At 43.8% G+C, this 1,153,433-nt stretch overlaps 7 protein-coding genes, 1 long non-coding RNA gene and 2 other non-coding genes across 20 annotated transcripts; 2 read left to right on the forward strand and 8 right to left on the reverse strand.

Annotated features, from left to right (window-relative positions):
- Window positions 1-91,249: 91,249 nt before the first annotated feature.
- On the reverse strand, window positions 91,250-94,953 carry LLPH (LLP homolog, long-term synaptic facilitation factor). Its single transcript, XM_090042467.1, has 3 exons — window positions 94,803-94,953; window positions 94,364-94,544; window positions 91,250-92,743 (listed from the first exon to the last, which is right to left on the reverse strand). Exons 2-3 carry the CDS (start codon window positions 94,536-94,538, stop codon window positions 92,580-92,582), a joined length of 339 nt encoding a protein of 112 aa, XP_089898593.1. The 5' UTR covers window positions 94,539-94,544; window positions 94,803-94,953; the 3' UTR covers window positions 91,250-92,579.
- A 732-nt stretch (window positions 94,954-95,685) lies between these two features.
- Window positions 95,686-106,415, reverse strand: TMBIM4 (transmembrane BAX inhibitor motif containing 4). The gene is made up of 7 exons (XM_090042466.1): window positions 106,258-106,415; window positions 102,685-102,793; window positions 101,198-101,303; window positions 99,567-99,600; window positions 98,846-98,963; window positions 98,260-98,305; window positions 95,686-96,133 (listed from the first exon to the last, which is right to left on the reverse strand). Exons 1-7 carry the CDS (start codon window positions 106,355-106,357, stop codon window positions 95,927-95,929), a joined length of 720 nt encoding a protein of 239 aa, XP_089898592.1. The 5' UTR covers window positions 106,358-106,415; the 3' UTR covers window positions 95,686-95,926.
- Window positions 106,416-191,259: 84,844 nt separating this feature from the next.
- TRNAM-CAU (transfer RNA methionine (anticodon CAU)) lies at window positions 191,260-191,332 on the reverse strand. The gene has a single exon. It is a non-coding gene; the product is annotated as a tRNA-Met (tRNA).
- Window positions 191,333-195,750: 4,418 nt separating this feature from the next.
- On the reverse strand, window positions 195,751-198,445 carry LOC149865804 (endogenous retrovirus group 3 member 1 Env polyprotein-like). The gene has a single exon (XM_090042481.1). It carries the CDS (start codon window positions 198,437-198,439, stop codon window positions 196,814-196,816), a length of 1,626 nt encoding a protein of 541 aa, XP_089898607.1. The 5' UTR covers window positions 198,440-198,445; the 3' UTR covers window positions 195,751-196,813.
- Window positions 198,445-224,350, reverse strand: LOC149865805 (endogenous retrovirus group 3 member 1 Env polyprotein-like). Of its 3 annotated transcripts, none has more exons than XR_016441784.1 (2): window positions 201,517-204,634; window positions 198,445-198,513 (listed from the first exon to the last, which is right to left on the reverse strand). XR_016441784.1 is itself a non-coding variant. In XM_090042480.1 (2 exons), exon 2 carries the CDS (start codon window positions 204,069-204,071, stop codon window positions 202,446-202,448), a length of 1,626 nt encoding a protein of 541 aa, XP_089898606.1. In that variant the 5' UTR covers window positions 204,072-204,145; window positions 224,094-224,350; the 3' UTR covers window positions 201,376-202,445. The 3 variants fall into 3 exon arrangements, 2 of the variants coding, with proteins under 2 accessions (XP_089898606.1, XP_089898604.1); XM_090042480.1 differs by lacking the exon at window positions 198,445-198,513 and adding an exon at window positions 224,094-224,350 and having other exon boundaries at window positions 201,376-204,145; XM_090042478.1 differs by lacking the exon at window positions 198,445-198,513 and adding an exon at window positions 207,149-207,296 and having other exon boundaries at window positions 201,376-204,145.
- On the forward strand, window positions 223,568-252,821 carry HELB (DNA helicase B). Its single transcript, XM_090042477.1, has 13 exons — window positions 223,568-223,861; window positions 229,743-230,117; window positions 233,140-233,363; window positions 235,079-235,966; window positions 237,622-237,793; window positions 239,969-240,110; window positions 242,348-242,478; window positions 244,429-244,513; window positions 246,013-246,072; window positions 246,579-246,837; window positions 248,178-248,312; window positions 249,036-249,545; window positions 250,032-252,821. Exons 1-13 carry the CDS (start codon window positions 223,639-223,641, stop codon window positions 250,119-250,121), a joined length of 3,294 nt encoding a protein of 1,097 aa, XP_089898603.1. The 5' UTR covers window positions 223,568-223,638; the 3' UTR covers window positions 250,122-252,821.
- On the reverse strand, window positions 251,095-844,018 carry GRIP1 (glutamate receptor interacting protein 1). Of its 9 annotated transcripts, XM_090042476.1 has the most exons (25): window positions 646,346-646,820; window positions 440,874-440,954; window positions 387,166-387,301; window positions 386,047-386,192; window positions 382,095-382,178; window positions 381,095-381,170; window positions 377,096-377,241; window positions 328,619-328,766; window positions 326,810-326,979; window positions 323,970-324,125; window positions 323,132-323,287; window positions 311,548-311,734; window positions 310,790-310,935; window positions 308,771-308,851; window positions 293,409-293,478; window positions 292,968-293,113; window positions 285,790-285,934; window positions 283,775-283,914; window positions 283,447-283,632; window positions 275,463-275,619; window positions 269,081-269,192; window positions 268,888-268,932; window positions 264,955-265,188; window positions 253,312-253,458; window positions 251,095-253,127 (listed from the first exon to the last, which is right to left on the reverse strand). In XM_090042476.1, exons 1-25 carry the CDS (start codon window positions 646,476-646,478, stop codon window positions 252,894-252,896), a joined length of 3,462 nt encoding a protein of 1,153 aa, XP_089898602.1. In that variant the 5' UTR covers window positions 646,479-646,820; the 3' UTR covers window positions 251,095-252,893. The 9 variants fall into 9 exon arrangements, with proteins under 9 accessions (XP_089898602.1, XP_089898598.1, XP_089898595.1 ...); XM_090042472.1 differs by lacking the exons at window positions 268,888-268,932; window positions 646,346-646,820 and adding an exon at window positions 843,820-844,018 and having other exon boundaries at window positions 285,790-285,967; XM_090042469.1 differs by lacking the exon at window positions 268,888-268,932 and having other exon boundaries at window positions 285,790-285,967; window positions 323,132-323,284; window positions 646,346-646,813.
- Window positions 844,019-857,973: 13,955 nt separating this feature from the next.
- On the reverse strand, window positions 857,974-858,045 carry TRNAP-CGG (transfer RNA proline (anticodon CGG)). Its single transcript has one exon. It is a non-coding gene; the product is annotated as a tRNA-Pro (tRNA).
- An 8,734-nt stretch (window positions 858,046-866,779) lies between these two features.
- LOC149865809 (uncharacterized) lies at window positions 866,780-904,655 on the reverse strand. Its single transcript, XR_016441785.1, has 3 exons — window positions 904,310-904,655; window positions 874,772-874,945; window positions 866,780-867,633 (listed from the first exon to the last, which is right to left on the reverse strand). It is a non-coding gene; the product is annotated as an uncharacterized LOC149865809 (long non-coding RNA).
- Window positions 904,656-943,853: 39,198 nt separating this feature from the next.
- Window positions 943,854-994,688, forward strand: CAND1 (cullin associated and neddylation dissociated 1). Its single transcript, XM_090042482.1, has 15 exons — window positions 943,854-944,233; window positions 948,046-948,189; window positions 974,134-974,288; window positions 977,736-977,859; window positions 978,326-978,582; window positions 978,663-978,768; window positions 979,741-979,886; window positions 980,794-981,086; window positions 981,795-981,936; window positions 983,587-985,080; window positions 986,954-987,049; window positions 990,540-990,709; window positions 990,793-990,957; window positions 991,181-991,288; window positions 992,619-994,688. Exons 1-15 carry the CDS (start codon window positions 944,166-944,168, stop codon window positions 992,841-992,843), a joined length of 3,693 nt encoding a protein of 1,230 aa, XP_089898608.1. The 5' UTR covers window positions 943,854-944,165; the 3' UTR covers window positions 992,844-994,688.
- Window positions 994,689-1,153,433: the final 158,745 nt, after the last annotated feature.

Genomic DNA, 1,153,433 nt, shown 5'->3' on the forward strand with positions numbered 1-1,153,433 from the left:
CGTTGCCTTTCTTGCAATGTGGAAAACCAGATTTCAAAAGCATTTCCCTTCAACTTTTACTTAATTTTCTTCTCCATCCTGATAATCTTTTCCCCTCATCTTCTGCATTTCTTTAATCTCTCCTGTTTCTGCTTTTTTTTACATCTGTATAATAGACTCTTTTCTTCAGCCTTTATTTGCACGTAAGAAAGGAGGGCTGGAAGGGTCTTCACACTGTCATCCACTATAGCCCCTTGCTCAAGGCATGATCGTCCCTGACTCAACCATCCCAGCCAAGTGGCAATCTAACCTCCTAAAAACTTCCAAGGATGGAGATTCCACAGCTTCTCTAGGCAGTCTGTTGCAATGCTTGACCATTCTTATAATTAGAAAGTTCTTCCTAATCTTCAGTCTAAATTTCCTTTGATGCAGCTTGAGGCTATTGCTCCTAGTCCTATCCCCTGAAGCCACAGAGAATAGCCTTTCTCCATCCTCTCTATAATTTCCTTTCAAGTACTTGAAGACTTTTATCAAATCTCCCTTGAGTTTTCTCTTCTCCAACCTAAATAATTCTAGATATTTCAGCCTTTTTTCATAAATCTTGCCTCCCAGGCCCCCAATCATTTTTGTTCCCCTGTGTTGTGGACTCTTTACAAATGGTCTATATCTTTGTTGAAGCGTGGGGTCCAAAACTGGACACAGTATTCCAGGTACTCCGGTACTGAAGAAAGGACACGTCTATACAAGATGCATTAATGCACATTACAGGCATGAAGCTACATCTGTGCACCCTTAATTCACGTTAAAAATGGTGAAATGAGGCTAATCATGCCTAAATTTCATACCACAAATGCAGGCATCAAATTTAGACACAATTAGTTAAAGTACTTTAATGCATTAGGGGCATATGGCAGGACTGCAGGGACACCTGCCATAAATTGCTTAATGCAAATTAAATTTAGGCATGTTTAAATGTACATGTAGATTTAGAGTAGAATAATCACTGTCCCTGATTAGTATGTGACACTCCTGTTAATACAACAGTTTATGACTGTTAGCTTTTTTTGCAATATATTTTTGACTCATATACAGTTGGTGGTCCACCAAAGCCCCCAGGTCCTTCTTTCATAGATTCATAGATTGTTAGGGGCTGGAAGAGACCTTGCAGATCATTGCGTCCTCAGACTCCTTCTCTAGGCAGGAAGACAACTGGAGTTAGGTTACCCCAGCGAGGTGACTGTCTAGTCTGCTCTTGAAAACCTCCAGGGTAGGTGACTGCACCAAGTCTGGAGGGAGTTTATTCCAGTCAGGACACCCTGATTGTGAAGGAGTTTTTCTTGGAATTGAGCCTGAAGCAGCCTTACAGGAGTTAGTATCCTGGTCTTCCCCAGGGGTTCCCTGGTGAACAGTTGTTCACAGAGCTCCTGATGCACTCCTCTGATATAGTGGTAAGCTGCTATCAAGTCCCTTCTCAACCTTCTCTTCTTTAGGCTAAAGAGGCCCAGGTTCTTCAGCTTTTCCTCATAGGCTTGCCTTGCAGGCCACCAACTTGAAAGTATCTAGCTTCTCAAGTAATCCTAACATGTTCTGCCCTTACTCTGAGATGTTTGTCTTCTTCCCTATCTCTGCTCCCAACTACACTCATCAGCTAGTATCTGCCCCTATTTGTGAAAACTGCGGTAAAAAAGGCATTAAATACATCCACCTTCTCTGTTCTTCCTCTTACTTTTAACGTACCTAAAAAATCACTTTTTATGGCCTTTCATGTCCCTTGCCAGCTGCATCTCAAATTGTGCCTCGGTCTTCCCCATTTTCTCCCTGCATGCCCATGGAATAGCCCTACACTGTTTCCCAGTACTATGACCACTTTTTATATGATTCCTTTTTGAGTTTCAATTCGTTGAAGAGATTGCGTTTAGCCAGGCTGATCTTCTGTTCTCTTTCCCTTCTTCCTGCATCTTTGAGAGAGCCACTTTAAAGTACATCCAGCTGTCATGGACTCCCTTTTGCCTTAGACTTGCCTCCCAAGTGATCCTATCCTCCAGGCCCCTGAGTTTGTTAAAGTTTGCTTTTCTGAAGTCCAGTGTCATTATGGTGTTCTCCTTCCTTCCCCCCTTAGGATCTTGAACTCTTATCATTTTATGGTCGTTGTCACCTAAGTTACCTTTCACCTTCATGTTCTCAACCAATTCCTCCCTGTTTGTGAGCAGGAAGTCAAGACGAGATCTCCGTCCCTGCCTGCCATTAGCCTCTCTACCATGAGAATCAAAAAGTTATCCCTAACTCCAGGAACTTGCTGGACTGCTTGTACACTGCTGTGTTTGAATTCCAGCAAATGTTCCAATATTTGAAGTCCCCCATGAGAAAGAAGTCCTGCAATTTAGAAGCTTCTGAACCTTGTGTAAAGAAGGCCTTGTCCACCTTCTTCTCTTGGTTTGGAGTCCTGTAGCAGATCCCCACAATGACATCCCCCAAGCTGCTCTCCCCTCTGACCTTTACCTAGAGGTTTTCAGGAGGCCACTTTGTACTGCAACTCCAAACAGATGTACATCACCTTAGATAGGAAATGCCTCCTCTCTTTTTCCCCTGCCTATCTTTCCTGAACAAGCTACACCCATCTATACCATTTTTCAGTCTTGTGAACTATCCCATTACATCTCCATAATCCCAATTACATCATAATTCTGACGTACTAGGTCCTCTGATTCTTCCTAGTTGTTCCCCATACTTCTTGCATTATGAGCTTTTGTCTCCCATCCCCAGTGAACCTCGCTGAAAGCCCTCCTCACTTGGTTAGGAAGCCTGTACATGACACTCTTTCCTCTCTTCATCAAGTAGAGCCTATCCATCCATTCATCTTTCCAGCCAGCCATCTTTCTGCAACACTACCCCATGGTCAAAGAACCCAAAGTCCTGCTGGTGACACCTTCTACACTCATGTGTTGATTTCTAGGATGCATCTGCCTCTCTTTGGGCCTTTACCCTTGACTGCAAGGATCAATGAGAACACCATCTGGCCCCCCCGCACCCCCTCCATCCTTGCACCCAGAACCCTGTAGTCACTTTTGATCTGCTCAAGGTTGTCCCTGGTACTATCATTAATGCCCACATGGATGAGCAGCATGGATAGTAGTCAGAAGGCCGGAGAAGTCTGGGCAACCTTTCCACCATGTCTCTGACGTGGGCTTCTGGCAGGCAGCTGACTTCTCAAGCCAACAGGTTAAGCCAGCAGATGGATACCTCCATGCCCCACAGGAGGTAGTCACCAAAGACCATCAGCAACCATTGCTGCTTCTTGGTATCGATGGCCTTGATCCTCCCTCCCTTAGGGGTGTATGGCTTAGCCTCCCCTGCCACTGGACTGGGTTCCTTCAAAGATATTCACCTTTTTTTAAAGCAGAGATATAGCTAAAATACAGAGCTGTCATATAAAGTTATAGCTTTCCATTATCAGCACCTGGAAAGAATCAGAAGTGATTTTATTGTACACTATATTAAAGCATAATATTATAATAATCAGAGAAAAATAACATAACTAAGGTATGGTTGGGGGGTCAAAAATGGCTAGCAAAAAACTAATAATGAGTACAAAAAGACTACTTTGAAAGCAGAAGTCCTGGCATTAGAAAGGTTGTATCCAGTTGTGTGTGACTGTCAGCTACATCTTATTACATTGGACCATCAAAGATTATGACTTTTATCATAGGGGTCTTTTAATTCAGAAACATTATTAAATGTATATTGTCCCTCAAATGTATATTGATCCCAAAAGCTTGCAGAAAAGGACAGTTTTATTGCATTTTCCAGTTGGTCTAATAAAAGGAATCATTTTGGAACCAAGAGTTCTAGTTTTTTGCATGTCTTATTGTCCCTCAAGGCACTTTATTCTTAGTACAGGGAGTGAACCAAAAATAAGTAAACGTTTATTACACTGGAGAACAATTACCATAAAACTATAGTTTAAGACTATTAAATTATAAAATCTGAAATTTAAATCAACATTTGCAAACAAATAAACTCTGTAGATACGTGGAGAAGGCATCTATCCCTGCCAAGACTGCAGAGTGCCATCTTTAAAGCTATTGTAATCAGGTAAGATAAGGGTTTTATGGGGCATGGTTAAAAGAATGTTCTAAAAGGTGTTTACAATGAGTGGGACTATAATAATATAATAGTAGAGCTGGAGGCTGCAGGGCATCAGTCTCTTGTGCAAAATTTGCAAAGTTTCAAAATGTATTCATCTCAGATTGCTTCCGTTCATTCATCTCAGGCACAAACACCAGTGAAATTCCAGAGTCATATGCCATCATAAGCCAATTTTCCTTCAAGTGCCTCCATTTTTGTTCTGCCAGAGGAAACCATCTCTCACTTCTCTACAGTTTAGAAGCCTGGAATTTCATCTGGGCCTCAACCCATCTCTCTGGGAATTTTGCTGCAGAACCTGCAACTGTTACATGCATCAGTTTTTGAAATTCAGCTAACATACATGAGTCCACTAGTCTCATTCTTTTGCTCTGTCAGGGAGAAGGCAGGGCAGAGTGGAACCCTAGGGCACTTTTACACCTGTCCAAGGGATTGGGGGCAGGGGGTGTTGTTTTAATTAGTGCAGCTCTGAGAGCTAATCTAATTAAAGCACTGCCGTATCTTGTGTATCAGCGTCCCCGCGCTTAAAAATGGCAGCTGGGGTGCTTGAAATAAAACTCATTTGACATGCTTTAATTCAAGCAAGCCCACCGCCATTTTTAAGTGCAAGAACACTGATACACAAGACACAGAAAGCTGCTGGAACAGAGTAATTGCCACAGTCCAGCAGACACGGTTAATCAGGTCTGCTCTGACATGCTGGAATTCCAGCACACCGAGTAGCCTCATGCTCATGCATAGGCACCCTTAGAGACTAAGTCATCTGAGAGCCCGGAGCTTTCTTAGGCTGCCCCTTGTCAGATGCTGTGAATGGACCTGCAGAAAGCAAAGCTCTAAACAGAAGGGAATTCAAATACAAAGGATGAGAAGTGGGGGGGGGGACACTGCTGAGAGGTCAAGAGGGTTAAACAAGGCATCTAACACATTGAGGGACATGGGGCTTGAAAAAAGCAGGTCCAGGTATTAACGTAAGAACTCAGAGTCTTTGGTGAGTCCATACTTACCACAATCCGGCTACGGTTTTGTGGGTTTTAAGGTGGATTTTAAGGTTTTGCTGCTTAAGATGAGCCACTCTGAAGTCAGCTTCTCTCTTACCCCTGTCACCTGGTTTGTTCTCTGTCCTGGCCACAGCATTCACAACCCACTGCAATAAATAAATTTATAAAGATCTGTAAATGAAGATAAAAGATTCTGCATTTTGCAACCTTTCTCTCTTCCACTTACAGTTTCTGCCTGTCAAAGTTAGGCTACTTCCCCACCCCATGCCCCCTGTTCACTCTGGTCCCACACAGTGTTTGCTTAATGATGCTCTAGACCAGGGGTTGGCAACCTACAGCCGGCAGAGTCTTGGGATCTGTAGAACCACGGCTTTGGCAGTAGCCAGCTCTTCCTGCAGTGCTGTCAGACATCTCAGAGAAGGCATGAGCGCCAGTATAAGCTGGGGGGGGAGGGGCAAGGCTTTTGTCATGCTGTACTATGCTACAGCTGAGCCACAGGAAGAAGCAGCAGTGGCAGTGAGTCTTAATGCCCTCCTGGCACCAGCCTATACCCCCAGGCTGGAAAACACTGGCAATTTCTGCTCTAGGGGATGCAGTCCAGATCCTCTCCAAGTCTTCTCAATAAAGGTGCACAATCTGCCCCTAAAAATGGTAAATTGCCACAAGCACATAGATCAAGTTGGTTCAGTAAAACTTTTGGTTCAGTAACACCTTCTTTTTCCTATTGGTGGCAATGCCTCACCTCAGGATCTCATTATACACAGTGCCTGAAAGTAACCCTGATGCCTGTCTCACGCTGGACCTTAAACGTCATCCTTCCCTAGCCTATATGGAGAGAGAGGAGGTTCTTAGCTGGAAGCCCTGGACAATATCAAGGGAACCAAAGCCCAGGGTATAGAACCAAGACTCCTGAAAGCCATAATGAAAATCCCATCCTCAAACTATAATGGCAGTTGAATTTAACACCAATGAGTAGCTATCTGGTTTGTGTAGAATCAGCTGGGAAAAATGCAATAGAAGAAATGAATGTCATTTTTAGATACTAGAGGTCACTGCTGCTACAGAATTTGGTTCCTTTGGGCCGTAAAGCAAAGCCAGGACCAGAGCTCCTTGCTTCCTCATGTAATGGCACTCCCCAGTTTTCTGACTAGATCGCCAATTAGCCTCACAAATCCTTTGGTTCTCATTTTTTTGTGGTCTTGGCAGTGCTACACTGGCTAGCACTATGGAAGAAAGAGACTTGGGGGTCATCATTGACCACAAGATGAACATGAGCCTGCAATGTGATGCTGTGGCTAGTAAAGCGACCAAAACTCTGGCTTGCATCCATAGATGCTTCTCAAGCAAATCCCGGGACATCATTCTCCCTTTGTACTCAGCCTTGGTGATGCTGCAGCTGGAGTACTGCATACAGTTTTGGGCTGCACAATTCAAAAAGGATGTGGAGGAGCTTGAGAGAGTGCAGAGAAGAGCCACGCGCATGATCAGAGGTCAGGAAAACAGACTTTACGATGACAGGCTGAGAGCCATGGGGCTCTTTAGCCTGGAAAAGTGCAGGCTCAGGGGTGATCTGATAAGTTTATCAGGGGTGACCATCAGGATCTGGGGGAACATTTGTTCAACAGAGCGCCCCAAGGGATGACGAGGTTGAATGGTCATAAACTCCTGCAAGACCGTTTCAGGCTGGACATAAGGAAGAATTTCTTTATTGTCCGAGCCCCCAAGGTCTGGAACAGCCTGCCATTGGAGGTGGCTCAAGCACCTACATTGAACACCTTCAAGAGCAAATTGGATGCTTATCTTGCTGGGATCCTATGACCCCAGCTGACTTCCTGCCCTTCGGGCAGGGGGCTGGACTCGATGATCTCCTGAGGTCCCTTCCAGCCCTGATGTCTATGAAATCTATGAAATCTGATGATGTCTTTATTGCATCCCAGTGTATTTAGGCCTTGTTTACATCTCACAAACTTCTATTCCAAGTACAAAGAAACAGCCTGGCAATAAAGGCCTGTCATTAATTCTAGGCAAAGACACATGAATGAATTTCAGAGACATTTGTATCATTGTTTGTATAATGGGAAGTTGTAGCATTCCAAGGCACCATACTGCATCTGCAGTCAATGCTGCGTGTGGAAGAAGGAACAGAAAAGGTAGCATTACTGCAGCTAGTAGGTGAACACATTCAGGATCAAATTATACCAATCAGATACCCACACACAGCTCCCATTGACTAGAAGAGAGATTGGTCAGGTTTGTTTCAGTACGGTGTTTGTCTCTAAAAAACTCAACTTAGCTACATGGCACAAGCTAACTAAACTAACTGACATGAAGACAGTTCCTCTATTCCTTAGCAGCAGCATAAAATTAGATAGTGCCTTTCTCTAATTTCCAGAGGAAATAGGGTTAGGCCAGAAATATAGGAAATTTTCATTTCCTGTGGAACACAGGAAGCATTCACAATTCTCTATCTCCTTTCCCTTAACAACTTCAGGGTTCTTTCCATGCAATCCAATAATTAGCCTTGACCTGGAAAAGCTGACCTTGAGTATTACATTTTCCTCATGCAGAAAAAAATCAAGTATCAGCAGATGTCAGCTTGTACTGTGCATACACGCACACATATTTCTATAAACACTAAATTAGGAGGAAGCTCAAGGTTCTATAGATGCCTTTGGGATGTTCAGTCCTGGAAGTAACTAGTTGTGAATAAGTAATCACTGACTTCTACTTAAGCAAATTGACAATAAAGCTCCAACATGATGAACATACACAAGTTCCCTGTGAGAGATGTTTTTATGGCATTCTTTATAAAACTGTTAAAAAGAATTTCTGTATGTGTGTGTGAATGCTTGTGTGCATGACAGAGAGAGAGAGAGAGAGAGAGAGAGAAAGAAAGAGTATTTGTTTTGGGTTGGGTTAAGCCTCGTTGAAGCTAGTGGCATTAACAGCCACTGTGGATCATTAATAAATGTAAGAAACCAAGCTCCTTTATGAAACCGGAGGACTGAAACAGAAGCAAGCCCTATCCAAAACAGGCAAAGTCAAGACCAATACGAGTGACAGGTTGGAACAGGGTACTGTTTCGAAGGACTGCTGCATGGGAGAAGCAGGAGAAATAGAGAAGCTAAAAGAGAAGCAAGCAGAAACACCAAGGCTACAGTCAGAATAGGCAATGGCAATGGTGCCCATGGAAAACCTAGAGAGAGCTTTTGGCTTAAGTGCTGATTGGAAGTGGGGCTGGGACTGTGGGCAAAAAAAGCTATTTCCAATTGTTTGACCCTTCCTATACTCAGAAAAATAGGACTTTGTACATTCTTTGTAAATAAACAGGATTGCATCATTATCTATCTCCATTATCAGGTTCTCCTGAATGAAAAATCCACAGGACTCTGAATTTTAGCTAACTATTTGGATCAAAAATGGGTAATAATAAATATGATCACCCCCTCCAACACACAAACACTCAGAACTGGGGACTATCAATGTTTTAGAGTAAAATTGGCTGCATTACTCATAAGACTTGTTTTTATTGATAGGAACACAAGAGTTTGCATAGTACTAATGTTTAAGGTTTAGCACTTCTACACTAGTTTGCTAGGTCTTCAATGCACTGTGTAAATTAAGTGCTTAATATGCAGTTCCCAACAAATTTGTCATTTCGTTAATTTATAGTGTTTTTGCCTGAACTACAAGCTTCTCCAGTAAAATGAGAAGTAAAGAGCAAGCAGATCAATAAAACATTCAGAAGTAAATGCTCTGCCTGTTTCACATTATTAGATCTAGCACACTAATTCCATTATGCTCCAAGTTGTATTCACTTTGAAATAACCCTACTGGCAAGACTGAGGGTTGTTTTTTTTTAAGTCTATTTGAAAGCTCACCAGTTGCAGTGCATTCTATGGGCCCGGTCACCTCCCACAAAAGTCAATGCGAACTGAGGGTACTCAGCACTTTACAGGACCTGGCCCTGAGATTGGCTTCACATCAGCTCTCTCCCTAATGCTACAATGTGCAAGTAGAGCACGCTGTGCTCCATTGTTTTATGTGGCTTTTCCCTTTCAGAATTCTATTATTTGGCGGAGGTAAACGCTGATTGTAACAAACGTTGAATAAGCAGAGAAAAAAATAATCTTTTATCTGAGAAGCTGCCAAAATCCTTCTTTTTGGAGTTTGGCATGTGTTGTAAGTGCAACAATTTTACAATGGATGATTAAAAATAAGAGTGGAAGAGATGATGCTCTTAAGTAATTTATGCTGCATGAGGGACTCTACATGTTGCGCCATAACCAGTGTCTTCTGATGTATCTGCAGTGGGGATTTGAGCTGTGAGTGAGCAGCCCCAGGGACAACTTCATGTCCAGACCTCTAGTACAGACAGGGTAACCTACCCTCTGCCATTATTTGCAACAGTGCAGTTTACCAAGGCTTGATACTCAGATAAAGTGCGCTGATACAAACCATGTCTTGCACTAGCTTTGATCATCTACACTAGGGAACTGTACTCATGCAGCTACCCTGGTGGCCACAATGGATGCAAATCCCCAGTGTAAACAAGACCTTAATTTGGAATATAGTGGCACTCATTTTTGTATAGTGTCTGTTGTACAAAGCCAGCGGGGATTGAAGCCTGTAGGTCTAAATGATGCAGATTATCTAGTTTATCTGTATGAACCTAGATACTTCCGTTCAGACAAGACACGCAGGGATAAAATCCTATTAAGGATCTAATGCACCTCCGATCTAGCTTGTCATCTCTGACTGAGGCATCTCCTTCAAGGTCTAATCCTATTATACCGCCAAAGCACTGAAGGTTCCTATTGTTCCATGGTCCTGAAAACCAGTCCTATTGAATCCTGCAGAAGCACCTCAGCCTCCTGTTTTGGAGACTGGAAGGATGCAGTCTGGGCACCTCCAAAGGGAAATTCTATCTTGCAGGCCAGATCTATCCTTCAGACAGCAGTGTAGAGGCACAGTCGGGTGCCTGGCACAGCAACTTCTAGCTTATGAGCACAAATGTGCATCTGCCCCCTCTCCTCTCCCCCAAGTTGGTGACTGGGACAGCTGCTCTTGTTGACCCTCCCCAGTTATGCCACTGCCCAGGTCAATCCTATCCTACCCATAGGAAAAACACATGAACAATTCAGGGAGTAAAGCAAAAGGGTGCTAAGCTCAGTAGAGTCAATAGTCTAGCAGTTAGAGCAGGCAATTGGGAATGCGGGAGGAAGTGGTGTTATGGTCCTTGCTTATCAGACAAAATGGATAACTAACATGGAGAACAGCAGCCAGAACCCAGGGCTCCTTCCCTATTGATGCCATAACCCCTAATAGCTCTCATTCTGGGCTTCTCAGTGAGCCAGCTTCAACAGGAAGGGCCTAAAAGATATGCTTGGCCCTACCTGACCCACAGCCAGGTACGTAGCATGCTGTACTGGAAAGTGGGTGTCACACTTCTCCACAAAGACGGAGGCCTAGAACCCGAGTGATTCCATTTTCTGGGCAAATGCCTTAACTTTCTGGGTGGTCCCTGATTCCACTAGTAAAAAGGTGGGAAGTACCTCCATGCTGCATGCATGCATGAGTCACTGTGTATGGATCTCTCATTCAGAGATCCAGGAGCATGTGCAGAATTTGTGGCCTCCATGGAGCACAAGGATCAGAAAACAACCTTCTCAGCCTAGACCTGCTGCTTTGTGAATACACTCATCTCACTGGAGGAAGAGAGACAGGTATTTATGAGATACCAGCTTGTTAGCTATTGAACGCTCACCAGCATTCTCATTCTACACTTCCAATAAGAAAATAGCATCAAAAAATTAAAGCTTGCATGCCCAAACGTGATCAGATTCAGCCAACTACAAGTAACATCTCAATCAGACATATCAAAATAGTCCCACTTCCTGTGATTCATACTCTTTTTTTGCACCTGATATTTACTTCTAGCAGAAATGGCTTCAGGCTTGACTCCTCTGGGTTGTACCTAATTCTGTAAATAGTCTCACGTTTCAGTAACGCATTGGTAAAATCAGGCACTTAGCTAAACCTATATAACAACCACTTTATCCGGGGTCATAAAGAACAGTTTCAATGATTATTGTTCAAAATGTGATGTCACAATAAAAAAAAAAATCAAGAAATAATAAAAATACGATGTGCCATTTTGTTGCAGTTCTTCATGCCAGATCCCTTCTCCGGTGATACTCTGCATAACATCATCAAATGAAGTTAGATTTATACACACTTCAGCCTGTCACGTTCATGGGAAAAGGGCTGCAGAAGAAGATAGGCAGTCTAAGAGCTGAAACAATTTGAGATCAAGGGAAGATTACCAAAACTAAATTAGAGGACTCACCTACCTGCTATGCCTGTGTATATCAGGAACAATCCCCTTGAAACCAATGAAGTTATAAAAAAATGACAGAAATATGAGCTGACTCAAACCCTTTAAGATTTTTTTAAAACCATGTATTCTAATGTCACTTTAGATATCTCATGGTGAAGGTTTCCTGGTGAATGTTTTAAGTGCATTGGGCCTCTGGATATCTCAGCAATAAGTCTGTATCACACATGTCGTAGTATTTTACTACACTGAATAAAATGCTTATTTCACGACCAGGACTCAGTTGTAATACATAGCTCCCACAGAACTCAAATGCCCTACTTCCCATAAGCCATGAGACTGTCAGTATAGAAGGGATAGTTCCCCCAAACCAATGTACTGGTTCTTTCTCTGTGCCATCTAGACAGCAATTATATAACACTAATCATTAACCACAGACTCCTAGAACTGATACATTGCAATGCGTGCTAACTGACTCTAATGGTCCCACAATGGACACCAGTTGTGACTCCTGTTACATACAGGGCACATCTACATGAAACACTTTACTGAGCAGTAGAGCTAATTACTGCATAGTAAGCATCACCGTCTATATGCTGGCCCTTGCTGTACGATTATTTCCCCTACTGGGCAGTTAATTTGCTACCTGCAAAAACAAGTATCAAATTAACTGCTGAGTAATTACTGCACACTACAGCAAATGTAGATGGCTTACTGGTAGCAAATTTGCTGCCAGGAGCTGGGCAGCAGGGGGCAGGAGATTGCTCCCTGCCCCCAGGAGTTGCTTGCTGTCAGGGCAGGCTCCGCCACTGAAGCCAAAGCAGGGACAGCAGCAGAGATCTGTCAGTCCCCACTCCACAATCACAGAGTGGGGGCTAGGAACAAGCTCCCAGCCCCGGCTCCATGATCGTGGAGCAGGGACTGAGAGCTCCCTGTGAGTTCCCCGCCCAGCCTGGAGCTGGCTGGAATCTGCCTCTGAGCAATACAGTTCCCAGCCAGCCCTGGGCTGTGCGAGGAAGTCTGCACATGCAGCCTGGAGGTGGCTGGGGACTGTCCTGTTTTGGTAATGGAGGCACAGGGCTTGGAAAGAGTGGCAGGGGAGGGGCAGGTCCTAGCCCCTGCTTTGATTCACCGGTGGGACAGCTAGCAATGAGCCCCCAAACTGGGCAGGGAATCCCTCACTGGAATCCTCACCCAGCCAGGGGCTCACTGCTGGCTGTCCCACTGGCAGATTGGGGCAGGGGGCTGGGACCTGCCCTGCCCGACCTGCCCCTCTCCTGCAGCTCTTTCTAAGCCTCCTGCTCCCAGTTGGGGAGCCAGGCCAGGATCTCCTTGCTGCCTGGGCAGGGGGACATTGTCCTTGCCTGTGCTCTGCTACTGGAGCCTGCCTGGACAGCAGGAAGCTCCTGGGGTCAGGAAGCAATCTCCCAGTCCCCACCAGTTGACAGCTAGAGCTCTCCCTGGCTGCTGCAGGGGCCAGCGCAGGGCCGGAGTGCTTGGGAGCAGACTGCTGCCAGGAGCAACAAATCTTCTCCTGAATCCCTGCATGTGTAGACACCTGCCTGGGATGAATTTATGCTGGAGTAATTTACTCTAGAGTTGACCCACCCCACATCATTTGCATGTGTAGATGCGCCCACAATAAGTAGTTGTAATCTGCTGCCTACCTCCTCTATGTTGGTTACTTTCACCATTGCTAGAAGCAATCAGGGAAGGGGTAGAGAGGAAGGGCCCCTGCAGGCCCACTTATCCCTCACTTCTGAATGAGGGAGGGGTGCAGAAGGCGGCTCAAGGGAATCCAGGCTTCACCTTTCCAGACTGTTAGCCAGAAACACAGAGCAAGCATGGAAGAGGAAGCAGGCTGTGCCAGGCATTAGACATGACTGCCCTCTGAGTCACCACCTGCTCAGTTATGTGCTCTCTCTTATTCCGGCTTGTGGCAAAGCCAGCATTAAGCACTCGGGCTGAAATCCCTGCCCTGAGGGAGTTAGTGACTTGAGTAAGGGCCAAGAATTCACCCTTAGTGCTTCACTGAATCATAGCTTTACATGCTGCAATATCATGGGGGTAAGTCCATAAGGAAAAAAAGAGAAGAAAAATATGACTAGGAACACTAGCAGTAGTATCTAACAACCAGCTATCACTTTCCAAATATTTTTCTTTTATTAATTTTAAGGAGGAAATCACTTGGTGGTAAATGGTGGATAAACTCAAAACATCTGCAGCATGCTAGGCAGCTGTCAGGAAGCCAAACAAGTTATTTGGGTATAGAGGAGGTCTGATGCTTAAATCAAGTGAAGCTATTCCAGCAGTGTCAATGACACTGGTGAGAACACATTTTGAACATGATTTGTGTTTTTAGTCAAATTATTATAGGAAGATTATTGCTAAGATACAAAACACCAAAATGATTTGGGGTTGGAAGGAATGAATTGGACAGAAGATTAGTTGCAGTTGGTATGTATCTATTATAGAATAAAAGGAAACTGGTAGGGCAGAGAGGACGTCTCCTGGAGGTATATATGATGGGAGTAGCAGATTGATGGGATAAGATAGTTAACACAGTGTCTAATTTAAAAAACAGAGGTTATGGGCTGAAGTGGAGGAGAGGGCTTACCTGATAACAACTGAGAGGAATCCCTCTCTACCAGAGGTAATTAGATGTCAATGTGATTGCTGACTTTGGCAGTTCGTTCTAAGCAGTGAACGACACCAGCTCTGGACGGGGGAGACATTTTTGAAAAAGGAGTAAATGTAAGAGTATATCCCATCGACTAGATGTTTGAGATTACCTTAATGAGAAATAGGTTGATTTGTATTTCCTGAGTTTAAAAGGGCAGGTCTCAATAGATCACAGTGTCTCTGATTATTAATGTTCACGTGGGTGTGGGTGTGTTAAATAAGCACGACCATTCATCTGAATTTAAAAAAAAAAGTAAAAGGGTTTTTCAACAAAGTTCTAAGAGATATAGATGTATATCTATCTATCTATCTATCTTTCTATATATATATCTGTTTAGTGGAAGGAATCACAATTTATATTTCAAAGTTAGAACAGTTGCAGGAAACTGTTCCTGTGCCCCAAATTCCTTCATTTTTCATATGGTATCACTACTTTCCAAACATCATATAGAGTAAACAATTAAGAATTAACAAGCCCAGTGATCCATGCTGCCCATTAGTCATTCTTCAACAATGTTCATTCCTACATATTTAAGAGGAAGTGCTACTCCCCCATCGTATGCCTAATTACACAACACTATGTCATGTGGAAAAGCTTTGTTCTCATCCCAACTAGCAACTTATATTTTCACACTAAATAATATAACTGCATCTACTATCATTATTCACATGTCTAATACTTTTGTTCTACTGTATTATTTCCTGCCCAAGAAATGCCAGCATTTGTTATGTTGTGTAAAAGATAATACTTTTAAACTAACTTAGATTTAATTTCATTCAGTGTCCACTTGTTCATATAGTATAAGAAGAAGTAAAAGTCCAGTCATGACTCTCATATGTGAGAGTCATATTTTTGCCTCGTGCAGTATTGTAAATATTGTGTGAATATCTCTGTCAGCTCATCTGTACTCTCCAAAGGAAACACTGCTGGGCTGGAAGCCCTTTGTTTTCACTGGATTTTGAATCACCTCTCCTGAGTGAATTATACCACCCAGATAACAATTTTTTGTTTCCTTTTCAGTTCCTTATCATACATTTACACAATGACACTATAATGTTATAATATTATAATATCTGGCACACAAGGAGCCAGACTTGTCCCTCAGCTGATATCACTGGTATTATACCAGGAATCAGTATTGCCCATCCTCTATTGAAATATTGTATGTATTTTTCATTACCCTTCCCTTAATATAGCCAATAGTTTATTGGCTGTTTTGACAGAGCAGCCCCTTGCCCCTATTTCATGTTTTCACTGAACTGTCCCCAAAGACGATTACAATATTGTTCGCAAATCACATAACAGAATGTATTAGCAATACAGCAGGTTGTCCCAAAAATACAGTATGAAATAATGTCTTAGAAACCATGCAAATCCCTCTTAAACCTTTACCTCATTCAAATTTATATTTCATGTTTTCTAACCATTAATTAGGCAGGGAATGTTGAAAATATGGCCTGCAGAGCCATATCATCTGGCCCGCAGTGGTGCCTGCCACACGTGCTGGTTCTGACCCCATGAACTACATTGAAGAGCATGGAGCCCATCTGACATGGGCTAGATACAGCACAGGACTGGTCAAGGGTGCATACTGCATGCTGGATCCAATGGCCAGTCTGGATGGGGTGTATAGCCTGGTCCAGTGTGCTAGATCCAGTGTGCAAGGCTGGGCCGACATGAGCACCACATTCAACACATGCTCCAGGCCAGTCCTGTGTGCTGCATTTAGTGCACATCTCAGACCAGCCCCACAATCACATGTTACACATGGAACTGGGCCATTGCATAAAGTATGTGGAGCTGAAGCTGGTGCTTGCCCTTCAAGGAAAATACTCAGCTGGTCCAGGGAGCACGATGCATGCAGCACCTGTACCAGACCAGTCCTGCAGGCTGGATCTCACACATGAGGCTGGTCTATGGGCCTGATTTGGCCCACAGGACTGGATGAGTTTGGGACTCCTGGTTTAGGCGAACAGATCACTGTCCTCTTCCATTTTTGTCTTTCATAATTTAATGCCAAAGATGAGAATAGATAATCTAGGCCAATATGATACTATAATGCTGCATAATGTACTTAATACCAGCAACAGAGGATCATTAAAGTATAGTGACAGTTTTGAACTTGCGCAGGTGATAAATAAATTGTAAAGCAATTCTTCTGCAAACTGGCTGGAAGCAATGACCTGCTAAGACCACACATTGATTGATCTGTTGGGCCAATTTATTTATTTATTTTCTATATTCTATTTTTATGCCACCCTTGCAAACAAGGGCTCAAGGTAGCTTACAATAAATAACTGAAAAACAGGAGAATAGCAAGAAAACAAAAACAACAGGAGAGTAGCAACAAAACAAAAACAACTTAAGAGGGAACTAAAATGTCAATATAAAACAGAGGACCCCCCCCCCCCCCCAAACACCATCCCATCCTACCTTTGCTAAGGATCTGCCCAAATAGGAAGGTCTTGTAGCACCTCTAAAAGAAGTCTAGTGATATGACTGTGTGAAGCAGCAAGTATTTGCTTTGGATTCGGATTCAGCCAATTTGGAAGAACAGTGATTTGATTCAGTGATTCAAATCGCTGTCCCGATTCGATTCGGCTAATTTGGATATGAAGATTCGGCACCAATTTGGAGATTCAGCCATAAACTAAACAGGCAGCAGTCCTCAAGGATGCTGGACACAGCTGCCTCCAGCTGGTAAGTCTGTTGTGGTGGGTGAAGGGAGGAGGGAAGGGGTGTGGGTGCAGGCAGATCAACGCCTCCACAGTGAGGGAGGGATTGGGGCTGGGACAAGGTGCCTAGTGAGGGGTGGGGGGGCTGGCAGCAGAGCCGTCCCTAGGGGTGTGCAGGGCCCAGGGCGTATCAGTCTGTGCAGGGTCCGTGGAGGGTGGTGAGTGGCTGGAACCGGCGCAGCGGTGGTGTTTCGGGGGTGAGTGGCTGGAGCTGGCAGTGCACAGCAGCAGCACAGCCGGTGACGCTCAGCAGCAGTGGCGCATGGTGGCCACGGTGGGGCCTGTACAGGACTGTCCCCAAAGCGTGGGCCCAGGTGAGTTGCTCTGATTCTCCCCACTAGGGATGGCCCTGGGCACAGGACTCAAGGAGGAGGGCTCCTGCCACTGCATGCCGCAGCGTGCTGCCAGTCTGGGAGGTCATGGGAGTGGGCGTGTACCCCTGGACCTGCACGGAGTGGGCTGGGCCGGGCTGCACGCCAGATGGGCAATGGAAGGTCCTGGGAGTGAGAGCTGTGCCCTCCCGCCACTCACCCAGCCCCCCTACGCCTCCCAGACAAGCTGGCTGGGCTTCACCCCTGGTGGGCGGGGAGCGGCAGGGCATAGGGGCAGGAGTCTGCACCTGGATTGGGCCTGGCCCAGCAGCAGGAGCTATGGGTAATTTTAGAGTGGCTGCAGCCCCCGCATTTCCCCCACTCCACTGTGCTCTGCAGGGCGGATGGAGCCAGGGCTGTGCTCCAGGCTGCAGCTGTGGCTGGGGCTAGCCACCTGAAGCACAGCCCTGGCTCCACCCACCCCATGCCAATCCAGGGGCACACGTGTGCTCCCATGCCCTCCCAGGCCGGCAGTGAGTGATGGTGCACAGTGGCGGGATCCCCCATCCCTGAGTCCCATGCCCCTCCACCCCAGCTGGGCAGCTTGTTCCAGCCCCAATCCCTCCCTCACTGTGGAGGTGTTGATCTGCCTGCACCTGCTCCCTTCCCTCCCCCTCTGCCCACCACAACAGACTTACCAGCTGGAGGCAGCTGTGTCCAGCGGCCTCGAAGACTGCTGCCTGTTTAGTCTATGGCTGAATCTCCAAAACAGGCCGAATCTTTTCTGAATCAATTTGGAGGCTTCTGATTTGATTTGGAGCTTTAATTGGTCTCCCAGTTCAATTCAGATTCGTAGATTTGGCCAATGAATCGAGCCAAATCTCCTCTGAATGGAATTGGCTACTGAAGCTTTGCACAGCCCTGTCTAGTGAGCCTCAAGAGAGAGGGAATCCCAGAGCTAAGGAGCAACTGAGGAGAATGACCTCCCATGTGTTTTTGCCAAGCAAACTTGGCATACTGATGGTACTTGTAGGAGGTTGCTTTTTGATTATGTCATAGCAGTACAATGACTAAATCTCTATGCTCATTGTGAGATATAAGTGGCTGTGGTAATAGAAAGACAAAAATAAAAAAGTGATTGTAAAAACAGGGAGGGAAAGGAGATGAGAAAAGATAGCTGTCGAATAAGAGAAGAGTGAGGTGCTACCAGATTATTATTCATTACTCTTTTAGTAGCAGTTTATAGCCCATGCAGAGAATTTAAACTTTTTATTGTAAAGCTGCAAAAGGAGTGACGAGGAGGCTTAATTCCAAATGTAGCGTATGATCCTGCAATACCTTCATGCACATTAATTTTTTTTTAGATGAACAGTTAATTTGCAGAAAACGGTCAGCTTTGCATTGATCAAAACCAGCTGGGAATCAGGGCCAAATCTGGGGAACAATGTCAGGAAAAAAGGAAAAAAGGAAAAATGAAAAAGTTGCAGCTTTTCCTTTCAACATTTTTGAAAACAAAAGCTGATTTTTTCTCATGTCAAGCCAACATTTCTTTAAAATGCTGCAAAAAAATTGATTAATTGTTTTAAAATGGTTAAGAAAAAGAAAGAAAGCATTCTCTTTCAACTAGACTGAAACATTTCTGTTGACTCAAAATGGAAATTCTTTTGGTTGATCACTTTGCTGAGAGCACTGAAACAGATCCCTTTCCATTTTGGGTCCCATCTTACATGATGTGTTGTTGCTTTGCTTTCTGACAGCAATCAACTATTGACTTCACCCCACTCACAAGAAGCGCTAGCACAAGGCCTATGATTTTTAATAAATAAAAATGAGCTGGAAGTGGCTCCTGGGCCCTGAAATGCTGCTGACAGACCACCTGGGCTTCCAGAGAACAGAAAGGGAAGAGCAGAAAGGTGTCCAACCAAAATTAAAAGCTAATCAGCATGAGCAAGCTATTGACCAATCATTTGGCCTCATGCCTCTCACACATGAAAGGTGTATGTCAGCAGGATAACCCATTTGTGGCTTAAATATAGATATCTCACACCACTCCTCATTCAGCAACTGCTATGCAGAGTGGGGGACAGTTTAGGTGGGACAGTCCTGGATTTCAGAGGCTGGTCCCAGCCAGCTGTTAAGAATTATAATGGACATCCTGGAAATTCAGGAGCATGGGAGGCACTCTGGCCAGAAGTGGTGCAGAGGACCTTGCAGGCAAGCAGGCAGTCACCATCACCTGCCAGCATGCAGCCCTGCCCCCACCGACTTGTGAGAACATAGCAGGGGGCAGCATCCCAGATTTCCCAGATGCTCTCCTGGATTTGCAGGATTTTTGTATGGTCAGCCTAGCTATGCAGGGAAATTAAAACATGTTTATGTACTTAGCCCTGTATCAGTATATTGCATAAGGAGCACTTATGCAATATACTAATAAAAATCGCCCTGCCTCTGTCATCCTTCATATAATTTCATAGCTCCTAGCTCAACATCCTTACATGTGCACAGGGAACCAGATTTGTCCCTCAGCTAAAGCCACTGGCATTATACCAGGAATCAATATTTCCCATCCTCTATTGAAAAAAAATCAGTGGTGAATCAATTAATCCAAGTACTTTAAAAACCTATAGGCTTTTATGCCAATTTACATAATTCCTTCAGCCATTACAGCAGGTTTTGGTTGGTTGGGTGGCTGGTTTTCTAGGATTAAGGGACTGTTACAGAGCACACCCAGCAGCAATAGTTCCTAACCCTTATACCCATCTCATGCAGCAGCTGTTGTCAAACAAGAGTCTCTTGGGCTGCCTATACACATGCTCAGAGGTGGGGCAGGGCAGGGGGAGGTATTTTAATTAGAATGGCTCCCAGAGAGCTGTTCTAATTAAAACAGCTCACTGTCATGTGTATTAATATGCGCCTTTCCTCTCCCCTCCCTTTTTCAAAATGGCTGTGGGATGCTTTAACTAAAGCTCATTCAACAAGCTTTAGTTAAAACATCCCCATGGCCATTTTGAAACATGGGGTGAAGCTTAATACTTGTCATGCTGAGGCACTGCAGGAGCATTAGAATTGGGATGCGGAGCTGACTCAATTATTCGAAACTGCTCTGATGCTAGCTAATTAGAACACAAACCTGCACATGTATAGGCAGCCTTAGGCAGCCTATGGTCATTGTGAATGAGGTCAGACTGATTTCAGTGGAGTTCTACACGGAGTCACCAGCCTGCTTGCATGGATCTGTCTGTCTGTCTTAGAATCAGTGTACTTTTATTTTTGTAGGGACTTTGCTTAAACTTCAATTTAAAATATTTTGGTGTGGGGTAGAAGGGAACAAAACTCATCCGTGCTTGCCTGTTGAATCATACCCCGCTTAATTTTTTTTCCTTCTCCCATCTGCAAATAATGTAATTTGTAAAGTGTAAACATTAAGACAAAAAACAGCAACAGATCTCCAGCTCTGCTTTGAAACCTATATGTTTTATGTTACCTTTCCCACATGTTATCAGGAAAGGGTATTTTTTTTTAAATGGAGGAAGGGTAAACACATAACATGATTAGGACAGTCCAATATAAAGCATGGTAATGTAGCCACAGTGAACTGAACTCTCCTTCCTGGATTTTATTGTTAAACTACAGTGTTAGTAGCATAAATGCTAAATGTAAAGGAGCGATCTTCCTGTTTTTAATTCTGTACATTTGACCAGGATACATATCAACACTTTGAAAAGCCATTAATTCCACATACATCTGTAATTTGTGGAGTCACTCCAATAAAACTGTAGTAATCTTGGATTAGGGCAAATTGCTTACTCTCATCCTAATGTCCTGTGGTCTGTTCTTATCCTGGAATTACAACAGGCAGTAACTTGTTTATAGCCATCATTTTTGTGTTTTTCTGTGTTAGGAAAGTACTCTAGAAGACTTGCATAGACTTGCCATAGCATGCTTGAAGACTCTTTAGAATTAGTACAGATATAGCTTTATTTGTACTTTATCATGCATTAAAGAAACTGCCCATTTAGAGCCTGCAATCAAATTCAGAAAAAACTTCAACATGCTTAAAAGTTTCTTTCTAAATCTTCATGGGAGGGACAAGTCCTTTTTCTGGTGGTGAGCAAATAAATTAGCATTCTGTTCCTAAGTGCTCTTAAAATAGTTTTGCTATAGATCCATCAATTGTTTATATTTCTTGAATAAAGCTAGAAGTAAAGAAAGCCTTTCTGTGAAGGTTTATGAGCATTTTTCCATGAAGCAGAAGTCAAACAAAAGATCAAAGCAATCCACCAAAAAAAGGTTGAAAAAAAAAAATCAAGCAGCATATTTTAGGTGGGAAAAATCTATTTGGGGCAATTTAGAAAATACTTTTATGGCTTTTTAATAAAAAATGAATTACTCAAACCCAACAGACATAGTATACACATATTAGGATTTCAGCTTTATACAAAATGCTGATCTTGTAATATTTTAGCAGTCACATCATAGACTGGTTTGAAAGGAGGTATGGTAGTAGTAATAGAGAAACCCGTCTGCTATTAGAATATGTTCATTCCTGTGGGTTTTGCCATTGACTTCAAGGCCATTTTTTGCAATTGATTTCATCCTGACCTGCAATATGCAGATTTGTATTAGGCCAGACTGTAGCCTTTCTTCAAAAAGAACAATGCTTTGGGCATTAATGAAATTGCAACTGCTTTAATGTAAAGCACCACTGACATTAGAGGCATTTCATGTAGATCCAGCTTTCTGTCTGTGTGGAGGTATCTATACAATCAAGGGCTCAGCTGAGATTCTCAAACTCATTTCATCTGGCAGCTTAAGCCAAAGGGTATGTACAAGCGTTACATTTAGATAGCCCTAACTGAGCTTGGGGCATACTAAATGGCTGAGCATGCAAGCGTTCACAGGGCTTAAATCACCCTAACAATGGTGTTCCTGATCCAAAATTATATCTTGTCCGATGAGAACCAATTTTAGATCAGTAGTTGTTAACCTGATTTAAAATGGGTTAACCCAGCTTAACAAATGCCTGCACATGTTCACAGCACAGACCCAGGCCTGGGAAAGCCCAGCCACTCTCCACAGCCCCAGGGCTGTGCTGTTTTTAAACCTTGAACGTTGACTGAGCTATTTTTAACCCCTTCTTCCTCCCTGACCAGCACTCTCCCTGGACCTGCCAGACTCCCCATGGACCCTGGAATAGTTATCATGAAAGTACAGCTGTAAACATAATGGCCTTGATGTTGATCTGAAACCAGCATAACTATATATTGCAACAAAGCTCCTCCTGTTCATGATGATATGAGCACAGAGCAGAATTTAGCCAATATTCTCTAGTATGAACTTGATGTAACATCTGTTGAAGAAACACAGTAGTTCCCATATGATGGCTACAGGTCAAAATTGCAAAAAAACCTCTCTGTCATTTAGGAGTCTAAGCCTTATTTAAAGGCAATGGGACTTAGCATCCTAAATCATTAAAAATCTAACCCAAACTCTTAATAAATAAGTTCAGATAATCAAGTGCTAAACACTGTGCAACTGGCCTATCAAATCCAAGTCTCTTAATAGATTGGGGCTGCTATCTTATATTAATACTGGAAACAAAATAATAATTGTATAATTTTAAAAATATGCAGTTCAAATGGGCAGGGAAGCCCCATTGGGCATGGGCCTCACTGGCAGCCAACGTGCACGGGGCTGGGAGACCTCTGCCAGCTGCAGTGGCAGCTGTCCCCCAGCCCCATGCACATCAGGACCCCTTCTGATGTGTATGGGGCCAGGAAACAGCTGCCACTGTAGCCAGCAGAGCTCTCCTGGCCCTGTGTGCATCAGGACTGCCCCCCATGCCACCTGCCAGCCCCTGGGCTAGCACCCCAAGGAGAATGTGGAGCTCCTGCTGGCTGGGGGCAGAGTAGGAGTGGAGCATCCCTGGACCAGGATGTTCCCACTGGGAGCGAAGTTGCTCCCAACAGGGAGCACATGTAGACATGTTTCCAGGGAAGGCTTATAGTAAGCCTGTATCCTATTAATAGCATTTGTAGAGATGCTTATCATGTAATTAACTGCCCCATGTTGTACTGCGAAAAAGAAGCCCTATGCTGAAAATGGATATTATGTTATCACATCATTTTGGTTTTAATAACAGAAATAAGTGTTTTAATAAAAGAAAGACAGGGCAGAGCTGCACCCTACAGACCAAGGGTGAGTAAAATGGCTGATACGGCCAGCAGCCAGACTCCATTTCCCAGCAGCCCTAGCCTGTATGGCTGGGGCCAGTCTCCATGGAGACCCCAATCTCAGCTGCATGAGAGAGCACAAGGTTGGGCTTGCCATGGAGACCAGCAACAGTGGTCCTGGCAGGGCATGCGGCAGAGCAGGGCAGGGGCTGTTCTGGAGCTGCTGGGATCTCGAGATGGGGGCAGTTTGCTCCAGAGCCAAGACAGAGCCATGAGCTGTAGCCTGCACACTGTGGGCAGGTGCACACAAGCAGGGGCTCATGGCTCTGTCCCAGCTCCTTGCAGAGGTGACAGCCTGGTCTGGAGCAGGAGCAGAGCCACAATCCCCTGCTTGTGTGCCCCTGCCCAGAACACGCAGCCTACAGACTAAGGCTCTGCCATTGCTCCGGAGCAAGCTGCCTCCATTGCAAGACCCCAGCAGCTCCGGAGCAGCCTCCTGCCCTGCTCTGCCATGTGAGATGCCAGCTTGGCTGGGGCTGGTCCCCATGGTAATGCCAGGATTGAACTTTCCTGTGCAGCTGTGGCTGGGGTCTTCATGGAGACCGGCCCCATTCCATGTGCAGGGGCAGCTGGGAAATGGCGTCCATTGGCGACTGGCTCCTGCCTGCAGGCCAGACTTTGCCCATCTGTGCTATAAACTGACTGGTTCAGAAAGGCATGAGCTATAAGGTAGGCTATAAGGTAATTCATGAGATGCTATGATGAAGCAGGTTGTAGCCTACAAAAGCTCATGCCTCCCTGAATGAGTTGCTCTATAGGTGCTAATCAACCCCAATAAACAGGGATAAACCCTAACAATACAAATCAGCGCAAAGCTCTTCATGTCCATGTCAACTGTAAGAATCTGATCTTGCAATTGATAGCAAACGGGTAAACTGTTGCTCTCATGTGCTATCCAGTAGAGGAAGAGAAGCTGAGGGATTAACACCTGTAGAATTATATTGTTTATGGTACAGGCGTCCTCGTCTTACAACATTTTGAGTTACAACAAATGGCACTTACAATGTTAATAAATTGACACCCTGGGCACATCAAGATGAGCCTGCATGTGCCTCTTGCAGCATCTCAGACCCCTTTGAGATGCTGCAAGAGGCACATGCAGGAAAAGGTTCCCTTAGCTGCAAGTTTGCAGCATGGGGGCAAAATGGGACCCCTGGATATCCAGGGGGCTAAAAAAAACGGAGTTAAAAAAAGCAGGGTAGGGCATGGTCCTGGACTGTGCCCTGAGGCAACCCGAGGCTGGGTCCTCCACAGGGACACTCTGGCTGCTAGAGCATCACTGTGGTTGGCCCTTGCCCTGGTGCTGAAGCATGCTGCCTGCCCATGTAGGGCAGGCAGCGTGCCAGCAGCAGGGCTCCAGTGCCGGTAAGTAAGGGGCTGTAACCCAAGGGGAGGCTGTAGCCCCTGTGTGGGGGCTATAGCCCATGTGGGGGACTATAACCCCTGAGGGGGAGCCATAGTCCCTGTGGGGGGCAGCAGAATATATATTCATGAATTCATTAAACATGCATTTAGAGTTCAGTTTATTATTATGATAGAGACACTGGTAGTCTTCCAAATTGCTTTAACACTGTAGATATATCAATAAAACATTGCCCAACTGATCACTGTCTCTTTGTCTCACTCAGTCTCTCTCTCTTTATAGTGGTCTTTTGTTTTAATTGTGGAGGAACATGGATTTTGGGGTATTTTACAGAGTGACTTTGGGATTTTTTTATCAGGAATTTTTCACTTTTCCAATAGGGAACACCAGAATTCCTGCTAGGAAGGCCAGTGGCAGGACCCCGCCTACTCAGAGCTGGCACCTTAGGCCGAGCTGGCTGTGGCTGACCTCCTGGCCAAATGGAGAACATGCTTTGACAGTTCAAAGCAAGCCACCACACCCGGAACATCTTCCAGGTGATAGCTGTCCAGATGGCCGGGCAGGGGCACACGTGGCAGTAGTGCCACACAGAGGCCAACTGCAGCCACAGCCCACTGGCAGATGACCCATGATGCCTCTACTGGCTCTGCAGTCCCCATCTGAGTCTGGCAGGTGTGCAGCAGGTCACAGCCAGGCAGTAGCCCCCACTGCCAGACTGCTGCAGTGGGTAGAGGGCGCAGGGAACTCTCAGGGCTGCTTCAGCAGTCCAGCTGGCATAAGAGGTAGTGTCCCAAGGTACCAAATAGGCTAGGCCCTAGAAGCTACTGAGAGCGAGTAGCTCTGAGCTACTTGCAAAGGCAGCTTTTTGTATGGATGGGGCCTAGACAGGGCAGCTTTTTATACTGCTGGGGACAGCACAGGTGCTGGCCCTGGGCTCTAGCTTCCCCTGGATACAGATCCAGGAGGAGCCATGCAGGGTTATTTTGCCCCAAGTGGCATGATTTGCTCCACAGTAAAGTGTATGTCTGAGCACGTGCACTGAGGCAAAAAGCCCTGACTCAAATTTGCACCACTTCTATTTGAGCTGCTGCAAGCGCACATGCTTGCATGTGTGGATGCATCCTCTGTTTCTGTCTGACGTCAGTTTCAACTTTACGATGCTTGATCTGACACTGCCATGCCAGCGAACAAGTTTTCTGTGTTGCCCATCTCCCTGGAGAACATTTGTTCAAACTTCCTTGGACGCTTTCTTCAAGAAAGCTGGTGAGACTCCAAAAAAACCTGAAGCCAAGACTCCTGAGCAGACTCGAACGAAGAAGCTTTCAAAAAGTCCAACCAAGAGCCCTTCAAAAAGTCCAGCAAAGTCACCTCAATGAAGTCCTTCCAAATCAATATGATTACTATTTACAATATAAATACATTACTCATCTATAATTGATTGAGTACAAAATTCTGGGTTATTTTTAGTGATTTATAACATTGTTTCCTATGGGAAAATCAGTTCTGAGTTGCAACGTTTTGACTTAAGATGTGTTTTTCAAGAACAAAAGGACTGCATATACTCCTAGCTGAGTCAGGGCTATTGCACAGTGTCACCTAGCCTTAATGGGTGAGTGCTATATTTTCTTAAATATACTGGAATAGTTTATTGGGGGGCACAGAAGGGAATTGGTGAGTATTTATTCACCAAGGCCCCCCCGGGGGTTACAAGAAATAATGGCCACAGGCTAGAAGAGAGCAGATTTAGATTGGATATTAGGAGGAACTTCTTCACAGTTCGAGTGGCCAAGGTCTGGAACGGGCTCCCAAGGGAGGTGGTGCTCTCCCCTACCCTGGGGGTCTTCAAGCGAAGGCTAGATGTGTATCTAGCTGGGGTAATGTAGGCCCAGCACTCTTTCCTGCTTATGCAGGGGGTCGGACTCGATGATCTATTGAGGTCCCTTCCGACCCTAGCATCTATGAATCTATGAAAGTACTTCATATCAATCTTTTTGGTAGTTAAGACAGGCACCGCACATTCCCTCTTTTCTCGCAGCATAACAATATATTTTTTAAATAAACATTATCCATTTATACTTCCATTAAATCTCTTTTACTTCCCCCAGGCTTTCTCTGGGATCATAATTGTAAGCAGTTTGTGACGTAAGAATTCCAACCTATAAAGCTAATTCATAGACACTTTATAGCATATGCCATTTGTTAGGGTTTCCATTAAAGTTATTATGTTGCTGTACTTTACAGCCATAAAAAAGTAAATAATTTCAAAGGATTATTTGATAGGAGACTTCTGTTTTAAATGGAGCTTAGAAATATGTGGGAAATCACTGTCAGAAATGTACCTGACCCATGTCTGTGTGTGTCACGTTTACTCTGATTTCAAGTACCTAAAAAGATACCATTCTGGGGGTTTTTTGGTTTTTCTTTATCTAGTATGGTGATTCTCAGCCAGGCTGTTCTGGCACTGCAATGTTAGCACTATTAGGTGTGCAAAGATGATTCATAATTTAACTGAGTGATTTCAAATAGCATCAAGTAAACCATAGTGTTCAAAATATTCTGACTCTTTCTGAGTTCTTTACTGAGTTCTTTCTGAGTAGAAAAACTGTTTTATTACTCTTCTGCGGTCAAAAATGAGTGAAAAGTAAGAGGTAGTATTCTTAAAGGGGTGCCTCAAGCCTAAAAAGGTTGAGAACCACTGAACTAGTGAATGCTTAACATAACTAAACATAACTAAGTTGTCTCTTTTGTTTCTCAAATTATTGGCCAGAGTCCTACATTGAGCTGGTTGCAGAAACACACTGTGCTTGTGAAAACCTCTCTCTCCAAGACACCCCCTGTAGGTCTCTGTATGGCCAAGGTCTGAAATCCATGAAGGTCTGCTGCTAGTGCTTATACACTTGATGGTCATGCAGGATGTAAAGCTTTAAAACAAGTATGTAACCTTAATATCTTTATGGAGAAAACACTTTAAACCATTTTAGAGGTCTTTATTTTCTATTAAAAACTTCCCCAGTGTCACTAACAATTTCCACTGTTTTGTTTTTTACTAGGGAACTAACTATGCTAAAAGTTGCTAAATTTAGATGTAGTTGATAGAATATGAATTTAGAAATAAGTTCTGGTTCTCAGTTTGCTATAGTCCTGCTGACTTGGAGTTAGCCGTAATTTACTCAGAGAAGAGAATATGATTCCAAGTCTGAATCAGATATCCAGAAAATAACAGACAGGAAAAGAGAGTGGGGGCAATAATATATGGCTGAAAATATTCCCATTGTAACTTGCCTCAATACACTGAAAATGAACATTTTCATGAAAAAAAATCCAACCCTGTATTTCCAACTAGCTATAAAGTTCCTCAAAGAAGTTTTAATTTTTTTTTAATAAAAAAGGAGATAGATTGTTGTGAACATATTATATATTTTTCCCAACTAGAAGAGAGTCAAATTATTATAACACTGATGTATTACTCAGCCATTGTGATTTGTTTTTACCCTTGGTTATGTCATTATCACACATGTCATTTCTTACTTCACTGGTGTAAAACATGGTGAAGTACAGATAAATAAACAGACTGACCTCTGTCTAAATATCAAATTATAGCCTTGAGCATAAATAATTTGGGCACACGATTCACCATAACTTCTATGTTTATACTTTTTCAGAATCAGAATTTGGCCCTATTCTTTAAATTATAAAGCAACTGTTTTATCTCAGCTGTTTGCATCGTACTGAATAAAGTCCAAAACTGCAAACACTCACATGAATAACTTTATATACATGAACGGTCCCAATGAATTCAATGAGACTACTTACATACTTAAAGTTGCTCATATAGTAAATGCTTGTAGGACTGGAATCTGTGCTAACCTTTTTGTGATTTTGCTCAACTAATCAAAATGCTCTTTTGATCCACAAAGTATACAGTATTTGGTTCAGTGTGATACATAATTATATAATTGCATTCCCTTCATTATTTGATGGTAAAAGTGAAGATAGTAGGAAAATTATATCATTATTATTTTACTATATGGCATGATTGCTTTCGTGGAAGCTGATATTTTTCACTCACAATTGTTATCAGATATAACAGTTAAATTCTGTAGCTCTAACATTTAAAGAAAAACAAACATTTTTTGAATTAGAAACCCGCAGCTTACAACTGGCACGGAAACCAACATTTCAGCAGATAATTAACACATCAGATGTTTATAAACCTAGCTGTACTTTCATAAGAAGCAAACTCCAAAACAGCACGGTCCTACAACAAAGAAAAGTTAAATACAGAGAGGGCTGGATCCTGCTCTCCTTGTAATCCACCGCCTTTCCTAGTCAGCCGGATTGGGTCCAACATGCAGACTTTAGCTATCCCATGAAAGGCTGCCTGTCTGGAATGTATTATGAAGCAGATATGCCACCAAACTAGAAACTTCACATAGGAAAAAAAAATCACATTGTGCTTTTGCCCTGATAGGTTGGAAATGATGTAATAGAAGCATTATGATTTATAACAAATTTATAAGCTATGCAGGCAAGCTATTCTCAAGGGATATGTGTGGTAAATGGAGAATACCAGTGGCAAATAGAATTTACATCAAAGCAATCCTGCAAACCTCAAACACTTATTACTCTATTCATGACCTTTGTTAGTGCACAGAAGGAGAATGCAGCTTAACATCATGTTAACATTTACCGAAAACTAAACATTTCTGTTTAAATTGCTGAATATGGGACAAAAACTTTGTATAACCTAGACAAAGTGCATTTTTAATGCTATGTGGTGTGCACCATTGTTTAGGGGAAAAATACCTTTAAATCCTGCAGAAAGATTAAATCAATGTATTTCAAAGTAGTGGGCTGCTTATCTGATAAAATATCCATTGCACACCTGAGTGATGATGATCAGAATCCACCCAGGTTCTAAGCATAATACTATTGTGGGCAAAGTTTAGGTTTTTTGTTAACATCAGTCCTGAAGGCAAAAAAGCAGCACACAATTCATTACAAATGGTGGCCTCCCTATGTAGGGAGACCCAGCATAACAGAGCTAGTGCTGAGGCTAAAAGCATGTCAATGCCACGTTTGTGCCACACCTGAAAGTGCAGACATGAAGCTTACCCCGCCTCTGTGTCCCCACTCCACATGAGCAAAGTCCAAAATATGAGACCACATAGGTATTTTGGTGTAGCCCTGAGTGTGTGTCCAGCACTGCTTTCAGGCTCTCATTTCTAGGATTTGGTGTGAGTTGTGCAGAAGCATGTGGCAGAGCTGGGCATACCAGGGGAGGGATGGGGCAAGGTTACAAAAAGCCTAAATAACTTCACTCCCTCAAAAGTGTACTGTAAAGTGTTCAGCACAACCCACACAATCATAATAGAGTTTGGGGGGAAACTTGCCTATTATTGTATGCATAGTTATGTTTCACCAGACCTGGTTTCTGCAGACATGATAAATAATGACATAGACCCCGTCCAGTCACTCCTCTCCCGGCCATACCAAGCGTAGAACTGTGCTAGCTAAAGAAAGCTTTTTGATGCCTCTTTTATTCCTTTTAGCAGTACAAAACCACATAACATTATGAATACTGAAATCTCCAAAAATCACTTTGGACCACTTCCCTAGTTGCTAGGTTTTAAAGGTCTTGGATTAATTTCAGAGATTGTCTTGACTTAACATCTAAGGCTTCTTATTTATTTTCATGGAACTTTAAACAGGGACAAATGTGGAGCTTACACTGCATGTTGTATAGGCTCTAAAGATTACATTTTTCTCCCCATTTAATCCTACGTAGAGTTAAAGATCTGTCTTTAAACAATAATGGGCTTCAGAGAAGTCATCACGTTGAGGGCATGGATACACATGGATTTGGACCCCTTTCAAAAGGGGAACATTTCAAAAGGGCAGCAGCTGTTACGCTGTAATTGTTATTTATGAATGAGCTGGGAGTGATTCAAAAGTATCAAAAACTACTTCAAATTTAACACTACTTTATCCCTTTTGAAAGGGCTCATATGTGTGTCTACACAGAAGAGGTCTGGAAAGCAACCTTTTCTTCAGCTTGACCAAGGAGTGTCTCTGATAAGTAGCAGCCTAGGACAGTGAGAACACAGAAAAACATCCAGATACTTAATAAACATTAAAGTGGATTGACAGGAACAAATTAAGGGGCAGATATAGAACGGTCCTCACACTGAATTGTATCATGGGGAAAGATTTTTTAAAGTTTTTGAAGTCTGAGGAACACAAGTCCCATTGAAAATCAGACTTGTATTCCTAAATCACCAAGGACAAGTGTGTCACAGCAAGAATGTTCCTGTTCGCCTGCTCCCAACCCAGAAATATTTCAGTGAGGCTGCTCCAGGGTTGTTGCCAGTGGCTGCTTTAAAGCATGCCAGAAATCAAGGTCTCAGAATAAACTGCTGAGTGTACATCGGCTAGATGTACACCTTGCCAGGGTCATTTGACCCCAGTACTCTTTCCTGCCATGGCAGGGGGTCGGACTAGATGATCTACTCAGGTCCCTTCCAACGCTAGAAACTATGAAACTATGAGTGATGTTCCAGAGCATCTTCACCAGCATATTTCCAGGTTTGGAGCGGGAAGGAAGTAGTGGGTCAGTGGAGCATGCCTCAGGAATGTCCTTGCGAAAACTTGCTACAACCTAAGATGTATTAGAAAATCCCATTCATGAGTAGGTCTGTTGAATTCAGTGGCCTGCTTATGGAATACACTCTAAGTCAGCGTGAGTAAGGATGTCATTATCTGGCCCTAAAAGTGGGTTATTTATCTATTTGTGATTTACAACAATATATGAAAGGCACAATCAGCTACTTTGTGTGAGATTGCAATGAGAATTCATATCAGATGGTCAAAGACCTCCCAGCATGTTATTAAAGTCGGCAAAATTAGGAATAAAAGTTAGGGGTCAGATCATCAGCTCTAGCTTCATTGACTTCAGTGGAGTTTTGCAAATTTAGAGCAGCTAAAAATCTGTCCCAAGATGCTTTTGGCTAGCCCATTCCATGCAGTTGAGAGCATATGAGACCCACACATGTATTGGTATGCATTTTACATGGAATAGGCTGACTTTGCTGGGTAGTCGGTTAGAAAATGGGAAGTATTTTCAGTCAAAAACCTCAGAAGAAATTAATTCCTGTGCTTATTGGTTATCTAGACCTGTTATGATTTTTCACTGAAAAACAGAAAAAAAGGTTTTGTTGTGGGGGTGGGGTGGGGGGAGAGTTAACAAAAAAGAAACAAAAAGAACATTTTTGCTTTGTTATGTTTTCAGGTTTTGAAATCCTGGAAAATTTCAAGCCAAATTAACTTTTTCTGCAAAAACTTTTTGTAAGAAAATTTTAGACCAGTACTACTCCACAGAGCTTGAAGTCTTGGCTTTGCCCCCTCTCCATTAAAGCAAGGAAGTAAATTGAACTTAAAGCATTAGAGAACTTTAACTTTTCCCAAATCTATAGCCCCAAGGCTGAATCTCAGCCAGTGGTCTGAGAATTCACTCCTCAATGGAGCAGTGCAGAGCCAAGAGTACCAGTGTAACCCTTTATCTCCAGAAGCTGAGTGAACTGTCATCCACAGAGACATCTTGGAACTGGGGATGTGCAAGATACTAAAACTAACAGTCAAAATCATATCTCCTGCTTGGATGTGTAATGCACTAATCTGAACCCACCAAAATAGCTCCTGCCATTTTTAAAAAATATTCAGGAACACTGCAGGAGTTAGAATCACTTTTAAAAACTCATGAAAACAATAGTGCATTTATCTGAAATTGAACTGACAAAGAAAAAGAAGGATGCTACAAGGATAAGCTGTTCAAACATAAGTGTAATGTTGGATGTCAAACAATAGCATATTGTAAATGATACCCAGAAAGGTTTACTTCTATAGCAACATTTGGAGAAAACATATGATAACAATAAAAATGATTTCCACAACCTTTTCACCACTTGTTCCATGTGGGAACGATAACTGATACTCCCGCTCTACATTTTTTAAGAAATATTCCTCACAAATAATACATTACAAGCTGCATGTACTGAGCCTCTATTGTGTGTCTAAAGTTATTGCCTTTCTGGAACATGAATTGTATTATAAGCATCACCTAAGATGGCTGTTTTGGAACCATTCTGAAGGTGCTGTTTCTAGCATTGAGCTCTACAAGAATTAAGAAAACAAGTTTAGATTTCTTTCATCTCCTATTGTCCACAAAAAGTCCTGCTTGCTCTGTTTAAATCAACTCTGGCTTAGCCCATTAACTCCTTTAAATCTCATCAGATCTTGATCTGGGAGGAAGTATTGCCAGGTACCTATTTCTTTATTTATCTCTTGTATTTTATTTTACAATTCTGCAGTCATCTCTGCATTTTAAGTATGGTTTGATTCATAACAGTACCCTAAATAGCCCTTACATGCAACAGGCTTTTGGAAACAATTCTTTGTGCTGCAGCCTTGCACCCTCTTTTTGATGGAATCACTGAGTAGTAATTATATAATATATCTCACTTGAAAGTCTTTTCTCAGAGGATCTCAAAGCATCTTTCAAACATGAGTAAATTAAGTCTCACTAAACCTTGAGAAGATAGATAAACATTGATGCAGAAACCATTAAAACATCTACATGAGTTGCAGTCCCATCTTTGACTGCAGTACATACCTATCCTAAGCACCAAAGCCAATAAAGGTGGGATAGATTCAGAGGCAGGGCAGTAGTATGGACACCTCCCCCCCCCACCGCTCCCTTTTTCTAATCACATTGCAGGAGCAGCAGCCAGGGACTTTTTTAGCCCTTGAAGAAGGTAGCAATTTCCTTCTCCCATCCCCTCTGTGTTCAAAGGTATGTCCTCTCCTCCCCACTTCCCTCCTCTCCCAGCTGCTGCTATCCCCAGTGTCCTAAGGGCAAGGGGAACACCTATCCTGCTCCACCTGGGCTGCACAGGGGCTGGGCTCAGCCTGGGACAGCAGCAGAGGTGGCAGCAATGACAGCGTGGATAACCTCTGCCTGCCTTGTCCCTGGAGATGCTCCCTGCCAGTTTGGAAACATGCTGGAAGGAGAAACCAACTCACTGCTGCCACCATAGCTGCTGTCCTGGACTGAGCCCAGCCTTCACACAGCCTGGCTGGGCCAAGATAGGAGCGTCCATTGCCTGGGGACAGCAGCAGCCACAGGTAGGGGAGGTGGGGAAGGGGAAGGGAGGGAACATGCCTCTGAGTAGGGAAGGGAATGGTGGGGGAGAGTCCAACTGTATTTGGGGACTTAAAATAGTCCCTGACTGAAGTTACTGCAACACAGTCTGCCCTTCGCAGTGGAGTGGGAGAGGGGAAAGCTGGGAGGGGTGGGCTGCAACCTCTGCAGTAACCAGCCACTGCTCCCCCTTTGTGAAATCCTGAACCCAGTTCTGGATGAAGGCTTCAGGAAGACTATAGGTGCCTAAGTTCAAAATTGCAATCTAAAAATCCACGATTCAGTTGCCACTAAACCTAGAGATACCTCATTTCTGACCGGATAATTTCTCAGTCACTTGTCTTTCTGCCTTCCATAAAGGTCTAGAATCACCCCCTTGTGAACAGTCTAAAGTTTTCTTTTAAATAAAACTTTTGGTCATCTAAGCTTCAGCCAAAGACCTGTAGGAAGCCAGTGTAGTGGCCCTTACATTCCTGGAGCGGTCCTATCTGATAGGCACAGTCTAAACATATCCACAGCATAGACTTCAGTATAAACACAGCCACTTCATTCAGCAGAGCCAATGGTAATGGTGAGGCCTGTTTCCACTTTTTATATCATAGCAGAGAGGTTGATATATGCCCATCCAGAAGTGGGAGACTTGGGTTCAAGGCTGTCCTTGGCCTGAGGGAACTCTGAGCCATATTTCCTGCAACCCAGACTAGAGAGTACGCTGGGTTGGAGTCATTCTCCACCCATCTTTTGGGAGTTGGGGTCCACCATATAACAAAGAATGGAAGATTCATGGGGCCAGAGAAGAGCAAGCAAGAAAGAGCATGACTCTGTGACCTAGTGGTTAAGGCTCTCAGCCAGGAGAGAGAGACCTGGAGTATGTTCTTTGGATTGTTTCTGAATTTTACATCAGATGGCCATAGAATAAGAAATGGAAATAAATCTGAGAACAGGGAACAAAATCCGATAACTCTGCCACACCTCTGAGGTGAGTGCCCTATTACGAGGCTCCCAAACTATGTTTTCACCTTCCTTACTCTTCCTCTGTCCCCTTGAGTCTGTTTGGGCTCCCTGACTACATATCTACATTGCCTCTGTGCCACTCTTGGAAGCACAGCACACCTTACACTTTTGCTCCCACTCTGTGTACTGCGACTTCTGGAAATGAGGCTGTATCACCACCTCAGAAAGGTGCTGACTACAACTCTTGGGCTTTCTTTTGAGGGTGTGCTTATTCGCATACCCTCAGCACCATGCCGAGATGGCTACATTGTCCCGTTTCTGGGATCTGTGGTCCCAGAGGCAGTATAAGTTGAATTATCTTCCTGTATTCTGGCCCTGCTTCACTAGGAGAGAGAGTACATTTATTCAGCTTGTTGTTTAGTCCGCAAGAGAGGGCCCTCTCCTGCGGGGTGGTAGATGTGGTTTGAATCCCATCTACTTGAAAATGTCTGGCAGTCCTGGTCTCCCACACCGTGAACAGGAGCTCTAACATTAGGCTTAAAACAGACAGGCAGCAGTACAGAGCCTCCTCCTGCTCAGTTCTTTTTTAAAGAAAGCTGTTGGGCATCTAACCCCAAGAGAAGACTGGTTTCTGGATCCCAGGTGATGGAGTCATCTTCCTTGTAGCCCTGACCCAGGCACTTATGCTCCAGAGCAGTGCAAGATTTCAGGCCCCTCTGCTCAGCATTTCCTACTGGCTAGCTCTCGCTGGCTTCTCGCTCATCTTGTGTATTTCTGGATCACCTTTCTGAGGTGCCTAACTACCTCTGTGCATTGTGTAGGGAGCCCAGGTACCTGACTGGGGTTTGGATTCTATTTCATGAACTAAGTTTCTAAAAGTTAGGTGCTATGGAACCTAACTTAGAAGTGCCCAAGTCTTTCTTTATATCTGGTCTTAAGTGACTCAGCTCAAGATCACCAATGAACCAGTGGCAGAGCTTGAAACAAAATCAGGAACTCCTTTATTCTAACCACTAGATTATTCTGGCCTCCTAATTCCTTGGGCTGGGTTTAATTATGTCTGCTTCCCCACTATCCCTTTCCTTTAATGAAAGGACTATATCTGACTATGAGGTTTTTATGGAATTGAAAACAAACCCTATGAAATCTAAATTTTTTTAAAAGAGAAATGATTCAGTGCCTCTATCTTGTGTACTATACCATCCGCCTTCCGTTGAATTATAGATACTCCCATTTCTTTCTGCATTTACATTTATCTGTATCTACCATTGCTAAAAAGGCCTCATTTAAAATTAGATAAGTTCCTTTTTTTCTCTCCAAGAAATGAAGTTTGTTTCCAAAAGCTGTATTTTTGGTAAAGTGAGGGAGCACAAAGAAATAGGCAATCATTGCTTTCTCTCCCTGATTTTTCTTTCTTCTTCATCTCTAGCTTTCACTCCTACACAGGTTATCTGAGGCTGGGTAAAGAATTCAGTACTGCAACACTTCTTACTAGTCTTGTTTTTTTTTTTTAGTTTAAGCTTTTGAGCTTTAGGTCAAACACAGACCTTCCAATGACCAGTTTTAAGTATCTTCCTTTCTAAACTGTAGCCTGGGTAAGGAATCTTAGTCAAACTTGCCTTTTTCACCATTTTATTCTTAAATTCACTAAAGATAAAGTGTAATTTCTAGTTGCAGTATAAATCAAGAGACCCCAGAATTAACTCCAAATAGTTGGTCCGGACATGAACTTCACAATGAGTCCCTCCTCCATCCTGGCTGACATTTTCCTATTAATTTCTCTTTCCCTTTCATCCATTCATTGGCTGATGAGCCTATAAATACACTTCATCTGCTTTTACTTTGCTTTTTAAGGAAAAACCAATACCGAACATATTGACTTGATTATGTCCAAAGGCAAAAGCCTTGCATACTCCCAAGCTGCAGCAATAGCTTGAAACTTGACTTTTTTGCTCATTATGTCAGAAAGGCTATTTTCAGTGAGTTGTTTCCTCATGTGTCTGTGGCTTTCAACAGACATTATATTTGTCATGGGACCAGTTGGGCTGTGACTTTTCCCAGGATGGACAAATCAGGGGGATTGGCCCGTCCACATCCTTCTAATTGGGTTTAAAGAGTGGCTGAATGCCCTGCTGCTCTTCTATTAGCAGGTGACCTGAGCAAGCACAGTGTGCAGTGTGCTTTGTGCTTGTCAAATGTCCATAGGTTCCTCTGATTCTATCAGTGCCAAGTAAAGCAGCCACTGGGTGTTTTAATTGTGGGTGGCAACATTTCTGAGAGAGGGATTTTTGGTGTGGCAAATTTTTTGAGAGAGGGATTTTCACAGTGCTGTTTGTCCCTGACTTCCCACCTCTATTTCCATTACATTTTTGCTGCCATCACTGACTATGACTTGGAGCTTCCACCACCATCAGCCACTGTAGATCTGTTTGTGGTCCTCGCCTTCCAGACCTTGCTGGACCAGTGTTGTGGACTCATAAGCAAAGCTGAGTGGAAAAAGCAATGTCAGAGGTCCCAGATGGCCAGTTAGTACGTCCATTCACATCAAGAATTAGGGAGCAGTATTTGCAGGGGAGAAACTCGTGTGTACTTGCCACCAAACAATAGCCAGTCCGCGACTGTCTGTTTCATAATCTGCAGCAGCTAGTGCCACCCTAAAAAGGTTTTGGCTGCAGGTGAGCTCATGTGGCTGGACAGGTGTGGGAGCACCTCCAAATTGTGGCACGGCATTTCTGGCCCAGAGAGATGAGAAGCAACTGGTGGGAGCAGATTGACATGGCCACCTGGGATGATGAGCAGTGGCATGCAAACTTCTGTGTCCAGGGGCCATGTAAACCTACACTGAAGCAACTCTGTAAAAGTGAGAATACTGGGTCCTGCTACTGCATGCATACACAGTGTGTCCTCAGGTGGCGGCAGCCCCCACTGGAGGATTGTTCAGGCCATGGGGTACACCTGCCTGAGGGCTGGAGCAGGAGGGACATGCTTGTTTCCAGGCCCACCACTGGGGACAGTGAAGCCCGGTGGCAGCATGTACCCCCAGGCAGCAGTGGACAGTTCCATTTGTCTGTCAAATACTCGGGTGCTGCAGACAGCATCAAGAATGGCTTTGGCTGCAGTTTCAAGGCAGACAAAAGGTAATCCACAGACTCTTGCTCCACCTTCACAGATTCCCTTAGCATCTCATTTGTCCACTCAGCAATGGCTGCATAGCTCTCCTCATTCTCTGCATGGTGCCTGCCAAGCCACATAGTTCACCACAATTCCTTGAACCCATGCCTGACCATGACCAAGTACTGAAGTCTGCAGCCTGCACCTCTGATGCGGAGTGCAAGTAAAAATAAACTTGTTTGAAACCATACAAGTGAGTTCCCTGCCTGCCTTTATAAGTCCAGATACCTGACGAGCGCACATCCCTTTGCGACCCGATCGGGGAGCAACTGTGTGTAGCCATCTTTCCTTTTTGAGAGTACTTTTTGCTTCAATCACAGTCCATCCCTGGGCTGAGTCATCCTATCCGAAGAACGTCCCCTTCATTCCCATGGTATGCTCAACACAGTAAAGCAAGATCCCTTTTGGAACAGAGGTGCCTTCCTGAATCAGCCTGAAGTTAGCAACCCCTGCAAGGATTTCTGCAGGGTTTTCACATTTACTCCTTCCGCCAGCGGTTTTAATTTGATATTCACCTCACCAATTCAATACAGTGAAGTTTTCAACCATTGGTGGCACAGTACAAGTTGCTATGCCAACTTCCTTTCTCTTCAAAACTAATGCCATGGGCTTGAATGACTGCAAGCTGCTGAACTTGAATGATGTTTCAGAACAAAGAAGATCTATCATGTTACATGCATTCTGGGTGAAGGGCGAGGAAAGAGTGGGAGAAGGATATTTTCAAGGCCACGCAGTAAAAACCATCTCCTATTGTATTGCTTATATTGCACAATGGCTCAGGATCCCATTGTGTTTGGTGCTGTATAGATACAGAGCGCAAGGTGGTCCCAGCCACAAAGACCTTCCAATTTAAGATAAACTGCCAGTGGAGACAAACAGACAGACATGCTATGATGGTCAGCACGATAAGCAGTGCTCTCAGCACCATTGCAAACCAGTCAGGTATTTTTCGGTGCTGGGAGGGAGGACATTTGGCAACATGGCAAAGAAGAGTTTTAAGTAGGGGCTTGGAGGAGGAGGAGGATGCAGCTCTGTGGATGTGAGAGGACTAACAGAAAGAGAAATTCCATTGAGAGTTAGGAACATGTCCTACCAGTCTCCTTGGAAAATCCGCCACATTTCACTGCAAGAAGATTTGCTCCTTGTTAGCTCACTCACCCCAAGTCATACCAGCTGGGACTTGAACTCAGATCCCCCACGTGGAAGGCAAGAATGCTGCCACATATGGGCACACACCAAAAACAGAATAGCTGAGCCCTCCTGGCACAGGAACGTTCGTGCACAAGGAATTACCACAGGATTATTGTTCTTTTTTTTCCCCTGAAGTCTTTTTAAAGGAAGAGATAGTTTGGAAATAACTGTTTTGAAACAAGAAACATAAACACCATTTTATGTTGTTTGTAAGAACTCAGCAAATATGTAATTTAAGGAACTGCCTTGCTTATGGTGCTGAGGAAAACAGCCATAACCAAAAATGCTTTCTTAAAAGACAACATTTTAACCTAATCAACCATTTTTAAAACATTTTTGAACACATAAAAGAAAAAATGTGCTTTGTTTATAAACTTCCTTTTCTGTACAGCATTGGCAGCCCCTCAGTACAAGGATGGCAGTCTTCCAGTAGATCGGGAAGCCACTGGTCAGTCCGTAGATGCCCGAGGAGGCTGAACCAAAATCCACACGTTCAATTGCAGATGTGACCAATAGTCCTGAAAGGAAAGAACATATCTTGACAATGATGAGTCTCAGTTCTTTTCCTTTGTCCCTCTTGGACCTGCCTCCATAGTGAGGCAAGTTTGCTTAAAATGATGAATGCCTTGTAGTACATCACAGAACCATGGGGGGCTGAGTCAGTGCTTTAGTCTCCCAGATATTGATGTTAATATTGTTCTTCAGATTGTCCCTCAAGGTGTCCTTGAATCTCCTCTTTTGGTCACCTCTAGAATAGTAACCCTCAATGAGTTGGGAGTACAGGACATGTTTTGGGAGCTGGTTATCAGGCAAACTGGTGCTGTATAAACATGGCTTCAGTGAGCCAATATGGTGGCATTCATTCTTTTGTCCTTCCAATTGTTGGGAGGACTTTCCGAAGACACCGTTGATGGTAATGTTCCAAAGCTTTCAGGCATTTCCAACACATAGGCCAAGTTTCACACTCATACAACAGGATAGAGATGACAACAGCCCGGTAGATGAGAAGTTTGGTTTGGGTCCTGACGTCATGATCAAAGACTTGGTTTCAGAAACATCCAAAGGCAGAACTGGCAGATTTTATCTGGTCTTGAATACTGTTGTCTACATTTACTTTTTGGGAAATGTGGCTACTCAGATAGGGGAAATGATCAACATTCTCCAAAGATTGCTCTCTAATTGTAATATATGAAGGAGCATCTGGTTGGCTTGGGGTGAATTGGTAAAGTATCTTATTTTTTTATGAAGCTGACAGTGATTCCAAGCATTTCATATGTTTCACAAAAGCAGTCAAGAGTGACCTGGAGCTCTTCAATTGAGTGGGCATATGTGACACAGTCATCAGCGTACTGAAGATTGGTAGTGGAGGTGTTGGTTATCTTGCATTTGGAACATAACAGGTTGATGTTAAAGAGATTCCTGTTCGTGTGATACTGGGTGTTGACTCCAGATGGAAGTCTATCAGCAATGAGATGTAAAATAGCTGTGATATAAATGGAAAAGGGGGTATTACAATCACACATCCTTGCATGCCTCCAGTTTGAATAGTGAAAGGGTATGTCTCCGATCCATTGCTTAGGATGGTTGCCATCATGTCATCATAAAGAAGTCTGACAATGAGAACAAATTTTGGCAGGCATCCAAATCTCATTAGGAATTTGCACAGGGCCTCTCTGTTGATTGAATCAAAGGCCTTAGTCAGGTCATGAAGGCCATGTACAGATCTCTGTGTTGCTTGCAGCATTTCTCAAGCAGCTGTCTAGCAACAAAGATCATAACCATTTGTACCTCTGAGTGGTCGGGAACCACATTGGGACTCGGATAGAATTTTCTCAGTGAGGAAAGTGAGCCCAGTAAAAAGAATGCAGGCGAGGATTTTCTCAGCTATGGACAGGCGTGCAATACCACAGTAATTTCTATAATCCGATCCATTTCCTTTCTTGAATATGGTAACAATTCCGGCATCTCTCAAGTCACTAAAAATCTGCCCATGTTTCCATATAGTCATAATAATGATGTGTAGTTGGTGAGAGCTTTTTTCCACCCTGTTTATAAATTTCAGCTGGTATTCTATCAGGACCACATGATTTGTTGTTCTTCCTATGCTCAATGGCTTTCAAGGCCTTGTGATAAGTTAATGGATCTGCAAGGTAGGGGTTTGTGGAATGAATTTGATGGTATTATCTTCAACATTAGAATCTTGTTCAGTAGCTTTTGAAGGTGTTCCTTCCACTGTGCGTTAACGGTGGAGCTGTCTTTAAAGAGTGTTTTTCTATTCTTGGACTTCAGAGAGGACCTTGTGTGCTTGGCCCAGAGATAGGTTTGGTTGTGCCGAAGAAACTATGTATGTTGTGGCTGTTGTGGATGTCAGCAAACATTTGAATTTCTTTTGCTTTGTTCTCCCACTTGTTCTCTTGCTCCCAAATTTTCCTCTGGGTCTCAGCCTTAATGTGGTGATAAGTAGCTGTACAAGATGGTCTAACAAGCTTGAAAGCCTTATAACAGTCTCTGCATCTCCAGCTAGCAAACGTGTTGCAGAGATACAGATGTCACAAAGACTTGATAATGAGATGGGATCAGATCTTGCTCAAGCAAGTAATAGCCAATACATTTGGACTCCCCATGAGAAGTGCATCGCTCATAGGTCAATATTTGCAGCCTGAGGAGTTAATCCAAAACTCACTGTAGTCAATGAAAAGAATGACATTCATTTCAATGGGCTTTGTATCAAACCCTTAATTTATGTTAAGACCCAGCTCAGTGAAACACATTTATTAGTTAAGATAAGAAGGCAGAATTATTACAAGCCATCCCAAGTTATAATAGAAACAGCAAGTTATCCTTCACTTCAGCAGCGATGCTGGGTGCTGTTGTAATAACAGGATACAAAACATCCTCTTACCAATGCAAGTGCTGCTGCTCTGATGTGTACTTAACAGTGTGTATCCAAGGCACTACTGAGATCTTGCTGGCAGGGTTCATCAGATTTGAAGTTGGCTTTTAAGTGTTAGTTGAAGGAAGTACTTACCTTATGCCTTTTCAGTATATAAGATTTCACTAGTTTTCTATATGATATTTGTAGTTTTTATATTATAATGATTAGTTTCTACAATCAGATTACAGATGAACCAGGAGTATATTAAAAAAAAAACCCTGTGAATAACAAGAAAAACAAAATGGTGGAAAAATGAGGATGAGATATTATTAGCAGAATTCAAACATAAAACTATAGATAATTCTGAGTCCTTCCTATCCCACCTATTTGCTGCTTTCAGTACAAAAGATGCACGGATTTTCTCCCTGTATTTTGCCAGGAAGGTTGGCCTCCATTTCTGTTTGCCTCCACACCAATGGAAGGCTGTTTATTTCCAGCTGTACCCTAATGTCTGTAATGCAGCAGCTATTTTCATAGGAATCTTCCAAAAGAGAAAAAATACCAGATTCGCATTCTTCATTCCTCCTTTAGGATGAATGAAGATGACCTAAAAAGGTTTTTGAAGGGTTTCCCCAATTTTCATATATTCACTAAATTAACTAACAAATTAAAGCACAGAAAATGAAAGAGAAACTAACAAATTATGTTGCTAAAAAGCCAGGCCAGATGTCTGCTATATCAAATTTCCACTTTAGGGACCATAAGGGAATTAGTGAGAATTCCTGAATTCTCAAGGTAAACCTGCACCAAGCATGGCTCCTGAGCTACCCTCACATGTAGCTGTTTGCTTCAACTATCCCTATTTATCTCATAGCTACAGCTTTACTTCAGACCTGCCTCTCCGAACCTCTTCTCCTCAGCCCAGCTCCCTTAACTTCTTTCCATTTAGCTCTTCTTCACCCCCATAATACATCCTCACAAATAATATTGTGGAACTCATCTGCCACCATCTCATTGTTCACTCTTCTTATGGGATCTATGGCTTCTCTCAACCTGTGCGTCACATCTGTTCAAGCTGGGGCTAGGACTGCCTGTGTTTGCATCTAGTACATGGGGTCCCTAGATATGGTTGTGCCTTAAGCTGTACCCTAATAAATATGATTACCAATAACTAGCAAAATGACAACTGACAATACTATCCAAGAGACTTCATGCCCTGTAGGGGCAGCTGGAGCACAGTATGCACAGACCCTGTTGCCACTCTACAGCCAGGGTGGATGGTTGTGTAGGAAGTAGGTACACAAGAGCTGCGTCAACCAAAAGTTTCCTAAACAAAGGGGACTCTCACCTGGTCCAATCCAATTGCTTGGCCCCAATTTTCAGCAAGAGGGTAGCACAAAGGGGCCAAACTGCAAAAGAAAATCTAGCCCAATAAGCTTACCTAATGATTTTTCATAGTGTAACCTTTGCCAAACATATCCCCTGTCCACATCCTTTTTAGTACCTTCTCCTGTTTTGCATCTAATGTAGACTGAAAAATCTTCAGGGAAAGAACCCATCTTTCATTTCCCTGAAATTGCCGTGCATAGCTATGACACTGCATAAAAGTAATAGTGCTCTCTAGTACAACGCCCACCTGCCACACCAGGGTCTAGTTGTGAGGCTACAGAAGAGGCTGGGTGAGGGAATACACTTCAGCACTCTTGCTAAAGCTGGGAGCCACGTTGCAGCCAGAATGCAAGAATCATGAAGCTAGAAGGAGAACAAGGAAAAGGGAGCCTGGCTCTGTAGCCCAGGGGGAGAGACCTGGCCATGGTTCTGGTCTCTTCTCTGAGGACTGTTTATGTATTTTACACTAGGCAATCTTTGAATAAAATTGGAGTCATCCTGAGGACAGGGACAAAACTTCAGACATTCCCCTCCTGGATGTATGTCCCAACCACCTAGGCTGCAGATTCATACCTTTTTTTGCTTACCCCATAACAGTTGCACTCTTGACTACACAATGGCTCAGCTTCGCTCGGAGGCGTTCAGGTTCCCAGGCTACAGCTAGCCTGGAACACAAGTCTCTGCTTTACCAGTGGGTGCTCTGATTGCTATGTTGGCAGCAACATCTTCCAGTCTTTTGGCATATTTTTGAATGAAAGTGACCTTGCCTTGCGTGCTTCATGCCGGATTTGATGCTGCTGCTGGTGGTACATGTGTTCTGGCACACCTAACCAGATTGGGTGCATCTGGGGGCATCAATACAGCTCCACTTTGTATTTGGGTTGCAACAGAACTTAGGCACGAGGTAGGTATCTAGCTGCTCAACTTAGAGTTTTCTATGAGGAAATGAAAGCCTAAATTTAAGCACCTACAAAACTTTGTGGTCCAAAACATAGGCATTAATCAAATGGTGGTCCTCTGGACCGAGTCTTTAGACTGCTGTGGCTAAATTCTACCTAGGTACCAGTTTGGCCTTTTCCCCACATACTACACTGCAATGAACAGTATGTCATGCAGCTATACTACCCTGTTATAAATTACTATTTATGTGCTTTGTGCTTCTAACATCCTTATTACCTAATTACCATGTCCTTATTTGAATGGAATGCAGTGCCCCACTCCCCCATCGGATTCTGCCTGACTTTCCCATGTCTCAGTTATTAATTCATTCAGTGCCAAGAATAGCACAGTGATGTAATAAGTAAATGCACTTTGAAATCAACATGATATAAAGGACTTCTTCAAGGCAAAACACTTAAACACATGCGTGACTTTAAGCATGGGAGTAGCAGTCCCATTGATTTCAACAAAGTTCTTAAAGATACATATGTGTATAAGTGCTTTGCTGGATCGGGGCCCAGTTCTGACAAAGAATGTAGGTTATTTCTACTAAGCATAGAAAATCACTTCTACATAATGTTCAGAGAAGAACATCAAGTTTCACGTAATCTTACAAAATGAAGTTGCGGGTTTGTCCAGATGCCATTGAAATCAATGGCAAAACTCTTATTGATTTCATTGGGACCAGGCTTCAGTTTTAGGAAGTAATTGTTACAAGCACAAATACTTGACTTAAATTACTTACAGGCAGTATGTGGAATAGCTAGGAGCATTAGACTGATTTTAATCGTGTTACTCTCACAGAAAAATCTTAACTTTTAAAGAAGCAATTCATTCCTGTCAACAGAAAAGAGTTGTGCAAGATGTCATGGTAAAGGAAGCTGACATTTTATTTGCTGATTTGTACCACTGTACTGTCACCTGAGCAATGACTACAACTGTTGTTGCAATCAATAACTAGTGTAAAAATACCAACCTGCTGCCAATCTGAGTTGTCTGATTGAATGTCACAGTCTGATTACAGCTTTGCTTGTGTATTATGGTGGTTTTATGGGTCATTCTTGAAAATGTTTCTGCTGTAATTAATATGCTTGAATATAATCCTCTGGAGGCAAACAATATAATTAACAAATAAAAGCCACTCATCCATCACCACTCAGGAGGAAATCTCCTGGAACTGGTTGTGAGTTACAGCTGGCCTATGATTTTGACCAGAACACTTTTTGTGCTGTGAAGTTATTGTCAAGGACTTGAAAATCCTTGAAAGGAAGAGATTAATAAAATTTTATTCTTGTGAAGATGACCATGAGGGAAAAGATGAAATACCGCACAAAGAAAATGTTTCAGCAATTTTTACGTAAATATAGTGAATGATAATTCAGAGGCTGTTTGAATAGAACTTATTAGGGCTCCTTCAGACTGCATATAAAAGTGGGGGTGGGGAGAAAAACAAGGAGACAATTCAAAAGGGGTTTAAAATTTATTCCCAAACCTCAGAGCTAAGCCTGGGTTAGTCTGCTACATTTTATTGCTTTGTTCACATGCACAAATTAGCACTGGAGATCCTAAAAGCCAGTTTAAAAAAATAATTTGCTCTTGGTGCCAATGAAAGAAAACATTTTTTCTTAGGCGATGTGATTATTTGGTTCCACAAAAGTTCAAGATGTGTGAAAAAATGGTGATACGTCCCTTACTGAGAATTTCCTATTAAACTATTTGAAAAGCCTAGTTCTGAAAGTGGTGCCCACGGAGCTCCTGCAAAAAGGAATAAAATTTACACTAGTTTTACTTTAATTAACTGGCAATATACCTACTGTATGACTAATTTTAAACTACTGTCACGACTGTTTCTGTCATCAAATACCAACTCCAGTGCCCCAAAGGAACCAACCCAAGGAACAAAAGGCAAAACCGAATGTTTTACTGAAGAAAGAATCCATGCTAACAATTGTACGTTTTATTAGCAATAATTTAGATGATTAGTTATCAAAATAATCCAGTAAGTCTATAACCATCAGCAGAATCATCTAAAAGCATTTAACATTTAAACTTTATCTCAAGGAAATCACTTAGATTTAATCTGCAATATGGTAAAGAGTCTAACTCCTACAGGTGAACACCTCAGGAGTTGCTGCATTGAACGCAATGGGGGGCTCACATAGGAAGAGGTAGGTTTATAAGCACTTTGCTGAATCAGCACCTCCCAAGCATACTTGTTTCCAGAGTCTATTACTTCAGCACTAACTCTATGTTGGGAATGGTCAAAATAGATCTTGTAAACATCACTGAACTGAAGATGTTCACAGGCTTGTTCTGAACATGTGATAGAGACGATTCGTATATCTTAGCATAAGCATAGTGTAACTATGTCATGTATATTCAGCGTCAAAACTTTATTTAAAAACCTTTCAACACTCCAGAGGCTGGCTATTACATTTACTAGAAAACTATATCTTAAGGATTTTCATCAGGTAAAAAATATTTGCAGTTTTCATTTGCCACACTCATAAGGTATAAGGTCATAATAGATTAAAAAACTGCATTTGCATCTTAAAATGTAGATGTTCCTTTTATAGATAGATTCAGCTAGACAGCCATGAAAAAATGACTACATAAAGGCATAACAGTGGTTTCCAAGTCAGCATGCAGATATTTTATAAGCAGAGCTGGACAAAAAGTTACCATCAAAACTGTTTTCAATGGAAAATTTCAACTGAATGCAAGTTTTTGCAAAAGTATTTTTCTTTCTCTGAAACAATTTCAACATTTTTGTTGAAAATTTTTAATGTTTTTGTTCAAATTTTCCACAAGGAAAGGGGAAAACAATTTTGAATCTGCTCTAATGATAATACTTTAATAATAGTGCAAACTCATGTTGGCTTTCTACACATTAATAGCATCCTGGAGATGAACAGATATACATCCATTTTTTCCTCTGACCTAGCTGAAATTTACATTGCATTTCCTTTTGAATAAAAAATGCATCAGGGAATATTTAAAATGAATTCTCTTATAGATGTTCCTCACCCTCACTCTCTTCCCCCCCCCACCCCAAACCCAACCTCACACACACTTCACTGTCTTTCTATACAAGGATTTTATATTGCTGCCCATTATCATAGTATCTGTGCACTTCCATGCAAAATTGATTAGCAATAGCCAAGTTCCTAGTAGACTTCCTGGAGTCTCTAGCTCCTCTCCCTCTCTTTTGTGTGGGGATTAAAACTATGCTGTATTCTCCTCAGAGAGGGAATTCAATAGGAATTTTGCCTTGTAATGTAAGTATTTAGGAGATACAAATATATCAATCAAACATATAGTTTTCAGCCAAAAACACTGATCCTACAACTAGTTCCACCCCTGCAGAGCCTCAGTAAGGCCCAAGTTATTTCTCAGAAGTCTGGAAATCGGTGGTGAGCTATCCATACTAAATGCAAACATTTTTCTATGGTATAATATTCACTCCCTTAGAAACAGTGAGAAATTATTTAGCTTAAAATGCTTTATAGGGCACATTCAGCATTACCTCAGGTGACCACCTACTCAGTGGGTGTGTAATAAAGCTAAAGGATTGAGGGGAGGCAACATCTGGCAAGGGCTTGTGAATTACATTTTCTTTTGCAAGTAAAAAACTATCTCCTGCATCAGGTCTCAGTGGGGTTTAATGCTGTCAGAGCACACAAAGTTTGTTTTGATCTGTTATGGAGTAACACACATAGCTTTTAGTTCGCACTGATAACATCTCCATGTCTGGGGTATACACCAATCCAGAAGCTACTAATTAAAGGTTAGAATTAACCAAACACAGTTGCACTACAACACATATGAAACTTATTAAAACTTAAAAGTGATTGCTGGTTCTCAATACAAGCAAAGTTAAAAATGCAAGAGTATTGTGGAAGGTTATTTAAGCACATTTTATTTCAGCATATTAAAAATTTCCTGTGTCTGCCAGTTAAATACATAACATTTTAAAGTCTCACGTGAAAACACAGGCCATGTACAGACATTCAGTTTCTCCTGGGAGAGTCACTATTCTCCCAGGAGAAACTACAAGTATACAGATGCTCAGGCTTTTTCTCCCAGAGTAAAAAGTAGATACTCCAAGAGAGAAATAACTTGGGAACAACCAGGGTTAAATCACTCCCAGGAAAGTTTTTCCTGAGAGTGCAAATAGCTGCAAAACTTACCCTTCTTAGAGGAGTTACAGAATAGTCCTCCCCCATCCCAGGGTGCTTTGCCCCTGTTCTCTTCCCCTTCCTAAGAGACAGTGTGTAACTCAGCCTATACCATGGGTGACTGGTGCCTCCTGAGTTGGGGGGGCACTTGCACCCCCTGACTGGACAGTCAGTGACCAGGGAGGGTCCCCCCACAGTTGATCCCACTGGGACCAATCCTGCTGACCTGCAACTGGCAGCAGCATGCCTCTGGCACTTCTAAGTCAGCAGGATCGCCTGCAGGGGGATCACTTCTCCTGGTGCACTCCCCTGCCAGTGCTCTCGGGGGGGGCACCAGCGCTTTCACCTGCCCCCCCACTGCCCAGGAATGCTGGCTGACAGGGAGTACACCAGCACTCTCAGGGGGTGCATGTGCACCCCCGTGTACCCCATATGCATCACTACTGAGTTGTACTCTACTACTCTAGCCAAGCAGGGAGTAGAATATACCCCACTTTACAATCTTATATTGCTCTGCAGGGAAACGCAAGCTGATCATGAGCAGTCTAGGTCAGCCAATCAGGACTACCCTGTGCACTGCTGCTATTCTGTCACCAGACAAACTGAGGGAGCCTACAAAGCACATTGACTTGTGTGCACAAGCGACCCGCACTTTGGGTGTGCAGCATCAGCACTGCAAACTCTTAGCTCTTCTAAGGCTCAGCATTCAAATATCTGTTCATGTGTTTCCAGATAAGATTTTCTAGCAGGAGAACCCTCACCCCTCCCAGAGAATTCTCCCAGGTTATTTGAACATGTGTACACAGGCACAAGGGCCAGCCCCTGAAAACCTTACATGTTGCTAAATGAATTCAGTGTGATTATTCAGTTGAATAAGCATAGTCCAGCACTTTTATAGAAACAGTACTTCACCTACAACCAGAAATATCCTCTAAAGTAGGGTAAGCAACAAAAACCTGTTAGTTTTTTCTTTTCTTTAATTCAACATATAAAACCAATACTGAGTGTGTAATGTAAATGCAATATAATTTATGTGATCAGTAGATATTCTTATTTACATTTTAAAAGCATGCCTGTATTAAGTTCCTCTAATGTTATCTCTGATCTTTGAAATAAATGCTCTTGGTACAGATACAGTATCTCAGTTGGCAGAGCCTCTTTTCCTCAGTTATGAGTGTTTTAAACATGCTACAGCCTGTTTATAGGGAGCTTGATAATGTCTTCATATAGCACTTAATAAACTCATTAGTCCTAATGCTGCTGTAACCAGATAACTTGTAAATTTACTCGCTTTTTAATTAGGTGTAGTCATCTGTGTGTATTGAATCAAATAATAAGACTAATTAATTAAAATAACAGACAAGGAGGATTAGGGCCTCTCAAATGGGCAAGAGCTAGACTTGTCAAATGATCTCATTTGCAGAATTAATTAACGGGGTACTGGAAATGAAACTTCAGAGTTAAGAGAATTTTAAAGAGTGGCAGGATTTTTTGTGGGTGATATCTTTTATTGGATCAACTGCATGGTTGGGATAAAGACAGTCAAGCTTCTGAAAGCAAGGAGTTGTAATAAATCATTATAGTCATGAGGGCTTTCCTTTAAAACAGTTTATACCATTGCTTGTCCTCCAGAATTCAGTGAGAAAAGACAATTAATAGAGGCACTGAAAAACATGGACTTGCGATAAACCTATGAGTTGTTTAAACTTGGGTCAGTGTCCTCTAGCTCCAAATTAAATGATGATAAAGGCTGAACTAACTGACCATAGATGTGGGTGTTTTTAAGCTAAGTATGCTCTGGTCCTCAGCCAAAACAAACTTCTCCCCCCCACACACTTCTTTTTTTCTATCAAGTTGTAACCTCATAAAGATGACATTACAGCATGCTTGAGAAGTGCCTAGCACAATGGGATTCTGATCTATGACTAGGATTACTAGGCAGTACGGTAATACAAATGATAAATAATTATAGTATTGTTAAACATGGTGTTGTGCATCAGATCTGTATTACCAGAGCTGGCTTCTGGCATCAGGTTATGAATGCCTGTGATACAGAAATCTTAGCCATGCCAGAGAGAAAACAACTTGCTTGCTAAAACCCAATCAGAAATGCATCCCTAGACACAACCCTAGGACATCAGGAGAGGGGACTAAGAGTGTATTGTGCTGCAAGTGCTGAGACTGACACCACTGGGGCTGCTACAAGTTCCCTCCCACCTGGTTGCTTGTATGGGATTAAGAGTAAAGGCCATTTGCCTTATGATCCTGCCTTCACCAAGGAGTATTATGGCTTTTTCATTATGTATTATTTGTAGTGGAAGTTTAGTAGTGAAAGAGAAATGAGTGAAGTCATCTAAACGAAGAACTGAGCACTGAAAGTTATATGACTGCCTCTGTAACATAGATACTAAATAGCACATAGGTAACAGATAAACCATTTATCTATTTGGCATATGCTCTGAATGCCCAGTTCCATTTCATCCTTTCAAATGATCTCTAAATTACCTCTGATCAGTAAATTAGCAAAAAAATATGACCAATTCCACATTCTGACAGCAATGGGAACTTTTTTAGTATCTGCTCCTGCAGGTTTCCTCTACAGTTTGTTTTCAGTTTTTATAGATAAGCATATTTTAATAAGATTTAGCATAGAAATAAATATTTTCCCCTCTTCCCTTTATCAGCCAGGAAAACAGCTGTTTACAGCTGCAATACCAATTACTTTGCTGTTCCATTTTCCTTCACTAAGTTCAAGAAACTGATTCCCCAGAGGTCCAATACTGTAACAGATAATGCATCATGAGATCTGTCAACATCTTTATAGTAAGGAAACAGTTATCTTTACTTGTAGTGGACTTCATGCAATTCACTCCATTTAAGATGTCTTTTACATACTGGGAAATTACCTAAAAGCATTGTGTCTGAGATGACTGTTCATGCTGAGGACAAATTCCTAGATGAATACTATGCTAAAGTGACTGACTAGTAACCAACAGGAAATACAATAAAGAATTTTTTATACAACTGAATTTCAATCCACTATAACACTAGGCAAAATCCAAGGTAAGCTAACTGTGCATTAGTACCTTTCATTCAACACTTCTATCTCCATCAAATATTTCTAAATGTTACATGAATTATGCTTCACAGGTTGTGAACAACTTTTTCCCAAACCTTTGACCCACTGTACAAAGCAGCACCAAAGTACAACGTCATTTTAATTCAAACAAAGCATCTGCAGTTCCTCTTGGATTACAGGTGTGACATCAACATGTTCACAAATTGGAGTGTAAGTGATCCCTATGGAGTCACAGAATTTTAATATAATAAAAGGCTTAGTCTGTCTGTGTGTCTGTCTGTCCATAATGCTTTTGGGCAACTGCGCATGTGCTGCCAAAAGGGCGGGTGACAATTGGCTGCACACCTGGGCTGCTCATGCCCAAGTTGCTGGGGAAGTTTGTGGTGGCGGCAAACATGTCCTGGAAGCCCAAGCAGTGGGGCTTCCACCCACTTCCCTGCCTGAGGGCAAAGTGGGGAACCACAGTGGTGACACCTCCCTGCCACCTTGCTCCAATGCCCCCCCAGAACAGCCGGCGGGGTGGGGGAGGCAGATGTGGGCCAGGTGGATGCAGAGCGGTGGGATAGAGCAGGGCCAGACCCAGAGCAGCGGGGGGGCATGGAACATGGCCGGACCTGGAGTGGCGGGGATGTGGGGTGGAGTGGGGCTGGACCTGGAGTGACGGGAAGGGGTGTGGAGTGGGGCTAGACCCAGAGCAGTGAGGTGGGGGGTGGAACAGGGCTGGACCTGTAGCGGTGGGAGGGTGTGGGGCTGGATGTGGGATTCTGTCCCTGTCAGCCTCCATCATTCTTGATGGGCAATTTGCTAGTAGTAATAATAGAAAGCCTATCCAATTTTCAAATGCATTAAAAGTAAAAGTGCTAATCCTCAAATGGAACTTACACAACACCTTTTGTAGATGAGCCTACGAACTTCACTTCATAAATCTACTGGATACAAAAAATCATGGACTCAATATAGATATTGGATTTATGACACATTACAACCTGCCTGACATCTGACTCACCAGGTACCTGCCAGACCTGACCTTTTATGATTTGTTTTCCCCCCACCCCCTCTCCTTTTTTGCCCTCTGTCTTCCTAATTTCCAGCCATTTCCTTTTTCACTTACAGCCTTTTTTCTACCGTGTATTACCAGGTCTATAGAGTCTCCCTTACTCATCTTTGGCTTTTTTTCCCTTGCTTTTCCCCTCCCCACTTCCTTGCTTTAACTTTTCTTTTCTTAATTTCCACCTATTTATATTTCACACTTTTAGCTTCTCTTGAGTCTCCCTAGGCTTGAAGAAGGGTGACTGCACCCAAAAGCTTGCTAAGAACTTTTTTCCAACTACTCAGTTGGTCTAATAAAAGATATCGCATCTAAAAGCAAAAGTACTTCTAGTTAGGCCTGCAATACAATTATGTGAGAAAAAACACAGGCATAAATTTATGCCTGCAAATTGCAACCACAAAAAAAGAGAAACAGTTCAGCTGCAATTCTGCTTTACACAATACACTCCAGTTTATATCGCCTCCAAAAATGGTACAAGATAATCTACTTCTCCAAGCACCTAAAAAAGGTAAACTTTTCAAGGCAGAAACACTTACTGTATGGCCCTGATCTTGTGAAAGCATATGCACTTGCTTAACCTTATTATTATGAGTAGTTCAGTTGATTTTGGTGCTATTGTTCGTAATGGTAAAGTCATGTCTCTGTGTAAAATAATATCAAGACAACAGTCACTGAAATGAAACTCTGTACGTCCACACTAAAGGCTTTCTCTTAGAAGAATATTGTATTTATGAAGCCCTCGATAAACACTGTTCATTGTAATTAGTAAATTTCTAGAACATGCATAATTCCAGGCTTTTAGAACCTGATCCAAAGCCCACTGACATTAATGAAAAGATCCCCAATGACTTCAGCAGACTTTGATCAGGCCCTTAGGGTAGAAAAATCAACTCATCCATGATTTTAGTCCTGGCATTTGATTTTTAGATTGTCAAATTGTATTACACAGCTACATGACAAACTAATGGGATAGGACATCCTTTAGATTTAGAGAATAATGCTTAGCTAAAAATAAAGATGGGAAAATTAAGCTAAGTTAATTTCTGAATCTCTCACTTCTAACATGAATGCAGTGTTGCTGAGTTTTCAAAGGACTGTACTTTGAACCAAAGTCTGCACTGCAAAGATATAAAATTGTTTTGCCATAAAGCATTTCCCTAGATGTGTTTGGGGTTTACTTTATAACCTGCTGCTCTCCTCTGTTATGCACGTTAAAATCTCTTTCAATAGCTCAGGAGAGAACCCCAGAAAGAGACCGTGTAATACTCATGTGATTAAAAGAGAAAGTAAAGACAAAGAACAAGATGGCCAATTCCAACAATGAGTTCTAAAACTGGCTTCAGTGCAACTTTTACATCTCTCTCTTTGAAACTGCATTACAAAAGGAGCTACTGTGAACTTCTCTAACATTTCTAAATATGAAAAAAAAATTAAATGAAAACTATTTCCTTTTTCTTCTGTATTTTTAATGAAAATATTTACCATTTTCTGACCAATTGCACAGCAGAGATAGCCTATACCAGGTAAAAGACCCACCATGTTATATGCAGGTTTCATATGAGTCTAATTACCTGTACTGGTCTAGATAAAGATGGCTCCAGCCAAATTATTAGATACTGTAAATCAGCATAACATCATTAAACCAATGGAGCGACACTGATTTACTCCAGCTGAAGATCTGGCTTCTGATTTTTCTTCCTTATTTTGTCTACTTTTAATATATTTGGGAGAGCTTTAGCCATCTGATCACACTTCTGTGGTATTCCCATGCAGAGTTGCTTATGTCATCATATATCATATAAATCACAAATAAAAGCACAAAATTAATCTGCATTTTGGGATCAGATTATGAAACTTTTATATATTTATGGTCTTACTCCACATGTCATCCCTTCTCTCTCTAGAGGAAATACTCCTACATTAACAAACTTCTCAATAGGAGTAAGGTAGGAAGAATCTGGTTCTAGTGAAAAAAGTCCTGTCGTGTTTCTGCATGAGAAAATAGATTACCTTACTGAAAGGTGCACAAATAGGCTCTTCTGCATTACTCTACACTCGCTGAAATTCTAGATTAAGATGACCCAAACTGCTATAATCCACAACATTCAGCCAGTTATTCAGGGTTTCCACCAAGGCCCTACTGGGTGGTGATCCACCACAATTTAATTTTTTACCCCTACACATTTCCTTCCTAGGAAGCCTCCACCCACTATTAACTTCATCTAAGATGAATGCCAACAGAAACAAAGTTGTCCTTAGAAAAAAAATGTTCAAGCTTCTACCGCAGAAACCACCTGATAGCTCAATTTTTTCTTTTCCATAAAAATCCTGTGGGTAACTCCTGATAAATAAGACAAAAAATAGTTTTAATTACAACATACAGAGAATGTGAACCTTACAGAGTTGCTCTAAACTTGCTGATTTCTATCATGATAGTTTCTCTCAAAAAACTGTACACACTGTAAATAGTTCTTTCATGGCTATACAAACTGTGGGGTCAGAGACATGAGTAACACTTCATTGTCCCTAACTAGTAAAAGTTAGTTACAACTGATTGGATTTGGTGTTGTGTGGGTATGAGTGTAGGTGTAGGATGAGGGGATGAGTGGTGTAGCAGGAGAGTGGGTGTACTAATATGTACTTAGAAATCATAATACAGCTGAGTCACAGGTTATTCAGCACTTTCCTCTTTTCTGATCTCTAGAGATTGCTATGACTAACACAATAGTCATTGCCCTGGCACAGCAAACAAACCTTTGAACAAACAGACATTTTAGGTCCAGCTCCAAAAATAGATTTAGACACCACAGTGAGGGCTACAATGCCTCTCACTCTCACAGACCTGGCCCCTGTAGTGGAATCCACAGCTCTGGGTTAAATGCATGGGCTTCTGATGTGTGGGGAGAGTTAGATGCCTCACATAAAATCTAGCATGCTGAGCAGAAGAGCTGCCTAAGCTAGCAGATAGGAAATGCCAAGGACAAAGGTGTGTCTGAAATCCTTCCCCTTCGAGCACTTACTCAGTGCCACCAGGGCGTTCTTCCTCTGGTAGGAATTCCCAGTCTGGAAGACTCTCCCAAAGGGAGGCACTTGCAAAACACAACTGAAGGAACAACTCAGTGGTTAAAGTACTCAGCCAGGGGGTGGAGGAGTAGGGTTCCATTCCCTATTTCGCCCAAAGGCCCATGATTTTTTTATATACATGAAACCAATGGTCAGGAGTGTTTTGTGATGGCATGCTGGAATGGCCCAGCTCAGGTCCTAGCAAGGCCAGCACTAAAACCCAGCTGTCACTTCTTCCTGTCCTGCCACCCAGCTGTGCTGAGGCATGAGAAACCTCCCTTCTGCCCAGCCACAGTGCAGTGTTGTGTGGTGCAGCACATGCAAAGCTCCCGCCACTGAATAACACCAAAGCCCCAGCTCTGTTGGCTGGATTTAGTCACTCTGCAGTCTGGATCCAGTGCGCAGACCAAGGCCTATAGGTCATTGACTTCAACATTAAAAACAATCTTTGGATAAAATATATGAGCAGGCTTCAGAGCAGGAATGTGAATCTAGGGCTTCTTCTCCAGAAAAATGCTGTAATTAATAGGATACAGCCATGCCCATTCATGTTTGTGCTCTTGGCCCAATACATATTGGCTTTCTTTATACAAGTTGAACTGTTTTGACAGGAGGGTTTGAGAGTACATTCAACCCTGTACACACCCTTACTCCAGTTTGACACTGTCCTCTGATGTAGAAGATGTGTGTTTGAATCCCTCAGATAGTCAAGGGGATTAAACTGAGGTCTCCCATATCATGGGCAAGTAATTACTGGGCTGATGTATACAAGGAGGCTTGTCTTTGTCTCCTCCTTCAGTTGTGCTTTAGAAGTAAGTGGTGGCTGCCATGGCATTTTGGGAGGAACTTGATCTTGCTGGTGTGCTCTGCCAGGCCCTACAATATTGGGCCCCTGAAGCAGGAGATGCAGAGGGAGGCCTAGTTTATGGGACCTGAGGAGGCTAAGATATGTGAGATGCATTAAACTATTCAGCCTAAATGAAGGTACTACTGGGCATGTGCAAATGTAGGACTTCAGGCACATGTGGAACCTTAGTGTTGAAAATTGAGGCACCTGTGGAATTTCAGGTCACCTATACACATGCCAGACATTTTCTCCAATGCATACTAACTAGCGCGTGTTGGAGCTGACTTGATTAACTGAGTCTGCTGGAGTGGACTAATTAGCATGCTCCAGCAACCTCTGCATCTCATTTATTCAGTGCCCCCATGCTTCAAAATGGTGGTGGGGGCTCTTTAATTAAAGCATCCCTGTGGCCATTTTGAAGCACAGAATGCCAAAAATTCGTGACACCCAGGTGTTTTAATTACAGTGGCTCTAAGAGTAATTAGAGCACCCCCCCACACACACACCAGAGAACATGTAAAGACCCTTTCTGCTCCTCCAGGAATAAGACTAGGCAATGGCTGAATGGAATTAGTCAAAGTGGATAGCATCTTTGAATTTAAGACATCTAAATACCATCTAATATTCACTGTAGGTGCCTAAATCCAATTTTGGAATATAGATGCTTGCCTCTTCACCCCAAATCACTCACAGTTTATGACAGATACTTCATATACTGACACACTTGTTTAACTTTACACATGTAACTAGCCCCGTTAGCTTCAAAAAACATTCTCCTGTGTTTCTACAAAAGTGAAAAGAAAGCCTACATGAATAATTCATCTATTTGTCCAATGATATATATTGTCCTCATTACTATAGTATCTGAGTGCTTCACAATCCTTAATGTTTTCGTCCTTAGTTCACAGGAAAATTAAATATATGTCTACACCATACCAGCAAGGAGGCTCCCAGCACACCTTGCCTATCTGCTTTACTCATGTGCTCCAAATTTGGAAACCCAAGAGAGAAGCTGACCTTAGAACATCCTTCTATAGTTACTCCTGAGACCTGTTTCCCACGTGCTTGAGAGCTTGGACCATTCCTGAAGTAGCTTCACTGGCCCATTTCTGGGTTTAGAGAGGGTGAAAAGGGCTTCTTCAGGGGTGTCCTTCCTGAAATAAACTGGAGATATGGCAAAGACACATACTGGGTGACTCACCTTAACCACTAAATTATCTATTTTCTCTACTTCATATGTTTTACACTCTTATTCAAATTGAATAGCACCTCATTTCTCAGATATTACCACTAGAGTTAATAGGATCATCTGTTGAACACAGTGGGTAATTCTACATGTTCAATTACCCTGACACAATAAATTCCAGTGCAGCTCAGGTCAGAATCAGCTGCTCCCAGGTGTAGTGTTTACACGTGCACCAGCAACTGCAGCACATTGAGCCGGAGTAGCTTTGGACTGGTAGGGGACCCATGGGGTTAGCTCTGGGCTCCTGGTGGAGGCATTGCGCAGTGGGGGAGCTGGCTGGGGCATGAGGGTTCTACAGTATGGGGCTAGGCAGCAGGCAGCCTTGGTCACCATCTACACATGCATTGCAGCAGCATAAATTACTCTGCGGTAGGATAGTACTTGTCCTGAACAGTGCTATCCTTATAGCAGAGTTATTTAATTTACTGCACCCTAATATGGGTGCATGTGTAGACAGTGATGCTCTACTGCTGATTTAGTCAACATTCCAGTAAAACACACATGTAGATGCACCCAGTTATGCCAACCCCCCCTCAAAAAGATACCAAAATCTAGTCCTAAGAAGCCACAGCAAAAGCAGCATTCAAGAAATTCTGAAAAGCTAACCTTAAATTAGTGTAATTTAAAATTTAAATAATTTATTTAAAATAAGTAAGAAGCCAGCTATTTCATTATTTTCTTCAGATACATAATCTTAGCCCTTTTAGGTACTACTATGTTTTCATAAATACCAGTACCTAGAAAACACAGTAGAACTTTCAATATCCATTTTGCCCTTCATAATTTGCCCACCCAAAAATGCAATCCCATGTTACTTCTCTAGCAGAAATAACATATCAGAGAAATATATGGAAGTGACATATATTACTAAGATTTGATATTACTTTTATCTAATATAGTTTAGAACGTTATTAGACCATAACGTGTCATAGTCATTGCCATCCTATGCATGTCAAGTGAACAAAGCACATTGTTTTTGGTGATTGTAAATTAAGCAAATGAATGCAGCACTCTGTAATGGGTTATTACAAAATATAAAATGTTATATATATTTTTGAGTTTCTTAATGACACTGTAGTTTGCCAGGATTAGAATAACATAACTTGCCAAACGGAATGGAAAGGCTTTAAAAAGGTTGTAAGTATTTACTTGATTGACTCAGCCACAGTATTTACATAGAAGTGTCATATTTTGACAGCAATCATACAGCATCACATCTGGTACTTCTAATTAAACTGTGGAAAGGGTGGCACTTCTGTTTTCATTATGTAGTCACAATAACATTGCTTGTGAGGACTACAAAAGTTTTCTTCAAGCTTACCGCTGAACGTGAATGGTTATGACAAGTACTTATAAAAATTAGTCTGTGATTAAAGCTTTTCCTTTTTTATTTATGGCTAAGTTGCAACTGAAATTTAATAATCATAATACCATGATTCAGTAAAGCCTAGGCATGAGCTTTGTTGTACTGAATCATCGTTATCCTCAATAGAGAACAACAGTCTTCTAGTAAATAGGGAAGTCGTTGGTGAGTCCAGAGATGGCTGAGGAGGCCAATTCAAGATCTGCATCAACTGCAGAGATGGCAAATAGTTCTGGGAAGGAGGAGTGGGTCCTGGTAATGCTGGGTCACAGCTCTTCCCCTTCGTCTTTCTTGTCTATCCACCTCCACAGTGAGGTGAGTTTGCTCAAAGTGCTCAATATCCACTGAATAGGAATAGATTAAAGCACATGCTTAAGTGCTTTACTGAATCAGGGTCAGTGAATATAATGAAATGGATGCTTTCAATCTTGCTGAAGGTGGGTTATCTGCAGATTGACTTCCCTTTTATATGTTTTGTATCCCGACTTACCTGATGGAAGGGAGAGGAGAATCAGGCCTATAAAAGGAAATTAACTCCAGTAGCGCTACACAAACAGTTAACAGCACTGGCCGTCTGTAGATGACACTTTTTAGTGGGTTTAAAGCAGGTCAAATACCGTTTGCATTGCTTTAATGGCATTGCTGTTTGCACATTCAGTGGCGTATTACGTGTTAATTCCAGCCGCTGTAGCACATTCAGTGGCGTAATACACCTTAAATGACTTTGGGACGCAGCAAATGACTTTGGGGTGCTGCAGAATAAAATACCTCTAAGTTTTCTACCCTACAGCCGTGGAGGGAAGCACCCGATGCAGCTCGGGGGCTGTGCAGGTAGCCCGTGCAGGCAGCCCAGCAGCGGCCCTGGAAGGCAGGCTCCACAGAAGAAGAAAAACAAAGGCAGCGAGCCTGATTTTTTTTATCCCTCTGGAGCCTGCCTGCCTGCCTGAGCTGTGTGGGGGTCCAGTGCTTCCCCCTCCGGCTGTGGTTCCCCCCAAGACTGCCCAAGCCGGGTGCCTGCGGGTGGCTGCCACGTGTGGGGAGCTGCCACTGCCATGGAGGGAAATGCCAGCCCCCCCGCAGCTCAGGGTCTGCTCTGCCCACCAGCAGCTTGCTCTCCCTTCCCCACTGCTGGAGAGGCAGGTAAGGATTGGGCTCCAAAATGGGTGTACATGACGCAATTATTTACTTTGCCTTAAATTGAAGCAGTGGTTTTTAAAAAACCACCGCTGCAATTTAGGGAGAATTAAACCCCTGTGTCGCCCATTGTCCCTAATTTAAGAAAGCACTTATGTGTGTGGTATGCTTGATCCTATATAGGAAAAGTTCAGCCACCTAGGTTCTACAGTGACTACCAGCCTCTCACTGGATGACAAACTTAATGTTTGCATTGGAAAGGCTGCCACCACCTTTAGCAGGCTAACTAAAAGAGCATGGAACAACTGAAAGCTTACCATCAGGACCAAAAGGCTAGTGTACAAAGCTTGCATACTCAGCACTCTCACGTGTGGTGGGGAAACATAGACAGCTCATCCACATCGAGAGAAAAGCTTCCACCTGCGCTGTTTACGCCACATACTCAGCAGCAAATGACAAGATAAAGTGTACTAATAAAGAGGTTCTTCATAGGGTAAATTTACCAAGTGTGACACCCCTGCTCAAACACAGATAACTGCGCTGGCTAAGCCATCTGAGCAGATCGGAAGATGGATGCATACCCAAGGGCATGCTATACAAGGAACTATCAGAAGGAACAAAAACAACAAGACGTCCCAAGCTTTGCTACAAAGGCATATGCAAGCAAGAGATGAAATAATTTCGAATCGATCCTGACCAACGGGAAACTTCGGCAAGTGATCGTAACAAGTGGTGGCATTGTCTCCACCAGGGCATCAAAGTCCACAACAGAAATTGGCTCCAAAAGCTTGAAGAGAAAAGAGCCCATAGGAAGCAATCAGCTCTCAAACAACCCAACCATGACAGACATTTGTAACGATTGCCACAGGTCATGCAAATCTCAGTTTTGGACTCTTCAGTCACATGAGACATTGCAAACCATCTATGTCATAGGCTGCAATATCCACCATTTCCCATAGATGAAAAGATGCCAAAGATATAGGAAAACACTTGGACATTCTAAAAACTTTAAGCATGTGCTTAAAAATAAATATGTGCTTAAATGTTTCCCTGAATCAGGACCATTGTTTAAAGAAATGTTCTTCTGGTGTAAAGCAATTATTCTACAATTATCCTGAAATAGTTTTCTCATTAGTTAAGTTCTCTGAGCAAACACCCAATTCTGTAGAGAGCTGTAACATATTAAAATAGCCACTGAAAGAATCAGTCAGAACTTGCTACAACATATTTACCCTTAATGCAAACAAATAATACTTTAAAACACTCTGTTTGTTTTCAAGTTGGAACTGGCTCCACTCTATTGCATGCGATGATTCAGTTATAAGTCATAAAACATACCAGAAGATTCAGATTTTGTTTTTCAAATAAACTTGGTCTCTAACTCAGGCAGTTTGAATGGCTTGTTTATAACCTTTTTCTTCCCTTTCTCTTTGTAACTCGCTTAGAGTGAGTTTAAAAATAGCTATTGAAAAGCTTTCCTGTGAATTGCTACTTTCCTATTTTTGTTAAAAAAGAATCGGTTATATCTTTAAAATCAGGAAATGCATGTAGTAAGAACATAATAAGTAATAAAGTCAGTGTTGATAGAAAAATAAATATAGCACTTTTGCCTGGGTTAAATGTCAGATGTTAGGAAGTGCAGAGCATCCTTACTTCCTATAGAATCACTCATCCTTCCTTTAATGAGGCTGCTTCCAAAAAGCTGCTATTAAGTCTGGGAAAGGATGTGACAGTAAAAAGATGGTAAAGTACTTGAACACATATGGGTTATAGACTTTTCGACCAGGACTCATTGCATTTAACAAAAGAGCGAAGGCATACACCATAAAGAAATGTAACACACAGATCTCCATATTTGTAGTGGGGCTTAGGTAATGCTCTACCATATTTGATTTAAAATGTTAAAATATTAACACAAGTTTTCTATAGCATAGTGTTCCTATCAAAGTGAAATGACTCATAAGAATGTTAAATTCAAACCAGATGGGCATAAACACTAACTGAAAAAAATCAGATATTTAGAGGTCAGCATGGGTCTTCATAAAAATGAAGACCTTGTCTGAGTTACTGAAAAATGAACTTCAGTGATAAAAAAGAAAACAAGAGAAAATATTAGCAATTTTATTTTAATTATACAAGCCACTGTCAATTAGAAGAACTAACATTTACAAAACTTTACATTGCCATTTTAATTTGAAAAAGATGACTCTGGTAATCTTTAGACTTCAGACAAACAACATGTCAGTGTCTCCCATAGAGTAAGGGAGTAAGGGATATATTAGTTGAATATGCTACACTAATATTCTGCTAGAGTCTCCGTACTTCCCACCAAGGAGTAACCCTGATTATAGATTTGTATAGTACAGAAATCTCCGACCACAGCTCTGCGGCATGATGCCAACCTTAGCTTCTCTTTGAACCAGACCACAGAAGGGAAAAAAACTCTCATTCCTGTTGTCAGACCAAAAAGTTCATACCACCCAATTTTTCTGCTGCTCTGTTGTTAAAAATGTTTTGTTTTCTTTTTCTTTCCTTATTTTATTCGCTGCTATCTACCATTTACAGATTGTCTGGAGTGTGTACTTATTTTAAGTACCAAAAGAACTTATTTTAACTACCAAAAGAAAAATATGTGGGCTCAAAATTAATATTGTTTTTGACTTATGGTGAAATTCCAGTAATGTTTAACTTGGACCACTAGACTTGTGCATTTTACAGAGTATAGAAAGAATATTTTTCAGCTGAAATGTGTAATGGGAGTTCCCTACTGTTTTGTTGCTGGAATCTTGGACAACAAGAAAAACGATAAGTATATAATTTATTCCTTTTAAAACACACAGCCTAAGTGGAGAAAATGAGAGCCCTACCAGTGCCATAACTATAAAGGAATCTGTTAGTATCCCTGTCCCCTGATTAATTTGTTAACCACTACCAGTCAACCATTCTTAATAAAAAATGATTGTTCAATATATATTACTGTCAACAATTTTACATTCCAAACCATAATCTCTTGGGGTACGTGTCAGCAAAAGATGTGTGTGGCTTCCATTGCACAGAATCCCACACAATGCTATGGAAGCCAATTTTTCTAGGCTTCTGGGACATCATGCAAAAGGGACATATTTATTCTTCATGCCTTTTACTACCAGTGGTGGGGATTATGAGACTAAAGATAATGGTGGAAATCTTAGCCCTGTTGAAGTTAATGGAAACTTTGCTACTGACTTTAGCAGGGCCATAGTTCCAGTATGGGGGGTCAAATGGATACTCTAAAATCTGTAGAGTTGTCTTCATAATATCCTCAAAATAACAAAAATGCAAATTTTATTGGCAGTGCCTTATGAATTGTCATTTTTATTGCAGTAGTACTTAGAAACTCCAGACGGTGATCAGGAGCCATTGATATAAGTTCTGTGCAAATACCTAAAGAAGAGACTTGTCCTGAAGAGTTTACAGCCTAAGCAGAACTAAAATAATTCAAAGTTACTTCAGAGCTGTACTACAAGCAGCACCAGACACAGGTGGTGGAGAAAGAAATAAAACTGGGGAAAACTTTTAACACCTAATGCTGGAAATGAATGGGTGAACACTTGAGAGAGCATAAATCTTTTAAGCAGCCCCGTGGAGGTCCCCTCTGCCACGTAAAGCACTGTATGTATATGCTGATATATTATTTCTAGAAAGAGGCCAAGAAGTGTCACTATAGATTATTTGAATTATTTTGAATTGTTCTTCCTTTCAAAATAGAAAAAGATTTTCCTTTCTGTGGCAACAGATATTGTTTGAATTCATATTCTGCAGAATCAAGGAAGACAATCTGGTCCACCAAGCCACAAGCCTATTATTATCAAATCAAGTCTTAAGACTTGCTTCTTCCATAATGTTCACATAGAGTCAATAATAATTATTATGCTCCATTTCCTATTATTATTATTATCTAGTTTGTATTATTTGTATCAATTTCCTATTATTATCATTATTTTATCATCATTATTATTATCCCTACCCTTAAAAAAAGACATTACAAAATGCCTTTGCAACCCCACCCCCTCCTGCCCATCTAAACTCTCCTCTTGATACTGGTGCTTTTACACACACAGACCCAAATGAACAAAAATTACCTCTATGTCTGGTTGCACAATTTTAGAATCCAAAATCCTTAATTCCAGAGGCACTCAGCCCCTACAATTCCAGTTAAAGAAAAGTAGCCACTTTACAAATCAAGCCCATTGCTCCCCAAGGTCCATTAGAAAGCTTGGCTGTTGACCAGATAGGAAGGAGTGAGTGCCACTGAAAGTTGTCCCTGGCTGCCACTGAAAGTTGTCCCTGCTGTAAGGGATAAACTGTGTGCGGAAGATGTGATTTGGAACAAAAGGAAGCTGAGTAGTAAGCCCAGAAGACTGAAGAGCCTTCATCATGAAACCATTATACTTTTCACACCTGGAAGAGAATCACGTTTGGACAAGCTAGGAAAGAATGCCCAACTGAAGGCAAATTTGGAACAGAGAGACATATACAAAAAGTACAGTAATTAACACCAGAAGTAATTCTGCAGCTTTTAAGAAACCAAACCCAACCATGGGAAAAAGTGGAAATAAACTGGATTACTTTCAATAATGAGAACTACACAGTCACAGTAGACAGAGCTCAAATTTCTCGGAGGTGGGCTGCAAAGACAGCCAAGAGACTGGTAGCAAAGACAAAACAGACAGGAAAGGATCTCTATCTGGCAATGGTGGACCATCCCTACTAGGAATTGGAAATTTCTTCATAACTAGGACACTTAAATCAATGTCTGTTGACCAGCTACCAACTTTCCCCCATGTAACACCACCTAAAATTAAGAAAGATCATGCTTCATTAATATTTCAATCATGGCTATCTCTAATACACTATTAGAGATCCAGAACTCATTAAAATCTTGTGTGAAGTCTAAAAAAAAATTCTGGGATTGAATGTGTGTCCTCAAAGTAAGGTCCCATGACACAATGGAGGATATTATGGGATACCACTAATGTCACCAATAAGCATTATGTCTTTCCAGAAAAACTTCCTCAGATTTGATTTACACAAAATCTGGTCTTCACTGGACCAAATAGGAACATTTCAGAACAGAAGCCATCATGATATATCAAAATAGCCCAAGATCTGATTGCAAGCATGAATTGCAGACCATAGACCACCAGTGCCAGCTTTGATCATTCACTGGGGAAAACTTTTAGCATGGTAATGTTTCTGACACCTATCTGGCTGCCGTGCAAAAGAAGTAGTGGTCACAACATGGCCTAACACAAGGCCTGATGAGCCAGAAAAAACAAGACTCTGCTTCCTATGCAGAGTCTATGGCACACCAGAAAAGATAGTCAGTATGCAGAATCTGCTAAGAAAATGCAAATCTAGGCAGCTGGCTTGCTATGACAGAAGAGCCATTATATGCTGGTGACCTGATCTGGGTCCAGCAACCAAAAAGCCACACAAAGCAATAACAAAAGCAACAGTCCAAGCTGCAGTGAGACACAAGTCATATGAGGTAGTTACAGAGTCAGCACAATGGTAGAGACAAAACCAAAGACAACTGCAGAATAATGGCAGCGCTCCCCCTAACACCCTTGCTCTCCAGTATGCTAAGCCATCATTAAACTCTGGTCTCAGCTGAGTGGAGTGTAGAGCAAGGGAGAGAGCTAGGAGGTGGGCAGATCACAGCAGGATACAAGAAGGCCCCTTATCCTACCTTCTGGCTGGAGTGTGGAGGTTTCTGAAAATGAGACAAAAGTGCTCATTTGAAAAAAAATGACAGGATGCCTGGGACAAATGTTTAAAATGGGTCAGTCTAGTCCAAAACAGGAAAATAGGATGCATAGTCATCCAAACAACTCTGTAAATAACTATTTTTTCCTATAAGCATGGAGTGCTCTTATGTGATGACCCAACATGTATTAAATAATCAGACATTTTGGGCACCTATACATGATGGACCTCTGCTCTTATGCATGATAATTAGTATGTGTTCATAAATTCATAGATGCTAGGGTCAGAAGGGACCTCAACAGATCATCGAGTCCAACCCCCTGCCTAGGCAGGAAAGAGTGCTGGGGTCAGATGACCCCAGCCAGATGCCTATCCAGCCTTCTCTTAAAAACCCCCAGGGTAGGGGAGAGCACCACCTCCCTTGGAAGCCCATTCCAAATTTTGGCCACCCTTACCATGAAGAAGTTTTTCCTGATATCTAGCCTAAATCTGCTCCCTGTCAGTTTGTGACCTTTGTTCCTTGTTACCCCAAGAGGTGCCCTGGTGAACAGAGCATCTCTGATCCCTTGCTGTGTCCCCCAAATGAATTTGTAGGCACCCACAAGATTACTTCTCAGCCTTCTCTTGCAGAGGCTGAAGAGGTCCAGGTCCCTCAGTCTCTCCTCATAGGGCTTGTCGTGGAAGCCCCTAACCATGTGGGTGGCCCTCCTCTGAACCCTCTCAAGTCTATCAATAGCCTTCTTAAAGTACAGCACCCGAAACTGGATGCAGTACTCCAACAGTGGTCTGACCAATGCTACACAGAGGGGAAGTATCGCCTCTTTGGTTCTATTTGTCGTGCATCTACTGATGCTTGATAAAGTGCGGTTAGCTTTGCTGATGATTTCTTCATGCTGACGACTCGTGTTCATCTTGGAGTTGACTGTGACTCTGAGATCCCTTTCTACTTCTGTGCTGCTGAGAGGGTCACTTCCCAGTCAGTAGGTATACTGAATATGTTTGTGCTCTAGGTGCAGCACTCTGCACTTGTCCTTATTGTACTGCATCCTATTGTGTACTGCCCACTTTTCTAACCTGTCCAGGTCTGCCTGTAATCATTCCCTACCCTCCAGAGTGTGTACTTCACCCCACAATTTAGTATATCATCTGCAAACTTGGACAGAGTACACTTCACACCCACATCCAAGTCACTGCTGAAGATACTGAAGAGTACAGGTTCAAGGACTGAACCCTGTGGGACCCCACTACCCACATCCTTCCAGGTCGATACTGACCCATCTACTACCACTCTCTGGGTGCGACCATTAAGCCAATTTGCCACCCACTGGGCTGTGTTAACATCTGTGTCACAGCCTCTTAATTTATTTATAAGAATGGGATGAGATACTGTATCAAAGGCCTTGCTAAAATCCAAGAAAATGACATCCACCTCTACTCCTGCGTCTAAGCATCTTGTGACCCTGTCATTAAATGAAACCAGATTGGTCAGGCCTGCTACGAATCCATGCTGGTTGCCCTGCTGCATTACTTTTCCCTCTGGGCTCCCACAGATATGGTCCTTCATAATCTTTTCAAAGACCTTTCCAAGGATGAAGGTGAGACTGACTGGCCTATAATTACTTGGAGACTTTTTGTTGTCTTTAATTTGTGTTGCTAGCCTCAGCTCTGTAGTTGCTTTGGCCATTCTAACTGCCTCACTGCAAGTGCAGGCCAAGCAGGTATACTCCTCCTTGGTAGCTTCCACTGCCTGTATGCCTTCTTTTTTGCTCTTAGGCTCCCTTGGATTTCCCTGTTTAGAAAGGAAGTTTTTTGGCTCCCTTCCCCCTTTACCTTGTACTGGGATCGTCTTCTTCTGTGCCCGAAGGATCGCTTCCTTTACAAATGACCACCCTTCCTGGACTCCCATCTCACCAGTAATTCTATCCTGCAGTGCATCATTGACTAGACCCATAAGCACACTGAAGTTAGCCTTCCTAAAGTCAAGCACTTCCATCCTACTAGCTATCTTACTCACCCTGCGCCGTATGGTGAATTCGATTGATTGGTGGTCACTATCCCCAAGGTGACCATGAATCTGTAGCTCCTCTACCAGGTCATCTCCCGTAGCCAACACCAAGTCCAGTAAGGTACCCCCCGTAGTGGGACTGTATACCTCCTGCATTAGGTGAAGGTCCTGCATGCAGGTTAAGAACCTACGTGAATGGTTGGATTTAGCTGACTGCTCCTCCCAGCAGATGTTAGGGTAGTTTAGGTCCCCCATGACAACCACGTCCTTACATTGTATGGTATCTGAGGGTTGCCTCAAGAATCCCAAGTCTAGCTTTTCCTCTTGGTGTGGTAGTCTGTAGCAGACCCCACCACACCAAATCCCTTTCCCCTCGACCTCCATGTATCCTAACCCACAATGCCTCAACTTTCTTCTCCTCTGATCCCACTTTGTTTAGGGTAGATGTATAATGCTCCTTTACATAGAAAGCCACCCCCTCCCCCTTTCCTCCCTACTCTGTTCCTTCTGTACAACCTGTAGCCCTCAATGTGTACTGTCCAGTCATGGGTAGGGTCCTACCAGGTTTCTGTTAGCCCCACTAAATCAAAGTTATTGTCTGCAAGTGGGAGTGGGAGTTCTTTTTTGCTTGTTCCCCATGCTCCTAACATTAGTATAGAGGCATTTGAGTCCTCCGAATGGTGCCTTTGGTGCATCCCTGTTCTGATGCCCGATGGTCCCCTTAGTACTTACCTAGGATATACTGTTGCATGTCTCACAGTTTGTAGGTTCTAGACTCTCTCCATCTCCTGACTCCCCATCCCCCATCAAACTGCAGCAGACTCAATTAATTGCTGCATTGGAGCAGACCCAATTAATTGGGTTTGCTCTGAGTCTGCCGGAGCACTCCATTCCAGGAGGGTGGGGCTGGGGGGGCATTCTAATCCCCTACATCAAGGGTCCTCTCTAGTCCTCATGTCACCGGCACCATCTATACACATCTTTAGTGCTCTGCAGGTGTCCAGGTGACCATCCTGGACCCAATATTTTGGGTTCCATGACCAGGCCTCCCATGAATAAATGAGGAGCTTGCAGACAAGGAAGACACTGAGGGATCTCTGGTGAGTCCCTTAGTTTCATAGTTTCGTTGTTGGTAGGGTTGGAAGGGACCGGAGCAGATCATCAAGTCCAACCCCCTGCCATGGCAGAAAAAGGTACCAGGGTCAAACGACCCCAGCAAGGTGTTCATCCAGCCTTCTCTTAAAGACCCCCAGGGTAGAAGCCAGCCTTGGAAGCTGGTTCCAGATCCTAGCCGCCCTGATCATGAAGTAACGCCTCCTGATGTCTAATCTGAATTTACGCACTGCCAGCTTGTGTCCTGGCACTGACTACAGCATGAAATGCCCACATTCTCCCTTCCACATGGAAGCCTGGGTTCCATCTTCTTGCTGTGGGAGTCGGGAGGGCTGGGACTCCCACAGCAAGCATCAGGGCCCAGAGGGATGAGCCTTCTCTAGCTCTCCAGGAGAATAGGGAAGGAGAGAATAGGGGACATTCTGCTAGGGAGAATTCCAATTTTCTGCTGTCCCTTATCTGCAGTGGTACTCCGGGCACAGTTGCTCTGCCAAACAGTGCCCAGAGGATTAACAGTGAAAACACACAGTTTCACCTGTTGGTTACACCTCAGATGTGGGGCGTGAAAAAAGCTTTCAGTGTATACTGAGATCAACTTGGGTTAGGGCTTGTGTCAGGTGGATCTGAATAAACACACTAGCCTCTCTCAGGAAAGCAACCCAAGTTTGAGGGATGGGGCAATCTGTTGACAATTACCCAGATTTATGGCCCCACTCAATGTAACACAGACTCATAAGGCCCGAACAACAGTAAGGGAGACCAAGCCTGGCACTGTACCTTCGCTCCAGGCCAGTGGTACAGGGGTTGGGGGGTTGTTTGAAAGGCATGAGGTCAGTGGGGTGCATCAATAAATTAGTATCATTAATCTTCCACATGGACAATTGTCAAGCCAAGAGCAAGCTGAAAGTCAGAATAAGCAACCACATCCTTCCCTATGAGTATATCTCAAGCTACCAAGGAGTTGCATTAAACTGTTCCCTCACCTATAAACATCACATTCAGAAGTCAAAAGTAAAGTCAACGCACAGGTAGCTGCCTTAAAATGTTTAGCCAGCACAACATAGTGTGTCAACTTCAAAGTGCTCAGAACCATTGCAAGTACAATGGTATATGCCCCGGCAGATTTCTGTGCTCCTGTGTGGTCCAGAAGTTGTCACAATAAAAAACTCGACACTGTACTTAACAGTATGCAGACACTCAAAACAGATGCATTCCCAGCACTCTTAAGGCTGTGTGTAGATAAAATGAGAGGCACGTGTGCATGGCACTTTAAAGCGAGCTAAATGGTTTTGCACCGCTTTAATGGTATCAGTGTTTGCATGCCTCAGCAGTGTATTGCGCATTAATTCCAGCCGCTGTAGGAAATTTGGTGCCATAATGCACTTTAAATGACTTGGTGTCATTCAACTCCTTGAAGGAGTTTTAGTTTGCTGCCCGTACTGCCACGGAGCAAAGCACTGGGTTCTGTGCAACTCCACAGCTCTGCAGGAAGCCCTGCAGGCAGCCTGGCAGCAGCCCAGGAAAGCAGCTCTGCCCAAGAAAAGCAGTGAGTCTGATCTCCCCTCCCCAACCCCTGAGCCTGCCTGCCTGAGCTGCACAGGGACCCGGTGCTTCCCTCCATGGCTGCAGTGCCCCCCGGGACCACCCGAGCCAGATGCCTGCAGGCAGGAGCCACCTGGGGGGCAGGGCTGCCACTGCTGCAGAGGGAAGCACCAGCCCCCCCCACAGCTCAGGGACCACTTTACCCACCGGCAGCTCACCCTGCCCTCCCTGCCGGAGAGGCAGGTTAGTCAGCAGGGTGTGTGTACAACACCGGGGTTTAATCAGCCCTAAACTAAAGCAGTGTTTTCTAAAATGTACTCCTTCAATTTAGGGCCCCTGTTTCGTCTATACATGCCCTAAGGCATTAGGCATAAGAAAGTTGTAGACATAAAATCTGATCCCCTCATTGTATGAGGTATCAGATAAAGATGTTACAAAATGTAGTATCTTTTGTAACTTGTGTCTGCAGAGCTCCCAGACTGTAGCTGTTTTCAGAATGGGAGGGTGGGAAAGGGATCAGAGGGAGTTCAGTCTGGGGGTTTTTTGGCACCCTCCCCCCAGAGGGTGGGGCAGGTGTCTTGCAGCCCTTCAAGGTAGGGGGCTCCAATTCACCCACTCCATCCTTCAGCAACACTTTGAAAAAATCGTATAGAGTTACAGCTGGGAGCTGCACTAAGAAAGAACGTAATCGCCCCCTTGGTGCCAGGTTTCTGGGCCCGTGGAGAGCCCAGCAGGCTGGGTACTGTGGCCTTGTGTGTTGCACTAAATTTAGATAGGAGTGGGGCAAATGGAAATGAAATGATCATTAGGAGTAATCCAGTCTGAAATCTATTCCTACAGCATTTTTTCACAGCACAAAATCAGTCCTCCATTGGTCACAACCTTGACAGAGAAGCATGGATCAAGTTGAACAGACTGAGATCTGGATACAAACACTTCAAAACAACACTGTTCAACATGAACATCTTGGACAGCCCCCTGTGTGAATGCCGTGCCCAGCAAACAGTACAGCACTTAATCAGAAGCTGCAATCTTTACAAATGCCCAGACAGGGTAGATGGAATCTGCACACTGAGGAATACTACCGGACAGTGGTTCATAACTGGCTGGAGGGAACAAGGAGGGGAGAGAGGTGGTTGGAAGCAGGAGCTTTTCTGCCTTGGGTCACTGAGAGCTGGGGGAGGTGCTGGCCGGGCACTCAGGCAGGCCACATGAGCTCTGGCTGAGGCTAGAGAGTTGCCCTGGGAGTGGGGGGTGGGCAGCATGTTGCAATGCTCCATGGGAGGTAAGCAGAATGCAACCTACCATGAGTTGCAATTGGATGTGGTATATATGGGCAATTTTACACTTGCTCCAATGTGTGCTAATTAGAAAACGTAGGAGCAGGCTTGATTAATCTAAATAATTAATCAATCAGTGGATTAATCAGAATGCTCCAGTGTGCTTCAGCATCTGATGTATTAAGAGTCCCCACGTTTCAAAATGGCAGTGGGTTTGCTTTAACTAAAGCTCGTTGAATGAGCTCCTGAGATCCACTTTAATTAAAACACCTCCTTTCCCCCACCCTGGAGCATGTGTATAGGTGGCCTATGTCCATTACAGTGCTTTAACCTACAGTACGGAAGTCTGATATCACATTCACCCAGGGTTATCTTAGAGCGGGATCCACCATTTTTTGGTTATAGCTGTCGAGTGTTTTCTGTGCACCTACCACACAATAAGCGTAACTTCTGTATTTGGCCTAAAACTTCAGTTCGAATGGAGTGCTGTCATGAAGAAGTAGGAAAAAAGTTGGGGTGAAGACTGTTGATTCTCAGTCAATCAGAAGAAAGAAGAAAGCGCGTCTAACTCTAGTTGGAGTAGACAAACAATAAAAATAGCCCTGATGTTTTCACTTCCCTTATTTACTGTAGTTTCCCTGCCACAAAATCTGACCTGCAACCACCACATAGGATTTTTAAAATCCTAACAAAACAAGCCTTTAGTAGGACAACAAGTCTTACGAATGAATAGCACAGGCAGAAAGAGGCAGGTTTGTGAAAAAGAACCAGCCAAACTGAAAGTGCTAACTAAACACTTGAACATTTTTTCACTTGCTTGATGGTGGAAGGTGCTATCAGGGATCATCCCAGTAGTTCAGGAAATTGACTGTACTGATGCAACTGTCAGCTCTTGTATGAAGAACTCATACGAACAAACACCTGGAGTGAAATACTGACCCCACTGAAGTCAATAACAAAACTTCCACTGGCATCACTAAGGAGAGGATTTTGTCTCTGGAGAACTCTCAGGTGATCCAACACTATATGAACAAGGAAAATTCCATTGACTTTCACCAGGATTTCACCCACTGGCCTTAGGTAAGGTTCAATATGTGCCTCTGTATAATGGCATATCTAACCTGCATCGTACTATGTTAGCAAATACTGTTGTAAGAACACAATCCACCCACGTATTCCTGTTCCAAAAGTGCCAAATGCAGGAAAAGTGGCACATGGCATCTCTGAGCACACCCAAGACCGAAAACCTGAAAACAGCTCTGGGCATATCTTGGGCATATTCCAAACATGGCTACATGACATTGTTTCCACATTCAACACATGCAGAATGGGAGCGAACGGGCAGGGCATGTGTTTTCATGGCAGCATTCCCCAGCACCATCCGACATAGTGCAGACACGACCTGAGGGCTATTTCAGATTGCTTTTCCTGAATATGAAAGTGCTTTTCCTTCTGAAAAATGTGTGTATAAAAGTCTCACACCTCTTTTTGTTGTTATTTATAGAATTTACAGATGGAAAAGCCCTAGTAGGTCATCTAGCTCTCCCTGCCAGCACAGGATTGTTCTCTATCAAACTTTTATTATGATCTTGTTTAGACTAGTTTTACATGTTCCAAGCAAAAAGGCTTTTGATACTTCCCTCGGGAGCTAATTCTACAAGTTAACGCAGCTCACTAAGAGGAAGTTTTTTGTCCAGACTATCCCGTCTCTTTTAATTTCATTCTCTCAGTTTTACACCCAAAAACCTATTTCTTGTGGGCTGTTTACAATCTCTGTCATTGCAGGATCCTGTCCATCCTTGATACGTACATCTTTAAGATCTGTGTGAATTGTTTTCATGCCCCCTGCCAAGCCCACTATACTAATTTGACTTTAAAAAATAAATTAACCCCTTTAAACTCTTGAGCATCCTTTCTCTAAATTCTCTCCAATTTATTAATCTTTCTCCAGTAATATGTTGTTCAGAATAAAAATAGATATTCCAGGTGTGATCACACCAGGGTAGAACTATGACCTCATCTGTCAAATGTGGTGATGTTTTATTATGTGTCGTGCATCCTGCAATGGCCTTTTGCTGCTATAATTCACATTCACTCCTATCTGACTTGCTATCACTGTCTTCAGTAAGCCCCCGTGTTGTCCCCGCTTTCTATATTTTTCCATCTTATTAAACATTTCACATTGAGATAAGCAAGGCACAGGCTGTCAGTTGGATCTGGCCCACAGAGCCATTTCATCTGGCTCATGGACTCCCCATGGCTCCAGAAATTTGGTGGAGAGGGACCGGTGGCAGTGTTAATTGCTGTAGCCCTTGGAGCTGCAGCAATTAATGCTTCCACCAAATTTCTGGACCCAAGGGGAGTCCCATGGGCCAGATAACAGGACTCTGCGGGCCAGACTCTTTGTGCCAGATCCAGCCTGCAGACTGGATCCAGCTCAGAAACTGACCTTGTGTGCTGGATCTGGCCAACGGGGCTGGATGGGTTTGATCAGATTATTTCTACTATATATGTTAACTTACATTTCACCATTTCATATAGTCAAACTGGGAAGCAGTCTTACCTGACTAACCTCATAACTTGACAGTCGCTGATATCCTGCAGACTGACGCACAGAACCAAAGACCTGAACTGAAAAGTTAACTTTTCCAAGCTGTGCCTGTGATATATTTAGATTATTGATGGGCTGAGCACAGAAAAGGGAAGAGTTCATACTCATTGGCAAGTTACACTGGGACATCTACACGAGACTTTTACTGCAGTTGCTTAATTAGCTTCACAGTAAATGTCTTGGCGTCTACTAGGCTAGAGTAAACTAATAAACTCTGCAGCAGGGTAGTACTTGTAAATACAAGTACTGTCCTGCTGAGAATTTTTTTACTCTGCAGCACTGCATGTGTAGACACTGACACGACTGCCGGGAAACAAGGGTGCTTCAGTGCAAGGGCTGCCTGCCAACTAGCCCTGCACCATAGCAGTTTTTTATGACCCAGCCAGCCCCTCCGCAGCATGTTGAACTGGGTCAGAGCAGCCCGGAGCTAGCAGACTGAACCCTGGACCTCTGCCAGCCAGGGCTGCTCCAACATGGCTCAATGTGCTGCAGTCCTGAGCACACATGTAAATGCAGTGCCCAGAAGCAATAAACTCTGGAATGATATGTGCCAGAGTTTATGGTGTCGCATTAATATGCATTTGTAGATGTGCCCAGTGCCTACTAAACAATAGCTGCCATGCTCTAGATGTAGCAGCAATTTTAAAATCTAGTCCTGTTGTCCTTAGTCATGAATAATGTAACTGAAATAATTTTTAATTCCTGCATAAGTAAGAAATATACACACTTACACTTAGGTTACATGTTAGGATCTTTAGTAGCCAAAGGAAACAGGGAGGCAGTCCTGAACACAGAGTTGAAAAACAAGGGGTGTAAGCTTTTCAAATAAACAATTTTGAGCCTCTGAAAAATAAATTGCTTTCTTGTCATAGCTGATTGTTTTTTTTCCAGGAGCCAGATAAAATAGGTCCTATAAACTGCACCCAAAAAACAAAAACAAAAAAACCCGGCATGTTTTGCAGCTATAAGTAGAAAGAAATGCCAATTAGTCTTAAGTAAAAATGAAACATGAAATAAAAGTGGTAGGAAAATAAAGTATATCTGTATCAAATTAAATTACAATTATTGAGTAACTTTAAACAGTACTTCATAACAGTATGCTGTATGAAACCCCTTGGATATTTTCACCCAAGAAAAATAAATTGAAGAAAGATGTCAAGAACCTATTTTCTTCATCAATGAATTATTCACTATCTTCAAATTCACTATAACTGTTTATAATAGAAAGCAATGCAAAGCCAAAGCTGGCAAATTAAAAATACTGGAAAATCAAGACAACAGTTAGACCAAGAACCACAAATGGAAGGGGATCATCTTGTCAATGGAAAAGAAAGATGAGGAATGTGAACACCAGATTTTTTCCCTAAACCCTGAACGTTGATGGTTCCATCATGCTTTAATTTTCTACCCCTGTACATGCCCTGCTCAGAAAACTTCCCACATACTTTCACTTAAGTTTAAAGTGTGGTCCTTCTCTAAAATCTGACTCTAAACATTTTATCGTAGGGCTCCATATTTAACGTCTGTCAGTGATTTTCAAATCAAAACTGTTCACTATACAAGTAAAAAGCAGATATTTTTTATTTATTTCTCAGAGATCTAGAGCAACAAATCCAATCTGCGATCTGAAAAGCAAACCAGGTTCTTTCTGGTTCACATATCACAAACAACTCAGAATCTTCAGTTGGAATTTGGTTAAAAATTCAGCTGATAAAGAAAAAGATCGAACTGAATCCAGCTTGCTATTCTATACCAGTTCAAAACCAACACAACAAAGAGGAATAAAATGCAGCAAAAACTTATTGTCCAAATTGTGAAGCCATACACTTTTAGCTCACCTGTCTGTCTGTCTCCATCCAATAGATTCCAAAATTCAGGGCAAGTTGTAGGTATCAATGATCAGAACCCCATTAACTGTAGGGAAAATAAGTCTGACACACTGGATGATTCATTTCAAGACAAATAGTAACCGTAGGGGACTACGGCCAAATGGTGCACATGGGGGCCAGGGGTGGGGGAAGGGCAGAACAGAATCCATGGTAGTGAACGGGATGGGAGTTGCACAAAGCCCATAGAAAGAGAGGGCTGCAATATGAAGAATCCTGATATTTGTTAAAGATGATTAAAAACAAAAAAGTACTAACTTTTGCACCAATGTAGCAAATCATTTAAGGATTTCCTCCCATTCATTTAATTTAAGTGTGTATTTAATTACTTCTCTGAATAAGGTATCAGTTCTATGGCCACTTAGGGGACTACTCAGGGTTGTGTGTTTTGCATGTGCAGGAAGGAATGTGGTGGTGCAGATTGCCCTAACAAGGGGAAGGAAGGAGCATGCAGGTGTGGGTGGAAGAGTGGAAAAGCTCGTTCTGGAGAGGATGGGACATAGAGAAAGGAAGCTACAGGAGGGAAGTTGGTGGACTTGGGCATGAAAGAAATAGAGGAACAGGGATACATACAGAGGGATACATACAAAGCAGTGGTGGGGTATGTTGAAACTCTGATGTGGAATGGGGGAAATGAAAACCCTGGGGGGAGTTGCAGGGAATCTCTCAGATAGAGAGGTTTGGAAGGCTGAGGTGTAGTGGTAAGGTGAACGGAGGAATGCAAGGAGCCTCTGGTGTGTGCCTGAGCTTGGACTATGAAAGCTCTAGGAACAGTCCTCTAGTTTGAGTCAGAAACTAAACTGATTATATCTCTTAATGCACACAGTTGAGTAAGGAAGTGCCAATTTTACTAGATACTCACTTTTCAGAGACCTTCCCACTGCTCTCAGCCAGAAAAGCATTTAAGAAAGTGCTAAGTTTAAGCACCCACTTACATCCTGTTGAAGCCAGCTTTGATTTTTCTTGAATAAGGGTGGTCTTAAGTGTATGCCTCCATACTTCCCTCAATGTATACATATAAAATGTACATAAACAGATGCATTAAAATGATTCCATGGCTTTTCAACTTCACTGTTTCCTAAAGGAAAACCTAACCACAACAATTAGTACAAGATTGATACTTGTTAAAGGTGTTTAAAAGAGAAAAAAATTACCCTTTTTGCCACAGCTCAGCAAAGCACTTAAGCATGTATTTAAATACATTGTTGAATGAGGTCCCAGTTCTGTATATCTACATAAGACTACTCCTGAGAGTAAAATTAAGTATGCATATGAGTGCTTGAAAGACGGGTGCCTATGGAGGAACTAGATCATGTGCCTAAGTGTCTTGCTGAATCAGAACAACCACAGGATTACATTTAATAATATGTTGGGACTAAGTTATTAACTTTGTGAAGCAGAAATGAAAAATAAGTCAGGGACAGAAAAGTCTTACCTCACCAATGAGGAGTTATGCTACTATTGTTAAGGTATAATGCTTCCACCTAGTGACCTATAGCAGTAGCTTATAGATTTTTCCTTTTAGAAGGCTGGACTGCAGAAGAAGAAATATCTTGAAAAAAATGTTGTCCATTGATGAGCGGTAGAATGTAATCACATTTTGTTATTGCTACCTGTACCTACATTGAAAATGCACAAGGAAAATTAATGCTTTTAAAATATAGGCAAATATTCATAGGATCCATCCTATAGATGCTTACAATGATATCAGCACTCAGCATTGGTACTGCAGGAACACAAAGGTCTGTGTGACCTCCTTACATAAATTACTGCCCCACTAGCCTTTACTTGCTAATCTAGCTCCAACTGTATATCTAACATGTGACAGCAAAATCTGATACTGGAACCGCATTGAGGCTGCTGGGGTAACAAATACCATAAAAGGCACTGCCAAAGGTATCAGATGCACCTTCCTTTTGTTTTAAAAGGTGAGAGTTTTTATTTAGTGTATTTTTATTTTCATTATTTTTAATTTTTATTTTATATATTCAGTAATGCAACAACGTGTTTGAGGTTAAGCCTCGCTGCTTAACAGCTGCAGCTGTCTCTGAAGTGCGAGCCCTGAATTCCAGTCCCTGCTCTCAAGACAATTCCCACACTGCACACAGTGACAATGACTAAGGGGCCAGGAATCCTTCCACACAGATGAGCTCCCTCTTGTGCTCTTCCGCTGGCTCAATTATTTTTTTTTCTGTACCATGTACTAGATTAAAACTGAGAGTTAGAGTATGCCCCAGTTCAACCTTCTCTCTACCCTGGTGGTTATCCTGGAGGTGGGAGATATGAGCTTGAACCTGCTGAGATTGGAAAAAGCATTTAAACTAGGTCTCACTTCCTTTTTGAGATGCCTAAGTCCTTCATTAGAACTAGTCCTAAATCCTTTTATGGATTTGGCCCTTACTCCCTGGGGCAATTAAGGGCTGATCCTGAAAGATGCTGAGCGTGTTGCCTTGATTCAGCACATACTTACCTTTATGCATAGGATTGGTGGCACTGAAAATAAAGAATTTAAAGTCAACTTAAATGCTTTTCTAAATTGTAACCTACAACAACTAAAGCCATTTCTACTCAAAAAATGTACTGTATCAGGCACCGACACTAAAGAACATTACACTGCTCAGGGCAGGCTGCTGCTTGGTGCTTCAGGTAGCCCTGTCAGCCTGTCCCTTTGCTAACTGGGTGCTCACAACACTGTCTAAATACAGCTATGCTGCTTCCAATTTGGGAGGCAGCACACACAGGATGGTGCAGCATGCTACCTGCCACAGTGAGTTTAGTGTGTAGACTGGTCCTGAGAGACAAGTTGCTAATACTGAGTGCTAAGTGGCTAGCACTCAGTAGCCTCATCACATAGACAAGATTTTTTTTTAAAGCTTGCTCAAATGTTTTTTTTTAAATCCCACAACCCTGAAAACTCACAAGGAAGTGGTGTAATCAGATACGTAACAGTTGGAAAATGGGAATACATTTACTTGCCATGGTAGCTGATATATAATCTACTCAAGGCTCCAGCTGATATAGACTTGTATGGTGGAGTTGATACCTTTGTGAAAGGTTGAATATCAGCATACTACCCTTTACTGTGCAGCTACAGCAATTACAATTTGAATAGCTTTGTTTCTATTGCATTCTCTCACGCTTGCGGTTAACTGATCCTACATTAAACTCCCCAGATTGTTAAGTCAGTGATCTAAAACTAGCCAAGGTTTGAAGTGAGTAAAAAGCCATTATCATTTAGCAGCTTTTTAGTGTTTCATGTACAGGGCTTGGTGCTCTCTTCCCCATACTGGTAGCTAGTCCTCAAAAAAGTGAAAAAAATACCAACTGTTGGTAGCACTGTTAGAAATCCAGGAGAGCCCAAGGAAACAAAAACAATTTCAAAATGGACTATGCTATCTTCCCTATAGTTGACCTCTCCAGCTACAGCATGGAACAGTGTGAGGAAACATTGCATCACTGACTCAATGGATAACCAGAGAGCTTCAAACTTCAGGGCTAACCATCCAGTATCTTTTATGATCACAAGGGAGATAGGGGGACCGAGCTATTCAACAGCAGCAAAATAAAGTCTGAATCTATGACCCTGGCCTACAGAAACAAACTATTCATATTGATTAGTTAACTAACTCTTGCTGAAAATATTAAATACTTTTCTGAGCTCCTGTTTGGTTTATTTTGATCTCTTTTTTTTTTTCCCTAATTTAGCCTATTTTGTTAAAATGTAGTTTTGTTTAAAGAAACCTGTGTATGGTAAAGTATTTAATTTTATGCTGTATTATGTACATATAAAAATCACATGCACAGTCTATGTTATGTTGCGTACAATAATAAGTTTAAAAACATTCAAATCTTTAACCTGACATACACACAAAAAATAGAAAGCGTATTTGTCCTTTTGCTATCCTGATAGTTTCTCTCCTTCTGCTGCTATATATAATTTTTTATGATTTGCTTCAATAATTACATTCATCAGAGATCTATTTTGTTCTTTCAGAGGATCTTTTACTGAAGGTACTGCTGCTTCTTTTCCACCATGGAAGAAACTGATAGTACTCAGAAAAGCCTAAAAAATTAGATTGGGCTTTTCAGATTTTTCTTTGCCTCCTTTCCTTCTGACTGGAAGTTCTAAAAATTCTGCAATAGCTGTTGATAGGAGATGAAGAGAGCTTACAGGCACTTGATTAATTCTCTTTTAATAAATAAAATATAGCTCACCAAAAACAATACTCTTGTCAAAAATACATGCAGTAAAATATATATGTTTAACTGTAGAAAAACATTAATCCTTCATCAAGTGTGTAATGAATACTGCATAAAATTGACACCCACTGCACATAAATATTAGGCAACCTATTTTTTTAAATGCATGATTGTATTTTCCCCAAATTTTCAAGGCTTTTAAAAACTTTAGACAAAAATTCCTATTAGTTAAAACTTTGAACATCCAGTCCTATTCCTGTTAGAATTTTCCGTTAAAATTGTATTTTAAAACGAAATCACTTGCCTGGGGGCATGGAATAGTAAATGGAATTCAGAGTCTCACCCTTTTGGGGATTATAGATGTTCTGGCACTGATTTAATGATCAAAGTTGTCCCCTTAGGACAGCTGTTAAGTATCTGAAGTCAAATATAAAATAGGTATTTAATGGTTTCTTTTGCTTTTAAATTCTTTATTAATAACTTCAGAATACTGTCCATAAATTTTTGACAGCTAAGATTTTAAAAACACAATTTTAATAGAACCAGGAAATTAATTAAAATAGTTAATTCATAGAGTTATTTCATACTTTGCAAGATTACTTCATACTTTATAATTAAAACGGTTACTTCATCAAGTTTTAAGGAAGTCAAGATTCAACTTTGCTAAAGTTAATGAATGAATCTTAAAGAAATTGCACTCCCATTGATTTACACTGGAATCCAATACAACCCTTTTTTCAGAATCTATCTAGATTTATTAGCAATCACCAGATGGGATTCTAGTATAACCTCAGGGAAGAAAACTAATGGGTTTCCCATCAAGTTATATTTGGATCTGATCCAATCGCTGTTAACATATCCAAATTCATTAAAAGCCACTGAATCCAAGCCCAGTTTAACTGGGAAAGGTACTTGGGAAAATAATTTTGTAAATTATTTAATTTCCTTCCCCTAGCAAATTCATATTATATTTAAAGGGGAATTAACTCTTCAAATGAGGACTGCAGGGTTCTGTGTTTCTCATGCAACAATTATGTTAACAGGGTAAGCCAGTAACTATATTCTTCACATTGTTTTCTGTGTTGATGAGGTCTTCAATAAAAGTAAGAAATAGTCAAAATTTAGCTGATGCTTTTACTTACACTGTCAACAAATAACTATCTGCAAATATTTTGTTTGAAATGTTCTCAAATTTCAAATCCTCCCATGTACTCAATTCAATACAAGCTTTTAGTCTCAAAGAACTTTTTACATTTATTTTATTTAGAACTGTTTTCTTTTTTTCATGAAAATCTTGCTCTATTTTAGGGTTTAATCGTTTCACCTACAGAAGTCCAAAGCAACATTCTGTTGGTTCAAACAGCACAGGATTAAATCCTGAGATGGATGCATGTCTCCAGTGTCCATGTCCAGTTTATTTTTAATTGCACAAATGAGTGCAAATGAATTCTGCATCTATTATCTTAGAAATTATATTTTTCTAAGTATAAATCCAGTTGCTCATGTTAACTAAATCTGATTTTTTGAATTCAAGTTAGTAGAGCCTCTTGGTTTTAAACATTAATCTGTAAATTAGTTGAGCTATATTACATTGTTCTCATTTTTTCAATAATTACCATTTTGAAAGGAAAAGTCTTGTTTTTTAAGATTCTATAAAGGACACATTTTGTACTTTTAAAATGGTTTCATCTTTATTTTATATTTGTATTTGTAACATACTCTTGAAAATTAAAAATGAAATAACTTTTCTGAATTAGCATCAATTACAGTTGAACAAATACATGTAGTTATGGGAATAGTTTTTGCTGGACAACTGCTTCTTCAGAGCAAAAATGAAAATAAAAATTATTTTCTCTGAGTTCTTAAAAATTATGTTTTTACTTTAATGGGGGGGGATGGGGAGGTTGTCAAGATATAATTCATTTTTAAATAACAAATGTTTTTTTCCTGCACTGTTAATAATACTTTAAGACTTTAAAAAATCTAATTTGCTTGTCATCATGTAAACTGCTGGTTTAATTTGTTGCACATCACTACATTTGGACAATGAAAACAGCCTAGACATTTCCCTTATGTTTTTGGGCAGTTTTACTTTCTGGTTTTTATGCCCCAATATTTGAGCAGCAGTTGACACACAAAGATTTTTAAAACCCAAATAAAAGAAGCAAACTACAGAAAATAACTCTACTTTCTCTGATTATTTTTAAAATCTCATGTAAATATTTAAAAGTTTACCAAAACCTTTACTTAAAGAAATAGAACAATATATTGGGAAAATAAATTTCCTAATATTGTTTCCTTTATATAACAAAATGACATGCTTTAAAACCGTAAGAGTGGAAGGGCATGCCTATCAAACAAACATTTTCAGGTTAAAATATGAGTATTAAATATTAATGATTTGATACTGAATTCTGTTCTCTTACAGCAACAAATATCAAAACAGTAACAAAAAGGGTAAAAAACCCGAAATCTGGCAGCAGCCTAAAACATTGTGAGAGTTCCTTTTTTTTTTTTTTGAGAACTCACATTTAGTGTTTTCATAAAATTGGCTTTAATGTTGACCAAACAGTAGAGGCAAAAGTAAACTAAGCAGGTTTTCCTTAACATTGGAGTGTTGGAAGTGAGTTTTAAAATAGTAATCAAAATTGTTTTGAAATACTTGATTAGTTCATTTTTTGCTGAATAACGTTTAGAAAGCAGCAGCAGGCTTCCTCTCTTCCTGTACCTGATGCACATGGTGCCATCTACTGGACAATATCTTTAAAGCAAATGTATTGTTTGCCAAAATAAGGAGATTTTATTTCCTCACAGCACAAATACAAAACAAGCTCTAGCAGCCCAGATTTTCCCACAGTGGCTTGTCTACACCATGGCAGTGGTGCATGGCAGCTTGGACAGATTCAAATATGCCTTGCCCATGTTCTGCCCACTTGCACCCTCAGGCAAACTCTGAACTTAGAAATTCACTAATGAAGACACACACTGTCATCTTGCTGCAGCTGCTCCTGAGAGCAGAAGAGATGCTCAGAGCTGTCTCATCAACATATTTTGGGGTTGTGCCTGCATGCAGGGCACCTTTGAAGCCATCTTGGCTTCACTGAACAGCTACCAAATGGTAACAGCTTTAAGTTACTGGGTGAAATCTGAAACAGTGGCATATAGGAGAAAAATGACATCACTCACTACCCTGTCCTGTTTGGCGGCCAGCCTACTATTTTTTTCTGCAAGAACACATGTATCTCTAGGTGAGCTGTAGCAAATACACTCAGCTCAGCTGCTTGCAGATGTTTCATAGACATTAGGGCTGAAAGGAACCTCGGCAGATTGAGTCCAGCCGCCTGCCCAAAGGGCAGGAAGTCAGCTGGGGTCATAGGATCCCAGCAAGATAAGCATCCAATTTACTCTTGAAGGTGTTCAGAGTAGGTGCTTGAACCACCTCCGCTGGCAGACTGTTCCAAACCTTGGGGGCTTGGACAGTAAAGAAATTCTTCCTTATGTCCAGCCTGAAACGGTCTTGCAGGAGTTTGTGACCGTTCCACCTCATCATCCCTTGGGGCGCTCTGGTGAACAAATGTTCCCCCAGATCCTGGTGGTCACCCCGATAAATTTACAGGTGGCCATCAGATCACCCCTGAGCTTGTGCTTTTCCAGGCTAAAGAGCCCCATGGCTCAGTCTGTCGTTGTAAGGTCTGTTTTCCTGACCTCTGATCATGTGTGTGGCTCTTCGCTGGACTCTCTTAAGCTTATCCACATCCTTTTTGAATTGTGGAGCCCAAAACTGGACGCAGTACTCCAGCTGCGGCATCACCAAGGGGAGAAGGACATTCTGGGATTTGCTTGAGAAGCATCTATGGATGCAAGCCAGCATGGTCACTTTACTAGCCGCAGCACCGCATTGCAGGCTCATGTTCATATTGTCATGTCAAGTCTCTTTCTTCCGTAGTCCTAGCCAGCGTAGCACTGCTGAGCCTATAAGGAAGCTGCAGGTTTTTCCTCCCAAGGTGGAGAACCTTGCATTTTTGAGTGTTAAACACCATCAGGTTCTCGTCCGCCCATTTGCTGAGCTTGTCCAGGTCAGCCTGGATCACCCTCCTGTCTTCAGGTGTGGATGCTTTGCCCCAAAGTTTGGTGTCATCAGCGAACTTGGCCAGTCCACTCCAAACTCCAATGTCCACATCATTAATGAAGATGTTGAACAATATGTTAAAAATAAATAAATAAATAAAGCACGTTACTGGAAAAAGCAGCACGTTACTACAATTCAGTTCTGCAGCGTCTGTAAAGATCAAAACCTTCAGCAGGACTTTTTGGCCCCTTTTAGCTAAAGCTGATTCAATCAGCTATTAGATAAAAATCACCCAAAAAGCCCCACTGAAGTGCCCGATCTTTATAAACATCAGGTAAGTCGGGTTGAAGTAACATGCTACCTCTTCTGGGCATATGCAGGGCTCAGCCCAGGAACATGCCAAATTTAAAGTAAAGCAGTTTTTTTTTTCCTTCTTTTTTTTAATGTCTAGAAAAAACCACAGTAGATGAGTTAATGTTTGGACAGTCCAACTGAGGAAAATATTTTACAAGCAGAAAGTCTCTTGAAAGTTTACTAAACTTTCATACAACTAAAAATAAATGGCCAAATACCATGACTGAGAGAAGGTATGCATCTGTAACATCATTCATGATTTCAGGAAGGACAAACTACATTGTATAAAAAAAACCCCAAACCAAGGTTCTTGGCCTGGTTCAGTTCCTAGCTCTGCCCCAAGCTTGTGTGGGACTGTGATCATTTTGACTTTCAATTCCCCTCTATGTCCTTGATTTTTAGGATTCTTTAATACTATTTCTCTACCTCACCAGATCATGGTCATAGAGAAGTAGGGCTGGAAGATACCTCTTCAGAGGTCATCTAGTCCAACCCCTTGCCTAAGGATAGATTACATTAATTGCTTCCTGGTTAAAAGTTTTATGTTCATAAGCTCTCTAAAATCTGTAAATTTGTAAAGCTGACTAGAAACATGCACTGTTTCTTGGGAGTGCAGATAGTTTTAGTGCAATTTTGGGAAGTCTCATGAGCAAGGGCTCTCAAGATAGTGTCCTCTTAACCCCCTCCCCCCCAGCATTTTAGCAAATGCATGTTCCTCCTGCTGTTTACTTACGCCACCCAGAGTTGCTATGGCTCTGATCCTCCCCAAGCTGTTCTCAATCATTCAGGATTGAGGAAAGCAAAACTGTAACATGTATTATGAGAAAGTCTGTAACTCTAAGCCATTTGCAACAAAACTAGATCTCCACTGAAGAGAACATTTGTAGACAGTCCACTGTCACAATAACAGGGAGACTCCAGGTGACATGCTGTGGTGATTGAACATACACTGCAAATCCAGCAGCTTTCAGGTAACTGTAGGTATAGCTGTACAGAACGTTGGAGTGAGCAGCCGGTTAGAAGAGGTGCTTTACTATCATGAGAGCGGTATGTGTACCATGGGACATGAAAAATGCCTTTTTTTGGTGAAAAGATGTTTGCATTTTTCAGTAAAGATGCATAAGGAATCTGGTTAGTGGCACTTTCAGGAGGTCCAGGTGCTCCGTGTAGAGAGAATGCAAGGTTTAATTCAGATGTAGGTAACTCCTATCTTTTGCCCTTGAAAGAGAGGCATACATGAAGAGATCAGATAAAAACCATTGTCACTGACATTTTCTTAATAAGAATTTACAAATTCCCTTATTAACAAATAGCCACTAGGCTTTATAAAGTTAATAACTTTCAAATGTTTCTAACATAAAAGCTAGTAACTAGGATCATAAGAATGAGAAATGTGTTTGACTAAAATAAGCCCCCACACCCTTGTGGTCTCTTAAAGTACTGCCTCCAACACAGGTGCTTAAACATCAAATGGCAGATAAAGTTCTTTGGGTGAATCCGATATCTTTTATTAGACCAACTTAAATAGTTGGAAAACAATTTTTAAGCAAGCTTTCAAGTTCAAAAACCCTTTGTCATGCTGAGGAAGTTTCAGCAGTTGGTGTGTGCTCTTCCTGGACGGAATGAGAAGTAAAGAAGCCAGAGGCTGGGCTGGTGTGCATACAAGATAGGCAGTCTGTGAATGCCTCTCACCCATTGAGGAATCAATGGGTGAGAGACAAGCTGGGTGTGGGAGGAAAGAAGGGGGATGAATAGTGAAGTACCTGGGGAGTGAGATGTCAGGCAGCTTATAATGCATCATAAATCCAATGTCTATATTTAGTCCATGATTTTTAGTATCTAGGAGGTTGATGAAGTGAAGTTCATAGGCTCATGCCTGGGAAGTGTTTTGTAAGCTTCCTTTGAGGATCAGGACTAAGAGATTGGAGAGAGAGTGATTTTCTTGTGAGAAATGTGCCCCCACAGGTAATTGGGTATTCCTGTCTTTGATAGGTTTCCAGTGTGCATTCATTCTGATGTGCAGTTGCTGTTTGGTATCTCCTACATATTTTCCATCAGGTCATATGGCACATTAGACAAGATATATTACATTTCTGGAATTTCTTGGCAAAAGAGGCAGGAGATAAGGTCTCCAAAGTTTCTTTTATATTAAGAAAGTTATACAAGCAGAACAGAAAGCTCTTACCTTACACTTCCAGAAGTTCCTAGAAAACTCCCTTGGTTCTAAAGACACTAACCTGCAGAAAGGATTTGAAAGAACTGGCATCATACATGCAATGTTTTCACATGTGCATGTACAGACACACAAAAGACCAGACAAAACCTTTGTGAAATACAGCCTGAAAAAACAGGGCCAAATTCTCATAACAGACATGACCTGAACTACAGGTTTCCCTCGATTTATGCAGTACATGCGTTCCCAGAGAATGGTGCATAAGTCCGATTTGCAAAAAGCGAATGCACTTTACAGTGTAACTAATAGGGATAAGTTCCCATGGTGGTGAGGGAGGGAAGGAGGGAGGGAGGGAGGTTGGGACTAGGGAAGGGGTGCTGCTCCTGGGGCCACACAAGGCAGCAGAGGGAACGGAGAGGCACTCGCCCCTGGCCCCGGCTGTAGCAGCCCCAGGAACAGCTGACTCCAGCTGCCTGTAGTTGTGCCCTGGTGCAGTCAGCTGGTGTCAGCTGCTTCCGGGGCCCCTCCAGCATGGGCTGGGGTGAGTGCAGACAAGTGGAGCCCCTAGCAACGCGGGGCACAGCACTCACCCCAGCCCCAGGAACAGCTGACACCAGCTGCTTGTAGCTGGGCTGCCCCATGCCTCAACCTCACCCAGGGCTCTGCTGGTCCCCACTCATGCCTTCCCATGCTGGAGCAGCTCTGGGAGTGGCCGACACCAGCTGCCTGCAGCCGCTGGACTGCACCATGGCCTGGTACAGGCATGGTGTGAGCTGCTCTCAGGGCCACTCCAGCATGGGCTGGCGTGAGTACAGACAAGCAGAACCCCAGGCAGCGCAGGACACAGCACTCACCCTGGCCCTGGCTGCAACGACCACCCCAGCTGCACCAGAGCCCCAAGAAGTTTAAGGCACAATGCAGCCCAGCTGCTCCCAGGGCAAGTGCTGTGCTCTGCACTACCCAGGGCTCTGCTTGTCTGCACTCACCCCAGCCTGTGCTAGAGCAGCCCTGGGAGCAGCTGACACCAGCTGCCTGCACTAGGGCACAGTGCAGCCCACCTGCTACGGGCAGCTGGAGTTCATAGATTTCATAGACATCAGGGCTGGAAGGGACCTCGGGAGATCATCAAGTCCAGCCCCCTGCCCAAAGGGCAGGAAGTCAGCTGGGGTCATAGGATCCCAGCAAGATAAGCATCCAATTTACTCTTGAAGGTGTTCAATGTAGGTGCTTGAACCACCTCCGATGGCAGACTGTTCCAGACCTCGGGGGCTCGGACAGTAAAGAAATTCTTCCTTATGTCCAGCCTAAAATGGTCTCGCAGGAGTTTGTGACCGTTCCACCTTGTCATCCCTTGGGGCGCTCTGGTGAACAAACGTTCCCACAGATTCTGGTGGTCACCTTTGATAAACTTATAGGTGGCCATCAGATCACCCCTGAGCCTATGCTTTTCCAGGCTAAAGAGTCCCATGGCTCTCAGCCTGTCATCGTAAGATCTGTTTTCCTGACCTCTGATCATGCGCGTGGCTCTCCTCTGGACTCTCTCAAGCTTCTCCACATCCTTTATGAATTGTGGAGCCCAAAACTGGACGCAGTACTCCAGCTGCGGCCTCACCAAGGCCGAGTACAAGGGGAGAATGACGTCCCAGGATTTGCTCGAGAAGCATCTATGGATGCAAGCCAGCGTTTTGGTCGCTTTATTAGCCGCAGCATCGCATTGCAGGCTCATGTTCATCTTGTGGTCAATGATGACCCCCAAGTCTCTTTCTTCTGTAGTGCTAACCAACGTAGCACTGCCGAGCCTGTAAGTGTGCTGCAGGTTTTTCCTCCCAAGGTAGAGAACCTTGCATTTATCGGTGTTAAACACCATGAGGTTCTCGTCTGCCCATTTGCTGAGCTTGTCCAGGTCAGCCTGGATCACCCGCCTATCTTCTGGCGTGGATGCTTTGCCCCAAAGTTTGGTGTCGGCCACTCCTGGAGCCACTCCAGAAGCAGAAGGGGTGAGTGGAGTGGAGACCAGCAGAGCCCCGGTGGGGTTGGGTTGGGCCACGGTGCAGCCCAGCTGCTACAGGCACTTGGTGACAACTGTTCCCAGCTCTGCTTGCCTGGACTCACCGCAGCCCATGCTGGAGCAGCTGACACCAGCTGCCTGCACCAGGGCACAGAGCACCCTATGAGCAGAGGTGAGTGTGGACAAATGGAACCCTGGGCAGCCCAGGACATGGCACTCACCCAGAGCCTAGGCGTGGAGGGAGAGGGGTAGCACAGTGCAGCCCAGTGGTTGCAGACACCTGGTACCGGCCACTCCTGGGGCTGCTGCAGCCAGGGCTGGGGCAAGTGGGGCCATAGCCCTTTCCCTTCCCCCTCACAGACTTACCTGCTCGGGCAGAGGGGATTGTCTATGTTGATCGCATAAAAGCAAATTTACCTTGCATATAGTGAATTATGGGTCTAAATATGCTCATCACATAAGAGCAAATTTGCAAATAAAGAACCTGCATAAATGGAGGGAAACCTGTATACACTTAAAATTTGTTTAATCTCTTTGCTCCTCCTAGGTGATTTAAATGTTTTCAAAAGCTCGGAATCTCTCTCCTCTCAGTATTCATAGTGAAACCCTTAATGGACAATACTTGTTTTTACAGAAATATAGGGTACTTGCAGGGAAATTTAGGTGTGTAAAAAAGCAGCTATACACTTTAGTCCGGGGTGGGCAATTATTTCAGGTGGAGGGCCACTTCCCGAGTTTTGGCAAGCCATCAAGGGTCATACGGGCAGCCCCACCCCTTGACAGGTGCCCCACCCCCTGGTTGCCATCTGGGGACCAGAAGTCCAGCCCTCTAACCCCTGACATTTGCCACCAGAAGTCCCTCCCTTTGCCCCCTGGAAGTACTCCTTTAAGCAATGGGGTTTGTCATCTATGAACCTGCACTCCTGCAAGCCCAGGCCCCATGCTCCCACTCACTGCCACTTGGCCCCATCTGCCACTGCTGCCCTTCTCCTGCCACTTCCCCATTCCAGCCTGCCGCTCTGGCACCATGTCCCAGCTGCTCTTGTGGTCCCCGGTGCTGCAGCTGGGAGCCACATGGTGCTGGAGTGGCCAGCTGGTTGGTGGGAGGGGGGAAAATCAGGGAAATGGCTGCGCCAGATTGGGGAAGGGGCAGTGAGCAGGCACACAAAGCGCAGGGCCTGTGCCAGTGCACCAGGGCCAGTGCTGGCAGGGACCAGAGTGGGGCAACAGAAGCCCAGGGCACAGGCTGCCACCACCATACCATGCATCCTCTTGATGTATCATGTACCCTGTTGCCTCTGCACTGCACTGTGTGCCTCCATGGTCCCTCCCTTGCTATACAGTACACCTGGATGCTCCATGTTACCCTTAGCTCTCCACCACAGGGTCCTCCACTGCATGGTGCTTCTTGGGTGACCCACTCCACATGCTACCCTAGCATGGCAAACTGTGCCAGACTGCACTGCCTCAACCTCTGTGGCTGGGAAGGGGAAGCCAGACGGACAGAGAGCTCAAAAACCCCAGCTGCTTTTAAGAGAGCTCAAATCTTGATGCCAACATTTCACATCTAATTTTGAACTGCAAAGTCTGCAACTCTTAACAATAAAAGCTGAATTAAAAGTACCATTTTCTATTTTACTGTACTATGGGAGTGATCGCATCCACTACATACATTACCGCAGTATAGATGTTGAGATGGATATACTAATGCTGCTACATAACACAGAAGTAAACGTCAAGTTAGTGAACTGACCTGATAAAATTTCCATTAACCAAAAGTCAATAATCAAACCGTACACAGGTTTCATCTCCCATATTCTAATAACTTCATTTTTATAATTGTCAGTTGGTTTTACTTGCATAATAGAAGAGAAAAACATCATTCTTTCATAATTCATAAAATATATCTCCCTTAGAAAATCTGAAATCCACACCAAGTCATCCACCTTTTTTGGTTTTAGCACAAAGTGCCTCAAGCTAGTAGAACTTTGTTTTCAAAAAGCATAAGGCCTATTTCCTATTTTATCACATCAGAATTGTACAGCAGCTGCAGACTGTTATCAGTAGGCAATCAGAGCACTTCAGTTCAAGCGTTGGAACAGACCTGCCTGCAAATCAGGTTCCGCATGGATGAAGGGTTCTTCAGAGAGCAACATACTGTTAGTCTAGTGCTTTAAAACTTCTTCAAAGATGGGAATGGTTATTGTAAAAAGGTAATGTTACAGGGTAACTAAGTTCTTGAATCTGTCATCACATATTATTCCCCAATAATATGCATAAGCAAATATAATTAAATGGTATTTACTACACAGTCATACAACATTTAAAATCTTGCTTACTATGTTGTAACAAGTAGACGCAAATGCCACTATGAGGGAACACTGACCTACTAAAAACACACGGGTACTGCAACACACACGTACCTTGACTTAGGCCACCATTGTTCACAATGTTTAAACTTTAACTTACTTCTTATTACTCATGGTTTTGCATTCTTTCAGATGGACAATGAATGTCAACCACATCAGTTTTGACTTCAATTCCTCACTGCTGCAGTACTTGGGTTGCAAAAACTAATGGAAAATGTCTTTATTGTAAGCAACCATTTCTTCTGGCCTTTTTTTTTTGTTTAAATCCAGGTAAAACAATTTTTTTTGTCTCAAGTTGTGACCTAAATTTCTGTTTACAGCATCCCTTTAAAAGTCGCATTGTTTCACTGATGTATTGGTTTTCCATAAAACATGTTCTATAGGAAAATTAAACAGGCTTTTGAAGTACTAAACACTTCTAAAAATGTACCTGCTATTAGTGCTATGGCTCACTTATTAATTTCTATCCAGTTTGTTCCCTCCCTCCATTTTCTGCATATTAAGTTTTATAGAGTTCTGCAAAGCAGAGGAAAAAATACAAAATCGGTAAGGCAATTCAAAAGCACTATTTTAGTACATTTTATTTTTAAATGAAGCAGTTTTCAATGGGATATTCTTTTCAGCTGCTTCTGATCTAATAAAACCCAACCTGTAATGATAATTATATCTGGCAGCTGAGCCCAGTCAGATTGTACACTCAGTCTTTAACAGTCTCTGTTTTCTACATCAAATCTCTTGCCCACTTTTCCACCTGTGTGAGAATCTACCATGCCAGTCCCTTGGCCACCTTGGACTTGTTTTTTCCTTTAACACGTTTTGCCTTAAGTTTCTTCTGCTGTCTAGGATTTAGCCAAACTGGGTACTGTCCATGTTCATCTAGGAGAGTCTTTTTGCTTCTTTTACTATCTGTGTCCATCTTGCTTTGATCTGGGGGACAGAAAGAAAAAAGGATTTAAAAGGGCATAAAATTGGTTAACCAGTTTCACATAGGAATAAAAACTCTCCTTTCATACATTCAAGAAAAAATCTCTTGTTGCACACACAGTTTAGCCCTCATACAGAGCCATGAGTTTCAATAAAGTGAAAGGAGTTGTATTCCCACATAACAAAGGCCTTATGTTTCTTCTACATAACACCATTTGCCTTAAGTGTAGTCTGGAAAATGACCATCCCACTTAAATGTGCCAGCTGCTGCAGGCAGAAGATGCCCGATGGCAGAACAGTGGGTGCCTGTACAGATTTTTGGAATTTAGGCATCAGCAACGTGAGCAGCTGTTAGGAGGGAGAAACAATACAGCGTGTGATATCAGTGACTTAGAATGACAAGATTACAGACACCAACTCTCCCCCCCCCACAAATACTGATAACTGAAATGAGAAACTGAGTATCAACTACAGCAAAGTTGCCAAGTTTCCATGCACAGAATAAATGAGTGTACATCAAAGCAAGGACCAATCTAAGTAAGAGCCTAATGGCCTAGGAAGACGCTATCCATCCTGTTATAATTAACTAGATGCACTTGTATATTCCTCTGTCTCCTCACAGAGTGGGCAAAACATTGCCCTTACACTTACTTGACAGCATTTCCCTATCTGGCTGCAACAGAACAATTAAGCAGTTTCCAGGAACCTTCCAGACCATCAACTGATTTAAATGAAAATCAGAAAGGACCAATAAGAAATGGCACACAGTACCATTGGTGGCTAGAAAACCTGCAGAGGCCAAAGAACTGCCACCATGAGGAAAGGGAAGGCTGGAAATATCCAAATAGAGAGGGATAACAGAGCAGCTTAAGAAAAGTTGGAGACATGCCAGGAAACCCATTATATACACTATTAATTTATAGAAATAATGAAGCATGTAGAACCCTGTAGCATAGATCAGTGGTGCTTTAAGATAATCTCTAAGTGGGATCAGAGTGGTGTGGATCAGAGCCTGCAGGCTGGATGCCTCATGGGGCTGGTGTACAGGGTTGGGCCCTGTGTGCCCAGATCAGGCCCTGCACCATTCTGGCTCAGCACTGTGCACTCGGATTTGGCCCAAACCATCCCAGCCTTGTCCGCCTGACTGAGCACGCAGGACTGACTTATCCAGCCCTATAGCCTTTCCATGGGTACAGAAATTTGGCAGTGGGGCAGCAGCAATTAACACTACCCCCAGTGCCAAATCTCTGCAGCTGTAGGGAGCCCAGCAGAGTAGGTGCCACTGGTTCAGCCCACAGCTGGGGACTGAGCACTCCAGTATAGCTCCCAAACACTGAAGCCCGACAGGTTGGGGAACCACAAGTGACTTGCACTAAGCAGTAACTCGCAACAGCTGATGCACCACCCTCGCAGCAGCACAGCTAGCCCGTACCTGTACAAGGGAAAAGTAGCACCTACGTCAATTCACAGCTACAGCAAGAGGGTGAGGGCCCAGGGCACTTATCACAGCAGCAGGGGGAGCATAACCAGCACCAGCAGAGACTGGTCTGGGAGAGTGCGTCCCACATAGGCATGCTGGAAGCCCAGGCACAGAGCCCTCATGCTCAAGATGAACGGACTCACCCTCAGGAGCCTGGACCTTCTGCGGCGGGACCAGGGTGGCCACATCCTGCACCTCACTCAGGAGGGCACCGGCTTTCAGGATGTCCCTCAGACGCGCCAACTCTTTGGGGCCGTTCTTCTGCCGCTTCTGCGCCCGCATCTTCCGTTTCCACTTGCTCCTCAGGCTCTTCGCCATCTCCAGCTGGGAAAGCAAAAGAAACCCCCAGCCCTTCCCTTCAAACCTCGGAGGCCGGTCTCCTCCCGGCCGCTGCGCCAGCAGCCAGGGCAGACGGCAGCGGCAAGGGGCGGGGAACTGGTGTGCGGAGGGGTGGGGGGGAGGGGCGCATGCGTGCGGCGGTGGGCTGAAGCCTCCAGCTGCCCCTGAGCAACGCCCCGGCAGGGGAGTGGGGGGAAGAGGCCCCGGGGAGTAGTCGCGGCAGGAACACGAACCCCAACTCACCCACAGCACCCACGAGCTCCGCACGCGTCCACCACTACCTTCACTTCCGGCGCCAGCGCGTCCGCTGGGCGCAGCTTCCGTACGCGCGTAGCAAGTCCCGCCCCGCGCCGTGCCGGTAGCGCGGAAGGGCGGGAGGGGGCGGAGCTAGCGCGAAAGGGAGCATTGCTCGAGCAAGGCGCTGCGGGCAGGCGCCTCCGCTACCTACGCCCTGAATCAGTGCTTCTCCCCGCTTTGTAGCAGGACCCGTTCGTGAACACCCATAGCCAGTCCCTCCCCCCCGCCAAGATGGGTGTGTGGGGTCATGGGGAGCCCCCAGCCGCCCCTCACAAGTAGCAACTCTGCCAGCCGGCCAGGGAGAACCCTCCATTTCCCCACTTTAAAGGAGACTCACGGGACCTTTTCATATGTTGCTTCAGGTCCCGTGTGGGTCGCGACCAACAGGCTGAGAAACACTGCTCCGAAGTGCTCCAGACTACACAGCCAGATTTTAGGACAGCCAGCCTCTTCTGCTTTTTAACAGGCTTGTTAATTGAGTGCAGACTGATCTGTACCACAGCACGTGCCACTTTTTGTCAACATGCTTATTACATTAATCAAAAATAAAGACAAAAGACAAGTGATTTTTTTAAGTGATATTTTGTCCTTAGTTATGCAATCATCCCATTTCTCTAAATAGGAATAAAATCTTTTAAAGGAAGGTACACACCTGACTGGTGGAATTAAAGGATTGTTACAGGGTGACAAGGTTAAGTGCAATTTTCTGTTTTGATTCCAAAAGAACCATCTCTGGTAGTTGCAGAATAGTTGAAATAGAAAACTCCACTGTTTAACTGCTGGCAGCAGAGCAAATTTGACTGGTGTTTTGATCATGAATCTTAGCTGCAAATTAAATGGAGCCTTTGCAACGGTAACTGAAACGGATACAGCATGTAATGAAATACATTTTAGAATAGACTGGTGTCAGCTACAAGAAAGCCCATTCATTTCTAAAGAGTCAATAACCATGGAATGAAAGATGCTAAGATTTAGTTTAAAAAATATACTGCATGGTTTGTAGATAGTAACCAACACTATTCAGTTGTTTAACCCTATGCACATCATATTTCCATTTAGACTGCCTTCAGTTACTTTTTATTGAATGCCTCCAGTAAACGCAGCAGGTGTAGGAATAGATTGATGATATCCAAATAGAGGTTGATTGAAGCCAGTATATACTCTTCAGGGGACAGCTTGTGCATCACCAAATGAGTGTCATAAATGATAAATCCACAGAACAGAAGAGCTCCACCAGCTGCAAATACCAGTTCCACTGTCTCACTATAGAAAAACAGCTAAAGCAAGACAAAAGTGTGAAAAGGAAAAACAGTGGTAAGTTCTATTTCATTAAGCAGATACACTTCAGTATTAAAAACTATTACTAAGCAATTTAAATTATCTTGGCCTTCTACTGGAGTATACTTACTGCACCACAACAGTATTAGTGGCAGGATGTTCCAAAATTTTGTAAAAATCTTGGGATTGGAACAGAAGAAAACAGTCATCACCTTCCAGCAGATAATTAGATGAGATTTTTCCAAACTCATTATATTTTTTAGACCCTAGTAGTGCAGATACTCGTATACTACTTTCAGTATGATTATTCCCTGTAGGGAATCACATGCAAGGGTGTTTGTAGTATCAAGGCCAAAGAGGTTTGCTTGGTATTAAGTCCTCTCCACACGGGGCTAAGCAAACTACTTTTGTAGAGCTACGAAGTCAAAGAGTAAGATCCTAACAGAAACTATACAAACATCCTCTGCACCAAAACTGACTTTTTTCCCCAGCTCCTCAGTTTGTCTATTTTCACTGAGCTCATTACACTGGAAGCAGTGCCTCCTCTTAGTGGAAGAAAGGATGCTCTGCCTCCATGATAGTAATGGTAGAAGAGAATTTAAGAGAGGAAAAAAATACTACTGAAAAAGTTAATCTCTTCTCCATACTAATTTGGATAAACCCAACCATTTAAATCCCTACCATCAATTCACAGCAGCAAGAGTATTCTAGTTAAGTTAATTTGAAAAGTACAACTGAGAGGTTATAACAGAACTTTTTCCAATAATAGCTCTAATCAGTATTTTTTTGCTGATGAAAAAAATCTAACTTGTCAAAACTAAACCTGTTTGTGAGAAAGGCCAGACTTGACCATGTTTTGGTACATACAGTACCATATCCACATTCCCTCTTTTGTTGACGTGACATCTAAGTTAATCAAAATAGTCTAAAGGCAGAAAGAGAGTGAGTGATTTTTTAACGTGCCTTTTCATACTTTTTTCTTTGTAAAACAATGATCTAATAGCTCTAAGAGTAAAAGCTTTTAAAAGCAGTGTCACATTTTACAGATGGAATTTTGGAAGTTTCATCAATCTAAGATGGAAAAGCAGAGAAACAGCTTGGAGATTCACTTGAAAGATGAAGACTTATGTTCAGTCCCAGCTCAGCTGTTCTCCTATATCCCATACATGTGTCTTAAGCCCCAGGACAGTTATTTTTACATGGGTCTCCCTCAATCCCTTCCACTTGAGCAATTTCACTTTAATATTATTTTGTTCTGGTGAACATTATTTATACAAATTACACAACTGCCACCTCCACATTTAGGACAAGCACTCTAACCACTGGGCTCCAGTAAATCCTTCTTTCTGGCCCAATGAATATTTATTTACACAAAATGAAACAGATTCAACAAGAAAGAGAGACAGGGAACACCTCCCCTTCCTCTGCTGGAGCAGTTGAGCTTTGTATAAATAAACATTCACTTGGCTAGAGACTGGCTCCATAGCAGTCCCCTGGTTATAATGCTCACTTTAAAGGTCAGAGACCCACATCTGAGTGCCATAACCATTAGCTGTTGGCAATTCTGCAATGTACTGTTTTTCTGTGGAAAAAAAAACAAACTTCAAAAAAGTCTGATTCCTCCCAGTGTGGAACAGGGAAAACCCCTGAAATCTAGACATGTTTCATAGCACCAAGAAATAATTTTTTACCTAGCAACTTGTTCATACGTTGCATCAGCAATTACCCTTAATTTTTAAGCATACACTACACAGATTTAAATTAGATTGTGACTGAGCAGTCTATAGTAATAGTTTGTTTATAGATATTGTATATTGTAATGTTAATGCTTAGTCTTATATTACCATTTTCTTATTTAGATCAACAGTGAAATAAAGGGGTGTCTGAGTGATTTGGAAGTCTCAGTCATATTGATTTTCTCTAAAATTGCAGAGAGGGCTTTAAATCTGATTTAAGGCATTAAAGTTTTACAGCTGAAATTTTTACTCCAAGATCCATGAGTCCCCAAAGTATCTGAAGCAAGTTCTGATCTAAAAATGTCTTAATTTTAGGAGGACAGGGGAAGGAAATTCTGAACTCAGCAACTTAAATAATAATTTTTAGTTCTAGACACAAGACATCTTACCCGCAAGAAACCTGAGAGGATTAAAATCCACAAGCAGGCAAAGAGCCTGGAATAAAAAAGACATTAGTGTATTAGTTTTATTACTGGTTGTTTAGATGTTTTTTTCAAGCTTTTTCCTCCCCACATTAAATAACCAGATAGCTAGGTAGTATATATAAAGTGTACACATATATTATGCACAATCTGAAAGAAAAATGTTAAGATTACACTGCCAATCATTCATTGTTATCAACACTAAAATCTTCCCATTATAGGAAGCAGTGACAACTGAAGTTCAGAATTTATTACATTTGATTTAGCTACCTGATAGTCCAATGAAGACACAAATACATAATTTGTTCGTGTAGTGCTATATTTTTAAAAGTTATAATAGTAATAAAATAAACAATGCTTCCACAAGAACAAGTACTTCCTAAAGGAGTAAAGCACAGAAAAGCCTTATTTTAAGAAGTAGTACAAATCAAGGCACCCTTTAGTGACATAAAACTGAACAACTCAGCTTCCACAGACCTGATTCATGTACTGTATATATAAGACTTGTGCATTTTGTGGTTTTGTTGTTACTGTCTCTGATAAGGAAACTTACCCAGCTCCAAATTTGCTGAAATCTCTCTTCGACTGCAGAGTATATGCAGTTAGCCCAAGAAACACAGCAGTAGTAAGAATAAAAGCTTGTAGGACAATGGATACATCATAGAAACTCACTGTAAACAGAAAAAGTAAACTGTCCTTTAAAAACAGCATGTTATGCATTTGCTATAATTGTTATTTAATCAAAGCTTAAACACGATATATATTTATTTTTATTTTTTTAATGTATAGTTTGTCAGACACAGGTTTGCATTTGGTCTAAAGTCCTCAAGGCTGATCCATACTTTAACATGTACCCCGTGTTTCTGCATTAGCAGGTTCTTGACCTTTTTTCTGATAAATATAGTTTTCTTAAATAGAGCTGCTAGATCTTTTATACTCATACTAAAGGCATTTTTGGACTTGGTGTGCAAGATTGGCCTAATCCAAGGCTTGAGAGGCTTCTAACCTCACTCACACAGTCTCTCTCTTGCTCATTAACAGTCCACCCACTGTGGTAGAGTAGAAGTGTGTAACTTCTTTTGTAATTAATAGTAGAAAGAGGTGCCTTAAAACCTGTTCTCTTCCTTCTGTTTTTATGTCTTTGCTACATTCATGGTGGAATCAAAGGATTCCTCATCATCCACACTGTATTTGGCAGTAAGCAAGCATGTTGGATTTCATTTCCATATTTTCATGGGAAACTGATGGGCAGTATTAGAATGACTATTGTTTACCTGCAACAGCAACAGTCAGTGCTTCCAAAAAGGTCTATGAGAAGTTAAAGAAATAGAATTTAAAACAAAAAGAAAAAAGCGTAAGCTCAAAGCGTTCACATGGAGACAACATTCAAAAACACCAGTTTGGAATTAAGGCATTTTGCTACATAAGTTTACCACATGTAAAATGTAATGTTTATTATAGAAACATGTTCATTTATTAAAATGTTTTCTGTTCTAAAGTAAAACTGTCAAGGTAGCAAGAAAATGGCAACTTCAATTGCTGTCGTTCCTGGACAGCAAGTTATATAACTGCTATATGCAATTTTTATTTTATAGCTGTGGGAAAGTGGCATCTCCCCAAAGTATTAGGTATTATATGGCTGGTTTTCTTCTTTCAAGCACTACATGTAGTAACATTAAGTTCAAATCTCCCACAGATAATAATAAATGATTAGGTAGGTTTCTTAGAACTGCTGTAACTGAACTCTTTTCAGCTTCCCTCCCCCATGTCTTTTTCAGTGGGAATTTCAGAAACAAACTGAAGTAAGCACTTATATTCTTAAGTCTTTGACTTTTTCCTAAAACTATAGTTTGAAATTCATATATATATATAGTTTAATTTACACATTTGTTTTTATATTTTATTTAAAGAAAGAACACATTTATATGCTTAAGACATTAATCCTTGGCTGTGTTTATCACATTGGTTCAAGTTTATTATAATAGGTCTTTTCTTAAACCAATTTATCACATACCATATTTAAGAGTTTTATCCTACTCCTCCCTGCTCACCACACTACACTGCAACATTTTATTAAAATGATTTAATCATTTCACTTGAAATTGGAATAAATATTGAAAACATTTCACATCATGACTTCAGAAGCATATACCTCTGCCTTCTACTGTATGGCTTCTGAAGAAATTATTATGTCTTATAAGCCAAGACAACTTTGTGGCAGTCTTTAAAATATTTGAAGAACATAATTTATACAAGTTCAGGTGTTAAAGCAAGAAATTCAGCAAGAAAAATGCAGCTCCTTTCTTTGGCAGATTGAATTGAATTATATGCTGGGTCAAAACTCCTTCAGCTATGCTAAGTAACGATGAAATAACGGCCCAATTACACATGGGTTGACTACTGGGCACAGTGTCCTTGGGTTGGAGACACACTCAGAACTCTTAGCACCGAAGGAAAAAAAAACATTCAAAGTATTTTATTTTTCTGTAGAAGTGCCTCTGTTTGTGTCGGGGACTGCTTCATCTCCACTAAAGACTCTGCTAAGTTAACTCCTGAACGTGTATTGTGACATAGAAGCTTCCTCAAGGCCCGTTTCTGACTCACCATCTAAAAGATAACTTAAGTTGAGGGACAAGGCAAAAACAAAGTGAAGGAGCTTTATAGAGATCTTTTTAAAGCCTTGATGCTATGTACTGTTTCCAAAGGAAATTACCAGGCTGAGTTGGAGGATTCCAAGAAAAAAAACCCAGACAAATATCTTGAAGGACTTCAGGAAGTTTATACTAGACCTTTAAAAGGAGTACAGTAAACATGGGTTAGGTGTCATTAGCTTATTTTAAAACGCTGTTTGCAAATTAAAAATGTTCTAAGGATTATTCTTAACGAATGAAGTTGGAATACTTACAAATCCAAACAGTAGGTATAAATTAACAGGATGCTGATGTCTGTACAGGGTTAGGGCTAAAATCATGCCCAAAGATCCAAGCACAGATAGCAGAAGCAAAGCAGGCCTGTAAAGTTTCAGACAAAAGTAACCATGGTTAAAAAAACACTACTTGACCCAAGATAAAAAACAACCACCCACAACAAATCCTGAACATCACACATTTTCTGGAATATCTGGGAAAGGAAACTGTAACTGAAGGGCAAGGGACCTGCTTATACCAGAAGTTATAGGCTGTCTAAAGATCTCACAAAAGCACCTCCAGAGAACAGAAAAGAAAATGTCCTCACCAAGCATGCAAAATATAAGAAACCTTTTGTAAAAAAAGCAAACTCACAATATTTACACACAGTTTCCAAGTCTATCAAAACTTGGGCATGTCTAACTTGTCCCAGTTTACAAGAAAACCATTAATTCACCATTGCAATGAAACTATTAAGGCAATTCTGCAAGAAAAACAAAGATGGTTCTGAACCAGGAGCAGGATTTCAGCTATAAATATAATTAATTGTATTTTATATGGTATCCTTTATGTAGCATTTTATCATAGTCATAAAGTACAAGAAAGTTAAAGCAAAATGTAAAGCATATCTGTTACAGAGTGAATGAGATGGAAAGCTGTAGAAAGAAAAATGAGGGGAAGAAAACTACAGGTACATGAAGAATTTAGGATACTAGTCTTCAGTCAGAGTCAGAAATGATTGGATAGAAAGGAAAGGTTATAGGGGAAGGCTATGGTACAGCTTCCTGGAACAAGACAGTGACTAACTGAAAAACATTCCAAATGCCAGAATCCTGAAAGGATACTTAGGTAGCACAAGAGTGATGCTGTAGCTGTGATGGTCCAGAAATTATGTGCGGCAAGGATTCCTTAGAACAGTATCTTTTATTGGACCAACTAAGTAGTTGGGATAAAGTTAGACAAGCTTTTAAATGCAAAACATTCTTCCATGCTGGCTGGGTCCTTGTGATAGACCTAAGGAAGAGTGTCTCGCATTCAAAAGCTTGGTTGACTTTATCCCAGCTTTATCCCAACTACCTAGCTGGCCAAATAAAAGATATCATCCTAAGAAATCCTTGCCTCTCAAAAGGATATGTAAGACTATAGAACAGAAACAGCACTAGTTAAGATACCATGTAATTAAGACATGGGTTTTAGTAGAACAGAATGAAGGTAAATATAAATTCTGGTATTGAAAGCAATGGGAAACAGAAAGAAAAAGTAAACTTCAAAATCTAGTCAGATTTCAAGACTTATTTCAGAGGAACAAAGTTAAGAGATCTGTTCAGACACAAAGTGTGGTTTTATTCAGAACTCAGTTTTCTCTTTCTGTCTCCTCAGCTCTCTCCCTTTCCCCACCAAAATTTGTACATGATTATCACACATTTTACATTACAGTACATTTTAGATATTGGAAAGGGTTCCCATTTCATTTTTAAAATTTTACCTTTCATGCACAAAGGTCTGAATGGTACTGGAGTAGAGGAAAACAGCGGATGTCACTGTGGTCAGAAGAACTTGAACTGAAAGAATGCTGTAAACTTTTCGTAGAAAAGCTAGGGTAAAAGAAACAAAAAATACCTCAACTTGGTCTGGTCATTACTGGATTACATTTTAGACTAAAATTAGACATATGTTTGCAATGGGATACGGAAATGCCAAAAAAGGTTCTTACTACACACTTACAGATACAACATAGATCAGTGATTCTCAACCAGGGTGTTGCAAGATCCTTTTTAAGGGTACCACGAGGAGTTGCACAACTGTTAAGTGTGCAAACACCTACAAGAGAAACCCAAAGATTTCAACTAGGAATCCATAGTACCTAAACATTCTGACCTGTTGTAGTTCAAGTTCTTTGGAATAGAAGAACTGTTCTATTATTTTCCTATAGTGAAAAAAATGAGTGAAAGCTAAGAGCCAGCATTTTCCAACGGATGCCTGTAATCTAACAAGGTTGAGAACCACCAGCATCAGGCAAAGTTCTAACAATCCCTTTTCCTTACAACTGATGCAACTGTTGCCAAATTACTGTGGTCATCATATTATTTGATAAATATGAGAGATTGTTCACGGAAGAAATTTACAGTAAGGAAAGATTTTAAAAGCTGTATCCTGAAAGGGGACATCCAGTACCAATTTACAAATATTTGAAAGGTATCAACACCAGAGGATGGAGAGCGATTACCTGGGTGGTATGTGGGGCTATATCAAAGTATAACAGGATAAAAGAAACAAAGGAAAAAATATTAGTGGTAATGTCTTTTACATTGTAGCTAGTTTCCTGAAATGGAAGACTTAACACTTGGGATTTTTATATTAGACTGGACAAATTTTTGGAAACCATTCTACTGAATAATTCTGCAGTGGTAAGACTTTTATGTTAGGAGAGTACTTTGAGCAGGACTTTAGGCAGTTCAATAACTACAGTATCTCCTAAACAGACTCTAAATCTCAGTTTAGAGTCAAAGGAGATTTTTTTTTTAATGTGTAGAAGGGATGGAGGATGGACTGTCTAAAGCTTTGCTTTCACAAAGCAGAAGATCATTCAGGTTGTTATTCCCACCCAGATCACCATTCAAGGGAGCCAGAACTCTCTGCTTATATTCCTGGGCAGTAATAGTAAGCACTGGAGGGTTTGTGCACAATCATCTGTGCCATGGGCTGGATAAGTCCTGCAGGGCCAGTTCATGTGCTATACTGGACCCCTGTACTTCCAAGATAGGCCCTAAACCACCAGATGGCGTCCCCTGTGTGTCCAAATCAGGCCCTGGGCCAACTGCTGGTGCTGATCTAATGTGCTCTCTGGCACAGTTCCCCACAAGTCTGGAAATCTGCCAGCAGGGGAGTGGCAACCCTTGTCACTGCTCCCCCAGTGCCAAATTTTCAGACATGCAGGGCTCCTGCAGATTGGAAGGCATGGCTGCACAGGCAGGATTTGGCCCATAGGCCAGGGTAGAGCATCCCACTCTAGAGAATCTCACTGCCAACAGCTTCAGGAGGAGGAATGCACTAACTTGTTTTAAAGCACAGATATGGAGAAAGAGAAGATTTGAGGGGCATGAGAAAGACTGAACTCATCTTTACTTCAAGTCTAATCAAGCTATGATCATAACCACATCTATCAGAAACCATAGAAGTCTCAATTCTGCAAATGCTTACACATACATAATTAAACACAAACAGAGCTAGTAACACTCTGTCCAAATTAGCACATGCTTCACTATTTGCCAGACTGGGGCCTAGTGTCACAATAACACAAAGAAGTGTACATGAGTCACTTGTTAAGTGGAAATGTTCCATGCTCTGAATTATTAAAAGCAGCATTGTGCTGTCTTTAACATCTCTGATGGCCATTTTCCTTCTTCAGAGCCCCGCAGAAACGAGACTGTAGGCTTGCTGGGAAAATCTAGCTACAAACTTAGGACAAGAATGTATGGTTAAGAGTGTCTGACAGAAGGAAGAGCAGATATACACCTTCACAGACTAACTAATTCAAGTTATATATACAGAGAGTGAGAAAGAGCAAAAGCTTTTGTCAGTCCAAGTTCACATCAGATGCTGTGAAAGAATGTGCAGAAAGCAGATCACACAGGCACCAGGTCTGCATTTGTGATGGTCCCAAAGACACATATAGTTTTTAAATTCACATGTTTGAGCTCATATTTCATTTAAAGAAAACATGGGTTTATGTGCGTACAAGAACCTCTCACTGTATTTACTGTGTTGGTTCAAGTCTATTATAATAGTTCTTTCCTTAAACCAATTTATCACGACATGTTTATAAGTTTTGTCCCCTCCTTCCTCCTCAATGCAATCCCTCTTCCACATCTTTCAGAACCTCCTGCTGATGTTCCAGCTGCACTTCTGCTCACACCTTTTCTGCTATGCGCTCCCTATCCATGACCCTACCAAGCTCTGGGACCTCCTAATCAACATCCTCCTGGCTCTGGATAAGCTGGCCATCTAGGAGACCGGCCTGGAGGCTCTGGCTGGGGGGAACCCAGGCAAGTACAGGGCTGTCTTCCTCTCATTTCTTTGTTTGTATCTCCAGGAAGAGATCCCCTGGTCAGCTTGACTCATTCAGGGGGTAGCAGGCACTGCTCAGTCCCCCTTCTGGATCCCTTGTTTTGAGCCTGTGACCCTCACTCCCATTCCTGTTTTCTTTTTATTTGTCCCAAGCAATCATAGAAAATTAGGGTTGAAAGGGACCTCAGGACATCATCTAGTCCAACCCCCTGCTCAAAGCAGGACCATCCCCAGCTAGATCATCCCAGCCAAAGCTCTGTCTGGCCTGGTCAGCCCAGCAATCAGCTGATGTGTCCTCACCGGTTTCCCTTACTAAGTGAGGATTATAATAATCTCTGATGGCCTAAACCCAAATTTATGACACAACAAATAGGCCTGCTCAGGACTACACTGAAACAGCCATAAAGAGAGAGCCCACAAGACATGACACTACAATATTTTACGAAAATGATGTAATCATTTCCCTTGACACTAGGATCAACGTTGGTAGCTTTCCATATTGCAAATCCATAAGAAACGACTTCTGCCTTCCAAGCCCAATTCACGTAAAACAAATTTTTCCAGCCAGGAGACCTTATGCCACCCTCCAGCTCCTCTGTGCAATACAAATTTTTCATTTCCACCTGGGGGAAACTGTACAGCTGTTGCGCTCTGCTTCGCCCAAGGAAAGGCACGTGCCCAAAAGCTTACAAAGAAATAAAACTTTTTTTTTTGCAATGGTCTAGTTGCTCTAATAAAAGGTAACTGCCTCTCCCACACGGACCGCTGGGCTGCCAGGCCCCCCTGGGGGGCTTTTGAAGAACTCGCCCTTACACCTTGCCAGTCTCGTTCAGCGCGCAGACCCCAGAGTAAGGACAAACCTATCCTCCCCGCCAGCACCGCCTCCCGGCGCCGGGCCATCGGTATGTCCTGGCAGGACGGGGGCACCTGAGTCCACTGGCCCGCAAGCGGGAGCGCCCCGCCGGGCCCACGCTGCGCCCCGCAGACCCACCCATGCGGACGTGGACGCTGGCCGAGGCCACGCTGCTGCCGTAGTTGAAGTCATCCTCGATGGAGGTGCGCGGGTAGCTCGGATCCGCCGCCATCGCCATCGCAGCGTCCTCACTTCCGGGTGGCGGCGTCGAGCGCCGAGCAATCGAGCCGCCACCGGGAGGGCAGCCGAGCAATCGAGCCGCTTGTTCCGCAAGTGTGCCCTGGCGCGTGCGCAGGCACGGTCCCGTCTGCCTGTGGCGCTGGGCCTGGACCTGCAGAGCGACTGCCGGGCTAGGCTGCGTTGCCGCTCGGGGCCAGGGGTGTAGGTGCCCCTGCTCCGCTGCCCGGTCCTCGCCCCTGAGCTGCAGTGCCCCAGGCTGCCGCTGCCCCGCTATAGCCCAGCCGCACAGCAGCAGGTCTGGTGTGTGCGTCTGGCCGTAGGTAGCCACAAGCACCGCGGGGCTGAGTCTTGTCACAGCGGCAGCCCAGTGTGCTCGCCCCTGCCGCCGTCGCGCCCCCGCCCGGCTCTCCCACTGCCAAGGGCTGCTGGGGGCTTTGAACAGGTCTTTTAGCCCCTCTGCCCCTCAGGTTCTTCCCCCCGAGAAGGGGAGTGATGAAGTTGGCCTGTGGCGATCTACTGAAGAAAACCTCTGCCTGAAAAATGATTGTTCTCCATCTTTTTAGGCTCGAGGCACCCCTTGGACAATGCCAGTTCTTAGTTTTCACTCATTTTTTGACTATGGGAAAATGCTAGAGCTGAAAGCAATTTTTCTTTTGGAAGGACCACAACAGGTCCGAAGGATTTTAACAGTACAGCTTCCCATTTGAAATCAAGGGGCATGGCCAGACAAGCAAGGAAGTGCGCTTCTTCAGGGGCAAGTAGCAGCGGCACAACTTGTGCCACTGCTACTTGTCCCCAGGAGAATTCCCATGCCACATGCATTTTGGTGGCTGGTTACCCTGGGTGGGATAGGGGAGGCTGGCCCAGCAGGTATGCTGGTCCCAGCAGCCATGCCTGGGGGGCTTCCTGGGTCTGCAGCTGCAGCAGAACACCTGGCCAGCAGATGGAGCGTGGCTGTGGCTGTGGCTGTGGCTGTGGCTGTGGCTGTGGCTGGCCAGGCTTGTTTTGGGCGGTGTGCGCTGCCGTCACATGAACCACGTCACTTTCTTTCCACCTTGGGTTGTTTTGAGCTCAGGATCTCCCGGGGTCAAAACACTGTGCTGCAAGGTAGCAGTGCGGAGAACGCCTGCATGTGCAGCACCACATATTGCACATCCACGCTCGTTCGGACACAGCCCCTGGGTTTATCTTGTGAGTCACGTTTGCGCACCTAACAGCGCAAAGTGCGGCATCCTATGATATCCTTGAAAGAATCTCAAGGCACTCCAGGATGCTATGGCACCCTGGTTGAGAATCACCAGCTGTGGGTTATTAATTACTGCTCAGCCTGATTGACTCTAAATTACCCTTTTAAGATAAAGCTTTCTTTGTAATGTAATAAGATCAAATTTGATAAAACATGCTTTCTTTGGCAGGCAGTTATGTACTATTGGAATATGGAGTGTCTGAAATTATAATGTACTTCACATTTACCAGTGAATAAATAGTAAACATCTAAAAAAGAGAGAAAAGGGATTCTTTGCTGTTTATGTGATATTTCTCCATAAATACATGAAAGGTTATTTTTTGTAGGGTAAGCTTCTTCACTACATTGACACAGGCCTGCTCCACTCACTGTTTATGGTGCTTTTATGCGGCATTTTATTTGTCTTATCTCCAGAAAGTCAGTTTTTCCTTTTTCAATTTTTTTTTAGTCTGAAGTGTCTGAGGGGTAATGCCTGTGGCTGAAAAAGCAGCTTCTCCAAAGTGGTCTTCCTCTTAACTGTTATGTGGAAATACTTCTCTTTCTTCATTCTGTCCAAAGAAAATGACTATTATATATCAGAGTAAAACTGCTATAAATGCCCACCTACAACTAAGTTTCGCCACTTTAAAGGTGCAGTAAACAGTAGACTTATTCAGACTTTCTTCTTACTGCAGGGCTGAGCCAGAAAGGTAATGCCTGTTGAATATCCTCAGTCTAATTAAGTGGGAAGTGAGGGAGCTCACCATCTTTGTAGAACAATGATTCTTAAATGGGGTGCCATGAGATCCTTTCAAGGGTGCCACACAATGTAAGCATTGTTGGGGGGTGCAAACATGAATCGCAAGATAAACCCGAAGATTTCCAATAGGAATCTATAGCGATAAAAATACTCTGATTTTTTGTGGTCTCTCAGTTCTTTGCAACAAAAGCATTGGTGATGCATAGGGAGTGCATGGAGGTGCATATGCACATGCACCCCCTGAGAGCGCTGGTGCACCCTGTCAGGCCACGCTCCCTATTTAGGCGATGTGCAGCAGGGCAGGTGGAAGTGCAGGTCCCACCCCTGCGAGCACTGACTGGAGAGCAGGGCTGCCAGCAAAAGTGGCCGTAAGACTTCTGGCAGCAGTGCAGACGGTCAGTGTAATCAGCTGTGGGGGACCCCACACCCTGGTTGCTGATTGATGTCTAGGGCAGGCATATGCCCTTCCCCGACTCAAAAGGCACCAGTTGCCCATGCACAGAAGAATCACTATACTGCAGCCAAAAGAAAGTGAAAACTAAGAGCTGACATTTTCCGAAGGGTGCCTTGAGTCTATTGAGGTGTGCCTTGAGTTTAAAAAAGGTTGAGAATCACTGCTCTAGGGGCACTAACCACATTGCACTTTCAGGTCTTTTGTATGAAGATTGTCCCTTGAACCATCACTTGGGTTGGTTATCATAAGCATCTTCTTTAGACAGAATGACAAATGCAAGACCACATGGAGACACCTTCACTCTAAGCACTGGCATCTCCTCGACTATGTTATTATTAGAGCCCATGATCAAATGGATGTCCATATCATGCAAGCCATGCAAGGAACTGATGACTGCTGGACAGATTGCTGTCTTATTAGAGCCATTATGAACATGCAGCTTGCTCCAAAACACTAAAAAGAGCCAAAAGCAATGCAAAGGACCCTCAACACCAAATTTCTTCAAGACATGAAGGTCTGTAAGGATCTCCATCAGTGTCTCCATGAAAATCTCTCTGCCTTGTCTGTAAATGAAGGCAACATTAAGGAACTCTGGAAGGGGTTTAAAACTGCTGTCTGTATGGCCTATGCTGAATCCTTTGGCTATACCACCCATCAGTACCAAGACTGGTGTGATGGGAGTGACACCGAGATCCAGGACTTCACTAAGGCTTTTGGTTCCATCAATCATGAATCTTTGTGGAAAGTACTTGTCAGATTTGGATGTCCTGAAAAGTACATCAAGGTCCTGAGGCTTCTCTATGACCTCCAATAGAACTGTGATTGTTCTGTTTAGTGAATCAGAAACCGATCCATTTCTCATCTGAATTGAGGTTAAGCAAGGATGCACCACTGCCCCAGCTCTGTTTTGCAGGGCTCTTTAACCTGGGATGTTTTTACTTGAAGACCCAAATACTCAAAACAACCATCCTTGACCTTCGATACACTGGCGACTGCACCAGCCTTGCACACACTGAGGAAAACCTCCAGACAGCATTGGATCTTTTTGGAGAAGCCTGTTAAACTTTGGGCCTCTCTCTCAACATAGAGCACTTAAGTTTTCTCAACCAGCCTGCCATCAGTATGATTCCCCCGTCCCACATTACCACCAAGGGAAAGACCCTGGAGGTAATTAAGCACTTCCCCTACCTCAGTAGCCACCTCTCTCAGAGAGTGAACATTGATGAGGAAATACAGCACAGGATCCAGTGCACAAGTGTCTCCTTTGGGAAATTGTTTCAGCATGTCTTTATTCATTGTGATCTCGGAAAAAGACACCAACATCTATGCAGTCATCATCCCCACCCTCCTCTGCAGATGTCCAAGGGTGGGCAAAATGGTTGATCGGGCTGGTGGCCAGACTCCATTTCCTAGCAGCCACTGTCTTTGTGGCTGGAGCCAGTTTCCATGGAGACCCCAGCAGCAGCTCCACTGTGATAGGGTGAGGCCAGAGTTTGTGGAGACTGGCCCCAGCGATGCTGGCAGGGCATGCGGCAGGGCGCAGAGCTGCTCCAGAGCCCAGCTGGGATCTTGTGGCTGTGACAGCACGATCCAGAGCCAGGGCAGAGCCAAGATCTGCAGCTTGCATGCTCCAGGCAGGGGTGTGCAGGCAGTGGATTGTGGCTGTGCCCCAGCTCCTTGCAGCGGTGACAGCGTGGTCCAAAGCCAGGGCAGAGTCGCGATCCATTGCCCAGAGCATGCAGGTTGCTCTGCCCTTATTCTGGATCATGCTGTTACTGCTGCAAGATCCCAGCCAGGATCCATGGAAACCTTGGTCTCACACTCTTACTGCGTGGATGCTACTGGGGTTTCCATGGAAACTGGTTCCAGTTATGTGGTCAGGGGCTGCTGAGAAATGGAGTCCACTGCTGGTGGGATCCAGCCCATGGGCCAGACTTTGCCCACCCCTGTTCTAGTCAGATGTATTGCATGAACCTGCTGTCTGCAAGATTCTCTGCTTCTACCCCAGCTCCAGAAGCTATTTCTGCATGTCCCTGTTTATAATGCTGTTTTCTGTTAATTCTCTGTCCTCTCTCCTTGTTTAAGGAACCTCTTGTCCCTTTCCTGTCTAGTCCTCTGTTTCTCTCAGTAAAGAACATCTCTCTGCTCCTTTTTGTTCTCTTCTATAATGCTGTCAAAAACTTAGTAAAACTGTCAGTTTTTCCTTTTCTTTCCCTGGAAATTTGCCAAAAATTCTGTAGGGGATAATATTTGTCTTCAGGGCCACAAGGCATTAAGTGCAGCAGCTGGAGAAGCTGAGAAACAGAACAAGTAGTTCCCCTAAATTAATGTAACAGTATAATGTATTAAGATGCATTAATATTATATAGTAGCTATGGTTAGTTGAAATAGGTATGGTTCCAGTTTCTGTGGTAGCAATGATATAATGTTGTTTTTTCCTTTGATTTGGAATTCCATTTTAATAGTAATTTTCCTAGTTTTGGGCAATCTCAGAGATGGTAGATTTTTTTTAAAATCTAACCTCCCCTGTGCAGAGAACCACTATTGTAATCTAAGGTTAAGTGATGGACTAGGAGCCTCAAGGGGGATACATAACCAGGCATAGGGTTTGGGCTGGAATGTGTGTGGGCAAAGTACTTGGAAATAGAGTTTTGGAGAGGAGAGGCTTTTAACTGCATGTGCATCTTTATAGGTAGTCTTCACATTGAAGAAATTACCCTAATACTAGTCACTAAGAGGCAATGAACTTGTTCAAATCAGCAGAGCAATCAGCAGAGCACCAAACCATGAGGGGCTGTTATTCACCAGAACAGTCCTTACAGAGATGCTGCAGAACTGGAAGGGATGGTTATGTATATAGGCATTAACAAAACTGCATTTCTTGGGAAGCTTCATGCCAAATAAAGTATTACCTTTGCCATAAACTCTTTTATATCAGCTGCAGTCATGCCCAAAGTGCACTGTTAAATAAATGTGGTTATGCAGTGATTGTACTGAACTAAGTGGCTTAATGATGTTGAGAGTCTGGTTATGGCATGCTGAGTGCATCTAATCTCTATGTGATTTTATGCGTCTCACTTTGGGAAATATACCTTATAAAATGCTAAGTATGTCTCATAAAAAGCAAAGCACTTGTTATGTTGCTTTACTTTTTCTGCATCTGATGTTTTTATAAACATGCCTGCAACACACTAGTTTTATTTAAAATTACCACTGCACTGCAAGCTTCACTGGACAGGGACTGCTGGGTAGGCACTGTTCATTCTGATTACCTCTCCTTTGTTGCAACATTGAGCACAGTGCCCAAGGACCCTCTTTGTCATTTGCTGTCATAGATGGTTGTAAGTCTTCACATTACATCAACTTCTTCTCCTAAGGCAGGATAAAATAGACTCCTTTCCCCAGATTTCAAGGAAATCCATGACTTGGCTTCATGTGGTTTCATGTGGATGCAGGAGGTATAGCTGCTACAGGATCAGGAAAATAGGGCTGGAAGGAACCTTATATGGTCATCTAGTCCAGCCCCCTGCTCAAGGCAGGATCACCTCTGCCTAAGTATTCCCAGCCATGTGCCTGCGTAACCAGCTCTTGAAAGTTTTCAGGCATTGAGATTCCACAGCTTCTCCAGGTAGACTGCTCCAATGCTTGATTACCCTCATAGTCATCCTAATCTCCAGTCTAACTTCTCCCAGATGCAACCTGAGGCTATTGCTCCTTGTCCTGTCTCCTACAGTCATGTTGTTTAACATTCAGCATGCACAGACATTCACTCTCTCAGTAGTGACTCTTCTGGGAGTGATTTAATCCTCGTTGTTCCCAGATTTTCTCCTGGAGCAGCCATTTTTACCCTGGGAGAAAAAGCCAGAACACCTGTTTACTCATAGTTTCTCCTGGGACAACAGTAACCTCCTAGAAGAAACTGAATGTCTGTATAAGGGAATGCTAACTAAGATGTGTCATTCCAGGAGTGTTTTAAGCACAGGTGGGATGCTCCTGACTCCATAGCAGCATAGAAAGAGAAAAGGTGACATTTGGTCAATTTGACCCCAGTGGAGAATATTAACAGACTGGTCAGTTCTGGCACAAACAAGACAGTGAGGGATACAGTCGAAGGTGTCTGGTTAGTTTGATCAATGGATGCATTCACATAAGTCTTATTCTGAACTAATTCATCCTAAAATGTACTTAATCTGCTTTCAAAGTAGATTATAGAATTTTCAGTAACTGTCCAGTTAATTCAAAGAGGAATGGTGCCATGTGGACACAAGACATTTTAATTAATTGTTTGCATTAAATAATTCCTCTCCCTACCAGTGTAAACAATCCCTCAGCAAGGGCTGGAGACAATTTCACTACAAAGCATTTCTAAAGTACACTTATAAACATATACAATACACTATAGCTGCAAAATGTAATGAAGTTCTTATGAGTCAGGAAGACAGCATAAAGAAATTCAAAGACAGATGTGCCATCTGCTGCTCTAATAACCCCGATGGTGGATTTGAAAATCCACAAATCAGGGGAGCACAGTTTTATCTTCATTAATACCTAGGGTTTCATGAGACAGCTGAACTGTTACTCTGGCCTTCAGCAATCAGATGACCAGGCTGACCTTTCATTCTTCTAGGATAAGGTACTTCTATGAATGTTCCTTCAATTTGGCATACTCTTTGGCTTTACTTAATGAGACACTACATTGCTATTCGTCCCAAGTCCTGTCTACACAACAATGTTTTTCAGTCACATATTCCACAGTGTGTTCATGAACACATATTGTGAACATGTATTTTGTACTATTTATACTTTATTGGCATAAGGCTGTAATTCAAAGCCAGACTAATTTAGCAATGGCCTGCAGGTCTATAGGCCACTGGAAACATCTTGTGTGTGTAGATGTGGAAAAAATTTCAGCTATGCTAAAGGAACTATTGGGTTGCTTATATACAACTTTGGTGTATACCAGATTATTTGAATGTGGAGTTTTCTCCTTCTGAGATATCACTTAAAATTGGCCTATTTTCTAGAAGTTTTTCTGGGATGTTTAGGTTCTCAGTGACTAAGTGTCTGAAGGAAAAAACCTTCGAATATGCAGCACCTGAACCATCAGGAAGGTTTTAAAAGATGCTCACTCTGACAAAAACCACCTGACATGGCAAATGGATTCTGGTATATCACCATAATCACCAGGGATCTGGATTTCTGTTTGCAACTGGAAAATGCAGAAAAACCTGGATTTTTTCCTTTAAAGGTGAAAAACACTGGAAACCATGGGTTTCCCCTTGCAGGCTGGCAGAGTTCTAGCTTGCAAGGAGCTGCTTGGGGCTGGGAGGAATGGGAGGAAGATGATCACAGGCAGGGGGTACCATATGCATGTGCATGCATACACATCCATGTGGCATCCAGGCAGTGTGGTGGAGAGCAGCTCCTGCAGATCCCTGCAAGTCTGTGGGAAAGGAGGGTATAGCTGACACAAGGTGTGGGGCATAGGTGATGCATTAGGGAGGTTTGGGGGGGGGGCATGTGCTCCCCCCCAGATTTTTGCACCCACAGTGGTCACAGGGCTGTAGCCTGGCCAGACTCGCACAGGTAGGAGCCACCTCCACAGCCCAGCACATGGGACCTGGCATGAGAGGGTGGAGCAGAGTGATGGCACTTACTACTGCTGCCACAAGGGCCCCTGTGCCAGCCTCACCACCAGCAGTGAGAGGAGTAACAGACTAGGAGGGCAGAGCTGCCCTCACCTCGTCTCATCCTGCTGCTCACACGCTGGGCTGTGGCTCTACTCTGCCACTATAGCCCAGCTGTTGCTGCTTCCCTCAGACCACAGCTCTACTCTAGAGGGGAGGTGAGGTGAGGTGAGGTGGGAGCAGCATGGGTGGCTTGAGGGTTGCAGTGGCAGCTGGGTCATGGTGGCAGGGTAAAGCTGCAGCCTGATATGCAAACAGCTGGCAGTGGGAGGCGAGGGCTACTCAGCCCCCCTGATCCATTACTCAATCTGCTGTCAGTGTGGCTGGTATGGGGGTCCCAGCAGAGGCAGGCAGCAGCAGTAATGAGTCTTGCCATCTGGCTATGCCCTCCCATCCCATGTCCTGCCTGCTGGACAGCGGAGGCAACTCTTGCCCATGCTGGTCTGGCTAGGCTGCAGCCCTGTGCCTACTGTGGGTGCAAAAATGTGGGGGGGGGCCACATGCCCCCGCATTCCCCCCAGGGCATCACTTATCATTGGTCACCTTCATGCCCCAACCCCCACCTCACACACTGGGGAGCTGGGGGCCGAAGCCAGCAGGTCGGGAGTGAGGGGCAACAGCAGGACTTCGAGGGTTGGGGGCCGTGGGTTGGGAGTGAGGGGCACCAGCTTATCAGCACCACAAAGTAGTGGGGAGAGGGTGCTGCAGCTGGACCCACATCCTGGTGAGCAAAGGGGCAGGGAGAGCTCTGATTTTCTATGATTTAAAAAAAACACAAAATCAAATACTAAAATATATTATTTTATAATGATTGAGGCACTGATAGGCTTCCAAACTGCTTGACAATTGTAAGTCTATATATATATATATATATATATATATATATATATATATATATATATATATATGTATAAAAGGAAGTGTATGTCTGTATGGCTGAATGTATGTTCACTTATAACTCAAGAATGGCTGGTCCTATTTACTCTAAACCTTCAAAAAAAAAAAAAATCACTGAATACCATGTAAAGAAAGGTATAGGTGGGTTATTTTTCACTTGACCCTTTCTGAATCTTCCAGTGACTTTTTAAGGGAACAGTGCTTTTCACACAGTTATATGTGGCTTGCTCCAGAGTTGGTAATCAAAGAGGGTTGTATATACTGGTGCCAACAGCAAACACCGCGAACATTGTTTACAAAGTTCTACAATAAAGATCATTCGTTTGGATGTCATTTGACATGTCGCTCCATGTTAAATATTATATGTTACATATGTTGTACTATGTTTTTTAAAAATTTATAATATTTTTGACCTAAATATATATAAACAAAGATTGCAATTACAAAAATGATGACCTGTGCAAAGAACAGGTCCTTCTGCTAGTATATCAATAAAACATTGTGTTCAACTGATTGATATATATACCTATACATCTATCTATCGATATCTACCTATATAAATACATAAATAAAATCATGGTGTTTCATTTTAATTATGGAAAATGTGGATTTGGGGGGGACTTTTAATCAGAGAATTTTGGATTTCTTTAACAGAGAAAACCAGAATCCATGAACCAGGGATCTTTGCAAGCAGTGAGAGGTCAGCTGCATGCACTTTGAATAAATAAACAACAACAAAAATAGTCCTCTAGGTTGGCATCAGGAGCTGAGGCAAAATGAGACAGCAGTCCAGAATTTCCTAAAAAAAAAAAAAAAAAAAAAAAAAAAAAAATCACTGAGCAAACAGGGTTGTACAGTGCAGTGTAAATGAGCACATATTGTGGGCTGATGAGACAGAAAAGAATCGGTTTTTGGACACACTGAACTGTTTGATGTACCAAACAAGCATGTTGAAACATGATTACCAGAGCACAGTTCCAGTTGTAAATAAGGATTTTACTGCTTCCCTGCAATGCAAGTGGTTTCGTCTCACCACCTATTGCTGCGCATTATTTATATGAACAATGATGAATCAAAGTTGTATGTTAAATAAATGAATGTTAGCATTTAAAGCCTTTCTTTAAGGTCTCGGGGTCACTCCTTTTCAGACCTTTCAAACATCAGTACTCCTCATCTGAGAACTGAGATACATGTTTAATTGTTGGGCTCTAGGGCAAGCTAAGACCTGTCGATTGATTTTAATTTATCCTTTGTTATAATAGTAGTAGAGTAGTTAAAACCACACAAATTGAAAGAGGAGCACTATTTTATTCCATGTACAAGACTGAATCCTGTGGGAACTCTAGAGTGCTATAGTGACAAGCTCAGTTGAAGAAAGTAATGTGTTTTCTTTTTTTATGTTTTTGCTTGAAGGTAACATTACAATCCAAACATCAGCTTAACTGCACTGCTTGTGAAATAGAAGTATAAATGTTCTTGAATTTGTTTCTCTCAGTGAAGCATCTAAACGTACCACAAATGGAGTCTAATATTTTATTTTTCTTCAAACCTATTTAGCAATAAAAGTTTGCTTGAATTTTGGAAGTGCATATAATGAAGGCTTATGCATTTTTGTTTTACACCACATTTACAAACATCTGGCAATTAACTTCACTAGGCAGCATGCACCTATTATTCTGTCAATTAATTTATAAGTTTGCATATAGTTTTTAAGTGTCTGAACAGCAGATCTTAATCTTTGGTCGTTATGTTTGTATCAGTCTGTTCAATTTTTTTTCTGTTTTGTAAAGGTGTTTTAGGAAAGACATGGCAGTGAAAGCAGATGAAGGTAAGCTGAAAAAAGCCTCAGTGGGGTTGAAAGAATGGTCCTAATCTGCCACAGGGATGCAGAGGGGCCTGAATATCTAGTGAAAACAGAGATAAAAAGCACAAAGCACAGGTAGGATTTGGATAATGTGGAGGCACTATTACTAGACTACTATACTTTCCACCTTATTACTGTAGCTTATGTGTATTTTAAATACTATGGGATATTTAAGTACAATACCTGGGGAGACTCATTTTACAGAAACCTTTATATGATTCAGAATAATAAAGCTGTACATACATCTGGAAATCTTGCCTTTCTGCCATTAATTCCTTTATTCTTCATTCTCTTTGTGTTTATTACTCTCATTTGTGTCAGTCTGAATCAGTTCACTCTTCAGGGCAGGGGTTGAATCTCTCTGTTTACACTGGCAGCCTAATCATCGGCACAATAGTAATAAGGAGGATGGTAAGAATAGCAATAATGACTATCTTGTAGAAGGAAAAAACTGAGTTTAAAACACCCCAGGGCCTCAAAGCCTTGGCTATGTCTCAGGGTGAGAGTGAGGTATAAATTGATTGACTTGTAGCAGGACAACTGTAGTGCACAGCATAGTGCAGGCTGCAACACCCAGGGCTCCCCACGAGAAGCTGGGTGAGTGTCCAAGCTGTGCTGAGCTTTGCTCACAGCACCTAAGGCAGGACTGCAAAGCAGTAACTGAGTTATAGGCCCCAGGCATTGGCTACTTAGGCAAAAATGTAATTCAATGTATATAGTCACTGCCTCTCTCACGGCAACACAAAAAGGTGTAGCAGAACTAGGACCCAGGAGTGACTGTGCTGTGCCCTGGTGGTCAAAAAGCCACTGCCTTAACCTGACTCTACATAGCCTCCCCTCTTTCATGCCATGCCTTGATGTAATTATTAAATTGTGAAGGGGAAGTTCTTGGGCTTTTTTTAGCCCTAGAACAAGTCCTCATCCTTCCTTTGCCAATGGATCTCCTCTCAGACCCCACTAGCCTGCACTGAGTCTGTCCATAGTTGGGTCTTCCTGGCCCATATGTTCCTTGAAGCACCTGTTGCCTTAGGAGCCTCTTACGTGGCTCCAAACTGCCCCTTACACCATGCCCATGCCCATGCCTTGCAGGTGTTGTTTGTCCAGTTAGTCCCTCATAGGGGTCTGAGCCCACTTCGTCTTCACCCCTTTTCTCTTGCTGGCCCACTTAGCTCAGGATCCACTAGGTCAGACCCGGCTTCTGTGCTCCAGCCTTAGCTTTGCCCTATCAGGTTCTGGCTTAGCCCTCCTTGGGCTTTGGGCCACTGGCCCTTGTCTTCGTTCCTTTTAGGGGCCAAGAACCTAATGCCCAGATGTCTGTCTTCACCCTTCCTGGGCACTCAGCCCTCTGGCCCCAGACTATACCTGTCTTTGGGCTTGCTGCCTTCTTGGGCACCTGACTATGCCTTGAGCCTTACCCCAGCAGGGCTCAAGGCAATCATGTGCCTCTTGGGCACTAATGGGACCTCCAAACCTCCCCTTCATTCCCTTCCACAATGACCAGAGAAAACAGCGAGTTACATCCTGCCGCCTTGCAGTAGGGCTTCCCTTACCTGAGTGTAGCAGGGCTAGCATCTTGGTGGCAGTCCTGAGAGCAGCTCCGGAGTCAGTCTAGCATCCCCTTGCAGCCCACCTGGCCAGGAGCTCCTCATCCTGAGGCCTGTGCAGCTATACTCCTTGACTTAGTTTAAACCTAGGTTTCTATGTCATCTCCAGAAATAGCATGATTACAGTCTGCTTTCAGCAGGCAGCTCCCCTACAGGACTCCTTTCCCTCCTGCTTCCCAAAACATAGTGTGGGCTTGGGTTCTGGCCAAGGCTTATATGTCCAGAGTCCTGCCCCTTTCTGGTCATGTGCCCTATCAGCTGACCTGAGGCAAGGCTGCATATTAACCCTAGGCTGGCTGGCTGCTTTTGTCCAGTTCACAAAAACCCTTTAAATGGACCATTCCACTTTTCTGTAACAGGGTCAGGTTTCCTTGTTACAGAAGGTAGAAAACAAATCAGCGAGCTAATCCTTTATTCCATTAAACTACCCTTACCAAGTAAACACTTGTAGAAAGAGTTGCACTGAGCCTAAATGTCCACTTTGGGTCCAGTGTGGTTATATCAAAAAGGAAGAGAGCAGAAATGCTCTTCATTACAAAATCCCTATTACCCCAACAGATCTAAATAGAAAGATCATTAGCTAAAGCAGGGGTGGCCAACCTGCGACAGAAGTGTGAGAAGTGGCACAGGGAGCTTCTGAATATGGCACACAGCATATCAGGGAAGGGATAGGCAGCATAGTGGCTGACAGGCCAAGGAGCAGAAAGCAGAGTAGCAGATCATGCAGGGAGCAGAAAGCACAGAAGGGGATTGGGCAGGAGAAGGGGATTGGAGTGGCACTCTGGGGTGGGTACAGGGTACAGAACTAGAGCTTCTAAATCAGGGGTCACCAATTATTTTGGCTGGAGGGCCACTTAATGACTTTTGGTGAGCTATCAAGGGCTGCAAGACCCACCCCTTGACAGGTACCCTGATTGCCATCTTGGGACTGGAAGTCCAACCCTAACCCCTGAACTTTGACCCCCGAAGTACTCCTTTTGCCAGGCAGGAACCAGAAAAAAAAATCATATACTAAACATGAAACATCTACTATAACATATTTTAATTCTAGTTAAAAAAATCATTGTCTTCATTTACATTGTGTTTGCATACTGTATATAAAGGTGATTACATAATAGTTCAAAATAAAGTCTTACTTTTGTATATTGTGTGTGGGGGATGTGGCAGAAGGATGTGTGACGGAAGTGTGTGTGTGGGAATTATAGGGGTGGGGGGGGCTTGGAGGGGTGTGGGGGTGTGAGGTTTGTGGGGACAGTGTGGGTGTGGATGTGTGTGGGGTTTGTGGGCAGATGGTGGCCCCCCCCACCACACAATGGCACATAGCCCCCATTGCCATTGGCAACAGCAGCAGCCAGCGGCAGGCCTTCAGGGCACTCCTGGCCCACGGCAAGGAGAACCCTCCCCCCCCCCGCATGGCATGCAGCCCCAGCTGAATCCCAGGAACTGCATGTAGCAGCACAGAGCTGGCCCGGCCCAGCCCAACCTACTAGCACAAGCCTTCGAGCTGGACTAGGCTGGCTCTGTGCCAGCACTTGGGGCTCCCAGCACTACAGACAGGAACCGCGCACTGTCAGGCCAGATCGGCTGCCTGCCTCCATGTGGGGCTTCCAGCACTCCAACAGGGACCTGCACAAGGAGGCACAGAACCCACCCAACCCCATGGATCACAGACTGGGAGCCATGGGGACTCATGTGCCATCAGGCCAGGCAGGCTCTGTGCCTTCACATGTGGCTCCCCGCTATAGTGCTAGAAGCCCCACATGGAGGCATGAGGTTGTCCCGGCTCAGCTTGATGTTGTGTGGCTCCCACCTGTAGTTCCAGGAGCCCTACATACTAGCATGAAGCCATCCCAGCCCAGTCCAGTTTGAAGGTGCATGCCAGCATGCTGGGCTGGGCTGCCACGTGCAGCTCCTGGGATTCAGCCTGAGCCATGTGCTGCCTGCTGAGGGTCAGGAGTGCCGTAAGGGTCCACTGCCTGCTGCTGCCACCACCACCAGGGGCTGTGTGCCATGGCAGGGGTCTCACACCCACCCACCCTCTTGCAGGCAGGAGCTCCCCTTCCCCACTCACCAGCTGTCTAGCCACGTGCCATCGTGCTCAGTGCCTGCACATGGGGCTCCCAGATGGAGTTCCAGGAGCCCCACATAAGTGGAAGCACAGGGCCCACCCAATTCAATGGCATGTGACCTCTGAATGCCCGCCTCCCTCTGGCTTTCGGAGGGGCAGTTATGGGCTGGATAGAATGACCTGGTGGGCAAAATCCGGCCTGTGAGCCATAGTTTGCCCACCCCTGGCTTAATTAATCTTATCTGTCTCAGCAGCTAACTGGAAGAAAGGTGGACAGAGGATAGCCAAGATCCTTGACATACATGATTTCACAGTCTTAACAAAACAGCTTGAAATTTTACTATCAACTACATGCACCCAAACCATTTGTGTATGCAGCTGATGTTCTAATAGCAACACTGACATTAGACAAGTTTCTCTATGGCATAATAACTAAATTCTTGCCTGCAACATCTCTACTTTTTCAGATGTTCATATAACTCAATATGAACAACTGTTGCCTATTGTGAAAAATTCCTAGCTGCTTTGTGAACTGTACATGTATGTAAGATTTACAAATATATTTACACTTGTGGCCTGGGATTTACCAACATTAAGTACTGTGACACAAAACCAGAGCTTTTTTTGCTGGGGGCAGAAACATCACTCACTTCTCTGGCAGGCAGAGACAGGTTTAGGCCTCAAGATACTCAGCAGTAGATGAGCAAAGCATTGTGCCTCAAGAGACTCAACAGATGCAGCACCTTTAAAGAGACTGAAGCCTGTTTTTCCCTCCACAGGTAAATCTGCTGGCCATTTCTGAGAGGCAGATATGGCCCTGCCTCTTATTTCTAGAAGTAGGTACCATACATTATCCCTAAAAAGTATTTGCTGCCCTTTAGCATAAGGACTCCTATTGTACACTCTCTCTGTATCCTCTCTGCTGCCCTGGCACATGCTCTGGGGAGTTCACTACAGTGATATCAGTTTGGTAACTTTGGTATACATCATTCAGTTAAGAAAAGCAGTTTTTTGCAAGTGTCATTTTTAAAGCTCCCTTTTGAAAAACATGATGATGAGGACACAGGAAAACTGTCAGAATGATGGACAGGCTAGTAGTAAGAGGTTCAGTGGGCCAAACAAAATCCACTGAAGGGATTCCTGAATTTGGCCAAGTGAGAATAATAATGCTTAATCCTCTTTTGACATGTTATATGCCATCCTGAATGTGTGTCACTCAGTGCATACACATTATACAGTATCTTTACACTCTTATCCAAATAATGTTCCTAGCCTTCAGTAATCCTTTAAAATGTATTCTTAAATTATTTTAAAACTGTGTTACTTATATAACTTATATTTTTAATGACTCAGTAAGTAAAATCTAATACAGGGAGCTAAACATTAAACTTGTTCATTAATGCCTGCCAACAAAATCATTGTAATGATAAATGAGCCCTTTTCAATTTGGCTTTCTTAATTCTTGCCTGAAATAAATAATACCACAAAATTGTTCAGCAATTATTTTTAATCACTAGGCCATGTCATGAGTTAGCAGTAAGTCTGTGGATAATTTTACTTTTTGCCTAGCAAAAAATTACTGCTGTGACAGAATTTTAGTTAACCATCCCTAAGGGGCCTCTAAAGGGAGTGACAAAAATGACAGCCAAGGCATTAACATAATTGCAGTTATTTATTAGTCTTCTAATAATTTTAAGTGGAGGAAAAAATTATTGTTTTATGTCAAATATTCTTTTTTTTCAGGACAAACCTTGAATATTTTACAGGCAGAGAGTCACCCAATGGATGGATTCCAGGGTACCAATTTTAAGGTATGCCTAAGTAATAGAGTCTAGAGTAGGGGTGGACAAAATACAACTCGCAGGCCGTATCCAGTCTGTGAGGCCATTCTAAAATGACAGAAACCGGGGGCAGTAGGACCCAGGGGAAGCCCTGTGGGCTCCTACAACAGCAAGCCACCCTCCTCCCCCCAGGCTGGCCCCCCCAGCCAGAAGCCCCCAGGGGCTTTTGGCCTGGGACCATGTGACTGCACCAGGCCAGAACCTCAGGTAAGTGGGGGAGGAGTGGGGGAGAGGATCTTGGGGGGAAGGAACCCAGGGAAAAGTGGCCCAGGGAAAAGCTGAGCCTGGGGAAAAGTGGCTCCTCGCCTGCCCCGTGGCTGGTGCTCCCTGCTGCAGCCACTCACAGGACGTACAGGGCTGTCCTGAGCAGGTGCAGGTAGCCCCACACGGGCTGTGAGCAGCTGTAGCAGGGAGTGCTGGCCACGGGGCAGGTGAGGGGCCACTTTTTGCCCATGCTCAGCACCAGCTTGTAACCCACCCTCACTGCCAGCCTGGACCCCGTGCTAGCTCTGGGCTTGCCCACTGGGGCTCTGCGTGGCACCAGCAGCTTCGCCCACCCCTCTCTGCTTGCCACGCCGGGCAGTGTTTGCTGCTGCTGCCCACCCGGAGCTCACAGGCTGGGCAGCACAGAGGTGGCAGTGGCAAACACTGCCTGCTGCAGCAGGCGGTGGGGGGGCACAGCTGCTGCCACCGTGTGCAGCCCCAACAGGCGAGCCCAGAGCTGGCACAGGGCCCAGGCTGGCAGCGAGGTAGGTTACAAGCTGGTGCTGAGCACAGGACAAGAAGCCCCTCACCCACCCTGTGGCTGGCACCTCGCACTGCATCCACTCGCAGCCCACCTGGGGCTGCCTGTGCCTACTCAGAACAGCCCCACACGGGCTGTGAGTGGCTACAGCAGTGCATGCTGGCCACGGGGCAGGGGAGGAGCCACTTTTCCCCACAGTCAGCACCAGCTCAACCCCTGCCAGCGAGCCGGAGGTTGAGGCTGCATGCTGCCTCCCACCTGTACCATGGGGCTGGGGGGCCACTGGGAGTGAGCAGGTGCACAAGGCCCACACCAGTGTCCCGGGGCCAGCACTGGCGAGGCCCAGAGCAGGGCAGCAGGAGTACAGGGTCCTGGCTGGCAGGGACTCTATGGAGCCAGGCCAGCTCCCTCCTCTCCCTGCTGGTGCAGCCCAACCTGGCTCCACAGACCCCTGCCAGCCTGCACCCTGCTCTGGGCCCCACAGGTGCTGGTCCTGGGACACTGGTCTCAAGACATTGTAACATTGGTCCCAAGATGGTGATGGGGGGGTGGGTCACCTGTAAAGGTGCAGGGCTACCCATGCTGGCCTCGACAGCTTGCCAAAACTGGGTAAGTGGCCCTCCACCTGAAATAACTGCCCACCCCTGGTCTAGAGCCTAGAGTCCCCCTATACTCTAACATAAGAAAGGATTAAAATTTCTCACTTCATCTGGCTAAGTGCCCATACAGATATCAGCAGCTCGCTGTATCAACTCACGTTCATGCTCTGTCCCACAGCAGATGAAAGCTAAGATGCTGTAAGTCAGCCCTCATCCATTTGTGCAGCTTCTGTTAACTGCAGATAAGGGTGTGCTTATGGGCAATTACCAAAGAGCAGCTAGTGCACAGTAACTTTTTATTCCCTTTGCTTCACGGCAATTAATTTGTCTATACATTCCCTCAGAAATAGTTATTTTGGAGAAAATATTCCATACTGTGTGTGGATATGTGTGTTCCAGAATAAGAGCACATTCTTCTGGTTTAGTGTAATCCATAGGTGCTCAGCTCCCAGCCCGTGGGCCATATCTGGCCTGTGAAGTCAGGTCACATGGCCCAGCATGTTCCCACAAGTTTGCAAATTTCGTGGCGGGGAGCAGTGGCAACATTAATTGCTGCTTCCCTCTGCCAGATTTCCAGATCCATGGGGAGCCCATCAGGCCCTGCATGTTAGATCAGGCATGTCGAGCTGGGGTGGCGCAAGGCAGAATCTGGGGCAGTGCAGAGCCCACAAAGGATCCAGCCCATGAAATGACCCTGCACCACTCACACAGCCCATGGGGCTGAAACACTGAGCACTGCTACTTTAATCCAATCCTTTCTGAAACTGGAATGTAAGCAAGAAGCCTGACAGGCAGGCTGGAAGCTGAGAACCCCTAGTCTAGTCTGCTTTTGAAAGCTTCCAAGTATGGAGGTTCCGCAACTTTTCTAAGTAGCCTATTCCAATGCTTGACTAACCTCATAGCTAGAAAGCTTTTCCTAATGTCCAATCTAAATTTCCCCTGCTGCATCTTAAGGTCATTGCTCCTACTCCTGTCCCATTTGACCATAGGGAAAAACCCACCTCCATCCTCTCTGTAATCATCCTTCTGGTATTTGAAACCAGTTATCAAACCCCTCAGTCTTCTCATCTCCAGACTAAATAATCCTAGTTCTTTCATCCTTTCTTCATAAGTATTGCTTCCCACACCCCTAATAATTTTTGTTGCACTGCGGTGGACTCATTCCAGTCCACATCCTTCTTGAAGTGTGGCTCAGAATAGCATTTAGTGTCCAGCAAACCCAGTCATACCATTGTACTCTACAGGACACATGTACACAGGCATTAATGCACCATAATTACAGCACCTTAAGCTTAGTACCTGTAATAACAGGTACAAATTTAATGTGGGGTAATTGGCACTACTGTGCAGTAGCGCTGGCGTACGTCTTTTAAGTGACACTAAGCACAGTAGATTAATTCTACTGTGCATTAGCACATTAGCATGGCTTTTACCGTGACACACTAATGTGCAGCAGAATTAGTTTACTACACTTTTAGCTTCTTGTGTAGACACACCCACTGTGAATCAGAGTACTTCCTCAGCAGCTTTGAGATTATATGTTGTTCACATTCATTACTCTGGGCTGGTATTTTGCTTCAACTGAAAGATTGCAAGGGCCTTTTTGAAGTTCTACCCAGATATCAAAGGTAGTTTAAAAGGCTATATTTCAAAGTGTGTTAAAATCTATATTGATACTCAAAATGTTTTGAAAATTGCTAGGTTTTATCAGTGTTGTAGGTGGAGGTAGTGATATGCAGTGTTCAGCCATCTCACTTAGGTCCTGCCTTTATGTCCACTCTCTCCTAGCAAGAGACTATTTTACTGTTCAGGTTGTGTTAAAACCAACCTGCATAGGAAAATTGCCTTTAAATTTGCATGCCACAGCAGAGGCTGGTGTATAGTTTTTAGTGGTAGTTTCAGGTCATATAGCGAAGGGCTCCCGTGATACATGCGTCCTCAATGAGCCCATTTTAACATTTGCCAATTCTTACAACATTTTCAGTGCAGAGCTATGAAAAATTGAAGTTCTGGCTCTCTTGAAAATAATAGCACAGGCTGCTTCTGAGATGAGTTAGAGAACAGAATCAAGGACCAGTTTAGAACTATTTTCAAAAGTTGTTGCACACAAAAAGTGGTACCAGCTATGGTTGCAGGCTGTTCGCATCTGTGAATTCTGTTGTTTCTTTAGAAAAGGGTGAGTGACACAGTTAGTATTCTGCTTAGGCAATGGCTTGAAAAAAATAATTAGTATGCCTTGAGCAAAAGAGTCATGAGTTCAGCTCCCCTTGACCTGCCTTTTGATCGCTGTCAAGAGCTGGGAGAAAAAAATTATGAGGATTTGGCCTGAGGTGAATTAAGTACTTATTAAAGTTACTGTGTCAACAGTACAGGTAACTGAAGTTCTAGTTATGAGAAGAATGGCTATATGTATAGAAATTCAGTACTTGTGTAAACTACACCAAACCAATGTGCCTTAACCCTTTCGGCAGGAAACATCTACAGCAGTGGTACCCAACTCATTCGGTCCCGCAGGCCAGACGAGTAGTTTATGTATTGGATAACTGGGATGAGGCAGGTCTGCAGGCCACATCTGGATCCTGGAACCATACGGCTCTGGAAGAACTGCAATTTGGTGGTGGCAGCATTAATTGCTGCAGCTCTTGGAGGCATGGCAGCTACTGCCATTCATGCTGCTGCCAAACTTCTGGCTCTATAGACAGCCCCACACATCACATGAAATGGCTCCATGCTCCAGATCTGGCCTGTGGGCTCCTCTGGCTCTGGAAATTTGGCAGTAGGACAAGCAGCAGCATTACAGCTTCAGCTCAAGAACCTGCAAGAATTAATGTTGCCACCACTTACCATGCTGCCAGATTTTCAGACCCACAAGGGGCTCTACAGGCTGGATGACATGGCTCCTTGGGCCATATCCAGCCAATGGACCATATCTTGGTCACCTCTAATTTAAGGGTAAAGAGGTTAGTGCAAACATTAGTTCTTAGCCTCTTGCCTGGGACTACCAGCTAGTGTGCTAACTGGGGCCACCTGTGATTAACTGTTTTGATGTTTTGTCCATTTGAGGATAAATCATGCTAGTAAAGGTGTATTTTTTTTTTAACTAATACTGTTTTAAAGCAGTGTGCCATTTTTTGTAGAAGACTGCTACCTTAAAGTGAGCTGTCAAGTTTCAGAAATGCACTGGGAAGGATTATTTAACTGAATTGCCTTTTTCTCTGTCAAAATGCAGCTAATATAATACCTACTCCTAAATCTTGGCATTGAGGTAAGCATACTTAACTGTGTTTTGATTTAACAAATTTTAGTAGCACTGATATGAGAAAAAGTGGTCTTCCTAAACTCCAGAAACATCTGAGATTTATATTCATATGCAAATTGTAAATAGATTGCTGCTGGGAATATTGTTTGAGACACTTGCATGCTTTATTATCCCGTGATGATGATAAATTACAAAACTCACTATAAGTGCCTCCTAGCTTTCTCAGAAAAGAAATGGAAATTATTCCTTCAGAGAGATTTGCCAAGAGGCTTATTGTCATCTTGCATTTCTGAGAGTTGTTCTTTCCATATAGAATGGAAAACAAATATGAAATGGTGTTAGAACCTCACTTTTTCTTATCCTTAAAGCTGTATTCACCAGCAACATAGAAAAACAGCATCTAAATCAGAAATCATAGGGCTATCGTAGGGCAGGTCCACACATGCAGGCACGTGCACCTGCAGCAGCACAAATAGCAGTGGCCCAAATTTGTGCCAGAGACTTGTGACTCAGAGGATGTATCTGAACATGAATTTTGATGCGGGGCAATTTGTGCCACTTTAGGCAAACTGACTCTGCTCAACTCCTTCTGGATCTTCAGTCAGGGTGAGCTGGAGACTGGAGCCAGCACCTGTGCTTGCCCCAATGGTATCAGAAAGTGCCCTGGCGAACAGCCTAGCATGGGCAACTGGTGCCACCTTAGTTGGGGGGGGCATATGCCCCCCCCCCCCCCGAGACCCTGGTGGTCACTTTCCTTTCACTTGTCCATTCACATTTCCAGGCAGAGCACCAGTGGGCAGCGTCCACTGGCTCCTTGGGTGCCTTTGAGGACCAGTGGGTACAGCCCAGGGGGCTCAGCTTGGTGTCCCCCTCTGGAGAACTTCTTTTCAAATTTTGACCCTTTGACCACCATGTCACTCCTATCCTGTTTTTGCTTTTGTTGTCCAAAGAAATTAGTTGTATCTTTCATCTTTTGCTCCCCCCAGAGGGGCTATTAGTTAGCTGGGTGAACCTTAAGACCCACTTAATATGGACGATACAAATAGCGGACTTCTCAGGCGCAGGAAGTTGGTGTCTGGAGACATTAGCCTCCTGTGCCAGCTGGACTGTCACAACAGCCCTCACCTAGATCTAGACTGGCCCCTGCATGCTGTACCCACTGTAGTACTGTTATCCGCTGTACCCACTGTACTGTTATCTGCTTCTCTGTTCACTGGGATTCACCAGGAACCCCACAGATTAATCCCAAAGGTTACTGACATGTACTGTTCCAGTTCTCACAGAAAAGTCTGCAGTCTTGCATCAGCTTTAAAAACAGAAAGTTTCAGTAAAATGTTTCTAGTTGGAGAGGGAGCATTTGAGTTATGCATGGAATAAAAAAGATACTTTTGGACTAAGTAATGATGGCAAAGGACCGAGTCAAGACATGCGTGGACATTTGTTTCCCTGAGGAAAACTAGTGGTGGCGCACCTTGTGCTGCCACGAGTTGCCTCAGATAACACCTCTATGCGCGCATCCAGGGGTCGAAAAAACCGCTCTGTGCTGCTCTGTTGCAGCATGGAGAACAGCGGAATAACACATCTGTGGCACCACATACCATATGGCTATGTTTGTCTGGACATGGCAAAGGAGTACTTCAAGTCAGTAGAATTATGTCATTGTATTTAAGTGTGAATACATAAGTATTTGGTTGTGTATTCTGAATATTCCACCAATATATGAATGCTATAGAAGGCCATGCACATTAGCAGATTCTAACAATGTCTGCTTTAAAGACATCATGAATAATGTGAGATTTTTGTAAGCTAAATTTATTCATGCTTTGGTGTTATATTTGAAGGCTATTTTATCATTTTTAACTAGAAAAAACACAATTAAAAGTTCATTAAAATGCTACCTGGTGGCAGAAATGGAGAAAATAAAGAGAGAAGGGACTATTAAAATAATTTAACATGCATTTTCACATCAACACCATTATGAATGATTGTTTTTGTCATGTTATTGAGACATCAGACTTGATGGAGGCAATTGTAAACTTGTTAGTTTTCTTTGAACCATACAATTCTTCACAACTTTTGAAGTCATGGCTAAGAGACAAAGCTCTCTTCCATAAGATAGGCTCTCGGGGTTTTTTTTGCTTGCTGGTAATGGGATTTTTGCTATAGGATAGCACAGTTAGCCATGATTCTATGTATTATTCAGTATATAATTGCATACATCATAGAATGAATTATTATACGTATACTTGCACTAAGAGGAGTTTTATAGCAGACTGAAAGCTGCTGAATACTACAGTCCCTAGACTTTCATGTGCATTCATTATAGATGAAATCCAAATTACCTCTATTAGATAACTGACTAATTAAACTTTATGCACTGGGAAGTGCAAGACATGAGAAGATGACATGCTGGGCCCCATTATGTCCTGTAATCACCTTTTTCTATTGCTATTCACTGCTCAAGTTGAAGTGTAAAAATAGGTTGGATGCCTGTATGGCTTATTATCAGGGATCTGGGTTTTCTGTTTCCCACAGAAAAACAGAGTAAAATACGAATTTCCCCCCTTACCAGAGTACAACGTGAATTTCTCATTTTCACAGAGAAATCCATGAATTTAACTGTTTTGCAATGGCCTCTTCCCTACAGGGGGCTGGGAGGGAGCAAGAGGGTGGTCAGGCAGGGGATGCCATGTGCATGTAGATGCACATGGCCCCAGACAGCTTGGAGAGCAGCTCCAGGAGGGTAGGGGGAAGACTGAGGCCCCCATAGGGAGGGAACAGGGGAGTTGGAGATGCATGGGGCTTGGGGCCTGGGGCTGCAATGCACAGCTGCAGGGCCCCATCAGGAAGCAGGATGAGGCCAGGGGCAGCTTGTTCAGGGGAAGGGGTGGGGCAAGCTCCCCACTTTCCCATGAACTCCTGGGGGGCAAGGGGGATCCATGTCCCCTAGATCTGTGAGCAGAGCAGGGTTGGGCGCAAGCTGTCCGTTGTGAGTTTAGGCTCCTGCCCTGCTGTCCTCTAACGGGGCCTCCGCAGCTCAGTGTGTGCAACCCGGAGTGGCAGGGAAGAATGGGACCATGTAAGGATCTCCTTGCCCCTGCGCACTGCCCTGCCCATGTGTCCTCCATGCATGGGGGCAGCAAGACAAGTGGCACAGGGTTGTGCCACTCACTGCAGGGCCACTTAGAGTTCACAGGAGCGAGCAGCTTTCCTGTACAGCCTCGCTGTGCCCTGCAGTGCCAGATCATACATGCCAGGCTGCAGAGGCCCAGGGGGAGGACAGCAGGGCAGGAGCCCACAGTGGGCAGCGTGCAGTCCCTGCACTGTGCACCAATCTGGGAGGCATGAGTTCCGTGTGCCCTGGCACTGTCCTGGCAATGCATCCTCCACACACGGGACTGCGGTGAGTGGCACAATCCCACACTACTTTCCCCGCTCCCCTGTAGGTGGAGAATGTGTGGCCAGGGCAGTGCGGAGCTCACAGCACCAAGGAGATCCCTGTGTGGCTCCACTGATCCCTGCCGCTTGGGGTCCCACTCGCCGGACTTCGGAGGTCCCGGGGGAGGGCAGCAGGGTGGGAGCCCGAATCTGCAGCAGGCAGCCTGCACCCACCCATGCCCTGCACACAGATATGGGGGGCGTGGGTCTCCCCTGCCTCACAGCAGTGTGGGCAGTGGTGGGAAGCCAGCCCTGCCCAAGCCCCTGCAGTGGGCAGGCAGCAAGGGGGAGGATCCAGTCTTTGCTTTGCTGCAGCAGCCGCAGCCTCCTGCCAGGGACAGGGCTGTGGACCCAGGTCCCTGGCCCCATAGCCCTGTGGGCCCCCTCCAGCAGGGCTGGGGGGAGCAGGGGGCTGGGGAGTGAGGGGCACCAGCAGGGCTGTGGGGGCCCTTTTATTTTAATCAAGGATTTGGGGTTTTTTATCAGAGTATTTGCAATTTTTTATCAGGGAAAACCATCCCTGCTTATTATGGATACTGGATCTATACAAAGGCAGATCTGTTGCATCAGAAATAGTGGGAATGTCTTCTTTTGGAACTTGAAACCATATAATCATGAGAAGATATTTTGAGTTTGATTTTTTCATTGTTTATTTTTTTGTTGTCAAGCCATATGGAAAATTTCTGTTCCTGGTTGACTCAGTCTCTTAAAAGAGTCAGATTGGTTTAGAAAGATTTTAACCAGATTCCCCTGGTTCCATATCTAAGAGGCTGGTTAATGGTTGAATTTTAGGCTGCCAAATATAATTTATAAGAAGAAACTGGATTCAGCTGCAGCATATTTTTATCCTCTTCCTATCTTTATATTTTGTGAAGAGATGTTTATATTTCTTCAGTCTTATCAGGAAGAGAATGGTAAAAGCTTCAAGTGCTGTTCTGAGTTATTTTTTTGAGAACAGCTTTATGCACCCCCCTAACCTCTGGATTGAATTTGAATGATCTGATTGTCACGTATAGAGTCATAGAGAAGTAGGGCTGGACGGGACCTCCTGAGGTCCTCCAGTCTAACCCCCACCCAAGTTAGGCTCAGTCCTGTCCAAACTATCCCATACAAAACATAGTCTAAACTCTACATAAGACTGCTATCAACTCTGACACAACACAGGCCTAACACCCCAACCTGCCACAGGTAAAGCAGGGGAATCATGGCAATCAATGTCCTCCTTCTATAAAATGTTGTCAGTATACTATGTTCAAGAGGTCCTGGGTAAAGAGCCATGTCCCCTGCTACAGAGAAAGGCAAAAGCCCTGCAGTCTATACAAATCTGACCATGGGGTAAAATTCCATCCTGACCCCCAAATATGGCAATCAGCCTGACTCTGAACAGAGGGGCAAGACCCTCTAGCCAGGAACCTTTGGCTTTGTCTCAGCAGGAGCATTGGCATACCCCATTCAAATTCCTCAGCCTCAGCTGTACAGCAGGCTCCTCTTCCCGCAGGGAATGTTGGGAATACCCTGACATATAGAAGGAAAGGGGTTGGGAGGAAGCAAGGCTCAACCAGCAAAGCCCAGAAGCAGGGGAAATATCCACAGTAGAGCATAGGCATAACTATGCCTAGATCATCCCTGACCAGTAGCTATCCATGACTTCCCTAGGCAATTTATTCTACTACCTCACTATCCTAACAGTGAAGAAGTATTTCTGGATATCCAGTTTAAAATTACTTTGCTGCAATGTCAAGCCATTAAATTACATCCTCCTCTCTGCCTTCTTTATGGCAGTCCTTTGAGTATTTGAAGACTGCTATTATGTACCCTGTTAAGTGTCTTTTCTGCAAGTTGAACATGCCTAACTCCTTCAGCCTCTCTTTGTATGGTTTGCTTTCCAATTCATTTATCATCTTTTTGGGCAGTTGCAGTATCTGCACATCCTTTTTAAAATGTGGATCCTAGAACTGCATACAGTACTTCAGATGAGGTCTAACCAGTGCTGAGTAGAGAGATACTATCACCTCCTGTATCTTGTACCTAATGCTTCTATCGATGCATTTCCCAAAACCACATTTGCCTTTTGTGTGGTTTCATCATGCTGCAGACTCATATTGAGTCTGTGGTCAACCAAAATTTCCAAGTCCTTTTCCATACAACTGACATTCAGCCAGGTGTCACCTATTTTACGTTTGTGCTTTTGATTATTCCTCCCAAGGTGTAGCAACTTGCATCAGTGGGCCTGGGCTGAGGTGCAGCAGCACTTTCACAGAGCAGGTACCCCCATGCTGACACCTGCCCCAGGTCCCTGGCCAGACACCCCCCACCTGGGTCCTTCTGCACCACTCGCCTTAGCTCCATGCAGCCTTGAAGAAGGAGCTGCCTGCAATGGGGCCAACATTCCCTGCGGGAAGAGGAGCCTGCTGTACTAGCAAAATGTCAGCCACCCTCACCCCTGGGCAAGCCCCCCACCTGCCAGCCTTACCACGGTGTGCACACCCATGGGGGTACAGCCAGAGGATGGGGTGCAGGGCACCTGTCCCCCCGCCACTACCCTCCGCCTTGGGAGGGCACATACAGTACTGTACATAGTCTGCACAGGGAAGAGGGTGCTTTATTTGTGGTGGGTGGTGGAGGGACTCTGTGGGGAGGGAGTTAGGGGCTCTGTGGTTTTGGAGGGGACATTGGCGACATGTAGGGGGTGCACGTGGGTGAGATTGGTTGTGCACCCCCTGGAAGCACCAGCCGCAAAACCGGAAGTGCCAGCAGAAGTGCACTTCTGGTTTTGCCAGTTTCACCGCTGGTGGTGCCGCGCTCAGATGCTGGGGAACTCCCCCCGCACCCATTGGCAATGAGCTGCTAGGGGACTCCCTCCACCCGCTGGCAATCTGGTGCCCCCCAGACCACGAGGCACCAGCTGCCCATGGTGGGGGGTTCTGTTGTGGGTGAAGGAGGAGGGAAGGGCTCTGTTGTGGGGGAGGGACAGGATTTTTTCCTGGGGAGGGAGGGGGTGCCAGGGTTGGTGTTTGTGAAGGGGAATGAAGTGCTTTTCTGAAAATTAGCTGCAGCAAGCATGGTGTTGGAGGCACATGGTGGGGCCCCTGCAGCAGCCAACTTTAAAAGCTAGCACCACATGCTACTTCCAGGCCAGGAATGTAGGTGGCTAGGAACAGCCTGCAGCATGCTGGCACAGCCCTCTGTGACTGTCATGGGAGCCTGCTCCCACTGCACAACGGCTGCTCCACCCCAGGCTCTGGGAGTGACTCCTGATGGACACTCTGGTTGCCCTGCATTGCCACAGAGACTGCTACCTGGCCCAAGTCAGTTTCAGCCCTGCCTGCCCCCCTGTGTGGTGTGGCCATCTGGCCAGGCTCATTGTGGTATCTCAAGCCTCCTGCCACCATGCTGTTGCAGATCAGACCCTGCAGGGATGCCAAGGATGTGCATCGGATGCCATCACCAGTGCCGTCCATGTGCTCCTGGGGCTCAAGCCCCTAATGCCTGCACAAATAAGTGCCTGCCCAGAGCAGGTTTACTCTGCAGTGAATTACTGTGGAGTAACCCCATATTACAGTAATTGCATGTGTAGATGCACCCAGTGTTGACCAGGTTTTAGACCAATCTGGAGACTTTCATACACACTCAACTTAGTACAGTGTTAGGGCATAGGCACATGCACAAAACTATTGAGGTGAAGGTACATGGCGATTTACAGTGTGTGAGGTACTCTGGAATTACTTTTCCTCAGTCAAAGAGGGCTAACCTGATTTGGATTAACTTTCATATATTGCAGATAGGAATGTGTACATGGACAGTTATTAAAGAGTAGTGAATGCATTGCAACTGTGACAGGGGTGCCCCTCTCCCGGCCCAAGGTGCTCAGCTCACCCCCATTTAGAGAAGTCCACCCTGGTCTTTGCTGCCATTCCTTAATGTTAAATAGAATGAAGTCTAATGCAGGAGGCCACCCTTTTTTGTTGCCCTTGTGCCAAATGCCGTTCCACCCTTACACTGTGTTCCAAGCCCCACAGATGGCATCCAAAATTATCTAACTACCCTGGCCTTTCACCCTGCTGTCTCAGTCCCTCACTAGACCGCTGTCTCTCAAACCACAGGTTCCTCACTGAGCCCCTATCTATGGCCTCAGGCTCTTCACTGAGCCACTCACTCTTAGACCATAGGCTCCTCACCACCCCTTGCCCTTTTCTAGACTTCTGGCCCTTCCCTGAGACTGCTCGTCTCTCTTCTCTGGGCCACTCATTCACCCTCAACCCTTCTGGACTTCAGGCCATGCTCAATAGACCTTAGCCCGTGTTCTTTCTCTGGGCCTTGAAGGTCACCACCAGTCCCATAGTTCAACCCCCTAACCTAGCTAAATAGGTCAGGTAAGTCCCTTGAACATCCCAAAGTCAAGTCTGAAGCAAGTCCTCTCTCTAGGTCTGGCTTTGTCTCACTCAAACCTCCTTAAGGCCTGGTCTTGGCTTCCTCAGCCCTTCAGCTTGGCTCACTGGCATAGACCCATTTTCTTTGGCCTAGCTCCCCCGCTCAGGCTCCACTCTATGCCTTGAGTACCTGAACCCTCCTGGCCCTATAGTTGTACCCAGGCCCTTGCTTTCTCCTCTAGCCTTTCCCTTCCATGGGGTAACCCACAAGGCAGTGGGGGCTAAGACTTTCCAGCTCCCCATTCTCACCTTTAACTGGGGAGGCAGAGTTATGACATTTCCTGGGGGCTGCCCTACCATCAGCAGTCCCACCACACCATCCAATCCCAGCAATGTGCAGTTTCAGCTTTTACCAGGGACCCTTAAACCATTTCCTGGAGCCCTGCTCTCCTCCTCCATGGTGCCCCTAAACACAACCAAGGTTACTTCTCTTACTCTGGCAACTGTTCCATCACCAGCCTGGCCTCTTCCATTCTGGCTTCCAGGTGGTCCCCAAGGACCTCCCTTCATACGGGTACACGCGAGTCAGACCTCCATACCTCATCCATGATTCCCTGTCACCAGGTAAATTTATGACCTCTGAGGTCCTGGCCCCAGGTGGGGCCAGTTGAGCTGCCAGGCTCTCCACAGCTCTGGCTTACCCCTTTCCATAGGCCATAGCCCTTCGGGTCCCTCTGACCCTTGGCCTTGATCAGACCAACCAAGGTGGATTTCTGGCCCCTATGGTCACCAGCCCTCTCTCACACGATCCAAGCCATCCCTGCTAATGCTCTGCTCTTAGGCTAGGCCCTGGCCTAATTTTCTGGGGCTTGGTCACCTTTCTTCTCTCAAGCACAGTCCCAATTCTGACCCCATCTCTGGGCTCTCAGGGTTGTTCTCTTCCTTTCTCTTGTGGCCTACCTTCCTGGCCAGGCAGGCCTGCCCTCTCTCAGATGGTTAGTTTTTCTCCCCACCCTCATTCTGACTCCATTTCTGGGCTCTCAGGGTTGTTCTCTTTCCTTTCTCTTGTGGCCTACCACCCAAGTGCATGCAGCTTCCATACTCTCCCAGGGAACCACTTCCTGGTAGCCAAGGGTCTGAGCAGTCCTGGGCTCCCTAACAATCCCCCCACAGTCCCAAACAATGGGTTCTTTCTGCCCCTTCCTCCAGACAGTCTCAGGACCAACTCCAAACCCTGGTCCTAGCCTCCCAGGGCTGTGGATCCAGCTGATGTTCCCTGTCCACTCTGCCCTTTTTGTACAGCTCTGCCTGGGCTGGGGACCCTCTCAGGGTCCCTTGAAGCCTCCCCCATCTTCATGAGCTCCAACCCTTACCCTCCTAGGCTTTCTGTTCTTACTTAGCCATTAAGATGCTCTCCAAGGGCTAGCTTGCCCTCCTTTCCATTGATAAAGAACACCCACAGCAGCATGACTCCTAAGCTACAAACCTTTGACTGAATAAGCAGTCTCTAAAGGCACTAATATCTACCACCTGGTGGTCTGCTAAGTGTATTTTGCTCAATAAAGCTAGTCTTCTCTGGGGTCACTTCCCCAGGCAGGCAAGCTGACTTACTTTCTTGGAGTAGGCACCAGCAATGCCCTGCTCCTGAATGTTCTGGGATGCAGTCTCCTACCTGGGAGATGTCTCTGCTTCAACTTCCCAGAGACAACTACCAGCCTAATTCCTTAGGCCTGTACTTATATTTAGCCTGGGTTCAGCCCTTCTCCAATCAGGCTCCCCTTTGGTCAGGTGACCACATGATTGGGCCTGCACCCACCTGCTGGCTGCTCTGCAGCCCCACTGCTCCACCTAAATTGGCAGGCACCTCAAGTGCCTACCACAGTAAACTCCCTTCCACTTGTACCCCATATAACTTTGCTTGTGTGTTCATGCTCTTAGCTCTCGTATTAACCTTAAGAGAACTATTAAGACTAGTAATGTTAAGTGCTTATATAGGTCTTTGCAGAAACAGGTTCATAGTGTGCAAAGGAACTACATAAAAAATGGGATGAAGTCCTTCTGCTACCTTTTACCTCAAATATAATGCAAATGCACAGAGCCCTATGCAACCCCTTCAGCAGCTGCTACCGCAGGCTCAGTCCTGGAAATTACAGACTTGCTGGATTTGTTGTTTCTGTCTTATTCCACATGAAAATTCACTGTGTTGCAGAGGCAGCTGGGGAGCAGCATTAGGCAGCAGACGGTTCATATTTCTCATATATGAACCCCAGACCAGCTTGCACAATGGAACTGGGTTACGCCTACTGCATTTGTGGTTTACATTTATATTTACATAACTTACCTGCAATCTTTAAAAAATGAAGGCAATTCTGAATTGTGAGATTAAAAAAAATGCATCTAAAATAAGAAATCCTTGCCTCACATACTTTCTGAACCATCACAACTACAACATCATTCTTACACTACTGCAAAGTAATTATGATTTATGCTGCATAAATGGCTTCCTTTTGATTTTCTTTTCTTTTTTTTAATTTATAAAATGAAATTCACTCCTCAGAGAGGTTTTACTTAGCAAATGTATTGGCTTTTATACCCCCAAAAAACCTTTTACATCAGCAGTTTATAATGGAATTTGTGACAAGAGCATAAGTACAGCAATGCTGACAGCTGCAATACCCAGTAAATCTTACTTTAGAATATGCCACAGCATCACTTAATTTGGCAAATGTGCCCTTGTTAGGATTCATAGGATTTTTTGAATCTGCAAAAGAAAATACTGCTCACTGTACTCTGACAATTATGGGCTTGCCATGAGCTCTGAGGGCAGAGAGCTAGCACTACAGGGCACTTCTACACATGATGTTATTTGCAAAAAAGGGCAAATTTCAGCATTTAGTTTGCATGTGTGTTTTTTTCTGGCAATTTAAAAGTATTTTTGGAGATTTAAAGTAAAACACATCCCAATGTATTTTAGTTTGGATCACCAGAAATGAAACCAGTGTGTCCATGGATTTCTCACATGAAAACAAAAATGCATTCCGGTGTAATGAGCCCCTTTGTCCACCAGATGGTGCTGCAACTTTTATGTAGTTCATGCAGATGTCCCTTTGAATTGCAGATAGGTGGGGAAGAGGTTACCTTCCCTGTTTTGGTAACTGGGTTTAATGCTTTTCTTTGGACACCCACACTGTACTCTCCCTCCCCCCCCCCCGCCCCAGCCTCACCAGGGGCTACTATCCCTGCAGTTTTCACCCCTCTGTGGTGTAAGACATACATGTGACATGAGTTTTGCTATCAAGAATTTGGGGTGCAGTTCCTTCCAAACTCCTGCACTTATCTTCTTGAAGCTTGCAGGCTTCATGCTCTCAGCAGAGGCTACCTCCCCTGCAAGTTTCATCTAAATCATCCTTGAGGACTGTCTGTAGCTTCCACTGCCTGTATGCCTCTTTTTTCTTTTTCAAGAGGACTGCAATGTCCCTATTGAGGGCTTGCCAGGAGGGTTCCCAGGAAGGCTTGCAAGCCCTTCTGCTACCTTTCCTCTTCATGGGAACAATTTTCTTTTGTGCTTCGAGGATAGTGTCCTTGAGGAATGACGACTCTTTGTGCACCTCATTCACCTTCTATCCCTGGTCCCACATCACCCTTCCTATGAATGCTCTGTTGAAGTCCTGCCCTGAGTGCCTGTTGAAGTCAGCATTTTTGAAGTCCAGGACTTCAATCCTGACAGTTGCTTTGTCAACCTTGCGGTGGACAGTTAACCTGATGAGGTCATGGTTGCTGTTACCCAGGCTACTCTCAATGTTCAAGCCACACACCAGATCATCTCCTTTGGGCAAGACCAAGTCTAGGAGAGTGGTATCTCTGGTTGGCCCTTGCACTTCCTGGATCAGAAAGATTTCCTCAATTACAGTTAAGAAGCTACATGACCAATCCGACCTAGCCAAGCATTCTTCCCAATCTATATCCAGGTAATTGAAGTCACCCATGACAACCAAGTTCCTTGCACATGTGGCCTCTGTCAGTTCTTGGTTTGGTGGCCCGTAGTAAATACCTATAGTTAGGTCTCTCTCACCTCACCCTCCCTGAAGCTTATCCCAAATAGTTTCAAGCTGTTTATCTTTGGAGCCAGTGTCAGCCTCCAGAGTGGTGTACTGCTCCCTCACACAGAGAGCTATCCCTCTGCCTTTTCTCCCTGCTTGGTCCCTTCTGTCCAGGGTGTAGCCCTACACTTCAATCATGCAAGAAGTCCCACCAGAACTCCATGATCCCTACCAGGTCATATTGCCCACTAGAGGGCAGGAGGGCTAGCTATGCTTGTTTGTTCCCCATGCTCCTAGCATTGGTGTACAGGCAGTTGAGGCCCTCAACTGACACCCTCAATTTCCTGAGACTGTGGGAGAACCGTTCCATTAGCATTTTCAAAAACAGTTATCTTAGTGGCCTCCACATGGGAGCATTCCTGTTTGCCAGTCCCTAGGCATGCTCCTCTTGGAGTTTTCCTATCCCCCAACAAAGTCAGTTTAAAGCCCTGTCTAGTAGATCAGCCATCCTGGCTGAGAACAGGGACTTACCTCTCCATGTGACGTGGATGCCATCTCGTTCCAGTAGTCCTCTCTCCCAGTAGTCCTCTCTCCCTGAAGTGTGTGCTGGCGTCAAAGAAACCAAAGTCCGTGTGGTAGCGCTATTGTAGGAGGTGTCTGTTTACTTCTTCCACACAGCCTTTCCTCTTGGATCTGTGGCCTGTGACAGGGAGCACAGAAGAAAAAGCTACTTGATCCCCAGTCCCTTGAACCCAGCACCCAGAACCCTGTAGTCACTTATGACCAGGTCCAGATTACTCCTGGCCATGTCGTTCATGCCCATGTGGATGGTAGTAGTATGGGGGTAGCATGGGAGAGTAGTCAGAGGGGTGGATGAGCCTGGGGGTTTTTCTGCAACATCTCAGATGCAGGCACCAGGAAGGCAGCAGACCTCTTGGGCCAAGGAGTCTGAACAGCAGATAGGTCCCTCCATGCCCCTCGGAGAGAGTCTCCCACCACCACCACCTGGCATCCCCTCCTAGGGGTGGGAGTACTTACCTCCTCCTCTGGTGTCTCTGTTGGAGTTTCCTCATGCATGATGAGGGGAGTGTACCTGTTATGCAGTGTCAGGGGAGGAGTAGCCCTAGCTCTGCATGCTCTGGAGCTGGAGACTACTGTCTTCTAGGTAGCTCCGGGAGGGTCTCTGTGGCCAGTCTTCTTCGTATCCACTTTCTCCTCCTCCATCTTCTTCTTCTCCACTTCTTTTTCCTGGACTAGGTCCTGGCAGTAGCTGTTGATGTAATCTTCATGGGCCCTGACGTACCTCCTCCTCAAGCTCCTTTACAGGCTCTGTCTGGGTGGCGGTCTCAGCAATGCCAAGATGCCTGCAGATACGATGAGTTGCTGCCATGCCTGAGAGTGATTGGGTGGTAATAGGTTATGCTACTACCCACAAACTGGTCAGTGAACTGTCAGCAAACTGCTTCCTCTGTTGGCAGTTCCTGTTTGCTGGCTCCCCGCAATCAGCTATTTGATAAAAGTGCCAAAAAGCCCTGCTGAAGTGCCCAATCTATACAGACATTGGGTAAGCCAGGTCAAAGTAATGCAATACCTCTTCTGGGCATGTGTCGTGCTCAGTGTGCCGAGTTTAAAGTAAAGCATCATTTTGGGGTTTTTTTGGACATCTCTAAGCAGCCTTAGTTTTTATGCTGTTTTTCCCTACAGAAAAAGAATAGATTTTTCTATTGCTAAGAACTCAGAAATCCACTGCTGTGTTTTTTCTATTTGAAATATAAGGTTGACAAACAGGATTCACAAGATAAACCCAATAGATACTGAACACTTCTGCTAGTCTATGTTAGTTAAGTGTGTGTTTAACTTAAGTGTTTAAAATTACTTAAGTAGTCCACTATTCATTGAGTTTAGTGATACTATTCAGCTTGTTACAGGTAACTGGTTTGCTGGACTGAGGCCTAAATACACAATAAAATATGCCTGGTGAAAAGGAAGGCTCCTATGTATTTGAATTTAATTTGCCTCAATTAAGAATAAATATAGATAAAGTCCCAATACAAACATACTTTTAGATGGGCATCTTCAACCAAGTTTATCAGATTTTTGCCATGCCACATCCAAAATCCTATGTGATATCTCAAAGCAAAACTATAAGTATAGATAGCAACATCATGAAATTCTGGAGATACATGCCAGAGGAGTTCCTAAGGCAGGGTAGACTGTCTTTGAAAACTGATGTGTATATATGACAGTAGGTATTGCATGTATCAATTTCTATAAAATAAACAACAAATCCTTCATTAGCAGATATTTCTGGGGGGAAAATGTATTAGCTTTTAACTTGTAGGCTTATTTTGTTTCATGTTAAATGGAATATTGTACAATGGTTTTAATGCAATGCAGAGAAAACATAATAAAGCATAAAACCATTTGGTAAAAAAATGAACTCATTATTATAGGTAATAGAAGCAGTTACTTATTCATGGTTGATTAATATTTTATCTTTAAAAAATAGTCTAACTTTAATCTGCACTTTTTCTAGGTAATAATGGAAGTTTTGACAGGCCATAAAGCAGTAATAGAGTCCAAAACCCTTTCTGCTAGTGTGACCCATATTCCAAATATGCATCTGTTTGCTTTACAAATATTCATTGGAATGTTACAAATATTTAACCTGTATCATTTTCCCAAAATAGAGAGACCTGGTTATAATGATGATAGGTGAAGGATAGTCTTGATGCTTGTTTTCCGTTGCTAGACAAGAACATGGTTCTGTGTCCACACATTTTCTCCCATAAAATGCTCACATAATAGCTTAATGGCACTGCATCAAGTGTAAATTGAGACCCACAATGGGAGAAGTATGTAATAGGGCCGTGCAAAGCTTTGGTAGCTGATTGAATTTGGAGGCGATTCAGCCCAGTTCCGGGACTGAATCTCCAAATCCAGACTGAATCAGGAGACAAATTAAAAGCTCTAAATTGATTTGAAGCCTCCGAATTGATTCGGAAAAGATTTTGCCACTTTGGGGATTTGGCCCCCTGCTGGCTGGGAAGTGGTGGCAGGGCAGAGCCCCCACTCCCAGTGCAGATGAGGAAGGAGCAGTGCTGGGACCCTGCCTTGACTGGGGACTTCAAGCAGATGGTTCCTTCTTCCCAGGACTGCGTTGAAAAAAGCATGCTAATCGTCTCCTCATCACTGCTAGCTAGCTTCTCTTATCTGAGCAGTTCAGTAGAATGCAGTTGTTCATCAGAAGCCTGTAGGTGCAGCATGGCTTGGCAAGGCACCATGTGCTGTCTAGGAGCTGGGGTGGCTCCACATGTCAGCTAGAGCCCAGCATCGCTCAGCCCTAACAGCCTCAGCTCCCAGGCAGCGCGCGGCGCCCTGCCAAATCGCACTGCACCTGCGCCATGGGGCAGCTATCAGGCCGGGGGGGGAAGAGGGGACAATCCCCACTGCCCACCACTGTCCTGCTGCACAGGAGGCTCTGAGGTAGGATCATCTGTCTCCAAACCATCCTATACAAGCCCTTATCTAACCTCTTCCTAAACTACACAATCAACCCTGCTGCACAAGTCGAAGGCATATGTGATACACTTACAATACATGTTGCTTTTAATGAATTTCTGTTTATTTTATAATGTACTTTTTAGGGTAGACTGCAGTAGTTCCTTTGAAGCTGCAATACAGATTTGCAATAAGATGCCTCATGATGAACCCTTTACAGCCATTATGAGGTATTATTATTATCAGCCTGTTGTAGGAAACTGTTATGAGATTAACAATTATACCCAGGAATACATGCTATGAATAAACTTAAGATGATGAATGCACAATAACTAATATTCAAATACAAATACCTTCGGGTCTGATTCTGCCAGCATATACAGTGTAACTAAGTCTTATAATATCAGCATAAAGTCTGACTATCTTTAGTGCAATGATGTTTTACTTTCTCAGACCTGAGGCACTCCTTTGGTAGATTCAAAGCACCATTCAGAAAACTTCAGCTCTTAGTTTTCACTTTCCTTTTTTTTTTTTTTGACTACAGAAAAACAAAGGAATTCTTCTGTTGCAAAAAACTCAGAAAGATCACAACAGGTCAGAATGTTTTTAACATAATAGATTCCTACTTAAACGCTGAATTTATCATGTTTGTACACCTAATAATGTCAACATTGTATAGCACACTATGGCACCCTTGAAATGCTCTCAAAAGGCCCCATGGTGTCATGGCACCCTGGTTGAGAATCACTGCTTTAGTAAAACTCTACTTTGTATGACCTGACCCTTGACTAGCAAAGTACTACTCAGTAGGTGTGTCTACATGTGCATTTGATGCAGGACCAGTTTACTTGCAAGTAAACTACTGACAAGTAAAGGCTCCTGGGTAGGTGTCTACACATGCAGAGACGTGGGAGCAGATTTGTGGCTCCTAGCAGCAAACTGACTCCGTTTCCTGCAACAGGCCCCTACCACAAGGGGGAACGGGAGGCTCCAGACTCAGCTGTTTGTGGTTGGAGGCCATCTTTAAAAGGCAGCCCCACTCTCTGCTCCTTGGCTAGCTGTGTTTTTGGCCAGGAGCGGCATGCTAAGCATAGGGGCCAAATGTGTCAGCTCCAAAAGAGAAGGCTGAGGGGGGATCTTGTGGCCTGTTATAAACTAGTCAGGGGGGATCAGCAGGCATTGGGGAAGTCACTGTTTCCCCGAGCACGGCCAGGAGTGACCAGGAATAATGGTCACAAGCTGGCAGAGGGTAGATTTAGGTTAGATATCAGGAGGCGCTACTTCACAGTCAGGGTGGCTAGGGTCTGGAACCAACTTCCAAGAGAAATGGTGCAGGCTCCTACCCTGGGAGTTTTTAAGAGGAGGTTAGATGAACATCTTACTAGGGTCGTTTGACCCCAGTACTCTTTCCTGCCATGGCAGGGGGTCGGACTAGATGATCTGCTCAGGTCCCTTCTGACCCTACAAACTATGAAACTATCATTACATTCCCCTTGGCAGAGATATTTGAAAAATCGTGGTGCTTGACTCAGGTCCCAGATGACTGGAAAAAAAGCCAACATGGTCCCTATCTACAAGAAAGGGATGACCCGGGGAACTATAGACCAATCAGTTTTATGTCCATCCCTGGAATAATTCTGGAGAAAATTGTCAAGGGATCCACCAACATCAGACTAATGGAAGGTAATCTTCTGAATGACAGCCAACATGGCTCTGTGACTGGCAGGTCTTGCCTGACCAACCTCATCTTCTTCTATGACCAGGTAACATGTGCCCTGGACAAGGGAGAGGACGTGGACATCATATATCTAGACTTCCAGAAGACCTCTGACCTAGTTCCCCATGATGTCCTCATGGTTAAGCTAGGGAACTGTGGCCTTGATCATCATACGGTCCGATGGCTAGGCAACTGGCTACGGGGTCGGACCCAAAGAGTTGATGGGAGCAAATCAATGTGGTGCATGGTGACCAGTGGAGTCCCTCAGGGCTCGGTACTTTGGCTGGTGTTCTTTAACATCTTCATCAATGATCTGGACTTGGGAGTCAGATGTGAACTGGCCAAGTTTGCAGACAATACCAAATTATGGGGGAGGGTGGTCACACCGCAGGACAGGCTAGGGATACAGGCCAACTTGGACACACTGTCAAGGTGGGCTGACCAAAACCTGATGGCCTTCAATTCAGAGAATTGTAAGGTGCTGCACCTTGGTAGGAAAACCCCCCCAACATACTTACAGGTTGAGCAGTGCTATGCTCATTAGCACCATGACTGAAAGGGACTTGCGGGATCTTGATTGACCACAAGATGAATATGAGCTACCAATGTGGTGCTGTGGCTGGCAAAGCTAACCAAATTCTGGCATGCATCCACCGATGCATCTCAAGCAAAACCAGGGAAGTTATCCTCCTGCTTGATTTGGGCCTGGTAAGACCACAGCTGGAATACTGCAACTAGTACTGGGCCCCCCACTTCAGGAAGGATGTGGAGAAGCTTGAGAGAGTCCAGAGGAGAGCCACTTATATGATCCAAGGCCTGGAGGGAAGGCCATATGAGGAGTCGCTGAGGGACTTGGGACTCCTTAGTCTAGAGAAGAGAAGGCTCAGAGGGGACTTGGTGTCAATCAGGACCTGGGAGAACAGCTGTTCACCAGAGCTCCCCAAGGGATAACAAGGTCTAAGGGCCATAAACTCCAGGAAGGCCGATTTAGACTCAACATAAGAAAAAAGTTCTTTACAGTGTGATGTCCAGGGTCTGGAAAAAACTCCCTCCAGAGGTGGTAAAAGCACCTACTCTGAACTCCTTCAAAAAACAGGTGGATGTATTTCTTGCTGGGGTCACTTGATCCCAGCCAACTTCCTGCCTATGGTGGGGGGGCTGGACCCAATGATCTCACGAGGTCCCTTCCAGCCCCCAGTGTTTCTGAAATCTGATGCCTGGCAGTGACAGCACCAGTTGCTGTGGTAGTGACAGCAGCAGCCCTCCTGTCTCCCACCTCCAAGGCCCCTGGCAAGCTGCATACACACCACTGGTGGCCAAAGCACTGGGTGTGAGAGGCACTGAGGAACCACCACTTTCTGCACTCCTCACTGTAGCCCACCTGGGCAGCTGCCCACAGACCCCCGCCCCACCACCCACACCTAGCACCATGCTTATTGCAGACAGCTCTCAGAAAAACACTTTATCACCCTCACAACAAACAGACCCCCTCCTCCTTCCCTCCCTAATACTAGAGCCCCTCCCCACCAGCAACAAAACACCTTCTTCCCTGTGCAAACTATTTACAATATGGTTTGTGTGCATGTCCTCCTGGGGTGTGCAGCAGTGGGGTGGGGGTGTCTCAGGGTGGATAGAGTTTGAATACAGGTGGCCAGCACCTCAGCCTCTTATCATGCCCCCATGGGTGCACATGCCACGGTGAGTCTAGATGGCAGGGGGCTCACCCAGGGGTTCCACCCAGGGGTGACAATGGTTATTGGTCCCCCAGCATGGGTAGCTCCCCCTCCAGTGGCCAGGGCTGGTGCGTAGTCCTGGCCCTGCTGCAGGCAGCTTCAGCTCCACACACATGTGGATCTGGGGCAAGTGGCAGCACTGGGCCCAGAAAGAGGGCAGGGTGGTGGGAGACCTGGGTTTGGGGCAGGGCAGGGGCTCCTGGCTGATGGAGGTGGCACTGGACTTCCACCCAGGCCCACCAGGGGGACTCCTACTGGGTGGTGGGTGGCTGTCAAGGAGCAGGTGGGTCTAAGGTAAGGGGCAGGGCAGTGGGTGGCACAAAGGTGACTGCCAGGGCCAGGATGGTGTCCAGCACCCAGCGGTCCCCCTCCATGGCCTGCACTACCCTGGCCACAACTGCACCCTGCTCCCATAGGGCCTCCATGTACTTATACCCCATGGCCGGGAGCTGTGCCCTGAACTCCTGGTCTGCCCATTCCCACGTGTCCTCATGGGTGACATTTTTTACCCACCACCTGTCCTGCGAGACAACATCCTTTGCCCTCCATGTTCACCAGCCAGTCCTCCGCAGTCATCACCAGCTGGTCCAGGAGGAGGTCTGATCCTGGGTCACCCTCTTGCAGAGCTGACACATCTCCATAGTTTCATAGTTTCTAGGGTTGGAATGGACCTGAGCAGATCATCTAGTCTGACCCCCTGCTATGGCAGGAAAGAATACTGGGGTCAAATGACCCCAGTAAGATGTTCATCTAACCTCCTCTTAAACACCCCCAGGGTAGGAGCCTGCACCACTTCTCTTGGAAGCTGGTTCCAGACCCTAGCCGCCCTGACTGTGAAGTAGCACCTCCTGATATCTAACCTAAACCTACCCACTGGCAGCTTGTGACCGTTATTCCTGGTCACTCCTGGCCGTGCTCGGGGAAACAGTGACTCCCCCATTGCCTGCTGATCCCCCCTGACTAGTTTACAACAGGTCACAAGATCCCCCCTCAGCCTTCTCTTTTGGAGGCTGAACAGGTTCAGGTCCCATAGCCTGTCCTCATAGGGCCTGCCCCGTTGTCCCCTGATCATACGAGTGGCCCTACTTTGGACCCTCTCCATGCTGTCGACATCCCTCTTGAAGTGAGGCTCCCAGAACTGGACGCAATACTCCAGCTGCGGCCTGACCAGTGCTGCATAGAGGGGGAGGATCACCTCTTTGGATCTGCTCGAGATGCATCTGTGGATGCATGCCAAGGTGTGGTTGGCCTTCCTAACTGCCTCTCCACCCTGCCGGCCCATGTTCATCTTGGAGTCAATGATGACCCCCAGATCCCTTTCCGCCTCCGTGCTGACAAGAGGAGTTCCCTAACCTGTAGGTATGGTGCCTGTTGTTCCTCCTGAGGTGCATCACCTTGCACTTGTCTGTGTTGAACCCCATCCTATTCTTGTCCGCCCACCCTTGTAACCTGTCGAGGTCTGATTGTAGCCTGTTGCATCCTTCCAGTGTGCCCACATCCCCCCACATCTTAGTGTCATCAGCAAATTTGAACAGGGTGCTTTTTCTCCCCTCATCCAAATCACTGATGAAGATGTTGAACAGTGTGAGCCAGAGGACTGAGCCCTGCGGAACCCCACTGCCCACGTCCAGGTTGAGAAGGACCCATCCATTACCACCCTCTGGGTGCGGCCCACCAGCCAGTTGGCGACCCATTTGACTGTGTGGGTGTCTACACCACAGCCCCCCAGTTTCTTAATGAGAACAGGGTGAGAGACAATGTCGAAAGCCTTCCGGAAGTCCAGGAAGACTATGTCCACTGCTACCCCTGCATCTAATGATCTGGTGATCTGATCGTAAAAGGCCACCAGGTTGGTCTGACAGGACCTGCCACTGATGAACCCACGTTGGTTGCCCCTAAGCATGCAGTCCCCTGCTGGCCCCTCCTGGATGTGTGCCAGCATAATTTTCTCAAACAGCTTGCCTAGGATCGAGGTAAGACTAACCAGCCTATAGTTTCCCGGGTCCTCCTTCCTCCCTTTTTTGAAGATGGGAACCACGTTGGCCCTCTTCCAGTCCTCCGGTACCTCACCAGAGCACCACGAGTGCTCGTAAAGTTGTGCCAGGGGACTTGCAATGACCTCGGCCAGTTCCTTTAGAACTCTAGGGTGGAGATCATCCAGGCTGGCTGACTTGAATACGTCCAACCCCTCCAGAACCTCCCTAACTAAATCCTCGCTAACCCGTGGTCCAGGTGTGCCTCCCCCGGGGCCCGAGGGGGGCCCAGCAGGGAGGTGGCTGTTCTGGTCCCTACTTAGGAAGACAGAGGCAAAGAAATCGTTAAGCATGTTAGCTTTGCCGTCTGGTGTGACGACCAAGTTTCCCATCGCATCCTGCAAGGGCCCCACATTACCCGGGACCTTCTTTTTACCCCCTACTCCAGGGCCCTGGCTATGGGTGGCAGTGACTCTGAGGCCTAATCCCAGCTGCCACCTGCTGTCTCTCCCCCGTGTGCAGCTGCAGAGCCATGAGAAAGCAGCTGTTTGTGAGAGTTTGCAACATTTCTTAAATTAGATACTCTTTACCAGGGGTTGTGCAGTGCTTGGCCTCAGATCAGGGGTTAAGTATACACGAGTGCCTAGGGACCATAGTAAATTAGGCAGGCAGGCCTGGACTCAGGCCAGGCACCATCCTTTCTCGCTCCCTAGGGCCTGGGTGCTGGCCGCAGGCAGCCTGCCTCCCCTAATTTGTTCCCAGGCTGGGACAGTCCAGGTTCCTAGCAGCACTTGCTGGCATGGCTCCAGACCTTGTTGCCCACTCCACCTGCAGGTCTGCCAGTCTCCTGTGCTGCCACCAAGCCCATGGTGCTCAGGCTCAGGATGCACAGGGCTCCCAGATGACTGGGATGAGAAGCTGCTCATGCAGCTCCTGGCAGACTCATCAGGCAGTGGGGCACAGCATGTGGGCTCCTGGACAGGGCCCCCCCTGCAGGGGAGATGGCACTATTCGTGGCCAGCAGTGATACAGATAGCCATGCCCCGTGTCTGCAGCTGAGGCTGTGGAGCTGTCAGGGCAGACACTGACCTGGGCTCCCTCAGCTGCTGGTGATGGAATCAAGGTATGACTTTGTTGCAATCTTGTTCATTTACAAAGCCCTGCTTCCCTGAACACAGGAAGGATCAAGCCACAGGATCTTTCTTTATATAAGATGTAAAGCTCTTTCAGCCAACCTCTGACCCACAAACCCTCTCTTTAGGCTTCTCTCAAAGCCACTAACATGAGTGGTACAGGCTATAACTGGAGGTTTCTTCCCTGCCTGTTCCTGTTTTCTTCTCACACTCTCCCCGTTTCACACCACACCCACACAAACAATACTCAGCAAAATTATCTACTCAAGTAATTCCAATTCCGAGTAGATTCACATTGCCCTTTGTTTTAGGCAATGCCCATATGAAGAGTGGTTGTTATACTCACCACTTTCAGTGAGGTTTAATCAGACCTGTCAGTATCTGGCTGCCTTCAGTGGGATTGTTCAGACTGCGAAAAATTAAACCCATACAGTTTTTCACAAAAATCAGAATCTCAGCTTTTAAACTTGCCAAGAAAAAAAATGAAGCTTTTACTTTTAAGAGATTGATTTTCTGCAACAGAAAATGAATAGCCTCATATTTACACTGCCCCATTTTCATCTGTCTTGCTTACACATATATGCTGACTGCATGCTGAGGCACTTCATGGCTTCACTGCATGCAATTTTTTCTGAAGAAAATGTGTCCCAGAGAAATTAAGTAAATTTAGACACACAGAAACACCCACATAACAGGAAGTCTCCTGTTTCTAAAGAGAGACTGGTTTCTTGCTTCCCCCCAGTCCAGCTCTGTTCCTAAGAAAGAGCCAAACACACTAAGATCTAGGAGAGCTATCTTTACAGATGAGTGCCGTAACACCAGCTCCATACCAGCTCAGAACAAAGGGAAACCCCGGTTACGCTACCACTTCTATATGAAAAACACTTTACGAATTCATTAGCACAGATAGCACGGCATTATTAACTCAACCTTGCTCAGAGACAGTGAAATCTAGTTCCTCCTGTAGCCTTACTGTATTTCCCATTCACCGGGACCTTTCTCTGCTTTGTCCCTCTGTACTGGTATTGTTCAGTTACTCGACCTCCTAACATCGGTCCTTTGTACCCGTCACCCCTCCCCCCTTGTTTACATTGAATTCCCTGCCTCTACCCACCAGCTGCTATACTGCCAAAATATTATGTGTCCCCTGAGTATGAAAATTATTGTGTTTCACCTATAGATATATGCATGTACACATGTGTAGATGTCTGTATGGGGTGGGGTAGGGTAAGCTGAGGCCAGTACTTGTGCACCCAGCAGCCTTACCTGGGGTCCTGGGGGCTTCCTGGGTCAGCAGTGGCATCAAGTTGGCCGCTTGGAGCCTGGCCAGCAACCAGAATGTTGCTCTGACTGGCCAGGCTCCCTTTCTGGTCGTGCATGCTGCTGCCACATGCACCATGCCACCTTTTTTTTCCCCTCCACGGTGGTTTTTTTGACACTGGGATCTCCTGGTGTCAAAAAACCCCACCGCACTGCAAATTGGCAGCGTGGTAAATGGGTATGGTTTGTGGCACCTCTGTGTGAGGTTTGTAGCACCTCAAATGGGTTTAAGGCGCTGCAAACTACATGTGTATGCTCGTTGGGATGCTCCCAGAGATTCTAGCATTCCTACAGTTATCTGCAGATCACTCAGTGGCATCCATTAATGCAGGGCTGTCTGAATTTAATGCATGGGTGGGGACTATATGCAGTGCCGGCATGCAGCAGGATGCATACATGCTGTGCAGCAGGCCGCCAGGATCCCCCCTTGCACCGTCCCCTTGGGTCCCTACTCCCTGCCACATGGGCACATCTCCCCTACTCCCTCCACTGCATGGGCAGCGCCAGTGTCATATGGCTCACTTTTAGGCCCTCCCCCATTGTGCAGTATTGGGATTGGCAGCTGCAAGGGCCTGGAGGCTTCATATTGGGCCCTCCCAGACTGCATGCATCCCACAAACCCCCAGTTTCATACTTGGTAGGGTTGGAAGGGACCTGAATAGATCATCAAGACTGACCCCCTGCAAAGAATGCTGGGGTCAAATGACTCTGGCAAGGTGTTCATCCAGCCTCCCTTTAAAGACCCCCAGGGTAGGAGCGAGCACCACTTTCCTTGGAAGCTAGTTCCAGATCCTAGCCGCCCTGACTGTGAAGTAGTGTCGCTTAATGTCTAGTCTGAATCTACTCTCAGTCAACTTATGGCCATTATTCCTTGTTACTCCCAGTAGTGCTCGGGGGAACAGGGACTCTCCCACTGCCTGCTGGTCTGCCTTGGCCAGTTTAACAGCCCTGGATTAACGTGTTTCCATATAACAATAGCACATTTCATTTAGTCTCATCTCTGCCCATTTTCCCAATAGTTTGTCACATTGACACTCTGAAAGATTTATCTCCCAATCAAATGATAAAGATGGGTGAAAGGGGAGGAGGATAAGACTGGGGGAACACAAAGACTCTGCCACAGGGAAGTGAATAGATTAAGAAAACTCTGGATGTGAGAGAAAGATGGAATGGGCTGTCATGGGGGAAGAGAGGGAAATGGGGTATACAAAAGCATGGAGGGGAAAGGGGCATAGGACTGTAAAAATAGCCAGTGGAAGGGAAGAATAGGGAACATACATAAACTTTAGCGGGGAGGGGGACAGAGAGGGGGGAGCATTCCTTAAAAGGAATTGCAGTGAGTCCCTGAAATAAAGAGGGATAATAGAAAATTAGGGTTGGAAGGGATCTTAGGAGGTCATTTTGTCCAAACCCCTGCTCAATCCCCAACTAGATCATTCCAGCCAGGGCTTTGTCAAGCCAGGCCTTAAAAACCTTCAAGGATGTTGATTTACCACCTCATATATAACGAAACAAATATAATGAATACCATGGCATAGCACTATATTAAGAGTGTTTGTATTGTTATTGTTCAACATACATTTTATGTTGCAGGTGAAACTCATACAGATACCAGCTGTCTCAGTGTTGGATAGAATGTGGCAAGGGAACTGATAAGGAATAAAATCTACCTCTATAATAAAAGTTTTCGTATAACATCAGAGTTATTTTCAAGTCAGACTTCAGACATAATAGTCTTTTTAAAGCAAGATTATTCATTAGAGATGATTTCTATGCCATTCTGTAAGTGCACAGACTAATTAAAATACAATTGCTGGTCCATTAAGCACCCAATTGACCCATATTTCTTTTTGTTTTATTATCTTAAGCATAATTTTTAAAGGTGTAAATTGACTTCAGCTAAGGGTCTATATTAATTTGTGACCATTGTTTTTACTTCTTGTGCCTGCGAGAACTATCCAGTGATTCTCAGCCTTAGTGCTGGGCACGCTGGGGTGTGGCGTGATCCTTTTAAGGATGTGTGCAGTATTGGTATTCTTAGGTGTGCAAGCACAATAATTCATAAAATAAGCCCAATAATTTCAAATAGGAATCCAGATAGTCAAAAACATTCTGATCTGTTGTGGTCTTTCTGAGTTCTTTGCAACAGAAGAATTGCTGTAGTATTCTCCTGCAGTCAAAATATGAATGAAAGGTAAGAGTTGGCATTTTTCATGGGGTTTCTCAAGTCAAAAAAAGGCTGAAAACCACTGACATAAACCCACTCTTTCCACCTTTAGGCTTGTGAAATTCTTGCTACAGTGAGCACTATACAAGCTGGATGCAAGCATAGGCAGATCCAGAGGGCAATGCTTGGGTGGGTGTGGTCATACCCTGCATCCATTGTGCAGTGCATGCTCAGGTAGCTTTCTGTGCTCACCAGGGGTGGATTCAGGATTTCCCAAAATCAGGTGTGCGAGCAGCAATCTGCACTTCAGGGGTGCTTATGCTTTCTGCACCCAGCTTCCTCCAGTGTGTGAAGACTTTAAGTCTCTAAATACCCCCTGCCCCTTCCTGCTCAGAGGCATGTCCCTAAATTCCCTCCTCTTCCCTCTCCCCACCTCTCAATTCCACTGCCTATTGCAGCTGCTCTCTTCACTGGTTGGAACCAGGGATGCTCCAGAGCCAGCCGGGCTGAGGAAGAGCTGTACTCAGCTTGGGAAGAGACAGCAGCAATAGCATGGTGGTAAAGTAGTTCCTCCTACCCTGCCCAGAGCAGGAACAGGAAATGGGAACCCATCACTGCTGCTATTGTCCCAGACTTCAGCTGAGCCCAGCCCCTGCACAGAGGGCAGAAATGGTTTTGGTATTTCCACACCCCTGGGACAGCAAGGAAAATTGAGTGGGGGAGGATGAAGAAAAGTGGGTGGAGAGGGGATGTACCTTCGAGTAAGAAGGAAAAGAAGGGGAGGATTTTGACATGCTTGAGGGACTTTAAAGAGTCCATGGAGGTTCCCATGCTGAAGGGCAACCCAAAAGAGGTGTGCAGCCGCACCAATGCACCCCTCTCTGCATCTTTCCCTTGAGCTCACTGACTTATCAGCACACCTCTGGAACCCAGAGGGTGAACTCTGCTGCTCACTCCTCCTCCTCACTTTCCTTGCTGTCAAATGTGGAGAGCTCACTGCACAGTTGAAAGAGGGGGGTGCACCTTGCACCCCTGAACACCCTTACACCTTGCACCCCTGTCCCCGAGTGCAGGTTAGTTGTAAAGTTGTCATGGCTCTGTTTCAGTTTTCAAGTTCTCATGGCCCTGTATTCAGACCATTCTATAAGAAGTTAAGATGTTTGGTGGGCTGACAGTTTGTTATTTATCGTTCATATTTGTTTCTTGGGATGTACTCCAACCCTCTCACCCCCATTCCCCAGCATATAAAAACTGATCTAAATTTCCGGTTCCAGATATTACAGGACAGTATAACATGCTCCAATATGCACTGAAATAACCAAAAATAGGAACAGCTGTAAATGCACTTTGTCAAGCCGGTGAATGTAAAGGAGACTGATCTTCCAGTAAGGAAACTAAAATAAAGAAGAGACAGAGAAATTCACAGAATCATTAGGGTCGGAAGGGACCTCAGGAGATCATCTAGTCCAACTCCCTGCTCAAAGTAGGACCATCCCCAGCTAGATCATCCCAGCCACAGCTTTGTCTAGCTGGGTCTTAAAAGTCTCCAAGGATGGAGATTCCACAACCTCTCTGTGTAACCTGTTCCAGTGTTTTACTATCCTCCTAGTAAGACATTTTTTCCTAATATCTAACCTAAAACGTACCTTGCTGCAACTTGAGACCATTGCTCCTGGTTCTGTCAAATTGCTCATAGCCACTTTTAGTCTCATCTCCAAGGAATGCAAGAAATGTACGACATGGATAGTAGAACTAAAACTAGCTTCTGGCCATATTTATTCCTGCACAATGAGAAGACTTCAGTGGAGCTTGCGTGCATGGGCTGCTTGCACAGCCCCTGAGCTGCATGGGGACCAGCGCTTCCCTCCATGGCTGTGTTTTACTTTGGAGGTGTTTTATTTTGCTACTGTCCCAGAGTCATTTAATGCGCAATACACCACTATAAACAGCAGCGCCATTAAAGCAGTGCAAAAAAGCACGTAAGCCACTTTAAAGGCCAATTTTGTGGCGTGTACAAAGGCCCCTTACATTCAGAGATAGGAAAGGCTGCTAAAGCACTTCAGCCTCTCAGGTCCTGGATGCAGCAAGAAATACTGTAACTTTTCTCAATAATAGGGTACCACCTACAGGGCTGCTAAAAAATAGAGAAGCACTATAGACACAGTTCAGGAGGTTTTACTGTGCATCATAGAAACCTGCCTAGATCAGCCCGTCACATACTTAAAAATGCTTGTCTGGTCCATATGAGCAAATGAGCTGCAACAGAGGGAGCTTAAAAGAGCAGTTAGAACAGACAAGGTTTTATACTGTCTGGTGCAGAAAAAGACAATTTATTGGAGAAGCTTCCTAGAACATTATATATGAATAACTTGCTTAAAGCAGCAGACTGAGCAGAGTCTGAGCCCAGAAATCAAGACAGCCCTAATCCAGCACTCCATGTGGACAATTTTACCATATTTACTCAAGTCCAAGATGAAGTTTTTCCCCCCAGTCAGCATAGGGGAGCGTGACAGGTGTACATCTAAAGGCCAGTGTCAACTTCAACCTCCACCCCTGCCTAGGGCAGTCTGCCCACCTAACTCCTGCCATACCTTGATGTTATTAATAGATGCTTTTCTAGGCAAGAGAACCTCTTGCCCTGTCTAATCCCTCTTAATGCCCTGTCTACTCAGGGTGTATTACACAGCTCCAACTGCTCCCTATCATGTCCCATGCCCTGCAGGGACATTACTTTGCTGTCTCCTGGTACCAGACTGGCATCTGTCCCTCTCTTTCCTGCTCTCTGACGCTCATCTCTCTGGCACCTCTCTCTGTCTCCTTCACTCTGGGCTTTCAGCACCTTGTCACTATGCCCCTCTGTCATTAGGATGGCTGGCCCTGTTGATGCACCCCTTTGGAGCTGGACTTTCTACATCCCATAGCTATGCCTCTCTGGCATTGGGCTCTCTGGCCCTGTTGCTATGCTACTCTGGCTCTGGGTTTTCTGCACCCTGTTGCTAATCCCCTCTGGCATTAGGCCCTCTGCCCAATCACTATGCCACCCTGACTCTGGGCTTTCTACCCCTGCCACTATGCCTTTCTGGTATTAGGCCTAGCTCTCTGCACCTCTTTCTCTGGCACCTGGCTCTCCATGCCAATCACTGAGTTCAGCCCAGATCATGTGCCCCTTTCTCCAAGCATTGAGGCCTCCAAACCTCCCCTTATAGCCTCATCCCAGTCCTCCAGTGGAACAATAACACAAGTACAAGCCCCTAGGCTATAACAAACACTAATGATAAACATAACACTCTGTCCCTTTACAAGCACAAGATTCCAAATTTCAGCTAGCATGCTCCCTTTCCCGGGTTACCTGAGAAGCTCTGGGAGTCTTACTGTCTTTATGTAGCCAAACAGGCAGCACCAGGTTTCAGGTAACTTCCCCCATGCAGCAGCTCCTTCCCCTAGCCATTGGTAGAGGGAGCCTGCTCAGGTACCTCCAGCCTGTGCTTATATATCCACAGGCCCCTGCCACTTTCTGGACATCTAACTGCCTGCAGGTGCAACCCAATCACTTCATTAGGCTGTGCCCTGGTAACCCACAGCTGTAGATCTTTGCTTAGCCCTTAAAGCTCCTGGGTCAAGCTGCTTCAGCTTTAAAGGAGCAGGCACACATTAGGGCTCTGCTACAGGGGGAAAAAGGCTCATTTTGGATTCATGTAGCAGCTGGGGCAGGCAATGGCTCAGCTCTGGCTTTGGTCCTGGGCTTTGGGCACAAGCTGGAGCTAAGCCACCCCCTGGCCTGGGCTGACCTCATTTAGTGGTGGAGGGGGCATGTGGCCAGGAGGAGTGCAGGGAGGCCTGCAAGGTGTTAGGAGGGAAGCTGTAACCTCTCCCACAACATTTCCCATGTCCTCTACTCCCTATTCCCCTGCCCCCAGCTGCCCCTTCCTCTCCTTACCTTGTGTACCAGCTCTATTTCCTCCAGCCCTGACCTACCTAGGCTGAAAGCTGATGCCACTTCTCCCTGACCTGGCTGGGCTGGGGCTGTGCAGCAACTGTGCTACTGCTGACTGCCCTTGAGAAGCAGAGCTACAGCAGAAAATAAGGGCAGGGTGGGCAGGGAGTTTTGGGGGTTAAGCACATGGGGCAGGGATGGGGTGGAGCAAGTCAGGGAGTGGGAAGTGCAGGCTGCAGGGGAGAACAGGAAGTGGAGGGGGCAAGAGACAGGGGGAATGGGGGCAGCCACAAGCATGGAGGCATAGGGACAGGCATAGGCACAGGGGATCTGGATCCCTGCCCTTGCAACTGCTTTCCCTGCCACAGCAATAAGGGGAAGAATTTAAGGCAACCTTCCACTAATTAGATTCTATACATGAAAATTATAACAAATTCATCATTTTCCATGTATAGAATTTAATTATTGGGGGTGAGGTCATCTTCAGTTCAGTCATCTTGGATTCAGGTAAATACAATCAATATGTGATTAATCTCTTTGACCTCAGCAAGGCAGCCTAGGTGCTTAAATTTATAAATGTGTTCAAATGCTTTGCTGGATCAGGTCCTGTGTTACAAAGCAGAGGCAATTTGAAGTCTGCTTCATAACTGATACTTAACACAAGTGACAGGGTTTGTCCATGTAGTGCAAGGTAGTGCTGTGCTGACGGGCCATTCTCACTCTGAGTATGCTAACTTCTGAACAGAAAGAAGTGGGGCTGAACTACTGTCAAAGATGACAGGAACCAGGGGCAGTAGGACCCAGAGGAAGGCATGGCAGGCTCCTGCAACAGCAGGGCCTACCTGGCCCTGCCCACTCCCAGCTGAAAGTCCCTGCCTAGCAGGAGCTTCTGGCCTGGGACCATGGGTCTGTTCGTGGATGCACCAGTGCAGGAAATTCAGGTAAGAAAGGGGAGGGAGGGATGGGAGGCAAGGGACAACCATGGGGATCACCCAAGTCCTTGGGGCTGGGCCAGATCCTGATGAGCCCTGTGGTCTGGGCATGCAGCTGGGAGCCAGCAGGCAGAGGGGAAAGTGGCAGCAAGGAGGCGGGGGGAGGGGAAAGGAAGTGAGTGGCATGCAGGAGTGCGAGGCCTGTGCTGGTGTCCCTGTGCTGGGGTCAGCACCAGTGGGGCCCAGGGTGGGGTGGTAGGAACACGAGGTGTGGGCTGGCAGGGTCTGTGGAGCTGAGCTGGGCTGCACCAGCAAGGAGAACAGGGAGCTGACCCAGCTTCATAGAACCCCTGCTGACTGGGATCCCATGCTCCTGTTGTCCCCAGGACACTGGTGCAGGCCCCACGTTCTCACCTGGCTGCCACTAGCACCCGCTCACTCCCAGTCCCCCCACTCCCCAGCCCCGCAGTACAGGTGGGGAGCAGTATGCAGCTCTGACCCTGCGTGCCCTGCGCTGCCTGTCTGGACTAAGGAGTGGTGGCAGGGAAGGAACTGGTGTTTATTGTGGTGGAAAAGTGTCCCCGCCCCCCTGCCACCAGTGCTTCCTGCTGCAGCCACTTTTAGCCTGTGTAGGGCTGTCCTGCCTCTCTGCCGCATCACCACTGCCATGTGGGGAGAGCAGGCACAGGCAGCCCCACACGGGCTCCAAGCGGTTGCAGCACAGGGATGGGGAGCATCCAGTTTTCCCCCGCACTGAGCACCAGGTCATTCACCACTGCTGCTGCTAGCTTGGGCTCTGCACCAGGTCTGGGCTCGCCCATTGGGGCTGAGCTGCAACAGCAGCAGCTGGGCAGAAGTGTTGTTCCCATACCCACATACACACATCCCCACAAACCCCCATATGCAATCACTTTTGCATACACAGCACAAATGCACACAAATCAGGACAAAAATATTTTTTAAATTCAGATATATTGTTATGAGTGTTTGATTTTTTTTTTTTTTTTTTTCCAGTATGTAATTTGTTTTTTCCCTCTAAGATGGCAAACACTCTTCTCCAAAGGAGTAATTCCAGGGGCAAGTGGAGGGACTTCCAGTGGCAACAGTCAGAGGTTAGGGGTGGGATTTCCAGTCCCAAGATGGCAGCCAGGGGGTGGGGCACGTATCAAGGGGTAGGGCTATCCATACGGTCCTCAACAGCTTGCCAAACTCAGTAAGTGGCTCTCTGCCTTAAATAATTGCTCACCCCTGCTCTAGTGTGACCACACTTCCCCATAGTTTGGTGTCATCAGAGAACTTAGCCAGTCCACTTCTGACATCAGTGTCCAAGTCATTTGTAAATATATTCAAGAGTATAAGTCCAAGAATGGAGCCCTGGGAGATGCCACTGGTCACCCTGTGCCATATTGATTCAGTTCCATCAACTCTCACTCTCTGGGTCCAACCACGGAGCCAGATCCCCAGCCATCAGACTGTAAGGTTGTCATGGCCACAGTTCCCTAATTTTGCCATGAGGACATCATGGGACACCAGGTCAAAGGCTTTTGAATATGATATCAACCTCTTCTCCTTTGTCCAGATGATGTGCCACCTGGTCATAGAAGGAAATGAGATTGGTCAGGCAAGACCTACCCACAATGAAGCCATGTTGGCTCTCTCTCAGAATGTTGCCTTCCGTTAGCTTGTTGTTAATGGTTTCTTTGATCATTTTTTCCAAGATCTTTCCAGGGATTGAAGTCAAATCGATTGGCCTGTAGTTCCTCGGATCTTTCTTCCTCCCTTTCTTGAAGATAGGCACCACATTGGCCCTCTTCCAATCTCCAGGTACTTCACCCAAGAACCACAAGTTCTTGAATATCCTCACCAATCTCCAGATGCTATCTGGGTAGCCCAACACCTCAGGCTCCTGACCTTGCGCACTGGATCCAGCTGCAGAGCAACCCCCACAGCAGGGCCACTACACTCTGGGACAATCTAGCATGCAAGACTATGTCATCCATCCTGCAAGATCCCCATGGATTTGGAAATTTGGCAGCAGGGAAGCTTCAATTAATGCTGCCACTGATCCCCCACTGCCATATTTTTGTGGCTGGAAAGGGGCAGCCAGCTCGTCACACAACTTTTCTACTCCTTCTTAATTCCACCCTGTTAAGGGTCATAAGAGCTTTTTTGGTCCCATCATGTTAATAAGGGTTCAAGTTCAGCTACTAGGGCATCTGATCAAGCATGCCCTGAACTACCACACCTGCCCCATATCCCTTGCTAATGCAACTGCCCCAGTTCTCTGCAGCTGGATTTGCTACTGAAAGTGCCAGTCACCCCTTACAAGTACTCCTGCAGCCTCAGGCTGCAGGCACACCTTGATGCAGCTTCAGCCTGTTCCAGCAAGCCTTGTGCTCACAGCAATCTGGTTCCCATGACTTTTGACCCCAGCTTTAGCTTTCCTGACCCTGATCTTGGATCTCCCCTGAAACTCAGCTTTGGCTCTTCCCTCTCTGGTTTCTCTGGAATTCTGGCTTGGCTTGGTGTCCTTGACCCTGATCTTAGATTCTCCCTGGAACATGGCACCAGTTCTCTGACCCTTGGCTTTTGACCTCAGCTTAAGTCTCAGATTACATCTCTTGGATCTCCCTTCTTGGTTCCCTTGGAACTGGATCTGACACTCCCTGTTCCACTGATTCAGTCCCTGACCTGACCACTGGTAATCTGTGCCCCACATCCTGCTAACCCTTGGTTGTCCTTGAGGTCCTATCTGTAGGCCTGGCTGCCTACATCCTAGCCAACCCCTGGCATCAGCTGCTGGGTCACCATGACCTCCATTGGAGATACATAGGGGGTGCACATACATGTCCTGAGATTAGCCATGCACCTCCCGGAAGCACTAGCCATCAACCGGAAGTGCACTTCCAGTTTTGCTGCTGGCTTAGCGATTGGCCACTTGGGGACTCCCCTGGTCAGTGATTGGCTGCTGGGGGATCCCCCTCCACCATCAGTGATCTGGTGTCCCTCCCCCCAGACTCAGGAGGCACCAGTTGCCCATGATGACCTCCAAGTCTTTTTTCAGAGCCACTGCTCCCCAGCATCTTCCATTCTTGTTTTTAGACAGAGGACTGATTTAATCATCTTGTTTGCTTACTCCCAGATTGCTAAGCAATATTATTCTGTCTTTATCAGCAATCTTTCCTCTTTATTACACCTCATTTTCCCACACTTTGTCATCTGCCCTCTATCAGTAATGATTTAGGTTTTCTTGTAGTTCGCTAACAGTACTGAATATCATAGGGTCAGAAAGTGGTCCTTCCAGGACTTACCTAGAATTAGGCCCACTTGATGAGTTATTGGTTATATTTTGAGATCTATCAATGAGCCAGGTTTTAATCCATTTAATGTGAGTTATGTTACTTTTATACCAACTCAGTTTCTTAATCAAAACTCTAAGCCAAGTGCCATACCGAAGTCTAATTATATTGCATGCTTACCTTTATTAACCAAACTTAAATCTTGTCAAAAAAGATAACCAGTTAATTCTAATAATATCCAATTTGTCATAAATCCATGCTGTTTGCATTAATGATATTATCTTTTAAGTCAGTGAGCCAACAAACTGGATCAGCAGAGTCTTATGACAGAAAGCCAGGAAAACTAAAGATCTACACAAGTCCTACAGACCTCAAAAGCCCAGTCAAGCGTGTAAAGTATCTTCTGCCAAATGTGAAAGAAATATGACTAAATCCTAGCAAAGAACTTTAAGTTCTGGATGTCAAAAATAGTTTTTGGCAAATTAAAGTAGATAAAGAAAGTGTTTATTTGACAACTTATTGGACCAAGCTTGTGCAACTGTAGTGGCTCAGAATGCCCTTTGGAACTTCAGTCACTCTAGTAGAGTATCAGCCGTGACAGGCTGAAGCCCTGAAAGGACTGCCTGAAGTGTAGTTCGCTCCAGATGACATTACAGTGCTCAAAGGGTCAAAACAGGAATAGCTGTCAGTGATTTCACATCATCTCTACTGCCTGAGAGCAAGAATGAATAACCTCAAGTTGAACCAAGACATGGCTTTAACTATGTATTTCAAGGCATTCATAGTTAATATTCTGAATATGCCTTAGCCACACAAGATGTAAGCAGTACAATGCTTTTATACATTTGCAAAAGCTCTATCCCATCCAGTCTGATGTCTATAAAGCTCCTATAACTGATGAAGATGCTGTCTGGAATGGGCATCTTGGCAAAGCAATTGAACAGACACTAGCACTTATCACTGAGGATCCTACTACAAAGATAATGAGAATGCTGCAGTTTAATATCATCAACTGGGGGGGGAAAGAGATACAACCCTGCTAGAGGAAAGGCTATCTGCAGTTTTTCAGCTGAGGTCACTTTTGCCTGCTGAACACTCCTTTTTCTGTGCAGCTGGAAAACAAGTACCTTGCTTTAGTATCCACAAATTAAGAATTTGATCAGGACCTGCCCAGTGGAGATGTGGCCAATGTTAATTCACACCATAAACTTCAAGAAAACCTGCTTTGTAAATCTTTACTGCAAAAAGGATAGTATATCATATTACAAAACCATCATTTTATTGAGAGCTGCTCTCCCTCAGATTTAGTCAGTGCAGACACCTCTGAGATGTTCAACATAATTTTCAATCCCCTTCCATTCTTCCCATTTCTTTTTTTTTCCACCCTAAAACAAGACTAAAGGAAATTTGCCCCAAATAGCTGCTAAGGTTTGAATCTTTCAGAAACTAATTTTATTGAAAAATGTTCTTTCCTTTTCCAAGTACCAACTGAACAGTATCAAATCTTATCTAGTCTTAGTCAGAATAACATCATAGATAGAGTAGGTAGGAATGTATAGACACAAGTCAATTCATACAATAAAATAACCATGTTTTCTGTGCTGCTTCTGCTATCAGTCATAACACTGCAACATCCCACAGGGTCATCTCTGACTCAGTTTGACACTTACAGTACCATATTAGCCATGAAGTCAAATGTTGCATTTGAAAAGCTCCAATAACTATTGTATAGACAACGTATCTTGGGAAGGAAATTAATTTCTGTCCATCACTAGTAGGAGAATAGTCATTGGACTCTGTAATTAGACAGAATGGAGGGGAAAAAAATCTCAAACTTGAATTATTTCTCCTTTCTTTTATTGTGTACAGTAGGAGTCCAAAAATATCTTTCATCTTGCTGCACATAATTTTATCTTTTCTTTACGATCACCTTCATCAAAAGAACGTCCATTCACATGTTAATGTTTTCTTCCTGAGGGGTCTTTTCATTCTCTTTACTGGTATTGAGACCAGTGGTTCTCAACCTTTGCAAAGTCACAGCACCATGAAGCAGCTTCACCATGAAGCAGGCCACCCCTTCCCCACTTTTTAAATGTGGCAACACCCTCAGCTGGGAATCACTCTTTTGCTCAACTTCAGTGCTTCCCTCCTGGGTGCCGCTGCTGCTGCAGCCAGGTAAAACTGTCCTGGGAGCCTGCTGTACAGCCAGACCAGGAAGGGCTGTAGCATGCACAGGTTCAGTTTGCTGAACGTGTGGGTCCCATCCTGGGGCGCAAGTCTGATCTGGCTCATGGGCCAGCCCTGCACCACTCATTTGGCCTTCAGGGCCAAAAGGTTGTGCACCACTGACCTAGACCAGGGGTTATTAACTGGGAGTACACATACCCCCAGGGGTACTTAGAAAGGTCATAGGGGGTATGCATGGGTGGGGATGGAGCACGCCTCAGGTGGGACACAAAGGCGGCATCTCCCTGGTGCATTCCAACACTTCGCTACTTACTTGGGGGAGAGGGAGAAAGAGGGGGAGGGACACACTGAGTGCTGCCAGCCCCACATGGCACACCATGACACCTCCCTGGCCCCTACCCCAGCTCGCTCTCCTGATCGTCGGGGAGGCAGAGTCCGCCCGAGAGCAGCAGCCTGCCTTCCTCACCCCCCGTCCATACAGTAAGCCCCAGCCCCCTGCACTGAGGGTACAGAACGGCCCAATGAGGGGAACAGGTGGGGAGAGGGGCTGGGCTGCAGCGCTGTGTGGACCCATGGCCAGCCGAGAGACGGTGCAGCTATGCGAGCTGGCAGTTGCACTGGACACTCTGCTGTCACCCCCCCCCCCAACCCTTATTAAAAGGAAGCATTTCACATGGCAGTGGGAGAGTGGGCAGCTCCTGCTGGCCTCCACCCTTGCTACGTTGTAGTTTGATAGTCTGTCTCCTGCCAGGGCTGTGTGGGGTTCCCCCCAGCTGCACTGGACACTGCCTGCACTGATACCTAGCCCTGGCAGTGGGGCCCCTGACTGTGCTTGTCTCTCTCCAAACCTGCAAGCCAGTGCCTGCATCTGGCAGGAAGCCAGGATGTGCCTTAACCCTGTGAGGGTTGTCCCTGGCAGCGCAGCTCTGTGCTGGCCAGGCCCTGAAGTGCTGGCCCCAGGGGGGCCAGGCAGGTGGTGGTGGAGGCGCGATTCCCCAGCGGGGCTCCAGCTCAGCTGTGGCAGCCCCTCAGGGAGCCCCGGAGAAGCCCAAGCTGGAGCACAGTGTTAGAGACCAGCAGTGCCTGCACCCGCAACCAGGCCCTGCCACACTGTGGGCGTGGGGCACAGCCCAGAGCAGGGTGGATCCACACTGTCTCACAGGGGCTGAGGCACTCACTGACTTTCTTCCTTCCGCATTTGAGTGATTTCTTCCTTTGCCCCCAAGCCCTGCTCATCCCTCACTCCTGGGCCCGCAAAGTCTCTGCCAGAGGCTATGGGGCTCCTCCTAAGGCCACCTGGTCAGGACCTCATCAGGGCTACAGGCCACTTGTAGGCTGCTACCGCCGCATGCAAGCCCCACCCTCCCCTCCAGATCTGGATGAAATTTTGAGCAGAAGGCATACATTTGTGAAAAACAGGTTGAAAACCCCTAATTGTGCTCCAGTTGTGCACCTCCTGATGATTTATACCACACTTTCTTCTTACACCTGGTCTATCACACGGTATGGAGCCGCACCAATTAAAAGACAGAGGGGAAAAAACCCCTCAATGAATAGAATGCATCTCTCATATTACTTTTGCTTGCAGGGAGAGAAGAGTAGACCCATACCTACAGGATAAGATATTGTGTAGTTGGGTGGAAATAAAGGCCACAGTAATAACAAATGAAGTAAACAAATATCTACAGTTGCCACAGGGATGTTATATAGTCATGGATAGGGTCACTGTTGGGCTGGCCATCCATAAGTTCAAAATCCAGAGACATGGCTCTCAGATATTATGGTAATACAGGTTTTGAATGCTCAGACAGCAAAACACGCAATGTGCGTGAGAATAATCAATCAAGAAGCGACAAAAATGTATCATACCAAATTGGTATAGATTAGCAAAAGCGACCAGAAGAGATGTGCTGGTACAGCACAGTGAAGTGCTCTGAACCAGGGATATTGAACCAGAAGTGTCACCAACTCCTTCAGTGCCTGGGGAAGGAGGAAGGGAATTATGTTGACCATTGGAGAGTGGATGGTGGGGCAGAGGAAGGAGACAAGGAGAAAAGTCATCTGTTGGAGCTCCTCTCACTTGAGCAGGAGCTGCTACTACTGCTGCCACAGCAGCATGGGCTCAGGTTGCTGCTGAGGAACAGGCAGCACAGGTTCCCCAGGGAGCTACTCCTGGTGCCCAATTTGCCCCCCTCACCCCCAGGGGCAGGGCTGCATCTCCTATGGGAAAGCCTCTGGGGGACTTCATTCTAGCCTCTTCTTTCCCCGGATACATTGCTGGGGTATGGGACTAGGTCTGTGCAAAGTGACTAGTACGCGCTTTGAATTTGGATTTGGCCAATTCAGGGGACAGCGATTCAAATCACTGTCCCAAACTGATTTGGCCAAATCTGATTTGGAGATTCGGCCACAGCCGAATTAGCCGAATTGTCCCCATTCCCTGCCCGCTCTCAATGGTTGCCCTGCTTGCTCCCCCAGTCCTTGGCTCTTTGAAAAAAAGCCAGGGACTCACTGGCTGCTGCCAGGTGGTGGGGAGAGGGGGAGAGAATCCCCACTGCTCCCCATTGCCCCATGCTACAGGGGGGGCTGTCATGATTCCTCTGACCCCTGCCTGCTATCCCAGCCCACACGTGGCTGCCCCACCTGCCCCAGCTCAGAGCCCTTAAAAAAAAAAAAAAAAAAAAGCCCCAACTCACTGACTCCTGCCGGGGGGGATAACCACTACCCCCTGCTCTGTGTGGGGCTCTGCCACATGCCCCAGAAGCCTCAAAGCTGCTACAGCAGCCAGTGAATGGGGGCTTTTTAATTTTTTTTTTTTTTTTTTATAAAGGGCTGGGAGCTGGGGCAGGTGGGGCAGCCATGTAGGGGCTGGGAGATCAGGCAGGGGTCAGGGGGCTCCTGGCAGAGCCCCCCATGCAGTGCAGGGCAGTGGGGGGCAGCAGGAATCACTCCCTGACCTGGCAGCAGCTAGTGAGTGCAGGCTTTTTCTTTTAAGAGCTGGGAGCTGGGGTTGAGCAGGGCAGCCATGGGGGACAGTGGGCAGGGGTTGGGAGGCGCTCAAGGGCACCACTGAATCAGGCCAAATCTCTCCCAAATTGAATCTGCACCTAAAGCTTCACACAGCCCTATATGGATCTGTGCCTGCCTAGCGACCTGCACCCCCTCTAAGTTGGCGCCCACTTGTCCCACCCTAGTTACACTAATATATGGCTTGTGGGCTGGATCTGTCCCATGGAGGTGGCTCATTTGGCCCATGGGGCTTCTCACAGGCTGCGCAACCCACCTCTGGATCCAGCTTACAGTCCTTCTTGGCATGGCTGCCAGAGCTGCTGTGTCAACATGTTTAGTACCAAGGGGCTTAATGCTGCCCTACATTTACTTGTTGGCAAATTTCCAGTTTTTGATGGCTCCCGGAGCTGCAGACAGCAGCAGAGTTAACTCCTGTGTGTTGGCTGTGCTAATACAGTGACTTTAAACAGCCACTGTGAGCAGGTGAGTCATCTGGCTCACAGGAAGCCCAATGGCCTAGATCTGTCTCACCACTCATCTGAGTTTGACACTCCCACTCTAAATGAACTAGTGTAGCACTTGACCTTGGCTTTCATACCCCTCCTTGTCATTTAGGGAGAACTATCTGCATGATGCCCTTAGTGTAAATGGGTTTCTGATGAGCTGTTCCAGTGCCATTCTGTGGTATTCCCAAAAGGGTAATAACTAATAACTGTCTAATATTTATCAGTGATTATTTTGTAGTTTCAAAAGCTTGAGATTCTGAGCAAACGTTCTCCCCAACATAGTGCAGTGCATCTAATGGAATATTAATCAACAGACAAACAGCTAGCAGATTTGGGGAAAAATAAGCCCCAAAGCAAAGTTACAGATCAATGGAGAGAGCTTCCTAATGGGTAGAGTTCTCCAATGAATGCAAGGCACAGACAGGTGCTTCGTTTAGCATGTCATGCTCAAGTGAATGAAACACGACTCCAGACTGCTGAAGTCAAAGATTATGAAAGGAATGCTAGAGCACTATTTTGGGCATTCTTCGTAGTGAAAATTTTTTTTTTTTTTGAAGTCCAGGGATCACTGAACTATCTTTTCAGACAGTTCAGGATAGAGGTGAGCTTATCTCTAAATGAAAAAGCAAAGAAAGGAGTAGGCACCTCTCTCAAGTAACAGTAAGTTCAGAGAGCGTGAAGGTAGATGAGCAGATATAATGGCCTAATTGGATGGTTCTTAGAGATACTAAAGGAATGAGAGCCATAATCATGGTAAATGAAAAAAAACTAAACTAGGCTCACTGCTGCAGAATCTGCAGCTTTCCCTGCTCCTGAGCCAAAGAAAAAACTGAATAGCCACCCTCAGCTGGCAAGAATCTCTTAGATGTGTTAAATTTAATTTTTATTAGTAGCATTAAATATATGAGGTCTGGCTGGTACTCATTTTATTTCAGGTAACTGATAGATGCAGCCATTTTGTATTTTTTTGAGTTCTTCACCTTTTCCCCACATGCTTAAAATGGCAAGGGAGGAGGAACTAGTTCAACTAAGAATTTAAAAGTTCTGTGACCTGGGCCAGAGATGGTGCCTTCTGCTGCTCCTCACCCCATTCCCTTTCTAACACTGCAGAGTCAAACAATAAAACCTCAGAATATAAATGTGTGAGGAGATTACTGTTAAAACTAGGCACCATTCAGAGTAGCTTGCCTCAATTTGATCAATACCCTGTTTGAGGTTATACATGTCAAAGTATTTTATGATGTGCATTTCATAGAATTGTATGAAAGCACAGTAGAAGATATAGTCCAGAGTATTTATCATGAGCTACATTTCATAACAGTTTATCAGGTTAAATGCATAGAATTTTAGCAGTAAACTTTTTCTGGGAACATTTTGCAGCATAAACTTGTTTACACGTGAGAAAAACCCGTTCCTGCCTGGGGCAGGGGGGTTGGACCTGATGATCTATTTATTATGCCTGTGTGAGTAGGCAGCTATTTGATCCGGCTTTAGATCCAGCCACTTTGGATCCAGAACTCCAGACTGGATTTCTGCTTTGATCCAGCCAAAGCGGCTCCAAAACTTCAGAGCCGCCTCGGAGATCCAGCCATAGGGTATAATGGGGAATCAAGGAAGTAGCTATAACTTGCTTGTTTTTTTGTCTGATTTGATGAAACTTGCAGTGGTGGTTGCCTCTGCTGAGAGCATGAAGCCTGCCAAACTTCAAGTAGATAGGTGCAGGGGTTTGGAGTGGGGGGGTGGGAACTGCACCTCAAGCTGTGGACAAGCAAAAAACTCATGACATGGGTAACACTGTGTGTGTTAAGGCGCAGAAGGGTGAAAGCTGCAGGGATAGTGGCCCCTGCAGAGCCCACGAAGCCTGCCAGCTGTTGAGGAGATAGGTGTGGGGGGCGTTCTGCACCTCTAGCTGCTGACAGACAAAACTCGCGACATGGGTGTTTGTACAACTGACTGTCTGTCTTGAGGTAGTTGATTGTCTGTATTGATTATTTCCTCTCCTTAGTCTCTGGTTTTTTAGGTGTTAATTGTTGCTAATTAACTGGTTACATTAGCTAGCAACTGTGTATTGAGCTGGTCCCTGAGTGAATCATGATCAATTGGTAACTGGTAACACAGTAGCTTAGCAGCCAGGCCTGCAGTAGTTCCACCCCCCCAAAACAGACACAGTTCCACAAGCATCCATGTCACGAGTTTTGCTTGTCAGCAGCTAGGGGCGCAGGGCTCCAGAACCCAGAAGCCCTGCACCTATCTCCTTGACATCTGGCAGCCTTCGTGGCTGTAGCACGGGCCACCATCCCTGCAGCTTTCACCCTGCTATGCCTTAACACACACAGTGTCACCCATGTCATGAGTTTTGCTTGTCCGCAGCTTGAGGTGCAGTTTCCCCCAAACCCCTGCACTTATCTCTTTGAAACTCAGCAGGCTTTGTGGCCTGAGCAGGGACCACCACCCCGGCAGTTTTCAGGCCACTGCGCCTTAACACACACAGGGTCACCTATGTCACGAGTTTTACCTGTCAGCAGCTTGAGGTACAGTTGCCCCCAAACCCCTGCACCAATCTTCGAGAAACCTGGCAGGCTTTGTGGCCTCACCAGGGGCTACTACCCCAGCAGTTTTTACCCCCATGTTGTAACACATAGACATGACATGAGTTTGCTTTCAAGAAGTTAGGGTACAGTTCCCCCTGAACCCCTATACCTATCTTTTTGAAACTTGGCAGGCTTTATCCTCTCAGCAGAAGCTACCACCACTGCAAGTTTCATCCAATTCAGACAGAAAACAAAAGTTACAGGTATTTCATTGATTCCCCATTATACCCTATGGCTGGATCTCTGAAGTGGCTCCGAAGCATTTCCGAACAGCTTTGGAAAGCCTAATAAAGCCAGTGCTTTGATTCGGACATGCTGCTTCAGATGCTGAAGTGTCCAAAGCCTCTCCAGATCCAAAGCATGTTCCGAAGCCTCACACAGTCCTACTGTTTAGGACCCTTCCAACCCTAAGCACTACAATACTATGAATACATAGAGACAGCAAGGCACTAATGAGGCAAGAGGCCAGAAACATTTACCCTGTTTTACTAAGGCATAAACTCTATCATGGGATAACTGTGGGCACAGGGAGCACCTGAAGGACTCTAAAGCCCCTCCCCCCCATTCACTGTGGACACACAATTATTGCTATTCTGGTAAAACCCTGCCTCCTATGTCCCTAAGTAACAGTAGAGCTAGGGGCAGAAATCACACATAAGCTAGTATAAATGATTGGAAACTGGTTTAACTCTGTAACACAGCAGAAGTTTAGTGCACATACACCACTTTCAGAGACTAAGTACAGACATTTGGGTGCATTAGAGGGAAGTTAAATCAATACAAAATGGCTGCCTCAGAGCAGGTAAGTCAGGATGGGACAGGCTAGCCAGCAGGTTGGGGGTCCAGCAAGCTGGAGGGGATTGAGGTTCCTCTGGAGTATGGGGGGGAAGGCATGACTTGTGGGTGGGGTGGGAGGGGCAAGCATAAAACCACAAGGAATAGGGGGAGCAGGTGCAACTGTGGGTGGGGGTGGCGGCAAGTGTGACCTGTGGGTGGGGTGGGAGAGGCAGGCAAAACCCATGGGTGGGGTTGTGGGTCCCCCCCCACAAGCAAAACTACACCCCCATCCCTCCTGCTCCTCTCCCCACTGGGACTTACTTGCTTAGCTCTGGCAGCAGCGAACACTTATAAAAACAGCTGCACCCAGACCAGCTTGTGGGATAGATGTTGCGAGTGCTGGCTGGGGGGAAGCAAAGGGCCGGAGGGCAAAAAATAGACCAGCGTAGGAAGAAAAAGGTGTGAAAAGAGCAGCCCCTAGGCTGGGGCCAGTGGCTGAGTTTTCCCAGTCCCAGAGCTGGCCAGGGGAAGTAGGCAAAAGTTCCATGCATTGTTTTGACCTAAATCAAATTAAGCTAATACTACATAGATCCTGGTTTATTTTAAACCAGGTTCTGCAATTTTTAATCCAGTTTGTGCACATCAACCTTCTGTTCTGTTACAGGTTTAGACTGATGGCTGGTCACAAGACCAAACCTGTAAGTATAAGTTTGGCACTGGGACGAGCTAAGTTTAAATCGGGCAGCTGTTTTGAACGTGGTTTAACCTCCTGAATGTCTGTACTTTGCCAAAATGGCTGAAACTAGTTTAAAATAAACCTGGATGGCTGTATTATCAGATTTAAGTGATTTAAGTTAAGTTTGGTTTATTGAACTTCTGTCCCAGATCCCCTCCAGATTCAAGTGAACTCACATTCCCCCGGCATCCTAGGATGCTGTGCACCTCCCCTGCAAACCCCACTCCTCACAGGGTGGGTGAGCTAGCCTCGGCCCAAACTGTCTGCTCCAGCCAAGCAGGGAGGCATGTTTTAGCACCCCCCCCCCAGCTTCTGGTCTGGGCCACTGCAGGCATGTGGATGCATTTCTGGAATCAAAAGTGAATGTCTGTTTACTTCTAATTGGTTCAATCTATACAATTTAGACTAACCTGAGAAGATTGAATCCATTCAGCCTTGGGCTTTTGACTGCCTGTACTTAGCCTAGGTACACTTCAGCTGTTCCATAGTAGCCATCTCTGTACTGGCTAGTACCTGACAATGAGACCTAAACCAGCTTACCCTTGGATGAAACAGAGTTAGTTGCCATCATTTCGTTTTCACTTTCAGTAGGGTGGCATGTGGGGCATTTTGTGCCTAGATAAGAATTTTCCTCAGTGCTCAAAGGCTAGGTTGATTACCGGCAGTTTTTGTAAGTATAAGTTATCTATCTACCTTGAATTTGTATATATATATTACATGCACATATATACACACACACACACTCTTATTTTTCATTTACACTTTAAAAAAATAAATTTATAAACACTTTATCAAAGTTCTATAAAACCATACTTCCAAACATGAAAGAACACTTCCAATACAAAAAAAATATGGCCCCATGAAATATTACACAAAAGCATAAAGAAAACATCACAACCGTAAGTTCCAGAACATAAAAGTTCAAAATCACCAAAGAGAAAAAATAAGTCAGCCTTATCTGGAAAGTAGGAACTCAAGGCATCTTCTACCATCTGTTGGTGGGCAAGTGCCATTTTGGAGGGGGCACCATGCCACAAATATTGTGCAAAATGCAGCATTAAGTTATAGTACACTGCAGGTATTGCTAAGGACATGAGCCTTGTCAGGAGATGCTACCATCTTCCTTCCAGTCTCCCAAGCGTTCCAATGTCAGCCTGTAACTGCATAGGTGAGAATGAAAAAGTTCTTCTCTATAATCCTGTTTGGTAAATGATGAGTCAGGCCTCCTAGAATGGCAATGGGAATACAAACACCATTCAGTAACAAACCTATATTTTTAAGGAGGAGAGCAGAAGTGGAAGTTCTTAAAAGATCCTAGCAACAGCCTTTTCAGACTACTACAGGTTACTACATGAATCTCTCCTGGAAGCTGGTAATCAACCTAGCCTTTGAGCACCGAGGAAAATCCTTTTCTACTTACGAGCTGTTATGGGGGTCACAGAAATAAATATCAGCTGCTCCAGGGCTCACTATAACTTTAGGTGTCCAAAGCCATCACTAACATCTAAATCTCATGTCCCACGCCATGCATACACCCATCAGAATAGCACCTCTACTCAATCTGCTTCTCCCCACCCCACCACTGCTACTGGACAACAACTCACCGCTTGAGACTAGCAAACTTTCAGATGGTAAGGACCTCAGGCTTCTAGAGCCCCTGCTGATGTGCTGCTGTTGCTGTGGGTTCAGCTTGGCAAAGATCTCCAGAAAAGTGGCCTTTATCATCTCCAAGTTCCTCAACAACTCCTGGTCACATTAGGCTTGTAGCATAAGCCTCTCTTACCAGTTGACACTTATTTCACAAGACCAATAATAGTACTGAGGGAAGCTGGTGCAAGAGAAGGTGACATACGAGATTCTGATCAGTTTCCTTCTCTTTCCACTGCTGGGATAGCTGCTTGTACTTCTGCCAAAAAATAGATGCAACTACTATTAAATATATGAAGTACAGCTAGTATTTGTTTTGTTCCAGGTACCCGAGTCGTGTGGCCACTTTGAATGAACGTAAGCTAGAAGTTATATCTGAGTCATCCCTCCCATCTCCCCTTTTTCATGGATCAACTTCCCTCAAAATGACAACCTTGCGGGATGGGGTGGAGGAGGAGGGACAGAGGGAACCAGTCAAAAAAATGCATTGCTGCTATGAGAATTGAAAAATTCTCCGGTCCCATTTGGTAGCAAAGAGGTTGACTTACATAGCTGAAGCCAACAAGTGGTAAGATGTTAAGTACACCTTGCTTAACCTCTGTAGGTTTGCAATGACCAACACTGTGGTAACAATATTTTGAAGATGGCTGCCATAAAGAGAGAGATCATGGAACAGCAGGATGGCAAACATGGGAATCTGTGAGTTTGGTCCTTTCCAAGTGTCTTCTGCTATGCATCCTGCAGTGAAGCATGGGAAAAACCCATGATGTATAAAGCCAGAGAGCAGGACAAGACACATTTGCCTATGTGCCTGGAATGCTGAGGTCTTAATATGGAAAAGACCTTGGCTGTATAGAAACAATGACTGGGACTACAGTGGAAATCAGCTGATTGAAAACCACCTAATTTATAGCTGGTTAGTGCAACCACAACTCAGTGCAAAAGAACCTCTCCAAATAGACAAGCTAAGTTATGTAACCCTTCTGCCAGATACCAGTCAGCAGCAACAAGGGCCAGGTTCAGATTTGGGGGTGCTCAAGAAGCTTGAGCTTTCACTATGGCTCAAGCCTCCACCCAAAAATCTGGGATCAGTGAATTTGGCTGGGGTGTGCTGCATAAACACCCCCCCCCAACAGTGTAAAAAGAAGATAAACTTACTACAGAAAACAAAAGGCAAAAAAAGCCCAAAGGAAACATGAAAAACAATTCAAACACTCTTAACTGCATGGTATAGTCTCTAATTTGCACTCATTTTGGGAAGACTCTACCTATGCCTAGGAAGTCCCAGGTGGGGGGTGGGGAGGGTTCATCTAAAAGGTTCATTCCAGGGGCCTGTACCCTGCTATTCAGCAAGCCAGCTGGACAAGGGGGGAGCACACCAAAGAGTCCTATGAGTTGCTCCTCAGGTTCACTGCACTCTGGGAGGCTGATAGAGATTGTAGGTCCTTCTGCAGTGCAAGGGGCCCCTCATTGCTCCCTGGGAAGCTGTAGACTAGTGTGACAATCTCCACTTCAATGTGGTGGCTTTGGGTTGGGGGGTGACTTGCAACTCCAGTCAACATATTGCACCCCCAAAATTCCTAGTCTCCCAAATCCCACAACAACTCCAGCTGGGACAGAAAATTGCAGAACTCAAAAGAAAAGGAACCAGGTGTGGGCCCCAACTGCAGATGGGTTTCCCTACTCAGTTAGGCTGAGATGCAAGAAAGTGCTACAGCAAAAAGGACCAGGCTCCCATCCTGACCCACACTTTTATCCGGATCTAATCCTGGTGGTTTGTTCCAGGGATTGCTACAACCCATAATATTATCTCATCCAAAAACCCAGGGAAGCAAAGGGAGAGTAGAAGAGTCCCAGATACAGAGGCTTTCTTCCTCCCATGTACCTGATAGTTCCCCTTCATATTGGCTCTACCCTACCTAGCTCCCTCTTCCTACGTACCTGGCACAACATCACCCTATCTTTCCCAGTCAGGGCTTGCTTGGCTTCTAGCCTTTCTCTCAACCAATTAATTTAAAAGAACACTGCCAAGCTTAGCTAATCATGCTACAGGGTCTGATTCCCCTGCTTAGGTGACTGAACCCAGTGCTTCTTGTTTGCAGTACACAGCAGGGTGTATTTACAAAGGGCCTCAACAAAAGGAAGCCTTTTCTGCCTACATGCAGAAAGCATGCTTCCCCTCAAATTAACAAGCAGCCAAGATACAGCAAATATGATTTAAATACAGCACATATAAAAACATGTTTAAATTAAATACATACTTTACTGTACAAAATGGCTTGTACATTTTGTGTGTGTTACATACGTTTTCAATACTTATAGCTGATTCACTACTGGATTACTCTGGTTTTACCCTGGTATGTGTATGGGGGTGGGAAATCAAGCCCTGATCAAATAGTTTACAGGCAGGTAGAGTAGGCAGTGCCCTCTTGACAGCAATCTCATCTAACTGATACATCTGTGAAGCCAATGGAGCCACAAGTATGCAAAGCTGGAATAACCGAGAGGCAAATTAGGCATGTTGTTTTTAATCCATAGTTTCACTACTTGAAAAGCAATTATGTGTGGCACCAGTCAAGCCCATGGTATAACATGGTAGCATTGGACAAGAAACATTTCCAAGGTATCAACAATATGAAACTGGTTAGCAATCCAAATCACAACAAACAACAAAATAAAATAAAAGCTCCATTGCAATCTACATTAATAGTATACAGGAGAGCTGTCAGCCAGTTGATATTATTTCCTCTAAATGTAACTGTTCAGAGTAGGCTGATGCTACTGAGAAATGAGATACACAGGATTAGAGTGAAATGCTGGTTTCAAATCCATTCATTACAGATAGGACACTGGAAGTGTAAGGCAGTAATTTCTGTGGCAATGATCATTTCATGGATCACAGTCTCATGTCCTCTCCGATGCATTCTGTTAGCTTTGGTGGTGCAGGATACCAACCATTACCTGAGAACCACTGCTATGTGACACTCATTCTAACTAATAAAAGAACTTCTGAAAGACTAATATACCTCCTCCTGCCACGAGGGGTCACTTTCTCTACATGCTAAGGAAAGAGAACACATTTAGCAAACGGAGTCACCATTAAAAAAAATAAGCAAAAAGTTAAATTTAAGTTGTTTGGTTAATGGAAGCTGAAACTGTGCCATGACTTACAAGCCTTGAAGTGGTGTTGTGTTGCCATATTTTTCTGACTTTGTGGATAATGGCAATATTCATATTTGCATTCAAGAAGTAGAAAATAAAATTGAACATGGCATTTAGTTCTCTGGGGTGAGAATTAAAATCACTGGACTCATGTGAAAGATATCCAAGATCCTGATCCCCTATAGCCATAAATATCCCATACTTGTGTTTTGGCAATTTTAAAGTTCCTGCACTTTTCAGTATTTCTAACTGACAACAGTAAGAAAATGTGATAAGAGAAGATTAGCATACTCCAGAAGAAACTCTGACTCTTTATAGCTGGCTTATTATATTTTCTTCCTAAATTATTCTCTGTCTAATCCTACCTAATTGTCCTTCTTCTAAGTGTTTCTGCTGCTTACAGTTCTGTTGACTGGAAACTGCTGTTCCTGTAACTTTAACTTAGCCACAGCTGGGCTCTTGTAGTTCTAATGGTTGATAGTAGCTAGGAGGTAACTAATAGAGTAGTACTCCCTGGAGCCAGTTATAGTAAGTAAAATTCTACATCCACTATTTCTCCACTTTACTAAAGAGAACAAAATCCCCCTCAATTAGGACCTTCTAATGGGAGAAAGTAACAAAACAAAACTTCATCTTCTAAAAATAACAAAAGATCACAAAATATATTGGAAAACTTTTAAAAGGAAAACCTCACTTAATTAAATGTATTTTAGCAAGTCATGCTCTTTATAACTGAAGTCTATTTTGAGGTCCGCTGTATTTGTTTTGAGCAATAGAGTAAAATCATAAAGGCAAATGCTATATGAAGGATGTGTGTGGAACCACCTGTCTTAGCATCCAAAAATACTGTGGAAGGAAAAAAAATACATGAAGAGCTTTCTTTGCATTGGTTTTTCATTTGTCATGTAGTCAATTTTGAATCATGATTATAGATTATCAAATAATAAGTTATTTACGTGAACATAATATAATGTACCACAAAAATTGTCTGTAGAAAATGACCCTGTTAATCAAGTTTAAAAAGGAATCTCTATAAAAATATTTTTTAATTGCTGTGTTTCATCTGATGTACCCTGAGCTACTTGTGAATTATAGAAATTAGATTCCATGGAGTGAACCTGTAGGACAGATCTGGATAAAACAATACTTATACATAACTTTCTTCTCTTCTGCTACTCACATGAATAGAGATGGCGGTTAAACAATTATTATGAGCTTGTTCTTTTTAATAGCCTTCAGAATTTTCAAGAGAAATAGTTAGGTCATTGATACAATCAAAAATTTGGAGAGAATGTTTTGAAGAGCCTGACAACTGTTTTTCTTTTATTAAGGTAACAGAGGAAACTGATAATCTAAGTAAAATGTTGATTTTAGCAGTTGCTGAGCACTCAAAACTGCCATTTAAAATTAAACAGAGAAAAAGCCACAGCTAAAACCAAAAGGCCTATGTAAAGTCAAATATGACGAGGAAACAAAGGTCAAGTCTAAAGCTGAAGAGAAGAAAATGCAGAATCAGTGAAGGAAGCCAGGAAGAAAGTTATTATTGTCATCAATGGGAATGAGTCTGTAATAAATGATGGCACAGTTCAGAGCTCATCAACAGGGAACCAGTTACCAAGTAGGCGAAATAATCCTTCTAGCAAGCTTGAAGTAGTTAAGTTGTCTACACAGGCTACTACTGAAATGTTATCGTTAGTTAGACCTCATCAGGCTTTTTGATAGTGTCAGTGTCAAGCGGTCAAGAACATAAGAAAGCACTTGTTTCTATCACCTTCACTTAGATCTTCCTAGTGTCCTTCTTATTTTCCTGCCTGCAACACAGTATTATATTTCTTGAACTTCACGGCTGTCACTGGTTCCTTATATGTACTCAGGAAGCAAAGAATAGTAGTAGCAATAATAATAATGATAATAAAAATATATCAAGAGGGTTATACATAACTCTCCTCATACTGATGCTGAGGAATATTTTAAAGCATGTAAAAATTCATATAAAATATTTAAAACATGTTTTGAGTAAAAGACATGGTATGACAAAGTCCAAATATTGCCTTCAGTGACAGAATAAACAAATCACAATAACTGTAGCCTTAGTAGTTTTCATATAAGAAATAAATGACCATCTCAAACATGCACACATAAGATAGCTCTATTTTAAATTGCTTGGAAGATATCTGTTAATATATGTTTTTCTGGTCAAACTTCACTTTCCATATCAGTATGTCTCAAGAGCAAATTACTGGAAGAAACAAGAGCTCTTTTGAGCCCTTTGACCCTTCTTCTACCTCCTAATATTAGTTCACTAATGGCCAGATCAGGGCTTGGCAACATTTTTGGGCTGAGTGCCATAAATTCTTATAAATAATAAAGTGTTGCTTCCAGACCACAAGCCTCATCAAGATACTACAGACTGCATGCAGTAGCTCACTTACCCTTTGTCAAGTAAGGGGGTTCTTTGGCCAAAAGCCAATGCCTCACTGTGGAGCCCCTGCACCGAGGCACCCTCTGCCCCCGCCACCACTCCCTGGCTGGCTGGGGCGCAGCGTGTCTCGAGATGGGGGAGCAGGCAGCTCTAGGCAGATAGCTGGCTGGGGTGCAGTGTGCCTCAGAGCAGGGGCTCCATAGCACAACCACTGCACTGAGGCACGCAGAGACAGGAGAGCAGCTGGCCCAGGGCTGCTTGCTCCCTCATCTCAAGACACATGGCGCCCCATGTTTCGCTGTGGGGAGGGTCACAGAGAAAACTGCCAGAGTGGTTCCAATTACTGCAACCTCCTCACCCTGTTGATAAGACATTCCAACCCAGAAATACATGTTAGCATAATCAATTCAAGCTCCCAACTTCCTCCGGATCCGTGACCCCTAAATGCTGCCGCAGCTGTCAGCTAACATCTTCCCAAACTTACATAAACAATGAGAAGTACCTAGTAAAAAGTTTAATTCCCGGATAATGGGAACTTGGGATAGTTTACCATTATACCCTTCTAAAGTGAAAAAAAAAAGCTTCCATTCTCCCTTGGGTCTGTGTGAATGATGGAACTGAATGCCCCTGTATTAATTAGCTGCTGGTAACCCTCAGTGGTGATGTATATCTGAAGGTGCCCCCGAGCTTCCAGGCTGAACTTAACTAGGACATTTGGTTCAAGGATCTGGCAACCCTATGTAGTGACATTGTATTCCCTTTCCTCTAGCAGAGGGGGGACAGAAGAGGCTGCAGCTGCTGTTTTTAACATTTCATTCTGGAGTTCTGCTGCAATAGTTTCACATTTGTTTAGCCACACAGTTAATTGCCAGTCTCACAGCCCTTCTGGTACTTTTTCATATTTGCTGAATTTTCTGAATAAATTCTCTATAGAGTAGCCTAACACACAAATGCACAGATTAGGAGCAAAATAACAGATCAGGTGATTGCCTGATTTGTTATTTCACTCCTTATCTGTGCCTTTACATTGTGCATGAGTTCTCCCTTTGTTTCCAAAGGTTATACCAGCTATTTTCCCCCACTGCTGTGATGAATTGAGGTTTCCCTTTCCATGTGTTTTTTTCTTTTTTGCAGAGGACCATGCTGCTTTACATCACTCCAAAATGGTTGTGTAAGCAGTCCCTGAGGTTACTGTAATGGCCATATATTTGACAATGCCAGAGTATAATCCTGAAATTATAATACTTTTATATAGATTATCATCTCAGTTGGAGTCTTGCGTTGTAATTTATACAGGAGAAAAACTTAGGTTGAAAAAACAGTCTTGGTGATTCCCCTGTTCTTTGGGTCATTTTTGAAAGGTAAGAGAACAATGTATCTTTTCCAAGGACTGCATATACCACTTTTCTATACACATTGTTTACATCTTGTGGTTGCCCCTCTGCAAACCCCTATTACCAGCTTCCTTCCTTGAGGCAGGCAGACCATGGCAGGGAAACAGCAGCTGGGAAATTTGTAAAGCCTCTGAATCAGATGAGAATCCCCTCCCCCTTGCTCATAACACTGCTCTCTTCCCTGTCTGTGTTCAGCAGCACCTCCTTTCCAACCCCACTGCCCCCCTTGCCCTCTCTACTTATGCCTCTGGGTGCAGGAAAAAGTCAGGGAAACCCACCCACGCTGTACTGTCCACTCCTACTCTTCTATAGCCAGGGCTGTGGAGAGCGGCTGTCCGGAGACCTGGTCTTGGCTGGGTACAGGGGCAGCGGCAGGTGGGTTCCCAGGCCTGTACCTGCTCCTTGGCTGACAGGGAGGGAGAACTCACTTGCCACTTGGATAGTTGCTGTACCTGGCTGAGCCCAGCTCCCCCCACAGCCCAGCAGGGACAGGACAGGAGCAGATCTGCACCTCCCCCCACTACAGGTCAGCCAAGGGCAGTGGCAGTAGTGGGCGGCAGGAGTATAATGGGAGTGGGGTGTGATGTGCAGTTTACCGTGGGAGAGAGAAGGATGGGGTTCCAAGAGCAGAGGGAGGAGGGGATTATTACCTGCTTCAGGGATTTAAAGTTCCTGGCCATTGCTCCTGCAGCATGGTCTGGAAGGGGTGTATGACCATGACACTGTACTACCTCTGGATCTGCCCTTAAATATGGCTGTGGAGTTCAGACACTTTCAGAACTACACAGCATCTGAGTCAGGGCTTTCTGAATTTCAGTTTCATACTGAAGTACCTAAATTCTGCCTGAGTCCCATTTTAAATGCCTAAAAGTAGATATAGTTGTCAGTTTTAAATGTACTGTTACAAGCTCTTTCCTTACTGTCAGCTAAAATGCAACAGTTCTGGCATGTTACCTGGGAAAGAGTAAATCTTCTACTGTACAGAGCAATTGGAAATGCTAAATTGAATGAGATAGCTTTTAAGGATCCAAGTCAGCTCAGAAAAAGTGATTACCTGGATTTATGAACTGGTATCTAATAAAATTAAATAATGACTTGCCATTCTTCTCTTACCAGATAGTTTAGTACTGAATGTGAAGATCTGATAGAGTGATGGTAAGAAGGGGCTGTGAGATTTGATATTTTATTTCCTGAAGCTATTTCAGTCCTCTGATCTGAAAATGACAGAAAATAGTGTCTGTGTAACAGAAGGTATAATTAGGATACAGTGAAAAACTTTAAAAGTAATAATCTCTGGGGTGTTTCAAGTAAATCTATCTTTCTCCAAAACTGTTCAAAGAGGTAGGGAAGCAGGCCTGGTGTGAAGCTTATTCTCTAGCATCCTATACCATAGTAGGGGGAAAGATTTGGGCCTTGGGTTTGTGAGAGCAGGATAAGGGGAGTAATAATTAACTTACTGAAATTGATATGACTGAATATTTTTAGAGATAATTATGGAAATAATCATGCTTTCTGATCTCTGTGCTCTGGCTAGTACTCTCTTAGAGAAGAAATATTCAGAATCCCAATCCCAAAGCAATCTTTTATTGAAAGACTAACTGTTATCCTTTTATTGAGGGACTACTTCTCCCACCACCAAAGCTTTTAGCATAAAGCAACTCATTCTGGAAACTTAACAGCACTGACATATGTTGGCACACTAGGATAGCTCAAATGTAGTCACGTGCCTGACTGAAGGTTGGGTAGCTTTGCTTCATGCATCTGGATCACTTTAGCCGAAGACGTCTACTAATAAACAGAGAAAACATGGTATATTAATTGATTTACATGCAGTGGTATTGCCAGTTTCTATGCACAGTGTATTGGAGGATGTAGCAAAATGGAAATTGTTCACAGAGAAAAGTATCTGGTGTTGTTAATACTTTACGTACCTAAGATCCTGTCAGGGGGAATCCAGGAGGTGCAACGGTGCAGTTGCACCCCTCTATGATTCTTGCTCCACCCAAACTTTAAAACCAATTGTCTGGCAGTGGCAGCTGCATTTCTATGCAGGCAGCAGTGAGGGAGTCAGGTAACTTCATGTCTCATTATAATCTACATGAACACTGCTAATCTCTGTCCACTCCACAGGTGTTAAGGACCCTCTCTCTTTTTAATGGTCTTGATGTTACACAGTTCATAGATTCATAAACATTTGGGCTGGAAGGGACCCCAAAGGATCATCAAGTCCAGCCCCCTGCCCCAGGGGCAGGAAATCAGCAGGGATCATAGGATCCCAGCAAAATAAACATCCAAATGTGTCTTGAAGGCGTTCAAAGTGGGTGCTTGAACCGCCTCCGGTGGCAGTCTATTCCAAAACTTGCAGGCTTAGACAGTAAAGTTCTTCCTTATGTCCAGCCTGAATTGGTCTTGGCAGAGTTTGTGACCATTTGATCTTTTCCCCCAGAAACTGGTGGTCACCCCTGATAAACTTATAGGTGGCCATCAGATCGCCCCTGAGCCTGCCCTTTTCCAGGCTGAAGAGTCCCATGGCTCTCAGCCTGTCGTTGTAAGGTCTGTTTTCCTGACCTTTGATCATGCACGTGGCTCTTCTCTGGACTCTCTCAAGCATCTTCACATCCTTTTTGAATTGTGAGGCCCAAAACTGGACGCAGTACTCCAGCTGTGGCCTCACCAAGGCCAAGTACAATGAGAGAATGACGTCCCGGGATTTGTTTGAGAATTATCTATGGATGCAAGACAGCGTTTTAGTCGCTTTACTAGCCACAGCATTACATTACAGGCTCATGTTCATCTTGTGGTCAATCATGACCCCCAAGTCCCTTTCGTCTGTAGTGCTAGCCAGTGTAGCACTGCTGAGCCTATAAGAATGCTGCAGGTTTTTCCTCCCAAGGTGAAGAACCTTGCATTTTTCAGTGTTAAACACCATCAGGTTCTTGTCTGCTCATTTCATGAGCCTGTCAAGATCTGCTTGGATCACCCTCCTGTCTTCAGATGTGGATGCTTTACCCCAGAGTTTGGTGTCATCGGCGAACTTGGCCAGACTGCTTCTGACACCAATGTCTACATCATTGATGAAGATGTTAAAAAGTATAGGCCCTAGGACAGAGCCTTGAGGGATACCACTCGTCACAGCGCACCACGATGATTGACTTCCATCAGCCACTACCCTCTGGGTCCTACCGTGGAGCCAATTCCCCAGCCAGCAGATTGGGGTGTGGTCGAGGCTGCAGTTAGCCAGTTTTGCCAAGAGGTGATGATGGGATACCAGATCGAAGGCTTTTTTAAAGTCAAGATATACAACATCAATCTCTTCTCCCTTGTCCAGGTGATAGGTCACCTGATCATAAAATGAAATGAGATTGGTCAAGCAAGACCTACCCGCAACAAACCTGTGCTGGGTATCCCTCAGGATATTGCCGTGAGCTAGTCTGTTAAGGATGGCCTCTTTGACAATCTTTTCCAAGACCTTCCCCAGGATAGAGGTCAGGCTGATGGGCCTGTAGTTTAGCGGATCTACTTTCCTCCCTTTCTTAAAGATAGGCACCACATTGGCCTTCTTCCAGTCCTTGGGCACTACACCAGAGCACCAGGAGTTCTCGAAGATCCATGCCAGCTGCTTGAGTACCCTTGGGTGTAAACCATCAGGGCCGGCTGACTTGAAGGTCAAGGTGTTCCTTCATGAGGTCAGCTTCGATGGAGGGTAAGGAGTCTTCCTCCCCCAGGCCTCCCACCCACAGTAGGAGGCCTCCCTGACCCCCATGGGATTGGTGAAAAATTGATGCAAAGTACCCATTAAGCAGGTTTGCTTTTTCAAGGGCATCAGTTGTCCCATCTGGTTTAGCAGGGGTCCAATGTTGCCCTTGCTTTTCTTCTGGCTCCCCACATATCTAAAAAAGAACTTTTTATTGTTCTTGATATTTGTAGCTAGCTGCAATTCCATCACAGCCTTGGCTTTCCTGGTTTGCTCTCTGGAGGTCCGGACCAGAGCAGAGTATTCTTCCTTGGTTCCAGTCCTTCATCCTTTGTAGGCCTTTCTTTTTAGCTGCTGGAGGTCCGATAGTTCCCTGGAGAGCCAAGGGGGCTGCTGTGCCCTTTTGCTGCCTTTCCTCTGAGATGAGATAGACTTTGATTGCGCGTCCAGGATTGCTCCCTTGAGGAGCAACTGCTTGTTTTGAACTCCCCTCCCCTTTGGGTTGTGGGCCTTTAGGGACTCACCGACAAGCCTCCTTATCTTGTCAAAGTCAGCTTTCCTGAAGTCAAGGACTTCTGTATTACTGACTGATTTGCCAGCTTTACAGTGTATGGTGAAGGTGATCAACTCATGGTCACTATCATCCAGCTTCCCTTCAATCGATAGGTTGCTGATTAGGTTATCCCCAGTTGCCAGTACTAGGCCGAGCAGCACTTTACCTCTCATTGGCCCGTTGACTTCCTGCGTCAAATAGGTCATCCACGCGAGAAAAAGCTTTGTGACCACTCGGATTTGGCCAGGCGCTTCTTCCATGAGATGTCTGGGTAGTTAAAGTTTCCCATGACAATCATACACAGGGAGCGCGTGGCCTCAGCCAATTACCTGGCAAACTCCTGGTCAAGGTCTTGACCCTGAGTAGGGGGTCTGTAGTAGTTACCCACCATAGTATCCCCTATGCTGTGTTCCCCATGGATTTTAACCCAGAGGGTGTCAAGTCATCCACCATGGGTGCCAATGTTGGCTTGCAGGGATGCGTAGCTTTCCTTGACATAGAGAGCTACACCCCTGCCCCTTTGGTCCACTTGATCCCTTCTGTACAGGGTATAGCTATCTATACCTGTGGCCCAGTCCCACCAGGTCTCTGTTATCCCTATGACATCATAGTTATTAGCATTTAGCAGGAGGACAAATTCCTGGCATTTATGTATGGGCCCTTGGGGGCCCTAGCATCACCTACAGTTTGTTCCAGGGCTGGGGCAGGGGCGGGTTCCCTTAAGTGCCTTGGGCGTCTGGCTTTGCAAGGGTTGCTCAGCAGGCCAGCAGTGGCAGTAGTCCCCCCATCCTCTGGTGGGCTTAGTTTAAAGCCCAGTGGAGCAGGTCAGCCGGTCTGGCTGAGAAGAGCCTCCTCCACAGTGGAAAAAGGTGGAGGCTGTTCCTTCCCAGAAGCTTGCTGCCTCTCTCACCAAAGAGCGGGATGTGGTCATGGAAGCCTAAGTCTTCCCGATGACACCAACACCCTAGTCTCTGGTTAACTACTTGGATCCTCCTCTCCCTCTTCAGCCCATAGCCCAAGACTGGGAGGATTGACGATGACACCACCTACACCCCTCTTTAGCAGTTCAAACTATACTTTTTTCTGCCATTTTGCTGTTTGTTGGCAATTCCTGGTAATGTCCTTCTTCTATTTCACAGCCCTGCAGACTGTTTTTAGCTTTAGCTAAAAATCTTAACTTGGGTGTGGTCATAGGCACTGACCCTCATAGGAGGCTCAAGGCCCACCCCCCACCCCTTGGGAAAAGGCCAGGGTGACTACCCAACCCTAACTGAAGACTGAAAAACCCAGGTTGCTGTGGACCCCTGCAAGGAACTGCGGGGAGTGGGATGTAGGGGATGCCAGATGCATATGTGTACACACACACATGCGTATGGCCAAGAATCCCAGCTGCCTGCAGGTAAGTCTATGGATGTATCGGGGTGGGGAGCAGATTGAGGGAGAGAGTGGGGCAGGGGCTGGGCCTGGGGGTATTGCCAGGCCATGACAGTGCATGGTGCCTGGGGCCAGGGCAGGAATGGAACAGAGCCACAGGTGGTTTGTCCAGGGAGCAGGGGGAGCCAGCCGCCACTGCATGCAGTCCTGGGGAGAGGGGTGGGGAAGGCGTGTACCCTACAAATTTGTACCATACAGAAAATGCACCATTCCATCTGCACCCCTCTTTTCAAAATCCTGGATCTGCCCATAGATCCTTTGTAGCTTCTATGGTTTTTGCTACCTGTCCAGATCAACCAGCAAAATGTAACTGTCTTTTGAAATGTTATGTTATTCATGTAACCTTGGGTCTTGCGAAGGGCTTGGAGGGTGGAGGGATAAACTGGGTACTTTGCTGTTGTCCAGTGTTATCTCTTCAGTTCCATTCCATGGTAGAGATTCATAGATTCATAGATATTAGGGCTGGAAGGGATCTCGGAAGATCATCGAGTCCAGCCCCTTGCCTGAAGGGCAGGAAGTCGGCTGGGGTCATAGGATCCCAGCAAGATAAACATACAATTTTTTCTTGAAGGTGTTCAATGTAGGTGCTTGAACCACCTCCAATGGCAGGCTATTCCAGACCTTAGGGGCTCAGACAATAAAGGAATTCTTCCTTATCTGCAGCCTGAAATGGTCTTGTAGGAGTTTATAACCATTCGACCTCGTCATCCCTTGGGGCACTCTGGTGAGCAAAAGTTCCCCCAGAAACTAGTGGTTACCCCTGATAAACTTATAGGTGGCCATCAGATCATCCCTGAGCCTCCACTTTTCCAAACCAAAGAGCCCCATAGCTCTCAGCCTGTCATTGCAAGGTCTGTTTTCCTGACCTCTGATCATGCACGTGGCTCTTCTCTGGACTCTCTCAAGCTTCTCCACATCCTTTTTGAATTGTGAGGCCCAAAACTGGACGCAGTACACCAAGGCCAAGTACAATGAGAGAATGACGTCCCGGGATTTGCTTGAGAAGCATCTATGGATGCAAGCCAGTGTTTTAGTTGCTTTACTAGCCTCAGCATTGCATTGCAGACTTATGTTCATCTTGTGGTCAATCATGACCCCCAAGTCTCCTTCTTCCTTAGTGCTATCAAACGTAGCACTGCCGAGCCTATAAGGATGCTGCGGGTTTTTCCTCTCAAGATGGAGAACGTTGCATTTTTCAGTGTTAAATACCATCAGGTTCTCCTCTGCCCACTTGCTGAGCCTGTCCAGGTCAGCCTGGATCACCTTCCTGTCATCAGGTGTGGATGCTTTGCCCCAAAGTTCAGTGTCATCGGCAAACTTGGCCAGTCTGCTTCTGACTCCAATGTCCACATCATTAATCAAGATGTTGAACAATATGGGTCCAAGGACAGATGGACCTCTTGGGGGACCTCACTGATCACAGGGCACCATGATGATTGACTTCCATCAATTACAACCCTCTGGGTCTGACCACAGAGCCAATTTCCCAGCCAGCAGATTGTGGTGGACCCAAGGCCAGAATTCGCCATTTTCGCCAAGAGGTGATCATGGGATACCAGATCGAAGGCCTTTTTGAAGTCAAGATATATGACATCAATCTATTCTCCCTTGTCCAGGTGATAGGTCGCCTGGTTGTAAAAGGAAATGAGATTGGTCAAGCAAGACCTACCCGCAAACAAACACTAGATGGCTAGTGGCACTAGTGTTAGAAGAAAGAGAAGGAAAATAATTCAAAGAGGAGATAAGTTACATTTTAATTAACACTGTTATAATGAAACATAGGAGAAGTTGAATTTAAGATGTAGCTTATCTGAAATCCAACAGATTTTTTTCTATTATGTTAGTGAGACCACAGCATGAATGCTGCATTTAAACTCAGTGCCAGAAAGGTACAGAAAAAATTGGATGCACAGCAACAAAGATGGTTAGTGGACAACAGGGATTTATTTATGAGGAAAGATTAATAACTAAGATCAAGTGGCCAATCTGAATGAAATAATTGGAAAGACCATCATGATCCTCTGGCGGGCTTTGCATCAGACTCCATCAAATTGAAAATCAAGGAGGAGGAAATTAACAACTGTTTAGAAACATTTAAATGATCTAAATATCAAGAATTCAGAAAAATTATGTAATTAGATAGGTGGATGCATAACTAGTAGTAAAAAAATGAAAATAAGCAAGGTAAATCTTCTGAATACTAGTACATGCTGCTTCCTAGCTGTGAACTTTGTCCACATTGTGATATTCATATCAAAGGGAAGTGGTGGATGTTCAAAACTCATAAAAGTGCTGGAAGAAATATAGTACAAACATCTTGCAGCTGGTAAGGGCAATAAAGGAAACTGAATATGGTGTTTTGGGACTATAGTAGGAAAAAAATTATTTGCTTTTATATAGTAACATAATTCTTCAAGGCAAGAGGTTTAAGGCAAGTAAAAAACTGTTTCTTTATAAACATTATCTTTGTTGAAAAATATTCAACTGTGAATGTCAGCAGTGTTTTTGAACCTTAATGTGATTTGACATAATGGAGCAAATTTGAGGATCTCAAGGACAAAGAGTAATGATTAAGGCAAGTATAAGCTACTGCTCAGATGTTAAAACCCGAGGACATAAAATACAGTGAATATTGTAAACAACTCCATGTAATCCTCCAAGGTGACCTTCTTTCTTAAAACTGAGAACATTGATTAGAACAAAAACATCAAGCTTGCTCCCCAAAAGCCCATATCCAGTGATTCTAAGGTGTAAGTGTTTTATTAGATTGCTTTGTGATGTGCATCTTTGATATTTACATGATGTTTATTCACTTTTTTGTCAATTCATACTTATATAATTTGCAAGTGGTGTTCTAGTGAGGCAAATAAAATTAGGTTCCGTATTATAACAAAATACTTTTGAGCATACATAACGTTAGATATTATTTACAATTAAATCTCTTCAGTTTCTGCTAGTACCATTTCCGCCTTTCATTATTAAGAGTTGAACTAGGGTAGGTACAGACATTCAAAAAGCCCAAGGTGGAACTGATCTCAGTAACTTGGTTTTCTGTAAGCAGCGTAGTTTAGATTGGTAGCAAACAGAACATACGGCTGACCTTTGTCGGGGCAGGGAACAAATATTAAACTGGGTTCCACCATTTTTAAACAAGTCTGTGTCTGTCAAAATTCTGTTCTGTTATGGGTATAGACCAGTTTTGTGTGCTGAACTCCATTTCTATTACAAATATAGATCAGTTTCACATCACGAATACAGGGTAAAAGTGTAATGTCTATACATGGCCTTAATGCTTGTATACTAGATCTCATATTAAATATGGAGAAAAGTTTCTTGGTAAACTTAGTTCTTCATTAAAGTTAAATATTATACTTATCTTCCACAATGAGAAACTGAAGTACGTAGTTGTAAAAAGACTAACCCAACTAACACAGCAGGGTGGTGACTGAATCCAAGTTGGAATGCAGAACTGGACAAAATGAGACTAGATAAAATTCGCAAATAGTTTAAAAGTGAGTCTAGTTAACAGTTGGGATCACTAAAAGCCTTTACATTAAGATTTGGAATCAGAGGGACATGCTTACCTTCCATCAGAACTTCTGGCCTTGATGCAGAATTTCAGGGGGGGTTGGTAAAACATTGTCGACTGTATTGTTTAAGTTTACGACCCAAAGATTTATTAAACTAAGATTCTACTAAACCATGAATCTCAACCAAGAAATTCACCTACCACCAAGTCTATCTTTAAAGACCCACTACTAGAACCTCCTACTAATCCCCATCCATTGAAGGAAGCATGACATGCCATCACTCAGCCCAACAACAAAAAGGCTAACCAGAGGGGCCCGGGCAGAAGATAGGAAGGGGTGCCCTTCCACTTGGGCTCCTCAGCAATGTGTGTCCAGGGCGTGCATGGCCACCAGGAAGAGCGCAAGGGCTTTAGCCTAAGCCGGGAGCATGCGGAGCCTGCAGGAAGGCGGGGGCTGGGAGGAGGAGGAGAAAGGAAGCTCTGGTCCTCACTGCGTGAGGTGCTGGCTTCCGGTCTGAGAGGAAAGCGGGTGGCAGGGCACAAAGCAAGCAAGCAAGTAACACCTAGCAGAGTGGCGCAGCGGGAGCCTGCTGGGCCCATAACCCAGAGGTCAATGGATTGTAAGCCATCCTCTGCTATGTCCCCTGTCTGCCTTTTGCTCCCCTACCTGACTGCCGCTTCTCCATCTGGCTTTGCCCTTGGCATGCCTGAGAGGGGCCGAAAGTTTCCTTAGATGCAGCTCTCTGGCCTCCTTCCCCAAAGGCCTCGGGGAGCATGCTCCCGGGACTGCCTTGGGGAAGGGTGGGGGCGGGTCTCTCCCAGGGGCAGCCCTGCCCACGGCGGGCAGGCAAGGGAGCTGTGGCCTTGGAGGGAAGGGAGAAGGTGCTCAGAAACAGAGAAGAGCCCGCTGGGAGTGGGACCTGTGACCTGGGCACCAGGCACTGCAGTGCACGTGACTGAAGCCAACATGGTTGCCAGGCCGCCGACCCATTTTCCTCCCGCCCCTGCCTCCAAGGTTGGGGACTAAAGAAAGGCGGGGTTGAGCACCTGTGCCTGTGTTGGAGGCGGGAGGGAGAGGGCAGGATGGCAGGAGGATTTGGGGGACTGGCTCTAGAAGGAGCCGGAGAACCTGGCGGCAGACAGTCCACAGAGCAGAGCAGGCAGGCTGGCTGTAAAGGAAGGGCCTGGGAGAAGGAGGCCTGCCGACAGCTGTGACTGCAGCCCCGAGGGCGTACTCCTCCCTGGGCAAGATGTCCGGGAATGCAGCTCCAGGCCCGAAACTGGAGCGTAGGGGCTGAAGAGGTGGCAGTGCGGGCTTTGGCCCAGGCTGCCAAAGAGGCTGGAGCCAGAACCTGGCCCTCAGCCTGGTCAGGCCCCATGACCTCCGGAGCTGTGTGCCGCCCGCCGTCTCCTGCCGGGCCCGGGGAGGTGGGGGCAGCTCGATCTCAGCACGGGCCCTGGACTTGGAGTGCGTTTCCGGCCCTTGCTCACTATGGGCCGACAGGGTGTTTAGCCAGAAATGGAGGGAGGGAGGGGAGAGAGCTGCTAGGTCCAGTGACCTCACACACCCTGGCTTTTGACAACTGCTCCGCCTCCCAGGAGCCAAGCGCCATTTCCCTCCTTGCCATGTCAGACTGCTTCTCTTCATCCTGCCTCCTGCAGGCTCCCAGGTCGCCCTCGTCCTGCTCACAACTGTGTATGGGACCAGGGGCAAGAAGGGCAGGCTGGAGCCCCCAGAACGTGGCGGCAAGGCCTCCAGAAAGCAGGGGGAGAGCGAGCAGAGTTTCCGCTCCAGCAGCCTAGGGGGTGCCCACTCACAGGGGTCCCGCCTGCAGGAACCTCTGGGGAGACAGCTAGCTGTGAGGGGCAAGGCCTCAGCAAGGGGACCTTCCCCATGTCCAAGTGCCACCTTGATGCTGCAAAATCTGTAGCAGCAGTAGGATTCAAACCCACACCCCTGCAGAGACTGGAGCCTTAATCCAGCACCTTGGACTGCTCAGCAGGGCAGGGTTGCTCACCAGCCTTGGCCTTGCTGCTTTCCCTTCCCCTGATGCCGCACCAGCCCAGCAGCAATGAAGCAGGGACTGGGGCTGTCCCTAGGGACCACCACTTTCCCTAAGGTCTGCCCTCAGCCTCTCCTTTCAGCAAGGGCTCCACACCTTCCAGCATCCTCTCCAGCCCCCACAACTGCTCTCAGTCAGCCACACGGCCATCTTCTGCTCCCCACACAGCTCTCCACTCCAGCTTGGCATTTTCCTCCTTCTCTGCTGCCAAGTAGCCCATGCCTTGCAAAGGCAAAGCCGCCAGCTTAGCCCCGTCATCCAGGGCACAAGGCACCTTCCTGCTCCCCAAGGGTCCAGGACAGGATTGTGGCATCCCAACCCAGTCACCTACCTGCTGCTTCAAGTCCTCCCCACTCTCTGCTTTGCCATTTCGGCTCCCTGCTCACTTCTTTACCCCATGAGCCTACCACACACCAAACAAAGCCTTTCTCTCAGCCCTAGCCATGGCCCTCAGCATTAATGGTGTGCACTCCCTTGGGCACAGGCAGCCCAGAAAGTGCCACCCGCACAGGCACACCAGCCACCTCCCTCCTAGGCAGCACGGGGGTGAAAAGCCAGCGGAGGCCAAGCTCATGCAGCTGCAGCCAGCCCTCACTCCCACGCAAGGGGCCAGGATCCAGCAGCAAGAGGCAACCTTGCCTTCTCTAAGGCTCAAACTCAGGACCTCCAGATTATGAGACTGGCGCGCTGCTGGCTGCGCTAAGAAGGCCCCCACACCCCTGCCCCCTGGTCGTCCACCACCACCTGAAGCTGTCAGCTCAGGGCACAGGGCTCTGTCCGCCACCTCTAGGACAAGAGACCAGGAGGGGGAAAAAATAGCACTTCTCCAGCTTGGAATGTGATGCTCAATCCCTCCATCGGGGCAGTCCCCTTCTCCACAACACCCCAACCGGATTCTTCTGCGGCAATTAGCTCTGCGAGCAAGCCCTCTGAGCTCTTGACACAAGCTGCTGGCCTTTTGCAACAAACAGCTCTGTTCAGGTCATGGGTCTGAAAAGACAGGAAGCAAAAGCACTCCACCTCCATTTGACTTCTCCCTGGCACCTGGGAAAGAGTGGCAGGGCTTAACATGAAGAGAGAAGACACGCCCCCAGCCGCACACAACATGGAGGGCACGAAGGACTGCTCAGGGCTGGGCTGGCCCTATTCAGGATGCAGCCTCGGGCATTTGTCCCCTTGGGCACAATACCTGGGGGCACCAATGGACCGGCGTGCTGGGGTGCTGCACAGTCCTGCCCCTTGGTCCCAGATCCTGAAAACGTTCTGCCTGGAGGCGGAAGCCCCTGACCTGCTACCACAGTGCACGTGACTGAAGCCAATGTGGTTGCCGGGCTGCCGAATGGACCACTGGTGAGAGGCTTTCATGGAATCAGCCTCCAGGCAATGAGCTTAGGCTGCTTCAGAGAGGAAGCGTGCGTTGCTGGGGACGTGGGCCCACAGGTGAGCCTGGCATCGGAGGGGAGGTTCTGACCCCTCCACCCTTCACTGCAGGAGGGACATGTTCACATCGATAGGGACCTGAAGGGGTGATGCTCCAAGGAAACCCCTCAGTAAGGTACTGAGTGCATGCCGTATTTTTGAAAATCATTTTTGTGTCAAGGTCTATATAGCTATTGGAATTCTTTAAGGAAGTTTATATGGTTTATATGTTCTTAATGTGTTAATATTCATATCTGTATTGTTACCTGCTAGTTCTAAGAAATATTGTAAACTTATTTGGGTTATATAAATTGATTACCTATAAGTGTTTATCATGTTGTATTCTTAACTATCTTGTTCATGCATTAATTTTTTTATACGTTGTAAGTTATATGGTTTATGTGAATTGTGGGATATTATATGTTGTGTTGTATGCTAAGCTTTATTGTAAATATTTCATGCTTTAGCTTAAGTATTTATTATAATAATAAATTGTATATAGTTAAGCAGTCAGTCTCGGCCTGACTCTATATAGAGGAGATGGAACTGCTCTAGTAGCCGGCCCCTCCATCAACACACTGCCTGTGCCCCACCACTGTCATTGAAGGACAGGGCACACCCACACAAGCATCGATTTTACCACAGTGTTTTGTGTCCAGCCCACAGGGAATTTTGCACACCATTCATCAGCTTGTGCTGTTGTAAGGGCTGCAATAGATTTTTCATTCATTTTTGTTATAATTGTATGCACATCTGCTTGCCAAGATCATAAGGGAAGTGTTTCTAACCTCCAAAGTATGCTTCTAGGCATATCAATAATAATTTGATAATTAATTTCAAATAGCCAGTCAGTTCCCAGAATCATATTTTTTGTCATGTTGGGAGTATGGATCAGGTTACCCACTGTCTTAAAGCCTTGAATTGACAGGGGAACCTGAATCCATTCTCAACCTAGCTTTTGTTTTCCTTGGAATGACTGCAGTGTAGTGGAGTGCATTCTAATCCCTTTAGTTGGAGCAAGTTTAATTAAAGACACTGTAGTGCCAGTGTCTACTAATGCCAAAGTAGGAGCATTGCTTCCCTGCTGGACATAAATGTAAGGTCTCCCTCCCGGATCCCATTTGATTTTCCACTTTTGAGCTCCTACATCATATAGCAGCAGGTGTGTCTATTCCAGACAAGGAGGAGGCAGAGGAAAAGGTGCACTTCAGGTTACACCTGCAGTCATAGTGCTTTGCTCCCCCTGCTTCTGTTCCCTTTGCTGTAACTCCAGAGCCTTCAGAATTATATCAGCCATGGGGGCTCCATCCCATTGTTCCTTATCAAGTCTGCGTTTCATTAAAATCTTCCAAGCCAAGCTGCAGTTTTCTGTGAGAGGTCCTGAAGAATCTTTAAAGGATGCATTCTGCCCACCGTATCTACAAGAATGTCCCCTAGCAAAGTCTCCTCTCTGTGAGCTCCATCCACTCTTTCACCACTTTAATTCAAGTATGTAACATGGTCTAAGGCTGCCACAAAAGGAGTACGCTCCTCTTTAACCTGAATTGGGGCTGAATGGATCATGATTTGTTGAACCTTTTGTCATAGAGCTGTTAAGGTAGCCGAGTGCCCAGGTTCCCAGACCCCAAATTTATTACCATAATATGGAAGCAATGAGGCTTCACAGTCCCTGAGGGAATCAGTTGAATACGGTATGTCATCAAGGCCTGCAGCACCAGGCCCCGGGACGACAATTCCAGCTGTAATTAGCATTAAACCTCATGTTAAGTATGGTGCAGGGTCATCATTTGGGTCTTGTGCAATAGTGGAAGCCTGTGTGACTAAATGTCTCCGACCCATATTATTTCCCAATTGAGCAAACAATGAACTATATGGGATGCCAGCTGATGATCCAAAGTACTCAATCTCCAGATAACCCCTTGTAACTTGGGGGCTGCACGTGCTGCCACCAAATTCTGCATTTCTTCTACCGTCATATCTTCCTTTTCAGCTAACTGAATTGCATGTACTGTCCATTTAGAGAAGGTGGTTCTCAATAAAGGTCCTAACATACTGGCCATAGCCTTCAAATCTGTGGCAGACAAAGGGATTATTGTGGTAGTGGCCTGGATCACAGGGGCTTCCCCACCACCATCAGGGGTTGGTCCTCTAGACTCCATTGTCGTGACCCTTTGCATTGTGGCCATGGGAGGAACTGAATCAATCCAAATGTCCCCATCCCAGGTCTCTTTGGGATTTGCTGCAGTATCTGTGGTATCAAAGGGTTCAATGCTTCTCGTAGTTATTGCTGCCACTTGTTGGCTGGCAAACCCCAGCTTCTGCCTTAAATGTTTAATCACAGTGGGAGTGACTGATAGGTCAGATGATTTAAAGCGTATTGGTTACACAGAAAATTTATTTTACTTATGCTACTGATGTGATGCAGCGTAGGCAGAGGAGTTGATTTATTCAGTTACAGCATGCAGATATCATGTTATCCAGCATTTACAGGGTGGGTAAGAGAGTTGCTTGTTACAGATTCCGAGCGATTCACACAAGCCGTTGCAGTCTGCAGGTTACTGAGAGCTCTTGATAAGAAAGATAACGAGGGAGATAATCGAGCCGGCAAGGCCGGAGTTACGCCGAGATAAAGATTGGAGGCGGGGAGATGTTTGTAAGAGGCTACTTTACAAACTGTATCTCCTGGGTGTGTGTGTGGAGAGTTCTCCGCTTTGGGCGGAAGTTCTTTCAGAGTTATACTTCACAAGGTGACCAATTACTACACGCCAGGCATGAATAATTAATGAGTTGGCACTTGTGCTCTCTTTGTTTGCTCAGGTTTCAGAAAAAAGGGGGGTTATTTTTTGCTTGGGTGGTACTGGTCCTGTTTGGTCACAGGAGGGCGAGCATAGTACATTATTTAATTTTACAACTTCACTAAAGTCAGCTAATTTGGAGTTTCATTTTTATCTGGTCACCATGAGTACCAATATCTTTCGTGCTAAGTTGTCAAGGTCAGTTTCTCTCTCTCGTATGGGAGCTCAAGTGTTTTGAAATGAGGCACAAACAGGGGTGTGTATATGCAACACTGTTACAAACTAAAGAATAATAGTGTGAGACTACAATTACAGAGTTTATTGTGTTAGCCTCTAACCTTTTGCCATCTGACCTTTTGCAATCGGCATCTGAAATCAAAGACTTTGATCTTTGACATTTACCATCCCCTGTAATACATGAGTCTCTTGTTCTAACTTAGCTTTTTCCCCTGCTTGTTCCTCTGAATTCTTGTTTTCTAACTTTAGTTCTCTTAGGGCATCTTGCAACGGTTCTGTATGCATTTGTGCCCCCGCTGCAGTCACTCTCAAGTTCTCTAAATCCCTTGTCATTTGAGTAAGTTGCTTATTCAACAGAGCCACTTCTTCCTGACTATTTGCCAGGTGAACAAAAAGATTTTTAGCAGCCTCCCACAAAAGCCAAATTGCTGGAGCTGCCTATTTCATGGAATGCGGAGGCTTCTCATACAATTCTACATATTTTTCCAAAGTTTTCTTCCAAATCAGTAGTACAGGCATCTGCTACTGCCTGTTCAGTCCAAGAGCTATGCCCACATTTCTGCAAAATTTGTTTGAAGGGGCTAACTTCCTGTATAAAGGGCAAAGCGTCCTGAACTTCTTCACCATCCTCCTTTGTTAGGTTTCTCTTAAACATTGTATCAAGTGTCGGGGAAAACCGAAGGATCGGGCCCCAAGGTCACGGTGGGCCGGGGTGGCAATTAGATACGGACAGGTGGGATTAGCGGCGTAGAGTCTGGAGTTAGGGACTCGGAGCGGATTGAGGAAAACAGGTGAATTTATTTGACTTACGCTTCAGGCGTAGGCAGAAAGGTCTTCAGTTACAGTTGGAACACAAACAAACAATTAACAACAAAGGGGTCTGTTGGCCCACGAGGTTCAGTCCGAAGACCTAGTCCCAGGGCTGGTCAACAGCTCATAAATGGGGATTACAAACAACGAAACAAACAATAAAACGAACTGTAACACGGTGATGTTGAACCGCGTGACGCCAGTCCACAGCAATGGACGAATCGGGTGGTCGAATGAGAAAAGCCGAGGTCAGTAGCCAGAAGGTGATGCAGCGGAGACGTCAGTTGGAGGGATGAGCAGAGTCGTAGGTTGTGAAGAAAAGCCGAGGTCGGTGATCCGGAACCGAGTTAAACAAAGTCCATAGGGTGATCCGAAATCGTAAGCCGTTAATCAGTTCGAAAGGTAAGTCAGGAAGCCAGATGAACGTAGTCAAAACCGCAATACAACGAGTACTAAGCCACCGAAGGAGGAGATCAATAGGCCCTGAAGCCTGACTCAGAGAACAGTCCCTGCAGCAGCAGCCTCTGTCTCTGGTCCGCGCGATCTCCCCCCACACACCACCACACACACCACACCACACACCACCCCCAGGGAGGGGCTCACAGAACTTTTATATCAATTTAGTAGCCAATCAACGTGCTCTCCGCAGAGAAATTTCTAGTCCGATTACCTCATGTCAGGTTCTGACTGAGCATGCTCTCAGTCAGGAGCTGACACAATCTGAGCATGCGTCTGTGGGGAAAGTAGGTCAACACTGATTGACAGCTCCGCAGGTCACCCAGGGGGCAAGGACTGGGTGAGCCTTGGAAATTTCCACTCACAGCTTCAAACCGCGCATGTCAGTTTAACCTCTTCTGTACTGGCAGCACATACTCAAAAATTTCCATGACATGCCCCCTTGCTGTCAGCACAGAAGCTAGAAGACCGAATTATACCTCCTCCCCAAAGGAACCATCGTTCCCGAATCTTTCATGCGTGGGAACGGTAGTATATACATAGGCTGACAGATTGGCGACTCTACGTGTTAGTATTTTAAAGATACAACTGATGCAACATACAATGATTATAAATATAAACAGAAATGACAATACGGGTGTAAGTAGATTCATTAACCATGACGACGGATTCCAACCTAACCACTTGAAAATGCGTGATAGCCATCCTTGTCCAATCCCCGAGATGGTATTTACCTCGTCTGCGATCTTTCTAATGGTATTTATTTGGTGTTGCAACGGGACCGACACGTTAGGGATAGAAATGCAACACATTTCCTTGGACAGGTTTAAATATTGGCATAGGCCGCCTTGTTGTAACAATAATGCATCTAGTGCCAAACGATTTTGCATCGTCATTCGAGACGTGGCCTGTACCTGTTCATTAATTAACGTAAAACCTGCAGCGGTATGGTTTGCCAAAAGCTCAACCCTTTCTGAAAGCTCTGCCAGTGCGATCCGAGCCTTGGCAATTGCATATCCCCATAGGAAGAAGCCCTCAACGGTCCAACTGAGGCCCTGCGTGGTCTTTTCCCCATGAGTCAGCGAGCTCCAAATCGGTGTAGCTGACCGTGTTTGGAGACGCGTGATCGTGGGACTAGGCGGATGTGCCGTTGAAGCCTGTAACGGGGGGCAGAATAAAATGGAGCTCAAAAAACATTTTATGCCTGTTAGTGTGGCCGGCAAAGTCGTGTATATCCGTCCATCTGAGCATGCCCAAGCTAGGCCAAATGGTGCTGGGGTGCTCAACTCATCACATCGGCCTGGGATTGGATAGGAAAGTGCTGGTCGTTCAGGGGGCCCCGATTGTCGAATTGGCTGTTCTAAGCCGTGACAGGCTGCATGGAGCAGTATGGCTCGGAGGGTCGGATGATAAAACCCAAATACAGAATTTTTCCCATGAGAGCCAGATTTCGTAAGGTCTACAGCTTGTGATTCATTCCAACTAGTTAAAGGAATGGCTTCGATCAGAGGTGTTAAAACAAATTCAGATGGTCCCCTTTTTTCACCCCGGGGGCTTAGGTCGATGTACCAAGGGGGGCTCATCACATGTGGATCCCATCTTAACGACATATCTGGTCTAGACCATTCGTCCCCCTGGGGGTGTATCCCCCATGGGACGGCGGAGCAGGCATACTGGGCTTCTCTATTAAAACAATCCAATTTTGGAGGGATCGTGACTTGAGCAATATCGTTTACCGAAAAATTTCTGGGCCAAGAATAGCTGGTTGTAACATGGCCCCCACCTTCTAAAGGGACAGAGACGTTGATAGTGGTCTCTTCCCCCTGGGAAACCTTTGTAAACCATTCGTTTACATCGAAAGGCACAGGGTACGGGGTAAGAACAGAATCTTCTACGGACATGGGAATTTTAAGGCATGCCGTTAGTCCCTGGCCTGTTTCATCCCCTGTGGCATTCGCCCAGAGGGATAATAGATAAAGAACTGAATTCGATGAGTGGTCAAATTCGGTAACCGGTTCTGCTGGCAATTTTACAATCACAAATCCGAAATATATACAATATACAATAATTAGTCCAAAATCCTTGGGTCTGGTCGCCATGGTGTCCGTCAGCTCTGATGGTGTCTGGTGATCTCGTCTCCGATGAAATATGCGGGTTGCAAATGGTCACGAATCTGAAACAATAATAAACAAATCGGCAGAACAGGTTCTTTCAAAAGGAACTATATACACTCAATACTACGGGCCTAATCTGCGCTATTAGTGACTGCCCTTCTGGTTAGCCAATTGTGATGGGCCAACACTTTCTTCCCGCTGTCTTCCAGTTCTATTAGGTAAGTATTTGGATACTCTTTGGCTTCTTGTACTCCTTCAGTCAAAATAGTTTCCGTTACGGTAAGTTTCATGTTCGATACGCTTGGGTCTTCTTGGTTTTGTTTCGATTCGTTTTGTGTGGTTTCGTTACGCTTCAGACTTTGTTTCGTTTTGGTACGCTTTGGTTCAGTTATCACGGTTTCTTCAAGTTCGGTTTGTGTTCTTCGCTTTACTTCGGTTTTTTCATTTCGTTGTTTGGATTCGCTTCGTTGAGTTTCGCTTCGTGTAGATTCGTTACGCTTTGATTCGTTTCGTTCTGGGTTACGCCGTTTCAGTTCGGTTTGTCCGCTTAGTTTTGCTTCATCACGTTTAAGTTTGCTTCGTTTCAATTCGTTAATCGTTTCCTCGTTTGAGTTCAGTTTAGGTTCGTCTCGCTTACGTTCGCTTTGTGTTACTTCGATTGCTGAGTCCGTTTGTCGCTTTTCTGAGCTGGTCAAGCCATCGATCGCCGGACTTACGCCGATGGCAATCACTCGTTTTTTGGCTTGGTCTTCTCAACAAACCCTAGAGCTCTGGCGAGAGCTCGCTGTCCTTCATCTCTTAGAGCCCTTAGTTGTTCTTTATTTAGGCCAGATTTTTCCAGAAGGAACCCAAACATTGCTCTTTCTAGAGGGGTCCTCTGGGGCGGTGAGTAACTTGTACGGGCTGGCGGCGGAGAAGATCGAGAGTAATATTTTCTTGTTTCCTGTGGTGACACTCGAGGTGGTTTCCGTTGGTTTTTATCAGTAGTTTTTTGATTGTGCTCAATCATGTATACATATCTTGATTCCCATTTCTCATCCCTGTCGAAGCTTACACTCTTTTGATGTCGTTGCTTCTCCATGGCTCCTCTTAACTGGTCGAGCTGTCCCAGAGTGTGTATCACCGGTCCATTTACTGATGTGCTTAGCAAGAGTCTTGCTGTTATACTTTGACTTCCTCCGTATATTTCCGTGGCTGCATCAACTGCTTCTTGCAGACAGGGTACGTCTCCAGATGATAATACATATCTGTGAGGCCATGCCCCCTGCACCTGAGCAGGTGTCAGATTTAGAGCTTGGTGGGCTGGGTTCCACATGGCGTATGAGGCTCCGATAACTGTATACACCAACGCGGTAGCACTCATATGGCCTGCATGTCCCTCATGCCATGTGTGAATCTTTCTCTGAAGTGCCTCAGTAACCAGAGCTGGAATGGGTATTGGCCAATAATAGTTTGCCAGCACTGGCACCGGGTCCACTACTTTCGCTCGGCTCCAAGCTGAATTGCGCACGAGCTGCAAGGCTTCATCTTGGTTGATTGTCTCACTCCCTGCTTCTGCTACTAGACGCCCCAACCAGGCAATCGGTGTTTCATCATTTCTTATGCCGGTTTCCTTTTTCAATTCATTCATTTCAGAGCGTGTTCTAGTTCGTGTCGTGATGGTCTGTCTTGTCTGACCCTGAGGATCAGTTACCCATTTTTGAACTGCAATGGGAAAAGCAGACACTAATTCTTCGGTGTAATTGTTGTGTTGTTGGCTTGGTTTATTTCGTGTTACTCTTATGAAGTCGTTCTCAGTTTCATCAGCACTTATAGTTTCGTTTGTATAATTCATCTTGGTTACTGGTTTAGTCATTTCGATTAATCCGTTGCTTGTGTTTGTTCCGATGGTACTCGTCTTAATTGTTAAGCTTCTTGTTACATCATTCGTATCGGTTCCAATAGTATTCGTGCTTACTCTTGATTTCCTTATGGTTACGTTGTTAGTCTTATCTTCGCTTGTTGTTTCAGTTGTTTCCGTTCCTATGCTGTGCTTAATTACTTTGTTGCAGTCTTCGTTGTCCGTTTGGGTGCAATTCTCCCGTACGTCCTCCTGGTGGCGCTGGCTGACGTACGGAGGCGGTGGCTTGCGTACAGCAGGTGGCGCTGTTGCGGGAGGCCGGCTCTCGGTGGGCGGAACCATAGACGGCGTTTTTCCGGAAGGCGGGCTCGGGATGGGTGGAGCTGGGCGTCGTGACGTCAGCATCGGTTTTGGCGCGCTGACAGTTTGGTCGGCGCCATCTTGTAATGGCCGCTCGGCCAATTTTTGTGTCACAGCTCTGGTTGCTGCCATGAGCTGGGCCCTAGTGTCAGTTAGCTCCCTCAGTAAGACAACATACTCCCGGAAAAGCACATTTATTATACGGCCTTTCTTCCAACGGGGTCCCGACCATTTTATTTTTCTGCCGTCCTTCTCCAGGCACTCTCGTAGCTGGACCAAGAGCTCATGCCCCCTAGACCCGATGGCAAGGGTCGGGCAGTTAAACCCGTCAGGAGGGGTATCCTCACCACCCTCCTTCACATACTTTATGCACCGGGCGAATTCTCGATCCGGGCCTGAGGTTGCCATGCCCGAAGGTTTCTTACGGGCCAGGGCTACGGTCCCGGTCTCCCCCCTTGGGTGGTAAACGGCCCGAGGGTCCTGGATAATGCAACCCAGCGCACTTGGGGTGAGCCGAACGGCCCATTCTTCCCCACTTTCTCCCCGGAGGGACAGGTACCCGCTCACAGTTCCTTCAGCCGGTGCGGCCTGATGGAATGCTATGTGGTCCCATAAGTCCTCGGCACCGATGGTCTGCCGGACTCGGTTGCTCCATGGGCAACTCCTTATAATCTCCGACTCCAATACGCCTCCCATTGATCCTGTTCGTGACGCCATGTCGGGGAAAACCGAAGGATCGGGCCCCAAGGTCACGGTGGGCCGGGGTGGCAATTAGATACGGACAGGTGGGATTAGCGGCGTAGAGTCTGGAGTTAGGGACTCGGAGCGGATTGAGGAAAACAGGTGAATTTATTTGACTTACGCTTCAGGCGTAGGCAGAAAGGTCTTCAGTTACAGTTGGAACACAAACAAACAATTAACAACAAAGGGGTCTGTTGGCCCACGAGGTTCAGTCCGAAGACCTAGTCCCAGGGCTGGTCAACAGCTCATAAATGGGGATTACAAACAACGAAACAAACAATAAAACGAACTGTAACACGGTGATGTTGAACCGCGTGACGCCAGTCCACAGCAATGGACGAATCGGGTGGTCGAATGAGAAAAGCCGAGGTCAGTAGCCAGAAGGTGATGCAGCGGAGACGTCAGTTGGAGGGATGAGCAGAGTCGTAGGTTGTGAAGAAAAGCCGAGGTCGGTGATCCGGAACCGAGTTAAACAAAGTCCATAGGGTGATCCGAAATCGTAAGCCGTTAATCAGTTCGAAAGGTAAGTCAGGAAGCCAGATGAACGTAGTCAAAACCGCAATACAACGAGTACTAAGCCACCGAAGGAGGAGATCAATAGGCCCTGAAGCCTGACTCAGAGAACAGTCCCTGCAGCAGCAGCCTCTGTCTCTGGTCCGCGCGATCTCCCCCCACACACCACCACACACACCACACCACACACCACCCCCAGGGAGGGGCTCACAGAACTTTTATATCAATTTAGTAGCCAATCAACGTGCTCTCCGCAGAGAAATTTCTAGTCCGATTACCTCATGTCAGGTTCTGACTGAGCATGCTCTCAGTCAGGAGCTGACACAATCTGAGCATGCGTCTGTGGGGAAAGTAGGTCAACACTGATTGACAGCTCCGCAGGTCACCCAGGGGGCAAGGACTGGGTGAGCCTTGGAAATTTCCACTCACAGCTTCAAACCGCGCATGTCAGTTTAACCTCTTCTGTACTGGCAGCACATACTCAAAAATTTCCATGACATGCCCCCTTGCTGTCAGCACAGAAGCTAGAAGACCGAATTATACCTCCTCCCCAAAGGAACCATCGTTCCCGAATCTTTCATGCGTGGGAACGGTAGTATATACATAGGCTGACAGATTGGCGACTCTACGTGTTAGTATTTTAAAGATACAACTGATGCAACATACAATGATTATAAATATAAACAGAAATGACAATACGGGTGTAAGTAGATTCATTAACCATGACGACGGATTCCAACCTAACCACTTGAAAATGCGTGATAGCCATCCTTGTCCAATCCCCGAGATGGTATTTACCTCGTCTGCGATCTTTCTAATGGTATTTATTTGGTGTTGCAACGGGACCGACACGTTAGGGATAGAAATGCAACACATTTCCTTGGACAGGTTTAAATATTGGCATAGGCCGCCTTGTTGTAACAATAATGCATCTAGTGCCAAACGATTTTGCATCGTCATTCGAGACGTGGCCTGTACCTGTTCATTAATTAACGTAAAACCTGCAGCGGTATGGTTTGCCAAAAGCTCAACCCTTTCTGAAAGCTCTGCCAGTGCGATCCGAGCCTTGGCAATTGCATATCCCCATAGGAAGAAGCCCTCAACGGTCCAACTGAGGCCCTGCGTGGTCTTTTCCCCATGAGTCAGCGAGCTCCAAATCGGTGTAGCTGACCGTGTTTGGAGACGCGTGATCGTGGGACTAGGCGGATGTGCCGTTGAAGCCTGTAACGGGGGGCAGAATAAAATGGAGCTCAAAAAACATTTTATGCCTGTTAGTGTGGCCGGCAAAGTCGTGTATATCCGTCCATCTGAGCATGCCCAAGCTAGGCCAAATGGTGCTGGGGTGCTCAACTCATCACATCGGCCTGGGATTGGATAGGAAAGTGCTGGTCGTTCAGGGGGCCCCGATTGTCGAATTGGCTGTTCTAAGCCGTGACAGGCTGCATGGAGCAGTATGGCTCGGAGGGTCGGATGATAAAACCCAAATACAGAATTTTTCCCATGAGAGCCAGATTTCGTAAGGTCTACAGCTTGTGATTCATTCCAACTAGTTAAAGGAATGGCTTCGATCAGAGGTGTTAAAACAAATTCAGATGGTCCCCTTTTTTCACCCCGGGGGCTTAGGTCGATGTACCAAGGGGGGCTCATCACATGTGGATCCCATCTTAACGACATATCTGGTCTAGACCATTCGTCCCCCTGGGGGTGTATCCCCCATGGGACGGCGGAGCAGGCATACTGGGCTTCTCTATTAAAACAATCCAATTTTGGAGGGATCGTGACTTGAGCAATATCGTTTACCGAAAAATTTCTGGGCCAAGAATAGCTGGTTGTAACATGGCCCCCACCTTCTAAAGGGACAGAGACGTTGATAGTGGTCTCTTCCCCCTGGGAAACCTTTGTAAACCATTCGTTTACATCGAAAGGCACAGGGTACGGGGTAAGAACAGAATCTTCTACGGACATGGGAATTTTAAGGCATGCCGTTAGTCCCTGGCCTGTTTCATCCCCTGTGGCATTCGCCCAGAGGGATAATAGATAAAGAACTGAATTCGATGAGTGGTCAAATTCGGTAACCGGTTCTGCTGGCAATTTTACAATCACAAATCCGAAATATATACAATATACAATAATTAGTCCAAAATCCTTGGGTCTGGTCGCCATGGTGTCCGTCAGCTCTGATGGTGTCTGGTGATCTCGTCTCCGATGAAATATGCGGGTTGCAAATGGTCACGAATCTGAAACAATAATAAACAAATCGGCAGAACAGGTTCTTTCAAAAGGAACTATATACACTCAATACTACGGGCCTAATCTGCGCTATTAGTGACTGCCCTTCTGGTTAGCCAATTGTGATGGGCCAACACTTTCTTCCCGCTGTCTTCCAGTTCTATTAGGTAAGTATTTGGATACTCTTTGGCTTCTTGTACTCCTTCAGTCAAAATAGTTTCCGTTACGGTAAGTTTCATGTTCGATACGCTTGGGTCTTCTTGGTTTTGTTTCGATTCGTTTTGTGTGGTTTCGTTACGCTTCAGACTTTGTTTCGTTTTGGTACGCTTTGGTTCAGTTATCACGGTTTCTTCAAGTTCGGTTTGTGTTCTTCGCTTTACTTCGGTTTTTTCATTTCGTTGTTTGGATTCGCTTCGTTGAGTTTCGCTTCGTGTAGATTCGTTACGCTTTGATTCGTTTCGTTCTGGGTTACGCCGTTTCAGTTCGGTTTGTCCGCTTAGTTTTGCTTCATCACGTTTAAGTTTGCTTCGTTTCAATTCGTTAATCGTTTCCTCGTTTGAGTTCAGTTTAGGTTCGTCTCGCTTACGTTCGCTTTGTGTTACTTCGATTGCTGAGTCCGTTTGTCGCTTTTCTGAGCTGGTCAAGCCATCGATCGCCGGACTTACGCCGATGGCAATCACTCGTTTTTTGGCTTGGTCTTCTCAACAAACCCTAGAGCTCTGGCGAGAGCTCGCTGTCCTTCATCTCTTAGAGCCCTTAGTTGTTCTTTATTTAGGCCAGATTTTTCCAGAAGGAACCCAAACATTGCTCTTTCTAGAGGGGTCCTCTGGGGCGGTGAGTAACTTGTACGGGCTGGCGGCGGAGAAGATCGAGAGTAATATTTTCTTGTTTCCTGTGGTGACACTCGAGGTGGTTTCCGTTGGTTTTTATCAGTAGTTTTTTGATTGTGCTCAATCATGTATACATATCTTGATTCCCATTTCTCATCCCTGTCGAAGCTTACACTCTTTTGATGTCGTTGCTTCTCCATGGCTCCTCTTAACTGGTCGAGCTGTCCCAGAGTGTGTATCACCGGTCCATTTACTGATGTGCTTAGCAAGAGTCTTGCTGTTATACTTTGACTTCCTCCGTATATTTCCGTGGCTGCATCAACTGCTTCTTGCAGACAGGGTACGTCTCCAGATGATAATACATATCTGTGAGGCCATGCCCCCTGCACCTGAGCAGGTGTCAGATTTAGAGCTTGGTGGGCTGGGTTCCACATGGCGTATGAGGCTCCGATAACTGTATACACCAACGCGGTAGCACTCATATGGCCTGCATGTCCCTCATGCCATGTGTGAATCTTTCTCTGAAGTGCCTCAGTAACCAGAGCTGGAATGGGTATTGGCCAATAATAGTTTGCCAGCACTGGCACCGGGTCCACTACTTTCGCTCGGCTCCAAGCTGAATTGCGCACGAGCTGCAAGGCTTCATCTTGGTTGATTGTCTCACTCCCTGCTTCTGCTACTAGACGCCCCAACCAGGCAATCGGTGTTTCATCATTTCTTATGCCGGTTTCCTTTTTCAATTCATTCATTTCAGAGCGTGTTCTAGTTCGTGTCGTGATGGTCTGTCTTGTCTGACCCTGAGGATCAGTTACCCATTTTTGAACTGCAATGGGAAAAGCAGACACTAATTCTTCGGTGTAATTGTTGTGTTGTTGGCTTGGTTTATTTCGTGTTACTCTTATGAAGTCGTTCTCAGTTTCATCAGCACTTATAGTTTCGTTTGTATAATTCATCTTGGTTACTGGTTTAGTCATTTCGATTAATCCGTTGCTTGTGTTTGTTCCGATGGTACTCGTCTTAATTGTTAAGCTTCTTGTTACATCATTCGTATCGGTTCCAATAGTATTCGTGCTTACTCTTGATTTCCTTATGGTTACGTTGTTAGTCTTATCTTCGCTTGTTGTTTCAGTTGTTTCCGTTCCTATGCTGTGCTTAATTACTTTGTTGCAGTCTTCGTTGTCCGTTTGGGTGCAATTCTCCCGTACGTCCTCCTGGTGGCGCTGGCTGACGTACGGAGGCGGTGGCTTGCGTACAGCAGGTGGCGCTGTTGCGGGAGGCCGGCTCTCGGTGGGCGGAACCATAGACGGCGTTTTTCCGGAAGGCGGGCTCGGGATGGGTGGAGCTGGGCGTCGTGACGTCAGCATCGGTTTTGGCGCGCTGACAGTTTGGTCGGCGCCATCTTGTAATGGCCGCTCGGCCAATTTTTGTGTCACAGCTCTGGTTGCTGCCATGAGCTGGGCCCTAGTGTCAGTTAGCTCCCTCAGTAAGACAACATACTCCCGGAAAAGCACATTTATTATACGGCCTTTCTTCCAACGGGGTCCCGACCATTTTATTTTTCTGCCGTCCTTCTCCAGGCACTCTCGTAGCTGGACCAAGAGCTCATGCCCCCTAGACCCGATGGCAAGGGTCGGGCAGTTAAACCCGTCAGGAGGGGTATCCTCACCACCCTCCTTCACATACTTTATGCACCGGGCGAATTCTCGATCCGGGCCTGAGGTTGCCATGCCCGAAGGTTTCTTACGGGCCAGGGCTACGGTCCCGGTCTCCCCCCTTGGGTGGTAAACGGCCCGAGGGTCCTGGATAATGCAACCCAGCGCACTTGGGGTGAGCCGAACGGCCCATTCTTCCCCACTTTCTCCCCGGAGGGACAGGTACCCGCTCACAGTTCCTTCAGCCGGTGCGGCCTGATGGAATGCTATGTGGTCCCATAAGTCCTCGGCACCGATGGTCTGCCGGACTCGGTTGCTCCATGGGCAACTCCTTATAATCTCCGACTCCAATACGCCTCCCATTGATCCTGTTCGTGACGCCATGTCGGGGAAAACCGAAGGATCGGGCCCCAAGGTCACGGTGGGCCGGGGTGGCAATTAGATACGGACAGGTGGGATTAGCGGCGTAGAGTCTGGAGTTAGGGACTCGGAGCGGATTGAGGAAAACAGGTGAATTTATTTGACTTACGCTTCAGGCGTAGGCAGAAAGGTCTTCAGTTACAGTTGGAACACAAACAAACAATTAACAACAAAGGGGTCTGTTGGCCCACGAGGTTCAGTCCGAAGACCTAGTCCCAGGGCTGGTCAACAGCTCATAAATGGGGATTACAAACAATGAAACAAACAATAAAACGAACTGTAACACGGTGATGTTGAACCGCGTGACGCCAGTCCACAGCAATGGACGAATCGGGTGGTCGAATGAGAAAAGCCGAGGTCAGTAGCCAGAAGGTGATGCAGCGGAGACGTCAGTTGGAGGGATGAGCAGAGTCGTAGGTTGTGAAGAAAAGCCGAGGTCGGTGATCCGGAACCGAGTTAAACAAAGTCCATAGGGTGATCCGAAATCGTAAGCCGTTAATCAGTTCGAAAGGTAAGTCAGGAAGCCAGATGAACGTAGTCAAAACCGCAATACAACGAGTACTAAGCCACCGAAGGAGGAGATCAATAGGCCCTGAAGCCTGACTCAGAGAACAGTCCCTGCAGCAGCAGCCTCTGTCTCTGGTCCGCGCGATCTCCCCCCACACACCACCACACACACCACACCACACACCACCCCCAGGGAGGGGCTCACAGAACTTTTATATCAATTTAGTAGCCAATCAACGTGCTCTCCGCAGAGAAATTTCTAGTCCGATTACCTCATGTCAGGTTCTGACTGAGCATGCTCTCAGTCAGGAGCTGACACAATCTGAGCATGCGTCTGTGGGGAAAGTAGGTCAACACTGATTGACAGCTCCGCAGGTCACCCAGGGGGCAAGGACTGGGTGAGCCTTGGAAATTTCCACTCACAGCTTCAAACCGCACATGTCAGTTTAACCTCTTCTGTACTGGCAGCACATACTCAAAAATTTCCATGACATCAAGCTCTAAAACCACAATCTTGAATGATAAACAAACTGTAACTTCTAAATGCCATAAAACCAATTATTCACAGAGCAAAAGCTCCCAAACTCCCCTGGTACAGAATACCTGGCACCTTAGCCCCTGGTATAACAGAGCAAACAGAATGAATACCTGGTACTTGGCCCAGAACAAACAGAATACCTGGCACTTGGCCCACCAGGCTGTGTGCACACCTTTAAAAAGACAAACAGTTCAATAAGCACAACATCAAGCCATATATCACCTCTCAATGCATTCTCCCCCAATTACATGTTATTAAATTGCCAATTGCTCAAAAGATGAGTGAGACCTTATAAGGTGGGGATAAGGCAAGATGCTGCATTTATTGATTACATAAAACAAAAGACATAAAATACAAAAACTTCACAGGGACAATCACAAAGACAAACACACTCATCATTCACACAGACAAGCATACTCTATGGAGATGTTACAGTTACCAGCTTGCTTTCTCAATGTTGGCACTGGGTGGCCAGCCCAGGCTCACTGAGGGTGATGGGAGCAGGGGTGAACAGACACATCTGTGCTCCAGCGAAGGTTACAGAATGTGAATTCCCCCCTGTAGCATTGTTGAATCCCACTTTTATAGGGATTTTAAGCCTTTGTTCACAGTTGAGAAGTTGAGGTACTTTTCCATCCACACATCCTTATCCAGTTGTTGTTCTTCATAATTCTTTGGTTATCTCAGCTCAAAGTCACTCCTACTGTAAAAGTCAGTCTTCCATTCTTGAAACTTGTAGGCTAAATTGCAGGATGTGCAAAATTCCACTTTTACCCTGTTGCTTAGATTATCTCCTCTGCACTTGGTCACAAACTGGTTCTTCAGCCATCCATTAATCAGTTCATTGTCTGTTAACTTTCATTCAGCGCCTTAGCAAACCTTCTCTTGCTTCCTCAGGCATAATAAACTTTCCCTACACTCCTCATTCATTCAATCAATCATACTATCATCAACGTACTATATAAAAAGTTCGTAGCTTGATTACATATATAAATAATTACACATTATATATATATATATATATATGTAATAACAGTATTATATTGACAATAATATGTTTGGTAGATAGATAGATATATACCAAACGTATTATTGTCACTATAATGCTGTTATTGCATAATCTAAACATAACCTATTCTAATATCAAGCCATCTAAGCTAACATGCTCTGACCTTGCATTACATATTGGTAAAACCTAATTTAATCACATACTCCATAGCCCCATGACTTGTGGTGGTGAGCTGCCTGGAACATGGGTGAGGCATTGGAAGGGGAGAAGGGTCTCTTGCCACTCCCCTCCAGTGCAACCTATTATGGGCCAGTAGGGGGTGCTCCTGCATTGACCCACCCACCTCACTGCGCCCAACCACCTTCCAGGCTCCAAGTGCCTCGCTGTGGGCACCTCATGTCTGGCCAACCCCCTTCCTGGAGCACACCTGCTAGCCTGGGGACAATGATGCCACCACCCAGGGTCTGGACTGATCCTGGCCCTGTACCCCCTGGGAAACACAGGCCTAGGAGTTCTTGAGGGTACTTGAACCACTGCAAGAACTTGGGGTGCTTCCCTCAGTCTGAAGCATACAGTGGTCTCCCTTAGTCAGCCAAAGCAACGGGACCCCAAGGCATAATCTAGATCTGCTCCCATGCTAGGTACAAAGGAGAACCTTATTAGTTACAAGGAATAGGTTTGGATAGGGCACAGGGTAGAGCAATATCAGAGAAATCTCATAGAGTAAACAGGGTGCGTGGGTAGCCTTTGATCACACATTTGACTTACTGCAAGCTATATATCTAGTTAGACCTCAGGTAGCTTACTCATGAATATCATCCAGAGGCAGATAGAGTTTCCCTCTGGGGGCAAGCAGTTCAATGAACATGAGTTTCGAGAGACAGAGCAAATTTCGCATGGTCCAGCTTTTCTCTGAGTTTTCATCATGGCTACTGCCCCTCCTCCTGAGCAGTTCTTAACTTATATAAACCTTATGACCTCATTTACCTGATCCAATGAAGGCCAGCAACTGATGACTGCCAGCCAACTAATTTGAAATCCATTACTGTTTTCTGGGTCGGCTGGCAGGGTCTTTAGCCCCCTTCAAGTCAGGCTGGCATTGCTTAGAACAATAGGGAGCTTAAGCCCCCCACTCAGGTATGTGATGCCAGTTACATAGGCAGAGGGAGCAGGTTTCCACCCTCCCTCAGGAATGTGTCCAGCTCAGGTTACAACTCAGGGTTACCTGGAGCCCATGGGATGTCTGCCGTCTGCAGTGACCATGGTAACCGAATTGTCACATTGCAGAGTTTGGGGAGAGACAGAGATGGTATTCTGCCACACAACCACCACAGCCTGCAGGGGCTGAAGCTCTGTGATAGAGCTTCAGCCCCTGCACTCCCCCAGCCTGGCCTCACAGCACATCTCTCCTGGCCCCTGACATTTTTCCTGACTTGAACTGCACCATTCAGTGCGCATGATTTGGCTTTCCACCCAAGTGGGAGCCCACTTCTTGAGACCTTGTTGTCATAGACAAGCTCCAAAGGAAAGACAGATGGCACCCAAGGCTTGGAGGCTTGGGTGCTGGCAGCAGAAGAGGGGTCCATGTCACAGGGTTCTACAATCCAATGGGGCAGTAAAGATGCCATCTGGGGTGGGCCAGGCTCATTGGTCTAGGCTGTAGGGCTGGGAAATCCATCAGTAAGGTACAAATTCTTGACATAGAAAAGCTGACTTCAATAAGCTAAGGATTTTCATAAGTAATGCCCTATGGGATCATGAACTGCAGGGAGAGAGTGTGGATGAAGAGTGCTCATTCCTCAAGGACATGATCCTCGGTGCACAGAAGTTGTCCATACCTATATGCAAAAAAGGTGGAACGGGGCTGGGAGGCCATCTTGTCTCAATAGGGAAGTTGCAGTTGTTCTGAAAAAAAAAGGGAGGCTTACCAACAATGAAAGCTAGGAATAGGCCTCAAGGACAACTGCATACGATTGGCCCACAATTGTAGGGGGCAGATTAGAAAAGCAACGGCAATGACCAAATTCAGGCTAGCAACCAAAATCAAGGACAATAAGAAGTCCTTCTATAGGTACATAGGTAATAGGAGGAAAACCAGCTGAAACATGGGACCACTGTTCAATGCATCTGGACATCTGATCACCAACACCAAAGAGAAAACTGAACTCCTGAACAAGTACTTTGTATCTGTATTCCACCAGTCTAAGAGTGATAGGCTGCCAAATGCAAATATGACACAGAATAGTCACAGTAGGGATGATCACTAGGCCCTGATCACTGATTCGATTCAGTGAAGATTCAGCCTGATTCGGAGGCCAAATCACTGAATCCAAGTTGAATTGGGAGAAAAATAAAAACCTCTGAATCAATTTGTAAAAGATCTGAAAAAAGATTTGGAGATTCATAAGGCAGCCTTTCAGGGGAACAGAAACTGAGAAAGGGAAGGGGGAACAGGGGATGGAAGACTGACATCTGTAGCTGGCCAGTGACTGTGATCTTTCCCTGATTGCCCTTCCAATCACAGTGGTCTGGGGGAGGGATGTAGAAACAGCATATAATTCTCTGTCTGCAGCCTTTCTGTGCCTTTTGTGAGCTGTTTCTGTCTGAGCAACAGCATCTGAAAGGTACTGAATTAGCTTGGGTTCCTACCTAGTCAGTCTCCTTCTAGTTTGTGTTCTTGGAAAGGATTGGATACAGCTTACTAACAAGAATCCCTCTACTTATCCCTATCCAATCAATTTCTTTCAACTTATTCTTCCCCAAAAAACCTCTTACTTGTTCTTGGGGGTGGATGGGGTGGGTTCCCCACACTTTTTAAAAGGAAAGCTGTATTTTCCCTTGCAGTGTGATCCATCACTGTGCAGGAAAGCACATACATTACACACACTCATACACATACATAGAGAAGAAGAGATATGATATAGTTACACACATAACAGTAAACACAACACAGAAAAACTCAGACACAGTTATTAATCAGAGAAGAAGAAGAAAAGATATTACAGCTGTACATACACAGAGACATTTTCCAGCACAGGAAAGACTAATATGAAGTGTACTCAAAAGGCAGATGCCAGGTCTTCTGACAGGGGATAAAGAGGGGCTAGAGGGGGTAGGGAGAGAGCTAGAGCTGCAGCCCCCCCCAACATAGTCACATCCTCTTTCCTGGCAGCCATGAATCTTCTGCTACCAGTGGGAGCAAGGAGGTGGGAGCAGTATCTGTCCCTACACCTGCACCACATCCCCTAACACCAGAAATAGGCACCAGCAGCAGAATGATAATCTCCACTACCCTAATTTCATCTCCCAGCATAAGCCTCCCAGTGCCAGAGGAGGAGCTGGATCTGGAATCAGGGGACCTGAGCACCCTAGCTAAAGAAATTCTGGGGACTGAGGGCGAATCTGAATTTGTGCTCCACATCTCCCAAATTTTCCCTAGAGCCAGGTCTCCTTCTCCAGAAAGCACCTCAGAGGAGGTTAAGGTTGTGGAGGCAAAGGTTGTGGAGTCAAGTAGTTCAGCTGAGTCAGCTCCTCCTGTTGTTGTGCCTCACCCTGCTGAGGAGGGGGTTAAGGCAGGATCCCCACCCTCAACCCAGATGCAAGGGGGTTGTGTAGTATGGGATCATTTTGAGGTGGCAGATGATCCCAAGTATGCTATAAAAAAAGCTCAGTTAGGCTCTGGAGTGGTGAGAGATGCGCGGGTGAAGCCTGCTGTGCCCCCGCTCCCCCGAAGCCCCACAGACACCCCCTCAGCAGCCACAGAGCCCCCTGCTGATCCCCAGCACAGCCGGAGGTAAGCGGGCTCGTGGTGGGAAGGGGTTAACTCCTCGCTCCCTGGGAGGAGGCCGCTGCCTGGTGCCGGGCCAGGTCAAGCCCCCGCCCAGGACCCTACTTGGCCCAGCCCCCCAGGGAGCCACTCGACTGGAGCCGCGCGAACAGGCTGCGTAAACAGGCGCTCGAGTTAGCGTGGAGTTCGTGCAGGAGAGGGCGTGGGAAGGCACGAGACCCTGCCTGCGACCCCCCCCCAGAGTAGTCAGCCCCAGTCATAGCCAGCCTACCAGAGGCATGACATGGATGGGCATGCGCCGCACCCCGAGGGTCCCCTCGGGCTCTGTGGCCCCCCCCCATTGGGCACCTCAGAGACGGCCACCCAGACGGAGCCCATGGTTCCGGGCTCCACGCAGACGGAGCCCCTGGCTCTTGGCTGCAGGGGCTGCCTGTCCCTTTTTCAGGCTCTGGGGCCCGGGAGCATGGCCACCTCCCCTTGCGGGGTCTGCTCCCTACTGGGGTCTCTGGTGCGCCAGCTGGAGGAGCTCCAGGCCACAGTCCAGAGACTGTGTGCCATCAGGGACTGCGAGCAGGAGATAGACTCCTACTGCCAGGCCCTTCTCCCCTGGGAGCCGCAGGGAAGAGCACCGTCTCCCTCCATGACTGAGGAGGACTCTGGGACCTCCCACTCTGCCCAGTCGGGGGCATGGACCAAGGTGGTTAAGGGCCCGAAGGCCCGCCGCACCAAGGCCCCTCCCTCGCCGGAGCTTAGCAACAGGTTTGCACCTCTTGCAGCCCCAGCAGAGCCTGCTCAGTTGCCAGCTCCCGCAGGCAACCCAGGCTCAACCGCAGCTACTGCCCCCTCTCTCCCCAAGTCAAAGCGAAAGGTGTTTGTTGTGGGAGACTCCATCCTGTGGGACACTGAGGGGGCAATCTGCCGCCCTGACCCCTTAGCCCGGGAAGTCTGTTGCTTCCCGGGGGCCCGCATCCGAGACATTGCGGAGGGGATCCCACAGCTCCTCCGGCCTACAGACCACTACCCCATGCTCCTTATTCACGTGGGCAGCAATGACACGGCTCGGAGCACCCCCAGCCAGGTCATGAGGCGCTACAGGGAGTTGGGAGCGGGGCTTAGGGGTCTGGGAGCTCAGGTGGTGTTTTTGTCGATCCTCCCAGTCTCAGGCTATGGGCTGAGGAGGGAGAGGAGGATCCATGCAGTGAACCAAAGACTGCGGAGCTGGTGTCATCGGGAAGGCTTTGGCTTCCATGACCACAGCCCGCTCTTTGGCGAGAGAGGCAGAGAGCTGCTGGGAAGAGATGGCCTCCACCTCTCTGCCCTGGGGAGGAGGCTCTTCTCAGCCAGGCTGGCTGACCTGCTCCACCGGGCTTTAAACTAAGCCTGCTGGGGGACTACTGCCACTGCTGGCCTGCTGAGCGACCCTTGCAAAGCCAGCAGACCAAGGGAGCACTTAACGGAGCCCACCCCTGCTCCAGCCCTGGCACAATCTGTAGGCAAGGCAAGAGCCCCCAAGGGCACACTTGACTGCCTGTACACTAATGCCAGGAGCCTGGGTAACAAGCAGGACGAGCTCGTCCTCCTGCTCAGTGCAAAGAATTATGACGTCATTGAGATAACGGAGACTTGGTGGGACTCTACCCATGACTGGACCACGGGTATAGAGGGCTATACCCTGTACAGGAGGGATTGTGTTGACAAAAGGGGCGGGGGTGTAGCTCTCTATATGAAGGAAAGCTACATGTCCCTGCAAGCTGATGTTGGCGACCAGCATGGACAGCTAGAGACCCTCTGGGTAACAATTCCTGGGGAATACAGCACAGGGGACACAATGGTGGGAGTCTACTACAGACCTCCCACTCAAAGTCCTGAGCTTGACCAGGAGTTCGCCCAGGAACTGACTGAGGCCACTTGCTCCAGGACCTTGGTTGTCATGGGTGACTTCAATTACCCGGACATCTCGTGGGAAGATCACTCAGCAAAATCCGAGCGGTCGCAAAGCTTTCTCTCGTGTGTGGATGACCTCTACCTGACTCAAGAAGTCTATGGGCCAATGAGAGGCAAAGTGCTGCTCGACCTGGTACTGGCTACAGGGGACGACCTAATCGGCGACCTAGTGATCGATGGGAAGCTGGGTGACAGCGACCACAAGCTGATCACCTTCACCATCCGCTGTAAAGCTGGCAAGTCAGTCAGCAACACAGAAGTCCTTGACTTCAGAAAAGCCGACTTTCACAAGCTAAAGAGGATTGTCGGTCAGGCCCTTAGGGACCATGACCCCAGGGAGATGGGAGTTCAAGAAGAGTGGTTGCTTCTCAAGGAAGCGATCCTCAATGCACAAGCTAAATCTATTCCAACACAGAGGAAAGGCAGCAAGAAGGCACAGCAGCCTTCCTGGCTCTCCAGGGACCTAGCGGACCTCCTGCAGCTAAAAAGGAAAGGCTACAAAGGATGGAGGACGGGATTCACCACCAAGGAGGATTATTCTGCGCTGGTCCGGTCCTGCAGGGAGCAAACCAGGAAAGCCAAGGCTGCAACTGAACTCCAACTAGCTTCAGGCATCAAGGACAACAAAAAGTCCTTTTTCAGATATGTGGGGAGCCGGAGGAAAAGCAAGGGCAATGTTGGACCCCTGCTAAACCAGATGGGGCAACTGACAACTGACGCCCAGGAAAAAGCCAACCTATTAAATAGGTACTTTGCGTCAGTCTTTCATCAGTCCCATGGGATGCCCATGCCTGCTATGAGACAGGGAGATCCGGGTGATGGGGATCCCCTACCCTCCATAAATGCTGACCTCGTGAAGGAACACCTTGAGAAGCTGGATACCTTCAAGTCAGCCGGCCCTGACAATCTGCACCCCAGGGTACTTAAAGAGCTGGCGAGCGTCATAGCCCAGCCCCTGGCACGGATCTTTGAAAACTCCTGGTGCTCTGGTGTAGTGCCTGAAGACTGGAAGAAGGCCAATGTGGTGCCAATCTTCAAGAGAGGGAGGAGAGTGGATCCGGCTAACTACAGGCCCATTAGCCTGATTTCTATCCTGGGGAAGATCTTAGAAAAGTTTATTAAGGAGGCCATCCTTGATGGACTGGCCCAGGCTAACATTCTAAGGGATAGCCAGCACGGGTTTGTTGCAGGTAGGTCTTGTTTGACCAATCTCATTTCCTTCTATGACCAGGTGACCTATCACCTGGACAAGGGAGAAGAGATTGATGTCATATATCTTGACTTCAAGATATATTGGACTCAAAAAAGCTCGGACCCAAAAAAGCTTTTGATCTGGTATCCCATGATCACCTCTTGGCCAAACTGCCCAGTTGTGGCCTTGGCTCCACCACGATCTGCTGGCTGGGAAACTGGCTCCGTGGTCGGACCCAGAGGGTTGTAATTGATGGCAGTCACTCATTGTGGTGCCCTGTGACCAGTGGGGTCCCTCAAGGCTCTGTCTTGGGACCCATACTGTTCAACATGTTCATTAATGATGTGGACATTGGAGTCAGGAGTGGACTGGCCAAGTTCGCCGATGACACCAAACTTTGGGGCAAAGCATCCACGCCAGAAGATAGGCGGGTGATCCAGGCTGACCTGGACAAGCTCAGCAAATGGGCGGACGAGAACCTGATGGTGTTTAACACCGAAAAATGCAAGGTTCTCCACCTTGGGAGGAAAAACCTGCAGCATCCTTATAGGCTCGGCAGTGCTACATTGGATAGCACTACAGAAGAAAGAGACTTGGGGGTCATCATTGACCACAAGATGAACGTGAACCTGCAATGCGATGCTGCGTCTAGTAAAGCGACCAAAACGCTGTCTTGCATCCATAGATGCTTCTCGAGCAAATCCCGGGACGTCATTCTCCCCTTGTACTCGGCCTTGGTGAGGCCGCAGCTGGAGTACTGCGTCCAGTTTTGGGCTCCACAATTCAAAAAGGATGTGGAGAAACTTGAGAGAGTCCAGAGGAGAGCCACGTGCATGATCAGAGGTCAGGAAAACAGATCTTACGATGACAGGCTGAGAGCCATGGGACTCTTTAGCCTGGAAGAGTGCAGGCTCAGGGGTGATCTGATGGCCACCTATAAGTTTATCAGGGATGACCACCAGGATCTGGGGGAACGTTTGTTCACCAGAGCGCCCCAAGGGATGACGAGGTCGAATGGTCACAAACTCCTGCAAGACCGTTTCAGGCTGGACATAAGGAAGAATTTCTTTACTGTCCGAGCCCCCAAGGTCTGGAACAGTCTGCCAGCGGAGGTGGTTCAAGCACCTACATTGAATACCTTCAAGAGTAAATTGGATGCTTATCTTGCTGGGATCCTATGACCCCAGCTGACTTCCTGCCCTTTGGGTAGGGGGCTGGACTCGATGATCTCCCGAGGTCCCTTCCAGCCCTAATGTCTATGAAATCTATGAAATCTGCCAGCATTGCTGAAGGCAGATCAGCCAGGACAAGGAGGTGAAATACTTCACTGTCATGGCCATACTGCTGCATCTCAGGAGGCAGCACCTCCTCGTTCTTGCTCTTCCTCAGCCTGGCAGTGGGAGCATGCCCAAAGAGAAGTTCCTCTCTCACTCCAAAGCCCTCTTCCCCATGAAGCAGAGGCAGGCCACCCTGGAGCAGTGGGGGAAAGCCGCCTACAAAGCAGGGTGTGCGAGTGAGGTCACCGAGAGCATTGTGGAGATGCTTGCTTTGGATGGCCAGCCCTTCTCCTTAGATGAGCAACCAGGGTTCAGGCGACTCATGGCACTTATGGCCCCATCCTTCCCAGTGCTCGCATGCACCACCTTTAGCAGGACGGTGGTGCCCTCCTTGTATGAGGCATGCAGGGAGTACTTGAGGGAGGAGCTGTGCAAGGCAGGGCTACAGGTAGCCTTGAACTTCATTTCAGACATCTAGAGCAGCCAGGCTGGAGATCACACCTACCTTTTCCTCATAGAGCATTGGTGTGATCAGACAGGCCATCGGTGGGCTCTCCTTCAAGCCAAAATGATGGAAAAGTCCTACATGAGAACGGAGATCATGGTGGCCATGGACTGCATGGTGCAGGGGTGGCTCACTGGGCAAGGCAAGCTCACCTGTGGGTTCGTGGTCACCAACAATGGGGCCAATATGTTCCAGGCAGTCTGTGATGCCAATTTTGTTGGTATCCACTGTGTGGCACACAAGTTCCACCTCATAGTCATGGACGCCTTGGAAATGGAGGCATCAGGTGGTGAGAGACAGGCTGGGGGATGGGGGAGGGGGATGTAGCCCTACCCAAGCCTGTGTCTCTCCCCCAAAAGCCTGTCTCTCTCACCCCCTGACTCCTCCATTCCCACTTTCACTGATTGGCTTTCTTGCCTGCATTGCATGCTAGCCTCTCGCTTCTTTACTATTCCTTCCATCCAGGAAGAGCATACACAAACAAACTAGATGCTTCCTCAGCCTGATGAAGGGTTTTTAAACCCACAAGCTTGCAAAGAAGAATTTTTCCAACTATTCCATTGGTCTAACAAAAGATACCAGATTGACCCTAAGAACCTTGTCTGGGCTATGTCCTTTGACCAACACAGCTACAACCTATACCCCGTAACACACAAAAGTGACACGAGTTTTGCTTTCATCAGTTCGAGGTGCAGTTTCAGTCACATGTCATGCGGTTTGCTTGTCAGCAGCCTGAGGTGCAGTTTCCTAGAAACCCCTGCACCTATCTCCTTGAAACTTGGCAGGCCTCATGGTCTACTATCTCTGCTCTTTTCATCCAAATCTGCCTTAACACACACACAACACGAGTTTTGCTTTCAGCAGTTTGAGGTGCAGTTTCCCCAAAACCTATGTACCTATCTCCTTGAAACCTGGAAGGCTTAATGGCTTCAGCAGGGGCTACCATCCCTGCAATTTTTATCCAAATCAGGCTAAAAATTACCAAGTTATAGGTATTTCAGTGATTCCCCATTATACCCTATGGCTGAATCTCTGAATCCCTCCAAATCAGTGCCGAACCTTCCAAAGCTGATTCAGCCAAATCAATTCAGGACAGTGATCCAAATTTCTGAATTGAATCACTGTCCTCCGACATGGCTGAATCTAAATCTGAATTGAATACTTCCCTATTTGCACAGGTCTAATGATCACCTACCAACAGTCAATGTAGAGCTGGTGAAAGAACAGCTCGAGAGGCTGGATATCCATAAGTGAGCAGGACCGGATGAACTCTATCCAAGAGTGCCGAATGAACTAGCTGAAGTAATCACAGGACCACTGGTGAACCTCTTTGAGAATTCATGGCACTCAGGAGTAGTCCCAGAAGACTGGAAGAGGACCAATGTTGCGCCCATCTTCAAGAAAGGGAGAGAGGAGCCAGGGAACTACAGGCTGATCAGCCTGACCTCAATCCTAGGAAAAATCCTTGAAAAATTTTTCAAGGACTCCATATGCGATAAGCTAGTAGAAGGCAAAATTCTGAATAACAGTCAGCAAAGTTTTGTCATGGGTAGGTCATGTCTGACTAACCTTATCTCCTTGTATAACCAGGTTGCTCACCACCTGGATAAGGGAGATGAGGTCGACATCATTTACTTGGACTTTAAGAAGGCCTTTGACTTAGTACCCCATAAGGCTCTCAAGGTAAAACTAAGGGACTATGGGCTCAATAATTCAGTGGTCAGATGGGTGCAAAAGTGGGTGTGGGGTCAGACCCAGAGAGTACTAATAGATGGATCTGTGTCAACCTGGCAGAAGGTAGCCAGTGGGGTCCCCCAGGGTTCAGTACTTGAACTAGTGCTTTTCAACATCTTCATCAATGATTTGGATGTGGGGGTGAAAAGCACACTGGCAAAGTTCACCAGTGACACTAAGCTTTGGAGAAATGCAACCACACATCAGGGTAGGCTGACAATCTGGGCAGACCTAGAGAGATTAGTTAAATGGGCAGACCAGGACCAGATGCTGTTCAGCCCTGAGAAGTATAAAGTGCTCTACCTGAGAAGGAAAAATGTGCAACAAACTTACAGGCTCGGTGGTGGTATGCTAGCTAGTACCACATCTGAAAGGGACCTGGGGGGTCACACTTGACCATAAAATGAATATGAGCCACCAGCGTAATGCTGCAGCTAGCAAACTATACACTGGCATGCATCAACCGATGCATCTTAAGCAAAACTAAGGAAGTTATTCTCTTGCTCTACTCAGCATTGGTGAGGCTGCAGTTGAAGTATTACATCCAATTCTGGGTGCCACATTTCAAGAAGGATGTGGAGAAACTTGACAGAGTCCAGAGAAGAGCCACTAGTATGATTAGAGGCCTAAAGAACAAGCTATACGAGCACAGGCAACATTGGGGGGGGGGGGTCGGGGGGGGCATGTGCCCCCCCGAGATTGGCTGCTGCCAAAGCCACTGCCAGTTTCTGTGGGAGGTCACCGCTTGCTACCCCCATCTCTGTTGACAACGTGGCTGCTGGCAGCTGTGGATGGGCCCCACTCGCTGCTCACCACCCTTACCTCTCCCCTGCTGCTGACACTGTCACCAGTGTCTGCAGGTGGTCCCCGCTCACTGCTCACCACCATTGCCACCAACGCCAGCATCTATGGGCAGTCCCCACTCACCGCTCACTTCCTTGGGCCCCCCCCCAGTTGCAGGAGGCACCAGTCATTCATGGCAGATACGGGACTGTTCAACCTAGAAAAGAAAAGACTTTGGGGAGATTTGGTGGCAGCTTACAAATATATCAGGGGAGAGCATCAGGGGCTAGGCAAACAACTATTCGCCAAAGCACCCCAGGTAGTGGTAGTGAGCTGCTCAGAACCCAGGTGAGGCAGGGGCATAGGAAGGAGAAAATTGGCTCATGCCACTCTCCCCCAGTGCAACCACACTTTTAATGCTATATCCAAGTAAGGTGCCAATAATATTTTCAGGAAGCAAGTAAAGTTTTCAAATTATTTCTGGATGTGATGCTATGAAGCTAGCTCTATGCCATACCACTCTACACCACTCCTCTACTCCCTGCCAATCTGGCGGTAAGGTGGCAAGCTATAGCCACCCCAGAATTGCACAGTCATGCATACAGTCGTGCGCATCTGGATTGGTATCCATGGATCTACAAGGTTGATTCCAGCCCCTAGCAATCTATGAAATGCTTTCTGCTACATATGTCAGGACGTTTTTAAGGTTCCCTCTTTGGGTGTTGGCTACATCCAAGGCTGGTGTTTTTCATTTTCATAGATTCATAGATTGTAAGGCTGGAAGGGACCTCAGAAGATAGTTTCATAGTTGGTAGGGTAGGAAGGGACCTAAGCAGATCAAGTCTGACTCCCTGCCATGGGCCAGAAAGGATGCTGGGGTCAAACGACCCCAGCTAAGTGATTATCTAGCCTCCTTTTGAAGACCCCCAGGGTAGAAGCCGGCACCACTTCCTTTGGAAGTTGGTTTCAGATCCTAGCTGCCCTGTGAAGTAGCGCCTCCTGATGTCTAGCCTGAATCTACTTTCAATCAACTTATGGCTGTTGTTCCTTGTTACTCCTGGTAGTGCTTGGGGGAACGAGGACTCCCCCAATGCCTGCTGGTCCCCCTTGGCTAGTTTATAGACAGCCACCAGATCCCCTCTCAGCCTTGTGGAGGCTGAACAGGTTCAGGTCCCATAGCCTCTGCTCATAGGGCCTGCCCTGCTGCCCCCGATCATGCGAGTGGCCCTCCTCTGGACCCTCTCCATTCTGTCCACATCCCTCTTGAAGTGCGGTGCCCAGAACTGGACACAGAACTCCAACTGCAGCCTGAGTGGTGTCACATAGAGGGGGAGGATCACCTCCTTGGACCTGCTTGTGATGCAGCTGTAGATACATGACAAGGTGCAGTTAGCCTTCCTGACTGCATCCCCACACTGCTGGTCCATGTTCATCTTGGAATCAATAATGACTCCAAGACCCTTTTCTGCCTCTGTGCTGACAAGGGAGTTCCCCAGCCTGTAGGTACGGTGATGGTTCTTCCCCCTTGGTGCAGTACCCTGCACTTGTCAGTGTTGAAACCCATCCTTTTCTTATCCGCCCACCCCAGTGTAACCTGTCCATATCTAGTTGTAGCCTGTCCCTCTCTTTTAGCGCACCCACTTCTTCCCACATCTTAGTGTCATCCACAAATTTGAACAGGGTGCTTTACACCCCCTCGTCCAAGTCACCGATGAAGACGTTGAACAGTGCGGGCCCAAGTACCGAGCCCTGGGGAACCCCACTGCCCACATCCCTCCAGGTCGAAAAAGACCTGTCCATCACCATTCTCTGGGTGCAGCTCTCCAGCCAATTTGTGACCCATCTGACTGCGTAGGCATTTTCGCCCAATTTTTTAATGAGAACGGGATGAGAGAGAGTGTTGAAGGCCTTCCTAAAGTCCAGAAAAACTACATTCACCGTGACACCTGCGTCCAAGGATTTTGTGACCTAGGTGTAGAAGACCACCAGGTTCGTCTGACAGGACCTACTTCTAGTGAACCCATGTTGGTTGCCCCTAAGCATATTCTCCCCTGCTGGCCCCTCGCAGATGTACTCCTGGATAATTTTCTCAAAGAGCTTCCCCAAAACCGAGGTAAGACTAACAGGCTTATAGTTTCCTGGGCCCTCCTTCCTCCCTTTTTTGAAAATGGGGACCACATTGGCCCTTTTCCAGTCCTCTGGCACCTCGCCAGAGCACCATGAGAACTCATAAAGCTTTGGCAGGGGTCCTGCAATGATCCCTGCCAATTTCCTCAGCACTCTGGGGTGGAAATAGGCAGGATCTAGCCCCCTGCACCAAGCTGGAAAGATAAATGGGGGTCAGGTGACTGTCTCCTCTTGAAGATTTCCGGGGTAGGTGATTGCAGGGTCTTTGGCTGAGGTGTGCCAACACTTCTGCTGGGACCAAAGCCAGAGGTGTATGTCCCTTTGCTCAGGGTCAGACCAATCCTCATATTTGGGGTCAGGACCGAGTTTTAGCCCATAGACTGTGTGGGGTTTTGCCCTCTGTAGCGAGGAGCATGGTCCTCTGCTTGGGATTCCTGTAGCACAGCAACCCTCAACATTTTTGGCAGGTGACCTGGATGGGCAGTACACTGTCTGTGCACAGTCTGGGTCCAGTGATGGTCCTGATCTTGCATCTTAGGTCATTGGCATTGTGTAGGGGGTACATGTGCACCCTGTGAAAAGGTGTTGCTGATACTGCTGGCGGTGCTGGCGGGCGGTTGGTTTGCCCCCCCGCCCCTGCTGACACTGCCGGCGGCATCTGCAGGCGGTCCCCAATCGCTGCAGCAGTGTCTGTGGGTGGTCACCAACTGCTGGTCACCGCTTGCCACCTGCCTGCAGGACCCCCTGACTTGCTGCAGCCACACTCCCGCTGCCCGCCGCCTGCAGGGGCTTGCTGTGACCAGCAGCCTCTGGGGGCCCACCGCGTGCATGCCTGAGGTTGCTGCCCCAGGGCCCCATGTGGCCTCGAGTGGGTGACAGTCCGACCCAAACCTGGCCCCTGGCCGAGGGGGGTGCTCGATGCAGCCCCAAGCTGGCGCCATGCGGGTGTGGGGCGAAGAGACCGGACACAGCCGAGGCAACATCAGTTCCCCAGCCGGGGGGAGCCCTGGGCTGTCTCGGACTAACGCGCTCCGGCGAAACAAGACGTCGCTGCCGCGGCTCCGCTTCCCGCGCGGCAGGGGCGGGGCAGCTCGGGAGCCTGAGGCGGCTAGGACTGGAGCCGGGGCCGGGCCGGAGGCGGAGTCCCCGCCCGCAGGCCGGGAAGTGGGGGCTCGCGCCGCCTTCCGGCCTCGGGCATGGCGCGGGCGGGCGAGCAGCGCGGAGCCAGGCCGGGACCCGAGCTGTGGGGGCGGCTGCTGCCGCCCAAGGACGAGCCGGGGCTGGGGCCGGACGGGGACGAGGACGAGGAGGAGGACGAGGAGGAGGAGGAAGGCTACGAGGACGCCGTGCTGGGCGAGCCGTTCCTGGCGGGCCCCGCCGAGCTGAGCTGCGAGGGCGCCGGGCAGGCGCGGCGGGCTGGTGAGCGCGGCGGGGGGAGGGGGGTCGACGCAGGCACCCCCCGCCCCGGGTGTAGCGGGTTTGTGGGGGGCAGGTGACGTCACCGCGGGGGGGGGGGTGGAACCCTCAAGGCTCCTCTCCAATCAGAGTGGACCTGTGGGGGGTGGGGCGGAAGAGGGAAGGAATTTACTGCCTGAGAGCAGCTCTAATTTGAGTGGATGTGGGGGAAGGGCAATTTACCGCATTTACTTACCGTAATTACTAGCTCGTGGGCAAAAACTGGTCCCTTTCCGCTCCTGATGCCCAGCCCCACATTCACTCCCTGCCTGACCTGACTTGGCAGCGCCAGGGGTGCCCCCTGCAGCTGGTTCTCTTGCAGCTGGCACTCGGGGCAGGCAGCAGAGGCAGGGGCTGCGCTATTCCCCCCCCCACGTGAACCACTGAGCCCTGGTCTATGCGCACCAGTGGCTGAATCAGCCGTGCTGGAGCGTGGTGTGAGGCCGGTGCCTGGGGATGCTCCAGGATGCCACTGTGCTGGAATGGGGCCACACTCCAGCCTGCCGGGCCACTGGTTCCAATGCCTGGGATGTGGCAAGTGGAAATTTGGGAGCAGGGGGAAGCAAATGATTGCTGCCCCCAGTCCCCCACTGCCAAATTTTCAGGCCCTTGGGAACCCCTTCGGACCAGATCCCGCCAGCTGGCCAGGGGCTAAATTAACACCTAGGGTGTGGGCACTTGTAGCACCTGGACCATTTTCAGTGCGTTTTAGCCGAGGTCGTCCAGACATAAAAGCTGGTTTGGTACAGTTTTAAACCACCTGCAATCTTTTAAAAGTACCCAGAAAATCCAGTGTTATTTGTAACTGGTTCTCTGGGATTGGGATCAATGTTGGGTGCAGACACCAGTGGTGCTGCAGGCATCCCACACTGCACTGTTTCCTTCTCCCGCTTTTCCCATTGGGCATTGGCTGATGTGGTTTGCTTGGTGCCCCCTGGAGCACTCCTTGGCAACTGCTGACCTCCACTTCTGTTCCTGTTACTAGTTTAAATTGTCGCAAGAAATCAGTTGATTCACACCTCTGAGAACATGGGAGCTAACCATTTCTCTGTGGGCACATGCCCTTGGTTTTTCTGTGCATCAAACAGGCTTTCTCCTCCTTCTCCTGCTAATCTCCACACTGGCTGCTCTGGTACTGCTCGCTGCTCAGGTGGTGTTGAGGAGGTGGTCTTTGCTTTGAGCAAAGAACAATTCATGGGCCAATTCAGCCATTTTGGGGTGTGAAGCGCTGCGCAATGTATTAGTTTTCTTTCACATAGCATTGACTTGACCCATTATAGTTTCCTTCCATATACATAGTCTTTATTATCTGAAACCTCAGACTAGGTTGTGCTATTTGATGCTTTAGTGAGCTATTACACTGCAATAACTGGGCCAAACCTTTTTTAATGTTTAAAACTGAAAGTTATAACTAGTTACAAATTATGCTTCATTGCGGTTGTGTACAAAAAGTGTCATGAATCTATTGCTGGTAAAGTCTGTAGAGAAATTTTTTTTTTTATTATTATCAGAGAAGCAAACCTGTCGGCAAGTTTTACATTAATTGAGAAGCAATAAACTAAAATCATGCTAGGTGCCAGATCCTACACCCCTGCCCAAGTGTAGTGCTGGGAGTAAAATTATTTGGGTGCATCTACACTTTCATTAATGAGCCTCAATTACTGCTCATTTAATTTAGTACTTGTTTAATGAAGTACTAAATGTACAGTAACTAGAGTTACTGTGCAGTAGTGCCAGCACACACTTATTTTGGGATTCTTTAGCCTAATAACACTATGCAGTAGGCTATTAGCACAATTTTTAACTGCCACGCTACTGCAGTGTTATCAGGCTAATATGCAGTAAGCATCTCATGTAGACACACCCTTTTGTTTATCAGCACTTGTGGAATTTGTCTCCTTGTTTGAACTCTTATAATGCCTGAGTCTCACTCAAAATTGGGTGTTAGACAAGAATATAACTGCATCTGGAACTTTTAGTTAGGTGAGATTTAGAGGTTTATTTGAGTGCCCTAAAGTTCCTTTTTGAAGTGGGAAGAGTCAGCACCTGGGAAAATTCTGGCACTACATGTTTACACACTGACGTCCTTTAAAATTGACCAGCAGGTCACTCTGGTTTAATTCCTGAACACAGGCTGAGGGATGTTGAGTTAGCTCTTTGGTTGTTTTTCCAAGCACGCATTAGTGTTTTCCTTAAGAATTGAGTTCCGATTGTGTTATTTTTTTTAAGTAGTTGTGGTTGCAGTTCAAGTTGAGAAGTATGTAGCTTTGTCTGGTGATGAGAAGCTTGCCTGTCTTTATTCTGCCAAGGGGTAGCATGCTCAAATCCAGTTAAGTTTGCACTCTATTTACTAGTTCTGTTAAATAAAACCTTGTCATTCTTGTAAGGAAAATAGGACAAATGAAAGTAATGAAGTTAAGCAGTTAACTTCAATTAACCTTCACTTCTACTAAGTGATAAACATCTCCTGGCATTATCTCTTGAAAGTTGCAGAGTGCTGAAGATGCTACCATAAGCTAATAATAAACTTACTGTTTCCAAATAAGCAGCTGTAGGAAAAGGGTGTTTCCCAAACAGTGTATCCTAATACCAATAAATTTTCCAACAACTCAGTTAAGCTTGGATGAGATTCGTAGGGGCACAGACTGAAAAGCGTCCCCTGGCCAGTGATTCATTTTCTCTGCATTAGCAGGTCTAAAGGCAGTGATGCTGAAGTAGAGTGCCACCTTGGAATGCCTTGAGATTAGCACTGTTAGGTTTACAAACAGGATTCACAAGATAAACCCAGAGATTTGAAATGGAAATCCATAGGTGTGGTCTTCCTGAGTTCTCTGTAATAGAAAAACTGCCCTATTATTTTTCTGTAGTAAAAAAACAGAGTGAGAACTGAGCTAGCATTTTCTAAGGAGTGCCTTAAGTCTAAAATGTTTCAGAACTATACTGACCTGAGGATTTCCCAGACTCATCTCATTAAACCAAAACACTGCCTCAGACCTTCATACACATCTATGTGGCAGAACAAAAATAAACTACGGTGGTGTTTCTTAACCTGAGTAGAGTCAAGGGACCCCTTGGAGAATGCCAGCTCTTACCTTTTGTTCATTTTCTAGCTATGAAAAAATAGCATAGTTCTCTTGCAAAGATATCAGAAAAATCGCAACAAATCAGAAGGTATTTGGCATTATGGATTCCTGTTTGAAATCTCTGGTTTATGTTGTTAATCATGTGTAAGTATTTACATACCTCTTAATGCTAATATTGTACAGCACCCTGTGGCACTATTAAAAGGATTTTGTGGCACCCTGGTTGAGAATCCCTGCACTACAACATGTCACAGATAAAAGCAGAGGCGACAAGGGCAGCCAGCTATCTTGTCATGCCAACGAGCATCACATCATGGTATGGAAGAAGGTAATCCCCCCCCGGCACTGTTCTATTCAATCTGAGCCAGGGGAAATAACCTTTTTGACTCCAGATTAGTCAATTAGCAGGGTTCTGGGTTTTCCATTTCCCATGGAAAAATGGACAAAAGCACGGATATTCCCCTTTGCCGAAGGAAACTGTGGATTTTGTTGTTTTGCAAAGAGCTCTCCGCAGATTGGCGGAGTTCCAGCCTGTAGGGGGCTGAGAGGGAGCAGGGGGAGGGCTGTCCAGCAGGGGTTGCCATGTGCACATGTACACGCATGCATGCACGTGGCTGCCAGGTAGCCTGAAGGATGAGTTGGGAGGAGGTGGAAACAGAGGGAGGGGGACTTAGCAGCAGCCCCAGCTCTGCCCCAGCTTGGCAGTGCGTGGGGCGTAGGCCCCGGGGCTGTAATGCATGGCCACAGGGCCCCAGCAGGGAGTGGGGCAGGGCTGCAGGCGACTTGTTCAGGGCAGCAGGGGATGGGCTGGCTTCCTGACATTGTGTGTGCTCCTGGGGGACAGGAGGAACCTATGCCCTCCAGCTGTGTGCACAGGGTGGGCGTAGGCTGCCTGCTATTCCCACCCTGCTGCCTTCCCCTGGGGCCTCCACAGCCTGGTGGGTGCAACCCAGCACTGCAGGGCACAGCAGTGCTGTGCAGGAAAGCTCCCTACCGCTGTGAGCTCTACACTGCCCTAACCACATGCAGCAGCCTTGGGGGCAGTGGCGCAGGGTTGTGCCCGTCACTGCAGCCCCATGCAAAGGGGACGCAAAGGCAGCACACAGCTCTCAGCAGTAAGCAGCTTTTTTGCATGGCCTTGCTCTGCCCTGCAGTGCCTGGTCACACCTGCTGGCCTGCAGAGGCCCTGGGAGAGGTCAGCAGGGGGGAGCCTAAGCCCGCAACATGCAGCCCACACCCACCCTGTATACAGATCTGGGGGGCACAGGTCCCTGCTGCCCTCCTGGGAGTGCACAGGAGCAGGGAGCTGCCACCCCCCATCAGAGCCTGCAGCAAGGGTGGGGAGGAGCTAGGTTCTGCTACTACCAGGGGAGCAGTGGGCTGTGGACCCGGGTCCCTGACCCCGTAGCCCCTGGCAGCTGGGAGCTCTTTCCAGCAGGGGTTTGGGCGGGGGGGGGGGAGTGAGGGGCATGAGCAGGGCCAGGCAGGGGGCTGTGGCAGGAGAGTGGGGGGCACCAGCAGGCCTGCAGGGAGGCTGGGGGTGGGTGTGAGGGGTCCGTCTGCCGACCGACCGACTCACTGGGGATTCCTGGTGAGAGGGGAGTGTGTCGTCCTCACTGCGCTCATGCCAGTCTCGCCTGCCACGACTTTGATGGTAACCTAGGGGTTCATAATTGTGGCGCGTGCAGTCCAGAACCGGCACTCCGTCTCCGCGGGGTCCAGGGGTCCTGAGGGCTCCTCCTCCCCTACACCCTCGCCCGATCCTCCGGGAAAGTGGCCGCCTCTCAGGGCGGGCCACTCGTCAGGGTGCTAGCCCCAATAAGGTTTGTGAAGGAGAAAAAAACTACAAAGTCCAACAAAAGTTCCTGGTTGGGGTTCACCGGGGTCGGGGTTTGTTTGGCCCCTCGGCTGTCCCCCCCAGTATCCCTTATCAGCTGCGGGCTGACCCCCTTCCTGGATCCGGGCTGGGATCTTCCGCCCTCTCCCAGGGGCCTCCTTCCGCCCCTTAGTCTTCCCGAGGATCACAGGCACGGTGGTTTCCCCGCCTGTGATTGCCCCTATATTACAGTACTTACGGTACCCGGCTCCTGCCGGGTGCCGCCGCTTCCCACGGCGTTAAGCCACTCGTCTCTCCACCACCGGTCGGCCGGGCCTCCTTGCTGCGCTGGGGCTTACCCCTGCCCCAGAAGGTCCTGCCTCGTCGCCAGGCGGCTCGCACCTGCTCCAGGGTGTATTCCCCGACGCCGGCTCTTCTCCCGCTCACCCCCGGATCTGCTACTCCCGTCTCCGCATCCGCCGGGGCCCTCTCCTGGCCCGCCGGGCTCCTTTTATCCGTCTGGGTAGGTCTCGGCCCGGGTACTTCCGGGTTCCTGGAAGGGGGAAACTTGAGTGCCTGGCTTTCCACCTGGACGTCGGGCCGGTTTCCGCCACCGTCGGTGTTGCCCTCGCCCGGCACCTTCTTCACCCCCTCACAGTGGGAGCAAGGGGCCTTTTAGTTAATCACAGATTTGAGGGTTTTAATGGGAGAAATTGTGATTTTTTTTCCCCCCCCCCCCCCGATTTATTAAAAAAAAACAAAAACAAAAAACCCCCCAGGATGATTAGTATGATCTGGAATGAAATTATGGACATCTGTCAAAATAATAAAGTTAAAACTATTTCTGAATTTGTTGACCTAGTGATTTGTTTTGTAAAATGTAGTTAAATTTAAAATCACAATTTTTTTTAGTCTCACCATTTGTAATTTATATTATTATTTTCAGTTATAATACAGGAGGAAACATCCCAGAAGAAATATGCCGTGGTTGGACGTTTTCCGTTTGTTGGCCCTTGGTGGAAAGTTAACATTAAAGTTAAACAGGTGGGATCAAAGAATGTTGCACAAGGATATCCATCATATTTTCTACAGACTGATAGTGGAGAGAACCAAAAAGAAGTGTTTTCTCTCTTCTTGAAAGAGTGTGAAGTTCCTGATGATTTTATACTAGCATTTTTTAATTGGCTTCCTGCGAATGCATCTTTGGACTTCAGAAACCTTGAAGAAATACTAGATGAGTTTCAAAAGTCAAAACTTAAGGGAAGAAAAAATCCCAGAGAGACCAAAGAATTTGATATCTTTGTTTACGTTATGAAATCGTGTAAGTACATTTTATGTATTCTCACATAAAAATATTGAAGTTTTTGTTTTCAGATTTTTTTTTTTCTGGCTAATGACGTAGCACACAATGCATTTAAATAAACGTTTATTTTACAAAAGATTTTTCTTGTTCCCATGCTTAGCTTCAGGTATGTGAGTAGTTCCACAAACCTGTTTAAAATTGAGCATGTACATAAGTCTGCATGACCTGGGACATGAAGGAGTCAGATAGGGGGAAAACATTTTTAGGTGGGGGGATGGCATTTAACAGACAGATCCATCCAATAAATTTTTATTTATCTCAGAACTAGTGATTCAGCTCTGTTCAGCTCTCCTTTATGTGACACATTGAGCTGTACATGATTCATGTTTCAGGTGATATGATTTGTATAAGTGCCAGCTAATGAGATTTCCTTTCTAAGACAGAAGCACAGGGCTGGAAGAAACTTCGAGAGAAACTAGCCCAAACTTCCACTTGCAGGCAGGGTTAAATATACCTAGATCATGCCAGGCAGAAATTTGTTTAAGTTTAAAACCAGGTGATAGAGTTCCCCCTCCTCCTCAACCCAAAACCTTTTATTCTGTATGCCCACTATCCCACCCTAAATACCTTTTAAAGTACCAAGGCAACACTTTCTCCAGGAGAACTGGGGCTTATTAATCATGGGAGTTTTTGCCATTTAAGCTGCATGTGATGCAGATGACTAGACTGTCTTGATGGGAGTTGGCCCCAGATAAACTGATTATCTGTTTTTAGCTTATGATGAGTCTCCAATGAAGGAGGTTGCACAACATTCATAGATTGTTAGGGACTGGAAGGGACCTTGCAGATCACTGTGTCCAGCCCGCCCCCTGCTCTAGGCAGGAAGACAGCTGAGGTCAAGTGACCCCAGTGAGGTGGCTGTCCAGTCTGCTCTTGAAAGCCTCCAGGGTAGGTGACTGCCCTGATTGACAAGTTTTTCCTGGTATTAAGCCTGAAGCAGCCTTTCAGGAGTTTGTATCCATTGGTCCTGGTCTTCCCCAGGGGTGCCCTAGTGAACAGTTGTTCACCGAGCTTCTGATGCATTCCTCTAATATAGCGGTAAGCCGCTATGAAGTCCCCTCTCAAACTTCTCTTCTTTAGGCTAAAGAAGCCCAGGTCCCTCAGCCTTTCATCGTATGGCTTCCCTTGCAAGTCCCTGATCATACAGGTGGCTCTCTTCTGGACCCTCTCAAGTTTTTTCATGTCCTTATTGAAGTGCGGCATCCAGAACGGGATGCAGTACTCCAACTGTGGTCTCATCAGTGCTGAGTACAGCAGGAGTATCACTTAGTTTTACACAAGATGCGGCAGTTGATGCATGCCAGTGTGTTATTTGCCCTGCTGGCCACCACATTGCACTGACAGCTCATGTTCATGTGATGGTCGATCATTACTCCTAGGTCCCTTTTGGCTGTGGTGCAAGTCAAGCTGTCACCTCCGAGCCTATAGGTATGTTGAGGGTTGTTTGCTCCCAGATGGAGCACCATACACTTGAAAGTGTTAAACTTCATCTGGTTCCGGTTTGCCCAGCTCTCGAGCTTGTCCAGGTCAATCTGTATTTGCAACCTATCTTCTGGCGTGGCCACACTGCCCCATAACTTGGTGTCATCTGAGAACTTGGCCAGTGAGCTTTTCACTCCCCCATCCAAATCATTGATAAAGATGTTGAAAAGCACCAGTCCAGGCATGGACCCCTGAGGGTCACCACTGGCCACTTCCCTTTACATTCTGTTCCAGTTTCACCACCTTTACAGTTTTCATAATATCCAGCATAAGTTGTCTTTGCCCTAAATTATGCTCCTTCCTCCTGATCTTCCTCACAGTGTTCTTAGTCGCCTTTATAATAACCTAAAATAATTCATTATTTTGGGTCATGAATTCCATTGCTTTGAGTGCTGTTCTCTTGGAGACTGAGCAATTGCCTCCAAGAACTTGCTGGAGGAAAAAAGATCTTAGAGTCACTTTCTTCTAGGGAAGGCAGTTGATCAGAAAGCTTGATTTCTTGAGGTTTGATATACGAAATTTGAATTGATGTGGTTTACAGTATTTTTAAATAACAGGTAATTTTTTTAATATTCTTACTTGCTAAGGGAGTGCACAAGTTTTTTTTTAGCTCTCTCTTCAGGAGCATATAGTACTTTACAAAGAAGGACAGTTTTATTCTCATTTTACTGAAGCACAGAAAGGAAGTGACCCACTCAAGGTCAAGGTTGTCTAGTAGGCTAATGGTAGACCACAAAATAGTACCTCATACTCCAAAGTAGCTATTGTTTTTTTTTTTCTTTCCAGTAAGCCACACTGGCTACCTCTACATGAGATGTTGACTGCCATAGCCCATGAATACTGGACAGTAGTGTCATATGGCAGGAATCATAATGCAGTAGCTCATGACTACTGTATGGTAGCATTACAAGTCAGCATTACAAAAAAGCCATTGCTTGGCATAATTGCACAGTAACTCCAGTTATTGTGCAGCCAGCATCTCGTGTAGACATGGCCATTGAGTCTTTTCCCTTCCTTCCCCTGTAGTTTCTGGTCCTTTCCCTGTCCCCAAGTCCCCTGCCAGTTATTGAGAGTTTACAAAAATATTTACCTACTTTCTACTATGCTGTTCTCTTCTGCGTGAAAGCTCTCCACAAACTGGTAGTGTCAGTCTTGACTATATGTGTAAGCTGATTATATATAAAATGCTGTCAAATGCACAGTGTCGGCAAAACAAAAAAATAGGATTGTTTTTTCCCTAGTCTCAATTTGAGTAATTGTAGTTATTATTCATATCAATAGTCTGTAAAATGTTTTCAGATTATTAATAAAGTTGGCTATGCACTTTTTTAACTTGGCTTTAAGGAAAGGAAATGCAAGAAGTGGAAAACTAAAGAACAGCTGGATTTAAGGTTTTTGAGAGTAGGCCTGCTAATCTAAATAATGAAGTTGAATTGCTTTCTAGAAATGTTTTTTGTGGGTGTATTTTAAAAAGGCGTGGTTTGTGATGAATCTACAGTTACAGGAAAGATGGTATGGATTGCTTTGATGTTTCCAATGATACTGGAATTCCTGCCAAGACTTCTTCCACGTTATTTTTGCAAACTCTTGGAAGAAGTGGATTTGTGTAGAAAGACTGAAATGAACGGAGATGAGAGAGAAAATGCTTCTTATGGAATGGGAAGGCTAATAGCATTGAATAAGATATTAAAGAATGAACCATGGAAACTTGGATTCAGCACAGTAAGTTATATGGATATGTTATATTATTATCATAGAACTTAATACTGTTGTTCCAAGCTATGATCCCTGACTAATTGTATTGAGGTAAGCCTATGAAGATTGTTCTTCACTGTCTTGTGTCTCTACCTAGCATTCTTCTATGCAGCTGCACCAAACTGTAACTTTACTGCAATACCTTATCTAATCTTGTTAGCACTATTCCTGCTCCTTGTGCAAAAAATTCCAATATAATTTGGACTAAAGGAAAAGTTATATTTTTCTTTGTGTACGGTTTGCAGAAAATGAATGTTGCTTTCTGGTTTGGGGAACACAGGGGTTTCATGTAAAAGATACTGAGCCCTTAAAGATGATCATTGTAATGAGTTGGAGGAAAAGTAGTGAGACAGACAGATTTCTACATTGGTGTTAAATTATTAACTGCAGACGTGTGCACACTTTGAATATCATTCCAATTTTTAATTTTCTCAGTATACTTGCATGGGGGGGTGATTAAACTTTATTGTCATGGTTTCTTAATACATTGAAAAATCTCATGGTGGAAATGAATCATCTCTCAGTAGCTTAAGTTTTGAAGCTAATTCCTTCTTTTTAAGTCTCACTTTTTTTTTTCAGAGCTCTCATACCTCCTCTGATCCATGTTCTGGCTTTTCACGTCCAGTAACGTTATTTTGGGCTTTGTACCAGGTCTTAATTCCAAGACTAGGACACGGTTACTCCTTAACCAATAACATGCATTAAGCCCTTAGCAGTTAGAATTCTAATATTGTAGTTAGTCAAAAGCAATACGACATGCTCACTACCCTAAGATGTAATGAGCACTGTCACTGAATGGCCAGTCTGTGAGGTCCTGACTCCTTTGTCTGAGTTCTGAATCTTGGATCGGTGACCAGATCTTTCAGGAACAGGTTCTGAATAGTACACTCTCGCCTCTCTTTATGTACCATATACTTAATACATAAAATTAGCTTAAGCCTTCCTCCTAATGCATGTTAATAATCTTGCTTCTGTTTGCCAAATACGGTTACCCTTAACCTGAATTTTTTATTCTGAGGTAATATTTTCATTCCTAGCTGCGGTAGGTTTTGCCCAAACTATATTTATTCAATTTAGTTAGCCAACTTCCCAATTCTTTTAGAGTTGGGAACAGTATTTTCCATCTGCTCCTTTTCACCAGGCGCAAGTCTCGACCACAATTCAAGCTAAGTGCACAGGTTAAGCGAAGCGCAAAGTCAGAACCCAGGCCTGAAGGCCTCTGGGTCCCAGTAGGCTGGTTAACTGAAATTACAACATTGGAACAACAGTTTTGAATGTGTGCCTTTTAAAATCTTTACCATGCGCTTGATAAGCAGTAGGATCTCAAGATATTTTATGTCTGAACTGCTGAGTTCTATTGAGGCTAAATGAGTTAGTGTAGAGGAAAAAAGTATTGTTTGAACAGAACTGCAAAGATTGACAGGCTGTACAGCATATAGCAGTGACACTCAACCTTTTTGGCTTGAAGGCCAGATGGGTGTTGCGTGGTTGTTTTTGCTTGGGTTTGAGAAGGCAGAATGACTAGTGTTTCTTAAAAATGTCCATATATTTTTCTAGACTTCTTCATATCTTTTGAATTATAGCTTGTATTTATTTATTGCCAAAATCATTATTCCTGTATCAATATACCAGTGTCTCTTTTTATAAAATAATTTTAAACTTTTTTTCCGTTTCATGGGCAGATAACTTCACGAGAACTAGACCTTTTCCATTGTGAGGCAACTTGGGGAGCTTTCTGCCAGTGTGAACACCTCCTTTGGAAGATTCCTGAACTGCAGAAGAATGCATTAATAATATACGATGCACTGAAGCAAAGGTGTAGAGATACGGGACATACCTGTGAAGATCAAGATGAATTAACCAATTTGGTTTCTAAAGATATGCCCATAGAACATGCCTGGCAATCCCTTAAATTTTTGAAAGATGCGATGATAGTGGTCAGTGAGAAAAAACTTATATTTCTTGCTCCACTTTACAGAGCTGAAATAGACATTGCAGGTTCTATAAAACATCTGCTAGCAGACACCACATGGCAGCTACATAGTGATGTGCGAGAGGTACTCAATGTTAGTAATATTAACAAATCAAAAGCAAGAGATGATGATGGTAAAGTATCCAATGACCAGCTTTGTGAAGCAGAGAAACTGGAGGCAAGCCATATTCCAGATAGTCATGACAACTCTGACAATAATTCGATTTCTGGTGAACAGACACCAGATATAGAACCCATAAATGAAGCAGAATTGGATCTAGACCAAGTGAATGCTGTGAAGATGATTTGTTCTAATCCTGTGACAATCATAAGTGGAAAAGGGGGTTGTGGGAAGACTACAGTAGTTAGCTCTCTCTTTCAGTATTTACAGAAGATGGAAAAAGAAATAGAAGATACTTGTAAAAGTTTTGAAAATGACCAAGATGTATCAGATGAGTGGAATACCTTTCATCATTGTTCTGACAAAAATAATGTTCATGAACGCAAGCTTTTAAATGTATTACTTACTGCTCCCACAGGAAGGGCAGCAAGCCTGCTGAATGAGAAGACTCATCTTCCTGCTTATACACTCCATCAGGTATAGAATGTAGCCTTTCATACTCTTTCTAGTCATCTTTTTAGTCTTTGCTCTTACTTTGTATAAGAAACAGTTTGGTAACTAAACCTGTTTCGTAAAGCTTGTAACTCTACATTTAGATGTAGCTTCTCAACATTTAAGTCCAACCTTGTTTTACAAATCAGTATTATAAAATCATAACTGGATACATTTTTCACTTTCTTTGTATTTTAAATGGCATAGGATTAGGAGGGTTCCAGTTTATTTTATCAACTTGATAAAGCTTGAAAAATTTGTAGTATTTAAAATTGAAGAGAGCAGTCTCTCCTTTCATCCACATGGTGGCATATATCTACTGTACTGCTCAGGAGGCATAGAAATGCCATAGATATCCATTGAGAATATTGGAATTTAGGATGATTTTCATAGATTTCATAGACATTAGGGCTGGAAGGGACCTTGGGAGATCATCGAGTCCAGCCCCCTGCCCAAAGGGCAGGAAGTCAGCTGGGGTCATAGGATCCCAGCAAGATAAGCATCCAATTTACTCTTGAAGGTGTTCAATGTAGGTGCTTGAACCACCTCCGCTGGCAGACTGTTCCAGACCTTGGGGGCTCGGACAGTAAAGAAATTCTTCCTTATGTCCAGCCTGAAACGGTCTTGCAGGAGTTTGTGACCGTTCGACCTCGTGATAGATTCCTATGTAAATATTTATGTAATATTTAGATTTATGTTTAAATTTTAGAAAGTTAGTTTAAAAGTTTAGATTAACTTATGTTTTTGGAAAACATACAGCAGAATAAAACTATCAGTAAAAAATTGTCCCTAGCAACTATACTACAGAATAATAGTCTTAACATTCATACCATTTAACTAAAAAAAAAAAGAGGGCCTTTGCCCAGTGGGAGAATAGATTCTATGTTGGACCAATGTAAGAAGTGAATTACACTGAGTCTTCTGCTGACTAATGCTTCTCACTAACTTTCCAGTATAATACTTATTAAAAGAACTCAGCAAACCACATTTGAGTAAGGGCTATGTTTTTGTGGATATCTTTGCATGTTCCTTTGTATAAGCAGTCTTTATTGATTCTTCCATCAAAGTACATGTTTTTAGCAGACGTGTTTTTCTGGTAATTGAAGAGTAAGATTGAATGTTAATTTTGTCTCATTATGTCAGGGGTGGCAAAGATCTGGCCTCCCAATCCATGTCATTTGGGTTGTGGAGCTGTGGCATCCAGCCTGTGTGGCTCCCCATGGGGCTGGAAATTTGGCTGTGGGACAAGAAGTTTCTTGTCATGGCTTCCAGAACGACAGCAGTTAATGCTGCAGCTGTCTATTCCACTGCCAAATTTCTGGCTTCATGGACTGGATTTAGACCACTGATCCATGTTGTCTGTCCTGTGGGGCAGGAAATTGGTTGGTGGGAGCAGCAACAGCTACTGTGGCTCTAGGAGCCTTAGCAGTTAATACTACTAATGCCAAATTTCTGGCCCTGAAGACCTAGATGAGTTGACACCCCTGCCTTTTATGTAAATTGAGATTTTTTTTTTTTTATGATAGAGACAGGATGAAAGATGCCATGTTGTGCTTCTTACCACAAAAAGTTGTTTAATTTTGATAACTTCAGTTGTTTCTGGAATAGAAATACATTTTAAAAGTTTGGTTTATTTCTAGATCATCCATAGCTTTTACGCATGGAACTCAAAAGATACATGCTACCCATGGAAGTTTTCTTCAGTGACAGTTCTGGTTGTAGATGAAGGGAGCTTGGTGTCCGTACGACTTCTTAGTGCAGTTTTAAAACTTCTGTGTGCACATGCTCAACTTGCCAAGCTTATTATTCTAGGTAAGTGAAAAGTAAGAGGGTATATTTAGTTTCACGTCAACCAGAGAAATACAGCATGAGTTGTGCAGAATGTGAAAGACCTTGCTCTCTGTTGGAACAGGGCTGTTCAGCGCAGGTCGTGGATACTGGTGTGCTTGTCTGGGGGAGTTTTAAATAGAACCCCTACTGCATGCTCCACTATTGCTACCACCATGCAGATAATCCTAACCCTGCTGTTGCTATGTAAGCCCACCTCTGCTTCTGCCCACATATGGCCTATTTCCTGTCTCCCACCCCCTGGTAATGCTGCTGTGTAAGCAGTGTGAGCCCTTTTGTCCAAGCCCCCTCTCCCTCCCCTGCTGCTGCTGCAAGCAGCCACGCAGGCTGCTACCTCCTACCTGCCTCATGGACCCTGGCCCCCATCACTGCGGCTTCTGGAACAACGATAGGAGTGGAGGTTGGGCAGGAGTCTGCAGGCTATACATTGATGCCTCTCAGGATGTATGCAGTCCATAAGCTGTCAGGCTGTATTTAAAGAGTGTTTGTGATCCCATGATAGTTAGTGAGAGGAAATGCAGCAGAAACTTGCCAGTTTTACTTGATGTTTACATGGAATTTTTTTGAACCACCATAGAGACAAGCCAGCCTTTCCATGGAGATCTCTGTTCCTGCCATAAAATCATAAATGAAATGAAAAATAATTACATTATTCAGCCTACGTCCTTCTCAGTGCTCCTGTATGCATGGGTGGATCCAGGATGGGGACCATACTCCCCCTTGGCAGTGTGGCACATGTCCAGTGAGCTCTCTAAGCTCCCCAGCATATCAGTGCAGTTGCTGACAGAGGTCCACCAGTGTCGTGAGCTCTTTGAGCTTAGCACCTGTTTGGAGCAGACTCTGGCTAAGGCCCCTGCTTTCACACAACTGCAGAGCTCAAAGAGAGAATGCTACCATTAGTCCACCTTCTTTTTCCTCCTTTTCCCCCACTGAATTTGGAATAGAGGAGGTCAGGTGGCAGTAGCACTCTCACTTTCTGGACTCCTGGACTGTGGCCAGAGTCCAAGCAGTCAGCTGATAAACTCAAGATCTCACAGCATCGGCAAAACTCCAGCAGCAGCTGCACTGGCATTCTGCTGAGCTTAGAAACCTCATTGTGCATGTGCCACATGGCCAACTGGGGGGTGCAGCCACACTGCTTCAGCCCATCTGGATCCGCCCCGACTATGGTGGCTGGCATTTTGTCTGGTTCTAAAAGTATCAAGTAATGAGAATTTGATAACTTCCTCTTACATCTTTCAGCAGCCTGTTACGTCTTATTAGGAAGTTTTGCTTCATTCTATAATGTGACTTCAAAGATGATGTTGGTAGCATGGTGAACAAAACAGAAGAGAAGTAAAAAGCTTAAGGTGTGCCAGGAAATGAATGGCCAAATTGATTTGTTTTTAATCCAACAAACAGAACAGAGAAGCACAAAGAGAATTTCTCTTGTACTTTTGTGCCTGCTTTTGGAGGTTGCATATTTGCTTATCAGTTATGTTATTCATTTTTTTAAAAGTATGACATATTTTTTTAAATATGCCTGCAGACAAGTCTGACACCTCCCCACCCATACTCTAAGGATGTGTTAGTAATGACATTAAATAACAACTAATGATTCTCCTCTAGGGTGCCGTGGTTCCCACACAAACATGCTTCACAAGAGGAAACTCAGAGATTTTGAATAGGAATTCACAGTATTTAAAACATTCCGACCTGTTGTAGACTTTCCAAATTTTTTGCAACAGAAGAATTTCTTTATTATTTCAGTAAAAAAAAATGAGTGGAAATCTAAGAACTGGCATTTTCTGAGAGGTGCCTTAAGACTCATGGTGGTGCCTTTAAGTCTAAAAGGCTAATGACCACTGAACTAATAATAATGGATTTTAGGACTGGAAAGTAAGACCCCAACACACTGAAAATAGCAACACCTTAGAAGAATTAAGACCGTGCTACAATCTGATTTTTTAAAAAACCCCACCTTCAGTGTCTCAGAAAAAAGCAGTTCCACAAAATGTGTACGGAGTGTGCATGTGGTAATTGTGTCGTGGCAAAGGGAGTGGGGTGTTTATTTCTTGCACTGCCATGATTTAGGAATGTTTTTATAGCTACTCTTTCTGGTCTTTAGTACTCATCATGATTCTAATACCTTTCATTTAGGTGATGTTAGGCAGTTACCAAGCATTGATCCAGGTAATGTGCTGGCTGACATGTTTGAGGCTCTGAAGTTAAGAGGTGGGTCTGTGGAACTGAGAACTAATCATAGAGCTGAATCTCAGCTAATTGTGGACAATGCCACAAGGTAGGCTTTTATTTTTGGTGTACATTACTAAAATTTTCATACTAGTTTGGGCCATTAGCTTGCAGGTGACAATGTTGTTGAGGTATAACTAGAGTAAGTGGCTCACTATTTCTGTTTACAGAATCTTATATTCAAAATATAATTCTTTGATAAAAATCTCAGCCTGAAATTTCACATGAAATTTGCAGTTTAAACAAAAACACTGAGAACAGTTGTTGGAGTAGTCTTGGATAATGCAGGTTATATGTTAAATAAAACTGTAAACCTGCTAATATCCATCGTTTATATGACCACAAGAAAAAGTTTTGTTTATATTTAAGATCTGGGGCCAGATACTACTGAAAATCTAGGTTCCTATACAATCCATAGGGAGGCTTAGGCAGATCTGAAGAGTAATTCAGTTTGAATAAGTTTAGGCACCCAGGGTTCTCTATGGGGAAAGGGAGGCGATTCTGAAAGCATGATGGTGGGTAGAGGCAGCCATTAGGAAGTGCTGAGCACAGGCTTGCTGCTGAGCCCCTCTAAAGAGCTCAGGCACCTACATCTGACTGCACATTAGGTGCCTCCATTCGCTTCATTTCACTAATGAGAATGTTTGTTTATGTCACATTTATTATATAACATTTAATTTTTGTAACTTCAGTTGTTTCTGGAATATGAATTTAATTTTAAAAGTATGGTTTAATTTATTTATGAGCTGCTGAGGAGAGAGATGTTCTAGTGTAGATACTTAGCCAGGAGGTGGGAGATGTGTCTCTGAGTCCCTTTCAGGTGAGACAGGCTGAAAAACCACATTTACCGCTTCCCAGCAGAATGCCCTGATCATCACAAACTAGGCTTTGGGGTATACTAGCCACCCCTCCTTTGAACCTGCACAGCCAAGAATGTGAAAGTCATGGGGTCAGAAGGAAGCAACAGAAAGCCTGATTCCAGAGGCTGCTGGGTTAGGGCTTTTCTTTGGGATAGGGGTTGACCTGGGTTCTGGTCCCTGATCCAAGGGATATTTCTGTTTAACCAGTGGTAGCCTAATCTAAAATTATGGAGAGAGCTTAAGTCTCCCTGTTCTCCCAGGAGAGCGCTCTCATAGCTTGGCTGCAATCAGCTTCCTCCTTCTTGTTCTGCTTGCATTCTTGTCTTCCTGGAGTGCACCTTGAATGGGAGGAATGGGAAGTGTTTTACAGCTTCATGGTTAAGGCATTTTCCTGGAACACTCAAGCTCTCCAACTGAAGAGGCCCTAGAATCCAGATGTCCTGCTTGCTTTCTGGGTACTGGCCCTAAACTCTAGGCTACAGGGGAAATGTAGCATTGTTCATTTTGAGCTGAATTCAACATAGCAGGATAAAATAAATAAATTACTAGTGCTCATCTGTGGCCTTCACTTGTATATAGCAAGCGTCTTTCAGTTTTACAGAAAATGGGGAGGTACTCAGTTCTCCAAGCCTGGGGTGGCTAACTCATGACACAAGTGAAATGGACAGCTGCTGTATGTGTTGTGAGCCCTGGGCGCTCAGTGAAGGGAAGCACTGGAATGGAAACTGGAGTGGGGCAGGACCCTGCTTTGAGAGGAGAGTCACTGATAAGAGCCAGGTTAACCCTTTCCCGCAGCCACCAAATCCAGGGATTTGCATCCTTGCTCTTCATGTACTGTGATGGTTGCAGGGAAGTGTTAACCTGGCTCTTGGTAGTGACTCTTCCTCCCCCTCAGTATCCTGCCTCTGCTCTGTTCCCTGCAGCAGCTGGAGGCTTGAGCCCCTCCCCACCTACACGCTTAGTGTCCCAGGGCACAAACTCTATCAGATGCCTCTGGGGGATGGGGTTCAGAGAGGCACTTGGGAAGGGGGCAGCATTTGACTTGTGGCACACCTGCCAGAAAGGCTGGCCACCACTGGTTTAATAAACTTAAATGTGGTCTTGTCTGTACTATAGAACTTTTGCTGCTTATGGCTGTGGTGGTACAGCCATGTTGATAGAGCCCTCTAGCGTAGACTCATTGTAGGCTGACACTTTTTTTTTTTGCAATATGACTATATACCATCTTCCTTAAAGGCATGCATTACCTGAATGAAAGCCCACACTTGTCAGCAATGCGTTGGCTAGTAGGAGTGGTCCCATATCTCTGGTCAGCATAGCTCTCCTGGTACAACTTTGTAGTGTAGACCTGGCCTATGAATCAAAAGGTGCAGGTGCACAGCTGGAGTGTTTTAATAGGAAACTCTTTTTTCTTTTTGTGGTTTAGAATCTCACAGCGGAAATTCCCAGTATTTGATGCAAGAATCACAATCACTGGTTGGAATGAGAATGTGACCATGCCAAGCTCTGAGAAGAAATTTATTTTTGTGGTTTTGCCTTCCGAAGGAGATTCTGATTGTATGTTTGTATACCGAGTTTATGATCCATCTTGTAGTAATGCAAGAATTCTCCTCTTCCAGTTTTGCTAAAAGTAACAATTTGAAGATGAAACCAGTTTAATATACTGTAGAGCAGAAACAATTTCAGTACATTTGAATTGTTCCATTTAAAAAAATAGAAAAAAATTAATTAAATTATTAGCTCTTTTTGCATAAAATGAGTTTACCTGATAAGAGTGAATTGTTTGCAGTAATTAAAAAAACAAAACAAAACAAAACCTGTTAATATTATCAGCCTACTCGGAAAAGTAGCATGGCATCAGATACTTGAGTCATGAGAATGATCCAAGAGCATGAGCACTTGAGTTGCAAGTAGTCCTAAAACAGCTGACTCATGGAAGCGGGTCATTCAGCCTGAAAAACTTTTCCTGAGCTGGACACCCCACCCCCAGATCCAGTCTGCAGCTTCTTGCCATGGCTGCCAGAGCTGCTGAGTTGATGCAGCCAGCCAGGTGTTAACCCCTGTGTGTTGACCACGCTGTGGCAGCTGCAGCGAGAAGCCCTCTGGACCAGATTTGACCTGCCAACTCCTTTGGCACTCCCAGGTTAGATACAGGACACTAATAAAGGGAATATTTATAGGATAATGGACATTAGTTTATTTATTCATCTATTTATTGAGAGAAAGTCCATTGTCTTGTTTGGCATTAAAATGTTTATTAGGTAGAAAATAGAAGGCTACTAGGCATGTTTTCTATTTTAGATACCACAAAAAACAAAATATGGGGACGTTATCCTTGTAGTAGTTGTATACTTCTCATCAAGTAATTTATTCAGCAGTCAGTGTTTAACTTTTATATACTGTGTTTACTTAATTCTGATATGAGGGGTTTTTTCCCCTATGTAATGTGAGTGGGGGAGGGGGGAATCCCTTGTCTTAAAATTGAGTAAAGAGGTTGTGTGGGGGCAGGTGGCTGCTGTGGCTTGGCCATCAGCCCCCACCCAGGGTTAGGGCTGTAGCTGCAGCTGCTGCCTGCCCCTGGCACCCTGCCATCTCCCCACCCCCATCCCAAATGCAGCCTCTGGTTCCACCTTACCCTTTCTCTGTGCTGGTAAGCCCCATCCATGCTGTAGTCTGGGGCACTGGGCGTGGCCCCAGCCCAACTCCATAGCAGTGGTGCAACTTTCACAGCTGCTGTAGGGGACTGGGCTTGGGCTGTGTTTCATGCTAGAACAGGGATGGAGCCTCCAGTATGGAGCAAGAGTAAGCAGGGTAAAGGGAGGAAGCAGAGAGTAGAGGCATGAGAAGAGGGCAGGAGGGGGAGCAGAAGTGGAGAGAGAAGTGGGAACAGGCTGGTGGCAGGGAGAAGACACAAGCAGAGGTCTAGCTGTTTGACCTCCCCATACCACCTTCTCCCACATTGCTGGCCCCCCCCCCGGCAGCATTGGGAGGAGGGATGACTAAAAGATCCAATAATTAGATTCTGTACATGGAGAATTATACAAATATATAAATTTTCCATGTATAAAACCTAATTATTGTGGTGTTTGTCTTAAATTCAGTGTTTTCTTAGATTCCAGTCAATATGGTAGATTCTGATACAAAGTTTTAATTTCCTAGTTCTAGAGCTTTCTTTAGAAAAAAAACCCAACAAATTAGTATTTCTGCAAACTGTCCTGTCAAAGAATATCTTCAAAGCATGTTTTTTTAATTGTGTGAAACATACTGAATTATACCTGTTTACCAGATACGAGTTCTTCTCTGTTTCTCAATTCCCCATTTCCTCAGAGCTGAGCTATTAGAAAGCTGCACAGTGCTCATAACTTTTTTCTGGTAACCAAGAGTTGGCACTCTTGGGCTTATTAAAGCAAATAGTATAAAACCAGTATTTTCTTATTGAATTGTAATTTCTACCTCTCAGATTTCACTCTGCATTTTTATACTTTATCTTCTCATTCTTATAATCAGGCTTGCAATATGCCATAAAGACTTTACTTGAAAAAGGACCAGGATTGCAAGATCCCAAACAATCACAGTTCATTGCTTTCAGAAGGTAAGACAGCATGTATACAGATACTGTAAAACTCCTGCTTGTGAGCATGTTCTAAAAATGTCTAAATACAGTGAGTTAGAGATGGGTGTTATAGGCAAAACACTAGGGAAATATAGGCCACTTGTCTTTTATTTCCCTTTACCCTGTCTTCTGGTATTGAATGATTCTTTTATGTAGACTTCCAATACCTTGGGTTTTCCATAAGCTTAATGTTATCTCTCATCTGTGGAGCACCTTTGCACAGTACATTCTTGCCTGAAGCCATCTACATAGCTGATGGATATACTGTTCACACTTGTACTGGGGACCAGTATCTTTCCTGTCCATGATGGTTCAGTACAAAAAAATTTCACATGCCAGTGATGGTCCCCTAGCGAAGTCAAGTAGATGGTCTTTCCTGAATATTCCTCAGACTGGGGTCACCCAGTTTGGGGAAGATATGGGGTGAAGAGGAGGAGACGAGGTGGTTACAGAATGGAATACCTGCATGCTCCCTTGCTTAAAGATTTGTAGTGTTGCAGATTTCCCAGAAATTCTGCAAAGTTTGCAGTGCTAGAATTGAATGCCTGTCCACACACAAGTACTGATATATGAGCAATAGTGGGGGGGGGCACTCAGTACATGGACTTAGTACATGGTGCACTCAGGTCGGGCAGTTGGAGCCTGGCAGCTACTCCAGGGGTGTGGGTGGGGAGCTTATGCTGCTGCGTGCACCATGGGAGAGCTGAGGGAGGGGGAGCACATTTCTTCCCCGCACCATGCCTCTGGATGAGCTGCTGGCCTCTGATTGCCCCATGACCTGTCCCAGGCCAGGCTGGGTTGTGGGACAGTCCCCACAATGCAACAGGGAGTAGGGGCAGGAATGAATGATTTGCCCCTGCCCCTACCCCACTGTCTCCTGTACTGTGGAGGTGTCTACCCCCCCTCCCAGCTTAGCTGCCTGCTGGGCCAGCTGTGATCCTGGCTGTGCAGGGTATCTGAGTGCGTGCCCCTCCCCCTTGCTGCAGCAGTCTGCGGCTAGGCTGCCCTCCAGCCATACCTGCTGGCCCCCTGCATTTGCATTTGCGGGGGCTGAGCCTGGTTAGCACCCCCCCTTCTGCCATCTATGTGTATGAGTATAATTTTTCTTGGGTTCCTCTTCCTTCTTGGAAGCAAACCCAGATAACCTATATAAATTCTGCAGACTTATTTTTGCCTTGTAGTTTTATTTTTGGAATTAAACATATTTTTTTTCCACCAACATCTTCTAAATTGGCTTGTAATTAATGAACTTTTCTTTAGCTATCAGTTATAAGATTAGCATTGTTAATACTAAAGTGGGCATTGGCCCACTGTCTGTCCTGTCATGCTTAGAGAAGTCAACAACTCTGCCTTAATGTTGATGTATTTTTCTAGGATTTTGAAAAGACTTTATATGTAACTGCCTGCAATTTTTCTTACACCCTCCATCTATTGTTTTGTAAGGGAATAAGGCTCTACTTCTTGTTTCATATGTTTAGGCGAGATTGTGATCTAATAAATGAACTCTGTTGTCGACATTATTCAGATCATGTAACGAGGTAAGACAGAGTTTTGAGAATCAAGGCATGTTGTGTGAGTACATTTTTTTTTCTTCTCTTTTATCCATCTCAGTTTCTCTCTTAATACTGTTCGAGAAGCCAAAATTCCAAATTCACTAAAAACAAAAAATCTGCTTTAGATGTATTACCTTGTTTGTTTGATGCAAATAAGTAACAAACTAAACTAACTTACTTGTGATTCTCTTTACAGATTTTTAAACATACAAAACAGGGCACATGCTATTTGTTTTTTGTTACTGTACTGGAATTTAGTTTTTAGTGACTGTCACACTTAGTCATAGCATGTTTTGTAAAAGCCCTTTAACAGTATCTAGGTACATTTTAGAAATAAAGATTTCCCTTTGCTGTTTCCTAATTTAAAATATACAAATGGCTTTAGGTTTTATGAACATTTTATATGGTATGGGGTGCCAGCCTCATTCTGTACTGATGGCTTAGTGCTTTATGCTGTTACTCTTTAATTTCAATTTCTGTTTCTGATACAGAAACCATAAAAAGAAACTGGTTTTTCAATGTAATGACAAAATTTGTTGCACAAGGAATACCTATCTTACAAACCTTCGTCCAAGAAATACCAAAACCTGCACAAGAAATAGTGATTCGGATAATCCTAAGCAATGTGACTGCATGGCATGCTCAATAACGAAAGTCTCTGGCAATGAGCAAAGACCACGTTTTAATCTCGGAGATGGTGATAAGGATGGCAAACGACTATGCAATGGAGATATTTTTTTCATAACAGATGTATGTATGCTTTTACCACAAGAAGCTGGATGGAGTTCTCAATAACGGTGCAGACAGAAGTGACAATTTATGCCTGATCTGGCCACAAAAAGTTTTATAGCTGTGACCAAACACAAGTGCATGGCAGCAAATGGTTTAAAAAATCGCCAGTGAGGTGGCTGGTGAAAATCTGACCCCTCATTGCATGAGATATCAGATAAAGATGTTACACAATGTTCTGTCTTTGTAACGTGTTTGTGGAACTCCCAGCGTGTCACTGTTTTCAGAATGGAACAGGGGAAGAGAGCAGAGGGAGGTCAGTCTGGGGACTTTTTACCCCCAGAGGGTGCAGTGGTTGTATTACAGCCCCCCTGAGGTGGGGGGGCTCTAATTCACCCTCGCCACCCTACTGCACCAGCTGGGGAGCCCCAAGAATGAGCTCCTTCTGCTGCCTTCCCCCCCACTCCCATTCTGAAAACAGTGCTTGACAGAGCGCCCTGGCCATGGGAACCTGGCTGCAGGCTCCCAGCCCCAGCTAGATTCCCCTGTCCCCTGCAACCATCAGTGAACTTCTGTTTGAACTGAGTAATGTTGTAACTCAAGCTTTGCAAAAATCATTCTGAGTTGCAGCTTGGACCTGCACTGCTTGTCTGCACCCTAAATCACAAACAAAAATTAAAATGTAGTTTTCTCTCATAGTAAATATTTGACCTCACTAAATTCAGGTGATGGGTAACCCTTTTGCCTCTCAAGAGAGACCTAGGATTGTGGTGGCAGGTTTTTTTGGCAAAATTTAAAGGGCAGCGTTGATAATACCTGCTTGTTGTTTTGTTTAGTGCTGCATATTCCTTTGTCTTGAACCTCAAACATTCACAGTAAAAAAAAATTAATTTCAAGAAATATGGTATTTATTTCTAGGACGTAAACATTTGAAGGGTACATACCTGAGTGACAAGATAGTTTTCTAAAGATTGATGGAGGTGTTGAGAGAGGAGTTTTTAATGGGTAGTGGGACTTACTAAATTTAAGTAGTATGAAGCTGGCTTTTCTGGGAATCAATTAATTAAAAGATGGGATCCTTTTAGAACTGGGAACATCACGTGAGGGTATAACTTTCCACTGTTCAGATTTTTCTGCTTGATATAAAAAATATATTGGCATATCTCAGTTAAGTCGTACCCCCCAAAAATGTTTTTAATTATATTCTCTTATTCTTGACTGAATTGGATTGGTCAGCATGATGATATAGCTCTAAACATAAATAATCATTGTTATAATTGTATTTGTGGGTGTATGGGTGTGGTGGGAGCATGCACATTGGATTTCTGGTTGTTAAGTCTCTTCACATGATGTTTTTGTAGGATGTGAAAATTAATGGATGCCGTCTGTTGACTATCAGCAGCACATATGGCTCTGAATTTACTTTATTGTATAAAGCACTGAGAAGAGCATGTCGTATAAAACATGCATGGGCCAGAACTATTCATACATTTCAGGTAATAACAGTTAATACTTTTAGCAGAGTTCTGCCAACCAATAAAATGATTGAGCTTTGCATTGCTCTGTAACTTAATGGGAAGGCTCAGAGTTTTTGGGAGCACCATTCAAGCAAAAGGCTCCTTGAAGATAAAATCAGGAACAAATTTGGGGGTTAGGGAAAAGCAGTGGCTTCCCTACAGCCCAATGTGGGGATTGTGAAGGGGATGTGTTCTTTTTCCATGCTTGACTGGAATTGTAGAATAATGACACATTGTTGGTAGGATCAAAGCACCCTGGGATGGTGGAGGACTATGCTGTGGAGAGGGAGAACAGAGGCTTTCCCAAGAGAAACTGAATGTCTTTATGTAGCCTATGTTGAAGCACTGGTGTAGTTTGTTTCTATAGACTGGGCTTGTGATTGTTGCCTACGGGCTGCTGTTTGGAACACCAAAAACAAATCGAAGGGGTTACTGTTCTTATAGTCAATTTTAGCATCTTATTTAGGCAAAAACCACTTTTCATAGAATCTTGCCACCTTTGTTCACATTGGTATATGGCTCTGTAAGTAATGCTTAAAACTGACACAGTAATCACACCCACATATGGAGATAATTTTATCAGATATTTTTGAAGTTGAGACTCATGTGTTGCACTCTTACCTTTTTTTGCAAACCCTTTTCATTAACGCCTTGAAATTCTCTTAACTTGTTAAAGAGCTCTTAAAATTATGTGCGTTGCAGGGTTCTGAGGAGAAAACAATTGTCTACGTAGTTGGGAATGCAGGCCGGCAGCATTGGCAGCACGTATACACCGCTGTAACTCGAGGACGCTGCCGCGTCTATATTGTAGCTAAAGAGACTCAACTTAGGAAAGCAGTTACTAGCAGGAATTTCCCCAGAAAAACTCGCTTAAAACAGCGTTTAAAAGAGGCATTTGCAGAAGCGAGCAGCTGTCCAGAGCAAACAGACTTTCTTCTACAGAGTCAATGTCGGAGTCAAGAATATGACACCCTACCTGGTCTGGTGTCAGTAACTCAGGATGTTCCTGATGTTTCTGTACCAGCTGAAGTTGACGTCACCAAACAGGAGAAGTGTACAGTTCTTGATGAAATGGAGACTAGTAATGGACAGAGGATATCTGCTGCACTGGGCAGCGTAGGAAGAGAGACTGAGACGCCTGTGAAATTAAATGGATGTAAAAGGGAAAGGAGTTCTACATGGAATTCTGAGAGCCCTTTGAAAATAACTTTGGTAAGAAACTTTTGGAGGGAGGGCAGGATTTTTTAAATTACTCTGTTACAGCAGTGCAAATATTACTGATACCCATTACCTAATTTGTTAGCTTTTCTAATAATAGTCTGCTAAAACATTTCACTACTCAGAAAAGTGTTGAGGGATGATGCTTATAATTTAGGGGTACTGGAGGGGAAAAAACCTGGTAATTGTCGTAATAGTAATTTATAAATGCTACATAGAAGCTTTTTTGGCTTGCTTAAACTGAATTACCTGATGATGAGATTAAAGCAGCTCATTAAAACTGTGAGAATTGTTATAAATCTTGTTAATAAATAATTACAATTGACTTTTTATGAAAAAATTAACCTGTAGCTTGTACTTTAAATATTTTTTTTTCTTTCAAGTCAGTTCAGAACAATACATTCTTGGACAGTGGTCCCTTCTCTTGTCCACATGTTTTATTACAGTTTCATCATAACTGTTCTTGTTTTTGTTTGTCAGATGACTGCTGAAGAATCTCCACTTGGGACTGCCAAACTGAAGAATCTGAATTTGGGAAACTTCACTCCAAAAGCACTTTTTAAAAATTAACAAGCAAAGATATTCATTACTGTGCTACTTAACTATTTTGTACAATGAAAAATATGGTTTTGGAACAGAAACATTTTAAGTATTCATCTCAAAGCTTTTTAAATATTTTTCCAAGTTGTTGAAACACAGTTTATTTTAAAATGGACATTTTTTGGTCAACTCTATTTTAGCAGAAGTTAGAGAGAGAGATGTTGGTTTTCAAGAAAATGTTGATTATGTTGCCTTTTTATTTGGGAAGAACAGATAAGTTGCATGGACATCTTCAGATACAAAAGTTCCCTTCTTTACAAGATGGTACAGTCAGAGCCTTAAATGGTACATAAAATATTGGTGCAACCCAGAGGTATCTTCTAGTTTATCTCTCATAGTATTAGGGCTTGAGTAGAGGCGTCATTGCATATTCATACTGGCATCCTGCCCTTTTAAAAACCAAAGATTTATACATCATGTGGATTTTAATTTTCTATGTAAATTGATGGAAGTTTCAGTATGATAGTAATTAAGACACTACCACCATACATAAAATATTCTGCTGGAACATGAATTTGAATCAAACTGTAATAGACTGTACTGTGAATTAGACTATAACCAAGTTGCAATGAGTGATTTTCAGGGGTTTTCTCTTTGCACTGCATAGGGCCCAGAAAGTAATATGTCAGATTCCAGTTTTCTGCTCCTTATGTAAGTAGTAATGGGCTTCAAATGACTTTGTTTAGTTTTGCTAATGCATAGTAGGGCCAAGATACTGTGCACACAACACTCATTAGCAGTGTTGTATGTTAAGTCTTTGAAAAACAATGAAGCTGCAAGTGATTTTCTTTCTTATACAGTTTGCATAATTATGCGGCTTACTGCACTGGAATTTACAGGATTGGGTAAATGTTCCAGCCATTTCAACTGATATGTACTTAAACTGACATGGCTTTCATTTGCATGTTCCGTAGATTATAAGAAATGTCAGTGCTTCTCTAAAAAGTTGATTTGTATCTTGCTTGTAAAAATGCACATTTGTGGTAAAAGATTTACAAAAGAAAAATCCTACTTAAAAATAACCGAAAAATGAGGATAGTGAAGTGTAGCATATCTATAATGGTTTGCTAAGCCTACCGTTTTATCTACTTTATAGTACATAAGTTTTATACATGTGAATACCATCTTAGTGTTAATAACATTGTTTTTTAAATCACTGTTTATTCCATTTTATACAGCTTTCCATACAAATATTTGCAACAGTTTGAGTTTCCAAAAACATACATAGACGATAAATATCATGCTATTAAAGTATTAAATTTGTACAAAAATACTTTACAGTTTAATACTCATTACAAATAAAAATACATATTTAAGTGATTCATGATCCTGTTTCTTTACATGATTTCAGTTTAAACTTTTTTAGTGACTGATATTTTTCTGGCAGTGCTGAAATATAAATTGGACATGACGCTTGTGTATAGGGCAGGTGAGCTTGATCGTTTTACTGATTAAGGAAAACAGCAGTAGGGATACTCTTCCTAAACAATTTAAATTGACCAGAACGAATCTTGTTGTGAGATGATTGCTTAGGTATGAAGACTCTACAGTTAGTTAATGTACAAATCTGATATATTTTATATTCACTAAACAATAATTACCATAACAACTGGAATACTGGAACAAATCAAAACAGTTGCTGGTGAGCATAAAAAGCAACTGGCAGTATTTTATTGCTCTGAGGGGATGGGACAGGATTTATGATAAATTTGTAAAATGCATTTACAATTTAAATTTTCAAAAACTTTAAGGATAATTACAAGAAGGCTGAAAACAGGGCCTATTTAAGTGAATTTAAACTAATGAGTACCCCTCAAGAAATTCTTATTGGTAAGAAAAAGTTCATATGCAACAATACAAGATAGATTTGTAATGATCATTCTCATTGATACAATTAATTGATATAGTAAAAAAGATTTTTTTTTCTTTTTGTTCCGTGATTAAATAATGCATTTAAGGTTTAGGTTTTTTTTATTCAATAATCCTTCAGAATTTTTGACTACCTAAAAATCTCTCTTTGAAAAGAATCATACAGGTTGCAAGACGTATCCTGTTTAGTACTTCATTGCATAGGAAATAACATATAACGCCTAATAAAGTTTTACCACAGTTTTTGGCAGTAAACTTCACCACCACATGCTGCAGCTTCTTCCGTGCATTTTCTAAAACCATTTGAATAGTGCTTACTGTGAAGACTGCATCTCTTCAGCAGAACACTATTCACAAACACTACGTTCCTAGCCATTTAACAAATGACCTTCTTGGTGCAGCATACCACCATCTTGTAAATCCCTCATCCAGAAACCAGCTGGTTTACAAATTAGTAGATTTGTATTTAAAAACAAAATCTGGACACCAAGGTAAAAAGAGATTTATCCAATCTTTTACTTTCAAAAATGATGATGCTGTAAAGAAGGCAAAGAGCAAAAACAGTGTCTTTAAACACCTCCCAAATTTCTTAGGGAAAAATTAAGGCCATTAGCCATTTCTTTACTCAACATTGCCATAACTTTTATGGTAGTAGGCTTAGGTTGCAATGGCACTTCTCAGTAGTCATACCATCTGAAATAAAACTGCAACTCCATTGCTGAAGTAATATAGGCCTTGAAACAGATAGTTGGACCCCTTGCTCTTTTTAATGCCACATGGTATCTGTGCCTCAGTTATCACAGTAATCTTAAAAGGGAGTTAGCACCATATATGGTCTTTCGTTACCAAGTGTCCGATTAAAATAACTTCTTGCTATAACGTGTTTGTAGGTTCTCGTGTCTCCACACTAGTAATATGTCCAGTTTGTTGAAGGAAGGCATTATTCTGGTCACTCCATTCAGCGCCTGCTAAAGTCTGTTGGTCTGAAGTTCCCTTCTGAGCAGCCAGTGGGTTTCTACTAATAACCAGTTCCAGTTTATTGCCAGATTCTGCTATAAGGGGCACAACGAGACAGCAGTCAAAGTCTCTGGTACGAACATGATTTACCTGAAAGGTTAAAGGTTGAATTTTAGTCGAACTAAATGTGGGAAACAAGGTCATTCCAAATAAGTGACAATAAAATCTGCCAATATACTTTCATATATACATTTATGTATGTATACCCCCCATATTATATTATATGCATTTAACGTAATTAATAACTAAAATGTAAGATGCCAATAGTTTTTACCTGCAGAAGTCTATCATATGGTTTCAAACCACCCAGATCCCCAGGACCAGCTGGCCGAATATTTTTAACATATACACCTTTCTCCAGTAAACCATCTGAGACACTGAATCCAAAGTCCTCTGCATCAGAGTCCTTAAACAAAGTTACCTGTAGAAATAATTTAGAAAAATAAGAAAGCAAATGTTTTTCCATATTCGTGCACTGCTGCAAACAAAATGAGATTTTTTTTGTTAATTCCAAACGAGTAATCATTTGCCTTTTACTTTATATTGCTAATTTTATCCATAGCCTTTTCTTCAGTGTTTTTTCAGTAATGGAATGTCCAGTTTACTTTACTAATCATTATGTTTTATCCCCATCTTCTTGGTGTTTCTGAGACTTTTTTTTCCCTGTAAGTCCCTTTATTGTCTTGGTTTCCAGCTGTTTTATTTCCATAGATTAGCTGTACCGGGCAGGTAGAAGCTGTTAGATTCCCAGATCCTTTAAGATGTGGTACTTGGACTTAGGCTAAATAAATGCATATTTTGACTTGTTTTGATAGTTTTAGGCTGTATCAGCATAATTAGCTCTGAGAAATCCAGTGGGACTAAATAATGTAACAAGCTACAGTATCACCTGAGCTTACATTTTCAAGCTTCAGGATTCCAAATAGAAAAATCCTGTGCTGCAGAGCTCAAAACTGTCCAAAGCTGACCTATATAACCGCCCTGTGGGGAACAGATTCATGACATTTATAGTTTGCAGGCCTCTTTTCAGTTCCAAAGTTGAGTCTGAGCACTATTAACAAGATTTAGGAATCCCCAGAGGAAAGCTGGATGTGAGAACACAAAATGAACTAACCTTTTAAACAAAATTGCATTAGGCTTTGATATTGTACTGATTCTTCTGTAACTTCCACAGCAGTAACTACCACTAACCAAGCTAGTAATACCACTGGCAAGCTCCAGCCAGCCAGTGTTTTAGTTACATAAGGTCTAATGTCAGGAGAGCTAAAGGAGTATGTGTCTACAGGAAAACACAACTGTGAGATTGCTTCAGAAAAATAATTATGGAAAGCCATATGTTGCCCTTGAAATGGGGGATGAAGAAATACTGTCCAAAAGGAGAAAATAAAAGCTGGTACAATTAAATATTTTAGGGAGAAGGACATTCCCTGACGAAACACCAGGGTATTCTGAGGATGATCCTTTTTATCTTGCATTGTGTTTCTGATTGTTCTGGTCAAAAAGGATTCCAGAAGATTTTGAAAAGTTTTTCTTGTACAGACAGGGCATCATCTTTTCAAGCCATGTCCACCCTACAGATGCCTGGCAAAGATATGTAGGTTAGAGGTGCAAAGAGACATGATCTCTCAATGATGCGAAACTGCACTTTCCCTGGTATATGATGTTTCATGCTGCTACAGGGCAGGCAAGTTCAGGGAGACCTTTGATGATAACCCTATTTATGTATTGCTCCTGGTCCAGGTGTGGCTGCAGGCTAATCTAGTTGAAGCCCTGACACTTGGTCATATAAGCCAAGTTCCTGTGTAGCTACAAGTCAGCTGGCTTTGACCTAGCTGGCTAGCCTAGGTTCAAATGCATCTTAGTGGGGTGTATTAACCTAACCCAGCCCAACTGAAATGTCATGATTGAAACACATCCTTATTTACCCATGGAGACAGAGACTTGAAGACAATCAATAGTGTCCCTTACTGTACCGCAACCCCTCCTTTCTTTTCCTCCCTGTTCCCCTCTGTGGTGTTGGAGTGCAGTACACTATTACAAGGCCAGCCCAAAATCCTATCAACATTTAAGATTAAAATATTTCTCTTGTGCAGGGAAGCACACACTTCTGTCCTTCATTCTTTGTAAGACCTCTGATATTAAACTTTCTGGGGAATACTATATTAGAAAACCCACAAATTATTTCTACTGTTGCTTATCACACCTCAAATTTAATGGATTTCAGGAGTTGGAAGAGCATTTCAGCTACTGTACACTTACCTTGTGATTAAGAATAATGAACCTCAGAAAGATTGTTAGGTTATACTGACAGTTGATAGATGAGCAGGAGTCCAAGAAAACTCCTCCAGAAATCTGTTACTGATGGAGACTTTAGTCTGTGATATGGCAGCATGTCTAAGATTGTTTTGATCTCAAGTATATTTTCAAGCTGCTAGGAAACAGCCATAAGGCTAACATTTTAACAAGGCCAGAAAATAAATGGAGAAAATACATTTTGCTGACAGATTTGTGTGTACGGTTTCTGACAAAAAGAAAATAATTAGCAGTGGGCCACGGCACAGGTTCTCCTTAGTTGAGATCACTGTTTTCCATGCCAGTACAAAGGGGTTTCATGTGAACTGCCTGTTTTAAGATGACTGGACACAAATGCAAGGTAAAAAAAATATGCAGGGTCACAGAGCGGATGAGAATCAAAATGTCCTTTAATGTTTGTGAACAGATGGCAAACTATTTAAAAGAAGGTTTTCTCTTTCCTTCACCCACTATAGTGAAGTGGAACTAGATTCAATCTTAGCGGAACTGGGAGTGGTAACTTATTTCATTGCATGACAAGATGGGAATTAGCAAAGATGACGTGTACAATTCTACTCTATAGATCTGTGAGACTTGCCACACTAGCAAAAGCCAAAAGTCCAATTGGTCGAATACCTTGTCTCTGACTGCAACCAGCACCAGCTAGTTCAGGGGAAAGTGACAATTTTTGACACTTATGGGAAAAAACTTGCCTAAAGGACAATTCTGTTACTTATATAATGCTTTAACTAGTATGACTGTAATTGTGACTGCTGACAATAGCCCAGTTTTTGGTTGTAGCTGTGTTGGTCTTAAGGGCATAGGCCGGCAAGGTTCTTTGGGTAGATGTGATATCTTTTATTAGACCAACTGAGTAGCTGGAAAAAAGTTCTTAGCAAACTTTCAGACCAGCAGACTCCCTATGCCTGACAAAGGGCGTCTGCACCCGAAAGCCTGCTAAGAACTTTTTCCCAGCTACTCAGTTGGTCTAATAAAAGATATCACATCTAACAAAAGAACCTTGTCTGAAAATAGCCCATGATTTTCATTGCACTAATAGGGCACGCTCTCTGTAAAGATGTGTATAGCCAAGGAACAGGAAGCCTTATCCTTCCCTCTAATAGAAAATGACTTGTTTTTTTGGTAAGTTTTGATCCAGGAGACCATTTTAAGGGCTGATTGATTGCTTGTGTCTAAATGTCAAGCAACAAAATAAGGTGCTTAAGACAAAGACACCAGCTAGGACAACTGAACCTAGGAGTGCCAGCAGAAGCATACTGTAGGATAGTGGGAGAACCAGTTGAATTGGGGTTGAATACAGACCAAGCTTTTCCATGAGTTATTGTTTCAGTTGGTATAGTTATAAGTTCCTCTTTCCCAGCTCAGCAGAATATTTCAAGCACATTTGTTAAACTCTGTAAAGGCAATGGGATTTCAGAATGTATTTTTTGCTACTCAGGGACTTAGGTTATAATTTTGAATTTTATAAATTCTTACCAAAAGGGATCATTAGATCATCATTAATCTGACCTGTACAACTCAGGCCAGAGGATTTTACCCAATTACACCTGTACTGAACCCAAAATAACTTGTGTTTGGCTAAAGTATATTTCCAGGCTTCATCTGAAGACATAAAGAGATGGAGAATTCCCTGGTGGTTTGTTTTAATGGCTATCACATTTAGCATTAAATGAGTATATCGCATTTCTGTCCTGAATATGTCTTAAATTTCAAGCCACCGATTCCTGATACACCATTCTGTTCCCAGCATCGCCCACAAAGCAGAGGCATGGGCAGTTCTAGAGACAATTCTAGTCCACAGCATCACTTATGCCGGCCATGCCCCTTTGCCAACTTTCCACCAGAAGTTCTACTCCTGTGGCAGTCATCAGTAGCAGTTGCTTTACTCCCAACCCTCTTCTTTTCCAGCTTTCCTTTTAGTTTGCTTTTTAGACAGCAGCAATTACATACTACTCTTGCTTCTTGCCTCTGCTCCCCTGGATCAAGTATTTGGCAGCATGATGGTTTCACCCAGTCAAATCTGTTGCAGCAGTACCTTCCCAGCCTTGTCTTTTGACCCCCACAGACAGCGTGAGGGCAACCTTTACAGATCCTTCAGGGGTTGAATTATGCTTACAGTCAGTCACAGTTACCCCATACTCCATGGGCTGAGATTTACAGTTGGACACTGAGAAGCTGCAATTCCAGCTCAGAAAAATCCAACCAGGAGCCTCTGAGTATTTTGAAGAGAATTGAAATGTCCACCATCTGGCCAGTTTCAGGTATGAGACCTGGCAACCAGAGGAGAAAAATAATGAAGAGATCCCAAAGACGCATATGAAGTGTGTCTTCAGCTTTCCGGAGAAAAGAATAAGATTTCTATTGAGTTTTCCTTCCATTATGGGGGATTCTTGTGGTAAGACCTCCTTCACGTCAGGCAATAAAATTAGAATTCAGAATGGGAAGACATAAGGGGAAGCATAGCTAAAGGACTCACGTCTCTCCATTAAAGGGCTATGAGACCCTTCAGGGGTCATAGCCATGAAGGGACTCCTGCACAAAAGTCAAGAGAGGTGAAAAAACCACAGGAAGCACAACAGGGAAAGAAAAAGAAAAAATATTAAAAGGCTAAAAGACATTTGTCCTCTGCTTCAGACTCACTCTGGTCTCCTGCGGAGGGAGTTCCCATCAATTCCAGTTCTGAGCAGGAAAAGGAAATGAAACAGTTAGGATTTTTTTTTCCTGACAAATCTGACACCAGGTGCTGAAAAGCAGAGTCATCTACCATACAGACATAGCCAAATGAGCAACTTTGGGACAAATACCAGCTGGTAAATCTGAGCCTGAGAGCAATGCTGCTATACACCCTTGCTTTAAATGGTCAGAGATGACTAGGAACACCCTGGTCAGGGTATAAGCCTGTACACGCTTAAAATATTAGAAGATGCAGGGGTCACTAGGAAAGAGATGATTTTCCCATCCAAAGTACTTTTTCCCCTAAAGGTACAAGTGAAAGAGATAGAGGCCACCCTCTTTAGGGGCTCTGAGGCTTTCTTTGCTACACTGAGGTATGTCTATATCAACTCCTGCAACTTCTACCAACAAACAAGCCCTGCCCAGTTGCTCCTGTCCTGCATGCACTGCTTGCATAAAAATATTTTGTCGTATATCCAGGGACCTTCTCAGTTCTCCATTATCCCACAGAAATAGGACCATCAGCAGAGAGTCATACTCCTGACTCCTGAAAGTGTCCCTAAGTGTACCTGCCACCACTCTTAACAACAATCATATGATATACTTTCACCAGGCACCGTGTGTGGAGCCTGAGCAAGTGGGCAGTTTGTTTCTTGACAGTAGTCCTAGGATTCCTGTGGAGATGCTATAGACATATCCTGAGTGTCCACCTGCTTTGTAAGCACTACAGTATCTTGGCTGGGTGATGTAAAAGCTCTATGGGGACCCTTAAGAAAATATTGCAAGCAGCAGCTCTCCTCACCACTGACATTTTAACTGATGTTAAGATATTCTCAGCCAAGGCATCCAGTTTAGCAGACATATGCGACATCTGGCTACACTTCTGGACTGCAGATACCGCTTCAAGTAAATCCACTGCTCATTGAAATTCCCTACTTGAACAAATATTGGGCAAGACAGTATTATACAGTGCATCCAGATGGCAGCAGTCTCTCTTTTCTCTACTCACTGCCCAGAAAAGGTACCAGAGAAGTGTGCAAACCAGCAGAATAATACCATCTGTCTGTCCTCACCATAGGAATGATATGGGCACCATAGCAGTGGTACATCATGGGAAAATTTACGGAACTGTGGATCGAGCAGCAAAACCTGGAGTAAAAATGTCTCCAGGAGATTGCTGGGATAATAAAACGTGTAGCCTGATTGGAATCTAAGAAGAAAAATGTCCAACTTTCAGGGAAAAGAGTTTCTGTCAGCCACAGATAATCAGGTGAAAGAAGTAGGGAGTCTTTGGTTAAGGAGGTTTAACACTCTCACCCCATCTCTTCTTCAAATCACCCATCTAGCACAATCCTTTGACACATGAGCTGGTGCTGAACAAGATTTTGCACCATCTAGCTAGTTCCCTCAGAAGGCTTCTAGGGACGATAGTCCATGTTCTTTATTGTCTTGGTATATGCAGGGGTATACGGATCACAGATGGACCAACAAATGACTCAACAAATGGATGAAGGCCTATTCTCAGAACTCTCTTGCTTTGTATTTCAGTCTGGGCATGGGAAAAACTTGTTTACCCAGGAAACTGCTGCAGTTCACTTCTTTTGTTTCCCATTAAGGCAGTTTACCTGCTGGGTCTGCTATTGTAGATAACGATGGCACATTGTTATTTTTAATGGTGCAATTTCAGTCATCAGCATTACAATATGTAAAATGAATATGAAAAGTTTGAAAAGTAAAAGATTTATTAGACTTCTAAAATTCCTTTGATAAACCAGCGACAAAAAATCTATGCTGGAACCTGAGGGAAGTGTTCTATATAAAATTAAACTTTCATAAATTTAAATAGAAACTTACAAGTATTGAGTCTACAGCTTCTTCTTTTTTGGATTTGGATGTTAAGTTTAGAAGTGTAGTGCAAATCAAATGAGGCATTCAAATTTCTAGAACATTCTATAATTTTAGAAGGATAATATTACCTCATTAAATGGGAATGAGAAAATTATATGATGACTGTTGAAAAGTTTTGCTCTTGGGGCACCACTTTGCATGTGGAACTTTTTAATATGGCTCCTCTGATATTTTCTGTGTAGATCACATTAAGGAAGATATTAATTTTACTTGAATGATGATTTAACAATATGTCAGTTGAGTTATATGAACAGCTATTAATTACCATCTAAAGTTTTTTAACAACTTGGTATAACAGAATTCAGATTTGAAAGCTTTGCTCTCTCACAGCCAAGAGGAGTTCATAGAATAATTCACTAAACAATGCAATAAATTGATATGAATTTTAATAAATTCCTTAAGAGACAACCTGCACGAATACAGGAATACAATGTTGCTGTGAGTAAGGATTGCTAATCAGGTTTTATTTCAAGAGATATCTTACTATTTGCAAATGTTTTGCAAGGTCATAAGCTGAGCATAGAAGTTGTTCCTGCGACTTTATTCAGAGCATAACACAGTGGTATCCTAACACAGCTGGCTTGTAGACACTACTGCAAAGCAACTGTTATATAATAATTCTTAACCCAATTTTTTCTTTTTTTAAAATGTGCATAATTAAACCACACGTATTATATGGCTAAGCAGTATAATACAAAAGTCACGACAACTTAATGCAAAATCTGCACCAGTAAAGTCATTCAGTTCTATTAATTTCCACCATGGAAGGGTCAACTATTTGGCCAGATAATCCACTCACAATGCTTTATTTTTAGCCTTACTCATTTGTGCTTTTACTCTGAGCAGTTTTTATTCTTTCTCCCCCTGTATTGCAACAAGAACATTTACTTGCACAACTGTGTTTCTGGCAGGCTTTTCCTTCAGAGTATCACTGCATCTTTGTTCTTTACAATGGAAGGTGTTTTGACCACACTGCCAACTAAACTAGCACCGGTACCATTACAAAATGGAAAACTCAGTGAGACCTTGGGTTGCCTTCCCTCTTGTGGCCTGAAGTGAAAGTATGAGCTATTATGTAGAAGGCACATAGGTCCTGATTCAATAAGGCAGAGTTGTCAAAGATATGGTCTGTAGGCTGTATCTGGCCTGTGGAGCCCTACAATTTGGCATGTAGTGCTGCCTGCGGGTGTTGGACTGGCCCCATCCCACACGCTACATGCAAGACTGAAGCTGCTGTGTGTGCCGCCTGCAGCATACGGGCCTGGTCTGGGGTGTATGCCACATGCAGCATGTGGGGCAACACCAGCCTTGTGCACTGGATCCAGCACATGAAGCTGGTTTGTAGGCTTGAACCTGCCTGTGGACTAGTCCTGTACCCCTCATCTGGCCCACAGGGCTGGACGAGATAGACACCCCTGCAATAAAACATAGCCCAGTAAGACATCTGAAGGTGTAACACATACTGCTGCTGTGCTGAGACATACCGCACCTGCTCTGCACATTACCTCCTGAGCTGGAAGCAGCGCAACCATGTCAATGCAGTGCTATACATAGGCCAATACTCTATTTACCTGAATCCAAGACAATGTCAAATTTAAGATCATATCTTCCATAATTAGAATCTATAAATGGAAAATTATGAACACCTGCATGCCTCCCACCCTGAAGCCCTTGTGTGCCTCCCAGGTGGCAGATGCCCCAGGTCAGTCTTGAATCTAAGGCTTCCCCCCCCCATATATAGACTGGGAGAAAAGAGTTGATCTTAGATTTGTAAATATAGTAACTGCTGCTTCTCAGCTCCCTCTTGGTAGAGCTTCTTGGTGCTCATGTAGCACTACACAGTACAGGTCAATGAGTTACTAAAGGTATAATCTGAGTAGTCTTACTGAAGTTAAGGGGAGCACTCCTGAACTTAGTATTGAGTGCAGAATTAAATGCTTTGCTGCACTGTGGACTAGGTGGGTTGTTACTGATGTCTCTCAAAGGTTTCCTTGTCAAGTACAGTTTTCTATAACTGCTATGATTCCACAGGGGTCCTTTAATGTCACTGACTCAACTGTTTAAGGCTGGTCTGTGCAGAGGCTAGAACATTTTCAGCAACAGCATCTCAGCTATGGGATACTTATGGAAACACTTTTTTCTGCCACAGCTTGTTCAGCTCCAAATTAAAGACCAACCTATTTAGCTTTGTTAGTGATGATGGCATTCATCCAGGGTGAAGCCAACTGTGGAGACTAAAGAAGAGAAATGGGAGAAAACAAAAAGAGGAGGGGGATGGAAGTCGAAAAAAAGAAGCAGAGAGAGAAAAGTGTTTGCACACTGGAGAAAGAGGAAGGCTGATGGGATGGCAGGCGACCAGAAAAACACAACTAATTTCTCCCAACTTTGTTCTTGTGTCTTCAAATTCACTATCTATTCTTTTTACAGCTCTCTTCATTTCATAATGCTCCTGATCCTCTCTTGCTGCTGCCATCTTTTCCTAGCTTATTTTGCATTGCTAATTACTGGACCCACTTCAATTTCTTCTTCTTGAAAGAGATGAGTGATCTGAGAGAGACCGTAAGCTTCAGTTCCTGTGAGTTTATGCAAGCACAAACACAGTCTTACACCATACACTTAAAATGAAAACTCTTTTGTTTTCTGTGTCGCCATTTGTCCACTGGGCACTTATTAGTTAGTGACAGTAGAAGAGGAGCACAGCAGTTCTTGAACTCCCTTAAGATGTAAGTGACAGTATTATGAATATAACAAAGGTTTCATTGCACTGCTGAATAGCAACACAATAAAAATCATAAGTGGAAGTCATTGTATCTGTGTGGAGAATCATTAAAATACATTTTTCTACTTAAATTCATTATTCCTGCTCATATATAATGAATCTGACCACAGAGACTATAGTTTTGTCAGCTAGCCCACTATCTTCTGCATCTGAGAAAAAATGGGATTTCATGTCTTACAAAACATACTTATTAATTGCAAGAGAGAAAATTGCTCTTTCTGGAATCTGAATCCTCCAACACAACTGAGAGCTCAGAGACCACATGCAACATATCTCAAATTTTAAATTAATCAGTTGTATCTACAGTTCATATGTTTTGATCCATTAGGAAATAAAGTCATGTTGGTTTTTTTGGTTTTTTTTAAACTCACAGGGTCATTTATTGGTCCCTCTTTATAAATGTGCAGGATGGCATATAACACTCAGGAAGACTGCCTATAAAACAAAACATCCTTGAGGATTTAATTTACCTGATGCGTAAGCAAATCAATGGATAAAAGTGCTCCATTTTCTGTCATTCCCATCTGCCTTAAAATACCCTACAGAAGCCTAATCTATAGACTGCTTTATCTGTGTCCTGAAGTCAGGTGTTTCTGAAATCAGGGTTTCCCTTTGAAAAAAAACTCACTGATGTATTAGATAAAAAGACTAATCCACTTAATTAATTGCCTCTCTATTGGGCCACAGCTCCATCTACTCCCTCATCACACTTTCAAATTTGTACAAGTTTTCCTGCACATATATAGGCTACATGTCACTCCAGCTTCCCTATGGGAAGACTTTCTAAAGCAGAATAAAGACCCCTACTCCCTGGTTCCCTCACCTGCAGCCTGGAGCATTTCAGTTTTTCTCTTTTGGGTTGTATCCACCACATGACACCATCCCTAGACAGGAAGCACATGATACCTAATCTTTCAGATGGCACCCAGACTGTTATGTGCATCAGCATTCCTGTGCTGAAAAATAGCAGTGGGGATGCTTTCACTAAAGCTTGTCAAATGAGCTTTAGTTAAAATGCCCCCACCGCCATTTTTCAGTGCAGGGATGCTGATACATGAGATGCTAGAGTCTGCTGGAGTGCGGCAATTACCATGTTCCAGCAGATTCGATTACCTGAGTCTGCTCCAACGCAGTGTAATTACAGCATGTCAGAGCAGCCTCAGTGTACATGTATAGGTGCCCTACATTACCCCTTGAAAGAGGGCTTTCATCACTGTCTCAGCATTAATGTGAAACTTCAGCTTGAGGAGGAGTATCTGGCAGCTTTGCCTTTGAACTCCCATCCCTGCCTTCTTCTGTTACTATCTGACACTTTACAAATAGAGAGAAAAGCCCTTGGACTGAGAATTCCATTGAGATATAACCATCCCATCCCCTTTTCACACCTGGTCATAAACTGCCTGTCAAACACAGCAAGTGTTTTCTCCAAAATCATTGTTACTATGGAGCATTCACATCCAACTTCCAAGTGATATTTTGTGCAAGAATCCAACAATTTGGGAAATTACGCCACAATCCAACTTTTGGTTTCTCTTTTCTTCTCCAGGCGGACACTTTTAAAACCTGTGATTGTTTATATCACTGGGAAAGAGCTACTGCAGGAATAAAAAGTGAACCACAACAGTAAAAACAAAGAGAGAGAGATCAGCAGGTTCATGACTAAGGAAGAAGGAAAGCAACATGGCCTTTTGAGTCACATGCTAAAGAAACATATTTCTTGGAAAGTAATCTTTTTTTCTTAACAGACACATTTTGCAGAGATGAATTATTACTGTTGCTAGTTCCAATTTCCCAGCAGATCGTTCTTGTGAAAGAGCCATCCATAGGCACCAACTCTGTGGGTGCTCCAGGGCTCAAGCATCCACCCAAAAAAATTAGGAGGTGCTCAGCATTAATAAGCCAGGTGGGGCCAGCTGGGTTGAAGTAACACACTGTCTCTTCTGGGCATGTGCAGGGCTCAGCATGGGAACACCAAAAAAAAAGGAGAACTCACCAACAAAAACAAGATCCTATGCAGCCATCTCCCCTGAGGATTTGCCTTAAAAGTAAATAGTAGATGAGGATACAACTTATTCAGTTTGTTCCCCTATACGAACACATTACGAGCATGTTTGCAAGAAGAAATAATAGACCCATACTCAAACTTGTGGGGTCATTTATGAAAAGTACTTAATATACAGCCACACAATTAGAGTCCCTATGCTGTATATATTATGAAGAATTACCATTAAAAAAATTACAGACCTTGTGTAACTCCACAGGAGTCGGTGACATGATTTCTTTCATTTCTTGTTTAATTTTTCTCAGAACCACAGACTTTCTGCCCACATCTGATGGCAGGGTGTTGCTGCGGGTTGTCTGGCTGTAATGTGGCCTTGTGGTGCTTCTTTCCTGAAAACTGGCTTGCCTTCCCAACTGGCTGCGAGGCTGTGGGTTTTCATGATTCAAACTCATTGTACTTCCTGACATAATGGTGGCCTACAGCAGTAACAAACAGGTTTATTTTTTTAATGTATAATTTGGATTAAAGAAGGCCAAATTCTCTGTTCTATTTTCAAAACACAGTCACTTCAGGGTACAGCAAAAGGCAAGAGGACAGACATGAAATCTCCTTGTAAAGCCACTAAAAAAAGCTCTTTGGCAAAGGTTTCCATATGGAATGTGCCATTAACATGTCCAAGGAAGCTTTAATACCATGAAGCTGATTACAGCTTGAAGCCTGTGAAATGCAATCATTTATTTACACTCAAAATACGTTTAAAATAAAATGAAAGTTAAATTCTGGAGCCCTACTTTCATTAAATGACAAAACACTTGCAATAGCTTCTATTGTGCTCCCTGGTGAAACTGCAGCAGCAGGTGGGTTTGATAAATCTTTACCGTTTGGCTGAAGATCTTGAAATAAATAAGAAGGAAGTCTTAACCAAATAAGCAAGGTCAGTACTTTAAAACAAGTGGAAGTATGCTCAGGGAAGGATCCACGGGTGGGTGCAGTTGTGCTGTTGTACCCCTCCCCCCCCCACGGATTCCTGTTCCATCCACACTTTAAAAACTACAGCCGAGTGAGGGCAGCAGCATTTCTATTCAGGGAGTACTGTGGGAGTCGACTGACTTAATGATTCATTAGAATCTACTTGATTCCTGCTAGTTTCTCTTCATTCCATAGGTGTTAATGACTCTCTCCTTGATGTTCCACTATTCAAACTACCTTTTCTTCTGCAATTTTGCTGTCTGCTAGCCGTTCCTAGTAATTCCTCTCTTCTATTTCAGAGCCCTGAAGACTGTTTTTAGCTCTAGCTAAAAACCTTAACATAGGTGCAGTAGTATCTCAGATGACTGACAGTAAAGTATTGGAGGTACTGCCAAGACACTCAAGACTGGACTTCATTTTACGAGTTAGATTAAGAGATGTACATTTAACTATAATGATTACAGGACTAATGCAACATTATCTTTTGATTACTTTGACCATTTTTTGCCTAGTTTCTCATGTTTTTTAATGTTTATATATAATTGTCATGGCATGGGGTCCTAGGAGCGGCTGTGATCTCTCCTAGTGCCCCCTACTGTGCCAAGTTGGGGTCAATGCACCCTCATTCTCGCCCGCCACATCTTTGATGTTATTAACGTTATGGGAGGCTGCCTTTTTGCCCCCTTGGACACGGTACCCCGATGTATCCAAGTCTGTGCCCCGTCTGATGACTCTGTGCACTAAAGCCTTAGGGGCTACGGGTGGCTCCTACCACCCCTGATACCACGCCCCAAGCCTCGTAGATGTACCGGACGTTGTCTTGTCAAAATTCTACCCATGCCCTCATGGGCACCCTGGCTCTTCACAGGTTCCCTGGGGCTTCCTCCCCTGGCCCAGACCCTCACCAGCTCTCAGGCCTCTTTCTCACGGGCCTGTGCCCTCAAGGACGCTCCCTGGCCTCTTCTTCCTTGATATTGCCTGCGCTCCCCGTGGATGCTCTCTGGCATCTCTCACGGCTGTGCCCACACTGGGGCCTGCTCTCACGATTGGGGCCTTCCCTCATGGTCCTGGGGCCTTGTCTCAAAATCAGGACTCAGGTGGCCGTAGCCGTGCCTGGCCCCCAAATTCCCCTCTGGGGCTTCTCATCTGTGCGCCCTCCCTGGGCTCCGCCCACACTAGGGCCTGTCTCCGTGCTTGGGGCTCAGGTGGCTGTAGCTGTACCTGACCCCTAAATCCCCTCATTGACTCCTGTGGGGCTCAGGCGGCCTCGACCTTACCTGGCCCCCAATGCACTGCTCCCCTTCTCAGGGCTGGGGGCAGTGCACCCCTCAGTGCTTTGCCCTCTCTGGAACTGGGGTCCCCACACCGCTGTGGTGACCCTATGAAGCCTCCTCCAACCCCTATTAGCCTCACCTGGCCCTCTGGTGTAACAACAAAAGCAATAACATAAGCCAATTGGCTACAACTCAAACCTAAGCCTCCTGGCTAAAACGCAATCTGTAAGCCACCTGGCTAATTATCATTCCACTCCCTGCCAGGGCTTTCTCCACTCAGTCCTCAAACCGAAGCTGCCCAGGCCATCAAGCTCCCTAGGCTGCATACTCCAGCAAAGCTCCTTCTCCCTTGGACATTAGCAAGGAACTGCCTGCTTGGCCTGAGCCTGGGCTGTTTATATAGGCCAGACCCTGCCCCCTTCTGGTCAGCTGACCAATCTGCGGTTGCCCCAGCAACCGGCACCTGTACCTTTTCCTAGGAGCAGGTCGCTGAAGTGCCGTGCGACAATAATTAAGCAACCTAGCGCACATTCCAATAAAGATGTATTTATTTCGCTTTGCTTTTAAACTGAATACTATAGTGCTAGATCCTGGCTTATTAGTAAAGATCCTGGTTTCTCTTTAACTGGAGAATGTGTTGTGTTGTGTTGTGTTGTGTTTGATGATGTGCTACACAATCTGCTCCAGCCATTTTAAAATCCTAGATCTATCCATGAGCATAGCTAAACTTAGCTTTTCAAAAATCTTAAAGTTTCAAAAATCACACCACATAACCTACTGGGAATCCTAGTTCTATAATGTGACTTCTGGATGAATGATGTTTGTTCAGAGCTATGCAACTCAATACTGAGGTTGGTAAAGCAGAAGTACTCAGTTGCAATTCCAAGTTTTAATTTCTATACCACATAATTGATATTTAAATTACGGAAATCTTAACTTGCTGAAATATCCTTTCTTGTTATCTATTTCCACACCATTTTGCTGTGCCCTGAATAATGAAAACCATAAGTGGTACCATGCCAGAGATAACTACAAAATTAAACCAAACTGACATTAAGTATTTCCCTTAAATTTTTTGTCTTGCAATTACAAGTACATTGGAATCACATTATAATAACCATACATGCAATACAGAAGCCATAAATCTGAGGATGTACAATCAATTTAAACTGCAGAAATTTCACCCAGTTATGCCATTCACATTCCTTGTGGTTGCTAAGGGACTTTATATAACATAAAAATGAAAATGAGATTCTGCCAGTTCTGCAGCTCAGGGAATTTAAAAGAACATAAAAGAAAATATTTTAGGACTTTCCATTCCACAGCTTTAAAAGCGTCAGTATATTCTTAATTGTTCTGGTTAAACAAGTTACGGAAAATGTAATTAGACAAAAAAAATGCAGTTACTCTGCTCGTCCCCACCCGACCTTTACACGGTACAACACTGAAATTGAATTCATATCTGCCATTTACTCTAGGGCATAATGTAAAAATTCAGTGTGCATGTGTGCGTGCGTGCATGTGTGTGTGTGTATCTATGCTCTGAATGTTTCTCAAGCTGTTATATTTGTTTACCAAGTGATAAGGCTCTTGTAAAAATGTTTTAGGTGACATTTTTCTTTTATGTTCGCCTTAATCAAATTAAGTTCTATTCCACATACAAATTACAACATGCGAAGAAAAACTTCAGAAAGCAGCCAGAAGAGAACGGGATGCACTGCTGCTGGAAAATGATGCCCACGTAAAAATTCTGCACCAATTGCTGCATGTGCAGGCAGTTTTAGCAGTGCACACAGCAGAAGCTGCAAATCAGGAAGCTTTGGGGTGAACATGTTTCTAGAATTTCAGCTGCATTGTATGCAAGAAAATAGCTTTATTAAGGGTGGGGGAAGCAGCTGCACAAGCAAAAATATAAACATAAAGGTTAGGTACCAAGAGAGTCATGTTTCTCAAATACAGACGCCTGTCAGCCTTGTCCTGTGGAAAGGGGTTAAAGCTTTTAAATGAAGTTGTGTGATTAATGCGAACTAAAAATATACAGAAGAAAAGAACATAAAATGAATGTAAAACAAACAAAAATATTATATCTCTATATAGTAGGATGAATGGGTTAAGATTGTGCTACCTCTAGCTCCCTCAATATGCCTGACTGGCCACAGGTCTCTAAATCCTCCAGAGCCTGAGACCAGAAATTTTCCTCCTGGTCAGTCTCGGTGTTATCATGGGTACCTGCAAAGCTAGATTCACAAAGAGAGGTTCAGTCAAATGTACAAACAACGTACAGGCTTCATTTTGAAAAGTACCATTCAAACAAGCATCTTGCCACACATTGGAGCTGCGGTAATAGACAGTTGCAATAAGAAGAGGACAGACTGGGGAGGGGGGAGAGGTCACAAACCAGCAGCTGGTGGGATGGCCTATGTGAGTGAGAGTCACCCTCATATACTGGCAACTGTTAGCACATGACTGGGTAAGGAAGAGGTATATTTTGAGCAAAGGAAAGGGCTTAAGAACAATTTATATGCATTTCATTCTGCAATAACTGGGACCTCTCAATGAAAATTAGTGAACCAGACAGAATTACAGTTCATAGCTTATCAGTGCAATGCTATATTTATAATTAGACTTTCCCACCTCACAAACTTCCCTGGTGGTGTATAAAAGCAGCTCTCACCTTTGTAAATAACATCTTACAAACATATCTACTCCAATCCTGATGGTTTCAGCTGAGTCCTTCATTCTTGGCTATATTTATCATAATTAATATAACCCTGTCCCAGCCTCTGTCACATCAACTGTTGCAATTACTATACCTATGGGCAGCAGGATATATAGGCTCTTGTATGTTTACAACTCTATTTCACTGAGAAGTAGGCACCAATTCAACAAAGTGCTCAAGTATCTGCTTAAAGTCCATTTCTAGGCCATTCTTGTTGTTGTTGATTTATTCTTCGCCGTTTCATAAAAGTGCTGAAGCCTTATTACCAGCTCTTTCCTGCAAGAATTGGCTGAGTGATACATAGAATTGGTCAGCAAGAGTTTCGATAAATCCTGCCAATTATTGACTCCAGAAACACAATGCAGAGCTACAGTGCCACAGCATTTTATTGGGCTATCAGCATGCAAGATAGAAAAGGCATTCAGATGAAGAATAATTTACACTGCATTCAGAAGTGTCCAGCAGTCTATATACATAGGGAGCACCATTATGGAGACATTTCAGGACTTTCTTGATAAATGGTGTTTTGCCTACGATACTGCTAATGGGGTACTCTGTTAACATAATAGCTTCTAATGTCAAAGGTATTACAGCTTGAACACTTCACACACGACAGCTTTGCACCAAGAATGCTCTCTCACAATTACTATCAGTTAGGCAGACAGTGGTTGGCCTTTTCAGGCAAACCAGCCTCCCATCGCAATGGTTTTTTATAGCTCCAGTGTTTCTTCTAAAGTACTGTTCAGCAACGATGAGGATATCTACTCAGATCACTGAGACACTCCTCCCCAGGTGACACACACGATGTTTTAGAGAGGTCTTTGACCTCTGAAGCTGCAGTAATTATGAGAAAATTCCTTTTACGGTTGGTGCCAACTCTGCATAGTCAAAGAAGTCCAACATAGTATCTTACTATTACAATACAGTAAGCTAATATTGACCTATCATATATAATGGAGCTCAGTAAGTGTAGGAATCGGGTTACATGTGGGGGTTGTCTTTGATAACAGGGGAAAACTATGTAGCTGGGATAGAGATAGACAAGCTTTTGTATGGAAGACATTCTTCCTTGCTTCTCATATAACTTCTGAACCATCACAACAACATCACTATTACACTGCCATAAGAGGGGACTGCATTTAGTGAGCCAGATGGCCCAGCCTAGTCTTATGTAATCCCTGTAGAATGTATTAATATGCTAGTGTGAGAATCTCAGTCTTTTTTTTCTTTGATCTCTTGCTTGCCCCTGTAGCTGAAAGCTTCCCGATCTCTGGGTCCAACTAGGGCTGTGTAGAAAAAAACTGGACTTGTTTGAATTGAAAAATACATTTAAAATAGCTTTGCTCAAACCCAGCTTTTCAGTTTTTCTTGCTGAAACAAACCACTAATAATTTTTGTTCCATTTTTAAGAAAAATGTCCTGGTTAAACCCAAAGCAAGATATTTTATTTTCTGGTATTTGTAATAAAAGCAGGTGAAGGCCTAGAATTTCCAAACTGCCAAAGAAGAGGTGGTGATGCTGGTGTTTCTCTGGTATTCCATGCAACGTGAAACAGCTCCAACAGAAAGGATAATGAGGACCCACCCCAGTATGCCGTATAGCGGGGAATTATGAAAATTTCTGGGAGGTCCTTGGAGTCAAATCCCTACAGTAAAAGGACAGAACTGAACCTATTTCTGCTACAATCCCACTGAGAGCCTAAACCCCAGATTACTAAATAAAAGGGGACAAGAGCATCAATCTGGTGAATCTCACTGAAAACTTTTTTCCTCCTAATTATAAGGTACTTGGTAAATTTAATTAAAATCAGGAAGTTTTCAAATGACATTAGTCACTGTTTGCTTACACCAGTCTCAATGCCATTCCTTGGAGCATCTGATGAGTCTTGCCTATTTTCTTCCCATTTTTCTGTTCTGTCTTCTTTCTTTTTATGCTGATTCTCTTATAAATTGCTTTTCTCTTTTTTTCCCTCTCTTAGTGTGTGTGTGCGCACTCTTGGTTTTGTTCTCTGGATTGTTCTGCTTTTTCCATTCCCTCTCCTTTCTTTAGTTCTGTCCTTCTCATTCCACATTTCTACCTCTTGGCCCTGGGTTTTCCACTCCACTGCTGTTTGCTCTGCCTGATTTCTTTGATTCTTCCCGACTACTCCCATGTCTTTCTGATGCTGTGTGTTCTCCTTCTCTCTACAGCTATACTATACAGTTCAAAGGAAGTAGCATGTTGGGGGAAAGTATTTCCTAGTGTTAGCCAGAGGAAGGACAGAGAACTTTAGTAGAAGGCCACGGTGGCCCCAGAATTCTCCTGAAAAATGGAAGAGTAAGCATGTCTGTTAGCAGGACCAGCACACTGTTTTGTCAGTAGGAGTATAATCCATTTTCTAGATACTGTCTTCAAACAAGCCTTATTTAACTTATTTTAAATTGTGTCTCACGTCTTAGGATTTTTACACTGATAAGGAGGAAATTGTTCTAGGCAGCACACTGTTATTGATCTTTACTCTTAAAGCAGTGGTTGAATAAATGATGTTTATTTTAAACAAATTATAAACCTTATTACCAGATTCCTAGTTCAGATCTGATTCAATTTTTCAGCCTATTATTTAACTAATCCCCAAACAGCGTGTTTATCAGAGTCATGATTGCATCTCGTCTTGAGTTTGAATAGAGGGTAAAAGTGCTCCTCTTGTTAAAACAAAGCCATTAATTTAATAGCAATGGGAGGAGTATAAAAGGGAAGGGTAGTTTTCTTTATTACTTGTTTTCAGGCCAAGCAAACTGTGTTCAAGAAGCCAGGACTTCTGTTTATACCAAGTCACTGGGCTGCTGCCTTAGTTCTTCCTCTCCTCACTGCCCCTAGCACAGTACTGGTATGGAAATAACTGCCAATATCATGGGCTGGATGTTTGGCTACCTGACTGGAATAAAAACATTTTTTCTAGTTTAATGCCATCTGTCAAGTCTGGAGAAATTTCATTTAGAACAGATGACACCCAAATATACAGTGCTATATTAGAAACCAATTCAGCACCATCAGTTGCTTTGATCTAGGAGGCATGTAGAATGCTGTACTCTCCACTCTACTAGAGGACACTTGTTTCTTCCTCCTTGTTAAGGATCACAATGCAGCCTTGGTTCACCTCACTTTGAAAGGTTTAGACACTATGGGCACCTATACACATTCCCAACACTTGCTCCAACATATTCTAATTAGGTTAATCAATTAATTTAATTAGCATGCTCCAGCAGCCTAGGCATCATCCCTGTGCTTCAAAATGGCAGAGGAGGTGCTTTAGCTAAAGCTCATCAAACAAGCTTTAGTTAAAGTGCCTCCGCTGCCATTTTGAAGTGCAGGATGCTAAATACATGTGATGCTGCAGATGCTTCAATTAGAGTGGCTCCCAAAAGCTATTCTAATTAAAGCACTCTCCCCCTACCACCCTGGAGAACATGTGAAAACAGCCTTTCGTGATCAGCAATTTAGCGTAAAAGGAAATGAAAAAGAATGAAGTTGATTTGAATTAATCAGCTCCAAGGTGCAGACTATTTCACCTTTTATTTGGCTTTTTGGGAGATGTTTGTAGGCCTTATTAGATTACTAATTAAGACAAGCATTGACCAGTGTATATACAGCTCACCTAAAGACTCTTCTAAAGCACTGACCAAAACAGGAGGTGCGCACTGTGTGCCTATAAAATTGGATTGCCCATCTAATCTAAATTAGGCGATGAGTTCATGCTGGACTGCCTGAAGCATGAAGAGTATTGTCCAGGGCACAGGTTCCCTGGAAAGACTGTTCTAAAGCTGTGGTTCCCAACCTGCAGACCAGCACAGGAGCATGACAGGGCAAACACAGCCAGCTGCATCCCTCCAGGGACTGCCCCATTCCCCAGCTTTAACTCCACATGTCACTGCCGGCAGTAGAAACCGCTTGCTCAGGCAGACATATGGGGGTCTGAGTGTGGGGCTCGTGCCATGACCCAGCAGCCAACCCTTCGTGGCCTGGTATCAGGTCATGGCCTGGTGGTTGGGAACCTGAGTTCTAAAGCGTATGTTACATAAGAATGGGCACCTGTAAGTTCTTTATGATGCAGGACAGACCAAAAACTGACAAATATTTTGTTTTGATAGTGGTGATTTGCACAGGCCAGTTGGAGATATTGTTGACATAGATAAACGTCTGCTGAGTTCACCAGGGTCAATGTGTCTCTTGGTGAGACTGCAGTAAAAGTGAAAGCTAGATTGTTCACCTTCAATGTGGCCATCCTGCTCAAGGGCTACATTAACTTAGACTCCTTTACGTCTTTCTCTTACTATGATGAGTTAATCATCAAGCAACTGGCACTTTTTGTCTAGAGAGAGAAATTATGCTGTTTCTAACTGTAAGAGGTCTAAGATTTTCTTCAGGATGATTTTATGTTTTTTGTCCTTCTTGAGACGGTGTGGAATTGGAATGTGGATGAACCTGAAGTTTCTGCAAGTGCAGTATTATCTACTTTACTCACCTGTCTTCAACTGCTTGGAACTAGGTGACCACCTTACAGACAGACAGCAGCACTGAATATTTAAACTGGCATAAGGGGTTGGACCTACTCTTTGGCCAGGGCCTTCTTCTGATAGTCCAGGTTCATGATCTTCCCTTTGGAATAACAAAAGTCTCTCTGTACTTTTGATGTCATAGGAACAAAAGCAGCTGGGTAGGTAGCAAAAGCTTATCTATGACCACAGCTGTCATCTTATCAAGATTCCACTTGAAAATCCTGAGGTAGAAAAGACTTTGCTCTGAATAGCCAACTGATATCCAGGGCTGAAACCAGAGTTGGCACCTGACCCCTGACTTTGCTGCTGTGGCTCTCACATCCAGTCTGTCTTATCAGTAAGACAATAGCTGGATGTTTTCTTTATTATTCAGTTTGAATGTGTTACGGTTCTGGGATTTGAGACTTATTGGTCTTTGTGCCAAGAGACACTGGCATGTATTTCTTTAAAGGCAGAATATTTGAAATCCTAGATAAGCATGACTTCTATTTTCTTCTCTGCAGAAAATAACTTCTTGCAGCGGAAAATACTATGTTTTTTGCAGAGATGAATGAGCAGTAATTGGAAGAGACTTATAATAGACTTATAATGAGAAATCTTTGGTTTCTCATACTGCGCAATATCCCTTGGTTTTGCTGGTTTTGATGATGGGAGGTGTCTTTCAGTAAGCAAAAAAATGGGGCTGGAAAATTTTGTTTTGTTTTGGACAGGAAGTCTTGGAAGAGTCTTTGCCTCTCTCTCTTCCTGGATTGCTCTGATGACTCTTATCCTCGTTCCTCTGGTTTCTACCATGTCTGGAGGAAAAGAACGTCTTGTGCTTTGTTTGTAAGTTATTGTGATCCAGAATCAAGAGTTCTCATGGAAAATGAAGTTCTTTAGTGAGGTTTTGCTTCTGTCCCTGTCTTTTTTGTTGTTCGTTGTGTGCAGGGGTGGGAGTATGTAGGAGGGGGTTCTTTTCTTCTATCTGAAGCTTATTATAAAGGGATGTACCTACAAGTTTTTTTCCTGAACATTAACAGCTAATGCTGTGCTCTTTTATGCACAGAAACTTACCATACATGCCAGCCTTGCTTTCAGCTTCATAGATCATAAATCTCATGCAGCACAAAATGCAAATATTACATCTCAGTAGCTAAAGGAGAAGCTGGAAATCTGTGTTAGAAAAAGATGTTTTCATCCTGGACTATTAACATTAATTTAAAAACAAATTCTGCAGTCACACAGCAAATAATGTAACTATGCATGTGACTTACCCGCTGGCTGTTGGTCTGTCCCATTCATCATCACTCAATCCTGTGTCATGAAAAGGGTGGTTCCTTGACCTACTTGGAGGAGATAAACTGCCTCTTTGTTTTGGACTCCTCCATTCAAATGCATTGAAGTTGTATCCTGATGCCTGATAACTGGGTCCTAAAAATTAAATCATAATATGACTCCATGTCTTCAACCAACAATATTCAATAAATGCCTACTTTTATGACCTAGCTTTGCCAAGACCTGCACCTATGACTTGTAGGATGAAAAATGCTGGTATTTGTTTACAGTCACAATAAGTTTCATTGACTAAATCATGTTCTGATTTACTTGTGTTCAAAAAGGGGGGCTCTTGTGAAAACTATATAAAAATCAGAGATTAAATATCTCTACAAATTAAACCTATTGTCCAAAATTGTGTCTCTGTCCCTAGACTGTATCCCAGTGTACTAGGCTGGCCATTCTTCAGTCCCTACATTAAACACTGTATGTTGAACATTAGCAAAAATGTCTCAGCACTGCAGTGCAGCGCACGCTCTCATGAAATCATGGTGCCTCTATGCAACCAATCAATATGTCTGTCAGGAGAAACAAACCATGGATCATCTCCTGAGATATCCTGTAACACAACAATGCACCCCACAAGATTTGGCAACACCAACATCAGAAGCAGTGGCCTGTGCAGAATATTGGGAAGAGACCATATAGAAAGGTTGGACTGGACTGGAGACACAACGAAGAAGTGCAGGGTGCGGCTGCAATAGGCATTGAAGTCTAAACAAAATATGGTCATTCAATATGGTCATTTGACAAAAGGGGTTTAACCTTAGGGTTCTAACCAAACTCCATCTCAGGTAATTACATTCTGCCTACCTAAATTCCATTGCATGAATAAGGTATTATCATTTCTTGCCCCAAAGTGATGTGCAGTAACTACTGTGCTAGTTCCATTGCACTGGGGAAGAAGTGTTCCCTGGGTATGTTCTGTGTACTGGTTTAAACTTGGAAAGTGCTTTGAAATCCTTTGGGATGAAAGGCCCTATAAAATGTATATTCTAAGTATGATGTGATTTATTGAGGGAAAAGATTGGATTTCTCCCCACTCTTTGTAAAGGTCTTTGCCAAGGAACCTTTGACTTTTATGTGGGAAGTCAACAGCAGAAAGCAGAAAAGATCTGCCTCAGTTAAATGTCTTATCCTAAGCATGGCACCCCATCCCCAAGCCTCCCCGCTCACCCTAACTGGCAGTTAGACTGCTACCAACTGAGCACAATGAACTTTTCTGTCTCTGTTGATGGCTGAGCAGAGAATTCTTCATGACTGCAGGCTAGAACTACTATATAGGTTTGGGGACTAAACAGTTTACAGTTTAGTATTTCAATAGCATTTTTTTTCTAATAGAAGCAGAAGTGTGACCAGTTTTCTGTAAGAAGCCATGTGTGAGATGCATGTGCAGTTGCTTGTCAAACAAACTAAATTATAGCTGAACACTGAGCATTCTTCTCTCCATGAGGGAAATTAAATGACAGCAGCACAGTGCATTCTGGCACTCTGTCAAACTAACCTGCTTGTTCTCCTGAACTGAAATAGAGCAGCAAACATTCTTGCTTTTTCTAATGTAACACATCTTCATGCTATTAACAATGATTTTGACCTCCTGATTAGATAGAAAAATGAGTCAAAATAAATACCTAAACAAGTCTGATTAAATTTCAAAATAATTAGATTACTGAGGATTTAATTTAAAACAACCAGATTTGAGATGTTCAAAGGTTCAGCTGCAGATCTTTTGCTTTTCACTACAATGACCACTTTGCATTTATAAAACAGTTTTCATCTCAAAAGCTCAAAATGCCTTACACAAAATAAATTCAGCTTCACAGTACTCTTAAGAACAGGATGTGTTTTATTATCCTCGCTTTAATGAATGTGGAAATCTCAGGCACAAAAAGATGAAGCTATTTGCCAAAGGGATTTATCAAAGGTCACACTACAAGTTTATGGTGGAGTTTAGAATAAAACTCAGCCTTTCTGACTGCCAAGCTTATTATTTAATCATTACACCAATCTTTTTAAATCCCCTGCCTAGAGTGCAAGTTAGGACTGTACTGGGCCATTCTACCTGCATTAAATCAATAATACAAATAAGATAAAGCATTATCTGCCGCAAATGAAATTTCCGAATTTGCTTAGTCTATATGCTTATGCCAAGTAAAGTTTGGAGGAGAGTCAAACTCAAAGTGACAGGTCAGGCCAAAAAGTGTAATAGAAATATGGGGAACTTCAGTGCTAAGACAAAAGATATTCAGAATAAGACGTAACTCGATAATAATACTCAGGTTGTTTCTGACAAATAAAGTAAAACCATACAAGCATGTCCAGCATTTTTAAGGTTGACAAAGGAGACTTGCTTGCAGATGTAGGAAGGTGAATCATATACAATTGTTACCTATCCATTTGGAAGGGACTCCAGAAGGTCATCTAGTCCAACTTCCTGCTCAAAGCAGGACCATCCCCAACTAAATCATTCCAGCCAAGGTGTTGTCAAGCCGGGCCTTAAAAACCTCCAAGGATAGAGATTCCACCACCTCTCTAGGTAAACTCATTCCAGTATCAACATCACAAGTTCTATTTTATGGAGAATGACTAGCCATGGAATGGATTTGATTCCTCACCTTACCTACTGCTGGTATGTAAAATTTACCAATCTCAGAAGAGAGGGAAAACTTCTTGCTAATTGGGTATTGAAAGATCACCTTCTTTCAAGACCAAATCTAGGGGCATGGACAAATGTATATTTCAGCTGCTTTAAAAGGGGAGCAGCTGTTGTACCGTAAAGGTTTCCCTCGATTTATGCAGGTTCTTTATATGTGAATTTGCTCGTATGCGATGAGCTTATATAGACCTGTAATTCATTATATGCGAGGTAAATTCACTTTTATGCAATCAGCATAGACACCCCCCTACACAAGCAGGTAAGTCTGTGGGGGGAGAGGAAAGGGCCATGGCCCCACACACCTCAGCCCCAGCTGCAGTGGCCCTGGGAGCTGGTGGCACCAGCTGTCTGCAGCCACTGGGCTGTACCATGCCCTGAGTCCCCCGGGGCTCTGCCTGTCCCCACTCAACCCAGCTCCTGCTGCAGCTTGTCCTGGGAGTGGCCAATGCCAGCTCCCTGTAGCTGTTGGGCTGCACCGTGCCCTGGTGCAGGCAGCTGGTGCTCGCAGCTCCCGGGGCCACTGCAGCTGGTGCTGGGGTAAGTGCTATGCCCTGCTCTGCTTGTCTGCACTCACCCAGCCTGTGCTGAAGCCGCCCCAGGAGCAGCCAACACCAGTTGCCTGCACCATGGCATGGTACAGCCCAGTGGCTACAGGAAATTGGCATTGGCTAATTCTGGAACAGCTGCAGCAGGAGCTGTGGCAAGTGGCCAGAGCCCTGAGGGGCTCGGGGCATGGTACAGCCCAGTGGCTGCAGGCAGCCGCTGTCAGCAGCTCTCAGGGCCACTGCAGCCAGGGCTGGGTGAGTGGAGCCATGGCCCTTTGCTCTCCCCTGACAGACTTACCTGCTTCAGCTGGGGGGAGCTGGGCTGCATTGTGCCATGGTGCAGACAACTGGTGTCGGCTGCTCCTGGGGCTGCTCCAGTATGGGCTGGGATGAGTGCAGAGAAGTGGAGCCCTGGGCAGTGCAGGGCCAGCTGCAGCAGTCCCATCTATGTCCAAAGCCAGGAGTTAACAACCTTTGGCCCATGGACCTGTTCTAGCTGTGAAGAGGTTGGATTCAGCTCAAGAAGGTCCAAACTAGCACAGGGAATTGTGTAACAACAACTTGCACCTAGCTACCTATCCCCACCACAGCACTCTCCTCTGCAGTCCTTCCTGCTTCTCTCATGCCTGTAGTTCCCCTCACTGCTGAGGGGCTGTGTATCTGCAGCAAGGGCAAGCACAGGCAGCTTCAGGTCCCCTGGGGTTAAAATTCCTAGCTTATGGTAGGGAGCTGGTTTGCACACTCTAGCCTCTGGAAGCAAAACATTACCAATCCCTGCAAGATGGCGTGAGGAACGTTTACACTTTCACTGCCAACAATAAACCTGTTTTGGAGTTCTGTAGAGGAATTACCCCAAATAAGATCAAGTCATAGGCAAAACAGCTATTGATCTAGCACTTGTCCTAGCAATGTGTTCATATTCATGAAGCTAAAGAAAACACAACATAATGCATTGTAATTACCAGATCAAGGGGTAAAAGATACACAAATGGACCAAATTTATCCATCCCTATTAAAAATCCAAGAATATCAAAGTAACACAAGAGTGAATTTGATTTCAGTGGACTTGTCTACACGTGAATTTACACCCACCTAAACTTAGTGTGCTTTAGCTTAAGGCACATTAAGACAGTTTAGGTGTGTGCCTACAAGTACGTGCCTTAAGGCACCTTAATTTGGCTCACTCGGTGAATGTGTCTTCAGCCTGCTCTGGGCAGCACCCCGGAGAGCTCCCAAAGCCTACAACAGCATAGCTGGGCAACGCAGGCCAGAGCAGGCTGAGGAGGTGGGAGCCTCCAGTCCCCACCAACGTGATCAGTTTGGCTCCATCCATGGCTCCAAAACCCTCCCCATATTCCTGCTTCCCCAGCATCAGACAAGAGCAGGCTAGAGCTTAGGCGCTCTTAGAAGCCTATGCAAGGACTCCTGTCTGGAACAGCAGGCAGGGTGGACTATGTTTGGCTGCAGCACCCAGCATGGCTTTTCCTGATCCACCCACCTCTGTCCTGGGCAAGCGCCCAGCCTCCCTGCCAGACACTGACTATGGGATAGGCAACATGAGCTCCTGGGGGCTCTATGTGTATCAGTGCATGAAGGCTAGGTGCAATGCAGGTGGGGGCTAGGCTCTCTCCTTGGCCTGTCTGATCCATGGCCAGGCCCCCACGCACATTGCACCCACGCTGAACACCACACCACCCCTAGGACCTCACACCACCTTTCCCATGAGCATTGTCTGGCAGGGAAGCTGGGCACTTGTCCGAGTTGGAAGTGGGTAGAGCAGAGAAAGCTGTGCCAGGCCCTGGGGGCAGATGCAGTCCCAGCCCACCTGCTGTCTTGGCTGGGAGCCCCAGCATAGATTTCTAAGGGCACCCGAATCCTGGGTGGATAGTGAGGTGTCCCGCCCCAGCAGGGCTGTATTGCCTGGCCAGCAAACCCACCCTAAGACAGAGACATGGGGAGCTGTTAGCAATGGCCCTGCCCATGCAGCACTGCCCCCTTCCTCTGCAGGGAGTCATGGGGAGGAGGGATGGGGCTTTTTCTTGTGCTTTGACAGGAGCCCTTGTGCCTCTTGCCCCCTCTTCTGACTTAGTCCCAAGTTGGTCGGCACACCAACGGGTACCGCTGCTGCAAGAACTGCCGCTCCAGCTCCAGCTCCTACACCTTGGAGAACAGTACCTGCTACTTCTTCATCTTGAGGGCACCCACTGGCAGCGCAGGGCCTCTCAGGCTCTGCTCCAGCCCGTTCAGTCGACATAGAGAGCATTAAGGTACCTTAACTAATTGCGCCTAAATTTGGTACTTGCTTTATGCAGGTATCAAATTTAGGCATGATTAGCCTAAAATCACCATTTTTAAGGCACATTAAGGGTGCACACATGTAGACCTGCGCTCTTAATACACCTTAAAAATGGCCAATGTGCCTTAAATTGGAACATATATACACGCCCAATCACTGTAATGGGTATCAAGTTTCAGGCCACAGAAACATTATATGTAATAGTAAATTAATAACAAAACACAAAAAAATGCTCACAAATAAATGCCAAGAGAGAGTCTTCTGTTCCACACAGAGTTATTAGTAGGATGTACCTTGAAAGACCATTAAATCTAAAAATTAAGTAACAGAAAACCAGCAATCAAGGCTGGTATCAGCTACTTTCTCTGATACTATTGGCTAGGTCTCAAAGGAGTGTCAGACAGCAGGCAACAAATGTTTCACTGAGTAGACATACATTAATTGAAGATAAGCGATCAAAATAATCAGCACAGAACTTCAGTTAAGCAAACAAAGCATTGTGCCAGGTCCTGCTCCAATTTTCAATGGTGGGGAGGAAGGGGAAGAAAGTTTGGCCAAAAGATCTGACTGCCTTCTCTCACAGAAAACTGTTTACTGCAATGTAGAGATGAAGATACACTTGTAGGAGTACGTGCAATCAGAAAGCAGCAAATAAATTCCTTGGTGAGGCGATTTGTCTGTTTAAATATCTGTAATGTATGTACTGGGCACATCAGTAGCATGAAGTGTTTGTGTTTGTTTGGGGTTTTTTTGGGTTATCTAGAGTATTAAAGAGCTGCCTTCATTTTCTCCAGTTTAAAATATTGCTTTATATACATAAACTTAAGTTGAAACATTTAAATATATTATTAAGCAAACAGTCTAATAGAACTGCACATGTTTGCAAGAAAACAAGATTCCATTATTTCTTTAATTGAAATAATTTCTTTAAATGCAGTGATTGCTCCCAGAGCTAGACTTCGATATTAATGGCACATGGCTAAGGAAGGAATGCAAGCAAACAAATCACTGAATAATCTCTCATGCTTCCCTTTAAGCAGTTTACAATAAATCTTTACTGTAATCAGTTTTAAAATCACTGTGCATGGACCTCAAATACTCAAAGGAAGGAACATCTTCAATGTGTTGTGTGCCTTACATTAATCTAAGCTTGGTGGATAAATTCATTTAGCTGTGGATGAGCTATGGATTGGGCTATTCAGACATCAATAAAGCTACTGAAAGCCTGTTAATATATTGACAAATGCTTCATAATTCATCACACTGTCATGAAAGAATGAACTCGTGGCCAGCCAAGTGTAAGAAGGAACACCAGACAGTAAGGTGTGTGGGCATGGTGAGATACAAGCACACTCTGAAGTATTAAGCTGAAAGTTGGGATAAGAGGTAGGATTTTCTGTAAGGCAGATAAGGTTCAGCCATAAACTTGTACAAACATGCAAACAGTCTGGGAAAACTCTCCCACGTTTGTTCTCATGATAGAAAAGCTCACCCAGAGCCATATGTATAGACATTCAAATGCTAAGGCCCTGAAGAGTGGTGAGCTTGCAGTGCTGACACTGTGCAACCAGGGCAAAGTGGGGGTAGGGGCAAGAGAAGGAGAGCCCTGTGCACACATCTCAGTATTGGTTAAAGACTGCCTGGCAAGAGTGCATAGGGTAGCTCTGACTGGAAAACCCAGACTGTCCATGGTCAGTCTTGTGGTGTCAGCAGCTACAAAAATTTGCTCTTCCAGGAGAAACTCTCCTAGAAGTGATTTAACCCTGGTTGTCCCCAGGTTATTTTTCTCCTGGAACGGCCATTTTTACTCTGAGAGAAAAAGCCTGAAGTACAGACAGTCGAAAAGCCCATGGCCGAATCGATTAAATCTTCACAGTTTAGTCTAAGCTGCGCAGATTAAGCCAATAAGCAAGTGAACAGGCATTCACTTTTGATTTCAGAAATGCAGCCACATGCCTGTGGTGGCCCAGACCAGAAGCCAAGGAGCACTAGAGCACACCTCCCGCTCAGCTGGAGCAGACAGCTTGGGCCAAGGCTAGTCTGCCTACCCTGAAAAGGGGGATTTTCAAGGGAGGTGCAAAACATCCTGGGACGCTGAGGGACTATGAGTTAACTTGAATCTGGAGGGCATCTGGGACACAAGTTCTATAAACTTATTTAACCTGAATCAGTTTAGTCTGATACTATATCCTTTTAGGTTTATCTTAAACCTCTTTTCATCATTTTGAAATTAGTTTATGTGCACTGAACTTCTGCTGTGTTACAGATTTGAAGTGGCTGCTGATCACTTACACTGGTTTATGTGTAATTTCTGTCCCTAATTCTGTACACTCACAATTTCTCCTGGGAGAGCAGGAACTCTCCCAGGAGAAACTGAATGTTTGCATGAGGCCTATTTTAAGTCCTGTGTGAAATCTTGGTAGTACCTTGACTCCCATAGCTGGTGTCAATACCAGAGCCATCCCATGATTCCACTGCACTATCCACACTTGGGACCGTAGTGGAGTATATGTCAGAGAGTTTGCCAGTTTTCTGTGCAGCAGAGGTCTCATCTTCTATATCACTCATTTCACTTATGTGACCAGAGCCAGGAAATTTCTTGGGACTTGCCGCTGAATAGGATTCAAAAACAAAAGTGATTATTGGTTGATTGCAAACATATAGAAATGCTTGACCTCTTTTCCATTCATGACTTGTCCAGTGCTCTGTAAGGTGTAGAAATAAATTGGTTGACGTAACTACAGCCATACTCACCATCTGTCTGCTTTTTGATTTTCAAGGTTACAGTTTCTCCTGCCATCTGTAACAAATGTATGGCTTCACTCAGAGGTTTTCCTTTCAGACTGCTACTATTTATTGCTAGGATGCGGTCTCCTATGTGAATTGCACCAGTCCTACAATAAAGAGAATAAAAAGAACACTGAGAAAAGATGAACAGAAAAAGCAGCAAAATAAATTTATTTCTGTATTTACATTCTTCCTTTAATTTCTCATTAACATTATTATTATTGGAGTTAATTTTAATTAGCAACTTCAGTAAACACTGATGGTGCTTCAATTAGGAGCTTGGATTCATAGCACCTTTATACCCGTGTAAAAAGGAATATAGTCCTAAACTAGTGAAACTTACTTGAATCTGGTGTTAAATTATCCTTGGGAAAATAAGAGAAAAACCTCACCAGTCTAAGTAACACCAATGTATGTGTTTTGCATCCGTAATTTATTTTGGGGTAGCAGTACACTCAAGGTAAACCTGCTCCCTTCTACTACCTCTTGGAAAGCTGCAGTAATAGTAGTCCATTTCATAAAGCTATCCCAGAATAGCTGATGCTTTGTTCACTCTGTATGCTGGTTGGGCTTATATCAGAAAATAAAATTGATGAAAATTACACAGGTATAAATTGTTGTGTGTCCAGTCCCTAAGTCACCTCTGCTATACTACCAATAGCAAAGTCAATGTGCAGAAGTGGAGATTTTTAATTTCCTTTGCTCCAGCTAAGGATTCTGTGGTCATTCTTCATTAAAAAAAGTCTAAACTACTTTGATCTTAATGTAAATATAGGTTTTTCAGTGTGTAGTCTCACAATCAGAGGACAGAGACAGAAAATTCAGCAGAAATGAGAGCAATGAACCACTATCTCATTGTTATGCCAGTTCTGGTAGGATCAGCTCAAGAGAGGAACAGATATGCTCTGGGCTGTGTACTTATAGATGCAGTCTTCATTCTTAACAGACATGCTCCCTCCCTACGTCATTGTTTTTTGTTTGACACTGTCAAAAAACATGCCCAGCTGAGACAGTTCTATATACCTGCTCCTTAGGAAATTAAGCCAAGACTTTAAAAAATGACAGTAATTGTTGTTGACTGATTTGGGACACCTGAAAGGGAGGATGCCCAGACCTTTCTAAAAGGCCCTTCCAAGAAATGCCACATTGCACACCAAACACTACCATGCCCAAAAACACCAGCCAGGTTTCAAAATTTGACCTAAATCACTATTTACACAGGCTCTAAACATCCATCAGAGGCCTGTGGATTTGGCCAGGGTAAAACAGATAAATAATATATTTACTAGATGGAACTTGTCCGATAGCACAGTAAATTTATAATTTGCATTGAAAATGACTATTGCTGGAATATATTCAGTATAGTTGTACTAGAATGAAAAATGTTATAACTTTTCCATGGTTCATATACCTATGAGGTCAATACAGTGTTACTGCTTAACAACAACACATACACATGTACCAGATGTCCATAAAACAAATATAAGATTTTCTTATAGGTAAAATAAACTCAATATTTGCAAGTTCCCCTACATAAAATTTACTGTGTGAAACGCTGAAAACCATTAGGTAACATTATTGAAGATAACTGCTTGTTTTTAAGAGTGCCCTTACATTTATGTGTAAGTTCTTGAACAAACAGGCTGCATGTATGCATAATTTTTGTGTATGTGCATGTGTGTGTACACACATGTACTGTATATTTTTTTAAAAATATACATAAACACACAATCCTTTGGCTATTCCATTGCTTTAGGAAAGCTAAGGTTGAGGTTTAACATTGCTATGCTAAAATAGGCATGTTATTCTCAAGCCTGGCAAAAATACAGAAAACAAATTGATGACAGAAAGACTGTAAGCTGCTAAGCTGAGTCTTTCCCCTTAGATTTTAGGAAATCAACAAATTACTGTGTTAGTTCATGTGAATAGTGGAAGGCATGAAGCTGGTAAGTAAAACATATGTTACTATTTTTCCAATTTACCGTTCAGCAAGTCCTCCTTTAGTAAGACTGGAGATGATAATTGGGTCAAAGGGCTCTTCAGTACCAGAAATTGTGATTCCAAGAGGTCCACCATAGCGTTTGAGCTCCACAGTGTAAATAATTGCTCCAGAACTCTCTTGTTCATCTACAATAAAGGCCAAAGGGATGCAATTGGTTTCTTATGAAAGAAGGAATGAAAAGAACAATAGATTCAGAAAAGTGACTGAAAATAAGACAGAGCATTCTCTACAGGTTACATTTCAGATAGTCTTAATATTCAATATTTCACTAATTTATTTTGTAAAAATAAAAATAAAAGCATCTTTAATGCACTGTGCTTTTATTGTCAAAACTTGATCCCATTACATAAATGGTAAAGTTCCCACTCCCTTCAGCAGAACCAGGATTCAACCTCCAATATTTAAAATTGTAATATGTATGGTTCTATACAAATGTAATTTCAGGACCATTTTAGAGAGAATGAGATACTCTCCCTGTTGGGGAAAAAAAATGTTTCCAGTAACTGAACAAAATGGAAAGGGTTTAAAAACAGTAAAGTTGTAAGGTAGGAAGAGTTTGTGATCACTGTAGTTTTGCCAGTTTTTTCTTCAGCTGAGGACTTTTTTTCCTTAATTGCCCATTTTATTGATAAATATCAGATATCAATTCAATGCTTTTGATGGGCTTGTTTTGAGTCTCCACTTCTGGTATCACTAGAAGTATTTCCCAGCTTCTGTGCAGGACCGGAAATAAGGCTGTGCAATTAACGAACTAATGTCATTTTTTGTGAAGTCATTTGCATGTTTTTTGTTTTTTATCTTACCAAACAATAATCAGGAAATGAAGATGAGTGGCTGAAATGCACTGTGTCCTTTGTATCCAGAAGGTGTCACAGCAAGAGGTCAACCAACTGTAGCATGTGTCATTTGCAAGGGGATATTTTTAAAAATCTAAAAAGTCAAAGCTTTCTGGAGATCGAAATATCAAATGCTCTCCTGTCCTTGTTTATGATATTGGTATTTACTGAGGGTGTTTGGCCTGTCAGGCACGTGTTCCCAGAGGTGCCAGTAATGACATTTTGAAACGGTTCAGTAGGTACTGATAACCTTGCTGATGCACATTCAGCACTCAGTTAGGAAAGCAATTGTATGCCAATAGCAAAGTTCGGAGAAAGGGACACTTTAACACTGAACTAAGCATTTCATGAGAAGAGAGGGAAATGGTATTATCTTTAAAACTATGCAGCATCTTTCTGCTTTAGAGCCTCTCAGTGCCCTTTGCCTTGTTTCCTGCTCCGGTTTCAAAGAAAAGATGCATGTATCATCAAAGAAAAGGAAAGGTTTGTGTTAGAAGAAATAGAAACCTGTACTCACTGCGCCTTTCATATGTGGCACATACATTCGAAACTTATCCAGAACGCCTGTTAAATTAGGGGTTGACAACCTATAGCTGAATCTGGCCTGCAGTGTTTGGTAGCATTCAGCAGTCAGGATCTTGCCTGTGTCATATGACACTGTGTCATGGCTGGGTGGCAGGGAACTTTGCCTATGCCTTGACTGTGGCAGGGAGAATCAGTGGTGGTGAGTGGGCTTAGTGCTGGCCTACCTCAGACCTGAGCTGGGTCATTCCTGCCCACTGCTGGAAAACACTGGTGACCACTGTGTTAAATTTATTATATGCCCCCCACCCATGTCACTTGCCAGAAAATTGCTCTAGAAACAAATAACTAAAACCTAAGATTCAGCAAGAAGTGACTGAGGGTCATGTGCTGAGTAAGCACAAAACTGTGAACAGCAGAAAGGGCTGTTTTTCTGCACTTTGGGAGAATTATTATTTAAGTGTTTTGAGATCCCAGGTTTAATAAAGCTATATCAACATAGCCTTCCTTCAGTATAGCAAGTGAACTATATAGTTTAAAAAAGAAAAGGGTGGGGGAGTCGACCTGAAAAATGCAGTGGGCAGTGTTTAGTGTTGGTTGATCAAATATTGAGGTGTCTAGTTATCAACAGTAATATCTAAAGCAAAAATTAGTAGACATCATTCATGAAATAAACTATTTTCCCACTACAACAGCAAGTTTACAATGATTAGGGAACAGCAAAAGAGGAGGCCAGGCTCTATTTGTTTCTTCTCCTCAGTGCTAGTTAAGGAAATTAATGACAGAACAGAACACACGCAAAATTGCAGTATTACTTACCTTTAAAGCTAACTATTTAATAACATGAAAAATATTTGGCCTAAATACACAATGGCAGCTGCTTTGACAGTCTAATGGAAGACCTACATTTGGGTCGTGAGGATCAGGTCAATAAGGTGATGGAATTACCTCCTCTGGGGGAGAAGTTGGCAGGAAACAATGAGATTGTTTCCCTTCTGCTTATGAATATTTTCCCTTGAAGAAGGCATTTAATAAAATTTACATAATGCATACTGGGGCTTCCTCAGAGCCTGGTGAAATGTTCCCATGCTGCTTTTCTTCTGCTAATGCAGTTATTGCAATACATCTCAGTATTTAGGTCTCTGCTTTTTCATTTGATACAAGTAAGCAGTAGGGGTGTGTGAAATGGGCCGTATTTGATTTCAATTCGGCCCGAATCGGAGACAGTGATTCGATTTGTTGATTCGGATTGATGTTCCCGGTTACATTCAGCCAACTCTGAATCGGAAGATTCAATGCTGATTCAGAGAATCAACGATTTTGCCATGGACACAGCTTTAAATGTTTTTTCCATGTACCTCAAGGTACCAGGTGAGGCTTGTGAAGGCTGTGATGCTGGGGCAGATGGAGCATCCCACAGGAGCACAGGGGGGCCCTCCATGCTCTCCCCAGCTCAGTGATCAGTCACAAGGGGACCCCAGGTATCCCTGCCCCAAAACCTAGGAGGCACCAGTCACTGAGCTGGGAGAGTGCAGGGGGCCCCCTGGTGTGTTCCCCTGCAGACCCAGAAGTGGACCGGAAGTGTTTCTGGTCCACTTCTGGGTCTGCTACTGAGTGTGCTGGGGAGCCCCCCGTGCTCCTGTGGGACTCTCCATCCATCCCAGCATCGCAGCATTCACGAGCCACCTGGTACCTTGAGGTATGTGGAAAAAACATTTAAAGCTGTGTCTATGTCCAAATCATCGAATCTTTCCGAATCAATTCAGAGAGATTAAAGGGTCTCCTGATTCTATTCGGATTCAGAGATTCGGACACTGAATCAGACTGAATCTCCACCAAATTGAATCAGGAACTGAAGCTTTGCACAGACCTAGTAATCAGTAGCACAACTGGGGGGGAGGGGACAAGGGAGGAGGCGGCGCTGGCAGGAGCCCTGTGTACTCATGTACTTGCAGGGAGAGCACAAAACTAGAGGCGACCGCAGCTGTCTGCTGCTCCCAGCCAAGCTGCTGCCCCCCTGTGAGCCAATGCCATTGCCACACACAGGTTGCAGAACTGTTACATTTCTGCAAGTAAGCTCTTAATACTGTACTACCTCTAATATTGTTCTCTGGACTCTGCTAAGCAAAGTGTTACCTGCTCTATCCAGGCTCCTGTGTAAACCAGGAACACTACTAGAGAACCCTATTGGAAGGAACTACTCCATTCCTGACCTCAGCACTTGTGTTGGCTTTTAGGAGAGAAGCAGAAGCCAGGAAAATATTTGGAAAGATATAGTATCGCTTGATGGAGGAGGCAATAAGAGAGCTCTAAAGGAGGACAAAGAGAGGGAGAAAAAGTTTAAATAAAGGAAGCCAGGCAGAGAGTATGGAAATGGATTAAAAAACATATCAAATGAAAGAGAGAAAACACAAACTAGAAAGAGACAGGCTACTTAAGAGGGAAATAGGGCAAACATGACAAAAATAGAAAACTTACAGAAAAGAACAGGACCAAAGGATGGATTAAGACAAGAATCTAAAAATAAATCAAAGGTTGCAGCGTCCAGAAACTGCTTAGGTTTTAGAAATTGCTTTGGTGCCCATGCCTACTTATCTATAAACATGATGCTTTAGTTCTCTTTGGAACTTCTTAATGGTGTATTTTACTGAGTTTAAAGGAGTATGGCTGCTCCATATTGCCTGTGTTCAGAAAATAGAACTAGGCAACTATAAGTAACAAGTTACTTAAACTGAATTTAAGTTAAATGTCAGCTTTAAAAAAAATTTGTCACCATCATTTTAATTCATTTTCATTTTAGTCCCAGCAGAGTTTGAGAGTTACTTTGTAAAATTTTTAATCACTATGAATAAGCTGGCACTCATTCAATTGTTTTTATTAGTATAATCTATATGGAAAATTGACTTCATTATTTCTACAGTCTGGCTGAGAACCTAAATGGGGGTAGCTTCAATTATACTGGTATCTGTTGCACAGAAAGACATATAATTTAATGTGAAGCTAAAATAAATGAACCTCAGTATAAGTACTGTATAATTCAGCTATAAAATTAAGAAACATTCATTTGTTAAAGTGACCTGTGTAAGTAAGGGTCCTGTTCAGACCCTTGTGTTCAGATTAATGTGGCCACCACCAACAGAGGCACATGTCCCTCAGAAGGCTACAGATGCTGCCTCTGTGCAAATCTAGGGTGAAAATTTGGCTCCACTAAAGTCCATTACAAAAGTCCTATTGGATTCAGTGAGGTCATGATTTCACTGCTAGCCCTGTTCTGGGAAACAGTTAAACTAGGAGGTCACACTTGAGAATACACAGCCAGTATGGATTCATCAAGAATGAATCATTCTTGACCAACCTGATTTCATTCTATGACAGGGGACAGGCTCCATGCATTTGCGGGGGGACACACACTTGCAGATGTGATATACCTTGATTTTAGCAAGGCTTCTGACAATGTCTCCCCAGACATTCTTATTAATAAGCTAAAAAAATATGGCTACATGAAGGTGTAAGGTGGATACATAACTGCTTGGATCACTGTCCTCAGATTAATCATTAATGATCTAGTGTCTAATTGGGAGGGGGTATCAAATGGGGCTCCCTAGGTAGTCTGTCCTGAGCCTAGTACTGTTTAATGATTTCATTAATTATTTGAGTGATAGGATTGATTAGCAAATTTTCAGAAGATAGCAAGTTGATTGCAGGCACTGACAAGTAAGGCTAGGATCCAGAATGACCTTGATAAACTGCTGAAGTAGTCTGAAATCAACTGAATGACATGCAACAAGGACAAGTATAAAGTGCTGCATTTAGGACTGAACAATTGCACACACATACAGACTGGGGAATGATTAGTTAGGCTACGGGTAGTGCAGAAAAGGAGCTGGAAATTACAGTAGACAATAAGATGAATACAAGTCATGAAAGGCCAATAGCATATTGGGTTGATTTAACAAGACTGTCACCTTCAAATCAAGGGAAGTGATCCTTCCACCCTATTTGGCATTGGTGAGGCCTCACCTGGACTACTGTGTCCAGCTCTGGACTTCACACTTGCAAAAAGATATGAACAGATTAGAAAGTCTAGCAGAGAGCAAAAACAATTGCTTGCGGTCTGGAATGTGCAAGAACGTATAAGGAAAGGTTGAAGGAACTAGGACTATTTAGTCTAGAGAAAAGAAGACAGAGAGGGGTATTTGATAACAGTCTTTAAAAACCTGAAGGGAGATTATAAAGAGGATGGGGAAAGATGTCTTTGCAGCAACAGGGGACAAGGACTTAGGAGCAAAATCTCAAATTAAAGCAGGATAAATTTACTTTGGGATAGCTTTCTATAGTAGTTAAACACTGGAACAGGCTGCCCAGAGAAGCTGTGGAGTCTCTACCCCTGGAAATTTTTAAGGGCAGACAGAAAAAAGCTCTTGACCGAGATGATTTAGTCAAAGATGATCCTACCTTAAGTAAGGAGCTGGACAAGACGACCTCCTGAGGAACCTTCCATCCCTACTTTTCCTATGATTCTAAATTAGAAGACAGAGAGGCCCAGGGTGCTATAAACGTCTAAAAGACACCTCCAACTGTGTATAGAGAAAAGCTCTTAAATTTCCAACTGCTTACAGTAAAAACCTGTTCTCAGTTACCTGTCTAAAATGGTCTTCAGTTTTCTCCCTTCCTAAGGCAGAGGTTCTTTGAGTTCCATAAAAGACTCATCAGTGAGGGACCGTCTTTTTATCATGGTTTTGCCACACTGGGATCTATGGCTCTCTCTTAGGTGTTACTGTACTACAAATAGTAATTACTGTATTTACTCAAATATAAGACAAAGAAGTTTGGGGAAGAGGCAGAGACTAGGGAGTTGGGGGGAAGGGGCAGAGAATGGAAAGAGCAGGAGGGAGGGGCAGAAGCTGTAAAGAGCTGGGCATGGGAGGGTGGCAGTGGGGGCACGAAGGCTGCAGGGGGCAGAAGTGGGTGGAACAGAGAGCAAGGGGGGCACCTGACTCCCTCCCACCCCAGACACTTCTATCCTTGTTGCAGCAGTTGGGGTGAGGGGGGAGTTCAAGAAAACCCTACAATACTTAGATTCCATACCTGGAAAATTATAACAAATGACAACATTTTCCATATACAGAATCCAATTATTGAGTAGTCATCTTATATTCAGGGTCTTGTATTTGACTAAATATAGTAATAACAGTAGCTATTGTAATTGGACTGACCTAGTCCAATTTTTTGGTATTATATTGCCCAGCAGAACTCCCTCTGTGTGCACTTCTATGGAGCATGTGACCTGGGGGTAGAAACTGGTATACTAAATGGTACTTATTTCAGTTCACCTTTATGGGCTGAACCTGCAAAGTATCTAAGAATCCATCTAACTTTGGGCATATGAGCCTTACAGAAGCCAAAATTATAGATTTAAGATTAAATACACTCTTAACTGTACTGCTGGATCATGAACAGGGCTGTTGGCAATTCATGGGATACAAGAAGCCACCCTACGCATGATTCCCAGAATCGGAGAGAGAGACTTAGCTGGCAACATAAGAGCAAAACCAACATTATGAGGGGAAAGCATCTCACTGGAATACAGAATAGTTTCTATTGCAACAAAGTCCCTGTTGGCAACACTGCCATGGATATAATTTCAGATTGGACAACCCCTTATGTTTAACTTACTCTGACATTTTAAATTGTCATTAATAAATGTAAACAACATTTAACAAAAGTCCTTAACTGCAATCTACCTATTAAACAACAATTCTATGCTCTAAAAGATTTGTAAGTGCAAGAACTGTAATACCAGAGTTATCTTCATCTTTGCGGATCTTTAGCTTTACAAGGTCTTCACAGTGTTGAAGGATCTGAACAGCATCTTCCATGGAGCAGTTGTCTAGTCGAATATTGTCTATGGCAAGCAGTTTATCACCAAGCTCTAGTGTTCCAGTTCTGTTAACAAATAAACAATATTACATGGTCATTTTTACTACAATTTTAACATTACATTAAGGCACCATTCAAACTTGTCCTTTTAATGTTTTTAAAATTGAAGTAGGCTTGTGTACGGGGAAACAGTCAGTCTAAGCTACTGGAGATTAAAAACATATTTATTCTTCCAATAAAATCATTCAGTTGATTTGTAAGCTTGAGAGATGAACACTGATAATACTTTCCACATGTGCAGAAGTTAAATGAAATACAAGCTGGAAGCAACAGACTTTTGCTGCGAGTTGAGAGTTCTCACCTGTGAGCAACACTTCCTTTCTTGATATCAGAAATAACGAGAGGGTCACCTGGTTTTCTACTGGATGGAGCTGTAGAAAAAGAACAAACATACAGCCTTTTAGATACGTACATGATATGGATACACATATTAATTTATATATACACACACACACAACATATTACATACACAAATTATCTCTCTCTCTTTCTGTCTTTCTTACACACACACACACATACACAGAATTTATTAAGGCTGCAAGATCACGGTCAAGCTCTTAGAGGATAAGAAATCCCACAATTAAGGTTGCTCATATTATTTTAATTCAGCCCAACTGGACGTGTCTTATGACTGAGCCCACGTGTGCCCTTGGATGACTTTCATGAAACAGCTACACCACATGGCCACCATTTAGAAAGGCAGCACTGTACTTTTGCCAGTACAACCTGAGAACCCCATAAATAAAATAAGCTATACAGAATAAAGGTCATTTTGCCAACATGCTGGCATACATGCTGTTTTACACTAGAGGCTTTGCCACAATGACTCACTTGATCACAAACTGCACTTCATTATACTCATGACCAACAGAGTATGCTGTATAAAAGTCTACAGCACATAACTGGCCACAGTCTTTTATCATGTGTTCACATACTTCATTCAGTGCTCAAGATGCTGCAGATTAATGCATGCAAACAGATTTGATTCTGATAGATGGTGGGGGGAAAAACTTGCAGGCACAGAACACAGTTTCAGATTCTGATTCTAATACCCAACTGATTCCATTAGGCAAGATTCTGTCAAGTTGCAATACCTGTAGTACAATGCTGTTGGTTTGGTTGATGGATCTTAATGATAAAAGTTGGCTGAGTATACTCAGCAAGATTTAATAATCAACAGCATATTTGACCTGTCACTGCCAGAGAGCTGTAGCATTTTGAATGAACTACCATGCTACTGAGCAGCTTTGGCTCTGGTTTTGGCAGGTACAGTTACTTGCCTGCCTGTAAGTGCATGGTGGGAACAGAGAAGAAGGATGACAAGATGGATCAGCTGCCCCTAAATAAAATTTTCTTGCAAAAGTTTCACTTTCTCATATCTGAAACCATGAACAAGCATGGCCTGATGGAACAGCACATTTTCAGAGCAGTGGTTAGCAGTCTTTGTATGCTGCAGGTCGAAGTGACCACCTCATGTCAGAGGTGGAGGGTGGGTAGCCACTAGGATCCAGCTGCTGCTGCTGCTGCTGCTGCTGCTGCCCCTCCCTGCAGCAACATGGGAAAAGCTCCAACCACTTCTTCTTACAGTGAAATAGGGAAAGCACCTGCTACTAAAGCCCCACGTTCATATGCCAGATCAAATTGCTCCATTGCCATACCTGGCCTTCAGGTTGCATGTTGCCAACCCCTGCTCTAAACACTAAGCAGCAGTAGTGTAACTGAGGGCAAGCAACTGAGGCAGTAGCTGGGGAGTGTGTGCAAAATAGCTGTTGACACAGCTGGCAAATGGCTGCTGGCTGGATTGCTTTTGGAAGCATCCCAGCATGTAGCACCATCCTCTGTATAGAACTACCCTGTTACCCTAAAGAAAGCTCACGCTATAGCTACAGCATCAACACAGCAATGGAAACAGCTTCCATCTTTGTTCAAAAGCATGTGGTCTTTGCCATCTGGAAGCTTGACCGCTCCAACTGCTAGTTGTCAGTAGCTAAGCAATATGGTGAGAGTAGGCTGACTGCTTTGTGTTGTTAAGGAAGTGTGCACTGGAAGTTGCATGTTATACTGCAAATGCTGACATGATTACCAACAGCTTCATAAGCAAAAAGTTCCTCTATACACTGAGACAACTGATAGAAATCATATTCCTATTTTGTGACCCCTGTGCTCTAAGGGCATTTATACATATACCTTTCTGTCCTGCAACATGCTGGAGATCTGCCACTTTGGAGAAGACTATTAATCGAGTCTGCTCTGCATGCGAGCTGATGCGCACTGCCCTGCGCTACATGCAGTTGTATAAGTGGTGAAATGCACGTCAGCATGCAGAAAATGGTGACAGTGTGCTTTTTGAAATGCATGCCACTGCCATTTTCTTTGCGCTGACATGCATTTTGCTGCTTATACAACTGCATGCATCACAGCGCTGGGCAATTGCACATGTAAAAAAGTCCTAAGGCCTGAGCTAAGTCACCAGCAGCTTCCAGAATGGTAATAGAAGAAGGCCTTGAAAAGTTTGGATGGCAGGTCCCTTAGGAGCTCATGTCTCTTATTTAATGAAAAAGGACAGATTTATTTCCACTGGCCACTGTGCAGTACATCAGTGGCGTTAGCATTTCCATCTGTTGTTCTAGGAAACCCAGACTGCCCACTATTGTTCTGCCTGATGAAGCCTTTATCAGACGTTTGGGATGCAGGACAAGCCTTAGCAGCTGCAGAATAATGACAGTGTAAATTTGAGACCAAAAGGTGACTGCTGAAGGGGAAACTAGAGGCTGCTGTGCAATATCTCCTTCAATTAGAATTGGGTCTGGTATGCTGTACAGTGCTTGTGAGAGCAAGGGAGAGAGTCTTGCTGAGGGGTCGGGAGAAGAGAAGAGGCACAGAGACTTTTAGGAGACTGAACAGCCAGCAGGATGCCTCTGTCCAAAATGACAATTGCCATGTATATTACACACACACACACACACACACACACGCACGCACACACACAGAGGTATCAGTTGAACACAATGTTTTATTGATATATTTACAATTTTAAAACAATTTGGAAGCTTACCAGTGTTTCAATCATTATAACAAAATAAATTCTAAATACCTATATATTTTGGCATTTGATTTTGGTTTTTTACAGGGATGTGCAAAGCTTCAATCACCAATTCAATTCGGAGAAGATTCAGCCCGATTTGGAGGTTGAATCACCGAACCTGAATCAAATTGGGAGACAAAACCCCCCCCTCTGAATCGATTTGGAGCCTCCGAATCAATTTGGAAAAGATTTGGAAAAAGATTCGGAGATTAAGAAGGCAGTCTTTCAGGGGAAGAGAAACTGAGAAGAGGGAGGGGGAGCAGGAGGGGGAAAGACTGACATCTGAAGCTGGCCAGTGACTGTGATCTTTCCCTGAGTCCTCCTTCAATCACAGTGCACTGGGGGAGGGATATAGAAACAGCATATAAGCCTCTGTCTGCAGCCTTTCTGTCCCTTTTGTGAGCTGTTTCTGCCTGAACAGAAGAGGGAAAGGCAGCTGGTTCAGAAAAAGGCAGGCGGGCGGTGATGTAAATTGGCACCAGGAAGGGCTCCTGTTACAGGCTACCATCCCTGCTGTTTTCATCCAAATCTGCCTTAACACACATCACACAAGTGACACAAAAGTTTTGCTTTCAGCAGCTTGAGGTGCAGTTTCCCAGAAACCCCTACACCTATCTCCTTGAACCTTGGCAGGCTTCATGCCCTCAGAAGGGGCTACAATTCCTGCTGTTTTCATCCAAACCTGCCAAAAAATGACAAATTATAGGTATTTTAGTGATTCCCCATTATAGTGTATGGCTGAATCACCACATCTCTCTGAATCAGCACCGAATCTTCCAAAGCTGATTTGGCCAAATTGATTCGGGACAGTGATCTGAATCTCTGAATCAAATCACTATCCTTCAAATCTGCTGAATCTGAATCAACTACTTCCCTATTTGCACAGGCCTGTTTTTTTATCATGGAAAATCAGAGCTCCCTTGCCCACTTTGCTCACCAGGATTCAGGCTGTCCCCCACCCCAACTTTGTGGCACTGTGCAGCCTCCCACAGCAGGCCATGGGGCTGCAGCCTGGCCAGACCAGCATCAGCCAGAAGCTACCTCCACAGCCCAGTGGGTGGGACCTAGTGTGGGAGGGTCATAACTCTATGCCAACACCACCACTGGTGCCCAGAGACCCATGTCATCTGCAATGCCATGGCCACCAAGATGAGGTGCTGTAGTGGTACATGGTTGTGTCCCTCCACTGTTGCTGGACAGGCAAGGGGTACCTCACTTCAGCAGCCATGGAGGCATAGCACTCTTCTGTGGCATGTCCCACCCACTGGGCCACGGAGGCAGCTCCTGCCCAGTGCCAGTCCAGCCAGGCTGCAGCCCCCTGCTCTTTTTTGGGCACAGAAATCTAGGGGGGGTTGCACGCCCCCCACACCTCTCTGACATGTTGCTTAGGTTCTGCCCTACCCCCCTGACATTTCACCTATCTCCCCCACACATTGCTTATGCGCTCCCCTCACCCCATCAGACTTATTTGTGGGGAGCTGCTCTCCATCTCACTGCCTGGTTGCCATGTGCATGTGTACATGTGCACATGTACATGTTGCCTCCTATCTCTGATCATGCTCTTTCTGCCCCAGGCAGTCCCTTGCAGACTGGAACTCTGCCAGCCTGCACAGGGAAAACCATGATTTCCCAGGTGTTTCTCCTTAAAAACAGGGAAAAACTGTGATTTTTCTGTGGGAAACAGAAAACCTGGATCCCTGATTATGAGAGATTCCAGTTGTCCCTACCATGGGGATAGGGACTAACTTTTTATGCTGCATGGACTTTGTCAAAGCTTCCTTCATTCACGTCCACTGTATGTAACAGTTTCATACTTTGCTTGAGCTTAAGGAGTGGGTTCTCTATGTGGGGGCTTGTTTCACGCACTCTTGCTTTCTGTAAATTGAATACGTTTTTAAAAGTGCAGGGGCTGTGCTTTCACTCTTTGGTTTATGGCTATTGTCTTAATCGTTATTTTGTTGCCTGTTTTATAGCAGCCTGCACTTTGCAGTAAGGATACACATGATTTTTTATTAAGTGTTTTATATAAAAACTACCACAGCTGAAGGAAAACATTATATTTATTGTTCCACAAGGGCAAAAGAGCAAGTGCAAATGAATTAAGCCTGGAGAACTATGTGACAAAACCATTTGGAAAAAACAGAAGGAAGAATGGAGAAAAAAAGCAATGCAAAAAGTGAATTCTGAAATCCGCAGCTCACAACACAGTATTCAGCCTTCAGGCTTTCCTGCCGGTCACCCTTCATGAACCTCGCAGGCTGGTACATTGTGGTGGTGAGCTCCCACTTGAGTTGGAGGGATCAAAGGCAGGTACTAAAAGCTGTTGCCATTTAAGTCCTGAGGGAATTTCCCCGGCTGATTACTTGTTCCCAGGAGGAAAAGTTTTTTAAGGTCTTGCAAGACCAAGGCTAAAGCAGCTTGATGTGGCTGATGTATCCTGCTGAAGGAGGAGGGAGCTCTCACAGGGAGCACACTGTCCAACAATAGCCTTTGTATGTTCATGATCTTCCAGTCCATTTCAACAGCTTCCCAGGTTACTGGAAGGCTTTGCTCTGCCAGCTTCCCAATCATGGGGGGGGGGCTTTCCTCAGTCAGATCCATTTTTGCCTCTGTCCTGTTTCTTTTTTACCATTGAGAACCTGGTCTTCTGTGTGGCCCTGTCTCACTTTTCAAAGGCTGCAAGGTGCTGCTAGGAACAGATCTAGGATTTTGAAAAAGGGGTACAACTGGTAGTGGAGAGCTGACTGTGCATGTACTACACAGTTGAAAGGGAATGTGACTGAACCACTGCATGCCTGGATCTGCCCCTGGGTGTTGCTAGGTATTTCTTCATTTCTTTTTTGTTCTACCAAACAATGAAGCTGTTGCTAAGAGTGGTGATTTTGCAGGTCTGGCTGCACCCAGTGAGAAAAGTAGCAATAGCTTATTAGTATTCATTCATTTTCCATTGACACCAAAGATATATTCCTCCCCCTCAATAATTCTGAAATGCCATCTTCAGGATGGTTAGTCATTTCCCAATTTTTTACCATGCTCACAGAATATTTGCAATGACTGGTTTGCAATTGATGGTTTATTGGTATGGAGGATATGTTGGGCTACATGGCATATAATGAGTTTTTGCAGCCAGGATGAAGTGGGGGTGGGGAGAGGGGGAGGGGAGGGAGGGACGGGGAGGGGACACAACGGGGGCGGGACAGGACAACACGCAAGTACTTCACATTTGTACTTCTGCAGGCATTTTGATGTTGAAGAATGTGTCTTAGATTCTATGATCAGAAAGCAAAGACTATGCTTATGTGGAGCCCACCCAATTATGCAACAATGTTATTCATTAGAATGGTCCTACCCAATGTTCTGCATGGCTGAAAAGGCAGGGCTACCCATTCTGGAATGTGTGAGAATAACGTTCTATGTGTTAATGTTAATATGCACCAAAAAAACAAGTGTCACATGTATATAGTAGCATTTACTACCATTTACTTATAATTAAAGAAAACAATATAAGACACTAAAGGTGCCCTCTGCACTCCTCCTCACTACTTGGGTGTGACCAGGACTCCAAGGCTGGCCTGTCACAGAGCTGGAGAGCTGGGTTTCCAGATACCCTGCAGTATGCTTTTGCTCCTTCATCATCCACCTAATATCTTACGTGGCAAAGAGGTCCTGGGTCCTAGCTGTCTCCTCATCCTCAGAGTCACTGTTGGTTCAGGAGCTCCTTGCATCACCTGCCTCTTCACTGTTACTCCACTAGTAGGTCAAGATGGTGATGCCCCCCAGATAAAGGCAGCCCGAGAGTTTCTCGAAGCTTTGTTCTGGTCCTCTGTTTTCTGGTAACTTCTCTTGTATACAGTACTTGGTTTTAAACTGGCATATTATAGTGCCCCGTTTGTGACACTACTCAGTCAAGCCCCCAAAACACCTCTCTAATGGTATCTCACCTTGAGAGATCACAGAACCTTCCCCTTTCTCCAAAGTGTGAATATATCCAGGACCTCTGCACCACAGAAGGGTGTGTGAGGTATGGTGCAGTATCAAGTTACTAGAAGTGCTGACTCCAGGACAGCATAAGGGCAAACAGACTGAACCATGGGTGAGCACCATCATTTAAACTGGGTAGTGACATCCATTCGCCGCAACCCAAAAGCAATACAAAGCAGAGAGACCAACTAGTTGGGATAAGATGCAAGAAGGGGTGGAAGAGCCCCCAAAGGATCAATAAAATAGGACACAGCAGAGCCACCTAGCTCAGGGGTTGGTAGCATATAGCCTGTGAGCTGGATCCAGAGGGCTCTGCCTGATCCCATGCCTGAACCAGGGGTAGGCAGCTGGAATCTGCAGCTGCACTGCTGCCACCTCTCCCCACTTCTCCTGCAGCTGGTGGAGCTCTGTTCTGGGGCCTGGCAGATTCCAGCTGTGTATGTACCACAGCTGGAAGATGGGAGGTCTGGGGGGAGAGTGCAATGTGGGGGGTGGAAACTGATGGCACCATAGATGCAGCTTCCAGCTGCCTGGGCTTGGCTCAGTTCCGCACTATCTGGAAGCTGCTCCTGTGCTGCAGCTGGAAACATGCAGTGGTAGCACAGGTGCAGCTTCCTACTGTCTGGCCCTGGTGTAAGTGCTAGCAAAGCCCCACACTGCTGAAGCCCTCTGGCCTCTGTTGCACTGGAGCTGGTGTTCCAGCCTGCAGTTTCTAAAGGTTGTTGTCCACTGGCCTAGATGAACATCAGCATGCAGCAATTTACTGTGCATACATGTAAACCACAGTTTCAGACAAGAGTCCTGAATATGCATTTTCTTACCAATTACTACAGGCAAAGGTCTGCATCATATGGACAAAAAGCTTTTAACAGTGCAGCTACTGAGCGTAGCATGAAGTAAAAACTCCCCTTTATATGTCTATCCTTTAATGAGCAGATAATTCACATTCTGTTGTTTGCAGGATGGCCCCATGCCATATTTAGTGTACACTATTGAAAACCTGGTCTAAAGATTAAATGATTACTTTTCTTATGGGTTTTTCTATGGTATTCGTCACCACGGTGCAGTATCAGACTGATTCACAAATGTTCATGAATTTATTGTCAAAGTGGCCCTGGGAGATAAGGGGTATTGCTACCCGTGTTTTACTGAAAGATTATGATCAAAAGCATCCATTTGTTTTGGGTGCCAAATCTGAGATATCAAAGAGACAATATTTACAGCACTTGGTATAATATAGCACTTCATATATTCGAAGCACCAATCCTAGAGATTTTAGGTGAAGCTGTGAGTGTCAACACTTCTGCAAATCAAACTCCAGGGCCTCAATTTGGAAAATGAAATGACCACATATAAGAAGCGTGGATTAGCTGATTTGTCTAATATCACATGGGAACTCTGCAGGAGGGACAGGGGTAGAAAGAACCCAGTTCTTCAGGGCAGCATTCTAGGACTTCAACCATGTGACCATTTCCTTTCTCTTCATGCAGTTCCCTACCTTATTTACTACACACCTTCCAACTTCTGTAGTAAAGAAGACAGGTCCTACAGACAGAAGTCTCTTTCAGTAAAGAACCCCGTATAACCGTCAGAGCAGGTCCATTCAGTTCATTCAGGTATAAGGTAGGGATACAATGGATACTTCAATAAGGCAGGGATACTATGGAAAATATAGCATGGACTTAAAAGGGTGGTACCCCTACTACTTTAGTAATGTCTTACTCCTTGATTAGTCCCATTAGCTTCAATGGGAATATCCATGGAGTTTTCATCATTATTTTCAGTAAGACTATTACGGTCTTCTATTCATATCAAAGCATATAAAAGAATGAGCGGGCAATTATGGTTTTCAGATTATAGTAGTGACTATATCTTTTGAATGTCATTCAATATAGTTTTCAAATCTTTGGCTATGAAAAAGTGGATAGTGACACAAGAACAGGTCTTAAAAAAAAGTCTATATTCCATTATGCTGTTTCAAATCAATATGGTTGACAAATCAGATCTGAACACCTCACAACTACTCCTGGATGTTAGTCCTGCTTAGTAACTTTTATGGTTTGGCCCCTTTAAAAAGGGTGATACTGTGTAACGTATTATTGTGTTACATTTAGTTGCAAGGGCCCAGTTAAAAAATAGAGAAGTGCTAATTTCTCTAAACAGTTAACTGAGGGTGAAATTGGTGCCAACCGCAGCATGAAATGTATGGAGATTTATCTTGGCAGACTGCAAACTCAGTTTCTGTTCCAAAGCATGCTGAAAACCCTGAAAAAAGGATCTTTCTTAGGTACAGAATGGGACCACTAACTCAGGGCAGAATTTGGGGAAACTCAAAAAAAAAACATTGCCGAGAAGGCAAAAGGATATGGAAGGCCACCATAAAAATTGTGTATATACTCCCACTGCACTTAGAAACAGTTAACACAAGAAACTCATTGGTTTTCACTTATAGCAGGGGTACTCTATCCCCAGCCCACAGGGCAGATCCAGCCTCCAAGTGCTGTGTCATTCAGCCCATGGGCTGTGACCCTCCATACCACATTGGGCAGGCAGGGCAGCACAGGGCCCCCAGATCCTGATAGCAGTGGGGCAGGGGTGGTGAGGACCTTGGAACCTGACTCTGAGTGGGCAGGATTGAGATCTGAGGGGCCCCCTGCTGTCCCCATGTGCTGGGATTAGAGCCCAGAGGCTTGTGCTGCCCCTACCAAGCTCTGAATCTGCCCACCTGGAGGCAATGTGGGGCCTGGGGCCCAATTCTCAAGTGCGGGGACAGTGCTGGGCCTGATACAGCCCATGGACTGGCCCCATGCTATTCATAAAGGAAGCCAACACACAACTCTCTGACACCACCTACTACAAAGAACCACAAGAAGATCCTACTCCCTTTTCACCATGAAACTCAAAAATACCATCAAATCATTTCCATCAGAACTACAAGAAAACCTACAGAACTTGATCTCCCCTCATTACCCAACTCAGGGACTGTTTACATGTTCCCTAAAATGCACAAACAAGGGAACCCTGGCAGACTTATCATATCCAACCATGGAACCCTAACTGAGGAAATATCAGGTTTCGTCAAATCAATCCTAAAACCATGTGTCACCCAAAGAGCAATTTTTGTCCACAACACTACAGACTTTGCTATGGAAATTTAAAAACAGAGACCATCTTCCCAGCAACACCCTCCTAGTCCCCATGGATGTTACCAGCTAATATATCAACATCCCACACCAGGATGGCATCCAAGCCTGCCTTACATACCTACGAGAGCAAGGTGACAACTCATAGTACAGACCCAAAGATATTACTGACCTTATACATTTCATCCTCACACACAACGATTTCACTTTTAATAACCAACACTTCCTCCAGACCATGGGCACAGCTATAGGCACCAAAATGGCCCCACAGTATGCCAACCTTTTATGAGCCACCTGGAAAAAGAATTCCTCAAGGACTTCACCATCAAACCCTTGCTATACTTAAGATGTATCAATGACATCTTCCTCATTTCGACTGAAACCTACAATCTCTGATTGAGTTCCATCAGTTCATCATCATCCCTCCATCTGACTATCTCTTGAATACTCCAGCACCAACATCTCCTTTTCAGACACTATGATCAGTATCCAGAATGATAAAATACAGACCACATTATACAAGAAACCCACAGATCAACATATATACCTGCACAAAACCAGCACTTGCCCTAAACACACCAAGAAAGCTGTGATATACAGTCAAGCCCTCAGATGCCACTGAATCTGCACTGAGGAGAACACCCAGGTTTGCCACCTCACTAATCTTAAAAAGGCTTTCACTCAACAAGGACACTCCTCCAGAGCAACAGATCGTGTATTTCAAAGAGCCACCCGGATACCACAAGAAGAATTGCTGCAGTACATAAGAACCCCGCCCTCCCCCCCACCCCCAAATCGCACACTGCTGGTTATGACATACAGCCCCTCCCTCAAACCCATATAGAAAATCCTCAAACAACTGCAACCCATACTAGAAGGAGGCCCTATTCTTAAAGAGATCTTCCCAAAACCACCCATCCTAGCCTTCAAACAAGCACCAAACCTTGCTAACCTCATCACCAGAAGCAAATTTCCTCAGGCCCAGAACACACCAAAAGGATCCAGACCATGCCATGACAAGACATGAAAAACTTGCCAACACGTCTCCACCACCCCCACAATTTCTATACCCCACAACAGAGCCATCAGCAATCCTGCATCCTACAGCTGCACCTCCAGATATGTAATAAATTTAATCCAATGCACCAAATGCCCTGACTGAAAACACGTAGGAGAGACCAAACAACAACTGAGCATCAGAATAGTTTCATAGTTTCTAGGGTCGGAAGGGACCCGAGTAGATCATCTAGTCCGACCCCCTGCCATGGCAGGAAAGAGTACTGGGGTCAAACGACCCCAGCAAGGTGTTCATCTAGCCTCCTCTTAAACACCCCCAGGGTAGGAGCCTGCACCACCTCTCTTGGAAGCTGGTTCCAGATCCTAGCCGCCCTGACTGTGAAGTAGCGCCTCCTAATATCTAGCCTGAATCTACCCTCTGCCAGCTTGTGACCGTTGTTCCTGGTCACTCCTGGCAGTGCTCAGGGAAACAGGGACTCCCCCATTGCCTGCTGGTCCCCCCTGCCTAGTTTGTAACAGGCCACAAGATCCCCCCTCAGCCTTCTCTTCTGGAGGCTGAACAGGTTCAGGTCCCGTAGCCTCTCCTCATAAGGCCTGCCCTGCTGCCCCCTGATCATGCGAGTGGCCCTCCTCTGGACCCTCTCCATGTTGTCCACATCCCTCTTGAAGTGCAGCGCCCAGAACTGGATGCAGTACTCCAGCTGCGGCCTGACCAGTGCCGCATAGAGGGGGAGGATCACCTCCTTGGACCTGCTCGAGGTGCATCTGTGGATACATGACAAGGTCCGGCTGGCCTTCCTGACTGCCTCCCCACACTGCCGGCCCATGTTTATCTTGGAGTGAATGATGACTCCAAGATCCTTTTCTGCCTTTTTACTGACAAGAAGGGAGTTCCCCAGCCTGTAGGTATTGTGCTGGTTGTTCCTCCCCAGGTGCACCACTTTGCACTTGATGCCCTTTGCACAAAACACTTCTCACAGAAGAGCCTATGAACTTCACTTCATCAACTTCCTGGATACAAAAAATCAGGGACTAAATATAGACATTGGATTTATGACACATTATAACCTGTTTGACATCTGACTCCCCAGGTACCTCTCCACTATTTACCTCCTACATTCATCCCCTTCTCCCCCGCAACCCAGCCTGTCTCTCACCCATTGACTCCTCAGTTTGCATCTTCACTGATTGCCTGTCTTGCATGCATACCAGCCCAACTGAAAAGGCCTCCTCAGCCTCCCAAAAGGTTTTTAAACCCAAAAACGTGCTAAGTAACTTTTTTTCCAACTACTTAAATTGATCTAATAAAAGATATCAGATTCACCCAAGGAATCTTCTCTACCTATGCCCTTTTATATAACATGTAATTTCTGAACGGAGGACGCCTGGAGAATTTGGGACCTCTGAACAAATTTGACTATCATTTTTCAATAGAAGTGCAAGACAATATGCACCTATAATAATGGGGTCTTTCAGTCACAAAGACTACCACAGCATTCCTGCTCCCTAAGTCCCAGACTTAAAACCTCAGGCTTAAATAAAGCATATGCTAAAGTACTGAGCTGAACTACAGCCTACATTTCTCACTTATCCAGAAACCTGTCTTGTCTTGAATGTTCATCAATCAACTCTCATCTAGATCCAAATTAATCAAGGCAATTTGAAGGCAAGGATGGCACACTATGTATTCTTTACATGCTGATGCCACTGCAGTCTAACTATGTCATTATCACTCACAGAAAGTTTATTGCACAAGAGGGGTAACAAGACAGATCCCTGCAGCAACTCCCAGATAGCTGTAGTGGTACCTGCAACCAGCCCCCAAATGGAATGTATTTCACCTGAAGCCACATAGTAGTTGTGCTCAAAGCCTGATAGCTTCAAATATTGTGGGGCCTTAAATTTAAAGAACAGTTCTTCCAGTTCTCAATTCATTTTTGAAAGAAATAATTTAGCATTATGACAGTGTCATCAATAAATTTTACACTGATGTTAATATAGTATGAATGCTCTAAATTAAGGAAATAGGTGTAAAACTCCTCATCCCATGGTTGCCTCATTTCTTAGTAAAGTAGAACAGAAAAATTATTAAATCAAGCATGAGGGGCAACAATTCAACCCTTCCATCAGCTAAGTTTGCAAAGTTTGAGTCAATAAGTGTAGGATATAAGTTCTGAATCCTTTATATTCAAGCACAGAAAGAGAAGGAAGCTTAAACATATTATGAATGGATACATCAAATAATAAAAAGTGAGCATATTAAACATATTGGAGAATGAAACACAAGAAAAAAACAGGTCATTCATGTCTCTGTCCAGTTTTATATGCCAATAACTCCAGAAAATTATATTGCAAGTGTGGCAAGGATGCAAAGACTCTTAGAAGTTATGTTCACCAGACGAAACAAGTATAAGAGCTGTGCCTCTGGAGTTCTGAAAAAAAACCTAACAATAACTAAAATGCTAAAGCAAGCTAATTTGTAGAAGTAACTATGAAATCAAGATTGATCCAAAGTATAACAACAAAGTAGGACAATCTCTTTCCAGTTTTCCTCTTTGTTCAGTATGTTTATTTGCAGAAATATTTCTTCTATTACCACACTTTTTCCTGACAGGCCTATGATTTTAATTTGCTTCAAACTGCATTTTTTACTGAGCCTCACTGTTTGATTTGAATATATAACTAAGGGGAACATATTAATCCAAGCTTACAGTGCATCTCATTTGTTCTTTAGACATGAATCATGGTACTGAATTGTTCATTGCATTTCTGACTAATTTTATTCTGTGCTGCTGGAAGCTTTGAAAATAAAAATTAAAGCAGAAAACCCCCCTACAGACATTTTGCATATACATAACTCTGAATACAACTAATGGCCTATGTAACGCCACAAATGCAAAGAAATGTCAATGCATATCATACCTGATCCAGTCCTAGAATAACTGTTTAAAGAACAACACCCTTTAACTTTTATGTAGATCAGGGCAAACTTGGTACAATGGATCTAACTATGGCCAAACTTTAGCCTTTAGACAATGCTTGTTGGTTGCTGTAACAGTGGGGGTGAGGGGGAAGGGCCCTTTGATTTCACATGCAAAATGACAATGTCAAAGCATTTTTTTAAATTAAAATTTTCCCCCATTGTTGTATGAACAGAAGTTTGCTTCCACGGTAAGATTACGGCCCCCTCTATGTGTTACAAGTATGGTGAAATTAACTGGTTAACTGCACAATTACCTTGAGAGTAGCTACACATGAAAAGTATTTAACACGCCATAAAAAGCTCCAACCAACTATAAAGTTACACTTTGAAAATGTGTACTAACTTTAAAGCTGGTTGCTACTTAGTTTTAATTTACCTGTGTAGCAGGGTCTCCCCTGAGGCAGGGAGTCCCATCAGTTGATAGCTCCCAGCCACAGGAATGCATCATGTCCAGCCCAGGCTGGGAGTGCCCCAACTAAGGGGACTCTCAGCCCCAGCAGCTGTGGATACACGGTTCCAGCAGTGTGCCTCTTGGCAGCATGCCTGCCAGTGCCAGACCCTCTGGGCTTAGAGATCACAGCTCCTGCGATCTTCCAGTCCCAAGTGTGCATGGGGCAGCCTGTCCAGCTGGGAGACCCTCAGCTGAGGACTCCCAGCTGCAGAAGCTTGCTTGTTGCCAGTGCAGGGAGAGCCCAGTATCAGGCTCTCTCCACACTGGTGATAAGGCACGATGACATCTAATGCATGGCAGGAAGCATGATTGTGTGGATCTCGTAGTAGATCCCATTGTGCCTTTACCTGCATGTGTAGGAGGGGCCTATGTTTTCCTCCATGATGTGTACATTATTGGTGTGTTATTGCAGGACTGCCCAACTGTGCTGCTCTGCTGGCATAGAGAGATGTAAAAGGATAAGCCACCTTAAACCTCTTCCTCTAATCCATAAAGTGTGTGCATCCCTGTAGCCAGCAGAAGCCCCTCTTCAGGAGTCCCCTGAACTATGAGGATCTGTGCAGGAGGTCCTCTTCTGTGAGCAGGATTCAAGGCTTTACTTGGTACATACTGGCCCTTATTTAGGAAAGCATCCCTAGTTAGGAAAATACTTCATGCATCTAAGGCTAACTGACTTCTATTTTTAAGGTACTTACAATAGTACTTGAGCATACACTTAAGTTCTTTTTTAATTAATACATATATATATTATTATTGTATGCATTCCATACAGTTGCCCACTAAAAGGTATCACAAAAAATCGTTCTCTTGGACATTTATTGGAACATCCTGGCTACAACATACCAACCGTACTACACATATGTTGTAAAATAAGAAATAGATCACTGATAAAAGCAGGAATAAAAGTATATATGTTGATACCCATCTAGCTCATAAGTATATAGTTCACATATGAATATAATACCACAGAAGAGTGGGATTTAAAAAAAATCATTTTACTTACAACTTATGGTGATGCCAAGCTCCACATTATGCTTCTTTGGTAGTTTTACATGAAAGGTCCCACTGCTTGGTATAACAGATTCTGTAACAAAAAAGTTGCCTGGTTGATAGGATACTCTACTTCCAAATATGTGGAGCTATAAACATATGCCAATGAAAATATATTAGTTACTCTCACATCATACCTACCCATTAATACAAATGATACAGGTGCAGTGTACTTTATATCTGTGATGATAATGTCACTGCATAAGTTAAGGTTCTGTAACTCCATTTTTTTGGAGGTTTAAAACTAAATTTATGCAGAATGCATGGGTATTCAGGCAACTTAGTTTACTTGTTATCAGCTCAGATATAAGTGGGTTTCTTCTGTGTGCGCATTTAATACTAGCAAGTCATTTTAATAAAAAGTATATTAAAACAAAGTTCTTATCTTCAGGCAATGGGTGGTATAGGATGTATACATTTTTAAATGTCCACTCAATTAACTTCAGTGGTTTTCATATCTAACAGAAAGTTAAGGGGCAAAGGCATACGACACTAAGCAAAGGAACAGCACTAACTGAGTAAATGAATGTTTGAACTACACCTGAATCCTGACTTCTGGTATCTCTTGTACCCTGGATTTTGGCCTCTGTCCAAAGACTATAAATTTCATTTTAAGTTGCAGTAGTGTAGAGATGTAAACACATGCCTGCAAGCAGCTGGAAGTCTGATCCTGCTGCAGAGAAGTCAATGGTAGTTTTGTGGCAGCAGTTTTGTCACAAACATTCTAAGGAAAAACTGGTCTAAAGTTTGAAACTTTGAAACTTTTTTCTCTTGTAACCTGAAGCAGACTTAAAATTCACCCTCCTATTTTTTAACGTTGCATTTTATATGCATAATCATGGACGGACAATATCCAATAATTTCGCTTTTTAGATTTCAATGGCTATTGGCTTATGAAGTTGTCACTTAAAATTAGTACACTGGCAACACTTTGCTAGGATTTTGCACGTGGCCATTCATTTAAGTTTCATTTTTAAGTATGTGTACACCATGCAAAATCATAGCAGAGTTAACACTATACTAGCTTCTGAGGAGCTAATATAAGATCAGTGGAGTGTCTTAATGGTACAGCATATTTAGCTTAGGGTTGCACTGTGTATCTATAGAAGCTGACTAGTTTCTTCAAACGTGCTGTCTTCTGTTAGGACTCCATTTATTGCCATTACATATGCATATAACATAGGCAAACCATGGCTTTCTATGTCTACTGTACATGCTGCAACACCTTATCAAAAAGTAGAAAGGGGTAGTTAGCCATGTTAGTCTGAAGTCAGGCAGAAGGCAGAGTAGAAGTGCACCTGATAGACTACATGAATCAGAGATAGATTTCATAGATTTCATAGACATTAAGGCTGGAAGGGACCTCAGGAGATCATTGAGTCCAGCCCCCTGCCCAAAGTTCACTTCATTAGATACATCTCTGATTCAGCTAGTCTGCAAGATACACTTCTACCTTGCCTTCTTATCAAAAGATCAAGGAAGGCAAGATGCACTGGTCACTTCAACTACAAATTAATTATGATTTTAATTGGTATTCTTTCTCATCTAAAGAGGCTTCAACCTGATGCGTCACACAAAGGAACCATTCAGAGTTCTCCATTCATCCGGTAATAGCACACATTTCTATACAGCAAAGCATGTCATTAGCAGAGTATTCTGGGTAGAAGGATTTGTCCTGGCTCAGCAGAACATGCCTATCTCTGGAGAGAAATATGCTTGGATACAACTCAGACAAAGGGACTGTCACCAGCTTTTTCTACAGCACTTGTCATTACTATTTGTGTTCTGGAGCATGCTGGAGGGCGGAGTGCAATGAGAAAGCTGCACAAAAAGGCGCAAGTTTCAGAGGAGTTATTGGGCAAACAAAGGTCACAAATATGTGAAAATAAAGTTCCAGCCTAAAAGAATCCAAATGCACCTGGGATTCATTTCTAATACTGTCTTGCAAGATAAAACAACTGTACATTCATACCTGCAACATCAAACTCAATTTCCAAAGTGACCTTGTTGGTGATAGACGAGTCTCTCAGAAGCTGATTAGCTTCTTCAAATGTGCTGTCTTCTGTTGGGACTCCATTTATAGCCATTACTCTGTCTCCTATTTGTAGAACCCCACACCTTGGTACACAATAGCACAAGTTAGCCATCAGAAGTGCAGGTAACCAAGAGTAAAATAAATCCAATCTAACATGGATTTATCACAATTCAACAGCCTATGTACGTTGTAGGTCTAGAAGCCAGCAGTTGGACTGACTACTGAGCTAATGTGGAGCTGTATGAAACTGCATTATTATGAACAACAAATGTAAGCATGCAAGTACATTTTAAATATTCTAAAGATATAATTAATAATTCAGGACCAGTACTTCCTAAGATTTTATCTGAACTAAACTGCAGCAAAGACAGATGGGGTTCTCCCTATGGCACAAGAAATTTCTGCATGTCAGAGAATTTTTTATGGAGTGCCCTCTGCCCCCCCCCTTTAATTAACATAGCCTCCAGTTTCACTATGGAAGAATCTGCAAAGTAAATGCACTGGTGCTTGTTATTCTTCTTATACCTGTTCAAGAATATAAAATTTTATTGTCAGAACAAAGAATTCATTATGTATCATATTTCCACTGAGCAATGCTGCGTAATTTATCAGAAATCTCAAAGCGACCAACCCAAAATAATCCCAGGAACACTTAGGAAAATATAGTTAGGAGCAATCATCTCAAAAAGCCTCACCTTTCTGCGGGGCTGTCAGACTCAATATATGAAATCAGAGGTGGAGAAGACAACGTCTCAGTGGCAAACACGCTACCCTGGAGCTGTATCCCAAACCCTACAATGGGGTCAGCTGTCAGCACTACTTCTGTAGTTTCTGTGTGGACAACCTGCCCAGCCAGACCAACAGTGCTAGAGGCTAAAGACACTATAAAATAGAGCAGACCAGAGGGAAAGACATTCAGACACAGGTAGTAAAAATGTAATTGTTTTCTGACATAATTCACCTACTACACAATAAGCTCACTGAATTCCAGAGACTACCAGCCTCTTTCAAACTCTGTTGAGGGCAAAGTTTATAAATGATATTATGATAGATAACAGAATAGAAAACATCTGGTTTTACAATCTAATGTTATTCCCTTCAGCAAAAAAAAAGGCAGTTGTCTGAATAACTTTCTTGAAACAGGATAGACTTCTCAAAAGAACCTAAGGCCCCTGGCACATTATACTTAAGAAGTGATTAACCAGTTAATCGCATATAGAATAGTTACCTGGCCACATGTTAATGCAGTTAATGGTGTGTCAAAAGAAGGAAAAGTTGGTTAACTGAACTTATGTAATTCAAATAGTCAAACGTTAAGTTAATAAATAGTACAGCACTCACTACAGATAGTGAAGACATAACTCCTGTCTTAGCAGCATGCCTAGAGCATTTACCTAGTGCTAATATATAATGCATTAGAGTGGGATTTTCAAAAGAGCCTCTTCTGAGAATTAGGCTGAAAGTTTGTGGGAGTTGGACATCTACATCCTGTATGTTCCTGGCAGCTGTGCAATTAAAGGCACAATTACATATATTTTGTGTAATAACTTTGTGGCTAGTTCCTATCAAGACATTAATTGAACATGTGGCTAGGCTGGGGCTCCCAGCTGTTGGGGCACACCATGCACTCTCCCATGGCTGAGAGCTCTCAGTGATCTGAGCTCCCAGCTGCAGGAACTTGCTACTTACCAGTGCAGGAGGAGCCTAACACCAGATTTCCCCTGCACGGGCAAGATAGTGTGATGGGATCCCACAATCGCACCACCTGACATGCATGTGTGGCATGGCAGGAAGTATTATTGTAGGGATTGCACATCAGATCCTATAACTGCACATCTGCCAGAGACATACAGGATGCAGATGTCCAGCTCCCACTGACTTTCAACCAAATTCTCATAAAAGGCTCTTTTGAAAATCCTACTCTAATGCATTATGTATTAGCACTAGGCAAGTGCTCTAGGCATGCTGCTAAAAAAGAATTTATGTCTTCACTATCTGTCATGAGTACTATTTATTAACTTAACATTCAACTATTTGAAATACGTAAGATCAATTAACCAACTTTTCCTGAATTATAAACCAGTATATATAAACATATTTAAGGCTCTATATGGTTTTTCAGAAAAGCTGACGATCTCATACAGAAATGCTCCTCCATGCTATTAAGATACCCGTGTTACTGATAGGTTTTTTTATACTCTTTGTTTATACACAGCTCATCTGAACTTGCTGCACTGCAGGACAAGTCAAGAGAAAAATGACTGAGATTCGTCACAGATACTCAGAAAAGGAGCAGGCTGCACCTCGGGTACTTTGATATCTACCTAATGAGTTCTTTTATCATTGTTTATATGCAGACATTAGAAGACACATCTTATACATAGGACAGAGACTAATTCTTTTGGTTTCTAGTCAAACCAGCAGAGCAATACTGTAACAGTATTCCTAAGTTTTTCAACACTTATAGTCCTGAAATGTTCTCCCTTTATAAATCTATGCTACTACTCTGCCCTCCTCTAAATTCCTTCAAGGCCCATTTCTTCTGGCACTGCCTACAATGAATTAAGTAAGGTTTCATGGCTTATCTGAGGGCAGTTTAAGAGCTTTGTAAGGTTTTAGGAAGTAAAACAAAACTGCTGCTTGTTTTTGCATTTTAGATATTGTTAGAGCAACAGTCCTCAAGTCTCAGTGGTTTCCCTTCTGAGTAGGGTGACCATATGGGACAATGGGAAATCTGGAACACTATCCCTGCTTCTGCCCCTGTTCCCCCTCATCCCTGCAGGCTGCAGGGAATCAATGGCTTGTGTTTTTTTACTTCATAGGTATTAACCATCACCTGTGAAGTAACAATTAGTACTAATGGTCATTTCACTAATGAAGCTAAATTATTTTAAGGCAATTTTGCTGTTTGCTAGGGCTTCCTATTTCACAGCTCCTGCCGCTCTGCCTCCATACCCCATGCTTGTGACACTTGTTTTCATTTTCACTGGCCAGCCGGGACCGGCCTCCAAAATCCGGGACTGTCCTAGCCAAACAGGGAGATACAGTCACCCTACTTCTGAGGGACTACGTAAACACTTCCTTCAGTTTAGGGTTTAAAATTCCAGACGTTTGCTTTGACTTTCAGGTTCATATGATTCTACAAACTTGGGTCTTGATTCGATACCCATGGTAGTCAACAGGAAGCTGTTCAGGGATTTAGCTCAGGCCCTCAACACTGTCTCTTCCTTTTTTTCTCTCATCCTCCACACACTTGATGAGGCACCACCCTAACAATGATATGTAGCTCTTACAAAATCAATGTTCAAAAAAATTAAATAAATAATAAAAAAGAATACCTATAATCTTATGGACTATCATGAGCCCTAATTACTGATTATTCTTATCATCTTCCCTTTCTTATGTTGCCACATCCCTTCCTTTTGTCATCTTCCTTTTTTGTGCATTGTCTAATCTTATTCTACAAACCATTTGGGCAAACCTAACAGGCTTGGAAGACAGCTTCTTCACTCATGGAAGGCACATAATTTCCAGGATGAAAAGCTTACAATTCTGCAAGTAAAGCACAAGAACACAATAACTAAGCCACAGCCTAACTAGTTAGGTTTCCCAGTTTGCCATTAAATATCAATATACTTTTCTCAACATACTCTTCAGCTCTTAACTTGTCATAAAGTTTTGACAAAACCAATCTGAATGTGCTAAAATCACACTTGATTAATGTCAAGCTGGCTACACAGAAGTTCAGATCTTTTAGGAACTGACAAAATTCTGAATTCAGTTGTCTCCTATGATTTAACCTGGACAGCTTTCCATCATTTTGGTGCAATGAATTGTGATATGACCTAGTTCCAAACATAGGGCTGGAGCAGAAATCAGGATCTTCAAGTTTAAATGTGAGATGAGAAAGAAGGAACTCAGATTATATCCTGCCAGTCACTTTTTAGCTTCTTTGTGGGCTGATTTTACTTGTGACCTTCGTATCAGGGTATACTTCTGTGAAATAAGAAACTGACTGGGTCTACAGCTTCTTTCAATTTGTTCTTGATTTTATGCATATATGATTCCTGCTCTTTGTTGCTAACTGAACAAAGACAAATTTACACTAAGACTGTGGGCCTTGACAGAAATGACAGTTTGTCATGCAGTTGGGCCCCTGAAGGTGCTCTATAGCCATGTCCTGACAGAAGCGTATAGCTGCAAAGCACTTTAAAAATGCCTGATTGTGAGACAATCTGAACCCCCATTACATGAAAATGCTAATAAGCTAACTGCAGTCATGAGCTCCAGTTTTCACATTTACTACAATAAAAACGTGAAATGGCCATTTATTTACTGCTTTCAACACTTTTAGATTAAAAATACAGATACATTTAGAAACATGTTATCAAATGCCCCAACAACCTTCTAAAACAAGGGTGGGCAAAATATGGCCAACGGGCTGGATTCGGCCCATCAGGCAATTGCATCCATCCCACAGGGCCCCTCCCTAAGCCCTGGCCCTGGGCATCCCTGCAGGAGGTGCAGCTCTGGCTGCTAAGCAACTACCCCCCCCCACCTCAGCCTGGCCTGATCTGCCCCCAGCCCTGAGCTAGGGGTACTAGAGACAAGAAGCCTCTGCCTCGTAGAGGCCTTTGCCTGGCCACCCTCAGGCTGTTTCCATCCCTCTGTCTGGAAGAATGGGAATTCGGGTAAGGGGCCCACTAGGGGCTTCCCACTGGAGGAAAGGGGTGGGTGCACAGGGAGCCGTGCGCTGTGGTGCCAGGCGGGGCTGGCCCTTCACCCTGACACCAAGTGCAGCTGGGGACTGGGGTGGGAGCATTATTGGGCCAGGCTGGGCTGGCCCCACACGATGCCACCACTTGCAGCTAGGGACTTGGGTATGAGCATGATAGCTACAAGTTATGAGGCTGGGTGGAGCTGGCCCTATACCCTGTCAACATGTGCGGTCAGTGCCTGGGGTGGGAGCACAGGAGCTGCGTGTTATGGGGTCGGGTGAGGTTGGCTGCACACCCTGCTACCACATGTGGCCAGGGGCTGGGCTGGGAATGCTACTGGGCTGGGTGAGGCTGGTCCCACACACTGCTGCCATATGCAGCTAGGGACTTGGGTGGGAACTGTGTATTATGGGGCTGGGTGGGGCTGGTGCCACACACTGCTGCCACCTGTGGCCAGGGACTGGGGTGGGAGCAGGGGGAGCTGTGTGTTATGGGGCTGGCCAGGACTGGCACCACCTGCAGACCCAGAGACTGGCATACTCCATGGACTCCAAGGACCACCCCCCACATACATACCATCCCACATACCCCCAAACACACCCACACTCTCTTCCACCCCGACCATAACCCCACACACCCCCACCTCAACCACATACCCTACACACACACCCCTCCACACCCACTCCTGACCCTTCTCCACACACCCCACCCACGCCGTACACACACATCCCCCACACCCCACCACACATACACCCCCTTACTCCCCTCCACACAATATATAAGTATATTTTGAGCTGCTATGCAATCACCTCTAGATACACTAGGAAAACACAAAGAAATCAGGACAAAAATTTTTTTTTAAAACAAAATTAAAATAAGTTATAGCAAATGTTTGATTTTTTTTAGTATATGAATTATTTTTTTTCCAGTTAAAAGATGGCAGCACCCTCCCTCCCAAAAGGAGTAATTCTGGGGCAAGTGGGGGGACTTCTGGTAGCAAAGGACAGGGGTTAGGGGGTGGGACCTCCAGTCCCAAGACGGCAACCGGGGGAGGGCGCAGCACCCATCAAAGGGTGAGGCTACACCAAAACTTGTGAAGTGGCCCTCCAGCTGAAATAATTGTCCGCCCCATTCTAGAAGTTTCTGGATCATAGCTTCCAACTTCACACAGCTTTGTTTCAACAAGCTCTTTTCCTAAACACTACACCACACTTATTCTACTCATTGGCCACATCCCTGTTGCCCATCCATGTCTCAATCCCTTCTTCAGGAGGCATCTAGGTAGCTCAATAACTTTGTCATTGTTTCTGCAGATACCTAAGGAGAACATTAATGGTTCCACTATTTTTCTTTTAAGAACAGTTAAGTGCAGGCTTAATTTTTAAGAATAGTCACAGATGGCTTAACATTAGCACTATTAACACTTTAACAATGTTGGTGTCTAGAAAGTAAATGTTGTTAACATTGAAGTAAAAGGAAAAAAAATCTCAATCAACCAATACATTTCCATGGGGCGGGGGTGGGCGGAAGAAGGGGTGGCACAATGCTGCTCTCAAAACCTACTTGTACAGTTGTAAGATGCCAACCTCTGTAGACACCCACGCAGCATTAAGGCTTTGGCATCTGTGGAAAAACTTCTAGATCCTGTATGTTTAAAAATGACAGCAATAGGGACCACACAAGTACCACATCCAGTTGCCTGAGTGACATCAAAAAGGCTCTGTAAATGGGGGAGGGGACAGCCTTTGCATGACAGCTCTGTCCCTTGAAAATTCAATGTCTGTGTGTGGGTAGAAATAACTTCTGTATATGATAAAAGGGGAAGAAGGGTTAAGGCTATCAGACCTCCATCTTAAATGGCATCATGGATAAATGGAGATAACAGGTTGGTTAGGGCCTTCAGAAACTGAGACAGTTTGGATAAACATTTGAATGTCTGGATGTTTCTTAGAACTGCACTCCAAATCTCTGGATGTCCTCCTGGTCCTATAATTTGTCAGGAATATGACTGCAAGCAGTCAGAGCCTGTGTGTGAAGAATACCCTTTAAGAAATAAGCCACAAGGAAGCAAACAGGCCTGCTTATTACTGGGCTTAGTTTACTGCATGCTTCTATACATACAGAGGACAATGAGATTGGCTGTTACAACAAATGCTCTCAATGTAAGTTATTAAAAATGCTGAAGGCTGGTTTGCTATGTAGCAACAATATGCAATGTTGAGTTTTGGGCAACATATTTCTTATTTTTATCCTCCTAAATGTCAAAGAAGCAGTATCAGAAGTATTTAAAGTGGATTAGGAGTATTATTTTATTAGGTTAATGTTATATTTAGCAGGGGAACATTGAAGAAGGTAAAATGGTTCGTATTTTTATATGCAATGGATTAATCAGCTGGAGTAACCAAAATATGATACATGAGGTCTTGTGAAAACCAAATCATATAGACTCAAGTCCAGCCCTAATTTCTACCAGGTGGATGTCTATGGTAACTATTACATAAGCACTTGGTACCAGTTTGTGTCTAGGCATTTATATAGCCCCATCGTATAGCTTTTGGGGGGTCTAAATTTTACTCAAACAACAATGACATTGTTTCCATGGTAAGTAACATCCTTCAAAGTTGAAAAGGAAGAGGAAGCTTAATGGTGAAAAACAAATTAAGTGGAATATATAAAAGGTGATGCAAGAGGAGCCTTCCATTTTATAACTCCATTTGGGAAGCCCTGCAGAAGTAATATGCCACTGCAAACTTACAGCAATGAAGTGTTTATTGTACCTTACCCAATCACACTTTATTATCACAAACATGGGATGATTATATAAGTTATGCATGTTTTCCTAAACAAGAAGCAATGAAAAATTCAAAGCACTCTTTACTAGTACATTCTTTTCTTACACCTCAGGAAACAGAAGTGCTAAAACTTGCATTTAAAAGATATCACAATCTGATTGGCTAGAAATTGGTCACCAAATCAAAAATATAACTTGCTGTTACCTTAACAAATAGCAACAGTCTATATCTGGCATAAACTTGGGTTGTCAAACAGGGACATAGCTAGTTTCCATGAGCTCCACACAAGAAGAGCAGTCTTGTCCAAAACCCTCTACTTAGCAGCAGGAGCAGTCATTTTCCTTAAGGATCATAGGAATTCCTTCACTGGATCACACACAAGGTTTATTTAATGTAGTGTCTGTCTCCAGGTACAGCTATCCTGTAGTGTACTAGACAATGCTATATTACAGTGAAAAAATATCTGATTACTTTTAAATTACCTGGTTCAGTGGCTGGTAACAGTTTAGGTACAGCAGGACAGAGTTCATCATTGATTCCAAAAATACCCCAAGAAGAAGAGTAAATTAGACTTTACCCTTCTCTGTGCTGTGCCTGGGACTTCAGTATGGACATACTTTCTGAAAATAGTTATTGCTACTTGCTTATGTGAAAGGTGTCAAACAAATATGGAATGACTTTCCTCCCTTCCCCCCTCCATATAAGTATCATCCTATATCTAACAAAGATTGTTTTAAACTTTGAAGCATGAAGATTAACATCCTTTCATGGTTGGCAGCTACCCCCCAAAGCTTTCTAAATGTAAAACTATTCTTAGGAGACTGCAATTGAATTTCTTATGGAATTGAACAATGACATTCTCTCTTATGCAAAGGACCAGTACAAAATCCATGAACCACATAAGTGGCTATTTTATGGGCCTTATATTGGTCCTTTGCACTCAGGTGAATTTCATGGAAAGACTTACATGCATTAAAAACAATTCTTAAAAACATAGTAAAACGAGTCATGATTGTCACCAGGGTCTATAGCAGTAATAAAATTGCCTTAGGTAATAAATGTTTCTTCAACTGAACAGACAGACCTCTGCTTTACAATATAGCAGAATCTAAGGAACTATTTTGCTATAGGCAGCATTTACTGTTACTGCTTTCCAAAGCAGTATTTATGTAATAATCCCACTATTTTTCCATGTGTGGACATATACATGCACATGCAAGAGAGCATACATACTTTTAAATGTCTAATTTCAGCAATCCCTTATTTGGGATTGACAGTTTTTCAAATGATGCAACAGAATGCATTAGCAGGTCAATACAGGTACTGCATTAAATGGTTGATCAGATTAAAAATATATCTATTTAAGGTTGTGTAAACACATTCAAATAATCTGGGAGAATTATCCCTGGTTTGGTCTCCTGATAGAGAAACTTGCCCAGAGCCATGTCTACAGACATTTGAATACTGAGGCCCTGGAAGCGGAGAGCTTATAGTGCTGACACTGTGCAGCCAAAGTAGGCCCCTGTGCACAAATCTCAGTGTGCTCTGCAGGCTCCCTTAGTCAGCCTGGTGATAAGATAGCGGAAGTGCATAGGGCAACCCTGACTGGCCAACACAGACTGCCCGAGGTCAGCTTGTATTTCCCTGCAGCACAACGTGGGGATTGTGAGGAGCACGAGTATCTTACTGTCTCCCTGAGAGAAGCAGGGAGCGGAGGTGCTGGAAGATCAAGTTCTCTTCTGAGAGAAGCCACAGTATGTACAGATATTCACTCTCCCAAGAGAAATTCTCCCAGGAGTGATTTAACACTGGCTGTTCCCAGGTTATTTTTCTCCTGGCATGGCCATTTTTACTCTAAGAAAAAAAGCCTGAACAACCGCACACATGGTTTCTCCTGGGAAAGCAGCAACTCTTCCAGGAGAAACTGAATATCTGTACAAGGCCTAAGAGTACAGCTACCTAAAAAGATCTGCACTCCTAAAGGACACGTAAAGAAAAAAATTCCCCTCAGTTTCACCTGGGGCTCTTCCCCACAAAAGTCAAAGCTGATTTACCTTGGCAAGAAACTGCCATTTTGGGGGGCAATAGTAAGTGTTTGCTTAAAGGTGATGACATGTGCTGTGGTGGAAGTCCACAGTTTTTACTCCCTAGATAAACTTGTCTGTTAGAGAAAACAGTAAAAGTTTATCTTTGTCCAGCAGTTCCAAAACCACTGACCCTGAGCTTGGATAACTTGATACTCAAGGGGCGTGTCTGCATGTAATGCTACATTGATGTAGCTTGTTGCTATGGTGACGTAGCATTGGTGGGCACAAACCATGACGCCGACACTGCATTGCCACAGTGATGAGCTATGCCGCCATAGCTCATGCCTATGGCAATGTAGCATCCAAAAATAAGCATGTGCCACCAGGACTGTGCACTACTAATGTACAGTCAGGGGCATGTAGAGATGCACCTAAGGTTGCCTCCACCACTATGTTTCTATGATTTCATCAGAGTGCTAGTTGGGCCAATCCTATGTTTGTGTAGAGCTCTATTTAAGTCAATGACAAATGTATTTTTTTTGTGAAACAAGGTTTCTATTTTTTTCTGCAAATACAATCATATATTAAAAAGGGAAGTATATAAAAACACAAAACTTAGCAATAATGTTATTGTTCTAACTGAAACTCACAAATGCATTAGCCAATACTAAATGTCATTATTATAGTCTTGAAATTCCATGCAACTTTGCAAAGTCTGCTTCCTTAGACTTTTCCTGAAAGAAATGGGGGGTAGATGGGTCAGCTAGGCAAGCTCCTGGGAAAGACTTTATTCTGATGAGGTTGGATGATTTTCTTTTCTGCATATTTATTCCAGAGTCTACATTTTTGTAATGAGTCTTGTAATTCTTTTGGTTTTTGGTTTTTGGTTTTAGATACAGTCTTATAAACTAAAAAATGAAAAAAATAAATTAAACTTACCAACTTGAGGACTTGGGGGATGTGTAAGCACCACAAGGTGAATTATATACCTATCCACCTTATTTTTTTTAATTTTAGCCACGGCAAGAGCATCCAGGTAATTCTATCCTGACAGTTTTAAAACACAGGAATTTTGGAAGCTGTTCTATCATGACTTGTGTCCCTGAGATACTTTTTATCAAAGGGGAAAAAAAAAGAGCTAATCGTGTTCTGATAACTGACACGATGGGAAGAGATTAAAGAATCCTAGCCAGTGTGTGTCTTGCCTATTGGAAACATGCCCTCCCCTCCTGAGTTATGTTTGTCATTGACCAATGGGGTCACATATGATGCCTTTTACAATTCTGTGAATAGCAATAAACAAAATCCTGGAATCAAGAGTTATCTATTGATTTTAAAAGCATTGAGTTACATGCCAAAGGAGTCCCATACTATTACTGATATGTACATGTAGGTTTTCTGTAGTTCATTCAAGTGTGAAGCTATTTATTGGGCTAACTGGAAAAAAGGAATTTTATTTTACAAAACAAATAATGATTTCAGCATTTGGCATTTCTCTTGTTGGGATGAAATTAAGACCTTCTTAAACGACTGTCATGAAAAATGAGAGTGAGAGATCGAGTGTGTTCCCGACCACACCCAGACTACTCAATAGCTCAGTAACAGAGAGAGACCCAGGTCTAAATCCCTGCAGGAGATTTCAGGGCAAACACTTGAACCAAAATTCTCCCATATCACAAGTAAATGTCCTAAACTCTAGGTCACATAGTCTTTTCTCTGCCCTGGTGTATACTTAAAATTCCATACAAAGTGAAACAACCCCAAGAGAAAAAAACTGAGAACGCTTCACCCCAGAACAAGTAAAAGTTCAGGTGTTTGGACACCTGCATGGGGCATGGGAAACCCTTGCGTAAGTCTCCATTCCAAATCATGGAGAGCAGGGACTTAAACCTGTCTCTCTCATATCTTTGGTGAAAGCTGTGATTTCCAAGCTAATGGCTAATCTGGTTTTGCACAATCTGTCTCTCCCCCTCAAGAAAATAAATACATTTCTGAACCAGACATTGATAAAAAAAAAATAAAACCCATAATAAAAACTGTAGCTGTGAAGATCAAATAGGTGCACGACTTAACCAATGCAAACATCCAATATAGTAAACTATACTGTTACTTTTACAGAAAATTATCTTCATCAAAACTTCAACTTTGGAACTGTATTACTGCAATCTGATAAAACAGTCCTCACTATTATCTTCTACTTCCCACAATCCACCAAAACATGCATATGTCTTTAAATGTATGTTCTATAGTTAGACTAGCTATGATGCTGTGGTAACGAGAGTGGAAAGCTGAATTTACCAAGAGTCTATTTTTGAATGTTTAACTAGGAATTCTATTCCCAAGGGAAAATGGGGAGAAGGAAAAGGCAAAAAAGAATTTTAATATCACTTTCATTACTGGAACTGCAAACCCATCCAGTATTTGTTGAGGCAAAGTATATGACAATAATATTATTACATAGTACATATAGGTAACAATATATCCATTATTAATATAGCAATGTATACATGGTATATATACACCTATATAGGTGTTATTCAAGCTAGATGTATTCAACTCATGCTACTCTTGGCTATAGTGCACTACGTACACTGTTGTCTCCTGTTTCCCAGGTCTAACACAGAAACAATGGTCCTTCTCTGATCACTTCTCTTTACTATAGTTACTTTATGCCTGAGCTCTGATTTTGTTTCCCCACCCCCTATTTCTCATACATTTCAAATACATGCTGTTATCACCTACACGAGCTTTTGAAGTCCTTTTTTTTCATTCTCCGCCTCATCATTGTTCCGCGTGGGCTGGTGGAGTAGAGGCTGCGAGGTAAGGTCCCCATGTTCAGGGAACTCAGGCTGTATGCACTCATGGAGGTAGGAGAGAAGGATGAAGACACCAAAGCTGCTGTAAGAAATGGAATACTTGGCACATCGTACTCTATCTCAGGGACTAGCGTAGTACATGCCTGTAACTCACTAATGAATCAGACAAGGTGTATGGCACACAAAAATGATTTGTGTGTATTTAGTAACAAAAAACATCTCTCAAACTTAGTGAGTGACCCTAGATAAAATCACAACCAGAATTTCAATGCCCTGTGAGATATGAAAGTACCTAGAGAATAGCAGACACACTATAGATACAAACATAAAATTAAATAGTTTCTCTCTTACTTTAAGCAAAGTACATAAAATAAGTATACACAACCATGAAGCAATGTAAATCAATGTGCCTGGACACATTGACTCCAGTCATGCCTTCTTGCTAGGTGATTTCTGATATCAATTTTGCAGGCCATTCTTTGTATTCAAAGCTCATGACCTAGTCATATTGCTGAAAAATTGGGTACCTGAAAATCTTAAAGCTTTTCTCCATCTACAAAGGCTGCTGATTGCAGAGACAAAAAAGAGGCCTGAGATGTCAGAAAGACCTTGGCAGGGCATGCTATGAAAAAAAGTAACAGCATAAAACTGAAAGATTTTAGTGCCTGAAATGAAAAAAGTTTGAGAGGGAGAGGAGGGAAAAAAGGAGGAGGAGGAGGACGAAGGAAAGAAAAATGTCAGGAGGAAAACGTGTGGAACATTACGAAGGCCTTTTTGAGGAGGAGTTTTCTGGCATTTCAAGGCTGGCATCCTGCAATGGTCAGGGTGGTAGGTGTTATAATGGTGATAGGTGAGGAGGCTGCTGTGGTTGCTGGCACTGGAATCCCACGCAAGTTGCCTGTTGCTCCTTTGAACCTTCACTGCCCGCATGAAGGGATGACAGGAAATCAGAAAACAAAAAGGACCAGAGAAGAGGGAGAGGTAACTGAATTGCATAAATAAAAAGCAACAAAAATGAAAGCACTTTGAAAGATAAATAAATAAACAAACATATAAATAAATAAGCAAACAAGCAAGCAGGCTCTGTCCCTTCACTGGCAGTCAGGGATGCAAACTTTTCTTCATCTCAGAAATAATACTTCTGATGGCTTTTTTTTTAAAAAAAGAGAGAGTAGTCTTTCTCATCTCCCTCTGACCTTACCAGCTTTGATTAAAACTTTCTTTAGAAAAATACTTAAGAAAACATTATCAAGATATATAATAGAGGATCACTAATTAAGGCTTTGCAAGTCTCCACCTGCATTAGTTGTACTCGTATATATTAAAAAAGGAACCATAAATCACTGTTCCCACAACAAAGTGATTTACACGTCAGTCATCTCAATTTATTGCTTTGACATTTTCATTTTGCCAGCATCCATCACTGGCATTATATTGTCCTGGGGAATAAACTACTTCTCTCAGCCATCAGCAAAAAAATCCTATCTTAGGGTCTGATTAATCAAATCACAGCAAAAATCCAATGTCACTATTTATTGTTGTGCAGTGAAATTCTCAGAGGAATTATTTCTTCCTAGATAGAAGTTAAGGCCATGTTTGAGTTCTTCTCATAAGAATGAGTCTGGGATGCTTCTTAATGAGGCAGGGTGGCCAACATTTGTATTAAAGGGGGATGTAAGAAGGATGTGTTGGCCAACAGGCCAAAAGCTCAGTACAGCAGATTAAAGATACCTCATTTTTAGAATAGAGATGAACTACTCTGCACAAAGTGGCCTGTACACTCTGAACAAGATGGAATACTGCAGGATAGGACCTGTATTTCCCGCTGGCTGCACTGTTGTATTAACCAACCAGGGCAGGGATTTGGCTGTATTGTCAAACACTATTACATTCAGTACATGAACTCTGCTATGGCCAGAAAAAAAGTTATAATTTTTCTCGACTTTTTGTTACAGAACTGCTAATCTTATAACTGGCTAAGACATAAAAGCTTTGGTGTATTAAGTAGGGTTTGCCCACATAGTGGGAAGTGCTGCTACTCAAAGGGTAGATGAGGCAATGGAAAAGGAAAGGAACATATTTGACTTGGAAAATTAAATTAAAATGTGTTTTTCCAACAATATTGTATAAGCCATGTGAGGTTAACTTGTACTGAAATTAGGACATTCAGTTCCAGAGTCAGGCTAGAACCATTTAGCTTCCCTTCACAGTACAATAGCCTGATGCCTGAACAGCTCACTGATCTACATCTAATAGAAGTAACCTCAAAGTGCTTTATGAAAAAAACAAATATAGCAAGGAGGATGACATGACCAAGAAAATCCCAGAAACACTCGTAACAACCTGAGCAAGGCAATATGTTTTAATGAATCAGATTTAACACAAATCGAATTAAATTGATTCTTCTTTTGATGCCCTACCCAGACTGTGTGATTTCTGAGCTTTAACTGTGGTATAAAAATTAACATCTGATAAGGATAATATGGGCAGTGGATTTTCCTTATTTTAGGCTGCTATGAGCCCTAATGAATTAAAAAGGCTGTTTCCAGCAAGAAATTATCTGGCAGCCTTTGATTTCTCCCTCTCTCTCTGGTTGTACTGTGGGTAGGTATAATAATTCCTTATGAGGTTGAATGTTACTAGTAATATAAATTAAGTTTGCTAGGACTGCAGAAAGACAGCCTAGATTCTATGAGACTTCTGTAAAAAATGTATAATATATGGCTTTGGTAAATTCATTAATAATTTGAGCTATTCCATCTTAGAGCATTTTACCGCTCTACTAAAATTTACGGAGCAGCAGAAGACAAAGAAGTGAGTTTGGCTAACTTGTATAAAACTTTTCGTTTTTAATTTGGTCTCCTTGTAATGAATACATTTTCTCTATTTTATTCTGGGATCAGAAATTTATTTTTATTAGATGTGAAAAAGGAGGACTTTTCCTTAAACCCTGGCATAACATTTGTAATATCAAGAAGCAGTAAACTAGAAAATGGCAGGGATTTTGAGGACACTGTACATAAACAAAAACTACTGTTGATAAGCATCTAAAATGAGTAGTGAAGTAACCTAAGTACCTTTGAGAAATATAGCAGGCAAGGATAACTTTATCAATAAGGGAAATTCAATTTTTGTTTTCTTTTGGGTATTTTTGAGTGCTTGGAAAAGAAGTGTCAAGAACTTATCTGAGCTCACAGAAAGTAGCTGAATCTACAGTCATTCAGAACACCTTTCCAAGTGAATATGCTGCCAAAAACTGGTAATGGTAGGTTTTTTTTCTGAATTCACTAAATTTATAAATACCTAGCTTGATTTTTTTTCATCTGCCTACAAAAGTATAAACCCCAAGTCTCTTTATGTTTTTAAATGAGAAGTAGTTACCCCCTCATCTTTAAGGCTCTTTGAGGGTAATCTGTGGTAAAATAAAACAAAACAAAACACAGCGCACAGTTTGCAGAAGAAATTTTCAGGAACACAATCTGGGCAACTGGAAAATAATAGTATGTACATAATTGGTTTGACATTCATTTTCTAGGAATGGTAGATGACGTGAAAAAGATTAAGTAAGATTAGAGGCGGAACCCAGGACTACACATCCCCTTACCATGTTCTGGCCCTTTTAGTGCCAGTCGAGTTTGATGGTGAGGAAGAATCTCAAGTTTGACATTATCTGCTGCATTAGCCAAGAACTGTGTTGCTTCTGCCAATGTACAGTACTCCATGCTGGTGCCATCGATGGACAGAATATGGTCTCCTACATGCAATGCACCACATCTGTGGAAATAGAGAAAAACTCAGCATGATGAAGTATGCTCCTTATTGGGAATATAAGTTTTACTGCCTTCAAACTGTTCATGACAACTATGAGTTTTTTGGTTTTTTTAAGAGAAGAATTTGTATATCCATAGGAACTGTCACTGTTTAAACTTTAAGTCTATTAGTACAAATCTTGAATACAAGTCAGTAAATGCAGTATATGCCAAGACACCACTCACAGAACTGGAATGGGGTAGCTGACTATTAATATATGTGTGAATGGCAGCAGAATAAAATGACAAGAGCTTAAAGAGATTTAGCTAACTTGCTCATATTCCTCACACAAGCACCCAGTTCATCATTTTTTGAGTTATTCATATTCAAACATGTATTAGTACAAAAGCTGTAAATGAGGATGAAATTATGCAGTAGTCAAACAAATAATGAAACCAGGGCTAGCATGGTGACTCGAGGAGTGGGGTGCGGGGGCGGGGAGGTTAGGGGCTAGCTGCTAAATCTTGCTGCACTCAAGAGACTGGCTACTGGATGAGTTGAGAAATGCAAACACAGCAGTCAGCATCCCGACGTACCAGTCAAGTGGACAGCTCCTTTAATTGGTTACCCCCTGTGGAATGGGAAAAAAACAGAGGGAGAAAATTAAAGCATCCTGCACCACTGAACTGGAGAGCGCCCCTGGATCAATGGCCGTCACTCTCAAAGGCTCTACTGTAGGGTAAAGCCCACAGCACAGCTGTAGACTCACTGCTACAAGTGGGTGCCACCAACAGCACCATTGCTAGAGAGAAATTACAAGGAAGGATGACTGGGGACATGCAGGAGAAATCTGCTGCTGAAACAGCATTTAGGGAATTTTTTTTTTAAAGATCCAACAGCTTCCATATAGAGATTAGAGTCTCTGGGGGAAAACAGCCAACAATTTTTTCTCCAATGTAAATATAATCTTATCTCCATATGGTGGATTTTTTCAAATGAAGCTGAAAAGGTGATTTGCCCCATCTAATACTGCAAAATAAGGAAGCCAGTCCTTCTAATACCTCAGTGGTATTCTAAAATATTAATAGGAAAGAAATCCAGGTATGTGGAGTTCCATTTCACTGTGCCATGAGAATGAATGATGCATCCTAAAAGAACACTTCAAGGTTGCAAGCCTCAAAACTTACTTACTTTGACAGCTGTTCCACACTGTGGGATTGACTTTAAGAATTCCAGCAAGATATTTATTTTTACTGTTAATCACAGCTGGAGCATTACATTTAAAACAGCTAAGCAAACCTCTACATTTTTTGCATGTCACAGCATATACAAACAGTCTTGAGACATGCCAGAGAACAGTGTTTCATTTATGGCATGACCTATAGTGCATTGAGGTTGGGTTGTTTTTCTGTAATTAAGGGAGGTGGGAATGAGCAAAAGTAAATGGTGTCATGAAATCCCTAAAACAGGAAACTGTCTGCCAAGAAGGGTTAATTTTAAGCTTTAATTGCCTTTAGAGCAACTTTCTTAGGCAAACTTATCTAAAATATCAAGGAAAGTTTTATTTTTAAACAAACAATCAAAACAAAACAAACAAAAAACCAAAAATAAAGATAAACATGGATGCATGAACCTGCAGTGCAGGCTGTCCCGTAGCACTCACCTGTCTGCGATACTTGCAGATTTGATTTTGTCTATGACAATGACCTGTTTGTTGCAGCACATCGAGGTAGTTAATGCAACCCCAAGAGCAGTGCCAGGAGTTTTGGCAACTTCAACTAGCAATGGCCCAGATGCTGTTGCTACTGAATCTGTTAAAATTAGACAAAAAAACCCTTCAGTATTATACCAATTCATATTCTTTCCACATAAAATCTGCACAGATGCTATTATTTCTTTAGACAGCAAATGAGTTCCAGAAGGAGCCATATGTAGGTTTATGGAATCAGTGGGTATGCCTATGTTTTGGATGTGGAATGAAAGAAAGCAAGTGTAGCTGTGTAAATGTGATTGTTGTGGGTGTTCAGAAGCTTGTGCTGGGCAAAGCTATTGCTGAGAATGCAGCATGCATGCAAGGTGCACATCTGAGGTGCACTAGCAACATGGCTCAATGAGCACGCAAAGTCAAAATTCAGCTGGGACACAGATTAATTAGTTCTGAAGGACTAATGCTGAGAAAAATGTGAAATGCTCCTGTATCTGAGTGGGAACAGCACATCTGTATGAAGTGAATAGATTAAAAGTGCATAAATGTGAACGCCAGTTCCACCTTTTGTGGAGAAGGGGAGGGCCTTAACCAGCAGCTGAAGTAGCAAAATAAAGATGGTAAAGGAAAATCGGATGGAGAGAGGAACTATTAGGGACCCTGCAGGGAGAGAGGTTAGAAAGTACAGTTGTGCAGAAAAGGGAGAACAGAAAGGGAGTGTGACAACTAGAAATACTAAGATAAATATATTCAAAGAAAAGAAATGCATAGGGAGCCACTCTGGGGTATACATATAATAAATACCCTGTACGTGACATAGGGGAAGAACTGTCCCACATTTGAAAGACAGTAACTCAACTCAAATAGCAGGTAGAAAGCACTAAACAAAGCAGAAAGAAAGATTGGCAAAGAGTTCTTATTGGTGACTCATTCTTATTAGCGTTGAATTGCTAATTAAGCCCAAGACAGAAGCTTGTTAGTCAGAACAAGGGGGAAAATAGGCTGCTTTTTAAGTATCAAAACAACATGTGACCATAGGGTGAAAACTAAACTACTAGGGAATTCCTGACAATCATTATTTATGAATCAGCAAATGAGGTAAGTGGCAGGAAATTGGATTATGTGAAGGTGCATTTCAAAGCTATAACAAGAACAGGGAACTAGGACAGAAGGAGTGGTCTTAACCTTCGTCTCACAACATCAAGTCAGTGAAGAAAGTAGAAAACTAGAGTAAAATCAATGGAAGTTCCACTGTGCAGGAGGGGCCATGGCTCACAGAGCAAGGGGAAGGCAACTGAATCTTTAGATATGACTGCCCTTCACACAAGTAACTGGGACTGAAATGAGTGGAGCTCATTATGTGGGCTTTAAAATAAGTGTGGAAAAGGAAGCAATGGGATGTTCTATTTAATTTTATATGATTTACAACATATAATGCACAGAATATGATGGAAGTTGGAATTATGCCAGAGAAGAGGAAGAATGTGAAATGGAGTACAGTACTGCTGTACCAAAGTATCAAGAGTGGGTAAAATGAACATGGATAACCATAGAACCCAAAATATTAAGGTTGTAGACTAGTGCGCACATAGGTGTGGTGTGCTTATAAGGAGAATATGCAGAGATACAAGACATATAGAAAAGAAAGGAAGCAAAGGGAAGTAAAAGGTGCTAGGTGGATAATCAGCATTACACCTAATTATTCCTCAACAAGCCCCTGGGAAATGCTTCAGTATTATTTTGATTATAGATAGAGAACTGGGAGAGAAGAACATTTTCAGAGGCACTCACCAATATGGAGCCTCAAGCTGCTGCCCAGGTGAGTCTTGGAGGGGTGGAGGGGGGAGAGGAGGGGATTTTGTACAGGTGTTGAATATCCAAAGCCACTACCGAAATCAGTGGAAATAAAGGACACTTAGTTCCTTTGCAAACCAGACCAAAAGGGCCCCAAGTCAAACTCCCAAAAATGTAAGCACCAAAATGCAGTAACATAATCAGGGAAGGATGGGGGAAAGGGAAAGTAAGGGAGACAAGTGGGGCAGAAGCCCTGGCACTGCTTTTGGGGAGATAGCAGGGTACAAAAATAGTCACCACTGCACTTGGTGGCTGTCATGCCCCTGTCCAGGGCATAGAGCTGTCCTCTTTTGCCTCCAAAAGCATACTTTTGAAAATTCTGTTTTGTGTGACTAGCTGAAAGTCAAACAAAACATTCCCCGTAGAAGTGGAACTGGAGTTTAGGCCCACTCCTGTGCTCATGGCACATTTTTTTCTTTGTTGCTTTTCTTCCCACTGATTTTTGGAGCTACAAAAATGCTTTTTGAGCATCAGTATCTCATAACACTATGTGCAGAACCAAGCAATTTTCATAAGAAATACTGTTGTGAAAGCTGCACCAAAAGAAGTGCTGCAAGTAATGAACTTCCACTGAGCACTGGGCCATCTAACAAGTCCTTTCCATAATGAATAGTTCCCCCTCAACAGCAGAGGGGAGAACAAGACGTTAATAATATCTGATGAGACTGAGTCAGTTTTTCAAGATACGGCCCCAGTGCTTGCAAAGTTACTTGTTAAAGGCAAGATTAGCTTATGCCTTGGCATTATTTCCCAGATGTCTGTTAAGATGCACTGGGAAGGCAAACTAAGGCAGACAAGGTGAATAAATAAGATAACAACATTAGAGAAAGCAGAAGAGACGAAATGGAGTGTGTCTAACTGAGAAAAATAAGCACAAGAAAGAAAAATCAGAAAGTGATAATCAAGTGCATATCCCCTGACAGAGAAGGATTAGTTTATCATGCAGAAGTAAAGTAGGGATATGAAAAATGAATCATATAGATATAAATTATTCATGTGTAAAGATGTTCCAGTCATTAAGATATTTACACCATGACTGAAGCACTTACACACTATGTTGATTTATTGGCTATGTAATTACATAAGATACACTGATGAATGTTTGCATGAAAAACACTCTAGTTTTTTTTATTTGTTAATCAGTTTTCCCACTTTCGAGCAGTGCATCTCAATCAGTACACAAGGCTTGATTAAAACCTCCCAGAGGCAGTCAAATTACTTTCTGCATGCTAATAACAACCTTGCTTGGTTAATGTTTCTTCAGTTAAATAGCAGGCCACCTTTTCATTTGTCAACTTCGCGTCGCAAGCAAAAGGACTCTTGTTCTTGATATACTGCTCCAATAAGAACAGGCAAACAGGCTTACATAAAATAACTCACACTCATCCCAAAATAAAAGCATAGCAAACAAGTCTGAAAGTAGAAACAGGAAGTCCAGTCCTCATAAATACCTTCAGGCTTCATCTGGCCAGAGCTGAAACAGCATGAGAACAGCATCCCTTCACAAATTCCAACCCCTGCTCCTAGTTGCATGCGCTCCACAGCTTTTGACTGCTGTACATGGAAGGGAAGGGGAGGCAGCTAGGAGCTCTGTCTTTTTTCAGTAATACAGTATAAACTCATGAATCTGGAGCAGCAGCCCCATGAGGAGCCACGGCTTGGGGTGGTGGATGGCAGTGGCAGCTGCCCCCTCCGGTGCTCTGGGACTGGCCACTGCTACTCCCCAATCTAGCGTAGTTTTAAAAAGTTCTGGATTTTTAAGTGTTCCAGATATTTGATATCCAGATTGACGAGGTTATACTGTAATTTAATTTAAAGGATAGGCGCAGCATCCACTGAAACATGCACAATACTCTTTTGTCTGATACTTGGGTACCTCATTGTATTTCTATTGTTAGTATGTTTAGTGTAGTAAATAGCTACCACAGAGTCTCCCAGAAAGTGTAGTCTTCCCACAAGTTCCATATCCCATTCACCTTAGAGACAAATGCTTGCTCTGGCTTTTCAGCTGTTGTTATGGTGCATGGTTCTTTAACCAAAACCAGTAAAAATGCTTTGAGCTATATTCCTAAAGTGTGATCAGAGCAAAATTAGTTGCTGAAACCAAGGCTCAGTGTTTGCCTCTTGCCTAATATGTCTAATTCTAAGGGGGAGGGGGGAACCCCTAAAACAATGTATCAAATTGTATCAGTTGTGAGCTTCATTAGTCAACATATGCTAAGTTCTAAGAAACCCTTGGGAGGAAAAGCAGTTGGCATTTACATAAACATAATCATGATTTTCAGCACCACCATCCACATTAAAGACTGGATGTGCACTTCAAAAAGCAAAACAAAAAACCCCCATAGCTGCTGCACTTAAATCTGAGTGGAAGCATAAAGGAGCTAGTAATGAAAGAGCATAGGCGATGAGAAGAAGGGAAATTCCTCTTACTTCATTTTAGGCTTAGTTTTGTGGAGACATTTGCTGTGGCTAATTCACTATCATCAGCATCCCACTACCAACCCACTGCCCAAAAGACCACTTTCCTTACAAAAGTTTTCCTAGGGAGGGTGAATATTTCCTAGCTTGTTTCACTGTACTATTTACAGATTAGAATCCAGTGGAAATTTATTACTTTTGATCTATCTTCATACTCCACTGCAAAGTGAATGGTTCCTAACAGCTGTAAGAGCACACTAAGATGCGCTCTTCACTCCAAAGCTGCAAATCCATATATACCGTATATGGCAACTGATCCTCAGAATAACTCTTATTACCTTACACAAAAGAAAGGGCAATTTGTCTGTTTTTTGCTACTTACGTGTGAAAACAACAGCTTCTCAAGCCTCACACTAATGTAAGCTTTAGCCTGAAAAAGAGGAGGGATCGTATTTGTTCCCAGCTCAGTTTCTGAACCTGCCAGGAACTGTTTTGCATCTCAGTCACCACTAAGAGAGAGAAGCAGCAGTATTAACATACTCAGGGGGGGAAAAAAAGGAACAGGAGCTCACATCTTACTCTACTTTCGCAGCTGTGACTGTTCCAAAGCCAAGTGCCTTGTCAATACATAACAACTCTAACTTTAGTTGCATAGTAATTTTTCTAGGTATTGCAAATCTCCTTTGAACGCAAGGGAATTATATTGCAGAAAATTTACACAATGAATGGTGGAGCTGGAGGAGGCAATTTCAGCCCTCCATCTTACACCATTGCTCTCCTGAATGTTGATGAAAGTGAAAAACCAGGACACTGGATGGGCGTGTCACAGAGAAGCATTTGGTGGGGATAAGGGAGGTTGTTGAGGAACTAGAAAGAAAAAGATATATTCATTTGCCTTTCCCTTCCTCTTTCAGAATGAAATTTGAGACATTGTGCAGTAAAGAGCAGCCTGGGCAAAAAAAAAAGATTTTCTCTTTGTGATTCTCCTCCTGCTGCCTTCAGCTATATGCTGCAGGGACCCCTGCCAGTAGTCATTCACCCACAGCAGGACACCCAGTTGTAGTGCAGACTCAAGGATACGAGACAGGTTTCTTCAGAGCCTGCCAAGACTGTGGAATGAACTCCAGATAAACTTCATGAACTAAGACCCAGCACAAACTAAGAACCACCACAATCATACGAACTTCTGCTCCAAGTTCAGAGCATATTTTTGATCTTACCTTCTTTAACAAATATATGGGGGGGGTGTATGTGAGTGCATGCGTGAGTGCACATGCGTGCGTACATGCATGCATGTGTAATTATGCAAAAATTACTGCTGTACACGCACTTCTCCCCATGAGTAGAAGCTAACAGAACAAACACATAGCAAATGTTAGTACATTGCTTGGCTCGCTGCTGGAAAGGCTCTCAGATACAGGCAACCCTCAACACGGTTTTGCTTGCCACAGTTTCTTTATAACGCTCATTTAAAATACCTACCTAGTTTCGCTCAGCGTTGAGCGCGTTTTGCTATAACGCTCAGTGCGGGCATGGGAAGAAGCAATGCTGGCAGGGGCGGTGCCGGCAAGGGAAGTGGTGAGTGGCAGCCAGCAGGAGCCCAGGGAGAGGTGGTAGGAGCCCGGGTTCCGCTCGGGCATGTGGTGCTGGAGCAGGCGGAGAGGAGCAATAATAGTGAGAAGGCGAGGGTGGGGTCCATGAGCTTGGAGCCCAAGCTGGCAGGGCCCAGGAGTGCAGGGTCTGCTCCAGCATGGGGTGCTGGAGCGGCCAGCGGGTGGGGAGGAGCAGCAGCAGCAGAAAGAAGGGATGGCTGGAGGGCCAGCAGGGCAACAGGAACGCAGGGCCCAAGGCCAGGGCTGGAAGGAATGCAGGGCCTGAGCCAGTGCAAGCTGAGCCCACAGAGCTCCCTCACTCCTGAACCTGCAGCAATCTGGTGGTGGTGGCTTGTCCCTGTGCTGGGTGCCCTGGAGGGAGCACCGCCCTGGGCAAAGCGAGGCATGGGCAGGTGGGTGGTCCCACTGCTTACCCCACACCAGAGCCCCGACTTAGGCCCTACGGGCTGGGTGGGGCAGCTTGGGCCATGCACAGGTGCACTGGTGGCTGCTGGGTGTGGGCCGTCAGGGGCCATAGCAGCGGGGGAACAATGAGGCTGGGAGGAGCTGATGCCTTCCCTGGCAGAGCCCACGTGATGCCTTGTCAGGAGTGGCCTGGCCAGGGCTGGCAGGAGTGCAGGGCCTGGGCCAGCAGGGCCCAGGGTAGGGCTGCAGGAGCACAGGGTCTGGGTTGGTGGGTGGTGTGGAACCAATTATCTTTATTTACATTAAATCCTATGGGGAAATGGGTTCCGCTTAACACTTTCACTTAGCACTCAGTTTTTCTGGAACCAATTAGGAGCACTAAGCAGGAGCTGCCTGTACTACAGTGATGAGCACAGTATGTCAAAACCAGCTTATAAGGTATAAGGTCTAGAGAAGTTCCAATCCTCTGGACTAGGGACAGACATTACACATAAACTGGTTTAAGTGATCAGAAACTGGTTTAAACTTGTAACAGAACAGATGTTCAGTATGCATAAACCAGTTTGAAAATGGCTGAAACTGATTTGAGATAAACCTGGTTGAATGTAGTATCAGATTTAACTGATTTGGCTCAAACTGATTTATGCAATGTCTGTCCCAGATCATTCACTGGTTTAAGATAAACCAGACTCCCCCAGCATGCTCTCTGGCTGGGCAGGGCTCTCTGCTCCACAGCAAGGCTGGCCCCTCCCCTCTGCTCCCTGGCCGGAGCTCTGGCAGAGGCTGCATGTACAGAAGGGTCTGCCTGGCTCCCCCCTGTGCTACCTCCCCTCACTGCTTGCTGGACATGCAGGGATCCCCCATCCCACAGCACAGACCCTAGCCCTATGGATCCTAAGCATGTGGTATGCTAGCTAATGACAAGAGGTGTCTGTGTGTGCTTGTCTCCCATTTCACTGGGACAGGCAGACAGAAAGTGACCACTTAGGGGTAATCAACAGGTCAGCTGTCAGAAAAAGCTGTTTAAGAAGAGTTTGAATTAATGGAGAGAGGTTATTGTTTAGCTGATAAGGTGATAAACACCATTATCATCTCCCTGATGGCTCACTTGCTTGTCATCTTGCTGCAGACAGTATAAAGAAGCAGGTAGAAGGATATTGAAAAGCTCTGTATCATCAACAGATGCATACACTGCATACAGTCCCTTGCCTCAGAGTCCTAGCAAGGGGCTGGCAACACTCCCCCCCCCACCTTGAGCAGCCAGCAGGGAAAAGCCTGGGATGATGCAGGCAGACATACCTAATCAGAGATCCTGCCTGGGTCTGGCCATCTCCCCTCAGCTCAGTGCTGTGGAATGGAGGGAGAGCTGCTCTAATGCCCCCGCCCCCCACCCAGCCTGAGCCACTGCAGGCATGTGCCTGAATTTCCTCAATTCAGAAAGAATGTCTGTCCAGTTACAAACCGGTTCAGCCTAGCTAGGTTAGACTGACCTGCAAAGATTGAATCAATTCAGGCTCAGGCTTTTTGGATGTCTGTCCCTAGCCCGGAAGCAAAAGCTGGTTCAGTCCCCTGCATTACATTGATTTCATAACATAGCACGTACAGAGTAACTGGAAGCTGGGGAATGATTAATGTAGCTTAGCTTCATCAAACTTCTCAAAGCCAACACACAAAAAGAATTACTGTCCCTTTTTTTTTTCACTCATCAGAGAGCTGAGGCAGAGAGATATTAAGGACAATACTGTAGAAATGATCAGTAATTTATTTTGGGTGTTCCTTGGGCCAATTTTCAGAAACATTGAGCACCACTGAATGCCAAGAGAACTGCAGCATGAATATCAGGGACGAGATATCCCAAGTTCAGCATTCAAAACCGGTAGCCACTTTTGAAAATTTTAACATAAATACCCTGTTCAAAGTTGCAGGAAGATTGAGGCAGAGCTGGTAACAGAACCCAGTCCTCCTTTCTTAAAGACCTGTGCTTTAAGTAGCAAGACTATTCACAAAGATCACTTCAGAGTCTTACACAATTTTTTTCACTGACAATGGGAGCAACACAACAGCACTAGGGATTCCAGATCTATTTTTCTTCATTAACCCTCAACACTACAATGATAAGCACGGTATACCAAAATAAGCATAGGACAGAAGAAAATAGGTATAAGGACTAGAGCAGATCCAGTCCTCTGAAGGCAACATAGTCGTTACTGTCAGACAGTATCTTTTGCTGCACATAACATGTCTTGCTGTCTTTCATGTTTTGTTTGCTTAACAGCCATTTTTTAACAACTGTCACCTACACAGGGAAAACTTGTGATGGCCTTCAGACACCCACTCTACTTCCTTCCAGCAACAATACAGAAAAGCTAATTGTGTCTGAGTTTTCTCATGGAGTAAAGGAGTGAACATGCTAGAATTACTGTCTCGCTTGTCATGTGGACACCCATAACTATCTTCTTACCATGGCACAACCCCTAGTTCCCCCAACTCTCCTTTCCAGGACTTCCCTAATCAGTCTCTATTAGTTCAGTGTTTTTCCCAAGATCACTTGCATAAAAGGTCACTGGTCAGAGAAGTTTTAAGGGGCTGCTAGGGCTGCACTGATAGAGATTTTTAGGAATGATACCAATAGCTGATATTTAAGGAGGCATATTTGCTGATACTGATCTGATTTCTGATACAGCTGCCTCCAACTGGTAAGTCTGGTGTGATAAGAGGGGAGGAGGGAGGGAAGGGGCATGGGGGGAAGTGAATCAATGCTCCCCATGGTGAGGGAGGGGGCAGGGGCAGGGAGAGGTGCTGCCCTGGCAAGGTGGGGGAGACAGAGCAGTGGCTCATGGGGAGGCGGCTCCTGCCACTGCTCAGAGGGCATGGGGGGGAGGGATGTGACCCAGGATCCGTGTGGGGTGGAGTAGGCTGCAGCCAGGGCTGTGTGGGGCTCTTCTTGCCAGAGGCTGAGCTTGGAGTGGGCACTGGTAGTACTGGGAGGATGCTGCATCCACCACAAATTTTGCTGCTGCTCCACTCCCAGTGCCACTGCCGCCAGCCACCTGGCACAGCCCTGGCTCAACACTCTGTCTGTACTCACATGCCAGGGAGAGACGGGGCTGTACCAGGCAGCTGGCAGCAGCACTGGGAGCAGAGTGGCAGTGAAATTTGGGGTGGATGCAGCATCCTTCCAGCACTGCCAGTGCCCATGCCGAGCACAGCCCCTGCTGAAAAGAGCTCCATGCAGCCCCGGCTGCAGCCCACCCCACCCTACCCCATGCAGATCCGGGGGGCACACATCCCCCCCATGCCCTCCTATGGTGCAAGCAATAGCGGGAGCCACCTCCCCCGCACGAGCTGTGGCTCTGTCCCCCCTAACCTGGGCAGTGCCTGCCCCTGCAGCCTCCCTCACCACAGGGGGGCATTGAACTGCCCCCCCACACCCCTTCCCTCCCCCCTCCCCTTCAACAACACAAGACTTACCAACTGGAGGCATCTCTCCATGCTGCTGGCTATGCTCCTTGCTGCCTGAGTGCTGCACTGCAGCTGCGCGCAGCACAGGCATTTATTAGCCAAATTATCATCTCCTTTGGACTGATATACAATACAGCCAGTTTTCTTTATATCGGTATTGATCCATTATTGGACTGATGTATCAGTGCACCTCTACTAACTTCCAGTGTAAAGCCACCAGTTAGCAGTGGAAGGGAAGCAGTTTCTGGGATAGGGAAGCTTTCCTCTGCTATTCTGTTCTACCAGTCCATTGCCCCCGTTTTGCACCCTGAGGCAACCTGAGCAGGGTGTAGGACCTGGGGCAAATCAGCCTGTGCAAGGCCCTGCCCCCAGACACAAGGAAACCAGTGGTAGATTCAGCAGTGGGGGGGGAGGAGGTGCCAAGCAGCTGGAGGCACTGGATTCAGTGGCAGGGGGGTGGGGGGTATGCTGAGTGGCCAGACATGAAGTCGACAGGAGCTCAGCGTTGCTGCGGCCGCTCTGCCCAGCTCAGCGGGGCCCAGAACAGTTGCCCCGAAATCGTTACACCCATGCAGGCTCATCAGAGAGGATAATGGGGATGCTCTTGACAATTATTTTCCTTGATTACACTCTGATACCAGTAAGAGGTCCTGTGGGGAGAGGCATTTTGAGTGCTGATGTTCTATACCAAAAGCACCAACGCATCTGAGACCTACATTTTCCACTACTAGCATCTGATCCTCCTGTGTCTCTCTCACCTCTTTCTCTATGCTGCAGTCCCATTTCCCTTAACTGTAGTGGCATTTTCATTCATTCAGATTTTATGGCAAGCAGATGATTAACCCAGACCTCTGTCTCCCAGATAGGCTGATGGTTTCTTAATATCAATACTAATTTTCAGAGGGGTTACTTATTGGTTTAAACGTCTTCTATGCACTTCAAGGATGGCTTGTCCTCAACCTCCTTATTTGCAGGAAAGGATTAGTATTAGACTATTATGGATCTATTTAAAGAAAATGGGATTGGGTTGGTGGTTCAGTGATGTAGGGGGAGGTAGAAGCAGCAACAAGGAAAGCCCAAAGATTGGAGAGAAATATCTGCATTATTTAAAGGCAGAGGAACAATATTAGAGATGCCCTACAGCCGGCTATGACCATTAGCAATCACAGAGGAGTAACATTATTTTATTCTTCCTATTCCTGTGTCTGTAAAGGTCATGAGTATGCCACACATACAGTACTAGCATCTGTGTTCATTTTTACTAATACCACATAATGTTTGAACCCTAGCTTTGTTCACGCTTCATTAAGAAGAATAACCTTTTTCAATTCTAGATCTTGTGGGAAAATTAGAAACATTGTCAAGAAGCAAACCCTGATAATGGAGGCTGAAACGCCCAAATCGTTGACAGTGTTTATAATTTTCCCTTGATAGCTGAAATAAAGGAAATATTAATATGCTTAACGAAGTGTGAGAATTTACCAAAAACATGTTTTGGAATGGAGTAAGCTTGTGTTATACAATGCAAGCAACATTTGTGAGGGGAAGCTGGGAATGTTGTTTAATAATAAAACAGCTATTTAAAAATTAAATAGCATTCGTGTTCGAAAGGTCAGTGGAAACCTCAGAAGTCCAACATAAAACCTACCATGAAATAATATTTCATAGTGATCTTTTGATCTTGGAATGTTCCATAACAACTGAAAAATAACTAATGGCCACTTTAACTGTTCCCAGATTGGCCAAGCATAGGAAATGGAATTCTAGTGCAGAATACAGGCTTTATCACAAATATGTGCACAGACAGCTAGAATGGATCCCTGGCTAGATGGGTCTGGTAATCCAGAAACACAGCTCATACCACTCTGAATTAGAGGTGCCTATTTAAAAAGAGAAAAGCACGGACAACTTCATGAAGGTGCCATGAACGAAGGTTTGGGGAATGAAAGAGGTGCTAGGGAGATCAGGAAAGAGATTAACCCATGATGTCAGAGGCTAAGTACAGACAGCCAAAAAGCCCAAGGCTGAATTGATTCAGACTTTGCAGGTTACTAAGCTGCAGAGACTGAACCAATAAGCAAATGAACAGAAATCACTTTTGATTCAGGAAATGCAGCACATGTGTGCAGTGGCACAAGCCAGAAGCAGGGAGGGGAAGTGCTACAGCACACCTGCCAGCCACTTCCAAAGAGAAGAGAGACCTCCAAGACTTTTCCCTTCTCCCTGCTGGAGCAGAGGGGTATGGGCAGGCCCCAGCCCATGCTCTGCCTGGGTGGAGGACAGGAGCTGGAGGGAAAGGTAGTAGTGCTGGAGGGAAAGGTAGTAGTATTGAATTCATAAAAGCTTGAACAAGAATAGTTCTTTTTCTGAAAAACTATAAATGAAAAGAACTATAAATGCAGCTTGGACTGTGTGCTCACTTATTCTTCCGGTTTCCCCCAAGGTCTCTGGGATTTGCAGTTCAGACCCACAGCAGCAGGACTCTGCAGGGTTGCTCATCACATCTTCTTCCTGCTTCCAGATGCCTCTGGGATTTGTAGTCCACAGTAATAGGCAGTTAAGTTTTGGCAGAGCAGGGCATCTCTGTACTCAGGGGAAGGAGAGTTTAACTCCCCCCCACCCCCGGCCCCAGCCCCCAGCTGGAATTTGCCTGGGGCAGGGGCAGCGAGCCAGCCATTGAGGCTAGTCCTCACTGCTCCAGCTAGGGAGCAGAGGGGCAGAACCAACCCTGCTCTCTCGAGCTGACAGCCCAGCTCAGCCCAGGGCTATAAAGCCTTCTACAATGCTAGAGGACTGTAATTTAACTTAAACCAGGAGGTTTCATAAACCAGTTTGACCCAAATCAGTTAAGTCTGATACTACATTCAACCAGGCTTATCTTAAACCAGTTTCAGCCATTTTGAAACTGGTTTACGTGCACTGAGCTTTTATTCTGTTAGGCTAGGGAGAGACATTACACATAAACCGGTTTAAGTGATGAGAAACTGGTTTAAACCTGTAACAGAACAGATGTTCAGTTTACATAAACTAGTTTGAAAATGGCTGAAACCTGGTTGAATTTAGTATCAGACTTAACTGATTTGGCTCAATCTGGTTTATGCAATGTCTGTCCCAGACCCCTTGTTGGTTTAAGTTAAATCAGACTCTCCCAGCATCCCGGTATGCATTCTGGGCTGGGCAGAGCTCTCTGCTCCACAGCAGAGCTGGCCCCTCCCCTCCTCCCTGGCTGAAGCTTTGGCAGAGACAGCAGGTGTCTGCCTGGCTTCTGCCCCACCCTCCCCTTAAGCAGGAATTCCACCATCCCCTCTGCCTTATACAGACACACAGAATTAGCTAGAAGACCACATGCTGGCTACGGTTCATGCTGTAGCAGATGGGACCAAGGCAAATTACAGGTAGCTGGTAATGTCCCTCTGTTGTTTTCTTAATGGGGTGATAAACACTGAGTTATGGGTGATAAACACTGTGTTATCAATCCCCTGCTGGGCTGGTCAGGAGAGGGGGGGGAACCTCTCCCTAATCAGAGCAGCCTGCCAGGGCCTGGCCATGCCCCTCTCAGCTTAGTACTGGGGGAGGGAAAGGAGGGCTGGTCTAGTGCCACCCCCTGCCCCAGCTTCTAGCCTTAGCCACTGCAGATATGTGCCTGCATTTTTTCAGTCCAGAGGGGATGTCTGTATGGTTACAAACTAGTTTAGCTTAGCCAGGTTCGACTAACCTGCAAAGATTGAATCAATTTAGGCTCAGGCTTTTTGAATGTCTGTCCCTAGCATTACAGGCTTAAACCAGTTTCTGATCACTTAAACCAGCTTATGTGCAACTTCTCTCCCTAGCCAGAATGAATAACTGAGACACTGTGGGTGGAAGAAAAGGAGGCATTTCCTTTGACAGTGCTTTTACTTCATTGTCCTTCTCCCTATCTCTTATAGCCCCTTCCTGCTCTCCAGTCTATTTAGCAACTCTGCCATACATATCGGTATTTCATGCCCTCTTCTACTGACTTGCTGCTTCCCCCCTTTCTCTTCCCCTCAACTTACTCCCTCAAATAATCTATTTTTACCCAACTCAAACCAGTCAGCCCAACCTAGCTCCCTCCAAACTCCAAATCTCCCCAGTGATCCTCAACTCTTTCCAGCTCAAAAATGTAGAACCCGACTTCACCCAATTCCATTCTTTCCAGTCTCAACCATTTCAATGTGACCCTCCCAAACAGGTTTAACAAGCAGAGTTTGCACCCTGGGACAACCCTACTGGAGAGCCGGGGGGAGGACGGGGGTAGGCAGAGAAGCAGTTCTCAGATGGGGAGTGGGGCGTGCACACTTCCAAACATGGGGGATGCAGATGATTCTGAGGTCAGTGTGGGGTAAAGGGGTCACAGTTCCAAGAGCAGAGAGTGCAGGAGTCCTACTTATGCTGCAAACTACAGAACAGTTCCCAGCTGTGCTGCTGCTGTCACCATGTGCTCGGCCTGCCCTGGCTCTTGCATTTAAACAACTTGGGGCTGGGGCCCTTTTCTTCCACCCCTAGTTACACCCCTGGTTCCTACATTGAAAACTGCCTTGCAACTCAAAAATGACAAAGCTGAAAAGGCTGTGGGCAAGATGAGCCCACTCCTGGCTCTTTAACCTAATCCCTCTCATTTCCAATTGAGTCCTCTGGCTCTGTTTCTTCTAACCATGGGCCTATCTAAGCCCTCCAGACTCAGAAAATCCCTCCCCAGGCTTTGAAGCTTTTTCTCATCCAAGGGACACTTTCGTTCTTAAACAATCCTTCCCTTTCAGGCTCAGTGCTCTTTTACCTTCTGCTTGACTTCTCCTCAAGCTGCCCCAGAAAACCCAGATTCCTGCCTTTTACCCCATGGTCTTATGACCCCAGATCCAACTCAAAAGCTTAGAATCCACCTTTGCTGAACTGGAGATCAAAGAGCACAGAAGGCGTGTGCTTTTAGAAAGGCAATACAAGGACTCTGGTGAAGCTCATCTGACTGAACTCCAAAGAAACCATTAGTTTACAAGTGCTCCCCTCTGTTGCACCAGCCAGGTGCCGTGAAGTTACTGGAGTGCACAAGAGCTCTGGAAAGCCCCTGCTCTTCCATTACAAATCCTTCAGTGGCAGCAGACTCCACTGGCGTTGTCCTACAGTACCCATACAGCAATCTATTGCGAGTCTGACAACCAGGGCATTGGCCACCCAATTTCTAGTGATTAATTTCTCCTGAAGCCTTCCCAGAATTGTTCCACAAGATTAGAAACATCTACAAGGGATAACATGTGTACAACTTGGAATTTAGCCTGAATTTGATTCCAGGAACTGAATGTAAGGACAGTATTGCAACCTTGACTAATGTCACTACCCTAAGAAATAAGAGAGACTTTACAGCAGCAGATAAAACTGAAACTCTTCTGCTAAAGGATTTCACAATAACTAACCCCTGGGGCAGTGGTTTTGCCATTGTAGAGAATGTACAAACACATGAATCAGTACTGTTTTACTTGGTTGTTAAATTCTTGCAGGTAAACAGGACACTAAAATGTACAAGCATCCTGATCATTTCAAACAGCCAAGTTTGTGTAAGGTTCTGTACAAGGCTGTTCATAACTGAGCCATGAAACAGGAAGAGGTAGAGAGACTACACAATTTGCATGTGTGCCTGCAAACTAAAACACAGCTGGTGTGTCTGATTTTATGCTTGCCAACCTTGAAAGTGTGCCTTTAAGTGCAAACTGCTAAAGATCACATAAAACACTGCAGCACCCATAAATAAAGTTCAATTGCCACAGTGTTCCTAAGTTTTCTATTTAACAACAAAAGCAGTAATTAAAGAAAGGGAGGGGGCTGATTCCCTTCAAAAAGCCTATAGAACACACAGCCAACATGTAACAGATGGGAATGGCAACTTTGAATATTCAAACTTTCAAACTGTATGGAGCTGACAGAGTTCCCATCTGTAATACAGAGCTCAGCTCTACTGGTACAACAACATTCCTGAAAGCTTCTGAGCTAACAGGAGCCCTGGGCACTGCTCATGGCTTCCAAATACTCAACAACCAATGCAATAGAGCTGATATGCAAAAAATCAATCTTTTAACTCTATTTTGATTTTGGACTCAATTAGATGGATAATTTAATAAACGTATGTTAATAGTCACCTCAGTGCACAGCTAAGAATAATTCCTGTCTCGGAGGGTTTACTTCAGACTAGTAATTCTCAACTAAGGTGCTGTAAGGCTGTGAGATCCTTTTAAGGTTGTATCAGGATGTTATACATAATTTGTACCATTAGATGTGCAAACATATACAAGATTCACAAAATAACACAGAGATTTCAAATAGGAATAGACAGTGTCAAAACTATTCTAGCTTGCTGTGTGGTATTTTTGAGTTCTCTGAAACAGAAGAATTGCCCCATTTTGTTCTATAGTCAAGAAATGAGTGAAAGCTAGGAGCTAGGATTTTCTTTCAGGGCTTACTTGAATCTGAAAAGGTTGAGAACTGCTTCAGACTTTCTCTTACCAAAAACAGTGGACGCAAGTTTGTATACTGTTTGGTATAGGACTTCATACCTGTCTGTAAAATGGTTTATATCATCATTCCTGTTGAAAGAATAAGTTGACACAGTATAAATTAAAAAAAAAAAGAACGGATCATTGCAACAACAGCAAATACACATTTCTAAAGAAACAAGCTTACACACAATCATTTCTACCTCATATTTTGACATTCTGATTCCTTTTAAATAGGTTGTTCACTATTTAGGTGCTCAGGTGGTTCACAACATGCTGCCATGTAGAAAACTGAATTTGAGATCTGACCTTGATATTCACACACTAAGGTTCCTGGCATACATCACATTTAAGACTTGATTAACCTATTAATCACACCTTAAATAGTAACCCAGCCACATGTTCAAATCAATTTATGATGTGATAATACAGCAAATAAGCCAAAAATTAGGTTACATATTCCACATATAATGTGTAACCCAGGGGTGAGTGAAATATGGCCTGTGCAGAGTGATTTTGCCTGGTCCATGGCAGGTCCCTTGGCCCTGCCCAGCCCTGGCACGGGGGTACCTAAACCATGGTGCATGTGACCAGTCCTGGTGTCCCCAGGGAGGCATGGCATCCTGGGCAGCAGCCGCTACTTCTGGCTGCTGCTTTTAGACCCAGCCCTGCTGCTGGGGCACCCTGACCCGCACCCACTGCTGGGACACACACGGACATACACACGTGGGCAGGGCACTTGGCCAGGAAAAGGCCACAGGACAGTGACATCTGGGAGCAAAATGGGTGGGTAGGACCAGGGAGACCCCGGGATCTTGGGGCTGTAATAGCACAGGACTGTGGCCTGGAGCAGAGACGCAATCTGCTTCTTGCACGCTGCTGCAACGGGCACGGGTTCTGCAGGCAGAGACGTGCAGGGAGAGGTTAGCAGCTCTGCCTTGGCCCTGGCTCCACGCTGTCCCTTGGCCCATGATCCCAGCCCTCGCTCCAGATGCAGCTCCCTGCCCTGGAGGGCAGCTCCCTGTCCATGTGCCCTGCCTGCATGGCTCCAAGCTAGTGTCCAGGAAGGACAGAGGTGGCCAGGAAGATTGGCTGGGAACCACGTGGCCAGGGCATGCGGCCAGGTGGAGAGCTGTGCCTGGGGCCAGGATCGTGGGGTGGTGACAGTGTAGGGCTGGGGCTCCCTGCACATCCCTGCCTGTAGTACCATCACCTGTTTCAGGGGTATGTGGGCAGTGGATCACGGCTATGCCCTAGGCCCTGGACCCATGCTGTCAGTGCCCTGCAATCATGCCCCATTATCCTGACCTCCCCCACCCACCCTGCTCCTGAACACCACTCCCTGCCTGCTCATGGTTTCATCCCACATAGAGAGTTTTGATGAGTTGTTGTACGGGAGGGAGGGGCGGGAAGGAGGAAAGGGGGTGCTGACCCAGCTCGCAACAGCTTAACAAAACTCCCTATGTGTCCTGCCAGCCCAAATAATTGCCCACCAGTGTCCTTTTTGTAGCTCATTTGTATCACATCCTAAGCTGAACATGTAGCAGGTTAGGGTTAACCTACAACAGATTCTGATGCTCAGTTAAGTGTTAGGATCCAGCATGGGGCAGTCCCAGGATCTGGGCTGTCCCCAACCAATCAGGCTGCAGACAGAACTGGTTTCTGGACTCCATGGCCTCCAACCCCCATCCATAGAGGCAGTTGGGGGTTGCCATGAGCCTGATATCAGAGAGTGTCTCCCTGATCTTGGGGTTGCTGCTCTCCAGACCTTTAAAAAACAGGTGTGCAGCGGAAGTGCTTGTGGTGATTTTGAAGGTGCTGGCATGCTGATACTCTTGGATCAGGGAGCCACTCCTGATGTCATAGGATGTCAGAAAAAAAAGTGTGTGCAGCCCAGCTATGCGCATGATTTTCAAAGGTCCCAAGGGATACTGGACCTAGGATTGGGGACAGACTCCTTGATCCCACAGTCTACAGGTGCCGGGACCTTTAAAAATTGCATGTGCAACTAGATTTCTGACATCTTTGGTGCACAGAAACCCTGGGATCAGGGAAAGGTTCCCTGATCCCGGGGCACTGGTGTGTTGGGCCTTTTAAAAACTGCATGTGCAAACCAGTAGCACATGTGGTTTTCTGACACTGCAAGCTCCTAAGGACCACAGGATCAAGGAGCCTCACCATGATCCCAGGTCCTTGGGCACTGGGGATATCAGACAACTGCACACACAGAAAACTGCCCAACTGCATAGGCAATTTTTACCTATCGCAGTCTATGGAGACTCCAGAATCAGGCTGCTGCTGCCTGATCCTGAGGTCCCAGAACACCACGACTGGGTCAAGGAGCCTCTGCCCAGTCCCCAGGGTTTTGAAGGTGCAGGGTTTAACATCCCCACTGGGGGAAATGTTTAAACTCCTGCCAGGAACCTCTAATTTCCCCATGCCTGACAGCCTGGCCAGAGCTGCTGAGCACAGCCATACATGTACAGCATAGCAGGAGGTCTGATAGTTGGGACTGGGGATTAGATCCCATTGTTGCCTAAGGCAGTGGTTCTCAACCTTTTTTGGACCAGGATCCATTTGTAAACATCGATGGCCAGTCCCCACCCAGCGCCCCTCACTCCTGCTCCCCTGCCCCCCACACCCAGACTCTGCCCCCCAGCATGTGGGGCAGGGGTTGGGTGTGTGGAGCAAGGGGGGCATGGAGGGTCCCAAGCAGCCCCTTGCAAGCTGGAACTCTGACAGCCTGCAAGCAAAAAGCCACAGTTTCCTATGGTTTTCTCTTTTAAAGGAAAATCCATTTTTAAAGTTTGTTCGTGACCTTTTCATACATTTTTGTGACCCACTTTTGGGTCGCAATGCATGGGTTCAGAAATGCCGGCCTAAACGTTAGACTGGAGAGAGGTAGTTAGTCATGTCAAAATGAAGTCAGGTAGAAGGCATGTCTGGGTGGCACCTTAAAGACAAACCTTACAGAGGAACATAAAGGTTTTGTAGGCAACAGCCTACTTCATTAGATGCTGTGCATTGACTTGCAGAGAGCAGCAATTTACTACACAGCAAAGAATAAAATGATTTAAATACAAAAGATGGGGAAAGCACAGGAAAGAATAAGAGGGACACTGCTGAGAGAGGCAAAGGTGGGTTTGAACATAGGGGTTATAGAAGCTAGTCCTTGCAATGCGATAAGAATCCAGAGTCTCTGTTGATACAGAGACCAAATGTCTTGATGCTATAAAAGACTGCTTTCTGGAGCAGCTAATCCTGAAACCTACAAGAGAAAAGGCTATTCTTGACATAGCCCTAAGTACAGCACAGGATTTCATGCAAAGGGAAAATATTACTGAGTCACTTTGCAGTAGTGAGCACAATGCAGTTGGGTTTGACATGCATGTAGGAGGGGAGACAAGAAAATCTACCACTGTAGCCTTCAACTTTAAAAACAGATACCACACTAAACTGAGGAAGCTAGTCAGACAGAAGTTAAAAAGGTCCCCCTAAGGAGGTGAGGAACTTGCAAGCAGCATGGGAACTATTTAAGAACACCATATTGGAGGCATAGAGCAAATGCATACTGCAAAGAAAAAAAAATATGGAAAGGGGACCAAAAGACAGCCAGCACAGTTTAAAGGCAGAGTTGTAGGGGCAACAGAAAAAATAGTTTCATACAAAACGTGGCAGTCAGACCCTAATGGGGACAATAAAAAAGAGCATAAACTGTGGCAAATTAAATGTAATACTGTAATAAGGTTCTCTACGTGAGAATCTAAGGAGAAATTTGCTAGAGACAGAAAAGGTAACAGTAACATTTTCTTTAAGTACATTAGAAGTCAAAGTCTTGCTAGGGAATCAGTTGGGTCTTTGGATGATCAGGGTATAAAAGGGGCACTAAAAGATGACAGGGCCATTGCTGAGAAACTAAATGCGTTCTTTGCAACTGTCCTCACTGTGGAAGATGTTAGGGAAATTCTGTCACCAGATCCCCTCCTCTCTAGGGACCAGTCAGGTGAACAGAACCAAACTGAGGTTTGAATAGATGAGATCATAGAGGAAACTGATAAACTAAACAGTAGTAAATCACCAGGATCTGATGACACTCACCCTAGAGTCCTAAAGGAGCTCAGATCAGAAAATGCTGAGCTCTTAACTGTAGTATGTAACCTACCACTTAAAACAGCCCCAGTACCAGAGGACTGGAGGGCTGGCAATGTGACTCCCTTATTTAAAAAAGGCTCTAGAGAGGACATAGGGAACTACAGGCTGGTAAGCCTAACTTCTGTTCCTAGAAAACAGGTAGAAACAATAATAATAAAAAAAGAACAGTGGATGAAGTCATCACATGGCTTTGTCCAGGGGATATCATACCATACCAACCTAGTAAAGTTCTCTGATGGTGCCAATAAGCAGGTGGATAGGGGCGGTCCAGTTGACAAAGTATTTGGACAAGGTCCCCCCATCAGAGGCTCTTAACTAAATTAGGTAGTCACAGGATTACAGGGAACATCCACTCATGTATTAGAAATTGGCTCAAAGATAGAAACCAAAGAGTGATTATAAATGGTCAGTTTCCAGGATGGAAGGAAGTAAACAGTTGGGTCCCCCAGGGATCAGTGTTGGAAACAGTGCTATTTAACATATTCATAAATGATCTGGAAAAGGAGGTGAGTAGCCAGGTGGCCAAATTTACTGATGACACAAAATTACGGGAAGTGGCAAAGACCAAGGTGAGCTGCTAGGAACTAAAAAGTATCTGGCACTACTGCGCAAATGGGCAACTAAATAGCACATGAAATTCAGCGTAGATAAGTATAAAGTTATGCACATGGTCAAAAATAACCCAAACTATACCTACACTATGATGGGCTCTACATTAGGTCTTACCACACAGGAATAGTATCTTGGAGTCATTGTGGACAGTTAGCTAAGAACATCAGCTCAACAGCTGTCAAAAAGGCAAACAAAATGTTAGGGATTATTAAGAAGGGAACTATAAACAAAATGAAAAGTGTGATTATGCCTCTTTATAAATTCACGGTGCATCCACACCTTGAATACTGTGCCCAGTTCAGGTTGTCATACCTCAGAAAAGATATAGAAAAACTAGAGAAGGTGCAGAGAATGGCAATAAAGATGATTAGCAATATGGAGGGGCTCCCATATGATTAGAAACTAAAGAGGCTAGGCCTATTCAGTTTAGAAAAGAGATTCTTGAGGGAGGACATGGTAATAAGAGTTTACAAAATAGTAAATGGTGAAGAGAAAGTAAATAGAGATTTATTATTTACTTGCACACAACACAAGAAGTCACAAAATGAGACTGGTGGGTAGCATGTTTAAGAAAAAGTTCTTTTTCACACAGTAAAACAAGACGCTACAACAAGACACAGTTCTTTTTCACACGGAAGCAAGCTACACAAGACACTACAACGACATGAAGTTGGTGGGCATGAACCGTGACACCAGTGCTACTGCACAGTAGCTTGTTGTTACTGCACAGTAGCTTCAGAAATGACCTGTGTGGCATTGGGACTGCACAGCAATGTCCAGTGCGCATGTAGATGTGCCCAGTGTGTCATTACATTCTGAAACTCATTGCCACCAGATGTAGAAGATGACAGTTTAGCTAGATTCGAAAAGGGTTCGGACAAATTCTTGGAGGAAAGGAACATCAGTAACTATTGAGAATGGGAGTTAAGGATACAGCCTCTGAATTAGCCCTTAAATGCTAGAAGCTGTAAGTGAGAAAGGAACAGTGGAAAAAAGTTCTGGTCATACCCAGCTCACTCTCCCTTTCAGCATCCACTCTCTGCCACTATGTGACACAGGATACTGGGCAAGATGGACCTATGGTCTGATCCAGTAAATGGCATTTCTTATGTACTAAACACAAGCTAGTTTGTGGATGCCTTCTTGTTCTGCAACTTCGTGCTGGAATTTCACAATTTCATGTTAAGGGTTAGGCTGAGAATGCTGCAGGCTGGGTTGCAGGAAAGGGCACTGACTATTTTGCTATCAAATGTCAGCAGATGAAATGACATTTTGTGCTTTTTAGCCCTTAGGCTATGATCCAAGCAACAAAAGCATCCTGCCAGCCACACAGCACCCCACTGCTACTTGAAACTGATGAAGTACCTCATGGTACTGATACTATCTGATGGTCAAGAAACATCTACGTCAAGCACATCACGGGCCACTGCCAATATGAAGAGAACTGCCCAAGATGATTTGCCAGAAGTGAATCTATGCAGATTGACTGAACCCCTCCCACACTCAACGTTAACCGACAAAGACTTTTTATGCATAGGACTATTCCCCACCCCAGCAATTTGTACACCACATGCTAAACAGGTTCATAGATTGTAAGGCTGGAAGGGACCTCAGAAGATCATCAGGTCCAGCACCCTGCACCAAGGAGGAAAAACAACTAGGGTCAAGTGACCTGAGCATGGTGACTGTCTAGTCTCCTCTTAAAAATTGTTAAATAATTCCAGAGTAGGTGATTGCAACCCTCTGGAGGGAGCCTATTCCACACCCTGGACACCCTAAACCATTGTCTAAGAATGTCTCATCACATTGCACCTCTGTACTGATGTGGTTACCAGGTATGCTGTCTTGTTCTTTCTTCTCTGAATAGTGTTGCATTAAAATGTTTTCATCCCCTTTACCCCAGACTAATGTAGGCTAACCACAAGTTCTAGACTGGATCAACATACACCAACTATGCACCATGTAGCTACCAGGTGTGGGGTCCCACATTCTCTTCAATCTCTACAATGCCATGTACATAATCATGATTTTTAACATTCATATAAAGTTTAAAATGTATTCCTATCATTTTTTCTTAAAAAGAAGTACATTCCTTAATCGTCCTCATCTACTATTAAGCAAACAACAAGTGAAAAGTACAAATAGGGTTTTAATGGAGGACGGGATGAACGATAGTTCAGAATTTAGACAATTTAGCCCAACGACTTCATATTCTCTTATAGCATGTGTCCTTAGAACCAGCATGGTGGGCATGGGTTCGCTCATACTCATATATTAACTGCTGGTGCCCCTCACTCACCCCAAGCCCTGCCGAAGGGTGCTCCCAGCTGTCAGGGCTACTGGGCCAGGGACCCAGGTCTGCAGCCACCTGCCCCCGACAGAAGGCAGCTGCTGCAGGAGAAGGAGCATAGAGCTAGCTCCCCCCACTGCCTGCCTGGTGTGGGCTCAGGCAGGGGTGGAAGATCTATGCAAGGGGTGGGTATGCGCTGTAGGCTCATGCTCTCCACCCTGCTGCCCTCCCCCGGGGCCTCCATAGCACGGTGTGCGCGACCTGGCATGGCAGAGCACTGCAGGGCTGTGTAGGACAGATGTTGACCCCTTCAGGCTCCACACTGCCCTGGCAACACTTTCCTTGTGCGCAAGGCAGAAGTGAGGGACACAAGCCCATGCCACCACCTGCACTGTCTGCAAGCTCAGGGGAAGTGTTACCAGGGCAGCATAGAGATCACAGGGGCAAGAAGCTTTCCTGCACAGCCCTGCTGTGCCCTGCCACACTGGGTTACACAAACTGTGCTGCAGAGGTCCCAGGGGAGAGCACAAGCCTGCAGCACACACCTGCCCTACCCCTACCCCCCATACAGATCTGAGGGGCACAGGTTCCCCCTGCCCCCTGGGAGTACGTGCTGCGGCAGGGAGCCAGCCCCACCCATTCCCCCAAATAAGACACCTGCAGCCTCGTCCTGCTCCCCGCCAGGGCTCTGAGGCTGCACATTGCAGCCTTGGGCCCCAAGCCCCACACACTGCCCAGCAGGGCAGCAGCCCCAGTCCCAGACCTGCCCAAGTCCCTCCCTATGGGGGCCTCAATCCCCTCCCCTCCCCCCCCCCCCCCCCCCCACACTTACTTGCGGTAGCTGCTCTCCAGGCTGCCTGGCAGCCACGTTGATATGTGGAGCCCCCTGCCTGACTCTGCTCCTGCTCCCTCTCAGCCCCCTGCAGGCTGGAACTACAGAATCCATGGGTTTCTCTGCTAAAATGAGAAATCTGCATTTTACTCTGGTAAAGGGGGAAGTCTGAGGTTTACTCCTTTTCTGTGGGAATTGAAAACCCAGATCCCTGGTGATAAGGAACAACAAGCACAGATTCATCAAGGGCAAGTCATACCTGATCAACCCGAGTTTCCTCTATATTAAAGTTCTGTGGATGGCGGTATAGCCCTGGATGAAATACATCTTGACTCTAGCAAGGGTTTTGACACTCTCTCATGATATTCTCATTAACAAGCTAAGGAAATACAGACTAGATGAAAGTATGTAACTAGTTAGATAATCACACTCAATGAGTAGTCATCAATAGCTCAATGTTTAGTTGGGAGGAGGTACAAAGTTTGCTCTTAGCAATTTTGCAATGATACCAAATTGGGAGTTGGAGATACTGCAGAAAGTAGGGTTGGGCTCCAGAATAACCTGAACAGACTGGAGAAATAGTCTACAATAAATCAGATGAGATTAAACGAGGACAAGTGCTAAGCCCTGCAACCAGGACAGAATAATTGTATACATAAATGCAACTGGAAAATGACTAATTAGTTGCAGACCTGTAGGTTACAGTGGGTCATAAACTGAATGAGCCAACAGCGTGGTCTTGTTGCAAAAAAAAGCAAACAGCATACTGGGTTGCATTAACAGGATTGTTGCTTACAAATCAAAGTGATTTTTCCTGTCAGGCTATGGCCTCAAACCTGGGGCCTCATCTTACCTGGCATTCGCTACTCATCCCAATCTGCCACCGCCCCAGCTAAACACCCAGGCTGAACACATGTGGCCAAAATCCTAGCCCCCTGCCCACTCTCTGCAACTGGAATGAGCAGCTAAGGTCAGCTGACCTATCATCCCTGAGGACTGAGGAGGAATTTGGTAACAGTTATCAAATATCTGGAGGGCAAGTATAGAGAGGATAGAGTTGAGTTTATTTCTATGGCCATAAGGGACAGGACTAGAAGAAATGGCCTAAAATGCAACAGAGGAAATATAAACTGGAAATTAGGAGGAACTTTCTGACTATGAGGGTGGTCAAGCATTGGAGCAGACTGCCTAGAGAAACTGTAGAATCTCTGTCTTTGCAAGTTTTCAAGAGCTGGTTAAATGGACACTTGACTAGGATGGTTTATCAGGAATAATCCTGCTTTGAGTGAGGGGCAGAACTAGATGACCTTGTGAGGTCCCTTCCAGCCATAGTTTCCTACGATTTTTTTGTACCACTACAGGGAGTCTCTATTGCTCCCAGAGCATCTTGCATCTCCCCACTTCAAGCCTTTTGTGTTTCCAACCTAATGGCTGGAGGAGGAATGGAGAGTGTTGGAGAGCTCATGTGTGTGGGTTGTGTGGGGGTGAGGGCTGGTTGGGGAGCATGGGTCCCCCACAGGATCCACAGTTCCCCCAACCCCACAGGGCCCCAGCCTCCCATGCAGCAGCAGTGGCTGCTGGGTGTTCAGGGCCTGCTGTGGCCAGAGGCCCCAGTGGCACTATGTGGCCCCAATCTTCTCAGAGCCAGCGCCAGGTGTGCCGCCTGTTGCAGGACTAGCCCAACTTGGCTTGGCGCCACAAGGGGCTGTGCAGCTTCAGGTAGCACGGGGCCACTTGGGCTGTCACCCAGGGGCTGGTGCTGCTCATGGGGCCTGCATGTCGCACCGCACCCAGTCCTGCCTCCACAGGCCCTGGGTGCTGTTGGGCTGGGCCAGTTCCATGGAGGCAGGACCTGGCACTGTACAATACACCATCTCTGCAAGAAGTGCCAGCCCCTGGGTGACAGCCCGAGTGGCCCTGGTGCTGCCTGAAGCTGCACAGCCCCATGCGGCACTGCACTGAGCTAAGCCAGTCCCCATGATAGGTGGCACAAGTGGCGCCAGCTCTGAGGTGATCAGGGCTGTGCCGTGCTGTGCCGTTAGGGGCTCTGGCTGCAATGGGCCCTGAGCGCCCATTACTGTTGTGAGGGTGAGCTGTGGGCCCTGTGGGGGGCTGGGACCCTGTGGGGTGGCACTGGGGCCATGCAAGGGTGCAGGAGGACCCTCCAGTGGGGCATGTGGGCCCTGCTGGAGAGCATGTGGGCCATGCAAGGGGGACTTGTGCCCTGTGGTGGAGGGTGGGCTGTGGGCCCCGTGTAGGGAAGATGTGGCCCTCGGTGGGGAAGCTGTGGGGCCTGCGGGGGGGGGGCAGTCCATGTGCTGTGTGGGGGGCTGCACCCTGTAGGGGGGCAGGGGACCCACCCCTTTTGAGCAGATCCCCCCAACATAGCCTTCCCACACCCACAGTTTCCCTACAATCCACCTACAACACCCACATCCCCAAGCCACCCCCCACAAACCCCTCCCTCACATACTCAGCCACAAACCCCAAACCCCCACACAAGCCCCATACCCCCACAAACACTACACCCATATATTTAGTTTTATGTTTATGTATATTATATACAATTTATTAAGTTATAGTTAAGAACTTTGGTCTTGGGCTAACTCTACAGAGGAAAGAGGGATCTGCTCGAAATTCTGGCATCCCTCTCACAGCACCCCCTCCTGCCTACCCATCCCATTCAATTGAGAATAGGGCACATCCTTGGGCGCGCCCAGGTTACGCAAGATAAATTGGCATCACAAATGGCTCACCATGATTTCTGACATCAAAGGATAACATTTGAAATCTGGTCTGTTATGTGAAAGCCAGAGGGTAATCAGATGAAATTCACAGTAGCTGCCAATAGAGCAGTTTCTCAAGAATGCTCTAGGGAAAAGGCTTGGGCTGTAATCTTGATCCAAATGAAAACCAGGATGGGCTTTAAAAGTTGCTTCTAAACTGGTAATTTGATATTTCTATATCTAGTCCTCAACTTAGTACTAAAGATCCACAAAAAACCCACCCAAAAGAATAAAAGGTATCAGCCCAGAAATTAAAATACAATATCCTCTTTTCTTAAAGAGAAACAAACTGATCCCATCACAACATGCTGCAAGGCTACTATTCATAAAACACAAAAGATGATTTTTCTTTTTAAAGTGAATTGCAATTAGGACCTCACAATGTCAGAATAGATCTGGTCTACATTTGAGTTTTGATGTTTCTTCCCCTGAGTGACATAGCTGTGACTGCAAAAGCCCTAAAGTAGATGTGCCAATGCTGACAAATTTTTTAGTGGCTTAAGATCTGTCTTAAGCAAAGTGGGTAGAAGAATTGCTCTTCTGTCTGAAGAGCAAAATACTCTTTTGCTGGTATAAGCATTTGGGAAGGCATGGATTCATTGTATAGCTTCAACCAAAAAAGAAAGCTTTAGCCAGTGCACCAGTCTTTATTACCAGGGCTTTATCCAAAGCCCAGCTGATGTGAATTGATTTCAGTCAGCTTGGATCAGGCCTCAGTAACTTGTTTGGCTAACTTCATGAAAGGGTGCAGATAGCTGACAACGAGGCTTGCTTGAGACTGGAAAACGATCTGAAAGGAATAGGAATGAAATGCAGTCTCATGTGTGTAAGAATTTCTGATTCATAGCTTGTTTGCTTGGTATTAGATTAACTATTAAGGAGAACATCTGTGGACTTAATGATTTAGATAAATCCATTTTATGAATATATTGTTTCAGATAAGATAAATACACTATAAAAAGGTTGAAATGAAACCATTAGCCTGACATTTGCCTTCTGTGTATTCTGAATACGCTCTCAGTTTATCCTGATAGCCTTTATTCAGTATTCCAATATCATCTACATTTGTAATGACTAATGTGATATCATTAATATTGCTTTCAGATTATTCTGGTCAGTTTCTCTGAGGATAAGAAGTACATGCTCTGTCACAAAAAAAAGCAGCAAATAAAACTAATTTCTATGTCAACAATTAATTATAAGAAGAGATGTAAGCCATTTTGAGGGCTAAACATTGAATCTATTGCACAAATTACTGTACCAGCATTCTTTCCCTTTATAGAAGGAAGAGGAGCAAAAAAACTCAAGTGGAACTTGTCTAGGGTTCAGATCCAATACTGTCCAAAACTAGTCCCTCTCCTTGGACCGTAACCTTGTCATGGTGGAGAGACTAGTGTGTTCCAATGACCCTTAGAGCTACGTTGTCTCAAGTCTTCTACTCCTGGCAGGTCTCCCCTGAAGAGGTTTGAGGCGATGAAGCATGGCCCAAACTCCTGTCAAGTTTGTGTGGCTGTTGCTTGTGAACCAGCTTCCCCACATTAAAAGATGTCATGTGCAGGCCTCTGTCAGTAATATTAACATCTCCCACAAACTAAGTCCTATGGTGATGGATGAGTGGCAGTGGGGACAGTAACAGTGATCTCTGGGAGTCCCTAGTCACAACTCTACACACATGCAGTGGTTGTGTGATGGTCATTGTGCACTTACCAAGACAGAAGTACAATTTGGCAGCTGTGGTCATGACTGAGCAGTCCTTTTTAGGATCTGCTGTGCTCAACCTGAATAGGGAAGGGGCTAGAAAAGACGCCCTAAACACAGGCCATCTCAAAGCACCCTGGCTGGATTGCTGCATTCAGTGGGATCACTCTATGTGAGGCCAAAACCAACAAAATAAGGTGCTGAAATTTGCTACATGGAATGTCTGCTCTCTCATGGACTCCCTGATCTGTGAGCGTCCTAAAAGAGCTGCCATAGTAGCTAGAGAACTTGCAAGATATGACACTGATATTGCTGCCCTAAGTGAGACCTGCTGGGCAAATGAAGGCCAACTGAAAGAGGTGGCTACACCTTTTTTTGGAAAGGAAAGTTATCTGAAGAGAGGAGCATTTACAGGGTTAGCTTTCCCATCAGGAACAAGATTGTCAGTCAGCTCTCAGAACTCCCTGTGGGCATTAATAAATGCCTTATAACTCTGCCTCAAGCTCAGTAATGACCAGTATGCTAGAGTCATCATAGTGTATGCCTCCACACTTGATGATGAAGAAGTCAACAAGGAACAATTCTACAGCACTCATCCTCATGGGTGACTTCTATGCAAGAGCTGGGCAACACCGAACTCTGGAGTGGCACCACTGGGAAAGGGGGTAGGGAAAGTCAGTTCCAATGGTATCCTCCTCCTTAGCAAATGTGCAGAGCATGACCTGCTCATCACAAATACTATCTACAGAAAAATATAAGACCACTTGGAAACACCCACACTCCAATCACACTGGCACCTTCTTGATTATATTATTGTCAGAGCCTGTGATCAAACTGAACCCCATATTACCCGAGTCCTGAGAGGCACAGATGACTGTTGGATGAGCCACCATTTGGTCAGATCAGTCACAGACATGCAGCTTGCACCACAACCCTGTAAACAACTGAAAGGATGTGGAAGAGATTTAACATCAAGGCACTCCAAAACCAAGCTAGATAAGGGCTCTTCAGCAATGCCTCACTGAGAGGCTCTCTGACCTACCTGATGACATCAAGGACACCCAGGCAAACTGAGAGGAACTTAAGAACATTATTCAAAAGGCAAGTGCTGAATCAACTGGATACTCCAATTACCATCAACAATACTGGTTTGACTAAAATAATGAGGAAATCCTAGCACTTATCCATCAGAAGAGAACCATGTTCTGCAGTAGGCAAAATGAACCCTCCAACGAGCAAAAACAAGAGGTTTATCACTGGCTTAAAGCTGTAATTCAGATGAAGGTAGGGATATTAAAAACCAATGGTGGCAAAAGAAGGCCATGGAGATCCAGAGTTTTGCTAATCAACATGATATGAGAATCTTCTTTCAGGCAATAAAAGTAATTTATGCACCATGTTCCAGTGGCCTTAACCCCCTTGTGATCCCAGAACAGCTCCACACTTCTCACAGATAATGTATCCACCAAACAACGCTGGAGGGTGCACTTCATGATTCTACTCAACTGTGAATCTGAGGTCTCAGCTGCCACTGAGTCGACCCCTCAACATCCAGTACTAGCGTATCTTGCTGATCACCCATCCTTTTAGGAAGTCTGGAGTGCTGTCACTCAGACCAGGAACAATAAGGTGTCAGGACCAGATGGCATTCCCGCAGAGGTTTTCAAAGCTGGTGGAACAGCACTAGCACAAAAACTTCACCAACTTCCAATCAAAATATGGATTAACAAGGAAGCTCCACCTGGCATAAAGAATGCCAACATTGTGACCATCTTCAAGAAAGGAGACAAGTCAGTTTGTGGGAACTACAAAGGCATTGCCCTCCTCTCCACTGCTGGGAAGATTCTTACTTGCATTCTTCTGAAGTGCTTCCTCCCTGTTGCTGCAGATGTCCTTCCAGAATCCCAGTGTGGCTTTAAACCATCCCAGGGTACTATCAACATGATCTTTGTTGCATGACAGATCCAGAAGTGTAGAGAGCAATACCAGGAGCTGTTTATACCATTTATTGACCTAACCAAGGCCTTCGACTCCATCAATCATGAAGCCTTATGAAAGCTGTTGGGTAGATTTGGTTGTCCACTGAAGTTCATCAGCATCCTCAGGCTACAACATGATGGGATGACCGCTACAGTCCTTTGCAATGTATCAGACAGACCCACCATCTGTACCGGTGTCGAGCAGGTCTGCGTCATTGCTCCAACCCTTTTTCTCAATCTATCTTGCTGTAATTTTGATTCTCATCTGCGACCACCTTCCTCCTGGAATTGGGGTTGAGTATCAAATGGGCTGTCAGCTTTTCAACCTGTGGTGCCTTCACAGCAAAATGAAAGTTATGAAGACTAGTATCACTGACCTTTGTATACTGATGATGGTTATCTTTGCACACGCTGAGACCAATCTGCAGTCCAGCCTTGACCTATCATAGCCTGGAACTCTCCCTTAATATTGGGAAGACCAAATGTGCCATCAGCCTGCCCCAGCACACCAAATTATCATTGGTGAAGAACCCCTAGAAAACTTTGAGCATTTCCCATACCTTGGCAGCCACCTCTTCCAGTCAGTCTTGATGTAGAAATTGAACACAGGATTCTCTGTGTCAGCGTATCCTTCAGAAAGCTGCTTTGCCATGTCTTTGCTGATCGAGATCTGCAGATGGAAACTAAGATACTGGTCTATGTCATGGAAATTTTTGAGTATGTGCTGCCAGCACAGAAGAGGTTAAACTGACATGCGCGGTTTGAAGCTGTGAGTGGAAATTTCCAAGGCTCACCCAGTCCTTGCCCCCTGGGTGACCTGCGGAGCTGTCAATCATTGCTGACCTACTTTCCCCACAGACGCATGCTCAGATTGTGTCAGCTCCTGACTGAGAGCATGCTCAGTCAGAACCTGACATGAGGTAATCGGACTAGAAATTTCTCTGCGGAGAGCACGCTGATTGGCTACTAAATTGATATAAAAGTTCTGTGAGCCCCTCCCTCGGGGTGGTGTGTGTGGTGGTGTGTGGGGGGAGATCACGTGGACCAGAGACAGAGGCTGCTGCTGCAGGGACTGTTCTCTGAGTCAGGCTTCAGGGCCTATTGATCTCCTCCTTCGGTGGCTTCATATTGCTTATTGTATTACGGTTTTGACTACGTTCATCTGGCTTCCTGACTTACCTTTCGAACTGATTAACGGCTTACGATTTCGGATCACCCTCTGGACTTTGTTTAACCCGGTTCTGAATCATCGACCTCGGCTTTCTTCACCACCTACGACTCTGCTCGTCCCTCCAACTGACATCTCCGCTGCATCACCTTCTGGCTCCTGACCTCGGCTTTCTCATTCGACCACCCGATTTGTCCATTGCTGTGGACTGGCGTCACGCGGTTCATCATCACCGTGTTACAGTTCGTTTTTGTTGTTTGTGATCCCCATTTATGAGCTGTTGACCAGCCCTGGGACTAGGTCTTCGGACTGAACCTCGTGGGCCAACAGACCCCTTTGTTGTTAACTGTTTGTTTGTGTTTCAAAATTGTAACTGAAGACCTTTCTGCCTACGCCTGAAGCGTAAGTCAAATAAATTCACCTGTTCTTTCTCAATCCGCTCCGAGTCCCTATCTCCAGACTCTACGCCGCTAATCACACCTGTCCGTATCTGATTGCCACCCCGGCCCACCGTGACCTTGGGGCCCGATCCTTCGGTTTTCCCCGACAGTCTACAATGCAGTCCTCCATGCTCCTCTATAGGTGTGAAATGTGGGTGACATATTGAAGCCATCTTAAGCACCTGGAATGGTTCCATGAGCGTTGCCTCAGGAAAATCATTCACATTAGATGGGAAGACCACTGCACCAATGCCAGCATCTCATATGCAGCTAACATAACCAGTATTGCGGCAAAGATCTTGAAATATCAACTTTGCTGGGCTGGCCACTATGTGTGGATGGCTGACATCTCCTGAAGCAAGTCTTCTTCTCTCAACTTAGTCATAGTAAGAGGACCCATGGAGGACAGAGGATGTGCTACAAGGACATTCTGAAGCAGACCTCAAGGAGGGTGGCATTAACCTTACAAACTGGGAAGTCACGGTTGGCAACAGGTCTCAATGGCACTGCAGCATATATCAAACTACAACCCGCTTCAAGAGAACTGTCTTGCTCAGGAAGATGAGAAACAGCAGAGGAGGAAAGAAAGCACACAACATCCTGGCCAACAGCTGTGTTGTCCCATCCCACCCCCACCTTTCCAATGGCACCACTGGTCATGTCTTGTGGAAAAACTTGCAGAGCATGGATTGGACTCTTCAGCCATCTTAAAACTCACCAATAATCCCCCTCCTCCAGCAGACATCATCCCTGTATCGAGGTACATCCATAAAAAAGCAAGGGCAGTGCCAGCAGTGCACTGGCACCAGGTGCCTTTGCATGGGGGGAGGGTACAAAATCAAATGGAAGTAATTACCTAGAAGTGAGTAGGGGGACACTGCATGCATCTTGCACTGGGTACCAAAATGCCTGACTACGGCTCTGCTTATCCTTCCCTTTGTACCAGCGATAACTGAAGGCAGCAAAAGACAGGAGGTGGAATGCAAAGAGTCACTAGTAAACATCCTGTACTTCCACTTTGCTTGAACTGGATAACTACTCAACATATTGGAAGGATGGGTTAGTGTGGCTTCAGGCCCTAATGATTAGGCAGGTTTCCAGTGGGTGAGCAGAATTGCTGCTAGGGGGTGAGATAAGGAGTTTTAATGTAGAGGGTGGGTGAGTTAGAGCTAGAGTGAGCCTGACAGTGACTGGCCCTAAGTAGGCTTGTAGACATACCCTAAGATGAACTATGGGTATTTTAGTGAAGTTTACTCTGAACCACTAATGCATATTGAAACGACTAAACATAATATCAACAATGTCAGAAGCAGAATATTAAGTAACGAACTGTGAAGTATATCTCTGTGCTGCTAAATGGTATTCTAAAAGACGACATTCTGCAGACCATTGTTTCTGTAATTTCTACATCAAATTTGTTCACTTTACAAGGAGGAAAGATGCTTTTTCCTTCCTGAATACCAAGCCTTCAAACATAGGCTGGGATGAAAGTGAGGCCTGAGTGCTTTCTTTGTTGTGTGGGGTGCATCTTCCATAGGGCACATTTCATGCAGTGGCCCCTACTGAGTCTGATTCTGAATTCACATTCACTAGTTTTGCACCAAGGTAAATTTAACTTCAATCCAGGTGTGGGAAAGGAACTCAACATATGTTTAACCTTAAAGTACCTAGTTATTTTCATTCCTGGTCAGCCTAGGCGTCAACTTTGTTTTTTCCCGGTGGGCAATTGCAAACGTAAAAAACCCCCCAAAAGGCACTTTACTTTTAACTCTGTATGCTCCTGTGCTGAAAACCCACACATGCCTGGAAAAGGCAGTGCATTACTTATACCTGGCTCTGCAGCATCTGTAAAGATCAGGCACTTTAGTGAGGTGTTTGTGGCAATTTTATCTAATAGCTGATTTAATCAGCCTTAGCTAAAAGTGCCAAAAGGCCCTGCTGAAGGGCCTGATCATCTTTACAGATGCTGCAGAGCCAGGTAGAAGAAATGCACTACTTCTTTTGGTAAAGCACAGTTGGGTCTTTTTAAACATCTGCGAGCATGACCCTGTGGATACTGAAGACCCACTGGACCTGGTACTGGCCAAAGGGGATGATGTAGTCAGTGATCTAAGAATTGATGGAAAGCTGGGTGATAGTAACCACGAGCAGATCACCTTTACTATCCATTACAAAGCTGGCAAGTCAGTCAGCAATACAGAAGTCCCCAACTTGAGGAAAGCTGACTTTGACAAGCGCAGGAGACTCGTTGTTGAGGCCCTAAGGAACCATGACTTGATAGGAAGAGGAGCCCAAGAGGAGTGGTTGCTCCTCAAGGGAGCGATCCTAACAGCACAAGGGATGGCCATACCATCTCAGAGGAAGGGTAGCAAAAGGGCACAGCAACCCCCTTGGCTCAGCAGGGAACTTGAGGACCTCCTACACCTCAAAAGAGAGACTTAAAGGATGGAATGCTGGAATTACCACCAAGGAGGAGTACTCAGCACTGGTCCGTACCTGCAGGGAGCAGATCAGGAAAGCCAAAGCTGCAACTGAGCTCCATCTGGCTTCACATATCAAGGATAACAAAAAGTCCTTTTTCAGATATGTAGGGAGTCGGGGGAAAAAAGCAAAGGTAACATTGGGCCCCTGCAGAACCAAATGGGACAGCTGATGACCAACACCCAGGAAAAGGCCAGTCTACTTAATGGGTACTTCGCATTGGTCTTTCATCAGTCCAATGGGACCGCCCTGCCTAACAAGATGCAGGACAGCCAGGGTAAGGGTGTATTTGTACCCAGCATCAGTGCTGATCTACTAAAGGATCACCTTGAGAGGCTGGACACCTTCACGTCAGCTGGTCCTGACAGATTACACCCTAGAGTAAATCAAGGAGCTGGCAGGTGTCATAGTCCAACCGTTGGCAAAAATATTCAAAAACACATGGCGCTCAGGTGAAGTACCTGAAGACTGGAAGAAGGCCAATGTGGTACCCATCTTCAAGAAAGGGCGGAAAGTAGATCCCAGGAATTACAGGCCAATCAGCTTGACCTCAATCCCCGGTAAGATTCTGGACAAAATTATCAAGGAGACCCTTCTGGATAAGCTAGCTGAGGACAACATCCTAAGGGATAGCCAGCATGGGTTTGTTGCAGGTAGGTCTTGCCTGACCAATGTCATCTTCTATGACCAGGTGACTTATCATCTGGACAAGGGAGAAGAGATTGATGTCATAGATCTGGACTTCAAAAAAGCCTTTGATCTGGTGTCCCATGACCTCCTCATGGATAAATTGGCCAACTGTGGCCTCAGCTACATCACAGTCCGACGGCTGGGAAATTGGCTCTTAGGTCGGACTCAGAGAGTAGTGGTCAATGGTAGCGAATCATTACGGTGCTCTGTCACCAGTGGCATCCCCCAAGGCTCTGTCCTTGGACCAGTTCTCTTTAACGTCTTTATCAATGATGTGGATATTGGTGTCAGAAGCACACTGGCTAAGTTCGCTGATGATACTAAACTTTGGGGCATAGTGTCCACACCTGACGACAGGCTAGTGATCCAGGCTGACTTGGATAAACTTATTAAGTGGGTGGATACAAACTTGATGACATTCAATACCGATAAATGTAAGGTACTCTACCGCAGGGGAAAAAACCTGCAGCATACTTATAGGCTCGGCAGTGCTACACTTGCTAGTGCCATGGCTGAAAGAGACTTGGGGTCATGACTGACCACAAGACGAACATGAGCCACCAATGCAATGTCACAGCTGGGAAAGCAAACAAAACTCTGGCTTGCATCCATAGATGCTTCTCAAGTAAATCTCAGGATGTCATCTTCCTGCTGTACTTGGTCTTGGTGAGGCAGCAGCTAGAGTACTGCATCCAATGCTGGGCTCCACAATTCAAGAAGGATGTTGAGAAGCTTCAGAGAGTCTAGAGAGCCACACACATGATCAGAGGTCAGGCGAATCGGCCTTCTGAAGAGGGGCTGAGATCCTTGGGGCTCTTCAGCCTGGAAAAGCACAGGCTCAGGGGGGACCTGGTGGCTGCTTAGCAGTACATAAGGGGTATACGTCAGGCCCTAGGACGATGTCTGTTCACCAGAGCGCCCCAAGGAAAAACAAGGACCAATGGTCATAAATTCCTCCAAGACCATTTTAGGCTGGACGTAAGAAAAAATTTCTTTACTGTCTGAGCCCCCAAGACCTGGAATAGACTCCCTCCAGAAGTGGTGCAGGCACCTACTCTGGACTTATTCAAGAAATGCTTGGATGCTTATCTTGCTGGGATCTTTGACCCTAGCTGGCTTACTGCCCCTGGGGCAGGGGGCTGGACTTGATCTTCGAGGTCCTTTCCAGCCCTAATGTTTATGAAATCTATGATTCTTTACAGTGGCTGCTTGACCCCTGGAGCACACAGAGAATCAGCTATACTAGCTAGGGACAGAAATTACACATAAATTGGTATATGTGATGACCAGAAACTGGTTCAAATCTGTAACACATCAGAATCTCAGTGCATATAAACCACTTTCAAAATGGCCAAAACTGGTATTAAGATAAACCTGGATGGATGTAGTATTAGAATTAACTGATTTAGGTTAAATTAGTTTATTGAACTTCTGCCCCAGATACCCTCCAGAATCAAGTTAACTCACAGTCCTCCAGCATCCCAAGATGCTTTGCACCTCCACTGCAAACCACCCCTCATAGGGTGGGCAGGCTAGCCTTGGCCGAAGCCATCTGCTCCTGTTGAGCAGTGAGGATTGCTCTAGCACCCCTGTGGCTTCTGGCCTGGGCCACTGCAGGCATGTGACTGCATTTCCAGAATCAAAAGTGAATGTCTGTTCACTTGCTTATCAGTTCAATCCACACATCTTAGACCAACCTGGGAAGCTTGAATTGATTCAACCTCGGGCTTTTTGACTGTCTGTATTAAGCCCCTATGTTTAAAGGCTTTTTCTAATCAGAACCTTATATTGCTATAACAGAGAACAGAATCTACCCTACCGTTTTCAATGATTACTGTTTAGTTACACCTGCCTAGGGTATCCCAGCCTATTGTCTACTCTAAAGGACTTTGCAGGCCAATATTATCATGCCCTGCATAGGCAATATACATCATGCCAATAAAAACTATCACAAAGAAAAACTTGCTCTATATCAGATTCCTTTCTTAACCAATAATTTTGGGAACGGTTTAGTTAAATGTGTCCTGCTAACCTTGTTTTGTAATGCAGACAGTAGTGAACTGCTTGCTGCTGCTGTTCATACCACTGCTATTCCTAAAGGGACAAGAATGTTAAGATATAGCCCAAGGGAACAGCCAAAGCCCTTGTTAATATGCAGAGAATCTAATCCTTCCTTAGTCCTTGGTGTCCTGGTTTGTTGCAATGCCAATGGCTGAAATTTGTAAGTGGATTTTTCTGATTATGGAGCTTTTCCTGCTTGCCACGTATGAAAGATCCTTTAATCTTTGGGATGCTTAATTATCATGCTTCTTTTGAAATAGCAGAACATTTTCACCCTGATTCTAAACACTTTGTCTGCCTTGTTCAATTATTTTGGCCTACACAAATTATGAGGTTTTACAAAGCCAATTAGCTTCTTTTTAAACAGCAGCAGCATAACAGATGAGCCATACTAACATTTGTCTACCCTCCACTTGGGGTTACTGTGTGCATATATTGGGGATTGTAATTCTCTTTCCTGTTGCATCCTCAAATAGTCTGTATAGCCTCCATTCAAAGTGGAGGGAAATTTGTTCAGTCCTTTTCCTGTCTCTGACATTACAGCTATACCTAGCAAAAAATAAACATAAGAGGATTTTTCCTCTAACCAGTAAGGAAGAGCATTGTAGAAAGTTCCTCAGGCTGGAAAGCTGCTAATATACACTGCACGGGTCAAATGATGTTTTTATGTTGTAGTTTTTGCACTTACTTTTTCTCACACTTTTTATTTCTAAGAGGCTTAAAAGTTTAGTACTAAACTGCAAACAACAGTTGAACAAAAAAACAAGCTCTTCATTTTTGAAGGCTGGATATTTTCATCAGGCTGGTGGCTGCTTCCCTATGAGAAAACCGTAAAAAGCACAAATACATCCACACTGTTGTATGATATATCCACTGGTTGGGATACCAGGGGACAACCTTTTTGATAGGCGTGACAAACTAGCCTTGCACCCTTCCCAAATGCCACTCCAATCCCCTTCCCCTGCTTTATCTGCTGTTCTGCTTTCTGCTCTCAGCTCTATTCTTCCTGCCCACCTTGCTCCTTTGATTTCTGCTTCCACCCTACCTGCTGCTGTTCTGTCTGTACCTTCCCTGATCTACCAAGTGCCACAAACACAGGCTGGCTGTGCCACTTATGCCACTCTTATACATGTAAGAGATCAGTTGGAAGTAGCAAACAATGAACTGAAAACAACAAAATATAAGTGAAATAAACTTGACAGTTACATACGTATCCATGTTACATATCCAATACCAAAACTGTGTTCAGATGAAGTGAAGGTCTGGTTAGTCATTTAAAAGATATGAACTAAAAATTATATATTGCACAGCTAAAACTATTAGAAGTGCCATATGGGGTCAGACCAATGGTCCATCTAGGCCAGGATGCTGTCTCCAACAGTGGCAGGAGATCATACTTCTCAGGATCAACATGCATTAGCAGGATATCATACTTCTCAGGCATGTCCAGGGTAACCCATCCCTTTTCATACCCTCCCTGGTACCTACCATCCTTAGTTTAGTGATGTCAGAAGATACATCCCTGACCTGTCCTTCATGAATTTGTCTAAGCACTTTTGGAACCTGGTTATACTATATTGTAATTAACACAAAACTAAATGCTAAAAACGCAGGGAATTTAGAGTTAAGGTTAAAGTGAAAGGAAATTCAAACAGCCTAGCTAGAGCACCCAACCAATTGTCACTCTTTCCTGATTGACACCCTAGAGCTTCCATATTATCGGGATTAGGATATTCTGGTGGGTTTAGTCCTGGATTAAATTAAATTGCTCAAGAGAGGCACACTGGATTTCTCCTCCCACCCCTTCTCCCCCATAGCATCACTTCAGGGATAGTTAAAGAGTTACAGACACATGGAAAAATTGAGATGCTTAATTACACTAATTAGTTGGGTTTTTTAAAGTTTGAGAGACCCAACAGGCATAGGATGGACTATCTGAGCTTTTTCTTTTTTCATACTTTGTTCAATCCCTTTTCAAATAAAGATTCCAAAATACATATAGAATTGTTAAATAAAGAGCATGGACAGCGTTTTAATGACCTTTTTATGTTAATTAGGTAATGTGACCTTTGCCTGGCTGTGTGCAGCTGGCAGAAAAAGTCTGACCATGCTGTCACAGAGCCCTGGTGAAACAGAGGCACAGCTCCACTAGTGTTGATGTACCAAGAGACATTCCAGAGATTGTATGTGGAGCTTAGCAGGGGGGATTATATGTTCAGAAAACCAAATGTTAAGAGACAAGTTATTCAGAAGCCATATTTCTTTAATAATGAGACAAGGAGAACATGGCTGTTGCACAGACAGGTGCAGCTTACCATATTTACTCAAATAGTAGATAAGGTTTCCTCCAATCAGTGTAAGGGGGAAAGATTCTAGTCTCAAATTCATGTACAACACAGAGGGGTGGGGGGCATCTGCTCCAGCCTTGGCTGTAGTCTTGAGTCGGGGTCAGGCCCAGAGTCAGACTCATAGCAGCCTCCTGTCCCCACCTTGGGCCTCCTCTCTCTCCTCTCTCTCTCTTAACAAATGTATACATATAAGTATGGCATGAAATAGTATTTTTCTATTATAAGTGGTTCTCTGAAGTGAATGAATTCCCCTCTTCTGTTATTATTTCTGATAATGAAATTTTAGTTTTACTTATCAGTAATAAGAAAATTTCAATTCACCTTTACAGTCTTTCTTCCATGCAGAACAACATTTATGAAGCTGCTTTTAATGAGGCCTCACTTTCAAAAGTGCCAGAGAGAAATGTTAATTGGACCTGTTAGAGTCATTTATATGTTATACGATATCACTGTACTCTCTTTATTTTTCTTCAGGGACAATTGGGAAGTTTTGTAAAGAAAGAAATATCACACCTTTAAAATATGAAGATAACTCCTCCCTCTTTTACTAATTTTCTACTCACAGATATAGCTACCAATTTAGAATGACAAAGAAAAGACAGAGGAAGGCAAGAAGGAAGCCAAATAAATTCAGCAAGGGGTGAATGTTATACATACAGCTGATGGTATTGTCATTATTAATGTTATCTGACACTTCCTGTTCTGAGATCCTGTTTTCAGTTACCATTAACTTTGCCCCTCCATAACCATTTGGATTAATAAGTTCAACGTTGATTGTTCACCTAAGGCAGTTTTCATTTTTTTTAAGTTCAAACAGTTCAGTTGTTTCTGAAAACAAGGTTAGAAAAAAATGCATTTCCCCTCCATTTTAAAATTCTGTCAGCCATTTCTATTTTTCCCTTGGAGCTATGGTATGCTGGGAGAACTAGGAGATCTGGCAGCACAGCATATTTTCACAGTGTTGGCCAAAAGCAAAAGCACAATCCTTATACAATGGCCACTTGGATGAGATATAGGTCTTTGAAAATCTCAGTCGAGTTGTTGAGATTCTGACCTCAGTAAGTGGGCTCCAGCTTTGGTGTGGAGCAGGAGTTCCCTGTAAACTCTAGTTGGAGTTCCTGTGGGTCGGACTGGCTTCAAGGTCAGATGCCTGAGCAAAAAATTGTCATGTGTAGGTAAAATGGGCAAAAGGGTCCATGATACTAGAATGCACTGCCATTCAGAGGCAAAAATGAAGCCCAAGAGTTCTGAACTTCAACATTCCTCTGCTACTAGCAAATGTCTCTGAAGCCCATTAGCTGTGGATCAGGGCTGTTATCTTTAGTACTGCTGCTTTCCTCTGACTACTACCCCATGCTCCTCATCCATGTGGGAACTAACGATGCAGCCAGGAGTAATCCAGATCAGGTCAAGGGGTTGGGGGCCTTTTCTTCTGTGCTCCCTGTTGCAGGCCGTGGTCCCAGAAGGGAAGGATGCATCAAGGAAGGCAACCAGGGACTCCGACATTGGTGCCACTGAGAAGGCTTCAGATTTCTTGACCACGGCACGCACTTCAAAGAGAGAAGAGTCCTGGGAAGAGATGGCTTTCACCTCATGAGGAAAGGTAAACTCCCTGTTCGCAGCCAGGATGGCTGATCTTCTGGACAGGGCTTTAAACTAAGATTGCTGGAGGACAGGGGTACACAAATTCAAACATGTCCGGGGACCAACATACAAGTAAGCCCTGTAGATAGGGACACTGGAAGAGCCACTCTTGTGGGAGCTAAGGGAATAGTTCTTCATCAGCAGAACAGGAAGACAAAGGCCTCAGTAGGAGGACTCAGGTGCCTACATACTAATGCCAGGAACATGCGGAACAAGCCAGAGGAGCTAGCCCTCCTACTCTCCAGTGGGTATTATGACCTAGTAGGGATTATGGAGACCTGGTGAGACTCCTCACATAACTGGAGCATAACTATAGAGAGCTACACCTTGCACAGAAGGGACCAGATAGGTAAGAAAGGTGGTGGCGTTGCTATGTGACAGAGCAGTACGCTCACAAGAAAACTGGAGGATTGTGGGCTTAGCTCCGAGACAGTCAGAAGGGTGAGAAACTGGCTGCAGGATAGGACTCACAGAGTCGTAGTGAATGGATCTGTGTCATCCTGGCGAGAAGTGGGCAGCAGTGTCCCACAGGGCAGTGTTTGGTCCAGTACTTTTCAACACCTTTATTAATTATTTGGATGTGGGGATAAAGAGCTGACTAGCCACGTTCGCAGATGACACCAAGTTATGGGGAAGCACAGTCACGCTTCAAGATGGTCTACAGATACAGGTGGACCTAGACAGGCTAGCAAGTTGGGTGGATCAGAATCTGATGAAGTTCAACGTCAACAAATATAAAGTGCTCCACCTTGGGACAAGCAACCCCCAACACACCAAACTGACTAGCACCATGAATGAAAGGGACCTGGGGATAGTAATAGACCATAGTATGAATATGAGCCAGCAGTGCAATGCTGTAGCCAGGAGGGCAAATAATACTCTGGCATGCATCAATCAATGCATCTCCAGCAAAACCAAGGAGGTGATTCTTCTGCTCTACTCGGCACTGGTAAGACTACAGCCAGAGTACTGCGTCCAGTTCTGGGCACCACACTTTAACAAGGACATGGACAAACTTGAGAGAGTCCAAAGAAGAGCCACCTGTATGATCAGAGTCTTACACGGCAAGCAATATGAGAAAAGGTTGAGGGATCTGGGACTCTTCAGCCTGACGAAAAGAAGGCTGAGAGGGGACTTGGTAACAGCTTACCACTACACTAGGGGAGTACATCCAGGGCTTGGTGAGCAACTATTCATCAGGGCACCTGAGGGGAAAACTAGGAATAATGGCCACAAACTCCTGGAAGACCAATTCAGCTTCAACATTAGGAAAAACTTTTTTCACAGTCAGGGAGTCCAGACTGTAGAATAGGCTCCCTCGAGAGGTGGTGCAATCACCTACCCTGGAGATCTTCAAGAGGAGACTAGAGGGTCACCTTGCTGGGGTCACCTAGCTCCCAGTTATCTTTCCTGTTTGGTGCAGGGGGCTGGACCCAATGATTTTCCAAAGTCCCTTCCAGCTGTACAATCTATGAAAGTTGTACAGTGTGGGGTGAAGGAGGTAGGGGATTGCAGAAGCGAAAGGAAATCATTTTATAGTTAGGGCAGTTGAAAACTGCCCTGGAGAACTGGATTCAATCCTTTTCACTGTCTCAGAGCTCCTGCATGATTCTAGGCAAATCACTTACACCAAATTGTTCAAAAGTGGTTACTAATTACATTCTTTTCATTTTCTGGATGTCTTGTTTGGTATTTAACCTGTGAGTTTGATGTGCAGAAGCACAGAGCACTCTGTAGAAGTAATTGGCTTACTTGACTAGAAAAACAGACAAAGACCAGAAGTGCTGATACTGCTTAATTCAGTTAAATATTCTGAGATAAGGAATCCTGCACACCTTGGGTTATCCTTAGGTTATCTAGATATCTGCCCTGTGCATAGAAAGTTTGTTTAAGTAAACTTCCTAAATGTCTGTGTAATTCACTATTGTTTTGTTTCTCCAAGGTGTATTCTTTATCTCTTTCTCTGTCTTAAGTATAAATACACTTGTAACCTTAGAGAGTCTGAGAAATCCTTTGAAACAGACAAGTGGGTGATTCCCCGTTGCTGTATAGAATTCTCCCTGTGATCACAGTATAGCCTTAAATAAAGAAAAGCTGGCTCTGTCAGTTCTGATTCAACCACAACACGAAGTTTGATTTCTTCCACAACTCAGAGCAGCAAGAGTTGTTCTCTCAGCAAATGAAGTGTCACATAATGCACTCTGAAAAATTTTGTCCAAGCATCTCATGTTGGACACCCAAGATTAGATGACACTTTGGACCTTAGTCTCTGTAAAATGGGGAAAATACTATCCCTTCATTTCACAAGGATTTTGGAAAATGAATTCATCAATAATTGTGAAACATTTAGATGCTCTAATGATGAATACCATAGAAAAACCTAGGGGGACATTAGGAATCTGTCTTTATGGAGTGGGGTAGATAGTGTACACTAAGGCCTGAAGTTACATGAGCAACAAGAATAAAACAAAATATTAAAGGGCTGCTTATAAAGTAATCACTGGCCATATGGTGTACTGACTGGCAGATGGGTTTTGTGGAAAATGTACGTGATGACATAATTAAAGATTCTGGATATATATGCATAGATCTAGGATTTTGCAAAGGGGGTACAGATGAAACATCTTTTTCTCCAGTTAAAGAGATGCTAGAAGCTTTGCTAATATGCTAAAGGCCTAGCACTATGTTATTCAGTTTAAGATCAAAGAAAAACAAATATAACTTTTTGGAATGTGTGCTAATTTGCTACATTGTATATTAAGTTAAAAATGCATGACCAGCTAGATATGAAATGGTCAAAATAGTCAAAGGATATTGCTTCATTAGTCCTGTAGTCATTACAGTTAAATGTATATCTTCCATACAAATTCATAAAACAAATCTAGTCTTCTTGAGCATCTTAACAGTGCCTCCAATACTTCAGTGTTGGTCATTGTGTACACCTGATTTAATATTACTAGACCTGAGTTAAAGTATTTAGCTTGAACTAAAAACAATCTTCAGGGCTGTGAAATAAGAAGAGGCATTACTAGAAAAAAAACCACACCAAAATTGCATAAAGAAGAATAATTTGAAAAGTGGAACTACCTCTGGAGGAGCTGCTTGCAGCTCTGCCCTGTGACCCACCTCAGCAACCCATTCACTGCCCTGGCTGGAGCACCTGCCCCTGCTCCACTCCCACCCTCACCGCAGGGGCCTCAATCTGCCTCCCCATGCCCCTTCCCTCCCCCACAGTCCTTCCCTCCCCACAGACCTACTGGCAGGATGCTGCTCTCCAAGCTGCCCGGCTGCATTCTTGGCTGTGTGCATGCTGAAGCCGCATGAAGCATTTAATCGGTGACATTGGCTACGCTGGCCAAAAAAAGCTGACTGCCAATAACGTTAATTTTCCTTTTATCGGTGACAATTTGATATGCCACTGAAGTATTGGTACACCTCTAATAACATGGACACCGACTTTCTGGGAAATGTGCAGTTGCAGAAACCTTCCTGAGAGTGACTGAACAGACAGCCCTTCCAGCCTGCAGATACCCCTTCTCTTCCACTCCCTAAACTGTACACTGTTATTTTCTACTGGAAGAGCAGTTTGTCCCGGTAGAAACCTAACTCCTGTACATGGTCTTAGGTAAGCTTTCAAATGAAGTGAAATTAACTTGTCTAAGTCTATCCCAACCATGCAGTTGGTCCAGTGAAAGACAGCACCCCCAGAAAGCCTTGCTTCATGAATATTTCCTGGACCATCTATAGTTAGTGACTGTAAAGATCTAGAACTCAAGAACAGGGCTTTTTTTTTCATTTTTTGTCACTCTGCAGAAAACAATTGTGTGTCACTTCAGTGAATTCACTGACACAAACAAATAACTGAAATAAACCAGAGAACCAGGCAAAACCTATTCCTTTGATTCAATAAATAATACAGGTCTCTAGCACTGATACAGGAAGAGAGCCTCTGATACACTGGTATGATGAAGATAAAATGTTATGTTCTCTCAGGTGCAACCAGCAAACAAATACTCATTCACAGACTACAAACATAACAATTGTTAATCATTTTGCTTTATCACTGTATATTTAGTTCAGAAATACCCTTTGCAGGAAAATTCAAGGGGACTGAAAATGGTAAACCTCTTGAAGGGGCAATGATAAGCTATATTTAGAACTAGAGCTAACCAAAAATGACAGAGGTCAGCATTTAGATCATGGTAACTATTTTCATGTCTAGGAACCAAAAAGACTAATTTTCTCCAAACCATCTCAGATATTTTCTTATTAGTTTTCAGAGTAAGTATGGAAATTTGCAAGCAAAACCAATTTTGTTAGTCAAAATTACAGGCTTATAATGGAATTATTTTTGCAACCTTAATTACAAAGAAACAAGAATCTTCCTAAAAATGTGATCAAGAGGGTGCTCGTATCTAATCTGCTCCCTAAGAAACTGAGACATAACTTTCATTCCTCCTCTTAAGAGAGGTGCAGTGGGAATCTGAATCAATACCTTGTGGCTACAGACATGGTTGAATAGCATTTCTCATCTGTACCTGAAAGATCCCTCAATTTCTGATTGCTCTTGAAGGAGGTCTTATTTTTAGATTTGTTTTCCTGGCAAATTATAATTTGATGTTCAATCACTATCTAAAATAAGCTGTTATGAAATTCATTAGGCTAATCACAGCATAGTATTTAAGGCAGAGATATCAACTCATTTGGTTTGGCAAGCTGGACAACCCACCTCTGGTGGCAGCATTAACCCCCACATACTGGCTGCTAGCTCTGCTGTCACCACTGAAAGACGTCTGCAGCAGGGATCTTAAATCAGAAATTTAGCAGCAAGGGTGAGAAGCACCCAGTGGTTTAATGCCACTATCAAAAGGCATCTCCAATGGGGATCTTAACTCAAAAATTCTGAGCTAGGGTGAGAGGCAGTGCCATTAATCCCGTAGATGCTGGCTTGCCCTACAGTGCCATTAATCCTGTAGATGTGGCAGCTGCAAGGGTACATGACACTGCCATTCTCTCTGTCACAGAATTTCTGCCCCCACAGGCTGGATCCAGAAGTGCGTCTCTGGGCTCAGAGAAACCCCATGGCCTGGTTTTTTGACACCCTTGATTTAACAAAGTAATTCAGGTTAACAAAATAATTTTCCGTTTAGAGATTTCTACTCTGTAACACGTCCTCTAGTAATAGATACTTATAGTACTTGTTATTCAGTACTGGAATGTATCTCTGGGAAAAACGTCCCGTGTGTCATCTTATGAAGCCAATCAACTTGCCTAATATTTTATCCTCTTCTTGAAGAGACGTTTTAAATCCCACGTTCATAAAGTGCCATCATTTAATTGATAGCTTTATTTTGGGACTACCATAACAAATGAAAAAGTTATTAAATCCATATGGTTTATGCTACCTTTGCAGATAGCTAACTTTAAGGAAAGATTATCACACCCACATGGCCTGTGAAGACACACATGACCTTGTGCCAATATTGCTTCTCAAAAATTAAGAAATACACATCTCACCTAACAAGTATGAGCAACCACCTTGTTTCATCTTCAAAACAGAATGAGCAGCAGTATCGGGATGTGTCTGGGCACCCTGGGTAAAGCCGAAGCGAGGACTTCTGGTTGTTGCCTTGTTGCAGCCTCTTTTTTTCACCCCCTCTCCTCCTCCACACCCAAATTGGTGCCGGAGGCAATTGCCCCTTTTACCCATTCCCCCTAGTTATGCCATTGAGAATGAGAAGGTTTGGGGAAAAGAAAAATACCAGACAAACTGCTATCTCTGTTATTCCAGGGTTTATCTAAACTTCAAATATACATACTTATTTTCCTATTACTTTCAGAGGTCCACCTATTATTTGTAATTCTTATTTTTTTCAATGTCTCATTAAACTACATACTAGTATCTGCCATAAATGGGTCTTTTAAACAAAGCACATTGGTCCAGTGAAAAGCAGGAAGCTGGGGGGAATTCCTTTCATAGGAGTGCCTTCTGTCTTATTCCCTGCCTCAGCCTGGCTCGATTCCAGAACCAATAGTGTACCACTATCTAGTGGCTTCAAGAAGATTACAGGCAAAGAAGCAAAACTTAAATGAATGTAGCATCTTTGAATCAGTTTGTGCATGCAAGAGTATAACAAATCAGTAATACTCTGGAGTCTCACAGCTGTAGACCAAATTTTAGCTGGAAAAAAAACAAAATGATTTTCTTCATCCAGCCCAGCTATTTCATATTAATTGACAATTTCATACTCTGACAGTATATTCTATGGGCCTTTACACTTAGAGTCATGCTTTGAAATAGAACTCTATAGGACGTTACTCAGTAATGCAGAAGTTTCTGCTGAAGACTGAAGATGGAAAAGGAAGTAATGGTACAAATACTCTTTCAAGTATATATTATAATGGAAGTTTTAACCACGGAGCTGGACCAAACTCAGATATATTTTTCAGATTAACTGCCAATATTCAGCCCTCTTCAAATATTTTCACTGGAAATACTACCCGGTCTCAAAACTGAAGCTCTTTATTCATCCCACAATTTCCTCCTTACTTTGCAGCTTTCAGGTCCTTTTGCTCCCCCACAATTCTTTGCACAGGATTTTGATTGTTCATGGCTTTTGCTATTGTGTTGCTAGCAACACTGGGAAAAGGAAATAAGGGCTCCTGTCAGAGCTAGTAAATCTCTCTTTTGTTTGACTGAGATAGAAATGCTTACACATCATTACCTATTATCATAAGCCAGTCACTGAGAAAGTTACCTCACCAGTATCCACAGAATCATTTTACTCGATGAACCACAAAGTAGTAAGACTCTACATTATAATAAAACACTGCTCACCTCTTCACGAACCTAAAAAGATGAATGAGATGGTGCTGATGGGAATATCTGTGCTACTAGAAGTATAACAGGCCATAATCAATTTTGAAGTAGCTTATCAGGCATGGATAGTAAAATGTCACAGATGGTTCCCAGAACTAAAGCTCAGCATTTCAACATACCCATTACTGAGACATCATATTCTATCAGCAGAGTTGCCTCCTGTCCACATTGTTTCAGAATACTCATGGCTTCAGCATGTGATGTTCCAAGGAGCCGAATTCCATCAACACTAAGCAACCTGTCACCAGGTTTGATTGTGCCCTCTCTGAAGATAGATTAAAGGAACAATTGTTATTAATTTAGTATAACATGGCTTGGATAAAATCACCATTTATGCTGAGCGATTCAATCCTGCCTTTTATGATATCCATCCCACTTGACTTTACTCTTAACGTTGTCTTTGACAGTAAGAGTGACAAGAGGGCACTGTGAAAAGGAAATTGTCTTAACTGGATAGTCAATAATTGGAACTATACATTATTAATTAATCAAATCACAGTAGATCACTATTAGGTATTGTTTTAGTTACAACATGTGTCCCCTCCCCACTCCCTTTTGCACACACAGGGCACGTCTACACATGCATATTAATGTGATGCAATAAACTCCAGTGCATACTGCACCACAGTTTATTGCTTTGGGGTCTGGATTTACAAGATCACCTGGGAGTGCAGCATGTTGAGCTGGGTTGGAGCAGCCGTGGCTGGCAGGGGCTGCAGGAGGTCAGCCGACCAGCCTGGGGCTACTCCAACCCAGCTCAGCATGCTGGGAGAGCTGGTTAGAGCATGAAGGTACTTCAGTATGGGGCTAGTCGGCAGGCAGCCACTGCACTGAAGCTTTCTTGTGCCTCAGCCAGCTGCATCAGCATTTACACGTGCGGTACTGCAGAGTAAAAAACTCTGCAGCAGGACAGTACTTATATTTACAAATACTACCCTGCTGCCGAGTTTATTAGCTTACTCCACCTTAATAGCCTTGCACGTGTAGATGTTGAGCTGTTTGCTGCAGAGCTAATTGGCAACTCTGCAGGAAATGTCTCATGTAGATATGCCCACAAACACCCAGATTCTGAAAAAAATAAATAGCAAGCAAAATACATTCTTGAAGAAACAAATTGCTGACTGTGAAGAATAATTTCCTGATTTCTCTCTAAAACATTCCTCAACCCATCAAGATAATTCTCTTCTTTCTTTTCTAATAATTTGAAAGAAAATTGACTAGGAATACCACTCTCTCTCCTAGGTATATATCATGGCACATCCTGAATTATAAGAGGAAATTAAAACATTTTTATCCTTGGCCTAGAGGTCAGAGACAAAGGCAGGGAGGGAAGGGAAAGAAAAAAGACAAAGGTTCTCTTGAACGTTTATCTATTTAGTAATGTTAGCCAGAGGCAAAAACTTCTAATGACAGCATCCTTTAAAGAAATAGCCCTTTCAACTTCTTTAATATTTTTAAGGGTGCACATGCCATTTCTGAAAATATAACTGATATACCAAGCCACTTATTAACATTTTTTCTTTTTAAAGATAGAGAATGCTGTTATATAAAGTACAGTCCGTGGTTTACCCTAAATTACTTAACTGTCTATCTATGACCCTCAGCCAGTTGTTATATCTATTTATCTATCTATCTAGATAACAGCATCTTTATCCAAATCAATGCATAATAATCTTGCCATGATTTTGTGAAGTACTAATCAAATGTTTTATTACATACAGCTATAAATATGATATAGACATATACTATTATGTTTATATCTTTCATGTAAGGTATAGTTGTGTATAGAGCCCTACAGAATTCATGGTGGAAATGGGCTGCACTGCAGCTCCTTTAATCTTGCAGGATTTCTCTGCATGCCTCCCCTCACCACTGACTGGTGGAAGGGCTCTGCTTGCAGATCACTCCTGATCAGCAGGGAGGTGAGAGAAGCTTGGAATTCCTTGGAAGCTTCTTTCATTCCTTGGCATCTCAGAACAGCAGAGACTTCCTATGCCTGAACAACGGTGACTGCGCCTGAAAGTTTGCTAAAAATTTTTTCCCAACTACTCAGTCGGTCTAATAGAAGATATCACATCTACTCAAAGAACGTTGCCTGCCTATGTCCTTAGACTAACACAGCTACCAAAAACCCAGCATATACACACACACACACACATCTATATATATAGATACACGCACACGCGCACACACACTCATTCTGGTAATATGTAAATTTTATTAGATCAGCAAGGCATTTCATCAGTATGACAGATCATAACTATTGACCTAAATATATGTATATAGTCACATATATGTAATAATTGTTACACATGTATAGTGTTACATATATAATCAACATAATAGATGTATAACAAATGGTATAAACAATTTATAGATAGATAGATACACATACACAAGAGTTACACCCACATTCACTCACTCACACACACACACACATGAATTAATAGATACATATATTTAGACCTATAGGGCATATACATGTGCTCTGGGAGTGGGGGAGGCGGGAGAATGCTTTAGTGGCTCCAAAAGCTGCTCTAATTAAAGCACTCAGTGTCACATGTATCAGTGTTCCCACGCTGAAAAAATGTTGTTGGGGCTGCTTTAACTAAAGCTGGTTGAATAAGGTTTAAAGTGCCCCTGCCATCTTTTTTCAGCACAGGGACACTGATACACGTGACCCTGGAGTCTGCTGGAATGTAGTAATTACCATGCTCATCAGAGCAGCTTCACTGCATATGTATAGGCACCCCTATTTATGATCTGTCATGCTGATGAAATCCCCTGCTGAGATACCATATTACCAAAATTAGTAAGCATGCTGCTCTGCCATGCTGTGTTCTTTATCCTGTTTATTGCAGTTACAGCTCTCTCTGAGATTAAATTCACCCTGGTGAAAAGGGCTTTGACAGAGTCCTCCACCCAGTCACTCTGGGCTGATTCAGTGGGAGTTGTGCCTCAGAACAGACTAAGGAAACTCTGAGCTCAGAACTGGGTCTAATTATTTTTTAAAAAATAATACACACTGGGTGCATCTACTTGAGATGCTTTATTGCGCACTAGACTAATCTAATGCACAGTGAAGTGTCATAATCTACACAGATTAGTCTAGATGGTGCATTAGACTAATCTACTGCAGTAGATATGGGTACTAGAAATCAGCACATTAAAGAGCACGTGTAAATGCTGATTGGAAACACATTGCTCCCAGTCAACCTAGGCAGCAGGGGGCCACAGCAGGTGGGAGAGCGGTTCCGAATGGGTCCAGATCTCCATGTGGCTGAGAGGCAGCTTCCTGCCCATCCAGGACAGTCTCCACCCCCTTTCCCCCCACTCAGGGCCGGCTTGATCTCCACCTGGCTGGAATGGAGCTGCCTGTCTAGCTGGGACAGCTACCCCCAGCCCTGCCTCCAGAGCTCAAGACTAAACCCCTGTGCCTCCTGCCAGCTCAGGGCTGGCACCCAGGGGAGCATGGAGCTCCTCCTGGCTGCTGCAGGGGGGTAGAGCAGGGCAGGAGCAGCCTTGGACTGGGCTGCTCCTGTCAGGCTCAATTTGCTCCTGATAGAGGCACACATGTAGATGTGCACTTGGCAGCACTTTAATGAGCCTGAATTTTCTGCACAGAAAATTCAGGCTCATTAAAGTGCTGCCAGTGCACATCTACATGTGTGCCTCTATCAGGAGCAAATTGGCACATTAATTGCATGTGTAGATGTGTCCACAGCCAGATAATTTCTTCATAGAGTGCAGAAGAAAAGCACTGGGAAATTCAATGCAGTGTTAAACTGAACACAATGGCTACACTGCCTGCTGTTTAAGCTGCAAAAAGTGTGCTGTAATCATGTCCTAGTATTTCTGGGGATTTTCAGGTTTTTTTCCTTAAGTCTGTGAGGTGCAATCCTGAAACAAGCAGCTAAATCTCTTAATTAAAATTCATGCCATGTTATCATGTGCCATGCTTCTGTGATTGCCTATTATGATTTCAATTAAGTGTATAATTTATGAATTTCAAAGGATTAGGTTTGAACAGGTCTACTGTACTCCACAGATTTCAGACTTGACTTCTATCCTAAATAATCTACTTTCCTCTCTCTTGCTACAGAGAAGATGAATTGTACCTGTCAGCAGGCCCTCCAGGTCTGACACATGTTATTACAACAGGACGAGATTTATTTCTGTCATCATGTGCTCCACCTAGAAAAGAGAAAGCAGGAAACACTCTCATTATGTTCTTTTTATGAAAACTCATTTCCAAAGTTCAAGTCCAGAAGTTTGTAGCATACATACTTATAGGTTGGTTAATGAGAGTAAAAACCCAAGTTACACATAAGCCAGTCCATATGAGGAGTAATATTATGGTAGTTTATGATGGAAATAGTTTTTTTCCTTAATGCTGATCTAAAATACTATTTCTTACATAAGTATATTAATTTCTTCAAATCTCCTGATCTCCCAAATTTATTTACTATATCATTCTCATTACAACCTGGACATTAAAACTCTGTATCCTGCACAGTTTCTCATACACGGAAAAAAGCATGTGCGCTCCATCTACACTCAGAATAGTAGATCACTGACCACTAAACAACTCTGTATGTTTTGTAACTCTATATTTTTCACTATGATATCTCTCAAATACCTCAATGCCTCCCAAGTCATCATCAAAAATAAATTAATTTTCTGATTTAGTTTGAGACCTTTCATGCTGCAGCTTGCAGATGTTACTAAACTATAAATTTCCATACATAATTTATACAAATACAACATTTATTGTATATCTCCTTTAACAGCAATAATCCTATTGCACAGGCAATTTCCCATTGACTTCAACAGTAGCCAGATTTGGCCTTCTGTGAAATGAATTCTGTTATGTTCTTGGCATATTGGATTCATTACTATCATGCTACAAATACAAATTTAGATTAGTTCATAAAAATAGTATATTAAAATGCAGAGATACCATGAATAAATCACACAAGTTTTTACAAACTGTAAGCCATCAATATTGAAATATGATTGCTTTTTATCATATTAATGTGTTGGTATTTTGCTTGTACGGACCCAGAAAATCAGACTTATTTACATTTTCACATTCACATTTACTTATTCACATCTTACCTCTTATTACGAACCCAAAAGTGTTCCCTTCTTTATGTAACGTAACTTCCACAGTTCTAAAGATGACACCTGATCCTTGTACAGCTGAAAAATTTAAAAAAAGCTTTTTTCTTTCTAATTATACTCATAACTTTGGACTGGTTCTAAGCTAAGCAAGCTGTGATCATGCAACTGGAAAAGTTAAACTGCAAAACAGTCAGTATTAAAGACCAATGTTAATTACACTTCATATTCTTCAGAGTAATTCGTAGGCCAGTTCTTTAATGGGTGTAAAAATCAACAGAGAACTATATCAATTTATAGCAGCTAAGGGGTCCAGCTTTAAATTATACTGTAGTTCTGTTTCTCATACATTATTGACAAATTATAGAAAAATATATACATCTAAGTAGATATAGTAGCACGAGGTTGTCAAGTCAAGTGCTCAAAGTTACCTACGGAAGCATCTGCTTAACTCAAGAACCCAAGAACCTCTTTTCACAGGGTATACTCAGGATGCTTAGGCAGCAAATCTCATCAACCTTAAACTGTCATATCGTCAACCTTAAATTTAACCCTCAACATAGATACAGGCTTGGTGGTGAGAGCCTGACCTGCACAATGGTCAAAAGGGACCTAGGGATAATGACTGATAATCACATGAATGTAAGCGTGACGCGGTTGTTAGCAGGGCAAATAACATGCTGGCATGCATCAACCAATGCATCTTGTATAAAACTAATGAAGTGATACTCCTGCTGTACTCAGCACTGGTGAGACTGGAGTTTGAGTACTACATCCAGTTCTGGGCACCGCACTTCAATAAGGATGTGGAAAAACTAGAGAGGGTCCAGAAAAGAGCCACCCATGTGGTCAGGGACTTGCAAGGCAAGCCATATGAGGAAAGGCTGAGGGACCTGGGCCTCTTCAGTCTAAAGAAGAGAAGGTTGACAGGGGACTTGATAGTGGCTTACCGCTACATCTGAGGAGTGCATCAGGAGCTCGGTGAACAACTGTTCACTAGGGCACCCCCAAGGAAGACCAGGACTAATGGATATAAACTCCTGGAAGGCTGCTTCAGGCTCAGTTCCAGGAAAACCTCCTTCACAGCCAGGTGTCCAGACTGTGGAATAAACTCCCTCCAGAGGCGGTGCAGTCACTTACCCTGGAGGTTTCAAGAGGAGACTGGACAGTCACCTCACTGGGGTCACCTAACCCTAGTTGTTGTCTTCCTGCCTAGAGCCGGGGGGGCCGGACCTGATCATTTGCAAGGTCCCTTCCAGCCCCTAACAATCTATGAATTTATATCATGAGGGATGAAAGATATTAGATTCAAAATAACCCTTTATAATTATGTCACCTAATCATTAATAAATTAATTAAAAATGCTTCAATAGTATTAAAGGCAAATGTTTTGTGCAACACTGCAACAGTGGCTGTTCCCAGATCCTTGCTGAGAAGGTGAACGAATACTGTAAGATGGTTGAACATGGTAAGTCATTTTTACAAGAAATGATGCTGTAGTTCTGAAAAACACAGGTAGTCATTTTCATTTAAACTCTAATAAAAAAGGAAAATTTTGGAAAGGATGGGGAACTGACATTTTCCAAATGGAAAAAAGATAAACTCAATGGAAAAAAAAATGGAACAGGAGAAAACATTTTCAAATTTCCAAGCTTGTTTTATTAGAAAATGCAGAGCACAGAAAAATATAAAATTATTTTTAAAAATTACTTGCTACCACTGTTCCATATGAACCTGCAATTACCATTACTAAAATGAAAATAGTTAAGAGGTCAGAACACAATCAGTAACACCTATACAAATATTTCTCCTCTCTGTGAATGGAAGAGAGAAAATTCTGGTCCATCCAGAGGGTGGGGTGGCGGCGGGGGGGGGGACAGTTAGCCCTACTTCTCATTCCTCTGAAGCCTAAAGGGTGGGTTCTCTGAAGGTCAAGAGGTGCAGGCAGGATTGGGATTACTAATCTCTGTCAGACTGTCTGTCACAAGGGTTTTGTGCACAAATTAATGTTGACTCCATTGTTATTACTTTACTGAAGTTTCCCTAGAAACTCACCTAGTCTTCTCAGGGAGTAAGCTGGCCCTGGGGGAAACAATGCAAACTCAGCATAATTTGGAGGATGACAGGACATATATATCAATATTTCTGCTATGGTACAAGACATCACACATATAATATCAGTGGAACTTGACAGGGATAGCACAACTACTATTATTCAGCATCATTACCAGCAATACTTGTACAAGAGGTCAGGAATCCTGAAAACTTAAATGAATGGTTATGATTACGGATGTAATGTAGCATAGCAGAAACATATTGCAACAGACAGAGGCTTACATGTGCCAACAGAGCCTAAACTGCAAATGTACATTTGAGTAGTTGTGAATGAAAAAATGCTAGTGAAATAATTGCATTTAGTACTCAACTGATCTCTCTAATACAAATGTCCTAGGTCTGAACATGAAGCTTAGTTGTTCCTAATAAACACAGACCTACAATAGATGTCCAAAATATAGCAAGGAGGTTGCCGAAAGTTCAAAAAGACAAAGAAATCCATAATTAGAGGTACTCTCCAGTAATCTGAGAACACTGGAATTCATTAACCCTTTTTTTGTTGAGCGTTGTAGTGAGTTCACAGTGCTCATTGTGCTGGTGGAAGTCTGGCAGGAGCCTATGGTGAGCAGACAGTAAACTCAGAGCTCATTGCACATGTGCAGCACTCCTACAGGGGCAGGGGGTGTCTATACCCCACTTCACCACTCCTGGACCTGCTGTTTTATGTGCATGATAATGATAATGGTCTAAAACAACCCTATCTTTAGGAGGTAGGTGATTTGTTGGCCAGACCTCACTTCTACTTTTGACTCTTCCTTCCACTACCAGACTCCTCAGGAAGGATCATTTGGACCATTTCATTCTTGCTTGTCCCTTCAGTAGATCATCCATCATATTAAAGCTGTCTGATACATCCCTGAGCCTCAAACTGAGTTACTGACACATGAACAACAATAATATTTATAATCCTGCTACTGCACAGGTAGGGCAGGTCTCCCATCACCCAGTAAAGTCATACCAGGAATCTATGGGCAGAGGACAGAATGAGGAAAGGACTTGGCAGCCTTGAAGATGTTAGAGGGCAAGTAGCTTCCACCCAACAGTGACCCCAGAAAACACGAAGTAAAACATTCACCTGCTGGAGCAGTATAGGGCCTTATGGATGGAAAGGGATTGATTGCCTCTTGAAGAAAGGATTACAGACACACTTAAAAATAATATGAATTATTATTTCTTGAAATATCTTATTCAAAGCTGTTATTAAGAGCTGAAAACAGAGGTTCATGAACTGAAAAAAACAAAAAGGGAGGTGTGAGTGCCTGGGGACTCCCCATTTCCTTTATAGATCTCTTGTCTCCAAATTTGATCAAATGTCCAATATCTCAGTTACTAGCTACCCTTAAAATTATAAGGAAACAGTGAATGATAAGTAGGTATAAACTCTTTGCATTGCCCATACACAGAAACGGACTGTCATGGGACTTCATTTGAGCACTTTTGAAAATGCAATCATAAATCGTCCTGTATTTGACAACAACAGGAAAAAACAAGTTATATTATTTTTCAGGTTTATTATATATAAAGCTCACACTGCATTAGTGTTCATAGAGAAAGAAGGCTGGAAGGGACCTTAAGATTCCACCCCTTAAGTAAAGCACTGGAACAGGTTACCCAAATAGGCAAAACCTTAGCTGGGATAATATAGGTGGGGACGGTCCTACTCTGGGCAGGAGGCTGACCTAGATTACCTCTTGAGGTCCCTTCCAACCCTAATTTTCTATGATTCTAAGTTAAGAAACCTTATATCATAAGGTAGAGAGAGCAAGAGCAAGTGAGAGAGACAGTATTCAATTATTACACATGTAAGGGGTTTTCAACTACTCGTGTTACTTACAGACTGGAGGGAGCTCGTATTCCACTTCTAAAACAACCCTCTCGCCAACGTTCTTGAGCAGGCTGATGATCTCATCATGGCGAAACTTGGTCAGGTTGATTCCATTCACAGATTTGATGTAGTCCCCTACATCCAGCTGGTCACTTCTGCAATAGGCACATTATCTCTTTAGTAAACTTGTGAGACTGTGACAGGTTAGCCAAGTTCCTTTCAATGACACTTTCAGCACTGACAAAAAAATCAATCTTGCTTGCATCTAAATTCAAACAAGCAAAAAAACTTCCTGTGTGAATCATGCAAATAGTATGGTGGCTTTTCAAGATTTTAGTCTAATCTACTTCTAGAATATAAAAAAGTATGTTATTAGAGCATTAGCATCTAGGTAAGAAAAGCTGCTGAATATGCCAGCTTTCTAGTTATAGTACAATTCATTTAACTACATCTGGTAGGACTTCACTTCCTGGCTGTCCTCTTTTAACCTGGAACCTCTCACCTGTGTTTGTTTGGGCTACTGCCAGAACTATTTTCTGGACAAAGTCATTACTTTCCCAGCCAGTATAACAATTATAGTAAATGTGGCACAGTCCAATGGCACATATTCTGCTCAGTCACTTGGAATGATTTGCCTTAACATCTGTCTCTCAACCAGATTCTTTCTCAAGTAACAGCGTGTCTGGCATTCCCTGTACAAGCAGGATGCTTAGCTATTTTTAATCTTAAACATTAAATGAATCAGCAGGAGTCATTTGAAACTATGGTGTTACTTATATTTCAGCTTTTCTACTGCTGTTTTGCCTTCACCATTTATCACCAATGCATTTTTATAGATTTTGGTCAAGCAAAAAAATCAAATTTAAAACATTTATAAAAAATTATTCCTTCAATGACTTTCAAACACATTGCCAGTATTTCTGGCTTGTATAAAAAAAGCTGTGAGATGCAGTGGCCTGAATGCTATTTACATGTTTCTTTCTATTAAAATGTATTGTTGTCTCTTTTCTGATGTGCTGCTTTTCAGATGCTGTTAGTCAGTTATTTATTAGTGACCTTTTTGATGCAGTATGTATTTCTGAAGCAATCACATCTTATAATGTATTTTGTGGCTGGAGATGTGGTTACCTAGCAGCAATTCCTCCTTGACGAAGGTTAGATACTCTTGGTTTCCCATCCTTGTCAATTCCACCCGATACTGTAAGCCCCAGGGTGGTGCCTTCTTTTTTCATTAATTCAACTATTGTTGAGCCCTTGAATTCCTCTGTTGAAAGAAAATTGTTGGCATTATTAAAATTTAAATAATATCACAGATGTTACTTTTTAAAAAAAAGTCATTAACTCTCAAGCAAGTAATTGTATATGTTAATATGAAAAAAATGTGTTCAGTGGCATATTCTTTATACTACTATTTATGGGCTTTGTACATATAACTCTGCATAAAGATAAATGTGTGGCAGATATTCTATAACCAGTTATTAAAAATGTACCAGTGGGGTAGCACAGACTACCAATAAAGTCTGACAAAGCTTAAACAAAAAGTCATTTTTTCCCTCTTTTATTCCACATACTCAAATAGGTAATTTCACAGTTGTCCTTGTTTTCTCTGTTGCCCAGGCTTTAATTATTTTATTGGGTTAACAAATTACTAGGATTAAAAAATAATGGTCAAATTATGCAAATTATTTTTTAATCCGAATTAATTTTGAGACTATAACTAGATGTCAGAACTAACCAAAATAACTAGGTATAGTAAGATTTAAGTAAAAGATAAAATATATCAGATACAATCAGGTCCCACTTTTTAAAGACAAAAGCAGTGCATTGTAAAGCACTTTCGCTAGGGACAGAAATTACACACAAACTAGTTTAAGTGATCAGAAACTGGTTAAACCTGTAACAGGACAGAGGCTTAGTGCACATAAACCAGTTTCAAAATGTCTGAAACTGGTTTAAGATAAACCTAGTTGAATGTAGTATCAGACTTAACTGATTCGTGTCAAACTGGTTTATGCAATGCATGTCCCAGACCCCTTTCTGGTTTAAGATAAGCCAGACCCCCCAGCATTCCAGATGCTTTGCAGCCCTGGGCTGTGTTGTCTGCTCCAGAAAGCAGAGTTGGCCCCACCCCTCTGCTCCCTAGCCAGAGGTCCTTGGCAGACTGCAGGCACAGCTGGGTCTGCCTGGCTTCCCCCTATCCCCCCCTACTTGCTGTTCAAGCAGGACTTTCCTCCACTCCCCCATCTCCCACAGCATGGACCCCAGCCCCATGAATCCTAGTCATGTGGTATCCTAGCTAATGCTAAGAGGTGTCTGTGTGCGTGTGTCTCCAATTTCACTGGGACAAGTAGAGGGAACAGTGTCCACTTAGGACTTTTTGGAGCTAATCAACAGGTAATGTCAGCTGGTAATGTCTCTCCATTCCTTCCTTGGAAAAAGCTGTTTAAGAAGAGCTTGAACTAATGAGAGAGGCCTTTGTTTTCTTGATGGGCTGCTAAATGCTGTGTTATCAGCTCCCTGCTAGCTCCCTCACCTATCAGGTTTTCAGGCAGTATGAAGCAGCAGGGAGAGGTAGATTGAAAAGCTCAGTAACATCAACAGATGCATGCACTACACACCCTTTGCCTCAGAGTGCTAGCTGGGACCCACGGTCTGGCAACACCCCTGCCCCTTGAGCAGTGAGCAGGGAAAAGCCTGGGACTGTGCAGGCAGGGTGAGGGTTAACACCCTTCACTAATGAGAGCATTCTGCTGGGGCCTGGCCACACATCCTCTCAGTTCAGCTGTATGGAAGGGAAGGGAGGGGTGCTCTAGTGCCCTCCTCCCCCCTCCTCCGGCTTCTAGCTTCAGCCACTGAGGCATGTGCCTGCATTTCTTCACTCCAGAGGGAATGCCTGCATGGTTCCAAACTGGTTCAATCTACTCAGGTTAAACTAACCTGTAATGATTGAATCAATTCAGGCTCAGGCTTCTTGAATGTCTGTCCCTAGCCTTTGAGATTTGTGAATAAATGATATCCTGGAAATGCTGCATATTATAATTGTTACTAATGTGGAGTCCACTTCATTGCACTGGGCACGTCTATACTCATCCTATAGGTTCTCTCTGCAGTGTTTGTCTGTTGACAGTGAGATACTGATGTCTCACCTGAGGGTCTGTGGTAAAGAACTAAAGAGGCTGGAGACTACCTTGGAGGGCCACAAGCAATGAGTTGTGATGGGTTGCATTTCTACCACTTCAGCCCCTCATTTATGGAGTCTCAACATGGATGTTTCTCTCCATGGTTCTTTTCAGCATCTACATGCAGTCATTAGGTAATTTATCAGAGTATATATTATGCATTGCCCCACAGCAGTGCATATTTAAATTAGCTAGCTTGGAAACTGATACCAGCCTGGTCACAGCAGCATGGAGTATAGTTTGAGCTGCAGAGCCCAGCTAGGAAACAGGAAAAATTAGCCTATGCTAAACTCTGTACTGCTGAGGCTTAACTTTTAGGCTACAGACAGACATTCAAAAAGCCTGAGCCTGAATTGATTCAATCTTTGCAGGTTAGTCTAACCTGGCTAGGCTGAACCAGTTTGTAACTGGACATTCTCTCTGAACTGAGAAAATTCAGATACATTCCTGCACTGGCTCAGGCTAGAAGCTGGGGAGTGTGTGGGTGTGCTAGAACAGCCCTCCCTTCCCTTCCCTAGCACTGAGTTGTGGGGGAGGAGGCATGGCCAGGTCCCAGTAGGTCACTCTGATTAGGGAGGGGTGTAAACTTCCACCCTGCCTGCACCATCCCAGGCTTTTCCCCACTGGCTGCTCAGGGGCAGGAGTGTTGCCAGCCCCCAGCCCCCTGGGGTCTGGCAACTGCACTCTGGGTGCAGTGCCTGAATCTGTTGATGGTACGGAGCTCTTCAATCTCCCTCTCCCTGCTTCTTCATACTGTCTGCAGCAAACTGACAGGGGAGCAATCCAGCAGGGGGCTGATTAACAGTGCTTATCACCTCATCAGCAAAACAAGAGCCTCACTCCATTAATTAAAACTTTTCTTAAACAGTTTACCAGCTAACCTGTTGATTAGCTCCAAAAAGTCCTAAGTGGTCACTGTTCTACCTACCTGTTCCAGTGAAATTGGAGATACTCACACATAGACACCTCTTAGCATTAGCTAACATACCTCATGCCTAGGGTCAGTGCAGCTGGGATCTATGCTGTGGGAGATAGGAGGGAGGAAGGGGGGATCCCTGTTTGGCTAGCAAGTAGCAAAGGGGGCGGGGAATAGGGCAGAGGGAAGCCAGGCAGACCCTGTTGTACATGCAGTCTCTGCCAAAGATCTAGCCAGGGAGTAGAGGGGAGGGGCCAGCCCTGCCCAGCCCAGAGAACATGCCAGGGTGCTGGGGGAGTCTGGTTTATCTTAAACCAGCAAGTGGTCTGGGACAGACTTTGCATAAACTGGTTTACCCATACCAATTAAGTCTGATACTACACTCAGCCAGGTTTATTGCAAATTAGTTTAGCCATTTTCAAATGGGTTTATGTGGACTGAACATCTGTTCTGTTCTGTTTAAACCAGTTTCTGATCACTTAAACTGGTTTATGTGTGATGTCTGTCCCTAGCCCTAGTGGTATATGAGCTAGCCAGTTTAAAGCTAGCTCATGCATGTCTATACTACACTGCAGGCACTGCAGACTCATACAATATAATACCCAAAATTTGCAAATTGCACATACAACTATACCTATTACTTCACTACTACTGTAATGAAGTATGGCCATTTCATTACCACCAAAATAGCCCAAAGCTTGGACAAGATCAGCTTACAAAAAATTAAGCCCCCCACAAGATAGCTGTGATACTGGTAGGCAAAGGAAGAAAAAGCAACCATGATGAAGATGCTCTTATTTTTCAAGGTACATTATCTCCAAGTGTTAAATTCAGTCTGTTGTTTATGAATACCCTTGGATTCTTTGTTGTTGCTAACCTTTTGCATAGCATCATCTGAGAGTAACACTTTCTGTTGTCCTGGTTGACTATAAGATTTCATCCCATTATTCTTGCTATCATCAGTTCTCACCGGGACTACAGAAATGTAACATAACTGGGCATGTAACTTTCAGATCTTAGGATGTGGTAATGGAATCTCCCTAGCAACACAGGCTACTGTAGACTTATAAATTAATGTTTCAGAGTCACAGGATATATTTAAAATACATTTCAGCATGATAGCAAGGCTCTCCAAAATGCACTGAAAAATTTATTGCAGTTGATCAATACATCATAGCAATGGGAAACACCACAGAGCAAAATACTGCTGTGCTTTTCTCTTTTATAAAAACATGCAAGTGAATCTAGTGCTCATGAGAGCAAGTTAATGGTTAGGCAAGTACAGTGTACATTGGAACAGCATATGCAGAAGATTCTCTATACAGCTGTAGCAACAAAACTGTGACCTCCAAACATCCCTGCTATTTCAGTCCCTGATAAGAGACAGGTAGAGACATGGCAAGTGTGACAAATTGTGTGGTGGCTTACAGGATGTACATAAAATGACAAGAAAATTACTTCCAACTTTATTTTAATTTGGGACCAATATAGGAACTGAAATTAAAAAAATAAAATACTATTATTTGTCAAACTGTAGATGGAACCATGTGAGCTTAAAAGAAATCTATAAATTGCAGTCTTAGCATGGCTATGCTTTGAGTTTTGCCTTCCACAACAACCTAAAAGGCACCAAGCATTATGTGAATAAATCATCAAAACAAATTTGTGATATGGACCACTATTTTAAAGTAAAAAAAGTAGGGGAAAAAAGAAAGTGCGCGTCAAATTTGTAAATAGCCAAAATCCACAGCACTTCTATTTCAACTTTACAATTGCATTTTAAAACTAGCATTTCAGACAACTAATAATAGGTGCTCTACACCCGTATAACAATAAATAAAGATTTTTTTCTTAGTGCTTAATTAAGAGCTTTGAGCCTGAAAAGATCTAAGCATATCCATCCTTGAAGGCTAGGGACAGAAGTTGCATATAAATCAGCTGAATTCATCAGAAACTGGTTTAAACCTGTAACAGAACAAAAGTTCAGTGCACATAAACCACTTTCAAAATGTCTGAAACTGGCTTAAGATAAACCTGGTTGAATGTAGTATCAGACTTAACTGATTCAGGTCAAACCAGTTTATGAAACTTCTGTCCTAGACCCCTTCCTGGTTCAAGTTAAATTACAGTTCCCCAGCATGCTTTCCAGCCCTGGGCTGGACTGTACTGTCTGCTCCAGCAGAGAAAGGTTGGGGGGGACCAAGGAGAGTCAGGGACTGCCCCCCTCTTCCCCCGCTAGACAAACACAGTCAGGGTCTGAAGCCAGGGACGGCAGTTAAACTTCCCTTCCCCTGAGTACAGAGCTGCCCTGCCCTGTTAAAACCTTACTGCTGGCTGCAGCCATAAACTACAAATCCCAGAAGCACCTAAAAGCAGGAAAAGGAAATGATGAGCAACCCTGCACAGTCCTGCTGCTGTAATTTTGGACTGCAAATCCCAGAGGTCTTGGGGAAAGCAGGAAGAGGAAGCAAACATACAGCCTATGCTATCTACATGCCAGAGAGCTGTGCTTTATTGCCCCCTGGCTTCTGGCCTCAGGCACTGCAGGCATGTGGCTGCATTTCCTGAATCAAAAGTGAATGTCTGTCCAGTTGTTTCATAGTTTAATCTCTGCAGTTTAGACTAACCTGAAAAAACTGAATCAATTCAGCCTTGGGCTTTTTGACTGTCTGTACTTAGCTCAAGTGCCTTGGTAGTGTCCAAGTGATATTGTTGCCATAATGGTCCAGGAAATAAGGGAGAGGCAAGAATTCCAATGGGCGACATTATTGGACCAGCCAAATGGTTAAGATAGACATAGGAAAGTTTCCAGTACCAGTGTACACTTCCTTAAGGAGAAAAGCACAGCACAGTTAAATACCAAATGGAATAAAAGCTTGCATAGAACTCCATGTGTAAATAAAAACAGGATATAAGAGAAATTATCAAGTATCCAACAGGCAGAAGAGATGCAGTAAAACCTTGATGAAGGAGGAACAAGATTGTTCAGGAGGGCCTCTAGCACCTGCAAAGTGCAGAGGTTAAGCAAATATAAGGTAGATTATAATGGACCTCGAAATTCTTGCCTATGTTAACTCCCTGGTACTTAGTGTCCAATAGGCTAATGAATTTCTGTTCCCATGCTCATCTCATAAGTGCGTTGGGTAGACTTCCTTTGAGCACAAGAACTATGAGATCAGAAAGTAACTGTTTTTTCTGTGACTCAATGTTCTCTCACTGATCTTCTAGTGTCTCTGCCCTTTATCTTTTTTCAGAGATCAATCACCATATGATATATGCCTTGTGAGTTGTCCCATTTTGCTCTAGTATCTAAGTAAGTTAATTAAGTTATTCTGACTATGTAAGACAGTCTGCCTAAATATAAATTTAAATAGTATTTTGAAATGTACCATTCTAAAATACAGAAAGAATTTGTATTTCCTGATTTGTATTTAGTATAATATAAAAGAAATTCTGGGATCAGACACCTCTCTTATACTATTACTCTCATTTCAATGAATTTGACTTTCATTAGCATCTCATTGGTATAACAAGGTCAATGTTTCCTCTGTACCCCACATGACTATAAATTATTACATAACAGGTGCTCAGACATAAAGGTGTTAAATATCAAGATAAAAAGGGGAGGGAGGGAAGGAAGGAATACAATGTTACCTAACAGAAATGCAGGGTGATACTAACAAACATTTTTTTCCAAAAAGATTATCATGATGAAGGTAAATGTGCTTTTCACTTTTGAATTTCAAATATGATCAGAATCTTTGGTCTGTTTGTTCAAATAAAGAAAATAATTTGCTTTATCTTTTCATGGCTGCCGATAACATATACTAATGACTAGAAAGTATTTTACAAAAATAAGCCAAATCATTAGGGCTGTGAAAAACAGCACTGTTCAGCTGTGAAAAACAGCACTATTCAGCTTTGAATTCCATTTCAATGGACAGTGTTTCAGTTTGAATTTTGTTTAATTTTGAAAGCACTATTCCATTTCGTTTCGTCGAAACTGTTTCGCTGTTTCAATGCTGTTTTGATGTTTTGCCCATAGGCTATAATGGGGAAGAATGAAACTGCCTATAATTGTGTCAATTCTTCTGAGGGCACAAAGCCTGCCAAGTTTCAAGGAGATAGGTGCAGAAGTTTCTGGGAAACTGCACCTCAAGGTGTTGACAAGCAAAACCGTCATTTGCCAGCAGCAGCAGCAGCCTCCTGGCTCCTGTCATCTGGCAGGCAGATTTTGGGGGCCTGCACTCCTCCTGATCTGCCTGCCAGATGACAGGAGGCTGCTGCTGCCACCTGGGACCAGCGCTTGGTGCAGCCTGCACCCAGCACTGGGAAGATTGGTGCTGCCGCTGGCCCCAGCCAGCAGCAACAGCATGCTGTCATTCCACGCACAGATCCGGGGGCCTGTGCCCCCAGGAGGAGTCCGGCAGAGCCCCTGCAGCCCTCCCGGGGATATGGGCAGGCCCCTGATCTACCTGCCGGATCACAGAAGGCTGCTTCTGCCACCTGGGACTGGTGGCAGCATCAGTCTTCCTGGGGCTGGGTATGGGCTGTGCCTAGTGCCAGTCAGAGGTGGCAGGAACAGCTTCCTGTCATCTGGCAGGCAGATTGGGGGCCAACACCCTCACGAGGAGTCCGGCAGAGCCCTGCAGCCCTCCCGGGGGTGCGGGCAGGCCCCCAGTCTGCCTGCTGGATGACAGGAGGCTGCTGCTGCCGGCTGGGACTGGCGCTGAAACCAAATATGCCCGGCTTCAAAACTCAAAACGTTTTGAAACTCTGAGTGCCCTTGTTTCATTTCAAAGGTGTTTTGAAGGATGTTTTGATTTTGCTGTTTTGAGCTCGAAATGCATTGAAACAGCTTTCAAATAAAACACTCAGCAAAATTTTGCACAACCTTACAAATCATCAGCTTTCAGAAGCAGGTGTGCCTTTCTCTTTTTAAAAAAGGAAGATTAAAAACTAGAATACAAGACAGATTTTTACAAAACAACGACTGCAAACTGAGAAAATATTTAATCAACACATACCTATTGCCTGTTTTCAAATCTCCCCTGATCACTGTAGCTTTAAATTTATGTATTAAAGCAACATTTAAAAATACATGAGCTTCTTCCAAACATTCAGTGTGCATGTCATTCTTCAAAGTGAAAATTAAGTTTTCATTAGTTTCAAGAAAATACACAGAATTCTTGATTTTCAAGGAATACTTCTATATGTTCAATGAATAATGTTGTGTAGTCTAGGAGAACTTGGGTAAATAACAACTGAAAAGAAAACCAAACAAAGCCTACTTTTGCCTCTTTACTTACTGTTTATTTTGTACCTTAATATGAATAGATACATGTATAATTAATGAGGGAAATCTGTGGAAATTTTTAGAAATGCAATAGTTGTGGAGATTTCACCTCCAGATCAGCAGAATATTTGTATAACTGCACTTACTAGCAATTGCTTTCTCTTTTAATTGCTTATCTATATGCATATTTCACCCCAGAAATATCAGGGCAATTTGGAGGCAGGTGTTTGAGCCTTATGTGAATGATGCCTGGACTAGCATTTTCCTAAGTTTGGAGTCCACTTTGGAAATCTGCACGATGATGTAGTACTTTGAGGAAGGCATAGCTGAGTCCTAAGTGGTTATTCTGCAGGACTCTGGAACAGACATGTTCCAAAGGGTGGCCACTGACAGCACTTGGACCACAGTGCCCATTGTCAGTGGGTTCATTCTAGAGACTTTGCAGCCTTCCCGGAGGCTGTCTGGCATCTAGTTAAACAGTCTCTGGGGAAAAAATATTAAAAAGACAAGATTATTTTTATGTTGCACATGTTCAGAGCTGTTCAATATACACGGAGTATACCTAAAGGGTGAAGATAACTTAGATCACACTAAGGGCACTTAGAACTCGAGTGTCTGCACATTAAAGTTCATTAACTTGTGCTAATTGCCCTCCACGTGTCTCGAAGTTTCATCACTTTAGGCCAGGTTTAACTCTGGACAATACTGCCTAGCTCATCTTAAGGGAACTTCAGTCTATTCCACAGAGATATAATGAGAAGTTTACAGTCTTCCAGCATGCACCACTCCCAGCCAACCCTCGCCCACCACCACCCAGAGCAGAGACAGAGCTCAGCTGTCGTGGCTCCTAGCCATGCCCCAGCTTGCCAGCCTACTAGTAACTAGTCAAAACTGTGCAAGCAAGGAACGGTATTAACCCTTAATAAGTGATTGCTCATAGGATAGTCTCACTTTAGCACCACTTAACATTTCACAGATATAATATGATTTAAGAATGATGTGTAACTTCACCCTTAGAGACTAGTAAGTTCAGAGAGGCATAAACTTTTGTAGATGATTACATCTGAGAAAGCATCTGGTAGCTTCTGACAAAGTAAGCTGTCACCTATGAAAGCTCATGCCTCACTGAACCAGATAGTCTTTAAGGTGCCACTTGCCCCTGACTTCTCAAGAGCACAGAGCATGAGAAGCAGGCATATGTTTCAAGCCATGGTTTTTTCTGACCACAACAGCTACACTGAAGTTCTCATTGCAGTTTCACCAAGACCAGTAGTGGAAGTTCAAGCATAAATAAGCCACTAATTTTGTGCAGCTTTTAACTCACTTTCTTGTGTAAACCAATTCTATTCCAGAGCTAGCCTGTCCTCTGCGGTGAAAGCTGACAGTACAAGGAGCAGTGGTCTCAAATTGCAGCAAGGAAAGTTTAGGTTAGATATTAGGAAGAATTTTTCTCACTGGGAGAGTAGTGCAACATTGGAACAGGTTGCCCAGAGAGATGGAGGAATCTCCATCCTTGGAAGTTTTTAAGACCTGGATAGACAAAGCCTTGCCTACGATGATCTAGCTGGGGTTGGTCCTGCTTTGAGTAGTATGTTATACTAGATGACCCTCAAGGTCCTTTCCAACCCTAATTTTTCTATGATTTCTATTCAGGTCAGATCTAATCTATCAGTCACAATCTATACTAGATTACAATTTTTATTCCCTCTGTGCTTTTGGCAAATAACACACATAGGGTGTGGCATATCAAATCCTTGATTTTAAATAAATGACCATAAAGAATAATTGCTACCACTCTAGGGATCTTATGGATGATGAAAACTACCTATGAGAGGTATGGCTTTGTGTTTTTGAGGAACAGTTGTAAATGGGATCTAACATAAAACAAAACAGAAGTGGAAAAGTTTTTGGAATAAGAATAGGATTCCTTCTTAATTTTGGCCTTTAGTTAGATTGAAGTGCTTGCAATTCATTTGCATAAAAATGTCCTTCAAAATAAAATGAAAACATTGAAAATAAACCACCAAAAAAAACAACCTTACAGGAAGAGTCAATGAGTACATATGCATGTGTTTACACCTTTCTATTTGTGTAGGGGTTAAGTAGAGAGAAGATAATTTGAGTTACCCCATCTGGTTTATTGCATCAGATTTCTTTAAGACATAGGGCAGCTGTGTTTCACTGAAGTGAAATTTCTTTCAGTTCCTGAAATGGCAGATGACAATGCTTGTAGAGCAATAAATCTATGTAAGTAGAAAGGAAGTAACATAAAAATAAGAAATATTTTTCCAGTCCACCTTGTTTTTGGAGGGCGGAAGACCATTAAAATGGCTATTTCTACAGACACTTTTTAGTAGGGCTGTGTGAAGCTTCAGTCCCTGATTAGATTCAGCGGAGATTTGGCCTGATTTGGTGGCCAAAACTCCAAATCCGAATTGAATCAGAGGATCCTTTAATCTCTCTGAATTGCATCAGAACCCTCTGAATTGATTCTGAGAGATTCAGAAAGATTCGGCGATTCAGACAGATGCAGCTTTAAATGTTTTTTCTACATTCCTCTAGGTACCAGGGGCTCATGGAGGCTGCAATGCTGGGGCACATGGAGTGTCCCACAGAAGTGCAGGGGGCTCCCCAGCATGCTCAGCAGCAGACCCAGAAGTGGACCAGAAGCATTTCTGGTCCATTTCCAGGTCTGCTGGAGAGCACGCTGAGCAACCCCCCCCCCCCCAGCTTGGTGACTACTGCCTCCTGGGTCTGGGGGTGCACCTGGGGTCCCTCAGTAGCTGATCACCAATCCAGGGGGTCCTCCCAGCACACTCCCTGGCAGATTCAGAAGTGGACTGGAAGTAGTTCCAGTCCATTTCCGGGTTCACCACTGAGCACATGGAGGGCCCCCCCACACTCCTGTGGGATGCTGCATCCACCCCAGCATCTCAGCGTTCACAAGCCATGCTGGTACCTTGAGGTATGTAGAAAAAATATTTAAAGCTGTGTCTATGTCCGAATCGTTTATTCTCTGAATCAGCATCAAATCTTCAGATTCGGCCAAATTGAATCAGGAACAATGATCTGAATCAACTAATTGAATCACTGTCCCTGATTCGGACAAAACCAAATCGGATAGGGCCCGCTTTGCATACTCCTATTTCTTTACTCACCTGTGTACTAAAAGAAGTACACAGATTTAGAAACATAATCAAACACTTTAAAACAAACTTCAAATTAATTAACAAAGACCCAGGTTAGTTCTTATCTTGAAGCCACCAGTAATTTCTTTTCAAAGACAAATAGAAACTTGGAAATAACCTTTATATTTTGCATCTTTTGCACAGTATTTTGGAGTCCAAATATCTCCTTTCCTTCCCTTCTCATCTCCCACAAAGTTTTTAACTTTTTAATATGTATTTTACTGTTTTTATACAAACATTTTTTGTTCTTGTCTTTTCTCTCTCTTTCAAAAAACAACAATTTTAAAACTTTTTCTTTAAGGAACAGTTGTATGACTTCAAGTGCAAAACAGAATTGCTAATAAAAGACACATATAAAATATACAGGTTCCAAATTTCTAAATCTGTTATGTGCAAGGAGGAAGGACTTGCACCACAATTTTGCATTCTCAGAAATTTATTAAAATGAACCTAGCAAATTTAAGAAAGCACAATTTGTTCAAACACAAATAGCATCTATAGTGACAGAACTATTATACATAATTCTTGAGTAGCCCTTAGTAGAAAAATATCAGTTAAAAAAGGAAAACAGTGGTATAAACTATACAAAATTAGGTATCCAGTAAATATGAATGCTTTATGTATTCTCATGAGAGGATAAGTATATTGGAGTCATTTTAGATACAAAATATTTCTTTATTTTGTATTGTTTTAGTCAGGAATAGTCATCTAACAAAAACAAAGGTATACTCTGAACTACAGACAAACTCAATCTTGAGTACTGGCTGCAACAAACTGACCCAGGCCAATTAATTAGATACTTGCAATTTGTAATGCATGTCAGACTTCAGCTGCTTCAGACAGCTATCTTGGAACAGATCTACAGAACAAACTTCAAGCTAACTGGATTACAGTATTTCCATTTCCCACTCTCTTGGGTTGTCTTCATAGGCAACCCCAGTATGTTAAGGTATTTGCCAACTAGTTTTTGTTCTTTTTTCAGTGACTGTGTAGGAAGTTTTGACCATTTGCTTCCAATTTTCTGCCACAATAACAGCAGTGGGTGAGCCACATGACTCCTGAAGAGAGACTGTCTCAGAGTACTACGTTAAACTGGTATGAAAGAGTTTTCAAAAGTGATGGCACTTGAAAATACAGTGGGGCTAGAATGCATGATTAACCAATTTTTTGTCTCAAGTTTTCAGGATCTCACACAGCAAGGCAGATAAATCTGAAAAGGAGAGGGGCACTTTAGGCTAGGTGCAGATGTTCGGGGATGTTAGGGGGAGATTAGATTGCATTAAAAATGGCCACCCGATCTAATTTAGTTCACCCAGGTGTGAACTGTACACTTAGATTGACTTAACTAGGGATTCAAGTGGAAACTGTACAGAAGTTCAGTAAATTTATATCAGTATAGAGACTGATGTAACTGAACTTTTGTACAGTCTCCAACACAGCCCTGGGGTTGGAGAAGCCTTGTCACTGGCCTTAGCACTGGGGCCACCCTTTTTCTACCTGCCTTCTGGCACTGAGCTATTTTAGGCCCCCGGGCCCTCACCGATCCCCCAGGCAGATAGCCCTCTCCCACAGACTGCTCAACGTCCCCCCCACCCCCAAGCCTGCCAAACCACCAATCCTGCAAGACACTTCCAGTGCCAGGAACCAATGGAAATAAGTTGGAGTGTGGGGAGGAGCGGGTGGGATTGGGGGGGGAGGGGTCATAGATTCATAGGGGCTGGAAGGGGCTTAGAAAATCATCAGGTCCAGCCCCCAGATCACTGGGTCCATCGCCCACCTGGGGTGGGGGTCAGAGGGCTAAAAATAGCTCCTGGTCCCAGGGGGGCAGAATTTCCCCCATGGACCCCACTAGCCTCCCCCCAATCCCTCTGTGGACCCTGCTTGGCCTCCCAATCCTACTAAACCCTCCCAGTCTCCACCAACTCCCCCATGTAACCCATTTACCTCCCCAATTCCCCCTGAAGACTCCACTTGCCCCCCCCCCCCAGTCCCACACCCATGAATCCTGTTTGTCTCAATTCCCTCTAAAGACCTGACTTGTTTCCCCAATCACCCCTGCTTTTTTCCATCTGGAATTTTCCCAGTTCCAAGCTTTATAAAAATCCACATAACTGGTACACAAAGCTCTTTGGCCAATTCTTGTAATACTTGTAGGAACAACTTAACATGACCCGAAGATTTAAAAACACTGAATAGCTGCATTTTTTACTTGCCCCCGAGACAGTAATGGACTAAACAACATTTCCTTATCAGCGTAAGTATGAAAACATCACCTGCTTCCATCCCAACTGACCTTAGATTGGGTGGCCATTTTTCACTCTATCTAACCTCCCCAAATGTCTGTATGTACTCTTAGAGCCCAGGGAAGCAACAAATGTTGAGTTTCAATTTGCTGACGATTAGTGAACTATGAGGTGATGTGGGTGGATGAGATGAGTCATGCTGGCCCTTTTCACAAATTGACTAAAATTAACACCAATTAAAAAAAACCCAACAACAATGACCTACTCTGTAAGAACAACCATTAAGTCCTTTAGCTTAAATTAGAGGGGCTTTTGCTTTTTGTAGAAATACTGGGCTCCCAATTGTAGCCCTAAAGTTACAGATGAGCTTATTAAACAGCTTAACACAGCTCAATTAGATGGTAATGATGAGGGAGGGATGGAGCTCTTGGATTCCATTAATTTTTCTACATTTCTGTCCAAATCAGATGCAAAGCTTAATGATCCCATTCAGCTGCTAGAGTGTACACAGCTAATAGGTATCTGAGCCAGGTATTTAGACTGGGTCTAAATGATACAGTTAAAACTATATCAGGTCTTGGTAAGGATTTTCCTTGGTGAAGATGCCTCCTCCATCTTTTTAATTAGATTTATTTAAATTTTTTTCTACATTTTTTATTATTATTTTTTATTACTGAAAGGTAATAGAAGGCCCTGAAGAACTGCTATTAACATGCTGAAGTTAGATCCAATATAAAAGTCCTAGATGACTGTTTAGATCATCTGCTCCTATAAGAATAGATCAAATGATATTTGAGCCCAATAATATATATATATTTAGTACTAAGACACCTTACACACATTTTAGACACATATCCAGTCTTGATCTGGAAATAACTATGGATAGACAATCCACTGTATGCTAGGCATCTTTTGTCAGAATTTGTCTAGAATGCATCACTTAACGACTTTCTGCCTTGCTTTAAAGAACCATCCAATATCATACAGATGTAAAACCTTGTATCTATTGGTATTTAAAGGGAATGGTTTTTAAATAAGTCCACCTCATACCTCTGAATTGCTGACCTGTCACTACTGGCCATGCCACTAATTTTTGAGTCATCTGCAGATTTTACTACTAATGATTTTATGTTGTCTTGTAGATCATTATTAAGGAGCATTAAATGGTGTCACTAAGAAAAAATCCTATCATGATCCAATATAAGCAACCTGGATGGATATCATGTCTTTATTTACTTTTACTAGTTTATATCACCTAGCCAATTTTTATCTGTGTCCAATGCATTAGGAAAACCTAAGTTTATCATATCAACACAGTTACCTTTATCAATCCAATTGAGTTCTCATCTAAAAAACATAAAGCTCCTCTAACAAAACTTATTTTCCCATAAAGCTTTATTGTCTGACATCAATTATGCAACCATACTTAAATTCTTAAAAAGTTACATATTTTGTAACTTTTTCATGAGCTTGTGTGGGACAAATAGCAGGATAAGTGACCCGTAAGTCATTTCATCTACCCTTTTTTTAAATATAGGCCCAGTATTTTCCCAGCCATGTGGAATTTTCCCAGTTCCAAGCTTTATAAAAATCCACATAAATGGTTTACAAAGCTCTTTGGCTGATTTTTGTAATACTTGCGGGGAACAACTTAACATGACCTGAAGATTTACAAGCATTTACTTTGAATAGTTGATTTTTTTTCACTTCCTCCCTAAACAGTGATGGACTAGACAGCATTTCCTTATCTGTGTAAGCTATGAAAACATCACCTGCTTCTTCCCAAATAAAAAAAATCACTTTTACATAGGAATTTATAATTTTACCATCCTTATCTAACACTGAACCACTATCATTAGGATAGGTTGCTTCCTTAAATCCAGAAATAGCTTTTCACAGACTGAGAAGCATTATTTATGTGAAACCATCTGACTCCTTGGTTTTGTTTAACTCTCTAACATTAGGTAAAGGTACTAAGAAATCCCTAAGGTTGCTGTAATTATCAATAATCTATATTTTTACTTTTTTAGTTGGATGGAGGTTTATAAAACACTAATTTTCATTGTCATTTTAAGGGATTCTGCTTGAAGCCATAAAGTAACATAATAGCACAGAAAGTATGAAGATCAAGGAGTATATGCTAAACTAGCATTATATGCCACTGGGTTTAACTGTTATACAAGTATATAGCTTGTTAGCGAACCTTAAAACTGAGAAAGAAATTTGAAGTTTTAAACAGCACAGACAAGACAAATTTCCCCCATTTTGATTAATGACTACATATTTAAAGTATTTAGGAGGTAGGATTCTTATTAATCTGTACGGTACACACAGTTGAAAAATCCTTTCCATTCTGTGTAGTATTCGGGGAGATTTGGCAGGATAATTACAGTAGATTTGTCATTGTCCCTGTTTAGAAGGATTAGTCTTTGTAAAATGAATGTGCACATTGTCTACAGATGTTACCTATTGTCCTTTAGAGAAAAGATATTAATGAGAGAGTGAAGTTTTTTTGTGATTCACGACTGGCAGGGAATATGATCGTGTCTTGCTCTTGAAGCCTGCCAAGGTAGTGAGAGGCCTTTTCCCCCCTATTCTGTATATAGCTTGTCAACTCAGGTTTGATAGAAAGACAAAAAAAATATGCTACTGGGGATTTTTTTTGTACATGCCAGTGAATTTAGTTACAAATGTGATGGATACAAGAGATCTGTCAAGCATGGCAAAGAGCTGTCTTAACCTGCGTGTGGTAATAACAGACACGTTTATTATTAGTTTATTCATTTGTTTAGTGAAGAACACAATTCCCAAATGCTTGCTATTGGAAAAATGGCAGTTTGAAAATAGAATAAAGTAAAAGGGAGCTAACAGAAGTTTATATAAAGAAGCTGACCTCATGCAAATGGCTTAAGAAGTGCCCTCTATTTATTTTTGATCAAAGATTTAGCATTCATCTAAAAAAATAAAACTTATTGATAAATGGAGCACAGAGATATTTTAGATGCTCTACAACAGAAGACTGCCAAGAATAAACTACTTCATTTAATCAGAAACAGCTACAGATGAAAGGAAAGTTATGAATGGTTACAAGAGAGGGATTGTTGAGGTTCACCCAGTTTTTACCCAGTAATTTGACCATTAACTTTGCATGTAGTAGCAAGAAAACATTCGAATAAAAAGTACTGTCAAAGCTAAAACAAAGACTGGATTAAAGTACCACAACATAAAATACTTGCTTATGTTAATACATGCTGAGTCACAGAAGTGCTAAAACCTCAGCTGCCAATATGTATTTGCAAACCAGAAGGATTTACTATTTCTGTTAAAGATGTTTGCCAATGGAAAAAAAAATCTATAATATGTGCATTTCCTCTCTGCTAACCTGTGCTCTGTATTTCACTAATCAATCTCTTTACTTTGTTCCCTAGGGTTTAATATATGCACAACGAACTAATGGCAAACACAAATGAAGGCAGATGCATTAATTTGCATGAGCTAACTTATTACACAGGCAGACCTACTGAACAAAGCACTGCAGTGAAACAGCAAAATGAGCGGGTTATAAGACAGCACTGAAGAGTTCTTTCTTTTGCAATTTAAGTGGAAATGTTTTGCACCAAATTAACCAGGAAATTGAAGCAGAACCATATTAGCACCCAGAACATTGGTGTGTGCAGCTATATGAAGACATCTTAGAGACTAAGACTGTTTTTTTATTTTGTAACAGGCAGTCATTGGCTAAAAAACAGAAATATTCTTGGCTGCCCAGTGACCTAGATACATGTGTTATTCTAGAGCTGGACCTTGGAAAAGTCCAATCCCTCTAGGAATTACCTAGAAACTCCTCTCCCACTTATTGGATAAATGCTTCAACCACTATGTTACTCAGCAAAAGGAAGGTTCGATCATCCCCACCACCTATGTTTCCTGGTGGGTGTGACTGGAGATGATCAACATAATGCACTCAGTGTGCGTTTAGGATCCTGGTAAGGTAGGTAGGCGCACAACCTCTAGGTGCTGTGGATCCCAAGATGATACTGACATCTAATATGCAGGCCCTCATCAGACTTATAAATTCCCAGAAAGAGTGAAATTTCAGACAAACTCTTCGGCCTCCCATTTCGTACTGCTTAGCTGTAGACACTTCCCTGCTCAGTAGCTAGGTACCCTGGATTGTCCTTTGGAGGCAGTTAACTCTCCATTGACTGAATGGGAACCATAGACACCTAATGCCTTCAACTGGATCCCCTCCCTGGTTCAAGGTGCCTAACTTACAGGCACTGCAATATTCAAGTGGAGTTACTCGTGAGTATGATTTGGATATGGACGGACAGAGAAGCTCTTAACATCAACAGAGGTCTCTGAACCAAGACCTGTCACTTATGCTCTGATTTCCTGAGATGTGGTCAATCCACAGGACATTTTGGTAGTTTCAAGTCTGGTTTTGTTCCAACTCAGAACAAAATCAAAGATTTTTGAAAATTCTCCTGAACTGAAAATTCTAAAAGATTTTTGTTCCAAGAACACAGTGGTGATATTTCAGAAATGAATGATGCTCCCTGAGATCCCAGCAGCTGCTGACTGAAATTGCCGTTTGTTTCAGCTTCACTGCAGCCAGTGTGAAGCTGGATCCCAGGGCAGCCCACATGGTAGATCTTGGTATTGTGGCTGATAGGCACTCCCGTCATGACTTGGAAACACAGGACTCAGAGCTGGAAACAATATCCAGGCTAAATTTATTCATGGCCAGTATACACTCATTTGTTCTTGTGCCAGCATTGGCTTTTGGTTTAATAGCTTTTATGCTTCCCTAGTGTTTACTTCCTTGATATATTTATACAGAGCAATTATATCCCCCTCTCAGCCTTGTCTGGCTAGGCTAAACAAATCAAGCTCTTTTAGTCTTATTTCAAGCTCTCTCTCTTCTTCGCCATTCTAGCAGCCTTCCTCTACACCTGCTACAGTCTGCATTCATCTTTCTTGCATGTAAATGACTGGCATTTGATACAATATTCCAATGAGTTCTAGTCAAGGTCTTGTACAATGGTATACTTCCCCATCTCTACTAGAAATCCCACACATGACACACCGTAGGATCATATCAATTCCACATAGCCATCCCATGACTGACTTAGAGGGCCAGGTCTTTCTCCTCCTTTGTTATTTTCAATTAATGAGCTCTCAGGTTCAGCAACAATTCTTATCTTCAGTCCCTTGCTTTTTGTGCATTACATTTCATTCCATTCCCGTAGCTCCAATGCCTCCTGTAGGACATTCTTAGCGCATCTACGTAGCATCAGTGGGCATGAACCATGACACCAATGCTACTGCTCAATAGGACATTGCTACTGCACAATAGGGTTGGAAATGACCCATGCGCCTCCAGGACTGTGCAGTAACAGCAGTTACTGCTCAGTCATTCAGTACCTTTGCCTGTTTAGTCATTTAGTATTCACTAAATGACTGCACAGTAACAATTTTGCAGTCATGCAGATGTGTAGACGTGCCTTCTGAGTACCTTCCATATAGATAATACTTCCCATTTTTGTAATTCCTATTTTTTTTAATACAAAGCTCATTAATGAAAACATTAAATAGAACTGATCACAAGACTGATGATGATCATTGAGGAACTCCATTAATAAGCTGGCCAGCTTGACACTTCTGCTTTCAGCACAAACTATTCTGGCGTTTCTTTAACCAGTTAAATAGACTGCAACCCTCTAACAATCCTCAGCTTCTTCATGTAGCATTGTATCAAATGCTTTACTGAAAGCCAGACAGGTTGGGTTTATCACAATTCCTTTGTATAGAAAACCTTTTAAAAAAATCAGGTTAGCCTGACATAATCTTCCATTGCTAAACCCACATTAAATCTTACCTTTTTATATTTACTTCCATATCTTCAATTATTCAAAAATGGTTCTACGGCCTTACAATCATGGAGGTCACACTAATGAGCCTGTAAGCATTCAGATCATTTTTTTCCCTTTCTAAATACAGGTATTGTGCTTTGCACTCTCCAGTCATGTGGTGTCACCCACAATTTGATGGATTAAAAAAAAAACCCCTTCACTATCCGACCTGCAATTTCATGCTCTAGTTTTTTTTCTGAGGCGGAGAGAATTTTGTCCTCTGACGTGAGAGCACAACACTCTGAGCTCCCTCCACCTTTGATGTAGTTATTTCTCTTTCCATACACTTACTTCCCGCTAGCAATCTTGCCTTTGCCAGCACATCAGAGATCGCTTTCCTTACTTAAAACTGGGGCTAAGTATTTGCTTAATTTTGGGGACATATCTGTATTATTTTTAACCGCAGTCCCATCTTCACTGCATAGTGGATTCACTTCTCTCTGTGTTTGCTCTTTTTTTAAAAATTTATAGAGATGAAGAACTTCTTGCTACTTGATTTAATATCCTTTGGAGAGACTAACTCAACTTAAGCCTAGAAGGTCAATGTGCTCCAAATTCAAGCATTAGGATTTTGAGGCTCCGGATAGCCTCACTTGAGTGGGGGACCTTAAAACTCCCGGCTTCTGAGAAGTCTAGTAGGCAACAGGTTTCTGTCAGAACCATTGTTGTAAAGTTCACAAAACCGTAAGTGTTTTTATAAAAGGGGTCAAGCTCCACAAACTGACACTGTCTAGCAAAACTTTCTTCAATGTCAACTCTCCAGCCAGATCTAGGGCTAGATGCTTGCACCTCCCAGTGATTTCAACTGGAGGTGCATGTGGCTGATTCTTTTTAACTGTACTCTGGTATCAGGCAAAGGAAGACCTTTAACAATCTCATAACTCCTGATTTTCCATTCAAATGGCTTTAGTGTAAAACAGCACATTTTAATACAACAATTAAGACTCAGGTTTTAAAACTGTTATTCTGGTAAATAAAAGTTTTGGTTACTGTAATGGATTGGGTTCATGTGTTTCAATTTTTAACCCATAGGGTACAGGAAAGGAAAGCTCTAGATTGAAGGCTTACTATTATTTTAGCTCATTGAAAATGTGGACCCATCTCTAACTTGCACCAGGGGTGCAAATGTATTTTTTGGTTTCTTTTTAATTTACAACTTTAGGCCTATTTGTAGTTTGGACACATGCATAAAGGACAGCATTTGAAAAACACACAGACACTTTTTGGCTTTATTGCTATTTTTATGACAGAAGCTCTACTTACTCCAGTTAATGGGAGCATATCCCATCTGTTCATATCTGTTTTAATGCCCTTTATGGAACTGAGATTTATCTCATAAAAAGCTGACATCTTAGGAGCTATTTCTTTTCCTTAAATATTCAATAATCATCAGCTCATTAAAATGGACAGAAGGGTTGCTTATGCCTAAGGCACGATTTGGGATTTCCTAAGTTTTATTCTATACCCTTGGTAAGGGGAAAAGAGAAACTGCTTAGAGTGCCTATTATTGGCAGCAGGTATTTGTCTAAGCTGGAGATGCAGAATAGTACCTTATATAAACACTTACCCTGTATATGAGGACCACTATAATTCCCCAAATTTCCCTTTCCCTGGTTCTTTGACAAATAGGCAGAAACAGTGGTTCCTGGCTGCCTCCATCAAAGTACCCAACAAAAAATTCTTTATCCTGATTTTTCCTTCTCGCTTCTGTAAAATATATTCAGCTGCTTCATGGACTTTTCTCCTAAACTAAATATTTACAAAATTCTTCTATATTAAGTCAGCCCTATGAGAAATGTTTTTCTGCTTCCAGAGAAGCCATGTAAGGACAAGTCTACACTAGAAAAGATCTTCTGGGTATGGCTATTCCAGCATAGCTATACTGAGGCTAGCCCTCCTAGTGCAGATGAAGTTATACTGACAAGAAGATGATTTTGCTGGTATAACCTATACCAGTTTGTCAAGTGAAATAAGCAACACAGGCAAGAACATTATTATGCCAGCGTAACTTCTTTACCCTAAGGCCTTCTTTGATTTAGGAATGTCACAAAAGAGAACACCCCTAGCTGATATGACTATCCCAGCAAAATCTTATAGTGTAGTGTGGTTTAAGGATCTCAGAGGGAACCTTATCTCAAAAATAGCAAAGGCCTGTTTTTTTTCAGTTTTTCCAATTCACTGCAAATCCTAAGAAGAGATTCCAATCTCACTTTTGATGGTGGTTGTGATGTTTTTGGTACTGATTGAAAATGATTTAATGGAGCAACAGACCTGGGCAAATGAAACATGTATTATATAAAAATGCCTAAAAGTAAACGGAGAATTTCCAAGTCTCTTTGAAGGCAAGTTGATGAACTGCCAGAACTTCTGGTCCTAAGGTTTGGGCACCACTTTTTTCTTTAACAAATTAGGATCCTGTACTGTGCTTTATAGAAATAATGTAATTAAATACTGACATTTGTATTTGGTCATTGGCAGTTTTCCATTTCAGTTTCAACATACATAAAATGGGGACAATAATACTAAATTACTACCTCTCACAGATCATGATATTTAAAATATTTGTAATTTGGACCATGAAGTGCACTTTGTTGCAGCACTGTTATCTCTTATTCTATCTGTCTAACACAAGTCAAACTTATTTGTTTTTTGTCCTCTGAAATGTAAGTAGTCTGAAGATCATAATATTTCTATTGTGCTTTCCAGTTTCTATGTACTTTTGATTGTATCTCTTTCTTAAAAAGCAATGATCTTGCAGTTAGCAGTCTCACTAACCATAATTCTGAAAATACACTGGACAAATATTAAGTTCTCATCGACTTTCTTAGATTGCCAAACTCAATCTGAAAACTTTTAGAAAAATTACACCCACTTACCCATAAACTCTGATTTTTAAAAATCAAATACAGACTTTGGGGTGACAATGGGGTGCTCTCGGGTGACAGCGTAGAGAGGCCCGGGAAGGATGCAAGTCCCCTGACAGTTAGTTCAGACCTAGTTAAGGATTACCTGGAGGGCTTAGATGTGTCCAAGTCAGCAGGCCTGGATGACCTTCATCTGCGGGTGCTGAGGGAATTGGCTGGTGTCATTGCAGAGCCTTTGGTACGGCTGTTTGAGGACTCCTGGTGCTCGGGCCAACTACAAGGCAGTCGGCCTCACTTCTATCCTGGGGAAGGTCTTTGAAAAAATTATCATGGCCACATTTGTGAGAGCCCTGCAGGGGAAGTGAGGTTGAGGGGTAACCAGCATGGATTCGTGTAAGGCCGATCCTGCCTGACTAACCTGGTCTCTTTCTATGACCAGGTAACAAAGATCTTAGATGTGAAGGAGGAAGTTTGTGTCATCTTCTTGGACTTCCAGAAGGCCTTCGACACAGTTCTGGTGGGCAAGCTGAGGGACTGCAGCGTTGATGAATGCACAGTCACATGGGTGGCAAACTGGCTCCAGGAGTGCACCCAGAGGGTGGTGGTGGACGGGTCAGTGTCGACCTGGGAGGGTGTGGGCAGTGGAGTCCCCCAGGGCTCAGTCCTTGGACTGGTGCTGTTCAACATCTTCATGAGCGACCTGGACGAGGGTGTGGAGTATACCCTGTTCAAGTTCACTGATGCCACCAAGCTGTGGGGTAAAGTGAATACACCAGCAGGCAGGGACTGCATCCAGGCAGACCTGGATAGGTTGGAGAAGTGGGCGGATCTGAACAGGATGCGGTTCAACAAGGACAAGTGCAGGGTGCTGCACCTGGGGAGAGGGAACCAGCATTATGGTTATAGGTTAGGGGCTGCCCCTCTCAGCAGCACAGAGGCAGAGAGGGATCTTGGAGTCAAGATTGACTCCAGGATGAATATGAGTCGTCAATGAAATGAAGCAATAGGCAGAGCCAACCGCACCCTGTCATGCATCAACAGGGGCATCACTAACAGATCCAGAGAGGTCTTGCTCCCCCTCTATGCGGCGCTGGTCAGGCCGCAGCTGGAGTACTGTGTCCAGTTCTGGGCGCTGCACTTCAAGAAGGACGTGGGGAACCTGGAGAGGGTCCAGAGGAGGGCCACTCGTATGGTTGAGGGCCAGCCCTATGAGAGGCTGAGGGACCTGAATCTCTTCAGTTTCCGCAAGAGGAGACTGAGGGGGGAATCTTATGGCTGTCTACAACTTTATCAGGGGCCACCAGCAGGGACTTGAGGAAAGTCTGTTCACCAGAGCCCTCCTTGGAGTCACTAGGACCAATGGCCACAAGCTGAGGGAGGATAGGTTTAGGTTAGATATTAGGAAGAACTACCTCATGGTGAGGGTGGCCAGAGCCTGGAATAGGCTGCCCAGAGAGGTGGTACTATCACCTTCCCTGGAGATCTTCAAACAGGAGACCTGGCTGGGGTCTTATGACCCCTGCCACCCCCAGTGCTCCTTCCTGCCCATGGCAGGGGGTCAGACTAGATGATCTGTCTAGGTCCCTTCCGACTTACTGATTCTGTGATTCTATGATTAAATTCATCATTCTTTTTTATGCAGTTTTACATCAGTCTTGGTCTATTAACAAGATTTCCCTATGGGAAGTTTGTTTTGGCCTCATTATTTTCATAACCAATTTTGACTTATGAAATACTATCCTGTAACAATTCAACACGATATAAAAGTTTGATTACTCATGGATAAAACTTCTAAGTCCCCCCACTATTCTAATACAGAGCTCTAAACTGTCTGCATCTGTGCACCAAAAAGTAGGTATGCAATGAAAGTGTAGTGAAATCATGAAAGGGTTAGGGGTCACAACGAATGAACAATTGAAAATGAGCTCCAAGTGTGATGCTGCTGCCAAAAGGGTTAATACAACCCAGAGATGTATAAATAGGGGAATCTTGAATAGGAGTAGGGCAGTCTGGAGAGCAAATCATTCATAACATAAGCCTGTTTATTTATATAGCATACAAAGATATAACAAGATCCAATGGCTAGAAATTGAAGGTAGACAAATTCTGACCAGAAATGAGGTGCAAAAAACGAGCAGTAAACCTAAATAATCCCTAGAACAACTGAACGAGAGTCATGATGGATTTTCTACCATAGGCAATTTTTAAAATGCACACTGGATATCTTTGTAAAAGATATGATAACGGATAAGATAGTTCAAATAAGAGTTAATTCATGAAAATCCTATGATCTGTCTCAAAATGATCCCTTCTGACCTTTAAATCTATGCATCTCTAATGGAACTATAACTGTTCTCTAAAAGGAGGTGACAATTACATATTGAAATACAAAGGATGAAAAGGCTAGTTTGTAATGACCCCATAACTGACTTGGATGTTTTCCACTCTTAGATAGCACAGACATTCCAAACTCTTGCCAAGAAAGCCTTCATATCAGACTATTATATATTTCATAAATATATTTCTCTTTCTTGATCTCATAGAATCATAGAAGTAGGGTCGGAAGGGACCTTATAGATCTTCAAGTCCGACCCCCTGCCTGGGCAAGAGAAAAACTGGACTAAAAATGAATCCAGCCAGGTAGGCATCGAGCCTCTTCTTAAAGACCCCCAGGGTAGGAGTCAGCACCACCTCCCTTGGAAGTTGGTTCCAGCTCCTAGCCGCCCTAACTGTGAAGTAGTTCTTGCGGATGTCTAATCTAAACTTACTCTCCAATAATTTGTGTCCGTTATTCCTTGTTATGCCAGGGGGTGCTAGGGGAAACAGTGTCTCCCCCAGAGCCTTCTGGTCCCCCCTAGTGAGTTTATAGACAGTCACCAGGTCCCTCCTCAGCCTTCTCTTGTGAAACCTGGTTTAGGTCCCGCAGTCTTTCATTGTAGGGTCTGCCCTGTTGTTCCTGGATCATGCGGGTGGCCCTCCTCTGGACCCTTTCAATGTTGTCCACATCCCTCCTGAAATGGGGCGCACAGAACTGGATGCAGTACTCCAGCTGTGGCCTGACCAGCGTTGCATAGAGGGGGAGGATCACCTCCCTGGCTCTACTTGAGATGCACCTGTGGATGCACGACAAGGTCCAGTTAGCCCTGCCAACCGTGACCTCGCATTGTCAGCCCATGTTCATCTTGGAGTCAATAATGACTCCAAGATCCCCTTCTGCCTCCATGCTCTCAAGAAGTGAGTTTCCCATTCTATAAGTGTGCTGCTGGTTTCTACTGCCCAAGTGCAGCACCCTGCACTTGTCAGTATTGAAACGCATCCTGTTTATGTCAGCCCACTCCTGTAACCTATCCAGATCTCGGTGCAATCTTTCCCTCCCTACTAGCGTGCTCATCTCACCCCAAATTTGGTATCATCAGCGAATTTAAACAGGTTGCTTTTCACCCCGTCATCCAAATCGCTGATGAAGAAATTGAACAGCGCAGGCCCAAGGACCGAGCCCTGGGGGACTCCACTACCCACATCCCCCCAGGCTGAATATGACCTGTCCACCACCAACCTCTGAGTACGACCCTTGAGCCAGTCTGCAATCCATCTCACTGTGTAGGCATCAATGCCACAGTTGCCTAGTTTTTCAATGAGGATGGGGTGGGAGACAGTGTCAAAGGCCTTGCTGAAGTCAAGAAAGACTACATCCATGGCGACACCTGCATCCATTGCCTTTGTGACCTGATCATAAAAAGCAATCAGGTTGGTCTGACATGACCTGCCCCTAATGAAACCGTGCTGCTTGCCCTTAAGCATCATCCCTGAAGCCCGCCCATCACAGATATGCTCCTTGAGGATCTTCTCAAAGAGTTTCCTAGGATTGAGGTAAGGCTGATGGGCCTATAGTTGCCCGGGTCTTCTCTCTTCCCTTTTCTGAAGATGGGGACCACGTTAGCGATCTTCCAATCATCTGGCACCTGGCTCGAGCACCACGAGCGCTCGTAAAGCTATGCCAAGGGCCCTGCAATAACCCCAGCTAGCTCCCTCAACACCCTGGGGTGGAGAGCATCTGGACCCACTGACTTGAACACGTCCAGCCCCTCCAGAAGCTCTCTAACCCGGACCTCCCCAACCTGAGGTCTGGAGGCGTTCCCCTCGAGTCCGTCTGGCATCCCAGCGGGGAAGTCCCGGTCCCTGCACAAGAAAACGGAGGTGAAGAATTGGTTAAAGAGTTCTGCTTTCTCCTCTGGCGCAACCACCAGGTTGCCCAGCATACTTTGCAGGGGCCCCACGTTACTCGGTGCCTTCTTCATCCTCCCTATATATTTGAAAAAGGACTTTTTATTATCCTTGATCTTGGATGCTAGTCCTAGCTCTATGTTTGCCTTAGCTTTCCTGACAGCCCCCTACAGGCCTGAGCAGAGGAGGTATAGTCCTCTTTGGAGATAGCACCCCCCTTCCACTGGGTGTACGCCGCCTTTTTGGTAAGCAGGCATTCCCAGGGAGCTAGCTGGGGGAGCTAGCTCTTGGAAAAGAAGCTCACTAGAGAGGCTTGGCTGCCTGTTCTACTCTGGGTAGGATTAAGGGGTTCCAGGAACTCAGAGACCCTGGCTTATAAGGCATCTAGTGGTGGGAGAAGTTTGATGTTTTAAAAGGGACAGAGCACACCTGGAACTGCTTATATTATGTTATAGCCCAGGGGCTCAGATTTTAGTTGCTGTTTGACCGGTGGATTGGGTTGAGGCTATTGGGGAAGCAGAAGGCCTCATTGGGGGCCCATGATAGTTTCAGTTGGTAGGGTCAGAAGGGCCCTGAGCAGATTATCAAGTCTGACCCCCTGCCACAGCAGGAAAAAGTACTGAGGTTAAACGACCCTGGCAAGGTGTTCATCCAGCCTCCTCTTAAAGACCCCCAGGGTAGGAGCCAGCACCACTTCTCTTGGAAGTTGGTTCCAGATCCTAGCCGCCCTGACCATGAAGTAGCACCTCCTGATATCTAGTCTGAATCTACCCTCTGCCAGCTTGTGACTATTATTTCTTGTCACTCCTGGTAGTGCTCGGGGGAACAGGAACTCCCCGAATGCCTGCTGGTCCCCCCTGACTAGTTTGTAAACGGCCACTAGGTCCCCCTCAGCCTTCTCTTGTGGAGGCTAAACTGGTTCAGGTCCCATAGCCTTTCCTCGTATGCTGTCCCTGATCATGCAAGTGGCCCTCCTCTGGACCCTCTCCATGTTGTCCACATCCCTCCTGAAGTGCGGCGCCCAGAACTGGACACCATACTCCAACTGCGGCCTGACCAGTGTCACACAGAGGAGGATCACCTCCTTGGACCTACTTGAGATGCATCTGTGGATGCATGACAAGGTATGGTTGGCCTTCCTGACCATGTCCCCACGCTGTCGGCCCATGTTCATTTTGGCATCAATAATGACTCCAAGATCCTTTTCTGCCTTTGCGCTGATGAGAAGGGAGTTCCCCAGTCTGTAGGTATGCTGCTGGTTTTTCCCCCCCAGGTGCAGCACCTTGCACTTGTCATGTTGAAACCCATCCTGTTCTCATCCACCCACCTCTGTAACCTGTCTAGGTCCGATTGCAGCCTATTCCTCCCTTCTAGCATGACCACTTCCCCCCTCAGCTTAGTGTCATCTGCTAATTTGAAAAGGGTGCTTTTTACCTCCTTGTCAAAGTCACTGATAAAAATGTTGAACAGTGTGGGCCCGAAGTCCGAGCCCTGGGGGACTCCACTGCCCACATGCCTCCAGGTCGAATAGGACCCGTCCACCACCACTCTCTGGGTGCGGCCCTCCAGCCAGTTAGTGACCCATCTGACTGTGTAGGTGTCGATGCCACAGTCCCCTAGTTTTTTAATGAGAATGGGGTGAAAGACAGTGTCAAAGGCTGATGATGGTGTGGGGACCCCAGTGCCAGAGAAGGGTGCAGCAATAAGGAGACCCCGGTGCCAGTGTGGGGTGCAGAGGTGGGGCTGTGGAGAGACAATGTCAATACCATCTGCTAGGCTTGGGGCGTGGTAAAGGGGTGGCTTTGAAGCCATGCATCTAGCCCAGAAGGCTGGGGGTGTCCTGTGAGTCACCCATTTTGAACCAGGATGCCAAAGGGGTCTAAGAACCCACAGGGTTCAGTGGGGTCCAGTTGATATGTGAGGCTATAACTGCTTGGACATTTTCCAAGCATCCAGATTGAGAATCACTATGAGGCTTAAAAAGAGCTACTGAATTTCTGCCAAACAAGCAATATTTACAAGCACATTCAAATATTTACCAATTGTTGTGGATTAGTCTGTGAAGCCCTTGATGTAGGAATGAGGTGCAAAAAAATATTTTCTTGGACCAAAACACCAAATCATGCTAAATAGCCTAATCTGTCCTATGTGAAAAAAATATATAAATCAAATTCAGCCCAAAGGCTTGAAGAGAGTCCATCCCTGTCATGCACACTATTGAAAATCACCTACGGTTAATGTTAAAAAGGAGGCTGCTACCACAAAAAGGGGGTTTGGCTAGGGGGTTGCACCCAGAGAGTGGTGGTGGATGGGTCATTTTCAACCTGAAGTGATGTGGACAGTGGAGTCCCCCAGGGCTTGGTCCTTGGGCTTGTACTGTTCAACATCTTTATCAGCGACTTGGATGAGGGGGTGAAAAACACCATTTTCAAATTTGCAGATGACACTAAGATGTGGGGAGAAGCGGGCATGCTAGAAGGGAGGGACAGGCTACAACATGATCTGGACTGGTTACAGGGGTGGGTGGATGAGAATAGGATGGGATTCAATACTGACAAGTGCAAGGTACTGCATCTAGGGAGGAAGAACCAGCAGCATACCTACAGGCTGGAGAATTCCCTTCTCATCAGCACAGAGGCAGAAAAGAATCTTGGAGTCATTATTGATTCCAATATGAACATGGGCCACCAATATGAGGACACGGTCAGTAAGGCTAACTGCAACTTGTCGTGCATCCACAGATGCATCACAAGCAGGTCCAAGGATGTGATCCTCCCCCTCTATGTGACATTAGTCAGGCTGCAGTTGAAGTACTGCATCCAGTTCTGGGTGCCGCACTTCAGGAGGGATGGGGACAGCATTGAGAGGGTCCAGAGGAGGGCCACTTGCATGGTCAGGGGACAGCAGGGAAGGCCCTATGAGGAAAGTCTATGGGACCTGAACCTGTTCAGCCTTCACATAAGAAGGCTGAGAGGGGATCTGGTGGCTGTCTATAAACTTACCAGGGGGAACCAGCGGGGAATGTGAGAGGCCCTATTCCCCTGAGCACTACCCGGACTAACTAGGATTGAGAGTAGGTTCAGGCTAGATCATCAAGAGGCACTACTTCACAGTCAGGGCGGCTAGGATCTGGAACTGACTTCCAAGGGAAGTGGTGCTCACTCCTACCTTGGGGGTCTTCAAAAGGAGGCCAGATAATCACCTAGCTGGGGTCGTTTGACCCCAGCATTCTTTCCTGCCCATGCCAGCAGGTCAGACTTGATGATTAGCTCAGGTCCCTTCTGACCCTATCAATTATGAAACATGAAACTAAGAATACAAACTCAATGGCAGCCTCCCAATTTACTAAAATTACCAGCAAGACGTGGCTGGTGAAAAAGAGGGTGCCTCTTGGGCAAGGTTGGCACGGTCAAGGAGCCCTAGAGGTATCACAGCCATCCCTGGGGATCCCATCCCGTGACACAAACTTGCTCAGTAGAATGAATACATTGTTCCGTTGCTGTTATTAGGTCTTATATTCAAACTAATTGTAGAAAATTAACTGAAAATTTATAAAAAACAAAAACATTCCATTAACACATTTGAAAATGTTATTAGAGGGAGCCTTAAAACTCTGTTATAGGATACATTTAATTACTTATCAAATCAAGATTAAAAATAAGTATGCCAACTAAGACTCAATCAGGGAACTGATTGTTTGCAAATATAAGCAAAATTATAAGGCACTAAAATCAGGATTCTCTAATGAAAGCTGTTAGACATCACTAATGCTCTCAGCTCTGCCTGTAATTTATGCATACGCAGCGTGTCACTTTCTAAATGTTGATTCTTTGAAATGTAATCACAGCCTTCTTTATCTTGTTGATCGTTTCATGATGTATGTGTTCCTTGAGGGATGACATTACCTCTAATATGCCTCTCGCATATTTCCTGGACAATCACTTCAACACTAGGCCTCTAATGCTATTTAAAATGTGACGAGAGTTCAAAGTAAGTTGCTTCCTCTTCACAGTCTTTTACAGTATCAACACAACTCAGTTTTTCAGTCTGAATAACGGCTCAGCAAGATAATTAATAGGCCACTAATGGGTACATGTGACCATGCAGAGCAGAGTCCATATTCATAAATTTTCAGCACCTTGATCCTACAGTAATTGCTGTTCTGCAAATACAATCCATAAATAGATCAATAATGATCTTGTTTATGCAGGGACCCAAAGTATTTTGTCTTCATTTCCTACAGACAATTGCTTTGGGGGCTTTCTGTGTATAAAATACATTTACATGAATCAATTATTTATTTGAAAATAAAATTGCAGAAAAATCCTCTTTCACTTGATGTTAAATGCTTGAAATCAAATTCATGAGTGTTTCAGTTTTGCAGGGAGGTGAAAAGAAAAATGTGCAACTCAGAAGCTGTTTCATAGTCTATTTCAAAAGCCTCCACCAGGTTAAACCAATAGCATACACAGTTTTTTAAAAAAAGGAAGACAGTACATGATATGGCAGTTTCAGTATCTCACCGAACATGAAAATCGGAGAATGGCTTTGCAGATATAATAAACACTGCAGATGCAGAGAAGCTTACTAAAGTGCAATCTGAATTTCACAGGTCAAAAAATCTGTTTCTGCTAGGAATCAACCAAAATTTGACTCTGACTGTGATTGCACAGGTTAATGCTAAATAGCCTACCTAGGACTGAGATTTAGTTAATGGATTTTGAAATGGTAAAAATGTCTTCAATAGCAAGTATGAGAACTCTAAGCTGATAAAATACAATTCAGAAACAATACCAAGCTAATACCATATCTGTGACTGTTTTACAGAACACAACAGACTTCTAAATGATGAAGCTTCAAAGCTTAAATAGGTCTGAAATCTTGACAATAAAGATTTAAAAATGGAGATTATTTGTGATAACCAGCCTTAGGATTAATGGGTCATCTGGATAATCAGAGATGCTGCACTCTTAATATACATCCTTTAAAAGAACTTTAATCCCCTAAAAGCTTCTCAGACTCTCTATAGGTTATACCCATTTTAAATACATTGAATATTTAATGAATTTAAAATAAAAATTATATATATTTAGATATCTGCTCATTAAAAAGTAGCTGTGTGTTAATTAAATGCAGTACTTGTGGTAAGAGTGGAATTTCCAGAGGTGAACCTGAATTCCTTCCCCATCTACATCTTCAACTTACCTTGATCATTAATTGGTGGGGCAGACTCAGGTGTTCCAGTTCAACAAGCTACTTAAGAGGGCGCCCTACTTGACATAAATATTGAAATTAAACTGAAGTCTTGGCAAAAGGGAGGATAACTCAGATCCCATGTGTATTTTCTAGGATCTACTGAGGCAAAAAGCAATGATCCTACGTATGATGATGTTTCCTAGATGTATGCATTTTCACTAGGATCTGGATTGAAGTTACTGAACTTGTCATAGGCTATCAAATAATCAGATTAGTTGATCACTGCTAAACTGGGTCAAATCTGAATGGCTGAGCTAGAGCTGGACTAACCTCTGAGCCATTTTCCGTTCCAAGCTATGTCATTTAATGAAACCATTATCTTCAGATCACATCAGGTGAGTATAATATTTTTTTAAATTTCTGCTGTCTCTTAATGTTACTTGCTATATCTCTCCCTACATTTACCAAGATTATGTTAATCTTGTAAAGAAGAAGTATGGCACTACAATTATTCTAGTATTATACTGTGCGATGATAGCTGTTTTCTCACTTAAATTGGACTATATAAAATAAAAATGTTAAATTCAGCCAATGTGATTTTTTTTTTATTTGGCTTGCTGGGTAAATTGAAACGCATAGTATACTGGATCAAATATTCCAATTAATCAAAACATTTACTATAATCTATATATGATCTGTTTATTACATTCACTCTACATTTTAATACTTTTACACTACAGTTACTTTCTTAAACTGTATATAACCTTTACTTAAGTTTTTTGGTTTTTTACAGAATCATTTCCTGTTCTCAAGATTATATAGCCATTTCCACAGATGACAAAAATATATGCCATGTTGAAGCAAGTGCTTTGGCCTTTAAAATTCTCTAGGTTTGTGTTGACCTATACTCTAGCCCGTTACTCTTGGGGAATATACAATCCCCTCAGGAATCTTACATTTGGTGCAGCCTCACACATAATAGAAACATTTGCTGCACAGCATGCTATGGATCAGAGATCACTGTGTTCATGTAAACAGATGAACAGCACCTGTACGCAGTCAAAACCAATGGCCGTAAGAAAACTGCTTGGCCCATTCCAGTCAGCTCATAAATGGTGTATTTATACACTGCATATCTCCTCTGAAAATTACATGACATGATTACAATAATGAACACTATATTATTAATACTGTATAGGAATATATTTTTCCTTATAAAGAAGTATTAAAAAAACTACACAGTGCAACGACTTCTTAAATATCAGCTTCATGGATCTTTTACTTGGCATTCATTTTAAAACAGTTTAGCACTTCCATGTGCTCCCTTAGAATAACAAACAAATTGCAGCCCAACAGCCCACAAATTCAATCTACCCCAAATTACGATTGTTTAATCCTGTATCCCTGACTTGTAACATTCTGTCAGCCAACTCCTCCAAAATGAGGTTGCCAGATTCCTGGATAAAAACCTATGCTAGTGTCTAAGCCACTAAGGGAAACTGCGAGGCAGGCTGAGCATTCATATATACTATGTTCTTCCTCCAGCCAGACTGCCAGCGTTGTTCTTGAGTTCAAACTGCATACTGCAGCAGGAATCTTGTAAACTGAATACCCAATATGCTTACAAGAATGAGGCCAAGCAGGTAGAGTGAAGGAACGATGCCAAATACACATGCCCTGCCTGTGAGCTGCAAGGACACTGATCACTTTAAATTTCGGATGCTGATGGATTGACATGACATTCTTCAAAACACAATAACCAGATGTAAAAAGTGACCGAACAAAAATACTTTAATATAATGAGATATAAAATTCTGATTTTAGCAAGGCTTTTGATACGGTCTCCCAAAACATTCTAGCAAGCAAGCAAGCAAAGGAAATGCAGTTTGGATGAATGGACTGTAAGGTGGATACAAAACTGGTTGGATCATCAGGCTTAACTGGTAGTAATTAATAGCTTGATGTCTAGTTGGCAGCCAGTAAGCATCAAGCGGAGTGCACCAGGGGTCAGTCCTCAGTTTGGTTTTGTTCAATATTTTCATCAGTAATTTGGGAGATGGGATGGAGTGCACCCTCAGCAAGTTTGTGGGTGACACCAAGCTAGGGGGAGTAATAGATACACTAGCGGGTATGGCTAGGATTCAGGGAGACCTCGACAAATTGGAGGATTGGACTGAAAGAAATTTCATGAAGCTCAATAAGAAGAAATACAAAGTCCTGCACTCAGGATGAAACAACCCTGTGCACTGGTACAGGCTGGGGACTGACTAGCTTTGAGCAAGGGGTTGGATCAGATGACCTCCCAAGGTCCTTCCAACCCTAACTTTCTATGATTAAGTGAACCTTCTACTCAGTGAATCTGGTACCGGTTTGGAGTAGGAAGATAGGGAGAAAAGATCGTAACATGGCCTGCATATCACTGCAGAAGCACAGCAATAAGGGATTTTGGGGAGCAAAGACAGTAAGAGGACCAAGCCAGACAGGATGGAACAGCTACTAAGCAGACTGCAGCCAGTTGCAGAAGCTAGGGTGTCTATACTACTGTTCTGCAGCTGAGAACAAGGTGATTTCTGCTCAAGAAAGGTTTCCACTGTGCAACCCACATTATTGGACTGGTTCTGGAATACCTGTAGAGCTCAAGGAGACTACAAATCTGTATCTAAGCAAGCCTTCATCACCACTGTCTATCCCTGGGATTATGGAAGACCCAGCCAAGGCATCTAAGTCTAATCACTTCACCAAAGAAGACAACCATTAGATGATACTTAGTGGTGCAATGGAGTTGCACAGTAATTTGTGACAAAGCTTTGACCACATTCCTTGCACTGCTAGCCACAATCCTGTGGCAGATACGCGGTCTTTGATTTCTGATGATGTCCTCCAAGCCCAGAGCATTTTTTATTGGAGACTGACGTTAGGCCTTTTTACACATGCTCCACCAATTAAAGCGCCCAGAGCATCTCCTGGCTTCAAAGTGGTGGTGGGGTCACTATGAAAACTGTTTGAACAAGCTTTAGATAAAGTGCCCACACAGACACTTTGAAATGCAGGGACATGGATACACGAGAGGCAGAGGCTGGCTGGAGCACACTAATTACCACTCTCTAGCAGCCTCAATTAATCAAGCCTTCTTTGACGTGCCACAATTATAGCATGGCAGAGCAGCCTCCTGGTCCACGTACAGGCAGCCATTATTGCTATTCAGAAAAGCCAACATGTTCTTTGGCATGTGGTAGTGATATCCCATCACGTCCTATCACTGCTTATCTGCAGCACGTGCTTCTTAGCAGTTAAATCGGTGTGATGTTCAGAACAAGGTGAAACTTCAGTAGGTCTTCAACCACTATGCTGGCCACATAGCAGTTGCTTACTCCTGCTCATGTATGCAACGTGACCAGCCCAACTGCGTTACACCTGTAACAGCTGCTGCTGCATTCACAGCAGGGCTAAAGATCCCTGTAAAGGCAGAGCTGGAACGTTTTGCAGCCACAGTCCTTTTACAAAAGCATATGCGTGTTTTTGATTGGCTCCTGAGGCAGGTGAAGGGGGGACACAGCCAGGCTCAGAGAGGAGAAAGGGGCCTGAAGGCAGGGGCCCTGGACCATGGAGCTCAGGCAAGAACCAGGCTGGAGCTGGCAGTGGCTGTGACTGGAAGCTGCAATTAGTAATGGGGAGAAGACAGACCTGGTATTCTTTTCTCTCTGTAAGTAAAGGGACCCGTGGGCAGGCAAAGGGTCATAAGGGAGACTTGTCTAGGACGGCATGGTGTCAGTCTGGGAAGGCTCTGGGGAAACTTAGCTGAGAAAACAGCCTGGGGCTGTGTGGGCGATAACTGAAACAATCCTTGGTTTATCAGCACAAGGGGCCATGTCTGGGAACTGGGGAAAGGTGCTTTTGGGGAGGGAGGACAGTGTTTTTCTTTTGCAGATACAACAGATAGCTGAACCAGAGGAAAGCTTCTCCTCCCCATGCAGGCTCTAGCAGAGGGGGGAATAGCACCTTCTTTGAAGCAAGCAGGGCTGCACCAGCAATGTTCCTATGTTGTTAATGTAAAGGAGAGCTGATGTTTTGCTAACCCTGTGCACTCCTGCTGAAATGCACTCGAGTCTCAGGGTTTAAGCTGGGGAGTTGTACAGAGGGTGTTTTTTATTCAAATGGTATAAAGTGTTCTTAGTTCACTGATGCTCTGGCTTTGACAATTAAATTATTGATATCCTGGTTTGACATTCATATGTTGACTGTTTTGTAAATAAACTGTGTAAATAGTTAGACTGTATCTACTCCAGTGCATGGGGAAACTACAAGAAAGCACTCCAGAGAAAGGTAGCCTGAGCCTTAGGGGCTGGGAGGTTGACCAAGGTTATTTGACACCCCAGGACCCTGAATCTGGACATGGCTGCGGGTAGCAACATGGCTAGGATTACACACTTTTGTTATCAACACTTCAGTGCTGTAACGACCAGCTCCTTGCAGCACGTTGGCAGTGGATACTCATTCTGTACCAATCTGAACAGGTGCAAGAGGCTGCAAGAAAAAACAATGACTTTCTCCAGCTGCTAGAAGTGCATCCTGTTCACCATCCAAGCTTTACACCCAGGAAGCAAAACAGTAAGAACTACAGCCTGATAAATGTTAACCTTAGTAGAGACCTTGATACCTTTTTACCTCCACTTGGTCAATATGTCAAAGGCAGCATTTTCTTTCAGGATGTGGGAAACAACTTCCTCATCAATATTAACCTGATCAGTCAGCATGTACACTGTACAGGTAGCAGAATTCAAGAGTCACAGGAAGCTGCTGCCTATTAATGTAGCGCTGGCAGCACAAAACTCTTGGTGAGTTCCAGCTGATATGTGATCTTGTTCTGTGCTGAATTAATTGTGTGCCCAAAGCTGTCAGTAGCTACAGTGAATTGGCCACCCCATACCTGGTAGAACGCATTACCAATGCACAGTTATCTGTAAAGAGCCACTGGTAGAGCAACCGAGTGGTGACTTCTGATCTAGCCTGCAACCTTGAATAACTGAACACTGTTTTAGAAGGGCAGAATCTTAACATCACACCAACCAGGATATCACCAACCATCCTGTCCACAAGTGCTGCACAGAACAGGGTGAACTAAATTGGTTCAAGAAAATAACCTTGTTTCACTCTGTTAGAGGTGGGGGAACACTTGGATAGGTCAGGGCCAATCCTTACTCTGCCATGCATACCTTCACAGAGCTCAAGCATGGGAACTTTTCAGAACACTAGAGCCTCTTCTGGAGGCTCCAAGAGTCAGTTTATCTGACCGTACTAACAAAAGCCATACAGAAACTGCTGTTATGCTTATGACATTCTTCTTTGATTTTTTGTGCATCAAAAGTCATGTAGTTTACTACAGCACTCATTAAAGATTATCCAAGCTAGTATTTCAGCTGCTGCTAACAGTGAGGCCCTCCCCATCTGACAGTTATTGCACTCGATTTGATCTGCTTTTTATGTTGTGCATCTGAACTGGAGCCACATCTTTCAAGTTCCTGAGGGACCATTTCCTCTTCCTAGATTTGGCAAAAAACCTTGCGTAGACTCTCAATCTGGGCTACACACTGTAACTTACAGATTTCTAATGCAGTACCATCAGGGCTATGAGCTTTGTAATTTTTCAGTATCTGCATGGCATTCAGGACTTTTCTCAATGTGGGTTCATAATTTAAAACCTAAACAAACGTTGCCTCAGGTAGGCCAAGCTGTGCAGCATTCAACTCCAATGGCAGCAGCATTTTGAGACCTTACTGAGCCTTCAGTGCTGTTGATGACACCAGGGTCAGCCTGTAACCCTCAGTGTCTTTCAGTGGCATCTAGTCATAAGAAATGGCTTAGGCAGCCTTAAATGTTGTGTAGAATTGCTGCTATGTCATTGAGTCAATGCACTAATGCCGTTATCTACTTTGGCAGTCCACCATTGGGGAACTGCACTTGACATAGTTGGACGTGAACACCCCAACAAATATCCTCATAATCCTGTTGATGGACAAGAAAAACAGGATGGTCAAGAAGTTTTTGATGGATAAGTACTGCCCTCCTCTCATCTTACAGTATCTACATAAAATTTGCAGTGTAACGTTCTAAATTGTGGGGCCCTGTGCAAAAATAAAGCACAAGACAGTTGTCAGGTGAGGGATTTATTACTGTTGCAGAGAAGCATTAAAAAATAATAATTTGCCTTTTAAGCACTCAGATGTACAAAGGGATTTTAACAAATTAATGCAAGATACAAAATGTTCCAATGCAAAGCTGCCGAAGTTTTGAAAAATGAGCTCGAGTTTCATTCTAACGTGCAGGAATCCTAACAGGACCTGGGACCATGGCCTTCTTTGCTCTACCACAGGGCCAAGGCCCCTAGCCAGTTCCGATTATTTATGTCAAACCACTCCTGCCAGCACTAGGTCACAAATTGCACAACTGCTTTAATGATATGATACCCATTGATCTGATGTGCAGTAGCATCTACAATACAATGTATGTCCTTAAGGACCAGACAAAGTAGAGGTGGCCTTAATTTTTCAACTGATTCGCATTCGACCTCCATGGAAATTCTACTGCAGCAAGTGGCATTTTGACTGAATTTGTAGAGGCAGCTTTGAACAAATCATCCAGCAACTGATCTAGAACTCAGCCTCTCACATAACTGGAATATCCCTGATTAATAAGGTCTCTGATACAATAACCTAAGTGCCACTGACAAGATTGTGGATGGGTCCATGAGAGTTCCTGCATTTCTGGTTGCCAGTAAATTGTATTGGACGTCAGCTCACACCTGATGTACAACTACATACATACACTGTCATTTGCACTGGCAGATCCAATGCTATGCCTTCCTAATATGTGACACTAGGTGATAAGGTCTTTCCCCATGTATACACTGAAGTATCCCAGGACAGCCAACCTCTGACTGGGAGTGGCAAGGATAAGCTGGTCCAGGTGCTGATACAGTAGAGGAAGGGGAGGAGAAATTCTATGCATTACAGTGTCCACACATTAATCAAAGTATCATCTGGTTCAGATGGATTTACATGCACATCCATTTTCAGATGCCTTCTGGAAGGCACTACAACTGCAGCTCAGACAAAATTGCAAAGCTGAGACCACAGAGTCATTCCTCAGCTGATCATATTTGCCAAAACGATATAGCTTGCTCCAATCACAGTCAGCAGCTCCTAAGAGGAGCAATATAAATCCTGTAGCCTTCTAGCTCTCTGGCAACAATTACAATGTTCTGGCAAGCTAGTTTGTTTGAGGTCTATCCAGCAACATAAGGATATTCCACAAGGCCATACTGAGAGAGCAGGATTTCTTCTTTGCCATTCAGCCAAAAAAACAAGGAGGCAACTCACCAGATGCTGCTATCTGGTATACTTTGTGAGAGACTTTTCTAGACCCCCTCCAGCTCTCTAAAGTTAGGGTGAGTTGTGTTGTTCCTAAAAACCCCACTCAGTCAGCCAGAAGATGAACAGGGGACTCCCTATCCAAAGACTATAATCTAGGCTGCCTGCATATACCTTCCTGGCTTTGACTTACAGCGTTTCCAAGCTGGTCGCTTGCCATTCCCTCATTGCTACAGGAATTTAGGAGATGCTGTGGCTGTCAGAGTGTACAAAAAGATTAAAGCCATGGTAGTTTGTGCAGCACCACTACTGCTGATTTTAATCAGCAGCCTTTAAGCCCAGTGAAATAGCTAAACTTGCTATAATTTGAAAAAATAAGAGATGCAGTCCTTATTTGTCAACCGAGCTACACTAAGTTCCCTTGAGTGAAGGCCATCATGGTTTGGTAACCTCCCACTGTTCTATGGCCAAGCACTGCACTCTCTTACCGTAGCACCTCAGCTGCCATTGATCTACACAGAATCATCTGCTGAGGGGGCATTGACCATTTACCTATTTTTCTACAATGTTTGCAATCACCAGGTCAGAAAACAGTCATTACAACAGGCCTCTACCTCTGAATCTGTCTGGAATGGGTAGTTTTATCAGCATCAGCAGCCATTGGCAGCTAAGAGACACCTGCGGCAATGAGAAGGTAAGCCAGGGGAAGGGAGCAAGTGGCGCCAGGTGTTGGCAATCGGGCAGGGGACTCTTTCCCTGCTTGACCCTATTTAGCCGCACCGGGTGGGAGCCACGCGAACAGGGAGTGCAAACAGGCTCGCTCTTTAGGGGCACGCCGGAGTTTGCGCTGGGGAGGGAAGAGGGCTAGGAGCTTGGAGGCCCGGGAGTCGACTTACCAGGGATGCCCTGGTGGGACGAAGTTCTGGCCAACAAGTGGGGTTCCCACAGGGGGAGAGGCTGCAGGCAGACACAGCTGACTGACTGGCTCAGCTGATTGTCCGATTGGCCCTGCTGACTGGCCTGGGAAATTTGAACTCAGATTAATTGGCCAGCCAGAGCAGTTAGCTGAGGACGCCGGAGGGAACACACGGTGTCCCCGGTATCCCCCGACCCTTGAGACAGCACCAGCACCAGCACCAGCACCAGCACCAGCACCAGCACCAGCACCAGCACCAGCAAGCAGGTAAGTCGGGGGAAGGGAGCGAGCAGGGCCAGGCGTTGGTGATCGGGCAGGGGGCTTTTTCCCCAACTGACCCTATTTAGCTGCACTGGGCGGAAGCCCCCCTCCCGAGCAGCGCGAGCAGGGAGTGCAAACAGGCGCACTCTTTAGGGGCATGCCGGAGTTTGCGCCAGGGTTCGCACAGGGAGGTGTGTGACAGAGGCCGCAGGCAGTGGAAGAGTAAACGGCGGCGGCAGCAGTCGTCTCCAGGTAAACGCGTGGGGGTGACAGCATGGGAGTTGTCACACAGAGTGCAGCCAGGGCTCCTGCCCCGCGGCTGCCTCCTGGCCTGGGGACAGGTGAGGCTTCCACACAGGTGGGGCCACCTGCCTGTGGGGGCTGCCTGGCTTGGTCCCTGGGGCTGGGGGGGACACACACAGGCAGGGGCTTCTCTCACCTGTCCCAGGATTGCAGTGCTGGAGGGGCAGGTGAGAGAGCTCCAGGTGGAAGTGAGCAGGCTGCAGGGATCAGGGCCATGAAGGATGAGATTGATGGGTACTTTCTCTCTCTGCAGGGCCCATCCCCTCAGGCTGTCACCACCCAGGAGTCGGTAGGAGGTGAATGGAGGACAGTCACCTCCAGGGCCAGGCGGCGTCACAGGCGGCACACAGCTGCATCAACTGTCACCCCAGTACAACTGGGGAACAGGTATGCAGCCCTGGCAGCGCTGGAGGAGACTGGGCATGAGGAAGAAGGAAGGGAGGAAACCACGCCCTCATCCAGCAAGCCATCATCCGTACCAACTGAGCATCATCCAGTGACTCAGAGGAAGAGACGTCAGGTCATCATCATAGGGGACTCCTTCCTCAGAGGAACGGAGGGACCCATCCACTGCGCAGACCCCAATGTGAGAGCAGTGTATCGTCTCCCAGGAGTCAAGCTGGAGACATTACAGGGAAGATCACTGATCTCATCCAGCCTTCCGACTACTATCCTATGGTCCTCATCCATGTGGGAACCAATGATGTGGCCTGGAGTAGTCCAGACCAGATCATGGATGACTACAGGGCTCTGGGGGCCAAGCTTAGAGAGTCGGGGGCCCAGGTGGTCTTTTCATCCCTCCTCCCAGTCAGTGGAGTGCCTGCATCCGTGAGGTGAACCGGCACCTCCAGAGTTGGTGTCGTTACGCTGGATTTGGCTTCCTGGACCATGACCCACACTTCAGATCAGAAGGCGTCCTTCGGTGAGATGGTTTCCATCTCTCCCCCAAAAGGTAACCACATGTAGGACCTGCCCAGGTAAGAGCCCAGGTATATACCAAGGGACCAGTTGTCTCTCTGGTAGGGGAGGTGCCCAGGGCCCCCACGGAGGGGATTAAGGTGTTTCTTCACTAATCCAAGAAGCATGGGGAACAGGCAGGAAGAGCTTGCTCTCCTGCTTGCAAGTAGTAAAATTGATCTGGTTGGCCTAGTGGAGACATGGTGGGATGAAACATTTGACTGGGTATTAGACATAAAGGGCTATAGGTTGTTTAGAAGAGATAGGAAGGGGAAAAAAGGTGTGGGGGGTGGCGCTCTATGTTCTACCAGTTCTACCTTCCAAATGGGACCAGAGGAAGGCCTAACTGAGACCCTGTGGCTCAAACTTCAAGGAGGGCGGGGGGAGAGGGATCTGGTGGTAGGGGTTTACTACAGGCCACCACATCAAGAAGAAGAGCTGGATCTGGAATTTTCCAGGCAGCTTGGGGAGGCTGTGCGTGCAAAGGATGTTGTGGTCATGGGCGATATGAATTACCCCGACATCAACTGGGAGGAGCAGTCGGCCAGGTCTAGCCACTCAGGAAGGTTCCCGACATGCGTACAGGACCTACACCTCGTGCAGGAGGTACTCATCTCCACCAGGGGAAACGCCATACTGGATCTGGTGTTAGCCTCTGGGGATGACCTGGTGGGGGAGGTGCTAGTACAAGGGAGGCCAGGGGACAGTGATCATGAAATGATCCAGTTTGCTATTCAGAAAAAGGTGGGGAGGGTAACTAGCAAAGCGCAAATGCACAACTTCGATGTGCTCAGGGCAGTAGTCAGGGAGGCACTAGGAGCCCAGGGAGTAGCTAGTATGGGGGTCCAGGAAAGGTGATCCCTTCTCAAGGAGGCTATCCTTGGGGCGCAGTGGGACGCAATTCCTCTGTGCAGGGAGGCGGGAAAAGGGTCCAAGAAACCTTCATGGCTGAGCGCGGCTATCCAGTCTGGCCTGAGGGCAAAGAAAAAAGCGTACTGGTGGTAGAAGCAGAGGGCAGGGACAAAGGAGGAGTACACCTCCCTGACCCGAGCTTGTAGGGATTTGGTAAGGGAGGCTAAAGCAGCACTGGAGCTTAGATTAGCTTCTGGGATTAAGGATAACAAAAAGTCCTTCTTTAAGTATATAGGTAGCAAGAAGAAGTCTCGGGGTAACATTAGACCCTTATGGGGCAGGGCAGGGCAGTTGGTGACGGACACACAGGAGAAGGCAGAGCTCTTCAACAAGTTCTTTGCCTCCGTGTTCCTGTCTGCTGACAATGGGGTGCTCTTGGGTAATAGCGTAGAGAGGCCCGGGAAGGACGCGAGTCCCTCGACTGTTAGTTCAGACCTAGTTAAGCCCTCCAGGTAATCCTTAAATGTATCCAAGTCGGCAGCTCCAGATGACCTAGGATCTGGAACCAACTTCCAAGCGAAGTGGTGCTGGCTCCTACCCTGGGGGTCTTTAAGACAAGGCTAGACAATCACCTTGCTGGGGTCATTTGACCCCAGTACTCTTTCCTGCCATGGCGGGGGGTCGGACTTGATGATCTGCTCAGGTCCCTTCCAACCCTACTAACTATAAAACTATTTATTTGAAGCAATCAACCTTCAAAATCACCAGTAATCTGCCATGCTGAGGACAGTACTTTCAACAGGTTTGCCGAAGAAAAAGTGCACTTATTTTACTAAACAATAAATAGGGTCAGGGAAAAAAATATTTAGTTTTTTCTTTTGCTTTTTGGTGGTTTCTTCATTGGTTTTTTGCTGACAATACAGTTTCAAGGTGACCAAAACTGTTTGCTGGACAGTTTCTATTATTCATGAATAGTTCAGTCAAAAACAGAAACATTTTAGAAAAGCAGAAGCCTTGCTTTAACAGTTCTCAAAAACAGAATGCTTTGATTTTTCATTCTGAAACAACTTGTAAAAATTTAATAATAGAAAGAAAATTAAAAGGATTCCACAGTTGAAACTAAAAATGAAACGACTTTTTATTTAGGGTTCAAGGAAGCATTTTAGCAAGTCAAAAATGTAAACCTGCCACTGTTTTCATTTTGTGTGTGGAAAAAAGTCGTATCTGGATTTATTCAAAACAATTCCCACCCCCTAATTTTCAGTTTGGCCAGAGAACCAAAAAAAACAAACCCCCAAACCCCAATAATTTGCATAGCTTTTGACTCAGATTCCTGGGAATTGCTCTAAGAGATGAGAATGAATACTTTTTTTCCCTGGGAAAGTACTTGTTTGAGTCCATCCCTATTCAGGAGAGCACTTAAAGCTTAACTTTACGCATGTACTTAAATTCCATTGTTCCCACTGGGCCTCTTCAACAGTGTCACTCATTCTTGCAATTTTGTCTCTAATCTCAAACATTTCATATTTTTCTTAATACTACAGCTCTGCAAAAATAAGGTTGACTTGAGAATCCTGGCATTTATCCAGAAAAAGAAAGAAAAAAAGGAAGGAGGGGGGAGAAGGAGGAGGATAAAGTGGCTTCTAGTCTTCTCAGTTGCAGAAAAAGGATGGAAAATGAGAGCATTAGAAGATCAAAAGACCAGAATGCAAATAAGATCATGACTAGGTATTTTATATCTAAAACCACGTGGTTTCTAAGCCATTTCCAAGACTATCTCGGAGTGCCTGACACATGAGTTTTGAACACTGGTAACTATTCTATGGCACGTACTGACCTGAATACAGATCACTTCCTAAACAGGGCCATGATTCTCGCCCCAAGGATTTTCACATGAGTACATGGACAAATTAACAATAAAACTGCATAATGCATCAGGTGCCAGTCTGCATCTGAGGTGACAGAGGGATGTTGCAGAAACGAAAAGCAAAAATCTGCTCCAGTCTTACTCTGTGGGCTCTTTGTCAATGCCAAAACTACTTCAATACTCAGACTTAACTTTACCATATATAATAAATTGCATAGCTACACAGTGATTGAAATAACTATCTGCATATCTATATCTAGACACACATATGAAATATTAATTCCAACATTTAAATGACAGTGTAGATATAATAATAATGCATATCATTTTAATCAACTATCATTACTTTCAGCAATTCTACAAATCCCTGTGAAAGAATCAACTATTTGTTGATTTTATGCCATATGAAGACATGACAGAATGACATGTATTTTCATGGTATGAATAATGCATCTACTCTGTACCTTAAGCAAGCACATTCTGCATCAGAGATTTAATCCAATTTCTTCTTCTGGGGATGAAATGAATAAAACTTACTAATTTCATGAAATGTGCTTGCTCAATTTATGATTATAAAATAATTATTGCAACCTTTTTTAGTCTGGCCTAAAAAATCAAACCCCAGACACAGGTAACACTTGTATTATAACACTATGTTGTTTGTGTACTCAGCCAGTCTCTGCCTTCAGACCTGATGGGATCTCAATGATACAGTTTTACAAAGCCTTAGGATTCATGCACTACTTTTTGTTCACATTATCATAGTAATAAAAACCAACCTCTCTGATAACTAGCCAAATGGAGGCTTGGGAGGGTCATAAAATTGTTTCAAGCAAATCCAAAGCCAGGAACATTTACCCAGAGGCACAGCAGGGCAGCGCAGAGCTACCATGGTGCTGATTGTGGTGCTGAGGTTAATGGCTCTTGTGGTACCAGCTATGTTTGTGTAATCCTCCGTCAAAGGCAACACCCAAGGCTGCTGCCTTGGTCACCCCCCTCAGTTACACTACTGCTTCTACCTAGAGAACCAAAAGAGTAAGGAGAAGCAAGGCTGATATTTGGAAGAGTAAGTGGGATGAGCCATGTTCATACTACTAACACAAGGGACATAACACCCAATGTACAGCTTGTGAATACTTTGGGGAAACTGCTTGAGGAAAGAGAGGGGAGAGGGTGAAGAGACCTTTATCATACATGCATCAGGATTACTTAGTCCTGCCCTGTATCCAAAAAAAAGAGCAGTTAAAAATGTGAACCTTCAATCATGGTTCAGAGTAAGGGTGAATCATAATCATAGAAAAGTAGGGCTGGAAGGGACTTTGAGAAGTCATCTAGTTCAACCCCCTGCCTGAGGCAGGATCATCCTTATCCAAACCATCCCATACAAACCACAATCTAAACTCTATATAAACCTAACATCAACTTTGACACAAAACACAGACCTATCACTTACTTGCCATGGGTAAGCAGGGGAACCACATCAGCCAACATCCTACTTCTATGAAGTGTTGCCAATACATAGTTTCATAGTTAGTAGGGTCAGAAGGAACCTAAGCAGATCATCAAGTCCGACCCCCTGCCGTGGGCAGGAAAGGATGCTGAGGTCAAACGACCCCAGCTAGGCCATTGTCTAGTCTCCTTTTGAAGACCCCCAGGGTAGGAGTGAGCATCACCTCTCTTGGAAGTTGGTTCCAGATCCTAGCTGCCCTGACCGTGAAGTAGCGCCTCCTGATGTCCAGCCTGAATCTACTCTCAGTCAGCTTATGGCCGTTATTCCTTGTTACTCTTGGTAGTGCTTGGGGGAGCAGGGACTCTCCCATTGCCTGCTGGTCCCCCTTGGCAAGTATGTAGGCAGCCACCAGATCCCCTCTCGGTCTTCTTCTGTGGAGGCTGAACAGGTTCAGGTCCTGTAGCCTCTCGTCATAGGGCCTCCCCTGGTGCCGATCATGCGAGTGGCCCTCCTCTAGACCCTCTCAGTGCTATCCACATCCCTCCTGAAATGCAGCGCCCAGAACTGGAAGAAGTACTCCAACTGCAGCCTGACCAATGTTGCACAGAGGGGGAGGATCACCTCCTTGGACCTGCTTATGATGCATCTGTGGATGCATGACAAGGTGTGGTTAGCCTTCCTGACTGCATTCCCACATTGGCGGCCCATGTTCATCTTGGAATTAATAGCAACTCCAAGATCCCTTTTTGCCTCTCTGCTGACAAGAAGGGAGTTCGCCAGCCTGTAGGTATGCTGCTCAAGAGATCCTGAGGAGAGGGCCACGTCTCCCACTACAGAGGAAGGCAAAAACCCCCACAGTCCATACCAGTCAGACCACAGGGTAAAATTCCTTCTTTACTCCAAATATGGCAATAGGTGTTACACTTAGACCACACTTACTCTGTGGACTATTAAGCAGTGTTAAAGTTAGAACATGCAGTGAGTAGTTGCACATTAAGGGCTAATACCATTTTTTATCCGCACAACTCTGAATTGTCACTAGAGGCCTGGTGAGCAGGGGTGTAGCTAGAACCCAGGACACTTGGGCTCTATCCCTACTTGTGTGGGACAGGGGAGGAGAGTCTGCAAGCAGTACTTCCCAAGATGCTGGAGTACTACAAATTGATCATTTTATTTCTGTGGAGCAGACTGAAATTACCCTAACACAAGGCAGATAGCACAGCCCAGGGTTAATTCTTTCCTGAAGTGGTATAACTCCGAGACGTTCAAACAGCACTCAGCATGAGTTAATGAGCAGTAATGTGTGGATGCTTGCATTTTAAGTGCCCTAAGTAAGGTTTAAGGGGGGGGGGGGAAGAGGCAGGTTTGTGAGAGAGAAGCACCCTGTTTCCCTAGCCACTGGTTGCTATAGCGAGGCTACCAAAATTAAAGGGACAGAGTACTTCTGTTTTTCTTTTGCAGTTTTGTTCTGGCATGAGTCTCACCTAAGGAGATGTGCGCTTTGGCTAGGCAGTTACCTGAAAGTTTTGGTCCTCACATTGCTACCAGTAGATTGGATGGGACTGATGGGGGAGGTTAGGAGGTCCCATAATGCCAGACAGGGACACCAGGCAGGAACTTGCCAGGACAAGGTACAAGCTGCATAGTCTGAGAGGGTGAGGACTGGCTGGCTGGAGAGGAAGATAGCAGGACAGACAGGCCCAGCACCTTAGTTCTGCCTCTCTAGGGTTGACCTATAGCTCAAGAGGGGCAAACACTGTGAAGAAATCCCCTTCTCTCTCTGTTTGGGTCAGTCCCGCTACCCCCACCCCCCCTTACAAAATGCTACTTGATTCAACCTGGTAACCTAGGTGACCAGGCTAGGTAAATTGCTGAGGGGAAGAGGGAGCTCACTCTCTTCCTCTGGCGGGCATTTTGAAAAGACACAAGCAGAGTACCTCTAGGCTGCTGTCTGGATGAATCGGGAAGTAAAGCTGGAAACTAGCTAGTAGATTAGGGCTAAGTAATTCAGACATGTATTAAAAGGGACACCGAGCCCATATTTGTATGACTCTATTAGAACTTTCTCAAGGTGTTTTTAATCTTAAATTCCAATGTCTACTCCCCACCTTCTCTCTGAACAATAAAGGTATTGGGTTACAGCATGAATAGCTGTTTTCTCTGTGAATGCCTGAGGGGAGAGAGGACAGAGATGCTTTTTGCTCTGTATTGACTAACTCAAGTCATACCTAAGATTTCCCTGGGAGGCTTTGGGCTAAAAGAAGCACCCAGAAGCTTTACCAGTGGGTAAAGCGCCCTCAAGACTTGCAGAGTCTGTGTATCCTGGGCTGCAGAGAGCCCTAACAGAGACCAGTGCCCGGGTGGTAGCAGTATTACCCTAGGCTTGTGGGTGTTCTCCAGGAAGGGAGACAGCTGAATATAGGCTCCCCAGGGGAGACTCCTGAAGCATGATTTTGAGCCTGGCACAATGAGGTCGGTGGCTCTGCGTAGTAGTACCCCTTACTGTGCCAGGGGCCTGCAGCCCAAGAAGGCAAGACCAGAGCCCTAGAAGAGCAAAACCAGGGCCAGGGGCCCAAGACCTAAGAAGGACAAGACAAGGGCTGGAACTCAGAAGCCAGGCGCAGCACAGTGGACCTAGGCTGAGGAAAAGGACAGAAGCCAAGAAGGCTAAACCCCAACAAGATGTAGAGGCCTAAGGTATCCTACTATTAGACTGGGGCAGAAAGCCCACAGAAATGACAAATTGGTAACACCTGTGAGGCATGGGCATGGTTGTAGCAGAGTCAGAGGCTGTGAATAGCCATTAAGGTGATTAATCCTGGAAGGTACAGATGGGCCAGGATTAGTGTCTGGGGGCATAATAGAGGGAGGTGGAGTTCATAGGGAATCTGTAAACTAGAAGAAGATGAAGGCTCACTCTCGGACCCTGGGGCAGCCTCCCTTACTCCCCAAATAAGATAAGAACAACAAGGCATGGTAGGAGAGAACAAGGAAGGGGGGGTGCCTCAAAGCCAGAGTGAGTGAGACAGGATTCCTGAGGCCACCAGGGGGCATCATGGCTGCCCCTGGGACTCAGCCCTAATACAAAAAGTACAGGGGGTAGTTGTGGGCTGTTATATTTGTTTATTCGTGCTACAATTGTTTATCCAGATATTTTACTACCATCCCAAAAACAACTCTTTATTGCATGAACGACATGTCCCTGGTGGCTCGTGGGGACACAGAGGTGGTAAGCAGGGAACTCCCACAGATGCCACCAGCGCTGTCAGTGGGGGGTTGGGTGGCAAGCACCAACCAGGGGTTGGCAACCACCTGCAGACACTGCTGAAGCAGTGGTGGCAGTCAGCAGCAATTGCTGACTGCCTGCAAAGACCACTGGTGGTGTCAGCAGTGGGGCAGGGGTGGCGAGTGGCAACACTGTCAGCAGCACCTTTTTGTAGGGGGTACATTGCCACACTCAGGGAATGCATGTGCACCCCCTATGCATCATCAGTGCTTTATTGTCACATTCTTCTGTATTTCTGCCATCAGTTCATGAGTGTGTATTTTTGTCTGTGCCCCCATTAAACTCATACATAACCCCATATGCTGGTCTGAGAGAGTCTCCCACCTTCTGGAAAGCAAGTGCTTCAGTGATATGATAAGAAGTACCTGAGAAACTTTTCTTCCAGATTGGAAACCTTTAATTCTTTTCAAGACATGATGTTATACAATAGTCAGACTCAAAAGCTGCTGATAGATGTGCTGATCTGCACTTTAATTAAAATGCTCCAGCACTGTCTCACTGTCACATGTACAGAGCCTTCCCCTGCATTTTAAAATGGCCACGGGGGCACTTTAACTAAAGCTCATTGAATGAACTGTAGTTAAAATACCCCTGCAGCTATTTTAAAATGCCAGGGGGGATTAATGCACATGACAGTGAATCATTAGAGTGGCTATCAGGGAACTGCTGTTTAAAACAGCCCCTCCCCACCCCTGAGAATGTGTATAGGCACCCAAAGTGTCACACTGAATAGTCAGATTCTAAAAGCTGTATCAACAAGGGATTTATTAAAAACAGTGAGCACTGTTAGAAAAGAGGCAAATTTTAAAAGTGTGCAATTCTTAAGCTAGCTGGGTCCGTTAAAATGGGAAAGTGAGTATAAGTACTCTCTCTGGCCGTTACTTAGACTGTATAGCTCAGGGATGCATCATCTGATGCACAGGTCTCAGGAACTCCAACGTATCACAAACGATTCAACAGGGATTTAAAATTTTGAAGGTACTGCTGTTCTATCACAATATTAGGCTGCAATTCCCCCGAGTACTTCAGTGACACAGTGTTTAGATAGGTGTAGCATTTTAGGGTAAATATGAGACACAGTGTTCCTCATATAAAGGCAAATGACTTATTTCTGCTAACTCCTCTATCAAGTTCTAAAAGATTTTCCTGACTTCCTTGTATTGCTAGATCTTGCATTTGAAAGGCCACTCCACTTGCACTAACAAAAACCTAGACAGTTGATTAAAGGCGTGAGAATGACTTAACATCAGTGTATGCACAATGGAATCTTACAAACACAAATACTGTAATTTCATTTCCCAGTAGCCTTACTGCATATAAAATATGAATTAATAGCAAATACCAGAATCTCCCTCAGAGCTCCTCAGATTGCTTCTGTTATTTTAAGTGGGCTATTTTGGATTTCTATTTAAGTTTTGTTTGGCAATGAAAGTCCCTAGTAATTTTTTAAGCCTTTTTCCTTAAGATGCATCCTTGTGCATTCTACATTTCAAAATAAGATTTATCATTCTTGAGACAACTGGTAAGGCTCCTAGACCATCTGCTTATTGTCTAAGGCCCACTGACCAAACACATTTTACTTTTCCTTGGGCAAGTGACTCAAATATCCATATGAACTCGCTGAAGTGAAAACACTTTGATGTAGCCCAAGTATATTTCTTCAAATATTGTATATTATCTCCACCAATCTAGACTTTCAGAGCAGTAGGTTAGCGGCTCCTCATCTGTGAAATACAGGTTAGAATGGTCCAAAATGCCCACATGACTTTTTTTAAGTCACCAAAAGCTCCGATATCCTCAAATCACGTTTTACAAACAATGCACAGATTTTTCAAATATGTGTACATTCCAACTCCTATAAGTATTTATCATGCCTTGCCCTTAGTCTCTTGAATCACTTAAACTCCATTGAAAGTGATACCCACTGTACTCTAATTCTAGGTCTGGTTAAGATTACAAAAGAAAAAACAGTAAGACTTTTGTTTGTTTTTCTTTCTCCAAAAACCTCCCACTATCTCTATTTGATTCCTACTTCAAACAGTGCTGAGGCAGAAATGGAGATGCAAGAACATATTAGGATAAAAGCAGTTGTTAAAAACTTTTAAAGATTCTCTAACATACAGAAAACCTGCCTTTCAGTTCTTTCTAAACTCTGCCTGCAGAATATATCTGTATTATTCCATGCAGGGACTCCATTTCCCCCAGAAGGCAAAACTTAATCCTCATCCCTCACAACTGTGCCCACAAACTCTTCCATGCTTTTGCCTTATTTTCATATTTTTTGTTCAAAAACTCTTTCATGTTCCACATTGATATAGAATGTAGGGTTCTTCACATTGTTTCATAGCTAGCCTCTTCTTGAAGTAGCTGAAAGCTATTAAATTTAGTAAGTACTCCAGAACCAGCTACCCTCTGAAAGCCTTCCTTTTTTCTGATACCTCTCATATATACATGAATCTAACATGAGATCCCTACCCCCACAATCAGCATGGGGAAAAAGCGCCTTGTCTAAGATTCATGTACAAAGAGGAAGCGGGGGGGGCGGGGGGGCGGGGGGCGCGGCAGGCAGCTGAGCCCAAGTCAGGGCTACAGCAGCCTCCACTTGCTCTCTACAGCTTTTGCTACCCCTCTGCTCCCTTTCCCCACCCCTGCTTGGGTTGAATTCCCCCCGGGCACTGAGTACAGAAGCACTGACGCTGCTGCATGGCCCAGCATAGTCCCCAATATAGCGGTGTGAGGGAGACATATTTAAGATAACCCTCCAAGAATTAGATTCAATACCTGAAATATTATAACAATGTTATACATTTTCCACATATAGAATCTAATTATTGTGCGGGGGGGTGCATCTTAAATTCAGGGCTGACTTAGATTTGAGTGAATATGATACTTCTTGCAGACACAGGGTGAAGCACTGCTTAAAACTCCCAGTTCTTGTTCATATTTCTGGAGAGTTTCAACACTGCTGGGACCTTAACTGCACCATTCTTTCACTCAGGGAATTTTCTTACATTTGCTCTTGTCCTAGTACTGTGTGTTGTTCTGTAACCACTCAGAGCCAAGAAGTCTGAGAGAGAGATCTGCTATACTTGGTGCCTGATGTCTATCTGGTCAGCATCGCCTAACATGAACCTACTGCTGTATTACATAACCATTACACCCTCTTAAAAGCACAGTTCTCCACGTTGTTAGCACAGGACTAATGGTTTGCTGTAGGATTTTATCTGCTAGCAACCTGAACAAAGAGTAATGCAATAAACCTGAGCAGAGAGCAGTGAAAAGCTTGTCTGGGGGTGCTCCGCCCTCACCAGGCAGAGACTAGTTGGGGTAGAGTGTGGGCTGGGGATGGCCCAGGACCCCTCTTGCCGTGTGCCATCCCAAGCTATGCCTCCCCTCTCCACCTGAGGAAGGAGCAGGGGAAAAGCCTGGCAGGGGCTGCTCCACACCACAACCCTCCACCCAGCTGGGGGTATAGGCCAGAGTGGGGTTTAAACTTTCCCCAACCCCCACCTACTCAGCAGGCCAGCCGGGGCCTGGCCACATTCCCCCCTCCCTGCTCAAGCTAAGGGGTAAGGCCTTGGAGCGCTTCTCTCCCACCTACCCTCCCTTCCTTTCCACAGTGGCCAGAAGGCATGCTCTAGTGCCCCCACCTTCTGGCCTGAACCACTGCAGGCATGTGGTCACATTTCCAGAACCAAAAGTAAAATGTCTGTTCATTTGCTTAGCAGTTCAATCTAAACAGCTTAGACTAATGTGAGACAATGGAATCGATTCAGCAGGCTTTTAGATTGTCTGTACTTAACACTGCTGCTACCCAGCCACGCAATCCAGCCTGCAATCAGTGTTCTGCAGTTTACAAGTGGCAGGCTTATCCCTTGCTGCCATGACAGCCATCCCAGCTTTGCAGTACCAGGTACAATCACCAAGTTAACTGGTCCAAATTGTCCCTCACCTAGCTTTTGGACATTACTTTTTGGTGGAGGCTGCACTGGGGAGGCAAAAGAGCAGCCCTCCAGAGCAGGGATGCCTAGGGCAGCAGCAGGGGTCTGAGAACTGCTGCAGCATCCAAACAGGCTGTGGTCTGCCATTAGTAAAAGCTTGTCAACCCCTGTTACCAATGAGGTGGTGGGAAGGGAAGTGGGGAGAAGGGATGTGTCAGGGACAACAGAAGCAAGATATCAAATACTGTAAGAGTTGCAACATTTTCATCCAGATGGGAGTAATGATTACAACTTGCCACCTGCTTGGCCAGTATGAAAGCTTCTGAAGTGCACAACAAAAGGCACCTCCTTGACCCAAGGCTCCACCCACCAAAAATCAAAGTCCTGTTGCAAATGACAGATAAAAGTAGGATTGAAGAAAGAGTTCAGAATTTTGTTATACGCTTGAATGTGAGGAAGTCTAAGTAGGTGGGGAGTGTCACTATGGTTCCCCATATACAATCTGTTTTACAAACAGCTTGGTAATACTAATGCAACATTTCCCTTCTTTAGCTTATAACTTAGGTTTGGGCACAATAGAGCAATGATCATTAAAATTAAACACAGCTGGTATACCTGGGATGCTCTGTCTTCTCACAGCCAATGCTCCATCAGGTGGTTTGGCTTGGTTTGCAGATTTAGTATAAGGACTCTCATCTAGGAAAAAAAAATAAGCTACATGAATCCAATGAAACTTCAGTTTTAGTTGAAACATATCATTTATAACATGCTCTAATTTCAACATAACTCATGGTGGAACTACACATTTACTTATTTGCTGCAAAAATAAACTGCTTGATTATATGCTAGGAAAACCACTCACTGGGGAACCATTTTTCCTGAGTGTTAAAGTGGGATACTATGTTTTTCTCCCCCTCACTTTTCAAAGGCAAAGAGGGGGAGGAGAGGGCAATGCACCAATGGCAGAGCGCTGGAGAAGAGCGCAGAGTGCAATGCTCGGGTGCTGTGGGATGCCAGAGGACCAGCTGAACCCTTTTGTAGCGTTTCACCGGAGAGTGCTGCTGCATTCCCACTGGAAACAGAACAAAAACATTCATTTGCTAAACCAACAGGACACTCAGGATAGGTGCTTAAACAGGACATAAAGTCACCCTATTACCCTATCAGAAATTCAGAATTCCTTTAGTATACTATTCAGGGAAGTAGCAAAACCTTACACACTCTCCAAATACAAGAATTGTCACTAGGTAAACTGCAAGGGTCAAGAAGGACCTTTTAGCACACGCATTCTCTCTTGTGACAAAGGCAGCAAACTCCAACTGAGTCACAGAGGAGGATAGCGCAGTCTAAAACTCAAACCGCAAATTCTCTTTAAGTCTGGCTGTAGGAAGTCTCACTTATTTTACTTTAAAATGACCTTGGGGAAGTAGAGCCTTTCCCCTTTTCACTTTACGAAACCTTGCCCTTTTTTTCATGACTTCTAGTGGGACACTATCCATATTCAGTACAGAGACCACAAAGCCAAAAGTTTTACCCCTTTATCAGAACTCTGGCTGTAAGAAGCCATTCCTTTGGATGTGGGGATCTGCACAAATCTTTTCTGTTATGGCAAGTGATCTGAGAGACTCAAATTGATAGTCTGGCCACGCACCTTCATGCTGTAAAGATGGCAGTATGACACTAACTAGCGGACATTACTGGGGTTGATCATTATCGATATATCTTTGAGAACTACTGGGTGGGCCTACACTAAAGGCAGCATTAGGTAGCAATGAGTAGCTTCCTGGATCCCTTGCAATACAATCAGTGGGGAAAAAAACAGTTGACACAGTAACTTTAAATATAAATGACAAGCTATAAAAACAGGAGAGATACTGTGCTAAGAATGATGTGTGTAAATCAAGCATTAGAACAGACAATATTTACTTCATAACCTCTGTCAAAAGGAACAAATAAGAGGAAAACTAGACTCCTGCTTTGCTTGTCTTTTCATCTGATGCTCAAAAAGCTCTAAAATGTACTATCAAATACTTCTACTTGAAGACTTCAGGTTAGAAAGGGCCAATTAGTTTTCAACATATGCATAGGTTCAGGCATGAATATAGATCAATGTGGAAAGGAATCAAAGTTATCTTGTGTGACATATTGAGATGCAACAGAAACCATCAGATGAATAATATAAACATATTTTGGGCAACTGACTTTTCTTTCTAACTGACCCTCTTGAGATTTCTTGCCCCCTTTGCTGATTACAGCATATGTGACTTGTAAAGGCTCAAAATCCTTCTGAATACTTACATCAAAGATGGCAAGTTCCCGCCTTCCACCCCCATTTTCAAGCAAGCAAAATAAAGTTTGGTCAGCATAATTTAAAGCCAGGTCTGATATAGAAGACACTATGAAGAACAGTTCAGGTTTTTAAACCACAGACTCTCTGCAATGATTTCTTTTCTGTAAGGCAAACTCAGTAACAAAAAGAGCTTGTGGAACATCACCAATAAGATAAAGGACTGTTGTAGCCCTGCAGCCTGAAAAGAATGCAGTAACTCATTAGGAGTATACACATGACATCTTAACAGCCAGATACATTGCTTCTGCCACAACAAAATTAACTCTTATTGCCACAGGACTATCATCTTAGGCAGAAAAGTAACAAAGACTCTGTATATACTGGATACTATCATGAAGCCAAAAAAAGAAAACCAACAGACATAAAACATGCACTTACATAGAAAGAAGAGGGCAGTCATGCATGTTTTCAGAAAGAGGCAGACTTTGGACAAGGACCCATTAATACTTCCATTTGAAATAAATAGAAAATCTAATGTTAATGTGCTGGGTGGGATGCATTGCCACACATTTTTGAAGATATCCAGAGAGTAGTTAGTGCTCATAAAAGAAAATGGATAGGTTCCCCAAATGCCCATCAATACTTCTCAACACTAGCATTCAAGGTACTTGAATATGGACTAGTTTGGTTACTGTATCCATTTAATCTTTAGCCGTATCTTGTGAGAGGGTGTTATGAGGGCAGATATTGAGAGAGAGACTTTTCTATGAAGAAGTCAATAGAGATCATAATCTTATTTCACAAAAGCTCATGAATGTTTGTGACTTTTGGTCACTACTTGTCTGGGCCACATTTTAATGGGTGATGTACATATTAGTATACTGAACAAAATAGCTGTCTCTGTTCATTTTGTTAAATATGAAATTTATAAATGGAATGGAGAGAGGACCAAAAGCAAGGAGGAATTCCCACAACCAAATATTTCCCATTCAAGCCTGGTGTTTAAAGAGATGAATGAATAGACTATTTTCTTTAGTGACAGCATAATCTTCCCTGTACCCAACCGCACCTTATGGTTTCTTGGTCTTGGAATCAAGCTTAATGTGCTTTCAGTAAATTCCTTGATTTGCTGGTGCCTAGGCAGATTAAGTGATTAATTTGTACTGAAAATATTTCAAAGAAACAATGCATGTTGTTGCCCTTTGAAGAAAAAAAAAAAGGGCCAAGGAGCCAACACCATGAAAATGTTAAGGGGTGAAAGGTCAGTGAACATCCATCTACCAGATAATAATTAAAGATAAGCTAATAGGACCAACATGCAAGAGCAAAGCAGGAACCCTATTATTCAGGTTAGTTTATATTCATACTAAGAAGCATAAACTGTCATCTTGATATAGTCATCATCTACATATATAAACTAATGCTAAGAGGAGGGCATTTATATATAGGCAACTCAAGCATCTCCATATCAACTGGCCAGGCCACTGCAGTGAAAACTGAATGGAGAGGACACTCCTTCTTTGCTACCTGCATGGGTACAACACAGAAGGGGAAGTCATGAGTTATAAGCTCAATTCAGCTGGTGTAGAATAGAGCACCACAGATCAATTCATTGGTGGGAGGAACCAATTGTGTTCCACTGCTCAGCTACCACCCTCCTTAAGCTGAGCGGGTCCCCAGCCAGTAAGGTGTTAACCCACCATGGTCTGCCCACCTCATTTGGTGCATGGGGTTGGATCAAAAGTTGAAAAACAGAGGGCAAGTCAAGTACCAAGCAACAAGAATAGAAACCTTGAAAGCTTCCGGCTAGGAAGCTGAAATGTCAGGACCATGTGTCCTGGCATGAATAACAATTTAGAGATGATGGACAAAGTCTGGAAGACATCAATGATTGATCAAGAGCTGCAAAAACTTAACATTGATATTGCACCCTTGCAGGAGACAAGACTGGCCAACTCATGCTCAATTTGTGAGGCCAACTACATCTTTTTCTGAGTCAGCAGGAGTGTAGAAGATACTTACCTACATGGGGTCAGATTCACAGTTTGCAACAGGTTGGTCAAAACCATCAGAACCCCCACTAGAACATCAGATCAAACCATCTCACTCTGAATACAGTCAACTAACAGTTTTATTAACATCATTAGTGCCTACGCACCAACTTTACAGGCAAGTTCGGGTGATAATTTCCATAATGCTCTGCACAAGTCATTGAGCACCTACCATCAAATGAGAGGCTTCTGCTCCTAGGGGACTTTAATGCTTAAGTAGGTGCAGATCACGACTTGGCCAACCCACCTGGGACATCATGACATGGGGAAAATGAATGAAAATGGCCAATGTCTTCTTGGACTCTGCACTTAAACCACCTGTACATCACTAACACCTACTTTGCAGGCAAACAGCATCAAAAAGTATCATGGAGACACCCATGATCTGGCCACTGGCATCAATTAGAAGAACTTAGCAAGACTACAGACTCTCTAGCAAGTGGAAAGGCACCAGGGGAGGATGACATCCCAGATGAGGTTCTCAAGTTCAGGAAGGCTAGCGTGCCACTACATCTGCATCAACTTCCAGTGTGCTTCTGGAAGGAATATCAAGTATCCCAAGACATGCCTGATGCTAACATCATTACTCTCAAGAGACATTACAAGAACAAGGGAGTTTAAGGGTGATTGCAACAAATATAGGGGCATCTCTAAGAGCCATGGGACTCTTTAGCCTGGAAAAGCGCAGGCTCAGGGGTGATCTGATGGCCACCTATAAGTTTATCAGGGGTGAACACCAGGATCTGGGGGAACGTCTGTTCACCAGAGCACCCCAAGGGATGATGAGGTCGAACAGTCACAAACTCCTGCAAGACCGTTTCAGGCTGGACATAAGGAAGAATTTCTTTACTGTCCGAGCCCCCAAGGTCTGGAACAGTCTGCCAGCGGAGGTGGTTCAAGCACCTACATTGAACACCTTCAAGAGTAAATTGGATGCTTATCTTGCTGGGATCCTATGACCCCAGCTGACTTCCTGCCCTTTGGGGAGGGGGCTGGACTCGATGATCTCCCGAGGTCCCTTCCAGCCCTAATGTCTATGAAATCTATGAAATCTCTCTCCTCAGCATTGCAGGCAAGGCTTTTGCCAGTCATACTGAAATGCTTGCTGACCGTGTCTACCCAAAAATCACAGTGTGGATTCAGAGCAGGGAACTTAAGAGTGGACATGATATTCTCCTTGCACCAACTTCAAGAAAAAATGCAGAAAACAAAATAAGTCATTGTATGTAGCATTTCACAACCTGACAAAAGCCTTCAACACTGTCAGCAGAGCAGGTTTGTTCAAGGTCCTGGTAAAGATTGGATGCTCCCCAACTTTACTCAACATGATATGCTCCTTCTATGAAAACATAGAGGCCACAGTTCAGTTTGATGAAATCAACCTCTGACAGGTTTGAGATGAACAGCGGAGTTAAGTAAAAGCATGTCCTGGCATCCACATTCTTTGGGATCTTCTTTTCTATGCTGCTACACTACATTTTTGATGGCCTGGAGGAAAGCATATACCTTCATACAAGATCAAATGGCAAACTCTACATTCTATCAAGTCTAAAAAGCCAAGACACAAGTGAGGCACATACTTATTAAGGAGCTCCTTTTTGCTGATGATACTGCACTCCCTGCCCATGAAGAAGACCAACTACAAATACTCATGAATTACCTCTTCCATGCCTGCAGGATGTGTGCCCTGACCATCACCATCAAGAAGACTGTGGTCCTAGGACAGGGTGTTCGCCAGTCACCATCTATCAGCCTTGATAACACCTCTCAAGGCAGTGAACAAGTTCTGCTACCTTGGATCAGGGTGGATAAAAATCAGTGATTTAAAAAAAATATATATATCTATCTATCTCAGATTTTTAAAAATTTAAAATGGGATTTTTTTTTAAATTGCCAATCAAATACTACATTTCTCTCTCATTTAAAAAATAAAAGTTACAATTAAATCTCATCACAAACATGCTAAACCTACACTTAAGTCTCATAAAAATGAATTAATGGCTCTGTCACACTTACAGACATTGAGTTACCTACCAGTCAGACATAGGCATTCATTTCAGTTTTTCATCTCATGAAAATGGCTCTAGTCTGTCTGTTCAACCTAACTACCAGCTCTTTATTCTTGAAAGTTCTGGGCTTTCAGTTTCTGTTTCTCAGGAGACTAAAGTTGCATGTGCAAAGACACAGGCTGGATAGGACTGTTGTTGTTCTGTGCTTATGTGGTGGTAGAGCTGGGCCAAGCAAGACCAAGGTGTTAGTTAAGACACTCTCTTAAAGACAGAGAGACAATGTAGGAAAGGCTGGAGGCAGAGTAGAAAGGAACAGTGGAGTGGAGTGGAAAGAAAAAGGGAAGACATTATTCAGTAGTACACATACAGTTTCCTATATTCCCCCACACTTCTGCCACAGAAAAACTGTTATGGCTTCTGGGCATAAGAGAGACCCTATCTGGGAATATTCTGAAGAAATTCCTTCCCTGGATAAAAAAGGGAACTGTGTCAAGTGTAAGCATTGCAAGGAGGAGATGCAGGGCCTAGTTGCAAGAATGAAACGTCATAATGAAAACTGCTTAATGGGAGAAAACAATGTGGATGAAGATGTAGAGATGTTTGAAGAATGACATAGATCAACTGGTTAGTAAATAATTTACTTTACAATGCATCATTCTTCTATGCCTTTTAGTATAACTGTGATTTAACAAGTAAATTCCCAGGCTGTTTGCTATGCTAGATGTTGCTAGAAAAAAGAAGTTTAGCTTAGCTAATCCTTATGGCTTGTTTAATCAGTTAACTAGGTTTAGAATCTATCACCCAAGTTTACGGGACAGAAAGCTGCAGTAAGAGAAATCTAGAGTTGCCAGTTGCCGCTGGGTGTCATTTTCTTATTTTGTATTACATAATACATGTCCCTTATTTTGGAACATCATGGCCCCAGACCATAGTGGTGATGCCATAAGTCTATTCCCTATTTTACTTCAGCATAACTCAGCTTTCCCACGGGAACCTTATCTTATACTTGTTTTCTCAAAAGACAGAAGTGCCAGTCACTTCAATGGGGCTTACTCCCAAATTAAGTGCATTCTAAGTGCAATTGGTCTTATCTTTTTTGGTTATTTGGAATCAGATCTGCATCCTTGCTGGAAAAAAAATGTAAATGATTAACTGAATAATAGAGTGAGAAGAACTGAGAAGAATGACTCTTCAAAAAATCATTTTTGTTTCAGGATCCCATTTAAGCACAAGAGACTTTGACTATCTATCTGCAACAACTTCAGAGTCATCTGTTGGTACTTTTAGCAGCAGTGCTGCAATTAAACGTATTTCAGACAACAAAGTATCAGTAACAAGCAAACGATTTTGATCATCCAATAAATCCACCACCATGGATGGGTTTGTAGCAAGGACCAGCAAATACCAACAAGACACCATGTATGAAAAGATTGCTCAGTTCATTTATGCCACAAATTCTCCTTTTCACATTGTTAACAAACATTTCATTGGCATGGTTGAGTCCTTATGACCACATTACACTCCACCTGGTAGAGCAGACATTGGTGAAAGGAACAGCATATGAGAAGGAACTTGAATAGTGTGCAAGAAATACTGAGGGGAAATTTGCCAGTTTAAGCCTTGATGGGTGAAGCAATGTACACAATGATCCAATAATATGTGCCTGTGTGACAACAGAAGCTGGGGTTGCATCTCTTTCAGAAACATGAGATACATTGGGAAATGCCCACACAGCAGAATATTTAAAGGAAGTGGCAGTGAACAAAAAGCTGTAATAAACTCTGAACAAAAATTCAACTGTCACATGCGCAGTTTTGTCACAGACAATGCTGCAAATGTGGCAAAGATGAGAGGATACTTAGAAGAAATGGAAGGATGCTCCTTAATAACATATGGCTGCAGTGCCCATTTAATGCATCTTTTAGCCAAAGAATTGAGCACTTCTCCAGGAATAGAAGAAAACATTGAAGTTGCAAAATACTTCGTAACAACCATTTTGCTTCAGCTTCACTGAAGAGAGCAGGAGGATCCAAACTAATGCTCCCTCAAGATGTCCGATGGAATTCTGCAGTTGACAGTTTTGAACAGTTTATTAAGAACTGGCCTGTTCTCATCAAAACTTGTGAAGAAAACCATGATAAAACAAATGGAAGTATCTCATCCAAAGTATCTAACATTGGATGAAAGAGGAATGTAGCAGATAGGCTCAGTATACTGAAACCTATATCCATAGCCTTAACCAAACTTCAGAGAGATTGTTGCTGCATTGCTGATGCTGTTGAAATTTGGAAGGCACTTCCAGAGACATTAAAGAAAGAATTAAAGAAAGAAATACCTAACCAGAAAGTTAAACTGCAGGCAGTAAAGAAGCAAATGGATCAAGCGCTACCTCCACCTCGTTTTCCTGTGAATATTCTGCCTAACTTCTGAAGAAGATGAAGCTGCCATGGCATAAGTGTCTCAAAATCACTTTTCATTTCAGAAGTTAGGCATCATTTCTGCCAGTCATTATACATTTCAGGGCTGGAGGGGAAGCATGTAAACAGTACATGTTTACTGATTATGTTTTGAACAAAGTCATTCTTTTGAATCGGTGGAAATCATTAGCCAGGCACCTTGAAACAGAGTTCCTTCAGTTGCTAAGCTAACTTTTCACAGCAGTAGCTTCCTCTGCAGGCACAGAAATAATATTTTCATCATTTTGGCATTATTCACTCAAAGCTAAGAAATCACAGCCGGAGGTGGGCGGGCTCGTGGTGGGAGGGGGTTGGCTCCTCGCTCCCTGGGAGGAGGCCGCTGCCCGGTGCCAGGCCGGGTCGGGCCCCCTCCCAGGCCCCTACTTGGCCCAGGCCCCCGGGGAGTGGCGGGAGAGAGGGTGGGGAGCTCACCGGTCCTCCTCCTGTGGGGCGGGGCCCCCTGGGTCCCGGGCAGGGCCCCCCTGACCTGGGGGGCTGGTGTTCCCCAACGGCAGGCCCACTGCGCATGCACGCAGTTTAAAAGGGCCCGCTAAACAGGGGAAAAAAGCTCAGTTAGGCTCCGGAGCGGTGAGAGAAGCGCGGGTGAAGCCCGCTGCGCCCCCGCTCCCCCGAAGCCCCCCAGACACCCCCTCAGCAGCCGCAGAGCCCCCTGCCAACCCCCAGCACAGCCGGAGGTAAGCAGGCTCGTGGTGGGAAGGGGTTAACTTCTCGCTCCCTAGGAGGAGGCCGCTGCCTGGTGCCGGCCAGGTCAAGCACCCGCCGAGGACCCTACTTGGCCCAGCCCCCCAGGGAGCCCCGCGACCAGAGCCGCCCGAACAGGCTGCGTAAACAGGCACTCGAGTTAGTGCAGAGTTTGCGTGGGAGAGGGCGCAAGAGGGCACAAGACCCTGCCTGCGACCCCCCAGAGTAGTCGGCCCCAGCCATAGCCAGCCTACCAGAGGCATGACACAGATGGGCATGCGCTGCACCCCGAGGGTCCCCTCGGGATCTGCGGCCCCCCCATTGGGCACCTCAGAGACGGCCACCCAGACGGAGCCCATGGTTCCAGGCTCCACGCAGATGGAGCCCCTGGCTCTTGGCTGCGGGGGCTGCCTGTCCCTTTTTCAGGCTCTGGGGCCAGGGAGCATGGCCACCTCCCCTTGTGGGGTCTGCTCCCTACTGGGGTCTCTGGCGTGTCAGCTGGAGGAGCTCCAGGCCACAGTCCAGAGACTGCGTGCCATCAGGGACTGCGAGCAGGAGATAGACTCCTACTGCCAGGCCCTCCTCCCCTGGGAGCCGCAGGGGAGAGCTCCGTCTCCCTCCATGACTAAGGAGGACTCTGGGACCTCCCGCTCTCCCCAGTCAGGGGCATGGACCAAGGTGGTCAAGGGCCCCAAGGCCTGCCGCACCAAGGCCCCTCCCTCGCCGGAGCTTAGCAACGGGTTCGCACCTCTTGCAGCCCCAGCAGAGCCTGCTCAGTTGCCAGCTCCCGCAGGCAACCCAGGCTCAACCGCAGCTACTGCCCCCGCTCTCCCCAAGACAAAGCGAAAGGTGTTTGTTGTGGGAGACTCCATCCTGCAGGGGACTGAGGGGGCAATCTGCCGCCCCGACCCCTTAGCCCGGGAAGTCTGTTGCTTCCCGGGGGCCCGCATCTGAGACATTGCGGAGAGCATCCCGCAGCTCCTCCAGCCCACAGACCACTACCCCATGCTCCTTATTCACGTGGGCACCAATGACACGGCTCGGAGCACCCCCAGCCAGGTCATGAGGCGCTACAGGGAGTTGGGAGCGGGGCTTAGGGGTCTGGGAGCTCAGGTGGTGTTTTCGTCGATCCTCCCAGTCTCGGGCTATGGGCTGAGGAGGGAGAGGAGGATCCACGCAGTGAACCAAAGACTGCGGAGCTGGTGTCATCGGGAAGGCTTTGGCTTCCATGACCACAGCCCGCTCTTTGGCGAGAGAGGCAGCGAGCTGCTGGGAAGAGATGGCCTCCACCTCTCTCCCCTGCGGAGAAGGCTCTTCTCAGCCAGGCTGGCTGACCTGCTCCACCGGGCTTTAAACTAAGCCTGCTGGGGGATGGAGGGACTACTGCCACTGCTGGCCCACTGAGCGACCCTTGCAAAGCCAGCAGACCAAGGCACTTAAGGGAGCCCACCCCTGCCCCAGCCCTGGCACAATCTGTGGGCAAGGCAAGAGCCCCTAAGGGCACACTTGCCTGCCTGTACACTAATGCCAGGAGTCTGGGTAACAAGCAGGAGGAGCTTGTCTTCCTGCTCAGTGCAAAGAATTATGACGTCATTGGGATAACAGAGACCTGGTGGGACTCCACCCATGACTGGACCACGGGTATAGAGGGCTATACCCTGTACAGGAGGGATCGTGTTGACAAAAGGGGCGGGGGCGTAGCTCTCTATGTGAAGGAAAGCTACATGTCCCTGCAAGCTGATGTTGGCGACCGGCATGGACAGCTAGAGACCCTCTGGGTAAAAATTCATGGGAAAAACAGCACAGCGGACACAATGGTGGGAGTCTACTACAGACCTCCCACTCAAAGTCCCGAGCTTGGCCAGGAGTTTGCCCGGGAACTGACTGAGGCCACTTGCTCCAGGACCTTGGTTGTCATGGGTGACTTCAATTACCCGGACATCTCCTGGGAAGATCACTCAGCAAAATTCGAGCGGTCGCAAAGCTTTCTCTCGTGCGTGGATGACCTCTACCTGACTCAAGAAGTCTATGGGCCAACGAGAGGCAAAGCGCTGCTCGACCTCGTACTGGCTACGGGGAACGACCTAATCGGCGACCTAGTGATCGATGGGAAGCTGGGTGACAGTGACCACGAGCTGATCACGTTCACCATCCACCGTAAAGCTGGCAAGTCAGTCAGCAACACAGAAGTCCTTGACTTACGGAAAAGCTGACTTTGACAAGCTCAAGAGGATTGTCGGTCAGGCCCTCGGGGACCGTGACCCCAGGGAGATGGGGGTTCAAGAAGAGTGGTTGCTTCTCAAGGAAGCGATCCTCAATGCACAAGCTAAATCTATTCCAACACGGAGGAAAGGCAGCAAGAAGGCACAGCAGCCCTCCTGGCTCTCTAGGGAACTAGCGGACCTCCTGCGGCTAAAAAGGAAAGCCTACAAAGGACAGAGGACAGGATTCACCTCCAAGGAGAATTATTCTGCGCTGGTCCGGTCCTGCAGGGAGCAAACCAGGAAAGCCAAGGCTGCAACTGAACTCCAACTAGCTACAAGCATCAAGGACAACAAAAAGTCCTTTTTCAGATATGTGGGGAGCCGGAGGAAAAGCAAGGGCAACATTGGACCCCTGCTAAACCAGATGGGGCAACTGACAACTGACGCCCAGGAAAAAGCCAACCTATTTAAATAGGTACTTTGCGTCAGTCTTTCATCAGTCCCATGGGGCGCCCATGCCTGCTATGGGACAGGGAGATCCGGGTGATGGGGATCCCCTACCCTCCATAAATGCTGACCTGGCTGGCGAGCGTCATAGCCCAGCCCCTGGCACAGATCTTTGAAAACTCCTGGCGCTCTGGTGTAGTGCCCAAAGACTGGAAGAAGGCCAATGTGGTGCCGATCTTCAAGAAAGGGAGGAGAGTGGATCCGGCTAACTACAGGCCCATTAGCCTGACTTCTATCCTGGGGAAATTCTTAGAAAAGTTTATTAAGAAGGCCATCCTTGAGGGACTGGCCCAGGCTAACATTCTAAGGGATAGCCAGCACGGGTTTGTTGCGGGTAGGTCTTGTTTGACCAATCTCATTTCCTTCTATGACCAGGTGACCTATCACTTGGACAGGGCAGAAGAGATTGCTGTCATATATCTTGACTTCAAAAAAGCCTTTGATCTGGTATCCAACGATCACCTCTTGGCCAAACTGGCCAGTTGTGGCCTTGGCTCCACCACGATCCGCTGGCTGGGAAACTGGCTCCGTGGTCAGACCCAGAGGGTTGTAATCGATGGCAGTCACTCATCGTGGTGCCCTGTGACCAGTGGGGTCCCTCAAGGCTCTGTCCTGGGACCCATCCTGTTCAACATCTTCATTAATGATGTGGACACTGGAGTCAGGAGTGGACTGGCCAAGTTCGCAAATGACACCAAACTTTGGGGCAAAGCATCCATGCCAGAAGATAGGCGGGTGATCCAGGCTGACCTGGACAAGCTCAGCAAATGGGCAGGTGTTTAACACTGAAAAATGCAAGGTTCTCCACCTTGGGAGGAAAAACCTGCAGCATCCTTATAGGCTCAGCAGTGCTACGTTGGATAGCACTACAGAAGAAAGAGACTTGGGGGTCATCATTGACCACAAGATGAACATGAGCCTCGAATGCGATGCTGCGGCTAGTAAAGCGACCAAAACGCTGGCTTGCATCCATAGATGCTTCTCGAGCAAATCCCGGGACATCATTTTCCCCTTGTACTCGGCCTTGGTGAGGCCACAGCTGGAGTACTGCATCCAGTTTTGGGCTCCACAATTCAAAAAGGATGTGGAGAAGCTTGAGAGAGTCCAGAGGAGAGCCACGCGCATGATCAGAGGTCAGGAAAACAGATCTTATGATGACAGGCTGAGAGACATGGGACTCTTTAGCCTGGAAAAGCGTAGGCTCAGGGGTGATCTGATGGCCACCTATAAGTTTATCAAGGGTGACCACCGTGATCTGTGGGAACGTTTGTTCACCAGAGCGCCCTGAGGGATGACGAGGTCGAACGGTCACAAACTCCTGCAAGACCGTTTCAGGCTGGACATAAGGAAGAATTTCTTTACTGTCCGAGCCCCCAAGGTCTGGAACAGTCTGCCAGCGGAGGTGGTTCAAGCACCTACATTGAACACCTTCAAGAGTAAATTGGATGCTTATCTTGCTGGGATCCTATGACCCCAGCTGACTTCCTGCCCTTTTGACAGGGGGCTGGACTCGATGATCTCCCGAGGTCCCTTCCAGCCCTAATGTCTATGAAATCTATGAAATGTTTTAGTGATCAGATTTGCACCGCTGTTTACCAAATATGTGAAGAAGTATCAGTGGGAAACTTGATTTAAATCAATGATTTAAATCAGAGTTTTCTCTTGATTTAAAGCATGACTTAAATCAATTATTTAAAATTGCCTTGATTTAAAATCAGTTTACCCTGCCTTGGATCCACAGTGAGCGACAACCTATCACTGGATGAAGAGCTAAACGTGTGCACTGGAAAGGCAGCTACCACTTTCAGTAAGCTCTCCCACCAAGTCTGGAACAATACAAAACTCACAATCAAAACTAAGCTGCTTGTGTACAAAGCCTGAATCCTCAGGTTACATACATACATACATAGCAGTAAGACATGGTCAACATATGCATATCAGCTTCCAGCGACACTGCTTATAGTGCATCCATAAATAAAGTGTCAAGACAGAATCACCAACACAGAGGTCATCACCAAAGCAAACCTGCCAGCCATCACTGCACTACTCAAAGAGTGGCGCCTAAACTAGCTTGGCCAACTTCATAGGATGGAAGACATGCACTAAGGATATACCGTATGGGCAAACTGCATGTGGGGAGGGAAGAGCAAGGCACCCAAAACTGCACTTGAAAGACATCTGCAAGCAAGATAGGAAGCCTTCTGGAATCAACCCAAACCTCTGGCAGGCTTTAGCAGGAGACAGGACAAAATGGGACTCCCTTCTCAATCATCCAACATCACGATGAGAAATGGTCACATGAATTACAACAGAAACATAACCAAAGGAAGCAGCCTGTTAGTACAGGAGCCTCTAACACCACGTACATCTGTGACCACTGTGGCAGGACCTGCAAGTCTAACATTGGTCTTTACAGTCACAAGAGAAAATGGACAACCAGTCAGTAGAATAGCTGCAATATCCACCATCATTCACTGATGAATGGATGCCATAAAATGTGGCGATATCCCTAACCCTTATGTTACATGCAAAACTAGACCAAACATTTTGTCATTGAAGAGCAAACGTACTTACTAAATCACATTTATATTGAGACCTGAAAATTTTGCCCCTTAATTCACTAGCTCGTCCCCATTTCTAGAGGAATCATGTTGCAGGTATCTACTTTTACTATAGTGGAAATGCATAGATAATACTGTTATACACAGATGCACTGCTTGTGCTGCATTTATTACATCACTGGACTTTTTCGTTTTTTAATTTCCTCTGGCTGAAAGATTAGATAGCCTGTGATAAACAAACAATCTCCATTAGGTCATTATATTGTACCGAGGTGACTGATATGGCAGCAGATTTCTCAGCCCAATGACTAATGAAAAAGCATTATATATTGTTAAAACTAATGTCCCATTTTTTGTAGGCTGGAAGACAGGGAATCTGGATGTTTTTTGTGTTGTTTATACACAATAGTGACCAAGTTACCTAAATGCTTTAATTTACATCTTTCTTGGGAGAATGTAGCAAAATGATTACTGACTTATAAACTTAATCACTAGAGAAGCAGAATGACCTTTCTTCTTTTGACTGTCACTTCTCCTCCCTAAAATTATTGCCCCAAATAACAGTAACAATTCACAATTACATAGTCTAGCGTATTACATTGTCAAAGTCCTCTAATTAATTAGCAATATACACGTCACCATTGACATCTTTACAAATGAAATATTTTGCACATAATTAATATTAGGGAGGTTTCTGTGGTGCTCCCTGCCTTATGTAGGGTGAAGAACACAATAATGTTATCTAGTCATTAAGATTACAGTAGAGGCCACTGTACATTGGCTAGACAATGCATGTGATGGATCCGCTTCTTTTAACGCTGATTAATGTTATTTTGTTTCCAGTCTCTAGCCAACAGTTCTATCTTATAATTAGAGAGTAATTTCTTTGGGGCAGGGACCATCATTATTTGCATCTACACATTTTCTTTTACGAAACCAGAGGCCTGATCTATATCCAGGACTACCATGTGCTATGGCAATAAAATTAATATATTGCTATAAAAAAGGTACACTGTACAATATGTATTTTTTTTAATTGCCTGCTGCTGTACCCAGCAGTACTGACAGTATGACAAAAAAATCTCTGGGTATTTGTTGTACTCATCTTACCTTCTCTTAAAACAAACAAGCAAGCCCTATTTGGTGACAAATTACAAAGAGTAAAAGGTAAATTTTAAGATAATTCCTCCAAGAAAGGTCTAATGATGATTTCAAAGAGGACTGTCCAACTGGAGGCCCCCGGGCTGAGAGCCACTGCCCCCACGGTTCCAGTCCCTGCTGGAGTCTCCAGGTTCCTCCTTTGCTTCCTGCCCCTGCCCTTGGGATTGGGGCGATGCAGTATGGCCTGCAGGACTGAAGGAACCTGCGGCTGGGTGGCTCAGAAGAACCTGGGGGCATCAGAGTGGCCTGTGGCCCCCAGTCACTCTGAACCTGGACAGCCTTGATTTGAAACATCACCCAGCATATGATGACTGATGCATCACTGACTGGTGTGTCACTACACATGGCTGTGCAAGTAATTGATACAGGGCTTTCTTCAAATACAAGTTAATAGATTAATTCATCTTCCAAAATTTTACTACCTGATGTGACTATTTCCTTCACTGCTACTTAAATTTGTTTGGGCAATAACTAATGAGCTTGATATCATCCTGACCCAAACCCTGAACAATAATCACACCGCCCGCACACTGCTGCACTGTTCTGCCCCAGTCAGCGTGGAGCAGCCCCACGTCCAGGTGTCACTCTCTCTCACTTCTGCAGAGGAATATCCTTCAGGACCACCCCTTGAATCTCTCCACCAGAAGGATACTGCTCCAATCTCACCTGGCTGGTTAGCCCCTCTACTCATTTCAGACCCACTCCTGACAGAAGTAAAAAGCTTCTAAAGAAGTCTCATTGCTATGACAGCAGGAGACAAAATGTCCATCTATAATGCATTTCAGACTTTACTGATGGCCATTTTCTTCAAGAGCTTTGAAATAACAGTTAAAAGAAATTGTAACAACCATAAATTTAGGAGGAATATTGGAGGTATAAGGCTTTTTCTCCCTGCAGTTGTTTTCTTTCTAGTTGCACAGCTTCCCCCACAGCAGTCTCATAGTAGGCTGAGTTGAATTTTCATCTATGAAGAACTGAACCCAGTTCAGTTCTAGAACCCACTAATCAGAAATGGGTGAAGAAAGACCTGAGGTATTTTTGATCGCAGATACTTTTTTTCCGAAGCATCCTCAGTTTCTACTGTCCCCCAGCTTTACCACCATACAGAGACACAGGGGCATGCCATTACAGCTTAAGTTTTCACAATGTCTATTGGGCTCCCACTAGGAAAGTGAATTTACCTATATTTGAAACATACTGTGCATGGAGATGTTTATATGTGGGAGCTATACAGAAACACATGACTTTCCCCTATAAGATGCCAAACGGAAATATTGAGAGGTGTGAGGACATTCTGGACGCTGGAAGAATTTTAAGAAGTGGTGCGATTATGATGATAACATCTTGTCCCAATGATAATTCCAAGAATGCAGAAATAAAGCGCCTCCAAATCAATTAGTCAAAAAAATAGAAAAATTAAGCACAAGCTTCATATTTTCTGCCACTAGCATTCCTAGACCTGATATATCTGAGTCACAGGAGGACAGCCCAGCACTCCTGAATCTCATAATGAAGAGTATTATTGTATTATTCTTTCGAGGCACAAAACTGTGTGGATACTGCTATTTCAGATAGATAAAGGTCTTGAACTACTGTACATTATACCTTTTCTGCTATATCAGCTCTAAATGACATCAGGTTAACAGTTTTAGGGATTACTCTTTGACCATAAAATACAAAAGGGAGTATATTTTCTAGCCTTATCTAAAAACATCAATTTCTGCAGACTGTCATATTTGTGGCAGCTGTTACATTCCAAAGGGTTCTGTTACTAAAAGTTCTTCAGTTACATGCATAGCCTTAAGCTAAAGGCCTTCACAGGCATAAAGAAACTTGCTGTAGCTGGCATTTGCTAGGTTTTGTTGTTTGTTTGTTTGGTTTTTTTTTTAGGCTAGTGTATGCTTAAAGAAACACTTGGTGTAAATTCTAATGCAAGTCCAGTCCAGAAAATACTCACTATGCAGAGTAGTACCTCATCCTAAGGCTGGGCAATTTCTTTACAAAGTAGTTGACTGAAAAATTCAGCTTGGGTCAACCTACACAATATCAATGAATTAAGGTCAAATTTGGCAAATAGTTTTGGCCAAAGTTGAAGGGGAAAAAAAATCTCACAAAACAGAGGGGAAAGAAGAAATGGGGCTCCTTCAGCTCAATGGTTAGAGCTATACATCACCCAGGATGTGAAAAAAGCAAGAATTTGAACCCACATTTCCTATTTCTCAGACAAATATCCTGATTACTACAGAGTAGGGCTGTGCGAAACACCTTCATTTTGTTTCGACATCTGTTTTGCCATTTCGATGGGACAGTGTTTAGTTTCATCGTTTTGTTTTGTGGCATGTAGCCCCACAGAGTTCAGCCTGGCAGCGGAGATGGAGTGCAGCCCTGGATCTGCCCACCTCCTGCCACTAGGGTGTGCTCCGATCAGTTCTGCCAGACCCATGGAGCTCAGCCCAATGGCGGGAGGTGGGCAGAGGCAGGCATGTGCTCTGCTTCTTGCAACTCGGTTGGGCTTTATAGGGCTCTGCAGCCCCGTGGAGCACAGCCTAGCAGTGGGAGGTGGGGAGAGCCAGGGCTGAGCTCCATGGAGCTGCAGAGTCATATGGGGCACATCCCTGGCTCTCCCCCGCTTTCCGCCATCAGGCTGCTTCAAAACTCAAAATGTTTCGAGTGCTCTCATTTCATTTCAAAGCTGTTTAAAAGCTTCTTGTTTAGTTTCAATTTCTCTGTTTCGAGCTCGAAATGCATTGAAACAAAACACTCGGTGAAATTTTCTACAGCCCTACTACAAAGCACTCTGGGTGAGCCTCTCTCAATGCCTCTTACTTACTGGGGTGGAGAGTGGAACCAGACTGTCAAGCCCCTATTCAGTGCCTTAACCACTCAGGGTCACTTAATTGGTCTCTCTCACACCTCACCTCAATGACTGTTTAAATATTTTACACACAGTGGAAGCTCCATAAAAGAAGAGATTGAGAAAGAACAGCTCAGAATAACTTATAGCCTGGTACAGCAGGAACCCTTTTGAGAATCCCTGCTCTGAATCAGAAAGGAATCTCCTGGGTCCCAGTTGTGTACCCCAACTACAGCACAGCTGCAACACTAGCATCAGTTCATGAGGCAGGCCTACCTTCCTTTGTAAATCTAGCCCTTCAATTCTAAATTCCATTTGGTTTTATTAAAAATGTTCCCAAATGAAATAACTTTTTCAACACAAAAGTAAACTTCTTGTTTGAAAAAAAGAAAATTTCAGGTCAACACATATTTTTTTTTAAATTTAGCCAGCAGTTTGAAAAAATTAAACAGTGTATAGCCCCAGCACCTACTGCTGAACAGCCGTACCAAAAGCAATAGCAAACATATACATCTCCCTCTGGACACTGAGATGTAGCTGTCCTGGATGCAAACTGATTGCTGAATATTTGGAAGTGTCCTCTAGATTCTGGATACTACAATTAACATAGCCATTTTTAGCATGGTAACAACTAGTGTTGAGAATGCAATTTTAAAAAAACCCACTTAAGAGGAAGTTCTTCTACTGGGGAGGGAGGAAGTTTTGGTAGATTTGCTTTTAAATAATGCAAAAGTCTGAATAAGGACTAATATCATGGATTGTTCACAATTACCACGGTGCCATTGCAGCTGCACTGGAGAATTTTATGGCCGATAAACTGCAGAAAACAGAGGCAGTATTGGCTAAGTATTTTCAACAGATGCATAATGTAAATAGTCTGAATTTATCTGCTTCATAAAGCAGCAAAATGTCAACAATTATCTATGCACATATATTAGCCCTTTTTTAAAATTGGTATGGAAAATACTGTCACCAAAAGACTTGTAAGTCACTTCCCTCTCATGGTTCAAAGGCACAAAACATTTTGCAAAAAGCTAATTCCCATTTTCATCATAAACTTCCAATAAAAATTCATCTCTTAAATGTTTAGGTCAGTTGTTTCTTTTTAAATGGCATTTAGGAACTTCTGAGATTTTTAACTAAGGGCTTTGAAATTCCAAACTTTAAGTCCCAGATTACTTAAAACCTCTAATCTTTCATGCACTCAAAATTCTGGGGTGCAAGTACAATGAATCATTCTCTTAAGAGAAACATGAGAAAAGTGGGTGTTAAAAATATTTGCCCTCCTAAATTTAGTGGATTGTCATATGCATATGTCATTCACAGGCAGCACAATTATCCAGTGGATAATCTTTTTTTCCTCTGTAAATGAGCATTTATACAATGTTCTTTCACTTATGGCATCTTTTATTCTCCGACTTCTGATAGATGGGTTTCCTTAGTATAGAACTATCCCAATTAAAATCTTGAGACAATGGGAGCTAGTGCACGCTCCAATTAGGTATAATGGTGAATTCTTTTCTTTACTGATACCTAGAATATCCAGCAAAATTAAAGGTTTGCTGAATATATACGTGGGGTCCTAGGGGTGGCCGTGATCCCCTCCAGAGCCCCCTACCGTGCCAAGCTGGTGTTAAAACACCCTCACATCTTGCCTGCCATGTCTTTGATGTCAACAATGTATAAGGGGAGGCTGCCTTTTGGTCCCCTCTGACACAGTGCTCTGATGGATCTCGGTCTCTGTTCTATTTTGGGTGACTCGGTGCACCCCAGCCTTATGGGCTCCACCCCTGTACCACACCAAGCCTCGCAGATGTACTGGATGTTGTTTGGTCGATTTCATTTTCTGCGCCCCATGGGTGCTCTCTGGCTTGTCCTGAAGCCTGTGCCCCACTGGCACTCTCTGGCTTGCCCACTTTTAGGGGCTTCTCGCCCTGGGGCTCAGGTGGCTATAGCCATGCCTGGCCCCCAAATCCCCTTCTCAAGTCTTAAACCTCCTGTGGGGCTCAGGCGGCCTTGGCCTTACCTGGCCCCCAATCCTCTGCTCCCCTTCTCAGGGCTGGGATCAGTGCACCCCTGAATGTTGCACCCTCTCTGGCACCGGGGTCCCCATGCTACCGTGGAGCCTTCCGTCCCCTAATAGCCTCACCTGGACCTCCGATGTAACAGCAACAAAAAAAAAACAAAAACCAATAACACAAGCCCCTGGGCTATAACACAAAGCTAAACCTCCTGGCTAAATGTTCTCCAAACCACCCCACCCCTCTCACCCATGTAACTAGCGGCTGGTACATCCGGGCCTTTTCTCTTTTCCACATTCAGGGCTGAGCTTTTTTTCTTAGGCAAGCAGTACTCCTTCCTTCTGGCTGCCAGTTGAGTGAGAGAGAGCACTCGCAGCCTCCAGCCTGTGTCTTATAGTAGTCAGCCCTGCCCCTTCCGGTCAGCTGATTTACCAGGTGTGGGCCCTTAGCTCCTCCTGGTTGCCCCTAGCAACCAGCACCTGAGCCCATACTGCTGCTTTTCAAGTAGCAGGCACCTTAGTGCCCTGCTATAATATAACCCACATTCGTCAATCTTAGGTGCCTAAAACTAAGCTTCTATCCTACATTTAAACACCTGAATGGAAATTCACAATTGTGAAAAGGGGATGAACACTAAGGCCACGTCCACACATGTAGGCATGTGCGGTCTGTGGTGCCACAGATCTCTTTGTGCCACCACAAACCACACGTGTTGCATGTTAAACCATGTGCAGCACTGCTAATTTGCATCACAGGGGCACAATTAGCCAAAAAAAAATCCCAGGAAAAAACAGTGCAAAGCATGTGAAAATGGAATGCACTGGACACATGTGGAGACAGAGGAGCCGACAGCCCTAGGCTGTAGAGCCCCCACATTGAGACACACTGTGCCTCAGCCAGCCATGTAGTATTGGGGTGCAGTATGCCTTGAGACGGGGGAGCAGGAAGCCCTTAGTTAGCTGCTCCCCTGTCTTCATATGCCACTCCCCAGGTGGTTGTGGCTCAGGGTGCCTCAGCGTAGGGGCTGCCTGGCAGGCAGCCCTGCAGCGAGGCACCTGGTACCCTATCCAGCCCCCAACCCAGCACATGGAGTCCAGCTGGAAGCCAGCAGGAGCTGGACTGGGCCAACTTGCCCATAGTGGGAAAATGTGTCCAGCAACAAAAAGCATGTGCAGGGGCGGGAGCTGCAGCACAAAGCACTGGCACAAATTTGTGCTGCTACTATTTGTTAGGGTTACCATATTTCTAGGATCAAAAAAAGGACACTGGAGGGGGCTGGGGGGAGACAGGGGGGGCATATGATGGTTTGTGGGGAGGCAGTGATATGCCTGTGCCCTGCCTCTGGCTCTCACTCCTAAGCCCCTATCCCTCCGAGCCCTGCCAGTGCCCTTCACTCCCAACCCACAGCCCCCTGCCCCACCCAGCACTGCCGGTGTCCCTCACTACTGACCCACAGCCCTGCCCCCCAGCACTGCCGGTGCCTCTCACTCCCAACCTGCAGTCCCTCCCCCCCACCACTGCTGCTGCGCCCTCACTCCCAAACTGCAGCACCTGCCCCACAGCACTGCCAGTGTCCCTCACTGCCAACCCAGAACCCCCTGCCTCCCACCCTGCCCTGCTGCATATGCAGTTTCCATGCATGTATGCGTGCAAACACACACACATTTCACTTACTTGCCAGAGCACGTGACCCCGACAGCCAATCACTTTGCCCACTGCTCCCAGCCCCAAGCATCCAAGCTGCTCATGCCCAAGAAAAATGAAGGCAAAGCAAAAACCCAGACATTTGCTCATTTTAAAAATCCACCCAGACACAGGGACAGGGGGCCAAAAAAGAGGACATGTCTGGGTAAACCTGGATGTATGGTAACCTACCCGTATGTGCTGCTGCAAGTGCATGCTCCTGTTCATCTGGATGCGGTCTAAGAACTCCAATAACTTTCACTTTTGAAATTAAATCCTTCTAAGAATACTTAACTGATTTTTTGGTTGTTTTTTATTTTTTAATATTGATTAGCTATAGCAGAGTTGGCTCAGAAACTGCTGGCATATAGTGAAGCTCAGTTCAATGGATTATCTAATAAAGAAGTAATCCTATTAAACTAATACATTTTAAAAATCTACCGAACAGACTATTTCAAATCCTATAAATATTTATTCTTTATTAGTTTGTAAAAAAAGTCAAATATTTGTTAAAGGATTAAACCCCAGTGCTATAAAATAGAATCATTACTGAACCATTAAATAATCGATCTCTCATTTTAGGATTTAAAGTGAGATTCTACAATGATGTCTTCAGTTTCCATGTTTATTGTCTTTCAAAATGACTTTCAGCAAGCATGAAATGTATGCAGTTGAATCATGTCAGTCTGAAATGGAAGACCTTGGTAAAGAGGAGAACTCACAGAAGTTAGGGCAGAATTTATTTCTTATATATAAATTCAATCTATCTCTTTGAAAATAGAGGATTTTCCCCTGGAAGTAGTTTTAATTATTTTAGTCAGTCTGGTTCCAAAAGGTAGGCACTCCAATCATTTAATCGAATCACAGAAAAGAAGGGCTGGAAGGGATCTCAGGAGGTCATCTAGTACAACCCACTACTCAAGGCAGGACCATCCCTCTCTAAACCATCCTATACAACCATTTGTTTAACCCAATTATTCTTAGCCAGAGTGCCAACAGAAGCCTGGGTTACCATTAGATCTTTTTAAAGGCATCATCAGGTGCCGCTCAATATTAGTAAGGTTTAAGTTATTCAAACATCTACATGATTCACAAGTCAAACCCAGAGATTTTGAATAGAAATCTAGAGTGTCGAAAACATTCTGAGATATTCTGGTTTTTCCTGAGTTATTTGCAGTAGCAGACTTGCTCTACTGTTTTTCTATTGTCAAAACCCAAGTGAAAGCTAAGACCTGGCATTTTTTGAGCAGTGTCTTGAGTCTAACCCAGGGGTAGGCAACCTTTTTTGGCTGGCGTGCCGAAAAAACCACAATGTCTACCTTGGAAAGTGCTGGAGTGCCAGCATGCCAGAAAAACAAAATGGGGGGGAGGGGGCAGTACATGGCAGGACGTACTGCATAACAGTGTATTTAAGAATCATAAATGTTGCCTTTGTTGTTGTGTATTCCTTTTTTGTTGAGCATGTTGCAATGAGAGAGAGAGAGAAAAAAAAAAGAGACAAATGAGAGCAAGAGGAGAGAGGAAAAAAAAAGTGAGTAGAGAGAACCAGACACACACACACATGCATACAGAGAACCATGTACACAGAGAACAAGAATACACCCAGAACAGATACATACACACACATCAAAACAAACACACAGAACCAGATGCACAGGCACACAGAGCCGGGCTCCTGGGCCACTGGATTAAGTCCAACCCAACAATGCCCTGGTCCCACCAGAGCCCCTGTGCTTCCCTGGATAGCCAGCCCCAAGGCTGCAGCACATCTGGCCAAGGCCCCAGCCCGGAACCTACCCACCAGCTCAACCACCCATCCACCCTGCACAGCTAAGCCCGCAAAAGGTGTGGTGCTCCTGGCAAGGGGCAATGCCAGTCTCATCCTGGTGAGGGGATGGGCTGGGGCTGGGCTCGGAGTGGGTGCGAGTCAGGCGGGCTCAACTGCAAGCCCTGCTGCAAGCAGACCAGGCTTCGTGGCTGGCAGCAGCTGCCTAGAACCCAGGCTAGCAGTGTACCGAAAAAAAATGGCCTTGTGTTCCGTGCTCGGCATGTGCCGGGGGTTGCTGACCCCTGGTCTAACCTATTCTTAAAACCACATAGACAACCATTTCATACAACTACCAGGCACAATGCTCCCAAACCCCCAAAACACTCAAACTTGCCACATGTAAAGCAGGGGAACAAAGGCACTGTCAATGGTTTGCTGCTGCAAGGACAGGAAGCAATTGTTAAGTTGTTTTTTAGAAGAAGATGCTTCACTGAAAAAGATCTCACTGACAGAATTTTACTGACTCGCTTTACAAGATCGATATTCAACCTAAATTTTCTCCTTCTAAATTTCATTTCCAGTTATATCCTAAACAGTAGATGGTAGAGTTTCACAGCTTGCTTTCTGTGCATTTTGCAGTGTTGTCTCACCTGAATAAAGCATTACCTACTGATGCTATGTCACAGCACAATGTGAGAAACTTTTATGAAAAATCTGAAAGCTGTATCCTTTGAGAAGACTTAGTAATTGAGACATTTATAACTAATATTCATACTAAAGTGTTTAGCATCACTGGCTGGTAACCTACCATCCACCAGAATCTAAACTTAAACTCTTATTTAAACAATGAAAGATAGAAAAACCTGGCCCTAGATTTTTTTTGTCAAATGTTAGCAAAAATTTAATCTCTTAGGAGAAACAACTTTGTGATATCATAATACCCCTAAAATGAAACAGTGAAAATGTGGTTCTTTCTTCTGCCTATCTTTCATTTTCTGGAGTAGGCATTTACCTTTGTGGCCCACCATTTCTTCTTTAATAAATATTTGTTCAGATTTGTAATACTTTAATGCTGCCTCTCTCTCTCCCCTTGCCATATCTACTAGGCCTCGCGAACAGGGGAGTATTCAACTTGGATTTGGATTCAGCTGATTCAGAGGACAGTGATTCGATTCAGAGATTTAGATGACTGTCCTGAATCGATTCAGCCCAATCAGCTTTGGAAGATTTGGCACCAATTCAGAAAGATTTGGCAATTCAAATTAGCCAGGGAGAGGCAGACACAGCTGGGCAGCTGCAGGTTCTCCCACGGCTCCTCCGGCTGTGCCCGAGTCTCCCGGGGCAGGGGAAGCCACAGAAGAAGCCCTAGCCTGGCCCCATTCCCCATCCAGCTCAGCCTTCTGGCAATAAAAAAAAGCTCCACACTCAGTGCAGCAGTGGCGATTGGGGCCTCTGGGCCTCCCCCCCGCCCACACAGCATGGGGCAGTGGGGGCCAGCGGGAATTGCCTCCCCAGCTTGGCACTTGTGCGGTAGCTGTTGCATCACATGGGTGCTGCACGGCTTGGCTCCCAGACAGCAGGCAGCACCCTGCTGAGCTGCGCTGCTCCTGTGTCATGGGGCAGCTGCCACGCAGGTGCCAATCAAGGGCGACGATCCCCATTGTGTGGGGGGGCTCTACCACAAGCCACCGCCAGAGCCAGAACCTGTGAGTACAGGGCTTTTTGTTTTTTAAGTGCTGGGAGGCTGGGCCGGGCAGGGGATGGGGCCAGGCAGGGCAGCCAAGGGGACTTCTCCCACAGTGCCTCTGGCTGTGCCTGCTTCTGTCCTCGCAAGCGGAGCCACGGGAACTATGCCCTGCTGCCGCTTGCCCAGCCAATGCGGGGGGAGGAGGGGGCATGATACAGGCATGGCTCGCTGCGGGCGGCAGCAGGACATAGCCCTAGCTCCCAGCACTGCCACACCCGCATCAGTGCTAGAAGCAGGGGCTATGCCCTGCTGCCACTTGCCCCCTTCCACCTGGAGTGAGCAGGGCCCACATCCCACCCCGCCCCAGCTGGGCACATGGCAGCAGGGCAGAGCCCCTGTTCCCAGTGCTGCCGCACCTGCATCACATGCCCACCTGCCCCCCTCCCCAAGTAACACAGCCCCTTGCTCCAGCTGAGCAGCTTGTCTCAGCCCAGCCCCAATCTCTCCCTCCCCCACGCCCCTTCCCTCCCCCCTCCAACAACCCCAACAGACATACCAGCTGGAGGCAGCTGGGTCAGTTGCCTGTTTAGTCTATGGTCAAATCTCTGAAGCAGCCAAATCTTTTATGAAGCTTTTCCAAATTGATTCAGAGGCTTAGAATTGATTTGGAACTTTTAGTTGGTCTCCCAATATGAGGGCCGAATCTCCTCTGCATTGAATCAGCTACCAACGTTTCACACAGTCCTAATATCTACTCTCTCCTACTATTTTTTACAGATCTACTGAGGTACAGTAGTGTTTGGCTGTATTCAGGACTCGTGCGTGCACACACACCCTGGTTCTGAGAAAGAGTCACCACTTCTCCAATATTAAGCTAGTTCTGAATGTTCTGAATTGAGGTAGTTCTGAATGCCAGTGTTCCCTTGACTCATTTTGGGGAAAAAGATAATATTGTTGTTGGCGGGTAGAATTTCATCTTGATACAGCTTCTATGGAAGCATGTGATGTGATTTATTGTTATACCTAGCCTCCTGCAGTTAAAATATGATTGGAGAATTTTTACTGGACATTTGAGCTGTGTATACACTGGATGACAATTCTTCTGTATTGGTGGACATAAAAACTATGGTTTTGTTTCTGGCACTCTGTTTCTTTGCCTTGTCATATACAGAGATTTTCCTGCAAACTGACTGCCTATGACTTAGAAACTGCATGACTGAAACTGTTGTTAGGTGTGGATTTCCCTGAATAGTTATATATGGATAATGCCCTTTTAGAAGGACACGTTGGAGAAGCCGCCAATCCCTTTTTTTTTCCTGTAGAGACAACAAAAATAACAGAACAAGCACATTCATGCTGGCTACTAGCAATATCGCTATATCGCTGATAGAGATTTGGGGGCGGTAGGCCAAGGAAAACATAAATCAGTTTTGTGGCAAAAATACCTTAAAGCTAGCTGGCAGACTGTCACACTAAAGTTAAATAAAAACATACATAAGAGTGGGTGGCGAGGGAGTAAGCGAGCAAACACACACATGAACAAGGGAGCAGCAGCAGCAGCACTCACATGCAAGGTAGCTTACTTCTATTTTTCATGAAGCCCAGTGTGAAGCAAAGTCACAGTCTTTATTTCAAAGGACAGAGAGGCTAGAGATGGTAATGTTTTTATTAGGTTATTTAATCCGTCTCCATTCCAATAAGAGACTAATGTTACCAGCAGTAAATCACGTTTTCCAGCGTACCTTTAAATGGGTGATGGAGTTTCCATTGCTTTCCCTAGGAAGGTATTCCACAGGCTGCATCAGACTGAGAATTATTTATTTTATATGAGACTACAATTTGTTTTCCTGTCATCCTGTTACCTTGCAGTCATATGTCTCTGTTCTTCCAAAGGTTTAAAAACAACTCTTTTCTCCTAACTGTTTATAACATCAAGATAAATGTAGACTGTAATGTTCCCACTTTTGGCCATGATCCCACCAGCTTCTACTTATGGGCACAGCAGGTTCACCAGAGCAAGGTTATCAGAAGACTCTGCCCTCTGATAAGCATGGTCTACATTTGATTTTTGTATTGGGATAACCTTTGGTTAAGACTAGAATTTTAGTTGCCTTTTTCACCAAAATACTTATACCAGCAGGACCTCTGCTGTGATCTCAGTTTAACTGGTATGAAAATACTGTATAACAGTACAGCCTACTCTCTCCTTCTGGAAAGGATATTTTCTGAAAACTTATTGTACGTTGTGAATGCATTGCATATATTTACGGCAGAGCTATCCAACTGACAGTCTGAGATGGATTAACATGAAGTCTACAAGCACTTACCTGGCTGCTACCCACCCTCCCAATTTGTCTTATTGGAGCGGTGGCCAGGCCCTCCAGGTTCCCCCTTACTCCTCCAATTTTTGTTTTCTGCTCCCATTCCTGCATGTTAACTTTAGTCTTAGTGACCGCTATTCAGAGGTGGTTCAAGCTTCTCCATATTGGCCCATACCACGTATATGGCAGGGGAGAGGCGAGGCTGCTCAGGACAAGACAGAAGGGGGCTGGCTGCATGGAGTGCCCACCTGGGAGGAGGTGGGGTTGCCCTCCCTGCACTCACAGCAGGGGAGGGAGACAGAGGTTAGGTTTCCCACATGTCAGAGAGGAGCAGAGGCTACCCACCAGCAAGTGGTCCCAATGGTGTGTGGCCCCCCCCCAGGCACCCAGATTCTGCCCTAATTTATAGAACCACACTAGTGATTTTTAATTCTAATAATAGAGCTATTTGATTTATAAAATCGTTCCAACATAACTTTTGTACATGTCTAGTGGGTATGTTAATATAATAAAATTTATACCAACATGACTGCACCTGCATTAACATTATTCTATTGTGGTCTACTTAAAGTAGTACAATTTAGTCAAAACTGTCGTGCCTAAACCTCTGAACCCTCTGGTGGTCTTTTGGCCAATGGATAGGGGTCTACCCAACTCAGAGGCAGGTGTCCAATTTCACAGGGAGATCATGGGACCAGCTGCCATTTTCACAGGCTGATCATGGCAAGCCCCCCTCCCCTCCATGCCTCGGATTGGCTAAGGGACACCAGCAGTCCTGCCTCTCCCTGCAGATTGCCAGATGGCCCAAAACCACATCTTAATTGCTTAATAGTGTTGCCCTTAATGGCTTCTGTGTGTATAATCAGGGGATTAAGCCCACAGAAAACATTAATTGATGCATTATTAAATAATCTAAGCATTTAATTAAACTTTAAACTGAAGTGTCACAACATGAATTGTAACTAATGCAATCACTATAATTTATTAAAGGACATTGTAAAAAGGAGTTTACTCAATGCTAACCTTGAGACAGGCAATACTTATCATGAAGACTTGTCCATACAGAGATAGCATGCTCTGTGTCCACTGAGTTCACTGGTATGGTGCCAGCATCTTGCCAGAGCATAGAAATGTGCAAACTGGTCACAGACAGAATCCCAAAACACAGACACAGGCACCCGGCACTCTGACAAAGTTCACGTAAGAAGCACATTCCTTGTCATGCTCTTTCTACCACCCAAGGCCTGATTTCAGCAGCTAAGGGTCACAACTCAGAACAGGCACCTGCTTGGGGTCCAAAACATGAACAATACTAAAGAAGCTGTTGGCAGTGGCAGCGGTGGGTTGTACTTGTGGTACTGCTTCTGCTTCACAGCCATTTCCTGGAACAGGTCCCTGCTCCACTGATTTTCACAAGAACAGCTTGACATTTTTTGTGATGTCCTGTCTTTGACCCAACTTATCAAATCCATCAACTTGTTGTGTGTATGGTGGATTACAGTCTGCTGACCTTCAGACAACATTAAAAGCTCCATGAACTGGGTGGCATTTTCAAGCACAAATGTCACTTGATCTTGAATGTCAACCCATCTTAAGAGATTTTAAATAGATTCCATCTATTGACTCCTCTGTAAAATCCTATGAAATATAAACTTTCATTTCTACCCAGAAAAACTTTTACAGTCTTTTCTCTGATGCCTGATGAAGGGCGTTTGTGCCCAAAAGCTTGCAATTAAAGACATTTTTGTGCATAAATCTTCTTGGTCTAATAAAAGATATTACCTCTGCCCACGAGCCCCGATTGCTTTTTCCTTTAGACCAATATGGCTACAACCTGGATACCAAAGCCCACCATTACATTTTCAGAATAGGTTTCTCCCACCTACCCTTATTACACATTGAAAAGACATTGTATACATGTATGGGACCAGAGCAGTGATTTTTAATTCTAAAGATGGGATTATCTAGTTTATAAAATGCTTCTAACACAGTAACCACAAGCCATAAAAAAATTATATAAAACCACATGCATTCCAAATCCAGATAAAGCTGACAGTGGCCACGTCTACATGAGATGTTACTGTGAAGTTATTCCTGTGTATTTATTTATTACTTATATAAACAAGCACTAAATAAATGCACAGGAACTCGAGTTACTGTACAGTAATGCTGGTGAATGCTTTCTTTTGTGAAGCTACTGCACAGTAGCCTAATATTACTGCGCAGTAGTGTCATGTCAGTTTTTGTCACACGATGCTACTGCACAGCAGTATCAGGCTACTGAGCAGTCAGCGTCTCACGTAGATGTGCCTAGTATCAGCTAAAAGACTTTCTGACCCGCAGAACACTTCAGCCCTTAAGGAAATAGCTTGAAATAACTGATAGGGCTTGCACTATGTTTTGAAAGTCAAACAGTTTCAGGGTTTGTCTATGGGGCCAACAAGCAGCAAATACCAGAATTGAAGGTATCTACTGAACACGCCCATTTTAGATTTAAGATTGACAGTGAGATCCCCCATTACGATTTCAGCAGCTGGGAAGGAGCACAGGGAGAAAGGCAGTTTGTGAGATACAGTGCAGAACACCTAAGTGGGCTTTAGAGATGTCAACACTGGAATGACACAATTAGAAGGGGTGGGCAATTATCTGGGTCGGAGGCTCACTTAGGGAGCTTTGGTGAGCTGTTGCAGGCCGGATCAGCAATTCCATCCCTAACCCCCCGCAACAACTCACCAAAACTCCTTAAGTGGCCTTCAGCTTAAAATAATTGCCCACCCCTGAACTAACGGCAGAGAGGTGAGTGGACAAAGGTTAAGGGAACCTAGCTTTTGTTCCCCCCTTATCCCTGCACTCCCCCCATCCCAAAATCCCCAGCACTTGGCAGGCATGAGCAGGTGCAGGTTATCTGGGCCCAGCCAAGTCGGTGCCGTGCCATGTTCCCACCTTCTTCCTGCACCTCCTCCTTAACCCCAATTGTTTGGTTTGTGGTGGGGCCAGTCTGGGCTGAGTTGGTGCTATGCTATGTTTCTTTGCATGGCTTCAGGCGATATGGGTGCAGCTGGTATGGCTCCCACCTGACCCAGCAGTGTGCTAGAGACTCAGATTGGGTAGCAGTTGTGCCATGGTCAGGCAGAAGCAGCACTAGCTGTTCCAGCTGTGCCCACATGGAGCAGCCTTAAGTGGCATGTAGGAATACAGCACAGCACCACGTTAGCAATACCCACACACCTACCATGCCCTGATCTGGCAGAGCCCAGATAAGGTGCAGCTCCTGGCTCTCTTCCCCATGCACCCCCCTCTTCTGCCAGTGGGGAGAACCTTACCTGAGCTTCATTCTTGCCAGAGGCTGGGCTGTTTGGTCTGTGAATGGCCGCAGGGTTGGACCTATGTGTAAACAGCCTCACTGGGCAGAAGTCTGTGCAGGAGGGTTAGTACTTCCTGCCTTAGAGCCATTGGGAACTGGGGGGTGGGATAAGGCAGGCCAGGCTGGGGAGGGGAGTGACTGCTGCTGAAGCCAAGAGGCACAAAGAAGGGAGAACAGCAAGAGGCATTGAAAGCCAAGGCAGCCACAGGCTGGATACAAGTCTCCTTTAGAGGAGCGGCCACAGGCCAGACTGAATCATCTGGTAGGCTGGCTCCAGCTCATGGTGTATATTTTGCCTGCCCTTGCTATACAGGGGATCTATAGCATGCTCCAGAAAATATCAAGACTAACAGCCACACAACGTGCTCGTTGAAAGCTTTGCCATGGTAGCCCAATGCAGAGCTCATTCCATGAGTCTAAACTGGTTGCAATTAAAAAATAGATATCTACAGTGGAGGATCCAGAGGGGAGAACTAGTGCACTTGCATCCCACTATACAAGTGCACCACCCAAAGCTTAAAAACAACTGCCTGGCAGTGGCAGCAGCATTTCTAGTCGGGCAGTGCTGAGGCAATTAATTGACCTCATGTCTCATTTTACGGATCATTGTACCTGATCCTTTCTAAACTCTTTATTTCACAGGAGTTAATAACCCTCTCTTCTTTTTAATGGTTTTGATGTTCCACCAATCAAGCTATCCTTTGTTCTGCAATTCTGAGGTCTGTTGGCTGCTCCTGGTAATAAAGCTCCTATTTCTTAGCCCTGCAGATTGTTTTTAACTCATTGCAATGAAGTTATATTTGTTTTTGTTTTGATCTTAAATTCAATAATACAGGCCGGGGCCCTTGCATATTACTAAACCTTCCAGATTATTTTTCACTGGAGAAAAATATGTGTTGTTTTATATATGATGATGCACCTCACCACCTACACCCCCCTTTTCAAAATTTTAGATCTGCATGTGGACAAAGTTGTTGCTGCTACCTGGAAATGCATAAGAAACTGCTATTCTAACACATGCCATAAGGTGTTACTAATGACAGTCTTAAGCAGTAGCACATATATTCTCAGTTATCTCTTGCTAGTATTTTGCAAAGTAAAGCCTCACCTTCATCTTACCTTTTTGCTGATTTAATTCCAGTCCAACTGAAGTAAATTGATAAATAATTCATTTAAAATAATTAACCAACAGTGTCTCCCAATGTCCTAGCCATTTCTCTGGAAAACAATGTTTATTTATGTAAAACCCCAGCACTTGACCCCAGATGAGCTATAGGAATTGACTACAGGACAGGGGAGCAGATGTGCATCTCTAAGTCTGTCATAGAAAAAATACTGCCACCCTACTCTCTCCCTATAGCCTCCAGCAATGAGTACCTTCATGAACACTGCTCTACATCACTTCCACAAGAAGTCCTTCTCCAGGCAGAACCAAAAGTAATGAGCCTATGAACACAGCTGCACCACCTTAGCATATACATGAGTCTCTTGATCTTGATTTCTACTTTCCTCTTCACATCAAAGGAGCACCATGCCATGGGGGGGGTAGGGAGGGGGCAATGGAAGTGCCAGGAATAAAGGAATAAAAAAAAAAGAAGAGAGAAAAGAATGTAAATGAATGTGATACAAAACACTCATGTAGTATATGGAAGTCAAAGGGTGCAGAAAATTAAGAAAGAGGGAGTAAGGAAGGAAAGAACAGAAAGGTAGAGAAAAGTGAAGCAAAGGTAAAAGAAGAGTAAGGAGTAGCCCACATGAAAAGAGTACAGGGAAATAAAATCTAAATCTCTTTTAGCTTCCTCCACAGCATATAGATTCTTCTACATTCACCTTCCTGATCACCAGTAAGCCATATCCCCTACTTATATTTACACACCTAAATAAACATGGCTTGATTTAAAGTCACATTTTCAACCGTGACTTTAAGTTCCTATATGTGAAACCCATTTGAAAACCTTGGCTAACTTAACTTGACAGTGGATATGAAGACAGTGCCACTTGTGGATGATGAGGTCCCTCATTCTTTTGAATCACTACTCCCTCTTATGAATGGTAGTCATACTTCCTGCACATAAGCTGCACATGATAGGCCTACTATGTACTGTAGTTTGAAGTACAAAGTGGTTGAGGCAAGTGTAGATAGCCTCTGATATTGTGGAAACAAATTTCCCAGTGTTAGCCAACTTTTTTCTACCTTACTCAATAAGTAAAATATTTTCAATCAGAAACAATTTCTATTCATTTTTTGCTTAAAAAAAGAAGCAGGAGTATATCTACAATCACAGCAATTATAACCTATGATAGCATGGATGGAATAAACAATATAAAACTCTGACTGAACTAAATCTGAGGCAGCTGCATTAGCTGATGGACCGCATGATTTTTCATTAGTGTCAATGTGATTTTTTTTCTTTTTTTTTAGTGTTAATTTAACTCCAGGTGCTATCTCCTATTGTTCCCTGGATAAAATAGAAACCTACTGAAACTTTGAAATAAAAAGTTAATTAAAATTTGAATAAATGACTATAAAGATCAAACAAGGCCTTTTCCCTAGCTTATATGAAGATCTTTTTGCAGGAACGAGATATTGTATACTTTATGTTTTTCTTCTTCAATATGAAAGATGATGGAGAACACATTTTTCTTTCCTTTTTTTTTTTTTTTTTTTACTAATAGATGTCTCTAAAATGCATAGTTTTACTTTGTGATGACAGTGCAAATAGGTTGTCTGAAAGCAATGTTTTTCATTCCTTGGTCTTAAGCAGGATATCCCAGATCCTCAGTCAACTTCAATCTTGTCTAGTTACTAGCAGAAATACTTTTTCTTACTTAAGTGGCAGTTAAGGAAAGCATGCCTTCTTAAGAGAGCTTTTAAACCAGAGATGAAGTCTTGCTGAAGTCAGGGAGATTTAAGCACATACTTAAAAGTTAAGCACGTACATGGGTACAGCCCCAATTAGGTTTCATTTCCTGAATTGTGGCTGCTGGCCCTGACTCAGCAAAGACTTATTCATATACTTAACTTTAAGCATTGGAAGCACCTTCTGAAAATCAATGGGTCTATTCACTATGACCGGAATTAAGCTTGTGCATATTTTTGCAGGACTGGGTCATGCCATGATTTCTCAATATTATGAAAACCAATTATTTTAAAAACAATCACTAATCCCCCTATAATCTCTGGCTAAACTTTTAAACATGAGAGCTTAAATTTAATCTCCTAAATGCACCTAAATAAAAGTGGCCTGATTTTTGGAAATACTGAGTACTCACAAATCCAATCAAATTCAGTGACAGCTGCTAATGCTGAGATCCTGGAAAAAAAAAAAATCAGACTATTCCCACTTAGGTACCCAAATACAGATTTAAGAAACTAAATTTACAGAATCCAGGTTAGGACCTCAGTGTTTAAGAAAGTCTTAGGGTGGTGCCAAAATATTTGTACTCAGAAAGCTTTGAGAAATAAATGTTTCTAAAATAGCAATTTCTGAAAAAGAAGGACCACAGCATAATAAAGAGTTGATAAAGAAATCCTGTAATAGATCATACAATACACCTTTCTGGCATTCCACAATTCAGTGTAGGATCTTTAATGCTTGTGTGCATACATAATACCGTCGGGAATTTTTATCCAGGTATCTTTAAAAATTTTACTTTCCTAATATCTCCACTAATTATACTCTTCTACATGATTGCTCTCTATTCGTGCATTCTTATTATCTTTCACCACTAAACACACACACAGGCACAAACTCTTGCTAATTTCTCATGTAATACAGAAAACAATGAAATTTAGAGTTGATCAGTGCTAAGTGCTAAGGGTTTGTTGCACATATTTTAGTTCATTCTTGATCTAAACACATAGAGAAGACCCATTGTAGAAACACAACCACAGCTCTAATTTAAGTGGTTTCAAATACCTTGCTAGTTGCCAATTGCCTTTCTTGCTTTATCTCTGTTTTAGCTTGCTGTACTCCACCTAGGCACATCAATATGAAAAACACAACTTCTTGGTTCCAGCTCATGTTGATTGCAACATATGGAAAAGTCCAAAATATTTTTTCTCTCAGTTCAAATCAGTACACTATCAGTCCTTTAAGTTTCACCCCAACAGGATAATACTTCATGCCCAACAGTTGAAGCGACAATGATCAGCACTATTGAATGTAGTTTTAATTTAGCTGATTGGGTCAGCATGCAGATATTTGGCAGTAACACATTCCCATAGTTGTGTTCCCATTCCCACCACCTGCAGGCCTTAAGCAATTATTTTAGGCCAAAATCACACGACACTACTGAGTACAGAGCAGCAGTCGGCCTGCTTAGTAGATGATATAATTAGATTCAACAAATTATATTTTAAAAGCTAAACGTAGCTTTGGAATATGATATACCTGTACTGTTATTTTAATACCCATTCATGTGCTAATTTTAAATATAATGGCTTTTATTAAATTACATGTGATTTTTGCAAAAAAAAGAGATTGAACTTGACAATTTAAATCTAAATGTAAATCTAAATTAAATAAGATAATGTATAATGAAGAGACAATGCATTTAAGCGTTCTTATTATTTTGCAGTTATTCTCTTGATCCTGCCTTAATCCTTTCCCTGATCTTTACTGGTCCGTTTATAAAGGTTCTGGGCAAGAGCTTAAAAAAGGGAGGGCAGGGAGATGCATTGTTAATTCTAGTTATAAGAAACCGCAGTTGGAAGTAGAGATAAGGGAACTCCAGGTTTAGCATTTGCCTCCCCTTCGGCCCCCACCCCACTGCAAATGGAATAAATTGCTTGCAGTATCAGTACACAAACCAACCTTTAAACATAAATATAACAATCGCAGTCTCACTCCCCCTCCCCAGAGTGTAGGAAACATAACTCAATTTATTTAAGTGTGTTTTATTTTAATTTATGGATAGAATGTTTTGAAGAAAACTTTAAGTTGAAGAAACACGTTGTACATTAGTTTTGAATGCAGCGGGGCTCGTGGCTATTTCTGTCTCTTGCAGAACACAGTACCACTAAGCTAGGCTCAGCTTCAGTAAAGTTTGGTTACTTGCTTTGGCAAGTCTCTGCTGACTACTGAACAGGAGTTTACTGTCCTTGTGGAACAGGGCTGTTGTGAATGTCATGGGCACAGAGGAAGAAGTGTTTTTTCAGGTCATCAGAGTTATTCTCAGGAAGGTGCTCAGTATATCAGGAAATTGATTTTGTACTGTAATAAATGGGAAGATTCTGCAGAAAGCTTTATACTGGGTTTTGTATTGGCTGAAGCATTTTTTTTGGGGGGGGTGTCCTAGATCAAATGAGTGGCAGCAAACAAATAAAAGATTGTTTGTGAATCAGTGGGTTCAGAACTATACCTGTTAAAATGGACCTCATTTTAATGACCCATAATGGCTCTCAGGGATTATAGGAGGAAAAGGATTTCAGCCATTTCAGGGTTTTTATTCTGGATTTGATATTATTTGGGGGGTGGAACAGGACTGGGATAAATAACATCAGCTTCAGCAAAGAGGCCAGAGATGTGATTTCCTTGTCTGGGATAGAAGGTAAGCACTCACTAGAGCATCACATGCTGTCTCTGTACCTCTCCTGGCCTGAGGCTGAATGAAATTTGAGGTACTGGAAACTGATTAGCAGAACTGGAGTCAGTGCACTAATTTCTCTATTAGCCTGGTTGCAGCACTGTTAAGCTATAGCTCCCCCCTGCCTTAACTGTTTGGTGCAATTAAATACTTCCATGGTTAATTGAAATGATAGCCTGAAGTTTAGTGGAGGAAAAGCCAGAAAGCCTGAAGCTGCTCAAGCTATTAAACAGTCTCTAGCTCTTTCTTTTTTTCTTTTAACCTCCCATCTTTTCTCTTGCACAGCAGTCTTCACAATAAAGGAAATGCAGTAGAATAGGAAGTTTAGACTCACAGGCTAGGGACATACATTCAAAAAGCCTGAGCCTGCATTGATTCAATCTTTGGTTAATATAACCTGCCTAGGTTGAAGTAGTTTGCAACTGTACAGACATTCCCTCTGGGCTGAGAAAATGCAGGCACATGCCTGCAGCGGCTCAGGCTAGAAGCCAGGGGTGCTACAGCAGCCCTCCCTTCCCTTGAACAGTATTGAGCTGAGGGGAGGGGAGTGTGGCCAGGCCCAGCAGGATGCTCTAATTAGGAAGGGGTGTAAATCCCCACCCTGACTGTACAGTCCCAGGCTTTCCCCAATCACCGCTCATGGGGCAGGAGTGTTGCCAGACCCCAGATTCCAGCTAGTTCTCTGAGGCAAAGGGCGGGGGGGGGAGGAGGGGGGTTGTAGCACATGCATCCATTGATGATACTGAGCTCTTCAATCTCCCTATCCCTGCTTCGTCATATTGTCTGCAAACCTGACAGGCAAGGGAGCTAGCAGGGAGCTATTAACACAGTGTTTAACAGCCCATCTAGAAAACAAAAGCCTTTCTCATTAGTTCAAGCTCTTCTTAAAGAGCTTTTTCCAAGAAAGGAATGGAGGGACATTACTAGTTGACCTGTGATTAGCTTAAAAAAGTCCTAAGTGGACACTGTCCTGTCTGCCTTTATCCTGTCCCAGTGAAATTGGAGACACAGACACCTCTTTGCATTAGCTAGCATACCACATGCCTAGCGTCTGTGTGGCTGGGGTCCATACTGTGGGAGATGGGAGGAAGGAAGGGAGGGGGGAATCCCTGCTTGAGCAGCGAGTGGAAAGGAGGAGGTGGGGCAGGGGGAAGCCAGGCAGACCCTGTTGTGCCTGCAGTCTTCACCACAGCTCTGGATAGGGAGCAGAGGGGCAGAGCCAGCCTTGTTCTCTGGAGCAGACAGCTCAGCCCAGCCCAGGACTGCAAGGCTTCTGGGATGCTGGGGGACTCTGGTTTAGCTTAAACCAGGAGGGGGTCTAGGACAGACATTGCATAAACCGGTTTGACCCAAATCATTTAAGTCTGATCCTATATTCAACCAGGTTTATCTTAAAGCAGTTTCAGCCATTTTGAAACTGCTTTCTGTGCACTGAACTTACATTCTGTTACAGGTTTAAACCAGTTTCTGATAACTTAAACTGGATTATATGTAATGTCTGTCCCTAGCCACAGCCTGTTGGAATATTCCAGACAACATATTATGCAAAAACAGGATTACTCCCCTGAAACTAGAGCTTGTAATGCATAACTGCCACCACACTCTAAAGGAGGCATGTGCTATCTACATCTTCCCCAGAACAAGCTCCAAGGTTGCCACTGGGGTCATGCATGTGGTCCTAAAGAATATGCCAATCATTCACACTTACGGTTACACAAGACAACTAAGCATCAGATCTTAAAGCTAAAAAAGGTAGCCATGTTATTTTAAGGCATGGAACAGACCATGGGTGATATCAAACTCACCCTATTCCCCAGGTGGGATCTATCCCGTATGGCTCCTCATGTTGCTTGTCCCCCTCTGCCAACACGCATCCCCAATGGGGCTTTCTGACCCAGATTTTTGGCAGTGGGCCAAATCCCTGCTTGATCACTTGACCATTTGAGTCTTGCACGCCATACAATGTAATTTCACAAGATGGATTCATCCTGTGGGCTGTAAGTCTGACACCCATGACAAACAATGCTATAACATTAGTATCAATTAGATAAGGGTAAATTCTAGCTTTCCTAAGGTTTATTAACTTCCTAAGGTATTTGCCTGAGCTTTGGGTCATGCCCAACATACACTACACTCATTAATCCAGAGTGTATTAGCCCTGCCAGAATTAGGCTAACCCTATTCAATGAGGATGCACAGTGACTTTGAACACATATGTAAAAGTTTCTGTTACAGTACATGAAGTATGTAGTTCTGTTCCTCTTAAGAGCCCTTGTTAATTCAGTGTATGCAATATCTGAAATGTTAATTCAGTGCATTATTCAAGAACTTAGAATGTATAGTTTTTGTTATGTGTTTCATTTAAGTTTTTACAGTTTCCTCCTTCCTTCAACTCTTTTACCAAAGTCTTACTTAGAAAACCTCAACCTATATTACTTACTCTTTGAAGCAAGAACTTTGTACACATCTGTAAATTGCCAAGCACCCGTTTTGCTGTTTTGCACACAAATCTGTCTTGTGGATGAGGCCAAGAATTTGATAAAACATTTTTCATTACAAAGTGCAGATTCACTGCAACTGAACTTCCGTGACAACTTCAGTTTTAATGAAACTTCTGTTTGGAAGAATTCTCAGATCCAGCAAGAACAAAGGAACTCACCCTTCTCACCAGTGCAAGAAAGGTTATACTACAGAATCAATTATTAAACCAATGGTCAGTGATCTCAGGCCAATAGTCAGAGGCCAGGTACCCGTGCCGATACTTCTAAATATGTCTATGGCCATTGGCACAGCTTGTGATGAGGTGCTACTTACTCACCCACAGAAAAGACATGAAAAAACATAAAATCAACAACATGGGTCAATGGTCAGTGCCTTCCCTCCACAGACTCCACAGGAAGGTAGTGCTTGGTTGGCAGATTCATGTTCCCCTGACAGCACTCTGCCATGAGTCACGCATTTCTCTTTTCTAATCCTAATCAATGCTTCTAAACACTACAGTATTCATAAGAGATTGCAAGCTGCAGTGCTATCAATATGTTGATGGTACAAAGCACTGTATCTTTTTGATAAATCCTGATAAAATGTTTTCCTACTTTTCAACATCTGGCAGAGACAGGTAGCTGGTCTGAGCCAAATTCAGGTAAGAGAGAAATGATACTGACCCGCAAAGAGAAGTACTTGGAAGAATAGCTAACTAGGATTTTTGCTTCCTACAGCACTTCCTTGCTAAAGTAGTTTACAAACTTAAGCTATTATTAGACTCCTTCGATAAGCCAACACCAAGGACCAGAATCACCAGCAAAGGCAAAAAGTGATTTTATGGAACACAGGTCCATCTTCCATGAAAAGAGCCTGTACAGCAGTGGTCTCCAACCTTTTTAAGTAGATCGCCCTTGGCATTTAAAAGCAATCCAAGATCTACCATGCACCACCCCCTCCCTCCACCCAGCAGCTAAGTCTGTGGGGAGGGAGGGAAAGCAGATTGAAGCAGAGGGAGGAAAAATTATTTGGGGGCACACCCCAATAGCAGGTAAGTCTGTGGGAGAAGGGGCAGGGGGAAAAGAAAGGGCTGTGGGAGGGGCAGGGCAGATCAAAGCCCCAGCCCTAGTCCTACTTCCTCCCTCAACACTGGAGCTTTGATCTACCCTCCCCCACAATGATGGTGAGGGAGGGAGTGCGGCTAGGGCAGGCCCTGCACAGCCAGGGCATGGGATGGAGCCATGAGTGGCTTGTCTGGGAGGCGTGGGGGGGAGGGGGCATGCAATCCAGGAGGGCATAGGGATTGTATACCCCCGGAGCTGTACACCAGCTCTGCTGCTACGGGCTGAGGCTGGGCTGTACCAGGCTGTTCTCAGGCCAGGCAATGGTGGCACTGGGAGTGGGGCTACAGCGGGGGGATGCAGGCACCCAAAAATTCGCCATAGCTCCCCCCATAACCTCTCCTCCCAGCGCCGCCACCACCTGGCCTGAACGCAGTGCAGTGCAGTCCAGACCCCCACTGTAAAGACTGTGGCACTGCCTTCCAGCCCCAGCCTGCCCTCTCCCCAACGCAGATCCTGGGTGGGGGGTGGGAGGGGAAGAGGAAGGCAGTGCTGCACTCTTCATGGAGGAGGGCTGGGCTGGGGTGTGTTCAGGCCAGGTGGTGATGCTGGGAGGAAGGGCTATGGGCGAGGTTCCCTCTAAGGTGCGCACTTGCGCAACTGGGCACAACTAAAAGTGTGGCCACGCACAGCCTTCTCAAGGCTGTGCACCAGGAGAGGCTGGGTTGGGAGCCTGGCGTGGGCTCCGCCAGCTGGGGAGTGGAGCACTTCCCCGGAGCCAGCAGAGCCCACGCCAGCCCCCCCCGCCCCAGCCTCCATCCCTGCCTTGCCTCACCTCAGGGAGAAGCCACTGCCTGCTCTGAGTGAGGCTCTGCCAGCTCCGGGACACTGCTCTGCTCCCCTGCATGGCCTTGGGGGGCTTGTCCCACAGTGTCCCAGCAGAGCCTCACTCAGGGGCAGGCAGCGGCTCCTCCCCGAGGTGAGGCGAGGCTGGGGCAGGGGCTGGTGTGGGCTGTGGGGAAGTGCTCCACTCCCTGGCCCTGATGCCGGGGAGCGGAGCACTTCCCCGGAGCTGGTGGAGCCTGCGCCAACCCCCGGCTCCAGTCCCCAGCTCTAGCCTCCGGCCCCCTGGCCCCAGCCCTCCAGCCCCCAGCCCCCTTCAATAAGCGTCCCATGCCAGACCGAGGCAGTGCGCTCACAGACCAAGGCCGTGTGCTCACAGACTGCTACTCTTTAAAGGGAACATTTCAGTTGGTCTAATAAAGGATATTGAATTTACCCAAAGAAACTTTCCTGCCCAAACCTAACTCCAGAATTCTATCTTAGGTTTCATTTTGAGAGATACTTAAAAAATGGTCGCTGGATTCAAAGTTAGTGATAGCTTAGCTATAAGTGATCATGACCTGATCCCCTTTTACAGGCAGTCCTCGACTTACAACATTTCGAGTTATGACAAACAGGACTTATGACCTTTATAAATGGATACTCTCTTTTGAGGTTCCAACACAGGTTTCAACTTCACAACACCTGATACAGCTGCACCCAGCTGGTAAATCTGTTGTGGTGGAAGGGAAAGAAGCAGCTCAACACCCTGGCAGCGAAGGAGGGATTGGGGCTGGGGCAAGTGCAGGGGGGGGGCATGCAGGACAAAGGTGCGGCTCGTCCAGGGGAGGGCGGGGATGGCTCCTGCCACTGCACACTGTTTGTCTGGGAGGGCACAGGGGGACATGTGCCCGCAGATCAGCATAGGGCGGGTAGGCCCGGGGATACGCTGCATTCCGGGCAAGCGCGGCAGCACAGGGAGCAGGGGCTATGCCCTGCCACTGCTGGCCCAGCCAGGGTAGGGAGGGGGTGGTGGGATGAAGGTGTGGCTTGCTCAGAGCAGGTACGGCAGTGCTGGGAGCAGGGGCTATGCCTTGCCGTCACTGGCCCAGCCGGGGGAGGGCAGAAGGGGACAGGACAAAAGCAAGGCTTGCTCCTGGCAGGCCTGGAGGTGCTGGGAACGGGGGCTATGCCCTGCTGCCAGTGTGACGGCCAGAACCAGAAAGGTCAAACGGGCAGCTTTAACCAAAAAATTTTGCTTTCTGAGATATCTGCAAAGTGGTTGATGAAGCAGCTCCCTGTCTGTCTGAAAAAAGATTTATATATAGTTTTTTGTATTAATCTCCAGACAGCATGAACTTTAAAAAGCAGAACTGAAAAATTACAATTGCAGACAGCTGATTTATAAAATTTTGCTTAGAAACAGTAAAAAAAAAAACCTAATGTAATCACAAGATATAATTAACATAGTGGGTTGAATTTAGGTGGGAACATGTTAATCTCAAACCCTGAAGTGATGTGATGTAATTGGCTTATTGGGTAAACCCAAGCTTGGGCAGTGACTTATTATAAAGATTTCTAACACCTTTTAACCCCATAGGATAAGAGTTATAAAGTAACACTATGAATGGCTATATAACAAAAATTAGCATAAATAGGATATAAAAGAACACGCATGTCAAAATAACCCTCAGGAAGGACGGAACAGAAGGGTCATTGCTGTCCCATACTCTCATGGATCTCTCTTACACCCTGTGAGAGCAAAGACCAGATCCTGACTGAGGTGCCTCCCCCAATCTGTCCTTCCGACCACCTAGTTCACAGACATCTGACTTTGCTGAATCAGTTTGATGTGCATCTTTTAACTGAAGAACTATCGACAAGTTACTAATCAAATGGGAACTCTTGGTTAATTTCTTTATCTGTTTTATTATCACCGTCAATTTTAATCTGTATTGTTATGTTGTCTGTTTATTAACTTAACCTTTTTACTAACTGTAATATATGCAAACTATATCTTTTGTTGTCATAAGTAAAATTATTTTTTTTATAAGTAAAAATTGTCATTGCTTTCCTTCCCAACATCAGCTCCTTGATCTTGAACCAGAATAGCCCAGTGGCTAATAAAGTTGCAGTGCTCAGTCAGTCTGCAACTAAATTGATATACTCACAGTGCCCAGCTGGCCTGTGACATGCCAATCACCCAGCATGGGTGGGACAGGCGCAGGACGGAGCCACTGCACACTGCCTCTGGATGAGTGGCACCCAGCAGCAGGAGGGTATAGCCCCCACTTCCAATGCCTCTGTCCCACCCGGAGCAAGCTATGCCTTCATCCCATGCCGCCCTCCACCCTGGCTAGGCCAGCAAGGGCAAGGCATAGCCCTTGCTCCCAGTGCTACCATGTCCACTCAGAGCACAGCATAGTGCAGCCCCGGCCCTGCCTGCCCCGCACAGATCTGGAGGCATATGTCCCCCATGCCCTCCTGCACCAGTGGTGCACAGCTGCAGGAGCTGTGCCACACCCCCATCCCTGCATCCCCCAGATGAGCCACACCTTCATCTTGAACCCTCCCCCTGCCCTGGCTGGGTAGCGCTTGCCCCAGCCCCAATCCTTCTGTCGCTGCCAGGGCATTGATCTACCCCCTCCCCTTCCACCACAACAGACTTACCAGCTGGACACAGCTGTATCAAGCATCGTAAAGGAAACTAGCCCCCATCTGTAACATTGTTACTTTGGGAAAATTGGGTCCGAGTTATGATGTTTTGACTTATGATGCAGTTTTCAGGAACCAATTGTGTCATATGTCTGAGGAATGCCTGTATTAGCAAATACTGTAAGGTTCAAACCAGTAAAATATACAAACTGGGTAAATTAAATTATTAAAATGATGAATAATTATTATGAACCAAATCAGCTGGGGGAATGAATTTATACAGAAAAATCAAAACAATAATCAGAAACTGTTTTAGAATATTTTACTAGATACACAACATGCCACAATCCCCTTGTTGAGAAAAGAGGTTGTTAGCTATGTTAGTGTAAGGTGAGAAAGAAGGTAGGACAGGGTGGCACCTTAAAGACTAATTTGTTCAGAAAGGTGCAAGCTTTCAAAGCACAAGCCCACATTGTCAGATGCTAGGAATGGACTTGCAGGAACAGGGGTACTAAAGAAAAAGGAAAAAAGTAATTGAAATACAAAGAAAAAGGAAAGGGGAGGAAAGATTAGAAAGTAGGAACTGCAGAGAGGGGCAAAGGTGGTTTGAGAAAGAAAGCTACACTGATTTGACTCCCCCCCCCAAAAAAAACCTAGCCAGGTTTAGAGAAGAAATAAGAACAAAGAACATCTATAAAAATAATGTATATAAAAATGAATAAGCAAACGTTGATAGCAATGAATATAAATCAGAAACTAGCAACTGTAGATAGTTGATAAGGGAAGCAAGAAGACAAGGACAAGAGGACTTTTTCAAGTACATTAAGAACAAAGGGAATCCTAACAAATGTAAAAATCTGTCATTAGATGGGAATGACAGAATTGCCAGTAACAATCAGAAAAGGCAGAAGCATTCAATAACTGTTTTTCTTCTATATTTGGAAAAAAGTCAGATGATGTAGTATGTCATGTGGTGGTGGTTATAATGATATACTTTTCATTTTGACCATAACTCAAAAGGACTTGAAGCAGTTTTTTCTAAAGCTCTAGAAAACATTAGAACAGTTTCCTACACCTACAATATAATCTCAAAACCATAGGCATTTGAATCAGCAAAGCCAAACAGACTGGTACTATGATCCCAACCCCATGACAAAGACAAGAACCCTATGGTTGACACAGCCCCCAACTAGAAAGTCTTGGACACATCCTTCATGACCTCCAGACTGTTCTGGAGAACAATGACCATCTCAAAGTAGACTGGGGGAACAAGCTTCTCCTGGTTTATAGGTAGGGACCTACCAAATTCACGGTGGAAGTGGGCTGTGTGGCAGCTTCTTTAATCTTTCAGGTTCCCACCACGTGCCCCGCCTCTCCTCCCCGCCAATTGGGGGAGGGCCCTGCCTCTCACTTGTGATCAGCAGGAAGGCAAAAAATGCAGTTTTAAATATGGTGCTGTTTTTGCCTTCCAGCTGGTCAGCAGCAAGCACTAGGCCCACGGGGGCTCCTCAGGCAATTAGCAATGGGGAGGAGGGGACATGGGGGAACCTGCAAGATTAAAGTAACTGTCACATAGCACACTTCCGCCGTGAATTCGGTATGTCCATATTTATACACAACCCCCCCAGCCTCAAACCACCTCTTTCCATGAACAGGGAATGTCTACACAAGCTGTCTGCTGTACGGTTGTTACTGCACAGCCATTTAGTACTTGCATAACCGAGTACTATATGGCTGCACAGTACGATGGTGTTACCACTCAGAAGTATCCAAGCATGGTTGCTTAGTGACACTTACTGCACAGGAGCTCTTTATTACTGTGCAGTAGTGTGGCATCATGGCTCATGCGCAGTGATGCTACTGTGCAGTAAGCATCTCATATACATGCGGCCACAGACTACTTAACTCCAGTTCTCACCTAGTCACCAGACCTTACTACAGACCTAGATGCTAACTGTGCCTCCCCATTATCACAGACCACACAATCCCTGGAATTAACCACATGAACTATAGCATCCAGGATTCATTAATCTGCTCCTACACAAACATCATATATACCATCACCTGTTTACAGTGTTACTCTGCTGTCTACATTGGCCAACAGGGCAATCTCTACATAAAAGAATGAATGGGCAATGATTTGACATCAGTTCCAGAAACACACAAAAGCCCATGGCAGAACACTTCAATCTTCCTGGGTCATTTTATCACTTTGCTCAAAGTAGCCATTCAACAACTTTTGAGGTGCCACAAAATGCACATGGTGCACATGAATAGGTTCTCCTTGCCCCATATTTGCAGTGCAGAGGCAAAATTAGACACTGGGGAAAAAAACAAGTAGAGAAAAAATGTGGCGTGGCGCATGTGACAGCAGTGTGTGTCATCTGAAACTGAAACCTGGCCAGTGATTATGAAGCAACTGGAACACAGAGTTACTGCAACTCCATTACGGCATAAAATACTGCCCAGTAAAATCACTGCTGGGGCAAGATACACTGAGACCAGAATCTCTCCCAACCATGAAGTTAGTTCAATAAAAGATATCACCCCTCAAAATATCCTTCCCTCTCACATTTCCTGGACTATAACATCACTTCAACACTACCATTAAAAGATACTGTACATTTTCTTTAAAATAAACTGCACGTATGTTTTGCTGGGAGTCCTCATATATGATTTTTGTATAGCAAAACATGACACAATTTGCTGATTTTTTTTTAGCAAACAGAAGAGTGTTTCTAGTCAGGACTAAGGAGAATTTCAAAAGTAATTTGCAAGTCACTAACATTTTGCTAGGCCCTGCAGTTAATGCTATCAAGACCTTCACTTCCACTGGCAACAACATTAAAAAAAATCCTGACACATGAACCGCCAGTAAAAATCACCAGATAGATGTTCCTGTTTCACTGCTGAAAACACAGATTGAATATATCCTTGAAAATCAACTGTGAGTCACCCCACTAACATCAGGCAAGGTAAGGTACTAACCAAAGTGAATATATATTGCAGAATTGAGCCAATAACTTATTCTGGTTACATGGATTCATTTAATTTTTAGTCATGGTTGGTTTAAGTACTTACTCTGAGCTCTACTTTGAGCTCTGCAATTTAAATTCCCCAGTTGCTAAATCTGTAGTTTCAAATGCCCTTATAGTTCTACCCAGATGTCTAGTTTTAAATACACGCAGCTTAATTTGTGTAACAGACCTACTGAACACTAAAGCTGTTTTTTTTGCAAATGCTGAACCCCCACATGGCTACTGAAAACAATGCAAACTGAAAATACTCAGGACCTTTGCAAATCAGGCCATAAAATGGCTTATTATTACTCTCCAGAGCTGGAGAGATTATTTTAAACCTAAACAGATGGACATTCAGAAACTTTAAAAGGTACATAAATGGGAACTGAAGTATTTAACAGTGTCCCTTAGAATACAGAATTTTACTAAAGCTGATTCACTGGTCTCTCCATAGTAACTTCTTGAAATTGGGGTAAGACTCAATATACATTATAAAATATAAAATATTTATATTTTATATATATATATATGCCAATATATATTACTTTATTGTCTTGTTTTTGTTAGGATCATACATGATTAGTTCTGTTGTTCAACTCAGTCACAGTTCAAAATTTACATTCAGTATATTTTTCTACTATTCCTGGAAAGCTAAAAAATATACCCAATTAAAATATTGTAACCGAGTTCCAAGACCTCTTTTTTTTTGCACCCTCAGTTATTGAAAGCATTGTTTTTTTATGATTTGTACCCTTAACTGGATTTAACCGTATCTTTATCATTATTTTTTCCAATATCAGAACATTCCAAAGTATATACTATGATGTTCTATTTGCTATCATTTTGATGCTAGCTAGTTAAGCACACATGGGTTTTTAATGATTATCTTACACAAAAAAATCCCTTCATATGAGAGGCTTTTGTCTGATGGACTGCAAACAGACATTCCTTTGTACCACATTTTTTATGCTGGCACCAAAACTGAATCAACAGTTCTTAGCCCTGTCAAGTCCCAAATGCCTAAATTTGTGCTGCTGTCTATTCGCTTACGGCAGGCGGGAGAGTGTGGGCAGCCTGATGCTGCTCACAGTCTCCAGATACCCTGGGTAGGAGCCAGGGAATTCCTGTGGTTCATATCTGCAAGCATGGAGGAGGACTCCCCCACTCCCCCCAACACTTGCAGGTGTGTGACCCTAGCCGTCTGGGTCCCAGGAATCCCTCTGCAAGAGGTTTCTGTGGCAGCAATATCGTGCTGCTGCACCATGATAGCAAGTGCACATCTGCAAGTGGGGGATTTCTTACATTTGCAGATATGTGCCTCAAGTTAGGTCACAACACCTGGGCTGTTTTCCTGCAGGATTGGGCCCCTGAAGCCCTGGGAGTGACAGGTCCTTGAAAACACCCCCACAGACATGTGGTAACTCATCATAGCACAGCTGACCCTGTTCCAAAGGCAGTGACTGTTTCCAGTCTCAAGATCCCTATAGATATGCGGGGATGCTGCTCCGATGCACTGTAATTACAGCACGTCGGAGCAGACTTGATTAATTTTAGCATGCTCCAGCCACTTCCTGCTACTTAGCAAGTTCCAGCCACCGCATCTCCTGTGTTCAGCATTCCCACGCTTGGAAATGGTGGCGGGGGTGCTTTAACAAAGCTTGTTGAACAGGCTTTAGTTAAAGTGCCCCCACTGCCATTTTCAAATGTGGGACACTGAATACATGAGGCACGACAGGTGCTTTAATTAGAGTGGCTCTAATTACAGTGCCCTCCTCGCCCCTGGAATGCATGTAAAGACACCCTTAGAGTCCATCACTTATTCCTGCTCTTTTCCTTGTACAAAACGATGCACATATTTGTTCCTATTTGAAATAAATTTATGTTTGCAGCTTCTTTTCTTAACATGTAATAGTAAACAATGACTGTCTCCAAGCCAGACAGAAAATTTACTTTCTCTAATGTTTACTGAAATAGCTGAAGAAACCAAATAAGGAGACAAACAAACCAAAATGTCTGCTCTGACAGAGCCATTTAAACACATCGGTTCTGCTTAAATGGCATGTACATTTGTTTCTACCTCCTTTCCCTGTTAAACTTCTTCAAAGACTTAATAACCCAATTCAGGAAAACATTACTAATTCACTGTAGCACATAAGTATACTAAAGTCAATGAGACTTCAACACCTACTTCAAATTAAGCACATGGTTTAAAGCTGTGCTAAATTGGGGTCTATATTTAGAGCACACATACAAACTTCAGTGCATCACAGCCAAATTCTTTTTTTGTTAAACATACATAAAAATACATTTAGGTTTCAATATGCAGATACCTACTTAAGAATGCCTTGCGTGCATGCTTAATTTGGCAAAGACATGATTTTCATTGTAACTTGTTCCAGACAACTGAATGTTTTCAACTAATTTGCCATATGACACACACGCAAAGTCATGAATTTAAACCTTTGGGAGATACAACTTGCAGCTGCCACATTCTATAAAGCCAAATGCAAACAGCAATCCCACTGATCCTGGAGGCATTCACAGAACACACCTAACTCAGTCTAGCAGGACCCATTTCCTCAAAAAGTGCTACTGAGTTATTTTAAAACATGGCTAAAGGAGGAGGTCACAGTGCCCCTCTTCTTATGTAGTAGCTTATTGGCTCTAGCACTCACCTAAGAAGTGGGTTGACTCACACACTTCCTAGGAAAGTGCCCTAAACCCCCAGCTGTACACAAGGTCCTAATGGGGCCCTCACCTGTCTCCTTTTGGATTTGTGCTACTATGCAAAAAATAATTTAATTGGTGCAGAGGCAGCATACAAGAGGGAGCATGACACTGTACCTAGTGATCTGGGCCCTAAGTTAAGAGAAGGGAGACCGAGGCTGCAGTCCTTGCTCCCAGATTTCATTGTGGATTTTATCCAAAAACTATTTAACATAAAATACATACACAATTTTGGGAGCAAGAGCTGGAATGAGGAAGCATTCTCATCACTAGATTGCAGTCATGCTGTTTTTGATTTTTCTTCCTTCTAGTTGATACAATTTTGCATCCTTGTTTGCACCCCTTAAGAGAAAAGGTAGAAAGTGCACCCTCACCCCTTCCCAGCTTTGCCCGGTGATTAGAAATACTCTCCTGGGCTAGGGACAGAAGTTACACATAAACTGGTTTAAGTGATCAGAAACTGGTTTAAACCTGTAACAGAATATAAATTCAGTGCACATAAACCAGTCTCAAAATGGCTGAAAGTGGTTTAAGATCAACCTGGTTGAATGTAGTATCAGACTTAACTGATTTGGGTTTATCAAACCAGTTTATAAAACTTCTGTCCCAAACTCCTTCCTTGTTCAAATTAAATCAGAGTCCCCCAGCATACTTTGCAGCCCTGGGCTGAGCTGTGCTGTTTTCTCCAGAGAGCAGGGCTGGCTCCATCCCTCTTCTCCCTAGTTGGAACAGCGAGGGCTGGCTGACAAAGGGGGCAGCCCGGATGGGGATGGAGCCCAGTCTATGGGCAGTCAGGGCCCTCCCTGGGGATGTAACTGGGGTCTGGGGCCAGGGATGGGGGGTTAAACACCCCTTCCCCACTCAAACTTACTGCTGGCTCTGACTATAGACTACAAATCCCAGAGGCACCTGGAAGCAGGAGGAAGAAATGATAATCAACGCTGCAAAGTCCTGCTGCAGTGATTCTGGACTACAAGTCCCAGAGACCTCAGGGCCAGTAGGAAGAGGAGGCCAACACACAGTCCATGCTGGCTATATGCCAGAGAGCCATGCTCTAGTGCTCCCCAGCTTCTGACTGAAGCCACTGCAGACATGTGACTGCATTTCCTGAATCAAAGGTAAATGTCTATTCACTTCTGTTTCAATTTAATCTGTGCAGTTTAGACTAACCCACAAAAACTGAACTGATTCAGCTTCAGGCTTTTTGACTGTCTGTACCTAGCCCTGGGAAATGAGAGGTGTAGGTCTGAAACCTCTCATGCTGAAAAGGGCACACTACTCAGGTTTCCCATTTTCTGGCACTTATGGAATCAAGTGGGCACTAGTAGCATGACCACTATCTTCTTCTCCAACAGTTGTAGTTTCCAAAACAAAAAAAATATAATGAACTGCAGGTCTATATGAACAAGGAAAACTTAGGCACCTAACGCCAATGGGGAACTCTGGACTGTGAATCTGACTTTCAGGTAGGTGCTCAAGTCTGTGAGCAAGTGTTTAAATAACCCAGAGTGCTTTCTGTTTGCTTCTGTGGGCACTCCTCCACTCAGAATGCTGGCTGTTGTGACTCCCATACTTAGATAACTAACTCTCCCTATGCATCATATCAGGAGCTCAGACTCCTAATTTAGGACTGGGATTTTGACACCAACACCCAGGCACCTAACAGTTAGGGATCCTGATGCTGGGTGTCACCATGGATCTAGGGAACACTATGATGACACTCTGGACTTTGGTCTCCTTCATTTACTGTAAAATAGGATCAGCAAGCCAGTAAATTGACTAGTCAAATATTGTCAATTGACTGTATAGTTTTTAACTGGTCAAAGATGATATAAATTTTACAAAAAACTACATTTTTCATAGTTTTCTTGACAGAAGTATAATTCTTAATTTTTTTTTACACATTTCTTAATGAAAAATGTGTGCTTCTTTGTGTATTATTTGGACCTATTGGCAATTTTGTACCATTTTTGACCAATATTTGACCAGTCAATTGACTGAACTTTATTTGACCAGACAAATACCCAACCCTATTGTAGAATGAATCAGGTAAGTTATGCTGGAGCACAATTTTCTGGCATGGAGAGCACACACATAAAGAAACAAGTGACTGCAGTACCGATGCCCTGTTCATAGCCCATATCAATAGTTTTTGTTAGTTGGATAGGCTTTCACACATCACATTTTCCCTCCATCCATAATGAATCTTAGGTGTAAAGCTTCAATGCCCAGTACATGTTCAAGACAGAAAAGTCACTTGATCCAAATGTTTCTTGGGAACAATTCTGTGAGCACCCTCAGATTGGTAAATTCTGGAGCCTGGGGCCTGACTGGACTGAGCTGATCAGCAAATAGAATTAGGTTTCCTATCAAATGCTCTCTGCTGCATCTGAAAGATCTGTATTCTGTGTCCCCAGCTACAATGCCACACAGCAGATCCTCTTTGTCAACCCATTAATCCTGTCATTACTCCATATTCATTCATTTCCCTATTTTAAAATATGGAGAATTTTAATTTTTTTGTCACAAGATGCCTTATTGCTCTGTAGACATTCTGTGTTATAACACACAGGATTCCTTCCACTCTCATTTGATTCTTCATAGCTGTTTTCTCTCTCCCACTTTTCAGAAACACTACATACATACAATACTGAGTGTATATGGACTACATACACAGCACATGTACGCACTGCTTTAGAACAGACCCGCGAGCTTCACATGGGTTTTGAACAAATACGTAATGTGGTCATATTTATTTATAAGCATAATGCTGCAAATCCAAAAGAAAGGAATACATAATGAAGTGTGCCCTACTAATAATTACATTTGCATCAGAAAAACTTTAGTCGCCATCATCTATCATTTTCTAGTGATGGAAATTCATGGTTGTTTGGCCGTATTTTCTGTCAAATTGAGAACCCTATGTGCAGTATTACAAATGCTTGTTTTAGCTTATTAGAATATCCTTCAGAAGTCAGCAAGAAATATTAAAACATATGGTTTCATGTCTTGCCATTTTTCACAATTTACAAAACAGTGAGATTGACAGGCAATAATGATGCAACTGGCTGCTAGCCTAATTTGGGTAATGACCTGCATTTTACAGCTGTTAACACAGTTATCAGAATCACACCTTCAATATAATCTTACAGGCGAAGTGGGAATGACAATGCAAGGGTTTTTTTAGACAAAGAATTCAGCATTTAATCCATTAGTAACAGCAATCCTACAAAATATTTTAATGTGGTCTTCCTGCTAGAAAGTGCTGCAGCTCCTAATAAGAAGCAAGTCACAAAATACTTGCATCAAGGGTTCTATCCTGCAAATACTTATGCAGTCCCACCTCCTAATCAAGACCTAGGAGTCTAATATATCTGAAATTCCACTATAATTCAATTTATGAAAGAACTAATATGTGCAAACATATTAGAAATCTATCTATGCTCAACCTACTAAATGGAAAAGAAAACAAAGGTGGGGTGTATTGAGTAAAATTTGTTAAGAGCAGACTGCAATATAGAATAGGATCATGTATTCAAATCTTTCACATAAAACCTTTGACTTTTTTCTTCCTCCAAAAAATGTAGCTTCTTCATGAGTCTGTGAATTATTTAAATCGCTATTAGGACTTCATCTGAAGGCAATATGCAACTTTCCTTCACTTGCAGATGAATGCTCAGACTCCCATGTTAAAAATCATTAATCATTTTATTTGAAAAATACTTTGAAGTTTCATAATTTTACATTTTATAGTTTTAATTTCCCCAGAAATTAATGAAATATTTTTATGTATGCCAAAGTGCTTCTTCCTTACAAATCACATATGGTCTTAATATAATGTTAAATATTTTGAGTTTCCTGATGAAGTTCTTACAAACTTGGAATCCTAAGGTATTTTTACATGTGTTTTGGGACACGACGACAGGTGCTTACATGAACAAGCTGCGCTAATTAAAAGCGCCTGCGTGTCGTATGCATCAGCATCCCCACACTGAAACAATGGGGGCGGGGCACTTTGAACTAAAAGTTATCAAATGTGTTTTATTTCAAAGAGCCCCGCCACCATTTTTTCAGTGGAGGGATGCACAGGGATGCTGATACACGTAACAAGAAAGGGTGTTGGATCACATCAGTTTGTGCGCTCCAGCAGACTCGATTGACTGATTAATTGAGGCTGCTCTGATATGCTGGATTTCCAGTGCATAGGAGCAGGCTCCCCACACATCTATAGGAGCCCCTAGAAATAACAGACCTCAAAGTCCTATGTTTTTAGGTTCTGTGCCATTATCCAGGAATAATACTGGATTCACTACAACACATTTTCTAGCATTTGTCCAGCCTGCTGTTAAATCAATGGAGCTTTGGCTCATGGTTTATTGGACTTTATTGTAATAGCATAACTAGGGGTGGGAGAAAAGAGCATCAGCCCCAAGCGATGACTAACAGGGGGAGCAAGATTAGTTGCAATCGCTATTGCTGGCCTGCCCGCCACCACTGTCCCAGCCACTGCCACTGTCGGCCTGTCTGCCACCACTACCCTGCCACCTCCACTGTCCATGCCACCAAAACTGCTTGTAACCCCCTACTGCCACTAAGTTCTTTAGACAATCAGACCAAATTTTCTTAATTTCATCCAATTGTTCCTCATTATGCTTCCCCATATATCAATCTTTTATTAATTCCTCTCTGTCACTACTGTTTACATCCTCAAAACATTAGGAGATTGTTTTCACACATATAGTTGAACCCACCCTAAGCCATCCCTATTGTCTCTTCTGTATGAATTTTATGCAAGTCAGAGGGAGGCAGATTGGGAAGAAAAGAGGAAATTATACCTCTGCTGTATATGTACATAATTAGAATTGCTTAAAGGAGCTGAAATATTGGCTCTTTTAGTAACAGAGAAAGGTCACTGTAACCTTCAATGAAATCCAAAAGCATCTATTATCATGTCATGGTTCAGTGTTTAAAATTTATATAAAAACAGTTGATGTTCCCCTTTAAAATGAAACATCTATATTTCTATCTGAATTATATTTTATACCATTAGGAAACAAAGATATTTCTGGAAATAACTAGTGATTAATCATGATCATTTGTCACATTTAATCTAACTTTGGTTCCATGAAAAGGTTTTCCATACAATCCAAAGTGAAATTTACATTTTAATGTTAAGCTTTAGATTGTAGCAGCATACCCAGTATCCATTACCATTTTTTCCACTGAGAAAGTAATCTTCTAGGGTTGAGACTATTAAATAATTGCTTCTTTTTTGAAACAACTACTAAAGCTACATGTGATAAAAAAGTCTATAGTACTATTCAGCAATTACTTTCACTTATATTTATTTCTTTGCCATCAGTCTCAAAATATTTACCCTCCTCAACAACAAGATATTTTAACTAAGGGAGAATCCTTTGAGAAAGAATTCATCAGAGATGCTCCTACAGACTGCACATCAGATTGTATCAAGGAAGTGCTCTTTTTAATAAGACAAAAAAGGATGTGTTCGCTTTTTGGATGGAAGGGCTTGATATTTGTTTGGTTGAGTACTTCAAAAACAAAGGGAAGATTAAACCAAGTGCATGGTAAGATACCAAATGCGTGGCATGAACAAACCAGTGGAATTAAATTGATATATTGAATGTACTGCCTTACAGGTTGTAAAATATAGTTTCAATAAAGTTCTGTGGATTAACAAAGTATATTTTGACTAAAATTTCCAATCATGGTATTTTCTATATACGTGCTATACTCCTGCTTGACTATTCTGTACAGTGTCACTGTTTTAGTGAATCTGTTAACATGATGTACTAGGAAGAGAATTAGGAAGCTGTAAATATATGAAGTGTGCAACTTGAAATTTCAGGGTGAAACAGGAACAAGTACATAGAAGCAAGCTAAGTACAGCTCTAACAGTTTTCTTCACTGCTTAGCAGAGACAGCCAACTAAATCAGAATTTTACCACAGGTACTGGAAACCCATACTAGTGCTTAAAATGCATAATGAAATGTAATATTGCATTAAACAGGTTTACCCGTGACTTGAAACAGTTCCTCAGTTCAGCAGCCTGGTTCTAATACTGGCCCAGTCTTTAAAGCAGGTGTTAGAGCACTGAAAAACTTGCTTCCCAATATTTGAGTTCTACCACCTACTACAGTAGGTGCAGTTCAAGGCCAGCAGCCATGGATAGAGGCTGGAGTGGTTCTTTGTGAGAAAAAAAGCATAGTAAGAAACTGGACCAGAGAGAATAGTGGAGAGAGGAACCAGCCAGATCCCCCTGAGAACGGTAACGTTCAAAGTGAAACTCTAGCTAAGCACTTTTGTTTCTATATTACCAAAAAAGTAAAACCTGTACACTGGAACAATAACTCAGGGTCCATGGGCTATACTGCCAGTGGGGTAGGAACCCAGCATGGGTTTCTTATGGTGTAATGTTCCCACAGTACAAAAATTGTCAACAAAGTCTTAAATATGCCAGACAGACTGCAACCAAGATAAAACTGCACTGAAGGAGCAGAGTCGTGATTGAACTATCCTAGAGAGACCTGCAGCATCCTGTTTGAAATGAATTCATGCCAGGGTATTGCTTAAGAATTTAGTGGAAGGTCTCAACTAATGTTCACATGTCAAATTAAGTCCATCGCAGAAGAGGTGTACTCTAGTATTACAATTAAAAAGCTTATTAAAACATTAAGACAGATACAGGACAGTAAACTGATATCTTGTGAATAGTGAATCTTAAGTGTTCACCAAACACCAAAAGCTCTATGCCAAATAGTTGTCTTGGAGTAATAACATATGCAGCATAAAGTTCTATGGGCCCTGGTAACATGTAGCCAGGTATATTCATAAAAGTACTCCCCAGTATTGTGGCAGGTTTTTTTCTGCTGTCCATTTCTTGAAAATGAAATATTGCCACTACTCTAAAACCCACATTGAAACAAAAAGAGTTACAGCTCTCTGTTACAGAAAATAATTCTCATACATACATAAAATATGTTCTTCTCACCAGTGGATCAGACCCTTTTGTCATTTTGTCAGATCTGAGCATGAGAACCAATAACAAGACAAGCATTCAAGGGAGTAAAGCTTCCAGTGAAAAACATCTTTATCAAGGGAAATGCAGAAGGAAATTTTAAGAAAAAAGAAACCACAGTACTCTACTGAGTGGAGGTATAATCACATTGAATCCACCCCCTAAAACAAGCTACTATATCAGCCTCCCAGTATCTGAGTGTATCAGCTAAAAACATAAGTTTACTTGGACAAAGTTGCCATAACAAAAGGATTATTTTTATATTTAAAAAATCTTGAACACAAAATGACAACCAGCAGTGCTCAAGCAAAAGCAATCTAAACCACTGTCTTCTAGAAACATTAATTTGATATACAGTCACCTAAAACTGCTGGGAAATGCTATGAATCAAAATATACTCAACTGTATGTAATTATTTAGGTTTTTAGACTGACATTTTAAAAGTCAGTCAGAACAGTATTTACTTTTCACATAATAAATTCTTTGCTAGAGCTAAGCACCTAGATAGAGGTAGTATAACACAGTTATACACAGTTTTACATAGTTCTCTTACTTACAGAAATGTTACATTGCATCTTAACATGCTTACTCTAGAAAACTGCAAAAATGGATCAGAATGTGTTAGAATACAGAAACTAAATCCAGGCTAAACATTTGTCAAATTGATAACAATTTAACTTAAATTTTAAAACTAAAGCAGTATGGTATGGAGTTTCCCAGTACAAAACATTTCATGCTCCCTCATTGAAGGTGCATGAAAACAGAGGACTACAGTAGGAACCTTATGGTAAAGAATACCCCATGTACAAATGTTTATGAAGAGTTAAATGGTTTATAGATGAATACTACAGATACAAGTAGTATGTGTTGTAGAGGGTTATATCAATGTGAGTTGAAGGTGTTATAGAGGGTTATACAGCATTATTATAAGTAGCTTTTAAACTCTTGAACTCTATAACAGTATTTTAAGCTGTCTGTTAAAGTAACTATTAATCACTTTTTAACCCTCAATAAATTAAAGCTTAATATATTATGTGATCTTTAATGGACTGATATGTTAGCTAATAGGCAGGTAGTGAGAAGTGAAACCTGAACGTACATTATGGAAACTTGTGCCCAATTATGAGAATGTAAAGTCACAGTTTCACAGAAGTTTAGACCTGGAAGAGATCTTGTGAGATCATCGGGTCCACCCCTCTGCTCTGGGAAGGAAAGACTGCTGGGGTCAAATAACCCCAGCAAACTGTGTGTCCAGTCTCCTTTTGAAGATCAAGAACAACTAAACATCCCTTCAAGCTGATACAGACACTCAGGGAGGGTGACTAGAGACCCTCTGGATTAAAATACATGGGGAATGTAGCACAGGGGACACAATGTTAGGAGTCTACTATAGACCCCCTAACCAGGAACAAGAGATTGACGAGGAATTCGCCAGGGAACTACACGCTCTGTGCATGGTTGTCATGGGAGACTTCAACTACCCAAACATCTCGTGGGAAGAGCACTCAGCCAAATCTGAACAGTCACAAAGTTTCCTCACGTGTGTGGACAAACGCTACCTGACCCAAGAAGTCTACAGACCTTCAAGAGGCAAAGTGCTGCTGGACCTGGTACTGGACCTAGTCAGCAACCTAAAGATTGAAGGAAAGCTAGGAGATAGTGACCATGAGCTGATCACTTTTACTATCCATCACAAAGCTGGCAAGTCAGTCAGCAATGCAGAAGTCCTCAACTTTAGGAAAGCTGACTTTGATAAGCTCAGGAGGCTTGTTGTCAAGGCAGTAAGGGACCAAGACTTGGCAGGGAGAGGAGTCCAAGAAGAGTAGTCGCTCCTTAAGGGAGCAATTGTGGAGGCACAAGGGATGTCCATCCCATCTCGGAGGAAAGACAGCAAAAGAGCACAGTAACCCCCTTGGCTCGGCAGGAAACTCGTGGACCTCCCAAGCCAAAAAAGAGAGGCTTATAAAGGATGGAAGATAGAAATCAACACAAAGGAGGATTACTCTGCACTGGTGTGTACCTGTAGGGAGTGAACCAGGAAAGCCAAGGCTGCAACTGAACTCCACCAGGCTACACATATCAAGGACAATAAAAAGTCCTTTTTTTAGATATGTGGGGAGTCAGAAGAAAAGCAAGGGTACCATTGGACTCCTGCTAAACCAAATGGGACAACTGACAACCGACTCCCAGTAAAAAGCTAACCCACTTAATGGGTATTTCGCGTCAAGTTTTTCATCAACCCCAAGGGTCTGCTTTTTGTAGAAAGATGCAGGACAGCCAGGGTGAGAGTGAAATTATACCCAGCATCGGTGTAGACCTTGTAAAGGAACACCTTGAGAGGCTGACAGGACTCAGCAGGTCCTGACAGATTGCACCCCAGAGTAATTAAGGAGCTGGTAGGAGTCATAGCCAAACCACTGGCCAAGATTTTAGAAAAGTCTTGGCGCTCAGGTGAAGTACCTGAAGACTGGAAGAAGGTCAATGTGGTGCCCATCTTCAAGAAAGGGAGGAAAGTGGATCCAGAGAATGACAGGCCAATCAGTTTGACCTCAATCGCTGGTAAGATTCTAAAAAAAAAAATCATCAAAGAGTCCATTCTTGATGAGTTGGCTGATGGCAATGTCCTGAGGGACAGCCAGCATGGGTTTGTTGCAGGTAGGTCTTGCCTGACCAATTTCATCTCCTTCTTCAACCAGGTGACATATCACCTGGACAAGGGAGAAGAGATTGACATCATAGATCTGGACTTCAAAAAAGCCTTTGATCTGGTGTTCCACAATTTCCTCTTGGAAAAATTTGCCAAATGTGGTCTCAGCTACATCACAGTCTGATGGCTAGAGAATTGGCTCTGATGCCGTTCTCAGAGAGTGACGGTCAATGGAAGCGAATCATCATGGCACTCCGTGACCAGTGGTGTCCCCCAAGGCTCCATCCTTGGACCTGTTCTCTTCAACATCTTTATCAATGACATGGATATAGATGTCAGAAGTGGACTGGCTAAGTTTGCAAATGACACCAAACTTTGGGGTAGAGCGTCCACACCAGAGGATAGTCTGGTGATCCAGGCTGACTTAAATAGACTAAGAAAGTGGGTGGATACAAACCTGATGACTTGCAATACCGACAAATGTAAGGTGCTCCACCTTGGGGGAAAAAAACTCCTCAGCATGCTTATAGGCTCAGTAGTGCTATGCTTGCTAGCACCAAGTCTGAAAGGGACTTGGGGTCATGATTGACCACAGGATGAACATAAGCCACCAATGCAATGTGGTAGCTGGTGAAGCAAACCAAACTCTGGCTTGCATCCATAGATGCTTCTCAAGTAAATCTCAGGATGTCATCCTCCTGCTGTACTCGGCCTTGGTGAGGCCACAGCTGGAGCAATGCATCCAATTCTGGGCTCCACAATTCAGGAAGGATGTGGAAAAGCTTGAGAGAGTCCAGAGGAGAGCCACACGCGTGATCAGAGGGCAGGAGAATAGGACTTATGAAGAGAGGCTGAGAGCCATGGGGCTCTTCAGCCTGGAAAAGCACAGGCTCAGGGGAGACCTGGTGGCAGCCTATAAGTACATCGGGGTGTACATCAGGATCTGGGAGCATGTCTGTTCACCAGAGCGCCCCAAGGGATGACAAGGACCAACGGTCACAAACTCCTCCAAGACCATTTTAGGCTGGACATAAGAAAAAACTTCTTTACTGTCCGAGCCCCCAAGGCCTGGAATAGGCTCTCTCCAGAGGTGGTGCAAGCACGTACTTTGGACTCCTTTAAAAAGCATTTGGATACTTATCTTGTTGGGACCCTTTGACCTCAAATGACTTCCTGCCCTTGGGGCAGGGGCCTGGACTTGATGATCCCCTGAGTTCCCTAATGTCTATGTCCAGTCCTAATGTCTATGAAATCTATGCAATCTCCAGGGTAGGTGCCTGCACCATCCCCACTGGAAGTCTATTCCAGAGTCTGGTCACATGAACCATGAAGAAGTTTTTCCTTATACCCAGTCTGAAACCCCCTTCTATGAATTTATGACCGTTGCTCCTGGTTTTCCCCTGGGGTGCTTTGGCAAATAGTTGTTCACCTAACCCCTGATGCTCTCCCCTGCTATATTTGTAAATAAAAAAAAAAATTCATGAGCATGCAATAAAGCAGCTTTGTCTACTAATGCTATATGGAAATGTTACAGCTGGAGATGACTTAAAATAATCCAGAAAGAATAAAAAAAGCAAAGAATTAAAGCCCTCAGATTCACATTATTACTATTTTAAATACAGACACAGCACAGGAAGTTTGAAGAGACTGTAGTAGAACTACTACCCCAGCACTTTTGTATGGAGATGTGCTGATAGTCAGACCTTTAATTTCTCTCACATACTCTTTGCCCTACACACATTATAGATCTATTTGGCTTTCCAGAAAGCCACTAGGATCAGCCTCCTCTTGCAGTAACAGAATCTTAAGTCAAAATCCAGGAGAAACACAAGAGACTAATCTCCAGACTGAGCATTCAGCTCCCTTCCTCACAAGCAAACTTCAGCTGCTATGGGACAGTCCACCAACTACAGGCATGCCTTGATTTCTGTCAACCTGTTCATCTAGGTTAGGCCCACTCTTTCCTAGGCTATGAAGAGATATTGCATCTGTCCCAAGAGAAAGCCTTTTGGTCTGGGATCATACAGGACTTGATCATACAGAATTATACAAAACTTGGTGCAAGACTACTATCCTTCATCAAGTCCCTCTGAAGTATGCCAGATAAAATGTAGCGATATTTTTTCCTGGGATATCTTGTTGTATGTCTGCATGGTTACTGAGGTTCATCTCAGGGATAAGCCTTTCAGGCTGTGTGTTTTACTGGTGAAGAAGCAGCAATGCAGCCAGGAAGGGCATCCAGGCTCAACCCCAGGACAATCAGTCCTGGATCAAATGAAACACCTGTTTACTTCTAAGTTTAATCAGGCTTCACTTACCAGACAGCTCCTCGCTCCAGTTGGGTTGTTTAACCCAGCCAGTGGCACTTGTTTGTTCTCCTTCACTTCTAGCTCCAAACTTCTGGGATTTCCTCTTTTTGAATAATAAGGCTAAGTACAAACAGTCAAAAAGACCGAGGCTGAATTGATTCAGTTTTTGCAGGTTAGCCTAAGCTGGAGAGATGAAACTGAGAAACTACCGGACAGACACTCACTTTTGATTCAGGAAATGCAGTCACATACCTGCAGTGGCTCAGGCCCGAAGCTGCGGGGGGGGCGACAGAGTATGGCTCTCTGACACATAGCCAGCATGTGCTATGTGATTGCTTCCTCTTCCTACTGTCTCCAAGGTCTCTGGGATTTGCAGTCCAAAATCACAACAACAGGATGCTGCAGAGTTGCTCATCACTTCTTCTCCCTGCTTCCAGTTGCCTCTGGGATTTGTAGTCCACAGCCACAGCCAGCAGTAAGTTTTTATCAGGGTAGGGCAGTTCTGCACGCGGGGGAAGGGAAGTTTAACCGCCCTCCCTGGCCCCAGCCTCCAGTTGGGGTTTGCCTGGGAGAACAGTCTCTGACTTCCTTCCCCCAATCACCCCCCCACACACTTCTCTGCTGGAGAAGACAGAACAGCCCAGACAAAGGGCTGCAAAGCATGCTGGGATGCTGGGAGACTGGGATTTAACTTGAACCAGGAAGGGATCTGGAACTGAATGTTCATAAACCAGTTTGACCCAAATCAGTTAAGTCTGATACTACATTCAACCAGGTTGATCTTAAATCAGTTTCAGCCATTTTGGAACTGGTTTATGTGCACTAAAATTCTGTTCTGTTCCAGGTTTAAACCAATTTCTGATCACTTAAACTGGTTTATGTGTAACTTCTGTCCCTAGCCCAAGTGTTAATTACACCTGTGTCTTTTATTTCCCCTTTCATAGCTGGGGGGGTGGGAGGAGAGAGAGGGGTTGAACATTTTGTTACAGTGAGCAGCGCATGAGCTGGAGAACTCTCTAAGGCAGTTAAGTAAAAAGTTCATGTTGGGGAGTATTTATTGATGGTAACAGGAATATTTATTTATTTTGTGAATGATACTCATACTGAGTGGCATTTTCACCCATGTGCAGTCATGCTGAAATCAGTAACAATGCAAGTTTAGGTTGATGCTACTCAATGTGAGGAGTGGTGGCAGGGTGAGGATTTCATTCTCAGGTTCTTGTTAATTTGCGTCTCCAAAGACCAAGATTTGCAACTACAGAAATAAACAACACTTACTATAATAGTATCCATAGTTCCTGTGGGCCGCCAGAATAGTTTTCCATAGTATTTTCCAACTACAAAGCTTCAGAAAGTTTTCCAGTTTTTTACCTAAAGTGATTTACATGCTTTGACATTTTTCTGCCTTATGGTTGGTCAGGTTCCAAATTAAGTGTTCACATAGGTAGTCAGAGATTTAAAAAACATTAGGATTTGCATATACACTTAATTTTTGGTATAAACGGTTTTTGCTACAAAGTTGGAGAATGCTTTTCTGAAAAATTAAAATCTAGATAAATAACACTGCAGAAACAGATCTGGGTGTGTGTCACTGGCGCAGGTATTAGGATCAGACCCGATAATAATTATTCCATCCTTCAGTAACATTAAAAAAGTAGGCTAAGAATAAAAACCTAATGTAGTACACAGTTCACAAAGATGGTAAAACTCCCCATAATATGCTAAATCCATTAGTAACTCCAAGGCAGACATAGTCCCTGTGGATTCATGTCACAAACACTACATTTACAGGAAGAATGTTCTCCTTTGCAAGAGAAGCTTACCAAGAATGAGAAGCCTTCTAATGAAAACCAGCAGACTAAGAAAACGAATTACTATAAATTCTGCGTTTCAGTGCATAGATAACAGGGTAGATATGAACTTGATTCCTTCCCCAATAACATCTTCTCTGACAGATTTTACTCACTTGACACTCCCTTGCCTTGCAGTCTTGCTATTGTGTTCATTTTTTTTTCCTATCAAGGATTTAAACTTTGAAATAAAGGGAACCATTATCATTTTTCCTTTCCTTTTTTAACATCTCAATGGAGAGAGATTTGATAATGCATGTGTGTACTAAGTCTTTCTTCATAATTCTTCACAAAACTTTAGCAATACACTTTTGAGACTGTTCTCATCACTTGCCAGAATTTTCCAGATACATAATTTAGGCCTCCGTCTATAAAATATGCAGAGGTTATATTCTGTAGAATATGTTGTGTGAAGAAAGAGCACCAGCCATCACAGTCAAAGCCATTAAAACATCTGTGAAATAACTGCAAATGTGAATGTATGGACAATGATTAATAAAGTTATCTTTTCAAGAACTGTAGTTGCTATGTATTCAGTATCTAAATTTGAATTACAAAATTGCTTATTTTCTTATTTCGCAAAGTATTAGTTATCAGATCAATAACAGTGGAAACTGAGATGCAGTTGTTATACTACACTACTCTTGTCTTAGAAGATGTTAAAAATCCCTATGGTAAATATTCATCCCAGGTAAGGGAAAAATTCTGATCACATACCTATAAGTACCTATGACCTCAAATCCACTTGTCAAAAGAACTTGGTCCCAGGACTTTGGACTGAGGTCTCAAACTCCCAAACAATTAAAAATTAAACACTGCTACTGCAAAAATTGTTTAAAGGCATTTCTCTGCATTGCACTGGTTTGGATTCTGAATTAATGTGCCGTGCTTTCTCTTTATTCTCTGTTCTCAGTAAATCTAACTATATGCTTATTTTTCTCCTGAACTTAATGTAAATTAAGAAGCCACTGCCACCACAAAGCAGAAAAAGTGAGTCAGTCCTGAGATTCCATAATTTATGTAAAATCAAAGACAAAAAATTGAATGCTTAATTTTATGGATGATATTCAACTAGGCTGAAATCTAGGTCTGCTTATATAATATAACAGTAGTCTACTCATCTTCTACTGCTTCCTTCTGCTGTTGCTGAATGCTCATTGTGATGGTATCCAGGGACAGATTTTACTACAACAGCCTGCAGTGTAGACAATAGCCTGATGGCTACTGAAAATATTTGCATTTAGGACATTCACTTTCATCTGCCTCAAATATCAAGTATACTTTATATCTTGCTTGCTTTTATTAAACTAATTATGGAAACACCACTTTCCATTGTAGCTATACAACAGGACAAGACTCCCACCAAGAGCTGTATGTACAGAAAAGCTGCTACGCTGTTTTATGCTTTGGTATTTACTAGACGTGCACCGATACAAAAGTCCAATTTTGGATTGGTACCGATATAAAGAAAACTGGCTGTATCGGATATCGGCCTGATGGGCCTGATAATTTGGCTGATAAATGCCTCAGGTAGCAAGGAGCACAGCCAGCAACATGGAGAGCTGCCTCCAGCTAGTAAGTATGCTGTGGTGGAAGGGTAGGGAGGAGGGAAGGGGTGTGGGGGGGACAGCTCAATGACCCCCCATGGTGAGGGAGAGGGTAGGTGCTGCCCAGGTGGGGTGGGGGGGAGGGGGCTGGAGCCATGGCTCATGCAAGGGAGCTTGCACCCTGGAAGGGCATGGGGAAGGGCGTATGCCCCCTGGAACAATGTGGGATGGGGAAGGGCGGGCTGCAGTCAAGGCTGCACAGGGCTCTTCTAGGCTCGGAGTGGGTACTGGTGGCACTGGGACAATGCTGCATCCACCCCAAATTTTGCCACCCCTCCACTCCCAGTGCCAGCGCCACCAGCTGCCTGGTGCAACCCTGGCTCAATGTCCCATCTCCACCCACGCACTGGGAAGAGCCAGGGCTGTGCCAGGTGTTCAGGGGCGGCAGCACTGGGAGCAGAATGGTGGCAAAATTTGGGATGGATGCAGCATCCTCCTAGTGCTGCTGGCACCAGCTCTGAGCCCAGCCCCCACCGAAAAGAGTCCTGGACAGCCCTCGGTGCAGCCTGCCCTGCCCCAACCCACACTGGTCCAGGGGGTACATACCGCTCCCTCTGCCCTCCCAGGGTGCAAGCAGCAGCAGGTGCCACCTCTCCCCCCCATCAGCCATGGCTCTGGCCCCCTTCCCCAACACCACCTGGGCAGCACCTGCCCCTGCCCCCTCCCTCACTGTGGGGGGGGCATTGATCTGTCCCTCCAATAAGAGCCCTGTGCAGCCCCAGCTGCAGTCTGCCCTGCCCCGCACAGATCAAGGGGGCACACATCTCCCCACCCCCACAAGTTGCAGCTCCAGCCCCTCCCCTGTCCTGCCTGGGCAGTGCTTGCCCCAGCCCCTCCCTCACTGTGGGGGGCATTGATCTGCCCCCCACGCCTCTTCTCTTCCCCCTCCCTTTCCACCACATAGGACTTACCAGCTGGAGGCAGCTGTATTGGAAATCAGATCTGTATCTGCCAATATGCCTCCTTAAATATCGGTATCGGCTTCAAAAATATCTATTGAAGCACCCCTAGTATTTACAGTGCATCTGATAGTATTTTAATATCATTTTAGAAACAACCAGTGATGCAAGGCACTTTTTCTTTTTCAGCTTGCTCTAACATATTGTCAATGTGCACTACAGTCCAATTTTACAAACCTAGGTTACCAGGTGGAGTCAAGCCACTGAAAGAACGTAAAGATTGGTAGTTTTAGACTGGCAAATCTGGAATCCATACATCCAATAGCAGCTTTAAGAATATAAATCTGACATTCTCTTCAGTTTTTCTTCTAAAGATTCAGCAATATGTCTCCCCTCAAATTTGCCAGTATAAGTGTTCAAATGTAAAAGGAAGGTTTCTTTTCATTCCAATTTCAACAAAATAATTCTAAGTGTTTGTCAGACAAACAGGAAACCTAACTTCAGCATATTTGAGTGGTGGAAGATGACAGAACAAGGAACAACAGTCTCAAGTTACAGCATGGGAAGTTTAGTTTAGATATTAGGAGGAATGCTCTCACTAGGAGTGTAGTAAAACACTGGAATGGGTTACCCAGAGAGGGTATGTGCAGTGGCCATCCTTGGAGGTTTTTAACACCTAGACAAAGCCTTGGTTGGGATGATGTAGTTGGGGATGGCCCTGCTCTGAGCAGGAGGTTGGACTAGATCAGCATTTCGTGACAATCCAAAAATGAGTAGCCAGAATATGAAAGGGTTGAGAACAAACTTTAAAAATGGATCAACAAACTTTTAAAATGGATTCTACTTTAAAGAAGAAAAACATAGGAAACCATGGCAGAGTTTCAGCCTGCAAGGGGCTGCTTGGGGCTCCCCCTGCCCCACAGACTAAGCGGGTAGGACTTGGAGGAAGGGAGAAGCAGATTGGGAGTGAGGGGTATTGCATTGGGACTGGCCATTGATGTTTACAAATGGGTCCTGGTACAAAAAAGGTTGAGAACCACTGCGCTATATGACTTGCTGAAGTCCCTTCCAACCCTAATTTTCTATGATTTTGAATAACAGGATTCAGACTTTTGTAGGTGGATTTAGTTACATGACTTTCTGGACATGGCTTTACAAAGCTCACTCATTCATCTAGGGCAAGATAAGTAGCTGATCGTTAGCCTATGGCCTCGTTATCACAATTATGGTTAAAGTATGTAAATTGATTTTGTGCCTGGGCTAGTAAACTTTTTAGGATAAAGATCATTTTGCAAGTGTTGCTTGGTACTATGCCCTCAATCTTGTGTCCAATAAGTTCCTGTTTGTCAATTCAAAAGATTGTTTCTGTACAATAATTGTCTTTACACTATCCTTTTATTTTCCTTACTTAAAACCATTTTATAGAAAAAGGAAATTATCTTCTTGTATTTCCATTTGTTATGGAATGTACTCTCAATATCATGACACTTAGCTGCACCAATGATAAGCAGCAAAGATATACAACAGATCAGGTATTTGTCCCCAATGTAACTAAATGGAATTAATTGAGTTCAAGTGTTGCTGTATTTTCTTTTTTTGTAATAATAAAAATAATGAGTCAGGCTGTAACATTTAAAACAAAAAATTAAGTCATTTGACCATCAAAATTACTCAGACAAAAAGTCTTTGAGACTATTAAGAAAAAACCTGTGGCATATTACCATGGGTGACTGATGCCTCTGGAGTCAGGGGTTGCACATGCCCCCCAACACCAGTCAGCGATGGGGGGCCACTGTATATCATCACTCAGAATGGTGTAGATCAGTGGTCACCGACCTGGAGATCCTGATCTACAGGTAGATCCCAGAGCCTTTTTTGGTAGATCCTGGGCTGGGGGGACAGCCGTGTTTGTGTGCATGTGCACACCTGCTGCCCCCAGCCCCAGCAGGTCAATCTGTGGGGGTTGGAAGGGATGGGGGCCAGACTGAGGCCCCCGTGGTGAGTGGCCATGTGGCCCAGCCAGGAGCAGGGGAAGGTAAGTGGGACCCCAGTTTGGCTGGGTGGTGGGAGGATTGCAGCCCAGGGGGGCTCATCCAGGGGTGTGGGGAACTCCCTCCCCATCTTCGCAGGGGTGGAGGCAGCAGAGGATGCTGCCACTAGACCTGGAGTCCCACTGTAGCTGGCCACATGCAGGACTCACATAGGGGTGGCCCCAGCTCAGCTGATGCTGGGAAGATCTGGTCATCCAGGGGTGTGTGGAGGGGGGCTCCCGCCACTGGGCGCAGCCCAGCAGAGGCCCTGGCAGCCCATGCTCTGCCTTAACTGTGCTTGGTAAGCAGCGGGCAGCCTGCAGCAGCAGCCACCTCATCCCGAGCACAGGTGGGGGGGCACAGGCCCCCAGGGCCTCCACCGGGCTGCACCTAGCAGCAAGAGCACCCCCTGCTCCACGTGCCCCTGAACCATGGAGACTTTCATTCGGGCTGGGGCCCAATGCCACGTTCCTTTGGCTGCCAGGTGGGTGCAGCTCCATTCAGCTGCAGCACAGATGTGGGATTGGGCCCCAGCTCGGCCAGGTCTGGGACACTCCATGGTCATGGGGCGTGTGGAGCGCAGGGGGGAGGAAGAGGCGTGGTAGATCCTGGGGTGATGTTTAGTTCCTAAAAGTGATCATAAAAAGGTTGGAAACCACTGGTGTAGATAGTGAACGCATATGAATAAAAAGACTTTCTGAGAAATCTCTTCTTGTGCAGGTTGAGGAAAGAAAAGGAAAGACCATATTACAAAAAACTTAAAAGACATTTTGAAAATTGGTACAACTAAACTATCTATCACCTAAATATGAGGAACCCAAATATTTTAATATATGAAAAAGCATATAATGTAGATAGGGTGCAGTGCACAAACACTGAAAACATCTCACTACAGCTCCAGAGAAATGAGTTTGAATCTTACTCTGCACTCATGAGAAAGACCACTCTGGTCACTCCAGCTATAAATCACTCAGGCTGGGGTGTTGGTAGACGCATCATCTCTTTGCCTCCTGTTGCCTCTAGAAACACCGCTAGCACTATGGGTTCCTAGTTTGGAAGGATCTTTGACTTTGCTATCACCTAAGCAATTTATCTCATAATTTACTCTGACATGCCATTTTGAATAACTCTTTTGATGTAAATCCTTTTTGCAGAGAAAATGTACACTAAAAGAGAAACAAATATTTGAAGAATGCAAAACTATTAACTCCTCCTTTTTCCTCTTCCACCTCTTTACCAGCCCTATTCTTTAAACTAATACTAAGTCCAAATACAGCGTTTTAACCAATACTGTAATCCTTATCTTATTTCTTTTTATGCTAACATCAAAATGAGTATTTACTGTCAAGAGATTTTAAAAAATTACTCACTTGGTTACTCTTTGACTAATTAGGGGTAAACAGAAAAAGAAAGCTCATTAGTGTATCTGTGTGTTTATAACAGCTCTTGAACAACATTTTAGACAGAATCAGCTCCTTCAGCTGCTGTGCACAAAAGCCTGTAAGTGCCAAACTTTCTTTGGGCAATACTAAAGAAATGGACTTTGGTCCATTTCTTAGCTAGATTAAAGCCAGCCATCATTCTTCAGTGGCATCAACAGTGTATAGCTTTAAAATCACAGCCATTTAGAATTCACAGATGAAAAAGACTGAACTACTTACTGTCCGTTCTTTTATTTATAATGTGTATTCAACTGCTGGCCTCAAGAATCTCCATATGTAAAAGGCATCAAAATAGGGAAAAAACAAGTACAGGCATACCTCGTTTTATTGCACTTTGCTTTATTGCGCTTCGCAGATATTGCGTTTTTTACAAATTGAAGGTTTGTGGCAACCCCGCGTCGAGCAAGTCTATTGGCGCCATTTTTCCAACAGCATTTGCTCACTTCGTGTCTCTGTGTCACATTTTGGTAATTCTCGCAATATTTCAAACTTTTTCATTATTATTATATTTGTTATGGTGATCTGTGATAGTGATCTTTGATGTTACTATTGTAATTGTTTTGGGGCGCCACAAACTGCACCCATATAAGACGGTGAACTTAATCGATAAATGTTGTGTGTGTTCTGACTGCTCCACCGACCGGCCGTTCCCCCATGTCTCTCCATCTCCTCAGGCCTCCCTATTCCCTGAGACACAACAATATTGAAATTAGGCCAATTAATAACCCTACAATGGCCTCTAAGTATTCAAGTGAAAGGAAGAGTGGCACGTCTCTCACTTTAAATCAAAAGCTAGAAATGATTAAGCTTAGTGAGGAAGGCATGTCGAAAGCCGAGATAGGCCGAAAGCTAGGCCTCTTGCGCCAAACAGTTAGCCAAGCTGTGAATGCAAAAAGATTACGACTTGCTGAAGGCTCAGATGATGGTTTATTTTTTTAGAAATAAAGTATTTTTTAATTAAGGTATGTACATTTTTTTTTTAGACATAATGCTATTGCACACTTAACGGACTACAGTATAGTGTAAACTTAACTTTTATATGCACTGGGAAACCAAAAAATTCGTTTGACTTGCTTTAGTGCGATATTCACTTTATTGCGGTGGTCTGGACCTGAACCTGCAATATCTCCGAGGTATGCCTGTACTAGCAAACCAGCTTTTCCTTTTCCTCTTCATTCTTGATGTCCTTTTCTACTTCATTCTTGATGCAACCAATTATATAATACCTTATTTTCACAGTAAATATAGCAAAAATGAAAAAAGTGAACTGCCATTCATCTCTAAAGAGTTGTGTTCAAAGACCACTCAGCTATTTCACTTACACAGCTTACTTATGGCCTTTGTCACAGTCACCCAGTCTGTTAGGAAAATAAGAACAATAGGTAGCTTGGGTTTCTCACTGTTGTTCTTACTTATTATGTCCAAATCCACAACCCAAGTCTCAGCAAAATAAGGACTGCTTAGGTTGACAGATATCTAGTAGGCAACTGTTGATCCTCTGGATCATAGTGTACAGCGTTAACAATGTTAACAACTGATAACTGATCACTCAGAAGCCTGTGTGCAGCTTAAAGCATCCAAATACGAGCCAGACATTGGAAAACTCATCAAGGAAAAGCAAGGGCAAGGATCATACTAAACTGGTAAGATCTGCATTTTAATTCAATTTTAAATGAAGCTTCTCAAGTATTTTAAAAACCTTATTTTCTTTGCATATGACAATAGTATACTATACTAATATGCAGTGCGTGCTGCCATGTACCTCCCACTCTGCCCCCCCGTTTTGTTTTTCTGGCATGCCGGCACACTGGCACCTTCCAAGGTAGACGTTGTGGGTTTTTTTGGCACTTCAGCCAAAAAACATTGCCTAACCCTGGTGTATACCTGAGGTCTAGTCAGGTGCCTGATGACTCCACTTGTACAGAGTCCTGAGATTATCACACAACCTGCGAAGAGCTGAAGACCCTGGCGATGAGGACATTTAATAGGATATTAAGGTTTCCTGGATGGAGGTTTCCTGTTAAATTGGATAAAGGGAAATACTGGGATGCACTGCAGCCTCAACTTGATTCCCCTGGGGTTGAGGTTCTTATGCAGCTGTCAGCCAACATAAAGCAGCTGTTATTCATCAGCAGTACTAGCGCATGAGAAGTAGAAGTCACACTGTAGGACTTCCTATTGGTACTAGCCTAGCTGCTTTGTCCAACTAACAGACTGGGAAAAAGAGGGAAGAAGGAACTGTGTGTTCCTAGACAGAGAAAGCTGAAAAGTTTCCTGAGAACAGAAAGCCTTCATTTGCTTCTGCAGGACACCGGCTCAGAAGCTGCACAGTGCAGAGGAGAAAAAGACGATGTCTTACATAGCTCCAGTGCTAAAATGCTGACACCAATGGGGCACTGCCAGATAATTCTGCAGATTTTTAAAACACGTTCAAACTATGTTTAAAACATTTTTTTTTCAAAAACTCTGAGTTCTGATGTATTTAGTTTTGCTTAGCAAAATGAAAGTTAAATGTGAAGGCTTCTTACAGACATTAAAAAAATCCAAAAAATGGCGTTTTATTTTAAATTTGGCATGTCCCCAGACTGAGCCCAACTCATGCCCAGAAGAGACAGTGCGTTAGTTAGACCCAGATTGCCCACTGCGTGTATAGACTGGACACTTTAGTGGAACTTTTTTGGCACTTTTAACTGATTCAGTCAGCTATTAGGTATTAAATGAAAGCACCAAAAAGCCCTGCTGAAGCATCTAATCTATACAGACGCTGCAGAGTCAGATCAAAGTAACACACTGCTTCTTTCCAGTACAGTGCAGTTTTGGGGGGGGTTTAAAGGTCTGTAAGCAGCCTATATTCCCAGATTCTCTTTCTCCTGCAATTTTTGAAAAGTGCATTGTAATTTTTGTTTGTATGGCTCTTTGCTTATTTTTGGCATGTGATATTTTGTTTCACCCTTAACTATAGGTTCAAAATTTTTTGCCTTGTAATTTTCCTTTTACTGCTCTTAGCACCAAATATTAACTTAGCATTTTATATGCATATTATCTTGTCTAATATTGTTAGTCTTTCTTGTCTCTCTGGATATTAACCCTCTAAAGCATGAACAGTATTACCTTACATTTTTTGTCCAGCAGAAGGCCTTGTACCTGTGGTGGATGCCACCACAACATGACTATTAAGGCACTGGGCCTGAAGACGCACACAAAAGCTTAACTTTAACCATATGAGTAGGCAAAAATACTAATTGTTTCCCTGGAGCAATCACCTTTGGATCACTAGAAGTACTCAAAGACTTATTTCATTAATTGGCACAGAGTAGAAAATGATACATTACATTAACTCATGCTTCTCAATGTGGCAAGAAGTAGCAAATGGCCTGCAAAGAACTGAGAGCAATTACGTGATTCTCTGCACATTAGATTTGTAGTAAAACCATAGAAGTCAACCTTTTCAGTAACTTCTCACACTCATTTTAAATGGAAAAACAAATGTATAAAGTGGTTTCTCTAACCAAACATGGTTATTTTCAGAAGATCATCACATCCTGCTTGATCGGAATAGTTAATGTTTCTTTGAGAAGTACTGCAGACCTGAATTATATTTTCTTGATGACATCTACCATCACAACATGATCATTCAGTCATACGAGCAGATTCATTTTTATTCTTGACACTAAACGAATCAGCTGAAATAAACAGATTATGCCTACACAGGATAGTATATTTCCCAGAACATTTTTTCCAGAAATGCTGCAATATAGCTTGCATTTGTATTTGTTGTAACCAGTCCCCTTTTAAGCTATTTTGATTATTTCAAAATACTCTGTAGAAGGTCTCCGTTTGTAATGCACGTGTAACTCCCAACTGCAGTAATAAGGAGACACATCAGCCAAGGGATGATCACAGAAGCTGCATAATAAACATCTGTTTCCTTATGATCAAAACACCTGTATTTTTTCTCCTCTTTGGGTTGAAACTTTCTAAACATTCAGCATAAAGGTGGATACATTTAGGCTGAAAATTAGAAGAATTTTCCTTGCTATCAGAACACTGAGGTTCTGAAACACCCTTCCTTCAATAATAATAATAGGGATAAAAATCCTATTCCAGTTTTAAGATGGAGGTTGAATTTTAAGAAAGAGTATATCCTGTAGTTACCAGCGATAACAGGGGACTGAATTCAATAGCCTTAGTGATCCTTCCTTTCCTAGTATTTTCAAAAGATCTGGTTTTAAACCATTCATCCTGATTTAATTTGATATACGTTTCCTATTGGATGAAACAGTTAAAAAAAGAATTAATCAGTTGCCAGCTCTTTAAACAACTCTTTAAAAGATGCAAGAGGCAAGGTTTTCTGTGGGTAGTAACTTTATTGAATCAACTGCATGGTTGGGATAGGCTTAGAGAAGCTTTCAAATGCAATACATTCCTTTTCAGGTCTGATTTTTCTGGGTATCGCCAACAATCACCACCATTTCTTGACTAAAGTTACCCAAACCCTTCCTGAAGAAGGGAAGCACAGTTATTTTTATTTTACAGATTGTAACCAAGGCAAGTTCCACAAAGATATTTAAGGACTTCTGGGACTTATCCAATGTCATACAAGACACACAGCAAGAAACCTAAGTTGCATAAGGTTGATGGTAGTGCCATGACCACTGTGTGTATCAGGATGAAAACATGCTATTCTATGCTGTTCTGAACTAATGTTCTCAAATTATATTTTCACTTATGGGAATATATCAGCCATCTGCTTTGGAATATTGTGTGCCTGACATAATAAGCAGTTCTCTCTGTCTGTCAAACTTTCATACCAATTGAGTAGTGTATCATTGCAATCTAAAATGCCCTGTCCTATTAATATGCAGTTAGCAATTCTTGACTATATCATCGGTTAAAAATGTTGCCTGTGCTTGTGAACTATGGTCAATTTAACATGGAAAACAAAACCATTTTCCTTCCTTTATTACTTTTTAAAACAATATGATCAAAGGGTTCTTTTGAACAAAAGACAATGTTTCAAACTACTTATTCTCATTAAATATAATAAATCTGCTTCTTTTGTTCTTCACACATGCAGTGCTGGAAACCCTAAGTAGCAATTACAGAAGAAACGTTTTCATAAGAAAAAATAATCAGTTTCCCTTTCCTTCAGCTGTTGCAAAGCTGAGAATGCCCATTTCAAAGCTTTCTTACACTGGCTATTTCAAGCTGAAGGCATTTTAAAGTGCAAATGAAAAGGTGAAGATAGAAGAAAAATCCAGGGTGCTTATTATATTATTTGCTATAATCTACCCTAGTCATTGTCATGCTTAGAGTCATTTCTAATGATTAACACAAGGATAAGAGTCAGGACATGTGAGTTCTAATCATGAGTGGGTGAATGTCCTTGGGCGCTCTGGCCACATCCAGATGAGTGCAGATGTTTGGTTCCCTGGGGACAGGTAGCAGTGGGACACTGTGCTGCTGCCAGTTGTCCCTGGGGAACGCCCATGCCATGCGCTCTCTGGCATGGTACACAGTTGCTGGCCCCAGCAGCCTTACCTGGGGGCCTGAGGGCCAGGGAAGTTGCAGCCACATCACTCCTCCAGCTTGGAACCTGGTCAGCAGCGGGAGTGTGGCCAGGCTCCTTTTTTTTGCATGTTTTTTTTTGGCCCCTGGATTTTCAGGGGTCAAACCCCACCGGAAAACCAAAACCATGTTGAAAGGTAGCAGCACAGGAAATGCCTAAATGTGTGGTGTGTGGGACCACAGACAGGTGTGCAGCACTACATACTGCACGGCCACACTCGTCTGGATGTGGCCTCTGTGTCTATCTTCTTGCCAAAGAAACAGCGATAACAGCACTTTTTCAGCTTTGTGTGGTATCATTATCTCTTTGAGATGCACTTCTTAAAGTAGTGTTATCTCTAGAAACAAGGTCACAGAACAGAAAAGTACGTCCACTCTACACCATGTTCCTGGTGCATCTTAGGAGGGTTGTTCTCGAGCACAACCTAAATTTCTGCTCCCACATACATTCAAGAAACCCAGAAATCCAGCAATAAACCTGCTGCACTGTGGCAATTCTCAAAATCTCAGTCTGAGCATCAGCAGAGGATGCCTCAGGGCAGCTTCACTGGCCCATTTCTGGATTTGGCATGTGTAAGTGAGAGTTGATAAGAAGGAATGCTTGAGACCACCCTTCTTAGGGCATGCTAGGAATGCAGCCTAGACATAACTTAAGATGGAGGTGTCAAATCCAAAAGTTGGTGGGCTAGATCTTGACAGTGGTTTTCAACCTGTGGTCTGCAGATCCCTGGGGATCCACAGACTATACTTAAGGGGTCCACAAATGGTAACTATGATAAATCAAAAGTATGTGAATACCCACACTTACAATTCAAAGGGAACTGTACCTCCATTTGAAAATTTTTAGGGGTCTGCAAATGAAAAAAGTTGAAAACCACGGATCTAGACCATGGGGCTTTTTGTGAACCAGATGATCCACTAACAGATCCAGCCTGCAAGGCTTTTTGCCATGGCTGCTGGTCCCACTATGTCCGCACCAGCAGCCAAGGAGTTAACTCCCATTGCTGAAGCTGCCAGAGCCAGAGAATCAGTGCAGCCAGCACGCAGGAAGAGAACACCGCAGCTCTCGGTTATTGCCAGTGGCAATCAAAAACACCATAACATTCACCCCTGCACCCCTTGGCTGCTAGCCACGTCCACACTGGCACAGGCAACCACTGTAACAGGGGTTGAAAGGCAGCTGCACCTACTACTTTGCTGCTGGCAGTTGTGGGGAAAAGTCCTGCAGGCTGGAAAACTCACCTCCACAGGCCATATGGCTGACATCCTTGCCCTAAGCAGTGTTTCCAAGATAGGCAATGTTTGTCATTTCCTGGTCTCGTGGACCAGGAATGGGTTGAGTTCTCACCAAAACCAAAAGGGCTTTCTAGAAACGACCAGTGATTTTTGTTTTAATAACATTAGTTGGTGGAAATTACAAATGGCAACTTGATATCGCTGAGGCCATGGGAAAAGGGATAAAAATCTTGCCACGTGCATAAGCCAAGCACAAATGGAGAAGGATTATGCAGAAACTGCTCTGACTGATAGGTTTTTCTGTCTCCTATAGACTTCCTTGAATCTTTTTCTGCAGCATTTGCTATCAGCAACTGTTGAAGGAAAAGCTACCTACCAGACTGGATAGACAGCTGATTTAATTCTGCATAGCAGTTCCAAGGTATCAGCTGTAAATGAGGCTTCAAAGTTTTACCACAGCCCTTTGCTTTCTCCTTAATAGGTTTATGCGTCATTCCAACTACAAAAAGGCATCAGAAATACAGGTCAGGTCGAGAAATGTCTACCCTTAATACCTGCATTTAAGAAACCATACAGAGAGCTCCTGAAAATGCAAAACCCAAAAAACTATTGCAAAAACCCCCCATATAAATGGGCCCTAACTACACCCTAAATATCAAAACTCAACAAAGTATATGTGCAACTGAAACTGCAGCTTGGGTCCTCTTCTAGCTATATTGGGGTCTATATTCAGAATTCACTGCACATGATAAATTTTGAATACTGTTTTTTCCAGAATCATTCTTGTCTTCCATAGTAAACCTCAGACTCAGCTTTATTTTTAATTTAGACTAGCTTCTGTCTCTCTCCTTTTTTTCAGTAAACAACCTACAAAAAATAAAAGGCCTGTACTTCAAAATTTATATTTGAGATTTCTTACATATTGATAGTTTGGCTGCTGTTACAGTCAATATAAGTTGATGGTCAGGAACAAAAGAACATCTGGACGAAGGTTCCAATATACTTTCCTCAACTGTCCCAAATCCTTTGCTACCATTATCGCTTTATACTTTTTGAAGATTTTTAAACTAAATTTTATGGAAAGCCTGCCTCCTTAATACAGTGACTCACCATCATTGGGAGCAGTCTTGTTAATATTATCTTGGCATATGTTTAAGGACAGATGGCTTAAGTAGCACCAGTGGAATTTAAAGTCCCAAACTTTAAACTTTGAGAGAACTATTTCACAGAACCTCCAGGAGAAATCAATGCCAATCCATACTTTAAGGAAGGCAGCTGCATTCATGAGCCCAACATTTATGCCCTGGTGTGTCTCATGGGATAAAATCCAAACATACAATTTAATATACAGTATTAATTTCACCTTTGCAGACGAGAGACTTGGAGGACATTCATATTCCTATATAGGCAATGAGTGAAAGGAATTAGTTGAGCTTGTCTTGTTCCTGTATTACTTTTGCAGTGGTCCTCTAAAATCCTAAAATAGAGTCATGGAGTTAAAGAGTAGTAAGGCTGGAGGGGACCTCAAAAGGTCATTTAGTCCAACCCCCTGCCTGAGGCAGGATCATCCCAATCCCAACCATATTATTGCCTAACCTCTTAAAAGCTACACATTCAAGTGTGAGAAAAGACATTACATCATAACTTGCTACACATAAAGCAGAGGGACCACGGCAGCCAATGTCCTGCTGCAGCCAAGGGTTGTTAAAAGATACTCGATACATCCCAACGGTATTCCTCATCGCAAAATCATCCTACAAGATAGATTACTTACCTTTATATGGGAGAGATCATCTTTTTCCAGGTAGCTTGGGGCAAGGTAGTAAGGTTTGTTTCTCACATAGAAGTTTGGCTAAATAATCAACAGTCCACTCTTTTACATTCATCTTCGTCTGAAAGGCTTACCCTTCTGGCTAACAGGTGACTGTCAGAACTTCTAAAGCGAATAGGAATGAGAATGAGCATAGGGCTGACTGAAGGAAACAAAGTTCCAAAGGAAGGAAAAAAGACTGATGGGAAAAATTTAGAAAGAAAAGCATATTATTTGAAAAAATAACCACAGAGACGAGGGGAGAAGCGAAATGAACAGGGAGAAAAAATATAGCAGGACAACACAGAGTAAAGAAAGCAAAGAGAGACAGAACTATAATGGAGCAGAGAACAAACTGGTGCTGAGGGCAACTCTTGAATAGATACGTTATAGGGGTGTGCAAAATGGGTCGTATTTGATTCGGATTCAGCCCAAATCGGGGACAGTGATTTGATTCGTTGATTCAGATCACTGTCCCTGATTTGATTCGGCTGAATCCAAATCTGATGATTTGATACTGATTAGGAGACTCAGTGATTTAGCCATAGACAGATCTTTAAATGTTTTTTCTACATACCTCGAGGTACCAGGTGTGGCTTGTGAACGCTGCGATGCTGGGGTGGATGGAGCGTCCCACAGGAGCATGGAAGGGGCCCCCAGGTGGTCAACAGCAAACCCAGAAGTGGACCAGAAGTAGTTCTGGTCCATTTCCAGGTCTGCTGAGGTGGGTCCCCCAACTTGGTGATCAGCTATGGGGGGACCCTGGATGCCCCCCCAGACCCAGGAGGCACCAGTTGCCAAGCCAAGAGTGCAAGGGGTGTGTGGCTACCAGCATGCTTCCTGCCAGACCCAGAAGTGGACCAGAAGTATTTCTGGTCCACTTCCAGGCCTGCTGCTGAGCGTGCTGGGAACCCTCCGCACTCCTGTGGGACGCTTCATCTGCCCCAGCATTGCAGCATTCATGAGCCGCCTGGTACCTTGAGGTATGTAAAAAAAACATTTAAAGCTGTGTCTGAATCTTTCCAAATCTCTTTGAATCGATTCAGAGGGTTCCAATTTGATTTGGAGAGATTAAAGGGTCTCTTGATTCAATTTGGATTTGGAGATTCGACCACCAAATCAGGCCGAATCTCCACCAAATCAAATCAGGGACAGAAGCGTCACACAGTCCTATTACATTAAGATTACACAGGTGTTTTATTGGGTTGAAATTACAAAAGATGTGGCTCTGTCAGGACACATTGGCAAGGGTATCATTTAATCTGGCTAGCAGACTCGGTCTCTGTCTAGGCAAGCATCATAAACAGCCCCAAGATAAAGCACCTGGTCTTTGAAACACTGCAATAATTTAATGAGAGGTATTTAATAATAATCCTATTGTTCCAACAGAAACCCATGTTTTCTAAGAGCATTGCCAGGGTCTGTATTTCCTGTATGCACTCTTCAGTTATAGCTTGCTTTAAAAGATTGTTTGTACTATCTACCTTTGAAAACAGGCTACACTTTTTTAAATAAAATATTTCTTCTAAAATGGCTCACATCTTACTTTTGTGTAAAAAGAATAAATAGAACAAAAAAAGAAAAAATGTCATGTGTGCACAAATGTGTCTTTATTTGTTATTTTATTGTTTCTTAAATTCACAAAAATTGGATTGTCTTACATTTGAAGAAATATAGTATAGTTTTGAGGAAGAGAGTGAGAGCAAGGGAGAGAGAGCGAGCGCAAGCAAATGAATGCAGGACTGCAACCAAGAGATTAAACCATGGAGTCAGCTAAAACAAAATAATCATGGCTTGGGCTATTGAAAGGTATCCTCCAATGTCTGTTGGCTCTTTAGGGCATGCAACAGTTAATTTTAGGAACTAGTCATTCTGGTTATGCTAATGACAGAACTGAAGATCTGTCCTTATCATACTCAAATCTTACCCTACGGCGAGTTATATTTTTGCTTTTAAAAAAGACAGTGTGCACTGCATAAGCACCGAACCATCCTATAAACAGGAGCTCCCCACTCCACCTTTTGTGTGAGCCTCATCTCAAAGTAGGTGGACCATGACAGCAAGAGAAAAACTCTACATTAGTTGAAAGGGTGCACATGCTGTAGAGGTGACATATGCCCGTGGGGTAGATTTGCTTTGTTTCTGGGTTTGACTGTGAAGAAATGCATCTGAATAATTTTGTAAATAACCATATACTGTACATGTCACAACCCACTGAAGCCCAATCATCATTTGAGCCATTTCAGGAAAAGTGGTAGTTAGTCAGAATGCAACACTATCAGGGCTAAGCACAAAATTACAGTGGAACCTACCTAACAATGTTCAGGGGATGGCACAGTTAACTACAAAGGCAATTTAGCTTTAAACTTTGGTAGCATACATATATCAGCAAGTTTCCATTATTGCTCTGCATTGCATATATAAACTTACTGTTGCTGTTATAGTATATTGCATAATTATGGTTTACCATGTACATTCGACATAAATGACTTTCATGGACCCTGGTACACACAAAACAGCAAAAATTATTGAAAGGTGCACTAGAAATGCATGTGAGAGTAAGAAAAATATTGTATCCCATTATGAGAAATATTATATTTATTCTTCAGGTAATTAAAGAACAGGCATTTGTAGAAGAGAAAGGAATTACAGCTGTACTTTGTTAGCTCAGTGGGAAATTTCCTATTTTTTGAACAGTCATTTGTGCAACGTTATCATTGCCTTTGAGCCCAAACCAACTCTCAGCAACGTCGATAGCAGTCTTTCCATTAACTTCAATGAGAGCTGATTCAGGTCCTTAATGCAGTTTTTTGGATTGTGGTTTTATAGGAGGACCCTAAACTTTATTACCAGTTAATGGAATCCAGTCTGCAACCTTTCAATTTGGTGGATGTGCCGCACATGAAATTTGCTAAGCTTTTAAAAAGAAACAAAATGAGGAATAATAAAATAAAAAAGAGCCTTTTTCCCTGAGCTTCAAAGCTCTGTGAGCTTGCAACAAAGTGGCAACAGTCCATCTAAACTCTATTCTGGAAGTTTCTGGCTAGACACTAACTACTCCAATGACCTGATCGACCTACTTCAAGAGGTAGGGTGGCCATTGATGCATCCCCAGAATACAGAACATCTTCTTGAACACCGCCCCACTCAGCCAACCAGAAGTGAAGAGCAGGGTTGCCTCCTCCTCAGCTAATCAGCAGTGAGGGGTGGGGCGATCAGGCCCACTGGCCAATCAACAGCACGGTGTGGGGCCACCACAAAAAGACTGGGAAAATGGCACTGGCTTTGGCTTACTGCAAATATTAATTCTTTTGTTTTGCACTTTTAATGACACTGAATGCAGACAGCAGTAACTGTGTTCATGAATACCAGTTTAATAACAAGTAATTATTATAATGTGTATTCATTTTCATACTATACCCATAAAACAAAATAAGCAAAAACAATAAAAAAACCAGCAAGTAAAATACAATAAGAAAACTCCCCCTGCCTCGTGGCTTCACATATCCCACAGCTCTGCCATTCTCTCCAGAGAGTCCAGCCTTGAGAGAACATGGCATAGTAGGTGCAAGGCTCAGGCACCCTCTCCTCCGCCTGGGATCTGGTCTCAGTCCAGCCCAGCTCCACGCTCTGGAGCCAGGGGCACGCACTGCACAGGGACCCCATCCCACCCCCATCGGCATTCAGCACAGATACTGGGGACCTGTGAACCTTCCTTGGCCACATTCTAGTCAGAGCTGGGCTGAGCAGGGTTGGTGAGCATTGGATGCCTGTAGCAGTGCAGCCAGCTGCCCAGCAGGACCTTCTCTTCCTTCCCCACGAGACAGACAGGCTCTCCCGTCCTGGAGGAGAAATAATGGCTTAACGAGCTGGCCCAGCCGCCCGAGAGTCCAGAGTCCCCTCTGCCCAAAACTCCCCTCCCTGTGCAGCAAGTCACCCCAGGGACTCACCAGGCTGCTCTGTGGGTGCAGAGATGGTGACAAGAGCCTCTTCCCAATCCCACTGGCATTCCAGCAGGTACAAATGCCATGCTCCACCTGCCCGCTCTCAAAGCCATTGCCTCGTGCTGAGGCAGCACAGGGGTGTGTGTGTGCACAACAACTGCTCGGCCCTGGCAGCTCAGCTACCCCAGGGCCTGGGCCCACCTGCACATGCCCAGCCCAGGCAGGGAGCTCAGGCACACAGCAGTGCCTTGGCCCTTGCGCAGGCGCAGAGCAACAAGCCTCTGCAATCCTCCACCTCTCTCCCTCCCTCCATCGGTGGCTCAGAACCGTGCTCCTCCTGGCTGTGCACTGCCCTACCGCTAGACACATCCAACAGAATTGTGAGGACAATGCAGTTCCACCACCAAACTGAAAAACGAGGACTTCTTCCAATCCGTTCCTCATTCAGGAACGGACAGGGGACACAGGGTTTTAAAACAGGAACAATGGCCATCCTATTAAGAGGTCAACCAGTGGGAACTCCTGTGCTGCAGAGCTCAGCAGCTGTACATTTGGGGAAATTAGTTTGTGCAAAACTCCTCAACAATTCTCACTCAAACATTGTTCTAAAAATTACTGCTAGATATAGATGGAGTCTGCAAAATTTCAGTCAAAAAGTTATAAAAGTTGCAGAGATTTATGCATGAATGAAAAGTGATGATTAAATCAGAAACTCCCACGCCTCCCAGCTCTAGTAACTGCTGCTTCTCTGTGTGACATTTTGTGTTTCTTCAACATTCTTAACTATTATTAGAGAAACTAGCAATCAAAAGGAGCCCTGCAAGAAACTTAGTGGGCCAGAAAATGGAAACTTTCCCTTAATTATTTTAAGAAGCCCTAATATACACCAAAAGTAAACTTCAGAACCAGTGTGCTATAATATACTTTATTTGGTAACACCTTTCATAAACACTTTGTCACTGAATGCAATATAAAATTAAACAGAATTCATTGCTTTATAGCTCTAATATTTATTTATGGCAAAAATACGGGGTTTTATTTTTAAAAAATGGGGTCCCCTCATTTTTATTATTGAAATTAATTACATCAGAAATAAAGAATAAAACAAATTAAGTTGTAGACATTATTATTTACATTAAGGAAATTAACCCAACAGTATTTTTTTATCACAAGGAATAATTTGTGCGTGCCCTCACCCACCTTTCTGGACTTTTGCCATATGCTATGTCCTACATTTGCCCTTTGCATGTTGAGTGGTACAAAGGACAGTCTGAAGATGGCTGTTCCAGGTGCCAGCTCCTGTAGATACAGTAGCAGTTTCACCACATGAAGCAAGGTGAAGGGAACAGAATGAGCTATTTACAGTACATGTGAGAAAGGACCAAAGCAAACAGCAGGGGAACAACCTTTGTAAAGACTCGTAAGGAAAGACTAGTGGGTTGTAAAAACATGGTGCCTAATTAACTTTGAACTGGAGCCTGGACTGAATGGGGAAACAAGAGAAATGTTCAAGAAGAGCTTATTGGTGATACAACCAGAACACTGTTTCAGCATGAGAAAGCAGAGACATCATTATGTGAAGATGGAGTGCTTATAGCTCATGTAAGCCAAGGAAAGGAACTGCATTAATTAAGAGAAAAGGGGATGAAGACATGGTTGAGGATTTAAGCATGGATACAGCAAGATAAACATCTTGTATACTAATTTGCAGATGAAAGATAGAAGGAGAAGTAGTGTTTACATCCAAAGAGGACACCAAGGTTGGAGACTGCAGTGGTACATCCCTCATGCTTTACCCAGCAGCATTTGATTTCTAAGTCCAAAGGAAAGAAAAGACGCACTGAGGAGACACAGATTTCAGTTTGAAGAATCTGGCTCTGCACACATATAGGCTAAGGGCAGAAGTTACACATAAACCGATATAAGTGATCGGAAACTGATTTAAAGCTGTAACAGAACAGAAGTTCAGTGTACACAGACCATGTTCAAAATGGCTGAAACTGGTTTAAGGTAGGCATGGAGGGATGTAGTATCACACTTAACTGATTGAGGTTAAACCGATCTATGGAAATTCTGTTCCAGATCTCCTCTCAACTCAAATTACCCCACAGTCCCCCAGCATCCCAGGATGCTTTGCAACTCCCACCAACCTCCCTCGCAGGGCAGGAAGGCTAGCCTCTGCTCCACTGTCTGCTCCAGCCAAGCTCAGCCAGCCCTGCCCCTGGCCTGTCACAGAGCTGAAGCAGCAAAGCCCCTCCTGGTGGGGAGTCTGGGAGTTGGCGACAGGGCCAACGGAGACCCCTGGCTCAGCCCCGCACCCCAGCTGGGGGCTACACAACACAAGAGGGCCCTGCAGTGGGGACTGCTCCGGGATTCCAGCATTCCTCCCCCTGCAGTCCACATGGGCAAGCGCTCCAGCCAAGCCCCCATGCCAGAGGCCAGGTTTGGCACAGGGGCAGGGCTGGGGCAATCACCCAGGTGGGCTACAGGGGGAGGAATGGTGGGCTGTGGGAGAAAAGGCCCCACCACCCAGCAGGCCTCCCCATACTATGCAGACCCCAGGTGGGCAGGGGGCCACAGCCTGGGTGGCTTTGGTCCCCCACCAGCCCCTCTACCAGCTCTGGAAGCCTAGGACTCTGCGCAAGAGAGGGCGACAGCAGGAGGTTGGGGGCATGCGCCTGACAGTCAATCAGGGATGGCTCGTTGATGTGCATGAACGCCCCCCACCCCCTTTCTAGCCAGGCCAGTGCAGGCACTCGCCTACTTCCCCCAACACAAGGGTAGAAGTGTGTTACATGTACTCAAGATCCAATCTGCACAGCTTAGAGAAACCTGCAAAGGTTGGATCAATTTTGCCTCAGGCTTTTTGACTGTCTATACTTAGCCAGAGTGTGGGACAGGCAAGTTTTGTGACTGGGGCTGTCTAATAAAATAAATCAAATTAACTCTACCAGGTGGCCTCAGAGACAGCCCCCCAAAAAAGAAAGAGATGTTAAGTAGCTGCTTCTGAAGTTGTATAGGAAGCTTTCATTGAGGGTAAGTAGTCTGGTAGGAGGGAAAAGGAAGTTTACGAACATAGGAATCAACTCAAGCGTGGTGGCCTCAACAGCTGAATGATGCAGAATAAAGAACTGCATCTTCTGTGAGGGATGGGTCTCTGAACCTGCACCTACTCACTAACAACTGAGAGAAGATCAAATGATTCCTAACCCAAGAGGTGGAATACTTTTACTGGCTAACATGGCACTGAGGTGCTTGGGATTTGACTAGCCGACTCTGGAAGCCCCTTTCAACCCAACTGATTCTGTAAAAAGAACCAAAGCCCTGCTGCCATCCTTCTCAGGGCCTGCAAAGTCCAGAGGACACATGCTACATAAAAGGGCCACAATGCGAAGACTGAGAAATTCTCTTTGAGGAAAGATCACAGAGGATCATGTTTAGATGCGTCCGCTAACACATACGTACGTTAATAACAACAGAAGGAAGCTCTTATCTAAAGAGTTATTCATTAGTGTTCCAAATGCTACTTACAGTGTTTACACTTAGTGTTTGTTTATAAAGAAATTGCATGGCATTTTCTCCTTGAAGCTCACTGGGAAATGATGTTAACATCTACATTCAGTTCTTTACACACACACAATAACCCTGAGGCTTAACTCTGTGTAATGCTTCTTTATATACTCTTGAAAAGGCAAAACTCTGACTTGTGCTTTATCAAAGAGTTAACACGAAGTATAGGTAGAAGGGAAATGGCTATACATATTATTGTCTCATAATCCCCTAACTGGTTAAGTGACAAATATGAAAAGCTGGAGATTGGAGATTTGGAGATTCTCTAGTTAGTCTGTGAAAAATTATCACTCTAAAATACTTAACCCAAAGAAGAAGAGATTAAGTATACTTTATCAAGGCAAACAGGAAACATTAAATGAGCCAAACAATACGTACAATTGAGACTCAGCAGCACAGAAGTGCTAGCTATGAAGTTAAGATTAGAACTTAAGTGTGTAACAAAAAAATCTCAAGCAGAACTAAAATATATGCATCTTATACAGAAATTGTATATATGTTTTTGCATAGCGGACTGTCATGAGATCAGACAGCAAAAACTGACAAAACAATGTGAAAGCAGTGCTTTTCATGCTTTTATATCCAAGAAACATATATGCAACATTTATTAATGTGTGATATAGCAATCAAGTGCATCACACACACGCATTTTTACTACATCAGGGTAAAGGCAAAAAGAGCAAAGAGGACTAAGAAATAAGCTTTTGGGTCTTCAGAGAAAAACAGAATTGGGATAGAAGGGACACTAACAGAGACAAGCCAGAGCAAATCATTTACAGAAAGGAAACAACTTGCAAAGCTGTGATGTCAGGCCAAGAAAATGGACAATCCAGTGGCAAAAAGTAACAACGTAAGAGAAACCATGAGAGTAAGGAAGGAGTGGACAGCTGACTACAAACAGAAGAGTCATTTTCATCCTATGACCAGATAGGTGAAATAAAAAAAATCCTCCTTCCCTGACATTTTGATCATGTTGACCAGTCTGTAATGGATGGTCGACATACAAAATTAGAGGCAGAGAATCCTAAGAATTGCGCTGTTAGAACAAAGTCTTGTTAAAAAATGATAAGACAAGGGTGAAATGCTAGCAACAAAAGACCCACAAACACAAAAGCAGACCCAAATTCTGCCCTTAGGTGCTCAAACCTGCTTCTTCTCCAAGCCAAGGAGCTCTACAAAGACACTGAAGAGCTTAATTTGCCTGACAGTCTTCATTCTCTTTTTCCTGTAGGGAACACTGCATCCATCAATTCATGGCTGAACAACTGTTCTATACTTGTTTGATCAATTTAACAACTTGTCCTCATTGTTATGAAATAGTTGGCACAGAGGTTCAGTTACAAAATTTATGATGTCTAGTTGAACAATAATGGTTTTAGCCTTGGATTCCAGCAAAATAAAAATACAAACCAAAAAAGGAATTAGAAATGGGTGCTCTCCCTTGCGAAAAAGACAAAAACAATCTCTTCCTCTTACTGCACCTTTGAAAAAAATCTTTTAAACCACAACGTGGTCACATTGTTTTCCTTACAAGTAACATACAGATTACTGCCTGGAAAATACATTTTTTTAAATGAGTAGAATTATATGGGTAAAAACAAAAAAAAGTTTCTGTAAAAATAATTCATGAACAATAATTTGAACCAAAGTGGTTATTAAATAAGCAGCCAGAAATATTGAACACTGAACTGGAATGAGGAGATATAAAGATTAAGAGAGGAAGAATCAAATGTTGTATATTGGCAGCAGCTTAGTGAACATCTCTCCCTCCATGTATACAGCAACAGTAGACAAACATAACGCACACTGTGTGATCAGTGGTTTCATACCTGTTCTTACTTGGGGGGACAAAAGAAGTTACAATTATTTCAGAGAAAAAACAGCTTGAATTATCTGCAATGGAAGTGTGAAAGAATTAAGGTGGCTATGATGTATGAGAATATTGATTATACCAGAGAAAATTGTATTCAAGTGGAGCAACAACTCTCATCACTAAGAGAGACGAAATTATTTTGCCAAAATCTGTCAAATAAAGAGCTCATCAGACAAAAAGGCTAGCCCCTTCACTCAGAGCTGTAAAAAAAAACCCATGGAATTTCAAGCTGATAAATTAATAATAAACCTCCAAAATTAAGCATATGCTACACACATAGGAAAACTAAACATTACAAGAAATAGATATGAGGTAAGAGCCCATCAATGAATGAATAAATAATTTTAAAAGATTTAATTCTGGATGTATTCTACGGGCCCTATGCTGCAACATGATGAGTAGGAAAATGAAATATGTAGTTTTAATTAAAATATTGTTGTTCTAGGACCCATCACACATAAGCAAAATAAAATAATTGATTTTGAGCTGAACTGCTGATTAATCAAGGAATGCTGATTTTTATGCTGATTTTTAAGCTAAGTTAATACACATGCTTTCAATAACATATTTATGCTTTTACAGTTCTAAAGTCATGACCAGTACTGGTTTCACATTAACAAGTCTAAAAACAAAAGCTTCTCATTTATTTCGAGACTCAATGTTAGAAGTTACTATAAAAATAACTTTCCCCTAGCACTAACCTTTTACAAAAAGCCAGTACAAACATTTCTGAATAATATTAATTGGAATTTTAAAAAATGATTAACAGGACTTCTTGACAAAATATACTCATTTGGGAAAAAAGCCATACTCTCTTGTCCATAAAGGTTTAAATACAGCTGCTAAAAATCACACAGAACTCAGAATAAGATTTGAATGTGTTTTAAAGTTTTGGAAGAGAAAACTAAAGGCTACAAAAATTTATGACAATATAAAATGCATATTTCTAGAATGGACAAATTAAAAACAACTGCCCAAGTGTAAGAACATAATCCAAGCCATGAAAACACCCAAACTATATATTTTTCATCACATACAATATACTGTTTGCCTCAGATATTTTCAATATGCAGAGAGGCACTCTCTGAAAGGTTATAAATGCTAATGCACAAAAGAACTGGAAACACAAAAAGACCAATAATCTTTGATACAGGTCCTAGGTATCCTCCTCAGCTGCTTTTAATAATAGACAGCACAGAGTAACATATGCAAGACTCTTCTGAGCAGTTACCAGGAATACAAAACAATGATATCCCATAATAACTTTGGCACTTGACTTAAAAACAAATCCCCCTTTAAGCAATGAAATCACCTGAAAACATAAACCTATCTTATGTTTGAATATGCATGCAGCATGGAGCACTAAAGGATTTCAACTAAAACAGACCCTATACCTTTATATATTCACAGAGTTCTTTGTTGTCTGACAATAAATTGTAAGGGAAGTCATATTTAAAAGTAAAACCATTAGGCTGTGTTTATGGATGCTACAACAGAGCCACTGAATGAATAACAAGGAAAGCACATTACCTTTAGCAAGTCTCCTCAGAATTTGACAACGGCATTTAAAAGAGACAGCTATCATTCTTGCTTACTGCCTTCAGTGGTAAAGTATACTCAAGGCTCTGCTCTGGTGGATGCAGCAGAAGCATATGAATTCCTCGCGCACATACCAGAAGAAAGGTAGTCCCAGTGGGGAGTGACAAAGCTTAATTCCTCTTGGCTGATGCAGAGATCAGCTTCATGTCATCCAGCAAAGCTGTGTCATTCACTACTACTACTACCACCACTATCACCACCTGCAGTATGAGATCAATGGCTTAAAAGCAGTATTTCTTTAAAAGCCACAAAGCATCCAATAGTATAATATACAGACAATAATACTACACGGAGCCATTCTAGTCTCTCACGTTTCCCCACTGTGCACGGAGCAATGGTTTCTGTTCCAGGAAAAGGGCCGTGCTTTTCAGCAAACGTAGGGATATTTTCCTCCCTTGCATCTCTCATTTCCTTTACAATTCTCCCTGAATAAGCAAGCAAAAGACTAGAAAACCTAGTTCAGGGTTGGGAGGAGGGAATATTTTAAAGTGAAAACTATATTTTAATTGAAAAGGAATTAGGTTTAACCTTAGAGAAAAGTAGGGAAGAAACAAATCACGTGTCTGCTTGATTTTATCATCAGAAAAACATTTTGACAATTACAGACAAGTATATTAAGGCAGTGGAACCAGAGAACCAGAGAGAGAGAACGAGAGGAAGCGCGAGTACGATACACTGTTATGTAGGCAGGACCATGAAGCATTTGATCACAAAAAAAATAAATAAAATGATGCTGCACAGAAAATACATAGCGAGTCAGGTTTCTTCCCCTTCCAGAGCCATGGGGGAGAAAGAAGAAGGGGTAACTAGGAAGAGAACAGCTTTTAGTGCATTTCAATATTTATCTTGTAACTAAATCTACCTAAACCTTACAACATTTTATATACCATACAGTATTGCTCCATTTCATCAGGAATTCTACATACCTATCTCTAGTCACACCTCAAACTAACCTCCCTTTGACATTTCATTCACAAAATAAGTTGAACATGGTGCTTAAATGACAGCTTCATCCAACCCTAGAAGACCAATCAAAAATGTCCTAATGGACAACACACCATACCGGTTCTATGAACTTATAGCACAAATTTAAAGGTAAAACTGTGCCCAGTTGACAAATGGTTCACTTGACAATAATCATCAGACAATTATCCCTCTATCATTCCTTCTCCTCCACTTTGGGAACACATTTAGCATTGCCTTCAGATATTTCCTGACCCATTTATTTCCTTCTGTTTCAAAATTAGTGAGGGTATTTCCTGGCAGCCTTAATAAAGGCTACACTGTATTTGATCAGCTAGTGCTAGGATGCATGTTTGCTACAATGAGAGTTAAGGGATGGAAGAAGAACCAGGTTTGGGTGGAGGGAGGGAGGTAAAAGGAAGAATGGGTCAATAAACATGTTCTAATTCATATGTTTCAGTTGTATTTTATTAAATGTTAGTAAAATTCAGCCAACAGACATGAAAAAGCCCAGCCAAACAGTTAGGTTTCATTTTCATTAGATCTAGATAGGTGTTGACCTCCTATCCTAAGTAGTGGGCAATCTGGTGAACATGGGTTTGGAGATTTGAAGAGGCTTTCTCTGAAACGTAGTTCTGATATGGAGATGTCGTGTATGGAAATTTGGGGGACAGGGAGTTGGGGTGTCCATGCATTGTTATTCACAGAAGTCCAACAAGTAATTAGGAAACATTTTGATATTATTTATTGTTTGGACCCTTGTCTTTCTGGAATGAAGAATTCAACCAGGGAGGTTTGGGATCCATCATGGGTGGAGATTATCATTACAATTTTTTAAGCAAGCAGTTTGCCAACATGACTTATTGTGCCTTTGCTCAAGTAACAATCTCAGTATCAATAATCTCGCCTCTTGCCATCATGTCCCATTTCCCCTTTTTTTAAAGAAAAGGTTCTTGAAAAGATGGTGCCTAAACATACCTGGCAATGCCAGGAATTGAAATTTCCTTTTCTCATGTCCCCACCAGCATTACCATATAGAGAATAAATTAGTTTTGTTGGCCAATGAGCTCCATTTGAGAGCAGACCTCGGATCAAGCATCCATACTGATTTATTTAGATCTGTCAAAGGACTAAGTTATTTCAATGGCTTTAGTTATGCCTCTGACAAAAATAAGAAAATATACTGAATGACTGTTCAGCTGCCCAAATAACTCTACTGTTTCACTCCTCCTGTTCAGTGTGCATACAGAAACACTGTGTAAATGTTGGGATAGCTGCAGATCCCACAGGCAAATGTTTCCCACCTTTTCATTTCATTGGACCCAGTTCACCAGCTCTCTACCTCTTCACTAGTTCACTATATCTCTGTCAGCCCCAAACTGAGATGACTGAGCTAGCAACACCTAGTTTGACGTTAGAGATGGAAATAAGACATTTTCAGCGACCACCTTCTGGAATTCACGTCTACTCGTTTCATCATCAGCTACACTTGACAATCTTTAGATCATATAAAGCACCCAGGTGTACCATGCTAAACACCACAAAGTGCCTGCAGCTCTCCTGGTGGAGGGAACATTTGCACCTGTGAACAGAAACCAGGCCATGCCTCTGCCTCTTTGTGCCCACCACACCCTGGAAGACACAGCTGAAGGGATACTTTGGGCACAAGGCAGAAGATGAAAAGCAGAGTTCTGACAGAGAAGCAAATCAAGCCCTGTGTGTTTTTAGTGTCTCGCACATTAGTCTCCATTCTGAATGTGTAACACTGCAATAATAAGAAAATAAATATATATATAGCCAAGTAAGGGCTGCACAAGCAAATAAATACATTGTCCTTGAGCTGAAAAGCTAATTATACTTTTTACTTTGTCTTGTAGATTATAAATGCATATGTTAAATAGTCTCTGAAGCATTGCAATAGCCACCTCTATCCAAATCGATACCATTACTTTTGTTTATGCTTTTTTAGATAGCTTTTCAATCCTGTCACAGAGCTGGCGTCCAAACCAATTTGAATTTCTCAAGTAAGATTTCATGAGGATTTTACTTTATGAAAGTGAAGATATATGGCAATTGCTGCATAGTCCATTCATCCACTATTATTTTTTTTATTATTGTTCAAGAAAGACGCTCAGGATAGTTTGGCACAATTTGTACTTTATATACTTATGGGCCTTATTGCTCGAGTTTTCACAAGTTCCCATATTTTGTAAGACATCAAAGTCACTCTTCTAAGAAAGCAATTGCCAAAATTGCTTCTCTATTCTTTCTAAGATCCTGATGCAGGAAGGAATTTAGCATGTCCTATTCATTTTTAAGAGCTTTCCTGAATAAGAGTGTGCCTCTGAATTGGAGTTTTACCACTTGGCAAAAGGTACTCCACTTCTGCTGCTAAATTCACTAGTATTACTCCAGTTGTTGGGCACTATTTTATTGAGATTAGGGTTGGATCCAAAGGACTGCAACATCACAGGGTGACATGCCAATGAGCTCTGGTGGGAGTGGCCATACACCTTCAGCTGTGTGGCACATGCACAGTGAGTTCTCTTCACTGTCCGCATACCAATGTCAAAGGGGTGTATCTCCCTTGCTGCAATCATGGATCTACCCATGCTTGGGATATGCTTGCTGATTCGATTCAGCAGAGATTCAGCCCAATTTGGTGGCTGAATCTCCAAATCCAAATCGAATCAGGAGACCCATTAATCTCTCCGAATCAAAACAGAAGTGTCCGATTTGATTCGGAGAGATCTGATGATAAAGACATAGACACAGCTTTATATGGTTTTTTTTCCATGTACCTTAAGGTACCAGGCAGCTTGTGAACACTGAGATGGTGGAGAGGATGGAGTGTCCCATGGGAGTGTGGGGAGTGCCACGGAGTGCGCGGGGGACCCTGCCAATTCCAGGTCCACTGCCAAGCACACAGGCCCCCCACATGGGACGCTCGATCCGCCCCTTCATCCCAGCATTCATGAGCCATGCCTGGTACCTCGAGGTATGTAGCAAAAACATATAAAGTTGTGTCTATGGCCAAGTCGCTGATTCTCCAAATCAAAATCGAATCTTCAGATTCAGATTTGGCCGAACTGAATCGGAACAGTGATCCAAATCAGTTAATCAAATCACTGCTCCCCAAATGAAGTCGAATCTGAATTGAATATGGCCTGCTTCATACCTCCCTAATATATATCATTTAAATCTAATAATTGAGCCAAAGTTCATTTTAAAAGAGGCTGGTTACAGTCAATAAAATAGGAATAAAAAGATCAGAATCCTAGTGAATGATAAAACAGCTAAGAAAATGCATAGCAAAACTGTATGGACATCTACAGTGTGTGTGTGTGTGTGTGTGTGTGTGTGTGTGTGTGTGCGTGCGTGTGTGTGTGTGTGTGTGTGTGAAATTTCAAGTGTATGCACTCATTCACTGTATTAACAAGGTGCTTGCCATCTCCTAGTTGACTATGATGCTTTATTACTTCATGCATCAGTAAAACACACACATTAGAAACTTCCCTAATTTACTTTGTTTCCTTATTAAACACTTGTCTCTAGTATTTACTCTGCTGTACGTGTAAAAACCTGGATTTTGTTTGTTTTCTTTCTGTTAACCTTTATTTCTTTGGGACCTATGCGTTCATAGTATCTATTGTGAACTCATATTGTTGCTTGTGTTCTTTTTCTTACAAGTTTTAAATGACTATAAATAGACATATTTATATGCGTGTGAGTACCAATGCATGTGTACACACACACACATGCACATAAATATGCCTATTTATAGTCATTTAAAACTTGTAAGAAAAAGAACACAAGCAACAATGAGTTCACAATAGATACTATGTATACCCACACACACTGTCTATAACAAGTATATATTATATATGCACTATATATGTCATATATATTACATATTACATTACATACACATTCTTCGATAACTAAAGTCCCATGGTAAATAATCAACTGTGTGTCAGAAAATGAAAGCACCTTATTTTCACATGAGAAAATAGGCAGCATCTATATACAGAATTTCCTTTAACAGGGCATCTTCTAGCTAAACTTTACCAAACCATCTTTGGGGAGAAACTTTTACAGTGACAACATGAGTTAAATTTCTTTGAAGTAAACATGAAATATAGGAGTAATATCAAGTAATTGTTTTAAATGGAATAGAACATCCTAACTTTTATACAGTATAAAATTTCCAATATGAGAACAGAGAATCTAAATGGCTGACGATAAGAATTTTCTGTCAACATGTTTGTTTATTTGAATAGAAAATGCAGTTTCAGAAAAATGGCCAAGAAATGTAATCAGAATTATATCACAAAAATGCATTTGAAATATTTAGTTTCTGCTTGGTTCAAATAACTCTGTGTAAGAGGAAAACAGGATTGGAAGAGACCTCCTGGGTCAGCCAAGTCTAGTCCTTTGCTCTTGTTGACAGTTATATCATGTAATTCTTTTCATATGCTGATCAAGCTCCACCTCAAAAGCAATTAATTTCCTTGCCTTTACAGATCTTAAGTCAATGTCCATCTAACATGCTATATCAATGCTATAATTTGGGTGCCACACATTCTTTATCTCCTCTGTGCACAAGGTTTCCTGGCTGGAATACAACCCCCACGATGCACTGCAAACTTCCATTATTAGTCAAGCCATCAAAGGTGCATGACAGGACATATAAACCAAGTCAGAACATCTACCCATACAGGAGAATAAGAATATGAGGCATTCAAACTACAATTCCTGGGAAGCAGTGGGGCAGCTTGAGGGCACACATTAATATCAATCAAGTCAAGCTAAAACCAAGCACTTGGACTCAGCTCAACAAACTGAAAATATTTTGATTCAAGGGTGCTTAATTGTTTTGCTTCTACTGGAAATGCTGAAGGGAAACATGTTAAAATATTTCTTTGACTTCCATATAAAAAGAAGTACTTTGCTTTCTACTAGTTCAGTATTTGATTTTCAACCAACTAACAAAAATTTACAAACACAATTTTACAAACAACTAGTAAATGTCTATTATAAGGCCCCACAGGTGCAGAGACAGATTTCATGGGGGTTCTGTGTAGTTACACTGGTCTGCTCACAGGCACCATATTACAGGATTGGGAACTCAGGCCACAGCTCATTAGTCAATTATTAAAAATGCTAAAAAAAAAAAGCTAAAACAATGGTGTATGTCCAGAACGACACTGAATTACTTAGGAACAAAATTTACTTCCTAGACCTTGATCTTTCCCCTCACATTCACACCCTCAGAAGTTCCCAGTGATTAAAAGGTAGTTGGTTTCAGCGTCACACATCTTCACTCATTCAGATAGATTGTACATATTTTGCATGTCACTGTGTATCTAATTTCACTTATCATATTTTGCATTGTCACTTACTAAAATTACACTGTAGATACCTGCAATATCATAACATTTAACATCGCTATCTACCCACTTGTAAAATATACAAATAGTAAGACTAAGAGGAGTCTGCAACCTTGCTTGCTAAAATAGTTTAGTGATCTATCAAATATTACCCAAAGGATGAATGAATTGTAATGGTGGCAGATTGTCACCAGAAGTTTAAAAGTTAATTTTAAATGTAGGTTTATTATGCTTAGCTAAAGAACTCAAAGGCCCCATTAAAATCAGAGTATAAATGTGCTAGACATGACATGAAGATGTAGTACAAAATAGCACTCGCTGTGAAGACTTTGACAAAAACCAACATTTTAAAAAATTCCTGCAAAAATGAACAATTGAAAAATTATATTTGAAAATACTGAAAAGAACCTACCAAACCAAAATGTTTTGGTTTGATAAAGTTGGAGTATTTTAATTGTATATAGGATATATTGCTTATATTTAACATGTTGCAGCATCCATAAACACAACCCAATGGTTTTACTTTTAAAAATGAGTGTCCTTAAAATTTATTGTCAGACAACAAAGAACTCTGTGAATATATTAAGTTGGGTCTGTTTTAGTTAAAATCCTTCAGTTTTCCAGGCTGTGTACATATTAGGACATAAGACAGGTTTATGTTTTCAGACGGTTTCATTGCATAAAAGAGGATTTGTTTTCAAGTCAAGTGTTAAAGTTATTATGGGAGATCAAGTGTCTTTTTGCTATAGTATTTTCAGATCTGAATAACACATGCAGATCCTGTCTCACAGTTCAATTCATTAAAAACAAAATATAACCTAGTCTTGTGAATACAGTTTATAAAATTATGTGCAAAATTAGATTTTAGAAAATGTACACCTCTTTTACATAATATCAGTCTTCTTGTGCATGCCACAAACAGAAAATAACCAGTTCATATACTATACCCTTCTAAACCATGCTGTATAACAGGTTCACAGAAATGTTAAATCTTTCCAACAAGCATGAATAATTGGTGAGGATTAAAATCCCCCCTTTCAGTAAAAGCATGATTTTTACTGCAAAAAAACAAAAACAACCCCCCCCCCCCCCCCAAAACCCTAAGAGATATTTGTGGAAGGAAATGGAAGGAACTGTCCTCAGTCAACCTTGGATGTAAGCTAGTAAAACTCAGATCTTCACTCCTAAACTCGTTTCATTTACTGTAAAATACATGGTTCATCTGTCCTGATCAAGGTTTTCACAACTACAAAACTTTTGCTTAAAAATTAATTGGCGGCTTAAGGGAATTATAATCTACAGATAGAAGAGTAAATGTTTTCGCTCGATCTGAGCCTTCAAGACTACATTGGCTACGAAAACAACAAATTTACCAGTTCCATTAAATTGCCTTTTTAAAAAGGCAATTATAAATATAATCTCAACTATTTGATAACTTGGGAGAAAAATCTATACAGATACAGTTCATAAACTATTTGAGGTATAGCACCACACCTGATTTAAATCCACAATATTGCAGCATGTTCTTGGTTTCCTTTCATGGAAGGAAATAAAGCAAAAAGGCACGCTTTCTTTCAGAAATATTACTGAGAATTCATCCTAGTATCTCTTCTGTCAGAATGATTCATAAAGGACCACTATTTTTTGAAATATAATGAAATAAATCACAACCAAGGCAATTTTTCACCAATACTGGAAGCAGAAACACTAATAAAAGATGATACAAATTAAAAGAAAATGAATTCTACACTTTCAGTACAGTTGCAGATTTCAAAGAGAGAAACAATAAATAACCCCAACCCCCCACCGTGTACTTAACTCAACACGCATATAATTACAGTCTTTAGGATTTCATGTAATCTCAAAACTAAGAGATGTCTCTGTCTTGCAAGTAGTTTCCACATGCTGCAGTACATGGCTAAAGACTTCTGTAATTACAATCCCTATAGGGCTTTGTACTTTTTCAATTAGTTACGAAGATGACCTTCCTGCAGATACACCAGTCTTTATCTCATGGAACACAAGAGTGTTTTCAAAAGCAAGACTAGTATGAACATTTGTTAGCTCCTAAAGGCATTTGATTTGAAAATCTTTTGGGGCTAGTCAGGGGATTTTTACCTGGTCTAATCAAATTGTTATAGTGTGGTTATGTTTATCCTTTATATGAGGGAGTAAAAATGCTAAATATAACACAACTTAAAAACTAAAATGTAATTAAGCATTTCATATGCTCAATATTATCATTCAAATGCGGGGAAAGCTTCTTATACTTAGGAGAAAACAGCTGCTTTGACTTTCCTTTAAAACCAGCAGATTATGCTAATACTACTAAAACTACTAGAACAAAAGTGGAATGAGTATACCTTTCCCTAGCCATTTTATTGTGTTTCTTCATTTATTTTTATGAATTAGTAAAACATCTAACCACCATGAAATCTGAATAAAGCATGAAAAATATAGTGTGTACTGTGAGAGATGTAACCATATTGTATTAAGTATAAGGATTATTTAGTATAAGGGTCTATTATAGGAGATGTTCAAGCATTAACTGTATATATTTTATAGACATACTTTTTTGTTCAAGATACCTTGAAGCAGACAAAAAGAGGTTATAAGAAGATGATGCAGCATAAAAATGAAGTAATATGGCTTACTCAGCTTCAACCCACATATTTCTGATATGTTGAAAATGCAGAATTGGACTGGAAAAGCTGATTCGTTGATAAAATGATATTTCTCTGCACATAAACCACAAGATGGCATGAGTGCATTAACTCCTTTGTGAAAACGAAGCATTTTTGTTTTGAAATTACGACCAGGAAGTGGTTTGTTGTTATTTGACTAGTGGCCAACCCGTTAAGAACCCCTACTTTTTTCCTAGCATTATAAACTGCTGTCAAAGCATGGCAAGTACAAATAGAATCAATATATCTCTAAAATCTGCAAGATGCACTGTGAAGTTCAGGGGGAAGGATCAAATACGTCACACAGGACAAACCTGGGTTGCAGTGGCTGACTGCGCTATGAACGTGTTGGGTTTCTTCTACAACAGAAGCTTTCAACCTGTGGTCCACAGACCCTTGGCAGAGAAAGGCTGGGGCTTGAAGGGGGGGTTAGCCCTCCAACTCCCAAACTAATTTTGTGGTGGCTAGCGACAGCAGCACCATCGTGGTGCCACTTGACGTACATCCAGGCCAAAGCGCCACATGTGTTCAGCTCTGCGTGGCTGAGGAAGAAGATGCTAATTGCGCATGTGTCACATTGTGCGGAGCACAATGGGAGTTGCAGTTCTCGTGCTGAAGCATGCACTCAACCCTCTAGAATAATATTTTCTCCCTCCGTCTATGCCATAGGACTCCACAGACTATGTTTAAGGGGTCTGAGAAAGAGGACTGTGATCAATCAAAAGTATGTGAATTCCCACACTTACAATTCAAAGGGGTCAGCACCTACATTTGAAATTGTTTTAGGGGTATGCAAATGAAAAAAAGGTTGAAGACCACTGTTCTATAATATGGGGAGTGGGACAAGTAGCTAATATGCTCAGTGTGTTGTTTACGTGTACAGCATGGTCTCTTAGCTCCTTTCACCATATGCCATGAAATGAAATAACAGCAGTAGATATAGTTAGGAGAGCAAAGCATTCTTGTGATGCAGTGGAAACAGCAAGATTTATACTGAGCATAGCAATATTTGTTGCAAAACCTGTTTGAATGATCTCTTCCTCTGAAGCCCATCCTCAGGGCCGGCAGTTTGCTTTCACATTCTCTAATCTCTGTTTCAGTAAAAGTATGTTTCAATAAAGTGCAAGGGAGAAAAAGGCTCCTGAATTATTGTATACTGTAAACATTTGTGTCCACTTTGTTGTATACCTTGGGACTTTCTCTAGTCCTCATCACCATGCTGTAAAACCAGTCACACTCACTAAACTCTTTACAGTTATAATTACATTTCATGCCTTTTATACTTTATATTTTATAAATATAACTCATTAGTAACTGAAGCACCCTTTGATCATTAACTGATCTGGAACTGAAAACCTTTCACCTAAATTTTAAAAGATAATTGAGATCCACAAGGGCTTATCTCCATGGGTGACTTCTCCACAGACAGATTGACCTCTAAGGCACGCTGTGCAGGACTAAACCTCTTCCTTTGCCTTTGCTCAGTTAGAGGAAGTCATATGGTGCAATCCGGAACCAGTGATGCTCAACTTCTCTGGCCCCACAGGCTGGATGATTGGTGCACGGTGCTTGGATCCAGAAGCAGGGTCAGGGCACAAGGTCTGTCTGCAGGTGTGGTTCAGCATGCCAACACAGTCCTATGGTCTGGATCTGGCCACAGAGCAAGCTCACACCAGAGTGATCTGGCACCTGGGGCCATGTCACGCAGACTGCAAGGCTTGCCGTGAATCTGCAAATTTGGTGATGGGGAGTAGTGGCAGTATTAATTGTTCTTGGAACAACTGAAGCTGTTACCACTTCTCCCGTTATCATATTTCCAGACCTGTGGGGAGCCCCATGTGCTGGATGACACAGCTGAGCAGATACCACTGGTTTAGTAAATTGTGCCCATTTGAACACAACACAAGTTCTAGGAACTAGGGCATTTATACACATACTTTTTTGTTCTGCAGTGTGCCAGAGATCTGCAACTTTGGAGCAGACTCAATTAATTAAGTCTGCTTCGCACATGAGCTGAGGCGAACTGTACTGTGCCGTGTGTAGTTGTATAAGAAGCAAAATACAATTTAGCGCACAGAAAATCATGGCAGTGCACTTTTGAACTAAAGCATCTCTAATGTATTTTAATTCAAAAGCGCACCATCACCATTTTCTCAGCACTGATGCGCATATACAACTGCAGTGCTTGCATGTGTAAAAATGCCCAAAGAACCCAGCCCACCTCTATAGAGCAGCAAACAGCAGCTTGGCAAGCAATTATACTAAAAGGACTTAGGGGGCATACTGGATAAATAACTCAACATGAGTTCCCAGTGTGACACTGTGCTAAGAAGGGAAAATGCAATTCTTGGATGTATAAATAGGGGAGCAGTGAGTAGGAGTTCGGAAATGATTTTACCTTTGGGCACTGGGAGACTGATAATAGGATCCTGTGTCCAGTTGTGACATCTACATTTTAAGAAAAAGACAGTGAAAAATTGAAGAAAGTACAGAAAAGAGTATCAAAAGTGATTTGTAGACTACAAAAAATTACTTGAGAGACTTCAGCCATTTTGAAAATAGGTTATGTGCAGTGAATTTCTGTTCTATTACCAGTTTATGTGTAATTTCTGTCCCTAGCCAAATGGATTTAAGATAAATCTGGTTGAATGTAAAATGTCAGACTTAACTGAACTGAGTTGGATGCCTCAACCGGTTTATGAAATTTCTGTCTCAGACCTCTTGCTGGAGGACTGTGATTTAACTTGAACCAGAATCTCCAGCCCCAGGCTAGGTTATGCTGTTTGTCCCAGCAGAGGAGAGTTGTGTGTGTTTGTGTGTGTGTGTGTGTTGTGTGTGTGTGTGTGTGTGTGCGCGCGTGTGTGGGGGGGGGGCAGGAACTGCCCCTCCTCCAGGAAAACCCCAGCTGAGGTCTGGGGTCAGGGACTTCCCTTCCCCCAAGTACAGAACTAACCTGCCCTGGTAAAAGCTTACTGCTGGCTGCAACTGTTGACTACAAATCTCAAAGGCACCTGGAAGCAGGAAGAGGAAGTGATGAGCAAACCTGCAGAGTCCTGCTACTGTAATTCTGGACTGCAAATTCCAGAGACCTCGGGGGCAGGAAGAAGAGCCCATTCTGGTTACATGCCAAAGAGCCATACTCTAGCTTCCCCTGGATTCTGGCTTGAGCCACTGTGGGTATGTGGCTGCATTTCCTGATTCAAAAGTGAATGTCCGTCCAGTTGTTTCTCAGTTTAATCTATATAGTTTAAACCAAACTTCAAAGACTGAATCAATCAGCCTCAGGCTTTCTGACTGTTTGTACTTAGCCTTCAAGGCTAGATGTTTTTGTTGAAGATATGCTTTAGCCTAGGGGTGGCAACCTGTGACCTCCTGTGTGCCAGATCTAGCCTGTAAAGCAATTTTATCTGGCCCCTGAAGCCAGGACACTGCAACAATTTGGTGCCAGTTATAGAGAAGGGAGAAAAAGAAGCCAGGTCAGAAGCGGTGGCCTTCTTAAGATCAAGGTCTGTTAATTTAGCCCACCAGTCCTAAGAGGTTTCCATCCCCTGCATTTAGTCAAACACAAGTTAATTGGGGGAATTTCTGTTGTCTGTAGTATACAGGAAGTCAGATCAAGCGGCCACTTTGGCTTTAAAAATCTATGATGTACCGATAACAATGTGACTACATCTTGCTGTCAGGTATCTGCTTTATTTCTTTAAACTGTACTTAAACATAGATAGGCAAACTTATAAAATGTTGGAAGGAACTATACCTAAGGAAAATATTTTCAGGATAAGAAAAGTAAAAAAATCCCCACCATGACATTATTGAACAACTTAAACCTATACACATGAAATTTAGTTACATTTGGAATCATGTGCAAAACCTGTTAACTAAAAATGTACTTTTAATAGCCCTCATTTTTAAAAATTATTTCAGCAATCACAAACCACGATATAAATATTGCCTTGTTAAACTGCCCTTGTATTATTGTTTAATGTTTTCATGTCCTAAACTACTGTATACGCTTACTATATTAAATTACTGCTCCATTCATTCATTCCGAAAAGTGACAGAGTTTCAACAGCGGGAAACATCTCTCTCTCTGTAGGACCATTCCTCCTCCCTTTTGTAGTAATGTAAGTGCAAAGATCCACAGTGCCATGCTATAAAAATGGGATGCACAAGTACAGGTGAGATTAGAAGTTACAATTAAACCTTATTAAGGATTCTTAAAACATGAAGGATCACAAATTCACACTCAGCATCAAGTGTTAAGTGCACCTCTAGATGTCTTAAAGTTACACCATTTGAAATGAAGATTTTCTTTGAGCTGTGCTAATCAGCTTGACTTTACCTAACTTGTAATCACTGGTGATGTGTAGCAGCTCCTAGCCACACCCCTGCTCTTCAGCCTGCCAATGGCAAGTACAAGCAGTGAAAGTTAGAGGATTTTAGCCCTTAACATGCCACTGCTCACAACATGTGTTAACTTTAAACCCAACTAACATTCCTTAAAGTTAGTATGTGCTAACTGTAGAGTGTAGCTACAACCTAATACATATGATGTTATGTAGGTTAAAAAAAAAAAGACGACGTCTCTAATGTGTATGGTCAGAAAACCTTATCAGAAAAGGTCTCCAGATATTTTACTAGGATTAATACAACAAATGAGGGTTATACTTTAACTATTTGTAACCCATGTTTCAAGGAAGTGAAGGTTGATAATCCACAATCTCATTTTAATAGTCTTCTACCATGAGTCATTTATGTCTTAATGACCCCTCACTGCAATTCATTTCATTTTTAATACCTCCTTTTAAAGCTCCCTTAAAAATATAGAAGTCAAGCCAGATAAAGCTAACACATTAAACGTTGCATATATACTTGTCAAATTGTCACTGTCTCCATTTCTTGAAGTACAACTATAAATCTCCCAAGGTAAATATGGCATTACATATGAATGTTCAATGACAAAATGAGAACAACTAAACATGACATTTTTGCTGTGCATTTATCAATGGCCCAATAAAAACTAAAACCTGCTTGTCAACAGAATAAATGATTCCCCCCAGAAAACACATATGTTCATAAAAAGCTAAAGCAAAGTCAAAATATTCATCTGACTTCATATATATTCATCATTCATTCATATATAGAGTGTATAATCACAATGATTAATACATTCAAAGAATTATGCATGGATGTCATTCAGTTAGTAATAACGCAATGTTTTGTATTTTTTTCTAATGCTTGTTGAAATTTAGTAAATGAATTATCATATTCTGATTTCTCATGCACCAGTATTTCTAGTATTTTAAAATAATATTGCAAACATATCAATTTTTTTTCAATTTTGTATTGCCACTTATCATTTTCTAGAATTATTGTATAGGAACAGTAACAAATTCATAAGCTAAAACTGAGGCTAACATCCTATTAATAATGTCCAGTTTTCAGTTTCCCACCCAAAGATCCTGAACTCTTGAAATACTGAATGCCAAATTTCATCCCACAGTTGATAGAAGTGTCTGGGAAATGGGATAAAATATTGAAAAGGATTTTCAAAAAACTGAGATTTCAAAATTCACCATGTACCAAGAACAACTTTGCACGGAAACTCCAAGCTTGTCTTATTTTGAAGTCACTGCTAACTAGAAGTTGCCTTTTATCATTTTCACTAACATTCGATGGGGTTTCACAAATAGATTTATTTAAAACAGCTTGTAGTGTCCCGTACTGTAGTGAGCAAAATGGGATGAAGTAAGGACTGAATAAAGAAGAAAGAATAAAAAGGGCCAAATGAATGATGAAGGAGGGGCCCTGAGTTAAGGAAAATCTTGTACAGCCTGCTTTCTTTGAATATAGGATCTTTTATCTGACTTGCACTACTCAGACTCTGACTTGCACTACTCAGACTCTGGTGCTTGCCCTACAGGACTGAAAAGTACACTGCACAGAGCTGTGCACCTCGTTGGTGACATGGCTGTGTACAGACTAGAAAATACACAAAACCTTTCAAAATACAGAAATGAGTAAGACCTATCAGATCACCAAGTCCATCTCCTGCCCAGTACAGGATTCTACCAGCCGCTAGTACTTTCTCCAGTTTAATTTTACACATTCAAAACTGCTCCTTTGAGAGTTTACACAGCTTAATCAAACTCACCAAAAGGAAGATTTTGTTAATAAAAATGTTGCCTTGATCTCATGATGTTTCTCAGTTATAAACTTCAAAGTCTCCCTAAAGAATGCACGTCCTTCTTTCAAATGTTACATTCTCCTTTAACTGGTGCTCAGGTACAAGTAAGCTACTTGCATGTAACTACTTACTTTTATGTCATAAACCAGGGTCTCCAAGCCCTGACCTTTCTAGCTGGTCTTCGCTAACCTCCCTCCACTTTGTCAGTCTCTTATGACAACTGAATTCAGTGGTCTAGATGAAATCTAGCATGGACAATTCCTTCCCAAGTCTGTGGCATGAGGCCCCCAGACGGAGCATCTATAAGTGTTTTGCAAGTTGTGCTGCCATTTTCCATAGCAAACTCATGTGTAATTTGCTTTCCAGTATCTCTCCAGGGCTAAAGTACAGTTAGTCAAATAGCCCAAGGCTGTATTGATTCAGTTTCTGCATGTTAATCTAAGATGCAAAGATTAAAACAATAAACAAATGAACAGACATTCACTTTTGATTTAGGAAATGAAGACATATGCCTGCAGTGGTTCAAGCCAGAAACGGCTCTGGCATGTAGCCAGATTGGCTCTGTATTCACTTCCTCCTCTTCCTGCCACCAAGGTCTCTGGAATTTGCAGTCCAGAATCACAGCAGCAGGACAATGCAGGGTTGCTCATCATTTCCTCTTCCTGCTTCCAGGTTCCTCTGGGATTTGCAGGTCACAGTTGCAGCCAGCAGCACTAAGTAGGCAGGGCAGGGCAGCTCCATACTCAGGGGAAGGTGACTTTAACCCCCCTTCCTGGCTCCAGACCCCAGCAGAGGTTTGCTGGGGGAGGGGGATAACAGTGAGCCAGCCAGTGAGGCCGGTGAGCCAGCCATTGCTGCTCCAGCTAAGGAGCACAGGGGCAGGACAAGTCCTGCTCTCTGGAGCAGACAGCACAGCCCAACCCAGGGCTGCAAAATGCTGGGATGCTGGGGAAATGTGACTTAACTTGAACCAGGAAGGGGTCTGGGACAGAAGTTTCATTTATTGGTTTTACCCAAATCAGTTAAGTCTTATATCACATTCAACCAGATTTATCTTAAACCAGTTTCAGCCATTTTGAAACTAGTTTATATACACCAAACTTCTGTTCTGTTACAGGCTTAAACCAGTTTTTGATTACTGAAACTATGTGATCACTTAAAAGTTATGTGTAACTTCTGTCCTTAGCCCTAGTTGGTCCCTATGAGCAGTAACACTTTCCAGGTTTTCCCTTCATATCAGATCATCACATTTTAAATTATTTCCCCAAAGATATTTTAATTTTTCACCAAGTCTTGTTTTGCTGGGTTACATTTACATTGCCAGTTCCTCTAAGGACCCTGATACATGTTCAAATGAAAGTCGGAAAGAAACCAGCTTTTGAGTTGTTACACATTTTCAAGCACTAATTTTATAGCTTCTTGGCTCTTTTTATAGCTGGAGTGACATTTTGATTGTATGGTAATTGCTTAGCATGTATGGCTGGTCTAAATTTATTGCATGATTAACCAGTTAATTATGTAATATATGTAATGTGTAGCTGGGACCTGACACATTTCAGTATGCCTTCACTATTACTATTATTCAGATCACCCAATTTAATATCACTGTAAATTTTATGAATATTAGTATTGCTCCTAATTCCACATCCACCCTTCCACTTGGTATCTGCTACAACTGTCAAAAGAACAATATACTGCCATATATTATTAAAATATTTTTTATTCTTAAGCCAGTTTTCAATGTTTTTCATATCCACATAAATGTAAGTATTTTTCCAAGTAAAATTGTGAGACAGTACATGAAAGGCAGAAAGAAAATCCAGTCTACTACTACTACTTCTTCCACTAACTTCATAAGTAAAAATAATTGACTGCATCAAGATTTGGTAATGACCAACCAAAATTAGGAGTAATCTTTCCTTTTTAAAAATATTTGTTATTTCATTTTCATAGGACCTACAGTCATGTTAAGAGATGCTAACTGCCACGATCACTTTCCTTTCTTTCTTATCAGCAATTATGTTACAATATCCCACAGTATGTACATAATTTATAATTCATATGATGACACATACCTTGGATATAAGATCATCGAGTTTTGTATATACAACCAAGGGTGAATCTTGGCTGGGATGTATATTCTAATTTCCTTGATTTTGTTCAGGTGTCACAGTCTTTATAAATACAGTCTTGTGTGGGGACTCTTTCTCCCACTGCTTTTAGGACTTTTTTTATTTACTTTATCCAATACACATTTTAAGGATTATTTAACCTATGCAATGTGACATGCCAGCTGTTATACTTCAGCAATGAAAATAAACTTGGTATCACAAAGAGGGGCTGTGAACAAATCCTTTCTATGAACTTGTTTTGAAAGAGCTACATAAACTTAATTGATCAAAAGGGAGTCACAAAGGGATGAAATATTCTGCAGAGGCATATGCTAATGGTGCTGCACCAACCTCTAAGATCCAATGCTTACAGGAAAGGTCCATAAAACTGTTGAGATGATGGAAATGCTCCTGAGCTGCTGTTTGGAATGCAGAACTGCACGACAGCAGCATACTGTCTTTATTTATTTATTTTAAAATAAGGCAAGGAGGAAGGGGACCATTTTCGCAGGAAATTAGAAAGCTGACTGATACAACGTCACCACCTAGCAAGCTGAAAAACGTGAAGTCCCCTCCCCCATTTCCCATTACAGATCCCTCAGCTGTGTTTGGATGTCAGTGGTGCTACTAATGGATAAAAATGAAAACAAATGCATGCAACAAATCACTCTGTGCACTTGTGCCAGCTCTCCCATTCTGATCCATAATACACACAACTTTGTGTTACTCCTGCATATTAAAATCGATAGTCTGCTTCTTCATTACCACCATTATTCCTCTGTCATTTCCTTGAGGTTTGTATGCAGTGCATCTGGATGCCATCACATTAAAATTTGAATTCCTATCATTTTGTTAGGGCACAGAAACAGTTGGGGGGAGGGGGGGGAAGAAAACAAACCTGTGTCAGATGACAGACGATTATAGTCATCTATCTTCATCATTTAAAAATCTGAAGTAACTGAGAATTTTATCATCAGCTCATTTCACACCTGATAAGAAACTCTAAATAAAGATTGAATGCAGCATCTTCACTGATGCATGAAAATGAGATACAACTCAAGCAGAAGACATTAAAGATTCACTCTGTTTGGCCAGCACTGGGGCCCAAGATGCTTATGTCAACAGCACCTACTACACCAGAGACTCAGGTTTAGGTCACTGTGGAAAAGCTGCCATGCCACAGAGCATTTATGTGATACAGAAATCTAGAGCTAGGTCAGCAACAAGGAGCCCCACAGTGAACAAATGCAACTGAGACAGCACATGTTTATGGAGCAACAGCAAGCACTGGCTGGATTCCAGGTCAGAGAAGCCCATGCTGGCACTGCAGGCTATCATCAGGGATTCTGATATTGGCTTCAGAAGTACTGCTGAGTGTGTATGCAGGAAAAGGATGGAAACTGAAGTTAGAACTTCTGGTGGTAATATTTTAAGGCTCAAGGAATATAATTTGAAAAATATCAGATCTTGACTCTTTTTCTTGTTTACATATAAGTGAATAAAAAATCCTGAAAGGAAGGAACTCACAAATACCTTAAGCAGGTGACAGTAAAGAAAGTCAGTGTGTTCACTTCCCACCACAGCTGTGCCAGTGAGCGTCACTCTTATCTTCCAACAGTTTTGAACTTTTGGGCTAGGGACAGACATTACACACAAACTGGTTTAAGTGATCAGAAATTGGTTAAACCTGTAACAGAACAGATGTTCAGTGCACATAAACCAGTTTGAAAATGCCTGAAACCGGTCTGAGATAAACTTGGTTGAATACAGTATCAGACTTAACTGATTTGGGTCAAACCGGTTTATGCAACGTTTGTCCCAGACTCCTTCCTGGTTTAACTTAAACCAGAGTCGCCCAGCATCTCAGGTGCTTTGCAGTCCTGGGTGGGGCCAGGCTGTCTGCTCCAGATTAGAGCTGGACCTGCCCCTCTGCTCCCTAGCTGGAGATCAGGTGGTGGTTTGCAGGCACAGCAGCATCTGCCTGGCTTCCCCCTGCTACACCCTCCCTCTCCCCCTTCACCACTCCATGCTCAAGCAGGGATTCCCTACCTCCTCTCTCCCACATCTAAGACCATAGCTAACATGTGATATGCTAGCTAATGTTGAGAGGTGTCTGTGTCTCCAATTTCACTAGGACAAGCAGACAGAACAGTGTCCACTTAGGGCTTTTTGGAGCTAATCAACAGGTCAGCTGGTAAGGTCCCTCCATTTCTTCCTTGGAAAAAGCTGTTTAAGAACTTGAACTAATGAGAGAGGGTTTTGTTTTCTTGATGGGGTACTAAATGCTGTGTTATCAATTCCCTGCTGGCTCCTTCCCTGGCCAGGGAGAAACCCCTCCCTAATCAGAGCATTCTGCCAGGGGCTGGCCACGCCCCACCTCAGCTCGGCACTGTGGAAAGGAAGGCAGGGCTGCTCTAACATCTCCCGGCTTCTAGCCTAAGCTGCTACAGGCACGTGCCTGCATGTTCTCAGTCCAGAAGGAATTTCTATGCATATGTAAACTGGTTCAACCTAGCCAGGTAAGACTAACCTGCAAAGACGGGATCAATTCAGGGTCAGGTTTTTTGCATTTTTGTCCCTAGCCCTAGGCTTCTCCTTACAAAGAAGGCCAACTTCCCCTTGTCTCTCCCAAAAACACACAGTACATGCAAGCACAGTCCATGTCCATTTCATGTATGGGGAAAAAAAAATCTCAGCCCAACTGATACCATAACTGGTATGGCCCTGAGTAGATGTTCATCAGTCCCACATCAGATTGGCATCAATGTAAGGAAAATTAGCAGTATTGGCAATTGGCATTTTTTGACTCATGTGGCCAATAAATGCCCAATGCATGTGTGCAGCTACAGCGCAGCACACAGGCAGCCAGGAGCACAGCCCAGCAGCATTGAGAGCAGCTGGGTCCAGCTGATAAGTCTGTTGTGAGGGAAGGGGCATGGGCAGATTGAGGATCCCACAATGAGGAAAGGAGGGGGCTGGGGCTGGGGCTGGGGCAGGTGCTGCACAGCTGGGGGAGAGCGCAAGAAGTAACCACAAGTGGCTTGTCTGGAGAGCAGGTTGCTACTGTGGGCTGGGGTTGGTGCCAGGCTCTTTCCGGTGGGGAGTTGGGCTAGGCTGCGCTTGGGATGGGTGGAGGCAGTGCTTGGAGGGGGCTATGGTGAATTCTGGGGTGGCTGCAGCCCCCCCTTCATAGGACCCGCTGCCAGCATGACCACCGCCTGACCCGAGTGCATCTCTGGCCCAGCCCCGCGCCAGGGAGAGCCCAGCACTGCTCCAGCTCCAGCCTGCAGCAGCAGCCTACCCCTGCCCTGTGTGCAGATCTGGGGGCACATGCCCCCCATCCCCTCCTAGGGTGTGTCAAGCTGCAGAACCTGCACCCCCCAGATGAGCAAGTCATGTCTCTGTCCCATGCTCAGCCCTGGCTGTGCAGCACCTGCCCCTGCCCTAGCCCCACTCCCTCCCTCATCACTGGGGCCTCGATCCGCACCCCCTCATGCCCCTTTCCTTTCCCTTCACCCCTTTCCCTGCAACTGACTTACCGGCCAGATGCTGTTCTCCAAGCTGCCCAGTTTCATATCGATAATCAGATCAGCATTGGCCAATATGGCTCATTTTAAACTTGGCCATTGGTATTTGCCAAAATATCTCTATTGGTGCACCCCTAGCTCTGAGTAGAGGAGAAAGATTGTCTTAGCCTGGAACTTATGGGTGTCTAGTACTATCAGGGGTGTCACTGCACCTCAGATCAAAAACCCCATTTTAGCTATATCCAATGTTCCATTTACCAAAACTGCTTTCTAAAACAAGTCCATTTTAAAAAATCTAATATTGACAGCATCCCTTTAAGCTTTGGATGAAGGTGGGATGAAATCTCTCTTCGCACAGTCCCTCACAAAAGTCTTGTCAGAATAATAAATATGACTAAATCACAACAAAATAAGCTAAATTTTGGTACATGTGGTACATATCAAGCACTGTCTAAATTTTCTACAATGTTGTATATTGTTTCCCAGCCCTGAGGTCCCACTTCAGTCCTGAAGCCATACCCTATGTCCTGTACTGGGAGAATTCCTCCTCCATCTGGACCCAAGGCCTATAAAAACCTCATGTGCTGCTCTAACTCTTTTACCTAGGGGGTTGGAGTTATAAACATACACTTCGTATTTTTAACATGAAATTTTTAAGCTTGTACAACCACACACACAGCTCCAAAAAAACATAATTATTCAATCATGTGTCCAGCTAAAAAACAGTTATACATGAGGTTTTCTATGTGTAGTTTGGACTTAGCCCCAGTAGGGAGTGACTGATGGTTTCTAGTACCTGATGATTGCCTGGTGGCTTATGATAAATGATAAGCCAGATGTGCCAGCCACTGAGTCAACAAATCCTATTTAACCCTTTCCTTGAAGGTTCAATGTTTGCTTATGGGCAACATGACCCATCTGTTATAAGGCAACTTAGAAAGAACAGTTTAAAGCCAAACAAGCACCCTTGGAACAAGAGCTTCAAAGCAGTAGTACATGACCTGTATATACTCCATCACTTATATATTAGTTGGCATTTGCATGCCTTTTTATTGAAAGCATATTTTAGTACAGTTATATAATGCCCAACTAATTTGAACTAAAACATATTTTTGTAGCATTAAAATGGAGTATGAAAATATAAAAGCAAACTCAAATTTAAAACAGCATCTTAGAGTGCATTTTCCTGTTCACGTCAGTCTATGCAATTACAATAATCACAATCATATGCTACAATCATATGCTAGGTTTTATAACTCCTGATGGGAGGATGTGTAACATCTCAATATACTGAGCTATCATTAATACACATCCCACATTCTTCTCTCTCTAAGGACAGGAGTATTCAACCTGCATGGGAGCTCAATCTTAGGCTGTGGAACAAACACTACTATTAACACTGGATTTGAACGATGTTTTGTATCATATTCATTCCTCTCCATTAAAGATTATTCTGAGACCATCAAGCTCATTTCATTTATACCTGACAAGCAGAAATGAATTGTAGATTGCCTAGAAAGAAAAGAAAATTCCCTTCTCACTGCTGAGCTGTACTGACAGCATAATTAGTTATGAAGGGAAATCATACTCTCAAGCCTCCAACACCATGTACTCCCTCTCTTGATCACATGTATTTTCTCTTCTTTGCATATTCATCAGTTCCCACCCCGTCTCCTCAAGTTGTGGTCATGGTATGTTTGTCTTAACTGCTTAAAGTCCTGTAAAATCTTGCCTTTGGGGCAACAATCTCTGATCCTTATTTTAATAACAGTCTTATGAAAGAGCTCATGTCTATAGCCTGCCCTATGCATTTTACAAGCGCAAAGAAAATTGCATTTCAGAGATGGTACATATCCAATTACAAGGAAATGAGTTACAACAGAATGGCAATAAGAGGCTGTGTAATAAAGACAACCTCGATTAAAAGTTACAATAACAAAAGGAAGAAAGATACAATATAATGCACATTAATAGCCCGTTCAAAGTCTAAACAAAGCAGTGTTGGATATAGGAAGTTATTTTTATGTAACAGCTAATGAATCATTTTTGTTAACAAGAAAAGGCCTTGTCTTTGATCAGTGGGATCTAGGAATTAGCATTAAGCAGAGAAAACATCTCACGTAAGCCTCACAAAAGGCCATTCTGTTTTAGAAATCCATTTTGGGGGGTTTAGGTTTTGAAGCAATACTATCAAAAAGATGATGTATTTCTTTTCATAGAAGTGGGTTTTTGGTTGTAGCTGTGTTGGTCTAAGGACATAGGCAGGCAAGGTTCTTTGAGTAGATGTGATATCTTTTATTAGACCAACTGAGTAGTTGGGAAAACGTTCTTGGCAAGCTTTTGGGCACAGTCACCCTTCTTCAGGCATAGGGAGTCTCTGCTGTTCTAACACTCCAAGAAATGAGAGAAGATAAAAGTGTGGTGGGATGTCAGTGAGAACGTAAATAGGTAGAAATTAGAAAGACAAAAGGTAAAGCAGAGAGAGGAGGGGGAAGAAAGCCAGGGGAAAAAGGCTTAAAGGAGATATTACAATGATAGAATACAAGGTAGAAAAGGGACTGTCAGTTAAAAAGGAAATAGTTGGAGATCAGGAAAACAGGAATGAGAGAAGCTCAAAAGTGTGAGAGGATGTAGTAAAAATATAAATAGGTAAAAAAAGAAAAACAAAAAAGGTAAATCAGGGAGGGAGGGGTAAGAAAGTGTGTGGGGGGAAGACCAAAGGGAAACTACAGTGATAATAAAACAAGGTAAGAAAGAGGCTCTAAATGAAGAAGGAAATAATAGGAAATCAGGGAGACAAAAGGCAGAAAAGTAGGGCAGGGGAGGGAAGAAAAAGTGGAGACAAACAAGAATGTAAGAGGTCAGGTCAGGCAAGTATCTGGTGAATCAGATGTCAGACAGGTTGTAATGCATCATAAAACCAATGTCTATATTGAGTTCATGATTTTCTGTATCCAGTCTACCACTACTCTCTGTGTGCACCCCACTAGCCAATTTTTTACCCATCCAACTCTGCAGGCATCAATGCCACAGTCACTTAATTTATTGATGAGGATGGGATGAGAGACAGTGTCAAAGGCCTTCTTAAAGTCTAGAAAGACTATGTCCATGGTGACACCATCATCCAAGGATTTAGTTACTTGGTCATAAAAGGCAATCAGGTTGCCCCTGAGCATGATCTCCCCTGCAGCCCCACCACAGATGTGTTCCTTGATGATTCTCTCCAAGGTCTTCCCAAGCACCAAGGTGAGGCTTACAAGCACCTACATAGTTATTTCCTCCCTTTCTTGAGAATTGGAACCACATTAGCCAGTTTCCAATCCCCCGGCACCTGGCCAGATGACCACGACTGGCTCCATGATGACCCCTCCCAGCTGCCTCAACATCCTTGGGTGGAGGGCATCTGGACCTGCAGATTTAAAAATGGCTAGCCCTTCCAGAAGATCCCTAACTACATCTGCACTGACTGAAGGCCTGACAGAGCTATCCCCAAGATTGTCCCTACCTCTGGTAGGTGGGATGTCCTGGTCCCTGTTCAAGAAAAACGAAGGCAAAGACACTGTTAAAAATATCAGCTTTCTTGTGTGGCATAGCCACAAGGTTACCATTTGCATCTTGCAGGGGCCCTACATTGCCTGGTGCCCTCTTCTTGCTCCCAATGTACTTGGAAAAGGACTTTTTTGTTGTCCTTAATCCTGGACTCTAGCCTGACTTCCATCTCTACCTTGGCCTTCCTAATAACCCTCCTACACTCACGGGCCAAGGAGGAGTACTCCTCCTTGGTGACAGCTCCTCCCTTCCACTGGTTCTATCTCCCCTTTTAGTCCTCAGGCATTGCTGAATGCCCTTGCTAAGCCAAGGGGGTTTCTGAGCACTCTTACCTCACTTGCTTCTCTCAGGGACTGTTATCCTTTGGGCCTGGAGGATTGCCCCCTTAAAGTACGACCATCCCTCATGGACTTCCATCTCCTCTACCTTCTGGGCCCTCAGTGCCTCCCCCACTAATCTCCTAAGCTCAATGGAGGAGAAGAAGGTGATTAGAAATAGTCAGCATGGATTCACCAGGGGCAAGTTAAGCCTGACTAATCTGATTGTCTTCTATGATGAGGTGATTGTCTTTGTGGATGCAGGAAGACCAGTGGATGTGGTGTACCTTGCTTTTAACAAGGCTTTTGACATGTTCTCCCACAATGTTCTTGCAGGCAGGCTAAGGAAGTATGGGCTGGTTGAATGGACTGTAAGGTGGATACAAAACTGGCTGGAGCATGAGGCTCAGAGGGTAGTAATAAATAGCTTGGGGTAGTAATAGTTGGCAGCTGGTATCAAGGAAGCACCCAGGGGTCAGTCTTGGATCTAGTTTTGTTTAATCAACAACCTGGAAGATGGCATAGAGTGTATCCTCAGCAAGTCTGCAGATGACACCAAGCTGGGGGGAGTAGTAGATATGCTGGAGGATAGGGCTAGGATTCAATGACCTAGACAAATTGGAGGATTGGGCTGAAAGGAATCTCATGAAGACAAGTCCTGCACTTAGGACCAAACAATCCCATGTGCCAGTACAGGCTGGGAGCTGACTGGCTGGGCAACAGCTCTGGAGAAATGAACCTGGGGGTTATAGTGGACAATAAGCTGAATATGAGCCAACAGTGTCCCCTTGTTGCCAAGAAGGCTAACAGCATACTGGGCTGCATTGGTAGGTTGCCAGTAGGTCACGGGTAGTGATTATTTCCCGTTCTTCAGCACTGGTAAGGCCACATCTGGAGCACTGTGTCAGTTTTGGGCCCCCCACTACAGAAAGGGTGTGGAAAAATTGAGTCCAGCAGAGGGCAACAAAAATGGTGAGGGTGCTGGGGGACATGACTTATGAGGAGAGACTGAGGGAACTGGGCTTATTTAGTTTAGAGAAGAGGAGACTGAAAGGGGACTTAATAGCAATCTTCAACTACCTGAAGGGAGGTTCAAAAAAGGATGGAGCTTCTCAGTGGTGGCAGATGATACAACAAGGAGCAATGGTCTTAAGTTGCAGCAAAGGAAGTTTAGGTTAGATATTAGAAAGAATTTTCTTACTAAAAAGCTAGTAAAACACTGGAGCAGGTTACCCAAAGAGGTGTTAGAAGCTCCATCCTTGGAGGTTTTCAAAACCTGGCTAGACAAAGCTTTGGCCGGGATGATCTAGTTGGGGATGTTCCTGCTTTGGTCAGGGGGTTGGAGTAGATGACTTCCTGAGATCCCTTCCAACCCCAACTTTCTACAACACATAACCAAAAACAAAAGAAAATTGTTTGTAGATCAAATATGGCCTACCATCAGTTTAAGCAGACCACTTCAAAGCTATTGCCCTCATGTACTACTACTATTTTTACTAGCTACAATGTGTAAACTAAATGTTTGTAAACTAAAAAAGAGAAAAAAGAACTTCATTAAAAATCTTCCATGAATATGTTGCCCTTCGGGTGTTTTAAATCAGATCTATGTATTGGAAATCTGCTAAGTTCCATGCCAGAGGACACAAATGTCGGCCATAAGCAGAAGGGAATTTAGTGGTTTATATTGTTGGATGAAATACCAATGCACGGGTTCAGCAACAAAGATCTTTACTGAGTGACACACACAGATCAAGAGGGGAAAAGCAATGCTTTATCTAAAACCATTCATACTCATACACACATACACATAGGCCAATCCACTGGTGCTTAGGTTCAGTCATGATGGCCAGTTGTGGTGCCTCTGGACACGATGATCTTATGGGAGGGACGCCAGTAGTCAGAGACGATCCGAGCAGGGTGTGGGACCCAGGGCAAATCAGCTTTTGTGGGGCCCCATCCTCAGATGCGAGGAAGCCAGCAGCAGACCAGATGTCAGGGGGAATGGTGAGCAGCTGAATGCGCCAGATTCGGTGGCAGATTCAACGGCAGGGGGTGGGGAGGGGTGCCAAACAACCGGATATGAAGCCGGTGGCAGCCCAGAATTGCCGCACTGCTCCATGGGGCCTCCCAAACCACAGGGCCTGGGGTGGTCGCCCCAGTTCACGCCCCGAGGTACACCCCTGCTGGTAGTCTTATGGGAGGGACACGCGAATTGATGTGGATGGCATACGATGTCATTGGGGCCTGGTCTTCACTGTCCTTTTATACTTAGTTTAGGCAGACTTTGCTGAAGTGCCCTTGAGAACCCACTTAGCCAATCACCTTGCTGCTGTTGAGCTGGCTCTAGTCACATACCTCATGGCTTAGGTATGCAGCTGGATAGTAAGACTTAGACATGCAGATGGTAAGATGGATGGTAAGGAGTTACTTTGATTTACAAGATCCTAAGGCAGGGGAGACAAGGTATCTGCTTGCTCCTTATCTTCTTGTAGATGGTTTTGTTTGTTCTTCTCAAGGGTGCTTTCTCAGTAGACTGGGTATGCTCGATACCATATTCATTCACTCACTCATGCATTCATCTAAAATTAATTTTTGATAATATTCTCAACAATATTACTGGAAGAAAAATGAAAAATGAGATTTCCTGCCACATGATCTGCTCTTCTTGCATTCTGCTTGTGTTGAATCTCAGGGCTATGGACACATTCCTCTTTTTGTGCCTCTACCCTCAAGTGTTTCCAAGTGTAGTCATGCTAACATTCTTCACACCTCACAGAGGTTATCAAACAACTAACCTAAGGGAATGTCTGAAAAATGATAACAATTCTTCCTTTGTATCTACTGATTTGAGTACTACTGCATTGCTTTGCACAGGCATCTTCCCCCCGTAATTGGGGTGCATATTTAAGTGAGGAAGCTGATTTCCACATTGGAATGGGTATATGGGGACAGCTGTAATGGCCGCCTGTCAATGGAATAATGACAACAGAATAATAAGCACTTCTAGACTAATGCTAGAAGTCTAACACCAAAGGTGGGGAAACTTGAATGCTTAGCAGTAAATAATGATATTGACATAACAGATATCTCTGAAACATGGTGGAATGAGCGGGGGGAAAAAAAAAAAATCAATGGAATACTGTAATACCAGGATACAAATTATACAGGAATGATAGAGTAGGTCATACTGCTGTGGCGATGGTTCCCTACATCAAAGACTGCATTGAATCCAATAGGGTACATTTTTCAACTGCTAAGAGAGGTACCACAGGATCTTCATGGATAGAAATCCTAAATTTCAACAGAAAAAAGAATGTCTTGGGATATACTATCAACCCCCAGACAAGGGAGGCAGCTGTGAACTAGAAATGCCAAAGGAACTGAGAAGGGCTGTGACAGCAGAAAGCACAATAATAATAAGGAACTTCAACTATTGACAAATAGACTGGATCTATTTAACATCAGACCAGGGTACAAAGACCAAATTTCTTGATGTTATAAAAGACTGCTTCCTGGGGCAGTTAGACCTGGAACCTATGAGACAAAAGGCCATTCTTGACCTATGATTTTGTGTAAAGGGTAAGTGTTACTGAGCCATTCAACAACAGTGACCACAATATTATGGGTTTGACATCCATATGGAAGGGAAGACAAGAAAATCTAACACTGCAGCCTTTAACTTTAAAAAGGAACATCACACCAAACTGAGGAAGCTAGTTAGATAAAACTGGCTCTTAAGGAGGTGAGGAACTTGCAAGCAGCATGGGAACTACTTACGAACACCATATCGGAGGCATAGAGCAAATGCATACTGCAAATTTAAAAAAATGGAAAGAGGACCAAAAGAAGACTAGCACGGTTTAATGGCAGAGTTCCAGAGGCAATAAGCAGAAAAATGGCTTCATACAAAAAATGGAAGTCAAATCCTAATGAGGACAATAAAAAGCATAAACTCTGGCAAATGAAATTTAAAACTGTAATAAGACAACCTACATGAGACTCTGAGGAGAAACTTGCTAGAGACACAAAAAATAACAATAAAATGTCTGTAAGTACATTAGAAGTCAGAGACCTGCCAGGGAGTTAGCTGGGCCTTTGGATGATCAGGTTGTAAAAGGATGTTACTAAAGGATGACAGGGCCATTGCTGAGAAACTAAATACCTTCTTTACATCCGTCTTCACTGTGGAAGATGTTATGGGAAGTCTGTCACCAGATCCCTTCCTCTCCGATCCAGTAAATGGCAATTCTTATGTTCCTAGGTCCTTAAGTAAAAGGAGTCTATCCTTGAAGTACGATAAGTTATTCAGATCAGGGCTTGCTGGTTCTTTTCCTTCTTCCTCTCTCTGCCTCTTAAATTTCCTCAAGCCACAAGTACAACTTTCATATTAAGACAACCATTTGGGACTCTTGTCTAGCACCATTATCTCCCTCTAATATACATCTCCTTATGTCAGTGGAAACATCCTGGATCAGTTTTCCTCCAAATAACAGATGTTTTACACTGTGCGTTACTCAGCTCTGAGCAACAAAATCATATTCTATGGTAACTAGAAGATGACCCTTTTCCCCACATGTACTTTAATCAGTTGGTCTACTCATGGCAGCTTGACATTACCCTTTAAATCAAAGTGGCAGAGATATAAACACTTTAGATTTTTTTTTACTATTTATTTTCTGCTGAACCAAAAGTTTATAACTAAAACTGGAAAATAGAATTACTATATCTGCCAGAGTAGATAACTTCAAAGGTAGAGAGTTTTGGGCATGAATTAATTGTCCCAGTACCCTTTTAAAAATCAAAACCTGGATGGCTACTTTCTATAGGTCAAGAAAAGAGAATTTAAAAGGAGTTTTGCTATTAGGCATGCTAACACTAAAAGTCAACTAGACTTACCAAATCCTTAGGCATTACTGTAATTACAAGACAGAAAAACTGAAAACAGACTCCCCTTGAGTGTCTGTATATACCAGCAGCAAAGTGAAAAAATGCTAGAACATTATTCAACTCTCTTCTAATATAGGTAAATAATAAGCAAAAAAATCAACATATATTCTTCCTCATTTTTGATCCAGGAGAAAAGTATATTTAAGGATTTAGAAGGGGGCTAGGACATATGTAAAAGTTGTGTGTATATAAATAGTCCTTTAAAATAATCTACATAGACTCGTGTACTTGAGGAAAGCTAAAACATACACTGCATACTTTTTGTTTTTTGAACAATTGCTCACAGATCCCACATTAGTGTTAACTGACTCCCTCTACTGGCTAAATCTGGAAATTTCTTATGGAAATATGTGGCTATAGAAATGTGTGGCTATTTTGATCTTGCTGTTTATAAGATTTTGATATGCCTACACTTGATGGCTGCATGCTGCTTGATCTTTACGCAGGTATATGGAAACAAGAAAATGAAAACGGCAGAGTCTAGAAGGTACATGCATCCTAAACGACCATATAACATGTGGAATGCTTACCAAAACTATACCCGATGTTACCAAGGGATTATGAATTACTGTTTTAGAATGTATGCTGGCCATTAAAGTAAACTGAGCTTTAATCAGGTCCTGATAAATTCCACAAATAAGACAACGCTTTAACATACACACAGAATTAATTTTTGCTGTTAGTTTGTACACTCATGTTCCCAGCATGTACTCTGTTTTCCCTTTATATAAACTTTAAGATTTTATTATTTAAAACAGTTTTAAATTAAATAATGCATGAGCCATAAAACTCTACATTGAATTTCATTTTAAATATTTATGCAATTGTCTAAAAGGAAAAGATGTGCATTTTACTTTGAAATCTTTAAAAGAGGACAAGAGAGTTATGCATGAATGAATCTGATTCATTGCAAAGCAATTTTAACAGCGCCTTCCATTTGGCTTTCCTTTTTCCATCTGAACTGAGGGGAAAGATTGACCAGCAAGATTAGCAGGGAGATTTGAGCAAATCTGTTATATTTCTGGGTGGTTACTGACACTGTCTAAACAAAACAGCTCCTTTCCACAGTCTCTCATTTCTTAATCAAGCCTGTGAATAAAGGGGTTTTTGGATTGGTGTTTTTTTATGTGATGGGAGAAGTAGCTCACTCATCACAAAAATGGAAACAAAGTCAAACTATTTTTTTAATAAAAGAAAATTATGAATGTATCTTAAACACAGGTTAATCTAGTAACATCCCAGAGGATGCAAGTATCCAACAAAGCACAGACAAATTTAAAAATGTCTTGACAGGTATGCCAAATGAGCATACTGCATGCATAAAACCCGTTTTTAATGTTTTCCTACACCTTCTTACTCTTTCTACTACTTCAGCTGCTAGCACCAATAGGCACAGCAGGAAAGGGAGTCAAGATTTCCAATCTCTGAAGTGGTCAGTGGGGTGCTAGAGAGAGACATAATTTTATTTATTTGCCCTAATAGCACTAGAGTGCAAGAGGCTCAATGCAGCAGTGAGACAATAAAAGAAATGGGGAACAAGAATGAGCAGGAAGCCAGGAGGAATAACCAGTACTGCTATTCAGGTAGGAGTCTCAGAACCTCAAGCCCTGGAGTCATTCCAGAAGAGTAAATGCTGTTTCTCTCAAGCCAAGCAGGCATTAAAACAAATTAAAAACAAAAATATATTTGTTAAACTAAAATTTAAAACCATACAGTTAAAACAGGGTAACCTCTCTCTCTGTGGAAAAGTATGCATATGTATTCATAAGCAGAATTTTTATCTGTTTTCATGAACACTAAGGCCATGAACCAAGAAAATTAATTAAACTACTCCATGAAAATTTATGAAACCAAGAAACTGTTCATTAAGATTTCAAAAAATGCTCAGCCCCCAGAAGTCCCTGTCAAATGGAGCTGTTCACTGCTCAGTCCCTTCTGAATTCTTGTTCACGTACTTAAGTATAGTGAAAGCCAAGAACTTCTGAAAACCCAGATACACGGGATGCCTATATATGTGCTGTGACATGTTCTAATTACTCTAATCAAGTCTGCTGGAACCTTCTAATTAGAATGTTCTAATGTGCCTCATCATCACATGTATTCAGCACCCTGCATTTCAAAATGGCAAAGGAGGTGCTTTAACTAAAACTTGCTAAATGAGCTTTAGTTAAAGCGCTCCTGAAGATATTGTGAAACACGGGGTGCTGAATACACGTGATGCTGCAACGTTTTAATTAGAGTGGCTGTCCGGGACTGCCTAATCGAAAAGCCCTTACATTCATTTCTATTTCAGAGTGCATGCTATCATTTAAAAAGAAGTACACAGACATATTTTAAATACAAATATTTCTCTTCGTATTAGAATTTTCTCAGGGCTGTGCCCAAAAATCTTGTAAGAGATGCTTGTAAGCTCAATAAGGCATAGACAACTGTAAAAACCTCTTAATAATGCAGCAAACCCAAACTTATGCAGACTTTTAAAACATATGCATATCATACATATATTCTCCCTCATTACTACAGATGACTTAATACATATGCATGCATAATAAAAAAGGCAGCTGGGCTGTTAAAACTTTCTATCGTGACAGCTGTTGATCCTGCGGAGATCATGGTGTATGCGTAAGAGTCAGGGGCCTGATGAATCTGTTTATGGCTGGCAAGCCCAATCCGAGAGTGACACAGCTCGTTACAAGTTTCACAGACTCCTGTGTTGCCTGAGTTGGAGTCCAAGTTTACAGCATGTTTCATAGTTGGCAGGTTCAGAAGGGACCTGAACAGATCATCAAGTCTGACCCCCTTCCTTCTTTCTCGCTCCACTTCCATCCTCTGGATGTTGAGTTGCCCCTAGGGCCAGATGTTCCCTCTAGATCGGATGGGATTCTGTGCACTCCTCCCAGGTTTCTATGTTGAAGTTGAATGACTTCATATCATTTTTGCACACATGGTGGTACCACCATAGAGGGGAAACCCTGCTTTCTGGAGCCGTCTTGAACCTTGCTATACAAAATATTCTTGGGGATATGTTCCCCTGTTTTCCTGACGTGGCCAAGCTATTGCAACCTCCTCGTCTTGACAGTGGTTTCTAAGTGCATCAGTCTTGTGTGCTCCAGCACCTTTGTGTTTGACATTTTGTCTTCCCACTTTATTTTAAGAATCTTACACAGGCATCTCATGTGGAAGCTGTTCGATATCCTGATGTGCCTAGCATATGTAGTCCCTGTTTCTGAACCATAAAGCAGGGATGACAGTACGCAAATCTCATATAGATTTGCATTTTCACATTTAGTTGACAGTTTATTATTCCACACGTTTCTGTAATAGCCTGGCATTCTATGCTCCTTTTCTGATTCTGTAAAGTCAGTTCAGTCTGAAGGTCAAGCTCCTACTGATCATAAAATCCAAGTAGCAAAAATTGTCAATGATGCCAAGAGACTTACCCTCCAGCGATATCAGGTACTGGTTCTTACACCCCTTGGTACATGATCATAGTCTTCCTGAGATTAATGGTCAATCTGAAGCTCTTGTATGACGCAGAAAATCTGCCCAGGAGATTTTGCAGGGAAGGTTCACTATGGGCAACTAAAGCAAACCTAAACATTCTCAGCTATTTCAAATTATATGAACCTGAGACTATAACCACCATTTGAATGTAAACTGGATAAAACCCAATTGAAGTTTATTTTTGTTTTTCACAATTACTGTAAAGAATTCAAAGTTTATTTAAATAGATAATTATATGAAATATGGTAAAGAAAAATACTGCAAATGGAAGAGCTCATGGTCATTCTTCAACAACTAGGAAAAATACCATGCATGTCTCTATAGTTATTTTCTTGATTATTTTTTACTGGAATGGTCTGAACACTGTTCTGTATAGTGTGTCCCCATAAAAGCTTTTATTAGAAGAAATGGAAAAAAAATTGGATGTTTATGTATAGTGCCTTTCATCCCAAAGGGCTTTATATAAAAGTAAGGATTTAGAAGCTGCTAGTGCAGTGATTGTATAGGCAAACATGGCAGCCATTATGTGACCAACAATAGCTTACCCAGAGCCTTAGGCATCAGAATCTGTGTTATGGAGAGAAAGGGAATATTGGCTTGGATACTGAGGTCATGCTCAAGCTCCTTTCAAAAAGTATAAAGGGATCTTTAATATCCACATGCATAAGCTGGTAGAGATGTGTAAAAAGCAATCTGATCTGTCCCTTCCACACGATGGCACCCTCAAACAGAGAACCTTTCCATCAAACTCCACCACAGGGTTAACAATTGGTGGGAGTCCAAATCCTCTTGAAAAAGTAGTTAGCAAAAAGACTTTTATGATAGGAAGGAAATTCACACCTGCAGCAAGTCAACCACATGCCAATCTTATTTTAATTTGTCTTCAATACTGGAAAGCCAAAGGTAACAAAATTTATTTCTTGAATTCTGTAGATAGAGGGCAGCATGCTCCAACCAACAGCACTAACATACAGCTGTGTGCCAATTTAATTAAAATCTCACTCTCGCTCTCACTAAGAGAAAAACATCTTTGTGTGATGGTGATTCTTAATCCCAAGGATGCTTAGTCATTTAAAAAGAAGCTGACTGCATATATGTATGTCACTGAGAAAATTTGCTTTTATTATAGCTGGCATTTCTGCTCAGCATAAAATAAATTACTATGTGGTCCTAGTAAAGATGTTAATTCTCTCAAGTCAATAAAAAATCTGCACCAAAATGTTACCGCAGCTTTTCAGAAGGAACACGCAGAAACGATGAAAACTACAGTGGGGGGAATATGGAATATGCATTATAAATAACAACCTGTCTTGTCAAGCTCAGTCATCTTACAAATCCAAGGAATAAATCACCAAAATGATTCATACTGAACTGAAAGGATCTGAAGAATTTAATCTTAAGTGAATCATTTTTTTAATTGACTCTGTAAGACTGTCATCAAGAGTTCAACATTTACTTAAGATAGTTCCTATCAGGCAGTAATTACCATGGACTTTAATTATAAGTGATAATGCATATAACTCCTACATACCTAATTGATTTTATACGATTAAATGGGAATAGTGCAGGGGGAGGGTGAATATTGATTTTAAAATCTACAAGAATGGCATATAAAACTTTCCTTCCTATTTCAGTTTGTCAAAATACTTAAGAAATTCATCTTCTTTCATAGAAGAAAACTGATTAACTATGTTTTGCCCCTTGGCTGACAATCCCAGGTATATTTGTGTTATAGCTCTTTCCCAGGCTTGAACAGTCCACTCACTCATGGAGAATAGGAATCTTTTTTGTTCTAGCACCTCAGCACCAAACATTGTAAAAACTTCAGTCACCAACTACCCACACCCAGCAGAAGGCAAAATAAGTTACTGAAAATGTAGCAAAACCTCCGGTTTTTCTTTTTTAATACATAGATATGATAGATATGCATTCCCTTCCCTTTCCCAACTATTTCTGACTTTTCTTTCTCTCCCTCTCTATTCCCTACAGACAAGCATAAGCGAGCTCAAACTTAGGATAAGCTTTAACATTTTTATTTTGGTAGCAAGTTTTTGGTTTTGGATATCCACTATTTTATTCTGTATTATTATTAGATTTGTATTGTTTCTTACTGTTGTATACTGTATTGTTATCATTTTCATATTGATTTTTATTGTTTCATATGGATATTGTATGGTTTAAGGCCTGTGTTTGTAAGTGAACCAAAGTCATGTGAAGTTTCCATTTTGTATGTCAAGTCTCCATCTTGTGTCCTCTGCCCGGGCATCCCCTGTGTTGCAACTGTATGATTCATGTACCCCTCCCATGTAAATTGGTTCCTGGATGAATGAGAGTGATTGGGAATGATTGAAATACAATGGTAGCAGGCCTCTACTAAATGGCCTGTAATGACTGGGCCATCACTTCGCATTGATTCATCCAGGAACCACGGACCTCACCCAGGAACAGAACCAAGAACCCAGCATTTGAAAGACAAAAGACCCTGCAGAACCAGCAACTCTACCATTGTACCCCACCATTACAGACACCCGAAAGTGCTCATCCCTGCATGGAGCACACATGCTCAGTATGCCAGGGGCTGACCCTTGCCTGGGCATGCTTCCTGTCACTAGGGTCAAACAAGGTCTGCTCCTATAAAAAAGAGGCAGTGAAGACAGACCCATTTCCATCCGGACCAGACCAGCTTCACATCACTATCCACCCCAGAGGCCCTGCTGGTGACCCCCTCTGGACAACACCAAGCTGAAGGAGACCCCAACTGGCCATCGAGGATCAACTTCCAGCCTGGGATAGGTAGAAATTACCTGCACACCTCCTCCTACAATTTGGACTCTCTCTCTCTCTCTCTTCCTGGACTTCAGTGTGTCATGCTCCAGCTGGACTCTGCCAGCTTTGCCCAGCAACAGATGCCGCCAAGCACTCTCCTCACAATCTGGAAAGCCCCTATTTGGCTTGCTGCATGGCCCCTGGCCATGTGCTGGGGAAACCCCATCCCCTGTGGAAAACCTGTGAACATCTAGCGTGAAAATGTGACCAATCAGGGTTTGAAATTGGGCTTGTCATCTGGCCTATAAAAGATAGGGTGGAGTTTCTGCCCAGGGTCATCATCATCTAGAAAAAACAGCTAGAGAGAGAAGCCGGAGCTTCCACCGCTCAGTGGGTAGGCCTGGCCAGCTTCCCACGGCTTCTCCTGCGTCCGGAACCATCAGGCAATCATTTGTGCACTCGATTATATCCGTTCATTCGTCCTTGTTCTCGTTCTCAGGATCCATCATTTTGTTTTTCAGCCATCCCTTATTTGAACCGGGACGGATTCAAGTGTAACTGCCTGCGCAGCCACATCCACACCAGTGGTGCATAAGTAAGAGATCAAATAAAAAATGTTCTGGAACCGTTACGAGTCCACCTCTCCCTCTCGCAAGCTAACATCAGGGGATAGAACCCACCGAGGCAACAGTCACAACCTGGCTCATGCCCCGCACACAGTGGACTTCAGCCCCTGCACCAAGCTTCTCTAAACCCTGCTGCCAGTGTGTGTGTGTGGTTGGGTTCAAGGAAACCAATAAGACATTGTGTCACCATCTCCCCTGTTCAATAAAACCACTGTCAATTTGCAACCCTGAGTTGGGTCATGTTTTACTGAATCCCAGTCCCTTCCTTATCTTAAATTCCAGCCTCGTTCTCTCTCTCTCTCAGCTCCAGCCCCCCTCCTCTCCACTAGCTTCCCAATCTCCTCCCAATTCCACCTCTCAGCCTCTCCTTGCTTTCCTCCTGTCCCTGCTGCCTTTCAGCCTGCTGTGCCATCTACTGCTTTTTCCCTGCGACTTTCTGCTGCCTCTCCTTGCTTTCCCGCTGCCCTGCCACCTTTCAGTCTCTCCTGCTGCTTTTCCTGTGATTGTCTGCTGGCGGTCTCTCTGTTTTCAGCCTTCCCCTCCCACACCTTCTGTAGTCTTCTCCAACCCTGCAGCTTCCTAGCTCCTTGTGGCTGTCCTGCAGTTTTCTCCAGCTCCCAGCAGATTCTCCCTACTGCCACTCCCTGCAGCTTCTCTAGCTGCCCCAGAGCCATCCTTTGGCTCCCCACACCCTGAGCCCCTCTTTAACACCCACACTTTCCCTTAGTCCTATTTCCCCTCTCCCCGTCTACCTTTTCAGCTCCCCCGTAGCTCTGGCTCCAGTCCCAGACTCTGTGCCAGCATGGCCCCCCTGTTCTGCAGACTTTGGGCTTGTCTTTTAATCAATTAAGATCAATTAACCTAAAGTTACCCCCAGCCTCAGTTCTTCAGCCCAGGCCCCTCCCTCTAGTCTACCGGTTCTAATCCCAGTCCCGGTCACTTTCACTCCCAGCAATTTTCACTCCCTACGCTTTTACTTTCTTACCTTAACCTTTCCCCAGGTATCCCAAGTACACCAAGCACATACATACATACATACACACACACACACACACACACACACACACACCACAACACCCAACTTAGGAACTCACCTGTGTGTATGTGTAGGTGGGTGGCATATGTGTGAATTAGTGAATACACATATATACACATATATAGATATCATTGTGCGTGTGTGGTATATGAATTAGTAATCCACGTATGTGTACTGGATGTGCAGGTGTTGGTAAATGATTCTGTCTAAATTTGGTGTGTGTAGCGTGTATGGACTTAAACTGGTGATAGGTGTGCATGAACCTAGACTGGTTATTTTGAACGTGTGTGTATCTGAATTGCTAGTATGTGTGTACGCCTAGTAGGGGAGTAGGCACCTAGTGAGTGTATGTGTGCATGTGCAATTATACACCACGCCCTGTCTAACAGTGCAATACTGAAATCCTGAGCATTGGCCTGACCCCTCATGGCAACAAAAACAGTAGCTTTTTCCAGTGAGACTGAGATTTCATATCATAACAAGCTTCCCTAGTTTGGGAAACTTAGGTCAAGCAGGTAACTTGTCTCAATAAACAGAACTCATCTTAATAAAGAGCAGCAAACTTGCCCTTAGACTGTAATATTTCAGTACCACACAAAATGTGTATGCTGCTACCCAGCTTTCACAGGGACACAAAGCTTTGTCATAAGGTCACTCAGTTAAGATACAATGAATGTTATAAAGTTCATGGGTAAAGTAAAGATAAAAGGAAGTGTCCAATTCTTTAAAAATCTTTAGTGGCATGCAGGGAATTTAATAACAAGGACCTGAAAGAAGTTCACTTACATTTGAAAATAGCCAACTATATCCAGACAGGAACTCTGACATAAATGAAAACTGCTGGAAAGGCAAATGGAGTGAACTTTGAGCATTTCGAGCCACTCAGTTCCCAGTGGAAATTACTGAAGCTGACAGTTCACCAACTTGACATTCAAGGAGTGAGCATCATGTACAAATATGACTTTGAAAGCTCAAATTCAGTACTTAGGATTTTCTGGTAGTGAAAGCAGTAAAATTCACAAGCTCCACAGAGCATTTGCTCTACTGGACCAGTAGCCCCTTACATCTATCCTGGCATGTTAAAAAAGATGCAAGATTATTGAAAGATACAAGATACGCATTCCACAGATACTCTTCCTAGAGGACCAGACAGAAGCCAAAAGTACTTTTTGGTAGAAGTGGAAAGAACAGGAGAGATTGATTTAAAACAGGACTTTTCTTGAAGGCTTTAACCCAGTAGTACATGTTTGCCATCCAAAATCAGTGAGAGCTAGTATGGCTTTGATTCCTTAACACCATAAATATATAATGCAACGTTGATGAGAAAGGTTAATTTATTTAGCGACTTGCATTGCCTCACTCGCTGTAATGTCTCACGCTATAATATGATGGTAGCTCCCAACCTGAACTGGATAGTTCATGGGGAGCAGAACTGCAGTTTTGCATTTAATAATCGGAATAATGTGAATCAAAAGCCAAAAAAAACCGGACAATGCTAGTTTTATTTTTTTTTTTAAACAACAAAGTGCCTGTACTCAGATTAGCTATAGTTAACTACACTAATAAACAGTGAACAACACATCTTAAACAGTAGAATGCATAATATTTAATGGGAGGTTGCCTTCTGAAAACTGACAGCACACTGGCATAATGCAAATTCCATATTTGTGATATCTCAGTAATTTCTACACCAGATATGCTTGTTTTACCTAGCTTCTAACCCTGGAAACTGGAAACCTGGATACCAATATCAATTATTTACAAACCATGTATTATTCTAAGTAATTCAAGTCTACAGGCCAAATAAACCACTATGTTCAGTGGATTGCACAGGTTTAAACTGACCAGACCTTAGGTTATGTTGATGCAGCACAACACGGTGCCATGCAGAGGTTCATTAGCTAGTTCAGAATGAGCTGGTCCAGGTACCAAAAGCAGTACTACTGCATTGGCTTAGCATCCTTTATGGGCTAATTGGATAGTTATGTCTTGAATACTTGAGTTAGCTTGGGGGCCTCTTATCACTGAGAAGCACTACATTGTGATAGGTAGATATACCCTAAGCAAATAATATGGATGGTGTATTATATGGAGTAAGACTGAGTTCATTCTGTGTTGACTTTCTAAGGCTTGCAGGAAGTTTCATTCAAAAGCAAGCAGCCTCTTCTCCAGGCAAGAGAATTTGGAACAATATAGCCTCAGATGGATATACCATACAAGGAAATATACCTGCCATTTAATTTGTCCATAGCCACATGTAGCTTGAACCAAAAGGTCAAGAGAGTCCCAACCTGGGGGCAAAAAGAGACTTAACTGATCCTGTCTCCACTTCTTTGCTAATTCCATCTAGCCCCTGAAATGAACTGACATTCACTACCAGAAAAGCAACACTAAACAAGTTTCCCCTACAGACTACAAGTGCTCCTGTGGGACTTGGCTCACATCATTAACTGATACAACAGCATACCGTACAGGAGCAGCTAGCTCACATGTCAGGGAAAAAAGATCAACTGAACTGTGTGCTATTAAAGAAAAAGGGCTTGCTATATTGAACAAAAAGTACTCTCTCCCATTCTTTGTCTTAACTTCTCTCTTCCCTGTTGCATTCAATAATAAACAATTCTCTAATTTCATAACACAAAGATCAAGACATTTCATATATTTGCACGTGTTCTTCTGGGCTCTGCTCAAATATTCCCTGAAGTCAGTGACTGTTTGTAGTGGGTGTTGGATCAGTCTCCCTACTCCTCCCAATGCATATACCATTTCAGCATTTGCTGGTGGCTAACCTTGATATCAGTTTGAACAAAACATGACAGCCATGACTTACACAGCATCTGGTAAGTATTTGTGACAGGACAGAGCACTACCTACATCTCAGGGAACAAGGGGTTAAAATCAGCTTCCTCTGTCCCTTCCTTATTAAGATGTCGAGGAACATTTGCAAAAGGAGGGGACATCTGGGTCTTTACCAGAGCCCTTGAAGACTGAGTGATCTGCAGATCAAGGAAATTTTTTGTTACTCTTTTGGCTGTTTTTGATTTTATTTACCAAAAGTCTCTCCTGTGGAGCAGACTTTGCTATCTGTTACTGTGGCGTGTTTTTCTCAAGTCATTCCACCAGCTTACAATGCTCTGAGGTTATTACACATGCCGCGTGGGGAAATTTTGGAATATGACCAAAAACAGCATGAACAAATTTTAAATTGTTGGAATAGGTTCTGTCTTAAAGACCTGCTGGTTTTTCATGGAATACTGAAAAAAAGCAATCTGTTCAGACATTATCTTTTACTTACATTTCCTATTTTTGTCCTCTTGACTCTTATTACTAGCCATATTTGATTCTGGCTGCTTATTCTTTACCTTACTTGTTAATGCAATTGACTGACATTACTTACTACTGATAATCATTTATATTAATGTAACATCTAGAGGCTTCAATGAGGTACATTTCCCACAAAGCCAGGCAGCGCACAAACATATGGTAAATTATGGCTCCGGGACTAGGAGCTTACAGCAGAAAATACACTACATGGGGCAAGATGATGGGGTAACAAAAACAACAAGTTACAACAAAAATAGAAAGTTTAGCACAAAAGACTTCAACAAGCCACAATCAATTAGTAGCAACATTCACAATTCACCAATTGACTGACCAATATCGTTTTCTGTATTTGTTACTGAAGAGTTCAGTTCTAAAGAGGAACCTGAAATAGATGAAGCTGAAATTTTATGGAACCTGAGATGGAGTTTCCCCTACATGTAGGAAGAAGCAATGTAGGAAAAATCCTGAAGGTGCTTCGGTGAGGAGTGATTTAAGATGTAGACACATAGCACTTTTATACTGGTTTAACTTACAATGCTATGTAAGTTATATTGGTCCCTGGTGTGGACAGATGACCAGCTCTTTGGAGGCAGCTGCCCACAGTTAGTACTATTAAAGCATCTCACCTGTAAGTGACAGAAGAACTAATAATAACCTGTTTACACTGAACAGATTTTTGTTATTTTGGGATGAAGCTGACTACAGCACAGATGCATGACTTGTACATGAGTGTACTTTATGAAGATAATTTTTTATTCTGATCTTAGCCTCTTAATTGCTGGCAATTCATGTCTGGCTAAAGAGCTACCGCAAACTTTGTAAGTGAATTCTGTACTCCAGCATCTGAGGCATTAATCAAAATACTGAGCAGACTGAATGCCAGGGCAAATCCATTCAAGACCCCACTTGAAATATCCTCCTATTCTGACAGCACATCAAGTGCTGTTTTTTTCAACCAGCTATGAACCTGTCTTCTGGAGATATCATTTCCATAGTTTGCTTTTTAGAGTGTCATGTGAGATAGTGTCAAAAGACTTACAAAAGTCAGGATGCATCACATCTATTGCTTCTCCCTTAGCCACGTGGCCACTTATCCTGTCAGGGCTGAAAATCAGATTTATTTGACATGATTCATTCTTGACAAATCCATTTAGGTGTTTACTGTAAGCTTTAGTTGCTTACCAATCAGTTAATAATTTGTCCTGGTTATCATCTTGCATATCAAAGTTAGACAGACTGGTTCATAACTCCCAGGTCCTCTACAGGTGTTTCCACCTACGCAGGCAAGCACACTTGCAGCAGCTCAATTAACAGTGGCACAAATTTGTGCCTTAGCACACGTGTCTGAACATGCACTTTGGTGTGGGGCAAATTGTGCCACTTGGGGCAAACTGACCCTCCCCAGCTCCTTCCTGACCTTCAGCCATGGGGAGCTAGAAGCTAGAGGCCCCAGAAGAATAAAATGCTGCCCTGGCAAGCAGCTCGAAGCTACTTGCCCTCAGAAGTTTCTGAGGCCCAGCCAGTTGGTATCTGGGAACACTAGCCCCTTGTGCCAGCTGGACTGCTGAAGCAGCCTTAACTAAGAGTTGCCCTTGCACCCTCTACCCACTGCAGCAGTCTGACAGTGGGGGGGCTGCTGTCTGGCTGTGACCTGCTACCACCTGCAACAGCATCCACCCCTTTGGACCTGCGGCCCTATGGCTGCGCACCTGCCAGAGCCAGACGGGGACCACACGGCTGCCTGGGCTGTAGTACAGAGCTGCCTGCACCTCTGGATCAGCTGCCAGTGGGCAGTGGCTTCACAGTTGGTCTTCATGTGGCACAGCTGTCATGTTTTCTGGTGCCCCCACCCTGCCATTTGGGCAGCTATCATCCAGAACATGTGCTCCTTGTGGTGGCCCACTTCAAATAGTTTGCCCTCTTGGCCCGTTTGCCCTCCAGCTGGGTCTCCGATGTTGGCCCTGGGCAGGCTCCTCTGCCCAGGTCCCGCCACTTGCCTCATTAACAGAGAACCTGGCGTTCTCTGTTTAAAAATTGCAAATTCTCTAATAAAACCCCCCAAATTCTCTCATTAAAATATGCAAAATCCAAGTTCTTCCACAATTAAAACGAAATGCCACTATATAGAGAGAGAACAGTCCGGCAATGTTTTATTGATACATTTACAATTTTTAAGCAATTTGGAAGCCTACCAGTACCTCTGTCATCATAATAAAATGAATTCTAAATATCTATACACTTTAGTGTTTGCTTTTTGGTTTTTTATAATAGAAAAAAAATCAGAGCTGTCCCTGTCCCCTTCACTCACTAGGATCTGGGGAGCTGAGCTGCACTGATATACCGGTGCCCTGCCCCTGCATTTGACCCTCAATTCCAACCCACAACCCCCCTAGTGCTCTTCACTCCTGACCTGCAGTCCCTGCCTGCCGCCACTAGCTCCCTCCTTGCCGCAGCTCCATCCCAGCAGCAAAACATGAGTCCAGCTACAGCTGTTCTGCCCACCACTTTGTGGCTCTGAGAAGTGCCAGCCCTTGCTGTTCTGCTCCCTGAGCCTGTACCCAGGCTTCAGCAAGTCCCGTGTTGTTCCCGGGAAGCCCTCAACTGGGGCTCAGGGACTGGACTGGTCAAGCCCTTTCTCTTCCAGGCCAGCCTCTAGGGGGCACTCTAAGCCCAGCTCTGGCAGCCTCTCCTACCTGGAGCTCCCCCCAATCCCCAACCCCTCTCTCTTTCTCACACACACCCCCTCCAACCCCTGCTATCACCTCCACTTATCCCCCCAGCCCATCACACACCCCCAAGTGGTTCCTGAGACCAGAAGCTCTCCCAGGCTGGGGCTGCATGTCCCAGCACTGGTGTGAGCACAAGGCAGAGCTGCTGTGTGGCAGTTGACCCTGCAGCCACAGCTCCCACCAGCAGGTCCTGTCCTGTCCCATCTGGCGGCTGGGCATGCAGGGTGTGAGACTTGTGGGCAGGGAGGCAAAGGAAAATGAGGCAGTGGGGAGGTGTAGGAAGGTTGGGGTGGTCTGTGGGTGGGTGTAGGGTTTGTGCGGGGGGGTTAGGCAGTGTGGGATTTGCAGGTGGATTGTGGGAGACTGTGTTGAGGTGGAGGGGGCTGGAGGCAGCAAAGTTATAGGGACAAAGTTATCCTTCTCCAGGATAGCCACTTTCAAAGATTCAGGGCTCATGAACAAATAACTTTGTCCCTAGAGAAAGGGGGTGAAAATCTTGCTGCAAGCCCTCCCATGGGTATTGTGGGGAGGGTGAGGAGGGACCAGGGAGGCAGCAGCCAGAAAACTCTGAATCACCATAACACCCACTTATCTGACCCTTTTACATTTGCAGATACACTGATTGCCCTGAAAGATCCCAAGAGTGAAGCTAGTTTAATGGATGTGTGGGTTAAGACAGTGGAACAGGCTGCAACACACTTTCCAAGCATCCACACTGTAATACAAGTAACATTAACACACTGTAAAACAAAATTTTACATGTTGATCATTAAATTAGTATCAAAATAGTTTGAAGATAAACTTACAGTCTGAACTCCTTCTTATTTATCCTAGCATAAATAGGAATAATTCAAAGTCAATAGTCAGTTGTGTGAAATGAGGTAATGAGTGGATAATCAGGCCTATAATGCATTGTCAGAGTCACAGGACGATAACAATGACAAAATGATGAAGACCTCACTTTGCACATACCTTTTATCTACCCGCCAAACAGTGCTAACATCTGATATTAGTGGCAGCCGCTTTGCTTTAAATAAAGTGTCAATTAAAATTAGAAACATTATTTCAACATGTTGCAGCTTACTCACAAGCATTTTTACTATTTGAACTTTAAGATTGCTGGGTTAGGCAAAATGGATTCAGTTTTCCTTTTAAGTAACAGACACCAAGGCTAAAGTATCCAGCAAGAAAGAAAGAAAATGTATATGCAATTATGCATGCCCTAATTCAACTGAGTTCTCATTCCCAAGATATCTATGAGCTTTTTTATGGGGGGGGTTTCCTCTTTTGAGCTATGCACAGATCCTTTAGCTTTTGACAACCATAGGAAAGTTATTTCTTGAACATATATTTCTGGAGCTAATTCCCAGAAGAAAGTTTAGAAGAGCCAAACATGGGTTTATGAGACAGGAACACGGTTAAGAATGTAAAAGCTCGACCTATATAAAAATTTTCTGTGAAGGGAATTCACCTACTATTTATGCCCAGCAAAGAATAATACGTGTTGTTGCAGGTGCAAAGCAGAGACACCCATTTGTTATAAATCTTCCATAGACATTTTAAACACACAGCGCTACAATCTATGCTTTTCAGGTCTTCTCATGAAAGGAAAGGACAATGATTAGGTGCTGATCTATGTTCCATTTCTAAAACAATTAGCCTGGAAACTATAGCACTTTCACCACAATTATGAAATGCATTGTATGATACTGACATGAAATATAAAGCAATGGTGCTCTTTAATTTCTCTCAGACTTGAAAGAGGAGGTAGTTAGTATGAATGAAATGGAAATGAATAACTGAACACAATATACCACAGACTTAAAAAAAAACCCTAACCCACAGGAAGCCAAGATCCTGTCCTGTAAGGGCAGGGGAGTGTAGGCTGCATAAGCCTTACATCTAGTGTAATAAAACCTCTCTTTTTATTTTTTTATTGTAGTGGCACACTCTCATTACTATAGTTAAAGTTATGTCAGCATTTTCATCCATATTTTCAAGAGATTATAAATCAACTGTAAAAATGTGTTTGGGTTGAAAATTGACACACAAGATTCAGCAGCTGTTCATTTTGGCAAATATTTTTTATTTACAAATATAATGACAGACAGACAAAATAGGGGTGCTTTTTAAATGACAGAAGTTAAATCTCCTAAATATCCCACCTTTTATTCTAATTTAATTTTCTATTTAAATAGATACATAAATTTGAATTCAAAGGTGTCCAGGAAATTACTTTGTGTTTAAATTTATCTTGCCAACTCTCTTTTGTTTTTGTTGCCTGCTCTTTTCCTTCCTCCCTACTTTGTTCCACTTCCTTTCCTTCACGTCAGTGGTTTTCAATTTTTTTAGACTCAAGGCACCCCTAAGCAAATGCCTCCTCTTACCTTTCGTTCCTTCCTTGAATACAGAAAATATTAGAGCAATTCTTGTGTTGCAAAGAACTCAGAAAGACCACAACAGGTCAGAATATTTTGAACACTATAGATTCCTATTTGAAATCTCTGCGTTTATCTTGTGAATCATGCTTGTTCACCTAACAATGGTAACATTGTGTGGCACCCTGCAGCACCTCTGAAAAGATTTCAGCATCACCCTGAATGAGAATCACTGCTCTAGGAGATCCTATAGTATCTTTTCCTGGGCTAATTATAGTTTCTCCTTTTGCTTCTCTTCCTCCCTCTCCCTTGTATCTATCCAAGTGGGCAGTGATTTGGGCTGGAGGACCACTTAAGGAATTTTGGTGAGCTGTTGTGGCCTTGTAGGCAGGGCGGGGGTCTTCTCTCTATGGAGACCATACCTACCTGCCCACTCTGCCTCGTTCCCCCACTGGTGGTTGTGGGGTGGATGGGCCCCACAACTGCCCACAGCTGCCCAAGCAGCAGAGCCAGGTCAGCTGGCAGCAGCAGAGATGCTGGCAGTAGCACCCAGTCAGAGTTAGCCAGCGCCACAGGGGCTGCCAGGAAGCTGAGTCCTGCCACCACACTGCCCCAGCCCTGCCACACACCAAGGGATTGTCGACACAGGCACATACACCACAGCTTAGGCTGCCTGCCGCGCCTGGGCAGGAGACCCACCGTGGGTTGATCAGAAACCCTTGGCAGGCCAGATCCAGCCTATGAGCCATATTTTGCCCACCCCGATCTATCGCTTTTCCTACAATGGTTTCCGATTCCTCCGACTTCATGCCCTCTTTCTCCCCCTGCCTCAAAGAGTCAACCCCTTTACTCCATACTCCTACTTTCTAACTGAATCCTATCAAATACATGCCATACCCCTCATTTTTTCACACACTGCACTTGGAAATGTTACCCAACCTCTATGGCTAAACCAAAATCTTATGTCACTGTACAGGAAGAAAGGCACTGCTCACGGTTGATGCCTGTGAGAGAAGTCAATCTTTTATCATCCCCAAGTGATCAAAGGAATTTCTACTCTGGACCCTTCTGGACTACAAGCAAGGTGAGGTGAGGCGTGGCGTCTTGTGTATCACTCTCTCCCAAACATACGTCTGATAAATGTGAAGTGTCACTACTGTACCTATGCTTGATGCAAGGCAAAGCAAAACTCCTCACTGGAGAGACTCCTGGTTTGCTATGAAGTTCACATATCTTGCCTGCCCCCAAGAAAAACTGCATGAATTTCAACATGGTTTTCCAACATAGCATCATAGAAACCTGCCTGAAAGACTGCCTTGGAGATTATAGCCTATAGCATCTGTGGTCATGCAGACTGCTCTGAAACCTGGGCTTCCAGACTTCCAGGCCAACTGGCTATCCAGGCTGCTTGAATCCTACAGCCAGATCCTTCTGGGGAGTCCAAAGGACTGCACTATGTAGTGGTCCCTTCTGGCCTTAAAAATGTATGGATTTATAATTGGAAGCTCAAGATTCCCTGACTCTAGCATTCAGTATGAATCCAGAGGAACTGAGAATCTTGATAACCTTCACAACTACCGACTAAGACAGCTGCCAACCACCAAATACCATGTGAAATTGAGTATCTTGGGGTACTTCCCAGTGAAAATTACAAGATTAATGTCACTTTTGGTCAGCACCTGGTAGGAACCCTACAAAAAGTATTTCCTTTTCTAAACACTGTATATCAGTGTTTCCAAAGGGAAATACTGTGGAAAATCAGTTCAGCAAAATTTTTCATCTTGAATTGAATCAAAGAATCATAGAAAGTTAGGGGTGGAAGGGACCTCAGGAGGTAGTCTAGTCCAAACCCCTGCTCAAAGAAGGACCAGCCCCAACTAGAAGATCTCAACCAAAGCGTTGTCTAGCCAGGTTTTGAAAACCTGCAAGGATGGAGCTTCCACCACCTCTCTGGGTAACCTGCTCCAGTGCTTTACTACCCTTCTAGTGAGAAAATCCTTCCTAATATCTAACCCAAACTTCCCTTGCTACAACTTGAGGCTATTGCTCCTTGCTCTGTCATCTGTCACCACTAAGAACGGTCTACCTCAGGGACAGGCAATTATTTTGGCCAGAGGGCCACGTAACAAGTTTTGGTGAGCTGGCGAGGGTGTGGTTGTGGGGCTGAGGAGGAGGGTATATGTGGTGTGAATGGGAGCCCTTGCATGTGCCCCCCTGAGCCAGTCAGCCTCCACCCTGCAACAGCCCAGAGCCTGTGCATCCTGCAGCTCTTCCCCCACTACAACCAACAGCGGCACAACCCCAGCATGGCCCGTGCCCACTTAGTGCTGTCTACCCTGGTGCATCCTGCTGCCTCTGGGCATGCAGTGGTGCTGGGGCGGCTCCTTCTGGCTGCTAATGACACTGGCCCCAGCTCCACAGCAGTGGCAGGGACCAGTACACGCAGCTCTGACCCCACATCAGATCTGGGCTGGACTGTCTGGGCTGAGCAGCGGTAGCAACAGCCAGCCAGAAACTGTTGCTCCATGTAGGGGGATAGTGGCTACTCCCCCTTGCCAGCACCGGGCAGTTTTTAGTGCAGCCACCCAGAGCCTATGCCACACCAGGCTGCCCCGCGGCTCTGTCACCACTGCCTCTGAGCTGCCCTGCAGCAGATCCACGCTGTCACCGCTGCTGTGCTGGGCAGCCCAGATAGCAATGAAAGCGCCACAGGGCAGCCTGGCACAGTGCGTGTACCAGGCAGCTGCAACAAAAACTGCCCAGCAGGATGGGGAGGGGCTGCTTTCCCCCATGCTGTGCAAATGTTTCTGCCCAACTACTGCTGCTGCTCAGCCTGGAAGGGTAAGCCTGGAGCCCAGGCTGGGGACCAGGCAGAGCAGCTGAGGTGTGGGAAAGAAACTGCTGTTCAGTACAGGATAAAAACAGCCTTTCCCACTACCATTGCTGGCACTTCCTGGTGCAGCCACCTGGAGCCCAAGCAGGACTGCCCTGCATCTGCTCTGTGTTGCCACTGCTGCCCCATGGGGCAGCCTACAGGCGGCAGTGATGTGGTGGAGATGTAGGGAAGCCCAACACAGGCTCCAGGTGTCTTCACCATGAAGTGAGTGTGCAGAGGAGGGGCTGTTTTTGCCCTGTGTTGAGTAGTTCTTCTTCTGTGCTCCTGCTAGCAGGTATGGGGTGCATGGGGTCTGGGCTGCATGCACTAGTCGCTGCTGCTGCCACTACTGCCGGGGACAGCGGTAGCCAGAAGAAGCCACTGCCGCCTGGGCTGCCTAAAAAGGCAGCCCAGCTGTGGAGGCGCCCCAGTCCTCCTGCATGCTCAGGGAGGCAGCAGGATGTGCCATGGCTGGGCAGTGCCTTGGCCAGGTGGGACCAAGACACCAGCTGTATTTTGCCCACCCCTGGTCTAGCTCCATTTGCTTTTGAATCCCCCTTCAAGTAGCTGAAGGCTGCTATTAAGTCCTCTCTCAGTCTCCTCTTCTCTAAACTAAATAAGCCCAGTTCCCTTAGTCATGTCCCCCAACCCCCTCACCATTTTGGTTGCCCTCCACTGGACTCTCTCCAGTTTGTTCACATCCTTTCTGTAGTGGGGGGGGCCCAAAATTGAAAACAGCACTCCTCCCTCCCCTCCCTGCTAAGCAGGAATTCCAGCCTCCCCTCTGCCTTGCTGAGGAGGAGTCTGTGTATTAGCTAGCAGACCACACGCTGGCTATGGTCCATTCTGAATCAACAGGCAGAATCAACAGGCAGAATCAACAAGTAGCTGGTAATGTCCCTGTGTTGTTTTCTTAATTGAGTGATAAACACTGTAATCAACTGCCAGCTGGGCTAATCAGAGCTCCTGCCTGGGCACACCCCCTCAGCTCCATGCTGTGGAAGGAAGGGAGGGCTGCTCTTGCCTAAGCCACTGCAGGAAGGAAGGGAAGCGCCCCCTGGCTTCTAGCCTCAGCCACTGCAGGCATGTGCCTACATTTCTGGGATGTCTGTCAGGTTACAAAACTGATTTAACCTAGCCAGATTAGACTAACCTGCAAAGATTGAATCAATCCAGACTCAGGCTTTTTGAATGTCTGTCTCTAGCCTAGGTGATTTGAACCATTATCAGAAAAAGAAATCACATATACTGCGCACACAAAGGGCATAATTATCCTTCTCCCGTGAGGATTTTATTAAGTCACTGCCATTGACTGGAAAAAAAAAAAGCTGCCTTGGCTGCAATACAGACATGATTGATTGCTTTTCTTGAACTTGATCTATTCTTTGCTCCAATTCTTGCCTCTTTTCCTTTGGCTTTTATAATGTTATATTCTTTTCCTTTGTCATTTTGTAAAGCAAGCAAATATGGTTTGGTAGTTTAAGGAAATGCTGGTTCTGGGAGTTTTGTGATCTATTCCTTGACCTATTACTGCTGTTGGACCCTGAGCAAGTCACTTACTTCAGCTACATATCTGTGTACCGTCTCATCAGAAAGATAAAGTATTTAGAAGCTAACAAGTACTTGTAATAATGCAAGCTGAGATCTGCGGATGGAAAATGCAACAGAAACATTTTTTTTAATTAACTTATTCTTCATTTGTAGAGTTGGCCAAAACATTGGGTTTTCCATAAAAGATATCCTTCTTTTTCTGTTGAAATTTTGGCATTGCCTTAAATGAAATTAAAAAAAAAATTCTGACCAGCTCACCACACTTACTCTTACTTTAATAAACTCCCACTAGAGTGTCAGTAGATTTGCTCAATTATCTACACAAGCACAACTTCCAACGTGAGCCAAACCTAGAAATAACAATCCAGTATTGCCTGAGTTATGTTGCTTTCAGCTAACCATTTTGTGCTAAAAAACTGAGTGTCAAATACCTCTGTCTCATGCATTTAGTTTGACAATTACAGTGTAATTCATGTATAATGAATTGTTACTGGTAGATCCATAATAATGTAAGGTTACCTTTATGAAAAGAGCATAAAGGTAGGTAATGTATAAAAAATAGATATTTCAAAATAAGGGGAAAACATTTAATAGAAAGCTAATATCTCATTTATGTAACCACTAAGGAAGATCATCCCATTGAAACCAAGGAAAAAATATGAAGTGAATTACACCAGTCCTTTCTGCATATACTGTGGAATTTGCCTAAGATTTTTCTCCAAGACAGAATTTTGAAGAAAAACATTTTGGAGGAGGTCCTGGAGCTAACATAATTACCATTAACAAGTGTAGAATAGGTCACTAAGAGAAAAGAACCAAGCCCCTAATGTTAGCAGCATGAAGAAACAGAGTATGTCAATAACATATTTTTAAATTGAAGATTATGATGTAGTGATTGGTTAAAGAAAGGGAAGAATGAGCAGAAATATAAGGAAGAAATAAGAACAACATTTCTGGATATAACTGAATGATGTTATTCAGCTGTTCAACTAGACTATGAATTCTGCTATAGAAGTTGAGGTCAACAGTAAAGATATACCTTACTGATTAACAACTTGGCTTTTCAGTTAAGGTTTTTATGAAGCAGGACCTTATTGTGCAAGATGCTGTACAACCCAGAAAAAACCATCTGGCCAACAGGGCTCCCCAAGGGTCAGGAAATTTGGCAGCAGGGGAGTAGAAATTGATGCCACTGCTTCCCTGCTGCCAAATTTTCAGACCCCTGGGGAGCTCTGCAGGCCAGACAACACAGCTCTGCAGGCTGTGGGTTGAGCACCTCTAAGCTAGGACTTCAGGACATGGGAAACATATTCTACTTTGCACTCTTTCTAGTTCTACTGCAAAGAAGGATCTATCATTTTTTTCCCCTATTGCCTTCTTTCCTCCCCAGAGTTTAATAATATGGCGAAATGAGTGCTGAACAACAATTCAACACAAAATGAGTTTTGGGAAGATAATATCAATAAAATCTATCTAAGCACATTTAAGCTTTTATGTAAGTGTGTACTAAACATAAATGCTTTTTGAAGACCCATTTAATTGACATGCGTATTTAGTTTTCCCTCATTACTGGTTCCCCAAAATTCAAATATATAGTTAGCTAAGCTGATCCATGAGGAGATCACTGTAAAACCAGGAAAAGGAAGATTTAATAACAAAAAAAAAAGGGCCCATAATGGACAATGAATAATCACAAACAAAAGAACATTCAAAGCCATATAAAACATAGTATGGCAGAACTTAATGTAATCAAAAAGATTACTGAGATTAAGGATGCCACATAAACATGTTGCAAAAAGTAGCATGTTGTTAGCCTGATTTCTAAATGAATTTTGACCATTACAAAAAAAAGAAACTATAAAGATTTTTGTATGTTTTGACTGAAAGAGAAGTTAAATTATAAGACATGAGAAAATAACTAATTCAATTATTAAGGAAAAACAGACGGCTAAACACAATCTTTGGCAATGACTGCTACAGAAAATAGATGTTTTTGCAGTGTACAGAAAAATGCTGTACCATGCCTAGTGAGCATTCCAGATCTGATAGTGAAAAGAAAAACCAGAAATATGCCAGTACATTTCAAGGTGACTGACAGTATGTTTTAAAAACTCAATTTAATCATTTTGCCAAGGTGACCCAGAAGTATGGAAAACAGAACAGGTTTTGAAAAGAGCAAATACATCACAAGAAGTGGCTAGGGAAAACAAAATTAAGCTATTGTATGTGAAATGAAAAGTGAACAAGAAGAATTTAACAACAATAAGAAAAGGATCAACATACAAGACTGAGATATTGTATTTTGTCATAATTTGAATAAAATCAAGATGCATAAGACATCAGTGGGGTATGATGGAATATATTCAAAGGTGTGAGAACATTACAATAAACAGGTCACTAAACACTAAATCACAAATTGACTGAGAGAAGAAAAAAAGTTCTGATAAGAAAATAAAAAATCTGATTACATTCATGCATGGAATTGACAAGCTTCACAAAGCTGTAAGAGTATATCAACATGACTACAACCAACAACCTTATACATACAAGTATAAATTTAAAGGGTGAAAAAAATTAATACAGGTACTGAAAAATCACAAGTGTAATATCACAGGAAGAAAAGTCTTTTCAGACAAAGGTTATATAAATGGATAATCATAAGCAATAATTCAAGTTGACCAGCTGAAACATGCTGAGCCATAAGCTGTTCAAATGAAATAAAAAAGGGAAGAAAAGACAATTTATATACAGACTTAAATGTAGCAAACATGACCCAAAGGGCAAATCTTCTGAAGAAAAGAATACCCTGAAGGAGTGCTTACACAGACAAAAATCATCACAAAATGTATTGCAAGTTTTTCCACACACCTCCCCACCCAAAAAAAAAAAAGAATATTGATTGAATTATTACAAGTGGCAACAAAAGTACAAGAAGCCTTTTACCAGTAAGCAATTGCCTATATGAATGAACACTCATAAAATACAAGATTTAGGAATGTGCCTACAGGGCTAGGAGAAGGTTTGGAGAGAAAGGCTAAGGACAGAAGTTACACATAAACTGGTTTAAGTGATCAGAAACTGATTTAAACCTGTAACAGAAAAGAAGTTCAGGGAACACAGACCAGTTTCAAAATGGCCAAAACTGGTTTGAAGTGCACCTGGTTGAATGTAGTATCAGACTTAACTGATTTAGGTCAAACCAGTTTATGAAACTTCTGTCCCAGACCCCTTCCTGGTACAAGTTAAATCACAGTCCCTCAGCATCCCAGCATGCTTTGCAGCCCTGAGCTGGTCTGTGCCATCTGCTCAGGGCTGGCCCTACCCCTCTGCTCCCAAGTAGTGATGGCTGGCTCACTGGCCCTCGCAGGCAAATCTTTGCTGGGTTCTGGGGCCAGGGAAGGGGAGGTAAACTCCCCTTCCCTCAAGTATGGAGTTGCCCTGACCTGCTTACTTACTGCTGTGGACTACAAATCCCAGAGGCACCTGGAAGCAGGAAAAGGAAATGATGAGCAACTCTACGAAGTCCTGGTGCTGTGATTGTGGACTGAAAATCCCAGAGACCTCGGGGGCAGCAGAAAGAAGCAGCGAACAGAACCACATGCTGGCTATGTGCCAGAAAACCATGCTCTAACACCCCCAGATTCTGGCTTGAGCCACTGCAGGCATTTCCTGAATCCAGGCGGCATTTCCTGAATCAAAAGTGATGTTTGTTCATCTGCTTATTGGTTCAATCTTTGCAGATTAGACTAACCTGCAAAGACTGAATCAATTCAGCCTCAGGCTTTTTGACTGTCTGTATTAGCTAAAAACTCTGTGGCAAAAACTGTATGGAAATGAAGCAAAATACATCAGTGCTGATCTCAGATATATCACAAGCATTTTACCTAACAGGCAACATGCGTGTTTATAGACCTGCTCTGAGAGCCACTCTAATTAAAGCACCTGAAGCGTTATGTGTAAATATCCCCATGCTGAAAAATAGCAGTGGGGGTGCTTTAACTAAACTCATGGAACAAGCTTTAAAAGCATCCCTGCTGCCATTTTTCAACATGGAGACACTGATGCATGTGGCGCTAGAATCTGCTGGAGTGTGGTAATTACCACACTCCAGCAGACTCAATGAATACTGTTTGCTCTGATGCACTGTAATTACAGTACATTGGAGCAGTCTTCCTGCACATGTATAGGAGCCCCATTTGTTTTTGTTTTTCCAGCCCTACAGCACCTTATTGGACTGCCTTTGGGAACAAGAAAGGCTTTCTAACAGAGGCCGTTTGTGGGCAAGTCAGAAATGAACATCTCTCTGGCACCATCAAAAATCCTGTAAATATGCCAGCGTTAAGTGCAGTTAAGAACTAAAATTTAAAATTTCCAGATATATGTGAACAGGTACTTAATACTACCTTGAAAATTATTACAAATTGCATATAAGCATGAAAATGTGGACAAGTCTCAAAACATATGTAAAAACATAGCGCCAACTTTAAGCCTCACTAAGTGGGCACGAGTCACATTAAAATCCTTGGGAACTGGCCTTATTTTATGAAACTCAAAATAAGTCAGTAAGAAGCAATTTCTTTTTTTAAAAAAAAATAAAGAGCACTGTAGTAAAAGTCATGGAATAATCTAAATACAAATCATATTAACTAAGAAATGCAGGAAGAATTGAGTTTCAATAATTAAGAATCAGGAGAGCAATCCACTCAGCAGCTATATATGTGTGTGTGTGTGTGTATATATACACACACACACACACACACACACACGTGTGTGTGTGCGTGTGTAATAACAACAAAGACACGACAAGCATCAAGCCCCTGGTCCCTTTAAACCTAACTGTATTTCTTTGAGACATTTTAGTGAATTTTCTTTTTCATGCAAAAATCACATCTTGCCAAAATCCCAAGTTATAAATTTTGTCAGGTAAATTTCCATTCTACTGCCTTGAAAGTTATATATATATTTCATTTCTTCAATTGTTACATGATTTTCATCCAGAGGTAGACAAGGTATTTAAAAGTCTATTATTTGTCTTGACATATTACTTCATCTTAAATCATCTTCACTATGCCTTAGATTAAATTATTTACTGCTCTAAACCTGTTATATTACCACCACTCCTTCAATTAACTCAAGAAAACAAACTTACTCTTGATGCAGCAAAGATAGGGAAGGAGTTCTACAACCAAGAGTAATGACTCTCAACCAGGTTGTTGCAGCACACTGGGATACCTTGAGATCCTTTCAAGGGTGCCACACTATGATTAGCACTGTTAGGTGTGCAACATGATTCACGAGATAAAGCCAGAGTTTCCACATAGGAAGCCATATGTTAAAAACATTCTGACCTGTTGTGGTCTTTGATTTATTTGCAACAAAAGAATTGCTCTATTATTTTTCTATATTCAAAAAGAAATGAAACCTAAGACATTTAAGGAATTTTCCAAGCGGTGTTTTGAACCTAAGGAAGGGTATCTTGAGTTTAAAAAGGTTGAGAACACAAGCCTAGAGTAATGGCAGAACAGGTTAGGGATTACTTAAAAAGTTAGATGCTTTCAGTTTGACAGGGCTGCATGAAATGCATCCTAAGATACTAAGGAATTGGCTATGGTAATTTCAGTGTCATTAGTTCTCTTTGAGAACTTGTGGAAGTCATGTGAGACCCTGAATGATTGGAAAAAGATCAAATATAGTCCCCATCTTTAAGACAGGGAAGAAGGTGGCACTGGGGAGCTACCTGACCATAATACCTGGAAAGATCATGAAGCAGGTCCTCAAGAAATCTATTGTGAAGCACCTAGAGAAGAACAAGGTTATCCGGGACAAATGGCACAGATTCACCAAGAGCAAGTCACATCTGACTAACCTGATTTTCTTCTATGATAAGGTAACAGGGGAGAGCAACAGGTCTAATATACCTTAACTTTATCAAAGCTTTTTACAAGGTGTCTCAAAACATTCTTACTAATAAACTAAGCAAACACAGACTAAATGAACATTTTGTAAAGTGGATAAAACATTGGTTGAATCCTCATGCTCAACAAATAGTCTTCAATGGCGCAATGTCTGTTTGGGAGGGGTATCAAGTGGGATGCCCCAGGGCTCTGTCCTGGGTCTGATATTGTTTAATATATTCATTAACTATTTGGATAATGGGATCGAGTGCACACTTAGCAAATTTATGGATGACATCAAGTTAGGTAGAGTTGTAGACACTCTTGGAGCATAGGGCTAGGGTCCAGAATGACCTGGATAAAATGGTCTGCAACCAACAAGTCAACGTTCACCAAGGACAAGTGCAAAGTCCTGCACCTGGGATGGAATAATTGCATTCATAAATATAAACTTGGGAATGACTGACTAGGCTTCAGTACTGCAGCAAAAGACCACAGGGTCACAGTAGAACATAAGCTGAATATCAACCGACAGTGTGCTCTTGTAAAAACCAAAAAAACCAAAAAGGTAAACAGTATACTGAGCTGTATTAACAGGACAGTTATTTGCAAATCAAGAGAGGTTATTCTTCTGTATTCATCACTGGTGTACACCTGGAGTACTGTTTTGGGCCTCACGTTTCAAGCATGTGGACAAATCGAAAAGAAACCAGTGAAGGGCAACAAAATTATTAGTGGCCTAGGAAGCATGACTTATGAGGAAAGCCTGAAAGAGCTAGGGTCATTTAGTCTGGAGAAAACTAAGGGGCAATTTGATAACAGTTTTCAAATACCTGAAGGGCAAGTGTAGAAAGGATGGAGATTGGCCAATCTCCGTGGCCACAGGGATCAGGACCAGGAGCCATGGCTTCAAGCTGTAGCAGGGCAAATTCAGGTTGCAGATGAGAAGGAACTTTCCAACTACAAGTATTCCTTTCCTTTTTCATGTCCTTGTGACAAGTTATTTAGCAGAATTCACAGATCTGCTGAAATCTGACAGTGCTGCGACATGAGTACTTCTGCTATGGCCTCAAACTTATGACATCTGGGCTGTCAATTGTGTGCCTTAGTACCCATGCGATTGGAACAGGTTACCTAGAGAAGTTATGAAATCTCTATCCCTGGAAATTTTCAAAAACAGGTTGGGTACAATTCACTAGGATGCTTCAGTCAATGATGATCCTGGTGTGTGCTACACATACTACTGCTTTGGTTTCAATCTGGTTTTTTTCTGTCAACTCTTAATAAATGCTTTTTTAGACAAGACCATTTAAGATTTAGATGGCTCTGTTATTGCTGCTCTGGTATATTCATGGTACTAGGACAGCTCTTTCCCCCAGTTATAAGAATCAGTCTGAAAAACAATGCATCTGCCTCATTCAGTTGTGGCAACTTGTAAGAAATGGCACAGCATCAACTATCTAGGTTCATTAGGGCACTGTGGATGCCTAGTGAACGTGAGGTGTGGGAAGAATAACAGAATAGGGATGTAATGCTGATGAGAGATTATATTCTTTAGCAATTTAAATGAAAACAGATATATTGAAGGATCCATAAAAGCATTAATTCAAAAAAACACACTGTGAATATTTTGATTTAAACTCATTTGAGAAAATTGTCAAATATGGGCGCCTAAACTTAGGATACTCAAAGTATGTTGCCTAATTATCAAAGGTGCTGAGGACCTCTCGCTAATGTTGTTTTCAGTGAGATCCCTAGATGATCCATCAGGGAGCTTAACTGTAAACCTTCAAATTTAACAACAGTATGAATGGATGGTGGGGATCAGATATAGGCAGATTTTCTTCTGACAGTGGGAAGTGACAGTCCATACCAAGATCTTCAGTCAAGGAAATCTCTGAATTGCAGAGCTGTTTCTCTGCCACTTGCTTGACAACTTTTCCCTTAAATGAAAGATTTGATAAAAGTTAATAGTCATCACAATGATAGATAATGACAGATGACTTCTTGAACAGAAGCTCCAGCAGCAATTCTTTAAAAATAACTATAATTTAGCCTCACAAAAGTAAGCAATGACAGTCTGAAAAACACCCTTAAGAGCGGACAAGTGATTTATGAATTGTAGCCAAGTTCCTGAAAAATTTGAGCTGCACATCTGTATCCTCATGCTTTGCCTCTTTCTCCACAACTGACCCTTGGTTCTTCCATGTCACATTCCATTAGATATTAAGATTACAATCCATTTAGGGTAGGCTTTTAATTTTCTTATCTATTAATGATACGTCTGGTGTCCAGAGCTAGGGACAGACATTACACATAAACTGGTTTAAGTAATCAGAAACTGGTTTAAACCTGTAACAGAAGTTCAGTGAATATAAACCAGTTTAAAAATGGCTGAAACTGGTTTGAGATAAGTTTGATACTACATTCAACCAGGTTTAACTGATTTGGGTCAAACCAGTTTATGCAATGTCTGTCCAGACTTCTTCCTGGTTTAAGTTAAATCAGAGTCCCCCAGCATCTTGGCATGCTCTCTGGGCTGGCTGCGGCTCTCTGTTTCAGAGAGGTGGGCTAGCCCCTCCCCTCTGCTCCCTGGCTGCATCTCCAGCAGAGACTGAACACACGGCAGGTTCTGCCTGGCTTCCTCCTGCTCCTCCCTCCCCCTCACCACTCCTCACTCAAGCAGGGATCCCCCAGTCCTCTCTGTCTTACACAATCACCTCTCAGCATTAGCTAGCATACCACATGCTGGCTACAGTCCATGCTGTGGGAGACGGAACAAAGGCAGACAGGACTGTGTCGGCTTAGGGCTTTTTGGAGCTAATCAACAGGTAGCTCCATTCCTTCCTTGGAAAAACTGTTTAATAAGAGCTTGAACTAATGGAGAAAGGCTGTTGTTTTCTTAATGGGCTGATAAACACTGAGTTAAGGGTGATAAACACTAGACCCATGTGAAGCAGCAAGTATTCGCTTTGGATTCAGATTCAGCCATTTTTGAGGCTGACAGTGATTTAATTCAGTGAAGCCTCCAAATTGATTCAGACCTTTTAATGGGTCTCCTGATTCAATTCGGATTTAGAGGTTCAGCCACTGAATTGGGCTGAATCTCCTCCAAATCAAATCGGCTACCAAAGCTTTGCACAGCCCTAATAAACACTGTGTTATCAACTCCCTGCTGGGCTGCTTGATAGGGGAGGGGAGAACCCCTCCCTAATCAGAGCATCCTACTGGGGCTTGGCCACACCCCCCCTCAACTCAGCACTGTGGAAGGGAACGGAGGGTTGCTCTCAGGCCCCCCAGCTGCTAGCCTGAGCCACTGCAGGCATATGCTGGCATTTTTTCAGTCCAGAGGGGATGTCTGTATGATTACAAACCGATTTAGCTTAGCCCAGTCAGACTAACCTGACTGAATCAATTCAGGCTCAGACTTTTTGAATGTCTGTCCCTAGCCCTGCTGACAAAAGGCACAGCTTGTGTCCCACAAACAATGTGGGGGGAGAGGAGGGGAGGAGAAGGAGTAGAGAGAGTGCTCACCCTTAGAAGGATCAAAGGGTGACAGTCTCCTTTGCTCGCAGACATCAGCACTTGGGGTTGTTGTGAGAGGGTATGAAAGAAGAGATGGGTGGGTACCTGACACACTGGAGTAGTTAAGAGATCCCAAAAGGGAGCTTGGGTGGCAAACAGATAGTTACTCTCTTGGCAGGACTGTCACAGAGCTTAGTGCTCCTTGAAGAAGTAAACATATATCTTTCAACGATGCCATGACAACTGAGCTATGAAACTAGATGCTGGTTTTGAGAAAGATGGCTGACTTTGTATCTGTTCCTGAAAATGCAGTTTGTGAAAGAGCAGCTAGGTAGATATATTAGCAGTGGATCTGCTCAGAGCAACTCTGAAAAGCCAGAAGCAATGAGGTTTTTTTGCTCCTCCCTTGTGGCAGAAGCAATTTTCTAGGTAGCATTAAGGATCAGCTGCTTCTGGGGTATTTTCCCCATGATGGATTTACAGGCAATTTTCTTATACCTGGCAATTTGTTGTCATAAGGTCTCTTTCTCTTCTTTTCAAATAGAGACTTAACGCTTTGCCTTGCCTCATGTTTTATGGTTCATTTGTGTTTATTCTTCCCTCCTAATGAATATTTTCTCTATACAACATATATTTTACATACATATATCAAGGCAATACACTGACACACACTTGGTGCAATAGGAAAAAAGAAACCCTTCAGTGCAATCTCTTTTCTCTGACAGTGTTTTCAGTATCCAACTTCTTGTAGACATTCAGAATGATGGTAAATAATTATGATCTGCTGTGATCTTTAAGAACAGCAGCAGTTTTCCTACCAACAAACAAAAAAGGCAGAACAGTAGATGTTTATATTAGTCACTCAAGCATGTCCTCACAACAAACTGGCAAGAACAATCTTTAAATCGACTGTGCAAATAACTATACAGATAATATAAGAAAACCAAACTTTCAGCTATAGTTTATCAACTTAATTTCAAGCTACTAAGGTCATAATGCAGCATATGCAGCACTACTGCTCACAGTACAGTCCACATTATTTGGGGAGGAAGTATTTTGTATAATGGCAGCATTGGTTTCACACTGAGAGCCATATTACATTTTTCTCAGGCTTTTCATTCCATTATACAAGTGAACCATATTTTTGAAACCCCAATATTCTTTCTAATTTATTCCAAACCCCAATATTCATTTATTTTAAAACACAACAAAATATTAAAAATAAGTGTAGCAAAATATAAGAGTTAGCTCTAGTAACTGAGAATATAGAACAGCATACGGGCAAATTTATCCCCAGAGTAACACTGATAAAGTCAAACTTACATTATAGAGGAATCCAACTAAAAGTATCTGTCCTCCAAATAATCACAGTATAAATAGATGTTTATCACAGTTTTTAAAACAATCATGTAATTTCAGACTCCCAAACTAACTGAAGAGGGCTACATAGTTTAGTACATGAATGAACAAAGAATTAGCCTCATTTGTTTGCAGATTAAATACAAGCAAAGAAAAAAAGGTTTGAGATAAGAAAACAAGAGGCTGAAAAATGTTTTTAGATTTGTACTTCACGGTACCAAAAAAAAAAAAAAAAATCAGGGCCAATGGTGATGAGAAAACACTTAATTTTTTTCATGCAACCATGCCTGGGGGTGACTGAGCATCTTCAAAGACTAAAATAAATAAATTAATTAATCCAAGATAGGAAAGAATATTGATTAGAGTTTTCAGAAGTCACTTGAAGCCAGTTCCACAGAAAGACTTATGGAAAGGCATCAGCACCATGAGCTTCTGGGTGTCCAGACCACATATTTTTATGGTAGGTGCCCCAGCTCTTCACACAGTACATGAAATGAGTTCAGTACTTCACAATGGAACCGACAACAGGCTGAGCTGGGAGCTTAAAAAGGGAAGGAAGGAAGCTAGCTTATAGAAAATAGTGGAGAGAGGTATGTCTATCTGAAATGTCACTTCTCACCAGAGTTTAGGCAGCCATCACATTTCACCAGAGCGTAGCCAGACACTTGAGAAAGATGGATTCACAGCCCGAAATTCCCTCTGGGACACAGGTGCCAAAGTGTCCCTTTGGGTACTGATGAATGGCTCGCTCTTTTCTTTGAAAGCATGATAGTTGTAGGGGGAGTGAGAGCAGCTGTTAATACTCAACCTGGAATTAAACAATCACAGAAAAAAATACAGCAATAGCCCCTGAAACAAGAAAGGGAACCTCAGACTCTCTCCTCCAAGGTGACTGCTTGCATCAGCCGCCCCAACAGAGCTATCTTTCCTCTTGCACTCTTTCTTTCCGATCCCATGGATCTTGCATTCTTTGCTGCACGTGCCACAGCTTCAGCACAAAACGGTGGGAACCAGCCCCAACCAGCCTTGTCTCTCTACCCTGCCTGGTGGTTAGGGAACTCTCATGGAAGAACCCCATCAAACTGAGGATGGCATTGATGTCCTGGTCTCCCAACCTCTTGGGCAAAAGAGGTAACTTCTTTTCCATGATAAAGTCATGCACATTATACTCAAATATACTCATCGAGGTGATGTCAGTTAGCTAATTTCTTAGGAAGAAAACAAAATCACAAGACACCTATCTGAAAACTTTACAGCAGCCTGTTTTAAAGCCCAATTCATCTTACCTGCTTTTGTCCTGAAGGAAACACAGTGAAGCTATTTTAGGCCTCTGAAAAAGGAGTGAAATTTTACTGCTTCAGAATTATCTTCTGCATGCTAAAGTGCTTGAAATATTTCTATCTGAAATGCAAAACCTCTATTTCTTACCATTTTCCTAAGTGAATAACTTCTCAAATGTAACATTTGACACAACTATTTTGTCTGCCTGTCCAGTGACAAGTGAGAAGATCATGACTGTGCAAGAAACAAAAATTAAATGTCAGAAAATTCATTGTTCCACAGCACATTAAAATGTTAGTTATTTTGGACACTGTCCTTATGTGATACTTTTCCTTTGTACTGTGAAGACAACCTCAGAAGGTCTGACAACATAATAAAGCTAGGGAAGACAACCCCATTATTACTGCTGCAGAAAATAAAACACGGATTAATGTCACCATAGCACATGTCAGAAGAGATAATGATGATGCGTACAAATGAATCTTCTCATCATGAGCAAGGAACATAAGTACCACCTAAAACTGAATAATAATTATATACACATCACAAATGGCACTGCCATCTGCCAAGTGTGCATTATTCTCTAACATTTCCAAAGGGTTTGTTTTATATTTTTTTCCCTAAAATTTGCTACATCTTTCCTTTCTATACAGGTGACATAAATTATAAAGTAGTGTTACAGGCACTTACACTGCCTAACAAGATGAATGCTGGCTCCAATGGGTGGCTCACTGCATCGTCCTTTCCTAAACTATCAATTATGCCAAGACGATGTTGCAGTTGTGCAACAACGACTGACAGCAGAAAAAGGTATTTTTGCTTCCATAACTGAAAATAGACAAACAAACCAAAAATTTAGAGCCCAAGCCTAGTTGCCATACAATATTTGAGGCATTTATCAATAATGCAAGCATTTTTTTCCATTACGTTTTAAACATTGTTTTGATGCACACTCCCAAATGCATTGCTAGTAACCTGACTGAGAGAATGACTATAAAATACTTACATTTAAGAAACAAAAATATTACTGATCGTTACCCTATCTAAATTAAGTTAAGGGAATTTGGCTCCTGATCTTCCATTTTCCTCTGTTCAGGACTGAATTCCATATTGTAAGGTTTAGGGATTCTTTTTTGTTTGGTAGCTTGTTGTTTATAGTGAATTCTAACTTTGTAATTCTAACATATTCAAAACAGAAACTAAAAAACTGGAGTAAATCACACAAAATTACACTGCAGAAACAGTTATATGTAAAAAAAAAAAAAAAAAAAAAAAACCACCGGGCATCTTTTAGCAATATTCATTAAAACTGAATTAGAATTCTGACACACTGAAAATGAAAAAAAAACCTAATGTTATACAGAAAATAAAGCATCACAGTTGTTAACATTTATTGCACCTAGATGGATGTACTTTATCAGAAATGTCAACATCTGCATCCAGTTCTTCGTCTATAAAAGGGTTGTTTTATTATTGAACTGATATAGTAAAAAAAAAAAAAAAAGCTTTATGTTATTACAATCAAGAGACTAGGAAGCAGTGTGCCCCTTTAAGGACATGTGGGATTAATGGAGAACTGTTTTTCTTTTCACATCTTTGGCCCAGAAATTGTTTCCAGAAGTCTAATGCACTAATTTTGTTACACTGAAGTTAGGACTGTGTAATATTATTCCTTCTTTATACCACATAAATACATTAGCATCACTGAATCGTAGAAAAGTAGGGCTAAAAAGAACCTTCAGGCTAGGGACAGAAGTTACACATAAACAGCCTTATGTATAAACAGGAACTCATTTAAACCTGTAACAGAACGTAATGTCAGTGCACATAAACTACTTTCAAAATGGCCAAAACCAGTTTGAGATAAACCTGGTTGAACACAGTATAATAGTTAATTGATTGAGGTCAAACTGCTTTATGGAACTTCTGTCCCAGACCCCCCCCGGTTTAATTTAAACCAGAATCCCCCAGTATCCAAGCATGCTCTGCAGCCCTGAGCTGGGCTGTGCTTTCTGCGGGGAGAAGCGGAGCGGACAGAGCTGCCGCAGACTGCCTGGGGTGAGAAGTGGCGGTGTACTAGGTAGGGCTTGGAGGACAATGGCCACTCCTGCGAGCCCTGGTGCCACTGCTCACTCCGCAGTCTGTGGCTGCTCTGCCCACCCCACTCCCGCCAGCAGTGCAGCCCCCCACTGGAAAGAGGCTTGCCTTCCCAGGATACAATCACAGGGGTTGCTGCCCCATCAGGGTCCCTCCCCCTCGTTGCTCCAGTGGCAGGGGTGGAGACATGGCTAGAGGCTGGCCAGCATGGCCCCCTTAGGTGAAAGGGCCAGGGAAGGGGTTTATTTCCACCCTCTCGCATCTGGCAAAGGGGGTAGGAAGGGGACTTACTCTGCCATTCGCCCCATGCAGGGAGCAATCAGCGGCCAACCCCCCTGCTACTCTGAGGGGTGTTGAAATATTCTCAACATCCAAGGAAGATGGCCACACCCCCTTGCAACAAAGGAAGGCAACCCCCTCCCACAGCGTGTACCAATTTAACCATAGGGTAAAATCCTTCCCAGGCCTAAGTATGGTGTGAGGGGTACAGGACCCCGCGGGGCCCGGCCCGAGGGAAGAATCCTGAAAATCCGCCCCGTTTCCGGGCTAGGACCCGGAAACCCGGCGGGGAACTTAACGGGTGCCGGAACCTGAACCGCGCCCGCGCGGGATCGGCGCGGGAAGATAAAAAGGAGACACTTACCCGCAGAGGGGGAGGGAGGCTTCATCCGGAGCCCACTCCAGGAGCGGCGGAGCCGCGTGTGGTAAGGCCGGGAGACACGCGGCGGGAGCCGGCGGCAGTGGAGCCAGGAGCCGCGGACGGTGAGTCAGGGAGCGGCGGAGCCGGGAGCCTCGCGGCGGGGGCTGGCGGCGGCGCGGCCAATACCGGCGGAGCCGGGAGCATCGCGGCGGAGGCCGGCAGCGGAGCAGCTGGCGGAGGCGGAGACGGAAGCCCCGCAGCAGAGGCTGACCGCAGAGCAGCCGGCAGAGACGGAGCCGGGAGCCGCGCGGCAAGAGGCAGACGCGGCGTCCCGGAGGGCGGCGAAGCCCCACACGACCCCAGACGGACCAGCGGCGCAGGAGACTGCGGAGGCAGCAGCGGCAGGAGGCCGCAAGGACAGGAAGGTAACGCGGACCCCGGGGGCAACCGACGGGGGCACCCTTCTGCAGCGACTGCGGGACAAGTGGTCGCGCAGGATGACCCGTGGGCGGGGAAGGCCGGCCGTGGAAACCCCGCTTGGCGGGAGACAGACGTACGGGGTTTGGGATAACCCCAGACCTTAGGAGCCAGCGGCGCCAGGGGGACTAGGTGCCGCAGGAACACCGGTGAGGGTCCGGCCGGGGAAGGCCCCCCCCCTTTTCCCACCGGACTGGGACTCTACCAAAGGAGCCCCTCACAGAGGCTCAACCCGGAGGACCGGGCGAGGGTGTAGGGGAGGAGGAGCCCTCAGGACCCCTGGACTTTGGAGGTACCGTACCCCACGTGGACCGCCCGCTTCCCGGCACGGGTGAACCCCATATTTTCCATCAAGTCGTGGCAGGCGAGAGCGGTGAAGCGGGACGGTCCACTGAGTACCCCTCCTCTCCAGGGGACATCCGGATTCGGGGTCCCACGGTACGTGGTACACCCCCAATCCTTACATATGGAAGCTGATCTGACCCTGAGCAGAGGGGCAAGACCCTCTATCTAGCTAGGAACCTCAGAGTTTTAGCCCCAACAAGAGCACCGGCACATTCAAGTAAAAATTCCCAGCCTGGGTGGCAGACAACACACAGTATTTCTGAGGAGGGTAACGTGCCACCTCGTGCCCCACCAACATATTTAGCAACAGGAGAGGAAAATAATTGGTCCCAGGCCCATGTGGCAAAGACAGGACATACTCAAAGAAGAGCATAGCACAGCTACTCCTAGATCATCCCTTACCAAAACCTGTCCAACTTCTTCTTAAACACTTCCAAATAGAAATTCCACAAGTTCCCTAGGGGGTCTATTCCATTGCTTCACTATTCAAACAGTGAAGATGTCTTTTTCTGATATCCAGTCTAAACAGACTGTGCTGCAACTTCAAGCCACTGATCTTCATGTTACTTTCTACAGCAAGAGAGCAAAAGTTTTCCTTCTTTATCACTGTCCTTCATATATTTGAAGACTGTTATCATATCCTCTCAAGTGACTTTTCACAAGCTGAACATGCCTCTTCTCACATAACTGCCTTTCGAGCCCTTTATCATTTTTGTCACCCACCTTTGGACCCCTCCTTTCATTTCTCCATGTCCTTTTTAAAATGTTGCTTTTTAAAAACACACACACAGTTGTTGTACATGTACTAAAACTTATCTTCTTCTCCATCACAAATATATATTTTTCTTTCATCTGTGTGATGCAACCATAACTTATGCTGATTATCAGTTGATATCACATTAAACTAAAGGGAAAAAAAACTAGCATTCGGGGGGGGGGGAATCGAACTAATGACTGGAACAGAATCAAGTATACCGAATATTAGTCCCCCCCACCCACCCACAAAGATACATAACACAATACCCCAATCACCTCAAACACAAGACCACATTAACTTTTATAACCTTTCTGACAGCTTTAGGATACAATCACTCTTTTGTGAGAAACACTGCTAAAATAATGACAGCACTCTTCACAGAAGAAATCACCAGAGCGAAGTGGTAGAGGTCAAAAAATCAACAAATAATTTCTGTCCAACAGTTGTATTCAATTTGTTTGCAGAGCCAATATCAATTTGCCTCAGCAGTGATTAAATAGTTCCTTATCCTTGATGAAGCACTCTATAAATGTTACAAGCAAAACAGGGGTGTAGGTTGTAGCCATGTTGTTCTAAGGACATAGGCAGACAAGGTTCTTTGGGTGAATCTGATATCTTTTATTAGACCAACTTAAATAGTTGGAAAACAATTTTAAGCAAGCTTTTGGGTTCAAAAACCCTTGGTCAGGCTAAGGAAGTTTCAGCAGTTGGTGTGTGCTCTTCCTGGATGGAATGACAAGTAAAGGAGCCAGAGGCTGGGCTGGTGTGCATACAAGATAGGCAGTCAGTAATAACTACTCTCTCTCCACAATCTCTCAGTCCTGATCCTCAAAGGAAACTTACAAAACACTTCCCAGAGACAAACCTATGAACTCTACTTCATCAACTTCCTGGATACTAAAAATCATGGATGAAATATAGACATTGGATTTATAACACATTTATAACCAGCCTTCCCAGGTACTTCTCCACTATTCATCCCCCTTCTCTCCCCCACCCAGCCTGTCTCTCACCCATTGACTCCTCAATCTACATCTTCACTGACTGCCTGTCTTGTATGCATACCAGCCCAGCCTATGGCTTCTTTACTTTTCATTGAATCCAGGAAGAGCACACATCAACTGATGAAACTTCCTCAGCCTGACGAAGGGTTTCTGAACCCGAAAGCTTGCTTAAAAATTGTTTTCCAATTATTTAAGTTGGTCTAATAAAAGATATCAGATTTACCCAAAGAACCTTAACGAGCAAAACAGGATACTGTGGCACTATTAAGGTGCTTTCTTATTGCATGTTTTTACTTTGTTTTTCATATTGCACATTTTGTAGTTCATATTTTATAGTGGCAATCAGGGTTATCATTGCACATATGGGCCTTACTGTTAAAAGCTAAAATGGGAACTTAATTAATGAGCACCAGTGAAACAAATATGGTCAAAAACACTGATATACTTTATAAAAAACGTAACATTACAAAATGTAACTAGTTATCCAAATTTCACATAGGCGTTTTGAACTGTTTCTTATATTCTCATTTTTACCCATTAAAGATAATTTCACATAATACTAAAATGGCCCACCTAAATTTATCTGTCCCCTCCTGGCAGATTCAATAAATGATGTTACAATGTAGTGCTTGTGACTGCACAATTGCTACTACAGTGATACATTCATCTGGAGTGTTTAATAACTTGGCAATTACTAGATGCCAAAGGAGCCTTCAGTTCCAAGGAACAAGATGACACCTAACTTCTATGAGCTAGGAGAACTTTTATGTACCTGTCTTAGAAATCAGGATACCAAGAACAAAGCCACACTGTGAAAGGGTCACAAAAGAAGATTTTCAAGGGAAAGTGGCTGGCCAACTCTATGGCAGCAAAAGAAAGGTAGAACATGCTGATGGACAATTTCACAGACACGGTATGTTGTGCAAAGTGAAACTATAATCAGCAATAATAGAAAGCCAGGTTGTCTTCACCTGGCAATTTAGCTAACGTGATCCAACTCTCATACAAGGAGAGACTAAGAAACTACGAAGAAGGGTAAGAGTTTCTTTGTAGCATAGGAAGAAATGCCTGGTCTGTGCTGCAGCTTATATTACTATAAAATATGAAAAGCAGAAGTGAATTTATGAGAGTATCTGCTTAGATCTCCAAGAAAATGTTTTGTTTCTTGGAAGTCATTTCTAAGGGAAATAAACTACATTTATCTGACACTGGCTCAACCAACTTATTAGAGATTGCTGATGGTTATGGTTATGTGAGGAGGTGAATAACCTAGCATTACGATGTCTATGTTGGATTCTTCAGGTACCATCTTCCTCAGTTTGCATTTTCCGCATGGTCAGTTTGGCCTATCATACGTCATAGTCAATGCTACTGGTACATGTACATAAGGAGGTTTCCCTTACAAGATGTCAGTACCTGGTTGTTCCCTTGTATGCAGTTTCCCTTTTCTATGGAAGCTCTATGAATGTAAGCAGACATTTTTGAGTAAATTTAAATTATTCTTTCATTAAAAATATCTAAAATAACCTGGATCTCTTGACATTTAGGACCCAGTGCAAATTCCACCTATTTTCTCATGTTTTTTGGGGACAGCTGAGCATTAGGAAAACCTGGACCTTTAAGTATACATCACAATTATGGTCATCCATCAAGTACCAACTGGTGATCAAAAGTGCATGGGGGTGTGTTTGTGTGTACTTATGGCAGTAGTTCACTCCACAGCTTTCAGATTCTGTAGGAATACATTCCAACCAGAAAAAAGACTCAGTCTGGCTGAGTGAACAGAGGTTGTGCTAAGGCTGACAAATCTAGGAGTCCATTCACAGCATCTGACTAAGTAGGCTATAGCCTACAAAAGTTCATGCTGCTCTGAATGAGTTAGTCTATAAGGTAACGCTGCCCACCCTTCTGCCTGAGCTCTAAAACTCCTGTTTGAATATTAAACTCTTTAAATCACAGCAAGACTTTTTATACACAAAGTCTGCAAGACAGCCACTAGTACCATTTAAAACAAAATTGGTCCCAGAAGCTTCAGTATTTGTGGCTTGATTTATTTTACCTTATATTAACTAATAAACCTCATCTGGAAATATGTTTAGTGTTCTCTTTTCCTCACTCAGTATATGAAAAATATTAAATCTCCCTTGGAAAGTAATAGTTCATGGTCTTAAAGTATGTGGTTACTTGGGAACTGCTCTCGCTGTCTGCATTTCATTTTACTGGTCGATATGGGAGGAATCGAGTACATTCTTCAGCCCCTCAGTAGGGAAAATGAAGCTGTGACCAGCCATAGGAACATACAATATGAATAACCAACCTAGTCTCCATACATTTAGGGACCTCCATTTACAGAAGCATCCCTCAAGGACATGCCCACTAGGGCTGTACAAAATGGCCCCACTCCTTTTTGCCTTGAGTTTCAACAGTTTGATGGAACAGCGTTCCGTTTCGAATTTCATTTAGATTCAAAACAGCTGTTTCATTCCGTCAAAAAAGAAGGCTGTTTCGATGCTGTTTCAATGTTTCGCTGGGGATGGAGTCAGCCCAGCTGGGCTGCTTTCTCATCCCCAGTGCTAGATTGCCCCCCCATCTAGCGCAGGGGATGGGAAAGCAACCCAGCTGGGCTGCCTCCTGTCTCTGGTGCACTCTAGTGCCAGGGATGGGGATCTAGTGCTGGGGATGGGAAGTCAGCCCAGCTGGACTGACTTCCCATCCCCAACCTATGGTCAAAATGCTTTGACTAGCCTCGTTTTGTTTCAAGGCTATTTTGACGGCCCTTGTTTCATTCTGATTTTGCAGTTTCAACCTCAAAATTAGTCAAAACAGTGTCAAAATGAAATGGCCAGTGAAATTTCGCACAGCCCTAATGCCCATGGCCAATTTACCATTTGGCTAAGCCAAAAGAGTTCTGACTTTTCCACATAACAGATACTTTAATCTCTATCTTTCAGAATGGGCAGGAGAACTGAGATTAATGCAGGAGATAGGAGCTTTTGGTATGTTAAGCTCCAGAGAATCTATCAAGTTGCTGTAGTCAACAAGGTCTAAGAAGTATTTTCTGCATACCCAATATGTGTTTCTAAATAGTCTGATCTTTAGCATCTGCCTTTAGAAAGTTCATATATCTGACTTGGATTCACAAAATATTTCTTAATAAGGACACACTAAAGTTGACCTGAAAAGTAATACGAATGAAACTCCTGGTGAACTACAACTTCAGCTATTAAAAAGTTTTTCATTCTAGTATGTTTATTTTCTTCCATGTCTACTAGACCATGGAAAAAAGAGTTTTATAGAAGAATTATGAGACATACCAAAGACCTTATTTGGAGAGCAGAATCTTTGAGAAACTGATTCAATATAACATTGTTAGTTCTTCAGCATTGTACACCACGAATTTGTTGAGGGGGGGAGGTTCTGCTTATTTATGATTCATTTAAAAAATGTTAGCTCCCCAGAGATTTCAACAGATTTTGTTTACTACAGTGACCGTATACTCCACCTGAACTGAACAGAAACAAGCATAAACCAAAGAGGCGTCAGAAACATTTGCTACAGGCCCTATCCTGTTTGTTAAAAAACACTTTAAAATTAATATTCCACTAGTGCCATAATGGAAAATAGCAAATAAGTGTTCCTGCTACAAAAATCTTGTTTGGTAATGACTATGAAATTCAAGCTGAGCTGGGCCTACTCACAAAAGTTAAAATACAAAATACTGATGACAACTGCATAGTGCAAGAAGAGGTGAGTCTGTCACGAGGCCTTCTAAAAAGAAATACTGAGGCATCAATTCCAGCTTATCTTACTATATTCATGATGATTTTAAGAAGGCTTTTGGTATGTAACTGTGTGAAATGTCTATCCTTGATTAATTAGTATGGTAAATATTTCTTTTGCAATTAACTCATGTTTATGTGCAGGAAGAGACATTTTCCATATGTGATTGCTGTCTCCTCCTGATTCGCTCTTGTTTTGCCTTAGTGGTTCCCTTGATCTTCCAAGGATGACTCCTCAAAAACCTTGCATTTTTCCTGGTTATTAATCAATGTCCTCATACATTTCAACCAGAAATGGGGTAGCCTCTTGTCACCTAGGAAGGTAATTCATTCAAATTGGGACTTTCTGATAACCAATAATGAGCAGTTTGATTAACAGGATTTTCCTGTCCATTATTGCTTGGGACTCTCTCTTGATTTACTGAACTATAAGAATACTTTGAAGATGCTGAGCCAAAGGGTGTAAAAGAGGAATGAAACAGCTAAGAAATTACTCTGATAGTAACTGCTACTGCACCCCACTGCTCTTTTATGTGAAAGGATCCACACCTCAAGAAGCTGACAAAGAAACAGACTGGCTCTTTTGCCTGTATTGACTATCACTTTTACAACTAAATACTGGACTTTGCTTTGCTTAAGGCAAGGGGTGGGCAATTATTTCAGCTGGAGGGCTGCTTAACAAGGTTTGGTGAGGTGTCGAGAGCCACAAGGGTAGCTCTGTCCCTTGACAGGGGCTCTGCCCCCAGATCACCATCTTGGGACCAAAAGTCCCATCCCCCAACTCTGTCTTTTGCCACTGAATGTCCCTGCCCTAACCCCCAGAAGTACTCCTTTTGGAATCAGGGTTTGCCACCTTGGAACCAGAAAACAAATAAATTATGTACTAAAAATCAAACATTGACAATAACATATTTTGGTCCTGATTTTGGACCAAATAAATTTTTGGACCAATAAATATTTTGGTCCTGATTTGTATGCTTGTGTGTGGTGTATATAGAGGTGATTGCATAATAGCTCAAAATGAAGTTATACTCTTGTATATTATGCAAGGGGGGTGTGCGGGGGAATGGGGTTTGTGGGGATGTGTGAATGGGTATGGAGTTTGTGGGGTATGTGGAGGAAGAGTGTGGCTGGCAATATGCATGGGGGGTGGTACATGTGTGGTGGAGAGTATGTGTGTAGCAGTGAGCAGGGCTCCCCCCAGAGATTCCCCTCTCCACACCCCCATGCGTGTGTGGGGGGGGGGTGTGGAGATGGCTGTGTGGGATTTGTGGAGTGTGTTATTGTTTGCAGGGGAGGGTGTAGTTGTGGGATTTGTGGGTATGATGACATGTGCATGGGAGGCCCTACCTGTCAGCTTCCGCCCCTGCCCTGAAACAGCCCAAAGCCTACGCTCCCTGCAGCACCTCCCCACCACCGCCAACAGTGTAGAGCCCCACCCCACCCCACACCCACTCTGGACTCACCCGTGCCAGAGCAGATGAGCTGGAACCCAGGCACAGCCCCAGCCCAGCCTACCCTGGACCACTCTCCTGTGGCATGTCCCATCACCCCCTGGGTATGCAGAGGGGCTAGGATGGACCCCAGCTCGACCACCTTTTTATGCAGCCCAGGTGGCGGCAGTACCTTCTGGTGGTACCAGTGGAGACCCGCACTGGACAACCCTGACCCAGTGCACACTGTGCCTGCTCTGGGCTCACCTACCCAGGCTCAGCAGTGGCAGTATGGAACAGAAGCTGTTGCTCAGCATGGAGGAAGGGCAGCCAGAAGGAGCTGCCACCTCCTGGGCTGTCTAGAAAGGCAGTCCAGCTGTGAAGCTGCCCCAGCTCTGCTGCATGCCCAGGGGGTGGCAGGACATGCCATGGCTGGACGGTGCCTGGGCCAGGCGGGACTGAGGGACCCACTGCAGGCCAGACAGACTCACCACATGCTGTATTTTGCCTACCCCTGCTCTAGGCTCATTTAACAATGAGTCCTTGTAGTAAATAAAGGTTTTCTGTCATTCACTGAACAAGCAGTTATGTCAACACTAGTCCTGAATCCCATTTGATTACTTAACATTTGACAAGACGTATAACTTGATAGAAGCCTTTGCTCTGACTGAATGTCATCCAGAATACTTCTTTTCAGATTATGAGCACCTTTTAAAATACTGAACATACTTATTCACACTATTTTGTTGAACCATACGTGTGTTTGGTTCATATATTACATACATATATTACATAAAATTGCAAAATATTGTTAACATCCTCTTTTTAATTGTATTATTACCCTCACAATTCTATCAGTTTCATATAGGTCCTCCTATATGAAGAGGATTCTAAAAAGCACCTCAACAGATGCTTCTGCTGAGACAAGCTATTAAACCGCTTGACCTCATATTCAAATCAGACCTGAAAAAGGGCTGCTGGAACTAGCATTGTATACTACATTGCTCTAGATTGCCTTTAAAGTGGACCGTTGCTCTTGTTTAGTTGTTTTTCATAGGTTAAGAGGTTAGCGATGTTTGCTACCTTTGGGAAAATTATGGGAAAATGGGTCTGGTATACCATAACTGTGAGTAGTCAGGCTGCTTGCAGAGAAAGGAAATATTGAGAAGGAAAATCAGTTCTTCCAAAAATGACAAAATTGGGGCTTTGGCAGCTGTTCAAAATTCAGAGCCCAAAAAGCTTTCCAAAAGCTACAGAAGGGGAAACACAAAGCCCTTTTACTTGAGAGGATTTGTCTGCAGTATTCTATTAGCTATTAACAGTATTTATATTTTAAAAGTAGATCATGTCTGTTTAACAGGCACTTTTCCTAACTTTGTTTCTTCTTTCAGTTCATATACCAACATAGTACATAGGCTTTAGGATGGTGCAGTCTACAGATCACAATTGGATTTGCATAATATGACTTCAATAAGAAATGCTTAGTATTTTAGCTAATACTGGTATTTTAGCACAAAATGCAAGTGTTCTCTGGAGCTTACAGAGCTGCAATTCCACTGGGGTGTTCTAGCAATGTCAAATTACAAAAGTGAGGGTAGAATGAGGTAGCTTGTAAGTATTTGCTGAGAATGTTTAAAAAAAATTTGAATTTGGTATCATCAGAAATTGTTTATATAGCATGCTCTTTCAGGAACTGAGAAGTGCTGGGGAGATGCAGTAACAGAAAAAGCACACAGTAAATGATTTAAGAAAAAAACAATCTGAAGTGTTTCCACTACAGAAGAACTACTGCTCCTTCCAGCTAGGATAAGGAGGGGTAAAGTTCTGGAATTGTCCAAAGGGAAGGGAATATCATGGGTTGGAAATCTGTTTTCTTTTGGATATTGGTTGTATAAACTGATGAGACAAGTAAAAAAAATAGGTGAGGGGAGGAGGTAGTGCTGATCCCATCTAAAACGTTCATATTGTGTGGAGAAAACTCTTCTTTTTAAGGCTGCTGGCAACATCTACACCTCCCCATAGCCTTGGCAAAATTGGCAGTTTCACCTCATCTCCCACAGCCACCCTCTTGCTTAAATGTTTAGAAACAGTGGCTTACAGTATTTGGGGTCCATGCTCATAAGAGTAAAAGGAGGAAGTGATAAGAGAAGCTGTAATTACCACCTGTGAGATGATATTGTTCTGCCCAACAGTGCACCTCTTTTGCTTTGCTTACCCAGTCCTGGAGTACAACAAAGCAGCTGAGGGTAAAGATTCACCAATAGCTTCTCTCCTGTTTGACTGAAGGGAGATTAAGTCAGTGAAATATCTTTGGTGCTGTATTTGGATAAAAAGGAATAGTGAACAATACGAACAGGATAGATTTAAAGGGGAACCCAGTCTACTATTTTTTTTTTAAATATTAAAAATATAGCTCTAAACCAGGAGCAGGAAATTATTTCAGGTGAAGGGCCACTTACCAAGTTTTGGCAAGCTGTTGAGGGCTGCATGGGTAGTCCCACCCCTCGACAGGTGCCCTACCCCCTGGTTGCCATGTTGTGCCAAGAAGACCCGGCCCCTAACCCCTGACCTTTGCCACCAGAAGGTCCACCCCTTACCCCCAAAAGTACTCCTTTCAGCAAGGGGTTTTGCCATCTGGGAACCAGAATACTGAATTCTATTCTAAAAATCAAATACCTGCAAAATTAATTAATTTGATTTCAAAAAATACTTCTGTCCTGATTGACATGTGTTTGTGTAGTGCACATAGAGGGGATTACACAACAGCTTAAAATGAAATCTTACTCTTGTATACCATGGGAATGGGGAGCGGTGTAGGTGTGTCTGTGGGGGTTTTGTTGGGGGGTGGATAGGTGTGGGGGGTGTGGATGGGGGAGGGATCATGTGGGGGTGCATGGATATGTGGGGTGGGTATGGGGGTTCTGGGGGGCGAGTGGCTGGGTTGTGTGAGGGGGTGTGGATAAGGGGGGTCTGCATGTATGTCAGTGTGAGGAGGGGGCAGGTGCTTGTGTATGGTGGGCTGTGTGTGTGGGATTCACCCTATGAATACAAACACACACACACACACATAAACACACACACACTCTGTCCCTCCCTCATTATGCACGTACACACACACACACACACACACACACACACACTTCCCTCATTGCAAATATACTCTCCTTCTCGTAAGATTCTGAATGACAGCCAGCATGGCTTTGTCATGGGTAGGTCTTGTCTTACCAATCTCCTTCTATGACCAGGTCTCTCACCACCTGGACATGGGAGATGAGGTAGACCTAGACTTCCAAAAGGCTTTTGATCTAGTATCCCACGGTATCCTTGCGGGAAAACTGGAAGATTGTGGGCTCAGCTGCTCGATAGTTCAGCGGGTGGGAAACTGGCTACAAGGTAGGACCCAGAGAGTTCTCATGAATGGATCTGTGTTGTCCTGGCATGAAGTAGCCAGTGGTGTCCCTCAGGGGTCCGTGCCTGGACCAGTCCTTTTCAACATCTTTATCAATGATTTGGATGGGGGAGTGAAAAGCTCACTGGCTGAGTTTGGGGATGACACCAAGTTATGGGGCAGTGTGGTCATGTCAGAAGATAGGTTTCATAGTTAGTAGGGTCAGAAGGGACCTGAGCAGATCATCAAGTCCGATCCCCTGCCATAGCAGGAAAGAGTACTGCGATCAAACAACCCCAGCAAGGTGATTGTCAAGCCTCGTCTTAAAGACCCCCAGGGTAGGAGCCAGCATTACTTCCCTTGGAAGTTGGTTCCAGATCCTAGCTGCCCTGACAGTAAAGTAGTGCCTCCTGATGTCTAGTCTGAACTTAACCTCTGCCAGCTTGTGACCGTTATTTCTAGTCACTCCTGGTAGGGCTCAGGGGAACAGGGACTCCCCCATTGCCTGCTGGTCCCCTTGACTAGTTTGTAACAGGTTACTAGATCCCCCCCCAGCCTTCTCTTTTGGAGGCTGAACAGGTTCAGGTCCCACAGCCTGTCCTCATAGGGCCTGCCCTGCTGCCCCCTGATCATGCGAGTGGCCCTCCTCTGGACCCTCTCCATGTTGCCCATATCCCTCTTGAAGTGCGGCGCCCAGAACTGGACGCAGTACTCCAGCTGCAGCCTGACCAGTGCCGCATAGAGGGGGAGTATCACCTCTCTGGACCTGCCTGAGATGCATCTGTGGATGCATGACAAGGTGCAGCTGGCCTTCCTGACTGCCTCCCCACACTGCCTGCCTGTAGCAGGGCTATTGAGTTGCCTGCTACTGAAGATAGGGAATGGCTTAACTGCCAGTTAGTACGGCAGCAGGTGTTAGCTGTTGGGAGCTGATTAGATCAGCTGACCGCCAGGGGGCGAGGCTTGGCCTTCATAAGGAAGGGAAGGCTGAGGCCAGACAGTCCCACTCTGGCAGCCACAGGAGCAGGAGCTCTTCGGGAGAGCTGAGCAGCCCGAGTCAGTGGTTGCAGCCTGACTGGCTGCGATGATGCAGGGTTGGAGAGAGCCCTGACAGTGGTATGTGAGAGAGCCAGCATAGTTTTGTGGAGTTGCGATTATTACACCGGAGGACCGGGCGAGGCTGTAGGGGTGGAGGAGGCCTCAGCAGGAGCTCTCCAGTAAGGTGGGGGAGTTTCCGGGCACTGTGGAAGGTGCCACATTGTGGGGTTGTCCCGACCCCAGCCCATTGGGGCGACTTTGGGAAGAGTCGAGTAGAGGCGGAAGCCCAGTAGGGTGCGGGCCCAGGAGGGTGGGTCTAAGCAGTGGGCGAGTCCCGCCCCCAGCCCAGCATGGGCATTACCGGGACAGGCCCCAACTGGGAGCCCCAACTGGGAAGAGCCCCACTGGGGCGTAGGCCCAAGTTGGGCATAGGAGGCCCGAGTGCGGGCAGCAAGCGCAAGAGGCGCGAGCAAGGGCCCCAGTGGGGGCATAGGAAGGCCCGAGGACGGGCAGCAAGCGCAAGAGGCGTGATTACAGGCCCAAGTGTGGGCACGGAGCTCAAGAGGCGTGACCACAGGCTTGAGTGCGGGCACAGAGACCTCAGGGAGCATGGGACGCAGGTCAGGACGCTAGTGGCCGTGGAATATAAGGGAGGCAGGCCCGACTGGGGCGCTGCCTGGGAGATACGAAGCCCAGGAGGGGGCGTGTGTATTGAGTTGGCCCCGGAAGAGGACCAGCACTGGGACTCAGAGAAAATCCCAGTATAGTAAGATCAGCCCCGTGCCAAGAAGGGTAGGAAGGTGGCCTCCTTAACTGAACTAATAAGATCAAAGACGTGGCAGGCGAGACGGAGGATGTGTTAAAGACCCAGACTTGGCACAGTAGGCAAGGGTACTAGGGGAGGTCACGGCACCCCTAGGGGCCGTCCTGCCACACTGCCCATATTCATCTTGGCATCAATGATGACTCCAAGATCCTTTTCTGCCTCTGACCTGACGAGAAGGGAGTTCCCCAGCCTGAAGGTATGGTGCTGGTTCTTCCTCCCCAGGTGCATCACCTTGCACTTGTCAGTGTTGAATCCCATCCTAGTCTCGTCCGCCCACCCCTGTAACCCGTCTAGGTCCGATTGTAGCCTATTCCTTCCTTCTAACATGCCCACATCCCTCCACATCTTAGTGTCATCAGCAAATTTGAACAGGGTGCTATTTACCCCCTCGGCCAAGTCACTGATGAAGACGTTGAACAGTGCGGGCCTGAGGACTGAGCTCTGTGGAACCCCACTGCCCACATCCCTCCAGGTCAAAAATGACCCATCCACTACCACTCCAGCCAGTTGGCAACCCATTTGACTGTGTAGGTGTTGGGGTCACCCCCAGTTTCTTAATGAGAACGGGGTGAGAGACAGTGTCAAAGGCCTTCCAAAAGTCCAGAAAGAACTTGCAGATACAGGCTGACCTGGACAGGCTCGAGAGCTGGGCAGACTGGAACCAGATGAAGTTTAACTTTGCCAAGGGTAAGATACTCCATCTGGGGGCAAACAATCCTCCACATACATACAGGCTTGGTGGTGACATGTTGACTTGCACCACAGCTGAAAGGGACCTAGGGGTAATGACTGACCATTGCCCCTGTTCTAAATGTTGCCCTTAAATCTACCTATGAAATGTATTAGCCATTTTTTCTCCCCTGTTGCTCTATGAAAGACCTATGAAAATATGGAAAACCAATTAAAAATTTTGAAGAGATCTAAACAACATATGGGGGTGGGAGAAGAAAGGAAAACATTCCCCCTTTATTTGTCTTCCATTCTAATACTCTTCCAACATGAACTACTGAGATTGTTTTGAGGTAATGAGTAAGACTTCCAGGGTCTTCTTAATTCACACTCCAGCACTGCTGCCTTGTACAGACATTTTAATCTTTGGTGTTCAAACTTAAAAAAACCCAGCATGACATTTATTTTTTCTTTCGAAGTGATTTATGGACTTGGAGAAAGTTAAAATACAAAGTGTCAGACAGCTTTTCCTTCATACCAGATTATTAACATTATTTAAATGTTGGAATTTGATTTTGCCTTTTTCTTTTTATTAGAGTGTTTAACTTTGACTTCCTGCAAGTGTTTAAAAATATTATCTGCAAAATCTGGAGAGTTCCTTGACTGAAGTTGAGCATAAGGTAATAGCATCCTAGGATTACAACAAGAGAGTGCCTCAGTTGTCCTGATTCTGGGATGTATCATATTGTAATAAGGGAAACAGAAGGGAATAAGAGACAGGAGGCAGAGTTGTATTGTTATTTTGCAATGACATAAAATAAGTAGCATCAAAGACAATCTAGCTAATTATAAAAAACTGGGGGCTTTGCAACAACTTTCCTTATGGGGACAAGGTAAACCAGTGAATGTGCTATCAAATGTTTTAGGGGTAGGAGAGGAAACTCATGTGTGATGGCTTTATCATAGACTCCTTTATGTGCCTGGCACACCATTTTGAATATATTGGCATCTTGATGCCCCATTTTAAAGATACCTGCATCCAAAGTTGGTTAAATTCCTTTTTTAAATATACTTTAGGTTTGCAAGCTCTGCCATTTCTAGATTCTTGTTATTTTGCTGTTAAAACTGCATGAAGCAATTTCCTTTTTTAATATGCACTTCTTCAATGCAATCTTGAAACTGAGTAAGAACAGTTTAGCTTAAAAGGCTTTCAAAAAAACAAAATTAGATTATACGTTTTTCTTTAGACTTTTAAACCACAAAGGTTAACTTATTCCACAGACCTCCTACCTAACTGTTAGTCTATTAAAACATATTACATCAGTAAGTTAAGTAATAGTACTTTAAAATTCTATAGTTCTATTTCAAAATATTTTCTAGTCAGTCTGTTTGTGCAGCTGTGATTCTGAATATACGTAAAACATAGATTAAGTTAAAAAAAACCTTTTTATATTTTATATTGCTTTTCAGAGCAGACCCACACCAAAGAAAAACTAGATAAAGCACAAACGTACGACTTTATGAGCAAAGTAAAATGAAAAAGTAGTTCATAAATAATAGTGACATGCTTAAAGATCTTGAGCACAAATCCTGTATTTGAAATTAGGATGGCTTACCAAAAGCTATAATCTCCATTTTACACTCATTAAGTAACATATTCCATACTCTTTCATGATTTTGCATTCTAGGTGGTTAGTTATGCTACCTCCAGACTTCATGAACTATTTCTCTGCCTATAAAATAGGAATAACAACAATGCTTTCCCAGCTTCTAAAATGCACTTTGAGATCCTCAAATTTCAAGCACAAGTTTTATTATTACTAAGGACCTACCTAAATTGTAGCAAGACAAAGGATTTTTACACCCAGCTCCTGCATGCAGAGTCAATTTTGTGGGCATTCCACAGTGGCGCCAGCCCTTGGTGCCAATTGAAAGAGAGTTCCGGGGTGTAGGAGAAAAAGTGGGGGTGGACACTCTTGCTTGCTGGCTGCCCTTTGTGCCGCCCCACCCTTCAGTGCTGATTGGCAGAGAGGTGCCGGCAGCAAGAGGAGGGACGAGGAATCTGCTGCCATCTTGTCTGTTGCCCTTCATGCTGCCCCTGCCAGCCGGCACCTTCCCCTGCCAAGAGTGAGGGCCACTGGCTCCACTGGGGAGCGAGCACTTTAAGGTTGTTGTTTTTTGCTTGTTGTTGATTTTGTGGACAATCCTGGATTTCATGCTTTCCAAAAAATCCACAAAACTGAATTAAATAGGTACCTAATTATGACACAGTATTATTTTGTAACAAGATGCATATTTGCTCTGCTTTATTATTTCTTATCCTCTGCCCAAATGATTATCAAATTCCCTGTTGTTTCTACCATTTCTAAATCTCTCCAGAGTCTATTTTTAATTAGATTCATGTAGCAAATCTTGGTTCTTAATCTTTCCTGGATATCTTTAAAACATCCCTGTATTTCTTTATATAAATATTCAAGAAATATTGTTTCTCAGATTAAGGACAATAAGAAGTCCTTTTCTAAATACATAGGGGGCAAAAAGAAGGTCCCGGGTAACGTGGGGCCTTTGCAGGACACATTGGGAAATTTGGTCGTCACACCAGACAACAAAGCTAACATGTTTAACGATTTCTTTGCCTCTGTCTTCCTAAGTAGGGAACAGAACAGCCACCTCCCTGCTGGGCCCCCCTCAGGCCCCAGGGGAGGCACACCTGGACCACGGGTCAGCGAGGACTTAGGGAGCTTCTGGAGGGGTTAGACGTATTCAAGTCAGCCGGCCCGGATGATCTCCACCCTAGAGTTCTAAAGGAACTGGCCGAGGTCATTGCAGGACCCCTGGCACGGCTTTATGAGCGCTCATGGTGCTCTGGTGTGGTGCCGGAGGACTGGAAGAGGGCCAACGTGGTTCCCATCGTCAAAAAAGGGAGGAAGGAGGACCCAGGAAACTATAGGCCAGTTAGTCTGACCTTGATCCTAGGCAAGCTGTTCGAGAAAATTGTGCTGGCACACATCCAGGAGGGGCCAGCAGAGGACTGCATGCTTAGGGGCAACCAACACAGGTTCATCAGTGGCAGGTCCTGTCAGACCAACCTGGTGGCCTTCTACGATCAGATTACCAGATCATTAGATGCAGGGGTAGCAGTGGACAGAGTCTTCCTGGACTTCCCGAAGGCTTTCGACACTGTCTCCCACCCCGTTCTCATTAAGAAACTGGGGGACTGTGGTGTCGACGTCCACACAGTCAAATGGGTCGCCAACTGGCTGGAGAGCCGCACCCAGAGGGTGGTAGTGGATGGGTCCTTCTCAACCTGGAAGGACGTGGGCAGTGGGGTTCCGCAGGGCTCGGTCCTCTGGCCCGCACTGTTCAACATCTTCATCATTTGCACGAGGGGGTAAAAAGCACCCTGTTCAAATTTGCTGATGACACTAAGATGTAGGGGGATGTGGGTAAACTAGAAGTAAGCATCAGGCTACAATCGGACCAAGACAAGTTACAAGGGTGGGCGGATGTGAATAGGATGGGATTCAACACAGACAAGTGCAAGGTGATGCACCTCAGGAGGAAGAACCGGCACCATACCTACAGGTTGGGGAACTCCCCTCTTGTCAGCATGGAGGCGGAAAAGGATCTTGGAGTCATAACTGACTCCAAGATGAACATGGACCGGCAGTGTAGGGAGGCAGTCAGGAAGGCCAACCGTACCTTGTCATGCATCCACAGATGCATCTCAAGCAAGTCCAAAGAGGTGATCCTCTCCCTCTATGCGGCACTGGTCAGGCCGCAGTTGGAGTACTGCGTCCAGTTCTGGGCGCTGCACTTCAAGAGGGATGTGGACAGCATGGGGAGGGTCCAGAGGAGGGCCACTCGCATGATCAGGGGACAGCAGGGCAGGCCCTATGAGGAGAGGTTACAGGACCTGAACCTGTTCAGTCTCCGTAAGAGAAGGCTGAGAGGGGATCTAGCGGCCTGTTATAAACTAGTCAGGGGGGATCAGCAGGCATTGGGGGAATCACTATTGCCCCGTGCACTGCCAGGAGAGACCAGGAATAATGGCCACAAGCTGGCAGAGGGCAGGTTCAGGCTAAATATCAGGAAGCGCTACTTCAAGGTCAGGGCGGCTAGGTTCTGCAACCAACTTCCAAGAGAAGTGGTGCTGGCTCCTACCCCGGGGTTTTTTTTAAGAGGAGGTTAGATGAACACCCTGCTGGGGTCGTTTGACCCCAGTATTATTTCCTGCCATAGCAGGGGGTCGGACTAGATGATCTACTCAGGTCCCTTCCGACCCTAGAAACTATGAAGCTATTAGAGATATTTGGTACATCTACTGTAGATTTCAATGCTAAAAAAAGAGGTCTTGATCCTGCAAACTTAAAAACAAGTACTAAAAGCAATGTATACAAGTTGTATACCAGCTCTTAACTACTGAAGCCATGCATAATTCTTGAAATCTACTCATGGAAGTAAGTTAGACTTTTCCTCATATTCATTGTCATGTGAAGAAAAGAAATAAATGTGTAAAAATCTCTGCTCATGAGAAATGGTTTTATCTCTGGAGGATATTCAACAGAACTATCCTTGAATCTGGCACATTTTCTTCCCTGAAGTTAATGTCACTTATTTTATGTTACAGGCAAAAGTTCATATGCATGCTGGAGTCTGTGGGCAGGTGGCAATCACTCTGTTTCACCTGGTACATATGGTCAATCCTAACAATAAACCTACAGCCCAGAAAATAGTTAACTTACGTAACAGTAAGAAAAAATACATCCCATCCTACATATCCTTCCAAAGCTTTGCTGTTCTTAGGGCTTTCTTTAAGACATCTTTGCGTCACTCATCCCCTTAGAGCCTTGTGGAAATTAACAAGCCACACCTGCTGCAGTAAGCAGTAAAACATGCTGTTGGGAGGGGTTTGAACTTTGCATAAAAGGAAAAATGTGGGTCAGTAAGATAGGCCAGGGTCCCTACAGTCATACATCTACCTACCCACTAAAGCTGTCATTTTTCTTTTGTACTTTATTGTCCTCCTTTGTCAGAGTTGCTCTCTTCACTGCTCCTGCAAAACTTCACATTTTATTTTTTCCAGGCTTTCCAAGCAGTGCAATAACTCGTCATACCAGAGACAATATATGAAAAACAACAAATCAGCAAGATAGCGGCAGCTCTCCTCCACCAGAGCAACTTGGGTCCTTGAGTAAACTGCTCCTGCACTATCCATAACAGTGCCATTCACTGGCCAGCCATCACATGAAGCTTTTTGACCGAATATATTTGTTGCCCAGAACATCTCCTAGTTACCCGATTCAAGTGTGGAGTTGGGTGAACTTGTGGGAAGCTCATCATACAGCCAAATATCTCTAGCAAAACAGAATCGACACCGCTTCATGTAGATACCAGCTACATTCAGCATATTTTCATTAATTACATTCTCACATTTTCTGCAATACACAAATGACTTGCCTCTTTCAAAGGATGGGATAATAAAGAAAATGGAGTCACTTAGCATTGATTTACTATTAGCTCTAGAGACCACTATAACCACGTGACTGGTCATGGCACTAATGCTGGAATGGAAAATTATATTCTGCATTAAGACTTTAACGGCAGGCACCATTATAGGTTTCTACTAAGAAGACAGAGAGAGCTTGCAGTTAAAATATTGCATGCACACACACATACTGAATATTGCTTGGAGTATATAGCTACCACTAGCACAGCCCAGTTAAAAAGAAGCCTGAATCAGTACAAAAAGATTCTTTATTTTTGTGCTCAGTGTGATATGAGTGAATATGGGCATGGAGACATACTAAGAAGGCAATTTTATAAATTATCTCAGGTACTGTTATTTGAAATCACACATAGTTTCTAACAGTTTGTAGTCTCTGCAGTTGTACCCAAAATAACTGGTATAGATGTGGGTGTGCACAAAAGTGACTGTGTGGCCCAGTGTGGCTCCATGAGCTCAGTGGAGGCTGGTTCAATCCAAGCAAACTTGGAACAACCTCAGGATCTCTACCGTGCAAATCCCTGCAAAAGCCCCTAATTGGCCCACACAACAGCCAGTGGGTCACCATACCCACTCCTTCAACCATGCTTCTCAGGACAGAGCTACTCCTATGCGACTTAACAGTGGGAAAATAGTCAGCTCCCTTCCTCTGATCATCCTAAAATAGTCAAAAGGATAAAGAATGGGGGCACTGGAGATCTCACCCTCTATATTCAGATTTTCTTTGCTTGGGAAAAAAAAATCTCCATCCAGGTTTTTCTTCAAAAACTAATTACAATATATTAATGTCAATCAGTATAGTAACATTATTTACAAATTAAAGGCGAGATGAAGAATGTGAAAGAACTATTCTGTGTTTCAAGAGGACATAGTAACTGTTAGTGTGTATATATTACTATTATATTTTGCAGTGTCTTATCACTATGGCTAGAAATTAGGGTTGAGAGGTATGAGGAAGGCAAGGGCATATTCCTCTGACATTTGATATAACTGCTTTGATTAATTATTAAACCTCTTGATACATACATGGTACATGAAATGGCTTTTCAGAGGGGCCAGTGTTCCCATTAGCAAATTACTTCTACTCTTGACAGTTGGCACCAGCTACATGGAACAATGACATATTTAAAGTATTTGAATACCCTCCACTTAGTCTACCTAATTCATTTTTTTTCAATACCAATCTGCTCTAAAGCTTAAGAGTGCTCTCTCTACACTACAAAAGACCTGTATTTGGTAGTAATAATATGGCCTGATGTTAATTTTTGAAAAATTCTGTCATAATTTTATACATTAATCACATCCACAGTTAATATCATGCAATCTGCTCAACCACTTTAACAGCCAAAATACTTTATAGTATCCACGCTGTCAATTAAAATGATTACAAAGACATGAACAAAAATTGTATTCAGGCAAAAATATAGCCAATAGAATATAATTCATTTAGGAAAAATCAATCACTAAATATAATTTAATAGGATAAATGATAATGAATTCCTGTGGAAATAATCAATATAATATTTACAACCTAAATACTACATATATAGCCTTTCAATATACTACGTGTATTAGGTATTCTGCAAGACACCTTTGCAACACTCACCCCCTCAGAGCCACGTTGACTCAGTGAATGTAATACAGCACGAGGCAGCAGCATGAGGCAGACAGATGCAAGGGAAAGAAAAACTAATGATTTAGTAAAAGCAATAGACAAAAAACACTGATAAGAATGAAACTTATTCATCTACAATTGGTTCGTTTAAGACTTGTTATGAGCATTAAAAAAATATATTTTTCAAAAAAATGTAAAAAGAGCATTAAAACAACTCAATGAACATTGCCATTACAAAAATGTTCTTATTTTACTTAGTTACAACATATTACTCAACTTGAAGTAAACTCCTAGGGAAGGATAAGGCAATTTTTATTCTTCATTTATATCTACAAGCCAAAGTGAACCCAATGTGTGAATACTACAAATCTACTTATCTTCACTAGGATTATTCCTTGTGTTAGTTATTAGGTGCTAGCCAACCTATACTAAAAACACATGTTTCTGCTGGTGAAAACAAGGATTGAAAGTAGGACTGGTGTCAGAGAGCACAGATAAAGTGGATCTTCTTCAACTTGGTTGTTAAAGAACAGATGTGGCTGTGATAAGAATATCCCTTTCAAAACTTCTGGCTTCCAGAAAGTGTACCAAAGTGATTTCCTCTAGTTTCCACAGGAAACATGCAGCTCTGCCTTCTCTGAAGCACAAGCAAGACCACGGATGATGACAGGAAAGAAGGACCACAGAGGCAAATGTGTTTGGAGCTCCAGGCAAAGTTAAAAGTGAGATAACCCACTGAGATGAGGGCATCAACCATACTTGTCTAGTCCTGCATCATCGCTGGCAGTCCCTCAATACAAGGATGACAGTTTTCCAGTTAATAGGAGAGTCATCAGTGAGTCTGCAGATGACTGAGGATGTTGATCCAAGATTTGCATGTTCAACTACAGAGGTGGCAAATATCTGGGAGGAAGGAGTAGATGATGTCAGGGTGATAACAGATGGTGTCAGTGGGTGATGTCAGGTCATAGCTCTTACTTTTGGCTCTCTTGTTGATCTGCCTCCATAATGTAGCAAACAGCATTAGCTACACTGCAAACACCTACCTATTTAGCAAGAAGAAAATGGCTTCTTGGTACTAGCAAGAAGTTGAAGCAGAGGTATGTATAAACATTACTCACCCCATCCACCTAAATGAACAACCTTCTTCAACTCTCAAGCTAAGTTTCAGGACAAGATCTGGATTGGCCTTATTGCAAGCAGACAATAATCCCATGCTAATGTGAGAAAAATCTTTTCTTTATGGGTGGATTTATTAAAACAGAGTACCTATTTCAAAGATTGAAAGGATAATAGTATGGGTGGAGCAGGAGAAAAAATTAGTCAATATGCAAGGATGTTTAAACATTTTATAAATATCTGTTATTTCCTTGGGGGAAGGGGGAGCGAAAAGAGAGAGAGTTGGAGAAATAAATGTGAAATAAATATGTGGAAGTCTGTAGGAGCCACACATTTAAGGAAAGGGAAAATCTTCTGCCTACTATTCAGAGAAATGTATCAAATGCCATAAGAGGCTGAATAATTCAAATACATTTACTTTTATGGAGAGGCAGTTGAGCTCCATGTGAAGGGTAGGCAGAGATTTAACATGGAAAACACTTCCACATGCGGCATTCTTAAAATAAGTGCAGGCTTAAAGGAAATTTTTCCTAAATTAGAACCAAGGATTTGACCCTTATTTTTTATACTCTTAGGTCGGTCACGTCCAGACAAGCGCACGCATCTGATCTGCAGCGCTGCAAACCACACACACCCCACATGCAGACGTACACTGCACTGCTAACTTGCCATGTGGTGGGGGGGCGGGGTTGACTGGAAGATCCATGCCTGAAAAAAAACCACGCCTGAAAAAAGTGGGGCAGCACACATGGCAGCAGTGTGCACCAGAGTGAGCATACACAGGTGTTACCCAGGGACAGGTAGCAGCAGGACAACTACTGCTATTTGTCCCCAGAGAAATGCACACATATGGTCACCTGGACATAACCTTCGACTTAACAGTTTTTCTTACTAAGGCAAACTTTTTTTATTGTTTAATATCTCAGTGGAATAAAAGTGAATATTTTTCCCTCAGAACACTATTATTACCTTACTTACAACTTCCTCTTATTGATTTAGAGGTTCAGACCATAAAATATGTTGATGGACTGAAGCTATATTCTTTGCTTTTCTGTTTCAATCTTAAAGTCAAGAACTAAAAGTTCATTCTATACCAGGGGTGGATGGCTAACCTGTGGCACATGTGCCACGACTGGCACAGGCAGTCGGTGTGTTTGGCATGTGGCAGATCAGGAGGGAACAGATGAATGTGGATGGGGCTCAGAGTGGCCATTTGGGCAGGGGTTGAAGTTTGGCATAGCAGCTGAGGAGAGGGCAGGGATTGGTGTTAGCTCAAGAGTTTGGCCCTGTAGGAGCTGTTGAAGTACGTATCACCAAAATCAGTGCTGCTGTGCTTTACTGGTGACAGGATTCAGCAGCACCAGATGACAGAGGTGGCTGATTATTAGAGTCATACTATCTGCTACACTGGATTCAACTTGTAATGTGTTTGGCAAAAGGGATGACCATCATTGACATTTCACAAGTACAGCTGGTTGCTGTCTGTTTCTGCAGAGGCATAACTGGCTAGTTCTGTGCCCAGGGCAGTGACAGCACACAGTGCAGGGGAAGTGGCTGGCAGAAACAGAGCAAGCTTGTCAGACATTCACTGCTGTGCAGGAGAGTTGTCTCCTCCTTTTTTGTACCATTGATATGCGTGTTAAGTGGCAATTTTAAAAATGATTTTTTTTTTGGTGGCAAAAAAAGGAGGCAAGACAGTTAATCCTCTCTGATACCTTCCCCATGCCAGAAAGACCCTGTTTCTGCTGCCCCTGTGCCATGTGCTGCCGCCACCCAGGTGCTGCAAAACCAAATCACTGCTGCTCTGCCCTTCTCTCTGCCATGGCCACAGATATTGTGTGGAAGGTGCTGGGTGCAAGGAGCAGGGTGCCCTGCTTGCCCACCCATTATTATGCTACTACTACTTTTCACACATCTGAAGAAATCAAGCCAAACTGTCACAATAGTGAAATCACAGTGAAAATAAAACTTGCTTTCCCTCTTCACTCTTCTGAACATAATTGACTATCCATGCCTCTGAGCCCTTACATGTATACTTAATAGAGCCTACGCATACAGAATTCTCCTGTGTACTCAGCCTTTGTCCAAGAGAACCCAGCGTAATTCCAAGCTCCTGTTTCGGTATGATCACTGAATTGAATTTTATTCCCAATGTCTTGAACAACTGGATCATATACATTAAAACAGGCAGAAATCTATCTTAAATTCTACCCAAATGTCTACTTTTGTGTGTAAAATAAAAAGAAAATTACCCAATGACTGTATTTAATAATTCCCTTAATGTTATCTATTACAAGTCAGCCCAACTTTTCTTCATACTTCAATACATCAACATTTTGGGGTCATGGCTAAATAACCTTTATTTAATTTTCTTATTATAGTATTGTATTTTAAAACTTTATTTAATTTCCAAGTGCAGGCCCAGGCATAAAATATACTGGCAAGAATAATTGACTTTTTCAAAGAAAAGAAATCAACAGTAAACTGCATTAGACTGAGTAATCAATGTTTATTGAATTTTTTGCTCCAGGCTAGTGTTTCTGTCAACAGAGGTCCTTCAGACCCAGGTTTTCTACTTCAGTTTTAATGAATAAGGTTGAAATCGTGAGTTGAAATGAAATAATGCAGAACTAATAAACTCTTTGTTTTTAGGTATGAAAGATTCCACCTGCAAAGCATAGTGGAAATACCGCATTACAGTACAAAACTATCTTAAAACAAGCAATCAACCTAAAGTGGTCGATCCATCTTGAAAGGAAAATTTTTATCCTTGCCAGATAGTGAAACACACAAAAAAAAGACTCAAGAAATCCATGTGGAGAAAAGCCCGTAACTGTGATAAATGGCAAACCTCTAAGAAATAATATTGTCATTCCAGCCATGCGTCATTTAGTCAAGCATGTATATTAAGGGTGCAGTGCTACAAACCTCTACAGATTTGAATACCTTTTTACAGTCAGTGGAATTGTTCGGGTGAACGAAATTACTCGCAGGCGTAAGTTGAACAACTAGAGCACTTATTTCAGACATCTTTTGAAGATACTTCATTTGATTTTCTCTGTGGCAGTTAAACCCCCCAAAATGTTCATATGCATTTGGAGACCCACTGTAGAACCCTTGCAGACTGCATACTGAATAAAAGAGCTGAATTTGCATATCAGAAAGCTGTTGAAATTTCACTTCCCTGGCTTCTTCCCTAGATAGCTTGCTATATAATTAAAAAGCAAACCAAAAAAACCAAAACAAAACAAAAAACAATCCAAAACAAAAATTTGGCCTTAAATTAAAGACATTCCCAGCTGTCTCAAGTTAAATCTGAAGGCAGGCAGTTACATGTTTCAAACTCTGGATTTTTCTGTCATGTCAACAAAGTATATTTTTTCTCCTTTGTGGAGTACCATTCAACTCAGTTACATAAAGAATAAAACAAATCAGATGGTAATACCACCATGAGCTCAAACCTCTTAAAACAAAAATGTATACTGTTCAATTACTTTTATTCCTATAATATTGGGTCAAATACAAATCTATTAATTTAGCATTTTCAATCAATAAGTGGGAAAAAAAATTAAAACCCCCACAAAAACAGCACCTTAATATATTCAGGGAAATAAGCAGTTTTGAATGGGATGTGTTCACCTTCCCTTCACCAATATGACTGTTACCTGGTTATATGCCACGATAAATCAAGTGAAAATGCTTTTTCTCAGAACAGGCTTTCATGTGCTTCTGTTGTTCCAGATACAGAATTTCTGCAACTCAACTATTTCTTCTCGCATACATAACCCTCCTGGCACTGTATGCACCTTGGGAAGGTCAGTGAGACCCTCTTGAGCATGTTCAGGGGAAACTGGTGGTTGCTAGCATCCATTTTGCAAGTACGACTGAGGTCAAGGGAGAAAGAAAATCTCTATCCTAGCAACCCTGGGAATTCAAACGACCTCTCTCAGGCACAGGCATGCGTGCTGCTCTGAGCACTGGCTGGGAGGAAGAAATGTGCTGGATCCATCCAGAGGCTCCAGAGGCGGTGGATTCAATCTGCTGCTAACCAGTCTCAGTATACAAGGAGTATCACGGACAGTGAAACCGGTTAGCAGCTAATTCAGTACCAACAAGCAATACAATATTTGTATATATGTTGTGATTTTTCATGTTTTTCTTTGCAAGGTTCTCATTTGTTGTCTGTTGTTATAGTAAAAAGATTCCTTTGGATAGTTTTTTTGTTCATTATTATTCACTGAGGAGGGTTTGATGCCAGGTGTCCCATACTGGGCACTGCTGGTTTTTATACATGTGTAGTGAACCCAGAGGGGTTGGGCCTTTGGCAATGAACAGCTCTTTCACATACTAAAACATCTTCTGTTTATATTTCAAAGGAATCCAGACTTAATTCACAGAATCTTAACATTTATGCTTTTGAGAAAACAACTGCGTCATCCAGTAACTCAAGATCCACTGCAAAAATTAATATTTTAAAACCGAAGTAAAAAAAAACCCTACAAGGTATACAGCAAATAAAAAATTAATGCGAAGCGACATACCACAAAATACATCTAGCAGACTTGTCTTTGCATTGTGACTTAATATGGATCACAGTGTAGGGAGACAGGTTACTACATCAAGTCAAACTTCTACTTCATGAGTGCTACAAGCTGAAAGTGCGACCTGATGGAGAGATTAACTAGCTAATTAATGCTTCTCAGAAACTCAGTATTTCCAAATGCTACTACAGTAATAAAAAGAACAATTCACCACACTTCATTCGTTTATTGTAGTCCTCTGAATGACAGCTGGTTATTCAGACTTTTATTTTATTTGGCTTTAGCATCACATGATGAATGCTCACTTAAAAATGCTACCTACTAAAGGTGAACTTTAGCAATAGTAATATGCATAAATATATAAAATAACTTTATTCTATATATTCTTCATTTTATACAAATATAATATTCTACAAGTTGGTACACAGCTTGAAATCCATCACCTTATTTGTACGGCACTCATTTTCAGTTCATGGTAGCTTGCATCTATCATGGGCTGCAAAGCTGTAGCTGTTGCTTGTCTCCCATTACTCACTAATCATGTAAGACATGCCACATTTTATCACTAAATGAGAAATCACTAATCAAATTGCATTTTCTCCACCTACAAATCTACTAACAATTTACCAGAATACCAAGATATTCAAGATGTATGAGCCCCATTACAGACAAATGTTTTCATAGAAGATTTTTTAATAGTCTTCACATTAAAGGTTGTGTGAGAAATAAACACAGCTTGCACACTTCCTGGAAAAAACAATTTAAATTATCTTCCTACATCAGAAAAGTGCTTTCCCACCACTTTTCTTCTCTTGGTACTGATGCAAACCTCTGAATTATATTAATTGCACTAACTGCACTTAGAGAAAACTGTGCATCAGATCCTAAAACAAGTAGCTAATAAAATTCTATGGTTCTGTTTTACCAAGAAAATACTCCATCATGAACAGAAATGGGGTTGTAAAAAGTCCAATTATCTGTTACACATAGTGGCCCACCAACCCTTTGGGCTGTAACTAAAATGACCTTCTGCTGTTTTGCTCAGTCTCTGGAAACAATTGTTGTGACACAATCTATCCTATTAACTCCATGAGCCATTAGGACTCTTTAAGCAGTAGTGAAAAAGTAGTAGTATTGTTTTCTATCAAACAGTATAAAAAACAATCAAATGAAAAATTATAAATTGATCCCATACAATGATTTCCAAATGGCTTTCTGTACTTTCAGGAGCACAACAGTTTAAAAGGACAGTTATAATCCCTTCAATAAGCAAACACTGTCTTATTTACTTCCTCCATCACTGCTTGCAATGGACTATCCATTGCTGAAAGCCTGAATATAAATGTTTTAAGAAATTTAGAATATACTGCCTCCTCCCCTGAGCAGTGGGTCTTCCCCCCGGCTCCCTGCTTCCCCTTCCCTCCTCACTCCCCTCCGTCCCCATCGCCTCCCCCTCCCTGCTAGCTGTTAGGTGCGTGCATGCCTGCTTCTCCGCCTGGACCTGCGCAGCCAATTGTTACCTGCCCTCTCAGTGGCACATGCACAGTTGACCAAAAGTGTTAAAGACAGACAGACTAAGCCCTTTATTATATTAGAATATATTTCAAATCTGTAAAGAATTTTGTGAGATTTTTAAAATACATGGAGAAGCATGAAAAAGTTATACAAAACATCAATATTAAAACCTCAAAGAGAGTCTTCACAATTTATATGTGGGAGAAGGAAAGACAGAATTGTAACGAGTTAATAACAGGACCTCCAGTAATACAAGTGCTAGAAGCTCCAAATACCAGTTTTTGGATACAGTCCTGAGACTTCCAGGTGAACCACAGGTGAACTATTGTGTTTATCAAGCTCTCACTATATCCGCAGGAATTGTAAGGGCCCAGCAGTTTATCATTTAATTGCATTCTACATTATTTAATTATTAATGAACAATTATATTCACCACCCTAAACAGCTTTGGTCTCAATCTTTCAGAAGACACCCTCTCTTCCCTCTAGCACAAAGACTAAAGATAACATTTTAATGAGATGCTAACATGAAATTCCACTATTACCCAATGGAAAATGCATGTCCTTATTTTTAAAATTCTAAATGCCATTGGAGATATTTAGATTTACCAATGAATGACTTCAGCACTAGTGGTGCTGGAAGCACTATCATTTTGGGCAGAAATTTATACTCTATCCCAAGTTTCTCACACACGCACACACACACACACACACACACACTTCATCCTCCATGCAGATTTCTTACTTCCCAGAGAAGTAAGGATTCAGAATCAGAGGTAAGCAACCCGATCAACTGAAGTTTCACAAATACTTAACTGATTATACAATTAGCATTCAGCAGCAATATATATGGCCTTAAAAAGAACACCTCCTCATCCTTCAACTAACAGAGAGTTTCAACTAGTTCATAGAAATGTAATTCAGGTAACATTTATTACCATAGCTTCACATTTTTACCCTCTAGCCTTAGGAATTAAACAATTACCCAGGGAGACAAATTCCTGTGCTTCTGTGCCTATCACAAAGTCCCAATTTCCATAATTTAAAGAACATACTTTAGTACTATTTTTGTGTTCTGTATTTATTTGCAATTTTTAAAGGGTGATTTATTAAAAATTGATATTCAGCATGTAGAGCTGATGCAATACAGCAACTAATTAAGAGTGTTCTTACAATAAAGCTGATCACATTTTGTTCACTATTATTTAACCATACCTAATTATTGTGTCCTTTTCCTTCTTTTTTCACCTTCTTTCTTTTCTTGGCTTCACTTCATTATTTTCTTCCAATAACAGATCATATATCAACTTGTTTCTGAGTTGTCTTTAGTCTGACTTCTTTTTTCCTCTCTCTGCCCCATTGACAGGTACCTTTTGCCGTCTTTAAAGATCTCCATATTTGTCTGTTCTCCTCCCTTCAAAATTCCTTCCCTATACCTTCTCTTTTTTTAATTCATCCCATTCATCCCATAAATTCATCTTCCTTCTCTCCTCCTACATTGGATACCTCCGGTGGCTACATCTGTTCTTGCTCAAACTTTTTTCAAACAGAGGAGAGAATGAAACTGACAGAGTTTTTTTCTATTTCATGGTTGCCCGTTATACCTTGAATGATAGAAAAAAAAACACAAGGAAAAGCACTGGAGAATGAACAGCACTGTCCATCTACCTACTGGAGAATGAACAGCATGGTCACTTCTGAAAGGTTAATTTTAACACTGTACAAGATAAAAACCTTTTGTGTTTATTGGTTCTAAATGAAAGCTGTAATTCTATGCATATTGATGGTAATTGCCCAGGAAGGGGCATATGGATTTTTATTACATAGAACAGAGCTCTCCAAATTCTTTTTGGGCCAGGGCCACAAAGCATGAGCCACTTGTAACGCCAGCCAGCCACATCCCCCCAGGGCTGCACAATGCACAGTGCTATGTCATGTGCCCCACCCCATGCTGCACCAAGCTGTGCTGTATGGGCCTAATAATGCAGCACTCTGCATGGCATTTCCCCTACCTCCCTAGCTACCACACCACACTGCACTGAGTCCCCAAGTCCACGTAGCTTCCTCAGCCCCAAGGGGCAGGCCACATCATCTCTAGAGGCAGGGGCAGGAAACAGAAGCTGGAGGAGGAAGGGGATCCTGGAGACCAGGGCTGCAGCAGATGATAAGCAATGAGGGGAGTCACACCTGGATCTGGGGCCACAGATTAAACCACAAGGGCCAGACGGAGCCCACATGCCACCAGCTGGACATTACTGTTGTAGAATATGAAATTGTTAATTTAAATTATTCTGATGCTCTACATTAGGTGCAGATAACCCCTATGTTAAGGCTGCAAAAAGTCAGGTATTCGAAAGTTAAGACATATCAAGGTTCCCTATGAAACCTTCACTTGGTCCCCTTGTGTGAATGACTTGTGATGCAGTCTTTATTCCCCAGAAGTCTCTGCCTTAATGCACTAAATAAGCAGTGCCCCCCTCATGAGCAGTTCTTTAATACTGTTTCCTTTTCATTGCTTACTGCATGACTCCATGCTTTCTTTAGTGCACATTACTCAAACCTTGGTCTGAAGACAGAATTATTAATTTCACCAAAGGCTTTCCTATAGGGATGATCACTTTCGTAGCTGAGTGCTTCACAAACATTAATTTACTTTCATAAACATGTTACTAGGAAAGATGATACTGATACCCCCATTTTACAGCTGGGAAATTATGGCATAAAGTGATTAAGGTCAAAAGTGTCCATTAATATTGGGCATCTTGAGATGTCTCAGGCTTGATTTTATCAGAGTACTTAGCACTATATAGAACTTTGTATATTTGACCTTCAGCTGCAGCTGTGACCGTTCCATACTTCTGCAAGTCAGACGTCAGGTTTTTGTGTTGAGCTCGCAGAAAATGAATAACATGAAATTACTGTATTTATTTAAATACAAGATCAGCCATAAAACAGCACCCCTCCAAATAATTAGATTCTATATCGAGACGACAATTCTAATATAATAGAGGGCTTAGTCTGTCTATATGCATGTCTGTGTGTCTGTTTGTGCTTTTCGCTAACTGCACATGCACCGCTGAGAGGGCAGGCGGTGAACGGCTGCATGGGCCCAGGCTGCACGGGCCCAAGTTTGAGCTGCTGCCAGGGAAGTCTGTGGCGGCAGTGAACAAACCCCAGCCACCAGAGCAGTGGGGGTTCCCCACACCTCCCTGCCTGAGGGTGATGGGAGGGAAGGAGAGGTGGGGGGAAGCCCCACTGCAAGGCAGAGGTGGGTTGGGGGAGGAAGCCACCATGCCAAAGGCTGGAGGAGGAGGCAGCAGTGGAGGAGGAAGTGCTTACGTGGCCGTCATTCTTGATGAACAATTAGCTAGTTTTTTTATAATTTTCTAGGTATATTCTAATGATTGGTGGTTTGCCTTGAAATTTCCCCCCTCACTGCTACAACAGGGAAAATAAAATCCAGGGGGAGAGGGGGGAGGGGCAGATAGCCCCCTTACCCTCTGCCCTTACCTTTACTGTCAAAACTGGTCTTTCTAGGCACATGGAAGTGAGAGGCACAATTTGTATATAAGCAAATTACAACAGGTAACAGTGACTAGGTTCAGCCAGAATTGATGAAGTTTACCTTTTTTAGATTGCTGCAAATTTTAGTACAGATACTCCACAAACACACACTTTTAAGCAGCTCTTTTTGTACCAACTTATATACAGTACAAACTGGGCGTGTCTATATATTCATTAATGCACCGTAATTTTGGCACATTGAGTTTAGTCCCCATTATAACAGGTACTAAATGCCCCATAATCAGTGCTAGTGTCTATTAGCACAGATTAACACTTTTTGTACAATGTTTAATGCCCAATGTATTAATCTACTGAGCACTAACACATTAGCATCCTTTTTGCCAGCCATGCTAATGCTTAGTAGAATTAGTCCAGTGGACATTAAGCATCATGCATAGATGTGCCCACTATGCATGATATTAGTTCAAAACCAAAAGGCTCATGATTTACCACATAGTTCATTGAGCTAGGTCTCACAGATTCGGAAGAGTGCTTCGAGTCACGGTGATCCCACAGCTCAGCACTGTGTGTGTATTCCAGATTTCCCCCAACCCCACCAAAGATCCATGTGCTAATTGGCAACCCTCCCCAGTCATGACTGGGATCGGGTGTTCTAGTCACGAGTCCTGGGATCCTCCAAAAATGTATATGCAGATGAGGCACAGGACAACCTACATGCAACAGATTGAGAGAGGGAGTGACAGAGGGATTCTGGATCAACTGTTTGAGGCCTCATTTGGTGACATCTGCCAGATATTTAAGGCAAGTGAAGAAGCAGTAAAGATTGGCAATGGGAAAGAAAGGCTCAACTCAGCTGCAGGAGTGAAAAGGAAGTTAAAATGTAGTCAATCCAGTGGCTCACCATAACCTGAAAAAGAGTCGATACTGAGGGAAATTGCATGCAATGGTCTCTAGTACATATTTTTTTGAGATGGGCTGCACTAATGGGTGCACCTGAGTCATGCGTTTTATAGTAATGTTCACTTTGGTTCCATTTAATCAGCTTCATAGTTGGTTTCTAATTACTGAGTGGATCCTGCTTTTGGCAGTTGTTTAACAATAAACAATGTATTCAATGAGGTCTCCTTGTATATGAACATAAAATGGGGGGCTTTTTTTCCCCCCATTGCTAATTGGGGGGAAAAAATCCTCATCTTGTATTTGAGTAAATAAAGTAGTGAACATCTACAAAAGCCAGTTACTTAAATGACTTGCTTATCATTAGATAGGAATTCCTACACAAAGAGAGAATTCAGTTGTTCAGGGCATCACCTAAATCATGAAATTATCCTTTCTGTTCTTTCAGTCCCCTGCCTCATTCACTACATTCAACCTCTGTAACAAATGAAGATGTCTTGCAGAAAAGTCTTCTTTGCCATATAAACCAATTGTTTTTAGTAGAGGTGAACCGAGATATTGGGCGCGTATTGGACTGGCACCGAAAAAAGGAAAAAGAATATTATCAGCAATTGGCTTTTCTTGGCCGATGTAGCTGATAATGTCACTGATAAATGCTGCGTTCATGCGCACAGCCACAGCATACATGCAGCCAGGAATACAGCCAGGCAGCTGGGAGGCACCCCACACACACACACACGCACCCTCTAGATGAGCTGCCCACAGCTCTGTCCCACTCCTGGCAGTCACATTCACTGCCCTGGCTGGGCAGTGCCTGCCCCCTGTCCTCTCCCTCCCTCACTATGGGGGCCTCTATCTGCCCCTCCATGCCACTTCTCTCCCCCACTAACTTAGCAGCTGGACACTGCTCTCCAAACTACATTCCTGTAAATCAGCTACTGGATTGGTATTGGCCAAGAAAATCTTTATTAGTGCATCCCTAATTTCTAGGGTATTGTCTATTCCATGTATTGTATAGACTGTATGTTGTCATGTAAGGCATAATCATAATACATATGTCAAAAGAGGCCAAATTAATGTTGCAGTGACAGCCTGAGTTCTGGAATTCCCTTACTTTTGAAGTACTTGACCTTGCAATCATAATGTTCTTTAATGCAGCCCTGCATATAATTTTGTAGGTTTTTAAAAATAAAACAGGGGGAAAAAAGGGAAGTTCCATCCTCCGAAATTATACTGAGACCCACATGGGTGATCAGTAGGCTTGAAACATGTAGAACCCCTGCTGACTTTTGCCATTTGAGGTAATGGAGTTACTGATCACATTAGTAGGTTGTTATTCCTCCAAGGACCAAGACTAAGGAGAGAAAAGACCCAGGTTCAGCATTTCTTCCTTAATTTGGAACAAGCCTTTTTGTCTGATGGTTTCAAAGAGACTTCCTGAGAGTCAAGGAATGGCAAGACTGATGGACCCTGGATTCTATTCTAGGCTGTAGACAGAACTATCTTCTAGACTGGACAGACATTTCCTTCTAACCATTATCCCTTCTGCCCCTGTTACCTCCTTTCCCCCATCAGTCAGCTGTTCATCCCAGGCTCCCTTGGGATGCCATCCAGCATTGTGTTCTAGACCCTTGCCCAGCTGAGATCCCCATCCAAGTTCTGGTCTTTCTCTTATATCAGTTCCCTTGTTTCCTCCTAGGCCTTCTTATTTCACACTCCTCACTCTTCTCTAGGTTCTTTTTTCAGTCAGTCCCAAGTTGCTTCTAACCTCAGGCTCCTCATTCAAAATTATCTGTCTCCATGCAAGCTTCTTGCTCAGTCCGCTCCCTCTGTCACCTGCCTCATCCCTGGTAACTTCTGCAATCACCAGGTCTTTTCTTCCTCCACATTGCCTAGCCACCAACTGGGGAAGTATCAAAAACACCAGAGAAGAGCAACTCTGTACCTCATGCCACAGTCAAGGCCTACAACTGTAGAAAAAAGCCAGGTTCAGCATTTCTTCCTTGATTTGGAACATACTCAGTATGGACAGACTCTTCAGAGATTTTAACCACAACTCTCAAAAGATCTCTACAGAGCACATGCAAACTGAAATGTCTTCAAAGGTTATAACTTGGTTAACCTGTGCTGTTTTTCATGAGAAAGAAAAGATACAAAAGACTTTCCAACAGGTTTCAACTCCCTGCTCCAAAGAATCTGGGCACTAGTGCTTCTCAATTAAATAGATTTTTAATAGGGAAATAGCAATGAATTTCTCTCATTTGAAGAAGGAGCTGAACCATTTTTGCTGAAACTTTCAAAAGCATTCAGCGTGAGGCAGACACCTAGCTTAGTAAATTTAAGCCTGAACAGTACAGAATGAGCAATTATAAAAAACTGAAAACAGTGTTACAGAAAGTATCAAACAAGCCTAAGCAAAGATACTGTTATACTTTCCATTTATAATGTAATGTCTAAAACATTCTGTTGTTTATCTTATGTAGCTATAATTCAAGACCAGCTCATACTTATTTAGTTTGACAGTTTATTGTGAATAACAACTATATTCTACTGAACAAAGTAGTAACAGTTCATTCAAAAAGTAGAGCTTAATTTTGAAAAGGGTATTATTATGTGTTATTTTTTCCTCCTTTTTAACCTCTATACATTTAGTTTTCCATCAGTGTGAATTGCTGTATCAAAGTAGATGGTTTTACTGATGCTTTTGTCTCTCTGATTAACTTTAAATTCTCTAACACTGCATCCATATCAACTCAAGGTTTTGAAGAAGAAAGGATAACCTTATCCTTTTACATTCATAATCAGACTTACTATGCTCAAGATAAATGCATGTATTTACACATCCAACAAAAAACAGAAAAGTTAAATGGCTACCACTGCTCTCTAAATTTCCAGTATTTGAAATTTGAGTCAAGTTATAAGAAAAATCTGATACCAAGATATCAGGCAAATAGAATATACTGTTTTTTTAATTACTGGATATTATAGCAGAAGTAATTTTTAAAGAAGGGTAGCTGAGGGATGGAGTTTCAGGTAAAATGTATATTTCTCATGCAGGGGCATATAAACAATGTTTTTATTTAAATAAGTCAGTAACAAGAGTTAGACTTGTAGATGAAAGAACGAATAAAACGCTAAAATCTACACTCCTAATCGCTAACAACAAGAAGTACTAATATGATGTGCAAAAAAATAACTTACCAAAGTTTCTTCTCTGTTGCTACTGCTACCTTCTTAAAACTGCATAACTAAATCAGTTTCTATAGAATACACAGAATAATTTTAATGGAATAAACACACATTTACACTAAACATGCAAAGCATGGAAAGCTATACTTTTGCTTCCCCCAGCCCCCTTCCCTGGTGACCTTCATGACTGGAGTCTGCGCCTAGCAGAGCAGAAGTGCCTGCAGGGAACTATATGTACTCAAGTGTCTTACTGACAGAATTGTATAACCGGGTACAATAAGGCTGCAAAAGTTAAAAAAGCAATCTAATTAGATGTGAATTTATAACAACTACATAATTTAGCAATAGCTACTATTCAAACATTCATCGGCATCCGTAAGCATAAACAATAAAATTTTCATAGCTAAAACACGCAGGATAAATAAAAAGCAGGAAATGAAAATAGAATTTACTTCTTCACAGTTCTGTAGCATTTGGAACATGGAAACTTTCCTGTCAAAATTTCTAAAAATTAATCATGACCTGCTACATTTTTTCCCTTTATAACAACTTTCTTTCAGTTCCCCATCTATAAAAAAGGGTTTAATATTATAATAGAGTTTCCCTATGTCAGGGCTGTTATGAGGATCAATACATTAAAGATTCCAATCATTCAAATTCTGTAGTAAAGAGGAACAGAGGAGTATAACCCACAAAAATTGCCTACCAGTGTGCAAACCCAGAGCACAGTTATCATGATATATCAAACTGCATCTGGGACAATGGTTGTCTGCACCACAGTGACAAAAATGTCAGCATGGAAGAGGAGTCGCATTCTTTGTATGTTCTGCTTTGCAGAAAATTAACATGTTTGACCAACAGCAGGCATCAGTGTCAACGTGCACAGTCTGAGTTTAAAAAACCAGCTGAAAAGGTTGCTATTTTATTTGAAGAAAATGATATAACTAGTTCTTTGTTCATGGGAAGCTCAAGCAGATTGACAGCTGATGAAAGGTGATAGTGCCATTGTCCCCATCCTCCCCCAACTTCCTTCATTCCTATATCAGTGAAAGGGGAAGCCAACATCCACTGCTACCACTGAGCCTCAAAACATCTCATTTTCCTAGCTGCCTTGTGCTGAGGGATAAGGTGATAAGAGACAGGATGTACACCACTCCTTACTGACTTCAGCCCAGTCACTGTTGGGAGAGCAATTTGGTCCTCCAGCCATCAGAGATACATAATGATCCTACACCTATTGCCAACTTCAAGCATTCAAAATCATGGTTCAGAGTTAAAAAAATAGTAAAAATGGAAGAAGAAATCATAAGACATTTATAAATAAGTTATTTGCAAACCTTTAGGATACACCCTGGTCATGTTTTTCAAGTTGTCATCTGCAAACTGTTAGAAACTTGCTATATTTAAAAATGAAAGCTGAGATTCTCGGGTACTCGCTTGACTTGTATTGGGACAAATATCATGAGGCTCCCAAGTAAAACTGCAAGAGCTGACAATATTGCTGTATACAGAATGAAAAACAGTTGCCATGAATGAACGAAAGCAGTTGCCAATGGTTGCCTCACCCTTAAGATAAATTAATACCTAAGCAATCTGAGCTGGAAAGCCATAATCACCTAATAAAAACACGACTCAGAAAACTGCTAACGTGTCATACTAGCACCAGAAAAACCTCTTAATGAAACTATGACAAGCCTAACAACGGAAAAGAAGAATTTCTCATACCACCAGTAAAAGCAGGGATGGGGGGAGAATTTTCCCGGTGGGGAAGAATGAGGCTGCTGCAGACAACAGCCTGATTTAAAGAAACCCCATCTTGTACATAACCCAAATGCTGTCAGGTACAATTTGCCAGCAGCCTCAGTGACAAGACTGACAAACATCTTCAAAAAGCCAGAAAAAGCACTAGCACTGAAGTTCCTTCAAAGCAGACACTTTGCAAAGTAGCTTGAGACACAGATTAATATAGTACACGATAGGCCAATATTATTGTTGTTCTTGCTACAGTAGAATTCAAAGGAGCTATTATTCTTGAGAAGTTGTCGGAGTTTTCCTTATAAACCCAATACTCCAGTGCAAAACAATGCAATTTGGATTTACAGTAGAACATGAAAGTGTGACTTTTGTACTTTTGGACTAACTGCTCCCATTGATAACAGGTCTCATAGGCTTCAGTTGAGCACAGGTAGGTCAACACTGGCCGTATCTACACGAGCAGCAGACTGCGCAGTTGTTACTTACATAAGCAAGTACCATCGCTGCACATTTTTTTTCTCCCGACACTACTGCACAATAGTGTGTTACTACTGGACAGTATCATTGCTGCACCGTTAGTGCCTCACAACACTACTGCACAGCAGATTTTTGCTACTATGTGCACTAGCATCTCATGTAAACATGCCCACCAAGAGCTAATGAAAACTGTATGTAGTTACACAGGTCAACAACTGATTTTTAAAAGTTTATGATTTTTCACCACCCTGGATTTAAACATTAATTTCAAGGGGGGGAAATCTGAACTTCATTTTTTCTAGTAAACTAGTTTGAATTTTTAACTTTATATTAACCAATTTTACATTATAAGAAAATAAGATCTAAACAAATAAGCAAACCAAAATAAAGATCAGAAATCCTGGTAACAATAAATCTATGCAACATTCCTTTGCACTATTTTACCATATTTCCCTTAATCCAAGACCACTTTGAATTTAAGACCCTCCCCCGCATAATTAGATTCTATACATGGAAAATTTGTTATCATTTTCGATGCATAGAATCAAATTATTGGAGGGTCATCTTTAATTCATTCCCCATACTACTACAGCAAGAGGCAGGTGGTAGAGGGCAGGGAAGTCAAGTGGCCTGACTGCTGCCCTTTGCCCCCCAACACCTTGTCCTCTGCCACCCATAGCCCACCACCAATACCCCTCTGTCATTTGTGCCCCTGCCTCTTCCCAGCTTGCTCCCCCCCACTGTCCCGCTGCCACTGCTTACACTCCATTGCAGCTCTGGCTTTGGCCTGGGGCATGTAGCTCTGGCCCCCACTGGGCCCAACATCAGTGCATGCAGCAGCAACAGCTCCAGTTCTAACCCCAGCCCTGAGACTGGGTCAGAGCCAGAGAGCTAGGGCAAGGGCCAGAGGTGCCACCATCACCACCACTACTCCTGTTGGGTGGGGGGAGGGACTGGAACCAGCATGTCCTCCAGGCCAGAGCTGCAACAGAGGGTAAGCAACAGCAAGGGTGAGAAGCAGAGGCTGAGTGTGGGGAAGGCAGGAGGACAGATGGGGGCAAGGGGGCGGGGAAGGGGGCAGTAGCTGTGGCTCTGACTGACCCCTAGCCTGAGTTGGGGCCAGAGCCAGAGCAGCTGCCTGACCTTTCCCACCCCTGCCCCCACCTTCCACACAAATCCAAGACAAGAGCTCCACTCCCATACTGAAGGAGGAAAAATCTCACCTTGGATATAAGTAAATATTGTATATGTATTTTATAGCTTTGGTTAGCATTCAGAAACAAAATCACTGATATAAATAATTGCTTACAAGGATAACAGTTGAAAAATCCCTGTGCCTCTTGATTAATAAGAGCAAAAATATCAGAAAGCAAAACAAAGGTATGTCATGTTCCTTGGCACTTAGTGCTGGGAATATTTCAATAACAAGTCTGTTCTCTCATACTTAATGTGATTTTCAAGAAGATCAGGGTGTGAAATGCAAAGACATTTTTCCCTATGTGATTTTATAGTTAACACAGGTCCACGACACGTTCCTGTATATTATCACTGGAAAGAAACGTTTTGATCTATGCAGTTTTTCTGCAAAGGGTACCCTTTTGCAAAGACATGCTCCTGAAAGGCTTATCACAAGGTTAATTAATGTTCATATTCATTATTATTAATCATTCCCAGATTTGTCAGTTAGAAAAAGGCGCATTCACTTTTCAGCTCTACATAACTAGTTACGTGTTCCTTCATTCTGAATTTAATGCCAACAGTAAGGGAAATCAAACTACCAAGACTGCCATAATTTAGCTATGAACCAAAAATTAAATACTTCACTTAAGTCTCCATAAGGATGATGTCATATGTGGGTAGAAGGCAGGACAGCAATTGAAAATGATGATACAGAAATGGAAATGACCATGTCTGAAGTGGAAGCAAAACTTGAGAGGTTTAATGTGCTCAGTCTCCACCTCAGAACTGGCATCTGAAAACACAGATCCAGTATAAAAATTTTTAAGACATCATAGAATCATGGAAAATGAGGGTTGGAAGAGACCTCAGAAGATCATCTAGTACTACCCCCTGATCAAAGCAGGACCAGCCCCAACTAGATCATTCCAGCCAGGGCTTTGTCAAGCTAGGCCTTAAAAACCTCCAAGGATGGAGATTTCACCACATCTCTAGGTAATCCACTCCAATGTTTTACCTCCCTCCTACTGAGAAAGTTTTTCCTAATATCTAACCTAAACTTCCCTTGCTGCAACTTGAGACCATTGCTCCTAACTCTCATCTGCCACCACTGAGAACAGTCTAGCTCCATCCTCTTTGGAACCACCCTTCAGGTAGCTGAAGACAGCTATCTAATCCCCCTTCAGTTTTCTCTTCTGCAGATTAAATAAACTCAGTTTCCTCAACCTGTCCTTAGAAGTCATGTGTACCAACCCCATAACCATCTTCACTGCCCTCCACTGGGCTCTCTCCAACTTGTCCACACCCTTTCTGTGGTGGGGGTGCGGGGTGGGCAAAACTGAGCACAGTACTCCAAATGTGGCCCCACCAGTGCAGAATAAAGGGGAATAATTACTTCCCTCAATCTGCTGGCAATGCTCCTACTAATGCAGCTCAGTATGCCGTTAGCCTTCTTTGGAACAAGGGCAGACTGCTGATTTATCCTACCCTCTAGTGTATCTAATACACTCCCAAGCTTGGTGTCATCGACAAACTTGCTGAGAGTGCAAACCATCCCATCTTCCAGTTCGCTAATGAAGATATTGAACAATACTGACCCCAAGACTGACCTCTGGGGCATTCCACTTGATGCCAACTACACGTCAAGCCATTGATCACTACCCATTGAGAGTGACAATTCAGCCAGTTTTCTATCCACCTTACAGCAACACATACTTCCTTAATTTGCTTGCAAGAATGTTGTGGGTGAGCATATCAAAAGCCTTGCTGAAGTCAAGATATGTCACATCTGCTGCTCTTCCTGCATCCACAAAGCCAGTAACCTCATCATTAAGGGCAATCAGGTTGGTCAGGCATGACTTGTCCTCAGTGAATCAGTGCTGGCTGTTCCTGGTCACTTTCTTCTCCTCCAAGTGCTTAGAAATGGATGCCTTGAGAACCTGCTCCATGATTTTTTCCGGGGACTGAGGTGAAGTTGACTGGTCTATATTTCCCTGGATCCTCCTCCTTTCCTTTAAGATGGGCACTATATTTGGCCTTTGCCAATCATCTGAGACTTCCCCTGATCACTATGAGTTTTCAAAGATAATGGCCAGCAGCTCTACAGTCGTATCAGCCAACTCCTTCAGCACCCTCAGGTGCATCTCATCTGACCCCATAGATTTGTACATGTCCAGTTTTTTAAATAGTTCCTAACCTGCTCTTTCACCTCTGAGGGCTGCTCACCTACTCCCCAAACTGTGCTGCCCAATGCAGTAGTCTGGGAGCTGACCTTGGCCTGTGAAGACCGAGGTAAAAAAGACATTGAGTACTTCAGCCTTTTCCTCCTCACATGTCACTAGATTGTCTCCCCTATTTAGTAAGGGACCCGAACCTTTCCTGATCTTCCTCTTGTAGCTAACATACTTGTAGAAACACTTCTTGTAATTCTTCATATCCTTTATTACCTGCAACTTCAGTTGTGCTTTGGCTTTCCTGACTTCATACCTACATGCCTGAGCAATACTCTTACACTCCTCCCCAGTCATCTGTCCAAGCTTCCACTTCTTGTAAGCTTCCTTTTTGTGTTTAAGCTCACCAAGGTTTTCTGCTAAGCCAAGATGCCATATTTGCTATTCTTCCTGCACACTGGGATGGTTTGTTCCTCTGCCTTCAGTAACATTTCTTTAAAATACAAGCAGCTCTCCTGGACTCCTTTCCCCCTCAGACTGACCTCCCAGGGGATCCTGCCCATCAGTTCCCTGTGGGAATCAAAGTCTGTTTTCCTGAACTCCAGGATCCATACTCTGCTGTTCTCCATTCTTCCTTTTGTCAGGATCTTGAACTTTAACATCTCATGGTTACTGCTGCCCAAGTTGGCATCTACTTCTACATCCCCCACCAATTTGTCCTTGTTTGTGAGCAGCAAGTCAAAAAGAGCTTGGCCTGTGGCTGGTCTCTTCAACAGCCACACCAGGAAGTTGTCTTCAACACTCTCCAAAAACTTCCTGGTTTTCATTTGCACTGCTGTATTTCCCTCCCAGCAGATGTCAGGGTGACTGAAGTCCCATATGAGAACCAGAGCCTATGACCTGGAAACGTCCACTACTTGTCTGAAGAAAGCCTCATCTACCACATTCTCCTGGTCTGGTGGTCTATAGTAGACCCCCACCAAAACATCACCATTGCTGCTCTCCCCTCTAACCTTAACCCACAGACTTTTAACAGGCCTATCTCTAGTTTCATACTGGAGCTCTGAACTATCATACCACTCTTTTAGATACTCTACCTATTTTTCCCTGCCTGTCCTTCCTGAACAGTGCTCCAGTCATGCGAGCTATCCCACCAACTCGCTGTTATTCCACTCACGTTCGCTCTATGCATTTGTGTACAGACACCTGAGGTAAATAGCCAATTGCCCTACTTTCTCGGCATGCTTCTCCTGTTGCCCCCTCCTCCTCATGCTTTCTTCAGGTCTCCTGCTTCCTCACTTTCCTCAGGGCTTTGGTCTCCATCCTGCAGTGTACACAATTTAAAGCCCTCCTCACTAGATTAGTGAGCCTGCCTATGAAGATGCTCTTTCCTCTCTTCATCAGGTGAATCCTGACTTGTACTAGCAATCCTTTTTCTTGGAGCAACATCTCATGGTCAAAGAAGCCAAGGCTGGATCCCTGGTGGCAACACCACCTGTGCAACCATGCATTTATCTGCAGGATCTGTCCATTCCTAAATCTATCAACTATAAGCCTGTTTGCCTAACGCCAATACACAAGGTTTCCAAGCAAATCTTGAGGAAAACAATAATTAAGTACACAGAGGTTAAATATAAAATGGGATAAAAGAGATCCTGGGTTTACTAAAGGTAAATGGTACCAGACTCACCCAATCCCTTTCTTTGATAGCCAACATTTAAGAAAAGGTAAATGTGTTAGATCTATCTGAAATTCAGTAAAATGTTGGATACAAAGGAAATTAACTGTACTGAAACTATACAAGCTGAAGATTAGTATAACTTTGAAGGTGGATAAGCAAGTGACTATAGAGGATTATGCTGAAAGGGAAACAATCAGGTTAAAGAGAGAATACTAGTGGAGTTTCTTGAGGTTTGGTCACAGAACCATCTGTAGGCTTAGATCAAGTGTAGTAAGTATGTAGTATGTGAGGTTGAACTGAAGTGTGATCATTGCTAGTTGAAAACTTTTCCCTACTGGCTTTGTCATCTTTTTGGATTCATAATTCTAGACATCTACTAATAAAATTCAATCTATGCATTAACAACCTTGGCACGGGAAGTAGCATGCTAATTAAATTTGATGATGACACAAAGATAGCAGACATTTTGATGCAGGGGAGGATTGGAATATCACACAAGATGAACTGCCTGACCTTGGAGATATTGGAGGAATAGAAATTAAATAATACAAAGTGCAAGGTTATGCACTATCAACAGGAATTCCTGCCACAAACTGGGAACTCCTCAGTTGCAAACAACAAAGGAGAACAAAGGGTGACAACGGGTGTATTGGTCAACTGCAGGTTGACAATGAGCCACCGAAGTGACGCAGCTGTGAAATAGCTGGCTGCAATCCTAGGATGTGTTAGTCAAGATATTTCCACTAGATGTTGGAAGTATTAGTGCTACTGTATAAGGCACTAGTAACATTGGAATACCACATACAATTTTTATCATCCATGTTCAAGAAAGATTTATTTAAACTGGAACTATTGCAAAGAAGGGCTATGAGGTTGCTCAGGAAAATTGATATCCTATTTTATAAGAGGAGAGTAAAAGATTTTGGCTTATTTGCCTAGTAAAGATTAAGAGGGTATATGACTGTTCTCAAAACATAACATCAGGGGAATAACAACAAGGAAGAAGAGATATTTAAGCTAAAGAACAAGCTGGCACAGATAAGTGGGTATAAACTGACTCTGACTCAATTTAGGCTGGAATTAGAAGATTTCTAATAATCAGAGCAGAGGGATTCTGGAACAGTGCTCCAACAGAAGCAGTGGACACAGGGAATCTAACCAGTGCATGAAAGGGATTATGCATGGTTGCCTATAGGAGCAGTGGATGAGGTCCCTTTTAGTCTTCTATGACCGTCTTTGGTGACAGCATTCTTCTATGTTTAATCAGAAACTGTGAAGTTACATCTACACAGTAAAAAAAAGATGTGGTTGCAGCATGTGTAGACATATCACAGCTAGTCGCTCAGGAACTAACTATAGTATAGCTTCAGCGGCACAAGCTATACAAGTACTGGATATGTACTTACTTGTACAGATGTCTATGCTGCCACTGATCCAGGTACCCAAGGTGCCAGGATGAAAATGAAGCTCAGATATATCTACCTTTGCTGTAATCACACCTATTAGCAGAGTAGATGGACACTAAACAGAACAACTTTGGCATTCATATCAGGTCTTTATGCCTGCACTGCAACTGCTTTTTTTTTTATTCCTTATAGTACAACTAGGGAAGTCTGGTCACATTGCTGCTCCAGATCATGCTTTCTCAAAATGTAATGCAAATTAGAAAGGATGAGTGTAGACTATCTTCTGTAACGACTATCTTCTGTAACCTGTAACTGCCAATCTTCCCATTCCCAATCATGCAACTTAACTGTTGTAATGACAGTAACTGCTTCCATAGAAAAAACAAGAGTAGGAAAGCTTTTTTTAAACAAACAAAAAATTAAAAGTTAGCCATAATCAGTACAATGAATGAAAAAAATTCATCTCATCATCTATTGTCATTCTTCATTCTGGTTCCCCTCACATCTCTTTCATTCCTCTAAACACTAGGGGTGGACAATAAAGACTTTTTCGGCTGATACTGATGTCCGATTATTAATGAGACATATCAGCTGATACTGATCCGATTGCTGATATGCAGCCCGGCAGCTTGGAAAGCAGCAGCTGGGTGGTAAGTCTGTGGGGGGGGGGAAGGGGCAGGGGGAGGGAAGGGTTGTGGGGGGGCAGGCAGAGGCCCCCATGGTGATGGAAGAGTGGGGTTTGGGGCTGGGGCAGGGGAAGGCACTGCCCAGCCAGGGGGTGCAGGGAGTGGGACGAAGATGCAAGTGGCTTGTCCCTGGGCACAGGGAGAGAGGAGGAGTGGCTCCCACTGCTAGAGTACCCCAGGAGAGGCACAGAGGGGCACATACCCCCTATATCTATGCATGGGGCAAAGGCGGGCTGCTGCTGAGAGCTGGGCTGGGGTGGGGCTGGGCTCTTCCCAGCAGTGTGACTTCATGTGGGGCAGGCAGTGGTGGTGCTGGGAGCGGGGCTATGGGGTGGGCTGTGGCCACCCCAGAATTCACTGTAGGCCCCCTCAAATCCCCCATTCCAGCGCCGCTGCCACCCACCCTGTGCATAGCCCTGGCTCTGCTCCCCCACCAGGGAGAGCCCGACACCGCCCCCAACCCCAGCCTGCAGTGGCAGCCCACCCTTACCCTGCACAGATCCAGGGAGCATGTGCCCCTCTGTACATCCCCTGGGGTGCACAAGCAGCAGGAGCTGCCCCCACCCCTGCATCCCTGGACGTGCTGCTCACAGCTCCATTCCACGGCTTGCCCACCCCGGCTGGACAGTCCTTCCATATGTACTACTTTGTTGTTTAGTTTACTTCTCCCTCAGATGTTCTGCTTTCTTTTCTGGTTTTCTTCTCCCTCACTCCCTTCCCCACTGCTTTGAATGCATTCTTCCCCGCATCTCTCAAACTGGTGGCTACTATCCAACATCTGTTTTAGAGGGCAGATGTTGCAGCAATGGTTTCTACTATTCTAAAATGGCTTCTCATCCTCATTTCCAGGCACCTTTAAAAGGCATCCAAACTCCCATGCATCTGAACTACTGTGGACACAGCAGATAAGAAACTCAGAAACTTATGGGCTTCTATGCCAAAGAGCTTAGAAACTCCAGATTTATTCATTTGCATTTATATTTCTTGGGAAAAAACTTCTATGTTACCTTTACCATTTATCTGCTCTTGCTTACATTACATGGAGTTCTGAAATTGAGAATGTGGGCCAGAATTTCTATGGCAAATAGCAGATTCCAGCTTTCAGCATGGAACTTCAGACCAAAAACATCCAACTGATCTAATTAATTGTTTATACTTGTACCAGTCAAGATGTTTCGTCAGGTGAATCAATTCTGTATATTTTGAATTGTCAAATATGGCAAGTCAGTTCAGCATTAGTGCTTTTATAGCTTCCCTAAGTGTGCAATCAACTAGCCTTAAATCCATCAAAGTACTTAAGCTCATGCTTGTTTTTAAGCACATGTACTCATGGGCTTAAAGTTATGTTTGAGTGTTTTCCTGGATACAGGCTTAAAATATTTGATCATATTGTATATTAGCAATTCAATTCTCTCCCACCTACCAACTATGACATGTAGTAGGTTCCCCCAGTGTTTCAAAAAATGACACATCCAGAAATTACTGAATAACTTGTTTTAAAAGTTTTTTACTAAGAATATATAGAGACATTGTTACATAAAGTTTGGACTGACTGTATTAAATGCCTTAACTATTAAACAGACACCAGGCTGATATCTGATACAAAGATTGCCACTCGGAAACGATACCATTTACACAGAGCAAATCCATGATTCTGAAACATGCATGAGTAGCTTTACTCATCCAAATAATTCCATTTAATTTTGCAGGATTTCTCATGCGAGTGTTTGCACCACTGAGGTTTAAATGTATATATCAGTAAAACATCTAAAGCAGCAAATGATTTGTAATTGTTGCTGCTCTATAATATAAAAGTTGCATTTTTTTTTATAGAGAAGGTAAAGACTTAAATAACTCTCCTTTTCAAAATATCCTATGAAAAACAACATTAAGGTATCAAAAGAAATATTAAAAGTTTTATATGCTTTGTTTTACTGCAAGATTTCCAGTAATCCAGTGGCCTAAACTTCAATAAGTTAAACAAACAAATTATAGATATGTATAATAATAATAATGGCAAAACTAGCAAAATAGATCAAAATGTACAAGTAGAAAGGGTTTTTTTCATTTAAATGCATAGGCTTGCTTATCATAAACTGGTGCCTTTACAGAGTATACACTGAAAAAATAAGCTAGCTACTGGAATGTCATACAATTGTATTGTGCAATTTTTACTAAGAGTGTATTATAGTATCTTTTCTGAGTTCTATCTGCACCCCAGATAAAGTGAAACTGCTAAAATCCTCCCCCATTAAACTATCTTTTCCAAAAAGATCTAATCCTGTAACCACTGATGGACACCATCTTGGAGGCCATAATTAGTGCTTGGAGATATGGGCTGAATGCTTTGGATGCATCCCTTCCTGAGTACTTAGCATAAGAACAAACAAAAACATGCCATCTCTGCTACAGTTTTATCCATCTACCACACAATTTATGCCCATATCCAGAAGCCAAACTACAATTTATTTATTTATAACTGTGAAGCCAAATGAAGTTGGGCGAGTAAAGTTTTATAAGATTTTGTAAAAATCTTACAATTCATGATGATGCAAAAGCCATTTCATAAGGTCTCCTGCTTAAATGTGATGATTAAGCAGCATGGTATACTCAAAGCTTTCAGTCTTTTTAATGATTTAAAAACAAAAGGGTGGAGTTTGAATCAACCTAAAAAAATCAGGCTGTGTAACAAAGCTGGCTGGAGGACAATACTTTCATTTTGTGACAACTTGTAAGGCTTCAAATGTTGTTTTTAATTCTAATGAAAAGAAGAAAGAAAAGCTTTTAAGTGCTTTTGCCAGGGCAGGCCCACAATTTTTTGGGGCCCCCTGTGAGATATAGTTTTGGGGCTCCCTAATGTGAAGAAGCCAGTGGTGGTGGGGAGGCCTTAGCTGCAGGACCCCTGCAGCTGCAGGTTTTGCAGGATAGGGTGGGCCAGCCCTGGCTTTTGCTAAAACAACATTTTACTGAAATACCCATTTTTAAAATGAGAAGACCAGGTTTCAATTGGGGGTCATTCTCTGATTAAGAGGGACCAATAGGAGCGCCCTCAATCTTAAAAGCTTTCCTTTGGAAAACTTGAAACCAAAACATCTTGGTGAAATGTACTGGCTTCAGTGAAAGAGCACTTTTAATTGGCAAAAACATTCCAACACCCCTTGCTATGTAATATTCTTAGTGTTAAGGTTCAATCCAAGTAACGTAGTAAGGCAGCTTAGCTGTCCCAAGACTCAGCAAAAGAAGCAGGTTAGATGGTGGTGTTTTCATGCTCCCCAAGGCATCTTATGTAACAAGCACCATGTTTTCTAAGTAGCTTGAGATTTCATTACTCATTTTTGCAATGTAAAGTCTCACTGAAATGAATGTGGCACTATTACTGCTGTGCAATAGGAATGCTGGTCAGTCACATCAATGTTGTGTAGCACTATGCAAAAAATTGCATGCCACAAAAATAATAATCGCTGTGTCTCCAGTGAAAAACCAAGCCAGCCTTTTGCCTGTGACTTGAGAGTAAACAAAATGCAACCAAACAGTAGCTAAATCTGAAAAAAACAAGAAAACTCCGGAGTTGAGGTCAGCCTTTTGCCAAGGCAGCTTTATTAATATTGCTTTTACCCTATTGGTGCACCACTCATTTGCTCTTCCATGAAGGAGGCTTCAGAAAAATGGTGCTATTCACTGTGCATTATGAGCTACAATGTCCAGGCACAATTGGGTTAAGAATAGAGCTCTGTCTAACTGAGATTCCCAGACGCCTTTTCAATTTTTAACTATTTCCTTTCGCTTGTGTGGTTGATTGACTCTTAAGGTATTTTTAAGTAGTTTTTTGCATTTCTTATTGATATTGCACACAAACTATTACATGTTAACATTAAAAAAGAACAAAAAGAAACATTACATGTAAAACTCTTGTCTTAAGATACTACCCACAAGCACCCTTGCCTCATATTTCCTGGACCATCATACTTACAACATCACTCCAACACTACCAAATTGCTTGTCTTAAGCAATTCTCAAATCCAATGGGTAAATTAAAACACAAAAACAAAACACAATTTTTTTGGATATGAAAAATACTGTTTTGGGAAACAAACCAAGAAGACAAATGTACACATACAGGAAATGCTTATACTTTTTGAAGAAACAAGTTTTTGACTCCACTAGCTCTGATCTGACATCTCTATTGGTAAATATGGTAAAAGACCTTCTGAAGCATGCAAAGAATTTTCTAATTTTTTATTATGCATACAAAACAAACATCTATTAAAAGGCTTGTATTTCCCCTGAACTCATATTGTAAACAGTGATTAACTGATGCATTATGTAGTAACACTGAACTATGAAATGCACATTTCATTTTATAATTTACATGAAATGTAGGCTCAACAATTTTACATAGCAGAAAAATGACATTTTGTATATTGACTTAAGTGGACATTGCACCTACCCAACTAATACTGACCCATGCAATGTATGTGCTATCTTTATAAGTGATTCTTTGCTACTTGATGACTAGCCAAATCTCTAGAGCTTGAGTCCTCTGTGACACATTTTAAATAGCTGTTAGAAGTTGGATGCACATGGTGCTTGCAGCAACTCTGCAGAACTGTATATTATATTGCAGGTGACTATTTAATTCTAAAAAATATAAGCACTGATAGAAATGACAGCAAAAATTCCTCATTTTAAAATTTGATATAGGAGATGCAGCTTTCCAGAAAGTATATCCACCCACTTGAAAAAAACTGTGTGGCAGACAACCCTGACAGGCTCAAGTGCAGAGAAAGAATATCCTTTTATTAAGTGGAGTAGAAATGAAAAGAATGATCACTATTAGATGTTTGGCCCAACTGAAATTAATAAAAGTGTGCGTGTATATGCACGTGCACACTGCTTGTTTACTTGTTTATTTATGTTAAGGGGTTTTATAACAATGGCTTATGGAAAAATGTTAACATAACTAATCTGATATATATGATATTCATAAAAGCTGACAAAACCTAGACAATGCATATTTTAACTCAATTTAATTTAAAATTTCTACAGTGTTGTACACTTTCTGGTGCAGTGTATTCATATTTCTAATGCCAATTACCTGCCATGTTATCTTTGCATATAAAGAAATAAAGGGCTTTTTAAAAGATCCTGAACAATTAAACAAATACACAAATTATGTTGAAGTTATTCATATAGAAATGAGGCTGTATAAAAGGCAAAATTCAAGGAATTTCACTAGGGATGGATTAGTTTAACACCCAAACAAAATTCACACCTTATATATTTGACTGATCCTCCAAACTAAAGTATTTTACCAACAGTAAAGGTGTGTGGAGAGTGGGGTATCAAAACAATAAATAAGATGTTGTTACTGCATATATTTCCATAACATGTATGCACTATTTTTCTAAATTATAATTTTTTTCAGCATTTAAGCCAAAACTAATACTTATCACAATTTAGTTAAGTAAAATGGAAGCAAGTCTAAGTGAGGCAAATCAAAACTGACAGCCACTCAAATAATACATGCATAAAAGTATATTCAAACTTCATGTGCTCAGGAAAAAGCAGACTCTCAGCAAAGCCCCTGAATCACAGGCCAAAAAAGCAGAAACCTTTTAAAATATATATATTTTTAGTGCATGACTGATTATACTGTCAATACCTTTCACTTACAGAATGGAATAATAAACTCAGTGATGCCTCAGTGTTGCTTCCTTCCTACTGTCCCCTCAGGCATTTCTGGGCATTTCCAATCCATTGGGATAAGTCAGAAAAAGACCACAAGCTCAGAGCACTGACAGGTACAGAGAATCATTCCAGTGCAATAGCAGTTTGCAATACAGATTTTGAAAGGGTTTTAAAAATGGGTGTAATATTTTGATGTATAGGGACTATTCCAGACATCTGACAACCAAACAAACAAAATGATTGCTTAATTCCTTACAAGTTCTGAATAAGCACCAACAAAAAAAGCCCACTTGTGTTACTTTCTACTGAAAAGAAAAGGTCACAGCTCAGGCACAGAAGACTGACTTTTACTCAACAACACACATTATCAACTTGAACTTATGAAGGAGCATTTTTTTCCTCCAGAAAGATTTTTTTTGACAGGCAAAAGCATGTTTTGTATAAACAAAGTATTCTGATAGAGCCATCCTATCACTGTACAATACAAAGTGTTTTAACAAAAGGCTTGCAACAGTAAGAATCAATTAACTGCACCTGAAATATTAACCATGTCTATAAACCTCGTCTGGTTTAAAAGCTACAGTACCATTATAGCTTCCTTTTATGTCTTATCAGCAAAACCAGACAGATAAATATGCAGCAGAAGAATAATGCCTTAATAGCTGCAGAAGACCATCTAGAAGAAGGTAAAAACAATACTAAACATTTATCACAGAAAACGAAAACGTGAGGTTATACAAGGCTTACTTCGAAAATGCTCTGAAGCGTAGTAATAAACATCCTCATAGCCCTCATGGTAATCCTCCTCTGGTCGGTACTTCTTGCCTTTTCTTCTTCTCGACCTTCTTATCTGCCTGACAAAGCCTAAGAACCGTTCCATCTCTTTCACCTGCACACAGGATCAGCCCAGTTTACCTTTTGCTGGTGTTAGCCAACAGCTAAGCTTCACAAAAAGCTGTCTGAGCATTAATAAACAGCAAAGAGAGATGTGGAACTGGATCCTCTGACCATCCACTCCGATAATATTAAAGAAAAACCACAGTTTCAGCTCTGATGAGGAAACATATTGTTTTACCTTTAAAAAGAACCTCTATCCAATCCATTCATTGGAATAGTTCAAAATGTAAAGAAGCTAAAGGAGGGAAATAACAGTGCAAAAAGGGACATGCAATCTCATGCAGGTTTTTAAACGAAACAGAACAAAGTTCAAAAGATCTGCCTGCCAGCAAGAGGAATCCCAGCACTATAATTTCACTATCCTACGTCTCCATCATTTGAAGGGGGCTGGGGGGCGGGGATACACATTAGTCAATGGACTGAACCATATCTGAAGACCAAACAGGTTTTCTGTAGCCTGTTCATCACTACCCTAATAATAATTGTGGCACATGCTCAAGACCCCGTTTGATGTCATTTGTTCTAAAAACAGAAGCCACGATGATCCATCTCTGAAATAAACACATCCTGGATGAATAAACAGCAAAGTGGTTTAATCCATACACACAGCCCACTCACAGACAAGTGTGTATGCTGAATGTGTTAATTGGAGCAGCAGGGAGAAAGCTAGGCAGCTGCTTAAAATGACACGTTTACCCACTGGGCATTAGTGTATTCCAATCATTGTTTGATCTAAATATTAAAATGCACTTCACAGACAGGCTCTTCATAGATCCAGTAAGGCTATATAGAGAAAGGCAAACAAAGAAAGCTGCATCAGGAGCACACTATACAGAACTCAGCTAAAATCCTAGCTGAGTTGTAAAACTTCAAAATTATGCTCCATCAAATCAGCTGTGCACCAAGTAAAACTATTTGTTTTGTATAAAGCCTAAGAATGCACACAGCATTTTTCTGGTTACTTGTCTGCATTCCACCAACGTTCTCCAAGATAAGGCAGGAATTTCACAAGCACTTATAACAAAGTCCTCCTCCTTTACAAGAACAAAAACAATGTCCACACACCTCCAGTCAGATGAACATTTATCACAGAATTTACTTCGTAACCCCCTCGACAAACTGAGTAACAGCAGGACACCACCAGCCTGCCGCTGCAAGTTTGGAATGCAATCAATCATATCCATCAAATTATCTGCTAAGCATAATACCCAAAACCCAGGCACCCATGAAATACCATTCCCCTCCCCTCCCCCCCGATGATTAGGAAATCTTCAGTTTTCTTATAAAATCCATTTTATAGGACCATCATCTGGGAAACAGCAGTCTATTCCTAGTGATAATGACAACAATTCACTATTTTCCATAAAGCAGGTTGAATTTTGACCATATTTGAGCAAATATTTAAACACTAAGGCACATTCTGGTTTCACTTAATTGTGTGAAGTTGTAGAATGTATAAAGCTACTAATACACAAACTCTTCCATAATGGAACTATTATTTGGTGGGGTGACAATGTAGCTGAGAGTCCATTGTTTCAGGCCTGCCTCTAACCTTCTGATTAGTTGTCACAAGAATGATGTTTCATGCTGGCATTTGTAAAATACCTACAGGCTCTGATTTTCAGACTTCTAACAATTTTAGGCCTATATGTATTATGGTATCTTGGTGCATAAAGTCACTCAATCATTGATATCAGGCCAACTGAGCAAATGCTTGTCAAAAGGGACGAACCAGTAGCCATCTAACTGCTGCCACCTTACCTCCTCAACCCCATCTCTACCCCAAGAAGTCACACAGTTGACAAAAAGTTAGGTCCACTCTACCCGGAAAGTGGGAACCATTCCTACTACAAGCAGAGGTGCTACAGGTAAGTTCAGTCATGCCAACAATACCTGGGAAACTACTATCGACTCAACCTGGCTTGGTATCCAAGCTTCTTCTGACCACCAGCAACAAGTAACTGTATGGGTGGAACAAAAGGAGGACAGTTTCTGGTGGAAGCAGGAAAGGAAACAAAGTCATACACGAGAAAGAATAGGAAGTTGGGACATGGTATTCTTCCTCCTCCTGTACACGCCTGAGCTCCCTACTGAAACATATTAAGTTTCTTCATACACTGTGAGAGGAATTCCAGTTTTTCCACTCTGGAAATCTCGCCACTGTAGTAATTTGATTAACATACTGAAGGTACCACCAGAATTAGTTTTAGTGCAGTATTTCACATGGTAATCATCTTTTGTTATACAGACTGAGTTTGTGTAATAATGCAAAAGAAAATCAGCTGACTGGCACATTATATTTAGAAACCAAACCAAACAAAAAATCTAACCCCAAAATAAAACATACCTTAGGCCTTTTTTAAAACAGCTCCCTAAAGCTCCTGCATATTCCAGAGGTCTTACTTAGCTTTCTTATTTTTGCCATGCTGCTTCCAAATAGTAAAAACATTCAATTAATATTATTATAGTTTTTTGACAAACATTTAAGGTATTATAGCAGATGGGGTAGTGGAGAGCAAGGTTTTGTTATCATCAGGGACCTGGGTTTTCTCTTCACAATGGAAAAACGTGGTAAAACCCAGATTTTCTCATTTTAAGGAGAAAATCCCAGCTCTTCTCCTTTAAAGGAGAAAAACGTGGGAAACGGTGGGTTTCCTCTAGCAGGCTGGCAGAGTTCCAGCCTGCAAGGGGCTGGGGGGAGTAGGAGAAGGGTGGTCAGGCAGGGGGCACCAAGTACATGTGCGCACGTACACATGCACAAGGCCACCAGGCAGCATGGGGAACAGCTCCCTACAGGTAAGTCAGGGAGGAGGGGAGATTGAGGCCCCCATAGTGAAGGAAGAAGGGAGTTGGGTAGGGCTGGGACCCCGGCTGGGACTGGGGCTGGGGGTGCTGCCCAGCCCGGGCAGTGTGTTGGGCTTGGGGCCTGGGGCCAGAATGTGCAGCCGCAAGGCCCAGGTGTGGAGCAGGACACAGCTACAGGTGGCACTGCGCCACTGCATGCACTTCTAGGGGGTGTCATGAGGAGCATGTGTCCCCCAGATTTCTGCACGGGGTGGGGGAGGACGTGGGCTGCCCACTACAGGCTCTCTGCCCTGCTGCCCTCCCCCTGGGGCCTCCGTGGTCCAGCCCCAGTGCAGCCCAGCAAAGTGGGGTGGACAAGCTTGATGCCTCCGCCGCAAACCCTGTGCCACCATGGAGAAGCACCACCTGCCTGCCCAGCAACAGTGGGGGTGGCAGGGCGGAGTTGTGCCCCTTGCTGCTGATGGGCGGGCAGGGGGCATTTCACCATAGCAGCACAGGGCTTGTGATGGCACCATCGAGCTTTCCCGCCCTGCTCTGCCCTGCAGCACCGGGGCTGGGCTGTGGACGCTGCAGGGGGAAGCCAGTTCCATTGTCCTAAACAGTAAATGCACAATCCACGTGCATACAAAAGAGCTTTCAATGTACCTATGACAAGTCACAGATAAAAACAAGCAAACAAACAGGAGGAGAAAATGTAGTAGCCAAACAATCTTGACTAGTTTAATGAACAGCAGTTTTAGCATACCAACTGCCAAGCCATTTGCTAGGGAAAACTGAATTTGCTTTTGCAGAAGCTCAAAACTTAGTCAAATATATACTGAACTTGCAAAATAATTTTTCCCCCCTTGCTATGCTTGTATGGATTCATTATGCATGCCTGTGGCTAATAAAAATAGTGAAAAAGTGTACTTAATATATTGTTTCCAAAAGCTAAGAAAAGGGATTCTATACATCTTGTTAAATATGAGAAGTCTGAGGGTAGACACCTGCAGAATTTTAAGAAAAAGCACGGGGGGCATACTGAAACACATCAGCTCAGAGATTTTCAGCAAGTGTGCTACAGTACCCGGAGTTGCCATAAGATCTTCTTAAATGTGCTGTTGGGTGCCACACAGTATTAGCGCTGTTAGGTTTGCAAACACCTATGCATGATTCACAAGAAAAACCCAGAGGGCATGTCCAGATGATCATGCATATGCGTTTTCCTGGGGACAAATAGCAGCAGCACATAGTTGTGCCACTGCTACTTGTCCCGGGGGAACACTCATGCACGTGTGCTCTGGCACGCAGCAAACTGCCTTGGGTGGAGTAGGATGTGCTGGGGCCAGCAGCCGTACCTGGGGTTCTGGGGGCCTTCCAAGGCTCCAGTGATGGCAATCCAGCAGCAGGTGCCTGGCTGGCAGCCAGAGTGAGACTGGCTAGCCAAGCTCCAGTTTTGGGCAGCACATGCTGCCGCCATATGCCCTGCCCCCCTTTTTTCTAGTGCAGGATTTTTTGACATCGGAGTCTCCTAGTGTCAGCCCCCCAACCGTTCTCCCCCACACACACTGCAAATCAGCAGCATGGGGAATGCCTGCATGTGTGGTGTGTGCGGTAGTTGGCACCGCACATAGGTCTTCAGCACCACATAACCACAGGTGCGCATTCATCCAGATGCGCCCAGGTTTCAAATAGGAATCCACACTGTCAGAGACATTCTGTCCTGTTCTGGTCTTTGAGTTATTGGCAACAAAAGAGTTGCTCTATTACTATTATTTAGGGTTGCCAACCCTCCCAGATTGGCTGGGAGCCGTCCAGAATTGGCATCGATCTCCCAGTGACTATTGAAAGCAATCTGGAAAATTGATATTGTGAACACGTTGAACAGTACAATTAATGATATTACATCACGTTGGGAAAAAAATCTCCCGAAACAGCTTCAGTCAGAGTTAGCAACCCTACTATTATTTTTTCTGCAGTCAAAAAATGAGTGAAAGCAAAGAGCTGGCATTTTTCAAGGGATACTGTCAATCTAATGAGGGATGTATTAAGCCTAAAAAGGTTGAGAAGCACTGCATTATTACTTTCATCATTGCAACAACTTTTGTTAACAGAGGGCAGGTTCCCACTTATAAAACTAGCAGTACAGAGAGACAAATTATACCGCAGTAAAAAAAGGGGGCATGGGCGACTAACTGGATATTAGCCCCTCTGTGGTAACTGCTTCATTAGTTGGTTACCTTATCCTTGTTTCATTAAGGTTAAGCTACTCCACTTTAGTTTTCCATAATCACAAGATAGGGCTGGACATCTAAACAGATGCACCAGAATACCTGAATAGAAGATAACTCCTTATTTCTTTAAGCTGGTATAATTTCTTTGTCTGTCCACTCCCCTCTGGAGCTAGAATAGGGTTTTATGGTTTCTAGTGAAAATGATAGGTGTTTTGCCAAGACTATTTTATTCCTCTGATTTATTTAAAAATAAGGTTTATCTTTTGCTGCTATTTTTATTTTTGCAGTTAGACCATTTTGAGAATTTTGTTGCTATTTTCTTGTAACTAAATCTTCTAGTGTTAAATACAAACCATAGGAATGCACAGAAAAAATGTAGTCATCGCCTATCTAATATCACGTGGGGGTTATTTTTAAGCTGCTGAGCCAATTTGCCGTATTTCTAGTTTTACACAATACTTTACATTTAGAAGCAGTAGTTTAAATTTGTTAAAGGCATGCAGCAGATTTTATACTTAACTTTTACACTACAATTATAACTGCAAATCTAAAAAAAAAAAAAAAGTCAACAGTTGCTTGTAAATATACATCATAAAGCAAGGGTTCACCATGTATGGTCAAAACTCCTATCTGGATTGTTAACAGGTATTGAAGATGCAACCCCCCTGCTCTTCTCATATTGCTAAATGAAAGAGGGAACAAGGTATTGTAACAGAAAAAGTGACCAGGGGGGTGGGAAATGGTTTTGAATCTCAGTCTTAGAGACATAAAATATGTTAAAGAACTCCAACTAAAAATACTACATAACAAAATGAAACTTTTTAAAATATGAAAAACGTTAAAGAACAAAAAAAAACCCCACACACCTGTGAAACATCATGCATCTAAAATGGGGTGGGTCCTATATTGGATTATTTAAGAAATGTTATAATAATTAAAATATATTTCATAATGCATAAGTACAAAGGAGAAAGCGTTAAGCTTGCTTCACAATTCTGACCATTGAGTGAGTCACTGTGACTTAAAGCTTCTAATGTAAGCAATACATATTTTGTACAACACAAATAGCATTTAATGCTTTGACTGCTTTCAACATTTCTTTCAACCCACAATTAATTAGTCCTCACAGTACAACTGCAAGCATATCATCATCATCTCCCTTTCCAAATGGATAAGCAGAAGGCCTTTTAACTAAATGTCACAAACATGGCTTCTAACAATGAAAGAGTTATCACATCCTTTTTTACCCCCATCGCTTCAACTATCTAGCAATCTGAAGCTATTCTTGGGAACATTTCATTGCTCAGTGGGTGCATCTACTTGTGTACTTTAATGTACAGGAGCCTATTTTACTGCGTATTAGAGTGTCACAGCAAAAACTGTGCCAATATGCTAATTAATGCACAGTAAAATAAAGTTACTGCACATTAAGTGTCACTAAAAAAGTGTGCACTTTCGCTACTGCGCATCAGGGCAGCCTAATAAGCATTTAGTTAGTACCTCACATTAGAGGTACTTAACGCACAGTAGCAAAAGCACGTTAATGAATGTGTAGTTCAGTGGTTTCCAACCTTTTTAAAGTAGGAGATCACCTTTGGCATTTAACAGCAACCCAAGATCTACTGTGTACTGACACCACCCCTCCGCTCCCCCCCACCTTCAGGTAAGTCTGTGGGGATGGAAGGGGGGTACATATCGAGGCAGAGGGAGAAAACATTATCTGGGGACGTGCCTCCCCAGCAGGTAAGTCCCACCTGGCCAGGGCCACACTTAACTTACCCTTGCTCCTGCCTCTGCTGCACTGTCCCTCTCCACGGGGACCTCAATCTAGTCCCTGCCCCTTCCCTCCCCCATGGACTGACCTGCTGGGCTGGGGCATGCACATGTATGCACATGGGCACTCAGCCCTCCACCCCAGCCTCGGATCAACTCCAAGAGGCTCCAAGATCACAAGAGGCTCCAAGATCTATCAGTGGATTGATATCTACTGGTCGGTGACAGCTGGTGTAGATGTACCCAGTGGCAATGAAAAAGTTCATCTCAATCTTTTGACTCCATTAATTCTTGTTCGCCCATATTAAAACCTTCTAGAAGTCAAACCAGACATATGGAACAAACATATCACACAGTTTTTACAAAGGAGGTGCAGTGGGATGGGAACGGGAAGATCAAATGAGTTACATTCCATTGACCAGAACGGCTAAGTGACTTGGGCTGTTGATATTCCCTCCCCCCCACTCTTCCTCCCCCCATAATTAAGGTGAATTTTTGCAGAAACAACAGACCTTTCATTATAGCAGAACTTTTAAGTACATAGTTCCTGGAAGTTACAATACCACAAATGGAAGCTATAATGTTGACATGGTTTAGGCTTTATGGCTCACCAAGTCTCCAAATGACTTGGCTCAAAGACTTGAAATGCATTTTACTCTCTTGGTTCTGGTAAGGTGTAGTCCAGTGGTCACCAACCAGTAGATCTTGATCCACTGGTAGATCTTGAAGCCTCTTGCAAATAGTGACAGGAGCTTAAGCAAATACTTGCTTCTGCGTAGCGTGCAATATAATGAAAAAAATACATTGATAGAAGCCTGGAAGAAAAATGTGGTTTGTTCCACAAAATAACATATTGTCTATGGACCGAACAAGAATGAGCAAACTGGATAGTGTTAAATGCCAGAATACAGCCTGAAACACCTTAATCTGACTTGTCTAAAGAAGTTTTATCAGTACTTAGGTGGGAAACAATTTGCTGACTCTATGCGTTGTTCACATCATATGTTTTATGAATAACAATTAGATATGTACCAAATCTAGGTAATATTTCATGAATATCAGATTTCTTTTCTGCAATATTCATTCTTTTAGTATAAGTTGGGGTTTTTTTAAATAACATTTGAAGGAAAGAACTGAGGGAAAACAATGCTTATGTCCATAATAAAAAGGTATGTCATTTAACGGGGTGAGTGGGATTACAGTCAGGGAACCCTGGATCAAAAATGTAAGAGATCTCAGAGAATTATGGTTCTGTAATACTTAGCTCCCTACCGACTTTATTTAAAAGTATTTTAAATAAACATTCTACATGTAATTCATCACTGTGTCACAATTTTTGAAAGAAGAAAATTTTTTTCACATGGATAATATATACCTGCACCCCACCTTCTCAAGCCAACCTGTAACATACTCCTGTTACTGGGAGGGAACACTGTGTTTGCCTCATTAAATTCTGACTGGACGGTAACCATGCAAGAGGACACAGCAAGGCAGCACAAGAGACCTGTTTAATGTTACCCCTCTTGGGACAAAAACACAGCTGCATGTAAATTGTTTACAGAGGCTGGCTAAAAACAGAAAAATCTTGAAAGGAAAAATCTCTTGAGTTACAACATTCACATTTTGCATTTTCTATGTGAAACTTAAATGCATCACACTGGTGCAAGAGAGAGAAAGAGCGCGCTTGTCCTCTCTACTCCTCTTTAAGGGTGGTGTTACAGGTTACTTTTAAACTGTCAAAAACGCACTTAAAATGGGATCATTCATTAAAAGATGTTACCCCTTCCTAAGTATCCTCTAAATGTTTTAAAGCTATACCATTTCAGATGACATTTTAAACCTATACCATTCCTTCAGCATCCCAAGATACACTTTTCATAGCCCTTCCCACTCCTTTGCTCTGTAGACAAAATTTCAGTCCTCCTAAACTCCACTGCACAGAAGGGGTGGTGCTGGCCCCAAGGCAACACCCCCTCCTACCCCCATGGGTATAACCCTGTACCATTCTGAGCACCCAGATGCAACTCATCAGTTTGCTACTTGCTCTAGCATCCCCTGTGCAAACAGCAACAAAGAATTGAAAGAATCCTACTACCTGCCTGTATGAAAAGAATGAGCCTGAGAATGGAAACCAGGTCTCAGCTCTGCTCCAGTGTAGCATGCAGTGATCCTTCTGGGTCTCAATTCTGTGCTGCTATGGCACATAGCAAACTCACTGGGTTTCAGCTAATTTAAGCCTATTTCACTTTAGTTGACAACTAGTCATTATTTAGGCATTTACTATTCATTAGTTGCCATCTGTTCTCTGATCAGACTATCTAAGCATTATGAAAAAAAAAAGAGTGGCTTTTTCTGTTTCAAATGATCTATGACTATTCATAATTATTTGACAAATCTATTCTGCAAATAGACACTAACCTGTCAAAGTAGCCTTGCAACCACCTCTAACCTATACTCCAAGGTATTTCGGCAAGGATTTTTGTAGGTGATTTGTTTTATTGAACCAACTTCATGGTTGGGATGAAGTTAAACAAGCTTTCAAACATAACGCATTCTTCATCAGGTCTGAGTGAAAAAGTAGGAACAGTATAGTTAAACACAAGTATTTACTTATACTGGAATTCCTGATGCTTTTGTTCTCTGCAAAACACCCTACCAAATGAAAAAAAAACCTGTGTATGAGGAAAATAATGGAGGAGAAATTAAGTCTCACACACTTTGGTTTGTGTGCATGCAGAAGACAATTATTTTGGCTGGAGATGGAGGGAGGGTGGGGGAGCAGCCACAGGGTCCCAGGCCAGAAATCTCTGCTAGGCAGAAGCTTCCAGCTGGGGGTGGGGTAGGGCCAAGCAGGCCTTGCTGCTGCCACCACTGGGTCCTGCTGCCACTGACGTTTGTCATCTTTGACAGGCAGCCAGGGACAGATAATAATTTTTTAAAAACTTTTTAGGGGCCCTGTGGACCAGATAGAATGGCTTGGTGGGGTGGATCTGGCCTATGGGCCACATTTTGCCCACCCCTGATTTAGGAGGTATAGTAGTGCAGTCACACCATCTTCCGCTGTCACTGCTGCAGCAGCTGCCAACAGCTGACCCAGGTTCAGAGGAAGCCCCAGAGCTACTCCTGGCCTGCTCCAGCCCCTGACCTGTGGCTGCATGGGTTGCCAGGCCAAGTGCCAGAGTGGCAGCAGTGGAGGGCCAGGGTCATCAGCTGAGCAGGTATCAGGCACTAGAAGGAGAAACCTGTGCACCACCACTTCTGTCTTTAGCTGAGTTTGGCTCAGTGCACTGCCACTCCCCAGAACCCTTCACTGGAAAAAGGGCTCTGGGGTTGCCTGCACGCTCAACTCAGCTAGGGACAGCAGCAGTGGCAGTGGTAGGCAGCTCCCTCCCTTTATATGCCAGCTCCCTGTGTGGCTCCCTTGTGTTTCCCACTAGTTCATGGACTCCAACCATGCCTTACTCCCATCCCTATATAGTCTGAGGGGCAGCATGTCACATCCCTTTTTAGTAAATCCTAAATCTGCCTGTGTGTGTGTGCTATGCAAGCACATGCACACATGTCAAAATATGGCATGGATATACAAGAACTTCTAAGAAATCTTTATAGTACTACTTAAAAGGAACACTGGCAACTAAAATTTGACACACAAAATATGTTTTGGAGAGAAAAATGTTATGCTTCATTTTTTCCATTTTTTATTTTTAAATGAAATGCAAGTTATACATTTAGCCCTTTTATCTGTTTTTAGCTGCCTGCTAAATACTGCTTTAAAGTGACAAACAGCTGTGAAATACAAAAGTGATTAAACTAAATCTAACATGACCACTGCCATAGAGACACTCACAGCCCTGACAAAATTATACATCAAAACTTGAATTCACTCAGTATTCTTTTCACATGGACAGAGGCTCTATAGTGAAGGGTGAACTGGATTTACCTCTGACGAGACTTTAAAGATTTTATGAAGATGAAGCATGGAGACTGACCTAAAAATATTAAAAGTAGAAAATATTTTGAGAGAATCTGAATTGATTGGATTGAGTTGCTGGTCAAGCATTTGATTTTTTTTTTTTTAAAAAAGGTTAAAGAAAAAAGTTCTGAAATTTTGCCAATATGTTGCACCTAATTTTGTAAATAAACCATACTCTACACTGCAGTGATCAGAGTTTAGTGAAGGTAGTCAGGCATGAATGAGAAAAACTACAAAGCAACTTTTATTCTGGAAGAACAGACAACCCTCTGTGGTCTCTTTGTCTGTAATTAGCTACTGCCTAAGTGGCTAGGGACAGAAATGACACAAACTGGTAGAAGGGATCAGAAACCAGTTCAAATCTGTAACACGACAGAAATTCAATGAATATTAACCATTTTCAAAATGGCTGAAACTGGTTTAAGATAAACTTGGCTGGATGTAGTATCAGACTTAACTGATTTAAGGTAAACCAGTTTATTGAACTTCTGTCCCAGATTTCCACCAGATTCAAGTTAACTTACAGTCCCTCAGCATCTCAGGACCCCATCGGCACCTCCCCAGCAACCCTTCCCCCCATCCCCCCCCACCCCCTTGCAGGATGCGCAGGCTAGGCTTGGCCTGGCCCAAGCCATCTGCTCTAGCCAAGCAGGGAGGTATGCTTAAGTGTCCCCCCACCACTGCAACTCCGTCTCATGGCTTCTGGCCTAGGATACTGTAGGCATGTTGCTGCATTTCCAGAATCTAAAGTAAATGTCTATTCACTTGCTTATCTTTTCAATCTATGCAGATTAAACTAACTTGCAAAGATTGAATCAATTCAACCTCAAGCTTTTTGACTCTTTGTACTTAACCAGTGAAGAACCATTTCCCAACTACCTGGTTCCTCAGTCTCCTTAGTTAGAAGGCAAGTCTAAATTATAACTTCTAACACTACACAGACCAACTTCAAAATTAATTCAGAAGTAACCATCCTCATTTCAGCCACAAACTGTTTCTTCTATTTCAGTCTTCTTCAAAAATAAATTGTTTCAATATAAACAATAATAGAAACTCTAAACCAAAGCTGAAGTTCTACCCAAGGAGACAAAAGAGTGAAAAACAACATATACACTGTTCACCAGAATATACATCCCTAGCAAATATGTAAAGCCCTGGTAATTTTGCCGATATTAGTTAAGACTTTTGTTATGCTACAAACTTGAGAATTAAATTACATACACTATGTATGTTGGTGGTATAGGGAATTTATCTGTAATACCCTTATTGAAAGTGATGAACATGAGGTGTGACGGTTAAGCTAAGTACAAACAATCAAAAAGCCTGAGGCTGAACCAATTTCATCTTTGCAGCTTTAGACTAAACTGTGTAGATTGAACCAAGAAATGGGAACAGACATTCACTTTTGATTCTGGAAATACCACCACATGCCTGTGGTGGCTCAGGCCAGAAGCTGAGGGGCGCTAGAGCATACCTCCTAGCCTGCTGGCCACTGTCAAAGGGAAGAGAGGGAATCTGGGAGAGAAGCCCACAAAGGCTTTTCTCCCACTCCCTGCTTGAGCTTAACCCCTGCTCAGTGTGCTGCCCAGGGCCAGGGCCTAGCCACACACCCTGGTCTCCACTTGAGCAGGGAGTGAGGAAAAGCCTGAGCAGCTGCTTCCCACCCTGCCACTCCCCAGCCAGGCAGATCCTGGCTGGGGTCCAGAGCCAGGTCCCCCTCCTTACCCCCTCCTTAGCCAGCCAGAGCAGTGATAGTGTGGGGCTAGGGAGCAGGCCAACCCTACTCCATTGGAGCAGACAGCATAGCCCAGGGCTACAAAGCATCCTAGGATGGGGGGGAACTATGAGTTAACTTGAACCAGGAAGGGTACTCCTGGTACTCACTTCAGTCCCTGGAAAAATCATAGAGCAGATCCTCAAGGAATTAATTTCTAAGCACTTGCAGGAGAATGTGATTAGGACCAGTCAGCATGGATTCACCAAGGGCAAGTTATGCCAGACCAACCTGATTGCTTTCTATGATGACGTGACTGGCTCTGTGGATGCAGAGAGACTGGTGGATGTGGTGTACCTCAATTTTAGCAAGACTTTCGATATGGTCTCCCACAACATTCTTGCAGGCAAGCTAAAGAAGTATAGGCTGGATGAATGGACTGTAAGGTGGACAGATGACTGGCTACAGCATCAGGCTCAGAGGATAGTAATCGATGCCTCAATGTCTAGTTGGCAGCCAGTATCAAGTGGAGTGACCCAGGAGTCAGTTCTCTGGCCAGTTTTGTTAAATGTCTTCATCAGTGATCTGGAAGATGGCACAGAGTGCACCCTCAGCAAGTTTTCAGATGACACCAAGCTGGAGGGAGTAGTAGATATGCTGCAGGGTAGGGCTAGGAATCAGAGTGGCCTAGACAAATTGGAGGATTGGGCTAAAAGGAATCTCATGGGGTTCAGCAAGGACAAGTACAAAGTCCTGCACTTAGGATGGAACAATCCTGTGGACCAGTACAGGCTGGGGACTGACTGGCTGGGTGCAGCTCTCCAGAAGAGGGCCGGGGGTTACAGTGGATAATCAGCTGAACATGAGTCAAGAGTGTGCCCTCGTTGCCAAGAAGGCTAATGGCATACTGGGCTGTATTGGTAGGAGTGTTGCCAGCAGGCCAAAGGAAGTAATTATTCCCCTCTATTCAGCACAGGTGAGGCCACACGTGCAGCACTATGTTCAAGTTTTGGGCCCCCCACTACAGAAAGGATGTGGACAACTTGGAGCGAGTCTAGTGGAGGGCAACAGAAATGGTGAGGGTGCTGGGGGCAAGATTTATGAGAAAAGACAGAGAGAACTAGGCTTATTTAGTCTAGAGAAGAGGAGACCGAGAGGGGACTTACTAGCAGTCTTCAACTACCTGAAGGGGAGTTCGGAAGACAATGGAGCTGGACTGTTCTCAGTGGTGGCAGATGACAGAACAAAGAGCAACAGTCTCAGGTTGCAGCAAGGGAAGGTTAGGTATTAGGAAGAATTTTCTCACCAGGAGGTAATAAAACACTGGTACAGGTTACCCAGAGAGGTGGTGGAAGCTCCATCCTTGGAGGTTTTCAAAGCCTGGCTAGACAAAGCTTTGGTTGGGATAATCTAGGTGGGGCTGGTCCTGCTTTGAGCAGGGGATTGGACTAGATGACCTCCTTAGGTCTCTTCCAACCCTCACTTTCTATGATTCTATGGTACAGCACAACCCAGTGCCAGCGGAGCTGGCAGCACAGACCACCCATGAGATGTGGTTCTACAGGAGAGCTTGCAGGAAGCTACAGTTGAGGTGGGGTGCCAAGCTGCACAGGGAAGCACCTTCCTCTGTGCGTGGTGCAGCTGAGTGAGGGGGTGCCCACCTGCACAAGCAGGCATGGGACAGGCAGCCTGGAGGGCCTGTGGCCCCTGCTTGTGCTGTCCCTATGGTATGCCACTCCCCTCCTCCCCACCCCAGTGCAGCCTAAGAAACACGTGGCCCTCGGACTCTTTGAAGTTGGACAGTTGTACTCCAGACTTTTTTCTTCCCTTTCCAAAGGTGTTTTAGAGGTTGTTCTCTATATACAACAACAGCAGCTTTTAGAAAATATTTTCTTTGTGAGAATAGCAGAGATGGCTGTAGAAAAGCAATAAACAAATTAATTCCTTCAGAATTGCCATTCATCCTTTGGCCATAAGCACATCCTTCCAATTAAACCTAAAACATCTTCCCTCATTGTGTGCTCTGCCCTGACTGTGCAAAAGTTCTATGCATAGAAGTCACTACAGGATCAACCGTGTTAGTTCTGTCACCTCTAAAACCCCTCCCCCACTCTAAGTCTAGAGAAAATTTAAAAGGTTGGATTTAGCATAACAGGTGAGCCAGATGACGCAGTGCCAAATCTGGCCTGCAGACCAGGGATTGAGCATCCCTGCTCTATGGACTTGCTCAATAATGCTGAACAACCAAAGTAGTAATAATGAGGTGACAGGGAAAAGCTCATTCATGTATCCCTTTCCTGAGATGATTCACCAAAGTGCTTGATCAGAGAGAAATCAACTGTTTTGACACAAGGCCTTTGTTTAAATACTTGAAGGAGTAGCTAAAAGGAATGGAGAAGAGGCTTAGTAAAGAAATCTGACTACTGAACAAGGAAAGCCTAAAACCAGAAATCATTGGAAAATAAATGCTAGAAAAACTGTGCACCCAAAAGGTAAAAATTAATCTTATGCAAGGGAAACATAAAGCTAATGAACGGAAGGATTTTATTGCTGGTTCACTCAAACAAGCAAATTTTGTTCAGTGAGCACAAGAAGACAAGCATGTGAGAGGACTCTATCATGATTGACAGGAGACAAGGTTCTTTGAGTAAATCTGATATCTTTTATTAGACCAACTAAATAGTTGGAAAAAATTTTCTTAAGCTTTCAGGTTTAAACACACTTTGTCAGGCTGAAGAAGAAAAATTTTCTGAACTATTTAGTTGGTTTAATAAAAGATGTCACATTTACCCAAAGAACCTTGTCTGCCTACTTCGTTAGATCAACACGGCTACAACCTATACCCCTGTTATTATGATTGAATGCATTTGTGGTTAAAATATGTAAATATTTATGCAAATTAAGCCAGTCATCTGAAATCTCCAGACTTTAAGGTACAGGCCAACTGAGGCAAATTAACCCTTCTCATCCTCTACAATATGCCATTTTTCCTTTCTTTTTAAATGAATGCTGATGAATGCTGATGATAACATCTAGTTTTAAAAACGGCCTTTTATTGCAGTAACAGACAACAGTAACAAACAAGCCAGGTAAAAAAGGTTAGAGGAGGTGGCCAATTAGAAAAGGAAAAGGGCAAACATGCATATATATATAAACATCATGATAAGGCATACCAGTATGAAATAGCTCAGTTTTACCAGAACCCTATGAGCCTGGAAACTATCCATGATGCACTAGTAGAGTAGTGGGGGAGGGGGCGGTGGACTGGGGAAGTAATTATGGGGGGGGAAGGTGTGTGTTGTATGTAAGAAAATATGGCAATTATGACAGAAAAATTTTGTAGTGCACATAAGGCTTAATCTACTCTGCTGTTATTAGGTTCTAATTTCAGACCTGGTCACGCCATGAACTGTAGGTCTACATGAGAAAACCAATCATGATATGAAAAATTAAATTCATGTTGGTAGAAAAAGTGAGCTCCATTCCCAAGGCTTATATTACAACGTATACTGGAAGCTTAGGGAAATATTCGACATTTGATTTTCCAAGAACTCTAAACAACCACAATAAATTTACAAATGTAGACATGCCACACTGTTAAATTTCATTTCACGCTCAGTAAGCAAACATTACCAAACTATAAGTACTGTCATCCTCTGTCTTTTTAGCTAGAAATCTTGTAGCCAATAAAAGTTTGACCTTGAAATATTTTACAGATGGATGAATTGACTTAATTTACTAGTCAGTGTCTTAAAGAATTTGCAGACCAGCAAAGTTAGGTCACATTTACTGTTCTAATTTCAGGCAAGTGTCTATATCGCAAATTTTACAAAACCAGACATTCACTTCAGCAACAAAAATTTCCAAATTAGCGTATATTAACGGACCACAAGTGCCTCATGGTAGAAAAATTTCAGATTTGAGAGAAGGGAAGAAAAGGAAGAATGATATCCTGATATCATTTCCTTGTATTTAAATATCCCAAGATATGCTTTATTATGAATAAATGAATTCCGTAAATTCCTCTGCAAAGTTCCTAATAATTTCACAAAACTACAAAAACATCTCAGTTTATGAAGCAATGGAAAATATACAGGATTGTAGAAAGGATGATTAACTGTCACAGCAGGGTGACATAAGACACTGTTGATTAGTTTCTTACATGGATTTCATCTGCATATCAGAAAGAAAAATCACAAGCCTTATTTACTCAAAGGGTATTTATGCTTTTCTGATATTGCTGCTTCATTTAAAACTTTGCATCACACCATCTATGCAAATTAAAAAAACAAAGATAAAAATGTTCACATTTTACTTATTTGGAAACTAAATCTGTAGAACTGTAGAACTATAGAACTCTGTAGAACTATAAAACTCTGTTCAACTAGCATAACTGCAAGACATAAGACTACAGCATGATTCATTATCACATCAAATCTCACCTGACAGTAAATCTATTTAATTTAATGTTATAGAGAATAAATATTCAGTTCAATCTAATTGCCACGTGTTAAAGCTACAATTAAATATGAATTGAAAAACTATGGCAAAACCGATTCAAGCAGTCAAACAATCAGTAATAATATATTGTGTATCAACAGTTTTAAAATAGGCATTGTATTTACAAAGTAAACTGAATTTAAAAAGGGGGCAAAATCCTTGTTCTCTTCTAGACAACTGCATTTGTCTCTCACTCAAGTGACTACATATTGACAATGACATCAGGCTCAATCCTGCAAAAATGAATTCAGGTTGCTTATTTTAACATACTGTGAGTGCTTACAGTAAAGTCAATGGGACTATTTAGAGTGCACACATCCTCATCTTCTCTTGCTTTTCTTGTCTTAAAATTATGGCCTAACAATGTTGGGGTGAGAGTACTTGACTTTCTTTCTTCCTCTTCCCTTGCACTTTTTTCCATTCTTCCAATCTCCCACTCACGCATCTCTACCTTTTGTATAGTTCTGAACTTAAACTTAGATTGCAAGCTCTTTGGGACAGGATGTTATACTGTTCTCTCTGTGTTTTATTTTCTTTTAACAGCACAGCGAGGTCCTGGTCCCAGGCAAGAGCTCTCAGGGGTAACAGGAATACAGACAACAAATTATCCATCTCAATCTTTGTTCTGTTATTCTTGCCTAAAATCCTATCACAGTAAAAGAAAAGGCAATAATTATTAGAAATAACTATGCAAGTCAGTTATTATTAGAAATAACTATGCAATAATTATTAGAAATAACTATGCAAGTTAAAGCCTTTAATCTGTTCTCCTGAGAAATAAATCAATCTTCCTCAATATCACCACGTGCTATGTATACCTACTGGTGATGATAATGATACTGATTCTAAAAAATTGAACTCTGGCATCTTTAAAAGTAGTTAAAAAATAAACTGCTCCATACTTATGGCAGATCTAGCCTACTGAAGTCAACGCAAAGATGCACATTGACTTCAGTGGGTTTTTCATCAAATCCCGTTCTGAATTTGGAACTGAGTTTCTGCTGCAACGATTTTAATGCTATCAAGTACCAATGCAAAGAAGGCAGGGAGAAAATTATAATATTTCTTATTCTTTTGATATCTTCAGATATTACAAAGGATAGATGGAAACCTGAAGCTGGAATCTGACAGACAAATGAAAGCGAAATCTTAGTTAGAAAGAAACAACTGCTTTGTGGTTCTGTCTTTAAATTCAAATAATTTTGTAATAGAATGCATATGTATTACAGAAATGATAAGCGTCAAGATGCCATTTTTGTAACAGAAACATATTTAGGAATGCAAATGTTTCTGTCACTAACTGCAGAGGAGGACATACCATCTGTTTTTGGGAAATTATGCTGTGTTCTTTAATGTAGTGTGTATTGACTAGGTAAAAAAAATCTTGAGTTGTATATTAATGTATGCATTCATGATTCATGGACACTCTTGTCTTTTATTTTATACTGCATATTAAGAAACCTCTTGAGGGAAAGATACAGAATTATGAGTCATATTTAAAAGCGTATCAAATAAAGATTTAAATTAGATTTAATAAGACAGCTCATCTATATCAATGCAGCCAATCTTCTCTAGAGACACTTCTGGTACAAGACTCAAGAGAAGAAACAAACAAACTGATAGTAGATACTAACCAACAGATGCTACTACCAATTTTTATGATTTATCATGAGTCATGATGTGTGACATTCTTCTTAAAGCCAAGGTCCTGGAGTCAAGTAAATACTTGAGAATCTCAACTTTTACTTAAAAATAGCAGCATCTAGGCTTCAGAATTTGCAGGAAAACCCTCAAAAGCTGAATGGAAACACTCCTGGCTTGGAAGTGATAAGACGAATTAGAAAGAAATTATTTTTTATCTCAACAATCTTGAAACACAGCCCATGATTTTTTAATTTTTGCAGTTTGCAATATTGTGTCATTCTGGAGGTACTTGACTGGAGTTTATTTAAAGCCCTATAACATTTGTGTGACAAGAAATAAATCCATAGATTAAAATGCCTTTTTAAAAGGAGGACATTTACAAATAGCTGTTGGGGGAAATAAATATTAGCAAGAACCAACATCCTGCTAATAAATGAAAAGGAGAGAAAAATTCAAGTTACTCAGATGATCGAGTTCCTATACTTCAGCACAGTGATTCTCAAACTTTTGATCCTGAAATCCAGAGCAGCAACTACAATATAACCCCCACAACTTCCAGACTTAAAAGGAGAGTCAAAGAATCAGAGAAGTAGGGCTAGAAGGGACCTCCAGAGGTCATCTAGTCCAACCCACTGCTGGAATAATCCCTATCCAAACCATCCCATATAGCCATAATCTAAACTCTACATAAAACCACCCTCAACCCTGACACAACGTAGACATAACACCCTAAACTGCTACAAGTAAAGCAGGGAAACTACAGCAGCCAATGTCCTGCTTCTAGAAAATGTCTCAGTAGATGCTCTCAAGAGGTCCCAGGTAGAAGGCCATGCTACCCCACCCCACAATCCATACCAATCTGACCATGAGGTAAAATTTCTTCCCAAACCCAGCTATGGTGACCTGTCTGATTCCTGCCTACAGGGTCTTGAACCCTGAGTGGAAGAATCTCTGGCTTTGCTCCTAGGCAGAGGATGGGCACACCCCAGCTGACATCCCCAGCCTTAGCTGTAGCCAACACCCAATGCCCCCGGGAAGGCTTAAAAACACCCTGACACATACCAGGAAAGAAACAGGGAATGGAGGGACAGGAGCAACCAGCAAAGCCCAGAAGCATGAAAAATATCCATAGTAGAAAACAGGCACAGCTACAGATCATCCCCGACCAGTAGCTATCCAACCTCTTCTTGAACACTTCCAGTGATGGAGTGCCCACAACTTCCCTAGCCAGTCTATTCCACTGCCTCACTATATTCACAGTCAAGTTTTTTTCTGGATATCCAAGCTAAATTTACTTTGCTGTAATTTACTTTACTTTACTTTGCTGCCAATGATCTGTGTCCTCCTCTGCAGCAAAAGAGAAAAGGTGCTTTCCATCTTCTTTATGGCAGCCCTTCAAGTATTTGAAGACTGCTATCATGTCTCCTCTTAAGTGCCTTTTCCCCCAAGTTGAACGTGCCTAGCTCCTTCAGCCTCTCCTCATATGACTTACTTTCCAAGCCCTTGATTATCTTTGTTGCCTGCCTCTGCACCCTCTCCAACTTTTCCACATCCTTTTTAAAATGTGAACCCAGAACTGCACACTGTACTCCAAATAAGGCTTAATCAAGCACTGTCGCCTCCCACGTCTTATACCTAATGCTTCTATTTATATAGCCCAAACCTGCATTGGCTTTTTGTGCAGGTGCAGTACACTGCAGATTCATATTGAGTCTGTGATCTACCAGGACTCCCAAGTCATTTTCCACAGAGCTGCCATCCAACCAGGTGTCCCCCATTTTCTATTTATGTTTTTGATTATTCCTCCCGAGATGCAGAAATCTTGCATTTGTATGCATTGAACTTTATCATGGTAATTGTAGCCCAATTTCCAATCTGTCAAGATCCTTTTGAATCATGCTCACATCCTTCAACGTGTTCACAATCCTTCTAGGAAATGGAAGTAGGTTAAGTGGAACCAGCACCAGAGACGACCCTAGAGGGGTGTGGGCCCCCTTAACACTGCACAGGGCCATGGTACACCTGCAAAGTAGGGGAGGGATTCTCTGTGCTTTTTCCATGGTATGGGGCTGAGCTGCCAGCTCCAGGCATGCCCCATGGGAGGGGCCATGGCTCCACGGGGCCCCCCACAAAGCACAGGGCAGTTGCTGATTCACCATACCCTAGGGACAGCCCTGACCAGCATCATTGTATCTTAAGCCACCATAATGCAATCTGCTATGCTACATAACACAGACTCGGAGTCATAATCGAAGTCACAATTGCTCCTATATCTTCCAGGCCAGGTCTGACATGATTTACTGCTGCCATTAAAAATATGTCTTATTTCCTGCCATCTACCCAGAAGGCACTTCTGCAGGGGCCTTTAGAATGAGGGACAGAGAACAGAACTCTGTCTGTGTTTTTCACCCCATCAACCACTTTCTCTTTTGGGAAAGCATCCAGAGCTTTGTCCCTGTGTTCCTCCAAGAACCCTGACCCAATATCCTGGCAACCCTCAGCAAGGGTGAGGAGGACAGTTTGAGGGACCTTTCCTCTGTAGTTATATTATGATCTATAATCTTTCCTTTATATTTGTAAAACATACATATCAGCATGGGTATTTTGCCAAATAGTGCATGCTCAATCGGTATAGGCTCATTTATATAATTACATGGATAGAAGAAATTAATTGAATAGTAGCATGTTACTTAAAAGCTACTAAGCTGTAGAAGACTTCAATTTTAAGTTTTGCCAAATAGCTAGCAAGTTAAATTTTAACTAACTAGTCTTTCAGGTGACATACACCAATATTTATCTCCTATGCTTTTCAACACAATTTTAAACTGGCAGCATAGAAATAGACAAGGGCAGCTTGTCTCGTGAAACAGATCGTGCTTATGCATATGTGCATTTGCTGAAAAATTAATGGAAAAAATGTTTAAATAATGTTAATGGTCTGACTCAAAAAGAAGAAACAGAATATTCAAAGCACACAGAGACCCTCTTTTAAACTCATGCTGCTGTATTTTTAAAAAGACACATCAACATTCATTAAGGATAGAGAGCTTTACTTAATTTCACATTCCTCCAATTATGGTTAATATGATTTAGACTCCTATATTAGTTTCAATTAGCCCTGAAACCAAAGCCCAGACCTCTTAAGATCTTTAGAAGAGTCCACAGTACTTTTGTACAAGTGTAGTGAACCTTTGGCCCTAAATAAAACATCCTGGTTTGCCACTGAAAAAGTTACATTTCACCTTCCTTCTTAATTAAAAAAAAACGTTGTATGATGTTACTGGTGCAGAACATTTTGTCCAGAGGATATTGCACTTCACTGGTGGATAAATAATCCCTTTCTATGGAATACATGAAGGACTCTGAGATACTACAGGAAAGAAGGGCATGGAAAAACCAATGGCTCAGTCCATCGTGCTTGACATTGCTAAAGTGCAGCTTCAAATATGAAAGGAGTGGAAGACTTTTTTTAATATTAATTTTATAATATATAACTTTGTTATAGTTTAGAAAAGCCTCCTTTTCTCCCTCAATACCTATGTTCTCACTATACATAGGGTTGGTAGAATGAATTATTATTAAGGCTCCCTGACTCTTTCCATTAAAATAGCATCTGAGTGTAAGCTCTTAAAACTTTGTTACATTTGAACCACTTATATTAATTTAAATTTTTTGGAAATTTTCAGCCAAAATGATCTGGCCAAAGGAAGCTTACGAAGAAATATGCTATTTTTCCCATGTTATTCAGTTCTATAGAATATTAAATACTCTGAAAATTAAGGTCCTAAGTTTTTCAACTTGTGAATCGAACTGTTGATCTTAACCTCTCTGTGCCTTATTTGTAAAATGGAGATAATATAATCTGCCCTTCTCATAAAAGTATTGTGAAAATAAAGTAACATCTATGAGGTATTTGGATTACCAAGCATCTAGGGTTGAGTGCCCTAGGAAAAGCCCAAGAGGAGATCAACAATAGCCCTCAGAGAAAGATCTGAATAGTAAGCAGTAAATGGAACAATACACTGAGGAGAAAACAAAATATTGAAATATTAAGTATACACAGAGGGCCTAGAAAAAAAAAAATACTGTGATTGTGTAATTAAAGACTATATTGTAATGCATATGCAAAATGGGTCTGTATTAAACTAACCTTAGTTCAAGAAGACAGGATGGATATGCACCTTTAAAAAGACTAATTAAGTAAAGTATAGAGGGAGCACAAGCTTTCGTAAATCCAAGTTCACCTTCTGTGAAAGGACAACAGAGAGCAAAGCATAAAGTGGAGCAAGTGATTTAAATACAGCAGGTAGGCCTAAGCACTCACTCCACTTTATACTCTACTCCATACTGTCCTTTCACAGCATCTGATGACATGAACTTGGGTTCACAAAAGCTTGTGCTCTCTTTCTCTATATATCTTATTTCTTATATATCTTATTTAGTTAGTCCATAAAGATCCCTATCCACCCTGCCTTCTGACTGACCTCAGACTAACAGAGCTAACTACTGCTCTCAACCTTAGTTCAGGCATTTCCTAAATTAAGAGACTGGACTTTTCAGCCTTAATAATGCACTTTTTATTCTTGTGATAGTAACATTTTGTTTAACCTTATATTACACAAATTGCATCTTTCATCTTCACCTTCCCACCTAATATTGCCTTGAAATTATATAAACTGCACCAGCCTTGAATCAGCAAAAGATGGTGATATAAATCAGGTTGGACAAACCCTGTAGCTAGACCTTCAGCCTCCTGAAAAATCAGAGCTGTAGCGAGATGAGAGAAACTACCCTGATTCCTCTTTCTTCAGTGTACTCAATTTAACTCTTTATGCCCACATCTATATCAATTATAGCTATAATCATCCAGCAAATCACTGTGACTTGGTTGTGCCTGTATGTTTGGAAGTATTTGGCTTACATAACTACTTTGCTGGGGAGGATGGTGGAGAGGTAAACTTCAAAGTTTTGACTTCATTCTGTAATTTATGTTTCAAGGCATTTAACATGACATAGGCATTTAACATGACAAAATAGACTTGCAAATTCTTTGTATAACCATCATGAATTTACAAAGTGTTATCCTTAACCTTTATTCAGTCCCCTCTGAAAACTCCCTGAAGATAGCTTCAGGTACAGCTATTAATAAAGGATGGCACTATTTAAACCCCAGGAATGGATCTTTAGATTACAGCACCCATGTTTATCTCCATGGTCTCTCCTGTTGAGAACTTAGTCTTACATGGAAGTAAAGTGAGACATGAAGATTATTTGGGGGCAATATATTTATTGAAACAAATATATAGTTGGGATAAAGTTAGACAAGCTGCTGCATGCAAAGCACTCTTATTCAGGTCTGAGGAGGAAAGCAAGCACAGCAATTTCTGACAACAGTTGGTAGGAGCTGTGAAATTATAGGGAAGAGAAAATCCATAGGGTAGCAGACAATCGGCAGAAGAAAAGAGGCATGATTACTAGGAAATCAAGACCTATCAAAGGGAGGAGGGTTATCATCACCTGTAGCATGTAGGAAGAATTTCAGGAATCAGATAGGTTTTAGTGTCATAAAAAAAATATCAGTGTTCAGTTCTTGCTTTCTAGGGCACGTCCACACATACAAGCACATGCACTTGCAGCAGTTCAAATAGAAGCAGTACAAATTTGAGCCAGCGCTTTTTGTTTCAGCACACGTACTCAGTCATACACTTTGTTGTGGACAAAATTGTGCCACTTGGGGCAAAATAACCCAGCCTGGATCCTCCCGGACCTGCAGCCAGGATGGGCTAGAACCCGGGGCCAGCACCTGTGCTGTCCCCAAAAGTATAAAAAGCTGTCCTGTCCTGGCCCCAGCACTATAAAACCCTGCCCTAAACAGCAGCTAAGGGTTACTTGACCTCAGGAGTTTCTGGGGCCCAGGCAATTGATATCTGGGGACACTAGCCCCTTGTGTCTGATAAACTGCTGAAGCAGCATCCCAAATTCACTTTTTAAAATACCCCAAAATCCACATTCTTCCACAGTTAGAACAAAAGAGGGAGAGAAAGGGGGCTTGTTCAGATAGGCAATGTTTTAATGTTATATTTACAATGTTAAACAAATCTGGAAGCCTATCAGTGTCTCTAGAATCATAGTTTCATAGTTTGTAGGGTCGGAAGGAACCTGAGCAGATCATCTAGTCCGACCCCCTGCCATGGCAGGAAAGAATACTGGGGTCAAATGACCCCAGCAAGATGTTCATCCAACCTCCTCTTAAACACCCCCAGGGTAGGAGCCTGCACCACTTCTCTTAGAAGCTGGTTCCAGACCCTAGCCACCCTGACTGTGAAGTAGCACCTCCTGATATCTAACCTAAATCTACCCTCTGCCAGCTTGTGACCGTTGTTCCTGGTCACTCCTGGCGGTGCTCGGGAGGAACAGTGACTTCCCCAATGCCTGCTGATCCCCCCGACTAGTTTATAGCAGGCCACAAGATCCCCCCTCAGCCTTCTCTTTTGGAGGCTGAACAGGTTCAGGTCCCGCAGCCTGTCCTCATAGGGCCTGCCCTGTTGTCCCCTGATCATACGAGTGGCCATCCTCTGGACCCTCTCCATGCTGTCGACATCCCTCTTGAAGTGCGGCGCCCAGAATTGGATGCAATACTTCAGCTGCAGCCTGACCAGTGCCGCATAGAGGGGGAGGATCACCTCCTTGGACCTGCTCGAGACGCATCTGTGGATGCATGCCAAGGTGCGGTTGGCCTTCCTGACTGCCTCCCCACACTGCCGGCCCACGTTCATCTTGGAGTCAATTATGACTCCAAGATCCTTTTCTGCCTCTGTGCTGACAAGAGGGGAGTTCCCCAACCTGTAGGTATGGTGCTGGTTGTTCCTCCCGAGGTGCATCACCTTGCACTTGTCTGTGTTGAAACCCATCCTATTCTCGTCCACCCACCCTTGTAACCTGTCTAGGTCTGATTGTAGCCTGTTGCATCCTTCCAGTGTGCCCACATCCCCCCACATCTTGGTGTCATCAGCAAATTTGAACAGGGTGCTTTTTATCCCCTCATCCAAATCGCTGATGAAGATGTTGAACGGTGCGGGCCCGAGGACCGAGCCCTGCGGAACCCCACTGCCCACGTCCTTCCAGGTTGAGAAGGACCCATCTACTACCACCCTCTGGGTGCGGCCCCCCAGCCAGTTGGCGACCCAATTGACTGCGTGGACATCAACACCACAGTCCCCCAGTTTCTTAATGAGAACAGGGTGAGAGACAGTGTCGAAAGCCTTCCGGAAGTCCAGGAAGATTATATCCACTGCAACCCCTGCGTCTAACGATCTGGTGATCTGATCGTAAAAGGCCACCAGGTTGGTCTGACAGGACCTGCCACTGATGAACCCATGTTGGTTGCCCCTAAGCATGCAGTCTCCTGCTGGCCCCTCCTGGATGTGTGCCAGCATAATTTTCTCGAACAGCTTGCCTAGGATCGAGGTGAGACTAACCAGCCTATAGTTTCCCGGGTCCTCCTTCCTGCCTTTTTTGAAGATGGGGACCACGTTGGCCCTCTTCCAGTCCTCCGGTACCTCACCAGAGCACCACGAGCGCTCATAAAGTTGTGCCAGGGGACTTGCAATGACCTCGGCCAGTTCCTTTAGAACTCTAGGGTGGAGATCATCTGGGCCGGCTGACTTGAATACGTCCAACCCCTCCAGAACCTCCCTAAGTCCTCGCTAACCCGTGGTCCAGGTGTGCCTCCCCCGGGGCCCGAGTTGGGCCCAGCAGGGAGATGGCTGTTCTGGTCCCTACTTAGGAAGACAGAGGCAAAGAAATCGTTAAACATGTTAGCTTTGCCGTCTGGTGTGACGACCAAGTTACCCATGTTGTCCTGCAAGGGCCCCACATTACCCGGGACCTTCTTTTTACCCCCTACGTATTTAAAAAAATACTTCTTATTGTCCTTAATCTGGCAAGCTAGCCCCAGTTCCATCTCTGCCTTGGCCTTCCTGACTGCCCCCCTACATTCCCGAGCAACTACAGAATAGTCCTCCCTGGTGATGACCCCTTCTTTCCACTGGGTATAAGCCTTCTTTTTAGCAAGGAGACATTCCCGGATGCTTTTGGTGAGCCACAGAGGCTTGTGTGCTCTCCTGCTCCCTTTGATCCTCATTGGGATTACCTTCATTTGGGCTTGGAGGATCGTCTCCTTAAGGAGTGACCACTCTCCTTGGACACCTGGCTCCCCTCCCCTCCGGGACCTCAGCACTTCTCCAACTATCCTCCTTAGCTCGTTGAAGTCTGCCCTCCTAAAATCTAGGGCCGCTGCCTTACTGCATGCCTTTGCCACCTTGCGCTGGATGGTGAATTCTAGCAGGCGATGATCGCTGTCGCCCAGGTGGTCGAGCACTCGCAGCCCCCTCACCAGGTCATCACCCATGGCCAGCAATAGGTCCAACAAGGTGTCCCCCCTGGTGGGGCTGTGCACCTCCTGGGTTAGATGGAGGTCCTGCACTCTGGCCAAGAACCTGTGGGAGCGTTCAGACCTGGTTGACTGCTCTTCCCAGCAGATGTCCGGGAAATTCAGGTCCCCTATGACAACCACATCCTTAGCCTTCACTACCTCTGTGAGCTGACCCAAGAATTCCTGGTCAAGATCTTCACTCTGGTTAGGAGGTCTGTAGTAGACTCCCACCGTTAAGTCCCTTTCCCCTCGACTGCCTTGTACTCTAACCCAAAGCACTTCAGAGTGCCCCTCCCCTGGCTCCTTGCTAATTAACAAGGATGTGTATTCCTCCTTCATACAGAGTGCCACGCCCCACCTCTCTTTCCTATCCTATCCCTCCTGTACAGCCTATAGCCCTTGACATTGACCGCCCAATCATGCGTTTCATCCCACCATGTTTCCGTAATCCCCACTATGTCCGGGCTGGTGTCATCCAGCAGGAGGGTGAGTTCCTCCTGCTTGTTGCCCATACTACGAGCATTTGTGTAGAGGCATTTGAGGCCTCCTGTGGGTGTGTGTACTGACCCCCTAGTCCCAACGTTACCCTGGCCCCACTCTCTTACCTGTTTGATTGCTTCGCTCGTCGGTCTGGGCTGGGCTGTAGTTGTGGGTGCTGTTTGGTCTGGCAGTCTGATATTTCCTCCGCCCTCATCTTCCCCATAATAAAATAAAACCTAAATATCTAAATGTTTAAATGTTTCCTTTGGGTTTCCTTATCACATGGTGGGTGTGTGATAGGGGGATGTGGGGTTTGCAGGAGGGGGTGGGGAGGGGGGTTGGGGTATGTGGGTGGGTGTGGAGGGATGCGAGTCACTGTGTGTGTAGGTGTGGGGGGACTGTGGGTGTGGGGGCCACTTAGGTTTGGTGGGTCCCCTGCATGGATGCTGCATGCCCCCAGCAGCTGGCAGGGCATAGCGGTGCTGGCAGCAGTGGGAGCATGGTGGCAGTGGTAAGTAGGGAGCTCCTGCAGATGCCACTGGCACTGTTGACAGTGGCGGGGAAGGGTGGTGAGCAGTAAGAACCCACAGACAACACCAGCAGCAACAGCAGTGGCCAGCAGCAATCGCTGACTACCTGCAGACACCAGTGGCAGTGGAGGGGTGTGGGGGGGTGGCAAGCGGCAACCACCTACAGGCACCACCAACAGTGTCAGTGGCATTTTTTGGGGGGTGCACCGCCATGCTCAGGGAATGCAGATGCACCCTCTATGCATTGCCAATGGTCCCCTGCCACAGCACATGGACTACCCTGCCTGCAGGGTCACAGGCTCCCCCAGGGGTGACAGCTCCCCTTCCCACACACCCCCGCGCTGGTCTCCAGCCCCTGCTCATTCCCCTGCTCTTCTCCAGCCTCTGGAGGCTGGAGATGAGCAGAAGAACAAGCAGGAGGCTGGAGAGAATAGGAGAATGAACAGGAGGCTCATTCCCCTACCCCTGTTGGTTCCCCCAGCTCCCCATTCATTCCCCTGCACACCATTCATTCCCCCCATCCACTGTTCATTCCCCCAGCTCCCTGCTTGATCTCCCAGCCCTCCCCCCCCGCCCACACACTCACTGGCAACAGCAGAGAACAAGCACAGGAGACAGGGGAAGTTTCCAACTTATCTCCAGGGGCTTGTCTCCAGCATCCTGCTGATCTCCAGCCCCCTGCTCCTTCCCCTGCTTGTCTCTAGCCTTGGGAGGCTGGAGACAAGCAAGGGAAGGAGCAGGGGGATGGAGGCAGCTCTGGAGACATTCCCCTGCTGTTTCCTGATCTCCCGAGGCTGGAGATAAGCAGAGGAATGAGCAAGGGGATGGAGACAGCCCCGGAGACATTCCCCTGTTGTCTCCAGCCTTCTGCTCCTTCCCTGCTCCCCCAAGGCTGGAGAAAGGCAAGGGAAGAAGCAGGGGGCTGGAGACAGCCACGGAGACATTCTCCTGCTGCCTTCAGCTTTGGGAAAGCCACGCTGGGCAGGCAGTGTTCTTCAGGACCAGGGAAAAGTTTAATCATAGAGACGCTCTAACACTCTCCCAGAGGATCTCTGGAGGGCTAAGCCTCTGGTTGCCTTGGGGCACAGTCTGGGACCGTGCCCTGACCCAGTTTTCTCCCCCGGGTTTTTGTTTGACCCCTGGATATCCTCCTGCCCCACTTCAAAGGGATTTGAGATGAGGGCAAGAGGCACGTGCACACTCATCTGGACGCACTCCTAGTGTCCAGCCGACTTATGAACTTTTGTTCCCAAGCTGACCTTTTCAAGAGGTTTGGTAGAAGCATGCTAAATACTGGGATCTGTATTGACACAGGCAAGTTTTCCAAAACAATCACATTACTCAGCTGAAATAAAGCTGAAATAACCCCTTATGTTAGTATATGACAGCCACATTTAAGACTGACTCTGTTTCAGCAACCGCAGTTGGCCAAACACACCAAATTCTCTAGGAGCTCATCTTGCCTCTCCGTCTTCATCTCCTGTGTTATGCTACAGAAAACGTTAAAAATAAGTTTCTTTTTATATGGACCCTTTGTTCCAACTTCCTTGGTCCTTGGCCCCTTTGTTCCAAGTCTCAATAACTGGAAGCCAGTATCAAAAATATTGATGTCCCCTTCAAGGAAACAGTCCTCAATAGCCCAGATCACTACACTGCATTTTACTATACTCTCACTCTCTCAGTTCAGAGTAGATGGTATTTCATTAAATCCAGTGGAGAAACTATACAGAATGCACAAGTAAATTACAGCCATGCATACATACTTTTCTGCGTAGTTAATGGGCTGGTTAATCCACCTTTTGTCTGACAGTAACTAAGTTTTCTTTAGTCCCTGGGACAAAGCTTGCCACCTACTTTGCGAACAAAACTACCCACATCAGGCATGTCTTGGAGACCTCCACTTTTCCTGCAGTCAAGTTTGGGGTTGATGAATCATAGTCTAGTCCTATTTATATGGCTTGTTGTAAATTGCTATCACCTATTGATGCAGACAATTTGTTTCAGACTTTTCCAGATTGTCCAGATTTCATCTTTTTTAAAAGTAATTCCCAATTTAATTATTTCATCCCTGATACTGTTATTGTCAATGTGCTTTCCTGTATAGATGAAGAATTAGGCACCAAGCTTACTTGTATAATAAAATAAGCATCTGAAAATTATTTTCCCCCAAGGATTTGTTCTTTTTTATACCTGCAGTAAGCATATTTGTTTATATGCTTAAATAACTCTCAAACTTAAATACATGCCACACCAGGGAGGACTAAAATTACACTGGTCATTCTTCTTCACTATACATACTTGTTTATGCTACTTGAAGTTGTCTATGGTGTTCATGAAAACTTTACTGGGAGACAAACCTGCAAACTTGACCAATTTGGTTTTTTTGATCCATTTATACTTTTACTATATGAAATATTTGTAATGAAGGGATATAGGATTTCATGCTGAAAGATTTCTAAGGGATCAAGGACTCAACCTCATTACAGATAGAGAAGAGATTGCTTTGCTAGACAATGATTTATTTATTAGTGGCTCTTCATACATAACTTTATTAAATGAAGACTCTTGAAAAAATGTTCACCTAATCCCCTATTTTGGAAAGCAAAACCGCATTGCCCTCCACGCTCTCACTATTCACTAACTGTCAGAAAGCCTCACTCCCACTGGAAGAAACAGTCAATAAAAGCATATACAATGAAAAGCACTGTCAGAACTAATCAGTCTAAAATACTAAGATTAAGTTTTCCTTGAGGGAATGCCCGGTGGATTATTGTAAATCAGGTATATGTATATATATATGGATATGTATAATGTTCATCCTAATATTCTCGTGAATACTTAGAGGTGTGGCAGACCATTCTCATGATAAACATAAAAATCTTCTGCTGAATTTCTGTAATTAGGTGACAAATTATTTAGACATAGGCCCACATGCTTCTCCCTCACTTATTTAAAGAAATTGCTGCTAAAGTTGTTAACATGTAAAAATTACTTTCATAAATTAGAATCAAAGAGTCTGAAACCATTTTCAGTAATCCTTGCTCATGTAAGTAATCCAACTGAAGCTGGAAGCCTGGGGTGACTGGTGTCAAGGGGAGAACTCATATAAGTACTCCCCTTACTTGGTCAGGTCCCTAGGACCTCGTTACACCTTACACCAAAAACTGTACAAATGTTAGTCGGCTTAATATTGCTTAGCTTAGTGGAGCAGTCCCACATTAAGGCGAAAAAACCATCTTTGACTCTTCTTCATATGCACAGCTGTGACTTGCCACCAGAGCCTTGGTGGGAAGGGCTGAACTAGGAGCTAAGGGTAGGACTGACTCACTGCTCCTGCCAGGCAGAGCAAACTGGTCCAAGAAACAATGGGGGGACAGTGCCTCCCACCACTGCTTGGACTGGCTTGCTGCTCCTGCTGGGCAGAGCTAGTCAGTCTAAGCAGTGGTGCACAGCACCACAACCACCAGGGCTGGAGCACTCACTACGCCCGACATGCCTAGGAGGCAAGGCAGCATTCCCACTCACCCTGACTCAGGAGAGGCCACTGCATCCTGGGATACTGGAGGACTTCTAGATGGGCACAACAGCTCTGGCCACAGCTTAATGCAACAGGAGCAACATTAGATGAATTAGAGATAATCCTACCCTGGAGTGGCATACCTTTAAACCAAATAGCAAGTATTATAAATCACTTGAAATGTGTTAATGTGCAGCCAATCCAGGGGCTAAGAGCTCCTAAAACTACTGTTTAACAAGGTCGTTAGTCTTACTAGTGTTTTAGTGCTGGAAAAGTTACCATTATCTTGTATCTGTACACTGTGGAAAAACTAGAAAGGTAAGAAAAAATACATTTTTATACCAGTAAGAACCAAAACCTCTGTCTTCCTAAGTAGGGACCAGAACAGCCACCTCCCTGCTGGGCCCCCCTCAGGCCCCAGGGGAGGCACACCAGGGCCAGAGGTTAGCATGGAACAAGTTAGGGGGCTTCTGGAGGGGCTGCATGTGTTCAAGTCAGCCTGCCCGGACGATCTCCACCTTAGAGTTCTAAAGGAATTGGCCAAGGTCATTGCAGGACCCCTGGTACAACTTTATGAGCACTCGTGGTGCTCTGGTGTGGTCCCAGAGGACTGGAAGAGGCCAACGTGGTCCCCATCTTCAAAAAGGGGAGGAAGGAGGACCCAGGAAACTATAGGCCAGTTAGTCTGACCTCGATCCTAGGCAAGCTGTTCGAGAAAATTATGCTGGCACACATCCATGAGGGGTCAGCAGGGGACTGCATGCTTAGGGGCAACCAACACAGGTTCATCAGTGGCAGGTCCTGTCAGACCAACCTGGTGGCCTTCTACGATCAGATTACCAGATCATTAGATGCAGGGGTAGCAGTGGACAGAGTCTTCCTGGACTTCCCGAAGGCTTTCGACACTGTCTCTCACCCTGTTCTCATTAAGAAACTGGGGGACTGTGGTGTTGATGTCCACACAGTCAATTGGGTCGCCAACTGGCTGGAGGGCCGCACCCAGAGGGTGGTAGTGGATGGGTCCTTCTCAACCTGAAAGGACGTGGGCAGTGGGGTTCCGCAGGGCTCGGTCCTCGGGCCCGCACCGTTCAACATCTTCATCAGCGATTTGGATGAGGGGGTAAAAAGCACCCTGTTCAAATTTGCTGATGACACCAAGATGTGGGGGGATGTTGGCACACTAGAAGGAAGCATCAGGCTTCAATCAGACCTAGACAGGCTACAAGGGTGGGCAGATGTGAATAGGATGGGGTTCCACACAGACAAGTGCAAGGTGATGCACCTCGGGAGGAACAACCGGCACCATACCTACAGGTTAGGGAACTCCCCTCTTGTCAGCACGGAGGTGGAAAAGGATCTTGGAGTCATAATTGACTCCAAGATGAATATGGGTCAGCAGTGTGGGGAGGCAGTCAGGAAGGCCAACCGTACCTTGTCATGCATCCACAGATGCATCTCAAGCAGGTCCAAAGAGGTGATCCTCCCCCTGTATGTGGCACTGGTCAGGCCCCAGCTGGAGTACAGTATCCAGTTCTGGGTGCCGCACTTCAAGAGGGATGTGGACAGCATCGAGAGGGTTCAGAGGATGGCCACTCGCATGATCAGGGGACAGCAGGGCAGGCCCTATGAGGAAAGGTTAGGGGACCTGAACCTGTTCAGCCTCCAAAACAGAAGGCTAAGGGGGGATCTAGTGGCCTGTTATAAATTAGTCAGGGGGGGATCAGCAGGCACTGGGGGAATCACTATTCCCCTGTGCACTGCCAGGAGTGACCAGGAATAACGGTCACAAGCTGGCAGAGGGCAGGTTTAGGCTAGATATCAGGAAGCGCTACTTCACAGTCAGGGCAGCTAGGATCTGGAACCAACTTCCAAGAGAAGTGGTGCTGGCTCCTACCCTGGGGGGTTTTTAAGAGGAGGTTGGATGAACATCTTGCTGGGGTCATTTGACCCCAGTATTATTTCCTGCCATGGCGGGGGGTCGGACTAGATGATCTACTCAGGTCCCTTCCAATCCTAGAAACTATGAAACTATGAAAACTACTGCACATTTCCATTCTGGTTCTATAGTCCTTTATTATTAATGAGTACACAGTTGACTAAATAGAAAATCAGCAATTTCACGGGTTTGTTGCGGGTATGTCTTGCTTGACCAATCTCATTTCATTTTACAACCAGGTGACCTATCACCTGGAGAAGGGGGAAGAGATTGATGTCATATATCTCGAATTTTAAAAAGCCTTTGATCTGGTATTCCATGATCACCTCTTAGCAAAACTAACTAACTGTGGCCTTGACCTCACCACAATACACTGACTAGAGAATTGGCTCCACGGTAGGCCCCAGAGGGTGGTGGTTGGTGGAAGTCAATCATCGTGGTATGCTGTGACCAGTGAGGTCACTCAAGGCTCTGTCCTAGGGCCTTTACTTTTTACCATCTTCATTAATGATGTAGACATTGGTGTCAGCAGCAGACTGGCCAAGTTCACCAACAACACCAAACTCTGGGGTAAAGCATCCACACCTGAGGACAGGAGGGTGATTCAAGCAGATCTTGACAGGCTCATGAAGTGGGTGGACAAGAATCTGATGGTGTTTAACACCATCGTGATGCTCATAGTATGGGGAATAAACAGGAGGAACTCGCCCTTAGAATAGCCAGTTCATACCCAGACATAATAGGGCTTACAGAAACGTGGTGGGATTCATCCCACGACTGGTCAGTCAGCATTAAGGGCTATAGGCTTTACAGGTGGGATAGAGAAGGAAGAAAAGATGGGGGTGTGGCGCTGTATGTCAAGGAGCAATACACATCCTCTTCCAGCAGAATGGGGTCAAAGGAGGGGCAAGCTGAAGTGCTCTGGGTCAAGATACAAGGGGGCCGTGGGGAGAGGGATCTAACAGTGGGGGTCTACTACAGACCCCCCAACCAAGGGGAGGAGCTGAACCAGGAATTTTCAGCTTGCCAGAGGCATTTAAGGCAAAGGATGTAGTTGTCATGGGTGATTTTAATTACCCGGACATCTGCTGCGAGGAACAGTCAGGCAGGTCAGACCATTCCAGGAGGTTCCTGGCTGAGATACAGGGCCTCCACTTAATTCAGGAGGTGCTCAGTCCCACCAGAGGAAATGCCCTGTTGGACCCGGTCCTGGCCATGGGCGTTGACCTGGTAAGGGGCCTCCAGGTTCTCGACCACCTGGAATTCACCATCCACCACAGGATGTCAAGGGCCTGCAGCAAGGCAGTAGCCCTAGACTTCAAGAGGGCCAACTTCAATGAGTTGAGATTAGTGGGAGAGGCGCTGGGGTTCCCGAGAGCAGGGGAACTCAGTGCACAAGATGAGTGGTTGTTCCTTAAGGAGACAATACTCAGGGCCCAAGGGGTGACCATCCCAACAAGAAGCAAGGGGGGCAAGAGTGCCTGAAAGCCCCCCTGGCTCACCAAGGGCATCCGGGAATGCCCGATTGCCAAAAAGCCAGCTTACAACCAGGGGAAGGGGGGTGCTATCTCCAAAGAGGAGTATACCTCCTCTGCTCGGGCCTGTAGGGGGCTGTCAGGAAAGCTAAGGTGGACATAGAGCTAGGGCTAGCGTCCAAAATCAAAGATAATAAAAAGTCCTTTTTCAAATATATAGGGAGGATGAAGGAAACACTGCGAAATGTGGGGCCCCTGCAAAATCCTCTGGGCAATCTGGTGGTTGCGCAAGAGGAGAAAGCAGACCTCTTTAACCAATTCTTCACCTCCATTTTCTTGTGCAGCGAGCAGGACTTCCCCACCGTGATGCAAGATGGACTTGAAGGGAACGCCTCCAGACCTTGGGTTGGGGAGGACCTGGTTAGAGAGCTTCTGGAGGGGCTGGATGTGTTCAAATCAGCGGGTCCAGATGCTCTCCACCCCAGGGTGTTGAGGGAGCTAGCTAGGATTATTGCAGAGCCTTTGGCATGGCTTTACAAGCGCTCGTGGTGCTTGGGCCAGGTGCCCAATGATTGGAAGATAGCCAACATGGTCCCCATCTTTAAAAAAGGGAGGACCCGAGCAACTATAGGCCCGTCAGTCTTACCTCAATCCTAGGGAAACTCTTTGCAAAGATCATCAAGGAGCACATCTGCGATGGGCCGGCTTCAGGGATGATGCTCAAGGGCAACCAGCACGGTTTCATTAAAGGCAGGTCATGTCACATCAACCTGACTGCCTTTTATGAACAAGTCACAAAAGCACTGGATGCAGGTGTTGCTGTGGACGTAGTCTTTCTGGACTTCAGCAAGGCCTTTGACACCGTCTCCCACCCCATCCTCATTAAAAAACTAGGCGACTGTGGCATTGATGCCTACACAGTCAGATGGATTGCAGATTGGCTGAAAGGTTGTACTCAGAGGGTGGTGGTGGACAGCTCATATTTGATCTGGGAAGAAGTAGGCAGCAGAGTCCCCCAGGACTCGGTCCTTGGGCCCATGCTGTTCAATTTCTTTATCAGCGATTTGGAAGATAGAGTGAAAAGCCACCTGTTTCTGATGATACCAAAGCTGATGATACCAAAATTTGGGGTGAGGTGAGCACGCTAGTAGGAAGGGAAAGACTACAGCAAGGCCTGGATAGGTTACAGGGGTGGGCTAAAAAAACAGGATGCGTTTCGATACTGACAAGTGCAGCATGCTGCACTTGGGCAGTAGAAACCAGCAGCACACTTACAGAATGGGAAACTCCCTTCTTGAGAACACGGAGGCAAAAAGGGATCTTGGAGTCATTACTGACTCCAAGATGAACATGGGCCAACAATGCGAGGTCACAGTTGGCAGGGCTAACTGGATCTTGTCGTGCATCCACAGGTGCATCTCAAGTAGGGCCAAGAAGGTGATCCTCCCCCTCTATGTGACACTGGTCAGGCCACAGCTGGAGTACTGTGTCCAGTTCTGTGCGCCCCACTTCAGGAGGGATGTGGACAACATTGAGAGGGTCCAAAGGAGGGCCACCCACATGATCCAGGGACAACAGGGCAGACCCTACAATGAAAGACTGTGGGACCTGAACCTGTTCAGCCTTCACAGGAGAATGTTGAGGGGGGACCTGGTGGCCGTCTATAAACTCACTAGGGGGGACCAGAAGGGTTTGGGAGAGACCTTGTTTCCTCTAGCGCCCCCTGGCATAACAAGGAATAATGGCCACAAGTTGTTGGAGAGTAGGTTTAGATTAGACATCCGTAAGAACTACTTCACAGTCAGGGCAGCTAGGATCTGGAACCAACTTCCAAGGGAAGTTGTGCTGGCTCCTACCCTGGGGGTCTTTAAGAGGAGGCTTGATGCCTACCTGGCTGGAGTCATTTGAGCCCAGTTTTTCTCCTGCCCAGGCAGGGGGTCGGCCTTGAAAATCTACAAGGTCCCTTCCAACCCTACTTCTATGATTCCGTGAACACTGAAAAATGCAAGGTTCTCCACCTTGGGAGGAAAAACCTGCAGCATGCTTATAGGCTCAGCAATGCTATGCTTGTTAGCACTCTAGACGAAAGAGAAAGAGACTTGGGGGTCATGATTGACCACAAGATGAACATTGGCCTTCAATGTGATGCTGCAGCTATTAAAGCGAGCAAAATGCTGGCTTGCATCCATAGATGCTTCTCACACAAATCCCGGGACGTCATTCTCCCCTTGTACTCAGCTTTGGTGAGGCCGCAGCTGGAGTACTGCATCCAGTTTTGGGCTCCACAATTCAAAAGGATGTGTAGAAGCTTGAGAGAGTGCAGAGAGCCACGTGCATGATCACAGGTCAGGAAAACAGACCTTAGGATGAGAGGCTGAGAACCATGGTACTCTTCAGCCTGGAAAGGTGCAGGCTCAGGGGTGATCTGGTGGCCACCTACAATTAACAGGGGTGCTCACCAGGATGTGGTGAAGCATTGCTCACCAAAGCGCCCCAAGGGATGGCAAAGTCGAATGGTCACAAACTCCACCATAACTGTTTTAGGCTAGGCATAAACTGTTTTAGGCTGTCCGAACCCCCAAGGTCTAGACTAGACTGCCGCCGGAGGTGGTTCAAGCACCCACTTTCAATGCATTCAAGACACATTTGGATGCTCATCTTGCTGGGATCCTATGATCCCTGCTGACTTCCTGCCCCGAGGTAGGGGGCTGGATTCAGTGATCCTCCAGGGTCCCTTCTAGCCCTACTGTCTATGAAATCTATGAAATTAACTGGCTATAAAAAGATCCCTGTCTCTACAAAATGGATGGGGGGGAGGAGATATCCATAATTTCAATTTCTCTATCTTCACTCATTAAAAAAAAAAAAAAAATTATACAATCCCCCAAATTGTGCAATAAAATTATCTTAAATAACATCAGCATAAGCAATAAAATCTTATTTTCATTTTCAAAGAAAAAGCCAAACCAAACCCTCATATGCACGCTTTCTTAAAAAAATTGAAGACCAAATTGTGATACTAACAATAAACATTCCTGTTTAATTTCCAAAATTTCAAACCGTATGTTAAGCAAATCACTGGTAATAGTTATAGCTCTTTTTTCCCCCCGATATACAATTATAGTGATTCCCACCATGTAAAATATGTATACTCACATAAATATTAAGACCAATATCAAACATTGGAGCTTTAATCCTGCAAGCAAGTCATTCCAGTGAACTCAAGTTATTTAAAGTTAAGCAAATGCCTTTACAAGGTCAAGACCTTCTATGTCTGTATCTGCACATGAACACACACTACCCTGATATAAAATACAGTTCTTAAAAGCTAAACAAGCTGTACCTAATATGATTCTACTGTTCCAGGTTTTCTCCAAGGTTAACTTTGTAGCCTCTCAAGACTATGCTTAGGATTTGCTTTTGTAGAACATGAATATAGTTTGTTGCCTAGGAAACAGCAAAATCCATGTGCAGTACACATAAAATATTCAGAAGTTCTGGCTGAAACTAAACATTCTAAAATGAGGGGAGGGGGTTCCCTCCTTACTCCCCTAACATTTCAGAGAAAATTAGCAGTTCTGCAAGCAGTTTGCTATTGACATAGATATTACATGATTAATGGTAAAAAGAAAAGTGAATGCTATCTAGTATAAAAGTTGACTATTTGGTATCAAGTTTTTCATTAACTTTATGTATAAAATAATAATTTGGTAAATTTTTCTTTAACCAAATTGAAACTTCTCCTCTTATCCCAAAACAGCAGGCGCCTTCTATATTTCATCTGTTCACCCATGCAGCAGTTTATAAAAATTTTAAGCTAATGGTACAACACACTCAAAGAATGATACAGCAGTCAGAAGTTTATGCAACAATAAATAAGTTATGAGACTCACAGAGCATTATAGTTCAGGGGAGTGGCAGTAGACTTGAAAGAGGATGGTGCCGACCAGCAGCATATGGGTATCTAGAGCACAGGAGCAGCAATAACTTCTGGTTGCTGTCAGAACTGCAAATGTAATCATGCCCCTGCCTGTAACATCTCCTTTTTATTGTCCCTTACCCTGCACTGGCGTGCAAGGAACTCTGTCTTGCTATGGCATTGGCTTTGGCACTAATACTTGACTGGAAGATAAGAACTTTCTGCTTAAGATCAAAAGCAAAGGCAAACTGTTTTCAAAATGTAAAATTCTTAGTTGATTTTCCTGCCATTGTGGAGGCTCCACATATAAAATCATGTCACTGATTAAGCTTCTGATGTCTGAACCCTACGTTCATTTGGACTACATCGTCAAGTTGAACAAATCATAGTTTCATAAGTGGTAGGTTCGGAAGAGACCTGAACAGATCATCAAGTCCGACCCCCTGCAATGGCAGGAAAAAGTACTGGGGACAAACGACACCAGCAAAGTTCGTCTAGCCTCCTTCTGAAGACCCCCAAGGTAGGAGCCAGCACCACTTCGCTTGGAAGTTGGTTCCAGATCCTAGCCGCCCTGACAATGAAGTAGCGCCTCCTGATGTCTAGTCTGAATTTGCCCTCTGCCAGCTTGTGACCGTTATTTCTAGTCACTCCTGATAGTGCTCGGGGGAGCAGGGACTCCCCCAGGGCCTGCTGGTCCCCTCTGAGTTTGTAAATGGTCACTAGATCTCCCCTCAGCCTTCCTCTGTGGAGGCCAAACAGGTTCAGGTCCCGTAGCCTCTCCTTGTAGGGCCTGCCCTGCTGACCCCTGATCATGCGGAGTAGCCCTCTTCTGGACCCTCTCCATGCTGTCGACATCCCTCTTGAAGTGCGACACCCAGAACTGGACACAGTACTCCAGCTGCGGCCTGACCAGTGCCACATAGAGGGGGAGGATCACCTCCCTGGACCTGCCTGAGATGCATCTGTGAATGCATGATAAGGTATGTTTGGCCTTCCTGACTGTGTCCCCACACTGTCGGCCCATGTTCATCTTGGAGTCTATAATGACTCCAAGATCCTTTTCTGCCTCTGCACTGACGAGAAGGGAGTTCCCCAGTCTGTAGGTATGCTGCTGGTTCTTCTTCCCCAGGTGCATCACCTAGCACTTGTCAGTGTTGACACCCATCCTGTTCTCATCCACCCACCCCCATAACCTGTCTAGGTCCAATTGCAGTCTATTCCTCCCTTCTAACATGCCCACTTTCCCCCACATCTTAGTGTCGTCTGTGAATTTGAACAGGGTGCTTTTTACCCCCTTGTCCAAGTCACTGATGAAAATGTTGAACAGTGCGGGCCCAAGTACCGAGCCCTGGGGGACCCCACTGCCCTCCAGGTCGAATAGGACCCATCTACCACCACTCTCTGGGTACAGCCCTCAAGCCAGTTAGTGACCCATTTGGCTGTGTAGGTGTCGATGCCACAGTCTCCTAGTTTTCAAAATTGTTTAGCCCATGCAAGGATACCTGTATTTCAGTTTCAATGATACAATTAGATTTTATCCACTTACAGATTTTGCACATAATTTTACCATCTGCACAGCAGTGTGTTAACCTTTTTATTCACTAGTGTAGTGGAATATGTGTTCTTTAAGATAAGGCAAAGGACATGCTAGAAATAGAAAACAGGGCTTGCACTATGGGCAGCAGTGGAGGCAGCAGAGGCTGGGCTGACTATAACTGACAGTGCCACTCTTGTGCCCCCCAAGTGGATGTCCGGGGCTGGTGTCCCAATCTCCCACTGCTGTTTATGCTACTAAAAGAGATCAGACATGCAGCCCAACTTTCTAGATGTATTATTTAAACCAGGGGTGTCAAATTTATGACCCACAGGCTAGACAGAACCTGTGAAACTGTCTCACATGACCCACAAAACTCCAAGATGGGCCAGGAATTCAAGGACAGAGCAAACTGGGGCCGTGTTGACATCAATGGAAATACAACACAACCACACATGTGCAGAAGTCTTTACATGAACTGGGCCTTATTTTTGTAAACTTACACTTTATCTACAAATGAAATACATTTTCAGAAGAAAATTGAATTAAGAGAATAATAACATTTTAAAAAGCATTCATGATTCCAATATTTATATAAATGATGGGAGAGTATATTTTGCTATTATTAGGAACTCACATCCAAACAAGGGGGTCCAATAAGAGACTAGAAATGTTACACTATGGGAGACCTGGATTTTAGTAGAAAACTAATTGTAGTATGCTGATTTTTATCCAATGCTTTTGAAGTCAAAGAGAGGAAGGAGAACAAGCTCAAAGAAGCTCAATTCACATAGATGTTCGTTCAACCCAACCAAGATGACAAAAATGACAGAAGGGAATGTCCTGTGGTTTGGATTAGAAAAGAAAATGATCTTTACTCACAACAATGTAAAACAAGGGGAGAGCAAAGCCCAAAATCCCACATAAATAAAGCAATAACGTCATAGAAAGTATAATGCAAATACATGAAGTAGCTTCAATGTCTGCCTTGGAGATATTCACTTGCTTGCCAAAACTGCCAGCTAGAATTAAAATACCGAGGAAAAAGAAGCTAAATATATACAATAGGAAAAATACATGTATAAAAGTTATATTATCATTTTTCTTTTCCTGAACAAATTATTTTGAACTACCAGTCATGATTTTTGTTTTGTTTACAGCATAGTACTTTCCATCCTATGATACTATCCCTCCTATTCCTGATCAGTATACTCCCCTCTCTCCTCCCCAGAAAAGAGGAAAAAGGAAAAACATAGTGTGCTTAAAATATTTTAACATAAGGACAGCTAACCAGCAAAGGGGCAAAGAATAATTAAAATTATGCCTTAGATTTATGGACAGGATGTACACAAGTAAGGACCCATTAGCAAGACAGAAGCCTGTTTGCCTGAAGCAGTAACTAAAGATACAAAGACCTGAACAGACAGGATTACTGTCTGGAGTATATGGCCAAGAGACTGTCACAGTCATCCATGCATGGGAATATACAGCCTTAGATATAACATGAGAATATCTGATTATGAGATTTAGGGAATCTGACTAGTTTTTAAAAAAAGGAATATACAAGGTCAAACTGATCTCCCTTGAGGAGACATGTTGTGAATCAGCAAGAGTTGTTCTAATGGCAAAATTAGCTGACTGATCCTTTTGGCTGTGATGGATGGAGTGTCAGGGGCATAAAAGCTTGAGTGCTAGCTGGAAAAAAAGAGAATTATGCTACATCCAAGAGAAAAATAAGAAGGAATACACACACAGGCATGTATATGTACATGTACATAAACACATCCATGCACATGATTAGAGATTAGATATAATAAGACCAATGTTAACTACTGTATTTACCCCAAAACAAACAACTTTGATTTAAGGCAACCCCCTGCCAAATAATTAGATTCTATACATGGAAAAGCATAAAAGTGTAACAGTTTTCCATGTATAGAATCTAATTAGTGGAAGGTCATCTTAAATTCATACCCCCCACTGCTGTGGTGGGCAATAGGCCAGGCCCCCACATTATGCTCCCTTCCCCTCCCTGCCACATGCCTCCCTGCTGCCTGCCCCTCCATCCCTGACTTCAACTTCTAACACTTGTCCTGCCATGCCTGCCTTGCATCCGTTGCCCCCTATGCCTATTATCCCACCCTCACTCTCCCCCTGCAACTTGTCTCCCAATCCCTGCTCCCCCCTGCTGCCCACCCATGACTTGCACCCCTATGATTGTGCTGAGCTGAGAGCCATAGCTAAAGCTGAGCTGCTGCCTGCCCCAGGCACCAGTACTCAAAACCAAGACAAGTCTTTCCCCCCAGCTCCCCAGTTATTTGGGAGAAAAAATCTTGTCTTGGATTTGAGTAAATATGCTATTCGAACCTCAAAATCTAAGTTCTGAAAGATATGGAAATGGAAATTGTAGGGTCATGTGCTCCACTATGCAAGACCCCTCAGAAAGAAAAATTACCATACTGACCCACATCTAAGACAACATCAAATTTAAAACAACCCACAATAATTAGATCCTATACATGGAAAGTTTTAAATTTATTATAATTTTTCATCTATTGAATCTAATTTTTGGAGGGTCTTCTTAAATGTTCTACCCCTGCCAGGTGCCCCATCCATTGCCACATGTTCCCCTTGCCACTTGCCCACTCTCGCACTGCCCCTTGCCCCTCTATGCTTCAAGTTCCCAGTGCCTGCCCCCCCTCCTTTGCCCCCCCGTGCCTGTACCTGACCCTTGTCACCTGCCCTCCCCCACATCTTGCCTCCTACCCCGCTGCCTACATTTGCCCCAGCTGCCTGCTCTCCCCCTCTAGTACCTACCCCCTCACCATTTACCTTCTGGGATGCTCTGGTTTAATCAGCAACAGCAACAGCCCTGATCCTGGCTAAACCTATCCAGGCAGAAGGAGCAGTGGAAGCTCTGGACCGGACCAGGCCAGGTCAGGGCCTGAGATGAAGGTAAGCGATAAGCAGGGTTGGGGCAGGGGGGAGTAGCTGGGTGGCAGGCAGCAGGGGTGGGGCATTCTGTGTGGTCTCTCCTTTGCATGTGGAACCTGAGGCAGGTAACAGCTCAGGCCAAACCCAGAGCTGATTCGCTGCCTGCCCCAGGCCAGTAGTCAAATCTAAGACAAGGCTTTTTGTTCACATAGGAACTAAAGAATTTTATTCCATGCTAAATTGCAATCACTTTAAACAACAAATACAGAAGTGTCAAAAAAGATAGCTATAAAGGAAACCAAAATCAGGTGCGGTCAACTACATTCTAATACAGGGTGTGCACAATACAGGCCCACCAGGCCATTCTATCTGATCCATGGGGCACCTAAAAAATTTAAAAAATGTATATTTATCTTCTCCTTGCTCCTGTCAAAGATGACAGGAGCCAGGGGCAGTAGGACCCAGGGGAAGGCAGCAGCAGTCACTAACAAAGCCAGCCTGGCTCCACCCCATCCACAGCCCCCCGCCACTCCCGGTAGTCTCTGCCTGCCGCAGCTTGCACTGCTTTGCTGCACACGGCCGCTCCAGCACCAAGTGGCCCCAACTGCATCACCAGAGCATGGCCCATGTGCGTACACCAGGACCAGAAGTGGGAGGATGTGGGAGCATGTTTGTGGGTCTGTGTGTCCCTGCAAGGAGGGAGGGGGAGAGGCTGTGTGTGTCTGGGCAGGGTGGGGAAGAAAGGCTGTGTGTGTGTGTGTGTGTGTATGCGCACACACACGTGTGTGTTCATAGGGCAAGTCCCATACACATCCCCCACCATACACATGCATCCACACCCACCTCGCACTGCTATACACACAGACCCTCACACCCACACCCCTCACAGCCCAGCCACCCTCCCCCACACATAACCGCCCGCAAACTCCATACCCACCCACACCCACATCCTCACACACATCCACACACTCCATCACCCCACACTCAACACCTCAACACCCACATCCTCCCCCACATACCCACACACTAACAGCCCCCCACAACCCTAATCCCATTCCCCCACTAAAACATACAAGAGTAAGACTTCATTTTAAGCTATTGTGCAATCACCTCTGTGTACACTACACAAACACGTGGGTAATCTACTGCTGGATTTGCAAGGAAAAGGGTGGTAAGGTAGACTTGCCTAAGCAGGCAGGGTGTTGATCTGGGAAGGCTCTGGGGAGAGTTAACTGAGAAACAGCCTGGGGCTGTGTGGGTGATAAACCCAGGGTTGTTTCAGTTACTAGCACAAGGGGCCAAGTCTGGGAATTGGAGAAAGGTGCTCTTGGGGAAAGGGGATAGTGTGCGTTTCTTTGCAGATACCACAAACAGCTGGAGCAGAGGAGTGCTCCTCTTCCCCATGCAGGCTCTAACAGAGACCAGAACTTTCTGAAGCAGCAGCACCACCCATGGTTATTGTGTTGCCAATGTGAAGGAGAGCTAATGTCTTGTTAACCCTGTGTGCTCTTGCTGAAATTCACTGGAGTCTCAAGGTTTAAGCTGGGGAGTTGTACTGAGGGTGTCTTTGATTCAATTTGTATAGAGTGCTTTAGTTCATTTATACCTTTTTGACAACTAGATTATTGATATCCTGTTCTACTATTAACCTCATTCATATATTGACTATTTTGTAAATAAACTGTGTCAATAGTTAGACTGTATGTACTCTAGTGTGTGGGAAAAGCACAAGAAAGCACTCCAGGGAGAGGTGGCCCTAGTCTTAAGGGCTGGGAGGTTGAGCAAGGCTATTTGACACCCCAGGACCCTGAATTCAGATGTGGCTGCAGGTAGCACCGTGGCTAGGGTTACATGTGTAAATCAGGACAAAAATATTTTTTGAAATCAAATTAATTAATGTTGTAAATGTTTGATTTTTAGAACATAATTTGGTGTTTTTCCGGTTCTGAGATGGCAAAACCCCTTGTTGAAAGGAGTATTTCTGGAGGTAAGAGGAGGGACTTCTGGTGGCAAAGGGCAGGGCTTACAGGGCAGGACTTCTGGTCACAAGATGGTGACCAGGGGGCAGGGCACCTTTCAAGGGGTGGGGCTACCAATGTGGCCCTCAACAGCTTGCCAAAACTCGGTAAGCAGCCCTCCACCCGAAATAATTGCTTGCCCCTGTTCTAATATATATTTGGCAAACTTTCTTTGTGTAGATACAATCTCTACTGGCAGAAGACTGCTTTTGCCTATGGTTTTCCAAAAGAAAATAAGCTATACTGACAAAAGCATTTTTGCTGTGCAGAAATGGAATTAAAAATATATCACTTGCTTAACAAACACTTTATACAGAAAAAAAATATTCTAATGTATACCTGACCTAATAATCCTGAGATGTGTATGATGATGTATTACATGTAAGCAAGCAACCTTCCAGTAAATGAAGTATAAACTTTAAAAAAAGTTACTATTATGATAGGAGCAAAAACCTCCAGTTTTATATTATTTCCTATACTTTCTAAATTAGAAGGTTAGTTACTCCACTAGCACTTTTATGAAAAGATGTAGTTTATGGCAAGCATACATTTTTGGGAGTGCAGTGCTTGACTTCAATATTTGGCTAAGAGGAGGATCAAAGCAGGTTAATTATGAAATAAACGTGCCAACAAAAGTGCTTAGGGAATGTGGGGGCAGAATGAGGATACCTAATATTCTCCAGTCATTCTGATTTCTTGTCCATTTAGTGATATACCAATAGGTTGTCCTCTGAAGAGAAGACTGCAATCCTCCTTCCTATAACTGATATACAGGCTGCCACTTGTACTTTTCCTACCTCTGGAAAAAGACAAAAATACATTCCTCAGTATATTCCTCAGGAGACACCCCTTTAATTCTTATCGACTTCAAAAAAGGAAATCTAAGTCCTGGAAAGGAAAAGAAATCAGAAGTAAAAAGTTCAAAATCAAAACAGCTAATATAGGCATACTGATATTCCCTTCAAGCTACCCTTAAACATTCAAATATTGAATTTTTAGTGTATTTATTATATGATAAGTTCAAAGGAGGGCCGCTTACCCAGTTTTGGCAGGCTGTCGAGGGCCACATCGGTAGCTCCACCCCTTGACAGGTGCCCCACCCCCGGTCACCAATGTCTTGGGATCAATATCCCAGGGCCAGCACTGGTGGGGCCCAGAGTGGGGCACAGGCTGGCAGGGGTCTGTGGAGCCAGGCTGGGCTGCACCAGCAGGGAATGGGGAGCTGGCCTGGCTCCACAGAGCCCCTGCCAGCTGGAACCCTGTGCTCCTGCCACCCTGCTCTGGGCACCACCAGAACTGGCCCCAGGACACTGGTGTGGGCCCTGTGCTCCCACTGGCTCCCCAGCCACTTACACCCAGTGCCCCCCAGCCCTGCAGTACAGGCAGGGGGCAGCGCACAGCTCCAACCCCCTGCTCGCCAGCAGGGAAGAAGCTGATGCTGAACATGGAGAAAAGTGGCCCCTTGCCTGCCTCATGACCAGCACCCCGCACTGCAGGCGATCGCAACCCATGCAGGGCTGTCTGGAACAGGCACAGGAAGACTCATGTGGGCTGCAGGTGGCTGCAGTGAGGGGCACTGGCCATGGGGCGGGTAAAGGGCCACTTTTCCCCATGCTCAGCACCACGCTGGCAGTGGGGCCAGGTTACAAGGTGGTGCTGAGCACAGGGGGGCAGAAAGCAGCCCCTCCCCACCCCATGGCTGGTTCCCCACACTGCAGCCGCTCACAGCTGGCCTGAGGCTGTCTGTGCCTGCTCCAGAGAGCCCCATGCGAGCTGCAAGCGACTGCAGCATGGGGCATCAGGCAGGGGGCAGGCGAGGGGTTGTTTTTCTCCACGCAGGGAAGGAGTCCAGGGAAAAGCTGAGCAGCCCCTTCCATGCCCGGTGCCCCGCACTGCAGGCACTCACAGCCTGCATGGGGCTATCCGGAGCAGACACAGGCAGCCCCATGTGGGCTGCAAGCAGCTGCAGCGTGGGGCACTGGGCATGGGCAGGGAGGGGCTGCTTCCCCTTGCCCCCATGCTCCTTTCTTGCCCAGGGTCCCCTGCCTCCCCTTACCTAAGCTTCCCACACCGGGGCAGCCATGTGCTCCCAACCCAGAAACTGCAGATGGGGCTTCCAGCTGGGGGCAGGCCCCGCTGTTGTTGGAGCCCACTGGGCTTCCCCTGGGTCCTACTGCCCTTGGTTCCTGTCAAAAAAATATTAATTTTCTACATTTTTTAGGGACCCCACAGGCTGTATTTTGCCCACCCCGGGTCTATCTTCATCTGATATTTAAAAGATGACAATTACCAAAAAGTATTTTTTCAGAGCACTGTTTAAAATGAGCTTTCAATCAATACATCCTCCCATTTAAGTCAGTAAAAAAAAAAAAAAAAAAAATTATAATAAGCCATTTTCCAAATTATACCCACATTTTATGTTTATTTCAAACATTCATTTGATAAGGAAGTTATTAATTGTATCACTGCTAGAGATATTCACTCTCAGTAAGCAAGAATCCTTTGGATAGATTCCAATTACAGTTTCTTTTGTACGGCCAAAAATTGCAAGTGGCACCTTACTAAGGCAGAATTCATTAACATATTAATTGAAAGCCCACAGTGGCATCTCATTTGTGTTATATGAAGGTCAGTGTGTTTAAAGAACATTTTGTTTAAAATCAATAGAGAACACAACATTTAAAATACTGAATAATGATATTAGAACATTAAATATTGGACATTTAGGATTACCTCCTTTCACGAACTGTTGTATTGAAACAGTAACTTGAATTTTGAGGGGAAATATTTTGAAAGCTATAAAACATAACATAATTAAAGCTGGCTCTCAATAAATATTGGTATGTGCTTCCTACAAGAAGTCGTAAGACTTGAACATACAAAATCCAGACAAAAAGTCAAAGAATCATTTTTGTGTACATGTCAACTTTCAAAATATTTGATTTACAACTGCTAAGCCTTTTTAATTGAACTGAACTGTTTTATTTAGGTTTGTTTCAGCACTGAACTGTGTCCACCCAAATCCCTTCAGTATCTTATGGGAGTTGTAGTTTGAGTGCCTCATGCCTATCCATCTCCTCTGTGGCTTAGGCTCTCTCTCTGGCTCGACAGCACCTCCCATGATGCACTGTACCCACAGGAGTCTTATTATGCACACTGGCAGTTTCAGAGGCAAAAATCACAGTACATCATAGGATCTGTATTGCAGCCAGAAGTCCATCCCATTAAAATGAGGCCATAGGACAGAAGCACAATTCCTCATTGGAGTTCTGCGCAGAGGCAGTTCAAGGTTGAACGCACCAGCGATTAAACTATTTGATTAAGTTTGCCAAACAGAAATATTTCAAATTAGGTTGGCCCAACACTTACACAAAATAATATTTTAGTTTTCCCATGGGGGGAAAAACATCTTAAAATCCAGCTTCTGGGGAGAAAATTTCAATTTTTTTGGAACGTGTATGTTCTGTCAAAAATACTAAGCAGTTCTAATAAAGATGTATGCAGTCAGCCAGTTTAGTGTGATTATTTACATGTGAGAACAGAAAAAGGAGCAAGTTGCACCCCAGGATGGGAAAGAATCAGATACAGCAAGTATGAGATTTTGTAAAATGAACAAATACATCCTTCAGTTGCAGTATAAACAAGCAGCAAAAATCTTAATGCATCAGACAATACCAGCTTCATTCAGAGATTTCAAGATCACAAAAGAACGTTATGATTGTTTTATTCTGTCCTCTTTCTTTACACTGTAGAATTTCTCCCAGCTGTCAAATTTCTCCAAGCAATTTCTGTGCTGAGCTATGTAACCTATGCTGTGCTAGTAAAACATCTTTTAGAAAGGTATCCAAAGATTCCAAGGGTAGGGACAAACATTACACATAAACCAGCTTAAGTGATCAAAACTGATTTAAACCTGTAACAGAACACATGCTCAGTGCACATAAACCAGTTTGAAACTGGCTGAAACCAGTTTGCCGTGAACCTGGTTGAATGTAGTATCAGACTTAACTGATTTGGGTCAAATCAGTTTATGCAGCATCTGTCTCAGACCCCTTCCTGGTTTAAGTTAAACCAGACTCCCCCAGCATCCTGGCACACTCTCTGGACTGGGCAGGACTCTGCTCTATAGCAGAGCTGGCCCATCCCCTTTGCTCCCTGGCTGGAGCTCTGGCAGAGATTTGCAGGCACAGAGCATCTGTCTGGTTTCTCCCTGCTAAACAGGGATTATTCCCCACTCCCCTCTGCCTTATGCAGACACCTCAGCATTAGCTAGCAGGCCACATGCTGGCTACCGTTCATGCTGTGAGACGCAACAAAGGCAGATAGGTTTTTTGGAGCTAATCAACAGGTAGCTTCATGTCCTCCCTTGGAAAAGCCATTTAAGGAGAGCTTGAACTAATGAGGCTTTGTTTTCTTAATGGGTTGATAAACACTGAGTTAGGAGTGATAAAAATTCCCTGCTGGGCTGCTCAGAAGGGAAATAATCAGAGCGTCCTGCCAGGGCCTGGCCATGCCTCCGTCAGCTCAGGTACTCTAGTGCCTCCCAACTCCTAGCCTGAGCCACTGAAGGCATGTGCCTGAATTTCCTCAGTCCAGAGGGGATGTCTTTACGGTTACAAACCAATTTAGTCTAGCCAGGTTAGACTAACCTGCAAAGATTAAGTCAAATCGGGCTCAGGCTTTTTGAATGTCTGGCTCTAGCCCCAATGAGAGGAAATGACTAAGTCTCTGACTCAAGTGGGAAATTATCCTGTGAACCTTTGCATTGTATTTCCAGTTTTAAACGTTCTATTTCAGTGCATTGGAGCTGCAATTAACTGTAGTGCTTTGTGTTATTTAAGTTTTAATAAAAAATTCACACCAGGCTGAAAATTGATAGATGCTTATGTTCCTCACTCTGCTTCTGTGTGGTGTCTCATATCCTTATTGCTTTTTAAACACAAAGAAATTAAATGATGCATCAAAATATCATCATACTGATGCTGACAACACTAAAGAAGAGACATACCTATCACTCTCTTACATTAATTTCACATCAGTTGCTGCTACCTATCCTACCAAAACTGGGTTGATCTGGTTTGAATGGGTCGTGGATAAATAAGTTTATTGGCAGGTAGTGTTTGTTTCCCCAAATCTTAGACTAATTACAGGCAGTCAAAAAGCCTGAGGTTGAATCAATTCAGTCTTTGCAGGTTAGTATACAATGCACAGGTTAAATTGAAACAGAAGTGAACAGACATTTACCTTTGAATCAGGAAATGCAGCCACATGCTTGCAGGGGCTCAGACCAAAAGCTGAGGGGGGGGCTACCGCACAGCTCTCTGGCATGTAGTTAGCATGGACTGTGTGTTTGCTTCCTCTTCCTGCTACCCCCGAGGTCTGTGGGTTTTGTGGTCCAAAATCATAACAACTGGACTCTGCAAGGTTGCTCATCACTTCCACTTCCTGTTTCCAGGTACCTCTGGAATTTGTAGTCCAGTCACAGTCAGCAGTAAGTTTGAGTGGGGGAAGGGATGTTTAACTCCCCTCCCTGGCCCCAGATCCCAGCCAGGGCTTGCCTGGGGGGAAGATTTCCCCCTACCCCCCCGACCACAGACTGGGCTGCATCCCTAGCTGGGCTTAGCCCCCTCCCCCACTCTTGTCAGCCAGTGCTGACTGCCCCAGCTAGAAAGCAGAGGGGCAGGGCCAGCCCTGCTCTCTGGAGCAGACAGCCCAATCCAGCCCAGCCCAGCCCAGGGCTACAAAATATTGGGATGCTGGGGTACTCTGATTTAACTTGAATGAAGAAAAGGTCTGGGACAGAAGTTTCATAAACTGGTTTGACCCAAATCAGTTAAGTCTGATACTACAGTCAACCAGATTTATCTTAAACCAGTTTCAGCCATTTTGAAGCTGGTTTATGTGTACTGAGCTTTTGTTCAGTTACAGGTTTAAACCGGTTTCTGATCACTTAAACTGGTTTATATGCAACTTCTGTCTCTAGCCTTAGTGCTCATGGTTTTCTTTGGTGGTATTCTCAGAGATTATGCATGCATTTTGTCATGAATTTCACTAGGCACCTCTGCTAAGAGAAAAACAGAACCTCCAGGATAAGGAGTCGTTAAGGAAAATGCTAAGTGCTAAATAGGTTTTCCTTCAGAACAAATAATTCTGTTTGTAAGGGGGTGCTTAGCCTTCAGGGGCTGAAACCCAACAGTAGGTGGTTAGCAGTTATTATTTTGCCTGGGTGGAAGGTTAGGAGTAAACTGCAAATGATGACTAGTAAATGAGGGTAGAAACACAAGGAAGGTTAAAAGCTCTAGGAGCACAGCGTAATAGAGGAGAGGAGGCTGTGGTGCTGAGGTTGCCTGGGCTTCCCCCTTCTCAAGTTCTGAAGAAAGACAGAAGGTTTTGGTTTTGTCTGTGTGCACACCTGCTTGTTTTGTTGTTTCATTTACCATGGAGGACAAGGCAGCCCCATGTGAAATATACTAGCTAAAAACCCTGAGCTGACTGGCCTTGATAAGGAAGTGAGGCAAGTGACCAACTTACACTGTTCCACTAGAGAAAATAGAAAAAGAGGGTAATTTGGGGAATGGAAGCTAGCTTATCTGACTCAGTATCATGACAGCATTCACACTGCATGCATGCTTTGCACTACTATGATGATATTTTATGCCTTACCATAATTAATGAACAACTTAACTTATACATGCATTAAAAAATGCAGTGCACCATTAGACAAATGTATTTTTCTCACATCTCTTATACATTATCTACCCCACAATCAAGGTATACCTCCTTGGTTTGCTGCATCTACTTAATGGTAAAATGCACTGCATGACAAACCCAACACTAATGTCAGCACCTGATTGCCAAGACACACGTTTCAACTCTGACATAGCATGTGACCTGTAGCCTAAGGATACACATATCACTACTACAGTTTTCATGCAGTTGCCATTGACTCAAAAAGAAGGACACTATGAGCTTCCTGTGAACTGGATTTTCCATTAAATTAATTATGGCAAAATTTCTACTTATAAACCACTTGGAAATAGAAAAGTGCTGCTATCACTTAATCCCAATATATAACAAAAGTATCCATTATTTCACAGGTGGCCAACTGGCAGCACAGGTGCCACAATCAGTCCCTGTCTATGTCATGTGGCAAATCAGGGAAAGTCCAGCATCAGATGAGCCAGGAAGCAGAAAGCAGAGCAGGAGATCAGACAGGGAGCACAGAGTGGAAAACAAAAAACAAAGCAGGATACTGGACAGAGGAAAGGGATCAAAATGGCACATTGGGAGGATGTAGGCCTAATTTGTGACATCTGTCAAAAAGATGGGCTTCCCACTGCATTATTTCATATGCTCTTTGTCTTTGTTCAGACTTGCCAAAAGTCCTGTATTGCCAGCACTAAGCCAATGACTTTAAGGAAAACCAGAACAGCTGGCCCAACCCGAAATTGGGATCAGAAAAAAAGAAGGACAGACAGACTGTTTTCCTTTGCCCACCTGGACTCATCCACTTGGCATTCAATTAAAGCTTATAGACAGCTGAGCAAGGAAAGTGGCAACAGAAATACTTATAAGACAATAGTAAGCACCTGCCTACTTGAAGGTTTCCCAAACTCAGGCCTCCACCACCACCTGGGGATACAAGAACTTGTGTGTTTAGTGTGCATCTCTCTCTCTCTCTCACACACACACACACACACACACACACACACACACACACAGAAAGAACAACAGAAATATAGAAATGGGAAACTGAGGGAATGAGGACAGATGGAGGTCATGATAACCTAACCTAACAAAACAAAGAAAAGAGAATTTTAAGTTACCCTTTCCCTCCTGGAAAGAAAGAGGGAAGGGGAAATGCATGTGTTTGCAAGAATATGAACCTACATTCACAGATTTCATAGACATTAGGGCTGGAAGGGACCTCACAAGATCATCGGATCCAGCCTCCTGCCCAAGGGGCAGGAAGTCAGCTGAGGTCAAATGATCCCAGCAAGACAGACATCCAAGTGTTTCTTTAAGGTGTCCAGAGTAGGTGCTTGCACCATTTCTGGGGGGAGTCTATTCCAGGCTCTGGGGACACAGACAGTAAAGACATTTTTCTTATGTCCAGTCTAAAACCTTCTTCTCAAAGTTTGTGACTATTAGACCTCGTTTTCCCTTGGGGTGCCCTGGTGAACAAATGTTTTCCCAGTTCCTAATGTATATGCCTTATGTACTTATTGGCAGCCAACACATCTCCCCTGAGCCTTCAATTCTCCAGGCTGAAGAGTCCCACAGTGTCTCCTCATAAGGCCTGCTCTCTTACCCTCTGATCATGCACGTGGCTCTCCTCTAGACAGTCAAGCTTCTCCACATCCTTTCTGAATTGCAGAGCCCAGACCTGGATGCAATATTCTAGTTGTGGCCTCACCAGGGCCAAGTAAATCAGGAGGATGACTTCCTGGGTCTTGCTTGAGATGCATCGGTAGACACAACCCAGGGTTTTGTTTGCTTTGCCAGCTGCAGCATCGCACTGGTGGCTCATGTTGATCTTGTGGTCAATCACGACCCCCAGGTCTCTTTCGGCCATGGTGCTAGTGAGTGTAACACTGTTGAGTCTGTAAGTATGGTGTGGATTCTCCCACCCCCAAGGTGGAGCACCTTGCATTTCTCTGTGTTGAATGCTATCAGGTTTTGATCTGCCCACCTTGTAAGCCTATCCAGGTCAGCCTGAATTGCCAGCCTATCTTCTAGTCTTCACACTTCCCCATAATTTGGCGTCATCAGTGAATTTAGCCAGTCCACTTCTGATACCGTAATCCAGATAGTTTATAAGTATATTAAAGAGTACTGGTCCAAGTATGGAGCCCTGGGGGACACCATTGGTTACTGTGTGCCATGTTGACACAGTTCTATAGACTATCACTCTCTGGGTCTGACCATGGAGCCAGTTCCCCAGCTGTTGGACCATAAGGTTGTCGAGACCACAGTTCCTCCCATGAGGACTTCATGGGAGACCAAGTCAAAGGCTTTTTTAAAGTCCAAAAAAATGATATCACCCTCTTCTCCTTTGTCCAGATGATGAGTCACCTGGTCATAGAAGGAAATGAGGATGGTCTAGCAAAACTAACCCGCAACAAAGCCATGTTGGCTATCTCTCAGAATGTTGCATTCCATTAGCCTGTTGTTAATGGTTTCTTTGATGATTTTTTCCCAATATCTTACCAGGGATTGAGGTCAAACTGATTGGCCTATAGTTCCCTGGATCTTTCTTCCTCTCTTTCTTGAAGATAGGCACCACATTGGCCCTCTTCCAATCTTCATGAACCTCTCCTGAGCACCATGAGTTCTCCAATATCCTCACTACTGGTTGCACTATCATGTCAGCCAGTTCCTTTAATACTCTCGGGTGCATTTTATCCAAGCCAACTGATTTGTGAATGTCCAGCCTCTCAAGGTGCTCCCTCATGAGATCTTTGCCAATGATGGGTGTGTGTTCGCCCATACCCTGGTAAGCCTGCATCTTGTTAGGCAGGGTGATCCCCTTGGGCTGGTAGAAGACCAACACAAAGTAATCATAGAATCATAGAAAGAAGGACTGGAAGGGGCCTGTAAGATCATCAAGTCTGGTCCCCTACCATGGGCAGAAGATAATTGGGCTCAAACGAGCTCAATGAGGTCCTTGTCCAGTCTCCTCTTGAACACCGCCAGGGGTGGCGACTGCACCACCTCTGCTGGAAGTATGTTCCAGATTCTAGTTACCCATACTGAAAAGAAGTTTTTTCGTATGTCTAGCCTAAACTTTTCCTTAACTACCTTGTGCCCATTGGTCCTCATCCTCCCAGAGGGTGCTTTTCTGAAAAGCTGCTCTCCCAGATCATGGTGTTCTCCCTTGACATATTTGTAGGTGGCTATCAAGTCACCCCTCAGCCTTCTTTTACTCAGACTGAACAAACCCAGATCCCAAAGTCTCTCCTCATAGGGCCTGTCCCCCCAGGCACTTGATCATGCAGGTGGCCTTTCTCTGTATCCTTTCAAGCTTATCCATATCCATTTTTAAGTGCAGTGTCCCAAATTAGACACAGTATTCCAGCTATGGCCTCACCAATGCCAAAAAGAGGGGGAGGAGCACCTCTCTGGATCTACTGGCAACACATCTGCTGATGCACACCAGAGTTCTATTTGCCCTGCTGGTGACTTCATCACACTGGTGGCTTATATTCATCCTCTGGTCAATTGTCACACGCAGGTCCATTTCAGATACAGTGCCAGCTGGTGGATCACCACCCATTGTATAGCTATGGTGAGGGTTCTTCCTACCCAGATGAAGGACCTGGCTCTTGTCCCTGCTGAACCTCATCTGATTGTGTTCAGCCCATAGGACCAGCTTGTCAAGGTTGTACTGGATCTTTGTCCTGTCCTCGGACATGCACACTTGTACCTACAGCTTGGTATCATCTGCAAACTTAATCATTGTGCTTTTCACTCCCTCATCCAGGTCATTGATAAAGATGTTAAAGAGGACAGGCCCAAAATGCCTCTCCAGGATGATGCCACCCTATCAATTACCACTCGCTGGGATCAGCCACTAAGCCAGTTGCCAACCCACCTCACTGTAGCCTGGTCTAAGCCAGTGCTCTCCAACTTAATTGAGAAGATTTCATGGAAAACAGTATCAAAAAGGCCTTGCTGAAATCTAGGTAGATGATGTCCACCTCCTGTCCTATGTCCAGCTGGTAGTTACCTGGTCATAAAAGGACACCAGGTTTGTTAGGCATGACCTCCCCTCGAGAAAGCCATGCTGGATGTTTCTCAGTACCCCACTAGTTGCGAACTTGTGGTTGATAGCCTTCTTGACAATTTTTTCAAAGATTTTTCTCAGGACCAAAGTCAGAGTGACTGGTCAGAGGGCCAGACAAGTTTTGGGATCCTCTCAGCTACATCCTGGATAAGGGTCCCTGGGAGACAGCAGACCTCATGGGCCAAGGGGTAGGGGCAACAGATCACTTCCTCTGTCCCCATCAAGAGGGAGTTACCCATGATAATCACTCTGCATTTCTTCCTTGGAGTGGTTGCAAGATGTCTTTCTTCCTCCAGTGCTGGAGCTGGTGGCTCAGGTGGCTCTGCAGGTGCTGCAAGGAGTACCTGTTGCAAAGGTCCAGGGGTGCAGTAACCCTGGCACAGCATGCCGTGGGGCCGGAGACAACCTTTGTCCAAGTGTCCCCTAGCTGGACTTCATGGAAGCTTCTCTTGTCCACCCTTGTCCTGACAGTCATCCTTGCACTTCCCTCTTCATTCTTCATGTGAACAGTCTGACAGTAAGAGCCAATCTCCTCTTCACCATTCCTGATGGTACACAGCCTCTGCACCACATCCTGGAGCTCCCATAACCAGAACTCCAGAGACTCCATTGCAGAGCAAACCTCACAAGCAGAAGTGACATTGCTCCTGATCCCAGGTGCCTGCAGTCATTCCAGGCAGCCCCCACAGCCAGGAGCCAGCTGAGATTCCTCTCAGATGATCACATATTTGCTTTATGGCACCATCCACGATATGCTAGACACTATCCAGAGTATCTCCTTTATTTATTCAAATCTAAGAAGATGATTTTTTTCCTCCAATCAACATGGCACAGAAAAAGCCTTGTCTTCAAGTACTGGCCCAGAGCAGGTAGTGGCTCTGGTACTGGCTCACTCATAGCCAGGGTGGCTCCTGAAGTGGGGAAGGGAGCTCATAGTGGGAGGAGTGCAGGGGAGACCATGAAGGGTGAGGGAGGTGCATAGGAAAGACCCATGGTAGAGGTGGGGGGTACATGAGGAAATGACATAGCCTGTCCCCCTGCCACCTCCCTCTTCCCCCTTAGCCATCAGCCTGGGCTCCAGCTGGGCCTAAAGCTTCTGCCTGCCAGGGCCAGGGCCAGGGCCAGGGCCACGTCCACGGCCACCACTTCCCTTTAAGGTGGAGCCAGAGCCACCACAAAACTGAGTGGGTGGAACAAGTGAGCAGGTACAGGTGGCAGAGGGTGCAGCATGCAGGACAGACGTAGACATGGGAGGGCAGGGGGCAAGTGGCAGAAACACACAGGCAACAGGGGTGCAGACACAAGGGAAAGGGTCTGGCCCCTTACCACAACTGTAGGAGTGATGAATTTAAGATCCAAATAATCTTAAATTTATAATTAATTTATGTACAGAATTTGATTATTGGGGCAGTTGTATTACATTCAAAAGGTATCCTGGATTCAGGTAACTCTAAGTATTGTAAGACAAAGTCCTCTAGAAGATAACAGAGGTCCTGAAGGGTTTGGAAGAGGGCAGCTTACTACTTTCCTGTCAAAAAAAGGATGCATATAGAAGATGCATATCAGGACTGATGGATTATCCAGGGACTGAGAAATTATAGACCCCTACAAGAGGGCTTCAACATCTTAAAATCAGTTGCTTAGCTGAAGTTCTCATTTAAACTCTCCTAATTAAAGTATATTAAAAATAGTCTGAATGCCATAATTACATGGGTTTTCCCATGTAGCTATGGGCCTTGAAATCTATTTGCAATAATAAGTAGAACTTTCTGTGGAAAAGAGCAGGTTAAGCAGTATTAGCTATGCCTTAACTTTACACTCTGTCCATGATGCAGCTTACCTCCAAACTTAAAAAAAATACAGATTTATAACATCACAATAGTGTTCCCACTTGTCCTTAAAAGGGTAGGGGGGTTTGCATTTTGAAAGAGGATGGATTTTTTATTGGCTTTTTTAAACGACCTTGTTTGATTTCTAGTACAGCTAAGAGAATTTTCTTTTACGCATGGTTGGAGCATGGATTTCTACAAGCTACAGATTTCAAATAAACAATTTAACAAGCAATTGAATCGCCAGAAGAAATGGGAAGCTGCTCATAGTAAAATACAAGCAATAGAAATTAAAGTAATCAACTCAGATTTCAGCTTCTTTCCAAAAAATTTTAGAAAGAAGCTATGAAAGAAAGCACTGCACCATAAGAGTTTTTGTTATAAGCATTAGCAGGAACATCAGAACTTCAATGGCCAGTGCTCAGTTAACTAGCAGGATTTCTTGAGAAACTGATTTTTCTTTAAAAAAAAAACAACCAATAATGCCAAACCCAATTATCCTAGGCTATACTCACAGTCTGCACTCTGCTTTCCAACCCAAAAGTGATTAAACTGATAGGCTAGGTAAATGTAATACTGCTCAGAGTTACTCATTTATTTCCATTTATTATTCGTTTACTAGAATAAAATGCTTTTACTTTTAATTTAACTTTATTTCCTTCGCACAAGAGGTATTCTCATTATGCATAAGACCACCACGGCTTAAGTCTTTTGCTGTCTACACTGCTACTTAGGGCCACCTTCCAGCACAAATCTACAGACCAACTATATTAACTCTCAACTCTTCCAACAGCAGCAGTTCAGTCTGCCCCTGAAAGTTCTCCTGAGCTCTGGTGTTGAAGGTCAAGCCTGCCCCTAACCTACCCTCCCTTTAATCTTCTTCAGCTCTGTGCCGCAGACCAGAAACAGCAACTTCCTGTATCTGACTTCTGGCCCTTCAGTATCCCATCTTCCTGACTCTAGCACCTGTAATCATTGAAGGAGAGACAAGTCAAGGCCAGACTCATTCCTCGAAGGGCTGGCTCTACTTCTAGGAACACTAGAACATTTGCCTCAAGCAGAAGTCAGTCCACCCAGTTCTTGTCTTTCCTGCATTTGACTTGAAGCCGTAGTAGGGTAACAGGTGGAGAAGGCTGGCTCACATTGCGCTGGGTATATGAAGGTAACTGTGGACCGCCCTAAATAACAGTGTAAATACTACTTTTACTTCTTCCTTAATCCTCACATATTTCTTGGGTATTTAAAGGATATTCTATTGTTGTTGTTGCAACTGGACCAAACACATACTTCCAAACAGTTGGATCTAACAGCATCCAATCGTCTCCAACCCCAGGCCTCTAAGGTACACTAATGGATGAAGGCTTACCCTCTGGATCTTTTCCCTGGAACATGGAACTAAACAGTCCAACTGCCCTAGGCCTTTGAAACCCATGCCAAGACCTCCCCCATGCTTTTCCAGTTGCTCCCCAGTTCCATCTCCATGGATCATCTGTTTTGCACTGAGGCACATGACAGATTAAATTAAGAACATACACTTTACACAGAAACACAATGCCTTTCTCTCTCAAAGAATTTTCAAAGAAAAGAGTTGCAAAATTTTAGGTCTGCAAATACAAATGCATTCCTCTATACTATCCCCCTTGAATCTTTAGTCTCAGTCAGATGGGTAGGTAGGAAATCCCCATCTCACTAGGACCCAGGCTGGGAAAAATCACATTCCTCAGGCCTCCTAACTTTAGCCTGTACTAAAACAGTCATTAAGACAATTGCTGTTGATAACACTTGAGTCAATTTATTCAGAAAATTGTCAGGCATACAATGGGCTGCCTTGCTCTGTCACTGACCTTTCAAGGTAGTCATATACTAAAAATATAAAAGTCATATTCTTCAAATGATGGTTACAATGTCAAGTGAAGGTCACGCTATAACACACTTGTAAAGACTAAATTGGTATGCTGCAGACATTTTAAATAATGCAGATACATACATGTCTACATGTACATTCTTATGTTCCCGAGGGCTTAACAGACTCATGGCTAAGCAGTCTGTGTGCATTATTTAAAACATGAAGCTAGTCCAATTCTTTTGTTTCAATGCCTCCTCCCTATATCAGCTTTTAAATGATTGTTGCATAATGTTCAACCAAGCACCAGCTCAACAAGAGCTGTAGAATCATTCTCCCCCAATCTTTTCCTTCACATTGGATTTATTTTAGCATAAAAGATAGTCTCAGTCTGGTTATGTGTTAGTCAAATCTCATATGAACAGGCAATGCCAGCTATAAATGCAAATACAAACATAGCTATCTACCGGAATGTACAGATCTTAAATTTTATGTCCTTTTAAAAAGAACTTACTGTAGTATCATATATATAAATATATATATAAATATTGTTCATATATACAAATAATGGATAATGAGTATGCATTACATACAATAAACATACACACACACAATAATACTGTGTTACTGTGCACATGTGTATGTAAGTATGTGTAATGATACCAAATGGCAATTATGCAATTTTCATGGAACCACAATTTCAGGTGGACTCCACAAAAAAGCAAGAGCTAACTGGAAAAAAGGAAACTTACTGGCACGTAGAAAAGCCCTACAGTCTTGGAGCAGGGTGGGGAAGAGGACAGAGTGGGAGCAAGGGAGGAGCGGCAGGGCTGCTTGTGGCAGGAGGTGCTGAGGCAAGGTGGGGCAGGCAAGGAGAGGAGCCAGCAGCAGAGGGCGTGTGGCAAGGAACCATCCCCAGGCCTGACCCTCTGTCTCTGGGCTAGCCACCCACCTAATTCGCCTGTCATGCCTTGACAGAACAATGATTATGGTGTTACTCAGGTGAGAGGCTGCCCATTTATTACCCCAATGCTAGGGGTTGCTATCCACCACTCCAAACCTTCTCTACATGGTGGCCCACACATTGCAGATAATATATAACTGTTGACCTGTACCCTAGGGCGTTTGGTTGACTCACTCCCCATCACTGTGCCTCTTGGCACTGGGGTCTGCCCCCATCTCTGTGGCTCCTGGTGCTGTGCCCCCTGGCACTGGGGTCTGATCGCCCTCCCATCACTGTGCCCCCTGGCACTGAGGTCTGATAGTCCCCTCATTGCTACACCCCCCTGGCCCTGGGGTCTGACCACCCCCGTGGCGCTGGGGCTTTGCACAGTAGTGTGCCCCAATGAGGCCTCCTCCTCCCCAAACAGCCTCAGCCCAGTCCACCAGATAAAACAATAACATAAATATGAGCCCCTGGGCTATAACATAATACAAATTATAAAAGCCACACTCTGACTCCTTAAAACCCCAAACTGCTCCATGTGCATTAAGCACCACCCCAGCTCTGGGTACCTTATAGACTCGTAGAGCCTCATTAGCTACAGCAATCGTCTGGCCAGTAGCCACAGCATTCCTGGGTAGTTCTGCCATGGCTCTCTTCCCCTGGCCGCTTGCCGGAGACCCCCTCATGCCAGCCTCAGCCCTGGGGTACATGTGCCCAGAGGCCTATCCCCTTCCTGTCAGCTGACTGGCTTAGGTGGTTGGGCTATTAACCCCTACCCTCCTGGTGCTTGTTGTTCCTGTAGACTTAGGTCTTAAAGGGACAGTTCTGCCTCTTAGTTTCCATGGTACTGGGCAGCAGTGCCAGAAGTTCCTAACAGCTGGGCTGGGGTGGGCTGAAGTGGCATGGAGCAGGGTGTAGGCCAGTGTCAATTAGAAATAGCCAGGCCAAAGTGACTGGTGGGCAGGATCTGCAGCATCGCCCTGCATTACAGCAGGACCAGAGTGGGAGGGGCAGAAGCAGAGAGCTAGCACCCCAACTCCTGCCTTGCTCTTCACTGGTGGCATCCAGGGACACAGCAGCAGCTAGAGCACAGGCAGACAGGGCAATACAGGAGTTGCCCCTGCTGCAGAGGCCTCCAGCCTGCACCAAGTGCAATACCCAGGTCTGTGGGGCTTGGGGCCACCAAGCCAGAAGCAGAACCCAGGCACCCATGGGCTGCACTGCACTGCAGGCAGGAGGTCCAACCCATCCATCCATCCAAGTGGGCATGTGAGGCACTCCCCGACTCCCTGCTCCCTCCCCAATTTTCCAAGACTGCAGGGCTTCTCTACTTGCCAGTAAGTTTTTTTATTTATTTATTCATTTTTGCAGTGAGCTGCTGCTTGGGGATGGCCAGAAACTGCAGTTTAACTACCCTGATTAAGGCCGAGGAAGCCATTAATCCACATTTAACATGTGGGTTAATGACTTCCCCGGCCTTAATCAGGGTAATTAAGTTGAAGGTCTGGGCCACGTGGCAACCTCTGGGGAGGAGCAGGACTGCTGGGGCCCCTTGACCAACCAGAGGCATGATGGGCTCTACCACACTCACCCTGCGAAAATGGCAGCTGGCCCCAGGATCTGCTCATGAAATTGGCTGGCCAGCTCCTCAAGTTCTTTAGACCCCTAATAATGAATAAATAGCCCACAACTTGTGGCTTGCAGGTCTAGAGGATAGGAAATTGGCTATTACCCTGTTTAGTTAAGAAATGAATCAAGCAGCCCAAAGCTTCTTGATAAGTTTGGCATTTACCCACAACTCCACAGAAGTATTCCAAGGGGAAGAAACTCACCATCCATTGTTATAATGAGAAGATCTACAACATGCAGAAATCTACCAAGTGACACTTCAGAGAGTCACCAGAATAGCATACAAACTCTGAACTGGATAGGCAGTGGGACAGAACAGATAGAAAGAGAGAGAAGGATTTCTTACCTTGTGGGAAGAACTCTGCTGAAGCACCAATCTCCGAAACTGAAAGAGGGTGCAAGATGATGCCAATGGGCCTCTGAGAAGAGGTAGCTCTGCTAAAGGTGACAGCAGAGCTAAGTTAATACCTGTACCCCTACCCAGCACCAATAAAGCTAAAATAACTACATCTGGATTAGGTAGTAAAATGCCAACCCACAAATGAGGAACTAAAGTATTGAAGGTATATGCCTATCAGACCTTCATGCAGATGGGAGGGAAACTATTAAAAGGAATCTGCCAAAGATGTCATTAGAATGGTTATTTTAAATTATGTACATTTCGTGGTTGGCCTTTTCTAACATAAGCCTGTGTTCCTACATGCCCAAATAGGTTTCCTTTGTTTACATACAGCCTCAGGAAAGTGCTGCAAGTTAGGGACACCTAGAGAAGAGAATTGGCTATCTCAGCAGTTCTTAGTGGAGGATCAATACGGTGGCAACTTATAAGGAGCCCCCAGACATCTGGACCTGGCCTTATTGCTGACAATGACACCTGGAAAAAAGGTTACAAATGCAATCCATCTACTCTATGCTAAATCCATAACAGAGATCAATACATTAAGTCAGTAAAGCAATGCCAGCCCCTTTCACCTTCCCTTCCCAGTAGTGACAGATCAAAGGGTTGAACTCTCCCTCTCCATTACAACTGTATCACAGTAGCCTCAAGTTTTACTGGCTAAATTATTTTCAAAGGCTCATTCCAGTCATTAAACAGAAATCCAGCTCAGCAATGGGCAAGATGCAGCTAGGGGAATGACTCCAAAGCACTTTATTTACTCTTTAAAATTAAATTCATGGCCTGACAAACAAAAAAGTCTAGCAGCTAGCAGTGACCAAGTAAAGTTGTTTGGGTCATTACAGGAACAATTAAATCCATCTTGGGAAAGCAAGTACTCCAGAGCCAATTGGCTGTTCTACAACTTGAACATCGGGCCAATCACTAATAAAGAATCACTCCACAAATCTAACTCCTCATGACAATATCCATAGAAACGTTGTTATGCCAGTAAGCTGTAGCTAACAAATGTCAGCACCAAGTGATTAGGATATATCAAATATTATGAAGACAAACAGGATCACCTTCATACAGGGTGCAAGTAATAAATAAAGTGATATCAGCCTGGAGCTCTGGCACTCTGCTAAACATTGTAATAGACAAAAGACCTTGGGAAATGAAGTTCAGGCATATCCCTGGAGGAGACGAGCTTGATAAGTATGAAAAAGAATGAGAACAACTCACTGCCAATGCATCCTTGATCCAGAATACAGTGCTATGTCCTCCCCTAAAACTCTCAATCTGTTTAATGGCATACAACCAATGGCTAAGTGCAGACATTCAGGGGGCTTTAGGGGGACGTTAGATCATGTTCAAAATGGCCACCTGATTTATGGTAAGTTGGAATGGAGGGGCTGTCAGGGAGGCAAGCAGGCTCAGGGGGAAGGATCAGGGGTCCAGAAGGGAATTGAGGGGTAAGCAGGACCTACAGAAGTGGTGGGGGAGCAGGCAGAAAAGATCGGGGAGATAGGCAGGGTCTATGAGGGGTTCCTGGGGTTCAAGAAGATTTGGCAGGATCAGAGGGCCTTGTGTGGTCTGCAAGGGGTTTGCATGGGACCAGAGGCTATTTTTAGCCCTCTAACACTCCCCACAGCAAACCTATACCCCCCCAACACTCCCATCCCTCTCCCCACCAATACTTACTCATTTGGCTCCTGGCAGCAGCAAACATGGATAAAATAAGCACCAGGAGCAGCTTGTGGGCTGAGGGGAAGAGCTGGAGGGCTAAAAATAGTCCAGTGCCAAGGGGGTAGGTGGGAAAAGTGCAGTCCTGGGACTAGAGCTGAGCAGGTAACTACTCTGAAGTTCCATGCACCAGTCTAATCTAGATCAATGTAGTTTGAGTGTACTTTGATACAGGTCCATCTTAGACCAGGTTCTGCCGTTTTTAGGCTGGTCTGTGTACATGGAACTTCTGTACAGTTATGGGTTTAAACTGATTTCAAACCATTGAGACTGGGTCTAAATATAAGGTCCACACCTGAACAAACTAATTTAGATCAGGTGGTCATTTTGAACCCAATCTAACATCCCCTTAGCCCCCACAAACATCTCTACTTAGCCAGTGTTCTCACTGTCAGCCCTGTGCTGGATAGAGAAGGGCAGACTGGGAAGGAGAAATTCTGCAGCATTCCAAATTACTCCAAGATGTGCCAGAAAAAAGGATTATTGTTCTGATATGTGTGTGAATTTCATAGCCCAGGACCATCTGAAGGCAGAAGATGGTATTTGATTTTTTTCAGAAAAAAGCAAATTGTTTTGTTGTCAGAACTGAATTTAGTTCACCTTTCCACTGATGTGTTAGTTCCAATTTACATTCAATATTAAAATATTAGTTGCGTCACCAATATCAGCAGGAACCAAATCTTTTTGGGTACCATTTTTCACTTTATTTTGCAACTGGTAATTACATGAGTGTTCTATGGGAATGACTCAGTGGCCTTCAATTCACTGTTGTTCAATTAACTGACTGAGGCTTAAGAACTGAAATCTGTTCTTAAATAGTTTCTGATTTTGGGAGCAGTTCAGAAGTCTCAATTAATGAACAAAAATTAATCTGATAATCATAATAATTTACTAAGCAATAAAGCATAACAGGAAACCTAATCCTTAACAAAAGGTAAATGCTACATATTTAAAATAATGCACTAGTTAAGAAGTTCCATGATTTTTCCAAACTCAGCAGAATTTTAATATACAAACTTCCAATTTTTCTCTTACTTTTTAACAGCAATTTCTATTTTGTGTTGTGTTTTATTTCTGATTTATTCTATTTTATTCCAAATCACCCTATTCAACTAAAAGAAAAATTTAGAAACAGCTTGTTTTCCCCAAGAAACCAAATGTGATGTTGCTCCTTTTTGTAGGAAGAATAGTCTACTGATTCTTGTGACCACGACTGAGGCCATATAAAAGTTTCCCAAACCTTAATTTTTATTCCTTAAATGATTTACTTTTCTCAACCATCGATAATATAAGTTAAGGGGTCATCTTATCCTGTCTTACTGGGAGTTCTGCATTTAAAGGGTTTGGACATCAGGTTCGAGCCATGATAATGCAGAAAATAAGGCAATTAGCATTCTAATTACACTTTTCAAGTTAGCCCTTTATGTAATATTGAACTAAATTGTCATCAACCGCTAATCAAATGAATGCCTCTTTTCCTGTCTCCACTACACTTTGCAGGCTGAACATCAGCCCTTTCTTCCACCCCTGCATGTATGTCAATTCTGCAAAAGCAGCAGATAAAGGGAAATGAGGTGAGTCAGATGCTAAATTGAGACCCATATGGGGACTTTAGAAGGCAACTGATTTTTGCTAGGTAGAGGCATACAGAGATTATGCTGCTGGAAAAAAGACAGAGATAAGGCAAGGGGCACCCAGTTAGAAAAAAAAAATCTTGATTTTTTTTTAACCTAGGGCAAAGGATAAATTAGTTATCAAGTATTGTTCAGAATCTTTGTTTTAAAGGATGTCATTCCCTAGAGATATTAATGATTAACAGAAACATAACTTCTGTTTAAAATATGTCTGAAAATGAAACAGAAATGAAGCAACAAAGGTTTAAGAAACTGGGTTTAGAGTTTTCTAACTTTGCCACAACCTATCAAGTTATTAAAATGTAAAATTACTTCTTGGTTTTGGTTGTCAGGGCCATCCCTAGAAGGTGGAAATCGTAGCAACTGCCCCAGGCCCCACACTTTGGGGGGCCCCACGGAGCCGGGCAGAGCAGTGCAGAAATTCCACGCTGCCGCCGGCTTCACATCCAGCCGCTCAGCACCCCCTGCCCCCCGCCAAATCTGCCGCTGAATCTGGCACATCCAGCCACTCACTACCCCCGCCACCGAATCTGCTGGCTTCCTCATGTCCAGGGACGGGGCCGTGCACAGACTCATTTGCCCTGGGCCCCGCACTCTGCTTAGGTTGCCTCTATTGGTTGTAAAACATTTGTTTTAAAATCTTTCTGGATTAATGATTAATACTTGTTTGTTTAAAGCTTGGGTGCCAAACCTATGGCCCACAAGCCTGCAGAGTCTCTGTATCCCACCCACAGGGTTACCAGAGAGCACTAGAAGTTGGGTCCCTTGGCCTTGTTTGTCACAGCCACTGGCGGTGAGCTTAGCTCACTGCCACCCCCCACCCCTGCCAGACCCCTGCACTCTTGCTCCTGCCAGACCTGGCACTGCCCATCCCACCAGACAGTGCGCTCCTGCTCCTGCCACCATTGCAGTGGCCACTTTGGTCCCACCCAGGTTGGATCTGGCCCACAAAAAGCCCCACAGTCTAGATCCAGTCTGGGGCCTGAGGTGAATCTTATATCCCCAGGAAGGATGTTTGTCAAATAGATGAAGAACAACTGGGTAGCATGCACAATTAAGTGCTCAGAGATGTAGTTAGCTGTGTTATTCTGAAGTCAGGAAGACGGTAAGACAGGGTGGTACCTTAGGGTATTTATACACATGCTCCAGCAGGTGGGGGCGCACCTGGAATGTCATGTGTATCAGCATCCCCATGCTGAAAAATGGCGGTGAGGCACTTTAACTAAAGCTTTACATGAGCTTTAGTTAAGAGCACCCCCACCACCATTTTTCAGTGCGGGGTCACTGATGCATGTGACACTGGAGTCTGCTGAAGCACAGTAATTACCATGCTGCAACAATCTCGACTGAATCTCCTCCAACATGTTGTAATTACAGTGCATTGGAGCAGCCTCAATGTACGTGTATAGGCACCCTTAGAGACTAAGTGGTAAGAGAGGCATGAACTTTCATTGGCAACAGCCTACTTTTTTAGATTCCAGAGCATCTGAGCACTATGTTAAAAGAACAACATACACATTTACATTTAAAAGAAAAAAAAAAGCTGCTAACAGTAGTGACCTTTATGAGACATTTTATACATTTCCTCTTGGGAAAACAGAATACCCTGTGGCCACACTACACATCTCAAGAGCTACAGAATTTCCAGCATCTGCAAGGACAGCTGCCTTGATGGTTACAGCAGCTGTCTCACTTGGATTATGAAATTGTACATTGCCCAGGGAAAGCTTTCAGCATAATGTAAAGAGTGTTACACGAATCTGAATTCAAGTCACAAGACAAATGAAGGCATGACAGAACACAGTATCGAGGTGCAAGAGTCAATTCCATGAGCCACTACACTCTTTAATCTGTTTGTTTTTATTCTCCATGGTTTCTACCTCAAGAGGCATGTTAGTTTGAAGGCAAGTGAAATTTTAGTACTTTTATCAAAATCTTAATGAAAAGTGACATGCTACATATAGGTAGTCCAAGCTTTTCAAACAGTTTATCAGAAATGTACAGTTTTTGAAGAAACTGATTTTGAAAGTATACATACATCAGTAAGACCCAAGTCCCTGGGAAGACTGACATTATTAAATTAGTTAACTTGGACTAATCTGAACACAAAGTTTATCTAAAATGTTTTACAGCATGAGAAATCACTTCTATTTAATACAGTGAGGCAAGGTCACACGAAAAAATAAACCTAGCCAGAGTTCAATCAAACTTTCTTAAAATGTTAATCTTTGAGTCCATAAAATAAGCATCATATATATATCAAATCAAAGCCTAAACTTCCTGCCAAAAGAAAATTATGCCCCTGTTTACTGATAGCCAAAGTGAACCATAACTTAACATCGCCATTGTAACATTACATTTCAACAAAATGTATTTCACATATAATAATACAAATTCTACATCAAACCATAGTAATAACCTACCTAATACCAAACTGTTACTAGAAATTTAATTTGAGGAAGAATTTCCTCCCAAATATTCTCTGACTTGCTGCAGAGAAAGCTTGTACAAACCTGAAAAGGCCCCTGAGATCTTCACAAAGTCTCATATACCTCTGACTGGCTCCCACATTTTTTGCAGCATGGCTCCTCTAGGTTCACCCCTTCTTGAAGCTAGAAGTTACAAAGGACTCTGGGAAGATGTGTAGAAGAAAACATCTAGAAAAAGTTTGAGACTATGAATATGCTTATATTTGTTTCTTCCAAGGAGCCAATATGCATCCCCCTCAGGCTTTACAGTTTAGCCCAAGGGTGGGCAATTATTTGGGCTGCAGAGCCACTCAAGGAGTTTTAGTGAGCTGTTGCGGGCTGGATCAGTGCCCCCTCTCCCTACCACGCTGGGTCATCACCCTCCCTCCTCGTAGTGCAGGGCCAGGGTCTCTGACAGAGCCACAGTCCTCTCCCTGAACACCGTTTCCTGTGGAACCAGAACCCATCACAGGGGCATGCAGGGAGGAGATGGTGGCTCTGCTCCACGCCCCATGATCTCAACCAAACTTATCCACCCTGCTCCCAGATACCACTCCCTGCTTATCCACAGCCCTATCACATCCACCCAGCTGAGCACACCCTGCCTGTGAGGGTCTCAGGCCAGTTACCATGGAGACTCTGCCTGCCCACCCACTCTGGTGGTGGGTGCAGGATGGATGAGCCGAGGTGCCCGGGCAGCAGGGCCAGGTCTGGTGGCAGCAACAGTCAGAAGGAGCCGCAGAGACTGGGGCTGCCAGGAAGCAAGTCCAGCCACTTCACCACTCCAGTCCTGCTGCATGCGTGGGGGCAGTGAGATCAGCCACATGTGGCATGGCCCAGGCTTCCCCCCATATCCGGGGTGTGTGGAGCCAAGGAACCTGCTGCAGGCAGAATAAAATCCCTTGGCAAGCTGGATCCGGCCCATGGGCCGTTTTTTGCCCACTCCTGATCTAGCCTCACATCTATCCCAAGCCACAAAGAGAACCTTCCCACACAGGATGGTACAATAACCCACCAATGGAAGACAGCCTTGTACCTGACGGATTGTTTTGCATACAGATTGAAGGAGACATAGTCTGATACCATTTATTTTGATTGTATATCCATTTCAAAATTTAATGTGTTGACTTACTCATTTGGCATTTTAGAAGTGTTCTAACCATCTCAAATTCAGAGAAGCAAGCCAAAAGAGGTAATTTGTAAAAGCAGAGAATGAAGTGTAACAGGACAAAGCTCTAGGCCCTGGGCAGCTCTGGCCCATCTCCCAAAAGACAGGACCAAAGACTGTTGCCCAGTTGCTCCCTGTAAATTATGCTACAGAGAATAAAAACCTTATAGTACAGAGTCCTAGTGAATTGTTCCCGTATTTTCATAATACATGTAAACACACTAAATAGCACATATTAATCTAGTATATTTCAAAAATATAAAGATTATAAATCAAGAATTACAGCAACTCTCACTAGAGGTTGGAAATACTATCCATAATATGTTAACCTCTCATCTTTCAAAACCGGTTATTAAAAACATTCTGAAGAATAGTGCAATTTATTCAGTACAATTTAGTATGGAAATCAACAAATTTCCATTATCCTGAAACCTGCAATAATACCATTGATAACAGGCAAAATCTACATTAGGCTCCCTATACATTTCTACTAACATCAAAAAATATTAAATTATTCAATTTATAATTCAAGACAAAGTAACTGCATTTAAAACAAGTTTTACTCTTAAAATTACAAATTCTTAGGTGCTATCAGCATCAGGACCGCAAAAGCATCAGAACAATACCTTAAAATAGAAACCCTTCTTATTTTGCAGGAACTACTATGTCGAAGTATGTGCTAAGCTGGCAAAATGCCATTTAAGTCTCCTTGTGACAAACTAGCAAGTATTAGATCCCAGAGGAAAGGATTCAAGAGTTCTAGTAAAAAATCCAATGAACAGAAAACCAATAAAAGACTTCAGTATCCCTGTTTAGGATCATATGCTATTGATTAATTTCTGAATAGAAATGCTGAACACTGAATAGCTTTGCACACAAGTAACTTCTTCTGGAACACTGTCATGCCATAATGGAGTATGGATAGGTGTTTCATGTTTACTGTCCCACATACAATGGAACAAGGTCATCCACTACACCAAAATTATGGTCTACTTCAATCAGTTTAGCAGCATTCAAATGCTTCTACAACAGCAGTCAGCAATGTTCTTTGGATGTGGGCCAAAATCACCAAGTCTGGGTGAGAAATGGACAGGCAATCACTAGTATCCAGCCACTGTCGTTGCTGCTGCCCACAGCAGTATGGGAAAGTGACCACTTTGGAAGCCTCCTGCTGCCAAAGCAACACGTCTTCAGGCCAAAACAAATGAGTTGGATCTACCCCATGGGCGATAGGCTGCCAGTCCCAGATCTACAAGAATTTCTAAGGTACCCTAGATTTTGACAAGAATTTTTCTATCTGCTTCAGTTTTGTCACATACCTAGAATTCAGTCCCATCCCAAAGGACTGACTGAGAATGACATCATTTCTACCTCCCATGTTTCATAGGTTTCATAGACATTCAGCTGGAAGGGACCCTGGAGGATCAAGTCCAGCCCCCTGCCCCAGGGGCAGGAAGTCAGCAGGGATCATAGGATCCCAGCAAGATAAGCATCCGAATGCGTCTTGAAGGCGTTCAAAGTGGGTGCTTGAACCACCTCCGGTGGCAGTCTATTCCAAACCTTGGGGGCTCGTACAATAAAGAAGTTCTTCCTTATGTCCAGCCTGAATTGGTCACAGCAGAGTTTGTGACTGTTCGATCCTGTCATCCCTTGGGGTGCTCTGGTGAACAGACATTCCCCCAGATCCTGATGAGCACCCCTGCTAAACTTATACATGGCCACCAGATCACCCCTGAGCCTGCACTTTTCCAGGCTGAAGAGTCCCATGGCTCTCAGCCTCCCATCATAAGGTCTGCTTTCCTGACCTTTGATCATGCACGTGGCTGTCCTCTGCACTCTCTCAAGCTTCTCCGCATCCTTTTTGAATTGTGGAGCCCAGAACTGGACGCAGTACTCCAGCTGTGGCCTCACCAAGGCCTAGTACTATGAGAGAATGATGTCCCGGGATTTGCTTGAGAAGCATTTATGGATGCAAGCCAGTGTTTTGCTCGCTTTACTAGCTGCAGCATCACATTGAAGGCTCATGTTCATCTTGTGGTCAGTCATGATCCCCAAGTCCCTGTCATCTGTAGTGCTAACCAGCATAGCACTGCTGACCCTACAAGGATGCTGCAGATTTTTCCTCCCAAGGTGGAGATCCTTGCATTTTTCAGTGTTAAAAAACCATCAGGTTCTCATCCACTTCATGAGCCTGTCAAGATCTGCCTGGATCACCCTCCTGTCCTCAGGTGTGGATGCTTTACCCCAGAGTTTGGTGTCATCGGTGAACTTGGCAAACCCACTTCTGACACCAATGTCTACATCATTGATGAAGATGTTAAAAAGTATAGGCCCTAGAACAGAGCCTTGAGGGACCCCACTGGTCACTGTGCACCATGACAATTGGCTACCATCAACCACCACCCTCTGGGTCCTACCAAGGAGCCAATTCCCCAGCCAGCAGATCGTGGTGAGATCAAGGCTGCAGTTATCTAGTTTTGCCAAGAGGTGATCATGGGATACCAGATCGAAGGCTTTTTTAAAGTCAAGATATATGACATCAACCTCTTCCCCCTTGTCCAAGTGATAGGTCACCTGGTTGTAAAAGGAAATGAGACTGGTCAAGCAAAACCTACCCACAACAAACCCATGCTGGGCATCCCTCAGGATATTGCCATCAGCTAGTCTGTTAAGGATGACCTCTTTGATAATCTTTTCCAAGACCTTCTGCAGGATAGAGGTCAGGCTGATGGGCCTGTAGTCTGCCGGATCTACTTTCCTCCCTTTCTTGAAGATAGGCACATTGGCCTTCTTCCAGTCTTCGGGCACTTCATCAGAGCACCCGGAGTTCTCAAAGATCCATGCCAGGGCCTGAGCTACGATGCTTGCCAGCTGCTTGAGTACCCTTCAGCATAAACCGTCAGGGCTGGCTGACTTCAGCCTGTCAAGGTGTTCCTTCACGAGGTCAGGAAATCATGCATATAAAAACTCAATGAGCAGACATCTTCCTTAGCAACTTTAATAATTCTGCTCACAGGTGGTAATTAATAATGGCAAAATCATCATCATCATTAAAAAGCTCTGTATATTTGTAAATATTATCTAAGCATTTGTATGAAGCATTACCACTATCTAGGATATTATTAAGTACACTGAAAAGCATAATCCAGCACATCAGGCTAACTTTATTAGAGATGAGATAATGAGGTCTGCTCATCTACCTAAACATGACTGGGAATTGAGAAACTTGATCCATTTCAAGGTGGGCTAGCTATTTCTGTGTGTGGTAGGTCAATTTCTGATGGGGCCACATGATATGTTGTCTCCAATTTCAACTTCACTAACATCCTGGATGCACTGGAGTTTCTCTCTACTGTTTGGGTCAAGGTTCCATATCAAGGAAACAACTGCTGGACCCACAGGTGAATGAGCTCATTAATGTGACCTAAACAGACACTAGATACCAATACCAGTCACACAAAAGATTACTTCTCACAGCAGCATCAAAATATATGAGGTAAAAGTAACTACAATACTCAGCAATGGTTAGGGCACAGATACAGTACTGTTTCCTGCGTTGGGCATTGTATTTTAAGAAGAATGTAAAAAACCTTAGTTGGTGCTAAAGTGACTGACAAAGATAAAGCAACTGGAGAACAAGCCATATGAAGAAAAGCTGAAGGACCTTGATATATTTAGTTTAGAGAAAAGGAGAGTAAGGTACAAGACAATACCAGTTTTCAAATGTCAGAAAGGCTGTTTTAAAGCAGAGAAACATTCTCCTTTGCCAGAGAGAAAAGAATATGCAGCTATTATTTTAAACTGCAGGAAAACAGCTTTAGGTCAAATCTCAGGAAAGAGCTCCTACCTGTAAGAGGACAATGGAACAGGATGCCTAAGGAAGCTGTGATATCTTCATTATTGAAAGTTTCTAAGAAAAGCCTGGATAGGCAACTGCTTGGCATGATCTGGAAAAAATGTATCCATCATCTGTGCAGGGTTTAGACTAGATGACCCATTGCAGGCTTGCTGATTTTAGTAGAGGATACTGAAAAGGTGCAATGAAGTAAAATTCTAGAATTACTGACTTCTCTAATTCTGTCCTAATTATGGTACAAAAATAACTTGGTCTCATCTACTGATAATCTTCCCAGGTGAATGGAGAAAGCAAATAATTACAAGGGGAAATATTCCAAATGACCACAGATGTTAAAGGGTAACTCTCCTTGCTCACCCTCACTACGTCTCTTGTCAGGGATTATCCAGGTTTTAACTTGCCCTTCATCCTAACTTAGTATGTTATTTTACAAGGTGCCAATGGGAGAAACTGAAATGGTATGGGCTTTCTATTCATGCTAGGTATGATTCAAGTCCTTGATTACAGCATTAAAAATGTAAGAGGGATGAATTGTACCGATATGAGATGCCAGCTCCTCCCCTTGCACTGTCATAATAGCCAATATAACAAATAACTGGCCGTTGGGAATAAAAGTATTTTCAACCAAGACTCCTAGATTAATGTCTCCTACTGATCTGATATGACTCATGTCTTTGCTGAGGTTTGTTTCAGAATCCATCCCGTACTTTTGTATTTTAAACAAATACTGTATATTTTTGCATTCCCAGAAACACTTCAAAGAGTACATCAAACATAATTGATAAAAATCTCACTAGTTAATTAGACTCATAGGAAAGTAGTGTGATGGGCTGGCTGGCAGTGACCTAGCCCAGGGGTTTTGAAAGAGTAAAAGATGATTGGAGGACTTAGGATTCCCTTTCCGCACCAATCAGGCCCCAGAGACTCACCCCTGTGTCCCTATTGGCCCCTTGGGTCACCTGGAGGGGGATAAAAGGGGCAGCATGGGCTGAGTTAGGAGAGAGACCAGCAAGGAACAACAAGGAAGGGGCTTCACAGAGCTGCTAAGAGCTGAGTCAGCGGGGTAGAAGCAGTGCCCCAGAAGAGCCTGAAAGAGCAGGGCCTGCAGGCAGCAGTTGGGCCCTCAGCAGCACGGTGTGCGGCCAGCAGGAGAGGCCCCCCACTGGGCTCCAGGTTCCCCAAGGAGAGGCTGAAGCCAGCAGGAGAGGCTCCCCAGCTCCAGGAAAGATCTGAGCAGTGACCCGAGGGGTTCCCAGCTCTGCTTCCAGGTCCTCCAATCAGAGGCCAGGCAGCTCGACTTGAGACCAGGGCTCCAGGAAGGTCAAGACCCCCCAGCAGGCTGAAGCAGCGCTACCACTGGTGGCTGTGTGGCAGTGTTCCTGACTACCACATGGGAGAGCTGCGTTCAAGTCCCAGCAGAGGTGATTTGGGGTGAATAAGATAAAAAGAAGTCAGTCTTCTTGCCATGAAAAAGGGGCCATTGTGCTTTCTCCCCCTCCAGGTACCAAGGCCCTCTGTTTCCTTGTCATTTGATATTTTGCATTTTGTGCCTTTTTATATTTCACCAACCCACATTGTTTGTTCTGCTTTTTGTGTTTTATATTTTGTTAACCCTGTTTTTGTCAATGATTGTAAGTGTCTAACCTTTGTTGAATCCTGTCCCCTTGGGGCATTGTAGCGTCTACTGTACCCTCTGATTTATGCCTGTTATGTTCCCAGTATTAAAAGGTATATGGTTAAGTCCCCATTGGTGGTCTAGCTCTGCTCTATAGGGGAGGAGTGTTCCTACACCTCCCACAGCGCTTGTGCACCTGCTTTGATCCCTTCAATTGGAGAGGGGGTACCTCTTGGAGTACAGCCTGGGTTACAGTAGGGCTAACAGGGACCTCCAAAGGTCATCTAATACACATTCCCCCAACTGACCAACCTCAGTCTCTTAATCTCCAACCAAAATGTCCCCTGCCGCAGCTTGGGGTCATTACTCCTACTCCTGTCCCCTGCAGCCACAGAAACAAGGCCATTTCCATCATAAGAGGCACTAGAAAATATTATCTGGTGGGGGCTGGGCAGTGCAGAGCATGCCTGCCTGACCCCACCCCTCCCTCCTGCAGGGCCTGCCTGACCCCACCCCTCCCTCCTGCAGGGCCTTTCTGGGGCCAGCGCACGCTGATGCCGTGCTTGCAGCAGCTGAGGAGCATGCAGTGAGGGCTATGGCATGCCACTGCAGTGGCCGTGGTACTGGTGCTGCTGTCACTGGCCCTGTTTGGCGGGTGCTAAGTCCCATTATCCCCGGCCTTCCTCCATCTATGCCCCATCCTCTATACTGTATATTCTGTTATCAAAACCTCACTCAGTCTTCTCTTCTCCAAACTAAAGAGCCCTAGCCTTTTCCCCATGTTTCCTGGGCCAGGAAGCATTTTGGTTGCTTTCTGCTGAATTCTTTCCAATCCATCCCTTTGTTCTTGAAGTATGGGGCCCCAAACTGGATGCAATACTGAAGGTGAGGCCTCATCAGTGCCAAACAGAAGAAAATAATCGCTTCTCTTAATTTGCAGGTGACCAGCCTCTTAATAGAACACAATACAGTATACTGTTGATCTGTTTTGCAGTAAGAGCACACTGTTGGCTAATATTCAGCCTATGATCTTTTGTAACCCTAAAGTCCTTCTCTACAGTACTGTAGCCAGCACATAGCAGTAGGCTAGTATACAGTACAGAATTGCTACAGAGTGAAAAGTAGTACAGAGTTATTTAGTATACAGGTATCTAAATACTAATGCCCCCCAAAACAGTTTAATGCCCCACTAAAACCAAAGTATGGTAAAATTAATAAACTCTTGATTTAGAGAGCTACTCCTCAGCTAACAAAAGAACTATCGCTGCGATGACACAAAGTACTCAGATGCTACAGACCTGTCTTAGTGAATATTTTGGTACTAGAAGGAAATTAATATCTGCAATAGGTCCCCAAATTATCACTCATTAAAGTAGTGTGCATTAACACGCAATTTATTAACCATTTAAAATCATACCATATAAATTATAAGCAGTTGAACTACTTTATATAAAGTATACTTTTATATACTTTGTATAAAAATTCTTTTAATTAAACAATTACACATATTGATCTAAATGAATTAACATGCCTCTCAAATTGCAATGTAAGTGATCTACTTCAGATTCTTTTAAAAACAACTAAGATCCCTAAATTGTGAGGTAAATACTGCCATCTACTGCATATTTGTTGCTGTACAGTTGACAAACCTTCCAATCCAAAAATATAATATAAAAAACCTTCTTAACTAAGTTTTTTAAATAGATTGCACTAATGCTCCCTTACAATATACAATTTGGCCACTCATGGTTTATATGAGAATAAGACTGAGCACTGCATTTTCAATTCTGCAAGCATAAAAAAGGCTGCACAGATGTATGCTAGCATATGGGTGGCTGTTGAATACAGAAATCAAGTGAGACAATGGGAAACATTGCTTCAATTTGCCACAGATTTTTCCGGGCACAGCTGGAGTCTGAGTATCTTCTTCAATAAAATATTAATATGCACATTTTGCTGCATCCCCTCATTAACCATAAAAGATGACACAGACTACAAGAAAGCTGCCAATTTTCACACATTTCAGCTTTTTCCAGCTTCCTCCTGTAAACACTTACTGCTTTGAAAAAGAAAGAAGTTAGGGAAAAGGGAAAACAAAAGAAAAATGATGGTAAGATTCCACCAGAGAATTAGGAAGTCCTCTGTGAAATATTGTTAACATTTTACACCTTAGGAGTAACACTGCGCAATATAATTTTTTATCACTAGTTTTTGATTAAAATTAATTGTAGACAGTGGATACATCTATATGTACTATTAAGACAACACAATAAACTCCTGAGCAGTTTGTGCCAGAGCTAACTGCTCCCAGGCACAATGTCTACATGTGTTCCCAGAACCGCAGCAATTAGAGCCAGGGCGGAGCAGTCCTGGGTTGGCAAGGAACACAGAGGGGTTAGCCCCAGGCTTTGGGTGGTAGTGTTGGGCAATGGAGGGGCTCAGGGGTCTGGCCCCTAGTTGCTGGGCTGACCAGGCACAATTTGTGCCCAGCAGTCACCATCCACATGAGCATTTGATCATAGTTAATTAATATTGGGAACAGTGCTGTCTTACAGCAGAGTTAATTAATTTACTGTGCCCTAATACTGGCACATGTGTGGACAGTGATGCTTTACCATAGAACTAATTAGTCAACTCTGCAGTAAAGCACACATGTAGATGCACCCCGTGAGTAGTACCTGCACTATTTGCTGCCATATTTATAACTTATCGTTCCCTGAGAACCCTTAGAAGCTCAAACATTCCTTCATCTTTCCATTAATTTTATTCTTTCCTTGAAACCCTAAACAGACTTCCTTATTTCCTTTCACATAGCCATAAACCAAGCTCTCTTTGCCTAACAAAACATAGAAGTTACCTCTCCAGAATTTGGTATTTAGGAGGCTTCCTCGGACTGACCAACAGTAGATGCTAATACCATATATGTATGCCACTCACTCAAAGCACACATGCACAAAAATATCTAGGCCTATATAGAAATTACACATAAACATGTGTAAGTGATTGGAAACCAATTCAAATCTGTAAAACAACAGGGCTAGGGACAGAAGTTACACATAAACTGGTTTAAGTAATCAGAAACTGGTTTAAACCTGCAACAGAACAGAAATTCAGTGCACATAAGCCAGTTTCAAAGTGGCTGAAACTGGTTTAAGATAAACCTTAAATGTATCAGACTTAACTGATTTGGGTCAAAACTTCTATTATGAAACTTATGAAATAATGAAACTTCTGTCCCAGACTCCTTCCTGGTTCAAGTTAAATCACATTTCCCCAGCATCCCAGAATGCATTCCAGCCCTGGGCTGGGCTGTCTGCTCCAGCACTGAAGGGTTGGGGGAGGGAGGAAAGGGGAGGCAGGGGCTGCCCCTGCCCCCAGGCTGTTAATAGACCCCAGCTAGGATCTGGGGCCAGGGAGGGGGGTTAAACTTCCCTTCCCCCAAGTACAGAGCTGCCCTGTTAAAAACTTACAGCTGGCTGCAACTGTGGACTACAAATCCCAGAGGCACTCGGAAGCAGGAAGAGGAAGTGATGAGCAACCCTGCAGAGTTCTGATGCTGTGACTCTGGACTGCAAAAACCAGAGACCTTGGGGGCAGCAGGAAAAGGAAGTGAACAGAGAGTCATGCTGTAGTGCCCCTCAGCTTATGGCTTGAGCTACTGCAGGTATGTGGCTTCATTTCTTGAATCAAAAGTGAATGACTGTCCACTTAAAATAACCTGCAAAGACTGAATCAATTCTACCTTGGGCTTTTTGACTGTCTGTACTTAGCCCAGAAGTTCAGTACACATAAGACTTCTACAGATATGAGCCAGCTCTGATGTGGTAGAAATCCAGTGCAGCACAGTAGACTTACTTACATCAAGTCTGCTGGAGCACAGAAACAAACGCACTCAATGAGAATTCAATGAGCTTTAGTTCAAAGTGTCCCACCACCATTTTTCAGCGTGGGGGATGCTGATACACATGACGCTTGGTCATTTTAAATTAGCGCAGCTTGCTAATTAAAGTGTTCCCCCCCACTTCACTGAATGATTCAGCCTCAGGCTTTTTGACTGTCTGTACTTAGCCCTAAGGTCTTACTGGCTTAAGCAGTGAAAGTCTCAGGGCACTTCCTCCAAACTTAACGCTCCATCACTGCAGCACAAATGACAAGGCAAAGCAGCTAGCTTGTCAAATAATCTGTAATGATCCATAACAACATGTTTTAAAAAAAATTAAGAACTCCCTACAGTTAGCAAGAAATACATTTTAGCAATTTGGAGATTAGGAAAAATAGAGGAACTGTGGCAACTTTTGAATTACTAAAAACCTAAGCAATACCAACTCTTTTAGTAGCTTGCTTGGAAATACACATGCAGCACATTTCAGTGTATATAGGCATGTAAAGAAACTTTAAGACCAGTTATGAGGAAACAGAGGCATGGTGACGTGCACTACCATATTCGGGAGCTAAATTCTATTGCTGTTATGCAGTCACAGAAGAATTTCCAGAAATGTCTGGCATGTTTCTTTTTTCTAGAGTAATACTGAATATGTCGTATCTTTTATTCAAGTAAAGTTTTTGCATTATAATAAAAGGACAACAATATTTTAAGATGCAAAATATGGGAAAACAAATGTGTAATTTTTAGGAGCATTTGGGCTCCTGTAGACAGTCATTTCATATTTTCATTGCACTGGAATTAATTTAGAATGTAACAATATATTTACTAATGTTTTATGCATTAAAAACTTGTTGTAAAGTCTCTTATACTGAAATATGCTGCAAGTGTATTTCCAAGTAAGCTACTAAAAGTCTTGCTATTCCTTTAGTTTTTAGTACCTTGAATGTTGCCACAATTCTCACAATACTTCTCTTAAATTTTCCTAATCTCCAATGGGGTCTGAACATGAGCCATGGGGTTACTCCAACATTCTGTAATTACAGCACTTATTAGCATGCTTTAGCCAGCTTCTGAGTCTCATATATCGGCATCCCTGCACTTCAAAATGGTAGCAGAAGCACTTTAACTAAAGCTCATTCAACGGGCTTCAGATAAAGTGCTCCCGCCTCCATTTTGAAGCACAGGGATGCAGATACACGGGATGCTCCACGTGCTTTACTTAGAGTGGCTCTCAGAGCTGCTCTAATTAATGCACCCCTCCCCACCCCTAGAGCATGTGTAAAAACACCAAGTTGCTAAAATTAGGATTATATTCAAATATCAGTTTTCATTAAAAAACAGTGGTTTTTAGCAATCGAGTTTACAAAAAAAAAAAGGGAAAGCATGACTCAAAGCTGAGCAACCATAAAGCAAATCTAAAAATCTTATTTTTATTCTAAGCCTATGATTTTGATTGCTTGAAGTGGAAACACTGCATATGGTTAATAATACCTTTAAAATAATTTGCTGTTGCTTGTTACTTGTGCCTAATTTAAAAATAGACCACAAAACCCTGAAAAATGACAACAGCATACATTTTTGGTTCAAGTTTGCAAGAAAATAGATAAAACTCTTTAGTCTACATAACTTCATCAACACATGAGGAAGAAGCTTTCAGAAGTAATGAAATATTTAGTAAGACAGAAGTCTTATTAAATTAATCTAAATCTGTTGAGCTGTGATATATGTCATCAATTTTTAAAAAAATAAAATGTGTGAAGACAACATAATAGGGAGATGGCAAATGATTCTGTTGAGCTACACTAATCCTACCAACCACAAAATATATACAACAAAGTTATTGAAGCCACTTACAAATTAGTATTTCCTTTAGAGAGAATTTCAGAAATGTGAATCAGTCATGGCAGCTAATTTTGGTGTTAGCACAGGAAAATGGACAAATGTAAATAAATACATTGAAAAAGTGCTAGTGCTGAATATTAAATTTTAAGGTCTATGTATCTGTGCACAAATTTTATATTAGCATTACTAAAAATTATTTAATACAAATCCAATCTGAGACTAGAAACCAGTCATGAAGTAATCTGGAAATAGTAATGCTCGAGAACGTGGGACATTTATACACATACATCTGTTTGCTCCAATGCACTGGAGTTCTGGCATGTCAGAGCAGATTCAATTAATTGAGTTTGTAGAGCACACGAGCTGATGCACCTGGTGCTGCATCGCCTGCATTTGTATAAATGGCAAAATGAGCATCAGTGCTGAGAAAACGGCAGCAGTGTGCTTTTGAACTAAAACACCTTCGATCTGTTTTAGTTCAAAAGTGTGCAGTCATTTTCTCAGCACTGACATGTATTTCTTTCTTTATACAAATGCATGTGCCATAGCACCAGGCATTTTAAAAGCATGCGGTGTAATCATATGCACGAGGTCTTTAGCTAATGCACATTAAAACAGGCTAATGCACATTTTTGTAGTGCCTCACAATGGAGGTACCAGATTTAATGCGCATTACCTAAAGCGTATTAATGTAGACACACCATCTGTGGAGCATAAACTAGTCCTGATTTCAACCCCCAGAAACTGGAGGAAAAACTGCCATGGCTGCAGGTTGCAAAAAGACCCTATTTGGGAATATTTTCAATAAATTCCTGAGCCTCTGGAAAGAGAGGAACAAATGCTAAATGTAAGAGTGCAAAAAGATATAAGGCCAGATAACTCAAATAAAAAATTATGAAAAATGCTTTTCTAAAGATTATGAACTTGACGATGATGATGTGGACATGTCCAAGCCATCTGGATCAACTGGTTAGTGAACTTACTGTTTTTGATCCATTCTTATGTATTGCTTACTATATACTGCAATTCTAGTAAATGATAAATTTCTTACAATAATTTAACTATTTTGGGTAGATTACTTATTAATTTCAAAGTGTTTGTGTTCAGAAACTAAGGGATGTGCTACTTTGTGGGAGTATTTGTCGATTATACATTTTTAATATTACCTGTGCACTTCTGAAAGCAGCTTTATTGCTCAGTATAAGAAAATATACAAGCCTAGACACTGATATCCTGTCCAGAATAAAGTTTGAAAAGGAAATTATGAATTTTAAAATAATAACGTTTTTTCGAGCTGTATTGATAAAGGTTTAAATACAAGATAAATGTTATCATTTATTGAACATTTTCCCTATAGAAATGGGTTAGGAAAAATTATATCGTTTAAACACAGGTTTAAAAAGTTCTGCTGCCAGAGGGATCTTTCATTTATGATCTCTTTTTCTTGTTCTTTCTTTCCTTTTTTTTCCCTAAGTAATGCACTGGGTAATACTCAGTAGCCACGTCTACATGTGCCACTATGGCGCCATTGTTACTGCGCCATCATTTAGTACTTCCTTTTGGAAGTACTAAAAGATGTCACAGTAACAGCCTGTACTGCACTGTGGTCACCATGCAGTTTTTTTAAGTCAGTACATTACCATAGTGACATGCTATAATAAGGGAGTGTGTCACTAGGACAACGTAGCTGCAGTCACGGTTTTTGCCCGTGGATGTTATGTCGCCATCGCACATTACTATGGCAACATAGCATCAAGTGTAGATGCACCAAGTGTGAGTGACTCTTTTACAGTTTTGTTTCAGGGTCCAGCTTAGTTGTAAGAAATTATGAGTGTTCATCATCTGCGATCTCTGCAACTTCAGAATCATCTACTAGTATCACCAGCAGTATCGCAACTAAACATATCTCAGGGTGAATTACCTATCTTTTGGTTATTATTTCTAAGAAAACAGAGTTGATTACCATGTTAGTCTGAAGTTAGGCTGCAGGTAGGTAGGGTGCCACCTTACAGACTAATTGTATTCTGAGTTCTTGAAACAAACCATTTGATTTCAGTTTCATAGTTGGTAGGTTCGGAAGGGACCTGAGCAGATCAAGTCTGACCCCCTGCCATGGCAAGAACGTACCGGGGACAAACAACCCCAGCAAGGTGACTGTCAAGCCTTGTCCTAAAGACCCCCAGGGTAGGAGCCAGCACCACTTCTCTTCGAAGTTGGTTCCAGATCCTAGCCACCCTGACAGTGAAGTAGCGCCTCCTGATGTCTAATCTGAATTACTCTCTGCCAGCTTGTGACCGTTATTTCTAGTAACTCCTGGTAGTGCTCGGGGAAACAGGGACTCCCCCTATGCCTGCTGGTCCCCTCTGACTAGTTTGTAACAGGCCACTAGATCCCCCCTCAGCCTTCTTTTCTGGAGGCTGAACAGGTTCAAGTCTCGTAGCCTCTCCTCTTAGGGCCTGCCCTGCTGCCCCCTGATCATGCGAGTGGCCCTCCTCTGGACCCTCTCCATGTTGTCCACATCCCTCTTGAAGCACAGCGCCCAGAACTGGACGCAGTACTCCAGCTGCAGCCTGACCAGTGCTGCATAGAGGGGGAGGATCACCTCCTTGTCCCTGCTAGAGATGCATCTGTGGATGCATGACAAGATCCAGCTGGCCTTCCTGACCACATCCCCACACTGCCGGCACATGTTCATTTTGGCATCAATGATGACTCCAAGATCCTTTTTTGCCTCCGTGCTGATGAGAAGGGAGTTCCCCAGCCTGTAGGTATGCTGCTGGTTCTTCCTCCCCAGGTGCATCACCTTGCACTTGTCAGTGTTGAAACCCATCCTGTTCTCATCCACCCACCCCTGTAACCTGTCTAGGTCCGATTGTAGCCTATTCCTCCCTTCTAGTATGCCCACTTCCCCCCACACTTAGTGTTGTCTGCAAATTTAAACAGGGTGCTTTTTACCCCCTCACCCAAGTCGCTGATGAAGGTGTTGATAACATAGCATCCAAAATCAAGTAATTCATTATCATAAAAATATTAAAATAGACATAGATATAATGCAGAGTGGGAAAGCTCTGTAAAATAAATTAATGTAAATGTCTATTCAACATGTACACATGTCCGCCTTTATTTACAGTCAACTCATAGGTAGCAATCTACAGCTGGAACCAACAACAGTACTTACTCCTTTACTTCAAGGGGTGAAGATCTGAGTTACTGAACCCTGGCTCATATAATATTACAAAAAAATATAGTTTTTTTGTACTGTTTGCATAACACAGGACTTGGCAGCCTTTTGTTGGTGCAGGCCAGAGCCCTGCTCCACACTGTGGGCCAGAAGTTGTCCCTCCGCCCCCCTGTTCCTGCTCTCCCAAGCAGCTGGCTGTCAGATTCCCAGTTCCTCTATAGAAAGGAAAGATCAGACACTGCAGAGCTGCAGGGTCAGTAAACAAACTTGGAAAAAACAAATATTTTCTTAATTTAGATAAGATAACAACAACGGAAAACATTTCATGGAAAGGTTCTTTTCAAATGCCAGCCTTCTTGCAGTTCACCATTACCAAGTACCTGCCCTCTAATTCATGTTTCCTATGTCTCTACATCAATTACAGTAGGAATATCAAACTCATCTAGGCCACTCAGCATGGGACCAGTCCATTGGACAGGATTGGACCCCATAGACCCTCATAGATATGCCAGATCCAGTGCCCACAGCACCTGACCCAGCAGGTCTAGGACTACACTGCCTATGAACCTTGCTCCATTCAGTCCAGAACCTATGCTGTATACAGCAAAACCAGGGTGGGTGCCACCTACAGCATGGATTCCAGACTGGACAGTGCAGGCATCATGCGAGAGTCAACTCTTAAAACCCAGGGGCAGTACTGGAGGCCAGCTTCAGCTTCACAGAATAATATTAGATAATTGCAGTTATCTGCTTTGAATGCAATTATTTTCATTTCTGAGAAAAAAGTCAATCTTGTTTTCTCTTCTGCTAATGACACCCCACATTACCTAGATGAGTTGTTTCTCTCTGCTGAATGCAAAGAGTCCACACCATGGGGACACCAACAACCAAGGAACAGAGATGCTACATGACATTTTAATATGTTACAGGGCATTTAAGTTGACACCCTGCCTGATTTCAGGCATTTTAAGAGTTGTTCCTAGAACTGTCCAGAAGTCAGCTGAACTGCTGCTTAGATTCCTTACTCTCTGGAATCTCTATATGTCAGCATTACCTAAATTACCCAAAAGAAAAGCCCGGACATTTTTCAGTACACAAAATCCCTCTTTGCCAAAGTCTGAAATACTGAAAGAGGAATATTGAAAGAAAATACTCAGACAAATTAACTACTTACAGGGTTATTATTAAGTTACAATCCAACTCATATAGTTTCTTTTAGTTATCCAAGTCTGGTTTTCATTAGCCAGAATAACAACTGAAAATTTTGATTCAAGAGCCCCATGTTTTAAAACTAAAATTAAATTTGATCTTCTGGGGATATTATTTAGGCAAAACAATTCACTTCTAAACAGCCCCTTTTCAGAGGAACATACTGAAACAGAGCTGCCTCAAATACAGATATTGTTGCTATATCAGTGTTATATTATATTTCAAGACTAATCACCAGAAAGAAAATTAGCCACAGGAAATTAACTACTACTGCTTTGTCACTGTTCAGAACCCTAGAATTCCCCCTGCAGACAGCAGTGAACAGTGGCTACTATACCAGTCTGCATGCTGAATTAGCTACTGTGGAGTAGCTATGCTGGGAGTCATGCAGCCTGCTGGTAAATGGGGATTCCTGATAAAACCCATTCACCCAAGCTTTCAGAGGGAAAGAGACAGAGTGAAGTTCGTTTTTGACGCACATTCTCAAGGTAGCCTGCTAAGCATGGCTGAAAGTTGAAGTTTTTACAACTCCATAAATATTATTAAGAAACAAAGGCGGCAATGGAAAAAGCAGTCTAGTCTAAACCAAGTCTATCATTAATTATTCAACAGTTATACCATACTGTATATATACCAAGTAGTAATTTCTGTTTATTATTGTATATATTCATTACAATTAAGCTGAGGTATAAATCTTATTGACAAACAGAAAACAGTAATTTCTATTTTTAAGGAAGCAGAGTACTTCCTTTAAATCAGTATTTATATAACACTTGAAATATACCAGACAGTAAATTTGCAACATTAATTTCAACCACTGAAGAACTGCAAGAATGCTCGCAATTGCATTTGAAGGGATTATTATTCACTTTCACTATCAATGATTTTACGTTTTCCATTTTAAAAAATAATGAAGAAATGTTTAAGAATATATGCAAATCAAGAATTAACTATTCAACTATTCAGATCTACTTTTTCTTTTAAAAGATGCTTTTAAACATGCATACTGAAAATGGGAGATTTAAGGTCTGATTGCAAATATCAGATTCATCCCTTCAAATAGGTGAGAAAGTATCTTCTATTTTAGTAACTGCCTAAATTCTGATAATATTTCCATACTGATATTTCTCTAACTGCTTCTCTAGATAAATGTTCATTCAAAGAAAATAGCACTGATGTGGCAGACTCTAGTTATTTCTCTATCCTATTAGACTGAATTCTTGGCAGAGCCCTGCAGAAGTGAGAGGCTGCACTGTGTCCGTTATCTCTCCCTTCCCCTCCAAGCCCTACAAGGCTGTGTAGGCAGGCCTGGGGAGCTGGTCAGTTGTTCTGGCATAGGTAGGCCGTGGAGTTTTTATAACATGGAAGGGGAGGGGGGCTCAGGAAGAAAAAGGTTGAGAACTGCTGATCTAGTCCAAGCACCTGCTCAAGGCAGGATCATCCCCGACTAAACCTTCTCAACCAAGTGAGTGTCCAAACTGCTGTTGAAAATTTTCAAGGTTGGAGATTCCATAATTCCTCTAGGTAACCTGACCACCCTCACCGTCGGAAATCTCATTCTAATCTCCAACCTACCGCTTCTTCTACTGTAGCTGAAAGCCATTGATCCCAGCCCTGCCTTCTAGAGCCACGGAGCAAAGCCCATCTTAGTTTCATAGTTAGTAGGGTCAGAAGGGACCCGAGCAGATCATCAACTCCAAACCCCTGCCAAGGCAGGAAAGAGTACTGGGGTCAAACGACCCCAGCAAGGTGATTGTCAAGCCTTGTCTTAAAGACCCCCAGGGTAGGAGCCAGCACCACTTCACCTGGAAGTTGGTTCTAAATCCTAGCAGCCCTGACAGTGGAGTAGCACCTCCTGATGTCTAATCTGAATTTACCCTCTGCCAGCTTGTGACCGTTATTTCTAGTCACTCCTGGTACTGCTCAAGGAAACAGGGACTCCCCCTATGCCTGCCGGTCCCCTCTGACTAGTTTGTAACAGGCCTAGATCCCCCCTCAGCCTTCTCTTATGGAGGCTGAACAGGTTCAGGTCCCATAGCCTCTCCTCGTAGCACCTGCCCTGCTGACCCCTGATCAAGTGAGTGGCCCTCCTCTGGACCCTCTCCATTTTGTCCACATCCCTCTTGATGTACAGCGCCTAGAACCGGACGCAGTACTCCAGCTGCGGCCTGACCAGTGCTGCATAGAGGGGGAGGATCACCTCCTTGTCCCTGCTAGAGATGCATCTATAGATGCATGACAAGGTGCAGTTGGCCTTCCTGACTGCATCCCCACACTGCCAGCCCATGTTCATCTTGGCATTAATGTTGATTACAAGATCCTTTTCTGCCTCTGCACTAATGAGAAGGGAGTTCACCAGCCTGTAGGTATGGTGCTGACTGTTCCTCCCCAGGTGCATCATCTTGCACTTGTCAGTGTTGAATCCCATCCTATTCTCCACCTACCCCTGTAACCTGTCTAGGTACGATTGTAGCCTATTCCTTCCTTCTAGCATGCCCACATCCCCCCACATCTTAGTGTCATCAGCAAATTTGAACTGGGTGCTTTTTACCCCCTCGTCCAAGTCACTGATGAAGATGTTGAACAGTGCGGGCCCAAGGACCAAGCCCTGGGGAACCCCACTGCCCACTCCCACTGCCCACTCCCTCCAGGTCGAAAATGACCCGTCCACCACCGCTGTCTGGGTGCGGCCCTCCAGCCAGTTGGCGACCCATTTGACTGTGTCGGTGTCGACACCACAGTCCCCCAGTTTCTTAATGAGAACGGGGTGAGAGACAGTGTCGAAGGCCTTCCGAAAGTCCAGGAAGACTATGTCCACTGCTACCCCTGCATCTAAGGATTTGGTGACCTGGTCGTAGAAGGCCACCAGGTTGGTCTGACAGGACCTGCCTGTAATGAACCCGTGTTGGTTGCCCCTAAGTATAATCTCCCCTGCTGGCTCCTTGTGGACATGTGCCAGAATAATTATCTCAAAAAGCTTACCCAGGATCAAGGTAAGACTGACTGGCCTAGAGTTCCCCAGGTCCTCCTTCCTCCCTTTCTGAAGATAGGAACCACAGTGGCCCTCTTCCAGTCCTGTGGCACCACACCACAGCATCACAAGTGCTTGTAAAGCTTTGCCAAGGGTCCTGCAATGACCTTAGCTAATTCCCTCAGCACTCTGGGGCGGAGATCGTCTGGACCTGCTGATTTAAATACATCCAGTCCCTCCAGAAGTTCCCTGACTAGATCCTCCCTGACCCTTGGCCTCGGTGTGCCTCCCTTGGGGCCTGAGGGGGTCCCAGTGTGGGGGCTGATCTGATCCCTGCTCAGGAACATGGAGGCAAAGAAGTCATTAAATATGTTGGCTTTGCTGTCTGGTGTGACGACCAAATTTCCCAGTGTCCTGCAGGGGCCCCACATTACCCGGTACCTTCTTTTTGCCCCCTATGTATTTAAAAAAGGACTTCTTGTTGTCCTTGATCCGGGAAACTAGTCCCAGTTCCATCTCCGCCTTGGCCTTCCTGACCAGCCCCCTGCACCCCTGAGCTTCCGCAGTATAATCCTCTGTGGTGATGGCTCCTCCCCTTCCATTGGGTGTACGCTTCCCTTTTAGCTAGAAGACATTCCCAGATGTTTTTGGTGAACCATGGGGGCTTTTGTGCCCTCCTGCTCCCTTTGATCCGTGTTGAGATTATCTCCCTTTGGGCTTGAACGATCCTCTCCTTAAGGAGCGACCACTCTTCTTGGACACGTGGCTCCCCTCCCATCCTCAACCTCAGTGCTTCCTTGACTATTCTCGTTAGCTCATTGAAGTCCGCCCTCCTGAAATCTACGGCTGCTGCCTTGCTGCAGGCCTTTGCCTCCTTGCACTGGATGGTGAATTCCAGCAGGCGATGATCGCTGTCGCCCAGGTAGTAGAGCACCCGCAGCCCCCTCACCAGCTCATCACCCGTGGCCAGCACCAGCTCCAACAAAGTGTTTCCCCTGGTGGGGCTGTGCACCTCCTGGGTTAGATGGAGGTCCTGCATTTGGGCTAGGAACCTCTGTAAGCGATCAGACCTGGCTGACTGCTCTTCGCAGCAGATGTCTGGAAAGTTCAGGTCACCCATGATGACCACGTCCTTTGACCTAACTACCTCCGTGAGCTGACCTAAGAATTCCTGGTCTAGCTCTTCCCCTTGGTTGGGTGGTCTGTAGTAGACCCCCACCGTTAAGTCTCTTTCCCCTCGACTTCCTTGTATTCTAACCCAGAGCACTTCCGTGTGCCCCTCCTCTGACTCTGTGCTACCTGGTGAGGATGTGTATTCCTCCTTAATGTAAAGCGCCACACCCCTGCTTTTCCTCCATGTTCTGTCCCTCCTGTACAGCCTATCGCCCTTGATATTCACCGCCCAGTCATGTGTTGGGTCCCACCACATTTCAGTGACCTACCAAAGGAAATATTGTAATTAGATTTTGTACCAAATTGGGATGACATTATTTTTAAAAATTCAACTTTTCAAATTCCAAACTGTATGCCAAAGTCCTCAGATCAAAATGTTTAGCTTCAAACCACTGACATTTCGTATTCAATTTTCCTGATAGAAGTTTCATTTATAACCGATCTACAATTTTTCCCACGACAAACTTTGATTTTGACAAAAGAAGGAAAAACATTTTTGAAGAAGATAATTTTGAAGTTTCTGGAGCACTCTCAGGAAAGGTAATGGTGACCTGCACATAAGAAATTGGTATCAATAAGAAATACACATGCAAAACATGACAATAGCAAAACATTTTAAAGGCAAGATTTTTTTAAGGTCAGAAAAGAAGAATCTCTCTATACTAAAATTCCAACTTTTCAATGCCTAGAGTTGAAAGTGAACCTCACTCCTCCCTTGCAAATGCCCATAAAGATATGTAGCAGCTAGCAGCCACTATTTCATCTGGGCACTGATGACTTTGCACCAATGAACAATCAGAAGGCAAATGACTCAAACTGTCACTGTTGTCAACCCATTTGTGCATAAAAGGCCTTCAAATTATAATGACAATTTTTAGTGCCTCAGCTAGATAGAGGCAAACTAGTGTAGGAATTACAGTTATGCTAAGCCACGTTACAGTAAACTATAGTTAAGCTAAGGCTCTGAAAAGAAGTTTGAGAAGAACAAGCCTCATGATCGCTGAAAGATCCAATAAGAAATGTAAAATATAAAACTGTTAATGAGTTAAGAAGCTGATTCAAGGAAGGGAGTAGCAAAAATAGTAGCTGAATAACTTGAGGAGTAATGTAAAAATAAAAACACACTAACACGGATGGCACAGATCAAAAGAATTGAAGATTCAGGTGTGCAAACCTGGCAAAAGAGACAAATAGAAAAGACTCTCTCAGCAGAAAGACAAGTAAACACTAGCAGGAGATTAGCACATTTTGGGTATAAACACAGGGGCTGGCAGACTCATTTTTCACAGCAACCTTGGGGAGCATTACTGACCTACTGTGTCATTACCTATCCTGGGCAAAATTCACTACATTGGGTTGACTGTTGAACAGACCAGCTGACATACAGTCCAAGTGATGGTAAACCTCCCTGAACTTCATCAAGGAACACAAATTCAAGTCATTCCATTTTTCATCACCTCTGGGATCTGGAAGGCTGCTTGCTAGCTTCAGCCTCCCAGAACATAGACCCCAGCAGCCTACACACCAAAAGTGACAGCAGGAAGAGACCACGCATCAGAACTAGATCTTCTTAGCTCCCCAGGGCGCAAAGAGACAATCACCATCATGCCACCATATTTTTTTTTAATGGCAACACAAGTTATGAACAATTACCTATCTGTTGTCATGCTCCAACTGCCCAAAAATGTTTCCATGACCAAAGCTAGTAATGTGGGGGGGAAGAGTTCCTGTGGCATGCATATCAGGCTGCTGTGCCACAAATTAGGGCATGACACCCAAAAGCCCTTGTCCTGCAGCATCAGGTCCCTGAAGCCTTGGGAAGCAGCAGGGGCCTGACCCTACAGGACAACAGCCCTGCTGACATCTGTAGTTGCCATTGAAGCAGATCAGCTGTGCCAGGATGCATCCTGGCATAGCTGATCCTGTTCCAAAGACATCTGTTAATAGCCCCAGAAAATCTTCATTGTTTTCTGTAGTACAGACTATTAAAAGAATAGTTTTATTTTGAAAAGTGACTGTGTAAAATGGAACTTTCTTATTCTGCAGACCTACTTCCTATGTATTCAGTTGCAGCTATATTCAATGATTAATATGTTTTCACTTTCGTTAAAAGTGCAGCACCAACAGTTACTCAGCATGAGCTAGATTATGTTATCATGCCCACATCATCAATATAATTTATATAATTGTTGGGGGCATATTCTGCCTTCAATTTTACTAGTATATTTCACTTAAGATAATATGATGGAACTGGGACTGGTGAATACAGAATCTGGCCTGAGTGTGATGATGTAGAAGTAAATAGGGAGATAGCTGAATATTTATTGTCCATTTTGCATTTGTATGTATGGCAGTTAGCCATGAAACAACATATATTCATTTCCAATTGAGCAGATTTGTTACTGAAGTCACCGAGGACTAGATGTCTAAGTGGTAAAACATCTGAGTCCAATATACAATAGAATTTACACTACTGATAATATTGGCGATGCTGCATCATTCCTAGGGGGAAAGGAAAAAAACAAAAAACTAAACAATTTCCAAATACAGACTCACCTAAAGTCTTCAGTGTGGAAACTCCCAATGTCACTGGCCCAGGGTCATAAATACTGGTTATGTTCACAAGTTATGAAATACAAGAAACACTTGTTCAAAACAGAAAATTTTTTTTTTAGGGGGAACACAAGTGATATGAAGAGATACAGTAACAGAGAGCAGTATTTGTTAGAAAATTTTGCTTTCAGTCTACTAGACAAGAGGTGAATATAGTTGATAAAGATAATATAACAAGAGGGGAATTATGAGACTATAAAAATCACAATAAAAGACTGGCATCTATTTAATAATTAACTTTTGAGATCTGCATAGAAACATGTATGGTTAGGAAAGAAAACTAATTAACTTAAGATACACTCAAACTGTTGCAGTTTCTCCTTCTCCACAAGGTCATGCATAAAGGGTTAACCCAGATCATTACTTGCAAAAAAATGTACAATTTACTTTCAATAGACAAACATTTTCCAGTAGTGCTGAACTTGATATTAATATTTGTCTATAAAACTACTGCTTTACACATAGGACCATCACCCATATAGGTTCTGATTTCTTGTCATGTCACAGAAACATCACAATTAGGTGTTTTCTTAACATTGTTCTTTTCCTGAGGACACAATGTGTCAGCAAATGGAAGCATAATGCATATTAAAATGGAACAAAAAACTTTCTAAGGAATCAAAGTGTGATAGTTTTCTATTTTCAACTTACAGATATAAAATAGTGATACTAATTTTTTGATACATAATAGTTAATACAGTGATTACAAAACAATCAAACTGACTGGCTAATTCTATTAAAATAGATTTCAAAACTGATAATCAAGCACCAAACCAGACCAACTTAATAGTACAAATATAGGCCATAATTAATACTATATTATATTACAGATCATTAGATCATCCTACTTCTTCCAACAGCAGCATGGAAATAATTGCTGTATAAATAGTTTTCTGTTACACATTATGCTTATAGGGTATGACCCAAAGCCCGCCAAAATTAATGGGAATCTTCCCACTGATGTCAAGGAGTTTGGATAAATATTGGGAAATTCCAGAGCTGGCACCGGGCCCCAGGAGGGGTGGTCCAGCTCTAAATTAGGCACCCAACTTCCCCATCTAAACCATAGAGAAAACTAGGTACCTGTGAATTCCATTCCTAACAAGCAGCATACTATGTAGTTGGGGTACACCAATAAAAGTCTTTGGGGCTGATACAGATGGCCAATTATTGACCAGCCATATCACCAATACCAACCCAATTGCCAATATGCAACCTGGCAGCCTGGAGAGCAGCATCTGACTGGTAAGTCTGTGGGGGGGAAAGGGTGTGGGGAAGGGAAGGGGCATGGGGGGTGCAGATTGAGGCCCCCCATGGTGAAGAAGGGAATGGGGCTGGAGCTGGAGCAGGTGCTGCCCAGCCAGGGAGAGGCTAGGCTTGGGGAGGAGGGGGGGGGGGCTCCCGCTGCTACACACACCCAGGGGAGGCATGGGGGGCATGTGTCCCCCAGTCTGTGCATGGGGTGAGATTGGGCTGTCCACTGTGTGCTCGGAGGCGGCACCAACCTCTTCCTGGCAGCTGTGCTCAGGGTGGACAGGCGGGGTAGGCAGCAGCGGCTAGGAAGAGAGCTACAGCCACCCCAAAATTCACCATGCTCCCCACCCAACCACTACCATCTGCCCCATCCCATCTAGCCCAAGCGCAGCGCCTGGGAAGAAACTGGTGATGGCCCCGAGCATGCAGCAGGCAGCCCACCCTCGCCTCACACACAGATTCAGGGGGCACATGACCCCCATGCTTCCCCTGGGGTTCACACAGTGGCAGGATCCACCCTCCCTCCCGGATAAGCTGCCAGCTCCATCCCATGCCCTGTCCCTTCCCAGCTGGGCAACGCCCGCCTCTGCCCCTGCCCCAGCCCCATTCCCTCCCTCACTGCAGGGACCTCACTCTGCCCCCTCCCACACTTCTTCCCTTCCCCATGCCTCTTCCCTGTCATAGACTTATAGGCTGGATGCTGATCTCCACACTGCCGTGCTGCATTCCTGACCGAGTGTATGCTGCGGCTGAGTGCATGCATGCTGTATTTATTGGTGACATTATCAGCCACATCAGCCCAAAAAACCCAATTCCTTTTTATCGTTGCTAATATGATATGGACCGATGCATCAGTGCACCTCTGCTATGTAAAGAGATATCTAAGCTAGCCAGTAGGGAATGCTGACGAAAGAGAAGTGACTGACATTTCATCTCTCTCATGGAAATGCCTACCTGCAGCCCTGATTATGCACTGATGTTAGACCAGGAATCAAAGCCCAAACCCCCATTCTGTGTCATGAAAGAGTGGCCAACACTTTGGTCTGAAACACAGCTGGAGGAGGAGAAAAGAAATGCTGGATCCCACCTTTGATGTGGTAACTTAGCACATTTATACACATGCTCCAGAAGGCAGGAGGGAATGCTTTAATTAGCACAGCTCTGGGAGCATTATTAATTAAAAGCGCCTGGAGCATCACATGCATCAGCGTCCCAATGCTGAAAAAAGCCAGTGGGGCACTTTGAACTAAAACTCACCTAACAAGCTTTAGTTTAAAGTGCCCCATCACCATTTTTTACAGCAGGGATGCTGATATACGTGACGCTGGAGCTTGTTAATTTCCATGCTCTGAGAGACTCAATTAATGGTGTCTGCTCCAATGTGCTGGAATTACAGCATGTTGGAGCAGGCTCCCTGCACGTATATAGGAGCCCTCAATGGTTAGACCACTAGTCCAGGAATGGAGAGACTGTCCATTTGAGAGGACTCAAAACCACATCTCCCATTTCACAGGAGAGTGCTCCAGCCACTAATTTACAAAAGAGGCCATACTGGGGATACCTCTACTCTTCCACTTGAAGCTGGGCCACTGGGCAGAACAGAACACAAGTCATGAGGCCAGAAAGGTGAGGGATCCTAACTCTACAGCTCATTGATGAGGACACTCACTGGGCAAGGGAGAGACTTGGAATCAAACCCATGTTCCAGGACTATTTATGCAATTTATCCAATGACTGTTTTTGTAAAATGCAGGAATGGTCCTGGGGTAGGGCCCAGAAATCAGGACACTGCTAAGGCAATCATGCTGCTTCTTGTGCACTAATACTCTGACTCAATACATTTTTAATACAATATTTCATGCACGGTGGCAGAGGGGTAGCGAGTGCCATCACACAATTTAGCCTTTAACCTATTAGTTAAAACATCTAAGAAATGGAAGAAGTGGGTTTAACTCTTTCACCCCATGGTTTGTTTAGACTTGGATGTTTCTGCAAATGGATAGTTAACTTCATGGATGAGACACGGAAATGGGGACAACTGAACGAAATGGCATTTACACAATTTATCCAATGACTGTTTTTTGAAAAATACAGAATTGGTCCTGGGGCAGGGGCAAGAAATGAGGACACTGTTTTTGAATGCAAGCACCTTCCATGTTTTTTTTTAATGCAAGTGACTGTCTGTTCTGTCATGTTGATCCCAGTCTGTCAGTCTGTGTTAGGCATAATCCAAGCTGCATGCCAAACCTGGCCCCTCACACAGGGCACAGGAACATGAACGCCTAGCTGGCGAATCCCAGTTAGATTTAAGGGTTACATAGACATTCAAGTGCTTCACCTTGCCAAGGTGTCAGTAGTTCTGGGCACGTACGAAAGCAGAACTTTAGGTCCCCTCATCCTTTTCTGGATCAGACAAACTAAAAATGACCAGTTATGAGCTAGTCTTTAAGAGGTATTAGTGACATCTTCCTAATAAGCAGTACTTTTTTGCATTAGAAATTTTCTTTAGTATGACTCTCAATTTACTAATCAGCATCAGAGATAGAACCATCAGGCCAGGTAGTAAATACATACCATGATACATTCTTCCATTTTTCATTCTGTTGTCCCCATTTCAGTCTACACCCTAGTCATGAAGGTAGCTATTCATTTGCAGAAACATCTAGCCCTTCAGCTCCACACCTCTCTCCACTGCTTGTCTATTGATAACAGACTAAGATTTGCCCTACAGATAACTTCCTAACCCAACAAACCCTAGTTCCAACTACCTGTGTTGAGACCTTGCAATTTCATCATAGAAAGTATGACAGCTTATGGACATTCCCCTTCAGTTTATAAAATATGTAGGTCCTCACCAACCCCCAGGAGTGAAATACCTGCAGCTGTCAATTGCTCTGGAAAAATCACCTTTACCACAGATGAACACTGAGGCCCCCTCTAAATGATACAGGAAGCGCACAATTAACTGGCTTATTGCACAATTACTTGGAGACGAGTTACACATGCAAAGTAGCTATCACACAATAAAAAGCTCCAACCAGGTATAAAGTTAGACCTCAAAAATGTGTACTAACTTTACAGCTGGTTGCTATTGAGCTTTAATTTGCACATGTAGCAGGGACTCAGCTGGGAGCCCATCAGCCACAAGACTGAATCATGCCCAATGTAAAAAATCTGGTGATTGTGGCTGCCACAGTCCTTAGAGCTCAGGGGTAAAGGAAACCCCCAGACCCTGGGGATTGCTGCTGCCAAGATCCCTAGTGCTTGGGAGTGTGGCGAACCCCTGATGCCAACATTTTCACACACCCCCATCTGGGGAGATTGCCGCAGTGGCAAACCTCCCACCCTGGGGATTTCCCGCACCCCAGAAGCTGGGAGCCACTCAACTGGGATGCATGGGAGTCCCAGCCATAGAAGCTTGCTTCTTGCTGGTGGGGGGGAGCCCGGGATCGGATACAATGGGATCTAACATATAATCCAACAAAAACGTGGCATGGCAGGAGGTGCAATTATGTGAATTGCATATTAGATCCTATAGCACCTTTACCTGCATGGGTAGAGAGGGCCTGAGGTAAAAGAAAACAGAAAAAAGGTTTATTACATAAGGAACATAAATTGTATAAACAAACTGTAGCAGAGCACTTAGTTTCTATTTCTACTCTTTAAAGGAGCAGGGCACCTATTAGGGGAAGAGCCCTAGCAGTGAGTGGGGAGCCCCAGCTGCTGGTTACCAGGGCAACCAGAGTGAGCTAGTGGCCCACATCGGCCAGCTGACCAGAAGGGGCAGGGCCTGGCTCACATATAAACCCCAGGGTTGAAGCCAGGACTGCAGTTCCTTGCCAGCAGCCAAGGGGGAAGGAGCTTTTCCAGAGCAACCAAAGGGGAGAGGCCTGACTGCAGGAGCAAATTCTGACACTGTTGAAGGACAGAGTATTGTTTGAATGATGTGGTAGCTGGGCAGCTTGCATTTATGTTATAGCCCAGGGGCTTGAGTTTTGTTTGTTCTTTAATACCAGTGTCTTGGGTGAGGCTATTAGGGGAGGGAGGAGGCCTCATAGGGGACACATGGCAGCGTGGGGACCCCAGCACCAGAGACGGCACAGCACTTTGGGGTGCATTGAACCCGGCGCCAGAGAGGGCTCATCACTTTACAGGGCTGCAGAGAGCCCGAGGACCAGGGGCCCAAATTGTAACAAAATCCAGAACGAACAATGTCAGTTCTATCCGCGAGGCTTGGGGCGTAGTAAAGGGGTGGCTGGAGCCACACACAGCCCATAAGGCTAGGGTGCCCCAAAACACCCATGGGATCAGAGTACAGCAAAACAGTGTCCAAGATGAGGTAAACACAGCCTCCCTAATATATATTCACCAACAAAGATGTGGCGGGCAAGAATTGAGGGTGCCCATTCGGCCAACCTGGCACGGTAAGGAGACCTTGGGGAGATCACGGCCATCCTGCAGGACCCCATACTGTGACACACACTTAACTGTAGGTGGGAGAAACAGAATGCCAGAAATACAGAGAAACATGTTCTCTCATTCTTCTCTTCTTACAAGAATGCAGCACCACACTCTGACCAGTATACTGTCCCACTCCTCGTCAGCATTTCCTGACAGGTAGAAATATTCAAATCCCTCCAGGCAGACTGAGTGCTAACTTTCTTAACCATTAATTACTAATTTAAGAACTGAAAACTACAGTATTTATTTGAATACAAGACAAGGTTTTTTTCCTCCAATTAGAATGGAGAAAAAGACCTCTCCCACCCGCCTTATATTTGCATACAAGGAAACCTCATTAAATACACAGTCTATCACTAACCTGCTGCCAAAAACAGTATGGCTTCAGTAACGGAAGCCAACTATGAAGATGATTAAATGCAGCCAGGACTGAGCATGACTATAAAACACTTTTCTTTCTTTCTTTTTCAAACACACACACACACTATAAAGCATAAAACATTAAAACCAAAACCACCCAAAACCAAACATGAAACAAAATCTCATCACCCACCATATATATTAAATACCAATATCCCATAACCAAACCGCAAAACTCATCTTAAATTCCATGATGTTTCTTTCTTATCCTTTCATTCATTCCAACATCAAATATAATTGTCATAACCTCTTTAGTTTTATATTCCATGCCCCATGTACAAAAAAAAAAATCACCTTTCTTCAAACAATTGTTCCATCTTATTTGTATATCTATGCTTAATTCCAAAGCAGCATATTTCTCTTGAAACATCATAAACCCATGATTCTGGTCACAAATAAAACAACAAGCTCATATAAATTTTATAAATTTCATCTACATTAGGGCTGGAAGGGACCTCACCTTGTAAGATCATCGGGTCTAGCCCCCTGCCCAAGAGGCAGGAAGTCAGCTAGGGTCAACGTAAGCTTGGGGGGTCAGACAGTATAGAAGTTTTTCCTTTTGTCCAGCCTGAAACGGTCTTGCAGGAGTTTGTCACTGTTGACCTTGTCATCTGTTGGAGCGCTTTGGTGAACAGGCGTTACCCCAGAGCCCGATGCACACCCCTTATATACTTATAGGCTGTCACCAAGTCACCCTTAAGCCTGTGCTTCTCCAGGCTGAAGAGTCCCATAGCTTGTAGCCTGTCTTCATAAGGCCTATTCTCTTGCCCTCTGATCATGTGCATGGCTCTTCTCTGGACTCTTTCAAGCTTCTCCACATCCTTCCTGAATTGCGGAGCCCAGAATTGGATGCAATACTCCAGCTGTGACCTCACCAAGGCCAAGTAGAGTGGGAGGATGACATCCTAGGTCTGGCCACAGTTTCCCACATTTTTCGCCTTTAAAGGAGAATCAATTTTTAAAGTTTGTTCGCTTCCCTTTCATATATTCTTGCAACCCACTTTGGGTTGCAACCCATGGGTTGAGAAGCACTGACCTACACCAGGGATCAAAACTTCAACCTTGGTCTTCTGTCACTGAGTCACTGAGGGGCCTTCAAGAACAGAAATCTCTTGAAAGGTATGTGGGATGGGAGGGAGATTAAGGCTGATGGACTAAAATCTTGAGAGCCCAAGTAGCACTCTTAAATTTAAGTTATTCAGCATGCCTTTCAAATGAGAAGCATAAATATAGCATACAGGTTCAAAGATGGGAGAAAGGCATAAGGATCTTTATTGTGTTGCTATGAAATCACCATGTATCAGGATCTGCTTAATTGAAATATTTAGCAAATTATTTTATTACAAATGAACAAGAAAATCAGCACTATTAATGAACAAAATTTCTAGGATGTTTAAGAATGGATGTCCTCTCGTGATTAAACAAAGAAATACATACTTTCTAATGGAGATCTATTTATGAAATGATATATAATGTATAAAAATCTTCTTCCAATAACTGGGTCTTAAAATTTGTTAACCTTTGCAATTCTGCCTTGTGATAGACCCCTGTTTCAGAACTAGCTGAGGAGATATTATTGGTTTTGACAAAGTCATGAAAGCTCAGATTAAGCTTCTATTAAAACTTACATTTTATGACAGTTTTGTCAGGTTTAATTTACTGCTCAGACATATTTCTGGTTCAATAGTATCAAAATATCCCAATCTGAGATTTCAGGATTTGATTTCTACCAGGGTAGAACATATTATTTGGTAACAAATTACATAAACTAAACTTAGTTTGGTTCAAAAAGATACCCTAAGAAATTCACTACAAAACAAATTTTATTCACTCTTTTTACATCTTTGCACTGCTACTGTTTATATATTCTACAAGAAAAATATGTAGAATGTATTGGTACAAATTATTATACACTACAAAATGAATATGTTTATATATTTATATGCACACATATGAATATGTTTTTATATGTACACATATACACACACACATTTTATATATATATTACACACACACACACGTTCTTAGTTACCAAAAGGTTCAGTTTCCCATCAATTCACATACTTTATTGTTACTTAGAACTGACTTATGAAAATTATACACAAATATGGGAGAGCCCTTAATAACCAATTATAAAGGAGAATAAAAAAACCCCAAACCTGAAACTGTATTTAAAGGCTGAAACACCCAGATGTCCTTTCCTCATGCACCTGCCAATTCATTTTAGGTTCTTAGAACAATTTAAGGATACCCTTCTTCTAAATATGGATCCTCACCTTTTCATAATTCCTTCACTCAGGCACACAAGCATGTTTTCTACATATTTATAATATCCTCTAGAATAGCAAAATATAGTGAGCTGCCATTGTTCTAGATGGATCAACTTCCTTTTCAAAGGCAACCTGAAGGATCTGGCCCCCTCACTTCCACTGCTGGGTTTACTTTCAAGAGATGAACTAGTGACCTGTTCAAGCCATATCACTCAATCCAAATGGGAATTGTGTTACAGTTTTGAACTGCAGGGGTGGGGTATGATGGAATAATGACTTAGACAAAACTTTGGCCGGACTGATGTAGTTGGGGATGTTCCTCCTTTGAGCAAAGGGTTGGACTAAATGACCTCCTGAGGTCCCTTCCAACCCTAACTTTCTATGATTCTATGGGACCTGGAATTTTCATTGTAAAATAACTGGACTTTATTCAACATATGCCATTCTGCTCAACAGAAGCTCAAGGTAGCTTACAATAAGAGAACAGAATAACTTAGAAAATAGGAGAAGAATGTGAGGGTGCAGGCAGTATTCTAAGAAAATATGGATCCTAATACTAAATGTACTGGGAAGAATAAACTATCCAAATACTAGACTGAAGCCACCAAGGGATCTGTAAAAAGGACCTCTTAGTGCCTGAAAAGAGGTAGTTAGCCCTGTTGCTCTGGAGTCAGGCAGAGGGCAGGGTAGATATTCACCTTATAGAGCAATTAAGTAAGTTATCTAGAGCACATAAGCTTTCATGAATCAGAAAGCTTCAACACTTTGTTCACTTCATCAGATGCTGTTAAAAAGTACCTGAAGAACTACATCAGGAGTAGCAGCACTGATGAAGATGCAGCACAGACACATAAGAGCAGGGGCGAGCAATTATTTGGTCCCATGTAGGTAGTTCTGGGGAGCTGCCACAGACTGGTCAGCACCCCCTCCCCAAAACAGCCTGAAGCCAAGCACCCTAAAGCTCCTCACTGCCAACAGTGCACAGACCCGGCCCTGACCCCAGTCCACCCCGCACCCATTCCAGACTCGCCCCAGCTGGAGCAAACCAGCCAGAACCCCAAACCCAGCCCACCCCACACCTACTCAGATTCCCTGCCCATGCTGAGTAGCAGTGGCAGATGGGCAGAAGCTGCTCGAAGCAGGGGAAAAGTGGCTCTGCCCCTCACCACTGCCAGGCCCTTCTTGCTGCAGCCACTGAGCTGCCCTGAGGCTTCTCTCCACCGCCATCACCACCACCTCCAGGACACCCAATGGAGCAGAGGTGGCAGTGCAAAAGAGCCACAGGGTAGCTCAGGTGCAGGCTCCAGGAGGCTGCAGCAAGAAGGGCCTGGCAGCAGTGAAGGGAAGGGGCCACTTTTCCCCTGTACCAAGCAGCAGCTTCTGCTCAGCTGCCGCCACTGCTGTCACTGCTCAGTGACATGAGATAAATAGGTAACTTTGTACATGGAATTTACAACCCTAAAAGTATATTGAGTTCAGTAATGTGGCCAATGACATCAGTGTCAGTTTTTCAAGACAGAAATCTTGTAAACTTTTTAACTCAAACCTCTGCCATGGTTTCTTGTTCTTAGATCTCAAGTCAAATTCTCTATGGCCCCCTGCTATGTAGAACTTCAACCAAAACTAATGGAAGCTCCACTTCTTAACATGCTAATTAAGTAGCATTACTCTGTCTTGTACAGGTGCCACAAGGTTCTGGGCAACCAAGAATCTCATCTATTTTAATTAATACTGGATGTGTTTTATTATCTACTTATCAGCACAAAGCCTGGTCCACAGAGGGCTATGAATACATCCATTGTACAAATAAGGCAAAGGCAAGATACAGGAAATAATATGTTATTAAAAATAAGGAATGCAATTGGCTGTTCTACTTTATCTGAGTCATTCTCTCTCTGCTGTACAATTCTTATCTTTCCTAATTTACTTAAATGCTTCCTATCTCTAAGGAACTAAATCTTCCTTAGCATACTGCATGTAATAATGTTAAAAAGGAAAGTTGGAAAATTCTTACTGTTAAGAAAAGCACAAGCTGCAGCTTTTCTCAGTGCTACAAATTCTGGGCCAGGAAGGGCCACCTCTGATAAAACAGGAGTAGAAGCGTTTTCTAAGATTTACTTGACAATTTAACAGTAAAACCAAAAAGACAAAATGTACAGTAGAGAAGAAATGGGATTCATTAAAGAAGTTACACATGCTATTGTGAATCAGAATTGAATAAGCTTGATGACAGAAGAGAGTCTACAAATTTAAAATGGATGCAACTGAAAACGGTGGTGCTTAGATGGGGGAGAAAAACAGGTAATATTTAAAAGATTTTGAAGTAAGAACTGCTAAACAGACCATAAAATGGGGAATCCTAGGAAATGCTATTATAGCTACAAGTATCTAAACAGAGAAACCTTATACTGAAAAAAACATTTCTGAGTTCTTGGTTTTTCATGTACCACACAAGAGGGCACAGTTTACATTCAAAAGTGCTTCTGTGCTGCTAGAGAGAAGAAAATTGGGATTATAGCTTAGTAGCTAAAACAAGACTATCTGGGAACTTCTTACTCAGAATTTATGTCAGTTCATGTGCCCTAAAAAAAAAAAAAAAAAAATCTTTATGACAGCCTCATGAGCACAGCCAACTATTCGCTTTCCTCAGTTTTTTAACTTAGTAGCATTCTAGTTTTAATGTTATTGCCAGAATATTTTCAAATGCTCAAAAACAGTTTTATCAGAAGGGAAAAATAGATTTTATTTAAAATTAAAAAGAAAAAGCTTCAATATTAATAAATTAAACTGTTGCATCTCTGCCAGGTACATGGCCCCCAATTCACAAAGACAGGTAAATATCAATACCTCTGACTGCTGTCTTGCATTGGGCACAGGCTTAAGTATCTTCCTGAATCAGAAACCTATTTTGCAGAAGTGGCCTGACTTTATTATGTAAATAGAACACCCAAAACAAATGCATTATATCAAAAGCCTGAACATTTCTCCATTGTCCTCAATGTTAGTTACCTTTGATTTCTGTAAATAATATCCTCCTGATAGCTGCATGTGAAACTATGCAAAATAAAGACAATCTACCCATCTTTCTTTTACTGAAAATAGCACAACATACAGGATATTAAAATAGATGATATTTCCAAATATTTAATTACCATGCATTTAAAACATGATGGGCAGCAACAAGAATAAAGTCAATAAAATCAAAGCAGGGTGATCCTTGTTACCATCAGAACCAGTCCTTGGGTTGAACCAAGCTGTTCTCAGTGTAGATTCTCAGGGGTAGTGTCAACATGATTGTGTACCACCTGCCTGACCCTACAACAGGGGTGGGTAAAATACAGCCCGCTGGCTGGATCCGGCCTGCAAGACCATTCTATCTGGACCGTGGGGCCCCTAAAAAATTTACAAAATTAATATTAATCTGCCCTTGGTTCCTGTAAAAAATGACAGGAAACAAGGACAGTAAGACCCAGTGGAAGCCCGACGAGCTCCCACAATAGCAGGGCCTGCCCAGCCCCACCAATGGGCGAGCCTGGAGCTGGCGTGGAGCTTAGGCTGGGTTACAAGCTGGTGCTGAGCATGGGGAAAAGCAGCCCCTTGCCTGCCCCATGCCCGGCACCTCAGACTGCAGCCGCTTGCAGCCCATGTGGAGCTGCCTGTGCTTGCTCTGGACAGCCCCACGTAATCTGTGAGTGCCTGCAGCAGGGAGCGCCAGCCATGGGGTGGGCAAGGAGCTGCTTTTCCCTGTGCTCAGCACCAGGTTCTTCCCTCCCAGCAAGCAGGGGGCCAGGGCAATGCACTGCCCCCTGCCTGTATCATGGGACTGGGGGGGCACTGGGAATGAGCATGTATGGGAGCCAGTGGGAGCACGGGGCCTGCACCCGGTGTCCCAGGACCAGTGCCGGTGGAGCCCAGAGCAGGGTGGTAGAAGTGCTGGGTCCCAGGCAGCAGGAACTCTATGGAGCCAAGACAGTTCCCCCCCCCCGCTGCTGGTGCAGCCCAGCCTGGCTTTGCTGTGCCCTGTTTTGCGCCCCATCGGTACTGGCCCTGGGACATCGGTCCCAAGACATTGGTCCCAAGATGGTGACCAGGGGGCAGGGCACCTGTCAAGGGGCGGGGCTACCCATGCAGCCCTCAATAGCCTGCCAAAACTCAGTAAACAGCCCTCCGCCTGAAATATTTGCCTGCCCCGGCCCTACAATCACCATTAGCTGTTTACACCATGATCCCATGGCTCCTCTTAGTTGTGTTAATTTGTAATAGCCTGCTACTACATCTCTACAGCTCAGGCAGTTATGCCACCACACCAACCATGTTGGGGGAATATAGGCAATTTAATGCCCACTGTTCCTCCCAAACTAAAAACTTTTCCAAAATCTGGAAACATCCCCCTAAAACATTACATGTATGGGCCTCTGTCAGATGAGATTGACCTGTAATATAACCAGAACAATTAGAAAGGAAGAAAAAAAGTGGAATTTTTAAAATTTCTTTTAAATTACTCTCCTAATCTCTACTTAATTTTTTTGCCAAGTCTGAATGGTTGAAGGATGCTTTTAAGAGCGTGTTTGGCTTGTAGCAACAGATCCTGGTTTGCTACCACATTCAGAAGAGTTGAAATGAAGGAAGAAAAGAGTTACGGATAAATGACTCCCCAGCTCATTTGGCTTCAATTTCTCTGAAGAGCTTAGCAGTTTGACAAGGTTGTAACAGCAGCTCTACCCAGTACCTCTAGGTGACACCACACTGCAAAAAGTGATTCAGCCTCTGGGGACTTTCCATAAGGCAGCGTGCATTTGATAGACTATATAGGTTTCAAATTCCAAAGCTCTACAAAGAACACGAAGGGAAAAAGTCACATGCACAGCATGGTGATTGTGCTCAAAAAAAGATAAAGGATGCGTTTTTCCTTTTCCACACAATAGATACCTTTTGAAGGGGGCTATTTCCCATAACATGTTCACAGTTTAGGCATCTAAAAATAAGAAATACATCTGAAATTGGGTAAGGGCAGAAGTGTCACTATGTGCAGAATACCTTTGTGATCCAAAATGCTACAGAAAAGCTTAACCTTATCGCCTGTAAAGATAAAAAACATTTTTGTATAAAGGCAGAAGACTCAGTAAGAGAAAACGGTAATAGCAACAGTAAGGGCCTGAAAAAACAATAGTCTGCAGTGAAAGAATTAATTAAATTACTTCCCTTTAACCAACTACAATTAATCTACAATAAGGTACAGTGTAAATTTACAGGGCACCAGATACTCTGTATTAGCACTTACTGTGTTATGCAGGAATTAAGTAGCTTACTCCAGGATTGGAAAAATCTGTCTAGCAGAAAGGCACTCTTTTAGGCTAGAGACAGAAGTTACACGTAAACCAGTTTAAGCAATCAGAAACCTGTAACAGAACAGAAGTTCAGTGCACATAAACCAGTTTCAAAATGGCCAACACCGATTTGAGATAAACCTGGTTGAATATAGTATCAGATTTAACTGATTGAGATCAAATTGGTTTATGAAACTTTTGTCCCGGACCCTTTCCTGGTTTAACTGAAATCAGAGCCCATCCCAGCAAGCTCTGAAGTACTGGTTTGGGCTGTGCCATCTGTTTCAACAGAGCAGGGCTGGCCCCACCCCTCTGCTCCCTAGGCAGAGCCAGATGCAGTCTGTAGCAGTGCCTCCCCCTGCCCTGAGGAAGAGGGCTGCACTCCCAGGGGCACCATCACAGGTGCTGCTGCCCCATCAGGATCACTTGCTTGTCATTGGTCCAGCAGTATGCATAGGGGGGCATGGCCAGATGCTGGCTAGCATGGCCCCCTGAGCTGAAGGGGGCAGGAAGGGGATGTATTCCCCCCTCCATCCCTTCCCCCCAGGGAAGGGTGCCTGGCTGGGTGCAAGCAGCAGAGCTGGCAGCTGGGTGGCCAGCTCCCACAGCTGGGAGCAAACCCAGCTGATGGTACTCCTAGCTATGGGGGTGCACCATGCACCTCTGCAGCTGGGAGCTCAAGTCAGCTGCGGGCTCGTGTTCCCTCCCCTCCCCACCAATCAGCTGGTGGGGCTCCCAGCCATGGAAGGTGCTCATGGTCATGCAATCAGTTAATGGTGTGACAGGAACCAGACAGTTATTAAATATTTTTTGTGGAATAACTTTGTGGCTTATTCTTCATTTTATCACACCATTAATTGATTGAATGTGTATCCAGGTTACAACTGTTTAACTGTTTAAGTGTTTAACTGGTTAATCATGCCTTAAGTGTAACACATGGCAAGGACCTTAGCAATTCTATCCCATTTTGCTCCAGTCCCCACAAAAGTTTAATCTGTCTACTTATGTAATATGCTTTCCTCTTAGCCTAAAGACAGCCACAAAAAACATCAATAGTAAGATAACCTACCTCTTTGTGTTAACAGTTTTTTGGGGACTTCAGAACAGTGGAATAAATGCCCTTAGATGACCAACAGGTAGAACACAATTTAATCTTAAATCATCCATACAGGGAATTAATATTAAGTTGTGATTTACTGTAAATTAACACCCCAGTTTACTGTAGACTAAATAATGTTGGGTAAGCAAACCTGACAACTGGTAGACCATACTAGTCAGAAAATAGAAGAGATTAAATTTAAAACGCTTTTGTTCTTTGCATTTCATCTCTACAGTTCACAACCAAACTATTTTGTTTCATTTCATCTGTGGTTTGGTTTTGACTTGCATAGGTATCAGGAGTAGGCCGAAGGTCTCAAAAGAGAACCAGTTTACCCCTAAGGGAGAAAGAAATAAGAAATCAGATTAATCTGTCCAGAGGTACCCGAGGTCAGGGTAAGATGGTACACAGTAGCTGCCACCTTCCTCCAGAGCCGTAGTATAACAAAAGGGATGCTACAATTCATACTGTAGAGTCCTTAGACTAGGGATCACAGAGAATGAATAACCCTAATTCCACTTAGTTGAAAAGGCAGAACTGGCTCATATTTGGGAATAGAACCGAGAGTGAAACTATTTATGAATAAGATAGACAATAAAAAAAAAAAAACCTGAATGCCACCACATTGCCATCATATACAGATATATACAAAACTTTTATTGTACTTTTTTTTTCAGGTGTAGGTATGACTGACTGATAAAAAAAAATTCCATTTTTATGTTTGTAAAGCAACTTTAAGCTGAATGAAAGTGTCACAAAAATAACTGTAATTGTGACAACTAAATTGAGTATTATCAGGATACCAAGACAACTGGAAGGAGTACAAACATGCACTGATGTGGGTGTGTGTAATGGGGAACCCCTATCCCATTAGTGTATGGACAGTTTAAGGATAGAGGGGAAGGTTCCTTCTGTGGCAGGAAGGGGCAGGGCCCTGGAATATACAAGCCAGGGCAGGAGAGGAGCTGATGAGAAAGGAGAAAAGGAAAATGGAAAGAAGCTTCCTAAGGAGGACTGCTACACTGGGTACAAACAAAGGCCAAGGTGCCTGTAGCTGAGAACCCAGCTGGATTTGAGTAATGGACTGAAAATCCCTGGGTTTTTTGGCCCCAAGGCAGGGAACAGCTTACTGGGGGAAAAAAAGGTCATTGAGGTTATTCATGGAAAGTGCAGTGCCCATTTGGTTTGCAGGCTGTTGTGAACGAGGCACCCAACCTTGCAGGAAAACCCAAGGAGGGTGGTAAGCCCTGCTGAGATTAATTGAGGGCTAATGAGCTTTGGAGAAACTGATCAGCAAGGATTTGGGTTTTCTCTTTGCTGAGGAAACATGCAAATTTTCTCCTTTAAAGGAGAAAAAACCAGGAAACCACAGGTTTCCCTTTGCAGGCTGGCAGAGTTCCAGCCTGCAAGGGGCTGCTTGAAGGGCAGAGGGATGCATGGGTGCCACACGCATGCACACACATACACATGGCAGCCATGCAGGGTATATGCCCTGCAGCTCTGTCCAGGTAAGTCTATGGGGCAAGGAGGGAGCACAGGTGACATGGTAAAGGGGCACATATCCTCCCAGATCTGTGCTGACAGTGGGGTGCAGGGCTGCAGCAAGGCTGGATCAGCTAAGGGCAGAAGTGGCCCAGCAGGCAGGACCTGGCATGGGAGGAAGCGCCACACCACCATGTCCACCAAGGTGAGGTGGCCCCAGCTCACCCAGCAGCAGTGGGGAGCACAACTCTGTGCTGCCATTGCACCTCACCTTGACAGCCATGGCAGTGTGGCACTCCCTCTCATGGTGGTTCCCACCTGCTGAGCCAAGGAGGCAGCTCCTGCCTGGAGCTAGTCCAGCCAGGCTGCAGTCCTATCCCCTGCTGTGGGCACATAAATCTGAAGGGGGGGGGCACATGCCCCCCATCTCCCATATGCATTGGCTGTGTCCCACCACCCCTTCCTTGCATGTCCACTCTGTTTCCCACACATTGGGGCTAGGGTCTGGGGGTGAGGGGCAGCAGCAGGGACAGGGGGGCTATCAGTTGGGAGTGAGGAGCAATGGCATGGGCAAGGGTGGGGTACCGACATATCAGGGCTGCTCAGTCCCATAAAGCAGCAGGGGGGACAACCACAGCTGGACCCATGTCTTGGTGAGCAAAGGGGGCAAAGGGAGCTCTGATTTTCCATGAAAAACAAAATCAAATGGCAAAATATATAGGTATTTAGACTTCATTTTATTATAATGATTGAAGAACTGGTAGACTTCCAAACTGCATTAATACTGTAAATATATTATCAATAAAACATTGTTCAACTGATACCTGTATATAGTGGGGGTTTCATTTTAAACAGTGGAAAAAGTAGATTTGGGGTTTTAAAATATGAGAATGTGGAGGTGTTTATCAGAGCATTTGGGATTTTTAAAACAGAGAAAACCAGAATCCCTGCTGATCAGGGGAGACAAGAGCCCTAAGACTTGAGCTGGGATCATTAAAGCCTTGCAGATTGGAGGTGAGGCTTAACTAGGCCAAGGACTGATCTGTAACAGAAGGCAGGTCAAGCCAGGGAAGCTGGTGAGCCTGAGGGCTCATTAAATTAGCAGACCTCAGAAGCCAGCAAGTAATTGCTTGTGCAAATTCAGCAGGCAGTGATCTTGGCTTGGCCACACTGAAGACAGTCAACTGAAGAGCACCCGAGTGTCACTCCGGCAGAAATGAGGGCTGGCCTGCAAAGTATATAAAAATAAAATGCATGGCAGATGAGACCAGGAAGGCCACCAGGACACCAAAGTAAGAAAGCAGGCTCAGCCTGACTGCCACAGGGCTTTTAAGACCATGAGCTCTAATATCCAGTTTGCTTCAGTGGGGGGTCTGCTTGCTCTTTTCTGTTTCAGTCTGTTTTGATTTTTCATAAAACAACATTTGCCAAGGGAACATCATTTATCCCGATCAATGCTTCGAATGATGAAGGAAGCTTATGCCATTTTCTGTCACACGTAATAGATAAATGCTATTCTCACTCTTGGGTCTGGTAATACGTAGGGATCTTAAAATGCTTGCATTCCAGCATCCTTTACATGGATGGCGCACAGTTCCACCAATTCTCCTAGCTTCTATGCACCTAGGACCAGATCCAATTCCACTCATTAAGTATTTAGGTATCCAAATACAACCCTACCCCACCCTCTTCAAGTCCTTAAAAAATAAAATAAATAAAAATTAATGCATCTACTTTTACCCCAGCTCCAGACCATGCTGTCACTGCCGCAAGATCCCAGCCCTGGTCCCAGAGCTGCTCTCCACCTAGCTCTGCACCCTACCAGTGTTGCCCTGTGAGGTGAGGCCAACTCTCAGGATCTCAATATTGCACTGTTAGACAGAAGGGTGTGACACAAGTGTACATATACAAATATACAAATCAATTGGGTGCATACCCACACACACTACCATGTCATGCACATACTCATCCAAACCAGCCTAGGTAAATGCATACCTATCACCAATTCAAGCACATACACTATACACCCCAAAAGTTAGACAAAAATCAATTGTCCATACCCTCATACTCAGTACATATACACAGATCACTAACTCATATACCATGCACATAATGACATTATATATAGATACACACATACACACACACACACACACTCACCAGTTCACACACATACAACCCAAATACACATACACATAAGTAAGTTCCTAACTTGGACAGCACAGTATGTATGTGTGTGCTTGGGGTACCTGGGATACTTGGGGGAAGGTTCAGGTGAGACAGAGTTAAAGTGTAGGGAGTGAAACTTGCCAGAACCAGGATTAGAACCGGTGGACTAGAGAGAAGCTAGCTAAGGAACTGAGGCTTGGGGTTACTTAAGGTCACTGGTGCAAGGGAAAAAGCCTGGTGGCAAGAAGGAGACAAGCAGGAAAGAGAGAGAGAGAGGTAGAAACCTGGGAGCCTGGGGCTGGAAACTGAGGCAGACAGCTGAGAGACTAGAGGGGCAGATAAGTGGTGGCAAGGAAGAAACAGTCAGGAAATAGAAAAAAAAACCCAACCCGGGGTTTCAAAATAATAGTTTTATTAAACAGACAACACAGTACACAGCTCCATGAAGTTACTGGTCCCCCCCCCCCCCACACACACACACACACCAGCACTCACAATGACAGAAGGAGAAAGAGACTTAGTAGAAGGGTTGGAGTGCAGGTAGGAAAGAGAAACAGAGTCCAAGTCCTTGGTTGAAGACAGGGTAGGGGTGATAGCTACCTATCCGGGCTGGAAAGGGGTCTCTGTTCAGTAGGTGTTGTCTGGGGTCAGTAAGGGGGGTCACCAGCAGGGCTTATGGGTGGATAGGTGGTGTAGCATGATGCTGGTCCAGATGAAGAGGGTGTCCCAAGGATTCAGGTCTTCACTACCCCTTTTTATGGGGCAGGCTACCTCTGATCTCCTATGGGGAGGGCATGTCCAGGCAATGTCAGTCCTATTCTAGGTGTTTTTACTGAGCATGTACAGCCTTGGCACAATGGTGGGTTGCCTCATCTTTTGTTTCTCGAATGCTGAGGGTGGTTCCAAGGGCTGGGTCGCTGCTCCAGGTATTGGTGTTGATGATTCAGTCATTCAGGGGAAGCTATTTTTAGATCTACTGCCATTGTCTCTCAAGCAGCCTCATTCACCCCCATTCATTCAGGAACCAAGTTACATAGGAGTGGTAGGTATGAGTCATAGCTTACACAACAGGCATGGGGAAAAGATGGAGACTTGACAAACAAAATGGAAACTTGACATGACTTATGGTAACTTACATATGTAGGCCTAAATCATATAGTACCAGTAAAACAGTAATATAGAACAGTAAAAAAAATCAATATAAAAATAATAATTATACAATATAAAGAAGGAGAAAAAACAAAACAAATACAACTTGCTACCAAAATAAAATGCTGAAGCTTATCCTATGTCTTAGCTCACTTTTACTCATCTATAGGGAATAGCGAGGGAGAGAACAAGTCAGACATGGTTGGGCATCCGGAGGCATGCATTTTAAAAGAAAAAAAAGAAAAAACTGGGGGTTTTGCTACACCAGCACTGCTGAGGTTGGCCTCCACAGAAATCCTGACCCCCAAGCTGTCACAGCCCCACCGCTCCTAAGGTCTCCATACAACTACACAGTCAGGGTTTGCTGGGAAATGAAGTCCATAAGCTGGACTTTGCCTGCTAGAGTATACACCCAGAATTCATACTAAGATGGGAAAACATTGCAGCCTACTCAAACCAAAAAAAGCTTAAGTCAGTGATTCTCAACCTTTTCGGACTCAAGCTGCCCTTCATTAGACCCAAGGCACACCTCAGAAAATGCCAGCTCTTAGGTTTTCACGCATTTTTTGACTATGAAAAAATAGAGCAATTTTGCTGTTGCAAAGAACTCAGAAAGACCATAACAAAGCAGAACTTTTTTAACACTGTGGATTCCTATTTGAAATCTCTGAGTTTATCTTATGAATTATGTTTATACACCTAATGTTCTCACATTGTGGCATTCAGCAGCACCCTTAAAAGGATCTCACGGTATCTGGGTTGAGAATCACTGGCTTATGTGCACTTGGGTCTAAGGGTAAGATTACACATGAGTCTGTGTTATGGTTAACTAGTGCTAGTGATGATCAGTCACACGTTCGGGGTTGTTGCCTTGTGTAATATGCACGGCTGAGACCTGCCATTAGAGGGCTGGAGAGCAGGGGCATGGCTAGGAGCTGCAAGTCTGTTGCCTACCCTACTTGTTGGCTCTCTAGCCACAGCATAGGCAAGGGAGGAAGGGGGAAAGAGTCCCCCAGGGCACTTGGCTCATTCCCTCCATCCCCCAAATCACCCTGCTCCCTCCATCAGCCACCAGCTTCCCCCTCCACCCCAAGGTCACTGCCCTGCCACCCCAAGACCAGTGGTGGTTGCACCAGCGGGACGGGGGGGAATTCTCCCTCCCTGCCTGCTTTCAGGCTCCATGCAGCCTGTGCCACTCCCACATACCTGGTCCAGCCCCCACCAGACTCCACAATTGCCTGGCCTTCCTTGCCCCCTCTAATCCCAGCCCTCCTCACTACTTCCCCACCCAAAAGCAGCAGCCCTGTGACTGGTGAGCCATGGGGGTGCTCTACCAGGGCTGTATGAAACAAGATAATCCTCTGTAATATTATCCTTATATTCAGGTTTGTCAAAATATTACAAACACTCCAAATCCTTCTGGGTTCTATTCATAGCTTTCACAACCACAAGACAGAATGCAGAAATGACTGACCATGACACATTGCAAGAGATCTTCAAGACCTGGCAAGATGCAGTGATTAACATGGTTATCTACCTCTCTTGTTTCTTAGATGCAGGAACTACACACTAAATCCTAAACTGCATTCCCAACACAGCATTCTCCATGTAGTGACATCTGTAACTCAGGACACTGCCTTTACACACACAAAAAGAGAACCTTAAAGAAGAAAAAAAACACTCCTACAAAAAATAAATTACTTAATTCATTAATTTAAAAAAAAGGCACAGCAGTTGCCTTTTGTATATCTGGTAAGTAGAAAAAAGTGCTGTTATGTTTGTAAGAGAATTTAGCTTATGTCTTTGTTCTTAAACCAACCAAGAATGAAAGGAACATGTCAAGGGCTAAGTACAAACAGTCAAAAACCCCGAGGCTGAGTAGATTCAGTATTTGCAAGTTAGTCTAAACTGCAGAGATTGAACCAATAAGCAAGTGAACAGACATTCACCTTTGATTACAGAAATGCAGCCAGATGCCAGTCGGTGGCTCAAACTAGAAGCTGGGAGGTGGTAGAATAAGCCCTCCTTTTACTTCAGCAGTAGCTAGAAGGCTGGAGGGAAGGTGGAAGAGAAGCCCTCAAGGCTTTTCCCTGCTCAGGCTGGAGGTGGGGGGCATGGCCAGACTCAGGCACGTCTGCTGAGTACGATTGGGAAGGGGTTTAAACCCCGACCCTGGCCTGCACAGACCCCAAGTCAGGGTGTGCCTGGGGGGAAGGAAAGGAGGGGGCTAGCAGCCCCTGTCAGGCTTTTATCCTGCTTCCCACTGAAGTGGAAGGGGGAGAAGGAAGAGGGAAGCATGAAGTGTGGCCAGCCCCTGGCCCAGGCTGGCATGATGAGGCAGAGGGGAGAAGTGTTTAAAACCCATCCCCTACCCACACAGGACCCCAGCCAGGGTCTGTTTTAAAATTATCACCTCCATACACAAGAAATTACACATATACATACTGAAGTGTCCATACAAGCCACACCAAAACAACTGCCACAATAATTTACATATTTAGCCATGTTTTATTTTTTATGTTGAAACATGCTTATTTCACCCTGAAACAATATTTTCTAATATATATCTTAATTAAAACAAGAAAAAGTTTTTGCACTAGTTTAAGTGAAATCAGGATTTTTTCATACCCTTTTAAATGAGAGCATATCCAATACTCTTCAGCATTCAGTTTTGTTATTGATTTAAACTTTTTTTTTATGCAGCTTCAGTGCTTAAGACAGATCTTAATTTTATGATCTCCTTTTTTGGGTAAGGGAGAGAAAAAGGCAACATACATGTCTTTTTAAATCAGAAAATAAGGTACCTAGCCGCTTAGCAGAGGAATTAAGCTAATCTGACTGTAAAGCACTCTGAAGATGAAAGCCTTCTGTATAAATATTTGGTATAGATGAGCAAATCTATAAGTTTGTGAAACCAACTAACTCAAGGACAAGGCACTAGGCTAAGAGTCAGGGTTTCACCTACTATGTGGCCTCAAGATACAAAAAAAAAAAAATCTCTGTTCTTTTGTTTTCTGTTCCCATGTCTTAGGATCACAGAAAAGTAGAGCTGGAAGGGATTTCATGAGGTCATCTAGTCCAGCCCCCAGCTTGAAGGCAGGATGGTAACTGACTAAACGATTCCAGACAGCATCTGATAAAGTGAACTTGAGTTCATAAAAGCTCATATGCTCGCTCACTCTATTTATATGCATATCTTATTTAATTAGTCTATAAAGGTGCCTTCTGACCAACTTCAGACTAACACAGCTAACTACTTCTCTAAAACATCACAGGCAAGTGTCTGTCTGACCTGCTCTTGAATATTTGAAGGTGTTGCCCTTGAAGAAAGGGAAGAAAGAGGATACGGGGAACTACAGACCAGTGAGCCTCATCCCAGAAAAATCATGGAGCAGGTCCTCAAAAGTCCAGTTCTACGCACTTGGAGAAGTCTTACAGAGCATGACAATGAGGCCTCATCCTGAGGCTCCTTCACAAAATCCCCAATAAACATATGTTCCATCTTCTGCAAAAAAAATCATCTTCAACCATTAATTCACCCTTCATATTGGAAAAGACACATCCAACAGGCACTCTCTGAAGAACAGTGTGCCTCAGAGCTCCATCCTAGGACCCTTGCTCTTCAATATCTACATCTCAGACTTGCCCCCCATAACATCCAAAAAATACATATATGCAGACAACGTCGCCTTAATGATCACAGGAGGAAACTTCAAGAATCTGGAGCAAGGTCTCACAAAGGACCTCACTACAATGAGCACTTACTTTCAGAACTGGAGACTCAAACTGAACATTACCAGTTGGATGAATGGACTGTTAAGTGGATAGAAAGCTGACTGAATCACGGGTCTCAACAAAAAATAATCAATGGCTCAATATCTAGTTGGCAGCCAATGTCAAGTGGGGTCCCCAGGGGTTGGTCCCGGGGCCAGTTTTGTTCAAGATATTCAGTAATGACCTGGAAGATGGGACAGATTGTACCCCCAGCATGTTCACAGATGACACCAAGCCAGGAGGTACAGCAAATATTCTGGAGGTAGGGCTAAGATTCAGAGTGACCTGGACAAATCGGAGGATTGGGCCAGAAGAAATCTCATAAGGTTCAACAAGGAGAAGTGCAAAGTCCTGCACTTAGGATGGAAAAATCCCAGGCACCGCTACTGGCTTGAGAGCAACTAGTTAAGCAGCAATTCTGCAGAACAGGGCATGTGGGTTACAGTGGACACTAACATGGGTATCAGTCATCAATTTGCCATTGTTGCCAAGAAGGCTAACAGCATATTGGGCTGCATTAGTAGGAGCACCACCAGCAGAGCAAGGGGAGTAATTATTCCCCTCTATTCTGCACTGGTGAGGCCATATCTGGAGTACAATTCCAGTTTTGGGCCCCCCCCACTACAGAAAAGATCACAGAATCATAGAAAATTAGGGCTGAAAGGGACCTCAGGAGGTTATCTAGTCCAATCCTCTGCTCAAACTGGGACCATCCCCAACTAAATCATTCCAGCCAGAGCTTTGTCAAGCCAGGCCTTAAAAACCTCCAAGGATGGAGACTCCACCACCTCTCTAGGTAGGCTATTTCAGTGCTTCACCACCTTCCTAGTGAGGAAGTTTTTCCTAATATCCAACCTAAACCTCCCTTGCTGCAACTTAAGACAATTGCTCCTTGTTCTGTCATCTGTCACCATTGAACAATCTAGCTCCATCCTCTTTGGAGCCACCCTTCAGGTAGTTAAATGCTGCTATCAAAACCCCTCTCAGTCTTCTCTTCTCCAAACTAAATAAACCCAGTTCCCTCAGCCTCTCCTCATAAGCCGTGTGCCCCAGCCTTTGAACTACTTTCACTGCTCTCCACTGTACTCTCTCAAACTTCTCCACATCCTTTCTATAGTGGGAGATCGTAATTATGCGGATAGTTGGAGGGCAAAAGTGGTTAGGGGGCTGGGACCTATGTCTTATAAGAAGAGGCTGAAGGAACTGGACTTATTATTGGCAATTGACTTTTATTAGCCGATAATATCACTGATAAATGCTGCATGCATGTGCACAGCTGCAGCATGCACATGGCCAGGAATGCAACCTGGCAGCTTGGACAGCAGCATTTGGCCAGTAAAATCTGTGGGGAGGAAGGACAAGGGGGAGGGAAGGAGTGTGGGGGGGAGAACAAGGTCCCCATGGTGAGGGAGGGAGCGTGCAGGAGTGGGGCAAGGACAGGTGCTGCTCAGCTGAGGCAGGGAATGGCGGGGGGCAGGGCAAAGCCATGGGTAGCTTGCTGGAGGGTGTGGGAGGATGGGAAGGGAGGGCAGCTCCACACCACTGCATGGACCCCCAGGGAAGCATGGGGGGCATATACCCCCTGGATTTCTGCACAGGGTGAAGGTGGGCTGCCCGCTGTAGACTCTGGGCCGAGGACTGTGCTGGCTTCTTCTCGGCAGGGGAAGCTGGAGGTAGTGGTGCTGGGAGGAGTGGCTGCAGGGTAGCTATGGCGAATTTTGGGGTGGGTATAGCCCACCCCATAGCCCCACCCCCAGTGCTGCCACCACCCACCCCACACCCGCCAAACCCGAGTGCAGCCCAGTCCAGCCTCCCCTGGTGGGAAGAGGCAGGCGCAGCCTCCAGAAGGCAGCCCGCTCTCTCCCTGTGAACAAATGGGGGGGGGGCATATGCTCCTCCTGCGAGTGCACACAGCAACAGGGAGCCACCCTTCTTCCCTGTCCTCCCAGATGATCTGCCCATAGCTGTGCCCCGTGCCTCACCCTCCCCTCACCCTCCCTCCTTCACCATGGAGGCCTCAATCTGTCCCCCCCCCATGCCATTTCCTCCCCACCCCCCAGATTTGCCAGCCAGATACTGCTCTCCAAGCTGCTGGGCTGTATTATCAGCTATCAGATTGATATGGCTGGTTAATAATTGGCCACCAGTATCAGCCAAAAAAATCTTTATTGATGCACTCCTACTATTAAGCTTCTTTATGTAATCACGTAGCTTAAACAATAGTAACCTCTTTCCCTCAACACCAACCAACAAAGAGACAAGGGCAAGGCAAATAAACTTTTACTTTCATGTGTCCATGAGAGGTACAGAGGAATGAGTAGAGAAGCTGAGAAAGAAGATAGCCAAGAGCACTAGAACCATAGATGTACCTGTAGCAGCTCATCCCGGAGTTCCAGGGGGCAGCTCCCTGCCACTACATGCATCCCCAGGGGAAGCACAGGATGCATGTGCCCCCCTCCACCCCAGATTTATCTGCAGGGTAGAGACAGGCTGCCTGCTGTGGGTTGGGGCTCTATGCCCTGCTGCCTTTGCCCCAGGAGCCATGCTATGCCATGCTGTGCCTCCCACCACCAGGCAGGCATGGGACATACAGCCAGCACATGGCTCTCAGGGCAAAGGCAGCAGGGCACAGAGCTCCAGCCCATAGTGGGACAGCCCGCTTCCACCCTGCACACAAATCCAGGGGCCACTTGCCTCCCGTGCTTCCCCTGGGAGTGCATGCAGCAGCAGGGAGCCACTCCCCACTGACGTCCCTGGATAAGCCAGGGGCTCAATCCCATGACTCGCTGTGACCCCAGGGTCTCATTCACCCCTGCCCCATTCCCTCCCTCACTGTGAGGGTCTCAATGTGCCCCCTCTTCCCCTTCTCTCCCCCCACCCCTTCTCCTCCCCCTTCACAGACTTACCCGCTGGGCACTGCTCTACATGCTTCCAGGCTGCATTCCTGGACACATGCATGATGCCACTTCACACCTGCACACAAAATGCATATATGTGTGTGCATTTCCATGGCTCCCTCTTCCCAGCCACCACCTGTTGTCTTGCTGCAGCAGCCCAGAGCCCATGCCCAGGCTGCCCTGTGGCTTCTCTACACTGTCACTGCTACCCCAATGGGTAGCCCAGAGGCAGCGGTGGACACAGGCTCCAAAACCATGTGTGCAGTTAATACATTAAAAAAATTAACGTGTTAATTTGTTTTTGCATTAAATCACACATGTTAACACCTGACTGTGAGTTAACTTGTTTAAGTTATTTCTTTCAAGGCCAAAGCAAACCACATCAGTAAGTCTTCCAACAAGAACACTTAAACGGCTAAACCAAAGTTATTTTTCACAAAATAAAATACTTTTTATGAAATGTCTATAAATTAAGCATACTTCAGTTAAAGTTCCGTTCCAGGTTTCCAAGAGCTTGGAGAGGAAGAAAACACTTTGCAAATAAATTAAAAGCAAAAGCAAAGACGATTCTTCACAAACATTACAATACCGTATTTTATTAAACTTGGACTGGCTTATTGCTTATAACAAAGTTGTTAAGCAATGGCTACATTTAGAAAACTATTTTCAATGGTGCAGGCCAAGTCCACAGGCTGCGTAAGTTTTCAAATAACTTCCTCTCTTAAGGAAGTCTGTCATATAATCAATAACTCAATAAACAGCAAATTAAATTCATCAGCTACAGTTCGTACGACAAGGCAGTATTGGCTACAAAGTTTATAAGAGAGCTGATTGTTTCCCACATTCAATTAAAAAGAATGTCACCATATTGTTGATAAATATGCTAAAGAATCTTCTGCTGTAATTAAGCAGAAGACTAATTATTTATAAAAACCATTTACTCATTCATGCTAGATACAATTCAAACTTCATGGCCCGTGAAACACACTAGCATTCATTTGTATATGTGTAAAATAAAATTTCAGCTCCTGCCTCACTTCCCATGGACACAGGACCATCACAAAATTAAGAATGCAAACAAATAATTCAAATTTAGATACATGATTGGAATATAAGTCAGTCAAAGGAAAATATATAAGCCAATAAGGAATTAGAAGCAACATATCATCAATCAAGACAAAGTTATGTTTTTCTATGTTAATTAAAAAATTCACTGACAACTAACTCTTCCATTGACAGTAACTAAACTTCAGGCTTTAATGTTTGATATATTTTTTCTTAATAATGGGGCTTCAGTTCAAGCTCAAGACTTTGAGTCTACCCCAAAACAGTAATTGAATATGAGCTTAAAAAGCAGCAACCACCCATGAGAGGAAAGAAAAAAGTTATTCAGCACAAAACACTAAAATAAATCACTACCTTTCATGCAATTACACCTTAATACAAGCTGTGCAAAAAACCTGATGGTCCATGCACCTCTACTGCAATATTGCTTAACTGATCTCCAGTATGTACACCAAGGAGGTATAACTACTGCTTAAATCCATAAAAGTGCAGCATATGCATCAGCAGAAGCATGTAAATAAATCAGACCCAACATCCCACACCTGGTCACAGGCTTTACATTCATTTATGTACAAAAATCCCAACATAATTCCCTAGAAAAAGGAAGAGGGAAAGGAAAAGCCAGGCAGCAGCAACCCTAGGCAACACTTTTCTACTTTCACTAAGAGGCTTCACATCAAAATATCAGCACCTGCCTATGTTGCTCTGAGAGGCTTGGTTTCTGACTTCCTTCAGAAGGTCACAGAGTGCAGCCATAGCTTCAGAATAATGAAAGGAAAACAACCTGGTTGTTATACTTTCACTAGATGGAACTAGGTTAGCTTGGATCTGCCAGCCTGAGCTGGCAAACCTGCCATTGTCTTCCATAACACTTCACACATTCCTGCAGCAAGGCAGAATATCAGGTATTCAACTGGACACCTGGGCAGCTAGAGGGCTTGGGCTGCAGGTTCATCTGGCTACCACTAGACTAAGTACAGATAGTCAAATCTTCGCAGTTAGTCTAAACTGCATAGACTAAACCAATAAGCAAGTGGACAGACATTCACTTCTGGTTCTGGAAATCCAGGCCATAAGCCATGGGACACTAAAACATGCCTCTCTGCTCAGTTGAAAAACAGCTTAGGACAAGGGTAGCCTTCCCACCCTGCTACAGTTGGGGGTGGGGGCGGAAGGGGGAGTTGCAAGGAGGTGCAAAGCATCCTGGGATGCTGGGGGACTGACTGAGTTAACTTGAATCTGGAAGGGATCTGGAACAGAAGTTCAATAAGTCAATTTAACCTCAATCAGTTGTCTGATATTACATCCATTCAGATTTATCTTTTCAACCATTTTAAAAGCAGTTTAGGTAGACCAAACTTCTGTTGTGTTACAGATTTGAATTGGTTTCCAATCACTTATAGGCTAGGGAGAAAATTTACACATAAGCTGGTATGAATGATCAGAAACCGATTCAAATCAGTAACACAACAGAAGTTCTGTGCATATAACCCACTTTCGAAATGGATGAAATCAGTTTAAGATAAACCTGGAAAGATGTAGTATCAGAATTGATATAGGTTAAATTGATTTACTGAACTTTGGTCCCAGATCCACTCCACTTTCAAGTCAACTCACAGTCCCCCAGCATCCCAGGATGCTTTGCATCTACCCTGTAAAACCCCTCCCCACCAGTTGAGCATGATGGCATCCTCTAGTGCCCCCAGCTTCTACCCTGAGCCATTGCAGGCATCTAGCTGCATTTCCAGAATCAAAAGGAAATGTCTGTTCCCTTGCTTATTGGTTCAATTTACACAGTTTAGATTAACCTGTGAAGATTGAATCGATTCAGCCTCAGGCTTTTTAATCGTCTGTACTTGGCCATACCAATTTGTGTATAATTTCTGTCCTTAGCCCTAGGGACTCTTAGTTGGTAGATAGGAAGCACAAGGCAAAACAGATATTCTCTATTCCTTATCATTCCTGTATTCCCTGTAACACCTCCCTCCTCCCGAGAAGAAGAGAAAAAATGGATTCAGTGGTGATAATACAGTTAGAATGCTATGACTGTCTAGGAAATGTACAAGAGGCAAGGGGTTTTGCAATATCTTTTACCAAACTGAACTGCACAGTTGGGAGACATCTTGGACAAGCTTTTGGACACAAAGTGCCCTTTTCCAGGTCACCTCTTTAGACCTGTCACCATACACTTGCTCAATGTACTAAGAAAACCTTTTAAGAAAAAAAAATCTACTGTATCCTATCTTCCACAATATTCCCAGAGTATATTTTGGGAGCTGATGTTTATGGACCTATGCAAATTGTTTGTAAATATGCAGTCAGTAATGAAATAATCTGACAAAAATGCCATATGAAGCAACACAATCTGGCAGCTGGAGTGGGTCCAGCCTCTCCTCTACCTAGGTTCAACCCAGAATCTTCCTACTGAGGCCATAGTAATTGGGAAGGGTTCCTGCAGAAGCCAATTAAAAGTTTTAATAAGAATGAAGGGGGGGAAAGGACCTCCAAACAAGAATTATGTAGAAGAAATGAAATTGCATCTAAGCTACAGGAAACCAGGAAAAGAGCAGTTAACATCTAACATATTTATTTTTTTAAAGGTAAATACATTAACTCAATTACTGACTGTTACTGACCTGATGGGTACCCTTGGTCAGCTAACTTCATCTCAACATACCTCATTTTCCCCACAAGCAAAACGTGGACAACAACAGTGACCTCTCTTTGTAAACTGCTTTGAAACCTAGTGAGAAGGATTATGTGAGAAATGAATAGTACTATTAATTAATTTTAACAGTCTCCCTCCCCCAGCTCTGGCTGGCCTGACATCTTTATGGTAAAAGAGCGATTTTTTTCCTCTTAGACATGCCAAGATTCCCAAGTTTGTGACTGCTCAGCAATTTGGAAATAAATTACATGGATTCTACAAAGCCTTCTTGCCACTTCCATTCAGAAATCATGTGGTCATCCCAAACTGATTAGTAAAAAGAATTCTCTCTTTAATCTTTTTAAATAGATAATTCATAAAAATCATATACAGCAGCATACACTTACACATTTCCTTACTGTGGTGGCAAGAAGCCCCCATAAACACTAAGGGTGCTGAGGGCAGCCCCGTGTGTTCCCAGGGTGAACAAGCAGGCCCCCTGTGCCCCAGTAAACTTACCACTGGAAGCAGAGCTGGAGCCGGAGCTGCACAAGCCGTCGCTACGCCGGCTTTTCAAACAGCTGCTTCCCAGGCAGGGCGGCAGCTGGCTAATTGCAGCAGCTGATGCCGCTGCCGCAGGAAATTTAAAAACCCCGCCGGAAGCATGAGGGGAGAAAGCCAACAGAGAGCTCACCGGGCAGGCGGTTACTCCAGAGGCTGGCAATAGCAGCACTGCAGGCACTGCCCCCTGCATCCAAGGCAGGGGGAGCAGCGTCCTGCTTCAGGCTGGGGACAGCCATTCCCCAGCCACCTTAATTTCAAAGCTTATAGGAGCATCTCTCTCCCTTGGAGGGAGAAAGACACCATAGAACAGGAGCTCAGCCCTCTGGGATCAGGTTCTGAGGCTCCAGGAGCATTAACATACAAGCAACTGGCCAGCGCTGAAGCTGACACCAGATCCCTTTGAAAAGGGGCTTGCAAGGAATGGCGAAACCATGAGAAGAACACCCAAGCGGTTGGCGAGTGAATAGGGTGTAGGAGAGGCGGAGCCCCAAGGAACACTGCACTACTGCTGTGAGCACCCCATCATCAAGTTGCTTCGGAATAGTTTAGGACTAGAAACATGGTGATTGGTCCTGCTGTGTTGCCATGACTATGAGAGAAGAAAAGCTGTAGGGAAGCAAGGAGGGAATTCCCTCCATGCAGCTGGGACACACTGTAGCCTTGGAGGCATAGATCCCTGGCTTTCCATTTCCCCTTCAACCCACAACTATGTCTATTTCACAGTCCTCATCAATACTGTAGGCAATTTGGCAGAAAGAGGGGGACAGTATGTTCAGAACTTTAAGTCATACTGCACTGTTGCGTTCCCATATTCATAACTGTTGCAAAAGGGGCAGAAATCGATGCTGAATTAACACATTGTTGTTCAAATATAGGCAATTTAAAATAAAACTCTTATTTGATGCTATTCATTACTAAGTCACAATTCTTCCTCTATTTCTGTGTTTCTGCACGTCTGTCAGTGTGTGTAAACTGAACTACTATCAAAGTTCTTAGGACAACCTAATGTCATACAAACATGCTGATATCAAACTATGAATTAGTCTAGTTGACAGCACAGTAAGTAGTATATACTGGGATTTATTACATATGATAAAATGATCCAGCTTTCTATATGAGGCAAGGAAAAACATCCCAAGGGAAATCTGCATCAAATCATAAACCACGATAGAAAAATGGAGATTAGAATCCTAGAAGCACTGCATATAAATGACCAGTATACTCTTCTAAATCAATTGAAGCGAATTCAGTACTTTTGCTATTATTATAGTGTAATAAATGTCATTTTGAAAGGTGAAGGTTGCTTATTTGAAAGGATTCCATGCAGCAACTCTCTTCCTACCTGAAATTTGGTATTTTTAACCTGTGGTATCAGGCAGCCAAATGCATGGATTAAACACCTTAACGAGGTGCACTTAATCAGAGAACATTCATCAAGGAATTTAAAAATAAATCTCAATTAAATGACCTAAATATTACAAAGCAAATCACCCAGCATGTCTTCTGTAGACAACCATGTATGAAAATTTCATTTCTTATCTTATAATTAAACTGCTGGCTTGATACTTTGCATTTCTATAGTACCTTTCACCCAGGGACCTTAACACACTTTATGAACATTATCGGTTTTTACAGTTAGCTAGTTTTTGTGAGGAGATTTGTAATCTAAGGTTTTATGCTAATTACATAAGTAAAAAGTATTTTCGCAGGTCACACTAGGTATCATAAGGTTCATCTGACCTACTGAATTTCTGTGAATTAGTGAAAAAGTATACAACAAATGAAAAAGGCAGGGATATTACATCACAAAATGTACCTTGTTTATATATTTTTATAATCATAATCTCACTGTTTTTGTAACAATATTCCCAGCATGACAGTAAAAGTACTAAACTAATGTAGCACATTTTTAAAGATCTTTCAGAGGAAGTTAAAAAAAAAAGCCTGCTCTATACCTTTGATAGTTTTAAGAAATAGTGAATAAACAGCCTGTGTATTAATTATCAAGTTTGCATATTTGCTTCCTCTAACAAATGTGAGGGGACTAGACACACATGATGATACAGATGACAATACAACCTTATGTTGGCAGCCACCTTACTGACCTTTTTTTATGCTAGTGGTAATGTTGTTGATGGAGCACTCTAATGCTGCATTGCTCCAGGACCACTATTAAACCCAAGTGTGCTGAGATTTAGGCTATCCCAGGAAAGTCAAGACAATTTAAATACTAGAAATGCTGCCAACATAGGAGGTAATGGAGTCATTAAGGGTCATCTACAATAGCTTTCTAGTCCCCACAACTGCCATCAGTGTTCAATAAATAACAGATACTAAGGGAAGGCTAGATTCAGAAGCAAGTTAAATGTGTTGCAATGTTAACAAAATAAAATATTAAAAACAATCATTTTAAAGTCATGAATAAAATATGTATGGTGCTTACTACTTCAGGAAAAACGAATCATCTTTATGGCACAAAATGACAAATATTTACAAAATACATTAAATTAGACCATAAATGATGATGTGCTGAGATATAGTACAAAGGTTTTTGAATCAGCAATAAATTGGCATGGCCTCACTATTCACAGGAGTTATACAGGTCATCCTACATGAGTCCCAATAAAAACATCACATCCCAGCGCACCATGTATTCTACACATGCTACATATCTTACATAAAGAGAAACACTTTAGAAATGGTTTAAAGAGTTTTCAAAAGTTTATTGGAGCTATTTCTTTAACTCTCCACCTGAGATGTCCAGCTCCCTTTTCTACCACAAATTCAGTAATACAGGATTCACAGAAAAAGAAAAATCAGAGCTGATAGATTATTTTTAAAAACCTCCAAAAATGGCTTTTCCTTACATTATTTTGGACTCCTCAAGCAAAGCAAAATGTTTTATATCCCACTTAGAGAGTGACAGACAGAGATATTCTAGCTCTGTATGGTTACATTATTAAAACAGGTCATTGCTTCAAGACTGGTCTGATGTGCAAGATGGGCAGCGGTCAATGTAGCTTTGCAGCTTTGGGTTCCCACCCCCATTTTTCCCTGTGTTCCCCCCACTCCCCTGCTTGCCCCTCCCACCTTTCCCTTACCTTGACCCAGCACCACCAGGCCCCATCTCTGCTGCAGCCTGAGGCACAGAGCACAGCTCCAGCCTTGCCTCATAGCAGCAGCACAGAGCCAGCCCTGCTACTTGGCTGGGAAGTGCTCCATGCTCCAAGTTGTAACAGAGACAGAGCCTGCCAGCACCAGAGCAAAGGTAAAAAGAGGGAGGGGGAGAAGGGCATGCAATAGAAAAAGGAGAAGCGGCACAGGTAGGGTTACCATGTTTCCAGTTCCAAACGAGAGGACACCTGTCAAGAAGATGCCTCACTCTCAACATGCAGCCCCTCATCCCTCCTGGCACCCCTCACTCCCAATCCACAGCCCCCCCCAAGCCCTGCCAGTGCCCCGCGCTCCCAACGCACAAGCCCCCAATCCTTCCCGTACCTTCACTCCCAAGCCACAGTCCCCCCAGCTCTGCCAGTGCCTCTCACTCCCAACCCACAGCCCCCTGCTCCTCCCAGCCCTGCTGGAGGGGGCCCCAGCTGCCCCCGTCCCAACCAGGCTGGAGTGTCATGACTCCAGTTTCTACAGACAGTGGCGGAGTGAGTCCAGCCCCAATGCAAATGGGAGAGAAGAGGGAGGGAGGTCTGTGGCACCTTCTGCCCCAAGCTGGGGCTTCCACACTGTTCCAGGCATCCTGGCCTGGCCATGGCTCCCCCGCCCCTTCCTCTCCCCGGGCAGCATCTCCTGGCCATCCTCCCTCTATGATCACAAGCACTGGCCCCTGTGCTGCCAGCTGAGCCATGGAGTTCCCTGCTGCCCTCAAAGGGCCCCCTCATCCTCTTCCCTGCTAGAGGGACAGGCACTTCCCCCCACACCCTAATGCAGCCCCAGTGCTTGGCCATGACCCCCCAGTGCCACCAGGTACCCATCTTCTTCACACACCTATTTCCTCCACACACATGCACAACTCCCCCAGACAGTCCCCAAGTCCTGGCCCTCCACCCCCCACAGACTTACCTGCGTCCAGCCTCCAGAGCTGCTCCCACTCCCCTGCCAGGCTGCATGTTGTACACACGTGTGTGCATATGTACATGCGCATGGCGCTCCTGCCTCTAGTCATCCTCCCCGCACTCCTACCAGCAATGCAGAGTAAAATCCTGGACACTGGTTCAGGTTTCAAAAAACTGCCCAGACAGAGATGGGAGGACTCAAAAAGAGGACATGTACAGGAAAACCTGGATGTATGGTAACCCTAGGAACAAGGGAGATGGGGCAGCAGGGGCCCACGGCTGCAGGGAAAGAGCTGTGGCAGGGGTACAGATGCAGCAGTGTTGGGGGAGGGGAGGTTCAGGCAGCAGCTATGGCTCTGGCCCTTACCCAGAGGCCACAGCTCCTGCCTGCCCCTGCCACTTCATAATTATAAAACAAGGGACATTAACCCAACACATTACATGGGAAAAAAACATTGCCTTTTAATCAAGTAAATACGATACTTGAAGGGCTGCCATAAAAGGGAAACCACCTTTCCTCTCACTGCAGAGAGTAAAACCCAGATCAGCGGCTTGAACTTGGAACAAAGTAAGTTTAGCTTGGATAGCAGGAAAAAGCTTCTTTACTGTAGAATAGGGAGGCAGTGGAATAGACTGCCTAGGGAAGTTGTGGACTCTCCCTCAGTGGAGGTGTTAAAGAAGAGGTTGGCTAGAGGGTCTTGTCCCTCTGCTCAGGGTCAGACCAATCGCTGTATTTAGGGTGGGAAAGGAATTTTACCCCATGGCAGATTAGTACAGACTGCAGGGTTTTTGCCTCCTCCTTTAGCAGAGGGCATGGCCCTCTGTCTGGGATCTTTTGACTCCATATTAACACCATTTCATAAAAGCAAGACATTGGCTGCCAAGGTTCCCCCGATTTACCAGTGGCAGATTGCAGTGTTAGGTCTGTGTTGCATCAAGGTTGACTGTATTCTTACATAGAGTTTAGACTGGATTGTATAGGATGGTTCTGATAGGGCTGCTCCTGTCTCAGGCGGGGGGTTGCACTGGATGACCCCTGGAGGTCCCTTCCAGCCCTACATCTCTAGGATTCTAAGACCTCAGAAGACAAAGCAAGCAGCAGGGGACAAGCAGTCCAAATGAATACAACAAATACATGTATCACATGATTATGTAGCTTATCATGTGGCTCCACATTTGAGAAACCTGTTTCCCCTCTCACACAGACATACATGGACACAGCCCCCCATTTAGAGATCAATGAGGTTGCATTAATATATACATCATCCACCCAGATCCTTGAAAGCATTAGTGTAGCAATACCCCCAGTTTTTCTTTCTTTTTTTTAACTTAAAAATACACTTCCTCCCCTTCCCTTAACCATTTCTGACTTTCTCTCTGCCCTCTCTATCCCTTATAGCTGATTACATGTAGTACTAGGTAAGCTAAGCTCTAGTATACTATTATTGTAATAAGCAATATTTTTTATATATCGTAAATAGTGTTCTGTTAGGTTTGTATTGATTTTTACTGTTTTATATTGTATTCCTATCATTTGTGCATGGATTTTTATTGTTTCATATTAATATTGTATGGTTTAGGCCTGTGTCTGTAAAATGATGTCAAGTATCCATTCCCATCTTGTTCCCATATTGTCCCCATGCCCTGTTGTGCAACTATGTTGCAATTCTGCAACCTCTCCCATGTAAATTGGTTTTCCTTGAATGCCTGAAACACAAGAGTGAATGGATGAAACACAATGATAGCATGACCCCCTACTAAATCACCCCACCATCAAAACCAACAAATGGACCAACAACCCAGCCATTGGAACCACCTTCAGCATTCAAGAAATAAAGGGTGAGGCAACCTACCATTGTGCCAAGGCTGTGCATGCTCAGTATGAACATCTAGAACCCTCTGAAACAGGACTGACATGCCCTCACCATAGGAGGTCAGAGGAAGTCTGCCCCATAAAAAGGGGTAGTAAAGACTGAATCCTTGGGACACCCTCTTCATCTGAACCAGCACCACGCCACACCACCTATCCACCCAGAGAGCCTACCGGCAACCCCCTCTGGATAATTCCTACTGGACAAAGACCCCCCTTCCAGCCTGGGTATGTAGCTATCATCCCCATCCTCTCTTCAGCCAAGGACTTGGACTCTGTTTCTCTTCCCTACCTGGATTCCAACCTTTCCACTGAGTCTTTGTCCTGCTATCATTGTGTGAGTGTGTGTAGGAACCAAGCTGTATAGTACAGTGTTTATTTAATAAAACTGTTACTTGGAACCCTGAGTTGGGTTTTGCTTTACTAAGGTTCCAATCTCTACTCCTTGCCCCTCTAACTTCTCATAGATTTCATAGACATTAGGGCTGGAAGGGACCTTGGAAGATCAGAGTCCAGCCCCACGCCCAAAGGGCAGGAAGTCAGCTGAGGTCATAGGATCCCAGCAAGATAAGCATCCAATTTACTCCTGAAGGTGTTCAGAGTAGGTACTTGAACCACCTCTGCTGGCAGACTGTTCCAAACCTTGGGGGCTCGGACAGTAAAGAAATTCTTCCCTATGTCCGGCCTGAAACGGTCTCACAGTAGTTTATGACCGTTCGACCTCGTCATCCCTTGGGGCGCTCTGGTGAACAAAAGTTCCCCCAGATCCTGGTGGTCGCCCCTGATAAACTTACAGGTGGCCATCAGATCACCCGTGAGCCTGTGCTTTTCCAGGCTAAAGACCCCAATGGCGCTCAACCTGACCTCTGATCATGCGCATGGCTCTTCTCTGCACTCTCTCAAGCTTCTCCACATCCTTGTTGAATTGTGGAGCCCAAAACTGGACGCAGTACTCCAGCTGTGGCCTCACCAAGGCCAAGTACAAGGGGAGAATGATGTCCTGGGATTTGCTCGAGAAGCATCTATGGATGCAAGCCAGTGTTTTGGTCGCTTTACTAGCTGCAGCATCGCGTTGCAGGCTCATGTTCATCTTGTGGTCAACCATGACCCCCAAGTCTCTTTCTTCTGTAGTGCTAGCCAGCGTAGCACTGCCAAGCCTATAAGGATGCTGCAGGTTTTTCCTCCCAAGGTGGAGAAACTTGCATTTTTAAGTGTTAAACACCATGAGGTTCTCATCTGCCCATTTGCTGAGCTTGTCCAGGTCAGCCTGGATCATCTGCCTTTCATCTGGTGTGGATGCTTTGCCCCAAAGTTTGGTGTCATCAGCGAACTTGGCCAATCCGCTCTTAACTCCAATGTCCACATCATTAATGAAGATGTTGAACAATATGGGTCCAAGGACAGAGCCTTGGGGGACCCCACTGGTCATAGGGCACCATGACGAGTGACTGCCAATTACAACCCTGTGGGTGTGACCACGGAGCCAATTTCCCAGCCAGCAGATCATGGTGGACCCAAGGCCACAGTTGGCTAGTTTCGCTAAGAGGTTATCATGGGATACCAGATCGAAAGCTTTTCTTGAAGTCAAGATATATGACATCAATCTCATCTCCCTTGTCCAGGTGATAGGTCACCTTGTCGTAGAAGGAAATGAAATTGGTCAAGAAACACCTACCCACAACAAACCCATGCTGGCTATCTCTTAGGATGTTGGCATCGGCCAGTCCATTAAGGATGGCCTCTTTAATAAACTTTTGTAAGACCTTCCCCAGGATAGAAGTCAGGCTAATTGGCCCATAGTTAGCCAGATCCACTTTCCTCCCTTTCTTGAAGATCGGCACCACATTGGCCTTCTTCCAGTCTTCGGGCACTACACCAGAGCGCCAGGAGTTTTCAAAGATCCGTGCCAGGGGCTGGGCTATGACGCTCGCCAGCTCTTTGAGTACCCTGGGGTGTAGCTTGTCAGGGCCGGCTGACTTGAAGGTATCCAGCTTCTCAAGCTGTTCCTTCACGAGGTCAGCATTTACGGAGGGCAAGGGATCTCCCTCACCCGGACCTCCCTGTCCTGTAGCGGACATGGGCGTCCCATGGGACTGATGAAAGACCGAAGCAAAGTACCCATTTAATAGGCTGGCTTTTTCCTGGGCGTCAGTTGTCAGTTGCCCCATCTGGTTCAGCAGGGGTCCAACATTGCCCTTGCTTTTCCTCTGGCTCCCCATATATCTGAAAAAGGACTTTTTATTGTCCTTGATGCTCGAAGCTAGTTGGAGTTCAGTTGCAGCTTTGGCTTTCCTAGTATGCTCCCTGCAGGACTGGACCAGTGCAGAATAATCCTCTTTGGAGATTACTCCCGTCCTCCATCCTTTGTAAGCTTTTCTTTTTAGCCTTAGGAGGTCTGCTAGATCCCTGGAGAGCCAGGGTGGCTGCTGTGCCCTCTTGCTGCCTTTCCTTCAAGATGGAAAAGACTTAGCTTGTACATTGAGGATCGCTCCCTTGAGAAGCAACCACTCTTCTTGAACTCCCATCTCCCTGGGGTCATGGTCCCTGAGGGCCTGACTGACAAGCCTCCTGAGCTTGTCAAAGTCGTCTTTTCTGAAGTCAAGGACTTCTGTGTTGCTGACTGACTTGCCAGCTTTACGGTGGATGGTGAAGGTGATCAGCTCGTGGTCGCTGTCACCCAGCTTCCCATCGATCACTAGGTCACTGATTAGGTCATCTCCTGTAGCCAGTACCAGGTTGAGCAGTGCTTTGCCTCTCGTTGGCCCATAGACTTCTTGAGTCAGGTAGAGGTCATCCACGCATGAGAGGAAGCTTTGCGACAGCTCACGTTTCGCCGAGTGATCCTCCTACGAGATGTCCGGGTAATTGAAGTCGTGACAACCATGGTCAAGGAGCATGCGGCCTCAGCCAGCTCCTGGGTGAACTCCTGGTCAAGCTCAGGACTTTGGGTAGGAGGTCTGTAGTAGACTCCCACCATTGTGTCCCCTGTGCCATATTCCCCACGAATTTTAAGCCAGAGGTCCACCCTAGTCGCCAATATCAACTTGCAGGGACATGTAACTTTCCTTAACATAGAGAGCTACACCCCCGCCCCTTTTATGTACACGATTCCTCCTGTAGAGGGTATAGCCATTTATACCCTGTGGTCCAGTCATGGGTGGAGTCCCACCAGGTCTCTGTTATCCCAACAACATCATAATTCTTTGCACTGAGCAGGAGGATGAGCTCCTCCTGCTTGTTCCCCAAGCTCCTGGCATTTGTGTACAGGCAGGCAAGTGTCCCCTTGGGGGCTCTTGCCTTGCCCACAGATTGTACCGGGGCTGGGGCAATGGTGGGCTCCCTTAAGTGCCTTTGCCCGCTGGCTTTGCAAAGGTTGCTCAGCGGGCCAGCAGTGGTGGCAGTCCCCACCATACCCCAGTGGGATTATTTCTGTCTCATTTCTCCCTCCTGCTTCTGGCTCACTGCCACCTCCAACACCTGTCCCATGCTCCTGTGGTTCCAGCAGTCCTGAGCTCCTCTCTGCCTGCAAACCTCTGTTTCTTTGCCATAGTCTCATCCCCACTGCCTTTTCCCCTGATCTCTGCCACTGTTATTGCCTTATCCCTACTGCCTTTTCCCCACCAATCGCGGGGGGGGGAGTCCCCTAGCAGTGACCAATCAGAAGCGCTCGCAGCAAACCCAGGTCCTGCCAGTGCTTCTCTCAGCGCCCCCACAAATCTCAAGGGGGACACTGGCCATTGTCTCCCACTCCCCAGCCAGAAAGTGTGAATCTCAGGTGGGGTATGAGCCCCCCAACCCCGGTGCCTTCCTACACATCACCTATGAAACCAAAAAAACTTTGTTGTTGTTCTGCAATGAAGTTTAAAACCCAAAAATCGGCTGAACTTGGAAGATGCCGAATTTATGCCGATTTTGGATTTTAAACTTCACTGCAGAACAACAAGGAAGTTTTTTTTGCCTCCCTGCCTGTCATCTGACACCTCCAGGGAAGGAATTCTACCTGATCAACACATCAAAGAGCTACTCAACAGCTCACAAAGACACTCTTGGACCCAGAGGGACAGCCTTCCATCTTCAGCTCTCTCTGTGCAAAAATGAAGTTTATTTCCTACTTATGGGAACTTTTTACCATCTTGTACCATCTACACTTTTCCCAGAGCCTGACGAAGGGACATTGATCCCGAAAGCTTGCAGAAAAGGACAATTTGCTTGCCATTTTCCAGTTGGTCTAATAAAAAGTATCATTTTGGAACGAAGAGTTCTAGTTTTTTGTATGTCTTAATTAAGAGACACTATAATGTAAACTATAAATAACCTGCAACAAATGTGACAAATTTAGCCTCTTACATTTGCAAATTGTCCACAAGCATTGTATCATTCTCATATTAACTGGTTTGAAATTCCTGTAAGAATACAATACTTTTAAATAGTACTCGGCAGATGTAGATTTTATAGTGTTTAAGTAACTTTGAGATAAACAGTTCATTTTAACTATATGTTATAAATAAAACACTAGCTGAACTGGTTATGTTTAGTTATGGTATTGTTTGGGCACACTGTGCAACTCTTACAATTAAGTTCTTGGTGAGAAGATACGAGTTGAAATTTAGTTCCTGCTCAAGATTTTCTAATATTAACTTAAAATGGTTCACGTGTCAATACTTCTTTCAGTAAACTTTTCCAATAGACTATTTACAAAAGCAAACTCAGAAGGGATATGAACCTAGTAGAGGAAATGTCACTGTTTTCCCTTGGAACAAATACTCACTTTTTATCTATATAAAAAACACATTGCCTAATTGATCAGTCTCTCTCTCTCTGTCATATTTTTTTTTTATATATATATATGAGAGAGACAGACAGACAAACAGAGACCGATCAGTTGGGCAAAGTTTTATTAATATTATATTTACAATTCTAAAGCAATTTGGAAGCTTACCAGAGTCTCTAAATTCTAAATATCTAAATGTTTTGATGAGTGCTTTTGGTTTTATCATAGAACAACTGGAACTCCCCCTGACCCCTTCACTTAGTAGGATGTGGGAACAGCTGTCCCTGCAGCCACAGCTCCTGCCAGCAGGTCTTATCTTGTCTGGCAGCTGGGCACAATGTGTGAGTGGCTGTGGAGCAATGCGGGGCATATGGGGTATGTGGGTAGATATGGGGGATTGTGGGGGGGTCTGGGTGGGGGGTGGCTCCCTTGCCCCCCACAGGGCACAGCTCCCCCAGTACATGGACTGCTGCCCCCTACAGGGCCCCAGCCCAACCCCACAGCAGCTGTCCTGTGCTCAGAGCCCATTGTGGCCAGAGCCCCCAGTGGGATAGCCCCAGCCAACTCAGACCTGGTGCTGCCTGTGCCACTCATTGCCCTTCAGGCAGCCCCAGGCTGCTCAGGCTGTCATCCAGGGCCCTGCACCACTCATGGGAACTGCCTGTCACACCAGGCTGGGTCCTGCCTCTGGCGGCAGTGCTGCTGGACCCACCGTGTGTGCAGGGAGAAAGCACGCAGCGGGACCTGGCCCAGCACAGCCCACTAGCACACCTTTAAACAGGACAAGGCGGCATGGGAATAGGACACGCGATTCCTGTGACTTGTCTGCTCCTACTGCCTCAAGAACTGGTGGAAGCAAGTCTTTAGATTATATGGACCAACAGTATTTTCTCTTCAAGCAACTCATTCCATACACTTATTTATTTGCTAGCTGGCTGACTAGCTGTCAGCAAGAGAAAAGCCGACTCTTCACCGTGGGACATTCAGGTCTTTCCTATAAAATAACACCATTATACCACCATAATAACACAAACATATGTCCAACCAATGAAACAAGAGTTCTCATAGTTTTCATCTGTAGGATTCTCCCAGTTCCTTTCAAAATGGGTCATGAAAAAGAATAAGTTCCTTTACTGCTGTCCCTTGAAAAGTTGACTTTCAGCTCCACTGCCTGACTTTTTAATCTGTCTGATTTTACATAAACATCATAATTATCAGGTGAAACAGCTGAGAAAAACAGCAGGAAGTAGCTGAATACTATCTTTACATTAAGGTAAGGAAAAGCTGGATCTATGGTTATTACATTCAAGGTCTTGTCAAATGTAGAGATGTTTTTTTCCTCAAACATGCCTTTTCTCTTGTACAACTGCCAGTAATGCGATCCTACAGCAGGGTACGACCACTGACTGAGCAGAACAGTTTTTGTATCCTGCAATAAGGAAACAGGGAGATTTCTCAAAATGTGTTGACATAACCATTTCTCCTTGAACTGCCATTTATCTGGCATATAGTTAAGAAGCCATATCCCAGTGCCAGTGGGCATGTCCACACATGCAGGCACATGTGCTTGCAGAAGCTCAAATGGGAGTGGCACAAGTTTGAGCCAGGGATTTTGCCTCAGTGGATGTGCTCAGACAATCACTTTGGTGTGGGGCAAAACAAACATGCCCACAACCACCCACACTGATAAACTACCGCACCTCCACATCCCTACTTACGCATGACAGTGCCTGGGTCCCGATCCTTGCCCTGCTTCTGCTTGCCCCAGGACGATAAGGGTTCATGCCCTGCATGCTGGGGCAGCAGAAACACCATAGAGATGCTCTGGCCAGAAACCAAAGCATCTCTCTGGAGGACCAGCTCCCGAGCTACTTCTGGGCATGGTCAGGGACTGTGCCCTGCCCCACTTTCTCTCCCCACCCCCCATGTTTATTCTGATACCTAGATAGGTATCAGTGTTTGAGCCCATGCTGCAAATATGCAGTGCATGGAACATTTTTCGACCCCGGTATGCCTCTTGCTGCATCTCAAACTGCTTTTGAGATGTGGCAAAAGGCACATGCAGGCATGTCTGGATGTGCTCAGTGAGTCCAAATGGTGCTTTGATGAGGAATAGATGTCCTTAACAAATTTAATTATAGACCCTAAAACTAAGTTTTTCCACCGAAACAAGTTGGAGAAAAAAAATATGAACACTTTCCCTATTATATTTCCAAAGAACTGTGAACAACATATTTGACAGAGTACTTTGCTATCACCAACACATTTACCATAACCTCACACACTGTGACGGACCTGGGGACTGTTTTGTAAGAATTTTGTATAAGTTCTCGTTATAGGAATGCCCATGTAGGCTGCTTGCAGATGTTAAAAGATAAAACAAAACAAAACAGCACTTTAAATTCTGTGCACTCCCACGCTGAGCCCAGCACATGCCCAGAAGAGGCACCATGGTAGTTGCACCCAACGTTTGTATAGATTGGACACTATAGTGGTGCTTTTTTGGCATTTTTATGTAATAGCTGATGGGATCAGCTTTACATAAAAGCACCAAAAAGCTCTGCTGAAGCACCTGATCTATACAGATACAGTGAAGCCCAGTCGAAGTAACGCATTGCTCCTTCCAGTAATGCGTGTTTTGGGGGATATTTTTTAATGTCTGTAAGCAGCTGTAGTCACTTAAATCAGGCAGCAGGATTGTTAGGAAACACTGACAGGAAGAAACATATAGCCCTGATAGTTGCCCCTCCACAGGCATGCAGGACTACTAATTTTAATGTTCCTTATCCCACCCCATCCTCTACCTTAACACCTGCTGAACTGATACTCCTTCACTGTTTCTTGAAGTGGCTTTTGTATCCAGAGACATACTCTGTTCCAATGAAGGAATAAACATACCCTGTTCACCTTACTGCTTTCTAACTTAAATTCTTGTTGTTCTGGTAACTGGTTAAATCTTATAACTGATGGTCATGTCACACACATGATTTTTTTTTTTTTTAAGGTTACAGTAGTTTTAAAAATACAAAGATTGCAAATGCATGAAACCAGAAAGATAGGCGTCAGAAAGGTAACTGTGTCTAACAGTTTCTAGAGTCACTTCCTAATGAGATGAGTGGACTAATTTCCCCAGAGAAAAATCATATTACATCTAGCACAGCTGCTTGAGAATAAAAGACAAATCGTCTTCTAAGTATGAAAATATAAAGCAATATTCTACGTTTATTCTAAGTTAACCTGTAATAAACATGAACATTTGTTAAAAGCAGTATTTCACATTGGTTGCCACCACAGCCAATTCATCTAAAACCGGTCCTTTCAAAGAAGCTCACGTTTACACTGCCAAATAAAACTTAAAGACATTACTAAAAAAATATTTCAGTAAGTTTTCAATTAATTAATTGAAAATTAAGATTCCTCTGCCTCTCCTGTTAATATTTTTAGGTTCTGTTAAGCAATGGGGATCTGAAGAATTTGGGACTTCTGATTAAGACATGGAACTGGTATACTAGAAGCATGGGTTTAAACTCCAGCTGTCACAATCTTCCTGAGTAACCCTGTACAAGTCACACAATCTCCATGCATCTCAGTTTTCTACTTGTAAAATGGGTACATTGTTGCTGCTTTTCTGCCACCCTTTTTGAATCTTGTTGAATTAGACTGTAAGAGAATGTTTTATTATGTGTATGTACAATGTCTAGTACAGGCGGACATCAATCCTGTTTAGGACCTGTAGGCACAACTGTGGGACTAACAACTCTTCCCTGAGTACAAAAGAAGTCAGAGAAGCAGGCCCTCAGAGAAGCAGACCAACCAAAACATTCTGCCAAAACACAAAATTAAATCGAATAAAAATCTGCTCACTTATTTTGGTTATGACTCTCTTGGGTGCTCCCTCCAAATATAATAGGTACTTAATTTTCAGAAAAATATTATTTCAACTTGACAGTCCCTCAGTGTTTCTCAGTTTAAAAAGGTAAACAGCTGTAAGTATAGCTGTTAGCACCAGTATATGTATGGACGTGACCAATAAAATCAGAAGCTAGGGAGGTTATAAGTTCCACTGAAAATATAAATGTAAGAACTATAAAGTCTGGGTAATTTGTAAGCACAAGTTGTACACAAACAGCATCATGAACCTGCAAAAGCCTGCTAGTTGGAAAAAAAGAAATGTAGAACTCTTAGACAATGCCTGGTTGACTCTTTAATAGTAGGATTAAACTTGACTCTTTAATAACCAGTACTGCAAAAAACTAAGCTTCCCTTTTTAAATATTCAATGGCAGAAGACCCAATTTATTTATCAACTTGAGACTGCAGGGCTGAGCCAACCCTGCCTAGATCAGAACATTTTGCTCCACAGAGACTGCATATTTAGGAAATAAACCAGTTCCCTGGAGGAAAGGCTACAAGCTCAATTGTTAACTCTATTCTTCCTCTTTCCTCCCTTAAATCCAAAAAAGTGAAAGACAGTAGAAGCAACATTTTTCTTAAGTTATGGTTTATTGGACCAACTGTATAGCAGGAGATGTTAAGATAATCTTTTAGATACTAAGTACCCTTCCCACAGGTCTTGGAAACATGCAGATGCAGCTTGATAACTACCAAATAAAACAATGGCCAGTGTTTTAATTCCATGTATAAAAGAAAACTTAAAGAAGTATACAACAGCCAGAGGCTCCCATTATTTTAAGGGAGAAGCAGCAGCAAAGAGGTCCCCAGGTGGGGGAAAAAGCTGCTATTTAGGGGCTGCCTGCACGAAGGCAGACAGCCAGAGACCCGTGGGCAGCAAATGCCCAGTGCTGGGCTAGCTGCGCAGCAAGAGGCTGGTAGAACAGAGATAGCTCTGCCTGAGCAGCAAGAGCACTGCTTTAGCACCTAGAGTAGGCCAGAAGCGGTTCGTTAAAGAGGAACAGCTGTGCCAGGCTAGAGTCATCTGACCCAAGAGGGGCTGAGAGCCCATGGGACAATGACTGAAAAAACATTCTTTAACCCGGAGTGGGAGTAAAGGTTTTGTCAAGCGGCTGCTTGTTTTGTTTGCTCAAGTTTACGCTGGTAGACTGGAAGTGGCTATCAGGGGTGGATGAAGAGGCCTCAGGGGGCCACCTGAGGGTGCACCAGGGCTTAAGCCACATAGCTACAGAAGCTGAGAGGGCCAAAGCCCAAGCTGGGAAGGCAACAGTGCTGCCCTGAGGCTGGGAGGGCCAGAGGCCCAAAGCCCAAGAGGGGCTGGAGCCCAGAAGTTAGGCCCAATGCAGTGGCAACAGACTAAGGGACCCACCTAGAGAAAGGGGGTGGAAGCCAGGAAGGGGGAGGCCCCAACAAGGGCATGGAGGCCTGAGGAGTCCTAACAATGTAATGGGGCGTGGTGCCCCACTGGATTAAGAATGAGTAACATCTGCAAGGCATGAGCGTGGCTGTAGGGGCAGAAGGCAGCCACAATTAGCCGTTAAGGCAACTGGTGCCCTGGGGAGCATGAACAGGGCCAGAAGGGCCCCACTTAGTGTCCAAAGTCAAAACTAAGAGCGACTGGGTCTGGGAGGGACCCACTGGACAAAGAACTGAAAAGAGCTTACTCTGGGATCCTGGGGCAGCCTCCTTTTTTGAAATCTAATTATTCCAAAAAAGGCATGGTAGACAAGAGATGGAGCTACCCTCGGAGCTGGAGCAGGGCAGGAGCCACATGGCTATCAGGGAGCACCACAACTACCCTTGGGGCCTGAACTTGTGACAAAGTGTAAAAAAGCACTTGCTTCTTACGCATTTCCTGAATCACCATGGCTGCAACACTCCAACTCTACTAAGAACAGTGGACAAGGTGAGGGACATGACTGAGGGCCTACATACACAGCTAGCTTTACTTGATCACATGGGATTCTTATTATTTCTCTGTAGTCAAAAATTAAGAGCTGACATTTTCCAAGGCATGCCTTGAGTTTAAAATGGTTGAGAACCACGTAGAGCAGAGGTCAGCAAAGTTTTTTAAACGAGTGCCAAAAAAACCCACAACCTGTAGTTCAAAAGATGTTGGTGAGCCAGGGACAAATGGTGGGGGAGCCATGAGGGGCCCAAACCTTGCCATGGCAGCACAGCCCTGTCCCCTTCCCCACTGTCCTCCCAGAGATACGCATGCAGTTGCTGCTGGCAATGAGCTGGGACAGGGCTCCTTGTGGCTGCCTGCTTCAAGCAGGCCAGGCTCTGGCTCTGTACTGCTTGCAAAAGGCAGCTGCAAGTCTGCAAGCAACTGTACTGGGGTCCTGACCCTGGCCCAGCTCATTACCGGCAGTGACTGCACACAAGCCTCAGGGCAGGGAAGGTACCTTGGGCAGGACAACCCCAGCCCTGTCTCGACTGTGTGCCCTGAGATGCGAGTGCAGCCCCTACTGCCAGAGCCAGGCCGGGGCTTTGGACCCCAGTGCATCTGGTTGCAGCCTGCTGACCACTTGCTGCAAACAGCCTGGGATTCATGGCAGTGGCAGCTGCACATGTGCTTCAGGGCATACGGCAGGGAAAGGGTCTGGCCAAGACCCTGTTGGTGCTGTATAAACACTGAACCAAAAAAAGAAAAAAAAGCTTTCTGGAGCAGGGACCACTATCATCTAAGCACAGCTAAGAGACAACAGAAGGATATAGATATGAAAACAATGAAATTATACCACACTGATGACTTTCTTACCAATTCTCATCACTCCGGTTGTCCACATATCACAACAAAAAATAGTTTTAAGGGAGGAATTTAAAGAAAGATCATGAGGAAGCTTTGCAGATTTCTACAGGGAGCTCCTACCAAATGAGAAGGGCAGGTACTCATTTGAAAATCTAACAAGTAGCAGATGAAGGATACCATCCTAGGCTGACTGGGTATGACAGTCAACTTCTACATACTGCAAGGGAGGATAGGATGTTAGGATGAGAATAAGCTGTGAAAATGGAGATAAATACTTTATGGTTGATGCCATAGAAAATGCTGTAGAAAATGAGGGAGAAATGGCAAAATGGATGTCATGGGTAAAGTAACAAGCTTGGAAAATGAACTTTGCAGCAGCATTGTGGATGGCTATAAATGAAAAGCTGAAGTTGTGAAGGCCAGAGAAAAGGACTTTGCTATAATGATAGTTTTAGCTGTCTTCTGTAAAAGCTTAGCAGTCTGGTGAAAATCTATGCATATCTTATTTCTTTCAGGCAGCCCCAGCAAGCGTTCAAGTCTCAGTCTGGTTCTTTTCTCCCTTTTAAACCTGCCAGAAATTTTCTGTCCTACAGAAGTCATGGACATTTTCCTGGTCAAGCCAGAACCAGTTTTAAAGGTTGGCTGAAGAGGAGGAGAAATTATTAAAGCTCTAGCATTGTTCCTTGAGCACTACTAAATGTTTACTAAGGCATTTTTTCTTTCTATTCCAGATACTTTGCTGAAATTAATCAGGATATTTGTACAGTAAAAATCCCAATAACTAGATCAACATAAACTATTCAGATGCTCCAAATCAATCACAGTTATTGCTGATTAAACCATGGAGTTGCCACTGCACAGGAAATTTCAGCACTTTTGACATTATTTTATTCCAGTTGAGAACACACAAAGCCAAATTCTTAAAGTATCTCATCAAATTAAAAAAAAAAAAAACACATTTGGAATGACCCAAACATGGTGCTTCCTAAAGTAAATATACTACTTAGATTCTAGCAACTGCTGAGCAAAACATACATTTCTTGTCAAACTCACTGCTGCCCTCCGTTGAATAACAATGCTATTCAGTGGAGGGCTTCAGTGAGTTTGATAAGAAACCTGTCAAGTTCAGGCAGCAGCTGCCAGGGCTTATGAATCCTGAACACACCAATTCCCCAGACTGAGAGAGTTCTGCCACCCAAGTGCCAGCTCGTATGGGAGTCCTGAAGACCAGTGGTCCCCAACTGCAAACCAGACAACATGTGCAAGTTCCTGGTGTAGACCATATATATTGGTGCTACTCTAGATCCACAGTCCCCAGTTAGCCTGCTTGTAAATCTGGTATGAAACCTCTACCAATGGCTTAAAGGAAGTTTTCCAAAATAATGTGCTTTTGCAAAGCATTTTGGTTCTGATGCATCAGCATTTTATGATGAAATCACAGTTCAATGGAAAATTCCCAATCAGCTGTAATCACATCAACATATTCCAGGCTTTGTTGCTTCAGACCAGCCTTCTCAAGGGAATGCTGGTAAGTATTGTGCATCTGAAAAAGACAGAGACAGACATGTCTGGTTTAGCTGTTCAAGCAAACCATCACACCGTGCAGCAAAACAAAGACATCCTACTGGTTATTAAGTAAAAAATCATTTTTAAGGACTCTTTCTACTGGTCACAGATGTTAATTCTCTCAGTTTCTGGTCGCAAGAGATTCATATTGCAGGACTCCTGAACATTTCTACTCATCAGCAATAGAGCAATAAGTAGAGTATCAGGTGAGACTCTTCACTGCCTCAGCTGAAAAGAAAAAATATGCAGCTGCAGCATACACATTGCATATGCTGCAACTCTAATGAGGGGAAAAGGGAGGACTGCAAAGGGAAGCTGCCTTCCCTTTGAATGAAAGCAGAGATGCACAACAGCTCTCACAGAACCACTATTCTAAGTTTAATCAGCAATTATTTCCAGGCTGACTGGAAAGTCCATAGGCTGACTTTTATAGAACAGGGATATAGACCATTAGTTCCCTGGCTTGATCCTAGCACACAACAAGCATTCCCACCACCTGACAGAAATAAAAAATGTTGAGACCACACACTAATTGCCTCCGGTTAAGAAAAATCTCTCCTATTGTTCATGTAAATGTGTCCTAAACATGTCCTGTGATTCCCTAGGTATTAGTCACTGTTAGAGACAGGACCATAGTAGTAAACCATAGTGAGACCCAACCTGGCATTTTTTCTGTTCCTAATAACTTAAAATAATAGCCAGGAAGTCCTTCTCGAAGACCAGAGGTTATGAAATGTGAAAATGTGGAAGGAATGAAGAAAGAATATACAGAGTCATTTATGTTTTCAAGAAAACCAAATAGAGGGATGACCAAAAAAAGCTCATTTTCTATTAAAAATTCAGCAGAAAAGAGGGTTTAATGAATGAAATGGCAGGAAAATAATTCTCATTCTTAAAAATGGATGGAATAAAAGTGACTCAGAAATGACTACTGTATTGTTAAATGCATTTGTTTCTTATTAAAGGTAGACACTTGTTGAATCAGGAATGAAGAAAAACCTTGTAAACGTGACCACAGGGTCAGGAGGAGAAAAATCTCAATGTGTGGAGCTGTTCATTTGATTCCTCATAGGAAATTTGCCCTTGAACATGCAAAGCAATATTCTCCATCAAGAAAGGCTCAAAATTAGTCCACAGATGAACATGTGGAGAAGAGCTAGAAGGTAACAGCATCTCTTTGGAAGTCAGTTGCACATGGAATACTCAGACTAAAGCACCTTGTTATTAAAAGGATAATAAGAAGTTGGAAAATGGTCAGAGGAGAAAAAGCGAAGGAATATGGAGTGAAAAAAAGATAGCTTCACTTTCCCTTGCTACATGATTTTGCTGGCATAGCAGGCCAAGAAGAGTTAAGGCACATATGCATAAGAATCCTGTCTCACTCACTTGAAACTACTTGAACCAAGAATTGTGTCCCCTATTAGGACTTTGCATTCATAACCACATGGAAATATAAACATAATGGCCTACATTTTCTAACCAGTAATTTGAAAGCTTACTAGCATTTGACATCTCAGTCCAGCTCCTACTGGTTAATACAATGAAAAGCACTACAAACAGGCCAATATTAACAGAGACACCAGAAAATCTAATGAAGGGGTGTAGCACAACATGTGCTGCCTCCTCCCCAATCTGCTGTCAGGCAAGAGGGAGGTCTAATATATACATCCTTGTGCCAGTTATAGAGTGATCTATGGCTCATGCTTTCAGAAGCAAATGCACCTCAGTTCAGTTAAGTAGTGACACAAAAAATACCAGCATCTTTCTAAAGAAACGCTTAAAACCTCGATCATATAATAAACTATCACAAATAAAGCAGAATTTACTAGTGTGAATTTACTAGCTTGGCACTTCATTCAGTTATTTTTTAAAAGCTTTCAGTATGTAGACCAATAGTGAAATAGAATAGCATAAACTTCAAACAATTACTTAAAATATTACTACTATGCCTGAAACACCTCAGGAAAAGATTTTGGAACTACAAAGATGATTTTCTCATGCCCACGGCCCCAAAAATAACAATAGTGTTGTCAAGAAAGCACTTTGTTACTTTTATTCAAATGGACAGAATCTAGACCAAAGACACAGAATCAGCAACTCCAAACCCAACCACGATGAAGTAAGACAATTCAAATGCCTGGAAGTAAACACAAAATAAAGAAAAGGTATTTGAAATACATCAATATGTGCATCCAAAAAACACTGTCAATGTGTGTAACACTCAAAGAAGAAATCTACAAGACAAATAAATGTTATTAAATCGCAGTATGCTAGCAACAACACGACAGCTAGGTAAGATCTATGTATATACCATGAGATGTGTACAGTGTAACAACTAGTACATATCAAAATGTATAAAAACATAATACACTCCCCCACTAAAGATAATAGAATAAAGAATAAATATATTAAAACTTGCAAACGTAAATAAGAACTCTGCCCAGCCCTTCATAATTTGGACTAAACCAAATTATTTTAAAGCAATAATATCATGCCTAAAGCCTGACTGAACAAAAGCTTTGTGGCATGATTTGAAGCTCTCCAAGCAAATGATCTGATCGGCAATCAGCAGAAATGAATTTTGAAGGCAGAGGCCCTACACTCCTCAGAAAAGTGGTGTTTTTCTGCCAAACTCTTCACATGAAGAAAACCTTGACTTTGTTCCAGTGATTATTCTTCTTACAAAGTCCGGTAATAGAGATTCAACAAATATTATAGCAGATGTGTAGGACTGTAAAAATTCTTCCACGCTGCAATCAATCAACTTAGATATCTGCACAGTAGTCACAAAAGTGACTTTTCTGCAAGATAAATTAGCTAGCATCAAGCTCCATGCTACTAGAGGCCGATTGCTATTGACCAGTTAGTTAAAGCAGGCCCAAATAACTCTATGCTACACTTCTGTGAAAGTAGCGTAGACATAACTTTAAAATAAGTCTTTCACTACTACAGATTCAAATTGTAGGTGTCTCATAATCCCTGATATAAGAATGATGCAAGAGGGAACAAGACCATATGCTTCATAGATACCAGAGTATTATATCACATCATGACATGTAGCAGAGTATTCTAATGGTTGTGTAGCCTTGGTAACTCAGGTGTATACTCCCCTTCTCCAATTGAAGGGAATTGTTAGCTGGCAGGTGTGCTGTGGGGGAATTGCAGACCCTCAGTTTCCTTCTCTCCCTATAGAACCAGGCCAGAACAGTCAGGGTACTTAACTATGTACAAATTTATTTACATTAACTTATCACAAGGAAAAGAAACATGGATATAAACATATGGACTCCGCCATAAGAGATTTTATATATTTATGTATATAAAAATCTCTACACAAATAACATAAACAATACCCTCTGGGTAAATGACATAAAACCTTACACCAGCGCTCCAGATATAGCTGTGTAAGTATCTGATCTGAAACAGGTAAACCCCAAAATAAACACAGATAGCAAACAGATAAACTATAGATAAGTATGGGTGAACAATAAATAAGCCACAAATAAATACAAGTGAACAACAGGTGAACTAATAGCAACAGGGGGTCCCCAGCAGAGCCCTAGGACTCTACTCATCTACTAATTTACAAACATAAGAGTTCACAAAATATCAGGCACAACATCACACCACTTACAGCACAAAAACCCCAAAGATAAACTTAATCCCAAGGGGAGACCCCAAAGCCCTTGGGCTTTTCCCAATCCCTACAAGGAAGCTGGTAACTTTAGGGGGGCCTCCCAGTGGAGGGGCTTTTAGAAGCCCTTAACTAACTACGGGGGACTCCCCCTCCCCTGTGGGAATCCTCTCTTCCCTGCAACTCATGGCTCCCAGGCCTGGTGGGTGGCCCTCGTTCTCTGTGCCAAGCTACTCTCTCACCTGCAGTGGGCTTTGGGGGAGGACGGGGTAACTGTCCCCTGGAACAGGGCTCTGCTATGCACAGCTTCTGGGGCCTCTGGCTCAGCCCTGTCTGCTGGCTCAGTAGCCAGAGCACCGTCTAGCTCCCTGGACTCAACCTTTTGCTACGGGTTGGAGGCCTGGGCTGCCTTGTGCAGCACCAGGCTGAGTCCACTCCCAGACCCTCCATGCAGCGCCTCCTGCACCGAGCTCCCAGCTTCATTCTGAGGGTTGAGGACCTGAGCTACCCGAGCGCTCCAAAGATCCTGCTCCATGCACCAGCCTGTGCACCGTGTCTCTGGCCACACACCAGAGGTTGCAGACCCGAGCTGCCTCATGCAGCTCCCAATGTCCGGACACCATGCATCGAGCTGCACACCGAGAACCTAGCCACTGGAACCATCTGCCGTTCTCTGCCGATGGAAGTCTTTAGGGGCACTTCTAGGCTACTGCTTTGCCCTGCTGAGCAGCTCACCTCAGCTCTTCTAAGCCCTGCTCTTCTCTCTTCTCTGTCCCAGAAGTGTTCCCCTCGTGCTGGGCACGCAGCTCCTTTTATACTCTCCAGGGCTCCACCCTTGAAATCTTCCAGACCTGAGTGTTGCAGTCTTCAATCAGGCTGGGGGAAGGGGCGGGGGGGAGGAGGAGAGGGAGCACCTCTCCTCCTGCTGTCATGAAAGGGGCATGACTTAACTCCTCTTGTTGCCTCCTGATTTGTGGATGGGCTTCACCAATCAAAACGGCAAGATTTCAAGCCTGGGACTCAACCCAAGCTCCGAAAGGCAAGCCTGCTACAGTTGTATATAACAGAGCCTGAAAAAGCTTGGAAAACAGTCTAGAATTACCCACTCTGGAGGACAGACCATCAAGAGATGTCACACTCCTAAAATCAGGGGATCAAGCCAGAAGTAAAATTAATATGTTTGTGTCTACATTATGATTTACAGACACTCAATATTTAACAACTGAGAAACTGGCACCCAAGTATATAAAAAAACCCTCAAAAAATCCAGGATAATCTCTGGTCTCCATGGAACCCAAAACTCCCAAACCAGTGTTAATTTGAACGGCAAATGTTATTGTGCCTCAAGTCCCCAGCCAAGCTGCACACACACTCAGCTTCAGAAAAAATCTTGAAGAATAGTTAAGATGGGGGGAGGGGGTACTTTAACTGGAGCTGCTCTAATTAAAAGAGCCCGCAGTGTTTCATGCATCAGCGTCCCCTCACTGAAAAATGGTGGCAGGGGCTCGTCAAATGAGCTTTAGTTAAAGCGCCCCCGCCGCCATTCTGAAGTGTGGGGATGCTGATACATGAGATGCAGAGGCTCCTGGAGGCGTGCCAATTAGCATGCTCCAGCAGGCTATCAAGTCTGTTCCGATGCACTGTAATTACAGTGCATCAGAGCAGCCTCCCTTCATGTCTACAAATACTCCATGACTTATTTTTTCTGAGAATATACCTTAGAAAGATCAAAAAGGTTCGTATTCTTATCACAGGATTTGTTTATTAATTCAGAGATAGTTAAAGAATTTTTCCCCTGCAAAAATTATTTCCAAGAAAAGTGAAAATCATTTTTCAGAAATAAAAATTCGAAGGAAAAAAACTTTAATTTTCATCTTCAGGTAAACAAACCATGAAAAGCAGATTTTTCTGTAAAACAATTACATTTAGTTGAAAGCCAAATTTTCCCACCACAGAACAGTTTCAACAGAAAATGTAACCAGAAACAACAATGACCAACTACAATCTACACTAAGGTCTATATGTTTTCACTAATTACAATACTTCTAAATACTTGATGTTTCTACTATACAACAAAAAATAAAAAAAAAGGAAAGCACTTTAATGCACAATAATCATTTTTTCCTGCTAAATAAGTCACTGGGGCATTTCTCCCCACAATAACTACATTCAAGTATAGTACTGACTAGAAATCAGACATTTCCCTGAAGTATTGGTAAAAGAAATTCCAATAGTCTGCAAGGGAATTCGCTCTCTAATGTTAACAAGTGTCGTGACATAAACTGTTGAGAATTAATTAACTGTTTTGTCCTTGAGATTGGGTTAGTCTCTGTAAATAAGTGGCTTATCTCAACAATTGTAAAACTTGTGTCTTATCATTGCAGAACACAAGCCACTGCTTTTATAAGATAGTACTCTTAGATTTTGTTCCTGATGAATCCTCTGTAGAACAGGGAAAGGCACCTCATTTCTAAATGATAGATTTTGCAAGCATACCATCTCTGGAGAATAACCTTTAGGGTAATCTTAAAATACGCATCATCTTTACAAATTAATTAGAAATAATGCAAAAGCACATTATAATTGTATAATCTAAACTGAATCTAATTAATTAACTCTATTCAATCACTACATTTTCCGCTACAGGAAACACTGAACCAACTTACAACCATAGCTTAAGTTTAACAATGGGAATCAGCAATGGCAAAAAACCTGCCAAATTTATTTCTAGCAGGTGAAAAATATTTCAGTAATCTCTCTAAGAGGATAGTTACGAAAAAAAGATTTTCAACAGCAAGTAAAATGCATTTCTATAGCAGAGTTATTCTGACTGATTTCTCTCATATTAAGACAGAAAGTTATCAATTACATTTAAAAGTGCAATTAATTTAAAAATAAAAGGAACAATTCACGTAAAGAAAATGCAAAATGTGAAACTTTGGATCAGCGCTGAGGGCAGAATTCCAGGAAGGCCGAGGACACGTATTTGGATGAGTTTTGGAACAGGATGCTTCAAAAGGCTGGGCAAAAGAAAGTCATGTGGTAGGACAGGATCTGCAATATAACAACTATAAGAAAATGTAATGAAAATAAAGCCTGTCCTATAAAGTTAATCAAGGTCAAACTAAACAGTTGGCCAGTGCAGCAGGCTTGCTAACCAGTTGCAGCCTATAGAAGCAGAGACAAGCCCAGCTGAGCTTGCAACTATTCTAGTCTCAAGCTACTAGTATAACAAGAAAAAGCAAGTAAAGAAAAAGGAAACAGTGCCAGTTCCCCCGCATAAAAATGCTAGCAGTGTTCTACACAGGCACCCATACCAGGATTGCAGCAGATCCTTGAAAGAGACTTGACTCTCCATACCAGAAGGTAATGAGAAACATTAAAGGAATATTTTTCATTTAAATATTTTTTTTTTATTTAAACATATTTTTCTTCTAAAAAAATTCTTAAATTTGAATTTATGGTAACCTATGTGAATTCCTTAATTTAAATGATTTTTTAGAGATTACTTTAAGTCAAACAATAATATTAAGCAGTACATTTATTGTCAAAGTATTAAAGAAAGTCGAACCACCAAACTGGCCGAAGTCACTGGCTATGTACCTGGACTCAAAAGTTTTCCAAAATGCTTACCAGCTTTAGAAAGCAGTTGCCTCTCGTGCAGCTGCAGAAAAACCATTTACCATTTTTTCATTTATTTAACTACTTCAGTTCAATGACTAGGTCATTCAAACTTAAGAACCAACTGGGAATTGAGAAGGCAGGAAATTGCTAGGACTACAATGACAAAGCCAGAATTTCCCTATAATTATTTCTCTGGGATGAGATGGAGCCTGAGAGCACAGAGCCTCTCTCCCCTACACTTTCAGTGATACTCCCTTTCTTTTGCCATCCAGGCCTCATGAAGGGAGAAGCCATCTGAATTCAAATCCAGATAGGGCAGAAACCAGACAACAGGTACTACATTGAAGAGTTGGGCACCTGGATTCAGACAAAAGTCTGGCTGGCAGTGGAAATGACACCTAGGCAGGTAAGCTGAGACTGATATGGCATAGAATAAGTCTGACATCCAGGGAGAGAAGTGGAGTGGGGAAACTGAGATCAGATGAGAAGAAATGGCAAAGGGAAGACTGAGGAAAGACCTGGAATATCTGGGCAAAAAACATAGACAAAGAACGAAAGCAATGAAGACAGCCGGAAGGGATGAAGCAGAGTCTGCGAGCCAGTAGAAACAGAAAACACAGCCAGGTGGATGACTTGAAGGGTTGGGGGAAGGAGCAGAAAGGATAGCTTGTGAATGAGCAAGGGAACTGGTATCAACTGAACAAAGAGACTAAGAAGCAGTTGATAGGAGAACTGCTACAAATCACTCAACAATGAGACTGGTACTGACATCAGAAACCTTAATTGTAGAGAGTGGAAGTGACTAGAAGAAGAGAATGAGTCTAGAACTAGGAGCCAGTGGTGGAACAGAGAATGGACTTGGACAAATCAGGAAGGATTAAGCTTGGGGAGAAACAGCCAGCATATAATCCAAAAAAGCAGTGGGGCCCAAACTATTGGACAGGCATGCCACAAATTAGCTCAGCACCCTCAAGCGCCACTCAAATCTCTTTCCTTTATCCAAACCGCTGCTCTGCTTTCTGCCCCTTCCCGATGCTCCCTGCTTGATCCAATGCTCTGCTTCATGCTCTCTGCCCTACTTGCCACTGTACTTCCTATCCCCTCACCAGTCTGCTATGTGCCAGTTGTAGCACCTGTGCCACCCCTGCAGTAGAATACACTGCACTCACTTCCACTCCAGTGGAGTCAAGATTCCTGAGTCTCACCATACCTCTGCTCTCACTAGGGGCACAGACAGAAGTGACAATTTTTGCCTGATCTGGCCAGAGAAAGCAGTTTATTGCCAAGTCAAAACAAGTGCAGGCCGCTTCAAAAATGGCCAATTCAGCGAAAAATCTTCTGAACCCTCACTCACTGCATGAGGGTTCAGATGAAGATATTTCATAACAAAGCATCTCCTTTTAGTTCTGTCTGAGATGCCTCCCAGCCTCCAGCTGTTTTCAGAATAGGAGGGAGGAAAGGGAGTGGAGGGAGTTCTGTCTGGAGTTTTTTTAGCCCCCACTAGAGGATGGGGCAGGGGTATTGGAGCCCTTTTGAGGTAAGGGAGGACTCCAACTCACCTGCCCCACCCTCCAGCACCAGCTGGGGAACCCCTAGAGCCCCCTCTGCTCCCTTTCCCCACTCCCATTCTGAAAACATGGACAGGCTTGCAGAGAGGAGGGCCCACTGCAAGGGAAACCAGCTGCAGACTGGCAGCCAGCAGCTAGATTCCCTTCCCCCTTGGGACCAACAGTGAACTTCTGTTTTGTCAGGAGATTGTTGCAACTCAAAACACTTCCTGCAAAGCGTTCTGTGTTACAGTGGGGAGTTGCACTTCTGTCTGTGCTGTATATGTGAGTGAAACCCTCTAACAAAATCTCCTGTTTCTTCTAAGGGAGTTGACTTAAAGGATGACAACCTCCTACTGCTATCAGTTACTTTATTTCCTCAGTTTGCAGAAGTGTACATAGTAAATCTGAAGATTTAGTTTCATTTACATGATCACATCTACTTTTTCCATCCTCCTTTGGAATTAATCAAGTTTGTGATGTAAACCAGCGATGAGCCAGATGGGCAGTGCCCTGTCCACCCACAAACCAGATCTGGTCACAATCCAGCATCCGAGCCAGCTGCAGCAGGGACCCAGCTGCAGGGGTGTGGAAGGAAGGAGGGGGATAAGAAGGGTGTGGCTCAGCCCCAACCCACTGTGCAAGGCTTGGGATTTTGGCAGCATGCAGGGTAGCAGTATTAAACTGCCACTGCTCCCCTGCCCCAAATTTGCCAACCTGTGGGGAGTCCCATGGACCAAATACTGTGGCTCCATGGGCTGCATTTGTCCCACAGGCCAGAGGCTGAGCACTCCTGATGTAGACTCTTGTTTATAGGAACCCTACTATTTCTGTTGCAAAAGTCAGAAGGGGTGTAGTGAATGAAAGAGATGACTGCAAGAAGCAAAAGGATAATTTCGTGGTGAAAGCAACTGGAGAAATTAACTTTTTATCTTTGCCTCTGCCGGAGTTCCTACATGCTGCTAAGCAAGTCACTTAAACTAAACTTTTCAGCAATGGTTGCCAATTGTGGATTCTCATTTTCTGAGCTGATTTTCTAACTTGATACTTGGGGGCCTGATCTGTGTAAATGCCCACCACTCACAGCTTTAACTTAAATCAACAGAGGCAGCTACACTTTCAACACAATCCTGAGAACTGTGAAAATCAGGTCCTAAGCATCTCAAAACTGAACACCTATATTTAACGGACATGTTTTGCCTTTGAGCCTCAAATCTCATACCTATAATAGTGCTCCTTCACCCCACTTCACAGAATCATTGTAAAAATAAATTGGCAATGGATACTGTGGTGATGAGCACCATAGAAAGCCTATGAGGGCTCTCCTCAGAATAAGATTTTACTGATGTACAGTAAATAGAGCCTGGGCCACACAATAGAAGAAAATAAAACATTGAATAACTGCTCATGAAAGTCACTGTCCATTCACTGTGCACTGAATGACGCAATGGGGGAAAAAAAGATCATGTAATTATAGACTGAATTATAAGGTTTAAGTGTGCACAGGCAATCTGAATACTGGCATTTTCTAACCTGAGTGATTTTGAATTGCTAGATATTTCATAAACTTCTTTTATCATTTTTCCTGTATAATAAAAGACAGAAAACTTTAATAAGTAAAAAAAATCACCCATAGTTTCTAAGTCTGGATGAGAGAGGACATCTCCAGAGGGAACAAATCTCCATTTTTAATGAAATTTCTCTCAGTGACATTTAAACACTAACCACTGAAATATAAGGCAATGACAGAAAGTAAGGAGTAAACACAACAGCAATGATAAAACATAATAAAAGGGGATTTTTGTATCCAATTTTTCTTCCAATGAAGTCAATGGCAAAAGTCCTACTGATACTACTGATTCAGCCTAACGCTCAATGACAACCAATATCTGTAATTTGAGACAACAAAACAGAACCCTATCTTGCTGAGTGCCCCAACATGGCGAAATTTCACCAGGTGTTTTGTTTTGAAGCTGTTTCAATGCGTTTCAAGCTCGAAACACTGAAATCAAAACTAAACAAAAAGCTTTGAAACAGCTTTGAAATGAAATGAGGGCACTCAACATTTCAAAACTTTCGAAATGTTTTCTTTCCTAAAAAGGAAAGCCTACAAAGGATGGAGGACGGGATTCACCTCCAAGCAGGATTATTCTCCGCTGGTCCAGTCCTGCAGGGAGCAAACCAGGAAAGCCAAGGCTGCAACTGAACTCCAACTAGCTTCAAGCATCAAGGACAACAAAAAGTCCTTTTTCAGATATGTGGGGAGCCAGAGGAAAAGCAAGGGCAACGTTGGACCCCTGCTAAACCAGATGGGGCAACTGACAACTGACGCCCAGGAAAAAGCCAACCTATTAAATAGGTACTTTGCGTCAGTCTTTCATCAGTCCCATGGGACGCCCATGCCTGCTATGGGACAGGGAGATCCGGGTGTTGGGGATCCCCTACCCTCCATAAATGCTGACCTCGTGAAGGAACACCTTAAGAAGCTGGATACCTTCAAGTCAGCCGGCCCTGACAATCTGCACCTCAGGGTACTCAAGGAGCTGGCGAGCGTCATAGCCCAGCCCCTGGCACGGATCTTTGAAAACTCCTGGCGCTCTGGTGTAGTGCCCGAAGACTGGAAGAAGGCCAATGTGGTGCCAATCTTCAAGAAAGGGAGGAGAGTGGATCCGGCTAACTACAGGCCCATTAGCCTGACTTCTATCCTGGGGAAGATCTTAGAAAAGTTTATTAAGGAGGCCATCCTTGAGGGACTGGCCCAAGCTAACATCCTAAGGGATAGCCAGCACAGGTTTGTTGTGGGTAGATCTTGTTTGACCAATCTCATTTCCTTCTACGACCAGGTGACCTATCACCTGGACAAGGGAGAAGAGATTGCTGTCATATATCTTGACTTCAAAAAAGCCTTTGATCTGGTATCCCATGATCACCTCTTGGCTAAACTGACCAGTTGTGGCTTTGGCTCCACCACAATCCGCTGGCTGGGAAACTGGCTCCGTGGTCGGACCCAGAGGGTTGTGATTGATGGCAGTCACTCATCGTGGTGCCCTGTGACCAGTGGGGTCCCTCAAGCCTCTGTCCTGGGACCCATCCTGTTCAACACGTTCATTAATGATGTGGACATTGGAGTCAGGAGTGGACTGGCTAAGTTCGCCGATGACACCAAACTTTGGGGCAAAGCATCCACACCAGAAGATAGGCAGGTGATCCAGGCTGACCTGGACAAGCTCAGCAAATGGGCAGACAAGAACCTCATGGTGTTTAACACTTAAAAATGCAAGCTTCTCCACCTTGGGAGGAAAAACCTGCAGCACCCTTATAGGCTCGGCAGTGCTACATTGGTTAGCACTACAGAAGAAAGAGACTTGGGGGTCATCATTGACCACAAGATGAACATGAGCCTCCAATGCGATGCTGCGGCTTATAAAGTGACCAAAACGCTGGCTTGCATCCATAGATGCTTCTCGAGCAAATCCCGGGACGTCATTCTCCCCTTGTACTCGGCCTTGGTGAGGCCGCAGCTGGAGTACTGCGTCCAGTTTTGGGCTCCACAATTCAAAAAGGATGTGGAGAAGCTTGAGAGAGTCCAGAGGAGAGCCACGCGCATGATCAGAGGTCAGGAAAACAGATCTTACGATGACAGGCTGAGAGCCATGGGACTCTTTAGCCTGGAAAAGCGTAGGCTCGGGGGTGATCTGATGGCCACCGATAAGTTTATCGGGGTGACCACCAGAATCTGGGGGAACGTTTGTTCACCAGAGCGCCCCAAGAGATGACGAGGCCGAATGGTCGCAAACTCCTGCAAGACCGTTTCAGGCTGGACATAAGGAAGAATTTCTTTACTGTCCGAGCCCCCAAGGTTTGGAACAGCCTGCCAGCGGAGGTGGTTCAAGCACCTACATTGAACACCTTCAAGAGTAAATTGGATGCTTATCTTGCTGGGATCCTATGACCCCAGCTGACTTCCTGCCCTTTGGGCAGGGGGCTGGACTTGATGATCTCCCAAGGTCCCTTCCAGCCCTGATGTCTATGAAATCTATGAGTTTCGAAGCCAGGCTTGCTTCTAGCTAAACAGAAACTAAGGAGAGGGAGGGGGAAGAGGCGGAAAAGACTGCTCTGATATTGACATCTAGCTCCCTGTTAGATTTCCCAGCTCTCTGATAATTTCCCCAGTTCTTCCTGGGGGGCGCAGGCCCCTAATCTGCACGCAGGGCTTCAGCAGGCTGAAACTGCAGTGGCAGCCTGCTGAAACCCAGCATGCAGATCCGGGGGGCCATGTTCCCCGAGAAGAGATCAGAGAGCTGGGGAATCAAACAGGGGGCTGGAGAATTGATCTTCCCCCAGCTGTCTGATCATTTCCCTTAGCTCTTCCCAGGGGGTATGGGTCCCCGGATGATGCAGGATGACAGCAGGCTGCTGCTGCCAGCTGGTGACAGCAGCAGCTCTGGGCTATTTCCCCAGCCAGCACCAGCAGCCTGCTGAAACCCTGCGCACAGATTCAGGGGCCCCCTGGATCTGCACGTAGGATGACAGCAGGCTGCCACTGCTGGCTGGGACCAGCACTCAGTGCAGCTTGCGCCGAGTGCCAGAAAGACTGCTTCTGCTGCTGGTCCCAGCCGGCAGTGGCAGCCTGCTGTTACCCTGCATGCAGATCTGGTGACCCGCACCCCCTAGGAGAGCTGTGGAGCTCTGCAGGACTCCTCCCAGGGAGCGCAGGCCCCTAGACCTGCATGCAGGATGACAGTAGGCTGCCGCTGTCAGCTGGGACCAGCGCTGGGCACAACCCAAGCTGAGCACCAGGAAGACTGATGCTGCTGCTGGCCCCAGCCACCAACAGAAGCATGCTGTCATCCCGAACACAGATCTGGGGGATCGGCCCCCCTGAGAGGTCTGTGCCAAACTCCTCCTAGGGGGTGCGGGCCCTGGATCTGTGCACAGGATGACAGCATGCTGCTGCTGCCAGCTGCTGCCAGCGCCAGCAGTGGGTTGTTCCTGGTGCAGCCTGCACCAAATGCCAGGAAGAACCCAGTGTTGGCACTGGCTCCAGCCAGCAGCAGCAGCAGCATGCTTCCATCCTGCACGCAGATCTGGGGGCCAGCGCCAGCACTGGGTTCTTCCCGCCACAGCCCACACAAAGCACCGGGAAGAACCCAGTGCTGGCGCCGGCCCCCAGATCTGCACCTGCATCCCAGGTGCAGATCCAGGGGCCCACAGCCCCCAGGTAAGAGTCCAGCACAGCCCCACAGCCCTCTCAGGGGGGCTCTGGGCCCCCAGATCTGCACAGGGGATGGCAGCAAGCTGCCACTGCTGGCAAGTGATAAGTTTTGCTCTGAACATTTTGAAATGCAGTTTCCCAGAAACCCCTGCACGTATCTCCTTGAAACTTGGCAGGCTTCATGCCCTCTGAAGCGGGTACCATCCCTGCAATTTTGATCCACATCAGGCATGAAATAACAAAGTTAAAGGCATTTTCATGATTCCCCATTATAACCTATGGGTAAAACGTCAAAACAGCATCGAAACAGTTTGGACTAAACGAAATAGGACAGTGCTTCAAAACAGCGAAATGAAACACTGTCCCTTCGAAATGGCAAAACAGAAGTCAAAATGGAACAGTGCTGTTTCACATAGCCCATGGCTATGAAACATCTTTGGCGAAAAAAATTTGGAATTATGCAGGTATGCATAGTGAGTGCTCCCGCACAAATGCCAAATAGGTAAACACTTGACAAATGTCTTCCATTTTTGAAAGTCATAGAATCTAGTGGATTAGGTCTCAGTCCTTAGCTATGATGCACGCATCCCAGAGAAATGCTCTCAAGCTCATGTGTTTTAGTTCTGAACACCAGATTTTAATAGCCCTGATTAAGCCCACAGAAGTCCAGAGTGTAGCTGAACCAACTTTTTCTCCTGAGAACTCCTTCGGTATAGTTACCAATATATTCCCTAGAAAGGGGGAAATTTTTCCATGCTGTTAGTGTAACAGTTTGCTTTGTGAGTGCAGCCTCTGCTCTATCAACTTTAAGGATAAAAATATGAAAAAGCCTTCTTTTATAAAATTTCATGCACTTCCCATTTATTCAAAAAAGGCTATTCTGCTTTCATTATGTTCTCCTAAGGCAGGGTGAAGAGGAATGACAAGCTTCTTTTTGGTTTGTATTTACTAGAGGGATTCTTTATAACCTCCTGTTCATTCTGGATGCCAAGAATCTTAATTACATTTTGGCTATTATCACAATAGAGTATTTCTTCTGACATCAGATAACTTTCCCTTCCTTCTTCAAAGAAAATGCGAGGATATCTACATTCATCTCTTATTATTGTATTTCTCCTTTTTTCTATTTGAAAAAGAAAAAAATCTAGCTCTTATCATGAAAGAAGGCTTCAGAGTCAATGGAATTTATACTTGCACTGGAAGATTAAATTCCATCTACACAATATTCCAGAGGTACCACAGAAAATGAGCTCTTTGCCCATGTTAACCTCTCTAAGTAGATTATTTTCTCCTACAATTTCTACATTATTAATATCACAAATTATTAGGGCTGTCCAACACTTCCTAGTGTAGCATCCTTTTTGCAGTTACTCATCAAATTTTAACTGCCGAGCTTGACATTTTCCATGCCACTAATCTACTTCTGACTAGCCTTTTTGGGAAAGGAGGGGGAAAGTTTCAGTAAGTATTTGCATGTTTTGACAGCATAAAAATATTTTGATTACCTTTTATTTTAAATGCTGTATTCTACCTCCCCCCCCATATTTTAGTGGGGAGATTTCCCCTTCCATGCTGTTAGTGTAACAGTTTCCCCACAAATGTGTTTTCTTGACATTCCTATGAAAATACAGGAAACCCTTGCTATTCGCAGGTTCAGCATTCATGGTTTCAAATATTCGCGAATGCCGAACCCGCATTTTAAATACACTTTATGCACTTTCAGAAGCTCTTCGGGAGCTCCGCACTTGCTGCCACCATGGTCCTGCCGTCACCACCGAAGCTGTGCCCACCCCCGCCGCCGCAGCTGCGGGGGGCACTGTGCTCATGAGCACAGTGCCTTATTTACGGATTTCACCATTTCACGAGGGATACAAGAATGTATCCCCCACGAATGGCAAGGGTCACCTGTATACCCAAATTTGGCCAGTATATAAACCCTTAAAATCCTTGCAGTTTGCACATGACCAGCATGAAACATTTTAGAATTTAGCCCAAATCCAACTCCCACCTTTATATGGATGATGTATGTAAGTGGCATTTTGGGGCTACATATGCTGATTTCATATCCTATCCCATTAGGAAGGCAGGTAACTTTATCAAAGTCACAAAATGATGATTGGAGCAGTGGCAGCTGTGAACCTTCCTATCGTTCAGCCCAGCAGCCTAGTAGTCTAGGGAGTGGGAGACCCAGTTCCTAGGGGGGTTGAACCTATAACTCCCACCTTCCAGCCTACCTGGAAGTCCATGGGCTAGACATCACCAAGAACACTCCCCACCCTTCTAGCAACAGCTGGCCCACTATGCATCCAAGACGGAAAGATATGAGAGGCCAAAAAGAAAGCAAGTCAAAAGGAATATGGCTTAACTTAGATGGCACAGGCCTAGAGCAGGGGCGGGCAAAATAAGGCCTGAGAGCTGGATCCAGCCTGCCAGGCAATGTCATCTGGCCCATGGGTGCCCACCAACTAATTGTACCCCACCCAGCCCACACACCTCACTCCCACCCTCATGCATGGAAGGGCCCAGACCAGCCAGCATGAAACTTCTGGGTGGGGATGCTGCTGCCATTGATGCAGCCACCAAGGGACCTCAGCATTCAGCGGCTCCAGCTCATCTCATTGCTGCATTGAATGATCCAGGAAGCATGTAGGGAAGCGGCAGGGTCAGGGGAACTGGAGCTGGGCAGGGGTGGGGAGCGTTGGGCTGCGGCTGGCAGGAGTGCGGAGCCCATCCCCAGGAGACAGCAAGAGCACAGGGCTCAAGTGGACAGGGTTGGGGGGTGAGGAAGGCTGTGGGGGAGTGTGGGGGACCCCCCCTCACATATTCTGCTCCATGGCACACAGCCCCTGCCACCTCACTGAAGTATGGGAAACTGGGACTGATTGGCAAAGAGAATGGGGATGACTCAGGGATGCACAGCAAAAAAATAAGTTTGCAAAATTCCTGTTTTATTCATTGTATAAATTGGGAACTATGTAGGAAATGAAGCAAAAGACTTCAAAAAGATACTAAGGCTGGGAAGGACAGTATTAGGCCAGGAACACACTGCTGGGAATGAGACAGCAGAGCGGGCAGGAAGGTCTATAACAACAAGTCATCTCCAGAAGCTACAATGGATTCCAATCCTTGGCTGGCTGTCAGAAAAAATATCTGTGAAATCTACTGGCAAAGCACTTCCATATAGAGGAACTAGGCTGATCCATATAAAAGGAGCTAGGCTTTTAATGTATAAAATATTATATTAAACTAGGTAGCCTGAAAAATCAGAAACTGGGCATCTCAAAAATCGGATACTAAAGATTAACAGACACTTTCGCAGTTCATCTTCCTGTGCCTCAGTTCCTTGTCTGCAAAATGGGAATAACAATGCCGTTCCACCTTGTGCAGTACTGTGAAAATAACACACAAGGCACTCTTCAATATGTAATCTGTATATATTATGGAAAAGCTTATGAGGAAATTTAACAATTCTTTATTCAAACAGGGTTTGAATAGCATGCAGTAAATAAGCCCTAGGAACACACAGTGAACAGCCAATAGGAAAAAAAAAATCACTGCAATTAAGTAATTAAAGATTACATCACAATGTAGATACATGAGAATTGAATTACTTCTTGCATTCCCTAACTTTTTAAAATACTGTACTTGACTTTGTACTTTAACACTTCTAGTGTATATTTGGATGTGTAATTATATCCTCACTAAAACATCATATGCTAAATCATGTCTGGTTTTCTTATAAGACCACAGCCTAAGTGAAGGAAAAGGTGTAGCGGTGACATGAGAGACAGCAGAGTCAATTGTGCCTGACACTTATCTGTCCTTTGTGGGGAGGTGACTGCAAGTAGACAGCAAGTCACCCTGAGGGACCAGTCATGAGTACGACCTTCTCTTTGCTCTTCAGAAGTCTGTAAGGCAGAAAGCTATCCCTCAATCCACAACTGTAAAAAGCTTTGTCAGTGATGAGACTTCAGTATTTAGCTTATTTTCTTCTTAAATAAATTGATATAGTGAAAACTCGCTCATTGATACACTCGGACACAGGGTATTCATTTAGTGACGAGCACAGCTTTCCAGTAGTGACATTCAAAAGTAATTATTTTACAACAGCCACATCCTACAAATGCAAGTTTCCGCAACACTGAAATTTCGAGTACTAGGTAGGGCCAAGCACACTGTGTCCACAGAAAGAGTTACGAAACATCTGCAGAATGAAGATAGAATCATGCCACTAAATAAAAAAAATGTGTCTAGGCTTTGTGGTGGTGAGGAAAAACCTAAAGATGTCCCAAGAAGCTAAGGAAGTATGGGTTGGATGAAGGAACTGTAAGGTGGACAGAAAGCTGGCTAGATTGTTGGGCTCAACAGGTAGTGATAAATGGCTCAGTGTCTAGTTGGTAGCCAGTATCAAGTTGAGTGCCCCAGGGGTCAGTCCTGAAGCCAGTATTGTTCAGTATCTTCATTAACGATCTGGAAGATGGGATAGACTGCACCCTCAGCAAATTCACGGATGATACCAAGCTGGGGGGAGTAGGAGATATGCTGGAGAGTAGAGCTAGGATTCCGAGTTACCTAGACAAATTGGAGGATTTGGCCAAAAGAAATCTCATGAGGTTCAACAAAGACCAATACAAAGTCCTGCACATAACACAGAAAAACCCCATGTACCACTACAGGCTTGGGATCAACTGGCTAAGCAACAGCTCTGCAGAAAAGGACGTGGGGGTTACAGTGGACAGTAAGCTGTATACAAGTCCGCACTGTGCCTTTATTGCCAAGACGGCCAACAGCATACTAGGCTGCATTTGTAGGAGAGTTGCCAGGAGACCAAGGGAAGTCATTATTCCCCTCTATTCTGCACTGGTGAGGCCACATCTGGAGTACTGTGTCCAGTTTTGGGTCCCCCACTATAGAAAAGATGTGGACAAGTTGGAGCAAGCCCAGTGGAGGGCAATGAAAATGGTTCAAGGGCTGGGGCACACAGCTTCTGAGGAGAGGCTGAGGGAACTGTGTTTATTTAGTCAGCAGAAAAGAAGATTGAGGGGGGATTTGATAGCAGACTTCAACTACCTGAAGGGTGATTCCAAACGGAATGGAGCTAAAGTGTTCTCAGTGGTGGCAGAAGAGCAATGGTCTCAAGTTGCAGCAAGGGAAATTTAGCTTGGGTATTAGGAAACCTCTCTTACTAGGAGGGTAGTGAAGCACTGGATTGTGTTACCCAGAGAGGTGGCAGAATCTCCATCTCTGGAGGTTTATAAGGCTTGACAAAGCCATGGCTGGAATGATTTAGTTGGGGATAGTCCTGCTTTGAGCAGGGAGGGGATTGGACTAGATAACCTCCTGAGGTCCCTTCCCAACCTAATTTTCTATGATTCTCAAATCTGCAGTTAGCCTGAAAACTGTCAATTCCCCCATTCAGTAGAGGGGCAAAAGGCTGGATTTTAATTCTGGAATCTAAAAATCACAAATATTTTACACTGAAAATTACATAACTGCTAACTGTAAGAGAATCAGTCACTTCATGACTGACTCGTGCACTCCCAGGTGTCAAAACCTGCAGTCCCCCGTCCTCCCCTAGCAAGAGCCACCTAGCTCAAACGCATAGAATCCTTCAGCCCTTATCAAAACTGAGCCATTATTATGCATTATCAGTGGGGTTAAAAAAATCACAAATTGCAAATGCGAGGACAGTAACATACAATGAATTATTCATACTGCAGTAATGCCAAAGCCACCAAGGAAAGATTGTAGCTCCCTTTGTGCTAGATACTGTTAAAAAAACAAAACCAAACCCGATGCAGAACACATAGGGGTTCCTCTCTCAGGCTCTTACAATTTAAACCCTCAATTCCAAAAGGAACAGTGTGTGTGTGCACGGACTCCTGCACCTGGGCAGAGAATCCATTGAGATTAGTTTAGGCACAGCAGCCTGCATATGCATTGGAGCTGGAACAACAAGAGGCAAAAGGTGAAAGAGAAAAGGCCATGAACAACAGGTGATGACAGGAACATGGCTCTTTTTCTTCTTTTAATTTAAATGTTTAACATTATTTTGATTACTATGGCAATGTGTATTAATACAGCTGAATGATGGGAAAGGCTTGAGGAAACAAGAATAAGGGATGGCAAAAAAATAAGTAAGGGTACGAGGGACATGGAAAAGTGGAGACAGGACAGAATTATAAAGCAAAACATGGTGGGAAAGGAGAGAGTGATCTCAAAGTTTCTCAGGAATTGGCAAATAAAATAAAACCAAGTGGGAGAAAATTACCAAAGAGACAGATAATCATATACTAAGTCCAAACAGGGAAAAAAATTAGACATTACTGGAGGTGAGAGCTATAAACGGTTTTTGGGGTTCTGAAAAAGTTTCCAGTATTTCTAAGAGCTGGATCTAGCATCAAGGTGCCTAATTTTGCACCCTCCCAACATAGCTAAAGAGAAGCAGTTTGGTACTCCTAGAGTGAGACTCTCCAAGGTAAAATCCAGACCACAGTGGCAGGAAACCCAGCTGTGGAAAGTAACATCAAAATAAATCTGTAGTGGCCTCCATATATTATTCACTACCATAAATAATTCAAACTTGCTTAAAAAACTAGGTTTGTAAGATCGAAGCTGCCCCAGATTTTGCATTGTAAACCTCCAATGACACAGAATCTAGAAACACCGACAGCAAACCTGGGCTCTGTTTGCTACACAGCACACAGGTTTAAAAGCAGTTAACCTTAGCTTGAAGAGAAGGCTGAACAGAGACCATGAAGCTGTATAAAAGCTGGACATATTTTTATTGCTACCATTTACATTATGTACTCATGGCCTAAGGCATAAACATTAGTTCCATTAACAAATACACACGTCCTCCAGCAAGCATCCACAGGCTTACCAAATCATTTTTCTATAGAAGACACCAAGTAAGTGGGCATATGTACAATTCTAATGACTCCTGCATCTTCAAAAAAACATTAGTACATCACCAGAAGTAAAATGAGGAGTAAAACAATCCTCTGCATCAAATGGAAAGATTGCCACATAAATACCTAGAGCCAAGGTTACCAGCATCAAGCCAGTGATCCTCAAGCACTAACTTTACTGGAGCAGACATCATGTGCAGATGCCCGACTCCTGACTCCCCAGATAAGTGCTCTATTCACAGCTTAATTGCAGTCTGAGGTCTTACAGTGGCCAGAGGAAATGCTACAAGAACACATTAAAGGTATACCTGAAGAAAACAGATGCCAACATCAAGAGCTAGGAGAAGCTGGCTGCTGATAGACACTAACGGCGCCATAACATCAGCTAAGCAGCAGCCCACTGCCAAGTAAAGTATCTAGCCCTCAAAGCAGAGGAGAGTGGAGGAAGGAAAATGAGAGGAACTCTGGCCTATGACCTACTCTCCCCTGTGAAAAGACCTGAGACTTCTGCAGATAAATCAGTGGCTCAAAGACTGGACTCTTAAGTCACCTCAAGACACATCAATGAGATACAGTAGAAGTCATCTTGAAATTGAGGGATTGCCAATAATGATGACACTATGCAAATAGCCCCAGAGTTTCCAGGCTCTCTTGCTAAGGTAGCAGGAGTCTTAAACACTGAAGGCCCTGGCTTAAGCTGGAGACTGTCTTCTACTTTTCTGAGGATGTGGAAACCAATAGGCTTGCTCAGTCCCTGAGGGTCTAAGCCCCAAAGCCAGTGTTAAAATAGAACAAACTAATTACCAAAGAATGAGAGCTTGGGGCTCCACCACTCCTTGAAACGTGCTGTGGTGCACTGGGTCAAAAGGGATGGCAGCAGGGAATCGGAAGTTCCAGGGCATCCGTGCTCTACAGCCTGGCGATGCATTTTTCTGTGTATTATTGTGGGAAACTTAAAAAACAAAATGCCATAACAGCAGCAATGGAATTTCAGCACTCTAAACAGAAAGGAAAACTCAGGTTTCAACTGGGTCTACTTTTAACCAAAAAAGGTAAGGAGACGTATGCCAGAAAGCATTGCGGGCCTGCATGTTAAAGATTAACCAAATCAGAAATGAATAAGTAAACCATTTACTTCATCAGATGCTATGAAGGGACTACGTCTGTATGTATGCAAAAGCAAAACATCTCTACCTCATGGATGGGAACAGGCATACTTGAAAGCTTAAGTCAAAGCCCTGAAACCAAATAAATACTGATTGACCAAAATCCACATTCTTTTACTTACATAATTGCTCCTATTGACTCGCATGCACTTGGCAATAAGAATTTGACACCATATACATTTAAAGTACAAATAAACATTTAATTTATCATAGGGAAAGGCAAATAGCAGACTACTATAGTGCAATGAAGTAGCAAAATATGATAGTATAAAATTATTTAGGATAATAAAGATGGGAATAGATTGTGAAGCACTTCTGGAACCTTAGGAAACTAATTGAGAATGGGTAACAGTGGCAGGTAAAATCCATGCTGACAAATGAAAAACAATGGAAATTGGAGGGAGTATTCTGAACTGTACTATAACTTACTAGGCTCTAAATTAGCTGCATCAACTCAGAAAAATGAATGAACATTATTGTGGATAACTCAATGAAATTTTCTACTCAATGAGCAATACCAGTCAAATACTATACAAAAATGTTAGGATGCATAAGGATGGGGTTCAGTAGTAATGCCCATCATGTAAAATAATAGTATAACCTCACCTGGAAAGTTGTGTTCAGTTCCAGTCTTTGTTTCAAATAAGGACAGGGCAGAAATAGAAGGAAATTAGAGACCAGCGGTGAGAATGCTAAGGACTGTAAAAAGGTATCATACAAAGACCGATTGAAAACACTAATGCTGTTGGTCTTAGAAGAGACACAAAGAAAGGAAGGATGAGGATAAAGCTAAAAAAAAGAGGGGTTTGTTCACCCACTCATTAAATAAGGAAAAGGAGACATTCATAAATTGAAAATATAAATTCAAAACAGGAATACTTTCTCACCATAGGAAATGCTGTCTCTCATATAGTCTCTCACCATACACAATTGGATGGTGAACAGTTCCCACAAGCTATTAGAGACCAAGAGATTAACAGGATTAAATTAAACATGTATATAAAGTAACTGGAATATCCAGTTATGGCCGTAAATATTAAAAGCAAACAGGAGCTTTAGAAAAGGTATAAATTGTCCAACTTATGCCTCTAGCTGTTGGGGGTTTAAAAATAAATGTCCTAGAGGGATAACTGTGCTACATTTTATTACTACAGAATATATTCTCCTGAAGCAACTAGTAGTGGGGACTGACAGAGATAGAATACTGGGTCAGATGGATCACCGACCCAATCCATACATAAATGTTCATGTTCCCATTTCAATACAATTCTCTTTCCTCCTTTTCTATTTTACAAAAAATAAAATCAAAGGTAAAAAAAAAAATCCATCATTGCAACAGTGTAGCTAAGATTATAAATGTATAAAAGAAATCAAAAGATTCAGGGTTACATAGAAATACTAGCCATAACACTGCAATTATATATAAAGGAAGTAAGGTTAACATGACACATGGCAGTACAGCATATTATTCTAATGGCTTAGTCAGGGTTGCTGACTGTGAAGTCTTAACTTAAAATAAAATCAGTCATATTACTGGCATATTATTTTTGCACTTAAGAAATATTTGAATTTTTACTGTTAATCAAGATTATTCAAATACAAAAAGGGCATCCTAAGTACGTTTATCACTTCACAAGTACACTTCACAACGAAACAAATACCTCAAAGCACTTTTGCAAAGCAGCATGGAAGAATATTAGTGTGTGCTTTGAAAAACAGAATTTTCACCCCAGGAATCTTAGCTAATTCTTGAATCTAAATATCCTCATCTGACTTTCAAAGAGTAAAAATAGAAAAGCTATTTTCAAAATAAGTCATGCCCTGAATTTTAAATTATATGTATATAGTCTATACGGTATATAAACAAGCAGCCCAAGGAACTGCTAGACCTTTAAGTCATGATTTCTCCTAATCGAAGTGACATCTACTTAGAGTTACCTCCGTCTGGAGAATATTGGTTTGTGTCTTTGCATATGCAACACAATTTCCCATTTACTGTTTAGTCAAAAAACCTAACTGAAACAATTTATTAAAAATAGGTATGTTATAAGAACACTCATCAGTTAGGTAGGATTAATATAACTCTACGTTATGGTCTCAGTCTAATAAAGCCCACTTCATAATCAACCATGTTTCCTCTTAGCATTTTTCCATAAAAATAGCTACTAACTTACCGCAAACCTGTAATGCCACATTCAGTACTACCATAAAGGGAGATCGAGAATCTGAAGGCGAACAGAATTAACTCTTGGGCTAAGTACAGACATCTTCCTGAGCAGGGACTGGATCACTCCCCCACCAGAACCCCCTCAGGCCCCAAGGGAGGCGCACCAAGGCCAAGGGTCAGTGAGGATCTAGTCAGGGAACTTCTGGAGGGACTGGACATATTTGAATCAGCTGGTCCTGATGATCTGCACCCCAGAGTGCTGAGGGAATTAGCTGAAGTCATTGCAGGACCCCGGCACAACTTTACGAGCACTTGTGGTGCTCTGGTGTGGTGCCAGAGGACTGAAAGAGGGCCAACGTGGTTCCCATCTTCAAAAAAAGGCAGGAAAGAGGACCCCGGAAACTATAGGCCAGTTAGTCTTACCTTGATCCTGGGTAAGCTTTTTGAGAGAATTATCCTGGCACATGTCCACGAGGGCCCAGCAGGGGAGATTATGCTTAGGGGCAACCAACACGGGTTCATTACAGGCAGGTCCTGTCACACCAATCTGGTGGCCTTCTATGACCAGGTCACCAAATCCTTAGATGCAGGGGTAGCAGTGGATGTAGTCTTTCTGGACTTTAGGAAGGCCTTCAACACTGTCTCTCACCCCATTCTCATTTAAAAAAAAAACTTGGAGACTGCGGTATTGACACCTACACAGTCAAATGCGTCACTAACTGACTGGAGGGCCGCACCCAAAGAGTGGTGGTGGATAGGTCATTTTCAACCTGAAGGGATATGGGCAGTGGGGTCCCCCAGGGCTTGGTCCTCGGGCCCGCACTGTTCAACATCTTCATCAGTGACTTGGACGAGGGGGTAAAAAGCACCCAGTTCAAATTCACAGATGACACTAAGATGTGGGGGGGATGTGGGCATGCTAGATGGGAGGAATAGGCTGCAATTGGACCTAGACAGGTTACAGGGGTGGGCAGATGAGAACAGGATGGGTTTCAATACTGACAAGTGCAAGGTGATGCACCTGGGGAGGAAGAACCAGCAGCAGACCTACAGGCTGGGGAACTCCCTTTTCATCAGTGCAGAGACAGACAAGGATCTTGGAGTCACTATTGAATCCAAGATGAACATGGGCTGCCAATGTGGGGATGCAGTCAGGAAGGCCAACCATACCTTGTCATGTATCCAGAGATGCATCTCGAGCAGGTCCAAGGAGGTGACCCTCCCCCTCTGCGCAACATTGGTCAGGCCACAGCTGAAGTACTGCGTCCAATTCTAGGCACCACACTTCAAGAAGGATGTGGACAACATGGAGAGGGTTCAGGGAAGGGCTACTTGCAGGATCAGAGGTCAGCAGGGCAGGCCTTAAGAGGAGAGGCTTAGGGACTTGAACCTGTTCAGCCTCCACAAGAGAAGGCTGAGGGGGGATCTAGTGGCCTGTTACAAACTAGCCAGAGGGGACCAGCAGGCACTGGGGGAGTCCCTCTTCCCCCAAGCACTATCAGGAGTGACTAGAAACAGTCACAAGCTGGCAGAGGGTAGATTCACACTAAACATCAGGAGGCACTACTTCACAGTCAGGGCAGCTAGAATCTGGAACCAACTTCCAAGCGAAGTGGTGCTGGCTCCTACCCTGGGGGTCTTTAAGACAAGGCTAGACGAACACCTTGCCAGGGTCATTTGACCCTGGTACCTTTTCCTGCCAAGGCAAGGGGCTGGACTTGATGATCTGCTCAGGTCCCTTCTGACCCTACAAACTATGAAACTATGAAAAAGCCTGAGCCTGAATCAATTCAATCTTTGCAGGTTAGTCTAACCTGCACAGATTGAACCAAGGTGCAGGTGAACAGATGTTCACTTTTGACACTGGAAATGCAGCCACGTGCCTGCAGTGGCTCAGGCAAAAAGCTAGGGGACATAAAAGCAAACTCTCCCTTCCCTTCAGCAGTTGCTAAAAGGCTGGAAGGAAGCTAACCTGTCCCACCAGCATGGACCCCGGCGGGGGTCTTCCAGGCAAGGACACAGCAGCCCCCCCACTTGTGGCAGTCCCCCCACTTGCCACTGAAGTGTAAGGAGGCCATGGCCACTCCCAGCAGCAGCCTTAAGCAAAGGAGGGCCTCCCCCGTTCCCGGTTTGCTTGAAGCTGCTGCTGGGGCTGGCCACACGCCTGCTACTCCAGCAGCATGTGTGGGGGAATGAATGACAGGAGCCGCTGTGCCTTGGCCAGGAAGACCCTGGCTGGAGTCCCCCAGAGGGAAAGGAGAGAGGGGGGAATAAACTCCCTCCCTGCCACCTTCACCTCAGGGGGCCATGTCTGCCAACCTCTGGCCACACCCCTGCCCCTGAAACAGCGAGGGGGAGGGACCCTGACAGGGGCGGTCTATGCCCTGGCCAGGCAGACCATAATGGGGAGAGGGGAGGGAGGAAGGAATAAACCCCTACCCTGCCTCCTTCACCTTAGGGGGCCCTGCCGGGCCATCATCTGGCCATGCCCCGCCCCTGCTCCAGCTAAAGAAGTAGGGCAGGGCCAGCCCTGCTATCTGTAGCAGGCAGTCCAGCCCAGGTCTGCAAAGCATTCTGGGATGCTGGGGGACTCTGCTTTAACTTAAACCAGGAAGGGGTTTGGGACCACTTAAACTGGTTTGTGTGTAACTTCTGTCCCTAGCCTAGAAGTTCTGCAACCCAGGATAAACTTATTAGTCTGATGAGTCATCATCATGAATAGGCAGCATTCATCAGGTCAAATTAAATATGGCTCTTTGTGCTATGTATTCCAGCATCTCCCCATTCACATTCTTAATAGAAACTGAAAAGACTTTCATAAGACAATTTTCTTAAGTCATTCAGAAACTCTTACAACTCAGAAATTATACACCTTAGTTTCAATGCAAGGAAAAAGCCTGTGTCTCCCAAATTTCTTCTAGGTTCTTGGGCAACAATGTGTTATTGCCCAGAACAGGGCAAAATTGTGGCCATGGGCCTTTTATTTATTTTTTCTTCCAGATGGGGAAGGAAAGATGAAGTTAGCAAGATTCTCTCCCTGGGCTGGGCATCTATATTCGTCCTGAAAAAAATCTGGTCTCAAAATCCAAGTGCTGCACAGGAATTCCCTGAGAACTTAAAATACTAAACACTAGGTGTTTCTGTATTAAAGAAGTACCACTAGAAATTTGCTGGAGTAGTCAATTCATACATGAAAGCTGTAAAACAAGGTTATTATAATACACAAGTCATCTTAGAGATAAATGAGTACAAATATTAATTGGTACGCAGAACATTAATTTCACATTTTCCATTTACTGAAAAGATCTGAAACATATAAAAAAGTTTTAAAGTAGCATTCTGCTGCAAAAAAATCAGCACTACTTTTATATAGCTTCCAAACACATACTATTATTCTTTCTTTAATACAGTTAATAATCTGATACATAAACATATATCCACTTATATATTTTCTAAGTAAGAGACATAACCATCATTTATACATAGGCTCAGGTATTAAACCTAACTTAGTAGATCCCATGAAGTTTTCTATTTGACTTTAGCTTTATACACCAAAGTCCCTACCAAGAACAAGAAATGACACCTCCTGATGCACACTTTCTTCATACACATGACCAGGAGTCCCTTGCTGGTTTTTTTTCCCCTCTTAAAAAAAAAAATGTTGCTTATTCATTCACTTTTGGCCTACACATATTTTCCAAGTATCTGTCACAAAGAATCTGACAGATTTTCTAACCAAGAACATGAGCACAGTTTGGAAAAAGGGTTTTTTATACTTTGAGAACATGACAAAAGTTCAAATTTCAGCAAACAGATCCTCCATGATCTTGCACAAGTCATACCATCTATTGCAATTTCTTCTTGTGATAATACCTACCTGACAGTAATGAACAGCAGGTGGAGGAAGGAAAGGGTTAATATGTAACATTTACAAAAGATTTTTTAAAAATGAACAGTACAGTATAAATATACAATACTAATACTATTAGGGGACAGACCAAGCAGTTCCAACATTAACTTTATTTTCTTTAAATCATATTTGTTACAGTAGTACCTACCAGGTGCTAAGCACTCTCTAAGCCCAAAGAAAGAAACAGCTAGTACACAATAATAATTCAATTTAAGAATGAAAAAGAAAAAAAAATGCACAAGCGCAAAAACAAAACAACAAAGTAACATGTTACTTTGTATTTTACATGTGTGTTATATACAGGCACCATTTGTGACAATATAGGTTCCATCAACTAAAAAAATAAATTAACCTGACAATTGGTAAAATGGACAATTTACAATTTCTCTTGCAGATAAATATGTTCAACTTATTTTCACAGTACAAACAAGAAATAACCAGGTCATCACCTTTTCTTTATAATTACCTTCCTTCTCTATTAACTGTCTTTTGCAGCAGCATAACAAGGGGTGAGCAAGAAGGACCCCTACTACAGGCATCAAATTAAGAGAGGCACCAGAATCACCCCCTAGCCGCACAGTCTACTTCCTGGCAACATATCCATGGTGGGAACTCCAGTTGCTGGTGCTGCTGCTTTAAGAGCAACAACTACAGTGGGGAAAACACACTAGACAACAGCACCAGTGCAGCTGGGGACTATTTAGAAGTTCCAGGCATATGTAAGACTGTGAACTGCAGTACTGCCACCTGTATCCCTTCCCCTACTCTAGTGCAAGGTTTGCCCCAGGTGCCAACTTCATTTATTAGGCTACTGATCTTTTGTTTCTAAAGTAGTTTGAAGATTAAAATGACTTTTAATTCCCCATTTACCTACCTTCCTTCTTTCTCCCTACAAAATCTACATTGAGTTCAATCACAAGAGTGGTCCTAACTACAATAGTGCCTGTATGCAACTAGTCCTTAATCCAGCAAAGCATTTATGCACCTGCATAACTTTAAGAACACTGACTTCAAAAGAACTACCCATGGGCAAGTGCATACATGCTTAAGAGATTTGCTGGATTCACGCTTTAGCCTCCATCTGAAAACATAACTAAAATATACTAGGGATATAATTAATACTAACATCAAGCAAACTAGTGCCAGCATGTTCTGTCCTTTTCATACAGTTTGATCCTAGTGAAATAATGAGCCCCAGGGGCTGGTCTAAAAAAACAATTAGGTATTTTAAGTGCTTTGCTGGATTAAGGTCATAATGCATAATAATTTCAGCTCAGAATCACATAACGAAAAAAAGAAAAAAAAGAATAGGGTTGGAAGAAACCTCAGCAGTCAGCTAGTGCAACCCCCTGATCAAGGCAATATCATTCATATCCAAACCACCCCATAAAAATGTTTGTAAAAGACATTCTTAAAACTATACAACAACCCTGTCTCACAAACACCAAGAACACTTCAACCTGCCATAAGTAAAGCCTGGGGCTGAGGGTCCTGTTAATACCTTGCTGCAAACCCTCAAGGAAGAGAACCATGATCTCAGCTACTGAGGAAGACAAACCCCACCCCCCAGTCTGTGCCAATCTGAAAACAGGGTAAAATTCCTTCCTGATCCTAAAATATGGCAATCAGTCTGATCCTAAGCAGAAGGGCAAGTCCTTCTAACCAGGAACAAAATCAAAGGTAAAAAAAAATCTATCATAGCAACAGTGTAGCTGAGATTATAAATGAATAAAAGAAATCAAAAGATTCAGGGTTACATAAAATACCATGTTTTCGCGCATATAGCCCACACACTGATATAACCCACACCCATGCATAACCTGCGGAAAATTGTATTTTTGTAAAATAGTTTGTGTATTCCCCACACCCATCTATTCCCTGCTCCCCCGAGACATGGCCGCAAGCGTGGGCTCTGCTGGGCATGGCCGCCGGACCTGGAGCTGGAGCCAGCTAAAAGTGGCGCAGGGGAAGGGAGGGATGAGGAGCTGCAAGCCCTGCTCCCCTCCACCGTCACCAGCAGCCTCCCCCAGAGACATGGCCGTAAGTGTGGGCTCTGCTGGACACAGTCATGACGTCATCCCACAGTCAGGGACAGGAAGGGATGAGCTATGCTGTTCTAAAGACTCTGCATAGTCTGCACCCTTGTATAGCCTGCACCCATCTGTCAAGTTTGTAAAAACATGTATAGTCCATGGACTATATGCGCGAAAATACGGTACTAGCCATAACACTGCAATTATATAGAAAGGAAGTAAGGTTAACATGACACATGGTGGTACAACATACTATGCTAATGGCTTGGTCAGGGTTGCTAACTGTGAAGTCTTAACTACAATCAGTCACATTACTGGCATATTACTTTTGCACTCAAGGAATATTTGAGTTTTCATTGTAATGAAGATTATTCAAATACAAAAAGGGAATCCTAAGTAAATTTAACCAAAACATTTCACAACAAAACATCCAGCAGAAGCATCAACACATCACAATCAAAATGCCTAGTCTTGGCTGCAGCCAACACCCAAAGAGGAAGGTGAAAAAAAAAAAAGTGATGCCCATAGCAATAGGTACAATGGGGAATTCCTTCCTGACTCCATGAGACCATTAGCAAAGCCCAGAACCATGGTATCAAGCCCAGTGTGCCCACATTAATGATACAGGAGCACAGGTTTATAATTAGACTTCCCAATCATTAAATCCAGTAGCCTTCAATCACAGGCCTCCATGCAACAGACATTTGTTACATAAAAACTTCCACTCTGGCCAGTCTGAGGTACCACAGCCACAAAATACCAAAAGCAAACAAACAAATACCACCAAATACAATGTACCACAGAAAGTGAGCAGGAGACACAAGGGTACCACCAATGCCTCTCTCACAATGGTGGGAAATTTGTTAGGTAAATTAAATGAATCTTGAGACCAATCTGCATTACACACTACAAAGGAAGATTTAAAAACCCAATGGCCCTTTGACAGTCTGACTTGAGAGAGAATTCCTTCCTGACCCAAAATATGGCTTCTGTAAGCATAGCATTAAAACAGGTCTACTTTTTTTGTTTAAATGTTGAATAAGGTGTTGACTGATTGTGAAAAGATGGATTTTGGATGGGAACAAGAGTCTCTGTGAAACAGGGTATTTAATTTACATTTAGTATAAATGCAAAAGTTATCTTAGATTCATTTTGGGAGAACAGTACTGCATACGGAGTTGTTTCCAGCACACTATACCACAACCCATGATACGAGTACACCTCCAAATTAAACAAATTAAAATATTTGGCTTGGTTCTGTAAACACTTACACATACAATTAATTTTATTACACCAGTTAGTCTAATGGTACCTATCACTCAGTGTGGTAAAGTTAAAGGGAACCAACCGTGTTACTGGATCAGGACTTTCTATGATATGCTCAATGACAGCATGTGACCAAGAATTAAAAAGTGAGATACTATTATTCATGCTGAAACAATTTTAGAGTGAGTTACATTTTGGATTTTTATATACAGTATTAATTTTTAAGACTAATTTTGCATTACTGCGTAATCTAGGAGCAATCTTAATAACAATACATGTAAAAGAGTGGGGGAGTGATATCTCTATGTACCTCAGAAAAAGTATTTTGCATGAAGATAATGATTTTTCTTTTTTTTTTTTATAAAACTCAGAAAAGCCTTCACATTTACCAATTAAAGATTTTTTTACAATTCATTTCACATAAATATACTGCCATTTTAATAATTGGAAGCAAAACTGTGCAAATTGAAGGCAACAGACTGTTTATGTAATTAGTGCATGCGTTTAATATGAAGCAAATAATAAAAAGCACTTTAAACAAGTCAATTAAAGAGCAGTTTTTAATTCATTTCTCTAGAGTCCTAGCCTAAGTATGAAGGAGTTGCCTGATTTTAAGAAACAAGGCCATCATACTATAATTTGTTTTACCGATTTGCTTCTATTCAGTAGAAAAACATCAAATATGCCTAGTTACAAAAAGAGGTCAGAAAAAGTACTGTCAACCCTGGTAAGATCACAAAGGATAAAAAGCAAGAAATGCAAGAAAAGGAAAAAATGTTAGATAAAATCGAAGCAGGGCAAGAAAACCATTAAGGCAAGTATTTCAGATTGTCTAGTATATAACAGTATAACTGTAAATCATCATCATCATCATCAATCATCATCTAGGATACCTATTTAGGAAGGTCACAGACTTTCCATTGTATGCATGTGTTTTAAAACTGCATGGAATGAACTACAGCAATACAAATCTTAGAGGAATTGGGTTTGTTTTGCTTTGGCTTGTTTGTTTGTTTTCTTTTTTTGGTGAAATACAATCATTTCACTGTTTATTGACCATCACCTTCCCATGAAAATGGGGGACACAGTCCATAAATACTCATTTCTCACCGCAGCTGGCCTAGAGACAGAAGTTACACACAAACTGGTTTAAAGTGATCAGAAAATGGTTTAAACCTGTAATAGAACAGAAGTTCAGTGCACATAAACCAGCTTCAAAACGGCTGAAACTGGTTTAAGATAAACCTGGTTGAATGTAGTATCAGACTTAACTGATTTGAGTCAAACTGGTATATGAAACTTCTGTCCCAGCCGCCTTTCTGGTTCAAGTTAAATCACAGTCCCCCAACATGCTTTCCAGCCCTATACTGGGCTGTCTGCTCCAGCAAATAAGTATCCGGGGGGAAGAGGCAGGGACTGCCCTCCAAGGCAAACCCCAGCTGGGGTCTAGGGCTGGTGAGGGGGGGATGCTGAACACCCCATCCCAGCTCAAACTTACTGTTCACTGTGACTGTGAACTACAAAGCCCAGAGGCACCTGGAAGTAGCCCCTGCCTGTGCCTCAAAGAGTCTGGACTGCAAATCCTACAGAGCTTGGGGGGCAGCAGGAAGAGGATGCGAACACACAGCCAGAAAGCCATGCTCTAGCCCCCCCCAGCTTCTGGCCTGGGCCACTGCAGGCATGTGGCTGCATTTTCTGAATCAAAAGTAAATGCATGTCCAGTTGTTTCTCAGTTTAATCTTTGCAGCTTAGATTAACCTGCAAAGACTGAATCAATTCAGCCACCGGCTTTTTGACTGGCTGTACTCAGCCGTAATGTTTCTAAAAAATGTAGTCTAATGAGCAGAAATTGATCTAAAGCAGTGCTGTCAAAGTTCTTAGCAGCTGGACGCCAGCAAGAGCCACATCAGCTGAGCCACACCACTTTGTTCTGCTCCACCACCTAGGGTTGGGGCAGGAAGTAAAAGTAAAGAAGGGAAGCCTAGAAACATAACTACAGCACCAGCATCCAGAGCACTAAGAGGAACAGCAGCCAGGGGAAGCCTGGGGTCTCTAAATTAACCTTTCCTTGTTCCCAGGTGGCCCACAGGCTGCTAGTTGGACACCCCTCGTCTAAAGAAATAATAGTGTTCCAGATTTTCACCACGTGCAAGATGAGTCCACATAATAGTACCTCCTGTTGCAATGAATTAATAATTTGCCAAAGCTGACAGTTTCATAATTAAATAATAAGACTTTTCCTAATTCATTTTATCTAAAAGGTTTGGGACAAATAAAGATAAATTAAGCCTGCCAACTTATTAACTGTATATGTACAAGAAAAAGAAAATCCCACAAAGAAAATATATTCACCAACCAAAATTAAGTTCCAGGTTTATTTATATTTACCTGTAAATAAGGTAAAAAGCCCATAATTCCCCTGCATTATAACCATGAGGCTGTTTTCTGAATAGCACAATACCTTGAAACTATCTTGCTGGCTTCAATCAAGAATAGAAACATAAAGGCTTAAAGTCTTACAGTTGTGAAGATAACCTTCAAAATGTAAACCCAACATTAACTCAGGCAATAATGTCTGCCTGAGTCTGAACACTGCCTGAAGGAAAAGTTAAGAAAGATGTGAAATCATGACAATGTTGTTAACAACATTGTTAACTGCTATGCAAACCATATCTGAAAAAAAGAGATAATTATGAAGATTTTGTAAATTGTGTCTCATTTTGGCATGGGTAAATCTTGAGTGGTATTACCATCTCTACTTTACCAGTCTGATCCATATGAAACTGACAGTCACACTAAATTACTAAGACTCAAAAGAAAACAATACCAGACAGTTTTCTTACTGGTAAATATCCTCTAATTTGCAAAACAGTATGCTCAAACACAAAAAGTCCCAAAAATAAAGCTACTAAATTATTTTTAAATACATTAGCCGTTTCATTTTTTGCACCATACATTTAATCAAACACTTTACTTTTGAGATGCAAATCCTGGAAGTTTATCTATCTCATGCACATTTTTGCAAACAGACTTATCAGTCTTAGTGAGCATAAGGAGAATTAAATGCACCAGCAAATCAAGTTTTAAAAATGTGTTTTTGTAACACAGAAGATTCACTTAACTGTTTCTACCATATCACAGTAAACATACAAATTCCAATATTAATCTTAAGCCAAAATATATACATGGTATGTTTCTGATTTACTTTTAGCAAAGGGGGGGGGGGAAGAGGGAGATACGGTTAACAACTCTTAAGTACTTTGCAGATGTATCCCTCAAATAACTGCAAAATTTCCTGAATATTTTTTCTGGTCCTCATAAAAGGGTTGAATGCCTAAATCCTCTTACAACATACAAGATATCGCACTATCTACAAATATGCCAGAACAAGTAAAATAAAAAGCACAAATCTGGCAGGAGGAAAGATGAAGGCAGCAATGTATTTTTACTAATAGTTCCCTTGGCATTCTCTGAAAGGAGCTCGGAATACTGTAAGGAATCAATGCCACTAAGGGATACAGAAAGAGACTGCTAGCATAAGGAACTCAATCACACAAAATTCAATGAAGCTGTACCCACTTAACCCAGCACTGAATTTAGCTCTCTTATTCTGTGGAAATATTGTTCATATGGTTACACATCTAGTTCCAGCTTGACTATCATGCACATACTCCATCCCTGACACACGAGTGCTCAGAATACTTAATTTACATAGTATATAACAGAAGTCAAGCTGTTCTTTGAGTAGCAAAACAATCCGATTATTCCAAAAGAGCCTCATTTTCAACATGGATCCAACTGCTGCACAGATACAAATCCTACCAAAGTCAATAGGAGGCATGTATAGAGATGAGAACAAGATTAGGTCTTTAGCAAGTACAGTTCTAGCAGGTATGATGCATCAGCTTATTTGCTAACACTTAGTTACCCATCTGTACATGGGGCAAAAATTATATCCAGATACCAGCAAATTTTCAGACAGGATAACCAAGATCAATTAGGCCTTGTCCATTCTCTTTTCCAGCAGCATAGTTGGTGGTGGTGACAAAGACATATACAACGTATACAAAGCATCCAACTCCTCACTCTCAAATTTAAAAAGCTGACAGCTAAAAATGCAAGAGTGTATGTGCGTACGTGAGACAGAGAGACCACCCCCCCACATACACACCAAACTACACTCTGCCCTCAGAGCTGACAATGTACACAGACAAGGTAAACCAACGAATGTACGTAACATGCATTTCTGTACATACAGACTTATAACATCTTTCGCTCCCCTGCACCTAACCAGCTCTTATATCCTGTCTAATTTAATACGCTTTTCTTGATTCTACCTACAGCAGAATCAAGTACAGCCTGTGTACTAGGAAGAAAAGGAGAAGGGGAGAAATAGCTAGTACCTGTCATACAATTATTATTTCCACAAACTGCATTGTGTTAAATATGGTCTCAACTCTTATCCCATTTCCTAGATTAGATTTTACAATCCTAATGTCCCTCAGTGGGTTAACTGCCTTGTTTATCCCTAATGAAGGATTCAACCTTTTGGGGAAAAGGGTTGACCAGCTACTGCGTAGCACCCATACACCAAAGGGTGTGCTCATACACCGAACAGCACTGGCCACATCCCGTCTTTGGGCTCGTTCCTAGCCACGATCAATTCAGCATAGAACAAGGGAGTGTCCGTATGCTAGTTTATTGCTCTGCAGAGGGGTTACTCAATGTCACAAAGACAGAGAGCTCCCCCAACCTGAGTTTACAGCTTGGTATTTATACATCAACCGTTACATTGTTGTGCGCGCATTCAGGCTTTTCTGCTTGCGTTACAAAGTTGCAAGATGCACAGAACAAGTTTGGGCTGCTTGAGACCAGTTAGCAGCTAACATTTCGCTTACTGCCAGCAAAGGGGAAAGGGTCATCTGCTTCTCAAGGGTCATCTGCTTCCTTTTTTATGGTTGTTTTTCTTACAACCCACCTCTGAACCCCCTTGACCAAACAGTATTCCCTCCCTCATTAGTTGTACATCAATTCCTTGCTCTTTAGAAGCCCTGCTCTTGCAAGTTCATTCATAGCATCTGGAAGTAAGGTTACCTAAAAAAACCCCGTATCTTTCCATGAACCAGTTAAATCTCTAAGGTTGCCACCCTGCTTTGCCTTCTGCCTGTCACAACTGTGTAGGCACATCTACACTGCCTCTCTCAATGAAAAGGAAGCAAGGGATTTTTTGTATTATATTCCATTGGACCAAGTGTATAGTTAGATGGGAAGTCTGACAAGCTTTCAGGCATGCCTTGAGCACACCTGGGAAAGGACAATGGGTGCCCAAAAGCTCGACAAGCTTCTCTTCCAACAATGTAGTTGATCCAATAAAAATTATCACAAAAAAAAAAAATCTTGCCTCTTGCACACTGCCTGCTAAAACACCAGACCAGCCCTACTCCCTCCAGGACACGCACCCCCATCCTCTTGCTCCCACTTGGCATGTGCCAATTCCCCAAAATGAGGCAATGTAGCTTCCTTAGAGAACCCTGAGAATATGTCCAGGGCCACTCAAGCTCTCTGCCTTGGGGATCTCTCTATTGGAGCACACTCAAGGCCACTCCAAGGCAAGCGCTCTTGCCTCATTTTCAGGATCTGGTACCCACAAAACAGGAGCAGATAGACACAGAGCACTTCACAGCAGTACAAGAGGATGAAAAATAGATGCCATGGAAACATACCTAGTGATGGAAGAGCATAGCAAATCTCGACACCAGGGGCAGGCAAAGTACAGCTCATGGGCTGGATCGGGCCCATGACAGACTCCATTTTCTATCAGCCCCTGCCTGCATTGCCATAGCTGGTTTCCACAGAGTCCCCAGGAGCCATGGGGCTGTGACAGTGAGGGGCCAGGGTTTCCATGGGGACTAGACCCAGCAATGGGCAGGGGCCTGCAGGCAGTGGATCGTGGCTCTGCCCCAGCTCTAGATCACACTGTCACTGCTGCAGGATCCCAGCCCCAGCCCTGAAGCAGCTCCCTGCCCAGCCACACACCTTGCCAGAGTTGCTGGGGCCAGTCTCCATGGAAACCCTGACCCCATACTGTCAGGGCTGTGCCACTCCTGACATCTCCATGGAAACCAGCCGCAGCAATGCAGGCATGGGCTGCTGCAAAATGGAGTCTGGCCACTAGCCCGATCCACCATTTTGCCCACTCCTGCTCTATGCCCACTATCCTCTAATTTAGCAGCTCATGTAGGCAACTCCCACTTGTTTTATCCTGACACAGTCTATATCTCACAGAATACAAAATCCTTCACAGATATCATACACACATAACATTTCCTGTCTAGCTCAAATGTATCTTCAAATTCAGGTAGAGGCACTTAAGGCAGGGAGGGGTGGGCAATGTTTTTAGCCAGAGTACTGGAAAAACCACCATGTCTACCTTGTAACGTGCCAGAATCCCAGCATGCCATAAAAATACCATTGGGGCGAGGGATACATGGCAAGACTCAATGCATATTAAATAGTTAATCATCATGAAGGGTTTCTTGGTTTTTTCTTTTGGTTTGGTTTGGGGTTTTTTTGTTTTTTACAGTAAATACCAGATTTTCTATTCATTGTCACCAGGTTTAGAATTTTTAGAACTTCATTGTTGTTAAGCATGTTCTGAGAGACAGAAAAAAAGAGAAAGAGAGAAGAAAAAAAGAAGAGAGAGAAAAAAGAGAGAGGAGGGAAAGAGAAAGAAGGAAAGAAAGAAAAGAGAGAAGAAAAAGGGGAGAGAAAAAGAAGAGAAAGAAAGAAAGAAGAAAAAAGGAGGACAGAAGATAAAAGCACTAAGCACCTGGGTGGGAGCAGGGTGGGCCACGCCTCCTGGACGGCACTGGGCAGGTGGTGGCAGCCCAGGCAGTGCTGGAGGGATGGTTATGAAAGCACAACTGCAGACCCCTCCCCCATCATCCACTTTGAGGAGCAGAGCACAGAGCTGGGGAGGGGCTGAGGCGATGCAACCCTGACCCCTCCACCCGGAGGCATGCACATGTACCCAGCCTCAGGCCCTTCCCCTGTCTGTGCCCCAAGGCGCACATGCAGTAGCCAGCAGAACAAGACTGATGCCGGGGCTCCGGAGCCATGGCACCAGCTCCGTGCTGGTGGCGACTACACCCATGCCACAGTGCAGACAATGGGGGAGGGGCCTGGGGTTGCACTGCCTCAAGCCCCTCCCCCACCATCCACCCAGAAGGGTGCATGTAGCCCCTAATGGCACAAAGCTTGGCTGGGGCTCTGGAACCCAGTGCACAGGAATGGTGCCAAAGGTTGGGGGGGCTATAGCCCCCCTAAAATTCACCTTAGCCCCCTCTGTAGCCATACCTCCAGCACCACCCAGGCTGCCATTGCCCACCCTGCACAGCTGAGCCAGTCCCTTCCAGCCTGGTCATGCAGCCTGCCCCCCCTCCCAAAACCATCCACTTTGCTCCTGCTGGCAGCTCAGCCCCCCACCCCACATAGCCCCTCCACTGGGAAGAGGCTGATGCCACCCCTGCAGCCAGCTCAAGCTTGGAGTAGCTGCTGCCAGCCATGGAGCTCAGGGTGCTTGCAGCAGGGCTTGCAGCCTCCTAGTCACCTGCTAAGAGCTCTGTGGCTGGCAGCAGCTGGCCAGAGCCTGGGTGGGCAGTGGCATGCCAAGAAAAATAGCCTTGCATGCCATGCTCTGGTACATATGCCAGGGGTTGCAAATTCCTGATTTAAGGGATGCTGTCAATCTGAAATTAGTTTGAAAAAGAAGTAGTTACAGGTCATATATCTGTCCCTAAACCCCTATGCCTTTTTTTGTTAATACTGTTGGGGGAGGAAAAAAAAAAAAAGAGAGGCATTACAACTAATCAAAACCTTAAGATGCTGCCTGAAAAAATGCATATGAAAAAACGTTCAGATGATGTCCCTTTAAATTCTGTAGATTGCTATTTTACTCATCAATCTATTATATAGACTAATTGAGATGCAGTCCACTTCTAGAAGATGAATTAATTAGGGTGACATTCTTTTATTAGAGATGAAAAGGCTATAAAAGACTTCATATGTAACCAATTCTTAATAGAGGCATCTGCTACTGTGGTATTTACAACACAAAACTTACTGAATCTGTTGGGAAATTGTAATTCTGTTGTAAAACAATGCATTTGGTCTAAGAATTCCTTTCATCTTGAATAAAGATTTAAATCTTTTATTCCCAAATGAGTTCTCTCGTCAGAAACAAAAAGATGCTTGTTCATTCAAACAATAACCTAAAATCAGGTGTAGTTCAGACCTTTTCACCCATTTTACTCCACAGATTGTTTCTTTCTTAATATAAGGTTTGTACAACATGCTGCCAGCTGTTTCCAAAAAATAATCATATATCTCTGTTTTCCACTAGTTATTGCTTTACATTTGTTCATCTGAAAAAAAAAAAAAAATTCATACCAACCCTTGTATATAAAGGATGGAAACGGGCTTTTCTCTGGGGCCACAGGGGACAGGATTAGAACCTACTGCCTCAAACTGCAGCAGGGTAAATTTAGCTGCAAATTAAGAGGAATTTTCCAACTCTGGGAGTGGTCAAGCACTGAATCAGGCCACTTGGAAAAATTGTAGAATCTCCATCCTTGGAAATTTTCAAAAACAGACAGACACTTGGCCAGAATGGTTTAGTCAGGGACGATCCTGCCTTGAGCAGGAAGCTGGAGTAGATGACTTTGTGAAGTCCTTTCCAGCCCTGCTTTCCCATGATCCTATGAAAACAGTAAAAAAAAACCCCCACACCTTGGACCATAGAACACCTAGCATCCATTTCCTGAAGCTGTTAATAGAAAACTCTTTAAAATTTCTGTGTTAAAATTAAGCCTCAAAAAGAAAAAAACTTGAAACATTAAGTTTGGTCTCATAACTATTCCACTTAACCATGTGTGCCCATCACTGTACACATGAGATTTCCTGAATCATCAGCTATATCTTAAAATCACCCAGATTTGTGTTTTTAACTCAAGGGAAACTCCAAGATAAAGTAGCCATTATCACCCTAATAGGTTTTTTGATTTTTTCCATTTTGATACACCATACTTTCCAATGTTTTTGGCATACTGACTATAGGGTGAGCAAGAGCACCCTCTCTTATCTATGAGGTGAAAGCTTGACTGTTCTTCAACTTAATGTTGAAGCCACACCTCGCTCAAACAATCAGTGCTGGAACTCATCACAGGGAAATGAAAACTCATGGAGTCCTTCTACAAGAAACATATAGAGAACTGTGGAAGATGAAACTTTTAGGCTACAGGCTTTGCAGACTCTGTAGCCAACAGGATTCATGGCCTTGCTACTTTCATCAGAAGTGACCTGCCATACTTTATTAAGCAACATAAAACCTCCCAGAGCGCAACAGAATGGAGCTCTGTCCAGGTCAATGACATCTTCATTGTCAACATACATAAGCCTCCCTCTGCCGTGTTGTCAATCACAGCCCTGCAGATTTATGACCAGTTGGCCTTACATGCAGGTGACTTCAATTGTCAACATCAAGATTGGGGATACACTGTCAACAGTAGCAACGGAGACTGTCTTTGTCTCTGGCCAAGCCTCAATGATATAACCCTCATAAATGACCCCAGATAGCCACATATCTACCGCTCTCAACCTTCAACTATTCAGACAAACCCAGATCTCGCCCGGTGGAAGGGCAACGAGTAAAATACTGATAAAAAAAGTACTTGACAAGTTTCCATCATCTCAGCACAGACCCTCACTCATCTGCATTGACAATATGATTTTTCAGCCTGCGCCATCCCATCCATACGAGCCACAAGATGGAACTTTCAGAAGGCAAACTGGCAGAAATATAAAAGGCTGACCAAGAAGAAAGCAAACTGATTACAGGATGCATCAAAAAACAACACTGATCAAAGTTACAATACGTTTACAAGCTGCCTAATTGAAACAGCCAAACTCTGCATACCTAGAGGCTATAAGAAGCCACTATACACCACGCTGGGATGAGCAGTGTGAACAGCTCTTTTAACACCATCAAGTAATGCAATGACCCTGCAACCATGAAAAAAACTACGGAACAGCTAGCTACCGCTTTGAATAATATCAAAAAGAAGAGATGGCTCACTACTATAGAAGGACTGTATATGACTCACTGGAGTAGACAAGCATGGTGCACCAGTAATCACCTTACAGACAAAGGTACCAAAAAACATTACCCTGTGTCAGCCAACTCCATTCCAAAAATACTGTGCAACAACAGTACAGTAACCCAAGCAAACACAGAGAGCAACGATTATATATCTGACTCTCAAACAACTTAAATTAAGGTTGGTTGTGGGTGATTTAACTGCCCCCATCTCTGCCAACAAGCGTGACACAACTATTAAAGTGATCAAGACTGGAAAGGTTCTGGAACCAGATAAGATATTTCTAGAATTTATCAAGCTTGGAACCACAATAAAATATGGCTTCAGAAATTCATGTATAAATGCCTAAGAAGTAACAGGCTTCCAAAAATTTGGAGAAAAGCTGATGTCAGCGTTATCCTGAAACCCAATAAATCACCAGAGGGTTTGAAGAGCTACTGATCTCTCTCACTACTCTGCATTACATACAAACTGACGGAGTGCATAATCCTGAATAGAATAGAGAACATCGTAGATCCCCAGCTCCCAAAACAACAAGCTGGCTTTCAGAAAAAGCAGTGTACCACTGACCAGGTTACATTACTTGCATCTGACAAAGAAACTGGATTTGAAATGAGGCAGAAAACGGGCACAGCCTTTATCGATCTTATAGCCACCTATGACACTATATGGCATCAAGGCCTCAAAGATACATTGCGCTCCAAGATACCTGACCACAAGCTATGTGCTTTCATCATAAATATGATCTCCAACAGATCATTCAAACTATTACCAGCCAAGGAGAAAAAAAACAAAACAGTGTACAAACCCTGAAGAATGGAGTCCCTCAAGGGTCAGTGCTAACACCCATATTTTTCAATGCATATAACTCAGACTTCCTGCATTCAACTTCTAAGTGATACATGTACGCTGACAATGTTGTCATGGTAGCCCAAGAAAAAAAGACATCACAGAACTGGGAAAGACACAAATGTGGAACTCATCACTTTCTCCACAAGTGGTGCTTAAAGTTGAGCATGAATAAATCAGTATCATCACTCTTCCACCTAAATAATCTTCAAGCCAAGGGCATGCTGAATATCAGACAACGCAACACCATCCTTCTCCATTAGCATACCCCAACCTACCTAGGAGTCAGATTAGTTATATCAATCCCTCCCCTCTAAATATCAAACACTTTCCTGCATCTCTTCTGAATGTGCACTGGTAGCTGCCTTAAGATGTTTAGCCAGCATGACATGGGGTGCCAACTTCAAAGTGCTCAGAACCACTGCTCTTCCAATGGTATAATAGTATGTATTGTGCTCCTGTATAGTTCAGAAGTTGTCACAATAAAAAGCTCAACACTGTATTTAACAGTGCACGGAGACTCATAACTGGCTGCACAACTTACACATACACAGATGTACTTCCTGTATGCTCAAGCATGAGACCAAGGGACATAAGACAAACCCTAACATCACTTTTGGCAGTGGAGGCAATAGATGATGAATATGAACTGCTCCACCAATTTTTAACTGAAGTCCCAAACAGTTGGAGGCTTAATAGGCTTAAAAGTTGTAAACTGTTTGTACACGAAGCCTACAAGCTCCTGAAAGAGACTGGGAATACCGAGTCAAAAAATACTTCACAAGATGAACATCTTGGACAGCACCCCTATGTGAATGTGGAGTCCAACAAACAGCATGGCATTTAATAAAAATCTGCACTCTTTACAAATGCCCAGATGGGGCAGATAGAATCCACACATTGAGCAATACCAAATAGTGGATCATAGACTTCGAAGTTGATATCTAACACCATACGAAAGAACAAGACCCAGAAATGAAAATGATGCTAAGTCTTACACAGCCAAAGGTAAGTGGGCTCGTGGTGGGAAGGGGTTAACTCCTCGCTCCCTAGGAGGAGGCCGCTGCCTGGTGCTGGGCCGGGTCAAGCCCCCGCCCAGGCCCCTACTTGGCCCAGCCCCCCAGGGAGCCCCGCGACCAGGCTGCATAAACAGGCACTCGAGTTAGCGTGGAGTTCACGGGAGGGCACGAGACCCTGCCTGCGACCCCCCCAGAGTAGTCAGCCCCAGCCGTAGCCAGCCTACCAGAGGCATGACACGGATGGGCACGCGCCGCACCCCAAGTGTCCCCTCGGGCTCTATGGCCCCTCCGCTGGGCACCTCAGAGACGGCCACCCAGACGGAGCCCATGGTTCCGGGCTCCACGCAGACGGAGCCCCTGGCTCTTGGCTGCGGGGGCTGCCTGTCCCTTTTTCAGGCTCTGGGGCCCGGGAGCATGGCCACCTCCCCTTGCGGGGTCTACCCCTACTGGGGTCTCTGGTGTGCCAGCTGGAGGAGCTCCAGGCCACAGTCCAGAGACTGCGTGCCATCAGGGACTGTGAGCAGGAGATAGACTCCTACTGCCAGGCCCTTCTCCCCCGGGAGCCACAGGGTAGAGCACCGTCTCCCTCCATGACTAAGGAGGACTCTGGGACCTCCCGCTCTGCCCAGTCAGGGGCATGGACCAAGGTGGTCAAGGGCCCAAAGGCCCGCCGCACCAAGGCCCCTCCCTCGCCAGAGCTTAGCAACAGGTTCGCACCTCTTGCAGCCCCAGCAGACCCTGCTCAGTTGCCAGCTCCTGCAGGCAACCCAAGGCTCAACCACAGCTACTGCCCCAGCTCTCCCCAAGCCAAAGCGAAAGATGTTTGTTGTGGGAGACTCCATCCTGCGGGGCACTGAGGGGGCAATCTGCTGCCCCGACCCCTTAGCCCAGGAAGTCTGCTGCTTCCCCGGGGGCCCACATCCGAGACATTGCGGAGAGGATCCCGCAGCTCCTCCGGCCCACAGACCACTACCCCATGCTCCTTATTCACATGGGCACCAATGACACGGCTCGGAGCACCCCCAGCCAGGTCATGAGGCGCTACAGGGAGTTGGGAGCGGGGCTTAAGGGTCTGGGAGTTCAGGTGGTGTTTTCGTCAATCCTCCCAGTCTTGGGCTATGGGCTGAGGCGGGAGAGGAGGATCCACGCAGTGAACCAAAGACTACGGAGCTGGTGTCATCGGGAAGGCTTTGGCTTCCATGACCACAGCCCGCTCTTTGGAGAGAGAGGCAGCGAGCTGCTGGGAAGAGATGGCCTCCACCTCTCTCCCCTGGGGAGGAGGCTCTTCTCAGCCAGGCTGGCTGACCTGCTCCACCGGGCTTTAAACTAAGCCCGCTGGGGGATGGGGGGACTACTGCCACTGCTGGCCCGCTGAGCGACCCTTGCAAAGCCAGCAGACCAAGGCACTTAAGGGAGCCCACCCCTGCCCCAGCCCTGGCACAATCTGTGGGCAAGGCAAGAGCCCCCAAGGGCACACTTGCCTGCCTGTACACTAATGCCAGGAGCCTGGGCAGCAAGCAGGATGAGCTCGTCCTCCTGCTCAGTGTTAAGAATTATGACGTCATTGGGATAACGGAGACCTGGTGGGACTCCACCCATGACTGGACCACGGGTATAGAGGGCTATACCCTATACAGGAGGGATCGTGTTGACAAAAGGGGCAGGGGTGTAGTTCTCTATGTGAAGGAAAGCTACATGTCCCTGCAAGCTGATGTTGGCGACCAGCATGGACGGCTAAAGACCCTCTGGGTAAAAATTTGTGGGGAATACGGCACAGGGGACACAATGGTGGGAGTCTACTACAGATCTCCCACTCAAAGTCCTGAGCTTGACCAGGAGTTCGCCCGGGAACTGACTGAGGCCGCTTGCTCCAGGACCTTGGTTGTCATGGGTGACTTCAATTACCCGGACGTCTCCTGGGAAGATCACTCAGCAAAATCCGAGCGGTCGCAAAGCTTTCTCTTGTGCGTGGATGACCTCTACCTGACTCAAGAAGTCTATGGGCCAATGAGAGGCAAAGTGCTGCTTGACCTGGTACTGGCTACAGGGGACGACCTAATCGGCGACCTAGTGATCAATGGGAAGCTGGGTGACAGCGACCATGAGCTGATCACCTTCACCATCCGCCGTAAAGCTGGCAAGTCAGTCAGCAACACAGAAGTCCTTGACTTCAGAAAAGTCGACTTTCACAAGCTCAAGAGAATTGTCGGTCAGGCCCTCAGGGACCATGACCCCAGGGAGATGGGAGTTCAAGAAGAGTGGTTGCTTCTCAAGGAAGCGATCCTCAATGCACAAGCTAAATCTATTCCAACACGGAGGAAAGGCAGCAAGAAGGCACAGCAACCCTCCTGGCTCTCCAGGGACCTAGCAGACCTCCTGCAGCTAAAAAGGAAAGCCTACAAAGGATGGAGGACGGGATTCACCTCCAAGGAGGATTATTCTGCGCTGGTCCGGTCCTGCAGGGAGCAAACCAGGAAAGCCAAGGCTGCAACTGAACTCCAACTAGCTTCGAGCATCAAGGACAACAAAAAGTCCTTTTTCAGATATGTGGGGAGCCGGAGGAAAAGCAAGGGCAATGTTGGACCCCTGCTAAACCAGATGGGGCAACTGACAACTGACGCCCAGGAAAAAGCCAACCTATTAAATAGGTACTTTGCGTCAGTCTTTCATCAGTCACATGGGACGCCCATGCCTGCTATGAGACAGGGAGATCCGGGTGATGGGGATCCCCTACCCTCCATAAATGCTGACCTCATGAAGGAACACCTTGAGAAGCTGGATACCTTCAAGTCAGCCGGCCCTGACAATCTGCACCCCAGGGTACTCAAGGAGCTGGCGAGCGTCATAGCCCAGCCCCTGGCACGGATCTTTGAAAACTCCTGGTGCTCTGGTGTAGTGCCCGAAGACTGGAAGAAGGCCAATGTGGTGCCAATCTTCAAGAAAGGGAGGAGAGTGGATCTGGCTAACTACAGGCCCATTAGCCTGACTTCTATCCTGGGGAAGATCTTAGAAAAGTTTATTAAGGAGGCCATCCTTGAGGGACTGGCCCAGGCTAACATTCTAAGGGATAGCCAGCATGGGTTTGTTGCGGGTAGGTCTTGTTTGACCAATCTCATTTCCTTCTATGACCAGGTGACCTATCACCTGGACAAGGGAGAAGAGATTGCTGTCATATATCTTGACTTCAAAAAAGCTTTTGATCTGGTATCCCACGATCACCTCTTGGCCAAACTGCCCAGTTGTGGCCTTGGCTCCACCACAATCCTCTGGCTGGGAAACTGGCTCCGTGGTCGGACCCAGAGGGTTGTAATTGATGGCAGTTGCTCATCGTGGTGCCCTGTGACCAGTGGGGTCCCTCAAGGCTCTGTCCTTGGACCCATCCTGTTCAACATGTTCATTAATGATGTGGACATTGGAGTCAGGAGTGGACTGGCTAAGTTCGCCGATGACACCAAACTTTGGGGCAAAGCATCCACGCCAGAAGATAAGCGGGTGATCCAGGCTGACCTGGACAAGCTCAGCAAATGGGTAGACAAGAACCTCATGGTGTTTAACACCGAAAAATGCAAGGTTCTCCACCTTGGGAGGAAAAACCTGCAGCACCCTTATAGGCTCGGCAGTGCTACGTTGGATAGCACTACAGAAGAGACTTGGGGGTCATCATTGACCACAAGATGAACATGAGCCTGCAATGCAATGCTGCGGCTAGTAAAGCGACAAAAACGTTGGCTTGCATCCATAGATGCTTCTTGAGCAAATCCCGGGACGTCATTCTCCCCTTGTACTTGGCCTTGGTGAGGCTGCAGCTGGAGTACTGCATCCAGTTTTGGGCTCCACAATTCAAAAAGGATGTGGAGAAGCTTGAGAGAGTTCAGGAGAGCCACGCGCATGATCAGAGGTCAGGAAAACAGATCTTACGATGACAGGCTGAGAGCCATGGGGCTCTTTAGCCTGGAAAAGCGTAGGCTCGGGGGTGATCTGATGGCCACCTATAAGTTTATCAAGGGTGACCACCAGGATCTGGGGGAACGTTTGTTCACCAGAGCGCCCCGAGGGATGACGAGGTCGAACGGTCACAAACTCCTGCAAGACCGTTTCAGGCTGGACATAAGGAAGAATTTCTTTACTGTCCGAGCCCCCAAGGTCTGGAACAGTCTGCCAGCGGAGGTGGTTCAAGCACCTACATTGAACACCTTCAAGAGTAAACTGGATGCTTATCTTGCTGGGATCCTATGACCCCAGCTGACTTCCTGCCCTTTGGGCAGGGGGCTGGACTCGATGATCTCCCAAGGTCCCTTCCAGCCCTGATGTCTATGAAATCTGTGAAATCTTCAGCCTGATTTTAACTGGTAGTTCTAATCTTCAGTATGATACATCAGTACTTCATGATCTGCACTACTTGCCTATGGTCTTCCAGAGAGAGGCTGAGATATGATTTTGCCTTACCTATCTGAGAGAGTGCCATTTACTGTCTGTAGAGGTTTTCAAACTGCAGCCCTCTCTCTAACGCAGAGAAGGCTGCTGTCAAGGCATCCCCCAGGCAAGTCTGCTAGCTTTCAAAAAAGTAAACATCCTTGTGTATCTGGCCCTCAGTCCAGCATTTGTCGACCTTCTGGATATGCTGCAAATATCTTTCATTTTTTCTGGCTTTCTAGGCAAGGCAAGAATTGAGAGGCTAGGAGATGGAGGAGAAAATAAAATAGAGATGCACCAATATATCAGACCATATCAGATCGGCACTGATAAAAAGAAAATTAACATGATGAGCAACAAGCTTTTTTTGGCTGGTATAGCTGGTAGTCACTGATAAATGCTGTGTAAATGCACGCAGCCAGGTATGCAGCTTGGCAGACTGGAAAGCAGCAACCAGTCAGTAAGTCTGTGCAGAGGGAAGAGGCAGGGGGGAGAGAAGGGGCATGGTGGGGTGCAGATCGAGGCTCCCACAGTGATGGATGGAGTGGGGCAGAGATGGGGCAGGCGCTGCCCAGTCAGGGCGGTGAATGTGACCCCAGGAGCGAGGCAGAGCTGCTGCGCACACATCCCATTACTGTGTCCACCCCTGGGATGCATGTGCCCCTCAGATTTGTGCATGGGGTGAAGGCGGACTGCCCGCTGTAGGCTTGGGGCCAGGGGCTGGGCCAGCATCATCCCAGAGGCGGGGAATGGGCAGGGGCGGCACTAGAAGGGGTAGCTACAGGGAATTTTGAAGTGGCTGTAGGCCCCTCCCAGCACTGCCACTGCCCACCCCAAGTCCAGCTCCAGCCCACCCCCCCACCAGGAAGAGGCTGACAAAGCCCCAGCCTTGAGCTCACAGCAGGTAGGCCACCTTCAACCCATGCACAAATCTAGGTGGGGGCACATGCTTCCCATGCCTCCCCTACGGGTGCAAAGTGTGACAGCGTGCTCCTTGCGCTGCACAACTGGGACTGGGGTAAGGGCAACCACTCTCGTCTGCCATGACTTGATCTTTGTAATTTGGGAGGAAGGTCTTAACCCCCGTGGATGCTGTCCTTAAGCCAGCTCTGGCACAGTCTTCTGGGGCTCCACCTCCCCTATACCTTGCCTCAAGGCAACCCTCAAGATTATCAAATAGATGTAGTGGACACACAGGTTATACTTTCATGTCATGCCCTCTGAGATAGGTAATATATCAACCAAAAAACAAGCACCATGTAACTCAAAATAGCACACTGGGATTTAATCCCATTTTGCAGTCTTCACATCCAGAGTTGGACCACCCAGGTCCTTGCCTCATAGGACCCTCTTGCAATTTAGGGTTCACAGTACACACAGTCTCCAGTGAACCACTTTGGGTCCCCTGTATTCACAACCCTTCTCTCTCTGCTTTTCCAGGTACAACGTCCCCGCTCAAGTCCCAATCTTCAGTCCCTGACAACCAGGATTCACCCACAGGCAAATCGTTTGGCTCTTCTGAGCCACCTCAGTGGGTTTTCTGCCTGCTGGCTGTCTTCCACTGTTCACCCCTCCCACGTCTTCCAGATCTCACTTCCAATCCTTCTGTCTCCTTGCATTAGGCTCCTTTTAACCCAGCCATAAGGTTCTGGCCCTTTAAGTGCCGAAGGCACGCACTTATAAAGCGTGACCATGCTGGCATTGGCTTCTCTCCAGTGCTCGTCTTTTCTGTCAGTGCTACTTTTCACCACTACTCCGCCACCTCGCATTGGCTCAGCAGGTAAGGTCTTTCTTCTTCCCCATCACAGGCCGATATGGATGGTTAATATAATCGGCTATCAGTGTTGGCCAAAAAAGTCTTTATTGGTGCACCCCTACGATAAAGAATTTATTTTCTTTATTGTCTTTTTTGTTACTGGACTATAGCATGGACTGCAAAGCACAAGAGCATGGCAGTTAATTATGCGAGCTTTATATTTAAAAATGTGCCAAGGATGCCTGGAGGTATCAATGTGCTAATACTATTGTATAGAGATCAAAATAGATATAAATACAACTTTAAAACTACTGGTAATAACTTTATGAACTAAAGGATACCAAGCAGTACAGCAGGGGACACATAAGATAAGATGTTATTATCTGCTACGCTTCTATCAAACTTGATCAGCTATGAAGCTAACACTGTAGTCCCCAAAATGCTTTCATTTAACTTGATTGGAAAGGATATTAAATAATATTAATTCCAGAAACATTTTTCTTCTCAAAGTATTTGCTCAAGTGTCATCTCAAAAAGTGGTTTAGGTGGTTTATAAATGGATTTGTTTTAAATTAGGCAGAAAATCTGGGGTGGAAATGGGCCTGAATATTAATGATATATCTTGCACGAATTAATTTTAACATGTCACTTCTGAAGTGACAGGGTTTACTGCAACAGCTATGCATTACAACTGCATTACCCAACACAGAGTGCAATTCCACACCTCTAAAAGAGAAGCTTGCTTATGGGAAACTTGGCAACAGAATCCAAGAAGGAACACAGTTACTTCTGAATGCTGTTTCATTACAGAGGTAGAAATAGCTTCTCTACGGTTACAGGTCATGCTGCAATTCCTACTTAAAGACAAAAAATCTATTCTACATTTTACTTATTAAACTTGGTCTCTAAATTTAGCACAATAAATTTCCAGATGAAAAGTACATATTCTTCACAATTTTTTTAATTATTAATATTTGTCATATATTGTACTCTACTTATAAGCATCTTGAATAATTCACTTACTTGCACAATAAGACAACACTAGTCCCAATCATTTACCTTTTGCAATAAACTCTGGTTCTCTGCATATTGGATAAGCATATAAACAGCATAGGTACATAGAAACTCTTTAACCCTGCTATCTACTTTTTTAACATTGCACTCCCTTTAACACCAAAATTGGTGAAACTACAGAAGAGACCTGTTTCATGGTTTCTGAAGCAGCTCTGAATTGACCAGGTCCTGTCAAGGTCAGGCCTGCTCTTAGAGGCTCTCTGAGAAAAAAAGGTAACACTTAGCAAGGGCTGTTTCTGTATTTATTGAGTGTTATGTATATTAAACTTTGATAGGAGTACCCTCCCCCATAAATGTATAACCTTTTCTCAGACTGCACTTATCAAATGTTTTCTTTTTCAGCATTGCCCTATTTACCTCCATTTACAGCGGATTCTTCTAGCTCAACAGCTAGTGTCCCCCCGCCACAAACATTAAGACATCTCAGACATAGGTATTATGAAAGTTTAGAATTACACATAAAGTTGTCTACCCCATACAGAACATAAATAGAGTTTTTCTGAGGTTATCTGAAATTACTCACAGCTGTCAGTTCCTTTGTCTGAACTGACTAAAATGTTTCTAATGAAACTGTTTGCTTCGAACCTTTCTGGCCAACTGTGTTCTTGTCATACCAGCTCAAACACATCTCAAACAAGACAGCAAGCTATGCAGCAGGCATTACTGAGCGGGCCGTCAAAAAAGAGTACGCTCAGTGAAGTCAGGTGGGGGCAGATCATGATATTGATACACTGGGCTTGTGTACAGCTTGGAGAAAAGGTTTCAAAGCTGAGCAGGGAATCCAGGCTGAAGTTAGTACAGTGCATCTGTGCCAATATATTAGTATTAGGAAGGCTCTTTAGCGCACCAAGGCAACAGCTCCATGGAGAGTTCTGAAAGAGTCAATGCCCTTGAGCAAACACTACTGCACTGATCCTGTTGCTTCACCCCTGAAGAAGTGGACGAATTGAGCATTTCATACTTATATAACAGCATTTGAAAGACTCCCCACAGAATTACTGGCTTGATTTAGTGGGTAGCAGAAGTATCAGTATTAGAAGAACCCTTTATGCATGATGCTTTAGAGAGGCACCAGACACCAAGACATTGAAACAGCCCCCAACTCTCACCCAACTAAATCCTTCTACCCTTCACTGTCTGCCCAGTACCTCTACTTATACACATCCTAGATTGTTCAATATGCCACTTGACAGCTCCATAGGTGAGCTGCTTGATTCAGGGGCTTGTGCAGTGAACAGAGACATTAAAGAGGAAGAGAAGGAAGGTGTCAATAATGTAGAATGAAACAGAAATGGCCTTGAGAATGGGAATGTGTGTTCTAACCAACCAGTGAATGTCGTAGTAGGACTCCTCTCCCTCCCAACAAGGTTTTTTCCAATTTAAAACTCACTTTCTCCCCCATCCAACCCTCATCTCTACACATTCCATTTCTCCCTTCAAGGCTCCAGTTTAAACCCCTTCCACACCCACTTTCATTCTGCACATAACATTCAACACCCAAGATGCAGGCTTCTCAACATATTCCCTACCATACACAATACTCCCTATTACAGTAAGCATTTAAACTTTAGTCCATGCCCTATGTACACACATTGATGTTTAAAGTTGGAGATGCAGAAGTAGAGTAAAAGGTTATGGGACTGGGTTCTTCTACAAGAGAAGATGAAGAAAGAAAGCAGCTCTCCAAGGTGTAGCCCCTAGAAAAAAAATAATATAGACCTCTGTAGTTTGTACGAGTTTACTTGAGGTCACTCTGGTAGACTAATCACAGAAGGCAATTAAATCATGCCAAAAAGGCAAAACAGTGACAACAGACAGATAAAATTTTATTAAATACATGCACAAATAATGCCACTGAAGAATAACTCAGAAATATGACATATGACAAACAGCTGCTCAAACACCATGCAACTCACACTCTTAATGAGCAGGAAAACACATAGCTGGTTGACAGGACAATAAAATAAAGAACTGCATTCTTTAATGTCCTCTCACAACCTTAACACACCAAGGCTTTATGTCTTTATAACCTACTTTTGCCACAAATACACACTTCCTCAATGCTGGCCTCATCGATCTCCCCCAACACTATTTAAACTCCATTGATTTTAAATTATTTGGTCACCCCCATCAGCATCTACACAAACTGCTTACCTTGGTATTTGGCATCTTATTGCAGTCTTATTGTGGGTTTTCAGTATCTTAGTTCTTAATCATTTTTACCCAGGTTTCATAACTAAGGATCACTCACTAGCCAAAAACTTCACCCATACTATGTCAATCCTCAAAACATGCAAGACAGTTAAACTGTGAATTTTCTTGGAACAGAAACTACAGCATATCTACACAGGACCTACCACAATGAGGCTCTGACCCCTGTTTAATTCATATAATACAAATGATAAACGATAATCATTTAAGATAGCTGAAATTAAGGCTGCATATTAGTTGTTCTCTAGGCTGTTGGCAAGATGTGGTGAGAACTGCTGATTGTGGAAAGAGGTAGCGGAGGCTGAGGAGGACGACTGAAAACCATAGTGCAAAGGAGCTGGATAATGACTTGGCTTCTTCATTCATTGTTTGGGGAGGGGGGAGAGGGGGAAGGGTATAGGTCATCAAGAAACATTAACTCAAAGTGATGGGACTATTTTTATGTTGCACTATACATACCAGTAGACTCACTGCTGGTCAGACAACGTTCAGATGGCCACACAATAGGTAACTGACTAAAATTTGCCTTTTTTCACTAACAGAGAAAATGCCGTTTGAAAGCGAGCAAGTGACAAAAATATATAAACACAAAACAAACAGTAAGTGTATAAACCATATATTTTATTCTGTACTATTCAATATCTTGCATGGTAATGTTCTATTAACTCTGCTGTAAGAGATGGTTGCAATGTTTGGCTAAAATAGGTTCTACACACACACAAAATCTTAGGCAGCATGATATTTGTAAATGTTCTGTAGGATATATGAATGGAAATATTGTCTAGAAACAGCAGAGGGGGATATTAGCACAACTGGCCAAGAACCAGAATTCAACTGTATTTTAATTGCCTTTCAAGTCAATGCCATACTAAACTCCAACATTAGCTAAAAGATGCATTTTACTTCCTTTCATTACTACACCGGCCTTTTTTTCCCCCCAGGTAGTTTGAAAGATTTATCTAATCTACTATATTCTTCATGTTTAAGGACAACTTAAATTCAACTCTGATTACCAATTTGGATCACTTGTTTGCCCTAATTCCAAAGGAGAAAGAGTTTAATCAAACTCCAGGTAGCACTGAAATTCTGCTAAAACTGATTAGTTAAGCTTAAGCAACATACAACGAACTGTGTATTAGAAAAAAAAATTTACTTTAGGTTCTGATGAGCTTTTTATTTACAGTGTGTAAATAATACAGGAAAGCACCAGGGGCAAGAGTTTCTAAACATAACTCTCTTGAGCTCTATAATGAAAACAGAAATACCAGGTAGGAAATCTGAATAAAATAAACAAGCATAAGAACTGTTTGCAAATCATCATTTGAGCCGGTGTAGGGGGAAAAAACCCAGAAACATCAAAGCAAAAAAGATACCCACTAGCAATTGTTCCATCACACACTACTAAAAGAGATAAGGCAGAAAGCACAATATCCATTCCTAAATCAGATTTCTATGCATAGTGAAACCAAACAACAAAAAAGCCTTCCGATCTACCCAAATCAGAGCAGCTCTGAAAATGTTCCACATTTCTAAAAAGCAGGGAGCACACTGTGTCAAAAATCTACCTTGTTTCTGCGGTTCGCTACCTACACATTCAGCTTCGTTTGTACATGAACTTATATATGCACACACCTTTCAGCATGTGTTTGGTAATGACTGACAGAAGAGAATGCAGTTTCTCATAACCAAGACTCATGTTCCCTTGTCAGCGGTTTTGAAAGCAGGTGGCACCTTGGGGTCTTGACCCCTGCAGAGGAGGATTAACCATAAATGAAACATTTCAGACAGAAGCAGACTGTCATCCCCAAGCGGGAGAAGAAGTTGCGGAACACTGCACCTACCAGGAAGTCCCATTGTCAATCTTTTGCAGGCTTTCCTTCTTTACACAACATCTCTGGACTGAATAAGAAAGCAAGGAGAGAAAGAAGCCCCCTGATTCAGTAGCCCGTGGGCAAACCAAGGTATATAGAGGAATATCAGGGGCTATACATTAACCCTTCATTGACATGCCGTATACCAAAAAGACCAAACAAAAAACCCTTACGTTTCTTTACAGATGAGGATGATGGGGGTGTAGCAGAAACTTCCCAACTGTTAATGCTCGTTTCACCTGGGCAATTCACCTTGGCATCCCCCCATTTCCCACACACCTCGTGCAGCAAGCAGCGACAGCTGATGCAGCACCTGTCCCTTGATCCCTCACGGAGCCCGGCCACAAGCAGCCTCGCGGCCGCGGAAAACCCCGGGGCACGTCCTCCCGGGTGAGCCCAGCCGCCCTGCCCTCGGTCTCCTCTCCAGCCGGGGGCCGAGGGCGCTGCGGGGCTCCCCCCGCCCCCCGGGGAGACGCAGCCCTCCCCCGCTGGGGCTGCCCGGGCCGCGGGGCGGCCGCAGCGCCGGCCGAGGGGCCATTTTAAGCGCCGCCAGCAACTTTCCCTCGCCGGGGACAACTCGGAGAGCAGCGTTGGGACCTCCCCCCACCCCAGCCCCGGGGCTGCCCCGCAGTCGAGTCAGAGGGCAGCCCCCCCGCCAGCGTGAAGTTTGCAAAGTCACTTCGGAGCCCCCAACACGCACGCACCGGCCCGGGGGAGCCGCAGCCTCTCAGCAGGAGCTGGCGCCGGCTGCCCGCCTTCCCGCCCTCCGCCCGGGGGCCTGCGGCCGGCACTGCGGCACCCCCGCGCCGCGCTCACCTCGCTCCGGCTCGGCTTGCAGGCAGATGGGGATGTTCTTTTTCCAGCCCGGCATGGTGCCCTGGCCCCGCTGGTGCCGCAGCCGGGCGCGCAGCGCAGTCCTCCGCGGCGGCGGCGCCTCCTTCCCGGCGCGGGGGGCGGGAGCGGCGAGGGGAGGGGGCGCGCCCGGTTCAGGCAGGGACAGGGGGCGGGACGGGACGGGCGCACAATGGCATCCCCTCGGAGCCGCGGCCGCCAGGTGAGCGCCGGGGCGCCGCGGGCAGCGCTCACAATGGGCCGGCGGCTCGTGCTCGCTCCGGCAGGCAATGGAGACGCCGCGGGCCCGTCAGGCAGGGCGGCGCTCCCGCCGGAGCCCTGCCTGCCTGCTGCTGCCGCCGGGCTTTGCCCTCTGCGGCGGAGCTGCGGGCCCCGCCTGCCGCCCGGCCGCGGCCCCGATGCACCGCAGCGGCCGGGCCCCGCCGGGGGGGAGCCGCCCGCGCCGGGCCCGGGGTCTCGCTGCCCCTCAGGCCGCTGCGGTGCTCTCCCGTGGCGGAGTCCCCCGTGAGGGCGGCCAGACCCGGGGGGGTTGGGTCGAGGGACCGAGCCCTCCCGCAGGAGCCAGAAGCAACCCCGAGACACCCTCCAGGAGGGACGCTGGCCCGGTCTAAGGGAGGCCCCGTGGGGTTAGGGCATGTTTCCCCTGTCGTGCTGTCAAAGACAGGGGCGAAACGGGTGGGAGCCCAGCTCGTGGGCCACGAATAGCCCAGCCCCTCTCTGATCCCCTCCCCTGTGCTTGCCTGTCCCCTCCCCCCTCGAGCTAAGCTGGCCCCATATGTGACCAGGGAGGAGGCTCTGGCCAGGAGGACCCCCAGAGCAGAGATGTCACAGCCCTTCCTTACACAACAAGGCTGGTGCATAAAACCTTCCACAGATCCATCACCTTAGGCCTCCCCCACCCAAAATAAGAGTTGGCACCTATGCCCCAGTGATAGCGGGGCCATGTTCCTGTCCCTCATCCCGTCACCTCTCTGGGTGGTTTCCCTGGGCAGTGTCCACTGGCTCCTTAGATGCATTCAAGGGCCAGTGCGTGCTGTGCCATCAGTAGACTCTGCTCCGTCTCCTTTCTTGGTACACTTATCCTGAACCTTTGCCCATCACTCCTGTCCCTGTTTTGTCTTTTATTTGTCCCATGAATTTAATTAACAGAGCTAACTTGCTCTGTGGTCCTAAGGCCCACATTCTCATTATGTGTCAAAAAAAGCCTGTCCCCTCCCCACCCAGCCATCTATCGGACCAGGAAGCAGGCTTTAGCTGGGAAGACTGCTGGTGACAATGGGGCCTGAGCTACCTTCCTGTCCTTAATCCAGTCATGTCTCTGGGCAGAGTTTTACTTAGAGTTGTTCAAGGAGCCAGTGGGGACTGGCCAGTGTGCTCTGCTTGGTGTCCCCCCTTGCAGCACTTGTCCTCAACCTCTGGCTGTCACTCTTATCCCTGTTACTGTTTTAAATTGGCCCAGTAAATTAGTTGGTGCACACCTGATAGTCCCTATAAAAGGGGGCGCTAACCCACTGTGGGCACACATGCCCATGTTTTCTCTGTGTACCTGATAGGCCTGTCCCCTCCCCTTCTGCCAGGTGTGATGCACAGAGGCTGCCTGTGCCACTTGTGGCATGCCTGCCACAGGCTGGCCACCCCGGGACTGAACTATTGGGAATGGAAGAGTTAAAACTCAAGCTTTTAACTCCCTCCACCAGTTTGGCACATGTTCAAACAGTAGGGTTTTGTCTATGCTAGACTTTCAAAACATGTTAGTTAACACATTAGCTGACATGTGCTAATATCACACCTTACATTTTATTCTAGTCAAATGATCAAAAATGCCATTCATGCACAGTTAAGTCTGACCTACATTGCTGCCTTTACTCTTCCAGGTTATCAAGTGTATCTGAAAATGTAGAAATAAAGATTTAAGGTCAGGCCAAATGCCTTTAGTAACAGCTATTGACAACCCTTTGATTAAGTGACCCCAGATTTGCACAAAAAACTATACCGTTGTCCACATTTCAAAGCAGTCTTCCTTTGTACATGGATTTTAAACTAATGTAAGTAGTAGAGTCAGCTTCCTATTGGGACAATGATATCTAAAGAACTCCTTGACTACTCAGCTTGCATCTTTAAATCGGCTCCCTGGCATAGCAATATTCAGATGGATCAAAGAGCCTTCTTGATTAAGGTTACACTAGATTTTTCTTCATTTTGATAGAGTTCTGCAATTTTTGGTGGGAGATTAGAATATTGTTTTAAAGTGCCAATTGTAGCTTGCCAGCTGAGGCTTAATTTTTAAAGCAGTGGGGGAGGGATATTGTAAAGTTTGCTATGACTGTTCTGAAAACAGCCATGTGACTACTAGTTTTTTTACTGTTTGACATTTTCCTCTATTCACAGCAACAACAACAGTTTGAGTGGTTAGATTCGTAGATGTGAGGCATTTAGTTATGTAGATTAGATGAATAATTGTAGAAAAAAGTTCTGGTTTTTTTTAAGATAAACAGAACTTACTGCGTTGACTAGTGACAGAATCCTGGCACTACTTTTATCACTGGTGACATCACACTGGTCCTCAAGATGGCTCCTTGACCTGTCAGAATATTGATGTGCCAGGGGTCATTATTGTGGGTGTGTTTCCATATACCAAGCAATGCTTTAATCATATTAATGTGTATTAGAAACCCAGCTAATTGCTTTTCTTTCATCACACTCAGTCCCACAGTGCTGGAAAAGGCACAATTACCCTAATGCTGCCACTTCCTGCTGTTGTCCTTTTATTTAATTAATGTTGTTTTCCTTGTCAATACCTCTGAAGAAAGTATGTGTGGATTTCAGAACATTCTGAAATTTTAATTCTTTTGACCAGAAGCTTTGATCTCCAGCAAAAATTTCCAGAAAGTGGCCTGGTAATAAGTTATTTTGTCTTTTGCTGTAAGAGCCTTGTTGGGGACAGTAGCATATACATCTAATAAATACATTTACAAATTCAGGAAGAGAGCAAAATTCTTAAGAACTCAAGATTCAAATTCAACATCTGTAGATCCCAAGCAGGTTCACTGGCCACATATATCACCAAAATACTCATTATGATACTAGTCTGCCTGCAAATGGACTTGCAACAAAGTTCTATTCCTGCTGTACATACAAAATGACTTTCTCTGGCTTATCAGTCTGGTTCAAGCTACACAGTAGAGCCAGGGCCTTGCAAAGGGCAGATGAGGAAGTTCTTCCTTGTTTTTTTCCTGCGTCCCAATGTTTTTTCCTCAACTAACTTTTGATTTAATAAGCAACATTGTTTACCCCAAATTTTCAGTCTATTCTCTTGAACGTTCATGTTTTGCATCTAACATCAGCACCATTGTCATGCTTTTTATTTGTATGTAAAGATAAAATATGTTTCTTATATATAAAAAGAAAACCCCTCCAGATACATATGTTTCTAATTCCTTTATCACTTCTTTTACAATTGCATGAATGCAGACTAAAGCTAGTAGCAAGCAAATTAAGCTAAATTGACTGTAACCACTTTTTTTGTGAAACAGGAATGTTTAGATGCACTGAAATAACTATTTTTTTATTCAAACCTTTTATTACTTCAGTGCAATATTATGTGCAGCTGAGCTCCAAGAATCTACCCATTCTCCCCATGTACAAGTACACATGTACTTAGATTTTTAATCTTCCCTGGCCTCTCCTTATGCTTCTTACTATATGTATTTACTATCATCCTGATAATTTAAATACACTGATTTCTGCTTTTAACCTACTTCCGTTCTATTTCTGTTTGATTTTTTTCTTCAGTGTTAAAAAAAGTCCTACTGAGCTACAGGACTGAAGTCCTACTGTAGACATTTCTGAATCTTAAATTAAGATTTGTAATATATGTTCTTATGGAAAATCTGTCATGGATTTCATCAGCAGAAGGATTCAACCTTACACGGTCAAAATTACATGGAGGCATTTTTTCTCCTACTACCATTAATTCTAGTATGCACCAATGGCAAATTTGTCAAAAGAGCCAACTTCTAGTAGCCCAAATCCTATTTTCAAAAGTGACTTTGGCAGATAGACTTCTAAGTCATTTTTTTAAGTAGGACTCAGGCTTTTAAGTCACATGTGTAATGCAATAAAATTCCATCCACATTCCATACCATTGGGTCTCATCTACTAGCAGTGAATCTGAGCTTTTCCAATGGGATTTCCAGGTTAGAAGGAAAAAGACTTAACATTTCACTTTTTGACCTTCATGTTTGCTCCTTGCCATTGTTGACCTTCTGCACAATTACAGTTCAGATAGATTATCTCTGTATAGTGATGATCATGGTTTTCTCTCCAGCCCATAGCAGCGCAGTTCTAATTACGTCTCCATAGTGTCATCATTTGTAAAAGGGGTAAACATTCCTTGGGAATGAATGCAGGATTTTGCAGGTTCTCATGGGAGCCATAAAATACCAGCTGCTGTTTTGGATTTGGTCCAGAACTATATATATAAAAAAAACCCCACAGTATTTTTCCCCCTAAATGTGGATTGACTTTTCAGGAATATGCACATTGAAGATTGAACAGACATATGACAATACCTGTTACATTGACTAGGAAGTATACTTTACTCTTTGTCATGTGCAAGCTTTTTTGTACAGTTCTTCTATTTTGTACAGCCTTATTCTATTTAGTTTGATGGTATTTTGTTACTGACATTGGCTGTATTAAACCAACAAATGCTTCTGGATGTTGAGACAATGTTAGTGGTAGAAAGTAGGCATCAGTTTTTAAGGGGCCTTTCTTAAATATCATATCAACACTGCTGTGTACACAGCTTTCCAGTTCCTCCCAATCTTCAGGTTTTTACTTGAAAGTTTTAAATGAATTGAATCCTGATCTGTAACGAGATATCTCTTGTTTGATACTGCAGCACTGAAATCATCTAAGGTGCTTTAGGTAACACACCTAGTTAGTTTAATGAAGGACTGTGGAAGTAGGTATTTTTTAAGGAAGTATCTCAATCCTTGAAACATCCCATCCACCCCAATTACGAAGTACATTTGTTGGTTTTCTGGTCACACTGCAAAGTTCATTTGTTTTCCAATATCTTTTCCTAGGTTGAAGGAATAATTGGATGGGGGTGAGCAGTGAAAGACGACATGTTGGGAACTAGTTGGAATTCGGCAGCTATTTAATAATTGCACATGACTTGAATACTAGTGTATAGATCTAAATTGAAATATATGTCTGAGGATTGTGGAGCTCTTAACTCTGAATTCTGTTCCAAATGCTTAACACAATCCATGTTGACACAGGCATTTGGATTAAAAACAGAACTAAAAAGGCAGACAGGGAGAATCCTGTGTCTAAAAGTGTGTCCTACATGCCCTTTTTAAATCACTGATAAAATATTTTTGCAACTCTCACAGATGCTGTTCCTCTCTTTCCATGCTGGCAAGTTAAGAGCATAGCTCCATCTTTGTATTGTCCCTGAACCTGAGACTAAAAACATAAGCTTTGCTGTTGGAGAAGTTTGTGCTGGTGGAATATCATGCACCACAGCTTGAGTGGTCTACCTAGTGGCTAGCATGAGCTGGGTTGAAACCACAGGGCCAGAGGCTGAGACAAGGCTGAAACAACAGGCAGAGCAAAGTCAGGGAGCAAGCCAGGTTGTATATCTGTAGATCAGAGTTCCAAACAAACCAAGTCACAAGACAGAGGCAGCAACAGGTCTCTAGAAGCAGGAGATAGAAGTGAGAAGTCAGCAGAGCATTCATTGCAAAAGTAGTAGGAACCTTCTTGCTCTGACAGCTTCCTGTTTCCTGCCCAGGGTTTATATAGCCTGAAGAGATCAATCAATTAATCAAGAGCCAGTAGTAGGCTGGCTTTTCAATTTGGTGCCTCTTCCCTGCTGTTCCACCTCTAGTCATAAGCTTTAGCCTAGTGGAGGGCTGAGTTAGTGCTTGCTCCCTGAGTCTCCAGGTTGAGGGTTTGGGACTGGGACCTACCATTACCCTTTGCTTTTACACCTGACATCTAGGCAGTCTGATCATAGTTTTCCTGGATACTTTTCACAGAAGTCCTGGAGCAGTACAGGGGCACATATGTTTTCTATGGTTCCCAGGTGTGATCTTCTGGATTGCACCCATCCCAATCCACCAGGAACCCCATAGCTAGCCATGTTTAAATTCTGAATCTAGGATTTCATGAACCTTTCCCCTTTATGTGCACAGGAGAAGGAGGCAGTTATGTTGTGTGCAGAAGGGAGTTCTCTGTATATGGCTTCAGCAGCAATGTGTGGAAAACTGGAGAAATACCATAGTCCTCCTTGTTTAATCTTGCAAGGTTTGCTTACAATTTCTAATGCTCTTGAGTCCATTTTTTGCAAATTATAGTGTTTGCCCCCAACTCCATGCTGAGCTGTCCTCAATGTCTCCCAAACCTGCAGCCTCTGAATGGGTGCAATATATTCATTAAATAGAGGGACATCTGAAGAACTGAGTAGACCAAGCTAAGGAAAGCCAGAAATGATAAACCAGTTGCTGACATCAACCAGGCCTGACCTATGTCATGGGTCAAAAGGTATGGTTATCCACCAAGCATATACACACCAAAAACCCTCCCACAAATTGAATAATCAGTTCCTTGGTCCCTACCAAACAATCCACCTGATTAACCCTGTCACATACACGCTGCAGCTGCCATGAAGAAACTGGTAACCCTTTGCTTCTATCTAAATGTAATTCATGTTTCAATGGCTACTAATTAATAATTATTAACCAACAGAAGTACATTCTAGTCTCATCAAGCATATATATCTTGCTCTTCAGTTTGTGATATGCCATAACACAATTGGCAGCATATGTTTGCATACATAACTAGCAATAAATATTTGTTCAGTGTCTGCCATGAAATAAACTTCTATTTTCATGAACATCTGTTAGTGAAAGTGTTAAAACAAATCTCAGAAATTCAAGCACAGGTGCACTCTGGATGTCTAAACCATGATCCTTTTGATATGATATTCAGGAATGTGACAAACAGCTTCCAAGATAAGCAGCCTTTTTAATAAAAGGAAACAAAGGGGAGAAAAACAGAAAAGCCTACAGAGAAGACAATAGCATAGATAACAACAGTTAGCCCAATACTAACTAAGAGAAGATCTGTATCACCTTGTTAAGGGAATAACATCACATTATTAATACAATTTGTACGTGTGTATGAAAACACTAGTTGTATCTACACAAGATGCTACTGCACAGTAACAACAAGCTACTAAGCAGTACCTCATTCCTACTGCACTGTAGTGTTGGTAGGCACTAACTGTGATGCAATGCTACTCTGCAGTAGGAATGAGCTACTGCATAGTAGATTGTTGCTACTGTGCAGTAGCATCTGAAAAGATCCATGTGGGGACACTACTGTGCAGTACTGCCGGTTACTGCACAGTCATTTGTACTTGGTTATGCAAGTACTAAATGACTGTACATTAACAACTGCCGCTCATGTAGATGTGGCCACTGTGTATGTTCAATAGCCCTAGTGTCAGCACAACCTAGGGCTCTATCCCTTATTGCTGGCTGATCAATGGGAAAAACTTAAGCATGGTTGCCATCCAGCCAGCACAAGGCAAATGTTACAATGCTACCACTACAAGTATGGTGAACCCATACATCCCAAGAGGTTAAAGTGTTCCACCCCTGAAATTAGATTTGCTTTAATGTGGTGGTCCCTTCTATCTGTGTGGAGTGTTGCTAACCTCAGTAGGGCTCTGCACAAGCATAAGAGTCCACCTGAATGTATCCGAAGAGAGATCAATATGATCAAACACTATGACCAATATCCAGAATGGTAAAATACAAACCATCATATACAAGAAATCCATGGACCAACAAACATATCTACACAGAACCAGCTATCTCCCTAAACACACCAAGAAAGCTGTAATACACAGCCAAGCCTTCCAATACCACTGAACTTGCGCTGAGAACACTAGCCATCATCACCTCACAAATCTCAAAAGGGCTTTCACTCAACAAGGACGCTCTCCAGAGATATAAATTGCACTTTTGAAAGAGCCACCCAGACACCATGTGGAGAATGGCTTCTGTAAAGAAAATCCCCACTAATTACACACCATTAGTTATGACATACCATACTTCCCTGGAACCTATATGGAAAATCCGCAAACAACTGCAGCCCATACTAAAGAAGACCCAGTTCTTAAAGAGATCGTTCTAAAACCACCCATCCTAGCCTTTAAACAAGCACCAAACCTTGCCAACCTCATCACCAGGAGCAAGCACACTGAATGGATCCAGCACATGCCAGGACTAGAAATGTAAAACATGCCAACACATCTCCAACACTCCTGCTATAACTACACCCAACAACAGAACCATCACCATTGCTGGATCTTACACCTGCACCTCCAGAAATGTAATTGAAATGCACTAAATGCCCTGGTGGAAAATATGGAGAAACCAAACAACAACTGTACCAGAATGAACACACACCAAAAATCTATCAAAGACAAAAATACCCAATTACCTGTGGGTGCACACTTCTCATAAGACAGCTACTCTCCCTCCAATCTCTTAGTTCTAATCTTCAAAGGAAATTTACAAAACACCTTTCGCAGATGAGTCTATGAACTTCATTCACTTCATAAATCTACTGGACACAAAAAAATTGTGGACTGAATATAGACATTAGATTTATGGCACATTATAACCTGCCTGCCATCTGATAACCCTAGGTAACCTGTCTGCATTTTACCAGCTACACTCTATCATCAGTTCAACATTCCGTCCTTCCCCGCCACCTACCTGTCTCACACCTATTGTCTCCCATGCCTTCTGACCCTCACTGATATACATTTGCATTTTCACAGACCTGCAATTTGCATCTCAGCTTCCGTTTTGCCATGGAAAACACAAAACAGCAGACTCTTCCTATGCCTGAAGGGTGTTTGTGCCTGAAAGTTTACAAAGAACAATTTTTCCAACTATTTAGTTGGTCTAATAAAAGATATCACATTTACCCAAAGACCCTTGTCTGCCAGCAGAGAGAGGTATGTGTAGTTCTTTCCAAAAGGAATAGAGGTATGGATAAAGATATTTCACAATGATTAGTGATTTTTTTGAGTCTCTCAAATTGTGGTTGTCTGAAAGGAGGTCATAAAGGAGGCTTGGTGTATCAGAAAATGCTGAGCATTCATCCCCTGCAAAAAAATAATAAAGAAATGATAAATACAAATTGGAGCTTGCAGGTGTGTTGAGTTAGAAACTGAGACAAGCAATATGTTTAGTTACTTTGGAAAATCTTGGCCACCATCCCTGTCTTCTCTTCTGTGTGCCATTAAAATGAAATGCTCTAATTAGCCCCCCATAACTGTGTTCTTACAGAAAATTAGTTTTGTAAATCACTTAAAAAGGACTACAGAACTACCAGCTTAATGAAAACAGCAAATTATGTAAATATTTACAATCCAATTTATGTTCTGTCTTTTTATGCAGATGTTGAATTATAGACCTAATTAGATTATTAAATAGAAATAGACTCCTTAAGAAATAAAAGTGCTTGAAACTCTTTGTGGTGCATAAGTTCTATGATTTAGTGGCTAACACGGATAATAAATAATGTTGATTTTTAAAGTACCTAAGTGACTTAGGAATCTAGTTCCTATTGACTTTCAAAGAGACTTAAGATCTTTTGTGCCTAAAGAGTACATCTACATTACAAGTATGCCCTAATTGCTATCCATACTTAAAATCCTTAAATGCACATCTGGATCCATGAATCCATGCTGGCATGCTCATCTCTGATGACGAGGCAATGGATATGTAGACTTGTGAGCCATGTAGCAGTCTTGCAAATTGCCCTGGGGATTTCCCATTAATTAGTATGTTCTTGCCCTTCATGCTCTCTGTATACTTCCAGTCTATGTATCTTTGCCTGGTATTTAACTCTGTTTCTGCATGGCCTCTGCCAGTTTCCATACAGTTCAGTCCAGCTCTGCCAAACACCTAGATTCCCCCCACCCCGCAATCCAGGATTCTGCTCTCTAAACCAGACCTTGTGGGTGCTTGCTACTCTGACCAATGCTGAGTGTGAGCACAGTAAAAGTTTTGCAAGGTTAAATCAGTTCTTCTGCCAGCAAGTCTCTTCATCCTGGTTCAGTACCATCATGGCCCAATCCAGGATTGTAGTGACAGGGGTGCGGCTACAGCCCCTTTGGCTTTATGACACACATGCTCTCTTGATTGTGCATGTGGCACACAGCCAAAATGGAAGTGACCAAAACACTCACTGTGATCCTGGATACCAATGAGTTTCAGAGCTTCTGCTGGGAGTTCTGCATGTATGTATTATCTATGAGCTTGCTGGCTGGTTGGGACAGGGTCTGCCCAGAGTCCCTACTTTCAAGCAGCTCCAGAGTCTGCTGCTGTTGCCTCCTCTTCTGTGCATATAATGTACAGCAAAAAAGTGAGGTATTATTGCTGCTGTTCTACCTCTGGCTCCATCCCTGGCTACCCTGCTAGCATTAACTCAAATTCTCTCAAACCTTGGCCAAATGCATCATGCAGAAAAAACTCAAGGATGTTTGCAAGGTTCTTGGGGAGATAAAAATTCCAATGTTTGCCCTTGTAGCTTTTCATTCTGCTCCATTCTTTGATATGCCATTCTGTCATCAGACAACACCACCACCAACAATCTCTTTTACATAGACCAATGTCTATGTCTATGGCATTGGCTGGGAGAGCAGTACAGCAGTGAACAAGTCACCCAGGAAGTTTCTGGAGAGTGTTGGAGACAACTTCCTGGTGCAAGTGCTGGAGAGGCCAGCTAGGTGCAGTGCTCTTCTCAACCTGCTGCTCACAAACAGGGAAGAATTGGTGGGGGAAGCAGTAGTGAATGGAAACAGGCACCAATGACTATGAGATGATTGAGGTCAGGACCCTGAGGAAAGGAAGGTGAGCAGCAGATTACAAACCCTGGACTTCAGAAAAACAGACTTCGACTCAGTCAGGGAACTCATGGGTAAGATGCCGTGAGAGGCCAGTCTGAGTTATCTGACCCATGAGGAAGGCCAGGCTTAAGGCAGATGTAAGCCCAGGCCCTGAGTAAAGCTGACGGTAAGATCTTGGAGCCTGCTGGGAAAGCACTACCTCAGCAGGATGGCAGGAGCTCCAGTGGGTCAGCATGGAGGGTAACATCTAAATCAGTCTGGAGGTTTGGGAAGGAACTAGAGGGGTGGAGGAGGTTCCTAGAGACCCAGAGAGGGGTCCAGAGCCCAGTAGAATGGGGCTGAGAGTACGGGACCTATTGAGAGGTCTGGGTGAGCCCAGAGAGTGAGGGACTGTGTCTATAGGACATACTGAGGACCCTGGGTGAGCCCAGAAAGAGGGGCTATATTTATGGGACCTATTGCAGGGTCCATGTGAGCCCACAGAGAGAGGCCAAGTGTGGGGGACCTATCATGGGGTCTGGGTGAGTCCAGAAGGATGGGCTGAGCCTGTGGAAACTGATGAGGGGTTTGGAGCCTACTGAAGGGCTGAGTGTAGGAGCCCAGAGAGACCGGGGCAGAGAAAGCCAAGGGCAGAGGGCCTGGAGGTGAGACTGAGCTGGGGGCAGAGGCCTGGGGGCCTATAGCCCAAAAGAGGCAAGGAATGGGGCTGGAAGCCCACAGCCCAGGAAAGGTGTGTAACATCAGGATCATCAGGGCAAGATAGCCTGGAGGTGGGTCCTGGATATGACCAAAAATTGCATCCTACTGAGGTTGGTGGTCACAGTGGTAGATCTGCTTGTGGCAGGGTAGCCTCTTAAAAGTGCCACTGGTGGCAAACCCCAGGGAAGGGCAAGTATGGGGCACCTGAAAATTCCAGCCCCTACTGCCTGGTGCGTTAAGGCGGGGGAAGGCTAGGGAAGCACTGAGAGAGAAGCAGTAAAAAGAGGTCTCTAGCAGTTCTAGGGCTGAGTAGAGCGCCCACAGCCAGAGTGGTTACCAGCAAGATCAAAGAGCCCATGGGCCTAGGGGCCCAGTGGGAGGTGGATTGAAGCCCAGATGTAGGCCTGAGAGGGCTTGAGCCTGAAGAAAGGGCATTTATTCATAGTTTCAAAGTTGGTAGGGTCAGAAGGGACCTGAGCAGATCATCAAGTCTGACCCCCTGCCACGGGCAGGAAAGAATGCTGGGGTCAAACAACCTCGGCGAGGTGAATATCTAGCCTCCTTTTGAAGACCCCCAGTGTAGGAGTTGGAAGTTGGTTCTAGATCCTAGCCACCCTGGCAGTGAAGTAGCGCCTCCTGATATCTAGCCTGAATCTACTCTCAGTCAACTTATGGCTGTTATTCCTTGTTACTCCCAGTGGTGCTCAGGGGAACAGGGACTCTCCCACTGCCTGCTGGTTCCCCTTGGCAATTTTATAGATGGCCACCAGATCCCCCCTCAGCCTTCTGTTGTGGAGGCTGAACAGGTTCAAGTCCCATAGCCTCTCCTCGTAGGGCCCACCCTGCTGCCCCCTGATCATGTCACCCCTTTGGACCCTCTTGATGCTGTCCACATCCCTCCTGAAGTAGGGCACCCAAAACTGGACACAGTACTCCAACTGTGGCCTGAATAATGTCACATAGAGAGGGAGGATCACCTCCTTGGACCTGCTCGTGATGGATCTGTGAATGCATGACAAGGTGCGGTTAGCTTTACTGACCGCGTCCTCACATTGGTGGCCCATGTTCATCTTGGCATCAATAGTGACTCCAAGATCCTTTTCTGCCTCTGTGGTGATGAGAAGGGAGTTCCCCAGCCTGTAGGTATGCTGCTGATTCTTCCTCCCTAGGTACAGTACCTTGCACTTATCAGTATTGAAACCCATCCTATTCACATCTGCCCACCCCTGTAACCTGTCTAGATCTAGATGTAGTCTGTCCCTCTCTTCTAGCCTGCCCACTTCTACCCACTTCTACCCATTAGTGTCTTCTGTGAATTTGAGCAAGGTGCTTTTCACCCCCTCATCCAAGTCGCTGATGAAGATGTTGAACAGTGCAGGCCCGAGAACCGAGCCCTAGGGAACCCTACTGCCCACATCCTTCTAGGTCGAAAATGACCCATCCACCACCACTCTCTGCGTGCGGCCTTCCAGCCAATTGGCAACCCATTTGACTGTGTGGGTGTCAACACTACAGTCCCCCAGTTTCTTAATGAGAATGGTGTGAGAAACAGTGTCGAAGGCCTTCCGAAAGTCCATGAAGACTATGTCCACTGCTAGCCCTGCATCTAAGGATTTGGTGATCTGGTCATAGAAGCCCACCAGGTTGGTCTGCCGATAATGAACCCATGTTGGTTGCCCCTAAGCATAATCTTCCCTGCTGGCCCCTCATGGACATGTGCCAGATTAATTCTCTCAAAAAGCTTGCCCAGGATTGAGGTAAGACTAATTGGCCTATAGTTTCCTGGGTCCTCCTTCCTCCCCTTTTTGAAGATGGGAACCACGTTGGCCCTCTTCCAGTCCTCTGGCACCACACCAGAGCACCATGAGTGCTCGTAAAGCCGTGCTAGGGGTCCCACAATGTCCTCAGCCAATTTCCTCAGTACTCAAGGGTGGAGATTGTTCAGACCAGCTGATTTAAGTACATCCAGTCCCTCCAGAAATTCCCTAACTAGTTCCTCACTAACCCTTGGCCTAGGTGCACCTCCCCTGGGGTCTAATGCGGGGTCCGGGGGGTGACTGTTCTGGTCCCTGCTCAGGAAAATGAGGCAAAGAAATCATTAAATATGTTAGCTTTGTCGTCTGGTGTGATGACCAAATTTCCTAGCGTGTCCTGCAGGGGCTCACGTTACCCGGAACCTTCTTTTTGCCCCATATGTATTTAAAAAAGGACTTCTTATTGTCCTTGATCTGGGAAGCTAGTCCCAGTTCCATCTCTGCCTTGGCCTTCCTGACTGCCCCCCTGCATCCCTGAGTAACCACAGTATAATCCTCCCTGGAAAACAGATCATCAGGTCTGACCCCCTACCCCAGACAGGAACAAGTGCAGGGTCATAACACCCCAGCCAAATATCTGTCCAGCCTCTTGAAGACCCTCAATGCAGGAGAAAGCATCACCTCCATTGGGAGTCCATTCCGGAGCCTGTAAAGTGAAAAGGGCTTGTCCGGGATTTGAACCCGGGACCTCTCACACCCGAAGCGAGAATCATACCCCTAGACCAACAAGCCATACTATATGCTAGCAGTCTTCTTTGAAAAAAATGGCACACTGTTGGCTTATATACACTCGGTGACCATCGTAACCCCTGAGTCCTTTTCTGCAGAGCTGCTGTTTCGCTTGTCAGTCCCCAGCCTATACCTGTGTATGAGATTATCCTGTCCTAAGTGCAGGTCTTTGCACTTCTCCTTATTGAACCTCATGAGATTTCTTTTGCTCCAATCTTCTGAAACAAGGATTGGAATCTGTGGCAGGGCATTGTGTGTGTCTACCACTTTAAGGGCCTGGAGCTGGCAGCTGCCAGGTGCCTGATTAGGGCAGCCATTTTGGGAGCTGGGGCTGCCCATATAAACAGGGCAGTTCTGCTGCCTGAAGGTTAGGTAGCAACATTGCTTGACTAGAGGGCTGTTGTTATCATCTGGAGATAAGGGAGGTGGTGTAGGGGATGGTAAGGAGGGTCCTGGTCCTGGTCCTGGTCCTGGTCCTGGGTATGACCTAAAACTGCACCCTGCTGGGAGTGGATGGCCTGGTGGGGTTCTCAGTGGTGCAGGAGCCCCCAGGAAATACCAGGCCAGTTACTACCCTGGTGAAAGGTGGGTCAGGGTGTCTTAACCCCTAGCCCCCACAACTGGGTGGGTTACCCCTTTGTTGGAGGGTTGGGAAGGTGGACCCTGTGGTGAAAGAGTAAGGGCCATAGATTCAGACCTGTCTGAATTTCCCCTGACTGACCCATGCTGGGGTCAAGACTGGAAGAGTTGAAGTGCCAGGGGCCCACTGCAAGGGACACCCAAAAGCTGAGGGCCTAGGGTTCTGACTGGCCTGGAGGTAGGCCAGGTCTAATAAGCTGAAGGTCTTGGTAGGGGATCAGTTCAGGCAACTATGTTGCCTGGTATGATGGTGGAAGAGACTGCCTGAGGGGAAGAATCCAGGTGGGGGTTCCCCAGTAAGATTCTGGGGCCTAGTGTGGAGGCTGGTGACTATGAGATTGATAGATACCATCTGCGAGGCTTGGGCTGTGGTGTAGGGGAGGAATGGAGCTGCAGATGGTGCCCCCTGGCATTGGGGCAGGAAATGGGCAGCCTCCTGCTTAATTACATCTTTAAATTAATTAACAACAAGGTGTGGCAGGAAAGAATAAAGGCGGTTAGCCCAGGAACAGGTGGGTGGGCCATGGTTTAATTGGCCCCCTGTTATAGAATCCATACTAGGTTCTGGAGATGACTTGTTATAGATCTTCCTGCCTGATCTTCTGTCTCACTCCCTGCAGTGTGATTCTGTCCTATTACTTTCATTCCCAGCCTTAATATCTTTTTGAAATCTCTTGCTTCATTTCCTACATAGTACCCAATTTATGCAATCAATCAGACAGCAGTTTTGCAAACAATTTTTGCCATGCATCCCTGAGTCATCCCCATTCTCCTTGCCATTCAATCCCAGTTTCCCATACTTAGGCTTCTCAGACTCATTTCCCAGCCTGTCTCATAGCTAATTTCTCTTCATTTACTCCCAATCTTCTTTTCTAGTAAGTGGTTTTCCTCTTCCAACTCCTCAGTCTCAAGTTGCAGGAAGGGAAGCTTAGGTTTGATACTAGGAAAAATCTCCTCACTAAGAGGGTAGTAAAACACTGGAACAGGTTATGCAGACAAGTTGTGGGGACTACATCCTTGGAGGTTTTTAAGACCTAGCTAGACAAAGCCTTGGCTGGGATGATCTAGTTGGGGATGGTCCTGTGTTGAGGAGGGGGTTGGACTAACTGACCACCTGTGGTCCCTTCTAACCCTAAATTTCTATGATTCTAATTGTTCTCAACCTTTCTAGACTCAAGGCACCTCTAGAAAAATGCCAGCTTTTATCTTTCACTACTTTGAATACAGAAAAATAGAGCAGTTTTCCGTATTTTCTGCAAAGAACTCAAAGAACACATCAAATCCATAATTTCTTTTACATTCCTATAGATTCCTACTTGAAATCTCTGGCTTTATCTTGTGGATCATGTATAGGTGTTTCCATATCTAACATTACTAATATAGTGCAGTACCCTGTGACACCCTTAAAAGAATCCCCTGGCAATCCAGGGTGCCACGACACCCTCATTAGGAATCACTGCTATAGACTGATGGGATTTCACCAGTAGCCAGGGCAAATTGATTCTTTCTTCTAGTCTGGGCTTTCCCAAATAAATCTATCTTCTGTGGCTCCCCCAGCCTGAAATAATGTTGAAACTAAATTGTTATAAGGCCCTGATCCGATTATGCTAGCTGCCTTCCCACATCAGATGATGACGATGATAATTGTATTACTATTAAATGGATGAAGTTGGAAATAGCGAGTAAGAATTTAATTGCCCTGGCAGGTGCTTAGAGTTCAGCCACACCATTCCTGCCTTCTAAGACTCTTACAGATCAGATCCTCAGCCAGTCTGGGGACAGGAAAATTGTCAGAGATTATGGCCAATGTTCCCCATAATCTGTAGCAATGAAATAAATCTCTAACTTCTCTGTGTTTATAAGCACTATATAATTGTGGGTGAGCAACTTGGATGCTAGCAAAGGCTGCCTTAATACTTTATTAATAAATATAAGTAAAACATTTTTTTTAAATGTTTGGTTGTACAATATAGTGGAGTACAGTGATTGGAAAAGAAAGAGATGGGAGGTTTTATCCCTGTGCAGAAGAGCAAACAAGCTAAAATATAACCACCTCGTTGATAATATTATTGGAAGGAAATAAGGTCCCTGCTTGTCCCAAAAGGGAAATGTCTATGAACCTAATTGCCTCAGAACTCCAACATCATATATCTTTCCTGGACATCCCACATTCATGTTCAAAAGAAATGGTGAATGGATGGTTTGATCACAATCTGTTAGTACCTACTAGTCAGAAATTTGATAGTTGGGGTTGTAGAGATGTTACAACACAATCCAATAGCTGGAAGCTGAAGCTAGACAAAAGTAGATTAAAATAAGGTTCAAATTCTTCAACACTGAGCATACGGGAACAAGTCCAAGTGTGGTGGCTCTCCCTCACTGAAATACTTTAAAATAAGAGTGGATTCCCTTCCCTCCAAAAATCAGTGCTCCAATTCAAACAACTGAAAGAAATTGTAGGGACCTGTGTGAGACAAGAGGTTAAACTTACATGGGTTTAAACTTCCCAATGCTTGAAGCCCTTTTAAAAAGGCAGCAGCTGGTGCACTCTAATTGTTATGTGTGGAGGAGCTGGGAACAAATTAAGTGCAGCAAACCTTCTCCAACTTTAACACTGTGTCCAAGTCCTTAAGATCACCACTAGTCTCTTCTGGTCTTGAAATCTATGGATCTCAGTGCCTGATCCTATTCCCATAAAATTAATATCAAAACTTCTAGCTTTGCTGGCAGCAGGATCTTGCCCTATGTACGGATAATGAAAGAACTTTCATTAGTGAGGTTACATAACTTTTTTTTTAAATCAATGTGTTTGACCACAAACATTTTCTCATATTAGGAAATATTTTAATGTTTTTTCTAATCGGTTCTTTTTCCGGAGACTTCAGCCAGATTTGATATTACTTATGCCACGAGTGGGCAAAATGCGGCCTGGGGGCTGGATGCAGCCCACCAGGCCATTCTATCTGGCCCATGGGGCCCCTAAAAAACTTTAAAAATGTATATTTATCTGCCCTGGGCTACCTGCCACGCAGCCCTTGGTGGCTTGCCAAAACTCAGTAAGTGGCCCTCCGCCCAAAATAATTGCCCACCCCTGACTTATGTATTTAGTTTGGTAGATTGTTTGGTGAGGTTTTTTTTTTATTTTTATAATTGTTCTTTTTAAAGACTTGATAAAAATGGAAAGATTTCCAGACCAAGTAGCTCAGACCCTCACATTCTTTAGTCATTGATGTTTAGAGAAAGCAGCTGCAAGTTTTTACCATTCTACTGTACAGTGATTCTTGATCCAGTGTTCAAATCTTCCTCAGTATTACCTTCTTGACCAAATTTCATGATTGTATCTGCTGTTCTTGACAAGTTTCTGAAAAAGGGACTAATAAAAAATTGTTCCTAGATCACTGCTGCTGAAGGGCAAAGCTAGTTAGCTGAGGCATGATAATAGAAAAATACAATTCTACTACCTCCCAGTTGAGAGCTAATTAGCTTGTTCATAGCTCTGCATTAACCAGAACTAAAAGAGAGGTCAACTACATCCAGTTTCAGTGATCTGTGGAGCATCTGGAAGCATGTCCTGGATTTAATTCCCTGAAAGTTGGCCACTTTAAATATTACACTAATACTTTTAATGCAGATACGTGAACTTAAATAATTATTATGAACAGCAGTAAGCTTGTTTAGGGTTAAATTAACACTATTTTTTGAAGTCCTAGTTGAAACTATAAAAAAAAATAATTTGTCTAAATACTGCCCACACATTCATCTACAGAAAATCTTTGCAGTTATTTGAACAATGGAAATAGGACCATTAATTTCAATTGGGGCTTTACTCAAGAAGGGACAGTATCAAACCCTTATGCAAATTAAGAGGAAGTTTTAAATGTCTATCATGGATAATTTTGGTTTATCCTCTATTTCTTATATATATTGGGAATAACAATTCCACTTCCTTCCCCTATGCTGTTACACTCTTTCTAAAAAGCTTATAAAACACTCATTGTATTTCTGTTTTATTCCTTGAACATTTTTATTGCTTCTCTTTTTACTCTTTATATTGATTGCTATAACAGATGCCTGTAATAACAGTTGATTGCATTAATTATAAAATAATAATTTACATTTGTGTTATGCAACTTATCCTCATAGGATTCCAAAGCAGTTCACTAACTACTGTGCTCTCTGCACAATAACTAACATAAAAGTTTAAGAAGGTTGATCTTTTTAATCTAATTGAAATGTTTTTAAATTGTCCCTATAATCTTTCCAAAAGAAGGGGTGAATAAACCAATTTGAAACTAAATAGCTGTTAAACTAATCAACATCAAGTGTTTGGTGGAAAAGTCATTAAAATCACACTTTGTTTGTGACAAACTTAAACTGTTGGGAAATGAATTGGTTCTTTATCTAAGAAGACACAATTGCATGAAGCGCCAAGCATTCTCTGATCCTTTTGTAAATGCTTTCTAGTTTTCAGAAGAATGGCCAGGATGTTGCAGGATGGAGCTCTTCCATTTTGGAGGAAACTTTAGGGATTTTCATAATACCTGAAAAACTAAGAATGGAACATAGTAAAAATCAATTAATATATAATGGAGAAAATGGCACTTCTATGAGTGAACAGAAGCACAAATGCTTTCTGCTGTCCTTTTCTCTCGCATCATAAAATAGGCAGATTTATATCAAATATAGATATTTGTTTTTAATAAAACTGCCTAGCTAGTAACTTTCACTGTGGTGTACTTTGAGAATGGGATGAGACTGTGCTGAGGAAAGAATCGCTGGAAGGCTCCAGGAATAGGGTATAGAATACCATAAAATATAAGATGCCCTTTGTCAACAACAGAAACTAACTGAACAGAATAAGATCCTTCGATGTAAAATTAATTACCCATTAAAACAATCCAGTGGTAGTGTCCTAACAATGGCACTAAAGAGGTCCCCCTTTCCAAAGAGTTGAGATTCTGTCATATTCAGGGGTCAGCAACCTATGGCTCCTGGGTTGCAGCTAGTCTGTAAAAAGGTCCAATCTGGCTCAGAGAGGTTTGATTTGACACATGGGCTCTGTGGCCATCTTCCTGTGTGATGATTGTTTATCCCCCTCACCTGCAGTATGCTCCACTGTGGAGCCTGCTGCTCTGCCACCTCTGTGCTTCCCTTGTAAGGAAGGAGAAACACAGAGGCAGCAGAACAGCATGTGTGCAGGCTGCTGGGGAGGGGAAAGCAGCATAGATTTCAGGTCTGTGGCCCAGCTGGGTCATGAGATCCAGCTTATGTCGACAAAAGGCTGCCAAATCCTGTATTAGATCCTTCCTGAGAGACAATATGATACCCCAGCTCAAATTTACCAGTCAGCAGGCTGAAAAACCCTAAGGCCAGATCATGACTTCCCATGTTACAATTCCCATGCAAGGCTTTTGTTGAAATTTCTGCTAAATTTCCCTCATCCCATTCTTCAACTATTGGATGATTTGCCCCCTATTCCAGCAAAGGTACCTGGGAATCTATCACCCCAAACCTGGCAGACACCAAAGATATTCATCCTGCTTGGAACTTTGCACTTCCTCAGTGGCTCTGATCTCTGGTGTCCTAGTAGTATGGACATTAATGGGCACTTTATCATTAAGTAAAAAAAGGCTGAGATATACATCCATAGATTTCATGGACATTAGGGCTGGAAGGGAGATCATTGGGTCCAGCCCCCTGCTCAAAGGGCAGGAAGTCAGTTGGGGTCACTTGACCCCAGCAAGGTGAGCATCCAGGCATTTCTTGAAGGTATCCAGAGTAGGTGCTTGCACCACCTCTGGGGGGGAATCTATTCCAGTCTCTGGAGGCTTGGACAATAAAGAAGTTTTCCCTTATGTCCAGGCTAAATCAGTCTTCCAGCAGTTTGTGCCTGTTAGACCTTGTCTTCCCTTGGGCTTCCCTGGTGAACAGACATTTTCCCAGTTCCTGATGCACCCCGCCTTATGTACTTATAGGCTGCCACCAAGTCCCCCTAAACCTTCTCTTCTCCAGGCTGAAAAATCCCATGACTCTCAGCCTCTCCTCATAAGGCCTACTCTCATGACCTCTGACCATGTGCGTTGCTCTCCTCTGGACTCTCTCAAGTTTCTCTACATCCTTTCTAAAGTGTGGAGTCCAGAATTAGATGCAGTACTCCAGCTGCAGCCTCATCAAGGCTGAGTAAAGTGGAAGGATGACTTCTTGGGTCTTCCTTGAGATGCATTAGTAGATGCAAGCCAGAGTTTTATTTGCTTTGCTGGCTGTGGCATTGTATTGATGGCTCATCCATGCAATATTTCCCTATGCCTCCCTTCCATTGCAAAATACTGCTGTTTAATGTATGCAGTTTGTTTACCCTCCTAATATGGAAATATTGAATTCAAATCAGTCTGACAGTTCTGAACAATATTTTAGAAGATGCTCAAGTGTTTTAGGCCCGATTCGGGGACCAAATCTCCAAATCTGAATCAAATTGGGAGATCAAGTAAAAGTTCCAAACTGATTCAAAGCATCCAAATAGATTTGGAAAAAAATTCAGAAAAGATTTGGCCATTTTGGAGATTCAACCATAGACTAAATAGGCAGCTAACAGCTGCCTCCAGTTGGTAAGTCTGGGGTTAGAGGAGGGGGATAGAAGGGGTGTGGAGGAGGGAGGGATTGGGTCTGGAAAAAGCTGCTCACCTGGGGCAGGGAGTGCATTACTTGGAAGGGGGCGGATGGGTGCAGGATGCAGGCATGACAGCACTGGGAGCAGGGGCTCTGCCCTGCTGCCACTTGCCCAGCTGAGGCAGGGGGGCAGGATGCGGCTGTGGCTTGCTTTGGACAGAAGGGGCAAGTGGCAGCAAGGCAGAGCCCCTGTTCCCGGCACTGCCATGCCCGCATCCCATGCCCTCCACGCTGCCTGGCAAGCGGTAGCAGGGCAGAGGGCCAACTCCCAGTGCTGATGCGGGTGCAGCAGCACTGGAAGTGGGCGGTGGCAGGGCATAGCCCCCAGAGCAAGCCACACCTGTATTGTGCCCCTACCCTCTGTGCCAGCTGGGCAAGCAGCAGCAGGGCATAGCCCTCATGGCTCCCCCTGACAGGGCAGAGGCACGCACAGCCAGGGGAACTGGGAAAAGCTTCTGTGGCTGCTCTGCCCAGACCCATCTCCTGCCTGGCCCAGCCTCTGACACTTCAAAAAAAAAAAAAAAGCCCCACAGTCACCAGCTGCAGGAGCAGCAGTTGGGGCCTCTGAGGACTTATGGCAGAGCTCCCCATGCAGTGGAGGGAGTGGTGAGCAGAGGGGATTGCCCCCCTGCCTGGCACCTGTGGCAGCTGCCCCATAGCACAGGTACAGCATGGCTCGGCAGGGCGCTGCTTACTGTCTGGGAGCTGGGGTGGCTCCAGCAGTCAGCCAGAGCCCAGCACCGCTCGGCCCCAGCTCCCAGGAAGCCCACAACGCAGTGCTGAGCTGCATTGCGCCCGCGCCATGGGGCAGCTGTCATACGGGTGCCAGGTGGTGGGAGCTATCCCTGCTGCCCAGTGCCGGGGGGGGGGGGCGGCTCTCTCTCTCAAGCACTCGAGGCCCCCATCACTGGTGCTGCATCCAGTGAGTATGGGCCTATTCATTTATTTTTTTTCAAGTGCCAGGACTGGGATGGGGATGGGGATGGGGATGGGGATGGGGATGGGTCTGGGCAGGGCAGCCATGGGGGCTTCTCCTGTGGCTCCCCCTGCCTGGGGAGAGGCAGGCACAGCTGGAGAACCTGTGGAAGACCCTGCAGCCACCTGGCTGTGCCTGCCTCTCCCCGGCTGATCCAAATCACCGAATTGGCAACAGATCTTCTGAAGCTGATTTGGCTGAATTGATTCATCCAAATCTCAGAATTGAATTGCTGTCTTCTGAATCAGCTGAATCTAAATCCAAATCAAATACTGCCCTATTTGCACAGGCCTACCTGGTACCAATAAGTGTCATCAATGTCTCTAGTGGGTTATGGAACAGAGAAAGATCCCATATAATTTACTGATTCGTTTGGTGTGCCTGGCTGGGGGAGTATTTAGTTGATTGCATGATTTCACAATGATTGCACACTTAATTCATACAACACAACTTTATTTTAAAATTCCTTGCTACATGTATAACACTGCTTAGCTTTAAGAAATACTTCCCAAACAATGCTATAAGAATTAGTATTACAAAAACAACTACAATTACAAGTAAAGGTTATTTCTCATGGTATACTTACAATCCTAGAATTTCTAGAAACCAAATCCCCAGATATATACTTTCATTCTTTAGTTATGGTTTTAGAGCTGGTCTCAGCAGTGATGGGAACAAGTCCCCTTCCTTCAGTCCCACTTGGGCGCTCCTAGGCTTCAGCATGAACGGGAGTACTTGTTTATGGAGAAGGTGGTTCAGGTGATCAGTCTGATCCAGCCTACACTTGCGATTCTTCCTTCAGTGTTCTGCAAGTGAGATTACCTCCAAACTGGGACTGTAGGTTACAGTTTTTATTGGGTGAGTTGCTGTCTTGGGCCCCTCCTACCCAAACCTGTCACTACTCCCAAATTTGGGCTCAGATTTTTTACCCAACAGATTCTTTTCCTGGGTCATCTTTGAGAAATTTTCCACACCACCACTGTGACCTCTAGTGCCAACCCCTTCCAAAAGCCCCTAGGTTTCGATCTCTCGGAATGTTTGCCCAAGGGTCGCTTTTAGGTTAACTTTGTTAAAGGCCTCTAGAGCTAAAATTCAAAAACCAAGACCTTCACCACGTAGGCAAAAACAAGCAATAGCCTAGATAAGAAGATGAACCTTGCCTTTTTTTCTAAACTGACTAATGGGTATTTATTACAAATTCAAACTCTTACATTCAATATGACAATCAATGCACTATTTTCTTTCAAATAAGAAGGAACACGGGTGTCTCCAAAAATTCTGCAGAAAACTGCTCCAACTCTTGGAATACTCTGCAAATAAGAAGGGAGGAAATAAAGTTATGTGTAGTAGATCCAGAGAATTGGTGAGGTGCTCATTTGTAGTTCTAGGATTTTAATTTCCCATCTTTTACCATAACTTTGTCCATCCTATTTTTTTTTACCATTTTTCCACTGTAACACAAGTTGTTAATTTTGTTTGGTTAGCATGAAGAATAGTTTGACGTTTGTATTCAACTACTAATGGATAATGAATTTTAAGCCTGAAATGATTAGAGTTTACTTGTTGGTAGGAATACATTGTTATTGAACAGCTGGAAGCCAACAAGAATGATAATTTTTCTAAGTCAGTGCATGAACATACAGGATGTTTCTCCTTATTAAACTACTGAAATACCAAGCGTATATAATCACATTTGTGGAAAATAATTTATTTTTGCATGCTCTATATGAACTGTTTACATGCTTTTTTATGCCAAAAATGTAAGGGGGAAGGGAACAGACCAGAAACTGATCATTCATTAGGAAATGATCACATATGTTGCTAAATGTCAACAAATGTGTTCTTCCTCCTGCTTTTCTTGAGCAAGGGGAAATATGTCCCCCAAGAACTCTTGAAAATGTATGCCGGTTATATGTGACTGGTTATTTTTATATATGTATATTTGGGGATAAACATACCATACATATTAAATATATGCATACAAACCCCTGTATCCTATATTTCTTGGACTTATGTTGAGTCTTTTGCAATGAATGATAAACTGCATGAAAGCAGAGGAATATTGGTCAAGACATTTAATAGCCTGCCATATTCATGCGTGAGCTTGCCCTGAAGTAATTGAGTCTGTACCACACTTACACCTTATGCAGAGCAAATGGAAGTCATTCCACATATCAAACAAATGTCTGCCTTTTATCGGGGAACACATACACAACTATGATTCAATGGGAAATTATTAAAATAATTGGAAAAACAATATAAAAGCAATTTCTAAAAAACGGTGTATTACAGATGGTCAGTGGGGGCCATGCATTGCATCAAGATGATGAAACAGGGTGGCATAATCCTTATCTTGAAATCAAGCTGTCTCTTTTTTGTTTTAATTCATATACAGTGTATGTATATACTAAGAATGCCTTGGCATACAAACAGCTGTATACTCCTTATATTTCCCTTCTAGAGGGAATACAGCTATAGGAATAAAGCTGCACTTTATACTAGTAGAATAAAATAGCTCCCACAGGCACAAGAAGCTATGGCAGTAAAAGTGCTGTTTTGCTTGTATATTTGCATCTCCCCCAAAGGCTTCTGCCTGTGCAGCTATATCAGTCATGGGTCCCACCTCTTTGCACCCCTGATAAACATAGCTTTGCTGACAAAAGTCTGCAGTATTGACATTGGCTGCAATATAGCCTTTCACAGCCTTTTAAGATTCCTCCAATTTACATTTTACTTTTCTCAGACATGCCTTTTTATCCCACACCTTTCTATATCATCATCTTGAAAATGTTAGGGCTACTTGCATGCAAATAATACAAAATAAAATCACAAAGTGTTTCTTTGAAATTCCATTAAGCACACTTTGAACACCCAACTCTTTGTTGAGGATGATATTAACTTGTATTACTCTGTTCAGAATAAGGTATCCTATAATTTAACATAAACAGCAACCTTAGAAATAGATGGGCCCTCCCAATAACATAGCTTCACAGGTGATAACAGATTGGATTTAATCAGTCCTTTCTGCTGTACTTAAAATGATAAAATTGTCCTTTTACATTTTCACTAAAGTACCAATGAATTTGAATGCATGTAATGCTTAGATCTGCTAGATTTAGTGAATGTAGATTTCAACATGTTTTAAATGCCAATTAATTCTGAATATAAAGCTTGAAAATTTATGAATTCCCCTTTACTAGGGCTGTTCTTTATTATAGCAACATAATGGTAATAGTACTTACTCTATCACTGCATAATAATAGTGCCTCTTTCTTTGACACCAGCTCAAGTGCATGAAGCACATGCTTCCTCCTTACCAGTATTCTGAGAGAAGGATCCACTGAGAGCTTCTTCACTGCCTCTGTGCCAGGTCTATTCCAGACTGGCTGCTTTGCCTCAGTTCCTGGATTTGGTGCACACAAAGCAGGTGGTGTTTGCTTTACAGAGGTGCTTCCAGGTGTGTATTGTAGGGTGGAGAGGCTCTGAGGCTGAAGTCCTGGATCTAGGCCTACCAAAGTCATTGTGACTTTTGCTGTTAACTTCAGCAGGTCCAAGATTTCTCCCTGAAATCTCCCTTGTGGGTGAGCATTCAAACTGGAGGAAACCTTTGCTTGCTGCCTTCCGGCAGGAGGAACCTATGTATATACCTTTGATTTTTATATCAGGCCATACACAACCCATGTTAAGGTTGCTTTCTTTGGTACTTTAAGTAGCTTATACAGGCTAGTGTATGAGAAGCAAACCAGGTCAGTGAGCTGTTTCACCCTGATTTGTAGACCCTTTTTAGAATGCATCAAATCTTTCATTAGGATTTTTCTAATCGTTAATGCCATGTCTACCCAGTAAACTTACCATCCTGGCAGCACCACTTAGGTTGCTCCACCAAAGGCAACATTGCTTTGTCTGTGCAATGCCACAGGCGGGCTAATTAGTTCAGGGAATGAAGTAATTGATCTGGTAACTTGGTAGTGCTAATTAGCCCTTCCAAATCATTGTGCTGCCCCAGTTTCCATTTTAAGAAGCAGCCTCCCTATAGCAGTGTGGTGTTCTTGAAAGCCTGGTTGTTGGGAGCAGTATGTTTTCCATATAGGTCTAAAACAATCTGGTTTTCCAGCCTTGCAACTATCAGAATGCATTACACTAGTGGTGCTCAGCCTCTAGGCCAGAGGTTCTCAAACTGGTCCACAAGCTTCATACGGGTGGTACACAGAAAGGTTGCAGAACAAGTCACGAATATCTCTAACTGTAAGGTAAGACTACTAATATTAAAATATGAGTTGTGTGCTTTGATTTGTAGAACAAAAAAAGTTTAAGTGGCCTGCTGAGACCCTTAGCAATTTTCAAGTGGTTTGCAAAAAAAAAATGTTTGAGAACTACTGCTTTAGCCCATGGGCCAGATCCAGCCCACAGAACCATATTATCCAGCCTGTGTAGCTCTCCATTGATCTGGAAATTTGGTGATGGGAGAGCCATAGCAGCATTAATTGCTGTTCCCATGCTTCAAAACGTCTAGTCCCGCTGGAAGCCCCATTGGTTTGTGCACTTGACTAGATCACATAAGCAGGGCTGTCATGCAAGGTTGCTCTGGGGCCAGATCTGGCAAGCGGGGTTCACAGCCAGTTCACAGCCAGATCCAGTGCACAGGGCCAGGCCAATGCATGGAATCTCACATGTGTGCCAGCCCTACACCCAGGATCTGGCCTGCAGATAGGCCCTGTGCCACTCATCTTGCTCTTTGCCTTCGAAGGTTCAGCACCACTGCATTAGACAATGAAAGCTGCCTTTTGGGTCCACGGTGCAGAAGTAGGGGAAAAAGCTGATATGAGCTACAGGTGAATCTGGAACTTGAAAAAGGGGAAGTGGTAATTAGAGTTAGCCTGTGGAGGAGCAAGCCTGGAATTTGTCCATAACTGGGAAGGATGAAGGAAGTCTTCTACAACCTTCTTGTTTCCTTTATCTTGTTCATACCCATCCTGTTAGTCACTCCAAGTATGCATGTAGCTCTGCTGCTGTCCATTTTTTTCTGTCCAGTTTGCCACTCTTCGCCCTGCCTCCTTTCTCTTCTGTCAGCAACTGATTGATGCACCCAAGGCCTTCTCCCCGCTAACAGCTTTACAATAGTTGGGTACCAGCTGGGAAAACATTAAAGGCAGATGAACACTACTGGGCTTGTTGCAAGGGGAGTTGCATTTAGCCCCTGTGGAGTACAGGAGATTCCAATATGGTTAGTATGAATAGGGGTGGATCCAGGGGGGTACACTGGTGAGGTTGCATCCCCTTTTGATTTCTGGCTTACCCAAAATTAAAAGTAACTGCCTGGCAGTGACTGCAGCATTTCTATTCAACCAGCTGTTAGGGAGTCATTTGATTTCATGGCCCACTGTAATCTACCTGATTCCTTCTAAACTCCTTATCCCACAGGTGTTAGAGACCCTTTCTCCTTCTTTTAAAGATCTTGATGTCCCACTAATCAAGCACTTCTTTCTTCTGCAATTCTGCTATTACCTGCTTTTCTTAATTTTCTACTCTTCCCCACCCCCCCGCAGTCTTGCAGGCTGTTTTTAACTCTAGCTAAAAGCATCAACTCAGGTGTGGAAACATTAACTGAAGGGAATGTTAATTTACGTGTGGAAATAACTTTCAGTGAAGCATTGGATGCAGTGTCAAGATGCTCAAGAAGGCTTGATTTTATTTTATGAATCTGAAATAGATGTACACTTAATTCTATTATCAACAGAACAAAGGAAAGAATATCTTTTGATTATGTTCTTATCTATTTATTGTGTTTTTGTATATAATAGAGGCTATAGCAATTAATGAACATTCTAATAAAGTTATTAGTTTTTGCTTTGATCATAAACTGAATAATATAGCCCTACGTTCCTAACATATTACTAAAGCTTCCAGTTTCTTTTTATTTGGAGAAAAAAAAAGTGTGTTGTGTTACATGCTGATTTCCACACCACCTGTATGCTCCTTCTTAAAATCTTAGATCCACTTATGGGCATGAATGGGTGATGAGAGCAGCAAGCATGCACATGTCACTAGGCAGCTATGGATTAGTGAAGTCCCTCACCTTATCTATAATGTGTTCAATGTCAGAAGAAAACAAAAGGTTCTATACAGCTTCCTGGTACTGTTTTGTGATAGTGTACTCCATCAGGTTTCCTTTATCTCAGAGAGAAATTAGCATTATGCACCTGAATTGATTATCTTTGATAGGAATTTTCAACACATGCGCTCATAGTATAAACCAAACTGTCAAGGCTGGATTCTTTACTACTTTGCACCCTGTACAGTCATTTATACCCATCTACAGTGAGCACAGAGTAGATATACAAGGCTGCCAAACGAAACTAAATTTTGCTGTTAAGTAAATGTGTAACATGTGGACAGAAGTTATAAAGGAAAAAGCAATTAGCATGCAGGAGATGGTTCAGATTACCTGAAACATAGCTTCCAACTATAGTAGTGATTCTCAACCTTTTTATACTTGAGGCTCCCCTTGATAGACTTAAGAGCTGGCATTTTCTAAGGGGTGCCTCAAGTTTTCACTTGTTTTTGCCTAAAGAAATATAAATAGAGCAATTCTTCTGCTGCAAAGAACTCAAAGGGTGGTGAGACAGGGGCACTACCACGCTGAGTCACCTGCCTTACTGCCCGATCAAAACCATGCTTCGGGTGTCTGGCTAACCTCCTTCCTAGAGCACACCCACAGGCGTAGGGTAATTGCTGCCACTACCTGGGTTTTGGTCACTGTTAGGGCTCTATGTAGCCTGTTCTTTCACCTCGTCACCGCCCTGCTCTTGCCTGCCACATCTTGATGGATCGCCAATGGGGGGGAGTCATCTGATGGGTTCTCTTTGCCCGGGTCCATCCGACGGTCGTACATGGGGCTCCAACCACCCCTGCACCCCGGCCTTTCACCACCTTCTGGAGCTGGCCCTGAGGAAGTGGCACGGGGCTCCTCTTGCCTTGCTGCTGCCTTCCTTTGCCCCTTTTCCCTATACTCGGAGGGTCGAGCCTCTATAGTTATGGATCTGGCTCCAGACCCTCAGTCCTTAGGATCTGTGCTTCTAAATGGGCTTGGGCATCCGCAGTCCCTGCGGCAGCCCCGCCCCAATCTGGCTTCTCCTTATGGGCTCTTGCTGCCCTACCACTCCCTGAGTGCACCTGGCTCTGGCAGGTCCTCTGCGGTGACTTTCTTTCGCCGCGCTCCAGTCCCGCTGCCTCCCGGATGCTGCCGCCAGCTCCTTCCCTCCGGCTCCTCCAGCTCTGGCTCCTCGTCCCTCCTCGGATGCCACGGGGCCTCCCCTTCCTCCTCCTCCGTCGGCAGATTTCCCTCTTCAGGGCCATCCGCCCCGATCTTTGCAGCTGCAGCTGCTTTATCTTCGCCGGCCGGCGTTCTCTGCTGATGTCACCGGCTGGCCGCAGCTGTATAAAGAGCCGGCTCACAAGCCACACGGCTTTCCCCGGAGCATCAATTCCTGCTGCTGGTAAGTTTTTGGGGTCACCCCAGCCCCCGGGATAGTTTCCACAAGTGTGAATGTAACAGATAGCTTTATTGGTTAAAGCGGGAGAAGATGAGGAAGGGGTACATGACACAGGAATATTGAAAGAAAAAAAAACACCACCTTGAGCAAAACAGAATGGGCTTGTGTAATAAGTGGGCCTCCTGGGGCCAGTCAACTGGTTGGCCCACCCACTTGCAAACCCAGGCAAACCACCTGCCTAGCTCACCTGCCATGCCTTAATGATAATTATTAAGATGTTACTTAGGCAGGAGGCTGCCCACTTACTTGCATGATGCTAAGGGACTCCTATCTTCCCTTATTATGCCCTATGCCTCCAGTGGCTCATGCTGGGACTCATGTCTCACCGGGACTCTCACTCCCCACTGGAGCTTGTGGTCCCAGCACCCTCATCCTGGGGTCTCTCTTTACACACATACTGGGCCTCCAAGCCCTGGGCCTCAGGGCCCACACTGTAGGCTTCAAGCCTACACTATAGAATTGGACCTCCAAGCCCTGTCTCCTTGCCCTCTCTGGGCTCTCCCCTTATCCCTGGTCCCAGGAGCTTCCTTAAAGGCTCCCCAAGGCTCAGGACACCCTTCCACCCCCCAGAGCTTCACTCTAGCTCCTATAGCAACCTCAGGGCTCACAGTAAACCTGGGCACTGCTCCAGGTCCCTCCACCAACCTGGGCCCTGCCTCAGGACTCCTATGAGCCTGGGCTCCCTCTGCCTCATCTTAGCCTACCAGGGATGTGGGGGTTGGGTTAGAAGGCACCCCATACTCACCTTTCACCAGGGAGGTAACTGGCTTGGCATATCTGGGGGACTGTCTCACCACAGATAGTCCCACCAAGCCACCTGTCCCTGGGAGGGTGCAGTTTTCAGTCCTACCCAGGACCATGAGGCCTCTTCCTTCCCCATAGCTCCAGCCCTTACCTCTTAGGGTGTTCCATGAACAGCAGCTCAGCCAGGTGTTGTTCCTTCGGCTGCTGGTAGCAAACTGCTGCTGCCTTGTTCTTCAGAGCCCTGCTCTTGTAGGCAACACCCTTTTCCCCAATCAGGTGGTGGCATCTAATTGGGATTGCAGGCAGCTGCAGACTGCTCGGTCCCCTGCAAGTAACAGAGCACCTTACATAGACATCCAGAGGATTTTGGTAGTCCATGCTTCTGTTTGTGTTTCCAAAAAAATGGCTCCCTAAAGGAAGAACCCAGACCAGGTGACCTGACCCTTAAATACCTCATCACCTGGCTCTAACCAGAAGCAAGCATTATTTAAACCCAGCTAAGGTATACCAATTCTTTTAAAAGTTGTCAGCATCCCCAGGTGGAGTGACCAGGGTCACTTGGGTTGTTCAGTGGGAAACTCAGGACAAAGAAGAGAGAGCTTTCCCTCCCTATGGAATTTTTACAACCCTATCACTTAGCTTGACCAGGGGGATCCAGCAGGCAGTTTGAAAATAGATGGGATCTGGGCAGACTCAGATCAGGGAAGCAGACGAAAAGGGGGATTTCTTCACAAACAGAACAGAATGTTTTTACACTGCAGATTCCTGTTTGAAATCACTGGCTTACCTTGTGAATCATGTTTGTACAGCTAATGGTGTAATGGGGCCCCTACCCCATTACTGAGAAGGGGGAAGAAGCCCATGGCCTGCTGGCCAGCCCCAATCCTTTGAACAAACGTAACGGTGAAAGGAATCTAAATAAGATGTCTGCCTACCACAGGTGTAGGCAGTGATTGGCAGGCCTGGGGCAGTAGTAAAGGGTCAGGTGACCCAGGGAGAGGTTCAAAAGCCCAGGGCTCAGCCCAGAAGAGACAATCTGGCCATAAGAGGTAGAGATCCAGGAGTGAGCTAGTCTGGATGACCTGCAGGCAAAGACTGTGCATCACAAAAGGGTGGAAGACATTGGTGACCCACTATGCATCGCCAGAACTGAAGGAATGCATAAATACTACCAAAATCTCCGGGATTAGCAGTGCTGCCAGGCCATTGCAGGCTACATCATATGCAAAATAATAATAATAATAAAAATATTCTAAGAATTTCCAAAATAAAAATGGATTAAAACAAGATTCAGCCTTGAGTAGCTTCCCTGGAATAGAATAATGGGTTATTCAACCTGCCAATTAAATATTCAAGTTTATGAAAAACAACCCCTGGCGCACAGAACAGTTTCTGTAAAACTGTAAGGAGACCGCTTGGCTCCTTGAGTTGTTATGTGAAGATCAGGGCTCTTAACTGCCTTTAGGAACAATGTGCAGAGAGGGATGGAATACAGGTAGAAAACATTTCCACGTCTGCTTATAAATGACACTACAGGGAAAAAAAACCCAACATGGAAAATAGGGAAAAGCAGCACATTTTCTTGCACCCCCTGAGATTGGCTGTGCACCCCTTGGCAGCGCCGGTGGATGTGCACTTCTGGTTTCGCCACTGACTTAGTGATCAGCCACTGGGGAACCCTCCCTCGCCCCCCGTCGTTGATCTGGTGCCCCCCCAGACTCGAGAGGCACCAGTTGCCCATGTAATGTAGGGAAGAGACCTTATATTGCAGGTGACATGAGAAAAATACTTTGCACCTTTTGCATTTGTGTGTCCCCAGGATAAGAATTAACCCTGACAGGCGAGTAAGCATTTGGCAAGTTTGGTGTTTGAGAGCAGACATTCATACTTTGATTTACATTTGCACTGGGAATCAGGATGGCTGTAAGAGCTGGATTGGAGGCCACTTGGGTGCAGCAGAGGCATGTAGTTTACAACACTTCTACAGGGCTGGAGCCCGGGGATGTTGTGTGTGTGCAGCAGCCCAAATGTGTTACAACAGATAGGCCTGTGGCATGTCAGAGGACTGGGTATCTGGCTGCAAGACTGTGAGGTAGTGTAAACCCCATCTCCGCAAACAGGGTATGCCAAGTGGCCCAGAGCCCACAGAGGGCTGAGCTGGGATCTGAGAACTTAGGGTCCTGGTGCGCTGAATGCTGGGCCGCAGCAGGACCCAGCCAGAGCAAAAGTGAGCCCTGGCCCAGAAGGGCCTACGTTCAGACAGGGACCCATCCCCCAAACCACACATCTGCCTCCTCGGGCAGTCTCCCTATGAACCTATAACATGAGATTGTTGCAGGTGATATAACCATGAGAGGGCAGGATGCAGGGATCCCAGAAGTGAAGGTAAGGAGACTGGAGCCTGGTGACCAAGTTGGGCTGGGAACCTTGTAGCATCAGCACAGAACATTCAGCATTACACAGTGGTAACAATGCATTGTAAAGTGCTGTAACAGTGAGAATGACTTGTCTATGGATTTCTGGTTCTGGGAAGGTACCTAAAGCCAAGTCTTCATGATAAACTCACCAGGTTCAGCGGTGCTACCCACACACATATTTTGCTGTTCCAGGTGGTCTGCATCCAAAAGCAGAAGCAAATAGTATGACTTTATCTATATAGCACTGCAGACAAGCCAATAAGCACAGGGGCTAGGGGTTTGGTACTGTCTGACCATGTCTTAAACTTGCTATCCTTTGCAACAGTGCCCTCAAGGATGTGACATATAAATTGAAAGGATAGCACTTAACCAGGAAAGATTTTGGGCATTAATTTCTTGCCTCCTAAACCAGCAAGAGTGTTGTCAAGTCTGCATGGTGCCACAGATAGGCTAAGTAGCATGGAGGCAGGCTAAATGACAGTGTCACTCTGCACTAATTAGCTAGCCTGAAGCATGGTACAGACAGGGTTACACGGCTTCCAGTTTAGCAGTCCACCCAAAACAACATAAGCCAGTAGTAAGCTTGCCGTGTAGATATAGCATCACTCAACAGTGCAGATTTTCCCCCCAGAAGCAGCACCTGGACACAGCAACAGTGCTTTTGGTTTAGAAGGCAGCCAGCCTGCAGCAGCACAGTGTCCTTGAGGGCATTGCTGCTAGGCATGGTAAGTTTTGCATGTAGATATGCCTTATTATATTTTTATCCTGAAACACATTAACATAATGTTGTTTTGTGCCAAGGTTCTCCTTCCAATGTCTTGTAACAGACCCCAGGAACCCCTCTTCCTGACAGGGAACCTTTTGGTGCTGCTAAACTATTAATATTAGAAACAGTTAACAACATTAAAGATTAACAAAGTGGTCAAGGTTTTAAATTATAGATTTCAATATGTGTTTTCCAGCAATCAGAAAAAAGCATCTAGCTGAAAATACCAACATATTTCAGTTAGTCTTCAGTATAGTAGTATAACCTACATCCTAATATTCTTATTAATTTACCACCAATTAGTATAGACTGTTGCTTTTGTAGATGTCACGTGATATTAAGAAAATGAAATTTAAGGCTTTTTTGTTTCCTGCTGACAATTCAGAGCCTTAAATGTAATGATAATTTAGTGGGCATTGTCCTAGATTCACTGTTTTACTCAGAGGGTAGTTTTATGAACAGCATAAGTATAGAATATGCCCCTGAGGTTGCTTCTTTAGGAAACTGCATCATATATAATACAGGCAACATGATTCACCATTCCTAAAGGCAAGAAATTAATGCCCAAAATCTTTCCTGGTTAAGTGCTATCCTTTCAATTTATAAGGCACCCTTTTTGCTAATGGGTTAACCCTTACAGACAGTTAATGCTCTCTGTGCTTCTACCAGAATACATTTGAAATAAAATATTTATACGGGTCCTTTGGAATTAGCATTTTAAAGGCTAGTTTGTTCAAGATAATGGCTCTAAAGAAGAGTAAAAGTGAAAACTAGAAAACTAGAAATAAAATAGTAAAAGTGAAAACTAGAAATAATAACATTCTTTCTAAACTATGGGCAACAATGGAAGAACTACCCAGGAAGATTATAGGATCTTCTTCCACTGTAGGTTTTTAAGAGGAGGCTAGTTAAGTATTTGTCTGTGATGGTTTAAGAATAGTACATATGGACCTGTACAGGGGGTAGAATAGGAGATCTTCAAGGTCCCTTCCAAACCTATAGGATTGTATGAACTGAGAAACTTTACATATCTGACGCTGGTATTGGAAAAGGTTCTAAATCACTGGCCAAACTAGTGCACTTCAGCATTCAGATAGTTTGGATGGATTTACAGAGGCAGAAACACTCTAGTATTCTCTGGCTGCCCCGAAAGTGTCAGGGGTGGGGGACAGGGGCCAGAGCAGGGGCGGAGGCAGGGGGGAGGCTGTGTGGAGTGATCTGGACCATTAGGTGAGGCTTCCTGTGAAGAAAGGGGGAATGGAGGTCCTTGGGTGAGCGAGCTAGCTGTAAATGGGGAGAGGTTGACCCCAAGAGATTTTAACAGGAATTTATATAAAGGCTAGGTCTGAACATAGGATAAGGATTTGGTGAGTTTTGCTGTCATGCTGTGGTTAAAGCATTTGATCACTTTTTCATACCATTTGTTCTTCCTTTTAATAAACCCTTTTTTTTTTCTGTTACTTTACCAAAGTGCCTGGGGTACAGCATGATTTCTGGGCAAATTAATAACCTGGGCATACCCATATAACAAAGTGGGGGACCAATAAGCTTACAAAATCCTGGGAGTGGGGGACCAATAAAGCTTACAAAATCCTGTTTCTCTGGGAGCACCCTGACCCCCTAGGTTTTGTCACAAGGTTGTGGCTAGGAAAACTGGGTCTGAAAAAAGGAGACAGAAGTTATCAGCACACTGATGTTATTGCAGGCCAAAATGTCTCTCAGTCTCGTAGCTCATGTATACACTGAGCACATAGGGTGACTGGATGAAACTATGTGTAACTCTGCAGAGAAAAGTCTTCAGGGGAAAAAAGAGCTTCAAACTTTCAACTGCAATCTCAGTAAAAGGAAAAAAATGTTCACTGAAGCAGCACCTACCAGCTTCTACCAGATCCTGCAAATAAATCAATACCTGGGGTTCAGTGGGATTAAAGCTTATAGACACATAAAACAAAAGCAGGGAATCTTACCAGAAAGTGGTAAACAGCCAAGAGTATTAGTGTAGTCTGAATTCCATACTTGAATATAAAATTCACTAATAGGGATTCACATAGTCCAAGTATGTCTGGATGTAAACATAACCTTTTGCTCAGTAACTATGACTAAGAAACAGAGGTGGTTAGCCATGTAAGTCTGAAGTCAGGCAGAAGGTGAGGCAGGGTGACACTTTGAGGACTAATGAGGTAGGTTGTTGCCTAAGAAAGTTCATGCTTCTCTAAACCAATTAGTCTCTAAGGTACCACTCTGCCCCACCTTCTCTCTGAGACTAAGGGAAGCTTAATTTTTTCCTTTACCAAATCTCCTGCTTTGTGTCATCTATAAATTACAGCACCCTCAAAGGATGATGCAGAGAGGGTTGTGTCCTGATGGCACTGCATAAATATTTCTGAACAGATAATCCACAGTTTTCCACAACTGCAGCCAATAGTGTGACCCAATGACTACAAGTAAATATTCTCCAAAGCAGTTCAGAAACTCAGTCAACTGATAAAGAAAAATCTTCATAGTTTTTATTAGGAGAAGTTAAGAATATATGATTTATATCCCTGCCAATATTAATTAATATTAATTCCAAATAGGGAGTATGGAAAGGAAATTGTTCAAATGTATTAAATATGAATGTGGTGTAACTCAAAGCTGAAATAAAGAAAAGATTCGACCCTAATTTCAGAGAAGTGCCTTATAAAGAAGGCATTTGGTATATAGAGACTGGAAGTGCTCAGTAAGTATGAAGTCATAGTCACTTTCACAAAGTTATTAAATACATGATTTCAGGGCTTGAATGGGGAAGCATAGATGAGAATGAGGTCTCATTTTGATGCCACAAATAAGTGGCACTCAGATGGTACTGCCACTTGGTTTTCCTCACCAGTCAAGATGAAGCCAAGCATTAGAGTATCTGAGCCTCACCTAATAGAAACAAAATGGGAATTGCTTAGCAAAACTCTTTGGTGACTTTGAACTATGATAAGGAGTAGCTAGAACCATGGAGCGCACCACAATATGTGTAACTACATTTGTTATCATTTGCATGATCCTACTGTGAATTGTGTTTCACTCTGAAAGCTTATTTTGTGTGCAGCAGCTGGAGGAGCACCTGTTTTTTTTTCTCCAATGAGTCCTGAACCAAGGCCCTAAATATAAAGTGATTATGTAGCTTTGCAGCTAGTTGCATAATCTTCCTGTTTGCAGATTCACAAAAAAAAAATAAAAATAAAAATCCGTTCTTCATCATTTTTCTAATTCCTGAGCCTATCTGTCTGTGTCATTCCTTCTTATAAAGAAATGCCTTCTAGGGCTGTGCAAAACAGCAGCATTTCGTTTCAACTTCCGTTTCGCTGTTTCAAAAGGCCAGTGTTTTGTTTTGTTGTTTAATTTTGTTTCGAAGCACTGTTCCATTTTCTTTCATCAAAACTGTCTTGATGTTTCGATGCATTTCAACATTACTTCCATAGGCTATAATGGAGAATCATGAAAATGCCTAAAACTTTGTAACTTCTTGCCTGATTTGGATGAAAATTGCAGGGATGGTATCCCCTTCTGGGGGCATAAAGCCTGCCAAGTTTCAAGGAGATAGGTGCATAGGTTTATGGGAAAATACACCTCAAACTGTTGAAAGGAAAACTCATATCACTTGCCAGCAGTGGCAGCCTCCTGTCATCCTCTGCGCAGATGTGGGGGTCTGTACCCCGAGAGGGCTGCAGGACTGTGGCAGACTCCTCCTGGGGCTGCAGACCCCTGGATTTGCACAGGGGATGACAGGAGGCTGCCGCTGCCACCTGGGACTGGCACTGGGTGCAGCCCATGCCCAGCATCAGAAAGATTGCTGCTGCCACTGGCCCCAAACAGCAGTGGCAGCCTCCTGTCATCCCACATGCAGATCTGGGGGCCTGCACCCCCAGCAGGGCTGCGGGGCTGCGCTGGACTCCTCCTGGTGTGTGGGCCCCCAGATCTGTGTGTGGGATGACAGGAGGCTGTCGCTACCACCTGGAACCACTGCTGAAGCCAAGCAAGCCTGGCTTTGAAACTCAAAACATTTCAAATTTTTAAAAATATTTCAAGTGCCCTCATTTCATTTTGAAGCTGTTTGGAAGCCTTTTGTTTCATTTCGATTTCACTGTTTTGAGCTTGAAATGCACTGAAACAGCTTAGAAATTGGACACCTGGCAAAATTTTGCACAGCCCTAGTGTCTTTCACAAAAAAGACTTCTTTTGCTTGCTCCTGTGCTTTTTCCCTTTAAATAGTAGATTGGGAGACAGAAGGAGATTCATCTCTGCATGGCCAACAGCAAAAATAAGAATGACCTGCTGGACAGCATCTTTTCCAAAAGAAGGGAGGAGAAGCAGTGAAAAGACCAACTTGGGAGAGGAGAAGAAAGAGTCTGCAACTGAAGAAAAATCCCATGCAGCATTCTAAACCTTACAAGAATGGATCCTTGATTGTGCAATTTAAGAAGTGCAGAAAAGAAGAAATCCCCTGCCACAAGGAATTACTCATCTTTATAGATCACTGCTCCTGTGCATTTTGGGAGCTGCAGAGTCCATCATGTTGCTATATTCCCACTTCTTTTTCCCAATATAACAAATAAAAACCTGTCTCAAAAAGCTCCTGGCTATACAGAAGAATTATTTCAGTACTTCACCACAAGTAAATAACAAACTCTGGTGATCATTTCCATTTGTGGTATAATTTTAGAATTCTTTCAGTGAAACTGAGGGTTACAAAATGATTTTGTAATCATTAACACCTATGTATAATTCAACACAGCACTGCTACATAAATCAGAGGATCTTGACACACAATTTAGCCTTAATGTGCTTCACTGTACTAGCATTTATCTTCATAGGTCTTTGAATGTTGTCTTGATCTTTTTTCCCTTGTAACTTTTTGTTAAATGCTCCTAGTAAAACAGGAGGAGCCAGTAAAAGAATCTGCCATTATAAAACATTGCTAGAAAAAAATAGGCACATAGAAAAAAAGATATTGGATACAAATGCTGCAGAGATATAGAAAAATGGACCTGAACAGCTCATATAGAACTCCATTCTCCCCAAACCATTACTGTTTCTTTACACAAAATATGTGTATTGATTTTTTTTCTAACTGAATGGATATAATAATGTGATTAATTTCAATTCTGCTTTTTCATTTATGAACAGGTCTCCACAAGAGCTGGAGTATATTGTCTTGTGCTAAACAGAAAGAATGAGAACAGTTCTTCTAAACCACCTTAACAATATCAACAAAATGAAGTGATCTGAGAGTATATTAACCTGAGGGCAACCATATGTTAAGAAAAACTCTGCTGTCTCCTTCTAATAAAGAAACCTGAATGAGTGAACATCAATAGCAATTTAGTAGTCTTTTATTGAGTGCTGGATTGCTTAGGATATTTTTTCTAATGGGAAAGATAAGAAATTAATAATAGGGAAGGGAATAGTGGAAAAGTAGTGTGTTTAATATGAGGCAAATAATTAAGTTGGTAACAATTATAATAGTAGGCCTCAAGCTGTGATCTAATCAGCTATCACAGCCTCAGCAGGATTGAGCTTCATCAGTACTTGCATGGGAAAACCCAAGATGCTTCTGGAAGTAGTATTGATGATTCAGTAGAAGTAAGTTTTGGGGGGTTTCTTAATCTTACCCATGTACGGGTGCATACACAGTAAGCTGACTTAAGCCAAGTTGGAGTGTACACACATGCAGCTCTTTGACACGGTAGCAGCCATCTTGCGAGCTAAGTTGACTTTATTAATGCAGCTCAAGGTAATATATCTTGGATAATATACCTCAGTGTATTATCTTGCTCTGCATTTAGTCAACTCTGCTCCACATATGTGTATACACTCTGACAGTTAATTTGGCTTAAAAAAGGGTAAGCCAGCTTAACTATCAGAAAGTTAATATGTATATATGCATCCGTAGTAAAACAAAGCCCCCACTCCCTGCGCAGCCTGCCCCCACTCCCGTAGCTGCAGGCAGGACACAGTTCAGAACTTTATTGAGCAGGGCTGGGAAACATTGCCTGTGCCTGTGTCATGCTGGTGCTGTGACACAGGAAGCATCAGTCCAGAGGTCACAGTGTGAAGGGTGTGCTTTTAAGTGCCGGCAGCTAGCTGTGGCTTCAGCATGGCTGCCAAGTGCTGGTAGCCATGTGTCCAGAGGCTGCCCCACGGTTGCCACACGGGCACATGGCAGGTGTGGACTGATCTGGGACTAAAGTTAGTCCCAAATCCTACCACATGTAGACACCTGCCAAAACCCATTTAATCCACATTAGATTAATGTACATTAAATTTAAAATCATGTGTAGACATACCCAGTGATTCTTGGAAAATGCCCCAAATGACTCACTTTACTCACTTATATAGTGACATTGAAAGTTATAGGATTGCTTCTATGAGAAAGCTGGCCCATAGTTTTGCAGCCAGGGTGAAATGTACCTGAGCAGAGATTGAACACCAGGATTATGAGCCACTTAAATTCCCCTTCAACAGTATAGTGTATTGAATGGTATGTAGGCTTTATGTGTGCTCTCTACACAGGGGTGAATTTCACCCCCAGATTGTAAAGCACTTTGCACACTACTTAGATATAAGTTTCTACATAAGTATAGCACTGCTAACAGCATAGAAAGGAATCATAACAATACTAAAAGAGATCAGAGCCATAAATTTAATTAGATATTCAGTTTTCATGAAAGAACATTTAGTAGAAAGACTAAAAGTATCAGGCCCACTGTTCAGCATAATACATTGTTACAGTGGAGCAAAGGTAATAACTCATTCTACATATGGGAGATAATGTGCTAGAGGGTGAATAAATGGACCACATCGGTCAAGTCTGTCATATGAAGTATGGAATTATAATAACCACATGGCTATGCTAAGAGATGGAGCCTTCCAGGAAATAGTAATGCACTAGTTAGCAGAAAAGAAACAAACCTATGGTTAGGAGGGAAAGCTTGTTTAAAACAGCTAACAAAAACACATCATAATAGTTCAGAATGAATGTAATTGTCAGGATTTTGTATATCTAGCAATTATACTGCAGACAAATATTTGTGTTTAAAAATGACTTAGTAAAAGTGCCAGAGCATATGCTAAAGTAAAGCTTCATACATTTTTGGCACCACAGGATCAGCACTGGTTTGCCTATGTATGATTGAACTGAATGTGACTCGTGATCTGCTATGAATAAATATGTACGTTTGGATTTCTCATTCTAATATATGCTGTTAGTTGTGTTAGTCTAAAGTCAGGCAGAGGAGAGCCTTTATAGACAAAATAAATCAGAGGTGTATATCATAAGCTTTTGTAAGTGGGTGGCTTACTTCATTAAATGCTATGAAGGGACTTCAGGAAGCAGAGCTGCTAAATATAAAGCAGTGCTTAGAATACAATGGTAAGGAAGTTGGGAGGAAGAAGGAGATGCTGCTAAGAGAGGCAGGGTGGGTGGAAGAGATTAAAACAGAATTGCTAACCCATTGAGCATTGTAGGGCTTATAAAACTAATCCAGGTAATGGATAAGAATCCATTTCTTGGTTTAGACCACACCTAACACAATCCAGTCTGAGGATGATTTCTTGTTCTGCAATTTCCCATTCATTTTTCAAATTTTTTGTTTAAGACTAGCCACTATAAGTGATGGAATGTCCAGGGAGTTCAAAGTATTTTGTCACAGACTGGTCTGTCTTTCTGGTGTTCATTCATTCTTTCATGTAGGAATTGCCCCATCTTTCCAATGAAGACAGCAAAAAGGCCCTGTAAGCAGGTGATCAGTGTAAAGGGAAATGAACCTTGGACTTTGCAATCTGTGTTACATGGTGCAGTAATGTTGTGGTCTGTGTGGATGGGGGGGCACAGCTGGCATCTGGGCCCAGAGCAAGGTCTGGTGCCTTGGTGAAAATAGCAGTTTGGTAGTCTGTTGCTGGTTGAAGGCTGCCTGTAAGCCAGGATGGGTTTGTCCCCCATGGCTACCTTATCATTTTCCAGGTGGGGTTGGAGATCATTAATGTGTCTGATGTGTTCAAGCTGGGGGAGGCAGGGGTATAGATGACAACAAAGGGATTCTGTTGTCCTTGTCTCAGGGTTGCTATTGTAGGAGGGCTAGAACTAGACTGAATCCAGCTCTGTTGATCTGAGTGGCTACAGTTTTGAGATTGTACTGTAATTGCAGGAATCCCTTCTCCAGATACTAGTCAGTAGGATCAGAGCATATATGGCTGTAATATTGGGCTTGACTGTAAATGATGGATCTAGAGGTGTGCTTAGGATGAGAGCTACTGGTGTGGAGGTAGCTGTGGCAGTAGATTCGTTTCCAATACAATTTGGCGGTGATATGACCACTGCAAACTTTCAGTGGTGTCCAATAAATGAATTTGCTGTGAGGAATATTTCATAGACAGTTTGATGGAGGGATGGATGTCTTAAAGTCCTGATATAATTTTTCTAGATTTTTTCTAGATTTTTTCCCATGTGTCCTTATAATGAAGATGTCATCTGTTTACCTTAGGTATACCAACAGGAGACCTATGGAGGAAGCAGACTTCAAGGCCTGTCAAATATATTGGGCTACCTTTGGGTGGGGCGGGGAGGGTATACATGTGCCCATAGCAGTACCTTTCATTTGTAGGTATAGAGGTCCCCAAATCTGAAATAGTTTTGTAATTATTAGTCTGTATAAAGACATATATATTAGTTTGTGTAAATAAATAAATAAATAAATATTAGTTTGTGTAAACATATATACATCCTTTCTCATCCCCTTGGTATACCTACATATCTACACAAACTAATACATATGTATTTTAGCATAACACAAACTATATAAATAGTGTATACAGTGTAGCCCACATATGTAGCATAACATACTATATAATATTTATATCAGGGGTTTTTAACCTTTTTTAACAAGTGTACCCCTTCTGGTGGCAGTGGCTAGGCATGAAGCGGGGGGGGCTTGCATGCGGCAGCTACCACCACAGCCACTGCCACCACCATTGCCCACTGCCCTGTGCTGCCACCACAACTGCCACCCGCTGTCCCGTGCCGCTGCTGCCACCCACTGACCTGTGCTACTGCTGCCACTCACTGCCCTGTGCCACCACCCACCACCAGGCGCCGCTGCTGCCGCCACCCACCCCACTGCACCATCAACTGCTGCTGCCACCACCACCTATTTCCCTACACCACCAACCACTGCCCTGTGCCGCCACTGCTGCCATACCCTGCTTTCCCACAGCCGGTCGCAGGTGCAGCTTTGTGGGCTGCTGACAGGCCACATGCCCAGCCAATCGTACGCTGCCTTTTGGCAGCCCGTGGAGCTGCATATGCGACTGGCCATGGGAAAGAGTGTGTGGAGGTGTAGGGTGGTGGGTGGCAGAAGTAGCCACTGTGCAATAGCTGCCCCACCCCACATCCATCCTCAGAGGGGTGTTTCCTCACCGTTGGCTAATTGCCAATGGCAGCAGCCCAGCAATCAATCAGGAAAGGGAGCTGGGGTCAGAGGCAGAGAGGCATCATGGTGTGTTGCATGGTGCCAGCGGGGCCTGGTGCACCTCTCCTCCTCCCCCATGTAAGAGGTGACGTGTGGGAACATACTAGGCGAGACACCACTGCCACGGCCTGGGGCATGCTCCGTCCCCACCCACCTGCGCATGCACCCTTTGTACCAATCCATATATATATAATATACACTGATATATATGCATTTTATCATAAAATACACATGCATAATCCTTTCTGTAGACCCCCCACCCAGATTGTCTCTTCCTGAAATTCCAGAAAATATTCTGTTGTGTGCATGTGCTTTACATGTGTTTATCAGTCTGTCTGTGTAATTTTTTTGGAATTGTTATGGGTAGCATCTCTGGGAATCTATTTTACAAAAAATACCTATAAAACAGATGATGACAGTTCCAAGAATAAAATTATATCACAATTTATTTGTGTTCTTTCTTTTACTTTATATTTTTGAATAAATTTAAAGGCTATAAAACAACCCTGGTTTCTACAAACTTCTTTAACATTCTATGTTGTTACTTTTAGGCAAACATAGTTACTATGTTAACTAGCAGGATTTCTGAAGCAAGGGTGAGCAACATACAGCCTGTGGACTGGCCCCACACACTAGATCTGGCCTAAAGATTGATCTTGCACCACTCATCTGGCACCCTAAGCCAGATGTAGGGTTACTATACATTCAGGTTTTCTCAGACATGTCCCTTATTTTGGCCCCCTGTCCTTGTGTCTGGGCAGCTTTTTAAAATGCCAGCAAATGTCTGGGTTTTTGCTCTGCCTCTGCTTTCCCAGACTGGCTGCTTGGGGCTGGGAGCAGCATGCAAGGTGATTGGCCATCAGGGATCACATGCTCCGCATGCCCCAGGAAGCTGCTGTGAGGTAAAGAGACACTGTGTGTGTGTGCGTGTGTGTGTGTGTGCACGCGCGCATGTGTGTATGCATGTGGGAGCTGCTTAGGCAGCAGGGCTGGGGGAGCAGGGTGCTGCAGGTTGGAAGTAAGGGGCACTACCAGGGCTGGGGTGGGGGCAGGGGTCTGCAGGTCCAGAGTGAAGGACACTGGCAGGGCTGGGGGGCAGAGGCCTAGGAGTGAGGGGCAGAGGCAGGGCAAGGGAACATCACTGCCCCACCCCCACAATCATATGACCCTCCCCTCCTCCTCTCCTCTGCCCCCACTCCTCCCCTCACAGATGTCCTCTTTTTTGATACTGGAAATATGGTAACCCTAGCCAGATGAGTTGGGCACCACTTTTCCTATGACTTATTTGATTCTTTAAGAAGAAGGAACCAGGTTAAATGAACGAGGTATAGTGATTGAATAAAAATAGTTTTATTGTAAACAATAAAATTGTTTACAGCTTTTCTTTAGAAAACTCTACAACTTTAGAAAACTTTAGAAAAGATCCTAGATTGAACTGTATCCACCAGAAGCCTTAGGTTTCCTGATTTTTTGGAATAAAATGGGGAAAGAAAGTTGAAGCATATTACTAGTAACTGCCTTACTTTTTCATTTGTAAAGTAGGGCTGTGCAAAGCTTTAGTCCCTGATTCAAGTCAGTGGAGATTTGGCCTGATTCGGTGGGCGAATCTCTGAATCCGAATCAAATCAGAGGACCCTTTAATCAAATCGTAACTCTCCAAATCAATTCTGAGAGATTCAGAAAGATTCAGAGACTCAAACATACACACAGTTTTAAATATTCTTTCTACATATCTCTAGGTAGTAGAGGCTCATGAATGCTGGGATGCTGGGATGCATGGAGTGTCCCACAGAAGTGCGGGGGGCTCCCAAGCACACTTGGCAGCAGACCCAGAAATGGACCAAAAGCACTTCTGGTCCACTTCTGGGTCTGCCGGGGAGTGTGGGGGGGCCCTTGTGCCCCTCAGCTCAGTGACTGGTGCCTCCTGGGTCTGGGGGAGGCACCTCAGGTCCCCCTGTGGCCGATCACCAAGCTGGAGGCAATTGGGGGTGGGGTTTGCCACCGAGCACAGGGAGGGCTCCCCTCTGCTCCATGTACCCCAGCATCACAGTGTTCACAAGCCACACCTGCTAACTCAAGATGTGTAGAAAAAACTTTTAAAACTGTGTCTATGTCCAAATTGCTGATTCTCCGAATCAACATCGAATCTTCAGATTCGGATTCGGTCGAATTGAATCAGAGACAGTGATCCAAATCAATGAATTGAATCACTGTCCCTGATTTGGGCCAAATCCAAATCTGAATCAAATAGGGTCCACTTCACACACCCCTATTGTAAAGTCTTAAGGAGGGAAATAAACAATATGTAAAGAATGCAGCTGCAACGTAAAAGTTCATCTACAAAAATCTTCACTACTTAGCATATTAAGTACATAAGTCACCATATCAGTTTCTTTCTGGAATGCTTCTTTTCAAACTCATTATTGTATTTTGTACAGAGAGAGAATAAAAGTAATACGAAAGCCATCAATTTTCATTTGATTACGACTCAAATCTGATGACTAAAGAGAATTATAAAATTGTCTACCTTCTTAGCTACTAAGGGATCAGCTATAATCTTTCCCAAGGGTGTGTTCTATTTTTAAATCCTTTTCCTTCTCTTTCCCTTCATGTTCTGCCAAGAGTAATTTTCCTATTGTCTTCTTGCTAATGGGAGATTAATTAGTCTAAAAGGAAAAAGGTCAAACTTTTTGGAGTGGATCAGTTCTTATATAAAACTTTATTGTTAATCCAGGGATTATTTTGTTTATGAAGAGCTAATGAATTACTAGTTAATAGTCTCGGCTAAAAACATTTACTCCTAAAATGCCTATCAGGCACAAAACACTGCTGATGCACACCTTGTGCAGTTATTTACCTCAGTTTAAGGTGGGTGCAAAAACACTATTTACACCAGAAACAAGACAGCATAAGAATCAAGATTTAGAATAATATTAAACTACTTCCTGCAAGAAATTATTTTATAATGTTCAACCTCCATCTTTTGATCAAACCATCCTGGTAAAGCTGTGTGAGTCAAGATTTACCTTTTTTTCAGCAGAATGATCAGATAGCAAATTGAACCAACTGCTTGATCAATCAATCTACAACCTTAATGGATTCCATTCTGGAACAGGTTTTATGCATGAACAATACATATGCTAAGACTCCAGGGAAAAGGTCCCTCCAGAGATCTGTCAGAAACAGCTCAGAGATAAATTCATTCACAGCAACAAGTGACCATCGTGGTATAACTAAAATGAATAATTCTCTCCAAAAAGAAGGTTTCAACTGCAGTACAACTGAAATCAGCTTTTGTATAAAGATGGCAGTGTTCATGAGCTTAGAAAAAGTAAAGAGAATTCTGTAGATAAGTATTTTCAAATGTGTAATGACTAAATAGGAAAGATGAATTGCCAAAATGTTAGTTTGGGATCTTTCTTTTTCTTTGTATTGTAGCTTCAGAGGGGAGATGAATGGCTCAGAGCACTGTTAATACATCGTGGACACTTAACTTTATCACTTCACCTTGGTTATTAGTAAGTAAGTTTACTAAGATCCAAAGGTTATTCAGTGACCATATGAAATAAAGTCAGTGGCCTCGACAATCTCATCACACATTTCATGCTGACTTCAAACATTGTTGACTGTCTTAATGGAGAAATCAAGAATTTCAGCAGGGTACCAAGCATTATTCTCCTTCCCTTTCAGGTTAGTCTTCAAGTAAATGGGCAAGGAGGCATAAGGAAGCTTTCAGCATTGTAGCTTGCTGTGCCTGCTCTATGGTAAACAGCTCCTACTGTGCTACTGATGAAGCAGAGTGTTGCCCATGAAAGCTCATGCCTCTGAAACAGTTAGTCTCTGGGGCCAGGTACAGAAGTTATATTTATTGTCTACTTAGGTGCACAGAAAGTGCTCTACAGCTGTAACCAAACAGATGGTCAGGGCCCATAGAGCACTATAAAAAATGGCAGATTCCACTCTAGGATAACCTTGGATGGTCGTGGTATCAGTGCTGTAGGTTAGAGCGCCAGAACGAACATCTGTATCACATCCTATTGTGACTCACATTACATCACATTCCACCAACATCCCATGGAGCATTGTGGCACCGCCCTCCCCCTTCCTCATGGAGCAGTGATTTAGCCCAGTGCTCAACTCTTATGCCCTAGTGCCAGCCCAGCCCTGCCCCTGGGCTATCACTGACAAGAGTCAGCAAAGGCCCAGTTTCCAGCCTTGCACCCCTTATTCCCCCCAGCCAGCTATGAACCACTGTCTGATATTATTGCTTAGAGTGTAGATTCCACCTGCCCCATCTGGGCATTTGTAAAGATTGCAGCTTTCAGTTAAGTGCTGCACTGATTGTGGACACCATGTCAAAGATGTTCAAAACTGGGTTGTTTTGAAACATCTGAATCCAGATTGCAATCTGTTCAGCTTGACCCACACTTCTCTGTCAAAGTTGTGCCCAGTGCAGGACTCTTTTGGTGTTGGTATAAAATGCTATAGAAATAGATTTCAGGCCAAAATGAATGATCATTTAATTTCATTAACCCCATTCCTTATCTAAATTTAACATAACAAACAGGGCCACAGTACCTGGCCTGCCAGGCTCTCCATGGGCCCAGAAATCTGTCAGCAGGAGAAGACTGATGATACTGATTTACTGATGCTCCCCATTGACCTTATGCCTCTCAAACACCACCCTTTCAACCCTGTATCACTGGTCTGGAATAAAGCTGAGGCTTGGTCTCCCCTACTGTTGTTGGGGCTTATCAGTTCATGTTACATTAAGTGGGGCCATAAATCTGGGTAATTGTCAACAGACCACCCCATCCCTCAAGATTGCATTGCTTTCCTGAGAGAGGCCAGCATGTTTATCTGGATCCACCTGATACAAGCCCTAAGCCCAGCAGACCTGGATATACACCTAAAGCTTTTTTTGACCCTCACAGGTGCCAACAAGTGAACCTGTGCATTTTGACTGGTGATCCTTTGGGCACTGTTTGGAAGAACAGCTATGAATGAGTAGTAGTCATCCCAGCCCTCCCAGATCCCACTGCAGGGATATGGAAACCAGATGTCTGGGTTTTCCCATCTGGGAAGCAGAATGCAGGCCCTTCACAGCATGGTCAATGCTGAGTTGTGATCAAGTATGCAGCTTCTGGCTCCACATAGTGAAACAGTGGCAGGGGACTCACTCACAAAAATGACAGGAACCAAGGGCAGTAGAACCCAGGGGAAGCCCAGCGAGCTCCACAACAGCAGGGCCTGCCTGGCCCCACCCCCCCAGGTTGAAGTCCCAGCCCCGGCTTCTGGCCTGGGACCACGTGGCTGCTCCATGCTGGAACTCCAGGTAAGGGGGGGAAGGCAGGGGAGGACCCCGGGCAGGGAAGGAGCCCAGGGAAAAGTGGCCCAGGGAAAAGCTGAGCGCGTGGGGGAAAAGCAGCCCCTTGCCTACCCTGTGGCCAGCGCCCTGTGCTGCAGCCATTTGCAGCCCACCTGGGGCTGTCTGTGCCTGCTCTGGACAGCACTGCGCAGGCTGCGACTGGCTGCAGCAGGGAGCGCTGGCCACAGGGCAGGCAAGGGGCCACTTTTCCCCTGCCGCACCCAGCTTTTCCCCAGGCTCCTTCCCGGTGCGGAGGAAAGTGGCCCCTTGCCCACCCCATGGCCAGTGCCCCACACTGCAGCTGTTTGCAGCCCACGCGGGGCTGTCTGGAGCAGGCACAAGCAGCCCCACATGGGCTGCAAGTGGCTGCAACAAGGGGCGCCAGCCATGGGGCAGGGAGGGGCCACTTTCCCACCCCTACGCTCAGCACCACTTTGTAATCTGGCCCCGCAGCCAGCCTGGGCCCTGCACCGGCTCCAGGCTCACCCGTTGGGGCTGCACATGGTAACAGCAGCTGCAGCCCCCACCCTGCTTGCCGCACCGGGCGGTGTTTGCAAGCTGTTGCCTGTGGGCTGCCGACCGTGTGAGCTCCAGGTGGGCAGCAGCAGCAAACACTGCCTGGCACTGCAAGAGGGGGGCTGCAGCTGCTGTCACCATGCACAGCCCCAATGAGCGAGCCCCAAGATGGCATGGGGCCCAGGCTATAAGAGGGTGCTGAGAGCGGGGAAAAGTAGGCCCTCACTCGACCTGTGGCCAGCGCCCCATGCTGCAGCCACTCGCAGCCCATGTGGGGCTGCCTGTGCCTGCTCCAGACAGTCCCGTGTGGGCTGTGAGTGCCTGCAGCAGACAGTGCCGGCCATGGGGTGGGCAAGGGGCCCCTTTTTCACCATGCTCAGCACCAGCTCTTTCCCTGCCAGGGAGCAGGGTGTCGGGGTTGTGCACTGCCCCCTGCCTGTACTGTGGGGCTGGGGGACACTGGGAATGAGCAAGTATGGGAGCCAGCAGGAGCACGGGGCCCACACCAGTGTCTTGGGGTCAGTGCCAGCAGGGCCCAGAGCAGGGTGGCAGGATCAGGGGGTCCCAGCCAGCAGGGGCTCTATGGAGCTGGGCCAGCTTCCCCCTCTCCCTGCTGGTGCAGCCCAGCCCAGCTTCACAGACCCCTGCCAACCTGTGGCCCGCTTTGGGCCCCACCAGTGCTGGCCCTGGGACATTGGTCCCAAGACATTGCGACATTGGTCCCAAGATGGTGACCAGGGGGCGGGGCACCTGTCAAGGGGTGGGGCTACCCATGTGGCCCTTGACAGCCTGCCAAAACTGGGTAAGCGGCCCTCCGCCCGAAATAATTGCCCACCCCTGGGGTAGGCCATGTCCTCAACAAGGATTGTGAGACAATGATGTGTCTGATGACAGAATTGGAGACCACAAGAGCGTAGTGCCTGTTCTCCATCACCCTGGGGAATGGGGAGTTGTGCAAGGGAGGCATCGTCCACATCAGTTGCGTGAAAATCAGTGGCCCAGTCATGCCTCAGACACCTGGGTTCTGTGTGGGTGTGTACGGGGAGCAGCATCCAGATGGGCAGCCATGATGTCCCTACCAACCAATCAATCAGGGGTGGCTTGGCTGTTCAGCTCCACTTGGGAGTCTTAGGCAGCCCAGGGAGCCTGCAGGGCATGCTGGGAGGTGTGTGAGAGCTCCCCCCCTACCTGCTGCTCTCAGGCTGTGCAGACAGGATCCAAGCCCTCTTCCCCACAAGGGCTAACATCTGTTCTGTTTCCTCCTGGCTGACTCTTGGGTGCTTAGAGTAAAGCTCAAAAGTTAAAGCACTTCTGCCGTGGGCTTCTTGAATGCCTGTTCTTAGCCTAAGGTGCCACCCTGCCCTACTTTCTGCCTGACTTCAGACTAACATGGCCAACTACTCTGTTCAAGGTTAACAGAGAGTTTTTGTGACCAGGATTTTAAATGGAAAAACTTTCATAGGCACTAAAAATTTACACAAAATCATTTAACCAAATGTGTACTAGGTGTTTTTCACCTTTGATCTGAGCTGAACCATCATACTCTTATGTGAACAGAATCTTCAGTTTCATTTGAAAATGCTTTTAAAAACCACCCCTAAAAGGCTCCAACTATGTCCCTGTACTAACAAATAGTATAAACAGTATGTTTTCTCCAGGGTTCTGGGCCCATGTCAGCCTCTGGGGAGTTCAAATCTACATCTTTCCCATCTCTCAGAAAAATGTCGTAAGCACAGTACTAAAGGCTAGGTTGCCCCTCTCCTTCTCCTACTTCAGCTGATAGGACATAGTTCAACCACTATTATAGTCAAGTCTGTCGGATTTATGAATCTAGAATGATGATTCTCAACCATGGTGACAGGGGATCTTAGCAAGGGTGCTGTGATGCATAGCCTCTTTGCCAGGAGGAAGACAATCAATTCTCCTCTCTCCTAGTATTGGGAGCCCCAGCATCCTACAGACAAGCAGTGCCTGTGGCTGCTCCCCACCCACACAGCTCCCAGATAGGTCTCTGTGCTGCCAGCAGTGGGCTGTGTTGTATGTGTACATGTGAGTGGATGGGAAGTCATCAGTCCATGGGGCTGCACTTTTCAATCCAGCTTGACCCCCTCCCCCATCCCTCCCATGCTCCCAGGGCTAGTTGGGGGGCAATGGGTACATGTGTCTTCAGTCACTTGCATTCAAGCCATCAGAGGAACACCATTTGCTCCATCAGGTATAGACAAGAAGCTGAGAGAGGGCAGATGGTGGAAAAAGTAGGGCACAGTAGGGTGAGGGCCTGTTCCCTATCACCCTCACATGACATGAGCTAGATTCTAGCTCAGTGGTTCTTAATTCTGAATAATTATGAAGGGGTGCCTTGAGGCTAAGAAGACTGAGAATCACTGATCTAGAAGACAGGAAGCAGGAGGGGGCATGTATCTGTAACCCAGTTGTTAGGCCATTCAGCTAGTGGGGAGGAAAACTAGGTTCTGGTCCCTGGACTATTTATGCATTTTACAATGTACAATGTACACTAGAGAAAAACAATAAATAAACCCGAAAGCAGGAGATAGAAGCTGTCCCAGCTTAGTCCCTAATCACTAGGCTGCAGAGTCCAGCTCCATGTTATGCTGTGTTTCCCCAGCCTCATCAGTCTTTCAGTCTTTGCTGTAAAGTGGCCTAGTTTCAGCAGCAGGGGAAGAAAGGAGAAAATAGTATCCTTGCCTTCCTTTACCTTGGTGATTAGGGCACAGTTGAGAGTTGTTTTCAGTCCTGAGGCTGAGACTATTAGGACCATGTTGTGGGTAATCCAGTCCATTAGTTAGAACTAGAGCCCAAGGTTGCCAGGGTGTCAGGATAACAGTCCCAAACTCAAAAGCCAGAGAGAGGGACCAGGATGCAAGGTGGAGTTCAAAAGCCTAAGATCAGTCCAAATGAATCAGATAAGCAGGAACAGGAGGCAAGACAAGCAGGCTATAGCTTTAAAGGCAAGGGAGAACCAGGGGGATTCAGTCTGTAGTCTATAGTACAGTAGTCTGTAGAGTATTCATTGAGTAGTCGTAGAACCCAGCTCTCCCACTTCCTAGACAAGTGCCCCAACCACAAGGCTCTTGTACAGAAGGTGAATACCGTCCCTACCCAAGTAGGTGTTTACCCTAAGGAAAGGACACAAGCCTCTAGATCCCAAGTGAACAGAGGTGCATAATATGTGACACCGAGTCAGATGACTAAGCACCAAAGAGGGGGTGGAGATCAGATGTACTCAATGTTCAGCACTTCTACTGTTTAGCTCTACAGTTCCCAATCAACATGAGGGTTTTTCATAGGTGCCTCACTCTCCCCATTGACTGATGTGTCCAGCTGCCTAAATTTTAGATGTCACAGCCTCTAAGTTGGATGTGCCCAGGGTGTCTATGTCAATCTGAACATGCATCACTAGAAGAAAGGAAGAGTCTCAGTTAGCAGTCCCTTTAGCTGATGCAAAGGCATTGCTGACAGACTTTAAAATAAGCCTTATCTATTCAAACTCAATCATCAGGACACAGGACGTTAAGAACAGAGCATTAAGCAAGGACAAATGCTGGGAAACCAAATGAGTAGGCAATTTCCATGACAGAATATAATGTGAACTCCCATAAAGAAATACATAATTTATTTCTTTTACCCAAGCTTTTATTAAACAAACTCTGTTAACAACCCTATAGGCCTTTGTTTATGGACTCTTACTCTCATTCTGAATGTACACAATTCTTGTTATGAAATGGCTTTATTATAGCACAATAGGAACTTTCTGATTCATGCCATAATTGTTATAATAATTATGTTTATTGTTATCTCTATGATAATGATATTTAGAAATTCCAGCTGAGACTGGGGGTATTGTGCTAGGTGCTGTATATATAAATAATAAATGAGAATACCTGCCAAAACAACTCCAAACTGGAACAGAAAAGGCAGACAAAGGGTGAAAGAAAGGAAATAAAGTTATCTCTGCTACATTTGTAATTTTTGCCCAGTGAGCTACACACTTCCCCCCGCTTTCTTCCAAATTAATCTCCATGTTACACAGCACTTAACTTTTCTCTTTTGATTTGATATTGCACCCTACTACATCAGGTTCATTCCCATAGGCTCTGATTTGGCCTCTCTCATCAGGCCACACTAATGGGACTTAAGCACATGTTCAAATGTTCTCCTGGATAAAGATGGATTTAAGAATGTACTTAAATACTTTCTGAGCTGGCATTCTGATTCATGGTCAGGCTCAGAAGTACAGAATACCCATTTTTTTGAAACTGGACCAAAAACTATTATTTAGAACCTAGAAATGTATTCATACTTTTAGGGCAATAGTTTATGTAATCTAACATAAACCATTAGTATTCAGCTAGAGCATCTTGTTCTAGATCTGCTGTTTAACTCAAAGACTTAGAGAGCATGTAACAATCAGCTCCTAAAATCACAGGACTGCATAACTCGTTAGGCTTATGATTGTATTTTTTATTCTTTTTACCAGCGTTGGAGAAAAGAAATTCAGTTCAGCAGTTGTTTTCAATCAATCAGTGCCGATAGGGTGCTTTTAGGTTTTGTGATTGGCATAGCAAGTTCCCCCTTCCTACTTTTAACTAATCCTAATTGCATGGATTTCACTGAATGTGTTCGCAGAATAGGGGTAACACAGCAGGATGCAGGATTGCAGAATCTGTCTTTCTGTGATGAGTATCTGTGCCTTGCTGCACCACTGCTACTCAGTTGACCTATAATCTGCTGCAGCTTGTTTGAACCTCTGGTCAATAAGCATAGGCTTACAACCCTTTGAGCACTATAGAAAAGCTCAAAAGGGCTGAAACTACATGTGCACAAGTAAGAACCTTTGTGGTAGGCTCTGAACTTTAAAGCTCTGGAAAATCCAGATAAACCTCAGAAACGATTTTTTTTTGCCTATGGGAATTTCTGATAATGGAACACTACTTTCCTGGCAAAGCAGCCAAGGCAAATTTGACTTCTCTCTTTCATATTCCCATGCCACGTTCTGTATTCTAGCCTTTCAATTTTCCTTCAAGTCATTCCTTAAATGTGCTTTTCCTGTTTCTTTCAACACTTATTTACCTGTCTAGCACTGTAACTTATCATGTGTCATTTGTAACATTCAGTTTATACCGTAAACTTACTATACACTGTGTACAGTTATGGTGATTTTAGATAATCAGTAATAAACATTCACAAAGAAGATGGTTCTGTTTTTGTTCAGTGGTAGGCATTCCATGATAGTGGATATAATAACATATTGTTCCTTTATAAAGTGCTTTTTATATCATCTTAAAAATACTGAGTATATTGGCCATCTAGCACTGTGCTTGAATTGAATAAACTGCAAAGAGGGGAGAGTTGCCTGAATCTATAATTCTTCTGTATTAAAAATTGGAATTAGATTCAGGCCTCTAAAAATGTAGCCATAAATGTTGCTCACAATCAGCCAGGAGGTTTCTCTAAACAGCAGCGCAAAGGTAATTGTCCTTGAGGAGCTAAGTATACTACCAATACCAATATAATATTTCAGCAGAACTTCTACTGCTTAAAGGGATAGTAATTACAATTTTATACAAAAATCAAAACTGGGCAAGGTTAAAAAAATCATCAATTTAGAAGCATGACCCCAATAGACAGATTTTCATACACTTGTTGATACTGAAAAAGAAAAAAAATGTTCTCTTTATAACATTCCAGGTACTTGCCTGTAACGGAATATAATTATCTATCCTGAATTTAACAGCCACAAACCAAATATTACCATTATGAACATTTGCAAAGAAAAATATTCTCAAGTAACTTACTATTCTGCTTTCCATTTGCTGACTTTGATGACATTTAAAAAAGCACACATTTTTGCCAATGGAGGAGAATCCAATTATAAAGAATGTTAGCTTTGAAATGACACATTATGCTGATGGGAAATTTTATAGAGATGACAGTTACACTAAGAAATCGATTTGAACATGGTGTGCAAGATAGGTAGTGACCTCATTATGTTTCTATTATTTATGAAAACCTGCTTACCTGTTTGTAAGGGTTTTGATATTTTAAAATAACACAACTCTGTGTACACAGCCATAAGTTAAAAAAATTATGACATACTGTTGCTTACTATAATGATCCAGTGCTTTAAACCGCTGTTGAATCCATCAGGTTTTGTTTCTGCAGTATAGCTTATGATCTTTTGCTTTCTACTTTGGGTTGTCAGCTATACATGCAGATAATGTGGAACATTAATTATGCTCACCCAAAAGGCATGATGCCTCTTTAGGTCCTGTACATTTGCAATTACTCTCTACTGAAGTTCCCAAGGTGCTATTTGAATATACTTGCTTACCTTGCCAGCAGCTGTAGAAGCTCCCCAAATATACACAAATCTTCTAAATATGAATTTAAATGAAATCATATTTCCATTATGGTTGTTTTCATTTGCAGATCGTAAATAATTAAAAATGTGATAGAGACTGAAAATTAGTGTTCTATATACCATTTTAAATAAAAATGAGAAGACAAGTTATTCATCATGATGGGTGACTGTTGTGACAATGAAGTCAATGGATATTCACCCATCGTGTAATATGAGTATCATATTTTGAAACCACAATCCATGCCAGGTGAATGAAGCCAAAAAATAAAGATCAATTCCCTTATATACCTACTGCTGTCACACATTGTTAGATGTAAGAAAGACTTTATTATTAAATATTTTAATTTTTTGAAACATTGAAATTAGCAAGGAAGAAAACACATGAATGTAGTGCTTTTGGTTCTGAAGGTGCTACACCCATCAGAAGACTTCTCCCAGATTTGCAGCATTTTGCAGATTATATTAAGAAAAGGGATGGGCAATTACTTGGGCCAGAGGGCCATTTAGGGAGTTTGGGTGAGCTGTTGTGGCCCAGGTCAGCCCCGTTCCACTCCGTCACACTGGGTCAGCACCCTCACCTGCAACACCTCTCCAAACTCCCTAAATGGCTCTGTCCGGGGGCCTGGCCCCGTGCTGTCACTTCCCAGTAATCCCGAGTTCTCCATGGAAACTGGCCCGGGACCCAGTGAGGGTGTGCTCAGCCAGGCAGATGGGATAGGGCTGTAGCCTGCCTCTGGAACCAGAGCCCATTGCTGGGATATGCTTGGAGCAGATTACGGGTCTGCCCTGTCACTGACCCACAATCCCAGCCCCAGTCCTAGCTCTGGCCCTGCATACCCATCCTGCTCCCAGATGCCATTCCCTGCCCACCATCTGCCTGACTGAGCATGTCCTGCCTGCATGAGTCCCAGGCTGGTCTTCATGGAGACCCTGCCTGCTTGCTCCATCCAGCACCCCTAGCAGTGAGTGTGAGACACAGGGGCTGGCGTGCCCGGGCAGTGGGGCCAGGTCTGGAGGTAGTGGCAGCGACACTGGCAGTGGCAGTCAGAAGGAGCCACTGCTGGGGTTGCTGGGAAGTGGAATCCCACCACCATGCCACCTCAGCCCTGCTGGGAGCAATGGGACCAGCCACTTGCATCATGGCCTGGGCTAACCTCTGTTTCTGGGCCACATGGGGCTGAGGGACCCACCATGGGCCAGATAAAATCCCTTGGTGGGCCAGATCCAGTCCATGGGCTATATTTTGCCCATCCTGTGTTTAAAAGCACAAAAGCATGGGCACAGTTAGTCCAGCCACAAATATGAGTATTACTACACCAGTCTCTTGTTACCAGATCTTCCTCTTACAGGTCTTTACAGAGCTTGTTGAAGTCAATGACTCCCAATGGCTTCAATCAACCTTGGATCAATGCCTTCATTATAAACCTCTGTAGTAAGCAAATTGCAAAACTGCTTCTTGGTCCAACTGCATGTTCTGTAACCCACAATGAATCTTGGCAAGTTGGAGAAGTTGCCCAATACATCTGAGAAATATTGTCCTAGATAGAAACATCATCCAGTACAATTATAATAATTATGTAACTTAGATTTTAATTTTTTCCAAATGTGAAAAGAAATATAAATGTAAAAAGGTATATAAATACAACTTTTCCTTAACTGTGGTTAATGGGAATATAGGTAATCCATGGTGGCTGTCAGCTAATACATAGTTATCATACTAATCAAGATATATTTCAAAATATTGTTTAGACTTGTTAACTTTACAATTAGTAGCTAAAGGGCATGTATGTCAAGCTTGGGGGCTAGCAAATATTTCCAGACAATGTAATCTATTTGAATGGCCATATTAGTATGAGGAGGAGACGTTGTTTAGCATAAGCTAATAGCATTATAGGCAGATTCTTAGACTCATTGTTAATGTGCAGACAGCATAGCAGTGAAATAACTGCTTTGTGTAAAGACAGACATCTCCACAGTTAATGGGAAAGAGTGGGATTGCCTATTCGCTCACATTCTTGAGCATCTTCTCTTTAGAAACTTGACACTGATATTCTCCTAGACAGGCATCAGCAAAGCCAGAACACATCTGTGATGTTATCAGTCCAAGTGGGCAGGATGCAGCAGCAGAGTGGTTAAAGCATCTTGCTACAGTTCCAGGGGTTTGGGTTAGAGCCAAAGGCCCAAACTTGTGCTAAAGGCTGCTTTCTGTTCTCATAGCTTAAATGGGCACCTAGCTATTCAGCTGGTGTCAAAGACATATTATTATGCTGCTAACCATATAGCTTTGTTGTTTTGCTGTAGGTTGTTGAAACTGGTGTGCCTTAACTATGTTATCCCTTGGAGCCATTATGCTTGTGGTGACTGTTGACCTTTCTTTGCTGAGTCTGTAAGGTTTTATAAGTTACATGTACTTAGATCAGGATGGGCAAAATACGGCCTGCAGGCCAGATCTGGTCCACCAAATGATTCTGTCCAGCCCCTGGCTGTTCCTCTGAAGGAGAACTGTATCTGGCTCATGGCTGCCCTGGCTTTTGGCACCTCTCACCCTTCTCCCTTCCCTATATCATAGCTGGCTATAGCAGCAGCAGCTCCACCTCCACCTCCAGTGGCCAGGCAGCCAATCCCCTCCCCAGCCAATCCCCTCTTCTGTCCCACAGTACCTGGTGTATGGTCCAAGGCAGGGGGCACTGAGCTCCTGGCCAGGCTTCTGCCCAGACAGGCCGTCTGCATGCAGCTCCAACCCTGTGGCTGTTCACGGACCACACAGCCCAGCCCCCAGTGAGAGTCAAAGCACAGGTATGGGTCTCCCCACTGGTGCAGGACAGGGTGCAGGGGGAAGAGGGCCATGAGCCATGTGTTATCCGTGCTCTCCCAGGCCAGACTGGGGCCTGGTAGGGGCATGGATGCCACTAACATGGTGCCATGCTGTGTTCCCACGTGCTGCTTAGGGCTGTGACACATGGGCACAACTGGTGCAGATGGCATGGATTCTACCTGAGCCTGGTGTGGCTCCTGGTTGACTCCAAGTCCCCAGCACATGGCTGAGTCAGGCAGGAGCTGCACCAGCCACTCCAGCTGTGCCCATGTGGTCTGAAGCAGTGCATGGGAACACAGCATGGCTCCAGTCGAACCCGGCCATGTGCCAGGGACTTGGTGTGGTGGAGGAGGTGCAGGAAGAATGGGGGGAACACAGTGGAGCACCAGCCTAGCCCAGCACAGATAACCCACGGCTCCCAGCCCCTTCTCCCTGCACCCCATCTCCCACTGTGAGCCCCTAGAACATGGCCAAGCCGAGCTGGTGCCACATGGTGTTCCCACACATCACTTCAGGCCACGTGGGTACAGCTGGCTGGCATGGCTTCTGCCAGACTCAGCTACATGCTGGGGATATGGGATGTGGGAGGGGTCTGCAGGGGGAGCTGTGGGGAGCTTGTATGTGTATGTGTCTGTGCGCTTGTGTGTGTCTGCACGTGTGTGCAATTATTGATAGTGCTTAACACAATGTAGTCTCAATCCCTGACGAGAGGCTCTACTGAAATATGAATAGTAACAGTGTTAGGCTAGCAATGGTTCCTCCAGTATTTGTCCGAGTGTTTATGACTTCCGGTATGGTGCTCCATCTCATTCTGTTAAGTAGCCAGTAAATCTTTATTTTATTTAAGCAATACTGGACTGTTATTCAAGACAGCTTCTGCTAGGCAAAACCAAGCAAAAATTGTTCATCTTGGGGGAGGTGAAATCATGTGGATATAACTCTGCTGTGCCATGGCTCACAGGCATGAAGACTGCAAATATTCCTGAAAGGATCAGCTAGTAAGGATCACTGCAGGCACAAAGAAGGTTAAATGAGCTATAGGGTATGAAGTTACAACAGCAGTTACAATCTTATATCAGACTCCCAGGTTCCCAGATTTTGACTTGAACGCTAATTACAGAGCCACAGTCATGTCTTCATAAAAAATGCTGCAGGAAGCTTTCTATTACATGATGTTTTTTGTCATGAAAGGCCTCTTGATGGAATGCTTGCATGTGTAAGAAAATTTAAAGGATAACAGTCTCACAACAGATCATCTTTGCTGATGTCCTATTAAAAGTACCAGTGAATGAAAATATATGCTCAAGGCTGATACTTAAAATAGACACAAAAGAAATGAAGTAGATGTTTTCTTTCCTGTAATATAAACCGTCATATTATCCATCCTTACTAGGTTGTGGTCACATCAGATCTCCTGAGCGAAGCAAGTTTTGGATGGAAGACTTTTATGAAACTAATGACAGCTACAGGAAGGAATTAGGTATTCAAGAGATAGTATTCTTCCTTCCACATAAGTATACCGGCATGATGCAAAGGGACACAGTGCTGCTAGAGGTCTTTTGAACAAGATATACAGCTAAGGTTCACATGGCTTTTCACAAGAGAAATAGGTTTAGGTGGTCCCATAACTAAATTTGATGCATAATAATGTTTGACTTTAAATTATGCTGCAGATTTACTTGGATACAATAACTGTATTTACTGTTCTATTCTTTCTATAACAATACTGTGCAAAATATTTGTTATATTTCATTGCAGAGATGACTTCATTTTAGTAAGAGATGTACTGATCCTGATGACTGAGCATAGAAAAAGTGTCAATTGATAGTAGTCTGCTCAGGAGTAAAAACTTTTCATAAAATACAAACCCAGTGCTTAAATTTAGGGCCCTTAAAACCCGTGTGCCATGCACACACCCCCACACTTACCTGCCTCTCCGGTGGCAGGGAGGGGAGGACAAGCTGCCAGTGGGTGGAGTGGTCCCTAGGCTGGGCGTGGTGGTGCTGGTCCTTTCTTCCACAGCAGCAGCGCCCCCCTGGTGGCACCCACCCACAGGCACCCAGCTTGAGTGGTACCGAGGGGTACCGCAGCCACAGAGAGAAGCACCAGGCCCTCGCACAGCTCAGGCAGGCAGGATCTGGAGGGTGGGGGAGAGTGGAGATCAGAGCCTGGTGCTTTGCTCCATGGCTATAGGGGCAGTTTACTGCACCCTGAGTCATTTAAGGTGCATTACGCTGCTGAATTTCCTACAGTGGCTGGAATTTATGTGCAATATGCTGCTGAGGAGTGAAAACACTGACATCGTCAAAGCAGTGTAAAAGCATTTAGCCCATTTTTAAAGTGTCGTGCACACAGGCCCCTCGTTTCATCTACACATGGCCAACCTTTCTAGATAAGCAGAGACAGACCCAGTAGTGTCTGCATCCTATTACAGGTTTTTATTTTAATCTGTAACTTTGGGACCCTTGGGAGGAAAGGCACTGTTTAAATATAAGACATTATTATCATCCATGTGTCTACAGCCAATGTGATATCTGAATACTTTTTGCTGACTTTATCATTCAGAAGGCTTCTTTTTTTCCTTTAGACTTTAAGTTAAATCACAGTGTCCCACATCCACTGTTTCAGCAACCATATTTGGAATTAGAATTTTTTTTTTCAAAACATGGGAACTATTATCTTTGCAGGTAATTCAAGTTTCTATTTAAAAAAGCAAAGAAACCTTCCATGATTTTCAGGCTCTGCTGGAATTCTGCAAGTAAGAAATGTAATTTACACTTAGTAATGAAACTTGAACTGATTTGTATTTTAAAAAGCAGGGTAGTATATGCACCAGTTGCTCACAGACAGATCAGAATATTAATATGGAAAACAGATTTTGGTTTCTGGGAGCAGCTGACTTACTGCGCCCCACTTGGGTGATGCGTCCACTGTACAGAGATGATTTCAAAGAACTGCTTAATGTAAAGTTGAGCAGGAAAAAAATATGAATTAAAAACAGCCAACTCAGCTGGAAGCTCTACAATTGCAATGTCACTGAAATTAACTTTCAGCTGGTGAAATTTTTACATCTATTTATAGGGGCCCATCATTGTATTATCTGAGAGCTTTCAGTAGGTTGAAAACAAGTTGTCATCATTTGAAGACACTTCTGAATGGTAAACAGTTCAATTACAAATTCTTTGCCATTAAATTATCTTTTGTTAATTGCTCTTTTGCATGTAATTATCAGTGTGGATTTAATAAGCACAGAAATATCACTACATGCAAAAAGTAAAAATAAAGCTGGGGAAAAAAAGACTAAAAAAGGAAACCCATGCTTGGCAATCAAACTCTTTAATTAATCTGAGAACACCATTTTGGCTTATTCTTTCTCAGCAAGCACCTCCGGGCAAGAGAGTCATCATAACAACTCTGTAAAGTAAAGTAAGTGATAGGCTGATTGCCATGGATGGAAAAATTTGGGTCATACTGGGGTAAACATCTGGAAGGGAACATTGATGGTGCTGAGGACAAGGCTAAATTTGTGGGGAAGAACATACAAGATTTAACAATGCTTGGTGAGAGTGGCTAAACTTTGCATGTAGCGATTAAAATTAGAGAGGGGCAAAACCAGAATATTTTTGAATATGGGTTCATTGGTAGGTGTGTAAGGGTGGCTAACTTATGCCTTTGCTACTTGGCCCCACAACTATGTGCCTGTATTGTGTATATGGTGATGTACAGACAGGATTGGCTCTAACTGAAGAATCTAGAGAACTTTATACATATAGTAGAGAGATACTAACATGTACTTGTTGGGAAGTCAAGAGAGAATGGCTATTTCTGATATACAGGACTAAGAATCATAGAGAATTAGGGTTGGAAGGGACCTCAGGAGAAAGAATATTCAAGACAGATTCATCAAGTATCATGTGCATGAACATAATAAAAGTTCCAAAATGTGGACTATGGCAGGTCTAGCCCTTCTGGGTGGTAGTAACAGCCAGCAGGTGGCTAGTGTGCCCCCCACTGCAGCTCTTCTGAACTGCCACAATGCATCTTGCCTGCCATGCCCTGATGGAACAACTAATTCTGCAGAAGATATCCCGAGCCTTAGAACGGGATTTGCCTTTGGGTCACTTGTCTCCACCCTTTTCATACCAAGGTCCTGACCCTCTTGGTTCAGACCTACTTGCTTTAGCTCCTACCTTTAGCCCTAGGCCCACATATTTCAGTCTTGGCAACAGCTGGGAACTAAGTCCCATGGTCAGGGCTCTGGGCCCTCCTGAACCTCCAGCCTTGAAGGGGTTAAATCACCCCCACACACACACTATGTGACTCTCTTAGCTACAAGGGGCAAATCTCTCAGGGTGCTTTAAGGAGTCTGAAGTGAGGCATCCTTATTCTGTCTTGGTCACATGGCAGGGAAAAACATTCTTACCCACCAAGACTCCTTTTATTGCTTTTATTGCTTCTAGGAACTGCTGGGGTCCGCCTGGGAGTCCAGCTTTCTCTTCAGCCAAGGCTCGAATGCCCTCTCACCTGGGGCAAGCAGCTTTCTTGCATGGCTCCACTCTGCCCTGTCCTGCTGGGCTGCGGAGGCCCTGGGGGAGGGCAGAGCCTGAGCCCATATTAGGCAGCACATAATCCCCACCCCATGCACAGGTCTGTGAGGCATGAGTCCCCGCTGCCCCCTCAAGTGTGCACAGCAATGGGGAGGTGGCCCCACCTCCCCCCACCCCCCAGACAAACCACCCACAGCCCCATTCCACTGGTGCCCTGCAGCCATGCATTGTGGCCCCAGCGCCCCAAACCTTACACAGGCACCAGCTGGGCAGCACTAGCAGCCCCAGACGTAGCCACAGACCCAGCCGCAGCCCTGCCCACCTCCTTCCCTCCCTCCCTATGGGGGCCTCAATCCCCCCACCCCCACTTACCTGCTGGAGCTGCTCTCCAGGCTGCCTGGCGGCCATGTGCATATACATACTCATGGTGTCCCCTGCCTGACTGCCCTCCTCCTGCTCCCTGCAGCCCCAGGCAAGCTGGAACTCTGACAGCCCACAGACTGCTCTTTGCAAAACTCCAAAGTCTGTGGGTTTCTCTGCTAAAATGAGAAATCTGCAGTTTCCCCTGGTAAAGGTGGAAATCTGTGTTTTATTCTGTTTTCTGTGGGAAATGGAAAACCTGGATCCCTGCTCATCAGTCTCTGCTGCCTCGCAAAGTGCTTGCCCTTTGGCTGCAATTCCTTCAGCATTCAGCCACTCTTTGGCAGAGCCATAGGCTGTTCTAGGGACCTTATCCCTCCTCCTTGCACTGCTTGCTTTTCCCTGGAGGCCCCTACCTTTCCTCCCTTGAATTTCTTTCTCTCTGGGCTATAAACATCCTGCTCTTAAAGGACCTTTGCAGATCCTGCTGGTCCTGTCATCTTCCCACAGTTATAGGGCAAAGGTTCCCTGTTACAGGATCCATTGCAATCAGTGGCTAAACTCCCACTGGCATCAACAAGAGAGAAGTCAGACTCAAAACATGTTCAACTCCTTATGTCAGCCAACAACCCACATGAACTAACAAAGAAGATTCAATAGAGGGAACAGTAGATGTGCATCTAACTGTTGTTACAACTCTTTTACTAAGAGAAAACATTTATTTTGGCAGTTGCTAAGCAAGTTAATAAGCTGCTGCAGAAGATTAAAGAAGAAATTATTACCAAAAGAGAAAGTGGTATAGCATTGAGTTCTGTTTTATTTTATTTTATTGAGAAAACAAGAACGGATCTAGCTTTATATCTTTTTTTATTCTAAAGATACTGTTTTATTTGGTGTTGTTTAATGGTACTGCATAGACCTGAAAATTCTCTGTCTATAGTGAACCACTTCCCACAGTGCTGTAATGCTGAGCTATCCACTCCCTTGACTAAACAAAAAAATTGATACTGATAGCCAAACTAAAAGGTGTGTGTGAGGTGGGGGGGGACAATTAGGGTACTAATCCAAGGACACTTAGCAGGGGTGCAACAGTCTTAGCCATTGCTTATGCTTCTTCAGCTCCCACGCCACTGGAAACAGTCTGATCCTGTCCACTGCCTTCAGGATGAAGAACTGCCTAGCTATGCTTCTGATTGATATACTAAAAACCATAGATGAACAGTATTATTGTAAACCTTCTTGTCTTGCCTGGCCATGGGCACATCTAGAATTTTGAAAAGGGGGGTGCAGATAGTGTGGTGCATCATCACACATAAAACAGCACATCATTTTCTCCAGTTAAAAATAAACTAGAAACTTTACTAATACACTAGGGGCCTAGGGCTGCATTATTCAGTTTAAGATTGAAATACAAACAAACTTCATTGCAATGATTTAAAAATAATCTGCAGGGCTATGAAATAGAAGATTCATTCCCAGGAGCAGCTAACAGACTACAGAATTGCAGAAGAAAGGCTAGCTTGCTTAGTGGAACACTGAGAAGACTAAAAAGGAGAGAGGGTCATTAACACCTGGAATGAAGAGTTTAGAAGAGATAAGGTAGATTATAATTCATCATGAAGTCAAGGGACTCCCTCAGTCACTACCTAACTTGAAATGCTGCCACTGCCAGGCAGTTTTTTTAAACTTTGGGTGGGAATCAAAGGAGGGGGTATGTGTGCACCAATGTACCCCACTGGATCCACCCCTGCTCCTGGCCAAGATTTTCCAGCCAAAACAGGTGGACCCCCTTAAGGATTGAGAGCATAGGACATTGTCCAAGTCTATTTTTTTGGATCTTCCCCAGGAGATAAATAAGGGAGACAATTATGAAGAAAAGTTTTTGCATGATATATATACCTATTCACTTGGAATCTGGAGATGTAGTCACTAAATGACCATCCAATGGCAACAACATTTAATCATAGTTAGCCTAACTTGCTAATAGTGAAGACAAAATGGAGGCAAAGAAGTAACAAAAAACTATGAAATAGCATGAAAAAGCCCCTCATTACAATTCTGTTTCATGCACAGTGGTTAGCATGGATCAGCCATGTGCTGCAAATGGAGGAATCAAGAAACATCAAATGATCTATAGGCATCAACCAACAGGGGGATGTTCTCAAGGTAGACCTTGCCCACGACTGATAGACAAGATAAGAAGAGACCTGAGTGAAGGTACTTAATATAGGACAGGGAGGAGATAGCTCATGATAAATGAGAATTATCAGGGAGGCCAAAGTGCTAAAAATGCTGGTCAGCCATTGGAAGTAAGTATCTTAACTTGCTTTGGACTTGAACAAATAATCTAGTGATAAAGGGTATCACAGCCTTTTAATCCATTGTTTTTTATACTTCTTTTAATAGTATTGTTGTTATCAGACACAGGCACACAAGCTTAAGCATCTTTGTATTTTGCCAACTGGATTTTGAAAACATTCTTTTTTACCAGCAAAATTCCTTGGACATCCAGATTGTGAAGATACAATTTGATTGTCCTCAGTACAGTTAAGTGTCTTAGAATGAGAATTATTATTTAGACTTCTGTTGAATATGAAATTGTACTGTGAAACTTATTTACAGCAAAAATGACCTTTCTGCTGGCTTGTTAGGAATCCTCTATAATTACAATTACAATAAAATTATCTAAATTATGAAGGGGTAAATTTAATATTTTTTTCACCACCTTTGAACGATTTTGTAGTAAGGTAACTCTCTGGAATTAACAGCATTATTTTTCTGATGCAGTTTTAACTTTCTAAGCTAGAACAGGGGAAAATAGACCCTGATTGGATCTCCTTAGCAATGTATCTCTTCAGGATTTGTGTATCAGAGTAGATTAGATCATTCTGAACTGATGTGATGCAGAATGTCCATATCTTCTGTGCAATCAGGCCCCCAGGTTTGGTTTGAAGGGAAAAGAATAGAGCTACAAAATTTGAGTGAACTTATTTTTATTATTCGAATCATAAGATTTATTATGGGCATGAAAACATTACTGTAACTGGCACAGTGTATGATTCATCTTTACATATTGGGAGCTCTAACTCTGTAGCATCAATTGGACTTCAGGCATGTTTACTTCTTTGGGTCCTTATTTCCATGTAATACTACTATCAAAGAGAGACAACTTCATGCTTGAAAATCAGTGCATATACTATATTTCCTTTAAAAATCTTCCTTTTGTTTAAATCACTTTTTATTAAATATTCTTTTGATACAGTGTTTTTCTTTCTAAATAACAGATCATCAGGTGAGCAGAGTGAAGGAAAAAAAATGGATCTATTACTTGAAAATAATCCATTGGCTGGCTGCAAGTAATGAAAAAAAACAGTGACATCTGAAATGATGACTGTCCTTAACAATCTGAATCCAGCCATTATTACACTTGTTGATCATCTTCAAACAATGAAATATGAACTGTAATAGAGCATCACTCTTAGTGAGTCTTCTGTCATCAGATAATGGATTATGACTGCTACCTAATTCTGCTTCTCCTCTAAAAGGTGACACCATGGTACAAAGAGCAGCTGATTGCTCTATTAGTTTTTGATACCATTTAGTATACTTCTGACATCATCAGCTATGATTTTTGCATTCCCTAATCACTGCAAGTGCTTTGGAGCCTCTTATATAATTTGACATCCTGCCACTATCCCAACTTCAAAATCTGCAGTTGACTTTATGCTCCCTCAGCAACCCTGCAAAAAAGAAATTGTAACCTTTTCATCTCTGGAGATTTGAAACACCATATTATTGTAAGTGTGACTTATTTTTAGTTTATTCTTTGTGGGCTCATAGGGATTGCTAGTAAATTAAACAAGAACACAATAAATAGCAATTTGCTAGATTTCAGTATGTGCTCCTTATGAATGCACACTGTAAATGTAGTCTCTTATGACTTGCCATTTTGTACCAATGCTTTGGTTATTTCTACACAGAAGTTTACCTCCTGTTGTGAAGGATGAGTTAAAACTGGGAGTCTATCAAGCCACTGTGAATCCCAGTTGATTTATTAATAGATATTCTGGGTACCATGACAGGAAGCATCATCCATGAAAGCTATACTTCAGAGACTCAGACATCTGTGCCAGCCTCTGTTAGTTCAACAGGGTAATATGCATTCAGCAATTACTCCTCCATTCTGCTTCAGTGGCTCTAGTTAGTCAATCCTATCATGGAAAAAGATTTCCAGGTCAGTTGGATCCAATTTTAATGGCCAGTCTTCTAAAATGAAACTTATAATGGTGATGGTGTAGCTCTATATGTAAAGGAGCAAGCTGAAATTGGTACTAAGGAGGGCAACTTGAGACCCTTTGGGTCAAGATACAGCGGGGAGGGGATGCAGTCAAAAGGATCTAACTGGAGGAATATATTATACACCTCTGAATCAAGGAGCTAGGTCTGGAATTCTCCAGAAAACTGGAAAAGGCTGCAAGAGCACGGGATAAGGTCGTCATGGACAATTTTAACTACCCAGACATCTCCTGAGAAGAATACTCGGCAAGATCTGACCGGTCTCATAGATTCCTGACTTGTATCAATAGGCTCTACCTGTCTCAGGAAGTATAAGGGCCAACCAGAGGAAATGCCCTCCTAGATTTAGTTTTGGCCAAGGAAGACAACCTGGTGAGTGATCTGACAATAGAAGGCAACATAGGCGACAGTGACCATGACACTGTCACTTTTACCATTTGTCATAGGGCTGGGAAATCTGTCAGTAAGGTGCAAATTCTTGACCTGGTGAGTGGACTGTGGGTTCTCGACCACCTGGGCAATAGCAATCATTGCCTACTCAAATTCAGCATCCAGTGCAGGGTGTCAAAGTCCTGCAGCATCCCTTGACTTCAGGAGGGTGGCTTTCAATGAGGTAAGGAGACTAGTCAGGGAGGCGCTGAGGTCTCAGAAGGGAGGGGATTTGGGAGTCCAAGAAGAGTGGTCATTCTTTAAGGAGATGATCCTCCAAGTCCAAAAGATGACAATCCCCATGTGACTCAAAGGGGGCAAGAGTGCTCAAGAGGCCCCACATCTCACCAAAAGTATCCAGGAATGTCTCAAAGCTAAAAAGGAGGCATACACCTAATGGAAGTGAGGAGCCATTACCAAGGAGGATTATACCTCCATTGCTCAAGATTGTAGGGGGGCTGTTAGGAAGGTTAAGGCGGAGACAGAACTGGGACTAATGACCTGGATCAAAGATAACAAGAAGTCCTTTTTTAAATAATAGGGAGTAAAAAGAAGGTACCAAGTAATGTGGGGCCTCCGCAGGACATGCTTAGAAATCTGGGGGCTGCACCAGATGACAAAGCTAACCTCTTTAACAGATTCTTTGCTTCCATTTTTCTGAGCAGGGACCAGAACATTGCCCCCACTGGGATCCTGTATGGACCCAGGGGAGGTGCAGCCAGGCCCAGGGTCAGTGAAGGCCTAGTCAGGGAACTTCTGGTGGGACTAGACATGTTCAGATCAGCAGGTCCTGACGATCTTCACCCCAGAGTGCTGAGGGAATTGGCAGAGGTCATTGTGGGACCCCTGGCACAGCTTTACAAGCACTCATGATGCTCTGGCGAGGTGCCAGAGGCCTGAAAAAGGGCCAATATGGTCCCCATTTTCAAAAAAGGGAGAAAAGAGGACACAGGAAACTATAGGCCTGTTAGTCTTATCTTGGTCCTGGGAAAGTTCTTTGAAAAAATTATCCAGGAGCACATCTGCAAGGGACCAGCAGGGGAGATTATGCTTAGGGGCAATCAACATGGGTTCACTAGAGGCAGGTCCTGTCAGACCAACCTGGTTGCCTTCTACGACCAGGTCACAAAATCCTTGGACACAGGTGTCACGGTGGACATAGTCTTTCTGGACTTTAGGAAGGCCTTCAACACTGTCTCTCACCCCATTCTCATTAAAAAATTAGGTGACTATGGTGTTGATGCCTACATAGTCAGATGGGTCACTAACTGGCTGGAGGACCGCACCCAGAGAGTGGTGGTGGATGGGTCATTTTCAACCTGGAGGGATGTGGGCAGTGGGGTTCCCCAGGGCTCAGTCCTCGGGCCTGCACTGTTCAACACCTTCATCAGCGACTTGGATAAGGGGGTGAAAAGCACCTTGTTCAAAAGCACAGATAGCACTAAGATGTGGGGAGAAGTGGGCATGCTAGAAGAGAGGGACAGGCTACAACTAGATATGGACAGGTTACAGAGGTGGGTGAATGAGAATAGGATGGGTTTCAATACTGACAAGTGCAAAGTATTGCACCTGGGGAGGAAGAACCAGCACCATACCTACAGGCTGGGGAACTCCCGTCTCATCAGGACAGAGGCAGAAAAGGATCTTGGTGTCATTATTGATTCCAAGATGAACATGGGCCGCCAATGTGGCTGAGAGGGGAGCTGGTGGCCATCTATGAACTTGCCAAGGGGGACCAGCAGGCAGTGGGAGAGTCCCTGTTCTCCTAAGCACTACCAGAAATAACAAGGAATAACAGCCATAAGTTGACCGAGAGTAGATTCAGGCTAGACATCACTGTGTGAGAGAGAAGGAGCCAGCAGGCTCCAAGGCTCCCGGGCTAATCAGAGGGTCAACGGCCCCAGGTCCACAGCCCCAAGGAGCCCGGCAGAAATTCCCCTTACCCAGGTGTGTTGGGAAGGGAGGGGCCAATATCTTCCCTGGCGGTATGAAGAAGAGGCCAGGACCGGAAAGCGGGAGCAACGCAGAACCGGAAAGAGGAGGAGGAGCAGGCCGGCGCACACTGAAGAGAACGCTGAATGCGACGTTGAACGCTGGTAGGAGACTCTGGCAAAGATCAAAACCCCAGCAGGGTTTTGGAACACAGTTTACTGGCCCCGGCGGGGCGTAGAACTGTTTATTTACGGGCCGGGAGCTGGCTGAGCCCGGCGGGAGATGGGTACCGTAATAACCCCAATAGAGGGGCATTATTGACTTTGGGTACCGTAGTCCCTGTAATAGGGGCACAGTTCAGTAGTGAACTTAAGTTGTTAAAAAGGAATCTTGTCAAGCCCTACAAGGGAGCTCTCCGAGAGCCAACAAAGGGGTGCTTGACCCCTTGAAGATCAAGCTTGAGTTGGAAGGCGGCTGCAGACAGACGGAGCAGATACACAGATCAGGGGAACCTTCTTGGTTGTCATGTTTGTTTTGATTGACCTTTCTGTTGTGGATTATCTGGGAGGAACTGAGGCTACGTGGCCGGACCAACCGGCTGGCCACCACCTGGTGGAATGGGCGAGGGTGTAGGGGTGGTGGAGCCCTCAGAAACTCGGGACCTTGCGAGATGCCGGGGAGACTCATAATTGGACTACACGCTGAGACATATGAACCAACTCCATTAATATCAAGTTGTGGCAGGTGAAATGTACGTGTGTGAGACCCCAATTATAGCTGATGACACCCTAGGCAAGTGGCAGGGGGTGTCTGTTACGTCCACAGGGGACGGTGATCCTCGACAATCAGGAGGTGCTACTTCACAGTCAGGGCAGCTAGGAGCTGGAACCAACTTCTAAGGGAGATGATGCTTGCCCCTATCCTGGGGGTCTTCAAAAGGAGGCTAGATAATCATCTAGCTGGGGTCATTCTTTCCTGCCCATGGCAGGGGGTCAGACTTGATGATCTGCTTAGGTCCCTTCTGACCCTACCAGCTATGAAACTATGACTTTAAAAAAGCTGACTTCAGTGAACTAAGGGCTTTAGTGCGTAATGCCCTATGGATCATGGACCACAGGGAAAGAGTATGGATGAAGAGTGGTTGTTCCTCAAGGATACAATCATCAGTAGACAGAAGTTGTCCATACGTGTACACAAAAAAGGTGGCAGAAGGGCCGGGAAGCCATCTTGGCTCGATAGGGAAGTCGCAGATCTTCTGAAAAAGAAAAGGGAGGCTTACCAATGATGGAAGATAGGAATAGGCCCCAAGGAGAACTACATAAGATTAACCCACACCTGTAAGAGGCAGATTAGAAAAGCAAAGGCGGTGACTGAATTCAGGTTGGCAACTGAAATCAAGGACAATAAGAAGTCCTTCCAAAAGTATGTAGGTAACAGAAGGAAAACCAGTGGAAATGTGGGACCATTGCTCAATGCATCTGGACATCTGATCACCAACACCAAGGAGAAAACTGAACTCCTTAACGTGTACTTCGCATCTGTATTCCACTAGTCTAGAGAGTGATAGCCTGCCAAATGCAAATATGACACAGAATAGTCACAGTAGGGATGATCATCTACCAACAGTCAATGTAGAGCTGGTGAAAGAGCAGCTAGAGAGACTGGGTATCTGTAAGTCAGCAGGATCAGATGAACTCTGCATACAGGCGCTTGAGTTAGCGCGGAGTTCACACAGGAGAGGGCGCGGGAGGGCACAAGACCCTGCCTGCGACCCCCCAGAGAAGTCAGCCCCAGCCGTAGCCAGCCTACCAGAGGCATGACACGGATGGGCATGCGCCGCACCCCGAGGGTCCCCTCGGGCTCTGCGGCCCCTCCAGTGGGCACCTCAGAGACGGCCACCCAGACGGAGCCCATGGTTCCGGGCTCCACGCAGACGGAGCCCCTGGCTCTTGGCTGCGGGGGCTGCCTGTCCCTTTTTCAGGCTTTGGGGCCCGGGAGCAAGGCCACCTCTCCTTGCGGGGTCTGCTCCCTACTGGGGTCTCTGGTGTGCCAGCTGGAGGAGCTCCAGGCCCCAGTCCAGAGACTGCGTGCCATCAGGGACTGCAAGCAGGAGATAGATTCCTAATGCCAGGCCCTTCTCCCCCAGGAGCTGCAGGGTAGAGCACCGTCTCCCTCCATGACTAAAGAGGACTCTGGGACCTCTGGCTCTGCCCAGTCAGGGGCATGGACCAAGGTGGTCAAGGGCCCCAAGGCCCGCCGCACCAAGGCCCCTGCCCCGCTGGAGCTTAGCAACAGGTTCGCATCTCTTGCAGCCCCAGCAGAGCCCACACAGTTGCCAGCTCCCGCAGGCAACCCAGGCTCGACCGCAGCTACTGCCCCCGCTCTCCCCAAGTCAAAGCTAAAGGTGTTTGTTGTGGGAGACTCCATCCTGCGGGGCACTGAGGGGGCAATCTGCTGCCCCGACCCCTAAGCCCGGGAAGTCTGCTGCTTCCCAGGGGCCCACATCCGAGACATTGCGGAGAGGATCCCGCAGCTCCTCCGGCCCACAGACCACTACCCCATGCTCCTTATTCACGTGGGCACCAATGACACGGCTCGGAGCACCCCCAGCCAGGTCATGAGGCGCTACAGGGAGTTGGGAGCGGGGCTTAGGGGTCTGGGAGCTCAGATGGTGTTTTCGTCAATCCTCCCAGTCTCGGGCTATGGGCTGAGGAGGAAGAGGAGGATCCACGCGGTGAACCAAAGACTGCGGCGCTGGTGTTATCGGGAAGGCTTTGGCTTCCATGACCACAGCCCGCTCTTTGGCGAGAGAGGCAGCGAGCTGCTGGGAAGAGATGGCCTCCACCTCTCTCCCCTGGGGAGGAGGCTCTTCTCAGCCAGGCTGGCTGACCTGCTCCACCGGGCTTTAAACTAAGCCCGCTGGGGGATGGGGGGACTACTGCCACTGCTGGCCCACTGAGCGACCCTTGCAAAGCCAGCAGACCAAGGCACTTAAGGGAGCCCGCCCCTGCCCCAGCCCTGGCACAATCTGTGGGCAAGGCATGAGCCCCTAAGGGCACACTTGCCTGCCTGTACACTAATGCCAGGAGCCTGGGTAACGAGCAGGAGGACTTGTCCTCCTGCTCAGTGCAAAGAATTATGACATCATTGGGATAACGGAGACCTGGTGGGACTCCACCCATGACTGGACCACGGGTATAGAGGGCTATACCCTGTACAGGAGGGATCGTGTTGACAAAAGGGGTGGGGGCATAGCTCTCTACGTGAAGGAAAGCTACATGTCCCTGCAGGCTGATGTTGGTGACCGGCATGGACAGCTAGAGACCCTCTGAGTAAAAATTCGTGGGAAAAACGGCACAGGGGACACAACGGTGGGAATCTACTAAAGACCTCCCACTCAAAGTCCTGAGCTTGACCAGGAGTTCGCCCGGGAACTGAATGAGGCTGCTTGCTCCAGGACCTTGGTTGTCATGGGTGACTTCAATTACCCGGACGTCTCCTGGGAAGATCACTCAGCAAAATCCGAGCGGTCGCAAAGCTTTCTCTTGTGCGTGGATGACCTCTACCTGACTCAAGAAGTCTATGGGCCAACGAGAGGTAAAGCGCTGCTCGACCTGGTACTGGCTATGGGGGACGACCTAATCGGTGACCTAGTGATCGATGGGAAGCTGGGTGACAGTGACCACGAGCTGATCACCTTCACCATCTGCCGTAAAGCTGGCAAGTCAGTCAGCAACACAGAAGTCCTTGACTTCAGAAAAGCCGACTTTCACAAGCTCAAGAGGCTTGTCGGTCAGGCCCTCGGGGACCGTGACCCCAGGGAGATGGGAGTTCAAGAAGAGTGGTTGCTTCTCAAGGAAGCGATCCTCAATGCACAAGCTAAATCTATTCCAACACAGAGGAAAGGCAGCAAGAAGGCACAGCAGCCCTCCTGGCTCTCCAGGGACCTAGCGGACCTCCTGAGGCTAAAAAGAAAAGCCTACAAAGGATGGAGGACGGGATTCACCTCCAAGAAGGATTATTCTGCACTGGTCCGGTCCTGCAGGGAGCAAACCAGGAAAGCCAAGGCTGCAACTGAACTCCAACTAGCTTCAAGCATCAAGGACAACAAAAAGTCCTTTTTCAGATATGTGGGGAGCCGGAGGAAAAGCAAGGGCAACGTTGGACCCCTGCTAAACCAGATGGGGCAACTGACAACTGACGACCAGGAAAAAGCCAACCTATTAAATAGGTACTTTGCGTCAGTCTTTCATCAGTCCCATGGGACGCCCATGCCTGCTATGGGACAGGGAGATCCGGGTGTTGGGGATCCCCTACCCTCCATAAATGCTGACCTCGTGAAGGAACACCTTGAGAAGCTGGATACCTTCAAGTCAGCTGGCCCTGACAATCTGCACCCCAGGGTACTCAAGAAGCTGGCGAGCATCATAGCCCAGCCCCTGGCACGGATCTTTGAAAACTCCTGGCGCTCTGGTGTAGTGCCCGAAGACTGGAAGAAGGCCAATGTGGTGCCAGTCTTCAAGAAAGGGAGGAGAGTGGATCCGGCTAACTACAGGCCCATTAGCCTGACTTCTATCCTGGGGAAGATCTTAGAAAAGTTTATTAAGGAGGCCATCCTTGAGGGACTGGCCCAGGCTAACATCCTAAGGGATAGCCAGCATGGGTTTGTTGCGGGTAGGTCTTGTTTGACCAATCTCATTTCCTTCTATGACCAGGTGACCTATCACCTGGACAAGGGAGAAGAGATTGATGTCATATATCTTGACTTCAAAAAAGCTTTTGATCTGGTATCCCATGATCACCTCTTGGCCAAACTGCCCAGTTGTGGCCTTAGCTCCACCACAATCCGCTGGCTGGGAAACTGGCTCCGTGGTCGGACCCAGAGGGTTGTAATCGATGGCAGTCACTCATCGTGGTGCCCTGTGACCAGTGGGGTCCCTCAAGGCTTTGTCCTGGGACCCATACTGTTCAATGTCCACATCATTAATGAAGATGTTGGAGTCAGGAGTGGACTGGCCAAGTTCACCGATGACACCAAACTTTGGGGCAAAACATCCATGCCAGAAGATAGGCGGGTGATGCAGGCTGACCTGGACAAGCTCAGCAAATGGGCAGACGAGAACCTCATGGTGTTTAACACCGAAATATGCAAGGTTCTCCACCTTGGGAGGAAAAACCTGCAGCATCCTTATAGGCTCGGCAGTGCTACATTGGATAGCACTACAGAAGAAAGAGACTTGGGGGTCATCATTGACCACAAGATGAACATGAGCCTCCAATGCGATGCTGTGGCTAGTAAAGCGACCAAAACACTGGCTTGCATCCATAGATGCTTCTCGAGCAAATCCCAGGACATCATTCTCCCCTTGTACTCGGCCTTGGTGAGGCCACAGCTGGAGTACTGCGTCCAGTTTTGGGCTCCACAATTCAAAAAGGATGTGGAGAAGCTTGAGAGAGTCCAGAGGAGAGCCACGCACATGATCAGAGGTCAGGAAAACAGATCTTACGATGACAGGCTGAGAGCCATGGGACTCTTTAGCTTGGAAAAGCGTAGGCTCAGGGGTGATCTGATGGCTGCCTATAAGTTTATCAGGGGTGACCACCAGGATCTGGGGGAACATTTGTTCACCAGAGCGCCCCAAGGGATGATGAGGTCGAACGGTCACAAACTCCTGCAAGACCGTTTCAGGCTGGACATAAGGAAGAATTTCTTTACTGTCCGAGCCCCCAAGGTCTGGAACAGTCTGCCAGCGGAGGTGGTTCAAGCACCTACATTGAACACCTTCAAGAGTAAATTGGATGCTTATCTTGCTGGGATCCTATGACCCCAGCTGACTTCCTGCCCTTTGGGCAGGGGGCTGGACTGGATGATCTCCCGAGGTCCCTTCCAGCCCTAATGTCTATGAAATCTATGAAATCTATGAAACTCCATCCAAGAGTGCTGAACAAACTAGCCGAAGTCATGACAGGACCACTGGAGAAACTTTTTGAGAATTCATGGCACTGAAGAGAGGTCCCAGAAGACTTGAAGAGGGCCAATGTTGTGCCCATCTTCAAGAAGGGGAGGAGAGAGGACCCAGGGAACTACAGGCTGATAAGCCTGACCTCAATCCTAGGCAAAATCCTTGAAAAAATTCTCAAGGAGTCCATATGCGATAAGGTAGTAGAAGGCAAAATTCTGAATGACAGCTAACATGGTTTTGGTGTGGGTAGGTCATGCCTGACTAACCACATCTCTTTGATACTACATGCAGGTTACTCACCACCTGTATAAGGGAGATAAGGCTTTTGACTTGGTATCCCATGAGGCTCTCAAAGTAAAACTAGGGGACTATGGGCTCAACAATTCAATGGTCAGATGGGTGGGAAACTGGCTGCTGAGTTGGACCCAGAGAGTACTAATAGATGGATCTGTGTCAACCTGGTGGAAGGTAGCCAGCGGGGTTCCCCCAGAGTTTCGTACTTGGACCAGTACTCTTCAACATCTACATCAGTGATCTGGATGTGGAGGTGAAATGCACACTGGCAAAGTTCACCAATGACACAAAGCTGTGGGGAAGTGCAGCCATGCCTCAGGGTAGTCTGACAATCCAGGCAGACCTAGACAGATTAGTTAGAAGGGCAGACCGGAACCAGATGCTTTTCAACACTGAGAAATGTAAAGCACTCCATCTGGGGCCGAAAAATCTGCAACTAATTTTCAGGCTTGGTGGTGCTACGCTAGCTAGCACCACATCCGAAAGGGACCTGGGGGTCATAATTGACCATAAAATGAAGATGAGCCATAAGTATGATGCTACAGTTAGCAGAGCAAACAATATGCTGGCATGCATCAACCAATGCCTCACAAGAAAATCTGAGGAAGTTATTTTCCCTCTCTGCTTGGCCTTGGTGAGGCCGCAGCTGGAGTACTGCATCCAATTCTGGGCACCACACGTCAAGAAGGATGTGGATAAGCTTGAGAGAGTCCAGAGAAGCGCCACTTGTATGATTAGAGGACTGAAGAGCAAGCCATACGAGGAAATGCTGACAGGTATGGGTCTGTTCAGCCTAGAAAAGAGAAAACTATGGAGGATTTGGTGGCAGCTTACAAATATATCAGGAGAGAACCTCAGGGGTTAGGCGAACAACTATCCACCAAAGCACTTCAGGGGAAAACAAGGAGCAACAGTCATAAAATCCTAGAAGAAGGTTTCAGACTGGGTATAAGGAAAAACTTCTTCACAGTTCGTGTGACCGGACTCTAGAATAGACTCCCAGTGGGGGTGGTGCAGGCATCTACCCTGGAGATCTTCAAAATGAGATTGGATGCACACCTTGCTTGGGGTTATTTGACCCCAGTAGTTTTTCCTGCCCAGAGCAGGGGGCTGGACCCCATGATCTCACGAGGTCCCTTCCAGCCCTAAACTTCCATGAATCTGTAAAGGTTTATAGCCAACAAAAGAACCACTGAACCACTTTTCTCACTTTCTTTTTGTTCAACAGCTTTTATAAGCATTTGCATAATAATAAGACAGCTTAATATAAGAATAAAATAACAATATCACTAGAGTGCAGAAAATAAAGTAGCCGAATATAAAAACTTTTGGCCTACAGAGAAATGAAGGGTTCATTTGTGAGAACAAGAGACCTGCCCTTTTTCCTGGGGCAAGTGTGTAATTGTTGGATGAATATTGACTTGTAACCGTATTATTATTTTAGAGAAATCTAAAATCATTGAGCTGCCTCTTTCCTTTTCCCCTGGTAGAAAGCCTACAGTCTGGGCATTTTCACTAGCTCCAGAGAATAATTTTATAATGAGGATGGACTATAAAGCTCAATACAAAGAGAAAAAATTGCTAATTTGGTACCCTTAGCTGCACAAGTAAAGTAAAGAAAACATCTCATTTAATAACTAATGTGATCCCCAAAGCCTGTTTCTTTTCAACAGATGTCACTTAATCTTTGAGCAGCAGATGCACAAATTGTCTTAAGGCTGAAACTACAAACAGACTGATTTTGCATGGAACACTGTATGTGTATGGAGACATTGGGAACAGTGATAGCATGCCATTTCTCTCTCTCTTTCAGTGCTACACCAAACACTGGCCTGGCACCTTGCCTTGAGAGAGACCTTTTTTCAAGAGCTAGTCCTCTTGTGAGGATGGTTCACCATCCTCTATGCTGCTGTCATCAATGCGTAGCAGTTCCTGTGAAAACTGAGCTTCATTCTAGTTCTATTGCCAATAATTCAAATGAGTAAATGTGTAGTGAATTATTTATCTACAATATCCAGGTGAGTACTAACAAAAAAGAATCAAGCATGCTCAATATTTCCTACCAAGAATCCTCAGAGCTCTGGAAATTTACCCACAGCACTCAGCACCAGTCAGAGCTTCATTTTGTTCACAGAAATCTGTCAAATATAGGTCAGCCCTGCAAGGTTCAGGGGGACCTATCAGTTGACTAATGCCAGCCCCTTCCCCTTGATTCGGCAGGTTGCAGAACTGGGCCCTCAATAAGGGAGCTGAAAAGTGGCAGGTTTTTTCTGCAGCTACATGTTCAACTTACTCAGCAAAGCAAATATGTTAGCTAAATAAAGCCAAATCTCAAGAGCTTCAAATTCACCATGCTAAACAAGAAGGATGAGACACTTCTGTCTGCTTGATGCACCTGCAGTATGCAACAATGTCCTGAACCAGCAAAGTACTTAAGTATGTGCTTAACTTGAAGCACATATTTAATACAAATCACTTAAAACTAAGTACTTAAGTGCTTTAGTGTATTCAAGCCACTACACAATGGATGATTTGAGATGGGTCACGTTCTCTGCCCCAGCTAGGCAATTCCATATATCCCCAGAAGTCTGGGGCACAGTATCTCTGCCAGCCTACTTTGGCCACCCTATAGATACTATGCTATTAAATGACTCATTGGATGGAACTAGAATTTGGGAACCAGCTTTCTTAAGCAAATTCTTTTCCTTTTGTTTGTGGACATAAATCTTACCATGGTTCCAAATGGAAAATGGACTTTCACAAATAGCTCCGGAATTCTACTAATCCCCTGCCTTCCTCCTATTGCAAAATTCAGAATTTTTATTGTGCTAAATTTGGCAATATGTACAATTTGGCCTTTGTTGTCCAAATACCCCTCTACTCAAAATCAGAACCACTTTCTGTTAGGTGTTGCAAGCCGTGCACTGCTAATAGCTAATGAAGGGTTTCCTTTAGCCCCATGTGGAGCCCCATTCTCCTTCATCTGCCTATGAAGAAGAATATATATGTTACACTGTTTCTAGACTTTTGCTAGTCAGGCATGCTATTCTGATTGTCACTGGGGGAACTCAAGGGAAAAAGAGTAGATGGTGAAAGTGATATCAGGCACAAAAATTAAAGCCCTAAGTGTAAAGAGTCTGCAGTGACATCATGATGGCAAACATGGGGGAGAAAATATGGTACTCCCCCCCAAAAAACCATAGTAGTTCACCAAATGCATTGAGAGTAAAGCTAGTGAGAAGAGTCGATAGGCTTTGGGTGCATGTTTCTTACTGTACCTAGAATCTTAATAAATGCAGGGGCAGATCCAGGAGGAGTGTAATGGTGCACCTACATCCCTCTTTGATTGCTGGTCCACCCAAAGTTTAAAACCAACTATCTGGCAGTGGCAGCAGCATTTTTAAAATGGCAGCTCTTAACAGAAGAGAGTCAGTTGACTTCCTGGATCATTATAATCTATCTGGTCCCTTTGAAACTCTTCATTCCATAGGTGTTAATGACCCTCTCTCCTGTTTAGTGATCTTGATGTTCCACTAAGCAAGCTAGCCTTTCTGTGCTGTCTGTTACCAGCTCCTATTAATGTAGCTGGTATTTCATAGTCATTCAGAATAGTTTTTAACTATAAAACATTAACTCAGGTGTGGAAATAACTTTGAGTGAAGCACTGGATGCGCTGCCAAGATACTCAAGAAGGCTAGAATTTGTTTTAGGACAATGAAAGATGTATATTTAATTATAAGAACTACAGGACTAATGTAACATCGTTTGATTATTTTTTGCTTAATTCATTTTGCTTTTATACATAATGTATAATATAGCAAACTCATGCACATTTAAATAGTTATATTTGTTTTTGCTTCAATCTTAAACTGAATAATTTAGCTCAAGGGCCCTAGCATATTAGTGAAGCTTCTAGTAGCTTTTTCACTGGATAAAAATGTGTGTGTGTTATATGTGATGATGCACTATATCATTGCATCCCCCCCTTTTTGAAATCCTAGATTCCCCCATGTACAAAATGCTATAGAACTGTAACAACAGCATTTTGCAGAGGATGATACAGATCTATTTCCTTCCACTCCCCAGGAATGGCTTGTCCTGCTATCTCCCACCAGAATAGAGCTATAGGATAGTCCTATAAATCACTGCTGTCAGGCTGTGGCCTTGAACCTAAGGCAGCAGCCTGATTAGCATAGGCACTCATCCTGGCCTGCCACCCTACATCTTATCACTTAGGGTGGTTCCAGCCCCTTCTGAAGTGGCAAGGGCCAGCTGACCTTTTAGTTGCCCCATATTAATCCTTGACCTAGAGCAGGAATTGTGTGGGCAATAGGTCTTATTCTGATTCCAAAATCCCTCTGGTTTGTGCTCTAACTCCTTGATCTCCTGGCTTTTCAACCCAGCTTTCTCTTGACTTTGCACCCTGCCAGATCTCCTGGCTTTTTGATTCAGCCTGTTCTTAGGCCCTGTTCTTGGACTAACCTTTGAGATTCCTGACCTGGCTTGTCCCTGGAATCAATTTGGTCTTCTTGATGCTGGTCAGCACCTCAATTTCCCAGTGGCCTCAGATATGGTTGCCCAGGACCCAGCATGACAGTTTGCTCATCCATTTGGTTAAGAGAGCACTGTATGAAGCCTAATCCCTTGGCAGGGCCCTTAGACTCACTCAGCATGGATGCTGCAGCTCAAGGAGGCCAGCAGGCTGAGCAAGACCTGCTGAATCTGCCTGCCTCTGCCCATCATATAGTGGAAGCCTGAGTGGAACAGCTGCTGGCCAGGAATCCCTCTGGGTGGTGTACCAGAAGGAATGCCAGGTTTGCAGTGAGGTTACTGTGTTCCAGGATCATTTCATGGAGCCTTATGCACCCTCTACCTGAAAGGCATGATGGAAACTGGCAGTATGGGACAGGGATTCTTGTCCAATGCCACCTCTTATTCCTAGCCCAACCCAGAACCTACACCAGGGACCAGGCAAAGGTGAGCCCTCAACTATCAAATTCTGCCCCAGTTTAGGAACAGAGACTATTTTAATTGGCGGCTAGGGGTGCTGCCTACCCACTAATGCCAGCTGGGACTGTGGGTTTCCAGACTAGTCAACAATTCTGATATAGTCTGCTGTGGACTTGAGCTCTTTGGCTTTCCTGGTTCTTGACCCTGGTTTTTGACATGTTTTTGGATTTTGGCTTCAGATTTCTCTCCCTGAACCTGGTAGCTCAGCTTCTGACCTTCTGGATTCTGATTCTGGCTTGTAATATAGATGCTGTTTCAGCTTCTCCCTCCAAATCTGGTCATTTGCTCTTGGATCCTTATATTTCCCTCAGAGACCTGATTCCTGTGCCAGACTACTCATGAACTCAACACCAGGCCTGGACTTCAGAGGCCATAGTAAGGAACCTTTGCCAGGGGAAAGGTAGTACTGTTGCCTATGCTTCCCTTTTCTGCTTGTAGGCAACAGGCACCTGCTGAAACAAAGCAGCCCAGCTTTACCAATTCCAGTGGGGGTTGTAGGAAGAGGTAAAGGGCGAACTAGGAAGAGTAGAACTGCCCTCAGGGTTCAGTGTTTTTGTGGGTCTGGCAGTCTGCATCGACCAATGATTCCAGGAGCTGAGGGAGGAAAAGAAATACTTCTAGCCCCCTTCTGGCCCCTGTTCTGATGTGGTCACTCCCAAATTCATGCAGATTGATCGTGGGGTACAGTTGCCTTATGCCGGAAGAAAGGTAGCAATGCTGCCTGCAGGATCTGTGCCTCTATTATGGGGTTCCAGGACACAGACTCACCAAATGTCCCAAGGAAGGTGACCATGAAAATGAGCCTGGCTAGGAGGGCCAGGTTGAGGTCATCACAAACTCCCTTCACCTACTCAACCATGGAAGTCCTCAGCAAACCTGATCCTTGGAATCCTCCGATACTGCTATATGCCCACCTTAAAGTTCCTGGGTCAGATCTGCCCACTTGGACTCTGGGGCAATGGGTAATTTCATCCATGAGACTGTAGCCCAGGCCCTTTGAATCCCATTAAGGCAGCAGTCCAATCCATAGACCATTGAAACTATAAACAGCTCACCTCTGGCACCTGGTTCAAAGGAGTGGGAGACCACCCCTCTAGAGATGAATATTGTTGGGCATCATGAAACACAGTGTCTCAAGACAGTCCATTCCCCTTGATTCCTGGGGTTTTCTGGCTCACTTGCCATGACTCCTAGTCAAGTGGAAAGCCCAGGAGGTTTTCTTTGATTCCAGCTACTGTCAGTAGCACTGCTGTAAACCCAGGATAGTTCCCCACCTGAGGACTCAAGCAGGGTCCCTGAACACTGTTGCTCCCCAGGGGCACAGACCTTGGAGGACCCAGCCTGCTTCAAATACCAAGAATAGGTTAATGTATTTGAGGAGAATGCAGAGGTTCTCCCCTACACTGGGATTATGACTGCCCTTTTGACCTACAGCTGGAGCAAAGATCCCAGTAGGATGTATCTGTGTCATATTAGAGCCAAAACTTGCGGCCTTCTGTAAATATTTGCATGAAAACCTGGCCTGGGAATTCATAAGGAAGTCCACCTCACCTACTAGAGTCCCTGTATTATTCACTGAGAAGAGGTATGGGAGCCTCTGCCTCTGTGTTGACTATTGGGGCCCTGAGCCATATCACTATCTGCAATCAGTACTCCTTATCCCAGAACTGCTCAGGTGACTAAAAACTCCCCACATACTCCAGAAGTCTTGACTTCCAGGAGGCATATAACCTGGTGCAAATCAGAGCTAATGATGAATGGAAAATTGCCTTCTAGATTCGGTACAGGCATTTTGAGTATTTAGTTATGCCCTTTGAAGTTGCTGATGGCTGCTTCACTTTCTACTGCTTCATCAACAATGTATTGTGAGACCTCTTAGACCAGTTCATTGCCTAATTGAATGATATTTTAATTTTCTCAGAAGAACCTGAACCATACTTGTTGCATGTTCAGGTAGTATAGGGGAGGCTGCACTAAAATGGCCTTTAGATATGCTGGAAAAATGAACTTCTAACCAAACCTCCACTATGGTTCTTGGTTTTATGTTAGCTCCAAAGGGCTTAAAAATGGACATGCAAAAAGTTCAGGCCGTCAGAGTGGAAGGCACCTGGGAATATCAGGGCTAAGTACAGACAGTCAAAAAGCCTGAGGAAGAATTGATTCAATCTAGGCAGCTTCCTCTAAACTGTGTAGATTGAACCGAGACCCAGCTGAACTAATGTTCAGTTTTCAGTTGGGAAAGGCAGGGGGAGGCCTGCACTGACCCCGGCCAGTAGGCAGGGGGCACTAGAGCATGTTTCCCAGCCTGCTGGCTATTGCCAGCCCAGCCAAGTGGGGCCATACCAACTGGTTCCCCAGTACATGTCCCCAACCACATGTTGTCCCCCCACAGGGGGTTAAAGAGCCCCCTGTCCAGATGCTGGCCTAAGGCTGAGCCTCACCCTCAGGGGGTTTTCCCCAGCCTCAGTCCCCCAGGCAGGCAGCCCTGGGGAGCCAAGGAGACCCCCCACCTCCTTCCCAGTTGCTGATTGCTTCAGCCACTGCCACAGGAGGGAGGGAGAAGGAGTCCTCCCAGTTGGGTGCCTGCCAATCCAGCCCAGTGTGCCCTGCGCCTGAGAGCAGAAACAGCTTGGGAGAGACCCCTAGTGGGGTCTGACCCTTCTTAAGTCCCAGGCATGAGACCAGGAGGGCAGTCAAAGGAGGAGGAGCAGCTCGGCCAGTGCAGACAGAGGGGAGAAGCCTGATTGCTGCTGTGGGTTGGAGTATTTCCTGGTAGGGACTGAAAGTTGTTTGGCTGGACAGTTTAGCTTTTTATGTTATAGCCCAGGGGCTTTGTGTTTCTGTGTTCACTGTTTTGACCGGAGGACCAGGTGAGGCTATTAGGGGTTGGAGGAGGCCTCATAGGGGCTCCACAGTAGTGTGGGGACCCTGCTGCCAGGGAGAGCATGGCATTTTGGGGTGCACTGACTCCAGTCCCAGAGTGAGAAGCCCCAGAGCAAGGGGGGCAGTGAGAAGCCCCAGGGAAGTCAAGGAGAGGGCCAAAGCACAGCAGGGCCCAGGTTAAAACCACGTCAGTACCATCTGCGAGGCTTGGGCTGCAGTGTAGGAGAGGAAAAGGAGCGGCAGATAGCGCCCCCTGGCACCGGGGTGCATAAAGTGGGCAGCCTCCTGCTAATTACATCGATTTCTTAATCAATTAAGATTAAGGTGTGGCAGGAAAGTAAGCAGGCAATTGGCCCACAACAGGAGGGCAGAGTCACCAATAGAAGGGCTCTGGTAGCGATACTCCTGTTTCAGGGCACCAGGGAGCTCCTACCCTGGGGGGCTTCCCCAGCCCGGGGAAGTCCAGGGGAGCTGAGGGGAATACTTCTCTTCTTGTACCCCACAGCTGCTTGACTGAGCCCCTACCAGTCTAAAGGATAGCCCAGGCAGCCTCAGGGAGCAGAGGAAAATTCTGCTTTTGACTCAGCTGCTGTAAACCTGAGGCAAAACCAATTTTTGGGGAGCAGAAGAATTTCTCTCTGCTCCCTGAGGCTGCCCTGGGCTATCGCTGAGACCCCTAAGAGAAGCAGCTGTGGGGTTGGGGAGGGGAAGAATTCCCCTCAGCTCCCTGGGGCTGCCCCGGGCTGGGGGACCCTGGGCTGGGCTGGGTAGCCCCCCATGGCAGGGGCTCCTTGATGCCCCCATGCTGGGCTGGTGCCATGGGCAGGCACCTGGCCAGAGGGACTCCTTCTTCCTCAGTGTCTGAAGCAATCAGCAGCTGGGAAGGGAGAGTGGTGGAATTCCCCTTGGCTCCCCAGGGCTGTACCTGCCTGGCCTGGGGACCCCTGGCTGGGGTGGAGGAAGCCCCCTGGGGTGGAGACTCCCTGGTGCCCACACTACCTGGGCCTTAGGAAGTCCTTCTGCCTCCCTTCTGTGGCAGCAGCTAAGGCAAGCAGCAGTGCAGGGGAGGGGGAGGTGGGGCATTCCCCATGCAGCGGGGGAGGGCTGTCGAGGGTCAAAAAGCCCCCACCACAGGGGCTTTCCTTCCCCATGTGCTGTGTAGACCCTGCCTAGGAGGATCTGGGGGTCTGTTCCTGTGCCCCTCCTCCATCCCTATGGGCTGACGGACGCAGGCAGAAGCAGGCTCAGGAGAGGGGCAGGGCAGTCCCTGCTCCACTGGAGCAAACAGCATAGTGCAGGGCTGCAAAGCATCCTGGGATGCTGGGGGCCTGTGAATTAACTTGAACCAAAAAGGGATCTGGGTTAGAAGTTCCACAAACCAATTTGACTTAAATCAGTTAAGTATGATACTACATCCAACCAAGTTTATCTGAAACTGGTTTTGGCCATTTTGAAAGTGGTTTATATATACTGATCTTCTGTTGTGGTACAGGTTTAAACCAGGTTCCAATCACTTAAGTTGGCTTAAGTTCCGTCCCTAGCTCAAGAAACTCTAAAGATTCATGGGGTTTACCAATTTCTACTGGTAGTTCATTGCCAACTTTGCCCAGGTAGTGGCTTCTCTCACTGCACTGCCACATAAAAACATCCAGTTTTCCTGTCTATGGAACCCCAAAAAAGCCTTTGGGTACCTAAAGCAAGCCTTTACCTCTGCCTCTGTGTTTGCCTATCTAGATTTTGGCCCTTTTTTGTAGAAACAGATGCCTCCAGTACTGCAATATGTGCAGTTCTTTCTTAACAGAAGACCTGAAACAGGTCCTGCAGCCCCGTGCCTTCTTTTCCCACAAGCTTACCTGAGGATCAACATTTTGAGTTCTTAGACCACAAGACCTTGAAATTTCAAAAGCTTGAAATGTTGAAGCTCTTGGCTGTCAGACCAGCTTTTGAGGAGTGACAATGTTACCTTGAAGGAGCACAGGGGTGCAGATTCTTACCAACTACAAGAACCTGGAGTATTTCCAAAAGGCTAAGGCACTCAATCAGAGGCAATTTCAGCAGGCACTCTTCTTTTCCTGATTTTACTTCCAAATAGCTTACCAGCCCAAGCCTAGAAGTGGGAAGGCAGATGTCCTCTCCCAGATACAAACTCAATGCAAGACCACAGGAAACTAGCCCTGTTTTGAAGCCTTATAACTTTTATCAATGCCATGTTGCCAACAGACCTGCTGCTTTCCTTGCTCTGTGCTGCCACCTGAAAGAGAACTCCCCCAGAAGAGCAGACTGTCTTTACACAGCAACCACACTGGTCCAGGTTGGAATCATATTTACCTGAGGAAATATGTACATGCCTCCAGGTTTAGCTAAACTGTCCTGCACCTAATGCATGATTTCTTCCCGCCCTGCCCCTCCCCCTCTTCCCTCCTTCAGCAGACCAGCCTGGAACAGAAAAGAGCTACCACCTCATCTCGTGCAACTTTTGGTGGACATGACCACGAAAAAACTGTGCAGGCTTTGTCCACTTTCTCTAGGTTTTGCTTGCACCAAGAGACCCCCTCAGAAGACTTGTAGACTCTTCTAACCTTTCTCCACCCCACCTTGTCCATAGTCTGCAATATCTTTGGACTATCATCATATAGCTGCCAGTCTCAAATGTTTGCTTTATGACCCTGACCATAACCAATTCACAAAAATGGCCCATTTTATCCCATGCCAGTGCCTTCCCTCATTGAAAGATGCATCCCAGCTGTGACTGGACCATGTAGCATGCCTCTATGGTTTCCCAGACTGCATCCACCCAATTTATCTCCTGGCTCTGGCATGAAACCCTGCCTCTACTGGGAATCCACACCCATCTCATGTCAGCCTACCATTCTCAGACAAATGATCAGTCTAGAGGACCAATCAGGTCTTAGAACAATACCTTCACTGTTACCTTACTTTTCAACAGGCTTATTGAAGTTTCAAACCTAACACCTGTAGAACTCTTGTACAATTCCAAGCATGCCTCAACTAGGGAAAGCTCTTTCTTTACAAACTATGGGTTCTACCTCTAGTTGCACCCTGCCTTAGCCACAGACTTGGACAACCCTGAAGCAGCACAATGGGTATACCATACTCAAAAAGTCCAGCGGGAATTAAAGCAACACCTGGAAAGGGTAAAAAGCAGGGTATAAGCAGCAGATGGACCAGCCCCTCCAGTCAGCACCTGCCTACTCTGAGGCAGGAAGTTTGAACATCTTCATGCAGACTGACCGTCGTGGAAGCTGGATTACTTCTTCCTTAGCTCTTTTGCATAACCTGCCAAATAAACTTGGTAGCCTTCCAATTACAACTCTCTGAGACACTGAAGATCAACCTGATATTCCAAGTCACTACTCAAGTCTCAAGCCATACACAGAGAATTCTTTCCCTCACAGTACCCAACCACCACTCCCAGTAACAATACAAATACAAAAAGGACAGAAGGAGGAGGTACATAGTTCACAAAATCTTAAATTCAAAGTAGAGAAGGAGGAAATTGCATTACATGATAGACTAGGAGATATGGGCTTGAAGATCACACAGAAGGTACCCATGCCTTGGATCTGTTGAAAAAATTCCACAAAGACCACCCTGAAAAACCTGAACCAACACCCCTCAGTTCCCAGTAGCTCTATGTTCATGCAATCCAGAGAGTATGACTTTTTTAATTCCCCACCCTCCCTGCCAGTGCCTGAACAAGATGAAGATTTGAATGAATGTGACCTAAGCTTGACTCAGCCTAGATTCAAACAAATTAATGCTCACAAGTGTGGAGGAGCACTGGGAGAAAGAGACAATTTAGGGATCTGTAATGAGATCTTGAGCCTGAGTCTCTCTTGCTTTGCATCATGAATAATTATTTATGCTGCTGCAAAGTGTCTATAACACTACTCTGGTCCCGGAGCATTTTGTACATACTCTACGGTTTTGAAAATGACCGTGTGAGGTATAAGAAAGTGGAGAATCAGGTAATTTGATCTGATATATTCCCTGTGTTTTGCTAAAAAATTGGAATTTCAAAGAGCAGCAAAAGCTCAAATTGCTGTTTTAAAATCTTAGGTTTGCTGAACAATCTGGAGAAGAAGTTGCAACCTTTCATCTCCAGTGTAGCTCTCACAATGGTTTCCCATAGCTTTGAATCTCCAGGTTGGACTACAGCTGTAGTCTTAATGTACTGTTGCTTTCTTCGCCATTTAAAGCACTTTATTGCCATGACTTAACAGAAGCGCATGGCTTTGCAGCACATTAAAAATGGGTACAGTGTTTTTAATAAACTCTTGTTAAATGAGGTGTTGCATTTGAAACACTGTATTTTACAGCACCATAGCAATCTACAGTACTTTAAATCACTTCTGTATGCTGGTCAAATTTCTGAATAGTTGAGAAGCCCCAGGAGGCTATGGAGCTCCCCCGGGAAGCTCAGAGGCACCCCCACCAAACACTGCACTTCTGTCATGTTTAAGAGCTGTAACTTTGCCATAAAAAGTACTCAGAGGAAACAGACAGAAGTGACAATTTTTGCCTGATCTGGCCCCTGGAAGCACTCTCCAGCCATGACCAAACACAAGTGCATGGCTGCAGAGCACTTTCAAAAAAGCCTGATCCCATGACAATCTGCACCATCATTACATGAGGGTTGAGGTACGGAGCATCTTCATTAACTTGTGTCTGTATGCACCAGGAGAGGTGCTGAGCTGATGCAGCCCAGCACTGTTTTCAGAATGGGAGCGGGGAAGGGAGCAGAGGGAGCTCATTCTGAGAGTTGCCCAGCTGGCACTGGAGGGTGGGGTGGGCGGATTGGAGCTGCCCACACTCTAGCAAAGGCTGGGGAAACCCCAGAATGGATCTCTCTCCCCTGTCTTATTGTCCCTCTACTATCCTGAGACAGCATCAGGAGTGGGGAGGGGAGGTGTGGAGTTCAGGGAAGAGGCTGCAGAGATATAGCCTCTCTTCCCTGGATCAGCTCCAAATTGAAGCTCAATCTCCCACCCTCCTGAGCTAACAGCCTGTTGAGTTGGGAGGATCAGTCTAAATCATGGCGCTTTCTGTGAAGTGCCATGAGTTATGTTGGGGAGCTGCACTTTTGTCTGTGCCTTAAATTACAGCACTGTAAAACATGCATGGAGCACTTATGTACACTCTAAGGAGTACAGGACAGATGGTAAGTTATTAGAAAGGAGACATTTTTTTTTAATCCTCATTAGCCCTGTGTTTGAATATTTCATCTAATGGAAAAATTAATTTTTTTCTTATATTTCTTAAAAGAATGATTCGGACCACAGATAGTGGCTTAAATAATCTATTTCATTCTTTCCACTCTGTCTATATATGGGGTCAGAAAGCACATCTACTTATAGCAACAGCACATCTCATTTGTGTGAAATGCAGTCTAATAATGGCCTCTCATTTGTGGTTTTGTATTTTAGATAGGTAGATTTCTAGGCCAAGAGTGTTTCTTAATCCTAAAAAGATGTTTGAGAAGAACTCACTGTCTGAATATCTGTCTGCAACTTTAATTCTTGAATTTTAATTCTTGTTTTAAATATGGGGAAGAATAACGGATCAGAGTGTCAGCAAATTTCCCCAGTCATTTGTCTGGAGAAAAATATGTATGTTATATAAATATCCAAATAAATATTTATTTGGAAGAGAAGAGACTTTTAAAATGCATTTCTTAAGATATTTGATTAGGGTACAGGTTCTAATTTTTATCCAGTAATGTAGAGTTCTTAATAGAGCTAAAGTGCTCACAGTGAGCAGCTCCATTTCAGATTGAATTAGTCCCCCATTGTAGGATTTAATAACGATAAAAGTCGCCTTAGAAAGTAGTTAGGATTTTTTTCTATTTTTGAATGAACGATAGGGTCAGCACCCCATGTTCTGCTCCATACAGTAAAATAGACTACATTAGGTCTGTAGACCTTAGTGCTGCCCGTACTGCTGTTATACCAGTCTGACTGTAAAAGGATAAAAGTGGTAGATAATTACATTATCCCCAAAGACAGAGTAGCTAAAGTGCAATAAGACAACTGATTCACTTGAGGTAGAAATTAACAACAAACCTCGTGTTTGAGCTATATGGTGGAATCCTGCTCCCCTTAGAAATCACTGTGAGAGCACTGTGGCCTTCTTAGAATTCATCTTAGCTGCTTAGGTTACCAGACCTCTGTTTCCTCTACTAGACCTGTGTAGCAATGTATTCTCCAGAATACTGGTTTTTATTTTAAACAAAAGCCACCGATTCATTATAAAATAATTTCCAATCATTCTATTTCTGAATATAAAGAAAAATGCATTCTAGACTCTTTACTTAAAAAAGATTAAATAGTAAATGACAAACCATCTTGAGAATGTGAAGATGTTATCAGAGACAAAAATAATGCATCTCAGAATTTACATGCATGAGAAAAGCAGAGTTTTTACCAGATTGTTTTATTTGTGTGTTTTTAAAGTTTTGTTTTTATGTCACATACTGGAACATCAGATGCGTCTTTTGTCTTGAAAATGTTAATAAAATATCAATTCTCCTTTAGAACTATCAGCACCATTAATGCCTATGGAAATGATGAGCGGTGTTTCTGAAAATGGTTCTGAAATTTAAGCACATATTTTCAATATCTGTATTTGTTATTGGCACATAATGATTTGTTGACAGTATTGTAAACAATACCATTGGTATCCTTTTAAAGTTTATTCCAACTTGAATAATATGTATGAAGGATATAAAGTTCTTGGCTACATGTTTCTGTTTCCTAGATACTGGGTTTTGTATTTGTCATTCATATACAGATATTCACAAATGAGCCCTACCAATTCCTGGCAGCCCTATTTAATATTATGCATATTCATTATGAATAGACCAGGAATTACACATAGCTCCAGGCCTCAAAAATTCTAATGGTGGTAATTAGAGTTTCAAATATTTACAATTGAATATCAATCCTGAAAGACTGGAAAAAGAGGATTTTTAATCATTTCATCCCTATCACATTATTATAATATATGGTTGATAATGGTAAAGCCAAATGAAAAATCTAACCAAATGGATTTCAAAATTTTTCACATCTATGCTACTCTAAGTATTTACTAACATTTTGCACAAAGATGTAATCAAAAGTTTGTACCCAGGAGAAAAATAAATTTTGAAATAAATCATGATCATGAAAAAATGCAATGTTGTTTTAGTCTAGACTGCTAAATGAAATGTAACCCTGTTTAGTATTAAAATGGTTTCCCAGCTCGAAGGCCTGAGCAGGCCTCTTCATTTCATCCTTCTGATACCACTGCCTACTCAGAGGACTACCAGAGAGCATACTAATTGCTGGTACACAGGAAGCTGAGGGATCTTGCAGAGAATGATCAGGTGCCAGGCACTATACATCTTCATTTGGAAAAGATGTGCGCTCTTAATTTGACTTAACTTGAATGAAGTAACACAAGGTGAGAGCCTAGGAAATAAGGCAGTATGCAGTTTTTCAATAAGTTAACAAAGTGAGTTAATGTCAATAGGGGCAGCAAAACAGCTGCTTTTTAAATTAGGTTTGCATAAGATGCAAAGGATTCAAAAACAGAGGGCCTTGTGCAGGAAAAAGAGGGCAGGTCTAGGGCCATGAATGGAAAAAGATAAGGACACTATTCTGTTCTCATAGTAATTTCCTCAGTCTATTGTACTGTTGCACCTTTGTTCTCTGAACATCATTAATAATCACAGGAAAACACATAGATACAATCTGGTTCCAAATAACTCTGTTTATTAACTATATCTAAACATTCGAGGTTTAGTTATATGCACTCTGGCACAATACTAATGACTTCTGTAATAGAGAACAGGGATGCCCCTCACTGGTTCCCCCAAAAATTAAAAGGCTATTACCCAATTCCTGCACACTATGGTTGCCTATGTATGTGCCAGATGGCTGCTCTGACGTGTTAATTAACACGTCAAAAAAAGACTCTATTAAGTTTGCTGGAGTGTGCTAATTAGCACACTCCAGCAGCTTCCATGTCACAGGTATTAAGCATCCTCGTGCTTTAAAATGGTGGAGAGGGAACTTTAACTAAAGCTCGTTGAACAAGCTTTAGTTAAAACACTCCTGCTGCCATTTTCAAGTGTGGGATGTTGAATACACATGATGCTGCAGGTGCTTTAATTAGAGTGTTTCTCAGAGGCACTGTAATTAAAGTGCCCCCCTCCCCACCAGAGCATGTGTAAAGATGCCCTATGTGTTTTCTTTTTTCAGTTCATTTAAAAATTCAGTAACATCTTGATTTGGACAAATATAGAATGTGATTTGCAGTCTGAGTCTTGTCTGTAATGAAGGTGAGGTTATTTACATTATTAAATTGCTGATCTAATCTGATTTGTAGGTTTAGCTAGTTTTTCACTAGATCTTGAATACTGCAGTTGTAAGACTTGCTGAGAAATATGTATGGAAATGTTTGCAGAAATCATATCCAAACAAGGCAATATAGAGGTAAATTCACTGAAGACTGTAGATTTATAGAAGTACACTGTGTAGCTGAGGACACGATTTGGCTTAAAATGTGTAATGGTTTCATACTACTAGTCGATGTTTCAAATAACTTTATTTAAGGAAAAAATCCAGAATATAATTTTACTAGGAGAAATTTTCCAGCTCTCAGCTGTAAATTGGTTGTGAACTACAATATCCCTTTAGTAAAACTTTCATATGGAGCGGGGAAAAATTGACCCTGATTGTTGCAGCTAATAGAGACGTGTCTTGACAAGCAGTGGACTACCACTGTTGTTCTAGTGATGTTCCCTGGCATGTGTCATCAGCTCTAGAAGATGAATGGCATTTAATCACTTTACCTTACACAGCTTTCTTGATGAATCAGTTTTGCTCCCAGAAACCAGACTCTACATATATTGTTTATACTTTTATATGACTAATACTTTCCAATTTATTTTTAACCATTTAAGTTCAATTTGGTTCATGAAAGTGTATTCCTATTTGTCACCTTTAGACAATCATTTATAGCCCGAAGAAAGAGATGGTAAGAATACCTACATCCTCCACAAATACATTGTCCTTAATCAAGAATCAGAACCAATGCTTTAAGAATGCTAAGAAATGACAGAGAGTAGTCAGCTTTGATTACATGTTGGCTATTTACACTGGATTTTCCAGGGTGCAAGTGTAGTATTGTATCTAGAATAACTGACAGATTAGATGTCAAGCTCTAAGTATCCCAGAGCTGCTGCCTTCTGAACAACATATCAAACTATGCTGAGTTGTATGCTGATCTTCACAGTATATTTCTTGCACATTCTTTATAATGTCCCATTCATTTTTAGGCAGGGAATATAAGGAATAGGTATCAGATATTTTTCCTCACTAATGCTACTAGGTGGGATGGCAAGAAAAGTTTTAATTATGTAATATTGCATTAATATGTGCACCTTGTTTTGGGAAGGAAGAATGAAGAAAACATTTTTTCCAGAATCTTAACTATCACAGCATGAGTACAGGATGAAGGCTGGCCTCAACAGGAGGGAGGATCCTGATTCTCAGTGTTACTCAGCTCTGACCTATAGCTTCAGGACTGCCCAGTGGCTGTAACAAGGTTAAAACTAACTGTTATCCTGAAAAGTGCACTCCACCTCTCCCTCCTGGGCTGGGAAATAAGCACAGCTCATAGAAGCCACTATTACATGCTTCAGTTCCAGTGCAGAATCAGCTTCCCCACATAAAACGCACCCCACATTTAGAGGGTTTTCTGGGGGGAAAGGTGTGTGGGGTAAAATATGATAAAATTTGTAAACTGCATGTTTTAATCAAAATGGCCAGGACATCTACAGCTCAAAAGAGGCAATCTTTTTTATGTTGTTACATTTGAAACCAAGTAAATAAGTACAATTTCTGGTTTAAATGTTCTGACTTTACAGTGTAGAGAGAGACATCTCCACAACAGAAACAAAGAGAAGCAAATGATTTCATGCTCAGCCACTATCTTTTGGCCTAGTTGCTGTGGACAGGATCATGCATAGAGCTGTGGCTTGGCTAACTCTGCTATAAGAAACCCTAAAATCAACACAACCAAAAAGGACCACACTGTATTTTTACCTTCTTGGTAATCATAAACAGGTTTGTTTACTACCATATGTTCCAATCAGTTACATGCCTGCAAGTTAAGTGAAGGGGATAGGACTGTAAGGTTGTCCCTGAGGATATAACCTGAAGACAACTGAGTTGCATGGATGTAAATGAAATAATAATTTGGCCTGCTGAAACTTCAGCTTCAAAGCTCTGTTAATGAGCAAGAGTGCAACTGGCTACTGTTCAGCTGGCACATGGGAAAAGAGCCTGGCTTGATTTGCAGAGTGCAGAATAAGTTTGCGGAGTTGGCAGTAAGAAGAAAATAATGTTTGATTTGTAAACTGAGCTCATTTGTTATAGAAATAACTGAGAGATGACAACTGTGGAAACCTCATTATAGCATATTTGCAGACTTTTGTTTTGAAGCTGAATTTCATTTGAATGGTCTGACATTTTATTCTGAATGGTATGTCTGAAATTTTTTTTGGACTGTGAAGCCTGCAAATATACTTACTTTTTGAATCATCCGAAGGTGGAATGACTTTCAGACTTTTTTGATTTACAGCCTTCTAAAATTTCTCTTCTGCAGGACTTTATTGGAGTTAGGCTCATTTTTAAAGGTAATTTCAGCCCCTTTGACAGCCCTTTCCAATCCATGTCTTAATCATATGCATTTGCTATTTTCAGCACTTTGGTCCTCATCTTGCTCTTTCTGAAATCCCTGGGATCAGTAGGCACTCAAACAGTTTCCTTTGCTTTTGAAAAGGGCTTATCTAGGCTAGGTGGGTAAGTCAGCCACACAGCTTTAAATGATGTCCTATTCCCCTCTGTACATTTCTAGAAATCTCTAATAACACCATTTTTAAACTGCTTTTGGAGAGACATTTTGGGATTCTTTTTTTAGCTTTCTGATGAATAATTCTTTATCTTTAGGTAGAGAAAAGATTTATAAATATTTTTCTCTGAAAGAAGCTGTCAAGCTGTTTAGTCCTTTAATGCACCACTTCAAAATTATTGCAAGTTGCTCTGAAACCTCACCCAGCAGCACAATTAGAAAAATGAGAAACAACAGCAAAACAAAACAAAAAAACAACCAAAATTCAATCTTCCATCAAAGTGATGTTATAGTCAAGATGCTAATGTTAGGAAATACGAAGTTTTTGTTTTTGTATCTATTCTAACATTATCTCCTATATATAACTCCATGTAACATCTACCTTAATATCTATATTCAGACACGCAAAGACACATAAACACACAAATATTCCAATGTAGGTCCTGCTGTTGCTGGGTTTTTTATTTAATATTTCTTTTAAAGAGTCTGTAACTTTCCTCTCTCTTTATTCTACTTTTCTAAGCCTTTTTTTTATATTTAAATCCAGGCAATACCTTCATGTTACCACCAGAGAAACAAGGACTTTTTGAAGCATTGCTTTCAATATATCTTTTTTTCAAGATTCGAATTCTAAGATATAACCAAACAAAGCACAAAACCTACCTAAATGACAAACCAAGTCTGTGTAACAGTTTCTTTGGCTCAGAATATCTGGTTATAGCAGCTAGCTACATTTGACTTGAAGTATTTTTTTTCCTTTTATTTTCCCCAAACCAGCTGTAGAAACTGATAACCAGCTTTAAATTTGTCATCTTAAAGGATTACTTTTAAAAGCTAGTAGAACAGTATAGCAGAGTTCTTTACATACTGATATGGAATGATGCAGTCTATTTTTTTTCCTTTTCTGACTGGTGAATTCAGAGTTATTGCAATGAGTGAAAGAGCAACTGTAAACTAATGGATGTATCTGTAAGCCAATTCTGCTTTTTAGTTGCTGTCAGCAGTTTGGACATATATTTAAAAATGTAAGGCAAGATATAGCCTTTAAGTTCCAGAATGTAACTAAGATTTCAAATACCTCTGAGAATAAAATGAGATCATCATGCATCTATCTACAGGATCAGGAGTGCCAATGCAGGTGTGAAAGCATTGGTTATCAATTGGAAAATATTTATTTCCAGTTATTCAAATTAATTTTTAACTCCCTCCATAAAATTTGCATCTACTGAACTTCATTTGTAATATGCAGCCATGACCAGAAAGTGTACAGGTTGACCAAATTAGCGAGAATTTCTCAGACCAGTATTAAACCCTGCTTTGAAGAGAGCCAAGCTGAACAATCTTTGAAATTTCTCAGCTGGTATGGTCAAGAAAGAAAGGATAAATGATGTGAAAACCATTTCTTAATAGTAAGTGTTCTTGACTAAACAGTCTGTGAAAAGTCATAAATCAAAGCTACATTTGGTGGCACAGGGGGCGCAGACAGAAGTTATGTTTGTCACAACTGTCCCCCTAAAAGCGTTCTACAGCTATGCTGTGACACAGGTGAATGGCTGCAGAGCACTTTAAAAGTGGCCAATTGCATGATATATTAACCCTCTCAAAACAGGAATCGGATGAAGGCGCTCCACTTTCCAGCATTCCCACCCTCCCAGCTACAGCTTCTAGGCAAACCTCAGGCTGCAGCTTGCTATTCTTCCTCTCCCCCGCCCCTGCTTTCCTGCAAATAGCACTGGAGTGTGGAGGGGGAGAGGGGTGACTCATCTGCTGTAGTCAGGCTTGATCCCCCCTGCAGCCCAAGAGACAAACCTCTGTTGGGGTAGGGGTAGGGTGCTCTAACTCATGGTACTTTATGTAAAGTGCCATGAGTTGGAGTGGGAGGGCCTACATGTCTATCAGCACCTAGAGGGGGAAAAAGTATCCTCTTAGGAGTATCAATGACTACCCACCAATGAATCCCATTGAATGAGGGGAGGAAGCCTGTTTCCAGGAATCCTGTTTCTCTTCTTCCCTGGAAGAATGTTTTGGAGAAAGCCCATACAATGACCCTAAAATCCCAGTGGGAGCAGAAAGAAACAGCTAGTTCCAGCTGAAATCCAACAGATATTGAAAATTAGGAGACTCAGAGCTGACAGTTCACCTCTCCCGTTACCTCCAGAATCTTGGAGTGGAATCCAAGGACGTCTATAAGCTCTTTCTCCACAAAAGCTGAAAGTTCTTTCTGAATCTGATTATTTTATCTGTAAAATGTGCTGAAAACTCTCAAGGTGTAAAGCATGTAATACTAGGTCTGACTGGAAATGATGAGATTTCAAAATGTGAATTAATATCTTGAATGGATCTGTGGACAGCAGACATCTACAATGTGTTGTTCTGCAACAGTGGCGAAGGTGGATGAATGCTTTACAGACATTAGAGATTTTTGCATTTCCCAGAAGTGCTTGGCTCCCCCCCTAGCCTGCTTATATAGTAAAACACAATGCACACAACAATACTTTTAGTGGCATGTGTGTACAAAATAACATTTGGATTAGAATTAACTTTAGCAGCTCTTTAGCTGTGACCATTATACTGTACAACTAATTTCTACTACTAATGCTCTAATCCTTGCGTCTATCCGGAATATTTAAGTGCCAATGTAGATGCAAGTCATTACCAAAATAGCACATTAGGTTCAAATAATTTTTCATTATAATCCAAGGGTCTCCCCGTGACATCTGGAAACCTCTGAGAATCAAAGTACTTCTGGGATTCTCACAAGTCATTGCAACTGAATGGCCTAAAACACTGCTAACGTAAACAGGGCATAATATTAATTGGTTTGAGCATGTGAACATGCAGAACCATGTACTACAACTGCCCCCAGCTGCGTCCTTTAGGAACAATATGGTTGTTTAGGGCAAACATTGCTATAGAACAGACAGGTGAAAAATGGGTTTCAAAAGTTACAGGTGACAGATAACAGACTCCTCCCCCCTATCTGCACAATTCACGTCTTCTGACCCAGGAGGTATTCAGGCAGCAGGGAGAAGCCAGGCTCACTCTTTTCATGGTAATTTCTGACGATGATGATGGAGCAAGTGTCGCCACACTCGCATCAGAAGCACGAGAGCCAGAAAGCCACCACCAGGTAGAATGGTCAATATCAATAAGACCATGGGTGCCCAAACAAGGGCCATACGGCATTTTATAGATATGTGATCCAGATGAGTTTGAGCACCACAGCTGCAGCCAGCATTGTTACAAAGGCCCCCATGCATGGTGGCCTTAAACTGCTCAATGCCCGTTTTGAGATGGTTAAGAGCCATCTGGGCCCTGCAGGGGAGCTGCCATCCTGAGGGGCAGAAGCTGGTGTTAGGGGTGAAGTTCTTTAGCTGCAGTTCTTGTGCAGTTTATTTCCTGCTCCACTGATGGAAGGTGCTTTGATGAGCTTATTGGCCCAAGGGGAGAACAAGGTCCGAGACGTCAGGCGGGAGCTGGTTTTCTGGCACGCACGTGCTAGGCTGGACTGCCAAGAATGGTCCTGATGATGCTTAAAGCGGTTCGTTTCTCTGGAGGCCACCAAAATCACAGACACACACTCATTAGATGGCACAAAAGGTGTATTTGCAAATAGGGTCAGAGCAGAGTCAAAAACTCAGATTACTCTGAACCCACCAAAGGAATTTTGCAGGCTATATTTATCTTTTTCCTCCTGGGCACGTGTGCAGAAACAGGAACTCTTACAGCTCACTTCGTTTCATACAAGCATACATGTGGTTACATCACTACATACATTGCATGTATAGTATAATTAACTACTTAAGTATGCAGGGCGGAGAGGTAAATATGCATCAGCTAATTAAGCATGCTCAGAGACTACTATAGGTCACCAAGAGTTCAACCCCCACCCTTTCAAGGACACAGTCAGTTGAATTCCAGCTTCTGTAATCTGTATGAGAAAGGCTAGGGAGAAGCTGGGGGAGAGTCTGTGATTTAGTATAAGAAAAGCTGTGGCAAGGCTAGGAAAGGAACAAAGTCCTTGGCAGTGTTTCTTTCTTATCGGGTGCAAGATACAAGCTGTGCATTTCTAACAATACTCCATTTCTAACAATATTCCGTTTCTAACACTGATCTTGGGGTTGGAGTAGTACTCTGGTGTAGTGCTTCACCTTTTCAGACTTCAGGCACCTGTAAGGAGACTTGCACCACCCCTGCTCTTTTCACTCTTAATTTTCCCCTTACAGAAAAATACAAGAGTGAGTTTAATGTGGCAAAGCCATCAGAAAGGGCACAAGAGGCCAAAAGGCTTTTGAACACTGTGGGACCCTACTGGGAATCTCTAGGTTTGTCCTGCGAGGCAATCCTAGCAAGGCTTCCACCCTGCCTGCCTGCCGGCAGAATCGCAGAGGTAGGGGCTGCGCCCGCCCATCCAGGAAGCCTCAAAGCGGGAAAATATTCAGGCTTACGTCCACCTCGGCCCGGGCGGTCACTGCAAAGCCTCTCCCGACGGGCTGCGAGGAGCGAGCTCGGCAGCCCGGGGTTTCCCGCGCACAGAGGCGGACAAGGGAGGAGGCGGACGCGCCCTGTCCCCGCCCCCTCACGTCATCCCGCTGAGGCGACATACTTTCATGCCAAGGACAAGCGCGGGCGCCCCCGGGCGGGGACTACGGGTCCCGGCATGCAGCGCACAGAACGAGCTCTCCGCCTCTCCGTGTTCAACGCGCGGCGAGAGTCGCGGAGGCCCAGCATACCTTGGTCCGACCCGTTGCACGCCGGGATGGGTAGTCCTCGCAGCTCGCGCGCCTCCTCCCTTAACCGCTGCCCCGGTCCCTCCCGCGCACGTCTTGCGCCACGTCCGCTCTGACGTCACGGGGACGCCACCAACGGCCCCTCCAGACCAATCGGTGGCGGCGCCGCGCGGCTCGCGAGACTCTCCGTGACCTTTGACCTCGCCCCGAGCGCGAGCAAGCGAACGAGCGAGCGGCTGCCGTCGGCGCTGCCCTTTCCCTTCCCCCGCCCCGCGGCCATGCGCCTGCCCGCCCCGCGCCGGCCTCGCTGATCCGCCGCTCCCCAGAGCCCGGCCCCGCCCCCAGCACCGGCATCGGCGGCGGCAGGCGAGGTGGAGCCGGCGAGAGCGAGGAGAGCCGCCCCCCCCGCGCGGGCCCCTCGATATGGCGAGCGCCTCGTACCACATCTCCAACCTGCTGGAGAAAATGACGTCCAGCGACAAGGACTTCAGGTGGCCGCCGGCCCCGCCCCTCCCCCCCCACCCCAGCCCGCTCGGCGGCTCGCCGCCCTTCCCCCCCCTCCCTCCGGGAGGCCCCGCGTGTCCGCGGCCCGCGCCTGCTCCCGCTCCGCCCTCGCGCGGCGGCGGTCTCGCGGCCTAGGCAAGCGCCGCGGGAGCGGCCTGTGGAGGCGTTGAGACCTTCCCCGCCCCCAAAGGCCGCCGGCTGCCCTGACAGCCTCATCCGGAGCCCTCCAAAGGCTCGTCCTGTGTGAAGGGAGAGCGCAGAGGCTGGCTCAGGACCTGGCACTGCCACCCTTTAATCAGATACTTGTGATGTGGGCGAAGGTGGCTCCCCTCCCCCTTTTTCAAAAAAAGAAACCAAACCTGGAGCCAGCAGTGGGAAGCCAAAGGGTTCAGCTGCTTGAAGGTTTTAGGTTAAAATCTTGTTTTGAGCCCAATAAATAAAGTCCAGAAAAATCTAAGTGGCAGGTATGCTTCCTGCTGCAGGCGGTGGAAAATATATGAGATGGTTTAAAAAATTCTAGACAAAAGTGAAAACAAGCTGGTTTTCTGGTTCTCTTGTATTGCACTGAACTTCAGCACTCGGCCTTTAGTTGCTGCGGGAGCATGTGCCTCCTAACCAGACTGCTTCAGAGTGTTTTTTCTGTGCAGTAGGAAAGAGATGGTCTGTGGGCTCTGGTTTACAGGTATATGTGTTTTATCTGTGTCTTCTGGGAGCAGTTGTAACATTAGGGACATGTGATTGGATTTCGCCATTAGATACTGATGGGAGTTTCTTTCTAATTCACAGTACAACGCCCTAAAAATGGTCTAGGCTTAGGCTATACCTTTACAAGGGAAAGTATATTAGTATGTAATAGCCTTCTAAATTACTTGAAAGCTGGTATTTTAACAATCAAATTTTAAGCCTTGAGAGTGGTTTCTCTTAAACCTTATCTCTTGAGCTTTTTAAAATTTAGGCAGCCTTTCCCAAACTTGTTCTTTACACATGCTTAAAGTGAGTTTTCTTAGATTTTTGTGGTGACTAACTTCTGGAGAGGTCTAGTCACATGACTACTAAATGCAGGTTTGAGCGGGCTTCAGTATTTTGCCCCAAAATGACCTGTGTGAGACCAGACATATTTGGCTGAACTTGAAAGCAAAAGAAAAAAGTAGCTAAAGCTTATTAGGCATTAATTGAGGAGTAGGAGTTCTGTACTAGGTATTTTTCACCTCAAAAGGTATATGTGTACTTTGTGAAACTGTTTATGTATTTATATATTTCTTAACTTTTGATTAGTCTTTGAATTTGCAGATTACAAGATATATGATTAAGAATTGAGATGCATTGAATTTGTCATGTATTTGCATGCAGAACCAAGTCTTTGTGTTAAAGATCAGTTTTCTTATGGCTCCTTGATGTTATAGGGTGTTGAGTAGTTCAGAGAACATAGCCATTGAAAGAACAACAGTTTAGATTAGGGTCAGCAAAGTTTTTGGGTAGAGTGTGAAAAACACCTGCAACCTCAACTTCTAAGATCCAGTCCTTGTTGTGGCAGTGCCCCTTCTCTGTCATCTGCCTTGAGGCACGTGTGCCAAGTAAAATGCCTTTGTTTGACACACTCTGGCACCTGTGTGGGCGGTTGCCTACCCCTGATTTAGCTGTAAACATGCTATCAAGGAAAAGAATGAACAAACTAAGTTAGAAAACACCTTGTGAAAGTAATGAATAAGTAACAGTTTACCTATCTAAAAAAATTAAGATTCAGTTTAAATCTAAATTATCCATCATTTGTGATTAGTTTAATTTTTTCTTTTTCGATTAGTTGCCCTTACTGCAGGGCCATCACCCCTGCTAAAGCAGGCACAGTCTGTTCCTCAGGAAATAGAGCTGAAAACTTGTAAGTGCGATCTGTAGCAGTTATTGGGACATCACTGCCTGATTGTCCTCTTCAGGCCATGTTGAGTACAGCAAGTCTGGGGAAGAAAGGGGCTGTGATGAAAAACCAAGCCCAGACTAGGGAAGACTAGGTTTTTAAGTGCCAGTTATTTTTCCTAGTTGTATATGATTTAAATTGTCACTTCATGTATATGTTACATGGAAGACTGTGTGGGAGGGCTCTTGGCTTGCAGTTTTGAAGAGGGAGCTGTTGCTGGACTGAGAGAGCATAAGTTGAGTTGTTGGTGGGTAAAGATTGAGAAAATCTGAGGTTAATCAGGCCTGGGAAGTAGATGTTGGTGATCAGGAAATGAGCCCAAAGTAAACCGGGTATCAAGTGGAGTTAGAAGAAGGAAGTGAAAGGTAGTTCAGAAACTGGATTTAGTTTTATTGAATGTATGCCTAAGTGCTCAACTGTCTTGCTTGTGTCCATATTACCATCCCACTCTTCCGTTTTCTTTACTTTTCAATTTTGACTTTGTCTCCAGCTGTTTTCCTGGTCTTGCTTAAATGTAGGTCCTGTTGAGACTAATCATTTAGATATTTTTGGCTCATCTGGTCCCTCCCAGGTTAGGATTGGCTTCAGTGGGACTAAGCAAATCAAGACTGCATGAGGAAGGTGTTCTACTTCATCTCTGTATTTAAGGCTGTAGGGGTAACTTTCCAGGTGTGACCTGAGCTTGGATGATGCTGAGATGTCTGCCTGAGTCCCACTGAAGTAATTAAAGCCCAAATATCAGCATTAGCTGCTTAAGTGTTGATCATTTCGGTAGCTAAATGGTAGCATGTGATGGTATAGAACAGTGATTTTCAACCTGTGGTCCGTGGACCTCTGGGGGTCTGCAAACTGTGTCTTAAGGGGTCTGTGAAAGATGCCTGTGATCAATCAAAAGTATGTGAATACCACACTTACAACTCAAAGGAATCACCACCTCCATGTGAAATTTCCAAAGGTGTCTGGACCTTCATTTGAAATTTTTTAGGAGTCTACAAATGAAAAGTGGAAAACCACTGGTATAGAAGCATACTTAGTTTGAAACTCAAAATAGATGCAAGTGCAGAATGAAGAAGAAATGTAAACAAAAAGGAGAAATATAAGGCATATGTAGTGGGGTCCTAACAGGTAGTTTTTGCAGGAATGAATGGACATAAAACAAATTGCTAAATGATTAGTTACAAATAAATACCACTCTCTTCACTTGAGTTCTATATACTCTGGCCCACAGATCATAATTAAACATAGAATTTGGTAGTCTTCTCCAAAGGAGCATGGGAAATCAAAACTAGGTACTGAAAAATGTGTAAATGACCATGTTTTAGGTCTGAGAAACCTATAGTCTATCTAGGAGAAAGAAAATACAAAAGATAAATGTAAAACAGTTTAATTATCTTGTCTTCAGTTAGGTTTTGCTTCAGTTAGTTTTGCACAGTTAGACCTGTGACAATGCTTTTTTTGGTTTTAGATTTGGAAAAGTTTTTTACAAAATATCTGAAGCCATTCATAATATTGCTTTAAGACTAGGAATGGATTCCATTCTTAACCTGTGCTTTTTATTCTCTTTGTAGATCTCTAGTCCCTAAAATAATGTAAACACTAAAAATAAAGGTTGTACTTCCCCTTGTTCTTAGGGAAAACTTCAACATAAATGTTGTTCTTGATGTATGAGAAATACTATAAGTGATTTTTCTTGAATTAGCTTTTCCCCCAGTATAAGTAGTTAAAATAGTGCTTCTGACCCTGTAATAATACTTCTGACTGGTAACATTAATATAGTTTTAAATAGACTAAATTTCATCTGGCATGAAGAAAACATAATCTTGAACTGTATGGTTAAATGGATGCAGGCTATTTATGACACAATGGTTTGATTTTTCTTTTGGGCAGGTTTATGGCTACAAATGACCTGATGACAGAATTACAGAAAGATTCCATCAAGCTCGATGATGACAGTGAAAGGAAGGTGGTGAAGATGATTCTAAAATTACTAGAGGATAAGAATGGCGAGGTGCAAAACTTGGCTGTCAAATGGTATGCATTCTCTCTTTCATGGAAACAATTGTCTAATATTTGGACAGCATAATCTACTTCTGTATAGCACTTGACTGTTCAAATAAATGTGACAATGTTCAATTTATCATCTTTCAAGTGATTTCTTCCAGGGGTTTTTGCTTTAATAATAGACTTCTTACGAAGTTGTTTTTGTTTATGTTGCTGTTTCTAAACTGTGATGAGCTGGTTTGCATAGCATTTGCTGGTGATCTTTGGAGACCTAGTCTTTTGCGATTTTTCTCTCTCTTCATTGCCTGTTGTAAAACAGCATTAAAAAAAACTTAATTACCCTTCCATTAAAATGTACTTCAGGAGGGATGTGAACAACATGGAGAGGGTCTAGAGGAGGGCCACCTGCATGATCAGGGGTCAGCAGGGCAGGCCCTACAAGGAGAGGCTACAGGACCTGAACCTGTTCAGCCTCCACAAGAGAAGGCTGAGGTGGAGATCTAGTGGCCTGTTACAAACTAGTCAGAAGGGACCAGCAGGCATTGAGGGAGTCCCTGTTCCCACCAGGAGTGACTAGAAATAACAGTCACAAGCTGGCAGAGGGTAGATTTAGGCTAGACAGCAGTAGGCGCTACTTCACTGTCAGGGCGGCTAGGCTCTGGAACCAACTTCCAAAAGAAGTGGTGCTGGTTCCTATCCTAGGGATCTTTAAAAGGAGGCTAGATGAACACCTTGCCAGGGTCGTTTGACCCCAGTACTCTTTCTTGCCATGGCAGGGGGTCGGACTTGATGATCTGCTCAGGTCCCTTCCAACCCTACCAACTATGAAACTATAAAATGTTTCTGTAGTTGCCATATGGATGTTCCTTGTCTAAGGAGAGGAATTTGATCTTCATTGTCTTAAATGCAGGACAGGATTCATGCTTTTATGATTGTTTTAAATACAAATCCAAACACTCAAAGTAATATGAATAGTATAGGTTTGTTTATCAAATCAACCAGCTTTTTGTTCAATACAGTTTAATGCATTCAGCATTTTAAGTACTTCAGTTTCAGGCCTATGATACATTGACCGAAGACGGGTAAGGATATAGAAGAGACTATAAGCTGGTTTCAGGTACCTCCACTGTTAGTCTCTCATCTTGCCCAGATTCATACACTGAGGGTGTTTTCTCATTAACCACCTATTCTCCTTGGGTGTCTAATTTATTAACACATTTTTAAACAAGTCTTTTTCTCAGTTCTCCCAACTGGTTCCTGTTCCCTGTAGGCATATACTTTCCAGATCCTAAAAAGAGAGTCTCTCCATGTGAAGAAATTCACACAGCCCTCTTCCTCCGGAGTACTTTTTGTGACTGAAGTTGGGCTGCCTTTATCTTTCATTTAGCCTGGTTTTGTCAGTCACGTGTTTGTGTCATGTGAACTGTAAATTGAAGTAAATGTTATAGGTGAGGCTGAACACAAGTCTTCCTTAGAGGCAGCTCACCTTGCGGTTACTTGATATTGCACAAATATTTGTTTGAACAAAGCTTATAACTAATGCATGTTCACGTTTTATATGTAGGAAGTGCTGGAAGTGTCTCTGTGTTGTTTAATATTAGGCTGGCCAAAATACTGGGAAAAGTACCATTAGGAAGCATCAGGAGGCAGTAGGCAACTTCTTTCTTAGTTTTAGGGTTTTCTTAATAGTATGCTTATATAGTTATTGATATTCATTACAGTGTCCCTTATAAGCTGCAGTACTAGCTAGTATCTCTTTCACAGTAGTTCTACTTCATTAATTTGCTGATTACAGTGGGCCAGTTCCTGTTCAGCCTGTTAGGCACTTGAGTGTACTTTAGTTGCCTTAACATTGTCCCATTCTACTCTGTTTGGTTTTTTTTTAAATGCACTAACTCAAAAGATGGGCGAGTACTTCTTCTCTTTACTGTCTTTTTAAATCTTAGTTTTAAGATGATTTTATGATACAAAGGTGGACAAGTTAATGGATTTTCAGGGACGTATGCAATATGGAGTAGGATTTTACCCAGTCTTTGCAGAAGCGTCTGTAGAATAATGATTTTTACACAATAGAATGAAAGCTGTATTTTTGTGTTACTTTGTTTACTTCTGAAATTACCTGTGGATACGAAGTTGTACCATCTTCCAATAAAAGGCTTTATATTGTACTCAAGCAGGTTAGACAAGTGGTGCTTAACCTCCAGCCTGTGGGGCCATGTCACCTGGCCATGGATACTTCCCAGGAATATGGAAATTTGGTTATGGGGGAGCACTGGCAACATTAATTACCACAGCTTTTAGACCCACTGCTCTTTTGCCACCAACTTTCTGAGCCTGTAAGGAGCCCAGCACGCTGGATGACATGGGTCTGTGCACTGAATCATTCTGGCATGTGGAGTTGCTCTGCAGCTGGAGTTGGTGTGTGGATTTACACTAGATTGTACCTGTGGACTCACCCTGTGTGCCAGCTACATGTGAGATTCAGCCTGCTGCTAAGCCCATGCCACTTATCCTTTGTCTAGCCCACAGGACCAAAAGGCTGTGCACTACTGAGTTAGACAGTTAAAGACAATAGTAACCAAATTTGAGATGTACACTGTTTGGTTATAGAACTTGGTTAAAGCTTGACATGGGTAATACAAAAATATAATGAAAAATTAGTGCTGTAGTGTACACAGTAACACTTAGTCATAATTTTCAAACTTGTGAGCGTAAAATTAGGTTCCAAATCTTCGATTTGGGAGCCCCCAGATCTCATAATGTATTCTAATTAGTATTGTTTATGCGGCAGAAGAAAATCTTTTTTGTCTTGGCTTATATTTACTTAGTTTATGTTTATATTGCTTTAGAAAAATGAATAGGATGAGGAAATACAGTGGATTAAATTTTGTATAGCTTCATGAGTTTATACCATTTTCTTTGGCATCCTCACATTTTCACTTGCTGGTTTGCTTTGCTGTACTAACTCTAGAAACAATGACTTTTCTAGCAAGTTTCTAGGTAGTGTCCCTTGATATGTTAGGGAAGGAAGAAAGGTGCTTTAGGCACTACTGTGAAAAACGTAACACTCAAAAAAAATAAAGGGAGATGAGCAGCTCCAGTTGCAGCATGCACTCTGGGAGGACATTGGGGCCATGTGGCCCTGGATTTGCGTGTGGTGGGCAGGCCACAGCTGCAGGCTGGAACCAAGGCTGCACTGGGCTCTCCTTGCCAGGGGCTGGGCTCAGGACATGGGCTACGGAGGGGGCTGCAGCCAACCCAGATTTCACTGTAGCTCCCTCTCATTGCCACCATGTGTCTGGCGCAGCCCCAGTTCAACCCCTGCCTCCCCCCACACTCTAGCAAGAGCCGAGGCTGCGCCAGGTGCACAGCCACATTGGTAGAGAGCTACAACAAAATTTGGGGTGGCTGCAGCCCATTCCGTAGCCCCCGCCCCGAGCCCAGCCTCTGGTGAGAACAATGTGGTGCAGCCCCAGCTCCAGCCCACCCCACACAGATCCAGGGGCACATGCCTCCGCCTGCCCCCTCAACCCCCCCCGGTGCCCTCCTGGGGTGGACACAATGGTGGAAGCCACCTTCCCCCCCGACGAGCCATGGTTCCATCCCGCACTCCGCTTCGTCCTACCCTGGGATGTGCCTGCCCCTATCCCCTCCCTCGTGGTGGGGGTGTTGATTTGCGCCCCCAGGCCCCTCCCCTCCCCTTCCACCACAACGGACTTAACCAGCTGGAGGCAGCTCTTCACACTGTATTAGAAATAGGATTAGTATCAGCCGATATGCCTCTTTAAAAATTGGATCTTGGTATCGACCCCAAAAATTGGTGCACTCTTAGTGGTGGTCTTTAAATAGAAGTATGCTAACATAAGCTAGGGTGGTGGAACATCTGAACTTACCCTGAAAGGAGACAGTAGAGAAGCAAGCAGGTGTAAACTAAATCTGACTAAAATGCTCAAAACTAAATCTCCAGTCCTTTAGAAAAATTAAACACAGTAGCTAATGAAAGGACCTCCTTTAATGAATCTGTTGATTTAATATTTAGTTGACTGACATGGTACTTCATTAGTTATTTATGCACAACATGCTGCTTGTTTCAAACTTTCATGCAGTGTATGAAGGCAAGGTTCTGCTCTTGGTTTTATTTTACCGTGCTGTATCTGTTATCCATATGAAAAGGAATATTTATAGTGTTTTTGCTAATTGACTTGAATTGGAAAGTCATGTAGAATTTACTCTCAATGTCTTCAGCAGTGAGATGGAAGCAATAATGTAATGTTGTTTTGTGCAGGATTGAACATAATATGATCAGCAGTTTGTTCTGGATCAGGGGTGTCAAACTCACTTGACCTCATAGGCCAGAAATGGGGTGAGATGTGGTGGTGTTAACTGGCCCTGCTGCAAGGGGATGGTGGCTCTGGCAGCTGTGAGAGTTAATGCCACTGCTTGCCCTATCGCTGCAGGATTGTGTTCTCATTGTTGCTTACTGTGATGTTTTGTATAACAGTCCAAATAATGTTACACAACAATGTTGAACTTACCACAAAGGGGAAGAGAAATGTAAAGGAAAAATTACTGAGCAAACCATAAAGCATTGTTTAAATTCCATTTGCAGGTTTAGGCAGAAAAAAAGCTATAACTTCTTGTGAGGTCACTCCTGTTAAAAGGTGTTTAAAAACAGTTCTCTGGCATGTCCTACTCAATAGTTTGTTTCTGTCTGATTAGATAGAACAATGTTTGTTCTTTCTTATGCTCCTTATCTTTTTCATAGCTGGTGATGGGTACTGTGTAGTGAAGGCTTGTTCTTGTTTTGCTTTCCCAATGAAGCACCATTCTGATGGTATCATGTGCCTGTCAAAATTGGTCTCAGATCTTGGGGTTTTATCTGGGATAAACAAGCCCCAGCCAAAGGGCATTTTAGATTAAATTAGTTTGTTGGCTTATTAATAGGTTAAATGAGTCTAGGATGGGGTAGGCAATGTTTTTGGCCAGAATGCTGAAAAAAACTCACTGTCTACCTCGTAAGCTGCTGGAATGCCGGCATGCCAGAAAAACAAAACTGAGGTCGGGGGTACGTGGAGGAACGCACTGCATATTAATATAGTTAATCATAAATGTTGCTATGTTCTTTTTTTTTTTAATACAGTAAATACCAGGTTTTCTAAAAATTCGAAACTTGGTGACAGTAAATAAGTTCATATACTGCCTTTGTGTGCAATTGGTGTTGTGCTGACCTCACCCTTGGTGCTTGTGGCTGAGTTTGCAAAGCTTTGTGAAACTCTCAGCATCACCACAGATACAGGTTCAGCCTCCCTGTCTGTGCCTGCCCCCTCCTCGCCCTGGCCCTGGTGCTTACCTGGCGCTGGGAGCTGTGGCTGTGCAGAGAGCCCAGAGCAGCAACTTGGGAAAAAAAAATAATTTTTTGTAAACGTTTTCCTCGGCACACCTGCTGGCACGCCAAGGAAAATGTCTCCACATGCTACTAATTTGCACTCATGCTGGGGGTTGTCTATCCCTGGCCTAGGAGATATAGTATGTCTTCTCTGACAGGACATTTTTGAATGTGAATATTGTTATTTTTCTCAGTTTTTAATGTTGCTCAGAAAGAGATGTGGCAGTGAGATATTATTTGCATTGCAGTGATACCAACATGATGAGGGGCATGATTTGATAGTCTTTATGCAGCTAGCCTTCTCAGGTTTGCTTGTGTTTTGTGCAGAGAAAGTGTGTTTTGTTCTTGGGTGTCACTCCGCTAATTTGTATGTCCTGCTTGTCTTTGGAGGCCACGCAGAAGAAACTTGCTAGGTTGACATGTGGGTGACCCACTGAAGGGTGTGTCTAAGTAACTTGATCTGTGTAGCTGATATTGTGTACAGGGTGGTGCTTCAAGTAAACTTTTCCTTCAGGCTTTTATATTTTTTTAGTGTGTCTGTTAGGGTGGAGGTCCTTTTCACTTAAGTTAGTTACTTCATATGGACACAGTAGATATGGATGGTAATGACACTGATAAAAAAAATTCTCTGTTCAAGGTTAAGGCAAAGGTGTTTCTCCAAAGTCAGTTTCTGCTGCTCTGATTTAAGTAGATAGCTCACATTTTACATCTAAAACAGCTCAGAGAAGCCTAAAGAAGATAACTACTTTTAGGCAGATACAAGAATAATGCAAAAGAAGGGCTCCAGTTTTTTTTCCTATTTGGTACTCTAGTTACAGCATTTTAGATGGGAATTAGAATTTTCTGTTTGAGAGAGTAGTCCTTTACATCCTTCAGGGAAGTTTTTGCTAACTTGAAGCACCCATTGGTATGATTGGGTATAACACATAGATGCCAGTGTTTTGGTGCTGTTCAGCAAACTTTATTTTTTATTTACTAGTCAACTGGCTGTTGACTTCTCAAGCTTAAAAATATTTTGGTGGTTCCTTGCTTTTTGCTAAAATTATTCCTGTTAAAATGATTACAGAACTGGGTTTTGAAGACCTTTCTTTCTGCTGATGTTTCTCTGATGTCATCTATAGCATCATTTTCTACAGTCTTTCTATTTCAATTGTAACATGACATCCTGTGGATTATAGCTTGTTTGAGAAGACTTACATCCACAGCAGCTGTAATCGTACTTGCCAACAAAGGACAATGGTTATTTTTAGAAATGGGTTGATTTTTTTTTTTTATTCAGTATTTAAAATATGATCCTGATTGTAGTCGTCTCAGAGGCTATGCATGTTAAGCAACTTTTTTTTTTTTTGTTAAAGTGGTGATGGCTGATCAGGTTTCTAGGATCAGGTCTCTTGAACCTCTCTCTAGTCAATTCAATTATTTTCAAAAAGAGGTAATTTGGCTTCTGGCACAAAAACACAAGATGGCTTGCTAAATCTAGCAGAAAAAATAAATAGCAAAAGGTTTTCTTTTTGCCTTTCAAAAGGCTGCAAAATAGAGAACTAAAGTGGAGCATCTATACACTAAGGGTAGAGTGGAGTTTAAGGATAATTTAGATACAGTACAAATACTGAATTAATTCTTTGTCTAAGCCTACCACAAAGAATTAAGGTGCATAAGAGGAGGTGTCTAATGGGAATGAGGATGTGTTAATGGCAGTCTCCACATCTAGGGTGAATTCAAAATTTTGCTCATAGTGACGAGAACTGAGGGAGCGGGCTTGGGTTTTATATCCATTCTGGATTATTGGAAAAAATGGCTATAAAATTACAAGTTGGTGATGGATTAATTAAAAATCCTTGCTAACTGGCTGGTTGTACCCTGTGACTAGAGAATAGCAAACTTGGAGTCATTTTATGTATTCTTTGTTAGACATCTGAATGGTACTTGGCTATCTAAATGTGTTCCTATTCTGCTCTAATTGAGTCCCTGAAAACCATTAATGTGTTTATTTTTGCAAAATGCCTTCATCTTAGTTTTAAGACTAAATTGCAAAAAGTGGTGAAGACACACTTACCCTTTGTATCAGTTGTTTTACAGGGACTCATGCAGGATGGAATAAGATTGTGCTTAGACACTTAAAGCTTGTCTGTGCTTCCGGGATGGACCTTGGCATGGCATATCTGTATCTCCTCTGTCTATGCCTTCCATCATGCTCCAAACAACACGTACATGGTGAGGTACTCTGGGCTTGGCCCAGCAGTTGCTCTCAAGATCAATGGCATAAGACAGAGGTTCCCAAACTTTCTTATTATGTACCCCCTTCCAGATTTACCAGCTGCCCACATACTCTACCATCATATATTTTATATTTTAACCCCTTAAATGCTGATTATTATTACCGTACAAGCCTTGTTTTCTGGAATGAAGGGGGTGCTGGTAATCTAAAAATGCCAGTTACCTTGAGGCACAGGGGCTTCTGGCCGGACACGGAGCAGGTGGAGAGGGGTGGTGGCCGCCACACGTGGGAGAGGGGGCTGGTGGTGGCTGCATGCAGAATGCTGGCAGCGCAGGGTGGTAGGTGGTGGCTACTGCCATGTGTGAACTTTCTTCCCCCGTCGCATCTGGCAGGACAGCCTGAAATTCTAGTTAATAGAAATGCTAGTTAGTAAAATGCTAGATATCAGGACTTTTATTGTATAATGAAAATTAAATCCACCATTACACAATTGCTCTCATGTACAGTTTCTCCAGAAGTACACGTACTACGGTTTGAGACCCCCTGGTGTAAGCAAACTTGCCAGCAACTTCCTTGATTTGGATTGTGCCCATAGGCATGGGTGGGTGAGACAAGTTGGCTGGGACGTACAGGTGCCATGGTGTAGACAGGCACTTAAAAGCCTAAATTCCATTTCAGTACTTTATTGGTGGAATAGGATCTGGTCTGTAATGTTTCTAGTCACAAAATTAGGAACAAGAGATCTGTACCTGTTAGTTTGACCTTGATATAATGCAGACTTTACAGTTTAAGGGATGGTATTGCCAAAAACAGCAGTAAAAAGAAAATGGGATAAAATGCAATGTAGCATTATCCGAGGTAGATCATGTTGGACTAACCTGAGATTGTTCTTTGGTGGGATAACAGACTTAAGAAAGAGCAGTGAAATTGATCTAATCTGTATAAACAAATCATTTGATGTTGAACCACATGGGAAACATGTATGTTGGAGAAGATGAATATGAATAGTAGAATTGTATCCTGGATAAAGAGCTGGTTAAAGGGAAGACTGCAAAAAGGTAATACTGAAAAGGAAATCATAAGGTTGGAGAGAGGTTACTAGTGGTGTTTCTTAGGGATTGGCCTCAAACAGTAGTGTTTAGATTTTTCATTTAGGTGTGTGCTTACGAAATTTCAAGGTGACCCAAAGCTGAGAAGTATTGCCAGTATGGGGAGGAAAAGATGCACTGTGTATTGGAGAAATAGGAGCATGAAACTTAATAGTTTGAGCTGCAAAGTTCTTAAGGGTTAATACCAAGGCATTTTGCAGTAAACTAGCAGCTAAGATTGGAGACAGCAGAAGAATCATCTACATCAGTGGTTTTCAACCTTTTTTAGGAAGTATACCCCTGCTGGCCCCCTTTTTAGTAACTATACCCCTGGGGAGGATAGTGAGTGGCCCGACATGAGGGGTGTGGGGGGGCATAAGGCGCTGAGCGGTGGGTGTTGAGCAGCCAGACGCGGAGCAAGGGCACAGTGAGCAGCAGCAGTGCAGCGTCTGTGCAGCCCTGCTCTTGCCCCACCCTGGCCCTCCTTCTGTGAGGCAGCAACACGGGGTGGTGGCACTCTACCCCTGCCCACCCCCTGTGTACCGCCTAAGTCATTTCAAAGTACCCCTAGGGGTACATGTACCCCTGGATGACACCCCGATCTAGACGTATTGGCTGATTAGTGGCTCAGGGCCATTCTGCAGCATTGATGCAGCCGTAGTAAAGGCTGCTGTTATTCTGGGAAATATTAGGCAATATTGTTGTAGTAACAGCAGAGAAGTATTAGTTCTATTGTACATCTGTTGGTAAAATTGCAATTAGAGTACTGTGTGCATGGCTTGTCATCTATGTTCAGAAAAGATTAATTCAGTTTATAATATGTAGTTTTCATAGTTAGTTAGTTAATAGGGTTAGAAGGGACCTGAGAAGATCATCAAGTCCGACACCCTGCCATGGCAGGAAAGAGTAGGTGATTGTCTAGCCTTGTCTTAAAGACCCCCAGGGTAGGAGCCAGCACCATTTCCCTTGAAGTTGGTTCCAGATCTTAGCCGCCCTGACAGTGAAGTAGCACCTCCTGATGTCTAATCTGAATTTACCCTCAGCCAGCTTGTGACTGTTATTTCTAGTCACTCCTGGTAGTGCTTGGGGGAACAGAGACTTCCCCAATGCCTGCTGGTCCCCTCTGACTAGTTTGTAACAGGCCACTAGATCCCCCCATCAGCCTTCTCTTGTGGAGGCTGAATAGGTTCAGGTCCCATAGCCTCTCCTTGTAGGGCCTGCCCTGCTGCCCCCGATCATGCAAGTGGCCCTCCTCTGGACCCTCTCCATGCTGTCCACATCCCTCTTGAAGTGTGGCGCCCAGAACTGGACGCAGTACTCCAGCTGTGGCCTGACCAGTGCCGCATAGAGGGGGAGGATCACCTCCCTGGACCTGCCTGAGATGCATCTATGGATGCGTGACAAGGTGAGGTTGGCCTTCCTGACTGCATCCCCACACTGCCGGCCTGTGTTCATCTTGGCGTCAATGATGACTCTGAGATTCTTTTCTGCCTCTGCGCTGATGAGAAGGGAGTTCCCCAGCCTATAGGTATGGTGCTGGTTCTTCCTCCCCAGGTGCATCACCTTGCACTTGTTGGTGTTGAATCCCATCCTATTTTCATCCACCCACCCCTGTAACCTGTCTAGGTCTGATTGTAGCCTATTCCTTTCTTCTAATGTGCCCACATCCCCCCACATCTTAGTGTCATCAGCAAATTTGAACAGGGTGCTTTTTACCCCCTTGTCCAAGTCACTGATGAAGATGTTGAACAGTGCGGGCCCGAGGACCGAGCCCTGCGGAACCCCACTGCCCACATCCCTCGAAATCGAAAATGACCCATCCACCACCACTGGGTGCAGCCCTCCAGCCAGTTGGTGACTCATTTGACTATGTAGGTGTTGACACCACAGTCCCCCAGTTTCTTAATGAGAATGGGGTGAGACAGTGTCAAAGGCCTTCCGAAAGTCCAGGAAGGCTTTGTCCACTGCTACCCCTGCATCTAAGGATTTGGTGACCTGGTCGTAGATAGCTAGCAGGTTGGTCTCACAGGACCTGCCTGTAATGAACCCGTGTTGGTTGCCCCTAAGCATAATCTCCCCTGCTGGCCCCTCGTGGACATGTGCCAGAATAATTCTCTCAGAAAGCTTCCCAGGATCGAGGTAAGACTAACTGGCCTAGAGTTCTCTGGGTCCTCCTTCCTCCCTTTTTTGAAGATGCGAACCACATTGGCCCTCTTCCAGTCCTCTGGCACCACACCAGAGCACCACGAGTGCTCGTAAAGCCGTGTCAGGGGTCCCGCAATGACCTCAGCTAATTGCCGCAGCACTCTGGGCTGGTGATCATCCGGACCTGCTGATTTAAATACATCCAGCCCCTCCAGAAGTTCCCTGACTAGATTCTCACTGACCCTTGGCCTAGGTGCGCTTCCCCTGAGGGGGGCCCAGTGGAGCGCTGATCCGGTCCCTGCTCAGGAAAATGGAGGCAAAGAAGTTGTTAAATAGGTTAGCTTTGTCTTTTGGTGTGATGACCATATTTCCCAGCGTATCTTGCGGGGGCCCCACGTTACCCGGAACCTTCTTTTTGCCCCCTATGTATTTAAAAAAGGACTTCTTGTTGTCCTTGATCCGGGTAGCTAGTCCCAGTTCCATCTCCACCTTGGCCTTCCTGACTGCCCGCCTGCATCCCTGAGCAACCGCAGTATAATCCTCCCTGGTGATGGCCCTTCCCTTCCATTGGGTGTGCGCCTCCCTTTTAGCTAGAAGACATTCCTGGATGCTTTTGGTGAGCCATGAGGGTTTTTGCGCCCTCCTGCTCCCTTTGATCCGTGTTGGGATTACCTTCCTTTGGACTTGGAGGATCGTCTTCTTAAGGAACGACCACTCTTCTTGGACACCTGGCTCCACTCCCCTCTGGGACCTCAGTGCTTCCCCGACTATTCTTGTTAGCTCATTGAAGTCCGCCCTCCTGAAATCTAGGGCTGCTGCTTTGCTGCAGGCCTTTGCCACCTTGTGCTGGATTGTGAATTCCAGCAGGTGATGATCGCTGTTGCCGAGGTGGTCGAGCACCTGTAGCCGCCTCACCAGCACCAGGTCCAACAAGGCGTCTCCCCTGGTCAGGCTGTGAACTTCCTGGGTTAGATGGAGGTCCTGCATTTTGGCTAGGAACCTATCTGAGCGGTCAGACCTGGCTGACTGCTCTTCCCAGCAGACATCTGGAAAGTTCAGGTCACCCATGATGACCACATCCTTTGACCTGACCTCACTACCTCCAAGAGTTGACTTAAGAATTCCTTGTCTAGCTCTTGACCTACCCAAATTGTGATTATGCAGATTTCATGGAAATTGCAAAATAGGGTGATCACTGCAAAGTATGCAGGGGAGAAAAAAACTTACTAAAAATAAAATGCTGGCTCCCTAGTGGGAACTAGTGGTCCTCACAGCTACATTGCCCCACACAGGGGGGGCTGCTGGCACAAGCAAGATTGCTGGCGCCTCACCTCTCACTGCTGATAGGCCGAGAGGGCTGCCTGTCTTGCAGCCCTGCCCCTCTCCACCAATCAACAGTGAGGAGCAAGCCTACATGACAGCCCTCAGCCAGTCAGTGGTGAGTGGTGGGGCCATATGATGGATAGGCATCTGCAATCAGTGGTGGTGGGGAGGCACTGGTCCCTCTGCCAATCAGAAGCCTGGGGGACCCTGCCACGATAAGCCCTCAAATAGTGACTAGCCCCATGTTCTGCCTGTAAAATCAGCTGGCTACTGCTTCAAGTTGGGTAGACCCCTAGTAATAGTCCCCTACCAAAGAAGGGCCATACGGGTAAAGGAAAATTTGTGTTCTAAAAGATTAGAAAGATTTGGTTTCTTTAGCCTTTAATAGAGAAGTGGGAGTAGGGATACGATTAGTTATTTTTTATTAATTCGTTGGAGGTCTGAGTCGATATGAAGCATGGCGAAAAACTACTAAAATGTAGAAGATAAGACTTGTAGATTTATGACATGGTTTTGAAAAACTAGCCTGTGAGTTAGACTTCTAACCGTTGGGGAGCAAGGGACTAATTTTTTTACAGGGAGTTTGTGCAAGGGGTAGCAGGTTGGAAGTGATTTCAGTGTTAGCAATAAAAGCTTATGATGAGGCTTCTAGTGTTCAGTTTGTTGGTAGCTATGACAAAAGTGTCATGGCAGGTTAGGATGTTACATCTTTGTCTTGTGTCGGAGTTGACTGTAGCTTTGCTAAAAGGTTAGATTATGGTTTAGTCTCAAATCATGTGGATAGTGATGATCTTGTCTCAGTCAGGGGGTTGGACTAGGTCAGCATTTCTCAGCCTGTGGGTCACGGTCCAGAATTGGTTGCAAGTATATGTGAAAGGGTTGCAAACAAATGCTAAGAATGGATTCTCTTTTGAAGGACAAAAATGTGGGAAACGGTGGGTTTTCCCATGCAGGCTGGCAGAGTTCCAGCCTGCAAGGGGCTGCTTGTTCCCCACCCCATATACAACAGGCCTGGGGGGGTAGTGGGTTGGGACTAGCCATTGATGTTACAAATGGGGCCCAGTACAAAAAAGATTGAAACCACTGAACTAGCTGACCTATGGTGGTCCCTTTCAGTCTTACTTTTCTATGATTTTATGAAAGCAGACTTCATCACAGTGTGGGATGCTTGCATGTGAGGAAGGTGTTTGGCATGCATCTTCTTGACTGAATTGATAGTACAGGCAGGTGTTTTGGTGGAAGTTGAAAGGTAAGACATGGCTTCCTTGCATTAGAGTGAATTCAAGCTTTGGAGTGGTGTTTTACTTTCAGTGTAGAGGCTTACAAATATCTCAGTGTTCTTGAGATGAGATCTGAAATCTTTGTAAAGATGTGCTTTAGTTTTAAATTGTATAGATATCTCTAGTTTTCATATGTAAGCAAGGAAGTCCAAGCCCTGTAGTTGGGATGAATCTTTCTAGATTAGTTTTTCTTTCCTTTGTGTTCATTGTCCTTCCTCTTTAGCTTTAAATATGCTTACAGACTCTGTACTCTATTTGTGTCCCATGCTTGAGGGCTTCTGCCAGTTAAAGTTAGGAGCCAGGAAGAAGTTTGTTTTCCTCTTGAATGCATACTTGGCTTCTGATGCCTTTCTTTCCTTTCTTTCATCAGGGACCTCCTCAAAGGCAGGCAGTTAAGAAAATTCAGGGATGTAGTCTAAAGATCAGAAGTGTTTTCTTTGACAAAGCAGGCACAGATGCCTATTTTCTCCCTTTTACAATCCCCATTGTTTTTATTTGTTAATACTTGGTTTGTGTGTATATTTTAAATTACTTCCACGTGAGTTGTGCTCAGTTGGCAAATAAATGTTTTTATGTGCTAGGCTTGCAGACTCAGCTTGGTGTCTGCCTGTCAGACTGGCTTCTTTAGATTTTGCATACAGCAGCATCAGTTGAAATTTAGTTCTGTAACTTGGGTTTTACCTTCAGTGACCTGTGAAACTTGCATTGTGTTTTACAAGGTTAATTTTAATTAATAAATATTTTTGATAGATTTCTAAGGTAAAATCCAGTCCACTTTGAGTTGTTTTTGTCTTGCAAAATTATGTAAGTGTATTAAAAACTTTTTGCTGCAGTCAGTAGATATAATCGGGAAAAATTAAACAAAAAAGTGAATTATGGTCATTTTGTAGAGTTACAGTTAACATGTGCTGTCAAAACAGCCTGCTTTTATGTTGTTGGGTAGTTAGTTACACAGTGGCTTATTTGTCAGCTTGCAAGATGCTATCAATCTCCTTGCTGTCTTGTTCAGGCCTAGTCATTTAGTCTGGCCTTATAACTTGTACTTCTGATCTTGAGGGGAGTGATTCTAACATAGGCGGTCTTCAGAAGCACGTGAAACTGGTTGGTGTAGACAAGATGAAACCTGGCCATAGAAGGTGCTGTCTTTCTAGTCTTGCAGTAGGGTGATTAAATTGGACTGAGAGCTCTTATCTCATCTCATTTATTAAATATTCCCACAACATGGGCTTGGCAGTATGTTTCTCTTAAATATTCAGTTACGTAAGTTACTACCTTGATCTTTGACCAGAGAGAGGTATTTAATCATGTTAGTCTGAAGGCAGGGTAGATTTGCACCTTAGGCCAATTCTCAAACTTTTTAGACCTGAAGTACACCTTGGAAAATGCCAGCTCTTCATTTTTGCTTGTTTTTTAATTGCAGAAAAATAATAAAGCAATTTTTTCTGGTGCAAGAAAAAACAGGGCCCCTGCACCAATCAGCAGTAAAGGGGGGACGACTGCAAAATACCCACAAAATCAGCCCTATGCACTGCAAGCAGGCCACAAAAAAAACCTTCTGTCTTGCTGTGACTTAGGTCCCTACTTATGCATCTCTGATTTAATAAATGCTGCTGACTGGCAAAGGGTGCCTTCACTCAGTCTACGTCAGTACCACTTTTTTTGGTTGATTTTGTGGGAAGTTGCAGCCAATGCTGGAGTTCCTGGGAACTGTGGACAATCCTGTTTTTTGTGGTTTCCACGAAATCTGCAAAACTGCGAGTTGGGCAGGTCCCTGTGCATAAACTTATGCATCCATGTCTTCCAGCTTGATCTTGTCAACTGCATTTTAGTTTAAAGATGTCTTTGCTTGTTAGGCTTCATGATGATGTTGAGTCTGAGCCTAGTGTCATGGCCATGTTTTTTAACTAGTGCCTCTACTTTTGACTACTCTTAAAGCTTGGATTGTGGTAACTGATGGTTATCTATTGGTCAGGCTGTTTCTACAGTCCTTCTTCATACTTACTCACTGACCATGGCTTGTACAGTCCATTAATTCAATTATCTGCAATTATCTGCAATGCCTACCTAAGGGCACCTCTATTCAGAAATATTACAGTGGATCCATTTGGTTGCTCTGGGTACATGATATTAACTCTCTAGAACTGAAATGTGTTAGGGTGACAATATTTGGATCTTGGGGAGCATTGGATTTGCAACTGAATAAAGGCATGATCTGTGGCCTAGTAGAGCTGCTGACCACAAGGCAGAATGATATCTAAGCCAGCCATTTGCTTATGCTAAGTAACCATCTTAGCTGTGTCAACCATTTTCTGAGAAAAAAGCAGCAAGTGAATCTGCTGTGAATGAGGTGATGTTTTAGGAATGTGGAAGATAGTAAAACGTGAGACAGAAAACCAGATTGGAATGTGAAAAACAACATGTAATTGGTAACAGAATCTGAGATGAACAGATGCGAAAAGGTGAATGGTGATTGGTGAAGAAGCCTCCAGAAGCTTCCAGTTTTGGTTAAAGTCCGCCCATTGACCAGTCTTAGACGTGCTCGTAGCAAAAAGATGTAAATGAATGAAATGCGAAGGCAATTCCACGCTAATGAAGCAAACAGTAAACAGAGGTGGAGCTTGAAATAGGAGGAGAAATGGGTGGAACAAAAGGAGGGACAGGGTAGAATAAATGTTAATGAGCATAAACCAAAGTGTATAAATGTGGGGGGGAAAACTACTATTTATGGCTGCTCCCCGTGTTCATAGACTGGGTGTGTGTAAGGGAGCTTGCCTGAAGCTGTCTCCATTCTAAATAAAGCTGTTGTAAGCAATATGTGCAAATAACATCTGCTCCCTGTCTGCTCTGGCTAATGAGTAGCAGGATCCATGAGTGATTGGATCATCATCTCCCTAGTTGTTGGGCAGCGCATGGAGTTGGGGTCTAACAAAAATGCATTTGAGTAGGTTTTTCTCTGCTGGTTTAAAGTGCTTTTAATTATTGCACCAAGCAAGCTCTGTATTTGTTCAGATGAACTGTGCAGCATGCTGTACAGCTATCCCTTTGTGCAGAATTTTACCATTCAGCTGTATACTTAAAAATTTTTTTGTTGCAGAGCTGTGGTTTTTAGATTTCCTGAAGTCACGGAACCCCTTTCATATAATTTCTTCTGCCATGGAACCTCTACCTGCGGCTGTGAGCTGATGGGGAGCCAGGTTACTTTGCTCGGTAATGGTGGCATGCCATTATCCAGTCCACTCTGCTATTACCCCCAGTTGATTTGTGGAACCCCTGATGACCTGTTGTACAACATCAAGGTTTCATGAAATGCAGTTTGAAAACCACTGTTGCAGAGTGTTGTGAAATGCCTGCTAGGACCTATGTAATTTTAGAGCGGGGGATTAAATTGTATGGTTCCTCCTGGTTTTCTTTTAATTCATCTGTTTTTGTCAGTGTCGTTTTTCAAACTGCCCAAACCGTATGGAAGGTCAGTGTCATGTACATGAAAGTTACTAATGTGAAAAGGAAGATAAAAATGTATTGGAAGTTGTGCACCCAGATTTGATTTGGGAGCTTTAGAGGGCTTTGGATACCATAGTAATATAACTGTAGGTGGAAGAATGGCAGAAAATTAGAGTAAAATTACCTTGGGGATGGATTGATTTTTAAATCGAAAGTACCTAAATCGCTGATTTAAATTAGCTAACAGGAAGCCTTGATTGAAATGACTGACTTTGATCTTAACTTGCATTTGTACTTAGTTATTTTTGTAAAAAGTGATTTATTCTCACTGGTTGGTAATCATTAAAACATGTTGAATTGCAAATGAATATACTCCTTAACGTGGCATTTTGTACTATTGATAAAAAGGGTATTCTATATATTTATTTTCTCAGTTATGCAACTTAAAATACATTTATTCTGATTTTTAATTTCTCCTTTTTATTTTGAAAAGGTAAATGATACGTTTAGTTTACCAATCATATTTTTTTTACTAGTGATTTATCAGGTTGCATTTGGATGGAAATAGAAAATCAGAATCCATAAACAGCATTTCAAAAACTGTTAGCTAAATGACTAGATAAACTAGATAAAAATATTTCTTATCAAAACATTTTGTATTTAAAACTGATCTGTTAATGAAGTATTGGTTGTAATTAGACAAGTGAACTGGCTGTTACTGGTCATTGGGTCTTGCTATAGTAGATTTTGTTCTTTCTCATCTCATTTTTATTCATAGATTGGTAGGTGGAAACAGCCTTTCCCCTTTTTTCAGTTTCCAACTGCTTTCTCAGTATTGCATGAAATACATTGAAGCAAAGTAGCTGAGTAAATGGAAATGAAATGTTTTCTCAGGAGAGGCAGAAGAGGTTACTACTTTAAAAAGTGGGTCAGTAAAACAATTCCAGATGCTTAGTCAATATCCTCTACCTAGTTAATGATTTGTTTAAAACTTAAGCAGCAAGTGTTCTTCTGCTTGATTAGTTGAAATGATGCAAAAGAAATAAAGTAATATCCTATTCGGTTCTAAATGGGGTCGGAGAGGGCTTGTTTTAGAATCAAGTGAATATGGTAGTTGTACAGCACACTGAATTATCACCCGGTGATAGAACTGTATTCTGCAGGTATTTCCATCTGTCGGAATTCAGTTCTTTTGTTTTGCAGTGTGCTATATTTTATAATTTTAGTCAATATGGCCTACAAGCAATGGAGGCCACAGTCCAATTTTGGTGTAGAGGGGAGTGCAGTGTGAGAGAGCAGTGGAAGGACTGCAAGAAACAGTAGATAGGAGTTTGTCCATGCACACTTGAAAGTGATTAATTCACTTAAGAATATTTTTGTTTCCAAGCAGATTTATTTGTGTGATTGAAGATGAGAATACTTGAGACCATTTAGGGGTAACACCATATTTAATATGAGGTAACATCCCCCTGTTTACAGTCCTTAAGACGGAAGTCATATACCCTTGAATATCCAAGTAGGAAAAAATGTAGCAACCAATCTGCAATCTACATTACTGTGAGCACATCAGCCGTGTGATCTGCTGTCCACTCTAGTTCATTCACTGAGTACACGGTTCATAGGTACTCATATAATAGGCAGACTTTTCATCTGTCTTGGCCTTGGCTGCATGTAGGTTTCTTATCTGAAATGGTGATTTTCATGTTTGACTGGAACTGTAAACTATCCTCTCACTGGGACTGCTCAACACAGGATCCAGAATTGTGGTAACTGTTGGACTTAACTCTGGATCCAGTTCTCTTGTGAGAAAAGACTGCACTACAACCACACTACAAAAATAAATGCAGTTCTCTAACCGCACTACAAAAATAAATGCAAAATTATTCTTAAGGTAGCGTTTCTCAGTATATACTTACTACAGGTTTGAACACATACCTGTAGTTTTTTTTTTCCATTTAAAAGCTTTTGGAGCTATCTGATACAGCAGGGAGAAGGGAGAAGTGATGCTTTAAGTTCCAAGATAAAATTTAATAAAGTAGTCAGTTGTGTAACATATATTGTCAATTCTTAACTTAGATTATATTCCTTTTTGCGCACCTAGTCCTCTTTTGAAGTATTGTTAATTTTTTGTTAGTTTGGTCTGTGCTTTTGACATCCCTGCAGATTTTTCTTGAGACATGATGTTAACTTAATTCCAGCAGGATTCTTGTATACAATCTGCAGTTCCATAAAATTATAGCAGCAGCACTCTATTAACCTCCTTTACTTCAGAAAAAACTTATGTTAAGTGGCTAACCTGGAGTCTGAAAGGAAATAGACTCTGCTCATCCAAATAGTATCGTTCCAGTAATCTGATAGTCAAAGTACAGAAGTATTTAGTTTCTTCATCAGACCTTACGGGAATTGTGTAGCAACATTTAACAGATAGGGTTTAATTTAATATTATGACTTTATAATCCCAGTATTGTTCACTAGAATCCTTGCAGCTAGAAATTTTTATCATCATGGAACCAGTATTCAAGTTATTTGAACTTGATTTTTTTTCAAGGACTTCAAAGGCCTTAAGGACTGTCATACGAATGAAGCAACAACTGCAGTTTTAGTTAAATAATCAAACCTTGAATCTGAACTTTGTGGCTAGAAGTCTGTTAGCTTTATACCTATTGCTGTTCTTCCATATTGGTAATTTTTCAGTGATTACTACTGCTGTATTACTCTAGTACCCACTACTTTTCAGGAGGAAAAGAGACTTTTCAGACACAGGAGGAAAACGTTTTTTCGTTGAAGACCGGTTGGGGGTCTTTACATGTGCTCCAGCATAGGGGCTTTAGTTAGAACAGCTCCGAGAGCCTCTCTAATTAAAGCATCTGCAGTGTGTGGCAGAAAGCCACCTTGGTTTCTCCCCAAATTCTCTGCTCTGTGACAATGAGATTAAAATAGGCCCAGCACAGAGGATTCACACCTCAGCCTGTCTCTTTAGGTAACCTGAGCTGGCTGCATTCCTGAGGGAGGGGGGAAACCTGCTCCCTCTGCCTACGTGACTGGCATCAGTTACCTGGGTGAGGGGCATCTACCTGCTGAGCTGGAATCTGCCCGGTGACAGATGATGTATTTCAAATTGGTTGGCTGACAGCCAACTGGGGCTGACCTCCACTGGACTAGGTGAATGAGGTCACGGGGGCTATACTATATAAGTTAGGATGGGCTAGGAGGCGATCTCTCTTCGGCCATGAGGTGAAGCAGCAGCCACACGGGGGACACAGAGAAGCTTTACCATCTGAAACTAGCTCTCTCTTACCCCAAAACTCATGAGCAAGGAACTGCCTGCCTCCAAAGGGAAACTTCACCTGCCTTTGGAAGATGCTTGTGAGTAAGCTACTCAGTCTGATTAGATATTTAGCTGGCAGTAACACAGATGCGTAATCAAAAGGCTACCTCAGCCACACTGTTTGCTCTTTAGGATTTCTAAGATATTGCTCAATCCTGTACCCTAGTTTACCCTATCCCTTGTAATCAATAAAGTTCTCCTTTTTGACTGGTGTGGGAGACTTATTGGGGGGGGGAGGGTCTTAATTATGCCTAAGAGACCCCTTAGGTCTGCGGATTAAGGGAGACTTTACTTTTTGCCCCCTGACTTGGGGAAGTGCCCCAAGTGCCTGTACCGGGTGGAGTACCCGTCGGACTATTAGGCCTGTGTTTCCCCGAGGACGCAGGGCCGAGACAGTCCCTTCTCGGGGTGGTGGCGGTGATGTTACCCCCAGACTAGCGAGTGTGCTCTGGGAGAGGGGTCGGCTGAGCATAAGGCACCCCTAGGGAGGCATTCGGAGCCTGGAAGGTGGTCAGGCGCAGGGAGGTGGGCGGCTCAACGCAGGAGCGCCTCCTACTGGCCCACCACACAGTGTCGCTGTGTATTCAGTGTCCTGTGCTTCAAAATGGCGGCAGGGTGCTTTAACTAAAGCTCGTTTGGCGAGTTTCGGTTAAAGCGCCCCCACTGCCATTTTGAAGCTCAGGAATGCTGAATACACGTGATGTGGAGGCTGCTGAAACACGTTTATTAGATTTATTGAGTCTGCTCAACTGGAGTCTGTTGGGAAAAAAAAATCTGGCACCTGTATAGGATGCCCCTGTTGCATCTAAAAACTATTACAAAAACTGAAGAAAAAGGATACAGTAGAGTCATCAGGGTGACATTAGTCACGGGTCTCTAGGTAAAAGTTGGTTTATTTTTTCAGTTAAATCTATTAGTTTGTATTTATTTTTAGTTTCATCTGCTTGTTCAGCTTTTGAATGTTTCATATATTTTAATAAGGTTCTGACTGTGGTAACTTTTGCAGCATCAGAAGTCTGATGTTTTAAGAGACAACACTGGTATTTGGAAATTTAAGCTTTCCTAGGTTTTTTCCCCGTTATCATTAAGCTTAGTTGCTTTGATCACAGGCATTTAATTCAGGTATCTTACAGGTTTTCAGTTTGATTGCTGTTGAAATAAAATAAAAAAGCATGCGTTTTCTCGCATACTGCATGTCACCCAAATAAGACATGGGCCTTGATTGATTGATTGATTGATTTAATTTTTGGGTTGTTGTTTTTTTTTTTTTTTTTATTTCTAGAACCCAAATATAGGAAGGAGTCATGGCCTAACCTTACTTTTCCATGGAGAGACTGTTGGAAAATGGCTACCTGGTTCTTTCTCAGCTAGCAAGCTGTGCTGCTATGAGGGGGTTAACTTTGGGCTTTGCCTCCTTGCAGAGAAGTTGGCAGCCAGTTTTCAACACAGCATCTTCATGCTTACCTTCTGATGAAGAAAGCCAGTGTCCTTGCTTAAAACATGCACCCCAGTTTTGGAGGGCTGATTTTCTGGGTTCATGGTGTGTGTACTATGTGAATAACTATGGTATTCAAAATTAATGTTTAGGAGATGACATCTCAGTCTCCCAAATATGTTGGTATTCCAAGTTAAATGTGAAAAATAAATATTTGGATTCAGGCAGGATGGTTTTATATCTTGGGTAATTTGCTTCTGAACAGCTTTGTTTAGATGTTCTTGTATGTATATTGATTTAGCACATTGTAGTTCTTTGTGGTAGTGATCATCCAAAGTAACAATGTTGGCTATCAGGCTGGCAGTCTCTGAGCAGCAGCACTTTCTTTACAAAATAATTACCTAACAAATAAATTTCTCTTCTCCCCTCCTGTGTACACACCCAAAGCCTTAACCAGATATTTATAACAGGTTGCTTCAAAGCTTTGACCTTACTGTTACTTGAAGGTTGCATTGTGGATAAATCTTTAGGATTGCTTCAATAGCTTCTGACCCTGCTGATTGTGGTTTTAGAACAGATCTGTGTTCTGGTATAGATGTATGTAACAGTGCGTGACTCCATTTTGAAAGCCTCTATTGGTTATGGGAGGATTGTAACCATATGCTGTTAAACCAATTTGTTGCATTTCTTCAGTGGCAGCAACTGAAGTGGCTCTGTTTGCCTTAACATTCAAAATAGGTAATGTTGTCCACTTTGACAGAAAGAGAAATAAATTGTGGCCTGACAAGCATACACTCATGTTTTTGCAGGTGCTGCTGACAAAGAACTATGTTCCATGCAGTATTATAGAAAGCACTGAAAAAGGGCAATGGCAAGAGGTATATCAAAAAGTATAAGCAGAGGAAGCTAACGAAGTAGGTGTTTAAGACTTAAGCTAGCTATTGTGTGCATTAACTAAGCTGGGATGTTTTTCCATTAGCCAGGTTGTGTTTGGAATACTTGTTCTCTGTTTGATGGTGTTAAAGGAGGTTAAGGAGTTGGTGATAGGTGTCTTAAAAGATTGTCTTTCTTTGAAATAATTGGAACACTTCATCCCAAGCATGGGGAAACATTAATAGGTCTCGAAAAATGAACACACAAGTCCAAAACAGCCAAGATGGGTGAGAGAGAAAGGTGTGTTGGAATGGGATTTTGAAACTTGCTAATGCATTTTGCTAATGCAACCATGCAAATGAGTGAATTTTTAAAATTAATCTTTAACCAGATGATACCTATTCCTCCCCTTGACTCTTAAAAATTGGGGTTAGGTGTAGACTGAGCTTCAGTCTTACAAGATGAAAGTGACTAAGTACAAACAGACTGCAGAAGTTTGGTCTTATCAGACTTGTTCTTATTTAAAGACGGATTTTGTTTCTAGCTACCATTATTGTAGCACTTATGCTCCTGGTCCATGATTAGGGTTTGTGTTGTGGTAGGTGCTGTGCCAGCGGAACAGAAAGACGGTTGCTGCTCTAAAGAGGTTATAGTCTAAGTCAGTGATTCTCAACCTATTCAGGGTCATGACATCCACCTCCACTTTGAATGTGGAGGCCTTCTCTAGCTGAGAACCTCTGTCGGTGCTGCCTCAGCTTACCTCAGTGCTCAGTGCAGTTATGCAGCCTCCAGGTGAAACTGCTCTGCCTGCCTGTAAATGGCTAAGCCATGTGTACATGCTCCCCCTGCATTAGGGCTCTCTGTTCAGCCTAAAGTAGGCAACAGCTGCCTTGTGTAACCTTACCTAGTCCAGCACCCCCTACACTTTGGGAAACAGAACTTACCTGTCTGCTTCGACTTGCCCCTGTTTCTGGGGGGAGTGTAGGGAGTGCCAGATTAGGAAGTGCTATATAGCACAAGAGAGCCATAATGCAGGGGGAGCCCAGAAGGCAGTTTTACTAGGATACTTCCACAGTACCCCTACAGCAACCTTACAGCACTCAAGAATGCCACAGTACCCAGTTGAGAACCACTGATCTAAATATAAGGGACCTACTAAATTTGTGATTAAGAGATTTGTGTAGAAACCATGAAGAATGACAGGATTCCCATTTTGGCAGGCTCTCTGCAACCACTGCCCCCTCCACCCCCCCCCCAAAAAAAAAAAGAAAGAAAGAAAGCCTTACCGGTAGGCAAAGAAAAGGGTGAAGGGTCCTGCAGTCTTGAAGCATGGCGTGGGAGAAGGGAGGGAGCTGCTTGCAGCAGGGGGCATATCCCCCCCACTTCCTCCCTGCCCTCTCCCCTCTGCCTTCTTCTCCATGCTCCAAGACAGCGGGGCTTCTCACCCTTTTCTCTGCTTGCTGATAGGGTTTGGGGTTTTTTGGTGTGTTTTTGCAGTGAGCCTGCCAGAATCGTAGAGTCTGGTGCTCAGGGATGGCCAGAAACTGTGGCTTAATTATCCTGATTAAACCCAGGGAAACCATTAATCCATGCTTAACACATGGATTAATGGCTTCCCCAGGTTTAAAAAGGGTAATTAAGATGCAGTACTGAACCATGTGGTAATCTGGGGGGGAATAGTGGGACTGCTGGGGCTGCTCAGCCAGTCACAGGTGTGGGGGAGTCCTGCCATGTTCAGTCTGCAAAAATGGCAGTGGGCCCTGGGATATGCCCATGAAATTGGCGAGCTCTCTCCTTGAGTTTGGTAGACTCCTAGGTATAAGATGAGGAGCCAACAGGTGGCTGGGTAGGACAGTACAAGAAAACAATGAGACTTGGCCAGTGTGATAAGCAGTGGTCTCACCATTCCAGCAACAGAAACAGCCCCGCAAACTAAATTTGGGATATGAAAGTCAAGCTGTAATTACTTGGTCATGCATTATTGCCAATAATGATAGGCCAGATTCTAAAAATTTTATGTAATTGTGATAGAATTTGGCCATGTAGTTGAAATGTGCTTATATCTTTTGATGCATGAGCCAGTAAAATCCAATTTATTCTTCAGCTGTGTTTGTCTGGAATCAGAAGAATAAAGTTAGCAACTCTTCTCCTGGATAAACATTTCAGTGCATAGAGGTAACAGTAGCTTGGGAAAAGGTGTTGCTGGGTTTTTTATTGTTTGTTGTTTGCCACTTTTGATAAAGAATCATAGTAACTATGGGGAGAGAGTGAAAGAGTCAGTGATGTGGAGGACTGAAAAAAGCTTAAAGCATGCTCTACTATTTACCATTTATAGGTAAACACCACTTGTAGGTACTGCATTGTAGGTTTTCCAGAAGTCATGCTACTTGTTGCTCAGTGATGTGCCAACTTAGAACCACAACATTGTTGTACAAATGGAAGTATGTGAGTCAGAGGGTATACGAGACTGACCTGATCATCAGAATGGATAGTGGGATGGTTAGGGAACCAATTTCAGCAAAACACTGAGAAGACAAAGAGAAAGATATTCACGCTAGGGTAAATGGTTGGAGTCTACAAGAGCTTGGACACCCAGTTTCACACAGCATAATACTAGAAATAATTTTTGTCTAGTTGCATGTCAGATTGAGCACTAATCAAGTCTAAAGTAAAGGTGCCTTAATCAGTTAGTTCACCCTTTAACATTTTGCGCATACTTTAGTTTGTGGCTCAAGTATGCACTTGTAGCTTAGTGCACATACTTGTGTACAGTGGTTATGGTTTGGCAACTGTTGATCCTTCCAGATCATGATGTACGCATGAGAGATCACCCAGACCTTCGATGCATAAGCCTAAGTGAAGGCTGCCCAGATCTTCTATCTCCCCTTTAGGCCACTGAAACAGAATCCAAAAGCTAGAATAGGACCAGACATTTGGTGCCTCCATGGCTGTATTTTGTGTAAGTGTCCAGGAATTGAACCTGTCTCTCCTGTGTGACAGACAAGGATTCTACCACTGAACCTCAGGGGACTCCTTCAGTGGATGTGGTAGTTTTGTTTTAAATTTTTTTTTTTTTAGTTAAAAAGGTGTAGGTGTTACTCTCGGTTTTGAAAGCATGAAGTACCAACATTGGTACAAAATGTGTTGGATCTAAAGGGCTTTAAACTCATGGTATGAAAGCAGATTTTTTTTTTTTTTTTAAAGCATGGTGTCTGGGTATTTACAGGGGAAAAGTCATAATCAATGGAAACTTGGTTTGCCACTTCAAGAATGCTATTCAATAAAAAGCACAAATAATAGCAATTATCTTAATTTAGGACAATCACTGTCTGACTAAATGAAGAATACTTTTAAATGGAGAACCCTTAACGTGATGGTTGTATATGTAGGTGGTTGTCTCTTCTGTTTAAAACTGCAGATTTAATTGCTTTTTGCGTGGCTTTGTTTTTTGTTACAGTCTTGGCCCGTTGGTCAGCAAGGTAAAGGAATATCAGGTGGAGACCATTGTAGATACGCTCTGTACTAACATGCTTTCGGATAAAGAGCAGCTGCGTGATATTTCAAGCATTGGCCTCAAGACGGTCATTGGAGAACTTCCACCGGCTTCCAGTGGTAAGAAATTATGCCCTTTTCCCTTCCCACTGTTTACATAAAGCAGGAGTGGGCAGTGTATGGCCCGTGAGCTGGATTTGTGCTAATGACACTGGCCCCACTTTCCACTGCTCCCTAGCAGCAATTTTTTTCCCCTTCTATTGGATGCACGTTTCCGTATGTGAAGGTAAACATCTGGTCTGCAGAGCAGAAGCTTTCTGGGTGTTTGGTCTGGGGGTGGGGCTTCGCCTGTGTTGCTCTGTGCCATGACTGTGTGGCCAAGTGTTTTGCTTGTGCCACACTACAGCCCAAGCGCCAGCCCACTGCTGGACAACGTAGTCAACCCCCAACTTAAAGAATAAGGTATGCTGACTTAATTTCTTCTCTGCATTCAGTTCATCATTTTATTTTATTTTATTGAAAGTGAAGTAGGTTCAGATGTACATCTGCTAGCATTGACGTTGAAATTCATTGTCATCAGATGAAAATTAATTTTTTGTGCGTCTTTTGTGGTTCTTTTGTTATAATCAAGGGTGGGCAAAATACAGTTCATGGGCTAGATCCAGCCTGCCAACTGATTTGCATCCAGCCCATGGGTGGGTGTCCACCACTTAATTGGATCTGGCCCACAGCACTCTGCATAGGGCTGAGCCCTGCCTGCTCCCACCTGAGGCAGTCCATGCCACACTCCTGCCTGCATCCACTGGACAATCCTGGCCCTGGCCAGCGCACACAGCTTCCCAGCAGGACTGCTCCCAGTGTAGCTGCCTAGGTACTGCTCAGTTTTCCCTGCCTCCAACGGCTTGTCCTCCTCTTCCTCCTGCTCCTGTTGCTCTGTTCCAGTTCGGGGGTGGGGAGGCTTCAGCCAGGTGGCTGCTGTCCCAGCATGTCAGGCTCTAGTTCCCAGCAGCTTTCCATTCATTCTACCTGCAGGTCATCGCTCTGGATGACTGAGTGCATGGAAGGCAGCCAGGAGCTAGAGCCCTATGCACTGGGGCAGGAGCCATTTAGCTGCAGCTTCCCTCTTCCCCCTCCCTCCCCCCCCCCCCGACCTGGAATGCTGTAGCAGGGGCAGGAGGAGGAGGAGCCACTGGATGCAGGGGGACCCAAGCAGTATGCAGACTGCCCTGGCGGGAGCAGGCACAACAACTTCATACAGAGTGCTGCAAGGGCAGCCATGGGCTAGATGCCGGTGCAGTGTGGACCGCCTGGGCGAGCTTTGCTGCACATACCCCCTGCCACTCCTCCCTTTATTCTTCCCCCTACCTCTGGCCAGCTCCTGGCACCAAGCATATGGGCAGCTCCCCACACACCTGCGTGAACCCCTACCCCCTACATGCTCCTCCAGCCTCTCCCCAACACAACATACTAGAGAGAAACTTTATTTTGAGCTATTATGCAGGCGCCTCTACTAGGGGGGAAAAATCAGGAAAAAGTTTTTTTTTTTAAATGTTATAGTAGATGTTTGGTTTTTAGTATATGATTTTTTTAAATCTATAATTTGTTAAAATGATGTCTTCTAATAGATTTTGTGTGTGTAGCCCTCAACAGCTCCCCAGACCTTAAGTGGCCCTCCAGCTGGAATAATTGCCCACCCCTAGTATAAATACTGTTACTTCTTTCATACTGAAATAGACATAGACTTGCTATCAAGTCAGTTTTAAAAAGGTCATGAAAATAATTTTAGTTTATATCTGCTGGGAAGACCCTTGCTAACTTTTATAGTTTTTATACTGGTTTTCCAATTAATTGTTTTGTTTGTATAAGACTCTAAGCAAGCTGTTTAGGCACAGGGACTAATGGAATGACATATGTGGGTAAAAGAACATTGTGTGTGTGTGTGTGTGTGTGTGTAATACTTGCTACAGTATTCCTAGGCACTTTTTAAAGTGATATTTATGGAATTTAGATATTTTTGTCCATGTTTATTCAGTATGTTTTGAAGTTTCTAGTATTTCAAGCTAAAATTGCAGTATACCAGACAACTGTTAAATTAAGGCAGTCTCCTGTTAGTGGATAATAACACACTTCACTTTCAAATTTAACCGTGTTGTTTGGTGATCTGATTATATAGAGAGTTCAGTATGTGAATTTGAATGGCATAGACATTGGTGAGAATACAACTCACTACAAACTTGGAGAATCCAGAACTCTCTTTTTGGAGAGTTAGACTAATGGTTATCTGTTAATTTAGAAAATCATTGTCAAGTTTATGCCTGCAATCCTTTTAAGGTCTGCATATAAAAAAAGGCCTTGTTAGTTTCACTGCTAGCAGAAACTTCGTTCCTTTTTATGTACATTTCATATGCAAGAATGGTGAATGTTATCTTGTTCAGTATCTGTTTCTAGGTAGGGCAGCCTTCAGCATTAATGCACAGCAGTGAATTCAGATTTATTTTGGACAGTCATTAATAGCTAAAGGTTCTCCAAATGACTTGAGAGAAGCAAGAATTTCTTAAGCTGATAGTCTAATAAAAGCTAAGTATGTATTTGGGATAGAGTTAGACAACTTTCAAATGCAGGTCTGACCAGAATGAGCCATTCACAGCATAGTATAAACAGTAGTTTGGAGGGGCTGAGAGAGATTCCCAGGGGTAGCAGACACACAGGCTGCATCCAGATGAAGAGGCTGTGTGGTATGTGGCGCTGTAGATGTCTGTGGTGCTACATACCACACATTCAATTGTTCTCCACGTTTCAAGGGAGCAGTGCAGAGGGCTTTTTTGACCCCTGGATATCCAGGGGTCAAAAAAAACCTGTGGGGGATTAAAAAAAAAGCAGAGTGGCGCACATGGCAACAGCATGCACTGCCCAAAGCCAGAGCCTGACCGTCTGGAGCTGCAGTTCACTGCCAGCCAGGTTCTGCGTGGTAGGATTGCTGCTGCTGCAGCCCTGGGAGGCCCCCAAGACCCTGGTAAGGCTGCTGGGGCCACCCCAGTGCTGGCCTCAGCCTCCCCTGCCCCACCCAGGGTAACTTGCTGCATGCTAGAGTATGCATTGCATAGGCATTCCCTGGGGGCAACTAGTGGCTGTACAAGGTGCCCCACTGCTAGTTGCCCTCAGGGAACCAAACATCCACACACGTCTGGGCGCAGCCCCAATTAGCAGAAGAAAAGCTGATTACTGGGAGATTGAGACACTGAGGAGGGTCAGTCCCATTTTTTTGTGTTTGGAAAGAATTCAGGAGTCGGGTAAAATATAGTGTGCCATAAAACGAATATCTGTGTTTAGTCCTTGGTTCTTAGTATAAGCCAACTGATAATTTTTTGTTCCCAAGTTTGCTTTTTTAAAGTGTTAGGTAAACTTCATTTGAGTGCGAGGATATGGAGGTCAGAAAGGAAGTGGTTGTTCTGTGAGAAATGTGCTCCTAATGGCGTGTCCAAATGACTTGTCATACTTTCACATATTAAATTTGGTATTGGACTTGTATGTTTTCACTAGGAAAATGTCATGGTTTTGTTTTTTCAGGATCTGCCTTAGCAGCCAATGTTTGTAAAAAGATCACAGGGCGTCTTACTAGTGCTATAGCCAAGCAGGAAGATGTGTCTGTTCAACTAGAGGCCTTGGACATAATGGCTGACATGCTGAGCAGGTAAACAACTATTCCACACAATGCTGCACTTTAAGTGGATAAATTCTGCACACCCTTCCCCCCCACAAAACCGCCCCCAAAATTTTGTTTTCTACTGAATAACCTTAACATGGTTATACTTTAAGCTTTATAAAGATGTGAAATAGTTGTATAACTTGATCCATATTAAGGAAAGTGAATAAAAATGAAACTTTGTCAAACAAATGTGTTAAGATTAGAATGCATTTAAGCTTAATGACTGTTGGAGTAATTGATTGCTCTATCTTGGCATTGCTGAAGGTCTCTTAAAGTTTTATTAATATGATTAAAGTGTGTCTGAAAGCAGTAACTTTTTCTCCTAAATAATTCTAAATAGGATCTTAATGTAACTATTTGTATGGTACTTTGGGAATAATTGTGGTACAATATAAGAACAACATCTTTTCTATGTTCAGTTGGTTTGAGTTTGTGTTTTGTCTGTTTAAAGGCAAGGAGGACTGCTTGTTAACTTCCATCCTTCAATTCTGACCTGTCTGCTCCCCCAGCTGACTAGCCCCAGACTTGCTGTGAGGAAAAGAACCATCATTGCTCTTGGTCATCTGGTTATGAGTTGTGGCAATATAGTTTTTGTTGACCTCATTGAACACCTCTTGACAGAGCTGTCTAAAAATGATTCCATGTCAACAACTAGGACCTATATACAATGTATTGCTGCTATCAGTAGGCAAGCTGGTCACAGAATAGGTAAGAGAATGCATATATTTTTTTGGTAACTCTAAGTATTTTTAGATGTGACTAATTACTATTCCAACTTTCTTTATCAGGTGAATATCTTGAGAAAATAATCCCTTTGGTGGTAAAATTTTGTAATGTGGATGATGATGAACTAAGAGAGTACTGCATTCAAGCCTTTGAATCCTTTGTGAGGCGGTAAGTTGTTTTTTTCAAGTACCCTTAAGTTTGGATTTTCTTACCGATTGTGTACTGTTTGATTACAATGGTAGTTTTACTGCTAGTTCTTGAGCAGTTAAAAAGCATTGTAATAAACCACATAGCACATGGTTCCTTTACTAATGGAGATGTTTGTTATGAGAGATCTTTGCTTATTTAGTTTTGGAATATAATATAGCTTATCATATTTTATTAGTTTTTTATTATTTAACTGCTAACCACCATAATATTTCTTGACTTGCACAAAACTATGGCATTTTAATGCTATTCATGCCTCAGGGACAAAGTAATAAACATTTTACTTCATATTTTAATCAATACAGTGCTCGTGGATAATGCTTGATCCTCATTAGTGGAAACTGAAAGAACATAGTTTCACAAATAGATCATGAGATTCTACAACCTGTGTTTAAACAGGAGATCACATTGGGTAATTTGAGGGGCCCTGAATTATCTTTTTTTTAATCTTTGAAACCTAGACAGTGTAAAGCATGCTTTCTTTGCTGTCTGTCCATTGTGCTTTTTCTGAAAGAATGAGATTTGCTTGCTTCCTTTACCACTGTTTAATGATGATAGCAATTATTATGATAGCATTTTGGGTATCTAAATTATGGAGAACAAGACTGTACCACTGCCAAGTTACTAGTGAACTATATTTGTATTTTGCTTTCTGTTCTGCTGATAGAACTCCATGTTCTCTTTCTAGTTCTGCAAGCTTATCCTATGTCTGTTTGTATTCTTTGTGGCCTGAGGTCTTGTGTGCCAATTTCAGATTGGATTGCATTTTTATAGCTGAGTGAGTTGAATTCTGGAAAAACATCTGCAATGAAGTTTTGACTATTTCAGTTTTGCTAATGGATCCCATAACAAAGTACCCAGTGTTAAATGCCTTTTGTTTGTTATTTAATTCTTGGAGATGAGGTTTTTTGTGTGTGTGTGTTTATCATGCAGATGTCCTAAAGAAGTTTATCCTCATGTGTCTACCATTATAAACATTTGTCTTAAATACCTTACTTATGATCCCAATTACAATTATGATGATGAAGATGAAGATGAAAATGCTATGGATGCAGACGGTGGTGATGATGATGATCAAGGTATATATTTTTTGGCTTTGGGAAGAAGAACGTGTGAACCTCAACTAAATCAAGGTCAGATACAAACATTACACTTTTACTAGCATAACTAATTGGAAACCAGTCTGTACCTATAACAGAACAGAAATTCAGCACACGCAGACTGGCTTAAAAATGACAGATCCTTGTCTTAAGATTTGCCCCCTTCCCTCCCCTCCCTCACCCATCAAAGGTTGAATGTGTGTTCTGTTTGGTTCCAATCTAAACTACACAGCTTACAGAAAACTGCATAACTTAGATCAATTCTGCTTTGGGCGTTTTGAATATTGGTACCTAAATACTGATGAGCTTTGGCTTTCAGTGATCGCTGTTTGCATATTGAACCCTCGTTGATGAAATGTCATCTGACTGTAATTCCAGAGTGTCACAGTAGATAAAATCAACTATGTATTAAAACTAGAGATCTCTTCAATATTGCAGCCAGATCTTCTGCTGGTATGGTATCTGTAATAAGAGTAAAACATCATGAACAGACTAGCTTTCAGAACTTTGGTTTGCTGTTAATTTTTGCCTTGTTGTACTTCAAAAATTCAGTGATGTCCTAGATGTAATGGAAGAAACCCAGCCCCTTCTCACAACAGAAGTTAATGAGGGGCCAAATGTGAGAAACCTGTCTGAGGAAACTAGCAAAAGAAGTAATTAAAATTTAGATTTGAGGCAGCTTGAACGACCTTTTCTTTATCTTTGGCTATAGACCAAGTGATTCTTAAACATCCCGTAAACTAATGTCTTTGGTATGTCTTATCAAGTGTAAAGCCTTTCCATGCATTTTATGCATGAAATGGGTAAAATACCATTCTGTACAAAACTTGGCCTGAATTGTCTAGTTTAGAATTTCCATGTGATTAAATTATTTTATTTTTTCAAGGGAGTGATGATGAATATAGTGATGATGATGATATGAGCTGGAAAGTGAGGCGTGCAGCTGCTAAATGCTTGGATGCAGTGGTTAGCACAAGGCATGAAATGCTTCCAGAATTCTACAAGACAGTGTCCCCTGCTTTGATAGCAAGATTCAAAGAGCGTGAGGAGAATGTAAAAGCAGATGTTTTCCATGCATATCTTTCTCTCTTAAAACAAACTCGACCTGTGCAGAGTTGGCTTTGTGATCCTGATGCAATGGAACAAGGAGAGACACCTTTGACAATGCTTCAGAGTCAGGTTAGCTGCCATCATTTTTGTTTCTTTGATGGCCCAAAATGATTTATTCTTTACTCCTCTGATACCATGGAGTTTGGAGTTGTATGGTCAGAGCCCGTATGCCAGCACATATAAAATGGTGTAGGATAAGTTGGCCCCTAAAGCTGCTATTGATTTGGGAACTGGAATTACCTGTTGGACTCAGAAGCACTTACCTGACTTGAAGATTTCACTGTCCTCTCTAAGAATGCTGTGGAGTCGAAGCACTGAATTCTGCCTGTTTTATCTGCTATTATAACTGTTCAACTAAATTCAAAATATGAAAAGAAATCATACAATGGAAGTGAAGTGACATGATGTTTACGAAGAAGGCAGAGATTTTTGGAACACTTTTCTGAAACAATAGAGGTGTGGTAGTGCAGACAAAATACACTTTCTCTGAACTGTTTTAGTACAGTGGTACAATTAATACTTATTTGTAAAGATTTTATAAAAGAACAAACCTGATATTTAGCTAAGTAAGATTAATTTTAAATCTTCCTAAAATTTCTCAGTATATGGGTTGATTTGAACATATGAAACTTTATCTTCAGTGTCAGTTTAAATGGGAATAAAGCTTATCTAAAGAATCAAAGTGAAGGGAGATGGGTTTTCCCCCCATGATCTAGAGTAATTGTGCAAAGGAAGTGATAACTGCTAAACTAATTAACAGGCATGTAATAATTTCAGGTTCCCAATATAGTTAAAGCCTTACACAAACAGATGAAGGAGAAAAGTGTAAAGACTCGTCAGTGTTGCTTTAACATGCTAACTGAGCTGGTAAATGTGTTACCTGGAGCCCTGACGCAACATGTTCCTGTACTTGTTCCAGGTATGAAAGACATACTAGTGAATTCTAATATTATAAAAGCCTCTGTCTGTCTGTCCATAACACTTTATTTGCACTCTGATTGGTTGACTGAAACAACCGATCAGAGTGCGAATACAGCATTAGGACAGGAGGTGGCGGTGTGGCAAAACACCACTATGATGGTGGGGACACAGGATGGAGGGGAGGCAAGAGAGCAGAGGAATGGGGTGGAGGTGGCGGCAATGGAGTGGCCAGCCCTCGCGGCCCCCCCCCCCCCCCGCTCTCCGGAGGCGGTGATGATGGAGTGGGGTGGGGGGGAGGTGAAACCACCGGAGCTTGTCTGCCCCCCTTGCTCCTTGGAAGTCGGGGGGAGTGGGGCCAGGACCCCAGACGGGTGGGGCCAGGCCACCAGCATTAGCCTTGGCTTGCCTCTCCCCCTTTCTGTTGTCACTGCCTGCAGGGCAGATGTGGCAGCAATAGGGGGAAGAGCAGGCATGCTATGGTGGGGGGTGGGGGGAAGAGTGGGCCCGGGCTGACACAGTGTGGGGCGGGGGTGAGTGGAGTGGGTCTGCAGGAGAGGGAGAAGGCAGCCCACCGCGATGGTGAGGGAGAAGTGGGCCTCCCCCACACCCCCCACATTGGGCCTGAGCCCGCTCCTCCCCTCCCCTCCCTCTGCCACTGTGGTACAGAAGTGGGGAGCAGACTTGGACCCCAAGCGGCAGGAAGGAAGGGGGGAGCAGGCCTGGATAGGAGGGAGGGAGCATAGGACTCCATCCCTACCTGCCTTCTGCCCCCTTCCCCCCCCGGCAGTCATTCTTGACGGGCAGTTGGCTAGTGTAAGATTAGCAGTGAGTTAGATTTCAAACATTTTGATAACTTTAAAGAAAGAAAAGCTTTAAAATGTAAAATTAAAAGAAAAATGCCATTCTTGAAGTAGCTTGATGTGAATCTGAGTGTATATTTTAGAGAAATTTAATCTTACTCCCCTTAGCAACAAATAGCCAATATTGTTTGTGACAAGGTCAACAGAATTCTTTTCCTCTTGGTGTATAAATGGCTATCTTGCATCTAATTGCAAGGCCAATTTTACCCATGTTATCACCTATTTTGGGTGAAATACTGCCTGTATTTTAGTCTTTCCTGCATATGCAGAATCTTTATTGGTGACACTGCCAAAGCCAAAAAGCTTTTCTTTTAGATTAATTTCCTGTTTAAAAAAAAAAAAAAAAAGTTAGAAACTCTTTAGTGCTTAGCTGATGATATCTTTTTCAAAAGAAAACTTAGGCATATGGAACGTCTATTAATTTCTATATAACTTATGTAAAACAATTTTGTAATATAATGTATAATGTCAGTGCTTAGTTCCAGGTACTACTTTAAACTTCTTTCAGTCTTATAAAGTAGCTGTGTATGTGTGTGTGTTTTTAAGTACAGTCATTTTGAACAGTTGTGTTCCAAGTGTTCTCTACTAGACAAGAAAAGGGCATTAAGTGGGTTTAGTAGAAGAGGTTTCTTTGATTTCTTTAGTACTAAAGTGTAAAGGAAGCTTTCATAAAATAGGGTTTGGGAGCAGAAAATGTCAGCATGATTTGACTGCAGTCCCTTCAAGACTAGGGAAATTTTTGTGTTAAAACCCAGCCTGTAAATAACAGTGTTTCCTTTCTTTTACAGGGATAATTTTTTCACTGAATGACAAATCAAGCTCTTCTAATCTGAAGATAGATGCTTTGTCTTGTTTGTATGTGATCCTCTGTAACCATTCTCCCCAAGTCTTCCATCCTCATGTTCAAGCATTGGTACCACCAGTTGTAGCTTGTGTTGGAGACCCGTTTTACAAGATAACCTCAGAGGCACTTCTGGTTACACAACAGCTTGTGAAGGTCATTCGCCCTTTAGACCAGCCTTCTTCCTTTGATGCTACTCCATATATCAAAGATTTATTTACTTGCACGATCAAGAGATTGAAGGCTGCTGATATTGATCAAGAAGTAAAAGAGAGGGCAATATCTTGCATGGGCCAGATTATTTGTAGCCTTGGTGATAATCTGGGTACTGACCTGCCTAATACGCTTCAGATATTCCTGGAGAGACTGAAGAATGAGATTACTCGGCTAACTACAGTGAAGGCCTTGACGTTGATTGCTGGCTCTCCTTTGAAGATAGATCTCAGGCCAGTCCTTGGGGAAGGTGTTCCTATTCTTGCGTCTTTCCTCAGGAAGAACCAGCGAGCTTTGAAACTGGGAACGCTTTCTGCTCTAGATATATTAATTAAAAATTACAGTGACAGCTTGACAGCTGCAATGATTGATGCAGTCCTGGATGAGCTTCCACCTCTCATAAGTGAGAGTGATATGCATGTATCACAGATGGCAATCAGTTTTCTGACTACACTGGCTAAAGTGTATCCTTCCTCCCTGTCAAAGATCAGTGGGTCCATTCTCAATGAACTTATTGGGCTGGTGAGATCACCCCTACTGCAGGGTGGAGCACTTAGTGCCATGCTAGAATTTTTTCAAGCTTTGGTTGTGACTGGAACAAATAATTTGGGATATATGGATTTACTACGTATGTTAACGGGTCCAGTGTATTCACAGAGCACAGCACTTACTCACAAGCAGTCTTATTATTCCATTGCCAAATGTGTAGCTGCCCTTACACGAGCTTGCCCTAAAGAAGGACCCGCTGTAGTAGGTCAGTTCATTCAAGATGTCAAGAACTCAAGATCTACGGATTCCATTCGTCTTTTAGCTTTGCTTTCTCTTGGGGAAGTTGGGCATCACATTGACCTAAGTGGACAAATTGAGCTCAAGTCTGTAATATTAGAAGCATTCTCCTCTCCTAGTGAAGAAGTGAAGTCTGCAGCATCTTATGCACTGGGCAGTATTAGTGTTGGTAATCTTCCTGAATATCTACCATTTGTATTACAAGAAATAACTAGTCAACCTAAGAGGCAGTACCTTCTTCTGCATTCCTTGAAAGAAATAATTAGCTCAGCATCAGTGGTAGGTCTGAAACCATATGTTGAGAACATCTGGGCCTTATTGCTGAAGCACTGCGAATGTGCAGAAGAGGGTACAAGGAATGTTGTTGCTGAATGTTTGGGCAAGCTTACTTTAATAGACCCAGAGACTCTTCTCCCACGGCTCAAGGGATATTTAGCATCAGGTGAGTGGTTACTCATATCATATGTTTGTATACACTCACCTATGTATATATTTAAATATTGGCTTCCTGTTAAGAGAGAGGTTAGATATAAAATTTCTTCCAAGGAGTTCAGTACAAAAGCTATGAAATATTTATATTTTATTGTTGAAAAGGTGTGCTTTTGAATTCTGTGGGACTGTTGTTTTCCATACCATTGCGGCCCATATAATTAAGCTAACAAAATTTTACATATTGTTCATGAATGCATTTGAATTTCATATAACATTTATAGAGTAGTGAAGTGATAAAAGTCACAATTCACATAAAGTTCAACTGAATTACTGTCCAATTTATACTTTTGAAATATTAAGCATTTTAAAAGTATAACATTTTCCTTAAGCTTCAGAAATAAGTCAATGTGACTTTCCTGTCCTTGTTTTTGACAATGGAAGGTGGCTTTTGTTAGAGTTCTTATAAAGTATGTAAATGATTTCAGAGAATAAGATGGAGACATTATTATTATGCCACTGGCAGTGGGATAAATTTGAAAGATTCCTAAACTGCATATCAGAATAATTGTGAAATATAAGGAGGGTTAAGGAGTAAACACTATATTTACTTGAATACAAGGACAAGAATTCCCCTCTCCCCAATCAGCATGGGGAAAAAGCCCCTTATCTTGCACTTGAATACAAAAAACCCCTGATTAAATACATTGTCTATCATTAAATCGCTTCCAAAAAGCAGCATGTGCTCAGTAATGGGAACCAACTATGAAGTGGATTAAATGTACCAACATTGAACATGACTATCCAACACGTGGCTATGCTGGGCAAACATGCTAATGGAAACTTGCTACATGGCTAGGTTAGTGCAACTCATCTGAATAAGATGTATAGTAGTGCACATTGTGCTCAGTCCCCGCTCAGCTCCAATTGTTTTTCAAGTCATGGTGAGCCACTACATTGCATACATTTCTGCTTCCTTTTCACTTGCAGCTTAGCTGTGCCTTTCCCATTTCCAGTGATCCTGGTTTCTTCGCCAGTCTTAAATGTATGGCAGACATCACTGACCCAGGCCTCAAATAATTCACCCAGAGTAGCTCTGTTTGCCTGTTTCTTACCTGTCACTTATGATTAGTGTGGTGCTACACTAAATAGTGAATTAACTAAATTACTACAGGCATGTTTATTTCAATGTCAGTGTTTTGAAATTTGCCTCTCACTTTCAGGTACTCAGGGAAAGCAAGGGCTGATAGTAAAAGCGAGAAGTGGCTGTAGGGGGAAAAAAATTAGGGGGGCTACGGGGTAAGGGGCCACCTGATTCCCCAAGCTTATTTCCCTGCTGTAGCAGTGGAAGGGAGACAAAGTCATGGCAAATTTCCAATAATTAGATTCTATACCTGAAAGCTGATTTAAAAAATTATAACTTATTGGGGGGTTGGTCTTCTATTCAGGATCATCGTGTATTCAAGTAAATATAGTACGTCTGTTGTATGTAATTCAGTACTCCAGATTAATTTGTAAGACTTGACAAACATTTCTATACTTGCTGTCATGTAAGACAGAATTCCTGTGTTGAATGCATTGGGATGTGGTTTCAAGTTGTCCATTATTTAATTAATATTGTATAGAATGTAGACTTTAATATATTTCGAATTTTTATTCTTCATTTAAAATGTAATAGGACATATATGAAGAAAAAACAACATAGTGCTAGGCAATCTGCAATTGTTTTATTCTTATTATTCAGAAGTCAATCTCAAATGCCATCCTTAGGAAAATTAATATTTTGAAATGGAGCCCAAGAGAAAGTCACTTGCAGTGAAAGAATTTAGTAGTCCTGTTTTTTCAGTAATTCCTAATCCTTAAACTTCCTAATGTTTTCATATCAGGATCATCATATGCTCGAAGCTCAGTAGTTACTGCTGTGAAGTTCACGATTTCTGATCATCCACAACCCATAGATCCACTGTTGAAGAATTGCATAGGTATGTTTCTTGCACTTTTTTAAAAAAATTGAAACAAGTTTAGTTTCAAGCAATTGCTTCATATTTGTGTTGAAGTGTGTGCATTTTAAAGAATCCATTTTTCAAAAAAATAAATACTTTCCAGTTTCTGGAATTTGTCACTTTGCTCTTACTAATAGCAATTAGTATCGGTTATAAGCTGTAGACTGAAGTATTTGGGGTCAATAGTGACATTTCACTGTTTCATAGTTAGTAGGGTCGGAAGGGACCTGAGCAGATCATCAAGTCCGACCCCCTGCCATGGCTGGAAAGAGTACTGGGGTCAAACGACCCCAGCAGGGTGTTCATCTAGCCTCCTTTTAAAGACCTACAGAGTAGGAGCCAGCACCACTTCTCTTGGAAGTTGGTTCCAGATCCTAGCCGCCCTGACAGTGAAGTAGTGCCTCCTGATGTCTAGTTTGAATCTACCCTCTGCCAGCTTGTGACTGTTATTTCTAGTCACTCCTGGTGGGAACAGGGGCTCCCTCAATGCCTTCTAGTCTTCTCTGACTAACTTGTAACAGGCCACTAGATACACCCCTCAGCCTTCTCTTGTGGAGGCTGAACAGATTCAGGTCCCATAGCCTCTCCTTGTAGGGCCTGCCCTGCTGCCCCCAGATCATGCGAGTGGCCCTCCTCTGGAACCTCTCCATGTTGTCCACATTCCTCCTGAAGTGCGTCACCCAGAACTGGATACAGTACCCCAGCTGCAGCCTGACCAGTGTCACATAGAGGGGGAGGATCACCTCCTTGGACCTACTTGAGATGCATCTGTGGATGCACGACAACGTATGGTTGGCCTTCTTGACTGCATCCCCACACTGTCAGCCCATGTTCATTTGGCATCAGTAATGACTCCAAGATCCTCTTCTGCCTCTGCACTGACTGTAGATCATGGGAACTCAGAGCTATGGTCATGATAGATATTGCTAAGCATTTGCTTGCAATTGTATAGGAATACTACACTTTCAAACTATTTCCAAACATTTTATCATAAATTCAAGCATAGCCGTGTCATTCTTTTAAAATTTAAGATTTACTGAACTCTAGAATTATTATACCTATTGAGGAAATAATCTGAGCTGTATAATTGTGCTTTTTGATTTGTTAATAACATAATATTTGGCACTAAGGTAATATTTGGCATGAAAAAACAAGCTTTGTATTGCTATATGATTTTAATCCTCAGATCTACTTTTGTTCATGACAAACCATTGAAGCTAAACCTGCCATGGAGAATTTTTTTTAAGCCGATTGATTAACATCCATAGAAAATTTATACTTCCTACTCTCTTAGGTCTTGTAGGAATGTAAAACATTTGGCATATTTTCAAAATCATGCATTTTCAATTACTCTTTGTTCATGGTGTGACTAGCTAGTCTCTGTATTGGAAATGTTTGTGTACTTTTTTTTTTTTTTTTCAAATCAAGACTGGGTTGCAGTATGATGCGCAAGCCTCTAAATCAGAGATGCTTCCTTTTAGAATCATTTGTTATTTATGGAGCAAGAAAAAATCCTAAAAGAAATCAGAGTTCTTGTAATGGCTTAGTGAACAAGGAACCAGACCTAATGGCTGTCATTGGACCTCCATCAGTATCAGTATTTCTTTGTCCTGCTTCTTTTTCTTCATTTTTCCTGTTTCTCTTTGTATGTAGGAATAGGTGTCCTTTACTTTTCCCTTTTTATATTCTGTTTTTCACAGCAACTGGCTATAATGTGAGGTAAACTTTAAAACAAAATTCTTGTCTCGTTTACCTTATTGTGGAAGTATAATACAAATGATTTCTGCAAAGGCTGAATGTTAACTGTGGTTGAGTTTGGGAAGTAGTTTTTCATTAATAGGTTTGAAATCTCTTACTCATTTGCTTGCTCAAGTTAAGGACATGCAATAGCAAATTTGCTCGCTTATAAGTTAAGGACATGCAGTAGCAAAGGTATTTAAATACACTTTGGTAGGTTTCTTAGAATTACATTTGTATCAACTCCTTGATGTTAGAGTGGATGGTAGCACACTTGTAAACAGGTTTTATGAAAATTAGTGGGGGAGGATAGAGATGACTTCAAATAGCGTTTTCTTTGTTTTGTTTTTACTAATTATGTAAGGCTTACCAGCGAAAAATAATGGTATAAGTTTATAAGTTCACTTTGAAAGTGGTAATTGAAATCAGTGGTACTTTTGTGCATAATATGCTTGTAACAAGTGGGTGCCCCAGGGCTGGTCTAAACATAGGCCTACCCACTTGTCTTAGGGCCAGCCTCCCGCCTTCTTGCCTGCCATGCCTTGATGTTAATAATTATCCGATGGTAATCAGGCGGGAGGCTGCCCATGTCTCTGCCCTGATGACAAGGGCCTATGTATACATCTCTGACCTCCCCTTATCATATCCCATGTCTCGCAGATGTTTCCTCCAACTAGCTAGCACTGGAACCCGAGCTCTGGAGTCTCACGTGGGACTCTCACTCCCAGCAGCGCTCTCACCCTCACGGTCCTAGCGCGCTCACCCTGGGTTTTCTCATTACACACATACACTGGGCCCCAGGCCCTGTGCACACTCTTGAGGCTCTAACCTCACACCTCTGGAATCAGGGCTTCAAGCCCTGTCCCCAAGCCCTCCCTGGGCTATCTCCTTATCTCTGGCCCTGGGAGCTTCGTTAATAGCTCCTCAAGGCTCAGGGCCCCACCCCCTGGAGCTTCATGCTGGCTTCTATTTGCAGCCTCAGACTTTCACCAAGAGTCTGGGTGTTGTCACTGGTCCCTCCACCAACCTGGGCCCTGCCTCAGTACTCTAGGTGAGTCTGGGCTCCCCCCGCTTGATCTCACTCACCAGGGATGTGGGGCTGGGCTTAGAAGGTGCCCCATACTCTCCTTTCACTGGGGCTGTAACTGGCCTGGCATTTCTGAGGGACTGTCCCACCACAGACAGTGCCACCAGGCCACTCATCTCCAGCAGGGTGCAGTTTCGGTCATGCCCAGGACCATGGGGCATTCTCTTTCCCCATAGTCCCAACCCTTAACTCCAAGATGGTACTCTGAGCAGCAGCCCAGCCAGATAGTGTTGCTTCCTAGCTGCTGCCTCTTTGCAGTTCAGGGCTCAGCTCTTAATAGAGCACAGCTGGGCCCTGCTCCCAATCAGGCAACTTTGCCTAATTGGCATTGTAGGCTGCCTAACTGCCACTCAGGCCCCTGCTAGTAAGTGCTCTGTTACAATGCTATTTATTTCTCAGTGTGATACTAATGTATATAATGCTGAACCCAAAGTCCAGATATATGGTATATTAAGTCACAACATTATAGCCAGTTCTGTGCACTGTGGCTAAAAGTAGCAATGGCCATTTCTGTTCACCTAAAACTGTACTCACGTTAAGTAGTTCGCTATTAAAAGCTGAACATGAACCCAATATGGAGAAATATTTATAATATTAACAAACTAAAAAAATTGTTTTGTAACTGATTTATTTCCATGGTTGTAGGTGACTTCCTGAAAACACTGGAAGACCCAGATCTCAATGTAAGGAGAGTAGCTCTAGTGACATTTAACTCAGCAGCACACAATAAACCATCATTAATAAGGGACCTTTTAGATACTGTGCTTCCTCATCTTTACAATGAAACAAAAGTGAGAAAGGAGCTAATAAGAGAGGTAGGTGAGCCAGGAAAAACCTCTAAACAAAAATTAAGAGGACTTTTAAATATGACTTCCTAACATTTTGTTTCTGTGTGCAGGTGGAAATGGGACCATTTAAGCATACAGTTGATGATGGGCTGGACATCAGAAAAGCTGCTTTTGAGTGCATGTATACGCTTTTAGATAGTTGTTTGGATAGACTAGACATATTTGAATTCTTAAACCATGTTGAAGATGGCTTGAAGGATCACTATGATATTAAGGTTGGCTATCATCTCATACGTTTTACATGTGAGCATTCTGTTCTAAGCAATGATGTACTCTTGCTTATGTAAATATTGAATAGACCAGCAGGCTGATTGACAAGTATCATCAGGCAGTCTTTCTTTTTAAATGATCCATTCTGCTTGAATTCTATTTACGTTAAGTATTGCTGTAGAGGAAAAGGGCATAACTTGTTTCTGAATTGACTTTCCCCTCAACTAGATGCTAACATTTTTAATGTTGGTGAGACTGTCTACCCTGTGTCCAAGTGCAGTACTACAGAGGTTGGATAGACTTGTTGAACCCTTACGTGCCACATGTACAACAAAGGTACTGTCTTAATTATAACTACTCTTGATTAATAGAACACAGCAACAGAAAAAAGGTCATAGAAATAGTGTGACTGAATCAGTGTCTTGAATCCAAAATACAGTACTGTTTGAAAAGTTATCATTATGAATTTATTCTGTCCTGTAGTTGTAAACTAGGCTTCAACAAGGTTTGCATGAATGTACTCTTTATAATCAAATTGTATTGTAAGATAAGATGCCCAGAGTGGTACCTTCACCCACACATAGTACACCTTTAGTCTGTCATGGTTTGGTAAGTTATATTCAAGAATTGTTATAATTTGAAAAAGTTTATAAAATGTTTTGAAGGACTTGGGTATATATGTACAATTTCTAATGGAAATTCCTCTTCTGTTCTGAATATACATGCTAATGTAAATATCCCTGGATCATTTGCTTACCTTGTCTGAGGTCAGTCAGAAGCTTCACTGCTGTTTCAGCACTTGGCAAACTCAAGTTTCATTATGTAAATGAAATATGGAATATTGAGTGTTACTATGATTTTTAACAATGATTTAAAAGTTACAGAAAACTTGCAGTTGGCTACTGAAAGGGCAAACATGCAGTATGAAATGAAAGGAGTGGCATAAGACTGCTGTTTTTTCCTTTTCTGAATGCTTTATTTACCTTTATGATAAGCTGTTTGAGGCAGTATGTTTTATTCAGCACCTGGCATAATGGTGTCCTTGTTCATGGCCAGGACTTCTAGATGTTGCATTAAATTTCCCCTGTTCATTTTGTTACTCACTTTTTGCAGTTATTCTGCTTCTTGTTTCACGTGATGGACTTGAGACTTTTTTTTAGTGATGAAGTAATATCTGTATGATTGAAAAGTTTTGCATGGCGATGCCATTGAGGTTCTAACATTTTATAAAAATTTGGCTTGGTAAATATGCCTAGAGCTGTCATTTAATTTTTATAATGCTGCTGACCTGACTAAATGAAGATTGGGTACTTCTGCTTTTAATTGGTATATGGATTGGCTATTTTTTTTCCTCTAGTACTAATTTTTGCCTATTCTACTATTTTCAAGACAAGTCTATTTGTAATATTTTTTTGTTTAAGTACATCAAACATTAGTTTACAGGTTTCTAGTCTCCTGTGATGGGCTCTTTGCTTTTTCAGTTTTTGAGTACATTGCAGCCAGTACAGTAGTAAACCATTTCAGATACCTGTTTAATGAAGGTGTTTTATACATAAAAACAAAAATGTCCTAAAGTGCCTGTTTTTTTTATATATATATATATATATATAAAAAATAAAAAAAGAAAAATTAAACTTCCTAAATGCTTTTATTCCTCCTACCCCAGGTAAAGGCAAATTCGGTGAAACAGGAGTTTGAAAAACAAGATGAACTCAAGCGATCTGCCATGAGGGCAGTAGCAGCACTTCTAACTATTCCAGAAGCAGAGAAGAGTCCATTAATGAGTGAATTTCAGTCGCAGATAAGCTCTAACCCTGAGCTGGCAGCCATCTTCGAAAGTATCCAAAAAGATTCATCATCCACTAACTTGGAATCAATGGACACTAGTTAGATACTTGTTCAAAATGGGGACCATTACGTTGAACCATATGATGCACTGATTTGACAGGTTAAAAGTAAGAAATGGAAAAATACCTAATCTTCACACTTGTTCCATTTTATTTACCTTTATGGAAACAGTTGGCTTTTTTCCCATTGTTGCTTTTCTTACATTTATTCCAGAAATGTATTTCCATAATCCAGAGTTTGTAAAGCACTCATGTTTTAGTGGATTTGGCCACATTTGGAAATAAAAAGTTTAAGCGCATGGTGTATGGAAATTAGGTTCCAACATCCATTTGCCACGTAATGTTTAGGATTAAAATGTTAAAATTTCATGACCATGGTTTTTTCTTTTTATTAAGTTTCTCTTCCTGTAAAAACAAAACCACCATGTTTTTGTACAACTTTTATTCTTTTTGTTTTAGTTACATAAATTGATTTGGCTGGCAGATGAGAGATTCTTCTGTGTAAGATTTATTATTACTGAGGGTTTGGGGACAGTTTTAAAATACAGACATAAATACGTGTCATTTTTAAAGGTGTGGGGAATTAGAAAAGTAATATCCCTGTTGTGCACACTAATTTTGCATGAGCAAGTTTACAAATATATTGTCTGTAAAACAGCATGTGCAGTTTATTCATAATACAAGTTAAAATAAGTACTACTGTATCAGTGCGATTTGCAGGTATTATTTTTACAAAGAAAATGTTCATAGAAGAGGGGAGAAAAGAGAGAAGGTTAAGTTTTAATACAAGTTTCTAATTTCAGTTATGGTGGTCTATAGGTAAAGTAATCACTATTCCAGTGTTTCCCAACCTGGGGAATGAATCACTTGGAAGACAAGTCAGGAGCTTGTGCGGGTGTGGGGTAGGGAAAAATTCACAGAGTAGGTAAAACATGGAATCCTGGACCAAATTTGCATTCTACTATAAACATACCCAAGCAGGTTGTTTCTCAGAAGATCTCTGCCTTCCATCCCTTGTTTTGCAACTCCCAATAGATGAAATTGCATAGTATTGTAGATTCATGCATCTACTTGGTAGACTGCAATTTTTTTTTGCTAGTCAGAAGTGATAGCAATATGGTGGCCAAGGGACCTCACTGGCAAGCTCACACACTTCAAGCATCATGTAATCTTCTGGTGAGTAGGACTTTGGAGGTGGTGGTTATTGCAAGTGGAGGCTTCATCATGAAGTTGGGAACCACTGCCTTAAACTGAAGTTTGTCACTTCTTTGATTACAGTTGTTTTGTGTTAAAATTCTGGTCTTCATGTTTTTCTCTGGTTTCATTTTACTTGATAACTTTTTAGCCATTTACAAATTCTTAAAATCAAATATTGCTGTTGTCTGGCATACATTGACTGTTACTGGAGTATCTCACGCATGCATTTTTAATGAACTCTGAGAAGCTCGTAGTATGTCAGGATTTGTTAGCTATCAGATGAATGGTTTAATTTTGCTTACACATTTGCAAACTGGTGGGGTTTGATGCCTTTCTTTTTAAAAGGACCTGTATGGAGAAGTTTACATGAACTCAAATGGTAGTTACAATTGCAAGTAACACTGCAAAGTAATCATTTTGATATTGTAGCTTATCTATCTTCAAAGTCTTCATGCTCATGTAACAAAGTTGTCTTTTGGAAGTAGAAATAAAGGACATCTTAAATTGTACCAACATATTTAAATATGGTGGAAAAGGATGATGGTCAACATTAGTGAGAAATGCCGTATGTTGGGGGAAGGGAAGAATATACTTTTATTATTGGGACCATGATGCAGGAGAATTTCATACTCCTTTGTATTTCATCTAATTTTAACCATAGTGTGATGCTCTGAATTAAAAATCTATTGAGATTGTTAGTCATCATTACTATTAAATTTCTTCACTGATGTTTTCACTCGCAATGAGTGAGAAAGTACTTATGGACTTGATCTTGGATGTGACATGAAAAAATGTAAGGTCTTATACCTGGTGGGTTGTGGTGAAAGATTCCATGTAGTTGTAATAGTCATGCTCTGTTAAGAGATTAGATGTCGCAAGTAATTATTGAGAGAACAGAATGTCACATATGAAGAACTGCTATAATATAGATGATGAAAACCAAGACACCTTGTGTATCAATAACTGATTTCACAATAAACTGAAGAACAGTAAGATTTGGGACTAATCAGGAAGTTGAGTTTCTCCTTAATAGAGAGAGAAAATCACCATTCTGTTTTCGTGGCACGTGGTTCTCAAGTCATTTGAAAAGCTTTCATACTTTAATTTTTGGAGTGGTTAGAATTACCGTAAACAGCTGAGCTCATATTGTATGTTATTGTAAATATCAGTGTGTTGACACTTTTTAAGAGTTGCCTTCTATTTGCCTGCCCTAGGAGAGTTAAATAAGAGAAGTTAAAAGAACCTTAAGGAGTGGTGATGGAGTTGGGGGGGGGGGTACTACTCTCTTGCAGTATTTTTACAGGTTTTCTTTGTTACAGTGAGTTTAGAGCACACATTTTTAGCCACTTGTGAGGACTGGTCAGTCACTTCTATTGCCATTTATGTACCTCTTTTTACTTAATTCCTGTCATTTCCATTTGTACAAACTCATGGAAGAGGAATGTGTGTCTGCATAACTATGGCTTTTATTTGAGCTGTGTAAAAACTTTGTTACATGGTGAGGTGGGAGAACAAAACACACTTCAAAAATGTTTTTTAATTGGTCAGTAAAGTGCAGTAAACATTAAGTGTAGTTTCAAAATGAGAAATAACTTGTTTGATAGATGAAAATAGGTCAACATACTTTAGGTGCTATGTCTGGTAATGAGGCCCTTTTCCCCAAAATGATAAATTGACAGTTACACATTCATAAAGGATTCCATATTTTAATGATGAAATATAACTTGGAGGGGAAACTAAACAAAACTGCAGTACGTATCCAAAAATGTGTTGACAAATCCAAAGATACTGGGCAACAGCTATATGGAAACTATCCCAACTATTAAGAAGCTTAATACAGTAGAACCTGGATCAAGGTGTTTCTCAAATTTCTTCATTTTCACTGAGTTGCTGAATGAATTCAGAGCTGTTTACTACAGGTAACACAGCACCTTCTGAAATAAAAGCCACAGCAAACAGCTGGAGCACCCTATCAGTCCCAATTAAAGAACTGTAGTTCTTTTGTAACCCCAGCTACTTTGCAAACCCTCATTTGTGCAGGGAGCGGTTATAGAACCTAACCTGTGACATGTATAGGTTTTTCTGTATCCAGCAACTTACCAGGTAAGCAGTTCTTGGTTACAAAATCCTTTTCTTCCCTGTTTCTGGTAGAACCCCTTGCCCCCCTGCCTTTTTTTTTTCTTTGTTTGAAGTTCAAAGGACCTATACCATAACACTTCCCTCTCTACCCCTTTTTCATATGTCAGTAGTAGTGTTCCTTCTGTGAAAAGGAGGAAAAATGCTGCTCAGATCCAGAATATGTAATCTGATGCTTCAGGCAATGATTTTTGTGACAGATATTTTATGGAACCCATTGCATGGTTAGGATGAAGTCCATTTACAACTCCATGGGGCTGGATGGGATGCACCTCAGGGTGCTGAAAAAGTTGGCTGATGTGATTACAGAGCTGCTGGCCATCATCTTTGGAAACTCATGATTTATCAGGAGAGGTCCCAGATGATTGGTAAAGGGCAAACATAGGGCCCATATTTAAAAAAGGGGAAAAGGAGGATCCAGGGAACTACAGACCAGTCAGTCTGACCTCAATTCCTGATAAAACCATGGAGCAGATCCTGAAGGAATCCACTTCTAAGCACTCAGAGGAGAAGAAGGTGATTAGGAACAGTTAGCATGGATTTACTAGGGGCAAGTGATGTCAGACCAACCTGACTGCCTTCTATGATGAGACTAACAAATTGCCTGTTATGAATGACTGGGGGGATGGGTAGGTGGGAACAGAGCACCACCACCAGTGCCCTGTGGTGCCACCGTTCCACCACTGGCTTCATGAGACACTGCCCCGCCCCCCCCCCCCCCCCGTTCCAGCCCGTCAGTCCCACTCCATCCCTGCCATCTGCTTCCAAGGAGGCTAGCACCACTAGCCTCGCCTGTGTGCTCCGGCCCTTCAGCCCCTGCCATCCTGGTGGCACTCCACTGTGTGTGTCTGTATGTGCAGAGGGCTCTGATTGGTTGTTTCAGTCAACATTGTGATTGGGTGCCAAGACAACCAGAGTGCGAATAAAGCATTACAGACAGACGCACTAAGGCTTTTATGTTATCAGAATGAGCCTGTGGTTGCGGGGAGAGCAGATGTGGTATACCTTGATTTTAGCAAGGCTTTTAATACGGTCTCCCACAACATTCTCGTAGGCAAGCCAAGGAAGTATAGGCTGGATGAGTGGACTGTAAGGTGGATACAAAACTGGCTGGAGCATCTGGCTCAGAGAGTAGTAATCAATGTATTGATGTCTAGTTGGCAGTCCATATCAAGTGGAGTGTCCCAGGGGTTGTATTCTATATTTTCCTCAGTGACCTGGAAGGTGGGATGGATTGCACCCTCTGCAAGCTTGCCGATGACACTAAGCTGGGGAGAGGAGTAGATACACTGGAGGGTAGGGCTAGGATTCAGAGTGACCTAGACAAATTGGAGGATTGGGCCACAAGAAATCTCATGAGGTTCAACAAGGATGAGGGCAAGGTCCTGCACTTACCAGATCAGACTAGATGATCTGAGGTTCCTTCCAACCCTCATTTTCTATGATTCTAATGCACGGCATTTTCATCAGATCACTTTGCTTTCAAAAACTTATCTTTGAACCAACTATGCAGTTTCCTGGATCATTCCATCTACATCAACATTTCAATACTGCCTAGGCTGATGCTTCTACTTACTTGCTCAAAATGTTTCCATTCATACTGTTTTCACAGTGTAAATTGCAAATGAAGTGCAAATGTAATTCGTACAGTTCGAGTGCTATGAAAAGGTTTTAGATTAAACGAGTCCTGATGAGTTCTGAACTTTTAAACAGAGATGAAAGTTCACTGCATTGGTCTTGGAGGAATCCTTGTCTCCTGTCTCTGGTGCTGCTTTTTAATTTGCATTTAAAAGCTCCTATTGTCAGGTGAGCATGTCACCTTAAATTCTGATGGCTAGTCGCAACATATTCAGGTGTGGTCTGACTGTGTTAGTTTAACTTCAAATAAAGCATATTTTGGGAAATGAGGAATGGATCTGTTTTAGTCAGTGTCAGCTTGCATCTAATTAAAAGCTAATAAAATTTAGTTTGACCATAGAACACCTCTGAGTTACAGGTTTGCTGACAACACTGTACAAATCATTCACCAAGTCTTTCCATTTTTCACTCTGTGCACTTATTCTGTTGGCTGTTATATCATCTAAAGCTTTTATGCTGTAGTCTAGGGGTGTCAAAAATATAGTTTGCAGAGTTTTGTATGATCTGGCCCATGGGTCTGGGACTGACCTGGCATAGGTGGTTTGTCATAAGGTTGGCACAAGAAGTTGGTCTGGAGTGCACACTGGACTGGCTCTGGGGCTGGGCTGGTTTGGGCCATGCCAGTGTCCGTGCACAGGGCTGGTCCAGCGAGACACTGCTTTAAGCTCAATGAGACACTGCATTAAGCACCTGTCTCATGTTGGCTGCAGGCAGTGCACATGGCCAGCCCAGTGCTGCATGTAGCATGCACACACTAGTCCAGTACTAGGGCTTGGTCTGTATGTGGTGCACAGGGCACACATTAGGTTGGGTGTCATGCCAGATCGCCCTGTGTGCTGGCTCTGGTGTATGCTGATAGCCTGGGGCTCAATTTGGACCTGGCCCAGAGCCAGTATGCAGGGCTGGTCTGGTGGAGCATCCTATGTGCAGAATGAGCACTGAAACTGGGCCAGAATGTGTTGTGCATGGAGCTGGAAAATCTGCATGCACTGCACATAGCACGGGGGGGGCACAAGGCACATGCATGCAGTGCCCCACCAGATTGGCTCTGCATGTTGAATCTGGTATGGCCTAATCTGCCCTGCCTTCAGCCTACGTTGGGGCTAGCAATAAGTAGTAAATCTGTAGCGGTGAATACTCTGTTTAAATTCAACCTGTTTCAGAATGTGAAATGCTAGTGGTTTTATTTAAGCACTTACAAGGAAAAATCCTGAGCACATAAGAAGTTTTGATTTCAGTAAGTATTTAAGGGAGGGAGCATTACTTGCCATGTAAGATGTAGTAGTGATCTTCCATTTAATGGTTCAAATTACGTGCACAAAGAGTTCATGTGCTACTATGGTAGGCCCCTAGAACAAGCCAAGTAGAGTGTTACTAAGAACAGTTTCCTTCTACGCATCTTGCACTTTGCCTCTTCTGTGGCTCAGAATTTTACTGTGGGTTTTACTTATGGCTATGACTGATGGGCACTATCTTTGTACCCACTAACTGCTTTCATTGGGAAAACATTCAAAATCAAAGTAGTCTGTTTACTTCAGTTTCTAGATCCAGCTAGTCAGAATCTTTAGATAACACTTTCTGAGCAAAACCAGGAAGTTAATCGGCTCCCCAGAGAGGTGGTGCTCTCACCTTCCCTGGAGATCTTCAGGTGGAGACTGGATAGGCACATGGCTGGGGTCTTATGACCCCTGCCACCCCCAGTGCTCCTTGCTGCCCATGGCAGGGGGTCGGACTCTGTCTAGGTCCCTTCCGACTCAGTGATTCTATGAATCCCCAGATCCTGGAGCTTAGTTGTTTTTGTTTTTTTTCCCCCTCATGAATACTCAAACATCTATTCTTCTGGTTTAAACAGAGTTGCTCTTCAGTGCATTCACCTTTACTCACTGCCATATCATCTATTAAAGTTTAATTGGCAGCAATAGTAAACAGCTGCCATTTTATTCTCTTCCCCTTCCCTCCTCTGTTCTGTCAGGACCATATCACTTGAGTGTATACAAAACAAGACCCAACGCATGACCCAATGCATGAATGGGCAGTGAATATCAAGGGCTATAGGCTGTATAGGAGGGACAGGATGGGGAGAAAAGGTGGGGGTGTGGCACTCTACATTAAGGAGGAATACACATCCTCACCAGGTAGCACAGAGTCAGAGGAGGGGCACGGAAGTGCTCTGGGTTAGAATACAAGGCAGTCAAGGGGAAAGAGATTTAACGGTGGGGGTCTACTACAGACCACCCAACCAAGGGGAAGAGCTACAGGATTTTTCCTTGTCAGTGCTTAAGTCAGCTCTTGGAGGTAATTATGTCAAAGGACATGGTCATCATGGGTGACCTGAACTTTCCAGACATCTGCTGGGAAGAGCAGTCAGCCTGGTCTGACCACTCACGTAGGTTCCTAGCCAGAATGCAGGACCTCTATCTAACCCAGGAGGTGCACAGCCCGACCAGGGGAGACGCCTTGTTGGACCTGGTGTGACGACCTGGTGAGGCGGCTGCGGGTGCTTGACCACCTGGGTGACAGCAATCATCGCCTGCTGGAATTCACAATCCAGGGCAAGGTGGCAAAGGCCTGCAGCAAAGCAGCAGCCCTAGATTTCAGGAGGGTGGACTTCAATGAGCTAAGGAGAATAGTCGGGGAAGCACTGAGGTCCCGGATGGGAGGGGAGCCAGGTGTCCAAGATGAGTGGTCGCTTCTTAAGACGATCATCCAAGCCCAAAGGGAGATGATCCCAACACAGATCAAAAGGGAGCAGGAGGGCGCAAAAGCCCCCGTGGCTCACCAAAAGCATCCAGGAATGTCTTCTAGCTAAAAGGGAGGCACACACCCAAAGGAAGGGAAGGGCCATCACCAGGGAGGATTATACTGCGGTTGCTCGGGGATGCAGGCGGGCAGTCAGGAAGGCCAAGGTGAAGATGGAATTGGGACTAGCTACCCGGATCAAGGACAACAAAAAGTCCTTTTTTAAATACATAGGAGGCAAAAAGAAGGTTCCGGGTAACGTGGGGCCCCTGCAGGACATGCTGGGAAATTTGATTGTCACACCAGAAGACAAAGCTAACCTATTTAACGACTTCTTTGCCTCCATTTTCCTGAGCAGGGACTGGATCAGCCCCCACACTAGGCCCCCCTCAGGGGAGGCGCACCTAGGCCAAGGGTCAGTGAGGATCTAGTCAGGGAACTTCTGGAGGGACTGGATGTATTTAAATCAGGAGGTCCGGATGATCGCCACCCCAGAGTGCTGAGGGAATTAGCTGAGGTCATTGCGGGACCCCTGACACGGCTTTACGAGCGCTCGTGGTGCTCTGGTGTGGTGCCAGAGGACTGGAAGAGGGCCAATGTGGTTCGCATCTTCAAAAAAGGGAGGAAGGAAGGACCCAGAGAACTCTAGGCCAGTTAGTCTTACCTCGATCCTGGGAAGCTTTCTGAGAGAATTATTCTGGCACAAGTCCACGAGGGCCCAGCAGGGGAGATTATGCCTAGGAGCAACCAACACGGGTTCATTACAGGCAGGTCCTGTGAGACCAACCTGCTAGCTTTCTACAACCAGGTCACCAAATCCTTAGATGCAGGGGTAGCAGTGGACATAGTCTTTCTGGCCTTTCAGAAGGCCTTCGACACTGTCTCTCACCCTGTTCTCATTAAGAAACTGGGTCGACACCTACACAGTCAAATGGGTCACCAACTGGCTGGAGGGCTGCACCCAGAGAGCGGTGGTGGAAGGGTCATTTTCGATTTGGAGGGATGTGGGCAGTGGGGTTCTGCAGGGCTCGGTCCTCGGGCCCGCACTATTCAGCATCTTCATCAGTGACTTGGACGAGGGGGTAAAAAGCACCCTGTTCAAATTTGCTGATGACACTAAGATGTGGAGGGATGTGGGCATGCTAGAAGGAAGGAATAGGCTGCAATTGGACCTAGACAGGTTACAGGGGTGGGCGGATGAGAATAGGATGGGATTCAACACTGACAAGTGCAAGGTGATGCACCTGGAGAGGAAGAACCAGCACCATACCTACAGGCTGGGGAACTCCTGCCTCATCAGTGCAGAGGCAGAAAAGGATCTTGGAGTCATCATTGATGCCAAGATGAACATGGGCTGGCAGTGTGGGGGTGCAGTCAGGAAGGCCAACCGCACCTTGTCATGCATCAGCAGATGCATCTCAAGGAGATCCAAGGAGGTGATCCTCCCCCTCTATGCGACACTGGTCAGGCACAGCTGGAGTACTGTGTCCAGTTCTGGGTGCTGCACTTCAGGAGGGATGTGGACAACATGGAGAGGGTCCAGAGGAGGGCCACCCGCGTGATCAGGGGGCGCAGGGCAGGTCTTATGTGGAGAGGCTATGGGACCTGAACCTATTCAGCCTCCATTAGAGAAGGCTGAGGGGGGATCTAGTGGCCTGTTACAAACTAGTCAGAGGGGACCAGCAGGCATTGGGGGAGTCCCTGTTCCCTCGAGCACTACCAGGAGTGACTAGAAATAACAGTCACAAGCTGGCTGAGGGTAATTCAGATTAGACATCAGGAGGTGCTACTTCACGGTCAGGGCGGCTAGGATTTGGAACCAACTTCCAAGCAAAGTGGTGCTGGCTCCTACCCTGGGGGTCTTCAAGACAAGGCTAGACAATCACCTCGCTGGGGTTGTTTGTCCCCAGTACTCTTTCCTGCTGTGGTAGGGGCCTGGGGCAGGGGTGCCCCGCAGCTGCCGCATTGGGAAGCACCAGACCCACCCCAGGGCCACTCCATCCATGAGCAGCTCGCCCTCACCTCCCCACCAGAGGGGCAGGTAAGTCAGTGGGATGTATGCATGACATGGGGGTTTTTAAAACCCACTGCTTCAGTTTACAGCCCCTGTTTCATCTACAGACACCCCTACTAGGCTCTTGCTTTTTTGGAGCTACCTGCTGAGCTCTGTTTGTCTTGGTCCTTATGACACAGCATGCCAAATAGGGGAAGCTGAAGAAGTAATCTCTCTTCTGTGCTTCAGAAGAGGAATGCTGTCTCCCTATTCTAAAACTGTGTTATGGCTGGGTATGGAGACTGCAGTTTGGATGGCATATCAGAACCTGTGCCTGACTTAAAACCACTCGAGGCCTGCAAAACCCTCTCAGTAGGATGAGGCAGTCCCCATATCAGAGGTGTCATGCTGTTTATGATGTGTTTGGGATTAGACAGCTTTTACCTGTGAGCAAAGAATCTAACTTTCTAACTCCCCTTTCACTTTTGGTAGGGCATCTGGGTGTCTACAGTGATGCTGATATAATTTTTTCAGTCCCCTTTCAAAGAATGAGGATATAACACGGTAATGGTCCTATGTAGCGCTGTAACTTAAAACAGCAGTTTCACCTAATGAAGAGGGTTCAGACTGGTGGCAGGCGTAAGAACATTTACCAAAAGACAGTCATCTTTGGGCTCTAGCTTTTCCCTTAAAACATGTTTTAGAACATAAATGAACTAAGGAAAAAGGTGTGCTTTTCTAATGTTATCTGTGAAACCCTGGAGAGAAACGCAGAACTCCTGATATCAAGCAAGAAGAGGGAGCCAAATGTATCAGTGAGAGGAGATACTAGAAGCAACATTCGAGTCTGTGAATTCCAGGCAGTGTCTGTTTATGATGAACAAGGAGTGAATCTACAAACAGGTAAGAAATTTCTCAGTTTATTAAAACAAATGGCTTTATATTCTCAAGCTGGTACCTGTCTATGATGTACTACAAATGCTTATACACAATCCATTTGAGTCAATGATAACCACTTTTCTGTAGCTCCTTTTAATAAAGATAAAATTTATTCCAATAAGCACATTAACAAAGTATCTGCAGTTGTTTTCTCTAGCAAAAGCCTTATGAAATTGTTCTGTATCTCCCTGGAGGTCATTCATTCTTTTTTTGCAAACCTAAACATCAATAAAACCTGTTATGAAAAATATAGTTTTCCATCACTAGTAGGGTCAAGCACTACGTTATTAAAGTGTATTCACTGACACACAAAATGATTTCACAGAGAATCAGTCTGAGTTCCTTAGAGGTTTGTTGGGGAGAAAAGACCTTAGTAAATGAAAAAGAAAATCTGGAAAGCTGCTAGCCTGGTTATCCATTTGCAGACGGAATACTAGTGTGCTTAGGTGCTTTACCCGTAAGGTTTCACACATACTCTTCATCACCCCTGACATAAAATTAGTCCCTTGGTCAGTATTTTTTTCTTGTGGCAACACCACTCGAGACACCCACTTTGTCAGTTCTTCAGCTATTGGGAGCATTCACTGTCCTCAAAGGAATACCATCCAGATATGTTGTTGCATAATCAATAATTACTAATACAAATTGGTTGCCCTTTAGTACTTTTTGGGAAGGGCTCTGCTACATCTAGGGCAATTCTCTCAGAAGGATCTTCTACAATAGGCATTAGTATTAACAGTACCTTGTGGGGGATTAATATCTTACACCTGGCATACAGGACAACTTTTACAAAATTGCTCCACTTGGTTAACAATCCCAGGCCTGTACATCCAACATTGTAATCAAGCTTCTGTCTTGTCCCTCCCTAAATGCCAACCCATAGGCAGGATATGCGCAATGCACATGAGGGCCCTTCTTTATGTCTGAGGTAGTAGTACGTGAGCTATCTCTGAATCATCTTGATGCCCTTTCTCTATATGGTACAAGATCCCCTTTCTTACCTCTAAACAAGAATATACCATAGGGAGATCCAGTCGTACCACTTCTTCCTGTCTCTTAGCCAACCCATTTCATAAATGTATCTAAAGGTGGGCTCTTGGTGCTGCACCTCTCTAAACTGGGCCCTCATTGATGAAATCTTACAAGTTGATATCTTCTTCCTCCTGCCCCTGTTCCAGGACCAGGTGTTCTTCTAAGAAACCTTCTTCCTCCTCTCCTTGTCATTCTAAGTTTCTTTTATATCTCGCCTTTCACCCCATGGTTTGGTTGATCACTTCATAAAAGCATGGCCAGTCCCTTCCTAATAACATGGGACATGGTAATATTTTCTTCTAATGGTACCATTGCATTCAATGGTCTGTTATGGCCAGCGTATTCTAGTTTTATAGCAATATGACTCCCCATGGATGCAACCATTTGAATAGGGCCTTCCTCTGTGCCCACCTGAGAAGGTACCAGGTTCACTTTCAACATAGTTTGAGCACAGCCTGAATCACCTGCAGGCAATAGAATCATGGAGCCTAATCTTGTGTCTACCATGGCCTTTGGTACACTGGAGGGACCCACCAGTCTCCCAAAGCTACAATCCATGGCTTCATTGTGGTGCCAATCTGGTTTACAGATCTCCTGGTCTAGGGTTTACCCGTTCTCCCAACAATCCCTCTCTGCCTCTTGTGCAGTTTTGTGCCACATGACCTGCTACTCCACACCTGTAGCTCACTGGCTCTCTGGGTCTCAAATTCTTAAAACCCCATGTGATCTTTGTATCCCTTCAGTCCTTTAGTTCCCTGTGTCCCAACATGTGTCAGCTGGCCCCATTGAGTCTGTCCCTGGCACTGGCCTTCCCTTCAATGTTTCTTCTTCAGCAGCCGCAAATGCCTCAGCAAGTTGCAGCACCTCTTCAATGGTTCGGGGTTGGTAACACCACCCATTTCTGCATTCGTTCTTCTAAATCAGTTAACTGTTCCAGTGTGAACAAATCTATCACTTCCATAACTGTTTTCTGGTGGGGTTGTATCCAGCATTTATTGTCTCTCTCAAGTATTGGGCCAATAGCTTTGGATGTTTTTGTTCCCATTTCTTTTTGGCTCTAAACTTTTGCCTATACATCTGTGGTACTGTGCCCAATTGGTATAGGATTGCTTCGTTTGTTTTATAATCATTTGCTGCTTCTCGCATTAAGGCTCTATAGGCTGCCTGGGTCTGACAAGGGGCTTAGCTAATTGGCCCATCTCTCAGGACTCCAGTCTTCCACTAGGGCTGCCCTCTCAAAGGATTCTAAATATGCTTCCACATCATCCTCCGTCATGCTCTGTCGTCTTTGGCATCCTTAGACTTTCTGCCACCTGCAATAACATCGCCAGTTGGGCCTCAATTTTCTTGCTGAGCTGCTGTTGTGCACCAGCCTCTAGTAATCTTACCTGTACGAGTTCTTCCATCCCATGCCTGTTGATTTTGAAACAGCTGAATCATCATACTTTGGGCCTGTTGCCACTCTGGAGCCTTCATGCTGAGGTCCATTTTTGTCCTTGAGGTCTTTCCTCAACTGTAGGAGACTTACAAGTCTCAGAAGCCTCAATTTCCTGGCCAGTGTACCACTTGTGCAGGGTGCTGTCAGGTCAGATAGTGGATCTCCCACTTAGGTTCAACACTCCCCTGCCCTTAGAAGTCTCATCTGCCACAACTTTGCTGGAATTGTTGCGGACAGAATGAATGTCTGCCCTGTGGGTTTTCCGTCTGCTAATTCTTGCTGTTGATCTTCCCTAGAGCTCTTTTCCTCCCCTAAACCCTGGTCCATCACTCTCTCAGGGTGCTTAACAATTACGGATCTCAACATCTGTTCTCTCAGCCTTCTTCACTTGATTGGCCAATGACTTACTCCTGGCCGATCTTGGCTGAAGCCAGATACACTAATAGTAGGCAGTCTCTCAAGACAAAAGTTGGTACCTCTGGAACCTCAGGATCTGTTTAATGTCTTCATTGTCCCACCCTAGATTCAGGATACATCAGGTTGCCTCTTGATCCAACCCACATTATTTAGAATCCTTATTCACTCACAGTATCTCAAGGCCTCCCTCATCACAATTCAACTCTGAACAAGTAAGCCCATCTTCTTTTAATTTCAACTCTCAGGTTACATGACTGTCATAACGGTCTATACCTGGAGCCAACAAATATCTTCCAGAGGCCCTGGTCAGTGTCTCAGGTTCTGGGCTATCAGTTGTTACTCCTTTATAGTCTTTTAGCCAGTAAGGTGATCAAGAGTTCTCCTTGGCACCATCATTGTAGAGAGAGAAAATGAGCTCACTCCCCGCCCCCCGCCCCCAATCCTGTGACAGACTCTGTCCAGAGAAACACTCCTTAGCTTCTTCTTTAATCAGTCCAGCCTGGCTACCTTCTGTGGGTTGTGGCTCATTTCCATCAAGCATCTAATTAATGCACAACAGTAGGTTGTTTCTCAACCCATCCTTTGTTCCCTCTCACTTCTTTCTCTTTTCTGCTCCCTCAGGGTCATGTTCATGCTTCCAAATGGGACCTGGATGGCTAGCTCTCCTTTTTATGCCCCCACTGGGGACTTGTTCTGCAGTTCGCTCTGTTAGTGGCTTGCTTGCAGCTTCATGCCGACACAGAGTCAGTACACTTTACTTCCCCTGTTTCAGGGGGAGTCCATACCCTCGGATGGTAGGATCTAAGTTTCATAGATTTCATAGACATTAGGGCTGGAAGGGACCTCGGGAGATCATCGAGTCCAGCCCCCTGCCCAAAGGGCAGGAAGTCAGCTGGGGTCATAGGATCCCAGCAAGATAAGCATCCAACTTACTCTTGAAGGTGTTCAATGTAGGCGCTTGAACCACCTCCGCTGGCAGACTGTTCCAGACCTTGGGGGCTCGGACAGTAAAGAAATTCTTCCTTATGTCCAGCCTGAAACGGTCTTGCAGGAGTTTGTGACCGTTCGACCTCGTCATCCCATGGGGCGCTCTGGTGAACAGATGTTCCCCCAGATCCTGGTGGTCACCCCTGATAAACTTGTAGGTGGCCATCAGATCACCCCTGAGCCTGCGCTTTTCCAGGCTAAAGAGTCCCATGGCTCTCAGCCTGTCATCGTAAGATCTGTTTTCCTGACCTCTGATCATGCGTGTGGCTCTCCTCTGGACTCTCTCAAGCTTCTCCACATCCTTTTTGAATTGTGGAGCCCAAAACTGGACGCAGTACTCCAGCTGCGGCCTCACCAAGGCCGAGTACAAGGGGAGAATGACGTCCCGGGATTTGCTCAAGAAGCATCTATGGATGCACGCCAGCATTTTGGTCGCTTTACTAGCCGCAGCATCGCATTGGAGGCTCATGTTCATCTTGTGGTCAATGATGACCCCCAAGTCTTTTTCTTCTGTAGTGCTAACCAACGTAGCACTGCCGAGCCTATAAGGGTGCTGCAGGTTTTTCCTCCCAAGGTGGAGAACCTTGCATTTATCGGTGTTAAACACCATGAGGTTCTCGTCTGCCCATTTGCTGAGCTTGTCCAGGTCAGCCTGGATCACCCGCCTATCTTCTGGCGTGGATGCTTTGCCCCAAAGTTTGGTGTCATCGGCGAACTTGGCCAGTCCACTCCTGACTCCAATGTCCACATCGTTAATGAATATGTTGAACAGTATGGGTCCCAGGACAGAGCCTTGAGGGACCCCACTGGTCACAGGGCACCACGATGAGTGACTGCCATCAATCACAACCCTCTGGGTCCGACCACGAAGCCAATTTCCCAGCCAGCGGATCGTGGTGGAGCCAAAGCCACAACTGAGCAGTTTGGCCAAGAGGTGATCATGGGATACCAGATCAAAAGCTTTTTTGAAGTCAAGATATATGACATCAATCTTTTCTCCCTTGTCCAGGTGATAGGTCACCTGGTCATAGAAGGAAATGAGATTGGTCAAACAAGACCTACCCGCAACAAACCCATGCTGGCTGTCCCTTAGAATGTTAGCCTGGGCCAGTCCCTCAAGGATGGCCTCCTTAATAAACTTTTCTAAGATCTTCCCCAGGATAGAAGTCAGGCTAATGGGCCTGTAGTTAGCCGGATCCACTCTCCTCCCTTTCTTGAAGATCGGCACCACATTGGCCTTCTTCCAGTCTTCGGGCACTACACCAGAGCGCCAGGAGTTTTCAAAGATCTGTGCCAGGGGCTGGGCTATGACGCTTGCCAGCTCCTTGAGTACCCTGGGGTGCAGGTTGTCAGGGCCAGCTGACTTGAAGGTATCCAGCTTCCCAAGGTGTTCCTTCACGAGGTCAGCATTGATGGAGGGTAGGGGATCCCCCTCACCCAGATTTCCCTGTCCCATAGCAGGCATGGGCATCCCGTGTGACTGATGAAAGACTGACGCAAAGTACCTATTTAATAGGTTGGCTTTTTCCTGGGCGTCAGTTGTCAGTTGCCCCATCTGGTTTAGCAGGGGTCCAACATTGCCCTTGCTTTTCCTCCGGCTCCCCATGTATCTGAAAAAGGACTTTTTGTTGTCCTTGATGCCTGAAGCTAGTTGGAGTTCAGTTGCAGCCTTGGCTTTCCTGGTTTGCTCCCTGCAGGACCGGACCAGCGCGGAGTAATCCTCCTTGGAGGTGAATCCCATCCTCCATCCTTTGTAGGCTTTCCTTTTTAGCCACAGTAGGTCCGCTAGGTCTCTGGAGAGCCAAGGGGGCTGCTGTGCCTTCTTGCTGCCTTTCCTCCGTGTTGGAATAGATTTAGCTTGTGCACTGAGGATCGCTTCCTTGAGAAGCAACCACTCTTCTTGAACTCCCAACTCCCTGTGGTCATGGTCCTTGAGGGCCTGACTGACTAGCCTCATGAGCTTGTCAAAGTCGGCTTTTCTGAAGTCAAGGACTTCTGTGTTGCTGACTGACTTGCCAGCTTTACGGCGGATGGTGAAGGTGATCAGCTCCTGACCTTTCTCTGACTTTCTACATGGGTGAATGCTTTCTTACCAGTCTGCAGCTGCGGTTGGTGCCTCCATGGCCTTGGCGTTCCTTTCTTGGCAACAGCAATGGCAAAGGCAGTCCTCTTGACTTTCCAGTGATGATTAACCCACCCTTCTGTGAAGGTTCCAGCTAAAGTTCCCAGTCTGGCCTCTTTCCAGGGACTTCTCTTTTTCTGTCTCTCACTGCCCTTTTTCTCCCAGTGGCCTTGAATTCCTAGGGCCTTTTGGGGTTCTGCTTCTGCCCCACCATACATGGAAGCACCAGATTTAAAGGGCCCGTGTCTGCAGTGGTGACTCTGCTGCTAGACTTCCATGTTGGGAAGCCAGCGGAGGTGAGCGTAGTGGGGCCAGAACTCAACTCCTTGGTATAATTAGCATATCTGGATACATGTTATCAAAGCTTTATAATAGACTAGGACTTGGTACAGACCTTCAAAAAGCCCAAAGTGGAATTGATTTAAATTATATGTGCGTGGTGTACTTTAGGTCAGTAGCAAATAAAATACACATTCACCTAGGAGTTGTGGGGGGCAAATCTTAGACTGGGTTTTGCTATTTTTAAAGCAGTCAGTATTGAACTTCTGTTACGGGTATAGATTGGTTTCCGATCACTTACACTGGTAAAAGTATAATGCCTGTACCTGGCCTAGATGCTGATGCTGCACATAAACTAGGAAGTGTGCAGGTATGAGTGGTAGGACTGCCTTGGTGGTAAACAGAATCTTTGTGTATTTGTTTTGCCTGGAGAATTGCGGGCTTTTAATTTGTTAAGCAAGTTTTCTTATCTAATCAGTATGTCTCTACTCAGTGTATTATAGTACGTGTGCATGTTGTCTTGTCAAAGAATTTTTGGGCAACTTTTCACTTTATTTCTTTTTATCACAGGGGAAATCATAAACCTGTGAATCTTCAGTAATTTTTTTTGTATGCTTTAAGAAAGATATTCTTAAAGGAAAATTAGAAATAGTAACAAGGTCTAATGGCTTAAAAACCTATCCTTTAAACATGTCTTCATAGCATTAGAGCAGGGGTTGGCAAAATATGGCCCACAGGCTGCATCTGGCCCACCAGGCATTTCCATCTGGCTCATGGGGCCCCTCTGTAAGCCCTGGCCTTTGCTGCCATTCTGCAAGCTGGATCGTCCATGCCTGGCCTGACCTGCCCCAGTCCCAAGCTAGGGAATACTACAAGAAGCCTCTGCCTGGTCACTCCATGCCTGTTCCCAGCCTCCCTGCTGGCAAGGATGAGAATTCAGGTAAGGGCCCCACTGGGTCGAGGCCAAGGATTCCTGCTGGGGGAAAGGGGTAGAAATGTGGGGAGCAGTGTGCTATGGGGCCAGGCTGGGCTGGCCCTGCATGTTGCAGGAGTGCAGGAGCTGTGTGCTACGGGGCCAGTTTCATAGATTCATAGATGGGTAGGGTCAGAAGGGACCTCAGTAGGTCATCAAGTCCAAACCCCTGCCCTGGGCAGGAAAGAGCGCTGGGGTCAGATGACCCCAGCTACATGGTTGTCCAGTCTCCTTTTCAAGAACCCCAAGATAAGGGAGAGCTCTGCCTCCCTTGGAAGCCCATTCCAGATTTTGGCAACACTTACTGTGAAGAAGTTCTTTCTAATGTCTAACCTAAATCTGCTCTCCATCAATTTATGGCCATTGTTCCTAGTTACTCCAGGGTTTGCCCTAGTAAATAGAGCATCTCCTATTCCCTGCTGCCCTCCCCTGATGAATTTATAGGCAGCCACAACATCACCTCTCAGCTTTCTCTTGTGAAGGCTGAAGAGATCCAGGTCGCTTAGTCTCTCCCCGTAGGGCCTTGCCTGAAGGCCTTTGACCATACCAGTGGCCCTCCTCTGAACCATCTTAAGATTCTCCACATCCCTCTGGCAGTGCGGCGCCCAGAACTGAACACAGTACTCCAACTGTGGCCTGACCGGTGCTGCATAGAAGGAAAGCATCACCTCCCTGGACCTGTTCATCATGCACCTGCTAATGCATGATAAAAGTGCAGTTAACCTTGTTGATCACTTCATCACATTGATGATTCATGTTCATCTTGGAGTCAGCTATGACTCCAGGATCTCTTTCCACTGCTGTGCTGCTGAGAAGGTCATTCCCCAGCCTGTAAATGTGTTGGTGGTTTCTTTTGTCCCAGGTGCAGCACTTTGCACTTGTCTTTGTTGAACTGCATCCTATTTTGTTCTGCCCATTTTCCAACCTGTCCAGATCCACGTGGATCCATTCCCTACCCTCTGGTGTGTTAACTTTGCTCCATAATTTGGTATCATCTGTGAACTTGGACAGGGTGCTCTCCACGGCCTCATCCAAATTGCTGATGAAGACATTGAATAGCACTCGTCCAAGGACCGAAGCTTGCGGGACTCCACTGCCCACATCTTTCCAGTTCGATATCAACCTGTCCACCACTACTGTCTGGGTGCAATCCCTAAGCCAGTTTGCCACCCACCCGACTGTGTAATCATCTACATCATGGCCTGTCAGTTTATTTACGAGAACCAAATGAAATACAGTATCAAAAGCCTTCTTAAAGTCTAGGCAGATGACATCTACCTCGACTTCTGTGTTTAAGCATTTTGGGACCTGGTCATAAAAAGAAACAAGGTTAGTCAGGCAGGATCTATCTGCAATGAATCTGTGCTGATTTCCTTTCAGCATTATTTCCCTTGCTGGGCTATCACAAATATGATCCTTAATGATTTTTTCCAGATTTTTCCCAAGGATAGAGGTGAGACTAACTGGCCTATAGTTTCCTGGTTCCTCCCTCCTCCCCCTCTTGAAAATAGGGACCACACTGGCCCTTTTCCAGTCCTCTGGGACCTGACCAGAGCACCATGAGTACTCAAACAGCCATGCCAGCAGCTCTGCTATGATGCTGGCCAATTCCTTCAGCACCCTTGGATGAAGTTCAGGGCCCACTGATTTGAACAAATCCAGCCCCTCCGAGTGCCTCTTCACTAAGTCTGTGCTAACAGTTGGTGGGCTGGTGTCCCTCCTGTGTCTATCTATGATCCAATTGGGAGATTTGCCTTGGTCTGTGTCTAGGAATACAGATGCAAAGAACTCATTGAAGACCTCAGCTTTGTCCCCCCTCTTTGTCACCAATTGCCCTATTTTGTCCTGTAGGGGTCCTATGCTACCCTGCACCTTTCTTTTGCTCCTCATATACCTGAAGAAGGACTTTTTGTTGTCCTTAAATCTTGTTGCCAGCCTAAGTTCTAATCCTGCTTTCGCCTTCCTGACTGATTCCCTGCAAGCGTGAGCCAGGGAGGTGTATACTCCTCCTTGGTAGCTACCCTCTGTTTCCACAACCTCTATACCTCTTTCTTTGCCCTTAGGCTTTCCTGGACTTCCCTGCTCAGCCAAGAGGGCTCCTTGGCCCCTTTGCCCCTTTTTATGTGCAATGGGATTGTCTCCTTCCACTCCCGTAGGATACCACCCTTGAGGAACAACCACCCTTCCTGGACCCCCATTTCACCGATGCTCTTGAGGTTTAATGCCTCACTAACTAATCTGAGCGCACTGAAGTTAGCCTTTTTGAAGTCTAGCACTTCAGCCCTGCTGGTCAGTTTACCCACCCTTCGCCGGATAGTGAATTCAGTCAATTGACAGTCACCGTCCCCAAGTTATCTTGTACCTGCAGATTCCCCACCAGGTCATCTCCTGTAGCTAACACCATGTCCAGGAAGGCATTTCCCCTGCGTTAGGTGGAGGTCCTGTATGCAGGTTAAGAACCTACGTGAGTGGTTAATTTGGCTGACTGCTCCTCCCAGCAGATGTCAGGGTAGTTTAGGTCACCCATGACAACAATATCTCTTGACCGTCCGGCCTCTGAGAGCTGTCTGGAGAATTCCATGTCTAGTTCATCCTGGTGTGGTAGTCTATAGTAGATCCCTATTACTTTCCCCCCAACCCCCTTGTATCCTGACCCACAGTACCTCAGTTTGGCTCTCCTCTGATCCCATCTTGATTACAGAGGATGTATATTGTTCTTTAACATAGAGAACAACATCCCCCCCCCATCTCTTTTCCCCACTCTATCCCATCTGTACAATCTGTAACCCACAATGCCTACTGCCCAATCATGAGTAGGGTACCACCAAGTTTCAGTTAGTCCAACCAGGTTGAAGTTGGTGCTTGCAAGCAAGAGTGCAAGTTCCTCCTGCTTGTTCCCCATGCTCCTAGTATTAGTGTAGAGACATTTAAGTCCCCTGATGGGTTCCTTTGGTTAGCCCCCTGTCCTGATGTCTATCGGACCTTTAGTGCTTACTTTAGTTTTTACCTGGGCTGATCCAGTGCATTGCTCGTGGGTCGCTGATCCTAGGTTCTCCTTATTCTCTGCTTCCTCGTCCCCTGACAAACCTAGTTTAAAGCCCTTTGGAGGAGATCAGCCAACCTGTAAATGAGCAGACTCTTACCTTCAGAAGAGAGATGAAGACCATCTCATCCCAGGATGCCTCTTTCATGGAAGTGTGGACTGTGGTTGTAGAAGCCAAAACCTGCATGATGGCACCAACTCCAGAGCTACAGTTTGACTTCCCTGATGCAGGTGCCCTGCTGCTGATGGTAGCTGTTTACCAGAAGGATGGATGAGAAGACCACCTGTGCTCCTGACTTACTAAGCCTCACCCCCAGAGCCCTATAGTCACTCATGATGTGGCCAGGACTACTTCAGTTGGGGCTGGCCCTGCACATTGCCACCATGTGCAGCCAGGGACAAGGGTGGGAGCGCAGGAGCTGCAAGCTATGGGGCTGAGTGGGACTGGTCCAGCCTGCTGCCACCACATGCAGCCAGGGACTTGGGCAGGAGTATACGGAGCTGGGTGGGGCTAGCCCTGCACACTGCCACCACATGTGGCCAGGGCTCAGATGGGAGTACTATTGGGCCTGGTAGGGCTGGCCCCACACACTGCCACCACCTGCAGCCAGAGGCTGGGGTGGGTGCATGGGGAACTGCACATTATGGGGTGAAATAGGGCTGACCCACATGCTGCCAACATGTGTGGCTGGGGACTTGGGTGGGACAGGCCCTGGATCCTGCCACTACTGCAACTGGGGATGCAGGAGGGAGTGCTATTGGGCTGGGTGAGGCTGGCACCACACACTATTGCCATGTGTAGCCAGGGACTTGGGTGGGAGCTGTGTGGGCTAGCCCTGCACACTGTTGCTACCTGCAGCTGGTATATGATTTGTTTTTTTTCTGGGTTCAAGATGGCACCTTCCCAAAAGGAAGACTTCCAGGGCCAGGGGAAAGACTTCTGGTGGCAAAGGCCAGGGGTTAAGGACAGGACCTATGGTCCGAAGATGGTGACTAGGGGGAAGGGCACCTGTCAAGGAGTGGGGCTACCTTTGTGGCCCTCAACAGTTCACCAAAACTCTTTAAACAGCTCTCCAGCCAAAATAATTGCCCACCTCTGCATTAGAGAAATCACATACCCTCTATTTCTTTGTCTGTAATGGAGATAATGCTCTTTCAAAGAGTTCTGTGGGTTGATTGACTGATTAGTGTTCGAGCACTTGGGGACCATCAGGTGGAAGTCATAAAATGCAAATAATTTCATGGAAATAAGATTTTTTGGCTCCTTCTCAACTGAAAGATTTACTTTCTGTAAGGTGGCTGTACATGCTAGAATCAAAATGTAAAACTGAAGGGGAAAACTAAATCTGCCACATACGAGGAAACTGAATGTGCACTTGCATCACATTCCTGGCCAGTAAATGATTGTTAACTGTTTTCCTCCTGGTGTTTTCCTGCTCATAGTTAAGGCACTCATTGCTCCACAAGTTTTCATAGTGTCTAATTGAATACGTACTAATTGTAGTTAAAGCTAAAAATGTAATAGGTAGCAATCTTAAATTACATTAAGAATCCCAAAGGCCAGAAGAGGGAGAAGGGGAATGAGATGACTTGGAGGGAGTGGAAATTGGAATAGAGCAATTACCTGGGTTTGCAGGTCACTTCCAAGAAGAAACTGCTTATTTTCTGACCTGTAAGGTAGCTCTAGCTTTAATCACTGCCTGTTTCAGGCAGGAAGACCCTTACAAGTGTTACAGGGAAAGAACCCTGCAGACTATCACAAGACTTCTCTGTGCATTAAAGACCTGCCTCTCCCAGCTGGGGAAGAAGTCTGATCTTTAAGGCTTCTGTTATATACTCCATTAAGTGAAGCATAATTACTTTGTCTAATTGAATAAACCTGATAAAATCCTGTATAATTTGTGAGGGTAGATCTTTAGTTAGGAGACTTGGACTATGTTAAACACATTAAAGGAATGAAACAATGTTTTGCCCTTCCTTTGAATGCTTAAAAGGAGGTGTAAGAATTACTTTAAAATAAGTAGCCAGAAGAAACACTTGATGTTCAATATAATATTCAAGTTGTTTACCGGCATTTGCATTTTTCTATTGTAAACTGATCACAGTTTTTATTATAAATATGCAGTTTTGGGTGGGTTCTGTATACCAGTGCCATCTCAGGGGAGGAGGGAACAGGGAAATTTTTGTATTCTTGATTTCATCAAGCCAATCTCCCCTATTGTCTCCTCCCTATCTGAGCCTGTAGCAATAACTGACTGAGCTGATGTTACTTGCAGAACACAGGTGCCCTAGGAGACCAAAGAAACATCCAAGGATTGTATACAACGTTTGACTACATAGTTGCCAGTGCAACTCTGTTTCAAGGAGTACATTTATTTTTTTGACAGCGTGATGGAGATGGATTTATAAAGGGGCAGAAATATAAAACACTTTTGAAAAATAAGCTTATCTTTATATCTTGCTAAAATATGGCTGAGAAACAGATTAGTCAGTGAGGTCCGTTTTCATGGGTTATCACTTTTCTTAAAGAAAAAGGATACTATGTTTAGTTTTGTTAATGGCATTATCAGACACTGGTAAATACTGGCACAGTGCTGAACATTATTATTTTAAGAAGTAACTTGCAGCCTTGTGCAAGAGAACATGTGTTGGGTCTCTAATTGATTTTTCAGTAGTCATGTTTGGTAGGAATTGCAGACATTACTATATTCAGTGAATGGACACAGTGAAATATCCTGAGAGAGAGTATTTTAACGACTTAAGGTTTCTCAAAGTAAAAAGCAAAATAGGTTTTTTGTTTTTTCACTTTCTTTTAGCTTTTAAAGGGACTTGGGATATCAGACTTCAAAGATATGGTACTTTTAATGCAATAAAAGTTCTTTTGGGTAATATAGTTAATTTTCCCCTTTGAATCTTGTATAGGTACACATGGCTGCCAATGCTCTCAGATGTAAAGATAGAATAACATAAAAGGAGTATATTGATAGTTCTTACATTAAAATAAAATATTTCTAAATATTTAATATTAAATCTTTCTAAGTATTAAATGGTAAGTATGTGATGCACCTTCAGAAAGTCATGTGAAATATTTGATTTTGCTCCTTTTGGGATCTTCTACTTTTACTGTGTTATTTTAAACCCTTATTATATCACCCATCATATATTCTCTGCTAACCAGGTAGCTGTACAATTTATTGCATTGGTATTACACCCAAATATACATGATTTTATTTGTCTATGGTAGTGAACAAGTGTGTGTTTGCATATTCTCTGAGGATTTTTTCCAAAAATTGTTCTTCCTGGGTGTAATTACTTAAGATTTGCAATAACAAGTAATTAGTATTGTGCTGGGGAAAACATTTTTAATAATCAGAAAAAAAACCCATAATGAAATAACGTTCTTTCAAGTACTGGATGAAATACTTTCTTCTTTTTGGACAAATATATACAAAGGCAAAAATGTATTCTAATATTCAAGTATATAAAGAATATAAGGAATTTATTTTAGTTACTATACACAAGAATTTTGCAACCTTCATTAAATAACATAATATTTGATCTAACAGTCATAAACTGATAATCTGCACCATTTTATTTTCATTTAAATTCCAGTTTTTTGTAAAATTGAGTCTCTTGTTCACTTGTCTTTCTGCAATCCAATGATCTCCATGTAGAAACCCCTATGATTAATTTCTGTTTGGAGCAGCTAGTGGAAAAAATTAACCCCCTGAGATCAGATCTGTGCTCCCACAGTGTTGCTGACTACCAAGATGGAATCTGATGTCACCTCTCCAAGATGGAGCATAAACATCTCCTCTCAGAGGATTATGCAGTTTTTAGTTGACCTCAGCATCCTCACTGTCCTATTGCATTCATTGATATGGTATGGGGCACAACTAATAACAACTTGCTTATAACATTTTTTTGCTTTCCTAGCCATATATACCTTTGCTGCACAGAATGTAACATACTGGCTTGGCTATGTAATCATCACTATGAAATATTATATTAGCTCCACTGAATTCCAGCTACAATTCCAGTTAGTTTTTTCTTTTCTCCCAGAAGATGGCACTGTGCCTTCATAAACACACAACAAGACTGCAAGATTTCTGCACAAATAAATCTAATGTTCATGTTGCACTACCTTTTGGTGGATTTTAGCAAATATTTTTCCTCACCAGGCTCTTGAAGGCTACCACTATGGCTGGCTCAAATGAAAATCAGTTTAAAGCTTTCAAGAGTAATCTACAACCTTTGTTTCTGTCGAGCATATAGGTTATCTATCTATCTATCTATCTATCTATCACAATGATTACAGTCTTCTGAATGAACACTATTCCTATGCTCTTTCAGAAACATTGTAATGCGAGCTGTTTTTAAGACAGAATTTATAAGATGTGCTTGTCTCTTAAAAATGTATGTTCTTACCCCCTTTGATTATGATCTGAAACCAGTTTTTTTTCCCGAATTGAGCATTCAGAGAAACTGTGAAACAGATGCTACTTTAATTATGAATTAAAACTTGAAAAATGGTAAAGCAAATGTCATGGCATCACTAATCTACTCCCCGTATATTATATAAATAGCTAGTTGCTTTTTCCCTTCCCCTGTGCTTTTAGCACTAGACCTGAGCAAGAATTTCAGCATTGAGCACTAGATTTAGTTTATCAGAAGTGGTGATAAACTAGTGTTTGGTTTATGATGTCAGGAGTGCTTTTTTTGCTGAAATATGTGATATTTTTCCAGGGCCAGATTTGGCGGGGAGGGAGCTCAATGGTACAGTTACATGCCCACTTCTGAAACTGTCCCCACATGATCCAGGTGCAGAGCTGCTCCTGCCCTGCTCAGCAGTTCTGTGGGGATCTGGCCTTGGCTGGCAGAGGATAGTGGCAGCAGTGCACAGATCCCTCCTTCTAGCACTTGCTCCCTTTTCAGCTTCCCTCTGCTGTGTCTTTCACTGGTCAGGAGCATGTGCTGGAAGGAGGAAACCCCAGAGCTGCTCCTCCCTGTGCTGCAGGAAGCAGCTGTGCAAGAAGCCAGGCTCACTTGGGGACAGCGGTGGTGGTGCACAGGTTCCTTCTTCCAACACTTGCTCCCTGCCAATGTGAGACACAGTGGGGAGAGAGTATAGGCAGGGAACTGGCACTGGGCACAGGAATTTGTACACTGCCACCACTATCCCAGGCCAAGCCTGGCACCCTGCACAACTGCTAGCTGGAAGCAGCCCACAGCTGTGGAGTGGGGCAAAAGAGCAATTCTGCAGCCTCCCCGGTCCCTCCCCTCCCAGGTCAGCCAGAGACAGCAGCAACCGCGTTGGCACAGAGCAGGTTCCTTCTGTGCCCCCTGCCATCCATGCATCTGTTCCCCGCCCTGCTCCCCAGTGTTCTTGCCTGACCCATGCCCCCATGTTTTGAATGATGGTGTCCTGTACCCACCTGGAGTAAATCCTAGATCCACCTATGTATTTTCTTAGGATTAGATGTTGAAAGTACTAAGTGGTGTCAGTGACAACATTATTGTTCTAGCATGCTCAGCGTTTCCTGGAAAACAAAATTAGGCTGAAACCTCGGAAAAATCCTGAGGTCTGTTTTAAGGAACTTCAATTATGAGCTCTTTAATATGTGCCCCTCCCTCTTCCTTTCCCTCTCCCTTACTCAGCGCACTTCATGACAAACTCTTTTACAGGATGGTATTTCTCCCTCCCTGGCACCTGGCGGCAGAAATATCTCTGAAGAACTCTCCAGAACTCTCTGCCTCCAAGCTGCATGCACAGCTGACTTGGAGCTTTCAAGGGATTTCTCAAATAATTATAGCTATGTATCGGTCTGTTCGATAACTTTTAACCTGTACCTCTCAGCTTTGCTGTACTTCACTCTCGTGGGTTTTAGAGGCAGATTGGAAGGGCACAGCAACCACAGTTAGTTGCAGGAACTTACCTTCCAGCTGGCATTTTGGCAAGGTTCACACTGGTATACTGGAGGAGCAACCAGCAGAGGAACATAGTTTCTGCCAGTGTGGGTGAGGTGCAAATGGTAGTGAAGCATGGCTCCTAGCTTGGCTGCACTGGGGTTTAGGTCAAAGGGTGGGGTTGAGATCAAAGGGAAGTTTCCATCACTGATACCAAACCAAAATCAGTGATACAGAACTTGGAATTAGATCCCTTTTCTCACCATCAAAGATTACTTTGTGGCTCATTTAGGCATTCCCACAGAGCAGGAATAAGCATTCACTGAATCCTCCTGAAACTGGGGAAGGTACAGTCCCCTCCCTTACCCACAACCATAGAAACTAGAGAGAAGAAATTCCTGTTCCCAGCTAGCATGCAGGTGTGAAGGAATGGTTGAAAGGGCTTGTTGGAAGAAGTAAAGTCCTTTTTATCTATTTCATCCTCAAGGTCATAGCTCCCATGAAAGATGCAAAGGTTTGTGACCATTATGATACCAGTGAGATGTAGGTCTGCAGTAGCTCTGGCTCACTTCTTCTCTGTGGTCAAACCCTACTCAGCTTGACCACAGTAGCAAGCAGCTGGGTGTGAAGTGATTTCAGATCCCCTTCCTTGGGGAAATGACCCTGCCTTGTCTTTTACCCTCCAGTAGGCTTAAGGGAGTTTAAAGGGTTATTACTTTCTTTAAGCTGACGTGTCAGACACACATGCCTATAAATCATCCCTTCAGTTTCTGGTAATGTGAATTTCCCATCACAGGCAATCTCTCCCTTTCTTTCAAGTTCTTACCTCAAGGGTACCTAGTGCATGTAGATCAATTAGTTCCTAGAGAATAAGCTTAAAACCTCTCATGAACGTGTCACCTCTAAATCCTCTAAAGCAGGGATTGGCAATCTTTGGTCATCATAAGCCATTGCTTGTGACCTCTCCCCCACACACCCACAACCTCACCCTACACACACACTGTAGGTTGCAAATCTCCATATCCCCTAACAATCAGCAGATGCTACTGAGGGAATCAATGGGAAAGGCTGGTGGTAGGATCCTGGAGATACTTCCTCTCTGGTCAGACCATGCTACTGATCCCCCAAGCAGTAGGGGCTGGATCATAGACTGGTCACCTGTGCTCTAAAGAGAAGGTGAAAACTTCAAATCTGGGACTTTGAAAGAAAGACCTCAGACTCTCAACTAAGCGTCCCAGAATTGACTCTGTAAGAGGTGTTCTAATATTAAAGGCATTTGCTTTTAGAGAATGAAACACCCGAGCAATACAAACACCAAAAAGCCTTTTGTCAAGTTAGAATCATGTAGACAGGTCTTCCTTCTCATCCACTTTAAAGCTGAGGCTGTGATTAAATTTAGTAGGAATTATTGTACATACTTGTACTTAAAGACCATAAACTCTTGATTCCTCTGTCTAATGATAAACCTGCTGAGGCCTTCTCACTGAAGTCCTTACTCATCTGCTGAGGAAAGATTCCTACCAAAGCCATGCATGGAAGAATAAAATCTTCACTCAGTCTAAACTGAGATACAGCAGCCTTGGCCTGCAGGGACTGCTTCTCTTACTGAGGGCTGGGAGCTCACTGTGAATGTGTGAAAAATAGCACTATATAAAATCTACTTCAAATTGCTTTTCGGCTTTTTTTTTCAGAACTAATTCACCTGACAAAATTGCTGTACACTCAGAGTTTCCAATCACGGTACCATTTGAGAACTGGAATTGCTGGCTAAATTCTGATATCCTTCCAAATATCCTCTGGGAATGTAAAGATAAGCATTCACTGAGCAAGGAAATGAATGAAAGAATAATTTATCTTCCTTATCTTATTAGGTATCTTCTTCAAAGCTACAGCTACTCAAATGCTGTATAGAGATTATGCTTTACTTGAGAGGCCACTGCTGCCTATCTTGAACTGGAAGGCCAGGTGAGGATTCTTTGGAAAACCATCTAATCCAGCAGTTCCCAAACTCTGACAGATTGTGCACCACCAATTTAAAATGATACAACTTAAGCACTACCAGCAAATTTTTGTCATATGAAGTCATTATAATAAATCTGTTAAGGCATACATCTGACAGGTTGTCTGTATACCACTGGTGGTACCTGTACCACAGATAGTGAACCGCCGATCTGATGTTTCACCCAAAACGGTTCAGCTGTTGTCAAGAGGGAAGCAGAAATACATTGTTAAAAGATTCTGCTGATCTCTTTGGTGCTGATACCTCCATTCCTTGGAATAGCAAATTAAAATATTGGCCTTTGTCCCAGGGACGGGTCTTTGTCGGGTCTGTTGAACAGTTGTTCAGATTTGTCCAGCTTGTTATAAACTGTTGAAAACCTGCCATTCATATCTGCTTAGTAGAAAATTTTGAGTTTAGTACTGAAATGTCTGAAGAGTCTGTCCTTGCTGATTTGTGCCCCAGTACTGGCCTAGTGGTGCATGTAGTATCTTACAGCTCCTGATGATGACCACACCACATATATGGCTTCCCCACAGAACAGCTGAGCATATTCCAGTGTGGTGTTGCATGGTGAAGATGGACTTTACGACTCTCATCCAGGGTCAGACTAGGTGCTGAAACTGAAACTAGGACTTGGAAAGAGAGGTGGAAGTATGGCTGGTAGCCACATAGAGTTGAGGATAAGAGAGCTGAACCAGGACACTGGGATAGGGAGCTGTTGAGGAAAAGTGGGCAAACACTGAAATCAAACGAGAAGTAGTGGTGGAAGTTGGGAGGGAGAACTGGCTGGGCAAGCAGATTGGGAATAGGGACTAGTAAGGGAGGAATGGGAGTGGTGGCAATGTCTGACAAGATGTGGTTTATATCTTCAGTTGGCTTTTTTTCAGTGGACAGAACACCTGCAGTGGGGATGAGCCAAAGGTATGTATTAAAAGGAGGCTGTTTGTTATTTGTTGTAGAAGGTGGTAGATATATAGTGAGAGAAGCAGGTAGTTTCAGTAAAAGAAAGGATGGTCTCATGGTTAAAAAACTTGAATTTTGTCCATATCTCTTCAAAGGCATTTTTATGTGAGAGGTAAGGCCGGTCACTTATCTCTCTTTTAGGGAGGCCTCCGCTTTCCTTATGGTTCATGTCCTAAATGAAGATATGGTGGGGATGTTAGGCTTCAGCTCCCATTTCTGCTGCTTCCAGTACTTCCAACCCTTTCCCCTTCCTCCTTTACACTCTGTTCTATTTGAGTAGAATTTGCTCTTCTTTCTGTCTCCACACTGATGCCATCTGCCCTCTTCTATGTCTTTATTATAAGCCTTTCTTTGAAATTTGACTTCTAACTCATTCTCTCTTCCTCTTAAAATCATAGAATCATACACAATTATGGCTGGAGGGGACCTTGGGAGGTCATCTAGACCACCCCCCCCGGCTCAAAGCAAGACCATCCCCTACTAGATCATCCCAAATGAGGCTTTATCTATCCATGTCTTAAAAACCTCCAAGGGTGGAAATTCCATCACCTCTCTCAGTGACCTGTTCCAGTGTTTTACTACCTTCTCAGTAAGCAAATTCTTCCCAATATCTAACCTAAACTTCCCCTGCTGCAACTTGAGACATGAAAGTTGGTTGGTACACATTATTTTAGAAACACTTACTGTAGAGAATACAATGACAAACTTCCCTCCTTACGTTGTAGTCGGCCCATTTTCCTTCCCCCATGTCTTATAATTCTGATGCATTTCAAAATCTTGCTCCACAGGAGATTTGACATTGCCTTTCCCTTTCACTAGCTGACTTTAAATAATATCTCCACCAAGAGATTTCCCTGAAAGAGATTTCTATTAGCTATAGGAAAAAGGGCACATTATAAGTATTCACAGGTTACAATGTTAGAGAGTAATATCCATCTACAGACTGAAGTACTATTATTTACTGTTCTTACCCAGAAGAGGCACTATTGCAGTTCTAGCCATGGTCTGAGGAACTCCTATTGTTTATAGGAATGCAGGGGTTACCTACGCATATCAAAAGGCAGAACTTGGTTGCCAGTAATGCATTTATTTCATATTTGTGTATACATTTCTTTTGTATTGCTTGAGAAAGAAAGGGACTGTCATGTACATTATCTATACATTTCAAATGAGAGTACAAGTAATGGTATTGGCAATACCAAAGAATCAATATATGCAGACGAATCAAAATAATTTCTTTCCTGTGTCCTGAAAATATTGATTTCTAGAATTACTGCGGCTCCCTTTATTGGTTTCTCTTTGTGAAACTCCAAAACTACTTCAGATTCTTTTTTTTTTCTTCCAAATCATCCAAAGTGATTGACAGAAATGTATCAAATTAAGCATTAACTGATCCATTAATTTTGGGCTCAGCCTTTCATTCAGATATCACTGCTGTACCATTTGCTAAGTCAGGGTTCCTTTAATGAATTAATGCCAAGCTTAAAAGAAGAAGGCAAATGCTTTTAGTGGCTCATGAAAAATACATTTGGAGGAAAGATTTCATTTTAAATGATTAACTAGAACGTTGAGGCTACAGTGAAATGCTTAGGGACTTAAAACCAGCATTTGCCTACTGTGAATCTAGGTAGCAAGGAGATGATCATTTATGATGCACTTGCAATGTGAAGGTGCCAGTGATGGAAAAGTCAGCTCATTTTGCTGTGTTGCTAATTGAGAAGAAAAAGTTGTCAAGGGATGATTTGTCACATTTAGTTAACTAAATCTTATCTTTAGTGAATTGTTCCATATTTCCATTTTTTCTGATGTTCTGTGAAAAGGATTCATTTCACAAGTAACAAATGCTGCACATTTTCTTATACATGGCTTATCCATAATTAATGTGAGAGTCTGAATTCAATCTATCTTCTATGAGAGCTCTGAAAAAACGCCAGGATGTGCAGAGTCCTGGAAACAAGAATGTTTCCATCAGAAATGCTATTTACAGTGGATTAATGTAAACTGTTGTAAATACTAAGTATCATTGCCACTTGAAACATGTCTAGTGTGTTGCACCAACACATTCATTCACTCCTTGGAAAGAGGACCTATGAAACAAATGTGTTTTTTTTCCCCCCTTATGAAATTCATCCTGTTCTACATTGAGGGGAGAGAAAGTGGAGAAGGAAGGGGAGGGAGAAAGACAATTCCAGGGTAGCCAGTTGCTCAGCAGTTAGGGCAAAGAGATGCACTGTGAGGGAGCTGTAGGTTCAAGGCTCTGATCTGCTTCATAAGATGAATTCGTGTCTCCCATGTTTCCAGATGAATGGGTAAACAAGTCTACTTGCTATTTTGATACGAGTCTCACTTAATCAGTCCTGTTGAACTGTTCACTTTTTATATTGAAACAAAGATTTCATCACCTTCCACAACTCAGGTGAGTGCCCCAACTGCTGGGCTCTAGGGTCCTCTCTCTCTCTCCCCTAATTAACACTGAATTACCTATACAAAGGGGAACAGCTGGAATAGGAGGGACTGAGAAACACAAAGGCTGCCTCAATAGTCTGGTGAAGGGACAATCCTTTGGCATGCAAGAGAATGACAGAGCTGGAGCCTGAACCTCAGTTTCCCATTTGCACAGCTTTTAACTCTTCTGGGGGCGGGTGCTGTCTATCATTCCATTTGAAAAACACTTCCCAGTGAAAGCTTAACTGAAACAGGTAGGTTTCCATGGAAAACTTTGGTTTCCAGAGATGCCCATTGTCCTACAAATAGACTTTTGATCAAAAGATTCTCAATATGCTGTACAGGGGAACAATTTCCATGTGCTGATCCTTGGCTATGGTGTACCTTTGGTCCTGCATAGCAGCCTGTAACAGAGCACTGACTGATTATCAGCAGGAGGTTAGCTTCAGAGATCAAGGATAGAACGTGGTCCTAAAGCAGTGAGTAAGCTTTTAGCTGTTGTTGTTTAGTGTTTATGAAATACCTCATCATGTTAATCATTACTCTGTTGGGGAACATATGGTATAATAGAGCAATTTTTTCTGTTGCCACAAACTCAGAGGGACCATAGTAGGTCAGAATGTTTTTAACATTATAGGTTCCTATTCAAAATGCCTTGGTTTATCTTGTGAATCATATTTGCACACCGAACTTTGTGTGGCACCCCACAGCCCCCTTGAAAAGATCTCAAGGCACCGCAGGGGTGCAGGACACCCTGGTTGAGAACTACTGTTCTAAATATACAACAGAGACAAAAGGCTGGAAGAAAAGCAGAGGCATGAAGAAGTGAAGTCATTTTGCTTAAGGTTATACAGCAGGTCAGCAGCAGAGGCATGAACAGAAGCCAGCTCCCCTTGAGCCTCAATCTAATGGCTTATCCATTGGACTTCACTGACTCTTCCCTTTCCCTGCCATATCTTTCCTTTTTGTTTTCTCCTTATACCATCTTCCAGATCCTTCCTGCACCCTTTTCCACTCCCCTGACTGAAGTAATCCACAATGCATTGATATTTAAAGGATCATCATTCAATTTAACTCCAAACGAAAGGAAGAGTGGTTTGTTTGCCTTTCTCAATCTATTGTTTACAGATTTGGGAAGATAATTTTGCTCTAGTGAATACTTAAGTGAATTTCAGGAAGATTTTTTCTTAGCTGTGAAAATTTTATATTGTGCAGAATCTGAAAGTCATACAGGACATATAAGTAGCTGGAGTTAGGTACAACTTGGCACCACTGATTTAAGTGAATTAAGATCAACTCCTGAATATGACTGTGGGGAGATAACATGAACAGCTTGCCGCTTTTAAGACCACTGTTACATTGTAACTTTGTAGGTGTCCTTAACTTTGACCTACATTGTCTTACTGTATGGTGAATATGGAACAGTTTTTGAACTAGTAGCCTTTTTTTTTTTTGCCTATAATTAGACAATTTATATCTGTTTTGCTTAATGTAGCAATCACTTGATATAATTATTAACACAAGTTAAGTTTAACCTGTTTAATAGTTCAACATGGGGACCTTGAGGAGTCCCAGTTCAGTGCCAGTCCCTATATCCTATTGTCCTTTAGTCTCATGGATTCATTTGTTTTGCCTGATTAAAATACTTTGTGAAGGTCTGCAAAAATGTAAGTGAGGTTGTGCATAATGGGACAGAGATGCATTGAACAAACTGTCCCACAAAATTTTGAATTGTGTTGGATACAAGTTTCAGAAGGTGCAGAAAGCAATTAGAATTGACATTATTATAGACTTTCTTCAGATTAATAGCAAAGAACTAGTTGAGAACGTGAAAGTGGAAGATAATTTTAATGACAGTGATTTATGCAATTAAGAAGGAGATGGAAAGAAAGGAAATATTGTAAGGGACTAACTTCACATTGTGCTGAAATCCAAGAAAGAAGCAAAACGTAGCTAGCTCAGATTATTAAGTATAAGAAGAACAGCATAAGCAAGTAGGGTTAAAATCAGAAAGGTCAAGAGATGAAATGCAACTAGCAAGAGATATAAAAGATAATGAGAATATTCTGTAAATTCATTAGTTATAAGAAAGTATATTCTTCCATTACTTGATGGGAAGAAAAGGTGAATAATGGATAAGGCCAAGAAGGCTGAAATGTTTAATGCTGCTTTTTTTTTTTTTTTTTGCTTCAGTCTTCACTAAAAAGGTGAACTGTGATCAGATGGCTAACACAATTAACATCAGAAACAAGGGGGATGAAGTCAGGATAAGATAGGAAAAAATAAATTAGAGACTATTTAGATAAATGAGGTGTTTTCAGACCAGCTGGGCCTGAGTACTTACGGAACTGTTCTGAGATTGCTTCAGTCTGTTATCCTTTATTTTTGATAACTTGTGAAAGATGGGCAGTGGCCTAGAAGAAAAAGGAAAACAGTGTTTTATCTGTCAAAACTAGGGAAAAGAAGAGTTTAAAAATTACAGACTGGTCAGTTAATTAATCAATTGGCTTATAAGCATCTAGAATATATGAAGGTGGTAAGTAACAGTCAAGATGGATTAATCAAGATCAAATCTTGTGCTGACTAGGTTCTTTCTGTGACTGATATCAGGCCTTGTGAACAGGGGAGAAGTCATAGAGGTATTGTATTTTGACTTAAGTGGTCTTTTGATACCACCTCACATAACATTCCTATCTCCTTTCACATGGCTTTGGGAGCAAGAGCTATGGTCACAGTTTTAATTCCAAATTCCTCAACCAAACCAATGCCCTGCTGGAAAGCAAGTGTAACTCCAGGATGTTGCCCTCAAACTTGTATCTGGGGCAGGATGTTATGTGCTCCATGGTTTGGTCAGGGTTTCCACAATCACAGCCAGGAGAGGTTTTAGTTCTTTGGGTGTAATCTGATATCTTTTATTAGACCAACTTAAATAGTTGGAAAACAATTATTAAGCAAGCTTTCAGGTTCAAAAACTCTTCATCAGGCTAAGGAAGTTTCAGCAGTTTGTGCATGCTCTTCCTGGATGGAATGAAAAGTAAAGGAGCCAGAGGCTGGGCTGGTATGCATGCAAGACAGGTAGTCAGTGAAAATGTAAATTGAGGAGTCAGTGGGTGAGAGACAGGCTGGGGGTGGGGGGGTGGAGAGAGAGAGAGAGTGAAGGGGGATGAATAGTGGAGAGATACCTGGGGAATCAGATGTCAGGCAGGTTATAATGTGTCATAAATCCAATGTCTATATTAGTCCATGATTTTTAGTATCCAGGAGGTTGATGAAGTGGAGTTCATAGGCTCATCTCTGGGAAGTGTTTTGTAAGTTTCCTTTGAGGATTGGGGCTGAGAGATTGGAGAGAGAGTGGTTTTGTTGTGAGAAATGTGCCCCCACAGGTAATTGGATATTCCTGTCTTTGATAGATTTCTGGTGTGCATTCATTCTGGTGCACAGTTGTTGTTTGGTCTCCTACATATTTTCCATCAGGGCATTTGGTGCATTGGATGAGAGATATTACATTTCTGGAGGTGCAGCTGTAAGATCCAGGAATGCTGATGGCTCTGTTGTGGGGTGTAGTAATTGTGGGGGTGGTGGAGATGTGTTGGCAGGTTTTGCATTTCTTGTCATGGCATGGTCTGGATCCTTTTGGTGTGTTCTGGGCTTGAGGAAGTTTGATTCTGGTGATGAGGTTAGTGAGGTTCAGTGCTTGTTTGAAGGCTAGGATGGGTGGCTCTGGGAAGATCTTTTTAAGAATAGGTCTCTTTCTAGTATGGGTTGCAATTGTTTGAGGATTTTCTGTACAGGTTCGAGGGAGGGGTGATATGTCATAACCAGCCGTGTGCGATTTGTGGGGGGTTTTCTTCTGTACTGCAGCAATTCTTCACATGGTATCCGGGTGGCTCTTTCAAATGTGTGATCTATCTCTCTAGAGGAGTGTCCTTGTTGGGTGAAAGCCTTTTTAAGATTGGTGAGGTGGCAATCCCAGGTGTTCTCTTCAGTGCAAATACGGTGGTATCTGAGGGCTTGGCTGTATATCACAGCTTTTTTGGTGTGTTTAGGGTGATTTGCTTTGCTGGTTTTGTGCAGATATGTATGTTGGTCTGTGGGTTTCTTGTATAACGTGGTCTGTATTTTATCATTCTGGATACTGATCATTGCATCTAAAAAGGAGATGTTGGTGCTGGAGTATTCTAGAGAAAGTTGGATGGAGGGATGGCGATTGTTGAATTTCTGATGGAACTCAATCAGAGATTGCAGGTTTTCAGTCCAAATGATGAAGATGTCATCAATATATCTTAAGTACAACAAGGGTTTGATGGTGCAGTTCTTCAGGCAGTCTTCTTCCAGGTGGGTCATAAAAAGGTTGGCATACTGTGGGGCCATTTTGGTGTCCATAGTTGTTCCCATAGTCTGGAGGAAGTGTTGGTTATTAAAAACAAAATTGTTATGTGTGAGGATGAAGTGTACAAGGTCAGTAATATCTTTGGGACTGTATTCTGAGTTGTAATCTTGTTCCTGTAGATATAGGTAGGCTTGGTGCCGTCCTGGTGTGGGATGTTGGTATATAGGCTGGTAACGTCCATGGTGGCTAGGAGAGTGTTGCTGGAAGGTGGTATCTGTTTTTAAGTGTCCGTAGAAAGTCTGTAGTGTCTTGTACAAAACTTGCTCTGTGGGTGACGAGCAGTTTTAGGGTTGATTCAATGAAACCTGATATTTCCTCATTTAGGGTCCCATGGTTGGATATGATAGGTCTGCTAGGGTTCCCTTGTTTGTGGATTTTAGGGAGCATGTAGAAAGCCCTGGGTTAGGTAGTGGGGTGATCAAGGTCTGCAGTTTCTTGTAGTCTTGATGGAAATGATTGGATGGTATTGTTGAGCTTCTTGGTGAAAAGGGAAGTAGGATCTTCTTGTAGTTCTTTGTAGTAGGTGGTGTCAGAGAGCTGTCTGTTGGCTTCCTTTATGTAATCTTCACAGTTTAGGATGACTGTGGCTCCTCCTTTATCTGCTGGTTTTATTACTATTTGGTGGTTAGATCTTAGATTCTGTGGCCTTTTTCTCTGGTAGAGAGGTTGTTATGGTGGCGTGTGTTGCTGATTATTTCATTGTTCATTCTTTCCCTGAAGCAGTCAACGTAGTGGTCAAGGTTAGGGTTTTGTCCACTGTGAGGTGTCCAATCTGATTTTTTGGGGTTTTCTGGTGTCGATCTTCTCCTGAATGTTGTCAGAGGATGAGCTGTTGTTAGGAGTGGGTTCAGTTTGGTTGTGGAAATATTCCTTGAGGCGGAGGCGGAGGCATCGGAAGAATTCTTCTAGTTCTCCACATTGAAGCATTTTATTAGGGTATTTTTCTGTACAGAAATTTAGGCCTTTAGAAAGGACAGATTTTTCAGTTTTGGTAAGCGTGTGTGTGGAAAGATTGATAATATTTTTGGGTTGGTTGCTGCTTTCAGTTTTATCAAGTCTGAGGCTGGAATGTTGTCAGCTGTTGGTGTTGTTCCTCTGATGGTTGTTTTGTGGCTGGGGAACTTGTTGTTGGAGTAATTTGTTCTATTTCTTCTTTTTATGTAGGATGAATGTTGTAGAAAGTTTTTCATAGTCTCTTTGTATCCATTGTATATTGTTAGGGAAGATGATTGGATTTCTGTCTTTTAATTTGTTGCAGTATGTGGTGATTTCCTTCCTGAGTTGGTCTCTTTTGGAGTAGGTTAGGTGAAGCAGACGATTTCTAATTTTCTCTGAAGCTCTTCTGCATAGCTGTGAAGCATATTTGTAGTCTGGTGTAGTAGTCAGGATTGTAGATGTTTATTTGTCCGCATGCTTTGTGGGTGACTGAAGCCCAGTTTTTGCATTGTTGGGTCAGAAACAAGGTGTTTTCGGGGAAAGTGTTTTCTGTCCAAGATTTCCTCCAAGATTCTTTAGTGTTGTGGCATAAGAGGTGCTTGATTCATGTCCAAAAAGTTTGTGAAACCATGTAATGAGTTGGGAGATCTTAAAGGTCTCTGTAGATGGGAAGGTCCAGAATACTATTGATAAACATTATTTCTCTGTATGTTACATCCGGTTGAATAGAGGGAGGGGTAATGTTTGAAAGTACTGGTAGCCACTGCACTGGAGTTGATATCAAAGTCCCAGAGATAGTCCTCATTACTGAGCAGAATTGTGTGTTGATGAGTTTAGTTATGTCAGCTTGAGGCCCAAATGGATGCACTGTACTCAGCTGTTGAGAAGACCAGTGTTATGGCAGAAGTACGGAGGATGATGGCTTTTGCACCCCAGCTTGTGCTGGCAAGCTTTTGGATGATGTTCACTTGTGCCTTTGTTTTCATGGCAGTCTTTCAGAGGTGATAATGGTAGGTTAGGGGGTGGTCAAGGTTCACACCAAGATAGGTAGGAGTTGGGTCATGGCATGCTTTTTCTCCACAAAAGGTGATGTTGAGTGTGTCATGTGCCTTGCAATTGTCAAGATGGAATGCGGAGATGATGGACGTGGCTGGATTTGTTCGTGGTCTCCACTTACGAAAGTATTTAGCCATTATGGATAAGTCAGGGTTCAGTGTGGCTTCAGTATCCTGAAAAGATTTTGCTTGTATGGTCAAAGCAATATTGTTGGCATAGATACATTTCCACTATGATGTGTAGGGCATATCACTTATGCAGTTGTTAAAATGTGTCAGTGCCAGAACACTACCCTATGGGAGGTTGTTGTTATACCCCCTACAAAAAGGCACCGCCGACACTGTTGGTGACGACTGTGGGCAGCTGCTGCTTGCCACCCTGCCGACATTGCTGGCAGCATCTGTGGGTGGTCTGCAATCACCACAGGCTACTGCCAATGCTGCTGGTGACGTCTGTGGGTGGCTGCCAACTTCTGGTCAGCGCTCACCACGGCACTGGCACCATCTGCAGGAGCGCTGCACTTACCACTGCCACGCTCCTGCCACTGCCAGCACAGCGGTACCCCACCAGCTGCTGAGGGCACGTGGCAGCCCCTGTCTTGAGCTTTCAGTGAAAACCATCCTTGATGTTTGTAGTGACGGCAAGGATGTGTTTACAGCAGCTACAATGGGGTCTAAACTCAGCCTGTTTTTGGGGGAGTAATAGGTTGATGATAGGGTTAATTCTTAGAAGGGTGAGCCACTCCAGGAGCTTATAGGCTGTGCAGAGCAAAGAGATGAGCCTGTAGCTGCCAGGGTCCAATAAGCAATCTAAAGAAGTATGATCTAGATCGGGGTAATCAAGACCTGGTCCATAGGCCAGATTTGACCCATTGAGTCATGTTATTTGGCCTGTGGGCTCCCCACAGGTCTGGAAATTGGGTGGTGGGTGAGTTGTATCAGTGCTAATTGCCAAGGCTCCCAAAGCCACAGCAATTAATACTACTGCTGCTCAAATTTCTGGACTGAAATTTCTGCCACTGGTCATATTTCTGAAAACATAAGTGACCCACAATACTGTTGACTGACCCTACATGCTGGATTAGGCCTGTGGGGCTGTATTTTGCTACTATAACAGGGTGCGCACACAGTTGGAAAACCATACTCAAAGAAGAGTTAGTAATAGTTCACTGTCTAAATGGAAGGATATATTAGGTATATTTCTGCAGGTAGTTATCTTGGGTATGATACTATACAATATCTCGGTTAATGACCTGGGTAAAAGATTACTGAAAATAAGAATGTAATAATTTTCCATGCCCTCTAGGACAAGAAATAATGGGCTTAAACTACAAGATGGCTTTGATTGCCGATAATTAGGTGCAAGTAAAAATATCCCAATATTAAGAAAAACTTTCTAACATAAGGATAGTTAAGCCCTGGAATAGATAACATAAGGTAGTTGTAGAGTCCTCATTATGGAAGGCTTTTAAGCACAGGTTAGCTAAGCATTTATTAGAAAAGGTTTATGCAGGATTTATCCTGTCTTAGGATAGGGCAGGAGTGGAATAGATAACTCTTGAGGCATCTTTCAGTTCTGTGTCCTATAATTTTATGGAATTTTTAATTCTAAACATTCAGAAATCAATTCGGTGCCCCAGAAAATCAGAGCATTTGATGTAAAACCAAGCAATTTAAAACAAATCAATTTGTCTTAGTTTTCTTAAAACAGATACCAGCCCTTCTGGTTTTTGCTCCCTTTTATATGGTGCTTTTTTCAAGCTTTTCTTCACAGTAATGAGAAGCTTAATATGTGTGCATAAATAAATGCCTGAGCTTCTTGCATAATCACTTACCTTCAAGAGCGGAGGTTTTATGCAACACATCAAATATTATAAAACTCACAGTAAAGTTTGTAATAGATAGCAACAATACATACATCCAGTAATTATAAATCCATCCATTAGGTAAATCTCATTATTTATTTCTGTAGCATGCTCTCTCTGTAGTGTTGCTGATTCATGTACTGTAGTCTTTTGCCATGCTAGATACAGTGCACATGGCACTTTTTCTTGCTCAGAGATTGCTGTTGATCTGTCATGATTTGAAATTCAAATGACATGTTTCAGAGGTTGGATAGAACAGTAACTAAATGGCAAGCAACTCCTTGTTCTCTCATTTAACATTCATATACTCTTTGAGGTATATGAAAATAAAAGCTAGAACTATGCCAGTTTCACATCCTTCCCTTCTAATAATCAGGTCTCTGTAATTAACACAGAGACAGTGGAACAGGGAGAAGTTTTGCTGGCTGATGTTGCTTTTTTCATAAAGCAAAGCAATACCTTCCACCTAAGTCAAAGCCAGGTCTAGAATTCCTGTGTCTACCCAAACTATTCCCTTCCTCCACAAGGTAGGAATGCTAAATGGTAGGGCTATGCGAAGCTTCAGGTGGTGATTCAATGCGGAGGAGATTTGGCCTGATTCAGTGGCCAAATCTCCAAATCTGAATTGAATCAGGGAACCAATTTTAAAGGTCTGAATCGATTCAAACCTCTCCAAATCTTCGGCAAAGATTTGGAGAGCTTTGATGATTTGGGCAGTCCCCAGTGGCTATAGCAGGGAGCTGCTGCCACTCCAAGCTGGTAAGTACTAGGGCCGGGTGGTGGTGGTGGGGGGATCATGGGGAGCAATGCATTGGGGCAATGTTTTAGAAAAAATGCTATGCTTGGGAATATGGTAATATTGCTTATTTGCAAAAGTTTGAGTAAGAATTGCTACAGAGCTGAGAGACTATTGCAGGTTACAATAGTCATTCCCTAAAGGGAATGTTACCAAAGAGGTGAAATTTTGTTTAAAAGCTTGATGCTGAAAGAAGTTAGTTTGGGGAGGGTGTGGGGGGGAAGGGAATGGTTTTAGTCTCTCTTTAATAGCATTTGGTGCATTTGAGATGGCTTTGAGCTATACCCAATCAAAGACTTAGATGCCTACAAGCTAAGTGCTGAAATGCCTAACGTTTAGGTGCCCAACTCTTGAAGCAGAATCCAAAGCTCATGGTGTAGGAGCCTTAACTTGTGTAGGAGCCTTGTCCATGGTTTATGTGGAGAGCTAGATGCCTCATCATAGCAATCAACAACCCCTTGTGCTAGTCATGGAGGGGCCGAGAACTAGCCACTAGGAAATGTAAGCACAGATGTGTGTCTCTAAATCTCACCCCTCACCAGAATTTAGGTATGTAAGTCAGGATTGCCATGTATATCCACTTGGGATCCAGGGCCTGGAGTCTTCTCTTAAGGACAGGTAACCTATAGCTGTTCCTTCAAAAGATGGAATTAAGACTCATTATTCTTCTGTTCAGAAGAGGAGACGGTGTGAGCGTTTTGTTACCCACTATTTCCATAATTACCCTGTGGCTAGTAAGAGACTATTCCTCCTTTGCTTGAAGGGGTTCAAACCCACATTTCCCCTAATTGCTAGCCCATATGCTAGCCTATTCTGTTTAAGCTGTGTTACTGTGCATGAAGGACCCAAGACTGACAGAGTCAGGAAGAAAAAGGAAATCCAGCAGGTGATGTAATCAGATGGGTCTCAGTCTTGGGGGCAGGACTGCATCATATGCATTGCAATGAACAGTTACTGCATAAAATACAAACAAATTTGAAACTAAAGCTGAAATTAAGGCACACTTTTATAATTGTATCCATATTCAAAATATGTTTGCATCTCTAGTTTACTGGAGTGAAAAGGAGAACAGGTTACTAGTCCAGCTCCAGATATGCACTGTAATGGAAGGTCAGTCAACACTGTGTGGCATGTCAGGAACATGAGGCACAGCTCTGAATCCTGGGACCAGGGGATATGGCTTAGAAACCTTTTTACAGAATAAAAAGTAGAAGCTAACACAATTAAGAGGGGTGATACTATAATTCAGAAGCAGTAACAAGATCCCTTACGTACACGGTTCAAGATGTGTTGCTGTAGCATATCTTTATGCATAATCAGTATAGCTAATAGTAATTTTATATTAACAAAAGGGCAAGTACTTTCATTGTTCTGTGTAATAGAGGTAATGAATGGGTGTTGTGTATGTAGAGGAAATGAAGAACTTATCCATCTTGAGGACTCGGTCCTCAGGCCCGCACCATGCAACATCTTCATCAGCGACTTGGATGAGGGGGTAAAAAACACCCTATTCAAATTCGCAGATGACACTAAGAAGTGGGGGAGAAGTGGGCATGCTATATGGGAGGAATAGGCTGCAATCAGACCTGGACAGATTACCGGGGTGGGCGGATGAGAACAGGATGGGTTTCAACACTGACAAGTAGAAGGTACTGCACCCGGGGAGGAAGAACCAGCAGCATACCTACAGGCTGGGGAAACCCCTTCTCATCAGTGCAGAGGCAGAAAAGGATCTTGGAGTCATTATTGATGCCAAGATGAACATGGACTGACAGTACGGGGATGCAGTTAGGAAGGCCAGGACAAGTACCTTGTCATGCATCCACAGATGCATCTCAAGCAGGTCCATGGCGGAGATCCTCCCCCTCTATGCGACACTGGTCAGGCTGCAGTTGGAGCACTGCGTCCACTTCTGGGTGCTGCACTTCAGGAGGGATGTGGACAACATGGAGAGGGTCCAGAGGACCAGAGGAGGGCCACTCACATGATCAGGGGTCAGCAGGGCAGGCCCTACAAGGAGAGGCTAAGGGACCTGAACCTGTTCAACCTCCACAAGAGAAGGCTGAGGGGGGATCTGTTGGCTGTTTACAAACTAGTCAGAGGGGACCAGCGGGCACTGGGGAAGTCCCTGTTCCCTCGAGCACTACCAGGAGTAACAACAAATAACAGTCACAAGCTGGCAGAGGGTAGATTCAAGCTAGATAGCAGGAGGTTTTACTTCACTGTCAGGGAGGCTAGGATATGGAATCAACTTCCAAGGGAAGTGGTGCTGGCTCCTACCCTGGGGGTCTTTAAAAGGAGGCTAGATGAACACCTTGCTGGGGTCATATGACCCCAGCACTCTTTCTTGCCATGGCAGGGGGTTGGACTTGATGATCAGCTCAGGTCCCTTCCGACCCTACTAACTATGAAACTATGGATAAGTAGCATTTATGGGGTGAACTTGGGTGTCTAAATGACATTTCAGCCCACTTACAGGTAGGCACAACTGTGTAAGTTGCAAAATAAATTAAGAACAGCTTTCAATCTTATAGCTAACTACTCTAGTGGTTTGGGCACTCACCCAGGATCTAAATTCTTCCTATATATATATATATATTGGAGATAACATCTTCTATTTTGTGAACTGTATTTTATTACACAAATTTGAACTTTAATCAAGTTTAAAGTTGCATGACCTTCATTGAAATCTGTGTTGGGTAGTATAAGATTAAATGGATATTATCCATAGTTTATTTTATTGTGTATATGTCTTGTGCATTTTATAATTGTAAATTTGTAGTTAATAGAGTTTAGAGTATATAATTTTCATTCAGGCCCTGCTGGGACCCTCCTCTATTATTTATTTGGTATTTAGCAGTAACATATTTGTATTTTTAGGGGTGGCAGACCAAATATCCATTGATTGATCGATACTATTTACTGAGCAGAGTTGTGTGCCAATGAGTTTGCTATGTTGACTTGAGGCCCAGATAGATGCATAGTACTCAGCATCTAGATACTATTAAACTATTTAAACTACATATAAAAAAAAAAGACTCAGGGACTTAGAAACCAGTCAGCCAGAGTTCAATACCTGGAAAGTTATAGGGAGCAAATTATTAAAAATAAAAAAATAAATAAAAGGCAATTTGTAAATAGTGGGAGGAGGAAAGAGTGATTGCTAGCAGCCATCATGGATTTTTTGAGAATAGATCATGCCAGACCAACTTGACATCCTCCTGTGGCAAAGTACCTAGTGCGTGAATACCTTTAGGAGCGTTATGTATAAGTTGTTACATTGGCCTGGGAATTGCAGAAGGGAACAGCAGATCAATAGGCTAGGAAGGCTCTCTAAATAAGGAAGCTTCATTATTTGATAAGTTTAACTCCTGTCTTTTGAGAATAACACAAGTTACCAGGAGTGGGGTGCAAAGGACAGAAAAATGGAGCATCTGAGAATTCGGGAGGAGTTAAAGCTGTCCAGCAATGCAGCAGAAAACTGGAAGAAATTTAAGCAGAGCTTCACGATATATGTGACAGCCAGCGGAGCTACAGAGAAGGAGATGATCTGGAGCAGGGGCAGAGCCACAATCCACTTCTTGCATGCCCCTGCCCAGAGCGTGCAGGCTGCAGATCTCAGCTCTGCCCTGGCTTGGGAGTAAGCTGCCTCCATCGCAAGATCCCATTGGCTCTGGAGCAGCCTTCTGCCCTGCTCTGCTGTGTGCCCTACCAGCTTGGCTGGGGCTGGTCTCCATGGCAACCCCAGCTTTCACAGACAAGCTGGGCTGGGGTCTCCATGGAGACCAGCCCCAGCCATGTGGGCAGAGGCTGCTGGGAAATGGAGTCCGGCTGCAGGCTGGATCGCCCATTTTGTCCACTCCTGGTTTATATTGATGTTTGGGGAAATTATATTAATGTCTATTAGTTTGGGGAAATGCTATGGAAGAACATGACTTGAGGCTAAGAAAGACGCTAGAAAGAGCTTGCAGAACAGGTTTGAAAGTGAACAAACAAAAATGCAAATTCAGGGTCAAAGAAATAACATATCTGGGAGAAAAACTCTCTGAGAAAAGGGTGCAAATTGATCCTGCAAGGGTTAAAGCCATTACAAACATGCCACACCCTACAGATGAGGAAGGAGTGCAGAAATTATTGGGAATGATCACTTTTGTAGGGAAATATCTACCTAACTTAGCAGACTAGACCAAAACACCTTAGATCACTCCTACAAAAAATACTCAGTGGATATGGGAACATGAAGATGAAGCTGAATTTAAAAAACCTGAAGGAAAAAAAATGAAAGCTCTGGTACTAAAATAACATGATGCTAAAAGTCTCATTAAATTGTCAACAGATGATTCTAAAGAAGCATTTGGAGCACCTTTGCTTAAAAAACTGGGGGATAGCTGGAGACCAGTAGCATATGCCTCTAGGGCACTCTCTAAATCAGAGTGTCTATATTCACAAATTGAGAGAGAAAGTTTAGTGCTGGTATAGGGCTGTAAGCAACTTCATATATCCATTTGTGGGAAGCCTGCAATAGCTGAAACTAATCCTAAACCTTTGGTAACCACAGCAAAGAAAAGGTTACCAGACATGCTTCCCAGATTACAGAGACCTTTCTTTCTACTGCAAATATATGATCTAGACATACAGTACATGCCAAGAAAGCATCTACTTATTGCAGATACGTTGTCCAGAGCATATGACACAATAGAAAATGACAGAATTCCAGACTTGGACATAGTATATGTTAATCTAATAAAAGAGTGATTCCTGTCACAGATAAAATGTGGGCACTAATAGCAGAAGCTACTGCGCAGGACACCATATTGCAAAATGTGATAAAAGCTATTTGTGCTGGTTGGCCTGCAAAATATATACAGTAAAAATTCTGTTAACTGGTATCTTACAAGCCGGCATGCTCTACTAACCAGCGTGCCAGCTTGTAAGATAAAGTGAAACCAGAAGTGCCCACCGCGGCACTTCCAGTTTCTCCAAGCTCCACAGCCTGGGGCAAAGCAGCCTGTACTGCTGAGCCCCCATGTCCCGGGGGCATAACAGGCTGTGCAGGGCCCGCCTCCCTGTCCTGCGGGCCCACAGGAGGGGTGGAGAGGCGGCAATGTCGCTGGAGGGGCAGAAGGACGCCCCAGATGCGGCGGGGGAAGTGGCGGCCTGGGCTGCTCAATTAACTAGCGTATTTTGTTATCTGGCATCCCCCATTCCCAGGGGATGCCAGATAACAGAGCTTTTACTGTACCTAGCACCTACTCTCAGTTAAAGGAAGAGCTGTTGCTGCTGGATGGCATTTTGTTCAAAGGCTCATGACTTATTGTTCCAGCAGTGCTAAAGAAAGATGTGTTAAACAGAATATATGAGGGGCATCTAGGCATTGAAAAATGCAAAAGGAGTGCAAGGGGTACTCTATATTAGTTCAACATAAATAATGGCATAGAAGATTCTGTAAAGGCTTGTACAACATGCCTAAAGTACAGATCAGTGCGAACAAAAGAGACCATGATGGTCACGGAAGAGCCCATACCTCTATGGTATCAAGTGGGCATTGACTTATGCACGCATGCAGAAAAAAATTATGTATTAGTGCTGGATTATTATTCTCACTATCCCACCCCCGGAGTTGGGTTGCTCAAAAGCACAATAACAAAACCTGTCATAACTCGCATCAAATCGATTTTTGCTATATGTGAGATTCCACAAATTGTGAGAACAGGCAATGGACCTCAATTCAACTCTCTTGAGTTTAAGGAGTTTGCAAGCAAATATGGTCTGTCACAGCACTTCAAGTCCTAAATACCCACAATCCAATGGTCTGGTGGAAAATGGAATACAAATAGTGATGAAATCATTGAAAAAAAGCTAGATTTGCACACTGATGTTTTTCTGTCACTCTTAAATTACACTAAAAAACCAGGAAACATGGATTGTCCCCAGCAGAAATACTGTTTAACAAGAAACTCAAAACCAGGCTGCCAAATCTTGTGGAATGATGCTCATCAGAATGAAAAGCAAAATGTCAAAACATTTTAAAAATTTGAGAAACTCTGACCAAAATGGTATTATGACAGGGGGAGTTATGGCAACTGCACAACAAAGATATGGTGCTTATTTCAGCTGGACAAATGTGGAAACAAAAAGCACTAGTTTCCCATCAAGTAGCTCCCAGATCCTATCAAGTAGTCACATGGGAAGGATGGGTGTTAAAAAGGAACAGACACAGATGACACTTGCAGCTCATAAAGGGGAGAAAAGAAGCAGCATCACAAGATTCAGAGCTAACAACAAAGCAACAGGAAATGACAGAGGAGATCGAAAATGACACAGAAGTAGAGACATCTGAACAAGGAAACCAAACTAGAACTGAACCAATAAGGATTGAGAATGCAGAGAAACTGAGATCACTTAGAGCTGAAAATCCAACACAGAGACTAACAGACGCCTGTTAAAATGTGCTTTAACAATGGGTTGAGCTAAACTTCCAATGTTAGTATTACTTGGGGATATGTTGTATATAAAGGGGGAAGATGTGTGGATATCTTTAAGAGTGTTATGTATCAGTTGTTACACTGGCAAGAGGAAACAGCAGATCAGTAAGCTAAGAAGGCTCTCTGAATAAACAAGCGTTATCATTTTATAAGTTTAACTCATTGGTCTTCTGAGAAAAGCACACCTAGCTGGATGAATATGCAAAGGAATGCAGTAGACATATTATACTTGGACTTTGGAAGTATTTAAAAATCCTTACTATATGACATTTTCATAAGTAAATTGCAGAAAGTAGGCTAGACAAAATTATGATTAGACTGAGCCAATTATGTATGTATCTTAAGCAAAGAGTAATTATAAATGAGTAAATATCAGGAAGGTTCAAGTGGGGTTCCACAGGGGCTGTCAGGGGTCCAGTGCTGTTTAATATGTCTGTTAATGATTTGGTTACTGGAATAAACTTCCTGATCAGGCTTACAAGTGACAAAAAACTGGGAAGGATTATAAAATAATAGGAATAGATTAGACAGCTGAGCTAGAGACAATACGATGAAGTTCAACACAGATGAATGGAAGTTGCTACATGGAAGGAAAAATAACCAAATATGCAGTCATGATAGCTGGCTAGGCAGTAGCATTGCCGAGAAAGATCTGAGGGTTTTGGTGGATCATAGACTTCATATGAGTCCATAGTATGACGGTCACAAAAGAAGCTAATGTAATTTTGGGCTGCATCAACAGGAGTAAGACATGGTAGTACCACTTTAACTTGGTGCTGGTTAGGCCTCAGCTATAGTATTCAGTGCAGTTCTGGGCTCTGCATTTTAAGATGGATGTACAGAAGCTGAAGGGTAACAAACATGATAAAGGGGTTGGAAGGCATGCTGTATGGGGAAACATTGAGAGAACTCTGTATGTTTAGCTTGGAAGAACTGCTATCAGTTATCAAGTATTTGTAAGACTATCATAAAGAAGAGGAAAGCAACTGTTTCTCCTTTACTGCAGAGGGTAGGACATGAAGCAATGGTTTTAAACTGCAGAAAAGAAGATTTAGTTTCTTGCTGTTTAGAACAGTGATGCATGGGAATAGAAGGTCCAGGGAAGTTAGTCTCCTTCTTTGCAGGTTTTCAGGAGAAAGCTAGGTAAGCATTTGTTTGTGGTCATTCAGCACACCTATATTCATGCATGGGGTTGGACCTTTGGATCCCTTCCAACTCTGGTTCTAAGTGTATTTTTATTTCACTTTGTGGTCCATAAAAAAAAATAATGTAAAAAGTAGATGGGTTAATGCTAAAGGAGGGTGGGTCCTGTTGAACTCCAGTGATGTTCTGGGGACCAAAGAACGTTCAAGAAGCCTGTTCCACAAAAATCACATGCTCTAAAAAATGTTAATGACAATTTTAATATTGAAATACAAATAATATATGAATGATACAACAGTACAGGTAAGCTATAACAAGGCACTGATTAAGAATAATTAACCTAAAGAAACAATAGAATCTAATGTCCCAGAAACAAAAATAAATTGATCTTAAATTTACTGAGTCCTAACGCCTTAAAAATCACTGACAGGTGGCCAACATATCAAGGAGAAGAACTTCTTACCTATGTTTTAAAGGCTAAGTTTAAAAAAGCTGCTTATTTCCTCCGCAGATGGGCAGTTCAACAAGAACTGGAGTTTAAGATGGAAGAGCAAAAACTCTGTGGTGGACTTAAATTCTATGCTTGATTACCAGACTTTAAAAGCTTGCTAAATGAAGGTATCTCAAATACAGTTAGTAGATATGTGAATATCCCTAATATGTAATCTAATCAATGATATGAAGTTACACCTATTCTAGTATGACATTTGAATGTACCTTATCCAGGGTGGCTATCATAGAGGACAGTCCGGTTGTCCTCTGTCCTCTATCGATACCAAACTGGATGCCTTTATGTCCTTTATTTTTCTCTTAAAGAGAGACAAAAGAGAAAAATAGACATAAAGGTGTCAGGTTTCATATCAATAGAGGACAGAGTAGCAGAGAACGGAATGTCCTCTATGATGGCCACCCTAACCTTATCTGTTACCCAGGAAATATGCCTAATTTTGTTACTGCTATACAAGCACTTCTGTAGTAAGACCAGATATAATTGGCATGAAACCATGGACATAGATATAAGTGATCCCAAGCTGACCTAGGTAGTTTAGCCAACCTTTAATCTACATTTTTGTCTTCTCACATACGACTTTTCCTTGCCTGTTACCACTTCCTTTGCTGCCTCTTCTTTTAGCTTTGCTTCTTGACCTAACTTGACTTATGATAATTATAAATCATCCTAAAACCTATAAGGGCACTTTTACACATGCTTGGGGGTGGAGCGGGGGAAGGGAAGGGAGTGCTTTAATTAGAGCATCTAGTGTATCAGCATCCCTGCACTTAAATGGTAAGCACGACAAGCCTTAGTTCAAGTGTCCCCAATGCCATTTTTAGGTGTGGGAATGCTGATACACGAGACGTGGGAGGCTGCTGGATTGCAGCAATTACCACACTCCAGTAGACTTGATTAATTGAGCCTGCTTTAATGCACTGTAATCGCAGTGTATTGGAGCAGCCTCCGCTCTCATATACAGGCACCCTAAGAATCTTGTCCTCTATGTCCTTGCTGCTTTGTGACCGTCTGAAGGCCAAGATCAAATTGTGTTACAAAAGTTAACCAGTTAACAGGTTTTTCAGGGACTGAAGTGAAGTGATTAGGACTGTGCCAATTTAGGTGCCTTAGGCCAAATCCTATTTCACCTGTACATGTCCCACAAGGAGACATGAACAGCAGAGGAGTCTGAATAGCAGTGGCAGCAGATTCCAAATTCAGGTTTTGTCTTCTGGCTCCTGCCCTCTCATGGTCTGTTTCTGGAAGGCAATATTACATTTTTGACAGCCTCTTCACTACAGCATGTACTTAATTTTAAGCCAGTATTGTGCTGAATTGAAGTTTTGCAATGTACACAGACTACCCCTGTAATGCTAAAACTTGCACTGGCATACCTCGGATGGACTTTGCTAAGTGGAACAGCATCTTTGACTACAATACCTAGCCATCTTTTTGCAGATCTGGTGTTTTAGGTGGAGTGGCACATGGCAGGTCGGGGCGGGGGGGACAAGCAAGACAGTAGCAGATAAGGCAGGGAACTGAAAGCAGAGCAGCATATTGGTCAGGTAACATAGGGCAGGGAGCAGAAAGCAATAGCATGAGTGGCACTTGGGGAGAATGTTGGCTTAATTTGGGTATGCCTGCCAAAATGGTTGACCCCATTGAAGTAATGTATCTAAAAAACATTTATTTATTTTATTTTTATATCCTGTATATATAAAGTGATGGTTAAAATTATTGGCAGAGACCCGATGTGCTCATCACATGTGTGTACCTAAGAAAGACAAAGAAAAGGCTGAGTCTATGAAGGCAAGGAAACTATGTATGCAGCTAAAGAAAACAAAAGACTAAATATGCATCTCAAGAGAAACTTGTAAAAAGTGCATTGAATATAGGAAAGATATTCTGTACCTGACATCGTCACATTTTTCAAAACAGGAATTCAATATCTAAGGTATTGCAAGTGTTTCAACCATTCAATTCATGACTGGAGTTTTGTAAATAGACCATCACTGGTACAAGCTATTGCAAATACCCAAAGAAAGGTCCAGTAATCAGTGCCTCTAAGCATCTTGTTTGACCACTCAAGGCCCATCATTTGTAATTGACCTGTAATTGCAGTGGCTGAGAAAAACACAAGTCTTCACACCTAGAGAAATCCAAAAACAGGAGCCAGGCAATTTAACAATTGTAATATGATGGTCACCCTTTACCTCCCTGTTTGTTGGGAATTTAATGTCCAACTATCAAGGAAACATGCTTTGAATTTATACAATTAAACAGTATAAGAAGTAAGCAAATCTGCCAGCAAGGTGTCTGCAGTCCAGGAAAGACCAAGAAACCACCCTGCCAGCCAGCCAACAAGTGAAGGATCCATGCTTTGAGGCTGTACAAGAACTGCTTGCTGCCTATGTTGAATAAAGCTCTCTTAGCAGCTAAGACAATACAAGGACTAATAGCGTGTTTTATATTGGGAAAGAGTCGTTTTCTGTTATTTAGTTTTGTAGCTTATTGGTAGTTATTAAAACAAGCCTTTCTGCTATTCATCAACTGAGTGTTGTGTCAATTCTCAGAGCACTAGGTTTAAAAACCCACTTCTAAATGCAACACCTATCCAACAACTTAGAGCAGTTTATCATAAACAGACAAAACTCACAGATATTATTCCTCAAACAACAATTCAGCACCTTTTGCATGGTTTTAAATCATTAAAATGTAGAAGGGGATGCATTGTATGTTTTCCCCAGTTTATCTTTCCTTTTCAGCACCCTGTGTATCTCTGGCCATTCCTCTCTGGCTTGGCTGTATTTAAACCTGGGAGTTTGCTTCAGCCAATCATAAAGATAATGGCCATCTACATTACTTAGGTGCAGATACTAGCAGTACGTAATTCAGTAATAACAAATTAGGAATAAATAGATAGACAAGTTGATAGTGATTAGTTCTGGGATTTTGCTTGGAACCAACCCCTAGATATAAAGAAAATGTTATATTTATGCTTCTTCAATATGCTTTCCTTTAAAACCTTACTCCCACTTTGCTTTTTGACATGTTTTTCTTGAATGACTACCAAATGTATTTTTTTCACAGAAAACTCTATTTAGTAACTAGTGCCTTCTTTTCAAATGCTGCTTATTTATTATGAGTAGAAGTATGTAAAATTCCCTTGAAATTGAGTTTCAAGAAATAAATGAACAGTTGAAGAATAGGTCCTTCATAAACAGGCAGCTTTACAAATGTGCCATACATTTTCCTTTTTAGCACATTTAAAAATATTTAAAGGGTCACATCCTATTTTACCTTTACACGTTTTAGAACTGCTTATGTAGCCTCAAGAATGCCATTTTTGGTACCTGCACAGATTTTACTAGTGTAGTTTTCCTTCCCTACTGAGCAAGTTCAGAAGGCTTCACTATGGCTGTATATTCTCTAAAGTAAAATAGAGATGTCTGGATCTGCTCAGCTGTGTGCAAGTCCCAGTCAGAGAGAAACTGTGATTAGTGACTGTTTAACAGAGGAGGCAGAGGGCCATCCCACTTTTAGCCCCATGATTAGGACAGTTGCCAGACAGTAGAATATGCAGCTTCTAGATCTCCTTCACCCAGGAGTTTGAATCTGCATCTCTCACTTCCCAGCAGTGTGTCCATGCTATGAGCTATGTACTGTACAGAACATGTTCCAGTACTTCCTGATATGTGGGGTAAGGAGGAAAGCAAGTCAGAAGACATGGGCTCAGTGAGAGAAATACTGTCTTGGCAGGGAGGAATCTTTGGGCCCTAGCACTCTTGCCTGCCCCCATGGGCAGAAATAATTCCAATGCTTTTTATTAATTTTACTCAATAATATTGAATGCAAGATGCAGCTAAGTTATTGGTGGTAGGGGTCTGCCAAATTCATTAGTTCTGATATGTTTATTGATGTCTGACTTAATTATGGTTCAAATTTGATTTTCAGCTGCTTGCAGTTAGCGCTGTGGAGCAAGGAAGGCATCTCAAGGTTCTGAACTTCTGCATAGATGTTTTAAGGAAGGTCTTGTAGGTGACTGTGGAATTGTGTTGGACTGGGCTGGGAAGAACTGGGCAGGTTCCTTCTGCATGGGGGCTTCATGGAAGACGGTCTCAAAGAAGAGCAGGGAGAAAGAAGATTATAGGTATAAATTAAAATGCTTAGAGGTCTGAAGACTATTTAGTCTTTTAGCTTTGGAGAAGAAGAGGCAAGAAGAACAGCAAAAATTGATGGATATAAAGAAAGGTTAAAAAAGTATGTAATGTTTCTGGTTAAAAGGCTGCCTTTTAATTATGAATATTCAACAATTTTAGGAAAGTTTACTAATAGGTGGCATGTCCTACCAGGCCCTATACTCCCAATTGTAATTATTCAGGAAGAAGGAAAGCTCTAAGCTTAAGCTAGCCTGGGAAATCCCACATGATCCATCCCTGACTGTAGCCCCTACATCCCTATGTAACTGTAAAAAAAGAAAAAAGAAAAAAAATTGCCAGTGTCTAGTCTTGTAAGATACTGCATAGAAGGTCTTGTTAGGAGGTCACTATTTGGTTAAAGCTGTGCAAGCAGTTGCAGATTTTTTAAGAAATAAACATTGTCAAGGAAAGCGGGAGGAAGATATGCAGAAAAAGAGGAAGTATGCAAATATGGGTGTGTTTATGCATGAAGTTTTAGAGAAATGCCTAATAGTAAAAAATCTATTATGTAAATAGACTGTGAATAGCAGTAGTAGTAATAGTAGGAATAATGACTATGCAAGAAACAAAAGGTAGAAAAAGTTTGGGACCAAAGGGACACTGCACTACTGGATTACTATACCCCTGAATGTCTCAACAAGACCTTGGACTGTCTTGGAACAAGACTTGCTTCCAAGGTACGTTTCTTAACATAAGGGTGCATGCTATTTGCTAAAGAAACCTACATTAGTGAAGTGAAAACTCTTCTCTCTCAAGCATTTGTTCTCTCCACAACCCATTGGTTCTTCCATCCAGGATTTGGGGGGTAACTCCTATTGAGCCCAAGACTAATGCTAGTTGGGGGCCCTATGGGGCTCGAAGTCTGAGGGTAACTGCCCCATCCCTCTCTCTAGGGGACTTTACAGGGTCCAACCCAAACCTAACCAGGATACCTCTGCTGGACTCAACCATGACATTATTTGAGGATGCCTTGTTGGGCCCAAGGTGCCCTGCTGGAATGAAGTCTAAAATTCTTGATTCTAGGTTGGGGAGACTTACCTATTCCATCAGTACCCCATGCTTGGCAAGCATTTTCATTCCTAACCAAGTTGCTTCTGCCAGGCCCCTAGCCTGGGACTCCCTAACTGATCCTTAGGCAACCAATCCTATCCCTAACTTTAGGGAGTCCTACTTGTTTAATCCCTATAACAAGTTTGGGGAGCCCTCTTGGCCCACAGTAATATCCCAAGCAGGATACCCCTGCTGGTCCCATACCTAATCCAAATCCTGAGTGCCTTGCCAGATCCACACCAAGCCCTAGCCCTGAGGCGCCTGACAATCACCAATATTTGCCTGGGGGTGCCCTGCTGAACCCTAGACTTAACCACAGTCTGGAGACTACCCACACCTATCCCTAGCTAGGGGAGCCACACACATTACCTAACCAGAGACCCCTGGTAGGTCCACTCCTAACCCTAGCATTGGGAGTCCTTCAGGTTGAAACTATAACCTTATGAAAGGGGAAGGAAAGGGCCCCAAAATTAAATTAGTTTTATAAGAGCTCCTTAGGAACCATCCCTGGACACTATCTATGTACCTGTCTTGGGAAGTGCCCTAATGCCAGCTGACGAGTCCTACCAAGCCTAACCTCAGTGGCAGCCAGGGTCTAGCTTGAGACACATATTGAATAAGGAGAGGTGAGACACATATTGAATAAGGAGAGGACAGAAATAAAATCAAAGACCATATATAAAAGTTATGCAAGTAGGGTTTTACAATGGAATTTTGCTATTTATACTTGAGTGAGGAGGGAAATAGGATTTGAGAGTCAGGATTTCTACTCAGCTAGTGCCTACAAACTCAATGAAAAGCAATTTGGCAAAAACTTTCTCAATGCTTTCCTGAATGCCATATTAAGTTACATTTTATTGAAGCTTTCAGATATATAACTGCAGCGTGAGCCAAACTTTTTGGCAGGCATGCCATAAATTAGCCACACACTATCTCCTGTTGACACTCTGGTCGCCTTCCCCTGTCCAATCAGCTGCTCTGCTTTGTGCTCCTGCCCTGTGCTCCCTGCCCACTTTACTGTTTTGCTTTCTGCTTCCTACCCTATCTGCCACTATACTACCTATTAGGGATGTGCGAAATTTCACTGAGTGTTTTGTTTCGAAGCTGTGTAGATGCATTTTGAGCTCAAAACAGTGAAATAGAAATTAAACAAAAAACGCTGAAAGAGCTTTGAAACAAAATGAGGGCACTCAAAAAGTTTTGAGTTTTGAAGCAGCCTGGTGGCAGGAGGCAGGGGAGAGCCAGGGCGTGCACTACGTGCCTCCACCAGCCCCATGGAGCTCAGCCCTGGCTCTCCCCTGCCTCCCACTGCCGGCCTGAGCTTCATGGGGCTGGTGGAGGCAGTCAGAGCGCAGCCTGGTGGTGGGAGGCAGGGGAGAGCTAGGGCTGTGCTTTGACTGGCTCCGCTAGCCCCATGGAGCTCAGCCCGGTGGTGGGAGGTAGAGTGCAGCCCTGGCTTTCCCCACCTCCCACTGCTGGGCTCTGCTCCAACCATCTCTGCCAGCCCCATGGAGCTCAGTCCAGTGGCGGGAGGTGGGGAGAGTCAGGGCTGTGCTCCATCTCCTGCCACCAGCTGAGCTCCATGGGGCTGGTGGAGTGGGTCAGAGTGCAGTCTGGTAACCGGAGATAGAAAAAGCCAGGTCTGCACTCTGACCAGCTCCACCAGCCCCACTAAACTCAACTTGCCCTCCCAGTACTGCTGGACTCCTCCCAGAGGTGCAGGCCCCCAGATCTGCATGCAGGATGGCAAGAGGCTGCCACTGCTGCCTGGGGCCAGTGGCAGCAACAATCTTCCTGATGCTGGATGTGGGCTGTGCCCAGCGCTGGTCCCACGCAGCAGCGGCAGCCTCCTGTCATTTGTTGTGCAGATCTGGGGGCCTGCACCCCCAGGAGGAGTCCAGCACAGACCTCCTGGGGGTGCAGGCCCCTGGATCTGCATGCCGGGTGATGGGAGGCTGCCGCTGCTGGCAAGTGTCATGAGTTTTCTTTTGAACAGTTTGAGGTGCAGTTTCCCAGACACCTCTACACCCATCTCCTTGAAACTTGGCAGGCTTCATGCCCTCAGAAGGGGCTACTATTCCTGCACTTTTCATCCAAATCAGGCAAGTAATGACAAAGTTTTAGGCATTTTCATGATTCCCCATTATAACCTTTGGGTGAAATGCATTGAAACAGCAAAACAGTTTCAATGAAACAGAACAGTGCTTCGAAACAAAATGACAAAATGAAACACTGTCCCTTTGAAACAGCAAAATGGATGCCGAAACGACGCTGTTTTGCACAGCCCTACAGTGCCCATCTTTTCCCTGGTCTGCTATGTGCCATCCACACAGAAGTTGCCTATGCTACATTGTGGCACTTCGTGCCTCCCTGGTTGGCCATCCAAGTGCTACTGTATATTTCAACATACCAGCCCTTGCCAGACCTAAGAATCGGCCCTCTTGATTTATTATCTGACAGTCTGAGATCTGGTAACCTTCCTATAGTAACTCTGACTAGTGACTTCAATAAGCCCATTAAATTTTGCCACAAGATTCTTGGACTGTCAATAATTGCTTTTGATTTGCATCAAGTCCAGGGTATTTCTATCCCTTCAAGCTTAACACCCAGGTTTCTGAGATACCTAAGCACACAAAGCTGCAGTTGAAATTATAGGAGCTTTAGTTGTTTCTCTGTGTTCTGAAAATCAGGCTTTTACTGCATTAATCCAATAGATAACAGAGCTATTCTTTTAGAAGGAACCTTCAGACTTTTTCTGTGTGACTGTGCCAGTATGCTTTCTAGAGCCAATAATCACAAAATGTCAGCACTCTTAAATGGGGCCAGTAAATCTTCCAACAGCTCCATAACATGATTTTACTAGTCATTAAAAAGGTCAGGCTTGAACTGTAAATAAATTCTTGCCTCCCAGCAACGTGCCTCTTCAGTTTAGACAGTAAATCTTTATTGAGAGAGGCGTTCAAGCAGCTAACATCCTTCTTATGGTCCTAAATTTTGCTAGTTGTGCAGCTGCTCTCCAGCAAAGATATAGAGTCCCCTGCTAGGGTGCTAAAAATTTGTCCCTATGAAAGGGAACATGAAGAAAATGAAATCTATTACAGAAACGATCTGTGCATAAGTTTGAGATACTTGATTATTTTCTACAGTTAGATTGGCATTCTTTTTTTTTTGTGAATGCTGAAATTCAGTGGGGCAGGACATCTAAAGTCTGATCTGGGTCTAAGAGAAGAAGAATGTAAATCCCACATCCCTGCTAAAAGGAGGGGGAAGTTCCTCTCCTTCCTTACATTTTACAGTGCAGGGAGGTAGAGAATTTCAAGTAGGAGCTAACAAGCAAGTTTAGCTAGTGACTGGTAGAACAGCAGCCCATGATGGGGAGAGGAGTTATTACCCCTTCTATTCAATAGTTTGCACATCATAGCAAGCTCTGAATAGTATCTATTTTTTCTTAAAATCCTGGAAGACTTTTAAATCTTGAAGGACCTGTGCTGTATCCTGAATGAAAACTGAGATGCATGAAAAAAGGGAGAAGTTAGTCCAGCTAAAGGGATAATAATTGATAGTCACAGTCAAGATCGTACTTAATACAATCTAGTCTGTGACTGAGTTTTTGTTCTATAATTTCATGTTCCTTTTTAAAAAAGTTTTACTGAGAACAGCTACTCTGAAGTGAGCAGTGGAGTGTCCAAGGAGGCTAAAGTGCTCTGCCACCAACTTCTGTGTCTTTCTGGAACTGGTGTCAGATCTGTGTTTGTTCACTAAGGATTGCAGAAAGCAGAGGGGCACTATAAGCAGGTGATAGTGTACATATGACATTGGTAAAGGTGCAGGTGAATGAACCGCAGATGTTAAAAACAGTATTCCTTGATCTAGTGATTTTTCATAGATTTCATAGACATTAAGGCTGGAAGGGACCTCAGAAGATCGAGTCCAGCCCCCTGCCCCAGGGGCAGGAAGTCAGCTGGGCTCATAGGATCCCAGCAAAGTAAGCATCCAATTTTCTCTTGAAGGTATTCAATGCAGGTGCTTGAACCACCTCCGATGACAGTAAAGAAATTCTTTCTTAGGTCCAGCCTGAAATGGTCTTGTAGTAGTTTATAACTGTTCGACCTTGTCATCCTTTGGGGCGCTTTGGTGAACAAAAGTTCCCCCAGATCCTGGTGAACACCCCTTATAAACTTACAGGTGGCCATCAGATCACCCCTGAGCCTGCGCTCCAGGCTGAAGAGTTTCATAGCTCTCAGCCTGTCATTGTAAGGTCTGTTTTCCTGACCTCTGATCATGCGCGTGGCTCTTCTCTGGACTCTCTCAAGCTTCTCCACATCCTTTTTGAATTGTGGAGCCCAAAACTGGATGCTGTACTCCAGCTGCGGCCTCACCAAGGCCGAGTACAAGGGGAGAATGATGTCCTGGGATTTGCTTGAGAAGCATCTATGGATGCAAGCCAGTGTTTTGCTCACCTTACTAGCTGCAGGATGATATATTGAAGGCTCATATTTGTCTTGTGGTCAATCATGACCCCCAAGTCCCTTTCATCCATAGTGCTAGCCAGCATAGCACTGCTGAGCCTATAAGGATGCTGCAGGTTTTTCCTCCCAAGGTGGAGAACCTTGCATTTTTCAGTGTTAAACACCGTCAGGTTCTCATCTGCCCATTTCCTGAGCCTGTTGAGGTCAACCTGGATCACCCTCCTGCCCTCAGGTGTGGGCACTTTACGCCAAAGTTTGGTATCATTGGCGAACTTGGCCAGTCCACTTCTGACTTCAATGTCCATATCATTAATGAAGATGTTGAACAATAGAGCTGTTGACAGAGCCTTGAGGAACCCCACCAGTCACAGGGCACATGCCGATTGACTTCCGTCAACCACCACCCTCTGGATCCGACCACAGAGCCAGTTCCCCAGCCAGCGGATCATGGTGATGATGTGGTCTTTATTGATGAGTGGGCAGAGTTGGCATCTGGAGGTTTGTGTACACGTTCTCCTAGGTGTGGGGGGTGGAGGGGGAAGGGAAATGGCATTTTAATTAGAGTGGCTCTTGGTAGACACTTTAATTAAAACACCCACAGCATCTCATGTATTCAGTGTCCTGTGTTTCAAAATGGCAGTGGGGTGCTTTAACTAAAACTGATTCGAATAGCTTTAGTTAAAGCACTCTCACTGCCATTTTGAAACATGGAGATGCTGAATACATGAGATGCTGCAGCAGCTTTGATTAATTGAAACTAGTCTGATGTGTTTTAATCAGAACGCACTGGAACATATGTAAAAGTCCCCTTAGTCTGCTGCAAGCCCTGGTGCCTCGGTGAGAATGGGAATTAAGTAGCCTGTTGCTTCTGAGATGCAGTTTGAGCTTGGGGAGTTGTCTGCAATCCAGGACAGATTTGTTCCCTTGAGATAGTCATTCCTTTCCAGGAGGGGTTGACATTAATGATGATTAATCTGAGGTGTTCAAGTTAGGAGATGCAGGTGACAACCAGAGGGATCCTGTTGTCCTTGTATTGGGATGAGCATCATAGCAGTTCAAATCAAAGTCTGAGTCTGGCTTTGATTCGAGTGGCTACAGTTTTGAGATTGTATTGTAACTGTAGGAATCCCTGCTCCAGATCCTTAAGGTGAGCATCCCAGTAATGTAGAGCTTGGCTGTATGTGGTAGATCTTGTGATGTGTTTGGCATAAAGTGGGTGGCATGAAGGTAGCTGTGGCACTTGGTGGCTTTTCAATACTACATGGCGGCAATGTGGCCAGTGCAAACCTCCACCACAGTGTTTAGGAAATTAACTCTGAAATACTCCACCTTTCTTGGGCAGGATTCAGTTCTATGTATTCTCTTTCAGTTGTGAAGTTTCATACAAACAAAGAAGACATGGGAAAGACTGTAGAAATGCATTATTTTATACCATCATCTGCTGTGCAATTACTCATGAAATTTTAGTGGCAAACCTTAATGCACATTAGTTAATTCTGGTGAGGAATTATTTATATGGAGTACTGAGGCATACTAGCAAATGCAATTAACTTTCACATGTGAGAGAGAAATGAGCACTCTCCTTAAAATAAAACCTCAGTTGAGAAACAGTTGCTCTGTAGAAGTGAATGTGACTGATGGTAAGCCAGTTTCTCTTCTTCTGTTCTCACCACTATGCCCATGTGTCCCTCCCTATGCCTAGCTGAAAGTTCCCACGGTGCTTCCTTTTTTTGCAAGAAACATTTGAGTCATTCCCAGATCCAACCTGATTTCTTTAAGTCCAAAAGGGACCATTACATTATTCAGTCTGATTTTCTGTGTAATGTAGGCCATAGAATTTCACCTGGGCCCCGTCTACATGTTACACTTAAGGCAGGATTAACCAGTTAATCACACTTTATGTTGTGACCCAGCTACATATTCAACCAATTAATAGCAGTGGCAATGTGAAGTGAGTGCACGTGCACCCCTTGAGAATGCAGTGCACCCCCTGTCAGGCCATGCTGCCTGTTTAGCCAGCAGGCAGCGGGGCAGATGGGACCACCAGTGCCCCCCCTGTGAGCACCAGCTGGGGAGTGGGGCCGCCAGCCAAAGCGGCCACGCCACTTTGGAAGTGGCCGTGGGACTTCTGGCAGCAGCGCGGCTGCTTTTTGGTGAGTGCGATTGGCTGTCAGGGTAGCCCCCCGTTCACTGACTGGTGTCCTCCCTGACTCAAGAGGCACCAGTTGCCCATGATTAATGGTGTGCTAAAACAAGCAATCTACAGAGTTATTCCACAGAAAATAAGTAATAAGTTTGTAGCTTGTTCTAATAATGCCATTAATTGAATGGGGGGACCAAGTGCTCCCTTGTGGCTAGGAGCCCCGTCAACTGAGGGGCTTCCAACCACAGAAGTGCATCACCTGCTGCCAGCCTTGTTCACTGCAGGGCTCGCAGTAGGCAGTGGTGTCAGCTGCAAGGCTCATAGCGGCAGCAGTGTTCTGCCCTCTGCCCCCACTGTGAGCCCCGCACCGCATGAAGCTCACAATGGAAGCAGTATTTTCCCTGCTGCGAGCCCTGCCAGATGTGGTGCTAGCAGCTATAGGACCAGCTGGTTTAGGGGGAGCCCAGGTTTGTGATCCTGGGCTCCCCCTGCTCCAATGATAAGGTGCAATGGGATCTAATGCACGATCCCACAATCATACCTCCTGCTATGCACGTGTGGCATGGCAGGAAGTGCGATTGTGTGGATTGTGCATTAGATCCCATGCGCCTCTACGTGCACATAGAGAGGGCCCCCTAGCTATGTTTGCATTAAGTCTAATACAGGCATTTGATAGGAGTCTCTCCAGGGAGACATCCAGTCTCAATCTGAAAGCTTGAAAAAAGGGTGGAGGAGGAATGCCACCATCTGCCCTATTTGGGTTTTTTTTCCAGCCAGCTGATCCCTTCAAAATACATGGGAAAGCCAGTTTAAGTAAATGTTGTGTTGCTATATCCCTTAACTATCAAGCTGTTTGCATCTGCTGATTGATTTATGTTCATATTTTCCAAGAAGCTCCATTGCTATTTAAAAGTAATTATTGTATGGGTTGTATTCTGCCATCTTCAGTTTGGTAATACCTTATTTTAACATTTGTCATTGTTTCCCAGTGGCAGGCTGGAACAGTCCAGGTTAGGTCTGAGGCTGGCAGGTGCTAGGACCTGGCTGCCACTACTGGCACTGCTTCTCTGTGCTTCCTGGCTGTGGCATGGCATGGGAAAGCTCTCTGCCACCCAGTTGTCTGGCTGTGGTGCAGTGCAGTGCCACTGAAACCTCCTGCTGCCAAACACCACCAGAGCTAGTTCTGCAGGCCGGATTTAACCTATGGGCCATAGGTTGCTGACCCCACCTTTATTTTATAGTCTCATTGACTTTTCTTGGTCCAGCTGCAGAATAAGAGAGATTCTCCTGCATTTAGGGTTATCAGAATCTGTTTCTATGTTTGTCTTTTCTTCCTACTGATCTAAATATATATGGCATTTCTTTTTCCTTTTGATTTCTAAAAGGAGCACAGCCTCTCAGACATGAATCATTAATTCCCTCTTATTTCTTCATATATAAATAGACTGACTTTCTTTTTAGCTCCTCTTCCTACCTCAGCATACCCCTTAGGCCTTTTCACTAGCATTGGGCTCTGCTGTTATCTTTGTCATGCACTTATCTTTTTCCTTTCAAGCTATAACTAACTCTGACTTCTTTTTTGTTTTTTGTTTACAGGAGATTTTTCTGTTCTTACTTCAGATATTTAAGCAGTCCCTCAAGAAGTCGCTATGCCAGTTGTTTCCTGTGGGGTTTTTTTACATTCAAAGGAACTTATTTACAATGTCCTTTCAGGTTCTCTAGCTCCTTCCTGCTGGTGGATTATAATATGGTGTCCCCTCAGACTCAAGTCAGTGGAGTTCTTCAAAATTGGCTTTAGTAGTTTTATAAACAATTCCTTGGAGGGCAGATTTATATTTTTTATTTTGTTTTGAGGAAATGAATTTTGCAAATCATTATTTAGGCACATCATTCATCATCATGCTCTCCTCTAAGTGATTACAGGCAAATCCCAAATCCTCCTTCTGCTATGTGAGGTATGGGAACAGGGAAGGGTGCCAGGATTCCCGAAAAGGGAGTACAAGCATCTGGCATGCTATGGAGTCCAATTCCTCAGGAGCTCCTTGAAAGAATGTGAGATAATAATAGTCTGCTGCTAACTATTTCTCTGTTACTTTTTTACAGATGCTGCACTCTCATGGAGAAGGGTATGGGCATATGGTGGCTTGGATGCTGCAGCTCTGACCAAGAACTGGTGTGGAAGTTGTTCCCATAGCTTATTTAAAGGACATTTTCCTTACACAGATTGGTCCTGGTGAGTCTTAGGGATGAGCAGCACACATAAAAACAGTAATTCCATGCTAAAATTTGTTAACGCTGGTTTCCATCTGCACTGTCCCCTCCCTGTACTGTCAATGGGAGCAGCTGTCAGAGGTAGAGCACGGTCATAGGGACCCAGTGGCAGAGAGAGGAGAGGGGTCCAGCACAGTGGTTCTCAAACTTTTTTTTCGTGGACCACTTGAAAATTGTTGAGGGTCTCAATGGACCACTTATTAAACTTTTTTTTGTTCTACAAATCAAAGCCCACAACTCGTGTTTTAATATCAGTACTATTACCTTACAAGTACAGATATTCTTGATTGTTCCACCACCTTTCTGCAGGCCACCTAAGTGGAGCTCGGTCTGCGGACCAGAGTGTGAGAACCTCAGGTCTAGCAGGCTTGGGAGAGCCACAAAACCCTTGCAGGAATCCGTGCCTGCAGTGCTGTGCTCCTGCTCAGACAGTAGGTGGTGCTGCTGTACTCAGGTTTTATGGCTGCTCTAGCTTTTTTCCTGGGTTGGGGGCTTAAAGGAGTGATAGTTCCATGTTTTTAAGGAAAGGAAAATCTTTTTATGGATCTTTTACTGTCAGGTGTTTTTAGGGCAATTTTTTTTTTTTACAGCATATCCATAAATTTATGGACAGTTGGCAACCTTGGCAACTGCACTGTGTGTATTTGCTTGACTTGAGGTCTGTGCTGAGCTGATAAGGCCAGTGAATCTGTGATTGACCCTAGTGCTCCAATGTCCACTGTAGGACACATGAAATATTATGATATGCGAATCTAACCCCAGAAGGGGAGTGGTGATCAGTGCTTTGGTAAGTCTTCCATGCCTTACTAGTAGACTTCCCCTACAGTTACTGAATAGCTTCTTCCCACAATGTCTGCTTCCTCAGATGTTCTGTGTGGTATGCTTTTGAATGAATTCCACAGACAATATTTGATATGGAAGAATATTCAACTTGGTATATGGCAATATTAATGGGCTGAAGCCAGCATGCAAAAAATGGCTTTAAAAATTAACCAAACCAACAAGAGCCAATCCCTCCAAACAAACAAAAAGAATGCAATACAAAACAACCCCCTCAAAAACCCCAAAACCTCATATTATATGGAGTTAGGGGCTTGTTTCCTGAAAACATTTAATAGCTTGTATATATAATATCTGACATTAAACTGTACACACAAAAAGTGGTGCAAGTTGAACGGTCAGTTAACTTTGGCAGTTTTCCATCCATATTTATTTGATAACAGATGGGTAATATACACAGCACATTTTATTAATAACGTGTCTCATTTCTTGGAAAATGTCATGTCTATGAAGTAGAGTTATTGGACCCGACAGTACTGAGAAACGTACTAACCCATTTCATTCAATTATTAAAAGTTAATTATTTGATCCAGCTAGTACAAAGAATAAGTGTGAACTCCAAACATTAAAATACAAATGTTAGGGAAAAGGTACAAGGGAATTACCTTTAAGAGTAGAAAGCATAAAATAGAATGCCATATATACTATACCTTCTTATTATAGCTCTTGTTGTTTATTTGTATCATTAAAGCAAAAGGCATTTTGCTCACATGTTCTATCCATCTCTAACATTTTACTTGTTAAATAAAAATTAAGCAGCTTATGTAGTGTGAATGGTCAAACATGCCAAAAACTAAATTCTGATCGTATTTGAAGACAATGTTAAAAGCGCATTGAATTAAGTGGAACCAGGATTTTGCTCCCAAAATGCATTTCTTTTACCAGTAGCCTGTCAAGAACAAAAGGTTTCCTTCAGTACTTTCTAACATTCCTTTTATTCTATAATTAACAACCATCTTTTGCACAAAAACAGCAGTGAGAACTTCCCCTCTTTTCAGATGGATTTATTTCTCCCTGTTTCTTTTCCAATCTTCTTTGTCCAGTGCACAACCTTTGTTCTTACAAGTAGCAGACCATCCAGGTTTAGCAATTTCTTACTTTAAATCATTCTAAACATCCATAAAAATGGAACCACTTAAATCTCCTGAAGTTGGTGCTATGGCCACTAGCAGACATTCATTTAAAGGCACCGATCCCAAGAATCATAACTCCTGCCATACCACACAGGCACGTCAGGAAGTGCAAATCTGGGATAGGGGAGTAGGTCCTAATAACGCTGTAGAGATCCTGGACTCTCCCTGCACTGGCAAGCTGGAAGCTAAGTGCCAAACAAATAGCTGATTGTCAGCTTGGGTTTTTAAGACCTGGGTAGACTGGAATGGGATGATCTAGTTGGGGATGGTCCTACTTGAGCAGGAGGTTGGACTAGATGACCTCCTGAGGTCCCTTCTAACCCTAGCTTTCTATGATTCTACGTGGAATAGCTTTGTGGCTCACTTGCTGCACTATTACACAATAAATTGACTTGAATGTATATCTGTGCTACTATTTAAGGCATGATAAAAGATTTATCGTGGCTTAGGTTCCTGGCAGACATTACACTTATATGGCAAAGCTGGGTGTTGCAGTGCACTAGCCACAGAAGCTGGTTACAAGAATATGTAATGTGATCTTTGCTTGTTTTTAATATACTCATTGAAATGCTTTATGACTAGACTGAACTATAACTGAAAACATAATTAGAACATTAGTATAAATGTTTATTCTTGTGATATATGTCATTTTGTGGAAAAACAATATAATTTTGGCATGTTACACAGGGAATTAAGAGAACTCAGGTTATTTCTTAGTTAAATACAGGCCTAATTCTTTTGACCCCACACTGAAAATGGTTCCTTATCAGAAGAGGCAGGTGTTGCACTGTACTGGAACACATGTCTAAAGCATGTGCATAGGATTGTTTCAAATGAGATTAAAAGAAACAGAGCATTTCAATGATATACCATTGTTTAGAATCCAGGCCAAGTAATCATAAATCTCCATTAGCTGAGGTCTGTTCAGTGGCTGTGTGAAATGAGTGGATGAGCTCAGTTTGATTTCTTGGCAGGAAGGGCAAAATCTGGGGGAGCCATGTGCAGGGGGGACCGTGTGCAGTGGTGCAGGTACACTCTTTCCTTTGTTTCCTGCTCCAACCAAATTTTAAAACCAACTGCCTGGGAGAGGCATCAACATTTCTGTTTAGGTAATACTGAGAGAGTCAATTGACTTCATGGCTCATTATCATCTCCCCGATTCCTGCTAATCTTTCTACGTCACAGAGGGCTTAATGACCTTCTCTCCTCCTAATGGTCTTGATGTTCCACTATTGAAACAATATTTTCCTCTGCTATTTTGCTGTCTGTTAGCCATTCCTGGTAATGTCTCTCTTCTATTTCACAGTCTTGCAGACTATTTTTAGCTCTAGCTAAAAACCTTGACTCAGGTGTAGAAATGACTGACAGTGAAGTATTGGAGGCACTGGCAAGACACTTGAGGGCTAGATTTTATTTTATGAATCTGAATAAGAGATGAGCATTGGACTATAATGCATAAAGAACTAATGATGCTATCTTTTGCCCTTGTTTTCTAGTTTGTTGTGTTATCTTAAACTTTATATATACTCTAGCAAATTAGTGCACATTCCAATAGTTAATTTCCTTTTGCTTTGATCTTAAACTGAATAAAATAGTGCTAGCCCCCTACCATATTAGCAAACCTTCTAGTTTCCTTTTAACTGGAGGAAAATGTGATGTGTTATAGATGATATGCCTCACCATCCACAACCCCTTTTTTCAGAATCCTAGATCTGCCCATGTTGTGATCTACACCCCAAAACTAAACCAATGATATTTTATATTTTGCTGAGAATTGCAGCAGAGGCCTAGCTAGCAGAGACCGGTAAGGGGAACCGCCTTAGCTTCCTAGCTGTAGAGAGACTTCCTAAATTTCAAAGTTGTTGTACCCGGTGAACTGTCATAGGAGTCTTTTCTTACAGGCTATGTAAAAATCTAGATGTATTCTGCCCCAGTGTTGTTAGGCCTCCACAATGGAACCCTGAAATTAGGAGAGGCAAGACTTTCCTTTTCCAGAGGAAAAAACAAGAAATAGGATTTTAGAAGTGTGTTCCCACCTCAGAGAGAGATTCAGGGTATGGTATAGAAAATGCTTTTCCCAATGTTAGAAATAGGGAGGAAAATGCTGACTGCTTCATTTATGTAAAGGAAATACTGAGTCAGGGAAAGGGCGTGGTTTCTTATGTATTCTGCTCTTAGTAAGTGTCTGTAGAAAGCAGAAGAGGAGGTGGTATCATGAGGTTGTGGTGTGTTATAACATATTAGAAACTCAAGTAGAGCCTCCCCTGTTTAAAAAGCCTTTTGGTTAGTTAAAGGAAGAATCTTTGGGGTAACATTAGTGTTTTGATCTCCGCTGTGCTCTGGGGGATTGGGTTCTGCATAGTTTTTGTGTTTCTTGATGTAACAAACACTCATGGGGTGCATCCACACATGCAGGCATGTGCGCTTGCAGCAGCTCAAATAGAAGTGGTGCAAATTTGAGTCGGGGCTTTTTTGCCTCAGGATGTGCCCAGACGTGCACTTTGGTGCAGGACACTTAGGGCAAAATAACCCTGCCTAGCTCCTCCCAGATCTGCATCCAGGGGGAGCTAAAGCCTGAGGCCAGCACGTATGCTGCCTCCAGCAGTATAAAAAGTTGCCCTGGCAAGCAACTCGGGGCTACTGGCTCTCGGGAGCTTCTGGGGAAGGAGCCTCTGGGATTAAGTTGGCCATGCCCCTTCCTGTCCCAGGCTACTGTTGCTGTGGCTGGTTGCTGCAAGCTTGGTCTCAGGAGCTTCTGGGGAAAAGATGGCCAGGCCCTTTCCTGCCTCTGGCTACTATTAGCTTCTGACGTGGTCTCAGAGCTTTTGGAGTTAGTTGGCTGCACCCCTTCCTGCCTTGGGTGGCTGCTGCTGTTGCTGCCCCCCTCCCAGGAGGGTGTCCTCTGCTGCACATTGCTACCCCCCCCTCAGGGAGGGGCCCACTGCACTGCACTGCCCCGCACCCTAGCTTCTGCACCCCTGTTCTCGTCTGCGGTCCAGCCTGCTGCCGAGCTGCGGTTGGGGAAAAGCCTGGGGAGGGAGCCTGCACGATCTGTGGGCCCCACCATCGCTGTCAGAGCCCAAAGGAACCTTGCCTGCCCCAGCTGCCTTGGCAGGCCACCCCCACTTTCACCAGAAGCACACCTTGAGTGGCTAAACTGGAGGGCTCCCACCATCACTGCTGCTGCTGCTACTGTCCCCTCTCAGGAGACAGGGAAATTCCCTGCTGCACCACCTGACACCACACCTGCACTGGATCACTTCCTAATTGACTGACTGCTCCTACTCTCCCCCACTGCTACCTCACTGCATCTGATCCTGATTTGTCTTCCTGCCAACTACCCTGCTGCTGAGTGACTGGCTGGAGGCCTGAGGGGCTTCTGGACAGATCTTCCACCAACAAAGACCCCCACTGCTGCAGCCATCTTTTACACCTGCCTCCACAGTCTTCCCTGTGTGTTTTTTGCCCTTGTGTGGTAAGTCCTGTGGTTCACTCCCCTGGACCTGGTGTTTGTTGTGTGGCTGAGTAAGCCAGCGTGAGTTTCCCCAGCACTTGTGTGTGTGTTTTCCCCCTCCCTGCCCCACATTCTCAAAATATCGGCCTCCCGGTTCTTTTTTTTTCTGTGGGGCTGTGGCTCAGTGAGCTTTGGCCTTCTTTCTCCCTCCCTCCCTACCCTTTTCTGCCCCCACAACCCCAGCCTGCTCCTACTAGATTCACCAGCCCTGTGGGATTTTTTGTTTTTCTTTATTGTCTTCCCCACCCTCATGTGAAACAATGGCAGGGCAGGAAACTTCTGGGGGGAAGATGCTCCCACAGAGCTTCCTGCAGCCCCCACTATAGGGGTGGATCCTAGCCAAGCTCCCAAGGGGATGCATGCCCCTGCAGCCTCCACCCCGGAGGCAGAGTCCAACCAACCTCCTCCAAGGGTGGAGAAGCCTGCAACCTCTGCTGCAGAGGCAGGTGGGACTCTGGTAGGGGGCTAACAGGGCCATGGGGTCACCCCTGGATAGGTCCCGGCGGGTTCCCAAGCCCCCTCTCCCATCATCGGAGGGCAAAGGCAGTGGGAAGGGCTCCTCTTCAGCCTCCTCCACAGCTGGGGATGGGAAGGGCAAGGGCCCTGCCTGGAAGCTTAGACCACCAGCACCTGAGGGGACCAGGTGCACTACATCAGCCAGCACATCCACTCAGCCTGTCCCTAGCCCTAGCTCAGACCCCACCAACATAGCCCTCCTGGGGAGGGGGCAGGGAACCGCAGCTATGCACAGGCAGCTGTGGGGAGACCTGAAGCTGGGGGGGCCTGGACCCTCCACTGGTGGCGGGGTTGATGCCGGGAGCTGGCAGTGCAGCTGGTCCTATCAGCATATGCTGATGATGTACTTCTCATGGTCCAGGACTCAGGTGACGTGATGCAGGTGGAGGCCTGCCAGGCATTATACTTGGTGGCCTCCTCTGCCTGGGTCAACTGGATCAAGAGCTCTGGCTTGGCAATGGGTGACAGGTGGCGGGTGGGCTCACTCGCATCCATGCTCTGTGGGATCTGCTGGGGCGTGGGCTTGCTGCTCTACTTGAGGGTCTACCTGTCCCCCAAAGACCCCTCCTTGCCAGAGAACTGCCACCAGCTGGAGGCAAGGGTGGTGAAGTGGCTCTGGGTGTGGGCAAGGCTCCTGAGGTGTCTCTCCCTGTGTGGGAGAGTGCTGGTGCTGAACCAGCTGGTCCTGTCCATGCTCTGGCACCACTTACACACCCTGCCTGTGCCCCCTGAGGTCCTGGCAGGACTCCAGAGATGGACGCTGGACTTTTTCTGACCAGGACAGCACTAGATTGCTGCAGGGATCCTGAGCCTCCCTTTGTGGGAGGGTGACTAGGGCCTGGTTTGCCTGTGCAGCCAGGTCTTGGCATTCTACCTTCAGGCCCTGCAGTGACTGCTATACAGTGTTGCCCCATGCCGCATGGCTGCCTACCTGGGGTGCGCTTTCTTCCACCACCTCCAGGGGCTCTGATACAACTGGCAGCTCCTCAGCCTGTGGGGCTTCTCCCTGAAAGACCTGCAAGGGCTGCCAGATTTCTACCAGGACTTCCTTTGGGCCTGGAGGCTGGTCTCCACTTCCAGGTCCCCCGCAACAGTCAGCCAGGGTGCCAACCTGCTCGTCGAGCCCCTCCTCTGGAACCCTCATCTGGAGGTGCTGATGGCAGAGGAGCCCCATTTGTGATAGAGGTTGATCCTGGCTGGTGTCACCCATATTGGAGACCTCCTGGACTACGATAGGCAGGAGTAGGTGCACCTCTCTGCGCTGGCCCGGCGTATGGGTCTACCGTGACATGTGCAACCTGCTGTCTGGCCCAGGAGGTGAAATCTGCCCTACTGCCTGATGCACTTGCCTTTGTTGACCAGGTCCTGCACGTTGGCAGTCCCTGCCCCCCCCATGTCCTCCAGCCCACCAGAATTTGTCATGGGGCTGGCGCCTCACCTGGCTTCACAGCACTCCCCGCTCCACCACCTGAGCTGGCTGGAGGACACCAGACCGGTCTGCTTTTCCACCGTCCATTGCCATCACCTCTACGTGGTCATGTGCCTCACTGTCCATCATGCTGTCCCACCCAGACTCCAAGTGGTGGGACCTGCTCGATGAGGGCATGGTTGGGGCACCCCAGTGGCTGAGTCTGTACTCCACCCCCATCCCATGAGCCACTGGGCATGTCAGCTGGTGGCTCCTCCATGGAGCCGTTGCCATGGGCGTGTATGTGGCAAGCTTCACAGACACCCCAGTCTCCTGCCCCTTCTGCGGGCAGAGGGAGACCCTGGTGCACATGACCCTTGAGTGCACCAGGCTAAAGCCCCTCCACCTCCAGAGCCTCCTCTTGAAGTTCTGGTTGAATTTCACCCCCCACCTTTTTGTTTTTGGTCACCCCATCCATGGCCCCCACCAAGTCCCGGGACCTCCTGGTCAACCTCCTCCTGGCCCTGGCCAAGTGGGCCCTGTATTTGACCAGGAAGGAGGATCTGGCTGGGAAGGTGCCCAAAGACTGCGGGGCTGCTTGACCCCCAGCTGCCTGGCACCCACCAGCTTGGCAGGGTGCTGTGTGCTGTCTGGCAGCTCAGGGCACTCCAGCAGTCATCTGGTGGCCCTGAGCTGCCCAAAAGCATGCGGTGCCCTGTTGAGTCAGGCCTCATCTGTGCAATGTGGCACAGCAGCATGAGTGCCAGGCAGTTGGGGCTGGGTCCCACTGCCCCACACCATATGGGGGAGCTCTGCTACGAGGCTCCAAGTGGCCCCAACCATCATTGCTAATGCCAGTGAGTGCGAGCTGTGCAGAGGGATGGGTCCAGGCTGGGGAGCGAGTGGGAAGCTGGGGAAATCAGCGGAGGCTGGGGGAATGAACAGGAGGCTGAAGGAATGCATGGGGAGCTGGGGAAATGAGCAGGGGCTGGGGTAATGCATGGAGAGCTGGGGAAAACAGCAGGAGCTGGGGGAACGAATGGTGGGGCTGGAGGAATGGATGGAGAGCTGGAGGGGCGAGTGGGGGCATGGGCTGGGGCCGGGCAGGCCCTTCCCATTGTCCTGTCGTCCAGACTTCCCAACTTCCTACTTACCTGGCACAAAGCCGGGTCCAGGTCCCTTCTCTGCGTCCTGCACTGCTGCTTGCCCTACATGGGTAGGCAGTGTCTTGGTTGGCTACCAGAGCGGTTCTGTGAAGTACCCAAGCCTCCAGTCCTACCACACTTTTTTCCCCCCAGGGTATTTTTTGGTGCCTAGATCCCCAGGTATCAAATTTTGCCCCCATGCTGCAAATATGCAGCATGGGGAATGTTTTTTTGTTCCCACATGTGCATCTTGCAGTGTCTCAAAGGGGTTTGGGATACTGCAAGAGGCACATGTGCACTCGTCTGGATGCACTCATGAAGCTGGAGAAGTACTCTGTCTCTGTTCTCGTTTGTATCTGTGTCCTAATTTATTACAGTGACTTGAATGATGATCAAGACTGGTAAACCTGAACTACAGGTCATCAGTCTCAAGGTCCATCAGACTAGTACCTGTTAGGGGCAATTAAGCTTAAAAGCAACATCAAAATGAAATATACAGAAATCCAAAAAAAAAAAATCCTAGCTCCCCCCAAAAACTCCACCACAACAGATACTTGCATTAAACAGGAATCAAAATGACTGTATTCTAGTACTATCTCTGAAGAAGCCTGTTGTCTTCGGAGCAGCTACATACATCCTTTTATTCTGTCAGGCCCATGATGCCATACTGAGGTTCCTGCCACGGTTCCTGGAGTTTCTTCTGGCAATTAAATAGTACTTAAATGCTCATGCTCTACCACTGTCTTGTCTTGTTGGGAGCTATTGGCCTCCTTTGCACATTTCTATCCCCTTTTAATTCATCTTTTGTTCATTTGGCTAGCTAGTGGTGCAGGTTGAAAAACTTGCCAGCCTGGAGGTAGACACCAGGTTTGGGAGGTTTCATTGGAAAGAGCGACCTCTAGTGTTCTGCAGACTGATATTCCTGGTGTTGAATACTGCAGTTTTCTTTTAGGTTTCTTTTTATATTAAGTCTGGGTAAAATAAATTCTGCTGGGTAAAATAAAATGTACAATTTGCATCAGACTGGGGAGTAGGGGGGAGAAAAGGTGCTTTAAGAAAGACTTCAAAGCTTTCTATTTTCTCAAGATGTTGAATTAAGATTCTTTCATCTTCCTCTTTCATTATTTGCCAAAATGGCAATACTTTTATTTAATTTTTTTTAAGTATAATTGCTTTTAAAGCAGGAGTTGATGTTCTTAGTAACAGGACTCTAGAGAAAGTAATATGCGAGCTTCCTTATTCAGCTTCCTTACCTCCCTGCAGGAAAACTTTTCCCTGCCAAATGACTTATGTGTTTGTTTTATCTTTGGTTTCTTTATCTGCAACAGGCCTTAGGTTATAGCAACCTCACTTGCTGCTTGTGTAAGTTAGTCTCTCTAGCCTCTACTTTCTACCTGGACAATAAAGCTAGAAGGAGGAAGGGCACCATCTCTTTTAAGTTAGCTTTGGGGAAGGCACTGAAGTGAATTCTGTGCTGGTACCAGGATCAGTCAGGATCACTAATGAGGAACTGGGGGTTGTGCTCTGACTGGTGGGACAAGTGTATTTTTAGAGGGCATTTTTGCAACAGTATTCATAAGGTTATAGCAGCCACTGCCTAATTCAAGTATAATGTGCCAGGGGATGCTGAGGCAGTATTAGAAAGAACTGTTACAATCCCCTTCTTTCTGCATCTCAGCTTTAATCTTTGCCAAAGGTCAGACTAGAGTCTTTCCAGGAATTTTCAGGAAGCATTATGCAGTTAAACCTGGGGAATTTTTCTGTAAAATTGGTAATGAAGTGGCTTTAGTAGTTCTTAGCCAAAGGCATGTCCTAGGGACGGAGATGCTAAGACGGACAGGTGTAAAGTAAAGCTGGGGGGAAAGGCCTCTGAAGATGGTTGGAGCAAACACCAATTATGCACAGGGGAGAGAAATTCCAGTCAGACCTGAAGGAAGTTCTGAGCATTAGAAAGTCCCTTCTTTGGTACTTTTGCCACTGTTTCTACCAGCTGGAGTGTCTGGCTAGTCCCTCTCTGTAGTTTCCCTTCCATGCTTTCATGCTGGGCAGGTGGGAAAGAAAGGCATCATCCAGGTCACAGTTTTCTTGCATGCAGAAGTTTGAAAAGTTTGTTCTAAAGGATTCATTCTTGGTGGCACTGACTGAGGAATGATACAAAATATTCCAGTTCGGATTATATTAACACCAGTAAATTTGAACATAGAGCTAATGATAAGCAGTAGGCCTATGTACAAAACTTGTTTTGTGACATGCTCCATCAGCACATTAGCACAGTTGTCAGGAAACATGCCTCAATGATTGTATACTAGCTGATCACCAATTGAGGGAATAGGTTGTTCCCCCCCAGCTCTTAATACAGTCTTTTGCTATTACCTGTTGATTTCAGCTATTCAGAGTCCTATCAATAGCACTGATGACATTTGGAAAGCCTATAAAATCTGCCTCTAACTTCCTGCTGAGAATTTTGTCTTAATGGCAATGAAATGTAATTAGGCTTCCATTGTCTCAACCCCTTGGCTACCTGCTCCACTTAACTGCTAATTTAGGAATCACTATGACCAAACAGTGCCAGCACAGTAGCAGAGATAGCTCGACTGTAAGTTTTATATATGGGCAGAACTAGCATTTCCTGAACAGGCTGGGTACAATTGTTATTACAGCTCATGACCCCCAACTTTATTATAGTGATGTCCATAACACCCCTAAAGTTTGTATTAGCACTTCTACTATAAACTCCCTATTTTCAGTAGTTTGATCTCCAAAGTGTTAGCTATATGGTCTTTCAAACAATCTTGGGTAAAAACAATGTCTACTTCCCACATTTTTTGTGATTCTAAATGGGTTTCATATCAGTAGTTTAAAACATTCATCCCCTCAGTGTAGGTATTGCTATGGAAGTGTTGGCATGGCTAAGCAGTTGGTGTCTGTCTCACATATGTGGACCCCACTAACTTTATGGTCTGAATTTGCAGCTCTTGCTCAGACAAATTTGCCATCCAAATCTTACTTCAATTGTGAGGACAGGGGGCTGCCTGTGTCCAGAGTGAGTAAGAACTGAGGAAGGTCCCAAGATTTGGTCCACTCTATTAGATACAACTTTCTCTATGCAACTAAGCATTGCTTAAAATTAGAAACTCAGGTGCTAAATGGGCTTAATAAGTTCATGTAGAAAATGATGCTTTGCTTTGGGAACTCAGGATGGTCCTGAGCCAGAGAGTTTGGAGATGCTCAGATTTAGAGGTTTGGCTTGGCCCATTTTGAAAATGGCCTGATTTGAATCTAACAGGTTCTTAGTTGCATTAATGCCCTTCTGTGCCATTCTGCCCCCCAATCAGTTGAATTTTTAAAGCCTCTGGCCGCCCAACCAGTGGCGGCCCCTGATTTTTAGTGGGCTGGGCCCACGGCCTTTTTAATTCAAATAGATGTGCCATTCTGACAGCATTAAGGATCATTCAAATCAGCAGAAACTGCCCTTTGAGCATTCTCCAGGTGTCTAAGGCCTCTTTACAGACCTTGCTTTCTGCCTTAGACATAAAGAAGGTAGATCAGAGACATAACTAGCAAGTTACATGCCCTGTGCAAAACCCTGCCAGTGCATGTGTGTATGCTGAGTGCCAGAGTACAGGAGTGAGTGTCAGTTTTACCTGCCCCAAGGTCTCAAATCCCCTGTGCTACTTCCACCACACAATCTCTCTGAGCTTCAGCTGCAGCAGTACAATGTCCCTACACCCAGCAGCTGCTGCTGTCATGGCATAGGCTCTCCTCAGGAGCTGGGGTGGGAAAGGTGCTAGTGTGGCACCCTCTTTGAGATGGCATGCAGACCTGGTGCCCTGCTTGCCCTCCTTCGGTTATGCTGCTGAAGGATATGTATGGACTGTACTACATTACAGCTGTTCTTTACATTCTAGGGCTTATAGATGGCTCTGGGAAGCAGAGTATACACTAGTGCAGCCTGAAAGCTTCTTCAGCTTACACTAAGGACCAGAAGGGTCCCTGTGTATCTCCTCAATATGGGATGGGCAAAGATGATAGGAAATCATCTTTCCTCCCCAGAATTTCTGCCCCAAATATGGGAATGGAATGACTGAGAATTAGGCTCCCTGGACTGATCTCTAATGTATTCTCTCTCTAGCCAGATGCAGTAATAAATGCAGTAACCTAAGAGTGTTCATCTTCCCTTGCAGTCTATTCCAAGCCTTTAGCACTACCAGTTAGCCTGTTTCACATCTGCTGAATTAAAGCACTTTCACCTTTCACTAAACACTGTTATTACTCAAGCAGCTTATTGCAGTTTTGGAATGAAAAAGCTTATCTCTATAGTAACACAGGATGGGAATGGGCCTAACAGACCATCGTGTCCAGTCTCCTCATTCACAGGAAACCATTTATCCAGCAGCATCTACAAGATTGTCTCTCTGACCTCTTGCTCCTCTTGCATCCACAGAATTCCCCAAATCTGCCTACAACGTGCTAGGGGTAAGGAGCAGGGGAAATAAGGGCATGGACAATGCCTACAGTGGCCGGGAGTTTGTTAAAGTAATAAATATTCAGATGATCCTAGGAAGGGGCCAAGACTTATACTACAGAGGAAGGCAGACAAACCTATGTTCCTCCCTGACCTCAGTTCTGGCAATTGGTTTGACTGTGGCTGTTTAAACAAGCCCTTCCAGCCAAACACCTTAGAGGTTTCTAAGAACTGGTAGGAGCACCAGAACACCTCAGTGAAACCCCCTATGGTCTCTTGTTGCTGTCAAAGAGACCACAGAGAATTAGACTGAGGTGTTCTGCATGTCCAGTACCTCCAGGGAAGGTGAGAAAACCAAGCAAAAACCAGAATAACCCCCCACGAAACAAAAGAACTCACAGGTCATGTCCCCACATGCAGGGGTGTTTGCCAGCAGTGGCAAGAAGGTAGCAGAACAAGTTTGTCCCACTACTACTTCCCACTGTGCATGCCCTGTGGCATGTGCCATGCTGCTTTTTTCACAGCATTTTTGTTGTTGTTGTTATTGTGTTTTTTGTTTGGTGCTGGGATTTACCAGTAGCAAATTTTGCTCCCATACTACAAATTTCCAGTGCGAGGTACATTTTAACATTCCAGGCATAGAGTTTGTGGTATCACAAAGAGGTTTGCGGTGCCATAAATCACATGTGCCTGTACATTGGGATCCAGCCACAGAAGCTTTCTCTGTGATGACAAATTTTTAGTGGTAATTTTAGACCAAAAAAATTAATAGGTTATAAGTATTTCTCAGTGCATCTAGTGCAACTACACAGCTCATGTACCATACTAACACTGAGAATAACAGTTCAAGTACAATAATTGCTTACACAATGGGAAATCAGAGCTAAGTACAGATATGAAGAAGTACACTTTTGTTGTCCACTCCCTTCCCCACTCCCCTCCAATCTGATTGTGGATTTGTACATGCAGTGTATTGTTGGAAAGAAAATGATCATTGCAGGAGCTGACTGCTCTCAGTACATGGTGAAGTGGATTGTTACACTATGCACGATGGGCACTTGTATATGTGATGCCATTAACATGTACATGTCATGAAAATGTCACTGTGTGTGGCTTAATGATGTCACAGTGTACATGTACAAGACTTTTGGGAGACATCTGGATATAGTTTAGTTTGCAGCTCTGCAAATTGCAATGATGCAGCTGTCAGTTTGCCCCCCAGCTGTGGGAGAGGTGGGCAGGCTCTGCAGGAAAAAAGAGTTGGGCCTCTCGCTGCTTCTCCCTTCAGCAGCTACCTGCCGAAGGCAGAAGTGGTGATGGGCCTGATCCTTCTTTTTTCTTTTTTTTTGGTGGAGCCTTTCTGCTTCTCCCCCAGCTGGGGGCAAGCTGCCAGTAGGCTGAGTGGCCTCTGAGCTGCAGGAGGGCAGTGGTGCCCCCTGGGGCCACCTAGGTAGACTGCTAGCAGGCCAGATGCTGCTGCAGCTCAGGGTTGGGGAAGAGTTGGATCAGGCTGGGTGTTGCCTTGGAGGTGGGGCAGCACCCAGCCCACTAGCGGCCTGCCCAGGCAGCCCTGGAGAGTGCTGTGACTGGAGGGAAGGACCGGGCCCCTGCAGATTAGGGGGTACTCAGTCTGCTGGTAGCTCACTCCCCAGATGCAGGAGAGGCAGGCAGGCTCCACTAAAAAAAAGGGTTGGGCTCCTTCCCGCTTCTCCCTTCAGCAGGTGCCTGCTGAAGGCAGAAGCAGCAAGGGGCCCGATCCATCCCTCCCCCCCCACTGTAGCCTGCCTGTGGCCAGGGGGCAAGCTGCTGGCAGGCTGAGCAGCCCCTGAGCTGCAGGGGCCCCAGTCTTCCCTTTACAGTGGCAGCACCGCAGAGCCACCTGGACGGGCTGCTAGCAGTCCAGGTGCCACCCCAGTTCAGAGGCAGCACTTGGCCCGATCCAGCTCTTCCCCAAGCTGGCCTGCTGGAAGATTGCTGGGTGCTGTTCCCTAGGTGGGCGCAGGAAACAGTTGGATCAGGTGGGTGCTGCCTCCGAGCTGGGGCTGCATCTGGCCTGCTGGCACCCCAAGGGGTGCCACCACCGTGGAGGGAAAGACTGGGGTCCCCCACAGCTCAGGGGCCACTTAGCCTGCTGGCAGCTCACCCCCCCCAGTCCCAGGCAGGCTCTGGTTTCAGCTCTGGCTCCAAAAAAAGGATCAGGTCCCTCATTGTAACAGGATGGAAAAACTGAAATGGTTTAGGACTCAGGGTTTTATTCTATGGCCCACTGTTTCAATTTAGGGGGCATAGAATAAAACCTTGGGGATTAAACCCCCCCGTGAAGCAAGATGGCAGGGAGTCCACCTTTGAGGCTATACCTGGCCTCATCTATCCAAAGGACTCCTCTTTGCTCAGTGCTGGGGTCCCATTTCTGAAACATTTTCTGTTCAGACTGGTTCATTTTTTCTCCCAGAAGGAGAAGAACTAGTATTCCACGTACTTACCTGGAGTCTTGTTGCATACTTACCTTTCTTTGATACCACTGTACCTAAAATGACACATTAGAACTCACTTTTCCTCACGTCAAGAAGAACTCTGCCTACTTCATTGTTTTTCCAGCGCTTCATCATCTATTTGACCTTTTATGTTGCTTCTGCCTTGTGCTTGGATTTCATCTGCCTCCCTGAACCTTATGACTAAAGAACTTGCATCTTCTATTCAGAGCTCAGATACCATGATGATGGATGCGCTGGACTATTTAGATGGATTAGGTAGCTCTCAGGAGTTTTATCCCAAGGGATGACCAACAGCAATACCCTTTTTCCATCTCCTTCTTCCCCCAGATATCAATGAAACCTCTAAGAATGAGCTTAGAAACATGAATGAATTGTAGGGATTTTTGGTTTTTTAAGAAAAAAAGTTTGAAAGATTTTTTTTAATTTAATACTAATAATTTATTTAGATAGCTTAAGATTTTTCAATTGTTTCAGTCTATATACATAGACAATAGTGTAGGGAGATAACTCTAAATTTTAACCTATACAGTTTTTTAGTGTGTTCTTCAACAAATCTGTGGCTTGGGTTTCAGGGCCATTTAATTATGTCTTCTTAACACTTGGAGAAGTTACACTTACTGTTCCAGGTGCTTTGCCATTTGTTCAGAAAAATTTTCCAATAATCCTGTTGGAGGCAGCAAACAACAAAGAAACTCTACTAACACAATAATACGACTTCTGAAAGGAAGCCAGAGTACATCAGTCACTACAAATCTATTTGTAACAGCAGTTCAGAGACTCAAGGGCATCTCCCAAGGTCTATTGTAGAGGTAAGGTGAATTGGTACGGGAAGGCATGAATACTTTAGACATCAACGTATTCATCTACCATCCAACAGCGTCTATATTTTACTAGCTGTAATGTACCCATTCCTTAATGGCTTCTGTCATTTTTACTACTGTGTCTGCCTAAACAAGTCCTTGGAGAATTTAACTTAATGGAATCATTCCTCTCATCTCAGAAGGAGCTTGGCTTCTTACATTGTCCTATATCCTTGTCACAATGCCTGAGGGCAGCCATTTTAACTTGTTTTCTAGAATGAAAGTGAAAAGAACGTGTAGGTAGTCACAGGAGAAATCTTATGAACTTAAAAAACTTGAGATACTTTTAATAATGTAGATTAAATAGTTTTAAAATGCCTAAGATATTGGTATTAATGGAATTGCAACAGCAGAGACTGTGGCATGTTTTATTTGACCCTAATGTTATTAGTATTTTGAGGGACTCTCAAGGGCTTTGTTGAATGGTTCCAGAGGAAGAGGGCTGCATGATCAGATGGGTGAAGTTTCAACTGGACAGAAAAATGAAATAAGATTACATTACCTATGTTTTCACAAATATATATATCTATGGCAGTGTAGAGTCCACAGAAATCAGGGGTTATCACTTAGCTCGGGATGTCTGTAGCTGTGTCAAACACATGATTTTTTAGTCACAAGCCACCTTTGACCTTCATAAGCTGAGTCAGTGGGTACGTCTATGTGTGAAATTAATATGACTGAATATACTCAGCTCAATTTGAGCTAGAGTAAAATAATCCTGACATCACCATTCTACACATGTGTTTAAGCACAGTAACTTACTGCACTGTTGGATACCACTTGTATGTGACGGGACTATCCAGCAGCGCAGTAAATTAGTCTACTGTGCCCTAATAGCCATGTACATGTAGATGGTGACACTATACTGTGCAGCAAATTAATCTGTGGCACAGTAAAGAGTCTCATTTAGATGCACCCAGCGATATCAGCCTCAGAGGACTGGAGAGATGCTTTATTCTCAGATAGGCTTGCAGAAAGTGACAAACTTATAAAGTGAAAGCCAAACATCCTATGCTGAGAATATAGCATTATTATCATAGATTGAGGCCAAGCTCCAACAAAATTGTTGCAAAGACATTTTTAGATGCCACACTGAGATTATATTGTGGCTTTTCTACTTGATTTACCTGGTCTAACTCTTACTTGTCCTCTCCCTCTTTGTGGGGTTACAATGATCATACGTACATATTGCATGCTGATGTGGCCCTGTATGCTACAGGAGTGACAGTGACACTCAAGAACCACAGCACAAGACTAAATGAGGGTAACTTCTGGTCTATTACTTGTTGCTTTCTTTCTCCTAGCTGCTAAGGGGACCCATGTTTCTCCTGTTTGTTTTAGGTTTTTTCCCCCGTTTTCCCTAATTTTGGCTGCTCTTTAAGAGGTTCTGTATGATCTGCCCACTAACCCAAGAATCCTTGTCTCTTGTACTCAGGCATCCTGGATGATGTACTCATGAAAATTGTGTTCGGTCTTTGACCTGGCTGAACAAGAGAAACTAATTCCGGAAGATTTCTAAAGTCCATAGGGAGCACATCTTTAGTGAATGCTTAACTACCATTTTAAAATATAACTTTTAGTGAATATTTTTAATATTAGATGATTAAGTGAAGCTGTGCTTCATTTTTTTCTCAGCCCTGAAGAGAAGTGCCTTGCACTCAAACTTACCTAAATCAATCCCAACCTTGTATTTCATCCAATAAAGGATCTGACCCACAAAAATCTTTGCCTTCACTGAAGGTGAAGAACCCTCAGAGTGGCTGGTCTTGTACCTATAGTCCTTATTCAATAGTCCACTAATGCAGAGTTCAAGTATTTTAGAGGGCCTTGCTCAGACTGTTCCCTGGGTTGTACCAGTAAATTTAGTTTAGAAGGAGACTTGGGAGGAAGCTCAAAATCTTATTAGAAAATTATGATAATATGATGCTGACATTGTGGGACATGATGAGTAAATTACATGGAGTGGAGTTTTCACAGATTCTTTCTGAAGGGGTTCTAGTGCTAATCAAATGCTGTATGATCTCTTTCTTGCTGCTTCTGCTGCCATCCATTTTTTTCTAATATCACCATCTGGGAAGGATTATAATTTCCACGAACAGAGCAGGTTTCTGCTATTTTTAGGTCCTTTTAATTAGGCAAAGTTAATTTCAAGTTCAGCTGCATCAGCTGCTTGAATTTCGTGAAGCCTGCTGGCCTTGCTTGGAAGGAAGTCACAGGTCCCACTCTGATTTCTTTATAACTAATTGCTATTTCCTACAGATCTATACAGAGAGCACAGGAGCAGCACATTTAGAGAATCTGGGCAGGCTAGAAGCTTTGGCAAGAGGAGTCAGGGAGTAATAGAGCGAGCTGCTGATTCAGGGTCCTACAAACACAGCTGATCTCATTGCTGTGAAAATAGGTCACTAATGACATGTGGCCAGAATCCAAAAACTAGCCAGGAAAACTGAATGTCTACTGGCTGCAAAATCTCTTTTACTAGAATGCACAGAAAGAAAGCGATCTGCTTGAATCTGTTTAAAACAACGACAGGATGATGCGACCAGGATGCTAACACTGTGATCTCCCTCCCCCGTTATTATTTTAGGCAAGCAACTCATTTATTGTTCTACCTCATCCCTCACATCCATTCCCATGTACTAAAATAACTCCAATTCACGCTTCTGTTTTATTCCAAATTCAAGCAAGTGGGTTTGATTCTTGAAAGAAAAAAAAATAGCACCAGCCAGGATGCTGCTGGCACTAATTTCTTTTAGTCTTCTGTCTAGCGAAATGAGTTCCAGGCTTGTCTAGTCAAAATTGTATCTATCTTAAAAATAGCATCGAGGCTCTTGCTTTTCCATAAGGCAAAACAATTCATTTCCTTTTAGATCATTCGAGGAAGTAGAGCAATTTGCTCACCCTGACATCCTAAATGATTCTTTCTGTAGGAGAGATCTTCCAGATAGAAGCAAAGTTGTAGGTTGCTGGCATCCAGTTAGTGACTACTATATGCATGTGTGCCATAACACCAGTCAATATCCATTAATCCATTTTTCCACTGTATAAATGCTTTCTTACCAGTCAATAACTATTTTAAAACTGGAGAAGAGAAATTGAAGCATTATAAAAATAGGCATCTATTATGATTTCAAACTTAGACCGGTTGTATGTTTAAGAGTGAACATTTAGGAAGCAAGAGATAAATTGGTTCAAGTCCCAGTTTTCTGATTGACCATAATCAATTCAGGTAATTTCTTTATGCTCTGGTTATGCAGAGAAGAGGCATTACAGAACTTGATTCAAAGTCTGTTAAAAATGTTTAAACCCTTCAGTAGAAGGAGCTATAAAAATACAAAGAATATTTAGAATTCTCAAAAGGATTTCAGAAAAAGATAGAATTATCTGTGTAGTTGAACTGCAGGCACAATGTATTCCTGTTTTTAAAACAGTGACAGACCTATGCAAGTTTAGAAATAACTACTTTGTTATATATAAGTATAAACATAGATGTTACGGGGTACCCCCCAAAAACAAATTTGAAATACCTTGCTCTATGGACAGTCTGCCCAGCTTTCTCCTGCCATGCCTTCATGTTAGTTGATGTACAGTGTGGGAGGCTGCCCTGGTCTTGTTACAGTGACCACCCAGATTGTGGTCCTGGCCTTATGGGCCAATTGCATGGTTCTGTACCTCCCTTACACCATACCCCATGCCTCACAGATGGCATCTACTATTTGCTGATGCAGACCCTCTCTGGGCTTTCTGACTCCTTGACTTCTCTCAGCCCCACTCTGGGCCTACAAACCTCTTGATCTCCCTGCACAGCCCCTTCTTGGTCCCTCCATAGCCAGACCCCTCAGTCTCCCTTGTGGCCCCACTCAGTTTGCCAGGCCCCTTGGTCTCTCCTTCAGCCCCTCTCTGGGCCCTCAGACCCCTTGGTCTCATACAGCCAACCCCTGGGCTACCAGACCCCTTGGTTCCTCTCCTGGCCCCTCTCCAGCCTGCCAGCTACTTTTGGTTGCTCGTCCTGGACCCTTTCAGTTTTCTACTTTCCTGGATGCTCTCCAGGCCCTAAGACCCATCTGGTTCTGAATTCTATTCCCAGCCCCTCGCTGGGCTGCTGGACCCCTCTGGTCTCACTATGCTTGCTGGGCCTCAGGTCCTTCACTGGGCCTCACTACATGCCTCAGGCCTTTGGACCCATCTGGTCCTGTACACTATTTCCCAGCTCCTCACTGGACTGGTCTTCCCTGCTAAGTGCTTTTCTGTTGGGGTGTGCTCCTCTAGACTTCCCCTCCATGGCATAACCCCCAAGGCAGTGGGAGCTGAGGCTTTCCAGTTGGTTTTTTCCTGCTGAGCTTCAGGAAAGATCTAATTTGTTACTTTCCTCAGGCCCAATATTCATAGGTGGTTGATTTGACATGCTAATATTTGATCTCTGATTGGTTTTTCTTAAATTTCTTTGTTGCACTGGAACTTTCAGAACTGGATGGAACTAGATTTTAGTGGCCCTGGGAAAGGGATCAAGAGATCAATTTAGCTAAGGCTCTTTATTTTAGGTGTCTGACCCCAGTCTGTTAATCATCTGGTAATCTTTAATCAAGATCTTGTTAATCAATTGACATTTATATTTCTGAGATAGCAGAAGGACAGATTTCTTATCTTCTTTATGGCTTGCCTTTTGGCCCTTGGTCAGTTATTTAGTAACTGTGGCCTGTGACCTAACAAGACTGCTTTGCTCTTTCCATCCTCAAGGCTGCCTTTGTGTCTATAATCGTTTGAATATGTTAGCAAAATACATTTTTTATAGCAAAATAACTATTAATACATTTTATTACCTTAGTAATGTTTTAGGATGCAATTGTAATGCAGAATATTTAGGATATAGGCTCTTGGCTTGCTGTTCAGTCATATTTTTGCAGCTTTGACTTAGGTTCCCTGAAACTGGCCAGGCTTGACATCCTCACTTTCCCTGCAGTTTGTTTTTGCTTTGGATAGCATATGTCTGATTCAAGTTATAGTGCTATTTGTCACCCACAGCTCACGCTGTGCAGGCCTATGAATGGCTACTAGGGGATTGTGTGCCTCAGTGAGAAGGGCACTGCCTTGGAAGAGAGGTTGTGCTGGATCTGGTCCCTGCTTCTACCCCCAGTGGTATTTCTACATTTTGTATATTATGGCCATAACATAGCTTCTGTCCTAACCTGCTTCTGCAGAAAGAGCAGAAACCAGAGGGTTAGAACTCATGTCGCTGAATCATTGGCCCTCTGAGTTACTTCCCTTCTGGCCCCACATATCTTTTGCTCAACAGAATAAAGCCTGTTGCTTGGAGATTGGACAGTGTGCTGTAAGGTAGAAGATATAGGTTCAAACCTGCTCTTCATGAGTGGGGAGCATAAAGCCTGGATCCCCTAGCCTCTGGGCAAGTGTCCTGACCACTAAGCTATTGGGTGGGAGAGCTGCCTTCCTTCTCTGGTGTCATTCACTATTTGTGGTTTTCCTGCACCTGCGCTGGAGAGGCTGGAGCAGGTCCTTCTGAGTGTCTGGAGCCGGGTCCTTTTAAGCATACTTAGAAGGACAAAGTATCTTGTACAGAGAGTAAGATCTACATCTTCATAAATGACACTTAACTGTTACTAATTTGCCTAAGGGGAGTTGGATTTTGGTCTTAGTTTCATTCTGTGATTCTTGAATGTCATTGCTGTCAGTGATGGGAATGGGATCTACAGTATATAGGACCACTTCAATTTGTGAAATATAAATATGAGCTTTGTAGCAAAGGAAGTGGTGCAGGTAAGAACAGAATATGGCCAGGCGCATCAACTGGAAAAGCCACAAAATAATCTTAATATGGCATTGTAAATCTCTTTGCAGTGACTTTGCTGTCGCTGGTCTCAATGTGTGATGAGGCAGTGTCATCACTATGCGATGTCTGGATTTCACTTTACAACAGTTTGTGACACTCTGTAACTCTAGTTGATGATAAACTGTCTCTCCAGTCCTCTAAGGCTGATATCACTGACTAAGCTGATTTGGGTCAGAAATGGCTTTTGATGAAAAACATTATGTGCTTGTCAGGATTTTACCATGCAAGTTAAGTACATAAATCATGTACTGAGGGATAACAGCTGATTTTCTAGGGATTTTACCCAATTGTAGATGAAACTTTCTAGGAAACATCAGTCTGGCATGTTGCACAGAATTAGACTGATAGCAAGGGTTTGCACAATAGAACTGTAGACAACTATAAAATCATCTAAATCTGTATGGTTTTATCTTTGGGGGAAAAATTGGAATTAGATCAAAGACTGATTTTGCATATTCTGTCACTGTGTGTGTCTGCATCAGAAGGTGATATGCAAATGCATAGTAGTTGATATTAACACAGCTCTTTTTTCTATTATATAAATTCTTTCTCCAAGGCAAAGCTGTTTTCAAACAGAAGGAGAAAAATGAAAGTGTTATAAAACTAGACACCTAGGGATGAAACTCTAGGCGAGGCTTGCGGTTCAATTTTGTCCCTTTATAATACAAAAGCTACAGGTTCAAGTCCTAGTTTGACCACTAACAATATGTCTTAGCTGAGGGTATGACCCCTAAAATCTTATATAAGATACACAGACACAGCAAATAGACAGCCAGCCAAAGGACATGGTTTCTTGATAGTGATATTTGAAGAAATGCGCCACGTTGAATTGCTTAGAAATCCCAAGTCCCTTATATTTCATTCTCTTATTCCAGTGAGGAGAACATCATAAATGAACCTGAGAGTAAAGGGAGTTTCATATTTTGATGAAAACTTTTGATATGAATTAACATTGTGGACATTTAATTCAAACCCTAAATGGCAGCTGGTCCCTAGGATCCACTAGCAGGTGCGTGATTTAGGTAAGAGCAGCTTCACGCTGAGATGTGTGACAGCTCGTTCTGGAAGAGCTAAGAGAAGCCTTCCTGCTAGTTTTCATGGTAGCGATGCTGTTTAGAAAGGACTTAATATGTTTTGAATGCTATATACAACAGTGAAGCTGTGTAGTCCTGTAACTGGCTGTTTGGAAAAACCAGTAAAGTCCTATGAAAACATTAGGGGTTTAAAACCTTCTCTAGCCATGTATTAGAAAGTGCAATCTTTCGAAAAGTGACATTTGTTTTACTCATTTAGTAAATCACTTTCCATCTGCTTTATAGGTATCATAATGCTTACCTAAGCTTAAATGCCATGTTGCCAGTATTAATTATGAATTACCTCTATATACTGAGCTAGTTAATCCCAAGAGTCCTCCATGCTGATGAGAACTGAGGAAAACGAGCCACACTTACACCACCATTCCTTCATCCTGGGTGCATCTACACATGCAATTAGCATGTACCAATAAACAGTGGTGTAATTCACACTAGAGTGTATTACTCCCAGTCACTGAGTTAACACAGCTGGGAGGAGCAACACCACCTGGCAGGGGACCCCAGGAGTTCAACCTGCCAGCCAAGGGCTGCTCTGCCCCACTCAACATGCTGAAAAGCAGTGTGGGGATCAGCAGGTAGCCCCCGCACTGTAGCACCCTCATGTCCCAGGCAGCCCCGGTCACTGTCTACATGTGCATTTTGTCCCATGCAACTATTCTGTTGTAAGATAGTACTTGCCCCATACAGTACTATCCTACAGTGGAGTCAATTTACTTTACCCTAAAACAGGCACACGTGCAGACAGTGATGCTTTACTGCAGAGCTAATTAGTCAACTCCACAGTAAAGTGCACATGTAAATGCACTCCCTGAGACCTAAAGGCTTGAATCATACAAATAGAGTAGGTAGGGACTGGTTACACCGCAGCAAGGAGAATAGAGGACATAGTGTTTAAGAAATTACACCAAGAACAGTTCATCTTTTCTGAATTTCTTCTGTCTAGGACTCTAGGACTCTATGGGTGCCTATACATATGCTCAGGGGTGGAGGGGCAGGGGCATGATTTAATTAGAGTTGTTCCCAGAATGTGTGTGCTGCTGCGGTGATGCTAGACTGTTGTAATTAGAATGCAGAGCAGGCTTGGTTAATTGAGTCTGCTCCAGCACATTCTAATTAGAACGCATTGGATAACGTGTATATGCACCCTAAGAAGCCATGTGTTGCAAGGGAAGCCTGACAGCATAGTAAGTGGAATTAGTCATACACAGAACTGATAAGGAATGGTGGGGTTTCTAGAATTACTGTGGAGTTGTCCAGAATCTGAGCAGAGCTCTTTGGCCCCTAAAGATAACTGGATATCTGGGGGTGGTTTAAGGATCCTGTTGTAGGAGAACCTTCTCCCAACTGATCTGAAGGAATGCCCAGGAAGAGATTCTTTGAGTTTTTCGTTCCCTAAACCTTCTAAGAGATGACCTAAGGCTTAACTTTTTTAATGCAATACTGCATTTAAATAACAAGTCTTGTACATGAATAGCCTTGGCTTCCTATTGATCTCCACTTATCCATGTAGATTAAGATTAAGTCCAAGACCTGCTCAGGAGGAGGAAGACTCTGATAGAAATAAGGGGAGAAATTTGTAAGGGAAAGTTTGGATGGGCTCAGCCCCTGCCTGCAGGTTTTCTAATCAGGCATGTAATGATGAGATGATATATGTTTTGAAAATGCATAGGTAAAGCCAACCAGGCTGCAGATGCTCAGTAATATAGCTTGGGGCAGGCAAGTGGGGCACCAGGCCTGAGTGCCAATTTAAGATTTATGCCAAAAGCACCCCCACCTCTGCAGAGTCTACTCCCTGGCAGCCCCACAGCCTTGCTATTGCAACAGCAGTTGGATAGATTGTTGGGTGAACAAAAGTTGGGGCAGGAAGATTATGATGTCGTGACAGCAGCAGCAAGGGACTGTTTTTGATTCCTTGGTAGAGATAAGACTCCTGTGCCCTGTTTCCTCCCTCACCATTCTTCCTCAGCATTGGCTATGGCAAAAAGCCTATTAATTACACTTTTACAGACTCTACCAACATGGGTGACTGGTGCTTCCAGGCTCTGGGGGAGCATCACTGGCTGATTGCTGATTGAGAGGGGTTGGTCTTCCAGTGGTCAATCACTGACTGGGGGGAGGGAGGGGGGGGTCCCTCAGCAGCTGATCCCCAACCCTGGAAGTGCCACTGGCAAACCGGAAGTGCCATGAGAAAAAACAAAAATGCCATCAGTGCTTTTTGGGGCGGGGGTGGGGAGAAGGCACTGACCAGTGCTCCCCATTCCATGAGGGCCAATTTCAGGAGGGGCATGTGCCCCGCCTACTCGTCACCTATGCCTGCCAAACCTGTTAGTGGGTAGACCAGTGCCAAAGGATGAAGCTAAACGGCACCCTTTGGTGTTGTCCTTCAGCAATGACAGAGGGATGCCTGCTGTTTCTTTCTATAATTCTTTAAACTGAATAATGTGCTCATCATGGGGAAGGGGAGGATGAATGGGTTTTGGGGGCAGTCATAACTCCCTCTGAGGTGGAAGGACTACAGGCTTGGGAGGGGTAGTAGGGGAGGAAGGAGGAGACTTCCTGGGGAAGCAGGGGAATGGGAGTGGGTGGGCTGGGAGGAAATACAGGAAGAAAATTTCTGTCTTTAATAAAGAAAGTGACTGAGGTTGGAAGCAAAGTTGGGCTGTGCAAGGGGGAAGGACACTCCTTGGTAAGAGGCAGAGGAGTGGGAGTGCGTGGGGTGGATTTTTTAAGTTTTGAGGGTATTGTGATATGTTATTTTAATACTTTATCTGTTTTATTGTAAACTGCCCTGAGCTTTTTTGAGGGAGGGTGGCATATAAATCCAATAAAGAAAAAAAGAAAAAAGCCTAGTTAATCCTGCTGCTTGCTTAATCAGTCACGTTATGAGAGAGGCAGTGGGAGAGGTAAGAGCTTCAGAGCTGTTTACACCATATGTAACGTGCACAAATATTTTTGTTAGCAAATCTTTTCTTTCCTGATCTCTGCAACGAAGAAAATGATAGAAAGCAGCAGACAATGAATCCTTTGAAAAATTACCTGTTGGGTGTTCTGCTGCACGTAACGCAGCAGAAAAGCAAACCTTAAATGACACTCTGTTAAATGACTCCCTAGGACTGCCCTCCAAGGATTTCTCCAGCAAAAAAAATCTTTGCTCCAGGCGCATAATGAAATGTCAGTCTATCCCTTCCCCCTCAGTCTATCCTTATCCCTCACAAGACCAAACTTCTTGTGTAAGACCATAAACCAGTTCCAACATAGCCAGTTCTGTGTTGTTGGTCAATGTTGGTGGCTGACACTGGCTAACGTATCCTTTATCCTAACCTAATACATATATTGTGTAAAATCAGCTAGTTTTGTAAGATCCTTTGATAAAGGAGCTTTCAGTGAGAGAGACATTTACGGAATGTCATGCTTTTGGACATGTTCAGACGGACATTGCTGTGGCTTAGGATATAAAGAAATGAACAACTTACATCAAGCTAACAGGTGCTTCATGAAATGGAGTCACTGAAATGACTCTCATTGACCTTAATGGGATTTTGTTTGGGATATTACAAGAATAAAACTAATGATTATAAAGTGCCCTAAAATTATGAAGATAGGGGAGGTATATAAACTGTCTAAATAGGTAGATGTAAAGTCAGTTTATTTCATATGCTGCCTGGTTTTCAGAAACAAGGTAGGGACTCCATGATAGCCTTTAGCTCAACTTAATACACACAACCAACACACAATCAAATGTGTATACAAAGAACAAGCTGTTAAGAAACTTGTTTTGCTTTGTGTACACAAGTGCTGTTTTCCTTTAAAGCTAGGCTGAAAAACGTTACTGAAAAATTTACCCGCTAGAAAAATGGGGCTTAAAAAACATGCACACCCTTTTTATTTTTAAAGAAAATGTAATTTTCATAATATTTGTAATGTTAACGACAAATTTAGGAACTAAATGAAATAAGAAAAATTATTTGAATTTTTCATTTTTAAAAACTGAAAAGACAATTTAAAAATTTTGGATTTTGGTTCCCTATTTTTTCTTTTTCCTTGTGCATGTGTGTGTATATGAAAACTAAATATATAAAAATGTATATAAGGTTAGTTGGAGGCTTTCCTCCCAGTATCTCTTTCTCTTTTTGCCTTTTGGTGTTTTTTTCCTATTTAATATCTAAAAACACTCCTATCTTTGGAAAAATTACAGAATAAGAAACAAGAAAACCATGAAATTATACTTTTGCTACTTCATAACTTTTCTAAGGTTGAGGAAATATAAAATAAAAATATTTTTTTATTTAGATCTAAAGAAAATTAACTATTAATTAAAATACCAGTAAATAGAAAGTTGTTTTCTTTAGAAAAATCCCTGTTGAAGAAAATGACAAATTCAAGATTAACATTTTTAGTTTTGAAATTTTCCATTCTGGGGAAAAAATATTTTGGACAGTTTTATCTCAAAGACCCTAGCCCAGATTTTCTGAGATGTTAATGTTGCTTTGCACTGTGTCACTGAAGCAAAATGTTTCTTAAATTAGTGGAGTGAGCTAGACTTCTGCTGAAGTATAGTTTATATAAGAACTCCTACCCTCTTCTCCCTGGAGCCAGATTAGGAAGCATGGCCTTATTTTGCTGATCATTAGGAACCCTGGTCTCTACTTGGGGCCACTGGCAGCAGAAGTAATTTAGAGCAGCCCTCAGGCTGCCCTTGTGTAGACTGGTAAAGCACGCTGCTGGCTTGGGATTGGGGAGGTAAAGTGTGGGCTTTTGTGCCCCATATCTTATGCTGTTTGCTTAATTGTAGCGTCTGTTCCTTGCTTGCGTAAATGACTGAATATTCAAACGCGACTGTGTGTAAATACAGGTGGTATTTTCTTTAGAACTGGCCCTTAAATTCTTGTGAGGAAATCTTTTGTTTAGGGGCTTTCTGGAAAGATGGTTTTTGACCTCACAGATTATAGCATTTTCGAATCAAACAAACAAAAAATAATAAAAATAAGATCAAAAGAACCACTGCTTTGAGTACTTTTACTCTCAATTATTTTGACATTCTGTTTTTTGGGATATTTACTTGCACTGCTTTCCAATGGACTTCAGATCATTCCTTATAAAATGCATTCGATTTTGTGAGCATGTGAAAAGTTTTACTTGTTTAAGCTTGTTTTTTGCATCTAGGCAATCCTGTTGTCAAAATAAATGCTAAATTGGGTGACGCTAAGATGTTGACCAGCATACCTGTATATGTAATATCATACCACTCAGATGCTTAAGTGAAGGTAATAAGTTACAGCCAAATGATATATGAATACGAATCTGATGGCATTAGGATAGACCCTAATAGTGGTTATAGACACGCTCTGGATGGTGGGGGTGCTTTAATTAGAGTGGCTGATTAAAGCTGCTCTAATTAATTAGACAGGCTAATTAAAGCAGCTTTGAGAGCTACTCTGATTAAAGCACCCAGAGTGTCACATGTATCAGCGTTTCTGCGCTGAAAAATGGTGGCAGGGGTGCTTTAGTTAAAGCAGCTCTGAGAGCCACTCTAATTAAAGCGCCCAGTGTCACATGTATCAGCAGGCCCAGGACAGCAATTGTCAACCTGTTTGTTTCACCTACCCCCTGGCTTTTTAAAAATAAATGCATTAAAGTTTATTTTTGCAGAGTGAGTTATAATTATGATTGGGTTAATACTTGGAGAGGCACCAGTGTTGGGGTACTATCAATTTTTATACTTTAGGCAATGCCAAAGCTATCAACCCTGAGTCCCAAACCCAATTCAACCTTCAGAAAGAGGGTGACCCATGTTTTTTCCATGACCCATTTCAATTCCATAGCATTGACAAACTAGGCTGGTCAGAATAAAAAGTAATGGAATCCTTTGACCAGTTTTTCATCTAAACAAGGCTCGTTTCTTTTGCAGCATAGCAAAATCTTGGGAGATAAATACTAACACACATCCTTGTATAATAGTATCTAACAGGAAATAACACTACATTTCATTAAAACACTAAATAACACTAAGCTTCATCCTTTAACCTAGTTTCTCCTTGTTTTCACTGAGCTCTTGGTTTTACTGGGAAGAGCAATATGCCCTGAAATCTGCAGGCTGAGAACTATTGAAAGAATCCAAAACCCTAACTGGCCAAAGCAAAGAATAGAAAATGCTCAACTGGAATTTCTATGATATGATAGAGATTGTATTTACTGTTGTTGTTGTTATAGGAGACAAGCTTTTGTTCTTGATCATGAAATGCTGAGAGAAAAGATTGTGATGACAGCAGAAATTAGTGGCTAATGTAAAATCTGTAAAAAAAAAAAAAAAAAAAAAAAAAAAAAAAAAAAAAAGTTCTGTGGCATCCAGTCTTCCACATCCCAGGTGGGGGATCTAACCTCAGTACTTCTAGTTATAAAGGGGATTGCTGCTTCCACCATCTGATTTTTTTCAGGGCTGATGAAATTAGGGCTGAGGATTCCACGGGGCGGCAGAACACTCAAGAGTTGCAAATCTGAGCCTAAGGCCCCTTGGTGAGTTTATTCTACCCAGTGCTGTACAGTAGGTCAAGATCCTTATAAAGGAGCCTGGAGACTGGGAAAAAAAAAGATCTGTTGCTTTTGGAAACTGGTTTCAGAATTTTTGGGCCCTTTGCTTTGAAGTTGCCTATAGTAAACTTTATGTTGTGCCTTCATGCTTTTGGCCATGAAAGTGGTATTTTTCAACGTATTGTTCTGTCTACAACAAACTACAATACTCAGGTGTTGAAACTGGTGTCTTTCTGCTTTGATCCACTAGTAACCTTATAACTTGATAAAAATGGGCCTGAAAACTTATCTGTCCAGAACATTTATTTATATTATTAGAACTGATTATTTATATTACTGAGGGACCCAAGGGCCCTAATCTTGAACCAGGAACCTGTATTATTGGATGTTGTAGAAACACAGAATGGATAGATGATCCTTGCTGGGGACCTTTCCATGTAAGTATGAGAATCAACAGGTGGATTTAGGCAGTTGGGAGGAGAGGTACAAAGAGACGATGTGGTAAGACTGGTCAGCAGCACTGGTGGTCATAGCATGCCAACCACTTAACCACTTTCAAGATTTTCTTTATAGTCCTTAAAGCAAAGGAGAACTTGAAAGAGGGTGTTGGAATTAAAAAAGAAATGTTTATTTGCAATATTTACCAGGGAGCAGCATAGGACAAAGCACAAATGCTTACTAGAAAATTTAAAGGGATAATGGAGGTTGGCATCAGGCAAAGTGAAGGCAAGAGTTGACCTTTCAGTATTGAATCAGATGGTAGGTAGGGTAGGACTTTCAAAGTAAAGACCAGTAGCTTAAGTTTAATAAAATACAGAATAAGTGCGTCAGTGCAGGGAAGCAGAGAGGAATTAAGTGCTCAGTGAAATTGGCTAGATCAGCAGTCTAACTGGCAGCAAATGGGTTGCATGTGGCTCACGAGGAGTTAAGTTGAGGCCGCTAAGCTCTGACCTGGTTGCCATTCTCTCCAGCTGCAACATACTGAGAGGTCGAGAGCTGATCTTGTGGCTGTCTACAAGTTCATCATGGGGGGTCAGCAGGGAATAGGGGATTCTCTGTTTACCAGGGCGCCCCTCGGGGTTACTAGAAACAATGGCCATAAACTGAAGGAGAGCAGATTTAGATTGGACATCAGGAAAAAAATGATTTACGCTGAGGGTTGCCAAAACATGGAATGGGCTTCCAAGGGAGGTGGCGCTTTTCCCTACCTTGGAAGCATTTAAAAGAAGGTTAGACAAGCACCTGGCTGCGTTACTTGACCCCAGCGTGCTTTCCTGCCCAGAGCAGGGGAGTCGGACTTGATCATCAAATAAGTCCCTTCCAACCCTAGAAATCTATTAAATCTATACCCCCCCCACACACACGCACACACGCCTCTACATACACTCCCTTACTGTGTGGGCTATGTGGTTTCTGTGGGAGATGTGTGGGATTATGGTAGGTTGGGGTGGGGGGGAGAGAGAGAGAGAGATGGGGCTGGTCTGATGGCTTCATCATGTGCGAGTCTTGTGAACTGTGTGAGCACCTCATGCAATGCAGACCCCATGCCCAGGATCCAGGCTCCTGCTGCCCTACCCTGGGTCCCAGCTCGCCCCAGGGCACTGGCGTGGCCTCTGTGCTCCTGCCCACTGCTTCTACTTCTCTGCTATTTCCCTACTTTTCCTCCTGGATGCCTACCTGCTACTGCTGCTGTTGCTTCCCAGCCACCACCACTCCCCCTCCTGCTGCCACTTCCCACAGCCCCCACCGCTCCCTGCACTGCCACCACTTCCCACGGTCCCCTGGCTTCTCCCTGTAGTTTTCCCCATGCCATTGCTGCCTCCAGTGGCTCTGCTGCAGGTCCCCCTGTTGCTCCCCACACTCCTGCTGCTTCCTGCAGCCCCCCTGCCTGCCACTTCCCAAGGCCCCCCTGCCACCTCCGCTACCCTCTGCCCTCCTGCCTGCTGTTCCCTACAGCCCCCCTGCCCACCACTTCCCACACCCCACCCCAACCCCCACTACCTTCCACCTCCTTGCCTACTGCTTCCCTCTTTGGGTCCAGCCCAGCCTGGCCAGCATCATGGAGCTCCCAGCTGCTGGGCTGATCGCAGTGGTTTCCCTCCATCCAATCTCATCTTACTTTCAACACTGAAGGAGGCAGGGAACAGCCCAAGGATTGTGACCCCAGAACCTGCAGAGGCTTAGCCACTGGGTCCTGGCATTAGCTTCCCCTGGGTCCTGCTGTTACTGGATGGCTGTCATCTTTGACAGGCAGCCAGAGCAGATAAAAATTAATTTTCTAAAATTTGGAGGGGCCCCATGGGCCAGATAAAATGGCTTGGTGGGAAGGATCTGGTCCACAGGCTGTATTTTGCCTCTCCCTGCTTTAAAGGAGGAGTATATGCTTTAGCACATACACAGTATAAACTGTTTCTTTATTTTTTATTTGTCCTATTGAAAGCATGTAGATAGGTTGAAGTATTGTCAGAGCTTTTTAAAAATATATTTTTGCTTACTGGTTAATCTAGAAATAAACACAACAAGAGATTTCTCCAATTGTCAGTTTCAAAATATGACATCATTTTATGATATCAGATAAGGCATAAATTAGATGGTTTTTTTTTTAGCAGTGTTTAAGTATTTGCAGTGTGGAAGTACCACATCAATTATGCTTGATGTTTCTTTGCTCATTTGCTAAAATATCTCCTACCATCAAATTTGTTGCTAGCAGAGACTACTGTAGTGGAGACTGAATAACTGTTGACATTAAGTAGTTGTATCACACCAACCCAAGATGTTCATCTTTAAGGGCTGACATGTTTTGTTTATCTTTGAGGGCTACAGCAAAACCTCTTGAGCCATTTTACTTAGGAAGAGATAGGGTGAGAAAATAATTTGAACAATGTGTTTGCAGGTATTCTTTCTTTTTTGTGACAAAGGAATAACAGCACAGAGGAGGCAATTACTCCTTAAGTGCATGTGTAGGTGGTGGATATGTATGCATGCTTTAGGTGACTTACAAAGTTTCTGAACATTTGAAAATGTGGTAATATTTTAATTATCAACACATAGCATTATTTTTTTTCTCTATAGTGTAAGGTCTGTGGACTTATCTACACTATACATAAAAGGACTTTCAGGCACTGAAGTAAAAGCCTTCAGAGAGGGCAGTTATAAGAATTTAACTATTTCTCCTTTTCTGCTGATGTCCAGGGGCCTTTGCCACACAAAATTGGCCTTTAAACTGGCTTAAATGCCTGTTTGCACCACTTCAATGGTGTTGCTGTTTGCACACGCGGCGGTGTATTCCGCTTTTTAAATGACTGGTACGTAGCAAGATAAAATGCCTCTGAGGTGTTTTAGTTTGCTAGCAAACAAAGTGCAACAGTTCACAGGATGCTGGAAGCTGATGCACTCAGGGATTGGTGGGACCTGCGCAGCTCAGGGGCTGTGGGACCTGGTGGCAGCCCATGCAGGCAGGCTGCATTGAAGAAAAACAAAAAATGCGGTGAACCTGATCTTTTTTTTTTTTTCTCCCTGGAGCCTGCCTGCCTGCCTGAGCTGTGCAGGGGCCTGGTGCTTCCCTCCACAGCTGTGGCATCCCCCAGGACCAGCCAGGCTAGGTGCCAGTGGGCAGGTGCCATCTGGGGGGCTCCTGCGCTGTTCAGGGACCATTCAGCCTGCTGGCAGCTCACGCCCTCCCCCCCACCAGCAAAGAGGCAGGTGAGGATCGGTCCCCCACCCTTGTGTACACACCATGGGGATTTAGTTCAGCTTAATTCTCCTTAAATTGAAGCGGTGTTTTTAAAAACCCACCATTTCAATTTAGGGAGAACTAAACTGAATTAAACTCCTGTGGCATGTACAAGCAGCCCTTAACTAGAGACCGTCATCTACTATTCCTCTCCTTCTCCCCACAATGGGACTGAATCCATCTGCCATCATGGGACTGATGTTTGGGACATCCAAATAGGGGAGCAGCGTTCCATGCTAAGGCCAGAGTCCTACAACTCCTACTGCTGCAGATGGGTGTGCGAAGAGTAGAACCCATGTAGACAAGCAAAGTATAGGTGCAACTTCTACCTCACCTGGGGCATGTAAGTGTTCCTGTTCTCAGTATACAGGGAGATGTGCAGACATTTTCAGTGGACAATTCCATTCCATGCCTGCCCTTCCCTGGTTGTAATGAGGGCAGCATGCTTCCTTTGGAGGTCTGTGCAGCTAGCTGCTGGTTACTTGGGAAGGCTGGATGGAACCCAGAACTGCTGTCAGCAGCAGCAGAAAGGAGCAACCCTGAGAAGGAGATGCTCTTGGGATACTCCCTCATCCCAGTGTACTCCCAGAACAAAAGTGTTTCTCACAGGCAGTTCCTTCAACATGGTAGAAGCGGCAAAAGGATGCCAACACTGTGTGAATCAGGGGCCTAGCAATGGCATCCTGCCTTACTCGGCTGTATGTGCATCGAGCACAGCATGGTTGAGGGGGATTGCAGAGCCACCTCACTGGGAGACACGGCCCTGGAGTCACCTCCACTCACAAGTGTAGGCTGCAGCCTGCCTGGGGACAGACTGAGTCTAATGGTTTTGTAAGGACAGAATTAAGGAGATGGCTTGAACCTTATTTATACCTTTCAGACCTTCTCCTGTGTCATGCCAAATATCCTCAACTCCTTATGAAGTTGATTACTCACCCAGGGGTGTAACAAGAAGTTTATGCACTGTGGGCAGCAGTAGTGGCTGGGTTGGTCAGAGTGGCCACTGTGGGCCAGCTCTAGTGTTTAGGCTGGTAGTGGCAACCACCATTCTTGGCCCTTCTCAAAACTGCTGTCTGGAGCTGGTGTCCCAGTTGTTCACCCCTACTTATGCTATTGCATACAGCTCTTTTCAGGACTGGGCCTCTCCTTCGTTTTGCGTTCTTGACACCCCCACTGTAACGCTACAGAACCTATTCTACCAACCAGCTGGCAGATGGTAATAGCTTTGAGTCACTGCTGATTCACATCAAGATGAGTGACTACGTAAGGGATATAATTCAAACAGCAATCAACCGAGAAAAGGAGCAAAACCAGCAGCCGACATCTGGTGCCTTTAAGAGACTGTATATTTCATATAGCATTTAAAATTAAACCTGATTTCTAAGTGACCTGCTGTAAACTGGCGCAAAACTAGCCTGACGTGCTATCCTTTTGTACTGATATTCTCTCTGTGCTCACAAGCCAAGCAGAATTAGACCAGACCAATACTTAAACTGGGGCAAGGGAAGAGGTGACGTCAGCCCTTTGAAGGGTACGCTTATGACTTAAATTGCTTCTAAGACATGTTCCCATCATTAATTGTCTCAGTCCAGTAATTCCCAGTCATTTATTTATCACCAGGCCCTTCCCAGTGTCTCTCCCTGATTTCATACGTTTCCTCAGAGCCCAATCCTTAGACTTGCCTACGTCAAGACAATCTGCCTCTGCAGAAGAAAGCAAGGGAGAGGGTTTCAGAATAGAAGAGTCAGTGTTTCATGTCAGGCTACACTTTCTTGTCTGTTTGCTTTTTCTTAGTACTCTAAGGATGGACCTCTCAAAGAAAGTTGGGTCAGAGCTGTCTTTTTCCTAAGTGCTAGTAGATGAGACTGGGGTGGTGCGGGGATGAACAAGCAAGCCTGAAGGATGGACTCTGAGCCTGCTGCAGAGCTGTAACAAGAGTTTTCAGGCTACTAACAGGCTCCAGGGAGCAGCACAATACTTACTTGTTTTATGACTTGACTGAATATTTTTTTCTGTTGTAATGTGATCATAAACAGAAGTGGTTACAAAACACTGCTCTTCAGTAAAGAGAGGGGGAAGAACTCATTTGAATCTGACTCTCAGCCACTCTAGTAATAGTAGGAGGCAATGGAAACAAAAGTGATGTATTTCTTGGCAAGGCATGATGGGAAAAGGGAAGGATCTGGAATTCTGCTCTTTTAGGTAGCTGTAAGGAAGAGGAGAGTGCTGAACTGAGACTGGCTCAGCAGCAATTGCCGCCAAGGAACCTGGACAGTATTTGACCTATAAATATTGTTATGTTGTACAACAATGATTCTCGACCAGGGTGCTGTGAGAAGTATCAACAGGTGCTGCACAATATTAGTACTGGTAGGTAAGGAAACACCTACCCATGTTTTACAAGATAAACTTAGGTATTTCAAAATGGAATCCTGAAGGTCAAAAACTTTCTGACCTGTTGTGGTCTTTCTAGTTCTTTGTAACAAAAAAAATTGCTCTCTTTTCTGTAGTAAAAAATTAAGTTTGAAACTAAAAGCTGAGATTTTCTGAGGGGTCCCTTGAATCTACCCAGGGGGGTTCTGAGTGGAAAAAATAGCGAGAACCACTGTTATAGAAATTACAGGAATTTATCACCTTTCACTTTGGGGAAATTGCTCTGCATGCAAGTCATTTTTGTGTTTTTCAGTGGATGGTGCTAGACTAGATTCCACTGAGGACCTCCTCTTGCTGTCCACCCTTCCACACAATAACATGAAAATGTAGGACTTGCTTCTAACACATAGCAATGTTTGGAGAAGTTGCCTGCACATCCCAAGGTAGGGGCAAGGCTTAGTACTAACTTCTACACTCAAGTAAATCTGGATATGGACTTTACCAGCATGGACAACTGGTGCTGCCTTAGGGTGGGGAACATGCCCCCCACCCCAGCAACCAGTCAGTGACAGGGGGGTGTCCCCCCATGGCCAATCCCGCTGACTGGGGGTCCCTCCTTGGCCGATCTCACTGACCCAAGGAGTTCCCTATGGCCGATTGTGGGACTGCCGATCACTGCAGCCAACCGCTGCAGCCGCTTCCAAAAGTGGCTGCGGCCACTTCCAGGAGTGGCTGCTGGGAGAACAACAGCCCTCTACTCCCCAGCTGGCACTCGCAGAGGGGGCATTGGTGCTCCCACCTGCCTCCCCTGCCCATAGCCTAAGCGGCGAGCACGGCCAGTCAGGGGGTGGACGGGTGCTCTCAAGGGGTGCACGTGCATCCTCTATATGTCGCCACTGTTTACCATCCCTCAGATTGGGGTTGATTTTCCTTCTACCCCACCTACCTTCTCCTGATAGATTATAACAGCAGTGGGGATGACAGCAGTGGGCACTCTTTTTAAATGAGACTAAGTTTCCTTATGTCCTGTGCCCCAACTCCTATTTGAAGACGTTGCTCTTATGGCAGTCAGGGGAGGCAGAGCAACTGGTGGCTAGGTTGGATGGAGAATGCACAAGAGATGAGTCAGCATAGCCACTTTATACAATGCAACTTAGTGCTGTATGGATACAATCAAGGAGAGGGAAGTCTATGGCACAGGTCTTATTTCCCTAGATTGGCACTGTTCTTGCAGGGAAACTTCCTTGAAATACCAAGCACCTCAAGTTATGGGGCTGGTAATTCTTCTCTTTGCCTGGATGAATTTGGTGCTAAGGAGCAATGTGCTGTATAAGGAACCTCAGATAAGGTTAAAACTGAGTTTTGGCTCCTTATACACTTTTAGCAATCAAATGAATTTTATCTCTTTGGATAAATCCTAACTTAGATAATGACATTCTCCCTACATTCCATTTTTAGGTCTCTCTGTGAACTGTTTTGGGATCAGAGGTACAATATAAATGCAAATGTTTTGTCTCTTTTCTTTAATAATAGTAGTAATGAGACCTGCACAGTAGCTGGGGGAAAGCAGATTTTTTATTACATTGAGAAGAGTATGCATTCAAAATATAAAATATCTCAGGAGGGAGTAGTAAGGCCTTCTGTCCAAAAACAGAGAAAAGAGATGCAGAAAATGCTAACAAGAAATTAAAAGAAAAATGTTTGTCCAATGAGGCAGCCAGGACAGCTTATCAGTAAAGGCCACTATGCAGAGTGAGAGACAGCTTAGCTTCAGGCTGGTGGATAAACCCCCCGGGGTTGAAAGAGACCAAGACAAAACCCAGGTTGGCTATTTGAGGAGAGCTAAAATGTAACATAGTTGCAATTAGGATCTTGAGATAGTCGAAACCCAGAGATAAAGTGACCTTTTAACACTCCAAATGATTTAGACCTACCTGTCATAGAGAACTGCATCTCTTCTGGTCTTTTGAGTACTCCCCCACTAGTTTTCAGGGCACTAGTTTTCAGAACCATCACTTCTCATTTAGATTGTAATCTCTTTATTTTCTCACTTTCGTACCAGGCTTATTCTTAATCTCGACAGGTGATTTGGGCTTGGGTCCTTCAGTCCTTTTCAGGCCAACAACAATGCCAACCAGTGACCAAACAGCCTCTTCACCACAAAGTATTATTTATATAAAACAAAAGCATTTAAGAGGGAACAGATCTTTTAAAATAATAAGCAGAGTATGCGCCTGTCTACTTTACCAAATGTTTACCAAATATCATCTTCAACCTGCTACATCATAGGCCGCAGTTTCTACCCTATAGAACTCATCTGTAGCACCAGATTGGAGAAGGGATGCTCTGAAATAACAGTTGACATGCTTCAGTGGTCCTGAGTAGCTACTTACTGGGTCTGCACATGATCCTTGGCTTGTTCATAAATCTTCATCTTCTCAGGGGACTAAAGAACCTGATCTGTGAAGAATCTGGGTTTGAATGTAATTTTGTTACTGGAGGTAAAGATATATTTAGGATATTCTCAGGTGAGAAAACAGCCAGATTAGATGAGGATAGTAGGTAGACAGCTAAACTTGCTCCTTGAGACAACTTGGTATCCAAAATTTGGAGATTTAATTTGAGAGAGAGAAGACAGCACTGACCCTGGCTCTACATTCTGCAAAAGGCATCGCTTTCCCAATTTTTGGCATAAAATGTGCACAGATGGGACAGGGTCCCCAAGCCATATAACATCAAAGAATGCTCTTTTGAGGCAATAGGTGAAATATCTTCCCAGAAAAAACTCCTGTTGGGTTTATTTTGGTGGTCAGTCACTCCAGTGCAGAAAATATTAAGCATAAGATGTAAGCACAGCAGGAATGGCTTAGCCTGAATACCTGAAGCTATCAGAAAATGAAGTGAAACTGGAAAACTGCCAAGGTAACATGTTGTCTGGCAACCATGCAAAGGGAAAAGAAAGATATTGCAGTCATAGTTCCAGGGCAAGCTCATCACAAATGTATCATTAGTAGGTGGCATTAAATTATGTTGTGGTAAACGGATTGTTGGAAAGCATTCTGGAAAAGGATTTTCTGTTTGATGAAGCCCCCTGAAAGTGAGTCCTTCCTCCAGAATTAAACATAAATCACTGTCCAAATAAATAAAAAAGCAGTAGGAGACCAGAGCTGAAGGTCTAATTCTAATCTTGCTTGTGCTATTGTAAAGCTATGATAGCTCAGCTTAACTGTAGGCAAAACCAATGAGAGATCATGAGCAGGTTTCAGCTACACTCTTGAACATCATTTCTAGCTGGAGGGGAAGGAAAATCAACAGTCTCCCTTAAACCACTCTTCTGGGCATCTCTGTCTACTGGGAGATTAAGCCCCTGTTTTTGTTAGCATTGCAGAATTAAATCCGTCATTTTTCAATGTGATTTTCAAATAATACCACAATAAAACCCAAGCATTAACCAGTTTTAGAAGCTGCAGCAGTGAACAGCTTGTTTAAAAAAAATACTGCCAGTTTTTAATTGAACCTGCTACACTGTCTGTTGTATGCTGGGAGCAAACCCACATTTATGGCTACATGCGTGGGTACAGATGCACACCACGTACCGGCACATTATGACATAGTTTAATTTCCTATGGGCAACAACTCTTATTGTAGCTACCAAGAGTTTTCTTTTTGATCTTTATTGGGTCTTTTATTAGCATCTAGTGTTTAACTTCACACACTGTCTGTGTGGTGAAATTAAATCTACTATATTGTTAACTATATTGTTAAAATGTCCAATATCCTATGCAATAACTATATTGTTAAAGTGTATAGGAATAGGATAGTAGCCCTTTAAATAGTTTGTGAGCAGTCTAACAGTATCTAATCTATCATGATAAGTTTTTGAAGCTGGTAGATACAGCCAGAGCAATAGTATGTAGCTAAGCATAGCTTATTTGTGTATATTTAGTAGCCTAGGCTTATTTGGATCCTAGCTGTACCCATGTGGTTCCTTCTTATGGTATTTATTCTGTTAACAACAGATAGCACAAAAACTGCGTATATGTCATGGCATGCTGACTTTGGGCAATGGGGGTTATCCTCTGGGCTGGGGACAGTGAATTGTCCAAAGTATTTTTACATTTTGTAGTTTGAAATTTGCCCCTGGAATGCCATACATTGCTGTTTTACTTTCTTCTTTCTTGCATTTAAAACTGGGCAAATAGTTGCTTGATATTGTTTTGTTTAATAATATCAAATACATGTTAAAAACTGGAATTGTCTCATCCAGGACCTTATTCTTTTAAACATACATGGCCACACCATGTTTGTCGTGAACTGGCATAGCTGTAATTAAGTTAATGGAGTGCTGTTAATTTACTGTAGCTAAGAATCTGGCTCACCAGCTACTAGTTCAGGCAACACTGGTTGGAACCAAACCAGGGTCTCCATACTAGCCTTCCTGTAGGGCTAGTTCTGAGTGATAATCAGGGAACCTTGTTTTCTCTATTAAAAAATCCCACATTTTCTGATAAAAATTGCAAAATTCTCTGATTAAAAACACCAACATCTGCATTTTTCCATGATTAAAATGAAACACCACTAATGTATATATTATCTAATTATATATATAAGCCCAAAATAAAAAGCCAAAATTTCTAGGTATTTAGAATTAATTTTATTACAGTGATTGAAGCACTGGTAGACTTCCAAATTGCTTTAAAATTGTAAATATATCAATAAAACATTGTATTATACATACATACATACATATATAAAAAAGGGAGGAAGGAGGACCTGGGAAACTATAGGCCTGTTAGTCTTACTTCGATCCTAGGCAAGCTGTTCGAGAAAATTATGCTGGCACACATCCAGGAGGGGCCAGCAGGGGACTGCATGCTTAGGGGCAACCAACATGGGTTCATCAGTGGCAGGTCCTGTCAGACCAACCTGGTGGCCTTTTACAATCAGATCACCAGATCATTAGATGCAGGGGTAGCAGTGGACATCGTCTTCCTGGACTTCCGGAAGGCTTTTGACACTGTCTCTCACCCCGTTCTCATTAAGAAACTGGGGGGCTGTGGTGTAGACACCCACGCAGTCAAATGGGTCACCAACTGGCTGGAGAGCCGCACCCAGAGGGTGGTAGTGGATGGGTCCTTCTCAGCCTGGGGGGATGTGGGCAGTGGGGTTCCGCAGGGCTCGGTCCTCGGGCCCGCACTGTTCAACATCTTCATCAGCGATTTGGATGAGGGGGTAAAAAGCACCCTGTTCAAATTTGCTGATGACACTAAGATGTGGGGGGACGTGGGCACACTGGAAGGATGCAACAGGCTACAATCAGACCTAGACAGGTTACAAGGGTGGGCGGATGAGAGTAGGATGGGTTTCAACACAGACAAGTGCAAGGTGATGCACCTTGGGAGGAACAACCGGCACCATACCTACAGGTTGGGGAACTCCCCTCTTGTCAGCACGGAGGCGGAAAAGATCTTGGAGTCATAACTGACTCCAAGGTGAACGTGGGCCGGCAGTGTGGAGAGGCAGTAAGGAAGGCCAACCACACCTTGTCATGCATCTACAGATGCATCTCGAGCAGGTCCAAAGAGGTGATCCTCCCGCTCTATGCAGCACTGGTCAGGCTGCAGCTGGAGTACTGCATCCAGTTCTGGGCGCCGCACTTCAAGAGGGATGTTGACAGCATGGAGAGGGTCCAGAGGAGGGCCACTCGTATGATCAGGGGACAACAGGGCAGGCCCTATGAGGAGAGGCTACGGGACCTGAACCTGTTCAGCCTCCAAAAGAGAAGGTTGAGGGGGGATCTTGTGGCCTGTTACAAACTAGTCAGGGGGGATCAGCAGGCGCTGGGGAAGTCCCTGTTCCCCTGAGCACCGTCAGGTGTGACCAGGAATAACGGTCACAAGCTGGCAGAGGGTAGGTTTAGGTTAGATATCAGAAGGCGCTACTTCATGGTCAGGGCGGCTAGAATCTGGAACCAGCTTCCGAGAGAAGTGGTGCAGGCTCCTACCCTGGGGGTGTTTAAGAGGAGGTTGGATGAACATCTTGCTGGGGTCATTTGACCCCAGTACTCTTTCCTGCCATGGTCTGCTCAGGTCCCTTCCGACCCTAGAAACTATGAAACTATATTGTGTGTGTGTGTGTGTGTGTGTGTGTGTGTGTGTATCAGTTGAACACAATGTTTTATTAATATATTTACAATTTTAAAACCAAGGAGCCAGCTCCCCCTCCCCACCATCCTCTGGACAAGTCACCTGTGGCTCTGTCCCACTCCTTGCCTAGGCCCTGTGGCTGCACGTTCCTGCCCTGGCCCGGGGTCCCAGGCCCTATGCACTTGTTTGGTTGGGCAGCATCCCAGCCTCAGCCCTGCCCAACTCCTGCCCTCCCTCACTAATGGGGCTTCAATCCTCACCCCCACCCCCCAATTTACCTGCAGGGAGTTGTAAGAGCTGCTGTCTATGCTGTCTGGTGGTCAAGTGTGTGTTCATGCATGCACATGGCATCCCCTGCCTGATCACCCTCCTTCTGCTCCCTCCAGCCCCTTGCAGGCTGGAACTCTGGCAGACTGCAGGGGGAAACCCACCATTTCTCGCATTTTTCTCCTTTAAAGGAGAAAATCTGCATTTTTCTCCTTAAAATGAGAAAATACATTTTTTCATGGCCAACAGAAAACCCAGATTCCTGATGAGCATGAACACACTGATCCTGATCTAGCAAAGAAGTGCCTTGTAGGATTGAACCCCAACTGTATGGCTGCTGATATCCTCTGAACAGAAGTATCCATGTCTATGTACATGTCAGTAGAAGAAGACTTTGCAAAGTTATAATATATTAGCATCAAAATGGGCATGAAATATGCCTGAAAACTATGTCTTGGCAGATGTAAAGCAGTTTTAATCCAGATCATTTTAATTATGAAACACCTCAAGAGAACAGAAGACATTAACACATTTTCGTGGCTGGGTTATTACTTACAGTGTGCAAATAGTTTTGAAGTTTTATATGAAGTTCTGCTTTCCTGAGCTTGGGATCCAAAATCAACTATAAAGGTTGGTTTCTGTCCACAGTAGAAACAGCCTCAAAACAGTGGTCTGTTGTGGAAAAGCAGTCAACTCAGTGGGTTTGCTAATGATAACAGAATGTTGGCTGAAATCTACTCCAAGTTAGATGTAGCTATTACCTTGAATATATCAGTAGCATCACCTTCTTTCATATGGACTTCATCATTCCGTCCTCATATCATGCGTCCTTTCTTTGCTACAGCTGCACATTGCTAAAGGCTTTGAAAAAAGTTGCATGATAATTTATAATACCCTTTCCATTCCATTAGGTTCTCTTGTTGCATATCATCATGTTTTCCTAAGATTTTTTTTTCATAGTCATGCATACTGAACTATATTTATTCACTTTGCAGAAGCACTTAAGTGGTAAGTCGATTATTAGTTCATCTGCCTCTCATCTGTAAACTTGGCAATTTGTGCTTTCAGTATTATCATCTAAGTACATTTCTATTTTAAAAAGTGCTATAGGCTGATCCCTCTGTTATCTCCCTGATTATTTTCTTTCTAATCTGAAAACATAAATCTTGTTTTTGTCCTGAGTTGTAGCCAGTGTTCAGTGTAATGATTTCATAGATTTCTAGAGTCTGGAGGAACCTGGTAGATCATTGGGTCTGACTCCCTGCTCCAGGCAGGAAAGAGCGCTGGGGTTAAGTAACCCAGCCAGATGCCTGTCTAATCTCCTCTTGAACACCTCCAAGGTAGGGAAAGCACCATCTCCCTTGGATGCTCATTCCATATTTTGGCAACCCTTACCTGAAGAATTTCTTTCTTATGTCCAATCCAAATCTATTCTCCTTCAGTTTGTGGCCATTATTTCTGGTAACCCTGAAGGGTGCCCGTGTAACCCCGAGGGGCGCCCCTATTCCCTGCTGACCCCCCCCAATGAGTTTGGAGGCAGCTACAAGATTGCTTCTCAGCCTTCTCTTGCAGAGGCTGAAGGGATTCAGATCCCTCAGTCTTCTTCATAGGGTCTTACCTGCAGGCCCTCAACCATATGAGTAGCCCTCCTCTGAACCCTCTCAAGGTTATCCACGTCCTTCTTGAAGTGCAGCACCCAAAACGGGATGCAGTACTCCAGCTGCGGTCTCACCAATGCTGCATAAAGGAGAATGATAACTTCCCTAGACCTGCTCTTGATACTCCCGCTGATGCAAGAAAGAGTGTGGTTAGCCTTGCTTATTACCTCGTCACACTGGCAACTCATGTCCATTTTTGCATCAACCAGGACTCTGAGATCTCAGTTCCACTGTTGTGGTTCTCAGAATGATCCCTCCCCACCCCCCTCAGTCTATAGGTGTGTTGGAGACTCTTTCCCCACAGCTGCAGTACCTTGCATTTATCCTTGTTGAATTGCATCCTATTCTGATCTGCCCACTTCTCCTGTCTGTCCAAATCTGCTTGAATTTGCTCCCTGCCCTCCAGTGTGTTTACTATGCCCCATAGTTTAGTGTCATCTGTAAATTTGGACAAGGTGCTTTCAACACCTTCATCCAAATTGCTGATGAAGATAGTAAACAGAACTGGTCTGAGGACAGAGGGGACACCACTGCCCCCATCCCTCCAGGAAGAAACTGACCCATCCACCACCAGTCTCTGGGTGTGTCCCATAAGCCAGTTTTTCACCCACCTTACTGTAAAAAAAATCCACACCACAACTACTTGGTTTGCTGGTAAGAACTGGGTGCAACGCTCTGTCAAAGTCTTTTTAAAATCCAGGTAAATAATATCTACTTCCACTCCTGCATCTAAGCACTTTGTGACTTAGTCATAAAAAGAGATCAGGTTAGTCAGGCAGGATCTTCCTACTTATAAAACCATGCTGGTTGCCCCTTGACATTGTGCTACCTGCTGGGCCCCTGCAAATGTGATCCTTTATGACTTTTTCTAAGGTCTTGCCGAGAATAGAGGTGAGGCTAACTGGCCTATAATTACCTGGGTCCTCCTTCGTCCCCTTCTTGAAGATAGGGACCACATCGGCCCTTTCCCAGTCCTCTGGGACCTGTCCCAAGCACCACGAGCACTCAAACAGTTGCACCAGTGGTTCTGCTATGTCATCGGCCAATTCCTTTAGTACCCTTGCGTGAAGATTGTCAGGGCCCACCAACTTAAATATGTCCAGCTCTTCCAAGTGCTCCTTCGCTAGATCGGTGCTAACCATTGGTGGATTGGTATTACTCTCACTCCAGACTAATGACTCATTGGGAGGTGTATTTGTATCCATGTCCAGGAAAACAGAAGGAAAGAAATTATTAAAGAGCTCCGCTTTTTCCATCCTATCGGTTATGAGTTGCCCTCGTCCATCTGTAGCGGCCCTGCGTTACCCTGTGCCTTCTTCCTGCTCCCTATGTACTTGAAAAAGGACTTTTTGTTGTCCTTAATCTTTGTTGCCAACTTGAGTTCTGTATCTGCTTGGCCTTCCTCACTCCCTCCAGGCAAGTGCGAGCCAAGCAGGTATATTACTCTTTGGTGCCTGCCCGCCCCCTGCTTCCATAGCCTCTAGGCCTCTTTTTTCCTCTGAAGGCTCTTCTGGATTTCCCTGCTCAGCCAAGGAGGTTTTTTAGAAGTGGAAGTGAATCCCTAAATTTCCACAGCTGGGAGTACGTGACATCCTGACAACTAGCTGTCTCTTGCTTGCCCATTAATATCCCAGGAATTTAAAATTAGTTCATGCTGTAAGTGCCCTTTTTGACACCAAGTATCTGGCACTGACTAGCCCAGTTGTTGCCAAGCATTTGTTCTTAAACAGCCATCTCTAATAGAGAATTGCTCTTGTTTTTAGAGCCATTGTTCAGACTTTGATCTTACATCTTTTTCATTTCAGTGTAACTTAATTGACTTAATTGGAACCACCAATTTTTATTTATGGCGGTGTAAATGAAAAGGCACTGGGTCTTTTATGTGTTTTAATTCTCGTGGAGGGAAAAAGACCTCAGATGTCAGTCATCTAACATTTAAGGAAATCTGTGAGATCCTCTGCTGTGTATAAACATGTAAAGGTTTAGGGTACAACTATAATACCATGTACATCAGCACTATGGAAAGAAACTTTGGGTAGAATGGTGCTTTCACTCCACTAGAAATTAAACATGCTTGTCTGTAACTTTCTTATGGTTTTTTGTTTGTTTGTTTGTATTTCTGTAGTTTCTAGAAGTCCTAGTTATGGACCAGTACCAAATTATGCAAGACACTACACCGCACATACACAACCTCGTTTCCAGGCCCTATTGATCTTTCTGTTTAAAGGAGAAAAAGTGCACCCTGTTTATTTAGGCCAGAAATACAAAATTGCACATGTTAACAGGCACTTATCAAGGAAAACAAACTATGCAATGTATTTGAAACTGAAGAGCACTGGCTTTACTCACCCAAGAAAAGAAAAGTCTGATCATGAGCAGAATCTACATCCCTGATAACAGTAAAATAAATCATATTTTAAAATGTACTTCACTAGATCTTAGCTTACAGTTCTTCTGTGTATTACTCTCTTCCATTAAAATGGCATTTTGTCCTTATAGTGTTCTGCATTTCAAATAGTTTGAAAGGAATACTGGTGGGGAAGAACATGCACAATCACTTCTGAAATCCCTTGGTCAGGAGATCCTGCATAAAGGTCCCTAAAGTGTGAAGTGAGATGCTGTAGCAAACTTTCTTAATGACCAAATTGCTATATAGCCGGCAACAGAATATACAGCTGGCTCAAATGTTGAACAGGAAAAAAATTAGAGAGGAAATATCTTGGCATTTCCACCCACACCTCCCCCGCCCCCTTTTGCTACCAAAATAATTAGTGAAGGGTCCTCAAATGATGTATACAAGAAAATAATAGAACATTCTTTTTATAAGTTAGGGATTTTTTTCTGTGGTGCAACTGACATTATCTGTAGCTTCAGTTGTTCTGGGATTAAAGCTAACGTGTATAGATAAAATATGAATGAAGGTAAATTGAATAGGTTCTGCTGCATGAGAGCTCAATTCTTATTCCTTCCATACCAATATCTTGGTACATCTTGATGCGTGTGACATCGGCTTCCTCTTGTATTTGCTTGGGCTGTCCCATGGAAACCGTGTCCCCATGATTTCGACAGAACCATATCATTCTCCGTCTTGGGACAGAATTCTTTGTATGTGTCTATGCATATGAAAGAAAGGGGTACGAACAGCTCCTAAAGTCTGGGTGACTATCTTTATTGGTTTTGTTTCCTCCTATGGATTCCTCAGATTCTTTCACTTTTCCTCCTGACGATTCCCGTTTTTGTCCAAAATGTCCCCCCACTTTAGGCTTTAGCTAAGGTTATACAGTTTTCTCTGGTGCTTAGACTCTATGTGGCCTTCCCTTTTCCCACAAACTCTACCACTGTGGCCAGTTGGTATCAGTGCATCTATGTCTGTATCTTACCAGGCAGATTTTATATATAAAATAATAAACACAAAGTTCCTTAGTTTAGGACTGAGGGTGTGGCTGTTCTTTTGTGACTGCTATTTTGCATGGTCTCAAGATTTATGGGATTTCATCCATTTTCTCCCATGCATCTTGAAATTGTATATGTTTAGTGGTCACAAATCCTTGCTTTTTACCCAATAACGCTTTTTTAATCTCTGGCTCCCAAAGGGTTGACACAGCGGAGTTGTAGCTCCTCGAAAGCAAGGCAGTCGTTGAGGTAAGTATCTTTATGTGAGGGGGAACGAATGAAGCATGTAAATTTTAAGAAGATCGTGACTTAATTGTATTCTGTGCAAAGGAATATGTCCTATGCCTAGTTATGGAAAGCCAAATTTGTTATCTCATCACCTACATTTTTACTGCATCATTAAATGCATCTTGGAACAATAAGAACCCTTCTATGGTATTTTTATATGTTAATTAATGTCAGTGAGCCAAATTCAGTAGTTGTCCCACCCTGTTATAAAATAGGCACACACCTTTGTTTTAGTTTTCTCTCTCCTATTTTATGACTCATGCTGCTGTGGTATCTCCAGCCACACCTCCCACTGTATTTTACTGCTAAGTCAATATAGTCCATAAATAAATGTTAAGAGGTATTAAACTAGGAGAAAAGGCAGAGGGGTAAAGAATAGTTTATAAAGACTAGTATAATTAGCTAAAAGCAACAGCATTGTAGTGGTGTGTTACAATGATGCTGTTCCTTCCCTTTTGGTAGGGTCAGGGTGTTATTACTGGGCTGCCATACTGCTAAATGGCCAGTTGACATTTAGCAGACCAGTTTACTGAGGCATCAAGTTGACATTTATAGCTCATATTTCATCCCAAAGTGCTTCATGGACTAAACTCATACATGGAGCTGCACTGAAATTTAGTCGCCTCTGGAGTCAAGTAGAGGAATAAGCCAGCAAAGAGAAAAACAATGTAGGAAATGGTAATTATGGCCACAGATATTGATTCCTTACTCTAAAAAAACAGCACAAAAACAAACAAACAAACAAATAACAACAACAAAACTGGAGGTCCTACCCATAGGTAGATCCAGGGTTTTAAAAAGGGCCCACTGCAGCAAGTGAGTTCCCCTTCCCTGTGTCTGTTCTTGGGCTCACTGGGAGGGCCTGAGCAGAGGAGGAATTCACCTGCCACCACTGTCTCTAGCTGAGCCCCGCTCCCTTTATAGCTTGGATGGAGCAGCTTTGGAGCTTTCCCTGTCCCCCAGGTCAACAAGGGACAGTGGCAGGTGAGGCTGGAGGGGATGGGAGGGGACATAGTACTGAGCATGGAGAGGAAAGGAGGGGGTGTTGAAAGCTGATGTGCGGGGAGGGGAATCTTATCTGGTTTGGGGATTTAAAATCCCCAGGTGCTGCTCTTGCAGCATCATTTGACGGGGGGATGCAACCGCGCCATTCTACAACATCTAGATTTGTCCTTGATCCTGACTAGATAGTTCTGGTTAGGTACTCTTGCTCAGGGTCATACTAATTGTCAAATTTGGCTTTAGGATATAAGTAAATTTTCCCTTAAGTCATATCGGCACAGACCAGCTGGGCTTTTGCCTTGTCCAGTTGTGTGGGGCATAGCCCTTTTCTAAAGATCAACTGAGCATCAATTAACCAACTGCCAGGGTTCAGTCATTGCAGCAGCAGGCCTTTGGCAGTATCCTTGTCCTCTGCTTTTACCTGTGGCATACTGTAGGTTGTTTTGGTGTTTCAGGTATTGTTCTCTGTCATTTTGGAGAAAGGATTGAAGTGATGCTTTTGGGGATTCTTTTGGTTAATGGTTGCCTATGAGTACAGAGGACTGAACTCAGTGGCCCAGGAGGCTCCTTCCAGACATAGGTTCTTTGAAGGGAAATATCAGGAAATACGTCTTGAAAGTTACAGACAGAGGAAACAAGGCTTTGATTATTTAAGTCCCATCCAAAACATGTGTGTGCGCGCATACACACACACACACACACACACACACACACACACACACACACGTGCAATAATCTCCGATGTGCTAATTTAACTGGCCCTGAAGGGGATACAGAGCATACAGCTCCACTTAGATTTTAAATTAGTCTACCCTTGATTTACGAAACAGTGTCAATGAACATATATTCATGCTCTCCCTGTTTTGAGAATAGAGAGAGGAATTTATGTTCCATATTGTTGATATGGCAAGTTTCATGGGCTATATATTCACCCTGGAAAGCATTAATAATGCAATAGATGTTAAAATACTTGAATAGTTTTGGTAGCAACTGAGTAGCATACAGCAGTAATCTCACATGCACACACAGCTCCTGTGTGAAGTATACTGTCTTGATTGCATTACCTTCTTTCCCAGGTGATTGCTGAAAAAAAATTGTCACGTGGCCATGCTATCCTTGGCATGAGTTAGACCAGCTGAATGGCTCAATCTACATGTGTGCTGACAGGCTTTATATTTGGACTTATTGTGCTGAAGTGGCACTAATTATCCTGTCAGTGTTATGAAATGATGGGAATGACAGTAGAGCCCTAACTGCACTGTAATAGTGATTACAGAAGCCATCCTCACATGCCCTCTGAACAGATTCTTTTTCAGCTGCTTCTGCTGAGTACACCTGTGGCATATTAGTAATGCTGCCTTGGGTTGCTTACAGTGTGTGGGAGAGTCTCAGGATTAAAGACAGCAAAATAGATCATTCTTCACTAATGACTCCCAGGATGAACCAGAGCCCTATTTGTAAACTGACTTTCATCTTCACTGTTTTTTTTCCCAGATCCAGTGTCTTCATAATGATATCTGCAGCAGCTATTGGTAAGTCTCTTACATAGGTTAGCAATGCAATGCATTGCATTATGCAGAAGAGGAAGAATTTAAGAGATTTGGAAGGAGTGTCATTGTATTCATTGAACCACAAGGCTTCCCCAGAATTCAGGGGTTCATCTACACATTTATTAATGTGCTTTAGGTAATGCACATTAAATCTAGTACCTCCATTATGAGGTACTAGAAAAAGGAGCCTTAGTTTATTTTAATATGCATTAACTAAAGAGCATAGTTTTTTTGTGATGCTTTAATGCACATTAAAATAAGCTAATGCACATTAAAGTGCACATGAAATGCCAGCATTCTGCCAGGCTGACCAGGAAAGATTTTTTTCTTCTGTTTATCTTTTCCTTTGCGTTAAACACTTTGAGCCAAGACACCATGGTCATGTCTACACAGGATGTTTACTGCGGAGTTGCGTAATTAACTCTGTAATAAATGTCTCAGCATCTACACATGCAGGGCTATTAGGACAGAGTAAAAACAAGTACTATGCTATGGTGGAATTTTATACTCTGCAGCAAAGTACGTGTAGATGCTGATGGAGCTGTCTGGCACGGGGGTACTTCAGTATGGGGGGCTACTTGCTGGCTAGACCTGAACTGGAGCACCCTCAAGCCTGAGCCATGTTGAGCCAGATCAGAGCAGTCCTAGGCTGGCAGGCTGACCCCCTGCCAGACAGGACTGTTGCGACCTGGCTCAACATGCTGCAGTCCCAGGCACATGTGTAAGTGCAGTGCCCAGGAGCAATCTGGAACCAACTTCCAAGAGAAGTGGTGCTGGCTCCTATCTTGGAGGTCTTTAAGACAAGACTAGACAATCACCTTGCTGGGGTCATTTGACCCCAGTACTCCTTCCTGTCATGGCAGGGGGTCGGACTTGATGATCTGCTCAGGTCCCTTCCGACCCTACTAACTATGAAACTATGAAAACACTCCAGTGCAAAATGCGCCAGAGTTAACTGCTGCATATTAAGAGCACATGTAAATGTGCCTTGTGTTTCACAAAGGTGGATAAGTTAGTAAGCAGTCAAGGAACTGTCAGGTGCAAAGTGACAAATATGGTGAGGTTTATCTTGGTGAGCATTGTTGTAGAATTACATATTTAAGCAGTCAAGGATCTCTTTAGCTGCAGGTATATTGGTGGTTGCTGAGTGACTGGATACTTATAGTATTGCAACATTCTTGGTTAGAAAACCCCCATCTGTATGAAAGGGGGGTATCCTATATTTTACCTCCTGTTCCTTGAATGTCTTTCAGCCAACAGACTACTGGAAATGAGTTATTCAAGGCATACTGCAGAAATCCTGACCAAAATTTTCCAAAATAGGAGCCTAAAGTGAGGCTCTAAAATCCGGCATCAGCTCCTTAAATATGTGATCTGGTTTGGAAAAACATGGAACAGCCAACAGCCCTCATTAGCACTAATGAGAACTGATAGATAGTGTTTTTGAAAATCAAGCCACTTAGATGGACAGGTATGGATTCAGGATCTTAAGACTCCTGTTTCTGAAATACAGTAAAGTCCTTGTTATGCGGCATTCTACAAGCTGGAATACTCTTTTAATAGGAATTTCTGGGCAGCTGGTTAGTTGACTGGCTGGTCACAGGAAGGTGCGGCAGGGCTTTCAAAAGGTTTCCTGCAGTTTTGCTTAGTTGTCGAGATTCGAATCAGATTTTATCTGCTGCTGGAAAACTATCAGATTTGGTATCCTTTCTAAAGAATTAGATTATTTTTGATTTTCTTGCAAAATGAAAGTAGGAAACTGAATCCAGTTCCTGAAATGATACCCAGAATATCTGCCTTGGAGTATGATTTTTGCCTCCTGACAATTCATACAGTAATTAGATGGGTGTGCTTTAATTAATTGCATTTCCAGTGTTGGGGCAGTTGGAAGAAAACATTGTCTTTTGTCACTTTATTAAAGCATTATTGGATGGTTCTTCTGTCATCTGTGCTAATCCCAGGCTTTTCACGAATTAATCTGAACCAAACCAAGTTTACTAACAGTAGTGAGGTAAAGGAAGCCAGTCCTTGGACAGTTGTGGCTTTCTTGCTGTTGATGTGCATTTCTTTGTGCTCCTGTATAATTACTGGGGAACCAAGAACAGAATCTGTTTAATCTAAAACTGGGTGTGCTGTTTTCAGGACCTGTTTGTGTGATTCTGTTCCAGTATACTTGCTGCTATCTATCTAATGCAATAGATATGAAATGCATAATTACCTTTATTTATTACAAAAAAATCACCATTGCTGTTAAAAGTATAATACAGTTTGCAAGTCCATTTAGTATCACCTGCAGTGCAATTATTCCTATGTATTATTTTCACATTTAATGCTATGAGATGCATCTGTGAGCTAGCCTCCACATTTTCAAAACCACGCAACTAAAATTATGTTTGTAAGGCCTTATTTAGGTATCTAAATATTTGGTGTTAGTTACAAAGTTGACAAGTACTCAACAGCCTTAATTGTTATGGTTCATTTCTTGAACTTTTTATGGGCTTTTTAACATGACTTGCCCATTCTGCAGGTGGAAAAATGAGTAAGAGGATAAATGAGTTGTCCAGCGTGACACAATGATTTACTGACAGAACTGAGATTAGAACTAGCAGTTTCTGACTTTTAGCCTTCAGGTGAGTATACTTGATGGCATTATCCTTTTATTAAGTACCAACTTGTCATTGTGATACTAAAGCCTTTAGTATAGCATTTTGAAGGGCCTTTCATTTTGTGCATGAAAGATATCTAAACATACACACAGACAAACATTTATTTAGGCAAACCATGCTGTTCAGACTTACTATGTTGAGAAGCATCTTGCTGTATGAGTAATCTCACTATAATCAACATATCTCCTTGCATAGTAATTATGGATGGAAATGCCTATTTGCATACAAAAATAAAATTTTTCTTGGCAGGGAGGCACATAGATTTTGCCCCCTCTGCAAGAAATGTGTATTTCAATACAATGCAGCCATTTGTATCACAGCTTCAGTCAACTGTTATTTGTAGTACATCTAATATATATTTCACATAAATCTTTGAATTTTCAATAATTACTGAGTAGTGCAATGCTTTTTTAAAAAATATATCCAGGACAATTTAAACTTTTCATCAAAAATGTCCCTCCCCCTGTATCAAAGCCTTTTGACTGGGAAGTATGTGAAAGAAACTTGACATTTTCCATAGACAAGTTTGCATATAAAAAAAATTATGTATCTTCAAAATCCAATTCTCTGTCAAAAAACTGTTCAGATGGGAAAATTTTAACTAGTACTAAACATGACTCTTTTTTTTTTTAATTGTCACTATGGCCACATGCTCTGAATTGACCCACACCTTTAACAAATAAAACAGGTTAAATGAGGAATGGAGTTCGACCCCTCACTGACCACATAACAGTCACTGAAGCTAGGAGGTGTTCCACAGTTGAGTCTCTTCTAAAGCTGATTGAAAAAAAAAGAAAGACCATCATTACCTACCATGAGTTTCAGGTAAGCTTCATGACTTTCTACATGAAGATAGAGTGTGGGCACAGATGTACAAAATCACTAAAGCCACAAAGCATATTATTATTCAGGGCAGATACCCTGGAAATATCCCAGATAAATAGATTATCTAGGAAGTGTACAAGTGGTTTCCACTGAAATCATTGGGAACTTCATGTACATTTGGGATAAGGACTTTATAGTGTTTCATAGTGGCAGAACCTTATTTATAAATTCAGTAGCATAGGAAGTTTTTATCAGTTCTTTCAGGACAATTTAGTACTGCTTGGAGAATCAGAGGAGTAAGTATAATAAGGATTTATTTTTTTCCAGAATTACTTGGATTCTGATTACTTGGGACGGACAGGCACTTTGGTGGAGATTAGGTGCACTGTGGAAGAGGCTGATTCGGTCTCCAGAGACACTGAGTTCTGGTGGTTCTAACTAAAAGATGCGCTCTTGTCTGACTGCCTCATGATGAAGCAGTTATAGCATTGACTTCAGAGGAAGCTATTGACTTTTCTTCAGGGATTAGTAAAACTATCACACTTGAAATTGTCAAGTGAAGAGAAGAAGTTAATTGGAAGGATAAAGAGATGGAAAATTGGTAACATTAAAGGGTAGGAGCAAGGAAATTGGAGGATCATCTTGCATTCCACTAGTCAGCAAGCAAAGAAGGAACTTGAGCGCTACTTGGGTCTCTGTACAGGAAAACATTTGGGCATGTGTTTAAAGTTAAGCATATAGTTTGGTGCTTTCCTGAGCTAGGGCCTGTTAGTCTATAATTTTTTTAAAAATGCTAAATAAACTGATCCTCCATTGTGGTTGCAGTATGGTATTGAACATATTTGTTTATTTTTAATTTTTTAAAATTATTTTAGAACTCGTGAAAAGTTTCAACTCAAATGCCAGGGAAAAATCCATTTAATCGTAGTTACCGTACACTGCAAAAAACTACAGAAACAAGCTGTTTTCATTTCTCAGCAATTGCAGACTTCTGTCCTAACATGGCCTTTCTGAGTTCTTTGCAAGAGAAGAATTATTCTGGTATTTTTCTATAGCCAAAAATGAGTGAAAAGTAAGAAATCAAACCTCTGTTTATTCACAAACTAAGTACAGCATGGAGGGCACAGAAGTGCCCGTGCAGGTACCTCTGTACCTGAGAGCACTTTGCAGGAAGTGTTCTGAGTTGCAACAATCCCCCGGACCAAACAGAAGTTCACTGTTGGTCCCAGGGGGGAGGGGAATCCAGCTGCTGGCTGCCAGCCTGCAGCTGGTTTCTCTTAGTAATGGCCCCTCCTCTCTCCCAGCCTGTCCCAGTTTTCAGAATGGGAGTGGAAAGGGAGCCAGAGGGAGCTCATTCTAGGGATTCCCCAGCTGGCACTGGAGGGTAGGGTGGATAAATTGGAGTCACCCTCCAATTCACCCACTCCACCCTCAAGCAGGGGCTAAACCCCCCCCAGCCCAAACTCCCTCCACTTCCTTTTCTCCCTCCCATTCTGAAAACAGCTTGGAGGCTGGTAGGCAGTACAGACATAAGTTACAGAAGATGCTGTGTTTTAAACCCCCCATGCAATTTTTCTCCTGATCAGCTATTTGTGAAGCTGTCTGCTGCCGTGCACTTGTGTTTGGTCATGGCTATAGACTCCTTTCTGTGGCTAGATTGGGTGAAAACTGTCATTTCTGTCTGTGCAGAACATTAATGCAAACTTCCCTACGCCTCTTCACCAGAATGTCTCTCTCAGCCCCCCCACAACAAAGTGAAAGAGGCATTCGGCTTCTGTATTCAGCTGCACCTTGTCTTCTTTACTGAGACTGCCAACAAAGTTCCAATTAGTACCAACTGTAAGCTTATTGAGCTTCTAGGAAGAATATCCATTGTGCAATTGCTGGGAAATGAAAACAGCTTGTTTCTGCATTTTTTTGCAGTGTACGGTAACTACAATTAAAAGGGTTTTTCCCTGGCATTTGAGTTCAAAGCTTTTTTTCTATATAACAGCTCTACATCTCTGTGTGAACTTCCTGATGTTTCATTACACAAATAGATTTCATTTGCAGAAATAATGAGCTGCTGGGAAAAAAATCAAGTACTTGAATTACAGGTATTCTTTAGGTGGGAAAACTGTCCAAGATAATGCATTCATAGGTCGAGTCTGGCTCTCAAACTCTGATGTTGCACAGGTGATTTGAAAGCAGAATTTATTTTTAAAAGGAATGTAGAACTCCAGGTCTTTATCTCAAGTGAAAGCAACATAGAATCACGGGACTGGATGGTACCGTCAGGATCATCTAATCCAACTCCCTGTATAAATGCAGTATTATCTGTTTCTAAAGCATCTCAGATGGGTATATATTCAGCCTTTTTTTTAAAGCCTCAAATGAAGGAGATCGTACACCTTCCCTAGGTAGCTTCTTCTATTGCCCTGTATCAGTAATTCTCAACCTTTTTACACCCATGTCATCCCAGTTTTGGGATGAGATACCCCTCCATTCGACTCAAGACATCCCTTGGAAAATGCCAGCTCTTTCTTTTCACTCATTTTTTAACAATAGACAAATGCCAGAGCTTTCATCATGGGTGTATTATATACCATGTGTGATAGTCTCTTTACTGCCAACAGTGAGTCCTGCCTGATAGGGCACCTACCTCGAAAAGGACTCCAGGATCTAAATCCGGAGTGGATTAGGAACCTCACATGTGCAACTGTGAGGCAGGTACCTAAGCTTAAGACATGGGTGTAAGGTCAGACTTAGTTCCTGCATGTGGCTTTTCCTACTGGTTAGGAAACTGGTCAGAAATCCTTCACCAACCGTGGGCTAAATTACCACAGCTGAGACCCAAAGCAGGATGGAGGCAGTCATTTTTAGAACTTCTGCTGCTGGACAACAACTTTATGCAGAATTTAATAACAATGGAAAGGATAATATTACTTTTGAGCATGCTTGGTGGGTCAGATAGACTCTCATCACAGGCTGGATCTGGCATGCAGGCTGTAGATTGCCAGCTCCGGCTTTACAGGCAGCTTCAAGCTCAGCATGTGGGTAAATCACCTTTCTAAAGTGCCTAACTCTTTTCATTCACTATGAAAAATTGTTGTGAGCTGCCTTGGGAATGCTGGCTGTGTATATAGCTGAGGGACAGAATTCCATTAGCCATCGTGTGCCTAAATGTCAGTGGCCTTTTTGGCACTTACACACAGCTTGTATTTCTGTTGCCCTCGCAGTGTGGATGCATAAGCACACACAGTAGGGTGTGTTGGCTGGGTAGGTACACAGTTACATGTAGACATTCCTGAGTACAGGTCTGAGGGATGAAGGGGGAAGGATTTCATCCCATGGTTCCTTGAATAATGTTTTGGAGATATAAGGTACCTAATGTACCTCTCTGTATCTTGCCCTTAGTCTTTGAATCTCAACTAAGTGCCTGGACTTGCAACTCATGAGAAAAACCTTCATCACTCTCCCTCCCACCCTTACACACAAATGCTGCCATCACTATTCCTGCCCATGCTCAATTTTGGGACCCTTTTGATTCTAGGGTAGCAGATTTATCAAGGTCTTGGCTTGCTTTCCTGCTTTTTAATTTTTTTTTATTTTATTAAAAACACATATCACTTTTACATCACCAACTTCATACAACACTAATAACTTTTTTACATAATCCACTTTATACAACACATATAACGCTTACGTAAACCACTTCTTAGAGCACATCAACATCAGTAATGTTTATACATGAACCCCTTCTGTCATATATGTAATATAATGCTTCTTGTTTGTTTTATACTTTGAAATCTTACCCCTTGTCTGGATATGGCATTCCTACTCCTTCTCTTTACCCTTCTCTTTATCCTCTTCCCACCAGTGCAAACAGTCTGTTCCAGTTTATATATTTCCATACCGTATGTAGATACCGGTCTTGGCCTCTGTTCTGGTCTTGTCCCATGAACTTCCTCATTTCATAGTACCCTGACTGTAAACATTCTGTCACGGTAAAACATAAGCCCTTGGTAACTAATAAGCACCTGCCTTTACATAGAGCAGCTTTCATTTCCATGATCACCACTTCAGCTTCCCATTCTCTAGGTCCTCCTTCTACCAACCCATACATCACTTCCTCAAAGGAAACGTCTACTCTCCATCCTATCTCAGTCAAAAACCTTTGTACTCTTCCCCATAGTTTCTTTGCAAAGAAGCACTCCCAGAACATATGGTGTATTGTGTCCTCACTGTTGCACAGTTCTCTTGGGCATTCTGTTGTTCATACCAACCCCCATCTGTGCTGTGTTTCTCTTAGGGTTGCTACCTACAAAGTTAGATTAGTGCAGCCCAACTAAACAATATATAGTGTCTATTACACTCAGTCCCCTTCAGGACTAACTCTTTTTCAACTCACGGTGAACCACTACGTTGAATATATTTTGACTTCCTTTTCATTCCCACAGTTGTTCTTTTTTGTTTCCAATGATTCCTGTTTCTTTGCCAGACTTAAATGTCTGGCAAATATCACCAAATGTCTGTGTAAATGTGAGGCTTTATCATCCCCTCTTTTAGCCTGTTGCATGCGACTGGTGTGGCCCTGTCCTCCTTGGGGTAGAGCCAGATCAGGTGGCCCTATGATTCATCTGCATATAAGTGTTTGGAGGGTCCCAGGACCTATCATGACAAAAATATAATGAGTGGAGGCATAAATAGTGCAGGGATCCTTTGTGAGGGGTATCTGGAGTACACACACATACTGAGCAGTGCTGAGCTGTGGTGTCACCCTGGCTTGAAATGCTGTTGACTCTGATAGGGCCTCATCCAATGAATTATATGATAAATCATGAGCTTCTTGGCTTTGGACAAATATCATACATAGTTTGTACTGTGTATAAGTGGAACAGAGGACAGTGACAGCAACAGCAGCAGTGGTTCTCCAGTGGAAGCTAGAGTGACAATGGCAGAGATGGCAATTGAACTGAGTATGTGACCCTGCAAAGTGGGGCAAGTGTGGAAAGGAAGTATGGTCTGGTCTGAGGGACCAGCATGGACTTAGTTGTTTTGTGTATGTGGTGCATGTTGTGGATATTGTAGTGGGTTCGTGTGGCCAGTGGGACTTTGTATGGGTGCGGGGGTACATTTTTTGTAATGGGAAAGTTTTTTTTTTCCTTTTGTGGTGTAATTAGTAGAGTGTAGATATATATAACCTTATATATATAGAGAGACACATATTTTTACAAAAAAAAAAGTTTGTACTGTGTATAAGTAAATACAAAGGTGCTGCTCAAAAGTGTGTTTATTGAATATCTGTGCTAAAGCTTGCAGTGGTTTGCAAAAATACAATGCATCAATTCTGCATAAACTAAGCCTATTGGTGCCCATAGTAATTTGGATATATGAAAATTATTACAGGTATGTTTATTTCAAAGTCACTGTTTTTTGGTCTCTTGCATTTCAGATAGTTTCTGCCTTTCGTCCCTTACTGTTATGCATGCTCTGGGAGAGAATAGAGCTTGAACGGGATCTGGCAATAAGAGAGAGAAGGGGCTGCAGGGGGAAGAAGTGTGTGGGTGGGGCAGAGGGTAAGGAGGCCACTTGATCCACCCCATCCATTATTTCCTCTGCTATAGCAGTGTGTGTGGGAGGGGGGAGAGAGAGGGGTGGTGAGGGGGGAGGCGTTTTTCCTATGTAGAATCGAATTATTGGGGGGTTGTCTTAAATTCAGTGTCATCTTAGATCTGAGTAAATATGATATATATTTCTGTTTCGTGGCCTTCCTGTAGCTTCTGATGGGAAAAATTCTGAGTTCAGTAAAAGAAGGATCAAAACCAGCAAACAGATACATCATTCTTTACTTAATATCTTTGCTTATATTAATAATTTGCTTTACACAGAGTAACAATCATTTTTCTGTTTAAAATCTAGTGCAGGTTTCCTTTTTACTGGGATTTCATAAAACATCAGGGCAACAAGGCATCTTCTCAGGCTTTCCCCCAAGTTCAAGGATGTTTGAGAGGACATTATGGGCTTACTACACTTAGTACACGTTAGCCTACTAGACAGCTTTCAATAGATTGGAAATGGATCTTGTGTGCAAGGGCAGCTTGGAGAGAGAGATACTCAAGTATTCTCCTTTCTTTTGCATGTGCATAAGTGCCTCACCAGATTAGCAGTCTTGCTTTGGGAAAGCACATGGGTAGCTTCTGGACCTGCACCCAAAAGGGCATAGTCAGATGTGTGTGGGGGGGTGATAATATTTCACATACCTCTCTAGGCAGGGCTGTAGCATGAATGATGCAGTTGAACCCCATATGACATACTGAGCATCTCTGTAGGATGCTAATGTCTCAAGTCTGTGCGCCATTCACAGGGAGCAGTGCACTCGGTAGGCTTGTCTTCATAGCTGCTGTTACACAGTTATTACAAGGAAAGATATTTTTCCCTCCCTTCTGCTTTTCAAAAACAAGGTCCATATCTTATTTCATGGTGTATTGTATGCAATAAAATATGGCATGAAGTTTTGAGGCAGTTGAAAGTTGTGTTTCAGTCAAAATCAAGGAAATATTGTGGTCACCTCATAATTTTTCTTTCTTTTTTTGTTTTTTTGTTTTCAATTCTTCATTACAAAGGGAAAAAGAAATATTGCTTTAAGCAACAGGAAAGGAAAAAACTGTTTTTGTTATTAAATTCATCCATTAAAGAAAAAGGAAAAACCAGTCATTTTCACAGTGTGGAATGGATGAATATTACTGCCTGGTTGGTAATAATTTTTATTTTGTCACCTGGGCTTCACTGGGGGTAATACAAGCTAATTGATTAAGTAATGTCACTTCAAATGCTGATTGGAAATTTCGAATTTGTTGTTATTTCTGCTGATATGCCTTTTAACCTCTTTCACCATTGCAATATATAGATGCCTGTAGTTCCCAGATTGCAACCTGTTGATAGTTTTGCATTTCTAGTATCTGCTTGTCATACAATATCTACCTTTGTGGGTGTGGGTGTACAGAAGCATATCCACAATTATATTTTCCAGCCAGGAACTGATTCATTTAGTTGATAAATACAAGTAGGCAAAGCTCATGAAAATCTGTAATGGGCAGGGAAATCTTAAATTGCAGAATTACAGCAGCTACTAGGGGTGTATGAAACAGACCATATTTGATTTGGATTCAGCCCAAATCAGGGGACAGTGATTTGATTGATTAATTCAGATCACTGTCCCAATTTGATTCAGCCAAATCCGAAGCTGAAGATTTGATGCTGATTTGGAGAATCAGCAATTCGGCCATAGACACAGCTTTAAATGTTTTTTCTACATACCTCAAGGTACCAGGCATGGCTCGTGAGCACTGAGATGGTCAGGCGGATGGAACATCCCACAGGAACGCGGAATGAGATTAAAGGGTCTCCTGATTTGATTTGGATTTGGAGATTTGGCTGCTGAATCAGGCTGAATCTCTGCCGAATTGAATCAGCGGCTGAAGCGTCATACAGCCCTAACAGCTACTCTGCTATTCTGGGTTCACAGTGATGGAAGAGGGCTGCAGATTCTACTCACTGTCTGTGAAGGAACTGACTCCGAGCTACTGTGGAATTGTGGAAGGCCGCATGTCTAGCATTCGTGGGGTCAGACAGGCTTATCTGTTCTGCATTTATAATAGCATTCACCTCGTGACAACTAACAAGTTACCTATGCAGAAAGGTGTAATTGCAAAAAAAAGCATGCAAGGTTGTACCAATCCCTTTGACAACCGCATGTATAAAATGCTAAGCATATTTGTGAAAAAGAAATCAAAGAGCTGACTGAAAACAAATGCTGGCAAATTAACTGCAGTTACATCCCACTGCAAATATGCGATTTTTTTTCTGCAACAATTGTAGATTAACATTTTATCTTTACAAGTATATGAAGCTAACATTCACTACACCCTGTTTACCATTTTCCATGTATAATTTATGAAGCTTTTAGTGTAAGCTGATTTTCCTCTTTTTTTTCTTCTTTTTAATGTAGACATTTTGTGATTTAATTTGTATGTCCTTTGGGTAAAATAATAAAACCCCGAAGCATAATTTTAATTTTTTCCATATTCTCATATCACCAAGCGGAAGCAGATGAATGTTAGGAGGAAAGAAAGCAGTACATATGGCATTTGTTAAATCCTTCAAATTAAAAAATAAGACAAATCTCAAACACAGAGCTCCCATATCTAGTATTTTCTTCTTAATGAGGCCACAATGAACTCCTCTGAGATTTGATGTGAGAATTAGGTGCATCTCAAACGCTGCTTCCAGATTAGGATGAGATTCCAAACAGTTCTGTAGAGAGGAGGTGTGGTAATAACTGAATAGGAATCGAGAAGAAAGCAGGTGGACTCATCACTTTCATCATTCCTGCTACATTCAGTCACATCTCACTTACTTATGGACTAGAGGAATGTATAGCTCTAACAGGAGTGTAAACTTTGCTTTAAAAGGATGAGCTGAAAAGTACTGTATGTTTTACTGTACTGGAATGCATGCAGTATTCCCAAATTAAAACTCCTAACTTAAAACAAATATATATATATACACACACTTAATGCAGGATGTTTTATATATATAACATGTTGCAGTAAACACAAACAAGAATAATCTGAAAAGGAGTTTGCAGCATAGGTGCACAAAAGAAAGACATTGACTTCTTTTATCCCTACGTTGGGGCTGCCCTTGGCTTACAGGAAACAGGCGAGTCTTGCACTGAGGGCAGTGCTAGAAACTTTGTGAGAAATGAGCCAGAACCTCATTACTTACCTGGAACCCGGAGGCAACTAGAGAAAATAGGCCAGTGAAGTGCAAACCACTCTCTATTAGAAGGGTGTGTGGTTACAGCCACCGCTGTGCATACTTCCCTGGGCTCCTGAAGGGGTTACCAACACTTAGGCTTTTATCTGGGTTTTTATCTCCCTTCCACTCCACAATCATGAAAGAATGAACTTACTTCAAATGAAAGTTGAGATTGTTGTGTGATCATAGGAATCTGCAGCTGCTATGTTAGAAATACATGAAACAGCCTGAGACCCAAATAAAAGCCTAAGTGTTGGTAACCTCTTCAGGAGCCTGAAGGAGCATGCACAGCATGCTTCTAATAGAGAGGGGTTTGCACTTCACTGGCCTATTTTCTCTAGTTGCTTCTAGGTAAGTAATAAGGCTCTGGGCTATCCCTAACAAATTTTCTAGCACTGCCCTCAGTGCAAGACTCTCCTGTTCCCAGGCTAGCCACCACATAGGGATAAAAGAAGGCAATGTCTTCCTTTTGTGCTCCTATGCTGCCAACCCCTTTTCAAATGAATATTGTGTTTAATGCAACCTAGCCATGTGGTCTCATCTCAAGTGGTGTTCTTTCTTCTCTGGTATCTGGTGCTCTATGTCTTACTGGTTATTTAAGGAATTAATTTGTGCTATCAACAATTCTGCTTTCTTTTATTAAAGATTTAGCTTTGCTAGCTCATCTAACACTCTGATGGAGTCTTTCTCAGCAAAGCTGAAATTTGCCCTTCCTTAGCAGTCTATATTCTCTCAGGATAGACATGCATGTCTTCCTAGAAATAGGACATCCAGCAAGGTTGCCTTCAGGAAAGTGTGAAATTCAATAAGGAGGCCATTGCTCAATATATTTGAAAGCTTCACTTAACAGCTAAGGTTCAACTGTTTCATTGCTTTCTGTTCAATTCAGTTCTTTAAGATTCAGCGTGTTCTGGCATGTAGGAGAGCCTTTTCTGGTGAGGCTGTGCCCGCTGAGCTGTGCACAGGAATAAAAAATGGCATCACTGAGCAAATGCCTGGCACTATCATTCATGCAGTGGCTTTATAGGTTGGTGCACTAGTACAGTAGGACAGACTAGAAGATTTAGGAGGTTCTTTCAATTCCATTATTACTGCTATAAAGATATGTTGCCTGAAGATGGTAACAATCCACTGAAGAGAGGCAGATGATTAGGAAAAATAGGATGGAAGGCATGGGGTCTATACAGATCAATGGCAGGGCAGTTATCATTGCTGCCATCCAATCTACTGGCAGGTTGGGGACCAGTTCACTGTGGAATTATTTTCTTCTGCATAAAATTTGTTCCTTTGGTTTCCATATCTGGAACTTGGCATATATATTTGCATTGCTCCTCCCTTCCATTGGCTCAGACTGAGCTTCTAAGAATTGTGACAGAAATAGCTAAGACGTAGGCCCTTTAACCAAATGTCTATGTGTTCTACTGTGATGACTCTTCTGACCTTCCCTATTCCGCATTTATGAGTGCAGACAAATAGCCCATGTTTTTATGTATTTCTGTGTCCAGATAGCAGTTTTCAGTATCCAGTACAGACATGGATTTGATGGAAGGGGTGACCCTCTGGTTAAGGCACAGGGCTATGTCAGTACTTACAGGAAGGATGGAAGGGGCCTTTGGGAACAGATAAGAAAATGAAACTAGGGGATGAAATAGCAGGGATATACAGTTATCATGTGTTAGAAAGTGCATGAGAAAGAGGAGTAGTGGTTAGGAAGGGGAAGAGTGTGGTGTCTGGAGTGGACTGAGACTGGGGGTCTGGGGTATCTGGAGGGGACTGGGTTGTGTGGACACAGCCCAGACAGGCTGCAGATACAAGCAGACCTAGACAGGCTGGTTGGCATGTTGGGCAGAATGGAACCAGGTGATGTTCAACATACAGAAATGCAAAGTGCTGCATCTGGGAAGGAAGAACCCCCAGCACAGCTACAGGCTAGGCATTGCTAACCTGACCAGCACTACAAATGAAAGGGATCTGGGGGTAACAATAGACCCCAGCATGAATATGAGTCGGCAATGCAATGCAGTAGCCGCTAGGGCCAATAAAACTCTGACATGTGTAGCAGACTCACCTTTCAGAGCTTGGGTTGAGTCCCAGGCTTGAGATCCCACTGTTTTGATTGGTGGAGCCCATCAGAAGGCAGCAGAAGAAATAAAGTCCATGCCCCTTTCCTGAGGGGAGAGGGAAAAGAGCTCTCCCGGACCTGATTGAAGACTGTAAACTGTCAGGTCCGGAAGACTTCAGGGGGGGAGCCCTGGAGTATAAGAGGAGCTGCATGCCCAGCATGAGGGGCAGGTGCAGCGAGGGAGTCAAGAAGAGCGGAGCCAAGAAAAGCTGGAGAAGCAGACTTGGGAGTGGTGTGAGACTACTCGGGCTGTTGACGGTGCTCAGGGATGGTGTGCGGAGATCTGGCCTTGGGAGCAGTGTGAGACTGCTCGGGCCCAACAGTGCGTGGTTTGGTGCATGGAGCCCAGGCTTTGGGAGCTGCAAGAGGCAGCTCAAGCCTGCAACCCCGGCAGGCCAGCGGGCCACACAGTGCCTGGGGCAACGCATGGGGCAAAGGCTTTGGGGCTGCAGTGCAGTGGCTCAGGCCCCATCTCCTGGCAAGTGGCCAGGTCCCACGGTGTGCGGGGCGGTGCACGGGCACAAGCCTTGGGAGCCAGGGAGCAGCGGAGGCTGTTTGGGTTAGCCATCCAGCGTGAGGACAGCTGGCTGGAGCCTGAAGGGCTCAGCCTGTGCTAAGGGAGCCCTCAGTGCCAAGCCAAGGCATGGGGAAATGGTAGTGCTGCAGCGTGAGGCCCAGCACCAAGGAACCAGCAGCAGTGGTGCAGCAGCTGAGAGGAGCTGAGCCCTTGATGCCCAGAGTGGGGCACAGGGTGGGGAGGCACCCAGTGGCATGGGAGAGGCCTTGAGAGGTGCTGCAGCAGAGGAGACCCCATTGAGCTGCGCCCTGACCACCACCACCTGAGGGAGTGTGAGTCATTGGGCCCTTGGGTCACACAGGGGAAAGATGTTTGGGGCGGGCAAACCCAGAGAAGGGGCTGGGTGAGCAGCGCCCCACCTAGTCAAGACCCTAAGGGGAGAGGCCCCTGGTGCTTCTTGGACACCCCACAAAGGACCCCATTGGAAGGAGGATGATCTCTTGACATGGGTCAGGGACTATATTAAAAAATAGATGTTATTAAGGTTGTTTATGTTTGCGCCTTATATTTTGTAATTGAAACATTGTATTATGATGTTGTAAATAGTGTTATTTAGGGTTTGACCTTGGTTATTGTTAGTGTTCTCTGTGTAAATATATGTATATCATATTTAGTTTTATGTTTACGTATATTATAACTTAAAAAAATGTATATAGTTAAGAACTTTGGGCTTGGGCTAGCTCTATAAAGGAAAGAGGGATCTGCTTGAAAGTCTGGCATCCCTCTCACAGCACCCCCTCCTGCCTACCCATCCCATTCAATTGAGGGCACATCCTTGGGTATACCTGGGTTACACATGCATTAATCGATGCATCTCCAGTAAATCCAAAGAAGTGATTCTCTCACTTTACTCAACATTGGTGCAGCCACAGCTGAAGTATGGCAGCTGGAGCAAGCCATACAAGGAGAGGCTGAGGGATCTTGGACTCTTCAGCCTAAAGAAAAGCTGGCTGAGAGGGGACCTGATTGCAGCTTACCGCTATATCAGGAGGCATACATCAGGGGCTTGGTGAACAACTGTTCACCAGGGCGCCCTGGGGGAAAACTAGCAACAATGGCCACAAACTCCTGGAAGATAGTTTCAGGCTGAACATTAGGAAAAACTTCTTCAGAACTAGGGTGTCCAGAGTATGGAACAAGCTCCACCCTAAGGTGGTGCAATCATCTACCCTAGAGGTCTTCAAGAGAAGACTGGATGGTCACCTGACCCCAGATGTCTTTCCTGCTGGACCCGGTGATCCTTCAGGGTCTCTTCCAGCCCTATGATTCTAGGAATCAGATCCTGCTTAGTCTGTCATTGTTATATGATGGCAATCACATGAAGTGTAAACGGGGCTATGGTGAATTTTCAGATGCTGTAGGATGGGATCTTCTGAACAAAATTGGTTAATTCATAGAGGAACTCTGATTTATTTTGCCCTCTATCCCAGTTTACTTTTATAATCTGGTATATATGGACTTGTACTTCTGAGGATGAATCTGTTCTGAACCTAAGAATCATGAGAATTGGAATGTGATGACTCTTTTGGGAAGGGACAGTTTTCACATCCTTGAGATCTACAGGGTGCACCTCCACTCCTCTTACAGAATAGGTTGCTTGCAAAAACAAACACTGAGACCATCAGGCAGCAGGTTTATAGAAATAATGGAGTCAGAATAGAAATAATGAATCCAACTAATTAAATATTGGGAAAATCTACCTTTGAAGAAACTAAGATAACTAACAAATTTAAAAAGTGTTCTGTACATGTCATACAAGTGACAGAGGACAAACTAAATTAACTTAATTAATCAATAGCTTATGTGCTCTTGTGCTTTATATATTTTATTTGATAACCCTGTTCCAGTTTTGCATTTCTATTTTAGAACTAAGCAGCTTGCTTAGTATGCATCTGTGTGTGTGTGGTTGTGTTGTGGCGGGCTTGCTGCTTTTTCCCAGTAAGCCTGGCTTGGAGAAGGACACTTTGGATTGGTGGAACATTTCTACCAATTGGGTAACATTTCTACCAATTGGCTTGCCTTGCCCCTGCTTGGAGGGGGGGGAATGCGAGGACCCCCTGGACCTGATTGAAGACTGCTTTGCAGATCCAGCAGACTTCAGGGATGGAGCCTCCGGTGTGAATAAAAGCCCAGCGTACTCAGCACACTGGGCAGATGCAGTGAGGGATGGTGAGGAGAGAGGAGCTCCAGAGAAGAGCATCATCTGGGCCCCACCTGAATCTTGATGGTGTATGGATTAGCTCACAGAGAGCCGGCCCTGGGAGCAGCTCATGGCTGCTCAAGTTAGCCCCAGCTCAAGGCCAGATAACTAGAGACTCACAGCATGGCTCCACATTAAAGTAAAAGAGCCCCGGTGTGCAGAGCAGGGCCCGTGAAGGGGAAAGACCCCTGGCGTGAGGCCGGGGAACTGGCTCCAGTGAGGGTTTGGCTCCCATAGGAGCTCCCTGGGTGCCCAATGTGGGGCCCAGGGCCCAGAGGGAAGAACCCTCAACTCAAGGCCTATGGCTTTAGGGGACCTGAAATGGTGTGAGGACCCAGAGGCCAGATCGACAGCCCCCAGAGGAAGGACCGTGAGTTACTAGGAACCTGGGTCCCACAGGTGAGGCATCCCCGGGCAAGGGACCCTAGGGGGAGTGGGCCTAGGGGAAGAAGACCCTATTCCATATGAGGGGCCAAGTGGTTGGAACCTAGATGGGTGCACATAATATCTGGTATAGTTATGTTTCCTATTTAGTATCTATTGTTATTCTTGGTGTTATAAATAGTTGGGTGTATTCTGTATAATGAGCTCTGTAAGGATGTCTTTATTAGCTAGCCCACTTGTGGTATAAGCTTGCTGGATTGACTGTCCTGGGATCCACCCCTCTTCTGGGCCTGGGGCATGGGTACTTACCTGAATGCCCTCCCTAGGGCCAACTTCCCCCAGCTAACAGGCCGTTATGTATATTTGTATCTATATCTGTAATTATATCTATCTTAAAGAGTTTTGTGTGTGTGTGTGTTGGTAACTCAATAAATTGTATATAGTTAAGAACTTGGGCTAACTCTATAGAGGAAAGAGGGGTCCACTTGACCCCTGGCATCCCTCTTGCAGCACCCCCTCCTGCCTACCCATCCCATCTGATTGAGAATAGGGCACACCCTTGGGTGTATCCAGGTTATGGTGTACGTGTGTGTGTGCGTGTGTGTTTTCTCTCCTTCCTTTGAAGCATCAGCCTTGGCTGCTGGTTGATTGCTTAGTTTTAACTGAGATGAGCAGCCAAAGCCTAGCTGAAAATCTCTCATGTTTCTGGTTCTTCTGCTCAGGGTGAAGCCTATCACCAGATTTGGGGGCAGGAAGGTGATCTAATCTCTCTAACTGGTGGGACTCATCTGGTATGGTATTGGCTGGTAGTACCCTTATGTCCCCTGCTTTTTATCTGTTACAGGTGGGGTGTTTGGGGTTTCATTTTCATAAGGGAGTTTGTGCTCATGGTGATAGGATGAAGTATCAGATTTATCTGAAGAGTCCTGAAAATCTTTGCCTGTAAGTACAGGGTATTTGATGTGATAGCCTAGGCTAGGGTTGGCACAGTTTTTGGCCAGAGCTCCAAAAACACCCCAATCCTGACCCATGCTTCAACTTCATTCTAACAGTATACAAGGTGCCCTGAGAAACAGGGGTTGGAATTGTTTGGCCCATGGGAAATCCATGTCCAACAGGTGGACACTACTGAATACATGACTGATGAAGAAGAAATAATGGAAATTAGAGATGGAACCAGACCTAAAACCTAGAATGAAACAGCCACATCTAATCTAATATTAGATTCAGATATTTCATAGCCATTAGGGCTGGAAAGGACCTCAGAAGATCAATTGATTGAATTACACTTCTGGAATCACACTTGGCAGGCTGGATCTATTTTTGACTGAAATATATGCTGCATATGTCTTGAAGAGGAAAAAGGACATGTATGTTGATACATCACTAAGATTAACTATGGGATTCAGCTAGGATTATAAATGTTAGATCACCAGCCCTGAAAGACACTGAGCGCTTCCTATGGACATTGTCAAGGAAGCAGTTCCAAATGCTTGCTTCTTTCTATGCTCATATTCTACTTCTCTCCCTCACTTTTTTGTTAGTCTGTTCACTTTATTCTGTAGAAACAGAATGACAAAAATGATCCTCTGTGGATGCACATTCCAAGTCGATCTGACTGATTCCCAGTGGATTAACCCGAATACATCATGTTAGAGTAACCCAGTAACCTACCCAAGATACAGCCATGTAAAGGACACACACCACATACTATGCTCTATTTTTGTCTCAGGATTCTAAAATTACTAAGCTACATCAGGCAAACAGAATTCCGCACATGATAACAGCTGTTATCCGAACACCCAGATCTATTGTCTGGAGTACTGATGGTCACCTGATAACAATAATCATAGCTGATACACTGAGAATAGCGAAGAATGAAAAATTGGTTACATGTCTAAAATTACAGATCCTAGGTCAGGTCCTGACACTTCCCACCAGCTCTTTGCATTGTTTGGGTAGCACTAAGGCTCCTGTGCGGATTCCCCTTATTTATGTGCCTCTTTGTGTTGTATAAATTTGTTACAACAACTCCAATATTGTTCCTTTAGGTCACTAGAATAGGGAATTTAGTCAAAGTAACAGAAACATAATTGGTCATCTCAAGCTAATGGGAAGAGCTTGATGAGTTTGTGGGAAGCCAGTTAGAGCAGCCTTCCAGTTGCTTTGTTTTTCCTGGCAACTGGACTGGATTCAGGGATGCTTAGAATCTATCAGGAGAATCTTAATATCTGAAGTGACCCGGTCCTTCTTGTTATTTTAATATATTATAATTATCATAGCTGATCAAACAGCAAATATTTAAAATAGCGGTGGACTACATTTTCAACCGTCTTAAATCCAAACAGCTGGTGTTTCCCATCTTCCACTGACATTTTTCCTTCTTCCATGCCACTCTGGAATACATTTGTCAAAGCTGATCTGAAAGCACATTGTTCAGTGTTGTAGCACTAATTGTCTCCAAATACTAAACAACAGACAATGAGGATGTTTGGTCTTTGGACCTCCTGTTTATGTACTTTTACTACATAATAGTTCAGGGTCCTAAGTTCCACAGAAACCCCTGAAGCACCTGTACTGAAGAGTACTGGAGTTGTAGTAATTTTTTCCCCACTTGGGATAGACACAAAACGCAGCAGGTGATTCAAGTGCATGGGTTCCGTGTTTTCCTAATGCTTATGTTGTTCAGATGTCTGAGAGCCTGTAAAACTCTGCAGATCAAGCAAAGGGAATATATTGAAGAGTACGCTGACAGTGGCAGTAATGCCAACTGTTGGGAAAGCATCGTGAGACTTGGGATTTCTAAGTCACAATAACTCCAACTAATGATCTCCAACTGAACCCTCAATTCTGTGAATTTTCCCAGCTGGTAAGTCTTTGGAGGGGAAAGGGGGGAGAGAGGGGTTGGAGTTCGAGCTCCCCGTGGTGAGGGAAGGAGTGGGATAGGAGGAAGGGCTAGGGTGAATGGGGCCCCAGGGCTGGGGCAGATCATCCAGAGGTGCCAGTATGCTTCCTGCTGCCAAGCGGGCAGGGGATAAGCCACGTGACCAGTGCTCCCAACATCCCCTGTCAACCCAGTTGGCTGCAGTGGCATCATGCAGCTGAGCTCCTGGGGCATAGACAGCAGGGCACAGAGGCCTAAGCCTGCAATGGACAGCCCTGATATGCCCCACGGGGGGCACATGCCGCTCATTCCTTCCCTGGGGCTTTACGCAGTTGCAAGGAGCTGCGCCCCCACTTCCCCCCATGCCTCTAGACTACCTGCCCCAGCCCTGGAACCCAATTCACTTTAGCCTCTGCCCCACTCCCTCCCTCACCGTGGGGGCCTCAATCTCCCCCCCACCCCTTCCCCTCCACTTACCAGCTGGGTGCTGTCTGGGTATGTCTGTGCCTCTGCTCCTCACTCCCAAGCCACAGCCCCCACCAGCCCTGCTGCTGCCTATCACTCTTGACCCACAGTACTCCGCATCCCACCATGGTATGTGGGGACCTGCTCTCCCCGGACTTCAAACCCACATCTTCACAACGCCCCCCCCACACACACAAACACACTTAAAAATAGGATCTCATGACTTACATGCCAATTTCTTGATTTTTTTAAAGTGTTTGTCTCATGATTTTTGGCATGGTGGGGTTGGCAATACTGCAGTGGGTTATGTGGGTGAGTATGAACTCAATACGCAGCTTACCATAAAGCTATGTATGGTAACATGAGGCTTTTTTGGTACAATAACTATAAAGTTTAATAGCTCCTAGAGCAAATTCTAATTTTAACAGTATTAATGTAGTACTTCCCATGTTCAAAGGGAACAAATTAATGGCCATAATATGGACAAATTAATGGCCATAATAACACACTGCCTATTGTGAGTCTCAAGTGTCGTTTGGTTCACATGGATAAAACAGTTGTTCAGATGCTCTATCATTCTATCTTTATAGCATGCCAAGTTAGGATCTGCATGTTGCCTTGTGCACACTGTAAAATTCTTCATGATCCAATGTGTTTTTAACAGTGCTAATATTGGATTTAATTCACAGGCCATCGGTGTCAATGGAAAGAGTCACTGCCTTTCGACTAGGCTCATTTTGAGATGCAATGCTAACCACGTACAGTTCTCCCCATTGCTACAATGTGGCATGCCAGTTTCACTGGAGTTTGTATGATTTAAATTCAATGGACTTCACCAATGATGGATTTGACATTGAAATGACATACTTTATCTTCATTTGTTCTACAGTCAGGTTTACACTGCCCCACTGGGTGTAATTTTGCACTGTAACTTACAAAGTAAAGATCTAAAACCTGAGTGAGAATTTGCCTAAAGTACGTTTTTGTCATATTTGGTATTTCAGAGTGACTCAGGGAAGGCACCAATTTTTCATTCTTTCAACATTCAATCCAATCAAAGGGCAATGCTACTTCTGAAAGGTGCTGTTTTTAAAGAGAAATCAGTCTCTTTAAATATAATAGATATGTTCAATAAGTTTTGCAATTTTTCTGAAGGCCATACAACAGAATATTGATCTTGGGTACTTTGGATAAGAAATGAATAACAAGAACAATTTTGTTTTAAAATTTCATGTGAATTCCAGAATTGTATGACACAAATGATGGCAGGATAGTATTGGCAGAGCTCTTCAAGTTCAGAAGAAAACAGCTACTATGTTGATTTAGAAGAAAGTGAAGGACTGTTTTGATATGCATCTTTAATGTAATCCATTTTTGAAAACAGATAGATATAAGAGAAGAATGTATCAGTCAGAATGCCTTTCTTTTCCCATGCAAGAAATCAGACCCATTAGAAAAAAGTTGATTCACTTAGGTAGCTGTTTAGATGCATGCTTACTTAGGTGAGAAGATAATAGGTTACATTATTCTTTGTTATGCTGTGCTGAGACAGATATAGGAAGCAGAGGGATGGGCATAGGAGGCCCTGGCATAGCTGCCACTGTAGGAGGTAATTAGATTTCAGTTCAGAGAAGTAAAATTAATCACCTATCACAAATGTACATTTGTACCAACAGGCACTACTTTACTGTCTGTGCCAGGCCCAAATCACTTCTATGCAACTAAATGTGACAAAGGTAAATGATTCCTTTCCATTATCTTAAATAATGCAGTGTTTAAGTTCAATGAATCAAAGACATCTGAATGTTCTGCCATCATGTAAGTACTTAATTTTTATATACTAATACACAGGTGTGCTCTCTTTCCTCTCTTTATATGCCGTTAAATGCAGCGGGCACATCCACACATGCAAGCACATGCACTTGCAGCAGCTCAAATAGAGATGGTGCAAATTTGAGTTGGGGCTTTTTGCCTCAGTGCACATGTCCAGACATGCACTTTGGCATGGGGCAAATTGTGCCACATGGGACAAAATAATCCTGCCTGGCTCCTCCTGGATCTGCAGCCAGGGGGAGATAGAGCCCAGGGCCAGCGGGTGCGCTGTCCCCAGCAGTATAAAAAGCTGCCCTATCAAGTAGCTTCTGGGGCCCAGCCAGTTGGTACCTGGGGACTCTACCCCTTGTGCCAGCTGGACTCCTGAAGCAGCCCTGAGAGTTTCCTGACCCTTTACCCACTGCAGCAGTCCGGCAGTGGGAGCTGCTGCCTGGCTGTGACCTGCTGCACACCTGACAGACCCAGATGGGGACGCATGTCCAACTGCCAGTGGGCTGTGGCTGCAAAGCTGGCCTTTGTGTGGCACTACTGCTATGTGTGCCCCCTGCCTGGCCATCTGGGCATCCATTGCCTGGAAGACATTTTGGGTGGTCAAAGCACGTCCTCCTGGCTCCAATTGGACAAGACGTCAGCCACCTCTACCTGGGTCCAAGATGCTAGCTCTGAGCAGGCTCCCCTGCCTGCGTCCTGTCACTTGCCTCCCTAGCAGGAATTCTGGTGTTTGCTGTTTGAAAACTGAAAAATCCCTGATAAAAAAATCCCAAAGTTACTCTGCAGAATACCCCGAAATCCATGTACCTCCACAATTAAAACAAATGACCACTATATATATAGAGGGAGTGAGAGACAGTGACCAGTTGGGCAATATTTTATTGATATATCTATAGTGTTAAAGCCATTTGGAAGCCTACCAGTGTCTCTATCAACATAATAAAGTGAATTCTAAATACCTATGTTTTGCTTCCCCCCACAGGTGCAACAGCCCCCCCCACAGGGGCTGCAGTTCCCCAACAGGGGCCAAACTATCCCCACAGGGGCTACCACTCCCCTGCAGGCCCCACATGCCCCACCCCTGCTTGTTGCCCCAGCTGCCAGATTGCTGCCCTGCCTGGCTCCATCCCCCACCAGTTCCTGCAGCCTCCCCATGGCTGCCCCACCAAGCCCCACCCCTAGTCCCCCATAACCCCCAATGGCTGCCCTACCCTGCACCAGCCCCTGCTTGCACCTCCAGACCCCTGATAGCTGCACCCACCACCCCAGCCTATGGCACTTAAAAAAAAACAAAACAAAAAAACCCTCTACTCATGGCAAGGCAGAGATTGGGTGGGCTGGGGCAAGGGTTGGGGCCAGGTGGGGCAAGGAGCTTGGGGGCTAGGCAGGGGATGGGGTTGAGGGTGGGAGAGGTATTGGGGAGCAGGCAGGGAATGGGGTTGGACAGGGCAGGGATGGGGGGGCTCAGGGGGCAGGCAGGGATGAGGCCAGCCAGGGCAGGGATTGGGGGACCAGGTGTGGCAGGGGTTGGGGGGCAGGTGGAGGATGGGGCCAGGTGGGGTAGTGATTGGGGGGCTGGGGGAGCAGGTGGAGCTGGTGGGGGTCCCCCCCATGGTATCCTTCCCCCTCCTCCAGCCCTCCCTCCCCTATTTACCTTCACTGGAGCCTGGGTCTGGCTCCCTGAGGCTGGCATGCAAGGCAAGGGCCAGCCATAGAGGCACTCTGGCTGCTACCAGAGCATCTCTGTGGAGGATCTAACCTATGGTAGATAGGCTGTCCTGCCCTGATTTTTTTTCTCTGCAGGTTTTTTGCCCCCTGGATATCCAGGGGTTTAATTTTGCCCCTGTGCTAAAAATTTGCAGCACGTGGAACATTTTCTCATTTCTGCATGTGCCTCTTGCAGTGTCTCAAAGGAGTTTGAGACGCAGCAAGAGGCATGTGCGGGCTTGTCTGGATGTGCCCAATGTGTTGCTATTAATACCAGTACTTTTCTATTATATCATGAAAGTCAAAGTGACAGCAGGTGGTGATTTTTTTTTTCAAATCTCCCCATCTGGATTGGAAAAATGGTGATCTTCCTTCAGCTGTGGTGTTTAGATAATGGCAAAAAGAGTACAAGTTGCCATCTAGAAAAGAACTATGATGTGTTCACATTCTACAGTAAATGCACCAGCAACATAAATGACTGCCTGTGGTATCTGGACTACTTTTAGAAAGCCATATCTTGTTTTTAAGAAAGTCAACATATTTAAGTCATAGTTCAGGTATGGGGGATGGTCAAAACCTAGGCAAGAGCTCAACCATTATACAGATTCATGGGTTCTGAACAAGAACAGATCTAGGATTTTGAGTGGAGGCAACAGCAGTGGCAGCAGAGCCAGCAGCGGGGGCAGCAGTAGCTGATCCCCCTAAGGTAAGTGGAAGAGGGGCCGGCACAGCTGGGGTAGATCCAGAGGGGAATCTCCCTGGATCTCTTTTAGTTGAGCTGGCAGGGAGTTGCACGTGAACAAAGTGCGTTGGTGTTTGCGCCAGCATTCGTGCAGGCGGGCAAGTAGGAGGGGATAGGAGAAAGACTTCAGCAAGGGTAAGGCGAAGGCACTGCACCCAACCTCCCCCCCAAAAAAAACAACAGTGTGGACATGGAGTGCTGCTAGGACCCCTTCTAGGGGGTTGCCACCCACCCGGGGCTTCTCTGAGGCCTCCACCCAGCCAGAGCTCATGGGGTGGCTAGAGTCACCTTGCCCCTGGCCTGTGGGGGATGCCCAGGGGGGCAGGGGATGGGAGCCCCCACACCTGTCCCACAGGTGCCCATCTTAGGGCCTTGGAGGGGCAGGTGAGGCAGCTCCAGGAAGAGGTTAGCAGGCTGAGGGGGTTCAGAGAAGCAGAGGATGAAATTGGTGGGTATTTCCTTTCCCTGCAGGGCCAAGCACCAGAGGGAGAAGAACCCCAGGAGATGCCCTCCACAGCGGAATGGCAGACGGTTCCCTCCAGAGCCAGGGCTGCTTGCAGTGGTGCAGTACCAGTTCCCCCGGTCCAGCTGGGGAACGGGTATGAGGCCCTGGTTGCATTGGAGGAAGAGGAAGGAGATGAGGACACCTCTGGAGAGGGGGTCAGTCTATGCGTGGAACAGGCTGAAGGAGGCAAGCTGACCTGGAAGAAGAGACACTGGGTGCTCGTCATAGGTGACTCCATCCTGAGAAATACAGAGGGTCCCATCTGTCGCCAGGATCCCATGTCACGTGAGGTCTACTGTCTGCCTGGAGTGAGGATTCAGAATGTGATGGAGATGATCCGGGCCATTATCCCACCCACTGATTACTACCCCATGGTCCTAATCCATGCAGGCACTAATGATGCAGCCAGAAGCAGTCCTGATCACCTGATGAAGGACTACCAAGCCCTGGGGAGCAAGCTGAAGAAGATAGGGGCACAGGTGGTCTTCTCATCTGTCCTTCCAGTCAGCGGACATGGACAATGCCATGAGTCCTGCATCAGGGAGGTCAACCTGTGGCTTTGGAAATGATGTCTTGAGGCAGGCTTAGGCTTTTTGGACCATGACCCATACTTCAGGCCAAGAGACAAAGCTTGGGTGGGATGGGCTCCACCTCTCCCCCAAAGGTAAGCGTGTGTTCTCTTCCAGGTTGGCTGATCTCCTCTGGCAGGCTTTAAACTAGGCTCATTGGGGGAAGGGGAAGTTGAGGACAGAGGGAGCCAACACTGAACAAAGAGCCATCCACAAGAACAGCCCAGCCAAGACAGGCGATGAGCACAAGAAATACCCAGGTAAGAGACAGGGGCACAGACAGTCCTGGGATTAGGGGGGCAGTGCGTGCACCTTCAGAAGGCCTTAAATGCCTCTACACTAATGCTCATAGTATGGGGAACAAGCAGGAGGAACTTGCCCTTCTGCTAGCTAACACTAACCCGGACACAGTGGGGTTCACTGAAACTTGGTGGGATCCAACGCATGACTGTGCAGTAAATATCAGGGGCTGTAGGCTGTACAGGAGGGATAGAACAGGGAGGAAAGGTGGGGGTGTGGCGCTCTACGTCAAAGAGCAATACACAACCTTAACAAACAGCACTGGGTCAGATGAGGGGCAGGCTTAAGTGCTCTGGGTCTGTATACAAGGGGGTCATGGGGAAAGGGACTTAACAGTAGGGGTTTACTATAGGCCACCCAACTAGGGGGAAGAGCTAGACCGGGAATTCTCAGGTCAGCTTGCAGAGGCAGTTAAGTCAAGGGACGTAATCATCATGGGTGACCTAAACTATCCAGACATCTGCTGGGAAGAGCAGTCAGCCAGATCTGACCGCTCATGTAGGTTCCTAGCTGAGTTACAGGACCTCCATCTAACCCAGGAGGTGCACAGTCCCACCAGGGGAAATGCCTTGCTGGACCTGGTCCTGGCCACGGGTGACAACCTGGCAAGGGGACTGTGGGTTCTTGACCACCTGGGCGATAGCGATCATTGCCTACTGGAATTCACCATTCAGCACAGGGTGTCAAAGGTGTGCAGCAAGGCAACAGCCCTTGACTTCAGGAGGGCTGATTTCAATGAGGTAAGGAGACTAGTCGGGGAGACACTGAGGTCCTGGAGGGGAGGGGAGTTGGGAGTCCAGGAAGAGTGGTTGTTCCTTTAGAAGAGGATCCTCCAAGCCCAAAGGGTGACAATTCCCACATGGATCAAAGGGGGCAGGAGTGCTCAAAAGCCCTCATGGCTCACCAAAAGTATCCATGAACATCTCAAAGCTAAAAAGGGGGCATACACCCAATGGAAGGGAGGGGCCATCACCAAGGAGGATTGTATCTCCATTGCCCGAGATTGTAGGGGGGTTGTTAGGATGGCTAAGGCAGAGATGGAACTGGGGGTCCCGGGTAATGTGGGGCCCCTGCAGGACACGATGGGCAATTTAGTCGTCATGCCAGATGACAAAGCTAACATATTTAACGATTTCTTTGCCTCTGTCTTCCTAAGTAGGGACCAGTTCAGCCACCTCCCTGCTGGGCCCCCCTCGGGCCCCGGGAGAGACACGCCTGGGCCAGGGGTTAGCGAGGAGTTAGTTAGGGTACTTCTGGAGAGGCTGGACATGTTCAAGTCCACTGGTCCAGACGATCTTCACCCTAGGGTTCTACAGGAACTGGCCGAGGTCATTGCGGGACCCCTGGCGCAGCTCTATGAGCACTCGTGGTGCTCTGGTGAGGTGCCGGAGGACTGGAAGAGGGCCAATGTGGTCCCTATCTTCAAAAAGGGAAAAAAAGAGGACCCGGGAAATTACAGGCCAGTTAGTCTTACCTCAATCCCGGGTAAGCTCTTTGAAAAAATTATCCTGGCACACATCCAGGAGGGCCTTGCGGGGGAATGCATGCTCAGGGGCAACCAACATGGGTTCATCAGTGGCAGGTCTTGTCAGACCAACCTGGTGGCCTTTTATGATCAGGTCACCAAATCATTAGACGCAGGGGTTGCTGTGGATGTAGTCTTTCTGGACTTCCGGAAGGCTTTCGACACTGTCTCTCATCCTGTCCTCATCAAAAAGCTGGGAGACTGTGGTGTCGATGCCCACACAGTCAAATGGGTCGCCAACTGGTTGGAGGGCCGCACCCAGAGGGTGGTAGTGGATGGGTTCTTCTCGACCTGGAAGGATGTGGGCAGTGGGGTTCCGCGGGGCTTGGTCCTCGGGCCCGCACTGTTCAACATCTTCATCAGTGACTTGGATGAGGGGGTAGAAAGCACCCTGTTCAAGTTTGCTGATGACACTAAGATGTGGGGGGATGTGGGTGCACTAGAAGGGTGCAATAGGCTACAAGCTGACCTTGACAGGTTGCAACGGTGGGTGGATGAGAATAGGATGGGGTTTAACACTGATAAGTGCAAGGTGTTGCACATGGGGAGGAAGAACCGGCACCACACTTACAGGTTGGAGAACTCCCCTCTTGCCAGCACAGAGACGGAAAAGGATCTTGGAGTCGTCATTGACTCCACGATGAACATGGGCCGGCAGTGTGGGGAGGCAGTCAAGAAGGCCAACCGTACCCTGTCATGCATCCACAGATGCATCTCGAGCAGGTCCAGGGAGGTGATCCTCCCCCTCTATGCGGCACTGGTCAGGCCGCAGCTGGAGTACTGCGTCCAGTTCTGGGCGCCACACTTCAAGAGGGACGTGGACGATATGGAAAGAGTCCAGAGGAGGGCCACTCGTATGATCCGGGGTCAGCAGGGCAGGCCTTATGAGGAGAGGCTACGGGACCTGAACCTGTTTAGCCTCCACAAGAGAAGGTTAAGGGGGGACCTTGTGGCCTGCTACAAACTGGTCAGGGGGGATCAGCAGGTATTGGGGGAGTCCCTGTTCCCCCGTGTGGTGCCAGGAGTGACCAGGAATAACGGTCACAAGCTGGCGGAGGGTAGGTTTAGATTAGATATTAGGAGGCGCTACTTCACAGTCAGGGCGGCTAGGGCCTGGAACCGGCTTCCAGGGGAAGTGGTGCAGGCTCCTAGCCTGGGGGTTTTTAAAAGGAAGTTAGATGAGCACCTTGCCGGGGTCATCTGACCCCAGTGCTCTTTCCTGCCAAGGCAGGGGGTCGACTAGATGATCTACCTAGGTCCCTTCCGACTCTAGCTACTATGAAACTATGAAACTATGACCCAGATCAAGGACAACAAGAAGTCCTTTTACATAGGGGGCAAAAAGAAGGTACTGGGTGACGTAGGGCCTCTGCAGGATACACTAGGAAATCTGGTGGTCACACCAGATGACAAAGCTAACCTCTTTAACAATGTCTTTGCCTCCATCTTCTTGAGCAGGGACTGGGTCATCCCCCCCACTGGGATCCCCGATGGACCCAGGGGAGGCTCTGCCCGGCCTAGAGTCAGTGAGGACCTAGTCAGGGAACTTCTGGTGGGTCTAGACATGTTCAAGTCAGCAGGTCCAGATGATCCCCACCCCAGGGTGCTGAGGGAATTAGCAGAGGTCATTGCAGGACCCCTCACACAGCTTTATGAGCACTCGTGGTGCTCTGGCCAGATGCCGGAGGACTGGAAAAGGGCTAATGTGGTCCCCATTTTCAAAAAAGGGAGGAAGGAGAACCCAGGAAACTACAGGCCCGTTAGTCTTACCTCGGTCCTGGGGAAGCTCTTTGAGAAAATTATCCAGGAGCACATCTGCGAGGGACCAGCAGAGCGGATCCTGCTTAGAGGCAACCAACATGGGTTCGTTAGAGGCAGGTCCTTTCATACCATCCTGGTGGCCTTCTATGACCAGGTCACAAAATCCTTGGATGCAGGTGTTGCGGTGGATGTAGTCTTTCTAGACTTTAGGAAGGCCTTCGACACTGTCTCTCACCCCATTCTCATTAAGAAATTAGGTGACTGTGGGGTCGATGCCTGCACAGTTAGATGGGTTGCAAATTGGCTGGAGGGCCACACCCAGAGAGTGGTGGTGGATGAGTCTTTTTCAACCTGGAGGGATGTGGGCAGTGGGGTTTCCCAGGGCTCGGTCCTCCGTCCCACACTGTTCAACATCTTCATCAGTGACTTGGATGAGGGGGTGAAAAGCCCCTTGTTCAAATTTGCGGATGACAGTAAAATGTGGGGAGAAGTGGGCACGCTGGAGGAGAGGGACAGGCTGCAACTAGATCTAGACAGGTTACAGGGGTGGGTGGACAAGAACAGGATGGGATTCAATACTGACAAGTGCTAGGTACTGCACCTGGTGCAAGGTACTGCACCTGGGGAAGAGGCTGGGGAAGTCCCTTCTCATCAGCACAGAGGCAGAAAAGGATCTTGGTGTTATTATTGATTCCAAAATGAACATGGGCCACCAATGTGGGGACGTGGTCAGGAAGGCCAACTGCACCTTGTCATGCATCCACAGATGCATCACGAGCAGGTCCAAGGAGGTGATCATTCCCCTCTATGTGACACTGGTCAGGGTGCAGTTGGAGTACTGCATCGAGTTCTGGGTGCCGCACTTCAGGAGGGATGTCAACAGCATCAAGAGGAGCCACCCGCATGATCAGGGGGCAGTGAGGCAGGCCCTATGAGCAGAGGCTATGGGACCTGAACCTGTGCAGCCTCCACAAGAGAAGGCTGAGAGGGGATCTGGTGGCTGTCTACAAGCTGGCCAAGGGGGACCAACAGGATATGGGAGAGTCCCTGTTCGCCCGAGCACTACTGGGAGTAACGATGAGTAACAGCCGTAAGATGACTGAGAGTAGATTCAGGCTAGAATCCTGAACATCAGGAGGTGCTACTTCACAGTCAGGGTGGCTAGGATCTGGAACCAACTTCCAAGGGAAGTGGTACTCACTCCTACCCTGGGGGGTCTTCAAAAGGGGCTAGATAATCACCTAGCCGGGGTCGTTTGGCCCCAGCATCCTTTCCTGTCCATGGCAGGGAGTCAGACTTAATGATCTGCTCAGGTCCCTTCTGACCCTACCTACTATGAAACTATAATTGACCATAAAATGAATATGAGCCATCAATGTGATGCTACAGTTAGTATAGCAAACAGTACACTGGCATGCATCAACCAACGCATCTCAAACAAAACTAAGGAACTTAGTTTTACTCAGCACTGGTGAGGCCACAGCTGGAGTACTGCATCCAGTTCTGGATGCCACACTTCAAGAAGGATGTGGAAAAGCTTGAGAGAGCCCTGCCCCAGCCACTCGTATGATTAGAGGCCTGAAGAGCAAGCTGTAGGAGGAAAGGCTGACAGATATGGGACTGTTCAGCCTAGAAAAGAGAAGACTTTGTGGGGATTTGGTGGTAATTTACAAATATATCAAGGGAGAGCATCAGGAGCTAGGTGAATAACTATTCACCCAACTGCCGTAGGGGAAAACCAGGAGCATTGGTCATAAACTCCTAGAAGGAGGTTTCATACTGTGTATAAGAAAAAACTTCTTTATGGTGTGGCCAGACTCTGGAATAGACTCCCAGTGGGGGTGCTGCAGGCAGCTACCCTGCAGATCTTCAAAAGGAGATTGGACGCACACCTTGCTGGAGTGCACCCCCACCATTCCACCCCCCTCCTCCTGAATCTGCCCCTGGCTATGAAAAACTTCAGGAGAGGTATGTTGTGCTTGGGAAAAGGTATTCCATCTTGGGCCTCTAGATGCTTCTGCTCCAACTTTGCGTGTAGATTACATCTCTCCAGATCTCACTTTTCTCTATTTGCTCATTTTGGGAAAGAGGTTAGGGCAAATGTGGCACTCCCAATCCAATCCTAGCTCCTTACTACTAAAAATTCCAAAAGTTTCAGTGGGAGTTTTGCTAGTATCAAGAATTCAGGGTTGGACCTAAATATAATAATTTATTTTATTTCCAAAATACCAATCTCAACAAAGTGCTGTGTGACAGCGATTAAAGCGTCATAAAACAAAATGATCCTAACTCCCCATGGAGCTCCTCTGGATTTATAATTCATTTCAGTGGAGTGGCAAAATAAAAGTGAAGTTAATTCTGGCTTGAGAAAATTGTTATAAATTTTAAAGGAATAAAATTAACCAATGCACAGTCTCTGATGTAAAATATTATGAGAGGGGCTTTGGAATGACAGCAATAAATATTTGGTTTCATCACTGTCAAAGTATTCAGCAAACTTATTATATGCAGCTAAATATTGTCCTTCAAGCTTCTTGGAAGGCATAAGTATGGAATCTCTTAAGCATACTATAGTTTAGAGGAGAGAGACCAAAAAAATGGTATAGAGCTGCTCAGATTTTTTTTGTCTTTAGAAGAACCGTTTGGTTGGTTGCTTAAGATTATGGAGCTTGATTTTCCTGTTACTGCAATGTACTGTAGTGAAGAGAATAATCAAGTTCTCAGTACATGTTAACATTACTATTTTTTCTTTATTATTGCAGTGGAGCCTAGAAGAGCCAACCAAGATTGGGCTCCCAATGTACTACAAATTGTAAGGGATACTGGTCACAGAAAGCTTACTGTCAAAATAGAAAGGAGGTTGAAGGGGAAAGGGAGACCCAGAGAAGTGAAATGACTTCACTGTGTTCATAGTAGCCAGACAGGAATAGAGTCCAAGCTACCTGATATCACCTGGTCAGAAATTGTTCTCTCCTTTTCGTGCCACCAAAGATAATGTAGACCAAAACACAAAAATCAGTTTCCATAAAAATTTTTATTCATCTCATGTCTCTCATACCAAAGTCATGTTGATGGTGATGGTATTAGAGGAATTGCAAGTTACGTGAAACCTGGTGGAACCTGTTATGAGCACACTTCTGCCATGTGTCCCACCAGCGGAAACTGACTTGTTTGAGGTCACACAGGATGTCTGTGGTACTGCTGGGACTTGAATCTGAGTCTCCACAGCTCTAAGCTAGCATCTTTATCTCTTGCCAGCTTTCTCCCTAAGTGGTCAATGGAAAAACCTGCGTTTCTACCAATGGGTCGTGAACAGTCACATGAGAAAAACTGGGCCAGAGGGGTTTTATGGGTAAAGCGGTGAGAATGGAAGTAGGAGGAATTGTGAGCAATTACAGCTCCTGGTACTATTTTTCATTTCCATCTTCAGTGCTTCCTCCTCCCCCTCGCCACTTTAAACCTGAAACAATGAGTTGCTGTTTCCAGTATCATTTCCCTTGGAAAGCAAAACTGAGACTTTAGTGAGTTCCATTCTGTGTCAAGAAAAAAATAATATGACTATGATACTGCAAATAGCCCTTCACTGATGTCTGTTTAAGCTTCAGTCCCTCCTGCTGGATCAGTTCGACTTTTTAATAAATACTTAAATTTTCATTGAACAAGTAAGAGAGAAAAACTCTGTCCTTGGAGCGGGACAGCAGGGTTCTGATTCCTGATTCAGTGGCCCTTCAATTAGTTGTATGAAGCAGAACAACCAACCAGAGTGAGTGAGAGAGCATCACCCTTGCTTGGCCAGTAGCCTGCTGCTGGAGATACGAACATAAGCAGATAAGCAGTGTCATGCTGGATCAGACCACTGGTCCATGAAGTCCAGTCTCCTGCCTTTAACAGGGACAGGAGCATTAGAGGGAGAGCAGGATATATCTAGAATAATCTATCCAGTCATGGTAGGAAGATCTAAGATCTTGCAAAAGGTAGTGCATAATGGGGTGCTGCATCATCACCTAACACAACACATGTTTTTCTCCAAGTAAAAAGAAACTAGAAGCTTTACTAATATGCTAGGGGCCTATGGCTATAAGATCAAAGCAAAAACAGGTATAACTTTATTGTGCATTAATTTGCTATAGCCAATATTATGTATAAAAACACAACAAACTAGATATAAAAAATTAAAAGATGTTTAGTTCTGTAGTTATTAGAATTAAATGTACCTCTTTTTCAGATTCATAAAAACAAAATCAAGCCTTCTCAAGCATTGTGACGCTGCATCCAATGCTTCCCGGAAAGTTGCTTCCATGTCCAAGTGAATGTTCACTTGAGTTAATGTTTCCTTGCCTGCATTAATACTTTTAGCTAGAGTTAAAAACAGTCTGCAGTGCTGAGAAATAGGAGCTACGTTACTAGAAGAAGTTAATAGTTGATTTGAAGAAGGAAGAATAACTTTATCAATGAAATATCAAGACCATTAAAAAAAGGAGAGAGGGATGTTAATGCCTGTGGGATAAAGAGTTTAAAAGGAATCAGGTAGATTACAATGGGCCATGATGTCAAGTGACTCCCTCACTGCTGCCTGAATAAAAGTGCTGCTGCCACTGCCAGGCAACAGGTTTTAAACTTTGGGTGGAGCAGGGAGCAAAGTGCACCACTGAAACCCCCGGATCCACCCCTGCCTGTCCACTGTCAGTTCAAATCTTCTTAGGCAGAAGACCTAGCTCTCTCGTCTGATCTAATCACTGGGCATCTGACTAAAAGAAGGGGATGCCACTACAATGACTTCTTTGATTTTGCCCCTTCACTTCCAGTGTTATTTTACAAATTCCCAAAAATGCAGTGTTTCCTTTTAGGTTTAACAGCATGTCTTGCTCAAAATAGCAACTTGCTCAATAGTCAACAAATTATCAAGAGAAAAAAGTCTGGATGTGCAGGTTAGGCTCATTTAATAGGTATGAAGTAACTAAGTGCCTGGTTTTTATTTTGTATGTATGCTTAGAATTTACGTCTGTCTTTTTTTGAAGGAGACGGTCTCATTAGAGTTTAATCCTTGGAGTTGTATATCAGAGCTTTGGGCTCCCGGACAAAGAATAGCCAATTTTCAATTTCTTACTGAGATTTCTTTAATACAGAAGTTGTAATGGAAAGACCCACCCCATTCAGTGCTCACAGTTCATCTCCCTTTAATGAGAGCCATATATCTCCCTTTAACTAGAGCTGTGTGGGTAGTGGATTTTTGGTTTGGTAGGTGAATTGTAAAATTAGAAAAAAAAGTATTTGGGGTCAACTTGAACTGTTTACTTGGACCCAAAATAAAAGATTTTGTTTGATTCTGAATGAAACAGAAGCAGAGACAAAAAGAGAACCCAGGTCATTAAGTACAGACCTTGTCCAAAAATTTCTTCACCGTTTTTCAGTCTAGCTTTCATTCAAATATTTTTTTCCAGTTTTCAGGTAAGAATTAAAAGTTAAGTTTTCCATTTTCTGATGCAAATCAAATTTTTAGCTATATTAATGCATTATCTAGTCTTTTTTACATTTTAAAAAGTATGGTTTAATTTAATAACATAAATGTGTTTGAATAAAAACTTGAATCATTTTATTTTTTAAATGTCAAAATGAAGCATTTCAACTTTGCTTAAACTATTCAGCAATATTTAGGAATCAATACATGAATGCATATATTAAATACATGCATTAATAACTGAAGTTATTTGAAGTGATTTGGCCATCAGGCGGGGTTAATTTTCGTGGCATTGAGAGAGTTTGTTCTTATTACACATTATTTTACTTTAACATTTTTTTCTTTCTTTATAATTTATCTGTTTTGCTTTGTAAGGCACCCTGACCCTCTTTTGGGGAGGGTGTTCTATAGATTTACTAAATAAATAGTAAATACATAATATTCCTAATTTTTTGTATTAAAATATCAGCTGAATTCAGCCCAAATTCACAAATACTTTCAGTCCTCTCAGAAATTAGAACATTTCAGTGAAATTATTATTCATTGAAAGCATTTCACCAAGTCTGCTCACAACCCCACCTCTTCCAACAGGGCACTTTCCCCCTTTGTGTTTGTTTTTATGCAGATGTCACTTTTTTATTGCTGATTTCCATTTCATACTCAAACAGTAATTAACTGTAGCCTTTGTTTGAATGCGTTGTGAACTTTGTAGCTATCGTTACTTTGCTAAGGTAGGGGAGTGTCCTCGAGGCAGCTGTTGGAAACACTCTTCTTCTGGAATTCTGAGCCAAGAAATAATACTCTCGTGGGGAGTATGCGCAGCACTTAGTGGGTTCAGCATGCGCTCTGCCACCCAACACTAGGAAATGCACAAAGTGACTGTGGCTTCATCTCTGCTGCACCCAGCACACCCTTTCGGAGGTGTGTGCTAAGCTATGTGTGTCAAGCAGTGTGTTGTGCCATGTCAGCCCATTCCCCGGTTGTGTTAGTCAAGGACCAAAAGAGCTGGCAGCCTTGCTATTTTTAGTGTTAATCTGTGTATTGAAGAAGGAGACCCTCTGTATGTTACATTCATTCATACAGTTGCATATTCTGATAACCCAAATCTCTACGCAGGTTAGCTTGCTCTCTCTGTGGGCAGTCCAATGTACAGCTTCATCCACTTTACTTGAGAAAGCAATCCACCTGGGAGGTCAGTAGCAACAGCACAACGTAGAGGCAAACCTTGAATTGCTTACCAAACAAACCAAAATCCAATTTGGAAAACAAAGCCACCAGACTGTGTGGCTCAAGGGACTGGTAATGGGATCCAGGGCTCTGTACCTCTAGCCCCTTTTTTTTCAATCTAGCTCAAACTGGCAGTGACCAAAAGCCTTTACTGTCTGACAGCTGTCATGGTCTCATATGAAAGGAATTAGTAATGTCAGATGAGTTGCTACTGAACAGGTGTCCGCATCACAAAAGCATCACCACAGATGGCATTCATTGCCAGCTCTGTTGGCAGCAAAGAGGATGAGGACTGAATGGGCATTGATGCTACCTTCCCACACCTCTGGTGAGCCTCCAAAAGAGGCTTGGAATGCATTGGCAGGCCTGTGTGTGAGAGCATGCCCAGCTCCTGCCCACTGTATGGCTCTCTGTAGATGAGGAATGTCAGTCTTGCCCCTTTAATTAGCACTCTGTTCAGATAAAGGAAAATAACTATGTCCAATGGGGGGAGGGAGGGGAAGACACCTGAGACACAGGCAGGGTCACAGTGACACATATTTTACAAATATGTCATGATAAAATAAACAGTATCATACAAATGTGTTGTCTGCCACAAGGCAAACAAGGTTCTTTGGGTAAATACGATACCTTTTATTAGACCAACTAAAATAGTTGGAAAAAAATCTTTGCAAGCTTTTGCGTATAGACATCCTTCTTCAGCCAGAGGAAGCGTCCGCAACAGTACAGTTACCCTGTTTTAACTTGGTCAAGTAGCAGATGACCTCATTTGAACATGATCACTACATACCAGTGCCCAGGTTTGAAAGATTTACAGCTGGATAAGGAAATGCAGATTGGCCACATTCAGTGAGAGATCATAGGATGTGGCAAATTCGATTAGACTAGATTTTAGACAAAAATTCTAGCTAATTTATACTCTGCACAATCCAACTGAAGGACAACAATGAGGTTGTCTAGGCTCTAAGTCAGCACAGATTGTAACCCTAGGATCAGTGGTTCAAGTTCAAGAATTTGAAGGCAGTAAACACTGTTCTGTAGCTCTCTAGTGATGATACTAATTAAGAGCAACAGGACCAAGCTATTTCCCTGTGCTGCGACTTTCATGCCACTGGTACACAGAGCACCCTTGAATCCTTGAGTATCGGAATAGTGTCTTTGGGGCCACGGCCAGCAACTGCAGTTGAGAAGAGCAGCTCCCCTGCTCCAAGATGTATCTTCAGCTCGCCTCTGGTCTTGGCTGATCCAAAATCATAATGTTGACTTAATTGCCCTTTGTCAAGTCCCATAACTTCTTTGTTCCTCAGCTTTCTCACCTACGTCTAAGGGCTGCTGTGAAAATTCACTGCTATTTGCAAAGTGCTTTGAAGATACTGGAGACAGTTCTGGAGAAAGTATTGTTACTTCTTCCTTGTATGGCAGACGGAATGGCCTCCATTCAGCTTCATTTATGTACTCTTGGCCTTTTCAAGAGCTATACGGTAATTTAATATTACCCCAAAAACTTGACTGTGCACAACAAATTCTCATTTATTCAGTCTGCTCTTACAATTTGCAGGACTAAAGCTCTGAGTTGTCATGTGGGAGAAAATTCAGCAAGGCTTTGGTTAAACCGGCAGAGAGAAAGAGTTAGGTTAGGCTCATGAGCAAGGATCTGGGTTTTTCATCTGCCATGGAAAAATGAGGTAAAAAGCAGATTTTCTAATGTTAAGGAGAAAATCACAGATTTTCTCCTTTAAAAGGAGAAAAACACTGGAAACAGTGGGTTTCCCCTGGCAGGTTGGAACTCTGCCAGCCTGCAGGGGACTGGAGAGAGCAGGAGAAGGTGGTCAAGCAGGGGGAACCATGTGCATGTGCACATGTATGCATGCACATGGCCGACAGGTAGTTTGGAGAGCAGCTCGCGCAGGTAAGTTGGAGGGGGATTGTGGTCCATATAGTGTGGGATGGAGGGAGGAAAGGAGCTGGGCCTGGGGCTGGAATGCACAGCAGCAGGGCCTGGGTGCAGAGTGGGATGGAGCCATGAACAGCTCATTCAGGGGGGCAGCAAAGGGGGATGGCTCTCTGCCACTGCACACACTCCTGGGGTAGGGCATGGGGGCACATGCCCTACAGATCTGTGTGTAGGGTGGGTGCAGGCTGTCTGCTGTGGGTTCAGGATCCCATACTGTGCTGCCCTCCCTCTGGGGCCTTCGTGGGCAGGACCTAGCATGACAGAGCAGAGTGGGGCCAGGCAGGGAAGCTCAGCACTTGGCTTGTGGCAGTAGCACTGCGCTTCCCTGCCCTGCTCTGACCCGCCACACTGGGTCGCCCCTGCTGGGCTGTGGAGGCTCTGTGGAGAGGGTAGCAGGGTGGGGAGCTCAAGCCTGCAGCAGGCAGCCCACCCTGGGGGCTCTGCTCCCCCACGGGCTCTGCTCTGGCCATGCTGCCCACAGGGGAGGGAAAGCTGGGCTCTGTGGTCCGTTCTGCGGCAGCCACCGCCTTCCACAGGCGGCAAGCAGGGCTTGGGCGCTGCTGCAGAGGGCAGGGGGCTGCAGATCCAGCTCCCTGGCAACTGGAGGGCCCCTCTTACAGGGATGGAGGGATGGGGGACTGTAGGTGGGTAGTGAGGGGCATCAGCAGGAGTGTGTTTGGGGGGGTGTGGATGGAAATTGATGGATTTGGGGGGTTTTATCATAGAATTTGCAACTTTTAAATAAAGAAAGCGAGGATCCTTGAGATACTGTGAGAGCTTTCCAGAACATGAGTCCCAAAGAAAATTAACCAATGGTCTTATATCTAAGACCAGTTCTGCTCACTGTTTTGCAGATGATCTGAAAGACAATTGCAACAACTCCAGAGGTGGTGCTCTAAATAAACTCAGTGTTGCAGCTTTGACCTTCAGAGGGATAAGGATACCATGTTATTATTCTTTATGATGTAGCAAAGCTCTTATTATTGAGACATTCACTTGGTTCCCTGGAGATAACAAGATCAAGTTTTCTTCCAAGGTACTCAGTAAATGTGACAGTGTTAAATAGAAGGAATTTCAGCCAAGAATAAGACAGGCTTTTAGCATGGCAGAGACGGGGAGATTATTACTACAATAATCACATCTCGCATCTCAGAGGGAATGATATGAAAGACACAGGAAACATAATTTGCAGTAATTAGAAGACCAGTGTCACCCTTGTGTATACATGTTTTAGATTTCAGCATGTATCCAGTTGTATTAGTATAGGTCATGAACAGAAAGGGTGGAGAGGAGATGGCCAGATGGCATCAGCTGTTAACACTTGGGAGATCCCAGATAATATAAATAGCAGTACAAGAGAGCCTTCACTGAGCACTTTTGAAAATGGTGTAAAGGTAAAAAAACAAACAAACCCCTAAGAGTTAAAGATTCTTAAGGTCAGTGATCGGGATTAAGGGGGGAAAGTTTTATATTATATGGGTACAGGCATAGGCTAGAAGACAGGGTTTGCTGAAGCTTGTCTTTTAAGCAGACTACTTCAAACAATGAGATCAAAATGTTCTTCAGCATTTCTCTCCCAGACTCTGTGGGGCTGTGCTGTCTGTGCTGCTGACCTCTGGAGGTCCCTTCCAGCCCTGCTTCTCTATGAGTCTATGATTCTTCTCTCAAACTCATTTCTGTCTGGCACCAATTAGGACGCTTTACTTTGCATTTTCCATTTGGCTAAATTTTCTCTACATTTTCCATTTCTGTCCTGCAAAGAAATTTGTTCTGAATTACTTTTTGTTGATCCTCCCCTTTATCTAGGCAGCAGCCTCCCTCCTTGGACTTCCTGGTTCATGGCTGATAGGGCTATATTTGTGATTGACCTCTTCCCTGTAAATGAATGTTACTGATTAAGTTAAGAAAGGTGGCTAATTAAGTGTAACTGAATAATCCTTATCTTCCTAATGGAAATTAGAAGAGACTGTTAACATTCTTTAGCGGTCTCTGTGGAATAGTACCATTTCTTTTGTTTTCTCTTGGTAGCCCAGGAAGTCCAGGATTTGTTGAAGCCCAATAGTAAATCCTTTGCTTTTGTCCAATACCTGGTTTCTAGCTGGAATTAGTAGCAAACAGTTGCAGGATTTTAACTGTAATTTTCTCCAGGGCTGGAATCTCTTTGTTAGACACCATTTCTGGCCAATCTTTTGGAGTAGATTTTATACAACAGGTGTTAGCCACTCCTATGAAGTACAGGGAATAGGAGACAGGTGCAAAATGTTGTGCCCTGGCTAGTTTCTTGTTGTACTTGAGCCAGGAGAATTAGCCTCACCCACTCACTAAGATGTCACCTCCAGCAGAGTGTACCCCTGTATTTAAAAAAAAAAACAGTCTTAGATATTTAATATTACCATATTTTTAAGAGCTTCCAAATGATTTGGAACCATCACATTTGATGTTGTGGTAACCTAAACAAGGTTTCCTTGTTACCTTTAATCACTTTTCTTCAGCTGTTTATTATCCTCTTGGACTTAGAAAAAGGGCATAGTGCCTAGTGGAAAAATGTTTCAGTTGAAACAAATGTAGTGGCCACACCAGCTCTGCCTTGATTCCATAATGAAACAGTTTGAAGCCCAAGATAGAAATGTATTGACTTCAACTAAGGATAGACAGAGATATATCCTGTATCTGAGTAGAAGATAGACTGTTTTGTAAGCAAGTGATATTCCAGGCAAAGTGGTAGGTAAAAAATCTTTGTTGAGCAGGCATAGAAGCTAGTAGTACCCACTGGGTGCATCTACATGTGCAATTAATGTGCAGCAATAAACTCTGGTGCATATGCAAGCAAGGTTCTTTGGGTAGACGTGATATCTTTTATTAGATCAACTGACTAGTTGGAACAAAGTTCTTTGCAAGATTTTGGGCCCAAGTACCCTTCTTCAGGCATAAGGAAGACCCTGCTATTGTTCTGAGATCTCCAAGGAATGAAAGAAGCTAAATGTGTGACAGGAGGTCAGTGAGAATGTATATAGGTGGAAATTAGGAAAACAATGGGTAGAGAAGGGAGGGAAGAAGGGGGAAAAATTGGAATGAGGGAGAAAAATAGGTGAAGGAATGCCAAAGGTAAGCAAGGGACACTCTGTTATAATAATGAGTTCTCCAAGGTAGAAAAGAGGCAGGCTGTGCAAAAGTAAATAGCTGGAAATTAGGAAAACAAAGGGTAGAGGAGGGAATGAGAGAAAGGGGCAGGGTTGGGGGAAATGTAAATGGTAAGTTCAGGCAGGTACGTGGTGAATCAGATGTCAGGCAGGTGTCATAAATCCAATGTCTATATTGAGTCCATGATTTTTTGTATCCAGTAGATTTATGAAGTGAAGTTCGAAGGTTCATCTATGAAAGGTGTTTTGTAAGTCCCCTTTGAGGATTAGAACTGAGAGGTCAGAGAGGGGGAATGATTGTCTTTTGAGAAGTGTTCACCCACAGGTAATTGGATATTTTTGTCTTTGATGGATTTTTTGGTGTGCATTCTTTCTGGTATGTAGTTGTTTTTTCATCTATTGTACGTATTTTCCATCAGGGCATTTGGTGCACTGGATGAGATGTATAACATTTCTGGATGTTCAAATGTAAGATCCAGGAATGGTGATGGTTTTGTTATGGGGTGTGGTTATTGTGGGAGTGGTAGAGATGTGTTGGCAGGTTTTGCAGTTCTTGTCCTGGCATGGTCTGGGCCATAGCGAATTTGCTTCTGGTGATGAGGTTGGTGTGGTTTGGTGCTTGTTTAAAGGCTAGGATGGGTGGTTCTGGAAAGATCTCTTTAAGAATTAGGTCTTCTTCTAGTATGAGTTGCAATTGTTTGAGGATTTTCCATGTAGGTTCTGGGGAAGGATGGCATGTCATAACTAATGGTGTGTAATTCATGTGGGTTTTCTTTTTGTACCGCAGCAGAACTTTGCCTGGTATCTGGGTGGCTCTTTCAAAAGTACAATCTATCTCTCTTGAGGAGTGTACTTGGTGGGTGAAAGGCCATTTGAGATTTGTGAGGTGGCGATCATGGGTATTCTCCTTGGTATAAATTTGGTGGTATCAGAGAGCGTGGCTGTAAATTACAGCTTTCTTGGTGTGTTTAGGGTGATTGCTAATTCTGTGTAGATATGTATGTTGGTCCATGAGTTTCTTGTATTTTACCATTTTGGATACTGATCACAGTGTCCAAAAAGGAAATTCTGGTGTTAGAGTATTCCGGAGATAGTGTGATAGAGGGGTGATGATTGCTGATTTTTTGGTGGAAATCAATCGGAGACTGCAGGGTTTCAGTTCAAAATATGAAGATATCATCTATGTATCTCAGGTATAGCATGGGTTTGATGGTGCAGTTCTTCAGGTATTCTTCTTCCAGGTGGGCCATGTTGCTGTGCTGGATAACTTGGCTCCTGGAGTTCCAGAGAGTGGGGGGTTTCCCACCCTGACAAGCCTCAGGCAAAGGGGGAGCTCAGCCCAGTGTGGGCTGAGCAAATATCTACTTTCCTTCCAGCAGCCTGGGGCAGGAACATTGAGACACGCATGGTGTCTCCAGCCTGATTTAAAAGCATGCTCCCCCTGCACATGAGAAGGTATGCTTCTGCTGACATAAAAAGGCATCCAGGGCACTGGCAAGCCCCGGATGCCAACATGGCCAGAGGAGTGACCCCGCTGTGGGGAATGTTCCTGCTGCACCAGAGGGAGCCGGCCCAGGCAGGCTCACTGGGCAGATATCTTGCACTGGCTGGCACAGCAGCCAGGTAGCCCACACCATCTGGCACACAGCTGGAGAGCCTGGCATGCCCGGCAGTGAGGGAGAGCAAGGGGCGACTCCCTATTGGAGGACCGATAACCTCACCCTGGGAGTGACTGGTGGGATCCGCTGCCAGAGAGGACCCACTGTGGGACATCAGACGCATGAATCCCCAACCCTGGGTGTTGCTGTGTGGGGCACAAGGGAGTTTTGATTTCCAGTTTCTTTTTTGTTGGGATGCTATTTCAAGCAAAGCTGGGGTCTCCACAGGGGAGCTTGCCCTGGCATACCCTGAGGGAAACTCATAGAGAAAGGCCAGCAGACCTGAGTTATTTTCTTTTTTTAACAGATGACCAGTGGACCATCACACGCTGGTCATGCCAAACTTGGACCCAAGAGAAGGGAAGAGACGCTTTGAGATCAGAAGGGATAACATGTGCATGGCTGCACTCAACATGGGCCTACACTGCGGCAGCATTTTGGTTGATGAGTAGATGAGGTATAGGAGAGGCAGAGCCCCACACCACTCGCTATTACACCTAGCCAGCCCATGGGAGAGGAATGTGTCATCTCCCAAGGAACCTCCCCCTCCATCAAGTCACGGCAGGCAAGTTAGAAGGGGGGGATTCACCTCTGGCACTGAAGCCTCAAGTGCCCATCAGACTGTCCTCGGGCACAGGTCATAAAAAGGATGGCATATTGTGGGGCCACCTTGGTGCCCATAGTTGTGCCCATGGTCTGGAGGAAGTGTTGGTTATTGAAACTGAAGTTGTTGTGTGTGAGGATGAGGTATATGAGTTCAGTGATATCCTGAGGTCTGTACTCTGAGTTGTAATCTTGCTTTTGTAGATATGTGAGGCAAGCTTGGATGCCATCCTGGTGTGGGATGTTGTTGTATAATCTAATGACATCCATTAGATTGGCTAGGAATGTGGTATATTTTTTCGGGTTTTCACAGGAAGTCTGTTGTGTCTTGGATAAAACTGGTCTTTGGTTGAGGAGCAGTTTTAGGATAGATTCAATGAAACCTGATATTTCTTCTGTTAGGGTTCCATGGTTGGAAATAATAGATCTCCTAGGGTCCCTTGTTTGTAGATTTTTGGGAGCATGTAAAATGTCCCAGGATCAGGGTCTGAAGTTTTTCTTGTAGTTCAGATGGAAAAGATGTGATGGTAATTGTGAGTTTTGAGGTAAAAATGGGAGTTGGATCTTCTTCTAGTTTTTTATAGTAGGTAGTGTCAGAGAGTTGTCTGTTGGCTTCTTTTATGTAGTCTTCATGGTTAAGGACAACTAATGCTCCTCCTTTATCTGCTGGTTTTATTACTATTTGGTGGTTGGATCTTAGAGATATTATGGCCCTTCTTTCTGAGGGGAAGAGGTTGTGTTATAGTGGTGTTCATTGTTGAGTATTTAATTGTTCATTCTTTCTCTGAAGCAATTAATGTAGCAGTCAAGGTTTGAATTTTGTCCATTGTAAGGTGTCCAATCTAAGGTTTATTTGGATTTTTTGGGGTTAATTTTGCCAATGTTGTCACCAGATAAATTTATGCTGAAAGTGAATTCATTTTGGTTGTGGAAATATTCATTCAGACAGAAGTGTTGGAAACTTTTTTCTAGTTCTCCACATTGTAGTATCTTATTTGTGTGCTTTTCTGGACAGAAATTGAGGCCTTTGGAGAGAACAGATCTTTCAGCTTTGGTAAGTGTGTGCATGGAGATACTGATAGCATTAGAGGGTTGATTGGTTCCTTCTGTTTCATCAAGTATGATGGCTGGAATGTTGTACAGTATTCGTGGTGTTCCTCACAGGGTTTTGTGGCTGGAAGAGTTATTCCTATGATAATTGGTTCCATTTCTTCTTTTTGTGTTGGATGGATGATGTAAGAAATTTTCGGTAGTCTTTTTGTGTACATTGTATAATGTTTGGGAAGATTGTTGTAGCATGTGTTGATTTTCTTCTTGAGGTGATTTCTTTTAGAGTAGAGTAATGTGAAGGAGATGATTTCTAAGTTTTTCTGAAGTTTTCCTGCAGAATTGTGAAGCATATTTGGAAGTGTGTGTGGTGGTCAGGGGATTGTAGAGGTTCAGTCCTCTGGGAATGATGTTGTATTTCTTGCACAGGTTTGAAAAACTGTATGTTTCTGTTGAGGTAAGCTTCTTTTTTCTTCATGTTGTGAAGTTTCTTGGGTGCATATCACACTAGAGTTAATTGCTCCCAGGAGCAACATTTGAACATGTGCCCACAACCGCAGCATGTTGAGCAGGGTTGGAGCAGGCCTGGCTGGCAGGGGGCCCCTAGAGATCAGCTCTGAACTGGCTCAATGTGCTGTGGAAGAATTGTCTGGGGTACAAGTCAGCAGGCAGCCCCTGCACTATAGCACCCTTGTGCCCCAGTCAGCCCCATCAGCATCTACATGTGTTAGCTACAAAGTAAAAGCTCTGCCATAGGATAGTTTTTGTGTTTATAAGTACTAACTTGCAGCAGACTTAATCAGTTTACTCTGTTCTAATAGCATTGCACATTTAGACACTGAGACATTTACTGCAGAGCTAATTAAGCAACTCCGTAGTAAACATCTTGTGTAGACATGACGACTAAGAGGCAAGGCTGAGAACAGAATGAATTCCAGACAGCTTGTTTTGCAGACTATTACTTCAAATTAGGTCCCTCCTGAAATCTTCTCTTTTTCTTCACCCCCTCTTACCATAATACAAGGACTGCAGTAATATGCTTTAGTGAAAGGATTGTTGGGTAGCAGGGCCTGACAACTTCCATAGATTTCATATATTTCATAGACATTAGGGCTGCAAGGGACCTTGGAAGATCATCGAGTCCAACCCCCTACCCCAGGGGCAGGAAGTCAGCTGGGGTCACAGGATCCCAGCAAGATAAATATCCAATTTTCTCTTAAAGGCGTTCAGAGTAGGAGCTTGAACCACCTCCGATGGCAGGCTATTCCAGATCTTGGGGGCTCGGACAGTAAAGAAATTCTTTCTCATGTCCAGCTTGAAACGGTCTTGCAGGAGTTTATAACCATTCAACCTTGTCATGCCTTGGGGGGCTCTGGTGAACAAATGTCCCCCCAGATCCTGGTGAGCACCCCTTATAAACTTATAGGTGGCCATCAGATCACCCCTGAGCCTGCACTTTTCCAGGCTGAAGAGTCCCATAGCTCTCAGCCTGTCGTCGTAAGATCTGTTTTCCTAACCTCTGATCATGCGTGTGGCTCTTCTCTGGACTCTCTCAAGTTCTCCACATCCTTTTTGAATTGTGGAGCCCAAAACTGGATGCAGTACTCCAGCTGCAGCCTCACCAAGGCTTAGTACAATAGGAGAATGACATCCTGGGATTTCCTTGAGAAGCATCTATGGATGCAAGTCAGCATTTTGTTTGCTTTACTAGCCGCAGCATGACATTGAAGGCTCATGTTCATTTTGTGGTCAATCATGACCCCCACATTTTGTGGTCAATCATGACCCCTAAGTCCCTTTCATCCATACCGCTAGCCAGCCTAGCACTGTCAAGCTTATAAGGATGCTGCAGGTTTTTCCTCCCAAGGTAAAGAACCTTGAATTTTTCAGT

Source organism: Crocodylus siamensis, chromosome 4 (assembly GCF_052110815.1).
Source record: "Crocodylus siamensis isolate JL-2025a chromosome 4, ASM5211081v1, whole genome shotgun sequence".
NCBI lineage: Eukaryota > Metazoa > Chordata > Crocodylia > Crocodylidae > Crocodylus > Crocodylus siamensis.

Bases quoted from the DNA above. Each gene is read 5' to 3' on its own strand.
- TMBIM4 (XM_090042466.1), bottom strand. From the start codon at position 106,357: ATGGCGATGGCGGCGGATCCGAGCTACCCGCGCACCTCCATCGAGGAT. The intron at 99,601-101,197 runs GTAAGTATTCCA...AACTTCTCATAG, and splicing joins TATACCTACTGTTTGGATTT to ACCTTTTTGGAAGCACTGAC. The intron at 96,134-98,259 runs GTAAGATGTCTT...GTCTTGCTTTAG, and splicing joins TCCTCTCAGGTTTCTTGCGG to CTGTTTTTCTATAGTGAGAC.
- GRIP1 (XM_090042476.1), bottom strand. From the start codon at position 646,478: ATGGAACGGTTCTTAGGCTTTGTCAGGCAGATAAGAAGGTCGAGAAGA. The intron at 377,242-381,094 runs GTACAATTCATC...ATCTATCTTCAG, and splicing joins CCTGGAGGGCCTGCTGACAG to AGAGGGCACAATCAAACCTG. The intron at 323,288-323,969 runs GTAATGTTCCAC...CATTTCTTACAG, and splicing joins TCCTCCTCAAAAAGGCCTTC to CAGCTTTGGTGTCTTCATCC.
- HELB (XM_090042477.1), top strand. From the start codon at position 223,639: ATGGCGCGGGCGGGCGAGCAGCGCGGAGCCAGGCCGGGACCCGAGCTG. The intron at 223,862-229,742 runs GTGAGCGCGGCG...TATTATTTTCAG, and splicing joins CGGGCAGGCGCGGCGGGCTG to TTATAATACAGGAGGAAACA. The intron at 249,546-250,031 runs GTAAGAAACTTT...TTTGTTTGTCAG, and splicing joins GCCCTTTGAAAATAACTTTG to ATGACTGCTGAAGAATCTCC.
- LOC149865804 (XM_090042481.1), bottom strand. From the start codon at position 198,439: ATGGCGACCAGACCCAAGGATTTTGGACTAATTATTGTATATTGTATA.
- CAND1 (XM_090042482.1), top strand. From the start codon at position 944,166: ATGGCGAGCGCCTCGTACCACATCTCCAACCTGCTGGAGAAAATGACG. The intron at 948,190-974,133 runs GTATGCATTCTC...TTTTTGTTACAG, and splicing joins CAAAACTTGGCTGTCAAATG to TCTTGGCCCGTTGGTCAGCA. The intron at 987,050-990,539 runs GTATGTTTCTTG...CCATGGTTGTAG, and splicing joins ACTGTTGAAGAATTGCATAG to GTGACTTCCTGAAAACACTG.
- LOC149865805 (XM_090042480.1), bottom strand. From the start codon at position 204,071: ATGGCGACCAGACCCAAGGATTTTGGACTAATTATTGTATATTGTATA.
- LLPH (XM_090042467.1), bottom strand. From the start codon at position 94,538: ATGGCGAAGAGCCTGAGGAGCAAGTGGAAACGGAAGATGCGGGCGCAG. The intron at 92,744-94,363 runs GTGAGTCCGTTC...TCTGTCCCCCAG, and splicing joins GAAGGTCCAGGCTCCTGAGG to ATCAAAGCAAGATGGACACA.